The sequence below is a fragment of the Heterocephalus glaber genome, unplaced genomic scaffold (genome assembly GCF_053883595.1).
Source record: "Heterocephalus glaber isolate CG9 unplaced genomic scaffold, H.glaber_assembly_v1.0 deba00001553, whole genome shotgun sequence".
In the NCBI taxonomy this organism is placed as follows: domain Eukaryota; kingdom Metazoa; phylum Chordata; class Mammalia; order Rodentia; family Bathyergidae; genus Heterocephalus; species Heterocephalus glaber.
In genome coordinates, this window is record NW_028258344.1 from 29,969,312 (window position 1) to 31,122,744 (window position 1,153,433).

Below are 1,153,433 nucleotides of genomic sequence, written 5' to 3' on the forward strand. Positions count from 1 at the left end.
GACACATTTTGTTATAATGATTGATTTGTTTATGGCTTGCTGAATGCATCTGTGTTGTAGGCTTTTTGGCTAAAACAGTTTGTTAAAATCCTCTCGGCAAAGTGCTGCTACAGTGAACATGTTCTGGGACTCAGAAATAGCCTTATTATACAGAACTTGACGTTATATACTAACGGCATTTATTAGAATGGAATCTATATGTATTATTACTTCCAACACCAGCCTAGCTTTTTTAGCCTCTTCACAGCATGTAGCTTTTGTAATTATGCTAATGCTAGCTGATTCATGAGGACAACTTCCTAAAGTGCACTTAATTAACTTGGAGATTTTGTAAACAGCTGTGCATGTAGGTTCTGCAAATTGTGGTGGTATGTCAGTGTGACATGTATACAGTCTGCCTTCCTAGCCTCATCACTTTTTCACTAAAGTGTAAAACAAGATACTTCAATTTGGTACCTTTTGAATGAAGTAAGCTATTGAGGAAGATTTGGAGAAATGTCACTTTAGCCAGTATAAAGTTGGGTATAGTCTGACTCTGTTGGGCCAGAGGATTTAGAAAGATGGTTACCTTTTAAGTTGGAGGAAAGGAAAATATCAAGCTTTGTCTTGGAAAAGGGTACAAATTTTCCAACATTTTGCTGCCCTGGGTGCTCATCAGTGGACTGTTCCGAAAACCAGATTGCTCATTCATGATCTCTTTTTTTCTTTTCTGTCCAAGCTGCTGGGTTGATTTGATATCCTCGTCTGAATGGAAATTAACTGAATTTTGATATACTTTATTGAAATCTCATACTCTTTACAGGTAAAAGGCAAGATTCATGTACCTAGAACATATAGCCAAGGTTAATAGTGTCATACCAGAAATCACATATAACAAAAATACAAGAGAAAATCACATTAGAGCCTAGACCAAGCAAATCGAAATGGAAAGGAGAAACATCATCAGGAAAGAGCAGAAGGGGGAAAATGCTACATACAACTAGAAGAAACAGCAATTGTACAGAGCAAATGACAACAGAGACTAGAGAGTTTTTATTACAGTGCATAAAATTACACTCTCAGATAAGTCTTAGAAACTAAGCTAGGGATTTGCCTATGGTTTCTCAAGGGTCTTGGCAAGGTTGTTTTCCCTCATTAATTTAAGCTGCAATTCTGGGTACAATCTCTTTGGGAACTAGCTGGGTTATATTTAAAGATAATCAAACATTTATTGCTTAGACTTTTCTTTGACTTCAATAGTCAGAACCTCCTCCCCTGTCTCAGCAGAAGGAGCCATGGTGATGACGAGAGATTGACAGCTAGTTTCTCTGGGTAAAACTGCCCTTCTAATTGACTGGGGCTTTTCCTCTGTTGTAATAGAACTCGCTTCATCTTTGGACCTGTCCAGTGTTTTCTCTGATGGTCCTCTTCCTTTGTCTTCATCTTTTTTTCTTTTGCCTCCTTCTCCTTTGGAGTTTCCACTTTTTTTCTGGAAGAAGGAGTTATAAGGAATTGATATCAAATAATTAAGAACAAGGAGTCTTTTGGTTAGCATGCATTGGTCAGGGCCAAGCCAAAGGTTTTCTGAGTTAAGTGAGTAGGGGAATCATGTCTGCCTTGCTTCCGACTGTCATTTCACTAAGTTTTCTGGTGTGCTGGAGAATGGAGCTCAGCTGTTAGGTTTGATTTACAGTGTAGTCTAGATTGCATTTTTTTGTCCCCACCAAGGAATTTTCTTTTTTATTTTTCACAGCTGCTCAGAGAGTAGTTGTTTTCATTTTTTTTTTTTTTTTTTTTTTTTTTTTTTGGTACCGGAGATTGAACTCAGGCGGCAAAACCACTGAGCTAAATCCCCGGCCCTGTTTTCATTTTTAATCCAAAAGTGCCCTAAGAAACTCCCTCACTGAAGCAAGGAATTCTTTTCTTACTGGTCATCATATTCATAGAATTATTAGGCACAATGCTTAGAACTTTTATTTTTGATTTAAAATTAAAATGAAATTTAAAATATTTATCTTTTAATTTAAAAAGTATTAACCAAATCCAATCCTCTCCATTTGTCACATGTATGTTAGTATTATCTGTAGAAATTTCATAGTAAAAAAATGCACTATGTTCTTTACTGAGTCTTCTTGGAGCAAATTTGAGAGAGACTTGCTGAAGGAATAAATCTGCACAGATAAAGTTGGAATCTTATCAACATATTTACTTATATATACCCTTACTCCCATGTATATTTTGTGCAAATTATGATTTCTGTGCTGGTACAAATGAGGCATTTGATTTATAGTCTATCCCTAATTCTTACCACAATGTTGCATGTGAGGAAAAGAAAGGCAAATTTTAGTCTCTTGAATGTCTGTGGCTTATAATATTTACTTTCTTCTTCATTTTTTTTTGATTCTTTAAGACAGAGCCTCATCATATACAGACTCTGCCAAAAAAAATGTATACACACTTCAAGAAAAGACAAATAGTGTGATGTTTTTCAACAAATGGTATTACCCACATATGGGGAACTCAAGAGGATGTCATATATCACAGAAAACCCACAGCACTGCTGGCCCTTAGAGAAGAAATTGAAAAAGCATGTGCAGCCATCCCAATGACCAAGGTTACCCAAACAGCAGTTTGCCATACTAATAAATGTCTGGAAGCTAGTGGCCAGCACTTTGAGCACCTCTTATAATTGTAGAGGCCAGAGGTACTTGTATTAGTCTCATGATGTCACAATAAATTTAATATTAAAATATTTATACAAGTTTTTCTTTTCCTGAAGTATATATACAATTTTTTGGCAGGCTTTCTATATAGGGCAGGCTGAACTTGAACACCCTATGTACCCTAGAGTGGCCTTGAACTCACTGTCCTCCTGCTTCAGTCTCCTGAGGGATAGGATTACAGGTATGCCACCATACTTGGCTGCTTTATTCATGGTGTAAAAAGTCTACAGCTACTCATTTCTTATAGTTTTAAAGATAACATGATTATATTAAAAAAACTTAAATCTATCTGTTTCTCACTATCTACTTTCATAGATATTTTATGAAAATCAAAGAGATATTGAAACAAAAAAGAGAAAAACAGCATTTATTTCTTTACATTTCTAGGAATTAGAAGGCAGCTCAGTGTAAGCATGTAAGTCTGAATATTGAGTATTATTATTATTTTTTTGCCTTGAACTAAATCTGATCTTCTCCAAATTTCTTAACCTGGATCTCAGTTTCTTCATCTATGATGTAAAGGGCTTGAATAAACTCTGTAAGGTTACTTCTGGCTTTAACCCTTTTTTTTATGTTTATTAGTACATGTTTGCTGAACATAATGATTACACACATTGTGGGGAGTTGGTACATGTACATAGCACATCCTAATTCTTTCTACTTTCCTTTGCCCTCCCCTGTCATCCACTTCCCTGTGTCTCTAGATCCCTAACCCATTTGCAAAGGATCTGTCTCCCTATTTTGTATTATTCATATTATTTATTTATTTATTCCTTAAATTCTTTTATTGGTACATTTTAGGTATACAACACATTTACATTTATCATTGGCAACTTGTACCTTTACATGATGCATCTTGGTTTTTATTTTTTCCCCATTCCCAGCACTCCCTTCACCCCCTCCACCCTTCCCTATTTACAAAGACTTTGTTTCCTTTTTTTCCATTTCTCATAATTATTCCTTTCCCGTCTTTCCTTTCCCCTACCCCTCCCACTTTCCCTACCCCTTTGGACCTTTTCTTCCTATTTTGCATTATTGATTATTCATTCTAACCATTGGTACATTTTAGGTATACAATATAATGACATTCATCATTGGAAATTTACACCTTTACATAATCTCTCTTGGTTCTTATTTTTTCCCCCTTCCCCTGCCCTCCCTTCAACCCCTCCATCCCTCCCTATTTACAAAGACTTTGTTTCCATTTTTTCATTTTCTCATAGTAATTCCATTTCCTTCTTTCCTTTCCCCTACCCCTCCCACTTCCCCTTCCCCTTTGCTCCTTTTCAACTGCAGACTGGATAAAGAAAATGTGGGTTTTTTTGCGCCGGGGATGTAGCTCAGTGGTTCTGATGCCTGCCTTGCAAGTGGAAGGACTCGAGTAAAAGAAAATGTGTTTTTTAAAAAATAAAATGGAGTACTACTCATCCATAAAAAATAAGAAATTAGAGACATTTATATCTAAATGGATGCACATTGAGGCGATACTCTTAAGTGAAATAAATAGGACACACATGTGTAAATACCAAATAGTTTCTCTAGTGTGAGAAACTGAAAGTGTAAATAAGGACTAAAAGGTATAATAGATAATGTGAAATAGGAAGAAAAGTATTATTCATATTTTATTTTGCTCTTTAAATTATTTATACTTTGAGTTTCTCATCTGAAAGAAACCATATGACATTTATGCTGTGTGTCTGACTTATCTCACAATATTATGGTCTCAAAGGGCATCCATTTTCCTATAAATAACTCAGATCTGTCATTCTTTATGGCTGAGTAGTACTCTATTGTGTACATATACCACATTTTCTTTATCTAGTTTTCTGTTGATGGGCATATAGGCTGGTTCCAAGATTTAGCTGTTATGAATTGTACTGCTATAAACATGGTATGCATGGATCACCTGGCTTTAAGCTTTTATGAAGTACACACACAAATAATATTTGTGATTATATTTACTACCATGTTGGTATAATGGATTATATATTTATATGTGTGTATATATGCACATATACTGTTTTCATTACTCATGGTAGTTTTGTTTTATAAAGTTGCCACAAACATGGAATTAGCAAATACTGAACCATTGCTCCTAGAGAAAAAATACAAGGTTAGATTCCTAAGAGCCTTGGGTCAGAAAATTTTTGTCAACTAATCAATGCATGTTTTGTGTGTATTTAATTTGAGGAATTAATTTGATGAATTTTTGATTCATTACACTGAACTCCTGGACAACAAAATTATAACTAATTAACTAAAACTTATCTAACACACAGACTTTCTAAGGTATGTTACAGTGTTTTTGCAGTCAGAAACTCTGAACAGTATTTCAGCACTATACTTGGAGGCCAATTCAAACAGTAAAATCACCCAAAATAAAAAAGAAACACAAAAACATGCAAAATATTGCACTAAGTACATGGTGAAGGGGTCACTTTTGTGCAATATGAGAGTGAAACAAGAAAGTAGTGTTTTCTTGCTCAGCCTCAACGTGGAGTTTCGGCATCTGGGAACTTTTTTTTTCTAGTCAGAAAATGCCCTTGTTTGAGAATGACTGCAAAATCACCGTTAGTATTGATTTGGGGTCACAAATAAATTATAATGAGTGGGTAGATTCACAAATACAGAGCTCACGACTACTGAGGATCCACTGTATTTATAAATACATACATATTAAAGCCATTTGTAAAGAACCATGAGTATTAAATATGATGCTATATAGGAATATAATTTAAATAATAAATGTGGTATACAAAGGAGTAATTATTAGCATTATATTCATCCAAATCACCCCATTATCTGATGAAATTAGAGTAGGCACTGGTCTGGGTATACTTAGTCAGGACTTGCTCCATTACAGCCCTCCATTCACTCTGCTCATTACCTGAGCTCTCTTTTCTCTCTTCAATTTGAGTAGTCTCCCAAGATCTACTTTTCCTCTACCTCCCAGAAGAGCTTTAAACATTTTGGGTGTCTCTTGTTTTGGTGCGAAAAAGAAGGCAAGTTCTTTTCTTGGAGATGTTTCCTCTTTGGGCTTATCCTTCTGTTTTGAAAGCACTCTGTAGAGAAGAAAGAAAAGCTGTATTGAGTACCTTTGTGAGAGTTTTGGCAAAATCTACCAGAAAAAAAAGGTAATTTCTTCTACCTGGGAACTTTCAATGGGTAACTCATTAACAGTTGTATTTAAGCATATCTCAGGGAGAAAGTTGACTACAATCATAACAAATTTATCTTCATCTTAGATTTCACAGAGTAAAACCAACTCTGTCTGCTTCTGTTGGGGTTTTAACAACTGTACCTGGCTTTCTTTATGAGAAGCTTTTCAGAATCTGGATAATGCACTAGAATTTCTTCAAGGGTCTTTTTGTCCAGAGTTAAAAGATTGGCAAACCCATGGGCTACCACATCGGCAGTTCGACGGTTTCCTCCTCCCATTGCCAGAAGGCTACAAGAGAGAAAAGGGAGTCTTGGCCACAGTTTCATTTGTACTTCACTGAAGTCTTTTTTGGTGCCGGGGATTGAACTTGGGACCTTGTGCTTGAGAGGCAGGCGCTGGAACCACTGAGCTAAATTCTTGGCTCTCACTGAAGTCTTTTTAAAAATAAATAGCAAATATTATAACTATTTCCTTCCAGACTACATTTGTTTTCCTTAACATAGGTCTATATTCAGGAGAGAGTACTTTACCAGAACCTTATACTACTGGAGGGAAGAGCATTTTCCCCAGTGCAGCTCTTCAAGCCTTCCCAGTATAAGTGGATGGGAAGCTAAAAAAACTTGTAAGCTCATAGCACTGCCCCACCCCCTCTGCCAAAGGCTGAGACATAGTCATAACATTGTAGATTATTTCCCTTCCCTTCCACCTTGCCCTAACACCTACAGGTTTCCGGTGTAAGAGTGAATTAGAGCTGACACAGCTGTAGGAGGCAAATGCTCTCTGAAGAAGAGGACTTAAGGAAGCTAAGTCAACAGAGGAGACAGAAACAAAAACAGAAGAGGAATCAGAAGCTTCTGGCACCTACAGCTATGCCAAATATTAAACACACCCCAGCTGGGTGTGGTGGTGGATGCTGTAACCCTGGCTACTCAGAAGGCTGAGACAGGAGGATCAAAAGTGCCAGGCCAGCCTGGGCAACTTAGCAAGACCCTATCTCAAAATAAAAATCCAAAAAGGGCTGAGATATAGCTCAGTGGTACAGCACTTGCCTAGCATGTATGAGGCCCTGGGTTCCATCCCAGTACTAAAAGCAGAAAAAACAAAACAAAACACACACCCCAGCTCCTAGCCAGATTAGTATAGAACTTCACATTAGAGATCTGTTTAGCTCAGTTGCTATGACCTGTTACATCATTTCTAACTTTCAACAACAGTCAAAAGAAATGCTGAGGCAAGAAAAAAATCAGTGTGAAGAGACAAGCAAGCATCAGAAAAGACTGAGATGACAGAGGTATTGGAATTATTAGACTGGGTATTTAAAAAGGGGCAGCAAAGATTTTCTCAGAATAAGTAGCTGAGTGAATCTATTGCTAGGAAACTTGCTTTGCAAGAAATTCTAAGAAATTCTTTAGAAAGAAGGAAAATGATAAAGATTAGAAACTCAAGTCTACATAAAGGAAGGACATGAGAAAAGGAGTAAATGAAAGTAAAGCAAAATATTCTATTTTTCTTATTCTTAATAATTTATCTAAAAGATAACAGTTTAAACAATAAAATAGTAGCATATATGGCAATAATAGCATATGAGTAAATGAAATGAATGATAACAATGTCGAAAGGGTTGGGAGGGAAGAACTGGGAATGTTTTGTTATAAGGTAACAGTCATGCATGTGAGGTGAAATAATGTTATTTGAAGGTAGGCTCGGTTTTTAAAATGTACAAGGAAAACTTTAGGGCAGCGATTAAATTTTTAAAAAATAAGTATAATTATTATGCTAAGAGGGGAGGGAAAAAAGAATCATGTAAAATATTCAATTAAAGCCGAAGCAAGGAAGAAAGAAAAGAAGGAGAAAAAAATACCTACCATAGGTCACCTTATGACATTAAATTTAGTCACTCACTTCCACCTGACATTAAAGACTGGGGGCTAGGGAGGGCAGTCCAGGATTCTCCACACCACTTATGAAGGGAGTCACTCCTCCAAAACACAAAGGTTGTATTTGGAATCCGTAAGTGTGACTGTATTAATGCCTACTTATTTTGCTCAATAATTTTGACATTTAATTCTTTTTCTCCAGACACTTATTTTAGTCCTTTCCTAGAGGTTCTCTCTGAGGCGATCTCTGCCTTTGCCAGAGAAGCAAGAGAAATTAATTGTATTCCATCTACTTATGTATCATCCTATCTGTCTATCCATCTATCTATCATCTATTCTCTCTCTCTATCTCTCTCCTCATGATTGTGCTTTCACACATTTACCTACCCAAATTCCTATTTACTTTCCTATCTATGAAATGGCTGTTACTATTCAAAAGAGAATGATTGGATAAGTCAATTTCATTCACATTCCTGTACTCTCAAACACTGGGTAATCCAGCAGTTAGGCAGTGCTGGATGGCATTGGGAGCTTAATTTGAATCTAAGAGTGCCTCTGTGAGTACGACAGACTATATGAGGAGAACGGAAATAACATATTTAAATGTCAGGTTATTTTGAGATTTCTCAAGCTTTAATTAAACTTGCCTACAGGTTACACATTTGGAGTGCTTGATGAGTTTTTGAACGGAAGAAATAGTCTGTCTGCCAGATGGATTTTGCCCAAAGTCTCTCAGCTGTGTTTAAAATAACATCTTTTTTCCCCCTTTTGTCCAAAAAGTGCTTTTCTAGCATTTGACCAAAGGAAAGTTTTACTCACTAAATCGCTTAGTAAGAAGGTTCCTAAATATTTCCAACCCCATATAGAGTTACTCAAAGAACTCATGCTGGAGGACAAATAGTTCAGGTTAATGTTAAATGTCTCCAGGTTAAAACAAAAAACAAAAAACATGTGAACAGAGCAATGGCCCAGGAAACAAAGAAATTGGTTCTAATCTTAGACTTAGCTCTATTCGAGGTGACCTTGGACAACAGCTCAAGGACTTTATTGATTTTCCCTTTAATAATGTAAGTATTAAGTCCTTACTACATATTCAACCTTTATGGTTTTATGAAAAGAATACAGGCATTGGAACCAAGTAACTTCCCTGTTTTGTAAATAAGTTTATGAACAGGTTAATGATCTCTTCTGTAGGAAACAAAGCCATCTTTATTACTTATTACAGGTACCTGATTATCAAGAATTAGCCGTTTGAGATATACATTATATTCAATTATGAAGAAGATGCAATTAGGTAAATTCTGAGTGAGCAGTTTTAAACCCTGCTTTGTGATGTATACCTGGACACTGAGAAACTTGTTTTGTACTAATATGCCAAAGTTCAATGAGTGAACAAAAGTAGTGTAAATGTCACAGAGAGACCAGTGTATTTGAACACCATATGGGAGAACTTGTATGTATAAACATCAGGAACAAGCAGCAATTTGGATATACATACACACCATCCAAACATTCACTCTTGTACAACTACAGTTTGAAAGCACTCTCCAAACTTCATGTATTAGAAACTTAATTTTCAAATTCATATGTTAATGATATTTGGAGATGGGACCTTTGAAAGTAATTGGGACCAGATGAATCACGAGAGCAGGGCCCCTCCTGAGGGCATAAATGGCTTTATAAGGAGAGCCAGCTTGCTCTGTCTCACCACGTGATGCTCTGTGCTATGATGCAACAAGAAGACCCCTACCAGATGCCAAGAGGATGCCAATGTCATGATTTGGACTTCCCTGCTAGGGAAGACTGTCCCAGGACTGTGAGCCAAATACATTTCTATGGTTTGTAAATTCCTTAGTGTTATGGTTTGTGTCTAAATGTCCCCTCCACCCCCCCAAGCCTCATGCAGTCATAGGTGGGGCTTTCTCAGATGTTGCTGGATCTAGAGTATGTGGCACTGGGATTGATTCATTGTGCAACGCTAGGAACAAAGGCACTAGGATTAAGGATATTAGTGCTACCCAGCCTAAGTAGCCCAGATAAGATATAAGGGATAGAAACAGCTGTTGTCATCTCTTGCTGCTTTGCTACTTTCTGCCCACCATGAACTGTTTCTCTTGTGCGATGGCTGTCTGCCATGCCACTCTGCCTTGGAGTCAGCTGATTATCGACTGAAACCTCTACAAACTGTGAGCTAAATAACCTCTCCTCCTTTAACTTTGGGCGTTGGGTATTTTGTCTCAGAAACGAGAAAAGTAACTAAGACATTAGGTATTTTGTTTTAGCAACAAAAAGTGGACACACATATTCACATATACATACATAGATATATAATGTACATATATATGTTTGCATTTTTTTTACAGAAATCTAGAATGTTCAGATTTTTTTTTTCATTCCAAAGTTTTTTCAGGGTCACCACACATGGCATTACAAATTGTGCGTTGCATGTGCACAGTATAATGTCATGTGAAATCCCTGTACTTGCATAGTGCACAATGTGCACAGCCCTTTTTAGCAAGGCCTCTGTGTCCGGAAAGCAGTCACATGGGAAAGTGGAATAAAAAAAAAAAATCAAGTGTAGAAGCAAATGGCAAACAAAAATGGGAATATGAAAAGGGATTTATTTAAAAAGTCAAACTTTGATGTGAAAGGGTTGCAAATTTGGCTTTAAGCTATTTTTACTACAAATAAATAGATCAATTATTGGTTTTAAGACAAATAAAAATATCTCCTGAAGGGCTTCATAGGATAAGACCACTCTGTAATGTGATGAAGAGCTTCTTACTCTCACAGTAGACACAATGGTAAGTTTCCTAGGATTGTGTGTAATAGAATTTCCAGTAAAGGCTGTGTGTAGCTGTCAATACATTTTAGTAAGAGTAATTCTGTGAATGAAGCATGGTCGTCAGTCCAATACAGTCTAGATACCCAGCAATCTCTTTGCTGCTCTGGAATGATCCATGGTACTGATTGCAATATTTGAAGAAACAATCCTTACACACCATTTTTTCTCTGATGTGTTTGTTTATTATCTAATTTTGAGGTGCTGGGGCCCAAGCCCAGGGTTTTGCACATGCTAGGCAAGTGCACTAATATCTATCCACACTCCATTTCCCAAGCTGGATTTGATAAACTCTTAAGTTTTTTATATGAGTTTGAGACTGTATAGAGGATTGTGCTTTAGTGGTTAATTGTGCTGGGCAAGATAATTCACTGTATAAATTGAAATGAAAGGGAAAAAATAAATTAAGCAAAAATTATGAGTGTAGACAGCATACAGTACTCCATAATGGACTTGTTCTGGGTTTACATAGATGATTAACATATGCCCTCAGGTTGTTTGTACTCTGGGAGTGGAGGAAGTGCGTCTGAAGACAGTAGAAGTAGCAAATATTGATATCAGTAATAACTGCATTAGTAGCTAACATTATTGAGTAGTATGAAGCAAATAGTTTTCTAAGTTTTTTCTATTCATCCAAGTAATGCTTTTCAATCCTATAATGTTGTTATATATTATTGTGACTCTGTTTTGATTGGTGAAGAAATGAAGTCTCAGTTGAGTAATTCATCCAGTCTGACAACTTGTAAGTCATGGCACTGGAATACAAGGCTCTTCAGGCAGTCTTTTTAGACAGATAAACTCGAGAAGGATTAATGCTTTGATAACTGTAAGGGATAGGAATGTTTCCGTAAATAAAGGTGTTCTAGTCTTAAATGAATTGCCTCATGTAGAATTATTTCCTAGAATAGAAATAAAACTAACTCTAAACACTGTCAGTGAAAAATCCTATTTCTGAGTAAAAGACTAAAACTTCAAATATTTGTTCTCATTAAGCAAATTTCCAACTGAGTTACATTTGGGGATAAGAGGTTAGGTCACCTATGTAGATTTTTCCTGAGATATTCTTTTATCTTTGTCAATGTTGTTGGGCAATATTTTGTTACTTAACAATTTTGCAATTTGACTCCATAAATTCTGATAAAACTTTAGTAGGTGAGCAAATATCAGAGGATGTCCGGGGGTCACCTCTGCCTGGGCTTCTTGCTCTTTGCAAATACTTTGATATTCATAAAACTGCATACTGAATGGCAAACACATGTTAGCCTAGAATTTTCATGTGTGTGTGTAAAATTTTTTGAGGAGCATCTGCACTCATGAATTTTTAGCAAAGTTGGAGAGTTTGGATTTCACAGATATAAAATGTCTGGTCCCCTTTTCCTCTGTCAGATTTCAATTTTGAATTGGTCTTAGGGAAGTGGATGGAAAATGAAGAATTTGGGTAAAAATTCTAAAGGAGTGTGGAGGAAAAGAATAAATGCATTCTTTATTTCGTGTCCTGTTGTTTATTTGTCTTCTTTCAAGTGCCCAGGGGAATACTTTACTATGATACTTTCATTAGAAAATCCTACATTAGGGCCGGGGATTTAGCTCAGTGGTTCTGCCACCTGCCTCACAAGCTCAAGACCCAAGTTTGATCCCCCGTACCAAAAAAAGAAAAAAAAGAAAATTAATTAAATTAAATGAGCTAATATGTTATCTTTTTGAGTCAAAACACCTAGCAATGTCATATATTTGTATAATGCTTATAGTTTTAGAAGTACTGCTTTTAAAAAATGTGAATCCACACATTTTCCTATTTAATGACCACATCAATTTGGTGAGATAGATTTTTACCTATGCTTCCAGGCATGGGTAATTGTTCAAGAACAAATACTTAAGAGTAGTATCATTGAAATTAAAATCCAAGATGCAAGCTGTCCAAGTGAAGGGATCTTTTTTTTATGCCATAATTCCAGTGATGGCAATGAAGTCATTGTTATTGTTTTTCTGATGCAGACTTGCTGATGAACATTATGAGAAATAAGCAAGGAAGCTAATCAGGCTTGACAAATTGTGTGAGGGTCTGAATCTTAGAATCTCTGAATTTTCTCTTCACTATTCCAAACATAGTAAAGAGTCTTGGTCTAGCTTTGCATGAAGTTGCTTAGGAGGAGCCTTGAGAATATTTAAAGAGATGATTGAAAAGTGATATTGATAGTGTATTTGATCACAGGACTATTGTGAGATTCTGGTGAGGTATGTTTTTGTTCTAAGCAAAAAGGTACTGCACAACCAAAGAGACTATATTCTAGAGGAAACAGTGAAATGTAAATGTATATTTTTAACACAGGTATTATTCATAGGTTTAAAATAGGAAAAGAATGGAAATAATAAAGTCCCGTCAATTTAAGCAAGTATTCTTAACTCTGCTCATATATATATACCTACTATCTCTACCTCTCAGGAAAGGAAAAGAAAAAGATAATAAGAATTACTCTGAGGACAAGTAGGAACATGGAATTAAAATAATCTGAAGATCTAGACATAATCCTGGTACTTTTATTTTTTAAAAATGACTTTTCAGGACAAAATAGACAAAAATGGTTTGAAAAGGAAAAGAAGATTTAAAATTAGTCCTCAAAATATTTGGCCTTTTCAAAATGATACAAGGTAAATATCGAAATGAAACCCACAAAATGGATAATTTGACCAATATAAATGTTGAAAAGAACTTAGACATTTTGATTGAATATTAGATGGCTAAAACATATAAGAATACATCAGAACCTAAATTCTACCCAATAACTTGTTTAATATGATGAAAAAATGGTGAATGAAGAAAAAATGCAGAAGGTATATGATCATATTTACAAAAATAAATAGTCCCATTGGACATTAACTCACTTAGCAATATTTATTGAGGACCTATTATTTTCCTGGCACTATTTAGAGAAATGCAAATTAAAACAACCTGTTAAAATACAAAACCAATGAGAATAATAAAGTAATATCAGCAATTCTGAGGAAAAATAGCTATATATTGCTGGTTGTGTTGTAAATTGGTTCAATTTTTGTGGGAAATAGTCTCATATATTAAAAGAATTATAAAAAGTTTCTACCTTTTGACCTACTTATTTCACTTCTGGGAATAAATATGAAAAAAACTTAAAAGAAAACAAAGTAATTTTATGAAGATAAGTATAGCAGTACCATTTTTAATAATAAAAAGTGACAAAAGGGCACAAGGCAGAATACGCATATTCATGACCAAAATAAATGTGTTTTCACAAAGACAGAAAGATAATTGCGTTCACTTATCTATTAAAAAACTATTAAGCACTTATGTGGGCCAAGCACTGTCCTAAGGGCTGAGGGAAGGAGTGCAGGAGAAACCACTCATGGTGTCTACCAAGATCTCTGTGAACCTCTGGGGGTCTTTGTGCAAATTAGAAAAATGTGGCCTCTCTGGGCACATGCAGTCCTATGTGTACAAAGCAGGGCTGGAAGAATGCCCACCTTGAAAAGTAAAAAGCACCTGCATAACAGTGAGGGCTTATGACCTAGAAGTGGAGTGTACAAGTGGAGCTGGATTCCAGTCCTTCCAGCTCCTCATGGGATATCCTGGTACACAGATCACAGTTAGTATATCCAATCCAGATAGTCCCCTTAAAAAAGGAAAAAAATATATTGAAAAATAAATGCACCAATGACTACAGCTACAAAGATAAATGCTTTGAAAGGAGGGAATAGTTTGACAAGAACACATATCAAGGAGACCTAGGAGGTCCCATTAGTGGGGAATTCAGAAAGCCTGAAAGAAGCTGAGCTCTAGGTCAGGAGGGTGGGGAGGGTATCCAGACAAAAGTAACAGCAGGTGCGGAAGACTCCCTGTGGCTGGAGGGAGTATGGTACAATCACAGAGCTGAAAGGGATCAGCAGGATGTCTGGAATGAATGTGCAACTTGAAGTAGAGAAATAGGCACGGCTAAATACTTCAAGATTTTGCAGATCTGTGTTTCTGGAAGATCACTCTGGCTGCAGAATAGAAGCTGCATTATGAAGTATGTGGTAATTGGAGTGGGTGACTTGAAACCAGTCACTGCAGACATCCAGTGAAGAGGTGGAGGTAGTTTGGACCAAAGTGGTGGTAGCAGAGAAGGCAAGATGCTAACCATCAGAGACACTGTTCAGCAGGTGAGATCAACAGGTCTTGGGGGTAGACTGGCTATGTAGGGGAAGTATAGGGAGGTGTTAAGCATGACTGCTTTATCTTCCCCCAGCAAACATTTAAATTCTGGATCCCATTAATTTAAAATCAACGTGTCAGCAGAACTGTGCTCCCTGTCATGACTATAGTGGAAAATCTTTTCTGCATCTGTCAGCTTGTGATGGTTCCAAGCATTCCTTGACTGTGGCTTCAGAAGCTCAGTTTCTGCCTTAGTCTCTGCATGGCCTTCTCTTCTCTTCTTCTTTTATAAGGACACTTGCTACTAAATTTGAGACCCATTCAGATAATCCAGGATTATCTCATTTTGAGATCCTTGATCCTTACCTTTTCTGTTTTTATTTATTTTGTTTTTGAGACTGGGTCTCTTTATGTAATCCAGGCTGGCCTTGAACTCACTATGTATATAGCCCAGGCTGGCCTGGAACTTGCAGTCCTCCTGCCTCATCATTATGAGTACTGGGATTGCAAGCATGCACCACCATGCCTAGTTTAAGGTCCTTATCCTAATGATATCTGCACTGATCCTTTTTCCAAATAAGATCAGATTCACAGGTTCTGTGGGTTAGGATATGGGCATATTGTTGAAGGGATCACCCTTCACCCCACTATAGGCATCATGTGTGAATAATCTTTAATGTACCCCAAAATAGGGGCTACTAGAACTGACCTATAATGCATTGTTGTTTCCACATATCATTTGAAGGAGCAATGAAGTATCTATTTTCAGTTTCCAAATTCTGCTTCGGATCTTAAGTCACTATGGTAAGTCCCTATAGTAAAGGCTTGGTTCCCGAGGGCAGCGCCATTGGTGGAAACTTTAAGGGAAGAGGCCTAGTGGGGTTCCAAGGTCATTGTGGGGAGACTGTGGGAGTCCTTAATGGACACTGTGGAATCTCGGACTTTTCCTTTTCTTTCTCTTTTGATCCCTGGCCATGAGATGAATGGCTTTTGCTCTGGTAGATGCTCATGCTATGATGTGCTACAGTACAGCCCCAAAAGCAATGCATCCAACTGATCATGGGCTGGGACCTCTGAAACCATGAGCCCAAACCAACCGCTTCTCTTCATAAGTTGATTATCCCAGGTATTTTTTGTGGTGATGGAAAGCTGTCTAACGCACTAAAGAATCTCAAGTAAATGTCAAATCTGAAGGACTCACTACTGGTCTTTGTGTAATCATTTGCTCCAAAAAGTTTTGTGCACACTATACTTTCATCACTGGATACAATCACCTGGGTTGAAATCTTTCATTTACTTATCTCACTTGTTTGTGAGGCCCTTGAGCAAATGTTTCTTGTATACCTTGGCACTCTTGTGGCTGGTATTGTGTCTGGCAGAGAAGGGATTTTCTCCGAGGCATCATTTTCTCTGAGACCCCTCACTTTTGACTGTAAGGGGGCCAGAATATAATTTTCTTTGTTTTCACCAAAACACAATTAACTACTTAATTAATTAATAACTGCTGAGCCAGATGTGATGGTGCAGGCCTGTGATCTCAGCACTCAGGTGTCTGAGGCAGGAGGATCACTGCAAGTTTGAGGTCAGCCTGGGCTGGGCTACACAGTGAGACCTTGTCTCAAAAAAACTAAAAAAAAAAAAAAAATTGCAGAATGGCTGATTTACAGAGGCATGATATAAAAAAAATCACCATGGGCTGTATAGTTTTCATGTAGCTGCTGGTAATATAAAACTGGGTAAGTACTAGTTCTTATACTTTAATAGCTCAGTCTGTTGAAAAAGCCTATTTGAACAAATTGAGTATATATCAGTAGTAATTACTGTAATAGAGGCATGAATTAAGTGCTGTGGAGGCATAAAACAGGTAGCTACTATTTATTATGGGGTGTTTAGAGATGGCTTCAAAGAGAGGGAGAAGACATTCCAAAGTAAGATGAGATCAGTAAGAAATCCTATTGGAAACATAACAGCAATACAAAAGTAAAAATAAAGACATTTCAAGAAAAGTGAGGTTCTAACAGATGCAGAGAGAGAGACAGGAAGTGGTTGTAAGTATTCAGTGAATAAGACTTGACCCTAAATGTATGTGTAAGGGTGATGGAGTCAGAACCAACACGAAGCCATCCCTCAGAAAACTCTGGGTCTCTCCTTTAAAAATGGGGTATTTGTACTCTTCAGATGTTCATTGGAAATATGCTCTGGAGGATGAGGCAGGAGGATCACCATGGGTTTGAGGTTAGCTACATAGTGAGTTCAAAGCCAGCCTGAACTATATGGCAAGACCCTGTCTCATAAATAATCCCCTTCACCACCCCACCCCCAAATTTAGTCTGGGTTTTTTTTCATGACAGGCTCTAAAACTGTATTTTAGTCAGGGCTTTGCTCTTGTGGATTAATACATAATGTCTTTGAAAATTTTCAATTCTTTTCTTTCTTATTTTTTCCTGAGAAAAAGGAGCCTCTTTAAAAAGTTACATGATAGTGCTGGACTTAGCTCATTTTAACAAAGGTTACAGCATTTCTGAGTAGTAAACACTATTTCTGATCTTTCAGGTGCTGGATGTTTGGCAGACATGCCTCCATCTGGAATGAATGAGTAGAGCCCCAGGGGCAGAGAACAGTTGTGGGCCTGAGAAGCCCATGGGTATCTGGACCAGGAACATGCATCTTGTTTCTACTCAGCCAAAGCCAGGAAGAGAATTAAGGCAAAAAACAACCATTTGCTAGAATCAATCAGATTATTGAGCAAGTTTAGAGCATGTCTAGTCTGCTGGTTTCAATTTGGCTTTAGCTACCAAATGGGTAAGAAGGGAATTATTTGAGAAACTGCTGTCAGGACTCCAGGACTACTTTCAGTTGCAACTCAGCAGCACCTGGATTTTATTCCTAAGGTATTTCCTCCTGTGATGATAACATCAACAATTAATATACTGAACTTATAAAGTTTTATTCTTTAGGGAGGGAATAGTCAATGCTTGGGAGAGGTCAGATAATTAATTTCTGCAATGTTTGAGATTAGGCCATTGCATGTTTTATGACCTTGAAGATAATAGTGATTATTAAGTCACAAAAATATTAAATTACCTTTGCAAGGATTCCCAGTAAGGAAGTAATAGAAATAGGCAAATAACTCATGTCTTTGACATTATGAGAAGCACTTCTTCCACTGCCCCAGAGCAGAATTCTCACAGGAGTGTGCACCCAGTCATGAAACCAGGGGAGAATTTAAAAAGGACAGCATATGATCATCAGAAAAATAACATGCTTTGACATTCTAAGGAAACCTGAATTGTGCTAATATGAAGTCATCTGAAATTACCTGTGTCTGAAGAATTCTAAGATAACTTTCTTGCAACTATGAAGTCAGGGATTCAGCACATGCCTTTCTTCTGCAGTGTGTTGGAAAGATCTCACGATGCTGACTCATGAAGACTCCAATTGGAGTGTTGTCCCTATAACCCATGAGCTGTCCTATCCCAGGCAAGATACTTGGCAGTGTGGAACAGCCATTTTCTCAATTATCATTTACTTGGGTCACTGCACCTTGCTTCCTTTGTTTCATTTCTGCTCCGTTTCTGTCTCTTTTCAATACAGGTATTGGAATGGTCTTTAAAATCATAATTTAGATTGTGTCATTCTTTTGCTTAAAACCCTCTAGTGCATCCATTTGTATTAACCATAAAACAAATTTCTTACCATAGCCCAAAACACTTTGAACAATTTGGCCTTGCTCATCTCTTTGCCATTCTTACTCAGTGTGCTCCAGCCTATTGACCTTTCTGCCCCTTGACTCGACAAGGTAGTTTTACATCTAGGCCACTGCTGTTTTATCATTTGAGAGTCTCTTCCCCCATTCTGAGTGGCTCCTCTCCTCTTTCAAGCCTCAGGTCAAATATCATCTGTTCAAAGAGGTCAGCCTTCATTATCATATCTAGAGTACTATCCTCTGTCATTTTCTAATAAGTTTTTGCATTCATTGCAGTTATCATAATGGGAATTTTTCTTGTCTAATTAATTGTTCAACTATTTTTTCCAGTTTCCTCCACTAGACTGTAAGATTTGTGTGGGGCAATATTTTGTCTACTTTTTGGATTTTTTTTTTTGGTACTGGGGATCAAACTCAGGACTTTTTGCTTGTGAGGCAGGCAAGGCACCACTAAGCTAAATCCCCAGCTCTTGTCTACTGCTTTTAAGTGTATTCCCAGGGTTTAGAGCTATATTTACAATCTATCACATACCAGACATACAAAGATATATATTTTTGATGAATAATGAATAATTTCAAATGTAGAACTGAATATGGAAGCGTTTAACTTGCAAAACTCTTAAATTTACTCTCTACATTCTTGCTCTTGGGGACTTACTTGTTCTAGGATAAAATTCTCCTAGCCCATAGAAAAAATTGATAATAGTAGTTGATATTTATTGAGCTTCAAGAGATACTGGACACTAGTCTAAGTGCTTTTAGTGAATTAATTCATTAACAAACTGTATCAGTCAGCTTTTCCATCATGGAAATATAATACCAAACACCTATTACTTAAAGGAGTAGAGGTTTAATTTAACTCATAGGTTAGTGATATACAGTCCATGGTTACCTGGCTCCTAGGCAGAAGTCTCATGGCAGAAGGACGTTGCAGAGCAAATATGCTCTTTAGAGGAGGGTAACAGTGCCAGAGAGGAAAGGGTAAGGGACTAGACATGCAACCAAGGCCAAGGCCATGCCTCCATGACCCACACAAACACCCATGAAGTGTTCTCCATTAATACTCTGGGTGGATCCCATAGCCAGTCAAATTGGCACTCTATCCTAACTACCACACCCACCCCTTATCAGCTTGCTACCCAAACACATTTTAAGTCACACTTAATCTCCAAATAAAGACAAATTCATGATTCTACCTAATACAACCATCCTGAATACGACCAGAAATGACCCCACTTCTCTGGTACCAATTTTCTGTGTTAACTTTCTTATTGCTGGGAAACAATGCCCAATACCTCCTTAAAGGAGGAGATGTTTAATTTGGCTCGTGGTTTTGGGCTGCTCATCCACGATCAACTGCCTTCAAGGCAGAAATATCATGTGGAAATGTCTGGTGTAGCAAAGGTGCTCAGTTCATGTCAGCCAGGAAGAAGAACAGGTAAACAGTGCCAAAGAGGAGGGGGCAAGGGACCAGGCATAAAACCCAAGGCCATGCCACTGTGACCCATCCAGACACACCAGAAATGTGCTCCACAAATCCTCAGGATGGATTCCAAAGCCATTTAAATTGACACTCCACCCAAACCACCATGCTGTCCTTCAAAGATATGTACAATTATTATTCTAATTAAGATGAGGGAATAGAGGGATAAAGTAACAGAAGAACAAAACTTGGAAGTGGTGAATTGAGATTTAGACTCAGGCAATTTAGTTCCACAGCAGTGATCATATTTCTAAAACCTACTCAAAGCCTCCTTGTTAGCTTGCATTCAAGTTTTACAATAATCTAATAGCCAAACTCTCAGCCTTTTCTTTCAACATTCATTCATTCACATATTCATTCAACACATATTAAATATGTACTTTATGATGGACACTGACCTAGGTCCTGGGACAAAAAAGCGAACCTAATGTCTTTCTTCAGGTCTTTCGAAGGAGGGAAGAGGAAAAAATCAACAGAAACGTGAGCAATATTTAGCACAATCAAACCTTTGGTAATGTCGAGTAAGGACTTACTTATTTTATAACCCAACATTGTCCATGTATGACAAGCAATAAACTTCATTATTTATGAGGCATTCTTCTAATACCTGATTTCTCCAAACACTGCCCCAGCTTTCAGAGTAACCAGGACCTGGGCACCATCAGGGCCTCCAAGAACTTGAATTTCTCCTTGCTTGATGATATACATTTCTTTACCAATGTCTCCCTGTATGCCAAATATAAAGATGAAACAGCAGCCACTTTATTCTTGAAAATTAGTTCCCAAATTAAGAAATGCAAACTTTTCTAGATGAAAATGAAAATTAATGCAAATTAAGGAAGCACAGAATGTCATTGTAAGAGTACTTATCTTAAGACCTGAAGTGGTTACAGACCTGGATTGGACATATCATGTGAAAAGAGAAGTCCTCACTGGGCATGTGAAGATACTTCATTTGGAACCTTGCTTTAGGAATGGTCAGGGACAAGGAATCAGTTGATTGTATGTATGATTGAATCTGGCTTTGGTGACCACTGCTATGCTCTCAAGAATGTACTTGTTCTATCCAAACAGCATGGGCTGTGGTCATTTGAAGGTCAGTTCTATTCTTCTTCTTAAGGCATTGAAGTATGATTTTGGGAATTCAGACATATGAGAATGCTATTTTTCTTATTCTACATTGAGAGGGAGTGTTAATGCAGCAAATTGTTTTACTCAGTTCTTGCTTATCTTTGAGAATTCTAGGAAGCTAGCACAATGACACTAGATGAAGCCCTGAGGATTCAACCCTCGGGATATTTGCATAGTCAGGCAATGGTATTGTTCTGTAGGCCTTAGGTGGTATGGAAGTATATACCAGGCTGTCAGCATTGTTTAAAGTAAGCACAATGATTTCTGATGTCTACCTAGTAGCTAGCTTGAAGTTTGAGCCATGACTAGTCATGTAACTATGAGACTTCCCCATTAAGAACCCTGGACCCAAGACTCAGATTGACTTCTTGAAGTAGAGATCTTTTGCTCATGACTTTGTTGTCCACTGGAGAGAAAAATGTGACCTGCACAATAGTAGGACCCAGGATGCTTGTGCCTGATTTCTCTAATCTGCTCATGTACATCTTTTTTGTCACTGTCCCCACTTCCTTTGCTTTAATAGATCTTAAGCTATATATAACTTTATGTTAAGTCATGTGAGTCCTTGTAGCAAATTACCAAACTGGTAGGTAATTGTGGGGTTCTTCGATACATCTTCTCACTCCAACTTTCAAAAAGAATAAATAGGTCTTTCAAGCGACTTCAGTGATATTCAAGTGAAGAAAGGTTGTTAAATTATAAATAGGTAAGTTTACATAATACTAGGCAAATAATTTGAATAATAGTCCCCACATATCAGAATGAGTAGGGTCTTGATCACTCTGGTCAGTTCCTGTGGTCTGAGTGTGTCCTCCAAGTTTTATGTGTTGGATTTAATTTCCAAATTCATATATTAATGATATTTGGAGGTGGGACCTTGGGAAGTTATTAGGTCATAGTTTCCTGGATTATCACCAGAGTGATTTTATTACAAAGGCCAGTTTTCTTTCTCTGGCAAGCTTACTCTCTCTGCTTGTCATATGATGCTCTCTGTCATGTCATGACCTAGCAAGAATGCCCTGATCAGAGGCTGGCACCATGCTGCTGAATATTCACAAGATAGAACCACGAGCTAATAAATTTTCTGGTCTGTGGTATTCAGTTATAGCAACAGAAAATGGACTAAGACTAATATTTTAAAATAGCATGAATATAAAAAATTCATTTATTTGGTATAGGAAGGGGCTGGGTTATTTGAGTTAATAAAATGTTCTCATTAGTCGTACTTTCAAAAGATTAAATCAAATCAATTGAGGTTGATTATAATCTATGCTTTGAGATGGTTGAAACAATGTCTACTTTGTTCTAGTTCTAAGCTCAAGGCTTGATAAATAGTAGGCACTCATTTATGAATAAAGAAAATACAACTTAATAACTGGCTCTAGGAAGTTTTGAAGTCTTTTGATTCCTAGGGTTATGTCCCTGTCCCTGTACATCAAGTATGATCATGAGGTTGAGTTTAAAGTTACCTGACCCTATCTCTTAACCCAGTTAACATCTGGGAAGTTGAAATACTCATTTTATTACTCTGTTCCACTGATGAGGAAGGTAGAATAAGTAAGTACTATTATTTCCATTTTTTAGAAAGAAAAACAAAGGCACAGATTGGCTTAGCTGGCTAATCAACATATGGCTTGGTATTTAAAAGCAAAAAAGAAGCCTAGAACCCACATCTCCTAACAGCAACTGAAGAAGTATTTTTAAATTTTACATTGTGCAAAATACTAAGCATAACTTTATACTTAAGTATAGATCAAAGGAGAAATTGGATTAATTTTATATTTATATAATTCTAATAATATATTGCATAGTATTTTAATAATCATAATATTTGATGTTTGCATAGTTCCTTATTTTAACTTCTATATTTGATGTATCAGAACATGCTGCTTTATTGTTTTGTTTTGTTTTGTTTTTGGTACTGGGGATTGAACTTGGGAACTTGCACTTTCAAGGCACGTGGTGGAACCATTGAGCTAAATACCTGGACCCAGTGCTGCTTTATTGTTTTTTTTTTCTTTTTTTTTGGTATTAAATTCTTTTATTGGTACATTGTAGGTATACAACACAATTACATTTCTCATTGGGAATTGTACCTTTACATAATGCATCTTCGTTCTTATTTTTTCCCCATTCCTAGCCCTCCCTTCACACCCTCCACCCTTCCCTATTTACAAAGACTTTATTTCCATTTCTCATCATTTTTCCTTTCCCTTCTTTCCTTTCCCCTGCCCCTCCCACTACCCCTACCCCTTTGGACCTTTTCTTCCTATTTTACATTATCGATTATTCATTCTAATCATTGGTACATTTTAGGTATACAATATAATGACATTCATCATTGGAAATTTGCACCTTTACATAGTCTCTCTTGGTTCTTATTTTTTCACCCTTGCCCAGCCCTCCCTTCAACCCCTCCATTCCTCCCTATTTACAAAGATTTTGTTCCTATTTTTCCATTTTCTCATATTAATCCCATTCCCTTCTATCCTTTCCCCTAGCCCTCCCACTTCCTTCCCCTTTGCCCCTTTTCTTCCTATTTCACATTACCTATTATACATTTACTCCTTATTTACACTTTCAGTTTCTCACACCAGAGAAACTATTCGGTATTTATACATGTGTGTTCTATTTATTTCACTTCAGAGAATCGCCTCAATGTGCATCCACTTAGCTATAAATGTCTCTAATTTCTCATTTTTTATGGCTGAGTAGTACTCCATTTTATAAAAAACCCACATTTTCTTTATCCAATCTCCAGTTGATGGGCATTTGGGCTGTTTCCAAGTTTTAGCTATTACAAACTGCGCTGCTATGAACATGGGTGCACATATATCACTGTGGTATGATTCTTTGAATTTTGGGGGGAAGATCCCCAGCAGTGTAATAGCGGGGTCAAATGGGACTTCCAGTCCTAGTTCTTTGAGGTATCTCCATACTGATTTCCACAGTGCTTGCACCAGTCTACACTCCCACTAGCAGTGGAGCAGGGTTCCTCTTTCCCCACAGCCCTGCCAGCATTTGTTATTGGTTGATTTCATGATAGCAGCCATTCTTTCTGGAGTGAAGTGGAATCTCAGCATTGTTTTCATTTGCATCTCTCGAATGACCAGTGATGTTGAACATTTTTTCATGTATTTATTTGCTATTTCTACTTCTTTGTCTGAGAAATGTCTGTTCATGTCAGATGCCCATTTTTGGATTGGGTCTTTAAATTTGGGAGGTCTGATCTTTTTAAGTTCTTTATAGATTTGAGATAGTAGACCTTTGTCTGAGGAAAAGCAGGTGAAGATTTTTTCCCACATTGTGGGTTGTCTCTTCACACTGCTGGTGGTTTCTCTTGCTCTGCAGAAGCTTTTTAATAAGAAGAGATCCCATTTGTTGATTGTTTGTGCTAGTTCACGGGCAACTGAGGTTTTGTTCATAAAATCTTTTCCTACACCAATGTCTTCAAGGGTTCTACCTAACCTCTGTTCCAACTGGTTCAGAGTTTCTATTTGAATATTTAGATCTTTAATCCATTTTGATTTTAGTTTAGTGCATGGTGAGAGATGTAGGTCTAGGTTTAATCTTTGGCAAGTTGAAGCCCAATTTTTCCAGCACCATTTATTAAAGAGGCTATCTTTCCTCCAGTGAAGGTGTTTGGCTCCTTTGTCGAAGATGAGATGGCTGAGTGTGCCTGGCATTGTTTCTGCATCTTCTATTCTGTTCCACTGGTCCTCAAGTCTGTTTCTTTGCCAGCACCATGCTGTTTTTATCACAGTAGCTTTGTAGTAGAGTTTCAGGTTGGGGATTGTGATACCCCCTGCCATGTCTCTGTTACCTAGAATTGCTTTTGCTATTCTGGGTCTCTTCTTATTCCAAATGAATTTTTGGATTGTTTTCTCGAGGTCTATGAAGTATGCTGCTGGGATCTCAATTGGAATTGCATTAAATCTATATAGCAGTTTTGGAAGTATGGCCATTTTCATTATATTAATCCTTCCTACCCAGGAGCAGGGGATGTCTGTCCATTTTCTGATATCATCTTCAATCTCTCTTTTCAGAGTGCTATAGTTTTCAGAGAAGAGGTCTTTGATTTCTTTTGTTAGGTTGATTCCTAGGTATTTCAGTTTTTTGGATGCTATTGTGAAAGGAATTGTTTGCCCTATTTCTCTCTCAGTGTGTCTGTCATTGGTGTAGAGGAAAGCTATTGATATTTGTGTGTTAACCTTGTAACCAGCTACTTGACTGAATTTGGTTATTAAGTCTAGAAGACTTTTGGTGGAGTTCTTGGGGTCTTCTATATAGAGTATCATGTCATCTGCAAATAATGGCAATTTGACTTCTTCATTACCTATCTTTATTCCTTTTATTTCTTTCTCTTGTCTAATTGCCATGACTAATGTTTCCAGAACTATATTGAACAAGACTGGTGATAGTGGACATCCTTGTCTTGTTCCTGATTTTAGTGTGAAGGATTTCAGTTTGTGACCATTTAGTATGATATTGGCTGTTGGTTTTTCATAGATGGCTTCTATCAGTTTGAGTTAGAGACCATCTATTCCAATTTTTTGTAGGGTTTTTATCATAAATGCATGTTGGATTTTGTCAAATGCTTTTTCTGCATCTATGGAGATAATCCTATGGTTTTTGTCCTTGGCTCTATTGATATAGTGTATTACATTAATTGATTTTCGTATATTGAACCATCCCTGCATCCCTGGGATGAATCCCACTTGATCAGGGTGTCTGATCTTCTTGATGATCTTCTGCATTCTGTTTGCCATTATCTTATTAAGGATTTTTGCATCTATGTTCATTAGTGAGATTGGCCTATAGTTCTCTTTTTCAGTTGGGTCTTTCTCTGCTTTGGGGATCAAGGTGATGCTTGCTTCCAGGAATGAATTTGGGAGTATTGCTTCCCTTTCAATTTCATTGAAGAGTTTAAACAGTAGTGGCAGCAGTTCCTCTCTAAATGTCTTGTAGAATTCAGCAGTGAAGCCATCAGGGCCCGGGCTTTTCTTAGTTGATAAGTTTTTAATTACATTTTCAATTTCATTGGTTGATATTGGGTTGTTCAGAGTTTTTAGGTCTTCTTAGTTCAACTTAGGTAATTCATATGTGTCTAGGAATCTGTCCATTTCTTCTGTGTTGTCCATCTTATTGGCATATAGGTTCTGGAAGTAGGTATTGATGATCCTCTGGATTTCTGCTGGGTCTGTTGTCATTTCACCCTTTTCATTCTTAATTGCATGGATTTGGGCCTTTTCTTTCCTTTTTCTGACAAGGTTGGCTAAAGGCTTGTCAATTTTGTTGATTCTTTCAAAGAACCATCTCTTGGCTTCATTGATTTTTTTGTATCATTCTCTTAATCTCCATTGCATTGATTTCTCCTCTGATCTTTATAATTTCCTCCCTTGTATGAGCTCTGGGGTTGTCCTGCTCTTCTTTTTCTAGAAGCTTGAGGTTCAGCATCAGGTTGCTTAATTGGGATCATTCTGTTTTCCTAATATGCATATTCACTGCTATAAATTTCCCTCATAAGACAGCTTTCATTGTGTCCCATAGATTCCAATATGTTGTATTGTCATTGTCATTTAATTGAAGGAACTGTCTGATTTCTTCTTTAATTTCCTCTGTGACCCATTGGTTATTCAGAAGTGTGTTGTTCAATTTCCACATGTTTATGAAATGTTTCCAGTTTCTTTTGCTATGGATCTCCAATTTCATCGCACTATGGTCTGATAATGTACAGGGGATAACTTCAATTCCTTTGCATTTACTTAAACATGTTCTATGTGTGAGTATGTGGTCTATTTTTGAGAACGACCGATGTGCAGCTGAGAAGAATGTGTATTCTGATTTTGTGGGGTGGAAGACTCTGTAAACATCTGTTAAGTTCATTTGTTCAAGAGTTCGATTGAGTTCTAGTATTTCATTACTTATTTTTAGTCTAGTTGATCTATCTATTTGTGACAGTGGGGTGTTGAGGTCCCCCACTACAATTGTATTAGTGCATATATGACTTTTCATGTCCGTTAGTATTTGTTTTATGTAGTTGGGTGCACTATTGTTTGGTTCATAGATATTTATGATTGTCATCTTGCTGCTTTATTGTTGAAAGTACTTCATAGATAGAAACTCATTTAATTCTTTCAAAAATCCCAATGAAGTCAAATAAGAAAGGTGTAATTATTCTTCTTTAAAAATTGGTAATAGGAGCCTAGAAAGTTAAGTGTCTTGAGCAAGTTACAAAGACAGGCAGGTGGCAGCCCTGGAACAGGCAACGCTTATGTCATCTGACACTAGAATATATACAGCCAGACTATATCTAACGATGAATCTGGTATCAAGACTGATCTCTTAAAAACCAGTAAAATTATAAGTGACTTTGAAAAGCAAAGTATTTGAAATTAGTTTTCCAAGAGATACTCCAGGAAGTAATGATTAGGACAGGGTGATAGTCTTGATTTTTTGCATGAAGTAATTCTCAAGGAACTGGAATGATTTTTCAAAGGCAGTTATTACAACTGACTGGAGGTAGAAGTACATGATGGATACTTAAATATAGTTCAGCACTTTTAATTATTTCTTAATGATCATTTCAATAATTTTCCAAGGAGATTTGGCATAATCAATGAACCAAATTTCCACTATTTCTTGCATATTTCTAGGCTAATTTAAGCCTTTTCTGCAAGTTTAATTAGCATTCCAATGAAGTAGACATTCCTCAGAGAATAAGGGCTGACAGCACGCGCAAAATAAGATCAAACAAGTTCTTGTGGTTGGTATATGTACTAATTTGGAGAAAATGTAGAAATGGATTAGTTTCATGCAGAGTGAGCCAACCCTTAGAGAGAGTGAATGTCAAAATTTCACGATCCCTGTGTAGGAGGCTATTTCAAAGGCTGGTGGGGAGCATTATGACACTCAAGTGAACTCCATTAGAGAAGAGCAGTACTGCTCCCAGCATGGTTCCTGGATCATCAGTATCCCTCAAGAATTTGTTTAGAGGTGCAAATTCTCAGGCTCCACTGTAGACATATTGGTTTGGAGTCTCTGAGAGTGAAGTCCCAGAAATCTATGCTTTAACAAGATCTCTGGGTGATTTCTACACTGCTGCACACCATTCTGGGAAAATTCCCAAATAATCTTGAAGCAGTCCAAACTATCCACTCTGCAAGTTTAGAAAATATTTTGAAGATAAGCAAATGCAGGCCCAAAATCTGCCTTTCTTCAGTTGTTTAGATAAGCTCAAATTGAACATATTTCCCTGCTTTCTTTTCCTATAGCATTTTGTGGAAATGATAAGCAAAAAGCAAGCTGAATTCAGCTGTGTAAATTTGCTGAAGTAGCAGCTTTTCTTCTCTATCCATATCTCCTAATACTGTAAATCTTCTCCTAAAAAACAAAAACAAAAATGAAGAAATGTGTCTTTTCATTTCTGCTCTTCCCCCTATGTCTTCCTCTCCATCCTTCATTTGTGTTCACGGATCGGTTTTTATTATCATGTGATGAATGTGGTGTATAAAAAATTAGATATGAGAAGGCTGCATCTCTACTCTACATTTCACACTTTGTTAAACAAATTTCCACTACTTAGGGACTCAAGTGCTAAAGTTTCTGGGGTTATCTCAATTTTCAGTCCCTGCTGCTAGTGGAACAATTTACAAGGCCATTTTGATGCATTAGGCCATGTTGCTCCAATGCACCACTGCTCAAAGGGGTCTTTAAACTACACTGGGGTTTGTATTTCCCATTTTAAAGTAAATGATTCATTTCACCAATCTGCCTACTTTTTATATCTAACAGCTGCTTCTCAGTTGTTCTCTGAGTCTTCTTCATTGACTTCCTCCATAAATGTTGGCATTTTTCAAAGTTACAGTCTTGACCTTCTTTTTCTTACCTTGACCTCTTGTTGAACTCAGCTTCCATTATATTCCAGTTCCCAAAATTTATCTCCAGTTTCATCATCTCTCATAAGTCTGATTTCCACTCGTGACCTGGAATTTCCAGCAGGTGCCTTGAGAACATGACATTCTATTTTACTCTTCCTTTCCCCATCAGCCCTGTGACTCACTTCCTTTCCTGGAGATGCCAAGCTCTGCTTTGCCTGTTGGTTCAGGGCTCCAGCTCTTTGTTAAAAATACTCTCTAGTCTACTCTTTTTCCTTTTTCTTTTTTACTGAAGAAATGTTTTCCTTTAGATTTTATAAAGGTCATGCCCGACAAACTGACAATTTCCCTCTCTTCCAACTTCTAATCAAAATTACATTAAGTGCCTTTGTCACTACATACTCTCCTGGCAACTTTTATTTTCTCCTCATGCAATGCCAGACATTTTGGAGTTATGCATTTATTTAATTCCATTTATTTATTTTCTTTTCAACTTTGGCTGCAGTTTAGAATCATAAGGAAACTTTAAAAAATGCCCATATGTAGACTCCATCCAGACCAGTTGAATACCTAGGCATGGACCCCAGACTCAGGTGATTCTGACATACAATGTGAATTGAATACCACAGAATTGGACTGTAAGGTCCTAGAGAACAACACCATCTATCTTCTCTCAGGACTCAGATTATTGCCTACCCTATAGCCCTAAAGATATTTGAGTTTTATTAATAAACAATTATAAAGGTGTTATAACATTTGTCTTAGTGTGGTTCTCTGTACTCCTCCTGCAGACACCAATTCTTTCTCTTTGCTTTAGCTCAAGCTAATTTTTTACTCAGAATATCTGTTTCCCTTGGTTCATTCCAATTCATTTTCCAGTACTTAGTGTGAACAGTTTTAGGAAATCTTGCCAAGAGCTAGGAAAGACCAGTGCCCTTATTTTATGTCCTACAACAGATCATACTTACTGCCACTGTAGCACTTAACACATTATTTTCAAATGAAATAAAGTGTTTCTCATCCTCCCTTGCTTGTGAACTCCCTAAGGTCTTGGATCCTCTCCCATTTTTTTGAACTGTTCTTATTTTTTATTTTGATTATTCACTTCAGCATTTAGCTAGTCTCTGAGGTATAAAACCTAAGGTTATAATTTCTTATTTTCCCCTTTAAAGTTAGTGATCAGACATGTGCAAAAATATTTATCCAGGGGGATATTCACTTTAGAATTATTTACACAACCATTTGGAAATTGATTATATGTCCAAAGACTGGAATATTTTGTAGCTTCAAAGAAACAAGTTGTAGATGACTTAACACTATGTAAAATGTTCATATGATATATTGTTACATGACAAAACAAGTTTCAAAGCATATGAACAGTATAAGTATTCATTTCATAAAAGAAGCTCATCTATTCTTCAACTTGTATGAGACAATTGACCAAAATATATGCATGGTAATTTTTTGGGGGTGATAGGATTTTTGTTTTTGTGTTTTGTGTGTTTTATATTTTAAAAATAAATGCATGGTAAATTTTGAAAACAATTGACATTATCCACTAACTGGGTGAGCAACTGGAGGTGACGGTTAGTTTGCCAAAGACACAAAATGGGTAAAATGACTAATCATTCCTGTAACTTATTCCTCCCTTTTAAATATTTAGAATTAATAGGGTGTGGTGTTTGGTAATCTACATTTATACAAAGCAGATTTTCAGGCTACCTACAGTTTTATAATATATGTAATGAAATCTGTGTTGTCTGGTTCCATTTTGAACTCCAAGAGTACATTGTTGTTTTGCAGAACTGTATACATAATTATTTCTATACTATGGAATTCACCGTGGACAAGTTTTGTTTCAAATATGCTCTTGACCTATGTCTGAATTGTTCAAATAGTTTTTTAGTTGCACATTTAAAAACAGTATGTATGGAAGGGTATATTCTTGTCCCTGGCTTCTCCCTTCTTTCTCTGATTCCTGGATTCCATGGGTTTAGCAGCTTTCCTCTGCCATGTCCGCCCACCGTGCCTTTTTTGCCTTGGATCCACCGAACTGTAGACTGACCCCACTAAAACTATAAGGACTCAGATTATGATGCCAGTGGGGAAGATGCCCTCAGTAGGATCTAGATGCTAACGGCAGAGGGGGAAATGACTGCCATGGTACACAGCATCATCATGGCCTCCATGGGTGGCTTCAGCAACATCATCATCACTACTGAATCCCCCACATCTTCAAAAGGGCACCAAGTCTGAGGCTACCTGCATCTCTTTGTGCCAGCTCTCTACCTCTCGGGGACTGGTCCCAGAACCTAAGTAGTGGATGAGTGAGGCCTACGCCCCTGGACAGTCTCTAGGGTCCAGCCTGGTACCTTTGAGTGGGAGCCACCCCAGCCAACCCTGATGTCATCCTCCCCATCCCTGTCCCCCTTCCCGCACTTAGGAACCATGAACCCTACCTTTTCCTAGGATTACAGGTTCAGGAGATTCGGCCTTTGGCAGGAGCGCCAGAAGAGTGAACAGTCTTCTAGATCTGGGCCGCACCATCCTGGATGGAGGCCAGTGAAGCAGCTTTGGCCTGTCTACCAGTTGGGTGGGCAGAGCCACCTGGAGCCCAGGAACAGAGGAGAGGCCGGAACCTCAGAATCCTCTTCAACTCCGAGGCTTCCAGAGCTCCAGCCTCTCTCTACTGGTGTATCCCACAGAGACACATTCAGGGACAAGCTGGGCTCCAGGTTCCTGAGGATGGAAACTTCCCAGACTTACCAATGGGGAACAGTTATGAGGTAAACAAGGCAGCTTGCTTGACTGATACAGGATGGTGACAAGGGACAGCGGGCAGCTCCTCATTCAGGAGCTGGGAGTACAGGCTCACTGCCCCAGGCTTGTCTACCAAGCTCCTCCTTCATGCCAAGGCCCACAGAACCCTTGTCACTGTCAGTATTACCTGAGCTCAAGCCAAAGCCATCCTAAGGCTGGGCTGAGGGAGAGACTCTGAGTCAGAATGGCAGATCTTGGTCTGTAATTTAAGGTGTTGCTTGTGGAATCTTGAACTGTGTATATATTTTTGTTTAAAAATTTTCTCTTATTGGGATATGTTTGCAATACATAGTGGTGATGTTTGTTTTGTGGAATTGGCACATGCATGTAGCATGTCCTGGTCACTTTTGGTTCCTTTAACCCCTGCTCCATTACCTCCCTTTTCCCCTTTTAAGGGTAGTTTCTAGTGGAGAAATCAAGGCTCCAATCATTTTGTTTTTAGTATGAGATTGTGATTTCCTTTCTGTTTGTCACTCATCAGAGAAACATCGTGGTGGGAAGAGAGGGGATAGTTTATTGCTATGGGGGAAACACCAAAGACAAGAAACACCAAAGATCTACATCATTAAAATGATGACATATTCCTCAAAAAAATCCCACCTCAATATCATACAATATACAGTCAGTAATATTAAAAGTCTTGTGGTCACATACATTTGTAGTTTAGATAATATGTAGTAGTAATACCTTTGTTTTCAGATTGACTTCTACAGGAATCTGAATTTTTGAGTTTAGCTATTTCCATGTAATACTTGAATTGTTTTGTTGTATTGAAATTATATCAAAATGCATACCTCTATATCTTATGAAGAAAGAAATTAGTGTCTACTTACCTTTTTGCAGACAAAATCACCAGGTAAATAGATAGTGGATTTCAACCTTAGCAATATATCATAAATCATCTGGGTATCACAACCCTATGTAAAAAGAAGCATAATTTTTACTGATACAACTAAAAGACCAATATTCCAAATAAATTTGAAATGCAATGTAAATAAATAAAATAGATGTTGGTTGTATCAACACTGAAATTTTAATTGTCTTGGATATGGACTTGCCTTTACCCCAAATTTAGATAAAAGATACCCATAGAAAAATAGCAAGAGCTTGCAAGTTGATTAGGTAAATTGGCCGTAAATACTGTCTCTTTGATCTCTTGCTATAAAATTCTTTTTTTTTTTTTTTTTTGTGGTACCAGGGATCAAAGTCGGGACCTTGTGCTTTCGAGGCAGGCGGTGGCACCACTGAGTTACATCCCCAGCCCTCTTGCTATAAAATTCTTATGCCCTCAGTTTCCCAGTCTATAAAATGGTTATGATAATGGGAAGGGAGCCAAGGGACTGAGGGTGGAGGAAGAGAGGAGAGAAAGGGGATGCAATGAGATGTAAAATGTGTCATGTATGTGTACCAACTGCCTACAATGAATGTAATCTTTATGTCACAAGCATGGACTAAAAAAATAATAATGAAAATAGGGGAAGGGGATCTACAGATGGAGGGAGGGAAGAAAGTGAGGAGGGCAGGGGAATAAAGAGAATCAAGATGTGGTAAGTACGTGTACCTACTCCCTATGATGAATGTTAACATCATGTACAGCCAAAGTGTATTAATAACAAAGTAAAAGAAAATGAATGGTGCCTATCTCATAAGTAAAACTCAACATGATACTTAATGAATGATAGATATTAATGATTATGATTATTGATATATTAGGAATAACATAGATTACAGTCTTTGCTAAATATTTTTCTTTCTCATAACATCTTTCATACCATTGTTAGGTATTATTTAACTTTGTAAATCTTCTTGTCTTTTTAACTCAATTATCATCATCTAAAGGCAGGAAAAATGTACATTATTGATACAAAAGCAATATCTGTTGAGTGAATGATTGACTGCTCATATCCACTTTAATAGTATAGAAGAAAAACTTTGTTAGAATATTCATCTAGTATATATTCGGTCTCAATAGTTACAACTTATCTACATGGTGACTTAGAGAAAAAGCCAGAGGTGCTTTAAAAATCTCTCTTACAAAGTGGTTTGAATCTCTTGCTTTTACCAAATTTTAATTTTTTCTCTCCACTCTGGTAACTAATAGCAACTTGCTTTTTGTGGTCCATCCTGCTTACTCTTTAGGGGAATTATGATTTTGTAGAGAATGGATCATGGTAGCTGAGGAAGGAGGAGGAAAAACAAAGGGCCTGCCCCCAATTTGTGGATTGGATAATCATTCCTTTAGCGATGACTAGTTTTCTGTTATGGTTTCAGTAGCAGACACTTCACCTAGATCTATATGAAATTTCCACCTTGGGGTTGCTTGGCTGATAAGAAAAGTTACTAATTTATGATTGAAGTATCTTCAAGTAGTCATTGGTGAGAAGCATTCAGATGAACTTAATGTTAGAATTTTAAAAATTCATTTGAGAAAGGAGAGCTTTTGGTTTTCCAGAATAGAAGAAAAGGCCACAGCCAGAAGGAACATCTTAAAGCAGCCCAACAACTGCTGATAAGAAGCTACTGGGTGCAAGGCTTGGTGGGATGTCCGTGGAGGAATTAAAGATGCAAGCAAGTTGGTCTAGTTAGGATGATGTTGCAGTAAATAGAAAAGCTATAATGATGATAGGAGATAATCTTAAGACTTAATGAGTAAATATCCACAAAGCTTTAAGAGGAGGGTGTTACTTTCATTTGGGAGTGATATAGAAGAGAAGACCCCATCAAAAATTGCTCATGTCACTTACTTCCACAGCTCATAAAAATTGATCATGAAGGTGTCAAAGTCTGGGTCATTTGAGAGTGCATGTTATTTGTATTTGCAAAGATGCACAACGGCCCTTTGATGTAAAGGAAAATTTACACTTTCTTCCCTTGCAATAGAATTGCTTTACACAAAGTATATAATGTTTACTTATATAAGTACTACCATATCTTATAGGTTATCATTTTTTGCTAAAGCAAATCATAGAAATTGTTTTCTAAATATATGGTTGTATTGGTTTTAATAAAAGTTCTCAAGTAAATGACTCAGCTGTCCAATTTCTTTAAATGTTATTATCATTTCAGAATTGTTTCATTTTAGAAATTGGCATTCTGGTCATTCAAAACCCACTTAGAAAAACCCCCTACAAACATCGCATTGATCTCTAGATCTTTTCCACTAAGGAAAGTTATGTGTCTTTGATATTTTAAAAAGAAAATCCATTAGAAATATGCTTAGAAGTGCTTGAGCATAATACACAGTCATCACCTCCTCTTATCAGTGGGATATTGGTTCAAGGATCCCCACGGACATCAAAATTTGTAGATGTCCAAGTTCCTTGTATAAAATGGCATCTCATTTGCATAAAACCTAGGCACATCTTCCTGTGTACTTCCAATGATGTCTAAATTCCTTATAGTACATAACGCAGTGTAAATATTTTGTATTTTTTCGGGAATAATTACAAGAAAAAGTTTGTTCATGTTTAGTACAGACACATTTTTGCCCATAATTTTAGATCCAAGGGTCTTTGAGTTTCTAGATGCAAAATCTGCAGATGCAGAAAGAAAACTGTACATGTCTGGAAATATTACAATGAAGCTAGCTCTCAATCATTCATGTTGGTGGAGAAGATTTACATTGCAAATGATCAGAAATAGATGATATCAAAAAACTTTTTAGTATTTACTTTCATGTATACAATTTCATGTGAGTCATTAGTTTTTATAATCTTAATTATAATTTGCAGGTCAACATAGTGTTTTCATTCCTTGGACACTTCCTATTGGAATGCAGTTTGATGAAAACTCATGACTATATTAATGACCTGTTGTCCGTTGGCAGTAATTCTGATTTTGTGCACACACACACACACACACACACACGCACACACAAATATGTGTGGGCAGTAAATTTGTGTAACATTATGTGGTCTTGGTATCCATTTTTAATATAAGCTTACCTTTCTCATACCAAAAGCCAGGCTTGGTGACCCTTGATGGTTTCCAGTTCTTGGTTTCCTCCTAGTTTCTCAAGGTGGTTAATCAAATTATCTGTCTTATAAACCACCTCCTGGTGACCACTTTCTTATTGGACAGCTAAATACAACCCACTCGACTTGCCCCACTGACCTCCACACCCCACATGGACTGTGCAAACATACCATACCCTCTCCTCTCAGTCACAGCGTAATGCTATGGAGTTCTTACTTGCTTGTTATAAACCAATCATTGAACTCCCTGTGGAAACTTGCCTGGGTAACACCCTGGGCCCCATAAATGGTTTGGCTCACAGTTCTCCCTCATCCCCTGCCTTCTTGATTCTCCACAGGCTGGATAAGCAGGAGTAAGCGGCCAGCTGCCCCCACTCCACTGGTCCTATGAGTTGTGCTGCCACCTTTTCTCTGGGATCTGTAAATAATAACACTGTTTTTATATTTTCAGGTGTTTAATTGTGCTGCCTCTGAGTCTCACATGATCAACACACCTGACACTAACTTTTTTCCAGTCTATGGAGAATGACCATCTTCATAGCCATGAACTGGACACAGGTCAGACAAGAGCCACAAAGGTGTCTGACAGTATAAACAAGTATCCTGCAGAAGGGACATCTAGTCAGTCAGACCCTTCATCTTTAGGCTGTCATTCAGAATAAAGAAGCATCTTATGACACACTCTGTACACCCACAATTACCTCCCCTGTAACCCTGCCACTCTCTAGAGAGAGACTCCAACACCAAGTTAGAGGAAATACAACAGTGTGGCAGTATAGTAGTCTCCCCTTGGCCAGAGTTTTGCTTTCCAGGATTGTATTACCTGTAGTCAACCATGTGTGAAAATATTAAATGAAAAATTACAGAAATTAACAATTCTTAAGTTTAAATTGCACATTACTCTGAATAGTATGAGAAGACCTTGTGTTGTCTAACTCTATCTCACCCAGGACACAAATCAACCCTTTAGCCAACCACAGTGTTTGTATTCAAGCAACTCTTACTCCATCTGTTCAAAATGAAAGATTAGTCATCTTGGCAATTGGGTTATCCCAACAAGAAGTCATAAAGTGCTTCCTTTAAGCTAATGGGTGAATATTTTCAACCTAAGGAAAGAAAAAAAATTGTATGTTGAATTTCCTAAGATCTATGGTAAGAATGAATCTCGTATTCATGAACTTGTGAGGAAGGACAAAGAAATTGATGCTAGTTTTGCTCCTGCACCTCAAATTGCAAAAATTACAGCCACTGTGTGTGGTGCTTAGATAAGGGAGGAAAGGCATTAAATTGATGGATTTTAAGTATCTTCTGGGGTTTGTGGAATGTATCCTATATTAACAAAAGGGCACTACTGCACAGTTTTTAGTATTGAAAAACTGGAAAAATATAATGCCAATATATAGACAGATAAAATATTGATTTTTTTTTGTAGGCTGGAATATTATAGAGTGGCTAATATAAACTATATATTTATTTATAATTAAATTCAAAAAATGATGTGGTCTGAACAAACAAGTTATGATATTATTTAATATATTATAAAATAAAACAACAAAATACTGCCTATTGTTTATATAAATAAAAGTAAAATTATAAAAATGATAATTGCAAAGACACTCTCAAAAACCAAGTTAGTAGCCAACTTGGGGAAGGAGGAAGGAGTGTGGGTCTGGGGAGAAGTGATGAGAGTTGAATTTTAATTTTTATTAATTAAATATTTTAATAAAAATCAAAATGCGCCTCTGTGTAGAAGTACATTTCATCTTTCCTCTTCTATCCTTCAGGTGAACTCACTGACTGAAAGCACTAATAACGGAGACCAAATCAATGGAAAGTGTTAGACCAACCTAGGAGATAAGCCCTAAACTAGATTAGCAAACAATAAGCACTCTTCCCAGTGGGAATACACACAGCCTTGGCCTTGACAGCTTTCAGCTCAGAGCTTGGATTTTCTGAGTGAAAAGCATTTGAACTATGCTAAATGGGACTTTTTATCAACATACTTGGATAGCACATGGATCAAATGATACAGACAGAACATAACAACCATATGTAGTAAAAAGATAGAATTTGTTTCCCCAATCAAGGGACTGTCTCCTAACAATTGCTTTATGGAAAGGTGCTTCTGGATTTGTACAGCTGTGGTTTAGGACTAAATCCTTCTCATTTGGATTTAGGTTTAGTGAAATAAAGTTGGCATTATGAAATCATTTTGAGTTGTGCTTGGGAACTACCATCTTTTCCCCCCATAAAAATGATTATTATGTTTGGTTTTTTTTGCTTAAATTCTTTTATTAGTACAGTTTAGGTATACAATACATTTACATTTATCATTGGGTGCTTGTACCTGTACATGACATATCTTGTTTCTTATTTTTTCCCCACTCCCTGTGCACCCTTCAGACCCTCCACCCCTCCCTATTTACAAAGACTTTGTTTCCATTTTTTCCTTTCCTCATAATTTTTCCTTTCCCTTCTTTACTTTCCCCTGCCCCTCCCACTTGCTCTACCCCTTTGGACCTTTTCTTCCTATTTCAAATTATCGATTATTCAAAAAATGGTTATTTTCTTGAGATACATTTTGCTTCACTATTGAATGATTAAAAAGAATTGCACCCTGAGGCTAGCTTTTCTTCTCTGTGACTCCATTCCATTTCATTAGTAGAAGTCATTAGGAAGTTTTCTGTTTTGCAGAAAGTCAGAGCACAGCCACTGTTTCATAAGTGTCTTTTCTTTTTTTTTTTCTTAAATTCTTTTATTGGTATATTTTAGGTATACAACACAATTACATTTCTCATTGGGAACTTGTACCTTTACATGATGCATCTTGGTTCTTATTTTTTCCCCATTCCTAGCCCTCCCTTCACCCCCTCCACCCTTCCCTATTTACAAAGACTTTATTTCTATTTTTTCCATTTCTCATCATTTTTCCTTTCCCTTCTTTCCTTTCCCCTGCCCCTCCCACTACCCCTACCCTTTGGACCTTTTCTTCCTATTTTGCATTTTCGATTATTCATTCTAATCATTGGTACATTTTAGGTATACAATATAATGACATTCATCATTGGAAATTTGCACCTTTACATAATCTCTCTTGGTTCTTATTTTTCACCCTTGCCCAGCCCTCCCTTCAACCCCTCCATTCCTCCCTATTTACAAAGATTTTGTTTCTATTTTTCCATTTTCTCATATTAATTCCATACCCTTCTTTCCTTTCCCCTATCCTTCCCACTTCCTTCCCCTTTGCCCCTTTTCTTCCTATTTCACAGTACCTATTATACATTTTAGTCCTTATTAACACTTTCAGTTTCTCACACCAGAGAAACTATTCGGTATTTATACATGTGTGTCCTATTTATTTCACTTAAGAGTATCACCTCAATGTGCATCCATTTAGCTATAGAGGTCTCTAATTTCTCATTTTTTATGGCTGAGCAGTACTCCATTTTATAAAAAAACCACATTTTCTTTATCCAGTCTCCAGTTGATGGGAATTTGGGCTGTTTCCAAGTTTTAGCTATCACAAACTGTGGTGCTATGAACATGGGTGCACATATATCACTGTGGTATGATTCTTTGAATTCTTTGGGGAAGAACCCCAGCAGTGGAATAGCTGGGTCAAATGGGACTTCCAGTCCTAGTTCTTTGAGGTATCTCCATACTGATTTCCACAGTGCTTGCACCAGTCTACAGTCCCACCAGCAGTGGAACAGAGTTCCTCTTTCCACACAGCCCTGCCAGCATTTGTTATTGGTTGATTTCATGATAGCAGCCATTCTTTCTGGAGTGAAGTGGAATCTCAGCATTGTTTTCATTTGCATCTCTCAAATGACCAGTGATGTTGAACATTTTTTCATGTATTTATTTGCTATTTCTACTTCTTTGTCTGAGAAATGTCTGTTCATGTCAGATGCCCATTTTTGGATTGGGTCTTTAAATTTGGGAGGTCTGATCTTTTTAAGTTCTTTATAGATTCAAGATGGTACACCTTTGTCTGAGGAAAAGCAGGTGAAGATTTTTTCCCACATTGTGGGCTGTCTCTTCACACTGTTGGTGGTTTCTCTTGTTGTGCAGAGCTTTTTAATAAGAAGAGATCCCACTTGTTGATTGTTTGTGCTAGTTCACGGGCAACTGAGGTTTTGTTCATAAAATCTTTTCCTACACCGATGTCTTCAAGGGTTCTACCTAACCTCTGTTCCAACTAGTTCAGCATTTCTATTTGAATATTTAGATCTTTAATCCATTTCAATTTTAGTTTAGTGCATGGCAAGAGATATAGGTGTAGTTTAAATTTGGCAAGTTGAAACCCAATTTGTCCAGCACCATTTATTAAAGAGGCTATCTTTCCTCCAGTGAAGGTGTTTGGCTCCTTTATCAAAGATAAGATGGCTGAGTGTGTCTGGAGTTGTTTTTGCATCTTTCAATCTGTTCCACTGGTCCTCAGGTCTGTTTCTTTGCCAGTACCATGTTGTTTTTATCACAGTAGCTTTGTAGTATAGTTTCAGGTTGGGGATTGTGATACCCCCTGCCATGTCTCTGTTACCTAGAATTGCTTTTGCTATTCTGGGTCTCTTCTTGTTCCAAATGAATTTTTGGATTGTTTTCTCAAGGTCCATGAAGTATGCTGCTGGGATTTCAATTGGAATTGCATTGAATCTATATAGCAGTTTTGGAAGTATGGCCATTTTCACTATATTAATCCTTCCTACCCAGGAGCAGGGGATGTCTGTCCATTTTCTGATATCATCTTCAATCTCTCTTTTCAGAGTGCCATAGTTTTCAGAGAAGAGGTCTTTGATTTCTTTCATTAGGTTGATTCCTAGGTATTTCAGTTTTTTGGATGCTATTGTGAAAGGAATTATTTGCCCTGTTTCTCTCTCAGTGAGTCTGTCGTTCGTGTAGGGGATAGCTATTGATTTTTGTGTGTTGACCTTGTAACCAGCTACTTGACTGAATTTGGTTATTAAGTCTAGAAGACTTTTGGTGGAGTTCTTGGGGTCTTCTATATAGAGTATCATGTCATCTGCAAATAATGACAATTTGACTTCTTCATTTCCTATCTTTATTCCTTTTATTTCTTTCTCTTGTCTAGTTGCTGTGGCTATTGTTTCCAAACCTATATTGACCAAGAGTGATGATAGTGGACATCTTTGTCTTGTTCCTAATTTTAATGTGAAGGATGTCAGTTTTTGACCATTTAGTATGATATTGGCTCTTGGTTTTTCATAGATGGCTTTTATCAGTTTGAGGTAGAGACCATCTATTCCAATTTTTTGTAGGGTTTTTATCATAAATGCATGTTGGATTTTGTCAAATGCTTTTTCTGCATCTATGGAGATAATCCTATGGTTTTTGTCCTTGGCTCTATTGATATAGTGTATTACTTGATTGATTTGTGTATGTTGAACCATCTCTGCATCCCTTGGACAAATCCCACTTGATCAGGGTGTATGATATTCTTGATGATCTTCTGCATTCTATTTGCCAGTATCTTATTATTTATTTATTTATTTATTTATTTATTTTTGGTACCGGGGATCGAACTCGGGTCCTTGTGCTTGTGCAGCAGGCGGTGAAACCGTTGAGCTAAATCCCCGGCCCTGCCAGTATCTTATTAAGGAATTTTGCATCTATATTCATTAGTGAGATTGGCCTATGGTTCTCTTTTTCGGTTGGGTCTTTCTCTGCTTTGGGGATCAAGGTGATGCTTGCTACCAGGAATGAATTTGGGAGTATTGCTTCCCTTTCAATTTCATTGAAGAGTTTAAACAGGAGTGGCAGTAGTTCCTCTCTAAATGTCTTGTAGAATTCAGCAGTGAAGCCATCAGGGCCTGGGCTTTTCTTAGTTGATAAGTTTTTAATTACATTTTCAATTTCATTGGTTGATATTGGGTTGTTTAGAATTTTTAGGTCTTCTTCATTCAACTTAGGTAATTCATATGTATCTAGAAATTTGTCCATTTCTTCTATGTTTTCCATCTCATTGGCATATAGGTTCTGGAAGTAGGTATTGATGATCCTCTGGATTTCTGCTGGGTCTGTTGTAATTTCACCCTTTTCATTCCTAATTGCATGGATTTGGGCCTTTTCTTTCCTTTTTCTGATAAGGTTGGCTAAGGCTTTGTCAATTTTGTTGATTCTTTCAAAGAACCAAGTCCTGGCTTCATTGATTTTTTTTGTATCGTTCTCTTAGTCTCCATTGCATTGATTTCTCCTCTGATCTTTATAATTTCCTCCCTTGTATGAGCTCTGGGGTTGTCCTGCTCTTCTTTTTCTAGAAGCTTGAGGTTCAGCATCAGGTTGTTTAATTGGGGTCGTTCTGTTTTCCTAATATGCATATTCACTGCTATAAATTTCCCTCGTAAGACAGCTTTCATTGTGTCTCATAGATTCCAATATGTTGTATTGTCAATGTCATTTAATTGAAGGAACTGTCTGATTTCTTCTTTAATTTCCTCTGTGACCTATTGGTTATTCAGAAGTGTGTTGTTCAATTTCCACATGTTTATGAAATTTTTTGAGTTTCTTTTGCTATCGATCTCCAATTTCATCCCACTATGGTCTGATAATGTACAGGGGATAACTTCAATTCCTTTGCACTTACTTAAACATGTTCTATGTGTGAGTATGTGGTCTATTTTTGAGAATGACCCATGTGTAGCTGAGAAGAATGTGTATTCTGATTTTGTGGGGTGGAAGACTCTATAAACATCTGTTAAGTTCATTTGTTCAAGAGTTCAATTGAGTTCTAGTATTTCATTACTTAGTTTTTGTCTAGTTGATCTATTTGTGACAGTGGGGTGTTGAGGTCCCCCACTACAATTGTATTAGTGCATATATGACTTTTCATGTCCGTTAGTATTTGTTTTATATAGTTGGGCACACTAGTGTTTGGTGCATAGATATTTATGATTATCATCTCTTCCTCTTGGATTCTTCCCTTTACAAGGATGTAGTGTTCTTCTTCATCTCTCTTCATCAGTGTTGGTTTGAAATCTACTTGATCTGCAAAGAGGATAGCTACTCCTGCTTTTTTTGGGTTCCTGTCGCATGGAGTATTGTTTTCCACCTTTTAACTTTTAGTCTATGAGTTTCCTTTTGAATTAAGTGTGTTTCTTGTATGCAACATATTGTTGGATTTTGCTTCTTGACTCATTCTGCCAGTCTGTTTCTTTTGATTGGTGAATTGAGACCATTAACATTGATAGTTATAACTGAAACATATTGACTTATCTTTTCCATGACTTTTTCTTTTTGTTGAGTTCTCCCCTTTTGCATTTAATTTCTTGTCATGCCAGATGGGTACATTATGCTTTCCTTCCTGGGGTTGTGATCCTCAATGTCTGTTCCTAGGATATTGTGTAAAATTCTTTGGAGTGCTGATTTGGTATTCATGAATTTCCTAAGGTGCTCTTTGTCATGGAATTTATTTCTCCATCAGTTTTGAAAGACAGTTTTGCAGGGTACATCAATCTGGGTTGGAGGCTGTTTTCTTTTAGGGCTTGGAATATGCCACTCCAAGCTCTTCTTGCCTTGATGGTTTGTGTTGAGAAGTCTGCTGTGATTCTGATGGGCTTTCCTTTGTATGTGATTTGTTTCTTTTCTCTCACTGCTTGTAGAACTTTGTTCTGTTGAGTTTCTGGAATCTTAACAATTATATGCCCATGTGTAGATTTTTTTTGATCAAGATTTTTTTTGGAGTCCTATATGCTTCACTTATCTGTATGTCAAGTTCTTTTCCCTTACTTGGGAAGTTTTCTGCTATTACTTCTATGAAAAGTTTTTTTATGTCTTCTGCACTCTCTCCTGTTTCTTCATTGACTCCGATCAGTCTTATATTATTCTTCTTTGCATTGTCTAGCAGCTGCTGGATTGATTTCTTGTGGTCCCTTATAATTTTGAAACAATTTTTCTTTTCCTGGTCATTAATTGCAATCTTATCTTCTATATCTGAAATTCTGTCCTCACATTGGCTCATTCTGCTGTGTAGACTTTCAGTGGAGTTTTTCATCTCCTGGAAATCTATTTGCATGTGTTTTATGGATTCCATTTGTTTCTTCTGTTGGGATTCCATCATGTTCCTCAGCTCCTCTCTAGGTTTATTAATCATGTCTTGCACTAGGAGCACAATCTCTGCTGTTATCTGAGAAATTATTTCTGATTTCATTTTTTCCAGTCCCCCTTTTGTTGCCAGTTCAGTGGGTCCAGGTGGTTGAGTATCAGAGTGTTCCATCTCATTTCCCTTTGGGGTTGCTGTAGGTGATCTGGAAGTCTGGTTTTGAGACTTATTTACATGTTTTCTCATTTTGACTGGAGGGACAGGGTGGTGCTGTTGACATCCGTGTTTCTCTCCTCCTCTGAGCTGAGAGAGGTGGGCCAAGGCAGGGAGCGGTGGTAGGGATTGTGGCCCAAAAACCCCTTCCTCTGGGCAGGAGCAGCGGGACATCTGGTGGCCCAGAAGCCCTTTCCTCTGGACCAGGAACAGTGGGACGGTGGCTCAGAAGCCCCTACGTCTGGGCCGGGAGTGGCGGGAGGTATGGTGGCTGGGCAGCCCCTTCCTCTGGACCAGGAGCAGTGGGAAGGCATCTCAGAAGCCCCTACCTCTGGGCAGGAATTCTTTAAATGCTGAGAACTTGATTGGCTCCAGTATAGTGGTCTGGTGGTCCAGTGTCCTCTGCGTCTTTGTAGTGTGGAACCAGGTGCCTGTACAGAGAAGAGGCCAAAGGAGCGTGGGTGGGGGTGGGGTGGGTCCAGTGGATTGCTGCTGGGGCGCTGATTCAGTGTTTTCAGTGTGACTGGCGACCTCGGGACCACATCCGCAGACCTGCCTGTCTGAGTGTCCCCTTTTCAATAAAGAAAGTGTACCTGAGTAGGCATCAACATTAGCATTTTGTTAAGGCATGACAGTTGCACTAAAATTTACCACTCTTCTAACTTTACCTATTTAATTATTTCAATGTTCCTGTGATGCTGGGGATTAGTGAAGATATTGTCATCAGTCCTGGCTTTTAGGTGAGGGGTAGAAGTCTCAGGAAGTCTGTTGACTTTCCCTTAGGTCACACAGACAGCAAGTTTCAAAGCATGTGTTTTATCTATATCCCGAGCAACTTGAGATCAAAGTATATGTATTATTCTCTGCTGTACACTCATTGTCTCACCAGGGCTTAACATACTAAGCACTAAATAAATATGGGCTGATGTACAGAATAAAGCTGTTAGAAATTATTTTGGACAATGGGAGATTCAGAGCTATATAAAAACTGTGTGTTACATATTTGGATAAAGGGTCTGGAGATTTTAATGGAGTTGTGAGAAATCTTACTAAAAACAAGACTATAGGTTAGAAGGTTGTTGCTGTTCCCAGGAAACTGTTTTTTAATGATGAGAAACTCTGAACATAATTCTAAATTAGTAAAAATTTATTATTGGAATGCTTACCTGTATAGTCCTATAGGTTTTACCCATTTCTAGGGTCATTTTTTTCTTTCAAGCAGAATGTGTTATTATCAGTAGTTTATAATTCATCATGTATTTGAGTCACCCTCAAGTATAAGGAATAGTATTCAAGGCTCTTCCCAGTTCAGCCTTGTTTATTGCAAAGGGAAATGTTTTGCTCTATCTTCAACACCTTTGCCATTAAACAAGCAACTGATGGTATATCTAGGGCAGGGAATTCTGAGTTCAGGTTTCCATGCCATTGGCTATTCCAGTGACACAACTTATTAGTATTGCTTGGAGCAGCAAAGCCAAATGTGATAAATAATTTGCAATTATCATGATGTCATGGCTTACCAGTATTGAGTTTTAAGTTATATCAGACCTAACCCTATACTCAATGTTTGCAAACACTAGTAAAAGACATTTTCATCAAACTTTCTTTGAGAACTGACAATACTTATGTTTTTCTAAGAGCATAACATAGTCAAAGCGGGCAGTCATGTGTTGGATGGGAAACACAAAGGTGAATTTAATCTATCTCCCTGAGAAAGCATGGTTGAATGAAGAACCTGATTTCATCAGTGTGGACACTCCCCTGTGGTTACTTCAATTTTATTTCTCTATTAATAATAGTAATGGCAACTATAACTTCCTGTGTGCCAGATACAGGTATGAGAAATTTATGTGTTTGACTCACTTAACCATTATAAGGCAGTCAAGTATGTTATCATATATTTAGTTTCCTTACCTGACTGGTGGCCCTGAAGAGTGGAGACAGTATGGACATGACAACTATGGGGGACTCTTACTGCTTAGCTCAGTGCCTTACACAAAAAGACTGCTCAGGTTGTGTAGTTGAGTGAAGTTCATCCAAGTTATAATCTCACTCTATGATATAATTTAAAAAGCCTAGCAAGAGTACTTTGTATTTGCTACCACTATGACAAAAATAATAGTTGATAAAAATAATACATAGTTTCACGTAGTGCTCTGACTTTAGGCTCTGGCAAGTAAATGCAGCGAGGGCATAGACAAAGAGGATGTCACTGCTGGGAATCCGAGTGTTAGTGGTAGAAATCATTTTGCCATTCTCACTCTGTTCTTTTTAAAATTTTTTTAAATTAAATTCTTTTATTGGTACATTGTAGGTATACAACACAATTACATTTCTCATTGGGAATTGTACCTTTACATGATGCATCTTGGTTCTTATTTTTTCCCCATTCCTAGCCCTCCCTTCACCCCCTCCACCCTTCCCTATTTACAAAGACTTTATTTCCATTTTTTCCATTTCTCAGCATTTTTCCTTTCCCTTCTTTCCTTTCCCCTGCCCCTCCCACTACCCCTACCCCTTTGGACCTTTTCTTCCTATTTTACATTATCAATGATTCATTCTAAGCATTGGTACATTTTAGGTATACAACATAATGACATTCATCATTGGAAATTTGCACCTTTACATAGTCTCTCTTGGTTCTTCTTTTTCAGCCTTGCCCAGCCCTCCCTTCAACCCCTCCAGTCCTCCCTATTTACAAAGATTTTGTTCCTATTTTTCCATTTTCTCATATTAATCCCATTCCCTTCTATCCTTTCCCCTAGCCCTCCCACTTCCTTCCCCTTTGCCCCTTTTCTTCCTATTTCACATTACCTATTATACATTTAGTCCTTATTTACACTTTCAGTTTCTTACACCAGAGAAACTATTCAGTATTTATACATGTGTGTCCTATTTATTTCACTTAAGAGTATCACCTCAATGTGCATCCATTTAACTATAGAGATCTCTAATTTCTCATTTTTTATGGCTGAGCAGTACTCCATTTTATAAAAAAAACCCCACATTTTCTTTATCCAATCTCCAGTTGATGGGCATTTGGGCTGTTTCCAAGTTTTAGCTATCACAAACTGGGCTGCTATGAACATGGGCACACATATATCACTGTGGTATGATTCTTTTAATTCTTTGGGTTCTCACTCTGTTCTTGGCTATGACTGTCACTCACATGCGAACAATTCCTTTTCATCTTTCCTACTGCAAAAGTCACAGAGTTTCCAGGCACTGTTTTGCTATACAATCACAATGAGGCACAGAGCCCAGTCAGGTGTCATGTTCAGGAGTGGCTCTGTATAAAGCAGTTAATATTTAGACAAGCTGTGCCTTCCTTGAAAGATGCCTGTTAGGTACCTACGTTCCAATTTTGGTATGGCTGGGCCTCTGATTTCCTTCTGTTGGGCTTTGTTTCTAAAGAGTGTGATTTTAAAATAGCCACTAGGTGGTGCAACAGAGCTTTTATTAAATTTTCTTCTGTTTCTGACCATTCAGCAGAGGCAAAGTGTGATTTCTCTAGCATTTAATTGGATAAAGTATATTTTAAAATGAAAATCAGAACAATAAGCCATCAGAAAGTAGAGAAAACTGCCCAATATCATAGAAATGAATCACTTCTTACTAGTTTAATATTTGTGTTTGGGTCCAAAAAAACGTGAAATCTGCAAGAAAGAGGAGCCATTTTGTGAAAAAAAAAAATTACAATGTGACTGTCCCTCTTTAAGCCATTAGCTCACGTTGAAGCAGAAGACCTTACTAATTAGCCACAATTGATTGAAGCAAAATTTTAGTGACAATCTGTGACTCTAATTCTATGTGCTTTCATTAGGGGGGAAAATATATGAAATTCAAGGTCTTTTTTTGGTAGGAGAGTGGAAAATTGTGTGTGAGTTTAGGTCTGTAACCAATGTGGTAAATCTAAGTCTATAAAAATGGCCAAAGATGGATCACTTTAAACAACTTTTGATTGTAGTGAAAATTCTCTTGGTTTCTTACTGCTACTGTTTGGATATGAAATGTCCCCCAGTGGCCTATGTGATAAAGGTTTGGCTGCCAGTGTGTGGTGCTATCGGAAAGTGGTGGAACTTTTAGGAGGTGGAGCCTCATGGAAGACAGTTAGGTCATTGGGGGCATGCCCTTGAATGGGTTAGTGGGACCCTGTCCCCTCCCTTTCTTTCTCTTTGCTTCCTGGCCACCATGAAGTGAGCAGACTTCCTCCATTATGCTCCTGCCATGAGGCACTGTGCCTCCACAGGCCCAAAGTAGCAGAGTCAAGCAACATGGACCAAAAACAAACCTTTCCTCCTTTTAAGTTGATTATCTCAGGTATTCTGTATCAGTGATGGAAATCTGACTAACAGACTCATCAGTTACCCAAACAGGATGGGTAGGGAACCAAAATATAGCACCATATAGTGGTTGGTGGCATAAGAAAATCTGTGTTCAAATTCTGTGCACTGCTTAATGCTCTGAGACCTCAGTCAGTTAAGCTGTTTGTCTTCTCTGTAAAATGAGGATGACAAAACTTTTGTCAGAGGTGTGTTAGTTTCCTGGAGCTGCCATAACAAAACACTATAACTGTGTGGTTTAAACAATAAAAACAATTTTCTCATAGTTCTTCAAGACTTTCTCCTGAGACTTCTACCAGTTCACCTTCTTACTGTGTCCTCAAATAGCCTATCCTCTGTATACACTTCTCTGGTATTTCTCTGTATTTACAATTTCCTTGTCTTATTCTTACAAGGACATTAATTAGAGTGGATTAGGATACACCCCACAGGCTCATTTTTATCATCTCTATAAAGGCCTTATCGCCAAATACAGTTATATTCTGAGGTACAAGGGATTGAAGCTTCAGCATTTGAATTTTGAGAGGACCCAGTTCAGCCTACAACAAGAGAATGAGAATTAATTGAAATAACTAGTGGACTAGTTAGTATAGTATGGCACATAGTACACAATCAGTAAATAGCAGCTACATTATTTTCATGAAGATACATGTATCTACTTTAAAATCCAGGATCCACAACAGTTTGGATTCTTACTTTCACCTAATTTCATTCCACAGAGTGCTGGAAAGCATGCAAGTATTGGTATACAGAGGTATAAGGTTACAGTATTGTTACAATTGAAGGATTATAGACAGTATGGAGGACCTTCATGTGACACAGTCCTTATGATAACTTATGATCATAAATTGACATTATGTACATTACTTTTGCCACTGCATCATTATATTCACTGTTCCCCTAACATAGAAACAAATTTTACAAGGCTGAAAGAAAAGCATGTAAGTACACTTGTACAATGAGGGCTAATTTAAGTATAATTTAAAATTAAAGCAAAAGATTTTTGAAAAACTGAAGGAAGTTCATTTAGCTTTGAATCATTCTCTGTTGCTAAACTTTTTCACTAGATTTATATTCATCCATTCCCATATTTACAAAATGGAGAATAGTTCTGAAATTTTTGGCTTAAGGCCTAAGACATAGACCTAAAATATTCCCTTGGGCACTAAAATAGGCATTTGTGAGTTTAACTAATTATCAGTGCCTTTTATTAACCCTGTTCTGAAGTCCTGAAAGATATGAACTGTCTGGGAGCTTCTCATTTTGGTGCTGGATCTCTTGGTCTCTCTGTTCTTCCTTTTCCTGCTTGCCTTTCAGAGACATGGAAGATTTATTTATAGGGAGAATTCAAGATATGGTTGACAATCACTGTTTTTTGTATCCAAGATTATTCTGGTCTCTTCAATGTAGCACCACTGTTTGCCTTTGTGAAACTGAAATCTGCCCTGTCCATTTCCACCTCTTACAGCTCCCTTTGATCATAGGGTGGGTGTATTAGCCAGTTTTTCCATTGCTCTGATAGAATATCAGACATGCAACTTAAAGAAGATAAAGTTTACTTTGGCTTATGGTTTTAGGAGTTTCAGTCCCTGGTAAGCTGGCTCCAAGGCATAAATACTGTGGCACATAGGCATGGGCATGGCAGCCACCTTATTGTGGCTGGAATCAGAGAGGGTTGGAAAGAGCCAGAGGAAAGTTATACCCTTCAAAGTCCTCCTCCCAGTAACATACTACCTCCTAATAGCATATTCAGCCATGTACTCATCAATGGATCAAAGGTCAACACTCATGAACTAATCACCTTCTGAGAGCCCCACCTAGGAACATTGCTGCACTGGGACTCAAACCCTCAATACATGTCTTTGGGCCACACTGTACAGCCTGGCTTCAATTGGTCTTTCTGGGTTCATTTTAGTTGTCACCCTGCATTGTCGTTCTAAAGACTTCTGTAGTTTCAAAGACTTCTAAAGATAGGTTTCTATTTTTCCAGGCTTGTAATGCTCCAGTCACCTCCAGCTTCTCATACTGGAGGCTCTTAATTGTCCTTCTAAGCATTCATATCCTGAATGTTCCTTCTTTGTGCACTCAGCTCCCTGGGACAAAGGCGGTTTGCAGTGAATGCAGGTGACAGATACAGAACAATGTAAGAATCAATTAGGTAGAATTTACAAGGTGTAGGGTGTGGGATCACTATTTGACCTATTTCTTTCTTTAAAAAATAACAAATTTGTATAAACTGCTAAGACTGTCTCCATGAAAATAAATTTATAAAGACTCCATATCCATTTTTTTTTTACTTCATTTGGCTTTAGGGAAAAATTACTTTCATTGGCAGAAATGTAAATGGGCTCTTTCTGGAAAGAACTGCATCTTTAATGGAAATGTCAGGAAAGAACGTAAGTTTATGTACAATGTTAGCAGGATGTGCAGATTTAACCTTTTTTCTCAATCAGATGCTGCTATTTGATGGATTTCCAAAAACACATAAAATCAAAGGAAAAACTATGAGTTGGAAAACGAGTAACTTTTCAAGTTGGAAATAATCCCATAAAATTCACTGGTTTTAGTTTAAAGTATTTTTTCTTTTAGGAAAAAAGCTAATTGCTGTTACTTACTGTCAAATGAGATATTAAGGTATAAAGAAGGTTATAACAGTTAAAAACACTGTCAATTTAGTTTTTATACATTTTTGCCTAGAGCATATAATAACATACAATTTCATTGGGCCTAGTGCACACATAAATATATATATGTATATTTAAAAATAAATAACAGAAACAAAAAATTCATGATACCTGAACTTACTCATGTGTGAGGTAATCTGATATTTTCTCTTCTATTTTATATGCTGGTTATGGCCCATTCAGTTGAATTCATGACCCCCGGTGGATGAAAACCTGGAGTGTAAAAATCATTTATCTACACAGACCTGCTAACTACTGTAGGAATCCTTTTCATAGTCTCCCTGATAGAAGATCAGAAAACTCTACATGAACTTTCCATGATGCTTTCTACTTCACCAGGGGCTTCCATTGTGGGAGAGCTGCTACTGGAAATTGGACATTACTTTAAAAAATAATTTTCAAGAATTGATGCCAGTGTATCCCCTTTCGTCCTTCACTCCCTGCTTTTATTTTTATTTATTTCCCTGCTTTTATTTTTTATTTTGCTAAGTAGCTGCTCTGTGTCAGACACTGCACCTTGTACTGCAGATACAGACAGGACTCAACTTTTTGTTCCCAGGAGGTTTTACTCCAGTAGAGGTGTCTACCTCTTAGAAACAGACTTTACATTTATTTGAACATTGTTTTATAGAACAATATAAAGCAAATCAAATTCCTTTGCATATAACAAACTTTGGTATATGAAACTTCTGCTGCCTTTGAATATATTTTTTTCTCTACACTTAACTTTTTCAGCATCTACACACTTTCGTTGGATGCCATTCTTCCTCCTCCCAAGGTTTCTCTTCCTACACCACCTCCTTACCCTCCCTCTTTTTAAAATGGAAGCATAATTTACATACAGTGAAATACACAGATCATAAAGGACAGTTGGACCCATTTTGACAAATGTATGCAAATAAATGATATACTCCCCTCACTCTAGATTTTTTTTTGTTAAATTCTTTTATTGGTACATTTTAGGTATCCAACACAATTACATTTCTCATTGGGAATTGTACCTTTATATAATGCATCTTATGTTTTCCCCATTCCTAACCCTCCCTACACCCCCTCCACCCTTCCCTATTTACAAAGACTTTATTTCCATTTTTTCCATTTCTCAGCATTTTTCCTTTCCCTTCTTTCCTTTCCCCTGCCCCTCCCACTACCCCTACCCTTTGGACCTTTTCTTCCTATTTTGCATTATCAATTATTCATTCTAAGCATTGGTACATTTTAGGTATACAATATAATGACATTCATCATTGGAAATTTGCACCTTTACATATTCTCTCTTGGTTCTTATTTTTTCAGCCTTGCCCAGCCCTCCCTTCAACCCCTCCATTCCTCCCTATTTACAAAGATTTTGTTCCTATTTTTCCATTTTCTCATATTAATCCCATTCCCTTCTATCCTTTCCCCTAGCCCTCCCACTTCCTTCCCCTTTGCCCCTTTTCTTCCTATTTCACATTACCTATTATACATTTAGTCCTTATTTACACTTTCAGTTTCTCACACCAGAGAAACTATTCGGTATTTATACATGTGTGTCCTCACTCTAGATTTTGATTATGCCTCTTCCTAGACAATATTCCCACCTCTACTCTCTATTAGAATCACTTGTTGATCTGCTTTCTATTATCACAGAATAATTTTATAAGATCTTTGTTTACTATCTTCATAGCACACCTTTCAGCCCTACTCTCAACCTCCTGGCTGGAAGGTATCCAAATGTGTCAACGTCTTTCTTAGAACTAGATATTTGCAATGTGATGTTAATCCAGATGTGGTTTTAATAGTCAAGAAAACCAATGTAATGTTAAAATTTAGGGCAGTCTCAAATATACATATTGACTCACATGAAATTCAAAGTCATGTAGAGCTCCCAAGTGTAGAAAGAACTGCTATAAAACAAAATTGCTCTTTCTCTTGCTCTTGCTGTCTCTGTCTCTCCACTCTGGACTAAGTTCAGAATTTTACTTTTATATTTGCTGGGCCGGGGATTTAGCTCAGTGGTTCTGTCGCCTGCCTTGCAAGCGCAAGGACCCAAGTTTGATCCCTAGTACCAAAAACAACAACAAAAAAGAAAATACTTTTATATTTGGTGCAGTTTAATTGTTGACTTTTCTTATTGTATTAAATATTCAATTAATTTAAAATTTTGTAACTAATGCATTTTAAACTATTCCTTTTTACTTTGTGTTTTCTGTCAGTTTGAATATCACACATTTAAATATCACAAAAAAGATACAACCTTTTTTTTGAGACAGGGTCTCGCTATGTAGTTCAGGCTGCCCTTAAACTCACTGTGTAGCCCCTGGCTAGTCTCAAACTTGTGGCAGTTCTCCTGCTTCAGTCTCCTGAGTATTGGTATCTCGGGTGGGCACTACTCCCAGCTTACCTTTATCAAAGCCTTGATGGAAATCCTGACCAGAATGTGGCGAAGAAAAGTGTCTTAAGATGTTTACCTAATTCTGTATCTTTTTTTTTTTTGGTGCTAGGGATCAAACTCAGGATCTTGTGCTTGTGAAGCAGGTGTGGCAACACTGAGCTAAATCCCCAGCCCCTAATTCTGTATTTTAAAATACAGAATTATCAGTTGGGATTGATCAGTTGGGATTGATTTTCTCTAAGTTGGGATCGACTCTGCCTAACCATTCTGGTACACAGCTTCTGCATCTTTATTTTGTTTCCAATGGTACTGATTATGTATTTTCGAGGCATATGCCCCTGTGTGAAGTACATTTTCTTTCCCGTCTACACTTACATTCTAGGTCCTCACCTTGAATATCATGGCTTAAAATACACCACCATGCAGAGAGGTCCAAATTTATTGTTCCAGCTTGGACATTTCCTCTGAACTCAGATTAACCACATGAGATTAATCACATTTCCATCTGGAGGTATAACAGTCACCTCAAACTAACATATAATCTTAGTCTGTTTTTTGCTACTATAATACGAAACCAGAGAGTGGATAATTTACAAATAATACAGATTTGTTTCTCATAGTTCTGACAACTAAGAAGTCCAATATCAAGGTGCCAACAGGTTTAGTGTCTATAAGGGCTGCTTTCTCTTCCAAGATGGAACCGTGTTCCTCCTTTGGAGGAGAACACTTGGTCCTTACATGGTGGAAGTACATTCCGCTGACCTTGAGCCATTTTATCAGGGTGCTCATCACATTTATGAAGGCAGAGTACTTATGAATTAATCATAATACTGCTGCTTTGGGAACTGAATTTCAACATGAATTTTGGCCTGAAGGAACACCAGCTTTCAATCCAAAACAGTTAGTTTCTACTCCTCTCAATCTATATATTCTAAAATTTCCCATTTTGTAAATAATAAGTTTTTTCTTCCCATTGTCCAGGTCAAAATACTTAGAGCCATCCATGGTCCTTTTCTGTCTCTCATCCACTTCATACAATCAAACAGGAAATGCATAGACTCTTCTTAGAGCACACCCAATATTTAGCTCCGCGTGAACAGCTTTGCTCCTATTACCCTGGGCCTGGCCACCATCATCTCTGCTGCAGATGGTGAGGATATCATTCCTTTTCCTTTCTGCCTTTCATACTTTCTTCCTTAAGTTCATTCCCCACCCAAAAGGAAAAATGATCTTTTTCAAAATAGTCACAAATTTTACGAGTCAGTAATTTTGCATGCCAGAATACAATCTAATTCAGTCTATTACAGCCTACAAGGTCCTTCACTAACTTGATCCTCCCCACACCCTTTCTTTTTTTACTTTTCTCTGACATCTCTTGCTTTGCATCCCTGTAACTTTGCTCCAGCCCCTCTCATCTACTTGCAGTATGTTCCCAGCCCAGGGTTTCATCTTGTCTAGCCTCCAGTAATGTTCACCTCTTCCATCCCGTTCTGTCTTCTTCCCTTGCTTCTTCAAGTCCCTTGTTCAAAAGCCCAAAGCATTTCATCAGAGAGGCTTTCAGTGCCATACCACAGTTATCCTCTATAACTTGTTTAATTTTATTTGTTGCATTATCACCACCACCTGTTATATATTATTTTTCATTCTTTTCTGGAATTTAAACTCCACATATATAAGCATTAGTTTTCAACTGCTGCATTCCCAGTGGCTAATATGCTGCCTAGAACAAATGAGCAACTTGATAAGTATTTGTTGAATGAATTAATTGAATAGATAAATCAGTGAATGCCATTAATAGAATTAAATCTTAGGTGAGAAAAACTTGTGTGCAATATAATAGCTAAAGAAGAGAGAAATACAATTAAAAATATCCAAGCTAAAAATATCTTTGCTATGCATGTTTTTCTAGGAAAAGTCTTCAAATTTATATTTGACCATTTTAAAAGTCTAGCTCTAAAGTGTTTGTAATAAGACACGATTAGGCATGATTCACTGATTGTCAATCCGCCAATCCAGAGCTAATCTGGGATCTGATTTGTCATACACTGCAAATGCATGTTTGTAAATGGAAGGTGATGCACATACTAGCAAAGACATAAAGCTGTAGAGTTTAATTGTATTTAAATTAATGCAAGAAGAATCTGAAGAACTCTTCTTTGGTACCAATTAGAAGAGAAAGGCTTCCAAAGAGTAAGTCATCTGTAGAGGAGAGACCTGGAATATATTTGACTATCACAAATTCTCCAGGTTATTTTGATTTTGTTAAAACATAAGAAAAAACTCCATAAATTCTGTGTAAAGCAAGAGCTTAGTTTTGTTTTTTCAGGGAATTGATAAGTTGTCTTTCTATTAATTGTAAAAGCATTTACCTTGAACAAATCGACTTTGCTGATGATGCTGAAGTTCATATCAGCGGCAAGGGCTAACTGCATTGTAGTTGGCAGGTTCTCAAGCAAATCAGATTCATCTTTGTAAAGATAAACACATCAGACCCCAAAGCAGAATTATTAATGCACTAACTCACCAAAGTGCAAGTTGAAAATTTAAATAACAAAACAAAATGCAAACTTTTTATAAATAGATGTATCAAATTCTATACTGGACTTTCATACCTATCTTAATAGGACTATTATGCTCAGAGTGGTATGAAGTATTTTGGCTATGGATGCCATACTGAATAACTCCAGATTATTGTGGTTGCTGAAATTTTAGGTATGAAATTTAATGATCAGGGGATGAAGGCTAGTGAACGAGCTGGTATAGGAAAAGGTTCTAGTTCTTGTTTTCTTTGTTGATTCGAGTTTTAACATCCTAGAATAACAAATAATAATGAGCAGCAGGTGGTTGGTGTCTGAGAGTTTATGAGCTCTTTCATACCCATCATCCTATTTGACCCAACACCAAGGGTGAATGTTCTCATTTCTACTTTGCAGAAAGAAGAAAAACAAAAGGAACTGAAATCCGGAGAGGCTGTAAGTGACTTGCTTATTATGCACAATTAGTAGGTGGTCCAGCTGGGAGTGAAATCTAAAGAATTAATGTGTTAAGTGAGTAAATTCAAATTATTGCTATTTATGTTCTTATTAACTCAATTAAGAATGTGAACACATTAGAGATTTCTCTATGTGTGAATTAAGCAATGGACCTTCAGGCTGACAAAGCTTTTGATGAAGAAAACTGCTTTTTCTTAGTATCTAGTATGTCCAGAGTTTAGGAGAGTTATTTTTGTTATATATAGAAAGAGAAAAATTGTGATATTATACCGCTATTTTGATTTCTATATAGATTCTAAATATGGACATCTTCACATAAAAACATAATTTTCTATTTCTGAGGGCTGTTTATCTCTAGCTACCCACTAAGCCAAGAAATTGAAATAGTGCCTACAGCTATTAACTGGGACAGGGACAGGGCATTACTCCTGTCCTTGCTTCCTCAGCACTGGGGATACCCTCAGGGTAGCTGCGGATTCTTAAGAGAAGTTGTTTTGGTCATTCAAAAAGAGATTCCCAACAGGAGGCTGGAGTCTCTTTAGAATGGAAGTGCTCTTAGGAACATCTGTGATTTGAGAATCTCACTTTTGCACTGGAGGCTGTAGCGTGTTTTTCTTTTTATCTCCCAGTGGCACTAATTCCTATTTTTATAGAACAAACTAAAAGTTGAATTTTAGATACCATCAATTATTAAGGGTCTCGTAGAAGCAACTGTGTGTCTAGAAACGACATGAACATGGGAGGTCCTGAAAGTTCGATGCTCTTTGAGCACTGTGCTCCCAGGAGCAGGATGATGTCACAGAAAGCACAAGGGTTTGGAGAACAGATGCAAGACTGAGTTCCAGTTAGGTCACATATGGCTCCGTGTCTCTGACCACTTTTTTTCTTTTTTCTTTTTTGGTGATATGAAGCAAAGTATGTGATACTTAGAATCTGCAGGTATGGAATACAATTTAGCATTTTCTCTTCCAAGGTTTGCCTTATCAAAATGATGGCTTCACATTCAAGAAAAAAAAATCATGGTGTTAAATTAATGCTGCAAAGATCATTTAATTGCTTTTCAATTGTTTGTCCAAATCCAATTCATCTCTGCTTCTACTTTACATAATTTTCATTTTTTATTCATTAAGTTTATTGGTGCCCTTTAGGTATACATTACGATCACATTCATCATTGGGAATTTGTACCTGTACATGATACTTCTTGGTTCTTTTTCCCATTCCCCTCCCCTTCCTTCTAACCTCTCCCTATTTAAAAAAGTTTTGTTTCCATTTTTTCCTTCTTTTCTCATTTTTTTCTTTCCCTTCTTTCCTGTCCCTCACCCCCCCCTAGTTCTCCTTCTCCTTTGATTCTTTTCTTCCTATTTCACAATATCAGTTATACATTTTGGTCCTCATATACAGTTTCAGTTTCTCATACCAGAGAAACAATTTAGTATTTACACATGAAGATGTGTTTTTAAAAAAAATAAGATGGAGTACTACTTGCCATAAAGAATGATAAACTAGAGACATTTATAGCTAAATGGATGAACCTTGAGATCTTACTCTTAAGTGAAACAAATAGGACACAAATGCATAATTTTCATTTTATAACAACGCTGATAGGAATTTAATCAGTAATCTGTCATGCTTACCTAGCATTCTTTGAGAGTACCATGTATATTCAAACCAAGTCCGAACTCGACTCTGCACACTTTGAGGGATGGAGTAAGTGTTCATATATGCTATGGTGTGATCCATACAGACACGGAAGTTGTTCTGATTGGCTGTAGCTGCCCCAATTACATCTCGAATCTAAAATCATAAATACTGTCACTTCATATCCAATAGAGAAAGTGCAGGAGTTACTAAAAGTTCAGTTGAATTGTGTTCTCACACATTCTTTTCTAATGCCTTGACCACTTGATTTTTAAACACATTAATATTGGGTCCTACTTTACTCCTTCCTGTAAAATATCAGGCAAATCACATCATCTCTGATAAGTAAGGACAACAATAAGCCTTATTATACCTGCCAGGTAAGATTGCTGTGAGGATTTGCCACATAACACAAGGGACTGTACATTATCTTCTTTGCATGCTTGTATATTACTGCAAAAGTGTTAGCTGATATTTAAAGAACCACACAGCTTGTGCATTTGAAAGGAATATGCAACAAAAATCGAGCAATTATCTGGCAAATGGCCACTCCATTTTAGCAAGTCTCACTTCGAAAGCATCCTTCACAGATTATCCAGCATGGCTGGCTATGTAGACTTGATTCATCATGAAATTGCAACCTCTGTTCTCCTTTGTGTTGTTTAGACAGATAGAAATCAAATCTCATCATGCTTAAGGTGTAGTATTCAGCAGAAGTAGAAATGTGCTGAAATTACTGAAGCATCATCTACTGCTGTGACAATACTTAAGGACCTGTCAGGTTTTAGTTGTTGGATGTTTATAACTCAGCCATAAAAACCCACTCTAGGTTAAAAGCTGATCTTTAAGGTCTCAGCAAAAAAAGATATATTGCTCGATTCTTCCTCTCACACAGAGGGAAGCAACTGGTTGTAAATTTGCTTTGACTGTGGGTTTATAATGGTGAGGAAAATCAGGGCCTTGCTTTCTTTCACACTGCGACTTTGCTCATTTATCCTCGTAGCTGCTGAGCTTTTTCTGCTAATGAGAAAACTACTCATTCTTTGGAGTTTAGTTCAAATAATGCCCTTTTTTTTTTGATGCCTTCCTTAGTTTCCATTTTTAGGGCTAACAGGTTCTTCTACATCTTGAAAGGATCTACTGAGGAGCTATGCAGTCAGTGCTCTATGTTCATCTTTCTGAGTCTATTACTCCTTGCTGGCTCTTCCAAATATTCTTCCACAACCTCAGTTCCCAGTTCTCCATTTACCATGCCACTCTTGGCAGCTCATCAACTTAGCCAGTCACTTAAAGCTGGGAGACACAGGATATTAAAGGTAGAGCTGGAGAAATTTAATAGACTGTTAGTTGTGAATGAAAGGAAATTCAAATCATTGTTGACTGCTGTTGAAGGCTACCTACTTAGTAATGACCGTAGTCTAAATTGTTTGTGTGCTATCTTCCAGCAATGGTGGGTTTCGTTGGTGGAGGAGCTGAGGAAGATTTATATTCTATGAGGTGTTCCAGTCTAGGGAAGCACATAAAGATATGAGTCAGAAAGTGTTAGGCTTTATGAGTTGCACTAGAGAATGTAATACTGCAGTTAAAAAGTGATGATTACTTCCAGGGAACAGCCACTGGTATGACTATATGTGGGGATTTTGAATAAATGGAAATTTTGTCCCAGGCTTTCTTCCTTTTGTTTCTATTTTCCTTCTCAACATCTTTTATTCACTATGAGAGTTTAAAGCATAAATCTTTCTGTAGCTTCAATTTTTCTTCTCCTGTGCTCTAGTACTATATATTTTTTTTCTTTTGGTACCGGGGATTGAACTCAGGACCTTGTGCTTGCGAGGCAGGTGGTAGAACCACTGAGCTAAATCCCCAGCCCTAATACCACATTTTTGACTTGATATTTCTTCTTGTTCCTGTGGGAACCTCAAATTCAATTTAAAGCTAGGTGTGGCATACAAAGTGGCATTTCTCAAATTTTCATGTGCATAAAAATCATGTGTAGATCTTGTTAAATGCAGGTTCATATTTAGTAGTTCTGAAGTAGGGCCCATGGGCTGAATTTCTCAAGAGCTGCTGCTACTACTGGGCCAAAGACTGCACTTTGAGTAGCAAGAGAACTAAACTGGCGCTAGATAGACATTGTTTTGTAATCTTGTGAAAATTGTTTTGATATTGCAAGTGGTCAATACATGTTAAACTTTACTGTTATTATCAATACTATATATGGTTCTATCATGTGACTATATAAATTGTATGTATGAATTAGGGATGCTTCTTAATTTATTTTCTTCATTTCTTTTTGTATACTGGAGATTGAATGTAGCGCCTTTGCACTGCACTGTACATCTAGCCTTTTTTATTTTTTATTTTTTGAGACATGGTCTCATTAAGTCTTTAAGTTGTCCAAACTTGTGGTCTTCCTGCCTCAGCCTCCCAGAGTGCTGGGATTACAAGCAGGTACTACCATACTCAGCAGTCTCTTAATCTGTTTTTATTATCTTTTTTTATTTTTTATTTTTATTTTTTGGTAGCGGGGATTGAACTTGGGACCTTGCGCTTGCGAGGCAGGCGGCAGAACCACTGAGCTAAATCCCCAGCCCCAACGGTCTCTTAATTTATTTAAGCTGAAGTTTCCTCATCTCTAAGACTGGGAAAACAATGAAAGTGATGTGACTAACTCACATTGATTTTATGACAAATTACAAAATAATATGACTTTTGCTGTTTACATTCAGGTTGATTTGAATTGAATTTCTCTCCAACCTGCTTCCTATTTCAACCATTGTCACAATTTCCCTGGCCATTAAGATTATATAATATTTTATATTTAATTTTTTAACTGCCTGATGTTCATGTTCTAATATCTACATATTTTCTAAGTGGAGTTTCCTTTACAACTTCTCTTCCAGGTCATTAACATGTCAGGATGGAGTTGTCATGTCCCTGGGCATCTGTATTAACCATATTTTTATTTTCTGTACTCTGAGGTATTGATATCTCGGGTCTTCCTTACCTAGGACCATACTGCCCATTCACAGGGTTAGCTAATTCCTGGAGACTTGTGGACAACTCTCGAGAGTATCCTTCATATGCAAACTAACTAATCCAGAGTCCATACTCCTGCCAGTCTTCTTACTGGGCCCTCTGACATTCAGGCCATTATCCACCTGTCCTATACCCCAGTGCCAGGTGCCAGACAAACAAAGACAGCCCTACTTCCCAGAGCCTACTGAAGCCATCAAGCTACTAATACTGCTTACCCTACCTCGCCCACTCCTCCCCTGGTGCTTCCTTGTTTTGTTCACCCTGCCCTTGTGGTGTGGTGTGCTTCCTCCTGTTGGGATCTGTGAGTATAACAAACTACCTTGTCGTGGTAATTGTCCCTGAATTGTTCATCTTACCATACCTAAATAATAATAAACCTACATTTTATGTCAGTATCACCCTTTCCAATGCATGGAATATTTTAATCAACCTTCTTTATTAAAAATCCTCCCTTTAAAATATCCTTATATATATCTCCTATTTACTGGTGTCCTTCACTCCAGTTATTCTGGAATGCTTTTCATTATCTCAAACATGTCTTGGGCTTTACCACTGACATCTTTTCGCACACAGTACCTAATCAATTGCATTACCTGTGATTACTGAGTACAGCCTGTTTTTTGAAGAGACTTCAAATGCATCTTTGTACCATGAATCCTGGGAAGCTTCCCTTTCTCAACTAATAGATTGCTTCCAAACTCCATGTACAACAGACTCTTGACATTTATAGATGTGTTGTTTGAGTTTTGACTATTTTTGAACAATGTCAAATACTATAACAAATTATGCTAAATTTCATTATAAAACAAGTTTCACTCATAGTACTGAGAGTGTGAAGAATGGGAACCAATTATTTTTCTAGGGGAAATAATCATTTTGTGACTTAGCCTAACTTTTCATCTAGTACACATATCTCAACATGGCTTTTTTTCTGTTTAGTATGTGGTGTGTAAAGCACTCTCCAAGGACTTATGCCTTCTAAAGATGCTGTGCTGTTGAACTTTTCATTTTTTTTTTGTACCGGGGATTGAACTCAGGACCTTGTGCTTGTGAGGCAGGCGGCAGCACCATTGAGCTAAATCCCCGGCCTTAGAGCTTTTCATTTTTTGTGAATCTGGAAATTCACAAAGAATTTGCGTTGTTTTCCTTGTAAATACCATCAACCTTGCATTATAGTTATTTGTGCAGTTGTGTTCTTTTCTTATTAGATTGTGATTACTTGAGAATAAGACAAGATGCTATAATAAATATTTGTGTAGCAATGATTTATTAATTGTTTAAGATGGCATTTTATAGTCTCTGGTTTAAATGACCTTGAAGTTGACTTTAACCCAGTGGTTTTGCAAGTTTAATTAAATAAGAGAGTCATAAAGGGTTTTTTAGAAACCTTCTAGTAGGAAGCTAACTTAGAATAACTTTCTCTGAGAATATAAACTAATGAACTTTGCTAATAGGTCTTCTGATTGACTTAATGGTTTATAAATGGAAAGGCAATGATTTCCGTCACATCCTCCTCCCCATAATTAAAATAGATCAAAGGTAGTAAAATGAGAAGAATGAGGAGAAAGAAAGAAGGAAGAGGGGGAGAAGGAGGAGGAGGAAAATAATTACATAGATTTTAAATGTTCTCTATAAAGTTCATAAACACTTGCCAACCTTTCAAAAATTAAGACACTGTATCTAGAGATTCAGATTCAACTTACCTGACCAATTAGGCTGGAAAATACAAAAACTCCAGAGAAGAAATTCAAGAGTTGAAAAACAATTTCAAACAAAGTTTGTGGCTCTGGAAGGCCCCCAATGGTAATTAAACTTCGAACTGCCCAATAATAACATCTCAGGTATCTGTGAAAAGAGACAATACATATTTCCTTTTTTATATCACTGAAATGCAATTTTGTTTGGAAGCACAGATTATTATTAAATTATAGCAAATTTCTCCTCATCAAGATTTTGTTTCCATAGGCAGCACTGGGAAACACTGTATGTGCTAGTGTAAACTTTTAAAAACTGTGAAATGACTAAGCAATTATACCCAAAAAGGGTGTTTGCTAACTGTTCTCAAAATTTAGTGATATAAAACAAGCACTGTTTTATTAGGTTGATAGTTTTTCAGGTCAATAATTTGTGCAAGGCCTGGGAGAATGACTCATCCCATTGCATGAAGAATGGGCCCTCAGCTGGGGTGACTTGAATGCCTGGAGATACCTGGGAAGAGCTGATCGAGGTCAGTCATCTGTGGCCTTGATTCTTGCCGTTAGTTGGGTCTGTCCTTCTCTACACTATATTTGCTTGGAATACCTAAGGGAGCTTCTTCCTGCACATTTCTGTGGACATAGATAGAACAACCAGGGCTGGCTACCTCTGTTTCCATTTAGTCTCTTCACCTGACTATTTTGAGCTTCCTCAAGGTCTCAGGGTAGATGAATTTACATGGCAGCTGGTTCACCCAGAGCAGCCCAAGAAGTAGCTTCAAGGTTTCCTAGGACCCAGAGGTTCTATAACATCTTAATTTCCTGTCACATTATATTTGTTAAGCCAAACATTAAGACCACCTCAGATTCAAGGAAAGAGAAATTTGACTCCATCTCTCAGTGAGAGTCAAAGAATTTGAGGTCATCTTTAAACTACCACACCAATGACTCATGAGGAATATTATGAAGATTAAGTATATTTATACAGGGGAATCTTTTATAGCTTAGGTCCAGTTTCTATTAACAGAAAATAGAACAAATAAATATCTATCTTTTCCATCCAGACCTTATTATATTATTGAATTTACAAACAGTGTCAGAAACAGAGGAGAGAACTGAGATCTATTGTAATAGAGAGAAATTACCTTCAAATATAATAAGTAATTTATTTAGAAATTTAGTATTGAATAAAGCAAAATATGCTTAGAAATATGCTTGATAAAGATTTTGTTCTTACTTGAACAATTGCAAAATGGAGAGGCTGAGATCATGGCCTTCCAGATAGGAAGAAGATCAGAAAAGAATGACAAGGATTAGCACGGAATGTACAATATTCATTTAGCTACACGTGATTATGAGATTCATGGAGTTCACAGGTAGGAATGGAATTTGGTATTACAACCCCACTTTATAATTACAATTATAAATATAATTTTTGTGCATGAGTAAGTATCTATTTAGAATACTCTACATAGTTCTGAATAAATAGCCTGGGCCAGATATTTTCCCTGAATCTTTCAATTTCCAGATATTTATAGACTTAATCCATAGGATATTCTGTATTTATGGATTTAGTGGGTCTCAGCAACTGTTCTAGTGTCTTGGGTAGACACAGAAAAGCAGCACATTTTACAGAATTTTGTCCTAATTATTCTCATATTTCTTTCTTTTTTCTCTTCCTGTTATTTATTTTTAAAATATTTTATTAGTATACATTTATGACATACCATAATTAAATTCATTTTGGGGAATCGGTACATTTACATTTCAATCATGTTTATTCCTCCCTTCCTTTCCTCAGATTCCCTTTAATTTCCAAAATGTCTGTCTCCCTATTCCCTCCATCTCTCCTTTATTCTGCTCTTTAAATTATTTAAATTTTGGGTCTCTCATATAAGGGAAAGCATGTGATATTTAACATTCGGTGTAGGATTGTGTTTCATATCTCAGTGGATCATCTGTAACATTAGCACTATAGATAATTTTGTATTAATCTTTGAATAAGGTATTGTTTTTCTTGTGAAAATAGAGTAGTTTATAATTTTCAGATCTTAAAAGACTAAGAAATTGGGGTTTACAAAGAATGAAATGAATTGAAGTTAAAGTCAATATTCAAATAAAAACAAATCTAGAAAGAAATCACTCATATTCAAATTCAATATCTTTTGAAGGACATGTGACTTTTTAAAATGTGGTGGTTATGGGAACAGAAAAAATAATTAACTCTTTGGTAAGGCTTGAAACCAGTGTGTCAAGAGAATGAAAATATCACTGTGTAATTTTTTTCTTGCAGTCTTCCTTGGACTTACTAATATTGTAGTGAACTTGATGTCAAAGAGAACCACCTTGAAGAAGTGTAGAAGTATTTTATAAATTGCATTTTAGCTTTAAAAAAATTCCAATTTATAATTTCCTGTTACCTAATTTATTTTGGTCACAGGTCCCAGACTTGTGGTTATCTTTAAAATTAGGAAATTTATTAAACTCAGTACTGCCCAAGAGTGAGGAGAGACTAGATTCTCTCCCCAAATGGCCAATTCATTGTTGAGTGTTGGAATTTTTGTCCTCTCCAAAGTCATTGGAGTGTTAACAGGCACAAACACATGAATCATCTTCTTTCCTTTTCCTCTTTATGGATATTATAAAGTAACAGTCAAATGTGAAACTATGGCATTGATTATCCAAATTTCAATGGCTAGCCTTGAACTTTTTCTTTTGTATTAAATGTCTGCTATGTTAATTGGAAGTTTTCTACCCTGATGCTTTGTGGTTTATTTTGGGATTCTTTTCTCAGTCATGTCTTACAACCAGACATGCACAACCAAAGGTAAGATTTGTAATTTAATTAAATGGCTTCATATTGATTTTCTAGGATTAGCTTAATTAGTCAAGTGTGTCCATCTCTAAAATGTCTACATTCCAGGCAGAACTTTTCAAGGAGATTCTATCTGGTTGATTTAATACATGAACTGTCTAACTATTAACTATATAATAGATGAAACACCACACACACACACATGCACACACACACACACACCCACACACCCACTCACACATTCAGCTCCAAATTAAATCAATAAGGCAGCATTTGACATAAAAGTGAAAAAATTTAATGTAAAAATAGGAATTCTTCTTCTATGAATATATAAGGAACTAAAAAAATCTCAGCAGCAAAATTAAGAAACAAATAATCTGTTAAAATGGGCAAATAATCTGAATAAATATTTCTGAAAAAAGATATACAAATGGCCAACAAGTATACGAAAAGATGCTCAGCATTTCTAAAAATCAGGGAAATGTAAAATTCAAACCACAATGGCATATCTCATCCCAATTAGAATGGCTATAAAAAAGACAAAATTTTAAATTTTTTTTGAGGAACTACCATACTGTTTTCCATACTGGCTATACTAATTTACAATCTCACCAACAGAGTTTCTTTGCATCCTTGCCAGTACTTTTTTTGTCCTTTTGACTACAGACATTCTAAGTGTGGTGAGATGATATCTCATTGTTTTTTTGATTTGTATGTCCCTGATGATTAGTAATAGAGTGCATTGTCATATATTATTAGCCATTTGTATGTCTCCTCTTGAGAAATGTCTTTTTAAAAATTAATTTTATTGGTACAGTTTAAATATACGTAACGATCATGTTCACCAAAGGGAATTTGTACCTGAACACGATATATCTTGATTCTTCTTTTTCCCCAGATCCCCTCCCTTCCCTTCAACATCCCTTTATAACTCCTCTCCTCCCCTTATGAGAAATGTCTTTTCATGTCCTTTGTCCATTAATTTATTTTTTGCTGCTAAGTTGTAAGAATTTCTTAGGTATTTTGGATGTTGACCTATTATTAGATATATGGTATGCAAATATTTTCTGATTTGGTAGATTGCCTTTTTATTTTTTTTTTATTCTTTCCTTTGCTGTACAGAAGCTTTAGAGTGTGATGTAAGCCTATTGTAGTCAGGGTTTGCAAGGGAATAAATTTTTTACAGAACATAAATTTATAGGTTTATCTTATAATATTCACCCAAAAAGTCAAATGCAGAAGAGTGCAAGAGATCTGTCCATGTGCAAGAGACCTGAAGAATTCACCTGAGGGCCTGGATCCCATGGCAGTGTCCCACACAAGTCCAGCCAGAGGCCTAGAGCCCAAGGCAATGTCTCATGCAAGTCCATAGGATCTACACCAGAAAGGCCCAGCCAGTGGTGGAAGCTAGAAAGTCTGCGCTGGCAGGGTGAAGGATCTGTGCTGGAAGGCTGAGAGATCTGCACTGGAGCCAGGAAGCAGTGCTCAAGGCAAAGACCTGAGTACCCTCAAGAGAACAGCAGCCACCCCCAGGACAGCGAGGACCTGAGCTCCTGTGCTGGGAACAGCCAAGTTCATATTAGGAAAACCAACCACAACAAAGCTTGCAATCAGCAGCATGCAATCTTCCCCTCTCATTCTCCTTTTATGTCATTTTGGCAACAATCCTTGGGTGGGTCTTCCATGCCCATAACCAGCTGACTCAGTTCAGTGGGGTGTTCCCACTCAAGTTGACCATTAATTAATCCACCATAGAGCTCATTTGTCCCTCTATTTGTTTTTGTTGCCCATTTTGGGGGTCATATCCAAAATATCATCATCCAGACCACGGTCAGGGGGCTTTCCCTGAATGTTTTCTTCTAGAAATCTTCTTGTTTTAGGTTGCACATTTAAGTCATTATTTGAGCTGATTTTTTTGTATAGTGTAAGCCAAGGATCTATTTTTGTTCTTTTGCCTGTGGACATATAATTTTTGCAGCATCCTTTATTGAAGAGACTGTCTTTCCCCATTGTGTATTCTTGGCACCCTTGTCAAAGATATGTTGGTTTGTTTCTGGGCTCTTTGTTTTGTTCCATTGGTCCATGTCTGTTTTATGCCAGTATCATACTATTTTGATTATTGTAGCTTTATCATATACTTTGAAATAAGGACATATGATGATTTTAGTTTTGTTGTTTTTGCTCAAAATTGCATTAGCCATTTGGGGCCTTTTTGGTTCCCTATGAATTTTTGGATTGTTTATCTTATTTCTAGAAAAAAGCCATTAAAGTTTTGATATGGTTTCATTGAAACTATAGATCCCTTTGGATAGTTTGGACATTTTAAAAATATTAATTCTTCCAATGCATGGACTCATATATCTTTTGATTTATTTGTATCTGCTTTAGTCTCTTTCATTTGTGTTTTATAGTTTTCCATGTACTAGTCTTGAACCTCTTAATATTTTATTTACTTTGATACTATTGTAATGAAATTATTTTCTCAATTTCCTTTTTGGATAGTTCAATGTTAATGTATAGAAATGCTACTGATACATCATTAGATTGTATCCTTAGGTGAATTTTTGATGAATACATTTACCTATGTAATTCAAACACTTATCAAGACAAAGAATATTGCCATCACTGAAGAAAATTTTCTTGGTCCTTCTCCTATTTAGTCCTTGTTCCCAGGGCCCCAGGGACAATGACTGTTATTTTTTTCTACCATAGATCAGTTTTGCTCATTTTGAAATTTCAAGTAAATGAAATCATACAGTATGTAGGCTTTTGTGTAAAGTAGATTTCACTCAGTGTAGTGATTTTGAGAATTATTCATGCTGTGTGCATCAGTAATTTATTCCTTTATATTACTGAATAGTACCTGTTATACATATATAGGACAGTTTGTTTATACATATGAATGAACAACTTAGGCTGCCAAGTTTTTAATTATTATAAGTAGAACTTCTATGCATATTTTTGTGCAAGTTTTTTCTCTGGATGCAGTTTTAATTTCTCTTGGGTAAATAGCTAGGCTTGGAATTTTGAGTTGTAAAGTAAGTGTATGTTTATTTGTGAAAAGAACTGATGTCTTCTTGAAATGGTTATACCATTCTGCATTCTTGTCAACAATGTATGAGAGATACAATAACTGCAACTTATCCTAGCAATTGGTATTGTTAGTCTTAATTCAACACTTGGTGTTGTCAATATTCTTTAGTTTTAGCTATGGTGGTGAATATGTATTTAATATAGTGCGTATCTTAATTTTTAATAAAATTATTTACATCAAAGTAAACACATATATAAATTAATTCACATTCCAAAAGGAATTACTTAGTAATAAATTTTAGTTGTAAGGCTTTGTTATAAACTTTCCTGGAATGGATTCCCTGTTCATGTTTGTATAAGTGTGTATGTGTGTGTATGTGTGTGTTTGCAATCTGGGCTTCTTCTGATTTTAAGTTTCATCAAATCAGTTCTGGCTAAAAGTTCAAGAAATGTTGTCAAGTTCCTTATGCATATCCAACTCACTCTTGGTAGTGTATAATTTTGTAAGATATTTTCACCTTCTTTGCTGTCTCTAATAATTACTCTCCACCCTAAAGTTGCACTGTGTTGCTTTTCAAAGCAATGCTAGGACTTACTGTTTTCCAGCAAGGACATTGATTTATGATATGCTCCATATCATTTCATTAGAGGAGAAAGTTAATGGAGTTTACAGGTCCTTGTATCTACCAAAAAGAAATTTCCCTACTCAAAAAAACCCTAGTTGCCGTTATTAAGTTGTGATTCTAATGCACTGATTTTTTCAAATAGTCTCTTTTCTTCCTGGGATACTTGCACACCTAATTGTCAGGTTTAATTTATGATCCTTGTTATTCTCTAAGTGTTTAATTGAGTTAGTGGTTATAGCTGACTCATAAACCCATAAAAACCCTTCAGTGGTAAACTAATTAGCCACTGCACCTGCCCTGTAAATAATTAACATTGTTTATTAGGACCAATCAGCATTTCAGTTATTAAAAGTTACCCTATTAGTGAGTTGTCTAAAGTAGAGGCTTCCAAACTTTTCTGAACATGATCTAGAATAAGAAATAAATTTCACAGGCTAACCCAGGATCACACACACACACACACACACACACACACACACACACACCCCTCTACTATCAATCAGAAGACTGATATTTTCTATTCTATTCTCCTACATTCTTTTTTACTTCAAACCATAGTGACTTCTTGAGAGGTTTTACTGCCTATGAATGGGGTTGTAACAGTTTAAAAGAGCTGACTTAATAGTCATACACTGAAACAGAAAATTAAAAGAATCAGTGAGTTTCTTTCAAAATTGTAACTTACTTGTTTCCTTCACCATTATATACCCATTTTGTTGTACCAATTCCTTCATAGTTGGAAGCCCAGTAATAAATGCAGGCATTAATGTGCAGAATAAACAGCAAGTATCCAGTTGTTCGAATGACTCTGTCAAAGAGAATAAATGCAATGTTGGGATTCATGTTGTTTCTGGAACACAGCTTACTTTAACATTTCCTTTAAGTCTCCACTGAGCCTTCTTGCTTTAGATTTGTGAACTGCTAACTTTCATCAGCACAGTAGAAAGTGATGGTGCCATCGCATGTTGTCTAGCTGCAGTCTCTTGACTGAGATTGACAGAGTGTAGAAAAAGTCCACTTCTCTTTTCACAGATGGTGTGAGTCAACTCTGTGAAAAGCATGCCTCAAGGGCCACCTCTCTATTTTTAGTCCCGTAAAATACGCCACACTGATTTAACTGGATATCCCTGAAAAGCCCATGGGACGTTATGCTACAATGAGCTGTGACTAGAGGTCTGTGTGCAAGTGAACTTCAGAGCAGCGAATGAGTGAAATGTAGGTTAAGAATGAATTGCCATGGGAGAGCTCTAAAGTCAACTTGCAAAAGAGCACGTTCATCGTACTTGTTTTGGCTGAAGTAGATAATAGTCCTATTTTTAAGTTCGGTGTCCTTCTGAAATCTGATATGATTTTCACACTTTCATCTCACTTGAAATATCTAGACCTGTTTTAGAACATATACTTATATTTTATATAGTCAAAATCTGAAATCATCTCCTTTTCTTGAACATCTTTTTCCCAAATGCTGTCTAAAATACTTGCCTTTGCTTTCTTCACTTCCCACAAGTGTGTATGTACATACGTTACCTGTAGATATATACTTTGTCCATTATAGACTCTAGATGATGATTAAACTCAAAAAATGAAGTGTACTATGTAAAAAAACAAGCAAAGAGAATACAAAAATACATTAGTCTTAGGTATATCTATTTAGATAAACAATATAAAATAGATTATATTTATTACTGGAAATAATTTTATTTATCCATCTTTAAAAAAATCAAGGTCCTATTTAGTGGTATTTTCTGCTAGGTAGTACATGGTAGCATAGTGCCGAACTTTTCCAGAGTTTCTTGCTTTATTTTACTTCTACCCTCTAGTTATAGTCTTATTTGTAATGCTTTTTGAAAATTAATAATGCTTTACTTTTTTTTCTTTTTTTACTTTTATGTCTGACTTGCTTTTTCTTTTTTTAAATTCTTTTATTGGTACATTGTAGGTATACAACACAATTACATTTCTCATTGGGAATTGTACCTTTACATAATGCATCTTGGTTCTTAGTTTTTCCCCATTCCTAGCCCTCCCTTCATGCCCTCCACCCTTCCCTATTTACAAAGACTTTATTTCCATTTTTTCCATTTCTCAGCATTTTTCCTTTCCCTCCTTTCCTTTCCCCTGTCCCTCCCACTACCCCTACCCCTTTGGACCTTTTCTTCCTATTTTGCATTTTCGATTATTCATTCTAATCATTGGTACATTTTAGGTATACAATATAATGACATTCATCATTGGAAATTTGCACCTTTACATAGTCTCTCTTGGTTCTTCTTTTTCACCCTTGCCCAGCCCTCTCTTCAACCCCTCCATTCCTCCCTATTTACAAAGATTTTATTCCTGTTTTTCCATTTTCTCATATTAATCCCATTCCCTTCTATCCTTTCCCCTAGCCCTCCCACTACCTTCCCCTTTGCCCCTTGTCTTCCTATTTCACATTACCTATTATACATTTTAGTCCTTATTTACACTTTCAGTTTCTCACACCAGAGAAACTATTCGGTATTTATACATGTGTGTCCTATTTATTTCACTTAAGAGTATCGCCTCAATGTGCATCCATTTAGCTATAGAGGTCTCTAATTTCTCATTTTTTATGGCTGAGTAGTACTCCATTTTATTAAAAAACCACATTTTCTTTATCCAGTCTCCAGTTGATGGGCATTTGGGCTGTTTCCAAGTTTTAGCTATCACAAACTGTGCTGCTATGTACATGGGCACACATATATCACTGTGGTATGATTCTTTGAATTCTTTGGGGAAGAACCCCAGCAGTGGAATAGCTGGGTCAAATGGGACTTCCAGTCCTAGTTCTTTGAGGTATCTCCATACTGATTTCCACAGTGCTTGCACCAGCCTACACTCCCACCAGCAGTGGAGCACGGTTCCTCTTTCCCCACAGCCCCACTAGCATTTGTTATTGGTTGATTTCATGATAGCAGCCATTCTTTCTGGAGTGAGGTGAAATCTCAACATTGCTTTCATTGGCATCTCTCGAATGACCAGTGATGTTGAACATTTTTTCATGTATTTATTTGCTATTTCTACTTCTTTGTCTGAGAAATGTCTGTTCATTTCAGATGCCCATTTTTGGATTGGGTCTTTAAATTTGGGCGGTCTGATCTTTTAAAGTTCTTTATAGATTCTAGATAGTAGACCTTTGTCTGAGGAAGAGCAGGTGAAGATTTTTTCCCACATTGTGGGTTGTCTCTTCACACTGCTGGTGGTTTCTCTTGCTGTGCAGAAGCCTTTTAATAAGAAGAGATCCCACTTGTTGATTGTTTGTGCTAGTTCACCGGCAACTGAGGTTTTGTTCATAAAATCTTTTCCTGCACCGATGTCTTCAAGGGTTCTACTTAACCTCTGTTCCAACTGGTTCAGAGTTTCTATTTTAATATTTAGATCTTTAATCCATTTTGATTTTAGTTTAGTGTATGGCGAGAGATATAGGTCTAGTTTTAATCTTTGGCAAGTTGAAGCCCAATTTTTCCAGCACCATTTATTAAAGAGGCTATCTTTCCTCCAGTGAGGGTGTTTGGCTCCTTTATCGACATGCTTTTCTTTTTAAAGCATGTAGTAGAACTCTATTTCTCAATAATTAAAACACACTCTCCCAAAAATAAGTAAAACTAAGAAAAGTCTAATGTAATACATTGGAGTCATAAATAGGTACATTTTGTTGTTCAACACTGGCATTATTTTTAAGCAAGATGCATTAAGTGTGTATTCATTTCAACAAAATTTTAAGTTCAGCATTAGCATTAGCTAGTTGTTCTTGGTGCTATCCAAAAGCTTTATGTGATTTTGTTCAGAGTTGCTATTTTCCTGAGTGTTCTTTCCTGCTTACCTCTACATTTATTTTAACTCTTTCTCCCTGAATGCTGTCCTACCCTCCAAACTTGCCTTCCTCTTTTACAATTGTAGGAAGTGTAACACAGGAGTAAGAGCATGGATTTCCAAGCCCAATTCCAGTCCTAACTCTGCCACTTACTAACTGTGTGACATTGGAAAAGTCTCTTACTATTTCTGTATCTTGGTTTTTTCTATATTAAAGTGGGCACAATAAAAGAACATGCTTCCTAAAGGATCTTGTCCTTAGGCTCCTATTGATAGAAGGAACCTTACAGATGATCTAGTTCAAAATTTCTCCAATGTAGATATGACTGCAATAGAACATTTGGAATTAAAAATAGTATGAGTAATAGCAATAACTTGTTAACTAGAAATATGCCCAAATGACTTGTTTTTCAAGAATTTCTGAGTGGGAAATATCCCTCAAACACTCTCATTATGATAATTTCAATTTTTGGTAACATGGTTATTGTGCTCCTAATAGAAGTTTAGCAACAGAAGTTTGCTTAAAAATTTAGCTTGTTTATAATAGAGGAAATTTATATTCTTAATTTGTTTTCCCATTTATAACTTAGAGACAGAGGTGATAAACATTTATCCTAGAGAATTGTCCATGCAAATGACACCCTTATAAATAGGTGAACTGACAGGACTACAAGGCTAGGAAAAGATCAATGTTGACTTTTACTATCTACATTTTAAAATAACTGCCGGACATAGAAAGCTTTTGAACATCTTAGGGATACAGAGATGAGTATGTAGAGCTGGCATCTTCTAAACTTATTATAATGCCAGACAAACTCCCACATCCGTAGGAATCTGAGTCTTTCTGAAAATTGATTATCTTTGAGCAAGTGCCTTCTGAAACTTCTACATGAGACTAGAAATTTGATGAGGAATGGCCTGATATTAGGCTGCTTGGAATGTTGTGTTTTGCCTCAGTTTATATTAATATTCCACAGTCAAATCCAAAGGCTTTAGAGTTGTGTTAAGTGTACGTAAATGTTAAGACCCCTGAATGTTAGAAAGTCGTGAACATGGAAGGAAAACTCTTTTTGCCTAATGTTACTCTTCCAGACTGCTTATTGTAAAGAATGTAGAATCAGATAATCATGTAAAGAGCTCAGATACTGCCTCTCATCAGCTGTGTTTCTGGACAGATTGTTTTCATCATGCTAATTCTCATTTTCCTCATCTCTAAAATAAAGTTGTTGGGGGAAATACATGAGATAATGGATATAAAGTTTTAGCAAAGTATGCAGCCTCAAGGTGTGCCGTCAAAAATTTTCAGTTGTCGCCACTATTGTTGTTGTCAGCATCCACCAGTATTATCAGATTATGCTATTGTGTCTTCCCAAGAGGCAAAAGAGATAATGAACTCCTCAAATTTATAAAATCATTTATAATCCATTTAGAAGGTTGTCTTTGGAAATACAAATATCATTTTATTCTTAAGGATTTATATGAAATTCCTGGACCTGCCTCAGATTCTTTTTAGGTACCCAACAAAGCCATGAGCTCTAAAATATTTATGTCTTAGAATCTTTTTTCTTTTTTTTTTTTTGCTACCAGGGATCGAACCTAGGACCTTGTGCTTGAGAGGCAGGCAGCAGCACCACTGAGCTAAATCACCCATCTTCTTGGAATCTTTTTGAGTAGGTGACATACTTACATAGTTTAAAATTAAATGAAATATATATCTTTAAAAGTCTTGGGCTAGGGATTTAGCTCAGTGGTTCAGCTGCCTGCCTTGCAAGTGCAAGATCCTGAGTTTAATCCCCAGTACCAAAAAAAAAAAAAAGCCTTCAAACCATTCTGATTTTTCCTTTCTGCTTTCCTTCCCATGTTAGTTAATCATTTTTTATTAGTTTTTTTGGGTAATCTTTTATAAATACAGAAAAATTGAGTATTTTCCCTTCATGTTATATAAAAGTTAGCATTGTTCTGTAAAATGTTCCATATCATGCTTTTGTTTTTCTTCTTACTTAGCAGTTTATCTTGGAAGTCTTTCTATATTAATGTGTGTAAAATTTCTTTTTTATTTTTTGAAAACTACAGCATATTCCATTATGTGGAATGTAGGTGTAACTATTTTCCTCTTGATGAAGATTTTATTATATCCAAGTATATATATAATTTTGTGATAGAAAAATATGTTAGGATTTCTTTCTAGAATTATAGAATTTTATATAAGAAAACTTGGAGGTAACCTAATTTAACTCCTTCATTTTGGAGCCCATATTTCAGGCACTGAGTAACTGATAAAAATGGACAAATGGAAAAAATTATGAAAGATTCATTTGTAATTACAGTGGTATTTCTATTTTGGAATATAAAAATTCATGTTGTGAAATAGAATAATAAAAGCAAACCGCATCAATTTCCATCAGGAGAAGCAATGACATTTTTTCTTTCATTCATTTAAAAAATTTATAGCGCTGATGAAGGCAGAAAAAGGGAGAACAGTTTGGAAAAGATTAGGAATATTGGTAATTTTAGGATATTTTAAATTGCTTCAAGATTTCCATTATTATAAGGTATTTACATATAGTTACCTTACCTTCAATATCCTATTTGTTCTAAATATTGGATTGTATCCAAGGAAGAGGTAGAAAACATCAAATGGTATGATTGATGCCATATCCAACTGTTAGGAAAACACATTAACAATCATGTTATGGTTACATCCTTCTGGAGGATATTGATGGATTTATACCAAATGAATGTAGAAGTTGGTCAGTCATAATGAATTATTTGTTGTTAAATATGCATGGTGCCATTGAAGGTGTGTTAGCACCGTGAAAATAAGAATATTATTTTAAAGCCTGCTGGCAATGTATTTCATTTCCACCTTCATACATCTGATCTCTCCTTAGGCACTACATTTACTGAGGTTTTTGTGGAGCTATCACACACACTTCAGTGATTACATGTTTGTTAATGTTAAAATAAATATTAATAGTATTTTAAACATGAGACTCTGGAACTAAACATCAAGTCCATTTTTGATTATGTTTAAAACCAATGCATGTTCATTGAAGTGATATATTTTTATATTCCAGCCAATTCTCCAATGTTCAGAGTAGAGTAAATTGGTGTGGCTCATCTACCTTATTCTGTTTTCTACAAATGTCTAATGTGGACCATGTTGCTACCAATTAACTGTTGTGTAAGTATCAGAGAATGTGGGCTAAGAGAGAGGAAGAGAAAGAAATCCCTTCTGTTTACTATTAATCAGCCACTCTGATGGTGAAAGGTATTGAAAGTACTGTGTAACTACAACTAAACACATAGATTTTAAAAATTTGTCATGAATTTAAATCATTCTAGCCTTCTCACACCCTGATAATTCTGAAATAACATCACATCTGCATATTTTCCTGATCACAATAACAGAAAGAAATTCTTTTATATAACATAATTATTTATTTTCACTAAATTTTATATGGTCTTGAACAATAGGGTACATTAAATAAATTTAAGCTATATTAAGACAATAAAGAGCAGTTAGGAGCATATTTTAAGGCCATACATATGAATGACAGTTGAGGTAATTGTGTAACAATTTCAAAGCCAACTGCTATTGAATAAAAATGGAACTTGTAGTTTGAGTTAACCAGATTAGCTATTATGAAATAACTAAAAGTATTGGTTTAGAAATTGCATCGTATCATAGAACCTCATTATTTTATCCTACAGCTATCTCTACAGATACAAATATTTATTTCTCTTTTGATTTTTATCTTTTATTAGTACATATTTGCCATACATAATGATTACATTCTGCATGAGGAGTTGGTACATGCATGTATCACATCTCAATGCTTTTTTCATTCCCCTTTTCCTCTCTCCATCTCTTCCTCCCCTTCCCTTTTGTGAAAAGATATCTTCTTGGGGCCGGGGATTTAGCTCAGTGGTTTTGCCGCCTGCTGCTCAAGCGCAAGGACCCGAGTTCGATCCCTGGTACCAAAAAAAAAAAAAAAAAAAAAAGATATCTTCTTATTTCTTATTTCCTATTATCTATCTTTTATTTTGGTCTTATATTTTGGATTTCTAATATAACAGAAACCATGAGATATTTGTAACAAGTTGAGAGTTATTCAAGAACATTTACTAAAATAATGTCTTATAAATAAGGAAGCAGAAACATGGGGCTATTGACCTGACTAGTGCTACCCCAGAACTCATAGGTTCTGGTTTAAATCATAATGATCTTTTTTTACTTACTTTCTATCCAGTTGCTCAACTTCCCACTTGACTTCTTTATGCAGATTGTCAATAGCCATTTTTAATGTTAATTCATTGGCATGTATTTGTGTAGACAGAGAAAGATTCATTTTTTATTGAATTGTAGAAAAGTGAATTGATTGGTACTTAACATAAAACTCCATACAAGGCACTGTGTAAAGCATGTTGAAGTTGAAACAGGAGTAAGATATTATTTTTGTTTACAAGAAGTTAATCTCATAGTAGAGTAACCAAGTACAAAAAATAACTATCATGAAATGCTGTAACACAGCAGGATGTACTAAGGTTATTCAAAAGGAGTGACCACAAGTACAGGTTAAATTTTACAGTAATAAACACAAATTAAACATATAAATTAATTTTGCCCTTATTCAATTCAAATAAATAATGTATTAAGAGTCTGGAAAGTGCTTTGTAGCTTTTACAAAGAATATTTATTCTCTTTGCAACATTCATAAAGTAGTGTAGATCTTTTATGAATGCATCTAATATATGATTATGCTTTACAAAGAAAATTAGTTGGATATAAAGATCAGTTGAATGGAATTTTAATCACTGAAGATTGCTAATATGGAACATTTGGAACCTAAGACCAGATTTGTGTTTTTTAATAATAAAATTTGAGGTGCCTAACTTGTCCTTAAGGTGGGGGGCTAGAATTTACACGTACATATTGAATAACTTTGAAAAACCCCCTGTCTGCCTATTCCTCAGTGGTAAGAGGAAAAATAAAAGGTAAGAAAATATTTTGTAAGTTATCAGAATAATAAAACATAAAATTATATTGTTATGTGAGGAAAGGAAGATACTGTGTTATTTAAATAACTGCTTCCTTCTATTTTTTGTTTTGCTTACATGAACAAAAAAATTGAAATTAGAAACAACTTTGCAGACTTTTATACTATCATCCTACAAGAATGACAGACTAGAATTCTGTAGACAAGACAAAGTACACCCCCTATTTCTTTATTATTGACATTTAAATCAGAATTTAAATCAGAATTTAAATGTGGGCACTAACTCAATCTGCTTAATGACCCATATATTGAATTACCCTTTGTAAAAACTTCATGTCTCCCATTATTCAATAAAACCTCATGTTTATGAACTTTTGTTACAAAAGAAGATGATATATTTATAGAAATGAGACAAAATGGTAATAGATTACTTGAAAAGTTTTGAAATTATTTGGAAGTCACCCACTTGAAATTTTGTAGAATTCCTGTAGTGTCTCTTCAGCTCAGTTGAATCCACCTGAAATATATTTATACTTTAGTTAACTTTAGCTAATTTCATTATTTTTTCACTTCTTATTCTTATATTTATAGCTAGCTATTTCTTTCTGCTGGACCCTTTCAATTCCAGCCTATAAATATGTTCTGGACATTTTGAAACAAAATATCTCCCTTGACCCATTGTTTGTTAGTTGAGATTCTCAAGACAGTCACCTACATTGCTTCACTCCCAATCCTTCCTCAAATTTATCCTTAAACCTTGGCAAGTTTTGACACTTTGGCTTCTTTCCATTTCTTTCATCTCATCAAGACTAACAGTGCCAAGCCCCACAATAATCTGCTAATTATCACATTCAGGGAGCCCTTTCTGGTACTCAGCATCCTGTATGGCCCTTACTAAACTTTGAACGAATACATATATGTCCTTCAAAATCAGTTTGTTTAAAATCAGTCTATGTGATTAAAGGGTAATCTATCTGAAGACAGGGTTGACTTCATTTATAACCTGTACATACTTGGTGCCTGGCATATACTGAAGAGTCCAATACATATTGATTGAGGGGGTGAAGGAATAAGGAGGAAGAGATGAGTGAAAGTTTCTGAAGCGTTTGACATTTTTGGGAATAACTTTGTCCTTCAAAATATCAGAAATACCACTCTTCATTCACTTTACTTCTTAAACTCCAGCTTTTGGGCATCCTTCTAGGACTCTTGGGCTAGCCATGTAAAAGCTGACATGCTCCATGATTTTGTTTTCTTCTCTTTCCTCTTTATACTGACTTTCTGAGAAATCATACCCACTTTTGTCATTGCAAAGACCATTGTATATGTCAAGCCTACTGAATGTCTACCTCTACCTATAACACCTTCCTGCTGTTGGTGCCCAACCTGGATTAATCATCATTCTGTTTCCTTTAAGCCTAATGTGACCCTACTCCTGCTATTGTGAATCCTATAAGTATCCTCATCAACACTGGTTAGTGATCCTAGATGACTCTCTGTTTCTCAGCCCTCTTCACAAGCAACCAAGCTTTACAGATTCTTCTTCCTAAAATTTTGTGTTCATTTTCTCCTGTTGGCAATGCTCTAACTGCCTTAACTCTTGGTCTGCTCTATCTGTTTTATGATGACAAGAAGATGTTCTCTCTAAATCAGAGTATTTAACAATCTTTAGTTATGTTAAATCCTAGGACTCTACATGATTTTAAGAAAAAAATAGTAGGTAAGGCTTTGCTTTCTGAGTCTCAGGTGCCTCCTGCAGCCTTCCACACCCTCTCTATTGAGCAGTTCCTCAACTGCATCAGAGGGTCTCACTTCAACACTTTGCCCATGCTGTTCCCAGAGGTCAGAGGATGTTTCTTTCTTTCTTTTTTTTTTTGCAGAGGGAAGAGGATGCAGATAATTCGATCCTGTCTGTCAAGACTTGGACTGAGTGTCTTTTCATTCACATGGTTACTCTGAGCCTCATAGCACCCCAGGCTTACCTTTGTCATGATTTGCAACATAGAATTCCACCATTTGCCTTTTGTTTGTCTTCCCTTCATATCTGAGCTATGTAAGACACCTATCTTTGACCTCTGTTTCCTCAGTTCTTAATAATGTCTAGCATAGAGTCAGTATCCAACAAATGGATTATATGTGATGGATGAATGGAGATAGATTAATAATAATATTAATATTCAGACTTTAAAGAGTTAATGTTAATTTTAGATTGAAATTCATATGTTTTAGTTATATGTAAGAAGAAATGTTTTGTGTATTTTTAGCTAGTTGATAAAAGTGCTAGAAAGTGGACACATAGAAACAGCATTGTCTAACGTTGTCTAACATGCTGTTCAAGTTCAGAAGTTTTAAGCTACTGCTGAATAATGTGAAAGATTGGTTACTCAATTCCTAAATTTCTACTTTCTCTCCTCCTTTTTTTGTCAATAATTTTTACCCACCTTTGCACACTAAATTTTATATAAATACATTAAAAAACACATTAAATAAGATGTTCTTATTTAATGATTTGCACTGTGGAATGAAATGGTTTACTAAGTCATAGTGTCATGGGAAATATGAAATATGAAATATATCTCCTAACCTGTTAACTGTATGACATGACGAGTTCTTGTTCTCTAGAAATCAAAGAATGAGTTCTAGGAACGACAGAGCTTAAAAGTAGGAAGATATTTATTGATAGGAAAGTTCCTGAGGGGCAGGAGGGGGCCTGACTGGGTAGCCCAAGGACCCCACTTTACAGAGAAGTTTTATAGGGTAAAACCCACATAGGTACAATGTGCGCCACAGCCATGAACATCCAATAAGGTTGTAAGTATAGTCACTTAGGCAGTGGTGTCCAATTGGGAAGCAAGTCACGTAGCAAGAGTGGATGGAAAGAACAAGGATTTTCCTAGGAGGTTGTGGGTCCAGAGATCTCTGGTCACCCCCAGAGTGGTCGACGCCTATCTATACTTTACTAAGCCCAGTTTTTTGAAGAAGTGTGTGGGTCTGGTCATCTTATCTTCATCTTGAGGCCTGGTTTTCAGCCGAAGTGTAGCTGTGGTATGTTTCACCTTTGTCCTGGCCCTCTCGAGGACTTAGCCCTATCTGACAGACTCTAATATTTTTACCTAGCTCATCTATTATAATAATAGGTACACACAAGTAGGTTTCAATTTATAGTCTTGTAAGTCATGTTCTGATCTTGAGTAAAATTGATCAGCTCTCTTAAAACTTATGTGAGGATAGAGAGATGCAGTTTGAGGAGCAAGTTAAAATACTGCATCCTCCCTTCATCCAGGAAGAATGTTTTAAGTACATTTATCCCTTTGTTTTCAGAGTTGTCCTATGATTGAATAAATGTAAATCCAACTAAAAACTTGTTAGATTAAGAGAAAGTGCCATCATCTAGTGATTTTAAAATCCCTTTTCTTTAGAGCACTAAATAAATTTGGGATCATTAGCCTAGAAGGATCAGTGTACTTACCAGTAACAATTAGGTACTTATTTTTAAAATGTCACCATACTTAATGCTCTCTCTGTCTTTTAAGCCTCCTCATTATGCAGGCAACATTTCTTCAGGGCAGCCTTACTTTAGGCAGGATATGCTAATTGCACTAAATCCCTTTTCAACAGTTTTTGAAGAAGCTCTATTCAGATGTTAGTATATTTACTTATAATTCACTTCTGCTGACAAACAATTCTGTAACTCTACATGGAACAGATGGAACAAATATTTCAAAAAGAATACCATCTGAAACAACCGTAATGCAGACTAAGTAATTATGTAAGGAAAGAAAATCCTTGAATCAATATTATCCTTCATTCATTCCTACAAACATATCCTGGGTATATGAGTCCCCAGGTTAGAAAGGGAAATTAATCAAGTACTGTCCTTGCTTCCAAGAAACTTACTACCAAGTAAGAAAGAGAGCTACATATATAAATAGGAGACAAAAAGAAAAATTTGTGGATATCCATCCATTTAATTCATTCCTGAGCATCTTCTACATGGCTACTGTGCATACTGTCTTATTAAATCAAAATAGATTTATAAGGTGGCTATTATTCCCTGTTGGTGTGTAAAAAAGGAAATGTACAGTGAGAGAGTAAGTTTAGTGTTTTCAAACAATGCTGTTAATACATTTAAGAAGTGAAATTTGACACTAATCTGTTTCTGCTATATGATAATTAGGCTAGTATTTATTTAACAAAATTGAGCGACACAAATGTGAGTAAAGCATGTGGGATACAGAGAAAGGAGTGGTTAATGTTTTCAGGTCAGTTTACAAACAGTGCTTGTGAAGATAAGTGCTGAAAGCAGCGGACTATCACAGGAGGGTTAATAATTGACACTGTCACTAGCTGGTGTTGAAAGTGTCCAGGGATCCTTGCCATTGATAGGTTTAGCCACCAGGGGTCGTGGAGATGTCTCATATATAAATAGTTCCCACTGCCATTTTCAATTTGATTTCTACCATGTATAAGGGAAATTATACACAAGAGAAATTTTTGTCGGTTTTATGTTCAAAATTCTGTTCCCTGCGTAGCACCACTTTCAGAAGAAAGATGCTATAAATAAATGTAGAAAAACTTGTGAACCTCCCTAATTCTATCTATTGAGACTATTAGCACCTCTTGTACTTCCATTTTCTAATTGTAGTATAGTGTAAAATTAAATAATTGCAGTATAGTGTAAAAATAAAGCTGGTAGTATACTTACTTGGTAACTGTAGGCATTTAATAAATGTTTGCTGAATAAATAAATGAATAATTTGATGGTGTCCACCAAGGATAACATAGACAGTGTAGTGGGACATTTAGACTAGAGCCTCAGTGTGTGCAATCTTTGTAACAAAATGTAATCAAGTTTCACATGCTGAAACCACCTACTCTAAATTAAAGAAACCATTAAACATTTTCTGAACAAACAAACCAATTAGTTTCTGCTCTGTATTTGTAGTTTGCGATAATGCATTTTAAATAAAGCCCTTTGAATGTGTTTTTATTGGTTATTTTTCTTGGTTTTAACACTCATTGTGTGTAAAGGCCTCTTAGAAAATTGAAAATAAAAGTCTCTCTTTACCGATTTTGTCATTTTCCATTTGTCAAGTATTGATTTTCTCCCCCTTTGTACATCTAATGGAGGTTGAAATTAGTGCTCTTTTTTTGGGTGTTGTTTACTTCTTGTTTGTGCACCCTCAAGATCATTTATCAAGCTGCCAGCCAGCTCTGGGGACAGTGCTGGTGAGTTAACTAAAGCTCCAGTCTACACAAGGAGAATTTTGAGTAGATTTTTGCCATAGCTTTGGCTCTTGCCTTTAGGATTTCTTTCCAAGAAAGATTTTGAATGTAGGGGATGCCACCCCAAAAATAAAATTTAAAAAAGAAAAAAATGAGTCAAAATATTCCTTTCAGCTTTGTTTGATAATGTAAAATCTAGAGATTCAAAGGAAAATATACAGAAGGTAAAGGAACCAATGGTTCTTCTCCAAAAGTACACATGAGCCCAAGTTGTGTACACTCAAGTCAGTCTGTTCTTCCTCTTGTGACACCAGAAGCCCTTGTTGTGACTTGTGAGAAGGAGGTCAGCAAAGGGTGACAGGCAAAAAGGAAGCATTCTGGAGGTTAACTAGTGAAGGGGCAAACTAGTAGATGCTGTATGATTTAGGCATGTACTTGCAAAAACATATTTTGCATGTATTTGCAAAAACATATTTTTCTGTTTCTGTCTTAGATTAACTGGATTAACTATGAAATTCTGACACTGAGAATAAATCCAGGAGAAGATACTTTCTCTTATGGGTAAGAATGCTAATTTCTGAGATAGGTCAGAAATCAACTGCACTTGACTATGAGAAATGGGTTGTGATGAATCTGGAAAAGCCACTAAAGAAAAGAAGATAGACCAGCAGATATGATATTCGTTAAAAAAATAGAACAACCATGGTGATTGTCTGTGTGCTTGTGATTTATACATGCTGGCAAGGTGTATGCTTTCCTCTCCTGTGGCTTGGCTCTCTTGATAGAGATACTGAGAGCCCATTGCTTGCTCAGCCCCTTCCTGCACTTTCAGTCCCTTACAGAACTTTCCCACAGCACGTTTCACAATGGTGGGAATCTTCTGCACCGCCTAATAGGAACAGTGGAAATATGCATAGTGTAGATGAAAAATGTGAATTTTAGTTGTAATTAATTAAAGTTTAAATTTGCAGAGACACATGTGACTAGTGTCTACTATATTGTAGAGTACAGTGAATTTACACTGATTAAAAGGATCATATCAGCTTGACTTCATAAGATAGGTTTTTCCAAAGTGCCCAGGTCTGAGACTTTTTTTGCTTGACTTCTGTAGAACATGCCTACACTGTATGCAGTGCTGACTATGTAATGATACAAGATATAGCCTGTGTCTTAAATGAATTATAGTTTAATGTTTTCTCACAGCATCAGGTTTTTTCCATAGAAGATTGGGCTATAATGAATGAAATAATATTGCTCTATTAAAAAAAAACTGAAATGGTGACAGACTAATGTAATAGGAAGCAAGGGCTTCACTAACTGATGATTGGAGGAATATATTAAATGACCTTTTTTGGTATTCATAATTTATACATTTTAAAGATATCGCTGAGGTAAAATATGTGCATAGTTTTGACATTTCAGGCTTGGCAAGCATTTTGTATCTTTAAGTATTAACAAATTTTTAAAAACTTGCTGACTTGGACTAGCCTGATTTTGGAGGCAAAGGCTGGGTTTCAATCCTGCCTCTGCTGCTTTCTAGTTTTGTGCCTCGAGCAAGTCATCTACTGACTCCAAACAGCAGTTTATTCATTTCTAAATGGGGTTAATAGCATCTTTTTCATAGTGTCATTAAAAGATTGAGACTTTATAAATAAATCAATGGGAAAAATAGTATTTGGTGACATTTAATGCTCACTAGGCACCAGGCACGGCTTTAGGTAGGTGACATGCATTAGTTTAAGTGTGCTGTTAATATCATGAAGGTACTGTTTCGCATTCCCCTCTTAGAGATGAAGAAACTAAGGCATGTGGAGATGTGTTTTCTTCAGCATATAGTGAGCACTCAATGGTTGCTTTGTTGTTATTTTATCATCATTATAAATCTTCTTACTGATGGTTTCCTATTATTAATGACCTATTTATGCAGAGCCAGTTAAACATTAAATTAAAAATGTTAATTTATTTTTTGTTGTACAAATTAGGTATTATTCATTTGTCAATGTCTTTTCCCAATTTCCACTTACTATTATTTCTCCTCCTCTTATGAACTTGAGTCTGGGCTGGATTAATAGCATATCACAAAGGTAAATGATATCACATATGATGTCTGTAATAAGCCAGTAGTGTGTGTTGTCTGGTGTTTGATATGGAAAGACCACACGCAGCGGTATCAGCCAGCAGTTCCAGTTATACGCAATGGTGACAAGCAAGAGCCACAGGAGATAGAGTCGATCTAGAAAAACAGCAACTAGAGTCATCCAAATAGCATGGAACAAACATGAAAAGAAGTCTCTTGCTTAGGATGGTCAAATTGAGACACTGCCCTTTGGATATAAGCAACTTGTAATAAGGGGCTGTAATAAACATTCAATACAATTCTGCCTCCAGAGTGGGAAGCATTGTACTAATAAGGGATAGAAAGTGATCTCATCAACACTGCAAGAGTGTTTCCTTCCTGTCTCTTGGCCACACTGAATCTGGCCCAATGGGTAACTGCACCATTTTGATTCAGGCAAATGGAGACCCAAGAAAATTCTGGGAGACCTTGCTGAAGCCTCACTTTAGCACTAGGTCTCTGGCTTTTCAGGAGTTAAGCTGCAGGCTTGAGGGCAGAGGGAAAAAGGCCAAATCCTCCCAGATGGTGTCCACCATTGAGTGGGGAGAGCAGAGAACCAGCCCATTAGGGTCCATGTCCCTTCTCATACTGACTTCCTTTGCGCAGGAGGCCCTGAGAGGGAATTTGTTTTGATTAGAATAATTAATAGCGAGAAACCATGGAAGAAGACGAACACTTTTCAATGATTCTTTTTTTTTTCTTGTCAGTATGCATATTGCTGAGTGCTTTGGGGCCTTCTTTATAAAGGTAATTAGGGATAGGACAAGCCCTAGGCTGACTTTGACAAATAGGCAGGGATATTTTCTCTCTCATCTTCACCCGAGAGGAGGAACAATCCTTTGCATACTACATAGTTTAAATTCCACTTTCTCGACAGATTCAGCAAATGGGCTAGGGAAACCAGAATCTATCTGTAACTTCAGGTCACAAGGGTTTTTGGTGAAAGCCAGCCCTCCCAATGAGATGTCCCTTGCTGGTACCTGTGTGTGAATCTATGCTTCTTGGAAGTCTCATTCTCTTCAGATATTTTGTCAGAGGCAACTTCTGGAATCGCCAATGCAATATGCCATCGTGGTGCTCATTTTTAAGATTAGAATTGCTTTCTTGTGTTGATGGTGCCATTATGGGCTTTGCTTTAAAGGAAAAATAAAGAGGGAACAACAAAAAAAGAGGGAACATTTATAACAGTTTAAGTTAACATAAGTTAGCTTAATGAGCAAAAAGCTTAGATTTGATGGAGGCACAATATTTGAAAATCTTTCCCTTCTCAATACAGGCAAATTAGACAAAACTCTCATGTTTAAAATAGTGATATTTATTTCACTATATGTATATCAGGACATTATGTTGTGCACCTTAAATATATACAGTGACATATATTAAAATCTTGAGGTAATGAAAACACTGGAATTTGAGAAATACACAAGTTTAAAACTCATTAATAAGGCATCACAGAACAAACGTATGCCACCCACTAGGTTTAAATTTTATATTAAAATATGTTCTTCAAGTATATCCTTCAAGCACTGGGTAAATAAAACTCAACATAATCTTTTCAATATACCTTTGTCAATCTACGATTTATTACAGGGTCACCTCTTTAAAAAGAAACTATGCAATACCTAGTTCATTTTGAAATTACAACTTTATATAGAACTATAAGGAAACCCTCAACTATCCTACTTGATTTGGATTTATCTGTTATTAAACAATTAGATTTTCTTCTCTTATTTTAATGCATACATACTTTACATAGATGTGATCAGAGCACATATAACTTTTGTGCTCAACTTAATTGTTCTTATTATTTTTCATAAATACATTTCTATAATTTTTAGAAAGGTTTATAGTTGTCCCTCCTCTTATATAATTGCCTTTTGATGTCCTTTGCTCTGTTGGATATTCGAGTAGTATTCTTGTATTTTCATGATGTATACCATGTATATTATAGGTATTCTTAATTATTGTCCACATTAAAACTTGCTATAGAAGGCTTCTGTGGGTGGTTCACATATGTAGCCTGGGCCTGAAGGTCAGCTGTGGAGGGCTTCCTGTGTTTCTCTCTGAGTTTTCTGGAGAAGTTGCCTAAAATGCTGGGAAGATAACAGCATGGCCTAGTAGCAACTAGCTGTATTCTCTTTTATTAGGATAATTCTTAGGTTTGGGCCATACAATTTTTCTACTACATCGATACCCGAGTGGCCCCCTCCCCATGATCTTATTAATACATCTTTGTCTTAACTCCCTATCTGTTGCCCTTGTCACTTTCACCTTTTTGGATCACTCTCAAAATAAACAGTTTATACCTAATCATTGTCTGAAGATCTATTCTGGGGGACCTATTAGAGGCTGATCAGATCTCCAATCACCTGACCAAGGGTACAGTGAAAGGATAATAAAAGACAAGTTAAGATCTTAATTCATAAATGGGGGGCCCAGGATGGTCAAAGCTCTTACCAGGCTAAGACACTGTCTCTTGGAGCTTGTCACTATTTATTTATTTATTTTTGGTACTGGAGATCGAACTCGGGTCCTTGCACTTGGGCAGCAGGTGCTGAAACAACTGAGCTAAATCCCCGGCCCATTGCCACTATTTATTGAACATACAACTTCTTGAAGGGCCAAGGGGTGGTGCAGGGAACAATGCAGTGGAGAGCACTGACACAAGCAGGGTCCTAGCAACAAGGGAACAAGACATTCTAGTAGAAACAGACCACGGATTAATGGGAAATTTGTTTTTTCCCATAGATTAATTTCTGCCTCCATAGAAGTTTCGTGAATGAGTCATGTTGCCCTTAGCTGGATCATTGTCTTGCCATCCAAGATGTCACAGCATGATGGATCACTGAGACCTCTGCTGTGACCAGTGGTGTGGGGAGTCATTCCTTCCCCACATACTAACTGCTGGCTCTTCAGGCAAGCCATTGTGGGATAATAGGCAGACACAGACTTTTACTATGAAAAGCCAATTTATGAATTTGTAGCTTGCTCAGGGTGGTTTCCATCAGGGACTCAAACTGAATAATTTGCAAAATACGTGTCCTCTCATAACTCCCCTTTCCCAGTATTTTGTGGGAACAGTGCTTACCAGTGTGTGGGCTGTCTTCTGGCAAGGATATTTCTCTCTCTATCAACTTTCTTTTGTAGAGAGCTGTTCTCTGATGCATTTTTTTCATCAGGTTGTGGAGCTGGGCATCAGCATACTCATTTATAACAGGGACTCCAAGTGGGCTAAATGAGAGAAAAGAGCAGATAGAGATGGGCCTATGAGGAGATACTTATAGGGGAGGGATAGATTATTTTTCACCTTCCTTCTATAATCAAGATTATTAATTTCCTCTTCTTTCAATTGCAGAGAACAATTCAAAGATTAAAATTTAATGGAAAATGTTATGGTAGAATATAGATTTGTCAATGAAAAATGATTATTCTTGACAATATTGGATCACGATGGCTGTGGTTCTGTCATTAAATTGTATTACTAGAAGAAATTCCTAGTGTTGTACGACTGACATCCCTGTTTTCTTGTTATCAGCTAGCTGGGAATCACTCTCAGCCTGTTAGAGGCCTTATGCAGTTTTTTTTTTTTGGTACCGGGGCTCAAACTCAGGTCCTTGCGCTTCCGAGGCAAGCGGCGGAATCACTGAGCTAGATCCCCAGCCAGGCCTTGTGCAGTTTTTGCCAGGCTGAGCTCATCCCCTGGCTAATTGACAGCAAGAAAATAAGGGTCACAGTCCATATTCCCCAGGAATTAATCTTTGCCATAACTTGAATAGTTTGCGAAGTAAATCCCTCTCCAAAATCTACAAATAAAAGCCTTCGCGGGGCTGGCTGACACTTGGATTTCAGCCTTGTGAGACTTTACGCAGAGAACCCAGTCAAGCCCACCTTCTGATGTATGGAACTGTGAGCTAATAAATAGGTGCTGTTTAAACCACTGAATTTGTGGTAATTTATTATGCAGCAATAGAAAAAGATACAGATAGTGTGTTTTAATGAATTTTCCTCATGAGAAAGCATACAAACAGACTGGTTCAAGGCATAGGGTATAAACTTGTTCATTTCATAAAGATCTGAATTTTCTTCCTGCTTCCTCTCAGAGCTCTCACTGTCTGTCTTCCTTCTGATGTCTCAACCTGGATCTTCATGGGTCCATATAGGCTCCTTCCATTTTCATTTCCTCACAGTCACGAATTAATTCCCTTTCCACCTCCCTGCCTCATTTCCATGGGATTCACAGTGAAACTGAGTAGCCTGGACATTGCAATGAAGAGCACAGTGGTGTAAGTTCCTATTTGTGAACATGTTCCCTTCTTGGTCCTCAGATATATCACATCTGTAACTGTTTATAGATCACTAGACTATTAGTGTTTTTATCTCTTCTATTCTGATTATCATGATTTATACCTCTTTAGAAGGTCAAAGGTCCAGTCTCAGCATAAAGATTTTTCATTTAATCATGTATATAAGCCTGCTTAAGAATAGTGAAGACAGGTCTGCAGACGCCCTACCGAGGTCACGAGTCGTGAGGAACATGCCAAATCAGCCCACACCCCGGCAGCAATCCACTGGACACCCCCACCCCCCACCCCCGCCCCGCTCCTCTGTACAGCCACCTGGTTCCAAACTACAAAGGTGCAGAGGACACCAGACCACCAGTCCACCAGACCATGGTACTGGGTCCTGCCACTCCTGGCGCAGACACAGGGGCTTCTGAGCCACCGTCCCACTGCTCCTGCTCCAAAGGAAGGGGCTTCCTGGCCACCATCCCTCCTGCTGCTCCCAGCCCAGAGGAAAGGGCTTTTGGACCGCCTTCTGTCCCGCTGCTCCCAGCCCAGAGGCTTCTGGGCCACCATCCCTCCCGCCACTCCTGGCCCAGACATAGGGGCTTCTGAGCCACCGTCCTACTGCTCCTGGTCCAGAGGAAGGGGCTTCCTGACCACCATCCCTCCCGCTACTCCAAGCCCAGAGGAAGGGGCTTCTGGGCCACCGTCCCTCCAGCCACTCCTGGCCCAGAGGTAGGGGCTTTGGAGCTGCCATCCTACTGCTCCTATTCCAGAGGAAGGGGCTTCCTGGCCACCATCCCTCCTGCTGCTCCTAGCCCCTGTCCCACCTCTCCCAGCTCAGAGAAGGTGATCCTCACGGGTGCCAACAGCACACCTCTGCCTCCCCAATCGAAATGAGAAAACACAAAAATAAGTCTCAAAACCAGACTTCCAGATCACCTACAGCAACCCCAAAGGGAAATGAGGTGGAACACTCTGATACTCAACCACCTGGACCCACTGAACTGGCGACAAAAGGGGGACTGGAAAAAATGAAATCAGAAATAATTTCTCAGATAACAGCAGAGATTGTGCTCCTAGTGCAAGACATGATTAATAAATCTAGAGAGGAGCTGAGGAACATGAAGGAATCCCAACATAGGAAACAAATGGAATCCATAAAACACATGCAAATAGATTTCCAGGAGATGAAAAACTCCATTGAAAGTCTACACAGCAGAATGAGCCAATGTGAGGACAGAATTTCAGATACAGAAGATAAGATTGCAATTAATGACCAGGAAAAGAAAAATTCCTTCAAAATTATAAGGGAACATGAGAAATCAATCCAGCAGCTGCTAGACAATGCAAAGAAGAATAACATAAGACTGATTGGAGTCAATGAGGAAACAGGAGAGAGTGGAGATGACATAAAAAAAAACTCTTCGCAGAAGTAATGGGAGAAAACTTCCCAAGCAGGGGAAAAGAACTTGACATACATATAATGGAGGCATATAGGACACCAAAAAGCCTTGATCAAAAAAAATCTACACATAGGCATATAATTGTTAAAATTCCAGGAACTCAACAGAAGAACAAAGTTCTACAAGCAGTTAGAGAAAAGAAACAAATCACATACAAAGGAAAGCCCATAAGAATCACAACAGACTTCTCAACACAAACCATCAAGGCAAGAAGAGCTTGGAGTGACATATTCCCAGCCCTAAAAGAAAACAGCCTCCAACCCAGATTGATGTACCCTGCAAAGCTATCTTTCAAAATTGATGGAGAAATAAGATACTTTCATGACAAAGAGCACCTTAGGAACTTCGTGAATACCAAACCAGCACTCCAAAGAATTTTACACAATATCCTAGGAACAGACAATGAGGATCACAACCCCAGGAAGCAAAGCAGAATGAACCCATCTGGCATGACAAGAAATTAAATGTAAAGGGGGAGAACGCAACAAAAAGAAAAAGTCATGGCAATGACAAGTCAATACGTTTCAGTTATAACCATCAATGTTAATGGTCTCAATTCACCAATCAAAAGAAACAGACTGGCAGAATGGGTCAAGAAGCTAAATCCAACAATATGTTACATACAAGAACCACACTGAATTCAAAAGGAAACTCATAGACTGAAAGTTAAAGGGTGGAAAACAATACTCCATGTAATGGGAACCAAAAAAAAAGCAGGAGTAGGTATCCTCTTTGCAGATCAAGTAGATTTCAAACCAACACTGATGAAGACAGACAAAGAAGGACACTACATCCTTGTAAAGGGAAGAATCCAAGAGGAAGAGATGACAATCATAAATATCTATGCACCAAACACTAGTGTGCCCAACTATATAAAACAAATACTAATGGACAGGAAAAGCCATATATGCACTAATACAATTGTAGTGGGGGACCTCAACACACCACTGTCACAAATAGATAGATTAAATAGACTAAAAATAAGTAATGAAATACTAGAACTCAATTGAACTCTTGAACAAATGAACTTAACAGATGTTTATAGAGTCTTCCACCCCACAAAATCAGAATACACATTCTTCTCAGCTGCACATGGGTCATTCTCCAAAATAGGCCACATACTCACACATAGAACATGTTTAAGTAAGTGCAAAGGAACTGAAGTTATCCCCTGTATATTATCAGACCATAGTGCAATGAAATTGGAGATCCATAGCAAAAGAAACTGGAAAAATTTCATAAACATGTGGAAATTGAACAATACACTTCTGAATAACTAATGGGTCACAGAGGAAATTAAAGAAGAAATCAGACAGTTCCTTCAATTAAATGGCAATGACAATACAACATATTGGAATCTATGGGACACAATGAGAGCGGTCTTATGAGGGAAATTCATAGCAGTGAATATGCACATTAGGAAAACAGAATGAGCCCAATTAAACAACCTGATGCTACACCACAAGCTTCTAGAAAAAGAAGAGCAGTACAACCCCAGAGCTCCTACAAGGGAGGAAATTATAAAGATCAGAGGAGAAATCAATGCAATGGAGACTAAGAGAATGATACAAAAAACCAATGAAGGCAAGAGTTGGTTCTTCGAAAGAATCAACAAAATTGACAAACCCTTAGCCAATCTTGTCAGAAAAAGGAAAGAAAAGGCCAAATCCATGCAATTGGGAATGAAAAGGGTGAAATTACAACAGACCCAGAAGAAATCCAGAGGATCATCAATACCTACTTCCAGAACCTATACTCCGATAAGATGGAAAACACAGAAGAAATGGACAGATTCCTAGATACATATGAATTACAAAAGTTGAACAAAGAAGACCTAAAAATTCTAAACAACCCAGTATCAAGCAATGAAATTGAAAATGTGATTAACAACTTATCAACTAAGAAAAGCCTGGGCCCTGATGGCTTCACTGCTGAATTCTACAAGACATTTAGAGAGGAACTGCTGCCACTACTGTTTAAACTCTTCAATGAAATTGAAAGGGAAGCAATACTCCCCAATTCATTCCTGGAAGCAAGCATCACCTTGATCCCCAAAGCAGAGAACGACCCAACTGAAATGGAGAACCATAGGCCAATCTCACTAATGAACATAGATGCAAAAATCCTTAATAAGATACTGGCAAATAGAATGCAGAAGATCATCAAGAAGATCATACACCCCGATCAAGTGGGATTCATCCCAGGGATGCAGGGATAGTTCAACATATGCAAATCAATCAGTGTAATATCACACTATATCAATAGAGCCAAGGACAAAAACCATATGATTATCTCCATAGATGCAGAAAAAGCATTTGACAAAATCCAACATGCATTTATGATAAAAACCCTACAAAAAATTGGAATAGATGGTCTCTACCTCAAACTGATAAAAGCTATCTATGAAAAACCAACAGTCAATATCATACTAAATGGTCAAAAACTGAAATCCTTCACACTAAAATCAGGAACAAGACAAGGATGTCCACTATCACCACTCTTGTTCAATATAGTTCTGGAAACATTAGCCATGGCAATTAGACAAGAGAAAGAAATTAAAGGAATAAAGATAGGAAATGAAGAAGTCAAATTGTCATTATTTGCAGATGACATGATACTGTATATAGTAGACCCCAAGAACTCCACCAAAAGTCTTCTAGACTTAATAACCAAATTCAGTCAAGTAGCTGGTTACAAGGTCAATGCACAAAAATCAGTAACTTTCCTCTACACCAATGACTGGCTCACTGAGAGAGAAATAGAGCAAATAGTTCCTTTCACAATAGCATCCAAAAAACTGAAATACATAGGAATCAACCTAACAAAAGAAATCAAAGACCTCTTCTCTGAAAACTATAGCACTCTGAAAAGAGACATTGAAGATGATATCAGAAAATGGACAGACATCCCCTGCTCTTGGGTAGGAAGGATTAATATAGTGAAAATGGCCATACTTCCAAAACTGCTATATAGATTTAATGCAATTCCAATTGAGATCCCAGCAGCATACTTCATAGACCTCAAGAAAACAATCCAAAAATTCATTTGGAACAAGAAGAGACCCAGAATAGCAAAAGCAATTCTAGGTAACAGAGACATAGCAGGGGGTATCACAATCCCCAACCTGAAACTCTACTACAAAGCTACTGTGATAAAAACAGCATGGTACTGGCAAAGAAACAGACTTGAGGACCAGTGGAACAGATTAGAAGATGCAGAAACAACTCCAGACACACTCAGCCATCTCATCTTCAATAAAGGAGCCAAACACCCTCACTAGAGGAAAGATAGCCTCTTTAATAAATGGTGCTGGAAAAATTGGGCTTCAACTTGCCAAAGATTAAAACTAGACCTATATCTCTCACCATGCACTAAACTAAAATCAAAATGTATTAAAGATCTAAATATTAAAATAGAAACTCTGAACCCATTGGAACAGAGGTTAGGTAGAACTCTTGAAGACATCGGTGTAGGAAAAGATTTTATGAACAAAACCTCAGTTGCCCATGAACTAGCACAAACAATCAACAAGTGGGATCTCTTCTTATTAAAAAGCTCTGCACAGCAAGAGAAACCACCAGCAGTGTGAAGAGACAGCCCACAATGTGGGAAAAAAATCTTCACCTGCTTTTCCTCAAACAAAGGTCTACTATCTAGAATTTATAAAGAACTTAAAAAGATCAGACCTCCCAAATTTAAAGACCCAATCCAAAAATGGGCATCTGAGATGAACAGACATTTCTCAGACAAAGAACTAGAAATAGCAAATAAATACATGAATAAATGTTCAACATCACTGGTCATTCGAGAGATGCCAAGGAAAACAACGCTGAGATTCCACCTCACCCCAGAAAGAATGGATTCTATCATGAAATCAACCCATAACAAATGCTGGTGGGGCTGTGTGGAAAAAGGAACCCTTCTCCACTGCTGGTGGGAGTGTAGACTGGTGCAAGCACTGTGGAAATCAGTATGGAGATACCTCAAAGAACTAGGACTGGAAGTCCCATTTGACCCCGCTATTCCACTGCTGGGGATCTTCCCCAAAGAATTCAAAGAATCATACCACAGTGATATATGTGTGCCCATGTACATAGCAGCACAGTTTGTGATAGCTAAAACTTGGAAACAGCCCAAATGCCCATCAACTGGAGACTGGATAAAGAAAATGTGGTTTTTTTATAAAATGGAGTACTACTCAGCCATAAAAAATGAGAAATTAGAGACATTTATAGCTAAGTGGACTCACATTGAGGTGATACTCTTAGGTGAAATAAATAGGACACACATGTATAAATACCGAATAGTTTCTCTGGTGTGAGAAACTGAAAGTATAAATAAGGACTAAAATGTATAATAGGTAATGTGAAATAGGAAGACAAGGGGCAAAGGGGAAGGAAGTGGGAGGGCTGGGGAAAGGATAGAAGGGAATGGGATTAATATGAGAAAATGGAAAAATAGGAACAAAATCTTTGTAAATAGGGTGGAATGGAGGGGTTGAAGGGAGGGCTGGGCAAGGGTGAAAAATAAGAACCAAGAGAGACTATATAAAGGTGCAACTTTCCAATGATGAATGTCATTATATTGTATACCTAAAATGTACCAATGATTAGAATGAATAATCGAAAATGCAAAATAGGAAGAAAAGGTCCAAAGGGGTAGGGGTAGTGGGAGGGACAGGGGAAAGGAAAGGAGGGAAAGGAAAAATGCTGAGAAATGGAAAAAATGGAAATAAAGTCTTTGTAAATAGGGAAGAGTGGAGGGCGTGAAGGGTGTGCTAGGAATGGGGAAAAAAGAAGAACCAAGATGCATTATATAAAGGTACAATTCCCAATGAGAAATGTAATTGTGTTGTATACCTAAAATGTACCAATAAAAGAATTTAACAAAAAAAAAAAGAATAGTGAAGACTGAGCTATAATGAAACAAAGTTAGATACATTTAAGACAATAAAGAAATAGGTGAACACTAAGTCCATAAAAACAGAATAATTTTTTTCTGATAAGAATGGTCATAGACTTCATCTCACTTATTCTTTTTCATACATCTTAATATTTTAAATTTATTTCTTAATGGATACATAGAAACAACAATTATGTCTCTTTATGTGATATCATATGGTATGTAATTTCATAAATTGATTATTAAAATTTTAGTATGCTTAGAAGTCCAGTCATCAAGCAATTATTAAGCATATACTCTATACACAGCAAATATAGATGAGTTAGAGACTTGTCCCATAGATTTTCATAGTTTAATGAAGATGAAAATTAATAGCTAACATTAAATACTAAGGATACAAACAAGGTACTATGGTCTCATTGAACTTGGCATGGGGAAGTATGATGGTCCTACATGATTTGCTTAGGGAGTTTGGACATCAAACTTCAAAGAGGAGCCAGTGAAGACTATAAAGCAAATGAGGAGTTTGGGAGGATAAGTTTGTATTTTAGAGAAGTGAGAATAATGGGAGAAGGGGCTGAAGAGGGGCAGCATTAAAACATGGAGATGAAGAATAAAGTTACTCTACTAGGTTAGATTAGAGGGATTAGGAAAAAAGAGAGATGGAAGAAATATTTTAGAAGCAAGAATCATAGGATGCAGTGAATTTTGTGGTTTGGGTAACTCAAAGAATAGAGAATGACTCCTAAGTTTTTATTAGCAAAGATTAGAGTCATGAAGAAGACATTAGTATAAATAGGAATCAAGAAAGTAGATATTTATATGTAGTGGACTCATGGAAAAAGAATGAGTTCTTTTTTTTGGTGTAGGTTCAATTCAAGGTCTTATAAGGCCCCATGTGATAGGCCTTTCTTTGACTCACTGAGGAGGCATTTAAAAACACATTTTTGGGGACAAGAACTTAGTGGTCATCAGCTCATATGGGGCATTTGGAACACCATAGGTGGGTGACACCAAGTTCAGGATTATAGCTTTTCTTTATCCTCCACGAGACCTAGGACAAAGTAGAGTTTTAATAATAGCTTATTGAATAAACCTTCTAGTTCTAACATTTTGTTTGACCTTACTTGATGTGCCTCAGAGCTTTAAAAAAATTCTATAAAAGGCAAAGTTGAGGGTTGGTTGTTGGATCATTAGCTCTAAAATCAGATATTCAAACTGTCAAAATGTCTGATTCAAGTCATAAGACCTAAGGGGAACAATTCTTTCTTTACTAAATTACTTACAAGCCTTACCTAATCATATAATTGCCACTTACTCATACCAGTTTGTATTAATATGTCTCATGGTTAAAATGCTGAAAATAAAATTAGAAAGTATGTTAGTATTCAAATACTTATCTGTATTTTATTTGTTAAACATTTTTATTTTTGTGTTAGCTGAGACATTAATGTATCATCTTCTTTTTTGGCTTCTTCCCTAAGGTGATCTTTTCCTTTCTTCTCCTCTGTCTATATAGATATAGAAATTATGAATGCTTTTTTCTTTAGGTAATTTGGTAACTGAACACAAAAAGACAGAGATGATGAAATATATATTTCTTGAAATAAAGAACCAAAGGGAAACAGAAGAAACTAATAACTACGTATTTTGTAACTGTTTCATTTGAGCTAAATGTACTACACTAATATTTCCAGTATATATGTCTTATTATATATATATATATATTTTGGTACTGGGGATTGAACTTGGGTCCTTCAGCTTACGCAGCAGGCTGCAAAGCCACTGAGCTAAATCCCCGGCACTTATTATATGTTTTTAAAAGGATTTTTCTCATAATTACATAATTAAAGATTTGGTAAATAGTAGAAATATTTCACAAATTCTAATAAACAAATTTGGAAAAGTTTTTAGAAAGAAACATCATTAATTTGGGAAGAAAATCTTATTGGATTATCTCTTATTGAAAAATAGATTTCTAAATTTTGTTTATAAACCTCCATGGAAGAATAAAGAATTAGTTATTGCTAAAATAAAATTTGTGACTTTAAACATAAAGGTATAGAGAGAACTCATTAAAACTGATGAAAAATAAAATTATAGTAGTATTCCTCTCTTCTTTAAATTCTATCAGAGGAATAAGCCAAAAAAAAAGATTATGTAATGGACATTTATGCCTTTGGGTTCACAGAAGTTTTTGCCTTCTGGGACACTGCATTATAGCAAAAGTTGGATGGGATAGAAGCAAGCAGGGCAGTGGCAAAAAGACTGCCCTGACAAGAGAGATAGAAAGAAAGCTTGTGGTTTGCAGGTGTACTCAGGAATATCAGTTTGTTTATTTATTATTATTATTATTTGCGGTACTGGGTGTTGAACTCAGGACCTTGTGTTTGGGAGGCAGGTGCGGTGCCACTGAGCTAAATCCCCAGCCATTTATTTATTTATTTATTTATTTATTTATTTATTTATTTATTTATTTATTGTCTTGGAGGTTAAACCCAGGGCCTGTGGACTTAGCTACATCTCTTAATACTTAAAAAAAATTTAAAATTTTGAGATACGCTCTTGCTAAATTGCTAAGTTACCCAGGTGGGCTCAAACCTGTGATCCTCCTGTCCCAGCCAAGTGCTGAGGTTACAGGTGTGTGTCACCCACCACACCTGGCAGAATAATAGTTTTAAGAAAGTGTGCACACATAAGATACTGATCTTGAAATTTTAAAACATCGTCTGTTTATTAGGACTCTGAGAAAGTTTTCATGTACTCCAGAAGCAAGTTTCTGTACTTTAAAATTTGCTGCTTTAGCATGAGAGGATGACTAGTTTTTAAAAATATGTTTTGAAAGGGCTGGGGATTTAGCTCAGTGGTTCTGCTGCCTGCTTCACAAATGCCAGGTCCTGAGTTCGATCCCTGATACCAAAAAAAGAGAAATGTTAGAAAAAAAACCCATGTTTTAAATTTTTGATTTTTTTTTTAGCGATAGCCCAGGTAGGCCTTGAACTCACAATTCTCCTGCCTCAGCCTTCCAAGCATTGGGATTATAAGTGTGTGCCACCATGCTCAGCTTCTTTCTCTTTTATTTGGAATTAGCATGTAATAATTGTTTTATGGGGCACATTGAGATAAATCCATATATGTATACAATATATAATGATCAAATCAACATAATTAGCATTTCCATCTCTTTAAACATCATTTCTCATTTCTTTGTGTTGGGAAACTTCAAACTCCTTCCTTGTAGGTCTTTATAAACCACACAGTCATGCTATTAATCTGTAGAATACTATTATTTATTTCTCATATCTAACTCTATTTTGGTATCCATTATCTCACCTATTCCTATCCCTTCTCTCCATTACCCTTCTAGCTTGTAGTGAACATTATTCTATTCTTTATTTCTATCAGTTCAACTTTTTTAGTTTCCACATATGAGTGAGGACATGTACTATTTGTCTTTCTGTATCTGGCTTAGTTCTGTGCCTGACTTAACATAACATCCTCCAGTTCCATCCATGTTGACACAAACAAAAGGATTCATTTTTCAAACAGCATAATGATATTGCATTGTGATATATTTTCTTTAAGGTCATTTTTTTTTTAACTATACAGAATATGAAGGTTTATTTAAAAAAAGATTACATTTTTTAACCAGGTTACACAGATGCACTTAATGTAACAGTACCTTCTGCAAAAATAGGTTACATAATACTCAGAAATGCAAGGAACAATCTTACTCTCTAAAAATTAGACAGCAGACTTTTTAAACTTAGACAGCCTTCAAAATGGTGGCCGACAATGCTTGGTGACAAGAAGAACGTCCAGAACCTGGCACCACAGCGCCAATGCTGCAGATTAACCCACTACCACACAGCTGCAAACTACGCCTCACATTCACACGGCCTTCAACAAAACAGCTTCGACTCCCATCTTTTCAAATGTGTATTGGTGCTGCAAGAAAGTAAAGTTGAATGATACACAAAACTATTAAAAATTACAACAGAACTATTTAAACGTCTTCTCTAAAACTGAGAAAAGCAATCATGTTAAAATTTTTTAAAAAAGAAAATAAAAAGTCTGACAGAACTCTCAAGCAGGTCAGAGGGTCCTCTTCTTAAGTAGTCAAATAAAGTTTATAGGAGATTTCAATAAATTATCTTGAAACCATGGCAGAGAGCTCATTTTCAAAATCGCCGTGGAGGTCCACCCTTAAATGGCTTAAACCAGAGCCACTTCCTCTCGGCATGGAACTGCCCCCAATCTGTACAATTCTATTAATTGGAGATGCATTACTCGAGGGCTGCTGGCTCATCATGCCTGCGCCTGCCCGGCCGTCACCCATTCGCCTCGTGTCATGGTAGCCAGGCTCTTGAGAAGGTGGACCATGCCACTCTTTCCGTGGTCCACTTGTGTCCCGTCCATGGCGATCAACCACGTGTCGTTCTTCAGGGTAGTGCTGGGCTCCACTGCCCGGTCTGAGATGACTCCTCTGTCGCTCTCTCGGCCGCCATACCCAGAAGCATTACTTCGACTCCCAGGCGGAGCCCCTCTCACACTGTGTCCTGACACGTCCCTGCCAGAGCGCTCTGGCCTTTCAACTCTTGCGTCCTGCTTGTCGGCAGGCAGACATGCTCCCTTCGCCCTTCCGGGAGGCGGGTCTGGAAGGGTTGGGCCCGACCTCCCGGGGGTGTCTCGGGTGCGCCATGTCGGGCCTGTCGTGCATGATCGCTGTTCTCCTCTCCTCTCGCTCAACTCGCACATCTCTTCTGTCTGTGTCCCTAAGTTCATTTAGTGCAGGAGGCGGCTCACTTCTTCTTGAATCACTGAAATTTTTGGGGTATCTCTCAAAGCTGGGATCGTCTCTTCGTGCAGTTGGCTGTGCTTTTTTCCCTTCACTCTGACCAGCAAAGCGTTCCTGCCTATCAAAAGAGGAAGACTGTACTGCTGAGCTGTCAGGAAACCTGGCCCTCTCCCGATGATCAAAGTCATTAAATCTGTTCTGTTGGCGAGAGTAGTCGGAGCTGTGGCTGAATCGGGGATCTGTATCTAGCGACAACTTTTTATTCTCGCTCCAGTAAGGATCATCTCGCCTATGATCTACATCATGTGGGCGTTTCAGAGAATTCCTTTTTTCTTGTTCATAACGAAGCTGCTGCTGCTGTCTTCTGAGTTCCTCTCGTTCTCGAGCAATCCTTTCAGCTTCCTTACGCTGTTCCTGTTCAATACGAATGCGTTCCCTTTCCAAGCGTTCGCGTTACATTCTCTCTCTCTCTCTCTCTCTAGTTTTTGGCTTTCAATTTCTAGGCGCTCTCTCTCTCTCTGTAAGCGTTCCTGTTCTTCCCGTTCACGAATTATTCCAATTCGTTCTCGCTCTCGACGCTCTCTTTCTGCAATCTCTCTTCATCTTTGAAGTTCCATTGCTCACCGCAGCCTTTCAAAACGAACTAAATGTTCTCTCAATCTCTGTTCTTTCATCTTTTCAAAAGGCAAGATCTCTTTCCTTCTGTAGTCTTTGTCCCTCTTTTTATCTAGGCTAGCTCTCTCCTTTTCCTTGCTTCTTGCATGAATTTTGTCATATCTTCCTCTTCTTGATGGCCTGCAATGATCTCCCTTAGTTTGGTCTAGTATTACCATATGTCCTGGACTCTTTGAACTTATTCGTTTCTTTTCATTTTTTTTACTCGATTCTGAAATCTGTCCACTTGTTCCATTATCATTCTTCTCTTCTTTACTTTCCATTTTCTTATTATCCTTGCTTTCTTTTTTCTCAGATTTTTTGGATAATCTCTTCTCTTCTTTCTTGACAGAGGTTTGTGTCTTGCTACTTCTATCATTCATATTCTTTTTATCTCTGGAACTTCTTGAACTACTCTTTTCATCATTTTCTTTCTTCATTCCTTTCTTAGAAGGATCACCTTTTACCTTCTCCACAGAACTCAGTTGGCCATGCAGTTCAGTTTGATGAAGATGTGCAATACATCTGGACACTTCTGTGCTTGAAGACAGAGTGACAATACCATAGCATTTTGCCCCAGGACTTCGAGCATTTGTAACCACCTTTGCACTTAGCACCTTTCCATATTTGCCAAAGAGATTCTTCAAATCAGCAGTTTTGGTATTAGAAGAAAGTCTACTAACCCAGCTATTTTTAGTTGAGCTTCCACTGCTACCACTAGTACTACTTGTACTTCCTTTGTCATCTTTAGATGATGTCTTGCTGTCTTTAGATTCCTTGGAAGAGCTCTTTGCTTGACAACAGGCCCCAGTAGACGAGGGGCCTTTCTTCAAAGTATCCTTTTCTTTGTCTCCAGATTCTGCTTTCTTAGAACTTTCTCTGGCTTCCTTCTTGACAGGATCGCTCTTCACGAAGTCTTCCTTCTTACCATCTTTATAGTTCACATTTATCTCATAATCCTTGGTTTCCTTCTCAGGGCTCTGTGCAACGACGTCCTGCCCATCTTTTGGCTTACTTGCTTCAGAATCTGTAATTTTCACATTTTTACCTGTTTCTAGGAGGTCATCACCATCAAAATCCAGAGTGATGGCATCTTCAGCCTGGATTGTGACCGAGATGATGTCATCCTCAGCTTCTTTCACATTCGCATTAGCTTCCATCTCTTCGTGAGCCGTGTGATCAGCTTCAGCTAGGTTCCCTTCTTTCTCATTTTCCTCTTCCTCACCATCTTGGGCTGTTAGAAAGGTACCATCTTCACCTTCTTGAGCTTCAATGTCCTGACTTTCGATGTCCTCTTTTTCTACATCTTCTATTGCTTCTGCCTCTATTAATTCATGAGCTCTCTTGTTCTCTTCGGCAGAAAGTAACTCCTTGGAATTCGCATTTTCTTCATTTTCACCAAATTCTTCAGAATCATTTATTTCGTCACTTTCATCTTGTTCATGTGCCTCTTGATTCTCCAATTCACAGTCCTTGACAAAAGCATCATCTTCCACAGAAGCTTCTCCACTCAACTCATCTGTTTCTTGTTTTTTACCTTTGCCTTTGGTTGGTTTCTTGTTTGGAGTATCAGTTGAAATAGTTAATTCAATATTATCCGGATCGCCTCCTTCCTCTTCAATAGCCATGGCCGGAGGCGGAGGCAGCGCAGCCCGCTCCCGCCGCCCTGGCGAGGCCGAACCACCGTCCGGAGGTTGGTCGCCAGCGGGGAAGTCCGGGGCGCACGCGCGGGGCAGCTCGCTGCCCATAGGCCGGACGGATGCGGGGTCTACCGCTGTGTCGCTGGTGGATCCCGCGGCCGCGAGGCAGGGCCAGCGAGGCGCGGCCTAAGCTCCCTGGTGGACCTCAACAGGCCTCACCTGCTTCAGTCAGGAGACCAGCACAGTCTTGACTCCGTTGATGTCCAAGTTCCGCCGCTTCAGCTCGGACTTGAGGTCGATGACCCGCAGGTCGGCAATCTTCTGGCCTTCAGCCGACCCCACGGTACCGGCAGTGGCAGCCATCTTGGGAGAGCGGCGCGCGGCTGAGGCAGCGAGCAGGCTGAGGGCAGCGGCGGCGGCGCCAACTTCCTCCCAGGCCTCGGCCTAAGGTGATTAATTTTGGTGAGGATGATAAAATGGGCTGGTGGTAGTTAGGGATGAGTTTACAGGGGAGGTAATATTTGAGTTAAGTTTCAAACGATAAATGGCAGGCTGGGGAGGGGTGTAGATCAGTGGTAGAGCACTTGACTAGCACCCATAAGGCCCTGGGTTCAATTTACAGTACAAGGAAAAAAAGGGAGGAATGGCATATTGACTGTGTAAAGGGTAGATGTTGAAGGCAAAGCTTAACAAGCTGAATAAAGGCATGTTCATTGCAGCCTTGTGGAATACAACAAAAGGTTAAACACTCCAAAATAGATTCCCAAATCACCTATAATTTGTCTTGAAAGGTCAATTGAAACTGAAACGTAGAACCATAGCAGAATTCTAAGCAGAAGAATTACATGATTAACTATGTTTTAGAAAAATAATTGTAAAAAGAAAGATAATCAGTTGCAATGAAGAGGAAGTGTGATTTGAAGAAGGAAGAATGACAAGTTAAATTATATGGGATAGTATAAAAGTATGAAATTTCAAGTTTGGTCAATGTAGTGCCCTGAATAGCATCTGCTAAAATTCATGTTCACTTGAAATCTCAAAATGTGATCTTATTTGGAAATGAGGTCTTGGTAGATAGAATTACAAATTGTCCTTGACTTATGATTGTTAAACGTACAAGTTCTTGACTTTATGAGGAGGCAAAAGTGGTACGCATTCAGTAGAAACCATACTTTACCTTTGAATTTTGGTCTTTTCTTGGGCCACTGATAAGCATTATGATTCTCTTGAGATGCTGTGAAGCAGCAATGAGTCAGTCAGCCACGCCATTGTGGGGGTAAACAGCATGTACCCTACTGTGCACTGTGTTTCTAAGTTATGATATTCAGTAGGTTGGGTGGATTAAATTCATTTTCAATGTATGATGCTTTCAATTTAATGAGGGGTCTATTGGAATATAATCTTATAAATTGAGGAACATCTGCATTTGTGTAGAATTTATGTTGGAGCCAGGTGAGCCCTTAATTTAATAACTGGAGTCCTTATAAGAAAGCCATGTGAGAAAACAGTGCAGTCATAGAGGGATAACATCATGTGACTACAGACAGGGTTTGGAGTGATGCGCCTACAAGTTGAAAGATGCTATGGCTGGACAGCCACCACCAGAAGCTAGGGGACAGACATAAGACAGGTTCTCCCTCAGTGGTTCTTGAAGGACCAACCTTGCTGAGATCTTGATTTTGCGCTTAGCCTCCAGAACTGTGAAAATAAATTTCTGTTATCTTTAGCCACCTAGTGTATGGTAATTTGTTATGGCAGCCTTAGGACACTAATCAAGTTAGCAGCATGGACAATTATGATACCACATGGGCAACTTGGATGGAACTGTAAGAGAAATAGAAATCCATTTAGTTCAGTATGTGTTAAACTTGACATGTGAATTAAGAATCAAGATCTCTTTAAGTACGTTCAGTATAGTAAGAAATTGAGCGTTTAGGTCTGGAAATCAGAAAGGAGGACTGAGCTGGAGATGTTGATCAAGGAATCAGCAATTTAGAGGAGTTGATGGAAATTATTCAGTGGGTGAGATTACTGGTAAAAGCCTGCATAAAACAAGATAAGAGTGGGAGTTCACAACCTTGGAATTTGCTGACATTTAAAGAGCAGCATTAAAAAGATGGAACTGAGAAGTAGCAATTAGACAGATCTAAGAGAGAAAAATGTCACCGAATCAGGGAGGGTAGGAGTTTGAAAAAGGAGGTCAGTGTGTCTCATGGTGCACATGAAGTGAGTAGGATGAGGGTTAGAGGAGATCTTCAATTTTATCAAGTAAGATTTCATTGGTAATCTTTAAGAAAATTGGTGAGGAAGAGGTGTAATTTTTATCAAATTTCATCATTTTCTTCCTGTCATTAGCTAGTTTGTAAAAAGGGTACATAGACTCTGTCTTTGTCATCTAATTACTATTCTGTATTTCTAGTCATTATTTTCTAAAATCACTTAAAAGTGGTCTTTACTTCCGGTAATAAAATCTTGACTAGATTTTTGCTTTTGCAAACTTTACTAGATTCTCCTTAGTTTTTTTTTTTTGTACTAGGGATTGAACTTGGGTCCTTGTGCTTGCGGAGCAGGTGGTGGAAACACTGAGCTAAATTCCCAGCCTGATTCTCCTTAATTTTTAATTAGGAATTAATTCATTTTCTAATGACAATTCATCTTTCAAAAATGTTATTTGATTAAAGTCCTTTTAGAGCAGGTATTTCGGCTTTGTTCTATAACATATAGGAATTAGACAAAGTATTCTATTAAAATTTGAGAATTTTTTTGGAGAGGAAGAAACTGGTCTTTATTTTTTCTTTGCTAAGTTTAGGTAATAATTAGTGAAAAATTCTGAGTATTACTGTCAAACCTTACATCTGGAAAAAAAATCAGCTTTGGATATGGGAACATTTTGGGGGGCATAACTTTATGAATAAAATAATTGAAAATAGTACAGAGTTCTGATTTGTCATTGTAGCCTACATATTTTAGCATGTTTTGATGAGTATAGATATAACTCAACCAATCCCCTCTCTCACTCACCCATAAATGCTACAAAGATTTTAAATTGTTTATCAAATTCACTTACACATATGGTATTGTTTGCACACATTAGTTTGTACATATGGTAACGTACATATGGATATTATAATGCACAATTTTCTAACCTAAATTATTCTTGATGTGTTTGCAACATGCTACAATGCATTTATGGCTCCAAAGCTTGTTTTCTCATCCTTTGTTAGCAGTCACCTCCCTCGGGCTTTTCTTCTATTAATCTGTAAGCACTGGGTGTTATGACCATGATGTTTGCTTTTATTGTTAGTGAATAACATTCTAGTAGCCTAACCATATTTAAAGTTAGGGAACTACTTTAAGGCTAACATAACTAAAAAGTTTATAAAAATATTGGCCATAAATTGTGAATTTAAATCCCTAGACTCAAGTGTACACATGTGTGAATGCACATGCACACATCAACACAGTAAGGAAGAGCAACCCTGCCCAAATCTTAACCTGATTAAAAACCGAATGAACGAACACAGAAATATAAATATAAAATAATTGTAACACCAATGCATTTTATTTCAGTAAAAATTTTAAATTCCCTAGTGGCTTTCAATATTTTTCTTTCTTCTTCGAGTGAGTAAACAGTAAATAGAAAGACTATGTTTTTACCATTTTTTTCTGCATAGTGGCATCCTGAGAAACCCCACTTATATTTACAAGTGTTCCTGAGAATTGTTGTCTTTGGGAAGTTCTGAGGTACACTGTGAGTTTTGTCTTTGGGAAGTTCTGAGGTACACCTCATACATTTATTCAACAGATACTTACTGTACGCTTACTTTCAATCAGGAAAGATAACATGCTTCATATTCACTCTGAATATTCTTTAGTTAATATTTCTCTCTTTCATATGCTTTTACATTTGTTCTTTCTTACTTGTTCTAATTAAATTGATGTATTCTTTACTTAAAATCTGTTCTATTCGAATATATTATGACTGGCTTGTGTGTCCCTAAAATTCATATGTTAACCCTCGATGTGACTGTATTTGGATTCAGGGTTTTTAGGGGAGGTTAAATGAAATCATAAGGGTGGGGATTTAATATGACAGGGTTGTTGACTTTGTAAGAGGAGGAGAGATACCAGGATACCAGAGGAGGGTTCTTTCTCTCTGTGTGTGGGGGGGACCACAGCTATTGCAACTACAGCAAGAAAGTAGGTATTTACAAGCTAGGAGAGAGACCTCACCAAAAATCAATCCTGATAGCACCTCAGTCTTGGCCTTCTTACCATCAGCAGTGTGAAAAAGCAAATTTTTATTGTTTAAGCCACTCACTCTATAGTATCTTATTATGGCAGCAATAGCAGACTGATACATATAAAACACATGTGTCTAAACAAAGGATAAAGCTATTTTTAAAAGCAGGTGGAGAATTAGATCAAGGTAACATGTGAATATTGTAAATCCCTAGAAATGATAGCAAAGATATTTTTTAAAATCTGCAACACTGGAAAACAAGACATTGTTACAAGTAAACCAGGAAATCTGAGAAGTTTCTCATAGAAAGCAGATGGATTGGTATTAACTCATTTAATGCTTACAAATTGTGAAGTGCACAGAACAGTGTGGATTTTGCTGTTATCAATGAAGAAATCCACTACTAACTATACTCACAAGAGAGGTTTGTTGCAAAGGGAGGGATTTCTGGGAGTGTTCTACCCTCAGAGGGAGTGGAGACAAGGGGCCAGAAAGGGCCGTGGTCAACCACATTCAGAGTGGACAGAGTTGTGAAGTGGGTTCCCTTCTTCCCTCCAAACTCGCATCCAGTGGGTGGAAGCAGAAACAACTGCCTCTAAGTAGTGAAAAAGGATTTTGTTGGGAGAAGAGGAATTGTATCCCATGTAGATGTCAAATAAAAGAAGGAATGGCGGACTGAATACCTAGACAGAGAGTTAGTGTTAAATGCCTCTTGGCAATGTTTTATCCTACAGGCACTGTAGAAAGAGTACAATAAATAGAACAGTGTCTACAGCAATGGCATACTAGGCAGTGGTATGAGGTAAGGAGAGTGAATAGGAAGAGTTTTGATGGGAATGATCTTTTCCAGGTATAGGCAATAAATGGAGGCCAGGGTTTATAGTGAATTAAGACCTCCTAAAAGACTAAAAGTCAATTTGCTTTTTATTATTACCACGTGCCAATAATTCTTGACAATGTTCATGATAAGATCTTCAACCTCCAAAGTAGAGCTGCTTGTCCCATCTTTGCATGCTACTGACCTATACACACTATGGGGGAATTTCAAGTTCAAAGCTGATTATATAATCCAAAAATTATCAGTACAATGAAAACCACAGAAGAAAATAAAGAGAAAAACTAACACCCAAGGAAATGGAATTAACAAAACAGACAATAATTTTAAGAAAGAAAAATATCTTCATATATGTGCAACAGGATATATGATTTACATTGATTGGGATAGATTATTGTATAAGATAATCAACTGATATTTAAAGAAAGAAAATGTAATAATGTAAGAAACAAAAAATAAAACAATAATAAAAACAAAATATGGGATTAGCTAAATTGCAGAATGAACATAGCTAAAGAGAGAATTTTGGAGCTGCAGAGTTCTCCCTGCAAAAACCACAGAAAGACAATAGGTGTAAAGCATGCAAGAAAAGGTAAGAAAGGATAGATGATAAGATGGGTAAGAAAGGCATGGAGGATTGATGCAGGAGTCCTAACACCTTTCTAAGTTCCCAAAGGAGACAACATAGGAATAGGAGCAGATGAATTAGTCAAAGATATCACAGAGAACGCTACTCAGAGCTGAAAATTGCACAAGTTTTCAGATTAAAAGAGGTCCTCAAAGGTGAAGAAATGAATAAGAAACAGTTATAACCCAGTACATTGTAATCAATCTCAGAACACTAAAAGTAAAGATAAAAATCCTAAAAGCTCCTAGAGTTTAGAAAAAACAAAAAATTTACAAACAAAATTAGCTCTGTATCAGATTTCTCACTAGCAATACTGGATACTGGAAGCTAATGAAACTATCTCAAATTTGTAAGGGTGAATGAATTTTCCTTGAATTTCATGCTGCCAACATCCTGTATAAGATCATCTCTACCTTGCTCCGGGAGACTAGCTTTCAAGCACAGCTCTCCTTTGCTCAGCATGCAACAAATTCAATTTTTGTGTCAGCTATTAAATACTGGCATTTTTCTTCGACACTAGGAAAATAATTAAAAAAAATAAAGGAGACTCAAAAAAGGTGATGATATGGATGAAGATGTTAGAATTTTTGTTAGTTCCCAAAAGCTATATTGGGAAACTTATTTATTTGTAGGTGAGTCTGTGGATATACTCACCAAAACTATCCTTCTTCAGTGAGAACTCGCCTTCACAACCAACCCATGTCCAGATGGACTTACTGCGTGAAAGAGGAAAGAACCTACAGAAAAGGTGAGGGACAGTTTTTTTTGTGCCACTGTGCAAGGCACAGTAATTATAGGGGTGGACGTGGTGGTACATGACTGTAATTGCAGCTGCTCAGGGGGCTGAGGTCAGAGGTCTGCAAGTTCAAAGCCAGCCTGGGAAACTTAGCAAGACCCTGTCTTAATATAAAAAATAAAAAGGGCTGAGTATATAGCATGGTAGAATACAGTATTTGCCTTGAATGCATGAGGCCCTGGGTTCAATCCTCTGTACAGGAACAAAAAAGGTGTAGTAATTCTAACCACTATAAAATATGGTGAATGGATGTGTTGAATTCTGACTGTACTAATTCCATTTTGAGTAAACTGGAGAGAGACAGGAGATAGACAGAGACTGGGCAGGTGTGACCAGGAATGTGGTTCCATTCAGAGCAATTCAATAATCTAAATGCAAATGAAGGTACTTTGGAGAAAGAGGGAAACCAAGAGTGTCTGAGTCAATGAAGCAAACTCGCATGGGAATCTCAAAGAAATCAGAAATAGCACAGAAAGAAGTCAGGCTAGGGATGGAAGAAAAAGTAGGGATGCTTATAATCAGACATGTGGAGGTCATGATTCTACACAGTGAGGTATGGGGCAACAGGAGAGAAGTCCAAACTTTGGTGGCCTGTGTGTGGCTATGGAGCTCTGGAGAACTGCTTCCCAGCCCATTACCATCTAGAAATTAGGAAGGTTAATGTGTGGCTGGAAAAAGTTCTTGCGTTGGTTTTTCTTTAAGATTGAGTGAATAGCAATTGGAAGTATATTGGAGACATATTTCCTTAACAGGAATAATTCTACAGCTTTTTTTCTATGAAAACATAGAGACATCATTTATATTTCAGGCAATCAACAGCACCTAATAAAGAAAAAATGCAGAATGAACATTCAGTTTGATAGTGAAATAAAGGCAAAAACAGTACATGTATTTAAGGGATACTCTGAGTACCAAATCAATGGCTGCATCTTTCCCTTCTTTTAAATAAAGAGTTTGTAGGAGACAATGAGTTGATCTGAATTACAAGACTCTAACTACGTGTATGAAGAAAGATGGCTGGGATGACTATTAAATGAAAGGATGAAGTGTTTAACTTTCACTGGAAGTAGATTAATAAAGAGCCAGATGAAATTAAATAAATTTCTTTTAACTGCTGAAACTCATGGAGAGAACTGTATTGGTAGTCTGGTTCTATAGTGAAACTTTCCTTAAAATGTAGGCAGTTGGTACTAATCTTTTTTTGCTTAGTAATTATATTTTGAGAAGAAATCTGTACTGAATGGGTCACTGTCGTAGTTTTGATTGCGGTCAGTTACCTCCTGTGAGGATGGACTTCAGGACATTAACGCCACCATTAAAAAGCCACCAGCTGATTTTTTTTCTTTTTTTAACAAAGGTTCAAAAACGATTCAAAGAAGGAAAGGTAGTCGTTTCAACAAATAGCTCTGGAGCGATTGGACACTCATAGGCAAAAGACTGAATTTCAACTGAAATCTTATATTTTACATGCAGATTACCTTAAAATAGATCATGGACTTAAGTGGAAAACATAAAATTATAATTTTTTTTTAAAGAGAAAAGCTTTTGCCAGCTTAAGACTGGCAAAGAATTCTTAAATTTGAGAAGAACAGTCCAGTGCATAATAAGAAAAATTGATATATTATACTTGATCAGAATTAGAAAGGTTGGCTTTGTGAAACATTCTGTTAAGAGGATAAAAGACAAACAGATTGGGAGAAAACATTTGTATACTACATATATGACAGGTATCTAGAAGGCATAAAGATCAAAATTCAACAGTAAAAACAAAATACAGTAATCTCGTTATAAAGTGAGCAAAATACATGAACAGATACTTCACATAAGAGAGTGCACAGATGGCAAATAAGCACATGAAAAGATGTTCAGCATCTTTAGCGATTAGGAAATGTGGATTAAAAGCACAATGAGATATCACTACATGCTTCTCCAATTGGCTAAAATAAAAAATAGTGTCAACACCAAATTCTGGCAAGCCTGTGAAGAAACTGGATTACTTAGGCATTTCTGGGTGAAGGGTAAAATAGTACAGCTAGTACATTTTGGATATATATCTATATATCTGTATATATAGATATCTATATATATATATCATATGAACCTAAAATTACACTTTTGAGAATTTATCACAGAGAAAAAAACCCTATGTTCACACAAAAATCTGTGCACGCTCATAATAGCTTTACCTGAAATAATTCTAAAATGAAAACAATCTAGATATCCTTCAGTTAGTGGATCTTTATGCAAACTGTGGTACATCAATGTCCTGGAATACTTACCAGCCAAAACAAACCAACAAACAAAAAGAAGTGAACTATTGATGCACCCACACTTGGATGACTCTCTGGAGAATTATACTCACTAGAAGCTGATCTCAAAGAGTTATATAAAATAATGATTTCATTTATGTACTGTTTGTAAAATGACAAAATTGTAGAAACAGGGAATAGTGACTGTCAGTGCTCAGGGATGGGATCAGATGTCGAGCTAAGGAGGGAAGTGGGTTTAGTTATAAAAGGGCAACATGAGAGATCTTTGCAGTGGTGGAATTGTTATGTATCTTGGTGGTGGATATGTGAAATTGCACATGTGATAAAATTGCATACGACTACACACACACACAAACATACACATATGACTAAGTATAAGTAAAACTGAGGAACTAGGGATAAAATTAGCAGGTTCCCCATGTTAATATCTGACTTGTGACATCTGTCTCTATGGCTTTGCAAGATACTATCACTGGGTAAGGAGTACACTGGATCTTTCCATAGGATTTCTTACAAGGGCATGTAAATAAATTAAATATTTAAGAAAAAGGCATTCTTTACCTGGTAGCCGGCCCCCAGCTTAGCTATGTCTTGTGTACTTGGGTAGAAACATGAAGTTCTGTGACTGCTGCTCAGAGGGGGGCCCTCACCCCATGCCCACTGAATCAGCATGTTCATTTACAAAGTGCTTTCAATGACTGTATGCACATTAAAGGTTGAGAATCATTGGTGCAAAGAGTAGTCTTGAAAATATAAATCTATAAAGTGCTAACAAGAGCCCCACTACCTTTTAAGCTTAAGTAGCCTCTCTCTTTTCTTAAAGGAAATTCTGATTTTTCTGGAATATTAGCTATGTCAATATGACACATGATTCTCATAGGACTCAGTGAGACAGGCTTTATTATGTTCTTTTCAGATGAACTAATGGCAGCGCAGTCTATCTGATTGCAAAGTCACCCATACAAGTGGGAGAAAGATTATAAACAAATTACAACAGAGCTTTGAAAGAGAGAGGGAAATAATGAGAACTCAATGTTTGTTCATCTTTAGAAGATGAATATTTTTATTTCAAGAGGTCAAACTGGTCTTAAAATAAAAAAAATATATTTTAAGAGTAGAGAATATTAAGAGTACATGGAATAGAACTAAATGAGAGTATAGTTATATGGGTTTTAGGCAATATGTACAGAAGAAGAGTTAGTTAAGTTTTAAACTGAATGACTAACTTAAACTTAGTTTGCTTATCTGTAAGGTAAAACTAATATTTTCCAGAGGTAAATAATATAATGAACTATAAGAAAATAGTTTGAATCTTCAAGAGGAAAATTTGGAAAATAAGAATACCATATAGTACTGTAACATAAATTTCCAAAGCTTTTTCAGAGAGGCGGACCACTCTGCTGATAAACATTGTCATCAGATTTTATAGTCAAAATTACCGTGTCTTGTGCGGAAAATTTGTATAGTCTGTCACATACTATATTACACTGAATATTTGATTCAAATACCCTAGTTTCTGAAGGACACAACAGCACATAGCTGTAAAACTTACTCATAAATCATATGGCATGCTTGAGGGAACTTGCTATTCAATCTATTTACAGTCAGTGTAGATCTTGGATGTGCATCACAGATTTTTATGTAAATCAGGGACATCTATAGTCATATAAATTTGCATCTGCAACTTGATTCCTTTTAGTGAATGTGACAGAATCCTCCTGTTGGTTCCAGGAAAACTGCAAAAGCAGTGTGGAAGAGGTTGCATCTTTCAGTATTGCAGATATCTAATGGATCTGTTTTTCTTAATTTGATATTTGAGAAGAAAGGGCAGTTGTCAGCAGAACTATGCATGATCCTTTTGGAAAGCGAGGTTTATATTTGGCTTTTTAATAATAACATGGACCCAGAGTGTTTTACAGTTAGTAAGAGGCTAAGATTAATTATGCTACCTGCCATGCTATCTGTAGTACCAAGTTTTTAAACTTCTTACTCAGGTGGTAAGATGCCAGTGGTCATAAAGGCTTTAAGTATGAATATGGTGATGTTAGAGGCAAAATATCGCAACTCCACAGCTGGAGATTGGCATATGTTGCTGCTATACTCGTGAACAATAGATATTTTTATTTGCTTATATGCACGGGAAATTCAAGTTTTGTGGTGCTGGGAAGGTATATAACTTTTAGATCCTTTAAAAAGTGTGGAAATTATGAACAGAGTGAGAAACTCTGAAATCTATGCTCTATGTAGAAGTAGTCACCTGTGCAGGTGTTAAAGATGTGTTCAAAACAGTGCAGTGTTTTAAAATCCACCATCCAGAGGTATTACTTCACACCCACTAGGATGGCTATAATAAAAAAATGGGAAATAAGTATTGGAAAGGATGTGGAGAAATCAGAACCCTTGTATTTTCTCATAAACTGTTGGCATAAAATATGGTTCACTCGTGGTGGGAAATATTTTGGCAGTTCCTCAAAAAGGTAACCATAGATATATTATTTTGATCCCAAAATTCCATTTTTATATATACAGTCAAAAGAATAAAAGCAAACACTTAAGAATTTATACGAAAATGTTCATAATAGCACTATTCACAATAGGTAAAAGTTAGAAACTCCCCAAATATCCATAAATGGATAAAATGAATGAACAAATGATAGTATGCACATACAATGGAATATTATTATTTATAAAAATTGAGGTACTGATACAGGCAACAACACAGATGAACCTTGAAAATATTGTGTTAAGTGAGAGGGCAGACACAAAAAGTAACATGTATGGTTCCATTTGTACGAAATACTCAGAATAGAAAAATCCATGGAAATAGAATGCATATTGATGTATACTAGAAACCTGGGGAGGAGGGTGGGGAAAAACTCTCTTAGGGGTGAAAAGGATTTTACTTTAGAGTGATGTATATGTTTTGGAAGTAGATAGAGGTGGAGGTTGCACCACACTGAGAATGTAATAAATACTGCTGACTTGTTCATTTAAAAATATTTAATTTTATATTATAGGAATTTCCTTCCAATCATTTATTTACAAAAAATCCACCACCATTGATTCACTCAATAAAAATTTATTGTGTATTAGAATTTTGACCAGGAGATAGACATATAAAGCCAGTAGATCTTCCCTTCAAGAAGCTCAATATAATGTAGAACAACATTAGATTTCAGGTGCTAAGTTGCAAGAAGTAATCAAGTGCTTATAGAGTACCTATTGTGACTAGGTATCTGAATATGCTAAAAAGGAAAGGCTACAGGACTTGTTTTTAAATACTTTCAAAATTAAAAAAAACTACGTATGTTAACATAGTTGCGGAATTAGTGGCATTTACAATGAGTGGTAGCAAATGTCACAATGAGTGTCAAGCAACCCTCACAAAGAAATCGGGCTTGGGATGATTGTGAAAGTGGGTGAGTTTAAGTGCGGGTGTGGAGGGGTTGCTGTGAGGGTCAGAGTGTAAGTAGAAGCCTGGGGATACAAATGAGTTTGGATCTCTTGGGAGCTAAATAGAAGACATGTGAAGAAATATTTGCCTTCTCATTTTTATAATTGGGAACTTAAAGTTGGAGTTTATACATTTTTTAACGTGGATCTTCAATGTTTTTTTCTGTGAATCTACATAGCATGAATCTAATCTATCTTCCATACAACGAACAGAAATTATCCAAAGATAGCCATTATGCCTTTCCCATCATGAGCCTTAAATTTGCAGGATACTGTGTTACTAAGGAAGTTTCACGTGGCATAATGTTGAGGTCCCTCTCATTATCATTATGGATGCCTTTCTCTGGAAGCACTCCATATTTTCAGTGTTCCTGTCTGGAAGTGATCCCAGGAAGCAAGCAGAATTTGCAGGTAGGTTGAATTAATATAATTAACAGCAGTAGTATGCATTCTGCAATTGTATTATCTGTCATTTTAGATTAGTCAACTCCCAATGTTGGCTCCCAATGTTGGCTCACTTTCCTTAGCTAAGTCTCCTATTTCTTTCTAATGTGGCTCATCCTCAGTCTACAGTCAAGTGATTGAATATTTTAAATAGTTGCCTATGGAATTTGAATCTTTGTTCCATTCTCCACTATCACTTCTTCTCGTATTTTTGTTGACAGACAAAATTTTTTTATTGGGGAAAACGTTTCATTCCACAAATAGAATTAGGCTTAACTTGCTTTTTTTGAGAGGTAATATGTAATTTGTGTTGAGATACAAATTACTGAGCTTGTTTTATTTCCCAAATCTTTAAGTGATGGAGCAGTGGTAGTTACTGGGAAAGAGATAGGGTGTTAGAAAAAGGAGCATTAAAGGGTTGGGATTTTCCATGTAGGGGACATGAATGAGTCTAAAATAACTATGAAAAGAATTAAAAGGGTGAAATCAAAGGTCTCTGTGGGCCTTGATAAACAAGTTTTGACTACTTCACATTTAATATTAGGTTATCCTAGACCACCACAAGTTTATAATTAAGGTAACAGAGACAGGGTGTCAGTAGGAAAATAGTTTCCTTTTCTCTCTTGCTTCTCTTCCCTTGAACTTTCATGTTCTGGATACTTCTGTCTGCCCCATCTCTTATTATTGTGGCACTTAAAGTGTTATAAAATCCTAAAAGACAGCAAGTCTGAGGCCCCTCATCTATTGGGGCAAATAATTTAGTATTCTAGATGCTGTGTGCATTTTTTCATCCATTACTGGTTTTCTTACAATTAGTGATCAATGACACAGGAAGCGGGCAATTAAATTATTGGGTACATCACTTTGCAGGTGAGTGAAGTGGAATACTCCCACAATTTGATATTTTGTTTTGAAAGTGTAAGTCCTACATTTCTTGAAATTTGAGCCCTTTTCCCTACTCCAGCTATTGTATCTTACATATTGGAAATTGTAACAGAATTTTAAAATCATCTTATTTCCTAATAGTGTAACTATTGCCACCTAAAGTGGGTCCTTGCTTCAGAGATAATGGAAATTAAAATGGAGACATTCAGAATGAATTTGCAGGAAAAGGCTTGAATTATATTAAGAAAATGAAGGATGATGACACATCTCTGACAAAGTTCAATTTGGTTTTCTCACAAAAGAAAATAAGAGAAAATAAGGAGGAACTGAGGTGGGCACAGGTCTGAAGAAGAGGATCAGAATGGACCAGTCTTATGAAGTGCTGTGGTCGGCTGGGGTCTGTTTGACCATTGTCTCACTCCTGGATTTGTAGCTCTGGAAGAATCTTTATGGCTTGGGGGGCGATTAGGCTCCTATAAGATGATTGTCCTTGCTTGGGGCAGTCTCAGTCTTGTGAGGCTGCGCTGGTCTGAAGTGGCCCTTGGTTCAGGGCAATGGAGTGTTCTGGGCACATTGCATGTTCTTGTAAATCTCTTATCTTGGTGGCCTCAGTTTTGAAGGGGGATAAGGCAGGCTAAATAAATTAAGAGTAATAAACCTTGTTTTGCCAACTTTTAGATAGACATTTCCTAAATGACCAACATGTACAAATGTAGAGCTGAGGCAACATTTGACCCAGAGTTTTACAAAATGAAGGTCAAACTTTGTTTTGCTTTAATTAAGTATTGAGGGTCAGTGGGCCCAAGTGAAGAGTCACAGTACTTAGCAAAAATGCTTTTAAGTCCCTGATTGGATCAGAAGAAAACACAGGCCACGCTTTTAATGAGTAACATCTTAAGTGGTCAGGAACTTGTTTGTCTTCAGTCCCTATGCTGATCTCCGAGTATGTCATAATTATTAATAATTTAAATATAAGGGAATTGACATTAATTTTACAAATGAACAACAGAATTAAGACTACTGGATGTTAATACATCATGTATGTGCGACATTTCCAGTGAAGCATTTATTCATGAGTACTTGTACATTATTACTGAGTATACAGATGCTGGCTAGGAAAAATCATGTCCTGACATTCACAATAATCAACAAAGGGAAAAACTGCTGAAGGCTATCAAGTCTTATATTGTCTGAAAACTGCAATTAGTTTGGGTAGAAATTTAATTTCCTTTATTTTAAATCCTTTTGCTAAATTTACAGGGTTGGCAGAGCATTTTATTTGAACAATGCTCATAATCTTCCCATTTCAGCAGGTGGTAAATCCTTTAATCTTTCTTCTCAGGCTTCCTAATAGGAGAGTTAATTGAAAGCAAAAATACTGTTTATCTCTTTTCCTTCCTTTATTCTTCCTCTCCCTGCCCTCCTGCTTCCTTTCTCCCTTTTATCTCCTTCCTTCTCTACCTCTCAATTTCTTTTTCTTCTTTCTCTCTTTGACTTCCAGTCCAAAATAAGCACCCTCAAGCCTTCCTCAAAATTTTAACATGTTCAATGTCTTCATTTAGTAAAACAAAGAAACTTAATTGGTATACATTTTTATTGCATCTTAAACAAAGGAGAATTTTCCAAAGTGAAGTTTTGTAGCATACAGTATAAGACCAACATTCTATAAGAAGCAATGTCTTTTATTGGTTTATTTAATTTAACTAAGATATACATCTGAAACTCGGTCCTTTTTCCCGTTTTGTCAATAACTCTATTTGAGGAATTTATACAGCTTATAATGCTAAATTATATTGCCTTCAGTTTTCACTTATACAGTATATTCAGTAGTATTTCATTAAATATGTACCATTAACTATATATCAAATCTTTATCCCTAGGAAATTTCCATAATAAATATTTTCAGCTAGTTGTACTTAAATGGTAGGTATGATAAAAATTCTAGAAAGAATGCCTGCATGTCAAGAGTAGACTGGGTTATAAGTTTGGGAGAAGAATACCTCCAGGGTGAATTAACCTTATCCTCCTATCATACTAGTGGATATAAGCTATCCACATGTCTTGACCACATGGCCAAGGTAGTGTTTGCTGTTTTCTCCCTGTAAGTCATTTCCTTTTCCATATGTCATTCTTTAGAATTTAGTCCTTAAGACAGTGCATACTAAAAGGAGGGGAGGAAGGAGGGAAAATTGAGTTCCACCCAGTGGAGGGGAAAGTTTTGTGTTAGGCTAAAAAATGGTTCCCCAAAGATAGCTACATTCTAATATCCTGTCAGTGCTACCTTTTATAGCAGGGGTCCTCAAACCCCTGGCATGGATGAGTGTTGGCTCTAGGCCTGTTAGGAACTTGTCCTTAGAAAAATGTCATCCATGAAGCCAGTTTTTGATGCCGAAAGAATTGGAGCAGGTGTTCTGTAGCAAAAGAGTTTTTGTAAATGTGAGTTAATTGAAGATCTTGAGGGGGGAGAGTATCCTGGATTATCTGAATGGGCTGAAATAATTAAGTAAGTACATGGATCCTTACAAGACAGAAGAGAGAGAAAACAAATGTGAAGACAGAAGCAGGAATTGGAGTGACAAGGCCAGATGACAACAAACAATATAAAAGTGGTGGAGATGGTTTTAAAGACATTTTACATAAAGACAATGAAAATCAGAGTCCCCAAGTCCTTGGAAACAAAAGTGAATTTGACACAGAGGGTTATTTTCTTTTACTTATCTGGTTTGTTAAAAACTGAATATCAATGATATCCAGTGACAATGAGTATGTAGGGACAAATAGTTCATAAGTCCTCCACTTTTTTCTTTTTTTTGAAATCATTTCCTTCAAATCAGCTTCTCTTGGAATAGACGACTTTTTCCTTTTATCTTCCATACAGTCTCTTCAGGAAATCACAACCGCACTACTAGACTATGTATAATTCACAAGTTCCTCTAAGGCATGAATAACACCAGGGTAGGAGTCACCTCCTCATGGTATAGAAGTAAGTATGCACCCGATAGTGCACACACACACACACACACACACACAAATTGTTTTACTTTGTGTAAAACATCACTGCTGTTTAGCTTGTGTCTTGGCAGAGGAGATGGTTGTGAATAAGCTTAGTGCCTGGTGAATAACATGAAGTTTATCTTGTACAAATTCCTAACTGTCTTGAATTTCTTCTAGTAAGTAAGAGACGCAAGATCGGTTCTTACAGGTTTCTCTTCCTTTATGGCTGCACTGTTAGGAGCCCCTGGGCCTCTTAAGCCACTATCCCTCCCTAATTTTTTCATGGCAGATTATTCCAGCATTGTTCATTATCCTGGACATGCTAGTTTGCTGCACAGTTAGGGTGAGGGGACTCCCTGGTTTCCAAGCCATTGTAATTTCTTCTCCACTCTTTAGTTCTGTCAGTATCTGTTCCTAGACACTCCGTGGGAGGTGATGTTTACCGGTTCATTCTGGGACCTCACCTCACTTTTAGGCATCTGAAATCTCCCCTCAACTTCCTGGGATCATGTTTGACCTTTCTCTTTTGGGCAGAAGGTGGTTGTATGCTCTTCCCCGAATACCACACCTAGAAATCTCAGACTGCTCAACTTGTCCCTCTAGTCAACTGAGCAAGCCAGGAATGGCTCCAGAGAGCATTTTGGAGTATAATTTTAATGAGCATGTTACTCTCAAGGGGAAGACTTGCACATTCATGTGTAAGTCACTCTTTTCTTACTTGTTAACTGCTGGTTTTGAAGTCATATCTTTGCTCATCTCCTTGTATAGGCTTTTTATGTGTTACTTAGGTGCTAAACATTTTATCTGTTTGGTGTGTTCCTGCTGTCTTTTTGTTAATGTTGGGAAGTTTTTATTTTGAAGGAATCTAATTATCCACATTTGTTTTTATTATTTCTTTTAAAATAGAAAGTTTATCATATAATTTGATGGGAGATTACTTTTCATATTATTTTAAAAATTGATTTTACTTTTAGCTTCACCCTTCTGAAATCCAGAATTGTCCTGGTTTCCAAGCCATTTTAACTTACCCACCTTAGATCAGCTAAGTGTTTCTCTCTGGGTGTCCTTAAAATATTTCAGGGTCTGTCACTTCACCCTCCTGAGCAGGGCTCCAGAATCTCCTGGTACTTTCCTGTTTTTTAGTTCTGTCAGTATCTGTTCCTAGATACTGTTCCAGAATTGGATATTTGGCATCAGGATTTAAATACCCTTCTGCTTCTTCCAAGTGGTTCAATACCAAATTCAGTTTTTTGAATAATTTTTCCTTTTCTTATGATATAAGAAGTCATCCTCATTTTTCTTTAATGTTTATTCTTTTTCTATTAATTAGATTCCTATTTCAAACAAGACTAACCCTTCACATACACCCAAATATTTATAAATAATATATTGTCCTCTATTTATAGCTTTATTAGAAGGATCCTTTACCCTTTCATTTACAGGCATGGTCAAAATGAAAAAAGAGACCGGGTGCTGTATTGGTAAAGAGGTGGACATGCAGAAGAGGAAAATAAAATAGGAGATTTATCATAATTAATTTTTCTCAGAATAAAGATTCACTAAGTGCACACAGTTTAATTCATTTTTTCATTTTGTCCTTCTACTCCTTAGTCATTGTTTTCCTTTGGTTTCTTCCCAGTATTCTAATTGTTCTGATTGTGGGCTATTGCATGACATTCAGGGGACGAGCACTAGAGGGCAGTGTAAGTACGTATTTTTGAGTGCAAAACTGTTCTGTTGAAAGGAAGGGCATTTCTGAGCAGAGACCAAGCTTTTTTGTGACTGATTGCTACTGTGCCTCTTTTTTTTAAAAAACGTAATCTGTGCTTTAGTTCAGCCCAGCTTTCAGTAGGAGCCAGTGCTGGGAAGATCATTGACTATTGCCAGAGAGCTTGTACAATCAAGTAAGGCCTGTTTGAGTCTTATATTATAAATGTATTCATTCATCTGTTTGTATTTTTCAACAAAGAACAAATAACTATGATGTCACATCTGAGTGTGTGGATAATGAACCATTTGAATTTTGATTTTTTAAAAATTATCTTTCAATTTTCCTACAGTGGACATGTTCAAGTTCCACGATGAGAAAGAATATATATTATAAAAATTAAAATTCTCCTGTTTCTAACAATCAAAATTTATTGCAAATTATCAAAGAAATGTGTTTATAGTAGGACAGAAGGGTAGGAAAAATCCACTGGGCTGTATTTTTCTGTATTGTTAGCCAAGGATGGTGAATTCTTAACCTTAAAGGAGATGGAGCCACTGAAAGTGACAGTGGGGGAAAAAAAAGAAAGAAGGAAAAATATGTATCCCCGGAGTGTACCTTACTTGAAGCTGCCTGAGTGGGAAGTCCTGCCTCATGTGACTCCTTGTCTGTCACTTCCTTGAAGGCCTTGCTCTGATGCAGTCTCTGTCTGGGCTCCTGGAGCCACACCAGGGACTTGGAGGCTTCTTGCTAGCAGAGTGGCGCTTTCTCCAGCAAGGGGGACAGGGACAGGGATCTCATGTCAGAGGCACTGCAGAGGAATGTGCTCCAAGCTGCACTCGCGCTACAGTTTCTCACAGATTAGTTCTTTCTGGGCAGCATTGGCCTTAAATAAGTGATAATCTAAATTGAATTTCACAGGCCTACCTTGGCATGTGTCATTTTTAACATTGTTACCACAGAACAATGCATTAGGAGTTTCAAAATGTGTCTTTCACAATAACACCTTTTTGTTTTTGTTTTTTAAAAGTTATATGTAGGAACAAATGACAAAGAAGTAGAAGGTCTTCTTCATTCAAGGGTCTCCAGCAACCTAGGAACTAGAAATGTGGTCTTAGCAGCCGCATTAAAGGGCAGACTGGAGCTTGAAATTAGATTTGAAATTAGTGCAAGCCAGCTCATGTCAAAACATTTAAAGCTGTCCACAGGCAATAAACCCCTCCCCGGACTTTTTCCAAAGCATCTTGAAAGTATCAAATTGTCTAGGATTTCTAATTATCTGCTGAAGTCCTGTGCCAATATTTCACTTTGAGTAAAATTCTCATATGTATTCCTGTTAGCGAGTAGGCAGCTTTCTTCTCTGGCCAATTAAGCCTACAGTTCTGGAAAGTTTTTATTTTCACCATTTTATGTTTTGTTCAGTTTTTCACCGTGTTTTTCAGCCCAAATTATAATAAGGGGTTAATAAACTAAATACTCTAGAGAAAATATATCTCAGATGTGAGAAAAAACAAAAGATGCTGGCAGAATAGTCACCTCCCCTCCAAAAAATGTCTGCTTTCTCACCCCTGGAACCTGTAAATATATTATGTTACATGGCAAAAGGAATCTGTGAGTTACAGACTTTGAAATGGGCTGATTACCCTGGATTATCTGGCTGGGTCCAGTCTGACCATATAAACCCTTAAAAGTGGAAAACCTTTTTTGGTTGCAAGTAGAAGAGATGCTGCACCAAAAATTGTCAAATCTGAATACCATGCATAGGCTGGATTTCAGACACAGCAGATAGGAATTGAGGTTTCAGAGAGGAGTCACATCATCTGTTACAGCCTGCTGGAGTGGACTTGCAGATGGTTTGTATATGGCACCAGAGGCTTTGGCCTTGAGTGAGCAGTAAAATCGTAAGTTGATAAGCCTGTTAAATGTGTGTTTGCCTCAGTGCATGGAGTTGATCCAAATGGTGTGGGTCATGGTGAGATACAGACTAGGAGTAGTGAATGATGCAGTATCAGATGATGATTGGAAGAAACAAGTAACTTTTGTGATTGTTTCATTTTACCTGATTACAATTTCACCAAGTCATTGATAATGTGGACTTGTTAGCTTCATGTCATTCTTTATTGAGGCCCCATACTGACAGTGAGCTAAGTATGGTAATTTAATTATGGTTGCTCATCTGAATTACTTATTGGTAAACAGAACACAATTATTTTCATACTGTGGTTTATATTGTTCAGTGAATATTTTTGATATTATCTCTTAAAGTAGGAAGTAAAGTACCTTTTAAGTTCTTGCTAAGAACAGATTGATGATTGAATAAAAGATTGCTTTGCCTATGGAGGTGGAGGCGAAAAGCCCCTCTTCCCCTCAGATTAGTGTCTGAACAAGTCCTAGTTAAGTCTACATGAACCATATGTTACATTTTCAGTTCCTTTCAAAACACATGTTGGTATGATTTAAACAAAGCATTCATTACTTTAAAAAATATCCTCTGCTTCTAATTTTAAAAGCATGTGAGTAAATGCATCTCTCATTAGTGTGAGAAAAACACTGTATTGTGCTCCAAGTAGGTAAAAGTGCGCCAGCCTTGAGAACTCTTTCATGTAGCCACCACTTGTATCTTATTCCTAGGGGGGAAGGAAAAACCTTTCTCCAATTAGCTTTGCCCTGAACAGAAGGCTTACTGTATCCCATAGCTTAGTGCTTTTGTTATATGAGCTGATGCCTACTGAAGTCCAGACTTAATCTACTGTTTTCCTTTTGCTGGAATCTTAAATCATGTCCTAGATTCTGGAGGTGAATGCATAGTGCAGTCATTCCCTGACTACAAATTTTTCCCCAAATCTGGTTATCACATGAGTTATTATTGCAGTTGAATAATTGCAGTTGAAATCAACAATTTTAGAGAGGAAATTGAATGTATAACTTCTACCGCTTGTACTTGCGGAACCAGTTAAAACATGAGAGTTCAGTTTTGTTCTTGACCTCAAATAGTTTAAAAGTACATTAAATTATGAATTTGCTATGAGCGTGTGGAAAAGATTTGGTTGTATTTGTGATAAAAACATTACAAAATCAGACATAGAGCTTAATCAAATATATTTATGGACTATGGGCTGAGTTACTTAAGAGAGATTAAGTTGACAATATTTTGAATTCAAGGATATAAAAATGATCATGAATTTATGAAAAAATATTACCTTCCCTCCAAAATTATATAATTAAGAGATCTTATCCATTCACCCATACATTCATTCAGCATTTATTTAACAAGGCTTCCAGCATGCCAAAAAGTCTTTTGGAAATTGAGAATAATCAAGTTAAAAACAAAGTCCTATCCTGAAATGCTTTGCTGTCTGGTAGGGAAAGACAGACCATACTGTACATTTACAAAATATAGAATATGTCAGGTAATGATAAATGCTATGACAAAAAGAAAATCAGGATAAGGGAGGTGGAGAGTGAAAGTTACTGCTGTTTTCTTCAGAGTGGTCCGAGAAGGCCCTTCCAATAAGATGATGCTTGAGCTGACTTTGAAAAAAGTAACCGAAGGTTATACAAGTATCTAGGAGAAGATTGTTCTAGTGTGGCTGGGCTAGAGTGAGAGTGGAGGAGACTTAGGTCAGGGAAATACTGAGTTGGAAACTAGGAGGTAAATAATATGGGTTTCTGTGTGGCACTGTGAAAACTTAAAATTTTATTCAGCATGAGATAAAAAAACTACTTGAAAATCTGGAGGAGATGATTTTCACTTCAATAGGATCAGTGAGACTACTGTGTTGAACACTGACAATAAGAGGACAAGGATGAAAGTGAGGTGACCAATTAGGTGGTTGTGAGAGATGATGGACAGGGGTAGTAGCAGTAGTAAAGTCACACAGTGTGTGGTAAGGATCTGGATTGATCCCAGAGGAATAACCAACAAAATTCGCTATTAGATTGGCTGTAAAGTATAAGAAAAAGAATTGGGTAAATTTTTGACTTGATCAAAGAAACTAAAGAAGATGCTTCATATTGAGATGGAAAAACTATAGGAGGAGTGGGTTTGGAAGAAATGAAAAAAACTAAGTCTTGGTGTTGGACAAGTACTTCTTGAGATGTCTAAGAGATACCAAAGTGAAGATATGACATGGGCAAATAGTAACATATCCTTAGGTTCTAGGGGAGAGATTCATATTGAAAATATAAATTTGGGAGTCATCAGGTGTTAATGTTGCATAAAGTTATGAGAATGGGCAAAATAACCTGCTAAGGGGACGTAGGGAGCATAAAGAAGGGCTAAGATTGTGCTTGGGCTCTTAGGGTTTAGAGGGCTGGGAGGTGAGCAAGTCATCAGTGAAGAGTGAGGATGAGTTGCTGGTCAAGCAGGGCATGAGTACAGTGATACAGGGTGGAAGCCAAGTGGATATGGTGCTTCAAGGAGGAAGTGAGGGCCAGATGTGAATAACTGTTGATAGGCGCAAAAAATGCAGAGCCAAGTATTGAACGGACTACATTGTGGAGGGCATTATTGACTTTATAAAGTGGATAAAGGCCAACCCAAGCTTTGTAACATGTTGAATGAAGGAATAAAATCTTAATTGAAACAGGTTCTGGAGAACAGAGGAAGAGAGGAGAAGTGAATATGGGGAGCTGATTAGAGGCCATTTCTGTAAAGAGGGAGAGAGAAATAGAGCAGTAACTGGGCACTTACATGTTGCTGTTGTTGTGTAAATGTGGACAATTCTGTAAAATGTTTACGTGCCTATAGAAATGCTCCAGCAGAGAGAGAAATAATTAGGTGTTGTAGGAGAGAAAGAAAAATTTCCAGGCTGATGTCTGAATGGGCTGGAGGAGTGCAGCATACTTATGGAGAAGTTGGCCTTAGACGCAGTATGTTCAGTTCATTCAGTGAGTAGGAATAAAAGCTGCTGAAAGGTGTAGCAGCACTGACTTGCATTACATCAGGTGGCGGGAGCATGTGGAAGTTTTCTTCTGATTGCTCCTGTTTTGTCTTCCTGTCCTTTTGCTGTTTTTTCCTATAGCACAGAGTAGCATAGTTACTCTGTCGTCGGCCAGTGTCTCACAACCTGTGCTTGGTTGAACCCAAAGAGCTCTCTTCTGTCCAGGTGAGGGCAGTAGCAAACAGTTCCATATGAAAAGTCTCAGTGAAACAAATTGTTAGGCCAAGTAGAAACAATTTATCTGGCTGATTATCGACAGATAAACTAGTCAGACTAATACTACCTCAGCAGAATTAGGGTGAACTTTTATTGGTATAGAATTATAAGACACTTAAACTTTCAGTTTTATGTTTTGACATATTATATAACAAGCTGTCCAAATACTATGTGGTGCTGGTACCTTTAACTACATGCATTAAGTGTCAGCCCCGGTGCTAAACTCGTGAGATGAAATGGTCAATGCCTCTGGTCATTGCCTTACTCTAGAATATGAGTTTTCCTCTCATTTGCTATCAGGTTGCCTCCCTCAGCTTATCCACGTGGCATTTTTGCTGCTTTTTGAAAATCTGTGTGCTGTAAATCAATGTACTTATTTTGCTTTTTGCTATTTCCCATCCCAGAAGTTACCTCTCACTGGATGTCTGTGTTTCCTTTCCCTCACAACTCAACTCTTGCCTGCTGCTGTCACCACGTGGGAAAGTGTCCCTATATGCTATTCTCCTCATCTCTGCTTTTGTCTCCAGGTAAAGGCAATCCTAGGCAGTCGAGCCATACTGCTCCTCTCAAGATGATGGAGATTTTAAGAAACATGGTGGATCATACATTTATTCTCTCATGATAGGGAGCTTTCATTTCACTTACTTTGTCCAGATATTCCAGCCTCCATCAATCAAGTAACTTTCAAATAGAATCAACTAAACCTCTCTTCTAGGCTCTTGCTAGAAAAGCTGTTTATTCAATAATCTTAGACAAAAATGTCTAAAATACAAATATCCCCCTAATTACAGTCTAAATTAAAACCCTAAAAGCAGCAATAAACATAAATTGGAAAGAAATGTAATAAAATCAATTAAAACACACATGCTTTTTCTTATACTTTCTTTTAAAAAAAATTTATTTATATATATATTTATTGGTACATTTTAGGTATAAAATACATTTACATTTATCATTGGGTGTTTGTACCAGAACATGATATATCTTAGTTTTTATTTTTTCTCCCATTACCTGTGCACCCTTTACCCCCTCCACCCTTCCCTATTTACACAGAGTTTGATTCCATTATTTTTTCTTTCTCATAATTTTTCCTTTCCCTTCTTCCCTTTCCCCTTCCCCTCCCACCATCCCCTAACCCTTGGACCTTTTCTTATTTCAAATTATCAATTATTCATTTTAATCATTTTCATCTTTATTTACACTTTCAAATTCTCACACTAGAGAAACTTTTCGGTATTTACACATGTGTGTCCTATTTATTTCACTTAAAAGTATGGCCTCAATATACATCCATTTAGCCATAAATGTCTCTAGTTTCTCATTCTTTATGGCTGAGTAGTACTCCATTTTATAGAAAAACCACATCTTCTTTATCCAGTTTCCAGTCACTGGGCACTTGGGCAGTTTACAAGCTTTAGCTATTACAAACTGTGCTGCTATAAACATAGGTGCACATATTTCGCTGTGGTATGATTCTTTTAATTCTTTGGGGAATATTCCCAGTAGGGGAATAGCTGGGTCAAATGGGACCTGTATTTCTAGTTCTTTGAGGTATCTCCATACTGATTTCCACAGAGGTTGCACCAATCTACATTCCCACCAACAATGGAGAAGGGTTCCTTTTTCCCCACACCCCCGCCAGCATTTGTTATTTGTTGATTTCTTGATAGCAGCCAATCTTTGTGGGGTGAGGTGGAATCTCAGTGTTGTTTTCATTTGCATCTCTCAAATGACCAGTGATGTTGAACGTTTTTTCTTATATTTAATTGCTGTTTTTACTTCTTTGTCTGAGAAATGTCTGTTCATTTCAGATGCCCATTTTTGAATTGGGTCATTGAATTTGATGGGTCTGATTTTTTTCAGTTCTTTGTATATTCTTGATAGTAGACCTTTGTCTGAGGCACAGCTGATAAATATTTCTTCCCACATTGTAGGTTGTCTCTTAGCTCTGTTGGTAGTTTCTCTTGCAGTGCAGAAGCTTTTTAGTATGATGAGATCCCAGTTGTTGATTCTTTGTGCTAGCTCCCGTGCTACTGAGGATTTGTTCATAAAGTGTTTTCCTATGCCAATGTCATCAAGAGTTCTACCTAACTTATCTTCCAGCAAGTTTAGTGTTTCTGGCTTAATATTTAGGTCTTTAATCCACTTTGATCTTAGTTTAGTGTGCGGTGATAGGTATGGGTCTAGTTTTAATCTTTGGCAGGTTGAAATCCAGTTTTTCCAACACCATTTATTAAATAGGCTATCTTTCCTCCAATGATGGTGGTTGGCTCCTTTGTCAAAGATGAGGTGGCTGAGTATGTCTGCAGTTGTTTCTCCATCTTCTAATCTATTCCACTGATCTTTGGGTCTGTTTCTTTGCCAGTACCATGCTGTTTTTATCACAGTAGCTTTGTAGTATAGTTTCAAGTTGGGGATTGTGATACCCCCAGCCATGTCTCTGTTGCCTAGAATTGCTTTTGCTATTCTAGGTTTCTTCTGCTTCCAAATGAATTTTTGGATTGTTTTCTCTATTTCTGTGAAGTATATTGTTGGAATTTCAATTGGCATTGCATTGAATCTATATAGTAGTTTTGGAAGTATGGCCATTTTCACTATATTGGTTCTTCCTACCCAGGAACAAGGGATATCTTTCCATTTTCTTATATCTTCTTCGATCTCCTTTTTCAGAGAGCTGTAGTTTTCAGTGTAGAGGTCTTTTGCTTCCTTTGTTAGATTGATTCCTAGATACTTCATTTTTTTAGATGCTATTATAAAAGGAATTATTTCCCAAATTTCTCTCTCCATGGATCTGCTATTTGCGTATAAAAAGGCTATTGTTTTTTGAGTGTTGTTGACCTTGTATCCAGCTACTCTACTGAATCTGTCAGTTAGGTCTAGCAGACTTTTAACTGAGTTTTTTGGATCTTCTATGTAAAGTATCATATCATCAGCATATAATGACAGTTTCACTTCTTCTTTTCCTATCTTTATTCCTTTTATTTCTTTCTCTTTTCTAATTGCTATGGCTGATATCTCCAGAACAATATTGAACAGGAATGGTGATAGTGGGCATCCTTGTCTTGTTCCTGATTTTAGTGTGAAAGTTTTCAGTTTTTGACCATTTAGTATGATGTTGGCTGTTGGTTTTTTCATAGATAGCCTTAATCAGGTTGAGATAAAGCCCTTCTATTCCAATTTTCTGTAGTGTTTTTATCATGAATGGGTGTTGGCTTTTGTCAAATGCTTTTTCTGCATCTATTGAGATGATCATGTGGTTTTTGTCCTTGACTCTGTTAATATAGTGTATTACATTTATTGATTTATGGATGTTGAACACATCCTTGCATCCCTGGGGTAAATCCAACTTGGTCAGAGTGTATGATCTTCTTGATGACCCTCTGTATTCTGTTTGCCAGTATCTTGTTGAGGATTTTTGCCTCTATGTTCATTAGGGAGATTGGTCTGTAGTTCTCTTTTTGGGTTGGGTCTTTCCCTGGTTTTGGGATCAAAGTAACACTTGCTTCCAGGAATGAATTTGGAAGCCTTGCTTCCCTTTCAATTTCCTTGATGAGTTTAAAGAGTAATGGTGATAGTTCTTCTTTAAATGTCTTGTAGAATTCAGCAGTGAAGCCATCAGAACCTGGGCTTTTCTTTGTTGGTAAGTTTTTTTTATTACATTTTCAGTTTCACTTATTGTAATTGGGGTGTTTAGAATTTCTATATCTTCTTCATTTAATTTTGTCAATTCATATGTATCTAGGAATGTTTCCATTTCCTCTGTGTTTTCCATTTTATTAGAGTACAGGTTCTCAAAGTAGGTATTGATGATTCTCTGGATTTCTGCTGGATTTGTTGTGGCTTCACCTTTTTCATTCCTAATTGCATGGATGTGAGTCTTTTCTTTCCTTTTTTTGATAAGGTTGGCTAAAGGTTTAGCAATTTTATTTATTCTTTCAAAAAACCAACTCTTTGATTCTTTGATTTTTTGTATCATTCTCTTAGTCTCCATTGCATTGATTTCTGCTTGGATCTTTGTAATTTCCTTTCTTGTACGAGCTTTGGGTTTGTTATGCTCTTCTTTTTCTAGGAGCTTGAGGTTCTGCATTAGCTCATTTAAGTGAGTTCTCTCTGTTTTCCTAATATGGCCATTCAATGCTATGAATTTCCCATGTAGAACTGCTTTCATTGTGTCCCATAGATTCCTGTGTGTTGTACTGGCATTATCATTTACTTGTAGAAACTGTCTAATTTCTTCTTTAATTTCCTCTGTCACCCATTGGTTGTTCAGGAGGGTGTTGTTCAATTTCCATGTATTTATGGGAGTTTTGCGGTTTCTTATATTATTGATCTCCAATTATATTGCACTATGGTCTGATACTATACAGGGGATAACTTTGATTCTTTTACATTTACTAGATATGTCCTATGAACTAGCATGTGATCTATTTTGGAGAATGACCCTTGTGCAGCTGAAAAGAATGTGTCTTCTGATTTTGTGGGGTGGAACACTGTGTTAACATCTATTAGGTCGATTTGTTCAATAGCTTGGTTCAGTTCTAGAATTTCATTGTTAATTTTTTTTCTAGTTGATCTGTCTATTTGTGATAGGGGAGTGTTGAGGTCCCCCACTACACTTGTATTAGTGCTTATTTGGTTTTTCATGTCCATTAATATTTGTTTTGTATAGTTGGGGGCATTCATATTTGGTGCATATATATTTAGGATTGTCATCTCTTCCTCTTGGATTGTTCCTTTCACAAGGATGTAGTGACCATCTTTGTCTCTCTTAATTAGTTTTGGTTTGAAATCTACTTTGTCTGCAAATAAGATTGCTACACCTGCTTTTTTCTGGGTTCCTGTTTCGTGGAGAACAGTTTTCCATCCTTTTACTTTCAGTCTATGTATTTCCTTTTGAGTTAGGTGTGTTTCTTGTATATAGCATATTGCTGGGTTTTGCTTCTTAATCCATTCTGCCAGTCTATTTCTTTTGATTGGTGAATTGAGGCCATTAACATTGATAGTTATAATTGAGAGATATTGACTCATCCTCGTCGTGATGTTTTACTGTTGTTGGCTCTTTCATTTCTTATTTTCCCCCCTTTCGCTTTAGTGTCTTACCTTGCATGGTGCCTTCTCTCTGCTGGGCCTCATGGAGTTGTGACCTTCATTGTCTTTTTTTAGGATATTGCTTAAAATTGTTTGGAGTGCTGGTTTGGTGCTCATGAAGTTTCTTAGGTGTTCTTTGTCGTGAAAGTATCTAATTTCCCCATCGATTTTGAAAGATAATTTTGCCAGATACAACATTCTAGGTTGGAATTTATTTTCTTTTAGGGCTTGAAAAACTTCACTCCAGGCTCTCCTTGATTTGAGGGTTTGTGTTGAGAAATCTGCCATGATTCTGATGGGCTTTCCTTTGCAGGTGATTTGTTTCTTTTCTCTAACTGCCTGTAGAATTTTGTTCTTCTGTTGGGTTTCTGGGATCTTGACTATTATATGTCTAGGTATATATTTTTTTGGTCATGGTTGGTTGGAGTTCTATATGCCTCACTTATCTGTACGTCCAATTCTCTACCTCTGTCTGGGAAGTTTTCTACTATTACTTCTGTGAACAGTTTTTTATGTCAATTGTACTTTCTCCTGTTTTTTCGTGGACTCCTGTGAGTCTTATGTTATTCTTCTTTGCATCATCTAGCAGCTGTTGGATTGATTTCTTATGGTCCCTTACTATCTTTAAGAAATCTCTGTTTTCATGGTCCTTAACTGCAATCCTGTCTTCTATATGTGATATTCTGTCTTCAGATTCTTTTAGTCTGCTCTGCATGCTTTCAATGGAGTTTTTAAGGTCTTGAATATCTGTTTGAATCTGTTTCATGGATTCCATTTCTTTCTTATGTTGGGCGATCATGTTTTGCATTTCTTTCTTACGCTGGGCACTCATGGCTTCAAGCATGTTTCTGATCTCATCTATTTTCTTATCTGTTTCTGCTCTAGAGCTTCTAATCATGTCTTTCATTCTGCTCAACATGTCTGTATTTATCTGGGAGATTATTTCTGCTTTGAATTTTTGAGAGCCTCATGCATCTGCTTTGTTACTTCCTGTGCTATCAGTTCAGGATGTCCAAGTGGTTGCTTGTCAGACTTTTCCACCTCATTTCCCCCAGAATTTCCTTTTTGTGGAAGCCTACATTTGTGCCTTGCTTAAGGGTCTTCTCATTTTTGTTTTTGGTACTATCCTTGGTTTAATTCCTGGGTTGATATTTCAGAATTGCTTAATGTAGGTATCTTTGTTGCTTGTGTTTAGAACCCTTGTGGAATGATTGCTTTTCAGAGGTATCTCCTAGATATAGCTTGTGTTTGGCTATTTTCCTTTCCTTATACCAGGATAGGAAAATGACTCTGACGGTATTTTATTTTCCTTATACCAGGAAGGAAAACTAATTAGATCAATCACAACATGTTAGCCCAAAAGACATAGTCAGCAATACCATAGCATCAAGCACAGCTTAGAAAATGACAATTTGTGGTAGTTATTAATCTATCACTTTTAACTATGTGAGTTAAATTAAAACTGAGGACCAACCTAACATAAGTTTATAATGAATAAGCTCTTCAATACAGCATTTTTCCCCTTCGGGTGGGGAATTAAAAGGAGTTGGGGAGGGAGGGACAGGTAGAAAGGACAGGTAAGATTAGCGGTGAGGCCTGAAGACACAGAAAGATCACACAAACTCTAAGAAGTTGTTAAAGGCAAGAGAAAATGGCAGAATGAAAGAACAAAGATGTGAATGGAATCACCTAACAGCAACAGGGAGGCTAGATACCAAATTTACTTTCCTTTAAACCTAGTGATAATCAAGAGAAGGAAAAAGAGAAGAAAAAAACAATAAGGGAGAAATTCGAATTCAGTGCAGAAGGGAACAAATGGGGAGATGAGGAGCAATGTGGGACAGTGAGAGAATGAGTGAGAGAGAGGGGGAAAAAAAAGATAAAAGAAAGAAAATAAAGAAAAGTATAACTTTGAAGAGTAGAGAGAAAGTAAAAATTAAGAATTGAAAATAGAAGGGCCGGGGATTTAGCTCAGTGGTTTCGCTGCCTGCTACGCAAGCGTAAGGATCTGAGTTCGATCCCTGGTACCAAAAAAAAAAAAAAAAAAAAAAGGAGAAAAAAAAATTTTTTTTTCTTTTTTGCAAATAGCACTAGAAATTATGGGCCTCCTTCAGGGTATGTCTCTGCTGTCACAGTAGGCAATGTAGGAATCCGTGTGCATATACGACTCAATGAGTCTCAGCAAGCCAGCGGCAGACCAAGTACAGTGGTCTGATGTGCCTTTATTGTAGAGATTCTCTTTACTTTTCCGCTGAGCTTCAGTTTTCATCGAGGAGCCTGGGAAGCCCTCTTCCTGTTACTAACTTCTGCTCTATCTTGTGGCGCTCAGGACAAAGGTCTTTATAATCTCCTGTGCCTCTGTAGTGTGGGACCAGGTAGCAGAAAAGCCAGAAGGCCAGAGGCGCACGGGGTGGGGGGAGGGAATTGGGCCTTGAAGCTGACCTCACCTAAGCCGACCTCACCATGGTGTAGGCGGGGCCAGGAAGGCCGCCTAGCTTCAAGCTGCTCCTCTCACCTAGCCGGTCCAGTTTAGAGAGCGTTGGATGGGGGTTGGGCTGCAAGACACCTCCCGGACCTCGCCGGCGTGGCCGGGCCTTTTCTTATACTTTCAAACTTAAAATGCTTTACATTGGGAAGCCACATTAATGATCTTTTTTCCCCCCTAAAAACAGCATCTCTAAGTTTGTAATGGAACCATTTTTTAAAAAATTCCTTTATTGGTACATTTTAGGTATACAATTCGTTTACATTTATCATTGGGTGCTTGTACCTGTACATGATGTATTTTGGTTCTTATTTTTTCCCCCATTACCTGTGAGCCCTTCACCCCCTCCACCCTTCCCTATTTACATAGATTTCATTTACATTTTTTTTTTCTTTTCTCATAATTTTTCCTTTCCCTTCTTTCCTTTCCCCTTCCCCTCCCACCACCCCTACACCTTTGGACTTTTCCTATTTCAAATTATCAATTATTCATTTTAATCATTTTAATCCTTATTTACACTTTCATGTTTTGTTTTTTTGAGACAGGGTCTGGCTACATAGTTCAGGCTGCCTTTGAACTCATTTTATAGCCCAGGCTGGTCTCCAACTTGCAGTGATCCTACTGCTTCAGCTTCCTAGATGCTGGGACTACAGACGTGTGCCACCACATCCAGCATCTATTTTTTTAAACCATATATATATTTTTTTGGTACCGGGGATCGAACTTGGGAACCTGTGCTTGTGAGGCAGGCATCAGAATCACTGAGCTAAATCCCCGGCCCTAAACCATATTTTTTGACAGTGAACTTCTTTAGAACTCATGTATTCTTTCAAGGCACAGATGGCAAACTGGTGACCTAAGCAGTGTTTTATTTAACCTAGAGTTTAAAAGAATTTCAATTTGTTTTCATAAAATTTCAAAATACAGACTTTTAGATAAAAATCTAGAAAAAAATCAGATGACAGGCATCACTGGACTTTCCTATATGGCAATTCTCATAGATTGGCTCTTTTTAAAAGAAAGAACTTCTTGTTACATCTAAGTTCAGCTTGATATCACCTCCTACCCACTGTCTCTAATTGTCAGGCTTGCTCTGTTGTTTTTATACTTCATTGTGCTTTCATGAGTATTATCTGTCTGCCTCATAGAACTCTAGAAATCCTCCCATGTAATTTGCAAAAACTTTCATTCAGTATCAATCTGCCAATCATAATATGGCTTCTCTCAGTTTTTAGGTGCAAATGAAGACCCATCTTTTGAAAGTTGTAATTTAAGTGCCATAAAGCAATATAAAATTGTCTAATTTCCTTTTTTCTATGCCAGAAGAAAGAAAATAGACACAGAAATTCTGTCTGCTCTAGTTTTCTATGGCAACAGGCAACTGAGCTGTCATTGCTTCATCGTAAAGAGTGAGGCAATTTAAGATAGGACCACAAACTCTGTCTGTGGGTTGGTTTCTCTCTCAGGGCCACTACAGAAATTCATAGGATTTTTGTATTTGGTTTGATGATTCATAGCTAACCACCTACTATTAAAGCACTCCTGCTGTCTCTGGTGTTAGCCTGTTTCATCTTGATACCACACATCTAATTCCTGCCAGAATTATTAATGACTTCTAAGAATAGGAAGATGGAAGTTTGAGGTTCTCTACCAAATGTATATATGACATATACTACATAGCATATGTAGTATATTACATATAATATATACTTATATATATACTACTAATAAATTACTTATTTTTGAAGATGGATATGGATATTCTGATTGCAGTATATTCAATAGTAACTCTGTTATTTTATTCCTGGGATTACTTGATATATTGGTTTACTTTAGGCAATTAAAGCAAAATGTACTTTTGGTATTCAATTTGGAAAACAGAAAAATGAAATGGTGATATTAACATATCACAAAGATATCAAGTTGACTAAGTCATTAACAACCTTAATTACTTAATGCAAATAACATTCAAATATATTATCAGTTTCAAAAATAAAATGACCAATCCTTAAATTAGTAATGTGAATTTTCATCTCTTATGATTAAGCAAAATATGATTTACAGATAATATCAAGCTCTTTTATGTAGGAAAATTTATCAAGCATTTCTTTCATTGCTTCTGATTTTTTTTTTTTTTTTCAGTATGGGAGATTGAACTGAGGACCTTGAGCCTGTGAGGCAGGCATGGTGCCACTGAGCTAAATCCCTGGCCATATTGCTTCTGAATTTTGAATGTTAGTACTTAATATACATTTCCAAGTTATAGAGGAATTTGTATATTTTCCGAGTATTTGTATGGCTTCATTATTTTACATTTAAACTTAAATTTCTGCCTCATCACATCTTGAAGAACAAATCCAATTTTAATTTTTTTTTTTTGTATGGCTATCAGTTTCTTTAATAGTATTTAAATTCATCTTTTCCCTACTGATTTTACATGCCAATTTTATAGTATATCTACTTAGATCTATTTATATATTATCCATTTGTTATTTTCTCTTGTTCTATGGCTTTTCTCTTCATGTGCCAAATGTTATTCTTTTTTTTTTTTTATAGAGAATTAAGTAGGTTTTAATACCTGGTAGGACTGACACTGCATCATTCCTCTAATTTTAATTGTTTTTTTGGCAACTTTTTCTGTTTTTGTTTTTCCAAATTAACTTTACAGTCAGCTTGTCTTTAAAATCAACTAGTTAGAAAGAAAGAATAAAAAAGAAAAACCCAAATAAAAAACAAAAAAAAATACTTGAGAGTTCTTTTAAAAATTATTCCTCAAGCTTCATGTACAATATTTTCATTGTTCCTTTCAAGCATTTTCTAATTTCCCTTATGATGTTTTTTGATATTAGGTTTATTTGAATAGTTAAAATTTTAATTATGTGAGATTTTTCAAAAAATTGTTTTTAAAAAAATTAACTTCTGACTTTATGGCTGCTTAATATATCCAATATGACATGAAAGCTTTAAAATTTGGCAAGGTGTGCTTTCTAGATAAATGGCTTTTCATAACAGATATATATTCAAATCTGAGGTTTTAAGACATACTTGTGCCCTTACTCAGTAAAGACCAACTAATCAATATTACATTTGTAATATTTTTCCAGAATAGCTGAGTTGTTTATTAAAAATGCAGATCCCTGCTGGCACCAAAGCAAACAGCCTGTATCACAGTCCTTGGGGTGAGGCCTATGACACCTGCACTTTTAATAATTAGGGTCTAATGTACCTTGAAGATTAAGTACCCCTGGATACCCAAGCTGGTTTTGGTCGTTGGGTATTTTTAACAAAACAGCTATGACTATTTGCATATCAGTCTTTTGTGAACATGTTTTCATTTTTCTTGAGTGAGCACTTAGTGAGGATTTGCTGGGTTGCAGAGTGAAGTGGATGGCTGTGGTGGGTAGACTTGTAAGTGGTCTTTACAGCTCCATCTCCTGGTGCTGGAGCATGGGGAGGATTTATGGCGTATTTTTAGCCAAAAGAGTACCACAAGGGTGATGATTGCATGAGGCTCAGCCGATTGGGAGGGCTCTTTCACTGCTTTTGAAGAGGGAAGCCACCAAAACATTTATAATTTTGAAGAGCTCTTGAAGAGATTTTAAGGCCCCATTAGCATAATATATGGCCAGTTTTTGCAACTATCCTATGTAAGCTTGAAATAATTGTATATTCTTCAAGTACTTGATGTGACGGTTCTCTAAATGTCCTATGGATCCAACTTGTAAACTGTGGTATTCAAATACACTATTTCCTTAATTGTGTCTGTTAATTATGATGTGTCAACTTGACTTGAGTAAGAACTGTTGAGCAGATGAATACAGCTCTTGGTGTATCTGTGGATGACTGACATGTAGGCCACAAAGTGAGGAAGGAAGACCCACTCTGGATGTGGGTGGGACCAGTGAATAGGCCTGTAGCCTGGATGGAATAAAAAGCCAAAGAAGAAGGAAGCTTTCCTTTGTTTTTTCTTTGGAGGAGCACTGGTTTTCATCATTGTCTTTGATTATATATCTCTAGTTGACTTAAGGCTTCAAGTGAAGACTTTTCAGCCTTCCACTACAGGTGTTTTGGTTTTCCCCACTCAAACTTATATAGGATTCTGATGTGAGGTCCAGGCCTTCAACCTTTGATTAGATTTTCAGGCTCTCCAGTGAACAGTTAGCCATTTTGCATTCTTTCACCCCTGATTCTGCAGGTGGCCATTGTAAACCTACTTACTATAGCTTTTATGTAATATGTATATAATTATATATATATATATGATATATACACAATATTACTTCTGTTTCTCTAGTGAATCCTGAGACAATAGCTTTTAAGAATGCCTTTCTATGCAAAAAAGAAGTATTTTGTAATCACTCATGCTAGGAAAATGGAATCTTTGATTTCATTTTATAATTCTCAGAATTGCATGCACTTTCTCTCATCTCTCATTTTTCAATTTAAAACCATAAAATTTTAGTATATAAGATAGTTAAGAATTCTATTTAATTTAGTGTTATAGGAAAATGGATGCACCTTGAGACTGTAATGTTAAGTGAAACAAATCAGACGCACAAACTTAAATATCACATGGTTTTTCTTATATGGGAAACGCAAAGTATAAATAAAAAGCAAAATTTTCAAACATTTTTAAATACCCATGTTAAATTAAGGAATTTACAATTTTATATCCTATATCTCATAATTTCATCTTCTTCATATTTTGAGCATCTGATTCAGTAGTTTGTTATTTCCATTGTCTTGTTTATTGTGGTTTATTTCTTCATGTGTTTGGTAATTTTCAGTTGTTAGTTCAAGTCTACTGGAGCTTTACCTGTGGTGATGCATTCACACTTGGTTTCGAAGTTTGTTTTCTTCCCAATTGTAATGGCATTTGGCAGATGTCAGAGCAACAAAATTGAACCACTCAAAATATTTTTTCTAGATTGGAGTTTTTCAAAATACAGATGTCATAGGAATTCTGGTTATAGACTTAATTTGAATATTGGCTTATAGGTAGAAATTCCTGGGGGAATAATTTTTCCTCCTTTCTTTTCCTGTCTTTCTCTACTCTTCCATGTTTTTCCTTCTCTTCTCTCTCATTTTATCTCTTCTTGTTTGTCTCATCTCTACCTTCTTTCTCAAATTTCTCCTTTTTCCTTCACTCTACCAGAACAAAGACAAGCGTGTATTATTTCCACTGTTTCATTCTGAGAGAATGATTTACCTTCCAGTGGACTACCCTATGGACTCCCAGTTCAATGGAAGAGTCTTCAGTCTATCCTTTTGTATTGTTTAATTTTTATCAGTATGTTTTGCAGTACATAATGATTACATTCATTGGGGGAGCTGGTTTATGTACATAACACATCTTAATTCTTTTTACTTCTTCTTTCCTCTTCCCCCCAAGTTCTATCTCTCTATTTGTTCTTATCCAAAGTATCCTTGTATCTAGTTTAACCCACAGTGTTATATCACTGAAGACACATTTTAACCTAGATGTAGGCCATGAGAAGTGTGGAATAAATTCCCAGAGCAGACATTAGTTCTTGTATCCATAGTACTTTACCAGTTCAGTCATACATGAAAGAGTATGGTTTTATATTTTATCTAATATTTTAAATATTTTCCCCCAGGAATTTTCTATAAGTATTTAATCTTCAATATTGCTAGAAATAGAATAAATACGAGAAAAGGAAAAAAATGGAAACAAAATCTTTGTAAATAGGGAGAGATTGAAGGGAGGGCAGGTGAATGGGGAAAAAATAAGAACCAAGATATATCATGTAAAGGCACAAATTTCCAATGATGAATGTCATCATATTGTATACCTAAAATGTACCAATAAACTTAATAAAAAATGATTTGGCAGTCTGTAGTTCAAAGTGCTTAATTGTAAGAGTATTGATTCCCATGAAGGGACATTTTAATTTGTATTAAAAGTAAGTTTGTAATTATCACTATGCACCCCACAAAACTGGCAAATGTATAGCTGTTTCCTTTTTGTTTTTTTATTACAGACTTATAAATTATTGGAGTATAAATTACATTTTATTTTTGTAAACTTGAAAGCTGGTATTCCTTTTCAATTTCAACTCTAAAGTCATGTATGGATTTTTAAGCATCTTTCCTGCAGTTATTCTTGCTTTTTCTAGTTACAAGACAATAAACATCAGTGTTTATGAGTACTGATAAGATTCTGAATTCTATTCTGTTCTCATTGTTCCTGCTGTGAAATGATTGCCTATTTTAAAACCACCCAAATAGAGACTGATTGCTATTATAAACAAAGAAGACTATTCATAGAAATAACCTTCCTCCTCAGTACAAGGGGCAGCAATGGTGATGAAAAGCCATATAATATACTGTGCAAGTCAGTCATGCAAGGCACCCCAGTCACAGGCACTGAATGTTTTATTCACTTGCTTGCTCATCTTTTAACCTGTTAACCTATCAACCGTTGACCTCTGTCTCTTTTCCCAGATGTAGCTATTTGACGTTTGCAGGCAAAACACATCTTCTTTTGTTTGCTATTCATTAGTGTCCATATATATTCATATAAATGTAAATATATTTAAATATTACATCTAAAAAATAAGGATATGCTGGTATAAAATGCCAAAACAGGCCACTTTTCTTGGTAATGGACTAATGCCATCAATGGGTCTTTCCAGAGGTTGAACTCCATGTCTTTCAGGAGCTTAATGACTCATCTGACATGATAACAAATTAGTTGCTTTTCTGGGGGAAGATTTGCAGAGGATTTCTTTTCCTCAGATGGACAATTTAGAAAATGCTGTGAAAGGATTTAAAAAAGAATGAAAGTAACCTAGTTTAATACAAATGGATTCCAGTCAGAAATGTGGACATATAATACTGGGATATCTTAAAATATATCTCCTCTTTGGCAGACATGTATTTGAGATAAGTATTTTTACTGTGGGTAGGAAATTAATTTTAGGATATATTTAGAATCTAATATTGAGGGTTTGATGAAAAATTACAGAAGTGATTTTTGTTTTATGAAAGTCACATCTTTACGATAGCAAAAACCTCACCCACATCTTTTCATATTTATATGAATAGCAAAGTAGCTAATAATATACTTAGGTACATAACCACGTTCTCTTATTCTCACAAAACAGTATTTGAGGCAAGAGCACAATGAAATATTTTATAAACTGGATTTTCAGTTTTGTAAGTAGCTAATATTAAATTTTTCTCTGTTCTGTGACAGAGCAAAATCATTATTCTCTGTGCTTTAAGAGTATAGAGGTTCTGTATTAAAAAGCTGTTGGTAAGTGTGGATTCAGTGAAGCAAGAACAGTGTGAAATGGTGAAACACTGTACTCTAGTATCAGAAAAACCAGGATGTGTATAGTTTCAATTTTTTAAGTGCATAATGGAGATATTATGATGATCGATATTATGTGTTAATTTGACTGGATCAGTGTGTTTGATGTTTGGGCAAATATTCTGCATGTGCCTTTGAGGGTGTTTTGGATGAAATTAACATTTAAATCAGTGGACTGAATAAAACATTACATTTTTTAAGGTGAAGAGGTCTCATTCAATTAATTAAAGTCTGCATAGAACTAAAAGTCTGATCCTCCTGAGAGTAAAAGGGGACTCTTTCTGCCTGACTTTTTGAGCTTGGACATTGTTATTTTCCGGTTTGAGATAGGAAGCTGAAACATTAGCAGTTTGTAAGTCTTATGCCCTCCGAATTTAGGACTGAAACTTATACCATCAAGTCTTCTGGATCACAGACTTGGGCTGGAATTACACTATCAGCTCTCTTCAATCTCCACCTTGCTGACTATAGGTCTTGGGACTTTTCAGACTCCATAATTTTATGAGCTAATTTCTACCAATAAATTTCTTTCAATATGTGTATACATATATCCCATTCTTACTATTTCTCTGGAGAGCGCTGAATGATACAGATGGTAATTTCTATGACTGTGTCCATCATGGTATTCACTTCTGTCCATCTTCTGAGCATAATCAAAATTAAAGATATGACAGGCATGGTGATGTATTCCTGTAATCTCAGCTTTCTGGGAAGCTGAGGCAGAAGGATCAGAAGAATGAGCCAGGCTGAACAACTTAGGAAGCTAGCAAAAAGTTACCTAAAAAAAATGGGAGTGGTGGCTCAGGATGTAGCTTAGTGCAAAGGCCCTGGATTCAGTACCTTAAAACTGCAAAAAAATCTAAAATATTCAACAAAACTTAAACATATAATGACATAATTGGTAAGCTCACACTGCATTTGTCACATAGAAAGAGCAAAATTCACAATATGCATTTTTCTCAATACTTACTGATCAATTTAGACACATTAGCACCTATTCTGTCCAGGCTTTCTGCCACAGGATAAGGTAAGAGCACTTAGAATAAGAACCGTACTTTAAAATTGTATTTGTCAAAAATCCTAACTTTTTTAAGTAAAAAAATTGAGGTGCAAACTAGTCATTCACACATTTTATTTTTTTTGGTACCGGGGATTGAACTGGGGACCTTGCGCTTGTGAGGCAGGTGATGGCACCACTGAGCTAAATCCCCAGCCCACTCACACATTTTATTCAGTGCCTGCAATGAATCAAATCCTTAATGTTCTTCTAAAAGAAAGAACATTTAAAAACTTGACCTTGCCCAAGGTTGAAGTTGTTGATTTTTAATAACTGTATATACCAAGATGATCTTCACTCATCAAGAGTACTATAAAATAACATTTTCTGTGGAAGTTGTTTGATATTATCTGATGATATATACAAACTGCTCTGTAAGATTCTAGATGTGGTACCATTGATGCCCATGAGGTCCAAACAAAATTTTGTTAAGTGCTACATGGTGCTAGAACAGTAAGATTCCCATTAATTTTGGTCAAAGATGACACTGGAACTTCCAGTTCCCGTTTTAGTAAAGTTGCTCCTTCAGTGCACAAGGCTTTCACTCAGTTCTGAGAAAAGATGTGAACAGCCACCTAAGAACAAAGCAAGAACTATAAGCTAACTTGAGCCTGTTCAGCTTGTCAGGAGTTCTCATGCTGCATTGCTGTGTGTGTTGCAGAAAGAGCTGTCAGGAAGTCATCAAAAAGATCTGGTTTTAAAGTTTTGCCATTTCAGCATGAGGATACTGATAGAAAGCCAAGTAGGAAGACAAATATGAAATTGAGACTTCAGAGCCTCAGGTTGTCACTGATGATCTTTGCAATGTGCTGCTGGCCATGTTTGCTCTTAGTAAGGATTCTGAGCAGGGAAGGGAGGTCTTGCACGTCACTGAGTCTGGTTCTTTCTTTCTGAAACAGCTGTGCAGTTGTGAAAATTTAAAAGTTCTGGAGAAATGAATCCCACATATTTGGATTCATTCATTAATTTATTTGGTAAATATTTGTTGAATGCTTACCAGATGCCAGATGTTGAACCAGGCACTGGGCCTAACAATTAACATCAAAGGAGATAACAAGGGCCCTAGTCATAATGAAAGACACAGTTGAAAGGTGAGACTGATGAATCAGATAATCAGATGAATTGCAGCATTGACATATACTGTGAATAAATGGATATGGATGGCCTAGTTAGGGAGGTCCAGAAAGGACTGCCAAAGGAAGCAATGGTCAGACTGGTATCTGAAGAGTGAGCAGGAATTAATTAGAACTAGCAGCAGAGTGAAGAGTTGAACATTCAGAGGGAAAAATGTGTGCAAAATCCTATGGCAGGAGGGACCATGACCCTGTGGCGTAAGAGACTAAGACAGGGTAGGGATGGCTGGAGCAGGGAGATGGAAAGACAGGGCAGGAGTTGTGTGTTGGGAGAGAACAAAGTAAACAGCTAGGGGCAGACCAGGCAGGACCTTATAGGCCATGCCAAGGAATTTTATGTTTCTAAACAATGCGGATGTCTACTTTCTGGGCAACTGAAAGCCTTCCATTTCCACATCTCTGAAGAGTAAAAGTACTATACCAGGAATTAATATGGGTTAAGAGGAATATATCCCCCAAAATATTAGTTATGGATTCAACTCAGTCCCTTGAAAACCTATTATTGCAAAAACTTAAATATATTAAAATAAATGCTGGGAGGAGAGAGGCTGTAGAAGGTTAAGGCTGTTGATTAAAAGGAAGTGTATTGGTGGGAGGGAGGAATAGTACCACTCAGGAATTCAAGTCTTCTGCAGACTAATCTTATCTGAGCTATAGGCAGAGTAATTAACCTCTCTGAGCTTTGGTTGCTTATCTGCAGAATGAAGATAATGACGACCTGCTAATAGCTGAGCAAACCATTCTGTAAACACCAACAATTATATAAATAACATAAATAATTACATATCCTATTGTAAGATTCTAGTCCTTTAGAGTTTAAAAAGTTTTCTCTCTACCTAAATGATGTGGCAGTTTTTATTTCTGTCAAGTAGCATTTGTGTGTGTGTTAAGGTGAGCTTGTGTTTATTTTCCTATAAAACTAATTTTGTGTTCCCTGAAAATGTACTCTCTCCGTTGCCTCTGGTTTGAACAACAATACCATGAGTCCTAGATAATAATGGTAATTTCTACTGAAAGTAGACAGTTTAACAAGAGAAGCTGCTAAGAGAGCAGGAAGGATAGGATGGCATAGAAGAATAGGTCCTTTTAACTTCTTTTAAAGTGTGAACGTTTTTTTACCTGGTAAATAAGAATGTACAATAAAATGATGGCGATTATATCAACTCTTGTTAAGCAATTCAAATTGGATCAGCAGGCACATAACATTATGCCAAGAAGTAACAAAATGAAGGTGCTCCTCATGTTCTATTGTGGATTTACTGATTCACATTTAAATTGACATCCCTTTTGTGATATTTCCAATAATTTTATGGGAAGTATTTACGAAACTATACTCCCTCAGCAGCATAAAAGTTGCCTGCTTCTGTAATTATCCTTGGATGTAATGCCTCAGTTTTCTTTATAGATGAAAAAAAATCATAATCAATCTTTTGGAACAATAAAATATTTACAGAACTGAAATAGCTATTTGTGAACTTGGAAATACTCTTCAAGTCTTTCTTTTTAAAATTCATGCCTAGTAAATATGTGGGCTGTTTTCATGATGGTACGGTGACTCAGACATTTTATGGCAGTGTTTTTGTGGGTGTGATTTGGCCTAGAGCCCAACCACTCCCTGGAGCTCTTGCTTAGTGTCTATGCCTGGCCAATAGGGCACAATGAACTGGATGGAACTAAACATTATGTAACTGTGCCTTGCATTATGTAACTGTGTTTCTCTTGCCCTTTTGCTCATCTAAAGGGAAAAGTCGGTGTTTGATTTTTGTTCAGTGCAGGCTGAGCAATGTTTCCAACATGTTTTTTGTGTTTTATTAAATTCTCACCTGTTTGGACCTTCTTTTCCAGTGCCCATTTCCTTCTGCTCCGGTACAGCTGTGATTGGTTTTGCTGGACATTGAGGGTCAGGATTTGCAGGCAAATCACAGGAGTCTTTCTTGGAGATTTTATCTATGGCAAATAAATAGCATACATACAGGAGAATATGTGCTACTCTTGACATAGTCACTTTGGACAAGATCAACTGTAGAGATGTTGCTTGTTTCCCAGAATGATTTTTCAGAAAGGCCTTCCCAGGCATTCTTGCTAAGCACAGTAAGACTTTCCCCAGGAGAAGTTAACCTGTACACATTTTCAGGCCAATAAAAAATACACTGAAAGTCCATGTATTATGTAATAAAAAGTTCACATGATATATTTCTTTTTGATATTTACAAAGCTGAGAATAAACATTCACCACCCAAAATGCATTTCAGATTTTGTTCACATATTCATAATGTATGCCAAAAATGATGCATCATAAAATTCAGTAAAGTAAAACAGGCAGAAATGATGCCATTGATATTATTTTAGAATTCACATTCTATTTTCCTCTGAAATAAAATCCTTGGCCTGCCTCGCAAGCGGAAGGACCCAAGTTGGATCCCAGGTACCAAAAAAAAAAAAAAAAATCCTTGATTTTGATTAGATTATACTTAGCCATGACATCCTTTCTGAAGAAGTAATACAAACTAGTATATGTTAGCTTATTTGTAGCTCAGAAGTTAAATTTTTTTCTGTCAATACTACATATATAATTTCAAATTACTATGATTTAAATTGTAATTTACTCAGAATAATAAGCTCTCTAGTAAGTATTTGGATTACAGAAGTTTTTAATGAAAGTAAATTACTTAATATTAAAAGAAAACATAAATGGTAAGAAGAAAAAAGAATACAATTATCCACAGTTTCTAATTTATTTATTTAATTTATTTATTTTCAGTACTGGGGATCAAACTCGGGATCTTGTGCTTGCGAGGCAGGCCGCAGAACCACTGAGCTAAGTCCTCGGCCCTCTAATTTAATTTTAATTGAATGTGTGGTACTTTGAAAATTGAAACTAAGGCCCAAATCATAAATCTTATTCTACTGCAATATATTGTAGTTTAAAAATTAAAACAAACTCAATATTGAAAATTTAAATTTGGAAAAATGGTAAATGTGTGATCACTTTGCAAAAATTTTGACCATATAAATCCTTTATAGTACATGAAATTTTTATTGATCTACATAATCTTTCAATATACAGAACTTTTTAGGAATGTGTTTCAGGAATAAAGAGAATCATGAAATTTTTTTTTTATTTTTTAGTATGGGGCATTGAACTCGGGACCTTGTGCTTGCAAGGCAGGCGGCAGCACCACTGAGCTAAATCCCTGGCCCGAGAATCATGAAATTTAAAATTAGTCTTAAAATTTATGAGTAACAAAACACGAACCCCTGGATTTCTGAAGATATTTTCTTTCTTTATTAAAATATCACTTCCTTTGTGAGCCTGCTTTGAACTCCCAGGTTGAGATCAGATGATCTATTTTTATTTTGGAACTGCAATATTTTGATCAGAAGATAAAAAAATGTGGTACTAAATATGTTTTCACTAAATTTAAATGAAAAGTCCCCCTCTCAACTCTGATTTACTTAGGATATCAAGATCCTCGAGGTAGTTGTACCTTTGAAGTCTGTGTGAAAGGACTGTATTTCAGGTGAAAATGGCAATGTGTATGGAATGTTAATGAAAATTGTAGGATTGATTTTTAAAAAATACATTCATAAGTTTTATCAGTAATAGTGCCTTTTAGAGTTAAAGACAGCACTTTGACTATGTCATTTTGTATAAAGAGGTGTTTGATAGAAGTGTGAGAGAAAGATCAGTATTCTTTATGTGTTTGGATCAAGGCATAGTTTCCCATTTCTCCTTATCCAACGAGAGAGAGAGAGAGAGAGAGAGGAAAAGAGAAAAGAGAAATCATTTTTCAGGTTTATGATATTGTGCAGCATTATAAGTTTTCATATTGCTACCCAAGGAAGCAGCATGCTGTCATTTTCCCATATCCACCAACACTGGGACAATTACTGTAATAAACTTCATAGCAGAGCTCTTCATCTCTGGCTACTGATATCTAGTGTGTTTATGGATTGGAACCCTAGAGGCTGCCTGTTGTATGCACTTCTGTATTTTTTTTTTTTTTTAACATGGAAAGGATCTAGAGTTTTCTTGAACTCTTCAAAGGAGTCACAACCCCTAAACAGCTATGGATTATTGTGTTCATATATTTTTTGTAAGAAAATGTGCCCTAAAGGAAAATTAGGATTAAAATGGACCATGGAATATGAGTTTAAAAATCAGAAAAAACTGAATATAAAACAATCAGAATCTGTGAAATAGTATTTCAGAGTCTTGTAATGACTATTTCTTATAAAGTCTCACAAATATCAGCTGCACCATGTACCTCCATTGCTCATTCAAGCTACAGCATTTGTATTACATTTGATTTATTACTTTTCTGCTAGTAACAGTTAAATGATTGACTGTTTTGCAATAGTTCTTTTCTTACATTTTAATAAGAAATTTTGTTTATCATCATAACATTTGGATAATATTAATTCTAAGTTGGTCCTAGAACATTACTAGGTCTTCCAGGTAAGGGACATTCCATGCCCTTCTAAAATGACACTACCTCTATTATTACAAGTCTAGGTGATTTAAGAATTTATTTCATGCCAACATTTCAAGCCCTTCTAAAATGACACTACTTCTATTATTACAAATCTAGGTGGTTTAAGAATAAATTACAACCTAATTTGATTTGTGAATAAACCATTAATTATAAAATAAATACCCAATAAGTTATTGATTATGATGAAAAGTGAGATACTATCTTTTCTTGGATTCAAAGCAGAACAACAACTTTAAAAATCTCAAGAGGAATTAAAACTAAAAGATTTCCTTAACTGTAGTTCAGTATGGGTGTCTTTTTATCCACATGGCATTTAATTTGTGGAAACAAATGGTCAGAGTGTTTGCATCATCCTCATGAAGAAGAAATCTAAAATACAAGGCAAATCTTGCTCTGGCATCTGGGTGAAGTTTTGTCAACTGTATGTTGTACTTCTTCCCAACTTCACACATGGACAGGAGGAGTCCCTCTTTTGTAGCTGCCCAAATGAATAGTCTGTCCTTCTGCCAACCACTCTTTGTACCTTATGTAGCAATTGCCAGGTCTCATCAGTATACTTGGTCAAATTCTGCCCTGGAATGTGTGGCTATGGCACATAGTGAAATCTAGAACCGGTGTTATGCTGTGGCTGCTTTTCTTTAATGTGCAAGGAGGAGCGCTATTGATTTTGCCCTCCACACAGCCGCTTGAGTCTGTCTCCAGTGTGGCAACGTATCACACTGGGGCTGTGTAACACACTTCTAATCTGCTCGGCCCCCTAGTAGCAGTGCATCATGGAGACCACAGAAGGTGTGAAACATCTGTTTCCCTCTTCAAGTGAGGAAATAAGTGATGTGGAAACATATTAACCTTTTGCACTTTTTCCCAGCGGCCTTAAATGAGTACTGGAAAGGCAGGAATTCAAATAAAGAACCTACTTTGGAATAAGGTTGTGAGTTACAAACATAATGAGTTTTATTTTTATTTTTTGATGGATATAAGAAAGAGAAGACTTAAAAATACATTAATTGTTTGGAATTACTCTGGAGGATGGTCACTTGATTGAATTTCTAATTCCTAAAACACCAAATATATTGTGGGTTCTTTTCTCAAAAATAAATCTACTTTCATTAAGAACCAAGAGTACATGATTAACTCGATGGTGGATGAATTAGTGGAGACTAAGTCTGTATACTTTTATTATACTTATAAATGATACTATTATTTTTTATCAATAAATGAGCATTGGAGTAAATGTAATAAATAACATAATTTTAAGAAATATATAATTAATGATTATCTTATAGCATTAAGACTTTTTTTTTTTGGTACCTGGGATCGAACTTAAGACCTTGTGCTTGCCAGGCAGGCGTGGGTCACTAAGCTACATCCTAGGGCCAAGATTGTATTTTTGATTCAGCTATTTTAGTTGTTAGAATATATAATGTAATTAGAATAATTTTAATTTTAAGGCTTTGATCACAGATTATTATATATTTGTAGATTGTCAAATGATATGGAAATAATTGATAAACATTACCGCAATTCATATAAAATGGAAACGGAAAGAGTGGCCTAAAATATTATTCACAAGAATAGAAAAATGGCATCTTTTATATTAAGAAATGTACATGCACTCAATTAAAAATCCAGAGGTGGCCTCAGAGTAGATGAGAGTTCTGGAAACCATCCCATTTAAGAACTTAGGTTCTTTACCTACAGTATTGAAGATGCAGTGATGGCCTAAGAGTGTTCTCAAAATCCTTGCAGAGACGTTATATAGAAAAGCAAATAAATTTAGTTTTTATATTGAAGAGGGCAGCAGGAAGACCTACCAATGGAATTTACAAATGAACCAACCAGCCCCCAAAACATTTCAACAACTTGTCTAAGAGTGAAACACACTGCTTTGTGGGGCTGTGAAAGCCGTGTTGGCTGGAGGTGTTCAGAAAGCTTGAGCCCTGCTTAAGGAGACAGTATGGGGTCAGCGCTGAGGTGTCCTGTATTTAGCTTTAAAGTGCTATAAAGTCCTGAGGGGATATTTAGAACGATCTCTGACTTTAGGACACATCGCGTCAAATAATCAACAAACAAAAAGCGTGTGGCTCCATCTGAGGTAATTTTGGTACTGACCAAGGGGGCTTGTCATCTCCCAGCCTCACACTTGGTTTCAGGGACTTCTTCATTGAGATCAATTCATAAAGAAAACACATTTTATGAACAGATATGAAGGAATGTGGTGAGTTACTAGTGCTGGGTACTGAATAAAAAAGCTTTAATCCTTACATTACTTATTCTCTGGGTGATTTTGGATAAGTTGCTTTTCTATAACAGTTTCCTCATCCATAAAATGAGTAATACTTTTTTCATGGGGATTTTTGTGAGGATTAGATAAAGATTCCATTTGAGAAAAATGCAATATAAATACAAAGTGTTCCACCAGACAGATTGGCTCATTTGCCTTTCTAAAAAAGAAATATTAACTCTTTCAGATCTGCATAGCACTATCATATGTATTGCAAGTGCTTCCACTAACTTAAGACTTAAGTCCCAGAAACTAGGAAAATATAATGCAATTTCCCACAAATCAGCTGTATTCTTTAGCTGAAAGAAAGCTAAAAGCACAGAGCTTAATTGGATTATGCAAATATATTTAAATTATGCAAACTACAAAAAGTAGCATTTAGAAAAATATGTCCAATCCATGTTGGTTAGAATCTCTTAAGAGTATAGTTTATAAAACAAGTAATAAGAGGAGTTTTATCAGTCAGAGTCTGGTTTTCCATTAGATATTTAAAACAAGGTATGTTTTCTCTGCCTTTCAGCTGACAGCTCTTATCTGCCTCTCTCCCTTCAGTGAGGGAGCTCTTTCCTGTGATACGCAGGAATGGCTGCTGATGGTCCACACAGCTGGACATGTGACCTACAGAGTGTGGTCTGTCCACAGCTGGCTAGTGACCCTGTTAGTAGTATAAAGGGCTCTGCCCCATGGGAACAGTGGCTGTTATCTAAATCAGTCAGACTACTCTTTATAGAATTTGGACTGGGAAATGAGTCGATGGGAATGAGAGCAGTGCAGAACAGATAGGCAGAAAAAACTGTTTATGGGATATTAAGCAATGTTCACTGTGAGGGAGAAGCTGAGAATCTAATTAGCTCTTAGGGTTACCTCTGTCCCTTGAATGTCTTTTCAGTTACAGTGATGCACAAGTTTTTCACAACTAGCTCCTGCCATCAGAGGTGTCCTGATTGTGTCTTTGTCCCTTACCAAACTGACATGCTTAGGAATTTCTGACATTTCCAACTAGAGGGCACATTTATAGACTATGTTTTCTGAAGAAAATTCACACGCCAAGTGTATTCTTTTAAAAAATTCTTTTGTTTTTTCACCATATCAGATACTTAGTGTCATTGAAAAGTATGCATCTTATTAAAACAGTTCTATACATATAATTGTTTGTTCTATGAGTATTTCTATTTGGATGAATCTGAGAAATACATCAATAGATTTGAATAAATGTTTCATACTTAAAAAATATATTCCCACCTTATCCTTTGGCTGATAAATAGAAGTGCTAGTTATTGGGGATGGACTATCCTACCAAAATTACCCATTGGAAGACCTCCCATGCATGTCAATCAAACTAGTTGTTCTACCACAGGGAAGTCTTTACTGATTCTTTTTTTTTCTTTTGGTATCAGAGATCGAACTCGGGTCTTTGTGCTTGCACAGCAGGTGGCAAAACCACTGAGATAAATCCCCAGCCCTCTTTACTCATTCTTGTAAATTAAGTTTCACTGTGGTCTGTTTATTTTCCTCTTCCACATAGGAAAAATTCAATTGTATCTGCTAGTTGTTACTGCCACAGATGGAAGATTGGTTTCCTACTTAAGCAAGCCAGAATTTCTCCCCCTTTTTTTTCTGTCCCCCCGTTTCTCGTAAACGTATGGTTTATTTTTAGAGTAGTTTTAGCTCTAGAGGAGTTTCTATATTGCTGTCTAAACTGGGGGTTGGATGAAGGCCAACTGGGTCCAAACTGGGTCAGTTTGGACTGGTGAACAGGGACTGGGTGAGCCCTGGGGTGCTTCTACAGAAGGAAATGGACTACACTTGTGCCTAGAGGTCTTGACTCTGGAGAGCTATGTGATTCAAGAAGTTCAGTGAGGCCATCTCACTTGCAGTCTCTTTAGAGAACAATGTCAGGGCTGGACATTATGAGTAAAGAAAAGGGGAAGCAGGGAAGAGTAAGACAATTGCCTGAGGTAGAATTTTGCCTAGGGATGTCTGTATTCATGGGAAACATTGAGAATCTACTATGTGGTTTGAGAGAGGTCACAAAATGATCTTGTGGACTAAAATGGTCAAGAAGTAATTTTCTCAGTGATTTAAACAAGGGAATAGATGTGGAGACATTAATGTTACAAAATGAAAAATTTCAAATTCAAATTTATATTTGTAGTCTCTAGACAATGTGAAACATCTAGAAGCACTTGAGCCTCATCTTTAATGGCAGTGACTGGTGGAACTGAGCACTTCCATCCACTTTAGTAAGGAACATATGATCCTTATTTATGTGATTTACCTGCCTTCTATAAACTTTGGAATTTACCAGCCTCAATACTAAATACTTTATGTATACTACCTGATTTGATTCTCACTTACAGCCTATGATGGTGGTGTTCTTATTTTATGCATGGGTAAATTGAGACTCAGATATTAAATATCTCGATTAAAGAGCTGGAAAGTAGCAGAGCTTTGATTTGTATTCAGAGATATCAAACTCTCATAAGGGGTGTTTCCTCTCATGAGGAATCTTTGATTATATTGAGGATACCCAGATAATCCAGGGTACTCTCCCCATCTCAGCATCCTTAATAACAGAAAAGTACTATTTCCACATAAAATAGCAATAGGCTTGGGGGATTTATGGTATTTGGGTGGCCATCATTCAGCCTACCATATCATACTTGTCATAAGTGCTCAATTTTGACCCATTTCCACACAAATAAGGTCACTTTAAAGCATTATAAACCCTTATTAGATAAGTCATTTACATTCCCTCTACTGCTAACAGAATGTTTATTTGAAGAAGCACTTAATGTAATACAAGTGAAGTAGAAGCCTAAGTAAGATGATTGTAATCAAAAGAGGACATTAGTAAGTTATCTTTATTTGAATCCCAAATGTGTTGCCTTCTTCATTTCCATGGTAGATATAAATTAAACCATGCTCTGAAGAAGATAAGAGTTCTATAATCAGAAATCAACATCTGGAGATTTTGTGACATTGCACCTGCATATTTTGAAGTGAAGAGCATAAAAATATCAAGCATATATCAGAGGCTATCTTTAAACACTAATAATTTTGCTTTTTCAAGAGAAAATATCTTAAATATATAACGTTCCTATTAAAGCCTTTGAAGATGTGCTAACTCTGCAGATTTAAATGAAACTATTTTTGCTTCCTACTCAAATAGTTTTTCTGTTCAACGAAACTTCCACAAAAGTTTTTATTACTAGCTATGAAAAATTTAAGCTTAGAAATACACTTTGAAAAAGTATAACAAGGATGCGAATAAACTTGTCATTCCAAAGTTGTGACCCTTAGTTTTATGCCACTAAGGTTGTATTTTTCTGTAGGAAGAACTAGAGATTTGAAGTCATCACTATTATTAAGTAACTTGTAGTAAAACAGAATTGTAGTTTGAATTATCTCAAGAATTTTGTGGCCCTAAGTGTTTTTTAAAATTTTGTGTGGATTACATAAATCTCTGTAGTTTTTTTTCTTTCTCAATACTTCCATTAGTTAATCACATTTCAGTGTATGCAGTGAAGTTTGTTTTATGATCTATAGAGGGTTTCCTTGCCTTTAAAGAAAATAAAGACTGAATAATGGTCTTCAATTGTTGATTAATAAAAAGCAAGTCCACATTTTTTAGAGTATCCTCTTGGTATGTAATTCTTATTATTTGTGGAAGTTATATATGGAAATTTTTATCAGAAGTGGAGCTTTATGATTATTAAATGCTGTCCTCTTTCATAGACACACCATACTAAATATTTTAAATCAGATAAGCTAGTAATTGAGTAGTTATATTTTAGTCATCATTAGGAAGTGATTTTTTTATTACATTCATACTGAAAAGATTATTGCAGAATATTTCCTTTTTCATCCCCTTTTGCCTCAGTGAATACTAACTCATCACTGGGGAGAGATGCTTTCCTATTTTCTTGGTGGAGATGAAAATGCATAAGGTTAGTGATGAAAAGATCTGATCTACCTAAAACCAGAGGAATATTCTCTGTATTTTAATCTGAATAATAAAAGCCTGGAGCAGTTCTTCAAAACAAGTAAGTAAATAATTAAAATTCCAGGAAACTAAATGCACCCTCTCTTTTGTAATTATATTGTTAGAAGTGGGTAGATGAGAAGTTGTAAAGAATAGAAATACAAATTAATTTAGGACAAAAATCAATATCTTCATGATGTTATTCTCCCAATAGGGCACATCTTATTTCCCTCTAATTATTCTAGTTTATTGTATATCTCTCTGTTAAAATCAGTATTTTTTCCACATAGGTTCCTTTCTCTTAAATAGGAGCAGCCACGTATAATAAGAGTATGGCCATTGATTCAGAGTATTGCTTTTGATTGTGGAGGTGTTTTATGACTGGAATTTACTTTTTTATAGACTTTCTTATAATTTATTTCTTTAAAAAATTATTTAGCTATTTTTTGTTGTACTGAGGATTGACCCAGGGTATTGGACATACTGCCACTGAACTATACACTCAACCCATGATTCATTTCTTTGTTTATAGTGTTGCTTCTAATCCTCATGTATTTCTTATTTTTTTCCTTCCTAGAGATGGGAAGTTTTCGGCTAATGAAAACAAATTATGCCTCAGTTAAAATATTTATTTTAGTACAAATAAGTCATTAAAATCATTATGCACAAACTTTGTCTAAAAGATGAAAAGCAAAATGTTTGTTCTAGTTTTATGGTAATAATTTTATGCTTTTATATTTGGCAATATTACATTCCATTCTATTGATTTCCCTGTCATTTTTGTGCTTGCTGGGTTAAAATGTAGTGTTTGCACTGTGAAGAAGTAAGAGAGAAGGGCTAGAAAGGGACACTGGGAATAGACTGCATTAAGTCCTGTAAAGTCAGGTGAATAATTTAGATTTTGAAGGCATGTAAGGTTTTTGAGCTAAGATGTGAGGTCAGACTGGCAAAGGGAAAGTAATATGTGAATATTGTATACTAGTCATCTACTGTTGGGCTAGGGAAAAAGAGGTAAGATTGAGTGAAAAAGACTCCTAAATAGAAGTGACCACACAGAGAACCTGGCAGTAGTGTAGGCCTGACTTACTAATAAAAGTCTGAACCAGGATGGTATTACTGGGATAGCAAAGGAAGAAAATAGTTTTGATTGTTATTATGACTGGAGATTTTGTGACTAATTTCCTGTGCAGGACTCCCAGGTAAAGGGATACATCTCACCAGGTAGTGAGATTTTGAGATTGGGAGGTTAAAAAATGATAGTATCAGGAATCAAAGTAAATCAGTAGAAGGAGCTTATTTGAAGAGGAAAATAAAGAAATTCATTTTAAATATGCCTTTTCTGGGATTCAGAAGAACATATAAGTAGTTATGGCCAGTGCCTAGTTGGAAAATATTGGACTAGGTCTTAAAACAAATTATTCTGATATGGATTTAGATTCATCCATGCAGAAAATAGTGTAGTTTTAGACTGATGCGATTTCTCATGCAGTTTATTTTCTCACAATATAAGTTCCCCATTAGCATAGAACTGGTGTGTATTAACACTACTGTATCTCTAGTCCATGGAACAGTGCCTGGCATATAGTAGGTGATAAAAAAATTCAGTGAATAGATGAATGAATGGCTGAGTGAAAAACTACTTCTTTTGTAAATATTTAGCTCTTCACCAGTCTTACTCTAACCCTGGATAATTCACCTAGACAAGTATTTCACCAGACAGCACATTTCAGGGAAACATGCACTTTCCTTTTGAATTTTATTTTGGTACAGATTGGATTCTCACCTTGCCTGTTGGTGTGTGATTCTTCAAACATGACTTGAGTCTTCCTGGTTTCCAGAGATCTTTTTTCACTTTTGTTTTCTCCCTTTGAGAAACAAAATAGATTTTAGGTGAACAATTTAAATAAAAATAAATTTGAGTATAAAATGTAACTCTGTTTTTCACTCAGTTATCAGGCCAATAATTAAAATGCAGGATTTGTTTGTGATGTACTAAAAACGATGATTCTTGCACTTAAATGGATGTTCTTAGCCATTGACTAGTCAACTTCAACAGCCCTAATTTTTTGGCCATGAAAACTTCTGTTTTCATCAGTGTCTCTCTGGCTCATTTCCTTCTCTTTCTTTACTTCACACAATCTTATTGGTCCCAGTAGAGATGTTTAGTAGTAGAATTTTCAGTGATGGAGAGAAGGTAGTTTTGTTCACTTTTCAAGCTCTCCATCTTTTCCTCATGAGTTAGTTTTGCCTCTACCTCAACATTTGTCTGAGTAGTGAGTATCTATCTGAGCTTTCCTTTAAAATGCAGTTATATTATGGTGGATGTAGCCAGTGTGTGCTGAGGGACAGAAGAAAACAAGGTTAGAATATGGAAAGATTGGCTCCCAATCTATACGCAGTCTAGTAAAGGGAGCAAAACCACAAAAATCTAAGTGCAAGAGAATTTAGACAGTATCTGTAGAGGACAGAGACAGGCACAAAGATGTAGTGGTTAACTCTACTGGAGTAGAAAGGAATTGAAGGAGGCTATTAAAGAGGAAGTGACTTTTACTTTTACAAGGATAAAATTTTTGTTTTTCAGATGGACGTGATATGGAAAACATTCTAGGCAGATGATGTATGTTTAGCAAAGGCTTAAGGTATGATTGTATATAGGTTGAGGGAGACAAGTGGTTAGATGGGAAAAGATGTGAGAATTTAAGGCTAGAAAGTAGGCAGGGCAAGGATGGTGAGGGTTCTTGATTTCACAAAATAGTATATACAGTCATAAAAATATTTTAAACAGAAAAGTAAATTAGTAAGATTAAGTTGCTGTAACCATAGATGTTAGGCAAGGCAGCCATTATCATTATAATGTTGCTGAATAGAAAGTTGAATGAATGACAAGTTCAATATGGACATAGCTAGAATGGTATGAATCCAGGACAGCTTATAAGTAGTGATAAAGCTTTCTGACTTCAATCAATCAAGTACTATTGCATCATATATTATTCATAAGTATTTCTACCATAGTTTTTTTTTTCATTTTTAAAAATTTTTCCCCCATTAAGTTTATTGGTACATTTTAGGTATACAATACAGTTACATTCATCATTGGGATCTTGTACCATTCCATGAGTCTCTTGGTTCTTATTTTTTTCCCCTTCCCTTGCCCCCCCTTCACCCCCTCCACCCTTCCTTATTTGCAAAGACCTTGTTTCCATTTTTTTCCTCTTCTCATATTTTTTCCTTTCCCTTTTTTCCCTTCCCCTACCCCTCCCAATTACCCTGATCTTTTAGACCTTTTCTTCCTGTTACACAATATCAGTTATAGATTTTTAAAATTACAATATTAAGATCTAGGAGACATTACCACAGATTTTACAGAATTTAAAAGGATATAGAAAGCATATTACAAAAATCTGTTTTGAAATAAATTTGACAACTTCAAAGAAGTGCCTTGGAAGACAAATTAATGAAACTAACTCTGGAGGAAATATAAAATTTGAATAGCACCTATTAAAGAAAGTATATTCCTAGCTTGAAAACCTACCTATATGACAACAGTAGGCTCATATACATTCTAACTGATAAATTATATCAAACATTTAAAGCAGAAAAAAGAAGGAACACTTCTCCCCACATTTTAGGAACTCAACATTGTGCTAATCCTAAAACTGGATAAAGATAATAGAAGAAAAAAGTATGAACATAGATAGAAATTTGTTTAACAAAACAAACTATTAGAAGTCAGATCTGGCAGGATGTAGAAAGTGGTTTTGTGATAGGGATGGCAGTGTTGGTTCAGCATTGGAAGAGCCACCCCCAAAAGTCATCATTTTAACAGAGGAAAGGAAAAAGCCATATGATCCTGTCAGTAGTGGGAGAAAAAGTATTGGACTAAATTCTACAGCTGTTCATGGTAAAAGCTATCAGGAGCCTAGAAGTAGAACAGAACCTTCTCAACAGATTAAAGACATGTACTCCATACTTCCAGTGAGAATGCCTTATATGAATGGAGAAGATACAATGCTTTCTCCTTAAGGTGGAGAACAAGGGCAGATATGCTTACTCTTTATCTGTCCATTAAACTTTGAAACCTAGGCCCCACCAAAGTAGTCTGGCAATAAAATGACACAACTAGGATAGGATTGGCATGGCAGAAGCAGAATCTTTATATGTAGATGAAATGATCATCTACAGGAAAAATACTAAGAAATCTCTAGGAGCCCCTAGAACTTGTATTTGAATTTAGCAGGATTAGAAAACACAAGGTATATATAAAAATTGAGGTCTGTGTATACTTGCTATAAATGAAGAATTGGATATTGAAATTTAAAAGTTATGTAGGAGTACAAAGGACCTATGAAAGTTAAAAACAAAAACAACAGTGTTGGAAGACATTTAGTACCTAATTTTAAGACTTCTTCTAAAGCTACAGTAATCAAGGCAGTGTTGGTGTAAGGAAAGACATATAGATCATTGGAATAAAACAGAGAATCTAGAAATAGAACCACACATATAGGGTCCACTGAGTTTTGAAAGATTATTTAACATTAGCATTTTATAGAATATGAACTCAATTCAAGAGCCGAGGAAGAGATAGTGTTTTCAGCAAATGGCACTAGAACACCTGGTATCCATATATAAAAAATGAACCTCAACCCTTTTATTCCATACATGAAAATAACTTGAAGGGATCTATGAACCTAAATAAGAAAGCCTAGAAGTATAAAACTTTAAGAAGAAATTATAAGGGAAAATATTTATGAATTCAGGGTAGGCAAGAACTACCTAGGATACAAAAACATGATGTATAAAAGAAGAAAACTGATAAATGGGATTCCATCAAAATTTAGAACTTTAAATGACATCGTTAAGAAAATGAAAAGTAGTCCTTAAACAGACCATATTTACAATACATATAACCTATGACCAGAACATATAAAGAATTCTTAAAGCTCATTAATAGACAACCCAATTAAAATGTAGACATAAGAAGATGATAAATAGCCAGTGTAGCACAAGGAATGGTATGCAACTCTAGAATCAGAAAAATACTAATCAGTACAATAATAAGATTGAATTATACATTCATTAAGGAGATGAAGTTAAAAGTTTTAAAAGCCTTGTCATGACTTTTTCTTTTTGTTGGATTCTCCCCCTTTGCATTTAATTTGTCACGCCCATTGGATTCATTCTGCTGGTTTTCCTGTGGTTGTGATCCTCATTGTCTTTCCCTAGGGTATTGTCTAAAATTTTTTGGAGTACTAATTTGGTATTCATGAAGTTTCTGAGGTGCTCTTTCTCACGAAAGTATCTTATTTCTCCATCAATTTTGAAAGATAGTTTTGCAGGGTACATCAATCTGGGTTGGAGGCTGTTTTCCTTTAGGGCTTGAAATACATCACTCCAAGCTCTTCTTCCCTTGAGGGTTTGCATTGAGAAGTCTGCTGTGATTCTGATGGGCTTTCCTTTGTATGTGATTTGTTTCTTTTCTCTCATTGCTTGTAGAATTTTGTTCTTCTGTTGGATTTCTGGAATCCTAACTATTATATGCCTATGTGTAGATTTTTTTTGATTAAGGCTAGCTGGAATCCTGTATGCCTCACTTATCTGTATGTCAAGTTCTTTTCCCCTCCTTGGGAAGTTTTCTGCCATCACTTCTGTGAACACTTTTTTTTATGTCATCTGCACTCTCTCTTCTTTCTTCATTGACTCCAATCAGTCTTATGTTATTCTTCTTTGCATCATCTAGCAGCTGCTGGATTGATTTCTCATGTTCCCTTACAATTTTAAAGCAATTTTTCTTTTCCTCCTCACTAATTGCAATCTTATCTCCTATATGTGAAATTCTATCCTCACATTGGTTCATTCTGCTGTGCTGACTTTCAATGGAGGTTTTTTTTTTTTTGGTACCAGGGATCGAACTCGGGTCCTTGCGCTTGCACAGCAGGCGGTGAAACCACTGAGCTAAATCCCCAGCTCAATGGAGATTTTAATCTCTCGGAAATCTGTTTGTATCTGTTTTATGGATTCCATTTGTTTCCTATGTTGGGATTCCATCATGTTCCTCAGATCCTCTATTTTTTTATCTGTGCCCTCTCTAGATTTATTAATCCTGTTTTGCACCATGAGCAAAATCTTTGCTGTTATCTGAGTAGTTATTTCTGATTTCATTTTTCCCAGATCCTCTTTTGTTTCCAGTTCAGAGAGTCCAGGTGGTTGAGTATCAGATTGTTCCATCTTGTTTCCCTTTGGGGTTGCTGTAGGTGATCTGGAAGTCTGTTTTTGAGGCTTGTTTATGTGTTTTCTCATTTCCATGGGGGTGGGGGGTGCTTCTGGTGCCCATGTGGCTCACCTTCTCTGCTCTAGGATCCTGGGATGGCATCAGGGGAGCTTTCTTCTGGGTTCTGTGACCGGCTCAGCTTCTCTGCCCTAGGAGCTTGGGATGGCAGCGGGAGAGCTTCATTCCGGTTGCTGGGACCGGCTCACCTTCTCTGCCATAGGAGTCTGTGATGGAGGCAGGGAGCTTCCTCTACCATAGTTTTTATGTGGTGCAGAAGTGTAGATTTATGTGAACAGTACCTCTTTTTGAAAGAAAAGAATATTTGAGCTAGACTGAGTTTGCAGCTCCTGAATTATTGGTTATTGATAAGTAGGGATTACCTATGATATGTATGATATGTTGGTGCATGAATAACTTGGTAAATGGCACTTTAAAAATATAATGTAAATCCATTTATTCATTCCTAAATATTCTATTATTGGGCTCCAATCATCTATTTGTCATTCACAGATTTATTGTTTAAATGCCATTTTAAAAAGCTATATTTTGTAGGAGAAAATAGGGCCTTAAATTTCTATGTTATGTAACATTTAGCATATTAAAGACTGGAGAAAAACTATTTTTCCTATACCCACCTGTTCTAACAAAGCACCAATGAAAATAATCCCCAAATATAACTGTTACTATTTAATGTGATGTCAGTAAACTTCATAATTAACATCTTTAAATTGTGGCTATCAAAATGGCATGGGATATATTTAAGCATTGCTATATGTGGACTTTGTCTAAGTAATTCTTTAATATTACTGCTTTGGAAGGACAGAAAAATATTTTAGAAGTTTCTGCTCTATTGGCCTTCTTTCTAATATCCTTTTATCCTACAGGCAGAATATCTGGAAGTGTTGTTTCAACTAGTATTTCTTTGTTCTGAGCCTGACGATTTGGTTCTCAGGTGCTGGTGTCAGATTGAAGAGGGCTCCAGGGCAGCCTTTTCCATTTATTTGGTGTGTGTAAGCAGCAAATTATAACAGGATTTGTGACTTTTGTGAGGATTACATACACAGTGCTTGGAAAGGGCTTAGTATATTTCCTTGCACATAGTCATTGTTGTTAGCTATTATGCTCTCCAATAGACTGTCTTATTAGCTGTATATGTGTGCTCTGTGGGAAGATAATCATGATGGGCAGTGGTTATATATGAATATGGTGAATTTCCGAGAGCAAAACAGCAAGACTAAGTGAAGGGACATACCCAGTTCGATATTTGTGACATGCTATGAGTTTATAAACATATAAATAACTTCCCACTGTGGAATTGTTTATTTTGACATGGAGCTAGAAAGAAGTGAAGGCACTTGTGAAGTAATGCTAAGCACACCCCTTCGACTCTCCACTGTGAGGATAGTCACCATTATCAGAAAGGGAAGGCAATTTTCCTAGGGCCAATGTTAAGTAATCACAGTATTGTCCATCCTCTAGGCTCATTTAACCTGAATCATTAAACTGCTCTACCCTCATCCCTGAGGTACACTCCTGCGGATGCTTGACATCTCTCATCCAGCTTTTTCAGATGGGAAAATGACTATTGGTCTAGAAATCTGATGAACCTCTTTTAGGTAATTCTCATGAGTAATACATGAAAATCATCTTGTAGATAATTGTGAGTGAATATTGCTGTTGTAATTTTCACTTTGGACTTTAGCCTATTATAAAAACACAGTTTATTAATAATGATAATAATAATTGCCACTTGGAAAGTACTGACTATTGTTTTGCATATTCTGTCTCTAGTTCTTCTAACAAGACTCAAAGCAGTTAATATTTTCTTTTATAAACAATAGAAATTTATTCCTCACAGTCTTGAGCTGAGAAGTCCAAGTGATTGAATCTGCCATCTGGTGATGGCCACTTCCACATACATGGTGGTCTCATAGCAGGTAATATTATCTCCATTTTAAAGATAAATAGACTTAGAGCTTGAATAAAGATTTGTCTAGAGCTGGGTTTCTCCATTTTTGCAGTATGAAAACTTTGCCATGGAAAATTTCTTGCTGTTGATGGCTGTCCTGTACATCCCCGCCCCTAGGCTGTGACCACCAAAAATTTCCCCAGATATTGTCAAACATCCTTGAAATAGCAAATTGCTTCCTATTGAGAACCTCTGTTTTGGAAAATTTATTGTTAACATATGGCTTATTATAACCAAGATGCTAGATGCTCTTTATTGAAACTAAATCACATAGCCAACTTAATATTTGAGAAATGATTCATTTTGAATGATGGCATAAGTCACAGTCAGCAATGAAAATTCAACCAGTCCTTTCCAAATTCTCACATAATCCTTTGAATGCTTATTGTTCTATTTTAAGCAAAGATTTACAGAATATATAAATTACTGAGAATATTTCTGAAAGGGTACACAACCCAGATTGTACCAGGTAAACTATTAAGAACTCATATATCACAGAATTTGTTAAATGCTGTTACCAGAGAACAGATGATGAGAATCAAGACTGATTTAGAAACATAAGGAACTTACGTGTCTTGCGAAGGTCTGAGGCTGACTGCTTGGATGCAAGCATTGTTTATTCTCATTGTTCCCTTCTGTGGGATTCACCTTGTTGAATTTTATTATCAGTGATTTAAGCATCTTCTCTAAGTTGGTTCAGAAGAACATCTGTTGTTATGACCCCGTGTCTAGAGGTAGAGAAATGCACTTTATTTTTTTTCATTACTGGACAAGCCAATTAGTTGTTTAATCAGGATTTTGTTCTGGTTAATTCCTGTAGGAAACTCCCTGGCTAGTCAGAGCTTTGGCTTAAAAGCAATAAGTTACTTTTGCTTGGATAATTTGCACTCTGCTTATGAACTTTCAAGTGTCAAAATGCTCTTGTGAATTATTTTTAAGTAGAGAATTAAACAAAACTTCATAGTTGATTTGAATTGTTTAAATGTGATCATACTGCCCATTGGTTTGTTTTCTTTCTTTATTGCAACTGCTCAGCTATTTATCTAATTTTAAACAAATTAATACATGCAAATGTTTAAAAATAAAATGTACATCAGGGTTCTATTATAAAGCAAATAGTTTGCTTTCTCTTTTTTTAATTAAATTCTTTTATTGGTACATTATAGGTATACAACACAATTACATTTCTCATTGGGAATTGTACCCTTATATAATGCATCTTGGTTCTTATTTTTCCCCATTCCTAGCCCTCCCTTCACCCCCTCCACCCTTCCCTATTTACAAAGACTTTATTTCCATTTTTTCCATTTCTCAGCATTTTTCCTTTCCCTTCTTTCTTTTCTCCTGCCCGTCACACTACCCCTACCCCTTTGGACATTTGCTTCCTATTTTGCATTATCGATTATTCATTCTAATCATTGGTACATTTTAGGTATACAATATAATGAGATTCATCATTGGAAATTTGCACCTTTACATAGTCTCTCTTAGTTCTTCTTTTTCAGCCTTGCCCAGCCCTCCCTTCAACCCCTCCATTCCTCCCTATTTACAAAGATTTTGTTCCTATTTTTCCATTTTCTCATATTAATCCCATTCCCTTCTATCCTTTCCCGTAGCCCTCCAACTTCCTTCCCCTTTGCCCCTTTTCTTCCTATTTCACATTAACTATTATACATTTTAGTCCTTAATTACATTTTCAGTTTCTCACACCAGAGAAAGTAGTAGGTATTTATACATGTGTGTCCTATTTATTTCACCTAAGAGTATCACCTCCATGTGCATCCATTTAGCTATAAATGTCTCTAATTTCTCATTTTTTATGGCTGAGTAGTACTCCATTTTATAAAGAAACCACATTTTCTTTATCCAGTCACCAGTTGATGGGCATTTGGGCTGTTTCCAAGTTTTAGCTATCACAAACCATGCTACTATGAACATGGGTGCACATATATCACTGTGGTATGATTCTTTTAATTCTTTGGGGAAGATCCCTAGCAGTGGAATAGCAGGATCAAATGGGACTTCCAGTCTTAGTTCTTTGAGGTATCTCCATACTGATTTCCACAGTGTTTACACCAGTCTACACTCCCACCAGCAGTGGAGCAGGGTTCCTCTTTCCCCACAGCCCTGCCAGCATTTGTTATTGGTTGATTTCATGATAGCAGCCATTCTTTCTGGAGTGAAGTGGAATCTCAGCGTTGTTTTCATTTGCATCTCTCGAATGACCAGTGATGTTGAACATTTTTTCATGTATTTATTTGTTATTTCTACTTCTTTGTCTGAGAAATGTCTGTTCATTTCAGATGCCCATTTTCAGATTGGGTCTTTAAATTTAGGAGGCCTGATCTTTTTAAGTTCTTTATAGATTTGAGATAGTAGACCTTTGTCTGAGGAAGAGCAGGTGAAGATTTTTTCCCACACTGTGGGTTGTCTCTTCACACTGCTGGTGGTTTCTCTTGCTGTGCAGAAGCGTTTTAATAAGAAGAGATCCCACTTGTTGATTGTTTGTGCGAGTTCACCGGCAACTGAGGTTTTGTTCATAAAATCTTTTCCTACACCGATGTCTTTAAGGGTTCTACCTAACCTCTGTTCCAACTGGTTCAGAGTTTCTATTTTAATATTTAGATCTTTAATCCATTTTGATTTTAGTTTAGTGCATGGTGAGAGATATAGGTCTAGTTTTAATCTTTGGCAAGTTGAAGCCCAATTTTTCCAGCACCATTTATTAAAGAGGCTATCTTTCCTCCAGTGAGGGTGTTTGGCTCCTTTATTGAAGATGGGATGGCTGAGTGTGTCTGGCGTTGTTTCTGCATCTTCTAATCTGTTCCACTGGTCCTCAGGTCTGTTTCTTTGCCAGTACCATGCTGTTTTTATCACAGTAGCTTTGTAGTATAGTTGTGGGTTGAGGATTGTGATATCCCCTGCCATGTCTCTGTTACCTAGAATTGCTTTTGCTATTCTGGGTCTCTTCTTGTTCCAAATGAATTTTTGGACTGTTTTCTCGAGGTCTGTGAAGTATGCTGCTGGTATCTCAATTGGAATTGCATTAAATCTATACAGCAGTTTTGGAAGTATGGCCATTTTCACTATATTAATCCTTCCTACCCAGGAGCAGGGGATGTCTGTCCATTTTCTGATATCATCTTCAATCTCTCTTTTCAGAGTGCCGTAGTTTTCAGAGAAGAGGTCTTTGATTTCTTTCGTTAGGTTGATTCCTAGGTATTTCAGTTTTTTGGATGCTATTGTGAAAGGAATTATTTGCCCTATTTTTCTCCCAGTGAGCCAGTCATTGGTGTAGAGGAAAGCTATTGATTTTTGTGTGTTGACCTTGTAACTAGCTATAGTTTGCTTTCTGAAAGTGCCTATTTCTAGTCTTGAACCATGAGATAACTAGTTTTGAACTTTCTTTTTCTGTTCTCTGGTGGTTGATTTCCACATAGCTGGAAAACTGTCTCTGTCTCTCTCTCTCCCTCTGTCTGTCCCTCTCTTCCTCTCCCTCTCCCCCCTCTCCTGTTCCCCGCCCCCAAACCTCTAAAAAGAACAGGTGCAAAATCAAGAATTGTTAGAGGACTTCCTTGATGTTGTGTGTTATTTTGTGTTTCTTTTTCAGTCTACCAAGGACACATTCTTTTTAAAAGCAGATACTATTTTTGTTTTTCAATGGGTTCACATCTCTTCTACACTTTCCAATTAAAACAAAAGCCTTTAAGCAGTGAGAACACCCTCTGCATCCTGCACACTCAGGCAGCCTGAGTTACCTCATCAAATACTTTTGGCTGTCTGTATTTCTGCCATTTTGAAATTTCATTGAGCTATTAGTCATGCATTTTAAAATTTACTTGTTGTTTAGTAGTTCCTGTAAGAAAATTTTAAGTAATCATGAAGAAAGAATTTAATTCCCCAAATTGCCAAAATCTTATGTCCCTTATTGATTTTTAAAATATGATTCAGTTTATCAAAATCAAACTAATTTTGAATAGAATATAAATATATCTGGGGTCATTTTAGGAACTTTTCAACTAATCCTATAATCTTGTAGTTGATTACATCTGTAAACTTAAAATGTAAGGATCAAAGCCATTGATAAAGGAAGGTGTTAACAGCAGGCACGTGACTAATTCTCTCCTGGACTGGGACACTCAGTGCAATAAATGACCCCCCACCCAAGTCCCTCTTAAAACTCTGCTCATTGTATTTGCCAGTGGAAAGATACCTAGGGAGTCCCTATATAAAAACAGATTTAGGAGGATACTCTGTTTAAATTACTTATTTTAATAAGTCTGGCATTTATAGACGTAAGTGGCATGGTTGACTAAATCACTTTCCTTTTGTGAGAAATATTTTCACCCACAATGACTAGGATGAGATGAAATCTCAAGGTAATTTTGACTTACATTTTCCTAATGGCTAACAACGTTGAACATTTTTTCTTATGATTGTTGGTCTTTTGTCCTTTTGAGAAGTGTTTTACAGTGCATTTGCCCATTTATTGATTGAGTTGTTTGATGTTTTAGTGTTGAGTTTTTTGAGTGATTTATATGTTTTAGATATTAATCCTCTGTGGGAAGAGTATCTGGTAAAGATTTCCCATTCTGTAGGCTATTTCTTCACTCTATTGTTTCCCTTGCTGTGCATAAACTTTTGAATTTGACGTAGTCCCATCTGTTGATTCTTGCTATTATTTCCTATGCTGTTGGGAGTTCTATTCAGAAAGTGTTTGTCTCTGTCTATGTCTTCAGGTGTTTCTTCTATGTTTTCTTTTAACTGTTTCAAAGTTTCAGAACTTATACCTAGGTCCTTGATCCATTTTGAGTTGATTTTTGGTTACAGGGTAAGAGATAAGAATTTAATTTTAGTCTTCTACAGGTGAATATCGGTTTTCTCAGCACCATTTGTTAAAGAGGCTGTCTTTTTTCCAACATATATTTTTGGTTCCTTTGTCCAGAATCAGATGACTATAGTTGTGTAGTTTTGTTCTGTATCATTTGTTCTGGTCCACTGGTTTATTTGTCTGTTTTTGTGCCAGTGCCATGTTGCTTTTGTTATTATGAATTTATAGTATAATTTGAATCATGTGCTGCCAAAATGAGCACACATTTGCAGTATAACTTGAACTTGGGTATTGTGATGCCTTCAGCCTTGCAATTAAAAAATTAAAAAAAATTGGTCTCGCTATTACGGGATGGCCTAGAACTCACTTTGTAGCCTAGGCTGGCCTTGAATTGCTGCGATCTCCTACCGCAACCTCTATAGTATCAGGATTACAGGCATGTGCCACAATGCCCAGGTAGACTGACTGTTTTTTTGCTTAGGATTTCTTTGGTTATTCTGGGTCTTTATGTTTCTATGTGAATTTCAAGATTTTTTTTCCAGTTCTGTGGAGAATTTTGTTGGTATTTTCATAGTGACTACATTGAATCTGTAGATCTCCTTTGGTAATATGTCCATTTTAAATAATATTGATCTTGTCAGTTTGTGATCAAGGGGTTTTTACCATCTCCTAGTTTATTCTTCAGTTTCTTTCTCCTATGGTTGAAATTTTCATAGTAGTCTTTCTCTTCCTTTTTAGACTGATTTCCTCAGTATTTTATTTCTTTGCAGTTATTGTGAATGGAATCGTTTTCTTGATTTTTCAGTTAATGCATTAATGGTGTATTGAAAAACTAATGATTTTTAATGTTGATTTTTTTTTTTCGTACCAGGGATTGAACTTGGGTCCTTGCCTCTTGCAGGGCAGGAGGCAGAACCACTGAGCTAAATCCCTGGCCCCCTTTTAATGTTGATTTTATATCCTGCTGCATTGCTGCATTCATCTATCAGTTGTAAAAGTCTTTTAAGCATAAGATCACATCATTTAAAAATTAGTATAATTTGATGTCTTCCTTTCCTATTTGTGTCTCTTCTATTTTTTCTCTTGCTTGATTGCTCTAGCTGAAATTTCAAGTAGTATATTGAATAGAAATGGTGAGAGGGGATATACTTGCCTCATTCTTGATTTTAGAGAAAATGCTTTCAGTTTTTGTCCATCAGAATGATGTTGGTTATGGGTTTGTTGTTCATGGCCTTTAATATATTGAGATGTATGATCCTTCAAAACCTAGTTTCTTTGGGTTTTTACCATGCAGTGATGTTGACTTTCGTCAAAGATTTTTCTGCATTAATTGAGATGATTATGTGCTTTTTATTTTTGATTCTATTTATGTGGTGTATTACATTAATGGATTTTCATATGGTGAACCAGCCTTGGATCTCTGGAATGGAACCAACTTGATCATAGTGTATGTTCTTTTTAATGTGTTGCTGAATTTAGTTTGTAAGTTTTTTATTAAGGATTTTTGCATTTCTGTTCATCAAAGATATTGGTTTATAGTTTTCTTTTTTGATGTGTCTTTCTCTGTTTTTGCTATCAGAGTGATACTGGCCTTGGAGAATGAGTGTGGAAGTTTTCTTTCTTTTTCCATTTCATGAGATAGTTAGAGAAGCATTAGTGTTATTTTATTTTATTTTTATTTATTATTTATTATTTTTAAATTTTTAAATATATATATTTATTGGTACATTTTAGGTATAAAATACATTTACATTTATCATTGGGTATTTGTACCAGAACATGATGCATCTTAGTTTTTATTTTTTCTCCCATTACCTGTGTACCCTTCACCCCCTCCACCCTTGCCTATCTATGCAGAGTTTGATTCCATTTTTTTTCTCATAAATTTTTTCTTTCCCTTCTTCCCTTTCCCCTTTCCCTTCCACCATTCCCAAACCCTTGGACCTTTTCTTATTTCAAATTATCAATTATTCATTTTAATCATTTTCATCCTTATTTACACTTTCAATTTCTCACACTAGAGAAACTATTCAGTATTTACATGTGTGTCCTATTTATTTCACTTAAGAGTAAGGCCTCAATATGCATCCATTTAGTTATAAATGTCTCTAGTTTCTCATTCCTTATGGCTGAGTAGTACTTTATTTTATAAAAAAACCACATCTTCTTTATCCAGTTTCCAGTCAATGGGCACTTGGGCTGTTTCCAAGCTTTAGCTATTACAAACTGTGCCACTATAAACATAGGTGCACATATATCGCTGTGATATGATTCTTTTAATTCTTTGGGGAAGATTCCCAGTAGGGGAATAGCTGGGTCAAATGGGACCTGTATTCCTAGTTCTTTGAGGTATCTCCATACTGATTTCCACAGTGGTTGCACCAATCTACATTCCCACCAACAATGGAGAAGGGTTCCTTTCTCTCCACACCCCTGGCAGCTTTTGTTATTTGTTGATTTCTTGATAGCAGCCATTCTTTGTGGGGTAAGGTGGAATCTCAGTGTTGTTTTCATTTGCATCTCTCAAATGACCAGTGATGTTGAACATTTTTTTCATATATTTACTTGCTTTTTTTACTTCTTTGTCTGAGAAATGTCTGTTCATTTTGGATGCCCATTTTTGAATAGGGTCTTTGAATTTGGGAGGTCTGATTTTTTTCAGTTCTTTGTATATTCTTGATAGTAGACGTTTGTCTGAGCTACAGCTGCTAAATATTTCTTCCCACATTGTAGGTTGTCTCTAGCTCTGTTGGTAGTTTCTCTTGCAGTGCAGAAGCTTTTTAATATGATGAGATTCCAGTTGTTGATTCTTTGTGCTAGCTCCCGTGCTACTGAGGATTTGTTCATAAAGTGTTTTCCTATGCCAATGTCATCAAGAGTTCTACCTAACTTATCTTCCAACAAGTTTAGTGTTTCTGGCTTAATATTTAGGTCTTTAATCCACTTTGATCTTAGTTTAGTGTGCGGTGATAGGTATGGGTCTAGTTTTAATCTTTGGCAGGTTGAAATCCAGTTTTTCCAACACCATTTATTAAATAGGCTATCTTTCCTCCAATGATGGTGGTTGGCTCCTTTGTCAAAGATGAGGTGGCTGAGTATGTCTGCAGTTGTTTCTCCATCTTCTAATCTATTCCACTGATCTTTGGGTCTGTTTCTTTGCCAGTACCATGCTGTTTTTATCACAGTAGCTTTGTAGTATAGTTTCAAGTTGGGGATTGTGATACCCCCAGCCATGTCTCTGTTGCCTAGAATTGCTTTTGCTATTCTAGGTTTCTTCTGCTTCCAAATGAATTTTTGGATTGTTTTCTCTATTTCTGTGAAGTATATTGTTGGAATTTCAATTGGCATTGCATTGAATCTATATAGTAGTTTTGGAAGTATGGCCATTTTCACTATATTGGTTCTTCCTACCCAGGAACAAGGGATATCTTTCCATTTTCTTATATCTTCTTCGATCTCCTTTTTCAGAGAGCTGTAGTTTTCAGTGTAGAGGTCTTTTGCTTCCTTTGTTAGATTGATTCCTAGATACTTCATTTTTTTAGATGCTATTATAAAAGGAATTATTTCCCAAATTTCTCTCTCCATGGATCTGCTATTTGCGTATAAAAAGGCTATTGTTTTTTGAGTGTTGTTGACCTTGTATCCAGCTACTCTACTGAATCTGTCAGTTAGGTCTAGCAGACTTTTAACTGAGTTTTTTGGATCTTCTGTGTAAAGTATCATATCATCAGCATATAATGACAGTTTCACTTCTTCTTTTCCTATCTTTATTCCTTTTATTTCTTTCTCTTTTCTAATTGCTATGGCTGATATCTCCAGAACAATATTGAACAGGAATGGTGATAGTGGGCATCCTTGTCTTGTTCCTGATTTTAGTGTGAAAGTTTTCAGTTTTTGACCATTTAGTATGATGTTGGCTGTTGGTTTTTTCATAGATAGCCTTAATCAGGTTGAGATAAAGCCCTTCTATTCCAATTTTCTGTAGTGTTTTTATCATGAATGGGTGTTGGCTTTTGTCAAATGCTTTTTCTGCATCTATTGAGATGATCATGTGGTTTTTGTCCTTGACTCTGTTAATATAGTGTATTACATTTATTGATTTATGGATGTTGAACACATCCTTGCATCCCTGGGGTAAATCCAACTTGGTCAGAGTGTATGATCTTCTTGATGACCCTCTGTATTCTGTTTGCCAGTATCTTGTTGAGGATTTTTGCCTCTATGTTCATTAGGGAGATTGGTCTGTAGTTCTCTTTTTGGGTTGGGTCTTTCCCTGGTTTTGGGATCAAAGTAACACTTGCTTCCAGGAATGAATTTGGAAGCCTTGCTTCCCTTTCAATTTCCTTGATGAGTTTAAAGAGTAATGGTGATAGTTCTTCTTTAAATGTCTTGTAGAATTCAGCAGTGAAGCCATCAGAACCTGGGCTTTTCTTTGTTGGTAAGTTTTTTTTATTACATTTTCAGTTTCACTTATTGTAATTGGGGTGTTTAGAATTTCTATATCTTCTTCATTTAATTTTGTCAATTCATATGTATCTAGGAATGTTTCCATTTCCTCTGTGTTTTCCATTTTATTAGAGTACAGGTTCTCAAAGTAGGTATTGATGATTCTCTGGATTTCTGCTGGATTTGTTGTGGCTTCACCTTTTTCATTCCTAATTGCATGGATGTGAGTCTTTTCTTTCCTTTTTTTGATAAGGTTGGCTAAAGGTTTAGCAATTTTATTTATTCTTTCAAAAAACCAACTCTTTGATTCTTTGATTTTTTGTATCATTCTCTTAGTCTCCATTGCATTGATTTCTGCTTGGATCTTTGTAATTTCCTTTCTTGTACGAGCTTTGGGTTTGTTATGCTCTTCTTTTTCTAGGAGCTTGAGGTTCTGCATTAGCTCATTTAAGTGAGTTCTCTCTGTTTTCCTAATATGGCCATTCAATGCTATGAATTTCCCATGTAGAACTGCTTTCATTGTGTCCCATAGATTCCTGTGTGTTGTACTGGCATTATCATTTACTTGTAGAAACTGTCTTATTTCTTCTTTAATTTCCTCTGTGACCCATTGGTTGTTCAGGAGGGTGTTGTTCAATTTCCGTGTGTTTGTGGGTATTTTGAGGTTTCTTATGTTATTGATCTCCAATTGTATTGCACTATGGTCTGATACTATACAGGGGATAACTTCTATTCTTTTACATTTACTTATATATGTCCTATGAACTAGCATGTGATCTATTTTGGAGAATGACCCTTGTGCAGCTGAAAAGAATGTGTATTCTGATTTTGTGGGATGGAACACTCTGTAAACATCTTTTAAGTCTATTTGTTCAATAGCTTGGTTCAGTTCTAGAATTTCATTGTTAATTTTTTTTCTAGTTGATCTGTCTATTTGTGATAGAGGGGTGTTGAGGTCCCCCACTACAATTGTATTAGTCCTTATTTGGTTTTTCATGTCCATTAATATTTGTTTTGTATAGTTGGGGGCATTCGTATTTGATGCATATATATTTAGGATTGTCATCTCTTCCTCTTGGATTGTTCCTTTCACAAGGATGTAGTGACCATCTTTGCCTCTCTTAATTAGTTTTGGTTTGAAATCTACTTTGTCTGCAAATAAGATTGCTACACCTGCTTTTTTCTGGGTTCCTCTTTCATGGAGAACTGTTTTCCATCCCTTTACTTTCAGTCTATGCATTTCCTTTTGAGTAGGTATGTTTCTTGTATATAGCATATTGCTGGGTTTTGCTTCTTAATCCATTCTGCCAGTCTATTTCTTTTGATTGGTGAATTGAGGCCATTGATAGTTATAATTGAGAGATACTGACTCATTCTTAAGCTATATTAATGTTTATATAGTTAGTTAACTATATAAAGATTAATATAGCTTAATAGTTTTAGTAGTTAATATAGATGAGTAGGTTACAGAAGAATAAAAGAAGAAAAATTTGAAAACTTAAGTAATGAAAGATGAGAAGTAATGGAGAGGAAGAGATAAAATCCTATTAATTAGTTAAAAAAATTAATAGAACCACTAAAGGTAACAGAAAGGAATAAAGAGGAATAAAGTAGAACAAAGAAAAAACAATTAAAAAATAGAAGGAAAAAGGAAAAACAAAGTAAAAAGAAAATCTCTCAACATCCAAAACACTGGTGAAGAACAAAGAGATAAATCAGAGTCCAAAAAACATTTTCCCCTTTATTATTATTTTTATTATCATTATATATATTTTTTTCAGTACTGGGGATTGATCTCCTGACCTTGTACTTGCGAGGCAGGTGAGGTAGCCCTGAGCTAAATCCCTGGCCTGATTTTCCTCTTTATTTTTGAATGAGTGGTTTATTTCCAGGATTTGCAGTTTTTGAATTCAGCAGGTTATGTTTTTCTCCTTCTAGCTTTATGGTGTTTGGGTTTGTGAGTTGCTCCCCTGTTCCAGAGGTGCCTCTGTTTGTTTATCCCAGGGTGTGGCAGTTGTCCAAACCAAGATATGATCTTGCTCAAGTTGGTAGATGGGGAAAGTCAGGCTTCTGACCAGTGCCTGACCAGGCAGCAGGGCAAAGGTTCAAGTAGACAGCTGTAATTAATGTAGCCACTTCATACCCATGTGCTTCTGAAAGTCACATTCACTGGGCCTGTCTTCTCACTATGGAGGGTGAGGCCCTATGTCCTTACCAGTCTGAGCTTAAATTTCTTGGGAGGTCTCTGTGTAGCCCCCATCCTCTCTGTGGCTCTCTGCTCTCTGTGGCTCTCTGTCTCCTGTGGCTGTCTCTCTCACCCATTCTCTGTGACAGTGTAACACTGGAAACTTTGAAGTTAAGTTACTTTTTAGTTGTTTGTGTGTCAGTCTTCAATAATCAACCCCTTCTCAAAATGCCATCTGATTATATACTCTCTGATAATGCAGCAAGCGTTACACTAGATTGTTTCTCCAGCTGTTGCCATCATGTGGAAAGAGTCACTTTTGGAGGAAAATCCCATGCTGTTTTTGCAGCTTATAATAGCTATGGGCTTTTTTGGGGGCTGACATCGCTCATAGTCCACTGTTTCTCTTTGGAACTCTCAACCCTGGGGCCTCCCAACCCTTGTGTCTATGGTGGCAGTTTCCCTTCCCTGGAAGCCAGGATGAGCTTCCAGACTGCTTCTTAGGTTTTTTTTTTTTTGCATTGTACTCTGTTTTTACATATTCTCTGTTTCTTCTGATTTTCTTGTCAGTTCCCTCCTGATTTCTGAAGATCTACATTTGTTTTCTCTTTATTTTCCAGGTGTTTGAATTCCAGGTGCTGGAGCGGCTACGTTTTGTGCTGATCACTACTCTGCTATTTTGATTCTCTTTCTCAATGAATTTGACAAAATAAAATGTTTCTGGAAGTACTAAAGTTTAAAATACTCTATTTATTAAAGTATATAATTTTATTGAGCAGTAAATATTTGAGTTCTTACTCTTTTTCAAGTACTCAAATGGTGTGTGGTGTATGGTGATGACCAAAACATGCCACCTGCAGATAAAGAGAGAGAGAGAGAGAGAGAGAGAGAGAGAGAGAGAGAGAGAGAGAGAGAGAGAGAGAGAGAGAGCAATCACAATTTCCACAGTAGACTATGTTGTAATGGAGAGGCTTAAGAGCCTCATACCCTCATAGGCAGGGCTTTTGGAAGGTGATTAGATTATAGGGGCATTATAGCTGAGTGTGCTTTTAGGAGATGGGCCTTGGTTAGAGATGGGTCACTAGAGGCATGACCTGAAAGTGTATTCTGTATCTCCCTCCCCTTTTCCTCCCTTTTCTTTCTGCTTTCTGGCTGCTATGACATAGGCAGCTTTCCTTCCCTATGCTCCTCTGTTATGCTTATTCTTCCTTGGAGTTGGCTGACCATGGCCTGTAACCATGAGCCAAAACAGACCTCGCCTCCTTTAAGTTGCAGGTGTTGGATATTGTGTTTTGGGGATGAGAGAAAGTGACTAAGATATATGTGAAAAGTGCTAATTAGCATAAAGGAGCAAGTGACCCCACCTGCCTTTGTATGAGTGGATTGTAAAATGAAGAAAGGTCTACTGAGGAGCTGCTGCTGTTGATAAGCTTTGCAGGATGAAAAATTCTCTGAGTAGTGAAAAGGTAGGACGTTGCAGACATCAGAAATAGCATACAGTTAATTAATTAAAGTAAGTAGTTGCTTAAGTGGCCAGAACAATGCTCTCAGTAGTCTTATAGCAAAGATTTGTGAAACCACTGTTAAATATTAAATATAAAACATATATACTACTTTCTTTAGATAACATATATGGCATATATCATATCATTTTCAAAAGAGACCAAAACACTGCTTTTCAGTTCTGCTTAGTTTTGTAAGATTAGCAAAATACTATCTTTAAATTCAAAAATAAATACTCAAAGAAATCTTCTGAATATATTTATTTTCTTTCAAGGCAGGTGCTGAAACCACTGAGCTAAATCCCCGGCTATATTTATTTTCTTGAGTTGATGACATCAAATATTTAACAAAGTAAATTTATAGCAACTGGTACATACAGGAAGCTTTCCATCATAAAATACGTATAACATCATTTAGCAATATTTGCCAGGGTGATTTAATCTGATGACAAATTTAGAATATTCAGATTTTTCTTCAGTCACCTGCAAGTGTAATGTGACCAGATGTAAAACAATTGAGCTGACATGAAGAATTTTTGAAACTAAAGTGATTTTAAATATAGTATTTTTGTAAATAGGAATGCTCTGTTTCTTTGATTACAATATTTAAATTGCTTTTAATTTATAATTAAAATGTATGAGCAGCAAATGCAACAGATATTAAGGGTAAAAATGCCTTCAGGAAATTGTTAATAACTAGTGGCATCTGTGACTAATGAGTGCTATATTGGTTTAGACTGTGACTAATAGAATAAATGTTTTGAAAAAAATCCTTATGTTAGTATTTTATAAACAGTAATTGGAATGTGATGGATTTCTTCTGTGAATATGGACAGGATATCTGTATGAAGTTTTCTTATTCTTTTACAAAATTGATAAGCCTGCTTTAGTATTTGGTTCCAGTTATGGACTATTATTGTTTATTTATTTATTTTTATCATCTTGTGAGCTAACTGAAAGCATTTTAGTTAATTGAACATCATGATCTACTGTTATGTAAGGAGATTTACTCTGTAATTCTAAAGAAGATTGCCTAGCTACAATTAGCTTCCTAGCTAAGCTGCTTTAAACTGTTTCTTGTTTTGTTTTCTGTATTCTAAATTTATCAATAATTTGAGTCTAATGTTTTAGGAATTTCTGAGCTAAACCAGGATATTCTTTATCCCAATAAAATAACATACAACAGCTAATGAATGTGGTTGTTAGTTTATAAATAATAGTTGTTGGTTTTCATAATGATAAAAGCGAATACTTTCAAAGTGTATGTGTTAATCCTTGACCCCTTTTCAATATTCAAATTTGCCAATGGTTAAAAACTTCATTAAATTAAGTTTCTTATACCTGAATGGGTGTAATATACAGCAGCTTAAAAAAATTCTAAGAATAACTATTAATTCTCTAGAAGCCTGAGTCCACTTCATCCCTGGTTTTAAGCCTTATGGTTCCTATAGTCTGCTGAATATTTAATTTGGAATGTCTTCTAATCAGTTTATGGGCAAACTACTTAAGAACAAATCTGTCTTCTTTGCCACCAGTTTCTCCTAATTTCCTGTTTGTAAAATGGCATCATCATTCACTTGATTACATCCCTATGTTTATTATATGAAATAATTACTTATTTATTTGATTCATCCATTATAAAACTTATCCTTATCCTTTGTTCTTCATTTGCATTTTCACCATCATATTTAAGCAGTTAAAGATTACTTTACTTTTCCAATAACTTCTAGGCTGACCCAAGGAAGACATAAGCAATGCATCTGAAGATGATTAGCCTCTGAGTGGGAAGTAGAAACTGACCCTAAGAGCCCATTAAGAGCTGAGCAATATTCTCTGTACTTTTCTGAAATACCAAATTAGTCAAAAGTTTTGTTGAGTATAAGTTCTAAAACTGATTTATAAATATCTCTTCTGTTGGGTTCCCCATTCTACTTTGAAAGTTATTTGAAATTTACAGAAAAGTTAATGAACACTACAAAAAAATCAGTATGTTTCATGACAAATTTCCAGTTACATAACATTCTACATTTTATTGTATTTTTCCTCCCTCCTTTCCATATTAGTACAGATGTACTAATTATCATTAGCCTTCTCTTGAATGATTTGCATGAAAGTTGCAGTCTTAGGCATTCACTCTTAGGTGTTCCCCAGTGTGGAACAGGGACACTATCTCATATGACCCAGTTCAAAACTACCATTCAATCCATATAAGTTGTTTAAACATTACCAATGGTCTAAAAAATGTTCTTGTTTCCTTTCTGGCTCAGGATCCAATACAAGATCATGTATTGCATTTAACTGCCATAACTTTTAGTCTTTTTTCTTCTGGACTGGATGCTCCTCTTTGCCTATCTTTTTTTTTTTTTTCTATTAAGTTTATTGGTACATTTTAGGTATAAAATACAGTTACATTCATCATTGGGATCTTTACATGAGTATCTTGGTTCTTATTTTTTTCCCCATTCCTCTGCCCTCCCTTCACCCCCTCCACCCTTCCCTATTTGCAAAGACCTTGTTTCCATTTTTTTCCTTTTCTCATATTTTTCTTTTCCCTTCTTTCCTTTCCCCTGCCCCTCCCACTTCCCCTACTCCTTGAGACCTTTTCTTCCTATTACACAATATCAATTATACCTTTTAAAAATTATATCAAAATTTAGAGGCCATTACCACAGATTTTACAGAATTTAAAAGGATATTGAAAGTATATTACAAAAATCCTTTTTGAAATAAATTTGACAACTTCTAAGAAGTACCTTGGAAGACAAATGAATGAAAGTGACTCTGGAAAAAATATAAAATTTGAATAGTACCTATTAAAGAAAGTGTATTCCTATCTTGAAAACCTACCTATATGACAACAGCAGGCTCATATACATTTTAACTGATGAATTATATCAAACATTTAAAGCAGAAAAAAGAAGGAGCACTTCTCCCCTCATTTTCAGAAATCAATATTGTGCTAATCCTAAAACTGGATAAAGATAATAGAAGAAAAAGTATGAACATAGATAGAAATTTGTTTAACAAAACAAACTATTAGGGGTAGGGGTGGTGGGAGGGGAAGGGGAAAGGGAAGAAAGGAAAGGAAAAATTATGAGAAAGAAAAATGGAAACAAAGTCTATGTAAATAGGGAAGGGTGGTGGGGGTGAAGGGCACATAGGTAATGGAAAAATAAGAACTAAGATACATCATGTTCAGGTACAAACACTCAGTGATAAATGTAAATATATTGTATACCTAAAATGTACCAATTAATATATAAATAAACAAAAGAAAGAAGTCAGATCTGGCAGTATGTAGAAAGTGGTTTTATTTTAGGGATGGGAGTGTTGGTTCAACATTGGAAGATCCACTCCCATAAGTCATCATTCTAACAGAGGAAAGGAAAAAGCCATATGATCCTGTCAGTAGTGGGAGAAAAAGTATTGGACTAAATTCTACAGCTGTTCATGGTAAAAGCTATCAGGAGACTAGAAATAGAATCTTCTCAACAGATCAGACATGTACTCCATACTTCCAGCAAAAACGCCTTATATGAATGGAAAATATGTAAAGCTTTCTCCCTAAGGTGGGGAACAAGGGCAGATAAGCCTACTCTTTATCTGTCCACTAAACTTTGAAACATATGCCCAAAACACACTAGTCTGGCAATAAAAAGAAACAGCATAGGATTGGCAAAGCAGAAGTAAAATCTTTATATGTAGATGAAATGATCATCTACAGAGAAAATACTAAGAAATCTCTAGGAGCCCTTAGAATTTGTATTTGAATTTAGCAGGATTAGAAAACACAAGGTATATATAACAATTCAGGTGTATGTATACTTTCTATAAATGAAGAATTGGATATTGAAATTTAAAAGTTATGTAGGAGTACAAAGGAGTGTAAAGTAAAAAGAAAAAAATAACAGTGTTGGAAGACATTTATTACCTAATTTTAAGACTTCCTCTAAAGCTACAGTAATCAAGGCAATGCTGGCGTAAGGAAAGACATATAGATCATTGGAATAAAACAGAGAATCTAGAAATAGAACCACACATATATGGTCCACTGAGTTTTGAAAGATTGTTTAACATTAACATTTTATAGAACATAAGAGGAGAGAGCAGAGGAAAAAGATCAGAGGAAACTCAACTCAATAGCAGAGGGAAAGATAATGTTTTCAACAAATGGTACTAGATCATCTGGTAACCGCAAGTAAAAAATTAACCTCAACCCTTTATTTCCATACATAAAAATAACTTGAAAGGATCTATGAACCTAAATATGAAAGACTAAAACTATAAAACTTTAAGAAGAAATTAAATGTTCACGAATTTAGGGTAGGCAAGAATTTCCTCAAATATAAAAAACATGATGTATAAAAGAAACAATTGATAAATGAGATTCCATCAAAATTTAGAACTTTAAATAACATTGTTAAGAAACTGTAAAGTAGTCCTTAAACAGACCATATTTATAATACATATAACCTATGGCCAGAATATATAAATAACTCTTACAGCTCATTAACAGACAACCCAATCAAAAAGTAGACACAAGAAGATGATAAATAGCCAGTACAGCACAAGGAAAGGTGTGCAACACTAGAATCAGAAAAATACTAATCAATAAAATAACAAGATCATATTATACACTCATTAGGAGATTAAGTTAAAAGTATTAAAAGAACAGATGTCAGCTTAGGTGTGAGCCAGTTAGAACTTTTGAATACTGCTAATGTGAATGTAAGATGATAAAACTATTTTGGACAACAATATAGAAATTACTTGTATTACTGTTAAGAACCAACAGTTTTGTTCTTAAGTTTTTACTTAAGAGGAATGAAAACACATGTTCACAATAGATTTGTATATACAAGTTGACTCTCCCTTATCTGAAATTCTTGGGACCAGAAGTGTTTCAGATTTTAGTTAGAAATCCACTTGATCTGCAAAGAGGATAGCTACTCCTGCTTTTCTGGAGTTCCTGTCACGTGGAGTATTGTTTTCCACCCTTTAACTTTCAGTCTATGAATTTCTTTTTGAATTAAGGGTGTTTCTTTTATGCAGCATATTGTTGGATCTTGCTTCTTGACCCATTCTGCCAGTCTGTTTCTTTTGAATGGTGAATTGAGACCATTAACATTGATGGTTATAACGGGTACATATTAACTTATCATTGTCATAACTTTTTCTTTTTGTTGGATTCTCCCCCTTTGCATTTAATTTCTTGTCATGCCAAACAGATTCATTCTGCTGTGCTTCCTGGGGTTGTGATCCTCATTGTCTTTTCCTAGGATATTGTCTAAAATGTTTTGGAGTGCTGGTTTGGTATTCATGAAGTTCCTAAGGTGCTGTCTGTCATGAAAGTATCTTATTTCTCCATCAATTTTGAAAGATAGCTCTGCAGGGTACATCAATCTGGGTTGGAGGCTGTTTTCCTTTAGGGCTTGGAATACATCACTCCAAGCTCTTTTTGCCTTGAGGGTTTGCACTGAGAAATCTGCTGTGATTCTGATGGGCTTTCCTTTGTATGTGATTTGTTTCTTTTCTCTAACTGCTTGTAGAATTTTGTTCTTCTGTTGGGTTTCTGGAATCCTATTATATGCCTATGTGTAGTTTTTTTTAATCAAAGCTAGTTGGAGTCCTATATGCCTCATTTATCAGTATGTTGAGTTCCTTTCCCCTGCTTGGAACGTTTTCTGTCATCACTTCTGTGAACATTTTTTTTATGTCATCTGCGCTGTCTCCTGTTTCTTCATTGACTCCAGTCAGTCTTGTGTTATTCTTCTTTGCATTGTCTAGTAGCTGCTGGATTAATTTCTTGTGGTTTCTTACAATTTTAAGAAATTTTTCTTTTCCTGGTCACTAATTCCAATTTCATCTTCTGTATCTGAAATTCTGTCCTCACATTGGCTCATTCTGCTGTTTAGACTTTCAATGGAGTTTTTCATCTCCTGGAAATCTGTATCTGTTTTATGGATTTCATTTGTTTCCTATGTTGGGATTCAGTCATGTTCCTCAGCTCCTCTATTTTTTTTTATCTGTGTCCTCTCTAGATTTATTAATCATGTCTTGCACTATGGGCACAATCTCTGTTGTTATCTGAGAAATTATTTCTGATTTCATTTTTTCCAGATCCTGTTTTGTTGCCAGTTCAGGGAGTCCAGGTGGTTGACTATCAGATTGTTCCATCTTGTTTCCCTTTGGGGTTGCTGTAGGTGATCTGGAAGTCTGTTTTTGAGGCTTGTTTACATCTCTTCTCATTTTGATGGGTGTGTGTGGGGGGGGTAGTGCTGCTGGCGCCCACACGGCTCACCTCCTCTGTGCTGTGAGTGACACTATGGTGACCCGGGAGTCTCCTCCAGGGCACTAGGATTGGCTCACCCCCTCTGTGCTGGGAGTGGTGCTATGGCAGCCTGGGAGCCTCCTCTTTCCAATCTTTCTTGATGTTGATAGCTTAAAAATGGATCAGCTTTTCTTCTTACAGAATGATACCAAATATTTTATTGTAAAAATTTCTATAAAGTTTAGCCAAATTTCTCAGGTAGTGTCAGATTGTTTTTATGTTGTCTATCCAATGTTCAAAGTTTAGTTGGGATGTCAAGAAGTTTCCAAATGCAGCTTTTGTTATTCAAATGTCACTTGTTGTATGCTGTTATATATTGTTCTTGTGTTCATCATTTGTAGATTTATGAATTAATTTATTCAGCAATTAATGATTCAGTAAGCATAATAATCCAAAATAATAGGCAGGTCATGCTACATGGATTATTTCACTTAATACAATACTTAATCAGAGAGGTTTTTATTATTACCCCAACTGTTGAGATATAAAAATTGAAACTTAAACGAGTTCATTTGCCCAAAGTCTCATAGCTAGTAAACAGGAAACATGGCCCTCTGGTGCCAAAGCTGTGCTCCTTTTGATAGCCTACCTACTAACCATCAGATATATAGAAATTGAAGCAACCTATTCTCCATGAACTCAAAACTTAGTGGATGACACAGGCCTGCAACTGAGCAGCTTGAGTATCTAGAAGCAGGAAATAAACCAACTATTTTGAGCCCACAAAGTACCTTTTTATAGGTAGGCATCTGATACATTCTGTTAAATGAATAATTAGGGCAAACATGTTAAAAAACCTCCTAATGAGTTACTTAATTATACCTAAGATTTGCAACTTCTTTTTAAAATGAATATATATATATATATATATTTATATATATTTAGTTCTTTTACTGGTACATTTTAGGTATACAATTTGTTTACATTTATCATTGGGTGTTTGTACCTGTACATGATATATCTTAATTATTTTTTTTTTCCCATTACCTGTGCATCCTTCACCCCCTCTGCCCTTCCCTATTTACATAGATTTCATATCCATTTTTTTTTCTTTTCTCATACTTTTTCCTTTCCCTCTTCTCCTTTTCCCTTCCCCTCCCTTCACTCCTTCATCTTTGGACATTTTTTCCTATTTCAAATTACCAATTATTCATTTTAATCATTTTAGCCCTTGTTTACACTATCAGTTTCTCACACTAGTGAAACTATTCAGTATTTACACATGTGTGTCCTATTTATTTCACTTAAGAGTATGGCCTCGATATGCATCCATTTAGCTATAAATGACTCTAGTTTTTCATTCTTTATGGCTGAGTAGTACTCCATTTTTTAAAGAAACCACATCTTCTTTATCCAGTTTCCAGTCGATGGGCACTTGGGCTGCTTCCAAGCTTTAGCTATTACAAACTGTGCCACTATGAACATGGGTGCACATATATCACTGTGGTATGATTTTTTAAATTCTTTTGGGAAGATATCCAGCAGGGGAATAGCTGGGTCAAATGGGACTTCTAGTCCTAGTTCTTTGAGGTATCTCCATACTGGCTTCCACAGTGGTTGCACCAGTCTGCACTCCCACCAGCAATGGAGAAGGGTTCCTTTCTCCCCACACCCCTCCAGCATTTGTTATTTGTTGATTTCTTGATAGCAGCCATTCTTTGTGGGGTGAGGTGGAATCTCAGTGTTGTTTTCATCTACATCTCTCGAATGATGAGTGATGTTGAACATTTTTTCATATATTTGTTTGCTGCCTTTACTTCCTTGTCTGAGAAATATCTGTTCATTTCAGATGCCCATTTTTTAATTGGGTCTTTGAATTTGGGGGCTCTGATTTTTTTCAATTCTTTATATATTCTAGATAGTAGTCCTTTCTCTGAGGTACAGCTGCTAAATTTTTTTTTCCCATATTGTAGGTTGTCTTTTAGTTCTGTTGGTGGTTTCTTTTGCAATGCAGAAGCTTTTAAATAAGATGAGATCCCAGTTGTTGATTCTTTGTGCTAGTTCCCGTGCTACTGAGGTTTTGTTCATGAAGTGTTTTCCTATGCCAATGTCATCAAGAGTTCTACCTAACTTATCTTCCAGCAAGTTTAGTGTTTCTGTCTTAATATTTATATCTTTAGTCCACTTTGATCTTAGTTTAGTGCATGGTGGTGGGTATGGGCCTAGTTTTAATCTTTGGCAGGTTGAAATCCAGTTTTTCCTACACCATTTATTAAAGAGGCTATCTTTCCTCCAATGATGGTGGTTGGCTCCTTTGTCAAAGATGAGGTGGCTGCATATGTCTGGAGTTGTTTCTGCATCTTCTAATCTATTGCACTGATCCTCAGGTCTGTTCCTTTGCCAGTACCATGCTGATTTTATCACAGTAGCTTTGTAGTATAGTTTCAAGTTGGGGCTTATGATACCCCCAGCCATGTCTCTGTTGCTTAGAATTGCTTTAGCTATTCTAGGTCTCTTAAAGTTCCAAATGAATTTTTGGATTGTTTTCTCTAGCTCTGTGAAGTATATTGTTGGAATTTCAATTGGCATTGCATTGAATCTATATAGTAGTTTTGGAAGTATGGCTATTTTCACTTTATTGGTTCTTCCTACCCAGGAGCAAGGGATGTCTTTCCATTTTCTTGTATCCTCTTCGATCTCTTTTTTCAGAGTGCTATAGTTTTCAGTGTAGAGGTCTTTTGGTTCCTTTGTTAGATTGATTCCCAGATATTTCATTTTTTTGGATGCTATTGTAAAAGGAATTGTTTCCCTAATTTCTCTCTCAGTGAGTTTGTTATTTGTGCACAAGAAGGCTATTGTTTTTTGAGTGTTGACCTTGTATCCAGCTACTCTACTGAATCTGTCAATTAAGTCTAGAAGTCTTTTGGCTGAGTTTTTTGGGTCTTCTATTTAAAGTATCATATTGTCAGCAAATACTGACAGTTTATCTTCTTCTTTTCCTATCTTTGTTCCTTTTTCTTTTCTAATTGCTATGACTAATGTTTCCAGAACTATATTGAACAGGAGTGGTGATAGTGGGCATTTAAATATGCAGTGAAATAGCCTATAGTTGAAAGAGTTAATTATTTAAAAACAATTGACATTTTTACTCATGGTTGCAGACTGAGTCTTCACAGGCAGAGAATTTTGATGGCTACTAGTAAATCTGTAAAATATATTGTTAAATGAATCTTCTTTTGGAGGCCCATATTACCTGAGTTAAATTGCTACATTTAATTTATATATTTTATCAGTTTTCCTCCTCTTTCTGTAGCATATTACCAATTGTATAATTCTGTTTATGTGAAGTTTCTCTTATGTTCAGTTTTTATTTCACAGAATTACTGTCGCTAAAGGGTTTGTGAATATCAGCAAATCCACTCTTATGTCTATAGGCAAAATCCCAGAAGAAAACTTGTTGGTATTATTTTGGAAATCAGACAATGTGTTCACTTTCTCTTTTTAATATTTTGATATTTAGTAATATTTATTATTTGTAAAACATCATCATTATTAGTCATGAGAAAGAGTCAACTTGACCTAATGGGGAAAATAGAGTATTTCATGTAGAGAATATGGCATAGAATCAGTTCTGGCATTAAATAACTATGTGCATTTCAACAAGTCACAAGATATATGCATTGTAGTTTCCTCCTCTCTATAAATAAGCACATCTCTTTTATTGTAAATGACCACCACGATCAGATCTCTTTATACTAAGTTAAGTGATATATTTCTGTTAACAATCTACAATTTTGAAAATGCTTGAAAAGAGAACTTTTAATGACAATTATAAATATAAATATAATAAATATATAAATATATAAAGAGGGAGAAGATCAAGGATTTCACAGAGCACAGTTTATTGGGGGCACTTACAGACAGAAGCATGGTCTTGGATTTCATCAAGACCCAAGTCTCAAAATTAGGTTTCAGATTTATTTCAAAATTAGTTAAGTAGAATTGTATATATATTGATCAAGACAAAAGTAATTTCATCCAAGTCAGGATGTACCTGGTTTAATCTTAAGCTCATATGATGGATTTGGGCATATTCCTGGCACCAGGGTCTGATTGTAAGGGTCTATATATCACTATTGGTTTTGCCTACTTATAGTTTGCTGGGAAACGTGCAGGAAAAACCATGTTACCCAGGAGCAGTCATGGCCATTACAACTCAAGATGGGAGCAACCATGTTAAGCTGAATCCACACATCCCACTCCTTGTAACTGATTTTTAACAAACACTGGAGAGAATGTGCTCTGTGAAGAAAACTGCCAGAATCTAGCCCAAACAAAGTTGTCCTAAGGCACAGGGAACAAAGCCTGCATAACATAATTCACCTTGAGAATCAAGTCCATCATATCTGAGACATGAACAGTGTTGCTGTTATGAACTGTAATGGCAGACATAAGGCTTGTGTAAGCATTTTCTTGTAGTCCACATGGACAAGGAGGATATAGGACAAAGAATAACTTGCAAGGAGAAAGTAGAATGAGTTATAAAAACAGTCTTGTTTTTGTTGAGCCACATTTAAGACAATCAGAGTTTAATGGAAGGTACTTTGAGAAGAGCTGATGTCCTGCTCTGACACTAGAGAAGCCTCTTAAGTCAAAACAATTGAGATAATAAGAATAACAAATGTTTACTTGGTATTTTCCATTGCTAGAGACTTATCCACTCCATGTTAGTAGGTAGGTAGATGCCATTATTATTTCTATTCCACAGATGAGGCCTAGAAAGATTGAGGTGGGATATGAAAGGTGGCTTCAGGATCTACACTGCTAACCACCAAACTAACAAGTGAGGTTCATGAATCCTCACGAGGAACTCATGACCTTCTTACTTATCAATATAGCATTCACTGATAGACTCTATGTAGATGTTGAGCTAAGCTTATCAAAAATTCTATGCACTACATTTTTATTAGTAAAAATTTAAAAATCATGGCACTAGTCTTCAGTCATCTACATTTAACTGCTTAGGGATATGTCCTGGGAAATCTGGTTTTCAAAACTCCCCAGGTGATCTCTATGTCCAGTTAATGTTAACAAATACTTCCTTAAGTCTTTTCTTTCTACCTCAACATCCCTTGGATAAAACGCAATGGTTTTCAAAGTTTGGATCTGCAAATGGCAGCATCAGCAACATCTGGATGCTTGCTAGAACTGCAAATTCTATGGCCCCCATCTAGGCCTCTCAAATTGAATCTTTGGAATGGAGCCCCTCAATATTGTGCTTTAACAAGCCTTCTACCTAGTTTTCATGCATGGTAAAGTTTGAGAACCATTGATTTTAGGCAATTACTACAACTTACTTGTACATAAGAAATTTTTATATTTAAGTCATTTATGTTAAATATTAGATTGCCTAAATTGTTATTTCCCCCCTTTGCAAGCCAGTGTTGATGAGTTTACCTATTGTATTTATTCTTTTTCACCTGTCTAATCTGCCTCATTATTAAATAAGATCTTGCTAGGTTTCTTGTAGGCTTATATTGATGGATTTTGTTTAGATGAGATTGCATAGTAAAAATTATTCTGGATTTTTCCTCAGTGAGACTCAAATAGGAATTATGAACAATTTATCATCTACCAATTTGCTTTGATAGTATAAATAGGAAATATAGGCAAACAGATTTGATTAGAAAGCTATACTTCCAAAATTAAGTGAAGAGTTAAAAAGTGGTATATAAAATCGAATCTGTTACTTTTCTTTTTTTTTTGTTGTTGTAAATTGTAGTAATTGTTGCAGTTAAGGAGGAACATGCTTGGAAAGCCAGATGGCAGTTTAGACAAGGTCAGAATCATTATTTGATAAGGTCATCACATTGCTGGGTCTGATTCTTGGCTTTGCAGGCTCAGAAAGTAATTTTTCAAGCTTGTCCGGAAGTGACATCCTCTGGGCATTTTTACAAAACCAAATCCCTAAGAGACTGGTGTGTTGTCCAAAGTTTTAACTTATTAATTCTCTATTTTAAATATTGAAATTTCAGGTAAAATAGAATGTTTGTCTTGGCATGAATGAACTCTTTCTCCTCAGCAAAACTTCAAAAAAGACAAATTATAATCAAAAGGTTGCTTGGTGAGCATAGAGCCAGTCCAGGAGGAATGAACTGGATGAACACATGTCTATTACATCTGCCTCCACTTGGGCTGTGCCATAAGAGAGACTGGATACTTATTTCTTGGATCAGGGCATGCATTCTTCTGGATCATCTTGGATGCTTTCTCTTTAAATATCCTTTACTGTCGCTCTTTCCAATAATATATATAGAATGTATATTACTATGTTCTGTCTTTATAATAGAGACAACACAGTTCATTTGATTATACATTCTAGTATCCCTTTTTTGATAGGACTAATCCTAATTTTAATTAATACAATTTGAATATTACCAAACTCCCCAGTCAACAATTCATAGGGTGTTCTTTATGGTCAGTAATTTTTTTTATTTTACAAGAAACCATTCTAGGTTGTTGCATGTTGTATATTGATTTTCCATGTTTTCATTGTATTTTAAAATTATAACTTGGATGCTATATATGTGATTGCTTGTAGGAGCAGAGGTGAGTGAGATGTTTGGTTGTTGTTCTGCTGCATTTGATCAAATTTGGCAAACCATTATTTGTGAGAAAAAAATGTATGGTAATATTAAGGAATAAACCTCTGCTAGTTGTAATATAGTGCTTTGGCACTTAGACGTTTTAATTTTCCATTTATAGAAAGAACACTAAATGTGCTTTCTTTGACACAGATTTTTAAAAACCATTTATTATTCCTGACTGTCCATAAAAGTAAAATAAGAAACATAAATCGATTTAAGATATTCTTAAATGATTGTACATACGGAATTCTATTCTTCTGAATCATTATTTAACTTAGAGGCACTGACAGGTGTGTTTGCAACATAATACCAGCATCAATGCCATCAAAAGCATTGATGAAGCTGTGTTTACTTAAAAAGTGCCCTGTTGATAATCCTTTTACAAGTTTTTGTGATGTTCCATTCCTATTTGACTACTCATATTTATGCTTTATTTTCTCCCTTGAATCACAGGTAGCTGGAAGGTAAAAACTTTCCTTCAAAGACAGCAGGAAGTTCTGGCTAAAGGAGTTCTATACAATATGTGAACTGATTACCAGCATCTCAGTGCTTTGAAATTTTTCCTGTTCATTTGGAGGTAATTAGCAATTTATCCATCTTCCCTTACATTGCTTGGTAATGGAGAGATAATTCTTTTTGTAAACTTGGCATGACCTACATTATCAGAAGCTTATTTGAAATGCAGAATCTCTGGCTCCACCCCAGACTACTAAATCAGACTCTGAATATTTAACAAAATGCCCAGGTGATTCAAGTTTAGAGAAGCATTACCATGCATCTGAGCTTCTTTATTTCCCCCTGTGGTACTGGGGATAGAGCCCAGGTTAGAGTTGACTTTGTGATTCCCCTGCCTCTGCTTTTCTTAATTACTGTCATGCTCTTCATTGCTTCTTTGCAGGAAAACTTAGATTTGTTGTTATTTCTCCAATAATGACTATTTAATGATTTCCCTCACTCTTCTATTTTTCTATATTTCTTCCCAAGTGCTAACTTAATTTTAATGAACAATCATAGCTCTTTTTAAAAGACATTTTAAATAATTACTCCTAGTACCAATCGTGTACATAATTTAATTGAAACAATAGAATATGAACAATGTGAGCACATTTGTCACAATCCCTGGCTATTAGTAACTGTAAAGTGAAATATTCAATTTCCGATACACAAAATTGTGAACAAAATATATATGCTCTAGAATTAATGAAATATATGGCAAAAATTTTCTTAAGCCCCAGACTTTTCCTATTTGCTGCTTTACTCTTCTCTTCCAAAAAGGGAGATGGCAATGGCATTGAGATTATATTTTTGGCTCGATGTGTTAGGAGATGAGGGCTCTTGGAATATGCAGATAGGGGTAGTAAGCAGAGCAGGGGAAAGAATGTGGAATGGCAGTTCATGTGTCTTCAGGATTAGTGATTCCAATTTGAGAAAATATTTATTTCTTTTAGTGTTAATCCTTGACAGCAAAAACAATTTCCTGTACCCTTGTACTAACAGTTCTTACTTCTCCAGATTCTATGTAGTTCTCTAGGTGGCCTTTTTATTTTGGATAGTTGCATTGCTACAACTTCAATTAGGCATAGTCAGTTACCAGTCTCATAGAGTGGCTCAGAGTGCAAGGACAGAGGAAAAAATCCCATCAAATTTACTTGGCTGGAATAATATAGGTATATGTATTCAGTCTAGTCCAGAATTATTGATTTGCTCATTCCACATTTTTTTTCTGGTAAATTCTCAATTGGTTTGCAGCTGTTCTTTAGGCCAGGCATTACAAAGTTAGACTGCTGAGCATAAGACAGTCCAGCTTCATCTACATGAAAGCTCTCAGATCTTAAATTCTTTCATATTTAATTTCATGCAGATATTTTCTTCCATCTTCCCAAGCTCATTGAAATTCTGCAATATTTCTGGGCAAACTTAACCTATAGGTTATGAATTGGTAGAAGATGTATCCTTTTGAACTTTAATATGTCTTTAAAAATAGGATAATCATGCTGAAAGGCAACCCATGTAATATGTACTAGGTTTAATTTTTTGTAAATTGAATGTATAATCCTTGATAATTTATTTTTTCCTACAGATATTTTTATATTTAAAGTAAGCAATCACTGAGAGAAGCAGTGGAGAAAAACATCCATTTTGTAGACAAAGTCCTATAAGTCTTACAGCTTTTACACATCAAAGAAAAAGAATTTCTTTTTTGGGGGTACACAGTACCCAAAGAGACTGGCTGTGTGCATTTATCTTTAGTAACCCATAGCTACTTGGGAAGCTAAAATGTGCCACTATATCAAAGAGATGAATTCTTTAAACATTCCCACACCATCATCCACATTTCCTTAACAGTTCTTTATTGTGCACTGATGCTGAGACTCCTGTTCTTTTTCCAAGAATATTTGAAACTTTCCACTATAAAAATCACATTATCTAGTTCCAAATAGAACTTGAATACTGAATACTTTTGAGGGAAGAAATAGAGTAGTTTAAAATAAAAAAAACCCAACAGAAAACAAAAACCTTTAATCCAATGATCATTATGAATTTGTAAATACTAGGATGGGAGAGAGGGTAATTTTTTATGCAACTTGACTAGGCTAAAGGATGCCCAGAGAGCTAATAAAATATTGTTTTCTGGGTGTGATGTGAGGGTGTTTATGAAAGAGATTAGTATTTGCATCATTAGCCTAAGTAAAGAACATCCACTCTCACAATTCAGGTGGTCATCATCCAATCTGTTGAAGTCCTGAAAATAACAGAAAGGTGGAGGAACAGTGAATTTTCTCTCTCTACTTAAGCTGAGACAACCATTTTCTCTTGCTTTTGGACTTTAGTACACCTGGTTCTTGGGCTTTTAGACTAAGACTGTGACATACAATATCTACTCCGTGGTTTATAGGCATTTGGATTTGCAACAAATCACCCTTTCACCTTTTTTGGGTCCCTAACTTGCAGATGGAAAATTATAGGACTTCTCAGCCTCCATGAATGCATGAACAAGTTATGACTATTAATCATGATATGTCAACTTCATTGGATTAAGAAATGCCTCACAGGTTAGTAAATTACACTCCATGGTGGGCCATGGAGGTGTGACCTTGGAGTCTGTATCTGGGCTCTGGCTCCTTACTCCCTGGCACTGTTCTCTTGATGTCTTTCTCAGCTACAGCTTTACTGTATCCTCCAAATCTGTGAATCAAATAATCCTATTCTGTTTTAAATTGAACGTGTTAAGTAGTTTGCCCAGCAGTAGAAAAGTTGACTAATACAGAAAAATGGTATCAGAGAATTAAGGTCATTATTGGGACTGTACCTTACCATGTGGTTTAGATGCCTCTGGAACTGGTTTTCAGAAGGAGTTGGAAAGGCTTGGAGATACAGCCCAGAGAAGCCCCAGAGTGCTATAAGTAGAGCTTGATGGGTGATTCTTGGTCAGCAATCAGAACACCAGAATGCTGATAGAAATGAGGAAATTAAAGACCAGGCTCAGTTGGTTTTAAATGGGAATTGACAATTGGACTAGAGGCCATATAGGCCATATATATTACACTCTGGCAAAAAAAGTCTACATGTTGCCTATTTCCTGAAGCTTTGTGGGAGACTAAGATTAAAGGTAATGGATTAATTTATCTGCCAGAGCAAATATCAGTGCAGTCCAATGTCTAGGCTGTAGCATGGGCACTGTTGTCAGCTTTTCGCCAGATGTATAGTGAGAATTGGGAGCAAAAAGTGGAGAGAAAAATTTGAAAGTCTTAAATTTTGACCCCAAAAGGAATGATGTGTAAATCAGGAGCCAAAGGATGCATGGTTTCTGAAGAGATTAGCACTGTTGAAAAAAAATCCAAGTACTTATTCCTGAAACCAAATCCAGGGATAAGAAGAAAGATGGTTGGAGAGTATCTCAGAAATCAGAAAGCTCATGTATTGGCTCAGGGGTACAAAAGTGTCAAATTTCATTTGAGAACAGAGTTTCTGCACCTCCTAGGGAATTGGTTCCCCAAGAGTCACTTTATTGTGCTAAGCCATTCAGGACCACTGCAGCCCTGGTCCAAGGAGTCCTGGCTATTTCTCTCATTGACATCAGATATTGACACCATCCTTTTATGTTGGTTTTACAAGAATTCAGAACGTAAGAATTGTGGAGTCAAGGAGGCTTCCACACTAATGTCAAAGAAAGACCTGAGAGGCCAGGCAAGGAGCTGTTGAGAGGGCAGTGAGCAAAGCAATGGGAATTAAGCCAGTGGTGCAGTGAAGACCCCAAATACTTGGAGATACCAGAAATGTGGAACATCTGCTGAGGAAAGTTGCAGGACATGAGTGGAGCCACCCAAGAAAGAGACTATGCAGCAAGGCCATAGGGCTAGGGTTGTTTAAGCCATCTGAAACTCAAATCTTAGTACCATGTGTCCTGGATACTGGACATAGAATTATAGGACTTAATGTTTGCCTGCTGGAATTTGGTCTTCTTTTAGTCCAATTCTTTTCTACTCCTTATTCCTTCCTTTTGGAATGGAAATGTTTACCTCATTCTATTTTACCTTGAGAATATGTAACTTGGTTTTGATATTTTACAGGGATACACAGTTAAAAGTTTACCTTGAGTCTCAGAAGAGACTTTGGCTTGTACTTTTGAGTGATGCTGGGACTGCTGAGACACAGATTACTCTGTTTCAGTTGTAGGTAGGAAACTTGTACTGTGTTAGGCAGAATTATGACCTTGTATGTTTTAGAGATTAAGTATGGTTTAAGGAGATAATTTGGGTGTCAAGTTGACAAGGGGTGGGAAGTGACATTTTAGCTGGACTGTCAACTTTATTAGCTTGGGTGATGTCCATAGGATTAATAAGGCACACTTGTGGGTGTGTCTGGGTGGGTCACAGAGGAATGACATTAGGATCTATATCTGGTCCCTGGCCCTTTATGCTCTAAGACTGCTTCCCTGCTCTACTTCATAGATACCATGGAAGCACCTTTGTCCTGCCACACCCTTTCATTGTGATGTGTCTGCCTTAGAGCCAGCCAACCATGGGCTGAATCCCGTGAACCTGTGAGCCAAATTAAACATCTCCTCCTTTATGTGTGGTTGTCAGGTAGTTTGTCTTGCAACAGAAAAGCTGACTTATGCACCAATCATTCATAATAATACAAACACACATGCTATTGGTTCTTCTTTTCTGGAGAACTCTGACTAATGTAATAAGATTAAATGTGAGTATATTGAATTCAAACAGACTAGAATTACATTTATGTTTTCTCTGTTCTGATCATGGCAAGCCTATTCACTTTATCTAAAGAATGAAAAAATACTGCTGATATGATCTCATAGACTTTTCAGCAAGCTTGGTGGTTTAATATTTGTGTCAAAACAAATATTTAGTGAATGTCAATGATAATTTATAGAATCTGACCTCTAGCATCTGTAGTATAGAGCTTGACATATAATTGAGATCAGGAAAAATTTCTTAAATGATTGCATTGTGCTAGAAAGATTAGCTTGAGGAATGCATATATATATATATATATATATATATATATATATATATATATATATGGTAAGCTAGGGAAGCTAGGGAAATGGTGACAAAATGTGTGTGGCTGTCCATAGGGAGAGGAGTGATGGGGTTGCTTAGGTGAGTCTGGCATACAGGGAGATAATGAGGGCACAAAGTAGGGGAGTCAGGAGATAGATATGAGACTGCAGAATATTTAAAAAATTATGATTGTTTTGATATAAGGCATGGGAAGAAAAGTGTGAAAATGATTAATATTCATAGGAGAAAATTCCAAATAAAGAGTTATTGTAGTTTTTTCGATATTACAAATTAAATATCTTCTAGGACAGTTTATTTACCATAAAAGGATGGTAAAGGCCAATACTGTAGCCAGAAATTTATTTCTTATTGACTCATACACTTATTATATGAGTTAATTTAGGAAAATTAGTATACCTTTTCAAGCTTCATCTTCTTAATTGCTACAATAAGTATCATAATTGTTTTGAAACAAATGTTTTCCTCCCCCAATGTCCTTATGTTGATATCTAAAGCTCATTATGATGATGTTTGATGTAGGACCACGAGAGATAGGTAAATGAGGATGGAGTTGGCATGGATGGGATTAGACCCCTACAAAGAATTCAAAGAACTAGCTTGTTCATTTTCTGTGAAGTGAAACAAGAAGTAGGTAACCTGAATAGGAACTCTTTCAATAACCTGACCACACTGGAACTTGGACTTCCAAGCATTGAGAAATGCTGTTTCCAGTCTTTGTAAGCCACCCATTTAATGATATTTTGTAATAGCCCAAATTAAGACAATAACATTTATAATATTTGTTTTAAAAATTTTTTATTTTATGAAAAAATAAAATTACACAACAAAATAATAAGAAAATAACAATAAATGAAATGCTGTACAGAACTAATTATTTTTCCTTGGTTTTGGTCCAGAGATTAAAAAAATAAATCAAGATGAAGATTGCAGAATATGAGAAGATAATTGCTTTGGAAACATGAATTGTTAAGAAAAAAATATAGTTACGTTTATATGAAGAGGTAAATGCAGAGACTAGAAGGAGGTGAGACTAGCATAGTAGGAGTTTGTAACCTCTTTCTTTTGATGCTAAAGTTCCTAATACCTAGAACAGTGCTAAGCATAGAGTGGGCCTACAATGAATGTTAATTTTGAAGACAAATAAATAATAATCAGTGTGTTGTAGTTTTGAGGAAATCAGAAAAGGTTGGACAGTACAGATAATAGAATTGGAGATACATTAAACATTTGTGATGTTTTAATACATCAATTTCATTCAGCCTAAGGTGAAAGAGAGCATGGTAAAAGAGATGAAGCAGAATAAATAGATGTTGATTGCTCATCCATCAGATGTGTAGTAATATAAAGGTGAGAACTGGAACCATTGGTTTTAATTTAATTTAATTAAAAAAAAATTTTTCCCATTAAGTTTATTGGTACATTTTAGGCATAAAATAGAGTTACATTCATCATTGGGATCTTGTACCATTACACGAGTAACTTGGTTCCTATTTATTTTCCCCCTTCCCCTGCCCTCCCTTCACCCCCTCCAGCCTTCCCTATTTGCAAAGACTTTGTTTCCATTTTTTTCTTTTTCTTATATTTTTTCTTTTCCCTTCTTTCCTTTCCCCTACCCCTCCCACTTCCCCTGCTCCTTTAGACCTTTTATTCCTATTACACAATATCAATTATACATTTTTTTTTGGTACTGGGGATCAAACTCAAGTCCTTCTGCTTGTGAGGCAGGTGGCAGAACCACTGAGCTAAATCCCCGACCCATCAATTATACATTTTTAAAATTATAATATCAAGATCTAGGAGACATTACCACAGATTTTACAGAATTTAAAAGGATATAGAGAGCATATTACAAAAATCTTTTTTGAAATAAATTCGACAACTTCAAAGAAGTACCTTGGAAGACAAATTAATGAAACTAACTCTGGAGGAAATATAAAATTTGAATAGCACCTATTAAAGAAAGTATATTCCTAGCTTGAACACCTACCTATATGACAACAGCAGACTCATATACATTTTAACTGATGAATTATATCAAACATTTGAAGGAGAAAAAAGAAGGAACACTTCTCCCCTCATTTTAGGAACTCAACATTGTGCTAATCCTAAAACTGGATAAAGATAATAGAAGAAAAAAGTATGAACATAGATAGAAATTTGTTTAACAAAACAAACTATTAGAAGTCAGATCTGGCAGGATGTAGAAAGTGATTTTATTATAGGGAGGGCAGTGTTGGTTCAGCATTGGAAGATCCACCCCCAAAAGTCATCATTTTAACAGAGGAAAGGAAAAAGCCATATGATCCTGTCAGTAGTGGGAGAAAAAGTATTGGACTAAATTCTACAGCTATTCATGGTAAAAGCTATCAGGAGACTAGAAGTAGAACAGAACCTTCAAAACAGATTAAAGACATGTACTCCATACTTCCAGTGAGAATGCCTTATATGAATGGAGAAGATACAATGCTTTCTCCTTAAGGTGGGGAACAAGGGCAGATATGCCTACTCTTCATATGTCCATTAAACTTTGAAATGTAGGCCCAAACTAAAATAGTTTGGCAATAAAACAACACAAATAGGATAGGATTGGCAAGGTAGAAGCAAAATCTTTATATGTAGATGAAATGAACATCTGCAAAGAAAATACTAAGAAATCTCTAGGAGCCCCTAGAACTTGTATTTGAATTTAGCAGGATTAGAAAACACAAGGTATATATAAAAATTCATTTCTATGTATACTTGCTATAAATGAAGATTTGGATATTGAAATTTAAAAGTTATATGGGAGTACAAAGGACCTAGAAAAGTAAAAAGAAAAAGAAAAAAAAAACAGTGTTGGAAGACATTTAGTACCTACTATTAAGACTTCCTCTAAAGCTACAGTAATCAAGACAGTGTTGTTGCAAGGAAAAACATGTAGATCATTGGAATAAAACAGAGAATCTAGAAATAGAACCACACATATATGGTCCACTGAGTTTTGAAAGATTATTTAACATTAGCATTTTATAGAATATAAACTCAATTAAAGAGCAGAGGAAAAGATAGTGTTTTCAACAAATGGCACTAGAACACCTGGTATCCATATGTAAAAAATTAACCTTTATTTCCATACATAAATATAAATTGAAAGGATCTATGAAGCTAAATATGAAAGCCTAAAAATATAAAACTTTAAGAAGAAATTATAAGGGAAAATGTTTATGAATTTAGGGTAGGCAGGAACTTCCAAGGACACAAAAAAAATGATGTATAAAAGAAAAAAAATTGATAAATGAGATTGCATCAAGATTTATTTATTTGTTTATATTTGTTAAATTCTTTTACTGGTACATTTTAGGTATACAACACAATTACATTTCTCATTGGAAATTGTACCTTTACATAATGCATCTTGGTTCTTATTTTTTCCCCATTCCTAGCCCTCCCTTCACCCCCTCCACCCTTTCCTATTTACAAAGACTTTATTTCCATTTTTTCCATTTCTCATCATTTTTCCTTTCCTTTCTTTCCTTTCCCCTGCCCCTCCCACTACCCCTACCCCTTTGGACCTTTTCTTCCTATTTTTGCATTATTGATTATTCATTCTAATCATTGGTACATTTTAGGTATACAATATAATGACATTCATCATTGGAAATTTGCACCTTTACATAGTCTCTCTTGGTTCTTCTTTTTCACCCTTGCCCAGCCCTCCCTTCAACCCCTCCATTCCTATTTACAAAAATTTTGTTCCTATTTTTCCATTTTCTCATATTAATCCCATTCCCTTCTATCCTTTCCGCTACCCCTCCCACTTCCTTCCCCTTTGCCCCTTTTCTTCCTATTTCACATTACCTATTATACATTTTAGTCCTTATTTACACTTTCAGTTTCTCACACCAGAGAAAGTATTAGGTATTTATACATGTGTGTCCTATTTATTTCACCTAAGAGTATCACCTCAATGTGCATCCATTTAGCTATAAATGTCTCTAATTTCTCATTTTTTATGGCTGAGTAGTACTCCATTTTATAAAGAAACCACATTTTCTTTATCCAGTCACCAGTTGATGGGCATTTGGGCTGTTTCCAAGTTTTAGCTATCACAAACCATGCTACTATGAACATGGGTGCACATATATCACTGTGGTATGATTCTTTTAATTCTTTGGGGAAGATCCTCAGCAGTGGAATACTAGGATCAAATGGGACTTCCAGTCCTAGTTCTTTGAGGTATCTCCATACTGATTTCCACAGTGCTTGCACCAGTCTACACTCCCACCAGCAGTGGAGCAGGGTTCCTCTTTCCCCACAGCCCCGCCAGCATTTGTTATTGGTTGATTTCATGATAGCCATTCTTTCTGGAGTGAAGTGGAATCTCAGTGTTGTTTTCATTTGCATCTCTCGAATGACCAGTGATGTTGAGCATTTTTTCATGTATTTATTTGCTATTTCTACTTCTTTGTCTGAGAAATGTCTGTTCATTTCAGATGCCCATTTTCAGATTGGGTCTTTAAATTTGGGAGGTCTGATCTTTTTAAGTTCTTTATAGATTCGAGATAGTAGACCTTTGTCTGAGGAAGAGCAGGTGAAGATTTTTTCCCACATTGTGGGTTGTCTCTTCACACTGTTGGTGGTTTCTCTTGTGGTGCAGAAGGTTTTTAGTGAGAAGAGATCCCACTTGTTGATTGTTTGTGCGAGTTCACAGGCAACTGAGTTTTTGTTCATAAAATCTTTTCCTACACCGATGTCTTCAAGGGTTCTACCTAACCTCTGTTTCAACTGGTTCAGAGTTTCTATCTTAATATTTAGATCTTTAATCCATTTTGATTTTAGTTTAGTGCATGGAGAGAGATATAGGTCTAGCTTTAATCTTTGGCAAGTTGAAGCCCAATTTTTCCAGCACCATTTATTAAAGTGGCTATCTTTCCTCCAGCGAGGGTGTTTTGCTCCTTTATCGAAGATGAGATGGCTGAGTGTGTCTGGCATTGTTTCTGCATCTTCTAATCTGTTCCACTGGTCCTCAGGTCTGTTTCTTTGCCAGTACCATGCTGTTTTTATCACAGTAACTTTGTAGTAGAGTTTCAGGTTGGGGATTGTGTTACCCCCTGCCATGTCTCTATTACCTAGAATTGCTTTTGCTTTTCTGGGTCTCTTCTTGTTCCAAATGAGTTTTTGAATTGTTTTCTCAAAGTCCATGAAATATACTGCTGGGATCTCAATTGGAATTGCATTAAATCTATATAGCAGTTTTGGAAGTATGGCCATTTTCACTATATTAATCCTTCCTACCCAGGAGCAGGGGATATCTGTCCATTTTCTGCTATCATCTTCAATCTCTCTTTTCAGAGTGCCATAGTTTTCAGAGAAGAAGTCTTTGATTTCTTTTGGTAGGGTGATTCCTAGGGATTTCAGCTCTTTGGATGCTATTGTGAAAGGAATTATTTGCCCTATTTCTCTCTCAGTGAGTCTGTCATTTGTGTAGAGGAAAGCTATTGATTTTTGTGTGTTAACCTTGTAACCAGCTACTTGACTGAATTTGGTTATTAAATCTAGAAGACTTTTGGATGAGTTCTTGGGGTCTTCTATATACAGTATCATTTCACCTGCAAATAATGACAATTTGACTTCTTCATTTCCTATCTTTATTCCTTTTATTTCTTTCTCTTGTCTAATTGCCATGGCTAATGTTTCCAGAACTATATTGAACAAGAGTGGCGATAGTGGACATCCTTGTCTTGTTCCTGATTTTAGTGTGAAGGATTTGAGTTTTTGACCATTTAGTATGATATTGGCTGTTGGTTTTTCCTAGATGGCTTTTATCATTTTGAGGTAGAGACCATCTATTCCAATTTTTTGTAGGGTTTTTATCATAAATGCATGTTGGATTTTATCAAATGCTTTTTCTGCATCTCTGGAGGTAATCATATGGTTTTTGTCCTTGGCTCTATTGATATAGTGTATTACATTGATTGATTTGCGTATATTGAACCATCCCTGCATCCCTGGAATGAATCCCACTTGATCAGGGTGTATGATCTTCTTGATGATCTTCTGCATTCTGTTTGCCATTATCTTATTAAGGATTTTTGCATCTATGTTCATTAGTGAGATTGGCCTATAGTTCTCCTTTTCATTTGGGTCTTTCTCTGCTTTGGGGATCAAGGTGATGCTTGCTTCCAGGAATGAATTTGGGAGTATTGCTTCCCTTTCAATTTCATTGAAGATTTTAAACAGTAGTGGCAGCAGTTCCTCTCTAAATGTCTTGTAGAATTCAGCAATGAAGCCATCAGGGCCTGGGCTTTTCTTAGTTGATAAGTTTTTAATTACATTTTCAATTTCATTGGTTGATATTGGGTTGTTCAGAATATTTAGATCTTCTTCGTTCAACTTTGGTAATTCATATGTATCTAGGAATTTGTCCATTTCTTCTGTGTTGTCCATCTTATTGGCGTATAGGTTCTGGAAGTGGGTATTGATGATCCTCTGGATTTCTGCTGGATCTGTTGTAATTTCACCCTTTTCATTCCTAATTGCATGGATTTGGGCCTTTTCTTTTCTTTTTCTGACTAGGTTGGCTAAAGGTTTGTCAATTTTGTTGATTCTTTTGAAGAACCAACTCTTGGCTTCATTGATTTTTTGTATCATTCTCTTAATCTCCATTGCATTGATTTCTCCTCTGATCTTTATAATTTCCTCCCTTGTATGAGCTCTGGTGTTGTCCTGCTCTTCTTTTTCTAGAAGCTTGAGGTTGAGCATCAGGTTGTTTAATTGGGCTCGTTCTGTTTTCCTAATATGCCTATTCACTGCTTTGAGTTTCCCTCGTAAGATTGCTTTCATTGTGTCCCATAGATTCCAATATGTTGTATTGTCATTGTCATTTAATTGAAGGAACTGTCTGATTTCTTCTTTAATTTCCTCTATGACCGATTGCTTATTCAGAAGTGTGTTGTTCAATTTCCATGTGTTTATGAAATTTTTTGAGTTTCTTTTGCTATGGATCTCCAATTTCATCCCACTATGGTCTGATAATATATAGGGGATAACTTCAATTCCTTTGCACTTACTTAAACATGTTCTACGTGTAAGTATGTGTTCTATTTTGGAGAATGACCCATGTGCAGCTGAGAAGAATGTGTATTCTGATTTTGTGGGGTGGAAGACTCTGTAAACATCTGTTAAGTTCATTTGTTCAAGAGTTCAATTGAGTTCTAGTATTTCATTACTTATTTTTAGTCTAGTTGATCTATCTATTTGTGACAGTGGTGTGTTGAATTCCCCCACTACAATTGTATTAGTGCATATATGACTTTTCATGCCCATTAGTATTTGTTTTATATAGTTGGGTGCATTAGTGTTTGGTGCATAGATATTTATGATTGTCATCTTTTCCTCTTGGATTCTTCCCTTTACAAGGTTGTAGTGTCCTTCTTCATCTCTCTTAATCAATTTTGGTTTGAAATCTACTTGATCTGCAAAGAGGATAGCTACTCCTTTTTTTCAGGTTCCCCTCGCATGGAGTATTGTTTTCCACCCTTTTACTTTCAGTCTATGAGTTTCCTTTTGAATTAAGTGTGGTTCTTGTATGTAACATATTGTTGGATTTAGCTTCTTGACCCATTCTGCCAGTCTGTTTCTTTTGATTGGTGAATTGAGACCATTAACATTGATGGTTATAACTGAAACGTATTGACTTGTCATTGCCATGACTTTTTCTTTTTGTTGCGTTCTCCCCCTTTACATTTAATTTCTTGTCATGCCAGATGGGTTCATTCTTCTTTGCTTCCTGGGGTTGTGATCCTCATTGTCTGTTCCTAGGATATTGTGTAAAATTCTTTGGAGTGCTGGTTTGGTATTCACGAAGTTCCTAAGGTGCTCTTTGTCATGAAAGTATCTTATTTCTCCATCCATTTTGAAAGATAGTTTTGCAGGGTACATCAATCTGGGTTGGAGGCTGTTTTCTTTTAGGACTTGGAATATGTCACTCCAAGCTCTTCTTGCCTTGATGGTTTGTGTTGAGAAGTCTGTTGTGATTCTGATGGGCTTTCCTTTGTATGTGATTTGTTTCTTTTCTCTAACTGCTTGTAGAACTTTGTTCTTCTTTTGAGTTTCTTGAATCTTAACAATTATATGCCTATGTGTAGATTTTTTTTGATCAAGGCTATTTGGAGTCCTATATGCCTCACTTATCTGTATGTCAAGTTCTTTTCCCCTACTTGGGAAGTTTTCTGCCATTATTTCTGTGAAGAGATTTTTTATGTCTTCTGCACTCTCTCCTGTTACTTCATTGACTCCAGTCAGTCTTATGTTATTCTTCTTTGCATCATCTAGGAGCTGCTGGATTGATTTCTCATGTTTCCTTATAATTTTGAAGCAATTTTTCTTTTCCTGGTCACTAATTGCAATCTTATCTTCTATATCTGAAATTCTGTCCTCACATTGGCTCATTGTGCTGTGTAGACTTTCAATGGAGTTTTTCATCTCCTGGAAATCTATTTGCATCTGTTTTATGGATTCCATTTTTTTTCTATGTTGGGATTCTGTCATGTTCCTGAGCTCCTCTCTAGATTTATTAATCATGTCTTGCACTAGGGGGACAATTTCTCCTGTTATCTGAGAAATTATTTCTGATTTCATTTTTTCCAGATCCCCTTTTGTTGCCAGTTCAGTGGGTCCAGGCGGTTGAGTATCAGAGTGTTCCATCTCATTTCCCTTTGGGGTTGCTGTAGGTGATCTGGAAGTCTGGTTTTCAGACTTATTTATGTAATTTCTCATTTCGAGTTGGCGGGGGGAGCTGTTGGTGCCTGCACAGATTGTCTTCCCTGAGCTGGGAGAGGTGGTACAGGGGCCAGCAGCAGAGGTAGGGATGGTGGCCCAAAAGCCCTTTCCTCTGGGCTGGGAGCAGTGGCAGGGATGGTGGCCAGGAAGCCCCTTCCTCTGGACCAGGAGCAGTGGGATGGTGGCTCAGAATCCCCTTCCTCTGGGGTAGGAGCGGCGGAACTTAGTACTGTGGTCTGGTGGTCCGGTGTCCTCTGTGGCTTTGTAGTGTAGAACCAGGTGGCTGTACAGTGGAGAGGGGGTGGGGGTTGTCCAGTGGATTGTTGCAGGGGCGAGGGCTGATTTGGCGTGTTCCTCGTGACTCGTGACCTCGGTAGGGCGTCCACAGACCTGCCTGTCTCTCTTGGTTCTTATTTTTCACCCTTGCCTAGCTTTCCCTTCAACCCCTCCATTCCTCCCTATTTACAAAGATTTTATTACTATTTTTCCATTTTCTCATATTAATTCCATTCCCTTCTTTCCTTTCCCCTACCCCTCCCACTGCCTTCCCCTTTGCCCTTTTTCTTCCTATTTCACATTACCTATTATACATTTTAGCCCTTATTTACACTTTCAGTTTCTCACACCAGAAAATCTATTCGGTATTTATACATGTGTGTCCTATTTATTTCATTTAAGAGTATTGCCTCAATGTGTGTCTACTTAGCTATAAATGTCTCCAATTTCTCATTTTTTACTTTCCTGTTTCATATCTCACTATTGGGAACATATAAATCAAAAAGAAATCAGAATGTTAAAGATATATCTATAGTTGCATGTTTATTACAGTAATGTTCACAATAATCAAGATTTGTAAATATAGGTGTTCATTGGTGAGTGAATGGATAAAGGAAGTATAGTAAATATACACAATGGAAGATTTTGAATGTTCTCAACATATATGTGTGTGTGATATAGAATTGATATATCTGTTACCTTGGAAACAAATACATGTCTGAGATGATAAATGTGCAATTACCTGTATTTGATCATTACACATTATATGCATGTATTGAAATACCATGTAATTATGCTCAATTGCTCTATGCTAATTAAAAATAAAAATATATCTAAAAATAATATTGTAAATATGAGCCAAATGAAGGAAAGAAAGAAAATGAAAAGAAAGCAAATGGAGAAGCAGATCACACAAACAAGAAACATCTGAGTTCAAGTTCAAATCTAGATGTTCCACCTGAAATGATTGCTATCTCCAGTTTGTGTTTTTTATTTCACAGTCTAAATAACAAAGCTTGCATTTGCCTTCTTGGTGGGTGAGAATGGAATAAAAATAATTGCTTTTTTGTGTGTCTAGTATCATCCATGTATAAAGTTTATTATTGACTTTAATTTTACAAGGTGACATTTTCTAACTTCACCCAGAAAGACCTAGATTAGATCCTACCTGAAACCTTTAATATTCAATCAGTTGAATAGATTGAGTGCCTCAACAAATCATGTTGAATTTTTCCCTGAATTATAGCCAACATTTCTTAGTGATTCTAGCAAGATCAATTGTCTTATGCTTCAACATAGTCAATCAGTTGTTTATCTCAATAATTAATTTGTTCAGAAATGTGTACCTGATAAATGACAGGGAGATCCTGGGCACCGTGGTTACCACAAGGAACAAAACAGGTCAAGTTTTATCATTTAAGGAGTAAAGATTTGGGCTGGGTTTGAGATAAGACATCAAATTAAAAATATTACATACTATGAGATGGTGGTAACTACTTTGGGGAAAATAGAGCATGAAGGGAATAAAGAGTGAGATTGGAAACAGGAAGCTGTAATTTAGATACACTGGTCTGAAGAGCTGTCTGAAGGTAACACACTGCTTGAACCAAGACCTGCAGGAAGAGGAGTCAACTCTGCGGCTCTCTTTATGTAGGAGAAATAGCAAACACAGTTATGACGTGTTGGTATGTCTGAAGATCTACAGCCAGGCCACAGTGCCTAGAATGCAAGGAGCATAAGAGAGCAAGAGAAGATAAACTTGGAGGAACACTGAGAGGCCAGGCTGAGTGGTGAATGAAAGGCCCAGTAAGCACTTTGAATCTTCAGCATGTCAGTTTTCCCTCTGTTGTGGATGATTGCTATTGTCTTGCCGGTATCTTCCATTTGAACAAACAACTTTTTTCCCAATTAGAGTTCTATTTCCACTTCCTTCTTTTTTTTTTTTTTTTTTGGCTCCTATTCAGCACAACATTTGTTTAATACATTTGTCACCATCCCTGTCAGTACACCGTGGGATTAACTGCCACATGGCTCACTTGGTAAGACCACTACTATAGTCTCCAACTGGTCTTCCTGTTCTCACACTGGCCCAAGTGACCACCTAGCCTACTCACAAAGTAGCCACACTATTTAAGTTTTCTGGTCCTACTGGAACAAATCACTACAGTCTTGGGGATTGTCTGTATCTTGGGGAAACATGAGCTTATTATCTTACAGTTTAATAGTTCAGAATTCTAATATAGATCTAAAATTAAGATTATGATGGCAGGATTGAGTTTTACTGTGAAGGTCTGGGGGAACAGAACATGTTTGTTTGCATTTTCCATCTTCTGGAGGTACCCTGCATTCTGTGGCTAATGGATCCCCTCCCCTTCCTCAAGACTAGCAATGTTGGGTGGAATCCTTTTTATTATATCAGTTCATTTTGACTCCCTCTTCTGCCTCCTTTTACAATTATAAATGATTAATTTGCCATATCTTGGTATTCCAGGGTCATCTCTGTATTTTAAAGTTAGCTGACTAGAAGCTTTATTTTCCCTGTACCATGTAAGAAAACATATTCCCAAATTGCAGAGATTAGAATGTGAGTGTATTTGCTAGCCATATCCTGCCAACCACAGTTATTCTTTAAAATGTAAGGTAGATGATGTTTCCCTGACCGCTTCTCAAAACTTCTTATGAACTTGAAAAGTTTTACAATGGTTTGGAAGTTTGTATGTGATCTGACTTTCCTGGCTGCAAGGCAGGGACTGAAATGAGGTGAGGTGGGAATCTGGAGTGCAACATTTACGGAAACACTACTTTCAAGTTTGTGCACCATACACCTCTCACTTTGTCTTTGACCCATCCTTACTAGACTGTTTCTAATCCCAACTGCTACGCCCTCTTTGAACTTACTCTGCTCTATCGCTAGTGGTCCATATGTTGCTCTTTCAGTGCACAATATACCTCCTGCCTTTGCAGTTGCTATTGCTTCACAGTCTGTGACATTCTTCCTCTAGACAATGACCTGCTTGATTCCCCATTTCATTGAAATCTCTGTCAAATGTTATCTTCTCTGACAAGCATCCTTCATGAGTATCCATCATTTTTTACTCTTTTCTTTATACTTTCCTCTCTGTGCTTATCAGTCCTGACATAATATTACCATTTCTTTGTATTACCATTTATTTGTTTTTGATGTGTGTTTTTATTTTCTTTTACTAGAAGGGAAGCACCATGAAGGCAAGGTCTTTGTCTTTAATATTGTTTTATAGCCAGATTCCAGAAGAGTGTCTGGTATATAGAAGATGCTCTCTGAGGACTTTTTAAATGAAAAGAAAGAAATGGCAAGCTTCTACAAATAACAATGGAAATGTTATCAAGTTTTTTTCTGTTAGCTAGGTGTATTTAACTTGTTTCATCCTTTCAGTGTCTGCAGATGAAAATATAGAGGCAAAGAAAGGCCAAGCAAAACAAACTTACACAACTAGTAAATTGGGCATACATCTGAATCTAGAGAATGTGGCTCTTTGAGTGAATGCTCATGCATGTATAACTCAGAGTACACTTTTATTTTTTGAAATTACTGTGGGATGTTAAAAACAAATATACTACAGTGAGATGTTGATTTTAAAAATTTATTGGTTTTTCTAAACAATAACAAATTATTTACTTGAATGAACTTTAATATCTTTGAAGGTTTTTTTAGGAGTTTCTGAGCAAAATTATGAGGAAGAGAAAATTTAATGAGCATTTATTAATTTGCATAAGTCATGTTCTTAAGGCAGAATAAGTATTGTTTTCATTTGGTTGCATTCACTGGAAATGCACTTCCCACTTGATTGTGCTTTTTTCCAGTAAGTCCAGAATGAGATAAAAATAAAAAGCAACTTACAAGTATAAGTCTCATAGGATGGCATAAGATGAGAAACAGGCCAAAGGCTAATTTTATAAATCCCTAAAACTATAAAATAAAATTATTTTTAATAAGCAAAAATGTTGAATTTAAAGAGATGTAGGCCAGATGGAAACTCAGCAACATTTTCCCTCTCCTGTGTTTTCTCCTAAATTCTTGATAATAACATTTTCCAAACTCTGTGCTAGCAGGGTTCTGGATTAGCTTCCACCCACGAGAGGCTCTTGTGCAAGACTTGGAAGGCAGAAGAGCAACAGAAGCCATTATTGCTCCTTCAGGCAGGTTCATGGGCTTCAGCAGATGGGCATATGTGAAACCATGCCAGGAGCTTCCCAGCATCCTCTGGTGCATCAACCACTTGGAGGCTGCAGGCAACTGAGCTCACTGGTGGCAAAGGGTCTGAGCCTGCATGTTCTCATTTCCTGAATGTTAGCAGAGGCTTTTCTTGACCTTTGCTTCCCCAACCCTGTAACTGATTTAGTACATCACTGACTCACCTTATTAAATCTGTGCATGAACTACCAAGACCAGATGCTGTTTCTCCAGCTTGAAACCTGATCTCTACACACAAATTTTCTCAGAAAGAGTATTTTATTTAATTTGTGTTTTATAATTTTTCCTTCCCAAGATAGTAATTTTTAAAAATAAAATGAATGTAACAATTCATACAATTTATTAAAAAAAACTTTTTTGGTGGTCCTGGGGATCAACCCTAGGGCTTTGAGTATGGTAGGCAAGTGCTGTATCACTGAGCTATACTTCCATCCCCATTAGTATCAATTATTACCTTAGAATATTCCACTGGGTTTTTTTCACTTATTTAAAACAACATTTAATATTAGTATTTATAATTTTCAATCCTCTGTTAGCTTCTAAAATAAAGTTGAGGGATATTTTCTTGGCAAGAAAGCATTGCCAGACAGTGCTTCAATACAAAGAGATGGAAACATACTCTTCAGAATTATTTGGACACAATCTCTGGAAAGGAAGATATTTGTACCATTTTCTAATTCTTCTCGCTACTCCCATCTTCTGTTCTATGTTATTAAACTAAGGATAGAAGGTAATAACTCATCTTTTACAGTTTTAATTCACAAAGTACTTCGTATGCATGTCATCATCGGATATCCACAGATTTACACCCAGTTGGTGTATATTTCCTCAATTTCCTATGCTTTCCCTTATTGTAGCAGTTAGCGGTAATGTATTCATTGAAAGGCCCTTTCCACCACGTCTGGATTTAAACTGTTTAGGAACAAGAATCACATTCTAATGACCATAGTTTTCCTGGTGATTATTCTAGGGTCAAGCTCCTAGTAGATGATCAGAAAAAATATTTTTAATGGCTAAATATTAATGGCTGATGCAGTGTGGACTCTGAAACCCATGAGTTTTTTATGATGTCACTTTTAATTCAAAATATATACAATGTCGAAAGAATAAGTGAAATAATTGATGGAAACAAACAAATGAATAGCAAACAAACCCTGTCGCATATTTCAAATAAATTATATTGTATAACCAATAAAAGCAATTATTTAAAAAATTTTGAACTTGTAGTACCCTCAATATACCTTTTTTGCCACATTTCACTTAACTCCCTAATGTTAATATTCCAGCCATCCAACAATTGTTAATGATGTGGAAAGAGTTAACAAAAATAATTCATGTTCTGTGCCTGGAGGACTTGACAAATGCTTCATTTTAAATGGCTTATGTGAGAAATTCAGAGAAGCAGAGAAAAAGCAGTGGCAGATGGGGTAGTTAATTTTGAGCCAAATTGTAGGCACTCTTGTGTTGATGAAGTAGAGTAATTCATTCTGGAGCATTACTACATGAAAAGAGTTACACTATTTAATTTTTTCCCCTTCCCCTCCACACAAGGAATGTAATCATTATGTACTGTAAACATGTACTAATAAAAAATAAAGTAAAATTATAATACTCTAAAAAAGTCACTAGTATTGAGGAAACAAACATATATTAGATAAGGTTTCTATCCTCAAGGAATTATTAACTTGGAGAATAGTTATGTACTCAACAAGCACAATAAGGTATAATAAGTGCTGAATTCCCAACCATATAAATGATGAAACTTGACATTTAAGGACACTCTTCATACTAGGGTTGTGCTGGAAGTATTTCCTTGATGCCAGGCCAAGAGGCACAGAATCAAGGAATAGGAGTTTCACCTTCTCTCTACCAATTATTGCTTCCAACTCTAAAGCACAGTGTACCTCAGAAGTGCTTGCCTTTTTGAGTTGGTTTACAGTTGTTCCAAGCACAGTAAAATTCATTTGCTCATTTTTTTTCCAGTACAGGGAACTAAACCCAGAGCCTTTGCACTGAGCTACATTCCCAGGCCCTATTTTTTTTTTTTTTGAGGCAGGGTATTACTCTTCTTATTATGGTAAGAATAGATGCATGTGAAAAGTATGTATTTTCATTCTGTAGAAACAGTATACAAGAACAGCCACTGGAGTTAGCAGGTAATGTGGTTAAAGTAATCGTCAACGTAGATTCAGGAGTAGGATTTTTGAATAGGATTCCTTCATGAGTGCAAGGCAATTTCATATTTTTATTGTGCACTGCCATGAGTTCACATAGGTATATATGATAATATTGCATATTTTGGCATATATATATATATATATATATATAGTTTCTGAATTTAAAAAAAATAGAGATCATCTTAATCAAAAAATTTTGCCTAATTTAACCCACTAATTTTTTTTCCAACATGGAGTGACTTACTATTTTGGTAAATGTTTCTTACCAGATAAATCACACATTCATCATGAATTGCTATGATTGCCTAACAGAAAGGGACAAAAAAACCTCCCTTAACCCTAAATTAAAAATAAGACCCATCTACTTTAATTATAAAATGAGAATGATTACTACTACTTGCTGATTACTTAAATATTCATGAGTGTCTCCAAATTTAGATGGCTGTATATTCAAAGATAAAGGTATATTTATTTATTTTTCCATAAGGAGATAGAGTTAATACTTGTCCCTGTGGCAGAGCTCCTGGAGAGCTATGGAAGATGTCTTTGTTGATTTCTGTGCATTTAAAAGGTGTTGAGTAGCAGTGAGAGTTTCTCTCATGAATAAATGAAGTGGCTCAAGATGACTGAGACCTGGATACACAGAAATCATTCTCTTTTTCCTTTTGATCACATGTGACATTACAAAGGTTGATTATATAATTCTGAAAATGGACATATGCATTTGGTCTTTAAAATTCTCCATGCAAAGAACAAGAGAACATTGCCAGTTGCCCAGGTAAATTCTGGTATTACCTACAAAATATTGGAAGGAAGGGAAGAAAAATCTCCCCCATCCCATACTCTAGATGGATTCCTGTTCCAATGTCTGAGTATTAGGGATAGAGTGGACTCTAGAAATAATCAAACCTAAACAATAATTATACTGATAATGACTTGAAGGTTCAGGTAAATGAGGTACTGAATGCCACACAGAATCATATTTGGTGGCAGAAATGAGATAAAAATCTAGTTTTCCAGAATCCAAGTCTAATGTCATTTCTGTTGTTTTACAATCTTCTGTCTTTCTCAGACTTTAGGTGAGTTTCGACCCTATGTCTAACCTTTCCCCCAAGTAATGTTACCAAATAGGAGATGTGTCTCCCCCCACAGAATCCTCCTGGTGACCATTCTTTCGGTAAGAGTACTTGTTTTTGCTTCAATCTGTAGGTTTGTACCTCTTTTTCCTGATAAAAACCTGCTACTCCACTAAAAGCTACATATGGAGATTTTTATCTAATTCATTGGCTAATAAGACAGGCTGGATGGCTGAAAATAAGGGAAGGTGATTCACCCTTTCACTGACGTGGGATGTTCTCTCTTTGGTTGATATTTTTAATACCCACTACTGTTACTTTCACTATTAGATTTTATGCATATGGAAAGCAAGGGCCATGGCATTTTCTCTTTTTATTAGCTTACATAATAGCAAAGAATAATAATCATGAATATAGTAGGTATAAATGCATTTTGATTTGAGTAGTACCTTCATTTGGAGTAGCAGGCGGAAACCATAAGACCGGTAACATAGGGACAGTAGGATTCTGGTCCTAACTAAATTGTGAAGCCAAGGACACTTCTCCATTAATTTATCTTCCAGCTGATAAAATCTGCTCACAAGCAGATGTCATCTCAGAAAACCATAACAGCACATATTGTTCAAAGTTTGGTTATAACCCGAACACACACACACACACACACACACACACACCAAAACACCTCACTCAATGTATCAAAGAGAAAAGGTATTGATGTAGGTAATTAAATATTTTAAAAAACCATTGACAGGTTGGAGGAATAAAGGACAATATCATCACTTACTCTCAGATGTCCTAGTTTTCAGAAAGTTTCTGGAATTCTAAGAAACTATTGGTTTGTAGTGGCCTACAGAACTGAGATGAGGTGATTCCTAGGAAACTACTCAGAGACTGACGCAAAATATCCCATTGGCTGAAGCCCATAAGTCTGGGACTTGACCCCTTGTGGTGGAGAAGCAATAATATAGTTCATTCTTCCTTCTGCTTCTCAAATCTCATGAAGGCTCAGCAGACTGGCACTTTTTAGCCTGAAGCCCTGTTCACTGGAAGTGTGAGGAATATGCCTCTAGGTTTCCAGTTGCTGTATCACAGAGGTCAGCCTCAGGAAAAGTAAGAAGTGCTGTCATGTTTCTAAAGACAATCCAATGCACACTGACTTCCACAGCTTTTAATTCCTTTGTTTTCACCAATAATTTTTTTCAATTTAAAGCCATGAAGGGTTTTATTAATTTGTTAGCCTGATGATTTTGGCATGAAACTTATCTATGCATAATATGATTCTGATTTTTTAAAGAAGTATAATGTGAGGAATTATTCATGAGAATATCCTAAAGGAGTGAATATGGTAGATGGGCTATTGAAAAATTCTTCAAATAAAAAAAAATGGTATAGCTATATTCTGGCAAAAACCTACCTCAAGGAGATATTTCTGCTTGAGAGTGTTTTATTTTTTGAAAGAAAAGTGTGAGGAATGCAAATCACTTGTAAAATGATTCCATTTACTTTGGGGAGAGACTATAGAACTTTGGATCAGAGCATTGAAATAACTTACTAGTATACCTTACAGGTATATGATTTTTCTTTGCTTGTACCAATGATGGTTACCTAAACATGACATATACCTCAAAAATCTTTACAGCAACAAATAAAGAACTGCTGATACTTGAGAGAAAATAAAGAACTGCTGATATTTGAGGGAGAATAATAGTGTTTTCCTGTCATTGATCATTACATATATTTGCAAATATTTATAAATTTACTTATTTCAGTGCTATCAACATATCAACATTAAACATGATTTTATTTCCCAGAGAAAATATCATTTCCTAATGGATTTAGGGAATCACAAAAAAGATGATAGAAATATTTTATGAACAATAGTTATCTGTAAGAGGAACACTATGCTTCCACTCTTATTCTTTTAGGAAAAATTGTACATGTGTAGTTAAAATGGAAGACAACTTATTGTGTTGTACATCATCTTTGCTTGCTTGTAATTGTCGGTAACAGATGACAGAGATAATATCTGAAAACACTGCAAAAGAAGTCTAGGTAGGAGTCAGAGCAGAGAAAGTGGGAGGGAGACAGGTTGACAAATTAGTGTCCAGAGAGTGAAGGGAGGGGAGTGAAAAGAGGGGGAACTAAAACATTAGTGAGGGATTTGGCTTGCATTCTCTAATGCCTTTTGAGAGACACAAAGACTGAGATTTTGCTTTGCTAGTTAATACTATTATTTGCCTATTTGAGTTGTACTTTTTTTTTTTAATATAATACTGTTCCTAGATTGAACCACCTTGGTGATGGTTGAAATATTGGCAGAAGTTGTTTCTATGAGAGTAAGAGAATTTCTGTTTGTATCCACTCTGCTGTCCAAGTGCTAAACACCCCAACAGGGGAGCTGCATTTGGGGAAATATGTACTTATGCAATGAATAAATCTTCTTTGTGGCATGAGACATCAGAGGCTGCTCATCTCGTGTTCATATAGCTGGAAAGTCTACTGTGGGCTTTAGATTTGTATCATGGATAGAGGAAACTTAATAGTACCCTATACATTTGTAATTAATCAAACTAATTAATTGCCAGTATTTTTCATCTGACGGCTGAGACTTCAGGAGATTGATTTCTATAGATATCAAGCTACTTGATAGCTCAAGAAAACTTAGCTCTTCATTTTGTGTTTTTGACTTTGTTTATGAATAACCCACGAATTGGATGTCACGGATGGGAATTCATTTGTCTTGGCCCTATGGACCATGAACTCTTAGGTATTTTTCTGTGGCCTCAAAATTCAGATTTTAGTACAATATTTACTGAATATTTATATTGTATCAAGAATTATATATAGTTCTGGGATTACAAGTGAGGGAGGAAAACAGCCAAAGGTCCCAGTCTTTGTGAAGCTTTCAGTGAAGAGGGAGAAATAGATGTTTAACAAGAGAAAAAATAAAACAAAACAAAAACTAAATAAAATAATCACAGGCTCTAATACAGATGCTACTTGATTTGTGATCAGATCACATCTTAATAAATCCATTGTAAGTTGGAAATATGGTAAGTAAAAAATACATTTAATGCACCTAACCTACTGAACATCCTAGCTTAGCAACACACTGCACTGTAGAGTATTGGTTGTTTTCCATCACGATAGTGTGGCTGCATGGGAGCTGTGGCTTACTGCCATTGAGGAGAGTGATGACCGAGTATTGTCTGCATAATACTAGCCTGGGAAAAGATCAAGATTCAAAATTCAAAGTGCGATTTCTACTGAATGTGTATGGTTTTGGCAACATCATAAAGTCAAAAAATTATAAGTTGACATGTCATAAGTTAAGGTGTATCTATGTAGTATAGGCAATAATAAGGGGATTAGATATAACAGGAGAAGTCCCCAAAAGTAAAAGCAAACCTCTCTGGAAAGATAAAGTTCCACAGTGTGGAAGATTGATTTGAGGGAAAAGTTAGTTGAAAACATTCAGGTAGAGGAGCTGTCAGTACTAATTTCCAGAGGTTGAGGAGTGAAAACTCAAATTCTCATATTTGCCAAGTGGCAAAGATCTACCTTTTTTTTTTTTTTTTTTGTGGTACTGAAAATTGAACCTAGGATCTTCTCGATGTGCTACACCCCTGCCCTTTTTATTTTGAAACAGGGTCTTGGTAAATTGCCCAGTCTGGGGTCAAATTTGTGATCCTCCTGCCTCAGTCTTCCAGAGTGCTGGAATTATAGGTGTGTGCACCAAGCCTGGCCTAGATTTATTTTTCTTATTCTGTACCTTTTTCCTTCATTTTATAACTTTGGGAAAATTTATTTAACCTTTCTAAACCTCAGTTCCCCATCTATAATTTTTAAGGTTTGTCATAGAAATTAAATGAGGCAATGAAACACAGTCTCTGTCATCTATAATATATTTGGTACATGATCACTCATCATCATTATCAGTATTTAAAAAATAATATAAACTAAAAAGGATAACATGCTTTCCAGAATTTTGTTCATGCCTTTCTGGTTTTCTTCCAGCTCTGGCTGCAATGGAATTGATGTTCTAACTGCTTAACTAGGAAAACATCTGGGCATAAACACTGTACATATTGCCACTACCATCTCCCTACTCACACATGCTACTATATTTACTGAAATAATTTTAGAAATGACTGTTTGAGAGGGAAACACTTTTATCTCAATCTTGCTGCATAATTCATATGTCATAAAGGAACAAATTTCCACTCTACCAGTGGACTGGGAAATGGGATTTAAAATGTACAACCATAGATATAGAAAACTTAACAGTGCCTTTTAAATTTATTATTAATTAATTAAGGTAATTAATTGCTGATATTTTTAATCTGATTGTTCAGATTCCAGTAACTAAACTGGAAGACAGACTTTGTGGTTGGCATGCTGATCTGAATATTTTTATAAATTTCAAAAACAACTCCCCATTCAAATCAGCTTCATTGGAGTGTGCAGTTAGATAAGCTGGAGGTTTTCAACTGTAAAGCATGGGTTTCTTCTAATTCATTTTGCTCATGAGACCCAATATGGAACTCTCACTTCTTTACTATTAAGAAGTGCTTTACAAGAAAAATAAATTGTACCAAGATTATGTTAAAAATGCACATGCAGTTCCTGCCTTACCTATTTTTCTTTTAATTTATCTACACTTTACTTTAATAAAATAATTCATGATTCTCCTACAGATAGCTACTACTAAGAAACACCATATGGAGCAAATCTATTTAAAAGAGAGTTTTCCCAAGAAGAGGTAAGAGTTACCAAATGACTGTTATAAGCAGTAATTGCATATAATATTGACTTTTTCATCAGACCAAAGCTTCAGTCAATTTTCTTTCGATAAAAGTAAATTCCTCAATGTTATGATTTATAAATTGGAATTATAAGAGTGTACCTATCTTGTGGAATTATTATGCTAGTTAAATGCATTTGAAATGATGGCATTTAGGAAATAAAAACCATCATGAGAGTCATGGAGAGAAACTATGGAAGTAAAGAATATATCTTATATTTTAGTACCCTTAATGGAGATATTTCTGGTTTTTTTTGCATTGGAACCTACCAGTCCTGCTCGTATCCACTCTTTCTCTTCTACAGTAATTTATCACTATTTGTCTTTTTATTTTTTTTAAATTAATTTTATTGGTACTATTTGTCTTACTGAGACCTTGCACTAACCTGCTGGGCCTCACAATCACCATGCCCCCCATAATGTAGTCATCTGCCATTAATATAAGTGGATATTATTATCATAACAAGTAAGAGGTTTGCTAAGATAGAATAAAATAGTGTTAATATTGAGCTGCTGAGAATAACTATGACTTGTGAGAATGATTGCTACAGCAAGAATAAGTTAAATATATTATGCTCATATGGAAGTGTGGGGTTTAGAACGAATGTCTTTCTGTATAAATCTACTTGTACAAAAATCTTCTGTAAAAACCCAGATGTAAAACAAGTGGAGATTATTATTATTTTTTTATTCTTAAGTTCTTCTATTGGTACATTTTAGGTATACAATACATTTACATTTATCATTGGGTGCTTGTACCTGTACATGATATATCTTAGTTCTTATATTTTCCCCATTACCTGTGCGTCCTTCACTCCCTCCACCCTTCCTTAGTCACATAGACTTCATTTCCATTATTTTTTCTTTTCTCATAGTTTTTCCTTTCCCTTCTTTCCTTTCCCCTTACCCTCCCACCACTCCTACCCTTTTGGACCTTTCTTCCTATTTCAAATTATCAGTTACTCATTTTAATCACTTTAACCCTTATTTACACTTTCAGTTTCTTATACTAGAGAAACTATTCGGTATTTATACATGTGTGTCTTATTTATTTCACTTAAGAGTATGGCCTCGATATGCATCCATTTAGCCATAAATTACTCTAGTTTCTTGTTCTTTATGGCTGAGTAGTACTCCATTTTATAAAAAACCCACATCTTCTTTATCCAGTTTCCAGTTGATGGGCACTTGGGCTGTTTCCAAGCTTTAGCTATTATACACTGTGCCACTATACACATGGGTGCACATATATTGCTGTGGTATGATTCTTTTAATTCTTCTGGGAAGATACCCAGCGGGGAATAGCTGGGTCAAATGAGACCTGTAGTCCTAGCTCTTTGAGGTATCTCCATACTGATTTCCACAGTGATTGCACCAGCCTGCACTCCTACCAGCAATGGAGAAGGGTTCCTGTCTCCATACACCCTGCCAGAATGTTTTATTGGTTGATTTCTTGATAGCAGCCATTCTTTGTGGGGTGAGGTGGAATCGAAGTGTTGTTTTTATCTGCATCTCTTGAATGACCAGTGATGTTGAACATTTTTTCATATATTTATTTGCTGCTTTTACTTCTTTGTCTGAGAAATGTCTGTTCATTTCAGATGGTCATATTTGAATTGGGTCTTTCAATTTGGGGGATCTGATATTTTTTCAGTTCTTTATGTATTCTAGATAGTAGTCCTTTGTCTGAGGTACAGCTGCTAAAATTTTTTTTCCCACATTGTAGATTGTCTCTGTTGGTGGTTTCTTTTGCAATGCAGAAGATTTTTAATAAGACACGATCCCAGTTGTTGATTCTTTCTGCTAGTTCCCATGCTACTGAGGTTTTGTTCATGAAGTCTTTTCCTATGCCAACGTCTTCAAGAGTTCTACCCAACTTATCTTCAAGCAAGTTTAGTGTTTCTGTCTTAATATTTAGATCTTTAATCCACTTTGATCTTAGTTTAGTGCATGTTGATAGGTATGGGTCTAGTTTTAATCCTTGGCAGGTTGAAATCCAGTTTTCCCAACACCATTTATTAAAGAGGCTATCTTTCCTCCAATGATGGTGGTTGGCTCCTTTGTCAAAGATGAGGTGGCTGAGTATGTCTGAAGGTTTTTTTTGCATCTTCTAATCTATTCTACTGATCCTCAGCCTGGACTTTTGCCAGTACCATGCTGTGGGTTTTTTTTTTTTTTTTTAAATCACAGTAGCTTTGTAGTATAGTTTCAAGTTGGGGATTGTGATACCCCCAGCCATGTCTCTGTTGCTTAGAATTGCTTTTGCTATTCTAGGTCTCTTCTGATTCCAAATGAATTTTTGGATTGTTTTCTCTAGCTCTGTGAAGTATAATGTTGGAATTTCAATAGGCATTGCATTAAAGCTATATAGCAGTTTTGAAAGTATGGCCATTTTCCCTATATTGGTTCTTCCTACCTATGAGCAAGGGATGTCTTTCCATTTTCTTATATCCTCTTCGATCTCTTTTTTTCAGAGTGCTGTAGTTTTCAGTGTAGAGGTCTTTTGCTTCCTTTGTTAGACTGATTCCAAGATATTTCATTTTTTTGAATTCTATTGTAAAAGGAGTTGCTTCCCTAATTTCTCTCTCAGTGAGTCTGTTATTTGTGTATAAGAAGGCTATTGTTTTATGAGTGTTCACCTTGTATCCAGCTACTCTACTGAATCTGTCAATTAAGTCTAGAAGTCTTTTGGCTGAGTTTTTTGGGTCTTCTATTTAAAGTATCATATCGTCAGCAAATAATGACAGTTTCACCTCTCCCTTTCCGATCTTTATTCCTTTGATTTCTTTCTCTTTTCTAATTGCTGTGGCTAATGTCTCCAGAACGATATTGAACAGGAGTGGTAATAGTGGACATCCTTGTCTTGTTTCTGATTTTAGCATGAAAGTTTTCAGTTTTTGACCATTTAGTATGATGTTGGCTGTTGGTTTTTCATAGATAGCCTTAATCAGGTTGAGATAAAGACCATCTATTCCAATTTTCTATAGGGTTTTTATTGTGAATGGGTGTTGGCTTTTGTCGAATGCTTTTTCTGCATCTATTGAGATAATCATGTGGTTTTTGTCCTTGACTCTGTTAATATAGTGTATTACATTTTTAAATTTGTGAATGTTGAACCATTCTTGCATCCCTGTGATAAATCCTACTTGATCAGGATGTATGATCTTCTTGATGACCCTCTGTATTCTGTTTGCCAGTATCTTGTTGAGGATTTTTACATCTATGTTCATTAGGGAGATTGACCTGTAGTTCTCTTTTTGGGTTGTGTCTTTCCCTGGTTTTGGGATCAAAGTAACACTTGCTTCCAGGAATGAATTTGGAAGCCTTGTTTCCCTTTCAATTTCCTTGATGAGTTTAAAGAGTAATGGTGATAGTTCTTCTTTAAATGTCTTGTAGAATTCAGCAGTGAAGCCATCAGGACCTGAGCTTTTTTTTGTTGGTAAATTTTTTATTACATTTTGAATTTCACTCATTGTAATTGGAGTGTTTAGATTTTCTATATCTTCTTCATTTAACTTTGGCAATTTGTATATATCTAGGAATCTGTCCATTTCTTCTGTGTTTTCCATTTTATTAGAGTACAGGTTCTCAAAGTAGGTATTGATGATCCTCTGTATTTCTGTTGGATCTGTTGTAACTTCACCTTTTTCATTCCTAATTGCATGGATTTGAGCCTTTTCTTTCCTTTTTTTAAGGTTGGCTAAAGGTTTATTGATTTTATTTATTCTTTCAACCAACTCTTTGATTCATTGATTTTTTGTGTCATTGTCTTAGTCTCCATTGCATTGATTTCTGCTCTGATCTTTATAATTTCCTCTCTTGTATGAGCTTTGGGTTTGTTCTGCTCTTCTTTTTCTAGGACCTTGAGGTTCTGCATTAGGTTATTTATTTGAGTTCTCTCTGTTTTCCTGATATGGGCATTCACTGCTATGAATTTCCCGCATAGAACTGCTTTCATTGTGTTCCATTGATTCCTGTATGTTGTATTGGCATTATCATTTACTTGTAGAAACTGTTTAATTTCTTCTTTAATTTCCTCTGTGACCCATTGGTTGTTCAGGAGGGTATTATTCAGTTTCCATGTGTTTGTGGGGGTTTTGTGGTTGTTTATGTTATTGATCAAGTGGAGATTATTTTTAAGGAAAGCATTTATAGTAAGGGCATGTCCTCTCAGAGGTTTTTGAGTATTGTTTGGGTGCCACAGCTCTTCAATCAGATATAATCAGAGAAGGTAACTTGGAATCCAAGGGGAGTTAGAATAACATAGTTTGAAGAGAACAGACTTTGTGATGGGAAAGATTTGTGTGAATTCCCTTTGTCACCATTACTAGTACTATGACTGTGGGGGAATTACCTCTGAGTGTCAGCTCTTTCCTAAAATTCTTTTCCTAAAAATTTCTACTTACCCTCTCATAAGAAATATTTCAAGTCTTGTATGTACTATATAGTACATGAAAATTTTCAAATATGTTGCCTGGAAAAGAGGGGATTCAATAAACTATAATTATTATCATATCAACAGCTGTGTTGTAAAGAAAAACCAATTAAAATTTAACATTTTCCTTGACATGGGGATATTAAAACATTGATATAGATTTATATTTTTAAAATTGTTAAACAAAGAAAATATTTTTTATGACATAAATCATTTCTGCATGTGAGAAGGAATATATGTAATCTCTCGATTATGAATGAAAATGGTGAAAATGGAATTTGATGATAGGAGCATACTATTTTAATTGCAACTGGAACTCTTTTTACTTTCTCTTTCTAAAATACCTAGCCATTTCAAAAATCTACCAATCTGGATAACTGAAAGCAGGAAGGAGTAGGGGTAATTATTCTTTTCCCCAGTTCTGGGGCTATGTGTGGATTTATGTGTCTCTATGATTTTCCCAATGATTCTCCACTCTTTGCTGAATTCTGGATATTTATAGTTTAAACTCCATGGAACACATGTTTGAGCTCTTTTGATCTTAGGTTTTATTTGGTTTAGCCAATTGTCTCCCATGGTAGGAAATGGAAGTCAGGGAAGAGAGTAGGGTTGAACTATTGATTTCTTCCCCAATCATCTGGTTGTAGGGACTCTGTATGGGCTGTGGCTGTGTTCCTTTACTTAGACACAGTTCCCATTGGTCTCATTCCTGCAGTAATGGATATCACTAAGTTCTAATACCATGAATTCTCATTTTGTTCCTTCAGTACTTAGTATGGTTAATGGCTTTCTTCTGTTGCTGGTCCCTGGGTTCCTTTAACCCTGGGTTTCTTTAACTTCACATTGTTCAAAAGTCCTTTTCTTTGACAAGTATTTATCGTCTTTCAATATGTCTTCTGTCTCCTCTCAGTACCCTGATTGACACAGTGTTTATATGTGTTGCAAATACTGAAGAGAAAAAGGATAATTAACTTGTCTGTAAGCCAGTCAAAGTTTGTGGCTTTTACTTCTACCAATTGTCATATTGAAGAGGAGCTCAGTGAAGTAATAAGAAGGGGAAGAAAGAGAGAGAGAGAGAGAGAGAGAGAGAGAGAGAGAGAGAGAGAGAGAGAGAGAGAGAGAGAGAGAACATTGAAGAAATAGGGAAGAAAGAACTATCCTAAATTCTAATTAAATTTTAAAACCTCAATATGTTAGTTGTTATGGTTTAGATCTAAAATGGTCTTCAAAAGTTTCATCGATGTGGAAGATGATTGGATCATGGGGTCACCATATTTATCAGTGGATTCATCCATTGATGACTTCAATTACTAAATGTACTGTTAGGAGGTCGGGCCTGGGCTGGAGGTGGGTCACTTTTTTTTTTTTCAGTCTTGGGGAGGAGTTTGGGAGAACAGAGATTGCCAGAATTGGAGTACATCAGAATTTGGTAAGCTAACAGTCACACTACTTATCCCTTTCATGATTTCATAGATTTTGATCATACTTTCCTTGGATTTTGTTTGTCCAAATTGACAGTTTACATTTTTAAAACATAAAGTATATAGAGTAAATTATTTTATTTACATGAAGATTTTATTCATCCTGCACTTTATTCAATGTGACGCTGTAGTTATACTACAGTTATTCAATGTAACACTGTAGTTAACCCTAGACAGGTATTTTAGGGACAATTGTCTATGCTCGGAGTCAGGTGGGGGAGAGCTTCTGTTCCTTTAGATGACTACTAGTCTTCCTTCAAAGTTATATTTTTTTCAGATAAGGCCCTCCAGGGAAACTTATGAGAAAAGAGTCAAGGTTGCTCAGTCATTCTGACTTACTCTTTTTATGGGACTTACAGAAAATTTCACTTATTTTAAAACTAAACTCTCTACCCAGAAGCATTCTGCATGACTACCTTTTGAACATACAATGTATGAAAGAGCATGACCTCAAACTGACCATGTGTAGGGATGTGCCTCTTCTGCATGTGGTAGTGAGTCTTTCCTGTATGAATATAACTTTCTCCCCCAAAAGCACTTTACTTTCTTCGTTTGGGATGATACTTGTTTTGGGAATTAGTCCAGCGCAGTCCTTATGAAGCAGGACTTACCAAAAAAGGAAAAAAAAGTTTCACCAGCCTAAGCAATTCCTCTTTAGTTTTCTCCGTTCCTCTGGCTGTTATTCTTTGTTGTATTACACATGAAATTTGTAACTTTGTCCCTGTAAGTAGTTTTCTAATCTCCTGTTCTCATAATATCCTGTTTTTTGTAAGAACCTGTTTCTTTTCACCTGATGAAGGCAATCAAAATGTACTGAATTGCAAAATGTCACTGTTTGATTAAATCCTTTTGTTCAGCTCCTTTAAACTTGCCCCACCTACAAATTTTTTGCCTTTAGGTAAGCCAAACCCCTTCCACAAAATGTATAATACTAGAGCCCTTCCTTTGTGCAGGGCTCAGCCTTTGCATAGGAATCAGCTGAGCTGGTATGCATTTAAAAAAATAAATTCTGTTTCACCTGTTGGTCTCTCTGGTATCTTAAAATTCTGCAACACTTATATGCCACAGATAATAATATTTACTTTAGCATTTTGTTGCTTAGTTGTTCATAGCAGTCTTACATTCAGAAAGGTTAAACCCATTGTTTTCAATTTTAGTTATGTAGTGCTATGTAGAGATTGTGTTTTTGTCTGAGCATTTTTGGAAGTTGAGATTTCTGCTTTGTTGGTTTCTTCTGTTTGGAAATATTGATATTATTATATATGAATACGTGAGATATTTTCATCATATATTAATTGAATAGTTTATTGTGTATAGTTTTAAGATATTAAAAACTTCTGTAATGTAATTACATATATTTTATATTATAATCTATCAAAAGAAAAATTTTAAACCCCTAAATATATTATTTACGTAAGTGGTATATATTTTCTTTTTTTTTTGTATTAAATTCCTTTATTGGTACATTGTAGGTATACAACACAATTACATTTCTCATTGGGAATTGTACCTTTACATAATGCATCTTGGTTCTTATTTATTCCCCATTCCTAGCCCTCCCTTCACCCCCTCCACCATTCCCTATTTACAAAGACTTTATTTCCATTTTTTCCATTTCTCATCATTTTTCCTTTCCCTTCTTTCCTTTCCCCTGCCCCTCCCACTACCCCTACCCCTTTGGACCTTTTCTTCCTATTTTACATTATCGATTATTCATTCTAATCATTGGTATGTTTTAGGTATACAATATAATGAGATTCATCATTGGAAATTTGGACCTTTACATAGTCTCTCTTGGTTCTTATTTTTCACCCTTGCCTAGTGCTCCCTTCAACCCTTCCAGTCCTCCCTATTTACAAAGATTTTGTTTCTATTTTTCCTCTTTCTCGTACTAATCCCATTCCCTTCTATCCTTTCCCCTAGCCCTCCCACTTCCTTCCCCTTTGCCCCTTTTCTTCCTATTTCACATTACCTAATATACATTTAGTCCTTATTTATACTTTCAGTTTCTCACACCAGAGAAACTATTTGGTGTGTGTGTGTATATATATATATATATATATATATATATATATATATATATATATTTATTTATTTATATATTTGCAATCTTATCTCCTATGTCTGAAATTCTGTCCTCACATTGGCTCATTCTGCTGTGTAAACTTTCAATGGAGTTTTATTCTCCTGGAAATCTGTTTGCATCTGTTTTATGGATTCCATTTGTTTCCTGTGTTGGGATTCCATCATGTTCCTCAGATCCTCTATTTTTTTATCTGTATTCTCTCTGGATTTATTATTCATGTCTTGCACTATGGGCACATTCTCTGCTGTTGTCTGAGAAATTGTTTCTGATTTCATTTTTTCCAGATCCTGTTTTGTTGCCAGTTCAGGGAGTCCAGGTGGTTGAGTATCAGATTGTTCCACCTTGTTTCTGTTTGGGGTTGCTTTAGTTGATCTGGATGTCTGGTTTTGAGACTTGTCTACGTGTCTTCTTGTCAATAGAGGGGTGTGCGTCTGATTTGTGCCCATGCGGCTCACCTCCTCAGCTCTGTTGGGGAGGGCTCTTCTCTTCAGTGCTGGGGGTGGTGGAAGGTTTATTAATGTTTAGGAAGTTACTCTGTTGTTAGTGTTGAAGTTTTTGTTATTGTTAGTTAAGGTAAAGTTGATGCATTTAGTAAATATTTCACGTATGTCCATTTGGTTTTTCTTAGTGTTTATATTAAAATTATAGATATCTTTTCTATGTTTAGAGTGATACACTATTAGTTTTATTAGTATGCTAATATCCCATTTATCTTGGATGATATTATTGTTACTGATTCATTGCTATTTCCTGGGTTACATAGTTAGTAGTATTAATGGGTTATCTCTGTAGAACACTATTTAGATTACCTTTGTGTCATTAACAATACAGTAATACATAGCTTTACAAACATTTTTGCAAACAACATGGTTCTCAAACAAAAGTGTTTGACAAAATTTTATCCACATTGGGTGACAAACAGAAATGCATCCATCATCCCCAAAATCTTAAAACAAATAACTTTCTGAACTGAGGTACCACTGTACTGCCATCCATTTCCAGAGAACTGGTTGCTGGGTCAATTATACTGCTTAAGCCCCTCTACTATTAACTGATGTGGTCAGATCTTTGGGCAGAGTCATAGAAGTATAGATAGTCATGCCCAGGATGCACTACTGAAAAGCAAACATTAACTACTGAGATCTTTGTACTAGCAAGAATGTTTTTTCAATATAAGAACACATAAACCTCAGCACAAATCAAAACAAATGAAATACACACACACACACACACGCGCACACACACACACACACACAGAAAATGGAGAATACAAGGAAACAAAATACTTCTCAGAACTCCTAAGTCCCTCAAAACCAATCCATAGAGCATCAAGGTGCAGGAAAGAAAAAGCCACACATCTGAATTGTTTTAAAGGATAACAGTGGAGATTAAAAATCCGATGAATAAGGTCCTCAGTGAGCTCACAGAAGATATACTTAAACAGATAATAAATGTAATAAACAAATAATCAATGAGCATACAGAAGACACTAGTAAAAAATCAGTTGAGTTAAACAAAATTATATTGTTATGGCTCGTATCTTAGATGGCTCCCCAAGCCCTCATGTACTCATACATGGTACTTTGGGCAGTGGCTGGATGATAGGTGTGTAATAGTAGATTATTGCACTGATTGGTTTAGCATAATTCTGGGTGTGGGTGATGGACTTACTGAAGATGGAAAGCCCCACTCTAGGTATGGGTGGCAGCATCCAGTGGGTTTGTGGCCTGGATGGAATAAAAGGAAAAGCAGCAGGAAGCCTGAGGCCTCTTGTGTGCCACACAATGAACTGTTTTTCTTTTGTGAAACATCTTCTGCCACCCTCTGTCATGCTTCCCTGCCTTGGAGCCAGCTGATTGTGGACTGAAACCTCTACAAACTGTGAGCTAAAATAATCCTTTCTTCCTTTAGTGTGTGGGTATCAAGTATTTTGTCTCAGACATGAAAAAGTAACTGATATAAAAAACATGAATTCCAATTTAGCAAAGAATTACAGTCCATGAAAAGTTTCCAAACAGAAATCCATGAGATTAAAAATTCTATGGAAAGTATGGAAAGTTGTAGCAGAAACAACCAATATGAGGACACAGTGCCAGAATCAGAAGATAAGGCTGAAATTATTCAGAGATACTTTAAAGAAATAACATGAGAACATGAAAAATAGATAGCTGCTGGATGACACAAAAGAGGCTAATATTAATTGGAATAAGTGAAAAATCAGAAGACAACATGAAGGGCATAAAAAACTTGTTTACAAAAATAATAGTAGAAAACTTAACAAGCATAGGAAAAGAATTAAACCTACAGATACGCAAGGCATATTGAATGACAAATAGCCATGATCAAAAGATAATCTGTCCATGACACATCATAGTCAAAATCCCAGAAGTCCAACATAGGGACAGAAACTTCAAAGCTGTTAGTCAATCACTTGAAAAGGTAAATTGATTAGAATTACAGCAGACTTCTCAACCCAAACTAGTAAGACCATGAGATCTTGGAGTGAAGTAATTCAAATCCTAAAAGAAAACAACTTCTAAACCGGAGTAATATATCTTACAAAACTATCTTCCAAAATTGATGGAGAAAGTAGGTATTTTCATGAAAATTAGAACCTCAAGAAATTCATGATCACTGGAAGGAAGCTCCCCCACCACCATCTCACGCTCCTAGGGCAGAGAAGCTGAGCAGGTCCCAGAATCTGGAAGGAAGCTCCCCTGCCGCCATCACATGCTCCTAGGGCAGAGAAGGTGAACTGCGCGGAGGCCAGAAGCACCCGTCTCACCATGGAAATGAGAAGACATGTAAACAAGCCTCAAAAACAGACTTCTGGATCACCTCCAGCAACCCCAAAGGGAAATGAGATGGAACAATCTGATACTTACGCACCTGGACTCTCTGAACTGGCAATAAAAGAGGATCTGGGAAAAATAAAATCAGAAATAATTACTCAGTTAACAGCAAAGATTTTGCTCATGGTGCAAGACATGAATAATAAATCTAGAGAGGACACAGATAAAAAAATAGAGGATCTGAGGAACATGATGGAATCCCAACATAGGAAACAAATGGAATCCATAGAACAGATGCAAACAGTTTTCCAGGAGATTAAAAACTCCATTGAAAGTCAGCACAGCAGAATGAACCAATGTGAGGATAGATTTTCACATATAGAAGATAAGATTGCAATTAGTGAGGAGGAAAAGAAAAATTGCTTTAAAATTGTAAGGGAACATGAGAAATCAATCCAGCAGCTGCTAGATGATGCAAAGAAGAATAACATAAGACTGATTGGAGTCAATGAAGAAACAGGAGAGAATGCAGATGACATAAAAAAACTGTTCACAGAAGTGATGACAGAAAACTTCCCAAGGAGGGGAAAAGAACTTGACATACAGATAAGTGAGGCATATAGGACTCCAGCTAGCCTTGATAAAAAAAAACAAACTACACATAGGCAAATAATAGTTAGGATTCCAGAACTCCAACAAAAGAATAAAATTCTACAAGCAATGAGAGAAAAGAAACAAATCACATACAAAGGAGAGCCCATCAGAATCACAGCAGACTTCTCAATGCATACCCTCAAGGCAAGAAGAGCTTGGAGTGATGTATTTCAAGCCCTAAAGGAAAACAGCCTCCAACCCAGATTGATGTACTCTGCAAAACTATCTTTCAAAATTGATGGAGAAATAAGATACTTTCATGATAAAGAGCACCTCAGGAACTTCATGAATACCAAATTAGTACTCCAAAAAATTTTAGACAATATCCTAGGAAAAGACAATGCGGTTCACAACCCCAGGAAACCCAGCAGAATGAATCCATTGGGTGTGACAAATTAAACGCAAAGGGGGAGAGTCCAACAAAAAGAAAAAGTCATGACAAGGCTTTTAAAACTTTTAACTTCATCTCCCTAATGAGTGTATAATTCAATCTTATTATTGTACTGATTAGTATTTTTCTGATTCTAGAGTTGCACACCATTCCTTGTGCTATATTGGCTATTTATCATCTTCTTATGTCTACTTTTTAATTGGGTTGTCTATTAATGAGCTGTAAGAGTTGTTTATATATTCTGGTCATAGGTTATATGCATTGTAAATATGGTCTGTTTAAGGACTACTTTTCACTTTAATGATGTCATTTAAAGTTCTAAATTTTGATGGAATCTCATTTATCAATTTTTTTTTATACATCATGTTTTTTGTATCCTAGGTAGTTCTTGCCTACCCTAAATTCAAAAACATTTTCCCTTATAATTTCTTCTTAAAGGTTTACAGTTTTAGGCTTTCTTATTTAGGTTCATAGATCCCTTCAAGTTACTTTCATGTATGCAATAAAGGGTTGAGGTTAATTTTTTATATACAGATACCAGGTGTTCTAGTGCTGTTTGCTGCAAACACTATCTCTTCCTCGGCTCTTGAATTGAGTTCATATTCTATAAAATGCTAATATTAAATAATCTTTCAAAACTCAGTGGACCCTATATGTGTGGTTCTATTTCTAGATTCTCTGTTTTATTCCAATGATCTATATGTCTTTCCTTACACCAACACTGCCTTGATTACTGTAGCTTTAGAAGAAGTCTTAAAATTAGGTACTAAACGTCTTCCAACACTGTTTTTGTTTTTGTTTTTGTTTTTGCTTTTAACTTTTCTAGGTCTTTTGTCCTCCTACATAACTTTTAAATTTCAATATCCAATTCTTCCTTTATAGCAAGTATACACAGACCTGAATTTTTATATATACCTTGTGTTTTCTAATCCTGCTAAATTCAAGTACAAGTTCTAGGGGCTCCTAGAGATTTCTTAGTATTTTCTCTGTAGATGATCATTTCATCTACATATAAAGATTTTGCTTCTGCCGTGCCAATCCTATCCTAGTTGTGTCATTTTATTGCCAGACTATTTTGGTTGGGCCTAGGTTTCAAAGTTTAATGGACAGATAAAGAGTAAACATATCTGCCCTTGTTCCCCACCTTAGGGAGAAAGCATTGTATCTTCTCCATTCATATAAGGCATTCTCGCTGGAAGTATGGAGTACATGTCTTTAATCTGTTTTGAAGGTTCTGTTCTACTTCTAGTCTCCTGATAGCTTTTACCATGAACAGCTGTAGAATTTAGTCCAATACTTTTTCTCCCACTACTGACAGGATCATATGGCTTTTTCCTTTCCTCTGTTAAAATGATGACTTTTGGGGGTGGCTCTTCCAATGCTGAACCAACACTGCCATCCCTATAACAAAACCACTTTCTATATCCTGCCAGATCTGACTTCTAATAGTTTGTTTTGTTAAACAAATTTCTATCTATGTTCATACTTTTTTCTTCTATTATCTTTATCCAGTTTTAGGATTAGCACAATGTTGAGTTCCTAAAATGAGGGGGGAAGTGTTCCTTCTTTTTTCTGCTTTAAATGTTTGATATAATTTATCAGTTAAAATGTATATGAGCCTGCTGTTGTCATATAGGTAGGTTTTCAAGCTAGAAATATACTTTCTTTAATAGGTGCTATTCAAATTTTATATTTCCTCCAGAGTTAGTTTCATTAATTTGTCTTCCAAGGTACTTCTGTGAAGTTGTCAAATTTATTTCAAAACAGATTTTTGTAATATGCTTTCTATATCTTTTTAAATTCTGTAAAATCTGTGGTAATGTCTCCTAGATCTTAATATTGTAATTTAAAAAATGTATAATGGAGATTGTGTAATAGGAAGAAAGTTCTAAAGGAGCAGGGGAAATGGGAGGTGTGGGCAAAGAAAAAAAGGGAAAAGAAAAAATATGAGAAGAGGAAAAAAATGGAAACAAGGTCTTTGCAAATAGGGAAGGGTGGAGGGTGTGAAGGGAGGGCAGGGGAAGGGGAAAAAAATAAGAACCAAGATACTCATGTTATGGTACAAGATCCCAATGATGAATGTAACTGCATTTTATACCTAAAATATACCAATAAACTTCATGGGGGAAAAAAAAGGCAAAAAAAATAAGAAATTCATGATCACCAAATCAGCACTCCAGAAATTTCTCAAGGATATGCTAGAAAAAGACAATGAAGCCAACCGTGCCAAAATGTCAAATATAAGAAACATACCAGGCAGGGTGAACAGTTAAGCAGAAGAGAGAAAAAAGGAAATTAATAACAGGAAAATAATGTAATGGCAGGAATAAATCTATGCCTTTCAGTAATAACTTTCAACATGAATGATCTCAATTCCCCAATCAAAAGACACAGATTGGCTGAATTAATTAGAAATAAAATGGAACAATTGGCTATGTACAAGAAACATATTTAATCCAAAAGGAAATTCACAGAATAAAAGCCAAAGCATGGAAAACAGTATTCCATGCAACAGGAACCCTGAAGAAAAGTAGGAGTAGCTATTCTAATTTTGCAGATTTCAAGCCAATATTCATCAGAAGAAGTAATGAATGGCACTACATATTGGTTATGGGAAGAATTCAACAGGAATAGATAACAATTATAAACATATGCACAAAACACCAAGCACCAACACCATAAAACAAATATTACTGTAGATAAAAAAATCAGACAAACACTAATACAGTTATAAATGTGAACCTCAATACCCCACTCTCACCAATAGATAGTGAATTAAACAAAAACAAAAAATAAACAAACAACAAAAAAACCCCAGAGAAAACCAGAAAGAAATATCAGCGTCAAACCAAACTTTTGAACAAATGGTTAGTATGTATAGAGTGTTGAACCTAACAACAGAAAACATATTCTTCTCAGCACCCAAGGGACTTTCCCCCATATCACATGCTAGCCCATAAAGCATGCTTAAGTATATGAAAAATATGGAAAATTATCCCATGCATATTATCAGATCACAGTACAATGAAACTAGAAGTCAATGGTAAAATAAACCGTAGAATTTCCACATAAATACATGGACATTAATACTCTCTTGAATAATGAATGCATCACAGAAGAAATCAAGGAAGATCTTAGACAATTCCTAGAACCAAATGATAATGCCAGTAGAACATAGCAGAATCTATGGGACACAATGAAAGTAGCCCTACGAGGGGATTTTATAACTGTGAGTGCCCACATTAGAAAAGCAGAATGAGCTCAAGTAAGTGACCTTATGATGCACATGAAGTGCCTAGAAAAACAAGAAGAATCTAAATAGAAAGCTAGTACAAGGAAGGAAATTATAAAAATCAGAGCAAAAATTAATGAAATTGAGACTAAAAAAATGAATGAATCAAAGAGCTGGTTCTTTGAAAGAATAAACAAAATAGATAAACCTTTAGTCAATCTTACCAAAAAAGAAAGAAAGAAAGAAAGAAAGAAATACCCAAGTCAGCACAATTAGAAATGTAAAAGGTGAAATCACAAAGGACTGAATCCAGATGATTATTAATAGTTACTTTAATAACCTGTACTCTAATAAATTGGAGAATCCCAAAGAGATGGGTAGTTTCCCAGATACACATGAATTATTAAAACTGAACCAAGAAGACATAAAAACCCTGAGCAGTCCACTAATAGGCAATAAAATTGAAGCAGTAATAAAAAAAATACTCACTAAGAAAACTCAGATACTGATGGATTACCATTGCATATTTCTACAAAAACTTTAGGGAAGATCTAAGGCCAAACTCTTTAATAAAATCATAAGGGAAGAAGTACACCCAAAGTCATTTCTGTAAGTTAACATCACTCTGATTCCAAAACCAGAAAAAGAAAAAGATAGGTCAGTCTGTTTAATGAACAGAGACACAAAAATTCTCAACAAGATACAGTGGTACCTTGCTTCATGAATTGATTTCGTTCCATACTTCTAGGCAAGATGGCTGCAATCATGTTTATGCAGGGAAGACAGTCACAGTTGTGTTCATCACCCAATATGGAGTTCAGTAATGGTAGCAGAATTTTGCTGAATTCTTATTTGTGAACAGAATTATTCATGATCAGAAGCAGTCATGCACTGAGGTATTACTGTACTGGCAAACACAATGCAACAAATCATGAAAAAAATCATATATCATGACTAAGTAGGACTCACCCCTGGAGGTGCAGGGATGGTTCAACAATAGAAATCAGAAAGAGTGAGATAGATATTTTGCAATAGAGAAGAGGCCTCAGGGATGAGGGGAAGGGTGAATGAGGGGAGAGGAAGAGAATGAAAAAAACAATTAAGACATAATATTATACATGTACCAACTCCCTACTAGGAATATAAACATTATGCACTCCAAGATTTCTTCTGTTCCCAGCTAAAAAGATATGAAAACCAGGAGCTTAACTCAGAAAGGCCTTGTTGCTTGACGTTTCAACCTACTTTTTCCCACTGAGATACCCACTTTCTATGAATCCATAGATTTAAATCTTTTTACATTTCTGGAAAATTTTGTTAAATCAAATCTTTTACTTTCCTCGGTTTCTTTTTCATCACTATCAATTTTATTTCTTTTGGAATCTAATTTTGACTCCATAATTTATATGACTTTCTCTCTAATCACTTTAATTTGAAAATTTTTTATTTTATTTTGCTTTCTTTTTCCAACCTTGTCATCTATATCCTTCACTATGTTTGTGGCATGTTTGCATTTTTTGCTTGTTTTCCACATGGTTTCCAATTTTATGATGGTATTGCTCCTCCCATCTCTTTTTCTAAGTTCTGTTGTGTTTTATCTTTTTATTTTTATTTTTACTTTTTATTTTTTTTGAGACAGAGTTTTACTGTGTAGTTCAGGCTGGCTTTGAACTCACTATGTAGTTCAGGCTGGCCTTGAACTTGTGGTGATCCCTTTGCCTCAGCCTCCCAGTGCTGAGGCAGATGCCACCATGCCTGGCTACTTTTTTTCAGTTTTCTCTTTATTTCTCCCCAGAGTTTACATCACTGTTTTGAAGTTTTTTTTTTTTTTTGGAGCTATGTATTTATTTATTATTTGCAAAATTCATGGTGATATTTATGGTCACATTTTTAACCTTTTCCTTATTAATATTTTTCTGTTGAGTTCCTCATTTTTCTTGTTCTATCACTCCTTTTATTTTCTTTTGGTATGTTTATAAAGATCTTATAAAAAGCCCTTGCATATTACTTCTCCTTACAGAGGGAAGATCTAACTAGACTGCATATTTTCCAGGGGTTTGTGTAAGGAAAGTGACAAAATACTCTTTCTGGCTGATACAGACTTGTTTTTAACATTGTATGCACGTAAGCGAGGCATTTTATAGTTTCTTTTTTTTTCCTTGCTAGCCATCTAAGATTGGCAGCTAAGGGCTACTCCTTGATTCGGTCTCTTCCCTTCAACCTGTCTCACCAGCAGGCTGCCTCCTGACATGCGGTCTGCCCCTGTAAGTGTGACTCCTCGCTTCTCTTTATTTCTGGCCTCTCTTTAGTGACAAGCCATTTCGGAGACACCCACACCTATTCTTTGTGCTCTGTTTTTGTTAGTTGATAGTTATTTCCTACTTTCAGACATCAGATTCATCTTTCAGGTTTTTCCTCATATTTTAGTAATTGAGAAGGGAAGCTGTCAGTACTGTTTTAAAATTAGAAGTCTCATGTTCATTGTAGACCTTGTAAATTTCCTTAAACTTTTTGCAAATATGGTGCTATGATTAGTCATCTGCAGATATTAATCCATCAATATGTGAATTTAAACTTCTTAATTTAATGTTGGAAAGGTAGAGTAGAGGATACCTCTGTGTATTTTTAAGACAGAAGCAGAAATTACTGATATTAGCAATAGTGTGGTTGCTAATTACATAGATTTTGAGGCCTCACTCCCAGGATTAGAATCTGGGGGCCCTATTTCTCACTGCTTATATACTCTATCTGCCTTAGATTCATCATCTATATGACAAAAATATAGAATTTTATCTAAAGGCTGTTAGAATTAAATTAAATGATACATATAGAGAGTTTATAACTGTGTCTGCACATATGAGATATTTGATAAATGTAGCTGATTGATAAATCACCACAGCCTCTGTCATTTTCATTATTGTATGTTTGCTCCACCATGAATGAGTTTAAATACTAACAAGAACCTCTGTACACTGAACAAACACATGAAACCAGTTAAGAAGATGATGACCAAATTATAAATCTGGTAAATTCTAAATGGTTAACATATTTGAATCTTTGGAAACTATTTCGAGGCCTTTGCAATTTGCACTAAGAAAGATGGAGAGGTCCTATACTTCAGTGTTAGTGTGGTTCTACCTGGTGCTTGTATCTGACAGGCAATGTATCCTCATTGCTTTGCATATATTGTTTTTGTAAAGGCATTGATATGTGTGGAAACTTGAGGTGACAAGTGAGAAGTAAGTAATCAAAAAATAAATTACATGAAAGCGGCTTATTTGGGAGAACTATTTTATAATTGCAACAGAAGCTAAATCGAAAGTTGTCATATTGCATTTTAAAATCTAATTCTTCCTAGCAACTTCACTTCCTTTAAAACAGCTAACTCACAGGAGTAGTGAAAGATGTAATTGAAAGGTAATTAAAATCAAGTCTTAATTTATGCGTTTGAAAAAGTGATGTTGAATACCAATTTGATATAGAATATGTTGAGCATTTAAAGATGCTTCAAAAAGCCAAATGTTTCAAATTTCCCTTTGATTTGATAATGTGGAGGTTGCATCAATCAACAGAGGAACTTTCAGGTAAGGATTGGTAGGAACATTTAAGAAATAAAATGATCAATTGAAAAGCAATGGTGAGATGAACGTCCAAGCAAACACTGGGAATTTTTGAAATGATTTTATTGAACACTCCTTGTGTGGGGAACATCAATGTTATTGTCAGCTTAGTAATCATTACCTACAGAAGAAAATCATGGCTTGATTGGTTGAAATTTGAAAGAACTTTAGAGGCCACCTAGTGCTACCATTCTTACCATATACTAGGAAGGCAGTAATTCAGTCTTTACTTAAATTGCCATCTGGAAAGCAGGCCAGTCTAACTTGAGAGATTTGTAATTGTTATGGAAATTCATTAAAATATGTGTCCCTATTTCTTAAAACCTTGGAACCAATATTTTCCTCCTCTGTCACATTAAGTGTAGTCACTTTTCCACTGCCACACGAGACATTGTGGAGTAGTGAACATAAGCTTTGGTTCACCTAGTTCAGAATTAATATGCTCTCTGTTCTGTTTGGTAGTGATGTGACAGGTTATTAGTTTTTCTTAGTCTCATATGAATATGTGGGTTTCTTTGATTAAAATCTGTTGCCCTTAATATGCCAGTGGTAGAAACATGGCTATTTTTACTCACAGTTATAACTCCAGTGCTAAGCATAGTAATTAGTAAAAGTAGAGTACTTGTGGGATTTCTATCCATGTTAAATGATTAGGTAACCATTAGTTAATGAGTCATTTGATGTCACATGATGGACAACTTGACTTACAACCTGAAGTCTTTATTTAAATATTTCCCATTCCATGCAATCCAGATTCATGAGGAGACAAATTTATTCTGGTCATTTCTCTAACTTGTAACAGCCTTTACTTTCTTGTTACCTTTTCAGATACATTCTATTCTTCAAGACCCAATTCAAACTCCATCATTTTCTTAAGCCTGACTTGAGCATGGTCATCCACAGAGCTTGCTGAACTTTGATAACTCTTGTTTGGGTTCATCCTTCAACTCTTAGTAAACTGACTTGTGCTACGTATTTAATGTCCTCAAGTGTAATTGTTTTTTTTTCCCCCATTAACTTTATTGGTACATTTTAGGTATAAAATACAATTACATTCATCACTGGGATCTTATACCGTTACATAAGTATCTTGGTTCTTATTTTATTTCCCCTTCCCTTGGCCTCCCTTCACACCCTCTGCCCTTCCCTATTTGCAAAGACCTTGTTTCCATTTTTTTCCTTTTCTCATATTTTTTCCTTTCCCTTTTTTCCCTTCCCCTACCCCTCCCAATTCACCTGCTCTTTTAGACCTTTTCTTCCTGTTACACAGTATCAGTTATACATTTTTTAAATTACAATATTAAGATCTAGGAGACATTACCACAGATTTTACAGAATTTAAAAGGGTATAGAAAGCATATTACAAAAATTTGTTTTGAAATAAATTTGACAACTTCTAAGAAGTAACTTGGAAGACAAATTAATGAAACTAACTCTGGAGGAAATATAAAATTTGAATAGCACCGATTAACAGAAGTATATTCCTAGCTTGAAAACCTACCTATGACAACAGCAGGCTCATAGACATTTTAACTGATAAATTATATCAAACATTTAAAGCAGAAAAAAGAAAGAACACTTCCCCCCTCATTTTAGGAACTCAACATTGTGCTAATCCTAAAACTGGATAAAGATAATAGAAGAAAAAAGTATGAACATAGATAGAAATTTGTTTAACAAAACAAACTATTAGAAGTCAGATCTGGCAGGATATAGAAAGTGGTTTTGTTATAGGGATGGCAGTGTTGGCTCAGCATTGGAAGATCCACCCCCAAAAGTCATCATTTCAACAGAGGAAAGGAAAAAGCCATATGATCCTGTCAGTAGTGGGAGAAAAAGTATTGGACTAAATTCTACAGCTGTTCATGGTAAAAGCTATCAGGAGACTAGAAGTAGAACAGAACCTTCAAAACAGATTAAAGACATGTACTCCATACTTCCAGTGAGAATGCCTTATATGAATGGAGAAGATACAATGCTTTCTCCTTAAGGTGGGGAACAAGGGCAGATATACTTACTCTTTATCTGTCCACTAAACTTTGAAACTTAGTCCCCGCCAAAATAGTCTGGCAATAAAATGACACAACTAGGATAGGATTGGCACGGCAGAAGCAAAATCATTATATGTAGATGAAATGATCATCTACAGAGAAAATACTAAGAAATCTCTAGGAGCCCCTAGAACTTGTACTTGAATTTAGCAGGATTAGAAAACACAAGGTATATATAAAAATTCAGGTCTGTGTATACTTGCTATAAAGGAAGAATTGGATATTGAAATTTAAAAGTTATGTAGGAGGACAAAAGACCTAGAAAAGTTAAAAGCAAAAACAAAAACAAAAACAAAAACAGTGTTGGAAGACGTTTAGTACCTAATTTTAAGACTTCTTCTAAAGCTACAGTAATCAAGGCAGTGTTGGTGTAAGGAAAGACATATAGATCATTGGAATAAAACAGAGAATCTAGAAATAGAACCACACATATATGGTCCACTGAGTTTTGAAAGATTATTTAACATTAGCATTTTATAGAATATAAACTCAATTCAAGAGCCGAGGAAGAGATAGTGTTTGCAGCAAATGGCACTAGAACACCTGGTATCCATATATAAAAAATTAACCTCAACCCTTTTTTTCCATACATGAAAATAACTTGAAGGGATCTATGAACCTAAATAAGAAAGCCTAAAAGTATAAAACTTTAAGAAATTATAAGGGAAAATATTTATGTATTCAGGGTAGGCAAGAACTACCTAGGATACAAAAAACATGTTGTATAAAAAAAATTGATAAATGAGATTCCATCAAAATTTAGAACTTTAAATGACATCGTTAAGAAAATGAAAAGTAGTCCTTAAACAGACCATATTTGCAATGCATATAACCTATGACCAGAATATATAAACAACTCTTACAGCTCATTAATAGACAACTCAATTAAAAAGTAGACATAAGAAGATGATAAATAGCCAGTATAGCACAAGGAATGGTGTGCAACTCTAGAATCAGAAAAATACTAATCAGTACAATAAGATTGAATTATACACTCATTAGGGAGATGAAGTTAAAAGTTTTAAAAGCCTTGTCATGACTTTTTCTTTTTGTTGGATTCTCCCCCTTGTGCATTTAATTTGTCATGCCCAGTGGATTCATTCTGCTGGGTTTCCTGGGGTTGTGATCCTCATTGTCTTTTCCTAGGGTATTGTCTAAAATTTTTTGGGGTGCTGGTTTGATATTCATGAAGTTCCTGAGGTGCTCTTTATCATGAAAAGTATCTTATTTCTCCATCAATTTTGAAAGATAGTTTTGCAGGGTACATCAATCTGGGTTGGAGGCTGTTTTCCTTTAGGGTTTGAAATACATCACTCCAAGCTCTTCTTGCCTTGAGGGTTTGTACTGAGAAGTCTGCTGTGATTCTGATGGGCTCTCTTTTGTATGTGATTTGTTTCTTTTCTCTCACTGCTTGTAGAATTTTGTTCTTCTGTTGGAGTTCTGGAATCCTAACTATTATAGGCCTATGTGTAGATTTTTTTTGATTAAGGCTAGTGGGAGCCCTATATGCCTCACTTAACTGTATGTCAAGTTCTTTTCCCCTCCTTGGGAAGTTTTCTGCCATCACTTCTGTGAACAGTTTTTTTTATGTCATCTGCACTCTCTCCTGTTTCTTCATTGACTCCAATCAATCTTATGTTATTCTTCTTTGCATCATCTAGCAGCTGCTGGATTGATTTCTCATGTTCCCTTACAATTTTAAAGCAATTTTTCTTTTCCTCCTCACTAATTGCAATCTTATCTTCTATATATGAGATTCTATCCTCACATTGGTTCATTCTGCTGTGCAGATTTTTGATAGGGTTTTTAATCTCTTGGTAATCTGTTTGTATCTGTTTTATGGATTCCATTTGTTTCCTATGTTGGGATTCCATCATGTTCCTCAGATCCCCTATTTTTTTTAATCTGTGTCCTCTCTGGATTTCTTATTCATGTCTTGCACCATGAGCAAAACCTTTGCTGTTATCTGAGTAATTATTTCTGATTTCATTTTTCCCAGATCCTTTTTTGTTGCCAGTTCAGAGAGTCCAGGTGGTTGAGTATCAGATTGTTCCATCTCATTTCCCTTTGGGGTTGCTGTAGGTGATCTGGAACTCTGTTTTCTGAGGTTTGTTTACATGTCTTCTCATTTCCACAGGGTGGGGGGTGCTTCTGGCGCCCACACAGCTCACCTTCTCTGCCCTAGGATCTTGGGATGGCAGCAGGGGAGCTTTCTTCTGGGTTCTGTGACCAGCTCAGCTTCTCTGCCCTAGCAGCTTGGGATGGTGGTAGGGGAGCTTCCTTCTTGGTGCTGGGACCGACCGGCTGAGCTTCTGTGCCCTAGGAGCCTGGGATGGAGGCTGGGAGCTTTCTTCTGGGTGCTGGCACTGGCTCACCTTCTCTCAAGTGTAATTGTTTTCTTTCATCTTTCAAGGGGGACACTTGGCATTAAGAATCATTTCTATGGTGCTATACTGAATCTAAGTGTTCAGTGCATATTTATAACATTGTTGATTAGTCTTAGACACAGAAAAATCCTAAAGTATCATCTGTGCATTAAAAAGAGTTTAAAGAATTTTCAACTCAATTTGCACTCAAATACATGGAAAGGTTGCAATAGTATCTGTATTCCAGCCTAGAGAGCTTGAACTTTTTGAGTTGAGCTGCTTCCAGTACCTGTGTGAAGACTTGTTTGAATTGCCAGAACCCTTGCTCCTTTGGGTTTAACAATGCTTCCAGGCATTTTAGGAACCGGCCATATGGTAGGAATAGACCAGAACCAAATGAAGTTTATCATGGGCAGCCAATAACTGAGGTTCTGCCTGCAGATAGAGTGACATACTCTCTGACACTGATGGCTGGATCACCTGGTCTAGATCCTCAGGGCACCGGTGTTGGGGGTTTAAGTGACTGAATTTTATGCAGGTTACAGCTATGGACTGAGTGATTGAAATAGGTTGACTGTTTCTTGCTTCACCAGTTAGAATCTTCCCTGGTATTGACCATTATTCTTTGTTTGAGCATTTTTTTTCCCCTGGAATGAGTTCTGTGATTTACAGAGCTCCATTTGGTAAATCTTGATATTTGCTCCTTTACTATTCAGATTATATTCCCTACTTCCTGTTAATGATTCTATTCTCCTTATTCCTTATCAATTCAATGTTTCCAAATTTTTGTTTTGCCCCCAGCAGAAGCTGAAGACTCATGTAGTTTGAATTACTAGCAAATGAAAAATAGAGGTCAAGAATGACAAAACCTTCCAGTTCTATCAGGAGCTATGGGGACATAATTGTACTTATTATTCTAATACTAAGGAGAGAAGTAAAACTAAGATAGTTGAGTTTGCATTTAAAATAAGCTGAATGTTAATATCTTGCCACATGTTTATTGATGTTCTTAAATATGTAAGAAAATTAAATTCATTAGTGTGATATACCTGTTGTATTTCTCTTTTACCTACCTATCTAAACTGTTGTCTTTTTGCATCTATCTGCTGATCAAGCAACAGTTCTATGTATCCACCCATCTAGCTGATAGAAATTTTAGGTTATGTTGAATAGAATTTTTGGCTTCTGTTGATTAGGGATAGTGAGATTTTGAAATATAAAAATATCAAGGGAAATATATTAGAACATTTTTATTATACACATAGTCTACTCTGCTAACAACTGTACCCAAAGGTCATCCAGAATAATATGGGTCACTGCTGTACAACTGCAATGAAAAATATTACTTTAAAGCAATATAGTCTATTTGAATCTCCTTGAATCATGTTGAGTCTATAAGGTTGTATACATGTGATTCAAAGATTTTTTTTGTGTAAGTCATGTATGGTGAACACGTCTTCAACTAGGAAGTGTTAGCTTGTAAAAACACTAAGTGGTGTTATAACCTTGTCAACATAGCCTGTTTAAAATGAGTGAAGTTTTTGTTATGTTGAAGTTCTGCTTTTCCTCCACATTTACTTAAGCAGTGAGAATCAGGTCCTATACAGTTAATGAACTAGAATGACACTTTAAGAAACTAAATAGGTGGTTTTACTTCCTTTTCTGAGAAATGTCTGTTCATTTCAGATGCCCATTTTTGAATTGGGTCTTTGAATTTGGGGGGTCTGATTTTTTTCAATTCTTTATATATTCTAGATAGTAGTCCTTTCTCTGAGGTATAGCTGCTAAATTTTTTTCCCTCATATTTTAGGTTGTCTGTTAGCTCTGTTGGTGGTTTCTTTTGCAATGCAGAAACTTTTTAATAAGATGAGATCCTAGTTGTTGATTCTGTAAGACCGAGGGCCTTACCAAACGCTCCGAGGAGCTGACTACAGCGACGATCACCCGGGAAGGAACACACCGGACAAGTTAGAAAATAAAACAGACCTTTATTAGTCTGGCCAGACGGCACTCCCAAAGCAAAGCAGCTAAGAGAGGTACTGGCCTAGAGTCCGAGGCTGTTTTTATTGAGAATACAGCAAGCTTTGGTTATTAGTAGCCTGGTGATTGGTTAATACTAAATACATATGAAGTGTAGGGTTTTGATTGGCTAGGCTCTAGGGAGGTTGAGGGGATTAAGTATAGAATTTTGCAAGGGAGAAAGGGGCAAGGGTTAATGGTCGAATGTCAAACTGACGGCTAGCAGATCCACTGACTAATGGTCACATCTATCTTTGGTGGGCAGTTAGTCCATTAACTGCTTATCTTATAGATAGAGTGTCCGGAATGTTTTCTCTCTGGGTACACAGATGGCTGGGTAATAAGTTTAGGAATGTTGCTTTGTTACAGGTTTTATCTACTACCTCAAGACTAACAAGCACATTCCGGCCATTAAATTTTAAACACAACAGAGGCTAGGGGAATAAATGAATTTTGAATCTTACAGTCCCACAATTCTTTCTGTTCCGTGCTGCTGCGGTTTTGTTCATAAAGTCTTTTCCTATGCCAATGTCTTCAAGAGTTCTACCCAACTTATCTTCAAGCAAGTTTAGTGTTTCTGTCTTAATATTTATATCCTTAATCCACTTTGATCTTAGTTTAGTGCATGGTGATAGGTATGGGTCTAGTTTCAATCTTTGGCAGGTTGAAATCCAGTTATTCCAACACCATTTATTAAATAGGCTATCTTTCCTCCAATGATGGTGGTTGGCTCCTTTGTCAAAGATGAGGTGGCTGAGCATGTCTAAAGTTGTTTCTGCATCTTCTAATCTATTCCACTGATCCTCAGGTCTGTTCCTTTGCCAGTACCATGCTGATTTTATCACAGCAGCTTTGTAGTATAGTTTCAAGTTGGGGCTTGTGATATCCCCAGCCATGTCTCTGTTGCTTAGAATTGCTTTAGATATTCTGGGTCTCTTCTGATTCCAAATGAATTTTTGGATTATTTTCTCTAGTTCTGTGAAGTATATTGTTGGAATTTCAATTGGCATTCCATTGAATCTATATAGTAGTTTTGAAAGTGTGGCCATTTTCACTATATTGGTTCTTCTTACCCAGGAACAAGGGATGTCTTTCCATTCTTGTATCCTCTTCAATATCTTTTTTCAGAGTGCTGTAGCTTTCAGTGTAGATGTCTTTTGCTTACTTTATTAGATTGATTCCTAGATATTTCATTTTTTTGGATGCTATTGTAAAACGAATTGTTTCCCTAATTTCTCTCAGTGAGTCTATTATTTGTGTATAAGAAGGCTATTGTTTTTTGAGTGTTGACCTTGAAAAAATGTTCAACATCTCTCGTCATTCAAGAGATGCAGATGAAAACAACACTGAGATTCCACCTCACCCCACAAAGAATGGATGCTATCAAGAAATCAACCAATAACAAATGCTGGTGGGGTTGTGGGGAGAAAGGAACCCTTCTCCATTGCTGGTGGGAGTGCGGACTGGTGCAACCACTGTGGAAGTCAGTTTGGAGATACCTCAAAGAACTAGGACTAGAGGTCCCATTTGACCCAGCTATTCCCCTGCTGGATATCTTCCCAAAAGAATCAAAAGAATCATACCACAGAGATATATGTGCACCTATGTTCATAGCGGCACAGTTTGTAATAGCTAAAGCTTGGAAGCAGCCCAAATGCCCATCAACTGGACACTGGATAAAGAAAATGTGGTTTTTTAATAAAATGGAGTACTACTCAGCCATAAAGAATGAAAAACTAGAGTCATTTATAGCTAAATGGATGCATATTGAGGCCATACTCTTAAGTGAAATAAATAGGACACACGTGTAAATACCGAATAGTTTCACTAATGTGAGAAACTGATAGTGTAAACGAGAGTTAAAATGAGTAAAATGAATAATTGATAATTTGAAATGCGAAAAAAGGTCCAAAGACGAAGGAGTGAAGGGCAGGGAAGGGTAAAGGAAAAGAGGGAAAGGGAAAACTATGAGAAAAGAAAAAAAATGGAAATGAAATCTATGTAAATCAGGAACGGTGGAGGGGGTGAAGGATGCACAAGTAATGGTGAAAAAAATAAGAACCAAGATATATCACGTACAGATACAAACACCCAATGATAAATGTAAATGAATTGTATACCTATAATGTACCAATAAAATGCACCAATAAAGTTAATTAAAAAAAAACTGGCAAGGAATAAAAAAAGGAAACTAAATAGGCAGGCTTTCTGTGGTCAGGCCACAGCTTTCAAACTTTTTCTGACCTCAACTAAAACTATCCCTCAGAGACATTCTGGTCATGGAAGAAAGCACTATAGCTCTGTAGCTATGTACATATCTCCATCTCTGTATCTATCTCTCTGTCTGCCTATTTGTCTATCTATCACCTACCTATCTGTCTATTCACTTTGATATTCAGTCAGAGTTGATTAAAACTCTCTTATTTATTTGGGATTTTGATTTTACTATTTGTTTTAATTTTGATTTTTTGAGCCTTTTATCAGTGAATTTAAAAAAATGAAGCTTATATTCAAGTTTAAATGAAGGCCATGATAAACATTTTTAAAAAAAGATTTGAATGGCCAAAACTAATTTTTTCTTTCTCAAGAAGGAGTTTACATAAAAATATACAACACAAAATAACTGGGAGAGGGTGAGTCATATCTTCTCTGAGCTCATACAACATGTTTTCTTTTGCTTTCTACAGATGGGTAGAGGTTTTATTGTTTGGTGGGTTTAGGGGCACAGAACTCAAAAAGCTTTTTGGGGGTAAAGTTCAAAAGACACTACTGTTTCTGAAAACATCAAAACTCTAGGAGCGGATTTATAATGCCTTGCCAGAAAGCTTTTTCATTTTTTCCCTCCTGAATGTGTGCTTATGTGCTTCACTGTGTAGCAAATCTCTCACAATAACTCTTAATTCTCATTGACATAGCAGTTCTTAGCAGCTCTGGCATATCTATCATGTTTTTTGAGTACAAACTTGTTTTTATAATGCATATAAAGTCATATATATGTCTGTGACAGCCTGCAGTGGCTTATGTGTAATGATTATAATTTTTCTTATAAAATACATTCTTTTAAATCTTCAATATTTATGTTACATATTAGCTCTTATTCTTAAAGTACAATGCACATTTGTGGGCAAATATATTTTAAAATGTCCTCAGTAAGCACATTCCTCAAATGCATATTTTCAAGGCTTGATATTATAATATCTTTAAAATTTATATTGTTTTTTAAAATAGATATAGATATAGATTTATATTATATATAAAATAGTTTCTTACAAAAAAACCCCAACTAAACAAAAAATTAAAATCAACTTAAAAAAAAATATGGAACGCTTCACGAATTTGCGTGTCATCCTTGCGCAGGGGCCATGCTAATCTTTTCTGTATAGTTCCAATTTTAGTATATGTGCTGCTGAAGCGAGCACTAAAATTTATATTGTTATGGTTTAGATCTACAAAGTCCCCCAAATTCTCATGTATGTGGAAGATGATTGGATTGTGTGGGTGCAGTACTCATCGGTACATTGATCTGTTGAAGCATTCAGAAGCTGAATTGCTGTGAGGAGGTGAGATGTGGCTGAAGGTGTGTTACTGGGAATATGACCTGGAAGATTATGTCTTTCTCTTCAGCTTCTTCTCCCTTCCTTCTCTGCTTCCTGGATACCATGGGTTGAGGATCTTTTCCTCTGCCATGCCTCTATGGCATTCTGTTCCTGCCTTGGAGTCAGCTGACCAAGAACTGAAACCATGAGCCAAATAAAACTCTCCTCCATTAAATTTTGGTGTCAGGTATTTTGTTCCAACAATGGGAAAATGACTAAGACATGTATCAATAGAAATGAGAGAATAAAATAGATTTTAGTACTTTTTGACATATTTTTGATCTATAAAAATCAGCATGGAATAAGCCTAATTAGAGAAACAAGTTAAAAGTTTTGTTGACATGTAGTGAAGAATGAACAGATGTGTATATAAACTAGGGAGAGTTAGTGTTGGTTCATTAAGTCACTATGGAAAAACAGACCTTCATGTTTAATTACCCTAAGAAGAACAAATCCCTCATCTTTCACTCTAACTTTGCAACTATCAGGTTTCTTGACTCTGTTTTTACTTAAGTTATAGTCTGCTCACAGCATAGCTTCTACAAATGCTAGAGGGTATTAGAAACTTGGAAGTTACTATTGTCGTTTATCAAAGTGGTCAAAACTTTTTCTACAGTAGAGCATCTTTGACCAGTTTCTTTCAGTATTAAACTTTGCTGCTTTGCATAAGGCAATGGCTTAGATTTTTTGCATTGTCACTCTAAAGTTGTTGTACCCAGATTGCGAAGTCCCAAAGACCACCAGGAAGCTGTTCCTGATGCAAGCACACGAGGGTTATTTATTCAAGCTCGAGCAGGGGCTCCCAACCGTCACCGACGCAGCGGATCAGAATTGAGAGCCCCGAATTTCAAATTAGTGGGGTTTTTATAGAGGTTACAGCAAGGTTTGGAGATTTTCCATTTAGCAGTTACATGATTGGTCGGCATTTAGCAAGCATGAAGTGTACATTTCTGATTGGCTAGGCTCATCGGGGTTGAGGGGCGGTTACATGTAGGTTTTACGGGGGAAAAGAGGGACAAAGGTTAGTGGTCGACTGTCACGTATTGATGATCAGCAGACATTTGCAGCTTGTTCTAAAAATTGTGGTGCACGGAACATCAGTTCCGGGCAAACAAGGAGTTGAGTAGTTTACTTTGGGACTTTAGGTCTGTTACAGATTTTTATCTAGTGTCCCAAAGCAAACACATTTTAACCATTAATTTGAGAGGACAATAGGGACTTGTGCATTCTAGCAAAATGGAGTCTCTTTGGTCTCACAAAGTATTCACATTTTTTGCACTATCTTTTAAAAAAAATTTCTCCACCTTAAGGACTCTATCTACTAGGATGGGGATCAAGAAAGTGGATGGCAATATGGGCACACTCCAGGTTAGAGGTGGTGATTTTGCTCTTTTTTATATACTTCCCAGAACAGAGAACAGATAAGAATAAACCAGTGGTTGCCAGAAACTGTAAATGATAGGTGGTGTAGGTGATCTCTACCCAGGGGAGAGAAGTGTGGACTGATAGGGAGTCTCTTCTGAAAATGTTTGACAGTCATAATAATTTAAAAGTGAATTAAAGGCTAACTGGGTCTACCATAAAGGGTACAATATCTTTTAAGTAAACTGATAAGGAATGTGTTTGCTGCATTTACTAACAACACATGTGAAGTAGTAATTGGGTTGTTTTCCTTGTAAACTTCATGAAGTTTTACCTATCCATTGTGGTGCTTACCTATGCTTATGCTTTATTATTTTGTTTTCTTTTCCTTTGTAGGACAGAGACTCCAATGTCCTCTAGTTCTCTCCTTTCCTGAAAAACTCCTAACACATTGTCTCAATAAATACTTATACCGTGTGTGTACAGTGAAATGTTCCTTTGCTAAAAGCAAAACATTCTGACCTTCATATAATATCATAAGCCAGTTTTTAGACCAGTTTCAAATGATACAAATGGTGTCACAATACCACAAAAAACAAATAAAATTATAGTGTGAAATAAGTTCAGTATCAGATTAATTCTCCTAATAATCTATCATCATCATCATCATCGTTGTTGTCATCATCGCTGTCGTTTGAACCCAGGACCTTCACATTGAGCCGTCTCCCCTGTTGCTTTTTGAGACAGGGCTTGCTAAGTTACTCAGGCTGGTCTTGAACTTGTGGTCATCCTACTTCAGGCCCCCTGCCCCCAGAGTTCTGGGATTATAGGCATGTGCCACCATATGGCTCTGATAATTTTTGAGAGTTCTTTAAATAAGGCAGTTGAACTAAATAATTTAAAAAGTGCCTCCCGTTTTAATGCTATAAGATTCTAGTTACTATATTTTGTTTACTTTGGCAAATTCAGAGTTTTAAAAATACAAATAGATTAAACAATACTAATGTGAAAATAATATACAGATTATATTCTCTAATGTTTATGAGAATGAGAGAAGTGTGATTGTCTCACCTTAAAAAACTATTGTCTCAAGAGTGATTTGTGGCTTATTTTCAAGAAAATTATTTCATTTGCTCATTGATGTAGATATTAAGTGGAGCTTTGTGTGTTAAACAACTTGCCTAGGCTTTATCTGTGGAACACAGATGGGCTCTTTCCATCAAACAAATGCTGGTGCCCCAGGAAACTAAGCCCTAAGGATACTTTAAGTTTTCCTTCACTGTGATTGAAAGCTCCATTTCCCCCTTTGACTTTTTCTCTTTTCCAGAGTGAATATGCAGTTGTGAATAACTTCTAGCTCTCCTGGTGATTTCTGAATGCAGTGTCTGCTGCCTGATATGGCTGGATGCACACAGGATAGAGAATTCTATGAAGAGCTGATAAAAACCCTTCCTAGAAATAGAGAAGACACATTCATAAGCTTTTGGGGATGTCACCAGGAAATTCTGCCAGGACAGGGAGTTAGATAATTGGTGAAGCATAATTTTCTCCAAGATATAGTTTATTGTTAATCAAGGTACCAATAACAGCATTCCAAAAAGATTTTTTAACTATTTTCCCTAGAAAAGAATTACACATTTTAACAGATTGTTGGAGCAGATGGAGATATGACATTCACTACCAAAATTTACATTAACATGCTTTAAGACAGATTTGCCTTTATCAAAAAAGCCTAAAACACTTCAAAGATTCAGAAACAACTTTTCATCAGTTCATTTCATCTCATTGAAACTTGATTTGATTTAATCAGTTTTGAAAAAAAATACAATAAATTTACACCAGGTACAATGATATACTATGGCAAAATCTTTTGTAATATTTCATCTTCAAAAAATTTAATTCATAAGAATTATGAGCTCTTCTTGCCAAATATGTCTGCTTATTTCATTATGATGTTGCCTACTTACTGAAATAGAACAGTGAATTATGTATTGCGTCTGCTCAAGGAAACAGGGTAACATTTAAACATCTGTCTAGTTTTGTCTCATATGTTTACATTTGTACCAAACTTCCTCTCTCTTTAATCCTGTGCCCTTATTTTAGTGGAGCTGAAATTTTTGTTTTGTTTTGTTTTATTTTTGGTACCAGGGACTGAACTCAGGACCTTGCACTTGTTTTGCAGGCGATGGCACCACTGAGCTAAATCCTGGACCTGGAGCTGAAATTTAAAAAAATTTTGTTCTCTATCAAGTCAACACAAAATTGTCTATACTTGACACTGATTATATGTTCTTCAAATTGGAAAACTCAGACTAATTCATGCTGTTCATTTACAGACAGTACAGATGCTTCTAGACTTACCATAGAGTTATGCCCTGATAAATCCAGCATAAGCTGCAAATACCAGAAGTTATAAATGCATTTTATACACATAGCCTACCAAATACCAATACTTACTGTATGCTTGATTGCAGAGTGTTGGTTGTTTCCTCTTGTGTTCAGATGGCTGATTGTGAGTCCAGCATCATGAGAGTATAGTAGGGCTTATAGTTTGGGAGAAGATAATATTCAAAATTCAAAGTAGAATTGCTACCGAATGTGTCTGAATTTGGCACCATTCTAGTCAAGGGATTGTAGGTTGAGTCATCATAACTCAGGGGTCATCTGTTTTTAAATATTTAAACAATTTTAGGAATAATAAATAATAATAAACGAGGTTAACCAGAAATGATATAAATCATAGCTTAAGCTTGGAATAATGACCATGCAACAAAAATTATTGGTTCAGTCCGAATAGCCTGTTTAGACAATAATTTGATGTTCTAGATAAGTGTCTTTTTAGAGTTCACTCTCAATATGTATCACTTGATTGTTTTACTTATTGATTAGGCTTGTTATCTAAAGATTTTCTAAAATGAAATTTTCTGACTTTGGTGTTAAGGATAGGCTAACATTTCTCTTCTGAATTTAAACTCAGAACATACAACAGGGTCTCAGAGATACATGATTTAATAATATACTTTTATTTGCTATTTCACTGTGGCCTTGTCTTAATTTACACAATAATAGATTGTTGGAAATTTTAGTTCAAAATATGAAAATCCATTTGCAGTAGCTTATTACTAGCAAAAGAAAATGTATATAGCAAAACCATTCATATTATGTTGTATATAAACTCATATTATTTCCATCATCTGAATCCTATATATGAATCATTTTTTCCAAAATGAAGCAAGATTTATGAACCTTGACACAAACAGTGACATGTGGTGAGTCAGAATAAGACTGAGTAAATTAGTCAATGTGTTCAAGTCAGTTCCACATAGAGCTTGAGGTTTTATGAAGCTATGTTGTAACTCTAGGATAATGTGCAAAAACTTGTAGTGTTTTCTGGAAGGAAGCTATTAATGATCAACAACTATAGGAACATGTTTTCATGAGACACAACTCTTTTAAGGACTTGCCTAAAAATAAGTATGCTTTGGATAATCTTCCAGAGAAGAAACAGCACAGTTTGTGTACTTAGAATCACAAAATATTTCAGTTTAAGTAGTCATATTTTTAATGAATAGAAAAAAATCCCTGTAGTATCAATTAGAGTAGGAACATTCCTCTTTAAGGCACATGAAAATAAACTATTTTTAAGGTTTTTTTTTTCAGTATAACCAAGACATCAGGATTGGAGTAGAATAAAAATCTCTTTTCTAGGCAGTGGAGCCTCAAATGCAATCAAGAAAAAATAGAAAGAAAATGATTTGGGGCTCTATGAGGAAATAAAGACCAGTGCAAAGATGATTAAGAGAGCCTGGAATACAGAATCACCAAATAGAATCATATTTAAAAGAAGAAAAGTCTGAAAGACAACACATTATGGATGGGGCTGTGGAATGACCCAAATCAATGACAGTGAATGAGAGACAGCTAGAGAAAGAAGTGAATAGAATTTACTGTGGTCACCTGGACTGTCCATTGGCTAATTTTCTCCTATCACATCTATTGAGCACAGCACAAATTATAGTCATTATTGCTGTTAAGAAGGAGACTTAATTTAGGGACCATATACATGGTTGTATATTAATGGTAAGATTCTCATATCATATATTATGTGTATTTATAGAGGTATAAGGGAACTAAGTGTGTTCTGGGGAGAGAGGGATGCAAGTGAGGGGGTGGGTGCTGTGGGGCCCAATTTTCCATGTTTTGGGTGAGTGAGAGCTATGGGAGATACTGTATGATAATCACTCTTTTCATTATGCACAATTCCTTTTCTGGTACTGAGCCAGAAGAGACTGAATATGTATTTATGTTGTTTATTGGCATTTGTGTAATTTTCTCATTTTTGCATTGACTGATGATGAGTATGATAAAAATTTCTTGTGAAATGCTTATTATTTCTTCTACAGCTCTTCAAAGTTTGGCTAAAGGTAGTTATTTTGTTCTTCCTAAAAAAGAAATACGTAATTTCAAAGTGGGCATATGTTCCTTAGCCAGGAATTGTTTCCAACTCATAAGAAAATACAGATTGATTTGGATACGCTGCTTGTCTGAAATGTCTGTCACAATACTGAGAATATCTCAATTGTTATTTGTTCTATCACATTGATAATTATTCTGAGTTTTTAGTCTCTGGCTTGAAATATTCAGGTTGATCTTCCATAGTTGATGTCTCACCCAAAGCTACTAATAATTTATTATAGGCAATCAAAGTGATCTGTCTGTCTATCTCTATCAATCTACCCATCCCTTTGAATGTGAATAAATATACACAGCTATCTCTATAAATTCTTGCTTCTAATTGGTGAGGAATATTGATATTGATCCACAAGTATGTAGTAGTCAGATTTCCTCTGTTCAACTAAACTGCTAGCTTTATGTCTTTGGGCAATTCACTTACAGTTTATAGACTTTAAATTTAAGAGTATAAGAAGATACAGGATAGTGGGATCCTGATGGTGAGGAAATGAAAAAAATATCTTTAAGTAATGTTTGGTGGAATTGATTTGATAGGATTTAAAGACATTGGAGAAGAAATGGTTCAGGACGGGTTTGTGTGTGTGTGTGTGTGTGTGTGTGTGTGACTATGAACATGGTGAAGATGCCAGAGATTGGAGCCTATGGGATTGGCTATGATAACTGTCTCCAAATGTTTGAAAACTAGTACCTGGATGGGGCGGGTTAGACTAAACAGCAGGACAGAAAGAAAGCAAAACTTTGTAGTTGAAATTTAGCAGAGAAGTAACTAGTTTTTTTGTTATTCAAATAAAAAAGGAAGAGTTCATTTTTTAAAAAAATTCTTTTATTGGTACATTTTAGGTATACAACACAATTACATTTCTCATTGGGAACTTGTACCTTTACATGATGCATCTTGGTTCTTATTTTTTCCCTATTCCTAGCCCTCCCTTCACCCCCTCCATCCTTCTCTATTTACAAAGACTATTTCCATTTTTTCCATTTCTCAGCATTTTTCCTTTCCCTTCTTTCCTTTCCCCTGCCCCTCCCACTACCCCTACCCCTTTGGACCTTTTCTTCCTATTTTGCATTATCGATTATTCATTCTAATCATTGGTACATTTTAGGTATACAATATAATGAGATTCATCATTGGAAATTTGCAACTTTACATAATCTCTCTTGGTTCTTATTTTTCACCCTTGCCCAGCCCTCCCTTCAACCCCTCCATTCCTCCCTATTTACAAAGATTTTGTTCCTATTTTTCCATTTTCTCATATTAATTCCATACCCTTCTTCCCTTTCCCCTACCCCTCCCACTTCCCCCTCCCGTTTGCCCCTTGTCTTCCCATTTCACATTACCTATTATAGCTTATAGTCCTTATTTACACTTTCAGTTTCTCACACTAGAAAAACTATTCGATATTTATATATGTGTGTCCTATTTATTTCACTTAAGAGTATCACCTCAATGTGCATCCATTTAGGTATAAAGGTCTCTAATTTCTCATTTTTATGGCTCAGTAGTACTCCACTGTATAAAAAATCCGCCCATATTTTCTTTATTCAGTCTCCAGTTGATGGGCATTTGGGCTGTTTCCAAGTTTTAGCTATTACAAATTCTGGTGCTATGAACATGGGTGCACATATATCACTGTGGTATGATTCTTTTAATTCTTTGGGGAAGATAGCTGGCAGGGGAATAGCTGGGTCAAATGGAACTTTCAGTCCTAGTTATTTGAGGTATCTCCATACTGATTTCCATAGTGGTTGCACCAGTCTACGCTCCCACCAGCAGTGGAGCAGGGTTCCTCTTATCCCACAGCCCTGCCAACATTTGTTATTGGTTGATTTCATGATAGCAGCCATTGTTTCTTGAGTGAGGTAGAATCTCAGTACTGTTTTCATTTGCATCTCTGGAATGACCAGTGATGTTGAACATTTTTTTCATATATTTATTTGCTATTTCTACTTCTTTGTCTGAGAAATGTCTGATCATTTCAGATGCCCATTTTTGGATTGGGTCTTTAAATTTGTGTGGTCTGATCTTTTAAAGTTCTTTATAGATTTGTGATAGTAGACCTATGTCTGAGGAACAGCAGGTGAAGATTTTTTCCCACATTGTGGGTTGTCTCTTCACACTGCTGGTGGTTTCTCTTGCTGTGCAGAAGCCTTTTAATAAGAAGAGATCCCACTTGCTGATTGTTTGTGCTAGTTGATGGGCAACTAAGGTTTTGTTCATAAAATCTTTTCCTACACTGATGTCTTCATGGGTTCTACCTAACCTCTGTTCCAACTGGTTCAGAGTTTCTATTTTAATATTTAGATCTTTAATCCATTTTGATTTTAGTTTAGTGCATAGTGAGAGATATAGGTCTAGTTTTAATCTTTGGCAAGTTGAAGCCCAATTTTTCCAGCACCATTTATTAAAGAGGCTATCTTTCCTCTAGTGAGGGTGTTTGGCTCCTTTATTGAAGATGGGATGGCTGAGTGTGTCTGGCATTGTTTCTGCATCTTCTAATCTGTTCCACTGGTCCTCAGGTCTGTTTCTTTGCCAGTACCATGCTGTTTTTATCACAGTAGCTTTGTAGTAGAGTTGCAGGTTGGGGATTGTGATACCCCCTGCCATGTCTCTGTTACCTAGAATTGCTTTTGCTATTCTGGGTCTCTTCTTGTTCCAAATGAATTTTTGGATTGTTTTCTCAAGGTCTATGAAGTATGCTGCTGGGATCTCAATTGGAATTGCATTAAATCTATATAGCAGTTTTGGAAGTATGGCGATTTTCACTATATTAATCCTTCCTACCCAGGAGCAGGGGATGTCTGTCCATTTTTTGATATCATCTTCAATCTCTCTTTTCAGAGTGCCATAGTTTTCAGAGAAGAGGTCTTTGATTTCTTTCATTAGGGTGATTGCTAGGTATTTCAGATATTTGGATGCTATTGTGAAATGAATTATTTGCCCTATTTCTCTGTCAATGCGTCTGTCATTTGTTTAGCAGAAAGCTGTTGATATTTGTGCATTGACCTTGTAACCAGCTACTTGACTGAATTTGGTTATTAAGTCTAGAAGACTTTTGGTGGAGTTCTTGGGGTCTACTATATACAGTATCATGTCATCTGCAAATAATGACAATTTGACTTCTTCATTTCCTATCTTTATTCCTTTTATTTCTTTCTCTTGTCTAATTGCTGTGGCTAATGTTTCCAGAACTATATTGACCAAGAGTGGTGATAGTGGACATCCTTGTCTTGTTCCTGATTTTAGTGTGAAGGATTTGAGTTTTTGACCATTTAGTATGATATTGGCTGTTGGTTTTTCATAGATGGCTCTTATCATTTTGAGGTAGAGACCATCTATTCTGATTTTTTTGTAGGGTTTTTATCATAAATGCATGTTGGATTTTTGTCAAATGCTTTTTCTGCATCTATGGAGATAATCATATGGTTTTTGTCCTTGGTTCTATTGATATAGTGTATTACATTGATTCATTTTCATATATTGAACCATCCCTGCATCCCTGGGATGAATCCCGCTTAATCAGGGTGTATGATCTTCTGCATTCTATTTGCCAGTATCTTATTAAGGATTTTTGCATCTATGTTCATTAGTGAGATTGGCCTATGGTTCTCCATTTCGGTTGGGTCTTTCTCTGCTTTGGGGATCAAGGTGATGCTTGCTTCCAGGAATGAATTTGGGAGTATTGCTTCTCTTTCAATTTCATTGAAGAGTTTAAACAGGAGTGGCAGTAGTTCCTCTCTAAATGTCTTGTAGAATTCAGCAGTGAAGCCATCAGGGCCCGGGCATTTCTTAGTTGTTAAGTTTTTAATTATGTTTTCAATTTCATTGGTTGATATTGGGTTGTTTACAAGTTTTAGGTCTTCTTCATTCAACTTTGGTAATTCATATGTATCTAGGAATCTGTCCATTTCTTCTGTGTTGTCCATCTTATTGGCGTATAGGTTCTGGAAGTAGGTATTGATGTTACTCTGGATTTCTGCTGAGCCTGTTGTAATTTCACCCTTTTCATTCCTAATTGCATGGATTTGGGCCTTTTCTTTCCTTTTTCTGATAAGGTTGGCTAAGGGTTTGTCAATTTTGTTGATTCTTTTGAAGAACCAACTCTTGGCTTGATTGATTTTTTTTGTATCATTCTCTTAATCTCCATTGCATTGATTTCTCCTCTGATCTTTATAATTCCCTCCCTTGTATGAGCTTTGGGATTGTCCTGTTCTTCTTTTTCTAGAAGCTTGAGGTTCTGTGTCAGGTTGTTTAATTGGGCTCGTTCTGTTTTCCTAATATGCCTATTCACTGCTGTGAATTTCCCTCGTAAGACTGCTTTCATTGTGTCCCATAGATTCTGATATGTTGTATTGTCATTGTCATTTAATTGAAGGAACTGTCTGATTTCTTCTTTAATTTCCTTTATGACCCATTGGTTATTCAGAAGTGTGTTGTTCAATTTCCACATGTTTATGAAATTTTTTGAGTTTCTTTTGCTATGGATCTCCAATTTCATCGCACTATGTTCTGAAAATATACAGGGGATAACTTCAATTCCTGTGCACTTACTTAAACAAGTTCTGTGAGTGAGTATGTGTTCTATTTTGAAGAATGATCCGTGTGCAGCTGAGAAGAATGTGTATTCTGATTTTGTGGGGTGGAAGACTCTGTAAACATCTGTTAAGTTCATTTGTTCAAGAGTTTGATTGAGTTCTATTTTTTCATTACTTATTTTTAGTCTAGTTGATCTATCTATTTGTGACAGTGGGGTGTTGAGTTCCCCCACTACAGTTGTATTAGTGCATATATGACTTTTCATGTCCATTAGTATTTGTTTTATATAGTTGGGTGCGGGTGCGGTGCACTAGTGTTTGGTGCATAGATATTTATGATTGTCATCTCTTCCTCTTGGAGTGTTCCCTTTACAAGGATGTAATGTCCTTCTTTGTCTCTCTTAATCAGTGTTAGTTTGAAATCTACTTGATCTGCAAAGAGAATTGCTACTCCTGCTTTTTTTTTGGTTCCTGTCACATGGAGTATTGTTTTCCACCCTTTAACTTCCAGTCTATGAGTTTCGTTTTGAATTAAGTGTATTTCTTGTATGCAGTATATTGTGGATTTTACTTCTTGACCCATTCTGCCAGTCTATTTCTTTTGATTGGTGAATTGAGACCATTGACATTGATTGTTATAACTGAAATGTATTGACTTGTCATTGCCATGACTTTTTCTTTTTGTTGGGTTCTCCCCCTTTACATTTAATTTCTTGTCATGCCAAATGGGTTCATTCTGCTTTGCATCCTGGGGTTGTGGTCCTCAATGTCTGTTCCTAGGATATTGTGTAAAATTCTTAGGAGCGCTGGTTTGTTATTCATGAATTTCCTAAGGTGCTCTTTGTCATGAAAGTATCTTATTTCTCCATCAAATTTGAAAGATAGTTTTGCAGGGTATATCAATCTGGGTTGGAGGCTGTTTTCTTTTAGGGCTTGGAATATGTCACTCCAAGCTCTTCTTGCCTTGATGGTTTGTGTTGAGAAGTCTGCTGTGATTCTGATGGGCTTTCCCTTGTATGTGATTTGTTTCTTTTCTGTAACTGCTTGTAGAACTTTGCTCTTCTCTTGTGTTTCTGGAATCTTAACAATTGTATGCCTATGTGTAGATTTTTTTTGAGCAAGGCTATTTGGAGTCTTATATGCCTCCCTTATTTGTATGTCAAGCTCTTTTCCCCTGCTTGGGAATTTTTCTGCCATTATTTCTGTGAAGAGATTTTTTATTTCATCTGCACTCTCTGCTGTTTCTTCATTGACTCCAGTCAGTCTTATGTTATTCTTCTATGCATCATCTAGCAGCTGCTGGATTGATTTGTCATGTTCCCTCTTATAATTTTGAAGCAATTTTTCTTTTCCTGGTCACTAATTGCAATCTTATCTTCTATATCTGAAATTCTGTCCTCACATTGGCTCATTCTGCTCTGTAGACATTCAATAGAGTTTTTCATCTCCTGGAAATCTATTTGCATCTGTTTTATGGATTCCATTTGTTTCCTATGTTGGGATTCCATCATGTTCCTCAGCTCCTGTCTAGATTTATTAATCATATCTTGCACTAGGGGCCCAAGTTCTCCTGTTATCTGAGAAATTATTTCTAATTTCATTTTTTCCATATCCCCTTTTGTTGCCAGTCAGTGGGTCCAGGTAGTTGAGTATCTGAGTGTTCCATCTCATTTCCCTTTGGGGTTGCTGTAGGTGATCTGGAAGTCTGGTTTTCAGACTCATTTACGTGTTTTCTCATTTCAACTGGGGCAGGGGCCTGTTAGCGCCTGCACGGATTACTGCCTCTGAGATAGGAGAGGTGAGATGGGCTGTGAGCAGTGGTAGGGATGGTGGCCCAAAAGCCCTTTCCTGTGGGCTGGGAGCAGCGGGAGGGATGGTGGCCAGGAAACCCCTTCCTCTGGGCCAGGAGCAGCGGGACAGAAGGTGGCCCTAAAACCCTTTCCTCTGGGCTGGGAGCAGCGGGAGTGATGGTGACTGGGAAGCCCCTTCCTCTGGACCATGAGCAGTGGGACGGTGGCTCAGAAGCCCTTACCTCTGGGCCGGGAGCAGTGGGACTCAGTACCTTGGTCTGGTGGTCCGGTGTCCTCTGAGTCTTTGTAATGTGGAACCAGGTGGCTGCCTGTCTGCAGCGCGCTGATTCAGAGTGTTCTGAGTGACTGGGGACCTTAGTAGGGCGTGGGAAGACCTGCCTGTCTGCAGAGGGGTGATCCAGATATGAATTCTTGAGATTCTCAACTCTGTTTCCTGTCATTTGGACTGAGTTTTGGATTGACTTTCCTCATGGTTACAATACCAATTAACCACAGCAGCTCTAAATTGTTCAGTCAAGAAAAATACCTTCTAAAAATATTTCCAGCAAAAGTTCTAATGTTCACCCTGAGTAATAAAGTCTGGTTTAGATCACATGCCCTCCTTTGAACTAGTCTCTATGTCTAGGAGAATAATATTACTAATTGGATTAATTTTATCATATATATTTTACTCCTGGAGTTGAGGGCCAATTGAGATATCCCATAGTGACATGGAGCCAAAATGATTAGGGACATTTGGAAAGTAGAATGTGAATATGCAAAAATGAAAATATGTCTGGTTAACTCTTCCTATATATGAAACCACTCCAAAATTCTGTGGTTTAAAACAATTACCATTTTATCATGTTCAACACTTCTGTGTATCAGAAATCTGGACAAGTTCCAGTGATAATAACTTATTTCCATAGCATCTGACATGTCATCTGGGAATGTTTGACAGACAAGGGTCTAAAATCTTCTGGAGTCCTCTCCATTCATATCTCTGGACCCAGATATGGGAGCCTATAGAGGCTGGTTTCAACTGAGAGAGACCACAGGCTGCAGTACCTGCGCAGAGCCTCTGAGTGTCGCTGAGCTTCTAACACCTAGTGGCCAGGTTCAGGGGACTGGGAGGGCGGGTGTGTGTGAGTGTTTAGAGGACTGACAGTGGTTGGTATGTATGGCTGAGTGGCAGAGAATCACGAGAGGGAGGATTGGAGAGTGAGAATTCCAGGCGAACAGATGGAAGCTTAATGATGTTTCCTGGCTAAGCCAAAGAAGCCAGTCATTTCATGGTGCCATTGCAGTGACTGTTTTTGGTCACCAGCAAGTCACTTAGGATTTTGGATCCAATGCAAGAGGTGTTAAGCTGTTCACCTCTCATAGCAAGATCACATATCATAGCAAGTGGTATACAAGGTATCTTCACTGAAAACTTAAGAAAATGTAATCTTCCACCAGGGATAACCAACTAATGAACATTACACACACATGCCATCCTTTAAGAAGCTCACCAGAGGACAGTCCTGTATTCCTTTTTCTCACCTTAATATTTAATCTGCTACATTTCTTATATTTACTCCAAATCAACTTTGTTCTTTCTAATGGGGTCAAGGCATATCATTACATAAATCTATCATTATTCTTAACTGTGTTTATACTGATGGACATTTATGTTATTGGAAATTTTTGCTGTTAGAGAAAATAACTGGTTAATATCCTTTTGGGTATTTTTACAGACTTTTGCAAGATTATCCTTGGGGTAAGTTTCTAGGAATATAATTAGTGAGTCAAAGTACATGTAAATTTGTGATAGAATTCCCTTTCCAAAGGGAACTTATATTTCATCAAGGAAAATATCTTGCTCATAGCTTCCTCTGTATTTGACACTATCGAGCTGTAACATTGTACAAGTCTCATGGATAGAAAATATCTTGTTTTGATTTCAATTGCTTTATATTTGAGCGACATTGAGTATTGTTCCCTGAATTTATTGGCATTTAAAAATTTCTTTTTATTGGTGGAAAGAGGTGGTTATTTGCTTAAAGTATGTTTTTTTTTAATAAAACAAGCCTTTTTGAAATTAAAAAAAGTAGCTTTTGATCTGCATATATATTTCACACTTACATTCATTTTGTCACTTCTGCCATAAAATGTTTTAAATATTCTATAATTTAGGGCATTAATAGTACATATTTTTGTTTATGGGTTATGCCTTATTCTTAGAAGTTCTTTCTCATCAAAACTATAAACAAATACACTCACATTTCTTCTCTAGAACATTAATGACTTCTTAAAAGTATGTAAATCTTTGATATGTCTAGAATTTTTTCTCACTACTAATTCATTGAGAAGAAAACGCAACCCAGAGAAGGTAACTGACGTACCGGTACTAAGACACATAGTTAACAAGTGGCAGTGCCAGAACTAGAAAAACAGCTTTTTGACATACAGGATCTGCTGTTTCCACTAACAGTTGGAAGAGACATAATCAAATCTAGCCAGTTTAAGTTAGGAAAGGAGCTTACGGAGCTCACAGTGACTAGCAGGGCCACAGAAGAGCCGTGGAGCCTAGTGCCCATTACTGCCAGTCACACCTGGAGCTTCTGTATTGAAGACATCATTGCCACTGCTGCTCACTGCAGGTAGCAATCAAGACTGGACACAAGATGCTCTATTACTGATGCTCTCAAGAACAAAATGCCTTTTTACCTCACTTGCCAGAAGATCACTTCCCAGACAGTCCTGTCTTATATTGCTCCCTTTCAAATATATCTCCATATGGTGCATTTATTTGGCAAAACTTAGGTCATGTGGTTATATCTGAGGTATAAGAAGTCTGAAGATGCACAAAATTGGTTTTAAACATGGAAAAATACCAAAATATAGAAAGAGTTAGAAAAGATTTTTGGCTGTTGCAAGGTCTACTTCAGCCTTTCTCCATTATTTTTTGATTTGTCCCTAAATTTTATGGGTTCTTTCTTGGGGACAGAGATATCTGATACCTCCTATCTGCTGAGAAAAGTAAATTTGAAGTTAAAAAGATGTTTTAAAGCTTTTTATGAGGAGAAAAAAGGCAATTGAATTATTCTTCTGGTAGAATATGTAGATGAGGCAAATTGTACTCACAGAAGAGAATTTTCCAGCTGAAGAATTTGCCTGAGGTGTATTTTTGGAGTGCAGCACAAGGAGAGTTAATTCATATGTGATTTAGCTATTTTCATCCAAAGCTAAATATTTGAAAACTTAGGCTCAATTTAATACACCCTTGTTGAGCATCTATTATGAACCAATCCCCATGCTGCTTTCTACATTCACTAAAGTTGAGAGAATGCTTTTACATACTGTAATAAAATTTCCAAGTTGCATAGTTTAGTATTCAGGAATAGGATGAAAAAATACAATTGTTCATACCAAAAGAATCTAATTTTGACAAATTTTTGATAGTCTTTTGAAACAAAGTATATTTACTTCTTGACACAAAATAATTGAACACTGTCATAAGGAGAGAAATTACACATATAAAATGAAATAGAAATGATTAATTTCTGAAAATACTTCAAGTATATGTTGAATTATTGAATGAAAAATCTGTATTGCTGGTACACATGGCATCTTTAAACTATACTTTGTAGAGCTTTGTAGAGCTACTGAATATGAAGTAGTTTTGAGAATTTTGAGCTCATTAACTCATACTTTAGACATTCAGTTTAAATATAAGCTTTTTAACCTTATATTTGTTACTTTAACTACTTCCTTATTAATGTGAATAGTTGTTAAAGAGCATTATATTTTTCAGCACAGACATAGAAATAGTCCTAATGAAATGAGAAGCTCTGATCACCCTTTGGCTTTTCTTAATTTTTCATGAAAAACTATTTTTTATTTGAATATCTTGATTAAAAATAATTATAATCAACTCTATTATCAACTATAAAGTAGGGTTATTTCAAAATGAGTGAAAAAAACCAGGATGCAAACACAGTTTTTAATTTAATTTTCAGGTGTATATATTTTTATGTGAGAGACTTTGTGGAAGAAATTATAATCAGGTATATGGCTGGACATAGAGGAAAGGAGTCCATTCAGCCTTGTAACCTCTTTCCGGAGAGCACTGTCTTGTCTTGAAACATGACGAGTACAATTGTGGAATTACTGTATTTTGGATAAGAATACTGAAATGGCTTGGGAACTTGTCCATAGCAAAATTTTTTGTGGCTGTGTTCCTACTTAAGAACTTGTGATCAAAGTATTCTGGACACTGAGAACACCAATTTGAAAACAACAGAGGTTGGAAAAAAGGAAGGAGTTACACATTCATAATGAATTAAGCATAAGAATAGGCTAGAGGAAGATAAAATTGGATACCCTTGCATAGCTTTCTTCTGTGTTTTGAATGTGTCCCACAAAAGTTCATGTTTTGAAACTTGTTTCTAAAATTGAGATGCTAATAATAGTATTTGGAGGTGGGCCATTTGGAAGTAATTAGAATTCGATGAGGTCATGAAGGCCCTCACTCCCCACGATGGCAGTAGTGGCTTTGTTAGAAGGAAGGAGAGTCAAGCTAGCAGCTTGCTTTGCCTTTCCATGTGGTGTCCTCTGCCGTGTTATGATATAGCAAGAGGGCCCAGATTCCAAGCAGATGCTAGCACTACACTCTTGGACTTCCCAGCTTCCAGAACCGTGGAGTAAACAAACTTTATTCTTTAGAAATTCCCTCATCTCATGTGTATTATAGCAACAGAAAATGGACCAAGACATTTTCATAGTAGTGGTCATATGTAGTTACAGTTGAAACTGACTAATACTTTCTCTGTTGAAGATTCTGTTTCCTGCCTTTATGTTCATCTTCTCATTCAGTGCTTATGACAACTCCGTGAGGATGGTACTTCTAAAATTACTATTTAAGAGATGTGGAAACAAATTATTTAAGAGTTTAAAAAATGTATTGCCTTAATCTATCCCTGCTGCTATGAAAAATATCACAAAGTAGGTAATCTATAAATAATAGAAATTTATTTTTCACAGCTCTGGAGGCTGGGATATCCAAGCACAAAGCACTGGTTTAGGATCTGGTGACAGTCTGGGCTCTGCTTTCAAGATGGTGCCCTATGTGCTGTGTCCTCACATGACAGGAGGCTAAAATGGGTCAGTAATACTTCCTTCAATCTTTTATAAGGCAGCTCATCCTAGCCCTAAGAGCTCCTCCTTTAAGGATTAATCATGTCCTCAATATCCTACCTTTTAATACTATCACATTGATGATTAAGTTTCAATATATGAATTTTCAGGAACATATTCGAACCATAGCCAGGAAATAACTGCACTGGGATTCAAATCCCATTTTGTAAGACTATAGATCCAGCTCCAAGTCATTGAACTTATAGCTCTTTTAATAGCATCATTTTATATAATGGGTATATCGCTAATTCAGATACCATAGAATAGGACAAAAAGTCAAGAATTCTACTTTTAAAGCTACACAGTTATTCCTTGAGATGAGTAAGTTAATCTAAGCAAGTTAGATCTAATAACAAGTATTTATTCATTTAATTAACATTTACTGAACACACACTGTATGCCAGACCCTCTGCAGCAGATATTGTCCCTCATCTCAAAGAGATTATAGTCTAATAAGTACAAAGATAAGTATGAGAAAGTACTTATTTTACTAAGTCACAAGGCAGATTACCAAGAGGAAAAGAGATTGAAAATAAAAAGTGATCATGTGCAATCACAATGCAAGCAATAAGATAGTAATGATTGGAGAAGGGCTGGCATTTTCTGAAAAAAAATATTCATGTGAAATCTTCAGAAGCAAATAGACCTTTGCCAGGCCAGACAGATGGAATGAGGGAGTGGGTAATGCTAGTCAGGGATACAGATAGGGCTGGGAAGACCCTGGGCAGAGGAAGCTGTGGGTTTAAGTCTTGTACCCTGAAGATAATGATACACAGTGTAATAACTATTGTTATTCTCTTACTACTTGTTTATGAAATTTTGTTTTAATTGTTCATAAAATAAAAAAAGAAAATGTGTGGTGGGATGGAAGAGCATTCAAGGCCATAGGAAGCTGCTTTAAAAGATAGAAAAGTAGTGAAAGATAAACTAGAAAAACGTCAAGAGTTTGAACCTCAATCTATATTATAAAAACAGCCACTGATGAGTTTTTAACTATGAAAAAAGATGATTACATTTATCTTCCAAGAATACCAGTGATGTATGAAAAATGAGTTTGAACTGTGGGGGAGGCACTTTGGAAGTTTGGCCTAGAATGGAAGGACAGATGGAAAATGTACTTACTAAACACAAAAAGGAATGAAAATAAATTGATACTCCCTCCCCTTCTTACCTCTTACTGCCAAATAATCACAAGATAGTTTCTTAACTATAGAACCAGTTATTTAAGGCCACACAGTATCTAGCAAATAATAAATGCTCAGATTGGTTCAGAATTATTATTTTGAAGCTACTTAAAGGAGAAAAGTAATTATTTAGTGTTGTGAATTTTAAGATTATTTTAGGAAGTAATAGAAACCTTAAGACAGCCTGTATAATCTTTATTACTGATTCCTAAAGAGTATACCATCAAGGTGAAACAGAACAAAATAATAAACAAATATATTGTTTTGGTTTTTTCAAATGTCATCAAAGTATAGGTGCTCAAAAGAAAGGGCTGGGAAATTATTTTGAAATAATCAATTTGTGAGTTTGTTTGCAAAAAATTCCCTTTAAAAATAGCTTTTGAGTAAATTACCCTTTATGCTTACCACTTTGGGAAATAATGTTTTCTTTTATAAAATCACTTTTGGACCTAAGAGAAATAAAAGAGTTAACATGTCTTAGAATCATAGTCACAATTCTTTATGTGGTACAAGTTATACTTTCAAAATGTATCCCCCAGCTATGCCAAATAATTTATTTGTTTTAACAGTGAAAAATGCTCTGAGTTACAATGGCAAAGCTCATTTTATTTCTCACTTATAAATGTCTGCATATCCATTTTGGTACTATTGTTGCTCATCAGGGAGGATATTATTTTGCTGGAAAATATTTCAGGGCGTTTACTGAGTAAATAACTGTTAAATGATAACAAAGTTTACTAACTTATCTCAATTCAAATTCTGCTACTGAATAATTGTTGCTTGGAAGAAATCCATGACTCCTTCAGATTCAAGTGGTGAAACCATTCAACAAAGGGGAAAAGTAGTTCTGAGGTCTGCATGTACCTAATGTGCAGTAGGACTAGAAATAAACAGTAGTATTCCTAGGTTCGTAGCTCAAGAGCAGGGCGCTTGCCTAACATATGAGACCTGGATCCAATCCTTGGCATTATACATATAAAAAAGTAAATAAATAAAATTAACACAAAATTAAAAAGTATTCCTGAAATTTATCTCTAAATTCTAACAATTCACAAGGTACAAATAATTAGGCAGTTTGGCTATGACCTTGTTTATAGGTTGTAAGCAGGTAAAAATATTCTAAGAAATGAGAGCAATTTCTACAACAAAGTAATGAACATATTTCTTTATATAATCATCTAAACAGGCTGGAGGGCATCTTACTGCTTTCCAAAGTCATGATTTTCTCCTGCTTTTCCTTTAAGGCCTTATGTTAAAATGTTGCCATCTTGAATTCTCATGTTTAGTCATTGCCTCTTACCTGATCTACAAATATCCTCATGTACTGCATATTGCAAAATTCTTTCCCTGAAGAATATATCTTCTACTACAGTTAGTGTTCACCTGGCTTCCCTTTCTCTTCCTTCACTATCACAATTGCTGCTCCCTGTATTCCTTTATTTCTGGGAAAAACAACAGGTTTTATTCATTGAGACATTAAAACAGAGTCATTTCAACTCCTTCTTTACCTCAAGGTTCACTTCCAATCAGTTACCTAGCCTATAAATTTATATCTGTAAATTTTTCATAGCTATTCTATTATGTTTAATCTTGCTGCCCAAGAGGATACTTTCATATTTTCTTATCTAGGTTTTTGTAATTGGCTCCTCACTGGTTTCTTTTTAGAATGTTTAATCCACTCTCAACAGAGCTTCAGGATTAATCTTCCTAAAGTACAGCTTTGAATATGTAGTCTCCATGTTAACAACAACAACAACAACATCCAATTGCCTCTTATTTTCTGTTGGATTTCTTTATGTAGCATTTACATCTCTTGAAATTTTGACCTTAAACTGTCCTCACCGCCATATCCCCCAATTTTCTTCCTCAAGGTCCTATGTACCAGATTTTTCATATTATCCGCTTTCCTACCATCTCTAAGTTTTTGTGAATGTGCCCTTCTTTATCAGGAATCCCATTCCCTCCAATCTCTGCCAATAGAAATCTGTCTATTATTGAAGGTTCAGCCTAAATCCCATCTTCTCTGTAAATCCTTTTCTAATTCCCTGATGGCTCAGTCATCTTCATCTATGAACTGAGCGTGAAAAGCTATTCAAGCAAAAGTTTGCTTTTGATACAATTATTTTGTTCTGTATGAGTCCATTAACACAAAATAAATTTTGAGGAGATAGGCTGACTACATTCAGCTAAACTAAGAAAATAATTAGTTGTGAACAGAAGTTTTTGGGCATGTTACATCATTGATCTCCATAAGGCCCTCTCTTGTTTATCCTTTCCTTCCCACTCCCCTTTGCCGTTTCCTTCTTCTCAAGTAACAAGTGCAAATTGAAGTATATCCTTTGGTTATACTTATATAAAATATGCACTGCTGCTTGTGTGCATGTATAGTTAATTTAAATAGATTTCTGCTATATTTTTATTTTGTTTCTCATTTTTTTACTCCATGTTCCATATTCTAAACAATGGCCAATACTCCACACAGACTGCTTCTCAGTTAGGGTGCATATGTATGGCCACACATGTTGTTCAAATATAGAATTAACTTCTCATAGATTGGTAAACAGTCTGCTTAGTTTCTTTTCAGGTTCTTCTACTAGATCTCTTGAGTTCTCCACAATCCAGCAAGATGAATTCATAAGATGAATACTATGCTAAGCTCTTTTTTTTTTTTTTTTTTTTTAAAAACCCAAACTTTTCCTTTCTTTCTTTTCTTTTCTCTCTGTCTCTCTCTCTTTCTTTCTCTGTCTCTCTCTCTCTTTAAAGAAAAGACATTTCTAAACTCCTGTTCTAATGCCAAGGTTGATATCCATTTTGATTGCTAGGGATTCATGCCATAAAATTGGTTATGTGTTTTCAGCATTCCCTGACTGGTATAAATCCCCCATAGTTTGATCATTTGTTATGGAACAGACAGCTAGATTGCCTCTGATTCCTTTCCACCTCAAAAAATGCTTGCTTTACATCTTTATGTAGCTCCTCTTCTGGGCATGGGTGAGAATTTCTTGGGATATATTACTAGATACAGATTTTTTTTTTTGTTCCTGGGATCGAACTCAGGACCTTGCACTTGCAAGGCAAGCGGCGGAACCACTGAGCTAAATCCCTGGCCCCAGAATTTTTCGATCTTGGTTATTCTTCTCCTTAATTGGATCTAATGATGTTGAGTATTGTGGAAATGTAAGAGTTTAAGAACACTCTATGCAACTGGTAGGCATGGAGACTAGATGTTTCTTTCTCTCTCATCCAACTGTCTTTCTGGTTAAGGAGGAATGGAAATAACATTCCCCAAGGGTATTCAGGAGTCCGTGTTCATTTCACTGTGTGTTCAGTCACCAACTAATACGTTGCCTGCACAGTGTGGTTGAAGCTGGGTTACTGACCCATATTTATTGCCATGGCAATGAAGAAATTGCAAAATGCAATTTTAAACAGTAGAGTGGAATTTTCATACATATTTCACTGAAGAGAACTTAGTCACGTGGTCACAATTAGCTGCAATGGAGGACAGGAAATGTAGTCTCTATCTTTCCATGTGCTCAGTTAAAACTACTGCCATATAGAAAGAAGAAATAGATTTTATATCACAATTAGCAATCTGAGAACCACTTTTTTCTATTGAACTTCCCAACTCATTCTTACTGAATTTTACTAGTTCTTTATGTATTAAATGAATTGTTACTTTATAAGATAATCCAGACTGAAATTTAGTTATAGAAAATTAGGAAATTTCTCTCTTAATGATGAAACAGACAGACTGAGCAAGACAGGATTAACTCAGCATGCTAGGATGGCTCAAGTCTTTCACATTCCCAAGAAAAGCTTGTCTTCAAGACTTACCTTTGTTCAGCTTTGGGGAGATGGGTTCTGAGCCCTTTTAATATTCTGTTGATTAGAGAGTTTTGTGTGTTTAGGGCCTTGGGTCATGAAGTGCAACTTTGATCAGATAATTTAAATAAACCATGTTGACATTTCCCTGTGAAGTCTAGAGTCTGAGAAGCTGAGGTGAGTCATGCAAACACCACATGCTTGTATTATGACCCACTATAAAACCAAGATTTAGATGGGCTTCCCTAGTTGGCAACACTGAACATGAGCTGTGGCACACTGATGCTGGGAGAATTAAATGCATCTGTGCAACTGCTCTGAGAGAGACACTTGCAAGCTTGTGTTTGATGGTTTTACAACCCTTATCGCTTTACTTATTTTTAATTGGTATCCTTTTGGTGCTAGTAAGCAATAACTGAGTGTAATAGCTTTTCTTAGTTTAGTGATTTTTCTAGTAAGTCACCAACCTTGTGTGTGGTCTTAGAGACTCCTGAAACAAACCCCAAATTCTTACTTAAAATATTGAAAAAGAAATCCACATTTTGAAATATTTATAATCAAATGCATAAATAGATAAAAATTTCAGAAAGCAGTCCTTTCTCCTCTTTCTTTTTGGAAGTTTCTAAGAACAAGTTGAGTATATGAGGAAGTTGCATTAACTCTTTTATGTCAAAAGGATACTCCATAACACAGTACCAAATATATCCTTTCAAACTGATCAGGTTACAACCACTGAAGTTCAAGAATTGGCCCTGTCAATTACCACGTTATGACTTGCATGTGTCTCCTTAAAAGCATGTGTTGGAAACTGAATGCCAAATACAACAGTGTTGCATTGGGGCTTAAGGTGAAGTGATTATATTATAAAGATGGAGTGAGTGTATAAATGCTGTCATCACAGGAATGAGTTCATGATTGCAAGAGTGATAGATAAAGATAGAGTTTAGCTTCTTCCCCTCTTTTCGCTCTTTTGCTGCTGGAAGATACAGCAAGGCCCTCCCCAGATGCCAGCCCCTCACCCTTAGATTTCCCAGCTTCCAGAGCCATGAGTCAATAAGTATTTTTCATTGCAAATAACCTAGTCTGTGGCATTCAGTTTTAGCAGCATGAAATGAACTAAAATATGCCACTCTGCCAAACTTCATAAGGTCTGCCATTCACTGCTTGAAAGAGTCACTTCAAGAGAGAATTGGAAAAATAACATCCTTTTATTTTTCACAATTAGAGTTGTCATAGAAACATTGTTTCAATAAGTTGGCATGGTAACTACCCTCTCTATGATCTGGAATAACTGAAAGAGTAAGGATTGAACTTTTGGCATATATTTTAACAGCCTACTGATCCTTGATCCATTTCTATATTTTTCTGTTTTGGATTTTTACTTATCCTCTTATTTATGATTGTATTATCTTGAAAAATATCTCTTATTTACTATTCTGGTTATTTATCTAATCTGAGCATCTAATGAAATAATTTTCCATGAAAATTGTCTTCAAAGTCATTTAATTTTCTTACATAACAGTCATGAAAAGTTTTTCTCTTGAGTTAATTTCCATTGACCAAACAGTCTACTCTCAGTTCTTCAAGTTTATTTTCACATCATTAAAATATACTTATTTGAATTGTAGCTGATATAAAACACACCATGGAATAATTTTGTTTTGATTCTATAGGTAGTACTGAAATTGTATTGCTAAAGTAGTAAAAATAAAGTTGCAAGCTTGGGTAAATTGAGGACAGTGCTGACAAACACTCATTGCACACTCATTTTAGTCTATCACAAGTATTATAAATCTGGAGGGAGTGGTGGGGGAATAAAAACAGTATAATCTGCCTGTTGACACTTCATATTTGATAATTTAATGCTATATTATTTGCTTAGCCTAAATTTTAGATGAAAATGTGTAAAAGTACTACTTTTATATGAAAAAATGATTCAATATAGGGATTGCATACAATTCCACACAATATTTTCCTAATTTTGTTCAGGGTATAGTGATGTAGTGTGATCCTCAAGCAGCTAATTCCCCTGAGACTGTAAATTTTCACAATGGCAAACTTTACAGTTCATCTGTCTTTGACACCTGTATGGCTTTTAAAGACGGTTGGTGTATAATATACATACGTATAGGGATATTCATATTTTTTTCTGCCTAGCTAAAGTCAGTTTCCATTCCCAATGCTACTATACCTTTGCTTCCTGAATGCACTTTTCTCTCTTTATGTGACATTTTGATGTGAGGAAATAATGGTGATGATCTCTCAGTAGGAAAACAAAAGCATTGAGAACGCACCTCTCCTCACCGGGCAACAGACTCATGAACCTAAGCCAGGTCAAATGGCACCTGGAGGACTTTAAACTCGAGCAAGAAATGTAGGAATGAGAAGAGTGTTTGGAGATAGAAGTGGAGTAGCTCCCATAACTTTTCTACTCCAGACCGATCCTTTGGTTTCTTCCACCTGTTCTTCTGCTGGTCCTTGATTTCTGTCCTCTTTTCAGTGTACTCTTTCAACCATTATGACCCTTTCATATACTTCCCATAAGCACTTTTCTTTAAAGTGGGATTTATTTCCGTTGGGTATAGTCGAGAACACTACAGATAGAACATTTGTTATTCATTCAATGAATAGTGAATGAATAAATATGAATAAATAAGTCAAGTTCTCACAGAAAATGAGAAAATATTGATTATCCAATGTCTCCCAAAATACTAAATTTTACTCTAGAGCAATTTTTACAAATTATAGAGAAATAAGCTACTACTCTGATATGACGTTTTTCTTCAGAATTTTTGCAGAAACTTTCTATTATTTACTTTGCAGCGCTTCCTTTTTTAATAGTTATTTCAGTCAGTTAAAAGTGGACAAAATTCAAAACAATAGGATAATTACTTTTATTCCTACTTCCTAACAATCAATCATTTAATAGACCTTCAAAAAATACTAAATATGCACCAGGCATTACACTTTTCCTTTTAGATACAGGTTTCAGTAAACAATAAATGATGATGATAAGGTATTTACCCAAAGGAGAAATTAGTTTACATGTGAGGAGAGAATTATAGAGAATAAAATAGAATGAACTCTATGTTGGAGTTTGACTAATGTGACAGAGGCCTAATGGGGAGGAATCTAACTATGTGAGAAGAAAAATAAGTATAACAAAACAGAGAAGACAATACTTGGTGTCAACATGGAAACAAGGAGATTTTTACCAGTGTAGGGAACAAAGGGTAAAGGCATAGTGTTGATTAATCAAAATAAATGTGTCATAGGTAATAGGCATATCGTCAACACAAAATATAGTGACAAATACTTATAGTAACAAGTATATTTAAATGAACAAGTGAATTGACAAATAACAGTGTTTAACTTACACTGAAAATTTGAATTAACTGGGTTTTTAAAAAAAATAACTGGGTTTTAAGTATTCTTACCCTCTCTATTATTAACCCACATAGCTGAATTATTGAGGAATTCCCTTGACTGTTACGTAAGAACAATGGAAACATTTGTAAATAAATCCTAGTATTTCTGAAGATTTTTGCAGAAACTTAAATCTGAAAATGGAATTATCTGCTATTAACAATTCTGAATTTGAACACTAAATATACATTTTTTTCTATTTTTGTCTGAGAAGACACACTTCCCACATGTCCAGCTAGCTAAATTATCAGTTTTACATGTTTTATACATCAAGCCCTAGCAGACTTGAGGCACAGAGGTATAGTTCAAAATAACGTGCCTTTAATTTCCTCTGCTCAGTGTTGAGTATATGTGACTTTGGAGCATGAGGAAGGGAGGTCGGAAGCACTCAGCAAGACACGTTGGCAAATTGTCACCATGATGCTGTTAATGATTTGATGAGATAGCAATCCGAACAAGTCCTTCACCTTCATTATCTTTCCCCTTATTCAATCCGTCCATATTAATCTCCTATGAGGACCTTAATATTACTCTTTATAAGTATGTACATAGCTTGTGCTCACTTTTTAAAGCCTGGTCTTTTTTTGTCTTTTGTGACAGAAACCACTTACTAATTTCAGTCCAATTTAAGTACATATATAAAATACTTAGCAAATGATATGAAGTTTTTGAAACTAAGATTGCAGTAATCACATTGAGTATGGTGCTTTACTTGTGAAAGAGGAAATTAGATGAGACAGAGCTGAGGGCAGCTCATGCCCTGACAACTCAGATTATTTGTACTTGTGCTCTAGGAATGTAGACCAGCTCTTCTGCTCTTCTCTTACTGATGCAGAACACTGGTGTAACCTCAACTTGAGCTGGAGGTTACTGTTGAGATGACTGATTTCTTTACTCCTTAGGAGCCTGTTACAAGTCATGATCATTGGGATATGATCATTGAACTACGAAGTCCAACTATGAGGACAGAATAGAATGAGTCACACAGAGCTAGAGGTTAGGAGAGAAGGGAAAATATATCAATAGATGGCCGATCTGTGGTTATTAACATATGAGAAGAAGCTGTTGTTTGGCCTGAGTCAGCAGTTTTATTTGGTTAAGTTTAATGCTCTTGGATTATGCTGTTCCTCTGGCTAAATGACAGAAATGTAATTGTGTTCTGTGACCTAGAAAAACATTGTTAGTTTCTCATTGTGGACAAGAATATTGGCAAAAGAACTTCTATGAGAAAGTAGTCACTGTACGGTCCTTTGGAGCCAAACCATCCGAAGGTGTATGTCTCACCTTTCACCTTCTCCTGTGGGAGCTTTCCATGTGCACCTGTTAGCCAAGGCAGCCCTTTGGCGAACGTGCATAGTGAATGGCAACCAATTGCATTTTCCCAGAGACCTAGCTGTTGGGCAGAGAAAATCTGATTCTGTGTTCAAGCACGTGCTGCTACCCCATCCAATGCCAAAGACAGAGGACTGGACAAGAAGGAATAATAATGATCTTGACTGAACCATACATTTGGGGAATAGAAGTGCTTATTAGAACCTCCTTGTTTTGACCAGAGGTATGGCTTCCCCTTTTCCTCCTCCTGGACCTGTAGAATATATTTACATCAAACACTTTGCAAGTTTATTTAGATAAAAGTCATCCTGAAATAGATTGTTCATACTCTTCTCTGGAAATTTTTCAGTTGATTCTAAAAATTAGACAATCTGTCTAAATTTGTTCTGAAGTTTTAGAAAATAATCTTTATGTAGCATTTTTTGCTAGTATCTTCCTTTTGAACTTGAAATCAGAAAGAAATTATTTATATATATTTATTTATATATTTATATATATTTATATATATTTAAAACAGTTGTGGTCCAAATAGTCTGCAAAATTTTACTTACACTCATTTCCTTAAAAAGTCATTTCTGATGCACTTTTGTTTTTGTTGTGTTATAACAACGAATATAATAGCAGGGAATTGAACAGTTTTTGACAAATAAGATTTCTGTACCTTGGATTAGTAAATAAATATTTTTTCATTTTCTGCCCTCTGACTTATTTTTCTGGAAAACATGGTGTGTTACCCTGCTAGGGCTGTCAGAGTAAAATACCAGAAACTGGGTGGCTGTTAGGGTTGATATCTAGATGTCCCTCAGAGCCTCATGTGGAGCCTCTGGGAGGGGATTGGATCACAGGTGTGTGTTACTCATCAGTGGATTAGCTATATGTGACATTGGGAGGTGCAGTCTGGTTGGAATGGGTGGACTTGGAAGGGTATATCCTCTTCCTCCTTCACAATTGCTTCACAATTTACAAAGCATTTCCACCAACAGTATCCCATTCAATCTGCAAAGCCATTCTGAAGTAAATAAATAAATGTTAATTATAATTATCATTTAGTGGATGCAAGTTCTTTTCAAACATAAGTCATGCCTTCAGTCTAATATCAAAAACAATGAAGAGAACACACACTCAAAAAAAAAACCCCTTGCTTAGTTAAAGAGGGGAGAGTGTTTAAAGGATATACAAGTTTGCTAAACAGGATTAAACAGAAAAAGTATTTTAAAGATGTGAATTTAATCTAATATTAAAATGTGAACATAGTATTTGTTATAGACTGAATACACTCATAATTTATGCTTACCCAAATTCATATGTTGAAGCCAATGTGGCTGCATTTGGGATGAAGAAATAAGCAAAGTTAAATAAGATCATAAGTTGCAGCCCTAATCTGACAGGATTAATAACTTTATAAGAGACAGCGAAAACTTGCTCTCTCCCCACCTTCACCCATCATGAAGTAAGAACACACTGAGAATCCAGAAAGAACCTCATAGAAACAGCTCCTGTTGAACTTGATCTTGAACTTCCAGCCCCTAGAAGTGAGGAATAAATGCTTGCTGTTTAAGCCACTGTCTTAGTCATTTTTCTGGTTGCTAGGACAAATTCTCAATGTCTACAAGTTCAAGGAGGAGAGGTTTGTTTGGTTCACAGTTTGTAGAGTTTCAGTCCATAGTCATCTGGCTCTAAGCAGAAAGGTGTGGCAGAAAGGCATGGCAGAGGAGAAACAGCTCAAGACATGGCAGTGGGAAGGAAAGAGAGAGAGGAGAGAGAAAGGAGGAGAGAGAGGATATATCCTTCCAGATCCACCCTCTCCAACCAGGCTGACTTGATTGTGATAAATTTCTTTGCAAATCTTGGGGTCCATTCTTGCTTCTGGTGCCTTGTACAGCATAATTATCTTTGACTTGCTTTGAATCCTTGTTGTGCAGACTATATTGTCTAAGCCCTACTGCCTTATAGTAGACCTATTTTGCAAATGCTCTACAAAAAGCACTGCCAGTGACTTCTATTTGTGTTAGGACTCTCCTCCTAATGTTCCTTGGATTGTACTGAATAAAAGAAGAATAATTTGTCAAGCTTAGTATTTAGTATTTCCCCCCTCTGGATAGTTTCAGTTTGAAGTTATGCACTTCTTAGGTGTATCTTGATTCTGAAGGTATGCTTGTGCTAAAAGGCACTGCAATGCCACTTAAATTAGGGGTCTATAAGTAGTAATTCTAGAACATTTAAGTCTTATGAGATAATCTACCTTAATTTAAAATTATACATTGGTTAGATTCTTAGTTGCTTCTAATATGTGTTCTGATGTTTTCAGCTCATTTTAAGTTTTGCTGTATTGTAGTAAGTGTGATTTAGACAATTTACTAAAAGGGTAAGTGCTCTCAGGAAAAAAGAAAAAGCATAGGAAGACTTCTCCTTTGATGAGTACTCAAATTCAAAGACTGAAGTTTATTGGTAGCATTTTTAAAAAGTTTTCCTGAATAGACAGATATGGCTGGAAAGTTACAGCAACTCCAGACAGATTTGACAATTTGCCAAGAGACTGAGAATGACTTTGATGCTTTTGAAAATACAGCTAAGAACAGACATCTCTACTAGGGTCATCAGCAGTCAACTGTTCAGCTTGGCAGTCTTTTAAAATATTTTTTTCAAGATAGTTATTGGAGTATTTTATTTTCTTTGAAGAATTTTTATATTTTCCCCAGAGCACCTGCTTTTGAAACAAAATATATATATGGCATTCTAAGTTTGAAGCTCAAAACATGTTTTAGGCTTGATTTCAGTCCAATAAGTACAAGTTAATATGAAGTAAGCATAACATTGAGAATCTGTTTAAAGGTTTTTAAATGATTCACATACTCATGATACATTCTTAGCAGTAACTGATGTTAATACCAGTCCATTTATTCTCTCCTTGTTCTGTTGCTGTCTAAGAATATTTTTGGCCATCGTCATCATCACCGTTTTCACCCCAAGAAACTTTAAGACCTAATATCATATAGCTGTATGTAGATCTTTTATGAGCAATTTACTTCTTTTTAGGAGTTGACAATCTAAGGAAAATATTGTAAGATTTAAAAAGTGCATTTGTATTACAAAAGGATTGTGTTTTCATTTCGGTATCGAACCCAGCAATAGGATTGTATTAATGAATGTCAAATCCCTCCCTCCATTCCATTGTGAAGCCACAGAATGGGGAAGAAGAAAGCAGCATGTTTTGAGCACATAATTCATTTTAACTATGCAAGGAAGAAGTACACTCAAGTTTAAATGTAAATCTCAAAGCTCTAGTGGCCAGTTTAAAAAGCATAGTAGAAAATTATTTAAAATTATAGTTGAATTTGCTAAGAAGCACAGTAACATCAAATTGGGATGAAAATATTTTAATAAAATGATTAATCAAGTCAAAAGTAAACTTATTATTTAACTAAGAAAGCACACTGAGATTTCCAAGTTACAATGAGAACTTAATCATTAAACACTTAAAAATAAAAGCTGTAAGATAGAACTTTAAGAATTTAAGAAAAACAATGTGGTATGTTAAAGACATATCTCAAGCCCATGGTGGCGTCGACACCCTTAGCCTGCCAGAGAGAGAGGTCCTGGGCTGCCAGGAACCCCACTCCATCCAACCCGCGCCATGCCCACCAGCAACCAGCCAGAAGGTGAGGACCCCTCGCAACTTACCATGCCCATGGCAGCGATGTGCTTAGCAGAGAGGGTGCTTGCAGGCCCCCCACCACCTCCCACCAGCACTGGCTGTGCTGCTACCTGGTTCCACACTACAAAGGCACAGGGGAACCAGACCACCGTACTTGGTAAGTTGGAGGGATCATCACTTTCCATTGGAACTTGAACTATCTTCAGGGTAAGGGCAGCTGGAACCTGCAGTAGAACCTTGCAGAGTTCAACCCTACAGGAGGACAGGGAGCTCAACTTGGGACTTGCAGCCAGAAATCTACCTGAATCCCACAGGTCTGCGACTGGCTTGCTAAGACTCATTGACTTATATCTTCACACTGCAGCCCACATTGTCTATTGTGATAGCAAAGACATACCCTGAAGGAGGCCCTTCATTTTAATTTTAGCTTTTTACTTGTTATTTTCAAAATTATTATCATTTTTTTGCTCTTATTTTAATTTTTTCTACTCTTTTCAAATTTTTATTTTTCTCTTCTTTTTTTTTCTTTCTTTTCTCTTTCCTTTCTCTCTTGCTCACACTCACTCTCTTGCTGTCCCACATTGTTCTTCATCTCCCTTTGTGTTCCTGATCTGGCCCTAATTCAGATTTATTCTTTATTTTTCTTTTCTTCTCTTTCCTTCTCTCACTTATGTCCTCTGGCCTCACTGCTAATCTTCCCCTATCCTTCTACCTATCTATCCCCCACCCCCAACTCCTTCTAACTCCCCATCCCAAAGGGTAAAGTTGCTATATTGAGTTTATTCACTATAAACATATGTTGGGTTGGTCCTCAATTTTTATTTAATTCACACAGTTAAAGGTGATAGATTAACTACCACAAATTGTCATTTTGTAAGATGTACTTTGATGCTATGGTGTTGCTGATTGTATCACTTGGGCTAAGGTGTTGTTATTGATCTAGTCAGTGGTCCTTCCTGGTATAATGAAAATAAGACAGCCTCGGAGTCATTAGAGACTCAAAACCTAAAGACCAGCTATATCTGGAAGACACCTCTGAGAAGCAATCATTCCATAAGGGTTCTAATTACAAGCAACAAAGATACTTACAATAAGCAATTTTGAAGTATTAACCCAGGAATTAATATATGTGCTGCTGAAGCAAGCACCCAACCCAGGAACTAAAACAAGAACAGTACCAAAAACAAAAATGAGAAGACATTTAAGCAAAGCACAAACTCAGACTTCCATCCCACCAAGGGTAAATTCTGGGGGAAATGAGGCAGAAAAATCTGATAACCACCTGGACATCCTGAACTGACAGCACAGGAAGTAAAAAAAACAGATGAATGAGCTCCTAGAAAAAAATCAAAACAGAAATAATTGTCCAGATAACTACAGAGATGGTGAGCAGAGTGAAAGACATGATTAGAGGCTCTAGAACAGAAACATAAAAAAATAGATGAGCTCAGAAACATTCTGGAAGCCATGAATGCCCAGCATAAAAAAGAAATGGAAACCATGATTGCCCAACATAAGAAATAAATGGAATCCATGAAACAGATTCAAACAGATATCCAGGAGGTTAAAAACTCCATTGAAAGTATGCACAACAGATTAAGGGAATGTGAAGATAAAATATCAGACATAGAAGACAGGATTGCAGTTATGGACCATGTAAACAGAGATCTTTTCAAAATAGTAAGGGGCAACGAGAAATCAATCCAGCAGCTGCTAGATGATGCAAAGAAGAATAACATAAGACTGATAGGAGTCTATGAAAAACAGGAGAAAGTACAATTGACGTAAAAAAACTGTACACAGAAGTAATAGTAGAAAACGTCCCAGACAGAGGAAGAGAAATGGACATACAGATAATTGAGGCACATAGAACTCCAACTAGCCACGATCAAAAAAAGTCTACACCTAGACATAATAGTCAAGATCCCAGAAACCAAACAGAAGAACAATATCCTATAAGCAGTTAGAGAACAGAAACAAATCACCTACAAAGGAAAGCCCATCAGAGTCACAGCAAATTTCTCAACACAAACCCTCAAGTAAAGGAGAGCCTGGAGTAAAGTAATTCAAGCCCTAAAAGAAAAGAACTTCCAACCTAGACTGTTGTATCCTGCAACATTATCTTTCAAAATTGATAGGGAAATTAGATACTTCCATGACAAAGAACACCTGAGAAATTTCATGAACACCAAACCAGCACTCCAAACAATTCTAAACATTATCCTAGAAAAAGACCATGAAGGTCACAACTCCATGAGGCCAAACAGAGGGAAACAACCAGGAAAGGCAAGACACTAAAGGGAAAGGGGGAAAAATAAAAAATAAAAGAGCCAACAACAGTAAAACATCATGATAAGGATGAGTCAATATCTATCAATTGATTTTAATTAAACCATCAATGCAAATGGCCTCAGTTTACCAATCAAAAGAAATAGACTGGCAGAATGGATTAAGAAGAAAAATCCAACAATGTGCTGTATACAAAAACACACCTAACTCAAAAAGAAATTTAGAGACTGAAAGTAAAAGGATGGAAAACAGTTCTCCACGTGACAGGTTCCCGGAAAAAAAGCAGGCGTAGCAATCTTATTTGCAGACAAAGTAGATTTCAAACCAAAACTAATTAAGAGAGACAAAGACAGTCACTACATCCGTGTGAAGGGAACATTCCAAGAGGAAGAGATGACAATCATCAGTATATATGCACCAAATATGAATGCCCCCAACTATACAAAACAAATATTAATGGACATGAAAAACCAAATAAGCACTAATACAATTGTACTGGGGGACCTCAATACCCCACAATCACAAATAGATAGATCATCTAGACAAAAAATTAACAACAAAATTGTAGAACTGAAGCAAGCTATTGAACAAATGGACTTAATAGATGTTTACAGTGTTCCACCCCCCAAAATTAGAATAAACATTCTTTTCAGTTGCACATGAGTCATTCTCCAAAATAGACCACATGGTAGCTCATAGGACATGTCTAAGTAAATGTAAAAGAATAGAAGTAACCTCCTCTTGATACCCAGTACTGAAAAAAAAAAACAAAACAAAAAGTTAGCCCCTGTATATTATCAGACCATAGTGCAATAAAATTGGAGATCAATAACATAAGAAACCGCAAAACCCCCACAAACACATGGAAACTGAATAATACCCTCCTGAACAACCAATGGATCACAGAGGAAATTAAAGAAGAAATTAGGCAGTTTCAACAAGTAAACGATAATGCCAGTACAACATACAGGAATCTTTGGGACACAATGAAAGCAGTTCTATGTGGGATATTCGTAGCAGTGAATGCCCATATTAGGAAAACAGAGAGAACTCAAATTAGCAACCTAATGCAGAATCTCAAGTTCCTAGAAAAAGAAGAGCATAATAAACCCAAAGCTCATACAAGACAGGAAATTATAAAGATCAGGGCAGAAATCAATGCAATGGAGACTAAGAGAACGATACAAAAAAATCAAATAATCAGAGTTGTTTTATCAAAAGAATAAATAAAATAAAATTGATAAACCTTTAGCCAACCTTATCAAAAAAAGGAAAGAAAAGGCTCAAACTCATGCAATTAAAAATGAAAAATGTGAAGTCACAACAGATCCAGCAGAAATCCAGAGGATCATCAATATCCACTTTGAGAACCTATACTCTAATAAAATGGAAAACACAGAAGAAATGGACAGATTCCTAGATACATATGAATTGTCAAAGTTAAATGAAGAAGATATAGTAATTCTCAACACCCCAATTACAATGAATGAAATTCAAAATGTAATGAAAAATTTACCAACAAAAAAAGCCCAGGTCCTGATGGCTTCACTGCTGAATTCTACAAGACATTTAAAGAACTATCACCATTACTCTTTAAACTCATCAAGGAAATTGAAAGGGAAGCAAGGTTTCCAAATTCATTCCTGGAAGCAAGTGTGACTTTGATTCCAAAACCAGGGAAAGACCCAACCCAAAAAGAGAACTACAGACCAATCTCCCTAATGAACATAGAGGCAAAAATCCTCAACAAGATACTGGCAAACAGAATACAGAGGGTCATCAAGAAGATCAGACACTCTGACCAAGTCAGATTTATCCCAGGGATGCAAGGATGATTCAACATTCATAAATCAATAAATGTAATACACTATATTAACAGAGTCAAAGAACAAAACCATATGATCAACTCAATAGATGCAAAAAAGGAACGTGACAAAATCCAACACCCATTCATGATAAAAACCCTACAGAAAATTGGAATAAAAGGGCTTTATCTCAACCTGATTAAGGCTATCTATGAAAAACCAACAGCCAACATCATACTAAATGGTCAAAAATGGAAAATTTTCATGCTAAAATCAAGAATAAGACAAGGATGCCCACTATCACCACTCCTGTTCAATATAGTTCTGGAAACATTAGCCACAGCAATTAGAAAAGAGAAGGAAATCAAAGGAATAAAGATAGGAAAGGACGAAGTTAAATTGTCATTATTTGCTGATGATATGAAACTTTACATAGAAGATCCAAATAATTTGGCCAAAAGACATCTAGACTTAATTGACAGATTCAGTACAGTAGCTGGATACAAGGTCAACACTCAAAAAATAATAGCCTTCTTATAAACAAATAACAGACTCACTGAGAGAGAAATTAGGGAAACAATTCATTTTACAAATGCGTTCAAAAAAATGAAATATTTAGGAATCAAGTTAACAAAGGAAGCAAAAGACCTCTACACTGAAAACCACAGCACTCTGAAAAAAGAGATCAAAAAACATATAAGAAAATGGAAAGAAATCCCTTGTTCCTGAGTAGGAAGAACCAATATAGTGAAAATGGCCACACTTTCAAAAGTGCTACATAGATTTAATGCAATGCCAATTGAAATTCCAACAATATATCTCACAGAATTAGAGAAAACAATCCAAAAATTCATTTGGAACCAGAAGAGACCTTGAATAGCAAAAGCAATTCTAAGCAACAGAGACATGGCAGGGGGTATCACAATCCCCAACTTGAAACTATACTACAAAGCTACTGTGATAAAAACAGCATGGTACTGGCAAAGAAACAGACCCAAGGATCAGTGGAATAGATTAGAAGATGCAGAAACAACTCCAGACATATTCAGCCACCTCGTCTTTGACAAAGGAGCCAACCACCCTCATTGGAGGAAAGATAGCCTATTTAATAAATGGTGTTGGAAAAACTGGATTTCAGTCTGCCAAAGATTAAAATAGACCCATACCTTATCACCATGCATTAAACTAAGATCGAAATGCATCAAAGATCTAAATATTAAGCCAGAAACACTAAACTTGCTGGAAGATAAGTTAGGTAGAACTCTTGAAGACATTGGCATAGGAAAAGACTTTATGAACAAAACCTCAGTAGCATGGGAACTACCAGAAAGAATCAACAACTGGGATCTCATCTTATTTAAAAGCTTCTGCACTGTAAGAGAAACCTCCAACAGAGCTAAGAGACAACCTACAGTGTGGGAAAAATTTTTTAGCAGCTGTACCTCAGACAATGGACTAATGTCTAGAATATATAAAGAACTGAAGAAAAATTAGATGCCCCAAATTCAAAGACGCAATTCAAAAATGGGCATCTGAAATGAATAGACATTTCTCAGACAAAGAAGTAAAAGCAGCAAATAAACATATGAAAAATTGTTTAATATCACTGGTCATTCCAGAGATGCAGATGTAAACAATGCTGAGATTCCACCTCACCCCAGAAAGAATGGCTGTTATCAAGAAAACAACCAATAAGAAATGCTGGGGGAGGGGGCTGTGGGGACAAAGAAACCCTTTTCCATTGTTGGTGGGAGTGCAGACTGGTGCAACCACTGTGGAAATCAGTATGGAGATACCTCAAGAACCAGGATTGGAAGTCCAATTTGACCCAGCTATTCCTGTTCTGGGTATCTTCCCAAAAGAATTAAAAGAATCATACCACTGTGATATATGTGGACCCATTTTTATAGCGGCACAGTTTGGGAAGCTGTTCCCCCTAAAGCTTGGGAACAGGCCAAGTGCCCATCAACTGGAAACTGGATAAAGAAGATATGTTGTTGTTGTTTTTTTTTATAGAATGGAGTACTACTCAGCCACAAAGGATGAGAAACTAGAGTCATTTATAGATAAATGGATGCATATTGAGGCCATACTCTTAAGAGAAATAAATAGGACACACGTGTAAATACTAAATAGTTTCTCTAGTGTGAGAAACTGAAAGTGTAAATAAGGATTAAGTGTAAATAAGTGTAAATAAGGATTAAATTGATTAAAACATATAATTTGAAAGAGGAAGAAAAGGTCCAAAGGGTTAAGGGAAGTGGGAGGGGAAGGGAAATGGAAAGAAGGGAAAGGAAAAATTATTAGAAAAAGGAAAAATGGAAGCAAAGTCTTTGTAAATAGGGAAGGGTGGAGGGGGTGAAGGGAGCACAGGGAATGGGGAAAAAATAAGAACCAAGATACATCATGTACAGGAACAAGCACTCAATGATAAATGTGAACGTAATGTATACCTAAAATGTACCAATAAAAGAATTTAAGCAAAAAAAAAAAAAAAAAAAGACGGATCTCAGTAGTACTGCTCAGAAAATATAGGTTTCATCAGATACAATAAAATACATGTTTCTGGTGAAATTCTTTTTTCAAATAACAACCAACAACCTGAAATGATGGCGTCGCATGTATCCTACCACAGACGTATTATATTTCTATGTACAGGCACATATACATACATGCATATCAGTTAGCCACTGGACAAAGGCTCCTTGGGAAGGATGTGACCTCAGGAAAACAGCTTTCTCTGTGACTGAGCCTAAAATCCTTTTGCTAGAGCAACAGCTCCCCTGCAGGAGAAGGCCTGCATTGCCTCTGGATCTTTCCACAGGAGATGCTCACAAATAAATGGTGGCCTTGGATATTCAAATTAGAAGAAATGAATTAGAAGAGAAGAATTGCTAGAGTAAAAGATACCAGAAATCATTGACATAAAATGTTTTAAAGTTACCCAAATCAGAAATTATTCTCCCAAATTAAAGAATGAGCCCATTTGATAGTCTCTGACAGCATTAAACAGTTCAATATCTTCCTAAGGCAATACTAAGGTTCTGCGGTAAAATAATTAATGTTCTTGATGATGATTCTGAATCAGCAAGCCAAAAAATGTTCAGCAATTTCTCTTAATATTCTAGAAAGACCTCTAAAATGATATTAAAAATATATTTTGATATTTTGAAGCATAAATGAGCTCAATTATGTGGAAAAAAATTGACCTGGAGCCTTTCTCTCTTCTTATGATATTATTTTCTGATCTAGGTGTGGACCGGGTGAAAAGCAGCAGGAAGTGGTAGTGTTCCAGGTCTGTGCTGCACAGAATTGGTGGACAAACACACTGTGGTATGTCTTTCAGGGAGGGAATAAGGACAGAGCGCTGGGCAAAGTCCAGAATGGAGCTACTTGTGAAAGGGACCAAATTAAGGGTGAGAATCAACTTGGGGTGAAGGAGAGAGTGGCAGGGACTGATGAACAGAGTTTTTATTGATGACACTTAGAAGGGAAACCCAAAAGGATTTGCAAAGTAGGGGATGCATGTCCTTAAGGGCTTCTAGTACATGAACTAAAATGTAGAATACATTAAGAAGAGCTTATGCAAGACAGTATTATGAATTATGGTATGATAAGAAATATGAGTAGTATATTCTACTCCTAGGGTTGTTGTAACAAAATACCAAAACCGATGTGACTTAGAACAGACATTTATCATTTCACAGTCTGCATGGGAGAAGTATGAAATCAGCTTGTTAGCAACTCTCTGACAGCTCTAGGGGAGAATCTTCTCTTACCTCTTATAGATTCTGGCATTTGTACTCACTCCTCAGTGTACCTTGCCTTATGGATATATCACTCCAGTCACACGGTCATCATCTCCTTGTATGTCTTTACAGTGTCTTCCTTCTGGGACTATCCATGTGAAAATCCTTACTTTTTATGAGGACATCAGTCACATTGCATTAGTGTCCACCCTAACAGCCTCATTTTAACTTGATTATCTTCACAAAGAGCTTATTTACAAAAACCAATCCTATTCTGAGGTAGTTGGAGTTAGGACTCAACACATATATTTTTTGGAGGACATAGTTCAATCAGTGTCAGGTAGATTCTGGTCAATCACATTCCATATTCTTTGGAATTAGCACAGAATTCTCAGAGATTTTGTCATTCTGTTTCTTCTATCACTGTTAATTTTTATATGCAATTTGTCTTTTAAAATGTTTTCAAGATTATTTTACTAAAATTTGAAGGAACCATACTGGAGTTGGTATCCAGATATTATTTTGAACTGTGTTGTTATTTTGTTCTTTTGAATGTACTTTGAATGATGATTAGGTAGTTTCCTTCAGTGTGTTTAGGGAGTCTAGAGAGAAATAGAAATTGAATAAGTTAAGAAATAAGCAATGAATAGATGAGATAGATTTGTATTGTGTCACTGTCTAAGCTGAAACCACTGTAATAAATCCCTTATTCCATGTACCACCTAGTAGTTTTGCTTCTTTAATCAAACCCTGACTGAATTAGTTAATAGAAGAAGCAGAAATTCTATCTCTGAAAAACAGCTAAAAGTTGTTCTTTTTAGAATCATGCACAATTTTGAAAGGGGACATGATTATTTTAGAAACTAGATAAAGCCTCAGCATTGATACAATCCAAAGCTCTGTTTCAGCCAGACTTTCTGGGTAACTGTCCCTCACCTACATTTGACCTAATAATGTCACAGCTTTGTTTCAACTAAGTCATTTTCACTTTTCATTGTCTATAATTTTGATCTATTTGTTGCAACAATCATATAATAAAACAATAATTAATAAAAATATTCAGATGTGCATCAGCTACTTTTTATCATTGGTATGTCATCTATGGTTTACTAACATATAAACAAATAGACATGCTCTTTGTCAAAGACATTGTGTCTATTAAGCACAAATACTTTTAAACAACAGCAGTATAAAAAATATACCAACAGAAAAAATATGACTGGTAGTAGGCTTTCTTCCTGAACAATAAAATGTGACTAACAGTTCTCTGGAAAAAAATGCACAACAATGGATATTTACCTAAGCAACATTTTATAGCAAAATAGCACAATGATTTATAATATTATAGGCCATTTCAGAAGTTACTACAGGATACTTCATGGAGATAGTGTACTATGTGGTGCAAATTATAGTGATTTGTGGGAGTGTAGAGTGAAAGACTGGAGCAATAAAGAAAGAAGAATAATGTTCTTCCTTGAATCCTGGGGGAAAGCACAGCTCAGTACATGTCTCTAGGCAACTCTGAATAGTATAGTGCATTGAAGTTCAAGTCTCTAAAATGTCAAATCTAAATGACAATGGGATTACAAAAATCAAGATGACAAGTGACTCATTTGATGTCCTTCTGAAAAAACACTCATGGTACAAACTTATGGGAAGCACTTGGAACTGATCAGATGAAAATAACATTCATTTATGAAATAAGTAAGGGAAGGGTCACCAAGTAGGAGACAGAATTTGGCCAGAAAAAGGATTTGTGATCTGGGCCTCACTATGACTCTTTTAGTCATTCATGATGTGACCTTCATCCATTAGGTTGGATGAAGTTTGAACGCAGTTTTTTGTGCTATACAGGTAAAAATGCAGGTCCCGTGTTCAGGAAATAGAAGGTGCTCAGCACATCCACCCTAAGAAAGAGGGAAACTGCATACTATTCTTAGGCTCTGTGGATGCTGGCACATCTACATCTTTTTTATTTGACTACATATTCCCATGCACCACCAAGGCAAGACCTGTGGGGAATGGACAGGACCAGACAAGAACTCATATGCCACACACACTTGGGGGACCTTTATAACATGCTTCTCTGATCAGTTGTGAATATTGTCAAGTGACTCTTGAGAACATCTAAGTCATACTAAAGAAAATGCAAGAGAGGAAGAAAGGAGAGAAAGGAACATGATTTATTTATTTTTCCTTTTAGATCAGGAAGACATGGTTCACATCCTCTGGGTATAAAGTGGATATTGTACTTTTTAAAATTTAAATGGATTTTGAGCACCTGCAGAGCAAAATGTTGTGATTCGAAAGTAATGTATCTGGAGAAATGTGGAGGAGAAAATAGATTGTGAATGTAAGAAATGCATGCCAACCAGTACTCACAGTGTGCAAGAACCATCAGGTAATGCCTTTGTTAGAACACTTACTTGCTTAAATAGGGGCTTCCTCCTAACAAAAAGGCATTATCATTTAAAATAGTTCTGAGAAAATGATTACTGAACATATCTTTCTTTGCATAAATCAATAGGCTGTGGAGTCAGCCCAAGTCTGAACCCTGGAGCAGGAATTTCAACGGTGAAAGATCTGGGAAATTATTTGCTATCAACAAGATTTTGTTTCCAAATTGACAATATCAATTTCTGCCTCGTAGACTTTTGCAAAGATCAAAATGGATGGCAGATAATGCATGGAAATCACTTAGCTAGGCAAGTATAATGTAACTCAGAGATGTTATGGCCATTCAATTATTACTCTTGTGAGAATAACAGTTCAAACAGAAATGCTTTGAATTAGCCTTCTCTGTAATGTTATACAGGTCAATTTAAATAAACTCAAAGGTGGGGGTTATAAATGGAGGACAAATAGGTTTCTGACTTTCATAGTGACTTTTGAACAGACATTAAAACACTGGGACACTTCAGAATCTAGTAAAATGAATGACTTAATGTGGATTCTCTTAGAATTCTTTGTTATGTAAACATTTTGTACTCTAGTTTGTTTAGAAAAAACTGAAGAGAATCCATCTGTGAAGTACCTCTGAAGGGAAAGAATTTAAAAGTCAGTAAGAGAAGATATTTAAAAATTTTGTCATGGATTGAAAGTGCTTCAAATAATTTTATTTGAAAGGCAACCTGGAAATTGCTAATGCCGTCAAGTCTGACAATGGTTTCTGATCTCAGTAGTTTTCTAGACTACATAATTGTTATAATGTTTAATTATTCCCTTGAACAGTTGACTTCATTTCAGATGTTGGTTTTCATTTACAATCATCTACAGTTGATGACATTTTGATCATTTTAAACAGCCATTTTCTGGTATTAATATACTCTGCCTTTCCTGTTGAATATTTATATTCTCATAGGAAGAGCTGGTATGAAGTATTATTTTGAAACAGTTAAGACTACCAATGGTCATTCAAGAAAAATAGTTCATTTTTAGGTTTTAAGAAAACATTTGTCTGGCATCATTATATCTTTTGAGAAATAGCCTCAGGTTTTAATCATTGCATTTGGTTTCATCTTCCTGGGGGATTTTAATCTTAAAGTGACATTCTTATTTATACAAGTGAGATCTCAAAATTTTGTAGGTACTTTCTGAAAAAAATAGGGAAATTAATTGTTGGGATTTGTGGATAAAATAGTTTCATATTTTGTAGAAGGGAGGAAGAGCAGGTATCCTGTGTTTTGTCTTTTCCTAATGCACTCCCAAGAGCCCCTTTTACTATAGGTTAAAATTAAGACCTCCTCTGCCTTTATGCTTTTCTCAAGGTAATTACCTTTGTGTGCGTCAGTTTTCCTGAGTTATTTGTGTTCCTCATAAAGTTCAGAGGTCAAATTTGTGTGGAGTACCTACATCAATGCCTTGACAAACAGGTGCTCAGTGAACATCGGCTGTTATCATCATCGTCATGATATATCTTTGGTCATCTACTACAGCACAGAATTCAGAATCCTGGAAATCATCACTCTTTCCCCATGCTCCAGCAACCATTCTTTCTTAGCCTTCCATAGTACCCTGTGCTAGTTCTGACCTTGACCATCACTCTAACAGGCCCTGAACTGATCCCTCTTCTTTTGCCTTGTCTTCTTTAATCTAACCTCTGTTCTCTCCCTAGAGTTCCAGTTTTGAAACAGACTGTATGACCACTTCCTAAGATGTAGGGCAAGTACCACCTCCTTGTCCATATATAGATCTCTTCGTAAGTAAGATCTTTGTTTACAGTCTGCTAAATGCAGACTAGATAAATGAGTGAATACATCTTTGAATCTTCCTTATAGATCCATTACTGGAAGACCAGACTCCATCTTCTGAATGTTATTTTCATTCGGATGAGGATTTCTATACTACAATGCATAACACATAATTTCTTTTAAAGGTGCTTGCATATTTTAAATGAAGAAAAGTGTAAATAAGGCAAACTTGGGCTCAAATTCTAGTTTTACTACATTTTAATTCTATATTTTCAAGTTTTTGCCCCTTATTTTTTCTTAACTATAAAATGGGATCATAATACCTGTCTTCAAGGTTATTGCAATTTTCAGATTACCTGAAAATTTGAAACTGCCTACTATTAGCAAATATAAAGTAAATTCCCAGCTCTTCTTATTTATTTAATTTTTAAAAAAACTAATTTACTTTTTATTTGGAAACAGAATCTTTCTAAGTCCCTAAGTCACCTGGGTTGGGCTTGAATATGCAATCCTCCTACCTCAGCCTCCCAGAGCTGTGGGACTACAGGCATGACTTCTATATCTGGCTGCAAAAACAGACTCTTAATCAAGTTGACCGAGGGTATCAGCAAACTACAGAAAGTACTGGGATACACATTTTAGATTTACTACTGACATCTAAACTTGAGTCAAATGGGTCGTTTGTGTGACATATTGCAAACGCACTGTACAGTTTGCTATTGCCGATCAATTCGTTTATATTAATTGCTGATAAAGCCACTAGCCTAAAGAGGCTAGTGTATTTTCTCTGTTTTGGTTATAATTTTTTGTTTTTCTCTCCTAGTTTCTGAGTCAAATGCTGATCCCTTCTGTGGGCCAAGGAAGTCTTCAGGTATTCTGGTGTTGCCAGTCCTTGTTGCACTGGCCATTATTTTTTTTTATTTTAGCTTTATATGCTAAATGAGGAGAAAAAGAAAAGAAATGGGATTTTTTTTTTTGTGGAAAATTTTTATTATATACTGAAAATTTCTTACATATTTTTCATGTTTTATGTAATTTATTCATAATCTAGTCATAACTAAGTCATTTTGTTGGTATTATTTTAGTCCTATCAAAAATGCTATGAAATTATTCTCATCACTATAACTTTATGAGTGTTCTACACTTTGCTCTTTCCCATCCTGTACACTAAATACTGCAAATGCTGTTAATTCTATTTCTTAAAGTGCAAAGACTTTCTGCTTTCCAGACTTTGGTCAAATTTTTAAAAATATTTTATATAGTTAATGCTATTTGAAATTTCATGAATTCATAAAAAGGGTATCAAAATTGATGGCTGAGATTATGCTCTGCAAACGTTCTCAATGTGCATTGTATGTGCAAATGGCCTCTGCCTGTGAACTCCAAGTGAGCATGATCTTCCCAGGACCCCCTGAGTCAATTTTAGCATGTTCTTCCATGACCTCTAAGGCTTAAATCTCACTGAAATACAATTATTTATTGAAAAGTCTATTCTCATAGAGTAATGGAAGAGTGTATTTTACATTTCAAAAATTCAAAAAGTCTTCTTTACATAATTTCTCCTTTTTCTCAAATTCTTGTCTCTTGTCACTGCTCATTAATTCTCTTATCCTAATCTTTTCTTATCCATTTGAATATCTTAAGGTTTACCTCAGCAATAATAACATTGCTAGTACTAACAAAAATAAAAATTTATGATTAGTGTATTTAGGTACTGTGTGTGTGGCTCAGATCTTCATTATTTTATTTAATATTGATATTGCTTATACAAGTATTATCATCATCCCCATTGTATAGAATAGGTTATTAAGCATAAGGCAAAATAAAAAACTTGTTCTAAATATTTTACAAATAAATGGTTGAGAAGTGGTTAGACTTATGAGGAATGACCAGGCATTGACAATTTAATATATCTGTCTGTCAAAACCAAATAACATACTTATGTTATTGTACTTGCGAGAAATTTAAAAAGGATTTAGAATACACTGGAAAGACTAATTAAAATCATTTGGGAGGAGCTGAGTCTCTGAATTGATGGGTTTTCTCTGTTCATACAAGCAGATGATAGCAAATGCAAATACAAAATCATGACACTCAGACAGATAAAATTAAGTTATTTTAATTGCTTATTTTGCTGTTTCTTCTTTAATATTATTGTTTATTTGCAATTGCAATCCTCATACTTTCTTTGTTCAAAATTGTTTTCAGGCAAGGTCTAGTTTAATGTGAAATTAATATAATCATACATAGATTTCAATATACAGAGTGTATTTTGTATGAAATACATAAAAGATGAAAACAGAAACAACAGAAGGGAAGAAACTAGAAAATAAATAAATGTAATTGATGGAAGTGAAATCAGAGAGGAAATTGATCAGTATGAACTTAAGCCTTAGAAAACTTTCTTTTTTGTATTTGATCAGACATGCTTGTCAAAGTTTAAAACACACACACACACACACACACACACACACACACCCCTCCTATAGCTACATCTGCTGAACATCCAAGAAAAATTCAGTATCACTTTAATAATTTTCATAAAGTGGTCTTCAATTCTTTGAGTTTTAAATGTGAGTGGAAAAAGAATGCCCTAGGACAGTCTGTAGATAAAGATATGAGGAATTATCAAGGGGAGACAGTTGGAATGGCCAGGTTCCATTCTGAGGAGCACTGAAGCAGGTGGAGGTATATAACTGGCTAGAGTGGAAGAAATACAAGTAAAGAACAATTATGAGATTTAACAAGAAGGAGTCCACAAGAGTCCAGAGTTTTTAAAACTGAGGACAGGAAAATATATATTAAATGAAAAAATTGTGCTGGACTAAATGTATTGTGCATATGTAATTTAATAGTAGATGTTGTAAGATAATTTGTTTGTGTAATACACATATATTTTTAAATTCTAGCTATTAATGTTACATAGATGAAGTTGGCTGAAAAACAGATAACAATCTTACTAGTCTAACTCTGGTATTTGATGGCCATAGTTCTCTCGTATATTACTCATAAGAGTTATTAGAAAAAAATACTTTTTAAAGACTTCTAAAGATGACACACAGAATCAAAATATACAAGAAAAATTAAGATTCTATACTGTACCCTTCATAATCATCCTTAATTATTATACAACAGCAGAAAAATAATGGAAAATATATGCCAGACTCAGAATATGATTAAATATAACCAGGCTGAGTTTATTGGTGTGCAATAAGTAGAAAGCACATTTTTTTCCTAAGCGTGTAGCCATGGAAAGTATAAATGTTCTACTCCTTCTTGTTTCTATAAAAAGGTTCTGTGGTTCCCATATGGGGAATAGTAAAAGGGCTCTAGACCATGGAATACCAACAAAATTCTTTTATCTAACCCAGACATGGATTCTGTTAATTCTGCTGTATCTTCCTTATGAATTACAATTACTTCTTCCCATTCCCCATAGCACACACAGCACCCCCAATCTAAATGCCACTGGACTAGGATACAGTTCTGTAAACAAGAAGATTCCGCAGGACTCAGCCTACCAGAGAGTTCCTAAGGGTTCTGTTTTATGACATCCAAAATGAAGAGAATTATTCTCCTCCCACATAGTAGCTCTGATTCCGTTGCCTTTGAGCTGGCAAGATGCCTGTGTCTACTCTTCCATCAATGATTCTCTCTCAAATGATAGCTACGAGTAATGTGCATCCTCCTCCACTTCACAGCATACCAAGTGAGTGGGGTATATTTTGAGGATGTCATTTGTCAGTGTTTTCAATAGTACTTACCCCAGGTATAGGAAATAGAGTGTGTGAGGGTTGGTACAGCCTAGTGGAATGGAAATAATACAGTGTATAAATCCTGGTTTATTTGAGGCTATTTCAATTTGCTAGATTTCAAATAATTTTGTTCTTTGTAAAATGAGGATCTTGATGCGCTCCTGGAGCTTCATATTAGTTGAAATACTTATAAAGAGAGAAAACAAAAGCTCAGAGAGGTCACATGGTCAAGAGGTATCTGTTTCTGACAGCTATTCTAGTCCCTACCCAGAATTGGTGTTATCGCCCTTCATGGCATGATTGATATTTAATTTCAACAAAGAAGATTTCATTTTAAATCTAAAAGGAAAAAGAGAATTTCCATTATTCTGCCTGTGAAATCTATTCCCATCTTATTTTTTATCTGCAGCATTTGACTTAGAATATCATAGGAATTATAAGTATAGGATTCAATATTTTGAAATGTATGCAACTGAGTGTTATTCTGTGTAGTCTATCTAAACCCAGGACATTTCCTCAAAACTGTAAATACTTGTTATAGCCACCTAATTTATGGACATATTATTTGGACTTCAATATACTAACTAGAAATGTGCAATAGTCCCAGTGTTAATTGAGATTTAAAAATAAATTTTGATAACAATGTGACCCTTTCCAACTTCAATAAAGAATTAACTCTAGTACCTAGTACCTTATTATTCTTTGGGTAGATTTATGGTATTGATTTGAAGAGGCTGATCTGTCCATCCCTTTAGCTTCCTGTGGGAGTTAACTCTTCCAGAGTTTTAAAAAATTAATGTTCATGGTCTCCATGGAAAAGATATCACAGTTGGCTGTTGATATCCTTTGAAGGAGGATATACATATGCCTTAAATAGATTTGGACTTACTCCTTAAAATTCTTATATTTGTTACTTCCTTGATTATAGTATCATTGAAAATATTACCACATTTTTTCTATTTCTACTTGAGTGGAAATAAGTATTAAATATAATTTAATCAAAACCACAGCTTCTACTTTCAGGTTTTACTTGTGACAAAGAAAAAAAGTCACCCTAAGATAATTTTTTTTTAGCAGCCCAGAAAGCTGAGGAGCTGGGAATTAAAAGATCAAATTAATTTAGAATCAATGGGATGAAATGTGTGCTCCCCTCTGCAGTGTCTCCCAAGGACACTTAACTTCTGTGGAGTGATTAAAAGATGAAAAATCAGCAGCAATTTAGATCTCAGAACTGAATAGTGCATAATGGAAAGCAGTAGAGCTCCCAGTTTTCTCTTTAAAGGTTCCTACTTGATGTTCTATGTCTCTGACTCCTCTTTAGAGACGTGTCCTGCTTGCTTACCAGCTGTGTCTTTGTGCTAACTCCAGCAAGTGAACAGTTTCCCTTCACATACTCTGACTGTCATTGCTGAAACAATGATCTCATGAAAGCCTCTGTGTGGCAGATGCTTTCAATCTATAAAATGACTGAACCTATATTATAAGGAAGATATAAATAGGAATGTTTCAAAATGTAATGGTCATAAATAGGAATGTTCAGCTAAATACTTAAAAAAAAATCCAGCCATTGATTATATAGTCATTGTTTACTTTGGCTTTGTTAGGTTATGTTAGAATTCATGAAGCATATCCACTTTTTTTTGGTAAATACTAATGTGTGAATAACATTTATCGAGTGCTTCCTATAGGCAGTAGTAAGCATTCTGTATGTTGTTTCAACCTCGTGAAGTCTGTGGTAAGCAGAATAAAGGATCCCAGTGATCTCCATTTCCTGATCCCCAGAACCTGTGGATAATCTTTCATACACAGCAAGGGAGAATTGAGGATACAGATGGATTTAAGGCAGCTTAATGAGTTGATATCGAGATGGGGGAGGGCATCTTGGGTTATCCTAGTGCCCAGTGTAATCACAAGGGTTCTTATTATTGAAATAGGGAGATGGGGAGTCAGAGTCAGGATGCCGAGATGTGAGGAATTTGAATGGCCACGACTGGCTCTGAAGATGAAGGGAGACATGAGCCAAGCAAGAGCCAAGGCACTGGGGCAGCCTCTAGAAGCTGAAAGAGACATAGAGAAGCGTTTTCCAATGAAGCACCCAGAAGGAAGGCTTGGTGTTCACCTAGCGATCTATTTCTTCTGACTTCTGTAACTGTAAGATAATACATTTGTGTAATGTTTTTAAGCCAGTAGGTTTGTGCTAGTTTGTTATAAAAACAATTGAAAGCTAATAAAGACCCATATTACAGTTAAGGATAATGAAATTTGGCTTCACACAGTAGTGAAGTGGTAGAAGCTTCTCAAAGTATCATTCATGTCAATGAATTTTCTCTACTCATAAATACAGACCAAAAAAAAAAAAAAAAAAGGCCAGAAGCATCTTCTTTCCTTCTTACCTACTACCTTGAAATCCTGTGCCTATTTTCCTGGCTAAGTGACATACAAACATTAATTTCACTTTGCCATGTTGTCTACTTAGGTCCAAATTTTAACTGAATCAGCATATCACACATCTTCAAACACTACACCACAGCTGTCTTATTGGCTATGACATTCAGACTTATAGACACTTCAAGAAGTTCAGTTTCTCGAGCCAGTTTGGTGCTTACAGTATTTTTTGCTTTTTCTTTGAAACTTTCAAGTCTTCTCCTTCTATAGCCTCTTTGACTTGTGTCTCTGTATTGGTCACAGCTTGCTAGTCTTAGGGAAGGGATGAAGGTTTTCAAAAGTAAAAGAATCATGCCATTTTTATTCTGGGACAGAATTATTTTAAAAACCTTATGGTAAGTAGAGCATATATTAGTTTTACCATCTAGATAAACAGCTCCTGGTAGAACTACACACATGCTCCATTATTATTAGAAGTTGATGTCCTGAAGAGAGAGAAGGAAGAAAAAGAATGCCTTTTTAAAAATAATTGTTAGTAGGAGGTAGGAAGTTGTCTTTTACCACTGGCCTATGATCATGAGCTACCTTTCTTTGGGTTAGTATGCTACAGCTCTATAGTTTCATACTTAATAGGCTTATTCTTCTAAGAAAGAGTGAATTTTACATTTTTGGCTAATCTGTGAGAAAGGATTTATTTGATTCTCTAGTAACAAGTTTTTAAAGTTCAAAAGACGTTGTAGGGACATTTTAATTGTTCCAACATATGAGGATGTAGTTTTCAAGACCAGAGACACTTTAAGGAATCCGGAAACAACATAGTACTCTTAAGTGAATGTTTTTCTTAGATCTTTTTCATTCAATGTAAATTTATCAAAAGCCTGAAAATATTGTGCCATCATTTTTAAGACTTCAGGGGCATTTTCTGTAATTTGGGAGGTGCTTTAGTGTATAAAGATTAAAGGAGTTTCAAAATATATTTTATTTGGAAAAGTGAATATTGGAACATTTTAAAGTTCTAAATCCTAGTAGTGCAGGTAAAAAAAAGAGGCTTGTCAATGGAGAACAAAAACAGAGAAGCAAACTGTAATGTATAAAAACAGAAAAGTGGACTGTAATATGTAAAAGAACAAAGTTTATGGCTGGGGATTTAGCTCAGTGGTTCTGCCGCCTGCCTGACAAGCGCAAGGTCCCGAGTTTGATCTCTGGTACCAACAAGCGAAACAATACAAAACAAAACAAAACAAAACGAAAACAAAGTTTAAAAAAAATTAAAGGGAATGAGAATGGAAATTTCAAGAAAGAATAAAATGTGGAAAAGTTCTTTGAATATTTGTGTATGTTTCTGTACTTGTTATCGCTTCTTGGCCTTTTGGCTAAGATCAAGTGTTTCTGTACTTGTATAATCAATAATAGATGACAGAAAAATGTATTGAATCATTATTTTCTCTCCTATATTTTTCAGTGTAAAAGGCAGTTTTTATTTATTTATTTTTATTAATTATATTGGTACATTTAATGGTACAATATAATGACATTCATCATTGGAAATTTGCACCTTTCCATAATCCATCTTGGTTCTTATTTTTTCTCCATTCCCCTGCCATCCCTTCAACTCCTCCATCCCTTCCTATCTACACAGACTTTGTTTCCATTTTTTCATTTTCTCGTATTAATTCCATTCCCTTCTTTCCTTTCCCCTACCCCTCCTACTTCCCCTTTGCACCTTTTCTTCCTATTTCACATTATGTATTATACCTTTTAGTTCTTATTTACACTTTTGGTTTCTCACACTAGAGAAACTATTCAGTATTTACACATGTGTGTCCTATTTATTTCACTTAAGAGTATCCCCTCAATGTGCATCCATTTAGCTATAAATGCCTCTAGTTCTCTTTATGGCTGAGTAATACTCCATTTTATTAAAAAAACACATTTTATCGTTCCATTCTCCAGTTGATGGGCAATTGGGTTGTTTCCAAGTTTTAGCTATCGCGAATTGTGCTGCTATGAACATGGGTGCACATATATCACTGTGGTATGATTCTTTTAATTCTTCGGGGAAGATACCCAGCAAGGAAATATCTGGGTCAAATTGGGCTTCTAATCCTAGTTCTTTGAGGTATCTCCATGCTGATTTCCACAGTGGTTGCACCAGTCTACACTGTGACCACCAGTACAGTAGGTTTCCTCTTTCCCCACAGCCCCCCGGGCATTTGTTATTGGTTGATTTCATGATGGCAGCCATTCTTTCTGAGGTGAGGTGGAATCTCAGTGTTGTTTTCATTTGCATCTCTCAAATGACCAGTGATGTTGAACATTTTTTCATATGTTTATTTGCTATTTCTACTTCTTTGTCTGAGAAATGTCTCTTCATTTCAGAGGCTCATTTCTGGATTGGGTCTTTAAACTTGGGAGGTCTGATTTTTTAAAATTCTTTATAGAATCTAGATAGTAGACTTTTGTCTGAGGGACAACTGGTGAAATTTTTTCCCACATTGTGGGTTGTCTCTTCACACTGTTGGTGGTTTCTCTTGCCGTGCAGAAGATTTTTAATAAGAGAGATGTTTCACTAGAAAAAACCCCCAGAAAAACAAACATGTCTTCTGTTTTTTCTAACCACTAGTATAACTATGTCAATGTATTTAAACTTTTTGTCAGAGAATCTTGAATGACCTTTATAAATTAAGTCATGGGTATTTATACTTAAACTACACAGTGCCTGAGGAATCAGGCTGGGAACAGGAAATGGTGAAGGAAATTGAAATCCATGGAAATCCGATCTGTCCACTAGATGTCAGGCTAACCCCTCCCCCCTGTCTCAGGCTACTGCTCTGTCCTCAGTATATCTCAGAAATTACAACTCTACTATCATCAGTACATTGTTATCAATCTTTCAGCTATCACAATCTGTCTTCCATCATTTTTCATTGATCTCCTCTCTCTGATCCTTCTTCTAACAAGTGTTGTGCACCAGGTTACTTCCTTGATAGGATGATTAATAAATTTTGTCTCCAGTTGATGGGCAATTTGGCTTTTTCCAAGTTTTGGCAATTACAAATGGTGCTGCTATGAACATGGGTGTGCATATATCACTATGGAATGATTCTTTTAATTCTTTTGGGAAGATACTCAGCAGGGGAATAGCTGGGTCAAATGGGACCTCTAATACTAGGTTTTTGAGATATCTCTCCAAAAGTGATTTCCAGGTGGTTGCACCAGTCTACATTCCCACCAACAGTGGAGAAGGATTCCTTTTTCCCCACTCCCCCGCCAGCATTTGTTATTGGTAATTTCTTGATAGCACCCATTCTTTTTGGAGTGAAATGGAATCTCAGCATTGTTTTCATCTGCATCTCTCCAATGACCAGTGATGTTGAAGATTTTTTCATATGTTTATTTGCTGTTTCTACTTCTTTGTCTGAGAAATGTCTGTTCATTTCAGATGCCCATTTTTGGATTGGGTGTTTAAATTTGAGGGGTTTGATTTTTTTTTTTGAGTTCTTTATATATTCTAGATAGTAGACCTTTATCTGAGGAGTAGCCATGTTAACTCTCCATTTAAAAGCTGATACGGCCCTAATCTCCTTTAAATGTTAGATTACAATCCATTTTTTACATTTGAACCTTTTATCATTTGGCTAAAATTTATCAACTCTGTTCCAGATCTTATATTTTAATTAACATAATTCTCCACTATAGCTAAAATGTTTGGTTTGCCATTCCTTAGACCCATCTGCCAATACTGATCGGGACTACAGAGAAATATTCTAGGTTTGATTACACACTCTTGGCACATATGCTCAGAAAAACGTAGGACAGAATTGCAGCCTTCCAGGACAGCATCAGAGATTCCACTCCTGAAGTCCTCACAGCTCCCTGAATAGCAGCCTGTACAGCTCTCTTTGGCCCCAGGTGGGGGCTCAAGTTTAAGGCAATGTCATTTACATAGGGAAAGTGCTGGAATGTCCTGATTTAAAAGCCTCATACACCAGTATCTTTGAAAGATTCTGTAGTCACTTCTTCCATGTTTCCTGCAAGGGAGTTTTCAGTTATAAGAGTCAAGGTACTCAGGAAAGCCCATTTCAGTGGGTCTCCATCAGGTGTTTATAGATCATCTGTAGTAGCTCCTAGTGCAGATGCAATTACTCATGGGAGATTATTGTTATCATAAGCAGTGTTGTTTTGCAATACAGTTGACTTTCTACCTCAATCTAATCTCTAGGAAACAGAGATGGAGTTATCCTGTGAGGGGAAAATTATTCCTTGAATTACAATACCTCATTATGCTCACTATACTCTAGTGACAGCTCAGGTTTCTGGTCTTTGGGGTTCTCTTCTGTCTTCCTCTATTTGTTACTATCATTCCAGTTCTTCAAAGTTCTGCCCAACTACTTTAGTCTCCACAAAGACTCTCCTTTCCTCTCCAGTGTGAAGTAATCTCTTACATACCTCTGATCATTTTTAGCTCCTTTTCTCTATCCTCCTATTATTTTAAAATCTCATGTTAAATACCTAAGACACATGTGTCTTTTGGCTTATGATTCTTATCAGATTGAGATAAATGATTATCCTTCACTTGTCTTGTATGTTCAGTGCCTGGAATGAAGGATGAACAAACAACACAATTTACAAGAATTTTGATGAATAAGTCTCATTTAAAAATATTGTGCTTGGGGCCGAAGTTCAGTGGCAGACTGCTTACTTAGCATACATACAACCTTGGGTTCAATTCTTGGCACTGCCAAAAAATTTTATTGTGCAAATAGCAAATGAATAAACACAGGAAAACATTGAAAAGTTGAGGTTTCTCCCAACCCATATACCTTATCTTCTTTTTTTATTCAATAATTTTATCAGTACATTTTAGGTATACAATATGATGCTATTCATCCTTGGGAGTTTGTACCTTTATATGATATATCTTGGTTCTTACTGTTATCCTCATTCCCTGCCATCCCTTCAACCCCCCCATTTACCATATACCTAATCTTAACTTCAGAAACAACTATTACAAAAAATACTTTTCTTGAAATTTTCCAACCACATTCATATATGTCTGTGAGTATAAGTGTACAATCTTATTTATTTCTTGGTGATATAAAATAATTTAGTTTTACTTTTACTTGAAAATTGTTAATTGTACATATTTATGGGGTATAATGTGGTATTTTGTTTTGTTTTTTGTTTTTGGTACCAGGGATTGAACTCGGGACCTTGCACTTTCAAGGCAGGTGACGGAACCACTGAGCTAAATCCTCAGCCCAATAATGTGGTATTTTGATATGTGCACACATTGTAGAAAGCTTACGCTATCTGGTATGTCTACCATTTCACCTACCTGTCATTGTCTTGTGGTAAGAAAGTTTACAATCCACTCTTATAGCAATTTTTAAATGTATATTAAGTTATTATCAACTATAGTCACCATGCTGTGCAACAAACCTCAAAGCCTTATTCCTCCTTAAACAACTAGAAGTTTGTAACCTTGAATCGACATTCTTCCTTTCTCCACTAATCATTCTTTGCCAAGTCTCTGGTCTGTTCTTCTACTCCCTGCTCTTCAGATTTTGATTGTTTCAGATTCCACATATAAGATATGCAGTAGTTCTCTTTCTGTACCTGGCTTATTTCACTTGGCTTAGCCATCCTTCAGGACTGTTTGTGTTGTGGAAAATGATGAAATTTCCTTTTGTTTTAAAGCCTGTATCATGTTCTGTTCCATATATGTACCACATTTTAACTTATTCGTCTGTTGATAGGCAGTTGGATTACTTCCATATCTTGGCTATTGTGAATAATGCTGATGCTGTAATGAATATAGGAGCACAGATATCTCTTTGGCATATTGATTTTAATTCCTTTGGGTATATATCCAGAAGTGGGATTACTGGATAATATGGTAATTCTATTTTGAATTTTTAAGGACCAACCATACTGTTTTCTATAATGGCTGAAGTAATTTGTATTCCTACCGGTAGGAGTGCTCTCTTTTTTTTCACATCATTGCCAAGACTTATTTGCATCCTTCTAATACTAGTCTTTCTAATAGTTATGAGGTTATATTTCATTGTGGTTTTAACTTGCATTTCTCCCATGATTACAGATGTTGAATATTTTTTCATATATCTGTTGGCCATGTGTATATATCTTCTTTAGAGAAATAGCTATTCAGGTCATTTTCCAATTTTTAAATTAGGTTACTTGTTTTCTTGCTATTAAGTTTCTAATGCATTTTGAATTAGTCTCTTACCACACATGGAATTTAAAAATATTTTCTTCCATTTTGTGCATTGTTTCTTTATTCTTTTAATTTCTGTTTTATTTTGTAGGAGCTTTTTAATTTGATGCATCTCATTTGTCTATTTTGCCTGTAGCTTGTGTGATCGTATCGTTTTCTTGAACAATGTTGAATAGCTTTTTGCCTATGTTTTTTGTAATATTTTACAACTTCAGGATTTATGTTAAGTCTTGAGTTCATTTTGAGTTGATTTTTACATGTGATGTGAGATAGAGATCCAATTCAACTTTTCTGCATGTAGGTTTTCAGTTGTTTCAATACTTTTTGAAGAGATTATCCTTTTCCTATGTGTTTTCTTGGCACCTTTGTTGTAAATCACTGTGATACAAATGTAGGAATTATTTTGTTTTGTTTATAAATGCTGTTCCATGCATTGATATTTCTGTTGTCATGCCAATATCATACAGTTTTTATTAAAATAGCTTTATAATCCCCGGTACCAAAAAAAAATAGCTTTATAAGATATTTTGAAATCAGCTTTTTCTTGGGCTGGAGATGTAGTTCAGTGGCACCAGGCCTGCCTGGAAAATGCAAGGTCTTGAGTTTGATTCCCAGTACCAAAAAAAAAAAAAAAATCAGCTTTTTCTTATGGCTAAAGTTTTCTAGCTACTCAAGGTCTTTTTTGGTTCTGTATGATTTTTGGGATTGCTTTTTTTTCTTTGAAGAATAACATTGGAATTTTGAGAGGGATTGCATTGAAACTGTAGATAAGTTTTTGTAATATAGACATTTTAATAATGTTGATTTTTTCAATCTATGAACATGAAAGGTCTTTTTAAATACATATGGTAGGGAATTTTATTTCTGTATTCATATTTTTCACTTAATAATCCTGTACTATTATATACCAGTGATAGCAAACCTTTTAGAGCTTTCAAAGATAACAAACAGCCAGCTGTTGTATGGATGCTATAGGTTTGCCACCACTGCTATACTATGAATGGCTTTTCCTACCAACACATATGTGTGTGCCTTAATCATTTTAGTCTATATTTCATTGTTTTAATGATCCAAATCTTGCTAATTGTTGTGTCATTTATTAAGCTATTGTCTCATTTTCAAACCTTATCTAGCTGACTTTTTGCTAAGATTTATCAATAGTCATGTTAGAGAGACTGGATGGCAGAAGGTAAGTTAAGGAAAGTCTTTATTTTTTTGTTTTCTTCACCTGCTTTTGCTCTTGTGAGTGTCTTCTCAGCAATGTCTTTTTCATCCAAGTAGTGGGAGTTTGTTCCAGCAGAAGCAATAAATTCCATTTTTGTTTTCTCAATTTTCTCAAAAATAGCCCCATTGAATACACTTCATCCAACACCTGCAAAGAAGTGCTTTCCTCACAAGTTGGATCTCAGCTTCTGAGGGCCTTTGTTTCAAATTTGTAAAATGTTAGTAATTCAGCTTCTTCCCTCTGTTTCATCAGTAAAAATATAGTAGTAGGTGCTTCCTGGGTGATAGTTGTTTATTTTCTGTCAGTCACTTCTCTATTACAGGTTGAACAATTCTTTGTATCAGTTCTCTCTATTAAAAAAACTAGTGTGGTTTCTGTCTCCTGAACACAGGATCCTGACTGATGCAATGAAAATTTGTTTTTCTAGTTTTGCTGTTAAAATAAAAAAAATCCTATTCATAATTCTTTGTATTGGTAAGAAAGTATAATGTAATGTAGGACATTTAAATTTTGAAAAATATTGGCAAGTTATCTCCCAAAGGGGCTTGTATTAATTTCTAGTTTAACCGGCAGTATATTCAATCATCTATCTTACACAGTTTTATACATATTGTGTAATAAACTTTTTTCTAATACATTATTTGAAGATAGTTTTTATTGACATTTAAATTTTCATTTGATTTAGGATCTTTTTATACATTTGTGCCTATTTATATTTATGCAATCATCCTGTGTATTATAGTTTCCATTTTACTTTGCTGAATGAACTTTGTGTATGAAAGCAGTTAGCCCTGTGTCATATATGTAAAATAATTCTTCTCAGTTTATATTCAGTTTTTGTCATGATTTTTGTGTCAAAGATTTTAGAATGTTTTTATAGTTTTTATGTCCTGTTTATTGACCATGCTTAGAAAGATATTGTCTATACCTATGTTAAAAAATAATTCCCCCATGATATCTCTTAGTGTACATATAGTTTTGTTTTTTAATATTAAACTCATTAAATATTAGATGCATCTAGATTTTATGGTGTAGACCAATGAGGTTGAACTTCATGTTTTTCCAAGTGACCAACCAAATGGTATTCTAATGCTGTTTACCAATCACCTTTTACTATTAATTTGAAGTGCCAGTTTTTATTGCATACTGATTTTTTCAGAATATTGGGAATTGAATCCAAGGCCTTCACACTGAGCTATATCCCTATCCCTTTTCATTTTTTTTTCTGAGAGAGGGTCTTGCTAAGTTGCTAGGGCTGAGCTTGAATTTATGATCCTCCTCCCACAGCCTCCCAGATTGCATTACAGATATGCATCAGCATGCCTGGCCACATGTTGAATTTTTGTAGGCATGATGGATCTATTTTTATGTTTTCCACTTATCTCTCATCTATTCATTCATCATTGTTGAATTGTTATCACTGTGGACATGTTACTGTGCAAAGTGGGCTAATGTCTCACAAAGTCCAAGAATGAAATCACAGACAAAGGAGGAAGTTAGGGAGAGGGTTTACTGGAAGTATAAGGAGAGAGTTGGGAAGGATTCCAAAATGAATGGCCAGAATGAACTCTGTCTATGGACAAGCAGAGTGTAGGATTATGTTCAATGTCCAAAGGTCACTTATTGCAGGTAGCCCTGTGGGTTTAAAATAACCAGTTAGGACTCAGGCTTTCTAACTCATAGTTAAAAAGTAAAACCAGTTATTTAGTGTCTTCAAATTCCTTGAAACTTAGCTTTGTTATAGGGAGAGATTGTTTACAAAGTCCTTTCCAGGGTTAGAGTCCTAACTGTCTATTTTTATCCTGACTTCTATCATTTTCTCCTTGTTTGCAATCTATAAGGCTTGAGTTACAACCTTGTGTATGTACTGTTTTCTTTTCAAGGCTGACCAGCTCAACTCCATTTTAGGCCCTGCCCCTTGCTAGCTGCCTATTTGTAAGCTAAATAGCTAACACGCTTCTAACATAAGCATTATGTTTCAATATTTGTCAAGGTTAACATCTATTGAGTACTCATTTTTTAAAAATTTTACTGGATATTCTTCCATGTTTATTTTTCTATGTGAACTTTGAAAATATTTATTTTTTAAAAATAAACATTTTGATATTATAATTGGAAATGTATTAAATGTAATGGTTAATTAATGGAGAATTGACATTCTTATGATTTTGAGTCTTTTTACTCTACTGGTATCTTTCCAACATTAAGTCTTCTTACTTTCAATTTATACAAGTGTCCTTTTATGTCCTCATAAAAAGTTTATTCCCAGGTATTTTATATTTTATTCTTTCTGTTATGAAATATTTTCTCATTTTTTTGAACTATAAAAGAATATGAGAAAATTATTAATTTTTAAATATATTTTTGAAAATTTGGAAACATTCACCATTCTATAGATGCTGGAAGAAACTTACTTTTCTAGAGCTATTTGATATTCCATTGTCACCAAATACTTTAGTGAATATTTTAAATATAGTGAATATTTTAAGATATTGTCTTACATAATAATACATCCATGAAAATCAGGAAGTTAACAATGATACCATTCTGTAATCTAATCCTTATACTCCATTCAAATTTGGCTGGTTGTTCCTATAATTTTTTTTTTTTTGTAATGAAAGAACCCAATTCAACATCTCATATTTCATGTCACTGTCTTGTCTCTTCAGTTTCCTTCAGTCAACAACAGTTTTTCATTTTTCTTTGACTTTAAAGACCTTGATACTGGGAGATTACAAATCAGTTATTTTGCAGAATATTCTTCTAGTTGGTTTGTCTGATGTTTCCTTATGATTAGATTCAAGGTAGACATCTTTGGCAGAAATATCACAGGAAAAATTCTGTATTTTTTTCCTTTCATCTTATCAGGTGACACAGGATTTCAGCTTGTTCCACAACTGCTGGTTTTCATTTGATTAACATCATGTATGGAAAGTTTCACAGTATAAATTTATACTTTCCACTTTTGTAGTTAATAAGTGCCTTGTGCAGAAGTATTTTGAAAGTATATAAATATCCCATCTCATGAAATAGTAAATAAATAAGTGCATAAACTACTGGTTTCTTATTTTATCACAAAAGTTTTAATGAATTACTATCATTACATATTTTAACATTCAAATTATTCACAGTTTGTCCACTATGGGACCCTTCAAGTTAATTCTAGTTTTTTCTTGGTTTTTGGAAGAATATTATTTTTTTCAGATTCATTTTGTAATTTCTATGTCTCATCCTTGGAATCAGTTTCTTTGATTTAGAAATAAAATTTGATACATGGTTAATTTATCTCTGTATCCTTGCTGATCTATTTTCTACTTGGTTTTTGTGAGAAGAAGAAAGGAAGTTATTGTACAGTTTGTTCTGTCTCTATACCTGTTATTTTGCTTTATAAATTTTGACATTTTATAATTTGGAACAAAAAATTTAGTAGTTAGATTCTATATCTAACCCTGTGTTTCTTGATTTATCAGCTTTAGACAATGCATCTTCATAACCTAGTATGAAAGGGAAAATTTTCTTTGACATCTTGATATAACTAAGAATGTTGTTTCAGCCTTGGGCTACTTGCATATCCACTTTGGATGTAATCACTAAGTTTTAATTATTTTAAATATTTAAAAAACTGTAGTTATTAATTTTCTAGTGGGCCAAAGAAGATATACGAATAGATTTTATACTTTCTTTGCTGAAACTTTCAATCTGTTACTTATTATTTATATATCTCCATGATAATTATTAAAACCTTATTATTTTATTAAAGTTTGCAAAATTTACCTATCCTTTATTAGTATCATTTCTGTATTATTTAGCCTTAGTTATATATGACTTCATTTTGTTCTAGCTAGGCTAAGTTTGACATTCAAATATTGGTTTTCAGAAAGGGCTCATGGTCCTACATATTCTTTGAGGACTTATATTTGCCTTTTAACTTTAAATTCTTTGAAGAATAAGTCTCATGCATCATGCTTTTTCTTCTATGAGACTGCCTTACTACTTACCAGGACATTATTCTTAAGAAATGTGTGGCCAAACTGAGTTTTCACATCTGTAGGAATTGTTCCCTTTTGGCTAGTGTTAAACAGTTATTTCTTTATCTTTAAAATTTAGTAACATTTAGTTTGTAATCTAGTAACACCTAGAACATCTAGGCTTTTAGACATCATATGTCATTATTTGCCTTTCCCTTTCTGGGTCATAACATATTTACTCATTCGTATTCAAGTTTTATATAAGGAAAGTATTCTTGTATTATATTTAGAGTAGCTTCTCCTTTGCCATTGATTTCTTTTCTCTTTCTCAGGAATCATTTTCACATATAAAAATCTCTTTTATTTGTCATATTCTCACTTTCTTTTCTTTTCCTACTTGAATGTGTGCCTCTGTATCTGTGATTATATTATCATATTTTTCATTATTATTGTCTCTGAAAGTGGATTTATTTTATGTAAGAATTTAATGTTTTCTCTTCATTGCTTCATTGCTAATGCTTTTCCGTTTGCAATTTTTTCTATTGTTATATTTATACTTAATGCCTTAGATTTTTTTTAAATCAAGGCTAGTGTGTAAGTTTATGAGTGTGTGTGTGTGTGTGTGTATGTGTGTGTGTTGGAAGAACCCAGGACTTTTGCATGTTTTCTGGCATAATGTTTCTTCTGGTGCATATTATTTGGTAGATTAATAATTGTCACCTTTTTTGTTAGAGTATGTTATTCTAGATTCCAGGATTATTAAATGACGGTCAGATTTTGAAGGCAAATTTTTTGATAGAAAAGAATAGTGGCTGAGAGTAAGTCAGTTCAGCAGATAGAATGAATTTTCTTGTCGGTTAGCTCTTAACACTTTATCATCAACTTTGTTCTGTACTCATCCCTAAACTATGTGCCCCTAATTGGTGTTGTCATCATTTATTTTCCAAATGATTTTGGGTAGTCATTTGGAGTCTATTTCTCTTCACTTATCGAGATCAGTTTCTTCTATGTTGAGTGCCACCTGAATTGTCCTCTATCCTATCAAAACAACAATTTTATTCGTATAAAAGCATGACTACATGTGGCCCCTCATTCAGCCCTGAATTCCATGTATATCATTGTTTCAGGAGTTCCCATTGCTTGGTAGATGTCCCAGGGACTTCCCATTCCAGGTAAGTTTTCACTGGTTGTGACTTTCAGAGTTGTACTACTTGCCTTCCTTTCAAGGAAGAGAAATACACATACCAATGCATTATTGTTTGTTGATACTACACTGGCTAATATTCTTCAGAGTATAGTAAGAAATATGGTTACTTTTAATTTTCACTAAGGATTGGCATTTTTACTCTTCTTTCAAACTTTTATGTTTTTAGTGGGATTATATTGCCCTTGTGAATAAGATTTTAGTGGCAAAAATTTGCATTGACATACATGACCTTCAGTCTCACGGAAAAGGGAAATTCAGTGGCTAAAGTAAGGCACTCTGCAAGGTGTGGAGTACTTTTCAGAGAAATTTAAATATTTTTGCAGACAACTTTATTTTCACTTTCCTGTCTTCATTGTTCTTCCTTTGATTTTCACTGCATACAACTGACCCTCACCAGAAAAATTAGAACCATGTGAACCTACTCAGGCAAGGAACAGGACAAATTTGGCCCATTTGGGCAACTGCCTCTATTGGAATGTCAACTTTAAAGCATAGGAGACATGGATGAGTCATTCTTTCTTTGTTTTAATGGTTTTTAAAATTGCTACTTCTGAAATGCTTTTTGCTTACTCAATGTTATTTGATGGAGAATTAAATTTAGAATTCTGGAAAACAAATCAAGGGAAATGATACCATTAACCATTAATATAGGTAGGCTTAATGATCTCTTACTACAGAAGTTTGGACTTAGCTACAAACATATTTCCTCTCCTAGAACTGGATCACCTTTCCAAGTGTACGGGAAGAATTAGTCATGCTCATAATCCGTTCAGTTTTTCTTGTCCAGTTTCTTGTTAATGTGAGCCCTGTTCTAGAATTCACTTTCTGCTTATTATAGTGTAAGGGCTGCTGTTCTTTATGCAAAAAGTTAAATTTCTAATATTTCTGTTGCTATTGCTGCTGAACTGTGTATTTGTGCTCTGTTAATTGTTTTGAGCAAGTTTCCATTTACCATTGGATTATTTGGGTATATACTGCAACCACTTTGAAGAGGTTTCAGCCCTCTTTTCCAGCTAGCTGTACCCTGACATTTCCACAGGTTTATCGTGACATTTTCTCTGTCTATGCTGTCCCTTTCTCTCACCTTTTAGACACTCAGATAAGTCTGTTATCTAATAAACAGCAATTATACATGTTCAGTATTTCTCATACTTTACTGATTTCATTGCCTCCCCTTTGTATTCTGCAATATCTATATTTAGCTATCTATATCTATATCTAACTATATCTTGATCCATACTTCTTTCTTAAGGGAAGGTTTATTGGGAAAATTATTTACACTTAACACTTAAAAATCTATTTGTAAAAATAAAGTTTGCCATCTATATTGAAGATTTACAGTAGGATATTATGGACTATATCTAGACAGTAAAATAGTTACTATAGTGAAGTATATTAATAGATTAATCACTCAAACAATTACTTTTCTGTTTAGTTACAAGAGCAGCTAAAATCTACTTATTTAAGAAAAAATTCCTAGAATAATACAATTTTACTAACTTTAGTTCTCATCAAGAAAACCATTTTAAGAAATCTTTATTACTCCTGTGACACTCCTGTACTTAATTTAACATACTACACAAATGAACAATGAATGAACATTAAAACATACAAACAAAAGATCATCAATGTACTACTAAGATAAGACACTGGAATTTTGTTTCTCCACTTCAGTAATATGCAGTGGGTCTTATATAAATTAAGACAATTGGCTTTTTAAATTGTACAGTGGAGTTCTAGTTTAGTATTAATTTATAAACAGCCTTTCATATCAGCTTCTAATATTCATTCAAACTGACTCTGATCAAAATCCTTGATATTAACCCCATTATAGAGTTAAGCCTCCATTACTTCTGGCAAAAGCTTGATTAAGGAATAATCATGAGAGAAAAAAGAAAACCTGGAAAGAAGTATAAACTTGGTATCTTTTGAAAGTCTTTAAACTTTATCCCTGTATTAAATCTGACCACTAGAAAAGCTCATCTTGTCTTCACATAGTTCCAATTTTATGTTGAATCCTTTGGCTTTTTTCTTTTTGATGAATGTATCTGCTTTGAAAGACAAGATGAACTATGTTGCCCAACACTTCATATAAAGACACTTGTGACAAATACTTCTCAGAACTGAAGAAATTTTCGGTGAATTAAAGGCGTTCTTCTGCTAGGCTGTGAGTGCTACATAGCCTATTCTGTTTGTGAGTTTACTCGGATGTTCCAAGCCAAGGATGAAGCTGTGGCTTCAATTGCCATTGCTTTTCTCAGGCAAGGTGATTTTATATAAAGAGAAAAGTGGCATTTTAATTTTCTATTCTTTTCTAGAAATTCTTAGTCTTCAAAAATTTTGTTTTGTGATTTTTTTTGGTAAACTTCTTTAACTGAAAGATATCTTTGAAGTTCTTCTTTTTGCAGTTAGAATTTGTCAAAGCTTGACTGTTTTTCCCCAGACCTCTGTGGTACCCTCTCCTTTCCCTGTCCACAACACTCACCAGAGCTATTACTGACCCTAGCTTTGAACTACATTAGGTAAATGGGCTAACTGAATATTTCATACAAGGCTCTTTCTAGTCTATGAGCTCAAAAGTCTACTATGATTACTATGATTTTATATAATATCATATCAGAAATATCAGCATACTTAATATTGGTTATATTTTTATATTTGTTATATACCTAAACCACAACTTGGCTCCCCTAGAATAAATTATTCCATATGATGCTAAAGCACAATTAAGTAATTTTTTTTAACATTTGACTGAATGATATGAGTAAGAAAATGCCTAAATCATGTAATCAGTATTTTAGTTTATTAATAGTTATGAAAAAGTAGATAGCAATTAGTCTTTTGCTTAAATTTCTCTTATGTTTCATATTTAGAAAATAGTATCTGTTATTGAATGATTAACTTTTTTTTGAATATGAAGTCAGATTTTATGATTCAGGAAGTTAAAATTGCCATGGATAAATTTGTACAAGGCAAGTTCCCATTCTCCAGTGTTATTTTTAATATTTTAATTTATTTTTATCAGTACATGTTTGCAGTACATAATATTTATATTAATCTTAGGAAATAGGTACATGTACCTAGTAGATCCTAATTCTTTTTATTCCCATTCCTTAACCCCTTTTCCTCCTTCCCTCTGTCCCTAGGCCCCCCTCTCCATTTTCCTTTCATTGGTTTTAGTTCATGTTTGCAACACATAATGATTACATTCATTGTGACTAGTTGGTACGTTTATGCAATATATTTCATTTCTTTCTATGTGTCTCTCCCCACTTCCTTACGCTGACCTCTATCTCTTTGTCCCCTTCCCAGTTGCAAAAGCTTTATCTTCCTGTTTCCTTTTATCTGTATTTTATTTTGCTCTTATACTTAGGATTTCTCCAATGAGAAAAACCATATGGTATTTAAGCTTATGTGTCTGATTTGTTTCACTTTACATTAAGTTTTTAAGTTGCAGCCATTTTCCTACAAATGACTCAAATTTACCCTTGTTTATAGCCAAGTAGTATTCCATTCCTTATAGATACCACATTTTCTTTATCCATTCTTCTGTTGATGAACATATAGGCTGCTTCCAAGATTTACCAATTCTCCAAAATTAGAATGTGATCATTGAACACCATTGAAAAAGTTTTAGAAATTCATTAAGCCACTGATTTTCTTAATAATTTTCCCTAAGGAAAGAACTAATATACATAAGTATTTGTTACTGCTTTCTGTTTTACAACATTTCTAACAGCATTTATATTTCTGGACTAACCAGAAGGCATGTGAGGTGAGTGTTCATCATTGTAAAGATGCTTATCATAACCAATATCCTGTCTGCCGGGATATCTGCTCATTCTGGCCCTGGAATATAATCACAGTTAATTTGATCCTTGGGTATGAATGCTATTTTTCTATTCTTAAGGGATCTTTTTGTGAAATACTTGCATTTGAATTTCAGAAAGAATTGCAAACTTATTTGAGTGAATAGATAGGGGTTAGAGGGGAGGGAGGGAGGCAGAGAGAGACGAGAGAGTCAAATATCAAGAAAACTGTCTTTTGATTCTTCTTTGTATTTTCATGTGAGGTATGGTTCACATTCTAAAGTTATTGGAAAAGAATTCTGAAAGTCTTACTTTTAGAAAAATGACATTGTATGACACATAAAACTTCAACATTTACAGTTAGAAGCTGCCAGACCAGATTTGATATCAATGAAAAAAATTAAATCCTTTCCTCATTTTAATCACCCTATTCAGTTCTGTTTGTGTACCAAATAAAGCCTGTTAAAAATCTCACTTCCACAGTCACTGAATTCTTTTGGTATGATGAATGCTTGCAATTAAACTCTATTTACACACTTGGTTAATAAGATTAAAAAAAAGTTACTCACATTTTTAATTGATTTTTTTGCAGGTTTGAAAATGTCTAGGCAAATTAATTATGGTCAATTGGATGCATTATGCCACATTAAAAGCATACATCACAGATGAGTTATTTGTGCATTTCTTTTTCTGTCATTGAAATGAATATGAATATGCTTGTTTCATGGATAAAGTATGGTAATAAACCACTGCTGACTCTCATAGGTACCTGATTTACCACACAGATAAAAACACTTGAAAACCTGGAGATTATTTCTCCAGATTGAAGGGGCAGAATATATATATCATATTTTAAGGAAACAATTTAGTGTGGGTAAAACATAATTCATACCTAGCTGGGCCTTTTTTACTACTTAAAAAGCAGTCATAGGGAGAAGAAAGCTTAAATAGCTGAAAACACAAATACTGAGTGAAATAAGTATCTGAGCAGTACACAGGGGATTCTAGTTGAAATATACTGGACTCAGGGAACTGGGAAATACCAATGCTCAGAGCTTAGGATTCTTAAGATTTGTGATACTTGGGGGTACAAGTTTTAAAAATGTATTTTGTTGGCAAGTCCTTTCCTTTAGTTGGATTTTTAGAATTATAAAACTGGATATTTTCTTTTATATCCATCTCTGTTAATCCACTCTCCCGCCTTCATTCAGCAATAGGACATAAGTGTCCTTTTTATGGTTTACAGACCCTCTGCCTCCTTTAAAACTTCTCTAAATCACACTCTTTACCACTTCAAGTTATTTCATTGTTTTCATCCATCTTCCCATTTCTTCTTTTGTAAAAGAACATGGATATGATATGTTGATATTCCTTGGATTTCTATTAAATGGGATTTTTTTTTCAACCTTTACACTGCTCTTTTCTCATTCCCAATGTCCTGCAGCATAGAGAAAAGTGCAGTTTCCTGGTTAGAATCTTGTCTCGGCAATTTACCCACTGTGTATCCCTGGACTTGTAACTTATATTTCTCCTATTTCCATACATACCTCTTTCCAAGGAATATTTGGACAATAAAATGAGATTATATGTGTAAAAACAGTGCCTGGCACATGGTAAGAATTTTAGATGTATACTTTTATCATTATTCACAAAAGCTCATCCAAGTTTTTAACTATACTTAACACTTTTAATATTCAAGTTTTGAACCTATCTTAGATGTTAGTCCCTTCTCTTAAAGCCTAAGAATCTAGTTTGGAGTTTTGAAATAGAATGTCACTTTTTGCTTTCTTAACTGTTTCTTTTTCCCACTTGTTACTAGATTGTTTTTCTTTCTACAGAAGATCATAGTAAGAGAGATGTAATCATTTAACTTTGGGTCTGCTAAAGTATCCATTTCAAGTAAAATGTATCAACCTTCATCTTCTTCTTCAAAAAGCATTAGATTCTAAGTTTTTTCTTCTATCAGAATAATGATAGTAGATTGACACATCATCTTAAGATTTTTGATCAAGGGTAAAAGAAAAAATGTAATATCAAAGGGAGGATGATGTCACTTTGGATTTGTAAATTATTGGAGGCAAGACTTTTCATCCATAGCTAATTAAAGGAGGATAGGAGATTTATTTTATATATATTATTGGTTCCTATCTTGTAACAGCATAGAATTCAATTTTTTTTTTTTTGGTACTGGCTATTGAACTCAGGTCTTTGTGCTTGTGAGTCAGGCGGAGGAACCGCTGAGCTAAATCCCCAGCAGAATTCAATGTTTTAAATAGAATTTCACTTTAATGTTTAATAAAAATAGATATCTTCTTTATGCTTCTAAATTATTCATGGGTTTTCTGTGTTGATTATAGATAAAATTAGTACAAGATACAGATTTATAGTGTGATTTTTTTAGTACTGCCTAGAGAACCAATCATAAAATATTTTCAATAGACAAATCATAATAATGTACATGATAGAGTAAAATATCAAATTTTGATATAAATGAGGATGTTTTCTTGCTATTGAGTTGTTTAAGATATATGTTTGATATGTATTTGACATAAAATCCATTATCCAAAAATTCAAAATCTGAAATGCTCCAAAATCTAATTCTTTCTGAGTACCAACATGACACTACAAGTAGAAAATTCTATACCTCATCTTATGTGATGGGTTGCAGTTAAAATGCAAGGGCACCAAAATTATGGTATAAAATTACCTTCATGCCATGTGTATAAGGTGTGTATGAGAGAAAAATAAATTTTGTATTTGAACTTTTGCCCCTCTGAAGCTATCTTCTTATGTATATGGTAGCATTTTGATATTGGAAATAATCCAAAATCTGGAGCACTTCTGGTTCCAAGCCTTTCATATAAGGATCCTCTGTATATACAGTGTAGAGTGGTTAAATCAAACTAGTTAATATACCCACAGACTGACTTATTTGCTTCCTGTGGTAAGATCTTTGAAATTTACTCTTGGCTATTTTGAAATAGGCAATATATTATTTTTAAGTATTGTCACCATGGTGGACAATAGCTCTCAAAAATGTATTCTTTCTGTCTAACTAAAACTTTATACCTTTTGATCAACATCTCTTCATTCTCTTCATTATTTCAATGGATTCTTTTCATTTTCCTATTGATCAGTGATAGCGAGCATTTTTATGACCCTGTGTGCCATTTGTATTTTGAAAAATGTCTGTTAAGATCCTTTGCTCATTTTCAAATGAGGTTATTTGTTTTGCTCGCTATTGAGTTGAGTTCCCTGTATATTTGGACATTAACTCTTTATCAGATGTATGGTTTGAGAATATTTTCTCCCATTGTTGAAGATTCTTCTGTACTCTTCTGATTGATGCATCTCATTGTTTTTGTTTGGTTTTTGCTTTTGTTACATGTTCTTTCAGGCCATATAAATAAAATTAATGAACAGACCAATGTCACAGAACTTTCTTATTTTTCTTCTAGTAGTTTTAAAAAATATATATTTCAAGCCTCATATTTATATGATCCAGTTTCATTCTTCTGTATGTAGATATAAAGTTATTTCAATACCATTTTGTTGAAGAACTTCTCCTTTGCCCATTGTGCCATCATTGTCACAAAATCAACAGGCTCCACGTGTGTGGGATTTTTCTGGTCTTTCTGTCCTGTTTCATAGGTTCCATTATGACTGATATTCTGCCATTAGTGTGCTGTTTTGATTAAAATATCTGTATGATATATTTTGACCTATCTCAGCTTTGTTTTTCACTGATGATTGCTTTTGCAAATTGAAGTCTTTTGTGGCTGGATATGAATTTTAGGAGTTTTTTCTATTTCTGTGAAAAATAGTATTGGACTTTTTATAGGGATTTCTTTGAATCTAGAGGTTGCTTTGAGTAGTATGGACATATTTAAACAATATTAATTCTTCTAATCTTTGAACAAAGGATGCCATTCCATTTATTTGTGCTTTCAACTCCTTTCACCAGTACAATGTTTCTTAATTTTAAGTATTTAAATCTTTTAATTCCTTTGTTATATAATACTTTATTTTTACCGTTAATTGTGTTTATAAATGTGATGGTCTTCATTTATTTTTCAGATGGTTTATTATTAGTGTATGTAACACTACTCGTTTTTGTATGTTGATTTGTATCCACAACTTTATTGAAGTCATTTATATTCTTTTTGCTAATGTATTGGTCTGATCTTAGTGTCAGAGTAATGTTGGCATAATAAAATAAGTTTGAAAGTATTCTCTTCATTTTTTTTGTAAGAGTTCAAGAAGTGTTGGTATTAGTTCATTAAACATTTGGTACCGTTCACCTGTGAAGTTAGCTACTAACTTTGGGCTGAGTTCAGTTTTCTTTTTCTAACTCCTTGAGGTACAAAGTTAGATGGTTTATTTGAGATATTGTGTAGATGTAAGTGTTTATTATAATAAACTTATCTCTTAGAACTGCTTTTGCTGAGTGTAATTAGATTTGGTATGTCAAGTTTTCATTTTCATTTGTCTCAACATATTTTTTAAATATCTCATTTTATTTCTCTTTGACCCATTGTTCAGGAGCATGGTGTTTCACACTGACATATTGAAAATTTTCTACAATTTCTTCTGTTATTGATTTTTATTTTTATAATGTGTGATTAGGAAAGAATGTTGATGTGTTTTCAATCCCCTTAAATTTACTAGGACTTATTTTGTGGCCTAAAATATGATCTACTCTAGAGAATATTTCATTAGCACTTGAGAGGAATGTGAATTCTGTTGCTTTTGGATGGAATTTTCTTTATATTTGTTAAGCTCATTGAACTGAAACATTCAGTAGAAACCTTCAATATGTGCTTTTTCATTAGGCAAATCATGTTCAGTGTTTCCTTATTGGACCTTCCTTCATGTGATATTTTTTAGCTTGCTTCTTTATGTTTTTGTCTTTGATTTTTGATAGTTTGATTATGATATGTCTTGATTAACTTTTCTTTTAGTTGAACTTGATTGGAGACCTCTGTGCTTCTTGTTACCTAGGTGTTTTCCAAATCTTTCCTCAGATTTGGAAATTTTCCAGTCATTCTTTTTTTTTTTGGTACCAGGGATCAAACTCGGGACCTTGCGCTTGTGAGGCAGGCACCAGAACCACTGAGCTAAATCCCTGGCCCTCCAGTCATTTTCTTCAAAACTGGCTTTTTGGTCCATTTTCTTCTCTTCTTTTAAAAATCATATTATAAAATCCTATTACAAAAATATTAGTTTTCTCGAAGGCATTCTTGTTTTTGTAATGCTGAGGCTCAAAGTCAAGACTTACACATGCTAGTGTTTGTCAGTTAATTTTGGGATGAATATATTAAGAGATCAACATTTAATAGTAATCAATATTATCAATATATAGGTACTTATTTGCAAATAATGTTGTAGTATGTTAAATATATATGTTCTTGTCCTGCTTAAACAGGTTTTAAAACAAAAAGCATAAGTTGGCTGTCAAATATACAGCATTTTCACACAGATATAATATTACAGAATCAGAGAATTGTAAAATAGGAAATCAACTCAGAAGTTATCTAGTAGAAACTTCCTGGTTTGCAGATGATTAATTGTTAATCATTGGTCTTTAGAACAAATGAGCTGATGAACAAGTTATATTGAATTCAATCTTCCCAGATTTTCCTAAGAAGTATCTGAAATGTTATACTTTTATAATAAAAAGATAAAAGTAATATTAAAATTATAGCAATGAATTAAAATACATGAAATACATTGAATAATTATTTCTTTCTCATAAGGCAAAGTATATTAAATTTGGAGAGCAATAAGAATTTGAAAGAGGCAATTATGGTGATTTTAATGAGACTCTTGGACACTTTAATCCTTTAAAATGTATTGATAGTATTTGGTTCCTCATTATGACTTTTTATTTCAAATATATTTTCTTTCATTTTTTAAATAAGAGTGTTTTAATAGTCCTATTGACTTGCCAAACATCATTAAATGTACAGCTTTGGTTTATAAATACAGAAATGAAGAAATGAAGGATTTTTATCTTTTAATATGTAAAGTTTAGAAGAGAAAAAAGATACAAAAAAGCTTTAAAAAGATGGTTTATGTATACATAAAAGAAACTGACTGAAGTGCGATCCAGTGAACACTGCTATTTCTGGAATGAAGCCAGTTAGAAATCTTATAGTTTTCCTTGATGATCGCTGGCAAGCGCTGTCAGTCCAGCACAGCCTGGCCTTTTGGGGCGGCAAGAAATGTGGGCAGACACATGGAATCCTACATTTATCTAGTAGGTTGTTAACAAGCTTTAAGCTTGTAACTCAAGGCATATCTATTAATATTATTCTAGCTCAAGTGCAGGAACACTCTATGCAGTTGTCTATGGCAAAGTTCTCTACTGGAAGCAGTACCTTCTGCAGGGGGCATTTGGAAATCTGGACAAATTTAGAATTGCACAATGACTAGGAGGTACCAGGGAGGTCAAGGTTTTAGTAATGTACAGTAAAATCCTGCAATTGCCCTATTCAAAATGTCAGTAGCCACCTTCTCCAAACCCCCTCCTCTCCCTCCTAAAGAATATTGGTCTAGTCAGCATATTCTCTTATATAAACTCTAAATTCAGAGGAGTTGATATAAATAATCTTAGATTTGATTAACTTTGAAGTTTATTTAGATCTTGATTTAAGAAAAAATCTCATTCTTTCTGAAAAACCTACTTTCCTTCCTTATTAGATGTCAAAGTTATGACAATTAGATTGTAAACTGTAGGAATCCACCATATGAATTTGGTGCACCACAGAAATTTTATTATCTATTTTGTTGCATGGCACACAGTTGGCATTCAGAAATACTTGGTGTGGGCTGGGGATTTATCTCAGTGGTTCCACCACCTGCCTCGCAAGCTAAGGACCCAAGTTCAATCCCCGGTACCAAAAAACAAAACAAAACAAAAGAAATACTTGGTGAATGGTTGCCATTCACCCAGTAAAAAAGAAAAGTGTAAAAAATCTTGCAGGCCTGTTTTATTCTTTCCTACTTATTTTTCTCTATATTAAAATTAGATTCTACTGTTTCCTTTTATCTTAGTATGTATCATTCATTTTCAAATCTACTACTTGTCTTTAGCTCCTATTAACTGAATCTAAGACTACAACTTACAGCTAGAAGTCCATTCTTAAATTTATTTTCATTTTAATTTCACATTGTATATTATAGCAAGTTAAAACAATTTTATTCACAGATTTTTTTTATTCATTAAGTTTATTGGTACATTTTAGGTATACAATATGATGACATTTATCATTGAGAATTTGTATCTTTACATGATATATCTTGGTTCTTATTTTTTTCCCCATTCCCCTGCCCTCCCTTCAACCCCTCCACCCCTCCCTATTTACAAAGACTTTGTTTCCATTTTTTCCTTTTCTCATATTTTTTCCTTTCCCATCTTTCCTTTCCCCTCCCCCTCCCCTTCCCCTTCCCCTTCCCTTTTGTACGTTTCTTCCTATCTCACATTATCTATTTTACATTTTGATCCTCATTTACACTTTCAGTTTCTCACACCAGAGGAACTACTTTGTATTTACACATCTGTGTACTATTTATTTCACTTAAGAGTATGGTCTCAAGGTACATCCATTTAGCTATAAATGTCTCCAGTTTCTCATTCTTTATGGCTGAGTAGTACTCCATTTTATACAAAAACCACATCTTCTTTATCCAGTTACCAGTTGATGGGCACTTTTGCTGTTTCTGAGATTTAGCTGTTACAAACTGTGCTGCTATAAACATGGGTGCAGTTATAGCACTGTAGTATCATGTTTTTAATTCTTTTGGGAAGATACCCAGCAGAGGAATAGCTGATCCCCAAAGCAGAGAAAGACCCAATTGAAAAAGAAAAACAATAGGCCAATCTCCCTAATGAACATAGACACGAAAATTCTCAATAAGATATTGGCGATCATACACCCTGACCAAATGGGATTCATCCTAGGGATGCAGGGATGGTTCAACATACACAAATCAATAAATGTAATACACTATATTAACACAGCTGAGGACAAAAACCATAGATTTTAGTATATTTTATTTCATGAATAGTTCTAGATTTACAGAAAAATTTGCAGAAAGTGCAGTTTCCATAACTGTCCCCAGTTTCTTGCATAATCAACATTTTTTCAAAGTGTGACAGTTTGTCATTATTGATTAGCTAATACTTACACATTACTATTAACTAGAGTCCCTAGTTTACATTAAGGTTCACCGCTTACCTTGTGACTCACAGAGGTTTGACAAATATATAAGTAACCATGATAACATGAGCTAGAACAGTTTCACTGCATTAAAAAAAGTCCCCTGTGCTCCACTTATTCTTGCCTCCCTTCCTCTCTCCACTCCAAATACCTGGTTATCACTGATATTTTTACTGTAGCCACAGTTTTATTTTTCCAGAATGTCATATAATTAGGATTATATATGATGCATTCTTTGCAGATTGGTTTCTTCACTTAGCGTATACATCAGGTTTCTGTTATTATAATGAAATATCCAAGATAATTCACCTCTAAAGAAAAAAGATTTACTCTGGCTTGCAGTTTTGGAGATTCCAGTTCAATATGCGGTGGACCTATTATGGCTTTGGGTCTCTGGTAGGAGCGCTGCATGGTAATAGCAGAGAGCACTGACAGAGCAAACTGCTCACATTATTGGCCAACAAGAGAGAGGAAGAGGTTACAGTCGCACAGTCTCCTTCCAGGTCCTGCCCCAGGAACTTGACTTTCTGTTAGGCTTCACCTCCTAAAGGTTCCCCCACCTTGGGGTGGTGCTCATCTAAAGCATAGCTGTTAACAGCATGTACTTATGATTTTTCCTTTTTATGTCTTGATACTCATTTCTTCTATTACTGAAAATTATTATACAGATATACTGCAGTGTTTTTAACACACTCACTCATTGAAAGATGAGTTGCTTCCTAGTAATTATAAATAAGGTTGATATGAACATTCATGTGCAGGTGTTTGTGTGAACACATTTTTTCACGTAATTTGGGTCAATAACAAGGGGCACAGTTGCTGGACTTTATGGTATGCTTAACTTTAAAAGAAACTGAAAATTATGTTCCAAAACAGCTGTACCACTTTGCATTATCCCAGAAATGAATCCTCCATAGGCTCCTAGGGCAGAGAAGCTCAGCCAGTTGGTCCCAGCACCTGGAAGGAAGCTCCCCACCTCCATCCCAGGCTCCTAGGGCAGAGAAGCTCAGCTGGTCCCAGCACCCAGAAGAAAGCTCCCCACCTCCATCCCAGGCTTCTAGGGCACAGAAGCTCAGCCAGTCCCAACACCCAGAAGGAAGCTCCCCCGCTGCCATCCCAGGCTCCTAGGGCAGAGAAGGTGAGCTGGTCCCAGAACCCAGAAGGAAGCACCCCCACTGCCATCCCAAGCTCCTAGGGCAGAGAAGGTGAGCCGTGTGGGCGCTGGAAGCACTCCCTCCCCATGGAAATGAGAAGACATGTAAACAAGTCTCAAGAACAGACTTCTAGATCACCTACAGCAACCTCAAAGGGAAACGAGATGGAACAATCTGATACTCAACCCCCTGGACTCTCTGAACTGGCAGCAAAAGAGGATCTGGGAGAAATGAAATCAGAAATAATTACTCAGATAACAGCAAAGATTTTGCTCATGGTGCAAGACATGAATAATAAATCTAGAGAGGACACAGATAAAAAAATAGAGGATCTGAGGAACATGATGGAATCCCAACATAGGAAACAAATGGAATCCTTAAAACAGATACAAACAGATTTCCAAGAGATTAAAACCTCCATCAAAAGTCTGCACAGCAGAATGAACCAATGTGAGGATAGAATTTCACATATAGAAGATAAGATTGCAATTAGTGAGGAGGAAAAGAAAAATTGCTTAAAAATTGTAAGGGAACATGAGAAATCAATCCAGCAGCTGCTAGATGATGCAAAGAAGAATAACATAAGACTGATTGGAGTCAATGAAGAAACAGGAGAGAGTGCAGATGACATAAAAAAACTGTTCACAGAAGTGATTGCAGAAAACTTCCCAAGGAGGGGAAAAGAACTTGACATACAGATAAATGAGGCATATAGGACTCCAGCTAGCCTTAATGAAAAAAATCTACACATAGGCATATAATAGTTAGGATTCCAGAAATTCAACAGAAGAATAAAATAAAATTCTATAAGCAATGAGAGAAAAGAAACAAACCACATACAAAGAAAAGCCCATCAGAATCACAGCAGACTTCTCAATGCAAACCCTCAAGGCAAGAAGAGCTTGGAGTGATGTATTTCAAGCCCTAAAGGAAAACAGCCTCCAACCCAGATTGATGTACCCTGCAAAACTATTTCAAAATTGATGGAGAAATAAGATACTTTCATGATAAAGAGCGCCTCAGGAACTTCATAAATACCAAACTGGCACTCCAAAAAATTTTAGACAATACCCTAGGAAAAGACAATGAGGATCACAACCCCAGGAAACCCAGCAGAATGAATCCATTGGGCGTGACAAATTAAATGCACAAGGGGGAGAATCCAACAAAAAGAAAAAGTCATGACAAGGCTTTTAAAACTTTTAACTTCATCTCCCTAATGAGTGTATAATTCAATCTTATTGTACTGATTAGTATTTTTCTGATTCTAGAGTTGCACACCATTCCTTGTGCTATACTGGCTATTATCTTCTTATCTCTACATTTTAATTGGGTTGTCTATTAATTAGTTCTAAGAATTCTTTATATATTCTGGTCATAGGTTATATGCATTGTAAATATGATCTGTTTAAGGACTACTTTTCATTTTTGATGATGTCATTTAAAGTTCTAAATTTTGATGGAATCCCATTTATCAATATTTTTCTTTTATACATCATGTCTTTTGTATCCTAGGTAGTTCTTGCCTACCCTGAATTCATAAATATTTTCCCTTATAATTTCTTCTTAAAGTTTTATACTTTTAGGCTTTCTTATTTAGGTTCATAGATCCCTTCAAGTTATTTTCATGTTTGGAAGAAAAAGATTGAGGTTAATTTTTTATATGCGGATATCAGGTGTTCTAGTGCCATTTGCTGAAAACACTATCTCTTCCTCGGCTCTTGAATTGAGTTTATATTCTATAAAATGCTAATGTTAAATAATCTTTCAAAACTCAGTGGACCATATATGTGTGGTTCTATTTCTAGATTCTCTGTTTCATTCCAATGATCTATATGTCTTTCCTTACACCAACACTGCCTTGATTACTGTAGCTTTAGAAGAAGTCTTAAAATTAGGCAGTAAACGTCTTACAACACTGTTTTTGTTTTTGTTTTTAACTTTTCTACATCCTTTGTACTCCTACATAACTTTTAAATTTCAATATCCAATTCTTCATTTATAGCAAGTATACACAGACCTGAATTTTTATATATACCTTGTGTTTTCTAATCCTGCTAAATTCAAGTACAAGTTCTAGGGGATCCTAGAGATTTCTTCGTATTTTCTCTGTAGATGATCATTTCATCTACATATAATGATTTTGCTTCTGCCGTGCCAACCCTATCCTAGTTGTGTCATTTTATTGCCAGACTATTTTGGTGGGGACTAGGTTTCAAAGTTTAATGGACAGATAAAGAGTAAGCATATCTTCCCTTGTTCCCCACCTTAAGGAGAAAGCATTGTATCTTCTCCATTCGTATAAGGCATTCTCACTGGAAGTATGGAGTACATGTCTTTAATCTGTTGAGAAGGTTCTGTTCTACTTCTAGGCTTCTGATAGCTTTTACCATGAACAGCTGTAGAATTTAGTCCAATATTTTTTCTGCCACTACTGACAGGATCATATGGCTTTTTCCTTTCCTCTGTTGAAATGATGACTTGGGGGTGGATCTTCCAATGCTGAACCAACACTGCCATCCCTATAACAAAACCACTTTCTATATCCTACCAGATCTGAGTTCTAATAGTTTGTTTTGTTAAACAAATTTCTATCTATGTTCATACTTTTTTCTTCTATTATCTTTATCCAGTTTTAGGATTAGCACAATGTTGAGTTCCTAAAATGATGGGAGAAGTGTTCCTTCTTTTTTCTGCTTTGTTTGATGTAATTTATCAGTTAAAATGTATATGAGCCTGTTGTTGTTGTTGTCATATAGGTAGGTTTTCAAGCTAGGAATATACTTTCTTTAATAGGTGCTATTCAAATTTTACATTTCCTCTAGAATTAGTTTCATTAATTTGTCTTCCAAGGTACTTCTTAGAAGTTGTCAAATTTATTTCAAAACAGATTTTTGTAATATGCTTTCTGTATCCTTTTAAATTCTTTAAAATCTGTGGTAATGTCTCCTAGATCTTAATATTGTAATTTAAAAAATGTATAACTGATATTGTGTAACAGGAAGAAGAGTTCTAAAAAAGCAGGGTAATTGGGAGGGGTAGGGGAAGGGAAAAAAGGGAAAGGAAGAAATATGAGAAGAAAAAAAAAATGGAAACAAGGTCTTTGCAAATAGGGAAGGGTGGAGGGGGTGAAGGGAGGGCAAGGGAAGGGGAAAAAAGTAAGAACCAAGATACTCATGTAAAGGTACAAGATCCCAATGATGAATGTAACTGTATTTTATACCGAAAATGTACCAATAAACGTAATGGGAAAAAAAAAAGAAATGAATCCTCCCCATCGTTACCAATAATTTGTATTGTTAATGTTCTAGATTTTAGTTATTCTAATAGATGTGCAGTGGTGTTTCACTGTGTTAGTTTGTACTTCTCTAATAGCATATGATGCTGAGCACTTTTTTGTATGTTAAACTTTAGAAAGATAAATAAATTCAGTGAATTTTCAGGACACAAAGTAACATATAAAAATCGGTGGGATTTTTATACACAAATAATGATCTAAATGAAAAAGGAATTAAGAAAACAACCCCATTTACAATAACAGTAAAAAAAGTTAAAAGGCCTAGTAAAAATTTAAATGCATGGGTGAAAAATCAGTGCACTGAAGGGTATAAAGCATTGATAAAAATGAATTTAAAAAATACAAATAAATATGATATCACATGCTCACAGATGAGAATTAATGTTATTATAATGCCTTTCCAACTCAAAGCAGTATACAGATTTGTTATCTTTTTTTTTTTTGGTACTGAGGATTGAACTCGGGACCTTGCACTTTTTTGAGGCAGGCGCCAGAACCACCGAGCTAAATCCCCAGCCCCAGTATATAGATTTAATGTAATCCTTACCAAAATATCAAGGACACTCTTCAGAGAAATAGAAAAAATAATGGTAAAATTAATAAGGAACTATAGAAGATTCAAAATACCCAAAACAGTTCTGAGAGAGAAAAACATCAGGTTTCCTGATTTAAAATTATGCTACAAATATATGGTAGCTTAAACACTATGTTGCTTGCATAAAACCAGGCACACATCTAATGGAACATAATAGAATTCAGAGGTAAGTCCAAACATATATGGTCAACTAATTGTTGACAAAGGCACCAAAGGCACGCAATGGGGAAAATAATGGTCTCTTTAGTAACTGATGCTGGGATAATTAATTTTCCAGATGCAAAAGACTTGCAAGATATCACTTCCATTTTGAATAAAAAAGTCAAATATACATGGATAAAGAACAATACAGCAGTCATTAGGGGCAGAGGTGAGAAGGAGAAATGGGGAGATATAAGTCAGAGGACATAGAGGAGCAGAAAGAGCCAATCTAGAGATCTAATGTGCAATTTGAGGATGATAGTTAATAAAGTTGTACTGTATTTGAGATTCATGCTAAATGAATGGATTTTAGTTGTTCCTGCCACAAAACCCCAAACCAAAAAAGGTTAAGTATGTGAGATGATATTGTCTATATGTATCAGATAACATGCTGCATATCACTAATATGCAATAAAAATAACATGCGGAAATATAATGCTTATTTTGAGAACTTCCATTTAGCTCTTTTTTTTCTAAGTTGCTTAGCCATTTTCAGTTGTCTCTTATTATTGATCACCATAGTGCTTCCATCCTTTATTTATCTGTCATGTAACTATATCTAATGAACCAGAATTTATAGGGTTTAAGAAAGTAAATCTGGTGTTTCTTGTTTCTGCTGAATGTAAACAACTTGTCATTGTAGGCAATCTTTCTGTGAAAGCTCAGTCTTCACATGTAGTAACGTGGCTAACATTGTAGATCATTTGTCTGAGAAATTATATCTGTTTCTTCCTAGAGCCAGAATGGACCATGAAGCTGGAATTACTACACTCTTGCAAGAGTCTTTCTCTATAGCAAGAGTGTTTCTCCTTCTCATCAGTGACCACCCTTAACATAAAACTCCCTTCCTTTCTGCCCATGACTTATATCTTAAATATCCAATTACTTATCCTCCCTTTTCTTGTAATTTGGAGATCCTTGGAGATCTAGGTAATCATTTACAAGACCAGCAATGCAAAAAAAGTTGTTACTCAGCATATGTGCAACAACAGGACTTTTCAGAGAGTGAAGACTACCATGGCATACAAAACTTGAAGATTTTTTTTTCCACTTTGTCATATGTGTACTTTTTTGGGGGGGAGGTTAAGGCAGGGTCTCCCTTTGTAGTTCAGGGTGGCCCTGAACTCATTATTAGCCCAGGCTGGCCTTGAACTCATGGCAATCCTCCTGCCTCAGCCTTCCAGTGCCAGGATTACAGACGTGTACCACCATGCCTGCCTCAGCATATGTGTACTTTTTTTTTTTTTTGTACCAGGGATCAAACTCGGGACCTTCCACTTGCGAGTCAGGCAGTGGCACCACTGAGCTAAATCCCTGGCCCATTGGCATATGTGTACTTTTAAGATGTGATGTTTGACACTATAGAACAAAGACTGCTAGATATTTCTTCTTTAATGGTTCTGTTTCAATTTAGAAAAGTTTCTATCAGAGTCAATGTCTAGGCCCTTTTTAACATACAAATCTCTCATGGCAAAGCTATTCTAATATTAATAACACTTTACACTATACAACTTTATTCACATACATTGTTAAAAGACTGTTTGCCTCAAATTCTTGTCCTTTTTCCACTGAAAGTTAGGTTTATGTTCCCACATTTTAATAAAATAGAAATTATGTTTGATTATTAAATGCTGTATATTAATAGGATTCATATTAATAACTATAATTTTATATGCCTAATATAAACTATGAACAAGAAATGTCTATTATTTTTAACTCTACAAAAATCCTGAAGGTCAGTACTTCTTTTCTAGAGAAAAAGAAATCAATGAGATGTTAAAATGCTTTGTATAGTGTTACACTTCAATTTCAATTGTATATTCAAATCAGATATTGGTTCTCAAAGAATGGAGAACTTCAATTATTTCAGGGGAAAGTAAATGTTTATCACAGATCAATATCTCTCTAGAAGGTTAGATTCAGTCTTAAGGTCATTATCTTTTCAATTAAAGTTTTGAAGACAAATCTTTTCATTTTTCTTCAAGATCTTCATGAAAATGAAAAGTTTAGGATTAATCCTTATTATTAACTAATTATAATAGCGTGTGTGACACTTGAAAAAATTTAACTTTGAGATCATAAAGCCATTAGTTAATGAGCTTTGTCTATAGATAGGAAAGATGATAAAATAAGTTCATTAACTATAGACTTAAATTTCAAAAAAATGTAAAATACATGTAAAGAAGACTGCACAGGGCGACCCTTTTTAGTGGCATTATCTGTAAAGATTGCTGATTGAGTGATCTCCCTTAGGTGACAGGACTAATGTTAAATATGTTGGCATTGCTTCAGAACATTTTTTCTTCAACATATTGTAATGAAGGAATGAAGTTAATTATGGAGATATATATTCAGTGTACTTCATATCAAAATGCACCTGCTTCATTATTGTAAAAAGATAATGTTAGTATTTCCTCAAAAAATGTATAGATGCTATACAATATTTGTGCGACAAATTCAGGTAAAAATCATCTATAAGAGTAGGTTCAACTTCTTTGGCTCAGTTTAAAATAAAAATGTAAAGTGCCTCAGGGCAAACACAAACATAGAGTTAATCAATATGTATTTTATTAAGAGCTTATTATGTTCCTAGATCTTTGAGAAGACAGAATGAGATTCAGAAGAAATATTGTGTTAATTTATCCAGCTATTACGCATAAATCCTGAGTCTCAGTGGCTTTATTTATTTACTTACTTTCATTAGTACATGTTTGCAGTACGTAATGATTACATTCATTGTTGGATGTTTCTTTCTCACATAATGTTACAAAGGGGTATTTTTTACTGGTGTGCATTTCCTAGATTAGTATCTTAGGATTCCACCAAAATTGGTCTTTTTCATCTTTGTCATGAGCTACCCGGCCCCTTTGCTTCAAGCTAAAAGGACAAAGCACATAGAGGACCACCTGTGTAAGGGTGTTTTTTTTTTCCCCAGGGGAGTGATATTCTATTGGTTAGAACTCAGCCATGAATATTCCAAGCATACCAACCTAGGTCAGCAAAGGGGACACCCATTAATGATCTTGGCAGGGTTTCTTAACTGCTTGATGTGTAATTACTTCTTGCCTTCTTTATTAAACTGTGCTAATTTTGAGAAATAGAGGAATCCTAGCCTTGAAATTAAGACAACTTGAATTTGTGCACTAATTTTCTACTTTATATAAACTTAGGCAAGTCATTTAAACTTTATATACATCATTTCCTTGTCCATGAAATTATAGTCACATGTCTAAATATTAAGAACAATTCCAGTTCAGTAATTTGTTATATCTACAACATTTTTATATCTTGTAATACAAGGACTTAGGTATGTTACCCCAAACTGTATCTTTTTTTCCCCCAAGACAAGTTAGACTACAGTTCTCAACTTCCCTTGTAGTAACGTATCCCCAAATACAGTTATATTGTGTGTTAGAACTTCAACATATGACATGTTTTTAGATGGGAACACAATTTATTTCACAGACGTTATTAACATTTAAACAATAGAAGATATACTGAGAGTTCAGGTCTCTGATTACTTTTAAAAAGGATCTGACCATGTTGGTCTTTTATTAGTACATTAAAAAGTGATTTTTTTTTTTGAAACAGGGTCTCACTATGTATCCCAGCCTGGCCTCAAACTCACAGTGATCCTCCTGCCTCAGCCTCCTGAGTGCTGGGATTACAGGCATGTGCCACCACACTCTGCTAAGGTTTATTTTTTTTAAGGGGCTTTTTTGTACCTGGAATCGAACTCAGGACCTCGCCCTTGAGAGATAGGCGGTGGCACCACTGAGCTAAATTTCTGGCCCTGGTCTTTAAAAAAAATTTCTTTTTTCCCACTTTTCTTAGGGCCAGGGATATAGCTCAGCAGTGCAGTGCCTGCCTGGCAAGCGCAAAGCCCTGAGTTTGAGTCCTAGTACCAAAAATTGTAATCTTTTATGAGTGGGGCCATCGCTCCTTTTTTGTGGCCATGTGCACATTAGTTCGTTCATGTTGGTTCCACTATATTATAACCCCTGGCCACATTCAACATTTAATTTTGTGATCTTTCACTATAAGTGATCAGAAGTAGAATTATACTGCCAAACTCCATTTTAATGAGATAGAACATGCATCCTCAGTGTCATAGGACGCTTAGGGATTCCATCTGAGAATCATGTTGTCTCTAACTGCATTTGACTCTTCCATGTCAGCCTTCCACATATTTCCTTCTTGAGCACCCTACTTTTGAAGTCTCAGATCATAAACACTGGGTCCATGTCCACCAGCCTTCACATCTTGGAGCTTCTCCAGGATTGGGTGAAGGAGGTAGCTCAATGATACATGTAGAAAAGTGACCAGATTAAAAGTTTCAGTATTTTGGTATAAACTCTGCCACCCTAAAGATGATCTATCCAGGTCACAGATTAGAATAAGTTTCCAAGGCAAGTAGCATGGGCTGCATATAGGCAAAAAGGTCACATTATTGTACTACTTTGTGTCTCAGTTTCTTCATATACAAAATGAGGATGATAGGAGTATCTTGCTAATATAGTTGTACAAGGATTAAAAGACCTGCTATTTGTAAATTGCCAAGAATAGTGCTTGTCACAGGGCAAGGACAAACATGTTTTATTAATTGGCAGCAATATCCTGGCAATTTTGAGAATGGGTTTTGGAGTTAATTCAGTTTTCATTAGTATAGTACCATGTACCTTCCACTTCCTAGTTACATGAATTATGTCAATTATTAAGGTCACAGATTCTTTATGTATAGAATAGGCAATACAGTATAGGCACATTATTAGAGTATGTTAGTATGCAAAGAGATAAAAATAGTGTAAAGATCCTACTACCGCACATGTACCATAACAAGTGCCTAATAAAAACAAGTAGAGGCCCCTTCCTTCAGCGCGCGGCGGCGCAGCACCCCGCAGAAGGTGCAGCAGGAGCGGCCACGGCTGATGCAGGCCATGCTGCGGGCCACGGCGTCCATCGTCCAGCCCCCGAAGAGCTCCTCGTAGGCCACGACAGCAGGGTGATCACCTCTTGTGGAGATAGAGGCAGAGGATCGCAGCTCTGTCTCCAACCCAGGCTGCACCTGTTTTAGATGCACAAGATTTTGTGACCTCATGGAGACACGGGAAAGAACACGCCTGCTGGCACCGGCTCTCTCCTCTGTTTACAGGACTCTTCCCTCTCCCTGAAGCAAGCAGCCTCAGGACTCACCAGTCATGACCATCAGCACATCTGTCACAACTCCACAGAAACCACCAGCTATTCTGACTTCTGCAGGAAACATGCCCTGAGACCATGAGACCACTCACTCATACCATCTAAGACAAGTCATTCCTCCAAGTTCACCAGCACCCTTGCCCAGGAAAGGAATGTAAGAGTCACCATTGAAGCTTTGTTACAGAGCAGCTGAACACCAGCCAATGTGGCATGGGTCACATATTGTCTTCATTTACAAGCGTTCACAGCTGGGAAGCTGAAACTATGAGCCTTGCTATTTTCAGCCTATACACATGTCCCTAAACTGCTGCTGAGACACTCTATCAGGATATTTCAAAGACTGTTGTTGGTCCCCCAAGGAGCAGCATCAAATCTCGCTGATGTTTTCAACATTTGATTATGTGAATGGGATGTATTTCCACCTTATTGATGGGGTCCAGTTTTTCCTCATTTTGCTTAATGAAGGGATGGCTGAATGTATGAATCTTACTCAAAAGCCTGAGGGCATGGAGCAGTGCTCCTTTATAAGCTGCTTCCAGCTAAAAAGCTGAAATAATTCCAGCAGGTAGTTCTTCTTAATGGCTGTCTCACAACAGAGAATGCACAACTAAAATTGGATTCTTATTCCTTTAGTTCTCTAAAACTTAAAGAATTTTCTATGCCTGCCTTACATTTAAGATTTGATTCCTTAGCCTGCTTCTATAATGAAACACTCTTCTAGTTTGCCTGAAGATGCTTGCTGACTTAAACCTCTATGCAGCTCTTCAGTCCCTTTTGACAGGCACCTGTATGCATCTATTCATATCCTTAAACTTTGACTTCAAAATGATAATTGGGACCAGTGTGGAGCAGCACATATCCTACAAATCTGTTCATGACACTCATTTGCCTTCAGCCCAGAAACATCCCAGGGATAAACCTAAAGAGCAGAGATTCCACTCCATTCTCTACCATCATTCCTAAGATTGCCAATATCCCTTGTAAATATAGTACTCTTCTCTCCAATTGTACATTTAAATAAGATATCAGTTAGGAGTCAGAAGCACAGGAGAATATCCCAGGATTCATTCTTTATAGCATAGGAAAGCCTTCAGGGTCTGCAAGTAGGTTCTTTTGCTCAATGTCTTTGCAAAAGCAGGAATTCTTACCCCTCCTTGGTTCTTAGCAATGCTGACACCACTCTAGGAGGATTTACATAGGAAGAAAAGGAAAGAGGACAGGGAATGGAAGATGGAGGGATGGTGAAAGAAGGAAGGGAGGATGACAGAGACAGGCAGACAAGGCCATTCTTTTCTCCCAGGTCACCCTCCATTGGTAGAGGCCTAACACAGCCTCTAGAGCAGTTCCTCAACCTGGCGCTCCTGATGTGCTTTGGGAGGGTGGGAGTAGGGCTGTCTTGCACACTGTAGAATGTTTGGCAGCATCCCTAGCTTCTACATACCAGATGCCAGCGACACTCATTGCCCCACCCTCAAGTTGTGACAATCAAAAACATCTTTAGATATTGCCAGATGAAACCGGGGGGACATACAGATCCTGAAGGCTTTTCTATTCTAGAAATGTTTCATATTTTATTTTCATACAACAATTGTCTTACAAAGTTATACAGCAATTCTCTTAATGTTATCACTTTGATGGCATTTAATTTATACAAGATGTAACTATTCTGCCATTTTTATCTACAAAATGGTGATTTTATATGGCCTGACGTAATAGAGCCCAACTGTCACTTTTGTAATTTTAAATTATTCCATAAAGATGCATATACTGGGTTTTTGGCAAGATTTTTTTACTTTTTAAAAATTCTAGCATCAACACTTTATTTATCAGGCTAAGATCCAATCTGTTCACATATTCTAATCTAACAAGTATGTTGAGTCATTTCTAGTCTACTTATGTTTCTCTTCATGTTTGTTCATCATACTGTATATATTTCCTGAAGAAACTGCATTGTCTTTGAGATTGTGACAGATTCTAGATGTGGCTTACTTGTGTTCTCAGTGCCACTTGTCATGAGTCTCCATCCTTGTATTTCTGGTGAATTTGTATTTAAATCTTAACATGTGTATGATCTTAAAAAAAACCACAAGTAGATATGTGAACTGGGTGATCAAAAGCAAAAAAGATTTTTGAAATTCTTCCATTGAAATGAATAGTCAGATTTTAAAAAGGAGTGGATACTCATTGTGTACACATAGTATGAGAAAAGGAATGAAATTGCTTAACGTCATATTATATCCACACTTTATTGTTTAAGTCAATTAAGATAAATTAAATAAAAGTGGATTCCTAAAGTATATAGCATTTATCTTGTGTAAAGTATCAATATAGTGTTTTAGGAATTTTAGCCAAGAAAAAATAAAAGCCATTATAAATATTTTCAAATGTTAGTGTTTACATTGACAATAAAATAAGAAAAGCCTTCTTTTGAGGATTTTTACATTCATTGCTGTGAGGCAAATATTGACCAAGATGCTTGTCAGTGTTCAATTCGAAGGATGATAATTTTTGCTAATTATTGAAATAAGCTGTGAAAATGTATGTTTAGGATTTTAAAAATTGACCAACATTTCATGGTAGTTGTCGATTGAAAATTGAATGAGGCAGGTTTTCCAGAAACAAATGTCATTTATTCCCTAACATTTAAAGACAGTTTGCCTTGTGTCCATAGATTTTGCTTATTGGAATTTTTGATATTTGCAGTGGATCAAAATCTGGCTACCCAGAAGAGTCACTTGGAGGATATTTAAAATAGAGGAGTCCACATAGGTTATCCATTGGAGTTTATGGCTCATGAAGAAGATTCAAGTCTTATCAAAACCATCCCAGATTGTCTTTTTGATCTTTGAATTTAAGAAATGCTCATCTTTTCACCTAACAGTTCTTTATATTAGACCTTAAAAAAGTGCTTGAATTTTTCAAAAATCATTGCAGAGATTTAGAAAAATATATTATCCAGTAATGTATACATAAATATTTCTGAATCATTTTAGATAGACTTTTATTCTGTTTTATATTGAAACAACTATAATCAATTGCAAAAATAAAAATTTTAAGAAGGCTTAGTTTTAAAAAAATTACTATAATAATATTAACTGAATATGCTAGGTTAAGAAATCTTTCTTTTGAAATCTATTTCCTCATTTTTTTCTTTTTTTTTTTTTAAAGCTGGAGTTCCTGCACTGCTGTATCAGCTCACAGTGCATTTGTAAAGCAGTATCCTAAAATATTCCTGCACAAAAAAATCAGATTACCTAAAATTTTCACACAGGAGCCAAAAAGGTAATAATGTTTTCTTCTGAAAGCTAAGTTGGCATGTGTGTACATCTGTGTGTGTGTGCTTAACTGTCTCGTGAGCTCACGTCTATGAGTGGAAGTAAAAACAGTAAATGTTTGGTCAGTTACCAGTACTCTGTGCTAGGGAGCAGTTAAGAAAACAGTGGTAGGCAAGGGAAGATTTATTTTCTCATTGAACAAAAATATTTACTTCTGAGGAGCATGTTTAAACTTTTCTCCACATAATTGTTCCTTTTGACTAATAAATGATAGTGTTTGTGGTGTAAATAAGGACTAAAAGGTAAAATAGATAATGTGAAATAGGAAGAAAAGGGGCAAAGGGGAAGGGGAAGTGGGAGGGGTAGTGGAAAGGAAAGAAGGGAATGGAATTAATATGAGAAAATGGAAAAATGGAAACAAAGTCTTTGTAAATAGGGAGGGATGGAGGGGTTGAAGGGAGTGCAGGGGAAGGGTGAAAAATAAGAACCAAGAGAGATTATGTAAAGGTGCAAATTTCCAATGATGAATGTCATTATATTGTATACTTAAAATGTACCAGTAATTAGAATGAATAATCGATAATACAAAATAGGAAGAAAAGGTCCAAAGGGGCAGGGGTAGTGGGAGGGGCAGGGAAAAGGAAAGAAGGGAAAGGAAAAATGATGAGAAATGGAAAAAATGGAAACAAAGTCTTTGTAAATAGGGAAGGGTGGAGGGGGTGAAAGGAGGGCTAGGAATGGGGAAAAAATAAGAACCAAGATGCATCATGTAAAGGTACAATTCCCAATGAGAAACGTAAATGGTACCTAAAACGTAAATGGTACCTAAAATGTACCAATAGAAAAATTTAAGAAAAAAATGATAGTTTGTCAAAGAATTTAAATTACCTTCTATGGCATTTCATGTGGAACTTTCCCATAGATATGATTAGGGTGTTAGTGAGTGGGGGATATAAGGAGGCATATTTTGTGTCAATGAATGAATGCCAGTCACAGGGTGACTGAGAGGATTTGAGAAGTCCATTTGCCCAGGCCTCTGCTTCTAGGTGAGCCTGTATTTTGTGTTATTTAATGACAGAATGGTACTACTGAGTGTTGCAGGAAGTGTAACTGCCTTCCCTGGGAAGAGTGAGGATGGACTGCCAGGTCACATGGTAATGCAGCCCCTGTCAAATTATCCCTTGCCCCAGTGGAATTTACATAAGAAGGGCACCAGATAAAAGAAAGCACCCTATCTCCTTAGAAAAACATTTCTGTGCTATTTACCTGCATCTCTTATAGTGGGAATACAAACCCCCACTCCTACTACTTCAGTATAAATGATCTGTCCACATCCCCACCGCCCACTGCCTCATCCTCTAATTGTACCCTGTCTAATTTCTATTATTGTGTCCATAAGATTACATTTCACATGTGCATACTTCTACATTCGTATTTCTGATACTTAGCAGATGGCCTGACACATAATTGGGATTAATAAATGTCTGTTACTCTATGGGAAATGATTTACTAACTGTAAAAGGATTTGTTAGAAACATCTTAATTTATTTATATCAACACCATAAAGATAAAAACTAAAACAAAATTATTGTAACAAATACATTCTCAGGATTTGGAGGATATCAGCATGAGAGACATCAACTTGTTTCATTATGCTAAACCTTTCTTTTATTTATAGCTGTAGGGTAGTATTACGTAGAATTTATCATGCTAGTTAACTGGGAAAAGTCTCTGGGAGATGGACTTGCTCTGTCTTTTCAAGAACAATTCTATTAAATTAATAGTAATAAAAAAAACCTGGTGAAAAGCAGAGATTCTAATAGAACATTTTTCAAGACCTTAACTATCTAGATCAAACTGTTTGCCTGCACAGTAAGACTGCCTGGAACAATCATACAGAGTTTATATTGTGATTTATCAAATTAACATCACTCTATGAGAATATCTAATACTAATATTTTCTACTACTTAATTTGAAGTATTCTCAATTCCTATTCTACACTTGTTATTTGGAAGAACTGTAAATTTAGCTGTCTATGGAGTAAAGGACAAGAAGTATTTATTGTACTGGAAATGTCCACCTTGTCCTTGTTTCTTTGTTAAGCTGCCCGCACCGTTCCACTCCTTTAGTTAAGACTTTTTCATAAGGACCACAAGAAGACATGATATTGGCTATTAACACCCTTGGCATTCGAATGTTATCTTCATATTTTTAAGAAAAAAAGACTGACCCTAAGTTTCTATGAACAGCCACATTGTGGTCTGAGACAAAAATAAAGAATAGGTTACAAAATATACAACAATTAGGGAAATGCACGATATAACTGATTTGTTTGCTGAATGTGTGAAAGAATTCAATCAAATTAACTTAGGAAGCAAGGGAATTTTAAGAATCACATTTCTAAAATCTTTGGAAGTAAAGCTAGCTTCAGGACTAAATGATGAAATTAAGACTGAGTTTCCTCCATATGTCTGCCTCATCTTTGCTGGGTTGGTTTCATCTTTGCACTCCATGGGGTAGGTCTGGACAGATGAGATGCATCTGACTGTCTGGGTTCAGGTGAGGGGAGGGGTAATCTCTTAAATGCTCTGGGCAGAAGCTCACTGTAATCTCTTGCTAAATTGTATCCTACCCCTGGATTGTCACTGTGCACTGATTTGCCAGTAATTAATCCCATGCTCACCCACAGAAGGGGTAATACTGTTAACACTGAAAAAAAGATAGGAGAGAAAATAGATTCTTAGAAGAAAATAATTGTCCTGTTAACTGGAAAATGATGAATGGATGCACAAACCTTAAAAATTTCTTGAAGACACACCAATCTAAAGAAAGTTGAACAAAAATTCGAAATTAAGAATGGAAGAAAAATTCAGAAGTACTTTGAAGTATATATACAATGAGAAATTGTGCAAAACAATTCTTTGACTATAGTACAAAAGAATAAATATCAGAAGTAGAAACAAAAATTGCTCATCATTTAGAAGTAAAACAATAGCAATGACCCAAATCGCTAAATATTCCCTAAATAACTGTTAAGTTTAAGAAAAATTTAAAATTGCTTAGTTTTTCTATATAAACCCAAAGCAAAGACAACAAAAGCAAAAGTAGACAAACCCCCCCAAAAAACAAAAAAAAAACCCCCAAACACCAAAAAGCCCTTTTGCAAAGCCAAGAAAAAAACTCAAGAGAATAAAGAGACAACTAATAAATTTGGAGAAAATATATGCAAGTCATATATCTGAATCAAGGTTTTTATATCTCAAATATATAAGGAATTCAACTCAGCAGCAAGAAAACAACTTGATTAAAAATAAGCAAAAATATGAATAGACAACCTTCAAAAGGCATACAAATGAATTTGATATCATTTAGCATATGCCTTGTGGTAACGGTAAAATGATACTTTTACCTGTAAATGTGCAATAATGTGGTGATAAAAAATACAAAATGTAAGTTTATATTTTCAGTTAGAAAAATATGTACTCTAAAGAACTAATAAATTAACTAAATTAAAATAAAATATATTAAGAAAATTATTAATTTCTTCTAAGCTTATCTTATATATGTATATAACATATGACATATATATATATATATATATATATATATATATATATATATATATATACACAGCCCCAATGGTGAAAATAGAACTCAGGTAAATCAGAGAATCTCTAAAAAGAATAAAACATGGATAAATATGCCTGTTAGCAGATTCTAACTACCTGCACTATTAAAATTATTCAACAACCTTCATTATTATTGACATATTCAACACTGTGTAATTAATTTAACACAAATACCATGTGAAAACTGTGATAGCAAGTAAGGCAACTGCCTGGGTGTGGGCAGCTGGTGAGATGCCTGATGCCAGAGCATTTGCTAAATATTGAAAGAACACAGTCACATGCAGGGAGAGCAAACATGCTTCAAAGAAGCCTTCAATCCATTTGGAGCAATGCCTCATTCATGAAAAGAAATGAAAATTCTCATTGAGAAATTGAGAAGCAATCATTAAGCAAAACCTTGAAAACAGGACAAAGGTAGTTTAGAACTATCATTATCTAAAATTTATTTTATTAATGGATACATTAGAAGGTAGGAATATATTTGTAGGAAATCAAATAGAGAAGTAGCTGCACTGTTTTAAAAGAGACCACTTAATTTTAACCTAGAAGACTTGGGTTTCAGTTCTTGTATGGTCCAATAGCAACATGTGACTTTTGAGACATCATTTAACATAATGTTCACTCAGTTTTTATTCAGAAAAAGGACAGTTTTAACATTCTACCTCAGATTTATGCACTGAGACTTTCAATTGAAATAGCTCTTTTCATTATCATGAACTATACATGACAGCGCTATTTTATGTGGCTTATACCATTTGTCAAGAGGTTCTTTTATTGTTTCAAATATGTTAAATAACAAGAAAATCACAAATTATTTAAAATATCATTATGTTTAATACAACTAAATGACTTCCATATTCCAATGGGAAAGATAAAATTGTCGATGTTATGGTTATTATGAGAATTCTTAATGGTGATACTATGCACAAATTGGTTTACCTATTCCCATTAAACGTGGTTTAACAACAAAAATTCTAATTGCCATAGCCATCAATATTTTGAGAAATCTGAATCCGTTAGAGAGATCATCATTATCTCAGATTCTTATCTATATTCTATATTAAGAATATGGCATTATATAAATGTACTAATTTTAAAACAATGCTAGTTTTTTATGTAAATAGGGAATAATTCTGCCAGGTTATTGTATACTAATTTCAGAGTAGTTTTGCTTAACAATTCAAACCTTACTGTCTCGATTGATATTTTCATTTGTTTTCTATTGATGTTTAATACTTTTGGAAATATTGTAAAGCCAGGTAATTTTCTGAGAAGTATACTTATATAAAGTTGAAAAAATATTGCAGCTTACAAAAGTGAATGGGGTAAATAGTTAATATTTCCAAAAATGTAATTTTCTATATTTTAGAATTCCCAAATCAATACAGCAGGTGATTTCTATCCAGAACCTATAGACCACAGCTCTCTGAACAATTACTTAAATTCACATTTTCTAAATCGTGAGTGCTCAGTATTATGATGAGATGTAATTTGAAAATCTGAGGATCCTAGGTTAAAATGGTAAGTTATAATGGTTATGATTTAAATGTGTAGGGAAAAATTCTGCTATAGTGATTTTATGTAAAATTTAACAGTATAACTACAGTTTCATGTATAACATTCAACTCTTTCTTACCTAATCCCAGTAACATTTCCCAAGTATCTACCATGTAGTAAGCACTGTGGTTGTATGGAATAAGAGAAACATGGCCTTCAGACTATGAGCAATGATCATTCTAAAAATTATTTATGTACAATTTATGATTCACCTTTCAGTTTTCAGATTGGACAATTCATTAGTCCAGGTTTTTGTTATAAATAATAGAAGTCCAATTGAAAAGAACATAAGCAATCAAAAAAAGTTACTGGCTGACCTAATCAACCTGAGGAAGAAAAGTTGTCCTTAGGGAAGATGAAACAAGACCTTGAATGGATGTAGACTCTTTATTTGTCTCCTGCTTGTGTTTGTGGACAGTCCCTATACTCTTTTGTTGTTTGTGGGCTTTCTCTGAGTGGTGTGAACATGGCTGCCAGGAGCCTTGGACTTGTAATAGCTACAACAGAGGAGAGAAAAGGGAATTTCTTTTTGAGGGAAGAATAATTCTGGAAAAAGATTCAGATTGGCTGAGTCTGAGCCACATGATAACTATCTGTCCAATGACCTAGAACCTATTAGTACAAGAAATGTGGTGGGGAGACATCTTGTATGAGAAATTAGCCACTATAACAAATGATTGCTGTCCTGGGGGAGTGATTTTGGAGGCAGGGTGTCACACACCTATAATTTTAGCACTTTAGGTGCCTGAGGTAGGAAGATAAAAATTCAAGTCTAGCCTGGACAGCTTAGCAAGACCCTGTATCAAAATAAAACATAAATAAGGGATGAGAATGTAGCTCAGTGCAAAGGCACTGGGTTCAATCCCCAGTACTTAAAAACAGCAATATGTACAAAAATTCTCATTGTTTCTTCAATAAATTTAATATCCACAGTTTTTAAACAATAAGAAGATATAGAGTGAAAAAGAAATTCAAGTAGATGATACTGAGGTAGTAAATAAACATTGATGGAATTATGGAAACTTGTGATGAAGATAAATTTATTCATAATGTGACTTTCTTTCGGTCTTTTTGAGACAGGATCTTGCTATATAGTTCAGACTGGCCTTAAACTCACTATGTAGCCCAGGGTGGCCTTAAACTCATGGCAGTCCTCCTGCTTCAGCCTTCCAAGTGCTGGAATTATAGGCATGGGCCACCATAGTTGGCTGTGACATTTTTCCCAGTGGTAGATATTAAAATATTTGCAAGGAAGCCTACATACTTGTAATAGTCTTAAGTTTTATAAAAATCTTACTAGATTTGGACCTTTTTAGTTTGAGATAATATTAGTGAAAATTAAAAATCAAGTGATTTATAAAAATTCAGATTAATTTTAAGAATATATTTGTATCAGAGAAAAGTGTTGTTCTTTAATTTGACAGACAGTAAGAAAGGTGCTTATGAATGAGGAGACTTTTCAAGAAAGAATGTAGAACAAAAATAATGTGGCAGAAGCTGAGGGAGAGCCATCAACATAAATTAATGACTAACTCTAATATTTTTAGCAATATCAGATGTATTCTGTTGCAAAATTTTATAACATTGACAGGAGAAAAAGTAAAAAAAAAGACTTGAAAGATTTCTACCTAATACAATTCATTTCTTAAATTGTACATCATAAAATCAGCATTATTTTCCCTAAGGTATACAGGTAGAAGGAAAAGGAAAAGAGTAGAGTAATTGTTTAATGTGAATTGAATGCTTGAGCAAGCATTAAATGCAGTAGTAAAGAAAGTTGCTTAACTCAGATTCTACATATCTAGTGCAGGAAAAAGTGTAACGGGATAGCCATATACAATTAACTTACATTAACTTCCCTGACAAGATGTAGAATAGTTCTTTTTGAGAAGTTCTTATCAGTAACCAAATTCAGCTAGTAATTGAAAATCCCTTAGATTGAACGTACAGTGTCTTGACTTATACCATCTATATTGCCACTACTAACTTTATGACTTTGTTGAAATCAATTGACCTGGACATCCATTATCTGATACCTAAAATGAAATGGTTGGGTAGATGGCATTCAGGGTTCCTTTTAGCTCTATTGATCTGAGGTTCCATTGTCTGTGATGTTATAAATATCATAGGAAGTCATATGTGAGGCATTAGTATTTTTGTATTATCTTTTGATATATTTCCCCCTAACATTAAGGCTCTTCATCTTGCTATACCCTCACCATAATGGTCTCAGAGAAAAGGTCAGGGAAAATACTACTTGCAGAAGGAAGATTACATAAACGGATGCTTATGTGTTAGAGGAAGAAAATAGAGGAAGTGAGCTAAGCTCCAGGAATGTTGATCTTTACCTATTCCTAGTCTTAGTAAATTTCACAGTGAGATGATGTGGAGCATAGAAATATTCAGATAGCAATTCAGGAAGCTGCACCTACTAGGATGATGATAATCAACTCAGACTATACAATAAAATCATCTGGAGAGTTTTTCAAAAATATTGCTTATGGATCTCTGTCTACCCTGCACTATGTACTTTGGGGAAAAAATCTCAAAATTAAAAAAAATATTCCTAGATGATTCCTTGGAATTACTTGAGAATAAGGCCTTAAGGATATTTGAGAGTCAGGTATACATTGATCTCAATACAACATTCAGTATGAAGTGAGAATATCAGTAAAGAATTGGCAAAGGGAGATACTTAGAATAACGTTGGAGCTAATGCAATTCCCCTTACTTCTCCTGTGTCTAGAAGGCAGGGGTTTTGCTCTACTATGAACACAGATGAGGAAGGAACGAGACGCTGGGAGGATTGGTGGGCTACAGGACCTTCAAAGAGGGAAAGAGCAGGCTGTGAGGCAAGAATCTGATGGCCCAAGAGAAAATTGTAAGAGGAGATATAGTAGCAGAAAAATGCAGTCATTTTTCAGTAGATACCAATCTAGAGGCCAGAGCAGACCTGAAAGCTATTCTGTGACAGGAACGTGATCAGCTGACAGCTCAGAGGTGAGAGGATCTCCCCCTCCAACCTCTACAAAACGTGGAATCTTAGATGCTCACCTCTCGTGATGGCAGATTCTTATGGCACAGCTAGTGCAGAATCTGCCATGACTTATTTTTTTAAAGATAGAGACAAGGAGAGATTTAATGAGAACTTTTAATAAAGGTAAATTTCATAGATCAAAGAGAATTAAAAATAAACAAAATACCCTTCAGGATCTCTGACTATATTATTTGCTATCAAACAGAACAATATATGAAAAAATACAAATGGTATTCATTTGCTTTGTGATCTAAAAAGATATATTGTGGAAGACAGGAGCATAAACTCTTCATTGGGTTAAAAGGAAAACTTTAGGTAAATTAAATTTAACAGAATAAATTTGAGCAGAGAGTGATTCATTAATAAGCCAGCACTCAGAACTGTGAAAGTTTCAGAGAGCTCTATCCAACCCTGTGAGCCAGGCTTTCTATAGGCAAAGTAGATAAATCACCTGATTGGCTGTTGCAAGGCATTGAGGCATGATGTGATGAATTATTTGCCATGTTTGAACATGATCTCATCAGTTGGCGGCCCATAATTGGCTGAAGCTCATTTGTTTATGATTGGCTGAAAACAGCTATTTTCAATAAAAAATATACTTCTAGTTAGGTTTCTGTGTGTTTACTTCCTAAATTAGGTTGAGGTTTGTTACTTAGGAACTCAAGGTACAGAGACAGCTTCTTGCTAATGGCCTCCTGCTTATTTAATTCAATACTGGGGATTTATTATTTCAAAAGGTAATTATTATGTATTTACAGAGGTAGTATTACTCAGCAGTCAATGACAGAAGTTGGTTTTACTCTCAAATTTGCTTTCAATAGACTCCAGACACATCAGTGTTTTTAAAACTTTAATAAGCGCACAAAACCCTTTGCAGAGCTTATTAAAATGTTAGTTTCTATTCAGAAGGTAGTGGGTGGGACCTGAGGTTTTTGTCACATGCTACCAGGTAAAACTATGCTGCTGGTCAGCATATCACAATATTAGAAGCCAGCCTTGAGACAACATTTGATGCATTCTTAGAATGTAAAATAAGATCACTAAACTTTACTTTTTGTTGGGAAAAGTTTCTATGCAGAAGATTTAGTCCACATTTTAGAGTATTTATCCATTCATCTATAGACTTATTTCAATTAAACTATATAGCTGTGACAAATATTTAGTCATTATGTTCTTGAGGTGATCTATACACATATATAGTGAATTTCTAAATTAAAAAATTATAGTAAAACACACACTAATGTTAGTCTCTCTGAAAACATTCCCTTCTCTTTTGAATACACTTAGCCCATCATTCTTGCCACTTTCTGAAGCAGTTTTATAAGTCCTCTTTCATGAAAGTCTTTAGGAGGTATGACCAAAAATACAGTGAATGCTGTTGGTGAGTACCATTTAATGGAAAGGCAGGAATGTAAAATTATTATGGTCTGCACTTTTGTTTAACGTAGTCCTGGAAACATTAGCCAGAGCAATCAGGCAAGGGAAAGAAATAAAAGGTATATGGATAGGAAAGGAAGACATCAAAGTATCATTTGGAGATGACATAATATGCTTGCTAAACCCTCAAAATTCCACTAAAAGACTCCTAGAATTAATAACCAAATTCAGCAATGTAGCAGGATACAAAATCAACACACAAAAGTTAATAGTGTTGCTATACACAGTGAATTCACTGAGAAAGAACTTAGGGGTGGAGCTGCCAGAGAGAAAGCAGTGAAATCAACAACTTGTCTGCTTATGGAGAAACAGAGATCTGACCTGAACTGGGAAAATCAATCCTATGCAGTTGGAGGCAGCATGAGAACACGAGCCACTGTGTTCCTAGTGACCCCCAGAGTCAAGGATTGGAATAATTCTGACTCAGAGGACAGTTGAGTTACCAGTGAATATTACACCCAAGGAGAGAGAAAGCAAGTGTTCTTAACCCAAGATCACAGGCTTGATCAGACTTTGCCAGAATGCTTGCAACTGGCAGAAAGAGGCTCTGAGTCTGAGTTAACCCCAGTTTTGCAGTGGAGTTAACATAGGAGTAACTGGGGTGTGATCACTTAGACTCTCTGGCAAAGAAGTGACTTGGGAATCAAATATGCAGTGGCTCATTGGAATATCTAATTGATGTTTTCAGTGGACATTTTATTGGTTTAAGTTTTTGTGTGTCTTGGGTTATTAATGTGGGGTTATCTACTTTTATGTTTCGTGTATATATTAGGTTATTACACTTGTAGAATGGTGCTTCCAATGGCTATGCTTTAGTAGGCATCTAGATTCTTTCTCTCATTGAGAGAATAGACAAACAGGGAGAATAGTATCTGTAAGGACTATCATATAAATATGTTGTATGATTGAATATGTGGATGCTATTATAAAGTGAAGCAATTTTTGTGGCAAAATATAGGGAAAGAGATGAAATCACTTAAACAACATAAGTAGCAAATACTAGAAACTGGACATACAAAGCTGAAAGTAACTCATGAGGAGATAATATCCTACTAAAAAGCTCCATATAATCACATACTTGCCTCGCTTCTCTAGTCCCCAACCAGCAGTACCCCTGGCCCCTCAAAAGGAAGGAGAAAACAGAAGGAGTCTCCCCAAAGGCACAGCATGGTAAACAGAGAAAACAAATGCCAGACAGCAGAAATCTAGGATAAATTCTTAGAAGGGATCAAGAAAATAGATGAGTTCAAAGAGAAAATTAACCAGAAGTTTATAGCAATGACACTCAATACACTCATGCTTAAATTCAGGGAAATAGGTAAAAAACTGAATGAGCTAACCAAGACAGTTGAAAATCAGAATGACAGATTCAACAAAGATATGGAATCCTCTAAAAGATGTCAGATGGAAATACCTGAAATAGAAAGCGTTGTAGAATTCGTGCATTCCAGAGATGACCAATGTGAAGACAGAATCTCTGATATAGAGGACAAAATAATGAATTATGATAAAGAGTTCAAAGAAACAAAAAAGAAAAAAGACAACAAGAGAAGACTATCCATCTACTACTAGACAACAAAACAACTAATCTAAGGTTAATCAGAGTTAGAGGAAAGCTAGAAGACTGCACAGATGGATTCACCAATATGCTTATGGAAATTATTGAAGAAAATTCTCCAAATATAGGGAAAGATTTCAATGTACAAATAAATGATGCTTATAGAGCACCAATTATGATTAAAGAAATTCACTAAGGTATATCCTCATTATACTTTCAAATATCCAGCAAAAAACCAGAATTTTAAAGGAAATCAGAGAAAAACCAAAAAAATCACATATAACAGTAAATCAATTAGAATCACAGAAGAGTTCTCAGCATAAATCTCAAGACTTCTCAGCACAAATCTTGAAGTATTTGAAGCCTTGAGAGAAAATAAGTTTCAACCCAGATTAACTTACCTAACAAAGATATCCTCCAAAATAGATGGAGAAGTAAGATATTTCCATGAAAAAGATCAGCTCAGAAGATTTATGAGTGCTAAACCAGCTCTAGAAAAAGTAAGACTATTTTTTTAATTTCTTTTATTGGTATATTTTAGGCATACAACACAATTACATTTCTCATTGGGAATTGTACCTTTACGTGATACATTTTGGTTCTTATGTTTTCCCCATTCCTAGCCCTCCTTTCACACCCTCCACCCTTCCCTATTTACAAAGACTTTATTTCCATTTCTCATCATTTTTCCTTTCCCTTCTTTCCTTTCCCCTGCCCCTCACACTACGCCTACCCTTTGGACATTTTCTTCCTATTTTGCATTATCAATTATTCATTCTAATCATTGGTACATTTTAGGTATACAATATAATGACATTCATCATTGGAAATTTGCACCTTTACATAATCTCTCTTGGTTCTGATTTTTCACCTTTGCCCAGCCCTCCCTTCAACCCCTCCATTCCTCCCTATTTTCAAAGATTTTGTTCCTATTTTTCCATTTTCTCATGTTAATTCCATTCCCTTCCTTCCTTTCCCCTACCCCTCCCACTTCCTTCCCCTTTGCCCCTTTCCTTCCTATTTCACATTATCTATTATACCTTTTAGTCCTTATTTACACTTTCAGTTTCTCACACCAGAGAAACTATTTGGTATTTATACATGTGTGTCCCATTTATTTCACTTAAGAGTATCACCTCAATGTGCACCATTTAGTTATAAATGTCTCTTAATTTCTCATTTTTTATGGCTGAGTAGTGCTCCATTTTATAAAGAAACCACATTTTCTTTATCCAGTCACCAGTTGATGGGCATTTGGGCTGTTTCCAAGTTTTAGCTATCACAAATTGTGCTGCTATGAACATGGGTGCACTGTGGTATGATTCTTTTAATTCTTTGGGGAAGATCCCCAGCAGTGGAATAGCGGAGTCAAATGGGACTTCCAGTCCTAGTTCTTTGAGGTATCGCCATACTGATTTCCACAGTGTTTGCACCAGTCAACACTCCCACCAGCAGTGGAGCAGGGTTCCTCTTTCCCCACAGCTCCACCAGCATTTGTTATTGGTTTATTTCCTGATAGCAGCCATTCTTTCTGGAGTGAGGTGGAATCTCAGTGTTGTTTTCATTTGCATCTCTCAAATGACCAGTGATAGTGAACATTTTTTCATGTATTTATTTGCTATTTCTACTTCATTTTCTGAGAAATGTCTGTTCATTTCAGATGCCCATATTTGGATTGGGTCTTTAAATTTGGGAGGTCTGATCTTTTTAAGTTCTTTATAGATTCGAGATAGTAGACCGTTGTCTGAGGAAGAGCAGGTGAAGATTGTTTCCCACATTGTGAGTTGTCTCTTCACACTGCTGGTGGTTTCTCTTGATGTGCATATGCTTTTTAATAAGAAGAGAGCCCACTTGTTGATTGTTTGTGCTAGTTCATGGGCAACTGAGGTTTTGTTCATAAAATCTTTTCCTACACCGATGTCTTCAAGAGTTCTACCTAACCTCTGTTCCAATTTTTTCAGCATTTCTCTTTTAATATTTAGATCTTTAATCCATTTTGATTTTAGTTTAGTGCCTGACGAGAGATATAGGTCTAGTTTTAATCTTTGGCAAGTTGAAACACAATTTTTTCCAGCACCATTTATTAAAGAGGCTATCTTTCCTCCAGTGAGGGTGTTTGGCTCCTTTATCAAAGATAAGATGGCTGAGTGTGTCTGGAGTTGTTTCTGCATCTTCTAATCAGTTCCACTGGTCCTCAGGTCTGTTTCTTTGCCAGCACCATGCTGTTTTTATCACAGGAGCTTTGTAATGTAGTTGCACATTGGGGATTGTGATACTCCCTGCCATGTCTCTGTTACCTAGAATTGCTTTTGCTATTCTGGGTCTCTTCTTGTACCAAATGAATTCTTGAATTTTTTTCTCAAGGTCTGTGAAGTATGCTGCTGGAATCTCATTTGGAATTGCATTGAATCTATATAGCAGTTTTGGAAGTATGGCCATTTTCACTATATTAATCCTTCCTACCCAAGAGCAGGGGATGTCTGTCCATTTTCTGATATCATCTATCAATCTCTCTTTTCAGAGTGCTATAGTTTTCAGAGAAGAGGTCTTTGATTTCTTTCGTTAGGATGATTCCTAGGTATTTCAGATTTTTGGATGCTATTGTGAAAGGAATTGTTTGTCCTATTTCTCTCTCAGTGAGTCTGTCATTGGTGTAGAGGAAAGCTATTGATTTTTGTGTGTTGACCTTGTAACCAGCTACTAATAAAATAAACAGTAAAAGTAAAACAAATGATATACCAGGAGATAAAGAAGACAATGGTAGTACATAACCAATATATCGTAGTAATATCTACTAATGTTAATGACCTCAACTCTCCAATCAAAAGACACAGATTGGCAGTTTGGATCAAAAGAACAGAATCCAATGATCTGTTGCATTCAAGAAATTAATCTAATCCAAAAAGATGCTCATAGACTTAAAATTAATGGATGGAAAATAACAGTTCATACACCAGGACCCCAAAACCAAGCATGGGTAGCAATTCTAATATCAGACATGGTAAGCTTCAAGTTAAAACAGGTTAGAAGAGACAAAGATGGTCACTATATACTAAAGAAGCAATCCAAGAAGAAGAGATAACATTGATAAACATATGTGCACTGAATACTAGAGCACCTACCTTCATAAAATATATGGCTAAAATCAAAAGATCAAATAAATATTAACATAGTAGGGGATTTTAACACCCCATTTTCTCAAAGAGATAGATGAACTAAAAGAAAAGAAATTTCAGAGCTGACCACACCATTGAACGTATGGACTTAATAGATACATACCGAGTATTCTACCCATCTACAACACAGTGTACATTCTTTTCAGTAGCTTATGGTAATTTTTCCAAAATAGATCATATACTAGTCTACAAAGCTTGCTTAAATAAATATAAAAGTACTGAAATTATCCCATGCATACTATCCCACCACTGTGGAATGAAAATAGAAATCAATGATGGAAGAAAATTTGGAAAAGGAAAATCTCCTGGAAAATTAACAATATTCCTAAACAACCAATAAGTCAAAGAAGAAATCAAATAAATTAAAATTTTCTGGTAGTTAATGACTGTACAACTAAACGAAACCTTTGGGAAACTTTGAAAGCAGTTGCAAGAGAACATTCTTTGCAATTATAGTGCACATTAAGAAAACAGAGCAAGCCCGCAAAAATAACCTTGTGAGAAATCTTAAGATATTTGAGAAACAAAAACAAACTAGCCCCAAACTGAAACTAAGGCTAGAAATTATAAAGACGAGAGCAGAAGTTAATAAAATGGAGACTAAAAAAATCTATAAAATGAATCAACAAAGGTTGGAGCTGTTTCTTTCAAAAGAATAAATAAAATAGAAAAGCCCTTCACAAGACTCATCGAAAGAGAGAAAAGATGCACATCAATGAAATTAGAAATGACAAAGTTGAAATCACAGAAGATAGTTGAAATCCAGAAGATAGTAACTACTTTGAAAAATTTTATTCCAACAAATTAGTAAATTTTGAAGAACAGATAGATTCCTAGACACATACAAACTACCAAAACCAATTCAAGAAGACATAAATATACTTAACAATCCAATCACAAGCAGTGAAATAGACTCAGTAATAAAGAATCTACCAACTGTAAAAAGCCCAGGATCTGATGGATTTATGGCTGATTTCTACAAAACTTTTAAGGATATCATATCATCAATCCTCCTCAAGCCATTCAAAGAAATTGAAAGGGATGCTGTGTTCCCAAACTCATTTATGGAAGCCACTATCACTCTGACCCCCAAACCAGATAAAGACCCAACTGAAAAAGAGAACTATAGGTCAATCTCTTTAACGAACATAGATGCAAAAATACTCAACAAGATATTAGCAAATAGAATTCAGTAAATTATGAAAAAGTTGATACACCATAATCAAGTAGGTTTCATTCCAGAGATTCAAGGAAGGTTCAACATACATAAGTCCATAAATGTAATACATCACATAAACAGGAGCAAGGTGAAAAAACACATGATCATATCAATAGATGTAGAAAAGGGTTTTGACAAAATCCAACACCACTTCATGATAAAAACTCTGAAGAAAACAGTTATAGAAGGACATTATTTGAATACGATATATTTGAAAAGCTATCTATGACAAGCCAATAGCTAGCATCATACTAAATGGAGAAATACTAAAAGCATTACCTCTAAAATCAGGAACAAGGATGTCCACTATCACCTGTGCTATTCAACATAGTACTTGAAACATTAGAGCAATTAGAAAAGCAAAAGATATAAAAGGGATACATATAGGAAAAGAAGAACTCGAATGATCATTATTTGCAGATAACACAATATTCTACATGGAAGACTCAACAAACTCCAAGAAGCTCTTAGCATTAATAATCAATTTCAACAAAGTAGCAGGATACAAGATCAACACACAAAAATCATTAGCATTTATGTGTATCAACAATAAACAGAATGAGAAGGAAATTATGAAAATAATGCCATTCACAGTCACTTCAAGAAAAATAAAATACTTATGAATTAACCTAATCAAAGAAGTGAAAGACTTCTATAAAGAAGGGCATTGATAAGGACACCAGAAAATGGAAAGATGTCCCTTGCTTCTGGATAGGCAGAACTAATATTGTCAAAATTGTCATACCTCCAAAACTATTATACAGATGCAATGCAGTCCCAATCAAAATACCAATGGGATACTTTTTAGTTATAGGGAAAACAATCCTAAAATTCATATGGAATCAGAAGAGACCTCAAACAGCAAAATAATTTTGGGCAATAAGAGCAAAGCAGGTGGCATAGCAATACCAAACTTCAAGCTATACTGCATAGCCATAGTGATAAAAAAGTCATGGTAATGGAACAAAAAGAGATACATGGATCAGTGGAATGGAACTGAGGATACAGAAACCTGTCCAGACATATTCAACTATGTGATTTTTGACAAAGGGTCCAAAAGCATATGTTGGAGGGAAGGTAGCCTATTTAACAAAAGGTGCTGGGAAAAATGGTTATCTGGTATCTCTCTCCATATACTAAATTAAAATAGAAATGGATCAAAGATCTAAACATTAAAATAGAAACAGTAAATCCCCTGGAAGACAAAATAGGTAAAACACTTGAAGACATAGGAGTGGAAAGGGTTTTCTAAGCAGAACCTGAATCGCACAGAAAATAGCAAGAATCAACAAATGGTATTATATCTGACTAAAAAGCTTTCGTTCAGCAAAAGATTCAATCAATAAAGAGACAACCTATAGAATGGGAAAAAATATTTTCCAGCTACCCATTAGAAAGAGGAGTAATGTCTACAATTTATGAAGAATTAAAAAAAAATTAAACTTCCTAAAATTAAAGACCTGGTCCAGGAATGGGCTAGAGATATGAACAGACACTTCTCAGAGGAAGAGTTACAAATGGCTAACAAATATATGAAAAAATATTCAACATCTCTGGCCATTAGAGAAATGCAAATTAAAACAACTCCAAGATTCCATCTTACTCAGGAAATACTGGTCAGCTATGAAGAATGACAAATTTGAGGCATTTGTAGGAAAAGGAGTGCACCTGGAAAACATAATGTAGAGTGAAATAAGTCAGACACACAAGCTTGCATCTGTATGGTATCCCTCATTTGAGGGAGGCAACCAAATCAAATACTAGATGAATAGAAAGGAAGAAGGGAACATATTTTGCACAACAGGGAAATGGTACAAGGGAACAAAGAGAAGAATAAGGGTGAAGGGCAGGGGAAATAAGAGCAGTAAAGATATGCCATGTACAGGAACCTAGTAACCCTAATCGATGTATAAATATTATAAGCCATGACATGTACAATGACAAATAGTATCACAGGTATGAAGAAGATTATTGGGGAATCAGAGAAGAAGGAGGGAGGAAAGGAGGTTAAAAAAGCTGTAATATGTACATGTAACCACTTCCCAAGATGATTGTAAACTGCATTAATTACAAACACATACCAATAAAATAAAATGAAATAAACAAGAAAAAAAGAACTTAGGAAAATGATACTATTCCCAGAAGAATCAAGAAAAATTAAATACTTTGGAACTAACCTAACCAAGGAAGTGAAAGACCTCTACAGCGAAAATTATATCACTCTGAAATAGAAGATCGAAGAGGACATTAGAAAATGAAAAGACATCTCATGTTCCTTTATAGGCAGAACCAATATAGTCAAAATAACTATACTTTCTGAAGTGATATATAAATTTAACACAATTCCAAATAGTATTCCTCACAAGTCTAGAGAAAACAATTCCAAAATTCATATGACACCAAGGAGAGACCTGGGATGGCACAGGCAATTCTGGGTAACAGTAGCAAAGAAGAAAGCATCACAATCCCAGATTTGAAGTTACATTACAAATCTACAGTGTAAAAACAGCATGGTACTGGCACAAAGCAGAAATATGGATCAATGGAACAGAATAGAGGAAGCAGAAACAACCCAGACACATTCAGCTATTTGATCTTTGACCAAAAGGCCCAAGAATATACATTGGTGGAAAGATAGCCTCTTTAATAAATGGTGCTGGGAAAACTGGATACCCACATGCAGAAGATTGAGTCTAGACTCATACAGCTCACATTGTGCTAAACTAAAATGAAGATGTTAAATGTTAAATGTTAAAACACAAACACTTAATCTGCTGCAAGAGAAAATAGTTAGAATTCCTGAAGACACAGGTGTAGGCAAGGACTTTCTGAGCAGAACCACAATGGCACAAGAAATAATACTGAGAATCAACAAATGGGGTCACATCAAATTAAGTTTCTGCATATCAAAGATATTATGGTTTATATGTAGATGTCCTCTCAAAGCTTCATGTCCTTATAGGTAGGGCTTCTGGGAGGTGACTGGATCATGAGTGAGTAATACTAGACCCTGAGTGTGTGACACTGGAACTACATTAGTCCACTGCTTGTTTTAGCATGGTTTTGGGTGTGGATGATGGATTTACTGAAGAGGGAAGACCACACTGAGTGTGAGTGGCACTAACCAATAGCCCTGTAACCTGGATGGAATAAAAAAGGGAAAGAAGGAAGGCAGGCTCAATGCTTCATGCCTGCCTTGGTATGGGCTCTTTCTCCTCTGCCAGCCTCTCTGCCAAACACCCCACCTTAGAGCCAGATGACATTGGCCTGAAACTACCAACAATGAGGTAACATAAACCTTTTCTCCTTTAACTTGTGGGTGTTGGGTGTTTTATACTAGTGAGAAAGTAACTATGACAAAAGGAAGCAACTAACAGAGTTAAGGGACAAACTACAAAATGGGAAAAATGTTTTCTAGCTATTCCTTAGACAGAGCATCAACATCTATAAGGAACTCAAAAAATTAGACATCTCTCAAATAAAAGATCCAAAGAAAATATGGGCATCCAGAATGAATAGACATTTCTCAGAAGAAAAAGTGCTGATAGCTAATAAGTACATGAAAAAATGTTTCAGATCACTTGTCATTAGAGAAATGTAAATTAAAACAAAATTAAGATACCATATTACTACAGAAAAATGGCTATTGTCAAAAAATCAGATACTAACAAATGCTGGGAAGTCTGCTGGGAAAAAGAAACACTTCTACATTGTTGGTGGGAATGTAAGTTGGTACAATCACTATGGAGATCAGGATGGAAATGCCTTAAAAAACCAAAAATAGAAATTCCATTTGACCCACATATTCCCCCTCTAGGAATTGTCCAAAATTAAAGTCATTATATTATTTGGATACATGCATACTCACATTTATAGTGGCAAAATTTAAAGTAGCTAAATCTTGGATACAGTCTGGATGACCATCAACTGATGAATGGATAAAGGAGATGTAGTGTTTATACACACTAGTGTACTACTCTGCCATAAAGAAGGATAAACTTGAGGCACATGTAGGTAAATGGATACACTTTGAGACCGTAATCTTTGAGACAATAATCAAATCCAGAAGTTTAAGTATCACATAATTTCTTACATGAGAAACCCAAAATATAAATAAAGAAGAAAATAAAGGATAGATAATTGGAAGTAGGGAGACGTTTTTCAAGGGGGAAGTAGAACAAGAGTAGAGGGGTAAGGAAGGAAGGAGAAAAGGATTTTTAAAAAAGAGAATTAAAGAAAAGAGTGGAAATAGAGCTTTTTCCAATAGGAGGGAATCAAGAGTTGGAGGGAGTAAGGAGGGATGGAAGGGAAGGGGCAGAAAAGAATTAACATGTGTTATATTAAGATGTGTTATGTTGTGTTATATTTACCTTCATGATAAATATTAATTATTATGTACTGAAAACATATGTTAATAAAATACATAATTAATATAAAAATAAAAACAACACTCTTCCCCAATTTTGAGATTAATAGAAATGTGTCTTTTACTCTATTAATTTTTTTTAAAAATTTGAACATTCATTGTAGTTTTTGAGCACACATGTTTCACATCTGTGTATTCAACCAACCTCAGATCAAAAATACTCGGAAAATTGTGTCTGTACTGAACATATATACAGGCATTTTCTTCTAATTAGTTCTTCAGTAATGCAGTTAACAATGATTTACATATTATTTACATTCTATTATGTATTATGGATAATTTACAGATATTTTAAAGAGTACAAAAGGCTATGTGTAGGTTATAGGGAAATACTACATCATCTTATATAAGGGACTTGAGCACTGTAGATTTTGATATCACTTCCCCATACCAAGGGACAACTATACTTGTTTTGTTAAATTTAGAAGAAAATCACATACTACACTTATTATGCACAACATGATAGTTCAAAATTACTTTGGTATTTTTTATTAGGACACACAGGCTAGATGGATGGTAAAGGACATTTTAATGAAGTCCAACCAGTACCTTCCATCCTTTTATCTTTAAAAATTCCATTTTAATTAGGCACAGGATTGGATAAGGAAAAGAGAGGCAGAGTAATTTTCTATATGTATAAAGAGTTTCTGGGTTTACTTACTATCTCGGTAATGGTAATATTTTGTAAAATAATTTTCTCTTAGTTTATGTTGTGCAACTTTCTATTGAATAATTTGTCTAAGGAAGAGCAAAAGATACTGCTATGTAAGTGACTTCTGATGCCAAAGGCAGCCTGACCAGAGCAGATCTGTTGGGGTTCTTTCTCATGGGTCCAGAAGTCTGAGTGCTCAGTTGGCCAAATTACTGTCCTTCCAAAAGCTGTCAAAATATGTTTTGTGCAAAGAATTGATGCTTAAACATGACTTTTGATATTAAAGAGTCTAGGTTACCCCAGTTGCTTGAATTGAAGCTCAGATTTTTACTTCTAAGTGTAAAGGCAGTAAACATGTAGCTTTTTTTTGATGCCAGGGATCAAACTTGGGACCTTGTGGTTGCGAGGCCAGCCCGGAACCACTGAGATAAATCCCCGGCCCAGTAAACATGTAGCTTTGACCTGAGTTAAAATGGAGAACTTCTTTATAATATATATTTATTTTCCCCCAAATATTTTGACATAATCACTTGATATGATATATATACAGGCTAAATGGACTGTAAATTCTCTGTAAAAGTGAGTTCAGAGAATGTTTGAAAATAAAGATGAGTATTTGGAGATGAAGCAATAGAAAACTTAAAGCAAATAGACTGATTTTCTAAAAATCTCTCTGAAATTTTTTTTGTGAGCTTGTGTTTTGAAACTCAATTTCTTCCCCTAGCATTGTTGAAATTATCTATGTGATAAAACTATATTTAAGGAGTGCTTATTTCATGCTATCTTATATCTAGCCTTGGTATAATTGATAAATTTTTAAACCATAGGCTTTTATATATGTAACATTAGAATAAATGAAAATATATTGTTGTGATTATAAAATCCATATTTTCTCAGATGTTCTAAGGTCTACAAATGAGATGCTCCTTGTTTTTATTATTTAAAAAGCTGGAAATAAAGTAATTCTGTTTACCTAGTTTATTCTAAAAAGAAAAATTAAAATTGCACCATCTGGAAAGAAACATTATGATAATGCCTTATCATGTATTTATTCATTCAAACAATATATACTGCAGAGCAACTCTGTGCTAAGTGCAACTCAAGTGGAGTCCTGATGCTCAGATCTCAGTGGAAATGCCAGGCTCTGGTAAGAGTGCTAAGTGCAGTGTGGTAGGTGCCAGAGGGGACTAGGGAGGGTGTGTGTGCTGAGATGCTGCACTGGGGCAGATTGTGTGCTAGGCCAGGGAAGGCTTCCTCGAGCAAGGGATGTTTGTTTCAGGAAAAGTAAAAATTGTCCTCAAGAAAGGAAAGAGCATCTGAGGTAATATGATAGTTTTCACATTGAGAGTGCTTACATTGTTGATTACCCAAATGTAGGAAAAACCATCTTAGCTGATATTCTAATTGTTTAATTTGATAAATTTTGTAGTTATTATGAGGAATTTGTTGGGAAAAAACTCCTTCAAAACCTATAGATCAATTCTCCCATGGATATTAAGATGGATATGGTGGCTGTGAGTACTGAGGAGACCAAGTGATGGAAGGAAGGAAAAGAGGGAAGAAGAAAGGGAAAGAAAAAAGGAAAGGCAAAGGAGAAATAAAGAGCTGTTAGGCTAGCTCATGAGAGCAACACCTGGATCTTTTAGGAAATTGTATGAGGGGAAAAGTGGAAAGTTGGTAGAAATCTAATTGCCTCAGCCACTCTCTGGTCTTGCCACTGTGGCCAAAATTAAACCCTTTACTATGGAGTAGTAATGAAACCCCTGATATCCTAGAGGATTATTGAAGTGAAGAGATGGCAGTTTGTAGAAATGTTCTACATGCATGAGATTTCTTTAAGTGGGCTCTTGTAAGAAAGTTTCAAGTCTGAGTCTAAGAAAATGCCATTGTAATTGTAACTGAGGAAGTAGATTATACTAAAGAAAAGTTATTTTATTACGCTTTCTTCTTTTGGTAAGAAGCATCTGGGGGTAGGCACTAACAAAAATAGACTTTTTCTACCTTCCAGAGGCATTCCAAGTTGGAGTTGGGGAGAAATCTGTCAGTGAGGGAGTGCAGAGGAAAAAAGAGACATGAAAGAATTTAGAGAAGTCAGGAAATAATTGAAGGAAGGCAAGTACTAAGTAGGAAGAAACCATAAGTGCTGGGATAGGGGTGAAGATAGTTAAGAAAAGAAAAATGGAGCAGTGGTTAAACTGGATTGTCAGATTGATTGGCTTGAGAGGCATACAGGTAATTAGTGAAGCACACTTCTGGGTGTGTCTGGGTGGGTCATGGAAATTTGACTTTGGGTACTATATTTAGTCCCTGGCCTCTGCCTCTCTGGCCCTTGTCCTCTACTCTGCTTACTCAGCTGGCCTTCCACCATGACATTTCTGCTTGGAAGTCAGTGTGGTATGAACTGAATCCTCTGGAACCATGAGCCAAATAAACTTCTCCTTTAAGTTGTAAGTGTCAGATATTGTGCCCCAGAAATGAAAAACTAATAAACACATATTAATGAATTTCAAGTATGATGTGTCATAGATGCAGTATTTCTTTAGGATATCTCCAGTTTGATAAACTATTACAATTACAAGTGCTCTGAATGGTTGCTTTAGGGTTTTTGTTGTTGGTAAGGGAATAAAAAAATTGGTTTCACTTCTGAATAAACAATTCTGGAACAAAGAAGAAGCACAATAGCAGAGGGCATAACAGGATGTGATCTCCTGGGGGAATTTCTGAAATCTTAGGTAGATCGTTGCACTTCTGTGGATTTTCATGGGCTCTTAATCTAGATCATAAAGGGCCAGTTGATATTAGGTAACAATGTCATCACATAGAGTTCTTGGCCAGCATTCCAACAGTGGATGAATATGACACCATTAGTGAAGACATAGGTAGTGAACATGGTGAAATTATGATTTCAGCTGAAGACATAATGTAAATACTTATGGGTTGTTTTATAAATGCCATTCATCAAAGACTATGCAGTTAAGGAGGAAAAGGCCATCTTTGATTCAAAGGGAGTCAGTTCCATGGCTCAAAATGGTATAGCTGAAAGTTTGTAGCGTCTTTCATGTTATCTACTATCAGTGTCAGGGAATATGCCTTCTTATGTTCCTAAAAGGGTCCTCAAAGTCCCCCAAATCAGTCTCCACCCCCATTCCTTACTTAGATTAGCCTTATAGGGCTAAGATGTACTTAAAGAGGTCAGTAAAAAGCAATGGATGGAAATTCTGAACATTCACAGGCCACACTTTCTCTGCATTTAATTATATTCCTCAGTAAATTGGGAGTTAAGTACCACTTGAGACAATACAGTTGAATGGCTAGGGAAATGGTGTATCTCTTTTTTTTTCAACAATTCTTAATCACAGGCAGAGAGTGTTAGCACTGAGGTGAGTTGTCCACAGATGTGGAAATGGGTTTGGAAAAGGAACTAGATGAAAACCATTGAGGTGAGTTTGTAAGAGCTTGATAAAAAGCTAATTTAGGAAGCTGAACAAAATCAAGGAGCAGTTAAAATTAGATAATGTAGATTTGTAATCATCCAGGTGTGTGACTAATTCAGCAATGTTCTGTGGGTGGAAAAAATAGAGTGGGTAAAGTGGAAAGATACAAATAATTTATACCCCAGAGCTGAGATAGTGAAGACAATGAACAATTTTTGCCTGAGTTAGTAGTTCAATAAATGTATTTGGAATTGAATTATGAATAGAAGAAGTTTATGTTATGAGTAAAGAAAGAACTTGCTATTTGATTATCATTTTAGAAGTATGTATTAATATACTGCTATATTAAAAGTTGCCTTGAGATACCCTAATTTTTTTGCCTACTTTAATTTTAATTTATCCTTTGGAGAAACAAATCTTTGGTAATCTTTTGTAAACAATTTGACTTTTCTTGCATATTCATATAGCTTGTTATGTGTTAGAGGTTTGGCAAAAGAATACATGTAAATACAACTGTTCATTTTTATCTGCACATTTTCTATTGCTTTTTGGAAATGAAAAGAGAAAACTGAGTTTGTTATAATAATTTAATAGAATCAGGTAAATATTGCTCACCTCGGTCTAATAAGAAAATATTCATTTTTATAAGAATCAACAACATTCCAATGTTAATTGTCAAGAGTTTATAATGTGATTCTCCCTTGACTCTTCAATTTTAACTTTAGCTGTATTTGGTCACATGTATGACAATGTCAACACTCTTGTCCAATACAAAACAAAGCCTACAATTCATCAACTTACTTCCAGGGGGTGGAAATTTGCCCATAGCTATTTCTTTTGTTTGGAAGAATCCTATAGCAAACATTTCAAGAAGGAGTGCTTAAATAACTTTGTTTCTAATTACTACTTAGAAAAATGTATGTAGATTTACTAAAAATGGGGGGTCTGTTTTAGTTACATTATCATTGCTGGAACAAAAATACCTGATACCCACAAGTTAAAGGAGGAAAGTTTTATTTTACCTCACAGTTTGTAGGTTTCAGTCCATGGTCAACTAGCATCAAGGCAGGGCAGTATAGCAGAGGATAAACAGTCCATGATAAAGCAGGCAGGAAGCAGTTCGATTTCCTTCTTCTTTCCCTTTTTATTCCATCCAGTCAATCACCCACATGCAGAACTATGCTAAACCAATCAGTGGACTGATCCAGTATCACACACCTGTGATCCAGTCACTCCCACCTATGGAGTACATGAGGCTTTGGGGGAGATCGAGGTATTAGCCATAACAAAGACTGAAGAAAGATTTGGAAGAATAAAAATTGTTGAGGTTTTAAGAACTATAACACAAGTACATTTGAAGGACAATGCCTTGTGACGGCCTCTGCACAGATCAGACCTGGGTTTGAGGAAAAAGCCCCGTCAGAATCCTCCAAGAAAGCTTTGTATTTCTTAATTTTTCACTCAAAGCATCACAAAAGGGTGTGGTCAAGGGTGGATGGGTTGGTATTTAAGATTAATAATGCTGATTGTTAAAATTTGTGTGTGACAGGGAGAAATCAGTAAGTGCAGTGCAGTTTGGTGCCATAACCTTGATTCATGCTTAAATGCAAAGAATTTTAGTGTCATTACTTTGCATGATCAAATTTCAACATAATCAAAAGAGGCTTTAAATAAAAAAACCTTAATACTACTGCAAGCTTTTAAAATACTTTTTTCATTTATAGTTGCTGAGGAATTAAGTTACTTGGTAATTTTTATAGAGTCAATATTGGTGAATAACAATAAAATGAATTCAACTTTTACAATAAATTTACAAAATAAAATGGTTAATGATGTTGTGTGAGAACATAGAACAACTAAAAGTTACAACTTGTTGAAAGTGTTATCTACTTCAGATAATTTGATATTACAAGTATAATTTAGTATAAATGTAAATTATGATAATTCCACTTCCAAGGATATCCTTTGAGGTACTTCACATATAAGCCTGGTTATAGAAAACAAACAAAAACCAAACATGAAAATGAATATCTAGCTGCTTGCAGACTACCAAAAAAGCAAAGCAAAACAAACAAAAATTACCACCACCAAAACTTTGTGGTACATAAATACATAATAAAACCTTGTACAGCAGTAAAATCAAATAGCTATAGTCATTAAATCTCATGAACATAAAAATGAAGAATATCAACAAAAAAGCTACAGAAACTGTAAGAATTATTCAATTTCCATAAAGTTTAAAATATTAAAAACTAAAATGATCTTTTTAAAGGAGTACATCTATCTTTTTAAAGCCTATCCTAAAATCAAGGCAATAATAGAAACAAAATTCAGGGTTAGCTTTCAAGTGAGTGCCATCTGTTGACAGGGATATTACTGTACAGTGCTGAACATGCTAGTAAAGTTCTATTTCTAAAATGATGGGTGGGTATATTAGTGTTGTTTTTGTTAGATTTTCCAACTTTCAGTTCATTAGGAACATTCTCTTTTGTTTCATAATCAGTAAAAGCAATGCTAAAACTTTAAAGTGTCAACATCAAAGGAGGGAACAGAACTATTTCTGTAATTACTGACTCTATATGGTAACAATCCAGCTCCATAAATAATTTCATACATCTCTATCATTTACCTTGAGTAAAAATTAATCCACAAATAATTATATGTGGCAATACCAAAAAAGCATTAGGTTAATTAAAGCTATTCAATTTTTGTACAGTGTCTATTTGACAGGGTAAAATATTTTTGAACAACATTTTAGAATCTTTAGAAGTTTATTTCCAGGAAAACTCTTAGTACCTTCTTTCTGGGATATCCTTTATGTAAGTCTTTTGCATCTTATATGTCTCTGTCTCTCTCTTTGAGATACTGTTTATTTCTGCAATTTCCTTACCTTATAAATGAGAGATAATGTTTTCTACTTCACATGGTAAATGAGAAAACATGTATGTAACACTCAGCAGAATAGTACATTTAAGGATTCAATAAATGTTAGATGTTAATGTGATAATTTATTATTGCAACTTTGTGTACTATCTTATATTTAACTTTATTTTAAAATCTTTTCATGTGCATCAATAACTCAATCTAGTATACTAAATCTATGGTCATTTGAGGTTTTTTTAAAAAATCATTTTTCCACTACCCTTATATTTTTCTTAAAAATAAACAACATTTACTGGATTCTTTTCCCTTAAATTTTCAGTGCTTATTAATAAGAAGATTTGTTAATCTGAAAATGAATAGGAAATGGTCATTCTTTCATTCATACATCTCTTGGGTACTTCAATCTGTAACACACCATACATAGCACAAGAATAAAGGATAGTGGCCACCATCAAATGTTCATAGGTTACCAATGGGAAACAAAAAGTTTAAAAAATCACACCAAAAAACAAGTGTTTTTAGTGTAAAGAGAAGGGTATTAGTCATTGACTTGAAAAATTCCCTAAATTACGTAAATCTAATATATTATGAAAGATATTCCTATTGCTTAAGATAGTTATAATGCATATAACCAAGTTCTTACACTGAAAATATTTTATATATTCTAATTTATAAACTAGTGTGATGAACATAACAGCACTATGGCATTGAAAAATGATATATTATTAAAATGCCAAATTATTTCAGAACAATGAATTTCTCCTGTTGGCAATAAAGTAAAAATTTCTATAAATAATTTCTGTGCAGTATGCAATATCATAAAATGCTATGTTTCTTTGTTCAGAAAACCTAGTGAAGCTACAGAAGGAAGTCAATACCGACTTGAAGATTCTCACAACATAGCTGTTCATGTTAAAAAAGCACATAGTGGCTATGCTTTATATGGACAAAAAGGATCCACAGAAACTTTTGAAGAATTTCTTCATATTGTAAAGAAATTGTAAGTATTTTTAATGTGTTACTACTTGTATTTCAATAATTCTTTATAATAGCTTTAAAAATGTTAGTTATTTGCAGACAAGTGCTATATAGCTTTTGATGTGCTGTAATAGTAATGCAGTGGTGGCGAACTTATGGCACACACGCCACAGCTGACTGTTATCTTTGAGAGCTTTAAAAGTTTTGCCATCACAGTACTAGTGGTTGATCCTGGAAAACCTGGGAACTTTGTTCCAGGATGAATATAGTTTTAATGAATTTAATCTTTATGGAATGTCTTGAATATATTGCTAAACTTATGGCTCATCATTTTCAGTTGTAAGCAGATATGTGTCATACACTGATGTTATTAAATCAAATTATGCTTGATATTTCATTGGCTTTTGGCTACTGAAGGCTTTTCCCAGAATTTAAATTTTCACCTCCATCACAGAGCTTTTAAATACATTTACCTCTTAGTTTTTTACTATGGAACAACTTTATGTTGTATTGAGACATATTTGCTTTGAGAAGGAGAAGGAAGAGTAAGGGAAAGGAGAGAGAAAGAGGGGATTAAATCAGTGTGTTGGCAGGCTACCAAAGATGGTATTGGATTTGTGAATAACTATTCAAAAAGAACCATGAGAAAATATGATTTGAGATTGAGATTTATAACTGAGACAAAATCAAGAGAAGTATTAAGATCGGAATTCTCCCTAAAACAACAACCATTAACATGAAATTAGTAATTTAAAAATCTACCATTTTTGTTATGAGTAAGAATTTTATACTATCAGCTCTTTCTTCAAACTGTAATTGCATATGTGAAAAAATGTGATCAGAACTTCCAGGAAATGTGTGGTCATATTTCTGAGGCCTTTAACTTATCACAGCAACTTTTCATAGAAAATGCATATGTGTGTGTGTGTGTGTGTGTGTTTGTGTAATACTAGTCACATTTTCTTGAAGCAAGTGTGAGGGATATATAGAGAAGGAAATCATAACTAACTGCTGTACAGGACTACAAGCAAATTAGTAAGTTGTAAAAACAAGAAATTTAACTAGTATATGCTCAGTAAATTTGTTAAAAATATATATTTTATCTGGTAGAAAATCACAGAAGCACTGAAAATTATTAGAGATATAAGATTCCACAGTCATATTCATTTTATTAAACTATAATGTCAATTAATTATATTAAAATTATATCCAAAATTACATTCAAAATCCCAGTTATCTATGAATTATGAACTGCTAATTTCATATTATGCTGGCTGGCATGGTAGTGTGTACTCAGAATTTCTGACTATAACGTGGTATCACAATGTAGGTTCTGCCATGAGGTGCAGGAGGAACTCAGCAATAGGGGCTACCAAGCAGCAACAATTCTCCAGAAATGTGTCAGAATACCAGGAGGTAAATCTAGGTTGATGTTAGAATGGAAACCACAAATGAATAAGAATCTTAGTATCATCTTAGCAAAGGACTGAAGTGAAAAGCAAGAGCTGTGGTAGAAAGTTGTCCAAGTACAGGAAAGAATAGACAAAGAAACTACTTTGCTGTGTCCTCATGTGGCCCTTCATGGATTCCATTTATCAGCCAGACTCCAAATACTCAGGGCAATGAGTCAGTGTCAGTGTTTAGTACTCATTGCTCTACTCCTGTGTGACAGAATGAGTGAATGAGTGGCGGCCATCAGAAAGAGCTCCCACTATCAGTGGCTTGAAGCTGGTAAGGTAGGACTGGCCACTACTGCCAATGGGTGGTGCTGTGGCAACTGCTGAATTACAGTTGTAAACTAAATGAGAAGGGAACTCACTTTTATGTGATGCTGATAGTCATATAATGCTTTAAATTCTACACAAAATTTGTGCCAATCTTCACATCAATGCTTTATGGTAAATTGAAATGTATAAGAAAATGTGTATGTTCTTACTCTATGTTCTTCTACAGGATATACTTTTTCTTCTAGTGTTCTTGGGGAACACTAAAATATTAGGTTTTTATTGTTGTGTAACAAATATTGACCAACTTGGTGGCTTAAAAAAAATTCATTTCTCATCTCTCTGGACAAGGTTCATCTGGTCTGCTTAGTGTCTCAAGATTTCAACAAGGTGTATACTACGCAGTGTTCATTTGTGGAGCATGGGCAGAATTTAGTTGCTGGTGGTTGTAGGTCTGAGGTTTCCATTTTTGCTGCCTCCCAACTGGGACAACAGTTCTGGAGCCCTCACAGATCCTTGCCATGTGGCTCTCTCTCTCATTCCTTCTCATAACAGGAAAGCTTATATCTTCAAAACCAGCAAGGAAAAGTCTCTGTTTATCTTTTTCTGCTAAGATGAAAAATTATGTTATGTAACCATCTGCCTATCTATTCCATAACCATGTCAAATCTACTTAGTATTAAAAACTTGGTGTGCTACATTGCATCAACAGCTTCATCACTTCAACTTCTACTTGATCAGATTCAGAGTTTCGTGCTTGATAGGAGGAAGGGTAAATGGTTTTGAAACATTAAAATAATTGGAATTGGCATTAAAATTATAGGGCTGGTGCCACCAAAGAGATATGAACAAATAAGAGGATACTGTGTAGTTGGGAATTTGGTTGTAAAATAGACAGCAGGAGGGGGAAAGGAGGGAAGAGAAAGGAGAGAGAGCAAAAAGAGGGGAGAGAGAAACAGAGTTGTTGTGTTTTAAGGCAACAGATTATAAGGTTATATATGAGTATATATATTATACTATAAAATAGATAATACATATATTAGCATATATACATATATATTATACATATATATTAGTTTGGATTTTGTACTGTAAGCAACAGAAGCTGACTCTGGTTAAAAAAAACAACCAAAAGCAGGAGTGAAGAATCCATTGAAGAATATTAGGGATCCCCAAGATGGAAGAACAATAGCAATATGCAGAAGATGATAGGAAACATAAGATGATTTGGAAATCTCTTCAAGCAACAACATTGGAATCAATCAGCTATCACTACCTTTGATAGGGAATTATTTGGTTTACACTTTAATTTCAGGAATACAGTCAAATTTTTGTAATGTACAGTTGTATTCCTTGAATAAATGGTAAAGCATAAGTATATTGTGATGGCTAGTTTTACTGAGTAAATATGCAATTGGCAAAGGGTAGCATTTCAAAAGAGAGAGTATTGGTTGATTTCTGGATAGCAGCCATTCTTTTTGGGGTGAGGTGGAATCTGTATTGTTTTCATCTGCATCTCTCGAATGACCAGTGATGTTGAACATTTTTCCATGTATTTATTTGCTGCTTTTACTTCTTTGTCTTAGAAATGTCTGTTCATTTCAGATGCTCATTTTTGAATTGGGTTTTTGAATTTGGGGGGGTCTGATTTTTTTCAATTCTTTATATATTCTAGATAGTAGTCCTTTGTCTGAGGTACAGCTGCTAAAAATTTTTTCCCACATTGTAGGTTGTCTGTTAGCTCTGTTGGTGGCTTCTTTTGGAGTGCAGAAGCTTTTTAATAAGATGAGATCCTAGTTGTTGATTCTTTGTGCTAGTTCCCATGCTACTGAGGTTTTGTTCATAAAGTGTTTTCCTATGCCAATGTCTTCAAGAGTTCTACCTAACTTATCTTCTGGCAGGTTTAATGTTTCTGTTTTAATATTTAGATCTTTAATCCACTTCGATCTTAGTGTAGTGCTTAGTGATAGGTATGGGTCTAGTTTTAATCTTTGGCAGGTTGAAATCCAGTTTTTCCAACACCATGTATTAAATAGGCTATCTTTCCTCCAGTGATGGTGGTTGGCTCCTTTGACAAAGATGAGGTGGCTGAGTATGTCTGGAGTTGCTTCTGCATCTTCTAATCTATTCCACTGATCCTTGGGTCTGTTCTTTTGCCAGTACCATGCTGATTTTATCACAGTAGCTTTGTAGTATAGTTTCAAGTTGGGGATTGTGAAATCAATCAATAACAAATGCTGGCTAGGGTGTGGGAAGAAAGGAACCCTTCTCTATTGCTGGTGGAAGTGCAGGCTGGTGCAACCATTGTGGAAATCAGTATGGAGATACCTCAAAGAACTAGGACTCGAGGTCCCACTTGACCCAGCTATTTCTCTGCTGGGTATCTTCCCAAAAGAATTAAAAGAGTCATACCACAGTGATATATGTGCACCCATGTTTATAGCAGCACAGTTTGTAATAGATAAAGCTTGGAAACAGCCCAAGTTTCCATCAATTGGAAACTGGATAAAAAAGATGTGTTTTTTTTTTTATAAAATGGAGTGCTACTCAACCATAAAGAATGAGAAGCTAGAGTCATTTATAGCTAAATGGATGCATATTGAGGCCATACTCTTAAGTGAAATAAATAGGACACACATGTGTAAATACTGAATAGTTTTCTAGTATGAGAAACTGAAAGTGTAAATAAGGGTTAAAATGATTAAAATGAATAATTGATAATTTGAAATAGGAAAAAAGGTCCAAAGAGGTAGGGATGAAGGTAGGGGAAGGGGAAAGGAAAGAAGGGAAAGGAAAAATTATGAGAAAAGAAAAAAATGGAAATGATGTCTATATAAATAGGGAAGGGTCTAGGGGGTGAAGGGTGCACAGGTAAAGGGGAAAAAATAAGAATCAAGATACATTATGTACAGGTACAAACACCCAATGATAAATGTAAACGTATTGTATACCTAAAATGCACCAATGAAAGAATTTAAGAATTAAAAAAAACAAAAAGAGAGAGAGTATTTCAGAAGTCATGGACAGTGGACACAACACTAATTTAAAAATCTTTAAACTAAAACATGACTTGGAGTTTTAATTTCTAAATAACTAATTTTTTCACCCACTAATTAATAAGTGCAACATATGCTTTCAAACTTCTTAAATGTTTCTGGCAATGTTCCCCATGCTGAGACTGCAAAAACATACAATGCCTTTACCATTACAGGCCTTGTATTCTAAAGTAAGAGACAGGTAATAAGCATGTATGTCTTACAGTAGTCAGAGATAAGTTGTAGGACACTACCCTTAACCATTTTGGCAGCAGAGACTTCTCTACAGGCAGGAGCTGGGGTCAGGATGATTCAAATGCATTACATTTACTTCAAACTTTATTTCTATTATTATTGCTTTGTAATATATAATCAAATAATTATACAACTCACTACAATACAGAATAATGGGAGCCTTCAGCTTGTTTTCCTGCAACTAGACAGTCCCATTAGAGAGTGATGGGGACAGCTTGATGGGATAACTAAAGTGTGTTGAATATTTCCAGTCTACTCCATAATCTAATTTTGTGTGCCATTAGATGAAGCTTAGTTGTCACTTGCTGTTCACTGAAAGGGTTTTGATATGAATTTTCAAGTAATTATTTTATTATGGTTTCTGTTCAAACTTCTCTGCTAATGTTAATTTGTATTTTCAGATGCTCCTCAGCACTAGTATCACTGCCTCAGCTCCACCTCAGATCATCAGGCATTATATTCTCATAAGGAGCACACAAGCTAGATCCCTCACAGTAGGCCCTGCACTTGCATCAGAATCTGTTGCTGCTGCTTATCTGGCAGGATATGGAGTTCAGATGGTAATGTGCACAATGGAGAGGAGCAGCTGTAAATACAGATGAAGCTTTACTTTCTTGCCCACTGGTCACCTCTTGCTGTAAGGGCTGGATCCTGCAAGGCTGCAAGCTAGCAGCAATCCATGGACTGGAGTTTGGGAACTCCTGTGCTAGAAAAAAAATTAATCTAGAACAAGGCAATAGAGCTTAATGGAAATGACTAGAAAAATATTTTCTAAAAGGTGACATCATCAGATAATTTGTTCTTAAGGAGATAGCTAGCCAATTATATATCTTAGAAGCATGCACTCTCTGCAGAAGAAACACAAGAATCAGAGCCAAAGGTATCAGCATAGTTTGGAAATAGGGAAAAAACTCATTTCAACTCATGAGGCCATTACTGTGAAAGTGCATAGGGAAGGCAGAGAATTGATAGAGAGGAGGATTCGGTGTAGACAAGAACCAGATTGTCATTTAGGGTTGTGGAGACTGTGGTAGGGTTTTAATGTTGCTGTGACTGCATGTTATTATTCACATGACAAAAATCATGTGTGGAAAGTGGATTGTCAGTGTCAATAGGAGAGTTGGGGTGGAATTTTAGGAGGCTTTGGAATTGGTCTAGGTGACAGGTGACTGTGGTCTCTGTTCTATATTAGAAAGTTTGGTTAAACATGCAAAATTTAATTTTGTTTCTCTTTTTAAGACATAAGCATGATTGTATTTATGGTCCTGAGAGGAGAACTTTGCTTAACTGACCATTATGCTGGAGAATGAAGGCAGTCATTTAATATTCTCTCATGTTTTATTTTATTGCATTGTCTATAACAACACTAGTTTTAAAAGGTGATTATGAAATAAATACTTTGGTAAATAATTGATTTCTTTATAAATTTATGAAAAAAGTGATGCATGTGTGTGTTTGTGGGGATTGTGGAAAAGGTAAAAGGAGGAACTTATAAATGAGCTGTGAAAATAGTTCATGCTCCTCTGAGAAAACTTGGCCCAATTGTTTTTTCTTCTACTTTCTCCAATTAAAGATGTTCCCTTTGAGGGAACGAGGCATCTGAAGATCATTAAGTTTCGGTGGAGCAGTGAGGCAAAGCCACTTCTCAGGAATGACTCAGAGGAATTGCTCCCTGGAAGAACATCAGGATTTTTTGCCTTTTAAATTTAGGCAGTTTAAAATCCAAATGCAATATTATTCCTACACTGTTATCCTGTGGTGAAATGGCATATAAGATGAGGAATTGCGTCTCAAACTATATTTAAGGGCACTGTGCTGATAAGCAAAAAACACATGGTGGAGCTATTCTGTTAAAGACACAGCCTTTGGAAGAAAACTGCACTGTAATGGGGTTGGGAGGCTGTATTTGAAGATAAAAGGTACCATAGGTTAGTAAAGAATCATGTAAATACTGAAAATAAAATAGATTTCTCATGGAAACAGTGATCATTTATGACATCAGAATGGGACCCAAAGGTAGAGAATTATTTGTAGTAAGAAAATGAGTTGGCAAAGGACAGAAATTAAAAACTCATTTACAGTTAAGTCAGTGTTAAGGAAGAGGGTAGCACTGGATCTTTGTAGAAATGAGAGTGAAAGGTTCATCTGGGATGTATATATCACAAAATATCTGGTCTGTGATTGGAAGAAATTGCATTAGGAATGGGATTCCTCAAATTGCTAATTGTATGATTTTGGGCAAATTTTTCCTCTTGATCTTCAATTCTCTAATGTACCAAATAGGCATGATTACTAACTTCATGGTGTCATAACTAATGATCAGCCTAGATGAAATTAGAGAAGTAAAGCCCCATGCATTTTACTTGATACATCTTAGGTCCTGTGTAAATGTCAAGTTCCCCTTTCCCAAAGAATCTGACACATTTTGATTGAATTTTTGCAAAAGACTTTGTTATGTGCTTTCCGTAGTTGAATTATAAAGAGATTCCTAGTGTTATTCAGAATAACAGTATGTACCATTTCTTTCTTCCTTCAAGAAAGTATATATAAATTTCTCTTACAAATTATGGTTAAATGCTAGCTGTTGCTTATCATGTATTTGCATTAGTTTACCAAGTTGCCTGTGATAATTTTATACTAGATTTAAAAAATTGTTACTTGGAGGTTTAGTGTTTCTGTCTTAATATTTAGATCTTTGATACACTTCGATCTTTGTTTAGTGCATGGTGAGAGGAATGGATCTAATTTTAATCTTTGGCAGGTTGAAATCCAGTTTTTCCAACACCATTTATTAAATAGGCTATCTTTCCTCCAGTGAGGGTGGTTGGCTTCTTTGTCAAAGATAAGGTGGCTGAGTATGTCTGGAATAGTTTCTGCATCTTCTAATCTATTCCACTGATCCTCGGGTCTGTTTCTTTGCCAGTGCCATGCTGTTTTTATCACAGTAGCTTTGCAGTATAGTTTCAAGTTGGGAGTTGTGATACCCCTAGCCAAGTCTCTGTTGCTTAGAATTGCTTTTGCTATTCTAGTTCTCTTCTGGTTCCAAATGAATTTTTGGATTGTTTTCTCAAGGTCCATAAGTGTGCTGCTGGAATTTCAATTGGAATTGCATCGAATCTGTATAACAGTTTTGGAAGTATGGGCATTTTCACTATGTTGGTTCTTCCTACTTGGGAGCAAGGGATGTCTTTCCATTTTCTGATAACGCCTTCCATCTCCTTCTTCAGAGCACTATAGTTTTCAGAGAAGAGGTCTTCGATTTCTTTGGTTTGGTTGATTCCTAGGTATGTCAACTTTTTGGATGCTGTTGTGAAAGGAATTGTTTTACTCATTTCTCTCATGGTGAGTCTGTTTTACATGTACAGGAAAGCTATTAATTTTTTTGTGTTGAGCTTGTATCCAACTACTTTACTGAATTTGTTTATAAAGTCTACAAGACTTTTGGTGGAGTTCTTGTGGTCTTCTAAATAGAGTATCATGTCTGCAAAATGATTATTTGACTTCTTCATTTCCTGTCCTTGTTCCTTTTAATTATTTCTCTTATCTATTTGCTGTGACTAATGCTTCCAAAACTATATTGAACAGGAGTGATTTTAGTGTGAAGGATTTTAATGTTTGACCATTTAGTATGATATTGGCTGCTGGTTTTTCATAGATGGCTTTTATCAGATTGAGGTAGAGACTGTCTATTCCACTTTTTTGTAGGGTATTTATCATAAATACATGTTGGATTTTGTCAAATGCTTTTTCTGCATCTATTGAGATAATCATATGTTTTTGTCCTTGGCTCTAGTGATATAGTGTATTACATTGATTGATTTGCATATGTTGAACCATCCCTGCATCCCTGGGATAAATCCAACTTGGTCAAGGTGTATGATCTTCTTGATGATCTGCATTCTATTTGCCAGTATCTTACTAAGGATTTTTGCATCTATGTTCATGAGTGAGATTGGACTATAGTTCTATTTTTCAGTTGGGTCTTTCTCTGCTTTGGAGATCACGGTGATCTTCACTTCCATGAATGAATTGGGAAGCATTGCTGTGATTCTGATGGGCTTTCCTTTGTAGGTGATTTGTTTCTCTAACTGCTTGTAGAACTTTTTTCTTCTATTGGGTTTCTGGAATCTTAACAATTATATGCCTATGTGTAGATTGTTTTGGATCATAGCTAGTTGGAGTCCTATATGCCTCACTTATCTGTATGTCAAGTTCTTTCCCCCTGCTTGGGAAGTTTTCTGCCGTCACTTCTATGAACAGTTTTTTTTATGTCATCTGCACTCTGTCCTTTTACTTCATTGACTCTGATCAGTCTTACGTTATTCTTCTTTGCATCATCTAGCAGCTGCTAGATTGATTTCTCATTGTCCCTTACAATTTTAAAGCAATTTTTCTTTTCCTTGTCACTAATTGCAATCTTATCTTCTGTATCTGAAATTCTGTCCTCACATTGGCTCATTCTGCTGCATAGACTTTCAATGGAGTTTTTAATCTCCTGGGAATTTGTGTGCATGTATTTTATGGATTCCATTTGTTCCTATGTTGGGATTCCATCATGTTTCTCACCTCCTCTTTTTTTTAAATCTGTGTCTTCTTTAGATTTATTAATCATGTCTTGGAGTATGGGCACAATTTCTGCTTTTATGTTAGAAATTATTTCTGATTTAATTGTTTCCAGATCCTCTTTCATTGCTAGTTCAGGAAGTCCAGGTGGTTATCAGAGTGTTCCATCTCTTTTCCCTTTGGGGTTGCTGTAGATGATCTGGAAGTCTGGTTCTGAGGCTTGTTTATATGCCTTCTCATTTCAGTGGTGGTGGTGGGTGGTGCTGCTGGTGCCCTTGCAGCTCACCTCCTCTGTGCTGGGAGCGGGGGTAGGTTGGACTGGAAGCCTCCTACTCCGCACTGGGAGCTGAGGCATGTAGACCTGGAAGCCTCCTCTGGGCTGGGAGCTGCAGCATGTGGACCCTGAAGCCTCCTCTGTCTGCAATTTTGCTTTCTACAAATGAAACAGTGCTTTTGTACTTCAGAAGTCGTTATCTCATCATATACAGAATCATTTTGGAAAGACTTAGAAAATCAAGTCAAGGCTTGTCATACCACACATAGAAAATGTTGGCTAGATTTGGTTGTCTCTAGCAGAGTATAGGTCTGCATGGTCTTTGTTGTCTATCAAATCTTGAGTCTATCTGCAGAGAAATAGGAAACAATTTGGTAGTCTTCAACGTACTGGAACATAATTCCACTAAATATCTATTGTTAAAAATAGGGTTTTAACTGGGTCACTAAATATTCAAGGGTGACATTATGTTAGACAGGCTCTACAAGTCTTGGTTTGGCTTAAAGAATGAGAATGTACTCCACAGTCTATTTGCAATATTCATTTGTGGTTCATCAGATTTGTGGATGTACTTCCTAGCACTCAAATTGCTGTTGAAATTAGGTTTCAAAATGAGCCACTCTACTGGGCTTGTTGTGTACCAAGTTAATCAATCAGCATGGTTCAATGCTCTTACATCTTTGTTAGAAAACAATATTTGGTAAAAATTCTTTTGGGGGAACATATATTCTCCAGTTTAAAAAAAATGATAATTACTACCATATCCTTGCAAAAATTTCAAATATTACTTCTTTTCTATTTTTTTGATTTCACAAATTTAATACTTTTTAAATCACTTACAGCTTTTTTAAGATTTAGCATTTAATATTCTTATTTGAAAGCATCAAAGCCTGATTTATAAGCTAAAATTATTTACTTTCTGCTTATTTATGATGGTTTCTTTCTTTTGATTTTCACTTTATTAAATTTTTTATTGGTACATTGTAGGTATACAACACAATTACATTTCTCACTGGGAATTGTACCTTTACATAATGCATCTTGGTTCTTATTTTTTCCCCATTCCTAGCCCTCCCTTCACCCCCTCCACCCTTCCCAATTTACAAAGACTTTATTTCCATTTTTTCCATTTCTCAGCATTTTTCCTTTCCCTTCTTTCCTTTCCCCTGCCCCTCACAGTACCCCTACCCCTTTGGACCTTTCCTTCCTATTTTGCATTATCGATTATTCATTCTAATCATTGGTACATTTTAGATATGCAATATAATAACATTCATCATTGGAAATTTGCACCATTACATAGTCTCTCTTGGTTCTTATTTTTCACCCTTGCCCAGTGCTCCCTTCAATCCCTTCATTCCTCCCTATTCACAAAGATTTTGTTCCTATTTTTCCATTTTCTCATATTAATCCCGCTCCCTTCTATCTTTTCCCCTAGCTCTCACACTTCCTTCCCCTTTGCCCCTTTCCTTCCTATTTCACATTATCTATTACACATTTAGTCCTTATTTACACTTTCAGTTTCTCACACCAGAGAAACTATTCAGTATTTATACATGTGAGTCCTATTTATTTCACTTAAGAGTATTGCCTCAATGTGCATCCACTTAACTATAAATGTCTCTAATTTCTAAATTTTCATGGCTGAGTAGTACTCCATTTTATAAAAAACCCACATTTTCTTTATCCACTCACCAGTTGATGGGCATTTGGGCTGTTTCCAAGTTTTAGCTATCACAAACTGGGCTGCTGTGAACATGGGCACACATATATCACTGTGGTATGATTCTTTGAATTCTTTGGGGAAGATCCCCAGCAGTGGAATAGGAGGGTCAAATGGGACTTCCAGTCCTAGTTTTTTGAGGTATCTCCATACTTATTTCCACAGTGGATGCACCAATCTACACTCCCACCAGCAATGGAGCAGGGGTCCTCTTTCCCCAGAGCCCCACCAGCATTTGTTATTGGTTGATTTCCTGATAGTAGCCATTCTTTCTGGAGTGAAGTGGAATCTCAGTGTTGTTTTCATTTGCATCTCATGAATGACCAGTGATGTTGAACATTTTTTCATGTATTTATTTGCTATTTCTACTTTTTTGTTTGAGAAATGTCTGTTCATTTCAGGTGTCCATATTTGGATTGGGTCTTTAAATTTGAGAGGTCTGACCTTTTAAAGTTCTTTATAGATTCAAGATAGTAGACCTTTCTCTGAGGAAGAGCAGGTGAAGATTTTTTGCCAAGTTGTGGGTTGTCTCTTCACAATGCTGGTGATTTCTCTTGCTGTGCAGAAGCCTTTTAATAAGAAGAGATCCCACTTGTTGATTGTTTGTGCTAGTTCATGGGCAACTGAGGTTTTGTTCATAAAATCTTTTCCTACATCAATGTCTCCAAGGGTTCTACCTAACCTCTGTTGCAACTGGTTCAGAGTTTTTATTTTAATATTTAGATCTTTAATCCATTTTGGTTTTAGTTTAGTGCATGGTGAGAGATATAGGTCTAGTTTTAATCTTTGGCAAGTTGAAGCCCAATTTTTCCAGCACCATTTATTAAAGAAGCTATCTTTCTTCCAGTGAGGGTGTTTGGCTCCTTTGTCAAAGATGAGATGGCTGAGTGTGTCTGGTGTTGTTTCTGCATCTTCTAATCTGTTCCACTGGTCCTCAAGTCTGTTTCTTTGCCAGTCCCATGGTGTTTTTATCACAGTAGCTTTGTAGTATAGTTTCAGGTTGGGGATTGTGATACCCGCTGCCATGTCTCTGTTACCTAGAATTGCTTTTGCTATTCTGGGTCTCTTCTTGTTCCAAATGAATGTTTGGATTGTTTTCTTAAGGTCCATGGAGTACACTGCTGGGATCTCAATTGGAATTGCATTAAATCTATATAGCAGTTTTGGAAGTATGGCCATTTTCACTATATTAATCCTTCCTACCCAAGAGCAGGGGATGTCTGTCCATTTTCTGATATCATCTTCAGTCTCTCTTTTCAGAGTGCCATAGTTTTCAGGGAAGAGGTCTTTGATTTCTTTCGTTAGGTTCATTGCTAGGTATTTCAGTTTTTTGGATGCTATTGTGAAAGGAATTATTTGACCTATTTCTCTCTCAGTGAGTCTGTAATTTGTGTAAAGGAAAGCTATTGATTTTTGTGTGCTAACCTTGTAATCAGCTACTTGACTGAATTTGGTTATTAAGTCTAGAAGACTTTTGGTGGAGTTCTTGGGGTCTTCTATATAGAGTATCATGTCATCTGCAAATAATGACAATTTGACTTCTTCATTTCCTATCTTAATTCCTTTTATTTCTTTCTCTTGTCTAATTGCCGTGGCTAATGTTTCCAGAACTATATTGAACAAGAGTGGTGATAGTGGACATCCTTGTCTTGTTCCTGATTTTAGTGGGAAGGATTTGAGTTTTTGACCATTTAGTATGATATTGCCTGTTGGTTTTTCATAGATGGCTTCTATCAGTTTGAGGTAGAGACCATCTATTCGAATTTTTGTAGGGTTTTTATCATAAATGCATGTTGGATTTTATCAAATGCTTTTTCTGCATCTATGGAGATAATCATATGGTTTTTGTCCTTGGATCTATTGATATAGTGTATTACATTGAATGATTTTCATATATTGAACCATCCCTGCATCCCTGGGATAAATCCCACTTGATGGGGTGTATGATTTTCTTGATGATCTTCTGCATTGTGTTTGCCAGTATCTTATTAAGGATTTTTGCATCTATGTTCATTACTGAGATTGACCTGTAGTTCTCCTTTTTGGTTCGGTCTTTCTCTGCTTTGGGGATCAAGGTGATGCTTGCTTCCAGGAATGAATTTGGGAGTATTGCTTCTCTTTCAGTTTCATTGAAGAGTTTAAACAGGAGTGGCAGTAGTTCCTCTCTAAGTGCCTTGTAGAATTCTGCAGTGAAGCCATCAGGGCCTGGGCTTTTCTTAGTTGATAAGTTTTTGATTACATTTTCAATTTCATTGGTTGATATTGGGTTGTTCAGAATTTTTATGTCTTCTTCGTTCAACTTTGGTAATTCATATGTATCTAGGAATCTGTCCATTTCTTCTGTGTTGTCCATCTTATTGGCGTATAGGTTATGGAAGTAGGTATTGATGATCCTCTGGATTTCTGCTGGGTCTGTTGTGATTTCACCCTTTTCATTCCTAATTGCATGGATTTGGGCCTTTTCTTTCCTTTTTCTGACAAGGTTGGCTAAGGGTTTGTCAATTTTGTTGATTCTTTTGAAGAACCAACTCTTGGCTTCGTTGATTTTTTTGTATCATTCTCTTAGTCTCCATTGCATTCATTTCTCCTCTGGTCCTTATAATTTCCTCCCTTGTATGAGCTCTGGGGTTGTCCTGTTCTTCTTTTTCTAGAAGCTTGAGGTGCAGCATCAGGTTGTTTAATTGGGGTCGTTCTGTTTTCCTAATATGTGTATTCACTGCTATGAATTTCCCTCTTAAGACTGCTCTCATTGTGTCCCATAGATTCCGATATGTTGTATTGTCATTGTCATTTAATTGAAGGAACTGTCTGATTTCTTCTTTAATTTCCTCTGTGACCCATTGGTTATTCAGAAGTGTGTTGTTCAATTATTTCCATGTGTATGAAATTTTTTGAGTTTCTTTTGCTGTGGATCTCCAATTTCATCCCACTATGATCTGATAATATACACGAGATAACTACACTTCCTTTGCACTTACTTAAACATGTTCTGTGTGTGACTCTGTGGTCTATTTTGGAGAATGACCCATGTGCAGCTGAGAAGAATGTGTATTCTGATTTTGTGGGGTGGAAGACTCTATAAACATCTGTTAAGTTCATTTGTTCAAGAGTTCAATTGAGTTCTAGTATTTCATTACTTATTTTTTGTCTAGTTGATCTATCTATTTGTGACAGTGGGGTGTTGAGGTCCCCCACTACAATTGTATTAGTGCATATATGACTTTTCATGTCCGTTAGTATTTGTTTTATATAGTTCAGTGCACTAGCGTTTGGTGCATAGATATTTATGATTGTCAACTCTTCCTCTTAGATTCTTCCCTTTACAAGGATGTAGTGTCCTTCTTCAACTCTCTTAATTGATGTTGGTTTGAAATCTACTTGATCTGCAAATTGGATAGCTACTCCTGCTTTTATTCGGGTTCCTGTCACATGGAGTATTGTTTTGTACCCTTTAACTTTCAGTCTGTGAGTTTCCTTTTGAATTAAGTGTGTTTTTTGTATGCAGCATATTGTTGGATTTTGCTTCTTGACCCATTCTGCCAGTCTATTTCTTTTGATTGGTGAGTTGAGACCTTTAACATTGATGGTTAAAACTGAAACGTTTTGACTTGTCATTGCCATGACTTTTTCTTTTTGTTGCGTTATCCCTCTTTACATTTAATTTCTTGTCATGCCAGGTGGGTTCATTCTGCTTTGCTTCCTGGGGTCGTGATCCTCAATGTCTGTTCCTAGGATATTGTGTAAAATTCTTTGGAGTGCTGGTTTGGTATTCACGAAGTTCCTAAGGTGCTCTTTGTCATGAAAGTATCTTATTTCTCCATCCATTTTGAAAGATAGTTTTGCAGGGTACATCAATCTGGGTTGGAGGCTGTTTTCTTTTAGGGCTTGAAATATGTCACTCCAAGCTCTTCTTGTCTTGATGGTTTGTTTTGATAAGTCTGTTGTGATTCTGATGGGCTTTCCTGTGTATGTGATTTGTTTCTTTTCTCTGACTGCTTGTAGAGCTTTGTTCTTCTGTTGTGTTTGGAATCTTAACAATTATATGCCTATGTGTAGATTTTCTTTGATCAAGGCTATTTGAAGTCCTATATGCCTCACCTATCTGTATGTCAAGCTCTTTTCCTCTGCTTGGGAACTTTTCTGCCATTATTTCTGTGAAGAGTTTTTTTTATGTCATCTGCACTCTCTCCTGTTTCTTCATTGACTCCAATCCATTTTATGTTATTCTTGTTTGCATCATGTAGCAGCTGCTGGATTGATTTCTCATGTTCCCTTATAATTTTGAAGCAATTTTTCTTTTCCTGGTCACTACTTGCAATCTTATCTTCTGTATCTGAAATTCTGTCCTCACATTGGCTCATTGTGCTGTGTAGACTTTCAATGGAGTTTTTCATGTCCTGGAAATCTGTTTGCATCTGTTTTATGGATTCCATTTGTTTCTTATGTTGGGATTCCATCATGTTCCTGAGCTCCTGTCTAGATTTATTAATCATATCTTGCACTAGGGGCACAATTTCTCCTGTTATCTGAGAAATTATTTCTGATTTCATTTTTTCCAGATCCCCTTTTGTTGCCAGTTCAGGGGGTCCAGGTGGTTGAGTATCACAGTGTTCCATCTCATTTCCCTTTGGGGTTGCTGTAGGCAATCTGGAAGTCTGGTTTTGAGACTTATTTACATGTTTTCTCATTTGGACTGGTTGGGGGCTGTTGTCGCCTGCACAGATTACCTCCTCTGAGCTGGGAGAGGTGGGACAGGGACCTGGAGCTGTAGTAGGGATGGTGACCCAAAAGCCCTTTCCTTTGGCTGGGAGCAGTGGAAGGGATGGAGGCTCGGAAGCCCCTTCTTCTCACCCAGGAACAGTGAAATGGTGGCTCAGAAGCCCCTACCTCTGGTCTGGGAGCGGTGGGAGGGATGGTGGCCGGGAAGCCCCTTCCTCTGGACCAAGAGCAGTGGGTCAGTGGCTCAGAAGCTCCTATCTCTGCGCCGGGAACAGGGGGACTCAGTACCATGGTCTGGTTGTCTGGTGTCCTCTGAGTCTTTGTAGTGTGGAACCAGGTGGCTGTACAGAGGAGCAGGTGGGGGTCCTGTGGATTGTTGCCAGGGTGTGGGCTGATTTGGAGTGTTCGGCATGACTCGGGACCTTGGTAGGGCGTGTGCAGACCTTCCTGTCTGCAGTGGGCTGATTTGGTGTGTTCCGGGTGACTCAAGACCATTTTCTTTCTAATGGAATTATCAGTCAGTGTAAAGTGCAGGTAATTAAGTATTTTTATAATTTAAGTTGCATTCATTTTTGGAAAGATGAATTAATTGATATTACTCCACAGATGAACATTAGCTTCTAAAATTTTGTTTGGTTTCATAGAATAAAGGCAAAATTGTCTTATTTACTTTATAGTTATTTTAATTGTTTTTCTTTGCTTTCTTGTTAAACTGATTTTTCTTCATTCATATATTAATCATTTGTATTCAGCTTTGTTCTGTTCAGGAATAGACTTTGGCTATGTTTTCTATTATGTTGATATATAGTACTTTATGTAGATTATATAAATACAGTATACATATAGTACCATTAATGGAATGAAGAATAAAATCCTTCAGAAAGTAATTTTACCCAGATATTTATGCAATATATATTTGCAGGTCATGCAAGAATTTGACAAACATCAAAAGTGAATAAATATTTGTGCATACATGTACCATATACAGTATATGGCATATGTTATTAACATAACAAGAAGATTTGTTGAGGTATAATTTACATACAGTGTTTTTTACATTGTACAACTTGAGAAATATAGATACATGTTCAGACCCATGAAACCATCATCACAATAAGACGTTCCTTGTTTTCTCTTCTAAATAGCAGTCAAATGCCTGGATATATCACAGTGTATCAATTCATTTGCTGTTGTACACTTGCAATTTTTACAAAAAGAGTTGTTATAGTAGGGGCAACTGCCTTTGTTTTTCAGGAGCAATCACTAAGAACAGCTTGATCATATGGTAGATGTGTGTTGAGACCTGTTTTTAAACAACTCCAGCCTGTTTTCCAAAATGGTTTTACTACATGGCGTTCTAATCAGCATGAGAGTTCATGTATTTCCTGAAAATAGAATTCTAGATTAGGAGTCATTTTATTTTACACCTATGGCTTTGTTGCAACTACAGACTTGCCTATTAGTCTTGTTACTCTCTTTGAAAGTAATAAGATTTTCTTACATTTTCTCACCTAGTGCTTATCTGTTTCTTAAAGTTTTACTATAACTTTTTAAAATTTTATTTTATTGGTACATTTTAGGTATACAATATAATGACATTGATCATTGGAAATTTGCACCTTTACATAATATATTTTGGTTCTTATTTTTTCCCCCTTCCCCTGCTGTCCCTTCAACCCCTCCATCTGTCCCTATTTACAAAGACTTTATTTCCATGTTTTCATTTTCTCATATTAATTCCATTCCCTTCTTTCCCCTACCCCTCTCACTTCCCCTTCCCCTTTGCCCCTTTTCTTCCTATTTCACATTATCTATTATGCCTTTTAGTCCTTATTTACACTTTCAGTTTCTCACACTAGATAAACTATTCAGTATTTACACATTTGTGTCCTATTTATTTCAATTAAGAATATCACCTCCATGTGCATCCATTTATCTATAAATGTCTCTAATTTCTTATTTTTTATGGCTGAGTAGTACTCCATTTTGTAAAAAAAGCACATTTTCTTTATCCAGTCTCCAGTTGATAGGTAACTGGGCTGCTTCCAAGTTTTAGCTCTTGCAAATTGTGCTGCTAAGAACATGGGTGCACATATATTTTAATTCTTTGGGCAAGATACCCAGCAGGGGAATAGCTGGGTCAAGTGGGACTTCCAGTCCTACTACTTTGAGGTATCTCCATACTGATTTCCACAGTGGTTGCATCAGTCTACTCTCCCACCAGCAGTGGAGCAGTGTTCTTCTTTCCCCACAGTTTTCACAAAACTTAAATTGCCTATGAACCAGCACAAACAATCAACAAGTGGGCTCTCTTCTTACTAAAAAGCTTCTGCACAACAAGAGAAACCACCAACAGGGTGAAGAGACAACCCACAATGTGGGAAAAAATTTTCACCTGCTGTTCGTCAGACAAAGGTCTACTATCTAGAATCTATAAAGAACTTAAAAAAATCAGACCTCCCAAATTTAAAGACCCAATCCAAAAATGGACATCCAAAATGAACAGACATTTCTCAGTTTTACTATAATTTGCCTGAAGATTTTTTTGTTTGTTTTTGCTTTTGATTTATGGTTTTTCTTGTGTTCTGGGGCTGATGCCTTTATTAAGTTTTGGAAAATTCTTAATCATTAATCTATCAAATATTCCTTCTGATAAACTCTCTCCTTCTCCTCTATGAAGATATAGGGATTTTGGAACGGGGAAATGCAAAAATAAAAATTTGAAAAATTTAAACAATGGGAGATGAGAAGGAGAAAAGTAAGATAAAGGATTCTATTAAGGAGTAGAGGGTATTTATAGAATTAGATAAAGGTAACAAGAAAAACAAATGAGAAATTGAAGATAAAACAAAAAGTGGGAGAAAAAGAAATAATAAAGAAAATAAAAAAGAGAAAAATTAAAAGGAAAAAGAGAAAAGACAATAAAAAGGAAAAGGACAAAGGAGAATTCCCCAATCCCCAATAAACCAGTGAATAAGAAGATGGGAGAAAAATGAAAAACAACAAGAAAAAAGAAATTGAATACACAAACAGAAAAACATTCATTGTTTTTTGAATGAGTGCTTTCCTTCCAGGACCCACAGTTTGAAGCCCAGGAAGTCATGGTTTCCTCTCCCTAGCCTTATGGACTTTGGGTTTGTGAAGTGCTCACCTCTCTTTTTAGAGACCTCCCCTCTTACCCCAGGCTGTAGCAGTGTCCACGATGAGATGTGTACTTGCTCATTTTGGTGGATAGGGAAGGCAATCAGACCTTGGCTCTACACTACATTAAGACAGGAGGGAAAGGGCTCAAATACTTAATTGTCAGCATGTTCAAACTCAGCTCTTTCTGAGTGCAGTTCAAGCTGGGCCTGGATTCTCACTATGATCACAAGGCTTATGTCCTTGTGGGCCTGAGGTTAAACTTCTTAGGAGATCTCTTTGTAGCTGCTTCCTGTTCATAGCTCTCTCCCATGGTTGTCTCTCACCCAGTCACTGGGGGATGGTAGCACTGGAAGCCCTGAAGTGAAGTTGTTTTCTAGTCATTCTTAGTTCCAGATTTAAATAATCAACTTTTTCCCAAAGTGTTGCTTAATTAAGCACTGTCTAGTGATATGGCAAGCACCCATACTACAATCCTTCCCCAGTTGTTGCCTGTCAGAGGTGTACCCTTAGAAGCAAACCACATGCTGCTTTTGCAGTTCACAATGGCAATGGGAGAAAGTCAGCAGCCTTTTCTTCCTGGATTTCCCAGCCCTTCAAGTTTACATTGCTTCTGTAAAGATGAGTTCTCCTCCTCACGAGCCAAGAGCAAAGGAGAGTCCAGATCATTTTGTTCTTTTCTCTGCCTTGGGGATTATGTCTTCAACTTCCCTTTTGCTTCTAATTTTCCTGTCAGTTTTTTCCTGACTCCTGGAAATCTACTTCTTTTTGTTCTTCACCAGCTTGTTATTTCCCAGATTCTAGATTCTGGATTTTGAAGAGGCTGAAATTTGCTGTCCTCACCACTACCCTCACCTTATGCCTACCCAGTTTCATCTATGAAGCCTTTCTGTTACTGCTATGAAGTCTTTTCTGATTCATTAGTAAAAATGTAGTTACCTTTTAGAATGTCTATGTGTAGGATTTTAATGATTTTTGTTTTAGTGGTACCAAGATAGAGTAATTTATTTGCTTGTCCAGTATCAAAATAATTTATTTGCATGACCTAATATTACACCATTGTTATTCAACTGGAATCTCCCTAAATGGTGAGGGGGGCCCTGTATTCTTACCACAGTTTGGTCTGTGTTTTGCAGAGAATACCTGAGATACAGGAGGTACTGAAGAAATATTTACATAAGTGAATCCAGCTATTATTAATAGTATTTTTCATACTATTTAAGTTACAATTGAAATATCATGGATAAGGTTGTAAGCTACAGTGATTCAGAAGTTATGTTTGGGATGAAAATAAGTCTTATGTGTTTTTACTACTCTGACATGTTTTTCGTGCCAAATTGAGACTTTGTTTTTGTAATGTAAAGTGGAATTCTATAGAATTTAAACTAGAAAGTGATAAACTGTTTGGATAATTGGAGGAAGTTATTGATTCCTCCCAAATGAATCAAAGCAGATGAGCAAAGGGGATTAAAAAATAAACTTTAATTGTAATCTGCTAATTTCTGATAGTGACTTGATATATAGGAATTTGGTTTTTTCTGGACTGTTCATGCAACAGAGTAAAACATTGCTAAGTATTTTTGACTATTACATCAATAAGAATTCAGTCTTCTAATATTTAATCCTGTAGGGGCCGGGGATTTAGCTCAGTGGTTCCACTGCCTGCCTTGCAAGCAGAAGGATCCGAGTTCGATCCCCGGTACCAAAAAAAAAAAATTTAATCCTGTAACTATAATGACAGAAGTTTGAAAATACAATTTGAAATATTTTATTCTTCTACATATGGGTATCTAGTTTTCTCAAAACTGTTTACTGAAGAGACTGTCCTTTTTCCACTGTGTGTTCTTGTCACCTTTGTTGAAAATCAGTTGGCTGTAAAGAAATGGCTTTATTTGTGGGCTTTCTAACTTATTCCAATGTTGAATGTGTCTATTATTTTGCTAGTATTATAATTCTCTGATTAATACAGTTTTGTAATATATTTTGAAATCAGGGTATAATGTCTCCAGCTTTGTTTTTTTTGTTCAAGATTGCTTTGGTTATTTGGGACTTTCATGACTTCATACAGATTTTAGGATTGATTTTTCTATTACTATGAAGAATGACATTAGAATTTTGATGCATTGACTTTGTAGGTTGCTTTGGGTAGTGTGGATGGTTTAACTATATTCATTCTTACAATACATCAACGTGGATATCTTTCTATTTATTTGTGTTTTCTTCAGCTTCTTTCATTAGTGCTTTATAGTTTTTATTGTACAAATCTTATAAATATTTGGTTAAATTTTCTCCCAAGTATATTTTAATTCTATTGTTTTCTTATGATCTTTTTCGGTCTCCATAATTAGCATATGGAAATACTACTAATTTTTATATTGATTTTGTATCTTTCTGTATTACTGATTCATTTATAAATTCTTTTTTAAAATTAAGTTTATTGGTACATTTTAGGTATACAATATGATGACATTCATCAGTGGGAATTTATACCTTTATATGATATATCTTGGTTCTTATTTTATTCCCCATTTCCCTGTTCTCTCTTGAACCCTTCCACTGATCCCTATTTACAGAGACTTTGTTCCTGTTTTTTCCTTTTCTTACATTTTTTCCCTTCCCTTCTTTCTTTTCCCCTGCCCAGTTTTGGGGTGCAGTTTTTTATCGTTATATCTGCATATGATTATATCAGCAAACAGAGACAATTTCACTTTCTCCTTTTGTATTTGGATGTCTTTTGTATGTTTTATTTGCCTAATGGCTCTAGAAAGGACTTCCAGTACTATGTCAAACAGGAGTGAGTGGGGAAAGTGGACATACTTATTTTTCAGAAAGAATTTTTAGTTTTCATTGTTGAGTAGGACAGCAGGAGTGGACTTGTCATATATAACATTTATTGTGTTGAGAAAACATTCTAAACAAATTCAACAAATCTTTTGGGTTTCATGGATCTGATTTTTATTTCCTCCCCTAGCCTCAAGAGTTTGTCTGCCATTATTTCTTTGAATATGTTTTCTATTTCTTTTAATCTTCCATCTCCTGCTGGCTTGCTGATTTTGCACATGTTGTTCAGTTTGATGGTGTCCCAGAAGTCTCTGAGCCATCTTCTTTTTTTTTCCTTTTTATAATTCAAATTGGATTCTTTCCCCTGACCTTTCTTTGAGTTTGATGATCCTTTTTTCTGCAATTAACAAACTCTTAGCAAGACTATGAAATAGAATTTTCAAATAAAATACAATAACAATTAAAAATGAAACAATCCAATTGACAACACAGATCAAAATCTCATGTCAGACTACTATGAATAATTATACAACAAATTAGATAATCTTGGTTGTAAAATTGGACAACAAAATTTACATTTGTGACAATCATAAATAAAATATTCTACTGTATCCTAGCAAGCTGTGTTAAATGGTAATTAAAATGAGAATAAATTCCTAGAAACATATACCTGAATCATAAAGAAATTAAAAATCCAAACAGACCAGAAACAAGTAAGGAGGTGATTGAAATAGTAACAAAATTTTCCCATCAAATAAAAGCCCAGGGCCAGATGGCTTCACAGATGAATTCTACAAACATTTGAAAATTAATATCAATTCTTTTCAAAGCCTTTCCAAAATTTGAAAAGGAGGGTATACTTTCAAACTTATTTTACCAGGGCAGCATTACTCTGATACTAAAGCCAAATAAAGACAACAAGACAACTATCAGCCAGTATTAAAAGTACTCCAAGTGAAAAACCTGGGTCAAATGGGACTTCCCAATCCTAGTTCTTTGAGGAATCTCCCTACTGATTTCCACAGGGATTGCACCAGTCTACAATCCCACCAACAGTGGAGAAGGCTTCCTTTTCCCCCACAGCCCCACCAGCATTTGTTATTGGTTGATTTCATGATAGCAGCAGTTCTTTCTGGAGTGAGATGGAATCTCAGCATTGTTTTCATTGCATCTACTTCTTCCTTTGAAAAATGTTTTTTCATTTCAGATGCAGTCTTTAAATAAGGTGGATTGTATCTTTAAATTAGATGGGACTGATTTTTTGAAGTTCTTTATATATTCTAGATAGTAGCCCTTTGAGGAACAGCTGGTAAAAATATTTTTCCCATATTGTGGGTTGTCTCTTTACTATGTTGGTGGTGTGCAAAAGCTTTTTAATAAGATGAGGTACCAGTTGTTGATTCTTTATAGTATTTCTCATAAAGTCTGGGTTTTATTCATGAAGACTTTTCCTACTCCTATGTCCTCAGGGGTTCTATCTATTCTCTCTTCCAGCAGATTGAGTGTTTCTGTTTTTTTTTTTTGTTTTTTGTTTTTTTTTTTTTTTGTACCAGGGATTGAACTTGGGTCCTTGCATTTGTGCAGCAAATTTCTATTTTAATATTTAGATCTTTGATCCATTTCAATTTTGGTTTAGTGCATGCTAAAAGATATGGATCTAATTTTAATCTTTGGCAAGTTGAAACCCAGTTTTTCCAGTACCATTTAATAAAGAGGCTATCTTTTCTCCAGTGAGGGTGTTTGGCTCCTTTGTCAAAGAGAAGGTGACTGAGTATATCTGGGGTTGTTTCTGCATCTTCTAATCTGTTACATTGATCCTCAGGGCTACTTTTTTGCCATACTGTTTTTATTACAGTTGCTTTGTAACATAGTTTCAAGTTGGGGATAGTGATACCCCCTACCTTGTTTTGTTGCCTAGAATTGCTTTTGCTATTCTAGGTCTCTTCTTGTTCCAAATAAATTTTTGGATTGTTTTCTCTAGTTCTGTGAAACATGCTGTTAGAATTTAAATCAGAATTGCATTGAGTCTATATAGCAGCTTTGAATGTATGGTCATTTTCACTGTATTGGTTCTTCCTACCCAAGAACAAGGAATGCTTTTCCATTTTCTGATTTCCTCTTAGATCTCTTGATTTCAGTGTGCTTTAGTTTTCACAGTAGAGGTCTTTTGCTTCCTTTGTTAGATTGATTCCCAGGTAATTCTTTTATTTGGGATGCTATTGTGAAAGGAGTTGTTTTCCCAATTCCTATCTCAGTGAGACTATTATTCGTGCACAGGAAGGCTATTGATGTTTGAATGCTCACCTTGTATCCATCCACTCTACTGAATTTGATTATTAAGTCTAGAAGACTTTTGGTGGAGTTTTTGGAGTCTTCTATACAGAGTTTTATGACATCTTCAAATAATGACAATTTAACTTCGTCATTTTCTGTCTTTATTCTTTTTTATTTCTTTCTGTTGTCTAATTGTTATGATTAATGTTTCCAAAACTATATTGAACAGAAGTGGTGATAGTGGACATTCTTGTCTTGTTCCTGATTTTTGTGTGAAGTATATCAGTTTTTAACCATTAGTATGATGTTGGTTTTTGGTTTCTTATACACGGCTTTCATCAGGTTGAGATAAAGATCATGTATTCCAACTTTCTGTAGGGTTTTTTTTTTCTTAAATTCTTTTATTGGTACATTTTAGGTATACAATACATTTACATTTATCTTTGGGTGCTTGTACCTGTACATGATGTATCTTGGTTCTTATTTTTTCCCCATTACCTGTGTGCCCTTCACCCGTAAACCCTTCCCTATTTACATATTTCATTTCCATTATTTTTCTTTTCTCATAATTTTTCCTTTCCATTGTTTCCTTTCCCCTTCCCCTCCCACCACCCCTACCCCTTTGGACCTTTTCCTATTTCAAAGTATCAATTATTAGTTATTAATCCTTTTAGTCCTATTTACACTCTCAGTTTCTCACACTAGAGAAAATATTTGATATTTACACATGTGTGTCTTATTTATTTTACTTAAGAGTATAGCCTCAATATGCATCCATTTAGCTAGAAATGACTCTAGTTTCTCATTCTTTATGGCTGAGTAGTACTCCATTTTATAAAAAAAACCACATCTTCTTTATCCAGTTTCCAGCTGATGGGCACTTGGGCTGCTTCCAAGCTTTAGCTATTACAAACTGTGCTGCAATAAACATGGGTACACACATATCTCTGTGGTATGATTCTTTTAATTCTTTTTGGAAAATACCCAGCAGGGAAATAGCTGGGTCAAATGGGACATCCAGCCCTAATTCTTTGAGGTATCTCCACACTGATTTCCATAGTGGTTGCACCAGTCTGCACTCCCACCAAAAAAGGAGAAGGGTTCTTTCTCACCACACCCCCACCAGCATTTGTTATTGGTTGACTTCTTGATAGCAGCCATTCTTTCTGGGGTGAGGTGGAATCTCAGTGTTGTTTTCATCTGCATCTCTCAAATGACCAGTGATGTTGAACATTTTTTCACATGTTTATTTGCTGCTTTTACTTCTTTATCTGAGAAATGTCTGTTCATTTCAGATGCCCATTTTTGAATTGGGTCTTTTAATTTGGGGGATCTGATTTTTTTCAGTTCTTTATATATTCTAGATAGTAGCCCTTTGTCTGAGTTACAGATGCTAAAATTTTTTTCCCACATTGTAGGTTGTCTGTTAGCTCTGTTGGTGGTTTCTCTTGCAGTGCAGAAGCTTTTCAATAAGATGAAATCCCAGTTGTTGATTCTTTCTGCTAGTACCCATGCTACTGAAGTTTTGTTCATAAAGTCTTTTCCTATGCCAATATCTTCAAGAGTTCTACCTAACTTATCTTCCAGCAAGTTTAGTGTTTCTGTCTTAATGTTTACATCTTTAATCCACTTTGATCTTAGTTTAGTGCATGGTGATAGATATGGGTCTAGTTTTAATCTCTGACAGGTTGAAATCCAATTTTTCCAACACCATTTATTAAATAGGCTATCTTTCCTCCAATGAGGGTGATTGGCTCCTTTGTCAAAGATGAGGTGGCTGAGTATGTCTGAATTTGTTTTTGAATCTTCTAATCTATTCCACTGATCCTCAGGTCTGTTTCTTTGCCAGTACCATGCTGTTTTTATCACACTAGCTTTGTAATATAGCTTCAAGTTGGGCATTGTGATACCCCCAGCCATGTCTCTGTTGCCCAGAATTGCTTTTGCTATTCTAGGTTTCTTCTGGTTCCAAATGAATTTTTGGATTATTTTCTCTTGCTCTGTGAAGTATATTGCTGGAATTCCATTTATTTATTTATTTATTTAATTAATTAATTTATTTTTTTGGTACTGGGGATCGAACTCGGGACTTCCTGCTTGCAAGGCAGGCGGCAGAACCACTGAGCGCAATCCCCGGCCCATTGCTGGAATTTCAATCGGCATTGCATTAAATCTATATAGCAGTTTCGGAAGTATGGCCATTTTCACTATATTGATTCTTCCTACCCAGGAACAAATGATGTCATTCCATTTTCTTATATCCTCCTCGATCTCCTTTTTAGGATGCTGCAGTTTTCAGTGTAGAGGTCTTTTGCTTCCTTTGTTAGATTGATTCCTAGATATTTCATTTTTTTGGATGCTATTGCAAAAGGAATTGTTTCCCTAATTTCTCTCTCAATGAGTCTGCTATTTGTGTATAAGAAGGCTATTGTTTTTTGAGTGTAGACTTTATATTCAGCTACTCTACTGAATCTGTCAATTAAGTCCAGAAGTCCTCTGATAGAGTTTTTTGGGTCTTCTATGTAAAGTATCATATCACCAGCAAACAATGAGAGTTTCACTTCTTCCTTTCCTATCTTTATTCCTTTTATTTCTTTCTCTCTTCTAATTGCTGTGACTAATGTTTCCAGAACTATATTGAACAGAAGTGGTGATAGTGGACATCCTTGTCTTGTTCCTGATTTTAGCATAAAAGTTTTCAGTTTTTAACCATTTAGTATGATGTTGGGTGTTGGGTTTTCATAGATGGCCTTAATCAGGTTGAGATAAAGACCTTCTATTACAATTTTCTGTGGTTTTTATCATGAATGGGTATTGGATTTTGTTGAATGCCTTTTCTGCATCTATTGAGATGATCATGTGGTTTTTGTCCTTGACTCTGTTAATATAGTGTATTGCATTTATGGTTTATGTATGTTGAACTATCCTTGCATCCCTGGGATAAATCTGACTCAGTCAGGGTGTATGATCTTCTTGCTGACCCTCTGTATTTTGTTTGCTAGTATCTTGTTGAGGATTTTTGCATCTATGTTCATTAGGGAGATTGGTCTGTAGTTCTCTTTTGGGTTGGGTCTTTCCCTGGTTTTGGAATCAAAGTCACACTTGCTTCCAGGAATGAGTTTGGAAGCCTTTCTTCCCTTTCTATTTCCTTGATGAGTTTAAAGAGTAATGGTATTAGTTTTTCTTTAAATGTCTTGTAGAATTCAGCAGTGAAGCCATCAGAACCTGGGCTTTTCTTTGTTGGTAAAGTTTTGATTACATTTTCAATTTTACTCATTGTAATTGGGGTGTTTAGAATTTCTATATCTTCTTCATTTAACTTTAGCAATTCATATGTATCTAGGAATCTGTCCATTTCTTTTGTGTTTTCCGTTTTATTAGAGTACAGGTTCTTGAAGTACGTATTGATAATCTTCTGGATTTCTGTTGGTTCTGTTGTGACTTCCCCTTTTTCATTCTTAATTGCATGTATTTGTGCCTTTTCTTTCCTTTTTTGATAAGGTTGGCTAAAGGTTTATTGATTTTATTTATTCTTTCAAAAAAACCCATGTCTTTTATTCCTTAATTTTTTGTATCATTCTCTTAGTCTCCATTGCATTGATTTCTGCTCTTATCTTTATAATTTCCTTTCTTTTAAGAGCTCTGGGTTTGTTATTCTCTTCTTTTTCTAGGAGTTTGATGTTCTGCATTAGATAATTTATCTGTGTTTTCTGTGTTTTCCTAATATGGGCATTCACTGCTATGAATTTCCCACCTAGAACTCCTCTCATTTTGTTCCATAGATTCCTAAATGTTGTACTGGCATCATCATTTACTTATAGAAACTGTCTAATTTCTTCTTTAATTTCCTCTGTTGATTGTTCAGGAGGGTTGTATTCAATTTCCAGCTGTTTATGGGATTTTTGCAGTTTCTCATGTTATTGATCTCCAATTTTATTGCACTGAGGTCTGATAATATACAGGGGGTAATTTCAGTTCTTTTACATTGACTTAGACATGTCCTGTGAGCTAGCATGTGGTCTATTTTGGTGAATGACCCGTGTTCAGCTGAAAAGAATGTGTATTCTGATTTTGTGGGTGGAACACTCTGTAAATATCTAAGTCCATTTGTTCAATAGCTTGGTTCAGTTCTAGAATTTCATTGTTAATTTTTTGTCTAGATGAGCTGTCTATTTGTGATAGTGGGGTGTTGAGCTCCCCCACTACAACTATATTAGTGCTTATTTGGTTTTTCATGTCCATTAATATTTGTTTAGTATAGTTGGGGGCATTCGTATTTGGTGCATATATATTTAGGATTGTCATCTCTTCCTCTTGGATTGTTCCCTTCACAAGTATGTAATGACCACCTTTGTCTCTCATTTAGTTTTGGTTTGAAATCTACTTTGTCTGCAAATAAGATTGCTTCCCCTGCTTTTCTCTGGGTTCCTGTCACATTGAGAGCCATTTTCCATCCTTTCACTTTCAGTCTATGAATTTCTTTTTGAGTTAGGTGTGTTTCTTGTATACAGCATATTGCTGGATTTTGCTTCTTAATCCATTCTGCCAGTCTACTTCTTTTGATTGGTGAATTGAGGCCATTAACATTGATAGTTATAATTGAGAGATATTGACTCATCCTTGTCATGATCTTTTACTGTTGTTGGCTTTTATTTCTTTTCCTCCCTTTCCATTTAGTTTCTTACCTTGTCTGGTGGCTTCCCTCTGTTGAGCCTCATGGAGTTGTGACCTTCGTTACCTTTTTCTACGTTATTGCTTAGAATTGTTTGGAATGCTGGTTTGGTGGTCATGAAATTTCTCAGGTGTTCTTTGTCATGGAAGTATCTAATTTTCCCATCAATTTTGAAAGAGAATTTTGCAGGATACAACAGTCTAGGTTGGAAGTTATTATCTTTTAGGGCTTGAAATACTTCACTCCAGGCTCTCCTTGATTTGAGGGTTTGTGTTGAGAAGTCTGCCATGATTCTGATGGGCTTTCCTTTATAGGTGATTTGTTTCTTTTCTCTAACTGCCTGTAGGATTTTGTTCTTCTGTTGGGGTCTGGCATCTTGACTATTATATGTCTAGGTGTAGATTTTTTTTGATCATGGCTGGGTGGAGTTCTATATGCCTCGCTTGTCTGTATGTCCAATTCTCTTCCTCTGTCTGGGAAGTTTTCTACTATTACTTCTGTGAACAGTTTTTTTTTATGTCAATTGTACTTTCTCCTGTTCTTACTATTTTTAAGAAATCTTGGTTTTCATAGTCCTTCACCACAATCCTGTCTTCTATATCTGATATTCTATCTTCATATTCCTTAATCTGCTTTTGCCTGCTTTCAATGGAGTTTTTAATCTCCTGAATATCTGTTTGAATCTGTTTCATGGGTTCTATTTTTTTCTTATGTTGGGCAATTGGTGCAGGACATGGTCACAATCTCACAGCTCCAGTGAAACCGAGACTATGGTTGAAATCATGACTCCATCTTTTGCTTTCGCTTTCCGTGGTAGTGATTACCTCGGTGGGTGCTGTACTTCCCGGGAAATCACTGAAAGGATAAAAGTCATTACTTCGGAAATGGTTACTAGGCCAGGATTACAGGAAGAAATTATAAATCCATTTACAGAAAAGCCCCTCACTCATACCTCCATGAGTAGTGGGGATGTGACATCCATATGCCCTGACTGTACAAAGGGAAATTGGGACATCAACAAATTCATGACGCAGTTATGGCTCTTGGAAATGCTGGGTACTTCCAAGACTCAGACAAATGGTGAGGCCCTAACTACCTTAAGCCCACAAATATTTGCAGCAAAACAGGGATCTTGGTCCATAGAAAATGAAGGAAAGTGTGGGCCTGTCCCAATGGCTGAGCCCCCTCCCAATGTAGCTTATAGATGGAACATTATGATACCCACCAAAAAGAACAATTTCCATACAACATTTTCCCAGATTAGATTTACGCCAGCCATATGACAAATATTGCTTATGAGAGGAGTTAAAGAAAGATGAACAAAAGAAAGGAAAAAATAAGGTGCCCCACTGTCTGACACCTGGTCACCCTCGGCCAACACCCACCGGGCACACAACAATGAGATCTGACGAAACTTGGCCTAATGAGGTAGCCTGACCTTTCTAAAATGCTTCTTGTTCCTCAAATGTAAATCTGATAAGTTAGCAAGAGTTCACGTAGCACCCAGAGGAGTATTTAGAACTGGGTGGTCTAAAATAGTTTTTTAGATGATATCAGCTTTTCCTTAACTCTGTATGAAAACACACTGTGTATGGACCCACCTGCCTACCAAAGCCTTGTGTAATCAAAACATATATAAGTAAAGTGATTTCAGTATAACTCAGACAGACAAGCTGAGCTGCTGACCCTCCACTCAGTGTCTGTTTCATTCTCTCGTCGCCGACTCCACACCTCCTCTCAGGACCTGAACCCGCTGGAGCTGGACTCCGGCAGGCAATCATGGTTTCCATTTCTTTCTTATGCTGGGCATTCCTGGCTTCCAGCCTGTTTCTGAGCTCATCTATTTTTTTTTTTTTTATCAGTTTCTGTTCTAGAGCCTCTAATCATGTCTTTCACTCTGCTCACCAACTCTGTAGTTATCTGGGAGATTATTTCTGCTTTGAATTTTCTAGAGCCTCATTCATGTGTTCTGTTACTTCCTGTGCTATCAGTTCAGGGTGTCCAGGTGGTTGATTATCATACTTTTGCACCTCATTCCCCCCAGAAATTGCCTTTTGTGGGGTGGAAGTCTGGGTTTGTGACTTGCTTAAATGGCTTCTCATTTTTGTTTTTGGTACTGTCCCTGATTTAGTTCCTGGGTTGATATTATGAAGTTTTGTTTATTATAAGTATCTTTGTTGATCTATTTAAAACCCTTATGGAATGATTGCTTCTCAGACGTGTCTACCAGACATAGCTGGTCTTTAGCTTTTGAGTCTCTAATGACTCTGAAGCTATCTCATTTTCATTATACCAGGAAGGAAAACTGTTAAATCAATCATGACACCTTAGCCCAAGTCATACAATCAGCAACGCTATAGCATCAAATACCTCTTAAAGAATGACAATTTGTGGTAGTTATTAATCTATCACCTTTAAAAAATAAAGGGCCTCCTTCAAGGTGTGTCTCTGCTGTCACAATAGACAACGTGTGCAGCAGTGTGCAGTTATTAGTCAATGAGTCTCAGTAAGTTAGTCTCAGACCCATGAGATTCAGGCAGATATCTCATTGCAGGTCCCAAGTTGAGCTCCCTGTCCTCCTGCAGGGTTGTACTCTGCAAGTTTCTACTGCAGGTTTCAGCTGCTTTTCTCCTGAAGAAAGTCCGGTTTCTGATGCGAGCTGATAATCCCTCCAATTTACCAATCACGGTGGTCTGGTGTGCCTTTATTGCAGAGATTCCCTCCACTTTTCCCGAGGGCTTGTTTTCATCAGGGAGCCTGATACAGGCACTCTCTCTGTTGTTCACTTCTGGAGCTCAGGACAATGACTTTTTCCCCCTGTGCCTCTGCAGTATGTAACCATGTAGTTACACAGCCAAAAGGCCAGAGATCGGGGCAGGGGGGTTATTGTTGAAGGCACCCATGCAGCCAAGCCATCAGCTGGTGGGCCTGCCTGGGTGGGGGGGGGGTCCTCCTCACCCTGTCCTGGTGGCTCTCTGTAGGGTTTTTATCATGAATTGGTGTTGGATTTTTTTCAAACACTTTTTCTGCATCTATTGAGATGATCATATGATTTTTGTCCTTCACTCTGTTAATATAGTGTATTACATTTATTGATTTACATATGTTGAACCATCCTTGCATCCTTGGGATATATCCGACTTGGTCAGGGTGTATCATCTTCTTAATGATATTTGCATTCTGTTTCTCAGTATCTTATTAGGAATTTTTGCATCTATGTTCATTAGGGAGATTGGTCTGTAGTTCTCTTTTTCATTTGGGTCTTTCTCTGCTTTGGGAATCAAGGTGATGCTTGCTTCTAGGAATGAATGTGGGAGTACTGCCTCCCTAACAATTTCAATGAAGAGTTTAAACATTAATGGCAATAATTATTCTCTAAATTTCTTTTAGAATTCAGCTGAGAAGCCATCGGAACCTTGGCTTTTCTTTGTTGGTAAGGTATTTTTCTTTTTTTTGGTACTGAGGATCAAACTTGGGACATTTCGCTTGTGAAGCAGGTGGTGGAAGCACTGAGCTAAATCCCCAGCCCTGTTGGTAAGTTTTTGACTATGTTTTTAATTTCCTTGATTGCTATTGGGTTGCTTAAAGTTTTATATCTTCTTGGTTCAACTTTGGTAATTTATATGTATCTAGGAATCTGTCCATTTCTTCTGTGTTTTTCATCTTATTGGAGTGTAGTTCTCAAAGTAGGTATTGATGACCACTGGATTTCTGCTTAATATGCTGTAATTTCACCCTTTTCATTCCTAATTGTATGGATTTGAGCCTTTTCTTTTCTTCTTTGATCAGGTTGGCTAGGTGTTGGTCAATTTTATGTATTCTTTTGAAGAACCAACTCTTTGATTCCTTGAGTTTTGTATCATTCTCTTAGTCTCCCTTGCATTGATTTCTGCTCTGATCTTTATGATTTTCTCTTTTGTATGAGCTTTGAGTTTGTCTTGCTTTTGTTTTCTAGAAGCTTGAAGTTCAACATTTGGTTGTTTGTTTGAGCTTGCTCTGTTTTTCTAATATGAGCATTCATTCTTATGAATTTCCATTGTAGGACTGCTTTCACCGTGTCTCATATATGTTGTATTTGGATTGTCATTTAATTGTAGAAACTGTCTGATTTTTCCTTTAATTTCCTCTGTGACTCATTGTTGTTCAGGAGGGTGTTATTCAATTTCCATGTGTTTATGGAATTCTTGTGGTTTTTTTTTTTTGCTATTGATCTCCAATTTGATTGAGCTATTGTCTGATAATATTTAGGCAATAATTTCAATTCCTTTAAGGCAGGCCCTCGCCTTGCCCCCATGTGTTTTTTTTTCTTCAGAATATTTTGTTCCAGAAATGTAACAGTTTGTGCTGCTAGCCAGCACTCCTGCCCAATGTATCAACATGTTTTTTGACTATTTGAATTGTGTGACCTTTCAGGAATGTTTTGTTACATTCTGCCCCCTTACAAGAATGTTCTGTTAAGGTCTAGCCCCTTCTAAGAATGTTAAGCTCCCCCGCCTTAAAACAATGTTCTGTTTAGCTCTGGCCCCTTACAAGAATGTTCTGTTAAACTCTACCCCCTTACAAGAATGTTCTGTTGAACTCTTCCCCTAAGAATGTTAAGCTCCACCCCCTTACAAGAATGTTCTGTTTAGCTCTGCTCCTTTACAAGAATGTTCTGTTAAACTCTACCCCCTTACAAGAATGTTCTGTTAGTTCCACCCCTCTCAGAAATATTCTGTTAGCTTCACCCATTTAAGGAATGTTTTGTTAACCCTGCTCCTCTGCTTCTGTGAGCATGCTCACCCACTATTCCTTTCAGGAATGTTCTGTAACTCTGTTCTCTGCTTCAGTGGTCATGCTCACCTTCCCTGTAGATCCCTATATAAGGAGGCTCTCATTTCTGGTAGAGCAGTCAGACTTTGAGTATGAACTCTTCTGAGCCTGCCAGCATAAAAAAGGTTTTTCTCAACCTCTTCAAATGACTATCAGATTCTCAAGTCTTCAAATTGCAATAACCTCAATCCAGAGCTGTAACACTGAGCTATAACACTTAGCTGTGCCTCAGAGCTGTGGCACTTGGCTATAGCACTGAGCTGTTCTGATTTTCCATGACACTATAACCTAGCATGTGGTCTATTTTGGAGAACAATCCATGCACAGCTGGGAAGAATGTGTATTCTGATTTTATGGGGTGGAAAACTCTGTAGACATCTGTTAAGTCTATTTGTTCAACAGTTTGGTTCAGTTCTAGTATTTTATTGTTGATTCTTTTGTCTAGTTGATCTATTTGTGACAGTGGGGCATTGAGGTCCCCCACTACTATTGTATTAGCGTTTATTTGATTTTTTATGTCTGTTAATATTTGTTTTATATAGTTGGGTGCACTAGTATTTAGTGCATATATATTTATGATTGTCATCTCTTCCTCTTGGATTATTCCCTTTACAACGATATAGTGACTTTCTTTGTCTATCTTAATTAGTCTTGGTTTGAAATCCACTTTGTGTGCAAATAGGATAGCTACTCCTGCTTTTTTCCAGATTCCTGTCACATGAAATCTTGTTTTCCATTGTTTGACTTTCAGTCTATGAGTTTCTTTTTGAATTGTGTTTCTTGTATGTAGAATATTGTTGGATCTTGCTTCTTGATCCATTCTGTCAGTCTGTTTCTTTTGATTGGTGAATTGAGACCATTAACATTGATGATTATACCTGATATATATTAACTTATCTTTGTCATGATCTTTTCCTGTTGCCCCCCCCTTCCATTTAATTTCTTGCCTTGCCTAATGGATTCATTCTGTTGGGGTTCATGGAGTTGTAATCCTCATTGTCTTTTTCTAGGATATTGTTTAGAATTTTTTTGAGTGCTGATTTAGTATTAGGCAATAGTTTTTGTCTGTAATCTTGACTCAGGATGAGAATCATACAGTAGGGAGTTCAAACAGAGCTTGAAGTATGAGAACTAATTTTCTTAGATACAAAAATGTAAGAGGAATACTATGCCAGGTTAAAAAAACCCACAGGGATGTACATGAAGTTATGCTAGTATTGGAGAAGCACAAAGTGGTACATACTGGACAATGGTGTGTGTGCTCCTGGGTGTGGGATATGCATAATACAGTACAGTGGAATGATGGACAGGAAGACAGAAGATCTGGAAAATGTGCTAAGATGTCTGGAATTAATTGAAGGTAGACTCTTAAATTACTTCATTGCCATGCTTATGTTTAGTTTTTAAATGATGTGTGTGAAAGAAGAATTGGAGGTGGCAGAAGTATTTTTCTTGTCAAAACCCCCTATTGGCCTCAGATTTATTTCCAAGTAAGTCTAAACTCCCATGGCTATTAATGCCTCCATAATCTCTACTCATAATCTCAGTCTAATTTCATTTGTTCTCATTTCATTGAGGAGGTCCCAGGTTGATTTCTACTTAGTAATTTGGCTTCTATTATTTATAGGATTAACTGTGTCTGCTTTTTATAATCAGGAGGCATTTCTAGATATTTCCTAAGGCTATTTTTTCCCACTCTACCTCTTTCATTGACTGTAGTTTGTAATTTGGGCAAATAGTTACACAAGGTCTCATTTGTGATTCTATGGTATGTTTCTTTCTTATGTCTCACCAGGAATATAAAGTCTGAGTAGAAATATCTTGGCTTCCTACAACGCATTTGTCTTAATCCTGAGAATACTCTACAGCACAATAAACACATTGATTAATTGATACAAATATCAGTAACATTGAAAATTCTACCTGAGCACAAGTTAATGCAAATTAGATAATAAAACTGATAAATGTTTTCCTTAGGATTTTCAAAACATTCTTCACATTGCTTTTTAATATTCATGCATGTATTATTTTTACCTTGAAACATTATAGTAGTATATTGTATATTTATAAAGTTTTATGCCTTCTGTTTTCAATTTTTAAAACATATTTTCTACCTTTGGCTAGAAAGAAGTGCTCTATGATATGTAGTTAGTTATGAATATGTACTGGGAGATGACATAGAGCAGAATAATGTGTGTCACGAAGTTGATGCAATGAAAACACACTGAGTTTAGTATTTTAACAATTTTGCAATCTCTTACTCTTTTGGGGGCTGCTAAAACAAAACAGTCTAGATTGAGTGGTTTATAAACAACATAAATTTATTTTCACAGTTCTGAAGGCTGCAGAGTCCAAAATCAAGGCACTGGTAAATTTATTTCTGATGAGGATCTGACTTTTGATTCATAGATGGCACATTGTCGCTGTGTCCCCACATGGTGAAAAGGGTAAGACAGCTCTCCAGGGCTGGTCTTACAAGGACACTAATGCACCTTCCCACTTTCTAATATCATCATCTTGGAAATTCATAAACTTACATCTGTAGTAAAATTACAGCTGAAATATTCTAGGACAAGAATTTGCTTGCTAACTTTAATATAGAGTAGCTAATGGAATTAAGAGCCAGTAAATACTTGTTTTGCTTTTTGAGGATTAAAATGCTATAGAGATTATTTGCTTTAAACAGCAAGTTATGAAAATGTCTTTCAGAACACATACTCTAAAATAAATTTATATAAAACAAGTTGTATAAGTTGAGCTTCTTGGGCATTGTTGCTGTTTTTATCTTGCTCTGCAGTTCTCTTTTACACTAGAAAGAAGTTATCTTCTATCAGCATCTTGGACCTGTGATTAGGTCATGATCAGTTGTCAATACTCACAATTTGGTATTAGTATTTAAACTTTTAGTCCTTCTTGAAAAAGATTAAATCATTAGTCACCAGTTGGACATTATTTCTCTGGGAAATAAGGATCAGAGAAGCATCACTTCTGAGGCTAATTTCCTCTCTGACATGAAATGAAGCCAGTGAAGTTGGGGAACAGTCACTGACTGTCTGATTGTTGTTCCTCAGCTCCAGTGTGATAGTGTGATAGGGTGTGTGTATACTAATGGAGATAGCAGATGCCTTCTAATATAAGGTTTATGGCAATAGCCTTGAAGTTAAGTAGTCACAAAGAAGAAAGTTAACAGTTTTGTGCTAATTTAGTTAATTTCCTGAGTCACAGTTTTCCATCAGATTTAGGGATTAATAATTTTCTACTAGCTTCTAATCATTGCTGATGGTAAGGTTGTGCTTACCTCACCATATAGGTTCTCCATTTCTAGCAGCTCCAGCATTAATGACAGCTTAAGAGCAAACTGAGAAATTAAAATTTAATGTTCATTGTAGGGTACTTTCCTTTTCCTCCAATGCCGAAGATGAACTTACAGTGTACTCAAGAATCCTTTTCTACACTCTCAAATTTCAACATAATAATGAATTGAGTAAATGTGGTAGCTTCTTATGTGTTGGTTGCTGTCAGAGATGTCACTGGCAAATATTGACTGTTGTTCAGAGGGAAAAATACAGGAAAAGGTCCTTTGTGACCTTCTTGGCACAACACTGTCATCTTGTGATCAGTACATGACCTTGCCTTATGTTTATTTCTGTTCAGCAACATTTTAATTAATTGATATTTTCAGATTCAGTAACATTAAATTTAAGCACACAGCAGTGTAGCTCATGCCTGAATGAAAGCTGTACTCTACAGCACATTTATTTTCAGTTATCTACTTCATAAGCTTCTTCACAGGAACATGACGCAGCACTTTAGCACTTTTCATGGTGGGTATTTCACAAAAGGAAATTACCAAAAATACAAAGGTGCAGAAAACATGGCGCTAAACACACCCTGACAAGAACACTTGTTTGTAATATGAGAGCTGTAAAGGCAGAAGATGGCTTTTTCATTGTTTGCTGGAGTCTTGTGCATTGGGCAACAAAAGTTTACACCATTCTCTACATATGTGCATTCACTGTGAAAACATCTTGAGTACTGATTTTTGGCTTATAAGTAAATTTTAGTGAGTAGGTGAATTAATCAAGATATGATAATTTAGGTATCAGTTCCCACAATAAATATACTTACTATGCGTTGCAAACTAATAAGAATTTTTAAAAATGCAGAATTTGCAAATAATGAGGATCAGCTGTATATCCCGGAAATCATGCTTGACTTTTTTATAGCATTCTAAACCGTTTGAGTTGGAAGTGTGCATTTTTAGAACTGCTCAATGATGAAACAGGATGACCAGTGTGGTACTATTTTATCTTGTTTTAATCCTTTCACCATGTTTTATAGTCAATTAATTGATACCTACTAATCAATCTTATCTTATCTTGGAACCTCAAAGCTTTCCACCATTCATATCTATATAGCTGCATCTTTTTAGGGTGTAACTTGATGAATCTGCTATACAATGGAAAACATCATACTATCTCTGTCCTTCATGTGCACTATGTAGATTTCAGTCATTTTTAAAAATAATTTTATTTTATATGTACATTTTAGATATACAATATAGTGACATTCATCATTGGAAATTTGTACCTTTACATATCTTGGTCCTTATTTTTCCCCCTTCCCCTGCCCTCCCTTCAACCCCCCCTCCATCCCTCCCTATTTACAAAGACTTTGTTTCCTTTTTTTCATTTTCTCATATTAATTCCATTCCTTTCTTTCCTTTCCCCTACCCCTCCCACTTCCCCTTCCCTTTTGACCTTTTTCTTCCTATTTCACATTATCTATTATACTTTTTGATCCTTATTTACTGTCTCAATTTCTCACACCAGAGAAACTATTCAGTATTAACACATTTGTTCTATTTATTTCACTTAAGAGTATTGCCTCAACGTGCATCCATTTAGCTATAAATGTCTCTAGTTTCTAATTTTTTTATGGTGGAATAGTACTCCATTTTATAAAAAAAAAAACACCTCACATTTTCTTTATCCAGTCTCCAGTTGATGGGCATTTGGGCTATTTCCAAGTTTTAGCTATTACAAACTGTGCTGCCATGATGCACATATATCACTGTGGTATGATTCTTTTAATTCTTTGGGGAAGATACCCAGCAGGGGAATAGCTGGGTAACATGAGACTTCCAATCCTAGTTCTTTGAGGTATCTCCATACTGATTTCCACAGTGCTTGCACCAGTCTACACTCCTACCAGCAGTGGAGCAGGGTTCCTCTTTCCCCACAGCCCTGCCAGCATTTGTTACTGGTTGATTTCATGATAGCACCCATTCTTTCTGGGGTGAGATGGAATCTCAGTGTTCTTTTCATTTGCATCTCTCAAATGACCAGTGATGTTGAACACTTTTTCATGTTTATTTGCTATTTCTACTTCTTTGTCTGAGAAACATCTGTTCATTTCAAATGTCTGTTTTTGGATTGTTCTTTGGATTTGGGAGGTCTGATATTATTAAGTTCTTTATAGATTCTAGATAGTAAACCTTTGTCTGAGGGACAGCTGGTGAAATTTTTTCCCCAAATTGTGGGTTGTCTCTTCACAGTGCTGATGGTTTCTCTTGCTGCGCAGAAGCTTTTTAGTAAGAAGAGATCCCACTTGTTGATTGCGCCAGTTCATGGGCAACTGAGGTTTTGTTCATAAAATCTTTTCCTACACCAATGTCTTCAAGAGTTCCAGCTAACCTCTCTTCCAGCTGGTTCAGCATTTCTTTTTTAATATTTAGATCTTTAATCCATTTTCATTTTAGTTTAGTGCATGGTAAGAGGTATAGGTCTAGTTTTAACCTTTGGCAAGTTGAAACCCAATGTTTCCAGCACCATTTATTAAAAAGGCTATCTTTCCTCCAGGGAGGGTGTTTGGCTCCTTTGTCGAAGATGAGGTGGCTGAGTGTGTCTGGAGTTGTTTCTGCATCTTCTAATCTGTTCCACTGGTCCTTGGATCTCTTTCTTTGCCAGTAGCATGCTGTTTTTATAAGTGTCTTTATAGTGTAGTTTCAAGTTGGGGATTGTGCTACCCCCCTACCTTGTCTTTGTTGCTTAGAATTGCTTTTGCTATTTTAGGTTTTTTCTTGTACCAAATTAATTTTTGGATTGTTTTCTCAAGGTCTGTGAAGTATGCTGCTGGAATTTCAATTGGGATTTTATTGAATCTATATAGCAGAGTGTTCCACTACACAAAATCAGAATACCAATTCTTTTCAGCTGCACATGGGTCACTCTCCAAAATAGACCACATACTTACTCATAGGACATGTTCAAGTAAGCACAAAGGAATTGAAGTTATCCTCTGTATATAATTGGACAATAGTGCAGTGAAATTGGAGATCAACAGCAAAAGAAACTGCAAGAATTTCATATACACATGGAAATTGAACAATATTCTTCTGAATAACCAGTGGATCACAGAGGAAATTGAAGAAGAAATCAGGCAATGTCAGTCATTTTTAATCATAAGTATTCTCCTATCTTGTAATAAAGTGCCTGTACCATTGACATAATAAGCTCTCTGAACTTTATTCTGAATTAAAGTTGGATTTAGGAAAGAAGAGTGACTGAGGGATGGGGGGAGGAGACATTCAAGGCTTCTTTTCACTTTTATTGACTATATTTTATATCTGTTCGCTCTCATCTAATAGATTAAATCAATCCCATTTTAGTAGACAGTAGTGAAAGCGGAAGACTTGAGTGACTTTGATCTCATAATCTGGGCTTGTTCTCTGGTTGTGGCAACATACCTGTACTGTTGTTTTCTTCTAGAGGTTTTGTGAGTTTCTCAACTATTTCTTGTGGAGTTTATCAGTGCTTCAGATAGCTGTCTGTCATTGATTCCAAACTTCATCCCTACTTTTCTTTCTTTGCCCATCCATCCTATCGCATGGCTCCTCCCTGATTTTTTTTTCTTTAGGGTTCACTCAGATTATAGGAGAAAATATCAAGTATCTTATTTTACAGGGAAGCTTCCTCCCTGAAGCAGTTTGAACTTGTTCCTTTTCCCAACCTCCCAGGGTGAGAAAAATGCCCCTTGCTTTTAGATCCCTTAAGCACATATCAGACATTAACCTTTTGTTTCCTCAAACTTCAGAGGATACATACAAAACTCTACAGTTGATCTTGTAAAGTCCATTTCAGTTGGCTTGAGATGAAAATGAATATTTTTGTCTTCCCAGTGGTGGAGATAAAGCTAAAGACACTCCAGTGATACTCAACACAGAATCATTCCTTTACTACACACACATGGACCTAGGCCACAGGGCACAACTGGGAACATAATTACTTAGTGTTTCCCACCTACATAGCTTGTTTGCAATGTAGCATCTGTTATTTTTTGGCCAGAGGCTGAATTTTATCAATTTTCTTTTTAATTTTGTTTTCTAGGAAAATGTCATTCTTTAAATCCTTATATTTTCAGTTTTTACAATGGCTGTATAATTGAACACTGTCATCTCTGGAGCTAGATAGCTGGGGTTCAAGTGACACTTTTAGCAAATGATGTAATCTCATTATCCCATAGTTTTTTTTTTATAGGTGTAGTTGAGTGGAAGCAGGACCTTTATATTGTTGTTGTGAAAATAAATGAACATATGAAAAATAATTATAATACGTTGAGTACATGGTAGATGAGAAATAGTAGGTATTGTGCTCAAGAATATATTTTGAATAAAATCTTGACTGGATCCAAGTGGATTCTTGAATTTCACTCCCATTCTTGAGAACTTTTTAATGTTATTCCATCACCTATGGCATTTGTTATTTGTTACTTTGTAGAAATTTGATATCATCCTTATTACTTCTCTCTTTTGGGGCTAATTTGTTTAACTGCCTATTTTCCTGAAAAATTCCTTGTCTTTGAAGTGCACCAAAGATAAAGATGGGTCTAAATATTGAGTATTTTAAAATGAAAATTTCCTTTTGTAAATTATTTTATCTTCATAATTAATACTTTATTTTAAGAAAATGTTTGTACATTTAATCTTTTAATACTTTCCCGCTTTGGTTTATTGAATTCTCTAATTTTGAACAAGCAATTATCCTTAGATTGGATAGTCCTTACCTTCTTTGTCTCTCATTCTTTGTCCCTTTCTTTCTTTCTCTCTCTTTTTTCTTTCTTTCTTTCTTTCTTTCTTTCTTTCTTTCTTTCTTTCTTTCTTTCTTTCTTCTTTCCTTCCTTCATTTCTTTCTCTCTCTCTCTCTTTCTTTCATATTACTTACTCAATTTTAATGTCTATTCTATTAAAATTTCTATTTTATTTCTCCAGATATGTTAATTTGGTAGTTAAATTTGTTTACTTAGGTCTGGAATCTCTCCAACTCATTCTCCCTTTTTATATAATCATATTTGTACTATACTCTAACTAAATAATGGGGATTTTTCTTCTGTTCCTTGTGTTGCATTTTTTTCATGGTTGAGTTCTTTTCTAATTTACATTTCCCTTATTTTTTGTAAGAGGATAAAACTTTCTCTATATAGATATGCTTCTACACAGTTTTTTTCCTCTTGCTCATGTGTGGGTAGATCAGTTAAGGTACCATTTTTATGCACTGATAGAACCTTTTGTTTTGTTTTAAATTTTTGGTCATGTTACATTGTATTTGAGGCCAGTTGTTTTTCCAGTGTGCTAAAATTTAAGACTTGGTTAACTAATTAGTTATTTTTTCTTTTTCTATAGTCTGATCATAGAGAAAAAGGGATAAGTTCAGTTAACAATATTTTTAGTCTTTATGGTATAATGCTTCCATTTGTTTTATCTTCTAAGTTACTTTATAATGTCTTCAACTGGAGTTCACTTTAATTTCGTTGTGGGGTTATATCTCATTCTCAATATGAGACATTTCAAGGGTTTTCCCCTCTCTCTTAATTTAGTGAATATCACTGAAGCTTTCACTTTTCTAAGAAGTCAGGTCTAATTTTTAGTACTGTATTTTAATAATTGTTCCCAGTGGCCATTTCTCAATGTCCTTTTTAAGAAGAGGGAAAAGAATATGCTCCTAAATTTATTTATCCTAGTGTTTGAGAGTAATTGTGAGAGTTCTCTAGATTTTGTCATTTGTTGATATTGTTTATGGACTGTGGAGTAAGAGAAGGGAATCTCTAGCATGTGCCTCTGAACTTCACTTTGCTAATAGAACTTCATATATTTTAATGGAGATCTATATCTACATTTTTTAAGTTCCAAGTTCTGGACTCTTTATTTTCTATCTTATATCTAATGCAACAGGAATTTCTACTGGGGCAACCGTCAGAACAGAGTGTGTGTGGAATCCAAGCCAATCACTTTTTATCATCTCCATTCACACAAACCTGGTAAGAACCACTATCTGTCTTTTCTGGTTCATTCTAATAACTTCCTAGCTGGTTTCACTTTCTTTTTATCTTTCATCTCCTATAGATTGTTCTTAACATAGTAGCCAGATTCCAGATGGTCATTTAAGAGTATTAATCAGATCATGTCATTCCTCTGCTTCACATTCCAGCATAATAAAAGGCAGAATCCTTTCAGTATCTCACAGATGTCATGTTTTCCCCTCTCTCATTATGTGAATCTCCTAGGAATCTCCTAGTAATAACCTAGTTATCACCTAGTAATAACCCAGTGGTTCATTCTGTTCTAACCATGTGGTATTCTTGCTCTTTCTCAAAAAACATGCCAATTTTTTCATTTTGGAAGGAGTCCACATCTGTCTGAATTTTTGAAAATAAAAGGGATATTTCAGCAGCAGAAATCTGGAAAATAATGTAAAGCAAGTCTTTCATTATGTTGTGTCAAATGGTAGGATTTTGTTGAAAAACATTTAGGGACTATTCCATGTCTGGTGGTTCTTGATATTTTCAGTCATTTGTCTCCACAAAGTCTGTCTCTCAGATGGGAAGAGGACCTCAAGATGGAGGGAGATGGAAGAAAGGAGAAGGGAAGGGGAAGTAAAAAATATCAAGATGCAATATCTATATGTACTACTTCCCCATGATGGGTATATTTATCATGTATCAAAAACATATACTAATCAAAGTATTTATCTCACATTTTAGAAAAAGAAATAATTAGTTGATTAAAGAGGATTGAGTGATTTCTGATTTTATAATGCCTAAAACACCAAAATTAGAATATGAAATTACTAATTGTATCATTGTATCATGATAGTGATAAAATGTTTGTTACTGTATTATAATAATGATAGCAAATTTTAAGCAAGTGTCAGAGCCCATGAACTAGGGTTATCTGCTAGAAGTGCAGAGGGTTGGATCAGAGGAAACTGAAGACAAAAGGGAGACCAATGGCTTCATGAGAAATTGACCATGGAACAGTGTGGAGGCCTCTGGCTCTGAAAGACTGAACCAAAATAGAAAGTCTGCTCACAGAATAAGGGTAGAGCAAGAAATGAATCAAATAACAAATAGGCCAAGAATTGACAAAAACATGAGAATTACATGTGACATACACACACACTATATATTCTATTCCTATATATAAAGGAACTGTATATAGGAACTATATATGTGTGAGAATTACACATGACACACTATATGTATATATCTCAACTCTATTCTCATATATATATATAAGAATTACACTTGACAGTATGTGTATATATATATATACATATATATATACATATATATACTCTATTCCTATGCTTTGCACAATTAAGTGATCAATAAACTGCAACTGTTAGTGTAATAGTGCACACACTAATACATGTTGTTTTCCTTTATATTTGCAAAGGTCAATTTAAATAAGGGTTTAAAAATCACAGTTACTTATAAAATTTTTCAGTATAAGGTTATGCATTCCAGCACCTTGTTCGCAGGACAGATAGGCTACCTACTTTTTGATTCTGAAGAAAATAAAATGCTACATAAAGGAATGAGAAGTAATGTAAAACTAAAACCACACCAGTTTTAATCCAAACAATATGATGAATTATCTTCCATATTATTTAAACAAGTCTACTTCATGTAATTCATATGGCTTTCAGAATTAAGCCTTTTGAAATTCAAGCTATTCATTGTTGAACTTTGATACTTTGAAATAAAATTAAAGTTTCTTTAAATCACGTGTAGTGATAAACTGAAATAATTTGTTTTATTTGGACAGGCATCACAAAAATTGTCTTAGACAACTCAAACCCAAGACAGATTCTGAAATATAATAATTTACTGCATGATTTAATTCATGTAAATATACTCATTGAAAGATTAAAATTTTTTTACAACTCTTAAATATTGCAAAAGTAAATCCCAGATCACCAAAGCTGTACTTTGTGATAACAAGAATCAAACTCTGAAATAATTACTTCAACTTCATGTTTCTCTGAGTTAGAACACAGTAAGAACCCCATGTGGTAGAGTATTTACTGCTGCTATTCATATGAGGAATAATGAAGTGTTAGTTTCACCATTATTACCACTAAAAATTTGCTTGCCTGTTTATTGAGGAATGCATATGCATTTCTTTTAGCCTGGGGATTGAGTAGGACCATAGCATCAAAGAAACATGCACTAGACATATTAAATAGGCAAGAAGGATTTTAATTAAGACTTCTGATAAGAACTGAATTCCATTGAAACAGAAGGGGAGTTTTTAAGTACTGGAATGAACTTGTGGAAGAGTACTGAAGGCTATTAAGAGTAAGGATCTATAAAATTTATCCATCTGTGTTTGCTAGCTTGTGCTTAGGGAAGGGAAAATGGGAAATAGGGTCTTTAATTATTTTTCTTGATGATTATAATTCAAAGAGATTACTCTGAGTATTTGAGAAGGACATTGGTTTATAAAATGTAAAAGAGATGATCTATATCTCATGGTGCAGAGGTATAATTTATGATTGCAACTTTTCTTAAGTAAAAGCTCTGAGAATTTTAGGGACTGAGGAGCAGGAGGAAACATCTACTTTAGTCATAGTAAGAGGAATGCTCAGGCCATCTTGTCAATAGATGGCATAGGCACCATTTTAGAATTGAGATGTATGTTAAAGGCAAGATGGCAAGATGTTCTAGACATCTATTTTCCCATAATTTCATCTGATCCTGATTGACCATTTCCATTCTACCACTCCGAATCAGAGGTGAATGTCCTCTTTCAAGGTCTTCCTCTTCCCTGTCACTTCACCCTTTACCTTAGTTCTGGATGACCTTTTTTTCTGGAAGGCGATAATGTTTCAAATCATGAATCACTCTAGTAGCATTTTCCTATAAGTCAAGAATAAACCAAGATCTCGTTCTCTCTTGCCTTGAATGTTTCATTCTTTAATCCTTTTTTGAAAGTAAGCTAGAACTATCAAGCATTATAATTTGCTTAATGTTAGTACCTAATTAAATGTTGTACAACAAAAATTCATATTATTACCAATTTCTCTAAATACACTTTCCCCATTTATTTTTATCTTTTTGTACTGTAGAGAATGCAGAAATATCAGTCTCACTGAGGGTGTGGTCCCCAGTGAACTGGAAAATATTTACTTCAAAAAGTCCATAAGTTCTGTTTTTTATTTCTAACTAACACATGCCTTTTTTATTGTGATTTAGCTTTCCACTGTTTTATAGTTTACATTGCTTGGTTGTGGAAAATATCTTTTGAGCTCTCAGTGCTGTATTTTAGCAAATAAAGTATGAGCTGTACTCTTTCTAAATGTTATCCTCAGTTTTTCTATTAAGCTGCTACTTTTGTTTCATTACTCATGTTATTTCATCACATGAAGAAATGATTTCCAAGTTGATTTTAATTTTCTCTTAATCAAATAAAATTTGGTCCCTTGCTGTAATGAAGTTAAATGAAAAACTTTTTATTATTGAAAAAATATTTTATGATACATCCTTAATATTTTCCCTGAACTTCACAAAATAATGCTTAAATATTCCTACTGGTTTATTTATGGTCAAATTTTAAAAATAATTTTACTGTTCATTAAGTTTCCAAATATCTAGGCAAGATTTCACTTAACTGATTTAGTTAAGTCAATTAGTAATTAGTAATCTTCTTTCCTAATAGAACATTGCTCAAATACTCATTAAATGACTGTAAAAGTTAATTTGTCCATAGATATTTTTAAGTGATACTTAAGGTGAGAAATAAGGAAATAACTAATCCTAATAAAATTAACATTTCACTCTGCGTGGTTAGGTTATTTATTTTGACAGGGGTTAAAAATAATCCAAATTTGACATTCACAATAAGTATGTGGAGTTTTATCTATGTGAAGTATTTCTATGAAGTAAAGAGCCCTCTATTGCCTACTACAAATTCAAAGTGCACAGCATTTATTTCCTTGTACTTTTAAAATATCAATTCAGGGCTAATATAATGGGTTGCTAATAAGTTCTATAGGAGCTTTCAGGTCTCCCCAGTTGTTTTTAGGAATCATGGTCAGAGAATCTATTTACATGTTTCTAAAGTGTATTGCTCTTTTCTCCAAGTTTTTAAACTTTTTTTTGTTTATGCTTGACTTAGTTTTAGAAACACTGAACAGTTTCAAAATCTAGAGGTTGAATCTCATTGTTCTGGTTTTTCTCAGATGTTTATTACACAGCAAATGCTTTTTAAAAATTATAATCTTTGTACTTTTTAGCATTAGTAGTCTTTTCTGCAGAAGTTATCCAGTAAAAGTTAGTTTTGAAATATATTGGGGGATATATATATATATATATATATATATATATATATATATATATGTCTATCTGAGTGAAATGTTTTGCTACAGCTAAAAGTCTGGGAAGAAAAGCAGAAATCATCAGGGAGTTAGCTTGATGAATGAAAAACCCAGAGGAAACAAAATTGAATTGATGTTAGCCAATAGTAGCAATTAGGAAAGAATGGGCTCGTGCCAAAGTGTTCCCAGAAGCTTATTTGAGGAACTTGCAGTTCTTTATTTTACCAAGCAACCTTTATTCATCTTTACTTATAAACAAAATATTCCATTCATATTGCCAAAAATGCTTTGTTTGGATACAAAGCAAAATATCCTATTTATATTGCCAAAAAATCTTTGTTCAGATGCAAAAAAGGAATTTTTTGTTCACATTTTGTATAAATTTGGATTCTTAATTTGGTCTAGTAATTATCTTTTAGTTGTGGCACTTATTGTGTTTATTAACTTATGACTTGTTTGAAATTGCTCTGTAACTATTGTTTTTTAATTTTAACTTCCTTTTATAGTTCTTGTCCCCTCTTCTTGCTTTCTTCCTGACCATTATCTGGAAAGCCACATATTCATTTTTCCCCCAGAAACTACTAAATACATTCTTAATTTACTAAATTTTATGAAATAAGTCCTTTTTTGTAATTCCAGAAAATTGACATGATCATAAAATATTAACTTTTTGTCTTTTGTACTTTTTCTACTATTTAATTCTCTCTATATTTTACATCTGGAAAGCATCATTACTATTAGACAGTCTATATCCATTTAAATTCACTCACATATTTGCTGTTTCTGGGCCTTAATATGGGATTACTTGTTGTAAGGAAAAAGGGCCGAAAACCAAGACCAGACCAGGCCACAACAAGCCTTTATTAGGGGAATAGATCTGCTGGGCTGTCTTTGAACAAAGGAGAGACACAAGCAATATGGCTGGGGCAGGGAGAGTCTTTTATAGAGACTGGGGTGGGGTTTGTAGGGGCTGAGGTGGGGTTGAGTGAGGTGGTGACTAGGGAATGGAGGAGCTGGTGATGTCACTAGGTGGTAGGAGGTGAGTGAGTATTAGGTTACTTTCTAGGCGGGAACAGGCACATGCTGGGAAGAAGAGTTTATTCTTTGGTGGGAGCAACCATCTTGGCATGATGTCACGCAGGGGAGGGGGCAAGGCACAATAGGAAGAGGGCAGCTACTATACATTATAGCTGCTGAGGTAGTGGGAGACCTATCACTTGCCTTCTGCAGAAAGAACTTCTTTTAATTCTTCTTTTTTTTTTTTTAAGAGTAGGAAAAATTTATTGGAAGAAAGAAAGCTTCTGCCTAAGAGAAACAGAAGGGGGACCGGAAAGTGGGTTGCCCGCTCACCACACTTTTCAAGGATGTTTTATACAGCAAAGCTATGTGGTGAGGCGGGTACAAAGTGCAAAGTGAGACAAAAACTATAAGACCCAGTGGTAATTTACAAGGTGGGCATGAGATGGTACAAAGCCATGGCCAACCACTAAGATTACAAGTACAGTCACCCAGGTAATATTGATTAAATGGGGATCAAATGGGGGAGCAAGTCATGCAGCAAGGGTACAAGGATTTTTCAGTCAGGGTGGGTCAGGGATATTTCCAGGAAAGGCTGGGTCAAGACCTTGGCCCCCCATGCAGGTGATTGATACATATTTAGAATATCAATCACTGCCATTTATCCCCAGGGGAAACACAAGGGTGTAATAATTTCTTTCCTTTTACAATTCTGGCCTTCAGTGAATGTGCCTTGATTGTCCTCCATGTTGGCTCCTTCTGGGCTGCCCCTGTCTAACTGCCTACAAGATATCTAATTAAGTTACCTATCTGCAATATCCCCCCTCTGAAGAAGTACCCCTAACTGGTGTGAGGGGGCAAAGGGCAAAGACCGATCTGGCTACTTCCTGCTGAAGGGGTCATACTTGTGATCAGCAGTTACTCTACCTAGGGTCTATCTAAAGATCTTCAATAGGCCCCAGGCATTGTCATCTTGATACTAATTTCTCTTTTTCATCCTTTTGTCCTTTCAAGCTTCACTCTGATATTGTTTTGTCTTCCAAATCATGAATGCTCTGTATTGTGTCCAATCTAGTGTTAAATCTCTATCTTGCATTCTTTTTTCTTTTATTATACTTCCATTTCTATGACATACGTTCTTTACTTTTCATAAATTTCACTTCTATGATGAAATTCACCATGTTACCATGTATTTTTTGAACGTATTGAAAATATTTCTTTGAAATCCATTCCTAAACCTTTAGTTTCTGGATTTCCTATAGATATGTTTCTAATTTTCATTTTCTACTTCCTTTTCTTCAATCATTTGGTTTATCTTCTTGGCATGCCTAGCAATTTTTATTTATAAGCTAGACAGAGTGTGAAACATTTTAGAGATTGGGTAATAGAATCTTCCTCTAGAGGAGAGTTAATTCTTTTCTGCCTGAGAAAATAGGAACAGATCACCTGCTGCAATCATGTTTGGAGAATTTATGACTGAAAATCTTTAGAAGGCTGATTTTGTTTGTTTTGTCCTTTACATGTAGCTTTTGTTGTCAGTTGAAGTCATGGAGTGCTTACTAGGGTTTTCTCCTTTTTTGACTGTCCCAAATTCTAATATTTTTCCAGAATAAAGACTGTAGAAAGCACTACTTAGATTTTATCCTTTTAAGCTATATTTCCTGCTTGATTTCATGGTTTCTTGCCTTACATAGCTTATGAATCATGCAAAGTCTTGAGAAGAAAGGCAGCAAATCTATTGGGGTTGGCTCTTTTTGAGTCCGCTTTGGAGGATTTTTTCCCTTGTCCACTTTGGTTGTCTTTTATACATTTAAAATTCTATGTTTGCTTGCTTGTTATTGTTTAAAATGATCCAATTTTTAAATTTTTTTTAGTGAAGGGGTTATTTTCTGTGACTGTCATTGGATCGATCCTGAGGAGTTTCCCCGAATTGGTGGTAGGGACCTCAACTCAGCCATCTGGGTTTTTGACTCTCACCACAAAAAGAACTTGATGGTGTGTCAATGTGAGGCATAGATAGGTTTATTAGGCAGAAAGAATTATATACTCAAGGGAGTGCAGGCCCTCGAGAGAGGCACATATGGTCTGAAGTGGGACTATTTATGTGTTTTTTGGGGGGTGGAAATCTGTGGAGTTTCTGAATCTGTTGTAAGGTGCAGCTCAATTTTTAGGTGAAAGGCAATGGCTCCTTTCAGGTGAAAGGCTCATTTTATAGGAGAATGCATGGACCCATTCTATTGTATTTTTAAAGATGGATGATTTAAGATGCTTTGTGTAAAAACATTTTTTGAACTCTTTGAATCTATTTCTCTATCTTAAAGTTAGTTTACTGCCCTTTACCTTATCAATTAGGTTAATTTATAGACTTATAGTATCTTCAAGAGATTTAGTTGTGATGGGCCTGGAAGAAAAACAGAAGTAAAAATATGGAGTACAGATATGGATAACCTTGAATAACTTTGTATCTCAAAGTTGCAGTCTTTTTAAAAATATAATTTTTAAAGTTACGATTTTTCTTGTCTCTTTTCTACCAACTTTATTTCTTCTATCCTGACTCAAGATGAGATACTTTAATAATGTAATAAGCAAAAGCACTAGTTTAAATTTTAATCTAATATCTCCTATATATTTAAAAAATTACTGAAAGGCTAAATTTCTTTCATTTAATAATAACAAAGCAAGTTTTAAACTTAAGAAATATTTTGTGGAAAGAATACATTTTCTTGTTCTCTGTTTTCAAAGTTATTATACTGGATATTGTCAGTTTGTTCCAGGATACTGATTTTTTTTTATTTTTGGTACTGGAGGTCGAACTCAGGATCTTGCATTTTTGAGGCAGGAGGCCGAATCACTGAGCTAAATCCCCGGCCAACTAGGATACTAATTTAAAGAATTAACATGAAGCTTACATCATTTTTACCAAAGATTAATTGAAACTCTAGAGAAGATAAACAATATTAGAAGATAAACAATATTAGAAATAACTGACACTAAAAATAATTGTACATGGAATAATTTGTTCTTGAAGGGGAGAACAGATTAATTGGAATATAATAGTAAGGAGCATCTGAGAACTGCATTATATACTAATAAACGTTTTTAGTGAAGCATAGGACATTGTACTATACATGAAACCTTGTAGGTGAAATTCCCTGGAGTACATCTAGATATGTTGTAGGACAAGTTCATTGTGACTTGTATCTACAAAATGTAAAGGACTGGAAAGTGACCATTGAAGAATAGCTTCTCTAGGAGAATATGCATGAGTGGGAAAGCCTTGTTTAATTTGTTGATGGAGGTCACTGGCTGCAGAAATGTTGGCAATTTTCTTAATTGTTCATGTTGCTTAATTTTTAGTAGGTATGGCTTAACAAGCATTTTTTATTCTTTCAAATTACTTTTATAATTGCCAGTTCAATAAGTTTTCTTATCATTTGGAAATGCTTCTGCAGTAGTACATTGTTTTCTCTTATAGTATAATGCATTATTTATATTGTTTAGACATAAAATATGCATATGGATAATTAAATGTGATTTGAGAGCTACATTTCTTACATGTTTGAAATAACTTGAATTACAGATCCTCTACATTTTAGCATCCTTATGATTACATTTTCCCAGCAAAAGTTAACATTTGGATTCATTCTTTTAAACCTGTGATTCTCAGCTGGGAATTATTTTGCCCCCCACTGGACCTTGGTAATACCTGGAGATATTTTTATTCTCACACTGGGGTAACAATACCACTGGTATTTGTCAGGTATAGGTCAGATGCCGGTTATTACCCTAGAGGTGCATGGGACAGCCCATTAAAAAAAAGCTTTTCCTAGCCAAAATACCAGTAGTGTCAGGATTGAGAAACTGATCCAAACATAAAACTAGTATGAATAAAAATGTGAAGAAAATACACATAAATGCGCTGTTATTCAAATTAGTAGGCATTATGAATGTCTAATATTTACCAGATACTTATTCAAAGGTTATTTATATATATATGATATATCAATATTTTTATGAAAAAGAATTTATGTAAAATGACAACAACAGAAGGGCAATAATTTGTACATCTCAATGGCATGCTTGTATTTTTTCTTACAGATTGATTATAAAATGTATCATATGAATTATTCTATTGTCATTCTTAATATAACTTTTCTGTTTGGTTTGTGTTGCTAAGGATTGAACCCAGGGCTTGTTCATGGTAGTTATTCTACCACTGAGCTACATCCTCAGCCTTGCAATATAACATATTGTGAAAAGTTGTGACTGGGAAACCTTTGAAATACAACATTTTGTGAGAAGCCATGATTGTATTTTCCTGTTGGTGAGAAGAGACCTAGGAGGTCAGCTGAAGCCTGATGAGACAAAGAAATAATGAAAAATAGAAAATACTCTCATATGATTCCAAGCAAGGTGCCCTACTATTAATGAAAGGAGTGTTGTGCTTTAAAGTCTGTGTTCAAAGCTTCAGATGACCTTGGTTACACCTTGTTTACTTTGATCCTTACATTTATTAAATCTACAAATTGACCTTTGGGCTTTCTGTAACAAATTATTACTAAAATCAGTAGTGAAATCACTTTGCATGTTTGCATTAGATTGCTAAATATGTCCCATGAAATGTAAGTATCTTTAATATCAAGTTGATGTTCAATGAATATCAAAAATAATTGCTGAATATGGTTAAATATTTTACTAGATGGACAGAACTTAACATTTAAAACAACTTAATTTGCTATCCAAATCTGAAAGAACATAGGGATAAAGGTAGGCAGTTTAGACAAAAATAGTATTGTGGGACCAGGCATTTTCAAATACAGTATATAGTTTTGAAACCTTACAATAACACTTTTAAAGGGGAGACTGCAAATAGAGTTCTCAGTGTCATGCAACTCTTAACTATGGGGATAAACCTCAAGTTCAGATCCTTAGTAACAAAGATGAATGATCTTTCCTCAAATCATGCTCCTCACAGTAGAGATAATATATTCATGGGCCCATTGAATGTATTTTGTATGAGTGATTTTGCTGAGGATGATGTGCGTAAAAATATACATGCATTGCTGGTGAGAGGCTCATGGGCAGACTTAGGAATCCTGTAGACTGAACACAATAACATGCTAAAAGTAACAATTGCTTATTTCACTAAAATGTGTCTTTAAATTTATCTAAAACAAGTAAAATAGTCATTTCAAAGTTACTGTAGAATTACAATCTAATTTTTATTGTGCTTTGATTCCTTAATGTGATATTTTGAATCTGAAAAGTGTGTAGCATGTCCAAATGTTATTTTACACTTTTAGTTTTTGCATTATTTCCTTATCCATGGAGATACTCAGTACTACTTAGTTTTGCAAAAACAATAATCAAGTCATGTATTTCCTTAGTCAATTTTTGATGCAAGCATCAAATTATCATTTTATCCATCTCTTTCTTATATTACCAAATGCCACTCTGGCGTAATCATGGTGAGTTAGAATTCCAAGCAAACTTGAAGAGTGAAATACAGTTTTAATGGGGCTGGATATGTTGGCTTGCCAGAAAAATGCATTTTTAATGGATTCTATGATTTCTTAAAATGGTCTTGGTGTTAATTCATTTGATAATTAATTGAAATAGATATCATAAATTTAGTAAGTTTCAAATAGTGTATTTTCTTTGTGTTAAAAGATAAAACACCTCTCATGTTTAATGTAAGATGAGAGGTATCCAGGAATTATAATATAAAAATAAAGGGCTGTCTTTTAGACTCTAAAAAACATGTAATTATTTTTGATTTTTATAGTTCATGATAAAGCAAAACGTTTTGTACTTTAAACTTTATTTTATGTGAGTTATCTTAAAGATTTTCTCATCTAGACAAGTGTCACATGATATTATAACTTATGTTTTGCAAAAATGCCTATGGTTTTTGAATGGCAGCTTATCACAGAAGTCTGTACAGTTGAGAATAATCTTGAGAAATTGTCTTATGATGATATAAGGAATCTTTATTGAATAAAAAACTAAATCATTCAAAATATGATAACTTTACTGAATACATAGAAAGTGACTAAGAAAAAAACATTCTTTTGTGTATACAGTGGTAAATTGTTGGATGGGATGAATGAAGTGCAGGGCAAGAGGATGGATTTATGGGGAAAGGAATAAGGGGATGAGAGAGTTAAACTATGGTTCCAAATTATGGCTGTTATCTTTTGTTCTATAGAAAGCACTTTCTGAGTTCCAAGAAGAACACTTTTAAAATAGTTTTATGGAGTGTTAAATTTTATCCCAAACCATTCCTTAAATAAGACTAAATATTTTTCTTATATTTTAAAGAAAAAATAGATATTACAAAAGCATTTTTTAAAAAGTTGTTTTTAGTTACACCTAAATCAATGAGAACTACAAACAGTGTGTAATAATGTGCCGACCAAATCTTGCCTTTCGAGTGATGACTTTCTTGCAATTAACAATGCTATGGGACTGATGATTCTCTTCTTTTTCTTTCCTTTGCTTCTTCCTGTCTCCCTTCTTTCCTTCTCTATATCCCTTTTTTTCTTTTACATATAAATTACTTTACCTGCTAAAATAGTTACTTTAATTTGAGCAAATAGTATATATTTGTTTTTTTTTTTCTTTTTACATCATGTTTTTTTATCCTAGGAAATTCTTGCCTACCCTAAATTCATGAACATTTTCCCTTATAATTTCTTCTTAAAGTTTTATAGTTTCAGTCTTTCATATTTAGGTTTGTAGATCCTTTCAACTTATTTTTATGTATGGAAATAAGGGGTTGATGTTAATTTTTTTTTGTATATCCTTTTGTTGGTACATTTTAGGTACACAATATAATGACATTCATCATTGGAGATATGCACCTTTACATACTCTCTGGTTCTTATTTTTCCCCCTTCCCTTGCCCTCCCTTCAACCCCTCCATCCCTCCCTATTTACAAAGACTTTGTTTCCTTTTTTTCATTTTCTCATGTTAATTCCATTCCCTTCTTTCCTTTCCCCTACCCCTCCCACTTCCCCCTCCCCTTTGTCCCTTTTCTTCCTATTTCACATTATTTATTGTACCTTTTAGTCCTTATTTATACTTTTAGTTTCTCACACTAGAGAAACTATTTGGTATTTACACATGTGTGTCCTATTTATTTCACTTAAAAGTATCGCCTCAATGTGCATCCATTTGTAGTTTTTGTAGTATTTGTAGTTTTTAAAAATATATGTGGAAAAATATTTATTCTAAATTGTGTCTAACCCCCAGGTTACAGATTGGTGTTTCATAATGAAATGAGACCTATGGACATACTTGATGATTTTAGGGTTTCTTAGCCCAATAATTCCCCTTGAATTAGAAACCATGTTAGGAAGCAAAAGATCAAGAATATTCTAAATGTGTCTTACCAAAATTACCATTGTGTAGAAGAATAAAAACCAACTCTTAGGGGAGTTACTTAATTTTCCCCAGATTTATGAGGTATGATTGACAACATTTATGTATACTTAAGGTGTACAATGTGATATTTTTATACATGTGTAAAATGAAATAATTAACACAATGAACATATGGATAATATATTCATCACTTCATCTAGTTGCCACTTTTTTTTTGTAGTGGGAATATTTGAGATCTACTCTTTTTGCAAATTTCCAGTACATCTATGATGAACAATGGACTCCATGCTGTATCATAGATCACCAGACCATATTCATCTTCCACCTGGAAGTTTGCTACCTTTGACCAACATCTCTTTCCTTCCACCAACAAACCCTTGGCAACCACTATTCTACTCTTGCTTACTATGAGTTTGACATTTTAAAAAAAAAGATTCTACAAATGAGCGAGATTATGAAGTATTTGTATTTCTCTGTCTGGCTTATTTCACTTAACATAATATTTTTCAGGCTCATCACTGTTGTCGAAAATGCTACAATTTCCTTTTATTGTTTTGCTTTTTTGAGATAGGGTCTCAATTCATAGGCCAGGCTTGTCTTGAACTCACAGGGTGGCCTCAAACTAGCAGAGATCTACCGCCTCAGTACTCAGCACTTCTTGAGTGCTGGGACTATAGGGATGTTCCACCATGCCCTCCATCTTTTTCCATCTTTTTAAAGAATGACTAATAGTCCATTGTGTATTTATAGAATATTTTCCTTATCAATTCATCTATTGATAGACTGGTTACTTCTATATCTTGACTATTGTGAATAATACTGCATATAAGCATGGAGTATAGATATCTTTTAGAGATAATGATTTCATATCATTTGGATAAATCCCCAAAGAGGGACTTCTGGATCATATGGTAGTATGATTTTTAATATTTTGAGGAGCCTCCATACTTTTTTCTATAGTGACTGTATTAATTTGCATTTCTATCATCAGTATTCAAGGGTTCCTTTTTTTCCACATCCTCATCAACATTTGTTACCTTTTGATTTTTGAAAATAGCCATCTTAACAGGTGTGAAGTAACTTATCACAATGGTTTTGATTGGCATTTTAAAAATAATATTTTTTAATGTTTAATTTAAACCATCAGTAAAGCATCTGATTTTAAATGGAAGGTATTGGGAGAAATAAAATACAGTGTGTCCTGCAAATTTTTTCTTGATACTATATTCCAAACCCCATCACTCAGTCTCCTTTTTTCTGTTCATTTTATGTCCTGAGTATGTTCCAATTAAAAATAATTTTTTCAGACTGATTTGCATGAAAAGTAGAAGATAGTGCAGTTTCATGTAGAAATCCAATAACCAAACAACTAAAAAGCAAAGGATTTGTATTAGTTGAACTTTTCATCAATGAGTTGTGAATAATTTTTCAAAAGTATATTACACACTGAATATATAGTCAGTCAAAATGATTATAATTTTCACATATTAAAATTTTATATAGGTTATATTATATAAATATACTGGAAAATGAGGCAAAGCAATGTGATAAAAATTTAAAATCTTCATGTGCTGTAATAGGAAGGCAATAAATATTAAAATTGGTGAAAGAAAAGATAATAGAATATGCATATTATTTAGAAATCTGATATATCAAGGCCAGAAAACAAAGCACAGCAAAACAAAAAATTTAAACCAGTGGAAAGTGGCTGCTTTTTGTGGGATACATCAAAGGATGGGAAAAAAATGTTGTCACACATAAATATAGCTCCAGGGAGAAGATGGCAGCGCATCAGTGCTGGCAACTCTTTGTCTCCAGAACCCAGAGTCCAGAGTCTGGAAAGTGGAATCTTGGAGCAGAATCAAGGTGATAGAAAGTTCTCTGGGAACAAGGAGAGATATGACAAAAAAGAAAAAAAAATTTAAAACACACAAAAAAGAGAACAAATGGTGGAGCACAGAAAGGACCTCCAGCAAACTGCGCAGTGGTCAGCGGCTTGCCAGCCACCGTCTGACACAAAGTGAAAGCAAAAATTTTTCCCTCATGGAGCCACATCAACCCAAAAGAGTGACAGCAGCTGGAATCTGCAGAGCAAGGATGGGAAATGGCTCTTGGAAAGTCCTTCCACTGACAGTAGCAGGTGAGTGACACGGTCCAGGTGCCCAGCGCCAGAAGTGAAGAGTAAGAGTTGGTTGAGACACCATTGGAGGGATGGCATAGTCTTCCTACCTGGGTCCCAGAGTGCCACTTGGCTCTGTGCCAGGCTTCCCACCGTCATGTTCCTGAAGTGGATGAGGGAAGGACAATCTCAGGAGATAGCCAGTGGTTGGAGAGCAGACTGGAGGGAGTCTTGCTGAGGGGTTGGAGCTGGTGAACATGGACTTGGGTACTGTGGTCAGAGGCCAGGCTTGCCCTGAGTTACACAGGATTGGAAGGACAGCAAGGCTCCTTGTTCCTACTGTGTGCAGATGTCAGCATAGGGCATTCAGTATGGTTCTGGGGTTAGGCTGCCTCTTTTGTCTACCAGTAAACAGAGACATATCTTGTTTTCAGCATTGCTAGTTAATACTAGAGTGTGGAAGAGAGCTGCTCAGCTCTTGGTACACCCCACAGCTCCATGCCTGCCTTCAACCACCCACCCAACCACTGAATACCCAGCCTACAGAGGAGCAGACCCTGGGACAGGATGCAGCTCTCACCTACCCCCATTTGCAGAGCTGACCAGAAGCAAGTTCTGGGATGGACTGGAGTAGCCCACGCCTGAAGTCTAATTAGCACAGGACAACAGAGGTGATGACCAACAGATGAACCTGATTGAAAAAAGAGACCACTGGACAGTTTTGCTTCAGGATGGAAGTGTTACTCTACCACAGAGACTGGGTGAATGAAACATTAAGAGATAGGCTAGGAGAGGGAAGAGCTAAATAGGGGGATCTCTTTGGAGACCCGAGATTAGACTAGGAATTTCACAGGGCCTGAATTTGGTTGAGAGAGGCCAGGTCTGGAGGGTGAAATTGTCAATGGGAGTAGTCTTGAAGGAAAGGGTAGTTAATCTAGCAATGTCTTTGGCCTTTGGTACTACCACCTGGATCCAGTAGAAACCAGTGATCTGAAGTATTTTAGGCTAATGTACTGGTAGTCTGCACTAAAATTATAGTCTTCTTAGCTCTGGCTGAGGGATATCCAGGAATAGTTCATAGGGCTTGGCATTTTATAGTCGTCATTTGATGCAATAGATGTCAATGAATGTAGTACTACAACCAAAGGAACATAGTAGTGATAACAACTAGTTTTCTCCCTATACCATATCTGCAGTTCTCGGAGATCATAAACAATCAAAAATGGATATACATATACATAGGAGCATGGGAAACAAGGCAACAGAAGACACCCAATGTTTCTCAACTCTCCTAAGGCAGAGCTAAGTGACACAATAGGAGCAGAAAACAAGTACCAGGCAGTGGACCTCTTTGAAAAGTTTGTAGACATGATGAAGGAATTAGATGAATTCAAAGAGGAAATAAAGCAACAGTTCACAGCAATATCACTCAATATCCTCATAGTGAATTCAGGGGAAATAAATAAAAAAACTGGATAAGCTAACCAAAATGGTTCAAAACTTACATAACAGATTCAGCAAGAGTATTAAATCCTCAAAAAGATGTCAGAAATACTTGAAATAAAATCTATGGAATTAACAAATTGCAGAAATGATCAGTATGAAGACAGAGTGTATGAAATTCAGGACAAAATAGTAAATTATGATGAAATACTAAAAGAAACCACACACACATACAAATAAGAGAACAAGAGAAGACTATCCACTTGGATTAGATGACCCTAAGAAGACCAATCTAAGGCTAACTGGTGTTAGAGAAAAGCTAGAGGATAACACAGATGGATTTAGTAACATGTTCACAGACATCACAGAAGAAAATTTCCCAAGTATTAGAGCTTAAAATACAAGTAAGTGACTTTTACAAAACATCAAACAACTGTGACAAAAAATAAGCTCACCAAGATGTATTTTTACTAAATGGCCAGGTATCCAATAAAAAAACAAAAATTTAAAAGAAGTTACAGAAAAACAAAAAATCACATATGGAGGTAAACCAATGAGAATTACAGCTGACTTCTCAGGAAAAATCTTAAAGGTCAAAAGAACTTGGAGTGAAGTATTCCAAATCCTAAAAGCAAATAACTTCCAACCCAGATTAAATTATCCAACAAAGCTATTCTTCAAAGTAGATGGAGAAATAAGGTCTTCCCATGAAAGAGACCAGTTCAAAAGACATGTGAGTGCTAAACCAGCACTCTAGAAAATACTCAAGAATATTCCAGATGAAAAAAATAAAACTGATACAACTATAATCCCAGGTGAAATGAAAGCACCAAGTAGGTCGATGGATAAACAACAACAAAAAATAACAGGAAAACGAAAAGGCATCACCAACAGAGAAAGAAGGCAATGATAGGAAATAATCAAACATCTCAGTAATATCTCTCAACGTTAATGGCATCAACTCTCTAATTAAAAGACACAGATTTGCAGACTGGATCAAAAAACAGAATTGAACATTCTGTTGTATTCAAGAAACCCATCTAATCCAAAAAGATATTCATAGACTACAAATTAAAGAATAGAAAACAGTATTCTAGGCATCTAGTTACAGGAAACAAGCAGGGGTAGCAGTTTTAATCTTATGTGTGGTAAACTTTAAGGTAAAACTGATTAAAAGGGACAAAGAAGGTCAGTACATATTACTTAAGGGATCAATCCAACAAGAAGAGATAATATTTTTAAAAGGGTAATTGGAAGAATAGAATTATATGCAATAATTTTATGACATTATTTTACATTTTAATTTGTTTGTTAATTAGTTTCTTAGTGTAATTATCATTTTCAAATAATAAAAGTTATGGAGTTTTATTTTTAATGGGTATTTTTAATTGAGAAGTTAGTTTTTTGAAAGGTAAAGTCTATATCCATTAAAAAATTTAAATTAAAGCACATCTTCTTTATCCAGTTTCCAGTTGATGGGCACTTGGGTTGTTTCCAAGTTTTAGCTATTACAAACTGTGCCGCTATAAACATGGGTGCATATATATCACTGTGGTATGACTCTTTTAATTCTTTTGGGAAGATTCCCATCAGGGGAATAGCTGGGTCAAATGGGACCTCTATCCCTAGTTCTTTGAGGTTTCTCCATACTGATTTCCACAATGATTAAAAAGTACAATTGATAATTTGAAATAGGAAGAAAAGGTCTAAAGGGGTAGGGGTGATGGGAGGGGAAGGGGAAAGGAAAAAAGGGAAAGGAAAAATTATGAGAAAAGAAAAATAATGGAAACAAAGTCTATGTAAATAGGAAAGGGTGGAGGGGGTGAAGGGCGCACAGGTAATGGGGAAAAAATAAGAACCAAGATACATCATGTACAGGTACAAGCACCCAATGATAAATGTAAATGTATTGTATACCTAAAATGTACCAATAAAAGAATTTAAGGAAAAAAATTAAAATTATATAATCTACCAATAAAGAGAAAACACTAATTCTTCCATCTTCATCCAGTTTTTATTGTACTATGGATAGACACATATATGTGTATTAAGCATTTTCATATAGAAATCAGAGTACAAAAGGTAATCAATTGAAAGTAAAAGTGAAACAAATTTGGATATAGTTTTTAGTGAATGCTGTACATTGTTCATTCAATTTAACACATCTGCTGAGTTTTCAGAACTATCCTCACACAACAAAGATAATTACTAGTCAAGATAAACATTTCAAAAATTTTTAAAAGAAATGCTGGGTGGCAATTTTTTAAAAGCAGCTTGCTGAATGTTTTATGGCTGCTGGGTTTAATAGAAGTAACCATGGAAACTGTCTCAATATTTTGTGGTTGAATGGGATTTATAATATCCATTTTAAAACATAAATACTTTGACAGCTGTAAGAATATTTATGATTCTTCAAATTTTGATTTGATGTTGCTGTTTGGAGAACTAGAGAAATAAGCATAAAAGGGAAGCAATTTAAGATATTCTTGGAATTTTTAAAGTAACATTGCCACACTTTGGTTTATCTTCAGAGCATTCCCTGTTTTGGAGGATTTAGTAAAGGATCAGGAAATTTATAAAATTCAAGACTTCCCTGGAAATTACCTGCTTGTTTTTGTTTTCTTATCTTCATACTCCATTTCTAATTTTTCTTTCTTCTCTTATTTTCTTGATTTATTCTCCTTGAGAGTTTAAATCTTTCAAACATTTTATAACTAGAAATTATCAGTGTATTTTGATGCTCTTCATAACATATTCAAGAGATGCAACACATCATTAATACTCTTTGTTAAAAAAACACACACTTGCCATGTTATCTGAAGTGATCATGATTCGATTTTATTAGGATTTTTAAAATAATTGTTTAAACCTTAAAGCATCATTCATTCTATTTAACTATGTTTTAATTTGTATGCTATTTCCGTTTTAAAATCAAGATTATGTGATGTTTCCTTCAGAAAATGAATTGGAAAGATTTTCATAATTTTCAGTGTTGAGAGCAGTTTAAATACAAATTTATTAAATTTTTAATTTATACCTTGTTGGTAGTATGAGGTTTAAAGCAGAAGCAGAAATCATTTGGCCTTTTTTTCTCTTATTCCCATGGGCAACTCCAGAAGTCAACTCTTGACTTTTCCATGTATTTATGATGATGCTATTTACATCTGTAGTTCTAAATAAAATACTGGAATATACTCTTGGCATTTTGTTGAGATTTGCTTTAGTACAGACTCCAAATAACAGGGGCTGTTAGAAGAAAGAACTCTAATCCTCTCCCGTGGAAATGTCTGGAGGGAAGATAGTCCAGGGAAGGCCTGGTGATTCTGCCCAGTGAAGTTCTCAGGGACTCAGTATGCTTCCATCTTATGGCTCAGATGAGAATGTCCTTCACTGCTGATGTTTCCCCATCCTCTAAGTAGCTACTTTAACTCCACCTGTTACTTTTCCACTCACAGAAAAGAGAATAAGATGAAAAGTTCTCTGAGGGTTTTTGAAGGAAGACACTGGATAACAAACACATGACACATCTAGAACTCAGTCATGTGAGCACAGAGAAGGACAAGTAAAGAAGGAAAATGCGGCCACACATCCCCATCTCTGTAGGTTTGTGGGGAAGTGGAGATAGATTAGAAGGGCCTGCAAGTTTCTGACACACTTTTTGTACCCCTAAATATGTCTTATTCTCTTTTCCCCACTACTTATACTTCTTATTTATTTCTTTTTACTAATCTATATTCAATGGTCTCCATTATTTGTAGAGAGTAAATATTGGTCACAGATGTTCCATGTACTTTTACATTTCTTTTCTCATAGGTTTTTGCTTTTCCAGGAGATAATAATGTCTTTGGTTTTTCATTTACTCACTTGTTCTTTCTCTATCAATATATCTTGAACCTGTTCAGAAAAGAGTAAAATTTGCTCACTAAGGTCAAATATGTCAGACTATCTATATCTGTTTTCCTGTCTGTCTTCCCTCTATCCTGCTTTATCCCATGCAGATACCTTCTGCGCATGGTGACAGCTGTCTTCTGGAATTTCCCCTCTGTGTCCTGTGAAGGCTCTTCCACTTTTACTTGTGAAAATTGAACTGTTTGGGAAATGTATCTTTTTCTCCCTTCATTTTACCCATGGAGAAACAAAAGAGTCATCAGAAGTATCCTTTCTTTATGGCAAAGTCTTACTGGTGTGAACAGGGGCAAATAGAATGTTGATCCTGGGAAAGATTTGATCTTAGAATCTTTTGGCTCTACATTATTTCAAGAGCTCAGATTTCAGTGAAACTTGTATTCCTCTTTTATTGAAAAATTCTTTTTCAAAAAGTCAAATTCATGATTGTCAAGCTGGCAATAAACATTTCTATGGCTGCTTATATGAGCAGTGTCCTTGTTTCTCTTCTACCAGTGGACAATGTTTTGCTTGATACTTCCCAACCCATATGGCTTGCCTGAACTTTGTGCCAGACAAGTGATAAGCTGGACTCTATGAAATAAAAAGTGAGTAAATAGGATTAGTGTCCTTAATCAAGGCTAATCAATCATTTCAAGTGGAAAATTCATTTGAGTTTGGCTGTAAAGAACTGCATTGACAGCAGATTGCAGAATAATGCTGCAATTAATTATATATTTAAGATGCTCTGCAATCCCCATAGATGACTAATTTATTTCTTCCCTCTGACTTTTTCAAATCATAAAGATTTAATCCTAATCACCATCCAAGAATGGCTTTTATATCCATTTACATTCATGTCACACTTACTAATTTTTAAATGGAGGTTCTTTCACAACTGAAGGTAACTATTTAGTGTGAATTTACCATGCCAAAATATGTTATGTTGGCCCTATTCTGAGATTTAAAAAAAAAAATTCTTTCATTGGTACATTTTAGGTATACAACACATTTACATTTCTCATTGGGAACTTGTATCTTTACATGATACATCTTGGTTCTTATTTTTCCCCATTCCTAGCCCTCTCTTCACCCCCTCCACCCTTCCCTATTTACAAAGACTTTGTTTCCATTTTTTCCATTTCTCATCATTTTTCCTTTCCCTTCTTTCCTTTCCCCTGCCACTCCCACTACTCCTACTCCTTTGGACCTTTTCTTCCTATTTCACATTATCAATTATTCCTTCTAATCATTGGTGCATTTTAGGTATACAATATAATGACATTCATCATTGGAAAGTTGCACCTTTACATAATCTCTCTTGGTTCTTATTTTTCACCCTTTCCCAACCCTCCCTTCAACCCCTCCATCCCTCCCTATTTACAAAGACTTTGTTTCAATTTTTTCCATTTTCTCATATTAATTCCATTCCCTTCTTTCCTTTCCCCTACCTCTCCCACTTCCCCTTCCCTTTTACCTCTTTTCTTCCTCTTTCACATTATCTAGTACACCTTTTAGTCCTTATTTACACTTTCATTATCTCACACAAGAGAAACTATCCGGTATTTATATATGTGTGTCCTATTTATTTCACTTAAGAGTATGGCCTCAATGTGCGTCCATTTAGCTACAGAGGTCTCTAATTTCTCATTTTTTATGGCTCAGTAGTACTCCATTTTATTAAAAAAACCACTTTTTCTTTATTCAGTCTCCAGTTGATGGGCATTTGGTCTGTTTCCAAGTTTTAGCTATTACAAACTGTGCTGCTATGAACAAGGGTGCACATATATCACTGTGGTATGATTCTTTTAATTCTTTGGGGAAGATACCCAGCAGGGGAATAGCTGGGTCAAATGGGACTTCCAGTCCTACTTCTTTGAGGTATCTCCATATTGATTTCCACAGTGGTTGCACCAGTCTACACTCCCACCAGCAGTGGAGCAGGGTTCCTCTTTCCCCACAGCCCCGCCAGCATTTGTTATTGGCTGATTTCATGATAGTAGCCATTCTTTCTGGAGTGAGGTGGAATCTCAGTGTTGTTATCATTTGTATCTCTTGAATGACCAGTGATGTTGAACATTTTTTCATGTATTTATTTGCTTTTTCTACTTTTTTGTCTGAGAAATGTCTGTTCATTTCAGATGCCCATTTTCGGATTGGGTCTTTAAATTTGGGAGGTCTGATCTTTTTAAGTTCTTTATAGATTCGAGATAGTAGGCCTTTGCCTGAGGAAAAGCAGGTGAAGATTTTTTTCCCACATTGTGGGTTGTCTTTTCACACTGCTGGTGGTTTCTCTTGCTGTGCAGAAGCGTTTTAATAAGAAGAGATCCCACTTGTTGATTGTTTGTGCTAGTTCATGGGCAACTGAGGTTTTGTTCATAAAATCTTTTCCTACACCGATGTCTTCAAGAGTTCTACCTAACTTCTGTTTCAGCCAGTTCAGCGTTTCTATTTTAATATTTAAATCTTTAATCCATTTTGATTTTAGTTTAGTGCATGGTGAGAGATATATTTCTAGCTTTAGTCTTTTTCAAATTGAAACCCAATTTTTCCAGCACCATTTATTAAAGAGGCTATCTTTCCTCCAGTGAGGGTGTTTGGCTCCTTTATCGAATATGAGATGGCTGAGTGTGTCTGGAATTGGTTTTGCATCTTCTAATCTGTTCTGCTGGTCCTCAGGTCTGTTTCTTTGCCAGTACCATGCTGTTTTTATCACAGGAGCTTTGTAGTATAGTTGCAAGTTGGGGATTGTGATACCCTCTACCATGTCTCTGTTACCTAGAATTGCTTTTGCTATTCTGGGTCTCTTCTTGTTCCAAATGAATGTTTGGATTGTTTTCTTAAGGTCCATGGAGTACACTGCTGGGATCTCAATTGGAATTGCATTAAATCTATATAGCAGTTTTGGAAGTATGGCCATTTTCACTATATTGATCCTTCCCTCCCAGGAGCAGGGGATGTCTGTCCATTTTCTGATATCATCTTCAATCTCTTTTCAGAGTGCTATAGTTTTCAGGGAAGAGGTCTTTGATTTCTTTCGTTAGGTTGATTCCTAGGTATTTCAGTTTTTTGGATGCTATTGTGAAAGGAATTATTTGCCCTATTTCTCTCTCAGTGAGTCTGTCATTGGTGTAGAGGAAAGCTATTGATTTTTGTGTGTTGACCTTGTAACCAGCTACTTGACTGAATTTGGTTATTAAGTCTAGAAGACTTTTGGTGGAGTTCTTTGGGTCTTCGATATAGAGTATCATGTCATCTGCAAATAATGACAATTTGACTTCTTCATTTCCTGTCTTTATTCCTTTTATTTCTTTCTCTTGTCTAATTACCGTGGCTAATGTTTCCAAAACTATATTGAACAAGAGTGGTGATAGTGGACATCCTTGTCTTGTTCCTGATTTTAGTGTGAAGGATTTGAGTTTTTGACCATTTAGTATGATATTGGCTGTTGGTTTTTCATAGCTGGCTTCTATCAGTTTGAGGTAGAGACCACCTATTCCAATTTTTTGTAGGGTTTTTATCATAAATGCATGTTGGATTTTGTGAAATGCTTTTTCTGCATCTATGGAGATAATCATATGGTTTTTGTCCTTGGCTCTATTGATGTAGTGTATTACATTGATTGATTTGTGTATGTTGAAACATCCCTGCATCCCTGGGATGAATCCCAGTTGATCAGGGTGTATGATCTTCTTGATGATCTTCTGCATTCTATTTCCTAGTATATTATTAAGGATTTTTCCATCTATGTTTATTAGTGAGATTGGCCTATAGTTCTCTTTTTCGGTTGGGTCTTTCTCTGCTTTGGGGATCAAAGTGATGCTTGCTTCCAGGAATGAATTTGGGAGTATTGCTTCCCTTTCAATTTCTTTGAAGAGTTTAAACATTAGTGGCAGTAGTTCCTCTTTAAATGTCTTGTAGAATTCAGTGGTGAAGCCATCAGGACCCAGACTTTTCTTAGTTGGTAAGTTTTTAACTACATTTTCAATTTCATTGGTTTATATTGTGTTGTTTAGAATTCTTAGGTCTTCTTCATTCAACTTTGGGAATTCATATGTATCTAGGAATCTGTCCATTTCTGTGTTTTCCATCTTTTTGGTGTATAGGTTCTTGAAGTAGGTATTGATGATCCTCTGAGTTTCTGCTGGGTCTATTGTAATTTCACCCTTTTCATTCCTAAGTGCATGGATTTGGGCCTTTTCTTTCCTTTTTCTGATAAGTTTGGCTAAGGGTTTGTCAATTTTGTTGATTCTTTCAAAGAATCAACTCTTGCCTTCATTGATTTTTTTTATATGATTCTCTTAGTCTCCATTGCATTGATTTCTGCTCTTATTTTTATAATTTCCTCCCTTGTATGAGCTTTGGGTTTGTCCTGCTCTTCTTTTTCTAGAGGCTTGAGGTTCAGCATCAGGTTGTTTAATTGGTCTCATTCTGTTTTTCCTAATATGTGCATTCACTGTTATGAATTTCCCTCATATGACTGCTTTCATTGTGTTCCATAGATTCTAATGTGTTGTATTGTCATTGTCATTTAATTGAAGGACCTGTCTGATTTCTTCTTTAATTTCCTCTGTGACCCATTGGTTATTCAGAAGTGTGTTGTTCAATTTCTACGTGTTTATGAAGTTTTTCCAGTTTCTTTTGCTATCGATCTCCAATTTCATCCCACTATGGTCTGATAATATACAGGGGATAACTTCAGTTCCTTTGCACTTACTTAAACATGTTCTATGTGTGAGTATGTGGTCTACTTTGGAGAACGACCCATGTGCAGCTGAGAAGAATATGTATTCTGATTTTGTGGGGTGGAACACTTTGTAAACATCTGTTAAGTTCATTTGTTCAAGAGTTTGATTGAGTTCTATTATTTCATTACTTATTTTTTGCCTAGTTGATCTATCTATTTGTGACAGTGGGGTATTGAGGTCCTCCTCTGCAATTGTATTAGTGCATATATGACTTTTCATGTCCATTAGTATTTGTTTTATATAGTTGGGCACACTAGTGTTTGGTGCATAGATGTTTATGATTGCCGTCTCTTCCTGTTGGATTGTTCCCTTTACAAGGATGTAGTGTCCTTCTTTCTCTCTCTTAATCAGTGTTGGTTTGAAATCTACTTGACCTGCAATGAGGATAGCTACTCCTGCTTTTTTTTTCAGGTTCCTGTCGGATAGAGTATTGTTTTGCACCCTTTAACTTTCAGTCTATGAGTTTCGTTTTGAATTAAGTGTGTTTCTTGTATGCAGCATACTGTTGGATTTTGCTTCTTGACCTATTCTACCAGACTGTTTCTTTTGATTGGTGAATTGAGACCATTAATGTTGATGGTTATAACTGAAACATATTGACTTATCATTGTCATGACTTTTTCTTTTTCTTGGGTTTTCCTTCTTTACATTTAATTTCTTCTCATGCCTGATGGGTTCATTCTGCTGTGCTCCCTGGGGTTGTGATCCTCATTGTCTCTTCCTAGGATATTATCTAAAATTTTGTGGAGTGATTGTTTGGTATTCATGAAGTTCCTAAGGTGGTCTTTGTCATGAAAACATCTTATTTCTCCATCCATTTTGAAAGATAGTTTTGCAGGGTACATCAATCTGAGTTGGAGGCTGTTTTCCTTTAGGGCTTAGAATGTGTCACTCCAAGCTCTTCTTGCCTTGAAGGTTTGCTTTGAGAAGTCTTCTGTGATTGTGATGGGCTTTCCTTTGTATGTGATTTGTTTCTTTTCTCTAACTGCTTGTAGAACTTTGTTCTTCTGTTGAGTTTCTGGAATCTTAACAATTATATGCCTATGTGTACATTTTTTTGGATCAAGGGTAGTTGGAGTCCTATATGCCTCCCTTATGTGCATGTCAAGTTCTTTTCTCCTGCTTGGGAAGTTTCCTGCCATTACTTCTGTGAACAAGATTTTTTATTTCATCTGCACTCTCTCCTGTTTCTTCTTTTACTCCAATCAGTCTTATGTTATTCTTTTTTGCATCATCTAGCATCTACTGGATTGATTTCTCATGGTGCCTTACAATTTTGAAGCAATTTTTCTTTTCCTGGTCACTAATTGCAATCTTATCTTCTATATCTGAAATTCTGTCCTCACATTTGCTCATTCTGCTGTGTAGACTTTCAATGGAGGTTTTGATCTCCTGGAAATCTATTTGCATCTGTTTTATGGATTCAATTTGTTTCCTATGTTGGGATTTCACCATGTTCCTCATCTTCTTTCTAGATTTATTAATCATGTCTTGCACTAGGAGCCCAATCTCTGCTATTATCTGAGAAATTATTTCTGATTTCATTTTTTCCAAATCCTCTTTGTTGCCAGTTCAGGGGATCCAGGTGGTTGAGTATCAGAGTGTTCTATCTCATTTCCCTTTAGGGTTGCTGTAGGTGATCTGGAAGTCTGGTTTTGAGACTTGTTTATGTGTCTTCTCATTTCGACCTGGGGGGGGGGCGGGCAGTGGCTCAGAAGCCCCTTTCTCTGGGCTGGGAGTAGTGGGAGGGACAGTGGCCCAGAAGCCCCTTCCTCTGGCCTGGGAGTGGTGGGAGGGTAGCTCAGAAGCCCCTTCCTCTGGGCCAGGAGCAGCGGGATGGATGGCAGCCTGGAAGCCCCTTCCTGTGGGCTGGGAGCAGCAGGATGGATGGTGGCCCAGAAGCCCCTACCTCTGGGCTGGGAGTGGAGGGATGGAAGGTGGCCAGGAAACCCCTTCCTCCTGGCCAGGAGCAGTGGGATGGAGGGCTGCCTGGAAGCCCCTTCCTCAGGAGCAGCAGGACAGATGGCGGCTCAGAAGCTTCTTACTCTGTGCCTGGTGTGGTGGGATAGAAGGGGGCCTGGAAGCTGCTTCCTCTGAGCCAGGAGTATTGGGATGGATGGCGGCCTGGAACCCACTTCCTCCTCACCAGGAGCGGTGGGATAGATGGCAGCCTGGAAGCCCCTTCCCTATTCTGAGATTTGTGTGGGGTAAGCTAATGATATTTCACATAGCTTCATTTGTCTTTGTTTCATGTGTCCCAAGGAAGTAAACTTCAGAGATTATGAAAATTGCATAAGAAAATATGATTTTAGTGTAGAGAATATGATTTTAGTGTAGAAGATAAAGGCACATTTTCCTCAGTAGTTATTATTATTTGAAAAGAAAACAGAACTCTAACAAAGGGCTACAGGATTCTTCTAATGGCTTCTCTATGTTCTTCTCCATAATTATTCTACCTGTAGTATGTTCTGTCAGCACAGCCAAGTTTGACAAGCAAATGAAATGATCGATGTAATCCAGGATCTATTTTCAGCTGAGCAGTGATTGCTGAGAGCATGTAGTCACTTGTCCATTGGTGAGTAGTCTCATTAATGACAAGAAGTCTTTGATGTCAGCCAAATGAAAAGTTAACTTAGATTGCTACTAGCCAGCAAATCAATCCCCAGCAAGTGATAACATCCATTCAAAAGTATCAGCAGTGATGAATAGGTCTGGTTTCAATTTCTATGAAAGCTTATATTTTATTACTTTTTTATAAGAGTAGGAAAAATTTATTGAGAGAATGATAGCTTCTAAGAGAGACAAAAGGGGGACTGAAAATGGGTTGCCCCATATTTTATTAGTTTTTAAGGGAAACCATTTCAATGGATAATTCTTTCAGCACAGTCAGTTTTAGCTTAAAAAAGGACACCTCACTGCCTGTGTATATCCATATTTGTTATGTGATTCCATATAAATAAGTTATATTTATAATCTTCTTCTAACTTATTATTAAAAATGAACTTAAAATGAATAATTGATAATTTGAAATAGGAATAGGTCCAAAGGTGTATGGGTGGTGGGAAGGGAATGTGAAAGGGAAAAAGGGAAAGGAAAAATTATGAGAAAAAAAAGGGAAATGAAATCTATGTAAATAGGGAAGGGTGGAGGGAGTGAAGGGCACACAGGTAATGGGGGAAAAAATAAGAACTAAGATACATCATGTACAGGTACAAGCACCCAATGATATATGTAAATGTATTGTATACCTAAAATGTACCAATGAAAGAATTTTAAAAAATGAACATTTTTAAAAGGTCACATTCTGATTGCTTATCCTAAATTATATACCACATTTAAGTGCTTTATACATTGCTTCATTTCTCCCTTAAATTTAATCAATTTTAGTGTAATCTGTGGGTCTCAGGTAATATCATGAAACTTCATAATTTAAAATGGAGAAAGATATATCTTAATAGTAATGAATGTAAAAAGTAGAATTTTAAGTGGTTATAACATTTGTACAAACCATTTATTGAGGTACAGCAGTACTGATGCATGAAGCAATTAGTGTATAGCTGAACTAAGAGTATAATAGCCAAAAAAAAAAGGAAGTTGTGCGGATCTGACCCTTGGAAAGCATGTGTTCACTGTTGTTTGTGCATTCTGAAAGAGATACAAATGGTAGCCCATTCAGATGAAGATAATGATAAAAATGAGTGTTGTAGCCTATTGTGAATAGTTCAAGCAATTTTGGAACTTAGCCAATGAAAAGGATCCGTAAGAATCATGTGATAGTGAACAGTTGTCTTCGAGTTCATTTACTCCCATTTTACACAGGAATTATGTTCCTGAAAACTGTTGATTGAATCAGCGTTTTGATGCTGATAATAGCACAGTCCATAAGCAGCCCTGTGGATATCCAATTACACCAGCACCACTTACTGAAAAGATCATTAATCTTCCATTGCTTTTCAATACCATCTTTGCTCTAGATTAGCTGTCTATACAATCAAGTGTTTGTTTCTGAGCTATTTGTATAGCTTTATGCTGAGATTGTATCACCCTAGTCAGTTAGCTTTAATTTTGATAGCTAAGAATTTTGTTAAGCCTTGAACTTATAACTTCAAAAGTAGTATTCTTGACCATTGCATTTACAGTTAAGAATCATAATAAATTTTCAAAAAAGAAGATTTAGAATTTTGATTTTAATTTCACTATATTAATATAGATTTGATGAAATTGTATATCTTTTCAATACAGTGGTACCTTGGTTCATGAATTTAATTTGGTCCATGATTCTGGGGAAGATAGCTATGGTGTTCTTCACCCACCATGGAGTTGAGAAACAGAAGCAGAATTGTGCCGAATGCTTCTGTTTGAGAACTGAACTGAGAAGAGAAGTGTTTGGAAACAGAGGTATTACTGTACTAAGTCTTGCAACTCAAGAATAAATTTTGTCTCTCCATTTATGTAAATTTAAAAATTTTCTCTGCAGTTTATAGTTTTATGAAAAGATGACTTACATAACTTTGTAAGAATTATTTCTAGGAATTTCATATATTGATAATATTATAATAGTATACTTAAAAAGGTTTACTTTTATTTATAGATGATATGCAGAAAGGGAATTGATTTTGGTTTTCAAGAAAATCATTTCTAGCACCTAACAACTCAGTTGCTAATTAAAATTACTAATTTGTAATATATGGGGATTTCTCTATGTATAATCACATTGTATTAGTCACTTTCCCAGTGCTGGGACAAAATATCTGACCCCACAGCTTAAAAGAGGAAAGATTTATTTTAGTTCTTGGTTTTAATGGGTTCAGTCCATGGTTGTTTGGCTCCAAGTTAGAAATGGCATGGTGGAAGGATGTGACAGAGGAAACTTGCTCATTCTATGGCAACCAGGAAGTAGAGAGAGAGAGCAAGAAGGGAGAAGCCATGGGCAAGAATGCACCCTTACAGTTCAGTCTTATGTTTCACTACTTCCTAACACAGACTTTTGGGGAAATTCCTAGATCCAAACCACAACATACATCATCTATGAATGTTAAAATTTTATTCTTTCTTTCAATTTTTATGCTCTTTTCCACCTAGCATTATTACTGTCCTGGCTTTTATCTTCAGTAAAATATTGTTCTTGGAAACAGTATAGAGATGAAGATCTCCTTGTCCCACCAGGAAACCTTTATTACAGTCCACTGGGATTTACCAAAATTGTTACTAAAATTGAATTTAAAACAATGATCTCACTGGCTTTCATTTTAGTTTATATTACTTTATATTTTCCTTTTCTTTAATCTTCTTGGGATATTTATTATTACACAACTTTCCCAGTGGATTAGCCTATAATTACAGATTATTTTATCTTCTATTGTTTGTTATCTTTCTCCAGAAAGAATTTACATTGCTTCTTGTGGATTTCAAGGAGAACCAGCATTTGGATTAATTGATTCAGTTTAAAGAATGGAAATTATTTAATGTAGGGCTATGGACCTTTTGTAGTCTTATTTCTAGCTCACTCTTTGAGAATGTTGCCCTCTGGGATGCTAAAATCAATTTGTAGATTCTTTACTAGGTACATCCTTAGCACATGTGGAATCCAATATTTATTTTCCATTTAGAAACTTTAGAAACTGACAGATTTCTTAGAGGAGATAAGCCCAAATCCTGAGTTCACTTTTTTTCATGACATTACTAGATCTCTAATGCCTGCATGTGAGTAGATTTAGATTTTGTTTAGGTCTTCAAATTGTTTTACAAATTTTCCATCAAAATTAGGAGAAAACTATAGATTGCCCCAAGTCTTTAAATAAGACACTTAGAACTCAACCCTAAATCTGCTGTGCTCTAAAGTCTATCTTCTTAATCAATAAGTGATTGTTTCTTACTAATCATTAGTTCTCAATAAAAAATGCACAGGACTGGAGATGTAGCTCAGTGGTAGAGAACTTGCCTACCATTTTGTGGTAGCCCTAGATCCAATCCCCAATGTCACAAATAATGTCTTACAGTAAAAAAATTATATTTCATAATACAGGGAAATAGAGATAAATAATCTCACTACTACCATTTTCCAGTATAATTGTTTATTTCTTTTGGAGATTTTGAAATACTCCTTTATTTTTTAACCTTTGCAAATTAAAGTTACTCAACAAAGGTCATCTGCTTTTACTTAGTACTTAAATTATAACCTTGTATTTTAAAAATGTGCCTCTTTGAAATGTTATTGATCTCTGTTTCTCTGTAATTTTTTCATGTCTCATAATACAGTTAGTGTTTTCACCTATGTCGACCTAAGGATATTATTTCTTTTTCATGTCTTTTCCAATAAGGAGTTTAGATAATCACTCAAAAATAGGTGAAACTAGTTTGACCTTGGAATAGTTAGCAACTGATTTTCTTCTTGGAAATAATTATGCCAAAAATCCTCTCCATACCGAGTAACAGTTATTTTCTAAAACAATGAACAAATATTCTCCATTATAGCTCTAGCAAATTAGACTTTGAAAATATGTTAAGCATTCTGAGGTGTGGACAAGTAATCATCTGTTCTTTCACTATTTAATTGCTTTTTTAATTGCATCTGTGATTTTGACCTCCAGCATAAAGCAAGCATGACTTATTGGGTTACTCAGAGAGCAGTGGATGTACTTGTAGATGTATGTTATCTTACTCATCAAATTCTGACACGTTTTCAGTTAATTTACAAATGATTTGTACAAAGAGGGATACTTAAAAATGTGTTTTCAATGAGTAGAAGTAATGATATTTGAATTAATATATTTTTTATTATAGGAAAAAAATCTTATTTTGTTCTTTATTTTAAAGGAGTTAGTAGGAAGGAAATATCAATTGATTTCTACTTCAAAACATTTTAAAATTCTCTACAAAACATCAAAGTTGTTTTTGTATTAAACAAGAAAACCAATGCTCCAGGGAATTAGATAGTTTACCACTATGGCACCATTATGCTGCCATTCAGTTTGTGCCTAGTCCAGGATTTGAGGCTGGGTCTACCTTTTTAGACTTGTTTGTGTTTTGTTAATCTACTGTCAGATTTGTCTAGAAATAAGGGATGCTTCAGTCAATAAATTTGTAAAATGAACAAATCACAGGCAAAAGATAATTATCACAATTTATTTAAGATTTGATACCATATATAAAATATCATGAAAGTGTACTTGAAGAATCTTCAACTAAAATCTTTTTCTTTTCTCTTTCCTTTCTGAATCCAATCACCTGTCATCCCCCCTTATTCATTTCTTCAGCCCCTAGTAGCCAGGAAAGAAATACTCTGGAAACATTCAAACCTTACACATGTGAACTAGGTAAAACCATAGAGCTCTTTCCTACAGAAAGACAAATAGGAAGCACCTTTTAATGCTTCATTGCTTATGAATTCAACAAGACCAGAAACTGTCCTGAACAATGAGAAGATACTCTGAAAGTGAAAGCAGGCACAAGTCTTTGTTCTTATTAAACTAGTTAATTTGGGGCTAAGGTGAAGCATTTTAAGGATAAAATTTTCTGCTGTGTGAAATTATCTGTTTACATTTTTTGGTATTTTTTAGATGTTTATGGTGTCATTTTATCATTTATTTGCTACTGTTCCCATAGCTACTTCTGTTATTGTTTTGAAAAAATTTTGAATAATGATAACCATGGGGAGAAAATGTTGCCAATGACTATTTCAAACAGTAACAAATTATAATGAATACATATATTATTATATTTATATTATTTTATTAAACATAAGATTTATAATAAATATTATAATAACTATTAAGAACTTACAATGAAAAATGCTAAGGATCAACTGAATTTGTCATTTTTACTCTAACTCTGCCTCTTTTTTTTTTGTTTTACAAATGTTTGTGCTTTTGTAATACATTTAGAGTCAGGTATTGTAATGCCTACAACTTTGTTCTTTTTGCTCAAAATTGCTTTGGCTATTCAGAGTTTTTGTGGGTCCATATAAATTTTATGAGTGTTTTTTCTATTTCTATGAAATGTGTCATAGGTATTTTGAAAAGGATTACATTGAATCTGTATTTTTAAGTGGGATGGGCATTTTAACAGTACCAATTTTTCCAATCAAAGCATATAAATATTTTTTTCATTTCTGTGACATCTTCACTTTCTGTCATCAGTGCTTTGTAATTGTTATTGTAGAAATCATTTACTTCCACGTTCCTGGGTATTTTATTTTATTTTTTATAGCTATTGCAAATAGTATTGCTTTTTTGATTTCTACCTCAGCAATTTTGTTATTTGTGTATAAAAAGCTACTGATTTCTGTATGTTCATTTGTATCTTGCCATCTTAATAAATTTGTTTATCACTTCCAACAGTTTTTCCATTTACGCTAGTTTTTCTACATTAAAAAACCCACATAATTGGCAAACAGATAATTTGGTCCCTCCTTTCCTATTCAGATGTCTTTTATTTCTTTCATCACATTACTCTTGCTGAAGCTTTCAACACTATATTGAAGAAAAGTGGTGAAAGTGTACATCCTTGTTTGTGATCATAGTGGAAACAAATTTCAGCTTTATCCCATTCATTATGATATGCACTGTAGATTTTTCATTTCAGCTCTTTTTGTTTTTATGTAGATTTCTTCTGTTCTTGTATTTTGAGTATTTTTTTTATCATGAAGCAAAGTTAAATTTTATCAATTGCTTTTTATGCATCTCTTGGGATGATCACAGGTTTTTGTATGTGATTCTAGTAAAGGGATAAACTACATTTAATAATTTACATATACTGAACTTTGCATCTCTAGGATAAATGGTGTATAATCTTTTTTTTTTATTAAATTCTTTTTTTTCCCTCATTAACTTTATTGGTACATTTTAGGTATAAAATACAGTTACATTCATCATTGGGATCTTGTACCATTACATGAGTATCTTGGTTCTTATTTTTTTTCCCCTTCCCTTGCCTTCCCTTCACCCCACCACCCTTCCCTATTTGCAAAGACCTTCTTTCCATTTTTTTCCTTTTCTCATATTTTTTCCTTTCCCTTTTTTCCCTTCCCCTACCCCTCCCAATTCCCCTGCTCTTTTAGACCTTTTCTTCCTGTTACACAATATCAGTTATACATTTTTTAAATTACAATATTAAGATCTAGGAGACATTACCACAGATTTTACAGAATTTAAAAGGATATAAAAAGCATATTACAAAAATATGTTTTGAAATAAATTTGACAACTTCTCAGAAGTAATTTAGAAGACAAATTAATGAAACTAACTCTGGAGGAAATATAAAATTTGTATAGCCCCTATTAAAGAAAGTATATTCCTAGCTTGAAAACCTACATATATGACAACAGCAGGCTCATATACATTCTAACTGATAAATTATATCAAACAATTAAAGCAGAAAAAAGAAGGAACACCTCTCTCATTTTAGGAACTCAACATTGTGCTAGTCCTAAAACTGGATAAAGATAATAGAAGAAAAAAGTATGAACATAGATAGAAATTTGTTTAACAAAACAAACTATTAGAAGTCAGATCTGGAAGTATATAAAAAGTGGTTTTGTTATAGGGAGGGCAGTGTTGATTCAGCATTGGAAGATCCACTCCCAAAAGTCATCATTTCAACAGAGGAAAGGAAAAAGCCATATGATCCTGTCACTAGTTGGAGAAAAAGTATTGGACAAATTCTACAGCTGTTCATGGTAAAAGCTATCAGGAGACTAGAAGTAGAACAGAACCTTCTCCACAGATTAAAGGCATGTACTCCATACTTCCAGGAGAGTGCCTTATATAAATGGAGAAGATACAATGCTTTCTCCTTCAAGTGGGGAACAAGGGCAGATATGCTTACTCTTTATCTGTCCATTAAACTTTGAAACCTAGTCCCCACCAAAATAGTCTGGCAATAAAATGACACAACTAGGATAGGGTTGGCACGGAAGAAGCAAAATCTTTATATGTAGATGAAATGATTATCTACAGAGAAAATACTAAGAAATCTCTAGGAGCCCCTAGAACTTGTACTTGAATTTAGCAGGATTAGAAAACACAAGGTATATATAAAAATTCAGGTCTATGTATACTTGCTAAAATTGAAGAAGTGGATATTGAAATTTAAAAGTTATGTAGGAGTACACAGGACCCAGAAAAGCCCAAAGCAAAAACAAAAACAAAACCAGTGTTGGAAGACATTTAGCACCCAATTTTAAGAATTTTTCTAAAGCTACAGTAATCAAGGCAGTGTTGGTGTAAGGAAAGACATATAGATCATTGGAATAAAACAGAGAATCTAGAAATAGAACCACACATATACGGTCCATGGAGTTTTGAAATATTATTTAACATTAACATTTTATAGAATATAAACTTGATTCACGAGCCGAGGAAGAGATAGTGTCTTCAGCAAACTGCACTAGAACACCTGGTATCCATATATAAAAAATGAACCTCAACCCTTTTTTTCCATACATGAAAATAACTTGAAGGGATCTATGAACCTAAATAAGAAAGCCTAAAAGTATAAAACTTTAAGAAGAAATTATAAGGGAAAATATTTATGAATTCAGGGTAGGCAAGAACTACCTAGGATACAAAAAACATGATGTATAAAACAAAAAAATTGATAAATGAGATTCCATCAAAATTTAGAACTTTAAATGACATCATTAAAATAAAAAGTAGTCCTTAAACAGACCATATTTACAATGTATATAACCTATGAGCAGAATATATAAAGAATTCTTAGAGCTCCTTAATAGACAACCCAATTAAAATGTAGACATAAGAAGATGATAAATAGTCAGTATAGCACAAGGAATGGTGTGAAAGTCTGGAATCAGAAAAATACTAATCAGTACAATAATAAGATTGAATTATACACTCATTAGGGAGATGAAGTCGAAAGTTTTAAAAGCCTGGGACCGGCTGAGATTGACTGTCCTAGGAGCCTGGGATGGTGGTGGGGGAGCTTCCTCCTGGGTGCTGGGACCGGCTCCCCTCTCTGCCCTAGGAGCCTGGGATGGCAGTGGGGTAGCTTCCTCCTGGGTGCTGCGACCGGCTCACCCTCTCTGCCCTAGGAGCCTGGGATGGAGGCAGGGAGCTTCCTTCCGAGTGCTGGGACCTGCTGAGCTTCTCTCTTTATTAAATTCATTTATTGGTACATTTTAGGTACATAACACAATTAAATTTCTCTTTGGGAATTGTACCTTTACAAAATGCATCTTGGCTCTTATTTTTTCCCCATTCCTAGCCCTCCCTTCACCCACTCCACCCTTCCCTATTTACAAAGACTTATTTCCATTTTTTCCATTTCTCATCATTTTTCCTTTCCCTTCTTCCCTTTCCCCTGCCCCCCCTCCACTACCCTTAACAATTGGACCTTTTCTTCCTATTTTGCATTATCGATTATTCATTCTAATCATTGGTACATTTTAAGTATACAATAAAATGACATTCATCGTTCGAAATTTGCACCTTTACATAATCTCTCTTGGTTCTTAATTTTCACCCTTGCCCAGCCCTCCCTTCAACCCCCTCCAGTCCTCCCTATTTACAAAGATTTTGTTCCTATTTTTCCATTTTCTCATATTAATCCCATTGCCTTCTATCCTTTCCCCTAGCCCTCCTACTTCCTTCCCCTTTGCCCCTTTTCTTCCTATTTCACATTATCTATTATACATTTTAGTCCTTATTTCCACTTTCAGTTTCTCACACCAGAGAAACTATTCAGTATTTATACATGTGAGTCCTATTTATTTCACTTAAGTGTATTGCCTCATTGTGCATCCACTTAGCTATAAATGTCTCTAATTTCTCATTTTTTATGGCTGAGTAGTACTCCATTTTTTTAAAAAACCACATTTTCTTTATCCAGTCTCCAGTTGATGGGCATTTGGGCTGTTTCCAAGTTGTAGCTATCAGAAACTGTGCTGCTATGAACATGGGTGCACATATATCACTGTGGTATAATTCTTTTAATTCTTTGGGGAAGATCCCCAGCAGTGGAATAGCAAGGTCAAATGGGACTTCCAGTTCTAGTTCTTTGAGGTGTCTCCATACTGATTTCCACAGTGGTTGCACCAGTCTACACTCCCACCAACAGTGGAGCAGGGTTCCTCTTTCTCCACAGCCCTGCCAGCATTTGCTGTTGGTTGACTTCATGACAGCAGCCATTCTTTCTGGAGTAAGGTGGAATCTCAGTGTTGTTTTCATTTGCATCTATCGAATGGCTAGTGATGTTGAACATTTTTTCATGTATTTATTTGCTATTTTTACCTCTTTGTCTGAGAAATGTCTGTTCATTTCAGATAACCATTTTCAGATTAGGTCTTTAAATTTGGGAGGTCTGATCTTTTTAAGTTCTTTGTAGATTCGAGATAGTAGACCTTTGTCTGAGGAAAAGCAGGTGAAGATTTTTTTCCACATTGTGGGTTGTCTCTTCACACTGCTAGTGGTTTCTCTTCCTGTGCATATGCTTTTTAATAAGAAGAGATCCCATTTGTTGATTGTTTGTGCTAGTTCATGGGCAATTGAGGTTTTGTTCATAAAATCTTTTCCTACACCGATGTCTTCAAGGGTTCTACCTAACCTCTGTTCCAACTGGTTCAGAGTTTCTATTTTAATATTTAGATCTTTAATCCATTTTGATTTTAGATTAGTACATGGAGAGAGATATAGGTCTAGTTTTAATCTTTGGCAAGTTGATGCTCAATTTCTCCAGCACCATTTATTAAAGAGGCTGTCTTTCCTCCAGTGAAGGTGTTTGGCTCCTTTGTTGAAGATGAGATGGCTGAGTGTGTCTGGAGTTGTTTCTGCATCTTCTACTCTGTTCCACTGGTCCTCAAGTCTATTTCTTTGCCAGTACCATGCTGTTTTTATCACAGTAGCTTTGTAGTATAGTTTCAGGTTGGGGATTGTGATACCCCCTGCCATGTCTCTGTTACTTAGAATTGCTTTTGCTATTCTGGGTCTCTTCTTGCTCCAAATAAATTTTTGGATTGTTTTCTCGAGGCCTATGAAGTATGCTGCTGGGATCTCAATTGGAATTGCATTCAATCTATATAGCAGTTTTGGAAGTATGGGCATTTTCATTATATTAATCCTTCCTACCCAGGAGCAGGGGATGTCTGTCCATTTTGTGATATCATCTTCAATCTCTCTTTTCAGAGTGCCATAGTTTTCAGAGAAGAGGTCTTTGATTTCTTTTGTTAGGTTGATTTCTAGGTATTTCAGTTTTTTGGATGCTATTGTGAAAAGAACTTTTTGCCCTATTTCTCTCTCAGTGAGTCTGTCATTCATGTAGAGGAAAGCCATTGATTTTTGTGTGTTGACCTTGTAACCAGCTACTTGACTGAATTTGGTTATTAAGTCTAGAAGACTTTTGGTGTTCTTGGGGTGTTCTATATAGAGTATCATGTCATCTGCAAATAATGACAATTTGACTTCTTCATTTCCTATCTTTATTCCTTTTATTTCTTTTTCTTATCTAATTGCCATGGCTAATATTTCTAGAACTATATTGAACAAAAGTGGTGATAATGGACATCCTTGTCTTGTTCCTGATTTTAGTGTGAAGGATTTGAGTTTTTGACCATTTAGTATGATATTGGCTGTTGGTTTTTCATAGATGGCTTCTATCAGTTTGAGGTAGAGACCATCTATTCCAATTTTTTGTAGGTTTTTTATCATAAATGCATATTGGATTTTGTCAAATGTTTTTTCTGCGTCTATGGAGATAATCATATATTTTTTGTCCTTGGCTCTATGGATATAGTGTATTACATTGATTGCTTTGCATATGTTGAACCATCCCTGCATCCCTGGGATGAATCCCACTTGGTCAGGGTGTATGATCTTCTTGATGATCTTCTGCATTCTGTTTGCCAGTATCTTATTAAGGATTTTTGCATCTATGTTCATTAGTGAGATTGGCCTATAGTTCTCATTTTTGTTTGGGTCTTTCTCTGCTTTGGGGATCAAGATGATGCTAGCTTCTAGGAATGAATTTGGGAGCATTGCTTCCCTTTCAATTTCATTGAAGAGTTTAAACAGTAGTGGCAGTAGTTCCTCTCTAAATGCCTTGTAGAATTGCGGAGTGAAGCCATCCGGGTCCGGGCTTTTCTTAGTTGATAAGTTTTTAATTCCATTTTCAATTTCATTGGTTGATATTGGTTTGTTCAGAATTTTTAGGTCTTCTTCGTTCAACTTTGGTAATTCATATGTATCTAGGAATTTGTCCATTTCTTCTGTGTTTTCCATCTTATTGGCATATACGTTCTGGAAGTAGGTATTGATGATCCCCTGGATTTTTGCTTGGTCTGTTGTAACTTCACCCTTTTCATTCCTAATTGCATAGATTTGGGTCTTTTCTTTCCTTTTTCTGACAAGGTTGGCTAAGGGTTTAGGAATTTTGTTGATTCTTTCGAAGAACCAACTCTTGGCTTCATTGATTTTTTGTATTGTTCTCTTACTCTTCATTGCATTGATTTCTCCTCTGATCTTTATAATTTTCCCCCTTGTGTGAGCTTTGGGGTTGTTCTGCTCTTCTTTTTCTAGAAGCTTGAGGTTCAGCATCAGGTTGTTTAATTGGGATCCTTCTGTTTTCCTAATATGCATACTCACCGCTATGAATTTCCCTCATGAGACTGCTTTCATTGTGTCCCATAGATTCCAATATGTTGTATTGTCATTGTCATTTAATTGAAGGAACTGTCTGATTTCTTCTTTAATTTCCTCTGTGACCCATTGGTTATTCAGAAGTGTGTTGTTCAATTTCCACATGTTTATGAAATTTTTTGAGTTTCTTTTGCTATCGATCTCCAATTTCATCCCACTATGGTCTGATAATATACCGGGGATAACTTCAGTTCCTTTGCACTTACTTAAACATGTTCTATGTGTGAATATGTGGTCTATTTTGGAGAATGGCCCTTGTGCAGCTGAGAAGAATGTGTATTCTGATTTTGTGGGGTGGAAGACTCTGTAAACATCTGTTAAGTTCATTTGTTCAAGAGTTTGATTGAGTTCTAGTATTTCATTACTTATTTTTAGTCTAGTTAATCTATCTATTTGTGACAGTGGGGTGTTGAATTCCCCCACTACAATTGTATTAGTGCATATATGACTTTTCATGTCCATTAGTATTTGTTTTATATAGTTGGGTCCACTAGTGTTTGGTGCATAAATATTTATGATTGTCATCTCTTCCTCTTGGATTGTTCCCTTTACAAGGATGTAGTGTCCTTCTTCATCTCTCTTAATCAGTGTTGGTTTTAAATCTACTTGATCTGCAAAGAGGATAGCTACTCCTGCTTTTATTCAGGTTCCTGTCACATGGAGTATTGTTTTGTACCCTTTAACTTTCAGTCTGTGAGTTTCCTTTTGAATTAAGTGTGTTTTTTGTATGCAGCATATTGTTGGATTTTGCTTCTTGACCCATTCTGCCAGTCTATTTCTTTTGATTGGTGAGTTGAGACCTTTAACATTGATGGTTAAAACTGAAACGTTTTGACTTGTCATTGCCATGACTTTTTCTTTTTGTTGCGTTATCCCTCTTTACATTTAATTTCTTGTCATGCCAGGTGGGTTCATTCTGCTTTGCTTCCTGGGGTCGTGATCCTCAATGTCTGTTCCTAGGATATTGTGTAAAATTCTTTGGAGTGCTGGTTTAGTATTCACGAAGTTCCTAAGGTGCTCTTTGTCATGCAAGTATCTTATTTCTCCATCAATTTTGAAAAATAGTTTTGCAGGGTACATCAATCTGGGTTGGAGGCTGTTTTCTTTTAGGGCTTGGAATATGTCACTCCAAGCTCTTCTTGCCTTGATGGTTTGTGTTGAGAAGTCTGCTGTGATTCTGATGGGCTATCCTTTGTATGTGATTTGTTTCTTTTCTCTAACTGCTTGTAGAACTTTGTTTTTCTGTTGTGTTTCTGGAATCTTAACCATTATATGCTTATGTGTAGATTTTTTGTGATCAAGGCTATTTGGAGTCCTATATGCCTCACTTATCTGTATGTCAAGCTCTTTTCCCCTGCTTGGGAAGTTTCTGCCATTATTTCTGTGAAGAGTTTTTTTATGTCATCTGCACTCTCTCCTGTTTCTTCATTAACTCCCATCAGTCTTATGTTATTCTTCTTTGCATCATCTAGGAGCTGTTGGGTTGATTTCTCATGTTGCCTTGTAATTTGGAAGCAATTTTTCTTTTCCTGGTCATTAATTTCAGTCTTATCTTCTATTTCTGAAATTCTGTCCTCACACTGGCTCATTCTGCTGTGTAGACTTTCAATGGAGTTTTTCATGTCCTGGAAATCTATTTGCATCTCTTTTATGGATTCCATTTGTTTCCTATGTTGGGATTCTATCATGTTCCTCCTCTCTAGATGTATTAATCATGTCTTGCACTGGGGGCACAATTTCTCCTGTTATCTGAGAAATTATTTCTGATTTCATTTTTTCCAGATCCCCTTTTGTTGCCAGTTCAGTGGGTCCAGGTGGTTGAGTATTAGATTGTTCCTTCTCATTTCCCTTTGGGGTTGCTGTAGGTGATCTGGAAGTCTGGTTTTGAGACTTATTTATGTGTTTTCTCATTTCAACTGGATGGGAGAGCTGTTAGCACCTGCAGGGATCACCTCCTCTGAGCTGAGAGAGGTGGCCCCGGGGCAGGGAGCAGTGGTAGGGATGGTGGCCCAAAGCCCTTTCCTGTGGGCTGGGAGCAGTGGGAGGGGTGGTGGCTCAAAGCCCCTTCTTCTGGACCAGGAGCAGTGGGATGGTGGGTCAGAAGCCCATACCTCTGGGCCAGGAGCGGCGGGACTCAGTACAGTGGTCTGGTGGTCCAGTGTCCTCTGAGTCTTTGTAGTGTGGAACCAGATGGCTGTACAGAGGAGCGGTGGGGGAGGTCCACTTGATTGTTGCCAGGGCGCGGGCTGATTCGGAGTGTTCTGCTTTATTAGCGACCTCGGTAGGGCATGAGGAGACCTGCCTGTCTACAGTGGGCTGATTAGGTGTGTTTCGTGCCACTTGCGACCTCAGTAGGACCTGTGGTGTGTAATCTTTTTTGAGGTGCTGTTGAATTTAATTTGCTAGTATCACGTGGAAAATTTTTACATCTTTGTGAATCAGAAATATCAGTTTGTTGTTTACTTTTTTTCCCTATGTTCTTTTCAGGTTTTTGTTTTAAATTAATACTGGCTTCATATAATGAGTTTAGAAAGGAATTCTTCTTTTTCAGTACTTTGGTATAATTTTGGAAGAACTGGCATAATTTCTTTCTTACAGGTTTGGTAAAATTAAACATGAAGCTATCTAGTTCTACTCAGGGTTTGCTTTGTTCAGATAATTTTTATTATTGATTCAATCTTATTACTTGTTTTTGGCCTGTTCAAGTTTTTATGTCCTTATGATACAATTTTGGTAGGTTAAATCTATACAAGAAATTATCTAATTCTTCAGTGCATTGGGATATGGCTGTTCATAGTAGTCCTTAATTATTTTTTACCTATCTATGTTAATAGCTATAGTGTCTCCTGTTTCATATTTGATTTTATTTGGTTCATTTCTCAGTTTACTTTGCAAGACTAAATAAAGACTAGCAAATTTTATTTTTCAAAATTAAAACTTTTCATTTTTGATCCTTTCTATTGTTTTTTAGGTCTCTATTCCACTTATTCTCTGATCTTTTATAACCTTTCTTTCTACTAATTTTGTTTGTTTTAAAATTTTTCTTCTTTGGTTTCTTGAGTTGCATCATTAGGTTACTTCAAAAAATTTTTTTTCATGAAAGCTCTTATTATTACTGCCATGGTTTTACACTCTTATTGTCCTTAGTAAGACCTGATTACAAAAAAAGAAAGGAAGAACTTTTTACTATAAAATTTCTTCTAATACTATAGTTTTTGGTATGCTGTTTTCATTTTCTTTTTAAAAAAATTAATTTTATTAGTACATTTTAAGTATGCAATATAATGACATTCATAGTTGGAAATTTGCACCTTTACATAATCTCTCTTGGGTCTTATTTTTTCCCCATTCCCCTGCCCTCCTTTCAACCCCTCCATCCCTCCCTATTTACATAGACTTTGTTTCCATTTTTTATTTTCTCATGTTAATTCCATTCCCTTCATTCCTTTGCCCTACCCCTTCCACTTCCCTGTCCTCTTTGCCCATTTTATTCCTATTTCACATCATCTATGATATCTTTTAGTCCTTATTTACACTTTCAGTTTCTCACACTGGAGAAACTATTCAGTATTTACACATATGTGTCCTATTTATTTCACTTAAGACTATCACTTCAATGTGTATCCATTTAGCTATAAATGTCTCTAATTTCTCAATTAATGGCTCAGTAGTACTCCATTTTATAAAAAGCACCTCCCCCCAAGCACTCAGGAGCTGAGCCACTTGGGCACCAGCAGAACACACCTCCCTGTCCCCATTGAAATGAGAAGACATGTAAACAAGTCTCAAAACCATATTTATTGATCACCTAAAGCAACTCCAAAGGGAAATGAGATGGAACAATCTGATATTCACCAACCTGGACTCCCTGAACTGCTAACAGAAGAGGATTTGGAAAATATGAAATCAGAAATAATTTCTCAGATAACAGCAGAGATTGTGCCCATAGTGCAAGACATGATTAATAAATCTAGAATGGACACAGATCAAAAACTAGAGGAGCTAAGGAACATGATGGAATCCCAAAATAGGAAACAAATGGAATCTATAAATCAGATGTAAACAGATTTCTAGGATATTAGAAACTCCATTGAAAGTTTACAGAGCAGAATGAGCCAATGTGAGGACAGAATTTCAGATATAGAAGATAAAATTGCAATTAGTGACCAGGAAAAGAAAAATTTCCTTAGAATTATGAGGGATCATGAGAAATCAATCCAGCAGCTGCTAGACAACATAAAGAAGAATAATATGAGACTGATCAGAGCCAATGAAGAAACATGAGAGTGCAGATGATATAAAAAAACTGTTCACAGAAGTGATGGCAGAAAACTTCCCAAGCAGGGGAAAAAAATTTGACATACAGATAAGTGAGGCATATAGGACTCCAACTAGCCTTGATCCAAAAAAATCTACACATACGCATATAATTGTTAAGATCCCAGAAACTCAACAGTAGAACAAAGTTCTACAAATAGGTAGAGAAAAGAAACAAATCACATACAAAGGGCCTATCACAATCACAGCAGACTTCTCAATGCAAACCCTCAAGGCAAGAAGAGCTTGGAGTGATGTATTTCAAGCCCTAAATGAAAACAGCCTCCAACCCAGACTGATGTACCCTGCAAAACTATCTTTAAAATTGATGGAGAAATAAGATACTTTCATGACAAAGATCACCTTAGGAACTGTGAATACCAACCAGCACTCCAAAAAATGTCAGGCCACATCCTAGGAAAAGACAATGAGGATCACAATCCCAGGAAACCCAGAAGAATGAATCCATCAGGAATGACAAGAAATTAAATGCAAAGGGGTGAATCCAACAAAAAGAAAAAGTCATGACAATGATAAGTCAATATATATCAATTATAACAATTAATGTTAATGGTCTCAATTCACCAATCCAAAGAAATAGACTGGCAGAATGGGTCAAGAAGCAAGATCCAACAATATGCTGCATACAAGAAACATATTTAATTCAAAAAGAAACTCATAGACTGAAAGTTGAAGGGTAGAAAACAATACTCCATGTGACAGGAACCCCCCCAAAAGGAGTAGCTATCTTCTTTGCAGATCAAGTGTATTTCAAACCAACACTGATTAAGAGAGATGAAGGACACTACATCCTTGTAAAGGGAACAATCCAAGAGGAAGAGATGACAATCATAAATATATATGCACCAAACACTAGTGTATCCACTTATATAAAACAAATACTAACAGACATGAAAAATCAAATAAGCACTAATGTAATATTAGTGGGGGACATCAGTACCCCACTGTCACAAATAGATCAACTAGACAAAAAAATAAGCAATGAAATACTAGAACTCAATCAAACTCTTGAACAAATGAACTTAACAGATGTTTAAAGAGTGTTCTACCCCACAAAATCAGAATACACATTCTTTTCAGCTGAACATGGATTGTTCTCCAAAATAGACCAAATACTCGCTCATAGAACATGTTTAAGTAAGTGCAAAGGAATTGAAGTTATCCCCTGTATATTATCAAACCATAGTGCGATAAACTTGGAGATCAATAGCAAAAGAAACCGCAAGAATTTCATAAACACATGGAAATGAACAACACACTTTTGAATAACCAATGGGTCACAGACCAAATTAAAGTTGAAATCAGACAGATCCCACAATTAAATGACCATGACAATACAACATATTGGAATCTGCGGGACACAATGAAAGCAGTCTTATGAGGGAAATTCATAGCGGTGAATACTCATATTAGGAAAACAGAGCAAGCCCAATTAAACAACCTGATGCTGAACCTCAAGCTTCTAGAAAAAGAAGAGCAGGACCAACCCAAACTCTTACAAGGGAAGAAATTATAAAGATCAGAGGAGTAATCAATACAATGGAGACTAAGAGAATGATACAAAAAATTAATGATGCCAAGATTTGATTCTTCAAAAGAATAAATAAAATTGAGAAACCCGTAGCTAATCTTATCAGAAAAAGGAAAGAGAAGGCCCAAATCCTTGCAATTAGGAATGAAAAGGATGAAATTACAATGGACCCAGCAGAAATCCAGAGGATCATCAATACTTGCTTCTAGAACCTGTACGCCAATAAGATGGAAAACACAGAGGAAATGCACAGATTCCTAGATTTGTATGAATTACCAAAGTTGAACGAAGAAGACCTAAAAATTCTAAACAACACAATATCAATCAATGAAATTGAAAACATAATTAAAAACTCACCAACTAAGAAAAGCCTGGGTCCTGATGGCTTCACTGCCGAATTCTACAAGACATTTAGAGAGGAACTACTGCCACTACTGTTTAAACTCTTCAATGAAATTGAAAGGAAAGCAATACTTCCAAATCCCTTCCTGGAAGCAAGCATCACCTTGATTCCCAAAGCAGAGAAAGACCCACCCAAAAAAGAGAACTATAGGCCAATCTCACTAATGCACATAGATGCAAAAATCCTTAATAAGATACTGGCAAATAGAATGCAGAAGATCATCAAGAAGATCATACACCCTGACCAAGTGGGATTCATCTCAGGGATGCAGGGATGGTTCAACACATGCAAATCAATAAATGTAATATATTTTCTTCATATTTTCAAAAATGTAATTTCTCTTGATTTCATTAACTCATTATTCATTTAAATAAATGTTGTTTAATATCTCTATGTTTCTACAATTTCTAAAGTTCCTCTTGTTGATATCTAATTTTATTCCACCACAGTCAGAGAAAACAAAAGCTATAATTTTATTTAAAAAAAAATATTTTTGGCCTGATATCTGGCCTATCATGGAAATTGTTCCATATACTTTTCAGAAGAATGTTCCATGCATTTATCATAAGTGTTCTATGTACTTATCAGAAGAAGCTGTTGGATTAGTCATTCTGTACATGTTGGTTAGGTCCTTGTGGTCTACATAGTACATTCCAACTCAGATTTTTTTTTTTCTAGAAGTGCTGTTCATTGATAAAAGTTACATGTGAAGGTCACTTTCATTATAGTACACACTATTTCTTCTTTTGGTCTAACAGTGTTACTTTACAATAATTGGGTGCTCCAGCATGGAGCCCATATGTATTTCTCTTCTCTTTTAGAGTATAGATCCATCTGGATAATGCTCAAGCTGAGTTTCAAGGCTCTCTCCTATATTTTCTCTTGACAATTTCAAAGTTTCTTGTCCTATACATATATTTTTTCATCCATTTTGACTTAATTTCAGTACAGTGTGAGAGTTGGGGATCTAGCTTCAATATTCTGCATGTAGATATCCAGTTTTACCAGCACTATTTATTAAAGAAGCTTTCATTTTTCAGTCTATTTTTGAACCCTTCATCAAAACTCAGATTACTATAGTTTCATAGGTTTTTTTTGATGTCTTCTGTTCGATTCCACTGGTTTATATGTCTGTATTGTGCCAGTATCCTGTTTTTGTTTCTTTTTTTATACCACGTCTTTATATCGTAATTTGAAATTGAGAGTCTTATGGCTCTAACAAAGCTATCTTGCTTAGAACTACTTTGCTATTCTAGATCTTTTGTGTTTCGATGTGGATTTTAATATGTTTTTTCTAATTCTGTGAGGAATGATGTTGGTATTGAAATAGCCATTTCATTGAATGTGTAGGTCTCTTTTGGTAATATCAACATTTTAACATATTAAATCTTCCCATCCAGGAACAAGGCAGGGGGTCTTTCTATTTTCTAATATCTTATCCAATTTCCTTCTTCAGTGCTCCATAGAGGTCTTTGTTATAGAGGCCTTTTATCTCTTTGGTTAGGTTCATTCCAAGGTTTTTTGAAGCTATTGAGAATGATATTTATTTCCTGATTTTTTTTTCTCTGCAGGTTCATTATTGCTGTATAGGAAAGCTGTGTGTGTGTGTATGTGTCTGTGAGTGTGTGTGTGTGTGTGTGTGTATGTATGCTGATTTTATATCTTATTACCTTGCTTAATATGTCTATCAGGTCTAAAAGTCTTCTGGTGGAGTTTTTTTTTTTTTTGTCTTCCACCTAAAGGATCAAGTCTACTGCTTACAGGGTTGATTTAAGTGCTTCCTTTCATATTTGTATCTCTCATTTCTTTCTCTTCTCTAATTGATTTGCCTAAAATTTCAAGTACTATAATGAACTGGAGTGGTGAGAATGGACATACTGGTCTAATTTTTGATCTAACGATGAAACCTTTTCGTTTTTTTTTCAATTCAGCATGGTTTTGGCAATGAGTTTGTCATGAGTAGCTCTTATTGTTATGTGGAAGATCCTTCTATACCTATTATCTTCAAGATTTTTGTCACTAAAGGAGATTGATTTTTGTTGAAGGCTTTTGTGCATCTGCTCAAATGATCCTGTGATTTTATCTTTCATTCTGTTTATTTGGTGTATAAAATTTGATATTTGTATGTTGAACAATCCTTGCTTTGCTGAGATGAAATCAGCTTCATGAACATGTATGAATTTTTAAAAATGAAGATGAATATTTGTTTCTTATTGTGCTGCAAAGCTGCTGTTTCTCTGTATAAAAACAGCACCAACAAATTAAGTATATTTTAAATTTAAGATAGTACCATTCTTCATCTGAGACTGTACAACTAACACTTTCCTCCACTCCTCCTTATTTCCAAGGGGAAGATTATTTAAACATTTTGACCCAGATCAATGGGTCATGCAATAGGCAAGTTACAATGAGGCTTACAATAATAGTTATCCTCACATTACTTAACTACTATAGCTGCTTTTATGACAGATAATTTCATAAATTCTGAATGTTCAGAACCTGCAGCCTAGTCTAAAATCATAAGGTACAAAAAGAAGCATATTGTGTTTATCTACAATCATTAGAAAATTAAGGGGTATTTTCTTCTAATAGCAGTGTTGAAAGTAATTCATTTTCCATGATTATTGCTAAAAGTTTTATCTTAACTCTGCTCTCTACTAATTTAAGACAACTGTGATGAAGTAAGTTATATCATAATTTCTTCATTAATTTGTTATGTCTCCTGATATAGAAGAGAGTTCACTGGCAGTTTTCACAGTGTCCAAAGCACTCTTCAAATTTTTGTCCCAACTTTAGGCAGATTATAGTAAACAATAGCTCCCAAAGTTTCCTGTGCAAAATTGCTGATTGGCACTCTTCAAATACCATTCTTGTTATTCTGTAATACTTCTCTGTGAATTTATGACAGAGCACATTGGGCCCAGTATGTGGCAGCCTAGTGTGGTTACCTTCAGCTGCCAGATCACACCCAGCAGGATACAGGTAGGGTAGGGGTGTGCTGAAGGTATATACAGGCTGGATGTCTCGCTGCTATCACCTGGCCACTTTCAGTACCATGTTTGTGGAGATACCAAGGGTTGGTGCCCCATGCCTTGGCCACTAGCCAAGGGCACCACCAGGTTTGGGCTTATGGTATATGATCTTTTTTTAAAAAAAAAATTTTATTTTTATTTTTTTGGTATATGATCTTTTAAACTGTGATGTTAAATTCTCTTTCAAGGATCTTATTGAGAATTTTTACACCTATATACATTAAGGATATTGGTCAGTAGTTTATTTGTTGAGTTTTTATCTGGTTTTGGTGTTAGGGTAATTTTAGCTTTATAGAATGTATTTAAAAACATTACTTTCAATTTAATGGAAAGTTTATGGAATATATGGGCCAAATTTTCCATTGCTGGGACACAATACTCAGTGTCCATGACTTAAGGGAGAAAATGGTTTGTTTTGGCATAAGGTTTTAGAGGACTTGGTCTGTACTTAGCTGGTTTCATTGCAGGATCATTAGGTGGAAAGGCATGGGAGAGGAAAGATGCTTAATTGATGGTAGGTAGGAAGCAGAGCAGAGAAATACTTCCAGAGAAGAACAGGCAAGGGACAGATATAGAAGAACCCAAGTTTATGCTTCCATGACCCACCTTGACATACCAGGAAGTCTGCTTTACTATTCACCATTGTGACTTCTAAGTCAATCAAGTTGACAATTCAGCTTAAATGTCATATTCCACTCTTTGTCATGTCAACACACAAATATCTTCTTAAACCATACTACTCTCCAAATAAACTCAAGGTCTTATTTCTGACTAACATGCTACAACTATCCAGACACAACCAAAGAACAATAATCAGTTTCCCAAAGGCTGACTAGTACTGGCATTGTTAAAAATCTAAGTCAAAATCTCTCAGATTCAAGGAAAGAAAGTTACATAATCTCAAGGTATGTACAGTGGCAGATGGTAAATATTCCCATACCAAAATGGAGGAGTAGGAGAAGAAAATGGAATTGAACTTATGCAAATCTGAAACACATCAGGACAAAGGATAAATCCTATAGCTTTATGTCCATCATCCTGTGCACATGATGGTGAGGTGTGAGTTCCAAAGAGCTTGGGCAGCCCACCTCTATGATCTTTCTGGTGGTAGCTCACACAGTCCTCTCTCATGGTCTGTCTCCACTTCTTGCCTGTGGCTTTTCTTATAAGATGTTCTACATTTCTATCATCTCCAACTTCTTAGAGTATCTACTGCACCTTTAGCTTCATCCCCATACACCCACCTCTCAGTTGCTCATTGCCTGGAAGACCAGGCCATTTGTCGAAATCAGGGTGAATGCTTTGTGACCCAACATGTCTTGCATTTCAAATGCCTGAACAACATCAGCTAGGTGATGTAGACTTCTGACAGCTTGAATAGTAGCCAGTCCCTCTTAGACCATGACTGAAGTGGGTTCTGAGCCCTTGATGAATGAGCACAATGAAATAAATCCTGGGAAACCAATTCATGAGCATGCCCTTCTCCAGCAGGGGGGCCAATAGACTCACCTCTTAAATGAAATGTGTACACTTTTGCACCTTTGATCCCACAATGGATGGAGTCTTACTGATTTCTGAGATGCCCTCAAGACATCTCTATTCTTGTATCTGTATATAGTACTTTGTTTTTTAATGAGGCCAGTCTCTGCAGCAAAATCATCTCCTTTGGTCTGAACTTTACTCTTGAGTCCTTTTGAACCATGATTTAAGTTTTTGAAACACTTCTACTGTGCTTTCTGCTCACAATACTCATTACAAATCTGGATAAAAGCAGTGAGCAGTACTCATGCTACAGCCTGAATGTTGAACTGCCTGGAAATTTTCCTCATCAGATACATTATTCCACTGCCCTTAACCTCAGTCTCCTGCAAACTTTCAGGATGTGGACAAAATGTAAACAATTTTTTGGCAGACTGTAGCACACATGATCTTTATTCCAATTGCCAGTGTAGCCCTCATTCTCAAATAAAACCACCTGAACCTGGATTTTTTGTCCACCTTTCTATCAGCATCCCGAGCTTCTGAGCCCTGATGAAAAATCCTCCATTAGACTCTTCTTACAACATTCTAGGACTTCTCTAGCACACATTTTCAAACCTTTCCAAACTCTTCCTGCAAACCAGTTCCAAAGGCTTTAAACCATATGATTAGGTACAGTCACAACAATGACTCCATTCCCAGTACTAATTTTTTGTATTAATCAGCTTTAGTATCACTGGGACATAATAGTTGATGTCCACAATTAAAGGGAGAAAATAGTACATTTTGTTTCATAGTTGTAGAGGATTCAGTCCGTAATTCCTCCATGGTAAGAATGTCATGGTAGAAGGCTTGGCAGAGCAAAGGTATTTAGTTGATGGTGGCTAAGAAGCAAAGCAGGGGAATGGCATCAGAGAAAAAGGAATGAGGAACCATATACAGACCCCAAGTTCATGAATTCTTGACTTACTCAAACACACCTAGAAGTCTGCTTTACTAATCCTGTAGGTGACTCCCAAGCCAATAAAGTTGACTTTTAAACTTAATTGTCATAAGATGAATTGATGTTAATTCTTTTTTAAAGGTCTGTTAAAATTTAGTGATAAGTTTATTGGGCCCCGAGCCTTTCTTAATTTGGAGAGTTTTATTATTATTTTAATCTCATTGCTTTTTAATGATCTGTTTAGATGTTTTTACATCTTCTTGGCTCAGTTTTGATAGGTCATATATGTCTAGAAATGTATCCATTTCTTCTAGATTTTCCAATTTATTGGAGTGTTTTTTTCAAGTAGTTTCTAATAATCTCCCAGACTTCCATGGTGTTGGTTGTATTTTCCATGTTTTCATTTCTAATTTAGTAACTTACATCTTCTCTGTCTTTTTAAATCTTTGGTTAAGGTTTTATAAATCTTGTTTATCATTTCAAAGAATCAACTTTCTGATTAATTGATCCTTTATATTGCTTTTTTATCTGTATTTAATTAACTTTCACTACTCTGCTCTTTATTATTTCTTTCCTTCTCTTGGACTTGTATTTGATTTACTTCTTTTTTTATGACCTTGAAATACAGTAGTAGGTTATTTGGATTATTCTGTTTTTCTAATACAGGCACTCATAGCTATAAACATCTCTTTTAGAACTTCTTTTATTGGGTCCTGCAAATTCTGATATGCTGCACTTCCATTATTATATGTGTTTTGTAGCTTTTGTGGTTTCTTTTCCTGTTGATTTCTTGCTTAATTTCATTGTGATCTGACAGAATTTCAATGTTTAGTATTTATTAAGATCTGTTTATGGACTATATTATAGTCTGTTTTGAATGAAGTTCTGTGTGGAAGATAGTATCGGGGTCTATCTATCCCTTTGTGTCAATAATTTTCTTTTATTCATGGTGTCAAATTTGGTCCACATATATTTATCATTGTTATCTTCTCAGTGAATTGTTCTCTTAACCAATATGTAGTGACCTTCTTTGTGTCTCCTAATTTTAGTTTGAAGTTTACTTGGTTGGTTATAATTCCACCTACTTCTGTTTGCTTTCAGGGTCTAGGTGCTTTGAGTGCAATTTTCCATTTTTTTTTTTTTTTACTTTTAGTTTCTGTATGTGTATATTTGCAGGTGAGATGTGTTCTTCTGGGTAACATATTTTGATTCTTATTTTTTGTCCCATCTGCCCATAGGTGTTTCTTAATTTGATATTTCTCTCCACTTGGCTGTATGTGCTCACTGCTGGCTGGGTTTTACACCTATCCCACTCTTTACAAAGACTTACCCAGCCTGGGTTGGGTATATGTCCATGATATTGTCCCTGAAACATCTCTCCCTGCCCTTTGATTTTTGTTTTCCAATGGTACAGTGACTATTCTCCTAGGCCAAAGCTCTCTTCTAGGGAAGGTTCCCACTGCTTCCCTGGAGAGAATTGGCTGTGGTGTCTTGGGAAATTACTGTAAAAAATATGAGGGTTCTGTTCCCCCAGATTGTTGAGGCAAGGGGAGTTATGTAAGATGGCTCCCCATTTTAGCCCTGTTTATATCTGTCATCAATGTAGACTGCTGATGTAAAAACAGGGAGGGCTTCCAAGACTGCTCCTGGCCCAGTCATGTATAAGTCTGGAAGGAAATTCTGGGAATTATTTCTCCTGTCCCCAGTCACTTGGTTGAACTCATATCCCTTTCAGCTCAAGCTGTGTACCTTCCAGTAGCAAAGTCGGCATTCAGAATATGTTGAGATTTTCTTTTACCACTCCACTGAAAGGAAGATTTCCCTTCCACTTTGACCTGTTAGTCATTCAGTAAAGATTTCATTAGTTCTTTTATCTCAGTTATTTTCCAAATACTAATTTTTGTTTGTTTCACTTGGTCTCTTTGTCTCTCTAGCAGCAATCCCCTGATTTCCTTTGGTCTTCTTATCTCCTTGTGCATCCATGTTCCTGTTGGTTTGGTTGAATATCTGGGAGCAGCTTGTGAGTGCTCCATCTTTGCCCTGCCTTTGAGTATAGTATTTTTGGTTGCCAATTTTTCTTTCAGGTGTTTTGATACATCATCACAATCTCCCCTGGCTTGTAAAGCTTCAGCTGAGTGGTTTGATATTATTTAATAACCAGTTTCTTTTATGTTCAATTTTCAGATAATTGTGAATTTCTAAATTTTTCCTGTTTTTTTTTCCTAGCTGAATTCTTTTGTGATTAGAGTACATATTGCATCTGATTAAAAAATATGGTTTAGGTTTGTTTCATTGTATGACTTTTCATCAGAAATTATGTGTGTACTTGTCATCTCGGCACTCAGGGCCTTGAAGAAGGAGAATTGCCAGGAGTTGGAGATCAGTCTGTGCTATATACTGAGTTCAAGGCTAACCTAAACTACATAAAGAAAGACCCTGCCTAAAAAATTAAATTAAAAAGAATTATGCAAACCAGAAGACAATGGGATGACATATTTAAAGGGAAAACAAACAAAAATATTTAACCAATACTTCTATGAGAGTAAAAGCATCTCTTAAAACAAAGGAAAAGCAAAAGTAAAACATAGTTTAAAACAAAAATCTGGGTGAATTCGTTGTTGGCAGATTTGTAATACAAGAAAACTTAACTTGACATTTTCCAGTAGGAAGCTTATAATACTAGGTAGAGCTTGATTTAAATAAAGGAACGAGGTCCATTAGAAATGGTAAAATAAAGATACATTTTATAAAAAACTTCAAAATGGCTTTATGAGACACTTTACTATCTATAGCAATATAATATCAAAGTACTATGAGTTTTACAACATATATAAAATAAAGCATCAAAATTGTAGATAAAGAATTACAGAGAAGTGAAAATATAATTGGTGAAATGTTTTAACCCAACACATGAAGTAACATAGTATGATATAAAGGTAAATTGCAATTAATTTTTTGTACTATCAGTTCTAGTTACTCAAATCCTTTTTAAAGAGTTATAATTAATAAATCAATGGTGCTAGATAAAATGGAGTCATAAGAGACCATAATGTTAAGGGAAATAAATCAGACACACAAGCTTAAATATTGCATGGTTTCTATTATATGTGAAACCAAAATTATATAATAAAGAACAAAATAAAGTACAGATAATAAGAAGTAGGGAGGTAGAGCTTTCTCAAATGGGGAGAGGATCAAGAAATGCAGGGAAAAATGAGGGTAAGGAGGAAAAGAAGATGAACAAAGCAATTAAGATGTGTCACACACATGTACCAACTCCTCATAAGGAATATAAACATGTAGTGGAAACATGTACTAATAAAAATAAAAAAATAGAAATTTAAAATGTAATCCAAAATAAGTGTAAATTATGGGAAGTAAAAACATGCACAAATAGTTGGAACATATTTTTTAAAAAACACAAGAAAATGATAGATTTAAATTCAGCCACAGTAATACCTACATGACATACAAATGATCTAAACACCTTAATTAAAAGTATACAGATTGTCAAATTGGATTAAAAACACAAGTCAAAAAATTAAATGCATTGTACAAGAAACTCACTTAAAATATAAAAACATATTTAAAAATAAAATGAAAGAAAAATTATATCATTCATTCACAAAACCCAAGCCACACTGGCTATACTAATACAAAGTATACAACAAAACAAGGATATATCCATTATAAAGATGGACTTTCCATAAATATAAATTGATCAATTTACCAAGGAGTTATAACTGTGCTAAAAATATATTATTCTAATACCAGAGTGTGTGTTGATTTTCCTTGCTTTTTTACATTTCTCAAAATTTGATAAGCTGACATTATCTGTAAGTTAGTAATTTTCATATTTATTTCTGAAGGTGGGTCTCACTTCTCTCTGTTCAGACATTAGTATATGGAATTGCATCAATCCAGTCAGGGGTTGAGCAGAGGTTATCTATCTATCTATCATCTATCTATCATCTATGTATCATCATCTATATCTCCTCAGTGCTCCATCGTCATCAAATTCTTCTAGTGTTATCTTTTTAAAAAATTAATTTTATTGGTACATTTCAAGTATACAATATAATGATATTCATCATTGGAAATTTGTAACTTTACATAATCTATCTTGGTTCTTATATTTCCCACATTCCCCTGCTCCCTGCCCTCCCCTCAACCCCTCCACCCTTCCCTATTTACAAAGACTTTGTTTCCATTTTTTCATTTTCTCATATTAATTCCATTCCCTTCTTTCCTTTCCCCTACCCCTCCCACTTCCCCTTCCCCTTTGCACCTTTTCTTCCTATTTCACATTATCTATTATGCCTTTTAGTCCTTATTTTCACTTTCAGTTTCTCACACCAGAGAAACTATTCAGTGTTTACACGTGTGTCCTATTTATTTCACTTAAGAGTATCACTTCAATGTGCATCCATTTAGCCATAAATGTCTCTAATTTCTCATTCTTTGTGGCTGAGCAGAACTCTATTTTATATATAAAAAAACATATTTTCGTTATCCAGTCTTCAGTTGATTGGCAGTTGGGCTGTTTCCAAGTTTTAGCTATTACAAATTATGCTGCTATGAACATGGGTGCACATATATCACTGTGGTATGATTCTTTTAATTCTTTGGGAAATTTGGGTCAAATGGGACTTCTAGTCCTAGTTCTTTGAGGTATCTCCATGTTGATTTCCACAGTGGTTGCACTAGTCTACACTCTTACCACCAGTAGACTAGGGTTCCTTTTTCCCCACAGCCCCACCAGCATTTGTTATTGGTTGATTTCATTATAGCAGCCATTCTTTCTGGAGTGAGGTGGAATCTCAGCCTTTTTTTCATTTGCATCTCTCAAATGACCAGTGATGTTGAACATTTTTTCATATATTTATTGCTATTTCTACTTCTTTGTCTAAGAAATGTGTGTTCATTTCAGCTGCCCATTTTTGGATTGGGTCTTTCAACTTGTGAGGTCTGATTTTTAAATTCATTTACATATTCTAGATAGTAGACCTTTGTCTGAGGAACATCTAGTGAAATTTTTTTCTCACATTGTAGGTTGTCTCTTCACACTGTTGGTGGCTTCTGTTGCTGTGCAGAAGTGTTTAATAAGAACAGTTCCCACTTATTGATTCTTTGGGCTAGTTCAGGTGCAACTGAGGTTTTGTTCATAAAATCTTTTCCTACACCAATGTGTTCAAGAGTTCTACCTAACCTCTGTTCCAGTCTGTTTAGTGTTTTAGTTTTAATATTTAGGTCTTTAATCCATTTCAATGTTAGTTTAGTGCATGGTGAGAGATATAGGTCTAGTGTTAGTCTTTGGCAAGTTGAAACCCAATTTTTCCAGCACCATTTATTAAAGAGGCTAACTTTCCTCCAGTGAGAGTGTTTGGTTTCTTTGTCAAAGATGAGGTGGCTGAGTGTGTCTGGAGTTGTTTCTGCACCTTCTAATCTGTTGCACTGGTCCTCTAGTCTGTTTCTCTCCCAGCACTATGCTGTTTATATCACAGTAGCTTTGTAGTATAGTTTCAAGTTGGGTGTTGTGATATTCCCTGCCATGTCTCTGTTGCCTAGAATCGATTTTGCTACTCTAGGTCTCTTCTGGTTCCAAATGAATTTTTGGATTTTTTCTCAAGGTCTGTATAGTATGCTCCTGGAATTTCAATTCAGATTGCATTGAATCTATATAGCAGTTTTGGAAGTATGGCCATTTTCACTATGTTGATTCTTCCCACCGAGGAGCAAGGGATGTTTTTCCATTTTCTGATATCGTCTTCAATCTCTCTTTTCAGAGTGCTATAGTTTTCAGAGGAGAGTTCTTTGATTTCTTTTGTTAGGTTGATTCAGAGGTATTTCAGGTTTTTGGATGGTATTGTGAAAGGAATTGTTTGCCCTATTTCTCAGTGAGTTTGTTGTTCATATAGAGGAAAGTTACTATTGATTTTTGTGTGTTGACCTTGTATCCAGCTACTTGACTGAATTTGGTTATTAAGTCTAGCAGACTTTTGGTGGAGTTCTTGGGGTCTTCTAAATAGAGTATCATGTCTGAAAAATGACAATTTGACTTCTTCATTTCCTATTTTTGTTCCTTTTATTTCTTTCTCTTATCTAATTGCTGTGGCTAATGTTTCCAAAACTATATTGAACAGGATTGGTGATAGTGGACATCCTTGTCTTGTTCCTGATTTTATTGTGAAGGATTTCAGTTTTTGATCGTTTAGATATGGTGTTATCTTTTATTTGAGGTAGAGGCTGTGTGGCAAGTTTTTCTCAATATTCCTAATCTATCTTTAGCTTTAGGTTTTCCCTGTGAACCAATTCCTGAAAGAAGTTCTAGTACTTCTCTTAGTAGGAGACTGCTGGTAATTGCTTTGTGTTGTTTGTTAATAAAGTGTTGGAGGGTGCAGGGATTATTGACTATTGTCTTGGCTTAGCCTCAGTCTTAAGAAAGCATCATATGGCTGGGCTCAGAGATTGTAGTTTCTCAGTGATTCTGGTCCCAAGCAAGTGGTTGAGTATATATATATATAATTGGCTGGACTTACATGTGTTATATGCTACATATGTGTTATATGGCACATGTGTTATATGCTTTTCTTTTAAGACAAAAGATATTAATATATTTGTTCCATATTAGAGGCAGAGCAGAGGGATCCAGGCAGGATATTTTTTGCCTTGCCTCCTTAGTGGCTGCTCCTCCTCTTTTCCAGGTCTTTGTATGAGGGAGATTTTCTTCATTCTTCTGTCTTGCCATTAATCTCCCTCCTATGGTCTTTTGTGGAGAAGAGATTGTGAATGGGTAAGAATTATATTAGAGGATGACATCCTAGGGTTTTATGACCTCATTATAGATGATTTAGCTTTTTGTCCTGGTCATTAAAGTATGGGAGAGACATTCTTTTCAGCTTTGTACTTTCTGAGGATAATGTAAATAGGATTTTGAGAGGTGCAAAGTGAAGTCACATGAGCAAAAACCTCCAGGCTCAGGGAAGAGATTATATTTTAATAAGTAAACAGAAGTACTATTGAAGTAGTGATTATTATATGAAGACTTGTAGGTGTTAATGTTCTGAAATATTGTCCCTTAAATGATACAAATACTATAAACCTTCTTCTAAAAGCAAAAGCATTATTTTCAAAATGATGGATTCATGAACAATGAAGGAAATTACCGAAAATACAAATTATGTAATTAAGGTTAGTCCATAAAAATGAAATGCAATACTGTATTCCTTATAGTAAGAACTGAGCTTGTCAGTCCCAAGGGTTTGCAACTCATATCCTTCACAAGTTTATTAATTATTGCCTGCACTTGAGGGTTTCAGTTGCATGTAACAGAAAATCCAAGTTAAATTACCATGAATAAAAAAGTGAATTACTTTCTCATAAAGTCAAAACAATAAAGGCAGTAAGAATTTTATGCATGGGTTGAACCAGAGGTTTATAATATTTAACAGGTCTCCAGTGATTTTCCTCTGAACTGATCATTGTCCACAAGGGGATGCAGTGTGCTTTCAGGATTGATCTAAATCACAAGATTCTTTCCTAGAAGTTTTAGTGAAGTCAATTCCCTCAGAATAAAATAAATGTGCAAATGATTATCAGCGGGTATCTGGGAAGGAGAAAAATTGATGTTCGCGAGCACTACCTGGTATCTATTCAATCTATTGTTGATTGCACAATTGGTAGAGAGCACCAGATTGATATAGTAGATTTGGGGGTTTTAGAGTACAAGGTGAGAGTTCTCTATCTACTTTCCATGATGGAGCATAACATTGCAAGAAGTGGAAAAACTGGATTCTCGGAACTGGATTACCTGAAAAATCACTGAACTCAACTTTCTCATTTTACACTTTCGGTAACAGAGACCAGAGATACTAAATAACTTGACAAAGGTCATATATTTGGCAGGTGGTAAGACCTGAACAAGAACACAATTTCTCTGGCTTTGAGTCTACTGCTTTTTCCATTGCCCCATGTTTATTCTGAAAAAGAAAAAGTTAAGTCCTCATTATGTGCACACAAAGTCATTTGTCACCTTTTAATGGCAGTTTTTCTAGTAAATTCATTCTGAAAGTTCTAACCTTCTTTCCAAAGGACTAGATTGTATGTGTCTGCTTATGAATGTAGTTTTCAGGTTAAAGGGCATATTAATTTCCCCTTTCAGTTTCAAAGACATTTTTCAAATGTTTCATCTTTGACACTATCCCCTGCACACATTTATGAATATTAAATAATGTTAGAGGTTAATGCACTACTAATGATAGGTTGTTGTAACTCAATTGGCCCCTCTTGACATGAAGTGTCCAATAAAATGCTCTTTCTATAGTAAAACTAAATAGTCTATTGATATTGTGCCTGGTTGAGTACAATAGACTTTTTTTGCATATCCAAGTGACATATTTGTCTTTCAGTATAATCTGAAAAAACTTTTATAAATCATTTATAACTAGTTGATAAAATCTACCACCTTTCCTATACACTTCCATGCATTTTCTTTTTAGTGGGACTTTAAAACCATCATGCTAGATTACTTAACTTTAAATAATATTTAATTGAATATTTAAAAATCATATTTAAGATATTTTATGTTAATAGTAATAATAGCGTTTTTGTGATTAAGATTATCAGACAGAATCTAAATTTTGACATTTATTTTACAGTGTTGTGTTATCAAAAGCCTTCATCAACCCTTCTACTCTATATTACAGATAAAAGAGTGTTTCCTTTTTACAAAAATGAATCTATAAGTCAACTCTGAAAATAAAATATTTAATGTAATATAACAAAACCACTGTAATTGAACTCTATTATTGTTCTTGGCATTTTGGTGGATAGAAGTAGAACTGAAAGAGATTTCTGTTTTTATTGACAATCTAGTAGAAAAATATATGGCATGATTACTGTCAAGTACAGCATTTTCTTAGGATTTTTTGGGGATTGGTTCCAGAATCCTTTCCCCCATTATACCAGAATCTCTGGATTCTCAGGTCTATCATATTAAAATGGCATAGAATTTGCTTATAACCTACGTACACTCTCCTATAATGCCTAATGCAAAGTAAATATTATAATAGAAATAATTTCTGTACTGCTTATTTAAAGAATAATGACAGCGAGAAAAAAATTTGTACTTGTTCAACAGCAACACTAAATTTTTAAAAATATTTTTGACCCACAGTTCATTGAATCCAGACATGGATTGAACCCCTGGGCAAGAAGGGCGATTGTATGTACTGTCATGTGACATGGGGTAAATTAGAAATGTGTACTAATTTCAGAACACAGAGAAGAAATGATTTTGACTAAAGGGATTTAGTGAAATCTTTATAAAGAAGAAAGCCATAGAGTGAAGATTTTCAAAGGTTAATAGAAGGGTAAAAGAGATAGAAGACAGAAAGTTATGACAAATTATAGAGTTTCATGGAATGGCAAGAAATATTTAGTGGGATAGATAGATATATGAAGTGAAGTTGTGGGAATTAGCTGGAAAAAATCACAGTGGGTGTGGTGAAACCAGATCAAAGAGTGCATTTGCAGGCAATGGTAGTCATTAAAAGTATGATCTTGACAATTGTGTGGCCAAATTCTGCATATACTTGAAAAATATTATTTTGGATTAAATATTATTTTGGATACAAAGGGTAAACTCAAATATGTGAGCGTGAATGTGGGCCTCAGAAGAGGATCATGAAAAAAATCCAATGAGGAAGTTATTGGGTGTTCCAAGCAAGAAACAGTAAGCTCAGTTCGACAATGGAAAATGGAAACAAGAAGTTTAATATAATGAGCACCACAGAAATTAACTTGATGTACGACATAATGACTAACCAAAGGTGTGTCTGGATTTAATGGAAACTAACTGAGATATTTAGGAAGACTAAAGAATATCAGGTACTTTATGGAAAGTCAGAAAAATAAGGACTGAAGAAAGCTATTGTATTTATTAAGTAACAACCTTTCTACCAAGCAATTTTATAGAACAGTAGGGAAAAGACTATCTTATAAAGAGTTGAAGGATAGTTTAGAGATAAGAAAATAACATTGGAATTAGAACTTACTTTTTTACTTAAAGAAGTAAATATTTTATTTCTTCCTATTTAAATTTTTTATAGTGTCAGACTTTGCTAGTACTGAAAAAATTACTTGTTCATACACAACATGTAGATATTTGGCAACATAGCTAATGTATTCTTCAAAGATTTGACATTTAGATATATGGCCTTAATTTACAGATATGAATAGGAAATAGAGGTTGGACAATATTTCTTTTTTTATTTTTTCTGCTCTCCTACTTTTGTATAGATACAAATGTAAAAGAAGAATACACTTTTGTTACATTTTCATTCTTAATCCCAAGGTTCTTCTGGCAATATTCTTTCATAGAATGTAATGTTTCTGTTTCATTTCATTGCTACTTAATTATTGTGCAGTTTATGTTTGAGAGGGATAAATAATTCACAATAGATAAGCAAATGAAACTTACTGTTTCTTCCTGCCTTCCAGTCTGTGATTTGAAAATGAGCAACACAATGGATGTTTTATAAAGATAGATTCAAATGAGATTATTTCTTTTTGTCATTTTCCAACATATCCTCTCCAGAGAATCTTAATTTATCATGAGTGAGGTCTTGTGTGGAAAAAATAACTTTCTAAGTTGCAAGTACATGATGGTTGATTGATAACAAAGCAATTTTTACCAATATCCTATGAAAATAGGAAGTGATTGGAAATATAATTCATCTGAGTATATCTATTTTCAATGTCTTACTGTATTAATATTTGATATACATTTTGATAGAGCATAATCATATTTAGATTAGTGTGTGTAAATTGTCTAATATAGGATTCTTAGTTTTCTCATGCTCCAAGTTAATTTTAATTAATTTTAAGATGTTTGATTTCTTTGAAAGCTATTTTTGTTGGTCTATTAATCTGTAGAGAATGAACTCATGTAAAAAGATGATTGGCTGATTGTACTTGTTTAATTTATTAAATCTTCCTCTTCAAAAATTTTCTTCTATATTAGATTATTTAAAAAATATTGAATTTGCTATATATTAAAATAGTTAATTATGAACATCATAACATTGCTACATTAATTTGTGTTTTAAATGATACCTTACTAAATATTCAATTTTATCAGTACCAGGGAGGTCTCATTCTAATTAGTCTCACTTAGTGGAGTTTAAAGAGTCCTGTCTAGCTTATAGTACTTGACAAATATTATGTCTTCTTAAACCAGTGATATTCAATCTTACATTTAAATATACTCCATATGTCTGATTATTACAGAGATTAAAATAAATTTCTTTCCTTAATACAATCCTACAAAGCCTTCTACAAATTTCAGCCCCCTTGTAATAAAGCAATTACTGTCCACACAATATGGACTAGATGTGAAGAAATACGCTTTGTATGGAGAGGTTTAATTGTCTAGATATGTCCATCTTTACCACCAACTCCGAAATATATTTAAATTCTTCTTGTGAAAACTTGTTATCAAATGACCATCCATTCATCTTGTTTTAGGAAAGTGGGCTTCTTTAGTTATACCAGTTTTTCTCCATAATACACATTCACCAGAATAGTTCTCAGAATTCCATCACTATGAAATGTCAGTGAAGATGGAAAATCAAGGGTGTTTTTGTTCCCTAAAAACTGCATGACTAAGTGTAAAAGTTCAGGAAATACAGCCTGGAGAGATGTTACACTGTTGATTGTTAGAAAAGAAATGACTCTAGAGCTTGAATCTTCCATGCATAAATGAAGCAGACTAGCTTTACATCAAGTTCTTTTTTATATTTAATGAGATAATATTCAATATAAATTATACATACATACATATTCCATGAGATCTCTAATAGTTAAGACTTATGTGTATCTATTAAGTGTAAATAGGTGTGGGAGAAAAGTCCTCCAAAAATGATAAAAATGGCTTATACTTGTAAAGGATTTGTAGTTCAAATGTCCTTTTCTATATTTTTATTTAATATTTTTAGATTTTTATTATGTACTATACTCTTACATGTAACAATTGTAGGAAGTTATATTTACTTCATTAGACTGAAGATACCAGTAAGATACAGAGGAAGTAAAATATACATGATCAAAGACATAGCAGAGGACACTGCATAGTCCTTGTCATGTGTGCAGTGCACCAGCACTGGACTCTGCAAAACATCAGCAGGTGTGAGCTTGCCCTGGAGAACAGCAAGCTAAGTGTTTCTCTTTTGTCTCTCAGGACACCAAGCCTCAGGTATTTCATTATACTGACATGAAATGGGCTCCAGCACCCTTAATATATACTACATAATCATATTCTTTGATTTGTCAAAATAGGTCCATATTTGCATATCCTGGTGAACATTAAGGGTTCTATTTTAGAGTGTTTTGAAATTATTTAAACTGAATTACCAGAAAATATAACTGAGGGCAATTTGTCTGTTATGGTAGACCAAAGTCAAGTTTAGTCTTCATGCTACCTTGTGTCTTTTTGATTATTTGTACAGGAACTTTCTGCTTAACTCCTGGGTTGAGAGATTCTCTCTCTACCACAGGTGGGATAATACACAATATAGACCTCAATAGAAATACCTTAAGATCAGAGTGCTTTTCTAATTGTTTTTCTTTTCTAACTCATTTTTGAGGTATAATGGCACAATAGTTTAATATAGCTACCCATCTTCACAAAATAATTTTAATACTTAGTGCCTGAGCTAGCAGCATCTTGTATTGTGATGTAGCTATACATACATAAGCATTTACCCAAGTACAAATGTTAAAAGAAGCAGAGTAATATAAGCAACTGCCTATACAAAGGTAAATAGACACTGTACATTATTCTCTTCTTGAATCATTTTTGCCACATAGTAAATGGCAATTCCATGTCAGTATAATGTTACTGATCTATAGAATACACTTTGAACTGTGAGGTATGGCATCTCTCTATTGAGAAGAGAACTAACATGTAAACCTATATTTAACATGTAAAATATTTTGAGTGATTTTTTTTTTGTTTTTGTAGCTGCCATGGATAGGAAAGACAAAGAAAATTTAGCATTCAAAGACTCTAGAAAAGTATTTTTCTAACAAACAAACAAAAAATGTAACTCTTACCTATTTATCATTTGCTTATTTTAGCATTGTTTAATGGAAAAAGATAAATACTGAAGTGAAGCTATGTTTTATGGATTAATCAATTATTTTTTTTAAATCCCAAAAAAAGACATAGTATGAAAAAAATAGAATTTAAATTTAGATTTACTAATTCTCCCTCTTACTCCAGTCTGCCTTCTATCTTGTATGACATTTTGTCTTCATTCTTAACAGTAGGAAAGTTCTTTCTTACCTCAAATCTTCAGTCCAGAGAGTTACAGACTAGGCAGAAGGAAATGAATGGAACACCTGAATGGCGATGAAAGAGCAATGTGTTGAGAAGAAAATCTGGCTACCATGAGTAGTGAACTTTAAGGAAAATACATTTGAATATAAACTATATAAATTCATGCATACTATATATACATATGTATGTATATGTCTATATACATATGTGTGTATATGGAGTGGGAAGGAAAGCTGGCTGTCATAAGTATCAAACTTTAAGCAAAGTATATTAATAATAGGAAAAAATATATTTATGTATACATATGTATGTAATATACATAGGAGGGAGAGAGAGAGAGGGAGGAGAGGAAACACAGGAGAGAGAAATTTATTTAAGGAATCAACATATATGATTATGGAGAATGGAAATTCCAAGGCCTAGAACCTAGGGAAGACTTGATTTGAAGAATGAGTCCTGAGGCAATCTAGGTGTAGAAGTTCTTCCTTCTCAAAAGAGCTTAGTCTTGTAGTACTACATCTGATTAGGTGAGGCATATCCACATTATGCACAGTAATCTACTCAAAATTTGCTGATTTAATTCTTAATCTCATCTAAGAATACCTTCACAACAGCTAGACTGTTGTTTGATCAAATAACGTGCTACTATATAGCTTGTCAAGTTGACATACAAATTTAGAGAAACTCACATTGGAGACGCTATGTGCCATTCTGGTATTATTCAGTTCCAGTAATTTTCTTCTTCTATCTTATGCCCCCAGATCTCTCTTACCATCTCCCTTCTACCCTAAATGTTCTCCCAAGCTTATGATAGGAAATCTCTTCTATTTCCACAGTTCTCAACTTGAATTTTGCTTTATCAATGCCTGTACTAATTCCAAAGACTAAATTAAATGGCTGACTATAGGCTTCCTTTTAGAGCCCTATACTAGCCATCTATTTAAAATCTTTATTCCTTTCTAGGCACAGTACACACATAATAAGCAAGCAGTAATTATGGTATTTATGGCTGGATCTGCCATATGATATACTTGACTCCTTAACTTTCTGGTTTTCTGAGTACTGTCGGTGACAAGCTCTTTATTTTTATTTTCTTTTTTGATTTAAATCATAATTTATTTTTTAAAAATTCTTTTATTGGTACATTTTTGGTATACAACACATTTCCACTTCTCATTGGGAGCTTGTACCTTTACATGATGCACTTTGGTTCTTATTTTTTCCCCATTCCTGGCCCTCCCTTCACCCCCTCCACCCTTCCCTATTTACAAAGACTTTGCTTCCATTTTTCCATTTCTCATAATTTTTCCTTTCCCTTCTTTACTTTCCCCTGCCCCTCACACTTCCTCTACCCCTTTGGACCTTTTCTTCCTATTTCACATTATCAATTATTCATTATCATTGGTACATTTTAAGTATACAATAAAATGACATTCATCATTGGAAATTTGCACCTTTACATAATCTCTCTTGGTTCTTATTTTTCCCCCTTCCCCTGCCCTCCCTTCAATCCCTCCATCCCTCCCTATTTACAAAGGCTTCGTTTCCATTTTTCCATTTTCTGATATTAATTCCATTCCCTTCTTTCCTTTCCCCTACCCCTCCCACTTCCCCATCCCCTTTGCCCCTTGTCTTCCCATTTCACACTACCCATTATACCTTGTAGTCCTTATTTACACTTTCAGTTTCTCACACTAGAAAAACTACTCAGTATTTATATATGTGTGTCCTATTTATTTCACTTAAGAGTATTGCCTCAATGTGCATCCATTTAGCTATAAAGGTCTCTAATTTCTCATTTTTTATGGCTGAGTAGTACTCCATTTTATAAAAAACCCCACATTTTCTTTATCCAGTCTCCAGTTGATGGGCATTTGGGCTGTTTCCAAGTTTTAGCTATTACAAATTGTGGTGCTATGAACATGGGTGCACGTATATCACAGTGGTATGATTCTTTTAATTCTTTGGGGAAGATACCCAGCAGGGGATTAGCTGGGTCAAATGGGACTTCCAGTCCTAGTTCTTTGAGGTATCTCCATACTGATTTCCACAGTGGTTGCACCAGTCTGCACTCCCACCAGCAGTGGAGCAGGGTTCTTCTTTCCCTACAGCTCCACCAGCATTTGTTATTGGTTGATTTTCTGATAGCCATTCTTTCTGGAGTGAGGTGGAATCTCAGTGTTGTTTTCATTTGCATCTCTCGAATGACCAGTGATGGTGAACATTTTTTCATATATTTATTTGCTATTTCTACTTCTTTGTCTGAGAAATGTCTGTTCACTTCAGATGCTCATTTTTGGATTGGGACTTTAAATTTGGGGGTATGATCTTTTTAAGTTCTTTATAGATTTGAGAGAGTAGGCCTTTGTCTGAGGACCAGCAGGTGAAGATTATTTCCCACATTGTGGGTTGTCTCTTTACACTGCTGGTGGTTTCCCTTGCTGTGCAGAAGCTTTTTAATAAGAGGAGATCCCACTTGTTGATTGTGTGTGCTAGTTCACGGGCAACTGAGGTTTTGTTCATAAAATTTTTTCCTACATCAATGTCTTCAAGAGATCTACCCAACCTCTGTTCCAACTGGTTCAGCGTTTCTATTTTAATAATTACATCTTTAATTCATTTTGATTTTAGTTTAGTGCATGGTGAGAGCTATAGGTCTAGTTTTAACCTTTGGCAAGTTGAAACCTAATTTTTCCAGCGCCATTTATTAAAGAGGCTATCTTTCTTCCAGTGAGGGTGTTTGGCTCCTTTATGGAAGATGAGATGACTGAATGTGTCTCGCGTTGTTTCTGCATCTTCTAATCTGTTCCACTGGTCCTCAGGTCTGTTTCTTTGCCAGTACCATGCTGTTTTTATCACAGGAACTTTGTAGTATAGTTGGAAGTTGGGGATTGTGATACCCCCTGCCTTGTCTCTGTTACCTAGAATTGCTTTTGCTATTCTGGATCTCTTCTTTTTCCAAATTAATTTTTGGATTGTTTTCTCAAGGTCTATGAAGTATGCTGCTTGAATTTCAATTGGGATTGCATTGAATCTATATAGCAGTTTTGGAAGTATGGCCATTTTCACTATATTGATCCTTTCTACCCAGGAGCAGGGAATGTCTGTCCATTTTATGATATCATCTTCAATCTCTCTTTTCAGAGTCCCATAGTTTTCAGAGAAGTCTTTGATTTCTTTTGTTAGGTTGATTCCTAGGTATTTCAGTTTTTTGAATGCTATTGTGAAAGGAATTATTTGCCCTATTTCTCTCTCATTGAGTCTGTTGTTCATGTAGAGGAAAGCTATTGATTTTTGTGTGTTGACATTGTATCCAGCCACTCTACTGAATTTGGTTATTAAGTCTAGAAGACTCTTGGTGGAGTTCTTGGGGTCTTCTATATAGAGTATCATGTCATCTACAAATAATGACAATTTGACTTCATTTCCTATCTTTATTCCTTTTATTTCTTCCTCTTGTCTAATTGCTATGGCTAATATTTCCAAAACTATATTAAACAAGAGTGGTGATAGTGAACATCCTTGTCTTGTTCCTGATTTTAGTGTGAAGGATTTCAGTTGTCAACCCTTTAGTATGATATTGGCTTTTGGTTTTTAATAGATGGCTTTTATCAGTTTGAGGTAGAGACTATCTATTCCAATTTTTTGTAGGGTTTTTAAAATAAATGTGTGTTGGATTTTTTCAAATACTTTTTCTGCATCTATGGAGATAATCATATGGTTTTTGTCCTTGGCTCTATGGATATAGTGTATTACATTGATTGATTTGTGTATGTTGAACCATCCTTGAATCCCTGGGATGAATCCCAATTGATCAGGGTGTATGATCTTCTTGATGATCTTCTGCATTCTATTTGCCAGTATCTTATTAAGGATTTTTGCATCTATGTTCATTAGTGAGATTGACCTATAGTTCTCTTTTTTTCGGGTGGGTCTTTCTCTGCTTTGGTAATCAAGGTGATGCTTGCTTCCAGGAAGGAATTTGGGAGTATTGCTTTCCTTTCAATTTCATTGAAGAGTTTAAACAGGAGTGGCAGTAGTTCTTCTCTAATTGTCTTGTAGAATTCAGCAGTGAAGCCATCAGGACCCAGGCTTTTCTTAGTTGGTCAGTTTTTAATTACGTTTTCAATTTCATTGGTTGATATTGGATTGTTTAGAATGTTTAGGTCTTCTTCATTCAACTTTGGTAATTCATATGTATCTAGGAATCTGTCCATTTCTTCTGTGTTGTCCATCTTATTGGCATATAGTTTCTTGAAGTAGGTATTGATGATCCTTTCTATTTCTTCTGGGGTTGTTGTAATTTCACCCTTTTCATTCCTAATTGCATGGATTTGGGATTTTTCTTTCCTTTTTCTGATAAGTTTGGCTAAGGGTTTGTCAATTTTGTTGATTCTTTCGAAGAACCAACTCTTGGCTTCATTGATTTTTTTGTATGTTTCTGTTAGTCTCTATTGCATTGATTTCTGCTCTGATCTTTATAATTCCCTCCCTTGTATGAGCTTTGCTTTTGTCCTGTTCTTCTTTTTCTAGAAGTTTGAGGTTCAACATCAGGTTGTTTAATTGGAGTCATTCTGTTTTTCTAATATGTGTATTCACTGTTATGAACTTCCCTCATAAGACTGCTTTCATTGTGTCTCATAAAATCTGATATATTTTATTGTCATTGTCATTTAATTGAACAACCTGTCTGATTTCTTCTTTTATTTCCTGTGACCCATTGGTTATTCAGAAGTGTGTTGTTCAATTTCCACATGTTTATGAAGTTTTTCCAGTTTCTTTTGCTATGGATCTCCAATTTCATCACGCTATGGTCTGATAATATACAGGGGATAACTTCAATTCCTTTGCACTTAAACTTGCTCTATTTGCGAGTTTGTGGTCTATTTTGGAGAACAACCCATGTGCAGCTGGGAAGAATGTATATTCTGATTTTGTGGGGTGGAACACTCTGTAAACATCTGTTAAGTTCATTTATTCAAGATTTCTAGTATTTCATTACTTATTTTTTGTCTAGTTGATCTATCTGTGACAATGGGGTATTGAGGTCCCCACTACAATTGTATTAGCGCCTATATGACTTTTCATGTCCGTTAGTATTTGTTTTATTTAGTTGGGAGCACTAGTGTTTGGTGCATAGATATTTATGATTGTCATCTCTTCCTGTTGGATTGTTCCATTTACAAGGATGTAGTGTCCTTCTTTGTCTCTCTTAATCAGTGCTGATTTGAAATCTACTTGATCTGCCAAGAGGATAGCTACTCCTTCTTTTTTTCAGGTTCCTGTTGCATGGAGTGTTGTTTTCCACCCTTTAACTTTCAGTCTATGAGCTTCATTTTGAATTAAGTGCATTTCTTGTATGCAGCATATTGTTGGATCTTGCTTCTTGACCCATTCTGCCCGTCTATTTCTTTTAATTGGTGAATTGAGACCATTAACATAGATGGTTATAACTGATATATATTGACTTATCCTTGTCATGACTTTTTCTTTTTGTTGGATTCTCTCCCTTTACATTTAATTTCTTGTAGCACCTGATGGGTTCATTCTGCTTTGCTTCCTGGGGTTGTGATCCTCATTGTCTATTCCTAGGATATTGGATGACAAGCACTTTAATCTCTCCTTGCCCTTTAATTACAAGTAAGTAGGAGATATTTGTGACTGGGACAGGTTCATTGAATGTGTTAGATTTTGTGATAAGCAAAGGCTCAAGGCCTAGGATTTTCAGGGTAAGGTTGGTTATTTTGGACTCAATTTCTAACTTTCTCTTTTTCCTTTTCCCAAGTGGCAGTAGTTATACTAAGAAGAGCCAGAGGCTACTCTTCAATAAGAAGGGCTCAAGATTTACATAGACATTAGGCATAGCCTCTTAGGTGAAGATCTCAGACTTTAGGGCAAATACTGCCTTTTCCTTTTTCTTTGATGTTTTATTATTCTTCAAAGCTTTTATTCTACTTGAGGTCTGTTTTGCTAGACTGATTTAAATAAATCAAAAGAGAGGAAGACATGTCACATTTAACATTCATTTCATCTTGAAATGCTAATTTGTTGAAATTTTCAAATCACCTCTTGCCCTCTGGGATGTCGAATGACATGATGATGCTACAGCTAATAAACATTTGCTCCTGTAAATCATATGCATAAAGGCTGAGGGATCCCAAGAATTTAATCCAAAAATCAAATTATCAGGGATTTTTATCCAGTTGAGGGTTCTGTGAAATCTATAAAAATAATTTATGTATTCTGAGCAGGTGTTTATAACCTCTTAAAACTTCACATTCACAATAATATACCCTCTTCACCTAGACTGTAAAACCTTCAGATTAAAGGAAGGTTAATTATGTTTCCTACTGTGTTTTGTTTTCACAAAGTGCAAAATACAAAATGCAGAGCAAAATAGCCTAGAAGCTAAGAATGGGAATTAGTTACTTTTTACTTTCCTTTAAGAACTAAGAAATTATTTAGTTTGGATTTGGATTCCTAGAAAATTGAGGACTTTCTTCAGATAATAATAGCCTCTATTGAATTATTAGGAGATAAGCCTGTGCTTTTTAAAAAATTATCTTCCAATTTCAGCATTATCTTTTTCTATATTTGGCTTTACTCTAACTTGGTTAGATGTTTTTCCTCTTTGCTACTATAAAAATTGACAAATAGTCCTTATTATTTGCTTATGATTTTGCATCATGATTGCTATGCCCTCGGAGATGCTGGATTGCTAAATTGTGTGGCCATATCCTTTAGAAATTGTATGTTGCATCTTTCTCATCTTTGTAACAGGGCCTATGGCAAGCACAGAATTATTGCTATGGTAGTGAACAAACATATATCTGTTCTTGTCTTTGAAATACCTTTTGCCTCCTTGTTTACTTCATTGTAACCTTAGAGGATGTTAGACAAGAGAATTAGACAACTGGATTTTCTTTGCTGGAGTCACCTTTGTACTCTGAGACAGTCATGTCTTCTCATGCATTTTAAATGCAAGTTTTTCTGAAGCAGTCAGGCTTTTCCATGTATTTTTAAATACAAGTTCAGCTGAAAATATGACAGGAAAAAAATGATGTACCTTCCATCCAGTTCCACAGATTAGTCACTGAGTTCCAGGTTATAGGCCAGAAAGTGGTGTCAGGGTGTGAGAAATTTCACACAGCTTGTAGAGCTGAGAGCCTTTGTTTCTTCTGACTTCAACTTGTCTTTTGTTCTTGTTGTTAACTCTCCATGCCTTTAGTCTACAAAGCAATACACAGTAATGTTAGCAGACTAAGTAGAAGTATGAGAGAAGATACATTTAAATGCCTGTATTAGTCAGCTTTTCCATTGCCTGTAGAAAATAACTGATAGTTGTAGACTAAAGGAGGACAGGTTTTATTTTGGCTCATGGTTTCAGAGGTTTCAGTTCATGGTCAGTTGGTTTCAGAGCAGAAATAACATGGTGGAAGGCTATGGTGGAGGAACGCTGTTCAATACGTGGCAACTGGGAAGCAGTCAGAACAAGGGAACCATAACAAGAGGATGGGGAGAGGAACAAGAACACACCTGTCCAGGTCTGCCCCCAGTGACCAACCACCTCCAAGCCCCACTCCTAACACCACATTCACCTATGAACTCATCAGTGGATCCGTAGAAGCAAGAAGAGGAAGGTCATGGTATACTAGGAAGCAGGCAAACCCCTCTAATCTATAGCTTTCTTCTCATTTCATATTTTCCTTTCTAGGAACTTTTTTTTTACATAAGCTATGCTTTTAGTGAGGGAAAAAAAAGTGTTTAAAGACTTAAACTTTTAAATGTAAAAGAAAGTGACATGGTTTCGATTTAAAAAGGCCTGTAAAGCCTTGGAAAGTGATTGGATTATGGCAAAACTATAGGTGATTTGCTGTTACTGCAGGAGGCCAGACACTGCAAGTGTGTGACTTGGAAGAGTGTATCTCCTTCCTGGGCTCTCCTCTTATCTCTTTGCTTCCTTGTCATCATTATGTGAGCAGCTTTCCTTCCCCCAGGCCCTTCTACCATGCTGTTTCTGCCTTTGAACTAGCCAGACAGGGATTGTAACTCTGAGCCAAAATCAACTTCTATTTCTTTAAGTTGTGGGTGTTGGCTATTGTGTCTCAGCTATAAGAATTGTCTAAGACAGAAAGTATTGCATTTTCTATGTACTCCCTTGTGCAAAACTTGTGAATCCACTTTGCTTTTCTATGTCAACTCTGGTTTTGACATCACATGATCATTTTAATAATTCTTATATTGTTTACGGCTAATTTTTGAAGTATTAGTTTGTCTCCAAAGTGAGTCTGAAAAGTGAAAAAATTTTTCTGAAATTTGCAAAAGAAGAAACTGAGGTTTGTAGTTTATGGAACATTGTGAGGTCAAGTACCTTGCAAGTGGTAAAGCTATGATTCACACTCAGAAAGGACTGACTCTGAGACTGTTGTCTTTTCATATAAAACACTTAAATGCATACCAAGAAAAACCGTTTGTACTTCTTTATTTGACAAGAACAACTCCTGTCTTTATAAAGCTTTAGAGATAATTACAGTTGTCACAGTGGAGTAGAAAGTAGTTCTCTGCTTGATGTATGTCTTGTAGGGAAGAAAAAGATTTTAACCATGATTTTGACTTTGTTTTTCATTAGTTTATATAATGTTGAGATTTTTATCTTACTGAGTCCCTCTCAGGAATTTTAGTCTAGTGCACATCATTACAAATTTGATGAGATAACTACCATTTGATTATGCCTTGGTTCAAAGTTCCTTCTTGCTGCTCGAGGTGCTAGTGTTTTCAAGTTGCTTGCTGTGACCCAGAAGTAAGGAGATAGTCACTCTTGACATCATAACGAGGAAATTAACTTCACAGTCTTTCTAATTCCACCAGTGTTATCATCATTCTGACTCTGTTGTGACATACAAGCTTTGTAAGGTATTTCAAATAGTTTGAAGATGGATTATACATAAATATGCATGTCTAATGATGAATGCAACATTGTTATACTTCCCTTTGCATAATGGCATGGGAGAAATCATTTTGGTAAACAAAAGTTCTCAGAGATGACCAATAATTTATATTGAAAAAAGATAATATATTACAATAAATTATTACTTAAGCATTTCTAAAAGAAAATTATATACCTCATAAGTATTTCGGTGGAAGGAATGGGGTATGAAGACTTGATTCAGATTCTGTTTTTTCCATGTACTAGGTCTCTTGCCACAGGCAAGTTTTAGTTTGCTAAGAATATTTAGGATAATAATAATAATTTTCTAATTTTGCTTCTAGTAAATATTAATAGAATGCTAACTGCATCAGGCACTGTGCCAAATATTCAGAATAAAATGGTGAACAAAAGGAAGATGGCCTTAGTGTGATACAATTTAACATTTTAAGTTTCCATTGAATAAACTGACAAATGTCATACTCTATGAAATGTTCTGGGAACAAGTGAAATTAATCCAGATAAGAGGGAAGACTTAAAACATGAGTGTATATACTAGGCACATAGAGAGAAAGACTACTACTAAGGACATGAACCTCTTTAGCAGTAGGCCAACAAGGCAGAATATTATAAAAATGTTAGGAGTTTGGACTTTATCCAAGTATCAAAGGGAAATCTTATGGGACTTGGTTTATTCTTAATCACTCAATAATTAATAATCACCAAATTTGTGGTAGGCACTATTTTAGGATCTAGGAATATAGCAATAATGACAAAAACAAAAATTATTATTTTTACATTCTTACATTCTATTGGACAAAGACAACATAATTATAATAAGAGAGCTACATTTAAGGCAAGAATTTCAGTGTTATTAGGGAAAAGCAAGATTTTTTTTTAATGGGAAAGCCTAGAGAACTGTAATTTCAGAAAAAAGAAGAAAAAGAAAAACAGAATGATTATAGTAGAGTGAACAGGTAGGACAGGGTCAAGATAAAGGGCTATAGAGGTAACCAGGGACCAGATCACTTGGGATCTTTACAAAGATTGATGCTTTACTGTAAGTGAAATGGAAGTCAATGTAATGGATTAGAAAGTTTTTCTTAGAGAAGTAATAGCTGATTTATATTTTGAATGAGTAACAGCTTATGATGGAGAAAAATCAACTTTTAGTGGTGGAACATTTAATGTTTTCCTAAGTTGTTGAAAGTGAGGATCACAAAATAGAATACTAGAGGAAGACCTCTAAATTGTTGCTTATTTGTGCAACTGGAAGTTTGTAATCACCAATAATGAGACACGGAATGATGCAGTTTAAACATGTTTTGTTGACATAAGATTTAGAAAGCAGGTACTGACATGTTCACATTTGACAGGTCTAACAGATTTTCAAGTGGAAATGGTAACCAAGCAGGTAGTTATGTATAAACAGTTACATAGGGAAAATAGCATGAATTTGGTTAATTTAAAAACTACTACATTAGATGGTGTCACTAAGGTCTATTTCTGACTGTGACTGTAGACAAAGGATCAAAGAAGCTGTAAAAGACAGGCTGAGTGTGATGGGACATGTCTGTAATCCCAACACATGGGGAGACTAGGGCAGCATCGCAAATTTGACCTCAGCCTTGGCAACTTAGTAACTTAGTGAGACTCTGCTACAAAATGTAAAAAAAAAAAATAAAGAGGGCTGAGGATGTAGCTAAGTGTGAAGGTCCTGGATTCAATCACAAGTAAAGAAAAGAACAAAGCAGGATGAGAAGAAGGAGAAGGAGAAGGTGAGAGGAAGAAGAATAAAAGAAAGGAGAGAAGGAAGGAAAAGTTTTAAACTACTCATGATATATATTTAATGTTAAGAGATCTAGAAGAGGAGGGGCCAGAAAAGCAACCTAAAAGGAAGAGCCCAATTAAGTAGGTGCAAACGTAGAAGACTATATTTTCTTGCAAGGCAATTTTGAAAGTGATCTCAAGGGGAGAGAATGTCAAATTCTGCAAGTTTGGATAAGTTGAAGACTGAGAATTAAATATTGTATCTAGCAATATGGGGTCATTGGTGATGTTAACAAAAGAAGTTTTGATGGAATCAAGGCTAGGCTAGAGGATGTTTGTCATACTAAACAATTTGCAAATAATAATATCTGAATAAAATCTTTAAGATATTTTAAAACAACTATTTGAAGGAACTGGAGAAAAACATAAAAATGAGCAGAAACAGAAAGAAACATGATACTTGAAAATTAGAAGTATAACACGTGTGTGTGTGTGTGTGTGTGTGTGTGTATTTGGTACCGCGGATCAAACTCGGGACCTTGCATTTTCAAGGCAGGTGGTGGAACCACTGAGCTAAATCCTGGCTCTGTGTGTGTGTTTTAAAGACATTTTTTCTTGGTATAATGTCTCAATCTGGGTTGTGGATAGCAGGAAGTAAATTCTTAAAGGCTTATATTGTCAGAGGATAGAGTTCATATCTTGTAGAAAGGCTGGAAGGTTTAAGTAGGAAATCTATAGTGTAAGTGAGCTTCAAAATCTTTACATTAGCTCTACCAAAATCCCTCTCCTTTCAAAAAAATATGCATGTAGGGAAGATTTCATTCTAGTAAAATTAGTAGCTGAAAATAGGAATAAATGAACAGAGATTTGAGCTCCTGACTACTATAAGGGACAGATTTTGCAGTTAGAATCTAATTGCCTTTAGAGCAATACTTCACTTTCAGAGAAAGGTGATTAAATACAGAATATTTACAGTGTGTCAAACACAAATTAAAAGATAAAAAACTATTACGAGGCATAAAGTAACAAATAACAGTCAACAAAAATACTGATCAATAGAATCTATAAAATGATCCAGATACTGAAAATAGTAGATATGACCTTTTAAGCAGGAATTAATAATATTTTCAAGAACCAAAAGAAAAACACAATCACAATGAATTCATTTAAGGAGAATTTCATATAAAAAGAATCACTGTTGAATCAACTATACCATTGGATATAATTGAGAGATTATTTAAAAAAGAGAGATGACTTGGAAGTCTTCAAGCAGATGAGTGGGTAGTGATTCTAATTGGTCTTATATAGGAGCAGACTGGCATAGTTTTCTCATAGTAATATGAGGAAAGACAATTTGTCTGTATAGGAATGCTGAAAATAGACAAACTGAATGGGAATTTGCAGCAATTCACATTTTATGTTTTTTGTGTGTGTTTTTTGGTACTGGGGGTCGAACTCGGGAACTTCTGCTTGTGAGGCAGTCAGCAGAACCACTGAGCTAAATCCCTGGCCCTCACATTTTATATATTTAACAGAAAAGTGATATGATTGGGGGTTTTAAAAAACCATTGTAATTATGGAGTGAATAAATTACTATATGGGTAGGTTGTGGATACCTACACTTATTAGTGGGTGGCTCTAATCCTAATAAGAGATGATGATATGAACTGGCTCAAAGTTAGTGACTGTGTAAGTAACTGCTACTTTCAAAATGCAGAGCCAGTAGGACTTATGATATGAAGGGAGAGGCAAAGACAAGGAGAAAGGAATTCACAGGAATTGAAGAAAATGCTCAAAAGTTTGATTCAGGTAATGAGTGCTAAGGCATGTAGTGAGAAAGAATGCTTCAGAAATACCAAAATTGGAGAGAGGGTGATGAGTTTAGTTTTGGAAATTGTTAGGTAGGTGGATTTACAGTTCTATTGAGAGACATAGGCTAAAGGTGGAGATAGGGCAAATGTCAGCATAAGGGTGGTAACTGCACCCTAGCCACATGAGTAGTTGGGATCCTGAAGGAAAGGTACAGAGAGTAAAATGTGGAGGGAAATGGGAAAGCAAACGAATTAAAGGTTCACAAAAAACCTTGATGTACTGAGTCATTTTTTCTGGGCCTCACACTGTTGGAAAAGTACATGTTTTAGTATATTTAATTCTCACAACAAAGCTATGTGATATATATATTATGGGAAATTGAGAGGAAACTGATCTATTAAAATTTATGTAGCAATTCTGAAAGCAAAAGAAACAACACAAGAATACTGTGACCCTGAAGTCTATAAGGGCTTAAAGAACGAGATGAATTTCATCAGTGGGGAGTAACAGGAAATTGTTGTGATGGAAGAAACAAGGGAAATAAGATTTTAAATATGAACTCTAATTACTGTATGCAGTAGAAGATGAGAAAGATTATTGAAAAATATGGACTTGTTGATTGTGGAGCTGGTGTTGATCTGCTTGTTGTATGGCAATATTTCCCAGGCATGTAACCAAATGAAAAGATGCAGTAGGAATATGGGCTCAGGCAAAGAATTATCTGAAGTGATAAACTATGCTGAGGGATAAACCAATATAAAAATATTATCAAAGGCCAAAGGTCCCAGCAAATAACTAAGGCAAGTTTAATGTCAGTTGCTGAACAAATGAGTTGCTAAAAATATTTGGAAGATGGTGTCTGAAGCTGTGGTGCTTGAGCTTAATATTTCAAAACAGAAATGCTTCTGAATAATGGCCAGTTCCTGGAATACTTTCAGAAATAAATGAGATTAAGACAACTAAAAATGAGCAAGTCAAAGAAATGAACAGATAGACTGTCGAATGACTTGCTTGAATAGATTTAAAGTACCTAGATGCTAGCTGGAATTGAGATGGAGAAGAACACCGTGAGGAGAAGATAGATATTCAGATATTGATGCAAAATGAAACAGAGGCATAATGAATTTGTTGATGAGATCAATAAGGTGGGGTAAAGATTTGTGTGGTTTCCCCTAAAAGGGCTTTTACCAGAGAGTGCAGGAGCGGTGGTCTGAGAGTGTCTGAGAAACTGAGCAAGTAACTAAACCTATGTCTTCACCTCTGTATCTGGTCCATAGTAGAAGCTCATGAAAAGAGAATTAGTATTCCAATTTAATCTTTTTTTGTGTGTATATTTGTGTGCCTTTTCACTTATCTTGTTATGAATGTAAATAGTATTACTGACTGTGGAGTAAAGCTTACGTTTCCTCCAAGGAAAATGAAATATGCTTAATTTATAAAATGTAAATTGCTATGCAATGTATGCTTTATCAAATAGATCTCTAATTTTATGTCATGAAGCAATTTAAAAGTCTGATGGAAGGAAAGAATTGTCATTTAGTGAATTAAATAATTTTTATTCCACTTTATGGAATTTTTCATAGCTGTGTTTATTTTAGAGACACAGCAGTTAAATGATGGTTTCATTACTTAATAGAATATCTCAGCAGACATTGTAATTTTAAATACTTTCTGAAAAATGTCATATCAGATATCGGTCACATAATTTCACATATCAAATTATGTCTTGCTTTGACACTATAAAATTGATTAATAAATATTAGTGGGATTGAGTATTTATGGGATAAGCATACTTTAGCATTGAGAAAATGATTATTAAATTTAAAGTCAAATACAAATTTTTGTCAAATTATGAAATATCACTTTATTAGCTCAATGTATTTTTAAAAATAATGAAAATAGTTAAGAATTTTTTTTTCCCCCATTAACTTTATTGGTACATTTTAGGTACAAAATACAGTTACATTCATCATTGGGATCTTGGACCATTATATGAATCTCTTGGTTCTTATTTCTTTTCCTCTTCCCCTGCCCTCCCTTCACCCCCTCCACCCTTCTCTATTTGCAAAGACCTTGTTTCCATCTTTTTCCTCTTCTCATATTTTTTCCCTTCCCCTACCCCTCCCAATTCCCCTGCTCTTTTAGACCTTTTCTTCCTGTTACACAATATCAGTTATACATTTTTTAAATTACAATATAAAGATCTAGGAGACATTACCACAGATTTTACAGAATTTAAAAGGATATAGAAAGCATATTACAAAAATCTGTTTTGAAATAAATTTGACAACTTCTAAGAAGTACCTTGGAAGACAAATTAATGAAACTAACTCTGGAGGAAATACAAAACTTGAATAGCACCTATTAAAGAAAGTATATTCCTAGCTTGAAAACCTACCTGTATGACAACAGCAGGCTCATAAACATTTTAACTGATAAAGTATATCAAACAATTAAAGCAGAAAAAAGAAGGAACACTTCTCCCCTCATTTTAGGAACTCAACATTGTGCTAATCCTAAAACTGGATAAAGATAATAGAAGAAAAAAGTATGAACATAGATAGAAATTTGTTTAACAAAACAAACTATTAGAAGTCAGATCTGGCAGGATGTAGAAAGTGGTTTTGTTATAGGGATGGCAGTGTTGGTTCAGCATTGGAAGATCCACCCCCAAAAGTCATCATTTCAACAGAGAAAAGGAAAAAGCCATATGATCCTGTCAGTAGTGGGAGAAAAAGTATTGGACTCAATTCTACAGCTGTTCATGGTAAAAGCTATCAGGAGACTAGAAGTAGAACAGAACCTTCTCCACAGATTAAAGACATGTACTCCATACTTCCAGGAGAATGCCTTATATAAATGGAGAAGATACAATGCTTTCTCCTTAAGGTGGGGAACAAGGGCAGATATGCTTACTCTTTATCTGTCCATTAAACTTTGAAACCTAGGCCCCACCAAAATAGTCTGGCAATAAAATGACACAACTAGGATAGGGTTGGCACGGCAGAAGCAAAATCTTTATATGTAGATGAAATGATTATCTACAGAGAAAATACTAAGAAATCTCTAGGAGTCCCTAGAACTTGTATTTGAATTTAGCAGTATTAGAAAACACAAGATATATATAAAAATTCAGGTCTGTCTATACTTGCTATAAATGAAGAATTGGATATTGAAATTTAAATGTTATGTAGGAGTACAAAGGATGTAGAAAAGTTAAAAACAAAAACAAAAACAGTGTTGGAAGACATTTAGTACCTAATTTTAAGACTTCCTCTAAAGCTACAGTAATCAAGGCAGTGTTGGTGTAAGGAAAGATATATAGATCATTGGAATAAAAGAGAGAATCTAGAAATAGAACCACACATATATGGTCCACTGAGTTTTGAAAGATTATTTAACATTAGCATTTTATAGAATATAAACTCAATTCAAGAGCCGAGGAAGAGATAGTGTTTTCAGCAAACGGCACTAGATCACCTGGTATCCGTATATAAAAAATTAACATCAACCCTTTATTTCCATACATGAAAATAACTTGAAGGGATCTATGAACCTAAATAAGAAAGCTTAAAAGCATAAAACTTTAAGAAGAAATTATAAGGAAAAATGTTTATGAATTCAGGGTAGACAAAAACTACCTAGGATACAAAAAACATGATGTATAAAAGAAAAAAATTGATAAATGAGATTCCATCAAAATTTAGAACTTTAAATGACATCATTAAAATGAAAAGTAGTCCTTAAACAGACCATATTTACAATGCATATAACCTATGACCAGAATATATAAGAATTCTTAGAGCTCATTAATAGACAACCCAATTAAAAAGTAGACATAAGAAGATGATAAATAGCCAGTATAGCACAAGGAATGGTGTGCAACTCTAGAATCAGAAAAATACTAATCAGTACAATAATAAGATTGAATTATACACTCATTAGGGAGATGAAGTTAAAAGTTTTAAAAGCCTTATCATGACTTTTTTTTGTTGGATTCTCCCCCTTTGCATTTAATTTGTCATGTCCAATGGATTCATTCTGCTGGGTTTCCTGGGGTTGTGATCCTCATTGTCTTTTCCTAGGGTATTGTCTAAAATTGTTTGGAGTGCTGGTTTGTTATTCATGAAGTTCCTGAGGTGCTCTTTATAATGAAAGTATCTTATTTCTCTATCCATTTTGAAAGATAGTTTTGCAGGATACATCAATCTGGGTTGGAGGCTGTTTTCCTTTAGAGCTTGAAATACATCACTCCAAGCTCTTCTTGCCTTGAGGGTTTGCATTGAGAAGTCTGCTGTGATTCTGATGGGCTTTCCTTTGTATGTGATTTGTTTCTTTTCTCTCACTGCTTGTAGAATTTTGTTCTTCTCTTGGATTTCTGGAATACTAAGTATTATATGCCTATGTGTAGATTTTTTTTGATCAAGGCTAGCTGGAGTCCTATATGCCTCACTTATCTGTATGTCAAGTTCTTTTCCCCTCCTTGGGAAGTTTTCTGCCATCACTTCTGTGAACAGCTTTTTTTATGTCATCTGCACTCTCTCCTCTTTCTCCATTGACTCCAATCAGTCTTATGTCATTCTTCTTTGCATCATCTAGCAGCTGCTGGATTGATTTCTCGTGTTCTTTACAATTTTTAAGCAATTTTTCTTTTCCTCCTCACTAATTGCAATCTTATCTTCTATATGTGAAATTCTATCCTTACATTGGTTCATTCTGCTGCGCAGACTTTCAATAGAGTTTTTAGTCTCTTGGAAATTTGTTTGTATCTGTTTTAAGGATTCCATTTGTTTCCTATGTTGGGATTCCATCATGTTCCTCAGATCCTCTATTTTTCTATCTGTTTCCTCTCTAAATTTATTAATCCCGTCTTGCACCATGAGCAAAATCTTTGCTGTTATCTGAGTAATTATTTCTTATTTCATTTTTCCCAGATCCTCTTTTGTTGCCAGTTCAGAGAGTCCAGGTGGTTGAGTATCAGATTGTTCCATCTCCTTTCCCTTTGGGGTTGCTGTAGGTGATCTGGAAGTCTGTTTTTGAGGCTTGTTTATGTGTCTTCTCATTTCCATGGGGAGGGGTGCTTCTGGCGCCCATGCGGCTCACCTTCTCTGACCTAGGAGCTTGGGATGGCAGCAGGGGAGCTTCCTTCTGGGTGCTGGGACCAGCTCAGCTTCTCTGCCCTAGGACCTTGGGATGGTGGCAGGGGAGCTTCCTTCTGGGTGCTGGGACCGGCTCACCTTCTCTGCCCTAGGAGCCTGCAATGGAGATGGGGAGCTTCCTTCCGGGTGCTGGGACTGGCTCACCTTCTCTGCCCTAGGAACCTGGGATGGCAGCGGGGGGGCTTCCTTCTGGGTGCTGGGACTGGCTCAGCTTCTCTACCCTCGGAGCCTCTGATGGAGGTGGGGAGCTTCCTTTCGGGTGCTGGAACTGGCTGAGCTTCTCTGCCCTAGGAGCCTGGGATGGAGGCGGGGAGCTTCCTTCCAGGTGGTCAAGAATTTCTTTTATTAGTGCATGTTTGCTATACAAAATGCCAACATATTTTGACCATTTTAATAAAAGTAATAACATATTTTAATCATTTTAATCCCTTCATCTCCTTCTCCCTTCCCTTTTCCTTCACCCCTCCCCTTCCACACCACAAGAATCTACCTTCTAGTTAAACAAAAGTCTTTTTTTTAAAGTGCATGTATTTTTTTTACAGTAGAAGAATATCCCAAATATTAGCACAAAACTTCTGTTTAAATTTTGAACTCTAGTAATCCTGAATTCAGGCTTGTGTTTTATTTGATACAAAATATAGAACAGATAGGAATCCATATGGATATATTCTAAGTTATTAAGGAGACCAGGGATGCCATAAATATGGAATTATTGCAGCTGTTTGTCTGAACCTTGCAGCACTTTCTTCCATACTATGGACACTCTAGTTTTTCATCAGGGCCTTCCCTGCTCTTTCTGACCTTCACCACCCCTTGGAGGCAGGTGACTGTCCCTATGGGACCTGGAAAAGGACATCATGGCCTGTTTGAATCAGGAGGTTCTTCCCAGCACATAAGCACAGCCATCTGCCCTCCCATGAGTGAGGCTGCTGTGATTTCCCCCTACAGACCGTGCATTTAGGCTGTGCCCTTTCTTGATTTTTATCTCAGGCATTGAGTTTCTTGGCACGTATTTTGTGTGTCAGCTATGATCCTAACAACAATCAGATCTAGTTTGCTGCCCTTTATTTCCTGACTCTCCGATGAGGTCTCTGTGTCTTCACAGTAGAGTAGTCATTGTCAGTGCACATTCTGTGATTTTTGTCATCTGAGGAATTTTTTTACTTTGTCACATAGTTACAGAGTTTGATCTACCAATTGAGACCAAAAGCAAAGCTTAACTTTGACAGTGCTGACACTTGACAACTCTTTGTCCTATAAAGTCACTTGCAGGGGCAGAAATTCTTCCTTTGATACTCCCTTATAGCACTGTACATCAGAGTTAAAAGTGAGTGACTTCTACTTTTGGCCTTTGAGACACATAGATGTTTCTATATAAAATAGACTTAGGGTTATAACTGAATATTGATTTATTGTTTTTCCTGATATTGAGGAGCCAGTTTGAAATTTTCAGCATTTTAATTGAATCTATGTCCATGTGCTTTTCTATTTTCTTTTCATTTCCTCCCTCCTATCTTTTTAGCTTCCATGATAAGAATGCACACTATACTTGATTGTCTTTTCTCCAGCCTCATTGGATGTTCGTTGTTGCCTCTTATTCTGCACACATCCACTAAGTATTGATGTTTAATGATCCATCCTCAGATGCTCCTTCTTTATGCTTTTCACCATTTCAAAAGTAACACATACAAAAATAAACTCTTGGCCTTCCTTCCAAAATGCAAATTCTGATTATACCTTTAGTAAATCTAACTGTGGCCTACAAAGTCTGTTGCTACCCCTCCCATAATTTCCTGCTAACCTTTCCCTTGGTCTGTACATTTCAGCAACATTAGTTTTTTGCTTGTGTCTTGAATGCAGGAAGCATATTAGTGCTATGGGATGCTGTCTAACCTGGCCTTTTTTTGTCTGCTATGCTCTTTATGTGATTAAATTAAACACGACAGCTTCTAAAAACCTGATTGTAACCATCTACTGCTACCACCTCCCATGCCCGTTTTTCTCTAGATCAGCACCTGGCTTGTTTTTGAATATCACTGCTTAGTTTAGTTTCTTTTAGTATCATTTATGTTTTTTCAATTTATGAGAATTATGTTTCAGGAAGGTGGAATCATATTGCTGTTTTTATATCTTTGCATAGTTCTTATCTAATTTAGAATTTAGTGAATATACAAGAAGTATTTGGTGAATGACTTTAAGAATTTATTTTGGTAGAATCACTTCTGCTTGTTTGTTTGTTTTGTTTTTGGTACCGGGGATTGAACTCAGGACCTTGCGCTTGCGAGGCAGGTGGCGGAACCACTAAGCTAAATCTCTGGTTCTAGAATCACTTCTTTCTAATTGTCTTTAAACATTGTGGTATTGCCCTCACTGGATCCAGTCTAGACTCAGAGCTGATCTCCTGGAAAGGTCTAAAGTTCTGCCTAGAAGCATATTATAGTCCATACAATGCAATGCACCACAGTGCTTAATCAGATCGTATCCCTTTAACATCTGCTAGTGATTCATTTTATGACTGCATGTGTATGGCTTCAAATAGTGCAATTTTTTCTGTTTATTTGTTTCATTTACAAAGAAGAAAATGTCATAATATTTACAGTACTATGTTGTAAGAAGTTTTCTAATTAGCAGAGGATCTTTCTTTTCATTAATAAAAATAATTTCACTTATGTATAGTTGCTGACAACTGTACACCAAGAATTTATTTGTGGGTAGTCTCATATTTCAATCATACTTTCTCACAAAAGTTACATTATAAAGTGGTTATCAGACTCCTGGCCTAGTTCTTGTGTTAATCTCTCAGGAGTACTGAACATATCTAAAGTGAAATCCTAGTGGAATGATTTCAAATAAGACATTAATGCTCTATATTCCATGAAAAATAGGGATCTGAGGTCAAATTTGGGTACACAAACCTTTACTCTTAGGCATAAATAACTTTTAAAGTACTAGAAAATATACTAGGTCCAACCCAGGAGAATATGAATTAGATGGGGTCTGTTAGAATCTATGCATTGTTTAAAAGCTTCACAGATGATTCAGATATACATATTTTAAAATCCAATACTCTAGGTGATTTACTTTCCAGGTTCCAAATCCATAAATTAAAGCAGCTTTGAAAGGTGTGTGGGAGGAAGAGGTTAAAAGTCTTCACTGTGTGAATGTTGAAGTCTTAATTAGAGGTGCAGGGTCATTTCTATTTTCTTAAGTGACATCATATATCTGGGATTTGGGTAGCTTCTCTATAATATGTCATATTACTTAAGTATTCTTTATCTGGAATCTATTTCCATATTCATTATCATAATGACTTCCTTGTTTGTATGGGGATGTTTTATAACCTACTTTGATTTATAATGAAAAACTTTCCTTGGGTCTCAGTTCTTTGAATCTCATGATATGTATTATCACCAAACAACATGTATGGCATCTGATAGAATGAAATTTGGTCATTCATAAGCCACAGTAAGGCATTAAAAAAATTTATATAGCTAAAATGCTATTCTGATTTGCCCTTGAGTTTCTTCTGCTTGCATGCTATTGTTTTTAACTGAGAGATAATGGATTGTTTATTCAAATATATAATCAGAACTAGATTCAATTGCAGAAAATTTTGGAGTAGACGAAAATATTAGAGTAGAAGTGAAATTTATGATATCCCACTTGCAGAAATCATTGCATATTTTTTCTTGTTGAGAAGAAAATACAGGCTCAAATAATAATCTAAGCATATCTGTCAGTTAGGGAGTGGTTCTTCCAATCTCTGAGACTATTTTGTCTTCAAGTTGACCATCCAATAATGGTCAATTTTGACATCAGCATTTATCTGATGATTTTTATTTACCAAGTATTTACCAAGAGATTGGTAGATATTATTTTTGTCTTATATAGCTTTAGCACACTATGGCTAGGAAATAGTAGTAATGCATATTTTAAAAATTAATACCTGATGTAATGAAACATTTATAATAATTCAAATCATGTAACTATCAGTATAATACAGACTAGTATGAGTAAACTGAACTAAGTTAAAGTATAAAAGTCAGCATTTGATCTTCACAGAATCTTCAGCTAGACAGAATTAAAGATACTTGGTAATGGAAATGAACAAAAATATTAGTGTCCTGAAGTTGTTTTTATGTCTCTTTCCGAGACCTTCATGTTGCTGATATTTTAGTTTTGCTTCTCCCAGGCCCCTCACTAAGTAGTTAAACCATTTGTCATTGCCATAAGTTTGTGGATATTCTTAAGCATTTTTCTCTCTCCAGAGAATAGATGACCTGAGTTATTCATGCTTTGCCCTTTAGGGGAAATGTTTCATCCCCACTGGCTTTGGAAAAATCCCTGAGTGAGTCTTAGCTCTAGTCACAGTGCTTTCAAATGGTGTTTAGTTCTCTGTTGCATGATATGCTTGCTCTGCTGTGTGAAACTTCTGCCCTATTACTGTCCTATAGAGGCTGCCCAGAAATTCCACAGACAACTTTTACATATCACTAACTTCTGTGTTTAATCTGGTGGTGTCGGACCTAAGCAGATGATCAGCCTGGGCTTGTGGCTGTCACCTTTTTGTTCTACAGATGTGCCCAACATGCAGCTTGCATTTAAAAAAACATTTTGTTCTCTTCTTTTTAATGTATAAAAATAAAAGATAAAGAAAGTTTTGTGACTTATATTTTAACTATAATTATGTATTTTATTTATTTTTTTTTAAAGGAGGAAAGGTTTATTTTGACTCAGTTTGTAGTGGTTTCAGTTCATGGTCTGGCTCCAAGGCAGGGTGGCATGATAGAGGGGCATCGTAGAGGAAAAACAGCCCTTAGCAGAGCAGGTAGGAGGCAGCAAGCAGCAAGCCTCCCTTTCCCCTTAAACTCATCCAGGCTACAAGCCTTTTGGGTGGTACCGCCTACACCCACGGTGGGGCTTTTCCATTATCCACACCAGAACTATGCTAAACCAATCAGTGGACCAATTTGGTACCACACATGCTTAATCCCAGTATCACACACTCTAGATCCAGCCAGTTCTACAAAGCTCCACCTATGAGCACATGAGCCTTTGGTGGTGGTGGTGGTGGACATCTAAATACAAGCCATTGCACTATCCTTAAATGGGTGTCACTTGTGATTTATAAAATAAAATATATTGAATGGGAAACAATGCTACTAAATTTTAAAAACTTAAAAGAGAGGGGCCGTGGATTTAGCTCAGTGGTTCCGCCGCTTGCCCCACAAGTGCAAGGACCCGAGTTCGATCCCTGTAACCAAAAAAAAGAAAAAAAAATTAAAAGAGACTATAAAGTACAACACATATTCTTCCTTAAATGACCTACCCATGTAACAACTGTTTGTACTTACGACTGAGGTGCGCAGTTCAGACTTACAAGCCATCTTTTTTTTGGTACAGTACTGTATATCTTGTTTATTCAGCCTCAATGTCTTTTGTTTTGCACAGTATACCTTGTTTATATAGTACTGTAATTTTTGCTGATTTTACAGTATAGTACCATACTGTAGTTTTATGTTCTGTTATACATTACAGTACTGCACATGAGTTATGAAAATAAAATCAAATCAAGTTGTAGTTTTCTTTTTCTTTTTTTTTTGGTACTGGGGATTGAACTCAGGACCTTGAACTTGCAAGGCAGGCACGGTGCCACTGAGCTAAATCCCTGGCCCAAGTTGTAGTTTTCTTTAACCATATCTTTGCTCTGAATATTGCAATGTACATACTATAAGCAATTCTTCATTTAATGAACTAGTCACAGGAAGGGAACTCGATCATTAAACAAGGAATGTCTGTACAAAGTAGGCTAGGGGTATGGCAGAGCACTTGTCTAGCATCCAGGGAGCCCTGGGATTGAGCTCCAGTACCAGAAAAACAAAACCAACCAACCAAACAAACAAAAAAACCAAAACAAAGTAAATCTAAGCAATTTGCAAAAGAATTCATATTGAAAAATAACATCCTGAAATATATAATTGCACTGTGCCACATTGGTAATTAATTTCCCTCTCAAATGCTTAAAAGCAGGAATTTAATCATTTATTTCAAAATAAATGCATATTGTCTAGAAAAGATTACTGTTTTAAGCAAAAGAATTCAACAATTTCTACTGGTAAATCGTAATTTATTTTTCTTTAAATACTTATGCCAAAGAATAGCAGTATGACAGGATATGGTGGCACATGCTGTAATCTTAGCACTCTGAGAGGCTGAGACAGAAAGATTGCAAGTTTAGGCCTAGCCTGGGCAACTTCGATACTTAATGAGACTCAGTCTAGAAATAAAAAAAAAGGGGCCAGGGATTTAGCTGAGTGGTGCTGCCACCTGCCTTGCAAGCGCAAGGTCCCAAGTTCGATCCCTGGTACAAAAAAAAAAAAAAAAAAGTTCTGGACATATAACCCAGTGCAAAGGCCCTGGGTTCAATTCCCAGTACTGAAAAAAAATCTATTAAAAAAATAAAAACATGATATTTGCTTGAAATATCAAAGTTGGTTGTGTGTGTGTGATACTGGGGATTGAATTGCTAGGGTTGCTCCATCACTGAGCCACATCCCTAGCTCTGTTTTATTTTTTTTAAGGGTTACAAATATTTAGTTTTCAAATAGGCTGAATTTCTTTTCCAAATTATTATATAGTAAGACATTGAAATGTATTTTAGAACTCAGTGTCATTCATCTTGCTTTGTAGGGTAAGTTAGTGGAAGGGTGTGTGAAACAACACAAATAACAGTCTTACTAAACAGCTTCGGGATACTGGACAACTTTGTAAAATACATTTCTGAATTATATCCTTAAAGCATAAGTTGAGAATGTAGAAAACTATGCCAGGCTAAGTCTCCTATTTACAAAAAAAAAAAAAGAAAAAAGAAAAAGAAAAGAAAAAAGAAAGAGGAGTAGTAGAAGAGGGTACAGATCCTACATATATCTAGTCCGATTTCCTAGTACAAAGACATATACTAGCCTAATTTAAAAAAAATCCAAGTAACTGGTTCACCAGTAATGTGAAAACTAGCCAAAGACCACATCATTACTTGATGATTGAAATAAAAGTTGTCCTTTTTTTTTTTTTTTTTTTTTTTTTTTTTTTTTTTTTGAGAAGGGTCTTGCTATGTAGTTCAGGCTGTCCTGAACTATGTAGCCCAAGATGGCATCGAGCTTGCAGTGACTCTCCTGCCTCAGCCTCCCAAGTGCTGAGATTACAAGTGTGCACCACCACACCTGGGTGAAATAAAACATTTTTAAAGGAAGAAAGAAAAAGTCTATGCAATGGGAAAAAATATTTCTGAATCAAATACCTGATAAGGGACTCATGTCCAGAATATATAATGACAACCTAATTGTAAAAAAGGCAAATATGAATAGACATTTCTCAATAGAAGATATACAAATGGCCAATAAACACATGAAAAATGCTCAGTATCAGTAGTCATCAGGATTAAAAAAAGAATGACAAATGAATACTTGCTATAATATGGATGAACCTTGAAAACCTTATGCTAAGTGAAACCAGGCACAGAAAACTCTCCATCATGTGGAGCAGAGCTTACAACTGCCCACAAGGGTCCTCTTCTTGAAGATAAGGTTGTAGCATTTACTGAGAAGCTGGGGATGCCAGGAGTTACTGAAAGGCTCTTGGTTTCTACAGACTGCTGGTGTGGGTGGCTGTGCAGCTGTGACTGCTACTGGCATTTGTCATCCTCAGGGAGTCCCTTCCAGAAGTCCCCATTCTGCGATGAGAGCCTGGCGGCCTTTGCCCCACCACTGCATAATGTAAGATAGGTCAATGTGACCCAGGCCTGGAAATTCTTGCTCCTGCTACTCAAGATGAGGCTAAGAATGGTTCTTTCCTTGCAGGTCTCCTGTGCCACTGTATCCTTTGTTGTTTTGGCATTTTTCTTGGTATTGGTAGCAGAAAGGAGCCTGGGTGTCTGAGAAGTTCTCTACTGGAGTCAGCAGTTTAAGCAAGTGATCCATAAAAGTCAGAGGGAAGTCAGAGCTCTCTCCTCCCTCTATAGCCTGTGTGGGCTGCTTAACTATGACACTTGGTCCTTGGCTCACACAGACCTGGAAGGGATCCCAAAGCTCAAAAGATACTTGGGAAGGAGGAGGAGGAGGTAAAAATGTTTTCTTGCTGCAGGAGGAACTGGAAGGAGGAAAATTGTGAATTTCACATGGGAATGTGGACAGGTTAATGTGCTGCTGCTGCTGAAGAGTCACATCTGGTCTCTCATTTGTGCTTTCTACCAGGACATTCAGCAGCTCCCTTCTCTGCTCAGAATACAAAGAATTCTGATTCTGAAACCACATCAGAATTCTGGATTCCTGAGTGCCCGTTTGTTTAGCCAGTTTTTTCCTGGTAGCAGGACCAGGGAAAGGGTTCTTCTCAAAGGCTTGAACTAGGATCCTGTTTTGAGTTGTTGTGAGGGCCATCAGCTCTTGGCTGGCTTTTGTTGACCATTCTTGAGTCCACAGCTTCGCCTGGTCATGTTTCGGGGATTGATTTTTTCTTAAGGAGTATCTAGATCTCAATAGCTTCCATCTGTGGATTTTAAACCAATTCTTAATTTTAGATGCTGGAACACCAATTTCTTGGGCCAGTCGTTCCATGGTAACTTTATCTGTGTGAGGATTGTGTTTAAACCATTCTAGGAGGGTCTCCTTCGGTCTACCCCTAAAACATCACCTCTGGGTAATATTTTATGAACTTGGGATTGATTTAAGACTTTAAAAAGTTGATTTTTTCCCAAATGTTAGTTAGAATAAAAAGATTTATAAACTTGATTTTATAATAAGGAGAGAAAATAAAGACCTTACTTGGCAATTTATAGCTCTTCTCTCTTTCCTCCTTCTGACTCTGACTCTAAGTCTATAGTGTTAACTAATACGAAAAGTATTCAGAAGAGCTTAAGGTATTAAGAAATGTCATGACTTACATAAGATAAAGAAAGGTTAATTGATAATTGCTTGGAAAAATTCTAATTGACTAGTCTATTTAAAGTTATAAACTTACAACTATGAAAAAGACAACTATAATTTAGCCTGGCTAAACTAAGAGTGCACTCTGATTAAACATAATTGCTTTTTGTGTTCTATATGTATTTTTGTTTGTTCACTTGCCTGTTTAATCTGTTATAATAATTGGTTAAGTGAGGTAAAAGCAGTTGCTTCATTAAAGACTTTTTGAGATCATATCAATTTTATTTTTCCTTTTATTTTTGCCCTTGTAAACTTCTGGCAGTTTTAGTGCTCACCATAAAAAACTGGTAATATATGTTTTGAGGGGTAGCCAAACTAACTCAAAACATTACAGGAGAAGGGCTAATAGGCTCAAAGCTTACATGAGACTTGCAAATAAAAGCCTTAAATTTTGGTAACAAAATGGTTACATATTATTTAAGTTACTATGTATGTTTCTGTGGTTAACTTTCAGATACATGTTATCCTCCAAAAGTTCTACTTAATTTGAATTATAGATGAATAGGCATTCATATTAGCCCAAATACTTTTTATTCAAATATCTTAACAGTGAGATAATAAGAGAAAATATGTCTTTAAAGTTGGTGACATGTTTTCATCTGGGTTGTTACCCAATCATGACAATATTAATCTAAAAATTGGTTTTACAAATGTGATGTTCATTGTTTTCTATGTACAAGAATTCTCACAAGTTTTTCTTTCGTTTTTGCCTTTTTATTATACATTTTTAATAAAAGGGAGCACAGAACAACTGAGAACAATTAACTGGAAAGTGGTATTTACACACAGTCAGATATAGGGGGAGCAGGGGTCAAACTGAGCTTGGAATTCAGTCCATGGAAAAGGGTACTACAAGTTTTTCCTTGGTTAAAGATAAGTAATAAGGGTTAACAAGATTAAAATGAATAATTGCTAATTTGAAATAGGAAAAAAGGTCCAAAGACGTAGGGGTGAAGGGAGGGGAAGGGGAAAGGAAAGAAGGGAAAAGAAAAATTATGAGAAAAGAAAAAAAAATGGAAACAATGTCTATGTAAATAGGGAAGGGTGGAGGGGGTGAAGGGCACACAGGTAATGGGGAAAAAATAAGAATCAAGGTACATCATGTACAGGTACAGGCACTCAATGATAAATGTAAATGTATTGTATACCTAAAATATACCAATAAAAGAACTTAAGGAAAAAAAAAGATAAGTAATATATATATGGTATTATATATCTTAAATAATATATTATAATATTTAATATATATCATATATATCTTAAAATAGTAAATATATATATCTTAAAAATTGTAACTATATTATGATTTGGTTATAATATTAATATTATATATAACATTACGATATATAATATATATTATATATCTCTTAAAAATAACTCTACTATGATTTGGTCTCATGAATCATTTAAAGTAATTAAGATGAATAAATAAGTAAATATAAATAATATTAATGCTTCTAAATATTTATAACAACATGTAAATCATCAGTTGATAAATGTAAATTCAAATATTCTTGGCTTCTTAAGTCTTATAGAAAGACCATGTAGTTTGGTCTATTAAATATGCTTAGTTATTAACATATGTAAAGGTTTAAGATTGCCTTCTTCAACTGACCAAGAGTTAAATTTCTAATATTTAATTTTATATTAAATAATTTCAAAACCAATTCTCCTATGTGGGTCTCTTGGACCTGAGGAACTACTAGACAAAATTCATCTCTGTAGTTGAAAAGGCAGCTGCCTGAAACAGTTTGTTTCAGTTTTCTCCACTGATGAGTAGTTTCTCCAATTTTTTTCCCAGAGTTTTATTGCATCCCACCTCAATAAATATTATTAAAAAATTTTATCTATCTATCTATAATTCAGTTGGCTATAATTAAAAGGTTAAGTTTTTCATGTCTAAAACAATGTTTGCATAAGATATTAAAATGCTCTTGATTAAACTTGCAAAATCTACATTTAAAAAGATTTTATATTTTACTAAGATGATTTATTGTGTTTATCATTGTTAGGCTTTTTGTCATTTTAAAAAACAGAGTTTTATGAGTTAAAGGCTACTTAAATATTGATTTATAAATGTTTAAAGTAATCATTTTATGAGTTATTTAATAATTTATTTGAGTTTAATACACATCTATACATATCTGAAACTAGAGATGTATATCCATCTGAAGACAAAATGTGATGTAAAACTAAGCTTGAAGTTTTTTTGTACATAGAAAGTAATGATAAATGCTCTCTTTTATACAATGTACATTACATAGATATATAAAATGATGAAAATTTTGGCATCTCCTTAAATTTGGTCCGGTCATTAAAAACTTGATCTATATCTATTGGCTTTGACTAACAAATATTTTGTTACTTTATGAATGAGATACACTTATACCCATTGGGTAGTAAGTCTATTAGTTGTCATTAACACTCTTTTCTAAACTTATAAGAGCTCTGAAGATATCCTTCAATACTTGTCAGTGCAGTTATACCATAGAAACTTGTTAAAATGATCTAAGTTGTTCCTTAAGAGTATAAAGTAATTAAATATATGTAAGGATTTCTATATAGCCATGTTGCTAATTGCTAACTGATCATATATTAAATACATTTGTGTTTTCCTAGTGTACAGACCTTCCAGGGTGTAGAAAATAGAAAAAAATGTTATCATGCTGATGACCTCCAAAGTAAAGTTGTTTATGATGATAGAATTTTTCAGGTTTATGTTTATGTGAATATTACATAATTGTATTATGATAGATGTGCCTAAATATTATACAGTTGAGACTTTGTCATTACATTGATTTGCTTAAAATTTGGGTAGCCCAGGGAGCCTAAACTGACCTTGACAAAAATTATATATAGATTTTATGCTTGTTAAATTGCAGTATATATATAGTGCAATTTAACAAGTATACAATGAAATCCAAAGATGATATTAGGCACTGGAATTAGAAACTAGCTTTTTAAACAGCTCAAGCAATTTAATTTATTTCTTCAAGCTGTTTGTTATTTTGATTTCTAGTCCTAAAATTATGGATTTCCTAAATGACTTGCTTTCCATCTCAAATCTTATATTAAGCTTGATGAAATTAGCTGATTATTTTAAGGAATTTTGTGTCTATGTTCATGAGGGATCTCTCTCTCTTTTTCTCTATGTGTGTGTGCTTTGTCAGCCATCAAGCTTATACTGGTTGCATGGGTGATGTGAGAATTGTTAGCTCTACCAAAATTTTCAGAAAGAACTTGTGTAAGATTTGGTAATCTTAAATGTTGATAACATTGTACTGTCTGATCATGCTGTTCCATTATGAGAAGGGTTTGAGTTTAAATTCACATAGCATAATAGAGTTACTCAGATTTTCTATTTTGTCTTCTTTTATTTTTGATGGATGAATTTTTTAAAGAATTTTTTATTCTTCTGAAATGTTCAGATTCATTGGCAAAACTGTTATTCTGTTATTAACAAATTCGTTATCCTTTTTTTTTTGCTACCTGGGATAGAACTGGGGACCTTTCGCTTGTGAGGCAGGCGGCAGAACCACTGAGACCTGGCCCTGCAGTGGTGGAAACTGAAAGCTCTGATTAGTGTTTTATTTCTCCTTAACCTGATTATTAATCAACTTGGGCTGATATAACAAATTACCTAGACTGGTTAGTTTGAAAAGCAGAAATTTATTTCTGACAATTCCAGAGACTAGAAGTCCCAGAGTAATGTCTGGTAGGTCAGTTTCTAGAGAGGAGCTACTTCCTGGTTTGCAGATGCCATTTGTTATATATTCACGTGGCTTTTTGTGGTGCTAGGGTACATGGAGAGAGAGTAAGTTCTCTTCCTATTTTTAAAGCCACCAATCCTACCAGATTAGTACTCTAGCATTATAATCTCATTTAATCTTGATTACCTCCTAAAAATCCTGTCTCCAAACAATGTTATTGGGGAGTTAGGTCTTCCACATACAAATGTTGGTAGCAGAATATTTAGTGTATAGCACTGGGCTACTCAGAACATGCATTTGGCTTGAGTTATTCAAAGATTATTCAGTCTTTTGAGTAGACTTTATGTACAGAATTTGGGATTCTCCATTGATGACCCTCTTCTTTCTTTAGTTTTCCTCCTGATTTTATAGCTGCTACATTCTTGCTAAAATTTAGCTGCTTCTTTATGCCAGAAAGACTGTAGTTGTCAAGTATCTGAATTTTATCCACCATACTTGGTCTTAGTTGGGGATTAGCCACAATCAAAGAAGAGGCTACTAATGGCTGATTCACTCTCTTCTATTTCTATTACCCAGGTTTTCACTGTCCTCCATTTTCTTCTATCTGCTCTTTCTCAATTAGTAGTAAGCACAGTGCACTGATAAATAACCTGAGCTATTAGTCTTTGTAAGGATTATTGCAGTATTTTTTAAAGTAAGTAAAAATATTCCCCAGAAGAGCAGATATAAAATATTTTTTGAGTCGTAATTCTCAATTATAATTCTAAATTATTCAAAGTATGATGATAAGAAAATGTAGAGTTTTATATATTGACAGAAAGTAAAAGCTGTGTAGTGTATGTGATTTAACATTTTGACTTAGATTTTCCAAGAATAATCTGATGGTAGAAACTAACAAGTGTTTGGTTTAGTTCTTGTCCCAAAACTGATATCTGCCAAAGCACTTATCTTTCTGCTTTATACTGTACCATTGGTTGGTGTTAAAATAGCCTTAAAAATGATCAAAGAATAAGGTAATTCAATGCCAGATGTACATAAACGTGTAATTGGAAAAAAGTATATTTACTTTTAAATATGTTTATCAAATATGTACACAAAGGGTATTAACAATGCAATTCAGTTTGGCCTGTGTGACTTTTTTTAAATGTAAAGTACTTGAATGCAATTATTGACTATGTCAAAATTCCTGATTCCTGGGTAATATCATTCTTCAGTGCTGCAATAGTTAACATCTATGTCAAATTAATAACAAAACCAATGACCCATGACTTCAGAAGGGCAATAATGCCACTGTACATTGATGCTTTAGGAATAAAATTTCCATTTTCAGTGCTATGTTCTTGGCAACAAAAAGATTGCTTTTCAGTGTCTTTGTATTTTAATATAGTGTTTATTGTTAAATTTTGCATTTGTAATGTGATATTATTTAGAGGAAGTGTTAAAGAGAATTTTAGAAAAATTCTTTCATTGTTTAGAACTTGTAATTGTCTTTTAAAAATAATAGATCAAACTTTTTAATCTCAGAAACATTTTTAAATTTCTGCAATATTGTAAACAGGAATGAGGCCTGTAGTATTTATTCAGAATCAGATAATCAAAACCTTGTTTTATGCTTCCCTAAATAATTTAGATATTTTGATGTTATTATAATGTAAATTCTCCATTTATAAAAAGAAACATAAAATTGAGCTTGATTTAGAGATCATTATGGTTATTACCATTATTTTATTTAACAGAAGTATGTGAAAATTGCAGCAGTATATATATATGTACATATATATAATTCATAATTAAACATTTTGCAATCTAGTAGAACATTTGATAAAGATAGTTAAATATGGGCCAGAGATTTAGCTTAGTGGCACTATGCCTGCCTTGCAAGCACAAGGTCATGAGTTCGATTCCCGGTACCAAAAAAAAAAAAAGATAATTATATATACCATATGTAATACACTTATTTGGGGAAGTGTAGTAGATGATGGAGGAAAAATATATTTAACAATTCTAATATGCACTACTGCTGTTCTATAAAATCCTTATTCAGTGAAAGTTTTTGAAAAGAAATATCAAAAACATATTTTCCTTGTTTCCTTTAGCCAATTTCATGGTAGATATACTAAAACAGTATTTAATATATGTTTCTGGTTTGCACTTTTTAAGGAGTGTTCATTTCTGCCTATTAATACCTATCTATGTATCTATCTATCTATTATCTGTCTATCACCTGTTAGTTCTAAAATGCCCCCAGAAGTCTCTCTGACTGAAAGGTGATTGGACCTGGGTAGGGGGTGCTATATTAATCTGTGGCTTCATCTGTTGATGAGTTTAGCAGCTGACTGTGCTGTTGGGAGGTGGGGCCTGGTTGGAGGTGGTTACTAGGGGCATAACCTGAATAGGTATATTCTTGTCCCTGGTTCCTTCCTTCTCTCTCTGCTTCCTCACTACCATGGGTTGAGGACCTTTTCTCTGCCATGTCCTTCTGCCAACCTGTTTCTGCTTGGAGCTTGCCAACCATGGATTGAAAGAATGACACAAAATGATGAATCTCTCCTCCTTTAAAGTGTGAGTATAGGGTATTTTGTCCTAGCAACAGGAAAGTGGCATATAAATATAATTTCATATGATCCACAACCTAAACTACTCCTGATCCAGATTTTATCAACTTTTCAGTTAACATGAAAGGGATTTAATATCTCCTATTTAGTCCTAATGCTGTCTATAGCTGTATGCTAGTGTGCTAAGACAACACAAGAACAAAACAAAAAAAAATGCTCACACAGGAATTTTCAATGCAGATTTCTTTTTTACTTTCTTGAAGCTTTAAAATAGATGACTAAAAATTAAAATCAGAGACATAGATAAGGAAAGCTTTGAGAGTGGATCTGAGTTTTATCTCACTTATAATTTAGTTGGTTTTAGAAAGAATAAAATGGTACCAAGTGTAACAATTATTGCTCAAACATAAAACATGTAGAAATAAATTGTAAAACATAAAAGCATTTATAAGGATACACTTGCTTTTTATTGAGTTGTTAGCTTCTTGCTTAAAAGTCTGGGCTGCTACTTATTTTCATGCAGAAGTTTGATCATAGTGACTTGAGTTTTTAGAAATAATGATATATAATTTTAAAGATAAACTGCTATTAAGAAATGTGATATAATATATTAAATCTGTATTTTTACAAAGTAATTGCATTTGTCCAGTTATAAATATTATTTGAATTTTGCATTCAATCATTGTTAACTTTGCAGGCAATATGGAAGATGTCCCTTACACAAAATTTATGTTCCTAAAAGTAATTCATTATGCTATATGTAAACAAGAAGTGTAGATTTTTATTATTTATGTTTTTACCTCTCTATTGTGCAAGATATATTAAATTAAAGGATTTAATTTGTAAATTGGAATGGAGAAAGCATATGAATAGGAATGGTTTAATAAAAAACAGGTATAAACATTGTAACCAAGTGAGTTGAAACTATAGAGATGTGCCACAGTCTGAGTCAGATTTGAGTCCATTTACTTAAAAGCAGCAACTGAGAGGGACTAGTGCCCAGAAAGAACTCTAGGCCCTGAGAAGCAGTCTGGTTTCTCCTTTTATATCATGCTTTCAGTCGGGAAGGGCTAAAGGGGAGCACAAGTAGAATTTTACAGAAGCAGAACCATGCCAGGTCAGTGGCGGGCAAGAGGAAGTTTTAGATACTGGGTGAGCTACAAAACATCCTGTAGCTGCAGCAAGTTTTCTGCCAAACAGATGTGGGTTTTGGGTGCTTTGTCCAGAAAAAGCACAAAATGGTGTTGAGGCTCAAGATGGAGTCCGGTTGGCTATCACACTCCCAACTTCTCTAAACATGATGTCAGAGCATTAACTCAATTAGAGCCTCTTGAGTATGCAAGGGTTTATAGTAGGACCCCATGTTATATATCAGTTTAACAGAAGCTTTTCACTGTTTTACAAAGTTGATTATCCAGTTAAGAATACAGGGGCCCTTCTTTCCTTTCCCTTTCCCCTCCCACTTCCCCTAACCCTTTGGACCTTTTCTTCCTATTTCAAATTATCAATTATTCATTTTAATCATTTTAATCCTTATTTACCCTTTCAATTTCTCACACTAGAGAAACTATTTGGTATTTACACATATGTGTCCTATTTATTTCACTTAAGAGTATGACCTCAATATGCACACATTTAGCTATAAATGTCTCTAGTTTCTCATTCTTTATGGCTTAGTAGTACTTCGTTTTATAAAAAAAAACCCACATCTTCTTTATCCAGTTTCCAGTCAATGGGCACTTGGGCTGTTTCCAAGCTTCAGCTATTACAAACTGTGCCACTATAAACATGGGCGCACATATATCACTGTGGTATGATTCTTTTAATTCTTTGGGGAAGATACCCAGCAGTGGAATAGCAGGGTCAAATGGGACCTGTAGTCCTAGTTCTTTGAGGTATCTCTATACTGATTTCCACAGTGGTTGCACCAGTCTACATTCCAACCAACAATGGAGAAGGGTTCCTTTCTCCCTACACCCCCACCAGTATTTGTTATTGGTTGATTTCTTGATAGCAGCCATTCTTTCTAAAGAAAAATTATGAGAAAAGAAAAAAATGGTAACAATGTCTATGTAAATAGGGAAGGGTGGAGGGGGTGAAGGGCACACAGGTAATGGGGAAAAAATAAGAACCAAGATACATCATGTACAGTTAGAAGCACCCAATGATAAATGTAAATCTATTGTATACCTAAAATGTACCAATAAAATAATTTAAGAAAAAAAAAGAATACAAGGACCAATCAAGAGCCTGAGGAAAAGCAGTTTGAGGGGACCTGCCAGTCCAGTGATGAGGATAGTTACCCAAGGGCTCCTGGTTTAGCAGTCCACTGTTTCATCCCCTTGATGCCTGAATGGTGAACCCATATCAAGATTTCATCAACCTTGAGAGCTGAGGGCATTGTCAAGATGACCATGTGGGCTCCCTTCCAGACCAGAGTCAGTCCTTCACTCCAAAAAGCCTTGATGAAGACAGTATCCCTGGGCTGGAATGGGTGGCACAGCATAGAGCTGGGCAGGGGCTGAGTAGCTCATACCTGGGAGTGAACAGTTTTCTGTACCTGTTGGAGAGACTGGAGATACTTTAACAGGGACTGGTTAGAAACTTTTTCTAGTACCTCACTTTTGACTGTAGAGAGTAGGGGAGGGTTTCTTTAAAACATAATTTTATAAGGAGTAAAGCCTGTTTTATTAGGGGTGCATCTTACTCTAAGGATAGCTAGGGGCAGTAGGCTGATCTATCCTTTAGCAGTTTCTAAAGTCAGTTTGGTCAGAGTAGATTTTAGGGACTAATTTATCCATTCCACATGCCTGAGCTTTGAGGTTGGTAGGCACAGTGGAGTTTCCAGTTCATGCCCAGCTCCCTACTGACTGAGTTATAGAGGCTACAGTGGCAGGACCAGTGTCAGATCCAATGAACATCAGTAGTCTGAACCTGGGAATCAATTTCTGAAGTAGCTTTTTTGCCACCACAGTGGTAGTCTCCTTACAAGTAGCATAGACCTCTGCCCAACCTGAGAAGGTAGTGATAGCTGCCCACAGCGGATTTTATCTCTGTGAAATCCACTTCTCAGTGTTCTCCAGGATTTTAACCCTGGAATCTGACCCGGAAGGGTGCAGATGGGCCCTAGTGGGGATTTACTTGTAGACAAGTCAGGCACCTAAGAGAGGTCTGGTAAGCCAGCTCCTGCAACTTTGAAAAGCAGTGTCTTGGAGCTAATGGTCATCTTGGGGCCCTTAATGTAGCTGCTGGATGAGGTGTCATCCTAGTGCCTGGGGGAGATAGATGCAACTATCTAGACATTTACACCAGCCTTGGGGATCATTTTTTGCTTGTAGCCTGCTTGCTTCTTTTTCATCCTCTTTCTTTATTTTAAGTGGGACTAGTTGGGACCAAAGGGAAAGGAGGACTCACATTGGGCAGGATACCTAAGAGTTCAGCTGACCTCAGGGCTGCCTTTCTGGCTGCACAATCTGCAAGTTGTTTTCCCTTAGCCTGTGGTGTATTATTTTTTTGGTCATCACACCATCTTTAGGAGAGACAATAACTCCTCTTTATTCTTGATAGTCTTTCCTGTGGCTGTCAGGAGCCCTCTTTCCTTGTATATGCTCACGTGGACATGTAGAGTAGCAAAGGCATTCCTATTGTCAGTATATACATTTAACTTCTTTTTCTTTCCCCATGTCAAGGCCTGGGCCAAGATGATTAGTTCTGCCTTTTGGGCTGAGGTCCCCCCAAGCAGAGGCTGGGCCCAAATGACTTGATCAACTATAGTCACTGCAGCCCCTGCCATTTGCACCCCGCTTACCACCATGCTGCTTTCATATATGAAGAGGGTGGCATCCATCTCAGTCCAGGGTGTGTCCATTAAGTCTGATGGGCCCCCCCGGGTTTGGTCCAACACTTCCTCACAGTCATGAATTGGGGTGTCAGAGTCATCATCAGGCATCAGTGTAGCTGGATTGAGAACCTGCCCTGCTGAGAAGATGATGCGAGGCTGGTTGAACAAGAGGCTTTGATATTAATTGAAGTGGGCATTTGACATCCATTTGTTAGCAGCCCCCCCAAGAAGAGTCTCTACTGAATGAGGGGCAGTTAGGAGTAGGTCCTGTCTGAGGGTCAACTTATCAGCCTCTTAACCAATAAGGCTGTGGCAGCTACTGTCCAAAGACATGAGGCCATCCTGAGGCCACAGAATCTAATCTTTTAGAGAGGTAGGCTACAGGGTACTTTCAGGATCCTAAAGACTGTGTTAGGACCCCTTTGGCAATTCCTTTTATCTCATGAGTAAACAGATGGAGTGGTTTGGTAACATCGGGCAATGCCAGAGCTGGGGCTGATACCAGAGCTCTTTTTAGATCCAGGAACACCTTCTCTTCTTCCATTCCCCATTCTAGGGGTTGATTTCCTCCCATGGCAGAATGAAGGGGCTGCTGTATCTCAGCAAACCCAGTTATCCATAGATGCCAGTATCCAGCCACACCTAGGAATTCTTGTACCTGTTTCTTGGTAGTTGGTGTATGTATCTGGAGGATGGCTCATTTCCTGTCCTGGGACAAAGCTCTTTTTTCTTCTGATATTTCATATCCCAGGTATGATACTTTGGAGTCCCAGAATTGTGCCTTTTTGACCAAGATGCAATAGCCCAACTCCTCTAGTAGCTGAAGAAGGTCTTGTGTCCTCTGCAGGCATTCTGAATAGCTAATAGCAGTTAATAATAAATCATTCACATATTGAAGCACGGTGAGGTTAGGGTGATGGGATCAAAAACTCACCAAGTCCTTCTGGAGGGCTTCACTGAACAGGGTGGACACATTTTTGAAGCCTTGAGGTAGCTGGGTCTCAGTAAGCTGGCTTGAGTCACTGGAAACAGAGTCAGTCCACTCGAAGGTGAAGATAGGCTGGTTGGTTGTGGCAAAGGGCATACTGAAAAAAGCATCCTTTAAATCTAGCATAGTATACACCTGATGCTCAGGAGACAGCAAACTCAGGAGGGTATATGGGTTGGAGACAGTAGGGTGCAGAGTTACTGTTCACTGATTAACTTCTCTCAAGTCCTGGACTGGCCTATAATCTGATATCCCTGGTTTCTGTACCAGCAGGAATGGGGTGTTCCATGGAGACTGACAGGGAGTTAATATCCCAAAGTCCAGCAACCTCTTAATCCCCTGTCTGGGCTTCTGAGAAATGGGATGGGATATTGTTGAACTTTCACAGGTGAGGCAGTAGACAAGTGCTTAACTATCACTGGAGGGTGGTGAGCTGCCAAACCTGGTCAGTTGGACTCAGCCCACACTTTAGGGAACTCTGCCTGAAGCCTATCCAATAGATCCTTGGGGCCTGTTTTCTCTGGGTTTTCTTCCCCCGAGAGGAGATATTCCTTGGACAGGGTGGTGGTCAAGGACAGTTGATATGAAGGGACTGACATCTGAACCTCAGTTGGAGTGAAAGAATGGTAGCCCTTAACTTACAAAGGAGGTCTCATCCCAGCAAGGGGAATGGGCCAGTCTGGTATCACCAGAAAAAAGTGAGTAACTTGTTTTGATCCCAGGCTCACCATTTGCTCACTCTTGAGCAGACAGTTTTAGACTGCTCCCGTGGTCCCCTGGATGGGAATGGTTTATGGTGAAAGCTCTCCCAGGGGAGTTTTTACCATTGACCTCTCAGTGCCAGTGTCCACCAGGAAATGCACCCTTTGGCCTCCTATTTTAACATTTACTATGAGCTCCCAGAGGCCAAGAGAGAAGGAGCCCTGGCCCCTTCAGTCTGAATCTTCCTCTCCCCTGGATGTGGGGAGGGATAGTACCTTAGAGACGGTCTGTGGGGGCATTCTTTTTTTCAGTGCCCCTCCTTGCAATAGACACATTGATTCTTGTCTAGTGGCTGATGTCTCTCCAGTTTCTGAGGCATTTGCCCTTTAGGCTTCCTGGAATTGGGTTTCCTGAGGTCTCCTTTAATGGCTGCTGTTAAGATTTTGGACTGCCTCTTAGCCAACCATTTAGCCATGGCTGTGGCCAATTTTTGCTTTTTTGAATTCCTACTGTCAAACACCACATTTAACAGCTGTGACATGTTCATTCCAATTTTTGTAATTTCCTCCTAATATCAGTGCAGATTGGGTAAAAAAGGTGAGATTTATAGCTCTATTGTTCTCTGGAGTTAAGGGATCAAATGGGGTGCAAACCCAAAAGGCCTCTTGGAGTCTCTCCAGGAACACAGCAGGGGGCTTCTCTGGTCCCTGTGTTACTTTAGTGCATTTTGACAAATTTATGGGTTTCCAAGCCACTGCCCAGATTCCATTCAACAAGTTCTGGTGAAAGGTGATCAAAGCCTGTCTGCCCCCTGAAGAATTTGGATCCCATTCAGGACATTCCAAGGAGAATCCCTGTTTGAGCAATTCTCGGGCCTCCTCCTCTGAGTGTCCTCACAATAAAATCTTTCTAGCCTTAAACCTAATCCTGTTCCTCTCCTCAGCAGTGAAGAAGGTCAATAACAACTGTTGACCATCATTCCAGGTCAGTAGATGAGTCCTAATGATTGACTCAATCAGGGAAATCAGAACCTGGGGCTTCTCAGAGAATGGTGGATTCTGCATTTTCCAGTTGTAGAGGTCAGAAGTGGAGAAGGGGACATATACCAATAACGGGCAGGTTCCTGGTCCTGCCATATTGGGAGGTAGAGCCTCCCTCAAAGGCAAGAGAGTCTCTGAACAGCATCTTCCTGAGGCTGTGACTTCCTGCTGGGATTGGAGATGCTCATGGATTTGGGGAGCGGTAGCAGGAGAAGTAGAGGAAGAAAGGAGGGAGTCAGGGACAGTCGTGTCAGGAAGGACAGGAGGGGGGGGGCATACGAGGATTACATGGAGGTGGCAGGAGGAGGACTTTCTCAGCATCTGACTGCCACAGGACTGGTGGGGCATTCTGTCTCTCTGGAGTTTGCCCATGAGTGGGACACAGCTTTTAGAAACAAGCAACTTTGAATAGGCTTTTCTGGCATAGGCCTTTAACCATGGAGGAGGGTGCTGCACTAGATTAAACCAGAAGTAGATATAAGGGAACTGATTGGGGTGTCCTGGTGACCCAGTAACAACCTTCCAAACTGCTTGAACCAAGGCAGGGTTGAGGGAGCCCTCAGAAGGCCAGCCCAAACCGAAAGAGGGTCACTCAAGTTCGCAAGAGGTGCAAAGTTTGTTCCTTGACATTTTCACTCCATAATCATTAGAAAATCCTGGGGAAAAATTTCTAAGCATGTAAACCAAGGGCATAACAGGTTGTGAGGATGATGACCTCATGGTAGAATAACTTAGGGTAGGCAGGAGATACCCAAGAATAGGAGCTGCAAGAACAAATAAAAAGAGAAGATACACTTTTGCTATTTTGTCCCATCTGTAGGGCCTGCTGCAACCAATCCAACTCCAAAAATCACCACACTCAGAAAAAGCAGGGTGAGGGAGGAGGCACAGAAGGGAAAGGGTTGGAGAGAGTAAAACAAGCAGGAAAGCAGTTGGGGAAGTCCTGGTGCCAAGAGGTCAGTGCAATCCAAAGAAGAAAACAGCTCTGAGTGTTCAGGGACAATGGGGTCATCCAGACATAGAGAAAAACCCTTAGTGTCTATGTGGTGCTCCCTTGAATGATGTCATGACAGACGAGGAAAGGGGGTGTTCTTCTGTGGGGAGGAACCACACTCAACAGGCCACAGGCCTCTCAGCCACTTTAAGGACTGTCCAGGCTTTAGGGTGTATTTATCTCATCACAAGAGCACCCACTTGGCCTTTCTTAGACACATCCATGGAATCACAGAACAACCTCACTCAGGCCCTGTAACTCCTAGTGGAGAGAAGCCCCCTTCTTTGTCATGGGGCACAGATAGGACAGCCTGTGGCTTTATGCTGCCCAGTACAGTCACTCAGCCATTCATTCAACAGCCATTCCGAGATTAAAACATTCTAAACCTTTCCCCTGGGATTTCCCAGATTGGCTGACTTGCAGCCAGACCAGACTAGACCAGTGGGCCACCTCAGTCAGTATTCTGGCCTTAGGAGGGGCCGGTGGAATGCCTACATCAAGGACTATTGTTCCTCACAAGAATCCATCCTTCCCTTCAGACAAGACCCAGTGGACTCCAGAAAATTTGGAGGGTGTCTCCATCATCTCTGCAGTCCCCTCAGTGTCAGCAGTGAGACTATGGGGCCCTGGAACCTCTCAAGGGGTGCCTCCCCTGTAGTTTGCTGCCACAGATGGGAAGGATCGCAGTGAGGCTGGTCCACTGGTTGTGGTGATCTTGCTTGGGCCTCTAACTGTTGTAACTGAGTGAGTTGAAACTGTAGAGATGTGCCACAGTCTGAGTCAGATTTGAGTCCATTTATTTAAAGGCAGCAACTGAGAGGGACTAGTGCCCAGAAGGAACTCTGGGCCCCGAGAAGCAGTCTGGTTTCTCCTTTTATATCATGCTTTCAGTCAGGGAGGCTAAAGGGGAGCACAAGCAGAATTTTACAGAAGCAGAACCATGCCAGGTCAGTGGAGGGCAAGAGGAAGTTTTACATAAGGGGTGAGCTACAAAACATCCTGTAGCTGCAGCAAGTTTTCTGCCAAACAGATGTGGGTTTTGGGTGCTTTGTCCAGAACAAGAACAAAATGATGGTGATGCTCAAGGTGGAGTCGGTTTGGCTATCACACAAAGATAGGACATTGAAGGACCCTTACTCTAGCTGAGGCTATTAAATAGTAAGGAGAAGTCTACTTTGAATGATTAACATATGTGTCTTGCTCAAGGAAATGGAATACAGAACTTTTCAGAATTTCTGTTGTAATGATGATTGCATGAGAATAAATGGATTCTTCTCTTTGTTGAAGCCCTAGAGAAAAAGAAGAAAAATAATCCCTATTACTTTTTCAAATACATCCAGTTTTTTTAAACAACAAAAATACCTCATTAAGATTATTTCTTGAAAAATCCATTATCTTTTCCCCTACTGCCACCAGATATGTTAGTCAACAAAGAGAACCAGGAAAGGAACAAAGTGTCCTGTTTTCAAGGTCTCTATAAGGTCAATTATAGACAATTATAAGGACAATTGAAGAACACAGAATTTTTTTTTCTATTTGTTCAAGTTTGGAATTAACAACTTTTATTGAGAGCCTAAGTCTATACTATTATTACAACATGCACGGAAGGAAGTTACAAACTGAGTTCAGTAAAATTTGGTTGCGTGGAACAAATAGCTTTGAGAAACCATGAATCAGTTACATGTGTGGCAATTCAGAGGTGATCTAACCATTGTCCCCATGTTGCTGCTCCAGTGAGCATTTTTGGCCATTTACTCTCTGCTATATTTCTTTTCTTTTCTTTTCTTTTTGCTTAAATTCTTTTATTTGTACATTTTAGGTATACAATACATTTACATTTATCATTGAGTGCTTGTACCTGTGCATGATGTATCTTAGTTCTTATTTTTTCCCCATTCCCTGTGCACCCTTCACCCCTTGTACCCTTCCCTATTTACATAGACTTTTATGACTTCTCATCACCAATTAAAAGTAAACAAGTCAAATTCATTCATTTCTAACTGCCAAGTTTGCAAGCATCATTTATTACATTTTCATGGTATGAGTAAACTTACTGCATGCACATGATACTCTTTATCTGTTATCATTTAATGGATACAGCATTTCTTCATTGTCATTCTCATCAAGGACTGCTAATCCTTCAACATTTTGCTAGCTGTCACCTCCTCCAGAAAATTGCCCCTGACTTCTTAATTTTGCTTATGATTAAATTGCCAACTTTATTGGTTTGGAAGCTGCTCAAAGGAGTAGTCACTCATGCAAAGGTATACCTGGTGAGCTGAAGAGGTGTGAGGTCCATATCTGACCTCTCACACCTCCCTCGCTGGCCCTGTTCCCTGCCTGCTTCCCAGCTGCCATTCAGTAAGGACCCATGCTCTTTTGCCATGATGCTCCTTCCTTAGAGTCAGCAGATATGGCTGTTTTCAGCCAGATACATAGTGGGAACCAGGAGCAAAAAGCAAAGTAGATATTTTACAAACTTTAATTTAGGCCAAATGTAAAGTTAAGTTAGGCCACTGTTAAGTTCAGGCCAAAGAAATTGTGATTGCTGAAGAGATTAGCCCCACAAAAAAAGAAACCAAATTCTTTGAAATGGGATAAGAAGAAAGGTATTTTGCATGTTTCTTGGGAATCAGCAAGACCTCATCTATCACTGGCTCAAAGATGTAAAAGAGTACAGTTATCTTTTGAGAGGACAGCTCCTGGATGCCCTGCTTCACAAGAGCCCCCTAGGGAGTTGGTTTCCCAGGAGTCATTTCACTGTACTAAGCAATCTAGGTGCTCAGTGGCCCCTGCAGCTATGTTACATGTACATGGGTACATGGCAACTGCTTGAGCTAATGGTAGACTATGGCATTGTCTATGTGATGCTGATTTTTCAGACATGCAGGGTACAAAACTGTGGGGTTGTGGAGGCTTCCACCCACAATTCCAAAGTTGTCTTTGGAGGACATGCAAAGAACCTCTTAGAGAGCAGTGCATGAAGCAGTGGGAATGAAGCCAAAAGTGCAGGGGAGACCTCAGAAAGTCAGAAATGCCAGGAATGTAGTCTGTCTGCTAGGAAAGCTACAGGCCATGAAAGGTACCAGCTCAAAAGAGAGGCCATGTGGGCTGCAAACAGCAAAGTGATAGCACTGGGGCCACTCACATGCTTTGGAACTCATGTCTTGCCATTACATGCCCTAGATGCTGAGCACGGGGCTACAGGATGTTATGTTTGCCCTTGCTGGATTATGGTCTTACTTTGGTCTGATTGTTTTCTATTGCCCCATTCCTCTCTTTTGCAATGGGGATATTGTACCTGTGCCATTGTACCTTGATATTGTTAACTAGGGATATGTGATAATTAAATTTAATTGTCAACTTGATTGGCTTGGGAGCTGCCCAGAGAATTTGTAAATTACACATAGTTATATCTGTCTGGGTCATTAAGACATAATTTGGGGGTTCTATCTGATCCCTGGCCACTTCCTTTCTGATATTGTTCCCTTGCTCTGCTTCCCAGCTGTCACGAACTGAGCAGCCATGTCTTTCTGCAATGATGTTCTTGCATTGGAGCCAGCTAACCACGGAATGAATCCTCTGAAACCATGAGCAAAATAAACCTCTCCTACTTTAAGTTGATGGTGTCACGTATTTTTATTCAACAACAGGATAGCTGACTAGTATAGCCATTTGCATCTCTTTGGTGTTCTCATGAAATCACTCATGTAAAACCATATTATAACTATTTGTTTGAGGAACTTCTTCACTGAACTATAAATTGTTGGAGATCAAGGACCATATCTTCATTTGTATTTCTATCATCCAGAAGGAATCTTGGTCACAATAAACTTCTGGTAAATGAATAAACAAATAGCAATAAATGATGCATTTATAGATCAATAAAGCAATTTAATCATTATGTATTTTCCATGAAAGAATAATTTAGAAAATAATTTTTAAATTAGTAGGCTAGAGAAATAGAGGGAAACTAACATTTTAAGCCATAGTGTAATCTTTTCCATGATTTTTTACTTTGATATCCTATTATTTTTTTGGAGGGCTGTTACTGCAAAGGCATAAGGCCTATGTTTTTATAATCCTGAAATGTGTTTGTTTGTTTCTTAGTCTTTTTTGTTCAAGCTTGACATTGGCTTTAAACCTCACCCTAGGAAAGGGAGGTCATGGCAGAAATAAAACGTAGAGCTGAAGAAGTTGTAGAGGATATTATTATTACATCCTAAAAATGAAGGATAAAATCTCTCTCAGGACTGGTTGAAGAGAAGAAAACAGAATAGGGTAAGATTTGCAGAAGAATTATGTCACGGAAAGAAACATCCTTCCTATTAGATTAAGGTTTATTCACACAAATACACCCCAGACTTATTTAGGAGTCTGAGCAGGAAAGCCTAGGAAGCCAACACACTCTTCAAGTTTCCTATGTTTCTGTACAGTGTGCAATATTTGATAACAGTGGAGTACTCTGATCACCTTGCCTATATGACTTTGAGAACAACCAGCAAAATTCCAGTGCATTGAGAAGTAAGCTGAGCTGGCAGGCTTGAAAGTCTCTCATGGTTGTATTGGAAGAGGCAGCTATAGATAACAGCACAAGCCCAAGGACTGGAAGTTGATTGAAAAGTTGTTACCAGCAGAGTGGAGGTCAAGGGCTTCCTCCACAATTTGATGATGCTATAATAATTGTACCCAGACTTTTCAGAGGAGGGGAAATGTTCAAGGGAATTTTCCAGCTTTAGCTTGTATTTCAATTAACTATGATTAGTCAGAATTGACCTTATGTTATCTATCTTTAGTGGAATGGGAGCTTGAACTAGAGAGTTATTTACAGGGAAATCAGAAGTTACGTTAGCACTTATGATTTCTTGGTGTGAAAGTATCTAACTCACTGCATGAGTTTTATAAAGATCAAGCTCTCTAACAAAGAGAGAAGCAGACTTGTAATTATTGTGAGATGGTTATCCATTAGTCACATGCATAACAGTGCATGAATTCTGACAAACATATTTTCCTTATTTACTTGTAGAAAACCTGCAACATGTCAACACTGTCTACATTTTTTGCTTTCTTTGTCATATCTCCATTTCTGTTTCTGTCACTCTCACTTTTATACGCGTATACATACACACACAAGCACACCCACAATGCACACATGCACAATCTTCTTACACGATGTAGTTCATCATATTTGCTGAAGAAACCAAAAATGTTATGTAAATTGATCAAAATCACAATAAATGGCAAGAAGGGGATGTAAACTCAAATCTATCTCTCTTCAAAAATTTTGTTCTTCTCATTTATTATTTTGGTCTGAAAAAACAGGTATTTACCTAAATATAACCTCTTTACTTTTTTCCTAAATGCTGGGAAATGATTATAAAAATTTTAGTTTGCAAATGACTTCAAAACATTAAATGTAAAGGAATCTGGATGGTTTAGGTAATCTAGTACCATTTATCAGAATGATTTATTATAGTATTTATTAAAGTCATGATATGGCAGGATTGATAACAAGAGTGGTATTGAATTTTGAGGGACAAAAAAAGGCATTACATTATAAATTTTTTATATTCAGTTTGTAAAATTACAGTAATACATCAAGATTCATGTAAGAAGTATTAAAAATAAACACTTAGCCATTTCAGTTTTCAAGATGCAATATCATGAAGAATCAGAAGTATGAAAGGCAAGAATCCCTGGATAGGCCCAATTTGTGACAATATATGTATTGGTCATAATCGCTTTCATTTGCTAGTTGTAATTTATTCCTAGACCTTGTCTTCCTGCCATTAAATAATATTAGGATTTTGTGAGGGATCTGCTAAATCTTTTGGAATATTTTATGTTTATAGTTTTTTGAAGACTATAAAAGGATATGTCTTCTAATGCCTTTATTTCTGAACATTAATAAGAATATTCTGTCATTTAATTAATATGATTTTTAAACTTGTATAGATTTTATAGTTCGCATATGGTATTCACTATCGAGTTTTTCATAATCAATTTACTGAAAGGAAATGGTCTTGTTTTTTTAAGCCATTCAATTCCATTTAACTATGTAACTGCCACATAAAAATTGTGCCACATAAAAATTTACTGTCCTATTATAACATCCTACTGTGGCTAATATCAGCATTCCTTCTTTATTTCCACTGGTATGAATGATATAGAAATCAATGTGCTTGTAACTGAAGTGATAGAAGTGTATGAGTTACATTTAGTGTTAATGTTTATGTTCTAGTAGGGAAATGGACAGGGACCTTATATCCTTATACTTTTATAAGTGGTTTATACTTTTGGTCTCTGTGTACAATTGTTCCAAATAATAACTCTGAAATGTGAAAATCTAAAAGATTTTTATATGGATTTATAAATGAGCAGCAGATGCATTATTAGCATAATAGATCAAGATCAATTAGTAAAAGATTTAAAGGAATACATAAAGTTTTAATCTGACTTTATGTCCAATTACATTTTATATCTCAAAAGAATGGAAATAATTTCTTTTGAAATTTTATAATACTCTAAGCCCATATTAAAGCCCATATTAAAGCCCAGTCATATGCATAAATTACCTTTATAATATAATTATTTCTTTAAAGTTGGGTAGGCTTAGCCAATGGTAAAGCTTTAAAAAAGATTGGTTTAATACAAAACAAATTTATTATATAAAATAGATCAGAACATTCACATCCAGTAGAATGAGACTTAAATGTGTCTATTACATTATTTGTCAAAAGCTATTGAATTTCAACTACTCAGTGAGAGTAATAAAGGAGAAAGGGTAACAAATGAGTAAGAGGTGGGCACTGGGTTACCTTATGAAGAGGGGTAGTGTGCTTGTGTTTGGGAAAGGTGTCAAATTTGGAAGCGCTATGACAGCATATATGAATGCATGCTGTTTTGTGAACAAAAGTGAGGTTAAGGATGACCAGTAGTGAAATTCTCTGGCCCCATTATGTGATATTTTCCTAGGAGCTTCAAACATGACAGACAAACTGAACTGCAGATTTTGGTAGATTTTCAGATTGTCCAGAAGGACTAAGATATCTGTACTTTTAACTCTTTTTGAATTTATGAAAAACTTTAAATGTTATTAAAGCATATATTGTGGGTTTTTTATATATACATCCAGAAATGTACATTTTGTCCTTCCATATTTAAAAATATGTAGCATCAACTTTGATTTTTTGCTTCTAATCTATCAATACTTTTGAAAAAATTTAGATTAAAAATACAGGGTTCCATAGATAGACTTGAAGTATGAATGTCTGGTGAGGTATCTTCAATATTTTGACTATTTTGTCAGTAATTTCTTAAGAAACCTGAATTTTTTTGTTGTGTTTATTGTATATAACACATTATCATGTCTTTGTATTTTTTCACTCATCAAAAATTTAATGATTTTCTGTCAAGTGCCAGTCACAGTCCTAAGGTACTGAGAACACAGCAAACCTAATGTCTCTTCTCACTTAGGATAGGGTTCTACCTTATAGGCTCTGTAATTAATTATCACTCATAAATCAAACCATTTGTATTGCCATAATGTCAAGGTTGTTTACTATAGTTAATACCTGTTATTTGACTTTTGCACCTTAGATCACCCACACCCCATTAGAAACAGGAAGCCTATTTCAATTGTAACATGTTCCATCTGTTCTTATTGCCATGATACAGCCAACTCTTAATTCCTAACTTCAAGTTTTCATACTTTTTTCTCCACATAATGTCAGGGGATATCTAAAATCTTAGTTTTCTAAATGGATATCACATTGGTTCTAGGTTTGTGTTAACCCAGAATACCATTATGAATGTCACAAACTGTTTAAATCCACAGATTATTGGCTAAAGTCACCTATATCAGTTAATTCAACCAGTCACCCTCAAAATCAATGTAAACAAATATGATCTAGTATTTGCAATTAAATAGCATCCATCTCCATTGATATCAAAGATTGAAATAATTTATTATTACATATAATATCTTTTTAAGACAAAAAGTTTGGTCCTATTCTTGCAATAGTACAGAATAGGTTCTCCTGACAAAATAATTATCAGAAGACCCTTATGAGAAGATAGTACCACATCCTGGATAAATTTATGACAAACATAAATTTTACTGTACTTCAAGAATTGCTAAAATAAGTTAAATCTTAAAGGTCTCTCTAATAAAATAAAAGTCTATCCTGAAGGAAAGTAAGTACTTTAGTGGTGTGATGGAACTTTGAAGAGACCAAAGTATTTCTAGGTTGATAAAATCCTCTGGAACTCAGAAAAGTCAAATGCAAAAAAGGCAAATGCAAATTCATGTTGAAAGGAAGGCATCTTTAACTAGGCTCTAAGCATCTCATAGATTAAATTTAAAAATATGAGTTTACACTAAAAAAACCCACATCACTGAGCATCCATGGAATACATCCCCAGGATTGAGATATGAGGTATGATAAAAATATGGTAAATATTCAGATTTTAAAAATTATTATAGTACAAATCACATTACTTTTAATCTCACTCAAAATAGTCCCTAATTGCTTCCAACACATGTATACTATCATTCTTGCCACTTTCTGAAGTAGTTCTGGAATTTCTCCTTCCTGAATTTCTTTAGTTGTACTGCTGTGGCAGTTTAAATATCTTAAATTGATTCAAAATTTTACTTTTCACTGTTATTTTGACTTTGTGGAAGAGCCATGGAGTCAGGTCCTTACATAAGGTGGATGAGGAGATATCATAATCTTTTTATGACCCTTCCTGTCCCTTGGATGACACTTAGTTGTGGTATTCATTTTATTTTTGATTACATCTTGTGAATACCCAGAAGAAAACTTCTAGAACTGCTTCAGGAAGTTTTAAGAATCATTAGACAAATGTGTTTGAAGTGTGTTGTGTGTGTGTGCAGGGGTATATTTTCAGTGGTATTAATGGCAATGTGTCTTTTACTATTATACATTTAAAAAAAATTTAAACATTCACTGCATACCTATATTTTGATCACCTCTTGTATAGAGATACAATAGATTTATTGCTCCAATAATTTCAGATACTAGAATGATTAGATTCAAAGTATACATTAATTTGACTGAAACATTAAAGCTGTAAAAATAAAATATAAATTATATAAGTACAGCAAACAATAAAGTACTGGTAGATTTTTAAATAGTCCAGTAAAAAATTTGGATATTAAAAATATATAATTGTAGACATTTTTTAAAAACCTCAATAATTGTATGCATAGACAAAGTTTTGAGGAGAGTTAGCGAACTGGATGACAGAACCCACTAGTTAGCTAGAATGCAATGCGAAAATATCAGTGGATATAAACAGGATATGGTGAAGAAATGTGGAGGCAGAATTGGCTCAGGGAGGTGTCTGATACAGAGGCCTATCCCTTTCATGTTGGTATGTCTCTGGCTTAGTCTGACATTGTTTTTGTATTGAGAAGCATTCTTGTTTCCTGTCACAGAAAGGACTGGCTGTCTTTACCTGGCTCCCCAGAAAACAAAAAAGAAAAATGGACTCCAAAATGAATGCTATTATTTTATTTTATTATATTAATTTTTCTTCCTAGTACATGTTTTTATCACCTACTAGTTGTATTTATAAAAAAGAATGAAAATATGCACTTGATACAGTTTTTTGAAGCTTGAAAGACACATGTCTATATCAACCCCATGTATAGAATTTTTCTCTTGCATCATTTCCTAAATAATATAGAATAAGAACTATTTATATTGTACTAAGTAGTTTAAGTTATGTAGAGATGAGGTAAGGTACACAGGAGGGTGTGCATAAGTTATATGCAAATATTATGCCATTTCCTGTAAGGGGCTCTATCATGTTCAGATTTTGGTATCTGCAGGAGGTCTTTGTACCAATGCTCTATAAATAAGGATGGATGACAGTATATGCAAAGTACTTAGTAAACACAAAATATGAGTGTAATATAGAAATATTAATATAAAACATGAATCTCACAAAAGTGTAAAAGATACTTTTTGTAGTCTCAATACTCTGGCATAATTCTACAGAATGGCACATTTAAAATGATTACAATGTTTAATTTTTGGGGGGCTAACAATTTATTATGACTAAAGAGATATGCTTCTGGGGTAATAAAAATAGTCAAAATAAAGTTTAAAACTATCTAACTGGAGTCTCATAAGACAGAATAAAGGAAATGGAAGAATGGCAACATTTGAAAACATGAATGGGTGATAATTTTCCAGAAATAAAGAAAGATATGTTTACAACATGTGCTATGAAGGTACTAAAAGAACTTCTCATTTAGGAGTTTTTTTGGTAAACTTGTAGAACAACAAAAGATCATATTTAGATTACTTATAATGTCAAATACAATTTTAATACAATGTAAATAGTTATGCTGTAGATTAAAAAATGTTTTAAAAATTGCACCTTTATTAAACAGGTACAGATTATTTTTCTTTTAATTAACCACTAAACAATAGAGTGTAACAACCAACACATCCAGAGGACCAAATGTGTTTATAACATTAACCTTAACAAATCAAAAGATAACTGTCTGCAAGAAAAATGAACAAAATAGTATAAAGCTTGAAGGTTGAGCTGTACCCCAATTTTGTTAGGACTTATTTTGTTTTCTTTCCATTATGGTTTTATGCTAGTTAATGGTATTTTCTTTTCCATTAAGTTTATTCATACATTTTAAGTATAAAATACAGTTACATTCATCATTGGAATCTTGCAACTTTACATGACTTATCTTGGTTCTTATTTTTTTCCCCATTCCCCTGCACTCCCTTCACCTTCTCTGCCCTTCCCTGTTTACGAAGACTTTGTTTCCATCCATTTTTATCCTTTTCTCATATTTTTTCTTTTCCCTTCTTTCCTTTCCCCTTCCCCTCCCACTTCCCCTACTCCTTTAGCCCATTTTTTTCCTATTACACAATATCAATTATACATTTTTAAAAACTTACAATAACAAGATTTAGAGGACATTACCACAGATTTTACAGAATTTAAAAGGATATAGAAAGCATATTACAAAAATTTGTTTTGAAATGAATTTGACAACTTCTAAGAAGTACCTTGGAAGACAAATTAATGAAACTGACTCTGGAAAAAGTATAAAATTTGAATAGCACCTATTAAAGTATATTCCTATCTTGAAAACCTACCTATATGACAACAACAGGCTCACATACATTTTAACTGACAAATTATATCAAATATTCAAAGCAGAAAAAAGAAGGAACACGTCCTCCCTCATTTTAGGAAATCAACATTGTGCTAATACTAAAACTGGATAAAGATGATAGAAAAGAAAAGTATGAACATAGAAATTTGTTTAACAAAACAAACTATTAGAAGTCAGATCTGGCAGTGTGTAGGAAGTGGTTTTATTATAGGGAGGGCAGTGTTGGTTCAGCATTGAAAGATCCACCCCCATAAGTCATCATTTTAACAAAGGAAAGGAAAAAGACATATGATCCTATCAGTAGTTGCAGAAAAAGTATTGCACTAAATTCTACAGCTGTTCATGGTAAAAGCTATCAGGAAACTAGAAGTAGAACAGAACCCTCTCAACACATAAAAGACATGTACACCATACTTCCAGCAAAAACACCTTATATGAATGGAAAAGACACAATGCTTTTCCCTAAGGTGGGGAACAAGGGCAGATATGTCTGCTCTTCATCTGTCCATTAAACTTTGAAACATAGGCACAAACCAACACAGTCTGACAATAAAAATAAACAAATAGGATAGGATTGGCAAGGTAGAAGCAAAATCTTTATATGTGGATGAAATGATCATCTACAGTGAAAATACTAAGCAATCTCTGGGAGCTCCTAGAACTTGTATTTGAATTTAGCAGGATTAGAAAACACAAGGTATATATAAAAATTCAGGTCTATGTATACTTGCTATAAATGAAGAATTGAATATTGAAATTTAAAAGTTATGTAGGAGTAGAAAGGACCTGGAAAAGTAAAAAGAAAAAAAGAAACAGTGTTGGAAGACATTTGTTACCTACTTTTAAGACTTCTTGTAAAGCTACAGTAATCAAGGCAATGTTGACATAAGGCAAGACAAGTAGATCAATGGAATGAAACAGAGAATATAGAAATAGAGCCACACATATATGGTCCACTGATTTTTGAAAGATTATTTAACATTAACATTTTATAGAACATAAACTCAACTCAAGAGCAGAGGAAAAGATAATGTTTTCAACAAATGGTACTAGAACACCTGGTATCCATATGTAAAAAATTAACCTCAACCCTTTATTTCCATACATAAAAATAACTTGAAAGGATCTATGAACCTAAATATGAAAGACTAAAACAATAAAATTTAAGAAGAAATTATAAGGGAAAATGTTCATGAATTTACAGTAGGCAAGAATTTCCTAGGATACAAAAAACATGATGTATAAAAGAAAAAAAATTGATAAATGAGATTTCATCAAAATTTAGAACTTTAAAAGACATCATTAAGAAAATGAGGAGGTCCTGACTTGCACGGAACATGCCGAAACAGCCTGCTGCAGACAGGCAGGTCTGTGCATGCCCTAATGAGGTCCCCAGTCATGCGGAAGATGACAAATCACCCCCCTGCAGACAGGCAGGTCCACCCACGCCCTACCGGGGTCCCTAGTCATGCAGAACACGCTGAATCAGCCCACTGCAGACAGGCAGCCACCTGGTTCCACACTGCAAAGACACAGAGGACACCAGACCACCAGACCAAGGTACTGAGTCCCGCTGCTCCCGGCCCAGAGGTAGGGGCTTCTGAGCGGCCGACTCACTGCTCCTGGTCCAGAGGAAGGGACTTCCCAGTCACCATCCCTCCTGCTGCTCCCAGCCCAGAGGAAAGGGCTTTTGGGACACCTTCTGTCCCACTGCTCCTGGCCCAGAGGAAGGGGCTTCCCGGCCACCATCCCTTCCGCTGCTCCCAGCCCACAGGAAAGGGCTTTTGGGCCACCATCCCTACCACTGCTCCCGGCCCCTGTCCCACTTCTCCCAGTTCAGAGGAGGTAATCCGTGCAGGTGCTAACAGCCCCCTACCTCAGTTGAAATGAGAAAACACGTAAATAAGTCTGAAAACCAGACTTCCAGATCACCTAGAGCAACCCCAAAGGGAAATGAGATGGAACACTCTGATACTCAACCACCTGGACCCACTGAACTGGCAATAAAAGGGGATCTGGAAAAAATGAAATCAGAAATAGTTTCTCAATAACAGGAGAAATAGTGGCCCTAGTGCAAGACATGATTAATAAATCTAGAGAGGAGCTGAGGAACATGATGGAATCCCAACATAAGAAACAAATGGAATCCATAAAACAGATGCAAATAGATTTCCAGGACATGAAAAACTCCATTGAAAGTCTACACAGCAGAATGAGCCAATGTGAGGACAGAATTTCAGACATAGAAGATAAGATTGAATTGGTGACCAGGAAAAGAAAAATTGCTTCAAAATTGTAAGGGACCATGAGAAGTCAATCCAGTAGCTGCTAGACGAAGCAAAGAAGAATAACATAAGAGTGATTTGAATCAAAGAAGAAACAGGAAAGAGTGCAGATGACATGAAAAATCTCTTCCCAGAAATAATGGCAGAAAACTTCCCAAGCAAGGGAAAAGAGCTTGACATACAGATGAGTGAGGCATATAGGACTCCAAATAGCCTTGATCAAAAAAAATCTACACATAGGCATATAATTGTTAAGATTCCAGAAACACAACAGAAGAACAAAGTTCTCCAAGCAGTCAGAGAAAAGAAACAAATCACATACAAAAGAAAGCCCATCAGAATCACAGCAGACTTCTCAACACAAACCATCAAGGCAAGAAGAGCTTGGAGTGACATATTCCAAGTCCTAAAAGAAAACAGCCTCCAACCCAGATTGATGTACCCTGCAAAACTATCTTTCAAAATGGATGGAGAAATAAGATACTTTCATGACAAAGAGCACCTTAGGAACTTCGTGAATACCAAACCAGCACTCCAAAGAATTTTACACAATGTCCTAGGAACAGACAATGAGGATCACAACCCCAGGAAGCAAAGCAGAATGAACCCATCTGGCATGACAAGAAATTAAATGTAAAGGGGGAGAACCCAACAAAAAGAAAAACTCATGGCAATGACAAGTCAATATGTTTCAGTTATAACCATCAATATTAATGGTCTCAATTCACCAATCAAAAGAAATAGACTGGCAGAATGGGTCAAGAAGCAAAATCCAACAATATGCTGCAGACAAGAAACACACTTAATTCAAAAGGAAACTCATAGACTGAAAGTTAAAGGGTGCAAAACAATACTCCATGCGACAGGAACCCAAAAGAAAGCAGGAGTAGCTATCCTCTTTGCAGATCAAGTAGATTTAAAACCAACACTGATTAAGAGAGATGAAGGACACTACATCGTTGTAAAGGGAAGAATCCAAGAGGAAGAGATGACAATCATAAATATCTATGCACCAAACACTAGTGGACCCAACTATATAAAACAAATACTAACAGACATGAAAAGTCATATATGCACTAATACAATTGTAGTGGGGGACCTCAACACCTCACTGTCACAAATAGATAGATCAACTGGACTAAAAATAAGTAATGAAATACTAGAACTTAATCGAACTCTTGAACAAATGAACTTAACAGTTGTTTACAGAGTCTTCCACCCCACAAAATCAGAATACACATTCTTCTCAGCTGCACATGGGTCATTCTCCAAAATAGAACACATACTCCCACATAGAACATGTTTAAGTAAGTGAAAAGGAATTGAAGTTATCCCCTGTATATTATCAGAGCATAGTGCGATGAAATTGGAGATCCTTAGCAAAAGAAACTCAAAAAATTTCATAAACACATGGAAATTGAACAACACACTTCGGAATAACCAATGGAAATTGAACAACACACTTCTGAGTAACCAATGGAAATTGAACAACACACTTCTGAGTAACCAATGGGTTACAGAGGAAATTAAAGAAGAAATCAGACAGTTCCTTCAATTAAATGACAATGACAATACAACATATTGGAATCTATGGGACACAATGAAAGCTGTCTTATGAGGGAAATTCATAGCAGTGAATACGCATATTAGGAAAACAGAAGGAGCCCAATTAAACAACCTGATGCTAGAACTCAACTATCTAGAAAAAGAAGAGCAGGACAACCCCAAATCTCATACAAGGGAGGAAATTCTAAAGATCAGAGGGGCAATCAATGCAATGGAGACTAAGAGAATGATACAAAAAATCAATGAAGCCAAGAGTTGGTTCTTCAAAGGAATCAACAAAATTGACAAACCTTTAGCCAACCTAGTCAGAAAAAGGAAAGAAAAGGCCCAAATCCATGCAATTAGGAATGAAAAGGGTGAAATGACAACAGACCCAGCAGAAATCCAGAGGATCATCAATACCTACTTCCAGAACCTATACACCAATAAGATGGACAACACAGAAGAAATGGACAGATTCCTAGATACATATGAATTACCTAAGTTGAATGAAGAAGACCTAAAAATTCTGAACAACCCAATATCAACCAATGAAATTGAAAATGTAATTAAAAACTTATCAACTAAGAAAAGCCCGGGCCCTGATGGCTTCACTGCTGAATTCTACAAGACATTTAGAGAGGAACTGCTGCCACTACTGTTTCAACTCTTTAAGGAAATTGAAAGGGAAGCAATATTCCCAAATTCCTTCCTGGAAGCAAGCATCACCTTGATCCCCAAAGCAGAGAAAGACCCAACTGAAAAAGAGAACTATGGGCCAATCTCACTAATGAACATAGATGCAAAAATCCTTAATAAGATACTGGAAAACAGAATGCAGAAGATCATCAAGAAGATCATACACCCTGATCAAGTGAGATTCATCCCAGGGATGCAGGGATGGTTCAATATATGAAAATGAATCAATGTAGTACACTATATCAATAGAGCCAAGGACAAAAACCATATGATTATCTCCACAGATGCAGAAAAGGCATTTGACAAAATCCAACATGCATTTATGATAAAAACCCTACAAAAAATTGGAATAGATGGTCTCTACCTCAAACTGATAGAAGCCATCTATGAAAAACCAACAGCCAATATCATACTAAATGGTCAAAAACTCAAATCCTTCACACTAAAATCAGGAACAAGACAAGGATGTCCACTATCATCACTCTTGTTCAATATAGTTCTGGAAACATTAGCCACAGCAATTAGACAAGATAAAGAAATAAAAGGAATAAAGATAGGAAATGAAGAAGTCAAATTGTCATTATTTGCAGATGACATGATACTCTATATAGAAGACCCCAAGAACTCCACCAAAAGTCTTCTGGACTTAATAACCAAATTCAGTCAAGTAGCTGGTTACAAGGTTAAAACACAAAAATCAATAGCATTTCTCTACACCAATGACAGACTCACTGAGAGAGAAATAGGGCAAATAATTCCTTTCACAATAGCATCCAAAAAACTGAAATACCTAGGAATCATCCTAATGAAAGAAATCAAAGACCTCTTCTCTGAAAACTATGGCACTCTGAAAAGAGAGATTGAAGATGATATCACAAAATGGACAGACATCCCCTGCTCCTGGGCAGGAATGATTAATATAGTGAAAATGGCCATACTTCCAAAACTGCTATATAGATTGAATGCAATTCCAATTGAGATCCCAGCAGCATACTTCATGGACCTTGAGAAAACAATCCAAGAATTCATTTGGAACAAGAAGAGACCCAGAATAGCAAAAGCAATTCTAGGTAACAGAGACATGGCAGGAGGTATCACAATCCCCATCCTGCAGCTCTACTACAAAGCTACTGTGATAAAAACAGCATGGTACTGGCAAAGAAACAGACTTGAGGACCAGTGGAACAGATTAGAAGATGCAGAAACAATGCCAGACACACTCAGCCATCTCATCTTCAATAAAGGAGCCAAGCACCCTCACTGGAGGAAAGATAGCCTCTTTGATAAATGGTGCTGGAAAAATTGGGCTTCAACTTGCCAAAGATTAAAACTAGACCCATATCTCTCACCATGAACTAAACTAAAATCAAAATGGATTAAAGATCTAAATATTAAAATAGAAACTCTGAACCAGTTGGAACAGAGGTTAGGTAGAACTCTTTAAGACATTGGTGTAGGAAAAGATTTTATGAACAAAACCTCAGTTGCCCTTGAAATAGCACAAACAATCAACAAGTGGGATCTCTTCTTATTAAAAGGCTTCTGCACAGCAAGAGAAACCACCAGCAGTGTGAAGAGACAACCCACAATATGGGAAAAAATCTTCACCTGCTCTTCCTCAGACAAAATTCTACTATCTCAAATCTATAAAGAACTTAAAAAATCAGACCTCTCAAATTTAAAAACCCAATCCGAAAATGAGCATCTGAAATGAACAGACATTTCTCAGACAAAGAAGTAGAAATAGCAAATAAATACATGAAAAAATGTTCAACCTCACTGGTCTTTCCACAGATGCAAATGAAAACAATGCTGAGATTCCACTTCACTCCAGAAAGAATGGCTGCTGTCATGAAACTGACTAATGACAAATGCTGGCAGGGCTGTGGGGAAAGAGGAACCGTGCTCCACTGCTGATGGAAGTGTAGACTGGTGCAAGCACTGTGGAAATCAGTATGGAGATACCTCAAAGAACTAGGACTGGAAGTCCCATTTGACCCCTCTATTCCCCTGCTGGGGATCTTCCCCAAAGAATTAAAAGAATCATACCACAGTGATGTATGTGCACCCATGTTCATAGCAGCAGTTTGTAATAGCTAAAACTTGGAAACAGCCCAAATGCCCATCAACTGGAGACTGGATAAAGAAAATGTGGTTTTTTTTTTATAAAATGGAGTACTACTCAGCCATAAAAATGAGAAATTAGAGACATTTATAGCTAAGTGGATGCACATTGAGGCCATACTCTTAAGTGAAATAAATAGGACACACATGAATAAATACCGAATAGTTTCTCTAGTGTGAGAAACTGAAAGTGTAAATAAGGACTAAGTGTACAATAGGTAATGTGAAATAGGAAGAAAAGGTGCAAAGGGGAAGGAAGTGGCAGGGCTAGGGGAAAGGATAGAAGGGAATGGGTTTAATATGAGAAAATGGAAAAATAGGAACAAAATCTTTGTAAATAGGGAGGAATGGAGGGGTTGAAGGGAGGGCTGGGCAAGGGTGAAAAAGGAGAATCAAGAGAGACTATGTAAAGGTGCAAATTTCCAATGATTAATGTCATTATATTGTATACCTAAAATGTACCCATGATTAGAATGAATAATCAATAATGTAAAATAGGAAGAAAAGGTCCAAAGGGGTAGGGAGTAGTGGGAGGGGCAGGGGAAAGGAAAGAAGGGAAAGGAAAAATGCTGAGAAATGGAAATAAAATCTTTGTAAATAGGGAAGGGTGGAGGGCATGAAGGGAGGGCTAGGAATGGGAAAAAAAAATGAGAACCAAGATGCATTATGTAAAGGTAAAATTCCCAATGAGAAATGTAATTGTGTTGTATACCTACAATGGACCAATGAAAGAATTTAATAAAAAAAAGAGAAAAAAAAGAAAATGAAAAGTAGTCCTGAACCAGAACATATTTATAATAAATACAATCTATGACCAGAATATATGAATAACTCTTACAGCTCATTAATAGACCACCCAGTTAAAAAGTAGACAGAAGAACATGATATATAGCCAGTACAGCACAAGGAAAGCTGTGCAACACTAGAATCAGAAAAATAGTAATCAGTACAATAACAAGATCATACTGTACAGTCATTAGGGAGATTAAGTTAAAGGTTTTAAATGAACAAATGTCAGCTTAGGTGTGAACCATTTAGAACTTCCTAATACTGCTGGCTGATGTGAATGTAAAATGATAAAACCATTTTGGAAAACAATATAGAAATTACTTGTATTACTGTTAAGAACCAACAGTTCTGTTCTTAAGATTTTAGTTAAGAGAAATGAAAACACATGTTCACAATAGATTTATACATACAGGTTGAGTGTCCCTTATCTGAAATTCTTGGGACCAGAAGTGTTTCAGATTTTGGGTTGAAATCCACTTGATCTGCAAAGAGGATAGTTACTACTGATTTTTGGGGGGATTACTGTCACATGGATTATTGTTTTCCACCCTTTAACTTTCAGTCTGTAAGTTTCTTTTTGAATTAAGTGTATTTCTTCTATGAAAGATATTGTTGGATCTTGCTTCTTGACCCATTCTGCCCATCTATTTCTTTTGATTGGTGAATTGAGACCATTAACATTGATAGTTATAACTTATACATATTGACTTATCATTGTCATGACTTTTTCTTTTTGTTGGATTCTCCCCCTTTGCATTTAATTTCTAGTCATGCCTGATGGATTTATTCTGATGGGCTTCCTGGGGTTGTGATCCTCATTGTCTTTTCCTAGGATATTGTCTAAAATTTGTTGGAGTGCTGATTTGGTATTCATGAAGTTCCTAAGGTGATCTTTGTCATGAAAGTATCTTATTTCTCCATCAATTTTGAAAGATAGTTTTGCAGGGTACATCAATCTGGGTTGGGGGCTGTTTTTCTTTAGAGCTTGAAATATGTCACTCCAAGCTCTTCTTGCTTTGAGTATTTGCATTGAGAAGTCTGCTGTGGTTCTGATGGAGTTTCCTTTGTATGTGATTTATTTCTTTTCTCTCACTGTTTGTAGAATTTTGTTCTTCTGTTGGGTTTCTTGAATCTTAACTATCATATGCCTATGTGTAGATTTGTTTTGATCAAGGCTAGTTGGAGTCCTGTATGCCTCTCTTATCTGTATGTCAAGTTTTTTTTTTTATGTCATCTGCATTCTCTCCTGTTTCTTTATTGACTCCAATCAGTCTTATATTATTCTTCTTTGCATCATCTAGCAGCTACTGGATTGCTTTCTCATGGTCCATTACTATTTAAAATTTTTTTTTCTTTTCCTGGTCACTAATTGCAATCTCATCTTCTATATCTGAAATTCTGTCCTCACATTGGCTCCTTCTGCTTCAAAAAATTTCAATGGAGTTTTTAATCTCCTGGAAATCTGTTTGTATCTGTTTTATGGATTCCATTTGTTTCCTATGTTGGGATTCCATCATGTTCCTCAGCTCCTCTATTTTTTTAATCTGTGTCCATAGTTAATGGTCTTTTTAAAGTCAGCTATATTTTTCAAATTTTGTTTGCCTCTGAGGTAGCTTTGTCATTCAATTTATTTGGAATTGCTACACCCTGTATGTTGTGATTAACATGTATGTAAAGTAGAACATTTAAGTTGTTATTTTCTGTGGTAAACCTTGTAAAATTGTTTCATTAATATGACTGTCATTATTTAGCCTGCAGAATGGAGATTTAAATCCATTAATGACTCTTCTCAGAACATATAACTAAAATGAGGCAGAATTCAATTTGAGCTAGGAATGTTCTCTGGCAGACAAAGATGGGAGGAGTGACTACTAATCTAGAGACAGAAATAGACTAACATGCTGTGATCTTCACTTTAACCATGGACTACAGAGCTCCTGTGGAGAGGGCTGACAGACAGCCCACCAAGCTTTTGTGAGTCATGCTTTGCCAAAATTCCCCAGCCCTGGTGAAGAGAAGGTCTGGATTTGACTCAAAAAATATGGTCAGGATTCTTAGTCATAGATAATTTCCAGACTTAAGTATAAAGAATAAAAACTAATAAATTTTATCCTATATTTCCAGAAGTCTCTGAAAGCAAGGTGATACCACCCTGAAGAGGACTGCCTTGATATTACAGCTGCTACTCATTAGAAATTAGTTTCCATGGGAAAAACTTCAGGCAGTCTAATTATCTGACCAAATAATTCATTGTGAAAGAAGTCAGGCCCATATCTTTTCTTACCTTTCCCAGACACATGCACACAGCCATGAGACTCTGTATCATAAACCTGGAATGCTTTTCTACAGAATGCTTTTCATGCTCTAAAACAACAGGGCATTGTCCACAGCCTGAACATTCATGATCAGAAATCCAGGTGTTGACTTCTTTTTTTCTTTTTAACCACTATGATTACGCAGGGTATGCAGTTTATTTGTTATTGCTACCAAATATTTTTATATGTTGGTGGTGATTGCATGTAACATTAAGTTCATTAGTTTCAGAAAGGCTGACAGGATGCATTTAATTCTGATAAGGGAGTCATGCAAGTAAGGCGCACCTTTGGCATTGTATGCACAGGAAGAAAGACGTTTCTTGTTTCTGAAAATCCAAAGGCAGAATGTTCTGTCTGTGTACATTCAGATATCTGTCATCTAAAGGTTCCACCCCTCCTGGGCTGAATGAGACATGTAAAAACAAATTTTACTTCCTTGGGTGTTTACTCTTTTTAACATAGGTAATTTAATTTGAAGAGGACTCTGATCAAAGAGAAATCAAGCTATAGACTGGGCAGCAAAGTATGAAGCAGTCTTGTGAAAGGAGATGAGGTATCTATCTCTTAGCAATTCAAACCAGAAATCAGGTGTGAATCAGAAAGTAAGGGGAAGAGAAGGTAAAATGATGGAGTTAGAACCTCAATGACCATTGGTAAGCTAAACTCATGTGAGAATAGAAGTGAATCCATAAAGAAGAATTATGAGGTAGAAAATAGCCATACAGAATGGAAAACAAAATGGTATGATGTTTGCAAGGCTTATTGAAGTAGAGATAAACATTTAGTTTAAAGAAAGTTTTGTGATCATCTATCTATCTATCTATCTATCTATCTATCTATCTATCTATCTCTTTTCCATTTCTGTTGTAATTCATAAGGTTCCTTGAATCCTAGGAGGTGTTTCACTTCCTTTTCCTGTGAGGTAAAGGATATTTGATTATGAGTCTTTGTTTATATGAGTTAATGTTCCTTTTCTTCCAAGCAAGGGATTGAATATGGATAGCATAATCAAAATGTATTTCAAGATTATATCAAAGAAAATGTGCACAGACAGATTTAAATAGGCAAGAAAGACTTTATTTAATTGTAATAGAAGCCAAGAATATTTATTGCAGCAGGGGAGATACAGTGAACTCAACTTCTTTGAAACAAAAGGTGAATTGTAAGTACTGAGAGAGGCTAGTGAAAAAAGTACTGGAAGACTTCGGAGGAAAAGTTGGTCAATGTGATTAGGTCATTTGCTGACTGGTGCTTGTTGAAGTTAAGCTCCTATCTTCCCACAGACTGGGAGATGGGGGCTCTTTCTTCTTGATTATATTTCAAAGAGTTGGCTCCTAAGTCCTTGTGGAAGACATTTCTGGGTTATAAAACAGGCTGAAACAAAATTTACATAATCTAGGGACAGAAAAAAATTTACATTTCCAAGTGAGAAAAGAAAGGTCAGGGATCTATCGTCAAGAAGAAGACTGCTTAGATGACATGATACTGTATATAGAAGACCCCAAGAACTCCACCAAAAGTCTTCTAGACTTAATGACCAAATTCAGTCAAGTAGCTGGTTACAAGGTCAACACACAAAAATCAATAGCTTTCCTATACACAAATGACAGACTCACTGAGAGAGAAATAGGGCAAACATTTCCTTTCACAATAGCATCCAAAAAACTGAAATACCTAGGAATCAACCTAACGAAAGAAATCAAAGACCTCTTCTCTGAAAACTATAGCACTCTGAAAAGAGAGATTGAAGATGATATCACAAAATGGACAGACATCCCCTGCTCCTGGGTAGGAAGGATTAATATAGTGAAAATGTCCATACTTCCAAAACTGCTATATAGATTGAATGCAATTCCAATTGACACCCCAGCAGCATACTTCATGAACTTTGAGAAAACAATCCAAGAATTCATTTGGAACAAGAAGAGACCCAGAATAGCAAAAGCAATTCTAGGTAACACAGACATGGCAGGGGATATCACAATCCCCAACCTGCAACTATACTACAAAGCTACTGTGATAAAAACAGCATGGTACTGGCAAAGAAACAGACCTGAGGACCAGTGGAACAGATTAGAAGATGCAGAAACAATGCCAGACACACTCAGCCATCTCATCTTCAATAAAGGAGCCAAGCACCCTCACTGGAGGAAAGATAGCCTCTTTAATAAATGGTGCTGGAAAAATTTGGGCTTCAACTTGCCAAAGATTAAAACTAGACCTATATCTCTCACCATGCACTAAACTAAAATTGAAATGGATTAAAGATCTAAATATTAAAATAGAAACTCTGAATCAGTTGGAACAGAGGTTAGGTAGAACCTTTGAAGACATTGGTGCAGGAAAAGATTTTATGAACAAAACCTCAGTTGCCCGTAAAATAGCACAAACAATCAACAAGTGGGATCTCTTCTTATTAAAAAGCTTCTGCACAGCAAGAGAAGCCACTAGCAGTGTGAAGAGACAACCCACAATGTGGAAAAAAATCTTCACCTGCTTTTCCTCAGACAAAGGTCTACTATCTCGAATCTATGAAGAACTTAAAAAGATCAGACCTCCCAAATTTGAAGATCCAATCTGAAAATGGGCATCTTAAATGAACAGACATTTCTCAGACAAAGAAGTCAAAATAGCAAATAAATACATGAAAAAATGTTCACCACCACTGGTCATTCGAGAGATGCAAATGAAAACAACACTGAGATTCCACCTCACCCCACAAAGAATAGCTGCTGTCATGAAATCAACCAATAACAAATGCTGGTGGGGATGTGGGGAAAGAGGAACCGTGCTCCACTGCTGGTGGGAGTGTAGACTGATGCAACCACTGTGGAAATCAGTATGGAGATACCTCAAAGAACTAGGACTGGAAGTCCCATTTGACCCCACTATTCCACTGCTGGGGATCTTCCCCAAAGAATTCAAAGAATCATACCACAGTGATATATGTGCACCCATGTTCATAGCAGCACAGTTTGTGATAGCTAAAACTTGGAAACAGCCCAAATGCCCATCAACTGGAGACTGGATAAAGAAAATGTGGTGTTTTTTTAATAAAATGGAGTACTACTCAGCCATCAAAAATGAGAAATTGGAGACCTTTCTTTATACCTAAATGGATGCACATTGAGGCGATACTCTTAAGTGAAATAAATAAGACACACATGTATAAATACTGAATAGTTTCTCTTGTGTGAGAAATTGAAAGTGTAAACGGGGACTAAAATGTATGGTAGGTAATGTGAAATAGGAAGAAAAGTGACAAATGGGAAGGAGGTGCGAGGCATAGGGGAAAAGATAGAAGGGAATGGGATTAATATGAGAAAATGGAAAAATAGGAACAAAATCTTTGTAAATAGGGAGGAATGGAGGGGTTGAAGGGAGGGCTGGGCAAGGGTGAAAGATGGGTACCAAGAGAGATTATGTAAAGATGCAAATTTCCAATGATTAATGTCATTATATTGTATACCTAAAATGTACCAATGCTTAGAATGAATAATCGATAATGCAAAATAGGAAGAAAAGGTCTAAAGGGGTAGGAGTAGTAGGAGGGGCAGGGGAAAGGAAAGAAGGAAAAGGAAAAATGCTGAGAAATGGAAAAAATGGAAATAAAGTCTTTGTAAATAGGGAAGGGTCAAGGGGGTGACAGGAGTGCTAGGAATGGGGAAAAAATAAGAACCAAGATGCATCATGCAAAGGTACAAGTTCCCAATGAGAAATGTAATTGTGTTGTATACCTCAAATGTACCAATAAAGAATTTAAGAAAAAAAATAAAGAAGAAGACTGCTTAAAGATTTGTCAAGCAGAGGGTTTTAGGTTTAGGCCACCTTGGCTAATTACTTTGGTAATTCATAAAATGAAAGATGTTGATAACCATGCTTCAGAAAGGAAGGAGCAGAAAGACTGACTGTCTGGACCCTGGCAGCACAAAGTCTTATTTCCAAGATGCTGTCATTAAATTAGTATGGTTTCCAGTCCTCTGACAATACCTAAGATTATCTTTGACATGGTTTAATAGATACACATATATTTATTCATTCTTTTATTTATTCAATAAATATTCATTGACTATACACTCTACTGAACACAGTTCTAAATGGTGCACTAGGGATTTATTTATTCATCAATGAACCAAATGTTCATAGATCTCTATATTCATGGAACTCATTTTCCAGTGGGAAGGCATCAGATATCATACAAAAATAAATGAAGTGTGTGCTATGACTTTAAGTTCCATAATGAAAATTAAAGAAAGGAAATATAGAACATCTACTTACCACAGTTACACTTGCCAAATGGATAGTCTCTATTCCCAGCCATTTTGAATCTACTGTCTGGGAAATTACCAGGTTAGACAGAACCATTATGAGACAGAGAAAAAATCAAATTGGTATTTATCACATGTCTTTAGCACATATAAGTCTGTGCCACACTTATTTTTTAAGTTACTATGAGTGTGTTTTTGTCCCTTGCAAATTAAATATATGAATGTATTTAGGATATTTAGGCAGGTTACTAAAAATATTTTGAAAGATTATATTATGATGTTTTAATACTGGTTAACTTTGGTTGAAAGGTCATGGGTCGTATTTTTGTCTTTGAGTAGTTTTGATATTTATAGTTTACATCAATGGGCATAGTAATTTCAACTAAATAATTGGAAAAGAACCTTCAAAGCTTTAACTTTTAATATAGCTTCATTATCTTTATGAAAATATTGATATTTTAAATTAGATACTTTCATTTTCATCATCTTATTGTAACCCTAAAAAATAAGACTGAGAAAGTAAAGGTGGAACATAAAAGATCCTGTGTTCACATTAAAAAGTTCACAATAGGAGAGTATATTTGTTTAATATAAAGACTGACACCATCAGAATTATTTTGAAAAGAAAGTTGTAATTTTCAGGTAGGATAAGACCATGAGAGAATCTGGAGTTGGCCATGGCATTGGTAGGTGGAGATATGTGTGTAATTACAGAAGGAATGAAATATGAGGGCTTAGCAGAATAGGAAAGCATGGAGATATTTTTGGAAAACTTGATAACCAGAATTTTATTTACCTCACAATTTTGTGTAGGAGAAAAATTATATTCCTTAGTAGAAAGTCTCCAGGTTCATAACTCCTACCACCACTTGATAATGAGCTATCTTATCAACCGCAAATTCCAAATGCCTCTATAAAATTTATCCTCACACACCTTTAACCTTTTGATGGTGGGATTTCAGTTAACTTGTGTAATACATTTATTCTGCAAAATTTTTATAGTAAAAATACTTCTGTTTTGAAACAGAAGAAAATAGTTTAAAAATCCAGATCTCAAAGTTGACTGACAGAGTGCCCTTCTGAATTAGGAGGTGCATTGTAATTTCTGGAAGCTGTATCCCACTACTTCCACCGAATAATATTCTCCTTTTATACTAATGTCAAAACAATTTCTGCTACATAAACAGTAGATGCAAGGAAAATAATTGTATCAATACAATTTTCTTCACATTTATTGAGAAAGGAAATTTCTTAGCTTTGCTATGTATAGTCAATTTAAAAAAAAAAAGGTGCTGTGTGGTTGAACAACGCATATGTCTTTTTACTTGGCTAGTTAGCTATTTATTCTGTGGCTTGTTGATGGCTTCCTTAATTGGATAGAAAAGGTGTAGTTACTCACCACAATATAAAATATTGAAAGGTGACAGAAGGAAAGCACTTTACTAGACTCTTGGAAAGAAAATTTCTTGTCTATAATTGTTTTGCTCTCTGAAGAAATATATCAGACTGCCATTTCCACATGAATTTTCTGGATATAGTGTGACCCACTACTTTAATGTCAACAGAAACAAGGCCTTGTAGAGTTTCTGTCTTTTGTATGCTCCAGTTAACCTGAGGGACCTTTAAGCTATAATTTGTAGCAAAAGATAGTGGCATGACACAGAAGAGGTGGGGATTGATTTGTAAGTCATGTTCCAGCATGTGGAGTGACAAACTGTGGACAGAAGCACTGGAGATAGGGAAAGAAAAATAAACATAAAACATGCACCTATCATCCTCCCAAAGAGTAGACAAGGAGTAGGACATTGAGTAAATGAATGTCATAAAACTCCAAATAGAAGAGCAGCTCAAGCTTGGATAAGAAGCATAACTAATTGTTTAATCATTCAGTGATTTTATTGCTCACCTATGAAATGTCATGTACTGTGTTCCTAAAGATATCATAGGTAAGCAAAATAGATATGCTTTCTACATTTTACACAGAACATATAATTAAATAAACAATTGTTATATATAGGTTATACTTCAAAAGCTGTAAAAGGGCATCTCATCTTGCTTTTAGAAACCCTGAAAGGATTGAAATGCATAGAAATAAATAAGGGCTTAAGTAAGCAGAAGATTTAAGAAGCTTCAGAAGGAGAAGAGAAAACAGTTTCAAGGAAGGGCAGAAAGAAAAGAAAAAAGATGAACTGAGTGACCAATATGGCAAGCACTGAAAAAAGACGGGGTAATGGGAAGATGGTGGGCTTTGCAACACATGCTGAACTAGAACTACACCCAAATTAGCCCAAGTGCATTCTTCTTTTTATAATTATTCATCAAATGGCTACATTTTTTAAAGCTATTCAAGATATAAAGAGAAAAGAATCATTTTTTAACCTCTAGTACCTCAAATTTAGTAAGATGGAAGGACAAATAAAAGATCAACAGTGTTACAACCTGGTACAGGTTGAAAAGTGATGTGGTTATAGAAGCCAGAAGCTGCTGAAAATCACTGAAGAAAAGAAGGAAAGTCTCGTGTCTGAGACAGGTTTAAGAGGTGACTTTTGGATCAAGTCTTAATGGTCATAGGAGGCTTGTGAAGCACAGCAGTGACAAAGATTTAAAGCAGTGGGGGATGGATAAACAGTAGTTTAGAAGCATGGACAAGACAGACACATCACTTCACATGCGATGTTTTTATCACAGCAGCATTTCCCAAAGTGCATCTCACCAAATAACTTGGCATGACATGAGAACACTCTACTCCATTCTTGGAAAGATACAATTCTCACTTAGCATAGAAAGATACATGAAAATGCCTATGGTGAGGAGGCTGTTTAACTTTATGTGATATAACATTTTTCAAAATTATCTGAAAACAGAATTCCCTCTACTCTTCTTTCGGGTTTAATAAATCTGTTAACAAGCTATGAAACACACTTTGAAATTGACAGCAGGACTTAGAGTGGGTGGTGGAGAGTGAGAGAATGGGGCTACTGAAGAAGGCTGGATCAGAAAGACTGGTCTACCACACTGGTTTTATTTATTCATTTTTTTGGTACTGGGATCAAACTCAGGACCTTGTGCTTGCGAGGCAGGTGGCGGAACCACTGAGCCAAATCCCTGGCCCCCTACCACACTGGTTTTTTAAAGAGAACTCACTGGGTGTTTTCTCCCAGGGTAAAGAGCTCCAATGGTGTGACACCCCATCTTCCTCACTCCAAGAGGTCTATGAGGAGTGGCTTATCTGAAAGATAATTGTTAAATGAGAGTATCAAGATAGCTGTAGGCTCCCTGAGTGTTGCCCTTGGGAGAATCTTCGGCTGGAAGGCTTGCTCTAGTTAAGCATCTCTTGTGGTGGGAAGATAATTTTCTAATTCTGTGACTCAATATGAAAAAGTACATTTGGCTGCAAGAAGCAAGCCTTCTCCAGCAAAGCTTCATCCAGTATGAGAGAGATAGTTACTCAATGCTCATTTTCTTGTTTTATTTCTCAATGTATTTATAACTTGTAAGGAAGTTGAATTTATTGTCTTTCATGAGATCCAGATAATAAGAAGTTTGATCTTGGAAATAACTGGAACAGATCTAAGAAAGCAATCTAAAAGGACCAAGTGGTCATCAGGGAAGATTTGATTCCATCTTGTACAATACCTGTGGCTGTAATTCATTGGAGAATGGGATAGACATGAGATGTATTTAGGAGACTGAATCAACAGCAGTAGGAAACTGACTAGATGTATGATGTTAAAAAAGGACAACTCCTAGATTTTTTAATGTAATTCAATTACATTTAGTTTGTTCGAAATGAAAACCTCTATTACTAGCACACTGGGGTTCATGCCTTAGAAATCCAAGTGGAGATATCTAGTTGTTCATAGTGAATATGTGTTTAAAATTCAGAGACATTTAAATAATCTATAAATACAGGCATAGCAGCTCTTCCTTAATTAGTGGCACTTGAAGTCATAGTATCAGTCAAGTTCCTTAGGAAGGTGTATGGAACAATAAAAGTACTCTGTATCAGTATTGAACACTTATGTGCCCACTATGTATGGTATCAATTAATCCTCATGACTACCCCTTAATGTACTGTTAGACTATTATCACTTTATTATGAAATTTGAAAAAATAAAACGGAGACTAGGAACAGCATCCTAGAAAAAGTATTTAAGGGACAGTTGGGAGGACAAAAATCAATAATGCAGGAAAGATAAATCAGCTGGAGAGAAGAACATCTAAAGGGATCATGGTGCTAAAACAAAAGAAGGACTGATCAACTATTTCATAGCTTCTTAGGAGTTGAGCAAGGTAGGAACTGAAGAGTTTCCTCTTGATTTAGCAACTAGGAATTAATTTATTTTGTTCATAAATATTCTCATAATATTTTAAATTTATTTGATAAATTACACACACATATAGATATATTGTTTAGTTTGCTACTTCAATTATTTTTGTGAGGCATATATGTTAAACTAATGTTCTTGTGTATGGTGCTTTAATAAATAAATTTTCATCAGGGCTGGGGTTTGAGTCTGCTATGGAAATAAACAACAGAAAGTCATGATGTCCTCATTATTTTATTGTTTCAACTAGAAGAGGTCAAACTCAGCAGCATAATGTAATGTAGCACTTATGAGTCAGACTAGGTTGCTTGTTAAAATTCTTAGAAATATTTTTGTTTGCTTTTTGGTTTGTAAAAGAGAAAACATTTATTTTCTATGTTCATGATCTAGAATTTGATCACAGACACCTACCTTGAAACCAGGGTGATTGTGAATGAAACTGACACCACCAAAACTTCTAAAGCACATAATTTGAGATACTGCGGCATCTTAAATAGGTGGAGTTATTCAGGTACTGAATCAGAGGGCAAGCTTCTGCATGATTAAGCTCTAATGAAGCAGATGTATAAGCACAAGAAAATAATCCTCCAAAAGTAAATTAATTTTGCAGATTTTTTACTGGTTGTTTATGTACCATTTGATTTCTGAGATTCAGTTGATTAATAACACTACTTCTTTTATAATCTCCTTTTTTATCATTGGTTTGCCTGATTTCATTAGTTTATGATATAGGATTTTCTGTTTGCATGCATTTAACCTGAAAATAGAGGATAAATAATGATACTATAATAATAAACGAGGAGCTTACATAATGGGAAACAACAAGGAAGAAAAATCTTAATATTAATGGCAATGTTGATGTCAACTAGAATTTAAGATAAAACATAATAGGGATAGGTAGCCATCTTGGTCAACATTAAAGAGATATATTGGTACCCCACATTATGACTATCCTGTTGCTTAGAGTCACTAACACCTTACCACATATTTAATATGGTTTGCATTCAGCAAAATGCAGCAGGATGAGCTTTTGCTAAAATAAAAAACATTATCTTTAACCTCTGCCCTTCCATATCCCCCTTTTGAAGTATTTATACACAGGAAATTATCTGGAGGTTTGAGTAGACTCCAAGAACTGCTCTTTCTGCTAAATAAGCTCATGCAGGGCAGAGGGGTCTCAAAATCCTTAGGGATTGGTTGTGAATTTGGAGTTTGAATAATTTATTTTCCTTCCTAGCACATTTGCCTATTTTTCTTTTTACTGTAAAAACCAATCTATTTGGCTCTTTAAATGTCAAAGAATACTTGACATGGCTAAATAACTGTGATTTTCTCTTTTCGATATATCTTACCATTTATTTGACCTCCTTTTGGCATATACCAAAAGGAGGTCAAATATTCTCCTTGTCAGTAACATGGACTTGGGAGTCAGGCAAAATTATTCTGGATTAATTACTACTGCTTATATGACCAGGAGCAAGGTATTATACTTCTAATTATTTTTTGAATTTCTAAAATTAGGTTAATGATGCATATTTGATAGGTTTTCATAAAGTAGGCAATGAGTTATTGTGCGCCCAACATTGAGGACAGTGTTCATCCTCAGAAGGCCTGCAGTAAATGGGTCTGCTTAGAATATTATCATATAATTGGGCTTCAGACTTGGGCTGTCTTGGGTCAAACAGTTTGGAATAAAATCCAGAGTATGTACTTCAGTAGCTATGATCTTTGAAGAGTTATATAACATCTCTGTACTTCTGTTTCCTTATTTGTAAAGAGAGGTAAATAATGGGATCTATCCTATTCACAAGTGGGTTAAATAAGTTAATACATGAAGCTCTTAGAACAGTGGTAGATACATACTGAACTCTCAAAACTGTGTTTGGTGAAATGAATTGTATCAAACTTACCATCGGTACATGTAGCTGTTAAACATATAATGGGAAACTGTAAGGAAGGCTTAATTTTCATCCAATGAAGTTTATGCTCAACAGTAAATTATCTTTGTTATTAAGGCATTTTTTCTTATTCTTTCATTACTTTTGAATTCTGTTTTTACTTTTGTGCAGTTGTTTTGAAATTTGAAGATCAATCAGCAAGGATTCAGTATTTTATCAACTGTGAGCAATAGACTCCTCTATAAGACCAGCTTGTGGTCTTAGAGCAAAGGAATCAATGCTCTGCTGCCATATTTAGGAAAATTTTACCCTGAGTCTTGTGCTTAGCCTAATTGGTTCAGAACACTACATAAAGAATGTGATCATGTGTAAGTCCAATGCTTTATATAAAAGACAGAGTAAACAAAAACTAAAACCAAGCTATTCCTTTTCAAGCACTATTCTTTATTATGCTGATTTCATTATATTGAAAATAACATTTCATTTTCCAAGTCATTTAATAGCCTGTCAATTATCATTTAGCAGGACCAGGGCTATGAAAATGTTTCTACATAATTTGAGGGAAGCTTATGGCATCTATTATTTCAACTTTTTGTTCTTGGTTTCTAGCAATACTTTCTGCTTTGTCATTGATGAATTGCTGGAAGTTTAGTTTTTATACTAATATTTGAGTGTATCATTTTATTTATCTCATTTTGATGGATTCTTGTTTGTACAAGATTATAAAATTTAGCACTGAATTTCAAATCAGCATCCAGTTAGGTTTATTAGTACCTGTCATAATTTTTGCCAGTATATAATCCTTCAGTCTACATCCTATAAACACCATTAGCTTTCGTTGGATTAAATGAGACAAATAAATAGTTATATTTCAATCCTAACATTACTAAGAAAAAAACTAGGATATTTTCTAAGATGTTTCATGACATATGGAAAAAATAGAGGGCTGATTCAGAAATACTAGCTTTCATGTGAAGTAGAATTAAGATACTAAAGGGATAATTAATGAAATACAAGCTGGTACAGGATAGGGCAAAGCTCTTAGTTATGGCTCTTGTTTTAGGGGGCTTTGTGGCATTGGGGTAGGAGGCAAAGTGTTGCCACTTCATGTCTTCCTTTACCATTGGTGCATGGCATCTCTTGGTCCCACCTTCATTTGCAGTAGTTGGACTGCAAGTATAGAAGTTGCTTTTTTGGACTTGGTTTCTGACGTCACCTGAGTAGCACTTTTGCGGCCAATCTGAGGCAGTCCGTCTTGGCCTTGAGGACATAATGGTTGGGCCCGGCCCACCTACTCTTCAGCTGGATTTCCATTTCCCAAATTGCTTATGCACTTACTCCTGGCTTCTTCTCAACAAATTACTGCTATGGACATGCTTATTTCAGCTAATAATATAATAGGACTTGTAATAAACACTGTACATAAGAGTTTATTATTTTTAATATTTACACAAATATCCAAATCTTTTTCTAAGTATGTCCATACATAAGCAACACAAACAGCAAAAGCGGGACTCTTGCACCTGCTTTTATTTTTATTTTCAAATTTATTTTTATTTTTTTCCCATTAAGTTTATTGGTACATTTTAGGCATACAATACAGTTACATTCATCATTGGGAACTTATACTTTTGCATGATGTTTCTTGGTTCTTATTTTTTCCCCATTCTCTGCCCTCCCTTTAACCCCTCCTCCCCTTCCTAGTTACAGAGATTTTGTTTCCATTTTTTCCTTTTCTTATATTTTTCCTTTCCCCTACCCCTCCCACTTCCCCTATCCTTTAGACCTTTTCTTCCTATTTCACATTATCAACTATACATTTTGATCCTTATGTACACTTTTAGTTTCTCACACCAGAAAAACTATTCAGTATTTACACGTGTGTCCTATTTATTTCACTTAAGAGTATGCCCTCAATATGCATCCATTTAGCTATAAATGTGTCTAGTTTCTCATTCTTTGTGGCTCAGTAGTACTCCATTTTATGAAAAAAAAACAACAAAAAAACACATCTTCTTTATCCTGTCTCCAGTTGATGGGCAATTGGGCTGTTTCCAAGTTTTAGATATTACAAACTGTGCTGCTATGATCATGGGTGTGTATGTATCACTGTGGTATGATTCTTTTAATTCTTTGGGGAAGATACCCAGCAAAGGATTAGCTAGGTAAAATGGGACCCCTAATCCTAGTTGTTTGAGGTATTTTCATATTGATTTTCACAGTGGTTGCACCAGTCTGCACTCCCACCAACAATGGAGAAGGTTCTTTTCTTCCCACAAGTCCGCCAGCATTTGTTATTGGTTGATTTCTTGCTAGCAACCATTCTTTCTGGGATGGAACCCGAAAATTCATTTGGAACTAGAAAAGATCTAGAATAGCAAGAGCAATTCTAGGCAATATAGACATGAGAGTGGATATCACAATGCCCAACTTGAAACTATATTACAAAGCCACTGTGATCAAAACAGCATGGTACTGGCAAAGAAACAGACCTGAGGATCAGAGGAATAGAAGATACAGAAACAACTCCAGGCATACTCAGATGCCTCATCTTTAACAAAGGAGTCAACCATCCTCACTGGAGGAAAGATAGCCTCTTTAATAAATGGTGTTGGAAGATTGGATTTCAACCTGCCAAAGATTAAAAGTAGACCTGTATTTTTCACCATGTACTAAACTAAAATAGAAGTGGACCAAAGATCTAAATATTAAAACAGGAACACTAAATTTTCTGGAAGACAAGTTAGGTCGAACTTTTGAAGACATAGGCATAGGAAAAGACTTTATGAACAAAACCTCAGTAGCACAGGAACTAGCACAAAAGAATCAACAACTGGGATCTCATCTTACTAAAAACCTTCTGCATTTCAAGACAAACCACCTATAGAGCTAAGAGACAGCCTACAATGTGGGAAAAATTTTTTACCAGCTGTTCCTCAGACAATGAACTACTATCTAGAATATATAAAGAACTTAAAACAAATCAGATTCCCCAAATATACAGACCCAATTCAAAAATGGGCATCTGAAATGAACAGAAATTTCTCAGACAAAGAAATAAAAGCAGTAAATAAACATATGAAAAAATGTTCAACATCACTGGTCACTCGAGAGATGCAGATGGACATGATTTTAAATTGAGAGTAATGTGGCACTTTAGTAGGATGCATACCACACACGTAATGTTTAAGCCCAGGCAACATGTCTTTCTTAGCTATGCACACCATTATGTGTTTTGTAAATATAAACTCTAGTTTTAAATAAATATTTACAAGATGGTTAAATTATGTCATTTTAAAGCTTTTTCCTAAGATTTTAAAATGGAAATTGCATTGTGAAAAATCTATTTCTAAATGCAACCTCAAGAACAAGCCCTTATATAATTTTTAAAAATTTATATTTCTATGAAATGTAAAACATGAAAATATTGCTTATGATAGATATAAATTACAGAAGGATAAAAAAGTACAGAACTTTCACCTGTGTTTTGCATTATTTTTATTTAACTCTAGATTATAGTATCAATTTTATCTGAAAACAGTGCTCATCAACTTTATCAAAAATCAAATATTGAAAACCCCCTACAATATACAGATATTTTCTGTGACTTCATTTGCAGCAATGAGATACTTTATATGAATGTAAAAATTGACTAGGGCCTTGATTTATCAATATATTCTTTTACAACAATGTTTTCAACATCTTAAAGCAATGTTTTTAAATTATTGAGAACTTAGTACTCAGCTTAGTAATCTTTAAATAAATTTCTGTAGAAGTCAGAATATAAACCTAAAATAAAACCTGGGCATAGAAGAATCAATAAATCACTGAGTCTGAATCCAGTCAGAAGAGAATTCTTGATGTATACCAAATTCTGTTTACACTTTTTTTTGAAGTAAAATCTTTTCTTTTTTTTCCCCCATTAACTTTATTGCTACATTTTAGGTATAAAATACAGTTACATTCATCATTGGGATCTTGTACCATTACATGAGTCTCTTGGTTCTTTTTTTTTTTTCCCCTTCCCTTGCCCTCCCTTCACCCCTTCCACCATTCCCTATTTGCAAAGACCTTGTTTCCATTTTTTTCCTCTTCTCATATTTTTTCCTTTCCCTTTTATCCTTTCCCCTACCCCTCCCAATTCCCCTGCTCTTTTAGACCTTTTCTTCCTGTTACACAATATCAGTTATACATTTTAAAAATTACAATATTAAGATCTAGGAGATATTACCACAGAGAAGTAAAATCTTGTTACTAGCCAGTGTCCTACGTAAGTCACAATGTCCAAGACATTATAGTGTAGAGCAGCATTTGATGACTAGCCAAATAGGGTGAAAATGGGTATAGGACACCATGGCACTACAATAGTGTGTATTTCCCGGCTGGGGATTTAGCTCAGTGGTTCCGTTGCTTGCCTTGCAAGTGCAAGGACCAGAGTTCGATCCCTGGTACCAAAAAAAAAAAAAAAAAAAAAATAATGTGTATTTCCTATGACTTAAACATTTGTGTTGAATAACTGGATTAACTACTCTAGCAAAGAAATCATAAAAAGTGGCATCATCATCATCATCATTCTCTAGAACTTTATTTCTCTCTTGTGCAACCAAAAAAGAAAGGTTTGGGCTTGCAGAAGCCTCTGTTTACCAGGGTACCCAAGAACTAAATTTGATTCCATTATGTTGCTTTGTCATTCCCTGGGATGTTATTTTTGAATCACTGGAGAATGATAAGATCACCTCTACATATATTTTATAGCTTTTGAGGGAAAAAGAAAATGGAAGTGCAAGGAAGCATTTTACCCTTTTGTGCATATGCAGTCTGGAAGTTGTTTGTGTCACCTTCAGTCATAGTGCTTGGTCAAGAAGTTCCATGGGCGCAACCAGCAGGAAGGGCAGCAGCTATGGCAAAACTCACACTTGTAGAAGGTCTACTGTAGAAGTACAAAGTGAAAATGACGCTGTTGGGCAACCCATCTCTCCCACATTTTAATGGTAATGCAAAATTAGATAAGATTAAAAGGGAAGAATAGAATTATAAAACATATCATTTGTTCATTTAAGGAAAAAATAGCAACAGAAAAATTACTAAGCAAGAGCAATTAAATGCACTTAATAGTAAAAAAAGGGAGTAACAAAAAACTAAATTATTAGAATCTTTATATTGATGCACTATCTTTTGAGTTTGACTAAAAATTCTTGAAAGATATTAAACCAGTTTCTATACTCACTGTAACTTATTCAGACAGTCTATTTTTCCAGATATGTTTTACCAAATCACTTAGCAGTGTTAGTCTATGTTCACTTCTAAGTATAGAAGGAAATACAGAATATGATGTCATTAAAACACAGTACAAATTTCACAACTTTATTCATGACATTGTAAAACTCTTTTTTTTGTACTAAATTCTTTTATTGGTACATTGTAGGTATACAACACAATTACATTTCTCATTGGGAATCATACCTTTACATAATGCATCTTGGTTCTTATTTTTACCCCATTCCTAGCCCTCCCTTCATGCCCTCCACCCTTCCCTATTTACAAAGACTTTATTTCCATTTTGTCCATTTCTCATCATTTTTCCTTTCCCTTCTTTCCTTTCCCCTGCCTCTCCCACTACCCCTACCCCTTTGATCCTTTTCTTCCTATTTTGGATTATTGATTATTCATTCTAATCATTGATACACTTCAGGTATACAATATAATGCCATTCATCATTGGAAATTTGCACCTTTACATGTTCTCTCTTGGTTCTTCTTTTTCACCCTTGCCCAGCCCTCCCTTCAACCCCTCCATTCCTCCCTATTTACAAAGTTTTTGTTCCTATTTTTCCATTTTCTCATATTAATCCCATTCCCTTCTATCCTTTCCCCTAGCCCTCCCATTTCCTTCCCCTTTGCCCCTTTTCTTCCTATTTCACATTACCTATTATACATTTAGTTCTTATTTACACTTTCAGTTTCTCACACTAGAGAAACTATTCGGTATTTACACATGTGTGTCCTATTTATTTCACTTATTTATGCACACAGTGTGCATCCACTTAGCTATAAATGTCTCTAATTTCTCATTTTTTATGGCTGAGTAGTACTCCATTTTATTAAAAAGAAAAAATATTTTCTTTATCCAGTCTCCAGTTGATGGGCATTTGAGCTGTTTCCAAGTTTTAGCTATTACAAACTGTGCTGCTATGAACATGGGTGCACATATATCACCGTGGTATGATTCTTTGAATTCTTTGGGGAAGATCCCCAGCAGTGGAATAGCAGGGTCAAATGGGACTTCCAGTCCTAGTTCTTGGAGGTATCTCCATACTGATTTCCATAGTGGTTGCACCAGTCTACACTCCCACCAGCAGTGGAGCAGGGTTCCTCTTTCCCCACAGCCCCACCAGCATTTGTTATTGGTTGATTTCATGATAGCAGCCATTCTTTCTGGAGTAAAGTGGAATCTCAGCATTGTTTTCATTTGCATCTCTCGAATGACCAGTGATGTTGAACATTTTTTCATGTATTTATTTGATATTTCTACTTCTTTGTCTGAGAAATGTCTGTTCATTTCAGATGCCCATTTTTGGATTGGGTCTTTAAATTTGGGAGGTCTGATCTTTTTAAGTTCTTTATAGATTCAAGATAGTAGACCCTTGTCTGAGGAAGAGCAGGTGAAGATTTTTTTCCCACATTGTGGGTTGTCTCTTCCCACTGCTGGTGGTTTCTCTTGCTGTGCAGAAGCTTTTTAATAAGAAGAGATCCCATTTGTTGATTGTTTGTGCTAGTTCATGGGCAACTGAGGTTTTGTTCATAAAATCTTTTCCTACACCGATGTCTTCAAGGGTTCTACTTAACCTCTGTTCCAACTGATTCAGAGTTTCTATTTTAATATTTAGATCTTTAACCCATTTTGATTTTAGTTTAGTGCCTGGTGAGAGATATAGGTCTAGTTTTAATCTTTGGCAAGTTGAAGCCCAATTTTTCCAGCACCATTTATCAAAGGGGCTATCTTTCCTCCAGTGAGGGTGTTTGGCTCCTTTATTGAAGATGAGATGGCTGAGTGTGTCTGGCATTGTTTCTGCATCTTCTAATCTGTTCCACTGGTCCTCAAGTCTGTTTCTTTGCCAGTACCATGCTGTTTTTATCACAGTAGCTTTGTAGTAGAGCTGCAGGATGGGGATTGTGATACCTCCTGCCATGTCTCTGTTACCTAGAATTGCTTTTGCTATTCTGGGTCTCTTCTTGTTCCAAATGAATTCTTGGATTGTTTTCTCAAGGTCCATGAAGTATGCTGCTGGGATCTCAATTGGAATTGCATTCAATCTATATAGCAGTTTTGGAAGTATGGCCATTTTCACTATATTAATCATTCCTGCCCAGGAGCAGGGGATGTCTGTCCATTTTGTGATATCATCTTCAATCTCTCTTTTCAGAGTGCCATAGTTTTCAGAGAAGAGGTCTTTGATTTCTTTCGTTAGGATGATTCCTAGGTATTTCAGTTTTTTGGATGCTATTGTGAAAGGAATTATTTGCCCTATTTCTCTCTCAGTGAGTCTGTCATTGGTGTAGAGAAATGCTATTGATTTTTGTGTGTTAACCTTGTAACCAGCTACTTGACTGAATTTGGTTATTAAGTCTAGAAGACTTTTGGTGGAGTTCTTGGGGTCTTCTATATAAAGTATCATGTCATCTGCAAATAATGACAATTTGACTTCTTCATTTCCTATCTTTATTCCTTTTATTTCTTTATCTTGTCTAATTGCTGTGGCTAATGTTTCCAGAACTATATTGAACAAGAGTGATGATAGTGGACATCCTTGTCTTGTTCCTGATTTTAGTGTGAAGGATTTGAGTTTTTGACCATTTAGTATGATATTGGCTGTTGGTTTTTCATAGCTGGCTTCTATCAGTTTGAGGTAGAGACCATCTATTCCAATTTTTTGTAGGGTTTTTATCATAAATGCATGTTGGATTTTGTCAAATGCCTTTTCTGCATCTGTGGAGATAATCATATGGTTTTTGTCCTTGGCTCTATTGATATAGTGTACTACATTGATTGATTTTCATATATTGAACCATCCCTGCATCCCTGGGATGAATCCCACTTGATCAGGGTGTATGATCTTCTTGATGATCTTCTGCATTCTGTTTTCCAGTATCTTATTAAGGATTTTTGCATCTATGTTCATTAGTGAGATTGGCCCATAGTTCTCTTTTTCAGTTGGGTCTTTCTCTGCTTTGGGGATCAAGGTGATGCTTGCTTCCAGGAAGGAATTTGGGAATATTGCTTCCCTTTCAATTTCCTTAAAGAGTTGAAACAGTAGTGGCAGCAGTTCCTCTCTAAATGTCTTGTAGAATTCAGCAGTGAAGCCATCAGGGCCCGGGCTTTTCTTAGTTGATAAGTTTTTAATTACATTTTCAATTTCATTGGTTGATATTGGGTTGTTCAGAATTTTTAGGTCTTCTTCATTCAACTTAGGTAATTCATATGTATCTAGGAATCTGTCCATTTCTTCTGTGTTGTCCATCTTATTGGTGTATAGGTTCTGGAAGTAGGTATTGATGATCCTCTGGATTTCTGCTGGGTCTGTTGTCATTTCACCCTTTTCATTCCTAATTGCATGGATTTGGGCCTTTTCTTTCCTTTTTCTGACTAGGTGGGCTAAAGGTTTGTCAATTTTGTTGATTCCTTTGAAGAACCAACTCTTGGCTTCATTGATTTTTTGTATCATTCTCTTAGTCTCCATTGCATTGATTGCCCCTCTGATCTTTAGAATTTCCTCCCTTGTATGAGATTTGGGGTTGTCCTGCTCTTCTTTTTCTAGAAGCTTGAGGTTGAGCATCAGGTTGTTTAATTGGGCTTGTTCTGTTTTCCTAATATGCATATTCACTGCTATGAATTTCCCTCATAAGACAGCTTTCATTGTGTCCCATAGATTCCAATATGTTGTATTGTCATTGTCATTTAATTGAAGGAATGGTCTGACTTCTTTAATTTCCTCTGTGATCCATTGGTTATTCCGAAGTGTGTTGTTCAATTTCCACATGTTTATGAAATTTTTCTAGTTTCTTTTGCTATGGATCTCCAATTTCATCACACTATGCTCTGATAATATACAGGGGATAACTTCAATTCCTTTGCACTTACTTAAACATGTTCTATGTGGGAGTATGTAGTCTATTTTGGAGAATGACCCATGTGCAGCTGAGAAGAATGTGTATTCTGATTTTGTGGGGTGGAAGACTCTGTAAACATCTGTTAAATTCATTTGTTCAAGAGTTCGATTGAGTTCTAGTATTTCATTACTTATTTTTTAGTCTAGTTGATTTATCTATTTGTGACAGTGGGGTGTTGAGGTCCCCCACTACAATTGTATTAGTGCATATATGACTTTTCATGTCTGTTAGTATTTGTTTTATATAGTTGGGTGCACTAGTGTTTGGTGCATAGATATTTATGATTGTCATCTCTTTCTCTTGGATTGTTCCCTTTATAAGGATGTAGTGTCCTTCATCTCTCTTCATCAGTGTTGGTTTTAAATCTACTTGATCTGCAAAGAGGATAGCTATTCCTGCTTTCTTTTGGGTTCCTGTCACATGGAGTATTGTTTTGCACCCTTTAACTTTCAGTCTATGAGTTTCCTTTTGAATTAAGTGTGTTTCTTGTCTGCAGCATATTGTTGGATTTTGCTTCTTGACCCATTCTGCCAGTCTATTTCTTTTGATTAGTGAATTGAGACCATTAACATTGATGGTTATAACTGAAACATATTGACTTGTCATTGCCATGACTTTTTCTGTTTGTTGGGTTCTCCCCCTTTACATTTAATTTCTTGTCATGCCAGATGGGTACGTTCTGCTTTGCTCCCTGGGGTTGTGATCCTCAATGTCTGTTCCTAGGATATTGTGTAAAATTCTTTGGAGTGGTGGTTTGGTATTCAAGAAGTTCCTAAGGTGCTCTTTGTCATAAAAGTATCTTATTTCTCCATCCATTTTGAAAGATAGTTTTGCAGGGTACATCAATCTGGGTTGGAGGCTGTTTTCTTTTAGGGCTTGGAATATGTCACTCCAAGCTCTTCTTGCCTTGATGGTTTGTGTTGAGAAGTCTGCTGTGATTCTGATGGGCTTTCCTTTGTATGTGATTTGTTTCTTTTCTCTGACTGCTTGTAGAACTTTGTTCTTCTGTTGTGTTTCTGGAATCTTAACAATTATATGCCTATGTGTAGATTTTTTTTGATCAAGGCTATTTGGAGTCCTATATGCCTCACTTATCTGCTTGGGAAGTTTTCTACCATTATTTCTGTGAAGAGGTTTTTTATGTCATCTCCACACTCTCCTGTTTCTTCATTGAGCCCAATCAGTCTTATGTTATTCTTTTTTGCATCATCTAGCAGCTCCTGGATTGATTTCTCATGTTCCCTTATAATTTTGAAGCAATTTTTCTTTTTCTGGTCACTAATTGCATTCTTATCTTCTATATCTGAAATTCTGTCCTCCCATAGGCTCATTCTGCTGTGTAGACTTTCAATGGAGTTAGTTTTTCATGTCCTGGATATCTATTTGCATCTGTTTTATGGATTTCATTTGTTTCGTATGTTGGGATTCCATCATGTTCCTCAGCTCCTCTCTAGATTCATTAATCATGTCTTGCACTAGGGCCACAATTTCTCCTGTTATCTGAGAAATTATTTCTGATTTCATTTTTTCCAGATCTCCTTTTGTTGCCAGTTCAGTGGGTCTAGGTGGTTGAGTATCAGAGTGTTCCATCTCATTTCCCTTTGGGGTTGCTCTAGGTGATCTGGAAGTCTGGTTTTGAGACTTATTTATGTTTTTTTCTCATTTTGACTGGGGCAGGGGGCTGTTAGCGCCTGCACGGATTATCTTCTCTTAGCTGGGTGAGGTGGGACAGGGGCCGGGAACAGTGGTAGGGATGGTGACCCAAAAGCCCTTTCCTGTGGGCTGGGAGCAGCGGGAGGGATGGTGACCAGGAAGCCCCTTTCTCTGGACCAGGAGCAATGGGATGATGGCTCAGAAGCCCCTACCTCTGGGCCGGGAACAGTGGGACTCAGTACCTTGGTCTGGTGGTCTGGTGTCCTCTGCATCTTTTTATTGTTGAATCAGGTGGCTGCCTGTCTGCAGTGGGGTGATTTGGTGTCTTCCGAAGGACTCAAGTCCTCGGTAGGGCGTACACAGACCTGCCTGTCTGCAGCGGGCTGATTCGGTGTGTGTTCCGTGTGACTGGGGACCTAGGTCACATTGTAAAACTCTTGAGCATAGTATTCTGAGGCAAATGAGTGATGACAGTGCCATTTCATTAAGTTAATAAACAAATTCAAACTTGGTTACAGCTTGGTGTAGAAAGAACTGCTCTGAATAGGGACTTTTCACAGAGCCCAGGGATGCTAATAGTGCTCACATACATTGCAAGGCTTTCTGGAATACAATCCTAGAGTCTTATTTTCAGCTACATCTTTTTTTTGCATGAACTAAGAATTTTAAAATCAAGGAAAGAATAAATCAATACAGCATCAAATCTGAGCAATAATTAATGCTCAGATTATGTTTGAAGCCTCTGTGTGGGAGCATGAGAGTGAATTATTATTTGTCAGTCTTCTCCCAGAATATTCCTCTTTGTTATACAATCTGTCAAAGAGGAAAAGGTCTGAGATCTCCCTCTTTATTAATCTCAACACAAGTAGGGCGGGCCCTAGAAATGTCTTTGAGTGCTCATGATATTCCAGTTTCCATAAAAATAAGTTCTATTAAAGTTTGAAGAGTTTTCCCTCCAGGTGTGTGGCTTGGTGCCAACTATTGAGAAGTTTTCATTGATAGGATTCAGGTAGTAATAACTTATTTGTGGGACTCTATAACCAACTCTTCTGAGGTTATTGTGAAGCCCTGCTTTAAAGTTTTTCGAATTTATTGGATACTATATTGTGGAAAAAGGAAAATGGTGGGATAGGAGATCAGAGCTCTCTCTCTTAAGGAATACCAACTTGTATATTTAGGCTCTTGATGTGCCCCAGTTGTTACTCTGAGAGATGCCTGACTGTTTTTGATGGACTTTAAAATGCATAATAGCTATCTGAGCATGAGGCCAATGTAATATCCAGGAGAGGGTACATCTGGCTAGAGAAGAGTAGTAGTTGGAGAAAGCTCAGCAATTTGAGGGAAAGAAGAAGAGGCAATTGGGGTTGCAGAGCAGAATGCAGAGGGGGACTTTGACAAGTGCAGGAAAAGAGCAGACAGGGAGGATGAAGCAGAGTTACTGGGAGGAAGGGAAGTCAGTGGTAGAGAATCTGGGGGCTAAACAGGGCACCTGAGAATGCCAGAAGGAAGGGTTGTCAAGAATGTCAGCTGGATCTGATTGAGGGAGGAATTATGGAAGAAAGATTTAGAAAGGCATATGTGGCATTTTTCTCTTAGTTAAGGGTCTTGTGACAAAGCCATAAATGCCTGAATGCAAAGAACCTTGGAATTTTTGCCCAGTTTGTAACAAAAGAGGTCCACTTGCAGTATGGTTATACTTATATGTTATAATTTAGAATTTCTTTATGGGGCCAGAATTTATGTGAGAGCTTACAAATAAATCAAGACTAGACAGTGTTGAATGAAGACATTTTTTTTTGAGACCAAATTTTGTTTTGAACCAACTTTTAAAAACACATTCCAAGGGTGAGACAGAGGAATGGTAGACCAGCAACCCATTATTAGTTTCTGCCTAGGTATAGCATCAAACAAAACACCATCTCTAGAGGGTAAAGAAGGACGTTTCACTTGTCCACAGAGGGACTCAGGGCATGTAACAGTGTGGGGCATTCCAGGAGAAAGAGAACCTCCAACTCACAGAAATGAACCTGCTTTCAATCTGAACTGAGTCACCAGTGATGACACTCAATCCCACTATGTGTGCTGGATCAGACAAGAGAGAGAGGCAAGCAAGAGCTGCACTTGGGGACTGAATGGCTACCCAGAAGAAGGGAAACCTGATCACTTGTGGGTTGTCTGGACCCGGATGGTCAGTCAGGAGAGGGAAAATCCAGAAACCAGAAACAGTGAAGGATCAGCAGAAAGCAATGAAAAAGTTAAGTGCAATCCTCACAATATATACAGATGCTCTGGATGAACTTCCCTTGCCAATTGTTCTGTGTAATGAGAATGAGGAAGAATGAAGAAGAAAAATGACCCCTCACCCTTCTGGACTATAATAGGCTACCCTTTCTTTTTCCATTGCTTTCTGGTGCCACCTGAGTGTAGCCAGGACCAGGTCCACTAATTGGAAATGGGAAGTAAGGTTCTCTACTTAGTGCTGAATGGTTCCCCTTGAGCTTCTACCCTGACAGAGAACAGTAATGAGGGTCACAGTTCAGAAGTTTTAAGATCCCACTAGAGAGTCACCCTAGCCAGGGACTATCAGATGTCTAAGGGTCAGTCTGCTGATCATGAGTGTGTACCAGGGTGAAGGGAGGGATTGAGAGAGGAACCTGAATAGGCCAAAGTTCCTCGTAAGATGGCATATGGAGAGGCCAGTGCTATTTGCAGTAAAAGAACTAAATGATCAGACTAGGAAAAGACAAGTGTTTATTTAGATCAGAGGACAGCAATCAAGTTTCTAAAAGAGGAATTGTACCATCAGGGTGAGATTGGGGTCATGGTGGGGACATGGGAAAAGGGTGCAGCCAGCAAATCTAGGTATTTCAGGAATTCTTTTTCAAAGTCACCTAGTTCCTGCTGATTTTTCAGGAAAACCTGCATTGTATCTAAAGTTTTACATTAAAGTTGGAAATTGACAAGGCCATGTACTACTGTCTTATAGAAGCCCCTTTGGTTTTAGTCAAAGATAACTATACTTAGTGAATCTTTTAGAGAAGATGGGTCAGGTTTCATTGGCAGAAATAAATGAGCTGTAGATCAAAGATTTGTTTTATCTTGGGCATCTTCTGGTCAGTGTTACTGTTATAACAGCTTAGTGCATACTAAGCAAGCATATATTAATAGAGGAATTCTGTGTCCTGCAAACGGCCTTCACCTTTTGTCACCAATCGGTAACCAGCACAAAATCTGTTCATGGTCTAGTGGATATGCATTTATAAGTGATGTAGCACTTTTCTCCTGCTGTTTTTAGAATTCTCTTATTTTAATTTATTTTTGACACCATGAGTAGGATATACTTTAAGAAAGGAACTGTTTTGGTTGACTCTACTAAGGGTCCATAAAAGTTCCTGGACCAGCATGTCTAATGTCTCCCAAAATTTGGAAAGTTATCAGTATTTATTTCCTTGAATAAGTTTTCTGTCCTTTTGTTATCCTCCTGGTATACTGATAATGCAAGATTTTGCCCCTTTAATTGTGTCTCATAAATCTTGAGTACTTTCTTTGTCCTTTTTACCATTTAAAAAAAATCTTTCTGAGCTATTTCAATACGTTTCCCTTCAAGCTCAGAAATTTGTTTTTGTTTGATCAGTTCTGCTGTTGCAGTGTTCTTCTGCTTCTGTGATTTCATTTACTTAGCTCACAGATTTGATTGGTTCTTTTTATAGTTTTTATCTCTTTGTTATATTTCTCATATATATTACGAAATATTTTCCCAATTTCATGAAGTTTCCTGCCCATATTCTCTTGCACCTTTTTAAGATGCCTTAAATTTTTATTTTTAATTCTTTGTCAATTTATTTTTATTTGTAGTTTGTTGCTTCAGAGTTCCTTTGCAGGCATACTTTTACCTTGTCTTTAAAATGCTTCTTATATTCATGAGTTGGTATGTATTGGCCTGATGGGCCAGTTGCCTTTGCCAGTTTTATAGAATGGCTTTTGTATTAAAGAGACTTTTTGCTATCCATATGTCCTACATAGGGTGGAGGTTGGTATGCTGTGTTAGCTTTAGATCAGTGTGGCTGCTTTAGTGTAGTGTCTGTGTAACTTCTCTGGCTATAATCAATGTTGGTGATATCTGCAGATGTCTCAGTGGTTCAAGCTTTAAGGGTTGTACAATTATACTGACATGAAGCTGTTCCTTTATGTAAGGTAGGCTCTCTGGCACCTCTAAAAACAGTGGACTCAGTGTGGCAATGAGGTACCCCTCATTTACTGTGAGTCTTTATGGAATGAGCCTGGGATGGTGGGACATAGCATGCCTGGTGCAAGTATGCTTGTCAGTGTCTAAAAGCCACACATAGACTGGGATCCACCATTTGGCCCAGATGAACCACCTGTCATTGTCTGAAGGCTGTGCAGATAATGTCAAAGAACATATCAGTGACAACCTGTTCAGGGAGGCCTGTCTAGTATTTCCAAAGGGCCAAGGGTTGGAGGGTGTGGTTGAACATCTACTTCTCAAAGCTTCAGTTATCCTAGCTTCTGAGAAGAGCTATTCAGTTAGTTCCTAGGGCTATAGGAGGATAGGTGAGACCGCCTGATGCTTCAGGCTAAGCCACTCAGGAAATGTGACTCATCTGCTTCTCCTTGTGTCACAAGTCAGTAGGCAGTGCTGCCCATTGGGCCACTGTGGGTTGAGCATCTCAGACAAAGCTCTGCAGCTAGTTCCTGAGCCAAGGGTGGGTAGGGCTGCCTGCCTGCTTTTTGTGGGCCTTGGAGAACCAAGTCTCTCAGAGGTGACTCCATTTCTTCTTCTTGGTGGACAGTGGGGTCATGCAGCTGTTTCCAGGGTAGCGAGAGGTAGGTGGTTTTGCCTGGCTGCTTCATTGGCCAAGGACCAATGAAGGGTGTTTCTAGAGCAGAGGGAAAGTGGCTCTTTCCTGGGGTCCTGATCAGGGTTAGCTACTGAGCATGGACTGGCCTGATGCTTTCCTGGGCTATAGGAAAGTGCCTGGAATCTCTTGGCTTTTTCATAGAGCTGGGTCAGTAAAGCTGTTGAGCAAACTATTGCTTTTGCAAATGTCTAGATCTCCTTTTATCTTTCTTTTCTTTTAATCCTCTACAATAGTTTCCTCTGTGAACTTTTACCACTGAATTCATGTGTGATTCTCAGCTATGTCTCCTTAGGAGACTCTGGATACTTTACACCCCATGCTGTTGTGTAGCAATGTTCTTTCCTCTGTGTACTAGGGCAATCTTAAGTTTCAGTTTTATTTGTTCCTTGTTTCCAAAGATCAGGTTTTTGTTTGTTTGTTTGTTGCTAATGTTCAAGGTTTCCAACCATTATTTTATATGTTGCTTCATTGTTTAGTTGTTCAGACAGAAGACAAAATTAAGTCCCTTTGAATGCACCTTTCACCAAAGCAGATGCCTAGAAGTATTTATTTCCTGTAATGATTTTGATTTTAAAATTTACTGATATGATTAAGTTGTATATCTCACCTTCTACATTTAAAACAGAACCTTTGTTTATTCTACTACATTTTTTTTTCTATAGCCTTTCCCATCACAATAAATTTTGCCACCATACCTGTGATCTTCCAGAGATTTATTTTCTCTATCCAAGCACCAAAAATATTTGCTGGCCTAGGTTTACAACCATCATTCCAACTCCACTCTCTTCCTAGTTGTAGCCATTACCCTCTGTTCATATCCACTTCAACCTTTTCTAAAGTTAAAAGAAGCAAAAACAAAACAATACAAAAAATCAAGAAAGGAGTTTTTTTTAAAAGATTGCATAAACTAATTTTGAAAGCTGAACTTACTAGATGGAATCGCACATTAAAGGTCCACTGCAATATCCTTCTAACTGATCTCAGGGCAGCAGTATTATAGTACCCAATCCATCCTTTGCTGCATAGCCAGGATGAACTCCCAAAAATGTAAATCTGCTCAGTTACTCCTGTTCTTAATGAAGCCCTTGAATGACTTTATCCTTTCTAATAACAAAGTCTAAAATTCTTAACAGGTTTATAGTGCCTTTGAGGATTTCTTCTTCTTTACCATTTAAGCTTTAATTTATGTCTAATGTCCGTACTGCTTGCTCTCTTTGCTCCAACTCAATTGGGTTTTTTTCCTCAAGTGTTTCTTGACTACATAATTCTGGCTCTTTAGACATAGATTCCATTACTCCTAGAATGCTAACTTCCTTCTTTTCCCCACCATGAACTTATTTTTCAGGTGTCAGTTTATACACCATCATTGGTGGGAACCATATTCTCATTGTCCACCAACCCCAAGTAGATTATTCTCTCCGCTACTTCCCATAGCACATAGTACTCTGTTTCTATAATACTCAAACACACACAAATTGTATTTATCATCTGACATTCCTTCTGAATTTTAAGTTAAATAAGGCAAGGACCAAATCTGTTTTTTTCTTTGTTGCATGGTGACATTTAGGATAGTGTCTGGACATTAAAAATTGCCTAAAATTATTTGCTAAATAAATAGATAAATAAATGCACAGACAGTTGAGGGTTTGAGGGTCTTTTTAGGCTGATTTCAAAACTTAAAATGCCCAGAAATCTTGCTTTCTGAATCTGACATGTAGTTATTATATTATTTTCAACCCACTCAGATATACACACAAAAATGGTGTGGTTAAGTGAAGAGTTGTTAAGAATCAAAATTTTTTGTCAGCTCTTCTACAAAGAAATTCATCAATTTTGTGTCTTAGAAGAAGTTCTTTCAACTGTTGAAGTACAAAATATATAGAAAACTTTTACTAAAAGTTAATACTAAACCTTTTTATATTTCAGAAATCCATGATTATCTTGGTTACTGCTGCTAAATGTGTTTTGTAAGTGAAGTTAGAGGTGAATTTGGAAGTAGTTGATAACTTATTTTACTCCTTACTGTTGTGGCAGTTGTTAACCATCAGTTCTTATGGACTAAGTTTGTGATGGACACAAAAGAAGTGCTCTTTGACAAGGGAATTCTCCTGAGGATTCCAAAAATTTTTGTTTGCATTGGAATTGCAAATATGTAGCCAAAGCAAACTACTTGCCACTTGTTTTATGACCCTTCCCCCTTTAAAAATTTTAGTTACCAAACTGCTTTATTATTTTCTTCAGTCTCCTTTATAAATGAAAGGAAATGTGCTGGTATAGGATTCTTAAAGTATACTATTTTAATTCCTCATCCTTGACAAAAGCAAAACAAAACAAAACTCTGCCAAGCCACCTGCATGAAAGTAGAGGTGTTTTTTTTTTTTAAAGCTGGAAAAGAAGAGTTAACGTTGCCTTCACTGATCTTTCAATTTTCAACTGTGTGTAAGAATAACAAAGGGAACCCAAAGCATGCTTTGCCTCTGATATCTCCACATCATAAATGACCAAACCCAATTTCTGGAAAAGCTGATAATGTTCAACATTTGTCATATGAATTTGGATGATCACATAAAATTAATTGTTATTCTGTTCATTCATCCTTGACTGATTAGGCAATTCCAATGAGAAGTCAGACAGAAGGTGATGTGCATATTAATGATTAATATTTCAAGTACACACTAGATTCCAGGAAAATAATTGTATAGTGATTTGCTTTAAAATATTCAGGAAAATAGATACATGGAAAAATGACACTTGGAGGGACAATACTATTTTTTTCTTATATTAAATTCTTTTATTGGTACATTGTAGGTATACAACACAATTACATTTCTCATTGGGAATTGTACCTTTATATAATGCATCTTGGTTCTTATTTTTTTCCCATTCCTAACCCTCCCTTCACGCCCTCCACCCTTCCCTATTTACAAAGACTTTAGTTCTATTTTTTCCATTTCTCATCATTTTTTCCTTTCCCTTCTTTTCTTTCCCCTGCCCCTCCCACTACCCCTACCCCTTTGGACCTTTTCTTCCTATTTTACATTATCGATTATTCATTCTAATCATTGGTACATTTTAGGTATACAATATAATGACATTCATCATTGGAAATTTGCACCTTTACATAGTCTCTCTTGGTTCTTATTTTTCACCCTTGCCCAGCCCTCCCTTCAACCCCTCCATTCCTCCCTATTTACAAAGATTTTGTTTCTATTTTTCCATTTTCTCATATTAATTCCATACCCTTCTTTCCTTTCCCCTATCCTTCCCACTTCCTTCCCCTTTGCCCCTTTTCTTCCTATTTCACAGTACCTATTATACATTTTAGTCCTTATTAACACTTTCAGTTTCTCACACCAGAGAAACTATTTGGTATTTATACATGTGTGTCCTATTTATTTCACTTAAGAGTATCACCTCAATGTGCATCCATTTAGCTATAGAGGTCTCTAATTTCTCATTTTTTATGGCTGAGCAGTACTCCATTTTATAAAAAAACCACATTTTCTTTATCCAGTCTCCAGTTGATGGGAATTTGGGCTGTTTCCAAGTTTTAGCTATCACAAATTGTGCTGCTATGAACATGGGTGCACATATATCACTGTGGTATGATTCTTTGAATTCTTTGGGGAAGATCCCCAGCAGTGGAATAGCAGGGTCAAATGGGACTTCCAGTCCTAGTTCTCTGAGGTATCTCCATACTGATTTCCATAGTGGTTGCACCAGTCTACACTCCCACCAGTAGTGGAGCAGGGTTCCTCTTTCCCCACAGCCCTGCTAGCATTTGTTATTGCTTGATTTCCTGATAGCAGCCATTCTTTCTGGAGTGAAGTGGAATCTCAACATTGTTTTCATTTGCATCTCTCAAATGACCAGTGATAGTGAACATTTTTTCATGTATTTATTTGCTATTTCTACTTCTTTGTCTGAGAAATGTCTGTTCATTTCAGATGCCCATTTTTGGATTGGGTCTTTAAATTTGGGAGGTCTGATCGTTTTAAGTTCTTTATAGATTCGAGATAGTAGACCTTTGTCTGAGGAAGAGCAGGTGAAGATTTTTTCCCACATTGTGGGTTGTCTCTTCACACTGCTGGTGGTTTCTCTTGCTGTGCAGAAGCTTTTTAATAAGAAGAGATCCCATTTGTTAATTGTTTGTGCTAGTTCATGGGCAACTGAGGTTTTGTTCATAAAATCTTTTCCTACACCGATGTCTTCAAGGGTTCTACCTAACCTCTGTTCCAACGGGTTCAGAGTTTCTATTTTAATATTTAGATCTTTAATCCATTTTGATTTTAGTTTAGTGCACAGTGAGATATATAGGTCTAGTTTTAATCTTTGGCAAGTTGAAGCCCAATTTGTCCAGCACCATTTATTAAAGAGGCTGTCTTTCCTCCAGTGAGGTGTGTTTGGCTCCTTTGTCGAAGGTGAGATGGCTGAGTGTGTCTGGAGTTGTTTCTGTATCTTCTAATCTGTTCCACTGCTCCTCAAGTCTGTTTCTTTGGCCCTGATGGCTTCACTGCTGAATTCTACAAGACATTTAGAGAGGAACTGCTGCCCCTACTGTTTAAACTCTTCAATGAAATTGAAAGGGAAGCAATACTCCCAAATTTATTCTTGGAAGCAAGCATCACCTTGATCCCCAAAGCAGAGAAAGACCCAACTGAAAAAGAGAACTATGGGCCAATCTCACTAATGAACATAGATGCAAAAATCCTTAATAAGATACTGGAAAACAGAATGCAGAAGATCATCAAGAAGATCATACACCCTGATCAAGTGAGATTCATCCCAGGGATGCAGGGATGGTTCAATATACGAAAATCAATTAATGTAATACATTATGTCAATAGAGCCAAGGACAAAAACCATAGGATTATCTCCATAGACGTAGAAAAAGCATTTGACAAAATCCAACATGCATTTATGATAAAAACCCTACAAAAAATTGGAATAGACGGTCTCTACCTCAAACTAATAGAAGCCATCTATGAAAAACCAACAGCCAATATCATACTAAATGGTCAGAAACTGAAATCCTTCACACTAAATTCAGGAACAAGACAAGGATATCCACTATCACCACTCTTGGTCAATATAGTTCTGGAAACATTAGCCATGGCAATTAGACAAGAGAAGGAAATAAAAGGAATAAAGATAGGTAATGAAGAAGTCAAATTGTCATTATTTGCAGATGACATGATACTCTATATAGAAGACCCCAAGAACTCCACCAAAAGTCTTCTAGACTTAATAACCAAATTCAGTCAAGTAGCTGGTTACAAGGTCAACATACAAAAATCAATAGCTTTCCTCTACACGAATGACAGACTCACTGAGAGAGAAATAGGGCAAATAATTCCTTTCACAATAGCATCCAAAAAACTGAAATACCTAGGAATCATTCTAACAAAAGAAATCAAAGACCTCTTCTCTGAAAACTATGGCACTCTGAAAAGAGAGATTGAAGATGATATCATAAAATGGACAGACATCCCCTGCTCCTGGGTAGGAAGAATTAATATAGTGAAAATGGCCATACTTCCAAAACTGCTATATAGATTGAATGCAATTCCAATTGAGATCCCAGCAGCATACTTCATAGACCTCGAGAAAACAATCCAAAAATTCATTTGGAATAAGAAGAGACCCAGAATAGCCAAAGCAATTCTAGGTAACAGAGACATGGCAGGAGGTATCACAATCCCCAACCTGCAACTCTACTACAAAGCTACAGTGATAGGGACAATACTATTTTTAACAGTTTTAAATAATTTTACAACTGCCATAAATGCTGCTTATAAGAATATAAGCAGTTAGAAGAAAATTTATGCATTTGTCTTTTAATTAAAATGAACATTTTAATTGTATTTTTTGTATCCTAGCCACTAATCTATGGCTCACAGAAAATTTGTTCAAATGATATATTCCTGCAAAGGTCCAGAAAATTTAGCTTTGCAATTTCTGAAAATGTTCATGTATCTCTAAGCTTGAGACCATCAAATCACATGTGTTTTGCATCCTTGAAGATCTTGTGTGGGTGTGCTGGTAGATCATGTGATCTAGGAACATGTACAGATAAATGTAACACACTCCATGCTCTTATGTCCCCAGCTTGTGATCTATGCTTTCATTTCTAACATTTCTTTTCAACACTGTAAATGTAAGTCAGTTCTTTTACGGCCACCCATTCAGGCTCATAATTTTTCTTCATTGTGTTTCTTGCTTCATGTATTTTTCACCTATCTTTTTTCACTCTAATTCAAAGTCTTGTGGTTTTAATCCAGCCTGATTATCACCCTATTTTATTATTATTTCTCTTGCTTAATAGCTGGACCTTAAATCAGAGGTAGATTTACTCAGAAGGTAATGAAGCCTAAGCTTCTAAGCATGTCATTTAACTTGCATAGGTTCCTTCAAAGGCTCTTGGAGATGACCTAGAAATGTTTTCACATGCTCCTAAGTTTCTGTAAAACTTGGAAAAATAAAATATTTCGACCATAATGATGTGTTTTTCCTGTTTGTCAACTTCTTTTTATCACATTTAATTTTCATGGCACCTGCCATTGGAGTGGCCTCAGGCATTTTGGGGATCTGATTTAGGTAGGGAAAGTTGAGTAAGGTAGCCATTACATTTGTATTTAGGGTGATATAATTTCTGGCCCTGATATAATTTTTTTTCTGTAATGCAGGTCCTGCTAGCTGTGCTAGTGTAAGAATGGCTATCAGGAATAACCCTACTGTAGGCTGAGGGGCCAACTGCATCTGGACAGGAAAGCACAGAGCCTGTGGCAACCTGATACTAGGAATGTTTGGGTACAGGAGTGACAGGCTTGAACTGAATGGAGAGAGAATCTACAAAAGCTTTCTAACCTTATATGAAAGAAATGAAGATAGAAATTTTCTAAATTTGATAATCTTAAAAGTTTATGTTAATAATTGGCTGTGAAACTAAAAAAGGAGATAAACTATGTAACAAATGCAACAAAAAAGAGAAAAATAAAAGTGTAGCGGAAGTACATAGGAAATTAATTAATGAAAGTATGATAAAATGTTTGTGGATTTCCTGAGGCTTTACAATTTTCCAGCTGTTAAATCTTTGTAATTTGTTATGCTTGCTTTCCTTTCCAAATAAATATTTTCATTTTTACCAATCATTTAACCTATAAATTTTTTGTTCTTTAAAAATTTATTTATGTTTATGACACACAATGATTACTTTCATTGTGGGTATCTGGTACATGTACATCATACATCTTAATTCTTTCTTATATCCTTTTCCTTTCTCACCCTTCCCCCATCCCTCCATTTCTTGGTCCTCTTCCCATTTGCAGTAGATCTATATCTCTGCTTTTTTATAATTGATCTTTTATTTTGCTATTTACTTTGTTTACACTTTGAATTTCTCATATGAGAGAAACCATATGATTCTTTATATTTTATCACATAAGGATAAGATCCAACAAAACCTAGAACATAACCTGTAATAACTCAATTAGCCCCAGTAATTTAGAGGAACTGAAAATTGCTGTCATGAAAATTTGATTTAGTGTTGTGGCTCAGCAGAAGGGAGCCTAGGTTCTAGAGTGACAATTCTTGGGATAAAATTTTGGTCTACAGTTTATTATCCGTTTGATCATCAGCAAGTTACTTGACATCCAAACTTCAACTTTCCCATTTTAAAATGAGATGGAAATAGAAAATGTAATCTCTTGTGTTTATTTATAATTGCATACCATAAAATGAAATGTAGCGAGCAACCAACTAATTAAATTATGCATTATACCCTATGGAAAAGAACCTTGCATTTCCTATAATTTTACATCAGCCCTAGGGATTCCTCACGTTCTTTCAGGTGGTATATGGACTAGGAAAAGAGATCTGGTGTGGAAACTGACTTATCCTAGCTTTAGATAATGTATACTCTGTAAGACTGAGTGTGACTATACATGCACACACAGTGTGTGTTTGAACACCAGTGCACTTGTTCGCAGTAGTGAAATGTAGAAATTGCAAATGAGTAATAATCTTTCTGCTTTCAGATCTTTTACAATATATTAACAAATTTTATTAGCTGATCATACTACTGCATAAACATTTAGAACTAAAGTTAAGAAACACACAGAAGATAAGAATTATAAAATAGCGTACGTATTTTTTGACCTGGGAATCAGGATATATTAAGTAGGAGTGTCTTCATAAAAATGTGTGATGTGCCAAAGAAACATCTTTGGTCATCTTTCTAGTTATATAACTTAAGTATGATCATTTTTGGAGAATGATTTATTTTAATGTATAGTATTTCAGATTTTAATCTAACATGTAGGAAGTTTTGTTTTCAGCTTATTTAAAAGAACAAAATATACTGACCTCAGCAAAGTCTGGTTTCTGGGTCAGAAATTAGGCATTCGGTGAAAATAAGATAGTAAGAAGAAATGAATGGAAAAATATAAATTTCTCCCATAGCCTCAGAGACTCTAGATGATTATAAAGTTTCTTAGCATATGAGAGAGCCATCATGTGATGTTATTTATTTTTGACAAAATGAAAAGAAAGCATGAACTTTAACAGCAAGAGGATTTGGATAGCAAGCTAACAATTAAATACATATATATATAATGTCTTATTATTTTTAATATTTTAACTGTTCTTTCTAATTAGAAAAAATTTGACCTCTTTATAATATCTATCTATAATTATTATTGGAATAAATTTAGCCTTTCTTTCATTTAACAACTCTTTAGATATAAGAATCAACTTTACCCTAAAATATCTTTACTTGCAATTAAAACTTGATTGTTTAATGACAGGACCTAGAGATGTTTTCTTTGGCATTTATAAGTTATTGAGAATTAAAAATAACTGACATTTCTGAAGTTTATTTCTAGAGACCTTTGCAGGCCTTCTGGCAACTCTTACTGAATGAAGTCTTTCTTGCAATCAGATTACTTCTTTTTGTTTACATTTCTCCTTCTGTCATTGTCTACAAAAGAACAGCAAGGTTTCCTAATAAAATTTCCAGGGCTTTATTAGATACACCTTCAAACAAAAGAGCTTAGATGTCTTAAATTAAGTATAAATAAAAATAGAATGTGTAACATTTTTACCAAGCTATGTTCAGTAATTTAGAATGATAGTTTAATATTGAAGTCACTAACCTTTAAAGCAGTAGGGCCAAGTTTTGGGAAAAGCAATTTTTCCACAAATTTCAGGGGATTGTGGTTTTAGGATGATTCAAAGACATTATCTTTATTTTTGTATGCTTTATTTTTATATTACATTGTAATATAATGAAATGAGTAATTATATGACTTACCAAAATGAAGAACTCTTGAGCTTCTTTTCCTGCAACTAACTAGTCCCATCTGGGAATGATGGGGGGCAATGACACCCAAAGTATGTTGCTTATGTCCAATCTACTCTATAATCTCATTTTCGTTGCTGTCTCTACAGAAAACCCTGCTCCATGATGATATGTTCGGATGGAAAAAGGCTTTTCATTGCTTTTGTGGCAGTCTCAGGATATTTCAACTTGACTTTAATCCAGAACATATGGAGATTTGGTTATCTTAGACATACTTTTTTTTCATTAAGTTTATTGGTACATTTTAGATATACAATACAGTTACATTCATCATTGGGAACTTAAACCTTTACATGACGTATCTTGGTTCTTACTTTTTCCCCATTCCCCTGCCCTCCCTTTAACCCCTCCACCCTTCCCTATTTACAGAGACTTTGTTTCCATTTTTTACTTTTCTCATATTTTCTCTTTCCCTTCTTTTCTTTCCTTTACCCCTTCTACTTACCCTTCCAGTTTAGACCTTTTCTTCCTAGTCACATATCAATTATACATTTTGATCCTTATTTACACTTTTAGTTTCTCACACCAGAAAAACTATTCAGTATTTACACATGTGTGTCCTATTTATTTCACTTAGGAGTATGGCCTCAATGTTCATCCATTTAGCTATAAATGTCTCTAGTGTGTCATTATTTATGGCTGAGTAGTACTCCATTTTATTTTTAAAAAACCACATTTTCTTTATCCAGTCTGTAGTTGATGGATAGTTGAGATGTTCCCAAGTTTTAGCTATTACAAACTGTGCTATTATGAGCATAGGTGCACAAGTATCATTGTGATATGATTCTTTTAATCTTTTTGGAAAGATACCCAGCAAAGGGGTCAAATGGGACCCCTAATCCTAGTTTTTTGAGGTATCTCCATGTTGATTCTCACAGTGGTTGCACCAGTCTGCACTCTCACCAACAGTGGAGAAGGGTTCATTTCTCCCCACAACCCCAACATTTGTTATTGGTTAATTTCCTTTTTTTAAATAATTTTATTTTATTTTTTCCCACTAAGTTTATTGGTACATTTTACATATAAAATACAGTTACATTCAGCATTGGGATCTTGTACCATTACATGAGTATCTTGGTTCTTATGTTTTTCCACATCCCCCTGCCCTCTCTTCACCCCCTCCCCCCTTCCTTATTTGAAAAGACTTTGTTTCCATTTTTTTCCTTTTCTCATATTTTTTCTTTTCGCTTTTTTCCTTTCCCCTACCCCTCCCACTTCCCCTGCTCCTTTAGACCTTTCTTCCTATTACATAATATCAATTATACATTTTTTAAATTACAATATTAAGATCTAGGAGACATTACCACAGATTTTACAGAATTTAAAAGGATATAGAAAGCATATTACAAAAATCTGTTTTGAAATAAATTTGACAACTTCTAAGAAGTACCTTGGAAGACAAATTAATGAAACTAACTCTGGAGGAAATATAAAATTTGAATAGCACCTATTAAAGAAAGTATATTCCTAGCTTGAAAACCTACCTATATGACAATAGCAGGCTCATAAACATTTTAACTGATAAATTATATCAAACATTTAAAACAGAAAAAAGAAGGAACACTTCTCCCCTCATTTTAGGAAATCAACATTGTGCTAATCCTAAAACTGGATAAAGACAATAGAAGAAAAAAGTATGAACATAGATAGAAATTTGTTTAACAAAACAAACTATTGGAAGTCAGATCTGGCAGGATGTAGAAAGTGGTTTTGTTATCAGAATGACAGTGTTGGTTCAGCATTGGAAGATCCACCCCCAAAAGTCATCATTTCAACAGAGGAAAAAACGAAGCCATATGATCCTGCCACTAGCTGGAGAAAAAGTATTGGACTAAATTCTACAGCTGTTCATGGTATAAGCTATCAGGAGCCTAGAAGTAGAACAGAACCTTCTCAACAGATTAAAGACATGTACTCCATACTCTCAGTGAGAACGCCTTACATGAACGGAGAAGATACAATGCTTTCTCCTTCAGGTGGGGAACAAGGCAGATATGCTTACTCTTCATTTGTCCATTAAATTTTGAAACCTAGGCCCAACCAAAATAGTCTGACAATAAAATGATACAATTAGGATAGGATCGGCAAGGTAGAAGCAAACTCTTTATATGTAGATGAAATGATCAACTACAGAGAAAATGCTAAGAAATCTCTGGGAGCCCCTAGAACTTGTATTTGAATTTAGCAGGATTAGAAAACACAAGGTATATATAAAAATTCAGGTCTATGTATACTTGCTATAAATGAAGAATTGGATATTGAAATTTAAAAGTTATGTAGGAGGACAAAGGACCTAGAAAAACTGAAAAAACAAAAACAGTGTTGGAAGACATTTAGTACCTAATTTTAAGACTTCTTCTAAAGCTACAGTAATCAAGGCAGTGTTGGTGTAAGGAAAGACACATAGATCATTGGAATAAAACAGAGAATCTAGAAATAGACCCACACATATATGGTCCAATGAGTTTTGAAAGATTATTTAACATTAGCATTTTATAGAATATAAACTCAATTCAAGAGCCGAGGAAGAGACAGTGTTTTCAGCAAATGGCACTAGAACACTTGGTATCGGTATATAAAAACTTAACCTCAGCCCTTTATTTCCATACATGAAAATAACTTGAAGGGATCCATGAACCTAAATATGAAAGTCTAAAAGTATAAAACTTTAAGAACAAATTATAAGGGAAAATGTTTATGAATTCAGGGTAGGCAAGGACTATGTAGTATACAAAAATGTGATGTATAAAAGAAAAAAATTAATAAATGAGATTCCATCAAAATTTAGAACTTTAAATGACATCATTAAAATGAAAACTAGTCCTTAAACAGACCATATTTACAATGCATATAACCTATTACCAGAATATATAAACAACTCTTACAGCTCATTAATAGACAACCCAATTAAAATGTAGACATAAGAAGATGATAAATAGCCAGTATAGCACAAGGAAAGGTGTGCAACTCTGGAATCAGAAAAATACTAATCAGTACAATAATAAGATTGAATTATACACTCATTAGGGAGATAAAGTTAAAAGTTTTAAAAGCTTGTCATGACTTTTTCTTTTTGTCGGATTCTCCCCCTTGTGTGTTTAATTTGTCACGCCCAATGGATTCATTCTGCTGGGTTTCCTGGGGTTGTGATCCTCATTATCTTTTACTAGGGTATTGTCTAAAATTTTTGGAGTGCCAGTTTGTTATTCATGAAGTTCCTGAGGTGCTCTTTCTCATGAAAGTATCTTATTTCTCCATCAATTTTGAAAGATAATTTTGCAGGGTACATCAATCTGGGCTGGAGGCTGTTTTCCTATAGGGCTTGAAGTATATCACTCCAAGCTCTTCTTGCCTTGAGGGTTTGCATTGAGAAGTCTGCTGTGCTTCTGATGGGCTTTCCTTTGTATGTGATTTGTTTCTTTTCTCTCACTGCTTGTAGAATTTTGTTCTTCTGTTGGATTTCTGGAATCCTATTATATGCCTATGTGTAGTTTTTTTTGATTAAGGCTAGTGGGAGTCCTATATGGCTTCCTTATCTGTATGTCAACTTCTTTTCCCCTCCTTGGGAAGTTTTCTGCCATCACTTCTGTGAACACTTTTTTTAATGTCATCTGCACTCTCTCCTGTTTCTTCATTGACTCCAGTCAGTCTTATGTTATTCTTCTTTGCATCATCTTGCAGCTGCTGGATTGATTTCTCGTGTTCCCTTACAATTTTAAAGCATTTTTTCTTTTCCTGTTTACTAATTGCAATCTTATCTTCTATATCTGAAATTGTATCCTCACATTGGTTCATTCTGCTGTGCAGACTTTCGATGCAGTTTTTAATCTCCTGGAAACCTGTTTGGATCTGTTTTATGGATTCCATTTGTTTCCTATGTTGGGATTCCATCATGTTCCTCAGATCCTCTATTTTCTTATCTGTGTCCTTTCTAGATTTATTAATCATGTTTTGCACCATGAGCACAATCTTTGCTGTTATCTGAGTAATTATTTCTGATTTCATTTTTCCCAGATCCTCTTTTGTTGCCAGTTCAGAGAGTCCAGGTGGTTGAGTATCAGATTTTTCCACCTCGTTTCCCTTTGGGGTTGCTGTAGGTGATCCAGAAGTCTGTTTCTGAGGCTTCTTTACATGTCTTCTCATTTCCACGGGGGTGGGGGGTGCTTCTGGCACCTGCGCAGCTCAGCTTCTGTGCCCTAGGAGCGTGGGGTGGCAGTGGGGGAGCTTCCTTCTGGGTACTGAGACTGGCTCAGCTTCTCTCTATTGGTTAGTTTCTTGATAGCCGACATTCTTTCTGGGGTGAGGTGGAATCTCAGTGTTGTTTTCATCTGCATCTCAAATGACCAGTGATGTTGAATTTTTTTTTCATATGTTTATTTTCTGCTTTTACTTCTTTGTATGAGAAATGTCTGTTCTTTTCAGATGCCCATTTTTGAACTGGGTCTTTAAATTTGGGGGGGTCTGATTTTTTTCAGTTCTTTATATATTCTAGATAGCATTCCTTTGTTAGAAATACTTTTAATAGTAGCATCGTTTGTAATCTCAAGTAGTTGATCTACTTCACACATGGATCTTAGATCTGTTCTTTCCCACTTTGGGGATATTTTATGACTGGTAAGTAATGTTCAAACTCTTCTGAAAGCTGAGTTGGGTGATCATACACTAGCAGGGAGAAAGAAATTCCTGACTGAGTTTCTCAAAATCTCTGCTGATGCTTGAAGTATGTCAGAAATCCCAAAGTTCAGTCATTGTCTCCATAATTCTAGTTTGGCTTTGAATGCAGCCTATTTGTCTGATGAAATGAACACAGTTGTTTTCTCCCCCTAAGTAACAGATTGAGTTCACTGAGCAGATTGAATACCTCACACAAGTAAGCAAGTTTTGTGGCCTTTTTTACGTCACTGAAATGTGAAGTCAGTGGTGAATCTTTCTTATAAGAAATCTCTGGAACTGCTCTTATAACCACATCCAGGAAGCCCTCTCACTTCTGAGAATAACAAGATTTGTGTCCTCCTCACAAAGGTATGCAAACAGACATAAGTCAAGAGCATGTTCTTTAATGTAGTTGAAAATTTTATTCACATCCTGTAAAATGTTGTTAAGCTCAGGTGACATATTTTGGCTAGCTTGCATTTCTATACCACTTTGAACCCAGTTGTGAAGACAGAAAAGTTGTCCAGTCATGACAGGCACTCCAACTGTGCATTTACTGATGCAAACTGACCAGTTCAATCTTCAGAATATGAAATTATTTAAAGACTTGAATAGTCCTCTAGTGGTGGTGTTGGTGGGCACATAACATATCCTGATTCACATCCTGCTGAAAAATACATTGCAGAAAAACAAGGATTGTTGCCATGTTGTCAGCACTGGTTGACTCATCAACCTGGATTACATACAGAGTGACTTATCAATCCTTTCTAAAACTTGTGCTTCAGTATCATCTGGTATTTCATCAATCCATGTAGGTATGTTGCTTTCTGAAAAAGAAATATGTGATACCTTCTGAAATACCGCTTCCCTAAAAGTTTAGTGCAAACGGCCTTCCCAGGAGTTAGGATCAACTCTTCACCAAGTGTAAGGGGCGTCTTAGCCTCAGCAATGCAGTTATCACTAAGAATGATACTCTCCGAAAAAACACTTTCTTTTTTTTTTTGGTACTGGGGATCAAACTTGGGTCCTTGTGCTTGCTCAGCAGGCAACGAAACCACTGAGCTAAATCCCCGGCCCCAAACAAACACATTTAATAATATGACGGCTTTTGAAAATTGCTTCTGTTTTTCCTGTTCACATTTTTTCTTTTGAAAAACTCCAAAGGATAGTCTTTTCATGAAAGATGCTAGGTTTTCATGAGGCAGAGCAGTTTTGAAGGATGCGGGGCTTCATTGGATAACCAGGAGCCACATATAGAAGGTGGGCTTGGAAAACATAAAACACCTGTTGGAATGAAACCAAAATTTATGTAGGACTCTATATTTTCATTTAAATGCAGTTTGCTTTCTGGTGGCAGTTTTAGAGTTTTCTCTCTCAACATTGGGTTTTTCTCCATTTTCAAAGAAGCTGTCTAGTGATGGTCGTGATTTACTCATTTTGGCTATTATTAGCTTGTAGGCTTATGAAAACTGTGACTGAGACATGTGCACAATGCAGAAAAGAGGTGTAGATGAGAGTGTTAAATAAAATAACTGGTGAGCCCCACAGGACTAAAGTATCAGATTCTTACTTAAAGCCCACTGCAGATGTTACTCTCCACTCACTCATAGGGTCTGCAAGAAGTTGAAGTACTATGGTCTCTGTGCAGTCAACACTCTCTACTAATGTTAATCTAGATTGTCAGCCACTCCACAGCACTGCATTACCACCTCAGCTCCAACTCAGATTATCAGTCATAGATTCTCACAAGGAGTATGAGCACATAACCTGGATCCCTCACATGTACACTTCACAGTGGGGTTTGTGGTCCTATGAGAACCTAATGCTGCCACTGATCTGACAGGAAGCAGGGCTATGATCATAACACAAGTGAAGAGAAGGGGATGTAAACACAATGAAGCTCTCTTTGCTCAATATTGTGCTGCTCACCTTGTGTTGTGTGGCCCCATTCCTAACAGGCCACTGACCAGCACAGTCTATGGCCCTGGGATTGGGGATCCTTGGTTTAGTAGAAGAAATAATACAAATGACAATTATTATTTCATATATAACCTGGTATATAGTTTTCTTATTCTGAAGAAGAAATCAGATGATTGAAGTGATTGACGAGACAAATTGACACTTTAAAGCAATTAGTTAAAAGAAGCAATTTTTAAGAAGGCAGTGATTTCTAAATCATTGTTTCATAAAAATGAAAGTCTGCAGTGAATGTTCCAATTCTCACATTTTCAATAGTAAAAACAGATCATTAAGAATCACTTATGATCTTGACCCTCGAAAAATATTTTTGATACATTTGTATTTATGTAACTTTATACCTAATAATATGTCACCAATATTGTAGGTTTTCTGCTTCTACAGTGAATTTTGCATTATTCTCCTGACATATGTAATAAAATAAATAATATCTGTTTTAAATGAGAAAATTATATACTTTTTATCTGTTTCACTAATTTATCCTGCGGGTCCGAAATTATTCTATTTAAATTTAGATTTGTTTTTTGGTTTTTTTGTGTGTATGTGTACATGCACAGATATGTGTGACTGTTATAAATATGATTTGCTTTTCACTTAGTAGTTTTTTAGTGTTTCAATTTCTTTTTATCATTATTAGCTATGTGTTCTTGAAAAAATTGACCTCTTTGGTTCAGTTTAAATATTGCTTGTTATAGCATACTCCATCACTGCTTTCCCAGTGTACTTGCACTTGAGTGATCTGATTTACTGTTGTTTTATTGGAAAACATCCTACCTAGGTTTACTGGATTTGTCTATCTGTGCTTTGATATAAATTGTTTATATTTCTTCAACAAGATTTTCAGCACATGCAGTCCAACTATGCTTCTACCCCTGCCCAAGGACATAGTCAATCCCCTTACATACTTATACCCCTGTCAGGGAGAATTTTGAGTGGAATAATTCTAAAAGCCATACCATGTAAATCAATTAGTATAGAAAGCTAAATGTTATGTAACTTCAACATTTCAATTGAACAGATACCGTTTATATCAGAAAATATGTGATATTGTTAAGAGATAAGTCCAAGGATTTTGTTTTTATTTTCCTGTTCAATTTAGTAGATTGTGGGTTGTTAGAAAGATTAGATCTGTTACAGAAAAATGTAGAAGCTCTGTTTTCTTTACACATCTGAATAAATGTGAGTAAATTAGTATTAGGAGTATAAAGGCCTTAAGAGAGCCCTAATCAATTTTCCCTGGCTTAAATGCTCACTGAAGCAGTCATACTCTCTTCTTATCAGCAAGGAGTATGAAGAATTATCTGGGAGTGAAAAGTCAACAGATTTTTAAAAGCTTTACAAAACTCACATCAAGGATACCTACCACTAGGAACAATGAAGAATTCAGAGGATGCCAGAATAGATGCCAAAGGCTAAGCAGGATAGTTAAGATTCATTATATGCCTCCTTCATAGATACTGATGGTCAGAAGTCTACTTGGTATGGTTCTCATTAAGCCTCTGCATTTCAGACAATCACTAGGAGAGAATGGTTTAGGAAAAAAAGTCCCCAAGTATATTTTCATACCGAATTTCTGGAAATACTTGGAATGCACTAATATTTTGCTTTATTCCATTAGCTACAGTTGGAACTAAAAATAGTTGAAAAAGTACATTGATGAAAATACAAAGAGAGTAACATTTTTAACACAGCATTGCATATAGTCTGATAATTCATGATGATGATGATAATGATGATAATTACTTTATTAAAAAACAAATCCTACTAATAAATTTTGGAATTACCATTTTTGAAATGTCTCTCAATATATGAACTTTTTGTTAATCTTTTATTTCATTGATGTTATTCTGTATTAAGAATAGGTCTGGCAGTAGTTCAAGGAAGGAATGAGTAGGTTGCATGAAAAAGACATTCTTCCCAAAAGAGAAAGGCAGAAACTGAGCAAAGTGAGAGCTAAGTAGACAGATGAAATGAGGTGAAGAGTCCAGATCTGAATATCTTCATTTATCATCCTGAAGATGGTAAACGCAGGAATGTTTGTTGGAATCCATAGAGTTTGAGGGAATTTCAGAACTGTGCCATGGTGTGTAGCCTTGGAAATCCTTAAGATCAGGGCCAAAACAGAGCAGTGCAAGCAAAGGAAAGGTAGACGTAATTGGAGGTCAAATCAGATGAATTAGTACCCCTTGGGTATCTCCACAGACCAAAGATAGTGTTGCAAATATTCGAAAGTTCTTGGCTACTCATGGAGAAGAAAGCTGGAAAACAGGAATCTACCTGTAATAAGGACTTCCAGAGCTAGATCAAGTTGGTTGTAAGAAATAACATTTTGCATGTTTGAGTCAAAACATGTAAATAACAAGTCTATTTATTTATGAAAATGCTAAAGAGTTAAAAATTTTAAGTGACTTCCAGGCCTTTGGACATTATTTATTTTAATCGCTTCTGTGGGTCAGTAGTGTTTCATTTATCAAATATTCTGATTTTTCTACTACCAAAGGTTGCACATCATTGATCCTTTGTCATTATGTGCTTGAAATATATGTTACCCTTCAAGCTTTAGGGGGAAACTATGGTTGTTGCTGTAGAGAAGGCAGAACTTCCAGAATGGTGGCATGAAGACATCCATAAAATTGTTCCTTCATAAAAGTAATGAAAAATTGGAAAAATTGTCTAAATTAAAATTTTCAGATTTCTACAAATTAATCAAGTGCTTGCAACAATATCAGGTGCATTTATTCAAGAGAAATGATTAGACCTTGATAAGAGTAAGGCTTTTGGCATATAATTAAATTTATTTTATTTTATTTATTTATGGTCCTAGGGATCTAACTCAGTACCTTGCGCTTGTGAGGTCGGTGGCAGCACCACCCACTGAACTAAAACCCTGGCCCTAAATTTTATTTATTTTAATCCTCCTTTCATTAATTCTGTGATAGCTTGAACCAAAGCAGCTGTGAACACTGCTGGTCTTGCAGCCACTGGAAGAGCATATTAGTTGGACGTTGGTCATCAACCCTCACTTCTGGAGCATGAGCACCATGTGGCCTGCCTGACAGCTTCCTGCAGCAATGCTAGTCACAGGTCATTGTTGTTATATGGCTCTGGGGAGAAGGGGAAAAGTAATTTTCAGAGCTACTATCATTTTCAACAAAAATGAGACATGTAAAGAGACAGCAAAAATGCTCTGCACTGTACACCAGAAAAAAAGCAATTAAAAGTGTCCCCAGGAGATCAAATGTTGTACTTAGCAGATAAAGATTTTAAACTATTATGAACAGGTTCAAAGAAATGCAAGAAACAATGTCTAAAGAATTCTGAGAAAGCATGACAACATAGCTCCTATCAGCAGAAGTGGGAAGAGTCATTGCTACAAGATATTTAAGGAAAATCTCTGACCAATTATTAAAAGACTACTAAGCTCATTGGGCAGAGTTAGCTGGTTGCAACCTAACAAACATCACAGAATTAAAGGAAAATGTGATAGTGATGCCACTACATATGCAGAATATCAATAAAGAGATAAAAACAGCCAAAAATATGACAGCCAAATATAGATTCTGGTACTGAAAAGTACTGTAGGGAAATTAAAGAAAATCACTACATGGGTTCAACAAGAAGGAAGTTTCAGGAAAGATATTGAGGATATGATTCCTGCCAGATTAGTAGGACTTCTGACTAAGTGGAAAAGAGAAAAAGAAAGAATGGAAAATGTAAACAGAGCCAGAGAGATATGTGGAACACCATCAAGTTTACCAGAGAAGCATAATGATAATTCTAAGAGGAGAACAAAGAGAAAAAGGGCAGAGACCATTTGAAGAATGGATAGCACAATACTTCCAAAATTAATAGAAAAACTTACTGTACTCATCAAAGAAATTCAATGAACTCCAAATAATATAAGCATTAAAGGTGCCACAAGTAAATACACCATCATTAAATTTTCAAGTTTATGAAATAAACTTGAAAGCAGCAAGGAAGCAATTCATATTTTGAAAGGAATCCTCAAAAGAAGAAGTGATTTCTCATAATATATTTTGAACTTCAGAAAGAAAGAAAAGAAATAGAGAATAGAAAATGAAAAGAATAGCCAGGTGTGGTGGTGCATGCCTTCAATCCCAGCATCTGGGAGGCTGAGGAAAGAGGATCCCCAGCCTGAACTACATAGTGAGATTCTGCCTTAAAAATAAAAAAAGACAATTACACGGACTCTTTGGAATGTTCAACAAAATAGATAAACTTTTATGTAGGCTGATTAAAGAAACAGAGAAGACCTAAGATAATAAATGTGGAAATGAAAGAAGATATATCTCTACTTGAAGAAATAAAATGATATGTGAATCTTTTGAAATATTATATGCCAACAATAATGTAACTTAGAATAAAGGACAATTTCCTGGGGAAAAATTACTAAAATTAATTCAAGAAAAAGTATGGATTTTTAACAAAATTTAATTGCTAATTAATAACACTTTATAAAATTCTAGTCCTGATAGGTTCATTAGCAATTTCTGCCAATCTTTTAAAAAAGAATTGAGAATAATTCTTTATAAGATCTCCCAAAATGCAGAAGGAGAAATGCTTCCCAATTCATTTTAGAATGCAGCATTACCCTGATACTAAAAGAAAGGCATTGCAAGGAAACAGAACTACAAATGCCTTATAAATATAGAAGCAGAGCAGATGTTCTCAGAGTACCAAACTAAATCCAGTAACATATATACATTATTATCCACCATAAAAAGAATTTATCCCAGCAACATAAGGTTGGTCTAACAAGCAATAATCAACAGACATAGTTTACTATATCAGTAAAGGATAAAGACCACATGATCATCTTTTTATTTTTGTACCGGGGATGGAACTCAGGACATTGCGCTTGCAAGGCAGGCTATGGCACCGCTGAGCTAAATCCCCAGCCCCACATTATCATCTTAATAGACACTGAAAACAAAATATCTGACAATATCTGGCACTCATTCATTAAAAAAGAAAGTATTCACCATAGTAAGAATAGAGGGGAACTTCTTTAATCTGATGAAGAGAAATTAATGAAAACCAGCTAACATGGTGGAAGACTGAATGCTTTCATCTTAAAACCAGAAAAAGGAAAGGATATCCACTATGGACACTTCTCTTTACCATTATAGTAGATCTTCTAGCCAGGAAAATTGGTCATGAGAAAGAAAGAAGGAAAGCTAAATAAATATCTCTGTCTGTTAATGATATCTTTCATACAGAAAATCACAAGGAGTCTAGTAGATCCACTAGTAAACAAGCCCAGCGCAGTTGTAGGATGCAAGCTCAACAAACAAATATCACATCTGTGTACAAGTGATGAAAAATTCAAAAATGAAAGTTAGTAGACAAAACCATTTAGAATGCCTTCAAAATATAAAGTACTTAGAAATAAATTTAAGAAAAAGTGCAAGACTTGTATATTAAAACTATAAAAATTTTGAGTGTAAAGAACATTTAAATAGAATAAAAAAATCTCATTTTCATAAATTGAAATATCTAATATGAGCAATAAAATTCTCCTTTAGTCTAGATACATACCACTTTTAAGTAAAATAATGGTAAAATTTTGATTAGGCAAATGTGATCCAAAAAAGTTTTAAATAAGAAAAACTAATAACTGGAAGAAAACACCAGAAGGAATGCAGACATACCTAAGGTACTGTTTGATTGTTTTCATCACATGATAGAGGCTCCAATTATCTAGCAATTGATAGAATTCTGAGAAGTAATAGAGAAATTCATAATTGTAGTTGAAGTATTAACCCATACCACTCAAAAATGTATGGACTAAAGAGAAACATTGAAAATTATAGAAGATCAGAATGATAAATCCTAAGTTCTAACATAGGATAGTGGTTAATAACATTCTCGTGGAATTCAGGAAATTCAGAAATCTGAGAGCAAAACCTCAGCAATAGGTGTTAGAATAGTCAATTGAGTAACAATTCCAAATGGAAGCTCACAGCACATCTTTAACTCCTTACTATGGGTGGTATAAGCAAGGGCCTAAAACTATAAAAAGTGCTGGCTGATCTTCTGGCGCTCCATGGAAGGGAGCATGGTCCAAGGCTCAGGGGGCTCAGCACAAACATAGGGCTGTCTCACTGTTGAGGGGCCCTGAACAGAAGGCTACTGCTGCTTTACGGACATGAAGTCTGGGGTGAGGGCAAAGAAAAGGGCTATGAGCAGCAAGAACTGAGGACTGAGTCAGAATAGAGAGAAATATCTGCAAGATTTTCCAGTAAAGATACTTCCGAGTAGAGGTCCTTCAACCAGGAATGTAGACATGCAACGTATGTGAATGTGAACACGACGGGGTCCTGGAGAACTGCTTCCTCAGAGGCTTCTACTCCCTGGCTTTGCATCTAGTCCATTATGGAGAAGGCAGTTTTCCCCTCTGACTCCTGCCAGGTAAAGCCTTTACATCTAAAAATTCACACATTATTGATCATTTCATAAAATTCTCAAAAATGTAATCCAGAACCAAATTGCCTGGGTTCTTACCCTGCCCCATAGTTCTGCTACTTACTACCCATGAGACTATGAGCACAGTATTTTATGCATTCATTTTCCTATTTGTTAAATGGGAATAAGTTTGTGATAGAGACTACATTGTAAGTACTCTAAATGTATTAGCACTTGTTTATATTTGTATATGTAGAGAGGCACAAACATACATTCATGAATATATATCTTTATTATGTGCATACATGATACAAATACATATTTTGCATGCATTTTGATATATGTAATTGTTGGATTTATTCACACATATATAAGATCTTGGTGATTTGCAAGAATCATTTCATTCTCTCATCAAAAGACAAAATTGAAAGTTTCATCCATTACTGTACCTCAAAGTTGAGGGTATTCAATGACACTTCCTCTTCTCCATCAGAAATGAATATGGTTATTTCTGGTTGATTAACATAAAAACCAGAGAGATGGTTGTTTGTTGTTGTCCTCTTACATGATGCACAGTAGTAGACCAGGCACTGGCTACCTACCTTTAAAAACTCATTCAGAAAAGGAGGAACTAGGAACACATTGAAGTCATCTAATCATAGCAAAAAATCTTATTTGTGGAGAGGGATTTTGTAAAATCCTCTGCCCTAAAAGTGTCAGAATTTATTACTATTATAATTTTTAATAGTAGTGTTAGTATCTGGTAGTAGTTGTAGTAGTAGTAGTACATGTTTGTAGTACTTGATGATTGCATTCCTTGTGTGGAGTTGGTGTAGGTAAACAGCACATCTTAATTCCTTTTTTCATTCCCTTTCCCTCCCTCCCCTCCTTTTCCATCTCTTGATCCCTTTGCCCTTAGAGAAAATTAGATGTTGGATTTGTTTTATTGGGCAGAATACCTCCTGGCTCCTCTATTTGTGAGGTTTTCACTTTTTTATCCTAATTCACTAATCTAACAAGACCATGGAAGATTATGTTTTCTTTGAAGGGCAGGAACTGTTATATACTTTCTTTTGCTTTGAAAATTCAATTTTTATTAGTCTATAACACGCAATTTATACCTTTTACTATGGTATAAATCCTTCAAAAAAGTATCAGATTCCTCATGCATTTTTCTCCAGTATCTTCTACAAGCCAGTAAGCAAAGCCAAGGTTATAGGCTAGACACTATTTTAAGTGTTTGTTTATTTCCTTTCTTCCTCTCTCTGTGCCTTCCAGGTCTTCTGAAACAATAGGCTTGGAAGGAAAGCCACAACTTTTCATTAGAACTTTGTCAAAGGGTTAAGCATCTCTATTTAACTGAGAAGACTTAATATACCCTCACCAGTGAAGTCTTCTTTTTAAAACCTTTCTTGCTACACGAGGTCAAGAAGCCTGTGGCTTTTATTACTTGGCTCAGCATTTATGGATCTTTTCTATTGCCTTTCCTTTCTGCTTGAAAACTGATCAAATTTATTGACTTTATATATTGGTACAAGTAAGCAACCTCAAAGTACAATAACTTTCTGCCTCTTTGCTACATTGTATGAGTTAATAAGTTTTTGAGGAACTTGATCTGCCTTCCAAATGATTACAAGCACCTAATAAATGTCTCATGACTAAAAAATTATGACATTTTCTGGCCACCGCTGGTAGGAAATCAATAGCAGTTAAGTTAGTGACACATATTTTGGGTTTTAGTTATGACTCCATACCACTTTAGATACTAATTCTTTATTACTAAATTTGAAGTATGTATTTTTGAACAATGTTAAGTAGGGAGCCAGTTTTCTCAAGACCATTTCTCACTATACAGTAGTGCTTTTTAAACTTCTTTTTCTTTTGCTACAATTTACAACAAAACTCAGTTTATATGATCATACAAAAGGCACATGCACAAACAATCTAAATAGGACATGTCTAAACTGAGATGTAACTGGTAAAATCATACATGTGATATGAGCACCCTAAATTTCTTTCATATTGATAAGCTGATTCTTTACAGTAGATTTTAGAAATTTTCTTGAAAAATGTTGAGTATTTAGCAATGGCACATAATATTAACATGACTTATATTAACATGACATATTGAGAACTAACATTAACATGACTTTTGTATACTGATTATGATGTTTTGTTTATTAAATAATTAATAAAATGAATATATTCATTCTATGACAACTGTTTTATTTAAAATTGCATATGTATTGTTATACTTAAAATATATATTAAGTGTTAAGTTGTAGCTTCATTTGATCTAACTCTAATATTTAATTACTATTAAGAATCAAGCATGAACAGTGAGAATAGAATTTATATTTTTATTCAGTATCTAAAAAGGACCTTATAATTATAATTAGTATTAGTAAAAATACAATCTTACAATTAAAGTTCCAAGTTTTCCATTTTAAACAGACAATGACATTATGTAATTCCTAAAATTTGAAGTATCATGGAAGTATCTGCTTCTATCTGCATAAATGTGTGTGTATTAATATGGGACAGGAAACAAATTTCTAAAGTTGACTAGGAACCCAAAATAGAATATCATTGCAGCTCTCCTTAAACAACTCTGAAGTAAAAGAAAATACAAAACTGGAAACTTAGAATTCAAAGATTTTTTGCTTTATTTCTTTACATTATTCTGTGGTTTCTGAATTTATAACTTACTTTTTCTTTTTAAGGCCCATTAATAGAACAACACATGAACATAACATTGTGTGGAAGATGCTGAAGACAGTTCCAGACTTAGCCTCCCAGCTAAATGATGAGCATCTGAAAACACTTAGCAAGAATATCATTTCTGAAACCTGGGTCAAAGGGAGCATAGGTAACAGAGTAATGTATAGTACATCTGTCAGGATGGAATGCTTGTATCTATGCTGATTTTTCTATCATTACAATGTTTATAATTTCCGTTGACATTTAAAAAGTATACGATTAGCCTACATTCCATTTGTGAGATTATTAGTGAAATGAACAGCACCTCATGTTTTAATATACAGAGCCTAAGATGTACACTAATGTGCCCCCACTTTGAGCACACAACATCCAAATTACTGAGACTACTCAATGAAACACACATTGGTGGGTTTAAGCCCCAGAATTTCTCATTCAGTAGACACAGGATGCAGCCTAAATTTCATTTCCAGTAATCTATCAACAGATATTACTAGTTTGGGGATCACACTTTGAGACCCATTCACTTGTATTCACATTTAGTAAAAATCTCTGTCAAGACAACAAATGATCAAAGTGCTTATTTGCCCAGTCCAGGTGCCATTCTAGATTTTGGAAAAGAACTCTCTAGACAGATATTAGTTTTCCAATTTTAGCATTCAGTTTCTTTTCTAGGAATATAGGAGGTACATAAATAGAAATTCATATATTTAAATATTTTAATGGGGAAGCAAATAGCACATACATTGTGGGTCAAGGGGATCCATTTTTTATTCCTCAAAGAAACAAATAAAGATGGACATTGCTATTATTATTATTTTCCACAGATAAAACCCCCAAGACACAAAAATATCATGCAGAGAAACCCTGGTTATCATTGAGTTTCAAATACACTTCTGCAAATGAGAAACTCATTCTCTGTGCATTGTGTCACTACTGCTTATAAAAAGTGGTTCGGCAGGATCACAACATTTAAAAACTAACTAGAATTTTAGAGAATGTGTCCCCTTGAAAAATTTACATATTTTGAGAGTTTTCCCCCAATGGTTTTCTCTCATAATTAGTTCCATTTAATCAGAGTCAAGCAGTGAAAAATAAATCAAAAGAGTTTTCCAGAGATTAAAATGCCTTTAAAGTGATAAAAGAACAACTATTCAACATTGGTTTGCTTATAGCTTGAAGACAGCAATTAAAAATTAATTTGTTTCATAAGCTCTGAAGTTATGCTTAATGGTAAGAAATTTTAGAACAACCTAAATGTCTTCAGTAGAATATTGACTACACACATTGTGGTTTCTATTTCATGGGATTCTAGACATTGGTTAAAAGGGATATGTTACATTCTACCTATTTATCTATCTATCTACATATATGTGTGTGTATGTATATTTAGTGTTTAGAAACAGAAAGGTAGTAAAAGAATAGAACAATTGCAGAATTATATAAATATTATACATGCACACACATCATCTTTTTAAATATATAAGAATGAGCTCAGCAAGATGATCCAAAAATATACTGCCTCATGAAAGACAGTAGAATTGGAAGGTGCTATGGTTTGGGTGGGGTTTGAGTGATCCCCCAAAGGCCTGATTGAGGGGTAGGTCCCAGGGTGGCACTGCTGGGAGGTGGCGAAACTTCTGGGAGGTTGGCCCTGGTGGGAGGTCCTTAGACCATCCAGGGTGTGAGGTGCTTTTTGTGGAAACATTACGTTGTTGGGGGAGATTATTATAAAAAGAGAAAACTGGTCTTGTCCATCTTTTTCCTTTCTACTCCTATTTGAGATGTTATTCCTCCAACTGCCATGATGTGCTGCTATGATGTCCTTACCAGAGATTAAAGAAATGGAACTTCTTTAATCTTGGCTTTTGAACCTACAAACTGTGACCTACACAAAAATTTCTCTTCATAAAATCAGCTTCCTTAGATATTTCATTGGAGTAACAAAAGCTAAAAAAAGGCAATAGAGAGGAATAATTCAGCATTCTACATATATTTGTGTTGGTCTAATTTTTCTATAATGAATGTAGATTCATGTGTCAGTATGTATAATTACACATTTATTTATTTATTGGTTTTTTTCTTTTCTTTTTTTTTCTTTTTTTTGGTACCAGGGATTGAACTCGGGTCCTTGCGTTTGCGAGGCAGGCAGTGAAACCACTGAGCTAAATCCCCGGCCCCTTCACACATTTATTTTTTGAAGAAAGTTCTATATTACAATTAGAAGCAAACATTTTATTCTGATGACATCTTAATAGATCAAGATATTAACTATTAAAATATGAAAACAGTAACAAGCTATCAACTTTAATGTAATTATTTACATTAAATAAAGCACTAAAACTGGGGCATATTTTCAACAATTTTTAAAACACTTATAAGTTTTTGTGTTTACATTTACCTGTGTCAGAATCCTCTTGGGTTTGTACAATGTCTAGTTCTGACAATTCAGCCCTGATTCACAATCAAAGCTGTCAACTCATTAAATATCTGACCTTTGTAGATCTCTTTGTTCATCTAGCTTAAGAAACAAGCCCAACTAGGTGTCTGTTGTGTCTCCTTTTTTCTTTATTCATGGATGCTTTTCCTTCCCTCTGTTGTTATTAAAAGTTTTCCCTTACCTCGGCCCTCATCACCAGGCTGCTGACTTTCAATCTGCTGCAGAGGTTTTCCTTTCCCTGGAGCAATTCCACACAGCTGTTTGCACCTTCTGATCTCCCTCCCAGCCAGTAGTTCTTCAGAGCTGAATTATTTAAGGAAGTTTCCTAAACTTAGAGCTATTTTCTCAGCCTCTTATACATTCAGCTTTTGTAAACAATAAAATATTAACAAGGAAACAATATTATGATTTTTAAAGCAGTAAAATGTATTTCAGGTTTAAGTGATCATTGTACTATACCATACTTACTATTTTATATAATTCATTTACTATGACTACTATACATAAATTAATTATTAAAGTTACTACTTATCTATGTCGTATATACGTATATATAGATATAGAGATGTAGTTTACTGAAGTCAAATAATCTTAAGGGTTTTTTATTGGATCTCGTAATTTATGACATGGTAACAGGATTTTTAAAAGATTGTCAACCTCATGAAAACTAAAAAATTTTACTTGTTTGAGATCTCAATTTAGTAACTAACCTGGAACTAGACCCCAGATAAAAAATTCAGTATAATTTGCCTTTACCTTTCTATTCAACCAAGTTTCTATAAAATGAAGAATGTATTTTTTTCTATTTATATCATCTTTACTATGTTATCTTTACTAGAACCTTATTAAACCTTACAGTATTATTTCTCTTTTAGTTCTTCAATTTAACTTTATTTTTTTCTGAGTTTTTGTGAGGTAATAGATCAAAGATTCCTTAATTTATTTTGACAAAATTTTAGATTTCATTTTAACGCTGAAAATATTTTGTATTACTAAATTTTTAACATTTCCCTTACTTGTATTAACAATTTTTTATTATGGTTTATGTTTCATGTAGCATATACACTTGATCTTAACCAAAAGGCCAAGAAGCGATTCATGTAGCATACAAAAATACAGTAGCTAAGTCTCATGAAGTATGGAGTGTGCATCTTTTCCATATGTAAATTAATCAAAACTCAAATAATATACTCTTGTAATAAAAGCAACAAATTTAGTTCTAGGGTATATACTATGGTTTCCTTTAAGTTATACATGGCCTTGAAAAATGTGTATTGATCCTAAAGTGAAGATATGCTTTCTTGGAAACTGAAGTTTTTATAATTATAATTGCTACTAAGGAAGATACAATCTTAAAATTGAAGCATTGAGTTTATTTTGAAATGCATTAAATAATTTCCTAACATTTATGATATCATGGAGGTGTATCTTAATGTTGAAAAGCGATCAATATTGTGTGTGCTTTTGTAAGCTCATATATTGAATCCTTTGTAGATAACACAGTTTAAATGAAGGAATGAAATATTTTTTACTGGAAAAAAAAATCAAAGGTCTTCACTTTAATATGTGTGATCCAAAAACAAAAAAATATTTTTGAAATAAGAAATATTTTTAGGGTTGTTTTGTGTAAGAAAGTATAATTTAAAGTTTAAGAACTAATAGGTTTAAAGTGATAAAATTCAATCACCAACAAATTACAAAATCATAAATTCTCTTTTTATAAACCTACAGATATGCAACTGTATTTAAAGTAATTTACTATATATTGTGCCTCCAATAAACTCATCATAAGATGAAAATATAGTCAGTAAAATAAAAGCATTAAGACATATAACCAAACAGCATACCTTACACCACTGAGTATTGATTGTTTTACCTTGGAGGTTATGTGGCTTACTGGGAGCTGTGCAGGCTGCTACTGCCCAGCATGTGGAGAGAACATCATATGCCATTTTAGTAGCCTGGAAATAGATTAAAATTCAAAACTGTTATGTGTATGAGGAATTCTCAGTTTGTTCATTTTTCCCCCTTTATAACTGACTTGGATGAGAGGGGCAGCTTTAAAAATTGGTACATTTGCAGTTTCCCTTACCCAATGTCCTGTGACCCAACATTCCAAGCCTGGATGATTTAATTGGCAGTGTCCTTTTAGAAAATGGATCTAAAGAAGAAATTCAGCATCTGACAGTCATTTGAAAACAACCCGATTTATCCTTATCTCCACTTCCATAGAATTTTTCCATGAATCCCCCAGGCTAATGACAAAGCCAATCAATCAGTTCACACTCTGTCCTAGCCACCATGTCTCAACCTCTTGTCAACTTGTAACCCAAACATATCTACTTAAACCATATCAAATCTCCAAATAAAGACAATTGCAACTTCATAATTCTACCTAATACAATACAACTTTCTTGCACATGACTAGAAATTAAACAATCCCTCCCCAGAAGTTGAAATAGTTTGGGCATGTTTCAAAAGTCCAAGTCAATGTCTCTTCTGAGATGCAACTCAAAAGTCTTAGCTGTGAAACGTTATAAAATCAAAATCAAGTTACATAATCACAAGGTACAATGGCACACTGTAAATATTCCCTTTCCAAAAGGGAGAAATAGGTGGCTAGAAAAGAATAGGACTAAAGAAAGACTGAAGCCCCTCTGTGTAAAAAGTAAATCATATAAGTGCATATTGGGCATCCATAGCACATGGGGATGAGATGTGTTTTTTAGATGGCATGGGTAGCCCCACCATTATGGGCTTGTTAGTTGCAACCCACATGGCATCGTTCTTGTGCTGGCTCCACTCAAGCTTGCAGGTTCTCTCCTCAGACCTTCCACATTCCTGGTATCTCAGACTTCCTTGGATCTTCAACTTTGGCTTCACACACGTCCTTTCAGTAACTGCTTCCCTGGTCTCTCAGGCCTTTCTTTAAATCTGTGTAGAAGCCTCCCTGACCCCACAAGATTTGCATTTTTCATCCTGGTTAAACAAAACATCGTGTACCTGATGCCAAGGTCTCCTCTCAGAGGAAGCACTAATCAGACAATCTTGGAACATGACTTCAGGGGAAATTGAGTGCTTGGATGTCTCAGTACAGTGAACTGAATCCCAGGGAACCAATTCTCTAGGATACCTTTCTCAAGTATACATCCAAGGAACTCTTTTCTCAAATGAATGGTTTACACTTTTGTACTCTGGAGCCTGTGGCAGGTGGGGTCATGCTGAATTTTGAGATGCCCTCAAAGAATCTTTCTTGTCCCTGTACAAAGTACTGTTTGTTTTTAATGGTGCTAATTGCTACAGCAGCCACTCCTCCTTTGGCCCTCGCTTTGGTTGCTTGTGGACCAAAATTTAAGTATTTTAAATATTTCCAGCCTGCTTTTTGTCCCTGATTTTTCATTCTAAATCTGGTTAAATGCAGTCATCAAGACCCATGCCACAGCCTGAACTCTGGGCTGCTGTGAAATTTTATCTGCCAGATCATTTATCCCACAGCTTTTAGTTGAGACATTGGTAAAATACAGACACATTTTCTGTCAGAGTGTTACACCCATGACCTCTTGTCCAAATGCCAATGGACTCCTTGTTTCCAAGTGAAACTTCCTGAACCTGACCTTTACTGTATGCATTCCTTTTAACTTTCTTATTTTCTGAGCTTAGACTAGAATCATCCATGAGGCTCTGCTTATAGCATTAGAAGGCTTCTCTAGTCTGCATCTCCAATCCTTTCCAACTTCCATCCACAAACTAGTTCTAATGGCTTCTGAAATATATGGCCTGGTGTAGTCACAGTAAGACACTACTCCTGGAATCTCTGTATTGGTTACTTTCTTGTCACTGGAACACAATACCAAATACCTACAACTTAAAGGAGGAAAGGATTTTTGAGGTCATATGTTCAGGAGATTCAGTCCATAGTAGACTGGCTTCAAGGCAAAAATATTATGACAGAAAAGTGTGGCAGAAAAAAGGTGCTCAGTTCATAGTGGCTGAGAAGCAACACAGGGGAACAGTGCCAGACAAAAAGGGATAAGGGACCAAATATAGACCCCAAGGCTACATACACATTCATCCCCTATTCAAACACTCCAGCAGTGTGCTCCAACAATCCCCTGGGAGGATTTCAAAACCAGTCAAGTTGAAACACTTTCTTAACTGCCACATTCTGTTATATATAGAAAATAATGACAGATATTTTATTCGAGCATCACAGAAGAATACAAATATTGTCTCATGCTAAATTTTGAACCTTGGGTAATTTAAGTATTGAAAATCATACTTCATTTGAAAGATTGGGCACTGTGTCATTATTGCTAAAATACAGTATTTGGTAAGTGGTTTCCAATAACCAATTGGCTTTACTAAGAATGCTACAACTTGTTTTTAATTTGCTTCTTTAAAATAGTATTCCCTACATTTTGCTTCAACAAACTGAGTTATTTACAATCCATTATTTCCTACGCTTGATTAAAGATCACAAAGTAATTCCATGTTGCTTGTTTTTGTGTCTTGTTCATGATATTTCCTACATTATAAATATGTTGTCCTCAGCCCATCTCAGTCCGATCCCAGTCAAACTTTACCTACCTTTCAAGATCCATCAAATTTGCTATCTTTTCATAGAAATCATTTCAGATCTTCTCCAAAAGACATATTTCTTCTTTGGACCTTCATGTCATTTAAAATTTATTTGAGGTTATTTACTTTTCAATGGCTTTATCATAATTACATGCCTAGTAACTTCTATTACAGCAGTATTTATTTTTATTTTGGCAATAGTATGTAGCAGTATTGACAGGATATTACAATGGTATGGCTATGCTCAATATAAAATGAAAGAAATTTCTTCACATCCCTTCTAATCAGTATTGTGATAAAATTTGGTTTTCTGAATTTCAAAATACAAATCTAGTTTTATTTGTAGATGGTTTTCCATAAATTATAGCAATATCCTAAGGAAGATTACTAGGCTTCTGCCTTGAGATATCTACTTCAAGTAACTTAAAGGAGGAAAAATTGGTCTTGAGGGTGTTAATCTAGTGTACAATGATCACTTAATATTCACAAGGCTTTAAAAAGCCATTCATTACTTTTAGTATTTTATCTCTGGAATTGTTTAGATCTTATATAGGAGATGCGATGAATTAACCTGTCTGGCTTAAATTTTATATATTTTTCTGATATGTTCCTAGGCTTCTACATAATGAATTGAGAAGAAAATAGTCCTTTGAAGATTTTTATTTATCTCATTCCTCAATTGATAGTTTTAAGTAAAGAAATAATATGAATTGGTCTCCAAATATTTCATAAGATTCTTAGAAATGAAATACAAATACAATAGGGAATCATTAATTAAGCTTTCATTCATTCAGTAAGTGTTTTCTAAATGACTGAAATAACCTGGGAAGTATGGTACAAGCTGGAAATACCAAGGCATTGTCAGAGTTCTTTCTCTCCAGAGATTAGGATCTATTGGCAGAAACTGACAATGCAGAATACCTTGACAGAAATTCTGTGAAAAAAGTTCCCAAAGGACAAGAGTTAATTATGCTGAATTGAAGCAGGCAGAAGGTCAGGAAAGGCTTTCTTAGTAGAAAGGTAACACACTCAGTTTTATAGACCAAACAGGGATTAGCCAATGGAGTACATGACCTTATTCATCCAATTATAGATTTTTGAAACATGTAAGTCCTTCTAGATTATTTGATTTTAGTTAAAGATCTGTGTATCAGAGAGTGGGAGATATTTAGCAAGTAATTCATAAACCTTTGTTTTAATCAAACTTAGTATTTGACCTTTGACCTCCTGAAAAATCACTACCAAAATGATTAAACTTTATCTTATTACTATTTTAAGTTCTTTTTAAGTGCCTTGTATTCACCTAATATAAGTATGATTGAGGGATATTTTAAAATATGGTCTTGCTTGTAGAAGATTTTTTCTTTGTCCATTTTTTTCATGTGCATAAGAAAGTATTTCTTTTTAGTTTTCAAGTAATACAGATAAACTATATAAATATTTTAATAAAATATATTCCTAACTAGCTTGATTTTGATTTTTTTTTGTAGTCTTGAAAAATTTGGGATCAATATTTAATACGTTTTAAATTAATATTTTTATTATTTAATTTGACTTAGATGTGTATATTCTTTTTTCTTAAAATTCTCATGAAATGGTTTCACACAACTTTGAATATTTGAATGATTCCATCTGTTCTGTTTCATTGCTTCAAAATTGCAAAAGGTTATATTTATCTTCTATTATTAACAAATATCTCTTTCCTCATGATTCAGACATTTAAGGTTGCTTTGTGGCTTGTCAGTAATATTTGAATTCTTCTTTAAAGTTTTAACTCTACTGGGAATTGCTTTTTTTCCCATAAATATTTTAAATTATTTGTCTATGCATTGTGGGTCTAAAGAGATTATATTTCTCAGTTCTAGCAAAGAAGTTTCCTCCAACTTAATATCTGGTATATTTCACTGGATTCTTCATTTATAATTCTATTTACAAACTTTAAACTTTTTATTTAAATGAGGAGTTTTTCTTTTTTCTTCCCAAGTGTATGTATGCCAAAATCACCTTAAATTTTGTATCACTTTAAATATCTATCTGATGGATCTTTTAAATATTTTTATTTTAAAATTTTATTTCATTAATAAATCAGCTATCCCATTTTAAAGAAAAAATTGAATCAATTTCTAAACTCATAATTAATGAGAATTATTTTTTTGAGATCCATTATAAGATTCATAAAGCATATACATATATATTTGTATTAATTATTTATATATCTTACATATACATATACTGCATGGATATAATATGCTGTACATACACAGATCACCCCCAAGTGTGTGCATAAATGGTTATGTGTTAATGTGATGCATTTCCTTCCAATGGTGGAATACACTCGATAGCTTCCAATAGTTAGTGTACTTTGTGACTTGTGACAAGTTATATAATCATACTAAGCCTTGGTTTTTTCATCTGAAAGATGGAATAATAATATATAATTTTTGAAGTTATTAGAAGACTTAGTGTTTGAACACTTAGCAGAGTGCATGGCAAATACTTCACATTTATCATGTGACTCTCTTCATAGCAACTTTAGTATATTTGAGTATCCAGAACAGCTAGGTTCCTAGAGTTGGAAATCTAGATAAGAAAAATGTTTCTTAATGAGCAATGTTTTGAAGAATAGTTAATTGGCTCTCTTATCGTTAAGGTCTAAGAACATTCACCTCTGTTTTTTGGAGATAGACTAGGGTTAAGTACAGTTCTAGTTCACTATTATTTTGTTCAGTAATTAACAGTGTCATCTTTGATACGATCTACTTAAGTTATACGCAATCCTCTTTTTTTTAAGTCTAATTGAAAGACACTTTAATGAATATGATACAAATTTGGTCTTTGACCATACTACAGCATACTACATATTTTTTGAAAACATTTAAATGAAAGCAATCATCTAGAGCAAAATATAAACATTTACATTTCACATAGTTTTTTCTTTCCCTTCTTTCCTTTCTCCTGCCCTCCCACTTCCCCTACCCCTTTGGACCTTTTCTTCCTATTTTGCATTATCAATTATTCATTCTAATCATTGGTACATTTTAGGTATACAATATAATGACATTCATCATTGATAATTTGTAACTTTACATAATCTCTCTTGGTTCTTATTTTTTCCCCTTTACCCTGCCCTCCCTTCAACCTCTCCATCCCTCCCTATTTGAAAAGACTATGTTTCCATTTTTCCATTTTCTTATATTAATTCCATTCCCTTTTTTCCTTTCCCCTACCCCTCCCACTTCCCCTTCCCCTTTGCCCATTTACTTCCTATTTCACATTATCTATTATACCTTTTAGTCCTTATTTACACTTTCAATTTTTCATACTAGAGAAACTATTCGGTATTTGTACATGTGTGTCCTATTTATTTCACTTAAGGGTATCACCTCAATATGCATCCATTTAGCTATAAAGGTCTCTAATTTCTCATTTTTCATGGCTCAGTAGTACTCCATTTTATTTAAAAAAACACATTTTCTTGATCCAGCCTCCAGTTGATGGACATTTGGGCTGTTTCCAAGTTTTAGCTATTACAAATTGTGCTGCTATGAACATGGGTGCACATATATCACTGTGATATGATTCTTTTAATTCTTTGGGGAAGATCCCCAGCAGTGGAATAGCAGGGTCAAATGGGACTTCCAGTCCTAGTTCTTTGAGGTATCTCCATACTGATTTCCACAGTGATTGCACCAGTCTACACTCCCACCAACAGTGGAGCAGGGTTCCTCTTTCCCCACAGCCCCGCCAGCATTTGTTATTGCTTGATTTCATGATAGCAACCATTCTTTCTTGAGTGAGGTGGAATCTCAGTGTTGTTTTCATTTGCATCTATTGAATGACCAGTGATGTTGAACATTTTTCATGTATTTATTTGCTATTTCTACATCTTTGTCTCAGAAATATCTCTTCATTTCAGATGCCCATTTTTTGGATTGAGTTTTAAATTTGGGAGGTCTGATCTTTTTAAGTTCTTCATAGATTCAAGATAGTAGACCCTTGTCTGAGGAACAGCAGGTGAAGATTTTTTCCCACATTGTGGGTTGTCTCTTCACACTGCTGGTGGTTTCTCTTGCTGTGCAGAAGCTTTTTAATAAGAAGAGATCCCACTTGTTGATTGTTTGTGCTAGTTCACGGGCAACTGAGGTTTTGTTCATAAAATCTTTTCCTACACCAATGTCTTCAAGAGTTCTACCTAACCTCTGTTCCAGCCGGTTTACCGTTTCTGTTTTAATATTTAGATCTTTAATCCATTTCAATTTTAGTTCAGTGCATGGCAAGAGATATAGGTCTAGTTTAAATCTTTGACAAGATTAAACCCAATTTTTCCAAAACCATTTATTAAAGAGGCTATCTTTCCTTTAGTGAGGGTGTTTGGCTCCTTTATCGAAGATGAGATGGCTGATTGTGTCTGGCATTGTTTCTGTATCTTCTAATCTGTTCCACTGCTCCTCAGGCCTGTGTCTTTGCCAGTACAGTGCTGTTTTTATCACAGTAGCTTTGTAGTATAGTTGCAGGTTGGGGATTGTGATACCTCCTGCCATGTCTCTGTTACCTAGAATTGCTTTTGCTATTCTGGGTCTCTTCTTATTCTAAATGAATTTTTGGATTGTTTTCTCAAGGTCCATGAAGTATGCTGCTGGGATTTCAATTGGGATTGCATTGAATCTATATAGCAGTTTTGGAAGTATGGCTCTTTTCTCTAAGTTCATCCTTCCTACCCAAGAGCAAGGGATGTCTTTCCATTTTCTGATATCATCTGCAATCTCTCTTTTCAGAGTGCCAAAGTTTTCAGAGAAGAAATCTTTGATATCTTTTGTTAGGTTGAATCCTAGGTATTTCAGTTTTTTGGATGCTACTGTGAAAGGAATTATTTGTCCTAATTCTCTCTCAGTGAGTATGTTGTTCGTGTATAGGAAAGCTATTGATTTTTGTGTTTTGACCTTGTATGCACCTACTGTACTGAACGTGGTTATTAAGTCTAGAAGACTTTTGTTTGGGCTCTTGGGGTCTTCTATATACAGTATCATGTCATCTGCAAGTACTGACAATTTGGCTTCTTCATTTCCTGTCTTTATTCCTTTTATTTCTTTCTCTTGTGTAATTGCCATGGCTAATGTTTCCAAAACTATATTAAACAAGAGTGGTGATAGTGGACATCCTTGTCTTGTTCCTGATTTGAGTGTGAAGGATTTCAGTTTTCAACCCTTTAGTATGATACTGGCTTTTGGTTTATAACAGATGGCTTTTATCAGTTTGAGGTAGAGACCTTCTCTGCCAATTTTTTATAGGGTTTATATCATAAATGAATGTTGGATTTTGTCAAATGCTTTTTCTGCATCTATGGAGATAATCATATGGTTTTTGTCCTTGGCTCTGTTGATATGGTGTATTACATCTATTCATTTGCATATGTTAAACTGTCCCTGCATCCCTGGGATGAATCCCACTTAGACAGGGTGTATGATCTTCTTGATGTTCTTCTGCATTCTATTTGCCAGTATCTTATGAAGCATTTTTGCATCTATGTTCATTAGTGAGATTGGCCTATAGTTCTCTTTTTTGGTTCGGTCTTTCTCTGCTTGGGGGATCAATGTGATGCTTGCCTCCAGGAATGAATTTGGCATTATTGCTTCCCTTTCAATTTCATTGGAGTTTAAACCGGAGTAGCAGTAGTTTCTCTCTAAATGTCTTGTAGAATTTGGCAGTGAAGCCATCAGGACCCAGGCTTTTCTTAGGTGGTAACTTTTTCATTACATTTTCAATTTCATTGATTGATATTGGGTTGTTTAGAATTTTTAGCTCTTTCTTCATTCAACTTTGGTTATTCATATGTGTCTAGGAATCTGTCCATTTCTTCTGTGTTGTCCATCGTATTGGCGTATAGGTTCTTGAAGTAGGTATTGGTGATCCTCTGGATTTCTGCTGGATCCATTGTAATTTCACAATTTTCATTTCTAATTGCATGCATTTGGGGCTTTTCTTTCCTTTTTCTGATAAGATTGGCTAAGATGTTTGCAATTTTGTTTATTCTTTCAAAGAACCAACTCTTGGCTTCATTGATTTTTTTGTGTCACTCTCTTAGTTTCCATTGCATTGATTTCTGCTCTGATCTTTATAATTTCCTTACTTGTATGAGCATTGGGTTTGTCCTGCTCTTCTTTTTCTACAAGGTTGAGTTCTAGCATCAGGTTGTGTAATTGGGCTTGCTCTGTTTTTCTAATATGAGTATTCACTGCTATGAATTTCCCTCTTAAGACTGCTTTCATTGTGTCCCATAGATACCAATATGTTATATTGACATTTTTATTTAATTGTAGGAACTGTCTGATTTCTTCTTTAATTACCTCTGTGACCCATTGGTTATTCAGAAGTGTGTTTTTCAATTTCCATGTGTTTCTATAATTCTTGCTGTTTCTTTTGCTGTTGATCTCCAATTTCATGGCACTATGGTCTGATAATATACAGGGGATAACTTCAATTCCTTTGCACTTACTTAAACATGTTCTATGAGCAAGTATGTGGTCTACTTTGGAAAATGACCCATGTGCAGCTGAAAAGAATGTGTATTCTGATTTTGTGGGGTGGAAAATTCTGCAAACATCTGTTAAGTTCATTTGTTCAAGAGTTTGACTGAGTTCTAGTGTTTCATTACTTATTTTTTGTCTTGTTGATGTATTTGTGATAGTCTGATATTGATGTCCCCCACTACTATTGTATTCATGCTTATTTGATTTTTCATGTCCTTTAGTATGTGTTTTATATATTTCTTTCACTAGTGTTTGGTGCTTGTATGTTTATGATTGTCATCTCCTCCTATTGGATTGGTCCTTTTACAAGGATGTAGTATCCTTCTTTGTCTCTCTTAATCAGTGTTGTTTTGAAATCCACTTGATCTTCAAAAGGATAGCTAGTCCTGCTTTTTTTTTTGGTTCCTGTCACATGGAATATTGTTTTCCACCCTTTAACTTTCAGTCTATGAGTTTCTTTTTGAATTAATTGTGTTTCTTGAATGCCACATATTACTATATCTTGCTTCTTGACCCATTCTATGAGTCCATTTCTTTCAATTGGTGAATTGAGACCATTAACATTGATGGTTATAACTGATATTTATTAACTTATCATTGTCATGACTTTTTCTTTTTGTTGGATTCTTCCACTTTGCATTTGATTTGTTGTCATGCCCAATGGATTCATTCTTCTAGCCTTCCTGGGATTGTGAGCCTCATTGTGTTTTCCTAGGATATTGTCTAAAATTTTTTGAAATGCTGGTTTGGTATTCATGAAGTTCCTAAGGTACTCTTTGTCGTGTAGGTATCTTATTTCTCAATCATTTTTGAAAGATAGTTTTGCAGGGTACATCCACCTTGGTTTGAAGCTGTTTTCCTTTATTGGCTGAAGTATGTCACTCCAAGCTCTTCTTTCCTTGAGTGTTTGTGTTGAGATGTCTGTTGTGATTCTGATGGGCTTTCCTTTGTATGTGATTTGTTTCTTTTCTCTAATTGCGTGTAGACTTTCATTGTTCTTTTGAGTTTCTGGAATCTTAACTATTATAGGCCTATAAGTAAATTTTTTTGATCAAGGCTATTTGGAGTCCTATATGCCTCACTTATCTGTATGTCAAGCTCTTTTCCCCTGCTTGGGAAGTTTTCTGCAATTACTTCTGTGAACAGTTTTTTTTATGTCATCTGCACTCTCTCCTGTTTCTTTGTTCACTCCAGTCAGTCTTATATTATTCTCTTTGCATCATCTAGCAGCTGCTGGATTGATTTCTTGTGGTTCCTTACAATTTTAAAGCAATTTTTCTTTTCCTGGTCACTAATTGGAATCTTATCTTCTATATCTGAAATTCTGTCCTCACATTGGCTCATTCTGGTGGGTAAACTTTCAATGAAGTTTTTAATCTCCTGGAAATCTGCTTATATCTGTTTTATGGATTCCATTTGTTTCCTATGTTGGGATTCCATCATGTTCCTCAGCTCCTCTATTTTTTATCTGTGTCATTTCCAGATTTATTAACCATGTCTTGCACTATGGGCACAATCTCTGCTGTTATGTGAGAAATTATTTCTGATTTCATTTTTTCCATATCCTCTTTTGTTGCCAGTTCAGGGAGTCCACGTGGTTGAGCATCAGAGTGTTCCATCTCCCTTCCCTTTGGGGTTGCTGTAGGTGATCTGGAAGTCTGGTTTTGAGACTTGTTTATATTTCTTCTCATTTGGTTGGGGGGGGGTGCTGTTGGCACAGCAGGGCTCATCTCCTCTGTGCTGGCAGTGGTGGAAAGGCGTCTGGGAAGCCCCTTGCTCTGGGCTGGGAGCAGTGGAATGGCCCTGTAATGAATGTCTCAGAGCCGAAGGTAGTGACTGCCAAGCCTGTGAACAGTTTTATCATGTAGCAGCTGCTCAGTTTATTTCTTATGGTCCCTTACTATTTTAAGGCAATTTTTCATTTCCTGGTCACTAACTGCAATCTTATCTTCTATATCTGAAATTCTGTCCTCACATTGGTTCATTGTGCTGCGTAAACTTTCCATGAAGCTTTAATCTCTTGGAAATCTGTTTGCATTTCTTTTATGGATTCCATTTGTTTCCTATGTTGGGATTACATCATGTTCCTCAGATCCTCTATTTTTTTAATCTATGTCCTTTCTAGATTCATTAACCATGTCTTGCACTATGGGCATAATTTCTGCTGTTATCTGAGAAATTTTTTCTGATTTCATTTCTTCCAGATCCTGTTTTGTTGCTAGTTCAGAGATTCCAGGTGGTTGAGTATCAGATTGTTCCATCTCCTTTCCCTTTGGGGTTGTTTTAGGTGGCCTGGAAGTCTGGTTTTGATATTTGTTTACCTTTCTTCTCATTTCAACATGTGGTGGCAGGTGTGTGTTTCTGGCACCTGTGGTGCTCAACTCCTTGGTGCTGGGGGCAGTGGTACATCGGCCTAAAAATTAATGTTTCTTTTTTTGGGGGGGGTACCAGGGATCAAACTTGGGCCCTTGTGCTTGCTCAGCAGGTGGTGAAACCACTGAGTTAAATCACCAGCCCAAAATTAATGTTTCTTGAGAACTGTATTGGATGATGGAAAACTGCTGCAAATGCTGATAAAAAATACTAAGGACAAAAGTCCATTTGAAATGCTTTACATATTTTGGTAGTAAAAGTTTGTACAAAGTAATGTTTGATATTATATATTTTAAGCATTTTTGTTAACTAATGTAAATATTATAATTACATAAAGTCTTTTTCATGTGCATGTTTAAGAGTTTATTAATTCATGTTGGCTAAATAATTTAAAATACTAATTGAAAAAATAAAGAAATATTCCTTACATATGGAGATAATTTGATTTAACCTATCAAAATTTAGCCTAGACATTCCCAACTTTCTTGAGGTTACACAATGAATATGGCACTGGACCTAAACCTATGACCTTTTCCTGCTTCTTAGACTATAATTGGATCCACTTGTAACATATTATTTTGAAGAAAAAGAATAATGGATATATGTCAACCACATTAAATGGAATTGACTTAGTTAATATCTTTGTTCTAAGACACCCTCCCCTACTCCTTACTGTTTCACATACAATATTATTGATGTCTGGTAGAGTTAGCAGCTTCCAAAGTAGCTTAATTTGAACTTTTTCTCTAAGTATAGTTTAAGAGTCAATGAGATGTTTCTCACCTAAACATTTTTTCATGCTTCTCTCCAACTGGTTTACCTCTGTAAAGGCCTTCCTAATACTCTAGATAGGTTTATCATGTAAATGTAAACATTAATATAATATACACAGAGGTTATTTTGCAAATTTCACTGCAACTGGACAAAGGCCTAAAGAAAATAGTAAAGTTTTCTTGAGAAGACCAGAGGAGTTATATTTATTAAGGTGAACATATTATCTTGGAGCATGACAGCTGCTCCCAATTTAACACGTGAATGCTAATTATTACATATGCATTAGGCACTGCTTTTGAAATGAACTATAAAGCAGAGATAACTATGAAATTATTTTTAACATATGATATGAGTTGTTAGTCCTAACATAGAAAGCTACATTTAATCATATGTATTATTCAGTTTTCCTTTTTCTGGATAAAATACTCAACACTAAAATCCTAAACTAGGAGGAGCTTAGTTTGGTTCTTGGTTTCAAGGGATTCAGTTCATGGTAGGCTGGCTCCAAGGCAGGAACGTTGTTGTGGAAAGGCAGAGTGAAGCAAAGCTGCTTAGCTCATAGCATTCGGGAAGCAGAAGAAGGAAACAGTGCTGGCGGGGATGGGGCCAGGGACGATCATGCCAGCCTGCCCTACTCAGATACACCCAGAAGTGTGTTCTTCTAATACCCTGAGCAGTTACTAATCCACCCAAGTTGAAAAATCACAATCGATTGTCTCATCATACAATATTTCTTTTTTATACTTAGCTGACTTAAACATAGATTTTCAAACCAAATGGCATTACATTTGGATGGTAAATTTCTAAAAGATTTTTAATCTATTTCCACTCCTTTTACAAAATGCCATTCTTTATATATAGTGATAGAAATTGATGTTTCACACAAAGAGAATATTCTTTGTGATAGTGTGACTATGTATGTTAGTGACAGATGGACCAAATATGCTTAGACTTAAGTAAAATACGAACAATATCTACACAGAAGTTGTATCCAGCTTTGAATAGCTGTGATATAAAGGATGATCATTTACAAATTTTGAGGATTTGTTTATGTTACATCATGAGAAATTACCAGACAAATGGTTCAATAGTGTCAGAATGAAATCTCGGACAATCTCTTCACTTTTTCATTTTGATTGTAAAATCCCTTCCCAGTTCCAACATGATGTCCCTGTTTTAGGTATCAAGGTAGAACAGGTGGTGTGCATATTTAGAAAGTAAAAATCTTCTCAATGTTTTATTAATCAGAATGATGGTACACAGCCATGCATGTGGGATAATCTGGGAAATAGAAATTTTTGAGCATGGCACATGAAACATAAAATGAAATTGTTGTTTTCTTAGTAGAGGAAAAGAAAATAATTGATATTAGGAAGGCAAGTATTAGCCCTTGGAATAAAATTATTTACACAGTACACCTCTTTCCACAACTTTTATTCTATACTAAAAAGTTTTAGTTAACTCTATACAAAAACAGAACTGAAATGTATATGGTGTATATTGGAATATACCTTTCTCTTAACTACTTTCCTCCTATGTAGTCAAAATCATTACTAATTTTACAAAAGTTTATCACCACAGATCTTTAAATGTGCTTATTACCACGTAGTCCTCAGATAGCTCATTTACTAGCTGTTAAAAAGCAATGATTCTGCCATGTCTTCACCATACAGATAGATGTTTAATGAATGATATTGTGCTGTCCAGATGGGATCCTGCTTAAGCTCAGATATCCGAAAAAAACCAAAATTTGTTTTAAAGAAGAGTGATAAATCACTTTCCCTTCATCATTGTGTATGGATAGTGAGGTGACAAAGCCCTGCAAATGTGTGCTGTGGCTAAGGAAAAGCAGAGAGGGAAAACAATTCAAAACTTTTAGGGTATACAAAGACACAAGATTAACCCTCAAAATCAATTTGTAAAGTTTCCATCTGTAGCAAGATAATAAGCAGAGTGTTAAGAAATGACCATATATACTTATATAATTTGGTACAATCCTATAAAGTAATGTGAACAATTGAAAAATGGAGAAAGATACCATCCAGTTCCCATAACCTGCTTCTTCAGAAGAAATTCCAGAAGATCTGGAATTGATTTAAGAAACATTCAAAATGCTCACAGTGAATGCACCTGCCAGATTTACAGGTACACAGTTGGTCTTTAGCAATTAAACTGGATGGCAGATTGTGGAGATTTATAAGATGGAGTTAGACAAGTACTGGAGAAATTCTTCTTTCTGGTAATAAGTCACCCTTTCTAAACTATCTGCTTTATTAAGTTCTATAAGTGATCTTCATTATATCCATAGCAAAGGTAAATAATAATTAATAGTAGGTACATAATGTTACTTATATAAAATACACACATGATGATTTGGGGGGAGGAGGTAAATTTCAAGGGTTTTCTGCTCTAACTTTGTCATGAAGTCTTAAATCTATTAATGATAGGCTATGATATTTCTTTCTTTTGTCCTAAGAACTATTAGTTTCATTAGAAGATAGTTTACTGTATGCAATTCTATGAAAAGAGTACTCTAAACATGCATTTGTTTTTCTTGATATTTGAGTAGACTCAAATTAATCTAATGCCATATGTGTGTGTGTGTGTGTGTGTGTGTGTGTGTTCTATATATTCTGATATTTTTCTTGTTTTTATCCAGTGTTTGGAAATGATGGATTTTATGTGATATTGAAAGGCTTAGCTCAACCTTACACAGGCTTGTGTGAAAATCTGACTGAAGAAAATGACTTAACAACTTCTATTATACCTCAGATCAGTGTCGTTTTCAACGAAGGCCTAAAAACCTATTCAACTCCTGAGATCTTCCTACCTCCATATGACTTAATGGTAAGAAACAAAAATCCTTTGCTTTTTCCATAAATCTAGAATAGTCAAATTCTCTCTTTGGTATAGGATCCAAATATTTTCAAAGTCCTAAAGTAGTCAAGATAATGTATCTTTTAATTGGAAATTTGATTAAAAGGTTTTTGATGTGGCATGCCTTTAACATCATGATGTGTACTGGCAGAGGCTGTGTGATGTACTTGGTCACCAAGACAAAGTCAATGTGCCTGGTTCGCAGAAAGAGGAAGGATGTAATTTATGATATAGGAGTATGAAGGGATGACTTGAGGAGGGGAAACAAAGAAGTAATTATGAAGAGTCTTTAAAATCAAGTTGAGAGTGTGTATGTTTATCATGTTTATCTCAAGGGCAATGCTAAAGCAATCAAGGGTTTGATTGCATTATATTTAGAAATTCTTACTTGAAGAAATTTTTCCCTACATGTATTATTTAATAATTATTAGCTGGTCAGAGAATACAAAGCTCAATTTCTTTCTGCACCTCTAGATAGTCTACATGGGGGTTAGGTCTGGTTTGAGTAGAATTGTGACTAAAAAGCCAGTTCCAGATTTAAGTTGTCCAGGATGCCTTTAGTAGAAAAGAGTTAAAGAAATGAATGAAGTCCAAATTACATATCATTATGGATCAAAGATAGGAAAACCAATAACTGATATCAAGTCCAAGAGTAATGAATATGGGATGAACTCAAGAATGACAAGGTGAGTGTGTAGTATTCAATACAATCTATTTGGATCCATTTGCTTTTTAAAAGGGTTAAATTCATGAATTAAATGGGGCCCAGATGGGCAGCACTATTTCCTCATTCTGCATTAAGTCGCTGACAGTAGCATTCACCTATTATTCTATGTGAAGTATGATACTATTTCCATTTGTTTTCTTGCCCAGGATGGGGAGAGAGATAGAGAGGCTAAATCTTCTTTACTGTGACAGTTTTTACCAGAGAGACCAAGGACCTAATGTTGGGGCGTTCTTCCCAGTCAATAAGTATCCATTCTAATCATACATCTAGGGACCATGGAAATGTGGTACCACTGTGAACCAGACCAGAAGCACAGCTCTATTTTTTTTTTTTAATTTTTTGGTGCCGGGGATCGAACTTGGATCCTTGCACTTGCACACCAGGTGGCGAAACCAACAGTTCTATTTTTTTTTTTTAATGCATTCTGCATGGATCTTCACTGTAATAGTTGGTCACTGTGATATTTTATGCATGAAAGTTTAATGTCACTATTTCAGACTTTAGAATGCTGCTTCTTTCCATTAGATGGGCTAGCAGTATTTTAGGTGGGGGGAAGTAGGTTTGCATTCATCAATGTCATTGTTCTGATAATGCTCAAATTTTTAGTCTGATTCATTTTTGGGTATTTTTCTTAAACAAGAACTCATCAACTGTAAAAGTAAAAAATAATAAATTTCACTAATTTCACATCTTTTAGCAAGTGGGATGATGATTGCCTTGGAAATCCTTATGAAATTAATATTTCTATAATAATAAGCTTATTTTGTTCCTACACTCCTGCTCTTGCACATAGTAATATAATGATGAATGCACGTATCTTACAGGTATGGATAGAGTGAAGTGGGTTTGAATAAGATAGCTGGGAAGGAAAAAGAGGGAGAATAGTGAGGAGGCTCTGGGAAAGGCCAACATGAACAGGGCTGATTGCTTAATGCAGTTGCTTTATTGTAGACATGCAGAATTTGTTGGGCTTTGGACATACTTTTTAATGTAGAATGTTATGGATTGGACACAATGTATGAAACAAAGATTCAATGATCCTTTCTGGAATTTTGAATAGAGCATATTGGTGAATGTCAATATAGACAATATTACTGGAAATACTGAGGTACAAGAGAATTTGAGAATGAAAATTTAAAGTCATGACATAGTCATGTCAAGTTTTATATTTTGAAATGTTGATTATTTACCCAATTGAACTTGTTGACATTTTGAAAAATGAGTGTAGAGTTTAGGAGTACCGTGATGTTGACTACAGAGTCGTAGACATATTGATATTTTGTAAAACCACCAGATTGGGCCTGTTCTTAAGCAATAAAAACATTTGTTGGAAAGGTAGGTGGTGAAAATGTATTCCACATTTATTATACCCAGAGTTTATAATTTCATTTAGATTACTATAGTGCCTCCCTAATGGTTTCTATTCTTTAATATACAATATATATTGATTTCTGATATTCAAACTTTCTGACTTTAAACACGGTAAACCATTTCCTTATTCCCTGTATTTTTTAAGATACATTTTGAGTTTTTTAGTTATACATAAATTCTATCCCTTTTCATGATTGCCTGTATGTTGCCTGCCTTTTCTCTGTCTTCTGTAAACATACATGAGTTTCCAGCCATTCCAACCTTTATTACTTATATTTATGTTCTTCTCCTTTGTATCACCGAGATTTCGATTGAATCCTAAAACCTCAGCAAAATAGCATTTATGATTTTTGCTGAAAACTTAGCATGAGATAAATGCAACTCTATCATATTCCCACTGATTTATATCCTTTGATCTAGCCTAACATTTTATATATGACTTAACTTCAAGTTAGCTATTATTCATTAATAGACACTTTTTAATAAAAGATGTAATTTAATTTTTTTTTTTTTGGTACTGTGGATCGAACTCGGGACCTTACACTTGCAAGGCAGTCGCCAGAACCACTGAGCTAAATCCCCGGCCCATGTAATTTAATTTTTATGGAAACCTTCAGAAATAAAGAAAGCTAAGACAGTAAGTCCTACTATTAAAGCACTTGCACTCTATTGAGGGAAACACACATGAAAATCAGGTTAGTTCATATGCTCAAAAAAAAATATACAAAAGGCCAGAAGAAATTCCTATATGGAAGGAAAATGTGACCCTTGAAATTAGAATTTCAGTGGTATAGGAAACCATATTTGAGAAAAACAGTATTAGGAAATACTGAGACAGGAAGTAGTTCAAATAATACACCTTGGGAAGTAGACTTATCTCTAATTTATTTTTCTTAAACTCTTTTATTGGTACATTTTAGGTATACAATACATTTACATTTATCATTGGGTGCTTGTACCTGTACATGATGTATCTTGGCTCTTATTATTTACTAAGTTTATTTAGTACTTTTAAAATATTTTGTAGGCTAGAGAAAATCATTGAAGTTTTTTGAGGAGAAATGTGAAATAAAAATGCATGTTTTAAAGATTAATTTTCATTGGTATGAATTATATATCTTAGTACACAGAGGCTGGAGACAAGAGAAAGAATGTTACTGAAATAGTCTATGTTGAAGGTAATAATTTCCTGAGTTAGCTAGTGGATAGACAAAAGTTAAAGAAGGCAAGGGATCGAAAAACACCTCATATTGTGACAAATGAATAAAATTGAGGGAAGTATTATATCTCCATGATGTTTTCTAGAATTTTAGGGAGTTTTTCTAAAAATTTCAACTAAACAAAAATTTTAGAATTCTCCCAGAATCTGTATAGTGATATTGGAATGCTGTAAAAATGCTAATAAACTTCTATAATTTATATTTGAATTAAAAAGAGATTTAATGAAGATTGAAACAGTAACCAAGTTGTGCTGATTGACTTTATAAAATTTTATAACATACTGATTTAAAACTTGTCTATCAATCAGTTATTAGCTATATAATTCCTAATGCTCTCATATAATTGAATGTTAAGTGCCATTAAAATTGAAGATTAGATGCAAATTTATTTTATATCTACATTTTAAAGGAAGAAATATTAAAATTATGTATCAACTATAAAATATATCTAAGTATGCATTTCATACATATAACCATATATGAAATTTATTTTTAAAATTCCTATACTGAGTGTTTGTGTTCGTGTTTGTGTGTGTGTTTTCTTCAACTGGAGTGATGAAAGATACATTTTTCATATGCCTTTGCAAAGTTTAATTATTTTATCATAATTACTAATTTTAAGGTCAAATAAAACAACTAAGCCATCAAAAATGAAGCAATTCTGAATCTCTTCTGTCGAAATTTTTGTTATTCAAATAGCTTACCAGAGCCTCATATTATTTATATATGTTCTATTTTTTTTTTTTTATGTTTTTAAAGAAAACAAACACAAATCAAGTTTAGGAAATTTCTTTTTTTTTTAAATTAAATTCTTTTATTGGTACATTGCAGGAATACAACACAATTACATTTCTCATTGGGAATTGTACCTTTACATAATGCATCTTGGTTCTTATTTTTGGCCCATTCCTAGCCCTCCCTTCACCCCCTCCACCCTTCCCTATTTACAAAGACTTTGCTTCCATTTTTTCCATTTCTCATAATTTCTCCTTTCCCTTCTTTCCTTTCCCCTGCCCCTCCCACTACCCCTACCCCTTTGGACCTTTTCTTCCTATTTTGCATTTTCGATTATTCATTCTAATCATTGGTACATTTTAGGTATACAATATAATGACATTCATCATTGGAAATTTGCACCTTTACATAGTCTCTCTTGGTTCTTATTTTTCACCCTTGCCCAGCCCTCCCTTCAACCCCTCCATTCCTCCCTATTTACAAAGATTTTGTTCCTATTTTTCCATTTTCTCATATTAATCCCATTCCCTTCTATCCTTTCCCCTAGCCCTCCCACTTCCTTCCCCTTTGCCCCTTTTCTTCCTATTTCACATTACCTATTATACATTTAAGTCCTTATTTACCCTTTCAGTTTCTCACACCAGAGAAACTATTCAGAATTTATACATGTGTGTCCTATTTATTTCACTTAAGAGTATTGCCTCAATGTGCATCCACTTAGCTATAAATGTCTCTAATTTCTCATTTTTTATTGCTGAGTAGTACTCCATTTTATAAAAAAACACATTTTCTTTATCCAGTCTCCAGTTCATGGGCATTTGGGCTGTTTCCAAGTTTTAGCTATCACAAACTGTGCTGCTATGAACATGGGCACACATATATCACTGTGGTATGATTCTTTTAATTCTTTGGGGAAGATTCCCAGCAGTGGAATAGTGGGGTCAAATGGGACTTCCAGTCCTAGTTCTTTGAGGTATCTCCATACTGATTTCCACAGTGGTTGCACCAGTCTACACTCCCACCAGCAGTGGAGCAAGGTTCCTCTTTCCCCACTGCCCCACCAGCATTTGTTATTGGTTGATTTCGTGATAGCAGCCATTCTTTCTGGAGTGAAGTGGAATCTCAGTGTTGTTTTCATTGGCATCTCTCGAATGACCAGTGACGTTGAACATTTTTTCATGTATTTATTTGCTATAGGAAATTTCTTGTTAATGTACGCCTTAAGTATGTTTGTGGAAGGCATGAAATTTTCTTGTTATTGTCATTTGAATTTCACTTGTGAACAGATTGTATAATTATATTTAAAAACAAAGGCATAACTAAAATATGATGAAATGCTTTGATCTTTAGTACTTACATCAGTTAGTTCATCACAATAGAAAATTTCTTAACCACTTATCTGCATCTTCTTTTGTAGTCTGGTTGGGTTGCCATAATAAAATCACCATAAATAGAGTCACTTAACAACAAAAATTAATTTCTTGTAGTTATGGAGGCCGGAAAATCTAAGATCAAGGCTGTGGACAGATGAGTGCTTGTTTTCTAGTTTATAGCTAAACCTTCTTCCTTGCTCACATGATGTGAGATATAAAACCAGCTTTCCTGCCTATTTTTGAAGGATACTAATCCACTAATCTTAACTATGGTTTATAACTTCATAATCACTTCCCAAGGTGGTTAGGATTTCAGTTTATCAGTTTGGGGAAGACATAAACCTTCACTCCATTACATGCTACAGAAGTTTTATCTGATTTGATGTCTGGTAGCATTTTAGGCTGTTTTTATGCTTAAAGATGATTCATGAAAACACTAGCCAAAATAAGAACTCTATTAATGTTACGTTTGGTTTACTATGCATTAGTGAAATATATATATATATATATATATATATCCAAATAAATTTTATAGGGGTAGTTAATTGAATTTACTGCAAAGAGTAGAAAAAAGAAGCAGAAAAAATATTTGATGAAATTCAACATCTTTCATGATAACAACTCTGAAGAGATTTTGTATGGAAAGATTGTTAGCTCAGTAAAGACCATGTCACCTTGGCCACATTTATTGACTAGAGTACTCAAAGTCCTAGCCAGTACAATTATACAAGAAATAAAAGTAAAATGCATCCAAATTATAAAAGGAAACAATTTGTCTGTTTATGGAAAATGTTTATGGAAAATGTATATATATATATATATATGCCCTGTCAGAACAGATAAATGAATTCAATAGTGTGGCAGGAATTAAATCAACATGCAAATATCAGTAGCAATTCTATACACTAACAATAAACAACCTGCAAAATATCAAGAAAATATTCTGATGCACAATCACAACCAAAAAATACTTAAAATAAATCTACCAAAAAATGCAGATGGGAGACATACATATTGAAAACTATGAATCATTGATGAGATAAAGTGATGATAACACAGAAAAAGGAAAGATATCTGTGTTCATACATTGAAAGAGTGTATGATGAAAGAGCATAACAAATAGACACATAGATCAGTGAAATAAAATACAGAGCTCAGATATAAAAATGACAAATGTACCATCAATTGATTTTCAATAAACACACTGAGAATGAATATTGGGGAAAGGATGGCCTTCAATAAGTAGTATTAGGTATTCTTCATGTATAGAAGAACAAAATTTGACCCTTTTCTCACATAATATTTATAAACCTTTCCAAATGGATGAAAGACTTACATAAAGCATAGAAATAGTAAGATTCTTGAGGAAAACATTGGGAAAACTTCTATGGCACTAGCCTGGGCAATCATTTATTGGATATTAACTCACAAATACAGGTAACAATAGAAATAATTGATAAGTGGGATTAATCAAAATTAAAAGCATCTGAACTAAAGGAAACAAACAGTAGTGTCAAAAGACAACCTACAAAATGGGAGAAAATATTTGTAAATTATACATCTGACAAGAGGTTAATATCCAAAATGTATAAGGAATTCTAACAAACTCAGTAGCACATAACCTGACAAAAATGGCAAAAGATCTCAATGAATAGATATTTCTCAAGGATATCCCTCTTTCATGTCTGAAGATACACAAATACCAAGCATTATATGCAAAAATGCTCAGAATCACTAATCATCAGAGAAATGCATATTAAAATCACAGTGAGTTAGCAACTCGTGCCTGTTTGGCTGTTACCAAAAGATGAAAGGTAAGTGCTGGAAAGAATATGGAGAAAAGGAAAACTTGCATTCTTGGGAGAATGCAAATTGATACAGTGTTAGGGAAATCAGTGAAGTTAACCTAAGCAACTAAAAATAGATGTACCATTTGATTTGGCAACTTTATCTGTTCATCTTTTGATGGACTTATTTTTTTTTTTCATACCTTGCCTGTCATGAATAAAGCAATCCAAGAGACGGTAGATATCTTTCTCACTAATTGATGTCAGTCTTTTTGGATACTGAGCTTTGTATTTTGTTTCACTGATTTTTTTTGATCTGTTTTATATGTCATTGCCATGTTTTTTTATTAGTATAATCTTGCAGTATATTTTAAAATCAGATAGTGTGATGCCTCCCCCTTTGTTCTTTCCATTTGACTGCTTAAGATGGAAATTTTTGTGGTTCTATACAAATCATGGAATTTTAAAATTTCTATTTATAAGGAAAATATCATTGAGATAGTGATAGAGAAACAACATGTAAATTGCTTTGGGAAGTATAGATCTTTTAATAAAATCATGATATATATACACAGTGGTATACTGTTAAGCATAGAAAAAAAACAAGGAAACCCTGTCATTTGTGACAATATCAGTGAATTCAAGGACACTATGCTAAGTGAAATAAGCCAGGCAGTGAATCTTACTTAAATGTGGAAGCTGAGTTCAACTTTTAGGAGCAGAGAATTGAATGGTGGTTATTAGAGGCTGGGGTGGGAGACTGTGTTTGTTGAGGAGATGTTGGTGAAATGCTAGAAAACTTCAATTATTAGAAAGAAGTTCCAGATAGCTATTGTACGAATTAACAACTACAATTAAGAAGTGTTTTCTTGAAAATTGCTGAGATAGATTCTAAGTACTCAAAGCACAAAATAATTATATAAAATAATACATTTTTATTATCTTGATTGAGCCATTCCACAATGTATGCATAAAACATTGCATTGATATGATAAATGTATACAATTTCTATTTATCACTTAAATAAATTTTAAAAATAAACGAGTAGTACCTTTTGGTAGGCAATAGGTAAAGTATTGAAAAAGCTGAGTTTAAAATGGATAGAAAACAGATTGAAGAAGGCATTCATTGAGATTATAAAGGGATTTGAAGAAAGAAAACTCAGAATTCACAAAATTTTGTAGGTGTTGATGAATAAAATGGGTGATTAGATAGGGAAACTCACCTAAAGGAATATTTTTTAAACAGAGTTAAAAGAAACAGGAGAATGGAGGATATTGAGTATGAGGTTTAAGAATTTTGTACTTCTTAAAGACACTTCTTGAAATACAGACTTTGACTTACACTCACAATAGCATTTAATACAATTTATTATTAAATGAAAACTTTTGAAAGAATAGCAACAAAAGTGTACATCATTCTACCTCACTCATGAAAAAGAATAATGGTGGGGTCACTACTGCTATCTAGGAATGAAATTATGAGGGCATGAAATATACAATGATTCAATTCTTAGTTTGTGCCCTATGTAAATAAAAAGCATTATTACTCCTGAATAAATTTTTAAAAATTTTTGCAATCATTTTGGGAGCTATAAATGTATAATTATCACCTTTGTTGTCAATAGTTTTACCTCTTTGTAATGTTTAAATTGGGAATCAGGGGTAAAAAGTATCTATTCATAATTTAATTGATTGCTGCATAAATTTTATTGTTGACATTTAAATTAATTATTATGTCTTATGGGAATTAATCTCATCTCATATATCTTTTTATTGCTTTATGTAAATTACTGGCTGTACAGTCAATAAAAAGCTGCTATGTGAAGAAAGAAAGTGTGAAAGGAGGGAATTTGGAGAAATCAATGTGTTGTGAACATATATGAAGGATTTGTGTTTTCTTAATTTAAAGGTCTAATATTTTGTGCAAGTTGATCACTGAACTATTAAAGCTCAAATTTTCAGTTTCCCAAATACAAAATATTCCTGTGTTATAAGTACAATCAGTATCTTTCTAGCTGATGACAATATGACTATGAGTATCTTACTTACATTGTGTAACTTTATCAGATAGAAAATATTAGGAGGATGTATGAAGCCATTAATATATACTTGCTGTCCCTGGAGAAAGCATAAATCTCTTTATAAAGTAGTTGCATAGCAGTTTTAACTCTAGTTTCAAGCTCTTGATCAAGCAGCATGTTGGGTGTCCTGAAGAGCAGAGACAGTCATGTTTGACAAGGACAAGGAATTTTTCTTTAAGACATCTAGCTGCTTTGCCTCCAGATTTCTGATAATGAGTGTTTCCTATATATGCCATTCCTGCAGTTGTTTTCATTCTTTTCCTTGCCTCTGCATCTCTAATATTCCTCAAAGATTCATTCCAAGTCTGGCCTATTAATCTCTTCTATTTCATCTCCAATTTACTCATATACTCTTTGCAGTTGTTCTTGGCTGTGTTTAGATGTGGTCTCCCAAATCTACCATCCCAACCCCTATAGCAAGGTGACTTCCTTGAAATCAGGGAATCTAGTATCAATAAAGCATTTGAAATTGGTCAATAAGAATAAATTAAATTAAATTCAATTTAATTCAATTAACCAGAGCCTTCCAAGTATCAAAGATGAACTGTGAAATGAGTTTTGATTCAACTAAGTTGTGAATGATAGAGGATTTAATCTACACTGATTAAAAGTTTCTGTTTTCATTACCACATTTATTTTATCTAAACTGATATGTTTAAAATATATGCAGTTATTTTGTTGATAAAATGAAATGCAAATGTTAAATATTAAATATTTAGAAGTTTGTAACTTAAAAAGTAAATGAGAAAATATTTTGCTTTAATAATAAATTGGAAATGGAATATCTAATTGTCTCTCCAGTAATTAAAAAATTAATAGAGAGTGCCTAGGAGCAGAGCTGCCCCAAGTGCAGAGGAGGTGAACCTTCTGGGCAGCTGTACCACTGCCCCCAGCACTGAGGAGGTGAGCCGTGTGGGTGCCAATAGTACACATCCCACTCTGCTCCCTCCTCCACCCCTTTGAAATGAGAAGAAACATAAACAAGTCTCAAAACCAAAAGACTTTCAGACCACCTAAAGCAACCCCAAAGGGAAACAAGATGGAAAAATCTGATATTCCACCACCTGGACTCCCTGAACTGACAACAAAAGAGGATCTGGAAAAAATGAAATCAGAAATAATTTCTCAGATAACAGCAGAGATTGTGCCCATAGTGCAAGACATGATTAATAAATCTAGGGAGGACACAGATTAAAAAAAAAAAGAGGAGCTGAGGAACACGAAGGAATCCGAACAGGAAACAAATGGAATCCATAAAACAGATGCAAATAGATTTCTAGGAGATTAAAAACTTCATTGAAAGTTTACCCACCAGAATGAGCCAATGTGAGGACAGAATTTCAGATATAGAAGATAAGATTGCAATTAGTGACCAGGAAAAGAAAAATTGCTTCAAAATACTAAGAAACCATGAGAAATCAATCCAGCAGCTGCTAGATGATGCAAAGAAGAATAACATAAGAGGGATCAGAGTCAATGAAGAAACAGGAGAGAGTGTAGATGACATAAAAAAAGCTGTTCACAGAAATGATGGCAGAAAACTTCACAGGAAGGGAAAAAGAACTTGACATACAGATAAATGAGGCATATGGGACTCCAACTAGCCTTGATCAAAAATAAATCATATAGGCATATAATAGTTAAGATTCCAGATACCCAACAGAAGAAAAAAATTCTACAAGCAGTTAGAGAAAAGAAACAAATTACATACAAGGAAGGCCCTTCAAAATCACAGCAGACTTCTCAATGGAATCCCCGAAGGCAAGAAGAGCTTGGAGTGACATATTTCAAGCTCTAAAGGAAAATAGCCTCCAACCAAGATTGATGTACCCTGCAAAACTATTTTTCAAAATTGATGGAGGAATAAGATACTTTCACGATAAAGAGTACCTTAGGAACTTCACTATACCAAACCAGCAGTCCAAAAACAATGTAGACAATATCCTAGGAACAGACAATGAGAATCAATCCAGCAGCTGCTAAATGATGCAAAGAAGAATAACATAAGACTGGTTGGAGTCAAAGAAGAAACAGGAGAGAGTGCAGATGAAATAAAAAATCTTGTTCACAGAAGTAATGGCAGAAAACTTCCCAACCAGGAGAAAAGAACTTGACATACACATAAGGGAGGCATATAGGACTCCAACTAGCCTTGATCCAAAAAAATCTACACATAGGCATATAATTGTTAAGATTCCAGAAACTCAACAGAAGAACAAAGTTCTACAAGCAGTTAGAGAAAAGAAACAAATCACATACAAAGGAAAGCCCATCAGAATCACAGCAGACTTCTCAACACAAATCCTCAAGGCAAGAAGAGCTTGGAGTGACATATTCCAAGCCCTAAAAGAAAACAGCCTCCAACCCAGATTGATGTACCCTGCAAAACTATCTTTCAAAATGGATGGAGAAATAAGATACTTTCATGACAAAGAGCACCTTAGGAACTTTGTGAATACCAAACCAGCACTCCAAAGAATTTTACACAATATCTTAGGTACAGACATTGAGGATCACAACACCAGGAAGCCCTGCAGAATGAATCCAACAGGCATGACTAGAAATTAAATGCAAAGGGGAAGAATCCAACAAAAAGAAAAAGTAATGACAATGATAAGTCAATACATATCAGTTATAAGCATCACTGTTAATGGTCTCAATTCACCAATCAAAAGAAATAGACTGGCAGAATGGGTCAAGAAGCAAGATCCAACAATATGCTCCATATAAGAAACACAATTCAACTCATAGACTGAAAGTTAAACTATTTGAAAAAAATACTCCATGCAACAGGAACCTGAAAAAAAAGCAGGAGTAGCTATCCTCTTTGCAGATCAAGTGCAGTTCAAACCAACACTGATTAAGAGAAACAAAGAATGACACTGCATCCTTGTAAAGGGAACAATCCAAGAGGAAGAGATGGCAATCATTAATATATATGCACCAAACACTAGTGCACCCAAATATGTAAAACCAGTATTTACAGACATGAAAAATCAAATAAACACTAATACAGTAGTATTGGCAGACCTCAATTCCCCAGTGTCACAAATAGATAGATCAAATGGCCAAAAAATAAGCAGTGAAATACTAGAACTCAGTCAAACTCTTGGACAACTGAACTTAACTGATGTTTACAGAGTGTTCCATCCCACAAAATCAGACTACACATTCTTTTCAGCTGTACACGGATTGTTCTCCAAAATAGAAGACATACTCAATCATAGAATATGTTTAAATAAGTGCAAAGGCATTGAAGCTATCCAATGTATATTATCAGACCATAGTGAAATGAAAGTGGAGATCAATAGCAAAACAACTGCAAGAATTTCATGAACACATGGAAATTGCACAACACACTTCTGAATAACCAATGGGTCACAGAGGAAGTTAAAGAAGAAATCAGACAGTTTCTACAATTAAATGACAATGACAATACAACACATCGGAATCTATGAGACACAATGAAAGCAGCCTTATGAGGGAAATTCATAGCAGTGAATACTCATATTAGGAAAACAGAGCGTGCCCAATTAAACAACCTGAAGCTGAACCTCAAACTTCTAGAAAAAGAACAGCAGGGCAAACCCAATGCTCATACAGGGGAGGAAATTATAAAAATCAGAGCAGAAATCAATGCAACGGAAACTAAGAGAATGATACAAAAAAATCAATGAAGCCAAGAGTTGGTTCTTTGAAAGAATAAACAAAATTGACAAACCCTTAGCCCATCTTATCAGAAAAAGGAAAGAAAAGGCCCAAATCCATGCAATTCGGAATGAAAAGGGTGAAATTACAATGGACACAGCAGACATCCAGATGATCATCAATGCCTACTTCCAATAAGATGGAAAGCACAGAAGAAATGGACAGATTCCTAGATACATATGAATTACCAAAGTTGAATGAAGAAGACCTAAAAATTCTAAACAACCCAATATCAATCAATGAAATTGAAAATGTAATGAAAAAGTCACCACCTAAGAAAAGCCTGGGTCCTGATGGCTTCACTGCCAAATTCTACAAGACATTTAGAGAAGAACTACTGCCAATATTGTATAAACTTTTCAATGAAATTGAAAGGGAAGCTATTCTCCCAAATTCACCCCTGGAAGTAAGCATCACCTTGATCCTCAAAGCAGGGCAAGACCCAACCAAAACAGTGAACTATAGGCCAATCTCACTAATTAATATAGATGCAAAAATGCTTAAGGAGATACTGTCAAATAGAATGCAAAAGATCATCAAGAAGATCATACACCCTGACCAAGTGGGATTCATCCCAGGGATGCAGGGATGATACAACATATGCAAATCAATAAATGTAATACACCATATCAATACAACCAAGGACAAAAACCATATGATCATCTCAATAGATGCAGAGAAAGCATTTGACAAAATTCAACATGCATTTATGATAAAAAAAACCTTTAAAAAATTGGAATAGATGGTCTCTATCTCAATCTGATAAAAGCCATCTATGAAAACTCAACAGCCAATATCATACTAAGTGCTCAAAAACTGAAATCCTTCCCACTAAAATCAGGAACAAGACAAGTTGGTCCACTATCACCAGTCCTGTTCAATGTAGTGTTGGAAAAATTAGCCACAGCAATTAGACAAGAGAAAAGTAAAAGGAGTAAAGATAGGAAATGAAGAAGTCAAATTATCATTGTGTGCAGATGACATGATACTTTACATAGAAGACCCCAAGAACCCCACCAAAAGTCTTCTAGACTTAATAACCAAATTCAGTCAAGTAGCTGGTTACAGGGTCAACACACAAAAATCAATAGCTTTCCTCTACATGAATGACAGACTTATTGAGAGAGAAATAGGGCAAATAATTCCTTTCACAATAGCATCCAAAAACTGAAATATCTAGAAATCAACCTAACGAAAGAAATCAAAGACCTCTTCTCTGAAAATTATAGCACTGAAAAGAGAGATTAAAGACAATATCAGAAAATGGAAAGACATCCCTTCATCCTGGGTAGGAAGAGTCAACATTGTGAAAGTGGCCATACTTCCAAAACTACTATATAGATTCAATGCAATCCCAATTGAAATTCCAGCAGCATACTTCACAGACCTGGAGAAAATAATCCAAAAATTTATTTGGAACAAAAGAGACCTAGAATAACAAAAACAATTCTAGGCAACAGAGACATGGCAGGGGGTATCACAGCCCTCAACTTGAAAGTATACTACAAAGCTACTGTGATAAAAACAGTATGGTAGTGGTAAATAAACAGACCTGAGGATCAGTGGAACAAATTAGAAGATGCAGAAACAACTCCAGACACACCCAGCCACCTCATCTTGGACAAAGGAGCCAAACACCCTCACTGGAGGAAAGATAGCCTCTTTAATAAATGGTGTTGGAAAAACTGGGTTTCAACTTGCCAAAGATTAAAACTAGACCTATATCTCTCACCATACACTAAGCTAAAATTGAAATGGGTTAAAGATCTAAATATTACAACAGAAACGTTGAACCAGCTGGAACAGAGGTTAGGTGGAACTCTTAAAGCCATTGGTGTAGGAAAAGATTTTATGAACAAAACCTCAGTTGCCCATGAGCTAGCACAATCAACAAGAGGGATATCGTCTTATTAAAAAGCTTCTGCACAGCAACAGAAACCACTAACAGTGTGAAGAGACAACCCACAACGTATGAAAAAATTTTTACAAGCTGTTCCTGAGACAAAGGTCTACTATCTTGAATCTATAAAGAACTTAAAGTCAGACCTCCCAAAATTAAAGACCCAATTCAAAAATGGGCATTTGAAATGAACAGACATTTCTCAGACAAAGAAGTAAAAGCAGCAAATAAACATATTAAAAAAAAATGTTCAGCATCACTGGTCATTTGAGAGATGCAGATGAAAACAACACTGAGATTCCACCTCACCCCACAAAGAATGGCTGCTATCAAGAAATCAACTAATAACAAATGCTGGCGGGGGTGTGGGGAGAAAGGAACCCTGCTCCACTGCTGGTGGGAGTGCAGACTGTTGCAACCACGGTGGAAATCAGTATGGAGATTCCTCAAAGAACTAGGACTGAAAGTCCCATTTTACTTAGCTATTCCCCTGGTTGGTATTTCCCCCCCCAAATTAAGAGTCATACCACAGCTATATATGCTCACACATGTTTATCACACCACAATTTGTAATAGCTATAACTTGGAAACAGCCCAATTGCCCATCAACTGAAGACTGAATAAAGAAAATGTGTAGTTTTATAAAAATAAAATGGAGTACTGCTCAACCATAAAAAATGAGAAATTAGAGACATTTATAGTTAAATGGATGCACATTGAGGTGATACTCTTAAGTGAAATAAATAGGACACACATGTGTAAATACCAAATAATTTCTCTAGTGTGAGAAACTGAAAGTGTAAATAAGGACTAAAAGGTATAACAGATAATGTGAAAGATGAAGAAATAAGGGCTAAAAGTTATAATTGATAATGTGAAATAGGAAGAAAAGGGGTAAAGGGGAAGGGGAAGTAGGAGGGGTAGGGGAAATCTAAGAAGGGAATGGAATTAATGAGAAAAATGACAAAATGGAAAAATGTCTTTGCAAGTAGGGAGGGATGAAAGGGTTTAAGGGAGAGCAGGGGAATGGGGAAAAAAATAAGAACCAAGAGAGATTAAGTAAAGGTGCAAATTTCCAATGATGAATGTCATTATATTGTATACCTAAAATATAACAATATTAATGAAAAAACTTAATAGAGATAGCTTGTGATATTGCTAAAACATGAAAATATTTTTTACCAGTACCATATATATAGTGGCCTTTGATTTTACTGAGTTAAAATTTGTAGTGTAACTAAAATTAAACATTAGGTCATATTAAATTTACTGTATTTGCAAATAAAGAAAGAGTAAAAGTTATACTGTGTATAATGTTTTTACACCTCTTCTATTAAGAAAGCAACAAGAGATATTTTTTGATACATGGTAAATTTGTTTATCAATGTCTTTTTAAGAACCATCATTATGTAACTTTACATAGAAGCATTAATTCAGATATATTTCATTTCAAAAAATTACACTTCAAAGAATTAAGCATTCAGTCAATATTTTCCTATCTTTTCCAATCTTAGTTTTAAAAAGGTATTTCTCATTTGACTACTTCACTATTGTGAAAACACACAAATGCATTCAAGAATGCTATTGTTCACTTGGGAGGAGAGGCAGGAGGGGTAGTTCAAGGACAGCCTGAACTATAGAGTGAGACTCTGCCTCAAAAAAAAAAAAAAAGAATGCTATTGTTTATCTTGCTGTTTTACATAGTATATTTCCAGAGCCTAAGTAATTTCAAGAGTAAAAAATTTCAGGTTTTAAAATGAATTTAAGATTAAATTTAGATTGCGGAAAATAAGTGTACTTTCTGGCAGATGGGAGTTTTCATATCTTCTATGAAAAGTGTTTCATATTGTGTTCATTTTACTCCTGTGTTTTTTATTTTCTTTTGTTTATTAATTTATGAGAACTTTGAGTAGAGGAGTAATTTAATTTTTTATTTTATATATATATTGCAAATGTGATCTTCCAATACATTTTTCATTACATTTTTATGGTTCTTTTATCATTACAGATAAAACAATTTTTATGTAGTCAAATGAGTTGATTTCTACCTTGAAGGCATCTGAGTGCAGCCTCCATGATTTGATAAAAATACATTTTTAAAAATATTTTAATCAATGTTCTTATTCATTTTATTTTTACATGTTGAAGTTTGAAGATCTAAAGTGTATTTACTACATGTAACTGGAGTTTTCTATTATGTTTCTAGTGATCTAATATTATCACCACTAAATTGATAAATAATTTTAATTTAAATTTTGACTTTCTTTTTAATTGGAATTTTAAAGATAAATGTTTGAATGATAATCAGATCATTAAATTCTTCTTTATCATAAATTTATTTGCTTGATGTGTCCATTGGGATTGAAAGGATTCAAATAAAATTGTGATTAGATAAAATTTTAGTTTTTTTTTACTAGAGATTGAATCTAGGACCATTACACTAAGCTATATCCCTAACTCTTTTTTTATTTAGAGGCAGGGTCTCACTAAATCACCATGTTGTCTAGATTGGGTTAAAATTTCTGATCTTCCTTCCTCAGCCTCCCAGAGTGATAGGATTATAGGCATGTGACACTGTCTAACTTTTGGAATTGTACATTGTTTTAAGGATCTTTTCTTATATTAAGTATAGGCATCTTAAAAATACTATATTTAAAATTTTCTTTTCTCCTAAGTATTTTGGTAACCTTATTAGTTAAATTTATTTGGTAATATTTACTTTCCCATTAATGGCAGTATTTATTATGGAAGGCTAACTACTGAGTGCTTACCATATGCCAGGTCCATTTAATTCCTTCAAATTCTTGGATTGTTATTTCCTAGTTTTTATTCATCTTCATGATATTTTTATAACTACTACTTTAAGATTTTAGTTTTCTTTGGTTGTTTTTATGGGATTCCATGTAATTCTCCACTTTTTCAATTTTTAAGCTTTTCTAACAAACACAAAATGATGAAAAGGATTGTAATTTATGCACTGGCCAGCCTATTTTGTGAATTTTCTCTTATTTCTGGAATAAGTTTCTTTATACTTTTTAATTTCCAAGGCTACAATTTCTATTTTTTCCTTATGTTATTGATGATACTAAGGATGAAAGGCTTTGGGTTGCAGAAACAAAATACATGAGGCCAATAACTACATCAGAATATTTTACATCAAAAAGAGATTTGAGTGTAGTCAGTAACATTTTGAATACAGAATATTTTTTTTTCTTGCAGTTGAAAGCCATTTAATGAAACTTTGTTAGAAGATTTGCTCTTGGCCTCTGTATCAGTTAAGAAGATTTTGGATTATCTAATCTAAATCCATTCATAATGGCTTAAGTAATATTTTTTTCTCTCTTATAAAGCCTAGAGGCAGATGATTCAGTATTTATTAATTCAGAGACACAACAGTGTCACCTGGATAGAGAGGCTTCCCCATCTTTCCTTTTGTAATCCTTAGAATCCTGGATTTCTTGCTACAATTTGCTTCTCAATCATCATTAGTCTCCCAGGCATGCCTGGATGAGTCCTTTTATTGGTGAAGAAATCACCTTTACAGTTGATAAAAGACTTCTGCTTTTGTCCCCTTGCCTACTCTGAGTGGGTTTTGTGTTCATTTTTCAATCCAAAGTAGACAGAAGTGAATGTGATCACTATTATTAGCCTACACCAATCAATATTCATTACTAAGGGTTTGGTCCATGATGTCTGGCCACTTTGTAGCCTCAGGCTTGAACAAAGTTGGCCTTCTGTTAGCAAGCAAGGCTGGAGGAAAGAAATATTGTGTTCCTGGCAGTGACCATTGAATATAGCTGCACTGTAGTAATAATCTTCCTCAGAAATTATATCAACTACTTCTGTCAGGTACCATTTAGCATTTATTTTATTCAAATGTTGTGGGGCTATCAAAATCACACATCCATAATTATGTTCCACTCCACTATTATTTTAATTGTATTCTTTAGTCATTTTAGAGCCACCATAATCAGTAAGTTTGGGGTACTACATTTTCTCTTTAATGCTGGCTAGCTCTCAAGTATACATTTCTTATATCAAGAAGAATGCTTCTTTAAAATCTCTATAAATTTATATATTATATTAGAATATATATATACGCTAGTTTTCTTGAAGGAAATACTTTTTGAAATGGTGTGTGTAGGTACATTTGGAAACTATAACTGTAGAATCTATCTTGATTACTCTCTATCTGATGGGCAGACCTATATATTCCCACATAAACTGATAATTACTTTCATATTTTTGATGAAACATCAAATACATAAGGACATTTAAATTACGTAAGTCCCCAGTGGCCCTTTTGACGCTTATTTGTATTTTTTCCAAGCTGTTATAGCCTAAATTATTTTATGATGATGATAAATGATTCAGTTGTGGATCAAAATATATTAGGCTTTATATAGGAAAAGAAAATGTTTTTTCTTTTTATGTTTACTTACAGGAAAATAAACTATGCTTTATTTTACATCCAACACTTTGAAATGTGTTGACTAGCATCAAGCAATAACTGACTCACAATATTTGTTATTACAGAATCAATTGTTTTATTTCCATGATTATTTTTACAAGGAAAAAGATAATTTTATATTTAGACTCTGTAAAGTTCTTTATGATCAAAGGAACAATTAATTATTTTACTAAGACTGAGTTAGCACAAACACATAATTTTTCTTCCACTGGTATTTTAATAATGTTAATATAATAAACCTTAAATTAGCACTCACTTAGTGCCATGTGCTGACAACTAAGTAGTGGAACAGAAAAATAAATGCGACATTGTTTCTCTTTTCACATTTATAATCTAATACACAATTTTTTTTCTTTTCTTTTTTTGATACTGGAGATTGAACTCAGGACCTTATGCTTGCAAGGCAGGCAGTGGCACCACTGAGCCAAATCCCCCGCCCCTTGTACACAATTTTTATAAAGCTCTGATCACTGCTGCAGTGATATCAAAACTTGGAATTTCTTCTTGTGTCTAAAGAGTTTAAAATCTAGTTGGGGGGGTCATACCTGCACATATGCAAATTAAATGACAGTATATAAGTCTGTGTACGTGTGTGTGTGTGTGTGTGTATGTATGTACATGTGTGTGATACTGGGGTTTGAATCCAGAAGTCCTTTACCACTGAGCTACATGGTCAACCCCTTTTATTATTATTCTTATTTTAAAATCTGAGACAGAATTTGATTTTTCCTGTCATTTAATACATATATTTGAAAATTTAAGATTTTTTGAAATCTCTGTAAATGCAGTTAGTTTCTTAAAATAATATATACTAAAATGAATATTTATTTTTCTAATTTTTTCAACATTCAATAGCTATCTTTTCCTTAGCTATTTTGTACTTGGAAAGAGGAATGATTGAGTCAGCGGAGGCTTTGGAGCCAGACTACTCAACTTTCAATATTGGCTCTACCTCTTCTTTTTTTTTTTTTTGGCTCTACCTCTTACCAGTTATATGAACTTGAGAAATTTAATTTGTCTTCTGTGTCTTATTTTTTTATTTATTTTTGACATGGCTAGAGTAACAAACACTTTAAGGATTCTGTGAGTTAATATTTGTAAATTCCTGACCAAAATGCCTAATACACTGGAGGCATTTTATGCCATTGTTAAATAAAGTAAGACAAAATAGGCGATGTTGCAAGATTTATTTTTGAGTGAAATACTTATTTTTAAAATATGATCAGTATCTACAGTAATATAATTTAATAAGAGAACTATCCCCATCTTCAAGTGAAAAAATAAACACTAATTTAACAAACATGTAATCGGATGGATGACATATATATGCCAACTGTCCTGGGTGGCTCTCCCATTGACCAGGTATGGGAACTTGGAGAGTTAGTGAGCCTTACCTAGTCTCAGGGGCTTGACAGGTTGATATAGGTAAAGTGCTGACTGATGCAGGTATAGCATATTTTCTAATAGCTTATTTGTTTTTTGAGAAATCCATCCCTTCTTTCCCTCTTAGAGACTAAGTTTTGGTCACCAACATTTCTCTCTCTGTGTTTAAAGATTGGAGGGGGAAAAAGTCTTTTTGTTATTTGGTTCTATATAGCAAATTTTTTCTCCACTAGCACCATAAATCTTTAAAGTTTTCTTCTGAGATACTTGACAGCTTCTGAAAACACAGTGATAAATGCTTGGAAGTTGGTTTTATGTTTTATTAGAAGTTTCTCCAGTGTATTGCCTTAAACAGTCTTTTGTCTTCCTCTAGAGTCCCTTGTTACATCCCATTTGATCAGGCAGCAAATAACCTCAATGTTTAATTTAAATGTACATTGACAATTCAATTAACCCTGTGTGGTTTTGTTTTTTTTTTTGTATTTTAGTGCTTTCAGACTATACCTCTTCTTACTCTGGAAGCATTTGAAGTTAAACCACCAAATATTTAAAATGTATGACACATTTAAGACCTTCTGTCTCTATCTGTATGTAAATTCACCACATATAGGCAAATAGTATCTCTCTGTGTATACATATGCTATATATGGATAGTCTATGAAGACCAAGTACTATTTTATTTTCACCCATAGGACTTGGTTTGAGCATGAAACATACTTCCTGGGTGACTTAAGTACCCCTCATATATCAGGCATTTACAGAGACCACTTAAATGTCACAGGCCTCAAGTATGTGCTTCTATCTGACTTGATGGCAAAAGATATAAAGATGTTAACCACAGTTTGATAACTATGCTCTTCCTTAGTAGTTTCCTTTTTGAAGCACAATATAGATGATAACTGAACATTGTGCTTTTATTAGGTTACTTTTTTTTAGAGCTAGAAGCATAACATACAAATCAGAAGATTGAGTTTAAGTATAGATTCCTCTTCTTTAGGAGTTCTACTTTTTAATTGTTTGTTTTTGTTTTTGTTTTTTGGGTACGGGAGATCAAACTTGGGACCTTGCACTTGTGAGGCAGGCAGCAGAATCACTGATTTAAATCCCTTGCCCTTACTTTTTAATTGTATATTTAATTCTTTTTTCTTTTCTCATGGGATGTTTAATATATGTGTTGGCTTGACTGGATAAGGGATGCCCAGAAAGTTGCTACATGACTTTTTGGTGTGTTTCAGAAGTTGTTTCTGGAAGAGATTAACATTTGAATCACTAGACCTGGGAAAGATCTACCCTCACCAGTGTGATTGGGCAATGTGTAGTTCACCAATGGCTTCAACAGATTGAAAAAAAAAAGGCTGAGAAAAATGTGTTTTTACTCTCTCTGTTTGAGCTGGGACACACATATTTTTCTGCTCTTGGACATCAGCACTTCTGGTTCTGCTTCTCTATAAAACTCGATTAACACACCTGCTTTCGGGGATCTCCGGTCAAAGGCAGGCATATAAAACTTGCAGCTTAGTTCTGCTCCTTGAGATAGCTCAAGACATTTACCACAAAGGTGGGAGCACCAGGACCACCTCTGAGAATGAAGAGGAGATGACCTATGATTTGGTGAAACTCTTTATATTTATGCTCCTTCTATAAGACTACCTGGAAAGAATTATCAAAATCACAGTGAGTCATAGTGGTCACAACACTGATGGTATTTCTTCCAATTAAAAATAATGCTTCTATTTGTTTTACTGTCCATGTCAACTATGACGATCACAATGTATTTCTCTTTGTACTCTTGTTATATGTATGAAAACTGTGCATGTGATACTGCTGGCAATTAGCATAGTTTATTGTTTTTTGTAGCTTATTATTTTTTTCTCCAAGTGATTTTTCAAGAAACTGTTTTTGTACCTCTTCAGATATCTATGTGCATAAATGGAACCTGATGGAATTGACTAGATTATTTAAAATCATTAAGAAAATTTATTGAGTATTTTCTCTGTGACACTGTTTGGGGTGCTCAATGGTGATGGAACTTTAAAGAGAGGAATAAGACTTTACTTGACTAACATAAATGTGTGCATGCACACACAGACACACACGTGCACACACACACACACATTTTCAGGTAATTATAGGCATATAATTGTTTTCTGAAAGGGTTTTCTTTATATGTACATACAATAGTATCTTACCTAAAAAGAAAGAAGCTGCCAATTTCTTATATTATTAGAAGAATATACAAAAAGTTTTTAATAACAAAACCATTACATTTCATCAGACCAAGCAAAATTCCCACACATTGGTACTTATTTCTTAAAGAGCTTCACATGATGATTATGATGATAATTTATCATACTTATGTTTAACACATAAAGATAACAAGGCTGCAAATCTGATTTCCAAGTCAAAAGAATGTTAGAGGTTGCACATTAACAGGGAACAGAGGGGAGGCTACAGAAGCAAATGCAAAGGCAGCGGTTGTGTGCCTACTTCACATGCACCAGTCTCTTGGTTCACTCTTCAGCACCGTGAAAAAAATAGAAAGAAAAAAGATTAAATCATGTAATTTTCAAGCTTCTTTAAATTACACAAACATCACATCTTAGTACTAATCTTTTATAACATAGATAATATAAAATTTCACTACTATTTTATGTCAAATGTTAAAGAGTATATTTTGTATAGGATTGTGGCCTGATTATTTTATGCAGTTTTCAATTTAAAAGATAAATAATGTAAAGAATGTGCAGATTTCATAATATGAAGGCTTACACCTGAGGTTGGCATTCTTTAGCCTTCAAGCTAAAACTGGAATATAATCATTTTTTTTTGCAAATAAAGTTTTAATGAATACCAATGCACTCATACCCTACAGATTGTGGATGCTAGAATGGAAGTATTTAGTAATTATGAGAGAGACTAAATGGCTTGCAAAACTGAATACTGGGCCAGGGATTTAGCTCAGTGATTTGGCCCCCTGCTGTGCAAGCATGGGACCCAAGTTCAATCTCCAAAACCAAAAAAACAAAAAACAAAAATTTACTCTATGGTCTTCCACAGAAAAAAATTGTTGACACTTCTAAATGGCATAAACTAAAGAATTGAGTAAAATATAAGAAAACATAATTGCAAACATATTGTTTGGCAACAAAATAATAATTCATAGAATGATAGGTAATAGTCAATTGGAAGCATCATTAATAAATGTGTATAAATAGCTGTAAAATATTCCATTTTTTCTTTTTCTCACATTAATTCCTTCCCTTCTGTCTTTACCCCTCCTCCTTCCCCTTCCCCTTTGCACCTTTCTTCCTTTCACATAATCTATTATACCTTTTAATCCTTATTTACACTTTCAGTTCCTCACACTAGAGAAACTATTTGGTATTTACGCATGTGTGCCCTATTTATTTCACTTAAGAGTATTGCCTCAATGGGCATCCATTTAGCTATAAAGGTCTCTAGTTTCTCATTCTTTATGGCTGAGTAATACTCCCTTTTATTAAAATAAAAAACTCCACATTTTCTTTATCCAGTCTCCACTTGAAGGGCAACTGGGTTGTTTCCAAATTGTAGCCATCACAAATTGTGCTGCTATGAACATGGATGCACATGATTCTTTTAATTCTTTGGGGAAAATACCCAACAGTGAAATAGCTGGGTCAAATGGGAATTCCAGTCCTAGTTCTTTGAGATATCTCCATACTGATTTCCAGAGTGGTGGCACCAGTCTATACTCCCACCAGTAGTGGAGCAGTGTTCCCCTTTCCCCACAACCCTGCCAAAATTTGTTATTGGTTGATTTCATGATAGCAGCCATTCTTTCTGGGGTGAGGTGGAATCTCAGTGTTGTTTTCATTTGTATCTCTCAAATGACCAGTGATGTTGAGCATTTTTTCATGTATTTATTTGCTATTTCTACTTTCTTTGTCTGAGAAATGTCTGTTCATTTCAGATGTCCATTTTTGGATTGGGTCTTTAAATTTGGGAGGTCTGATTTTTTTAAATGCTTTATAGATTCTAGATAGTAGACCCCTGTTTGAGGAACAGCAGATGAAAAATTTTTCCCACATTGTGGGTTGTCTCCACAGTGTTGGTGGTTCCTCTTACTGTGCAGAAGCTTTTTAGTAAGAAGAGATCCCACTTGTTGATTGTTTGTGCCAGTTCTAGAGCAACTGAGGTTTTGTTCAAAAAATCTTTTCCTACACCAATGTCTCCAAGAGTTCTTCCTAACCTCTGTTCCAACCGGTTCTGTGTTTCTATTTTAATATTTAGATCTTTAATCCATTTTGATTTTAGTTAGTGCATGGTGAGAGATATAGGTCTAGTTTTAATCTTTTCCAAGTTGAAACCCAATTTTTCAAGCACGATTTATTAAAGAGACTGTCTTTCCTCCAGTGAGAGTGTTTGGCTCCTTTGTTGAAGATGAGGTGACTGAGTGTGTCTGGAGTTATTTTGGCATCTTCTAATCTGCTCCAGTGGTCCTCAGGTCTATTTCTTTGCCAGAACCATGCTGTTTTTATCATAGTAACTTGGTAGTATAGTTTCAAGTTGGGGAATTTGATACCCCTGCCATGTCTCTGTTGCCTACCATTGCTTTTGCTATTCTAGCTCTCTTCTTGTCCCAAATAAATTTTTGGATTTTTTTCTCAATGCCTGTGAAGTATGCTGCTGGGATTTCAATTGGGATTGCATTGAATCTATATAGCAGTTTTGGAAGTATGGGCATTTTCACTATGTTGATTCTCCGTATCCAGGAGCAAGGGATGTCTTTTCATTTTCATCCCCTTTTTGCGGGGGGGTTGGTATCAGGGATAGAACTCAGGACTTTGTGCTTGCGAGGCAGGCGGCGGAACAACTGAGCTAAATCCCCGGCCCCTCCATTTTTTGATATCATATTCAATCTGTTTTTTCAGATTGCTATAGTTTTCAGAAAAGAGTTCTTTGATTTCTTTTATTAAGTTAATTCCTAGTTATTTCAGTTTTTTGGATGCTATTGTGAAAAGAAGTTTGCCCTTTTCTCTCTCAGTGAATCTATTGCTTTTGTAGAGGAAAGCTATTAATTTTTGTGTGTTGACCTTGTATCCAGCTACTTTACTGAATTTGGTTATTAAGTCTAGAAGGCTTCTGGTGGAGTGCTTAGGTTCTTCTATATAGAGTATCATGTTATCTGCAAATAATGACAATTTGACTTCTTCATTTCCTATCTTCATTTCTTTCTCTTGTCTAATTGCTGTGGCTAAAGTTTCCAAAACTATATTGAACAGGAGTGGTGATAGTGGACACCCTTGTCTTGTTCCTGATTTTAGTATGAAGGACTTCAGTTTTTGACCCCTTAGTATGATATTGGCTGTTGGGTTTTCATAGATGGCTTTTATCAGATTGAGGTAGAGACCATCTATTCCAATATTTTGTAGGGTTTTTATCGTAAATGCATGTTGGATTTTGTCAAATGTGTTTATGCATCTATTGAGATGATCGTATTTTTTTTTCTTGGCTCTACTGATATAGTGTACTACATTGATTTATTTGCCTGTGTTGAACCATCCCTGCATCCCTGGGTTGAATCCCACTTGGTCAGGGTGTATGCTCTTCTTGATGATCTTCTTTCATTCTACCTGTCCAAATCTTATTAAGCATTTTTGCATCTAGGTTTATTAGTGAGATTGGCCTATAGTTCTCTTTTTCAGTTGGGTCTTTCTCTGCTTTGGGGATCATTCATTGCTTTTTTTTTTTCCAGTTGGTCTATCAGTTTTTGACAGTGGGGTACTGAGTTCCCCCATTACTACTGTATTAGTGATTATTTGACTTTTCATGTCCATTAGTATTGGTTTTATATAGTTGGATGCACTACTGTATTGTGCATATATATTAATGATTGTCATCTCTTCCCCTTGGATTGTTCCCTTTACAAGGATGTAGTGTCCTTGTCTCTCTTAATCAGTGTTGGTTTGAAATGCACTTGTTCTGAAAAGAGGATAGCTAGTCTTGCTTTTTTTGGAGGGTTCACGTAGCATGGAGTATTGTTTTCCACCCTTTAACTTTCAGTGTATGAGTTTCTTTATGTATTAAGTGTGTTTCTTGTATGCAGCATATTGTTGGATCTTGCTTCTTCACTCTTTCTGCCAGTCTCTTTCTTTTGATTGGTGAATTGAGACTGTTAACATTAATGGTCATAACTGATATGTATTGACTTATCATTGTCATGACTTTTTCTTTTTATTGGATTCTTCCCCTTTGCATTTAATTTCTAGTCGTGCTTGAAGGATTCATTCTGCTGGGCTTCCTGGGGTTGTGATCCTCATTGTCTTTTCCTAGGATATTGTCTAAAATTTTTTGGAGTGCTGGTTTGGTATTTGTGAAGTTCCTAAAGTGCTCTTTGTCATGAAAGTATCTTCTTTCTCCATCAATTTTGAAAGATAGTTTTGCAGGGTACATCAATCCGGGTTTGTGGGGAGCAGTGTCAGCCAAAAAGCTTCATTTTAATTTTACCCTTTGTTATAAATGGCCAGGAGACTATGTAATGGGGAACCGTGTCTCTCCACTAACTCCAATGTTTCCCTTTAGAGTTTGCCCTAGCAACAAGGTGAACCTTCTGTAACCCCAGGAAACAAAGTAGCCCATGAGGGCGAGGAGTGTCTAGAAAACTAGCAACAAATGAAGCAGGTGTTTTGGATAAAGGTCATGGTTAATGACCCAACTCACTGAGTGTATAAAAGAGAGGTGAAAATAAACTTGCTTGCTCGGTCTTGGGAGCCCTCCCGACTCTGTCTCTTTGTCTTATTTTCTCAGTCCTCCTTTCCCCCATTCAGGAACCATTTGATTGGTGACAGCCGGTCTGTCACACAGGTTGGAGGCTGTTTTCCTTTAGGGCTTGAAATATATCACTCCAAGCTCTCCTTGCCTTGTGGGTTTGTGTTGAGAAGTCTATTGTGATTCTGTTGGTCTTTCCTTTGTATGTGATTTGTTTCTTTTCTCTAACTTCTTGTAGAATTTTTTCTTCTGTTGGGTATCTAGAATCTTAACTATTATAAGCCTATGTTTAGATTTTTTTGATCATGGCTATTTGGAGTCCTATATGCCTCACTTATCTGTATGTCAAGTTCTTTTCCCCTATTTGGAAGTTTTCTGCCATCACTTCTGTTCACAGTTTTTTTATGTCACCTGCACCCTCTCCTGTTTCTTCATTGACTCCAGTCAGTCTGACATCATTCTTCTTTACATCATCTAGCAGCTGCTGGATTGATTTCTCATGGTCCCTTATTATTTTTAAGAATTTTTTCTTTTCCTTGTCTCTATTAACAATCCTACCTTCTATATCTGAAATTCTATCCTCACATTGGCTCATTGTCCTGCATCAACTTTCAATGGAGTTTTTAATCTCCTGAAAATCTGTTTGCTTCTGACATATTGTTTCCATTTGTTTACTATGTTGGGATTCCATCATGTTCCTCAGCTCCTCTATTGTTTTAAAATCTGTGTCTGCTGTAGATTTATTAATCATGTCTTGTACTATGGGCAAAATTTCTGCTGTTATCTGAGAAATTATTTCTGATTTCATCTTTTCCAGGTCCCTTTTGTTGCCAGTTTAGGGAGCCCAGGTGGTTGAGTATGAGATTGTTCCATCTCATTGCCCTTTGGGGTGGCCTTAGGTGATCTGGAAGTCTGATTTTGAGACTTATGTACGTTTCTTCTCATTTCAACAGATGGAGCCCTCTGTGTCTTTTTGGAGTGGACTTTTTGGTCACCCAGTGGTCTTGAATTCTCAGAAGCCACTGAACAGCCTTTGCTCTGCTGCTCACCAGTACACCAATTCCTGGGTTCAGAGTGGTGGCCTTCTGGATCCCTGAGCTGACCTTTTGTTTAAGCAGGCTTCTGGCTAGGGCCTGTGCACCCTTGGGATGGTATCTACGTGTGTCTCTCCCTGAAACCCCTATGTAGCTGTTTTCTGGGAGGGCCTTTGGTTGGGAGCTGTCCACCCCAGGTTCTGTTGTCTGCACAGGCTTTGGCTAGGGTCTCCTCACACTTTTATCAGGCAAGCCTCTGGGTATTGCTTGTGTGCTTGTTCAGCTCTTCTCCAGGTGAGTCCCTGACTGTGGCCAATGGAATGGCGGGCCTCTGGCTGAAGCCTGTGCACCAGTACAGCTCTTTTCCGGGCTGACCTCTGGCCTGGGCTGTAGCTCAGGAGTTTCTGGGGTCAGCCCCCCCCTCCCCCCGGGCTGGGATCCGCCTGCATCCGCACTGATCTGGGCCACACAGCTGCTCCCTGGGATCTGCATGCACTCACCGATGGAATGGCGGGCCTATGAGGGAAGCCTGTGAGTCTGTGCTCTCACTAATTTTTTAGAGAGCCTTTATTTATTAGAGAATTGCATGTTTATAAACAGAAATAAAAGAAATAATTTTTTTGAAATCTGGGAGATGACTAAGATGATGCTTATGATTTTGTGAGAGAAGGTCACACGCTAGATAGAAGTCAGATAAGCACCCTGGATATGTTAAATGAACAGCTAAGGAATGGTGAAAATGTTTCATCAAATCAGTCTGTTTTAGAGGAAGTTAAAAAAAAAAACCAAACTTCTTTCTCCAGCTCTCTTTCAGTTATGGTATCTAGACTCTTCTTGCCAAAATGCATGAAAGACATAATAAGCTGTGGTTAGGCAACTTTTAAAGGAAAATATATTGGCTAAATCTAAAAGTTGAATTGAGTTGTAGGTTGTATTTAGAGAAAATATATTTATTTACAAAATTTTAAAAGATTGCTTTCCTCTAATTGAAATGGTATTCATTCCCATTTGACTCAGTGTACAGGTCTGGAATGAATATGCCTAAAGAATTCCTACTGAATCGTAAATGCCAATGTCTCAGCCAAACAAATTTATTAGGTCCCAAGAACATTGTCCTCCTAGTGAGTTACTCCCTTCTCTGTCTTTCAAGTATCACTTCTTAGCCTCATGATGGCCTAAGTTCCCCATGAGTGTGTGAAATGTTATGAAATATAACATCTTTCCAGCAGTGTTTTCTTATGTATCATTCATTCCTTTTGGCTATGAGAATGCACTTTGAACAACCAGAAGGTGTAAAATTTTTGAGGGGAAGTTTAACATTTTTCTGTGGGAAACAGTCTTTATTAATCTTTTTTTTTGAGACACACATCTTTGAGTATGTAATGCAAGATATAGAAATTCATTCAAGAAAAACAGAAAGTTACAAATAGTCACAAACTCTGGAGTCTTTTAGAAGTACAGAGCTCATCCAGGGCCCAGGTTATGAACCTGTGGTGTAGAGAAGCTTTGTGATTTCTCTGCCTCTTCAACCCTTTAGGGAAGAAGAAAAAAAGTTCTGAAGGACTTAGAGCAAGACCTTTCCTTGGTTTAAAAATAGCAGCTCTAATTTCAGTTATTGAACTTATTTAATGTTTAAATGCCAGGAGGCTAGAAGAAATGGAAAAATAATGCAAGAAGAAAAAAATATAGTTATAAAATCCTCTTTTTTTCCAGAAAAGTTTATTTCTGTAAAACACAGTTGAAAACAAATCTTGGCATGATTTTATTCAAAAGAAATCTGCACAGACTTGCCATCTCTTATTATTCAGAAGCAGATTATTTGGGTCATACATTATTAAAGCAGTTTTTAATAATTTTAAACACTTTAAAAAAAGTGTTTTAACACATTTAAAACTTTATTTCTCAATAAAATTGGCCATCAATTTATTTCTCAATCAAATTACATGAGAAAGAAATGTTCCTTTAGTGCACCCTTACCAGCTGTCCCCATCAGAATATGATTGTTTACATAGCCTTCTTGAATGATATATACCAAAAATCTGAGAAAGATTGAAAAAGTCATTTTAAAAGTTTTATATGTAATGTTGCCTCGTTTAGACATTACTGTATTTCAAAAAATACTAAAAGTATTATTTAGACAATAATAATTACCTGCAGTGTCCAGAGGTAATAACTATAGCCTCTGATGTATATCATTTAAGGCATTTTATGTATCATTTTCTTGAGCATTGGTTCATCTGGTTCTGTTCTTTAGGAAATTGTTGCATTTGTTTTAATATTATTGGTTCTTTCCTAAAATTATTTCTTTTTATTTTGTTTTTATTTTTTAAGACAAATTTTAATTTTATTAGATACTTGAGGTGTTTTTCTCTATATTCATGTTTATAGCACATATTGCTCACTTCATTACTTTTTGGTCTCTTATTTTGTTATCCATTCATAAAGTTCTAATTTTTACATTATTGCATTTGTAATTTAAACTAAGAAAACCTATGTTTTTTACTTTCTTAGTCTCAGAATGTAAAGATTATCAGATATTTTAATTCTGTCTACCTGTTCTCTCCTGAGTCTCTGTTGTAAAAGCATCTTAATTTTCTCTTACTTTAGGAATATTTCTTATTACTAATTCTTACATTATTACACACCAATAATGCTATTTAGATTTACCAGTGTTTTTTATCAATTTCTTTGTATGGTTTCTACTTGGACTCAGTACCTTTCTAACTGAAATTCATTTCTTAGTAATTTTTTTCACATTATGTCTAAAATTTACCCTCATTATAAATTGCTATTTTAAGCAAATATAGAATTGTAAGTATAGAATTTGAAACTATATTTTCTTAAACACTTTTAAGGTGACTATGTTCACAGAACAAAATAGAAATATTATAAATTATTTTAAAATTAGTTTAACCAAAATAATTAGGTATATAAAGAGTATTGGGTGTTGATAATTTGACAGTTATTAATATTATGGACTCTGATGATATTGCTTAATGAATTTAAAGAGAAAGCTTTCAAATGTTTTTCAAAATCTTGAGCTCAGCTCTCATAATGGCTTTTTAGATAATTCAGACTAAAAAATATGAGCAGAAAATGTCTGCTTGAAATGCATAGCTCACAAGATGACAAAGGAGCTAGGAGAAGGGAAGATTATGAGGGACATGAAATCCTCATTACCTATGCATCCTTCACCCCCACCACCCTTCCCTATTTACATAGACTCTGTTTCTATTTTTTTTTTCTTTCTCATAATTTTTCCTTTCCTTTCTTCCCTTTCCCCTTCCCCTCTCACCATCGCTCTACCTTTGGACCTTTTCCTATTTCAAATTATCAATTATTCATTTTAATCATTTTCATTCTTATTTAAACTTTCAGTTTCTCACACTAGAGATACTATTTGGTATTTACACATGTGTGTCCTATTTATTTCACTTAAGAGTATGGCCTCAGTATTGCATCCATTTAGCTGTAAATGTCTCTAGTTTCTCATTCTTTATGGCTGAGTAGTACTCCATTTTATAAAAAAACCACATCTTCTTTATCCAGTTTCTGGTTGATGGGCACTTGGGCTTTTTCCAAGTTTTAACTATTACAAACTGTGCCGTTATAAACATAGATGCACATATATCGCTATGGTATGATTCTTTTAATTCTTTGGGGAAGATACCCAGCAGGGGAATAGCTGGGACAAATGGGACTTCTAGTCCTAGTTCTTTGATGTATCTCCATACGGATTTCCACAGTGGTTGCACCAGTCTGCACTAGAACTAAGGTACCTCATGTTCAGATACAAACACCCAATGATAAATATAAAGGTATTGTATACCTAAAATGTACCAATTAATTATATAAATTAAAAAAAATAAAAATAAAAAAATAAAACAAACAAAAATAAGAGGGACATGAAATCCTGAGCAGGAATTAAAAACCAAATGGATCTCTTGGTTTTGTGTTATTCTGCTTGAAGGAGTAACCTTTTGTCTCACTTCTGGAAAATTTGTATCTGTTATATTTATGTATCATCTTTTTAGCTTTCTCCCATATTTTCTATTAGATCTATGCTAAATGGTCTCTATCTACCTTCCAAAGTTAACAAATCTACCTTCTTATTTCTAGTCTTTTTATATTTTAAATATCTGATCAAGATGGTTTTCTCATTTTATCAATATCAATTATTTGATTAATTTTAATCTATAAATTAATGTGTCCATTGAATTTTCCTTTCAATAATTTTATATCTAAAAGGCTTTTTTATTTTCTACAATATTGGTTTTCCTTGTATCATGACATGCTCTGATTTATAGTTTAGATATTTAAATATGTATGTAGCTTCTTTTAGTTTGCACATTTTCTTTTCTATGTCTCTGTAGAGTTTCCCTCATCTAGGTTTTAGTTAGTGACTTGCAATTTTTTCTTGTGATATTGTCATGCATAAGAACTGGTTTTATGGAAATTCATTTTCCTTGAATTTATATATAAGGTTTAAAGACTTCACATTCTTAGACCCTAAGATTTTTGCTAGTTATATAGCAAGCTTTGTATCAACTTTTCAGCTTTGGTTTTTGTGCTATCTGCAAATGTATCCTCAGTACCCATGTAAATTGCAGAGCCAAACTTTGAATTTTGTGAAAATTTTGCTGAATTTCACAGCTAGAAGGCAAAGTCGGCATAGGGCTCTCATCGATTAGTGGCAGAATTTTCTTTCCATTTCATATGTGACATAATCCCCCATAGTTCTAAGCTTTAGGGAAGGCAGCTAAGTTCCCATTCCTTTCTTTGCATCGTCTTGAGTCTTATCTCTTGTTCCTACACTTAGGACATGCTCTAGTACTAAATATTTTTTATCCTTGTTTGATGGCACTGAAAACTGCTTTGGTTTCACGAGTGACTGTCATTTAAAATTCTCTCTTTATATATGGACAATCAAGCTCTTTATATCTGGAGATTCTAGCTGCATTTTGTTAACAAGAAAAATGTTCAATCTTTCTATGCATGAGAAGCAGAAGAGAAATTGTTCTTTCATTTTGTCTTGGATAGCCATGTTGATCTGATATTTTTTCTGAGAAGTTCCTCAGTCTCTTACATAAATGTGCCCCTTTTCCTTCACCTACTGTCTTGTTTTCCCAGGTAAACATGAATATAGATCTTCTGTGTAGCTATAAATAGTCTCCTGATATCCTGATAACTCAAAATATATATTCTAGTGGTACTATTTATACCAAGCTTACTATTTATTTTTCTCATGTTAAATTATGAAATTATATATATGCCAATAATTTACATACTACATATACACCTTGATTATTATTACTTTCAACTTTGAGGATAAGAAAGAGAATATATAAATACCATTTTATTCATTTGCCCTGTGTTTATAATTAATCACTGAATAAAACAGAAACAGAACTTTTCTAGTGTTATTTTCATCATGCTGATGAAGAATAGAACATTTTTCTTGGCCTGAGGAAGTGACATGGGAAGAGGCATAAGCCATCCATGTAGAGGGTCTTTGGAGCTACTTCTTTCATATGATTGGATCTTGAACTATAATCTATTTTGCAGACTCACCTATACTTTCACTGTCACTGGCAATTTTTATGCTCATAAGCATTAATGAACTTTAAATTGGCTCTGGTATTTTCACAGCTGAGAGAATGGAGTACCTTTGGATCCCTGGAAGAGACACCTGCAATTGAATTAGAAACAAGGCCACTCTCAGTGGTGGCAGAAGATGATTGTGAAATTCTTAAAATCCCTGCAAAAGATTATGCAAAGTTAAAATTGGTATGATGTCCACATGCTTTTTAAAATTTGACTTTATCTGGAGAACATAAAAATGTGCCTTATTTGGTGAATATCTCTTAAATAGTCTCTGCTCTTGCAAGGTAGAGATGAAAGCAAAGTTCTATATGAATTTACATTACATATGTTTCTGAGTGTCCTTTGGTTTTTCATGAATTTCAAACTCATTCATTCATTCATTCAAAAAATAGATATGTTGTCAACAGCATGTCATGTACTATGAATAGTAGAGGATGAGATAGATGGTAGTGCTACTGCTCTCCAAGTTTCTACAGTTTTAGTCTGACTTCAAAGTGATGACATGCTTTTTCACAGTATCAGCAGACATCCAAACTCAGACCTACATGAATAGTTGATCCCAATTCAATTCTCATGCCTAAATTTTACTGCTTTACAATAACTTACTTGTGTAAATTTAATTATTTATTGGTTTTCTAGTCAAGTTCAAACTTTTCCCTTTCTCTTCTGTGTATTCCTTTGGACATCAGAAGAAGTTGTTCTGAATGATGGCATTAGGAGGTCCCCAAGGTCCTGCTTTCCTTGCTGCTCTTATCAGGCTGTAAGCTTGGTGCTACTTATGTAGGGAACTGGCAGGCTGGGTGCTCATGTTGTCTAGAGATGGAGAAAGATCCATCTTCTTCATCTTCTTCAGTTAGGCCTCTAATGGTGGAGATTTCCTTTCAGTTGGTGGTATCATTACCAGTATTGCAGATGACTTTCTCAGAATTCAACATTATGTTGAATCCTTATAGCAATTTGTTTCAATTTTTGGAGGGTTGTCATTAAAAAACATTTTCTATTCATTTTATTTCCTAATATCAGCATCACTTATTATTATTGAATGAGTTTTGAGTTCAAATTCCTATGACATGGTCTTTTAAATGCTATAATTTATAGAAGTATGAAATATGATCTGAAGATTAAAATTTCAATCTGGCTATGTGAGCATACAATGAAGACTGAATACGATTCCAATATATTATATATTAATTTATATTTGCATCATTTTTCAATCTTTAATTTCTCTATTTGCTATTTTTTCATTTCTTTAAAATTACTTGCTATTGGAAATTTGATCATGACACTCTTTTTTAGGAAAAAGCAAAACTTGAAAATATACACAAGATGAAATTAATCCATAAGTGTCCCTATTATGAGGAGTGGCCTACTTTATCCATATGTGAGCTAACTGCACTTATTAAATGGAAAAAACTTCCTGCAGGTCATGGTGAGTAAATTGTAGATAATATTATATTATTGGAATTTATAATTCTTCACAGTTTTAATATTTGTAAATATTTGTAAATAATGTTTCCTTGAACATGCAATCTCTAGTGATTACCTTTGAATTTGGCACTTAGATTATTTCCTGTGTTTTATTAGTAATGACATTGTGCTGACTTGAGGTATAGTTTCAGGACTAGCCTGGCTTGCCTATCTCTCTATGTCCCTCAACATTCCTATTGCTTTGCATCACCCTGATATTTACACTGAGGGCTGAAGTGAAAAGGAGAAAATCAAGGGGTGGATATAGCCATCTTTTCCTGTCCTCCTTGTTGGACAACTACTTAAAAGCAGGTTTATTAATCTGCATCTACATTTATCAGTGGAAAAAAATAACAATTACAGGTCAAATATCCTCTTCTTCAACATTCTTGGAACAAGAAGTGTTTCAGATTCAGAGTTCCTTTTGGATTTTGGAATATTTCCACATAATATATATAACAAGATATCCTGGAGACAGAATTCAAGTCTAAAAAAAAGTCATTCTATTTTATACTGTCAATAATTTTGTTCAATAGTTTTTAATGCACCTTGACTGAGTCCTGACATGAGATTAGGTGTGGGATTTTCTACTTGGGCATCATATTGGCACTTAAAATATTTTGAACTTTGGAGCCTTTTGGATTTCAGATTTCTGAATTAGAGATGTTCACTTGTACAGAAAATAAGTGAGGTCTAGCCAGGAGGAAATAGCAGTGAAGGGTCTATCTTTCTGTATTTAACATGCTAATGATATGTGGAGTCCCTGGGGTATGTATACACAGATGTGTAGGCAGAATTGAGTCATGCCGCAGAATTTTTCCACATGTAAGAAGGAACTAAATACAAATGCTAGCATTGAAAGAAGTGTAGTAAGGAGGATCAGCACTTTGTGTCTCCTTCAGTGGGGATTTTGCCTCACAAGATATGGCCACAAACAACAGAGAGAGGATTGTAACCTCGCCTTTCCCTCCTCCCAGTTGAGTAGAGGATATAGTACCTGGCTATACTGGAAGGGGAAAGATTTCAAAGAATAGTCTAACAGCCACAATTGTAGTTAGGGACATTTCCAACTTGAAGATTAAAGTTCAATAAAGGGATGGGTCTGAATTATAAATTCCAGAGGCTATTGCAGTAATAGTAAGATGTCATGAGATCTGGCTAAGATATGCTTGGAGGGGATTATTAATCAAGTTAGGGTCAGCTTAGCCCTGGAATACCTAGTTCCTTTGATAGAAAAAAGTAGGTATCAATAGATGAAAGTTTATGTTTCAAAGAATAAACCAGGTGAATTTATTGAGAACATATTTTCCCCATATCTCCAAATTTCTTTCTGTGCTTATATTTGTATTTTATCATTTTTGAAATATAGTATTTAACCCATGATTAGTCAAATATATGTATTTCTCTTTCTTATACAAATTGAATATTATTAATATTGTACTTTAATTCATGAAGTATTTTTCTGAATGAGGTAAAAATTCCAATATGAAAGACAAGTAGTAAACTGATTTATAAAAGTGGAAGTTAGCATTTTAAAATTCGCCGTATTTGTTGTATGCATAGAAAGAATTTTTAAATGTGTATTTTTTGGATTTATAGGTTTACTCTTGTACAGAAATATTAAATATTATTTCTTGTTACTACCAGAACCATTATGTATAAAAAAGGTACCTCATCCTTGTCAATCTATCATTATATAAATATATTTGATGTGACTATAGAGGAAAAATGAGACACATCTAAAATTCTGTGGGCCAAAAGAATATGAAATTTGGAAAGTATGATTCTGTGCTTTTGATGTATTTGCTTACTACTAATAATCTTATATTATTATACCCTGAAACATGGGTATAAAACACTTAAATTTAGGATAAAAGATTGAAAGGTAGTAGACACAACACATTGTTCTTTAATTTTAGTTTAATAATTTTTGATAAATGACTTGAAAAAATGGAGGAATTTGTTAAACTATTAGATTGGAATATATATGATTGCATTGAATAAGTAAAAAATGTATTTTCACTGAATTCTAAAAATATAAATGTATGGTGTTTACATTTATATAGTTCTAGGAAACATTTATTCTTTTTAGAGAAGAATGACATTTCACCTGACGATCACTAAAGGGCCTTTCAGCACTGAATTACTGTGGTTCTTATAAATAAACATTTGTGGGTGAAGAATAAGTCCTGTCCAACTAATCCGATTTTCTTTTATGGTAGTGACAAACTTGATATATCAAAGAGGAGCATAAGTTTTAATGCTTATTGAATTTATATAAATTTATTTTGAATTATAAAAAATGTAGTTTTGAATTATTATGAAAAAATGTAGGAAAGGTAACTCAAATTATACTTTCATTATCTGGGTTTAAAATGAACAGTGTTATGATTTACAAAGCATAATGATGTGTGTTTTGATCTTATTTTAAGAATTTATGTTGGATAAATTTTCAGAGGGATTTAGTTAATTATTCAAAAGCTTAATTGAGTTTAGACTTAATCCTTGGCAATCTTTGAAAGAACTAATCTTGTTTATAGCTCTATTTTCTTTGTTAATTTCATAAATTTTCCTACTTTTGATTTATATCCCAAGGGAGCCTGACTCTCATGGATGTATACAATGTTGCAATTTCAGCCTGTCCAGTTTGTATCACATTCCTAATCTTCCGAGGTGTTTTTCTTACTGTGTGTGCCTGACTGGACCATAGCAGTTAGTGATTGTCTAATTAAGCTGTTCTCATATGTGTCATGTATATAAAAAAGAGTAAGTTTACCTGGCAAATATTTAACTACTTATGTCGCTTTCTTTTGTTATTTTGTATTGGTTGGTAGGCTCCATTTTTCTCTGGGAAGAATTTGATGTAACAAATGTGGTAATTAGAGAAACTGAAAAGAATCACAATTAGTTTAGTTCTAAAAGACAAAATATGTGAAAATAATAATGCTAATGATAGTAAAAAATCTATCTGGTCTTCCCAAACCAGAAGTGGAGTGTTTCAGTATAGAATATGCATTTTTAAGTTCTATCTAAAGTGAGTTTGAAGTTCTACAGTCTCAATTTCCAAGCTGTTTTTACATCACCCTTTTACAAATCATTTGAACTTTGCTGGTGATCAAAACTCTTAGTTTCAAAGGACACTCATGTACATCTTAAAATCAGATTTACACCTCAAAGTAACTGTTGTCCAAGTCCCCAGGATCATGGCTCCATTTTGTTCCTCATTCTTCCTTTACTGGCCTCTTGCTTAGTTTGTATTTTTTAATGTAGCATATTAATTTGCTTAATGATTTTAACTAATTATTTTCTTAATGATTGCTCTAGAGCTTTCCATATAATTCTGAAGTTTTCTGAATCTAGTTGAGTTTTTGTACTAACCCTCAGAGAGATATAAAACAGTTACTCTTATATTATTCTATTTCCTTTTCTTCTCTCTATGCTGTTACTTCTATACATGCTGTATCTACATATGTTATAAGCCTAAAAATAAATATATGAATTTTTATATCATGTTATGTCTTTTAAATAAACTGAAAAGACACCAAATATACATATATAATATAATATATATATAGTGTTTGCTTTATATTTATTTACTGTTTCTAGTTCTCTTTATTTATTTCTGTAGAGTTGTCATGTGGTATCTTTTCCTTAAACCAGTTTAAATTTTCTCACACTAACTTCTTTGAGGCTTTGGCTTATATATTATGTGATCATATGTTACATAAGCAATGATATTACATACATTAAAAAACACTCTTTAAATTGGAAAAAAGGATAGGAAATATGCATTTATCTTTGCTTTTATAATTACATATTTTTCTTTAGAGGTGGTTTTTCATTTTTCATGAAGACTCAAAGTACTTTACTATCCAGGGTTGCTCACTATCAGCCTAAGGAATATTCTTCAGTAATTCTTGTATACAGTGTGTTAGCAACACATATTCTCAGGCTTTGTTTAAATGTGATTTTCTTTATTTCTCCGGTTTTTGTAAAAGATAGTTTTGCTAGGAATAGGATTTGTAGTTGCTAGCATTTTTCTTTTTTATTTGCATGATTTTTTATTAATTTTATTGGTACATTTTAGGTATACAATATAATGACATTCATCATTGGAAATTTGCACCTTTACATAATCTCTCTTGGTTCTTATTTTTTTTCCCCATTCCCCTCCCCTCCCTTCAACCACTCTATCCCTCCCTATTTATAAAACTTTGTTTCCATTCTTTCATTTTCTCATATTAATTCCATTCCCTTCTTCCTTTCCCCTACCCCTCCAACTTCCCCTTCCCCTTTGCGTCTTTTATTCCTATTTCACATTACCTATTATACCTTTTACTCCTTATTTACACTTTTAGTTTCTCACACTAGAGAAACTATTCAGTATTTACACATGTGTGTCCTATTTATTTCACTGAAGAGTATCACCTCAATGTGCATCCATTTAGCTATTAATGTCTCTAATTCCGCATTTTGGGGGGCCAAGTAGTACTTCATTTCATTTTTAAAAAACCACATTTTCTTTATCCAGACTCCAGTTGGTGGCCAATTGGGCTGCTTCCAAGTTTTAGCTATTACAAATTGTGCTGCTATGACCATGGGGGCACATATATCACAGTGGTAAGATTCTTTTAATTGTTTGGGGAAGATACCAAACAGGGGAATAACTGGGTCAAATGGGACTTCCAGTCCTAGTTCTTTGAGGTATCTCCATACTGATTTCCACAGTGGTTGCACCAGTCTACACTCCCACCAGCAGTGGAGCAGGGTTCCTCTTTCCCACAGGCTCACCTGCATTTGTTATTGGTTGTTTTCATGATAGCAGCCATTCTTTCTGGAGTGAGGTGGAATCTCAGCACTGTTTTCATTTGCATCTCTCAAATGACCAGTGATAATGAACATTGTTTTCATATGTTTATTTGGCATTTTTGCTTCTTTGTCTGAGAAATGTCTGTTCATTTCAGATGCCCATTTTTGGACTGGGTCTTTAAATTTGGGAGGTCTGATTTTTTAAAGTTCTTTGTAGATTCTAGATAGTAGACCCTTGTCTGAGGAACAGCAGGTGCAACATTTTTTCCCACATTGTGAGTTGTCTCTTCACACTGTTGGTTTCTCTTTCTCTGTAAGAGCTTTTTATTAAGAAGAGATCCCACTTGTTGATTGTTTGTGCTAGTTCACAGATAACTGAGGTATTGTTCAAAAAATCTTTTCCTATACCAATATCTTCAAGAGTTCTACCTAACCTCTGTTCCAGCCAGTTCAGCATTTCTGTTTTAATATTTAGATCTTTAATTCACTTCAATTTTAGTTTAGTGCATGGTGAGAGATATAGATCTAGTTTTAATCTTCGGCAAGTTGAAACCCAGTTTTTCCAGCACCATTTATTAAAGAGGCTATCTTTCCTCCAGTGAGGGTGTTTGGCTCCTTTGTTGAAGATGAGGTGGCTGAGTGTGTCTGGAGTTGTTTCTGCATCTTCTAATCTGTTCCACTGGTCCTCAGGTCTGTTTCTTTGCCAGTACCATGCTGTTTTTTATCACAGTAGCTTTGTAGTATAGTTTTAAGTTGGGTGTTGTGATACCCCCTGCCATGTCTCTGTTGCCTAGAATTGCTTTTGCTCTTCTAGGTCTCTTCTCATTCCAACCGAATTTTTGGATTGTTTTCTCAAAGTCTGTGAAGTATGCTGCTGGAATTTCAATAGGGATTGCATTGAATTTATGTAGCAGTTTTGGAAATATGGGCATTTTCACAATGTTGATTCTTCCTACCTGGGAGCAAGGGATGTCTTTCCATTTTCTTCCTCTTTTTTTGGTATTGGGGATTGAATTCGGGACCTTGTGCTAGCGAGGCAGGTAACAGAACCACTGAGCTAGATCACCAGCCCTTCCATTTTCTGATATCATATTCAATCTAATTTTTCAGAGTGCTATCATTTTGAGAAAAAAGTTTTTTGAATTCTTTTCTTAGATATTCCTAGATATTTCAGTTTTTTGGATGCTATCGTGAAAAGATGCTTGCCCTGTTTCTCTCAGTGAGTCTGTTGCTTGCGTAGAGGAAAGCTATTGATTTTTGTGTGTTGACATTGTATCCAGCTACTTTATTGCATTTGATTATTAAGTCTAGAAGACTTTTGGTGGAGTGCTTAGGTTCTTCTATATAGAGAATCATGTCATCTGCAAATAATGACAATTTGACTTCTTCATTTCCTATCTTCATTTCTTTCATTACTTTCTCTTGTCTAATTGCTGTCTCTAAAATTTCCAAAACTATATTGAACAGGAGTGGTGATAGTGGACATCCTTGTCTTGTTGCTGATTTTAGTATGAAGGACTTCAGTTTTTGACCCCTTAGTATGATATTAGCTGTTGGTTTTTCATAGATGGCTCTTATCAGATTGAGGTAGAGACCATCTATTCCAATATTTTGTAGAGTTTTTTTTAATCATAAATGCATTTTCGATTTTGTTAAATGCATTTGTTCATCTATTGAGATGATCATATTATTTTTGTCCTTGGCTCTATTGATATAGTGTATTACATTTATTGATTTGTGTATGTTGAACCAACCCTGCATCACTGGGATGAATCCCACTTGGTCAGGGTGCATGATCTTCTTGATGATCTTCTGCATTCTGTTTGTCATTACCTTATTAAGGATTTTTGCATCTATGTTCATTAGTGAGATTGGCCTATAGTTCTTTTTCGGTTGGGTCTTTCTCAGCTTTGGGGATCAAGGTGATGCTTGCTTCCAGGAATGAATTTGGGAGTTTTGCTTCCCTTTCAATTTCATTGAAGAGTTTAAACAGTAGTGGCAGCAGTTCCTCTCTAAATGTCTTGTAGAATTCAGTGGTGAAGCCATCAGGACCCGGGCTTTTCTTGGTTTGTAAGTTTTCAATTTCATTGATTGATATTGAGTTATTTAGAATTTTTAGGTCATCTTTGTTCAACTTTGGTAATTCACACGTATCAAGGAATGTGTCCATTTCTTCTGTATTTTCCATCTTATTGGCAAATAGGTTCTGGAAGTAGGTATCAATGATCCTCTGGATTTCTGCTGAGTCTGTTGTAATTTCACCCTTTTCATTCCTCATTGCATGGATTTGGGCCTTTTCTTTCCTTTTTGTGATAAGGTTGGCTAAGGCTTTGTCAATTTTGTTTATTCTTTCAAAGAACCAACTCTTGGCTTCATTGTTGTTTTTTTTTTTTGTATCATTCTCTTAGTCTCCATTGCACTGATTTCTGTCCTATCTTTGTAATTTCCTCCCTTGTATGAGCTTTGGGTTTGTCCCGCTCTCCTTTTTCTAGAAGATTGAGGTTCAGCATCAGGTTGTGTAATTGAGCTTGCTCTGTTTTCCTAATAAGAGTATTCAGTGCTATGAATTTCCCTCGTAAGACTGCTTTCATTGTGTCCCATAGATTCTGATATGTTGTATTGTCATTATTATTTAACTGTGGGAACTGTCTGATTTCTTCTTTAATTTCCTCTGTGACCCATTAATCATTCAGAAGTGTGTTGTGCAGTTTCCATATGTTTATGAAATTCTTGTGGTTTCTTTTGCTCTTGATCTCCAATATCATCGCACTATGGCCTGATAATATTCAGAGTATAACTTCCATTCCTTTGTAAACATGTTCTGTGAGTGAATGTGCAGTCTACTTTGGGGAACAACCCATGTACGGTTGAAAAGAATGTGTATTCTGATTTTGTGGGGTGGAACACTCTATAAACATCTGTTAAGTTCATTTGTTCAAGAGTTTGATTGATTTCTTGTATTTCTTTGTTTATTTTTTGTCTAGTTGATCTATCAGTTTGTGACAGTGGGGTAATGAGGTCCCGCACTATTATTGTATTAGTGCTTATTTGAGTTTTCATGTCCATTATTATTTGTTTTATATAGTTGGGAGCAGTAGTGTTTGGTGCATAGATATTTATGATTGTTATCTCTCCCTCTTGCATTTTTCTCTTCACAAGGATGCAGTGTCCTTTTTTGTCTCTCTTAATCAGTGTTGGTTTGAAATGCACTTGATCTGCAAAGAAGATAGCTAGTCCTGCTTTTTTGTGTGTTCCTGTCACATGGAGTATTGTTTTCCACCCTTTAACTTTCAGTGTATGAGTTTCTTTATGAATTAAGTGTGTTTCTTATATATAGCATATTGTTGGATCTTGGTTCTTGACTCTTTCTGCCAGTCTATTTCTCTTGATTGATGAATTGAAACCATTAACATTGATGGTTATAACTGGTATGTATTCACTTATCATTGTCATGACTTTTTATTTTTGTTGGATTCTCCCCCTTTGCATTTAATTTCTAGTCGTGCCTGATGGATTCATTCTACTGGGCTTCCTGTGGTTGTGATCGTCATTGTCTTTTACTAGGATATTGTCTAAAGTTTTTTGGAGTGCTGGTTTGTATTTGTGAAGTTCCTAAGGTGCTCTTTGTCATGAAAGTATCTTATTTCTCCATCAATTTTGAAAGATAGTTTTGCAGGGTATCAATTTGGGTTGGAGGCTGTTTTCCTTTAGGGCTTGAAATATGTCACTCCAAGCTCTTCTTTCCTTGTGAGTTTGTGTTGAGATGTCTGTTGTGATTCTGATGAGCTTTCCCTTGTATGTGATTTTTTCTTTTCTCTAACTGCTTGTAGAATTTTGTTCTTCCGTTGGGTTTCTGGAATCTTAACTATTACATGCCTATGTGTAGGTTTTTTTGATCAAGGCTATTTGGAGTTCTATATGCCTCATTTATCTGTATGTCAAGTTCTTTTCCCCTATTTCAAAGTTTTCTGCCATCACTTCTGTGAACATTTTTTTATGTCGTCTGCATGCTTTCCTCTTTCTTCACTGACTCCGATTCGTCTGATGTTATTCTTCTTTGAATTGTCTAGCAGCTGCTGGATTGATTTCTCATGGTCCCTTACAATTTTAGCAATTTTTCTTTTCCTGGTCACTAATTGCAATCTTATCTTCTACATCTGAAATTCTGTCCTCACATTGACTCATTCTGCTGTGTAAACTTTCAGTGGAGGTTTTGATCTCCTGGAAATCTGTTTGCATATTTTTTTTGGATATCATTTGTTTCCTATGTTGGGATTCCATCATGTTCCTCAGCGCCTCTATTTTTTTTTTTAATCTGTGTCCACTCTAGATTATTAATCATGTCTTGCACTATGGGCATAATCTCTGCTGTTATCTGAGAAATCATTTCTGATTTCATTTTTTCAGATCCTGTTTTTTTTCCAGTTCAGTTTCTCCAGGTTGTTGAGTATCAGATTGTTCCATCTCATTTCCCTCTGGTGTTCCTTTAGGTGATCTGGAAGTCTGGTTTTGAGACTTGTTTACGTGTCTGCTCATTTCTATGGGGAGCATGGGGGTGTCCAGCTGGCACCTGCACTGCTCACCTTCTTGGTGCTGGTGGGGTGCTCTGCTCCTTTGCATTCGTGGAGACAATAAGATGGCTGGAAAGGCTCACCTCCTCAGTGCTGGGGAGCCTCTGCTCCTCAGCACTGGGGGAACTGGTATGGTGGCCTGAAAGTCTCAGCTCCTTGGCACTGGGAGACTCTGCTCCTTGGTGCTGGGGGGCCTCTGCCTCTCAGTGCCAGCATTTTTCTTTGTATATTTTGAACATTTTATCCTATTATCTTCTGGCTTCAATTATTATTTCTGAAGAAGTCCATGGTTAATGTTATTGGAATTTACATGGTCCATGGTAGGTTTTTTTTTTGCCAGTTTTAGTAATTTTTCCTTGTTTTTTGGCTTTCAGAATGTGTCTGCTTTTTCCACCTACCTAGCACTAAAACTTTCTGACATATGTTTTAAACTGTATTTGCTTTCCTGTTTCTGAGACACAATACCTCCACAATTTTTAGGAGAAGTTTAATTTGGCTCGTGGTCTCAAAGGGATTCAGTCCATGTTTAATTGGTTCCAAGACAGACACATCACAGCAGAAGGACCTGGTAGAGCAAAGATGCTCAGTTCACTTCAGCTGTGAAGCAGAGCAGGACAATAGTGCCATAGAAGGAGCAGGGACCAGACATAGATGCTGAGGTCACACCTCTATGATCTAGCCAGGCACACCTGAAAGTTTGTTTCACCAATACCCTGGGCAGATCCTTAAGCAAACCAAGTTGACACAAATTCCTCTTTTTCTCCTTCTCTTTTCCACGTCTCCTGTGTCCTTAGTTATTCCAACTAATATTAAAAATTTCTTGGCATTCTTCTGCTTAGAAGTATCCTCCTATGCCTTCTCAATTTTATCAGAAAAAGTATCTAAAATCCTTAATGTAACTTAAAAGATTGCTTGTATCCTGCCCGTACTTATGTCTCCAAGTTTTAATTTGAATCATTTTTATCTTTTTTTGTTTCTGCTGTCCTGGACATTTATTAGTTCTTCTACCATTATCTGCCCCATCTAGGTTTTATGTATGTTGATCCTTTTTCATGGAAAAGTTCTATAATGCTCATTTCACTAAACTCATTTAGTAGGATAATTTTTCCTAGACCAATTTAACTTCTGCTGTGTCTTTCTCTGAGAGATAAATCTTCATCTCATGTCTGAGAGGTCAGCAAACATTTTCTGTAAATGAGAAGATAGTAAATATTTTAAACTTTGCAGATTATGTAGGGTCTTTGCATATTTCTCTTCTTTTCAAAGTCTTTTTAGAATGTAAAAAAACATTCTTAACTGAAGAGTTATACAAAAATAAGCTTTTGGTCATGTTTGGCTCATTGCTTGTTTTCCAACCTCACTTCTATCTTAGCACTCAGTACTGTATAAAAATTTTAATGCCTTAAGGACCGGTTTTCCTACTAAACTTCAAATTCTCTAATGTAGGTTCATCTTTTTTTTCAGGGCCCAAAAGAGTATCTGAAAAGTGTAAGCCTTGAAAAAATCTGTTGCTAAATGAATGAATAGTATTTAGATATCAGTGTTTTCCCTTAGACCAAGGTTATGAATTTACTACTCTGAAAAGATAATTTAACTCTTGGCTGGTCATTACATATGCATGGTATTAATATATAGGATGTATTTTCTCCATTTGAAGAAATGGTATTCACTGATTCAATTTTACAATAACTGAGCATGTCTTTGTTAGTCTCTTGATTAGAACATAGTAAGTGCTTTACTATCTTTGAACAGAAATTTAAGAGACTAGCATTATTGCAATAAATCAATTAAGTATTCTAGAAGTGTTTTAAACTCATAATCCAGGTAAAATAAAGTCAGTTTGGATTTGAGATGATATTAAAGAAGACAACTGTTAGCATGGTGTTTTGGACAACACTTGTTAAAGCTTGAAGAATGCCTGATAGTCTATTTTCTTGATTAAATCATCCATAGTAAAAAATTTATTGAACCTATCAGCAAATCATTTTTATTCATTATTTTTAAATCTCACATGGAAACATCTTTTTACTATGTAAGTTAATAAGAAAGGGAATGAGCAACAATAAATATTATTCAAAAATAATGTCCTCTATTAAATTTACTTGTTATTATGTATATTATTCAATGAATGTCACTGTAAGAGACAACTTCTGAGAATGATGAATTGTATTGCTTGGTGTTGTGTCCTAAAACTTCCAGCTTGCTCACAAGGGTTACAAAAGCTAAAGACTACCACTTCTAGAACCTCTTGTAAAAGTCTTGATTTTCGTGATGGCCTGAGGTGTGCCCAGCAGATGTTCTTAGAGTATTTGGAAGAAGTCGGGAAGCAGCTCATCTTCTAAGCATGGTGATTAACATGCTGGTTCTAAGGCTCAGCTCCTGTATCATAAGCGATGATGTGAAGCCACAGGAGGAATATTCCCTCTAGAAGAGCTGTGTTTGAGTGGCCTTTTTCACTGGCTGCCTTCTTTCCTTGCTTGGTAGTAGTAAAATCAGGTTTCGTGAGCCTTCTGGAGCTTCCTAACAGCTTCTAATAAACTTCTTTCCATTTAACTCAGATGAAAAGAGTCTTTTGTCTGCATCTAGAAACCAAGAGCTGTGCACTTTTTATTCATTTCATCAAACACAGTCTGCTTCCAGAAAAACTACTTTTCGTAGCACACTCATTGAACATCAATCAGTATTTTATTTTACATCTACTATGTGCAAAACATTATGCTACTTGCTTTTTTGGAGGTAAAAACAAATGCATTATAAAGTCAATTGAAATATTTGAGAAACTATAATGTATTTATTACTATGGAGGATGGCATTTTATCTCAAAGACATAATAATTAGACAAATTTAATGAGTGTAATTTTAAACTAATGAGATGGATCATAAATACCTTCCATTAACATTATTTTTAACATGGTCATATATTTCTCCTACCACAATGAATATTAAATTATTATTTTCCAACAGATACAATAGAAACTGAATGAAAGAATAGCTTTGGTTATTTTAGAACAATAGATGGGAGTGATCATTGTAGGCAAGAAAAAAAATTTAAAACAAGGTTTATTGTACTTGACTCACAACTGCTGATCAAATAACCCAACCTTGTTAAGTGTATATTCCTGTGCACTGCAAGCTCAGTCAAAACTAGAATCTGAGGCATTACAAAGGTCATATTCATATGGCTGTTGTTTTTTTTTTTTACAGATAAATCATAAAATAAATTTTTTTGAGTAACAGAAGGGAACTGAACAAGTAAGATTGGGGGAAGAGCAACTATCATCAATAACAATAGTCGAAAGGAAACAGGTGCTAGGAAATAAGGATGTAATGAGGTGTTGATTTTGATAGTGCAGAGGCAAAAAATATGAAAGGCAAACATTACTAGCTTTTGAGTTCCAAAGAGATTTCTATCAGGTTCTTGGTGTCCTGAACAAAGAAAGAGACAAGACATGTGAAAAAGGCAGTGAGGATTTACATTTATTGAAGTTGGAAAGGAATTGTACTCTGCATGGCTGGAAAGGGCTGGTGAATAAATTCCCTGTGGCCCTGAGGACAAAGTCAAGGCTCTTTTGCATATGGAATTCCTAGAGTACTTCTTCCCCACGCAAGGCATTTGGGACAGACGTCCTACAAGAAACTCATCTGGCCTGACATCAGGTTTCAGTTGTCCTATCAAAGTCCTGCATGGTTTTGTGCCAGATGTAAATGAAGAAGCAAAAATGGCATTTTTCTGATTGGTCCCAAATACTGGGATCAGGAAGTACATAGCCATCCTGGATTCTGTACTCGGCACATGTGTCCTAGGTCTCCAGACCTGACAGGCTTTTCATAGTTGTTTAAGCAGTTTGCCCAGCCTTAATCTCCTACCTCACAATGATGACACTAATAATGAAAAAAATTGAGTAAAGTTATGTTAGCCAGCCTACCATTGCTGTGACCAAAACACCTAACAGTTTTAAAGAGGAAAGTTTTATTTGGTTCATGATATCAGAGGCTTCAATCCATGGTCAGGCAGATCCATTGATTTAGGGCTCTGGTCAAGCAGGAACAGCACAGTAGAAAAACACATGGTAGAGGAAAGTGGTTCATTTCACAGAGCCAAAAATCACTGAGAGGGAAAGATCCCAAGAAATGCTATGTGCTTCAGAGTTACACTCCCCAGGGATCTACTTGTTCCAACTAGACCTTGCCTCTTAATAGCCCTTCATTTACGAAGGCCTCAGTGGGCTAGTCCATTGATGAAGTTTTTGCCCTCAATTCAATCACCTATCTAGGTGTCACTTAATCCAATCAACTTGATAATCAAGACTGACTGTCTCAGAAGAATTTTAATTGTTCGGGATTATCCTACAGAATAGACCATTCCAAATACATTTCTGCTATTCCCCAGTACCATGGCCTGGCAGTCTACACATGTAAGGCATGTTTTGTTTTTTCAGATCTCATGGTACTTTACTGCTGCACAGATACTGTGTCTGTACACGTTGATCTAACCACTTGCACCAGTCGCTAGGAAGGGATCCTCAAATATAGGTTTAAAGGAAGCTGTGTGCTCTCAGCCACCATCTGCAGAGGTGAAACATACTTTCTCTAGCATTTCCCAAAGGTATTTAATTACAGAGCATCCCTGTCTGTGCTCCAAGTCTCATGTGACTGTAAGTCACTTGTTAGACCTGTTCACCAGAGAGTTGTTCTTTCCCTATTCAGAGCCCTTGGTAAAGATAGCTTCCTTTTGAATGACTTGTAACTTTCCCCTATGCACAGATACTTGGAATTTGCATTTTATTTTATAGTCATGTATTTGTTCTTACTCTTAACCCTAAGAAAGCAGAAGTTTCTCCTTTACCCTCTCTTTTCATTAAAACAAAAGATACTGGCAAATGCTCCCAGGCTGCTGAAGGATCACATACCAATTTTTCAGCTTTATCTGCAATTTGTATTTGTAACCATTAAAGCACTTATGGTAATATTGATCATTTAATGCTAAAAATTCAGAATATATTTATTTTTATTAAGCTATTTTCTAGATATTATTTGTCAAGATCAGCTAGGTACAAACCAATATTTCTGCATTGACCATTCTATGTCATATGCTTTTTGAATTTTAGGAAACTTCTTTATTTTTTTCTACAAAACTTCTTTGTTTTCTTTTTAAACCTCTTCATATCAAATGAGATTATACTTATTTTGCTACCGTGATAATTACTAATAGAAATAAGTGATGACTATATAAAGGTTAATAATTTCATAACATTCTATAAAAAGTGTTTATTGTTATCACAGAAGCTCAAATGATGTACATCAGCAATATTCTGGGTAGAAATACCATTAAAATATAGTATTTTTGTCAATATTTGCACTATGAAATTTTATTTTATAGCTGCTTGGCAAAATATAAAATCTGTGAATCTGAATGTCTGTTGATGAAATCTTTAAAACTGTGTTGATTAGACTATGGAAGCAAAATTCTGAAACTTTTGTCACTAGTAATTGAAATGTGTTGCTAGGACAACCAAAAAAATATTTGTTTCTGAACGAAATCATTTTGAGAAAGTTCTTATTTGGTAGCCATAAAAATGATACTTGAAAAGTTACGAAGATTTGAACAGTTAGATAATCACAAAGTATTACAACTAGATTATTTCTTTTTCTGTCACAATAGCCAGGCAAGTGTCTTCCCAAAGATATATTGACTTTCTCATCTTGGAATCTGAGCATATTAACTTATTTGGCAAGGGAGTGATTATTACCTCAAGTTCATGTTAAGGAGCTTGAGAGGAGGAATTTGTCTTGAATTATCCAGGGGGGTCCTTTGTGCCATTACATGCATTTGTGAGAAAGATGCAGAGGGGGATCAGACAGGAACACACTCAGAGGAGAAGGCAGTGTGAAGATAGCAGAAACGGGTGAGTGGCCGAAGGAAAGGAGCACAGAGACAGAGCAGCCACCACCAAAATCTAGAAAAGAAAAGCAATGGTTTTTTCACCAGAGTAGAGCTTTGAGGGGAGTGTGGCCTCACTGACACCTAGACTTGGGCCCTCTGATTTCAAAAGCTATGGGAGAGTAAATTTCTGAGTTTTAAAAAATTGCTTAGTTTGTAGCAATGTGTTACAGCAGCCACAGGAAACCAATACCACTATGCACCCTGAAACCATGGATTTTCTTCCTTACTAATTTTGCAATTGGATAAAAGACCTATTTAGATGTGTAGGATACATTCAAACATGATTTGCAGAAAGTATATAGTCTAATTTCTTACTCAGAATTTAGCTCTCTAATTTTATTATTAATAGGATAAAGATGAATAATATGTTAAACAGCTGTGTCAAATAAAAATTGATTTAAATAATTTACAGTGACTATATAGTAATTGAATAAAAAAGAATTAAGCATTTATTTAATTAACTCAAATCTCTGAGAAGTAGATAAGATACAATTAAAAACCTTTTAACAATAGAACACTCATTTGTTCAGACTCTCCATGAGTAAATAAAACTTGTCATGAGCCAAACCAGGATCGGAAGCTCCTTATAGGATGTTACTTTCTTCTACCTCTGTTTATTCTCATAAAAGACCATTGCCTCTTTTATGCTTTCACAATAAAAATTTTATTTCCTATTGGTACAATTAACTGTTGGCACTCTGTCCCTTGATATTTAAAGGTAAAATTGCTTTTCTTTTTGCTTAAAATAAAATGGGATAATTTTATTTTCTCCCATTTTAAGCAAACCAAATACTGTTTATGAAAATAATTTGAGTTCTTTTTTTTCTCTAAGCACATAAAATATCTGGACATTTGAATCTCTGTGAGTGATGAATTAAACACTATTCCCATTAACCAAAGTAAGTTCTACTAAATATTTCAAAGTAGAACCTCTTTAATTATTACTTCTTGTACTCCGTCACTAATATTATTTACAAACAAGTTTAATATAATTATTATTTGATAGCATTGTTTGTATTGTTTGCTTTACTGTATCTCTTAAACATTCTGTAATTATCTATCATGGTTATAGTCAAATAGAAAAAAAATACAGTTGCAAAATAATTTGGCTTCTGTAATCCTAAGGCAGTTTATTAAAATAGAGAAATTTATATTGGATGCTGTAGGTTACACCATCAATCTTGGCATGATTTTGTCATCTTGAAGTTGGCAGTTTTCATGATATTTGATTGTACATGTTCTTTGGAATGTTTTCTGGTTGGAAGATCCCTTCACGTGTGGAGAGATGTGACAAAGACAGAGGGCTTGACAACAGAAGTAGTCCACTGGGTACATAGGTTTGGTGTGGTGCAGTTTTTAAGGGGGGTAGACAGAAGAAGTGAAATAGAATAAAAGGTCTTTTATTTGCTTCTGTATTCTGTCTCAATTTATTAGTGTGCTGTAGCCCACAAAACTAAATCACTCCATTTGTGAATGGAGACATCTTGAGTATATCTAAGGAGTTGAAGTAAAGAAGCAGAAATGATTACTGCAATAATAGAGACAGTGTCTGTATAGTTTGGTAACTGTCCTGATCAATGATGACTAAAACTTTTCCCATTGCATTCCTCATGAATATAAAATGAGAAAGAGGATTGGAACACATAAAACAAGCTAGAATTCATAAAGCATCATAAGTTATAATAAAAGATTTTGTTAAAGTATATATCTTAAACAATGTTTTCCAATAGAAATATAATGCAACTACACATATAAATTTAAAATTTTCTAGTAGTTACATTTAAAAAGTGAAAACAACAGATGAATTTAAATTTAATAACATATCAGTATATTTGATTACCTCTCTATATATCTAATTTCAATATGTAATCAACTTGAAATCACTAATTAGACACTTCAATTCTTTTTTAATATTGTTTCTTATTATCTTCAAAATCACAGCTTAGGTTTGACACTTATAGCACATCCATAGCTTAACCACATTTCAGTTGATCCATAGCCACATATGGCTTGTGGCCACTCTTTTAGATATAACAGTCTTAGACATGCAATGCCCTTTCTGATATGTAAAACAGATAAAGAGGCAAAAATACTGGTGTAACATGTTTAGAGTACTGGATTTTTTGACTATCAGTAAAGATGAACTATATAGTTGGATTTTAAAAGATCTTAAAAATCATTTTAAATGATCATTTTCTAAAATGTGACTATAGCTAAAAGAATAAACTATGTTGTTGTTGTTTAGTTTTTCTTAGTCTGCCATATGAATTTCTCTGGAATTGCATATCTACAGGCATATTTGTGAATATGTCTCTGTGTTTGTGTGTATGTAGGTAAGATTATCTCAAATAAAACTAAAAATATGCTGATATGTGATATTTTTTATTTTCTCCTTAAAAAGACTATTTTATTAGACTAATAAATAGATCTCTTGAGATTTGAGAATTATAAATTAGATATCACAACCTCAATCTTCATGGATGTTAATGGATATTAAAAAGTAAAGTTTATATTTCAAAAATTAATTGATATGAAGTTTGTACAAGCTAAGCTGTATTCTAAATACATCAGATAACTTATTATTTCAAATTATCTGACAATTTGAGAAGGAAATCTCCAAATTGTGTTATAAAACTAATTTCAATATTGAGATTATATATTCATTGGCATATTTTTATAATACATGATTTGATATTCACAGAGTTTGACTCCAATTACAAATGGAATACATGTATTCATAGCATATATGTATTCTTTGTGTCATGAACTTAGAATCTATAGTTCCTTCAGCACCCCAAGAAAACAATATTAGATGCTTAGGTTCCTAGTTCAGTGTAAGAACTTCTTAAATCTAGTAACCTATATGCCTCATGAAGAATCTGAAATTATGCTTCCCTGCTTCTGAAAATAGACTGCTACCTTATACCTACCATTACCACTTCCCTGACCTACTGAACAACATAAATGTATATTTCTTTACTCCAGATCTCTGTTGCTTTCTTAACTGCCCAGCAGGTAAGGTAGAGAGAAATATTTACATTTACTCAACATCTATGTCGGATACTTTCTTGTTACTGCCACGTATTTTCATTACATCTCAAAACTTTTATCCTTAATTCGTATAAGAATTGAAGCCAAATCTTAAAAATTTACCTTTTCAAAGTCTGACTTTTATAATATATTTAAATATATTAGCCAGAACTGACTAATGTGAAGATGAATTTCCTTTCTTTTATGTTACACTATTTCCTCAAGAGGATTTCCGGGGATCCCACATGTTAGTAGAGGAACCAATACTACAACTTCAGCATGACAAAACTGTAGAGCTTTATTTATTTATTTATTTTTAAAAATTCAAGTCCTTTCCCCATTCTATTTAGTCTACTTATTTTCCCGTCTGAGTCCTGAGGACTAAGCTTCCTTCATTTTTTTCCCATATTTACTCCCAATTCCTGCTACTAACTGGGATTTTCTGGGCTCCATTCCCTTATTAGAGCAGAAAAGTTTTTAGAATATTTTATTTTTCTCTTTCAGAAAGAAACATTGTCTTAGTCACTTTCTTCATCACTAGGATACAATGCCTGACTCCTACAACTTACAGGAAGAGAGGTTTGCTTTGGCTGGCAGTTTCGGTCTATGATTGGTTGGCTCTAAGACAGAAATGGGATGGCAGAGACACCTGGCAGAGGAAAAGGTGCTCAACTCCTGACATCTTGGAAGCAGAGACAAAAAGGAGGGGACAGGGACAGACGAAACTTTTTAGTGACCTACCTCCAATAAGACCCCACCTCTTAAGAGCATATTCAGCCACTGAACAGATCAATGGAGGAGTCCAGTGATGAGTGCAGGGCCCTCCAGATCCAATCATCTTCCAAACATGTGAGACTTTTGAGGGATATTTTAGATCCAAACTATAATGACCATGAAATTGATGTTATTCCTATATACTGTGCAGGAGAAAAATAGACACATGCTTTTAAAAGTCCTCAATGCATTTCACCTACTTTTAAAAAAATATTTATTAGTATGAGTTTGCAGCACATCATGTTTACATCCCTTGTATAGAGTTGGTACGTGTACATAACACATCTTAATTCCTTCTTCAATCCCCTTTCCTCCCTTAACTTCCTCCTCCTTTCCTCCCCTTTTTTAAACTTCAGTCTTTCTTATCTTCATCCAAATGACATCTTAGATTTCATGAAATCATTACCTTTTTGCACATGAAATACTTTTGAATATAATATTTTATTAAAATGTTTATTTAAAATACAAATGCAAATGACTTGGACAGCATTTGGAACAAACACAATTGGCTATTGACAAGTACAATTCACTTGGTAGTAGGTGATGTTAAAGTATAACCTACTACCTGTAGGTATTCTATGGGATGCAGGCAGGGTCATAATTTATAGGTGCAGTTTGGAAAAGGTGTGACATGGAGTCTGTTTAAGAGACTTTGGTTAAAGTTTAAATGATTAGAATCTAGTGAAAATATACCTAGAAGTGTTCATGGCTTCTAATTTTAGCATTCTTTATCAGACATCTTGGTATTTCAAGTGACAGAAATAAAATTCAATGAAGCAACATAAAATTAACACTAAGAATTTATTATTTTATATAAATTCAGGCCATTATCTTTCAGGAATGCCTGATTCAATAGTTGAACTAACTTGACAAGGCTTATATTTTTCAATCTTTATCCTTTTGCTTTGTATTCCCTTCCTTTTCCTGTAAGTTTCTTCTCTCCAGACAAATGTCACTACACTCCTCACAGCCAATAATCCCTGGGAAAAAAACGTTCTTTTCCTGATTGTTCCAGGAAAAATCTGGTATGACTCACTAGCTGGGGTTGAGTCATATGCATACTGTTAACTGTTCACTCTGGCTGGAGACAGAATCTATTGTTAAGCTATTGCTGGATCTCAGCCTTGACACTGGAAACTGATAAAATCGTCCTTGGACTCTTTGATGACAAATTGGATGAATGTGTCTCTAAAGATATACTGAGACAACAAAAATACACATTGTCCAAGTGTGAATCTGGAGTGACATAATCTGTAAAGTTTGCTTGAAGCATGTGGCCAGAATTCTTAACAAGAGAGTGTCCTTTTGAGCATGGATATGCTTTGTCTTCTTTGAGATTTCATTTCTTCTTGGTCTTTACTCAACTCTGCCTCTACATCCCAGTTTAATCCCCATCAGACAGTTCACTTTCTGGTATCGAAAGCCTGACTGTGTGCTAATTTGTTTGGTCTTTAAATTACAGACTTTTCTCTAAACTTTCCAGAAGTAGTTAAGTTTATAATAGTACTGTTGGGTGTTTTTCTATTTGAAATTGTTGTGTTATCATAGGAAATATAATCCCCTGTGTGAACTTCTAAATTGATAACTGCTCAAGATTATTATCTTTTTGTAGACTTCTCAAGATTAAATAAAGCAAAAATTTACCTTTATTCCTATCCCTGTCTCCATCATCTTTATGTAGTCTCCATTTCTGTCTAATCAATCACCTGTTGGACCCCCCATACCTGGAAGCCATTATTTTTTTTCAAAAGCAAGTTTGTTTCTTCTTGCTTTCTTCTTCAAAGCACTGTGCCACTGTTTTAAGATAATCATCTACTTTTAACCAATATGATCCTGTGCTTAGAGTTCACAGTGCTTTCATCTTAATGATTCTCAGAACTACGTGTGGGTTATATATTCATAACCTTCTATGTTCTCTTGGGGCAATAGCCAGATGATTAACCACATAATAAATTTTGTCTCTTTGAGCATTGCTACTTTTGAATTTATATCAGTGGCATTGCTATACATTTTGGATCCAAATAAGTGTTTTGTCATGTCTTCCTAAACTGCACATTAATAACAAAAATGAGCAGATACTTATATCCTATAAAATATATTGCCTAGAAAGTGAGCAAAATAAGATTCTGCAATCTATTTTTCCCTGACTTTTGCATTCTCATTTATTTAAGTTTTACATTCCTACAGGCAAATAAGATTCACATAAATAGTTAATTTTTTTTATAATTTCATATGTTGATTTTCAAACTTAAAAATACTGTTATCTGATTGTTTTCATTGAATATCATTTTTGATTATTCAGAAGTCTGAGATAATAATACTGCATAAAAATATTTTGTCAAAATAAAACAAATCTTGGATCAGTAGGGGGCAGCCATGTCAAAGACCTGTATTTCTCTTTTGGTATTTCTAGATTCTCAAAACTTGCAGGAGTTTTTATGGAGATAGTTATAGCTATGAGATTAGTATGTGTTCAAATAAAAATTAAACATTAACATAAATTTAGGATTAAATACTATAGTCATGCAGCTTAAACTTTTAAGCAACCAACTTCCAATTTTTGAAATTATTTTCTTTATTTAATTTTTGACCATTTTTGCTAGAGTGATGGCATTTTCTAATGTTTATTTTCATAGTTAGCTGTTCTTTACTCATAAATACTGGCAAGTCTTTTTATTAAAATATCATTTACCTAATTTCTATTTTATTTTATTTTTTGGTACTGGGGATCGAACTCAGAACCTCACGCTTGTGAGGCAGGTGGCAGAACCACTGAGCTAAATCCCTCACCCCCTAACTTCTATTTCTTTTTTTTTGGTACCGGGGATCAAACCTGGGACCTTGCTCTTGTGAGGCAGGCGCTGGAACCACTGGGCTAAATCCCTGGCCCCCTAACTTCTATTTTAAAAGAGCTATGTGATGTAGAACTTGAGAAAGTTTGCTGCTTTGTGAATATATTAAATATTAATCTACTTATGTTTGTTTGACAAATAATATTTTAGAAAATTTTATTGCAACTTATCTGGAGACACTTACCATAGAAAATAAAATATAAATAAAATTTGGTTTGCTATCAAAGAGTAAGTGACAAGTGTCTGAAAATTGTAATGATAATTATTCAGGCATTTTATAAAGAACAATTTTGTTTATGTGTTTAAGCAGCTATTTTCAAGAAGTACTTTGATCACTTATTTATTCTTGTTGTTTGTCAAATATTTAAAACACAGTTCTAAAGAGAAGAAATATGAAACACTTTATTTGAACAAGTTCTTCAACCATGAAGGAGCCATCAATAGATTTTAATGCATGTGACCCACAGAATTTCACTTACCAAATGTCCTCAAACTTTCATCCAGTATCTTGCATCACATGGAGTAGATTTGAGAAGAAAAGGTTGTTATGTTCATCTCTGGGAGATCTGATACACCACATTACTTCTCATATTTTCTTTAGGAAAAGCTACAAAATTTTTGTTTCTTCATTAAATACAAAGATACAGAAACATAAAATTAAACATTGACACAACTTTAACTTTTTAAAATTACCGCAACACTTCTTATGTAATAACAGAACGTTTCAGCAACTCCTTTTATTTGAATAAATAGTACACCAAAGCAAAAATTATTTTTACCTCCACTGTATATCTTTGTTTTCTAGTCCAACTCGTAAGTTTTACTCTGCCTTGGAAGTTTGATTATGGCAGCCACTTTTGAAATATCACAGAGCTTCTGACTAAGCACTGGAAGAACACTTGACTATTTCTTTTCAATTATTTTTATTGGTACATTTTAGATATACATAAAACATTCATTGTAAGGACTTTGTACCTTTAGATGATATATCTTGCTTCTTTTTATCCCATTCCCCTCCCTTCCCTTCAGCCCCTCTTCCTCTCCTTATTTATAAAAGTTTTGCTTCCATTTTATTCCTTCTATTCTATTTCTTTTCCTTTCATACCGTTATCCCTCCCCTTTCCCTTGTTTCCCTTCTCATTTGAAGCTTTTCTTCCCATTTCTCACTATCTGTTATACATTTTGATCCTTATTTACACTTTCAGTTTCTCTATTTTAATAGGCTTAAAATTGCTTAAATTATAAAGAAGCAGATGATACCAACACTTTCTTCTAAACTCCGTATAATATGGACTCCAGAACTCACAAAAGTCATACCAAAAATATTTACTCATCTCAAGCATGAATATCAACATAAAAACTTTAAAAATAATATTAGGAAATATAATGTGTCAGCTATTTATTTATTTATTTATTTATTTATTTATTTATTTATTTATTTATTTATTTTTGGTACCTGGAATCAAACTCCGGTCTTGCCCAGCAGGCGGCGAAACCACTGAGCTAAATCCCCAGCCCTGGAAATACAATGTAGCACCAATTTAAATGGTAACACTTCAAAATGAATTCATTGAGCTACCTCAAGTAAAAACAAAACTATTATTATATGTCACTAAAATATAGGTCAAGGGGGAAGAATCATAACCTCATATTCATGGCAGCTCAAGCACATTATTTATTTCCAACACATTCTTAATACGGTAGGAATAGATAAAAACTTAATGACATATAAAATAGTCTGTTTCTTTTAAAAAGTCAGTTATATTCTTAGCAGAAAACACTAGAGACATTGTCATTGAAGGCACGAGTTTGCTAATATTTCAAGTCAAACAAGTAACAAGCATAGAATAGAAAAACAGGATGGCAAAAGTCATCATTTCCTCATTATTTTATTGTACAGTAGAACATTTGCAAAAACTCAATGAAAACAATCTCTAAGATATGAAATGAGATTACAGGTTGCAAGATTAATACAGATTTATTTTATATAAACTAATAAAATTTAAAGAAATTATTTATACATTAATACCCCAAATATTGAATATCTAAAAATAAGCTTAGCATGAAATACAAAGGTATTATACAAAATAAATGGTAACAATTCAATCGACATATAAAATGAGACATTTGAGATATAAGTCATTCTTGGAATAGAAGACATAGTACTGTAAAAATGTCTTTTCACTACCTATGTTAGCCCAATGCAAACTTTAAAAAATGAGTAGATTTTTTAAAAAAGTTATGTTGATACTAATGCCTACATGGAAAAAATAAGCCAAAATACTTAGAAAATACTTTTAAAATACCAAGAAAATGTCACATATCAAATATTTTATTTGCTTAGCAGATTAAACTGATTCTTGATGTTGTTTCTTAAGCAATTGGGACTCTTAGAAATTCCTTGCATATTTTTATGTTTCCCATGGTTTTACCTATTTATTTTCATCTATTTGATACATTTTTACATCTTTTTAAAATTAATTGTATTGGTAAATTTTAGATATACATAATGATAACATTCATCAAGGGAATTTGTCCCTGTACAAGATACATTTTGTTCTTACTTTTTCACATTCTTTTCCCCTCCTTTTGACACCTCTTTCCCTCTTTATTTACAAAAGCTTTGATTTCTTTTTTTCCTTTCCTCCTCTTCCTTCCTTTACTCCTCCCCTTCCCTAGTTTCCCTTTGCATTTGAAAATTTTTTTCTAATTTACAACATCTATTATACATTTTGGTCCTTTTGTACATTTTCAGTTTCCCACTCTAGAGAAACTATGTGATATTTGAATATGTGTGTCTGATTTATTTTACTTCAGAGTATGGTTTCCAGGTGCATCCATTTACCTAGAAATGTCTCAAGATTATCATTCATTATAGCAGAGTAATACTCCATAAAAATCCCCCCACATCTCCTTTATCCATTCATCAATTGATGGGCATTTGGGTTTTTTCCAAGTTTAAGTCATTATAAACTGCTGCTATAAACACTGGGTCTGCATATATTGCTGTGATATGATGCTTTTAATTCTATCAGGCAGATATTAGAAAGTGGAATAACTGCATCGAATGGAACCTCTAGTTTTCATTTCAAGGAGTACACTGGTTCTCCCCCCCGCCCCTTTTGGTACCTGGGATCTAACTCTGGACCTTGCTCTTGAGAGGTAGGCGGTGGAACCACTGAGCTAAATCCCTGGCCCTTGGAACCTCTAGTTTTAGTTTTTTGAGGAATCGCCGCACTAATTTCCATAGTGGTTTTACCAGTCTACCACTGACAGTAGAGAAGGGTTCCTTTTCCCCCAGAACCATTAGAGTTTGTTATTGGTTGATTTTTTGATAATACCCATTTTTTCTGGATAAGATGGAATTTCAGTGTTCTTTTATATTCCAGAAGATTAAATGTTTCTGTTTTAGCATTTGGATCTTTGATTCACTTTGATTTTAGTTTAGTACATGGTGAGATATTTGGGACTATCTGCATGTAAATAGCTAGTTTAGCAGGTATTATTTATTAAAGAGACCATCATTCTTCCACTGTATGTTTTTGAATCCTTTGTCAAAAACAGACGTATGTGCCTGTTGTTTTTACGTCCTTTATTTGTTCCAGTGATCCACATGTCTCTTTTTGTGTCAGAACCATGAAGTTTTTACCACTGTACCTTTGTACTGTACAACTTGATATCTGGGGTCATAATGCCTCCTCCCTTGCTCCTTTTGTTCAGGATTGCTTTTTTCTATTCTGGGTCCCTTCTGGTTCCACATGCATTTTAGAATTGTTTTCTCTAGTTCTGTGAGGAATCTTATTGATTGTACTTTTATCAGTTATGATAAGATTCTTCTATAGATATTTTCTTCAGTGTTTTTGTCATAAAAGGATTTTGTCCAAGCCCTTTTCTATATCTACTGAGATAATCATATGATTTTTGTCTTTGCTTCTATTTATGTGATATGTATCGATTTGCCTATGTTTAACCATCCTGGCATACCTAGGATGAAGCCTAATTGGACATGATAAGTGACCTTTTTGATGATTTTTTACATTCTGTTTGTAAGTATGTTCTTCAGAATTTCTGCATCTGTACTCATCAAAGAGATTGGCCTGTAGTTGATTTTTGTTGTTGGATCCTTGTCCAGTTTTAGAGTCAGGGTAAACCTCGCTTCCAAGAAAGAGTTTGGATGTACTCCTTCCTTTTGAATTTCATTAAAGAATTTGAGGAGTTTGACATTAAATCTTTATTCTTGTGGAATTTAGCAGTGAATCCTCCATACCTGGGTTTTTCTTGGTAGGTTTCTATTACTGCTTTAATTTCATTGACTGTTGTACTATTATTTATGGTTTTAAAAATCTTTTTGGTTCAGTTTAGTAATTCATATATAAAAAAGGGATAAAATAGCCCTTTTTTCCTGAATTCTCCAATTTATTACAGAATATGCTTTTGAAGTAGTTGCTAATCATTTCTGGATTTCAGAGGTGTCCATTATGATTTCACCTTTTTTCTTTATAATTGCATTTACTTGGTATATGTGCTACTGAATTGAGCACTAATCGCATTGGCTTGGGTATTTTTCCTTTCCTTTTGCTTGTAAGATTGGCTAAGGGTTTTTCTATTTTTTTATTCTTTTAAAGAACCAGCCCTTTGATGCATTGATTTTTTGTCCTTTTTAGTCTTAATTTCATTAATTCTTGCTCTGATCTTTATAATTTTTCACTAGTTTTAGATTTTGAGCATTATTATTTTTCTAGCAACTTGAGGTGCATTACTAGGTTATTTATTTGGTTCACTGTGTTTTTTAGATGTGAGCACTTACTGCTATAAACTTTCCTCTTAGGACTGCTTTCCTCACATCCCATAGGTTCTCATATGTTCTACTGGTATTGTGCTTTGGATCTAGGAAATGTCTAAATTCATCCTTTATTCAATGACCCTTTGATTCCTCAAGTGTGTATCATTTAATTTCCATGTATTTACATAATTTCTATGTTTTCTTTTGCCATTGATTTCTAGTTTAATTGCACTATGATCTGATGCTGTGAGTAGTATAATTTTGATTCTTTTGCATTTACTTAAGCATGTTTCACTGGCTAGTGTGTAGTCTATTTTGGAGAAAGTTCCATATGGTTCAGAGAAGAATGTGTATTCTGCTGTTTTAAGTAGAAAACTCTGTAGATATTTATTAAGTTCATTTGTTTAAAAGTTTGGCTCAACTCTCATATTTCATTGTTGATTTTTTTGTCTAGTTGATTTATTTGTATCAGTGGCATTTTCAGGTTACCCACTATAATTGTGTTGATGATTATCTGATTTTTTATGTCTAGTAGTGTTTGCTTTATGAAGATGGTGCACCATTGTTCAGTGCCTATGTGTTTATAATTGTTATCTTTTCTTGTTGAATTGTTCCCTTAACCAATATGTACTAACGTTTGTTTCTTCTGATCAGCTTTACGTTAAAGTTTAATTTGTCTAAAAATAGGATAACTACTCCTGCCTCTTTTCCAGTTTCTTTTGCATGGTATATTTTTTGCCATGCTTTAGTTTTTAATCTATGAGTTTTTTGAGTTAATGTTTTTCTTGTGTACAGAATACTTTAGGGTTTTGTTCTTGATTTAGTCTGCCAAGCTGTGCCTTTTATTTGGACAATTCGCATTGAGTTATTACTGAAAGGTATTGAATTATTCCTATTATTACCTTATTTTCCTGTTGTTCAGTTCCTTTTATTTTCCCTTCTATGTAGCTACTTACCCTGCCTGATATTTGTTATTTTCTACCTTTTGATTTTGTTACCTTAATTGTCTCTAGAATTGTGTTGAGAATTGTTTGGAGTGCTGGTTTGTTGGTGATAAATTTCTTAAGGTGCTTTTTCTCATGTAAATATCTTATTTTTCCATCAATTTTGGAAGATATATTTGAAGGATATGGCAGTCTGGTTAGAAGTTGTTTTCTTTTAAGGCTTGAAATGCTTCACTCCAAGCACCTCTGGCCTTTAAGTTTTGTGTTAGGAAGAATACTGTAATTCTAATGGCTTTTTCTTATAAATGATTTAAATAACTGTTCTCTGATAGCAGCCCTATGTTCTACTGTGACACTGTTTTCACATTAGACACTAGTGTTGTCCATACTTTTAAAAGTATATTTAATATACTGAATTTTTGTTCTGTAACTTTTCAAGGACACTAATTCTTGGCTGAACAGGTTATTTATGTTATGTATCATTTTGTTTAGCTCAGCTAGCTTTTCATAAGTATCTTTTGTAAATTAGTTGATCATTTGTTTATTATGTCCATTATCTGTTCAGTTATATCTTTTTGGGCTCACTGAGCACCATACTGATTTTTTAAAAATCTTCTCTGTTATCCCTTTGAATAATTCTGTGCAGTGGCCTTTGATTTCCTCCTTGATGTCTCATGGATCAGCATTGGAGGAGTTGGGATTTTTGGAGGCATTTTTCTGCCTTGCTTGTTATATTGCTATTTTTTTGTTTTGCTTTGTGCTGTGGTTTGTGAGTGGATTATAGTGGCAGAAATTTTTGCTGGAATATGGACCTCTTTAGTTAGTGTCTATGTTTCACTGATGCACTCTGTGTGTCGCTAACTGCAGGCTTTTGCCTTTGTTCCAAGATCCAGCTGCCTCCACTTATTTGGGAAGGGAGGCTTCAATTTATTTGGTCGAGCACCCCATTCACTGGAATGGTCTGCAGTATTAATAACACAAAGATAAGACATGTATTAACATACTGAGGAAATCAATTAATAACAACAATTACACTTTGGAAATAACCATAAAATCAGCAAGAATACTAGGATAAAACACAAGTTGGATATTTATATACCTTAATAATCAGTATTTAACCACAGCCACAGAAAAGGGTTCTATAAATATAGTATGAATACTAAGAAAAACCAAATATTGATCTACACTAAATATTTACTCAATGCAATAACTATACTTTCACTAACAATAGTTCAGTATTCAATACTAATAGCCTAAAGTTAACTATCTAAATATTTATAAAGCTTAATGGTTATATTACTACAGATAAAGGGAAATGAGGAACTAGAGAATAAAAAAAGTAAAATTTGAAAAAGTAATCAATGGAAGTGAAAAGAAGAAAAGTAAGATAAATGATCCTATTGAGAAGTAAAAGGAAATCAATAGTATTAGATAAAACTAGTAGGAAAGAAAAAAAAAGAAAAAAACAAGAAAAATAAAGGAAAAATATAAGAAGAAAAAATAATTTAAAAAAGAACAGAAAATAAAGGAAAATAAAGAAAAAAGAAGAAAAAACCCAACCCCCCAAAAGCTAATGATGGGGAAAAATGAGAATTTCCTTTGTCTTTTTGAATGAGTGGTTTCATTCCAGCATTTGCAGTTGTTGAGTCCAGTAAGTCACAATTACTCCACTCAGATTTACAGTCTGTGATTTTGTGAGGTGGTGTCCTTGTTCCAGTGGCCCCTCTGTCATATACCCCACACTCTGACAACCATCCAAGCTGAGGTGAGTTCTTGCTCACATTGCTAGATAGAGAATGCAATCAGACCCTTAGGCTCTGTTGGATCTAGGCAGCATTCCAGAGTTCAGTGTGCTGAACAGTTTGGGAATCTGTTACTATATTTCTAAGTATTCAGTTTTTTCTAGATACCTTTAAGTTAATAACCTTTAAAATATAATTTCATTTTGGTCAGAGAATATATTTTGTAGTATTTGAATTTCTTTCAGGTAATTGAGACTTATTTTATAGCCCAGAATATACTCTATGTTAGTTAGCATTTCGTGTGCACTTATAAGCAATTCTATTTTCCTATCATTGGCTAGTCTATTAGTTTTAACCAAATGTATAATGTTTTTGGAAATCAGTTATTCAAATGCCTATTCTCTTTTTTGAGAGAGCACCCAAATTGTGTGTATGATCTGGTCTTTGTGTGTGGTATGTGTGTTTAGGCACACTTGATTTCTTTTTCCAATATCTTATTTTAGATATTTTTTATTCACATATCTTCAATTTCACTAACCTTTTCTTTTCTTCTGCAGAGTCTAATGTACTATCCATCATATCAGTTATATTTTTATATTAGACATTTATTGACATTTACTTTTTATATATAGAAATCAATTTGCATCTTTTATATTGTGTTTCTGCTTAAAATGAAATTATATCAGCTTAAACATGTCAGATTTATTTGTGGTATTTTTTGTGTTGTTATTGTCTTCAAATTCTACCATATGTCATTGCTGGGTTCAAAAAGTTATATTTCTTTATATTATTTGTGATTTGCATTGAATTTTAAGTATGCTAAATTTAAATTTTTTGGTGCTGGATTTCTATAAATTTTCTTAAGCTTTATTCTGAGACATTAGTAAGTATTCAGCAGTAAATATTTTTATGTATTCCTTTCAGTATATTTACGGTAGCATCAGAATAGTGTTTAGTTTAGTGGTAATGTTTCCCTACTTCTAAGGTAAAATTGTTTTGCATACTCTTGTGAATGCACTGTACATTTTAAAGGTTTACAATCTAGAGGAACTACTCTTGGCCCTGTGCTCATATCAGAGTTTATTTTCTTTAATCATTTAGGTGATTGCTAACCGTCTTGAGTTTATTCTTCTACAAAAAAAAGGTTGTTCAATATCTCCTCCAGAAGAGGATGGAGACAATTAATAAGAGAAACTGGGTTGAAATAAAGAGATTGAGAAAATATTTAGAAACTCTCCAAAGAAGGATGGAAAAGATGAAGAGAAGAGAGAGGAAACACAAGAAATTTGAAAAACTGCAATCAATGTAGAAATGGACACAATACCAGAAATATCTATTGCACCAGGTTGACATCAGAGCATGAGTCAAAATTCAGGGAAATTTTCATCTAAACAATAGCTACTGTAAGTAATTTCATGGGCACATTAGCATGCTCCTTCGCCTTTGGAAAGAGTACTTTAACCCTTCAATTCATGGAAAACTTACTCCAGACCTGGGGGAGGTCTGAGAGGGCCAATTGCAAGAGAAGAATAAAGATAATAAAAGAAATTTGGAGCAAAGAATTTTAAGCAACTAAAAGAAGAGTAAATTAAATCATGAGGTCATAGAAGTAACTCCAGTATGTTTACTATAGTCTTCAGAAATAAAGTGCTAGCATAGCACAAGTGAGGAAAAGGTAACAGAAGGGAAGTAGCCCTTTGAGGCAGATAGATATGTGAAGGTTACAGATTAAGAAAAGTAGCACTTTATTTCACATTTATAATGACACTAGTTATGTCCAAGAAAGTAGTTTTAGGACTGTAGTACAGAAGATGAAGCTTAGTAATAGTAATAAATGAATATTTACATTTGAAGTAGTGATATCCAGCATGGACAAAAAAAACTGGACCTGTTAAAAGACAAGAAACTTGATATTCCCATGAAGAGTTTTCCACGCTGTTCTAATGGCTTTGCTATATCAGTAGTAAAACCAATACATCATGTAATGAGTACAGTTTTCTGCTCTATTGACAATATTGTAGTATTTTTGCTTCACATAAATCGAGCTCAAAAGGAAAAAATGGAAACTAAGTCTTTGTAAATAGGGAAGGGTGACGGAAGGGCAGGGGAATGGGGAAAAAAATAAGAACCAAGATACATCATGTAAAGTTACAAGATCCCAATGATGAATATAACTGTATTGTATACCTAAAATGTACCAATAAACTTAATGAAAAAAACTGAGTTCAGAAGGGTACTGATAAAATATCCTGTACAAGTTCCATTTAGGACTAATAAATGAAGAAACATAAAATGAGTTTATCTCATTGGAAAATTCCTACTAGATCAAAAAATATGTCATTAGATCAAAACTATTACCAGGAGTTTGTAACCAGAGAAATAATCTATCTTTCAGCAGTTAAATAATAAATTCATTAAATTACAGAAAGTTTACATTTTTACCTCAATTTAATCTTTTTGTTTTATTTAACAAATATTATTGGATTGATTGCAAAAATAACAGTGATCTGAATGAATAAAGTTAACAGAGAAAGTAGCAAAGTTTGTATAAACCAAGTAGAAAAAGGGGATCATATATATAACTTATAAATGTTCATATTATTCTTAGAGAGGCAATAAAGGTAATATGTCTCAGCTTGCATAATTTGTTTGATGTCGTTGCACTGGTTATTTTATGAATTTCTTGATTTTTTACAATAAACTTTCATCTTTTCCCTTCTCTTTTTGAGTAATTGCACTGTTTCCAGATGATCTGAGTAAAAGAAAAAGAAACAGATCCCCAGCTTTAAAGCTCAGAATAATGATACATTCCCAAAATCTAGTCCAAGTTTTATACAATATGAACAAAAAAATGGAGCATCAGCTATTTGCATTACATAACATCAAAATAGATGTTCTTTTAATTCCAAAAGAGAAAAAGTAAGTGTAATTAATTTCAAACTAAGTATCATCAGACACTCTTATATTTATTTACCTTTTCATTGTTTGCCTTGTCAAGTCAAATATATGTCAGACTTTTTAAAGGATATAATTAATAGTGTTTAGGAATTACATGCTACTTTGTAACTAAATAAACTAAATTAACTCTTTTGTTTTCGTGGTTTTAATTAGAAAAATCAGTAAGTTCTGTTCTACAAACGAGTATAACATATTTTTAACATACCTATAAAACATTGAAAATATTTTGGAGATTATTTTCAGTTTTTTCTGAAAACATGATTTTTTTGCATTGTTTCTAATCTTAAAAGAAAAGCTTTCAGGTTTTCAGTGTTGAATATATGAACTTCATGCTTTACACCAAAGCTTTTATTTTGTTGGATCAATTTTCTTCTTTTATTAGTTTGTTGATTTTTTTGTCATGATCAGGTGTTGATTTTGCTGAATTGAATTTCTCTATGTATTGTGATAATTGTGTAATTTTTAGCCCTTTTCTACTAATGTGATATATCACATCAGATTACGTTTTTATATTGGAAGTATCCTTGCACCTTAGTGATACATAATATCCTCTTAGGAATACATAATATCCTTTTTTACTAAAATCTTTTATTGGTACATTTTAGGTACACAACACAATTACATTTCTCATTGGGAATTGTAACTTTACATAATGCATCTTGGTTCTTATTTTTTCCCCATTCCTAGCCCTCCCGTCACGCCATCCACCCTTCCCAATTTACAAAGACTTTATTTCCATTTTTTCCATTTCTCATCATTTTTCCTTTCCCTTCTTTCCTTTTCCCTGCCCCTCCCACTACCCCTACCCCTTTGGACCTTTTCTTCCTATTTTGCATTATTGATTATTCATTCTAATCATTGGTACATTTTAGGTATGCAATATAATGACATTCATCATTGGAAATTTGCACCTTTACATAGTCTCTCTTGGTTTTTATTTTCACCATTGCCCAGCCCTCCCTTCAACCACACCATTTCTCCCTATTTACAAAGATTTTGACCCTATTTTTCCATTTTCTCATATTAAAACCATTCCCTTCTATCCTTTCCCCTAGCCCGCCCACTTCCTTCCCCTTTGCCCCTTTTCTTCTTATTTCACATTACCTATTATACATTTTAGTCCTTATTTACCCTTTCAGTTTCTCTCACCAGAGAAACTGTTTGGGATTTATACATGTGTGTCCCATTTATTTCACTTAAGAGTATTGCCTCAATGTGCATTCACTTAGCTATAAATGTCTCTAATTTCTCATTTTTTATGGCTGAGTAGTACTCCATTTTATTAAAAAAAAACACATTTTCTTTATCTAGTCTCCAGTTCATGGGCATTTAGGCTGTTTCCAAGTTTTAGCTATCACAAACTGTGCTGCTATGAACATGGGTGCACATATATCACTGTGGTATGACTCTTTTAATTCTTTGGGGAAGATCCCCAACAGTGGAATAGCAAGGTCAAATGGGACTTCCAGTCTCAGTTCTTTGAGGTATCTCCATACTGATTTCCACAGTGGTTGCAGCAGTCTACCCTCTCACTAGCAGTGGAGCAGGGTTCCTCTTTCTGCACAGCCCCGCCAGCATTGCTTATTGGTTGATTTCATGATAGCAGCCATTCTTTCTGGAGCGAGGTGGAATCTCAGCATTGTTTTCATTGGCATCTCTGAAATGACCAGTGATGTTGAACATTTGTTCAAGTATTTATTTGCTATTCCTACTTCTTTGTCTGAGAAATGTCTGTTCATTTCAGATGCCCATTTTTGGATTGGGTCTTTAAATTTGGGAGGTCTGATCTTTTTAAGTTCTTTACAGATTCCGGATAGTAGACCTTTGTCTGAGGAAGAGCAGATGAAGATTTTTTCTCACAATGGTGGGTTGTCTCTTCACACTGCTGGTGGTTTCTCTTGCTGTGCAGAGGCCTTTTAATAAGAAGAGATCCCACTTGTTAATTATTTGTGCTAGTTCACGGGCAACTGAGATTTTGTTCATAAAATCTTTTCCTACACCAATGTCTTCAAGGGTTCTACCTAACCTCTGTTCCAACTGGTTCAGAGTTTCTATTTTAATATTTAGATCTTTAACCCACTTTGATTTTAGTTTAGTGCATGGTGAGAGATATAGGTCTAGTTTTAATCTTTGGCAAGTTGAAGCCCAAATTTTTCCAGCACCATTTATTAAAGAATCTATCTTCCCTCCAGTGAGGGTATTTGGCTCCTTTGTCGAAGATGAGATGGCTGAGTGTGTCTGGAGTTGTTTCTGCATCTTCTAATCTGTTCCACTGGTTCTCAGGTCTGTTTCTTTGCCAGTACCATGCTGTTTTTATCACAGTAGCTTTGTAGTAGAGTTGCAGGTTGGGGATTGTGATACCCCCTGCCATGTCTCTATTACCTAGAATTGCTTTTGCTATTCTGGGTCTCTTCTTGTTCCAAATGAATTTTTGGATTGTTTTCTCAAGGTCCATGAAGTATGCTGCTGGGATCTCCATTGGAATTGCTTATAAGAGTTTTGGAAGTATGACCATTTTCACTATATTAATCCTTCCTACCCAGGAGCAGGGGATGTTTGTCCATTTTCTGATATCATCTTCAATCTCTCTTTTCAGAGTGCCAAAGTTTTCAGAGAAGAGGTCTTTGATTTCTTTTGTTAGGTTGATTTCTAAGTATTTCAGTTTTTTGGATGCTATTGTAAAAGGAATTATTTGCCCTATTTCTCTCTCAGTGAGTCTGTCATTGGTGTAGAGGAAAGCTATTGATTTTTGTGTGCTGACCTTGTGACCAGCTACTTTACTGTATTTGGTTATTAAGTCTAGAAGACTTTTGGTGGAGTTCTTGGGGTCTTCTATATAGGGTATCATGTCATCTGCAAATAATGACAATTTCACTTCTTCATTACCTATCTTTATTCCTTTTATTTCTTTCTCTTGTCTAATTGCTGTGGCTAATGTTTCCAGAACTATATTGAACAAGAGTGGTGATAGTGGACATCCTTGTCTTGTTCCTGATTTTAGTGTGAAGGATGTCAGTTTTTGACCATTTAGTATGATATTGGCTGTTGGTTTTTCATAGATGGCTTCTATCAGTTTGAGGTAGAGACCATCTATTCCAATTTTTTGTAGGGTTTTTATCATAAATGCATGTTGGATTTTGTCAAATGCTTTTTCTGCATCTGTGAAGATAATCATAGGGTTTTTGTCCTTGGCTCTATTGATATAGTGTATTACATTGATTGATTTTTGTATATTGAACCATCCCTGCATCCCTGGGATGAATCCCACTTGATCAGGGTGCATGATCTTCTTGATGATCTTCTGCATTCTGTTTGCCAGTATCTTATTAAGGATTTTTGCATCTATGTTCATTAGTGAGATTGGCCTATAGTTCTCTTTTTCAGTTGGGTCTTTCTCTGCTTTGGGGATCAAGGTGATGCTTGCTTCCAGGAAGGAATTTGGGAATATTGCTTCCCTTTCAATTTCCTTAAAGAGTTGAAACAGTAGTGGCAGCAGTTCCTCTCTAAATGTCTTGTAGAATTCAGCAGTGAAGCCATCAGGGCCCGGGCTTTTCTTAGTTGATAGGTTTTCAGTTATATTTTCAATTTCATTGGTTGATATTGGGTTGTTCAGAGTTTTCAGGTCTTCTTCATTCAACTTTGGTAATTCATATGTATCTAGGAATCTGTCCATTTCTTCTGTGTTGCCCATCTTATTGGTGTATAGGTTCTGGAAGTAGGTATTGATGATCCTCTGGATTTCTGCTGGGTCTGTTGTCATTTCACCCTTTCATTCCTAATTGCATGGATTTGGGCCTTTTCTTTCCTTTTTGTGATAAGGTTGGCTAAGGCTTTGTCAATTTTGTTGATTCTTTCGAAGAACCAACTCTTGGCTTCATTGATTTTTTGTATTGTTCTCTTAGTCTCCATTGCATTGATTTCCTCTCTGATCTTTAGAATTTACTCCCTTGTATGAGTTCTGGGGTTGTCCTGTTCTTCTTTTTCTAGAAGTTTGAGGTTCAGCATCAGGTTGTTTAATTGGGCTCCTTCTGTTTTCCTAATATGTGTATTCACTGCTATGAATTTCCCTCGTAAGACTGCTTTCATTGTATCCCATAGATTCTGATGTGTTTTATTGTTATTGTCATTTAATTGAAAGAACTGTCTGATTTCTTCTTTAATTTCCTCCGTGACCCATTGGTTATTCAGAAGTGTGTTGTTCAATTTCCATGTGTTTATGAAATTTTTTGAGTTTCATTTGCTATGGATCTCCAATTTCATCCCACTATGGTCTGATAATATACAGGGGATAACTTCAATTCTTTGCACTTTCTTAACCATGTTCTATGTGTGAGTATGTGGTCTGTTTTTGAGAATGACCCATGTGCAGCTGAGAAGAATGTGTATTTTGATTTTGTGGGGTGGAAGACTCTGTAAACATCTGTTAAGTTCATTTGTTCAAGAGTTACATTGAGTTCTAGTATTTCATTACTTATTTTTAGTCTAGTTGATCTATCTATTTGTGACAGTGGGGTGTTGAGGTCCCCCACTGCAATTGTATTAGTGCATATATGAGTTTTCATGTCCATTAGTATTTGTTTTATATAGTTGGGTGCACTAGTGTTTGGTGCATAGATCTTTATGATTGTCATCTCTTCCTCTTTCATTCTTCCCTTTACAAGGATGTAGTGTCCTTCTTCATCTCTCTTAATCAGTGTTGGTTTTAAATCTACTTGATCTGCAAAGAGGATAGCTACTCCTGATTTTTTGGGGGTTCCCGTCGCATGGAGTATTGTTTTCCATCCTTTAATTTTCAGTCTGTGAGTTTTCTTTTGAATTCCGTGTGTTTCTTGTATGCAGCATATTGTTGGATTTTGCTTCTTGACCCATTCTGCCAGTCTATTTCTTTTGATTGGTGAATTGAGACCATTAACAGTGATGGTTATAACTGAAACATATTGACTTGTCATTGCCATGAGTTTTTCTTTTTGTTGGGTTCTCCCCCTTTACATTTAATTTCTTGTCATGCCAGATGGGTTCATTGTGCTTTGCGTCCTGGGGTTGTGATCCTCAATGTCTGTTCCTAGGATATTGTGTAAAATTCTTTGGAGTGCTGGTTTGGCATTCATGAAGTTCCTAATGTGCTCTTTGTCATGAAAGTAACTTATTTCTCCATCCATTTTGAAAGATAGTTTTTCAGGGTACATCAATCTGGGTTGGAGGCTGTTTTCTTTTAGGACTTGGAATATGTCACTCCAAGCTCTTCTTGCCTTGAGGGTTTGTGTTGAGAAGTCTGCTGTGATTCTGATGGGCTTTCCTTTGTATATGATTTGTTTCTTTTCTCTGACTGCTTGGAGAATTTTGTTCTTCTGTTGTGTTTCTGGAATCTTAACAATTATATGCCTATGTGTAGATTTTTTTTTTTTTGATGAAGTCTATTTGGAGTCCTATATGCCTCACTTATCTGTATGTCAAGCTCTTTTCCCCTGCTTGGGAAGTTTTCTGCCATTATTTCTGTGAAGAGATTTTTTATGTCAGCTGCATTCTCTCCTGTTTCTTCATGAACTCCAATCAGTCTTATGTTATTCTTCTTTGCATCATCTAGCAGCTGCTGGATTGATTTCTCATGTTCCCTTATAATTTTGAAGCAATTTTTCTTTTCCTGGTCACTAATTGCAATCTTATCTTCTAAATCTGAAATTCTGTCCTCACATTGTCTCATTCTGCTGTGTAGACTTTCAATGGAGTTTTTCATGTCCTGGAAATCTATTTGCATCTGTTTTATGGAATCCGTTTGTTTCCTATGTTGGGATTCCATCATGTTCCTGAGCTCCTCTCTAGATTTATTAATTATGTCTTGCACTGGGAGCACAACTTCTCCTGTTATCTGAGAAACTATTTCTGATTTCATTTTTTCCAGATCCCCTTTTGTTGCCAGTTCAGTGGGTCCAGGTGGTTGAGTATCAGAGTGTTCCATCTCATTTCCCTTTGGGGTTGCTCTAGGTGATCTGGAAGTCTGGTTTTGAGACTTATTTACATGTTTTCTCATTTCAACTGGGGGGGGGGTGGCTGTTGGTGCCTACACGGATTACCTCCTCTGAGCTGGGAGAGGTGGGACAGGGGCCAGGAGCAGCGGTAGGGATGGTGGCCCAAAAGCCCTTTCCTGTGGGCTGGGAGCAGCGGGAGGGATGGTGGCCAGGAAACCCCTTCCTCTGGACAGGAGCAGTGGGATGGTGGCTCAGAAGCCCCTACCTCTGGGCTGGGAGTGGTTTGAGGGATGGTGGCCCAGAAGCCCCTTCCTCTGGGCCAGGAGCAGCAGTACAGAAGCTGGCCCAAAAGCCTTTTTCTCTGGGCTGGGAGCAGCGGGAGGCATGGTGGCCAGGAAGCCCCTTCCTCTGGACCAGGAGCAGTGAGACAGTGGCTCAGAAGCCCCTAACTCTGGGCCGGGAGCAGCGGGACTCAGTACCTTGGTCTGGTGGTCATGTGTCCTCTGTGTTTTTGTAGTGTGGAACGAGGTGGCTGTACAGAGGAGCAGGTGGGGGAGGTCCAGTGGATTGTTGCCAGGGTGCGGGCTGATTCGTCGTGTTCCATGCCACTCAGGACCTCGTTAGGGAGTGCGCAGACCTGCCTGTCTGCAGCGGGCTGATTCAGCATGTTCCGTGCGACTCCACATAATATCCTTTTGGTGTGCTAGTATGTTGTTAAAGATGTTTGAATCTGGATTCATCAGGACCAATGGTCTGTAGTTTTCTTTTCTTGTAGCATCTTTTCCTTATTGTGCTGTCAGAGTAATGCTGGTTTCATGAAATGAGGTGGGAAATGTTTCCTTTTTATCTAATTTTGGAAGTTTAAAGAAGGATTGGTATTAATTCACCTCTAAATCTTTGTGAAATTCACAAATGAAACCATCTTGTTTTCAGAAGTTTGTGTATCAGAGTTTACTAGTGGAACAGATTTAATACTTTAAATATGTACATACATATGTATGAATGACTATAGAAAGGATTTAAAAGGTAGGCTTATAATAAGTGTCTGCAGATTCAGGAGTGGAAGAATGCAAAGTGGCTATCTGTGCAATGGAGAGACAGATGCTGATAAAGATTAAAGGCCCGGAGCTCACTGTACAGTCCAGTTTTACTCCACATCAGAAAGATGAAATGTCTGCATGGGAAGGCTGAAGAGTTTGTGCTGAAAGCTTGAAGGAATGGAGATGAATTTCTAGAGGCAATGTTGAAGACTGTTGCTTCTCCTCTGAAGAAAAGAGACTTCCTTTCCTTTCCCATTTTTGTTCCATCTAGGCCACAAACCTACTGGCTGGTGTGCCGCACACACACCCCTCCTTGGTATCCTGTCCACAGATCAGTCATGCACAGGCACACCCAGAGCTCTACAAATCTTCTAGGTGTTTTTACATACATCAAGGTGCCACATCACAATTGATGATCACAGTTTGTATTTACTGAATCAAAACCTTTACTAGTTTTGATTCTGTTTAGATTTTTTGTTTGTTTGTTTGTTTCTTTATTTTTTTACAGTACTGGTTATTAAACTCAGGACCTTGCGCTTGCAATTTTGTTTATTTCTGATTCAGTGTTTGTGTAGAAATTGTTTCTAGGAATTTATCTATTTCTTCTGTATTGTCCAATTGAATATAACTGAATATAGTATTCTCTTATGATCATTCATAATTCTGTGTCATCAAAGATAATATCATCTTTGTCCTCTTTTTATTTAAATCTTTCTTCTTTTTAATCTAGCTAAAGCTTTGTGTTTTGTTCAAATTTTTAAAAATATCTGGTTATATATTGCAGCATCTTCCAGGTTTTGGTACACTGGGGTTTTGACTTCATTTGTCCCAAGATTTTTTTAATTTCCCTTTTTGATTTTTTTTTAAATTTCATTGTTCATAAGTATGTTTTTCAATTTTCACATATTTGTGAATTTCCAATCTTCCTTCAGTTACTTATTTTTAGATTAATTCCATTAAGGCTTGCAAAATACTTGGTGTTATATCAGTCATATTAAACATTTTAAGACAATTTGGTGACCTAACATGATCTGTTCTGCAGAACACTCTATGCACAACTGAAATGAATGTGAATTGTGCTACTGTAGGGCAGAATGCTCTGCATGTGTCTACTCAGCCTACAGTAGTGTTGTTCAGGTTCTCTATTTCCTTAATTGACATTGGTTCAGTATTTCTGTCTTTGAACGTTGGATGTTACAATGTCTTATGATTATTATTTGTCTATTTCTTCCTAAGTTCTGTCAATGTTTGCTACATATACTTATCTGATATGGTATGCATGAATTTTATAGTTGACATGTCTTTCTGGTCATTGGACACTGTCATAGCTGTATCTAAAATGTCCTCTGTAGGCCAGTTGTTGGGATTTTCAGAGGTGATTAGATCTGAATGGGCTATTAGGAGGTGAGGTCCACTTGAAGGGAGTGGGTCATGGCACCATGACTTTGTGGACTATGTTTTGTCACTGACTTCTTCTTCATTCTCTGCCCCTACCCTTCTTGGTTGTCGTAAGATGAATAGCTTTCCTCTGCCGTGCGATGCCAGCAGAATATTTCTGTGTTATCACTAGTCTAAACAGTATGGAGTAAGCTGACTGTGGACTGATAGTTCTGAAACCATGAGCCAGAATAAATCTTTCACCCTTTAAATTGATTTTTCTCAGATATTTTGTCACAGCAACAGAAATCTGATTGATACAGATGCTTTTATCATTGCATACTGTTTTCCACTGTCTTCTGTGACTATTTTTTTTTTTTTTACTTAAATTCTATATGGTCTAATATAAGTATGAGAATGCCTACTCTCCTTTGGTTGCAATTTGAATAAAATGCCTTTTATTCAGCCTATTTATGTATTTAAATCTAAAGTGATTCTTTTAGAAAGCGTACTGCTGAATCTTTTTGTTTTTAATCTTTTCAGTCATTATGAATTTGGATTGTGGAACTCATACTATTTATATTTACTAGTAGGGAAATATTTATTATTGCCACTCTGAAAAAAAATATATATCATGTAACTCATTTGTCTCTTTTTATTGCTCTTTTATGTGTTTCATTTATTTTTTAATGTATTCAGTTTTAGAGTAGTTTTCAGTACACTTGGAGAAATATTGAGAGGAAGATAAGGAGATTAGTCATCTATCCCCTACTCCTACACATGCATAGCCTCTCTCATTTTCAGCATGTCATCAAAGGGGTACATTGGTTATATTTGATAAGCCAGCATTTACATAGCATTTTGATCCAGATTCCATAGTTTACATTATAGTTTACTCTTGATACTGTGCATTCAATGGGTGTGGGCAAATGTGTAATGACATTTATCTACCACCATAGTATCATATGTAGTTGTTATACTACCCTAAAAATCACTTGTGAAATACTTGACTTAAAGTCTGTTTTGTCTGGGGTAAATGTAACCACCCTTGGTTTTCTTTGATTCCAATTTGCATGAAATACTTTTCATTATTTCAGTTTTAGTCTATGTATGTTTTTAAAGCTTAAATGAGTTTCCTGAAGAGGACAAAAGATAAGTTTTTGTGTGGCAATATATTTTCAATGCCTTCAGTTAAATACCAAAGGTTGTGATTGCTGGCTCATATGGCATGAGTACCTTTGGTCTTGAAAGCAAACATGAAACTGTCTTCCAAAGTGGCTGTACCATTTTAAATTCCCACTAGCAGTAAATAAGACTTCTTGCTACTGTTTATTCTTGCCAACATTTTGTACAACCAGAATTCTAGGTTTTGTCAAAAAGGTGTGCATTGGTAACACATTGTTGCTGTTGTTTTAAATTGGAGCATTTTAAAATATGCTTATTTGTTACCCTGTATGTTCTTTGATGAGATGTCTATGAGGACCTTTGGCCACTTCTAAATCATGTTGATAATTTTTTATTTTTTTAGAGTTTTTTTTTATATTTATGGTCCTTTATCTAATATATTTTTTATAAATATTTCCTCTCAATATGTGGCTTGTGTTTTAAGTTTTTTTGGCGTTTTTTTGTAGAGCAGACTTTTTAAAAAAAATTAATGAAGTATAGCTTATGACTCTTCATGAATCCTGATTTTAGTGGCATGCCTAAAATATCATTACCAAGCCCAAGTACATCCAGTTATTTCTAGTAGAACTTACCTAAGAACTTTATATAGCTTTTTACTTTACATTTAAGTGTGTGATCCATTCTGAGTTTGTGTAGAGTCTATGATCTGTGTCTCCATTCACTTTTTAACATGTGAATATGCAGCTCTTAGAGCTTAGTTTTTTGAAAAGGCTATCTATTTTCCATTCTATTGCAGTTTTGCTTTGCTAAAAGATCAGTTGATTGTATTTATGTGGGTCCATTCTGGCCTATTTGTTATAGTCTACTGATTAATTTGTCTATTCTTTGCTGTCTTGATTACAGTAGCTATATATTAAGTCTTGAAATCAGTAATGTCAGTCCTCCGCATTTTTCTTCTCCTTTCAATATTGTGTTGGTTAGTCTAAGTCTTCTGATTATCTCTATAAAAAGGAAAAAAAAGTTTTCAATATTTACAAAGTAACTTGCTAGAACTTTAAATTAATTTGCATCAAATCATTTTGTGAAACATTAACAGATTAACAGTACTGAATATTTCTATTCATGAACACAGTGTCTCTTTATTGATTTAGTTCTTTGATATCATTCTTCAGAATTTTAGTTTTCTTTACTTGTACATATTGTGTTAGATTTATATATGTGTTTCATTTTAGTGTCATTCTAATTTAAATGATATGAACCTTTAATTTCAAATTCTTCTTGTTCTTATCTGATATATAGAAAGTGATTTTCTATATTAATGTTATATCTGTAACCCTTATCTATTGTCCCTTATTAGTTTCAGAAAACTTTATCTATTTTTTTTAGATTTTCTGCATTATCATGTTATTAAAGATAGTTCCATTTCTTCATCATTAATTTGTACATATTTTGCTTGTTTCTCTTATTTTATAATAGTATCTAAAACTTCAATTATGATGCTGACAGGGTAAGAGGGTTCATTCTTGTCTTGCTCCTGATCTTAATGTGTAAGCTTCTATTTTCTCATTATTATTATTATCTGTAAGATAGATATCCTTTATTAAGTTGAAGAAGTTGTCCTTTATTCCTAGTTTGCTGAATTTTTTTATCGTATAGGTGTTGAATTTTTTATTTTATTTTTGAGACTGAATAGAGCCTCATGCTTGCTAGGCATTGTTCTCTCGCTGAGCTGCAATTATAACCTACATTGTTGGATATGATTTAGTAGTATTTTGTTTGAAATTTTTGCATAAAAACAATTTATGTTTCTAAATTCTTTTGGGAGAAAAGCTATGACACTAATTAAAACAAAGCAGAAGGAAGCAATTGCAGTGGTCAAGGTGAGGTAATGTTGACTCACAGTAAGAAGTTGCATAGGAGCTTGTGATAATTAGGTTAAGAATGCACTAAAATACAGCCAATAGAACTTGATAAATAGTTGTGAGGTTTGATGGAAAGAAAGAAGACAAGGGCTCCCCAGAAAAAGTTGCTTGATATTTTTCAAAGCCTGAAGGTAAAAGAGCTTCAGAGAGTATGTCTGGAGTAGAGATCTATAAGAGCTTTCCTTTCTGTTGCTATGTGAGATGATTTCAATCTAAAATTGCCTCCAAAAGTCTTATATGCTCAGAAATGAGGCTCTAGAAGGCAACTGAATCACGGGAGTTATAAATATCAGTTAGGACCTATAACCAGTCACAGAAATGAGGCTTAATTTTAATGGAAAATTCCTTATTTTGTTAAGAATATCTTTATGTGCAAAGGGGAAGGGGAAATTAGAGACATTTATAAATATATGGATGCACATTGAGGCCATACTCTTAAGTGAGATTAAATAGGACACACATGCATAAATACCAAATAGTTTCTCTGGTGTGACAAACTGAAAGTGTAAGTAAGGACTAAAAGGTATGATAGATAATGTGAAGTAGTAAGAAAAGGGGCAAAGGAGAAAGGAAAGTGGGAGGGGTAGGGAAAAAGAAAGAAGGGAATGGAATTAATATGAGAAAAAGAAAAAATGGAAACAAAGTCTTTGTAGATAGGGAAGAGTGGAGAGGTTGAAGGGAGGGCAGGGAAGGGGGAAAAAGTAAGAACCAAGATGTATTATGTAGAGGTGCAAATTTCCAATGATGAATGTCAGCATATTGTATACCTTAAATGTACCAACATAATTAATTAAAAAAGAATATTTTTATGTATATACATATATTAAACAAATATCTTTGTTTCCATCCATGTCATTCCTTTATCATATAAAATGATATATAAACTTTCCATCAATTTTTAAATATTGTTAAATTTCCATTTTTGTTTAAATTATGAGGTATCAGGAGAGGAATAAACATCATCCAAAGAATTCTCCTCTTTTCTGAGGAGAGGAGAGGGCATTTTCTGTTGCATACAGGATATCTGCATCACATTAAGTGGTGCTGTTACTGTCCAACTGTCTTTGATTTTGGAGGTTATGTATGGTTTCAGGAGATTTATATGGGTGCCAAGTTGACCAGTTGTGAATTTGTGATGGTTAATTTTAGCTGACTGAATTACAGAATCCTAGAAATCCCGATAAGCATAATTTTGGGGTGAGTTTGTGAGTTTCCAATGGAGATGAGCCTGTGTGTCTGAATGTACTTGATCAGGAAAATTCACTATCATTGTGAACAGGCACTGTTCAATCAGCTCATATCACAAGAGAACAAAAACAGAGAAAAGGCTAATGTAACACTGTATCTTCCAAAGCTGGGATACACTCATCCTGTTCTGCTTTTCAGCATCACAGTTCAAAGCTTCTTGGTCTTCGGACTCCAGGACTCCTATCAGCAGAGTCTAGGGTTCATAGCCTTCGCTGATTCTGAAGCCCTTGGACTTGGACTGAATCATATTATTGGCATACCAGTCTCCAGCTTGCATATGTCTTATATGGGATTTACCCTCAGTAATTGTGTGAGCTCTTTTCTCCTATTAAGTTATCTATCTGTCTGTTTAGCTAGCTAATCTTATTCATATCATTTTAAGATTGTTTTGAAAATTTTTTAAAAAATAAGAAAGTGACTTTATTTTTTTCCAGAGGAACATTGTGCAACAGACATAAAGATTGGATCACTAGTGTATATACTTAAATGTGATTTTTATATAAATATAGACTGAATTAATTTGAGTTTAAATGATAGATGTGTATACGATGAATCCATTTACCTCAAATGGATACCTATGCTTGCCCAGATTACTTAAATATATAACAAGTAGAATGTCTCTTTAATCAAAATTAATTATTGAGAAATTAATCAGTAAGTAATTTTCTTAAATAATGGGCAAACTTAATCATCTTGTGTACTAGTTTCAAATGAGTGAATGTATCATACAACCTATGTAGTCTTTGGGCCAGTCTATTTAATATGTGTGCATTCACCTCTGAAATAATGTGGCTCATTAAGCATGGTTAGACAGTATTGAGTTGAAGTGACTAATCAACATATCAGTATTAAATAGACAATTATCATGATTAACCATTATTTCTGACTAAAATCTATGACTACCAGAACTGAAAACTTTGAAACTTCTTTGATACAATTCTGTGAATAATTTTCTTCTATTAATTTAGTGCTAGTTATTTAAAGCATTGATGCTTTTAAATTAAACATCATTATGTTTTTTATTCTACTAAGGAAATTTGTGAAGCAAGGTCATTTTGCCATTTCAATTGAAAATAAAGCTTTGATTCAAAATGTCAGGATAAACACAAATGTTTTCTTGCCTTAAGATAGGCCAGTATATACTTGTTTATCTCCCTGTTTTTTCTTATGTATTTAGAGTCAATGTATTGCTAGAAAAAAGGATAATACTAATGAATTGGGACTATGTGTACAGCATGATAATCATACAATTTCTTTGTTATTTGAAATATGTTCCTGTTAGTTTAGTATCTTGTCAATAATTTGATAATGTCACCATAGTGATCAATCCTTCTTATAAAGCAGAAAATCCTCCATAGATCAAGAACTTAACAAAATACAACTATTTCCCATGGAATAAATATCTTGATTCTAGCAATTTTTAGACTTGATTCATTCTGATTTATCATCCTTAATGCAATTGATTTTAGGTTGAATGCCAGTTCTTTCTTCATTTTTTCTGCTTTACTATATCAACCAGAAACAGTTTCCATTTTACAGCATCAACAAATCATAACTCATATATAAGAAAAAGTAATTGAACTACTATCATATCTAGATCTGAAGGGGAAAGAGGGAGTGAAGAATTGTCAAAATCTGTACTTGTAGGTATAGACCCTTTCTTGTAGCAGTGGGAGTCATTGATACTGGGATTCAATCTCTGCCACAAAGTAGTAGTCCTGAGAGATAGAGACAGGAATAAATAACTGAAATAGTCTGCAGTCTCCTTCCTTTCCCTTCCACTGCCATATATAACAAAATATCAAAAGAAAGGGGATCTTGTTTAATAAATTCCATGAAGGTAGGCATCCTACAGCAGAGTAGAGATAAAGTGGATCTAAAGGGACATTAAAAAAAAGTGCAGCATCACATTTTAGCTAGAAGAATAAAAACTATAAAATAAGACTCAAAAATGTCGAAAAATTTCATTAGCGGAGTTTTCTCACAGTCATCAAAACATACTATTGATAAACTAAGTAAGAGTAGAAGATCACAAGATCATGGTAAAGTGAGTCCATCACAGCTATTTATTAATTTATATACACAATAACAAACAGATTTCAAGACAAGAGCGTCAGGCTGAGTTCTCAACAATTTTAGAGATTTTCGTCCATTTGAGATAATATTCTTACTTCAGATATCAATCAAATTATAAATTATAGGAAACTTTAAAAAGTCCTAGAAATTCATTGAAACAAAATATTATATGGGATAACTTTCTCACATTTAAATTTATGAAGAGAATTTTAACATTTTTGACTACATACAATATAAATTATTAATGAGCAAAATCTTTTTTGAGAAAGTGAAAGATATTTTAAAAATAATGATAGAGAATAACCATAATCTATAAGAGTCTGTAAATAAATAAGAAAAAAAAACCCTCAGTATTAAAATGCACAGTATATATGAACAAAATTTTATAAAACATATAAATGGTAAATATATAAATCAATAATTCTCTTCATTAAATAACAAGGACATGCTAAATAAAAGAAAATTATATTCCATTTTCTGGTTTACAATATCAAAATTTATTATTAGATTATTATATGAGCAATTTAATTTTTAGAAAATTTTGAACCTCTCTGCAAATGTCTTTGAAGGAAATTATTGTAATGTATTTTAAAATTATGTCACCTTTTAATTAATTTTAAAAATTGGTTACATTTTCCTAAATTATGATGTCTTTGTCCTATAGAGTTCTTTTTCAAAATAGTGATGCTTTTCCATAGTGGAAAGTTAACTACAAAATGCTGACACATGTGAAAAAAAGAGAGAGATTAAAACTGAGGACAGGAAATTATACTACTCAACATTAATATCATGATACATTTATTTTAGCTATGGTATGTAAACAATTTTAAATATGTAGAAAATAGAATTCAATGCAAAACAAGTAACTTTGTGGTAAACAAAAATGATCATTATATATTGGCAAAAGTTATAAGAGCACTAATGTTATCATCTGAAATTTATACACACTAAACACTATATCTAAAGAACTAACTAAAAAGTTATAGGGAGAAGAAATATTATAATCAGTGTATTTCAGGATTTATACACAACTCTTTTGAGCTAAAAGATTGAAGTTTGTGTAAATAGGGAAGGGTGGAGGGGGTGAAGGGTCCACAGGGAATGGGGAAAAAATAAGAATCAAGATACAGCATGTACAGGTACAAGCACTCAATGGTAAATGTAAATGTATTGTATACTTAAAATGTACCAATCAAAGAATTTAAGGAAAAAAAAGATTGAACAAAAGCTGAGCATAACTAGAAACTGAAATTACAAATTTTAAGCTAGTAGATATATAGAGATATCTATATTAATAGACTTCTTTCTCTATCACATAGTATATAGGAAATATTTACAAAAATATATTGTGCCTAATAGTAGCACAGGCTCACAAGCAAAAACACATACAAACAAAAGCCTTAGATTTGAGATTAAAGTATGACAAAAATACAGTCACAAAGGTTTAGAAACTAATATATTACTATAAATCCATGATTAAAAGACAAATTAAGAAAAACTCTTCGCCAAAACATAATAGAATCATTACATTTTCACAGTATATAGGATATAGCTAGAGCAGTAGATAGAATAAAATGCATTGTATTAAATACATTTCTCTGAAAATAAAAAAGATAACAAATTAAATGAAGTAGTCATTTAGAAGCAGGGGTTTGAAAATAAAACAAAGCAAACCCAAAGAAGGAAAAATAAATAAAAATAAGAGCAGAGATAAATGAACTAGACACAACAACTGCACAAAAGTTTAGAGTTATTTTGTGAAAACAAATGCTATTTGAGAAAAGATTGGGGAAAAAAGCAGTTCAGGGAAATGAATAAAATGAAGACACAATAAAGATTTAAGAATAAAGTGTTACAGCATTATAAGTCAATCTATTTTAATAAATTGAAAAACCAGGTAGGAATTGTGTATTTCTAGAAAATGTAAAATGTTAAAAGAAAGAGAAGTATGATTAAAAAAACAAGTCATAATCAAAATAATAGAATCAACTGATATAACTGACAAATACTCCCAAATTTATAGGAAGGTTTATATCTTTTTTTTTGTAGTGGTTATTAAACTCATGATCTTGTGCTTGTGAGGCAGGCACGGTGCCACTAAACTAAATCCCCAGCCTAGAAGGTTTATATCTTACAGACATTCATCTAAGAAGTACTTTTTTATCATTTACTATTTCATATTTAAGCATTTTATGTCATTTGGTGATTTCATTGTTTGTGGTATTTGGAGGTCTATGTTTTTTGTTTTGACTTTATACTAACTCTTATGGTGCTTTCTTTCTTTCAGCAATTTTTTTTATTAAGATACCAGGTATGGTTAAAATATCTAGAAAGGCTGAGCATCAAAATTCAGGTTAGTAAGGGCAAACTCATACATAGCATTTACTCTGTGGCAGATACAGCTAAATGCATTTCACATATTTACTAAAGTAGTCATCTAGTGCAAGGGAAATTTAATCTAGTATTACAAAGCAATCCTCAAAGTTAAAATGAAAAAGTGAAAAATCAAATACATAATTCTAAAAAGACCAGACTCTCAAAAGCCAAAGTAATAAGAGCAGTAATATTAGGCAGAGCACAGTATAACACATCTTTGAACACCAGTCCTCCAAAAATATCATAAATAACAAAATAAAAAGAGCATGTGTTAAGAGGAATATAGGAACCTCTGGTTTCGAATACCTGTCTATCCACCTGTTGGTTTATTTAATTTATTTCTTCTATCTATAGGAAAAGTAAAGAATTCAAAACTGGACGCTAATATCAATTTAATCATGTAAGTCTATGGTTTAATAGAATTTTAGGGAGATGAATTAATGATTAGCGTTATAGTAACATTGGCTTGTAAGTTTTTGGAATATGGAGATGTGTATTTTAGAGAGAAACAGCTGACCCAGGTCAATACAAAGGATAGTCTGAGCATATCCTCAGCTCTAAGAAAAAGCAGTTCTTCTTAGAAGAGTGGAGAGGTGTGTATCATATACAAGTTAGTTTTATCTATTGACTATGATGATAAAGAAGAGTTGAGGCTGGACATGGTGGAGCATGCCTGTAATCCTAGCACTAGGGAGGCAGAGGCAGGAGAATCGCTTTGAGTTTGAGGCCAGCCTGGGCTACACAGTGAGTTCAAGGCCCACCTGAACTACATAGCAAGAATGTCTCAAAAAACAAAACAAAACAAAACAACAGTTGAAGGTAACCAATACATTTCACTAAGAGGTGACTGTTTACTTTTTAAATTTTGGTTCACGTAAACATTCAAGTATGTGATCTCATGAAACAGAAATTCACTGTTGTAACCTTGATTATGATGTAAAAAAATGTCATATAATGCTTAAAATAATTTTGTTAATAAATTTGAGAATATACCTTTACTTTTTCAGTTTAATTTTGCATTCAGGTTGATCATATTTTTATTGAGATTAATTACATTTTTCTAAAAGGTCTCTGGTTATTTTTTTTGTAATATAATTGGCCAATTTTGAGTCTCCTTTTTTTCCATAACTACAATTTTATTTTATATTTCTCATTTCATAATTATGATGTCTGATTTATTATATGTATTTATGCACACACATATACATATTTAATATATTTGGTAATATATATTTTATTGAGAGCTCATATTTTCTAAAGTAGAAAGTATCTTATCTATTGAAATTCTTTGAACATTGAAATGAATGTTAGTTTATTCAGAAAGAATTTGTTTTCCTTTTTATTAAGCTTTAGAGTCACTAAAACTCTATATAATTTGAAAATAAATGTTTAATTAAAACAGTTTATTGCATTACACATGATGTGGATTCTAGCTCCCATATCAAAAGGTTATGGTTAAGAATTTTGAGATTATTCTATTTTTCCCCCATTTCATTCAGCACAAAGACTAAGAGAGGGAAATATCTCCACTACTTTGTGAGGTGTCTTTTCCCAAGGAGCACAAAGGAAGCATTGCCCTGGCCAGAGGAGGGAGTGTCATAAAGTAGGATTTCCATATTTGATCTTTACCATGCACTTTGTCATGGGCTCATGTCTTACAACTGTGCACATCATTTCTATTCTTGCTTTTGAGTGAGTTTGTTACTTTTCTACCACCTTATGTAATTTAAAAATTATTTTAAAATTTTTTATTTTATTAGTACTGTTTGCAGTTCATGTGGTTTACAATCATCTTGGGGAATGCTTACATGTGCCTATCACAGGTTTTGTTTTTGTAATCCCTCCCTCCTCCTCCAATTCCCCTATCTTATTTTTCATATTTGTTAATATTATTAATCTTAGCTCATGTTATGGCATATAATGTTTACATTAATTGAGGTTATTAGGTTCCTGTATGTGAATATTTTATACAAAATTTTACGTTGGGATACCCAGGGATGGGTTTGAGAATAGTCTAAGCTACCTCACTTTAAACTTTTTCTTGTGTTTGTGCAACTTCTTTTTGATATTGAAAGCTGGCATTCTTTCAACAAGTATGTGTTGAGTGGCTAATGCATTGATATAAAAGTGGATATAAGACAGAAAGATTCTTGTTTTGATGGAGTTTGCATCCTAATTACCTACTTGCTGATTTATTATAATCACAATAAGTAAATTAGAAAGTGGTTACGAAAATATGAAAAAAAAGGCAGAATTGGGTAAGGGATTTGAGAGCAGGTGTAAACTCTAGAATTTGGTGTGTAGTCATGGTAGAGTGAGGGAAGGTCATGGAACGGTGAGCTGTGAGGACAGATTTAAAGTTTTGAGGAAGATGGGGAAAATCTATGGGTTTCTTTGCTATCAGGCTAGACATCACATCTGGATAATCTTTTCTGCCTTGATCTGTGGATGGCTCCTCAGCAGCAGGACCTGTCCTAACCTGGACACTGGCAAGGGGAAAATGCAGCAAATGCAGGCATAATGGGTAGTGTGGGGTGCCAGACATCAAATCCAGCCTCTATATCTGCTCTGTTTTACAGAGAGTAACCAATCATATTCTGATAATTTCCATGAAATAATTCTACAAATATATTATGTTAGCAAATTCCTTAATTGGAAGTCTCTCAGGCATATACAAAATTGATATACTTGAGGATATTTTGCATATAGTATTTTTTTTTTTTTGAGTCAGGTTCTCGCTTTGTAGTGCAGGCTGGTCTTGAGCTCACTATGTAGCCCAGGCTGGCCTCAAACTCAGGGCAATGCTCCTGCCTCAGCCTTCCGAGTGTGGGGAGTACATGAGTGCACCACCCTGCCTGGCTATAGTATTTATTCATTATAAGAAGAACTTATGACAGCTCATTGTAAAATTTAAAATTTGATAATTGTTGACTGATTATTATCATGTGCATTTCTATTTCATTATCTCTATTTATTTATTTAACTCTAAATGATGTCTGTATTTGTCACTATATACATATACTTTTTTAATAATTGAGAGGTATTTTATAATATTGGTTGAACTATTGGTATCTATTCTATATTAATAATGATACAGAGGTATTTAGTAAATGCACAACCTTTTTAATCAAGTTGTTTTTCTTAACAACAATTTAAAAGCAAACTAAGTAGATTTATAAGGAAAACATTTTAGAAAAGTTTCCCAAAAGTTCAAAAATAAAGTTCACAAATAGTGACAATGAATGCTGTTCTTTCTCTCCCAGTCTAACTTTATGAGAACTGATATCCATTCAGCTAATGCATGCCCTGCTGGAAGCTGCTGTCCTGCTGATATGCTTCTCCCCCAAACTATGTTTGGGTATATTAGGTTAATGGGCTGGGGTTCTTTTTAATTAAGAAGATGTTTTGTCACAACCTTCCTAATCACTAGTTTTCATTTAAACTGAGACTTCAACTCTCTTAGTACCAATGCTTATAGCCAGAAGGAATTCTCTGTCTTATCCTGACTTTTTCCAACTAACCTGAAAATGGAAATAGAAAGATTTTAAGACCCATGATATTTCCTGATGTATGATAAACTGGAAAAAAAGCATGTTGTTCACTTTCTGTGAATTCTTCCTATTTTTTGCTTTTCTTTTCTTTTTCTTTTTTCTTTTTTTTTCTCCTGATCCTACCAGCTTACCAGCCATGACGGTCCAGTGTGCTTTTATATAATTTTTAATTTTAAAAAATTAATTTTATTGGTACATTTAAGGTACGCAATATAATGACATTCATCATTGGAAATTTGCACCTATACATAATCCATCTTTGGTTCTTATTTTTTCCCCATTCCCCTGCCCTCCCTTCAACCCCTCCATGCCTCCCTATTTATAAAGACTTTGTTTCCATTTTTTCTTTTCTCATATTAATTCCATTCACTTCTTTCCTTTCCCCTACCCCTCTCACTTCCCCTTCCCCTTTTCTTCCTATTTCACATTATCTATTATACCTTTTACTCCTTATTTACACTTTCAGTTTCTCACACTAGAGAAACTATTCTGTATTTACACATGTCCTATTTATTTCATTTAAGAGTATCACCTCAATGTGCATCCATTTAGCTATAAATGTCTCTAGTTTCTCGTTCTTTATGGCTAATACTCCATTTTATAAAAAAAAAACAAAAAAAACCCCACATTTTCTTTATCCAGTCTCCAGTTGATGGGCAATTGGGTTGTTTCCAAGTTTTAGCTATCATGAATTGTTCTGCTGTGAACATGATTGCACATATATCACTGTAGTATGATTCTTTTAATTCTTTGGGGAAGATACCCAGCAGGGGAATAGCAGGGTCAAATGGGACTTCCAGTCCTAGTTCTTTCTTTTTCTTTTTCTTTATTCATTTTAGTGTATGAGTCTGGGTTTTGATGAATCCATTCAAAATTTAATGTCAAATTCATATTCAATCGACCTGGTGAGATGGTGTGTGGTGACGTGAAACCGCTCAGCCACGGTCTTCTGAGCTCTTATGTACGGGGTGGGGCTCCTTGCCTTCCCCTGGGTCTGGATGCTACTGAGGTCCTCGTCGACCCTGTGGGGTTCAACCCAAACTTCGTGAAGCAGAAAATCCCCCAAGTGGAGTGGGCAGTGCTTCTGGAGACAGCCTATTCCTGCACCTCGGAGGTGCCCCAGAGCTGTGTGAGTGCACAGAGAACGTTCTGAGGAAAGTGCACCCCATGCTGCTGGAGGTGGAGGTGCTGGAGGGCACCCTGCAAGGCCCACAGTCTGGACATCTGCTCCCCACCAGCCATGGGATCCCCAGCATGCTGCTGAATGACGAGGAAACAGAGACCTGTGGCAGATACCAGCTTGACATTCCATGATCCCTGTGCAACTCCACTGATGAACATTCTGTTCAGTCGTGCTTAACTCCAAACCTTGACCCGAAGACACACCAATCACAGTGTTCTTGAGCTCCATAGTATATGTTTGTTTTTTCTCTTTGAAGATTCAAAGCTGAATTGAAAGCTTCAAAGGTACTTCAGGTACATGAATGAAAATGACTTTGCAATAGAATTTCATCGTTATAATCTTTGGTTAAATCTTTTCCTATAAAATTGTTCTATAATCCTATAGATCTATATGGTTATTTGTTTTCTATGTAACTTAGGAGCAAAGGGTATGCAGAACACACTTATCTTGTGACATCACTGGCATAAATTCTTAGAAATGGAAAGCTTGATTTGAAGCTAAATGTGTAAAACGGGGAATCATGTTAACTACTTGGTGTGCTTTGGTAAATGAATGGAAAGAGTTTTTCATTTGTTACGTGCAAAGCTGATATTCCCAAGTAGGAGATAAATGAACTACAGCACTGTAAAGAGTGCACAGATTATACTCCTCACAGCATTGTGTCTCTGCATGAAGAAAGCAAGGGGCTTTTCTTGGCAAAACTCATGTTTCATGTAGAAAAGACTCCTCATCTCTTGCAGAGCTCAGCACATTCCTGAGCATGCTTAGTTCCAGGTTATGCTTTGCATCCTTGCATGTTCCAAACTGTGGGTGGAGCCAGCGTGGGGGCACATGTCTGTAATCCCAGCAGTCTGAGAGGCTGAGGGTGGAGGATGGCAACTCAGAGTCCAGCCTGGGCAATTTAGCGACTTGGTGACACCCTGTCTCAAAATTGAAAACAAAACTATATAGAAAGGGGGGAGGGCTGAATTTTCTTTCTGTTCTTTTTTTCATTTCTTTTCTTTCCCTTAAGGAGAAAACAGGAAACAAAGCTTTTGTAAATAGAGAGGACTGGAGGGGTTGAAGAGAGGGAAGGGGAATGGGGAAAAAATAACCAAAGGGCCAGGGATGTAGCTGCACCTGCCTCGCAAGCCCAAGGTCTTGAGTTTGATCTGAGTACAAAAAACCAAACCAAACCAAACAAATAATGTAGAGGTCACAAACTCCCAATGATGAATGTCAGTATAATGTATACCTAAAACATACGAACAAACTTAATGAATAATAAAAAGGGGGTATTGGGAATGTAGCTTAGTGGGAAGGTCCTCCTGGGCAGATAATTTAATATTATAATAAACAAGATTTTATGCTATGTAACCTACAAAGAGTGATGCAGTTACTACAAGATTTTTGACAGGTTCCTTCTAAGTTTCTCTGGTGGGCCTTATCTGAATCAAAAACAACTTTGACCACACCATCATAGTCTAAAATCAAAATAAACTACCTGCCCCCAAGTATAGGTGACTGCCCCTAAAAGTACCATTTATTGGCCAAAATAGAAATATAAATATACAAATTCTCTTACTTTATACAGTTTGCAGATATTTTTGTTATATGTTATTAAATCCAGGCTGTTTAGATGAGAAGTGTTCTGCTGTATTCCTATCATTGAGATGAACTTTTGCTATGATTATCACAAGTAACAAGCAATTATTCAGGAAGCAAATGCCTCCTCTAAGGCATGAAGTTGCCTTATAGGTTTTACAACAGTGATTCTACTGTTAGCATGACTTCAACAGGAAAAAGTTCCTATGACTTTTATTCTCTTTGTTTCCCTATGATCTATGCAGGGTTTGACTTTCAAGAAAATATTTACAGTAGTGCAATTCTGAAATCTCTGCATAGTGGCTTTCTTTGGTTATTTGTTTAAGTGCATCTTTTCCTTACCTGTAAAAATCTCCAGAAGGCTCTGTATTTCCCTTTATATCCTCATAGATTAACAGAGGTATTAAACAGTCTCCACTACTATATACATTTTGGTAGAGAAATTCATGCTTTAAAAAATAATGTTGAAAAGATTTTTCCCTTGTTTATAAAATGTACACATATTTATATATACATTATACTTGGACATTTTATAAACTTAAATCATTGAAGATAAGAAACCTAATATAAGAGTATGGAAGCATTCCATACTTTTGTTTTTTTCCATTAAGTTTACTGGTACATTTTAGGTGTAAAATACAGTTACATTCATCATTGGGATCTTGTACCATTACATGAATATCTTGGTTCTTATTTTTCCCCTTCCTCTTCCCTCCCTTCACCCTCTCCACCCTTCCCTATTTGCAAAGACTTTGTTTCCATGTTTTTGCTTTCTCATATTTTTTCTTTTCCCTTCTTTCATTTCCCCTACCCCTCCCATTTCCCCTGCTCCTTTAGACCTTTTCTTCCTATTACACAATATCAATTATATATTTTTTAAATTACAATATCAAGATCTAGGAGACATTACCACAGATTTTACAGAACTTCAAAGGATCTAGAAAGCATATTACAAAAATCTTTTTTGAAATAAATTTGACAACTTCTAAGAAGTACCTAGGAAGACAAATTAATGAAACTAACTCTGGAGGAAATATAAAATTTGAATAGCACCTGTTAAATAAAGTATATTCGTATCTTGAAAACCTACCTATATGACAACAGCAGGCTCATATACATTTTATCTGATAAATTATATCAAACATTTAAAGCAGAAAAAAGAAGGAACACTTCTCCCCTCATTTTAGGAAAACAACATTGTGCTAATCCTAAAACTGGATAAAGATAATAGAAGAAAAAAGTATGAACATAGATAGAAATTCGTTTAACAAAACAGACTATTAGAAGTCAGATCTGGCAGTATGTAGAAAGTGGTTTTATTATAGGGATGGCAGTGTTGGTTCAGCATTGAAAGATCCACCCCCAAAAGTCATCATTTTAACAGAGGAAAGGAAAAAGCCATATGATCCTGCTGTCACTAGTTGCAGAAAAAGTATTGGACTAAATTTTACAGCTGTTCATGGTAAAAGCTATCAGGAGACTAGAAGTAGAACAGAACCTTCTCAACAGATTAAAGACATGTACTCCATACTTCCAGCAAAAATGCCTTTTATGAATGGAAAAGATACACTGCTTTCTCTGTAAGGTGGGGAGCAAGGGCAGATATGCCTACTCTTCATATGTCCATTAAACTTTGAAATGTAGGCCCAAACTAAAATACTTTGGCAATAAAACAGCACAAGTAGGATAGGATTAGCAAGGTAGAAGCAAAATCTTCATACGTAGATGAAATGATCATCTGCAGAGAAAATACTAAGAAATCTCTAGGAGCGCCTAGAACTTGTATCTGAATTTAGTAGGATTAGAAAACACAAGGTATACATAAAAATTCAGGTCTGTGTATACTTGCTATAATGAAGAATTGGATATTGAAATTTAAAAGTTATGTAGGAGTACAAAGGGCCTAGAAATGTAAAAAGAAAAAAATTAGTGTTGGAAGACATTTAGTTCCTAATTTTAAGACTTCCTCTAAAGCTACAGTAATCTAGGCAGTGTTGGTGTAAGGAAAAAAATATAGATCATTGGAATAAAACAGAGAATCTACAAATAGAACCTCACATATATAGTCCACTGAGTTTTGAAAGATTATTTAACATTAGCATTTTATAGAATATAAACTCAATTCAAGAGCAGAGGGAAAAATAGTGTTTTCAACAATTGGCACTAGAACACCTGGTATATAAAAAAATTAACCTCAACCCTTTATTTCCATACTTAAAAATAACTTGAAAGGACCTATGAACCTAAATATGAAAGACTAAAACTATAAAACTTTAGGAAGAAGTTATAAGGGAAAATGTTTATGAATTTAGGGTAGGCAAGAACTTCCTAGGATACAAAAAACATATATAAAAGAAAAAAATTGATAAATGAGATTCCATCAAAATTTAGAACTTTGAATGACATCGTTAAAAGGAAAAGTAGTACTTAAATAGACCATATTTACAAGGCATATAACCTATGACCAGAATATATAAAGAACTCTTACACCTCATTAATAGACAACCCAATTAAAAAGTAGACACAAGAAGATGATAAGTAGCCAGTAGAGCACAAGGAAATGTGTGCAACACTAGAATAAGAAAAATACTAATCAGTAAAATAACAAGATTGAATTTAGGGCGATGAAGTTAAAAGTTTTAAAAGCTTTGTCATGATTTTTTCTTTTTTGTTGGATTTTCCCCCTTTGCATTTAATTTGTCATGCCCAATGGATTCATTCTGCTGGGCTTCCTGGGGTTGTGATCCTCATTGTCTTTTCCTAGCATGTTGTCTAATATTTTTGGAGTGCTGGTTAGGTATTCATGAAGTTCCTAAGGTGTTCTCTGTCATGAAAGTATCTTATTTCTCCATCAATTTTGAAAGATAGTTTTGCAGGGTACATCAATCTGGGTTGGAGGCTGTTTCCCTTTAGGGCTTGAAATACATCACTCCAAGCTCTTCTTGATTTGAGGGTTTGCATTGAGAATTCTGCTGTGATTCTGATGGCTTGTCCTTTGTATGTGATTTGTTTCTTTTCTTTCACTGCTTGTAGAATTGTGTTCTTTTGTTGGGTTTCTGGAACCCTAACTATTACAGGTGTAGGTGTAAATTTTTTTGATCAAGGCTAGTTGGAGTCCTATATGGCTCCCTTATCTGTATGTCAAGTTCTTTTCCCCTGCTTGGGAAGTTCTCTGCCATCACTTCTGTGAATGCTTTTTTTATGTCATCTGCACTCTCTTCTGTTTCTTCATTGACTTGGATCAGTCTTATATTATTCTTATTTGCATCGTTTAGCAGTTGCTGGATTGATTTCACGTGGTCCCTTACAATTTTAAAGCAATTTTATTTTCCTGCTCACTAATTCCAATCTTATCATCTATATCTGAAATTCTGTCCTCACATCGGTTCATTCTGCTGTGTAGAATTTCAATGCAGTTTTTAATCTCCTGGAAATCTGTTTGTATCTGTTTTATGGATTCCATTTGTTTCCTATGTTGGGATTCCATTATGTTCCTCAGCTCCCGTGTTTTTTTAAATCTGTGTCCTCTCCAGATTTATTATTCAAGTTTTGCACTATGGGCACAATCTCTGCTGTTATGTGAGAAATTATTTCTGATTTCATTTTTTCCCTTTAGGGTTGCTTTAGGTGATGTAGAAGTCTGTTTTTGAGGCTTGTTTCTGTGTCTTCTTATTTCCATAGCAGGTGGGGGGTGCTGCTGGTGCCTGAGTGGCTCACCTCCTCTGCCCTGGGAGCAGTGGAATGGCAGCCAGAGAGCCTCCTCCTGGGTGCTGAGATTGGCTCACCTCCTCCTCATACTTTTTATTTTAAAAAAATAAATGGCAGCACTAGAATAATCTTATAATTTTTCTATTATACTTTTCAGCTTTGAATATGATATGAGGAAGGTGGCATATATTCATAAAAACGGTTGCAGAATCATTGAAACATCATCTCATTTATTTTATTTTTCCAAGGAATTTGGTATTTATTTGTTTGTGGTGGTAAATGATATTTACTGGTAGTATTGTTTATTTTTCAAGTACAATTTTTTAAAAAGTTATTTTCTACATTCTTCATTATTTATTTTTTATTTTTATTTATATATTTATTGGTACATTTTAGGTATATGATACATTTACATTTATCCTTGGGTGCTTGTACCTGAACATCATGTATCTTAGTTCTTATTTTTCCCCCATTACCTGGGCACCTTTCACCCTCTACACCCTTCCCTATTTACATAGACTTTGTTTCTGTTTTTTTTTTCTTTCTCATTCTTTTTCCTTTCCCTTCTTCCCTTTTCCCTTCTTTTCCCACCAGCCCTACACCTTTGGACCTTTTCCCATCTCAATTTATCAATTATTCATTTTAGTCATTTTCATCCTTATTTACACTTTCAGTTTCTCACACTAGAGAAACTATTCAGTATTTACACGTGTGTCCTATTTATTTCATTTAAGAGTATGGCCTCAATATGCATCCATTTAGCTATAAATGTCTCTAGTTTCTCATTCTTTATGGCTGCATAGTACTCCATGTTATAAAAAAATCGCATCTTCTTTATCCAGTTTCCAGTTGATGGGCACTTGGGCTGTTTCCAAGCTTTAGCTATTAAAAACTCTCCCACTATAAACATAGGTACACATATGTCCCTGTGGTATGCTTCTTTAAATTCTTTGGGGAAGATCCCCAGCAGGGGAATAGCAGAGTCAAATGGGACTTCCAGTCCTAGTTCTTTGAGGTATCTCCATACCGATTTCCACAGTGGTTGCACTAGTCTGCACTGCCACCAATAATGGAGAAGGGTTCCTTTCTCTCCACACCCCCGCCAGCATTTGTTATTAGTTGATTTCTTGATAGCAGCCATTCTTTCTGAGATGAGGTGGAATCTCAGTGTTGTTTTCATCTACATCTCTCCAATGACCAGTGATGTTGAACATTTTTTCATATGTTTATTTGCTGCTTTTACTTCTTTGTCTGAGGAACATCTGTTCATTTCAGATGCCTATATTTGAATTGGGTCTTTGAATTTGGTGGGTCTGATTTTTTTAATTCTTTATATATTTTTGACAGTAGACCTTTGTCTGAGGTACAGCTGCTAAAAATTTCTTCCCACATTGTAGGTTGTCTCTTAGCTCTGTTGGTAGTTTGTCTTGCAGTGCAGAAGCTTTTTTAATACAATGAGATCCCAGTTATTGATCCTTTGTGCTAGATCCCATGCTACTGAAGATTTTTTCATAAAGTCTTTTCCTATGGGAATGTCATCAAGAGTTCTACCTAACTTATCCTCTAGGAGGTTTAGTGTTTCTGTCATAATATTTAGATCTTTAATCCACTTCCATATTAGTTTAGTGCACTGAGATAAGCATAGGTCTAGTTTTAATCTTGGGGAGGTTGAAATCCAGCTTTTCCAACACTATTTATTAAATAGGCTATCTTTCCTGCAATGAGAGGAGTTGGCTCCTTTGTCAAAGATGAGGTGGCTGAGTATGTGTGGAGTTGTTTCTGTATCTTCTAACCTATTCCACTGATCTTTGGGTCTGTTTCTTGGCCAGTACCATGCTGTTTTTATCACAGTAGCTTTGTAGTATAGTTTCAAGTTGGGGATTGTCATACCCCCAGCCATGTCTCTGTTGCCTAGAATTGCTTTTGCTGTTCTAGGTTCCTTCTGCTTCCAAATGAATTTTTGGATTGTTTTCTCTAGTTCTGTGAAGTATATTGTTGGAATTTCAGTCAGCATTGCATTAAATCTATATAGTAGTTTTGGAAGTATGGCCATTTTCACTATATTGGTTCTGCCTACCCAGGAACAAGGGATATCTTTCCATTTTCTTATATCCTCTTCGATCTCCTTCTTCAGAGTGCTGTAGTTTTCAGTGTAGAAGTCTTTTGCTTCCTTTGTTAGATTGATTCCTAGATATTTCATTTTTTTAGATGCTATTGTAAAAGGAATTATTTCCCAAATTTCTCTCTCAGTGGGTCTGCTGTCTGCGTATAAGAAGGCTATTGTGTTTTGAGTGTTGACTTTATATCCAGCTACTCTACTGAGTCTGTCAATTAGGTCTAGAAGACTTTTGACCAAGTTTTTTAGATCTTCTATGAAAAGTATCATATCATCAGCAAATAATGACAGTTTCACTTCCTTTCCTATCTTTGTTCCTTTTATTTCTTTCTCTTTTCTAATTGTTGTGGCTAATGTTTCCAGAACAATATTGAAGAGGAATGGTGATAGTGGGCATCCTTGTCTTGTTCCTGATTTTAGTGTGAAAGTTTTCAGTTTTTGACCATTTAGTATGATGTTGGCTGTTGGTTTTTCATAGATAGCCTTAGTCAGGTTGAGATAAAGCCCTTCTATTCCAATTTTATGTAGCGTTTTTATCATGAATGGGTGTTGGATTTTGTTGAATGCCTTTTCTGCATCTATTGAGATGATCCTATGGTTTTTGTCCTTAACTCTGTTAATATAGTGTATTACATTTATTGATTTACAGATGTTGAAACATCCTTGCATCCCTGGGATAAACCTGACTTGGTCAGGGTGTATGATCTTCTTGATGACCCTCTGTATTCTGTTTGCCAGTATCTTGTTGAGGATTTTTGCCTCTATGTTCATTAGGGAGATTGGTCTGTAGTTCTCTTTTTGGATTGGGTCTTTCCCTGGTTTTGGAATCAAAGTGACACTTGCTTCCAGGGATGTATTTGGAAGCCTTGCTTCCCTTTCAATTTCCTTAATGAGTTTAAAGAGTAATGGCAATAGATCTTCTTTAAATGTCTTGTAGAATTCAGCAGTGAAGCCAATAAGACCTGGACTTTTCTTTGTTGGTAAATTTTTTATTACATTTTTAATTTCACTCATTGTAATTGGGGTGTTTAGAATTTCTATATCTTCTTCATGTAACTTTGGCAATTCTTATGTATCTAGCAATCTGTCCATTTCTTCTGTGTTTTCCATTTTATTAGAGTACAGGTTCTCAAAGCAGGTATTGATGATCCTCTGGATTTCTGCTGGATCTGTTGTGGCTTCACCTTTTTTGTTCTTAATTGTATGGATGTGAGCCTTTGCTTTCCTTTTTTGATAAGGTTGGCTAAAGGTTTTTTGATTTCATTTATTCTTTCAAAAAACCAACTTTCTGATTCATTGTTTTTTGTATCATTCTCTTAGTCTCCATTGCATTGATTTCTGCTTGGATCTTTGTAATTTCCTTTCTTGTACGAGCTTTGGGTTTGTTATGCTCTTCTTTTTCTTGGAGGTGGAGGTTCTCTATTAGGTTATTCAACTGAGTTCTCTCTGTTGTCCTAATATGGGCATTCATGGCTATGAATTTCCCACGTAGAAGTGCTTTCATTGTGTCCCACAGATTCCTGTATGTTGTACTGGCATTATCATTTACTTGTAGAAATTGTCTTATTTCTTCCTTAATTTCCTCTGTCACCCATTGGTTTTTCAGGAGGGGTTATTCAATTTCCATATGTTTGTGGGAGTTTGGTAGTTTCTTATATTATTGATCTCCAAATTTTATTGCACTATGGTCAGATAATATACAGGGGATAATTTGAATTCTTTTACATTTAGTTAGATATGTCCTATGAGCTAGCATGTGATCTATTTTGGTGACTGACCCGTGTGCAGCTGAAATGAATGTGTTTTCTGATTTTTGGGGGTCGAACACTGTAAACATCTATTAAGTCCATTTGTTCAATGGCTTGGTTCAGTTCTAGAATTTCTTGTTAATTTTTTTCTAGATGATCTGTCTACTTGTGATAGAGGAGTGTTGAGGTCCCCGACTAAAATTGTATTAGTGCTTATTTGGTTTTTCATGTCCATTAATATTTGTTTTGTATAGTTGGGGGAATTCTTATTTGGTGCATATATATTTAGGATTGTCATCTCTTTCTCTTGGATTGTTCCTTTCACAAGGATGTAGTGACCATCTTTGTCTCTCTTAATTAGTTTTGGTTTGAAATCTACTTTGTCTGCAAATAAGGTTGCTATGCCTGCTCTTTTCTGGGTTCCTGTGGCGTAGAGAACTGTTTTCCATCCTTTTATTTTCAGTCTATGGATTTCCTTTTGAGTTAGGTGTGTTTCTTGTATACAGCATATTTCTGGGTTTTGCTTCTTAATCCATTCTGTTAGTCTATTTCTTTTGATTGGTGAATTGAGGTAATTAACATTGATAGTTATAATTGAGAGATATTGACTCATCCTTGTCATGATGTTTCACTGTTGTTGGCTCTTTTATTTCTTATTTTCCCCCCTTTCCCTTTAGTGTCTTACCTTGCATGGTGTCTTCTCTCTGTTGGGCCTCATGGAGTTGTGACCTTCATTGTCTTTTTCTAGGATATTGCCTAAAATTGTTTGGAGTGCTGGTTTGGTCTTCATGAATTTTCTCAGGTGTTCTTTGTCGTGGAAGTATCTAATTTCCCCATCAATTTTGAAAGATAATTTTGCCAGATACAACAGTCTAGATTGGAAGTTATTTTCTTTTAGGGCTTGAAATACTTCACTCCAGGCTCTTCTTGATTTGAGGGTTTGTGTTGAGAAATCTGCCATGATTCTGATAGGCTTTCCTTTGTAGATGATTTGTTTCTTTTCTCTAACTGCCTGTAGAATTTTGTTCTTCTGTTGGGTTTCTGGGATCTTGACTATCGTATGTCTCAGTGTAGATTTTTTTTTTTATCGTGGTTGGTTGGAGTTCTATATGCCTCACTTGTCTGTATGTCCAATTCTCTACCTCTGTCTGGGAAGTTTTCTACTATTACTTCTGTGAACAATTTTTTTCTTGTCAATTATACTTTCTCCTGTTTTTTTGTGGACTCCTATCAGTCTTATGTTATTTTTCTTTGCATCATCTAGCAGCTGTTGGAGTGATTTCTCATGGTCCCTTACTAACTTTAAGAAATCTCTGTTTTCATGGTCCTTAACTGCAAACCTGTCTTCTATATCTGATATTCTGTCTTCAGATTCTCTTAGTCTGCTTGGCATGCTTTCAATGGAGTTTTTAATCTCCTGAATATCTGTTTGAATCTGTTTCATGGTTTCCATTTCTTTCTTATGCTTGGCATTCATGGCTTCCAGCATGCTTCTGATCTCATCTATTTTCTTATCTATTTCTGCTCTAGAGCCTCTAATCTTGTCTTTCATTCTGCTCACCATCTCTGTATTTATCTGGGAGATTATTTCTGCTTGAATTTTTCTAGAGCCTCATGCACCTGCTTTGTTACTTCCTGTGCTATCAGTTCAGGATGTTCAGGTGGTTGATTATCAAACTTTTCCACCTCATTTCCCTCAGAATTTCCCTTTTGTGTTATGGAAGCCTGTGTTTGTGCCTTGCTTAAATGTCTTCTCATTTTTGTTTTTGGTACTGCCCTTGGTTTAATTCCTGGGCTGATATTTCAAAATTGCTTAATGTAGGTATCTTTGTTGCTTGTGTTTAAAACCTTTGTGGGATGATTGCTTTTCAGAGGTGTCTTCCATATATAGCTTGTGTTTAGCTTTTGAGACTGTAATGACTCTGAGGCTATTTTATTTTCCTTATTACAGGAAGGAAAGCCGATTAGATCAATCACAACATGTTAGTCTAAATGATACAATCAGCAATACCTTAGCATCTAGCACAGCTTACAAAATGACAATTTGTGGTAGTTATTAATCTATCACATTTAACTATGTGAATTAAATTAAAACTGAGGACCAACCCAACATATGTTTATAGTAAATAAACTCTTCAGTATAACAGCTTTCCCCTTTAGGGTGGGGAGTTAGAAGGAGTTGGGGAGGGAGGGACAGTTAGAAAGATCAGGAAAGATTAGCGATGAGGCCAGAAGACATAGGAAGATCACACAAACTCTAAGAAATTGTTAAAGGCAAGAGAAAAAGGCAGAAGGAAAGAACAAAGATGTGAACAACAGAATCACCTAACAGCATCAGGGAGGCTAGATACTGTATTTACTTTCCTTTAAAAATAATGATAATCAAGTGAAGGAAAAAGAGAAGAAAAATAAAGGAGAAATCCAAATTCAGTGCAGAAAGGAACAAGTGGGGAGATGAAGAGCAATGTGGGACAGTGAGAGAATGCGTGAGAGAGAGAGTGAGAGAAAGAAAAGATAAAAGAAAGAAAGTAAAATTTTGAAAAGAGTAGAAAAAAGTAAAAATTAAGAATTAAAAATAAGAGAAAAAAGAATTTTTTTTCTTTTTTGCAAATAGCATAAAATAAAAATGATGGGTCTCCTTCAGGGTATGTCTCTGCTGTCACAATAGGCAACGTAGGCATCTGTGTGTATGTACGAGTCAATGAGTCTCAGCAAGCCAGCAGCAGACCTGTGAGATTCAGGCAGATTTCTGGCTGCTAGTCCCAAGTTGAGCTCCCTGTCCTCCTGCAGGGTTGAACTCTGCAAAGTTTTACTGCAGGTTCCAGTTGCCCTTCCCCTGAAGATAGTGCAGGTTTTGATGGGAGGTAATGGTCCCTGTTGATGATCCCTCCAACATACCAAGTACAGTGGTCTGGTGTGCTTTTATTGTAGAGATTCTCTTTACTTTTCCTCTGAACTTCAGTTTTCATTGAGGAGCCTGAGAAGCCCTCTTTCTGTTACTAACTTCTGCTCTATCTTATGGCGTTCAGGACAGGGCCTTTATAATCCCCTGTGCCTCTGTAGTGCGGAACTAGGTAGCTGAAGAGCCAGAAGGACAGAGGCGGAGGTGGGTGTGTAGGGGGTGAGGGGGTGAGGGGTGGGACAGGGCCTTGGAGGCACCCGTGCTTCTAAGCAGAGCGCTGGATGGGGCGGGGCTCCAAGCCGCCCCTGGGACCTCACGGTGGCATGAGTGGGGCCGGGATGGAGCTGGGGAGCTTCATGCTGCTTGTCTCACCCACTTATGCTGGCGCAGCTCATTCTTCATTATTTAGATGTTAATAATTGTTTTATTTTGATGGGCACTGTCACATATAAGGAATAAGGAAAATTGCTTTTGTGTAATTGAAAAACCTTGCCATTTTTATGAATTATGAGAAAGATACATTTATGTTTTGGTATTTAGGTTATCACTGATGTGTTTGTAGTTTCTAGAAAATTGATATGTTTAGAATAAACAAAGCTGAAAATTCATTTGCAATATTAATTTTAATTTGAATATATCCAATCGATTTGAGTAACTAAGTTAAATTTTGTTAACAATTTCAGCTATTGTGTAGATTGATATTTTTCCTTTTTTGATTCATATATATTTGTGAAATTATAATACAGTTCACCTTCCAGTATATTTTTAGTATAGAGTGGCTTTAGAAGTTTGAAATAGTTATGATTCTAATAACATGATTCATCATATAATACTATGTGCCAGGCATCATGCAAGGTGATTTATATGCATTTAATTGTCACAAACAGGTCATAGAAGAGATGTCCTCAGAATAGAGGTCTTTTACTTCCTTCATTATATTGATTCCTAAGTATTTCTTTTCTTTTCTTTCTTTCTTTTTTTTTTTTTTTGATGCTATTGTGAAAGGAGTTGTTTCTCCAGTTCCTCTTCCAGTGAGTCTGTTGTTTGTGTACAGGAAGGCTATTGATTTTTGAATGCTGACCTTGTATCCAGATACTCTACTGAATTTGGTTATTAAGTCTAGAAGACATTTGGTGGAGTTTTTGGGGTCTTCTATATAGAGTAACATGTCATTAGCAAATAATGAGAATTTAGTTTCTTCATTTCCTATCTTTATTCCTTTTATTGCTTTCTCTTGTCTAATTGTTGTGGCTAAAGTTTACAGAATTATATTGAAGAGGAGTGGTGATAGTGGACATCCTTATCTTGCTCCTGATTTTAGAGTGAGAGATTTCAGTTTTTGACCATTTAGCATGATGTTGGCTATTGATTTTTCATAGATAACTTTATCCTACTTGTTCAGGCTATATGATCTCTTCATTCTGTTTGTCACTATCTTATAAAAAAGATATTGAAGAAGATATCAGAGAATGGAAAGACAACCCTTGTTCTTGGGTAGGAAGAACCAATATAGTGAAAATGGCCATACTTCCAAAACTGCTGTATAGAATCAATGCAATCTTGATTGAAATTCCAACAGCATAGTCAACAGAACTAGAGAAAACAAGCCAAAAATTCATTTGGAAACAGAAGAGACCTAGTACAGTAAAAGCAATTCTAGGCAACAAAGACAAGGCAGGGGGTGTCACAGTCCCAATTTGAAACTATACTATGAAGCTAATGTGATAAAAACAGCATGATACTGGCAAAGAAACAGACCCCAAGGATCAGTGGAACAGATTAGAGGATACAGAAACAACTCCAGATGTACTCAGCCAGTTCATCTTTGGTAAAGGAGCCTCACTGGAGGAAAGATAACCTTTTTAATAAATGGTGCTGGAAAAACTGGGTTTCAATGTGCCAAAGATTAAAACTCAATCCATATCTTTCAGCATGCACTAAACTAAAATTGAAATGGAACAAAGATCTAAATATTAAAACAGAAAAACTAAACCTGCTGGAAGATAAGTTAAGTAGAACGCTTGAAGACATTGGTGCAGGAAAACACTTTATGAACAAAACCTCAGTCACATGGGAACTAGCACAAAGAACAGCTGGGATCTTATCTTATTAAAAACCTTCTGCACAGCAAGAGAAACTACCAACATCTTGAAGAGACAATCCACAATGTGGGAAAAAACTTTTACCAGGTGTTCCTCAGACAATAGACAATATCTAGAATATATAAAGTACTTTAAAAAATCAGACCTCCCAAATTTAAACACCCAATCCAAAAATGGGCATCTGAAATGAACAGACATTTTTCAAATGAAGGATTAGAAGCAGCAAATAAACATATGAAAAAAAAAGTCCAACATTCCTGGTCATTTGAGAGATGAAAACGAAAACAATGGAGAAATTTCACCTCACTCCAGAAAAAATGACTGCTATCAAGAAATCAACCAATAACAAATCCTGGCCCAGCTGTGGGGGAAAAGAAAGCCTTTTCCATTGTTGGTGTGGGTGTAGATTTGTGCAACCATTGTGAAAATCAGTGTAGAGATACCTCAAAAACCTAGAATTAGAGGTCCCATTTGACCCAGCTATTCCCCTGCTGAGTGTCTTCCCCCCCAAATTAAAAACTTCATACCACAGTGATACACGTGCACCAATGTTTATAACGATACTGTTTGTAATAGGTAAATCTTAGAAACAGCCCAAATGTCCATCAACTGGTGACTGGATAAAGAAGATGTGTTTTTTTAAATATAAAATGGAGTACCACTCAGCCATAAAAAAATGAGAAACTAGAGACACAGCTAAATAGATGGAGCTTGAGACCATACTTGTAAATGAAATAAATAAGACACACATGTGTAAATACCAAATTGTTTCTCTGGTGTGAGAAGCTGAATGTTAATGAGGACCAAATGCAGCAATGACATTGTGAAACAGGAAGAAAAGGTTCAAAGGGGAATGGAAATTGGGAGGGGAGGAAAGAAGGGAAAGGAAAAAATGAGAGCAGAAGGAAAACATGGAAACAAAGATTTTGTAAACAGGGAGGGGTAGAGGCGTGGAAAGGGGGGGAAGAGGAATGGGAAAATACAAAAAACAAGATATATCAGGTACAGGTACAAATTCCCAATGATGAATATGATCATAATGTATACCCAAAATGTACCAATAAACTTAATGAATAAAAAAAGTGTCCTCAACATTTTATTTTAAAGGTGAAAGTAAAGCTCAGAAGGGTTATATAATTTATTGATGATCACAAAGAAAATGGCACAGTGTGCTTCAAATTAGGCCAGCAAGGTCTCAGAATACTTGCTTGTAATCACTATTATATTCAGGTGGATGCTGGTATTGGTTCAAGGAACAAATGCTGGAGAGCCATTTGTTAAATATTCAAGGAGCCATTTGTTAAATTATGGGCAGTTTGTAACAAGCTGTGGTAGAAATATTTGCACCATACAAATCAGCCTACTGCTACCAATGAGGGCTTCTCTTGTGTTCTTCTTCTCCTCTACCGGTTACTAGCACAAACTGCTTTCATTGCCAAAGGTTCATCAATATTTATCTGTTTCAAGTTACAGATGTCAATACCAAAAATAGTTTTTAAAAATTTTATACCAAGTAAATATTGTCTATAAGCTAGCATGCATTAAGAAATTTAGTTAGAATCATTGAATGAAATATGCCAACATTTATTGTCAAAATACCTAAAACAATTTCTGAAAGAGAAAAATTGTGAAATAACGATCTGTGTCTTTTTATTTTAGTGGTAGTGGAAAGTGGAAATGTCATTTCTTTTGTTGATTATATTAATTATGGATATTGTAAAATTTATAGAAGTATTATAGGACTTGTGAAACTGCCATCAAACAAAATAGTAAGTTTTAAACTTGTATATTTTTCTCAATAATCAATCTATTCTAATAAATAAGGAATCCTAAATATCTCTTCTGATACTTATTGGACAATAGTTTCCATTTTTCTGTGAAATTTTAGTTCATTTTTTTCCACTATTTTTTGACTGGGCTTTTTGTTTATGTTGAGTTGTAAGATACACAAATGTAAGTGGTGAGATATATTGAGTTAAAAGAGATAGAAATAACCAGTAAGTATGTTAAATGATGCTTAACTTTCTTCATATCAGGGAAGAGGAATTTCAAATCATAACAAGGTAAGAGAACAAGCATAACAGATTGGCTAAGATATAGTTTAATATATCACCTAGAAATTCCACTCTAGATATTTACTCAACAAATAAAAATATTATTACATGATTTTTCTTACATGGGAAACCTATAAATAAATCATAGAAAAAAGATAATAGCAAGCGGAGATCTTTTGTAAAGGGGAAGACTACTAAGAGATGAAAGAGGGTGAGGCAAGGCAATTAAGAAAAGAATTAAGATGCATTATGTACTTGCACACCCGCCTCGTGATGAATGTAATTATTATGCACTGAAAACATAGACTAATACTAAAAAGGAAAAATGTGTCCACAAAGATCTATGTATACCCTCATAAGCCAAAAACTGGAAGTAATCTAAATGTCTCTTGAGTGCTGAATAGACAGAAATATTATCATTCACACACTGGAATCCCACACAGCAGTAAAAGAACTAGTGATATATGCAAGAATATGGATATGCCTAACCTTTTTAACCTGGGTAAAATGTCCAGATCAAAAGGGTATATTTCATATGATCTCATTTTTTGAGTCAAACAAAAACTAGTATATCGTGACAGAAAAGTTACAATTAGTTTTTCTTGGTCAATTTTCAGTGGAACATGCAAACAGACTTAAATCCTTCTGTACTACTCCTGTACATTATAAAGATTTGCCATTTACAAAAATGGCTTTGATTCCATAATATTTAGTAGATTTTACCTCTTCCATGTTCTTATCACCTTCCTACTTTGAAGGCTACATTCTCTTTTTTATGACTTACTGCTCACCAGAATTCACCTCATTTCAATAGCGATTAAATCTTCTAAAAGAGAGAATTTGGGAACTCAACTTTTTCTCTAGAGAAACCCATAGAGAAACTCCATTAAGCCCTTTTCTGCAGGGTCCTAATGTTGTCAGTTACCTTAAATAAGCTGAAATTTGTGAGTTTACTGTTTTACTTAACAAACACATATGTAAGTAAATGTTTTCTGTGATTGAATGAAATTTTTAATTTAAATAGTGAAATGATTTGCAAGTAATTTAACACTCATTTTGTAGAAATAGTTTCATTATACATCAATTATCTATATCTTTTGCAGAAGAAGACTCGAAAACTTGTTTACATGGGGTAAACTTAAGGAGAAGGAGTCATCTGGTGAGATTAGTGTTCTTCTTCAAGTCCCTTTCACATGTACAGTCATCACCAGAAAGGATGTTGAAATGGCGATAATTGAAGAGAAAGACATATTTGGTAAATAGATAAATTATCATTTAAATCTTACACCACTTTGTTGACAGATTTGAAAAGAATGGAAGTGTTTTATAGACAACTTGAGACACTAAGGTGATTGTGTATTATTTACAGAGATAGCATAGAAACATGTATGAGTTTCCCCTTCATATAACATTCTGACTCAGTAATGCTATTTTTGATATTTATTAGCAATATTTCAAAAGATTTTGACCTGAAATTACTAAAATCTCTCCCATTTACAATTAGAAAAACAACCTCATCTGTTTTTGAACATCTTTTAGCTTTCATATTTAATATTACTGCCTTTTTCTTTTGGTTTAGGTCAAGCTTATACTATCCTCAATGTACAATGAAAGTCAAGTGCATATGAAAACCTCTGGCTTTCAGTTTTTAAACCTTTCACAGAAATTTTAGAGCTCTTCTAGTGATCAAAGAATAGTTATGTAGCCACTGATGTTTGACCCTGGAAATACTATAAATACTAAAATAAAATATGCAATTTAGTATGAGGAAAAATGAATAGCAGTTAAGCAATAAAATATTTAAAATGTAGTTCTATGTATAACTGAAGAATGTCAAGCATTGGATGAAAGATGGAAGAGGAAGAATTTGTCTAAATTATCATGGGTGAGGGGTTTGCTTAAATAAATGGAAGAGATTTTAATGTTATCCATGACTTGCTCTTATCCTGAACTTCAAACACTTAGCTATATCTCCTAGAGAATGTATATCCCATACTTGCTTAACTCTGGCTCAAAATGAAAAGAATAATTCAAATTCTTATATCAAATTTTCAAAGTCATAAATTTGAAATGATATTTTAAAATTTTTCCTTCTCTTACATTTAAATGCATTTTCTTCCAAGATAAATATCCCTCAAAAATAATCCCTGACTACTAATTAAAATTATAATATTCTTGCTTGATATAGGTCATGTTTTTCTTTTTCAATACTAATTACATTAGGTGGTGTGTACTCTTTTATGTAAATCAACATTTCACCATTTTATTATCCAGTGTTCTACTGAAATTCAGAAGCAATTGGAAGTAAATATCTCATTTTAACATGAGCATATTATTTTTGCAGTGAAAACCTTTTCTTTTTATATAAAAATAAACTACTATTATTACTATATCTCATTCAACTATACACAATTGAAAATAGGGAATATTTACTGGATTTACCTTACCTTAAAAAAAAAATCCCAATCCAAGGTGAGGTTGGTAGCGTTTTCAGTATTTGTATTTAAATAGGAGGAACATCCAAAGACTTTTATATATTAGAATGAGTCACTTGATCAAAAGCATATGTTATGAAATTTTTTTACTATAGATACATCTGCTAGACATTTCAGTGGCAATGAATATATTCATTTCCAAAACATGTATTTCTCAATACATCTGTAAATTTTCCTGTTGATGGAACAATTTTTATACAGGTTTTTTCTTTTTAGCAATGGTAATGAAAAAAGTTCTAACTTTTGGTCAATTTGCTCTAGGAAATGTACTTCTTCCCCTTTTGCTTTTTGTGTTTTTTTTTTCTTTTGTTATAAAATTTTTGATATAGAAATACATTTCCAAGTTAAAAATAAGATATACTCCTTTAAATATAAAATGGAAATAGTTAAAAGCATTGTTTCTCATGATTCTTATAAGTTACTATTAACTACTTGTTAAAAGAGAATGCAAATAAATTTTAATAAAATTTTTCATTATTTTGTTTTCTTTTTTAGGCATAGCTTTGTGTGAAAAAAGTTATGCATCACAAAACTGTTTCTCAGTATATCATCCTAATGCCACAAGTATCTTATAAATATATTGACTGCTTTGTAAATGAGTAAGTCTGCTAAACATTTGCTAGTTTGTGCTGATTTTTAAAAGTAATTCTTGTCAATGTCCCTGTGGGCTCCAATTTTACTTTCAGATCCTTCCTGGGTTCCAGGGATCTATCTCCCTTATTCCCTAATTTGTTAGTCATTTGTAGTGAAATAAGTGCACCTTGAGACCATAATGTTAAGTGAAGTAACTCAGACACATAAGTGTAAATATTGCATCTTTTTTGCATGAAAAATTTAATATGTATGTATAGAAAGTATGAAATAAAAGACAGATAGTAGAAAAAAAGAGAGGGAAAAATATTTTAATCCAGCACAGACAATGTATCTAAAACTGCACCTTGACATATTACCATTGTCTTACGTGTTTTATGTTTTTTTCTCTGTTAGTCTGGTTTTTAATCAGTATATATATAATAACTGACTTTTTAAGGTCTTGTAAGACAATAAATGAATCTAATGCTGGCAATATAAAAGGGGGTAAAGGGAAGGGGAAAAATTGCAACGTGTTGTTATACGTATACCAATTCCTTACAATGAACATAATGATTATATATTGCAAACATGTATTAATAAAAGTTAAAAAAATAACAAAAATTAAAAGTATTTGGCTGGGAAAGGATTTATTACTTGATTAAGATACAGGGAAAATAATTTTTACTTCAGGAAATTAAGTGTATCTTATAAAATATATACATATCTGTATATGAGAAAGGAGCTAATATTAGTGAGAAAAAAATGTTGACCTTAATATCATAGACTAAGTATGTATATTTGGTTACTCATACACTTTATATGTTTTTGTTCTTTTTATAAAAATAACTCAGTATTTTTGTTTGAGTTTCAGTTTTTCAGGAAGTATTTCTCTTCTTTTTTTCCCCCATTCCCTGTCCTCCCTTCACTCCCTCCACTCTTCCCTGTTTACAAAGACTTTGTTTCCGTTTTTTCCTTTTCTCATATTTTTTCCTTTCCCTTCTTTCCTTTCCTCTTCCCCTTCCACTTCCCCTACCCCTTTGGACGTTTTCTTCCTGTTTCAAATTATCAATTATTAGTTTTGATCATTTTAGTCCTTATTTACACTTTCAGTTTCTCACACCAGAGAAACTATTCGGTATTTACACATGTGGATCCTATTTATTACACTTAAGAGTATGGCCTCAATATGCATCCATTTAGCTATGAATGTCTCTAGTTGCTTGTTCTTTATGGCTGAGTAGTACTCCATTTTATTAAAAAGCCACATCTTTATCCAGTTTCCAGTTGATGGGCACTGGCTGTTTCTAAGCTTTAGCTATTACAAACTGTGCTGCTATAAACATGGATGCACATATATCGCTGTGGGATTCTTTTCATTCTTTTGGGAAGATAGCCAGCAAGGGAATTGCTGGGTCAAATGGGACCTCTAGCCCTAGTTCTCTGAGGTATCTCCATACTGATTTCCGCAGTGGTTGCACCAGTCTGCACTCCCACCAGCAATGAAGAAAGGTTCCTTTCTCCCCACACCCCCACCAGCATTTGTTATTGGTTGATTTCTTGATAGCAGCCATTCTTTTTGGGGTGAGGTGGAATCTCAGTGTTGTTTTCATTTGCATCTCTCGAATGACCAGAGGTGCTGAGCATTTTTTCATGTGTTTATTTACTGCTTTTACTTCTTTGTCTGAGAAATTTCTGTTCATTTCAGATGCCCATTTTTGAACTGGGTCTTTAAATTTGGAGTGTCTGATTTTTTAAAGTTCTTTATATATTCTAGATAGTAGTCCTTTGTCTGAGGTACAGCTGCTAAAATTTTTTTCTCACATTGTAGATTGTCTCTTAGCTCTGTTGGTGGTTTCTCTTGCAGTGCAGAAGCTTTTTAATAAGATGAGATCCCAGTTGTTGATTCTTTGTGCTAGTTCCTGTCCTACTGAGGTTTTGTTAATAAATTCTTTTCCTATGCCAATGTCTCCAAGACTTCTATCAGTAAGTTTCTCAAACAGAAACACTGAACCCTTTCAATTTATGGATTTTTTTAATTAACTGAATTAATTTTAGAATACATTTAAGAGGCTAGATTGATTTTAGTTCAGTATAAACCAGTAAGATGTGAGATACCATGTTTCTGTTTTCCAATGTGCTTATCCTCTTATGTTAAATTTGAAACTATCTTTTCTATAGTAAAATGTAATCCTGGATAAATTTTATATTTACTAATTCAAAGGTCTTATTCTTCCATTGCCACATTATATCCAACAATAGGACCCACTTGTCAGTAGTTGTTTTGCTTTTTAAAAAAATAATCTTACACATTTCACATATTTAGATTAAAAGGTTTAAATGCAATATTTTTGTTTTTCTAACATAGAAATATTTTAAGACTAACATCATTTTGAGTTTGTGAATGGCATAAGCAATTATTGGATATTCAATAAATGGCTATTATCCTGGTCAATTCACAGAAAGCATTCACAATGGAATTATCTTGTCACTCATATACTTTGATATTTGTTGTTAGAGAAGTCTTTCTCAGCCCTTTGAAAACTGAGTGTAATGACTTTATGATCATTTTTAAGTTATACAATGTGTTATGTCATTTTTAGGTGCCAAATATTCTCAGCTGAGATGTTATTAAATCCAGCCTGGGAAGATAAATCTAAACTTGATTTAAAGTTGATAGGCTTGCTATATCTCATATTATTTTTCTCCTGCTTTATCACAAATCTCATAACTTTAGCAGCTTAAAAACACTCATTTGTTATCTTACAATTTTTTAGGTCAGATGTCTGAAACATTTGACTGGGTTATGTTCTTAGGTTCACACACATTAAATCAAACTGTTGGTCAAGTGGCATTCTAATATGGAGACTGGAGAAGATTCTACCTATAACCCCATTAATTTTAGTTCCTAGTAACCAGGAGAACTGAGGACCTTATTTTCTTGCTGGCTATGAGGTCAGGTTCACTCTAAGGCACTATCAGCTTCTCCACCCATATGGCCCTCTCCTTCTCAGCAATGAAAAAGTCTCTTCTACTGAATGTATCTGGCATTTTTACTCGATTTCCTCTTTTTTACTAGCTGAAGGAAACTCTTTGGTTTAAGAACTCATGTGGTTAAATTAAGAAGACCCAGATAATCTCCCTATTCTTAGGTCAGCTGATTAGCATGCTTAATTGTGCTTGCAGAGCCCCTCTGCCGAGTAAATGTAGCATAATCACAAGATCATGAGCTGAAGGCCACTGTAGAATTCTATTATAATCCTGGCGGCCAGCAGTTGGTACCAGGAGAGCATGGTAAACATCCTTGCTTCTCACCTCTGTCCTCCAATATTCTACCTGTAGTTTCTGATTTCTTTGTTTTCAGGAAAGATGAGAATTGTGGAGAAGGGGATGGCAAAGAAGTGATAGGGGAGATGAGATGTTCTTAACTGACCATTCCTGTTATAAGGTAGTTTATCATTTTCTGTATTTGACTGTTGTTTCAAGGTTCACTACTGAACACCTTTGAAGATTTTTAGAAATCCTCTAATATTGGGGAGGGACCTTCATCTGTAATGTTTTGTGTGGTGATACTTTTTCCTTCCTAAGAATCTGGTGTAACTGCAGATTTCCTCTGCTCAGGCCACTTCATTGTCATGTTAACCCATCCCCAGGGTACCACTATTGGGAACTCCATCTAGCTGTCTCCTCCATGGGTCTCTGCCTCCACTTCTAACTTAATTCTTCCACTTTATCATCTTAGTAATTCACTACAGGCCAAGGATTGATTTACAAGATATAGATCAGCGGTGGCAAACCTACGGCACACATGCCACAGCCGGCTGTTTATTATCATTGAAAGCTATGAAAAGTTCACCATCGCTGCTATAAGTATTTTACCACAACAAATATTCAAAACAACCTTGCAAAACTGAGATATAGAAAAATGAAATGCTATCAGTGCCACTCAGCTAAAGACCTTGAGGGACAGATCTGTAGTTGACCGAGTTGGGTGACAGCACAGTGAAGGAGAACACACCCCCTGGGAACTGCAAGTTGTTTCAGTAAGAGGACATAAGAAGGAATCTATAATATTTAAGTTTCAGCTAGGTGATTTGAGAAGACAGTGGAAGGAAGTGAGAACTTATTCTAGATTGAATGTTGTCAGAAAGTTATATATGTCAGTAAATTTTAGATATTAGAAAAACAAAACAAAATGAAGATAAATCTGTAATTGATAAAGTAGTAGTTACTTATTGGAGTGATTGATACTTTGTAGACGGCAAGGTGGCCCTACTTCTGTCTGTCTTTACAAAGAATTATGGCATAACTTTATCTCATTTTATTTTGGTCACCACAGAAGCATTCTATCTGGGATTGGTGTACTGTAAAAATTCCCCAGTGAGAGAATTATGTGGCCTACCTGTGAGTGTCAAATCAAATGTATCCTACCACTATTTTTTTTTTTTTTACTTTTTCAGTGAGGTTTTTAATATTATAGAGAATTATTAAGGGTAGAAATGGGAATCACCTCAGTTTGTTTCCAGGGCCCATATTATAATGACTATGCTTTACTCACAATTTAACTGCTAATCCTTAATAATCCTTTTTTCATCTGTCCATATATAGGTATTTAATTTTCTTACATTTTACCTATAATTACATAGGTTTGAGCTAGATTTTTGCTAGGTAATATTGAATTGTTCCTTCATTCTTTACATATTCTTAGTAAGGAATCACATTTTTCCTCCAACTGTGACATTAGTGTGTTGATATAGTTTAAAACCTCTAAAGTAAAAGTATGAAGAACTGGTTTCTTAAGTAAACTCTTCTACTCTCCACATGTTGTTTGAGTGGCTTATTTTATTTTCTCTGATTGAAAAAGTTAAAATGTGCATGACACTGTCTTTCATAGTTACCTGTGTAATTGCCCCTGCTGGTGCTCTTTATCTTTTTTCAGGTGGAATCAAATTACTGCATGCTGTCTTTTCAGTAGGAAGACTTCCGATTTGTTGTAGATTACATTGCTGCCATGACAAGTGCTCTCAGTCTTAATTTTTCTGGGGATGTCTACATTTTTATATCATTTTTTAAGACTAGTTTTGCTAGATATAGAATTCTTGACTTCAGTTTTTTACTTTCAACTTTCACTATATTTATGGGTAGTTTCCTTTATCTTAGTAAACTCTTGTGATTATTTCTTCACTCTCTACCTTACATTTCTACAACTTTAATCATTTTTAAAATTATTATTACATATTTGTCTATTAGATTTTCATTACAGTACATATATTACAATGTAAAAAATTATTACAATATCAAGCATCTGGATAGAAAAATTATTCCAGTGATAAATGAAGGCAGAATTTATATAAATATTATAGTGGGGGTTTAAATGTTGGCTTATGTTTTCCTGTCAAAAAAACTCCAATTGTTATGAGAACTAGGTTTTCTGAAGATGATAATTAATGACTAGTCATATTTCTAATGACCCAGAATCTTAGAGGTATTAGCCCAATGGATTTAGGGGAAACCATGAAACACATAGATGGTGTCAAAATAGATGATTGACTGCCTGTAAATAATATAACCTGAAATACTGCCAAGCAGGATTTTGGTATCCAGCCATTATTATAAGCAGAGTTCATGCGACATCTCTTGCTTGCATGAACAGGAAGCATTTTAAGAATAATAAATTCAGCTTTAATCCTTAACATTTGCTGATTTTAATTTGTCAGTCATAATTATGCTGCCTCAATCATAGATTTATTTTAAGCAAGGAATTTAAATGACAGACCGTACAAAGTCATAGGTAACATATATTTCTACAATACTTCGTATATTTCACAACTGTAATTGGTAAAGAAATAGAAATAATAAAAATATTGACTAAAACACTATTAATCAAATATCAACTTCAAATCAAATCAAAGCTTGATGAAAAACTTATATTTCTCAAATCTCTTTTTAGAGTAAGTTCATATAAAATTCCAGGCCAAGTATCTAAGATTCAGTATTCTTAAAGAGATCCTAGATCTATGTGTGTACAAATATAATTTTATATATTTATAAACATACTTTGTTTCCTGAGTTTTAATATTTTTACTGTATTGCAAAGGTTTGCTTAATTGTTACAAAGAGTCACAATTTGTATCTGATGAATTCAATGTTATAGTTAATGCGAATTCCAATTTTTTATATTTTAAAATATATTTTTATCTTTTGTTGTTTATATTATTTGTGAAAAATTAATCCTCTAACAATCCTTTATAAAGTAACCCATTAAAAAAATGAGATTATAGCCAATAATCTACCTTATAAATATGTACATGGCATTTATATTCAAAATATAATATAGGTACTGAAATATGATCATTATAGTCATGTTTACTGTGTTTTTATCTGTCTGTACTATGTTACAGAGTTTGTTATAGTATTTCTGACAACAAATCTTGGGTGGTGGACAAATACTGATTATCATTCAGTTTTTTAGGAAAGCATTTAATTGAATAAAATATGTGAGATTTGTTAGAAATCACTTCTATTTGTAGAGTTATGTACAAATAACAAAAGTTGTACATTTAAAAATAGTTCCTAAAATATGATCCTAGTAATAGAAACTTGAGTAAAACAAATAATCACTCAGGATTTTAATTTACATTGCAAGTATTTATTTCTTGAACCAGAAGAGACTCAAAAGTAAGAGGTACAATAAGAATGATAAATCTTGTATGGTGGAGACTGGCTAGAGGCTGAACAAGTTTCCTTTTTCTTCCTGAAAGAAAACAAAGTTAAATTGCCCAATTGCTCTTGCAGTTAGATTGCAGTCAGTTAGGTTTCTTGGCTTGGATTAATAGAATAGAAAAAACTTATTATTGTGTGAACATGAAAATGTAATCTTCCATGATCTCATTCATGTCTTGAATTGTAGCTCCAAAATAGTATAATAACATGAGTATGGGAACCTAGACCCTGGGATTCTTTTCTTGGGTGGAACTGCCCAGTAGGAAAGCTCAGCCAGAAACATCTATATTGAACTTTGTGTCAGTGACAAACATTTTTTAAATTAAACAACAAAGAGTTCGTTCTGTTGTTATAGCAACCAGCAAGTGCTACCCTGAGTCATACGACTGACAAAAGCAAGGTTTTCTTTAAGTAGTAATGATTTCCAAATTACGATATAAAATTTAGATGCTTTTCAAGATTATTCTTCATTCTCAACATTGAGAAATTGTTCTTTCAAAAGGAATGTATAGACATTTCAGAATGAAAAATATATGCCCACGCTTCTACATATAAGTTTTAAAGTAGTTTTTTTAATAACATTGTTTAAAGAACATTGTAGATACTGTGTAAGAGATGGCAGAAACATGAGTTCTGCTTTTCTTTATATTAATTAATGTACTCTTATAATTCTGTGACATCTTTTTAAAAACAGCTTACAATTCACTTATGTATTTCTATAATTATAAAAAACTTCCTGTAATTATACTGTGCAATGTATTAATATAAAAAGAAGTAAAAACTAGTACATTTCAAAAAGAAAGCCAAAAGTTAGACGTGTCAATGATTAAAAGTAGCCTCTATTAGACTGTCAGATAGCTGTTCAAGAGTAAATAGAAATTGGCCTAGAGTTGTTTGTAGACAAGGTTATCTGTGAATTACTGAGAAAATTTATAATGTATATCTTTTCCAAAGGCATAGTTTTCATTACAACTAAATCTTTGTATTTAGTGTAGTTCACACAGGTTCTCTTTGCTTGGAATATTATGTCACAGGTACTGAATCAAAACTGTTTGATGGGAACTTTTATTTAGAAAACATTTCAAAATTTAAAAGAAAAGGATGAAATGCATTGGAAATCAAGGACAAATTTTTATTTATTTTTAAAATGTCTTTGCACATACACAATCACAGAAAGTTCTTACAGTTATATTTTAAATTAAATTCTTGTTTAAATTATCAAATTCTATTCCACAGAGACCCTGAATTTCTTCCTTAATACTTCCATGATAATCTTTTAGAAAATTTATACATCATCCTATGTCTGCTCATTTTAGGCCTTAGTTCTACTGAAAAAATGTAGAAAAATTCAGTGATTTCTTGCAGGAAGAATTGCAGTTGCTACTGTAAACATTTAAAAGTTTACTATTTAATTGTGTGTTGGTTGAACAACTAGGAAACTGGATCACAGTATCAAATAGGAAAAGCAATGGCACAAACATGTTGTACTATGAATGTGTGTTTTCTATAGTGTATGTTGTTCTATGACTATTTCTGTTAGGCTCATTCAATCTCATTAACAATACCCATGTATTGGTGTTGAGTTGGAAAAATAAGACCTATTTAAAAAACAGAACTAGTAGAGAGTCTAAAGAGAATTAACTAATGTGCATACAAACAACCTGTATAAGGACTTAGAACCGATGTACCCAGGAAATGTAGACTGACCTTGAATTTAAAAACAGAGCAGATAGGTGAGTGAATGAAGAAAAACCATCTACTCAGTTGGTGAATCAGAGACACAGAAATTTATCTTAAATATTCAATTGGAGAATAGAAGTAGAGACTCCAGAGAAACGATCAGGACAACACACTATCAATAAGTGAGGTAAAAAAAAATTATGTGGAAAAATGGGTGATGGACTTGCCAAGGTGTTTGGGAAACAAATTAGAGCAAGATGAACCAAATGGAATTTGGCAGTTTGTTAAAGACTTTGGTGACTGAGACATGACCTGTAGTGTTTGGTCAGTATTCAACAGTGAGGTACATGAAACTTTGAAGGGAGAAGAAGGTCTCCTCACTTGGTCATTTAAGGAATGACAATTTTTGTCGACTTCTATCCTTGCAAATGAGGACTTGCTCAAGGATGCTTAAACTCATTCGTTCTTTACTCAATCAAATAACAAATAATTTGTACCACTTACCTTGCCCGGGCCCTCTTCCAGGTTCAAAGGGAATGACACCTAAACAGAAACCTAATCCCATTGGTTCACATTATGATTAGAGAGAGACAATATACAATGTAACACCCAAACAGGAAGCCCAATGGTTATTTCTAATGAGTAAAAAATAATAAAGCATCATAGACTGGAGAATACAAAGAGAAACTTTAGTGGTGAAAATGTTTCTCCTTGTCTTGTTCCACAACTTAGAGGAAATGCTTTCAGCTTTTCCTTGTTAAGTATAAACTTGGCTGTGGATTGTCATACATAGTTTTTATCATGTGGAGCTATGTTCTTTATGTATTTTGCTTCTGCACTGCACAGAAATAACTATGCCAACTAGAGAAATGTTTGCAAACTATTCATCTGACAAGGCATTTGGATCCACAATATATAAAAAATAATGCTCAATATAGCAAATCACCTAGGAAATACAGACTAAAATCACAGTATAATCTCACCCTATACAGAATGGCTATTATCCAAAAGTTAAAAAATAAAAAATACCTATAAGAAAGTGAGAAAGGGAGATGTTATACACTGTTGATTGGAATGCAAATTAGTACAGCCACATGGAAAACAGTGTGCAGTTTACTCAAACAATTCATAATAGAACTACCATAAGATTCAAGAATTCCAAAATAAATGAAATCAGAATCTCAAAGACATATTAGTAGTACCATGTTCCTTCACAAGAGCTAGGATATGGAAAAAATGTCCATTGACTGATGAATAGATATAGAAAATATGCACATAAAACAGAATAATACTCTTCACTCTTTAAACGAAAGAAAAAAATTTTAAAGATGGGTGAGCCTTGAAGATATTGTGCTAAGTGAAATAAGCCAGGTATGTAAGGTAAACAAACAAACAAACAAACAAACAAACAGCCAAACACTCTCCCCCAACCCCCCCCCAAACAAAACAAAACATGACTTCATTTATCTGAGCTGGAAAGTGTAATCAATTTCATAGAATCAAAGTGGAATGAGGGTAACCAGGGACTCAGTGAGAGGGAGTGAGAAGTTACAAATTAGCAGCACAAAGCTTCAGTTTAGCAAGATGAACAACTTACAGAGACCTGCTGGACAGCATTACACCCATCAACTACACTGTATTGTATAATTCAAAATTTGTTATGAGAGTAGATCTTGTGTTACACGTTCTTGCCATAATAAAGTAAAATTTTAAGAAATAAGAATGGTTCAACAACAGACTCAAGGTCATTATGGAATGTGAAGTGTATTCTTTTTGAAATGTGTTCACAAAATTTTTGTTTTTCTCTTAAAGCATATATCTTCTGACTCAGCAATGTGATTTTGGAATTCTACCTTAGAAGAAAATAAAAGCCAGAGAATGATTACTTATTACTTCATTTTTGCTTGTTTTTCAAAATAGAATAACATTAGGAACAACCTCAATGGACATCAATTAAGAAAGTATTAACTAAATTATGGAATAACTGAATAATAGAATACCATCAAACTAAACACACAATGTTTGATCTAGATGACAATATATCCTGATTTCTTCTGAACAGTTCCAGTTTATAATGGCTTTTCAAACGTAAGTTTTAAAAGCACAGCCTCCCTTGTTTCAGATGATGAAATATAGTTGTTTTTGTTTGTATATATGTATATATGGTATTTCCAAAATATAGTTCATCAAATCAAATATAGGTACACATATATATAATATATATATTATATATATAAAATCAGAAATGTAACCAAAAATAAAAATGGTCATGTGTAAATTTTTGAATAAGCATGTGCCAAAAGGTGACATGTAGGTTGTCATCTTCTTCTGTCAGGGCTTGGACTGAGGAGCACATGGGCTGCTAGGAGTTAAACTTTTGAAAAATATTTAAAAGACTGGATATTTAAATATAGGACCTTCAAAAATTTCATTTCTAATCTTTTCTTAAATATTCACATTTATAACCGAGTATTCATTTTCTTGATGTGATTATGTTCTGAAGAATATTAGCTAATTTAAACATGGTAATGCATACTTTAACAGCTCATTTTCGAAGTTTTCATACTTGGCTCACACAGTGCTAGGTGTTTCAGCTATTATTTTCTTTGGACCCATGATCTTGTTCCTGGTATGATGTACATTTGATAGTCCTTAGCAAGGGGGGAAAAACAGACTTTTATTCAATAACTACCATATGTCTGGCACTATATTAACTACTCTAAAAATATTCTTTAAGAGTTAAAGAACCAAGATTCCATGCATCTTAGTTTTTCTTTTACTCTTATGCTCAGATAGAGTAAACATTCACATGGGGGCCTATTTTGCTTCCAATCCTCACCTCCATTACTATTCTTCCCACCAGGTTATAGTTCTGTTATTTTTCATTCAAGGAACCTTATTATATTTCTCTCTACTTATATTGAAGGCTTTGTACTGCAGGAATTGTTTTCTTTCTTTGGAATGGCAATTCTAAAGTGCAGTATTAACCCATGTTTAGCATCATGTCACCTTTCTCAACATTGCCAAATGCATGAGAAACTGCAAGTGGCAGGAAAGTGTATTAGCTTTGTTTTATGGAAACACAAGCTAAGGTTAGAAAAGATAAATGACTTATCCAGAGGCACATTCCAAATCTTGTAGGGCTAAAAATAGAATTTGAAGAAATATCCTTTGGCTTTGTAGTCTGTAATCTTATTAATAAAATATTAGTGATTTTCTGATTTTAAACATGGTTATATAAATTTTATTGCTTGCCAGGACTAGTAATAATTATTTGACCTTACTATTTTGACTTGTTAAAAACCGGATTTAAAAATAATCATCAGGCTAATTTAGTCTGTTTCCAAATTTTTTCGCATGGCCTTTAAAGTGGATATTTGGCGTGAATGGTATATATTATTGAAAATAAGAGAAGAGTACTTTATTTATGTATTATTTACATATTCTATTATCTAATGGAATCCTGCTAAGTCTGGATGTGTCATCTATACACACTAGATCTTTTAAAAACATACTAACTATCTTTCAACAGATATTTACTGAAAACCTCCGGTGTGGCAGGCTCTTTCTTAAGCAATCAGAATAAAACAGTGGAAAAAACCCCTCACTTTCATGAAATTTACATTATATTTAGGGGAGATAGATACCAAAATAGTATATGACATGCAGAGTTAAGGACTCTGAAGAAAAACAAACCAGATAGGAAGATAGAGATAAATGGGGAGATGCTATTTTAGATTAAGGCAGCATGAAGATCCCCCAAATAATGTGACTGTACTTGAGATTAAAGGAAGTCAGGGAGCATAAAGTATCTGAGATGGTGCAAGACTAATGAATGACAAGTTCAGTGTAGTTCCGTGAATGAACTGAGGGAGGGATTATAGGAGATGAAGTCAGAGTAGCAAGAGGAGAAATGTATATGTAGGATGATAAAGCCTTGGTAAAGACCTTAGATTTTGTTCTGGGTGAGACAGACACTGGAGCTTTGTCAGCAGAGGACTAATACGCTGTGATTTAAATTTTCGCTTGAGTTCCATATGGAGATTTGGGATGCAAAGATTGGAGTGAGATGAAGTGAGATCAGTTGGGAGGGTACTAAAATTTCATGTAAAAGATGATAATAAATTTCTCAAACTTACCTATAGATTCAATGCTATTTCTATCAAAGTCCCACCCTGATTCTTTTGCAATAAATGGCATGTTAATTATAGGATTTCTGTGGAAGCACATGAAGTTCACAAAAGATAGTGAGCACACACACTTTCTAATTTCAAAACTTAGAAAACTATGCAGTGTTGAAATAAGTATAGAAATATATAAATGGATCAGGTTGGAGAGTCTAGAAATAAGCCCTTTTATATATGGTCAATTGATTTTTGATAGATGGTATAATAATTCAATGGGGAAAGATTAGTTTTTCAGTGAATTATACTGGGATGATTAGATTTCTACACATGGATATGTGAAGTTGTATCCCTACTTCACACTATACGTAAAATAACTCAAAATGGGTAATAAGGGATCATAGACCATTTAAGAGCTAAAACAATTAAACTCATAGAAGAAGAAAATAGAATGGTAAATATTTGTGACTTACAAACAAAGCAGGGGAGGGAAGGAGGGAGGGAGGGACAGAAAGAGAGAGAAGAGAAAAGAGATACATTTGTCTTCATAAAACTTTTATGCTTTACATAATGCTCTCAGGAATTGGAATATTAACTTCTTTAAAAATGAGTGAAGGAGATGCATAAGCATTTCTCCAAAGAAGATATGCAAATGTCTGACCAAATCAGGAAAAGATGCTCATCATGACTAGTTATTTGGAAAATGAAAATTAAAATAATAATGAGATAACTATCTATAGTTGCTGTGCTGGAAAATTAAAAATGTAGATAACAACTGGGAATGTGGCTGATTCAGATAGTGACTAGACAACTTTTTTTTAACTCTTTCAGTAAGATTCTACCTCCAGAAAGAGTCCATTTGTCTGTCAAATAGAAACCGTGAGACCAAGTCAATTAAATTTATTCCTAGAGTAAGAGAGATGGAGATTGGAAAAGTAGATGTGTACACTGAATGTTTATTAGTCATTGTTTGATCAACCTGATTTCAAACTTGTACAAAGCATCCACTTTATAACCAAAATTAGGATTTGAAAATTTCAAAGAATTATTAAGCATTGTTTCTTTTCCAAAGAGAATTTAGGGTTCACAGAGAAATAGTTCATCTTCAAAAAGTCTAGGTAAAACCAAATGCCAAATGATAAGAGAGTTTAGAAGTAAGCAGGGATCAATATATGATATAAAATATTGAAAGGTGAACACTAAGTGAGTGGTAGAAATCAGGAGTTATGCTGTGTTGGAGGGAGAGAAAATCACCTTGAGGATGGGCACCGTCAGAAGTGCATATGAAATAAGTATGAGCTTTTTGTGCCTCAGGAGACAGTAAATTTGGACAGATTGATAGGAGAGAGACATATAACCAAAACTGGAGGTAAGAAAATGTAAAGGTAAGTGAAAAGGCCAAATTACTCATTAACTATTTAGAAATTGTGAGTAAAAGTTACTACCAGAAAGCTGACATTCATCAAGCCTAACAGGCAGTAAATTTAGTTGATTAAATGACCAGTCTGAATGGAAAAGAGTGAATTCTAGATTAATTGAAAATCATAATAATACCAATTTATAAGTTACATGTTTATTTTTGTGGACCTAATTAAAAAATATATTTTGTCTTCTATTGAGTGAATGTAGCAATCATTTATACTGAGTATTTTATGAGCCTGCTATTATAGTGGGAACCATTTAAAATCAGAGTTACCTTAAAGAATTGCAACATGGTTGAGTAAAACAAATCAAGATTTGTAACAGTGCACTGCTTTATGTCACATAATTGGTCTTATCAAAATCACTGATTAAATGAGGGAAGGTCAATGGAATAGGGTAGAAAAAAGATGTAGGATAAGATAATTTGACACAGCACTTAGATGTACAATGACTATAAGTTCAGAAAATTGAATCCTAGAGATGAACCATATTCTGCCACTTTCCTACATTTTTCTTGTGGGGTAGTGACCAGTTACGTTGTCCTCTTTACTTTTTCTAGTTCCATTTCTTTCATATATGCAAACACAGACAGACAGACACACACACACACACACAAGAATGAGTAGTAACAAAAGCTAGCACAAGGAAGGTTTTAATTGCTTTTATCTATGTGTTCAATGTGACAGTGATAAAAATCTGTTATTCTTCTCAGATGGCATCTGTGCTTTGTTTTCAAAGAGGTTGAGATTTAAAAATACCTATTTTACTTTTCTGGTTAGAAGAAAATCATTTATACACAAATAGGAAAAATAGTTTATTTTTAATGGAAACATTTGGTGTATGTTTCAAGTAATTAAACTTACCATTTAATTCAGCCATATTAAGTTTTAAAAATATTATGCCTCTTTCTCTGCTGGCACTTAAAAAATGGATATATTACACTAATTTTACTGTAAATTTTTATTTATTTATTTATTTATTGGTACCAGGGATCGAACTCAGGTCCTTGTGCTTGCAAGGCAAGCGATGGAACCACTGAGCTAAATCCCTGGCCCTACTAATTTTACTTTAAATAAAGAAATACCTTTAGTATTTTCATTTCTACTAATATAAAGCAAGCAAAGTAAGACATTATATTTTTCTTAAGTAAAGTTACTAAACCACAGAATTAACGAGTTGATTCAAGGTTGAACAATGTTTTATCACTTTATCCCTACTTTGTGGGTTAAACATAGATCAATACCTCATAAGTGCGTTTGCTTAATCTTTTCTCACACATAATATAATAAAATAATTAAATATCTCTTTTGTTTGGTGAGCATAACCATAGGGTCCTTTCAGAAAAATAATTAAAATGATCATGCATAATCACAGGTGAATAAAATTGAAGTATTAATCAGATACATAGTTGCGTGTATGCTTATTGTATGCATAATTGCTTGTATGTCATGATACCAGCATGGTCGGTTTTGTCTTTGTTGTTTTTGTGCCAACACGCAGGAATGTAGCTCTGGGTTCTACAAAAGAGAGAACGAGACAATTTCTTTAAAAATATGTTATATTTAATAATATGTATCAGATGTAATAAAACATATAGACATTTTCCTTCTTTTAACATTTATTGATTTCTTAATTAATATCAAGTAATGTGAAAAATCCTGTTAACAAAAGTTTTCCCAAAATATTGTGAGCATAGGAGGAGGATAATTATTTTAACTGAAGCAGTGGTGTTAAACAATTGTGTATATATTATTTAAAGCCCTCTGAGAATTTCAAGAAAGATGGTGATCTTTTTGAACTCAAAATGAGAGTCGGAACAGTCAAAGGCATGCAAACACTGTATTTTCCATGCATCTTAGAAGTTCATAGAGGTTTATGGGGTGCAGATAAAGAGACCACTGTCTAATAAAGGAAGGTTTTTAGAAAAGGAAATATTTGAAGCTTACTCTTAGGTGCATTTTCCCCTATCTCATTCCTTCCATAGGACCATTGTGCATATGAGCTAAAGAGACCTTCTTCAGTTATTTCAGTTATTTTGCATCTATAACCTGATATGACAATCTCTGTGTCATATCAGTTAGCTTTTCCTCAAATGTCATAGAATTTTTCTTAAATTATTTGGTACATTTCTTTTTTACCTGAAATATTTCTTTTATTCATTGATATTCCATGTCGAATTTTTTCACAATGCATTAGACATTTATCTTTTGTTATATTTTCATAGTAGAAAGTATACTTATGTTTCTTACTACATTTTAAAGTCATCAACTCCAAATATTTTTGGGGTGATAATGAGTACCAGCTCTACTTAATTTTAATTTACCTGCCTTTAGTTATTAACACTATAGAATATCTTTTATATATTTATTTAAGGTCTTCATTACTATTTTGGCTGTTACTTGTTTGTGCCAGTTAATCTTAATTGATAACTTGACTGGGCTAAAAGACTCCTGGACAGGTGATTTAATCATTTTGGCACTATATTCACTAATGATCAGAGCCTAATATGCTTAGACGGTTGTGCCCAGCTGGAAGGGGTGAGGACCTGGCTGTACATTTTTGGAGGAAAATCTCTTGATGTGTTTTTCTCCTACTTTGCTTTCTGGCTGCCATAAAATGAGCAGCTCTGTTCCCCCGTACTCTTCATCCATACTGTATCTGCTTCAGACCCAGTCAGCCATGGACTGAAACCTGCGAAATAGCCAAAATAAACTTCTCCCCTTTTAAGTTGCAAGTGTCAGATATTTTATCCCAACAATGTGATACCTGACTATTATATCACTGTAACTTTTGTCTACTCATTTTCATTAGACTATTTGTCCCTTTTTCATCTGTTCATGTGAATTTTAGTAGATTAGCAATAGTATTGTATACATCCATTGTCACTTTTGTAATGTTTTTTAAATTCTTCCTTTTAAAAAATTATTTAGAGCTAGCTCCCTTCTACCTCTTTTAAAGCTTCTTCATTGTTTTCATGAAACGCTATGATTTAATTGATTTTAAAGTAGTTTAAATTATCTGGCATAAATTATTTCATATTTCTCTGCAGGTAATTCAGGGGTCACTCCTACCTCAATAAGCATGCTATTCTTTCCAAATATTTTGTATTTTTAAAATCTATTATTTCATCACTAGTTTTAGACACACCATTTTAAAGTTTATTTTTGGCCTGTTTCTGGACTTTTGATTGCTTGATATCTTTCTTAGTTATAGCACAGCTTGTATCTGTTAGGGCCTTACCTGTCTTTCATTTTTTTCATTTTCCATAAATTCTTTTATCTTTGTTCGTATTATTTCTCCCAGAACCACAAAGTTAGTTTACTACAGAATTGAACAAGTAATGTTAATAATATTTATACTAGTAGGAGGAGCAAATTGCATTTTATGACTAGAAATATTTGTGTAACTTGTTTAGTATTACCCCTTTTTTAGTAGTGTGTTTCAGCTGCATCTTGATCCAATCCACTAATAGGGCAGTAATAATCATAAAGCTAAGATATCATTTTCACTAAGGCTGAAATTAGACCAAGAGATCATATCTAAGCACATATAGCCTAAGTATTTGAACATATTAAAGAAACACAACTTTTTTCACGCAGGTCTTGACAGCAGATAGGCTTTATATCTTTTTTGGGTAGTGCTGGAGGTATAGTAACATATAGTTTTCAATCCACAATATTTAGAATTTATATAAATGGCTTTCCTTTTATTGTAACAAAATTATCACATATAAACAATTGTGCCTATGCCTTCAATTCTTCAACCATCACAAAGTGATAACTAAGCTATAATCGTAAATTTTCTCTAAGGTTTTAGATGTCAGCATATTTACATTATGGCCTGTATTATATCTGTTGTAGGCACTTAACTTTCTTCATGTATTCTCTTATTATGTTCATGGATTTGAAGTGTTTTCATATTTTTCTATGTATCTATTTTCTGGAGACATCTAAACGTTTGGTAAACTAGTAATTAAACTATTTTTCTCATTTTTGGAGCCACCTACATATTCACATATGGGCCCTCTTTATCAGAGGAAATGACCTGCAAAGAAAGCAGAGGATACATACTTTTACACATGCCTATTAGTGGACCAGTTTGTTGCTCTATATGAAAAAGGTAGGGGCTGGGGATTTAGCTCAATGGTTATGCTGCCTGCCTTGCAAGTGCAAGGACCTGAGTTTGATCCCTGGTACCAGAAAAAGAAAAAAAAAATGCAATGCACATTTCTTTGCGAACCCATTTAAGTAGTCTGTAGTTAACCTGCATTTAAATATATAATCTGATGCTTCTCAGTTTTTCCAAAAGCTCATCAACATGTTTTCATTCTCACTTGCATACATTTTCATAAAAACATAGATTGTTTTACATATTCCATCTTTTTAAAGAAACTGATCCATCTTCCTTTTCTTGTATTCTGAGTATGCCTTTCAGCACCCCTTGTCCCAGAGAGGACTTTGTGTTGGACATAATTCTTCTGTTTTTGAAGTTTAAATTTACCATGTCACCATGCTTAGCACATTAGGCAGTAAACGTATTTTGCCTAAGGGTTCTATATGCTTTTCTTAAAAGTTTCCCCTATAACTTATTGGGCTTTAACTCTGCTGTTATTATTGTTTTCAGACTAGGAAAAGCAGTAAATCTAAAACTAACATACAAATTTTACTGTTTACAATATTCAGACCCATTATTCTCTTGTGAAAAAAACATAGTCCCTTAGTTGGATTTTTTTTTTCACTTGTCAAGTAGGTTACTATTTTTCAACACCTAATTCTTTTATTGAAGTAAAGAACTCCCCCCTCAGATTTTAAATATACAAAAATAAATCTATTTGTTTCCACGTATTTATTCCATTCCAATGGAAAACTACATTTCTGTTTTCTTTTTATGTCTTAATTTTAATTATCTACTAGATTAATGTGAGTTGATTTAATAGGCAATGATTGTTTTGGTTATTTCTGATTTTATCTTTTACAAATAAGTATGAAATATGAAACTTAAGAAGCTAGGATTTAAAAGCAGCTGGACCTTTATGCTAGTCTTGGGGATGTTCAGCCATGGGCAGGCTTAACCTTGGGTACTACCCTTGTATGAAATGGGAATCTTTTATGTCCAGGTGTCACCTGGACACCTTCTAATTTCTTTCCCTGTTCCTACCAATGCCTCCCACCTCTTCATTTGTAAATTTTGTGAGGAAATCATTTAATTGGACATATATATATCTGGGAAAAAGCAATATTATTTTGGCTTTGGAGACTTCCAAGTTTCAAATACTGGGCCAATATATACATTCTGCATTATCTTGGATAATTTATGAAACTACACTAAAGTCTCTTGTATGAAAAGTTCCATAAAATAGAAATAGGTGTCATATTAATAATTCACACTTGGAACAGTCTAAGCCCAAACCTCTTCCAAACATAGTACTCAGATCCACTACTGAAATTATTCACATTAAACCTTTTCCAGATACATTTTTCAAAGGAGGAGAGTAATGATGTCCAAAAAAACCATTAAAGGGCCTGGGATTTAGCTCAGTGGTTCCGCCACCTGCCTCACAAGCGCAAGGTCCCAAGTTCAATCCCCGGTACCAAATAGACAAAAGCAACAACAAGAAAAAAACCAAAAACCAAAAAAAACACAAACCATTAACAGGCATAATCAATACATTGGAAGAAGAAACCGGAAATGGAGCACCAAAACATGTGTCTCTCACTTCACAGATCAGTAATCATTGGTCAAGGAACAATATCACCTAAAATGTTCTAGTCGCAAGATTCTGGTTGTACCTCATGTCCCGTTATTCCTACTTGAAAGTAATTCTTGAGAATTCTCTTAGATTTTGTGCACTACCAATTACTCAAACACTACTATCCTTTCTGCTTGTCAGCCAGATTTAATTTTTCTGGTTTGTAACTCACAACATCATTGAAGGATTTTGTTCAAGGACTAAATTTCTAGAATTGATATACCCTTATATGTAGGATTGAATTGCTGAAGGAATCAACAACAAAAATTCTCAATATTTGTTTAAAGCATAACTTGCCACACGTTCAAAGGGAATATCTCATGGGACTTCTTAGAAATTTATCAGAATGCTCCAGTGTGTTGACTAATTCTTACAACCAGCATTAAGATTTTTGTGAAGGAAAAAAAAATATATTTTTGTGAAGAGATTAGGCCTCTCAGAATACAACAAATACATAGAAGATAGTTTTATAATGGATAATTTCTCTCCCTGTCATTCATACACAACTTTAATAAAAGACTGATAATTTGATTATTTGCATTATGGAAAACATATATAAATTTAAGATCTGGTGTTCAAAAGTATAGAAGTAGATTTCTTAGAAGATGAGATTAAGTAAAAGAAATTTGCAGCGTTAACCTTCTTGCAAGTAAGAATAGTTAAAACAGTGCTTGCAACTTTGGCTGCATATAACTTTAAAAAAAGTAATGATGCTTTGTTTCCATTCCCTAAAATTATTTTTTTAATTAATTTGTCTAAAAATGGTTTGAGTGTTCTTTTTTCTTTAAGTCCCTCAAGTGATGATTGAGGAACAATCTCCTTGAAGAGGTTTCTGGAATGTAGCCTAGAGGACAAAATCATATTTCAAGTTTTGATTTATTTTAGTCTAAAGTCATTAATTTGTGAACTGGAGGGTGGAGACTGCACAAAGCCTTGCTGTGACACAACAGAAATTCTCACAGTCAAAATCTACTCATAGATGATCTTTGGATTTGATTTATGTCCAAGCAAGTAAACACAAAGTAAATACATGGTTAATCTCTTGAGGTTTTTTAGGTAACTGCATTAAAATACATATAAATATCACAGTCAAGAGCTTGGGTTTTTTAACTTCCAAGGCAGTTACCTGTTCCCTAAATTTACAATAAAATGAAAAGATGGCAAAAGCTGCTAACAGGTTGATCCCTTCAGAGTTGGAAACCTTCATGGTGCCCATGCCAGATGTAGCCACAGAGGAAAGCAAATCATTGGCTCATCTTAGATGCCAGAAACTTAGACTGCCTTGTTGGGTGATCCAGGAATCATCTTCAGTGCCAAGGGAGAAACTTGCCACCATGCCTCTGATCCCAATGCAATCCCAATGCATTGTTTTTCTTTTTTTAAATTTTTGCCTATTTTGGATGTTATTTATTATTATTGTTGATCTATTTTTTAACCAACAATGTATACACCAGCCAGAGATGGTTGATCTGTGACAGTTTGCCTCTAAATTTGACAGAGATGTTCAAACAGTATCTATTTGGCCTTAAAGCTTAAAGATATAGTGACTGAACTTGTCTTCTTTGTGGTAGGCAGTAAATAATTTTATTGAAGAATGGACATTTTTAAAGTTTACAGATGAGAAGGAATTCATGCATTAAAACTGAGTTGTTAACATCAGTTTTGCCTTTCTATATTAAAGAATACTCATATCACCTAGTGGTTAGCTCTAAGGACCCTATGTTTCTTGTTAAAAATTGGCTTAGGAAAGGGCATGTGACCTAATACTGACTGATTGTAAGTTTTTGGGGAACATTCATTAACCAACATTGAAAACCATATACTCTTTCGATTAATATGAACCAATTAATTTCATACATTTAAGAAAATTTGAGTTACGTTTTTTTTCAACAAGAGCTGAAAGTAACAGACGTACATAAGGACCTCCTTTGAGCACAGGCACAGAGGCAAAATATCATCAAAGAGTGTGGAAGTATTGAGTATGTTCATTGTTTTCTGTCTTGTATTCTGTCTGGTAGTCTCTGATACAGATTGTATTATGAGGCATAAAACAAGAAATGTTCATAAGGTTTAAATCACAGAGGATTTAGTGTTCTATATTAAGGAGTTACTAATTATCCAGTTGGAAATACAGCACCACTAAAATATTTTAATGTAGTGACATGGAAAGACTGGTATTCAGATACCTATGGAATAGAACAAAGGATGAAAATGAGTGAGGAAGACAAGATGGAAGCAACACCATTCAATGGGGCCTATTGCATTAATTCAAAGTAGTCCAGACAATAAATACTGAAAAATGGAGCTATTACTATACATGCACACATACATATGTTAAATTAATACTTATATAGTATGATTGCATTTTGTCTCTCAAAGGAATAAGTATTCATTTCTGTATGAAATTTACTAAGAGAAAATTCAAATTAACGTACTGAGTTGAATTTTTTGCTTTCTTATTAAATGGCTTTTCAGGTTGCCACATATAGATTCTAAGATAATATCAGAAGCACTAATATGGTTCATAAAAATATTAAAAATAAAAAATGAAAGTACATTGATTTAATTTTTAAAAGATCACTCTGTTGTTTTGTTAATGTGCCCTTCAAAAATATAGTATAAGGTACATCATTAAAGGTTTCTGGTGGCAGACATGAGATTGGTCTGGACTCCTTCTCTGCACAAGTGATTACTTTAATCTCTTTCAAGGTAAGCCACCAAATTCTTCAGTAAATGGCATGAGCATTGTCCTGAAATATATGTCACTTGTATATAGCAGAGGAGAGGAATATAGCCAATGGAGAGACTAGCTGTCTCTATTTGTTGCTTAAGCTCACTGAATCACTCCAGTTTAAGTTATCCTTTACTGGGTTTTTACTTACTACTATATCCCTATACTGTTCATCCATTATAATCGTAGAAGAAATGAAACAGTTTTTGACATGGATATACTTGAGTTTTCTTTGAGGTTTATGGAATGCTGCTGTAGTATTTCAGACTGGTTTTTCCCACGTATACAAAGTGCATTCTTACTCTGACACAAAGTAAGCATTCACTAAAGGGAAATTTTAAAAAATATGATTATCATTGGTATTATCTTTGCTATGATTTGCAATACCATTGAGAGCTAGAGGTGAAGTTTATTAAAGTAAACACAGTGAAAAAGCTGACCATAATTTTCAGCTATGTTTCTTATACGCCGCAACAAAAATGATTTATATATTAACTCTTCTTGGATTCCTGGATGTGTTTCACCTAAGGAAAAATTTGGTGTCGATCGTACTTAGGGAGGTCCTGAGTCGCGCGGAAGATGCTGAATCACCCCGCTGCAGACAGGCAGGTCTGCCCATGCCCTATCTAGGTCCTGAGTCGCACAGAACACGCCAAATCAGCCTGCTGCAGACAGGCAGGTCTGTGCAAGCCCTACTGAGGTCCTGAGTCATGCGGAAGACACCGAATCACCCCACTGCAGACAGGCAGCCACCTGATTCCACACTACAAAGACACAGAGGACACCAGACCACCAGACCAAGGTACTGAGTCCCACTGTTCCCAGCCCAGAGGTAGGGGCTTCTGAGCCATTGTCCCACTGCTCCTGGTCCAGAGGAAGGGGCTTCCCAGCCACCATCCCTCCTGCTGCTCCCAGCCCAAAGGAAAGGGCTTTTGGGTCACGATCCCTACCACTGCTCCCGGCCCCTGACCCATCTCTCCCAGCTCAGAGGAGGTAATCCATGCAGGTACTAACAGCCCCCCACCCCAGTAAAAATGAGAAAACACATAAATAAGTCTCAAAACCAGACTTGCAGATCACCTAGAGCAACCCCAAAGGAAAATGAGATGGAACACTCTGATATTCAACCACCTGGACCCACTGAACTGGCAACAAAAGGGGATCTGGAAAAAATGAAATCACAAATAATTTCTCAGATAACAGGAGAAATTGTGCCCCTAGTGCAAGACATGATTAATAAATCTAGAGAGGAGCTCAGGAACATGATGGAATCCCAACATAAGAAACAAATGGAATCCATAAAACAGATGCAAATAGATTTGCAGGACATGAAAAACTCCACTGAAAGTCTACACAGCAGAATGAGCCAGTGTGAGGACAGAATATCAGATACAGAAGATAAGATTGCAACTAGTGAGCAGGAAAAGAAAAGTTGCTTCAAAATTATAAGGGAACATGAGAAATCAATCCAGCAGCTGCTAGGTGATGCAATGGAGAATAACATAAGACTGATTGGGCTCAATGAAGAAACAGGAGAGAGTGGAGATGACATAAAAAATCTCTTCACAGAAATAATGGCAGAAAACTTCCCAAGCAGGGGAAAAGAGCTTGACATACAGATAAGTGAGGCATATAGGACTCCAAATAGCCTTGATCAAAAAAAATCTACACATAGGCATATAATTGTTAAGATTCCAGAAACACAACAGAAAAACAAAGTTCTCCAAGCAGTCAGAGGAAAGAAACAAATCACATACAAAGGAAAGCCCATCAGAATCACAGCAGACTTCTCAACACAAACCATCAAGGCAAGAAGAGCTTGGAGTGACATATTCCAAGCCCTAAAAGAAAACAGCCTCCAACCCAAATTGATGTACCCTGCAAAACTATCTTTCAAAATGGATGGAGAAATAAGATACTTTCATGACAAAGAGCACCTTAGGAACTTTGTGACTACCAAACCAGCACTCCAAAGAATTTTACACAATATCCTAGGAACAGACATTGAGGATCACTACCCCAGGAAGGAAAGCAGAATGAACCCATCTGGCATGACAAGAAATTAAATGTAAAGGGGGAGAACCCAACAAAAAGAAAAACTCATGGCAACGACAAGTCAATATGTTTCAGTTATAACCATCAACGTTAATGGTCTCAATTCACCAATGAAAAGAAATAGACTGGCAGAACGGGTCAAGAAGCAAAATCCAACAATATGCTGCATACAAGAAACACACTTAATTCAAAAGGAAACTCATAGACTGAAAGTTAAAGGGTGGAAAATAATACTGCATGCGACAGGAACCCCCACAAAATCAGGAGTAGCTATCCTCTTTGCAGATCAAGTAGATTTAAAACCAACACTGATTAAGAGAGATGAAGAAGGACACTACATCCTTGTAAAGGGAACAATCCAAGAGGAAGAGATGACAATCCTAAATATCTATGCACCAAACACTACTGCACCCAACTATATAAAACAAATACTAACAGACATGAAAAGTCATATATGCACTAATACAGTTGTAGTGGAGGATCTCAACACCCCACTGTCACAAATAGATAGATCAACTAGACTAAAAATAAGTAATGAAATACTAGAACTCAATTGAACTCTTGAACAAATGAACTTAACAGATGTTTACAGAGTCTTCCACCCCACAAAATCAGAATACACATTCTTCTCAGCTGCACATGGGATATTCTCAAAAATAGACCACATACTCACACATAGAACATGTTTAAGTAAGTGCAAAGAATTGAAGTTATCCCCTGTATATTATCAGAGCATAGTGCGATGAAATTGGAAATTCTTAGCAAAAGAAACTCAAAAAATTTCATAAGCATGTGGAAATTGAACAACACACTTCTGAATAACCAATGGGTCACAGAGGAAATTAAAGAAGAAATCAGACAGTTCCTTCAATTAAATGACAATGACAACATATCAGAATCTATGGGACACAATGAAAGCAGTCTTACGAGGGAAATTCATAACAGTGAATATGCATATTAGGAAAACAGAATGAGCCCAATTAAACAATCTGATGCTGAACCTCAAGCTTCTAGAAAAAGAAGAGCAGGACAACCCCAAAGCTCATACAAGGGAGGAAATTCTAAAGATCAGAGGAGCAATCAATGCAATGGAGACTAAGAGAATGATACAAAAAATCAATGAAGCCAAGAGTTGGTTCTTCAAAAGAATCAACAAAATTGACAAACCTTTAGCTAACCTTGTCAGAAAAAGGAAAGAAAAGGCTCACATCCATGCAATTAGGAATGAAAAGGGTGAAATGACAACAGACCCAGCAGAAATCCAGAGGATCATCAATACCTACTTCCAGAACCTATACGCCAATACGATGGACAACACAGAAGAAATGGACAGATTCCTAGACACATATGAATTACCAAAGTTGAACGAAGCAGACCTCAAAATTCTGAACAACCCAATATCAACCAATGAAATTGAAAATGTAATCAAAAACTTATCAACTAAGAAAAGCCCGGGCCCTGATGGCTTCACTGCTGAATTCTACAAGACATTTAGAGAGGAACTGCTGCCACTACTGTTTAAACTCTTCAATGAAATAGAAAGAGAAGCAATATTCCCAAATTCCTTCCTGGAAGCAAGCATCACCTTGATACCCAAAGCAGAGAAAGACCCAACTGAAAAAGAGAACTATAGACCAATCTCAATAATGAACATAGATGCAAAAATCCTCAATAAGATACTGGCAAACAGAATGCAGAAGATCATCAAGAAGATCATACACCCTGATCAAGTGGGATTCATCCCAGGGATGCAGGGATGGTTCAATATACAAAAATCAATCAATGTAATACACTATATCAATAGACCCAAGGACAAAAAACATATGATTATCTCCATAGATGCAGAAAAAGCATTTGACAAAATCCAAAATGCATTTATGATAAAAACCCTACAAAAAATTGACATAGATGGTCTCTACCTCAAACTGATAGAAGCCAGCTATGAAAAACCAACAGCCAATATCATACTAAATGGTCAAAAACTCAAATCCTTCACACTAAAATCAGGAACAAGACAAGGATGTCCACTATCACCACTCTTGTTCAATATAGTTCTGAAAACATTAGCCACAGCAATTAGACAAGAGAAAGAAATAAAAGGAATAAAGATAGGTAATGAAGAAGTCAAATTGTCATTATTTGCAGATGACATGATACTCTATATAGAAGACCCCAAGAACTCCACCAAAAGTCTTCTGGACTTAATAACCAAATTCAGTCAAGTAGATGGTTACAAGGTCAACACACAAAAATTAATAGCTTTCCTCTACACGAATGACGGACTCACTGAGAGAGAAATAGGGAAAATAATTCCTTTCACAATAGCATCCAAAAAACTGAAATACCTAGGAATCATCCTAATGAAAGAAATCAAAGACCTCTTCTCTGAAAACTATGGCATTCTGAAAAGAGAGATTGAAGATATCAGAAAATGGACAGACATCCCCTGCTCCTGGGAAGGAATGATTAATATAGTGAAAATGGCCATACTTCCAAAACTGCTATATAGATTTAATGCAATTCCAATTGAGATCCCAGCAGCATACTTCATAGACCTGAAGAAAACAATCCAAAAATTCATTTGGAACAAGAAGAGACCCAGAATAGCAAAAGCAATTCTAGGTAACAGAGACATGGCAGTGGGTATCACAATCCCCAACCTTCAACTATACTACAAAGCTACTGTGATAAAACCAGCATGGTACTGTCAAAAAAACAGACCTGAGGACCAGTGGAACAGATTAGAAGATGCAGAAACAATGCCAGACACACTCAGCCATCTCATCTTCGACATAGGAGCCAAACACCCTCACTGGAGGAAAGACACCCTCTTTAATAAATGGTGCTGGACAAATTGGGCTTCAACTTGCCAAAGATTAAAACTAGACCTATATCTCTCACCATGCACTAAACTAAAATCAAAATGGATTAAAGATCTAAATATTAAAATAGAAACTCTGAACCAGTTGGAACAGAGGTTAGGTAGAACCCTCGAAGACATTGGTGTAGGAAAAGATTTTATGAAAAAACCTCAGTTGCCCATGATCTAGCACAAACAATCAACAAGTGGGATCTCTTCTTCTTAAAAGGCTTCTGCACAGCAAGAGAAACCACCAGCAGTGTGAAGAGACAACCCACAATGTGGGAAAAATTCTTCACCTGCTGTTCCTCAGACAAAGGTCTACTATCTCAAATCTATAAAGAACTTAAAAAGATCAGATCTCCCAAATTTAAAGACCCAATCCAAAAATGGGCATCTGAAATGAACAGACATTTCTCAGACAAAGAAGTAGAAATATCAAATAAATACATGAAAAAATGTTCAACATCACTGGTCATTCGAGAGATGCAAATGAAAATAACGCTGAGATTCCATTTCACTCCAGAAAGAATGGCTGCTATCATGAAATCAACCAATAACAAATGCTGGTGGGGATGTGGGGAAAGAGGAACCCTGCTCCACTGCTGGTGGGAGTGTAGACTGGTGCAAGCACTGTGGAAATCAGTATGGAGATACCTCAAAGAACTAAGACTGGAAGTTCCTTTTGACCCCGCTATTCCCTGTTGGGGATCTTCCCCAAAGAATTAAAAGAATCATACCACAGTGATATATGTGCACCCATGTTCATAGCAGCGCAGTTTGTAATAGCTAAAACTTGGAAACAGCTCAAATGCTCATCAACTGGAGACTGGATAAAGAAAATGTGATTTTTTTATAAAATGGAGTACTACTCAGCCATAAAAAATGAGAAATTAGAGACATTTATAGCTAAGTGGATGCCCATTGAGGCAATACTCTTAAGTGAAATAAATAGGACACAGATGTGTAAATACCGAATAGTTTCTCTAGTGTGAGAAAGTGAAAGTGTAAATAAGGACTAAATGTATAATAGGTAATGTGAAATAGGAAGAAAAGGGGCAAAGGGGAAGGAAGTGGGAGGGGTAGCGGAAAGGATAGAAGGGAATGGGATTAATATGAGAAAATGGAAAAATAGGAACAAAATCTTTGTAAATAGGGAGGACTGGAGGGGTTGAAGGGAGGGCTGGGCAAGGGTGAAAAAGAAGAACCAAGAGAGTCTATGTAAAGGTGCAAATTTCCAATGATGAATGTCATGATATTGTATACCTGAAATGTACCAATTATTAGAATGAACAATCAATAATGTAAAATAGGAAGAAAAGGTCCAAAGGGGTAGGGGTAGTGGTTGGGGCAGGGGAAAGGAAATAAGGGAAAGGAAAAAATGATGAGAAATGGAAAAAATGGAAATAAAGTCTTTGTAAATAGGGAAGGGTGGAGGGGTTGAAGGGAGGGCTAGGAATGGGGAAAAAATAAGAAAAAAAAAATAGTGCTTAGGATACCAGACTGAACTTCTGAAAGCTGTTCTTCCAAGTGATGTCATATATTAATAACACAAAGAGTACTATTTTATCAGTAAAGGACCATGATTCACTGAATGTATATATTTTAAACTTCCAGTGTCCAGATCAACTAAGGGCCTTATTAGGGAGTGGATTGGTGCCAGCTTTCTGGTGACAGGTCCAGCAAAGAACTGTCTGACAATATCCCAGCATGAGGGAGGGTATGTGATCAGGAAATAAGAACACAACACAGAAGAAACTTCAGTGAGAAAGTACAAGAGATTTAGTCTATGTAGGAAGCAGAAGTACAGAAGCAGTACTCAGTTCAAAACATTGAAACCAGTCTGTTTATGGTTCATACAATATTGAATTAGTAACATTTTGTTATCTAACAAACTGCAATAATTCTGAAATGAGTAGTTTATAATTTTTCATCACTGCTCTGCTCCCTCAATTTGTATTTTGGAGTTAAAAAAAAAGGGTTCTCACTATCTTTAAGTACCAATATCCTGCCCTTCTTATTCTTGAAAAAACTCCTTAATACTGACTCTCATTCCCTCAATCATCCATTCCAATCTTTATAAGACAAAATTTATAGTCTTGAAATTACTTGTAAGAACTAGTTATGTTTCTTGCTCCATATTCCTTGAAATCCAAGAATACAATTTGCAATGGCTTTAAATTTGTTGATTATAGGTTTAGTTCTTTTTTTAATGTATACTTTGCTTATAAAAATGGGTCTCTAGTGTCTATGCGTGTTGGTGTTTGTGTTTGCCTATACATTTGGTTGAAAGAAATCTTGATATTTTCTTTCCAACATGTAATAACAATAGCAAAGTACTACTATTTGATTTAGTATCTAAATCCTCTGTTATTTGTCTTATTCAATCTTTCTTATTTCTTATTTCTTAATCTGTTTTATTTAATCCTCTGTCTTATTTAATCTTTCTCAGCAGAAACCGAAGTTTTTTCCAGAACTTCCTGAAATATAATGGAGCTACCTTTTAACATAGCATCTTTGCTTCATAGGACTCAGCCTACTCGGTTTTGGCAATTGTGTTGATCATAACCTGCCTGAGTTATATCTAGGAAAAAGCAGGAAAGAATTTCTGAAACATGGAACTGCTAACACACATATCAGAGCTGAGCTGAGGGGAAAAAGAAATCACTTTTATTCATTTAAAAAGTAAACAACTAGTTCTGTCTGGAGTTTTGTTTGCTGAACTTAATACACTCAAGCATTGTTGCAAAGAGGAGAGAGAATAGATATAATAAAATACATACAGGCTTTGAGCTGAGAGACATTTAAGTGAAAACCTGATCTCTAATACTGAGAGGATGTGTGAGTATTTTAAAGACAAGTACTTAGTCAATATAAACCTAAGTAATTTTATCAGTAATGTGGCATTAATGTTTGCTACAAAATGTCATTTTGTGGATTAGAAATAATATGCAGAAAATGTAAAAATAATATAGAATAAATTATTGCAAATAATGGCAATAGTGTAGTAAGTATGATTTATGCCTAGATGATTACATAATACAATGTTACTTGATTTATTTTCCTAAGAGAAAACCTGTAAGGTTATATAATGCAACCATTGCTTTTGATACTGTTGCAATAACACAAATATATGTGTCACCTATTTAGCAAAGATTCATTAGTCCTCTTAATGCCTAAAACAAGGTCACCACTTTTCTTAATCTTTGATTTTTATGAAGTGCCTAAATATGTAAATGACTGTGATCTGAAAAAACAGCACAAGGGAAGAGTAAAGCAAGCTAGGTGTCATAAGCATTACTTATAATATGCATCTCTTGATAATTTTATCACTAAGATATGAACATTATTTGGCATGAAATTTGGGTAATAATGCCAATAACAAAAGGAAATCTACATTAAATATTCAGTGGCTAATAACCCCAGGTCATTTTTTCAGAGACTGACATTAGCCCATATTATTGTGATCCACATTAGGAATAGTAGAATTATTGATATCTATTTCACCAGCGAAAGACTAAGGTTTGATAAAAGCCAAATATCAGATTTGATAACAAGGAGTATTTGGAATGATTGATCATTTAATGACAACTTGAAATTTCTTTACATTTGCATCTTGGTCTCAAATTGCTTTTCTATGGAGCTTAGCATAGAATCATTGTTTTATGCTTCATCAGTCTACATACATTATTTTGTTTGATTGTACTATTTGAAATACATATTTTCTTAAATAGATAATCATATCATTAAGAAGAAATTTAAAAGGCCATTTATGTAATGATCTGTACACATGTATATCAACTTAATCATTGGTTTTGATATTTGTTCACAAGTGAGGAAGCTTTTCTAATATGAAAATTATTCATTAGAAATCCAGTTTATTAATATTGTTGACAAAATAAATAATAGAAAAATTTATCATGAGTTGTGTAACATTTTAGTGAGTTTATATTAATCATAATAAATTCTCAATGCATTTATAATACATAAATTACACACATTCATTCACTACAAAAACTTATTTCACGTGCCAGTAATCAGGTCATTTATTGCAGGTGCAGAATTAGACTGAAAATGTCTTTTAAATATAGACTTATTTCATTCATATATACCTATTTTAAAGCTTATTTTATGTTAACTTCATAATCATTGCACCATTGCCAAAAGTTGTTGACTGATAGACAAAGAAAAAAGCTGATATTTGAAAACATTAATAAGCACACTGTAAACAATAAGCTACCTATCAGAAGTAGATTTACTGAAATTATTAAATAAGCATTTATTGACTTTTTAGTCTTTTCATGGCATAAATGTTTTTAGTCTTAATAAACATGCATTATTATAATAGTTGTGTTATACTTATTGATGCATTCTGAATTCTCACTAAGTCTTATATTCTAAAGTATTACCTGTAAACTTATTGAAATTTTTATTAAGAAAATCATAGCAGTGATGTGATAATAACTATTTTACTAACATTAAAATACTTATTTTCTGTAAATACTAAGATGAATGGCCATGAAACATATAGAGCTCTAATCAATATTATTGTTTAAATAACATAAAATCTTTTTAAAATGAGAGATCTTTTTTTTTTTTTTGTATCAGGGATTGAACCCGGGTCCTTGCGCTTGCACAGAAAATGAGAGATCTTTTGATTGTATAGGAGATTTGTTGTAGTTATTTTTCCTTATCATTGCAACTGGTGACATTTTATGAAGATTAGCCTGCTACTCTGTAGTACTTTTTGAACACATATGTTAGAGATGATTTCAATATCTTAGATTTGTAATACTAACGTTTAAAAAATTTAAATAACTGAAATTTTTCTAGTTTAAACTGAAGTGCTCATATCCCTAAATTTGTCTTTTTAAAGCAAATTAGAAAAATGTCACTTATTTTTTATATATAATATCTATAACAATATAATTTCCAGATCCTGTGATATTACATATGTTCTTTCTAACTATTATAACAAAGCTTCAGTGACATCTACTTTTAAAACAAAATATAAAATTAACAAAACAAGAACCATAATAGTGTGTAAAGATATCACCTCTGTCTACACAATATGGCTAGGATTTGCTTTGCAAATGTTAGATAAAAAGAGAAGTGCCTCTCACTCACAAATAATTTTATCAAGAGATGCTTATGTTCTGATGTTTTGAAAGACATTCACCCACATTCATTGCTCAAATAATTATTCTTACTGCTGGTCTGTTTTCTCCAGGAGAAACCTCAAAAAAAAAAGTGGTGAGGGATTTGTTGGGTGCTCAGGAATTCCCCCAGGAAGCAATGGGAACAGCAATTGGCTGGCACTCTTTACTATACCACCGGGATCTTCCCACCACGCAGCAGGCACTCTTATATGAACATAAACTTCACAGAATGGCCCCCTTTAGAGTACAATGCATTCGTTTTCTCTATACTAGCAGTTCTCTCCAGGAGCACTAATAGAGCTCAATTGCATCTCATGCCTAGAATTTCAGATTCAGTAAGTCTTCATTGATATTCAAAAATTTGTGATTTCTAACAAGATCCAATGGTGCAGATATTGCTGGGGCAGGGCATATACTTTGAGAACCTTTGCCTCATAGGATTTTTTCTGACTATAGGTTATTCTCCAGTTCACCTCAAATTGTCCTGTTTTAGGCTCTTAATATTTTATATACTGGTGAAGTTGTTACTGTTCCCGTCACAGGATCATTCACAATATTACATGATCTCGCAATTTCTGGAGCACCATTGTGATAATACATTATCTTTTACTCCTGTCAGTGTTGAACAAAGACATGTTGTTGACTAATTATTGAAACTCTTGAAAATTGTCCATGAGTCTCTCTACAGACTGGTTAACTCTCTTCTTGTTTTTCTTCTAATTTCACTTCAAGGCAACATTTTGAACATGTTGGATTCCTATCCAAACAACAAACGAGAATTCCATTTCCTTTCATGAATGACTGGGTTATTGAGATCCACTTTCTAATTAAAAAAAAAAAAAGCTAAAAGCTAGATATGTTTTAAAAAGTGACCAAATGGGGATTATAAGATATTCTAAGTTCTTTACATTTATAGGGAAGTGATTAAATTATGAAGTATTATAATGCTTGATAAATTAAGAATAACACATGTCTTTATTTCTAGGATAATTTTTGAAAATAGTAGAGGTATATAAATATGAAATTAATATGCTGAAAATGGAATAATAAAAAAATGAAGGAAAGAGGAATGAGAAAAATGAAAGAATATAACCTTTGAAGCATAAATAAAAATAAAATAGTAAAGTAAAAAACAAAATTTAACTATGGGGATGATTGTAAAATACATGTTTAAGTTTAAAAAAAATTATCACAGGTACAATGCTGTTATTCTTGCTACTTTCTGAAGTTCTGGAAGCACTTTTTTGTGAATGTCTTTAGTTGTGTTGTCCTGGCTGCCTCAATATCCTGAGACCTTTCATGGTCAGTTTGATTTTGGGGAAAAACCAGAAGTTATATGGTGCTGGATCCATGAATAAGATGAGTGAAGAAACACCATAATGTTTTGGGGGGCTTTCCTTTCCACTTTGGCAGCAGCTTTCACTGCATTTTGGTCCAACTTCTAAAGACTCACAAAAAACGACTTTAAGAACTGCATCAAAAGGTGACAGAAATAATGAAGTGAGTGTATTCAAAATGATGGTGGGGTATTCTGAGGAGGATTAATAACACTGAGTCTTTACTACTATAAATTATAAAACTTAAACATTCTTCATATATACTCAATCACCCATTGTATATACTAGAAATGACATGAAATGCTGAAAGTGTAAAATACTTGGAAAAATATTTATCATAAGACATAAAAGTTTTAAAAATGTTTCAAAGGAAACCAAATTTACTAGAGATAAGTTGAAGCAGCCCATTGTAAGTGTTCTTATAATGATATAACAGTTACACATTTGTATATTTTAACAATATACATCAAATAAAGCACAATTTGGCAAAAAACACAAAATGAAATACAAAAATTCACAATTCTAGTGAAGGGTTAGTAGAAGTCTTATAAGATATACTTGAATAAATAGATAAAAATGAGCAAGAAGCTACCACCAACACAAAGGTAAAGTAGGAAGCAATAAATTGTTTCTCCTGTATAAAAGTTTTGAGAACATTGAAAAAATGATGAGTCAGGCTTTTCAGTTCATAGTAAATTAATCAAATGCTTTCAGCAGTCTAGGGAGCATTCACTCAAGAAAAACATGAATCTCAGTAAAATCAATAAACTTTGTGGCTTTTTAACTTGCCTATAACTGCACTTCTTATTTAGCTTTCAGGCTGATTTATAAAACAATAGCTCACAATCATGGTAAAAACTGGAATTCTGGCATTCACAAAAAAGTCAGAAGAGCAGGGTTAGAAACCTTTAAAGCTTCATTCCCAGAAGAATGCCCTCTGTGACATATTGGTGGTTATCTGAAACCACCAACTCAACTTGAAACTTGAAAAGTCTTTACATTACATAACCCATTTCATCCAGAATAAAGCCTTTTCCCTGGGTCTCATCCTCTTCTCTTCTCTTCTCTTCTCTTCTCTTCTCTTCTCTTCTCTTCTCTTCTCAAATATGACAGTTGTTTAACTGATGGCTGTCACTAACGGTTGGGACAAATAAAAGGCTAATTAAAAAAAAAGAAGAGGTTTCATTTTCCAACTCTTTGATGACAGTATTACCAAAAAATGGATGAAGATCCCTGAAGACAAGAAACTACAAGTCAACATCTTTGTGAATACAGATATTAACTAGCAAACCAAATTCTATAGCATCTGAAAAGGACTATACACATGTCAAGTGTTATTCCAGTTATGCAGCTTCATATTTGCATTCAAAGTAACATATTGATGTAACATCAATCACTGTAGTACCAATCAATTTAATATACCATATTGGTAAGATAAAGAACAAAACCTATGTGATCCTTTTATTAAAAAATACTGAAAGAACTAGAAAGAAAGAGAATATTCTTAACCTAATAAAGATTACCTACTGGGAAATTAGGCAAGATATCAAAGAATAAAATCCACATTTAAAGAAAAAAAACGACATTATTTCTTCTTGCTGATGACATTGATATAGGGCACTAAGTAATCCAAATAAGAAAAATAATACAAACAAGGGAAATATTATAACTCCCAACCTGCCAGATATCCGAGTTCGTGTTCTCTGAAATCAAAGAATGAATTCTAGGAACAATGGAAGTTAAGAGTAAGGAATATTTATTGAAGGAAAGATACCTCCTGCCTGAGGGGTACAGGAAGCGATTCTGACATCTGAAAAGTGGATTGCCTGGGGGACCCTGTTTGCCAGGGTTTTTTTTTATGGAGCAAAGCCATCAGAGGAGGTGGGTACAAAGTGGACAAAACTATAGCCAACTAATAAGATCCAATGGAAAGTCACAAGGTGGGCATAAGTTGGGGCAAAACTATGATCAATTAATAAGATTATAAGTACAATCACCCAAGTAATATTGATTAAATGGGGTCAAGTGGGAAAACAAGTCACATACCAAGAATACACAGAATGAACAAGGAATTTCTGGAAAGGAAATGGGCTAGGGAGATTGATGCCTTTTTAGAATATCAATAACTGCTATTTATCTCTAAGAAAAGTATGTGAGTGGTACTTTTTCTCTTTTCATAGTGAATATTGTCTTTCCTATTGCCTCCTGGAGGGTTGGCCCTGTCAAACTGATACAAGATGTCTAATTAACTTAGCTGTCTACAATAACATAATCTTGCATAAAGAAAGTCTAAGAATGTCACAAAAAATCATGATACCCAATAAGTTTGACAATGTACCAGGATGCATGTTTAATGTGCAAAACTCAATTATGTTTTTATATATTAGCCATGTATAATCTAAAATTAAATTAAAAATAATTTATGATAAGAGAAAGAACAAAATACTTAGTAATAAATCTAATAAAGTAAGTATTTTACTTGTACACTGAAAAGAACAAAACATCTCTAGAGTAAATTAAAGAATACCTAAATGAATGGAAAAACATCGTGCATTCATGAATGAAGGACAGTATTGTTAATATGTCAGTACCTACCTAGATTGATCTGTAGATGTACCATAATTCTATCAATAGCTCTCTTGTCTTTTTGTAGAAATTGATAAACTGATCTTAATATTAATATGGGAATACAAGGGACCTAGAATGTTGAAAACCATTTGAAGAAAAATATCAAAGGAAGGAGATTCATGCTTACATATTTTAAAACCTACTCCAAATTTCCAAATTCTTTGTTGTGTGCTACTGATAGAAACTAATGGGATATAATTGAGAGTCCAGAAATATTCCCATCCATTTTTGTTTAACTGATTTTCAACAGAAATACTTAGTCTCAACAAATGATGCTGTGACAACAGACTATCTACCTACAGAAAATAAATTTGGTTCCTCTGATAATATAAAAATTATATTACAATGCATGCAGTATCTAAATAAAACAGCAAAATATGAAAATTCTTAGAAAGAAACATAGATATAAATGTTCAGGACCTTGCCCCAGGAAATGCTTTTCTGAGTATTACAAGCAACCAGTGAAAGAATAGGTAAACTGGACTGTATAAAAATTTAAAACTTTTATGTTTCAAACTACACTAATAAAATGAAAAGACCACTTATAGAATAGGAGAAAATATTCGTAAGTCATACATCTAATTTGGGGCTAGTATCCAGAATATATGCAGATATATTACAAATCAACAGCAAAGCCCAAAATAACCTAATTAGAAAGTAGACAATTGATCTGAATATATTTTTCTTCAAATTAGTGGAAATACAAATCAGAACACCAGGGTAATGGCACTTCATGTCTACTAGGATGGTAAAATAAAAGATACAGAGAATGAGTGTTAGTGAGAAGGTAGAGAGATTGGAACATTTAGACACAGGTAATGGGACTGTAAGATGCTGTGACTGCTGTGAAAAACAGTGCAGCAGAACTCAAAAAAGCAAGCCATTGAGTTTCCACATTACCTTGCAATTCATGTCTAAGTGTACACCTAAGAGAACTGAAAACCTCGAGACATTTTATGAATGTTTGCCTCAGGATTATTCATAATCGCCTCAACATGGAAACAACCTAATTGGTTATCAGCTGAGACAGGAATACAAAAAATTTGCTACACCAGTATGATATATAATAGGAATTTATAACTAATTTATGTTACAGACTACATGGATGATCCTTGAAAAAGTAAGGCCAAGAAAAACCGTCAAACATAAATCCTACATATTATATCGGTCCAATTATATGAAATGTCTATAATAGTCAAATTCATAGAGACATAAAATATTTTAATGTTTACTAAGGTGGACGGCAGATGGAAATGGGGAAAGTGTTAAGTACAGTTTTCATCTTCAGGGACTCTTATGTTCTGCAATTAATAGTGATGGTTGAACAATTTTCTAAATGTACTAAAAACCACCAAATTGCACACTTCAAATGGATGGACTTTTTGGTTTGGAAATTATCTCCCAAAATACAATCAATGGGAAGTACAAGATTTAGACAAATTGTTTATACATATTTATAACAAATGATCCTATAGTATACCAGAAAACACATTTTACCAAATTTTAGAGGTTATAGTCTTGAGAATGTGTTCTACAATTAATTCAGAAATGAAACATAATCAGAAAAGTTTAATTATTTTGAAATTAGAAAAATTCTTCTAAAAACCCATGGATTATGAATAAATCACAGCAGAAATGGAAAAATCTATCTAGACTTAATTGAAGTGAAAGTACTAATTACACATCAAAATGTCTTGAATTGTAATAGAAATCAGCATGCTTAGAGGAAAATTTCCAACTATTAAAATGCAGGGTTGAAATCAGAATTCACCTGCTATAAAATACTCGAATTGGGTAGCAATAATATAGTAAATGAAAACAATTCAACTTTGGTGATGATCAGAAAAATCACAATATTAGTGTAAAATGAGAAATGGAATTTATACAGCTTTGAAGAAATTTACAGAGAGAGAGGACAGAAAGCATCAGGGTGTATTACTGTATCTGACAAGAAAGTGAGCACATATAGATACTGATATTTAAAAACCAAAAAAGCTATTATCAACAACCATGTAAACAAATTTGAATATTTAAATTAAATTCACAAATTTCTAGAAGAGTGAAATTGAAGAAAGTCCTCACAAAAGGAAATAGGAACTATGATCAATTTTGTGTTTATTAAGGAAATTAAATACATAATTTAAAATCTTCCTATAATCACTCATTTGGTTTCACTTCTAATTTTTTTAAACATTTAAATCTTACAAACAATATCAGTCTTATCCAAACCCTTCTAGAAAATAAATTTAAAAAGTTTTTTTATGTTTTAATTAGCCTACAACAATTTTTGTACATAAAACTAGTAAGGATATTACAAGAGAAAGAAATTATTGGCCAATCTCATATATAGGCCTGTATGCAAAATAGTAGAAATATACTAGCATACCAGATCTGGAATACTGAATTTGCATGGCGATGTTGCTATATATTAAGTTCATTTCAGAAATATAAGATTAATTTAAAAATGAAAAACTTTAATATTCGAGACCATTTATAGAATGATTAAGAAACATTATGTAGTCATTTTCCAGAAACTTTTAGTTTAAAATTGTTTCTGTTCAATGAATGCATATGCAACACCATTTCTGTCACTATCATTGAGATTTCAGAGCTTTGCATAAGCATTCATGAAACTATGTCTATTCTCAGTGAATTTTCTAGGAAAACCCGCAAACAGCAGGACCCTTTGGGTTACATCTTGCAGATCAACCTGACATTACTTTTTCAGCTGCTCCTCCTGAGGTCTTTCTGAAACTACAAAGGAAAGGAAACAATAACTCTTTTATGATTATCATAATTTCTGAAATAAAATCACATAGCATTTCATCACGCATCTCTGCTTGTTCAAATGTTAGAAAAGGAGTGAAAAGTATTTGTGTGTCAATTGACTGCAATTCAGAAATAAATCTTCCCACTTTGAATTCTTGTATGTCACAGCACCTTGAGGTAGAAGAGATACCACCTTCTCATATAAAATTCGTTTATTGAGTAAGCACTGCTAAGCACTTTTTTCAAATTTTTGGTGTTCAAACATCATGTAATTTCAATGATAATAATTTAGTTGCATCACAAATGAAATCCTTATTTTGATTTACCTGCATATCCTTTTCAATGATATAAATTGTTAGGCTTTCTAAATTATTAAATATAACATCATGATCTAGATAATACAAAGTTAGTGGGAATAACCAACAGGAATAATAATGTTAAAATTTATCACCAGAAAGTTATATATATTCCTACACTTTACAACCATCAAATCAACCCAAATTTATACAATTCTCACTGTACCTTATTGTTAGCTAAAAATAGTAACAGAAGCATATCTATAACTTGGAACGAGGTAATTATACATTTTTACCTTTTCATCAAACAGATAAACTTTGCCTGAAAGCTTGTCAATGCTAATTGCTAAAGTTTTGAGATGTCAAATGTGAGGCAAGATCACACAGAATTCATGATGAGGACTGCATGCCATAACATGAAAGGTGTCTGGGATGGGGCTTGGCACTTAATATGTGTGATGAAATTTGAATTGTTTGACTTCTTTTTTGCATCAAACAGTGTCATTTTTGTGTTCCACTCACAGACTTCAGAAAAGAGAGCTCCTTAAATTGAATGATTGGTTCAGATTTATATCCTTAATCTAATACAAATAGTTTTATAGGTAATGACAAATCAGGCATCATTTCTCTTTTTTTTTTTTTTTCTTTTTTCTGGTACCAGGGGTCAGTCAAACTCAGGACCTTACGCTTGCAAGGCAGGCATGTTGCCACTGAGCTAAATCCCCAGCCCCAGGCATCATTTCTTAAAAAATGCTAGAGCCAAGTGGTAGTTTCTTGAATTACAACGTGGTGCAAACTTCAATTGGGATCCCTTTATTGGATGGTAAATCAAAGAGGAGAGAGAGAGAGAGAGAGGAAGTGAGCACGTGATACCACAGGGAAGCAAAAGCCACAGCGTAACAATGCCGCACATTCTCAGAGTACAGCGATCTCACCCTTGGTTCCCAATACACCTAGTCTCAACTCACTTTCCATTAGACTATCTCCTGAGAATCTTCTGCTTTGTTTTTTATGTCCTATTTAAACATACATCTTTTTTTCTTTAGCTGATGTTAATATATTCTAAGCATAATCAAAAGTTTGAACTATAAAATACTTCTGCTTTGCACTTCATTTTAAGTTCTGTTATGTAGAACAGCAAATATAAATTTTCAAAATGTGAAGTTGTTGATTTTTTATGAATATTGATTTTAGGGAGAGCAAAGAATGGTTAATAAGTTTTTTTACATTATATAATGTGGAATAAACTGATAGTTTTACACTAAAATATTAGGGGATTCATCACTTATTGGAAATTGAAGAAAAAAGAGAGCTTGAAGATTCTTCAAGCCTAAGAGGGAAAAAGTGATAAAAATGGGTCTGGGGATGTGGCTCAGGGGCTCTGCACCTGCCTGGCAAGTGCAAGGTCCTGAGTTCAACCATCCCCCCTCAAAGGCCTGAGCAATATGTGAATGGGTTTTACGTAAAATATCATATTCCTATTTATGAAATATTATTTAGAATGTTTCTGTGCAAGTCAGAAAAGATCTAATTAAAAAATGAAGGTATTCCTGATGTTACTTAAGCATAGCAAACTATTTAATCATGTCAGCGAAGATCCTGGTTCTGTGCTTTTGCTCAGCTGACTTCAGTGGGTTGGCTGTAGTCCTCCTTCTTACCTGTTCATCTATTCAAGATGCTTTACGTCTAAAACATAGAGAGCAGTAGGCCCACTAGGTGGCTACTGTGTTCTGCAATCTGTACTTTCCCATAAGACTCTCAGAACACTTCTTTCTAAGCTCTTTTGTTCAGGTGTGTGGAGGGTAATCTGGTGTACCTATGTTGTCCAGTCAGAATTATGAATATATCCTCATTTTCCTCAAAGGTGCCCACAGTTGAATGATAAATTATGTGCGTGCTGATGGTTTGAGTCATATATTAGGTATTTAGGAGCATGAGATTCTTAAAAAAGCAATTATGTAGTATTGTTAGGGTCTATCATAAAAAGTGATCTTGCCAAGGATATGGCCGTGGAGTCCTCTAATAGGGTGCAAGCAATAAGATCTGCTACAGGTTAAGTACTAATTTCCAATTTCTGATTATTGACCTGGATATTGCGCCAATTAGATTGAATCAACTGTGCTCAAATTCTCTGGGATAATCTGGTTTACGTAAATGTGAATCTTAGAAGAAGTTCTATGAATCAGCTTTATTATTGGGGGAATCCAATTTAGTTGCTGTTTTTCTAAACTTATAAAGATTAGCAACTTCTCTAGTTTTTGCTTACCTTTAAAAATTGTTTTTAATGATATAATATTTTTTTCTAGAATTAGATGAAGTGACCCAGAAACTTATGCTTCAAACAGCTAAACCAACTTTTGGCCATCTGACAGATGTAAGCAAAATGTTCAAATTATAATAATTTCACTAATCAGGGTAATTAAATACAAGCAAGCATTTATTGTATTTTAGTGCCTACTGGTCTTCCTAGTAAAGTGTCTGTCGGTAATATTATATATTCTCTAGGAAATGAAAAGGAAATTTATAAAACATAATAAGTCACCCACTTATGTGTTTTAATTTTACTTGTGGAAACAAATGTGGTTACATAGATATTAGACTATGTGATACTTTTATAGCCTGTCTCCACAAAAGAATACCTGTAAGAACCCTTACTTAAAAAAAATTTGTATTTTTATAAAATGGAGAACTACTTAGCCATCAAAAATGATAAATTAGAGACATTTATTACTAAATGGATGCACATTGAGATGATACTCTTAAGTGAAATAAACAGGACACACATGTGTAAATACCAAATAGTTTCTCTAGTGTGAGAAACTGAAAGTGTCCTTATTTATAAGGACTAAAAGATATGATAGACAATGTGAAATAGGAAGAAAAGGGGCAAATGGGAGGGGGAAGTGGGAGGGGTAGGGGAAAGGAAAGAGGGGAGTGGAATTAATATGAGAAAATGAAAAAAAGGAAACAAAGTCTTTGTAAATAGGGAGGGATGGAGGGGTTGAAGGGAGGGTAGGAGAAGGGGGAAAAATAAGAACCAAGAGAGATTATGTAAAGGTGCATATCTCCAATGATGAATGTCATTATGTTGTATACCTAAAATGTACCAATAAAAGGATATACAAAAAAAAAGAATTCTATATTTTAAAAGAGGAACACAAACATTTCAAGGACTGTTTCAATGACTGTGGGACATTTTTAGTTGTAACATGTCCATTTTATGTGAATAAATGAATTTTATGTGAATAAAATATTTCTTAATAGCTAGGATAAATGTACCTTGTGTAAATCTCTGTACAATTTATATTTTTTTGCAGAGTTCTAAAGAACCACTATGCTTTAGTCCATACTAGATTTTTTAAATAAATTCTACTAAGAATGTGATTAAAACTTTGATCAAGTTCATGATATAATAAAAAATAAGGAGAACATTCAAGTCAATAGCACTGTAGAGGGACCTATAGAAGCCCTGGTGTCCTGATGATATTGCTCTTCGTGAAAAGAAGGCAGAATGCAAATGACCTAAACATCCCTCCAGCCACATGTGTGGACTTGGGGTTTGTAAAAAGTGGCACTGTGAACTGTGATTTGAGGAAATGGTAGAGAAGTCAGAGAGAAATAGACTGACAGTTTAACCAAGTATGGTCTTTGAGAAACAGCAGTAACTAGAGGGAAATTTTTATATGTGGTGCTAAACGTTAGCTCTCTGCTCTGTCTGCAAGAGAATCCTTAGTGAAATCCATGACTTCCACTGACACTTCCAGTGTTTCCTTATGGTTAAATCTGAGCACGTGTTGTGTCCTCCACCCACCTCGCCATCAGTATGTTCATTATATTTTGAGAAATCACCTGGGATTTGGGGATTACGATACAATTTTGAGCTGTACTTTGGATTAAGTCAAGATGATGAAAGTGAGATGAGTGCTTCCTCACCATGGTTGCTGACTGACAGTCCACAGTGGTGGTTGAAATGTTACCTCATGGAAACAGAATATTATGAGATGAGCATTTGCAAGCTTTGATGCTACTGGTAGTACATATAATACCTGCAGAGTCCCTGAAATTAAACCCTTCTGACTGACTTCTGCCGACATATGTGGAACTTTGCCTTGCTGGACAGAATGGGACAAGTCTGTACTTGAGGGTAGTTATACTTTTTAGAGCTAAGCCTTTAGGCTGGCATGGTAAATAGTACCTCAAAAGAAGACATAGAGGCTGGGGATATAGCTTAGTGTTTGCGCCTCGAAAGCGCAATGTCCCGAGCTTCATCCCTGGTACCAAATAGATAAATAAATAAATAAATAAATAAATAAATAAGACAAGACAAGACATAGAGAAATCTCTTCAGTCTCATTGAAGAAAGGTGTTTAAACCAAGAGTCAGATGAGCCCTGCCTATGACAGGTAAATCTTTGGTGCTGCATTCGCCTTTTTTTTTTTTTTTTCCTGGTGCCTGGAATTGAGCTCAGAGCCTTTATGATGAGCTACATACTCAGTACTTTTCTTATTTTTTTTTTAATTTTGAGACAAGGTCTAGCTAAGTGACTAAGATGTCCAAACTAGGCTTGAATTTCCAATTCTTCTGCCTCAGTATCCTAGAGATCTGGGATTATAAACTAGCACCACCGTGCCCAGCAAAAGAGTTTTAGTTTTTAGTAGAGAAAGGAATGCACGTATTTCTGTAAGGAATATATCAACGAGAGAGTGAATGCTGTTAACGGAGATTGGTGGGGGATAGGAAGTACTTGAAAGGGCTGATTAACTTGCTGAAACTAAGAAGAAATCTGGAATATACTTCCCAGGGGTCCAGATATAATGGGGAATGTAATGCATGTTTTAGGAAGTGGACATTTGAAAGGCAGCAGAAAAAGCAAATTGCAGCAGGGAGAAAATCCTAGAATGCAGGTTGTGTCCACAGAGAGAGATTTAGATGAAAACAGTCCTTTCTAATTAAACTTTTAAGTGGGGTGAAGTGTCAGATTAGAAGTAAATTGTTTTCTCTTTAAATCATCCATTTTTCCCCCAATGATTTTTATATGAACAGATTTTTTTTTTATGCTGAATGGCAGAAAGTGCCTACTCTATCTTCCAGTTTAGTGGAGGCAAGAACAGATGCTATATACTTAGCCACCCACATCTGTGTCTTACACACAGGAAAAATAAAATGAAACACACGTTATTCTACCAATGTGTTAATGATCATGCAAGTGTTCATTTTTAATTCAGTATTTGTCACTATGTTGTTTTGTGACAGTCCTCAAGCTGCTTTTAATTTTGCTCCTCAGGGACATCTATTCTGGTATTTCACACAAACTAGTGTTACTTTCTTAACAATATTCTGGCTATCAAAATTAAAGAATCAGATCATATATATGAGTATCTTATATATGAATAACATGCATTTGGAACTTGCATGCACTTTATTCGTGCTGATCAGAATTTTTCCATAGACATGGAATTATTTTGAGTAGTTTATGAAAATGCTGTATTTCAGACATAGCTTAATTTCATCTCTAGAATAGCTGAATATTTTAAAAAAGCCAAAATTTAATGTGCCGTGCCACAAGAGTCACCATTACAAATAAGACCTAATTTCCCCTCACCAGCTCAAACTGATTACTCTTAAACTATTTTCTTTTAATACTTACTCTACTATCAATTGGAAATTGACTGTTCTGTATGACATGAATTTAAGGTCATTTTAAAAAATGAATATCCATTTTTCTTAGCCCATTGTAATTGAAAAGTCCTTTCTCTGTCCACTGAATTGCATTGCCTCCATTGTTATAAATCTAGTGACTATACATGTATTAGTCTATGCATCCTCTATTTTTATAAAATAGCTGCATTTGTCCTTTTTACATCAATGCTAAAATGTCTTAATTTTTAAGGCCTTTTGTAATTATTTTTGGTGGAGCAAATCCTACTAATTCATCCTCTTATTTATGGTTGCCTTATCAGTATTCTGTCCCTTTGGGTTTAGATTTATTAATAACTATCAAATAATCTGCTATGATTTTCAAAAATTTTTTTCCGATTAAGTTTATTGGTACATTTTAGGTATAAAATACAGTTATATTCATCATTGGGCTCTTGTACCATTACATGAGTATCTTGGTTCTTACTTTTTCCCCTTCCTCTGCCCTCCCTTCACCCCCTCTACCCTTCCCTGTTTGCAAAGACTTTGTTTCCATTTTTTTCCTTTTCTCATATTTTTTTCTTTTCCCTTTTTTCCTTTCCCCTACCCCTCCCTCTTCCCCTGCTGCTATAGACCTTTTCTTCCTATTACACAATATCAATTATACATTTTTAAATTACTATATCAAGATCTAGGAGACATTACCACAGATTTTATGGAATTTAAAAGGATATAGAAAGCACATTACAAAAATCTTTTTTGAAATAAATTTGACAACTTCTAAGAAGTACCTTGGAAGACAAATTAATGAAACTAACTCTGGAGGAAATGTAAAATTTGAATAGCACCTATTAAAGAAAGTATATTCCTAGCTTGAAAACCTACCTATATGACAATAGCAGGCTCATATACATTTTATCTGATAAATTATATCAAACAATTAAAGCAGAAAAAAGAAGGAACACTTCTCCCCTCATTTTAGGAAATCAACATGGTGCTAATCCTAAAACTGGATAAAGATAGTAGAAGAAAAAAGTATGAACATAGATAGAAATTTGTTTAACAAAACAAACTATTAGAAGTCAGATCTGGCAGGATGTAGAAAGTGGTTTTGTTATCAGAATGACAGTGTTGGTTCAGCATTGGAAGATCCATCCCCCAAAAGTCATCATTTTAACAGAGGAAAGGAAAAAGCCATATGATCCTGTCACTAGTTGGAGAAAAAGTACTGGACTAAATTCTACAGCTGTTCATGGTAAAAACTATCAGCAGACTAGAAGTAGAACAGAACCTTCTCAACAGATTAAAGACATGTGCTCCATACTTCCAGTGAGAATGCCTTATATGAATGGAGAAGATACAATGCTTTCTCCTTAAGGTGGGGAACAAGGGCAGATATGCTTCCTCTTCATCTGTCCATTAAACTTTGAAACCTAGGCCCAACCAAAGTAGTCTGGCAATAAAATGACACAATTAGGATAGGATTGGCAAGGTAGAAGTAAAATCTTTATATGTAGATGAAATGATCATCTGCAGAGAAAATACTAAGAAATCTCTAGGAACCCCTAGAACTTGTATTTGAATTTAGCAGGATTAGAAAACACAAGGTATATATAAAAATTGAGGTCTGTGTATACTTGCTATAAATGAAGAATTGGATATTGAAATTTAAAAGTTATGTAGGAGTACAAATGACCTAGAAAAGTTAAAAAAAGACAAAAAACAGTGTTGGAAGACATTTAGTACCTAATTTTAAGACTTCCTCTAAAGCTACAGTAATCAAGGCAGTGTTGGTGTAAGGAAAGACATATAGATCATTGGAATAAAACAGAGAATCTAGAAATAGAACCACACATATACAGTCCATGGAGTTTTGAAAGATTATTTAACATTAGCATTTTATAGAATATAAACTTGATTCAAGAGCCGAGGAAGAGATAGTGTTTTCAGCAAATGGCACTAGAACACCTGGTATCTGTATATAAAAAAAATTAACCTCAACCCTTTTATTTCCATACATGAAAATAACTTGAAGGGATCTGTGAACCTAAATATGAAAGCCTAAAAGTATAAAACTTTAAGAAGACATTATAATGAAAAATGTTCATGAATTCAGGGTAGGCAAGAACTACCTAGGATACAAAAGACATGATATATAAAAGAAAAAAATTGATAATGTGATTCCAACAAAATTTAGAACTTTAAATGACATCATTAAAATGAAAAGTAGTCCTTAAACAGACCATATTTACAATGCATATAACCTATGACCAGAATATATAAAGAACTCTTACAGCTCATTAATAGACAACCCAATTAAAAAGTAGACATAAGAAGATGATAAATAGCCAATATAGCACAAGGAAAAGTGTGCAACTCTAGAATTAGACAAATACTAATCAGTACAGTAACAAGATTGAATTATACACTCCTTAGGGAGATGAAGTTAAAAGTTTTAAAAGCCTTGTCATGACTTTTTCTTTTTGTTGGATTCTTCCCCTTTGCATTTAATTTGTCACACCCAATGGATTCATTCTGCTGAGTTTCCTGTGGTTGTGATCCTCATTGTCTTTTCCTAGGGTATTGTCTAATTTTTTTGGAGTGCCAGTTTGGTATTCATGAAGACCCTGAAGTGCTCTTTATAGTGAAAGTATCTTATTTCTCCATCAATTTTGGAAGATAGTTTTGCAGGATACATCAATCTGGGTTGGAGGCTGTTTTCCTTTAGGCCTTGAAATACATCACTCCAAGTTTTTCTTGCCTTGAGGGTTTGCATTGAGGAGTCTGCTGTGATTCTGATGGGCTTTTCTTTGTATGTGATTTGTTTCTTTTCTCTCACTGCTTGTAGAATTTTGTTCTTCTGTTGGATTTCTGGAATCCTAACTATTATGTGCCTATGTGTAGATTTTTTTGATCAAGGCTAGCTGGAGTTCTATATGCCTCACTTATCTGTATGTGAAGTTCTTTTCCCCTGCTTGGAAGCTTTCTGCTATCACTTCTGTGAAAAGTTTTTTTCTGTCATCTGCGCTCTCTCCTCTTTCTTCATTGACTCCAGTCAGTCTTATGTTATTCTTCTTTGCATCCTCTAGCAGCTGCTGGATTGATTTCTCATGTTCCTTAAAATTTTAAAGTAATTTTTCTTTTCCTGGTCACTAATTGCAATCCTTTCTTCTATATCTGAAATTCTATCCTCACATTGGTTCATTCTGCTGCGCAGACTTTCAATGGAGTTTTTAATCTCCTGGAAATCTGTTTGCATCTGTTTTATGGATTCCATTTGTTTCCTATGTTGAGATTCCATCATGTTCCTCAGATCCTCTATTTTTTTATCTGTGTCCTCTCTAGATTTATTAATCATATCTTGCACCATGAGCACAATCTTTGCCGTTATCTGGGAAATTATTTCTGATTTCATTTTTCCCAGATCCTTTTTTGTTGCCAGTTCAGAGAGTCCAGGTGGTCGAGTATCAGATTGTTCCATCTCATTTCCCTTTGGGGTTGCTGTAGGTGATCCAGAAGTCTGTTTTTTTGGCTTGTTTATGTGTCTTCTCATTTCCCTGGGGGGTTTGCTTCTGGTTCCCGAGTGGCTCACTTTCTCTGCCCTAGGAGCTTGGGGTGGCAGCAGGGGAGCTTCCTTCCGGGTGCTGGGACCAGCTCACCTTCTCTGCCCTAGGAGCTTGGGATGGAGACAGGGGAGCTTCCTTCCAGGTTCTGGGCCTGGCTCACCTTTCTGTCCTAGGAGCTTGGGATGGTGGTGGGGGAGCTTCCTTCTGGGTGCTGGGACTGCCTCAACTTCTCTGCCCTAGGAGCTTGGGATGGCAGCATTGGAGCTTCCTTCCAGGGTCTGGGACTGGCTCCTCAAATACCTTCTGAATAGATCCAAAAGACTAGTATTTAATTTAATTGTTTAATGTAGTAAATTTATTCTATTACATTGCTAGTTATAAACATTAAGATTGCAAGGGATTATCCATAACAGTGATACATACTTTTTAAATTTTAGTTTGCACTGAAATGATCTCCAAGACTAATATGGATAACATCTAGAAACACAGAGGAATTTTCAAAAGATCTGTGACTGCCTGCTTTATATTTCTACCAAATCAACTATGAAAATAACATTTAATATGTAAAAAGTAAATTTTACATTACAATATGATGATTGCTCTGGTTCTATTTTTAACAAATGTTATGACCTCTTAAAATGACTCTCTTGATTTAATGTTTTTTTTCTTTTCATGCATAATTATTGAGAAGAGCTTGTTTTTAATCACAGTTCTCTATGAGAAAAAATAATATAGGGAAATTTGTAGAACTTGACTATGATTTATTCTTGTGAAAACAGGTTTTCAAATTTTATAAAGTTATTTCACTGATTGGAACAACTACTTTTGCATAAATCTAAAACAATAAAGAAGTTTGAGATTTTCTATTATTTTAACAGGAGTTAATTTTTGAAATGAGTCATGATCCTGAATTTGTGTTTACAAAATACCATGTATAGAAGTGGTTAGGGTGCATTATGTTATTGTTGATGAAATACAGTGGATAAATACAAATTTAGCAATTTATTTCTGTTATTTGATTGTGTCATTAATGTTGCTAGACTTTTCCAACTATATTCTTAAATAAATTATCTACAAATGATTCAATCTGCATTTAACAGAATAATGGAGAGATTTACTAAAGCTATGCCCCTTACATTTAATGACAACCCCCTGAGAACTAATTATCCAAAAATCTGAACAGTGATTGTTTTAACGCCATAGAGTAGGAAATTAAAGTCATCATATAAGCTATTTTTAATTCTACAGATGTAAGTTGACAAGTTGATACATGACAAGTTATATTTTTAGTTACACTATTGTAATTCAATGCTTATCATTTCTGCATTATGTGGTGGCTTTCTAATAGCCATACATTTATTTTCAAGATCAAAGTCTTCAATTTTAAGGAAAGATATGATTCCCTCCCTAAGAATAAAATTCCACATTACACTCATTATTTTCTTCATACTTCAGAAGATTATACCCTGTATTTAGAAACTAACAAAAGTCTGAATACTTCCATCATTTATTTGGTTTATTTTATATGGTTTTACATGGTGATACATGTAAAAACCATTAGCTAGCTACTTTTAGATCTTCCATTAAACTATTCAATTCAGTATTTAATTGTATAATGACTCATTAATATTTGTACCTATGCACACACACAAATATATATATATATGTATGTAGAAAAAAAAGAATGAGAAAGACATGAAGGAAAGAGACTTTGAGAGAGATGAGGTGGTAGAATTTGCTAATTAACCTCATAAAAATAATTCTATACATTAACTAAGTAGCTTCTACAGTAATTCTGGAAAATATCATGAAATATCACTATAGTTTGTGAAACTCATCTTTCAAAATTTTCTTGTAGACATTTTTATAGTAGCATAATATGCATATAATAACACTACACAGTTCTTAAGTATATAGTCCAATTATTTTATGTGAACTGGTAACAGCTATGAACCATTATAAATCTCATCATATATAACATAAACTAACTAAAATATAAGATAAATTTAAAACTAAATAAATATGTAATATAAAATATCACCTTATATATACATTTATTTTGATGAATACAATCATATCATTTGTGGATAATGACAAATGTTTTTGTTTTTGTTTTTTTCATTTTCAAGATTAGCATAATTTTTTTTTTGGTACCTGGGATTAAACTCGGGTCCTTGAACTTGTGGTTCAGGCAGCTACACCACTGAGCTAAATACCCGGCCCAAGATTAACATAGTGTAATACAAGTAGGTATTAAGAAAATACGAGAAATCACTCTTCCTCCTGCCAAGAAAAAATAAAACAAAATTTTATAACAAAAAAATTAGAGTATAACAAAAAAATTAGAGTATAATAAACATTACTACACCATGTATCAGAATATTAAAAGAATGACCAACATGTTACTCAGAGTATAATTCATAGACAAAACAAAACAAACAAAAAAACCCTTTCTTACCAAGAAGAAACAAATAGGTAAAAGCACCATGATTTCTCTTCAATGAACTAAGAGAAGCTAATAGTATGAATGGAGCAAATTAACATATATGTTAAAACATTTTGAAACACAAGAATAGTTTGGAGAATTATTTGGAGTTCTCCTTGCTTTCTATTTATCCATCTTCTATTCTGTGCTGTCTCTCTCTTTCTCTGATTGAGAATTTCTCATATAAAAAATATGAGAATTTATCAATAAAGGAAATCATGCAATTTTTATGCTATATGTCTGACTTATTTCAACCAACATTATATATTCTCAAGTTGTATCCATTTGACGATGAACACCTAAAGTTTGTGTTTATGACAGAGTATTGTCGATATATATATATATATATATATATATATATATATTCCATTTTCTTTATTCATTCATCTCTGAAGGACATATACACTGTTTCCAAGAGCTAGCTATTATCAATTGTCCTACTAAAACGTATGTATGCATGTATTCCTTTAATATAATGACTTTCATTGTTTTGAGAAGATATTTAGATGGAGGATAACTAGGTGAAATGGAATTTCTATTTTTAGTTTTTTAGGAATCTTCACAGCGATTTCATAGTGGTTGTACTAGTTTATATTCCTACCAGCAATGTAGAAGTGTTCCCTTTCCATACATCCTTACCACCATTTGTTATTATTTGACTTTTTTAAATGATAGCCATTTTCTCTGGGGTAAGATGGTATCTCAATTTAGTTTTGATTTGGATTTGTCTACTGATCAGAGATGTTGAACATTTTTCATGTATTTATTGCCCATTTGTATTTCTTCTCCTGAGAAATGTCTATTCATTTCAGTTGCCCATTTTTTGATTGGGTCTTTAATTTTGGAAAGTCTAATTTATTTTTGAGTTCAATATGTCAGTACTCTATCTGAGGAATAGCAACAAAATTTTACCCATTCATTAGTCTGTCTCTTCATTCTGTTGGTTGTTTCTTTTGTTGTGCAGAAGCTTTGTAATTTGATATTATTATATTTGCTGATGTTTGGTATTATATCTTGTGTCATTGGCATTTGTTCAGAATATCATTGCCTACATCTATGTCTTCAAAAATTTACCTATTTTTGTCTTCCATAAAATTTTGTGTTTCTGTTTGAACAATTATATATTTGATCGATTTTAGTACATGGTGAAATGTATGGTTCTAGACTCATTCTCCTGCATGTGGATATCCAATTTTCTTAATAACATTTATTACACAAGCTATCTTTCCTGAAGTATATGTTTTTGGCTCCTTTGTCAAAGATCATGTAGCTAAATGTGCCTGGGGTTGTTTCTGCTTCCTCTATTCAGTTCCATTGATCCACATGCCTGTTTTTGTGCTAGTTCCATGGTGTTTCAATCATGATAGCTCTGTAGTATACTTTATTCTGCTTTGTTTTTAATTTGCTTTACATTTGTTACCTTGCCTTACCTCTTATTAGCCCCAAAACATGAGTAGTGATATTGACATTTTTGCTACCATATATTATTATTGTTTTTGTACCAGGGATTGAACTCAGGACCTTGCGCTTGTGAGGCAGGTGGTGGCACCACTGAGCTAAATCCCCAGCCCGTACCCTCTATTATTATAAATGTTTTATTTTATTATTACTTATGAATATTGTTGTTAATCCCTTACTGTGCCTAATTTATAATTTGAACCTCATAGTTATTGTGTGTTCATTGTAAAAAACATAATATATGTAGTTTTAGTACTCTCTGTTGTTTCAGTCATCACCCATGGAACATACCCTCTTGGTGAGAGAGAATTATGGCATTTATTTATACAAATTTCAATAAAATTCAATTGAGAAACCAAGGCCATGAACAATAGATTAAATTCTGTAATAAATATAGATTGCATATATTTTTAAATGTCTTTAATGTCAGTTTTTGTGAACTGTGCTTTTCAAAAAAAAATTCATCCATTTATTTGCTTTTCTTTTGGCTTCCATGTTGCATTAGAATAATCAGATGTAAGGTTTTTGTTCTTTTTTGAAGGAAAGAGATGTTTATTCTCTGACTAGTTTTAAAATTTTTCCTTAGATTTTTATCCAATCCTATACTCAATACATATGATTTTTCAAAAATTTTATTAGTACATGTTTGGAGTAAATAATAATTTCATTCATTGCAAGAAATTGGTACATGTATACAACACATCTCAATTCTTTTTTCCCTTCCCTATATCCCCTTTTATTTTGCCAGCATCAAATTCATTTAGTTATCAAATAGGACTTTATAAAGTTAATTATCATATATACAGATTAAAACCAGAGTAATAGAACAAAACATATAAAACATGTAAGACAATTGTACTAAGTGAAGTTACATTTTTAGATACATTGTCTGCCTGGAGTACAACAACTTTTTTATGTCTCTCTTTTTTCCTTCTATATGTCTTTTATTTTGTACTTTATTTGTATATTAATCTTTTCATATAAAAGAAACCATGCTATATTTAAGCTTGTGTGTCTGATTTACTTCAATTAACATTATGGTCTTATGGTGCATCCATATTTCTACAAATGACTCACTTTTATCCTTCTTTATGGCAGCATAGTACTTCATTGAGTTTAAATACCACATTTTCTTTATCTGTTCATCTGTTGAAGGACATATAGGTTGCTTCCAAGATTTAGCTATTATGAATTTTGCTGCTATAATCATGGATATGCATACATCATTGTGGTACGATATCTTTAACTCTTTTGAGAATGTTCCTAGATACCTACATTTGTACAACTTACACACAATTGTTTACACCTGTCTATAAATAGAAGAAAAAATTGACCCAATGAGATTCTTCAATCTATGATTTAATATTTTGGCTAGTGTTGGGAAATTGTCTGCCAATAATTTTTCAAAATGTTTATCTTTCAATATTTTCTGTTCTCATTTTGGGAGTTTGATGACAAATATATTAATAGAACTACTTACTATTTTGTTATAACAAATAAGCTTTTTTAAAAAAAATTATGCTGTTTATCTTCTGCACTGAGACTAGAATGTTTTTCTGTTGATATATCTTCCTTTACTAATTCACGTTTTGTTCTTCTAGTTTATGTTTAAGTCTATATGTAGAATTATATATTTATTTTTTAAATTTCTGTTTTCTGATATATTATTTATATTTTATCTATTAAATATTTTGGTTCTTTTACAACCTATATTAAGGCCAATATCTGAATGAGTCTTAAAGATAATAATGTTCCTTATAAAAAGGAGATTTAAGGACGGAAGAGAAAGGAGATCATGAGACAATGGAACCAAAGTGAGAAAAAGCAATGCGACATGGAGCCGAAAACCGTATCTTTTGATAAGGAGAGCCTGTAGAATTGGAAAGAGGCAGGCAAATGGTTACTCTCATGGAGTTTATGAACAGACTGAGGCCCTGCTGATACCTGTTTTCAGTTTATTCAGCCTAGGGAAGCTATTGGAATTCTGCTGCCAGCAAATGTAACAATACTTTACCAAAAAATTTGGTAATTTATTAATCATTCATAAGAAATTAAATCATTGTCCTTGTGTATAAAATATTATTGAAGCTCCTAATGATGTTACTATGATCTGGGAAGAATTTAATCATTTTTTCCTAGTCCATGTAGACCTTGTGATTTTTCACCCTGATTTAATCAACACTGGTCTATTTTCACATTGCCCTCTTCTAGTCTCTAGACCTTTGGTTTCTCATATCAAGCCTGGAATTTCAACAAAGTATTTTGTCTTTTTTTGGATTTTTTCATTCAGTAAATAGTATCTTAAAATTTTCCTGACATAAAGAATAAATTATTAAAGCTATAATCCCTTTTTTCAAAGGACAAACTTTATCACCACTAGCATCATTACCTGTGATATAACAACCAAATTGCCAGATTTTATAGTAGTTGGGGAGACATTGTGAGTCACTTGCATGCCCACATTTTCAGTTTGTTCTATAGATTTTGAAATTTTAAAATATTAATCTCACACACTCTATTACATCTACAGGTAATCAAGTGATATAGTACTAGTCAGTGAAATGTTCAGAGGTGTTCTCTGTAAAGAACTAGACTTTGAAGAAATAGATATTATACCAGAAAAGAAAGGTTTCAGCCCTTTGTTCTAGCATGTAATACAGGCAGTGACTATATTGTGAGCATACTACATACAAAAAAGATAATGTAGCAAGAGGACAGCAAGGATTTTTCCTTACCTACATCAGTGAATTGGACACACTACCCACAGACTTCTTATATCATCAGTGCAATCAACCCTGAAATTTCTTTAAACCACTGAAGTAGGGCTACAATGCAGCTGTACCCAAAGCAAAAGGACAAGAGAAAGGAACACCTATTTTTGTGGGTAGAAATTATACAGTAGAATGGAATGATTCTATTTGAAGACTACAGCAAGCTATGTAAGCTTTTATGATAGTTTCTAGATGGCAGTGGTAGGAAGTGGTGAGGTTATCTATACTTAGAGCACTACACAAAGCATTAATTTAGTAGGGAAAATACATGACTGCAAGGAAAAGAATAGGATAGAATTTATGGGAATAGAGACAGGGATATAATTTGGTGTGACATTTTTCAGGACTTCAGTTTTATACAAATGAATCTCTTACTACTATCACTATGATTCCAGTGAGATTCTTAAGTAGGAAGATATGTATTCTGGACTTCATAAAAATAATCTCATGTGGAAAAAAATTTGTGAATATGTGTATAGGAGAGTTTTGGTATTTCTTATCCTTTCCAGTTATACTTATTCAATGGCTTTAAAACATGTGACTTGCAATAATGTAATTTAAGTGTAATTGTATGTTTCAGAATTCAAATATATCTCTAAACCTCTATGTGGCATGGTTCACAAAGAGTAAAATCAGCTAGATTCCTTTAAGAGCCCCAATAACTTTAGTCTGTTGGATTACTTTATTTTTCTTGACCTGACAGAACTTAAGTTCATTGATGTTCTGGGCAGAAAACAAGGGACATCTGTTCAGTGGAGTATTTTGTAATTGATATGTTAATTTAAAATAACTTGAGTTCCTAGTATATTGTTTATTTTTCATAATATATATGCCCCATGGCATTTCACAATGGGTGTTGATATATATATATATATGATAAACACACAAAGCAAGCAATTCATTATTGCTTCCGGACTTCAAGTTGTGCATGATGTAACTCTAATTGCTTTCTTTCACCTTGCTCTGGCCAGAACCTTCTGGGATTTCCTCCAGGATAAAGATCAGATCAGTGGGATTCATGCATCTGTCACATCTGGACTATCTCAATGGAGAAGAGTCAGTCCAGGCAGGGGCCAGGCAAAGGTAGTAGATCTCATAAAGTGTGGCCACCTGCTTATATTTTGCAGCCAAAAGCTTGTATTACCAGGTTCTCTAGTTTCTAATGCATGATTCTAGTGTATTATTTTTTATTATTTACAAGAAGACCAATCACAAAATAATTAGGACAAATTTATGCCAAGAAGGGTCAAAGACAAAAAAGGAAAACAAAGCTTTTGTACGTAAGAAGGGGAACAGGAATTGCAGGGAGGGAAGGGGAATGGGGAAGAAAATAATATATCATATACAGGTACAAACTCCCTATGATGAATGTTATCATTATGTATAACTAAAATGCACCAATAAAAAAACCCCACTTAGCAAGGTTCTGGAATGCAGGAGAATGGAGACCCCTGCCCCTGCAATAGGAAACATGAGTTTTAAACAAAGATGGTACATAGTTTATGAGAAGACATAAAGCTAACAATTATAAGAGAATGTAAATGCAGGAAAACACAGACTTCAAAGAAACTGCCTGGTCACGTACATAAATTGTTGAAAATTTATCTTCTATTTTCTTTTCCTTTCCAGATTCTAGAAGAGGCATTATCTAGTTCTGAAAAGAATGTTGTTTGATGAGCATTTGCTTTTTAATAGAAAATGGAATATTTTTTAAAAGAGAGTTGATTGTATTTCATATATATCTATATAGCTATAAGTATAGCTATATAGATATAGGTAGATGTAGGCATAGACATAGATATATAATATTCACTGAAGGGTTACATCTTACAGATCAAGATTAAACACAATACTAAATGTTTCAACATCTTCACATATGTACTAGAGCCTGATTATATATATTCACGGGTAATAATGTATACCATACTCAAAAATAATAAAATTTAATGTTGCCAGAAGAACAAAAATGATATTTTAAACATAAAATTTCGTTATGCTTCTATCAAAGTAAGTCTAAGCTTATTCTTTAAATTATCATTAAAATGGCAAAACCACATCAGAAAAGATTAATAACCAAATCCAGTACCTTATTTTTCATAAATGTTGTATTAAAATATCAGAAAACAACTTACACAATTTAAAGATTTTATATTTAGTCTTTTTAAATTTTTTTTTTTTGCACCGGGGATCAAACTTGGGACCCTGCACTTGTGAGGCAGGCGGCAGCACCACTGAGCTAAATGCCTGGGCCATTTAGTCTTCACCAAAATATTAAAGTAGACCTTCATTAATAATATTGTATTATAATTTCTAGCGAATGAGAATATAGATTGCAAAAACTGAGACAATTCCATGCCCTTAGTAGATTTTATAATTTATTTTATGATAAATCTACATAATAACTTAATGAAATGAATGATGATAAAATTTGATCTCCCTGAAGTATGATCATTTCATTGATACATTAGCAAAACTGGTAACTATATTAAGGTTTTATATATTTTATTTTCATTTGTTATTCATAATGACCTATAGATGGCTATTATTCCCTTTTTACAAATAAGGAAATTGAGACTAAGAAGGAACAAATATTATCTAATCTCAATTGTCTGATTTTAGAGCCAATGGTTTTAATCTCTTACTATGTTTTAGATCTAGAATGTTTCCCCAAAAACTCATGTGTGAAGAGGTAGGGATATTGAAAGGTAGATAGAAGACAGGGACCTATGGCTGACTTGCTGTTTGGAGGTGGGGCCCAGTTGGAAGTGGGTCACTAAAGGTCAGCAAATCTCCCTTCACATTTCCTCTCTTCTTGTTCTGCTTCCTGGCTACTATAACGTGAGCAGGTTTCCTCCACAGCAGACCCTTCCAGCATGTCATGTCTGCATTTGATCCTGCCAACCATGAACTGAAACCTCTGCAACTGTGAGTCAAAATATACTGCTTGTACTTTAACTTTTGAGTGTTGGGTGTTTCAGCGACTAAAATGTGACTAAGACACTCCTCCAGATCAATTCTCTGTAGTCTTCTTAAAGTAATCCATTTAAATAAATAGGTTGATCATGATGCCTTATATGGATTTTATTTTTCTAGTGACTATTCTTTATGCAGAATAAATATACCTTTTCTAAAATAGTATGTAGAATGGCTCCGACCCATTTCTTCTGCTCCTTATTTCACTTAGCACTTTAAACCATCTTATCTTACTGTTGGCTATTATATCAGTGCTCTATCTTGAATATCTTTTTTCTTTTTTCAACTTGTGATGTTTACTTATCCATAATAAAGTCCAGTGTCACTTTCACCAGCAAGACTTTGCTGACCCTGGAAGTCAATGATCATCCTTCCCATTTGCTTCTGAATCCTTTGATGCACATGTTTTTTGAAATGTTTTACCTTGTATGTCTGTTTCCACCATCACTACATTACAAAATTCTATAACAGGATGATTTAAGGTTTTTAGTTTTATTATCCTTGATAATATACTACAACCATTAAATGCCTATTAAATAAATAAAATATTGACCTCCTTTACAGATGAAAGAGCTACAGCTAAATATAAATATATATAAAGAGCCAATGTTGCTTCAGATCACATTTAATAAATAATTATAGATAATTTTGGAAGCCTTGTATTATTTTTATTAAACATCTTTTAACCCCATATTAATTCTAAAATCCTTTCATTCATATCCATGTCTTACAGGTTAAAGTCCAAGTGACTTTGCTAGAAAATCCCCATCTATGCTGCTATCTTTGTCAACTTTTCAGTCCTCTCTTACCATTTACTCTCATATTATTATTGTCAAATTTATTGAAATTTTCTAAATCTATCAGCTGATTTCACAACTTGGGGCCTCGGTTTCATTCTTCTGTTGTCATCCCGGTGAGTCTTTCAGATCTTGTTCTTGTGAAATTTCTTTCCTGGCCCTATGTCTTCAGCACCCTTCCCTTCATGCTACACACCTGCTGTAACAGTTCTCCCTTCTCATTCCTATTCTGCACTGCTTCTGTCCCTTGCATATAATTTAATTTCATTCAATAGTTGTTTATAACGACCTCTTCCATTTACTAAAATGCAAGTTGTTTAAGGAAAAAGCAGCGTCCTCCTCTTTATACCTCTAACTTCTGGTTAGGTGCTACATGAGGTGCATATAAGTCATCTAGACCCAACTGTTGCATGTTACAAATGGAGACCACCATAAATTTTAGAATGTCACTTTATGTTAAAATTTAATCAAAGTTTTATATAAAACTATCAGAGTACAAAAGAGATTTTTTTAATGAAGTGAATGTCTTAGTTCGGGTTATACATTTAGGTCTCAGTTCCATATAGCAAAGTACAAAAAGGGTCATAACCCAGTAGTACATGTCTTCATAAAAATAAACATTGAATTGGTTTGATTTCTTGCCTTCAAACAATAAAATTACATTATTCTTTCTCAAAATCTTTTTGATGTCTTTATGAGTAAATTATTTAACAGCATATCTTTCAAAACCTATTTTTTGTTATCACACTTTCAACTTGCATATTGAACTTGTCAGTGTCTGTCAGTGAGCAGTATATAAGAAAAAAAAATAAACATTTTCATTTTATGCCATATATCTTTCATATTTTGGAAACTTTGTTAACAGATTGCATTTATGTTATTTGCTACAGAAATAATACATCTAACTATGAATCAATAAATTTTTTAGAAAATATTTTATTCTATTTGGGTTTTGAAATAATTTAGGTGTCAAAAAATTCATTTTTATGCATCATCTTTAACAGCTTTGTCTCGAGATAGTTAATTTTTTCCAAAATCTTGACTCATATGCCTCAAAGATTAAATGAAGGTTAATGAAGAAATGTCTGAGGTCCTTGTCCCCTAATTTTTCTTCCTCTCAACACAAATTATAGCACAACATTTCTACTGATATCTATATATAGAAACCACAATAAATATTATTTGATCTTTGAAAAATGACTTTGGAAATATAAACATGTACTGTGAATCCCATATGTCAATACATTATTTTAACTTACATTTCACCTAGTGTTGTTTTTTAAATCGTCTGGAATATCAGTGCACTGCACGAACAAATACTTCAATTTTGCCTCTCTTTTTCTTACCAATAATTCCTTTTAAAATTTTAATGTTATAAAGCCACATTTCTAATGTTTGATAATATTTATTTTTACCCTTAAATTTCTTTCTTACTTCTTTATTTCTTGGGCCTTTCAATATACATTTTTCTTATTTAGAATTTTAAAAAATGTTTCTATTTTTTAATATTTCAACTCATACTTGAGTGCTATTTTAGTTAAATGACATTGTCACCATCCTTTTATGCTTTATTTTTCATTTTTGTAGAAAAATTAGCAGAATCTAATCTTGTTTTTTTCCCCCATGTTTTATTTTTCTCTTAAGTTTCTGTCTATCCTTTTTCTTAAAGTAGTTTCAGAAAAACATTTATAAATGTGGGTCCTGGGCAAATGAAAGTAAGACTACTTTTTTTCTCATCACGTAATTCTTTTCAAAACTTAAGAACATTCCTTTGTTGCCTAATATATACTTATTCAAATATTTGTTAAATGGCTAGTGTGTTCCAGTCAGTGGTCTGAGTGTGGGGGACACAGTAGGAAGTAAAGTAGCAAGCAATGTAGTTAGGCAAAGGAGACTGACAACAAAGCCAAAAATAAATGCTTTTGATTATATGAAGCATTTTGGGCATAAATATAATGGAGAAGGGGGATTAAAAAAATTAAGATGTTTTATGTACATGTACAAACTCCACGCAAGGAATATAAAAATTATGCCCTGTAAGCACATATTGGTAAAAATAAAAAAAAATGTAAGGCATACATGGAAAGTAGGAAAAATATAGCCAAAGATAGAAAGAATAAAATTAGTTAACTAAGATTTACTATCTTATGGTAGTACCTTCAGTGTCTTCAGTTACTCTATACATTAGTGCATATGCCTTCTAATTTGTAAGTGCACTGAAATTAAATAATGTCTTCAGGTTATTTCAGTGGAATTTAGGGAAATACGTATTGTATAAAATTGCCTTAAACTCCTTATATAAAATCATAACAAAGCCATGACCTACCAAAAAAAAAAATAAGACTGATTTGTTACTTTGATATCTTAATATTGTTTAGAATTTCTCTTATTTTTTTAAGTGAATCATGTTTTCATTTTATAAAAATAATTCATTCTTTAACATGGAACTTATTCAAAATAATTTTTATCCATTTTCCTGTGTCTGTTCAACAATAAACTATCTTTGCAATTGAGAAAAATATCTAGAAACAGTGATATGACAGAGATTAGCTAGTTGTTCATTAGATTCTTTTCATTTTCCTCCCGAGAATGCCACTAGATTACATTTATCAGATTTCCCGGTAATTGCTAGATTGCTCTACTCACAGTCACTCCTTCACCTCTTATTGAGTCTGCATTCATGAGAATCTATAGGGAAGCCTCTGGGATGGAAAAGTCATTAGCCAGAAAGCTGTTGGGTCCCTGAATGACTATGAAAAACATGAATCTCCAAGTGACTCTTCCCAAGAGAAATACCACTCATCACTGTTAGTCTACACTGGCATATGACTTAAGAAAGAAAGAAATACTATTGGAGTTTGTTTTATTATAGACCTTAGTCTATCATTTTTAACAGCAATTAGACAAGGCATACATTTTTTTGAACTCTATCAGAGAACTCATAAAAAATATTAGTATTATTAAAAACATAAAATATCTACTTTAACTACCTTTGATTTGATTTTAAGAAAAAGACATTTATCTTCAACTATGATAAGAATTTCTCAAAGATAAAACACATCTCATTCATCATTGTCTTTTTTGGCATGTGGTGTCAAATAGGAACTCTGTGGTTCTTAAAACTAAATAATTAGGTGCAATCACTAAAACCCAGAAATATATCAAATGACAATTAAAAGAGGCAGATAAATCCAAGAAGGCAGTGGTTTATCAATCTTCTGGATTTTTTAAGCTAAATCTTATTTGAGATAGGCAAGAAAGATATATTAGTAACAGAGTAATCACTAAAGCTATTTTATTGCATCAGTTATAAAAGACAAGATGCTTTGTGGTCTGGAAAGATGATAAAAAGAAGCACATTTGATGTTCTACCATGAGCAATATATATGAAGGTGATGGGGAATATTAATGATTTTCATGTTATTCGAATCATTTAGAAAGTCTTAGTTATTAAATATAAATTCCAATAATAAGTGGGTCAAATAATGTGATGTTCAGATTTATATATTTCTTTGATGTATAAACTACAGAAAGAGTGAAAGAGAAAGGAATTTAGAGTGTGGGAAGAAGAGGAGAAATTTAGGGATTCTAGGTTTGAAAACTTTCCAAATATATATATATACACATAAACATATAAAAACGTAAATATATATATATATATATATAAATATATATGTGAATTCCAAATACAAGGGAACTGAAAAACAGGTTTTGCTCCAAATAGGTTACTAGCAGAACAATTAACCATATTAATCAGATATTATATAATTCTTTCTAAATTGTGCAAGGATGCTATAGATGGAAAATAGACTTTTAAAAAGTTTTTAGTTGTAAAATGTACTTCTTTTTGTCATTAGTTTGTCAGACAACTATTATACTTGCTATATAGGTACATCTCAAGCTTTTCTAATGATTAGGGATATATATTTGATCTGTGGAAGATTTGTTTTACATTTATAAAACAACATTTTTCTCTGCTTGAAACAAATTGCATTAAATGACTAAATAAGCTACTCTAAAGTGCCAAGAATCTTAAAAAATGATAAGGCTGAAAGATAGGCTTGATTTCAGGTCTTAGAATAAAGTTACAATGACCAGCAAAAGGTCACATTGGTACATACAGAGTCAAAGACTTTTGTACAGTACACATCAGTCACTTCAGCAATAAAGAGTAATCTTTATAATCAAATATTTCTGTGAAAGAATGATCTTCCTCAATTTTCACTCTATAAAAAAGAAAGCAGATCAAGCATCTAAACATAAAGCTCAGAATGATAAAACTTAAAAAATTAAACGTAAGATATTTATGAATGTGGTATGAGCAAATACTTCTCATGACAAAAATAATATATATAACAATTTTCTAAAGTTAGAAATGAAGCCAGTATGTCAAAGAAATACTTATATCTCTATGTTTATTGGAGGACAATTCATAACTTTTTACAGTGTAGCAATATCAGCCTCCATGTAGGCATGTGTAGTTCTGATGTAACTCTGTAAAATATATCATAACCAACCAGGCTGTAGAATGTTAACATATGCCCAACCAGGCTATAAAATGTTATTGTATGCCCATGTAAGGGAGACAGAGATGCAAAAATTGTATAAAAGGGTGTAACTATACCATGTCCACCACTCAGCCTTTGGATACGAAGCCGCTGTCAGTGCCGGCATGAATAAAGTTGCTTCCTGGGAAAAAGACTTCGGCATCCCTCTCTCTACATGAAAATCCCACAGCAATAATAGTCAGGAAATGGAAATGAACGAAGTGTTCACAAATGATGAATGAATAAAAAATGACTGTAATATTATTCATCTGTAAAACTGGATGAAATCCTGTCATTTTTCCACGACATGAATTAGAGAGATCAATGTGCCCAGTGAACAAAACTAGAGACAGAAAGACAAGTACTGCATAATTCCACTTGTATGTGAAATACAAAAAGGTTGATCTCATAGATTTTCATAGAATGGTGATTACCAAATACTGGGGAGAGTGGAGTGGAGAGAAGGATGAGGAGGACGCTAAGTTATATTCAGTTGTAAGAAGTTTTGGTGTGTTGTTGCTATAGAGTGACTATAGATAGCAATTATGTATTGTGTATTTCAAAAAGGTAGAAGAAATGAATTTGAATTCTTTTATCAGAAAAAGATGATCAATTTGAGGAGATATGAATGTTTATTCTACTTTAAAAATTATACTATATATCAGTGATGACAAAACTATTAGAGACTAATGCAACCCAAATACCCTAAAAGCAACCCAAAACCCACTTACTTTTCACAAAGTGCCAACAGTGAAATTTTTTTTATTCATTAATTTTATTGGTACATTTTAGGTATACAATATGACAGCATTCATCATTGGGAATTTATACCTTTACATGATATATCTTGGTTCTTATTTTTTTTCCCAAATTCTCTTGCCCTCCCTTCAACCCCTCCATTTCTCTCTATTTACAAAGACTGTTTCCATTTTTTTCCTTTTCTCATATTTATTCTTTTCCCTTCTTTCCTTTCCCCTAACCCTCCCACTTCCCCTGGGAGGCTAATAGTGCAATTAAACCTGAATACTGAGTTTTTAGTTCAGAAAAAACAACCCTTATCTAATGCTCAGCTGCTGGGGTGACTTGAGTTGCATGCCGACCCAAAGGGTTCTGCATGCCTGCTGCACCAAGCATGCCGTAGGTTGACCACCACTGCCATATGTACACATATCAACACATAATATTGTACCTCAAAAACGTGTACAATTTTTGTGTTTTAGTGTATCAGCTAGAAATACATTTAAATTAAACAATTTCTAGAATCATAAACTGGGCTTCATCTACATCCACTTTTTTAAAGAAAGGATTAAGACAGTCAACTTGGAAATATAGAAAATGTGCACAGAGGATAAGTATGAATAAAGATGCAGATATCAAATATACAAAGCACTACTATATATTAACAATAATAAGGTAAAATGACTAAATTATAAAATAGCAACAGATCTGAACAGAGGAGTTAGGTGGAAAAAAGTTGTGAGGGAAATTTCCAGGGTGATAACCAGGTTCCTAACTTGATTGGGGTAATGGTGATGGATATTTATACAATTGTCATATTATAAAACATAAAATGTGAAGAAAATTCAGTTTTATTGTATGTCATTTGCTTGTCAATTTTTTTTTTTTTTTTTTTTTTTTTTTTTAGTACCAGAGATTGAACTTGGGTCCTTATGCTTGCGAGGCAGGCAGCAGAACCACTAAGCTAAATCCCTGGACCTGCATGTCAATTTTTAAAGTGTTTGCCTGAAAGACCATTTATGAAGTGGTTAAGAACAAAGCCTTAATTCTGTTTGTTGATCAATTTATCGAAAGCAGCACCCTGAGGCACTGACTGGATAAGGAGGAACTTCTATTCCTCCCTTTAAAAAGAAAGAAAAAAAAGACATTTTTAAAAAGGATAAATAGTCTGTCTGGTTTATATTATGTCTTCATTCATTTAATGAACAGGTTTTGTTGAGCACCTATCATTTCACCTATTCTAGGCACTAGAAATAAAAAGAGATGACTATTTTCTTCAAAAATTTTCTAGTAGGGGAGAAAAATTAGTGCATAATGGGAGGTATTCAGCTTGAACAGAACAAGAAAAGGCCCTGTGGAAAGATCGCATTTGAGTAGGCACAGCATGAGCATGAAGGAGGCCATTTGGAATTTGGGGATAAAACCAAAAAATTTAAGAATTTATTTTGATGATTCAGATAAATTTTTAAAATAGCATAGCCCTTTGATTGTTTTGTTATTTTATATACAACTAATATGAAAATGGAAAACGAATTATGGTGTTCAAATTATTGTGGATCATTACTCTTACTTCGAAACAGAACTTTTGGCATGTTGCAGTAATTGTAGTGGGAGGATATCATTATCTAATGCAAGAATGAAATTCTACTCCTACAAAACCTTAAATGGGATCCTGAGTGCACTGGTCAGCGTTTCTCACACATGTGAGAGGATCTAGAATTTCCACTCCCTGCATATGTTTAGTGTGTCACCCTGGACATCTGCTAATGATGAACATCTGTTTTTTGTTTCCACTGGACTGCCAAAAAGAGAATGGGGTCATTAGTTATTCTACAATGTGAAGTTATCCAGAACATTATCCTTGTGTGAGAAATAATAATGTCAGGAAAGCCATATCCACTACAATTAATTCTAAAGTTCACTTCACAGTGAGGGCATTACAGGCATGATTTCAAAAATGCTTGCCAAACTACCACAGTCTCTAAATTAAAACCAAAATAGTTTTATACAGCATTTATCACTCAGGAGCCATTGTAAACTGGTGTTTTCTGAGCACCAAATAAAAAACAATGAAAAATGAGTAATAAATAAGGCAAGATATTTACATATCTGATGAATTATCCAATGTTTAAGTTATATTTAGTATTGCTTTAGTTCAATCATATTTTCCAAAAATGAACAATCCATGTGATGTACTTTCTATTAATTTAAGTTTTTGTCAAATGTCACAATTTATTGTGCAGTCATATTGAATAACTGAGAACTTCTTATTATGTGAAAGACCACATTAGAAAGGAAATAAGCTGTTTTACATAATATTCCTTTTATCTTCTTTTTTTTTTTTTTTTTTTCCTTGGTATCAGGGATTGAACTCAGGTCCTTGCGCTTGGGCAGCAGGTGACAAAACCACCGAGCTAAATCCCCGGCCCCTCCTTTTATGTTCTTATTATGTATTGCAAAGTACGAAACAAATTCACTATCAGTTAAATTAAGTTAATCAACCATAGGACATAAAGTACTATTACATGTGAATAGGAATAGTTGGAATGTTAAGTGGTACACTGTTTTTCGCTGAAGAAATCTAAATGTAATATTCATATATTTAATCAGATCCTTCTAAAATACATAACATGTAATAGATGTAAAATCTTTTAAATATAAAAATTCTGTTATACATTTAATATGTAGTTGTTTTAAATTCTACATAGATGTTACATAAACATTTATTCAATATATATCTAGATTAATATTCACTTATGATGTTCATAATTTGAATTTAAAGGCAACAAGAAGAAAAAGAATATATATAAAAGAAATGTAAAAATAATCAGTATTATTAAGATGTAAGAATACCTGAAAAGCCTGTGAGGCATTAGGTTAGGGTATGGCTTACTTTATATACATATAATCAAATTATTTATATTCAATTATAAGTATCAATAAAACTATATTTTCAGAGTCTCTTTTGTGAGTCTAATTTTGAGACTCTAATTATATTCTTCATTTCTGATGGATTACTCACAGAGATTGTCTCATTTCTTTTTATTATGTTTATTCACTCTTCTGCTGCTATTTTTCCAGCTGCCCACAGTTATAGGTGTTCAAGGTTTGCTTTGATAATAAAGTTAATGTTTGGAAATGCAGAATGGACCACTAAGTAATTGAAAAACTACTGACTCATTTAATCAATCTAACCATTTTTTTTGTAGGAAGATGTAAAAACTGAGTATCTACAAAAGGAACAACAAAAAGAATGGAAAGATTTTAAGGTATAATACTATAAATAGCAAAAATAATATAGGATAAAAAATCAGGATTTTTAAACATTAGACTATGTAAAATTAGTAACTGAAGAATGTGAACATTAGGGAAAATGAAATAATTATAATGAATGCACATTAAAGAATATATATCCAATTACAACTATGCCCTTTGGTTCTTTATGATTTTATACAATCTTATAAGAGACATGTAAAATAATTTCAGATGATAATCATTTTTCTTCCAAACTACAAGAAACATGTTTTAAGTATATATAGTTTGCTAAGTATTTTATATATGTTTTTCTGTTTATCTCTTTTAGCTACAACTACTCTTCTCTTATTTTATAAAAGATGATACTAAAAATTGGAAAGATTAAAGGATATATTTAAGTTCCTTGTTTAAGCAACATTATTTAGTTAATGTAGTTGTCAGTTACATTAGCCAAGCTAATTTCAGGTACAGTGAGTTTTTATTTTTAGGGTACTTTCTTTCGGGGCTGTAACAGTGTCTGGAAAGAGAACATAAAACTATCTTTATTTTATAAAATTTAAGTTAATGAATAGTGATTTTTTCAATGCTATGGGAGTAATCCCAATTTTTGTCATTTTGAAAAGTTGACTGCCAGAATTGTCATCATCATTACCATCATCATCTTTTTTGTTGTTGTTGGTACGGAGACTCAAATTTGGGACCTTGAGCTTGCAAGCCAGGCAGCAGAACCACTAAGCTAAATCCCCAGCCCAACCTTCATTGTCTTTATCACCACCTTTACCACTGCTTATCTGAGCCTTTCATAGGTATACTGAGTGGGCAAAAACCTTTAAAAATCCCATTTTTGTACATATTTAAATATATCAAAAACGGTACAATGAATATTGTGGCACACTTGAGTCTCCAATACATGTATCATAATGAAAACAATATAATATAAAGATCTAAAATGTATCATCTTTTAAAGCACCAACCTGTCTTTATATTTCTGGTTAACCCTTAGTCTGGTGTAGTATAAGACACTTCATCATTAGTAGAAAGTAAAACTGGCACACAGAGATTTTATATAGGGAATTTTCCCAATAAAAACCCTGGAGTAGTGTTGTAGCTCAGTGGTGTAGTATGGGGTTAATGTGCATAAGGCCATGAGTTGAGACCTTGGCACTGAAACAAAAACAACAACAAAAAGAAATGTAAAAAAAAAAAAAAATTCCTCTGGATTCTTCAGATAAACAAAAGAAAGAGTAGTTGTGTATCTTTGTTTGTTTGTGTGTTTGTCCCCAAACACTCTTTCCTGGGCTGTTTTCTGGAGCAGCACAGGCAAGTGCTGTTCAACATTGTAACTCTAAGTCAGTATGTTTCTTTCCTTGGTGGTGTAAGTATGTAGGGTAGGCTGGGGACATTGACCCATTTAATAAGAAGGAATGTTTCAAAAGATCTTTCCAAATATTTATTTCTGTTAGGAGGAGAACAGTGAAACAAAGAATGGGACTAATGCCCATATGAAAACACTCCCTCCCATAACCATCTGCAACGATGCAATCTTTGGCAGAACACAGTTTGCTCTTGCCTTCATAAATTCTTTTTAAGATAATTCTTATAGTTCTTTTTTTCAGATACTTGTCAGTCAATAAGCTCTGATTTAGCCTTTGTAAAGGATCTGTGTTTTTCCTAATAATAGGGTATTAAAGCTAAGTCTATTGTTGAAATATGTGCATATTTTATCTTTAAAATTTAGGTTTTTCCTAAAATAAAATTTGATCATTTCTAAGCTCCTAAGTATCAAATTAGTTTACATTTTAGTACTTTCTCATTTTACTTTAGAAGTCCAAATCTCGTTTTAGTTATATATGGTTTATAGTAATTTTGCTCCTACCAATTTTTCTGTTGTTTCAGTGCCCCACTTAAGTTGTTTCAGTGCCCTGAAAGGACTTTCTTGTTTGAAACACCTACATCTGAATTAACATGTAACTTTGTATTGCCTATGTCACTACTAGACTGTAATGGCGGGGGGGGGGGAGGGGAAACAGGTACACGGACTATCACAAAATGAATATAAATTATTGTGATAACTGGATGCATGCTGTATATGGTCAGTAGATGCTACTCTTGTTAAGGTGACTCAGAATAAATTTTCCATAGCTTTACTGATGACATCACAGATCTGTATGAGGAGAGGTTTCCTATAAGATCTGTGAGCTCAAGGTTCTTCTTTCATTCAAGCTGCTGCAGTTTTAATGATACCCTGCTGCCAGATAATGATTCTGCATATTTAGAAGATTACTCAGGGAGCTTCTAGCTTCTAGTATATAGCTTCTTATAATTATTAAACATCTTGTGAGGACATTTTATAAAAAGTGATTCACAGAGTTGTACTTGAAGACTGTTGCTCTTAACCCAAGATAATAAGGACTATTTGCCAGCTTTACATCTGCATTGAAATTCTTGGTAAAGATGTCCTTATTACCTGCCATTTGATGATTTGGCCTGGTGGAATGTTTGTTCTGCTGTCAATGAGTTGCCATGAAAATCAATCTTTATTTCTTTTTTTCCTGTCATGAATCCATAGGGGAATATCAGAATACCTGGACATTTAATAAAAAAATCTAGTGAAAGCGAGCCCCCCAAACTTCACAGTTTGAATGCATTTTATGTACATTTACAAGGAGAAAATGTGGATGTCAATGTTCACACTCTATCATAGAAGAACTAAGCAATATAAACCCTATAGATAATTGATTCTCTCACAAAAGCTGGAACAAAAAAATAAATTGAAAAGTATGGAAAAATGTAGTTGTGCACAGTGGTGTGAAAGTGAATGTTTAACAAATCGCTCTCCCTACATTTTGAAAAACTCTCTGATTTGTATAACTTGTCAATTTTTCTGGTGTATATAGTCATGATGGCCACTTTCAAATTCCTAACACAATGGCATTGTACATAATCTTCCAGGATAAGGAGATTAAGGAAAAGTTAAAAAATCTGGGGGCTGGGAATATCATTTTTCATCATTGTTAGCAACTGCCGAACCATTTCCTACATTTTTGCCCTATAGTCCTTCTATATATTCTTGCTGATTCTTTTAAAATAATTTTTGTAATGAATACTAATTGGTAATTATGCTACCTGTTTATTTTATTTATTTCACAATATATAACAGGCAGACCTATCATTTTATGTCATCATTTTATGGCATTCCTGTTTCTATTCAAACACCCTTGCTATTATAAGCAAGTTTGGACTCCTCCATTATCTGGGGGGCTTTTTTTCCTCAGTTTTTCCTCCAAGGTTTTGAGTTTGTGAGCATCCATTCAGTTTAATTTTCTTTTCCTTCGAAATTCTATTTCAGCTCTTTTCTATACGTATTTCCAGACTTCTTAATCAATTTCAGGTACTAGTCTAACTTCAAATCTTAACAGCCACTATTCACTATAAATTATCATGGCTTGCCCCTAGTTCCTAACAATAGTCCTTTCTTAATGAACATGTCTGGTGTACAGTCAACACATACTCGGTTATGTTCTGAAATATTATTTTCTAATGATTTTCACATTTGTTTCTCTCATTTTAAGTATAGTTTAAGATACTTGTGAATAGCAATCATATAAAATAGAATAACACTGAAAAAATAGGCAAACCCAATAAATAGCATAAACTTGAATATAAAACTGGAAAAAACCCAATTCAAAAAGTAGATCCAAAGCTTTTATTGAGTTTTGGTTTTGTAACCTTAAAGTATTTCAAATCTTTCAATAGTTTGAACTAAAAATGGTTATGACAGCATATCTGCAGTCTGTATTTACTCAAGTTCACCCTCATATGAAAATATAGCTAGGGTTTGGCAGAGAGGCACACAATCAGCCACCCTGGGCCATGAGCCTGGTCTCACACACCTATGATTATTAAACTAAACTTCTTCGGTTAGACTGAGTAAATTGAATGAGGGACAAAGGTATTGTGAATCTTAGTCAAACTGAGAGTCAGAGTGGAAATCTACTTTAGTATAGAAAGGATTAAAGTGAATAAAAGCATTGGAAAAGTGAGAATAAAATTATTTTCAAAATGCTTGTTACTCCATATTAAATTCAAATGATACCTAGGAAATTTTATGTAAATATTTAACAGACGATAGAAATAAAAGTACAAATTACAGACCCAGCTCTTTAATGATTTTTAGTATTAAGCAAAGGATCAACATGAACTGGTCATCTAATTTTTAGTAGATCTGCTAAGTTTTATTGGTTAGTAGTATTTGTTACAATTGGTTTATTTTAATGAATTATTATACTTAATAAACATCTCAATTTAAGAATATTAAGTAACTTACTATTCTCAAGAGAAGATGAAATGGGCACAATTTATCACATATTTCTAAACTGTTACAAAGGCACAACTAAATTTGACACAAATTTCCACAAAGTGAAACAAAACAAAACAAAAAACCTCACTCATTTTTGTTATATCCAATATATTATTTTTTGCCTCTCAATTCAGAGTCCAAAACATGTAATTCTAAGAAAAAAAATTTAAATATAAAATGTCAAAATGCCCTAGGTACATATATTTCTGATTATTGATACCTGATTATTTCAGCTTTCATTGGCCCTAGCATCAGGCCTGCACTGTATCATTTTGAATGTTAGAAAAATGAAATACTTGTCTCTTCTCATGGTTATATTTCACCAGTTCTTCAGTTTCCCAAGTAAACACTGATTTCCTTTTCTTTAATTATGTTGTTGCTCTCTTCTGGAACCTCAATGATTAACATGAGACTCCTAAATTAAATTTCACTTGTTTTGTTTAAGTCTCTATGTACCAAGGTATTTTATTAATTGACTTGATGCCTCAGGTTAGACTTCATGGTTGAAATAGAATATATTATTGAGGAGTGAAGTCTTTTTTCTTTATGCCTATTATACCAAGGATCAATTTTAATAATAAAATTTGCTTATTCTTCACGCTGATATTATTACAAAAAGAAATAATTATTAATCTCTTGAACTATGTCTATAGCTTTTTACATGAAGATTAAAGCTTTCTTTGTACTTTGTTTTGAAACAATGTCTCTCATCTTTTTGAGAACATTGTCTGGGAGTTGCAATAGGTGTCCTTCTGTTTGTCTCGTCTGAATTGTAGAATTTTGCAGTCCTTGATAGTAAAGTATCTTGTTTATAGAAATATGGTCAATACTAAACATAGAATTGATACATAGGCAAACTTTAATGTGAATGAGTAAAATGATGAAAGTAAATCTATATCTAGGTATTTAATACCTATACAATAATGATTCATTATTTCCTGAAGTGTATAAAAAGAAAATTTACATATCTTACTAATGTTTAGTAAGCACTACTTTCTATCTGGGTCAGTAATTAGAGATAAACATAAATGAAATTGTCCCTGTTTTTACAGATCTTCTGGGACTTTCTAATAGGAGATATAAAAATTATTATATATATTATAAAGTCATATAAAAAACTGTAAAGGATATTATAAAGGAAAACAGCTCTATATTAAGAAAATTTTAATGTTATTCAGTGTCCACAGTAATGTCTTTTCTTGAATATATACAGTTTTATGATTTTTTCCTTCGATGTAAATCCCAACTTCTATAATTCCTTATATAAAGACATGTTTCTGCACTCCAAATATAATTCAAGAGTTGTTCAGAACATAGTTTGTAAACTATGTGGCATCTGTCTAAATTCAACATAGTCCAAAAGCACTCATTGAATGCAAAGGGCTACTGACCATTTATCCATGATCAACAATTTAGGGATGAGGTTTAGGGCCACAGGACAAGAATGCAGTCAGTTACAAGAAGAGAGTATCAAATGCCAAGTACATTATTTTTATGAATTTTGATTTGAAAAGCCAGTATATCCATCCCAGTAGAAAGAAGGCTTTAAAGTCCATGTAAAGAGCTATTGTTATGGGACTTGCTGCTCTCCTTGTTATTTATTTTGTATTTAGATGTCCAACTCTCATATATGATAATCATTCATAGTAAATTTCAACATGGAGTAGGCCAAGCTAGAACACAAATGGAAACTCTTGATGACCACAACCTACAGTTTAGAACTCAAGTTGTACATTCCAAGCAAAGGGTGACCAAGGGGTTTAGTCTCTGAGACATACAATAGCTTCTTAGGTACCTGAACAGGCAAGTGGTTTCTCAAAATAGAACCAGAGTATGGACGTCAGTAGTAAAAAGGTTTTCTGAGCTCATCTTCCTAGTGTAATAAGATAACCATGTAGCTAAAATATGTCCCAAGATTGTTGGGTGGTGCTTTATAGAATCACAATTATACATGATCTAGTAATGGCAAAGGAAGGCTAACTCTGCTAAGAAGTCTACATTTTCAGTATGATCTATAATAGTTTATTTATACCAATATGTATGAAAGGGCCACAAATATATATTACACAATGTATATATTTTATGGATATACAGATAAAGGTATATCAATTGCTATAAAAATACTAGGCACAAAATAAGGGTACTATAATTTTTCGTGAGTACTTTTACATCTTTGTTACATTTGTCTCATATATTTCTAAGATAAAAAACATAAAGTAAGTTTGTAAATAAACTATTTAATTTTTTTATAAATAAAAGCATTTGCCATCTGATGATCACTGGTTTTTCCACCTTTGGCTACAAGAATTTAATGTTGTTTTGAGAATCCAAACAAAGGCTTGCTCTCCTGCAGGTAAAATTACTCCTTGTAGCTGGACTACTTTTTTATAATGAGCTTGACCATTCTTCATCTGCTGCTTTTGATAAAAGACATAATCAACTGGGAAATACGAATGTAGTTTCTGGACAGAGCTAAGCTGTTCGGAGAATAAATTGCGTGGTGAGCCAAATTCTGTCATCAGAAACTAACAGGCAATTCTCCCTGGAATAAGCGTCTAAGGGTGTGGGAATATGTGGACAGATTTTGCCCTTTGTGTTTAACTTGGCAGCTTTTGTCCCCAATGCTCATTGCATTGTTTTGTAACAATGCCATCTTCCTACATGATTTGGATGGCTACATTTTTAATAGAAATACCTGCTGGTTTTCATAAAATTTGGGAAGGAGAGAGTGGATAGGGAAGCTGTTATAAAGTTTTTATCCATTTCAAACCAAGCAATAAATCTAAAAAGCTCCATGTCCAATGAATCACAAATGAAGAAGTGATGAAAAGTGTTCAAATTAATTTTCTGGTGCATTTGGGAAATGCAAGTGCTACAATATCAGCTTCTGCATTTTCCCTTTGAGCTCCCCAGTCTGTCTGTCTGTCTGTCTGTCTCTTTCACTCCAAAAAGATGTGCTTTAATTTACTGTCCAATAAACTCATTAATTGCAAATCCTTTTTGCAGATTTGTTGCCAAATGCAATCATATTTTCCAGCCAAGTAGAGTTACTGTAAGCAAGAATGAGGTTCTTACACATGCTTCAACATGGATTAATCTTGAAAACATTATGCTAAATGCAATAAATCAAATGTAATAGGACAAATAGTGTAGGAATTCCCTTATATGAGAGAAGATAGGGTAGTTTTGACTTAGGCTTGTGGGGAGAAAATATGGGAGAGAGTACAGGGTTTCAGTTTGGAATGATAAAAATATTCCAGAAATGGGTGGTAGTGATGATTGCACAAAATGATGTAATTACTGCTAATTAATGTAATCATTTAATGCCACTGAAAAGTAGACTTTAAAATTGTAAACTGTATATTTTCTGAGGGGGACTATGAATGAAAAATAAAACAAATTAATTCATTTTAGACTGTATTACAATTTCCTAAGTTTCGGAGGCTATTTTTTTATTTTTTCATTTTGTCTGTCTCTCATAATTAATACTCAAATGGCTTAAACTGAATAAATAGTAAAACTTTATACTCTAAATCTAATGTAATATCAACAACAATCAATAAAATTTTGATTATTAAGACATTTCCTTTCAAAAAATGTATGTCTAACAAAGTAAATTGGTAAGAATAAATTTAAGTTTGCTAGCTTCCATTCTTCCAACTTTCAGCAGCACCATAACTGTAACTGATACTTTAATGGGAGCATGTTTATAATTAATCCAGAGAAGGAGAGTTAGACGGTGAATGTCTTCCTGTGGTTGGTGGAAAATGAAAGAATAGAGGGGTACTTAGAAGCTTCTCACCTGATTTCAGAAGGATTGGGTTTTATATGTTGTTATGGCTCGTGTTTATAGGTCCCCCCAAAGCCTCATGCTTTCTTAGAGGTGACTGAATCTAGGGTGTGTGATTGATTCACGGTGGAGCTAGGCCTGAGGGCACTAGGATTAAAGGCGTGAGTGCTACCTGCTGTAAGTAGTCTGAATAAGATTAAAGGGACAGTAAAACACTGTTAAGGTCTCTTGTTGACTTTGCTGTGTTCCATGGCCATGACCTGTTGCCTCTCTGCCATATGCCCTCTGCCTTGGAGCCAGCCAACTGCAGACTGAAACCTCTACAAGCTGTGAGCTAAATAAACCTTTCCCCTTTAACTTGAAGTGTCAGGAAAGAGAGAAAAGTAACTAACACATATGTACCACAAGAAAGGGGACCTGAGCTAGTATTCCTTGATAGTATTCCCTGTGGAAGAGCACTTTAGAGAGAATAACTGTGTTCTCACAAGTAATAATGTCACCCAGGCTAAGAGACAAGTGAGGTCAAAGAAAAATATCTCCTCAATGACTATGCAAAGAGACCTCAAAGGCATAAATTGTGTTAGAACCATGAATATAGTGGAAGTGATATCCAAAATTGACTGCATCCAACTTCTTCTAAGTGCCGAGTATGAATTATTGGACTCAATTAAATTTAATTTAGGAAAATTAAAATAGTGTTGGTTTTTATACTACACGATATAGTGAATTTTAAGGTCACTCTGATTTTCTTTAAAACTTTGTTATTAAATTTTCTCTGAATTGTACCACTCATTATGTATAAGTATAATTTAGTAAATAGATTATTTTTACTAAGATTGGGAGCTGTGAAGTTAGTAAAATACTATATGAACTGCCTATGAAGTCAGAATTGTGTTTGGTGCTAAAATGCTGTTCTATTTATTAAATTAATATTTTTATTTTATTTTCCTTCTTTCCTATGAATTATCTTTTTATCTGGGTTTACTGGGCATTGTTTTTATTTTATCTTTAATTATATATTATCCTTAATCATTTTTGCAAATGTAAAATTATAAAAATAAGCAAATATAAATCACTAACTCTAAAATGCTATTTCTGTTAGCACTTCTGAATTATGATTCATATTCTCTGTACTGATGTATTTGTCTGACATTCTGTCATCTTACTGATCAATGCACTGCCCTTTGTTTGGATTTAAGTCATTATTATCAAAGAATAAATTTTGTAGGTTTTTTGAGCTGTGTAACTAAATAGGATTATGCTGTATTTAGAGTTTTTATTTTATGGTACATGAAGAGAAGCCTTAATTGAATTCATATCTGAGCATTACCACTGTTGAGCTGGATTACTCAACTGGTTACAAAATATTTTTAAGTCTTAATTTAGGAACCTTCAGTCTATGGGACGTTAGTCCTATATTTCCTGTTTGGGTCTCAATAAAATAATTCATATTTACTACTTTCAATGTTTACAGAAAAATTAATATTTAAGTGTGCCCTGAATTATTTAATTATTACTTTAAAATACTTGTTACAGAAACTCATTGTATCGCTTTTTACTTAAAACTTTTTGTTATTCAGGTTTTATGGGGAAAAGTTAATGAAATTAATGCATAATTTTTCATCATACTACTCAAATGAGAAACAGCTTAATGGTAGGATAAGTGAGACAAACTTACATCAATCTTTCAAATGAAGAATTGGATGTAAAAATTAAACTGACACATTGCACACAGTAATATAAATTTCCTAAACTAAAAACAATGTTTTTATGTGATGTTGTCATAGAAACCATATTCATTTTCCAAGTCCTGATACAGTTTAACTGTATTATCCTTTAAATTAAATTGAAGTTAATGTCAGTATTATTGATGTCATAGATGTTTTATGGATATTTAATAGTTTCAAAATGTTTCTAATCCAAGAATATATATATATATATATATATATATATTTTTTTTTTTTAATTCACATCAGCTATGGGAATCAGCTAGAACTTTCTATTAAAATCTGCCTTAGTATCCTCATCTAAAAATCAATGATAAACTTCCCATCTTTCAGGGTTATTGTGAGAATTAAATACAACACAGCAGCAATCAAACAAAACTTTTTTTTGTTTACATATTTAGCTTTTATTTCATTCTATTTTTAAAGTAAAATCAAACACATAAAATCAAACATAAAATACAATTTTTGAAAAGATTTTAATGGTCTTCTTAAGATTCAACTAAATGTTGTCATTTTAAAATATCCGAAAAACCTTTAGTGACTTTGAACTATATTGCTCACTCACTTGCCTAATGTAGATTGACTGTATGTCTGCATCATGCTTGATCATGGAATGTTGCCTTCCCTCAAGAAAAAAGCGCAGGAAACACACTCCGGCTCCAAAAGATTCTTCTAGGAAATGACACAGTTCATGTCACACTCATTGCATTGATCAAAACAATTTACAAGGATACTTTCTAGCATCAATGAGACAAAACAGAATCAATTTCTAAGTTGATACCCATAAGGGAGATCTCAAAAAGAGGTATTACATCTTTAAAGGATAATATAAGGTACTACAGTAAGTATAAAGTTTAAAAGCTTAACAAATTATTAAAGCAGGGCAAATAATTCCTTATGTGCTTAATATCAATAACAGGAAGATAAAAGCATGTTTATTAAGTCAAAGCTGTAATCAGTTTCTCTCCATATACTTGTTTTTAAAACTCAAATTTAGCGTCATTGAAAAATAATTCATAGATATGATCATTGAAATAACTATTTCAGAAAGATGTAGAAATTATATTTTCTATAAATTTTGTTTAGTTAAAAATTCTATCCTTAAAAGTTCTAAGATTCTTGCTTTTGCTTTTTTATTTGTTTTATATGGAATACATGCTATTAACACTATTATAAACTATAAAGTTTAGGAATGGTATAATTAATTATTTTTAACAATCCTTTCTTTCTAGAATCAGGGTGTGAAAAACTCCTTGTGTCATAAAGGAATAATTCCAGGATTTGGAAAATGGAACCATAACTGGACAAGCATTCCCAGGAACCTCAAGGATACCCTAGTTGAATATTAAAAATGCCTACTCAAAAGAAACATGGTTTCAGCTCAGATTATTGATTTGTTTGTTGCTTCATTTTAAATTACTACAGTGGTCTATCAAATTACCTTAAACCTCTGTTTCTTCCTATTGATCATCTTTTAAATATTTTATTTATATGTTAATTATTACTAATATATTTAATTTACATAATTAATCATATATATTTCTGATTCTCCTTTAATTGCATCATAAAAGAAGATAAAATATCTTCCATAACAATTTTTGAGAGCCAAATGTTTTTAAATAAAATGATATCTGACATTTTAGCAATATTTAAATTAAATTCTAATTATGTTTAAATAAAATGCCATACTTTAGATCATTAGATTTAAATATAAAACTGAAAGAAAATATACACATTTTTCCCATCCTTTCCAAAACCTGTGAAGCATCATAGTTTTTATGGTCTTAGAAGCGTCATGGTTTTTATGGTTGTTAAAAAAGCACAGTTTATCGCTGTGCACTGAACAGTGTAGTATAAGCAAGGAGATTTATATGCAATTATGCTTACCAAAAAAGTTATTTCATACAGTCAAACTTTCACATGGATTCTAAAATAACCTAGTTTAAAATGTTAAGCTATTATATTTCTTCATCTATTATAATTTTCCATTTTGAAACATTTTTTATGATATCATGGGTCCTTCGTATTCCTCTTACGTTGCCTTCTCTAGAGAAGCATGTAATATCTCACTTTGCTTGATGAGTCAGTGCTAAAAGTTATTATTTCTGATAAATCTTAATTTAAGCTTGACACAAAGAGTTTATAGAATACCTGAAAAAATTTTAATGCTGGCCAAAATGATGGTGGAGATGGTACATATAAAAATATTGATGGAAATATAAAAATCTTATTTGGTTCCTCATACTTTGGTAGAGGAAGGGAATTGACTGAATCTGTCAATTCAGAAATTTTGAAGGTAATTTTCACACTATGTACAACTTACAATTTAAAACATCATTTTGACCATTAAAAATGTTTCAAATGTAAAACAGTTACAAATTCTGTCAGCATTTTCAATGAATCAAATTTTTAATTTGGTTTAAAATCATAAAATTATGACACTGAATTTTCTAATTAGAGGAAATACTGATTAAGGGCTCAGAAATTCAAAATATTAAAAATCATTATATATGAATCAAATATGGATTTAAAAATTGTTGAATGTTTAGTACATCACAGGCACTGAAAAGCATGAAAGATTAATCTTCCTTTCCTATATGTATCACTTGTATTTCTTTTCTTGCCTAATTGCTCTCAGCTAACATTTCAAGTGCTATGTTGAAGAGAAGAGGTGATAGAGGACTTCCTTGTCTTGTTCCTGATTTTAGAGCAAATAACTTTACTTTTCCCCCATTTAGTATGATAATGTTGGTCCGTCATAAATAGCTTTTATTATATTCAGGTATGATCCTTCATACTTGTTTTCTTCAATGTTTTTAACATGAAGCAGTGTTGGATTTTGTTAAAAGCCTTTTCTGTGTCTATTGATATGATCATGTTGTTCTTGACCTTGCTTCTATTAATGTGATGTATTACATTTATTAACTTATGTATTACATTTATTAACTTATGTATTACATTTATTAACTTATGACCCATTCTTGCATCTCTGTAATAAAACTTACTTGATCATGGTGTATCATCTTTTTGATAATATGCTGCTTCCTGTTTGCTAATACCTTCTTGAAGATTTTTGCATTTATGTTCAATACAGAGATTGGCCTATATTGTACGTTTTAAGTTGGGTCTTTATCCAGTTTGGGGATCAGGGTGATACTTGGTTCCGTAAATGTATTTAGGGGCACTCCATCCTTTTTAATGTCTTTGAAGAGCTTGGGGAAGAGCTTATAACACCCTTAAAGATTTTGTAGAATTCAGCAGTGAATCCATCAGGTCTTTGGCTTTTTTCAGTTGGTAGATTCTTTATTATTGTGGCAATTTCATTGCTTGTTATTAAGTTCTTAGGCATTTTCATATCTTCTTGTGTTAGTTTTGGCAGTTTTATGTATCATTGAATCCGTCCATTTATTTAAAGTTTGATAAATTGTTGGAATATAATTTTTCAGAGCAGTTATTCACTATCTTCTGGATTTTGACAGTGTTGTGATTTCATCTTTTTAATTTCTAGTTGCATTGATGTGAGTTTTTCTCTCTTTCTATTGGTGAGTTGACCTAAGGGCTTATTTATTTTCCTTATTCTTTCAAAGAACTAACTCTTTGTTTCTTTTTTCTTTTTTCTTTCTTTCTTTTTCTTTTTCTTTTTTTTTGCTATTTTTCTAGTCTCAATTTCATTGATTTCTACTCTCATTTTTATAACTTCTGTCCTTAATTTTGACTTAGGGCTGGTTTGTTGTTGTTTCTCAAGTATCTTATGATTTTCTGTAAGGTTATTTATTTAAGCATTGTTTTCCTAATATGGGAATTGATTATGATGAATTTTCTAGAGACATATGTTTCATTTAAAAAACATTTCAAAGATCTTCAGGAAAACTTTCATATATATGACATTTTCTTTATATATCATATTAACTAAATTATGTAGCACTTATATTACATAATTTCAACAATTATGCACAAAAAGTTTTTTAAACCATATTTTACAAAGGAAGGTAAGAGGAGCTTTTTAGGTATATACACATAGATTTCCATTGATATGTTAATTTAATATAATTATATTATTAGTTACTACATTTTATTTAGGAAGTGAAGAATATTGGTTAATTTGCTGAATTAGTTAAATAATGATGAATTAACAAAATCTTTAAAATAACAATGCTTGAAATAATCAAGTACTTATTGTGAGCTTTCAATTGGATGAACTCATTTAATTCTCTTAATAACCATGTGAGATAGGTCATGTTGTTATTCCTAACTACACAGATAAGGAAATGGAGATATACATAGATTAGTATTTTAGTAAATGTTAAAGTTCTTATTTAATTTGTTTTTCTCAAGAAGTATAGGAAAAATCTAAGTTATAATAACTCAATCAATAGTTGTATACAATTCCAAGGCCTCAGAATGTTTCTAAGTGAAAATAAAGCAAGATTTTTCTGGCTGTATCGTTGGATTTCACTCATTATAATAGGAAAGAAATTTTCTTAGCAGTTTCTGGAAGAGGTCCACTATCCTCTGCCACCATCTTTAAAGTTCTGACTTGTGTTTAATCTAAAAACACAATAAACAATGGGGGCTTTTACTATGCATTCTATTGCTTTTCTGTTTTAATTTATTTTATGATATGCTATTTCACTCCTCTTTATAAATAATGTAGCTCTTGCTACAGTTCTTTTAAATCTTTCATGCTTACAAAACCATGAAAATGTATCAGATCATGTACAAATTGCTGTCTGAAGGTGCTTTTCAAGCTCTTGTATTATGAATGAAATAAGATACAAGAGTTGATGCCTGTTCACATAAATGGAGGATATTGACAGTGTAAAGTGGTTTGAATTACCATGAAACTATGGAATTATAGAATAATAGATCTATAAGGGTCTTGTGAAATCATCTTTCAAGTTGTCTGCCTTTAGGCAGGTAAACATATGAAATACTTTGTAAAAATATTTTCCTAGTCATTTTCTAAATGTCTCTAAGCAGAAAAACTCCAGACTCCACCAGAGTACTTAATATAAATGATTTCATATTTAAAAATTAAAAACTTTACATACAATCAAAATTTCCCCTAATTTCTATTAAATGTGACTAATTTTCCCTTCTACAGAAAGAAATATTGTCATATATTTTTTAAAAACCTCATTATCTTTTTTACTTCTCTTGTCTCCATTTATCACTGTGCTATGTCTTGTGGCTAGATGTCCCTCCAAAGCCTCATGAACTCATACATGGGGCTTCTTGGAGGTGACTGGATTGTGGGTATATGATACTGGGATTAAGGATGTGTGATAACTAAGTGGGTTTATCTAGTTCTGGGTGAAGATACAGAAATCTCATCTTGGGTGTAGGTGGCGCTTGTCAATAGGCTTATAGCTTGCATGGAATATTAAAGGAGAGAAGGCAGGATGGTTTATTGCTGCTGCTGCTTGCTGCTTCACTTACTTCTGCCTGCTACACCATGAACACCATGCTACTCCTCTGTGATACCCCTCTGCTATGTTGCCTTGCCTAAAATCCAGCCAACTATGGAATGAAACCTCTGCTAACTGTGAGCTGAAATAAACCTTTCCTCCTTTTAACTTTGAGTATCAAATATTTTGTCTCAGGAACAAGGAAAGTAATTAATACATTTTGCTTAGATAATTTGAAAAAAATAACCCAAACTAAAAACTTTATTAATTACTCTATTAAGAAAAATGTCATACAGTAATATTGTTGCTCAACCATTATGCATTAGTATGATTTTGAGCAAAACTTAATTGAATTAGTCTGTCTTTCATACATTCCTTTCCATTTTCTTCTAACTTTGATGTTTCCACTGAATTATCTACAATGTTAACAAGTCTTATTCAAAGGTCAAAGGAGTACCTTTTTCTTTGACCTGACATTAATTAATAATTTTCTTTTGGCAATGGTTTGATAATGGTAAAAATATTTTGTCAATTTTTCCAACAATTCCTTTTTAGTTTCTATCCATGGCAATACTGCTTGTAAAATAATGAGACTTCCCATAATCTTTTCTTAAGAATAATACTTTATTTGAAAAATCTTAGAATTTGACAACCTTGGTCCCTACAGGGGTATGTAAAAAAAGATTTTCCATGGTAAATTCTTATTCTTGCCCTGCCCCCATTAATCACTCTGCAAAAGTGAACAGCATTGAGAGGACCATGTGGCAAGGAACCAAGGCCTCTTGGCAACAAGCCTATACAATATCATGTGAGTGGTGCATGGAATGGAGACTTCCAGGAACCACTGAGCTTACAGATGGCAGTTCCCCTGGGAGAAGGCTTTACAGCAACCTTGTGGGTGACCTTGAGCTAGAAACATTCAGTTATTCCCCAGTTCCTGACCATAGGAAACACTGTGATTTGGTACCTGTTTGTTTTAAAACCCACCAAATTTCAAGGCACTTGTTACATGACACTGATACCTAATACAGAAATGGTACATTTTATTTATTTTTATATAAACCCATGTTTTTGTTTGTTTTAAACATTGCATAAAACACATATGAAGGGTTCATAATTGGTGATCAAAATAGTTTATGATGTGCTACTGTTAAAAAGAATTCTCATCTTCCTCTGTAGCATTTAGGACTATTTTTTAAAAGCACATTCATTCATTTAGTTTTCATTCTTTTCAGCAACAACATATGTAAGAATATCAGGAGCAGTGTCAAAAAGTTGCATAGAAACAAAGGTTTTACAGAAGAATAATTTACAGAAGAATAAATACAGAAATTATTTAATCAATAGAATAACTGAGATACAGACAATCAATTCTGGAAATGTTAGCAAAATAAGATTCCAGTAAAGCTGCTATAAGAAAGAATTCTTTTTTGTAACATTCTTTATTTTACAAATATATGCTAAGTACCTATTGGTGTGTTTGATATGTACTTAGGACCTAGGGAAACAAAAAGAGGAATGCAGCTCACTTCTTGGAATTTGTTTTATAGAACCTCTGAGAAAAGATGCCCAAGATGTGCTTAAAATAATGGACTATGGGATTAGAGGGCATGAGTTCAAATTGTAGGTCAGACACTAACCAGCTGGTAATTATGTACAAAATGATTATACAACTATAGATTAGTTTTTCTCTCATCTGCAGAAAGGGGAACATGATAGTAATCCCTTACAGCCTATAGTGAGGACCTAAGTGTTAAAGCATGCAAAGTGTTTAAATTAATGTCTTATGTGTAGTAAGCACTAAATATATACTCATAATAGTTGAAGAAAATATGAATAATAAATGCAAAGCATAATGTTCCATTATAAATAGTTCTAAAAAGAATAATCAGTGAAAAGGAAAAGAGTCATTGAGTGGGTTGGTAATTTGCTTAGAGCACAAGAGAAGGTTACTTTGAGGTTACTATTTAGACAGAGGTCTGAATGAAAGGAATGGCCTATGTAAAAATCTGGAAAAGAAATACAATAAACTTTGTATGGTTTTCTATATAAAGAATCCAAAAGACTCACAATTAACAATAGTAAAAAAAAAAAAATCATCCTGGAACTAATAAGTTGTTCTAACAGCTTACAGGATACAATTGTAGGGTCCAGGGATTTAGCTCAGTGGTTCTGCCACCTGCCCAGCAAGCACAAGTGCCCGAGTTTGATCCCTAGTATCCCCCCAAAAAGGAGCTGGAGACCAGGATACAATTGTAATATCCAGAATCAATTATGTCTTAGTTACTTTTCTGGTTGCTGGGAAAAAATACTCAAAAGTTAAAGAGGGAAAGGTTTATTTAGATCACAGTTTATAGAGATCTCAGTACATAATCAGCTAGCTCTAAGCCATGATGGCTTGGCAGAGGGGCATCACAGAAAAAGAAACAGTTCATGAGAGGCAGAAGACAGAAAAAGCAAGCAGGCAAAGGACAACCACAGGTTTTCTATCTCTTGTATTTTATCCAGGCTACTTAGGGTGGGTAGCACTCATACCTTTAATCCTAGTACCCTTGAGCATAGCATTGTGCCATGAATAAATCCCAGCATCACACATTCTAGATCTATCCACCTCTAAAAATGCCCAACCTATGACTATATGAGGCTTGGGGGGAACATCTAGACACAAAGCCATAACACTTTGCCCCTGGTTCCCCCAGACTCATGCATATTCCTTTATGCAAAATATTTAGTCCATTTCCAAGAGTTTCCAAAGTCCTAACAGTTTCAGCATTGCTGAAGTTAAAATCCCAAGTCTCCTCTGAGATTTAAGGCAAACAATTCTTAGCTGGAAGGTCCTGTACAAATGCAAAGAAAGTTAAATACTTTCAACATACAATGACAGAAGATAAATATTGCCATTACAAAAGGTACAAACAGAGGAATACAAAGGAATGTAACCAAAGCAATTCCAAAATTTAGCAGGGCAAACCTTATGTCCTGTCACTCAATGTGCAGCCTCTGAGGAATTCTCTGGAAAGATATGAAGTCCAAAGGGTTTGAGTGCCCCATGGCACTTCTGGTGTTGATAGCTTCTGTGGGCTCTCTCTTATGGCACTTCTAGTGTTGGTAGCTCCTATGTTTCCTTTCTTTGGCTAGCTCTGCTCCCTCCTTGCAGTTTTCCTCAGATGAGCCATGTTCCTAGCTTCTGGCGTCTCCGCTGCACCTTTGGCTCACACTCACAGCTTCATACACTGCCCTCTCCAGGGCACACTACCTGGCCTCCCAGGCCTTCTTCTGAAATTTCAGTGGAATCCTTTCTGACCCCACAGCTCTTACATTCTGCCTGCACCTAAAAACAGCACCATATGAATGATGCCAAGGTCTGCCACCAGCTAATGCAGTACTCAGGCATTTTTCTCTCTTGACTGTATGGGTCCAGTGCCTAAGAACCAAATCCTGAGGGACAACTTCCCTAGGCCTCTGCCTTTCTGGAACATGGTTCCCAGGGGCTCTCCTCTCAAAGCAAAGTCTTTCACCTTTCTAACTCTGAGGCTGCAAAAACTGGAGTCCTGTTGGTTCTTTCAAAGTCCTCAGGGCCTATTTTTTCTGATCTCTTCTTTTGAAATACTTGGAATTTTCTTGCTAGTCTTTTCAATGACCAGTTTCTCCTTGGTTCCATCTTTGTAGGCCACAACTTTACTGGAGCTTCCTTTCTGACCAAACTCATGATGTTTTGAATAATCTGGGCTCTTTTCTCTTGCTAAAATCCCTCAACAGTGGCCGCATCACTGCTTTAACATTAGACTGTCTTGAAATTTCACCTGGTGGACTAACTAATCTGCTACCCTTAATCTCAGTCACAGGCAAAGTCTCTGGACATGAGAAAAATGCAGACAAACTTTTTACCAAGGCATAATACACATTGTCTGAAGTCGAACAGCCAATGTATACATTCTTCCTAGCAGAAACCTCCCAAACCTAGTCTTTACTGGCATGAGTTCTCTCAGCATTCTGCTCTTCTGAACTCTGACCAGAATCTCCGTTAAGTACAGACTCAGGCATTCCAGCTTTACTTTTCAGCCAGCATCTCCAAACCTTTCCAAACTCTTCCCACAAGCGAGTTCCCAAAGCTCCCTAACTACCTGGTCAGGTATAGTCAAAGCAACAACCCCATTCTTGGTACCAAATTCATTCTTAGTTACTTTTCTTGTTCCTGAGAAAAAATACTCTATACCCAAAGTTAAAGGTGAAAAAGTTTATTTAGCTCACAGTTTGTAGAGGTTTCAGTCCAGCCAGGGTAGCTTGGCAGAGGGGCTTCACAAAGGAGAAAAAGTTCATGGCAGGCAGAAAATAGCAAAAGCAAGCAAGCAAGGATGACCACAGCTCTCTCTATCCCTTATATTTTATCTAGGCTACTTTTAGTGTCCTTGAACCTAGCGTTGCACCATGAATCAATCCCAACATCACACAATCTAGATCCAGCAATCTGAAAAAAGCCCCATCTATGACTGTATGAGGCTTCAGGGGACATTAGACACATGACAACGAATCACTTCCATATTTATTTGTGATGAACAATTGGAATCTGAATTTTAAGAAAATACTAGTCATATTAGGACTTCCCAACACAAAATAGATATAAGTTCATCAAAATGTATGTAATATTTGTATGAGCAAACCTATAAAACTCTGATAAAAGAAATAAAAAATTGAACTTAATATATGAAGACCTCTTCCAGAGGGGAATAGATATGGAAAGTTGTCAAATATTTTTTTCTGAATCCACTGATCATGTAATATTTCTTTTTATTTTGTTGCTGTTTGTGATAAATCACATTATCTGATTTGGGAATTCTGAACCATCTTTGAATACCTAAGATAAATCTTCACTTGATCATGGTGTGCAATTATTATTATGTTGGTGGTTTTGATTTACTAATACTTTTTAAAAATCAGTTTAGATTTATAAATATTTTTCAGAAAAACTATAGTCAACCTTAATTAAAACAAGGCAACCAGTTAAGAAGTAATTTGAATGGTCAAGGGGAGATGATGATAACTCAAAGTAAGATGGTTCTGTAGCAGTTGGTGAGGATTAGTTAAAGTTATATTTTTAAGATATAGCTCATAAAATTTAATCATGGATACATCAATAATTTAGAAGGAAAGAAAAGGATGCAAGAAGGACTCCTAAGGAAACATTGTCCAAGATTAGGTGGGACTTGAATTTTAAATAGCTTCAGTGGTCCTCTTAATTAATAAGAGAACATTCTAAATATAGTACTAGATACCTATTCTTGAAATAAGCTTGTGCAAATTATAAAGGTATGAAATTTAAACTTTATTGGCTTCATGATAAAAGTATAAAAGCAAACGATGGAACACCTTTATGATGTGTCGAAAACTGGGAATAACTTTATATGGGTGGGAAATCAAGATACACTAAGTGGTCAAGATACATTAAGTGCAAAATGCCTATGTTTATACAAACATATTTTTTAGTGTAGCTGATAAAAACAGATAAAAGCTGGAGAAAGACATTAGAGGCTCATTACTTTGGAGGTGGTGCTTAAAGCTGTTGGATTTGATCCAATTACCTAAGAAGAACATTGATTAAAAAGTGTAGGCCTTATGAACTCTGGAAAATCCAATGAAAAATAGAAAAGCACAGATAGATCCATCAGAGTGGATTAGCAATTAGTCCTTGAATCAGAATAAAAAAGAAGAGAGTACTGTACCAGCTATTCTGGTAGTCAAATGAACATAAATTTATGAAGGGGGAATTATGCACTTGTGTTAAATGCTACTATTGTTTTTAATGTTCTGCCCTTGAGTATTTCTCTACATGGAAAAGGAATCTTTGTTGTATAATGTTTAACATTTTACACAAAAGCTTATTTTTAATTTTGTATTAAAATTTGCCATTTCTGTCTTGCTGACTTTTTATTTCAATACTTTTAATATTTATATTTATAACATTAATCATGGGGTTTTGAGAACTTTTATAATTATTTTCTTCACATTCTTTCAATGTTCTTATTTTTCATTGTTTCTTGTGATACAATCTATTTCTTTCTAAATTCCATAGAATTATTTGTTGGCATCTTTCCTATATCCATTGAATAATCAGACTAAGGATTTTTATTCTTTATTAAAAATCTTCACAAATAGAATACTTTTGTTTATTTTAAGTGGCACAATGCACTCCATCCATTGAGAGGAAAACAAACTAGATTTAGAGACAAGGTAGGAAAAATTGTATCATTTCCTCATAATGATTGTGACTAGTACTTTAACTTGTATCTACTTTGAGTTTTCTACCTGTTTAATAGTTTTGTATTTATTTTGTAACTGTGGTACGTGAATTTTCTGATTACAGAATGTTTATACAGATGAATTTTAATAGTATTTTTTAAATGTAAAAGAGAGTGACCTGGCTTCATAGAAAACCTTTGAAGTACATTAGCAAATCTTTAACCAAGGAAGGAAGTAAATTAATACTCAATATTCAGCAACATATAGAAATAGGCAATCAAATTTGGGAATTAAAGTTATACTTTGAAGTTTAAGTAGATTATGGAGAGAGAATAAAGATCAGAAGATCAGTATCCAAGTTAAAGCAACATGAAAATTGAATGGACTTACTTAATTGCTACCTTAATATTGTCTTCTTAAATTCTATCTCGTTTAAAAATATTTCTCTATTTTTTCAGTTTTATATGCTTTTTACGTTTTCTTTTTTTCCACATATGGGTTTATCCCTCTAGCTTCAACATTCCTGGCTTGGCCAAGTGAAATTAAGCTTTTCTGTCTTCTGGCCCTCTCCTCAGACAGTTCCAAGAGGTAAATGTTCTCAGGAATCCGGTGACATAGTTGGAGTCCTCTAAAAGATCCCATCAGTGGAAGGCTGGATATAATATTAATGTTTATAATGTGCTACATGGAAGACATCATATACAGCCAAAGGTAATAAATATTAAACAGAATCATCATTATATTCAATAAATATGGGCCACTCATTCATTAGAACTAAAATACTATCAGGAAAACAAATTGAATTAAAATAGTTATTTTTATTAAAACACAAATTTGTTTACCTATTTATTTTTATATATTTTGCATTTTAACCATTCTTAATGTTCTCACTATGGGTTACTAGAGAATAACAATCAGATCTTTGGAATCTGGACTTAGAAAATAACATAAAAATAAAATTATGTTACTGAAAGTGATATGCTTTAATTAGATGGCATTTTAACTCTTGTAATTGAATTCAATACCATTCTTTTGTTTTACATTTTTGTTTGACCTTCCCCTTGGAATACATTTTAAAAGTTCTTGGTGAATCTGCCCGTATACTTACTGGAAGAGTACCTCAAACTTATTTCAAATTCTAATTCAAAACTGAGTACAAAATTTCCTCCTAAAATTTTGTTCTTCGTCTTCCATTTTTAATTCAATAATGACATCACTAATCATAAAAGTGTATAGCCTTAGAGAAACTGTCTGTCTGTCTTTCAGTCTACTTCTTTATCCCAAGTTAAAAGTCTTGTGGGGAGACCCACTATGTCAAAATTTACCAAGTGCCTGTACCTGAGAGCAATCAATGGTAACAAATTTGTTTCCTATCTCAGAATAAATCAATGTCACCTACTACTGCTGTACCTACAAAGATAATTTTACCAAGATAAAAAAAAATGACAAAGAGCAAGAGTAAGTGAAAAGTGGCAAATCCAGTCTGTAACAAGCTAAATTTTGAGTTTTCGTGTAAGTACAAATAGGCATATCCAAGATTAAAATTCAGATATTCAAGAGGAAGAATTGTCAATTGAATTAGTGAAAGTCCTTTAAGCTGCATGTTGTGGCTTATGTTTATAGGTCCCCCCAAGCCTCATGCTTTTTGAGAGGTGGCTGAATCTAGAATGTGTGACTGATTCTTGGTGGGAGAGGCCTGAGTGCACTAGGATGAAGGGCATGAGTGCTACCTGCCCTAAGTAGTTTGAATAAGATAAAAGGGACAGAAAGACTGTGAAGGCCTCTTGTTGCTTTTGCTGTCTTCCACCGCTATGAACTGTTGCCCCTTTGCCACGTTGCCTTGGAGCCAGACAATTATTAACTGAAACCTCTGAAAACTATAAGCCAAATAAACTTTTTCCCCCTTTAACTTTGAATGTCAGGTATTATGTCTCAGAAATGAGAGAAAAGTAACTAACACATGCATGAGCTAGAATAAACTAGAAGTTTGTAAAAAAAAAAAAAAGTAGGAGAATGGTAGGAGTAAATATAGATCTCAGAAACAACTGGAATACCCCTAAAAAAGTCATAGGGCTTTTTATATCCATAGCCCGTCTCTTTCTCTGTTACTGAAAAAAAATTGTGAAAGTACATGGTGGAGGATTGTATGTTTCAGACAGCATACCAATATATATGCTATTTAAGTGTGAAGTTGAGATTGTCCACCAAACATTAAGGGTTATATTCCCTCTTCTTGCATATGGATGGCATTGTCTAACTTATTTGGCCATTAAATACAAAAAATCACAATACATTATTTCAGAGGCTATATCATATGTACTAATATGACTTCCATGAAGTGCGCTATCTCTCTTACTGTTTCCAAACATGTAGCCAGAGAACTTTCAGCCAAAGTATAAGAAGCTGGATAACCTAAGTCTGCAACGCTTGAGAGATTTGACATGCTAGAAACTCAAAGATATTCAGTTTTTCAAATCTTTTCAGACCAAGATCAGACATGTGTGTGAAAAATCTTTAAGATGAACACATACACGGCCACACTGTTTTAACTCATGAAATATTTGGAAGCATTCTTTTGCTGGAATTACCAGTTTCAGCATCTTATAAAGCATTCCATTGCCTGCCTCTTATATATTTATTCATATACTGGTTGTCTTCATTATTTCCCTATTGTAGAGGTATAGACAGTAGTGAGAGTGCATTAGGAGGCGAACACTCACAAGTTTCCCCTTGATAAGCATCAAGATTGTTTGGAAATGCAATTCTACTAAAAATATCCTTGACTTTGAATTACTTTTATTCAGAAAATTCACTGTACGATAGTCAAGAATTTTATGCTGATTCTTTGTATTTTATTTCTCTCTGGCTTTAGTAACAAGACTTGAAGTTGTGTCTATGTTTTCACTCTTTGGTTCAAAAGTCATTTGTACTTTGGGGATTGGAAAATAAAACAAGTAAATGTGAACTAGAGCTCATTTTCTTTCAGGAAGCCTGCCTACAACTATTACCAGGAAAAAGATGTAAAACTATGGATCTTAGTGGGCATATGAAGAACAGAGGACTTTCTCAATTCCTCTATTTCATTTTCTAAATTTTATTAATATATATTTACAGTCCAAATATATGGTTATATTCACCATAGGGAGCCGGTTCATGTATATAACTCATTTCAACTCCCTTCTTTTTCTCCTGTCCCTGCACTCCCCTTTTATTTTTTCAGTATCAGATTTGCTTATTTATCTTATAAGACCTTATAAAGCTAATTATCATATTTACAGATTGAAAACCAGAGTAATAAACAAAAGAACATAATAAAATTTAAAAGAATTGCACTATGTCAAAGTACACTTTTAGATACATTATACTGGATTACAATACATTTTATTCTTTCTATTTTTTCCTATTATCTGCTGTACATATACGTGGGTGCATGTGTGTGTGTGTGTGTGTGTGTGTGTGTGTGTGTGTTTATCTAAGATAAACCATGCAAAATTTAAGCTTGTGTGTTGGAGTTACTTCACTTAATATTACAGTCTCAAGGTGCATCCATTTTCCTACAAATGATTAAAGTTTATCCTTTTCATGGTAGAGTATAGCACTCAGTTGTGTATAAATACCACATTTTTAAATCCATTCAACTGTTGATGGAAATATAGGCTATTTCTGTGATTTAGCTATTATAAACTGTGCTGCTATAAACATGAGTGTGCATGCGTCCCTGTTGTATGATGTGATTAACTCTTTTGGGAAGAAACCTAGAAGGAGAACAGCTGGGTTAAACTAAATTTGTACTTTTAGTTTACTGAGGAATCTTCATACTGATTTCCATAGTGGCTGTACCAGTTTACAATACCACAACAGATTGAGAAGTGTTCCTTTCTCATCACAGCCTTCTCGGCATTTGTTACTGATTGATTTTTTGGTGGTAGCCATTATTTCTGGCTTTCTGGATGGAGATAGAATCTCAGTGTTGTTTCAATTTGCATTTCTTGAATGGTCAGCAGTGTTGAATTTTTTTTCTTGTATTTATAGGACATTTGTATTTTCTCATCTGTGGAATTATTTGTTTCAGATTCTTATTTTTTAATAATTTTATTTTAGATCTTTAAATTGGAGGGTCTAAGTATTTAAATTCTTTATATAGTCTCCATATTAGGCCTTTGTCTGAGGAATAGCTGTCGAATTTTTTTCCCATTCTGTAGGTTGTCTCTTCACTCTGTTAGTGGTTTCCATTGCTGTGCAGAAGGTTTTTAATTTTACGGGATCCCATTTGTTGATTCTTGGTATTATTTCTTGTACAACCTGTGTTTTGTTCAAAAAGGCTTTGCCTACACCTGTGTTTTCAAGAGTTTTATCCATTTTGTCTTCCAGCAGATTGCTTCTGTTCTAATGTTTAGATCTTAATCTATTTTTAGTTTTGGTTAAATGTATGGTGAGAGATATAGGTCTAAGTTCAACCTTCAGCATGTGGATAGCCAGTTTTCCTAGCACCATTTGTTAAAGAGGCCATCTTTCTTTCAGTTAAGGAATTTAGTACCTTTGTCAAAAATAATATAGCTGAATGTGTCTGGAGTTGTTTCTGTATTTTTTATACTGTTCCATTTATCCATGAGTCTGTTTCATTTTTTGTTTGTTTGGTTAGTTTCATTTTTTTTTTTTTTTTTTTTTTTGCCAATATCATGCTGTTTTTATCTCTGTAGCTTTGTACTATAACTTGAAGCCAGGATTGTGTTGCTCCTTGCCTTGTCTTGCCCAGAATTGCCCTTGGTATTCTAGGTCTCTTTTTATTCCAGATGAATTTTAGGATTGCTTTCTTCATCTCTGTATGGAATGTTATTTGTATTTTGATTGGGATTATATTAAATCTATATAACATTTTTGGACGTATGACCATTTTGACTATATTACTTCTTCCTATCCAAGAACAGAAGGTACCTTTGCATTTTTCTGATATCTTCTTCAAGATCTTCTGATATCTTCAAGATATCTTCTGATATCTTTTTTCAGAGTACTATAGTTTTCATTGTAGAGATCTTTCACTTCCTTCATTAGTTTAATTCTTAGTATATCATTTTTCTTAATGCTATTGTGATGGGTATTGTTTTCCTAGTTTCCTTTTCAGTGAGTTTGCTATTGGCGTACAGGAACACTATTTATTTTTGAGTGTTGACTTTGTATCCTCCTACACTGCCAAATTTAGATATTAGTTCTAGGAGTCTTGTGGTGGAATTTTGGGTGTCTTCTATGTAAGGGATCATGTCACTTGCAAATAAAGATAAGTTAACTTCTTTATTTCCTATCCATATCCTTTCTATTTCTTTATCTTGTCTTATTGCTCTAGCTAATATTTTGATCAAATATTACACCAAAGTGGTGATAATGGGCATCTTTTTCTTGTTCTTGATTTTAGAGGAAAAGCTTTCAGTTTCTCTATTTAGTATGATATTGGCTGTTGATTTGTCATAGGTGACTTTTATCAGGTTGAGATAAAGACCTTCTATTCCTATTTTCTTCAATGTTTTTCTTTATCATGAGTGAATGTAGGATTTTGTCAAATGCTTTTTTTTGCATCTATCGAGATGATCATGCAATTTTTGTCCTTGCTTCTATTTATGTGGTGTATTACATTTACTGATTTGTGTATGTCAAACCATCCCTGCATACCTGGAATGAATCCTATGTAGTCATGATCTTTTCAATTATTTGCTACATACTTATTGAGTATCTTATTGAGAATTTTTGCATCAGCATTCATTAAAGAGATTGGGCTGTAGTTACTGTTTTGGTTGCGAACTTTTCTGGTTTTGGAATCAGCATAATGCTTTATTCTAAGAATGACTATAGGAGTGCTGCTTCCCTTTCAATTTCATTAAAGATTTTGAGGAGTGCTAGCAGTAGTTCTTTTCCAAAGTTCTTGCAGAATTTATCAACAAATTCATCGGAACCTAGGCTTTTCTTAGTTGGTAGCTTTTTAAATTATTTCTGTAATTTCACTGACTGATACTGGATTATTCAGGATTTCTTTTATCTTCTTTGTTCAGCTTTGGTAGTTTATATGTATCTGAGTCTTTGTCCGTTTCCCCTGAATTTTCCACTGTATTAGAGCACAAGTTCTCAAACAGTTACCAATAATATTCTGGATATCAGCAGAAACTATTGTGATTTTGCCTTTTTAATTTCTAATTGCATGATTTGAGTCTTTATTTTGTTAAGATTAGATAAAGGTTTGTCTATTTAATCTTTCAAAGAACTAACTCTTCAATTTATTGATTCTTTGTATTTTAAATTTTTAATTTCAATTTCATTAACTTCTACCCTGATCTTTATAATTTCCTTTCTCATATTACTTTGGGTTTGTATTGTTCTGGCTTTTCGAGGACCTGGAGGTCTATCATTAGATTATTTATTTGAGTTCTTTCTGTTTTTCTGATGTGGGAGTTCACTGCTATGAACTTCCCTCTTAGGACCACTTTCATTGCATCCCATAGGTTCCAGTATGTCATACTGACATTATCATTTGATTGTAAAAACTGTAATCTCTTCTTTAATTTCATCTGTCACCTATTGATTATTCAAGGTTATTGTTTTATTTTCATGTGTTTGTATTATTTATGTGGTTTCTTTTGCCATTGCCATTTAGTTTCCCTGCAATATGATCTGATAATATATGTGGGATAATTTTAGCTCTTTTGTAATTACTTAAACATACTTTATTGGGTAGTATGTGGTATATGTTATAGAAAGTTCCATGTGCTACTGAGAAAAACGTGTAGTCTGTTCTTGTTGGATGGAACATTCTGTAGTTATACATTAAGTCCATTTGCTTGAAAGTCTGGTTCAACTGATATTTCTTTGTTGATTTTTCATCTAGTTAATCTGTCCATTTGTTACAGTGGCATATTAAGGTCCCCCATTACAACTGTATTAGTGTTTATCTGAGTTGTCTTTTTTTTTTTTTTAGAAAAATAAAACATGTTTATTGTAGATGTTTCAGGGAAAAAAAATAAGCAGAAATAAAATACTAATTAGCTACAGTTCCATCACCCAGATATAAACACTTTTTTTCCATGAGAATGCTATTTTTTAAATTAAATTCTTTTATTGGTACATTGTAGGTATACAACACAACTATATTTCTCACTGGGAATTGTACCTTTACATAATGCATCTTGGTTCTTATTTTTTCCCCATTCCTAGCACTCCCTTCACCCCCTCTACCCTTCCCTATTTACAAAGACTTTATTTCCATTTTTTCCATTTCTCATCATTTTTCCTTTCCCTTCTTTCCTTTCCCCTGCCCCTCCCACTACCCCTACCCCTTTGGACCTTTTCTTCCTATTTTGCGTTATCAATTATTCATTCTAATCATTGCTACATTTTAGGTATACAATATAATGACATTCATCATTGGAAATTACACCTTTACATAATCTCTCTTGGTTCTTATTTTTCACCCTTGCCCAGACCTCCCTTCAACCTCTCCATTCCTCCCTATGTACAAAGATTTTGTACCTATTTTTTCATTTTCTCATATTAATCCTTTCCCCTAGCCCTCCCACTTCCTTCCCCTTTGCCCCTTTTCTTCCTATTTCACATTACCTATTATACATTTAGTCCTTATTTACACTTTCAGTTTCTCACACCAGAGAAACTATTTGGTATTTACACATGTGTGTCCTATTTATTTCACTTAAGAGTATTGCCTCAATGTGCATCCACTTAGCTATAAATGCCTCTAATTTCTCATTTTTTATGGCTAAGTAGTACTCCATTTTATTAAAAAACCACATTTTCTTTATCCAGTCTCCAGTTGATGGGCATTTGGGCTGTTTCCAAGTTTTAGCTATCACAAACTGTGCTGCTATGAACATGGGTGCACATATATCACTGTGGTATGATTCTTTGAATTCTTTGGGGAAGATCCCCAGCAGTGGAATAGCGGGGTCAAATGGGACTTCCAGTCCTAGTTCTTTGAGGTATCTCCATACTGATTTCCACAGTGGTTGCACCAGTCAACACTCCAACCAGCAGTGAAGCAGGGTTCCTCTTTCCCCACAGCCCTGCCAGGATTTGCTTTGGTTGATTTCATGATAGCAGCCATTCTTTCTGGAGTGAAGTGGAACCTCAGCATTGTTTTCATTTGCATCTCTCGAATGACCAGTGATTAGTCTTAGCTTGAAATCCACTTTGTCTGAAATTAGGATAGCAACTCCTGCTTTTTCCTGGGTGCCTGTTACATGGAATACTGTTTTTCAGCCTTTGATTTTTAATCTGTGAGAATTTTCTTGAACTAAATGTGTTTCTTATATGTTGTATATTGTTGAGTTTTCTTTCCTGATCCATTCTGCTAATCTGTGTCTCCTGTTTGCAGAATTGAGATCACTCACATTAAGAGTTATTACTGAGAGGCACTAACTTATTTCTGTCATTATATTATTTTCTTGTCACTGTTTTCTTCATTTTTTTCACTTTTGCTTATGTGCTCATCCCACCAGGTGGATTCATTCTTTTTGAATTATTGAGATTATTGACTTCATTGTCTTTTTCTAGAATATCTTTGAGAATATTTTGTAATGCTGGTTTGGTATTCATGAATTTTTTGATGTGATTTTTGTCATGGAAATATCTTACTTTTCCATTAATTTTAAGGGAAAATTTTTCAAGATAGATACATTTTGCCTGGAAGTCTTTATCTTTTATGAATTGAAACACTTCACTCCAAGCCCTTCTGGCCTTTAAATGTTGTGTAGAGAAGTCTCCTGTGATTCTAATGGGTTTAAATTTGTATGTGATTCATTGACTTTCTCTAACAACTGTTAAGATTTTGTGCCTGTGATGAAATTCTGGAATTTTGAGTATAATATTGTGTGGAGAGGTTCTCTTTTGGTCATGACTATTTGGTGTTCTATATATGCCTCATTTATCCGTATGTTTCTTTATCTGTATTTGGGAAGTTTTCTGCCATTATTTGTTAACTCTTATTTTATATCATTTGTGCTGTCTTCTGATTTTTCATTTATTCCAATTATTCATTCTTAGATTAGTCTTCTTTGAGTCATCTAGCAGTTATTGGATCATTTTAAAATTTTATTTGTTCTTTTTAATGTGCCTTTTGGTAACTGGTCTTTGAAGACATCATTGTCCTCTAGTTCTGAAATTCTATCCTCACATTGGTTCCTCCTGCAGCTCATACTTTCAATATGAATTGTAATCTCCCAAGTTTCTGATTGAAACCATTCCATGTACTCTAATTCTGTGATAAACTGGTAGTTCATATTTTTTATCATTTTATTTAGCTTTGTATTAGCATCTTCTGAGAGCTTCTGCATCATTTTGGTTATCAATTCCATTATCTGCTTAGTTATACTTTCCTAAACCTGCTGAGTATCTCTTTGAGATGTTTTCTAACTTCCTCTGCAATTTTTTTTTAATGTAAATCAGGTGTCTGGCTTATACTATTCTGCCCTTGGCAACCTCTGGATTGGTTTTGGAGGAGTTGAGTTTTAGGTGGCATTTTTTTGTCTTTTCTTCCCATATTTCCACTGGTTTTATTTGTTTTGTTTTGTTCTGAAATTTGTGGATGTTTATTGTCTAAAGACTTTGTTCCTAGTATTTTGATCTCTTTAGTTGCTTTTCAGTGATGTACTTTGGGTATGGCTAACTAAAATCCTTTTCCGCGGCCTCAAAATTCAACTACCTTGTTTATTTTGGGAAAGGAGGGTCCAGTGCAGTTAGTCCATCAATCAGGTTCTCTGGGAAAGTACTGTAGTATTTTTAATGTCACAAAGGCAATCTGAGTATTGGCTTACAGAGAAATAGCAATAATTATGTGACCCTGTTAATACCAAGCAAAACAGCTACAGTAGTGTTGGTCAAAACAAATTAGATATCAATATGCCATAAGAACTAGTTATGTACTTCCCTTACTCCTAGGGAAGAACCCATCAATTATGATGAAACATTAAGGTAACTCTGGTATTGACTTACAGCTAATATGTACTAAATGTAAGAGTATATCTTTGTTAATGGTACAAAATAATTCAACAGTAATTTTACGGAGATAACTGTCAAGAGATTAACAAAGCTTTTTGGAAGCAGCCCAAGTGCCCATCAACTGAAAACTGGATAAAGAGGATGTGATTTTTTTAAATATAAAATGGAGTACTACTCAGCCATAAAGAATGAGAAACTAGAAACATTTATAGCTAAATGAATGCATGTCAAGGCCATACTCTTAAGTGAAATAAATAGAACAAATGTGTAAAAACCAAATAGTTTCTCTAGTGTGAGAAACTGAAAGTATAAATAAGGATTAAAATGATTAAAATGAATAATTGATAATTTGAAATAGGAAAAGGCCAAAGGTGTAGGGGTGGTGGGAGGGGAAGGGGAAAGGAAAGAAGGGAAAGAAAAAATTATGAGAAAAGAAAAAAAATGGAAACAAAATCTATGCAAATAGGGGAGGGTGGGGGGGCGAAGGGTGCACAGGTAATGGAGAAAAAAATAAGAATCAAGATTCATCACGTACAGATACAAGCACCCAATGATAAATGTAAATGTACTGTATACCTAAAATGTACCAATAAAAGAAGAAAAAAGAAAAAAAAGAGATTAAGAAAGCTTTATGATTATACTATTAAAGATTTAGCATTTTTCTAGAAAAAGAAGAGAGGACAATCCCAAAGCTCATACAAGGGAGGAAATTATAAAGATCAGAGAAGAAATCAATGCAATGGAGACTAAAAGAACGATACAAAAAAAAAATCAATGAAGCCAAGAGTTGGTTCTTCGAAAGAATCAACAAAGTTGACAAACCTTTAGCCAACCTTGTCAGAAAAAGGAAAGAAAAGGCCCAAATCCATGCAATTAGGAATGAAAAGGGTGAAATTACAACAGACCCAGCAGAAATCCAGAGGATCATCAATACCTACTTCCAGAACCTATATGCCAATAAGATGGACAACACAGAAGAAATGGACAGATCCCTAGATACATATGAAATACCAAAATTGAATGAAGAAGACCGAAAAATTCTGAACAACCCAATAAATATCAACCAATGAAATTGAAAATGTAATGAAAAACTTATCAACTAAGAAAAGCCCGGACCCTGATGGCTTCACTCCTGAATTCTACAAGACATTCAGAGAGGAACTACTGCCACTACTGTTTAAACTCTTCAATGAAATTGAAAGGGAAGCAATACCCCCAAATTCCTTCCTGGAAGCAAGCATCACCTTGAACCCCAAAGCAGAGAAAGACCCAACTGAAAAAGAGAACTTTAGGCCAATCTCACTAATGAACATAGATGCAAAAATCCTTAATAAGATACTGGCAAACAGAATGCAGAAGATCATCAAGAAGATCATACACCCTGATCAAGTGAGATTCATCCCAGGGATGCAGGGATGGTTCAATATATGAAAATGAATTAATGTAATGTGCTATATCATAGGCCCAAGGACAAAAATCACATGATTATCTCCATAGATGCAGAAAAAGCATTTGACAAAATCCAACATGCATTTATGATAAAAACCCTACAAAAAATTGGAATAGATGGTCTCTACCTCAAACTGATAGAAGCCATCTATGAAAAACCAACAGCCAATATCATACTAAATGGTCAAAAACTCAAATCCTTCACACTAAAATCAGGAACAAGACAAGGATGTCCACTATCACCACTCTTGTTCAATATAGTTCTGGAAACATTAGCCATAGCAATTAGACAAGAGAAAGAAATAAAAGGAATAAAGATAGGTAATGAAGAAGTGAAATTGTCCTTATTTGCAGATGACATGATACTCTATATAGAAGACCCCAAGAACTCCACCAAAAGTCTTCTAGACTTAATAACCAAATTCAGTCAAGTAGATGGTTATAAGGTCAACACATAAAAATCAATAGCTTTCCTCTACACAAATGACAGACTCATTGAGAGAGAAATAGGGCAAATAATTCCTTTCACAATAGCATCCAAAAAACTGGAATACCTAGGAATCATCCTAATGAAAGAAATCAAAGACCTCTTCTCTGAAAACTGTGGCATTCTGAAAAGAGAGATTGAAGATGATATCAGAAAATGGACAGACATCCCCTGCTCCTGGGTAGGAAGGATTAATATAGTGAAAATGGCCATACTTCCAAAACTGCGATATAGATTTAATGCAATTCCAATTGAGATCCCAGCAGCATACTTCATAGACCTTGAGAAAACAATCCAAAAATTCATTTGGAACAAGAATAGACCCAGAATAGCAAAATAAATTCTAGGTGACAGAGACATGGCAGGGGGTATCACAATCCCCAACCTGCAACTACACTACACAGCTACTGTGATAAAACCAGCATTGTACTGGCAAAGAAACAGACCTGAGGACCAGTGGAACAGATTAGAAGATGCAGAAACAACTCCAGACACACTCAACCATCTCATCTTCGACAAAGGAGCCAAACACCCTCACTGGAGGAAAGATGGCCTCTTTAATAAATGGTGCTGGACAAATTGGGCTTCAACTTGCCAAAGATTAAAACTAGACCTATATCTCTCACCATGCACTAAACTAAAATCAAAATGGATTCAAGATCTAAATATTAAAATAGAAACTGTGAACCAGTTGGAGAAGAGGTTAGGTAGAACCCTTGAAGACACTGGTGCAGGAAAAGATTTTATGAACAAAACCTCAGTTGCCCATGAACTAGCACAAACAATCAACAAATAGGATCTCTCCTTATTAAAAGGCTTCTGCACAGCAAGAGAAACCACGAGCAATGTGAAGAGACAACCCACAATGTGGGAAAAAATCTTCACCTGGTCTTCCTCAGACAAAGGTCTACTATCTCAAATCTATAAAGAACTTAAAAAGATCAGACCTCCCAAATTTAAAGACCCAATCCAAAAATGGGCATGTGAAATGAACAGACATTTCTCAGACAAAGAAGTAGAAATAGCAAATAAATACATGAAAAAATGTTCAACATCACTGGTCATTCGAGAGATACAAATGAAAACAATGCTGAGATTCCACTTCACTCCAGAAAGAATGGCTGCTATCATGAAATCAAGCAATAACAAATGCTGGTGGGGATGTGGGGAAAGAGGAACCCTGCTCCACTGCTGGTGGGAGTGTAGACTGATGCAACCACTGTGGAAATCTGTATGGAGATACTTCAAAGTACTAGGACTAGAAGTACCATTTGACCCCGCTATTCCACTGCTGGGGATCTTCCCCAAAGAATTCAAAGAATCATACCACAGTGATATATGTGCACCCATGTTCATAGCAGCACAGTTTGTGATAGCTAAAACTTGGAAACAGCCCAAATGCCCATCAACTGGAGACTGGATAAAGAAAATGTGGTTTTTTAATAAAATGGAGTACTACTTAGCCATAAAAAATGAGAAATTAGAGGCATTTATAGCTAAGTGGATGCACATTGAGGCGATTCTCTGAAGTGAAATAAATAGGACACGTGTAAATACTGAATAGTTTCTCTGGTGTGAGAAACTGAAAGTGTAAATAAGGACTAAATGTATAATAGGTAATGTGAAATAGGAAGAAAAGGGGCAAAGGGGAGGGAAGTGGGAGGGCTAGGGGAAAGGATAGAAGGGAAGGGGATTAACATGAGAAAATGGAAAAATAGGAACAAAATCTTTGTAAATAGGGAGGACTGGAGTGGTTGAAGGGAAGGCTGAGCAAGGGTGAAAAATAAGAACCAAGAGAGATTATGTAAAGGTGCAAATTTCCAATGATGAATGTCATTATATTGTATACCTAAAATGTAGCAATGATTAGAATGAATAATTGATAATGTAAAATAGGAAGAAAAGGTCCAAAGGGGTAGGGGTAGTGGGAGGGGCAGGGGAAAGGAAAGAAGGGAAAGGAAAAATGATGAGAAATGGAAAAATTGGAAATAAAGTCTTTGTAAATAGGGAAGGGTGGAGGGCGTGAAAGGAGGGCTAGGAATGGGAAAAAATAAGAACTGAGATGCATTATGTAAAGGTACAATTCCCAATGAGAAACGTAATTGTGTTGTATTCCTGCAATGTACCAATGAAAGAATTTAATAAAAAAAAATATTTAGCATTTAGGAAAGGGAGGATGCAAAAGGAAAACTTTGAAATCTTAAACTCTATAATATGTAAAGGAGATCGAAGTGGTGCAAAAGACCTTACAAGGGAGTAGAAGGATGGCTATATAATTAGGCAAAAGTAGGACAAAAAACCTGGCAAGAAGGAGAAGATAAAAAGAGAGAGAAAAAGAAAGAAATTATATGGAGAGTAAAGATAAGAGAGAAGTAATTAAGGGAAGAAAATTTAAAAGGCAGAAGAGAAAAATTGAGAAATAGAAGAAAGAAAATAGAAGCAAGGCTGAAGGGCAAAGGAAGATTACTCAAGCCTCAGGAAGCTGGTGAAGAATATAGGAGGGAAAGAAAGAAGGAAAAAAAACCAAGAACAAAATAAAATGAAGGAACTAAAAACATTGTACACACACACACACACACACACACACACACACCAATAAAATACCCAACCATACCAACAAATATTTTCTAAAAAGAAGCAAAAAAAATTTCTCTGCAATTTCAAGCCTGTTGTTATCGTCTAGGATCTACAGTCTTGTGGCAGAGTCCAGTTGAAGGCATGACCCTGCTCTCACTGGTAGATAAAGGAGAAAGTCAGAGCCTAGAACCATGCTGGATAATCACCAGCAAGCCAGCAGTAGGATTAGGGGAGGATGTCATTACTGAGACTTTCAAACCCATGGAAATTCAGGCTGAACCTGGTTTCTGTTGATGGGAGTAGGGCCTGAGTCATTTAGCTTATAACACTCTGTATCTCTTGCCAGCCTGAACATGGGTCTCTGACCACGGATGTCTTACATGATTGTTCCTCACCAGTTACTCTGAGAGTTTAAAACTGGGAATACTGAGATGAAGCCAACCTGTAGCTGCTCTAAGTCCCAGGTTCAGTTGGCTTCTCCCTAGAATTGCATCTGATCAAGCACTCTCTCCAGCGATACGACAGATGCTTGAATTGGAGTCAATCATCAACTGCTGTAGCACACAGTACCCACTGCTCCATTCCACTGGTGCATTTCGCCCAGAAGCTCCCTGGAATCTCCCAATGTTACACCTGTGTCTTTGTAGATTTGAGCTTCCTTTCTCATAAATCAGGAGGCTGGAGCCAGGAGCCAGGTAAAAATGTAGATTAACCCTTTCATTTTCCACACTGTGTTTTACCACTTAAAATTCTCTGTAGGCCCCAATTTTCCCATCAGATCATTCCCAGGTCCCAGGGATCCATCTCTTTTCTTTCTTCCCCAGTTTATTTTCCAGTGTCTGGATTCCAAAGCTTAGAGGGTCTGATTTGTTGCTGCTTACTACTCCACCATCTTCCTAGTAGTTTAAAATTCTCTATTTCAAAATTGTCACATTGCAATTTCTAATGCAGACTGGTTTCTTACTCAGCAAATTCATCTTTTAAAATCCAGGAAAAATAATTTTTAAACTTTCAAAAATCGTGAATCTCTAACTATGGATAAAAACCCCTCTCAACAAACTACCCATTCATTTTAGTTTTTCTTTCTCTGTTTTCTTTCACATGGATTGATTTGAGTGTTCTGTTATCATTTCATAGAATTCCTTGAAAGGTCATACAAAGTAGCCAATTCACATAGAGAATCAATGGGTATAGTAATCATTCAAAGATGCTCATTTTACTATCTGCTTTCCTTGTAAAACGTTAACTAGTGATAGAGCCTATTAAAGTAAGAATAAGCATAAAATAACTAATATTTACTGACATCCAGCATTGTGCTGTTATATATCTACCTATGCCTGTTCAAAGAATACGGTGTTAAATTTTAAAACATTATTACAGTAAAAGACACATTGCCATCAATCCTCCTTAGAATATTCCTACTTGCTTCAAACACACTTATTCTATCATTTTACCACTTTCTCAAGTAGTACTAGAAATCCTCTTCTGTGAATATTTTTACAAGATATGATAAAAAGTATGGTGAATGCTGTTGCATCCAATGGAAGAACAGGCTCCTAAAAGCATAACAGTGTGTCTTCATCTACTTTACTCACTGGATCTGCCACCATGTGACCTCTAGATTTTTCCTAAAGTCAAAATGACCATAAAAGATAAATGAGTTGAATCAATTTAGGACATTGAAGAAGCCATGACAGCACAATTAAAGACACTTATGAAAAGGACTTTTACAAATGCCTCTAAAGTGGCAAGAATGATGGCATAAGTGTATTTGAAGCAAGGAGAAGTACTTTGAGAGGGATTAATAACAATATGTCATTTGGTATAATAACTTTTTATATTTAAATCTTAAACAGTTTGTGATCACACTTCATATGTCTATATATTCAAAGTGCTCAGATAAATATGTGTATATATGTTTATACATTCATACATATGTATGTATGTATATATCAATGAATTTAGTTTCTCTTGTAATAGGACATAGGGACCATTTATAAAGAAAAGAACAAGGGCTAGGGATTTAGCTCAGTGGTTTCTTCGCCTGCTGTGCAAGTGCAAGGACCCAAGTTCGATCTCTGGTACCAAAAAAAAAAAAAAAGAAAAGAAAAGAACTTAACTTGTCCAAGTCAAAGATGGCCATCCTGGTTTCCACAGGACTGATTTAGTGCTAAAACAGAGACCATCCAGAGGCACCTGGAATGGTTTATTCCTGCACTGGTAGTTAGAACAGACTTAAACTCAGATTTACTGGACCCAAAGGCCAAGAATAGGACTAGTAATCTGTTCTATTTCTTATTGAATAGCAGGGTATTCACTTCTTCTTACTCATTTTGATTCAATCATTTCCATGATTTTCAGCCTCACACTTGAAATTTTCTAATTCCAGATACAAATTTCTCTTGTTGTCAAGATTGTTATTGCCAGTAATCAAAACTCACATTAACTAATTTAATTCAAGGAGAATGTTTTAAGGGAGCAATCAACAGTATTAAATGCTAAAAGAGAAATTAAGATAGTGTCTAAGTTTGATGAGTATTTTTTAATTATGTAGTTTAAAAAGCAGTTTCATAACTTTCTTGCATCAACACTTATCCTTAGTACTCATGAAAATAGTAATGAACTTCCACGTTAGTAATAACTAAATCAGCAATTCCATTGCTTAATATTATTAAAAGGCTCAAATAAATACTTAATATTTCCCAATTGTTGCTTTTAATAGTAGCTCAGTATCTTACTCTGAGATTTTGTACTTTGTCTAGAAAGACTGCCTTTCCTCCAATGCTGACACAGAGAACAGAAAGTAGGGATAAGAGAAACTCAGAAACTCATAGAATTATAATAAAAGACAATTAGATCTCTGTTACTGCTTCTAAAATCTGTGGAACAAGTCTAGTGGACGAGGGTTTCTTACTATCTCAAACATTTCCCTCAGCTATGATAAGGTTTAGAACCATGTCTTCCTTCAGATCAGAACTTCTCTCGCTGCATATTTCCTCTACCCTGAGGTACAGAGTCCCAAAAGACAGACAAAGCTACAAATAATTGATCACCATAACAATGATGGACCTGAAAGAGATAGCTCTTTTTCAAGTGGTTTCTGGACACAATACCATTTCCTTGTCAGACTAGGATTATGGGTTTGATTTTTACATATAAAAAGAACTCAGTAATGTATTTTCCAAATTAAAATAAATCATAAGTTAAAGTAAACTCTGCTTTTCACAATTAAGAAAAGCAGGTACATAAAGCATTTTTAATTTTTAAAAATTCTTATAACACGAGAAAAATTATGACTCCCATTTGACATTCAAAGCCGTCAAATTGTAGTACACCTTCAGTAACTTTGGCTTAGACAGAAATACATAGATTTGGCATTAGCTCACATGGGTTGAGTTTTTAATCAAGACTTTTTTTTTCTTTTCTTCTGTTACTTTTTTTTGGGGGGGTACTGGGGATCAAATTCAGGGCCTTGAGCTTGCAAAGCAGGCGGCAGCACCACTGAGCTAACTCCCTGGCCCCTTTCTTCTGTTACTTTATTACTTTGCTGTGAAGAATATGGCATTCTTAAATATGCTTCTCAGGGTAAAGGAAGATAGTGACATGAGGAAAAAGAAAGAAAGGAGGGTTTGTTGAGAGGCCACGACTTGACATTTCCATTAAGTCACTAGTTTTAAACACAGTGGTTCTGGAATAGAAATAGAGAAGTAGAAATTTGATTGATTTTGGCTACAGAATTTATATGGCCCATTCAGTACAGTTATGAGGGAATTAAGGGAATTTAAAAAAAATTCTTTTATTGGTACTTTTTAGGTATACAATACATTTACTTTTATCATTGGGTGCTTGTACCTGTACATGATGTATCTTTGTTCTTATTTTATTGCCATTGCCTGTGTGCCCTTCATCCCTTCCACCCTTCCCTAATTACATAGATTTCGTTTCCATTTTTTTCTTTTCTCATAATTTTTTCTTTCCCTTCTTTCCTTTCCCCTTCCTCTCCCACCACCCCTACACCTTCCTTTGGACCTTTTCCTATTTCAAAGTATCAATTATTCATTTAAATCATTTTAATCCTTATTTACACTTTTAGTTTCTCACACTAGAGAAACTATTTAATATTTACACATGTATGCCTTATTTATTTCACTTAAGGGTGTGGCCTCAATATGCATCCATTTAGCTGTCAATGTCTCTAGTTTCTCTTTCTTTATGTCTGAGTAGTACTCCATTTTATATTAAAAAAAATCACATCTTCATTATCCAGTTTCCAGTTGATGGGGACTTGGGCTGTTTCCAAGCTTTAGCTATTACAAACTGTGCCGCTGTGAACATGGGTGCACATATATCGCTGTGGTACGATTCTTTTAATTCTTTGGGGAAGATACTCAGCAGGGGAATAGCTGGGTCAAATGGGACCTCTAGCCGTAGTTCTTTGAGGTATCTCCATATGGATTTCCACAGTGGTTGCACCAGTCTGCACTCCCACCAGCAATGGAGAAGGGTTCCTTTCTCTCCACACCCCTGCCAGCATTTGTTTTGGTTTTCTTGATAGCAGCCATTTTTTTCTGGGCTGAGGTGGAATATCAGTGTTGTTTTCACCTGCATCTCTTGAATAACTAGTAATGTTGAACATTTTTTCGTATATGTATTTGCTGTTTTACTTTTGTCTGAGTGTCTGTTTCAGATGCCCGTTTTTGAATTGAGTCTTTGAATTTTGGGAGGTCTGATTGTTTTCAGTTCTTTATATATTCTAGAGAGTAGTCCTTTGTCTGAGGTACAGCTGCTAAAAATTTTTTGCCACATTTCAGGTTGTCTGTTAGCTCTGTTGGTGGTTTCTCTTGCAGTGCACAAGCTTTTTAATAAGATGAGATCCCAGTTGTTGATTCTTTGTGCTAGTTCATGAGGGAATTAAGGGAATTTGAAACATAAGAAAAAAATTAAGAGCTCATCTAAATAGAATAGAAAAGAAAAGAAGGCTAATAAAGAACTAACAAACTTTAAGAAAAGAAAGAACAGTAACAGTAGATGTCTGAAGGTAATCAGTATGTATATGTAGTGAGAATGAGAGTTAGGACAGAAGACAGTGAAAAATATAATGAGGTATCCAAATTTAAAATTCAGAATAAAATTCCTAAATACCAAAGAGTGAATATTATTCATACATTTTATTTCTATGTAAAAGCATGGCTCCTAGAATGGTGACAAAAATAAGAAATGTTTATTGAATGAGTTTTATTACATATGTCAGATTTTAAGAGTAATAAGAGGATGTTATAATAACAGTAATATTATGGAATGCTACTTCTAGCCCCTTTTCAATCAATAAATTACTTAATCACTTAAATGAAATGTTCTATGCAAGTGATAGAGTATGAATTGAAAAATCAAATAATAACTGGATTAAATCCTCCACATGAAAAGAATGGTCTTGGGTTTGATATGATCATTCTAGAGTAGAAATCTCTAACTAAAGTCACAGCTGTCATCTCACTATGAAACTGCCGACAGTAAATCTCAGCGATGTATAAAGTTCATTTTATGATATAACTTGAAATTAAATCAAATTCTTTTTTGGCTTATCTTTCAAAAATCACCAGGCTGAATGAAAACAGTCTCTATTGGAATTATAGCCTATTAATGGAGTACAAAAATTGAGAAATTGAAAACATTACCTCATTTGTGAGGATATATTGAGCTACAAATAAAAACACTCAAAGTATTTAAGAGTAATGAGTTTTTTTTCTCACATAGACTCTAAAGTTCATAAATTCAAAGGTCTAAAAGCATTCTATCTCTATTCCCATTGTTAGCATATGAACTTGATCTTATTAGGTATTTTGAGAAGATCTGAAAGACAGAAGCTCAAAGTCTCCAAGCTTAAAAATAAAATAATAGACAAATGCTAATTACCCTGATTTAATGAGTGCATGCTGTATATGTGTGTTGAATTACCACTTTGAACTCATTAATGTGTACACTTAATACATGGTAATCAAAAAATAAATAAAGTCCAAGACCTTAATAGATTTATTTTGCTTAAGACCTATTATGTTTTATTCTTTGGATAAGGTTTACAAACCAACTATGAAATTTAAGTAGATATGTAAAAACTGATGTTTATATGGAAAAATCCAGGTTTTTAGTATAAAAGAAGACATGGAGTAAATGTGTAAGAGGGCATCATAGGCTCCTACCTTCCAGTCTGTCAGATTTAAGTAGCAGCTGATCTCAGAAATAAAACAATTGGAAAAGGAAAATCACAGGGGACTAAAACTGAATGAAATATTTTGACTAGAACTGGAAGCAAGAAATATCTTGGAATTCCTCAGAAGCCTTCAGTTGATGGAATGTTTTCTACAAATTATGAAGTGTACAAAAAAGGCAGAAACAGAAAATTGGGGGTAAACAAAACATCAGAAACATGGAAGTAACTGACCATCATCTTAGATAAAGTATTTCAGATCATTGCTTTATCAAATATCATGAAAAACAAATAAACAGCAGCAACAATAAGAAGTGGGAAAGCATATGGAGGAAGTTAACTGACTTAGACGAGTTGAGCAATATGAATTCTAAACTAAAATATAAAGCCAAAATTTGATCTATTGTTCAAAAGAGAAACCTCAGGAGGCTTAGGTTTGACACTCCTAGATATTTCTGGAGCTAATGGGTATAGAGAGACCCCAAAACTAGGATGACTACTTAAAAACTCTTTAGGAATTTAAATCCTTAGATCCTTTCATACTTTGCTAGTTGATTTTCTTTACAGAAGATGTTCTGAAGTTTATCCCCAAAAGACAAGAAAGTTAGGTGAGACACAAAGAGGGACTTTGTATGCTACCAAATTGTGCAAGACAATACTTCATAATTAAAGAACACAAATGTTCACAATTTTAAGGAAACAGGAGACCCAATACTGGAAAGAAAAGGGGAGTTAATAGGAAAATTATTGAAGATTTTAGCATGATAATTGTGCAGCAAGCATAGAAGGTAACTTGTTCTTGTTAGATGAATTGGGCTGTCTTCACTTGCCTTTATCATTGATCTCATGTTTGAAACCTAATGAAACTCCTGGAATTTATGCTACCCTGAAAGAGGCAGGACAAAAGACAAAAGAGAGAATATAGTCAAGAAAAGATTATGATCTTGCAATGCAGTCTTTTACCTAAAAATGTCTCCAGTTTATCTTTTTCATGGCTGAGTAGTACTCCATTGTATATAAATACCACCCATTTTCTTTATCTATTAATTTATTGATGGGCATATGGGGTATTTCCAAGATTTAGCTATTATAAATCATGATGTTATAAACACGGGTATGCATGTATCAATGTGGTATGAGGCTTTTAGCTCTTTTGGGAAATTATTTAGAGGAGAAAGAGCTGCCATGATCTTAAGTGAAATGTATCAGACACATCAGTTCAAATATCACATTGTTTTTCTTGTGAAATGGTGGAAAATGGAGGATGGATATTGGAAAGTAGGAAGAACTTGTTCAATGGGAAGATTGAAGGAGGAATGGAAGAAAGGGAAAAGGAATTTAAGAAAAGAGAATGGAAGGTAAATAGAGCTTTTATAATTGGGGAAGAGAAGAAAGTTTGAAGGTTGGAGAGGAGAATGGGAAAAAAGAATTAAGATATATTATATACAGGTACAAATTCCCTATGGATGAATCTGATCATCATGTATGGCAAACATGTACTAATAAAAAAATAAAGATAAAAAAGGAAAATATAGATTGCAATTTAGAGAAAAGATAAGGAAGTTGCTCTAGAATGATAGTTACTGGGGACTCCTGAATCATTACTGGAAATCTCTGCAGTAGGCTCCAGTCTCCTCCCCAGTGTATGATGCAGGCCTGAGAAAAAAACCTAAAAGACAGAACTAAGAGAGACAGAAAGCAGGGTTCCAGGACTACCAATGCTGGTGGGACTGACAGAGGTGTTGAGCAGTCCAAGCCCCTGATTTTTATTGGTAATCAATTGGGGTAAAGGTGAGCTACATGCAAGGGTGAAACTAAGTGCAAGAATGCACACTTGTGTGGTTTCTATGGAAATTAATGTAAGCAAGCCTCATAAAGGACAAGACAAAGCATTCTTGAATTAGGAACAGAATAGACAAAATATATGGTTGTAATTAGAACATTGTCCTTCTAGTTAGAAGGTTTTAGTTGTGGGAATGGAATTTGGGTACCAGTTACTCAGACCTCAGCATGTAGGCTTCGGCTGGACTCACTTCTATAAACAAGCCAGTTGTTAGGTTAAGTCTTTACAGCTGGCACTGCTTACAGTCTGCTTTGGGCATAAGTAATATTATGGTCCTCTGCAGATAGTAAAGTGTATCTCATAACAACACATTTGCAGCAGGCCTAAAAGGTAAAAGGAATGAAAGAAGTAGAAGAGATCTCTAGGATGACTCTACAACAAAAATGGAACTATCATATTATCTGATATTATTTTTCTTGGAGGAAAATTTACTGAAAAAGAATTGGAAATTGTGGGAAAACGTTATGAAAAATCACAAAAGGAAACAACAAAATCATTGACTAGGATGACTGTATCAACAAAACAAAAATTACTAAATATTGACAAGGTTATAGAGAAATTGAAGCCTTTGTACATTACTGGTGGGAATGTAAACAGTAATGTTGCTGTGAAAGTAGTTTGGCAGTTTCTCAAAAAGTTAAACATAAAATTACTCTGTGATCTGGCAATTCTACTCATGAATATATATCCAAAATAACTAAAAAAGGGATACTCAAATACTTGTAAGTGAATGTTTATAGAAACAATATTCATAAAAATGACTGGATAGGAGCAACCCAAATGTTCATTAACAGGTAAATGAATAAATAAAATGTAAAAGTATAATAGAATAGTTCTAATCTACTGAAAAGATGAAGTACTAATACATGGCACAATATTCACAAACTTGCAAATATGTTGTTCTGTGAAAGAATTCCAACATAACATGTCTTAAATTATATGATTATAAATTTCACACAGATTTTGCATATGGCAGATGAAATATTCAAAATAGGTACATCTGTAGAAATAAAAAGAAAAGTAGTATTTTCTTGAGGTCTTAGGTATCAGGGAATGAAAATTACCTAATTAACAAGTGTGAGGGTTTTTTTTGAGAGATGAAACTGTCTGGAATTAGATAGCAGTGGTGTTTGCTCAACCTTATCCAGGTACTGAAGGCAGTGAGCCTTAATATTATAGTTCATTTCAAAAAGTGGAAAAGAATGAAATGCTGAAAACAAGAAAGAAATGTAATCACAGTGCACTGCAATGGACAACAAAAAGCATACAAATAGTAAATGTATTACAAACAGTGAAACTTCCTAAATAGAACTAGGTTAATAGCTATAAAATGTTTCAATATTTTCAAATTCCAAACAAATTTTCAAATTAAAACTAAATTACATTTCTACTCTCTTGTACTACAATTCCCTTGAAAGTCAATGCATTCACAAGAGAATAAACCTTTATGTACAAGTATATACTTTAAATATTATGTAAAGTGAGATCTGTGTGTAAATATATTCATTCATTTGTTAAAATGCCATGTAGCTATTAAAATGCAATTATTAAAATAGAATGCATGCATGGTAGAAGACAGTGTGAAAAGCACATTGCTAAATGTTACCCATTTATAGGTCCTATTATCCACATAGTGCACTTTAAATACCTGTATATTAATAGTGTATCAAAATACAAATATTGTTAACATGCGCTTGTGAAAGAATGGGCATGGAGAAAAAAAATTGACTTTAATACAAGTATGAATTTTAGCAATGATTTTGTATTAGTTTTCTAGCAAATTAAAATGACATCATAACAAAACTTTGTGCACTCTTGCTTGATCAAAAGTGACTCTGAGAATTCACAAGAATAGACCATGAGGCTAGATATAAATAAGTGGAATGAAGACTTCTTAATATATATTCAGTTTATGTTGATCACTTTATAAATGAAGGAACATGATTGACTGCTTATTCCATTCTCTTTAGTTTAAATGTAAGAAAGCACAAAGTCAGAGCTATTAAATGCATTTTTTAATTACTAAGTTAAACACGTTAAATATTTTCTTAGTTTTCTCAGATATTATGGTTTGAGTTGAAGATGCAGTTATTTTATACAGATTTTTATATACAATAGAATTACATCAATTTTATCAATTAATAATTCTCTAACTTTTCTCAGCCAAAAAATTTCTATTATATTTTCAAATAAAGCTAAGAACAAACTTTGCATGGGGCATTTTTTCTTTTTTCTTTTTTTTTTTTTACATTTCTTAAAGAAATCTATGATTCTGAGGAAACATGTTTAATATTATTTGTTGCAATAATTTTGTGAACAAGTATCAGAAAGCACATATTCCTTAGAAAATACCTTGTCTGGATTACCTCATCACCAATAGTCACTAAGCCTTTGCTCATGCTTGTTTCAGTTATTTTACAGTAGAAAAAATTTGTCTCTCTAATTTGAGACAGTACTTATTGTTAGAAAAATTGGTAAAATGATCTCAATTTTCACCAGAACTTTTTGTTTGTCTGCTTTAATCTCAGTAAGAAAACACATTTTTTTGGAAAATAGAAATAATTTATTGAACAATTATAGGTTTGTAAACTTATATAACTGGTTTACAATAGTTGCCAGACACAGAAAAAAATCTGGAGCATAGTTTTTTATTAAACTTAAAACATATACTCAAAATAGTCATGATTTGTTCTCTAGTGCACTTTTAAAACAAATATACTTTCTCTTGGATATATACACCAACAGAATGGAATGCTTGTCTTGGTCAGAACCCTTATATAATATTTTAAACTTATGCTCTGTTATCTACTCAGCCATGTTACTGTTGTACCCAGTGAGAGAGAACCAACCAGAGACCGATATTAAATCCACACAGGAGTTTATTACTGGTCTCGAGCCTCAACTGGGGGTTGACAAACATGTTTTATACACCTTTGAGGCCAACAGTTTCTAGGCCCCCCTATGGGATAAAACTAGTAAAGCAAGCAAAAGGTACAGAAGCTAAACATCCTGCTGTTAGAACATTTGTAAAACAATAGTTGATTAATTGTTGTTTCTAAGAGACTCTAAGGGGAGAAGGTTTCTAAGTTTCCTCCTTCTGAGTTAATCTAAAGGGCAGGCAGGTGGGTCAAGCAGCAATATGGAGTTTGTCTTGCTAACAAGGGTCCTTCAGTTACCCTATAACTACCCTCTATCATGCAGATAATATGCCAGTGTTTCACTGCGGGAAACCAGACCTGATAACCTCAGACATCTCAGAGGCCTTTGACCTGGTAAATTTGGGTGGTTTGAATTTTAATGGCTAAACTTGATGTTATTTTAAAAGCTTTGAATTCCAGAGTTTTCTGTCTTTATTGATTAAGTACAAAATGAAGCAATTAAACAAACTTTTATAATCGCTATTCCTGGAATGACTAATTTAAGCTCTTTACCCCAATCTTTCCTTTAGTTTCAAATAAAAAACAATTTCTAAGTTGATTTTAAAGGAGTCTGAGGTAACAACCTGGTTGGTCAATCCATTGACATCTATCTTCCATTTACATTTACATCATCTCCATTCTCCTAGCAAGGAGCAGTATTCAGCAAAATTTTACTGATATTTCTCAGCTTTTACAAAGCAGGGTGCATTATTCAATTTCTCTGCTTCAGACCTTCCATATTTAGAATTTTTAGTAATTGAATGTAATTCTTGTTAATTTTAGAGGAGCTAAAACTCTTCTAAATTAAGTGTTTCTACAAAATGCAGATTATTTTTTTAAAAACATCTAATTAGTGTACTTTTATGCACAATATAGCTTTTAAATTTTAATTTATTATCTGTTAGAATGTGTGTTTAAATTATGAGAACAATAACTGTCTTGCCCCCATACTTCTCCCTCTAATTTAAAACAACAGTAAACTTATTTGAGAAGGTATAAAATTTTTAGAGAAAGATGAGCAGTTTCGTTAAACATTACAAACCATGTCAGGATTTTAAATATTTGAAAATGGATGTCTAAATTTACTATACCTTTTGCAAACACTGGCATTTATACTGCCTTAATATAATTAAAGTGTTTTTTGGTGCAAAATTTATTTAATACTTCTAGAGCTATATAAAATTAAATTTATTTCTGTAGAATTTTATTGGTCTTGTTACTTCACAAAATGGATCCATGAATGATCTGTCAAATTCTTTCATTTTGAAACAAGTTGCTTTGTTAAAGTACGTGAATGTATTTTCTTCCTTAATCTCATCATTTTATTGATAGTATATATTATATATCATCAGAAATTATCTTAATCATCTATGAGTAGTTTATATAATTTCATCTATAGAGAATAAAACTATCCTGGGCTGGGGATTTAGCTCAGTGGTTTCGCGGCCTGCTGCACAAGTGCAAGGACCCAAGTTCGATCCCTGGTACAAAAAAAAAAAAAAGAATAAAACTTCCATTTGATCCTAGATATTTAATATTCTCTTCTTGTCATGCCTTTGACTCTTAACAAGAAGGAAGATTGGAACAAAGGCTTATATTTCTGCTGAAAATATAGTTGGTTGTAGCGAAGAAAAGCTTATTGGTGTTAAAGACATCCATTAATTTTTCTTCACACATTTTACACACCAATTTTACTAACAGTAAATCCCTAGGTGTTTAACAAACTACTATTTCAAAGAACTAAAGTTATCCATGCTCAGAGCACATCACAGGAATATATTATTTATTATATAATATATAAGTATACATGTATAACGTAAATAAGTATTAATATATAAATCAATATATGAATATATAAATATGTAAATATATTTATACTTGAATAATATAGCATATTAATATAATATATAAATACATAAAGCAACTATTATAAATATATATTACATAAATATATATGTTCTGGTAGACAAAATGGGTGAAACACTTGAAGATATAGGCATAGGCAAGGACTTTCTGAACAGAAACCCAATTGCACAAGAAATACCATTAAAAAAATGTTTAACATCTCTAGAGCAATGCAAATTAAAACAATACTGAGATTGCATCTTATGCCAGAAAGGGTGGTTATCATCAAGAGATAAAATAATAGCAAATGCTGGAAAGGTTGTGGCACAAAAGGAATCATTCTACATTATTAGTGGGAATGTAAAACAGTACAATCACCATGAAAATTCATAATGGAGATTCCTCAAATTACTAAAATTAGAAATTCTGTTGCCCTTTCAGGTAGCTTCCCGAAAGTGTTAATAAAAGACAATATACCACAATGATACATGCATATCCATGTTAATACAGAACAACTTACAATAGCTAAGTCTTGGAAGTGGCCTCTATGTCCTTAAACAGATGAGTGGGTATTTATACACAGTGAAGTATTCCTGTACTATAATGAAAGATAAATTTGAGTCATTTGTAGGAAAATGGATGCAGATTGCACCAATAACTTAATGAAATAAATCAGAGAATCCCAAAGTATAAAGAGATTAAAAAGCAAAATAGAAGATAATGGGAAACAGGGAACTAGACATTTTGCAAATGGAAAGGAGACCAAGAGATTGAGCAAGAAGGAAGGGGTAAGTAAAAAATTAAGATGTGTTATTCACTTTAGCAAATTCCTTGTGATGAATATAATTATTATGTACTACAAAAGCACTAATAAAAATAACAATTTTAAAATAGAAATTATTTTTGTATTATAGTCTGTTACTATTTTTGATTAACATAATTTAATTGAAATAGTGGTTTGTTAAACACCTAGGGATTTACTTTTAGTAATATTAGTATGTGAAATGTTTGAAGATATACAGTTCTTTGCCTCTGTTGTAAGATACAACCTCCTCCATGTGTTTGGGTAGAGGACAGTTCAGTATAATTGGCCCAGCACATAGTTCTCTGGAAAGAAACAGCATTATTATTGGTGACACAAAGACAAATCAGATATTAGCATAGAGTAATACCCAAATAAAAGCAACTATGCTACCCTGGTAATACCAAAAAGTCAGCAACAATAATATATTCAAAGAGAAATCAGATACTGAATACCATAAGAACCAATACATTTAACACTGGACCACCTTAACAATAGAAAAGAGATCTACAAGAAAGATATAGGCACAGAGACAAATGAATAATGACACTATAAATACCTACTAAATAAAACCAATATACCAACATTAACAATAGAAAAGAATTGAATAATTGCATAGATTCAAATAAATATCTACAGATTGATAAGGCTTAATACTAGTAAAAATGAAGGGGTTGGGGAAGGAAGAAAAAAAAAAGTAAAATTTGAAAAGAAAAGGAAATAGGAAGGAGGAGAGAAAAAAGATACATTATACCATTAAAGAGTAAAAGAAGATTAATAGAATTATATAGAAGTAACATCAAAGAAAAACCAAGGAAAAGAAAAAAACAATAAAAGAAAGAAAAACTTGAAAAGAAAATAAAAAATAAAAAAAACCTCTAAACACCCCAAAACCAATGAAAAAAATGTGAAATGAATGAAAAAACTTCATCTGTGTTTTTAAATGTGTAGTTTGTTTGCAGAGTCTGTAGTATTATATTCTACCAGTTACGAGGGAAGCTTAGTAGTCAATGCTAAGTCTTATTTTTCTTACAAACACACAATTTTTGTGTGTTAATGCAAAATCCTGCCCCCTGTTCTGCTGAGTGTGGTGTCCACCTTAGGGCTGTATTCATTCCAGCTAGTCCCAATTTCTATATCCCTCTGCATGCCCCAAGTCACTGTTTTCTTCCTATCTGGCATTATGGCCTGTGAGTTTGTGAGATGCCCCTCCAACTCTAGCAGCCACTCTGTCCATACACCTGAGGCTTTGGTAACTGACTAGGCTGTGGAGCCGCCATGAGTATGTTGGCAGAGGGGAGTGCACAGAGACCACTGAATTCTGTGCTAGACCTAGGTAGCTAAGTAAATGGGGTTGGTAGTTAACCATTCTGCTGGCTGAATGTAATGCCAGCACTTTCAGGCCTAGGCCCCTCTGAAAACCACACTCACCTTGGAGTCTGGGATCCCTGTCCTTCCCATTCTGAGTTTAAACTTTTGAGGGGGTCTTTGTCTAGCTCTCTGTATCTCTTGTGGCCATTGCCTGTATAATCACTGTGATAGGTTGACCACAAAAACCCTGAAGTGTTCTTTTTAGTTGTTCTTTTTCTGTAGCTTATTCTCAAACAATTAATGCCTTTCTCAAGATGGTTCCTGAATAAAGACTCAAATATGTTGGACAATGCACTAGATTTCCTCACCAACTTTAGCCCATCATGTGGAAAAGTTATTTTCAAGATAATATTTCACACTGCTTTTACAGTTTACAATAACCCTGTGCTTTTCTTGGGGCTAGCACTGCTGCCCTGGTCCATTGTTTCTCCCTGGAGCTGTCAACCCTCTCTGAGTTTACCTTGTAGCAGAAACAGGTCCCCTTCCCTGAGATCTGGGGTTAGTTCAGCCTGCTTTGCACATTTCTCTGCTTTCTGCTCAAGTTTTGGAGCTTTTCTATAGTTTCCAATTTTCCTGTCAGCTTGCTCCTGACTCCTGAAAAATCTACTTATTTTTTTCTTCACCAAGTTGTTGTTTTCCAAATGTCTTGATTCCAGATGCTGGAAGAGACTGTATTTTCTCCTGGTCTTTAATCTGCCATTTAAAATTTCCTTCATCTTTATCTGGAAATCTGTTTTTGAAAGTTGACTTCAGACTTAGGTTTATCCTGATGTTAGTATTACTGAAAGTAAATATCAAAGCCTAATTGAAGTTTTTTTATATATGAATGCTCTTTTTGTAAGACATTGCTTCACAGAGTGTAGCACTACAATTAGAAAAATCAATATTATCTGAAACTGAGTAAAATGCACGTTCTAGTGCCCCATCTGTATGGAGTCAGAGAATCTGGGACTCAAAAATATATATTTTTAAAAAGTACTTCAATGATTCTCAAGATACACATTCAAGATTGAGAAATAATACAATTTTAAAGAAATTCTAGTTTTCCAAAGATTTATTGTAAAGCTTACTGCAAAAGATGTACCAAGGAAATACAATAACACAAAACTAAATAAATAGATAGGTCATTTTGTTATAAACGTCTTTTTTCACCACCACTGAAATTCCCCAGAAGACAGAGAATCTATTTTTTATATGTATATTCTATTTTTCATATACTCTTGAGCTGATTCATTGAAATAGAAGTCTTGAAAATTTGAGACTATTATATTTTAAGTGAAGTAGCAATGGTGATAAATGATTAGCTTGTAGTTTTTACATATTTCAAAATTCATATTGCATTTCACATGCATATACCCCATCAACTTTCCCCAAAGCCATATAGAGGTTAAAAATGCAAAGAATCTTGATAAATTTCACACTGGAATTTTTTAAGTACAAAATTTTTTGATCTCCAAATATATTCTGTAAAAAATTAACATGAGAACAAAACTCCCCACTCATCAGTTTTCAAAAGCTTGTTCTTTTTCATATATATATTTATCATCTGTATACCATAATCCATATACAAAATAACTCCATTTTTCTTAAATAATTTCTGTCCTTTTTGAGAAAATAGACTGTTGAAAAGAAAATGTGTTTTTAATATTTTAAGATAATTTCAATACATTAATATCTTCAATCATAATAGAAAATAAACTTCAATATTAAGCTGAGTGTATCTTTAACATCTCATTTAAGTTTTCAGCAACAGATACAGAAAATCATGTATGTAAATGTGCATACTAAAAATTGATGCCAGAGGGTAAAATTATTTTGGGTAACATATATATATTGTAACTATTAATATTTAGTGAATCAATGTTAAATGTAAATTAGTTTAATGATGCATATTCAAGTGAAATTTTTGTAATGTAGTAGATAAGGAGAAACAGCTATATATCTTGACTTTAAATAAGATATACATACTGCTAGGGTTATTGTCAAGAATAACTGAGAACATAACACTCAATGACTATAACTTGAAAATGCACTAAATAATAGTTTAAGAAGATCACACAATTATAAAGATTGCTAAACACTAATGACTGGTAGTATGCAAATGTATAAAAATAATATAACAATCTGGGAAAAATGTCATAAAATAAATAATATATTTTGGAAAAGTAAAGGGTATGTAGTAATATTAAACATATTGAATAAGAAAAGAAGACCAATGAAATTTGGAGGGGAAACACAAAAATAAACATGAGAAATAGAAATGAATATTATTAGAAAAAGTATGTAAGTGTGAATAACTTGTAGATGATTCATCAATATTTATTAATATTAAAGGCCATTGTAAAACATTTGATGAGACTGAATGGTTAACAAGATGTGAGATTCTGTGATGTTGTCAATGCAAAAAACAAAACAGTCAAAAGATAACTCAAATGTTTATTATTTGAGCATAAAATCATTTCCCAGCTATATACTGTTTGTAATATCTTTATTTTAAATATTTCTGTCTTATGTACTTAAAATCTTTGCATTAATTTATTTCCTCCTTTTGGACCTCTGAAGGCAAAATAATTATAAAAAGGCAAACTTGAAAGCAAGATGCTCATTTTGGTGATCAGAACAGAATATCATGAAATGAAGTATACAATATATGAGCTCTAGAATCAAGGTGTTCTAGCTTTTGCTAAGTATTTATGTTTTTCTTTTGAACAATAACTGAGAATAGGAGTTTGTATCTCTGGTAACTGAAGAACAATAAGGTCTCAGTTATCTTCATGACTTTTTCAGAAAATATTATTAATTCTGTGTTTCACCAACACTTCTTTGAACAGAATGAGGCTTGATATTTATGGACAGGGTGATTTGAGTATGTGATATGAACACATAGTCTGATGGTTAACAAGTGAAGCTTGGTAGTTCCTGGTATGTGCCAATTTGACTGGATGACGGATTCAGAAATACCTAGTTCAGTATTATTTCTGAGTGTGCTTGCGAGGGTGGTTCAGGAAGAGATTTGCATTTGAGTTGGTGCAGTGAGTAAACATGATTGTCCCTCCCCACCTGGGTATTCAATAACCAACCCCTTCAGGGACTCTTCTGGGGTCAGACTTTTAATCTCACTGTGCCTGACTGCCTGAGCTATCTGTCTGCTTTGAGCCCCTAGTTCTGAACCTTTAGACACTGATGAATCTGTACCAGCAATCTTCCAGCTATAGGGTCTTCAAACTACAGGAGTGATTTTCCTAAGTCTCCTGTTTGAGTTTGAGGATTTTGACACTTCTTAGCATCTAAAATTGCATGAGCCAATGTCTTATCTCTCTCTCTCTCTCTCTCTCTCTCTCTCTCTCTGTGTGTGTGTCTTTTCCTCTTGAGAAACCTAATTAATATAAAAGGAAAGAATGACAGGGTTGGCTTTAGCAATATAGGAAGCAACTGAAAATTTTTATAATATATGCTATTGGAACAGAAAACCTAGAATAAACTCATGCTAACCTAAAACTAATTGATTTTTTGATAAAGGTGATAAAAAACATGCATTTTACAAGAACAGGCTTTTCTTTTTTTTTTTTTTTTTTTTGTGCCGGGGATCGAACTGGGGACCTTGGGCTTGCGAGGCAGGCGCCGGAACCACTGAGCTAAATCCCTGGGCCAAGAACAGGCTTTTCAATAAATCTTTCTAGGAAAATTTGATCTCTACATGAATAATGAAATTAGGCCCTCTCTCACAGGTTAAAAAACTCAACTCAAAATGGATCAAAGACTTAAATGTAAGACTGGAATCTATGAAGTTGCTAGACAAAACAAGAGAAATGATTCAAGATATTAAAATGTGTAATTGAAATCTCAATTTCAAAGAAATACAGTTAAAATATTTGTAAACTATACCTTTTAAAGGATTAATACTTAGAATATATCAGGAACTCAAGTAACTCAATAGCAAAAAGAAAAAAAATTCAAATAACTTGATGAAGAAATAGACAAGAGACCTAAATATTCACTTCTCAAAACAAGACATACAAATTGCCGTTAGGTATATGAAAGAATGTTCAACATCAGGGATCATAATCAATAAGATAATGTCACCTCAATGCAGCTAGAATGACTATAATGAAAAAGATGAATGATAACAGATGTTGATAAGGATGTGGAGAAACCGAAACTTACAAATCATCAGTGGGAGTATAAATCAGTATATACATTATGGAAAGTAATGTGTGGCTCCCTAAAAATTTAAAAATAGAATTGCCACATAATCCCAAAACTACTAGCTATATATCCAAAGAAAACGTAACCAGTATGTCAAACAGGCATCTCCACTTTTATATTTATTTGAGCACTATTCATAATAGCAAAGAAATTAAGCCAGCTGAAATTTCTATGAACTGTTGAATAAAGAAAATGTGTATATACATAATGAAACACTATTCAACCATAAAGAATGGATAAAATCCAGTCATTTGCAGCAACATGGATGGAGTGGAAGACATTTTGCTAAGTAAAATAAGCCAGTTACAGAAAGATAAAAATAACATGATCTCATTCGTTAGTGGAATGTAAAAAAATTGATTTCATGAAAGTTGAGAGTTTGCAAAGTGTTCAGATTTATAATTTGGTGAGAGGAATCAGTGTGTGTGTGTGTGTGTGTGTGTGTGTGTGTGTTCTAGATACACTGTAGAAATACTTTAATAATTCAGTGGCTCATACCTTGTTGCTAGTATCTTAATAGTAGAGATCTGATAACTCCCAGACACAGGTTTTATGTCTCATTTTAAATTGAGCATTAAGGAAATGCAGTGTTATAATTATAACTTTATCAATACTTCTACTTAGAGGCCTGTTGCCATTTTTATTTTTGGTGAAATTTTTGTTCCCAAAAAAGGTAAGATTACATTTTTTTTTCTAACAGATTTAGTTGGTGTAGCATGTTCTTGATTATCAAAAATACTTATAGCTCTGGGATTTTGAATTGATGAGTATTCCTTATGTGTGGAAAAGCATGACACACACTCTACAAACTCCATCACAAAAAAAATGGCATGTTGTGTGTATGTACAGTGGGATTAGAAGAACATGTCCAGTTTATGACTGCTAATGACTTTGTTCTTTGCTTCTTGTGCTTTTGTTTCCTGTAATTCACATATTAACTTTAAAAAATAAAGATGATTTTTACACTCAAAAAATAAGAAAGTTGAGAGTAGAAATGTGGTTCCCAAGAAGTGAGAAAGTGGAGGGAAGTCAGAGAAATGGATAAAGTTTAATTATGAATGGGTAGGAAAATAAATTCTACTGTTTTGTTCCGCAAGAGGGTGAGTATGCATAATGCTAACATACTTTATATTTCATAAAAGTCAAATAATGATGACTTTAACTATACAGAAGAGATAAGTGATTGAGGAGATGGATACTTTTACCCTCATTTTGTTGTAGGGGGAAGAGATGTAACTCCCAAACCTGCTAGGTATCAGAAACATGACTTTGTGTTTTCTAAAACTGAAGAATGAATTCTAGGAACAATGGAGGTTAAGAGTAGGGAAAATTTTATTGAGAGAAAGAAAGCTTCTGTTTAAGAGAGACAGAAGAGGGACCGGAAAGTGGGTTGTCCACCCACCCCACTTTTCAAAGATGTTTTATACAGCAAAGCCGTGTGGTGAGGTGGGTACAAAGTGGGACAAAACTATAAGATGCAATGGAAATTTGCAGTGTGGCATGAGGTGGGCCAAAACCATGACCAACCAATAAGATTACAAGTACAGTCACCCAAGTAATATTGATTAAATGGGGGTCAAAGGGGAAAACAAGTCACATACAAGGAATTTCCCATTTAGAATATTAATCACTGTTATCTATTTCTAGGGGAAGCAGTACCTCTTTTCCTTTTTTATAATGTTAACCAGTGAATGTGCCTTAATTGTTTTCCATGGTGGCTTCTCCCTGTGTTGGCTCCTTGGACCCTGTTCAAATGCCTACAAGAAAATCCAATTAGCTTATCTATCTATAATAGTTTTACTATTAAATGTTATATATATATAATATATATATAATATATATATATATATGGAATCTTCACATAGTAACCCATAAATATCTATAATTATTATGCAAAATTTTAAAGCAAGAAAAATATTTGATTATCTGGTCTTCATATATAGCACAGTAGTTCTAGTTTGTCTAGCATTTATAGAAATTGATTAAAATGTATTGTTCATATTTGGTCTTGTATCTTTTCTTTGCTTTGGAGTATGAGAACAGTCTTATTTCTTAAGCATCAAAATATTTCATTATTTACATGGCCGATACAATAAGGAAAAAGCTATCACAATGATTAAATCTCAAGGAGAAATTTCAAGGGATAGGTGAAGGTTGAATTGAAGAACTGAGTAAAATGCAGAAGTAAGCTTTGAAATAATACTTTTTACCTGTACAGAGGGCTAGGGATCAATTCAATACCAATATTTTGTTTAATTTTTCTCTATTTTAATTTCAGGAGGCAAAGAATGCCAAAAAAAGAGACTTCAAATCCCTGATAGTTGTTAAGAGGGAAAAGGAGATAGTGCTGAATTGAGGGGGGAAAATGCCTTCCATACATTATGCACATTCCTGAGCAAGTTAATGTGTCTTATCCTTGATTTTTTTTCTATTATAAAGTAAAGAATATAACGCAACTTATTATAGGATTATTGTAGGATCCAGTGGACTAATAGTGTAAACATCTTAACACTAAGTTCCTAATAAATATTAGCTATTATTATTTTTAATTTATTCAGACATTCATTATTTATTCAACACATATAATGGCATGCTCTACTAAGGTGCCAAACATTATTTGCCTTATGACAAGTTTCCCAGAAAATAGATTTAGATGAAAATTTGTGTTCAGGAAGTTTATTGGGGGAGTTTACTTAAGTATTATACCATGTGAGAGTGAAGGAAGTAGAACTGAACACAGGAACTCAAACACACTATTACCTGCCACAAACATGTAACAGCAACATGTGGCTGACCCAGATCATCATGGTTCATTACTCCTGTTAGTATAGTAACTCCCTTTCTTTCCTGTTGGTCTCTTAAATTAATGAAGCTAAAGTGACCAGTAATAGCCATAGACTAAAGTTTAGTGGAATTCTTACTATGCTCACTGTAGAAGTGTTCTCCTTCTGAGGATCAGGGACCATAAAACCCAGTACCTCTGAGTTAAAGGAAAGTGAAGTCAAAGTCCTCCAGATAGATCATTCTGATTTATACAGCCATCCCTAATTTGAGCCACAGCAACATATTATAACCAGAGAAGTAACTTACAAACCCAGAGTAGCAAGAGCAATTGTCGGTAAAAAGCAAAAAAGGAGTCATCACAATCACAGATTTGCAGTTATATTACAAAGCTATGGTAATAAAAACAGCATAGTGCTGGCACAAAAGCAGATTTGAGGATCCTTGGAACAGATAATTATTTATGAAGAGGATAGGGAAACAACCCCAAGGACGTTCAATTATTAGATCTTTGACAAAGCTGCCAAAAGTATATACTGGAGGAAAGACAGCCTCTTTAATAAATGGTGTTGTAAAAACTGGCAATCCACATGCAGGAGATTGAATCTAGACCCTTATCTCTCACCATGTACTGAACTAAAATCAAAATTGATCTAAGAATTAAACGTTAGAAACACAACCTGTTGGAAGACACAATAGGTAAAACTTGAAGTTAGGGGCATAGGCAAAACTTTCTGAACAGAACATTGCTTGTACATGAAATAATACTAAAAATCAACCAATGGTATCATAACAAATTAAAAAGTTTTTGCACAACAAACAAAACAACCAACAGACTGAAAAGACAATGTACAGAATGGGAAAACAATTTTGCCAGCTATTCTTTTGACAGAGAACTAATATCTGGAGTATATAAAGAACTCAAAAAATTAGATATCCCAAAATAAAAGACACAATTAAAAATGTTCAAAAGGAATGAATAGACACTGCACATAAGAAGAGTACACATAGTCAATAAATACATGAAAAATGTTGAACACTGCTGGCCATTAAAGAAATACAAATTAAAACAACGCTAAGATTGTATCTTACTCCAGAAAGAATGACCATCATTGAGAAAACACATGATAACAAAAACTGGAGAAATTTTCAGGGAAAGGAACCCTTTACATATTTAGTAGGAATGTAAACTGAAATAACAACTGTGGAGATCAATATGGAGACTCTTAAAATGATTAAAACTAGAAATTTCATTCGGCCCAGCTATTTTCCTCTAGGCATCTTTCCAAAAGAGCTAATGACATCATTTTACAGTGATGCATGCATATCTATTTTTTAGCAGCACAACTCATAATAGCTAAATCTTAGATGTGGCCTGAATGTCCATCAACAAATGGATAAAAAAATTTGGTATGTACAAACAACAGAGTACTACTCTGCAATAAAGAAACATAAACTTGAGTCATTTGTAGGAAAATGGATGTACCTGGAGACTACAATGTTAAATCAGACACGCAAGCTTAAATATTGCAAAATGCTAAGTAAAAATAAAGAGCAAAAGAAAAAAGAGATAATAGTAAGTAGAGAGATAGATACTTTTCAGTGGAGGACAGGAACAAGAGATGGAAGGAGAAAGAGGGAAGAGATAGAAAAGGGATGAAAAAAGGAATGAAGATGTGTTCTGTACATGGTGACTCCATACAAGTAATGTGAACATTAGGTTCTGCAAAATGTACAAAAAATAAGTAAGGAGATCAAGAAATGGGTGGAAGGGGAAAGGAGAGAAAAGAAAGTGAATGAGAAAGGAACTAAGATACATCATGTACATATATGAAATTCCCACAAAGAATGTGCACATTATGTACTACAAACATGTACTAATAAAGAAAATAATCTAAAAAAAATTATGTTGTTTCCTAGAGGATCCTATTACCTCCATATGTAATATCACACAACAGTGCCTTCATATGTCTGTTCTATTTGTCTATTAGGCTGGCAGTTTCTAAATAGTGAAATTTCCAATGGAATCAGAGTATCTCTTGGTCATGACCATCTCTTGTACAGCTCATCTGTTATTATAAAATTAAACTTTTGATCTGTTCTGATATTATGTAGGTACTATGTCAGCAAGATAAATGCTTTAGAAAGTAAATTAAACATTCTACATCCCATAATTCTTGAGGAAGCTCAGATACTGCAGGCAGGAAAGGCAGATTTCTATGCAAAATTATGAACCATTCTGCTCAGGGTAAATCTGCTTCTTCTGGATAATGCTAAATTATGGACTAGTATAAATTTCTTCTGTTACTATTCGGATTATCCAGTGTGGAAGCTATGAAGAGTGGCGAAGTATGAAGTAGGTGCATTGAATGATTTGTATCCTTGCCACCATGAACAATCTTTTAATCTGAACTTGTGCCTCTTTGGGCCTGGTCCATTTTATCTAACATATCATTTGTTCACTTGGTTGGTCACTGCCTTTCTGTGGATTATCCACCTGGGTGGATGCTAATATGGGAAGCAGATATCTTTACAATACATAACCAAATTAACATGTTCATCAAGATGGCACTACTTGGGAACTATTTGCATGTAGTCCTTCAATAATTTTTCTGTTCAGTCATCAAATAACCAGTTAATCCATCAGTCACTAACCTGGAAACTATGTATTCATATTTCAAGCCAATATTCTTTTTATGACAAATGAATAATGACTTGAACTCCCTCAAGTTGTGCCTAATGAGAAGATTTTCATTAACTACTGCCTTTAAATTCTAATGCAACAGTGGTCTGTTATTGGCCTTAACACCCATACCAAGTTGAACATTTGTGAAGCAAGATCTGAATTTTCCATTTGTCAGCTAATCATAAGAAATGTCCTACGTGACCATAGTTTTGAACTGAAAAAGTGCTGCTACAATAATAGTGAAAGACACAAGCATCCTACCGAAATCTTCAAGCATTACTAGTGCCTCTAACCCTACTCATGTTCCATGAATGTGTAGAAATCACTCTTAAATATGCTGCTTCTGGGGCACTTGATCTTCAGATTTTTGGAACCTAGAACATAATTGGCACCTTATATCCCCAGCAAGGTGTTATGTTTCCATGAGATGCAGCATTATGCTAGAATCAGTTTCATGTTTCTATGAAATCCAGTATCATGTTAGAATCAGTTTTATGATGCATTCGTGATATAAGCTGAAACTTGTCATTTTTGTATATTACTGAGGTTTAGATTTAGATTCCTGAAAATTGACCTTCAATTTTCCTACTTGTACTGGTAAGTTTCAAAATGAAAGCTAAACATCTGTATAGTAATCAAGACAATCCATTTGATTTTTTCTTATTTATGCAGTACTTGAACAATTTTCTAAGTTATGAATTCTTATTTCTAAAGTGACTCAAAAATCAATCAGTAAACTCTGGGTTTGTAAAGTATTGTAATATATAAGTATAAAATATTTTTAATTTTTCTCATTGAAATTATGATGCATGCAACTTCCATTCAATTAATGTATTTAAAGTGTGTAGATTAATTTTAAGCAATTAAATATTATAAATATGTACCATGATTCTCTTTGCTAATGTTAGATTGATTGCAAACTTGTCTTGAGTTGTAGTTAATTCATTAGCATTCACATTACAAATTTTATATCTACTTTCTTCCTTTTTGGCCTTTCTTCAGTGTTTTAAGAGACATCTCTTGTAGTTTTCATCTTAGTAACAGAATACACAGATTATTAAAAGATTTTTTTCTCTCTGTGTTTGTTTTTGTTCTTTTTGTAAAAATTGAGACTCTCCTTAAACTAACTTTTCTGTTTGTCACTGGATATACAAAAAAGGTATAAACCATCATATAAATTTACCTTTTCCAAAGGCTTTGAGAAGTCCTCGTAAGAAATGTGTCATATATACAAATGAAACAAAATGGAATAATTGAGAGATTTTTACCAGTAATTTTGTTTTATAATATGTGGATTTCCAGCAGAAGCTCTGTTATTTCCTCTTGACACATAAACCACCCAATTATTTTTTACTCCTACATGGACAAGACAGTTTATATTAAATGGGTTCTTATCCTCAATAAGTCAAATTCACACATAAAGTTGTTTTAGCTAGAAAAGATAAATTCTTCAAACTTACTAATTTGTATTTTCTTTATGTGTGATGTACTTTAATGAAATATGTATTTTCCCAAACTAGAATAAAGATAATCCCGGAAAATATGTGTAACTATGACCTGAAGTATAACTGGCCCAGAAAAAGTTTCAGCCACAAAATAGCATGTAAAAGAGAAAGCTTTTTTCCCTACATACAAATGTGTTACATCAGCAGCATTGTTGTATGTAATATTCACACTGAAGAATATTTTTTCACACCAAATCCATAAAAACATTTGATTAATACCTTTGTATGCTTGGAAACCTTACATATTATATATTACTTAGTATTCCCAATCAATTTTAGTACTTTTTCTTAGAGGGTATATTTAAGATGGCAAATTCTATAAATTTAGAAATGTATGTAGATGTTGCTAATGGTGTCTCTGAATCTTGTAAGATATAGTAGTCTGTATAATTCATCCTTCTTTTGCTACCACATTAACTCATTTCTCGCCATGGAATCACTAGTAATTGCTCATAATTCTTATCTTCAGTTTCCATCTTCTGAAATACAGCCTTGAACTTTGTTTTGGGATTGTGTTTGTTTGGGCATAAGTTAGATTATTTTATGATGAGGCTAAGATTTCCAGTTATTCATCATATATTCTACTAAACTCAAAATTCCTTCATTGATTTACATGGTCTTTATAAGTTAACCTCAGTAGTTTATCTTTTCTACCATTCTTCTCCTCTGACTTTATGCTGCAGTCAAGAATGACATAAGGTTTTCTCTACACACTTTGCTTGTTTTCATCTGTATACCTTTAAGAATACTCTTTATCTTGAATTCTCTTTTGCTTCTAGTTAGCTGATAAAGCCTTCTAAAAATCCATGACCAAATTTTTGTCCTTGTTAATTCCTCTCTGAGTAATCCAAGTAAGCATGAATTCTTTCTTTGCTTTGGTTCCACTGCATCTTAGTTAAGTTTATTATGCTTTATCAACATTATTTTGGTTCTCTATTTGTCATCTATCTACAATTTTTTATATTTTAACAAGCAAGTTGTAAAGGAATATAACAGAAACGTTTCATCTCTACCTACATAGTGACAGAAACTGGCCAATTCTAAAGCAAGAGGTCCTATAATTATCGTGTCCTTCCTGTTTGTTTTCAGTAATCAGCTTAAACCCTGCACAATTCAGCATTATTAGTGTTTTCACGTTGTAAAAATTTTGTTTGTTTGTATTCAACTGGAAGATAGAACTTATCCTCCTCTAAAACTTAACATGAACCTCTGATATTAACCTTACTCTATTGGAACAAATTGCAACACGAACCCAAACATTGATCCAAGGTCAAGATATAGCTTCTCTTTTAGAGTAAGTTCTTTCATCCTGGTAAATATTATGAAGTCAATAACTCTAAGAAAGAGCATGATTTTACATTTTTACTGATAAAATTGTTGTGGATGAGTGAGTTTGAACAATAGAGATGAGCCACACTCTGACAGATTTGAGCCCATTTATTATAGCTGGTGGCTGAGGGGGCTAGCACCCAGAAAGTTTCCTCTGCAATGGGAAGCAGTTTGATTTCTCCTTTTAAATCACGCTTTCAGTTAGGGAGGGCTCACACGAGAGCAAGTGGAATCTTTTAGAAGCAGAATCATGCCGGGTTAGTGGGGGATACAAGGAAGTTTCACACACACTAGGTGAGCTACAAAACATCCTGCAACTGCAGCTAGTTTACTGCCAAGCAGGATATGGTGGTTTTGAGTGCTTTGTTCATGTGCAAGCACTTTGTTCAAGCACAGGTACAAAATGACATTGAGGCACAAGATGGAGTCGGGTTGCCTATCACAAAATAATGTCTCTTGTTTAGCCTAATTTGGAAAATATGAATCAACATTTTTATATAGTTTCACAGCGCTATGAATATATTTCTTCAACCTTAAATATCCACTTCACACGTCTTCCCAATTTTATCACTGTGAAACAAAATGCTGACTGCCTACTTTTTATTTTTACTAAGAAAATGGTTTATGAGTATTATGATTTTCAAATTTTTCACTTGCAACTTTAGATCCTTCATAGAATGCTCATATCAAAATTTTGTCATGAAATTTGCATCCCCAAAGCAAGTACATGATGGAGGAAGATACTTAGTGGCATCTGAGCAAATCATATAAATTCAAGTCATGAACTGAGCCAATTTAATCATAATTCTCACTTATTAAGACACCAGTTTGCCTTTCCAACCCCAGAGCTTACCTTCCCACCAAACCTGCCCTAGGCCTCCCTGAGACATGATCAGGAGGAGAGTGAGGTGCAGCAGGTAAGGAGGAGTCCAGGGGTGTGGAGAAGGTGCCTGGATGGACAAGGAGGCTACTGGGAAGAGGATACCCCATAGTCAGGAACCAGGGTCAGGTTAGGGTGAATGGCAGGGTTAGCATTGGTGTTGGATGTTGGATTGGAGTTTAGAGTTCAGCCTTGGGCTTATACTCTAGGGCGTAAGATAGGGTTAAGGTTAGTTTTATGTTAATATGAAGTGTGCAACTGTGTGTTAATGTTAGAGTTTGTGTTATGCTTGGCATATAGTTAGGGCTAAGATTCAGTGTACTGTTAGGTTTATCACTTACAATTAGGTTAGGGTTAATGCAGTGGAGTTTTTATGAAATCCTTACGCTCACTTCACTTCCATCACTGGCTCTGACTGGGAGAAAAGTTGTTTTTCTAATTGGAAACAGTTTTCTTTTTTCTGTTACTCACTATGGGACAGTTCTTCATTGCCAAGACTTTGACAGATGTAAAGAACACATCCATTTTTGTTGAACACATGTCTACAGTTCTTCTGGATACTTACCTAGGAATGGAAAGGTAGAGTAGCATAGTAAATCTATGTTCAACTTTTTGAGGAAATCCCAAACTGTTTTCATACACAGGTTGCGTTAGGCATAAGGGTTTCACCTTCTCTGCATCCTTACCAGCACTTGTTATCTTAAATTATATTGATGATAGGTGTTATGGTAGGTGTGAAGGGGAACTTCATTGCGGTTATTTGCATTTCCTTAAAGACTGATATGTTAAGCATGTTTGTGTTTAGACATGGGAGGGCTGGGGGGAGTCTTTTCACATTCCAGAATTCTGGTATTTGTTTTATTGTCAGTTCTCTGTCCTAACATTCAGTGAAGTTGTAACTGGCACCACAAAGTGAAACTTCAAAAGCTAGATCTCTTTTAGAAACCAGAGACTTCTGGAAATTTCCTCAGGACTAGGACACAAGCAAGACCTTGGGTTGATGAGGTCGGAAGAGGGTGCTTGAGCTCCAACCTGTCCAAGGACTGAGTCCTGCTGAGGAGAGACATGAGCCAGTGCTCTGTGCTCCCTCTTCTAGGGAGCTGTCTGCAGAACATAAAGCATAGACTACAGGTCCCTCACCTAGGCAGGCACCTAGATCCCCCTTGAACCTCCAAGTAGGGCTGCCTCATTCTGCACCCTTGACACAGTGGCCTCAGGGAAGTCAGCCCCAGCTTTCATTGTGCACAGGAGTCTACTTCTTTTCCAGCAAAATCCTGTCTTTGGCAGAGATATTCAGCAAGGGATCCTTGGCTCCTGACAGTTCTCATTTTGTGCCAAATCAGTGAGAGGGACTTGAAAGCTCAAGACTGCCATTAAGATGTTTACCATAGCTTAATGTTTCAAGATTACTCCTTCTCTAAATTTTTGAAAACAAATAGTGAGATTTCTGCATATAATTTAGGCAAAATCATCACATAAACTTTTTGTTTCCCTGAAATTTATTTTGATATATAAATGCTAACTACTGAATTCTTGTATCTGTTTCTATAAATGCTCACCATTGAATTTTTGTTTTCCCCTCTGTTCAAATTATTAATTGTTTATAAGGCAAAATCTTTAAAATATAATATGCTTCACAAACAATAATAAAAATTCTATTGAAAATATTTAAAAAGACACCAATTTATAATTTTCCAAGAGTCTGTGGAGTAGCTGAAAGCTTTGAAAATTTCCAATGTTTTTAGGCTTTAAGAATTTGTAAAAGACTTTTTAAGCTAAAAATGCACTTAGTTATCCTAACAGCTTTTTTACTTTTATTGATTGACTCATAAAATATTCACACAGTAGCAGCAAAGTGTTAGAAATTGAGTATATTGGGGGAAACAAAACAAGATCCCAACCATCTAAAAGGTAGAAATTATGTGAGATAGTAAATGAATACAAACTTAAATATTGTATATATTGTCAGTGGGGGACAGACTTCCAAAAACACTTTCCATTGGTTTATTTTTAAAAAATAATTTTAATGATTTTAGTTTTAATCTTAAATATCTTAATTTTAAACATTAAAATGAATGTTTTAACAATCCTAGCATTTAAAGAATTTCTATCCTGTGAGGGTTTTACTTTGAAATTAGATCAGGTCGGGAACATATGTAATATATATGTAAATCATATTTAGTATCAAACATTATTACATAAAATACAGCCAAATTATTTTAAAAGTTAATAAAGTGGATGTTACTATTTGTGCAGTTTCCTACATTCTTAAAGACTTTATAACAAAGATAATTTTGCAAGTGTAGCATCCCTCGTTATCAACATCCCTATCAGAGCAGTAAGTGACAATCAAAGAACCTATACTAGCACAACATTATCATTCAAAGTTCACTGTTTACATTAGACTTCACTCTCGGGGTCTTACATTTTATTAGTTTGGACAAATGAATAATGGTGCACGCTCACCATTGTGTCATCATACAGAGTATTTCAGAGCTCCCCAAAATTTTCTGAGCTCTGCCTTCCCTTAACTCCAGGCAAGCACCGATCTTTCACTGTCTCTATAGTTTTGCTTTGGCTAGAATGTCATATACTTGAAGCAATACAGTATACATTCCTTTTCAAACTTTTTTATTAGTACATGTTTGTACTACATAATGTTTACATTCCTTGTAGTGAGTTGATATATGTATATAATACATCTTAGTTCCTTTGTTTCATCCACTTTCCCTACCTTCCCTCCCCACTGCACACATCTGTTCATACCACCACCACCCCCCTTTGGTATATGTTTGTAGTACATAATGTTTACTTTTTCTTTGGAGTTGTGCATAACATATCTTAATTCCTTTTTTCATCTGCTTTCCCTTTCTCTTCTCCCATCCATTCTCCCTACTTGCACCTCTTGATTCCCTTTTTAGATTGGCTTCTTACCTTTAATAACATGCACTTAAGTTTCCTTCATGTTTTTTCATGGCTTGATAATACCTTTCTCTTTACCCATGAATAATATTCCATAGTCTAGTGGTTCCAGTTTAGTCATTCACCTACTAAAGGATTTCTTGGTTGCTTCCATGTTTTGAAAATTACAAATAAAGCTGGATGAATACTTATGTGCAGATTTTTGTGTAAACATAAATATTCAACTCTTTCCATACATGAGAAGGAGCACAGTTGGTGCTGGATGTGTAGTGATTGTATTTAATGTTGTGTAAACTGACAGAATGTCTTCCAAAGTTGTTATGCATTTTGCATGCCCAACAGCAATGAACGAGAGTTCTTACTGCTTCATATCCCTACCTGCATTTGGAATTATCAGTGTTCTGAATTTTGGCCATTCTAAAAGATATGTGGAGATATCTAAAACTTGTTTTAATTTGCATTTCCTGGTTGACATAAAATGTGCAGCATCTTTCCACATGCAGTACTTTTTTGCCATTCATATATTATCTTTGGTGAAGTGTCTATTAAGGTCTTTAGTTCATTTTTTAATTTTTTTTCGGTATCGGGGATAAAACTTGGGTCCTTGAGCTTGTGCAGCAGGCGGCGAAATCACTGAGCTAAATCCCCGGCCCATTTGGTTCATTTTTTTTTTTTAAATTATGTTATTAGATTTTTATTGTTATGTTTTTAGAGTTCTTTGTATATTTGGATATTCATCTTTTATCAGATGTGTCCTTTGAAAATATTTTCTTCTTGTTTTTGAATCATCTGTTCATTCTCTTGACAATTTTACACTGAGAAAATTTTAATTTTAATGAATCTGAATTATTTCTCTTGTAGATCATGTCTTTGGTATGATATTTAAAAGTTATTATCAAATCCAAGTCATTTAGCTTTTCTTCTTTTATCTTCTAGGGGTTTGATAGTTTTTCATTTTATATTTTTGTATTATTAACCATTTTGCATTAAATTTTGGTGAAGTTATAAGTTCTATTCCCATATTCTTTCTCTTGGAGGTTCAGTTGCTCATTTGCTGAGAAGTTTCTTTTTCCCATTGTATTGTCTTTGCTCCATATCAAAGCCAACTTTCTATATTTGGGTCCATTTTTGATTTCTCTGTACTTTTTCATTGATTTTTGTCTCTATTTTTCTATCAATAGAATTGTCTTAATTAGTATACCTTCTAGTAAGAACTATATTAGTGAAACTTCTTCCATGGCATATATAAGAATACTCAGTATTGTCAAGATGCCCTATTTTCTACTTGATTTAAGCAGTCTCATTCAAAATATGAGCAACTTATCTTGTAAATGTAAATAAACTGTGTCTATACAGAGAGACAAAAGACACAATAGCTACTCTGTATTCAATGAGAAGATAAAAGAGGACTGACACTGCTCAACCTCAACACTTCATAACTATTTTTCTTAATATTTCTTTAAACTTATTCAGCTATTTCTACATTGTAGAAACTAAACTGCAGATAAATTACTTTAAAACTGTTCCTTCAAAGCAGCCACTAATATTGGTCTACTGCATAGTTCAGGTTCTTTCAATTCAGTTTATTTATTGAGTGATTATTACGTACTAGCTATTATGCTGAGAAGTGGAAGTTAGATCTGATAGCACTTAAATGTTTCCCAGAGTTTTATAACTGCATAAGCTTAGGAACATTTTAAGTAGTATTTATAAATACATTAGAAAATCCCTAAGGATTCTCACAGTTAAATAGAGGACAGTACAAGAAGAGTTGTATGATCTACAACATTGGATAGATAAAATTGATTATTAAAAAAACTATACCAGAGGAAAGCTAGTCTAGAATCAATATTTACAGACGCAAAAGGCAAGGATACAATAAGAAGGACACTTTGATGTAAGAAATTATTAGTAATCATTCTTATTAATTATGGATAGAGGAGAAAAGAAAGGAAAACAAATTATAATGTCGTGAGTTCCAGGAGAAACACAATGACCCAATGCTTCTATCATATTTAATTTCCATAATAACCCTTTTGCACAAAGAGTTTAGTCTCTTTTTGTCCTGTATCAATTTGTGAGTCAAACTGGAATAAATCTGAAAAAAGAGGGGAAATATTTCCTGCATGTGAGAATGCAGGAGTGGTTTCTTAGAGACAACGCTCTCCCAAGAAAGAACCAGTACAAAGGAGAGAAAAGACACAGTGGAGCGAGTCCAACTCTTTGTATTTATCAGGTTCCTCTTCTTTGGCGGCTTTGCCTGAGATTTCAGTTTTGTGATTAGCTAATAATATGAAAAAATATATAATGGAAGAGCCAGTAAATTTCAATCTACAGCCAACAAATGTATTTGTGCCAAAAGATATGGTTTATGTTTTACATCATACACTAAAACAATATGATATCATTGAAAATAGGAGTGTGCAAAAAGGGAAATGACTATTAACATATCTCAATGACACACACAAGAAACAATTTTTATTAAAGACAGCTTGTGCTTTAAAAAAGAATAAGGCATATATTATGTTTAATCAATAAAAATAAGTCACAGAAAAATGGTTTCTGTCTATATATATTTCCCATTAGTATCATGAAATGTATATTTACAGTAGCAGTTTGATCATGTCCAACACTTCCAAGTGCCTCAGGAAAATTTTTAGGAGTTATTTCCAAGAAAGTATGAATATATTTGAGCTTGAGTGGATGTGATTAAGTCATCCTCAACTCTTGTAAGAGACAAGAGGCAAATTCTGCAGCCCTGATTTTATTGTAATCAGTAAGTTTGGTTTTATCAAAGCTATACTGCAATAAGTCAAGTATTATGTGGAATTGTCTTTTTATCTTCTGCTATTTTATAATTTGTGTACAGGTGTCCTGGACATTTTCTGTTAGTACTTGGAATCTTTACAACCCATAGATGATTTATTCAGAATTGAAATCTGAACACATGCACCAATACCAAGAAACTTTGCCTTCATTGTTGCACATAGACTTTAAATTGAACCAATCAGATGCATTCATACAAGATTTGGAAAGCTAAGAAGAGCCTTTGTAAGACTTGAAAGTTTCCATTTGAAAATTGGAGATCACACGTAATTTTTAATATATTAAATATTTTAATAATAATAATAATAAAATCATATTATCAGCTTTTTATACTAGTTTTTCATTTAAGCCACATGGAAAAATATCATTACTGTAATTTAAAATGAGTTACTTATCACAAATTATTTTTAAAATTTTAAAATAAATTACAAATAAAATATACTACGCGTTTTTATTTTTATGTTTCTTTTTTAAATAGGTGGCTAAAAGCAACAGTAATATATTCAGTAATAGTAAATAGAAAGTTTGCTTCTAAAATTTTTGTATTCTTTGGCATTTAACTTTATACACAAACTGTGCTCTACCAGCATACATTACTTGTACTGGTAATAGAAATAGAATAGCTATACCTGGCATGAATGTGGAATATGTGAAAGAAGTAAAAATTATTAAATGAAAAATGAAATATTTTTGGAACACAAAATCTTCCTGTGCAAAAAGGAAACAATTTAGGTGCATAAAGGCAGTTACTAAGTGTAGAATAAATTCTTATTTATAATTCTAATTATATTTACAAAAGAAAATATGAAAATAAATCTCTCCCCAAAGAGAAGTTATAGCTCATAATCAATAGGAAAAGAGATTTTTACAAAAACAAAAGAACTATTTCTTTGCTATTTTAATGCTCAGAGATGAATGTTTAAATTTTTAAATTTGCCATTCTTTTCCATTACATGCATTTAATTACACATTTTCTTTAAAGAACTGCTAAGGGTATGCCATAAGGTTTAAGGCCCAATATTTTCATTATCAACCAATTCAAATATTTTTAATATCCATTATTTTCTTCTCTCTCACAATGCATGAGGAGTATACTTAATTTTTAAACTAAAACAATTCAAATGTATTGAATTTTTTAGAAATCTTTTTTTCTGCTTGAGTTGGATAATACTTGCTGTTTTGTGGTACTCGTATCTTCCTCATGACAATCCATATTTCAGTCACTGCCATCCTCAGCTCAAGGGAACTTCTTACTGAATTCACATCCTTTCCTCACGTGATGATTTGCAAATGCACACAAAGTAAAATTGCTGAAATTTTTAGGATTATGAGTTTAATTGTGCCCTGTAATTTGTACATGAATCTTACTATCCAATACCTCCAAATACTACTTTATTTGGAAATAGTGTCACTGCAGATGGTATTAGTTAAGATGAGGTCCTACTGGAAGAGAGTAAGCTACTCATCCAATATGACTGATACCTTTATAAAATAGAGAAGTTTATAGATAGAAACCAGAGAGAGAGAGAGAGAGAGAGAGAGAGAGAGAGAGAGAGAGAGAGAGAGAGAGGAGATCCATGTGATGTATCTATAAGACAAAGAACACTAGATATTTCTAACAAAATACCAAAAGCTAGGAAAGAAAAATAAGGGACAGATGGCTCAACAGTCTTCAAAAGAACTAATATTGTTAACACTGGAGTCTTGATCTCTAGCCAAATAGACAGACAGTTTTGCTTAAACCATTCAGTTTGTGCTATTTTATTATGGTATGGGCCCCATAGAAAACTAACAATACACTGAGATATTGATATTTTTTACTATTTTGTGGTATCCATCTTTAATCCTAGTAAGACTTTTTGACATAAAAACTTTCTTCTTGAACAGTAAGGTAGCCACACAGCTTTTACTTTTTCTTTTCATTGACTTAATGATTGATAAATGCTGTTTATGTGATTTTTCTCTTCCAAGTTAAGACAAGAAACATCTTATTAGCTCCATTAATTTACAACCTTAGTGAATTGTTATTGCTCTATACTAACCTAATTCTATCCCCTTTCTCCACATTACTATTACTTTTGCATGGCTAATTTTTAAAAACTTTACCTATATATTTATACTTTTATTGCTATTAAGTGCTTTTTGTATCTCAGACATTCTATTATGAATTATTTTTCCTCTAAATTCACTGTTTAGAATTCCTTGTAATGGTTTTCTCTTGATGACAAAATTTCTACTTTTTTTCTAAAAAATATTCTGCTTTACTTCCTTTCTCACGGTATAATTTTATTAAGCATAAAATTCTAAATGGGTAATTTTCTTTGAGCATATTGTAAATATTATATCTTTAAACTCTAGTTTCCCTTTCCTTCTCCCCTTCAACATTCCATTTGAAAATCAGTTTCACTTTAACAGCTATTTATTTGAAGGGAAGGTATCTTTTACTTCTGAGTTAGAGATGTTCCTTTTGCACTTTTCACCCTGAAGTTATTCCATAAAATGTTCAGGTATAGTTTTATTTTATATAGCTGGGTTTGGGTTTGAAAAGAATCCTCAATTCTGGAAAAATCTCTAATATTTTCTCAGATCAATTATTCTCCTCGCTTCTTCTGTGACATAATTTGAACATATGTTGACTCTTTTTACTCCATTTATTTTGTCTAAAATATTTCCTGCATATTTCTCATGCTGAATTCTGGATTATTTTGATTTATTTTCTAATTCAGTAATGTCTTAATTTAGCTTTCTTATCCTTTTTAAGTCCTACATATTAAGATTTTGTTCTTGTTTTTCTTTTAATTTTAGAAGTTACATTTCATTCTTTTACATGCTTATGCTATGCAACTTTCTAAATTCTAATTTCTTGTTGGTATTTTGTAGTTTATCCATTATTTCAAAAACATTAAATAAGTTACTTTACAATCTCTCCCTGATGATTCCAGTATAATAGTCTTTGCCGGTCTGTTTATATTATCTGTGGCTTTTGGTAGTTATACAGTGGTGCCTAGGTTCACAAACTTAATTCTTTCTGGGGAACATGGCTGTGGTTGTGTTCATCACCTGATGTGCTGTTTGCAAATGGAAGCAAGTTTTTGCCTAATGCGTCTGTTTGCAAATGAAATTGTTCCTGATGTTTGTGAACTGAGATATTACTGTAATTTATTCTATGTTTCTTTGTGGTTCTTCATATCTTTACTGTCTCTTGGAATGCAAGATTAGTTTTAGAATTCCATTAATGCTTTGAATGTAATTACCTTTTTCATAAAGGATCTGAGTGTCCTTCTTCTAGAATAAGTTCAAACCATGGAAGATCAGGGATTTCAGAACTTGAGACAATTAGTCCTTTTCTCTTTCTCATCATATTTATAGTAGAGAATTTTGGAGACAGCTTTTGTGGAAAGACCTCTTGTTCACCCCTTACATTTTGTGGACACTTGATTTTGATTTCTTGACCTTAAGCACTCATGTGGTTACAAAAACAAAAATTCAAGTTTTCCCCATCAGAAAACATGTTACTGGAACAGTGAGTTTCATTATAATTTATATCTCTGGATTCCCACACCTACTTGAGGGTCAATTTGGTGCTTTTATAAAATCATCTTGACAACATTTAGAAGATTTTAAGAATTAAAAAAAAAATCATTCACACTTTTATTTTTAGCATGATTAGTGATTAATTTAATCTCATTACAAGAAATGGAAATCCCTCTATTAACTTATTTAATGTGCAGTTAAAATTTATCAGCCAGGGATTCTGGAAATTATATAATCAGAATAACACTTTTCACATAAGAATTATGGATGCATAAATGTGCTTTGTAATAATGTTCATAATTAGTGGACTATTTGACAACTTATTTCTTATGCATTTCACACATCTCTTGTATTCCTATTTCTTTGCAGTAATGCAACTACTTACTATAACACTGTGAACAGGACCTGTGCCATATTGTTACATGCAGTGTACCATAACAACTGTCTGCAGGACCCTGGAGATTGGATCACTTGAAATCCCAACTCTTTCAATTGCTACTCTCTGACTACTGTAACTTTTGGGACTGCAATTTTCTCATTTATAAAAATGAGGATACAATTTTCCTTACTAGGAATTTGAAGATTAATTTATCTAGTTACTTGTCACATAATAGAAATTATTATTATTTTAAACATCCGCCCCAGTAACAATCACTGTAACTTTGGCAAAGCATTCAATAAGTATTTGATTAAAAATACATCAGCCATATTATTCTGAAACTGGCAAACAATTGTATAGCAGAACTCTACATGCATTTGCTGAATAGAAAATAATGCTTGCAAATTATAACAGAACACGAAATGGATTTCATCTGTAAAGTTAGCCATATAATGAACAAGTTAAAGTTTAAGTCACCGTTTCAAAACATAACAAAAGCTACAGAAAACATTATGATTTTTCCATACATCATCTTTGCATACAATAGATGACATGCTTTTTAGCTTGTTAAAAAACCCACTAAAATATATCTCATCCTTTTTTGTGTATTAAGACAAGATTCACACAATGCCAAGAAATCTATTATGTTTAGAATTATGCAGAAAATACGACTTCACATAGCTAAAGTCCACATCTGATAAGTAGAATTAATTTCAGACAATATTATTCAAAACTCTTCAGGGGTCATTTTGTAATTCTTCTAATCTAGTACAAATGTGTCTCAGGGAAGACAAAGAGACCTTCCTCAGCAAAATCTTTCAGGACTTACCTCTAGTCACTTGGTTCACATTAAGCCCAAACTGTTCTCTTATCAAATCACGTAAATTTTGTCAAATATAAAAGTTTAAATGAAAGCTTAAAAAAGTAGACATAGATTCATGAACAAGCACTTAGATGGCAATGTCATCAATGTTTACATTTTGGCAGACAGGCAAAGTTAAGGAGATAAATAAAGATATTTTGGCTGTTTCCTTTGATACCTAAAAATATTAGAGGCTGATAACAAATTCTACTTGTCCCCAAATTAATATTGATTTCAGTTTTTATGCCACTTAATATATCCATAAGACAGGAATACATAAATTTGCGTTTATCATTTATATTAATATGGAATCCTTTTTTCCAAATTAAACTGTGCTTAAAAACATAGTAAGAAACCCAAATATAATGGGTTTATACAATAAATTATACAATATTTATTTGAAATAGATATTCAATTTGTGATGTTGGTTGTACTTCATTATTCTTTTTCTAAAAGTTTTCTAAAGGTTTTGTTGTATGAAATGATTAATATACACCTTGTTTTATTTAACTGATGCTGTTATATATTTAACAAAAATAGATTACCTAGTTCATATTTTCTTTGGGTTTACTTTGGGACAAATTTTCTTTTACCATGGTAGATTAAGGTAGCATAGTGACAAATTGAATGGTAATATATATTCATAAAGAATACTTGTTTATATATTTAATTTGAGTTTACTATCAAGAGACTGTCAATATTAGAAAGAAAAATGCATATAACATTTAAAAATTTAACCTGTGCCTTGAATCCTCAAGATTCTTATCAGTTTCTTAGCAAAGTAACTTTCAAGCTTTCAGTTCTGAGACATGTAAATGAAAATGGTAATTTAAAAAAATTTCATTAGTATTTGAGAAAAACTGAAAGTGATTGAAAAACTCATAGTGAAATTAAGACTCTATGTTTATTTTCATACTACTATTTTTAAAAAGTAGATGTTAAGATATATGAAAGTTATGATGTTTTATTCTGCCTGTAACCTAACAAGTTATTGTGCACCTGTTTGTGTATGCTGGAAGAAAACACAAGACTTCTAGCCAGAGACACAGGACTTTATTACTCATGGCATATCAGGGAACATGAATTTCATATTTCCATATGTTGTATTTGTCCCTAAAATTCCACAAGGCCAATGTGGAGCAACTCAGATAATTGTACATACCTAATAGTTTTATGTCTCATTTAGGGGACCCTGAGATTATAGAGTATTTATTAAAGAGCTGATACCAAATTTGCCTACCCTATGTTTGCTCTAGAGGAAGACATTGTCTTTATCATTCCAGTCAGTAAACAAATCTATTTTCTGCCTCAGAGGAACACAGTCTTTATTTTCCATACTGTTCACTCTTTTAAAAATCCTAGAAAAGCTGTGAGTTCTACAACTCAGAAATAGCTCAAAAGAGGGGCAGAAATATTGAGAGTGAATTATCTCCCAACATATGTGTCATACTTTTTTCCAAATATATATTAAATATTTTATAGTGTATAATCTATCCTTTACTTATGCTCTATCTCATGTTCACAATTACAATGTTTGTTCTCTTCCTTTTATTTTTTATATTAAATTTAGGTTTGTTTATTGCATAAAGACTTTACTCTTGGATACTAATGCTACTCAGGGTCACATTTGTGTGTATCCTATTCATATAACAGGTCTTCCTTTAAAAAAAAGTGTAGTTTTACTTCTAAAATAGTTTATTTTATGACATTTTAAATTAAATGGCTAATTGAGTTCCTTAATATTACTAATGAATAAATGTTTTGAAGCCAATATTGTGGCCCACTGACAGGAAGATGAGCACATTTGTGAAATTCTGTTTTAAGGTATGTAGGACTACATTTTAATCTTAGTCCTTGGGGTCATTTCTACCCAACATGACTGAACATAAGTTGATAGGCACCAATATCTCATTTCAGTACATTGTAACTAAAAAAGGCAGTATGCAACACTCTTCCAGTCTCTGAGCTAAGCAATGGAGAAAAACGATAGGCCGGTAAATAGGGTATTTGTCTTTGTAAAGCACGCTAATAGTGCATAATCTTTAAAGAACTGTTTTTTTATAATTGCAAATTTCCAATATTTTGTGAAGTTACTGGTTATGTTTTACAATGTTGGCTGGACTATATGCCTTATGAAAGCACTCATGATACTGTATTAATAATATAGAAATATTAATATTATTTCTATATATGTATTATATCTTTGTCTAGTCTTCTGTATTGACCCTAGTCAAACCATTAATGATTAGAATAGATGACTGGGTAAAGGAAATGAACCAAAATAGTACAAAGAGAGATTGAAGAGAATAGTCACATTGAGAAGAATAAAGAAATGTTAAAAGGATATATATATATATATATATATATATATATATATATATAGCTTTTCTAAATAAGTTGAAGAAAAATAAGCAAAATAGATGTTTAAATTCATAGAAAAATGGAAGACCTTCAAAACATTGTGTTCCCTGAATTGTTTGGAAACTAAAAGACTAAAGCAATAATAAAAAAGTTTGAAACAGTCTACATAACAAGCGTGAGAATTAAAAGAAGTGCTTCTCATGGGTAATTCTCAAAACAGTAATTTGAAATTAGGCACAAAATCATGAGTCTGAAAGCAAGAGTCCTTAGGTCATTACAGGAACTGCAGTATTTCTCCTGTACAAATTACAGGTTGGGGAAATACAAAAGTAGCATTTTTGTTTTAGGGGGAGAAAGAAGTAGGTGATTGGTTGTGGCTCCTTATGCATAGGCATTAGTTCTAAGCAGGTTGTTTCTTCTTTTTAACTCAACAAATGTTAAGGAATATATAATGGTCAAATTATACCAACCTGAAATACTTCCAGGCACATCATATCTCTTGAACAAGTACATTAAAGAATGAAGCTAGAGAGAGTAAACCTTATGTTATTTTAAGTGAGTTTATTTTAAAAATAGCCCAAATGTGTGAACCCCTTTTCAGCACAGTAAACAGTATAGTTAGTTTTTGAAACATAAATAATGTGTTAGTGATGGTCTTTGTTATACATCTGGAAAAGAAATTAATTTATTGAAAAATGAACGTGGTACAAATTTAGAGGATATTTTAAAAACCAACCAGAAAAAAAATAAGTTAATGTCTTAATTATTTACATATGTATTTACAGGTTTAATAAAATATTTGCCAATTAAGTGATTATTAATATATAGAAGTTAGCTGACTGTAGAATTCAGACTGATATAGTCAGGCATATCTTTAAATTTGTACATGGATTATATTATCTACATGGAATAAATTAGTGCGGGTAAGAAGTGGTATTGTTGTACACATCTTTTAATTTCCTTTTTTTTTTCTTTTGTTTAAATTACCTAGAAAGGATTTATAAGAATTACCAAAAGAAAAGAGTGGATAGTCACAGATAGTTCCAAGTATAAGCTTTCATTATGATGCTTGATATTGACTCTCTTCTACTCTTTGATGTTAATTATGCATGTAATTACTTAAGGCTATATGTCATTAGTAAACCAAGAGTAAAATTGACATCCAGAGTTCTAGCAGCCTTTGCTTCACTTAATATATTAATGTATATATTTTAAAAAATAATGTCTTCAAATTTGTAAAATCTGACTTCATCTTGATAAAAAAAGACAAAGCATTGTTGTTTTTAGGTTAAATTCTTTTTGTTAGAATTATTCAATTGGGGATTTCCCATAAATTCCTTTGATGATAGAGCAAACATTGTACGAAATAATTTACATTTTACCAAAGTCTTCTTCTTTGCAGACCTACCAGTGGTTCTGTTTAAACAGATGTACCACAGATGTAGAAACATCTGGAAGATCAACACAATTCTGTCATGACCATATTCAAGTTAGTGTTGTGCCTTTGTTGACACCTAATTGTTAAGCGAAGACTCTTCCCTGGAAGAGGTTAATACAATGTTTCAAATGATATATTTTTCCTTGCTTTCCTTTTCATTTATAATAAGTATTTTCAGATGTGTTTACCAAAAATATGTTAGTACCCATGGTGAATTTTTATTTGTTTTGGAAATGGTTATATAATTCTCATTGGCCTTTAATCACTTAAGTATAAGGAACAGGTTGAATTTGGACCAGTAGATTAATTTCAGTTACTTTTGTTTTTACTTCTCCAAAGGGTTTTGCCAGTCTATTAAATTACAAGAAAATTGTTTAAGTCATACACATTAAGTGTATCAGTCCATCAAGTTGTTGAGTCTTCCTTCTTTACTTAGGTTTCATATATATCAGAGATAAACGAAGCTTCTTTCAGTGTTATATATAACCACAGAACAGCCTTCTTCTGGCCTCTTTCTTACATTAGGATAAATATGTAGAATTAATTATACATGTAAAATATGCTGTGAATTATGGATAAATTTAGTTAAATGATGGATAAGGAGATTATTAAAAAGATTAGAAAATCTAAAGATTATAGATTCTGCAATTTTATTTTTCTAGTACATACCTTAAACCTAATAATAAAAATAAAAAATTTTTCTTTGAAGTATTTCTCAATTTTTATGAGCCAGGAAACATTTAGGAGGGCTAAGAAAACATTTTATAAAGCTCAGAGTCTGAATATCTATAATATTTACCCAAATTAGAACAAATTAATAAGATTTACAGCACTTTACAGAGTATGTTAGGAAATTTCAAGGGACAAAACAGATTGTATCATTTCAGTCAGTGCTGGGAATTTGGGCGATATGTGGTAAAAATAAGAGAATTCTCACTCCTGAAGAGACTGCGGCTGTGTGACCCTAGGGATCAGCAGGAGCCTTGGGAAACGTAAAACTCATCTAATATTTACCAAGATGTGCCCTATAATGAAAACAGCCTGGAATCATTACACTACACAAACAATCACAGTCTGGGAATGGGGCAGCAAAACATGTAATGTAATGATAAACTAGGACTTTACAGGGCTTGGCACCATTTTTTATATATATCAGCTACAGTTTTTGTTCATTTTTCTATTTTAGTATTTTTCAATTTTAGCATTTCTCATTGAAGTAGACTTATTTTCAAATGCATTATAATATCAAAATTCTGTAGTTTCTTTTTGTTTACTTACTTGCACTCTTTCAAAGCATGCAATTATTTTGCCCTGAAAAGTTTATTTTTGTTTATGTTTAAAATCAGTCATACATTCACATTTAATCATGTTATAATACTCCTAAATATTAACTCTGCCTCATAAATTTGTGCTTACTCCTTCTACAACTGGAGGATCGACAAACATGAACTGTGAATTTGCGTTATATCACTACAATTCAAAAGGATCATGAGGGAAAGTTCAAAGTTTTCAATATAGTATTCTCTTAAAATTTCCCTTTGCACATATTTGGTGAAGACAGATTTTTTTTTTCCCCCCAAAATTCAGAAGATTGTTACAGTGCTACACTAAAGAAGTCCAGAAAATTTCAGAACATTTTGTTTGCATGGCAATCGGGCCATAACTGGCCTTCTAATTCCTTCGCTCTAGAGCCAAATCTACTTTCGAGTTTCCAAACATGATTTTTGCAAGATACCTCATCCTTTAGAAGCTGTTAAATATTATAACGGCTGCAACAGCAAATGCCGGGAGTTTTCCAGACACCCCAACCGAGTGTTAGGTCCATTCCTGACAACAGAGAGTGAGAAAGGCTACCCTAATAGCCATAGCAACTTCTCAATCTCTACTGTGTTGTGGATATTTGTAGTTCTAGCTGGGTAATCTGGATGCTTATGAAATGTGCTCTTTTTCACCTCTGAGGTTAAATAGTAAAATTTATTTAAATATTTCTATTTTCTTTAATTCTCTGCCTCTATGTCTATCTTCATTCTGAGGCAATCTCAAACTCTGTCTCTTTGTTGCTCTGCTTCCCTTCACCTCGCCCCTATTTATTTGCCTTTAACCACAACATCTAACTGAGTTTTCTGCAGGTGCACTGCAGAAATCCCTGTCTCTGACAAATAAGGGCATTTCAGTTCTTGGCATCTGTCTATACACCAACAATGTGGCATTAAAAAATCTATTAAACCATATGAAAAGATGTCTAATTGAAATACTGAAGCACTTTATTTCCTAAATACCATTTTACATTAAACCTACTTTTATATAACTTCTATGCCCAAAAATGTTCTTTGGTGGTACTATCCATATAAATTATAAGACATGAATAAAGAGTGCTATTTTAAGCCAAGTGTTAAATTCATAAAGAGTCAGGGAGAGATAGAAAAATCATAAAAGATGCTGGAGAAAATAGTATAAATTGTGATATTTGGCTATTCCAGGGGCACAGATAATGGGGGTGTTCTTCTATGCAAAAATGGAGAGAATTAAATTATTCATTTATGTGATTTCCAGTGCTAATACTTACGAATCTATCAGCTCTCTGATTTTCTATAGTCCTTATGAGCATGCCTACTTCAATAGCCATCACATTTCATTGTTTCATTAAAGTTGTTCTTGTTACTCTGACAAACTCTGGTTCAACCACAGTAGAAAATGAAAAGGAAGAGAAAATGAAAATCATACTAATAAACAGAGAATCACTTTTTGGTTCATCATTCTATTTTCTAGACCCAATATAATGAGGAACAAAGAACACAATTTTGATGGCTTGTTTTAGGAGCTGAAAATTATCTGAATTATTACGGACAGGATAGAAACAGCAGCCATATAAAAATAAGAAAATTCAAGCTGGGCATGGTGCTCCATGCCTGTAATCCAATATTCTGGGAGGATGATACAGAAGGATCGCATGTTCAACCTCAGCCCAGGTAACTTAGTGACTCATAGAGAATGTGTCTCAAAAAAATGAAGAGGGAGTTGTGTGCTGAGAAGGTAACTTAATGCAAAGATACTGAGTTCAAAACCCAGTGCTGAGAAAAAAAAAGCAAATAGTGCTTTGATTTTAGCAACTGAGTCTGATGAAAACAACTACAGTAAACAAAAGTCTTCAATAGACTAAAAGTAGATCTATAATAATAACTCTTATTAACTTATTTTTTCTTTAATGATAACATCCAAATTAGTGAATTGGTAGCACTATTTTAGTTAATAAAACCAGTTTCATTTTCAAGTTGAAGTATAGTAGGAAAATATACATTCTTCCCCTCGTGTGCTCAATTTGTACTACTAATCCTTGGTTTCTCAATTAAAACCAGTTCTATAATGACCTCCTAGCCATTGAAAATGCTCTGATCATTTGTATTCTTAGCAAATCATCAACAAGATACTCTACTTTCTGAAAGTTCTTTTCATTACATATCATGTATTCTGATACTTTCTTTGGTTTTATGAATAATGTCTTTTCTCATAGACAGCCTTGGTAATACAATCAAATCGTCAGTTTATGACATTTAAAATAAATGGCCTATTCAAGGAAAAAGAACTCATAATTTGATGGTATTTAAGGTGAGAGTTGAGCTAGTTAACCGGACATTGAAGTGTTTTGTGTAAGAATAATAAAGAAGAAGAGATGTTACCCGAGCCAACCTCTAGGATTTCTGTTCAATGTATAATAACGGACTGAATTTTATCAAGCTTTCCAAATAGTTATCAGACACATACATCCCGACAGTTCATATCCCTACAGGGAGCAGTGAGTGGTCTACACTGCCTTCCCTTTTTAGGGCCCAGAATCAGGATGCGTAAACTGTCAGGAGGTGTCCAATGAGTCCCATGATGGAAGCTTCTGGACTCCCCACCTCAGCTGCTCTGCCTTTCTTCTTCTTCCTCTTCTTCTTCTTCTTCTTCTTCTTCTTCTTCTTCTTCTTCTTCTTCTTCTTCTTCTTCTTCTTCTTCTTCTTCTTCTTCTTCTTCTTCTTCTTCTTCTTCTTCTTCAGATAAGAAGTAAAGAGTCCTTTTTGAGTTGATGACGTCTCCTGTGGCCTTCTTTTCCCTCAGCTGTAGTAGTAATCTAATATTCCTTTAATAGAAAGCAAGATTAAAATGGCACGTTCAATACTTTAGTGGGACTTGCATGCTGCCAGCTAACTTAGTGTTATAAAGGAAAATTCACCCTCTTTAACAATGGAAAGAAACTCCAGCCTCTCACAGGAGGCAAAAAATCACAAATGTTATTTTCTACCATAATCAATCTTTCATAATGTTCCAAAATTTCTCTAAATTTAAGGTACATTTTCTAAAACTATGGGCTGCTCATAGTTACAATTGATCAATCAAATACCATAAATGAATACATACAAGTTCTGTGATTCTGATTTTTAAATAAAAATTATAAAAAGCTTGTTTTTCTTTTATTCATTATATCTTAGTGATGGTTCTGATGAGTTCTAATTAGCTATTGAGAACAAACTTTACAGTCTTAATAATAAACAGTTGATATTAATTTTAAAGTTAAATTTATTTGGTAATAACTGATGACTTTATTAATCAATAATCACTAAGACCGTAGACATTTAAGGCCTACTAGTTATACATTTATGAATAAAGTTTATATTTTCAAATTATTTTGCTTCTGATATATGACAAGATTGAATTCAATGTTTTAAATATTTTTGGAAGGAAATGTAATTATATGAAACTTCTCTGTCTTTACTCTATAATGCCTTATGTTATTGCTTATCTTGTGGTTTGTTTTTGATCACATTTCCTAGCTCAATAATTGACCCCAAACTTCTATCTGCTTTCTGCACTATTCCCCTCTCCACTTTTAGGAACAGTAAGTCTAATTTACTTAAGGACAAGATATTTGTATTATGAAATACTGAGACCTAGCACTGGACCATTGTTCAAACAAGGGTACAGAAATAGTGGGACATGAGAAAAGATAAAGATTCATTTTTCCATATCATAGCTAATGAGTCCTTTTCTACTTTCTTTTATAAACTGGCTCTTTTTTCCCCCCTCCTGTGTAAGCTGCTGTGGATCTAACAGTGCAGGCACATATTCATCAGCATGTCCCATTAAAAACTAGATGAGCTCTGATGTGTTTGCATCATATCTGAATTAGTTGTTTGTACATAACCCTGCTTGAAATGACTTTTATTATCTACTTCAGTTGATTTCTAACAATTTGTATTTACTAATCTAAGATTGATTGTGTTGTCGTGGTTGTCATTTTTCATTTCTTATTAATAGTACCTGCAAAAACAAAACAGTTTGTTGGAAGCTGCATATTTAGTATTGGAGGCATCAGAAGAATTAGCCATGCAAGATTTCTCTTCAACATTAGTCACTGAAAGATCACATTTTTTTTTTGTACAAACAAGTAAATGTTATCTCTAAATAGGTGATTTTCCCTAAACTGACATCAGATAATTGGCTTCTGCAAACAATAAAAATGCTGAAATGCATTATTATTATTATTATTATTATTATTTATTAGAATGGATGACTTAGAGAGGCATCACCATTTCATCTGGCAGAAAACAGTTCGTTACCATAGGTAACTCAGTTTCTCCACCACTGAAATAGGCATAATAACAATTTCTACTTTGTAGATTTGGCTTTAAGATAAAAAACACAAAGTAATGAAATGTAGAGTAGTTGATAAAATTTAATTCATGTTGGTTATAATTACTAATTTTATTAGAATGTCTATTGTAATTATTGAAATTTGAAATGTTTTAGATTTAATTTAAATGCACTTATTTATGAAAAGGGACTAATAAAATAATTTATATGAATGCCAATGTTCTTGCAGTTTAAGTATCAAATTATGATAACATACAGATCGGCAGAAAATCTACAGTAAGATAACAAGGAAGGATAAAAAATTATCATAATTCTGTAGGTTTCAAGGAAATAGACATTTTATTTACTTAAAGATTACATTTAATATATGTGTATATTTGTAAATATATATATATATTTGCTTTTTTAAATGGAAATTTTTCTTCTCCATTTGGTCTTTAAAAACTTTGAGTCTTTGTCAAACTAAATTAACTATTATAAGCTGTCATGTTTGAGGTTAATTATTCTTAATTCTATTTTTAATGAAGATTTTACAGCTCTTCAATTTATTTCTAAAATTTGGAGTATTTTTTTAAACAAATTGACATTATGCTGATAACTATATTCAAGTCCCCTTTCAAACTCAAAAACTAAACAAAAACTCATTTTCTTTGAAAATCTGTGTTCTTGCTCTACTTCTGTATGAAATACTGATAATAACAGTACTCTAAATTTAGTTTAGTAGGTGTTTTTTGGCAGCCTTCTTGTTTATGATGATCTGCAATTTTTATCTTTAAAATACATTTACTTGTATTTTTTTAAGTCATACTTCGTGTAGAAACAATGCAGTTATTTTGCTCTTAGCAAATTGCCCCTGTAATGACACACTTTCTGAAATATCTAATTTATCACCTCATTTTAATTAATTTCAATTTTAGAAATTTTTGGGAAGCTTTCATTCAATATTAATGAGTTATTGAGAGATAAGGTGCTTTCATATTTGTTGTAGTATAAAATTAAATTTATTTTAATGAATTCAATTTAATTGATCTCATTCAACCTGCTATACGCACTTAAAAATGTTCTTTGCATTCTGTGACAGTTTTCTGCTATTTCCACCTATTTGGAGATCATGCTAATAGCTAAAATGAATTAATACTGTACTATTATGTTAAAGACTCTCTTCCACCTCAACTTATTTATATCAATTTGCATTTTGACTTTTGTTTTCCTTTTTAAAATTTTTTTAAATGATGTATAAAAAGATACAAATATGTATATTTATGAAATACCATGCATTGTTTCAATACATGTAAATGAAATTAAACATCCATCTTCTTATTTATCACTTTTTATAGTGAAAACATTGAAAATCCTTTCTTTTACCTATTTGAAATATAGAATACATATATTATCATTATATGTAGTCACCTTATTACGTAGCAGCACATTTCAAGTTCTTACTCACACCCAACTATATTATGGAGAATTCAATTCACATGATATATTCCCTTAGAAATTATGTTTAATTGATGTCCAAATTAATTCAGAGTTTAATTGTTATTATCCAGTCAATAAAGACAAATAAAGACTAATTTTCTCTACACAGAATCTATAAAGAAATGAAAAATACTGAAAGAAAAAAGTTTTTGGAGAATGTTTTGGTAAATAGGGAAACTTGTTTGAACCTACTGAATTGGTCTACAATTATAACTAACCTAAACTGCCATGTACATCAAAATTAAACCTTAAAATGTTATTAATTCTGACAGGTTTAATAAATACAAACTTGGGGACTAATCTGCTAATAATGTTTGATGACTGAAAGTTATTCATGGGGATCACCTTGGTTTAAGTTACTATTTCAGAACTAGTCTTATATGGCCAAAAAGGCCAGGAACCATGTGGAGATAGGAGTGGACATGCAGTTCAGTGAAGAGGAATGGGTTGGTGAAAAACAAAAATCAATTGAGATCTGTTACAATTCAATGTTTGTACTGTCCACAGCATACAAGCACACACACACACCCATTCGTTCAATCTCTTTCACAACATTCCAAAAATATTCTCATCAATATAATACAATGTATATCATTTCACCAAGAAAAGTCAATTGGAACAGTGGAAGAGTGGATATCTATTGGGTAGTGATTGAACAACACATACTTTGTTTTCTTGTTGGCTGTTCAGTCGTGATCAATTCCAAATCATGCTTCACATAAATAGTGCAACTGTGAGCTAAAACATGAACAATGTGAAAACACTAGACATATGAAAAGGAATAAAATCCAGATGTACACACTAACATTTTCAGTTATGAGAGCGTGAGATGGACTCCAATCCAGTCATTTTATAGTCTATTAAATATAAATATATTCTATGTACTATATATACAATATTCTATGTAATATATATAATATAATATATATTCTATGTAATATATATAATATAAATATATTATATGTAAAGACTACAAAATAGGACAACAATGGTGTGAAAACTACTTGTTGAGTAAAAGCCTTAACAGTAAGGCACTAGCATAAACTGCTCTGCAGTCAGTCCCATCATTCCTGCGATCCTCGTCCAGTGCCCACCAATGTAACTTCTGAAAGGAACCTAAATGAGAACGCCTTGTATTTCGTGCTATCAATTTAGATTTGCTGCCCATTACGTAGGTTCTCAGGTGTTAACACTGAGCAATCACAGGCCCTATTCTGCAGGACTGATATTATTTTAATTGTACAATTTCTTTTTTTTTTTTCTTGGTACCAGGGATCGAACTCAGTGCCTTGCACTTGTGAGGCAGGTGGCAGAACCACTGAGCTAAATCCCTGGAAATTATACAATTTTTTTAAAGCCTACCTAGGATGCCCCTTAAATTCATTTTTGTCCAAAGGGGTGGGTAGCAAACAAGACCTAACTCTTTGAATTAAGGATTATTGCTTTACTTAATCCTGGTTCCTCACTGATAAACTTTGTCTGAAAGCAAGAATGAAAAATAATGGGATTTAAAGTCCAACTTGACAGGCTTTTCTCCATAATATGCCTTAAAATATTCTTATGTCACTCTTTCCTTCTCAGATTCTAGTCATGGGGGAAAATACTTTGGAGTGGGAATTGATTCTGTTGTCTCATGTCAAAGGGGATTTTCTATATGTACCCTTTCTTATATCTAGGATCCTGCCATACTGTCTTACCCATTAACTTTAGAATGGGGTAAAGAATCCATTTTCTGAATTTAAGTTAAATACAGAACCCTTACTTCTTTAGACAGACATGTCTATGCAAAAGTCAACACATTGTTTTTGCTTTTAACATGTCAAATTAAATGAAGTTTATTTCTTTCAAGAAGCACCTCAAAGGCCAGTAGAAGTTAGTTTCACCTCTTCTCTCTCTTAGATTTCCATGAAGAATAGTGTTCTTTAAACGCTCCCGCACTCTCCCCTTACCCTCACCAAAAGAGAATAGAGAATAAGCAACCATCATTGATCTCTTCTTTCTCTTATGTTAGAATTAATCTACTTGCCTTAGGTAAATTGACTTCTCCTGATTCCCTGTCACATCATCTAAAGAAAGCCAGTGATTGAGGACTCAGCTGCCTACAAATGTAGGTAGTTCCTAAGTGAGCACTGGGCAAAATGAATTCATAAGTCTGTTTTAACTGTTACAGATAACTCTGTTCCACTGCCCAGTCTTAAATAAGAAGGAATGGTAATACTTGTCTTTTCTGATAATTCTCATGTTCTCATTTGATTCACAGCTCAAGTGGGAATGAGAATGATATACTTTGGCATCCCTTGAATACTAAAATCTGAAGGAATATTAGACAAATATTTACTGATGATTTGAGATATTATCTAATTGTTCATCTACTGGTACTGATTATTAGTTTCATCAAGTAACTATTCATATATATATATATATATGTGAAATGTATTCAAATTATGGGCAATGATGAAAGAAGGAGGAACTATTTTCCTTATTTTCAAAGAGAACTGACATACTCAGGTTTGGAATAGAAGGAAAGAAGAAAAACATTTGTAGTACTTATGGTAGTTTCAAATCCATTTCATTATTAAAGGTAAATATTTTGCATTCTATTCATAGTTCTTTTTTGAATACAATGCATTGGGTTGTATAAGAGAGGATGGAAATAAGCAAAAAGTATAAGAATGGAAATGGAAAAACCCCACTCACTTTCATGCTAAAAGTAATTTTTAACTTAATTTTCCCCACTACTTTTGTATGAGAAGCTGTTTCATGCATGAGAATAGTTATTTCCCTTTTATTAAAATGAGTATAATAGGGCCAGGGATTTAGCTCAGTGGTTCTGCCGCCTACCTTGCAAGTGTAAGGACCCGAGTTGGATCCCCGGTACCAAAAAAATAAATAAAAAAAATAAAATGTGTATAATACTTGATATATACATCAATTTTATCTATAACCATAACTCCAAAGAAAATTAGAAAAAAGAGACGATTATTTAAACAACTCATAATTATATATATATAAATTTTATTGGTACATTTTAGGTGTACAATATAGTAACATCATTGGAAATTTGTACCTTTACATAATCTATCTAATTATATTTTTATAATTAATATCCAGGTAATTGACAAGTGTTTTGGAATTCAATTATCTCAAAAATTACCTGCTCATTTATAATTTTTCTATATGACATTTCTATTTAATCTATTCTATATTTCTTTTTCTTTTGTGAACATGGTCATCTTTTATATTTTTGCCTTCAATGGTTTAAAATTCAAATCAAATATGGCACTTGAAAATTTAAAATCCATTTACTTTTTCTTTCCTAAGACTTTCTGCAACTGCTTTTAGTCACTCTTTTGACACCTTTATCCAAGTTTCCCTTTTTTAAGGTATGACATATTTACCAGAATGAAGCATGAGAGTAAAAAAGCAAAGAAAATTGCCAAGTTAGGAGTTTCTACAAAAAAAAGAAATCAAAAGCCAAAGAAAACAGAGCTTCCATCAAGAATCAGTTTCTATAAATCAATTAGCGAAGGTGAGAAATCCAAAAGAACAAGAGTACTTGTTTTATTTCATGGTTTAAAATTTTGCTTCAAGTAGTCATTATTAACAAATGAATAAAAAGGAAAAGATTTCCAACAGAAAAAGATTGGAGAGAGTGGACCCCATGGCTTTCTTTGAGCACAAGAGGACATAATTTTGCAGGGATGTAATTACTTTCAGTTTAGCTTCTGAGTTTGATACCAGCTTTCTTCCATTGACATTAAATAACAATAGCATCCAGCAATTCTGAAAATGGCTGTGCTCCAGGCAGTTCTTTCCTTTGAATGCTTAGCCCAGAGAAGTACCAGAAAAGGAGTGTTGAGATCACCTCTCAAAGTCTTCATGAGGTCAATAAACTTCAGATTAAAGTGGAGCAAGAGCATGCCTTAGTTTGCCCTTCTTTGGACAAAAGTGATGATGACAGTGATGACCTCTTTATTCAGGATGATTTTAATTGGGTTTTCTGTATTTTATTGTCCCGATTCTAGTAAAAAGTAATTTATACCACACTAACAAACTATGATTAATATGAAACCAAACTAAAAGGGCCCAGAGCTCAAAAAGTAAAAGGAAAATAAAGATATTCAGACATTCACTCATTATTGTTTGATTACATTACAAATAACCTAGCATCTGCACACACCCTCTTTTATATGCCACCTTGAAAGAAAGTAAATCTAACTTCAGATTCTTTCCCAAAATCAGGTAGTGATGCCAAATAATCATTTACTTTGATAGCACTGATGCAGTATTTAAATGAATAACTTGGTGTTCTGTAGACAAAGCAATGGGTTAGTTGACTTCATATCACTTGGCATAATGAGGAATAATCTAAAATAATTATGGAGATGGTTTTTAGGGTAAGAATATCAGCCAGTGGAAGATACTGATTGAGGTGATATACCATATCCTATGTACTATGCCAATGTTAAAATCACAGGGGTGACTAAAACACAACTCCAATCCTACATCCAAGTGCACAATTAATGGGTGTAGCTCATCGGTAGAGCATTTGACTGCAAATGCACAATTCAAGATGAGAGCACAGATAAATTCTCCGGGCTTTCTCTATGGCTTGTAAGAAGGAAATGGATTAAATCTCATGCATCTACTTCAAATATAACCTATATTAACAGGCAACAGGGTGGAAGAAGTTTCCTTAGAATACTGTACATAAAAAATGCAAATTTTTGTACTGAAATCAGTCTGTAATGTGCCATTGTGAATCATCTGACTCATAGCAAATTAATTTTGTTTCACAGGGTTTTTTGTTATGTATAACAGACATTTGCTTTTATTAAAAGCCCAATTTTAAAAAATCATATCTTAAAATTATCCAGTAAAATATGATAATTCGTTTTTGCTTACACAATTTTAGCAAAAATATGAAATGCATTTTCAAATAGTGTCTTTAGTGTGTTAGAGTTAAAAATGTTAAGCTATTTATTGTGCTGTACTAGAATTGAAAAGGACAGCTGATAGAGACATAATTAAAATCTTGCTTGTTAAGAAATCTTATGAATTATTAAAATCCAGATCCTATTATTCTATTTTAAATTGTTCTTTTTAACTTTTTGTTGCCACATGTGGCATCCACATTCAATTGCTAAGCAATTACCTTTTACAGGGTCAAAGCAGCACATGAGGGCCCATATGGAAAGCTGAGATAAGAGCCTGTGCTTTAACTTAAACAGCTGTTGAACTAAGACATTAAGATCAGGTTGGGAGAAAGCCATTACCTTGAGGCTCTCCAAACAGCTAAAAGAGATTTACTCTAGAGCACTTTACATCAATTCCTGAATGCATTTCTGTATTTTTATAAAGCTTCATTCTCATTGAACTTTGAAGTGTTGACTTGTCTTGAGCTATACTCATATATAAAATGCTAACTTGGATATTCTACACAATTTTACAGACTGAAATACACAAACATATGAAATATACAGACACACGTTTTAAAAATAGCTAACTGGTTATTTTTTCATAAAATATGTTAATAAAAATTATTCCAGTGTCCCATACTTGAGGGATATTTTGAAGCAAAATTTCTGTATGTATTTATTTTTATGAAGTAATCTCTGTTTCAAAAGGACAAGAAGATTTGTAGAACAATGCTTTTGTTTAAAAATAGTCATTGGCATCTTACCAAAAATATTTGCTAGTTGAATGCTATGATTGAACTTTTATGGAGCTACTGGCTTAAATGTTTGCAACTTTGAACTATGCTTTTCTGATATCGACTGTGTTCAGGGATGAGCTAAAGTTTGGCTTATGACCTTTTCATACAGAGACAGTTATGCAAATATCTCACCTGATGTTGGAATTTGTGATGCTTAAATATGTCTTTAACCAGGGCAGAGGTGAGGATAGATAAAGCCATTGTATGTAAACAGTAGAAGTTTATGAAAGCAAAAGAAATGTTCTAAAACCAGTCTTCCATCTAAATAATTGTAAATGTAATAATTACAAGTAGTTTTGACTCTTCTCATGGATGCATATGAGTAGAAAATTTTTTAGATATTGCAGAGTTAAAGCAGATAGGGACCCATACACATCACTATGTCTATAATTGGATACAGCTGGGTCTTGTAAGTACTAAAGGAGGTGAAATAATTAAATCATCAGTGAAAACAAAAAATACATTTATATAGTCATCTGAGCATAGACCCTACAGATAAATGTAAATATTGCATTCTTGCTTACTTTTTAAGCTGATGCCCTGAATTTTCATGATCATTAAAAATACTATGTTAGACCTTCAGGGGTATGCTACTGAAGTTTGCCAAAGTGCACCAGTTGTTTTGTTATTGCAGTATCTGTCACTTCAAACATTTCTTCAGTGAGAAAAATTGCAAATGTCATATATATGCATATATGTGATATATACATATATATAAATGTCATTTGTATGATTTGCTATGTGGTTCTGGGAACTGAGATAAGCAGTTTCACATATTATTGCATTTAATACTAACAAAAATGTCTAGTATACAAGTAATACCATCACTACTGGTTTTAAGAAAGAAAACTGGTGTCTAGATAGTTTTAAATAGCTTATACTTTATTCAGCCAGTGAGAGGTAGAATTCTGATTCTAATCCTTACTAGAAAAAGTTGTCTATTTGCTGGAACAAGTGGGAATTTTGCCTTCTGTGTATATGTGAGGTCAACAGTGAAGGGCAACCATTTAATTATGTGTTAATAATTAGTAAAAATTTAGACATTTTAAATGCATTATTTTTTACTGTAGCACAATGATTGCTTATTGTTCTTTTATTTTTAATTCTGATTGTACTGCTACATTTTCAAAATGCAAAGTAGTCTCTGTAACTTCTTTCTCAACTCAGGACCTAAGTGATCCATACATTAATTTAATTTAACTTGTTTGTTTTGGTCCTTATATTGAACTCAGTGTCTTATACCACAGAGGTACACTCCTAGCCTCCATATTTAATTTTTAAAAATTATTCTATCTAACAATTCCTCAGTATACAGAAACTGGCCCATTTCTTCATCTTTCTGTGTAGAACCTCTCAAAGCCTTCCAGACTTGTCAGATACAATTACCATACATTTCTTTGTTCACTCAAATTCTGTCTTCCTCCTTCCTTCCATGTGTGGATATGGTCTCCCCAAGTCACTAAGTGACTTGCCTGCACAGGCCTGGAACTTGTGGTCCGCTTGCCTCAGCCTCCTAGAATCCAGGGATTACGGGTATACACCACCATACTTGAAAACACCTAAATTCTAGTGTGATGCTGAGCATGGTATTGGAAACTGGAGTTACTTTACAGCATGGGGGTAAGAGAATAGTGCCAAAGTCCTAAAAAGTCAAGGTTTAAAATACAGGATATTAACTCAGAGCAGCTTGTTTATTCATTCATTCTTCTCACTTGTTATTCAAGTAAGGTGAAGCAAAAAGTGGCCAAGTCAGTTCAGCTACATTTCCATGGTTGAAATTATACTGGAAGCAGTCAAGTTTGAAAATGAACAATTTCAGGGTCTTACTGACCACCAGAACTTGCTTACCTTTTTCACTCTCACATTCCATGTTCTTAGAAAGGAAAGTGGATAATGAGAGTTTTGCAGACTCTGGTGGAAGTTAGCTGTAATGGCTGTAAAATGAGGTTGACATAACCAAGGGCTGAAGATGTGGTTCAGTGCTAGAGCACTTGCCTAGCCCAAGGCCCTGGGTTCAATCCTCCATAAACAAACAAACATAAGCAACGCCACTCCAACACAGCTTGACACAAAAAAATCATTAATATAAAATTCCTACTCCTAGGGGTTTTAGGCACTTTTGAATAGAGAGAGCCCTGCTGCATAAGAAGGCCTAAAACCTTCAGGTAAGTCAGTTTCTGATTGAGCACTAGATCCTGCATGAATTTACTTAATCCCTCCTTCAAGCAAATGAGGGAGCTCACTCAGGCCTGGAAAGGTCTAATAAACTCTGCAAATCCACATATGAGGAAGGGATGGAGCTACGAGGACAACTCTGTCCTTCAGACTCCACTGGGTTCTGTCTACAGATCTCATCAGCATTTGCAACAGAAAGCTATAAACACAACACGGAAAGTAAAGGTAGGTCTAGTTAACACCAGAACTTTCTTTCTTTTTTTTTTTTTTTGGTACTGGTGATCAAACTTGGGTCCTTGCACTTGTGGGGCAGGCAGCAGAACCACTGAGCTAAATCCCTGGCCCTACACCAGAACTTTCTGTTAAGCTGAAAAGATTATAAGTTTTCCTTTCTTTTTGTTTTTTGTTGCCAAGGTTGTCTTACAGTGTGGCATAAGTGATACAGGTAGACTCCATCAGATCTTAAAATGCTGTAAAAATATGTGAATGACAAACTTTAAAAGGAAATTATAGACTAAAAATGGCCTAGAGAACAGGAAGATAGTTATGGGGATTGGAGAAATTTTCATATTGAGAAGAAACTACAATCTCAATATTTATCATTGTATTTACTATTCAATGTAAAATATAAAGAGAAGTCTTTAATGGTTTAAATGTTTAAATATAAAGATTTGGCAAATAGGTAATTATTCACTTGACTGTGTATATAAGCAGAAGAAAGGGGAATATATTAGTACTTTGGATAGATGGGTCTAGAGAAAAGCAAAATAAAGTGCCTCTTTACTCTTTGAAGTGGTGGGAGGTAAAATAATGCAATATGTTACCCTTAGAATGGAGTTTTCAAGTTGTTTTTATTGGAGATTTAGGAATGTCAAGACCTTCCTGGACACTGACTCTCTCCCTCAGACACAGCTCCATCTATATCATAAATTCTAGACACAACGTTTGAAAGAAAATAAAGAAATAAAGGCAGATTGTGTTTATAAAGGATCCCCAGGAAGGATGTCCTATAGGTACAAGTAAGGAAATAATAACATGCTGGTATTATGGGTTTATTGATACACGTGGAACTAACTAAAATCAAATCAACAAAAGTTTTTCTAATATAAATAAATTCCTTGACTGAGTATGTATGTAATAAATTCATGGTGATCTCAAGAAATTTATCTACAGATCAATCAGAATAAATAAGTTCATGAATTAGAAATCCTAGGAAGATACACATGTTTTGAGTTAAGAATTTGAACAACTGGACAAATTTTTAAAACTGATATTCATTCCTTAATACCTCATCAAGTTTGAAAAATATGTTGCAAAACTCAGTCATTTACATCACTTGCAATAAATCAAATGAATGTCATTATATCATTCTTTCACAAAGAATTTGTAAGTAATTTTTTTTCAGGGAAAAGGGTGAATGCAGTCCCCCACTACCACAAATTATGCAGTTGAGTTTCCCACATTTGGGGAAATTGCAGGGGTCTGCACATCCGGAGTCCAATGAATAAGCCTTGCCCTGGGAAAACCACCTTCGTGATCATGGTATCTCCCCTGCCAGGTAAGTATTATAAGTAATGTTTTATGAGAGAACAAGAAGAAAACTTTTTTTTTGCTCTTAAGTTTACCCTTGGTTAAGATCAGAAGAAGGGATGATGAGTTATTGCTAGCCATATTAAAAACAGAAATGCTAACACAAAGCATGAGGTAATAAAGGCTCACTAAGTATTTACTGAATAATAAATAAATAAATTGATGAGATTTTTAAGTCCTACAAATAAAGAAAGAATTTGGCATTTGCCTTGCAATGGACTGAAAACTCTTAGTAATAATGCCACATAGCTTCATGAACACACTATGAACTTGTACTGTGAACTTTCACCTATGGCTCTAGAGTGATTTCTAAGTTGCTTTCCAGAGCCTGAGACTCCTGGGAGATTTTTGTAAAGAGGTCTGAATGAAACTTTAAACATTTCAAGGAATCTGTGAATATCTTTTAATGTTTTAAGAATTTGTTATTCTAAATAGAATTTCAATTTAAAACACTTGTCTTGATTGAAAAAAATCATAATCACCACAAGATTCTTGAGTCAAATCTGGAGAATCTCTTTAATGGAGCCATAGTTCCATAGAGTATAGAAGTATAATGCTAACAAGTAGGGGTTTAACCAGCTTAATCAGCACAAATGCTAAGACTTCATTTATATGCAAGAACGGTAAGCCCTGGGGACTTTAGGTTGGCAAGTGTACTCATTTCACTTTATCTTCCAAATTTATGTATTTTTAAACCTGTGAATGGATGCTCTGAAGCCTATAGCAGTAATTAGGCATTACTGGGTTGAGTCTGAGTATAAAATGCCCAATCAAACTAAATAATTATTTTAAAAAATGTTTCTGTCAGTATACAATATGATATTATTAAACTTCTAGACATGTATTTGAACATTCAATAAGCCATGCGTTGCTTAATAGGCCAAATTAACCACACACACACGTGTGTGTGTGTGTGTGTGTGTGTGTGTGTATGTGTGAGAGAGAGAGTGAGAGAGAGAGAATTACCCTGCTAAATATCTCATACTATGAGAATAATTATGTGAGTTATGCGTCAATGTAAATTACCTTTTGAATTTTTGTGGTCCTGGTAAAATTTCAGTTGTGGAGCGACAGTCATTTTCCCTTCACAGGTATCATAGTTCTGATAACAGTCAGCTTGTAAGGAAGCAAAGAAAATTAACCCAGAGAATAGTGAAATCTTTGTAGAAGTAGTGATTCAGAAATATACTCAAGTTTTCATTTTTACAGAAAATAAAACTACTTAGTGTCATATGGATCCCACAAAATTGTAGGTGGAATGCCATGGAAAACATTACTGTAATTTAAAATATATTGATTACAGAGAGCACCATGGACACCAACAATTGATGGAATTAGTTGATGGTTTTCCTTGGAAGAGGTACCAATATGAATAAAACCACACCATTAAAAGAGAAAGGACCTAAGTGACCGTACACGGCCAATTGTCCAAGGGAAAAAACAATGACTCACATTTTCTCTGTTGAGTTCTGTGTTTTTAAATAACAGAAAATCAAATTCTGTTTTAAAAGTTCCATTAATCTCACAGCACAGTTAATAATTATGAAATAAGACTTATTTTGGCAGGTAATAATTAGGTGCCCCCAATGAGTAGTGCTAAGAACTCAGTTAATATTGGTTTAATGCATACTCAAATCAGTGAATAAATTGTTTGATTCCATGTTTTGTTTAACATTATTCTCTGAAATATTTAGCTACTTTACTTGAATTTCTAAATTTAGACTGTGATAATACATATAATTAGGCTTATAGACTTCCCATTGGTGGTTTACAGAGAAAAATTAGTTACTTTATTAAGAAAGTTTTGATGGGATTGGTGGGGGTGCTACTAGGGAAGGAGAAGGGAGCCAGGGGTAGAGGGAAAGCAGAAAGGAGAGGATGAGTGGATGCAAACATGTTACATGTGAGTATGGAGGTGTTGCAATGAAACCCATCATTTTGTGCAATGAACACGTGCCAGTAAGTACAATAAAATCAACAACAATATTCATGGCTTCATATTCTAACTAGACTGAACAGAAAATACATTATGATCAATATGCAAACATTTTCTATACCAGATTTCTATATTGAGAATATATTGAATAGTCTATGAGTGTGTAGAGGAAGTGAGATTAATGAAAATGAATGACTGTTTTAATTCAATTTCAAATATAAAATGTTAAGGGAATATTATACTTTGAGGACCACATTAGACATTGAAATTCTAATCTGTGATGAAATAAAAATCAATTGCAATAAGACATTGAGGAAACTCAGCTACTTTGTAAAGAGTATACTAAAAGTCTCTAAGAATTATGATCCTGAGTTTGGAAGATGTGAAAAAATTAAATTCATTTGTCTCTCTTAATACTACTATAAAGTTCAGTAATTAAAAAAACTATTTACATTAAAACCACATATACTCTTACTGATCGAAAGGAAGGTTTTGAGCTTTATTGTATTTTGATAGGATTTTAAAAAATATTTTAAAACAGAAAGCAATCTCAAAAGAACTTTATATCTTCTAGCCAGCACCTAGAGTCTATTCTACTTGCTTTATCTGTCTCTTTTCTACCAAACTATTCATTTTTATGTACATCTATTAATGTGCTTTTAAAAAATATATTTCAGAATAATTTAGAAACAATAGCACAGTCTCCTTTAAATATTTAAGCAATTATATCATCGAATAAATATTACCTTGTTGATAGTACATTTTATTTAATATAAAAAATGAAATGCACACATGTATACTCTTTGAGTTTAACCAAACCTTTTAAAGATAGAAAATGTTAACGTCATCTCTAAACTTCTCTTTTCCCTTTTCCAATAAATTCCTGCAGTTATACGTGGAGACAATGACTCTTCTGGTATTTTTTCCAGCATAGAGTAGTTTTATCTATTCTAGGATATCATAAAAATTGAATTATAGAATGAACTTTTTTGGGTAAGGCATGATTCAGAGTAACAGCTTCATGATTCATTCACATTCTTGCTTATATCAATAAATTCCGTTTTATTTACGTTCTAGTTCATGAATACACTCAAGTTAGGTTTTACATTTCTTTCTTTGATGGATATCTGAGCTAATATATATTACAATTAAACTCTCATGAAAATTCTTAATCATGTCTTTTTGTGAACATGTTTTCATTCTCATGGCTCACCATACAGTAATCAATAGTACATAAATAGGTGTGTTTACTTTTATGGGAAACTACCATGTCTCTTTCTCTGAGAATTCCCCATCGATCTTTTGAATTTCTGAACAAATCTTGCAATTGAGGCATGAACTGGTTTTTAATTCAAAGTATTTTTTATAAGATGTTTGTATAGAAAACAGCTTTGGAAGATAGAGATAGTATCTCCTACAAAACAAAGGGGAGATTTACTGTCAATTATTAAATGTTCAGAATCCCTAAACTCGAGGTTTCCATCTCTTACCACAGCTCATTGTTGGTGCATATGTTCTCTACTGGTGTTCACGGCACTGAGAACAATTGGAAAACGTTGATTCTTCAGATACTGGTACTGTTGTGAGAAAAAAAATTTTTTTTTTTTACTTGCCATCAAACTATAGCAGACTCTTCACTTGGCAGCAGGGTAAAGCTGTGAACCTTTCAAAAATTTTAAAAATCAACTTGTTTTTACATTCTCGCCAATAACACATCAAATTTTCAGTTGTTCCAAGAGCTGTTCAGCGGAGTGTTGTCACTCTCTTAGATTTTATAGGGTTCTAATGTTACTTATTTGTGATTTTCATCTCTGTTAATATGATAATTGATGAAGTTGAAACATTCATGTTGTTTTGAGCCATACATAAATCTTTTTAAAATAAAGTTTCTGTCCATCACTTTTTAAATCTCTAATTACCTTACTTTTTAGTAATGAATAATAAGAATGAAACATAGGTATAGATATTGGATGTAAATCCTTTTTATATATATGTATATGTCTATGTGTGTGTGAATTTATTTTTCAAATTTTGGCATGCATATACATTGCTTGATATTATATTTTGACCAACAGAAGGTATTAATTTTGATATATATCTTATCCTCATATGATTATTATTCTTTAGAAACTATATTAAGAATGCACTACTAATGCACAAAAATAACCTGCAAATTTGTATTTAAATGATGCTATGTTTCCTAATTAAAACTTTTACTTTAATAAAATTGAGCATTCGTAAGCCATTATGATAAAGAATACAGAGTGAGGTCCTGCACCTGCTACCCTGTATCCTTCAATGATAATACTTGTCAGGACCATTGCACCCTCACAATGAGGAAATTGATATTGATACAGCATTCTAAAGGTACAGAACATTTCCTTCAGCCTAAGCCTCCCTGTGTCACTGTTTTATAGTCATACCCACCACCTCTCTCCTTACTTCACTCACTCCTTAATCCTGGCCAATAAAAACCATCTTCCATTTTTTAATTTGGACATTTCAAGAATATTATATAAATGAAATAATACACTAAGTTGTTTTCTAGGTTTGCCTTTTTAATTCAAAATAATTCTTTATAGAATGTTGTAGGTATCCATAACTTGTTCTTTTTTATTATTGCATAGTACCCTATGGTATGATTGTATCCCATTTGTTAACCATTCATTAATCAAAGGACATCAGGGTTCTTTCCAGTTTGGTCCAGTACTAATGAAATTATCATAAACATATATTAAGTTTTCTGTGCAAATAAATACTTATTCCCTAAGTTTCATGGCATAGAGTATAATTATTGTGTCAAATGTAATTGTATGTTCAGTTTTAAGAAACAAACTTGTTTCAGAATAACTATTCTATTTTGCATGCCCCTCAGCATTGTATGGATGATCCAGTTTCTCTTCATCCTTTTCCTGTTGGCACTATTTTTCTTTTTAAATTTTAGACATTCTGGGTGCCCTACAACTGTTGTTTTTAAAAGATAAACTGACTTTTAAAACTATCAATTTAATTGGCAGATTCTGCTTTTAATTTTTTGTGTGCATATTTAAATGCTACATTGTGATGGTTTGATATACATGAATGTAGTGAAATGATTTCTTATACTGAAGCAAATCAACATAAATGTCATCTGAAGTACTTACTTTTTGTGAGAACACCTAAAAATCTACTCTTTAAATTAGTTTTTGTATACATTATTAAGTATAGTTCTCATGTTGTATATCTCTAGACTTACTCATTCTACATAAGAACAAATTTGTACTCTTTACATACACCTCTTCATTCTCTACCCTCCTTGAACCAGGTAATCACAATTGTCTTCTCTGCTTCTGTGCATTTAACTGTCTTATGTGCTTTTAGTTATACACTAGCTTTACAGTTTGTGTCCTATTCTACTATTTTTACCTAGTATATGGGACAGTTTCAAAAAAGTAATTTATAAGAAAAATCTATCATAAAATTCAAATTTGTAAAGTGCACTCCATTTTTTTGTAGCACTTTCAGCTTACAATTATATATTTATTAGGTACTTTTATGAAATGAGATTATCTGCAATTGGCTGTACCTACCTCTGTCACAAGACAGCAGGAATTCTACCTACTATCTTGTTCTCCAGTGTATTACTTGCACCTAGTATATTGGACACCTATTAAAAATCAGTAAGTAGTTATTAAATGATACTATAGTCTCTAAATATGTTCATCTTTCAAATATGCAATTATCCAATACAGTATTTACAATAGTAGTTATATAAATAATGGTTTAACGGGCATATCTATCAGCCGCCAGCATACCAGCTTACCATACTTGGTAAGTTGGAGGGATCAATACCTCCCATCAGAATCTGAACTATCTTTAGGGGAAAGACAGCTGGAACTTGCAGTAGAATCTTGCAGAGTTCAACCCTACAGGAGGACAGGGAGCTCAACTTGGGACTTGCCGCTAGAAATCTGCCTAAATCTCACGGGTCTGTGACTGGTTCACTAAGACTCATTGACTTGTATCTGCACACTGCTACTCACTTGTCTATTGTGACAGTAGACATACCCTGAAGGAGGGCCTTCATTTTTATGTTTTATTTGTTATTTTCAAAATTATCACTATTTTTTTTGCTCTTAATTTTTTTCTTCTTTTTCTAGTCTTTTCAAATTTTTATTTTTATTTTTCCTTTCTCTCTCTCTCTCTCTCTCTCACCCTCACTCCCCTGCTGTCCCACATTGTTCTTCATCTCCCTTTGTGTTCCTGTTCTGACCCTAATTTATATTTGTTTTTTATTTTACATTGTTACTCTTTACCTCCTCTTGACTGTGTCCTCTGGACTCACAGCTAACCATCCCTTATCCCTCTATCTACCTACTCTCCCTACCCAACTTCTAACTCCCCATTCCAAAGGGTAAAGTTGCTATATTGAAGAGTGTGTTCCCTATAAATGTATGCTGGGTTGGTCTTTGTTTTTGATTTAATTCACACTGTTAAAAGTAGTAGATTAATAACTACCACAAATTGTCATTTTCTAAGAGGTACTTGATGCTGTGGTGTTGCTGATTGTATGACTTGGGCTAAGGTGTAGTGATTGATCTAATCAGTTGTCCTTCCTGGAATAATGAAATGAGATACTTTCAGAGCCATTAGAGACTCAAAACCTAAAGACCAGCTATATCTGGAAGCCACTTCTGAGAAGCAATCATTCCATAAGAGTTCTAAATACATCAACAAAGATACTTACAATAAGCTACTTCAAAGTAGCAACCCAGGAACTAATCCAAGGACAGTACCAAAAACAAAAATGAGAAAACATTTCAGTAAGGCACAAACTCAGACTTCCACCCCACAAAAGGCAAATTCTGGGGGAAATGAGGTGGAAAAGTCTCATAATCAACCACCTGGACACCCTGAACTGAAAGCACAGGAAGTAACAAAACAGATCAATGAGGCTCTTGAAAAATTTAAAGCAGAAATAATCTCCCAGAAAACTACAGAGATGGTGAGCAAAGTGAGACATGCTTATAGGCTCTAGAACAGAAATAGACAAAAAAAAAAAAAAAAAAATGAGCGAGAACACGCCGAATCAGCCTACTGCACACAGGAAGGTCTGTGCACATGCTACCGAGGTCCTGAGTCACAAGAAAGACACCGAATCACCCCACTGCAGACAGGCAGCCACCTGGTTCCACACTACAAAGACACAGAGGACACCAGACCACCAGACCAAGGTACTGAGTCCCACTGCTCCTGGTCCAGAGGAAGGGGTTCCCCGGCAACCATCCCTCCTGCTGCTCCCAGCCCAAAGGAAAGGGCTTTTGGGTCACCATGCCTACTGCTGCTCCTGGTCCCTGTCACACCTCTCCCAGCTCAGAGGAGGTAATCCATGCAGGTGTTAACAGTCCCCCGCCCAGTCAAAATGAGAAAACACATAAATAAGTCTCAAAACCAGACTTCCAGATTACCTACAGCAACCCCAAAGGGAAATGAGATGGAACACTCTGATACTCAAACACCTGAACCCACTGAACTGGCAACAAAAGGGGATCTGGAAAAAATGAAATCACAAATAATTTCTCAGATAACAGGAGAAATTGTGCCCCTAGTGCAAGACATGATTAATAAATCTAGAGAGGAGCTCAGGAACATGATGGAATCCCAACATAAGAAACAAATGGAATACATAAAACAGATGCTAACAGATTTCCAGGACATGAAAAACTCCACTGAAAGCCTACACAGCAGAATGAGCCAATGTGAGGACAGAATTTCAGATATAGAAGATAAGATTGCAATTAGTGACCAGGAAAAGAAAAATTGCTTCAAAATTATAAGGGAACATGAGAAATCAATCCAGCAGCTGCTACATGATGCAAAGAAGAATAACATAAGACTGGTTGGGCTCAATGAAGAAACAGGAGAAACAGGAGAGAGTGGAGATGACATAAAAAATCTCTTCACAGAAATAATGGCAGAAAACTTCCCAAGCAGGGGAAAAGAGCTTGACATACAGATAAGTGAGGCATATAGAACTCCAAATAGCCTTGATCAAAAAAAAATCTACACATAGGCATATAATTGCTAAGATTCCAGAAACACAACAGAAGAACAAAGTTCTCCAAGCAGTCAGAGAAAAGAAACAAATCACATACAAAGGAAAGTCCATCAGAATCACACCAGACTTCTCAACACAAACCATCAAGGCAAGAAAAGCTTGGAGTGACATATTCCAAGCCCTAAAAGAAAACAGCCTCCAACCAGATTGATGTACCTTGAAAACTATCTTTCAAAATGGATGGAGAAATAAGATACTTTCATGACAAAGAGCACCTTAGGAAATTCATGAATACCAAACCAGCACTCCAAAGAATTTTACACAATATCCTAGGAACAGACATTGAGGATCACAATCCCAGGAAGCAAAGCAGAATGAACCCATCTGGCAAGACAAGAAATTAAATGTAAAGGGGGAGAATGCAACAAAAAGAAAAAGTCATGGCAATCATAAGTCAATACGTTTCAGTTATAACCATCAATGTTAATGGTCTCAATTCACCAATCAAAAGAAATAGACTGGCAGAATGTGTCAAGAAGCAAAAGCCAATAATATGCTGCATACAAGAAACACACTTAATTCAAAAGAAAACTCAAAGACTGAAAGTTAAAGGGTGGAAAACAATACTCCATGTCACAGGAACCCCCAAAAAAGCAGAAGTAGCTATCCTCTTTGCAGATCAAGTAGATTTCAAACTAACACTGATTAAGAGAGACAAAGAAGGACACTACATCCTTGTAAAGGGAACAATTCAAGAGGAAGAGATGACAATCATAAATATCTATGCACCAAACACTAGTACACCCAACTATATAAAACAAAAACTAACAGAAATGAAAACCTATATATGCACTAATACAATTGTAGTGGGGGAACTCAACACCCCACTGTCACAAATAGATAGATCAACTAGACTAAAAATAAGTTATGAAATACTAGAACTCAATGGAACTCTTGAACAAATGAATTTAACAGATGTTTACAGAGTCTTCTACCCCACAAAATCAGAATACACATTCTTCTCAGCTGCACATGGGTCATCCTCAAACATAGACCACATACTCACACATAGAACATGTTTAAGTAAGTGCAAAGGAATTGAAGTTATCCCCTGTATATTATCAGACCATAGTGCAATGAAACTGGAGATCCATAGCAAAAGAAACTCAAAAAATTTCATAAACACATGGAAATTGAACAACACACTTCTGAATAACCAGAGTCACAGAGAAAATGAAAGAAGAAATCAGACAGTTCCTTCAATTAAATGACAATGACAATACAACATATCAGAATCTATGGGACACAATGAAAGCTGTTTTATGAAGGAAATTCATAGCAGTGAATATGCATATTAGGAAAACAGAATGAGCCCAATTAAACAATCTGATGCTGAACCTCAAGCTTCTAGAAAAAGAAGAGCAGGACAACCCCAAAGCTCATACAAGGGAGGAAATTCTAAAGATCAGAGGAGAAATCAATACAATGGAGACTAAGAGAACGATACAAAAAATCAATGAAGCCAAGAGTTGGTTCTTCGAAAGAATCAACAAAACTGAAAAACCTTTAGCCAACCTTGTCAGAAAAAGGAAAGAAAAGGCCCAAATCCATGCAATTAGGAATGAAAAGGGTGAAATTACAACAGACCCAGCAGAAATCCAGAGGATCATCAATACCTACTTCCAGAACCTATATGCCAATAAGATGGACAACACAGAAGAAATGGACAGATCCCTAGATACATATGAAATACCAAAATTGAATGAAGAAGACCGAAAAATTCTGAACAACCCAATAAATATCAACCAATGAAATTGAAAATGTAATGAAAAACTTATCAACTAAGAAAAGCCCGGACCCTGATGGCTTCACTCCTGAATTCTACAAGACATTCAGAGAGGAACTACTGCCACTACTGTTTAAACTCTTCAATGAAATTGAAAGGGAAGCAATACCCCCAAATTCCTTCCTGGAAGCAAGCATCACCTTGAACCCCAAAGCAGAGAAAGACCCAACTGAAAAAGAGAACTTTAGGCCAATCTCACTAATGAACATAGATGCAAAAATCCTTAATAAGATACTGGCAAACAGAATGCAGAAGATCATCAAGAAGATCATACACCCTGATCAAGTGAGATTCATCCCAGGGATGCAGGGATGGTTCAATATATGAAAATGAATTAATGTAATGTGCTATATCATAGGCCCAAGGACAAAAAACATATGATTATCTCCATAGATGCAGAAAAAGCATTTGACAAAATCCAAAATGCATTTATGATAAAAACCCTACAAAAAATTGGAATAGATGGTCTCTACCTCAAACTGATAGAAGCCATCTATGAAAAACCAACAGCCAATATCATACTAAATGGTCATAAACTGAAATCCTTCACACTAAAATCAGGAACAAGACAAGGATGTCCACTATCACCACTCTTGTTCAATATAGTTCTGGAAACATTAGCCACAGCAATTAGACAAGAGAAAGAAATAAAAGGAATAAAGATAGGTAATGAAGAAGTCAAATTGTCATGACATGATACTCTATATAGAAGACCCCAAGAACTCCACCAAAAGTCTTGTAGACTTAATAACCAAATTCAGTCAAGTAGCTGGTTTCAAGGTCAACACACAAAAGTCAATAGCTTTCCTCTATACGAATGACAGACTCACTGAGAGAGAAATAGGGAAAATAATTCCTTTCACAATAGCATCCAAAAAACTGAAATACCTAGGAATCATCCTAAGGAAAGAAATCAAAGATCTCTTCTCTGAAAACTGTGGCATTCTGAAAAGAGAGATTGAAGATGATATCAGAAAATGGACAGACATCCCCTGCTCCTGGGTAGGAAGGATTAATATAGTGAAAATGGCCATACTTCCAAACAGCTATATAGATTTAATGCAATTCCAATTGAGATGCCAGCAGCATAATTCATGGACCTTGAGAAAACAATCCAAAAATTCATTTGGAACAAGAAGAGACCCAGAATAGCAAAAGCAATTCTAGGTAACAGAGACATGGCAGGGGGTATCACAAGCCCCAACCTGCAACTATGCTACAAAGCTACTATGATAAAAGCAGCATGGTACTGGCAAAGAAACACACGTGAGGACCAGTGGAACAGATTAGAAGATGCAGAAACAATGCCAGACACACTCAGCCATCTCATCTTTGACAAAGGAGCCAAACACCCTCACTGGAGGAAAGATGGCCTCTTTAATAAATGGTGCTGGACAAATTGGGCTTCAACTTGCCAAAGATTAAAACTAGACCTGTATCTCTCACCATGCACTAAATTAAAATCAAAATGGATTAAAGATCTAAATATTAAAATAGAAACTCTGAACCAGTTGGAACAGAGGTTAGGTAGAACCCTTGAAGACATCGGTGTAGGAAAAGATTTTATGAACAAAACCTCCATTGCCTATGAACTAGCACAAACAATCAATAAGTGGGATCTCTTCTTATTAAAAGCCTTCTGCACAGAAAGGGAAACCACCAGCAGTGTGAAGAGACAACCCACAATGTGGGAAAAAATCTTCATCTGCTCTTCCTCAGACAAAGCTCTACTATCTCAAATCTATAAAGAACTTAAAAACATCAGACCTCCCAAATTTAAAGACCCAATCACAAAGTGGGCAGCTGAAATGAACAGACATTTCTCAGACAAAGAAGTAGAAATAGCAAATAAATACATGAAAAAATGCTCAACATCACTGGTCATTTGAGAGATGCAAATGAAAACAACACTGATATTCTATCTCACTCCAGAAAGAATGGCTGCTATCATGAAATCAACCAATAACAAATGCTGGCGGGGCTGTGGGGAACGAGGAACCCTGCTCCACTGCTGGTGGGATTGTAGACTGGTGCAACCACTGTGGAAATCAGTATGGAGATATCTCAAAGAAGTAGGACTGGAAGTCCCATTTGACCCCACTATTCCACTGCTGGGGATCTTCCCCAAAGAGTTAAAAGAATCATACCACAGTGATATATGTGCACCCATGTTCATAACAGCACAGTTTGTGATAGCTAAAACTTGGAAACAGCCCAAATGCCCATCAACTGGAGACTGAATAAAGAAAATGTCATTTTTTAATAAAATGGAGTACTACTCAGCCATAAAAAATGAGAAATTAGAGACATTTATAGCTAAGTGGATGCACATTGAGGCAATACTCTTAAGTGAAATAAATAGGACACACATCTGTAAATACCAAATAGTTTCTCTGGTGTGAACAACTGAAAGTGTAAATAAGGATTAAATGTATAATCAGTAATGTGAAATAGGAAGAAAAGGGGCAAAGGGGAAGCAAATGGGAGGGCTAGGGGAAAGGATAGAAGGGAATGGGATTAATATGAGAAAATGGAAAAATAGGACAAAATCTTTGTAAATATGGAGGACTGGAGGCCTCGGAGGGAGGGCTGGGCAAGGGTGAAAAATAAGAACCAAGAGAGACTATGTAAAGGTGCAAATTTCCAATGATGAATGTCATGATATTGTATACCTAAAATGTGCCAATGATTAGAATGAATAATTTGATATTGTAAAATAGGAAGAAAAGGTTCAAAGGGGTAGGGGTAGTGGGAGGGGCAGGAGAAAGGAAAGAAGGGAAAGGAAAAATGATGGGAAATGGAAAAAATGGAAATAAAGTCTTTTTAAATAGGGAAGGGTAGAGGATGTGAAGGGAGGGCTAGGAATGGGGAAAAAATAAGAACAATGATGCATTATGTAAAGGTACAATTCCCAATGAGAAATGTAATTGTGTTGTATACCTACAATGTACCAGTAAAAGAATTTAATGAACCAAAAAAAAAAAAAAAAAAAAAAAAAAAAAGAGCTCAGAAACATGCTGGAATGCCATGAATGCCCAGTATAAGGAAGAAATGGTAACCATGATTTCCCAACATAAGAAAGAAATGGAAATTATGAAACAGATTCAAACATATATCCAGGAGATTCAAAACTCCATTGAAAGTATGCATAGCAGATTAAGTGAATCTGAAGATAGAATATCAGATATAGAAGACAGGATTTTAGTAAAGGACCATGAAAAGAGAGATTTCTTAAAAATAGTAAGGGACCACAAGTAATCAATCCAGAAGCTGCTAGATGATACAAAGAAGAATAACATAAGACTGATAGGAGTCCATGAAAAAACAGGAGAAAGTACAATTGACATAAAAAAAAAAAAGTTCAGCTGGTCCCAGCACCTGGAAGGAAGATCCCCACCTCCATCCCAGGCTCCTAGGGCAGAGAAGGCTCCTGGGGCAGAGAAGCTCAGCTGGTCCCAGCAGCCTGAAGGAAGCTCCCCTGCTGCCATCACAAGCTCCTAGGGCAGAGAAGGTGAGCCGCATGGGTGCCAGAAGCAAGCCCCCCCCAAGTGGAAATGAGAAGACACATAAACAAGCCTCAAAAACGGACTTCCAGATCACCTACGTCAACCTCAAAGGGAAACCAGATGGAACAATCTGACACTCAACCACCTGGACTCTCTGAACTGGCAACAAAAGAGGATCTGGGAAAAATGAAATCAGAAATAATTACTCACATAACAGCAAAGATTTTGCTCATGGTGCAAGACATGATTAATAAATCTAGTGATGACACAGATTAAAAAAATAGAGGATCTGAGGAACATGATGGAATTCCAACATAGGAAACAAATGGAATCCATAAAACAGATGCAAACAGATTTCCAAGAGATTACAAACTCCATCGAAAGTCTGCACAGCAGAATGAACCAATGTGAGGATAGAATTTCACATATAGAAGATAAGATTGCAATTAGTGAGGAGGGAAAGAAAAATTGCTTTAAAATTGTAAGGGAACATGAGAAATCAATCCAGCAGCTGCTAGAGGATGCAAAGAAGAATAACATAAGACTGATTGGAGTCAATGAAGAAAGAGGAGAGTGCAGATGACATAAAAAAAACTGTTCACAGAAATAATAGTAGAAAACTTCCCAGATAGAGGTAGAGAATTGGACATACAGATAAGTGAGGCATATAGAACTCCAACTAGCCATGATCAAAAAAATCTACATGTAGATATATAATAGTCAAGATCCCAGAAACCCAACAGAAGAACAAAATCCTATAGGCAGTTAGAAAAAAGAAACAAATCACCTAGAAAGGAAAGCCCATCAGAATCATGGCAGACTTCTCAACACAAACCCTCAAATCTAGGAGAGCCTGGAATGAAGTATTTCAAACGCTAAAAGAAACTAACTTCCAACTTAGACTGTTGTGTCCTGCAAAATTATCTTTCAAAATCTATGGGGAAAGTAGATAATTCCACAACAAAGAACACCTGAGAAATTTCATGAACATCAAACCAGCACTCCAAACAATTCTAAGCAATGTCCTAGAAAATGACAGTGAAGGTCACAACTCCATGAGGCTCAACAGACAGAAGCCACCAGGCAAGGTAAGAAACTAAAGGGAAAGGGGAAAAATAAGAAATAAAAGAGCCAGCAACAGTAAAGCATCATGACAAGGAGGAGTCAATATCTATAAATTATAGGTATCAATGTTAATGGCCTCACTTCACCAATCAAAAGAAGTAGATTAACAGAATGGATTAAGAAGCAAAATCCAGCAATATTCTGTACACAAAAAATCACACTTAACAAAAAGAAATTCATAGAGTGAAAGTAAAAGGATGGAAAACAGTTCTCCACATGAAAGGTACCCAGAAAAAAAGCAGGGGTACCAATCTTATTTGTAAACAAAGTAGATTTGAAACCAAAACTAATTAAGAGAGACAAAGATGGTGACTGCATCCTTGTGAAGGGAACAATCCAAGAGGAAGAGATGACAATTCTAACTATATATGCACCAAATACGAATGCCCCCAACAATACAAAACAAATATTAATGGACATGAAAAACCAAATAAGCACTAATACAATTGTAGTGGGGGACCTCAATACCCCACTATGAGAAATAGACAGACCATCTACGCAAAAAATCAACAATGAAATAATAAAACTGAACCAAACTTTTGATGAAATAGACTTAATAGATGTGTACAGAGTGTTCCACCCCACAAAATCAGAATACAGATTCCTTTTGGGTGCACATGGGTCATTCTCCAAAATAGACCACATGCTAGTTCATAGGACATGTCTAAGTAAATGTAAAAGAATTGAAGTTACCCCCTGTATATTATCAGACCATAGTGCAATAAAATTGGAAATTAATAACATAAGAAACCACAAAACTCCCACAAACGTATGGAAATTGAATAACAACCTCCTGAACAACCTATGGGTAACACAGTAAATTAAGGAAGGAATTGGACATTTTCTACAAGTAAATGATAATGCCAGTACAACATACAGGAATCTATGGGACACAATGAAACCAGTTCTATGTGGGAAATTCATACCAGTGATTGCCCATATTAGGAAAATGGAGAGAACTCAAATAAATAACCTAATGCAGAACCTCCAGCTCCTAGAAAAGAAGAGCATAGCGAACCCAAAGCTCATATAAGAGAGGAAATTATAAAGATCAGAGCCAAAATCAATGCAATGGAGACTAAGAGAACAATAAAAAAAATTCAATGAATCAAAGAGTTGGTTTTTCCAAAGAACAAATAAAATCAATAAAGCTATAGCCAAACTTATCAAAAAAAGGAAAGAAAAGGCTCAAATCCATGCAATTAAGAACGAAAAAGTGAAGTAACAACAGACCCAGCAGAAATCCAGAGGATCATCAATACCTACTTTGAGAACCTGTACTCTAATAAAATGGAAAATATAGAAGAAATGGAAAGATTCCTAGATACATGCAAATCGCAAAAGTTAAATGAAGAAGATATAGAAATTCTAAACACCCCATTTACAATGAGTGAAATTGAAAATGTAATAAAAAATTTACCAACAAAGAAAAGCCCAGGTCCTGATTGCTTCACTGCTGAATTTTACAAGACATTTAAAGAAGATCTATTGCCGTTACTCTTTAAAATCATCAAGGAAAGTGAAAGACCAGCAAGGCTTCCAAATTCATTCCTGGAAGCAAGTGTTACCTTGATTCCAAAACCAGGGAAAGACTCAACCGAAAAAGAGAACTACATACCGATCTCAGTAATGAACATAGATGCAAAAATCCTCAACAAGATACTGGCAAACAGAATACAGAGGGTCATCAAGAAGATCATAAACACTGACCAAGTCAGATTTATTCCAGGAGTGCAAGGATGGTTCAACATTCATAAATCAATAAATATAATACACTATATTAACAGAGTTAAGGACAAAAACCATATGATCATCTCAATAGATGCAGAAAAAGCATTTAACAAAATCCAACACCCATTCATGATAAAAACGCTACATAAAATTGGAATAGAAGGGCTTTATCTCAACCTGATTAAGGCTATCTATGAAAAACCAACAGCCAACATCATATTAAATGGTCAAAAACTGAAAACTTTCACACTAAAATCAGGAACAAGACAAGGATGCCCACTATCACCATTCCTCTTCAATATTGTTCTGGAAACATTAGCCACAGCAATTAGAAAAGAGAAAGAAATAAAAGGTACAAAGATAGGAAAGGAAGAAGTGAAACTGTCATTATTTGCTGATGATAGGATACTTTTCATAGAAGATCTAAAAAACTTGGTCAAAAGTCTTCTAGAACTAATTGACAGACTCAGTAGAGTAGCTGGATATAAAGTGAACACTCAAAACACAATAGCCTTGTACACAGATAACACTCTCACTGAGGGAGAAATTAGGGAAATAATTATTTTTACAATAACATCTAAAAAAATGAAATATCTAGGAATCAATCTGTCAAAGGAAGCAAAAGACCTGTACATTGAAAACTACACCACTCTGAAAAAAAAGATTGAGGAGGATATAAGAAAATGGAAAGACATCCCTTGTTCCTGGGTAGGAAGAACCAATATAGTGAAAATGACCATACTTCCAAATCTATTATACAGATTTAATGCAATGCTGATTGAAATTCCAACAAAATACTTCACAGAACTAGCGAAAAAAATCCAAGAATTCATTTTGAACTGGAAGAGAATTAGAATAGCAAAAGCAATTCTAGGCAACAGATACATGGCTGGGGGTATCATAATCCTAAACTTGAAACTATACTACAAATCTACTGTGCTAAAAACAGCATGGTACTGGCAAAGAAACAGACCCAAAGATCAGTGGAATAGATTAGAAGAGGAAGAAACAACTTCAGACATACACAGCCACCTCATCTTTGACAAAGGAGCTAACCACTCCCACTGGAGGAAAGATAGCCTCTTTCATAAATGGTGTTGGTTGGGCCTGGGATTTAGCTCAGTGGTTGTGCTGCCTGCTACACAAGCGCAGGGACCCAAGTTCAATCCCCAGTACCAAAAAAAAAAAAAAAAAAAAAAGAATAAATGGTGTTGGAAAAACTGGATTTCAACCTGTCAAAGATTAAAACTAGACCCATACCTATGACCATGCACTGAACTAAGATCAAAGTGGATTAAAGATCTAAATATTAAGACAGAAACACTAAACTTACTGGAAGATAAGTTAGGTAGAACTCTTGAAGATATTGGCATAGCAAAAGACTTTTTGAACAAAACCTCAGTAGCATGGGAACTAGTGCAAAGAATCAACAACTGGGATCTCATCTTATTGAAAAGCTTCTGTACTTCAAGAGAAACCACCAACAGAGCTAAGAGACAACCTACAATGTGGGAAAAAAAATTTACCAGCTGTACCTAGAGTATATAAAGAACTGAAAAAAATCAGACCCCCAAATTCAAAGACCCAATTCAAAAAATGGGCATCTGAAATGAACAGACATTTCTCAGACAAAGAAGTAAAAGCAGCAAATAAATATATGAAAAAATGTTCAACATCACTGGTCATTTGAGAGATGCAGATGAAAACAACATTGAGATTCCACCTCACCCCAGAAAGAATAGCTGCTAGTGAGAAATCAACCAATAACAAATGCTGGAGGGGGTGTGGGGAGAAAGGAACCCTTCTTTATGGTTGGTGGGAGTGCAGACTGGTGCAACCACTGTGGAAATCAGTATGGTGATACCTCAAAGAACTAGGACTGGAAGTCCCATTTGACCCAGCTCTTCCCCTGCTGGGTTTCTTCCCAAAATAATTAAAAGAATCATACCACAGACATATATGTGCACCCATGTTCATAGTGGCACAGTTTGTACTAGCTAAAGCTTGTAAACAGACCAAGTCCCCATCAACTGGAAACTCGATAAAGAAGATGTGTTTTGTTTTTTATAAAATGGAATACTACTCAGCCATAAAGAATGAGAAACTAGAGACATTCGTAGCTAAATGGATGCATATTGAGGCCATACTCTTAAGTGATATAAATAGGACAGACACATTTAAATACCGAATAGTTTCTCTAGTGTAAGAAACTGAAAGTGTAAATAAGGATTAAAATGATTAAAATGAATAATTGATCATTTGAAATAGGAAAAAAAAGGCCCAAATAGGGGTGGTTGGAGGGGAAGGGCAAAGGAAAGAAGGGAAAGGAAAAATTATGAGAAAAGAAAAAAAATGGACAGGAAGTCTATGTAAATAGGGAAGGGTGGAGGGGGTGAATGGCACACAAGTAATGGGGAAAAAATAAGAACCAAGATACATCGTGTACAGGTACAAGCACCCAATGATAAGTGTAAATGTATTGTATACCGAAAATGTAACAATAAAAGAATTAAAGGGAAAAAAAGACTACTGGATTAATTTATCTGGCAGAGAAAATATTAAAACAGCTGAATATTCAGACTATGACATGACATCTGATTTGCTGGATGCTTTCAGCCAGATTTACAGTGAGAATCAGGACAAACACAGAGCTGAATAACTTTAAAAAAAATGCTTGTAGCCAAAAAGAGAATACCTCCAAAGTTGGTACTCAGGAAAAATTGCTTGCGGAAAAGACTGACATTAAAAAGTATCCAAATATTTTGCATCAGGAGTTTAAGAAAGATACTTTGAGGGTATCCTAGGAATCAGCGAGGCCTCATTCATCACAGATTCAATGGTGGAAAAGTACAGATGTTTCATTTGACAAGAGAGCTCTGAATCCCCTGCACAAGGAGGAATACTCAGGGAACTGATTCCTGAGAATTCATTTTACCTTGTTCAATCATCCAGGGACTAAGAGACCATTGCCACCATTATCCAAAGGGGCCTGGCTAATCATGTAGCTGGCAGCAGACATGGCATCATCTATGTAGTACTGGTTTTACAATCATGTAGAATGCAATAGTTGTGGAAGCAGGCATATTAACACCCATATTAACACATATTTCAGAGGAACCTGGAAAGCCAGTTAAGAAGCTGTGAGTGCAGTGCATGAACTATGACAGTGAAGCTAAAAGTTCAGGGGAGTCCCCTTGAAAGCTGGAGATACCAGGAAAATGGAAAGTCTACTGAGAGAAGTTCTAGGCAGCAAGCATAAGGGAGAGGCTACATGGGCTGTAACTGGCAATGTTGCAGAGTTGGGACCACCAAAGCTTTCGGAGCTCACATCTAAACACAATCTGCCCTAGTTTTGGACATGGAGCTACAAGTTTTAACATTTTCTCTGATGGGATTTGCTCTTGCTTTTGTCCCATTCCTTTCTATCTCACTACTTCTTCCTTTTGGAATGAGAATGTTTCTCCTGTAGCATTATATGCTGGAAATATTTGACTTTCTTTTGGATTTTTGTAGCGGTTCACAGGTAAGTTTGTCTTGGATCTCAGAGGAGATTGTGGACATAGACTTTTCTGCAATAGTGAATCCTTTATGAGTCTGGCAACTCTTAGAGAGGGATTAAATGCATTTTGCTGATTGAGATGGACATAAGTCTTTTGGGGCCAGGAGTTGAATCTTACGGTTTAGATATAAATTTTCTTTCCAAATGTCCCATATATGTGGGAAATGATTGGATGATGGGGGCACAGTACTCATCAATGGATTCATTCAGTGTTGAATTCAGGAGCTATCTACACTGTTGGAAGGTGGGTTACTGGGAGTGTGACCTGGAAGGATGTATTCTTGTCTCTGGCTCCTCCTCTCTTTTTCTCTTTTTCCTGCCTGCCATGGAGTAAATACCTGGCTTCTTCCTGACCTTTCCATGCTGATATCTCTGCCTTGGAGTCGGTTGGCCATGAAAAAAAATTCCTCTGAAAACCATGACCCAAAGTAAATCTTTTTCCATTTAAATTGTGCGTATTCAGCATTTTGTCCTACTGACAGGAAAGTGATAAATACAGATCTGTATAAAGTTTTTAAAGATTTCTTTAATTCAAATTTGGGTTTTATTTGGTGTGTCAAATATTTATGGCAGGCTTCAAAGACCTCAAGAAATGTACAGGCTGCATATTAAGTGTCAATTGATACTCTTCTTTCGTTTTCTATCAAGCAGCATTGACAAATATCAGAAACAGACAAGACCATTATGGTATCACATGTAATTAAAATTTTATTTACATTATAAAGGTTATAGTGAAAGAATTTTGCTTCTTGCTCAACTTCTTCCTACCTGACATACATGTTTATAGTTAATTGTCATCACACTGCCAGATAAAATAGACTTTATTTTGTGCTAATTCGTATAAGGCTATGTATTCACTTTCTATTTGGCACCATATCAGATTATTACAAACCTAATGTATAAAACATATACTCATGGAGAAATTTATTATCCTACCATAATAGAGGTCAGAAGTTCTTACCAGGTTAAGAACAAATTTCTGGCAGGACTGGGTTCAACTCTGGAGACCTGGAGATACAGTTGCTACCTTGGTATAACCAGCTTTGGCTGGATGCCTTCATTTCTGTACTTGTGATCCTTTCTGCATAGTCACAGCCAACAACAGTGAGCCAAATCCTCATGTCATCTTTTTCTGAATTATTCTTCTGCTCCCTTCATCTTCCACTTTTAATAATCAAGCGACCAAATGATCTAGTTACAAAGACAGGAACTTTGAAACTGGTAGAAAATAACAAAGGGAAACAATTGAAGCCATATACACAGGCAAGGACTTTCTGAACAGAATTTCAATAGCGCAGGTAATAATATCAAGAAATACCAAATAGAATTATGTCAAATTAAGAGCTTCTGCATAGCAAAGGAAATGGTTATTGAAGTAAAAATGCAACCTACAAAATAATAAAAAAATTTCCAGTTATAGTTCAGATAGAAGAGAAATATCTAAAATATATAAAGAACTCAGAAAATTAACCCTGCAAAACAAATGAACCAATAAAAAATGGTCAAATAAACTCAACAGACACTTTTCAAAAGAAGAAACCTAAAAGGCCAATAATACATGAAAATATTTTCATCATCTTTAGCATTAGGGAAATGCCAAATTAAAGCAACTGTGAGATTCAGTCTGACCCCAGTCAGAAGACTATCATTAAGAACAGAAAAAGCAACAATTCCTGGTGACTATATGGGGAAAAGTAAAACCTTATACATTGCTGTAGGGGGATATAAACTAATGCCACCACAATGGAAGTCACTATGGCAGTAAACTAAAAATAGAAATTCTATTTGGCCCACATATACTGCTCCTGGGTATATTCTCCAAAGAATTAAAGATATCACACAATAGTGATACATGCATACCTATGTTTATAACAGTTTAATGCACAATGGCTAAGCTTGAGAAAAAGCATAAATGTCTCTCAACAGATGAATGGATAAAGAAAATGTGATTATCTATCTATCCATCTATCTAGTTACGCATTATTCAGCCATAAAAAAGAATTTAATCATACCATTTGCAGAAAAACAAAGGGAATTTGAGACCATAATGCTAAGTGAAGTAAGACACAGAAAGTTAAATATCACACTGTTTTTCTTATATGAAAACCTAAAATAAAAAAAAGTAAATGAATAAAATAAGAAAGATGGTAGAAAAAAGGAAGCAGACTTTTTGAAGATGGATAAGGGGTTAGAGGAATAAGGACATAATAATAATCAAGATATGTTAAATTCATGTACAAATTTCCCAAAATGAACACAATAATTATATATGCAAAAATATATTTATTTTAAAAATCATGTAATCAGATCATGCCCACCTGGATAATCCATAATAACGTATCCATCCCAAAGTTAGCAGATTAGAATTTTAATTACATGTGCAACCTTAATTTCCTTTTTGTAATATAAATTCATATATTTATAGTTTCTGGATATTAGAATGTGGATATCCTTGGAGAATCACTTTTCTTCCTACTAATTCTTCTGTTTACCAGTTTGATTTAGTGATGAGAAACAGTTCAAGATTACATTGTTTTTAATACAGTAAAAGTTTACTTTGTTATCATATAAATGCCCTAATGCAATAAATAGCATATTTGTATTATAGATATAGATGTTAGAATAAGTGATAATGTCAGTGAGTTACTTAGACTAAAGATGTAATTAAAATATTTTATTTCTATTTTAATATCACCAAAACTTTCTCAAATGGATTGAATCTATGTATGAGTTTTTTCATTGTAACAGTGACTTTTATTTAGTGAAAAGTAAACAACAAAATATTGGGTTTTAAAGAAGAATTATAGAAACATAAGCAAAAATGACTTTCAGTTACTTTCCATTACATTACATAGCAACCTGCAATGATATCCACTAACAAAAATGTATTTGTTTATTTATTTTTTAATGCACCTGGGTTTCTAGCATATTTGAAATGGTTTAGGATAAAGAGAAGTTCCGTGAACCTCTTAATTTGCAAAAATAACTAATTCTTAGGAGATGAAATCTAACTGGGACAATATGATTTTAAAAAATAAAGAGGAAGTCTAAGGACATAGTATTTTAGTAGAAATATCTACTTAATTTTCTTAACCTGAGAGTAGACACAGAATGTGTTAACAGCATTATAGCCAGATGCTAATTTATATCCTAACTTTAATTAGTAGCATTATGTAGAAAATATTTTTTTGCAAATTGTGAAGAGTGCTTCATTTTGATTTGTTAATCCCACAAATGAATTTGTAGTACAATTGGGACCCGGCCACAGGAAGGGCATGTCTAAGCTGGACCACTTCAAGAAAAAAGTGAACCAGAGGGAAAGAGCCCAAACAAACTGTGCCAGTTTCCAAACCAGCAATGTGGTGTCTTGTGGAGATGAAAATACAGGGAATGTGATGGCTGTCTTAAACTACCTGAAGAGCATCAAGTTAAAGGACATTTAAATATAATCCATCTAAGATCAAGGGAGAGTTCTCAGACCAGAGAAGAAGGTTTGGGTTCAATATAAGGTCAGTGTCTTTCTATTAACTAGAGCTTTTGGAGAGTAGAATAGACTACAATAGTGAAATAAATGATCCATTATAAAATTGTACCTTCACAGACTAAGATTTATTTTCCAGGAACATTTGTAGAGAGAATTTAAGTTCATAGTCTTCAATTCTTTCTGTACTACTACTGGGTAAACCATGAAAGGCACACTCCTATATGATACCATTTTTCTTTGATTTTTGATAGTCTACATTCTAAATGTTTGTGATTCTTCAGTAATACTCTGTGATGTGTACAATATATTTTAGCCAATAAAATCTGGAATATTCTTTACTATTACTGGTGGGGGTTATATAATAAAGAACACATATAGTATCAAACTCAGGACATCAAATGAAATTGAACATAATAGTAACAAGTGTCATCCTCACAGTTCTCTGCAGCTCATCTTCCTTATTTGAAAATGTAGTTCTTAGAACTGAGAACTGACAATTAGGATAAGACATAGGAATGCCAAAATTTATAGAAGTTAGGACCCCTGAAAATAAAGAGTACATTTTGTGACAGGTAGTGTGGGGGTTTCGGTTTATATAGTTTCTATAGGTCCAGCCCTAAAAAACGTTAGCATATGTTGTGTCAATATTCTCACCAGCAAAAAGAACAAGCCAGAGAACATGCAGAGATAGCATCACTCTTGCCACTCTCACCTCCACCAAGTAACAAGCAAGATGATTGAAAAGAAAGAAAATATATTATGATGAACCTCAAATTGCCCGTCACTTTTTGTGCTCAAGCCAAGCAATAAATTACAGCTCCGTGCTTTCCACAGTCTCATGAGTCTGAGAACACAAAAAGTGGTAGCTGTAGTTACCTAGCCAGCCACCACATTAAAAGACAAGATCCAAAAGAAAATAATCGTAAAAAAGTGAGTCTGCCAATTCCTAAACTGTGCACAAGAATTTACATAAAAATTGACTTACAATAGTCTAAAAATTAATCGGGGACTGCAGTAGTCCCTCATGGATGAGGAGGTGTAAATCAGAGTTCAGTGCCTTCCAAAGAAAATTGGCCCTAGCAATCAAGGCTAGACTTCCAATTGGTACTCCTATGGGCCAGCTCCAATAAGGAAGAACAAACCAATATAGAGAATTCAACCAAAAGAGACAAAGAAGAACAATGATGCTGAAACACAGCTTTTAATCAAGTCAATGCTTGACCAGATTAAAGTGATTTGCCTCTAATTTGGCCAATTTCTGGCAGATATCTAGATATCCTCTGAGGCAAATTATCATGATTCAAAGAGTAAATTGTACTTTATGGACAATTTCTATAGTTTTATATTAAAATAAAGAAGTTATCCTAAAAGATACGAAGAAATAGCTACAACAGGATGTGGTGGTAAAATCTATGAGCTCTACAGATACTGAGGCTATTAGACAATATGCTAAATTGATGCCAATATATTAATCACAACAATAATAAAGCTATAGGGAAAAGCTATGACTAGTATATTTTAAACATAGAAGAAAAGGTAGAAATCACACTTGAAGATGGACCTCATAAATAAAAATTAAACTGAAATTTTAAAATTAAATATTATTAAACTCTATTGATTAAAAAGTGAATCAACAGATTTAGTAGAATTTTAATTAGATCAATTAAAAAAATCTAAATTTAACTGAGGAGAGTAAAAAGAAAGAGTGCAAATTCTGAAATGTGATCCAGGGTCAAATGAGACATGAAAATTTTTACTTGTCATTTTTTATCATGTGTATAATTTATATTCAGTAAAATATTAAAATAATTTGAAAATACAGTGACCAAAACATTTGCAAAATCATGAAAAACATTAAAGACACAGATTAAATGATAATCTACCTAGAAGGATAAATAAACTTAACACCTAGGTTTATCATAAAATGATTTTAACATATAAATTGAAAGAAAAAAAAAAGAAGAATGAGAAAGCAAAAGGATGCATTACCTCAAGGAAACAACACTAACGGTTGAATTTAAACCAAAGGAATTGCAGCTCAAAGAATATGTGGAAACATCTTTAAAGACAAAACAAACAAACAAAAAACTAACCTAGCCAAAGTACCTTCATAATAAAAACTAAATAAATATGTTCAAAGTATGTTATATCCAGGTATGAAAATGTCACAAAGTCAGCCTCAGAAAGCTTCAGTTGGAAACAAGGACTCCAATGGATGTCAGTCTTTATTGGAACAAATTCTCTTCTATTCCTGTGTTCCTCCATTTTGAAATAAGAATGTTTACCCCATGCCAAAGTACCTTGGGCTTATGTAATTCTTTTCTTTTCTTTTTTAAATTTTTACACATGTGTAGCAAAGAATTTCCCTTGAGTTTCAGAAGAGAATTTAAGTTAGACTTTTGAAAAATGCTGGAACTTGAAAGAATAGTTTAGAACTTTTGCACTAACAATTATTTTCTGAGTTCATAAATCTCTCTGTAATGTGTATTACCTAAATGTCTTCTGCCGCTTAATATCATTGGGTGCTTCCATTTGCCTCTCTGTAAAGTGAGCATATTAATATTAATATTAATATTAAGCAACTGAGAGGATTAATGTAAGGTGTATAAAACAGTGACAACAACATTGTATGTGGTATGCAGCTTTAATTTGCCATCCTTCTTGTTATGAAGGTACACTCTAAACCCAGGGACACGTTGTTCATCTTTTTTTCAGAACTACGTCTCTTCAGAATTTGACAACAGCATGAGAATAGCAAGTTGTGGTCCAAAACTGAGAAAATACTACAGAGGGAGCTTTAAAAATATATCTTGTCACTGAATTTTAATCAATTTCATTTCCTGTGATAAACGTTTAAAAAGTTAGGATGGATAGAACCAAGAAAGTCATAATAATTAAAATATTTCTTACTACAACTTATTGGTCTATGTTGTAAAATATTTGTAATTTATTGATTACAAGAACATAATAGGCAAGACAATGAGTAGCATAAATTTTGAAAACATATATGCATACACAAAAGTGAAGATTAAGGCCTTTTAAAACCAACTGTATCTGTCTTATTACCCCTACGGGACCAAAGTGGCCACCAGGTGGCGTGCAAATTTCAAATTGTAATGCAAATTAGATGATATATAATTTCTCTAAAATGTTTATTGTCTGTTAAACTTTTTTAAACAGCAAAACTCCTTTCTGTCCTCTTATCTGTCTAAATACTTGGAAATTTTACAAGATAAAGTAGAATTTTCACTGTGCAATCAAATTAATGTTCACCATTTTAATTACGGATTTAACAATGTATACATGTTGGTTCTAATGCAATACAAATCATAATTATTTTATTTTTATTTTTCAGATAAAATGCTTAAAGGAAAAAACTGGTTTCAAGATATTCCAAAAAAATTCCTTAATATCAATTCCGCTGTATGAAACTGTGAGAAAATATTAATTAAAAGATTAGGATATTTAAAATAATTTTTTAAATCTTCTGTATTCATGATCTGCTCTTTACAGACTTGGGTTATAACATTGATGAAAGTTTTTCAAATACCCTTCAGTGTTTATTGTTATTTTCTAAGACATCCTGTACCTCTCTGAAACTGTTTTACTCAAAGATAAGCCTGGTATGACATAAACATGCCTCAGTGAACAAGAAAGAATCACAAAGCAAATACATTGAGCTTTACATTTCAGGATAAAATGAGTTTGAGAGAATTGGACAGAAATTCTCAAATATCAGAAAATGTCAGAATAGTGAAATGTTTAAATAAGGCATAGGGACTAAAAGGTTACTACAATGTTAATAAATACTCCACACACAAAAAATTAAAATCCAGGTACATTTAAAGATAAATGTATCTGCAGTTTACTCATTCAATCTTTAAACATTTATTTAAAAACTACTATATGCCAAAATTATAAACTTTAGAATTAAGTCCCAGTTGACAGGTAACACCTTATACCGTATTGACACTGGTCAAACAAGGAAGCAAAATGATTTTGAAAGCAACAGATAATATAACAACATAAAATCATGAGGAGAGAAGTCTGCAGGGTTTATGTTAGGCTACAACCTGAATGACTGGGAGGAAAAGATCATGAAAATTTCTGTAGGTATCAGTCAACAGCAGGAAAATTATCAAGTATAAACTTGGTAAAATAGATTGGGCCTGATTGTAAGCAGTAGTGGTTTGATTGTGGGCTGCATTAGTTAGTTTTTTAAAGGAAAAATTCAATAAAAAATACATGTATGATTATACAAGGGACTCATGAAGTAAGCTGCAGGATTAGAGAATCAGAAGAGTCCCAGTGTTTGTCTGCAAAACTCCAGAGAGAAGAATCCAAAATGACTGACTGCATGCTGGAGATCTGGAGAATTCAGTAGCAGTTGAGGATCAAAGCCTAGAAACTTAGAGCAGAGTCACTGGCAATAATCTATAGCAGAAGGTCAAAAGATCTGTGCTGGCAGGCTGATGGAATGGGAGACCGATGTCCAAAGGAAATGCCAAAGACTGGAGCTTTTCTGAAAAAAGAGAAACACTTCCTTCTTCTTTCCCTTTTTATTCTGCTCAAGCTACAAGCCTATTGTATTGATTGGTGCTAGCTCAGGTTGCTGTTCTACATGTCAGTCATCCACAGACGCACCCAGAATTTAGCAGTCTACTGGGAGGTTCTCGCTCAAGTCAAGTTGACAACTCACAATTACTGAACACATTACATAGCAGCAACAAGGCCTGAGTGGCCAGAATTTAATATGAATGTTAGAGAGCTAGAAGAATTGACAAGGCTAGAGAGTTGAAATTCTAGAAGGTTTTAGACCAACATTTATATTTTCTTAATTGTCCTCAATGTATAATGTGCAGTGAGTAGCAGGGAAATGCCATGGTTTAAATTCTAAGCTCACTCTGGCTGCTATTGCAGCAGTCCAGATGGGACATGCTATTAGCCTGGTTGGTGGCAGCCAGGAAATTGACAGGTAGAAAATGAAATATATTCAGGAATAATTGCAAGATTTGATCTGACGAATTGAGAGTAAATTTGTTATGAATATCTTGAAAAAATACATTTGGGAAAAATATCAAGAACTTTATGTGGCCATGATTTGTTTCAAAATCATTTTAGTCTAACACAGAGAGTTTGGCCATTAAAAAGTTGGATGCATAAATCCTAGGGCAAAAAAAATCAAGAATGGAGATTTGGAGAAATATAAAGTGAAAATGCACAAATGGGACTATTGAAAGAATAGAGATAAAATTTTAGGAACATATTGTGATCAAGCTAACAGATGTTGCTTTAACAGATCATAAGAACCCTGTTAAAAGGAAATGCAAAGACACGGTGTTTTAAAATGTACCTGGGCTAGTCACGCTGAAAACACTGAGCCAGCCCGCTGCAGACAGGCAGGTCTGTGGATGCAGTCCAGAGGTCTCCAGTCCCGCTGAAAACACCAAATCAGCCTACGCCCCAGCAGGAATCCACTGGACCCCCCCCCCTTTGGCCTCTTCTCTGTACAGCCACCTAGTTCCACACTACAAAGACGCAGAGGACACCAGAACACCAGACCACTGTACTGGAGCTAATCAAGTTCTTAACATTTAAAGAATTCCTGCCCAGAGGTAGGGGCTTCTGAGCTGCCATGCCACTGCTCCTAGTCCAGAGGAAGGGGCTTCCAGGCCATCATAACTACCACCGCTCCCGGCCCCTGGCCCACCTCTCCCAACTCAGAGGAGGTGAGCTGTGCAGACAGCAACAGCACCCTCCCGACCCCCAGTTGAAATGAGAAAACACATAAATAAGTCTCAAAACCAGACTTCCAGATCACCTACAGCAACCCCAAAGGGAAATGAGATGGAGCACTCTGATACTCAACCACCTGGACCCACTGAACTGGCAACAAAAGGGTATCTGGAAAAAATGAAATCAGAAATAATTTCTCAGATAACAAGAGAAATTGTGCTCCTACTGCAAGACATGATTAATAAATCTAGAGAGGAGCTGAGGAACATAATGGAATCCCAACATAAGAAACAAATGGAATCTATAAAACAGATGCAAATAGATTTCCAGGAGATGAAAACCTCCATTGAAAGTCTACACAGCAGAATGAGCACATGTGAGGACAGAATTTCAGATATAGAAGATAAGATTGCAATTAATGACCAGGAAAAGAAAAATTGTTTCAGAATTATAGGGGAACAAGAGAAATCAATATAGCAGCTGCTAGACGATGCAAAGAAGAATAACATAAGACTGATTGGAGTCAATGAAGAAACAGGAGAGAGTGCAGAGGACATAAAAAACTCTTCACAGAAGTAACGGCAGAAAACTTCCCAAGCAGGGGAAAAGAACTTGACATACAGATAAGTGAAGTATATAGGACTCCAAATAGCCTTGATCAAAAAAAAAATCTACACATAAGAATATAATTGATAAGATTCCAGAAACTCAACAGAAGAACAAAGTTCTACAAGCAGTTAGAGAAAAGAAACAAATCACATACAAAGGAAAGCCCATCAGAATCACAGCAGACTTCTCAACACAAACCATCAAGGCAAGAAAATCTTGGAGCGACATATTCCAAGCCCTAAAAGAAAACAGCCTCCAACCCAGATTGATGTACCCTGCAAAACTATCCTTCAAAAATGGATGGAGAAATAAGATACTTTCATGACAAAGAGCACATTAGGAACTTCCTGAATACCAAACCAGCACTCCAAAGAATTTTACACAATAGCCTAGGAACAGACATTGAGGATCACAATCCCAGGAAGCAAAGCACAATGAACCCATCTGGGATGACAAGAAATTAAATGTAAAGGGGGAGAATGCAACAAAAAGAAAAAGTCATGGCAATGACAAGTCAATACGTTTCAGTTATAACCATCAACGTTAATGGTCTCAATTCACCAATCAAAAGAAATAGACTGGCAGAATGGGTCAAGAAGCAAGATCCAACAATATGCTGCATACAAGAAACACACTTAATTCAAAAGGAAACTCATAGACTGAAAGTTAAAGGGTGGAAAACAATACTCCATGCAATGGGAACCCCCCCCCCCCAAAAGCAGGAGTAGCTATCCTCTTTGCAGATCAAGTAGATTTCAAACCAAAACTGATTAAGAGAGACAAAGAAGGACACTACATCCTTGTAAAGGGAAGAATCCAAGAGGAAGAGATGTGAATCATAAATGTCTATGCAACAAACACTAGTGCACCCAACTATATAAAACAAATACTAATGGACATGAAAGGTCATATATCCACTAATACAATTGTAGTGGAGGATCTCAACACCCCACTGTCACAAATAGACAGATCAACTAGACAAAAAGTAAGTAATGAAATGCTAGAACTCAATAGAACTCTTGAACAAATGAACTTAAGAGATGTTTACAGAGTCTTCCACACCACAAAATCAGATTACACATTCTTCTCAGCTGCACATGGGTCATTCTCAAACATAGACCACATACTCACACATAGAACATGTTTAAGTAAGTGCAAAGGAATTGAAGTTATCCCCTGTATATTATCAGACCATAGTGCAATGAAATTGGAGATCCATAGCAAAAGAAACTCGAAAAATTTCACAAACACATGGAAATTGAACAACCCACTTCTGAGTAACCAATGGGCCACAAAGGAAATTAAAGAAGAAATCAGACAGTTCCTTCAATTAAATGACAATGACAATACAGCATATCAGAATCTATAGGACACAATGAAAGCAGTGTTACAAGGGAAATTCATAGCAGTGAATATGCATATTAGGAAAACAGAATGAGCCCAATTAAACAACCTGATGCTGAACCTCAAGCTTCTAGAAAAGGAAGAGCAAGACAAACCCAAAGTTCATACAAGGGAGGAAATTATACAGATCAGAGGAGAAATCAATGCAATGGAGACTAAGTGAAAGATACAAATATTCAATGAACCCAAGAGTTGGTTCTTTGAAAGAATCAACAAAATTGACAAACCCTTAGCCAACCTTATCAGAAAAAGGAAAGAAAAGGCCCAAATCCATACAATTAGGAATGAAAAGGGTGAAATGACAACAGACCCAGCAGAAATCCAGAGGATCATCAATACCTACTTCCAGAACCTATACACCAATAAGATGGACAACACAAAAGAAATGGACAGATTCCTAGATACATATGAATTACCAAAGTTGAACGAAGAAGACCTAAAAATTCTAAACAACCCAATATCAACCAATGAAATTGAAAACATAATTAAAAACATAACAACTAAGAAAAGCCCGGGCCCTGATGGCTTCACTGCTGAATTCTACAAGACATTTAGAGAGGAACTGCTGCCACTACTGTTTAAACTCTTCAATGAAATTGAAAGGGAAACAATACTCCCAAATTCCTTCCTGAAAGCAAGCATCACCTTGATCCCCAAAAGCAGAGAAAGACCCAACCAAAAAGGAGAACTATAGGCCAATCTCACTAATGAACATAGATGCAAAAATCCTTAATAAGATACTGGCAAACAGAATGCAGAAGATCATCAAGAAGATCATACACCCTGATCAAGTGGGATTCATCCCAGGGATGCAGGGATGGTTCAATATATGCAAATCAATCAATGTAATACACTATATCAATAGAGCCAAGGACAAAAACCATAGGATTATCTCCATAGACGTAGAAAAAGCATTTGACAAAATCCAACATGCATTTATGATAAAAACCCTACAAAAAATTGACATAGATGGTCTCTACCTCAAACTGATAGAAGCCATCTATGAAAAACCAACAACCAATATCATACTAAATGGTCACAAACTGAAATCCTTCACACTAACATCAGGAACAAGACAAGGATATCCACTATCACCACTCTTGGTCAATATAGTTCTGGAAACATTAGCCATGGCAATTAGACAAGAGAAGAAAATAAAAGGAATAAAGATAGGAAATGAAGAAGTCAAATTGTCATTATTTGCAGATGACATGATACTTTATATAGAAGACCCCAAGAACTCCACCAAAAGTCTTGTAGACTTAATAACCAAATTCAGTCAAGTAGCTGGTTACAAGGTCAACACACAAAAATCAATAGCTTTCCTCTACACCAATGACAGACTCACTGAGAGAGAAATAGGGCAAACATTTCCTTTCACAATAGCATCCAAAAAACTGAAATACCTAGGAATCAACCTAATGGAAGAAATCAAAGACTTCTTCTCTGAAAACTATAGCATTCTGAAAAGAGAGATTGAAGATGATATCAGAAAATGGACAGACATCCCCTGCTCCTGAGTAGGAAGGATTAATATAGTGGCCATACTTCCAAAACTGCTATATAGATTCCAACTGAGATCCCAGAAGCATACTTCATAGACCTTGAGAAAACAATCCAAAAATTCATTTGGAACAAGAAGAGACCCAGAAGAGCAAAAACAATTCTAGGTAACAGAGACATGGCAGGGGGTATCACTATCCTCAACCTGGAGCTATACTACAAAGCTACTGTGATAAAAACAGCATGGTACTGGCAAAGAAACAGACCTGAGGACCAGTGGAACAGATTAGAAGATGCAGAAACAATGCTAGACACACTCAGCCATCTCATCTTTGACAAAGGAGCCAAACACCCTCACTGGAGGAAAGATGGCCTCTTTAATAAATGGTGCTGGAAAAATTGGGCTTCAACTTGCCAAAGATTAAAACTAGACCTATATCTCTCACCATGCACTAAACTAAAATCAAAATGGGTTAAAGATCTAAATATTAAAATAGAAACTCTGAATCAGTTGGAACAGAGGTTAAGTAGAACCCTTGAAGACATCGGTGTAGGAAAAGATTTTAAGAACAAAACCCCAGTTGCCCGTGAACTAGCACAAACAATCAACAAATGGGATCTCTTCTTATTAAAAAGCTTCTGCACAGCAAGAGAAACCACCAGCAGTGGGAAGAGACAACCCACAATGTGGAAAAAAATCTTCACCTGCTGTTCCTCAGACACAGGTCTACTATCTCGAATTTATAAAGAACTTAAAAAGATCAGACCTCCCCAATTCTGAAAATGGGTATCTGAAATGAACTGACATTTTTCAGACAAGGAAGTAGAAAAAGCAATAAATACATGAAAAAATGTTCAACATTACTGGTCATTCAAGAGATACAAATGAAAACAACACTGAGATTCCATCTCACTCCGGAAAGAATGGCTGCTATCATGAAATCAACCAATAACAAATGCTGGCGGGGCTATGGGGAAAGAGGAACCCTGCTCCACTGCTGGTGGGAGTGTAGACTGGTGCAACCACTGTGGAAATCAGTATGGAGATACCTCAAAGAACTAGGACTGGAAGTCCCATTTGACCCCTCTATTCCCCTGCTGGGGATCTTCCCCAAAGAATTAAAAGAATCATATCACAGTGATATATGTGCACCCATGTTCATAGCAGCCCAATTTGTTATAGCTGAAACTTGGAAACAGCCCAAATGCCCATCAACTGGAGACTGGATCAAGAAAATGTGGTTTTTTAAGTAAAATGGAGTACTACTCAGCCATAAAAAATGAGAAATTAGAGACATTTATAGCCAAGTGGATGGACATTGAGGAGATACTCTTAAGTGAAATAAATAGGACACACATGTATAAATACCAAATAGTTTCTCTGGTGTGAGAAACTGAAAGTGTAGATAAGGACTAAAATGTATAATAGGTAATGTGAAATAGGAAGAAAAGGGGAAAAGTGGAAAGAAGTGGGAGGGCTAGTGGAAAGGATAGAAGGGAATGGGTTTAATATGAGAAAATGGAAAAATAGGAACAAAATATTTCTAAATAGGGAGGAATCTAGGGGTTGAAGTGAGGGCTGGGCAAGGCTGAAAAATAAGAATCAACAAAGTTTATGTAAAGGTGCAAATTTCCAACGATGAATGTCATTATATTGTATACCTAAAATGTACCAATGATTAGAATGAATAATCGATAATGCAAAATAGGAAGAAAATGTCCAAAGGGGTAGAGGTAGTGGGAGTGGCAGGGGAAAGGAAAGAAGGGAAAGGAAAAATGATGAGAAATGGAAAAAATAGAAATAAAGTCTTTTTAAATAGGGAAGGGTGGAGGGGGTGAAGGGAGGGCAAGGAATGGGGAAAAAATAAGAACCAAGATGCATTATGTAAAGGTACAAGGTCCCAATGAGAAATGTAATTGTGTTGTATACCTAAAATGTACCCATAAAAGAATTTAAGAAAAAATAAATAAAAATTAAAAAAAATGAAATAAAATGTACCTGGGCTTTGTCTTTATCAGAAAGGATAAGACACTCAGCCATAAGTTACTGTCCTGAAAGAAGTGTTCTCATATTTACTGATTCCCTAGAAAGAGGAGGCATATGGTACTAGGCAGGGTCACAGGGAGAAACACAAGCATTAGTCAGGAAGCAGAAGGACCAAAGGAAAGTTGGGTCAAAAATCTCCATATTTTTTTTTAACAGAAGAGAGTGGGCAAGACAGAAGAAGCAGGTTCAAGATTGGCTAACTTGGATACTTTTCTACAGGCTCTGGGCGCAGAGATTAGCCCTACTTGTGTAGTACTTGCATGATTAGGGCAGAGAAATATGGTCCTGGACTGTTAAATAGCTGTGATTGCAATATAAAGGAAATGTTTTTGGTTATGGGCTTTGGAATGTTTGATTTGTATACAACAGATGTTCTCAGAAGGCAACTGCTTGCTTTCCTAAGAATTAGCTACTCCTGAGAAAGGCAGTCTTTCCCAGATCAGCAAAACTCCATAATATTAAGGTATAATGAAATGTGGGCAAAACATCCTATATATTTAACACAAGTAGTCTATAAATTTAAAAGGAAATAAGTATGTTTTTATAGAAGTTAAAAGAAAGGTACAAAAACAAAGAAATTGTCAACTGTGTCAATAGTGTCTAAGAGTAGGGAAAAGTAGAAGGGCCCTTGACACTAGCAACACAGATGTCCCAATGACCTTTGGAAGAAAAATTTCAAAGGAGCCTCGATACATATGCCTATCAGAACGAGTTGTAAAAAATAATAGGGATTGGTGATAAAAAAAATGTAAGACACAATCTTGGTAAATAGAGACAAAAAAATGGTGCATTGTATCACTTAATTTTATTTCATCCGCTCTGTCTCAAATTTTTCTTCCTGACTTTCATTTCAGAGATTGAGTTTTGCCAAGAAAGGGTGCTGAATACCGAACACCCCCAACTCTTTTTGCTCTCTCAGCTCCCAGAAAACTGACAGTCAGAGCTTTACAGTGTAGGGGAGGAATACTGCACTTTTCTAGTCCCAAAGAGGGAAAACAAAAAGATACTGGCATTGATGTTCCATGGTGACTTCTCAGATGATCCTACAGTGAAAGTCAAATTGACAAGTCCTATCTAGACTCTGAGATCACCCAATCAGAATTGTAGTTACTACTTCTTTATGATTACACAAGCCAGTATTACATGTTCTAAAGTTTGAGACAATAGATTTTGGATCTAGATTGCTAGCAATATATTTTATTTAATTGATCTATTTATAGCTAATTTTCCTCATTTCCAGAATGAAAATAATAAGCCTTCTTATCTAATAGGGTTGTGAGAAGTTAATGATTAAATGGCAAGGAACTTCTTATTAGGCAATATATCAACATCAACAATTGTTATTATTTCATGAGTAGAGTACTCATAAAGTAAAGGAAATGAAGGAATACAGAGTACAAAAATATTGAGGAAAAGTAAAGGAGATGAACAAGAATTTTTTTAAAGCAAGGAGGGAAATAAATCATCAATGAAAATTTACCAGATAATTTCCCAGATACAGAGGATTTAAATTTCCAGGATTAAAAAAGAAATAAGCCTGAGAGCCCAATTCAGTGGGTGAAGACCACACATTACACTGTTCTAGCAGAATGCAATTTTCATACACATATAAAAACAACTTTTTAGGTGTACATTTTAAAATTGAAATTTCAAAAATGAGAGAGGACTTATGTGAAACTAGCAGAATCTTCACTGTGGTGGACATGAATAGAGAGTAGGAACCAAGCATGTGGAGACAGATCTCAGAATTCTACAAGTATGTTCATTTCCGAAGGACTGGCTCACTAGACAAGAGAATGGGAGAGGTGGGTTTTAAGGAATTATTTCATGTAATAATTAAGGTTGCTGTAATGAAGTGTAGGGTAGCCTAGTGAGCTGGAGACTCAGGGAAAAGCCAACTTTTGAGTTCTTCTGTCTGCTTGTAGAATCCCTTCTTGCCTGGGAGTGGGCATAGGCTTTATTCTATGAAGGAATTCAACTGACTAGGAGTGACCCATTCACAGTATTATTAACCTGCTCTACTTAAAGACTATCTGTTTAAATGTTAATCTTATCCAAAAAGTCACCCTCATCTGGAATAGTTTTTAAAAAAATATTGTGTCACTACTGTCTTGTCAAGTTGACAAAAAATTAACCACAACAATTAGCTCATTGGAGAATGAGTGCTTAAAGATAATATTTATATCCGATTTTTCCTGCTTTAAAATAATTTTATAGCCTTTCATGTTCCATTTACTTCAATCTCCATGTTCATCAGAACTTTTATCCTAGACATCAAACATGGTATTCAACATATAGGGGTTGATCAATAATATGGTATTTGTAATTAAAATAAAAGTAAATTAATCACTTTCATCATTTGACTGTGCATATCTTCTTAACTACCATTTCTATGACTACTCACAGGAAGTGCATTGTATTCTCACTATGGAACATTATTTGAAAGATGTATGCACATTTTGTCAAGATGATTTGTTATCAACTCAAAATGTTAGATTTCTTCAATCTCTTCAAAAAACTGACATTTGTGTTTGAACTGTATCTTAGATAAATTTATAAAAATAACATTTTGTAATTGGTAGTGATTGGAAAAATGTTGATTTCTGAAAATGTAGGGGCAGGATTCTGTAGGTAGGAAAAAATAAAATAGGGGCTCCATTAGGTCTTCTAGCTAATCTTGACTAGAAGGAGTTTAAGAAAACTTTCCTAGAGAAATTCCTCTGAGAAGCAGGTCAAGGATAGGTTTAGAAAAGGAGAGAAAAACCAAACAAAGGAAGGCATCAAATGACCTTGGGAGTTGCATCAAAAGACTAGAAAAAGATATGATAGGCAGAACACAGAGGAAAAAAAATAGAGAGAAAAGTGCACAAACAGTAAGGTGCCCCCACCTCTAATAGAATATAAGGAAAGCGATGGGGGGGGTGACTAATTTTAACTTTAAGGCAGTATGTATTCATACCTAAACATATATATATATGTGTGTGTGTATATATATATATGTATATATATGTGTGTGTGTATTTATTTATTCACTCCAGGATCATTATATTCTCTACCCTAGAGTCATTGTATTCATCATAAAATTGTAGACAACAATAGCCATCCATATGCCCCCTTACTAGCTCTAAGTTAACCATGAATAAGGCACCCTCTTGCCAACTGACCACCCACCCCAAAGATAAGACTGAAAAGTAGGTCAAGTACAAGTAAACAAACAGAAAGAAGCTGCTCACAGACCACCGGAATGGATGATTTAGACAGGGGTGGCCAGAAGCCCATCTAGTTATGGCAAGTTCCAGGTAGGGGGAGCAGGCTCTGACCCCCTCTAAAAGCAGCCCAAAACAAAGGCTCACGGGCTCTCCATCTTTCCAGAGGCCCCTACCCTGACTCTCCCTTGTCAGGGTAGCTGTCTATCTGCCACCTTCCTTTCTATCTTTACAAATAAGGGTCTTCCTTTAGTTAAACTTCATCCCTCTCTTTCTTGGGACTGAGACTGCAATCCCAGTGGGCTGCTCCAACAGCAGAGCAGTGGTGCTCCTCCCTCGGATGCAACATCTTCGGTTCCTTAATCCAGAACTGGAAGCAAGAAAACTTTATATGAAGTAAATAATCAATACAAAACTAAAGTACAAGCCTAATTTTTAATTATTAATTCATGAACATGTAACCAGTATTCACGAGGTAATATACTAAGCACTCATCCATATGCTATTTTTTTAATTCATCAAGTTAATTTTAGGTGTACAATATGATGATGACGTTCATCATTGGGAGTTTGTACTTGTACATGATATATCTTGGTGCACCCCTCCACCCCTCCACTGCTCCCTATTTGCAAAGACTTTGTTTCTGTTTTTTCCTTTCTCTTCTTTCCTTTCCTCTACCCCACCCCTTTCCCTTCCCCTATGGACCTTTTCTTCCTATTTCACATTATCTATTATACAGTTTGGTCCTCCTTTACACTTTACTATTTTAGTTTTCATTTTGTTTTTTTGTTGTTGTTTTTTTGTTTGTTGGTACCGGGGATCAAACTCGGGACTTTGCGCTTGCGAGGCAGGCAGCGGCACCACTGAGCTAAATCCCTGGCCCTACCCTTTACTACTTTAATAGTCATCATGACTATATGAGAATTTCTGGCATCACACAGTTGAAAATGAGAGCTCATTTCTTTTTCTTTCCTCAAAATGATCTGTCCCAAGTCCTGTCTCCCCCTGTTCCTTCATACCAAGACATACACACCATGATTCTCTATTGCTTGAAAACTTCCTCGCAGATGCAAGTGAAAGCTCCACTTTCTTTAACTATAGACAGGTTTCTGGTGGACTTTGCTTGGTGGATATTGAGTTTGCATGATTTTTTTCAACTCTATTCTTTGCTGTTTGTCATGTACCAGATTGTTTCTATTTACTGAAATAAGTCTATATGACTTGAGAAATAATTTGGAGAGAAAAATAATTGTAAATAATGATTTTAGCTCTCTTTCTGTACATATACATATACATGCATTCTCTCTCTAAATATATATATATATATATAAAACCAAGAGATATAAAATTATATACACCAGGAATTACAAACTAGCAGCTCACAGCATTGCTCATTTACCCTACACAGCTTAAAAATTAATGATAACATTTACAGTAACTGTCAAAGTTTAAAACCTACTGGCTTTCACTAAAAAATCTGCATTTCAAGCTTCTTTCTAAAACCAAAAAGATATATTAAGACCAATTTCAGGGTGCATGTGGCTGTTGTAATAATTTTATTACAAAATTACTGCTATAGAACTACACAAATTTATTATCTTACAGTTTCGTGTGTTGGATGTGTGAAATGATTTTCACTGGGCTGAAAGTCAGGTTTCCTAGGCTGTATTCTTTCTGTAGGCTCTAGGGAATTATCTACTTTCCTGCTCTTCTGCTTCTAGAGACTACCTGCAGTTTTTTTCCCTTCTCATCTTCACAGTCAGCGATAGCCAGGCAAATGTTGCTTACACTGCCTCACTGAGACATTGACTTTTCCGCCTTGCTCTCATCTGTGTTCAGGGCCTTGTATTGTCACATTGGACCTCCTTGAGTAAAACAAACTAGCTTCACTGTTTTGAGGTTAGCTGATGGCAAAGCTTATTTCCATCTACCACTTTAATCCTTCTTTGCCATGTAATACTTTAACATTCCCAGGTTCTGAGAATTAAGATATGGGCATATTTAGAGGCCATTATTTTGCTGTAATAGCCACAGTCTCCCGGAGCAAAGCACCAGCTGATTTCCAGAGAGACTCCAAGTCCTCCACAGCCCTCACCGGGCCCTTTCCAAAGCTCTTTTGTAGATCACTAACTTCAAATGGGCAACTACGGATGTGAGTCCTATTATAAACATACTTGTACTGTGGAGCTCATAGACTTGTCGTTTAGAAGCTAGTCACTTACTCAAGTTTCATGAACCCAAGGAATATAGGAAACTCTGGAGTGATTCCTGGATTTCTTCTCAAGACTTGGGTCCTTTTTTTTTCTTCGAACTGATCACAGTGGCAAACTGATTAGAGAAGAAAAGGAACATTTTTTAAATTACTTTTGGACAGATCAAAACTGCTTAGGATTTGCATGTACAGTCTCAAAAATTTTGTTGACTTGGACCGAAAATGCCTTTGCAACAAAAAAGCAAAGATTTAATGAAAGTTGAGCAATGATTTAGTCTGAAAGACCGAGAATACAATATTAAAGAAATGGGAAGGGTTTTACATATAATCCACCCAACTACCCAACTGAAAACTTCCATAAGCAAATTCTTTGTCATCAGTGAGTACACATAATTTTCGAAGCCAGTATGGTGGTGGCCACAGTGCATGTCCAAAAGATGATTGTTTCATGAGTAGCATTTTGAAATAATTTTTAATTTGCAGGGTTTTGTCTGCTTAAATTGCTTATCTGTTTACATTTTAGAGACAAAAAGCCTTTCCTTTTTTGTATGGCTTATTATATCCTAGTCCTACCAGGAAAAATTATCCATATTCTGAGATTTAAATTAGAGAAGAAAGAATAAATACTAACTGATCCTATTCATTCCATGTAAAATGAATGCTAAAACTGTAAAATTAACATTTCTTTGCTGTAGATCAGGCAGCCACATAATTCTCCTAATCTAGGAAATTTCCAAAGAAATCAGTACAATGTACATGCTCTTTTCTAACAGCATTACGCACAGCAGGGACAGAGGAATACATTCTAGCACCATTAAACTAAAATTAAAATTACACCTCTGAGTAAAATTCCGCACTAATGTACATAATGCTTCTTTGGGGTGGTTTAGCTTTCTTTCTTCATTGCATTAAACATGCATTTGGTTTCATTTGGAAGTCTTCTGAGGTAGAAAACAGCATTTTCATTCAATTTTGTACTGGACAGCTTGAAGATAGGAACATTTGGGAATGCAGCTCATGTATTTCTGACCCTCACCCAAGTATTTAGGCTTTAGAAGTCAGACTAATGATTTATAATCTGCTGTTTAAATTATAATGTGATATATTTGAAAAAGCTTTTACTGATGATGCCTAGTTACAAAGATGGCTACATTGATGTCAATTTTAAAAATTTTCAGGAAATATGAGGATTATTAAAGTTTCTAAATATGTCCTAGATTTTCTGTGATTCAACCTAGATGTCTATATATATAGTTTCTTTTTTATTGTGCATACTTTGAATAAGATATGGTGATCATGCTTACATATCTGTTCCTGCCACAAATACATATCCAAATAAATAGTTTAGATAAATGTTTCAAACATTTTGGAGGATTCAATGTTTACCTATGTTTATATAATAACATCTTTTTCTCTTATGTCATAGGTAAATACATATTTTACTTATTTCTATTATGCTTTCATTATATTTGGTAGTTTTTCTTATTTGCAAATGTTCTACATTCCTAAACTAAAATGATCTAAAATAAAAAGTTTGTAATTGAATTAAACTTTTCTATTAAGGATTTAAAACTTGTTTTACTTGTTCCTCCACTTGTGAAATGTTCACTGGAAAATGAACTTTTACTAAGAGAACTAAATTATGACCATCTTCTTGTGAAAGTATTTGAATGTTTCCTCTCTCTAATTAGGTGGTAGAAAGTTAGTTCTATATGTAATGAAGAGAATATGTGGACCAATTACAATTATTTTCTTGTTCAATAAGAAATTCATAAAGTATCCCTAAAAACTAATGTTCAATATATAACTTTTTTGAGGGGCCAGGGATTTAGCTCAGTGGTTCTGGCGCCTGCCTTGCAAGCCCAAGGTCCCAAGTTTGATCCCCAGTACCAAAAAAACCCACAACATTTTGTATTAGGATGATAATTTTAAAAAACAAACATTTTAATGTGGCTTTCTCTTTTCTACAATTAATGTTTAATGCTGCCTGCCCAATTAATTTTTTTAAAGATGAATATAATATTTCACATCACTGCTTTATAACTTAAGTACAGCCTCCAGATTTTCATTGAAATAAGATAACTAGCAAACTTTGCTGTTTATCAATAAAACTTCTTGTGGCTTATTGCCTGTGAATGGAGTGGCTGGAACTCATCAATGACATTATTATCCAATAAGAACACTTTGTCTTTTGCTAAATTTTTTCCAGATATGTGATATATGTTCATTATAAAGGATAACTTTTTTAAGCAATACAGTTCTTTAATATGTGAAAAGATTTTCAGATCAGGAAACAATTCACTTCTTTATTTTGTAATCAAGTGCTTAAATTTGTTGGTTCATAATGTTATAACTAGGACACATAGTTAAATTGTTTCACTGTAAAACACTTCTGTAGTGAAATGTTAAGTGATATGTTATGTATTTTTTCTTCATCATGTAGTAAATATTAAAGGCTAAATTTCAAATAATATTTTAGATTTATGCTATAAGATATAATTGATTTGTTACAGTCAATGTTTTCATGCATATCCCATTGAACTTTCCTACTTTAAAAAAACAGTTGTAGGACCTGAGTTCGATCCCCGGTACAAAACAAAACAAAACAAAACAAAAAAACAGTTGTAAACACTCTGAGATTTCTAGGTATTTTATTATGTCTGTGAATAATTTGTTTTGATTTTTTTCCTTTAAAACCCTGCTACTGTTTTTAAATATTTATTGATTTATATCTACTTTTTATTGTTGCACTGTGCTAGATAAGAAATTTAGCAATAAATAAAAATGGCAATTATAGATTTCTTTCAACTGTTTCTTTTCTGAAATCAAACCTTTCAGTGTTTTAGCATTATTTATTATGGTTGTGGTAAATTTTCCATAAATATTTTGTATGAGATTGAGTTAATTCACTCCCATTGCTAACCTGCTGAGAGATTTTAACAAGAAAAAATATTGGATTTTATGAAATTTTTTTCTTGTCTATAGAGATTTTCTTTTTCCTTAAATTTAAAGGGTAAATTATGTTTGATTTTAGAAAATTATACTGATTTTACATTTCTAGAAAACAATAAAAAACAATGTCATCCTAATTTTGATCATATAATGCTACATTTGATTTTTTAACATTTGTTCAGGATATTTGCATCTCTTCTCCTAAGTGATAAAGGGCTATAGATTTTCATCCATAAAATACCTTCTTAGGATGTTATTTCATGGTTAAATTAGCATTATATATTGAGCCAATGAAGATTCTTTTTTTTTGCTTATTTTTCTAGAATTGTTTGTATAAAATGGAATTATTTTTCCTTAAATGCACACTAGAACTTTCAGCAAAATTTTCTGGATTGGAATTTTCTGCACAAAATGTTGTTTAAATACATGCAGTTTTCTTAATGGTATTAAGACTATTTAGATTTTATTAATACTGTAATAGTTCCAGTGTTCAAAAATTGAATTTGTTGCAGATATTTAGATATTTCAAATGTATTTAATCTTTGAAGAATATTATAAAGTTTCTATTTTGATTTATTTTACTGTTTATTCTTTTCTACTCTCCTTATAAATTTTTTTCAATTTCTCTGGTGTCATAAAAATAATTTTTTCAGCTATATATTGCATATAAACTTATATTTTACTTTTCCTGTATCTGTTATTTATCCATCTGCTACCCTTGCATTTTTGTATTTCTTTTTCTACTTTTATGTGATAATTTATGTCAACAATTATTAAGCTTTCTCTTGCATATATGTCTTTTTTATATGAATCAATATGATCCTCAAATTTTTTTCTGTTAACTGATTTAAGTGAACAGTATGACCTTTGATATGTTGTCTTTTCCTTACAATGCAGTTAAAATAGTTTTGCTTTCCAATTTTGGTTTCTTCTTTAATATAGTTCATTTATGTCCATAGTTTTAAACATTTCAGGATTTTCCAGTAGACATTTACTTCTATCTTAATTGTTTTTTGACATAAAAACATAGACCTTATTGTTTTAATATAATGGAATTGTTTTATTGTTGCACATTTGGATTTAGCATCTCACTTATTTTTCTAAATGTTTGTATATGCTAATAAAGAATGACTATTCTGCGTTTATTGGCTATAGCAGAGTCTTGAAATCAGATTATATGAGCCTAATGTTTTTTTTTAATTTTTCATAATTGCTTAAGCATTTGTAAATAATATATAATATATAGATAGATAGAGAGATAGATAGATCTTTTTTATTAGAAACATCCTTATCACTGGTAATATTTTCTATTCCAAGGTCTACATTGTTTTTAGAGCTATTCAAGCCAGAATTTCATTAAGTTCTCCTTAGTAAAATATTTGGCTGTGCTCCTAATATTTATAATATTTACAAACCAGTATTTTCTGGAACAAGTAACCATTGGTTTCTTATTCCTCTGGTCATATGAGTAACTGTGTACTAATTTTTCATTTTTGAACAAATTGAGGCCCAAAGTGTATTTACAAACATATCAGTTCCTTCTTCAAGTTCATAACTTGAGACATTTAAGCCACTAAAAGCTCCATTTTCAAGTTATATTGAAAAGTTACACTCTAATTTTATTCTTTTTGTAGTGGTCATAATTTGCAGGTACAGGAGCGAATATTCGCTAGGAATTATAAGATGGCTAAAAGTACCATCTTTAAAATCTACACCTGAAAAGACTGGAGCAATTTTAATATTTTCAAAGCATAAGCAACAGATGTTTGTTTATATCCAGCAAATATACTGAAATCCTCAGCATTTGAAACTTTCATAACAGCATACTTTGATTATGACCCTAAACTGCCTTGCAGTTTTGTACAAAGGTCTCTGGTCTAGTCTAAAAAAAATCAATAGTGAACTAACTATAAGAAATGTCAGTGTAAATGGAAGTTTCAAGAGGAAACTTTAAGTGTATAGTTTAAGTGCTCAAGATTATATTCAAATTTTGTTTAAGCCAAAATAGCCCATGATAAAGGAGAACAAAACACAAGTTTGTAAAAGAGGTGAAACATGCTAAACCAAATATTTGACAGAAATTGTCAAATTTTTTTGTATTTTCCACCAACTGTATAGTATCAATTATTCAATTTGTTTCTTAAAAGCTGCTTTTAATTTTTTTTTGCAGTTTACAATCATCTTGGAGAGTGGTTACGTGGACATAACCAGAGTTTGTTTCTTTTGTAATCCCCTTCTCTCCTCCTCCAATTTCCCTATCCCATTTTTCATTCTTGTTGATATTTATTAATCTTAGCTAATTATTCCATGTAATGTTTACATTAATTGAAGTTATTAGGTTCCTGTGTGCGGCACATCTTTATTCTACTTATCTCCCCTTCCCCTCCTCCTCACCCCTCACATTTTCCCTTGCATCGCTTTCCTGTTGCAAGAGATCCATATGTATGTCACTTCTATTTACTCTTAATATTCTCTCAGGTTGTACTTTGCCTCACTCAAGTAAGAAATGCCATATGGTATTTAAGCTTGTGTGTCTATTTTCCAGGACCGAGGATTTAGCTCAGTGGCACCGCACCTGCCCTCATAAGCCCAATGTCCTGAGTTCGATCCCCGGTACCAAATTAACAAAACATTATATGTTCCAGGTGGATTCATTTTCCTACAAATGTCTCAAATCTGTCATTCTTTATAGTAGAGTAGTATTCCATTATATATAGATACAACAATTTCTTTATCTAGTCATTTGTTGTTGGGTATACAGGCTGTTTGCAGGATTTCGCTTTTACAAGTTGTGATGCTATAAATATTGGTATGCTTTTATTGCTGTAGTATGATGATGTAAGTTCTTTGGGGAAGATACTTAGAAGGAGGATTTCTGGGTCATATAGGATTTCTAATTTCTCTTCTTTAGAATTCTCCATACTGATTTCCAGAAATAAAAATGAACAATGAAGGAGTGTTTCTTTTACATCACAGCCAAGTCAGCATTTGCTATTTGATTTCTTAATGATTGCCATTCTTTCTTGAGTAAGATGAAATCTTAGTGTTGTTTTAATTTGCATTTCTCTAATGGCTAGAGAAGTTGAACATTGTTTTCATATATTTATTGACCATTTGTATTTCTTCTTCTGTGAAGTCTCTGTTTATTTCTCTTGCCCATTTCTTAACTGGATCTTTAATTTTACGTGGTATAATTTTATGAGTTCTTTGTACATTCTTGATATTTGTCCTCTTTCAGAGGAGTAGCTGGCAAAAAATTTTTCCTGTTCTGTTAGATGTCTCTTCACTCTACTGATTGATTGCTTTTTTGAACAGAAGATTTTAGCCTGATACAATCTGATTTGTTGATTCTTGCTGTTATTTCTTGTGGAATTCAGGTTCTGCTTAGAAAATCTTTTCCTACACCTATGTCTTTAAGTCTTTTCCCTATTTTATCTTCCAGTAGGCTTACAGTTTCTGTTTTAATGTTTATATCTTTGATTCATTGTGATTTTAATTTGGTAAATAGTGAGAGAGAAGGGTCCTGTTTCAATCTTCTGCACACAGACAACCAGTTTTCCCAGCACCACTTGTTGAACAGACTTCTCCAACATATGCTTTTGGACACTTTGCTGAAGATCAGATAGATGAATGTGGCTGGGGCAGTTTCTGTATACTGAATTATGTTCCATTCATCCATGTTTATGTTTTTGTTCCAGTAAAGTATGCTTTTTATCAGTATTGCTTTGTAGTATAACTTCAAGTCAGTTATCACTATGTCTTCTGCTTTGCTCTTATTGTCCAAAATTGCTTTTGTTATTGTGGGTCTCTTCTGATTCCATATGAATTTTAGAATTGTTTTTTCTAGATCTGTACAGTGTACTGTTGATGTTTTGATTGGGACTGCATTGAATATGTATAATACTTTTGGGAGTATGGTCATTTTGACAATATTTATTCTGCCTATCCAGGAACAGGGGACACCTTTCCATTTTCTGATGTCCTCTTCAATCTCCTTTTCCAGAATACTGTAGTTTTCTTTGTAGAGGTCTTGCACTTCCTTGGTTAGGTTAATTCCAAGGTACTTGTTTTTCTTGAAGGCACTGTGAATGGTATTATTGTCATAATTTTCTTCTTATCCTGTTCATTTTTGGTGTAATAAATGCTAATGATTTTTGGTTGATCTTATATCCTGCTACTTTGGTGAAATTTGTTATTAATAAAGAGTTTTTGGTGGAGTTCCTTGGGTCTTCTTTTTAGAGTATCACGTCTTCTGCAAAATAATAATAATTTGAGTTCTTCCTTTCCTATATGTATCTCTTTTATTTCTTTCTCTTGTCTAATTGCTCTGGCTAACCAAAGGGTATTTAATTTTGTCAAAAAGCCTCTTCTGCATTTATTGATATGATCATATGGTTTTTTGCTTTGCTTCTGTTATGTGATGTATTAAATTTCTTGACTTACATATGTGAACCATTTTTGCATCTCTGGGATGAAACCTACTTGATCATGATTTATGATCTTTTAAATAATGTGCTGCCCTCTATTTGCTAATATCTTGTTGAGGATTTTTGGATCTATATTTGCTAAGGAGATAGGTCTATAGTTTTCTTTTTTTGTTGGGTCTTTATCTAGTTTGGAAATCAAGATGACACTGGCTTCTATAAATGTGTTTGGAAGTACTCCGGCACTTTCAATTTCCGAATGTTTGTTTTAATGAGCTAACCACATTTCTCTCTAATGTTCAGAGCTGTAAGACTTTATGATAGCAATTTGTGATAATAATTTTATTTCTTTGAGTAACCATATGGTAATTCCTGCCTTACCTAAAATAAATTTTGGAACTTTTCAGATTATGGTATTAGTTGCCTTGTTATACTTTCCCAAATCTTATTTAAACTCTATCCAAAATGAGGGACACCATTTGCTTAAGGAAGTCAGTAATATAAACAAAATACTTCCTATCTTTTTTTGCCATTTGCTTCCAATAAAGCTCCAAATAATGGACATTTCCAGAATCCTTTACACTTAGGTTTTCAACCAACAAAACTGCTAGATCTCCATCTTCATATAGAACCACTGGCTATCTGGCAAACTACTTGTGGAAACTGGTCAGCAAAACACAACCCTTTTTCTATATTTGTTGCTACTTGGGCTCTGTAGCTGGATTCTTGACCATCACAGTCGTCATCAGAGGCCCCATTGTCATCTGTTCTCTCCCCTGGTGATGAGGAAGGTGAAATGGCTCTCACAAATTCTGTCTGCACCTGGTCATTGAGGGCACAGACCCGAGGTCTAGCTCAGCTAACCATTGGTGTCTGGATTCCTCCCCCAAACTTTTGGGTCTTTGGTACTTGGCCAGACCATTCATGTTCTCTGGGGACTGAAAAGATCTATGATGACTTTTTCATTTTGGGTAGTTTATTTTTTCTCACTAAAATTACCTATGCAAACTTTTATAGATTATTTTATACTTTCATTTCAATCACTATTTTGTTGTTTTTTTTTCAGAGTGTTGTGTGCATTTCTAACAGCTCCATTGAATTCTTGATTTCTAATTCTATTACATCTTCTTTCCACTCTGCTAGTTGCCTTATTATGGCTGGAACATGGAAGAACATGTTCTTATGCATTGAATTTTTAATTTCTACAGTTATACCTTTCACACCATTAAATTCTCTATCTTTTAAAAAATCTCATTCTTGCTCTTTGTTTATTATAAATATATGTCTTGTATATTTTAATGATCATTATATAGTGTAGATAGTTAACTATTGTTTTTACTTTTTCTGCTTCATATTTCTCACATAGAATAGTTTTTTCTAAAAAAATTTAAAAATTGTATTTTTAACTTGAATTCAGTAATAGAAAGAATAGTTTGTGATTGGCATAAGCTACCCAATGCATTAACTCAACCTGAGTTTTCCAAATTATGTTATAGTATTTATTAATTCAAAATTATGATTATAATTAAAAGCTTTAAAATTGTGTTTTAGGAGTTAATTGTGTCAAATGCAGAAGTGATACAATTAAAAAGTATACAGTTTGCTTTAGTACTATATCTTTCCTCTTTCTTTCCATTTTCAAGTTTTTCCAAACATTTGCCTAATGATCTTATTTTTACATTAATGGGATATAATTGGACTTTTATCTATAAAAATAAATGCAATGTGATAAAAGAACATGTGGAATGTTTAAATTATTTTTTGAATACTGAGGATTGAACATAGGTCATTTGCATTGAACTATACCACAAATGACTTAACTTACTTTCTTTCTTTCTTTCTTTCTTTCTTTCTTTCTTTCTTTCTTTCTTTCTTCCTGTTTTTCTTTTGCTTTTAAGACAGGGTCTCATTAAGTCACTAAGTGGCCCAGGCTGGACTCAAATCTGAAATCTCCTGCCTCAGTCTCTAGAGTGCTGGGATTACAGGCATGCACCATCACACTCAGCTTAAATTTAAAATATTTATTACATTAAAAGACACATGGCCATTAATTGCCTACAAAAAACTCTCCCTTGCTTCAAATATGCTTATTTTTCATTCTTGTCCCTTTCTGAAGCAGTTCTGGACATCCTTTTTGTGTTTTTATGAGATAATGATAAAAAATATAGTAAATGCTGCTGTCCAAAGTTATACAAGAGAAAGGCAGCTCATAAAATTATTATGCTGGATTCTCACCCACTTCATTCACCAGGTTTGGTACTGTAAGTACATCTGGATCTTTCCCAAAGTAAAAATAACTGCAGAACATAAATATTTTGAATAGATTCTGGACATCAATGCATCCACAACACCCAACTAACAACATGAAAGAGGACTTCTAGAATTGCTTCAGAAATTGGCAAGAATGATGGGATAAGTATGTTTGAAATGAAGGAGATCATTCTGAGGATGATTAATGGCAATGTGTCTTTTACTATAACTAATTTATAAACTTTACACATGTACTGTACCTTTCAACCACAACTTATTGTGCCTAGAAAATTAAATATGCATCTATATACCTTATGTTTTGAACATATATTATCAGAATTGATGGAAGTAAATATTTTTAACTCTATTTTTAAAATTGTAAACCCCAGTTTGAGAAAAACAGTAAACTTAATCAAACTCTGAGGAGCTTGTAGGATGAAAATCAATGTTATCTAACTCCAAATTTCAAAGTAAGATAACTTGATAATTTGGTCCTGGAAAATTATCTGTTAACTACCAAGATTATGTCAGGTATCAGTGAGTTAAATATTTTAATACTTGATATCATTAGTGATTAATTGAATTAAATAAAGCATATAAATAATAATCATAAATTATCCTTAATTTAGAAAATACCATATCCTTACTATGTTCAAGGCATGATGCAAGATAATATAAACTGTATAATACAGACATAAATGTTGTCAGTCAGCAAGAAATAATTCCTTAACTTTAGTCTAGACAACTATAGATAATTCTTCATTCTTTAAACAACATCTGATAGAGTCCTATACTAAATTTCAAATGGGTTAGAATGGTGTCATTTGACTTGAAATATTGATATAGTGAGTAAACTAATAGTGAATCTTTTTCACAACAAAAATATCTATATTTAAAATTAAATTGGTAGTATAAAGTGTGCTGTTTGAATGCATAGAAATAGAAAAGATAGACTAGCTCTGTGAAGTTGTGTAAGGACCTTTGAATTAATATTTTATCATCTTCAATAAATAATTATTTACCTAATTCTAATTTACCCTTTTCTACAAAGCTTAGCTTTCTTTATTAAACCTTTAAGGTTAAAATCTGAAACTTTATTTTTAAAATTTTAAGTTTTCCATGTTCCAAACACCATGGAAAAATAAATGCTGTATAGCTATTCCACATTTCGCATGTACCAAATATCCAAATGTATATATTACTTATGAATTCACACTTCATATCTCTTACTCCATTTATGACATAGAAAAACTCTTTGTTTCTGTACCTGCCTTCCCCATTATGTCGACCTTTCAGTTAAGCTTTGCATTCATACAATCTGTAAAAGGCACAGGCATGCAACTGACATTCAGTATTTGTTGAATAAATTATGACTTAATGAATAAAAGAAGTAATAAATGCTTTCCAAATACTATGTACTATAATATTAAAATAAGTTGAATATGTATGTTGTGTGACATTATTGTGTTTATTCCTCTACCTCTTTTATTTCTAAATTCTTCACAGGTTTCTTATATACTTTACATACACACACACAGAAGCAAGTACATAGATAAAACAAAAGCAAGAGTAGACAGAAATAGTAGGCATATTGGATGTAAAATCTATCTCCAAAGTAATTTTTAAAATAAGGAAACATTTTAAACATAAGATTCATTAGTGACTTTCTTCTTAGATATGTTGTACATATGAGTTGTAGAAAACTTGCAGAGATAATCACTATAAAATTTTAGTGTATTTTTTCTTTTTCCTGTTTTAAGGCAATTTATAGAGATCATAAAGAGAAACTAACAATTATTTTTCATATTTTGTATACATTCTTCAATCAGTTTGAAGTGACTATATTAAACTAATATTCTTACACCAGGAAATTCTATTCCATGAGAGAAAAAAATTAGTATAATGATTCTTTTTAAAAAATTATCATGAATTAATGCTAACGTCAACTTTGTCTTACAAATCTATTATTAATAATGTTACCAACAATAGCTTTGTGTGTAGCTCATAACATACTAGTGAAACTGGCAAAAAAGGCTTTTATATTGCATGCTTCCCCACCAACCTTTCAGTATAGCGATGCCCTGACAGTGATGTAGTGATATCTATTGTCAAAATCCCATCAAATATTGATGACAGCATGTAGTAATAAACAGAAAAATGTTTCAAAACTTTTCAACAGCTGCTTTGGTACAAAGCAGTCAATCAATAAAATAGATTGAGCCAAGTCTTTATAAATAGCATTTATGATGAGCTAATAATGACATGGTGCAAGTTGGCATGAACCTATGAACCTTGATTGAAGTAATAATTTGTGTGGCCATTAGAACTAGGACAACATGAGTAAAGTTAATTTATAAAGTCCTTCTTCAATCTACAAAAATAGAATTTTGCTACAATACAGAAAATTAAAAGAATATCACTGTGAAAGTAGATTTTATAAGCTATCAAATAGTTGGTCACATTATGAGCAAAATTCAATCTTGTGAGTAAAAATCACACACTACTGTAATTCCATTAAAATTCCCAGGACTAGTGGGATGAGATTTGGAGAACAGAAGAAGACTCCAGTCAAGAGCAGAATGGAGATCTACAATGGGCATGCAGTCTTATTATAACAACAAAAGTCAATAGCACTACTGAGTGAATCATATAAACAAAATTTAAGAGCAGTATTACAAAACATGTTGGGGGTAAGTATTTGAAAGTCTCATTATTGAAGGATAAGTTCTTATTGTCATGGTTTAGATATAAAATATCCCTTAAAGCTTTATGTGTTGAAAAATGGAGATTTTGGAAGGTGAATGAATCATGAAGTCATTATACTCAGTAGATTAATCCATTGATGAGTGTAAAGCTGAATGTACTTTTACAAGCTGGGGTCTGGTTGGAAGAAGTGAGTGGCGGCTGAGAGTGGAGCCTGGAAAGGTATATTCTTGTCTCTGTCTCCTCCCTTCTATCTCTGATTCCTTGCTGCCATGGGTAAACAGATTTCCTTCACCATGCTCTTTCACTATGCCCTTACTGCCTGGAACCAAAACAAACATGCATGGACTGAACCCTCTGAAATCATGAGCCAAAAATAAAAATAAAGACACTGATGTTATTTTATTGTTGAGATTTTAATTATGATTTTCTCAGTGTAGCCAATATGATAATCATAAGACTATAGTGTCTGGCCTCAGTCTTTTTTCTTTTACTTTATCATTTTCCATTCACAATTAGTGAAAATGGTATTCCCGTATTCAACTCTGGTGCAGGCAGAAAAAAAAAAAAAAACAACAGAAAATGTGGAAGGGTCTATCATGGCTAGTGTCTAGATGTCCCCCCAAGGCCTCAAGCAATCACAGGAGAGGCTTTGCAAAAGTGACAGTATCTAGGGTGAATGATGCTGAGAATAAGTGTATGATTGGATATTTGTCTCAGCAATGAGAAAAGTAACTAAGGGTCTTTCTTCTTTTTTGCATCTATGGAACAATATGAATATTTACAAATCCACATCATAAATTTTTACCCTATTTTACTACTACAATTTTTATGGATTTCAGAAAATACTTAACAAAATTTAAACTAATTAACTGGAATAAAGCTCTCTCACAGAAGAGATGTGTGCTTATAACTCCTTTGTGTTTGATGGTCAAATCAACAACATGTTATGGAAAATTCAGCAATAAAGCACCCATGTTTTTCTACTTTATAGTTTTAGCTTCTACAGATTTTACTGATATTGTGCAGCATTTTCCATTTTTTCCCTGAGAAAAGTAGTTCTCTATGACATTAATAAATATTTGTTCTACTGTTTTCCTGCCATTCATTTCCATGGTTAAATAATTTGGGAGAATATTGAACTACACAAAGTTAAGAATATTTCTTCATTGCAAGACTTTTAGAACTGTTAGAATTTCTCAAGCTTCTAGGAATGTCTCAGCAATAATCATTACCCAGAGGAATATAATCAAAAAGTTTATTTTGGACTGGGGCATAAGTGGTCAGGTATAAGACAATATTTAGTGGACAATAGTATCATGGAATTTTATTATAGAAAACACTCATTTGATAATGAAAGAATGTAATAGGAGATTTATGTTAAAGTTAATTATATTTCTGCTTGTATTTAGCAAAACTTAAAAGTATATAATCTTTATTATTTTATAATTTAAAAACTTATAAACAGTTCCCATTTTTATTAATGGTGGAAAAATACCTTACAATACTTTTGATATTCAGTACATCAAATAAACTATCTTTTTCTTTAAAATTGTGAAAGTCTTTGCCTGAAAATAAAATATCAAACAAATTTCTTTTATTAGTAGGGTTTAACATTATTGGGGCCAAATAACCAACACTCAGAATTTAAAGAAGGAAATATCTTATTTATCTCATGATTTCAGAGAACTGAGTACATGGCTGGCTGGATAAGAGGTAGAAACATCATAGCACAAAGGCATTTTAGGGAAAAGTTGCTCACTTCATGGCTGCTAGGAACCAGAACAGTGGATCAGCATCACAGTGGAGACAGGCACCACACATAGCTCTCATGGTCATGCTTCCAGATCCTCCCAGACAGATACAAAGTATGTTTTACTAGTCACCTAGATGGGGCCTATGCCAAACAAATTGACAATCCACCTTAATTGTTATCTATATAAAATCATGTAGGTATGTATACATATATATAGGTGTGTGTGTATGTACACAAAGAATGATTGATATATATAATGAATATTTAAAGGAAAAACTTATTACAATGAAATACATATTTCTAAGAATGAAGAGATAAGTGTGTTTGAAACGTAAGGGGATATTTTCAATATTTTAGGGGGGATTAATGGCAGCAATATATATATCCATCCATGCAGCAGAATTTAAATAGAGTAGCTACATAATGGGTTCTACCTATTAAATAAAATGTATGATTACAATTATAAGCATATGTGTCAAAGGCACTTACTCTACGTGATAATAAAAGAAAGTCAAAGTGAGTGTGCCATAAATGTATTTCCTATAAAAAGAAGAAGCTCAAGAACAGGAAATATTTGCACTAATAATTACTCTAATTTTACCTTTCACACTAATCAAATTTGTGGCATTACAAATGTCCATATATGTACAGGGTTTATTTTTATTTGTTTTCTTATTTTGTTTGTTTTTATAAGGTAAAACTGGTAATATAAAGAATACAAGAAAATTGTTATGTAGACAATGGCTGACTAGAGGTAAACAGCACATACAGGCTTCTTCACGTGATTGAATCAAATTAGCATGTGTGGGGATATATGATGTTATGAGGGTCATAGCAAAATGCTGAGTGCAATTTGAGAGTCAGTGATTAGATAACACCTGGAAATATGGATTTTAGATAAATAAGTGAAATGTCAGAAATAGCACTAATAGTGGATGCAATATGGCACCATAGGGGAGTAGAATCTCTTCTTTTAGGCTAAAGAGAATACAAATGTAATCTAAGAAGGTTGACTCTACTACCAGGCAAATATGAAGTCTGAAGAAAGGAAGAACTGAGTTTGCATAGTGTGATACTATGAGAAAAATTCCAGGCATTTTTCAAGCAGAAGAAAGAATATCAGGGCCTTTAGACAAGGTCAATTAACTAGAACATTGAGATCATATTACGGAAGAAAAATTAAGATTCTATGAATAGAGTATGATGGAACACATCAAAGACATTAAAAGGCCAAATTTTAGACTCACAAGCCTCAAAGTAGGGGTAGAGAAATAGGCTACTGGTACAGAAAAACTATTCAGTGAAATAATAGAATAAAATTTCCCAAATCTAGGTGAAACAGGCATTCAGGTATTGAAGTCAGTTTGAATCCAAAATCAACACAATCAGAGAAGAAACTTTGCATAACATATTATAGTTATATTGCCAGAAATTCAGAATGAAGTCTATTAAAAACTACAAAAGAGAAATTCACATCAGTTATAGTAGCCAACCCATTAGAATACAATGAATTTCTCAATAGAAATTCTAAAGAATAAGAGGACCCTGAAATGAAATACCTGCCATTCTTCAAAACTGTAGGAGAAATAAAAACTCTCCAAGATAATTGTCAAGAGAATTGAAAAGAATTCATCCAGTCTTATAGAAGATTTTTTTTTTTTTTAGTCCACTTAACCAAAACACTGAAACTTTATTTGAATCAGAATTATGCTTGTCAAGGATCTGGGCAGTACCCTCCCTTTGTAGCACCAATTCCTTCAGAGGGGACAGTTGCTAATCATTAGGGTAAGTGTTCCAGCTATCCCCAGACCGGCTCTAGAGATGTCCTAAGCATGGTCACATCTGCATCAATGTCCAGGCATATTCAGGGGTCAGATCTCTGTTTTAATACCAGTTTGTCCACCACCCCCTTATATTCCACAAGAGTTTTACAGACAGCAGGTAATTCTCCCCTCCCTACATACCCCAGCAAACCCTGGGAAACTCCAGTGCCTTTTCAGTGTTCCTCCTTCTCTGCTCCCTTCTTTTGGAAGGCAGTTAGGATGTTTAAGCTCTTCTGGAGCTCTTCCTTCTTCCCGTCACTCATCTTGTTCTTCTCAATCAGTTTGGTGATTCAAGACATCTCTGTTGCTGGGAAGTCCTCACCTTGATCTAAGACCTTCCCCATGATCTTCAGGTATTGCTCAGCCCACTTCTTTTTGGTTTCTTTCACACTTGATAGGTTGTGCTGCCCCTGCTTCAAGAGGGCCTGGCAGGCCTCCACACTAGAGGCCCTGATGAATTCACCCACCAGGGTATCATAGGCAGGCAGGCAACCAGGCGTACCCAGGTAGACATCCTGCCCATTTAGCCACCGCTGGATGGCTCCAACCTTAACTTCCCCACTGTATGGGACTCGGTTCTCAAAGTCTCCATCCCGAAAGAGATAGAAGACTGGGTAGTTCTCTTTGTCCAGCTTGTATTTCCTCACTCAGCTCCATGTTCAGTTTGTCACCATAATCTGAGATCTCCACCGCTGGCACCAAGAGATCGTCACTGGAAGCTGAGTTTTCAGCCAGTCACTTGAACTCATCCTGCTTTTCACTATAGAGGTATTGGGTGTTGAACTTCACCAAGATGAACTTGCTTTTGAGAATGACCTGAGGGTGCACAGAGCTGAGTGACTGGGGTGTCCAGGGGCTTTGGGGTTAATTCCCCTTCCCAAGGGGCACTTATTTAAAAAATAGAGTGTTAACAAGCCTACAAAGGAGACAAGCTCTCACAACTAAATATTTATTCATTCACCCATGACACATTTAACAACACTGGAAGGGAAGGCCCTGGTTTTATCTACAAGTTTGTGTATTCTAGATTGGGTTGTACATATACTGTATCTTTCATTAGTGTGCACAGGTACCTAATGGGATGCCCAGCACATAGGAGGCACTCATTATAGAAGATTCTTAAAGAAATACTATACATAGAAGAATAAGACTAGACAAAACAAAACAGTATTAGAAAAGCAACAAGCTGTATTATGTACATTTACCAACTCCCAAATATGATTGTAAAAGCCTGTACTGCAAACACATACTAATAGAAATAATCAAATATCAGAACAACAAAATGACAACAATTAGCACATAGTTTCCAATAATAACTCTGAATATAAATGATATTATTCTCCACTTAAAAACATAGAGTGACAAATTGGTTTGAAAGTTGAGATCCAACTACATGTTGCCTGCAGGAAACACACTTCACTTGGAAAGATATATACAGACTGAAAATGAAAAGATGGAAAAATGATACTCCATGCAAATGAAATCCAAAAGGAAGCAAGTTTAACTTAGGCATATCTAACAAAGCTGACTTCAATTTGAAACTAGATAGATGAAACAAAGAAGATAGTTAATAAAGAGAAACAATCCACCAAGAATTAAAAATAAAAATATTTGTGACCTTATATTGCCACACACAATTTTTAAAACTTGTGCCACCACACCCAGCAGAACAAATACAAGTAAACATAAAAAGAAAGATAGACTCTGTACTCTTACAAATATGTCAACCAGACCAAAAAATCAGCAAGACTCATCACACTTAAACTATAATATAGATCAAATAAATGGAATTTGTACATATCTACAGGATATTCCATCAACTGCAAAATATCCATTTTGGGGGGACTTCATGAAACTTTTACCAAAATAGACCATGTTTTAGACCATAAATTAAGTATTAACCAATGTAAAAAATGGTAGTCCTAAGAGGAAGATTTATAGCTACAGTTGCCTATATTAGAAACTCTGAAGGATATCAAATAAATAACATAATCATGGATCATAAGGTCTTAGGAAAACAAGAACCAACAAAACTCCAAATCAGTAGAAAAAAGCAATTTTTAAAAAAATAGACATTGAAATTAATAGAGACCTCCACCACCAATTTAAAAAGATCAATGAAATAAAGAATTAGATCTTTTAAAAGATAAACAAGATTGACAAATCTTTAGAAAAAACTAAAAGTGAGACAACATCCAAATTAATAAAAGTAGACATGAAAGTGGTTATATTACATAACATCCAACTTGTAACAATTAAGCTTATTAGTGAACTTGATTGTTTTGGGAGGTGTCCAGGGGATAAGGTTCAGTTAGAGTGGATCATGTAGGAATGTCTGGCCCCTGGCCCCTTCCTCTCTGATGTTGTTTTTAATATTTGCTTCACATTTACAATGAACTAAGTTTTGCTCTGCCGCACACTTCTGACATGAAATTCCTGCCTTTGAGTCAGCTCTCTGTGTACTGAATCCTCTGAAACCATGAGCAAATTAAATATCTCCTTTAAATTATGGCTGTCAAATATTTTGTCCACCAATAAGAAAGTTGAGTAATACAGAGAAGTAGTACCAGGAATGGGTAACTGTTGTGACTGTACCTGACCCTTTGGTTCAGAAGCCTTTGGAACTGGTTTGCAGTAGGAATGTGGAATGTTTTGAAGATGCAGAATAGATAAATCCTATAATGCTCTTAACAGAGTCTCATGGATGGTTCTGGTCAGAGCTCAGAACACTAGAATGCTGATAGGAATGAGAAGGAAAGGTCAAAATCATGAATTTTCAGATGGCAAGTTTATCAGAAATTGAAGTAGAAGTCATGTATGCTACACTGTGGCAAATAACTTATCTACATTTTCCCCATGTCTGGAGACTTTGTAGAAGGGTGAATTTAAATGTGCTAGATTGTTTAATCTGGCAGAGGAAATTTTAAGGGAGCACAATATTCAAGCTGTGTCCTGAGTACTCTTGGCTACTTTTTGGTCAGATTTACATTAAAAATTGGGAGCAAAAAGTGAAGAGAAAAATTTGAAAAACTTAATTGTGGGGCAGGATGGAATCACATGTAGTAGAGGTCAGAGCAGATTTGGTTTATAAAAAGATTAGCACCACTAAAAAGAAACCAAGTAGTTTATATAAGGACAGGAATAAAGATGCATTGAGAGAATCTCAGGAATCAGCAAGACTCTTCATATTGAAGACTCAAAGTTGCAATAATGTCAATCTTTCAGTTGAAAAGGAAGCATCTGAGCCCTTCACTCAAGAAAAGCCACCTTGGAATTGCTTTCTCAGGATTCATTTCACTGTGGTTAGTCATTCAAGCCCTCAAAGGCCACAGAAACCATTCTCCAAGAGGACCCAGCTGCTGCTAATGATTACAGCAGACAGTAGTTTCATCCAAATGATATTGGTTTTATTGGCATGCAGAATGAAAGTGTTATGGGCTCATAGAAACTTCCACCTAGGTTTTAAAGGAAATCCTTGAAGACCAGGGAATGTGCTGCTCCTGAGCATTAAGTGTATATACATGTGGTAATGAAGGTGAAGGTACAGGGGAGACTCCAGACAGGTGGGCTTTTTGAGATAAGGTGATGTTGGAAAGTGAAGCCTTAGTCATATTCTTTTCTATCCCCCTGTGCTACTTTCCCTTTTTGGAAAGAAAATGTGGTACCCTGTGCAATATTCAGAACATATAACTTGCTTTTTGAATTCTCCAGGGTGTCATAGCTACATTTGTCTTCAGCCTTGGAGACTTTGGTCTTTGACTATATGTGGCGCTGTTTACACATTGTAGGAGAGATAATTGCATTTTCAGTAGTGTGCAGGAAATCTCCAAAGTGTTCATCAGGATTATTTATCTTTAACTGTGGAGATTAAGTATGGTTTATGGAGATATGTTTGAGTGTGAAGTGAAAAGTGTGGATTATGTTAGATAAGGTAGTCAACTGAAGTAGGTTGGTAGCCTCCCTGGGGATGACTAGCAAACTTCAATTCCTCACATCACATGATGTTTCAAAAATCCTGCCTATATGTGTTTGAGGCTTTGGGATGACATCTAGATATAAACTATTACAAATAGTATATCTGATTTCTGGGCCATTCCTGTATGGCACTCTTCCTTGCTCTGCTTTCCAGCTACTGTGAACTAACCAGCTGCCACCATGTTTATGCTTTGGAGCCAGCTGGCCAGGAACTGAATTCTTTGAATCATGAGCCAAATAAAGTTTGTAGGTGTTAGATACTTTGTTTAGCAATGAGAAAAGATCATTAGGGAATATTCTGAAAATGTACTCTAATGAATGTTAAATTCTAGAGGAAATGGATATATTTCTAAACACATATGATATACATTATTGAATTAATGGGATATATAAAACCCAAATAGCAAAATAATAATAAGTTTGAAGCAGTAATAAAAATTCTCCAAACAAAGAAAAGAACAGAACCAGATGATTTACACTTGAATTTTACCAGATTTTTAAATAAGTGCTAACACAAATACTCCTTTAACTTTTCCATAAATCAGAAAGGTCAGGGATGCTTCCAAATTCATTCTATAAAGTCAGTGTTGCCTTAATCCTAAACCAAACAAAGACTTAAAAATAATAGTAAAACTACAGAAAAATAGCCATGATAAGTATAGATGCAAAATTACTCAATAAAATTTTTGCACACTGAATTCAACAACACATTAAAGAGATCATAGTCCACGATCAAGCTTATTTCATACATGGGATGCAAGCATGGTCCTACAAATGAAAAACAAAAAAATATGTCACATGAATAGAATCAAAGATAAAAAATCCCATGGTTGTGTCCATAGATGCAAAATAAAAAAACCTTGAACAAAATTTAACATCTCTTCATTTTGAAAACCCTGAAGTAGAGAAAGACCTTACCTCAATATAATGACTATATACAGCAAATCCACAGTAAAACCCATAGTTTTCAGTGGGAGAAAAACTGAAAGCATTTTCTCTAAAGTCACAATTAAGTGGGTCCATTCTCTGCTCCTACTCAATCAATATATTTCGTGAAATTTTAGCCAGCACAATTGAGACAGGAGATTAGGGTATGTCACACATGCACAGAACAGTTCTCAAAGCCCTGCATGTGGACTTCTCTGAGAACTTTAGCAGGTTTTCCACTGGATGCCCTAGGTCTGACCTCAGCCTGAGCAGTGAATGATACAAAAGGACAGACCACACTGAGTTTTTGCCTCTATGTGCTCTCTTCCGTGGTGGCCAGCCCTCATGGTATAGTATGTACTTCTTTTCTTACTTTTAGGTGGCTCAAAGTCACTCTGCAAAGCCCATTTTTTTCCTACCTTGAATAAAACTTTGCTATCATTTGCACTTGGCTTGATCAATTCTTTGCTCCAGACAGAAAGAACCTATAAACTACCTCCAGAAGTAGACTCTAGCACCCCCAAACTGGATAACAATTAGGCAAATTTAAAAAAATAAATGTGGTATAAATAGGAAAGGAAGCATTCAAATCATCTTTATTTTCAGAAAATATGATCATTTAATTAGAAGATCCTAAAATCTCTCACCAGAAGAGTTTTAGTTCAATAAACAAATTCAGCAAAGTGGCAAAATACAAAATCAACATCAAAACCAATAGCTTTTCTATACACTAATAATAAATTTGCTGAGGAAAAAAATTTAAAAACTCAATCATAATTCTTTCAATCAATCAATCAATCAAACAAACAACTTAAGAATCATTCTAACCAAATAGGTGAAGATTTGTACCCTGAAAATATAAGAAAGAAATTGAAAATACTAGAAGATGAAAAGTCCTCCTATGTTCATAGATTAGTAGATTTAATATTGTTAAAATGACCACATTACTAGACATAATCTACAAATTTAGTGCAATTTTCATTAAATGCCAATGAAATTCTTCAGAGGAGTAGAAAAAACAATCCAGAAATCATATGTAGGTAAAATAGACTAAGCATAGTCAAAACAATTCTGAGAAATGCCTAGAGCTACAACAATAACCAATCTCAGCAAATATTAAAAAGCCATATTAACAAAAACAACATGGTACTGGCATAGAAATGGACACATAAATAAATGAAACCGAATAGAGGACAAAGAAGTAAACCTATACAGCAACAACCATTGGAATCTTGACAACTAGGCCAAAAAGTCTCTTTAACAAATGATACTGGGAAAACTAGATATTCTCAGATAGAAAATTGGGACTGAACCCTATCTCTTACCTTGTACAAAAATAAATTTAAAAAGAATCAAGTCCAGGGATTTAGCTAAGTGGTTCTGCCTCCTGCCTCAAAAGAACAAGGTCCCGAGTTTGATTCCTGGTACAAAAAAAAAAAAAAAAATCAAAGAGTTGGGTATAAAACCTGAAACTTAAAACTGCTAGAAGAAAATACAGGGGAAACATTTGAAACCATAAGACCAGGCAATGACTTCTTGAATAGGACTCCAGTAGCCCAGAAAATAATCAGAGAACTACAAGAATTGACAAATAGTTTTACATCAGATCAAAAAGATTTTGTACAGGAAAGACAATACCAGAATGAAGAGACAGCCTACATAATGCAAGGACATTTTTTGCCACATACTCTTATGACAGAAAATTAATATTCAGCTATATAAAGAAAAATGTAAACACCAAGGCTGTGGAAATAGTTTGGTGATAGAATGCTTACTTATCATGTGTGAGGACCTAAGTTCAATTCCCAGGACCGCCAAAAAACAACCAAAAAGCAATTAAGACCAAAACAAGTAACCCAATTAATAATTTGGAAAATAAAGAAAACAGACACATCTCTAAAGGAGCACAAATGACCAATAAGTATTCAAAAAAATGTTCAAAGTATTTAGCATCAGGAAAATGTAAATCCAAATGATCTTGAGATTTATTCTATCTTTCCACAGGCAGAATGGCTGTCACCAAGAATACATAAATGCATACATATATATGGACATGAATGCATGCTTCTGAGGATGCAGGTAAGAAGGAACTCTTCTACACTATCTGTGGGAAAGTAAATTAGAATAGTCACCAGGGAAATCAGCATTAAGGTTGCTTAAGAAAACTACAAAGAAGCTACCCTTTGATCCAGATGTATCACTTCTTGGTATATTGTCAAAATAATTTAAGTCAGCTTATTGTAGAGATGCCTGGATAACCATATTAATTAAGTCCAATTCACAATAGTCAAGCTATAGAAATAAATCCCTGTCAACTGATAGATAAAAAATTTGTGGTATACAAATATAATGAAGTATTATTTACCCATAGCAAGAATAAAATTGTGTCATTTGCAGAAAAATGGATGAAATTCATGATCATCACATTAATTCAAATGAATCAAATTCAGAAAGACATGTAGTAATCATGCCTAGGGTAATTTTTTTGAAATCACAGTTATATTTTGAGGAGATAGAATGTTCATAATTTCTTAGCAATTCTTAGTTAGAATTCTTTCTTTTTTAATTTTTCTTTTTAAAACCAACCATGTACTGTACTAATTGTGAACTCAGGCCACTTCTTCTTGATAGATATACATGCACTTTAGAATGCCAATTAAATGATCTAAATAAACAAATTAAAGGAATAATTATTTTTAGGATATAATAGTGATGAAAACCAAAAAGCTTAAGAAGAGTTCTATATTAGTTAAAAGGGGAGAGGAGTTAATGTTGAATCCAGTTCAAAAAATCTTCTGACAAAATGATCTTTAAATAATCTACCAGTGTACAATTGATCTCAATCTCTTGACCAGGCCCCAAGGGCTTCACTTGATAAGATTCCACTTCAAAGCATGAAGCGTAAATGGCAAACAAAGAGAATATACACTCCTTTAGCTTACTGGGCAAGATGGTTTTAAAATGTCCTGATTTCTATTGAACTTAACTAAATTTCTGTTCTGACTACATCCAGCACAGCAGTCCACACATCAAGATTCATAGAAGAATAAACTACTAAAAATTTAATATCAAGAACATTGCACACAAAGTTGAATAGTAACTAATTAAAATTTGTCCATCAAACAGACATAAATAGTACATCAAAGGTTACATTGTTTGAACACAGCTGAAATTTGGATTTTACTGGAAGAATAAAATAACTTAGGTGTCTATCAAAGAGGAATGTTATTAGGGAAAAAACCAAATCAAAGGCTTGCCAAACTTAAATATAATCACTTAAGAGGTAGCAAAAATCCTTATGTGCTCTCCTCTTGAGTCAGGGTGCTTTATACCACCTTGCTCTTGATTTTCACTAAATGATATTGATTGCTCTTGACACTGCATTTAGGATGTAATGCTTAGGGAGTAAAATTACACTTTCTTCATTATTAAAAGCAGAGGCATTTGGATTTTAACAAGATGTCCCAATTTCAACCACATTTGCTAGTTCTAATGACAACTATTCTAAAATAGAATCTGTTACAAATAGTCATAATGGCACAGAATAGATTGATTTTGGAGACAGGTCAAAGTATAAGTAATTCCTTTTTAATAATCTATATGAACTCTAAGAAACTTCAGTCAACCAGCAATTTCTTTAGATAACATAAACATAAAACTTGCATAACAGCTTATAGAATATATATATATATATATGTACATATATAGCTCCTTTATAGACTTTCAGTGCTGTGTGCAAGTGAAGATTTATAGTCATTCTTATTGAATTGCTAAACTGATTAGAGCTGATACATATTTCCACATATTTTTTAATCAAAGTGTTAGTTATACTACTGTAGGTTCCAAAATTCTGAAAAGAAATAAAAACTATCATATGTGCAAGTGTTAAGACATATTTTCAACATGCGAGCAATAAAATGAGTATGGAAACACCAGCTGGTCCTATATTCGATGGTACTTTTATGTATTACTTCACCCTGAATTTGTTACAGAATAAGGAAATTATATTGTTTTTTCCAGAACAAAGGTAATATACTACTCATTAGAATTTAACTCTAAACAAAGAATTTCTGAAATAAAATTTAATCTTCAATCTGTCACTACATTTAAATAGTATTTTGTAAAAATGTGCTACATAGATTTCATACAAAATTAATTCAAAGTATTTATGCCTCTAAATTGTCTACATGTTACTATTTAAAAAACTACTAAACTCATCAAAACATCCGTAGAGGTATCTCTTCAGTCGTTAAAAGATATATTTTTTTATGTTGAACAGACAAAAAACATCTTACTTTGGCTCTCAAGCTCATTCAGCTACCTTTGGCAAGAAGTATCCATGATGCCAACAAGAAAATAGTTTGAATATTCCTAATCAATAACATTTAAAAGAATTTTAAGGTATTTGTCATTTTATTAAATCAGGAAAATTAACTGGAATTCATAATTCTCATTATCTTTAATGACGTATTTTTTACAGTCCTAAAAGATCCTATTGCATCTCAAATGTCAACTGTGTCTTTCTTCATTTTTTAAGATTACAGCATAACAAAAGCAATTATGGATGTAGTTTGTCTTTATGAAGAGTGTACGTATTTTTATTTGGATATATTTTATTATTTTTTCAGCCAAAACTGGGATATTAAATAAAGCAATGACTGATAACTTTTTTAGTACTTTTTATCTCTTGGGCAGGGGATTTAGCTCAGTGGTTCCGGTGACTGCCTCGCAAGTGCAAGGTCCCGAGTTTGATCCCTGGTACCAAAAAAAAAAAAAACCCAAAAAAACACACACTACTTTTTATCTCGTAATAAAAACAAAACATAAGACAAAGAATTGGGGGAGAGTAGGGTGTTTTTTGTTGTAGTTTTTTTTTTTTTTTTTTTTTTTTTGCTCTACACTTAAATATTTTCTTTTGAAAGAATCAATGCATTTCTGTGAAAAAAAAATAGAAATCAACAAATTTTCTCTCTTTTTTAACTGTACATCTGGTATAAAAGGTAATTGAAGGCTCTGATAATCATTAAAATTGTCAGTAATAAGCAAAGTCCTTGACATAAATTATAGAAAAATCAGTGAGTTACCATGGCCTACAGAAATGATTGTGTTTACCAAAAGTATTACTGAATAACTCAAATACTATCTTTATCTGGAGAGTAGAAATTAGTAGATTTTTCTCCTAGCTAAAATTTTGTTTGGCAAGGAAACATTTCCATCTCAGTGAATTTAAAGCATTTGAAATATTATAGCTTAAACATTAGATTTTTGATGACATTGACATGCATATAATGAACAAGTTAGAAGAACTTTGGGAATTGAAAAATGTTACTAATTTCATAAAACTGAATGATAAAAGCAAATGAATTAAACTCCAATCTTCATGGCACTTTTCAAAGTTCTATAAAAACAATCAAAATAAATTTATTTTACCAAAAAATGTATAGTAGTATCTCATTCTTACCAATATTTTTGAAAATATCATAGTAATATCTAATTGAAGTTACATAAAGATATTTTTCACACATTAATTTTCAGACCAATATTTATTGATGAAATTTAATACTTCTTCCCCAAATCTATTTGTATACTTTTTAAAGCTTACATCACATCACATTCTATTATTTTTTACATTATGTATAAATCTATAGAATATATATATATATTGCACTTATAATAACTACACAAATAACAAAACAGCAAATTTTTCTTCAGTGCCTACCAAGTGCCTAGCACCACTGTAAGCACTAGAGCCACAACAGAACACAAAATAGACAAACTCTTTTATGTTATTGTAGTTAGGAAGAGTGAAGAGAGTAGAACTGTTGATGATAAGCATTATGTAAATGAGATAAACATGAGAATACTAAAGTGGCAGAAATTATATCTAAAATCCAATTTCACTTTGCAAGACAAGTCATCATGACGCAAGGTTCATGATAGCACTTTTTATTTCTGAATTTCTCTTTAACCTCATTTGAAAGAAAAGAAAAATTATGTAAACATTTTTCTTGGATATTTTCTTTGAGAATTTTTCAATCAGCACTAAAAATGTTAATGTGTTTCACTTAGAGATCACTCATTCCATTGAAAATGAGTACACTTCAAGCAAATGCAGCAAGGAAAATTCAGTTTTGACTTTTGTAATCCTCCATATAAGAACAGTTGTATTTTACTGGGTATAAAATTAGCACAGACTGTTGCATACTTGTATCAACTTGTCATAATTGATCTAAAGGTTCAAACCTTACCCTGAAATGAAATTCTGAGTCCTTGATGATTTTTCTAGACATACAGTTTTAAATGCACTTTATAGTATACAAAAATTTTACATCACTTTCATACAAAATTTTCTCTAGGGGAGGCTATGAACCCTAAAGCCTATGAATCCTATACTCTCAACTTAACTGGTCATTAAAGGTCACTCACTCCTCTTTTAAATATGTAGAGCTGAAAGAAGGTTTCTGTTTTCCTTGGCAGTGAAATGAAAATGCATACAACATGGAATTTAAAGAAGCATTTAATGGGAACTACAGATGTGTGAACCATTTGGAAAAATAACTTACACTGACTTAAATGAAATTTATGTAAGTCTTTTGAACTAGCCTGGAACAATTTTAAAAGTTTGTATCATATTGGAAGTACCTTATATTTATCTTTTACCACAGAGTTGTATATTGGCCTTAGTGGTCACCCTTTGTGTTTCCATGAGTAAATTTAGTTCCTGTGAAAGTGCAGAAAGTCATTCCTGAAGATGAAAGTCTACTTGACATATGAGCAATAACATGAAATAACTTCCTTATTTTTCCTTGTTGTTATTATTTTTTTCTGTGGTTCTCTTGTAAAAAGAATCACCAAAAGAATTCAGAAAAATAGGACCCTTTTTTCACCTAGAATGGGAATGAACATTTTGGTATGGTAAAAAAAAGAAAGCACAGATATCCTTTTTAGATCTGTGAAATTATAAGTTCTTAGTGACTCTATTTCTCCTCCTTTTAAAAAGTGACAGAGTGAGTATAAATTTGACCTTTGGACAAATCAAAAAGTGAAACTCTCACACATTCAGTTAAACCATGTCCACATAACCAAAAAAACTGATGAATCCAAGAAGGAAGTATAGGAAAATCCACATGATTTTTGTATTTGTGGTAACCATGCTGTGCTGTAGAAATTAGTAAAATGGGTACAAGTCAGCACTATAACATAGAAATGACTGTCTTATTAAGTTAAATCAATGATATCAGGATGGAAAAGACAATCAGATTTCTGTTTTTATTTCTTTCTTTTAGGTAAGGGTTAACACACGACTCATAGAATGAAGAAAGCTATTATATTTTTCTTGATATTTGTAGTTGTTTTAGGGTTATGGATTATGACTCACTCTGACTTTTCTTTTGATTGACTAGACAAATAAATTTCAGTTCACATGGGAATAGTCCCTACACCTAAAAAAACAAAAGAACAATGTTATTAATTCAAAATGTGCTACACTACCCTCAAATGAAAAAAAAAGCTCTATGAAAATCTAAAAATCTAAATATTGTATACTATTCATATCAATGAGCGAATGAGGATGAAAATTTTCTTGCTAAAATAGTAGTATAGCTATTTAAAAGATTATTTCAGTGCATATTTAAAGTTCACAAGAAAATGAAAAAATGGTGTTCTAATAGACAGGAGCAATATCTGCAAATAGGTCTTAAATGATTTACTTACATGTGTTTTTATATTTAATCCAAGAAAATTGTGCTTTATTCTTGTTTGTGTTACTGTAGGAAATATTTCCAGTTATGTAGCAGTAGGAAACTCAAACCACCTAAACAACCAACCCCATTAATTGAGCAAGCCAAGACTAAAAAGTATTATAGCTTCAAAAGAGGTCATAGATTTGGATATGTTTTGAAGTTCACATAGTTTTTTACAACCTAGAATTGAGGGTATTAAATTTGGGACTCCAGATATTTTAGAAAACTTACTTAACATTAATGTCACAAAAGGAATTTTGAGAAACATTACCAATAAAAGCTCATGGCAAGGAAATATAATCTGTTATTTCACTTTTGCTTCTAATGAGGATAAAATATAAAGCAGAGTGGAAGGAATTCTGTCTACTAGTGTATTCAGTCACTTATTTACCTAGTGTTTCTCGTGGCAGCATAGGTGCTTACTTCTCTTCTTTATGTGGTAAGGAAGCATTTTTAACTTTCCTAGGGGAAGTGGAAAGAGGTTTTGGAGATTTATAATGACTATTTTGTAGAGGCCATCTGGAGTTCGATGCACTTTGTTGCACTCTGCATGATTTGTTAAGTTTTGGTTCATCAACTGTTTGCTTCTTCATTTCTCAGGCAAAAGTAAAAACAGCTTTGCACTGTTTTACTTCTAGGTGTTTAAGTTCTGTTTCATGGAGAATTTTTCAAGCCAGTTTGTTTTTACTTTAACTTTTAAGCAGAGTTAGAAAACCTAAAATTAAGTAGGTATATGAGAAAGATAAAGTAAAAACTCTGAAAGTAGAGATTCTTTGTAGTCTACCAATAGAATCAATGATAATAAATTTGGTAATACCATGATAGCTGACACAGAATCTTTGTACCATTCTCTTGATGCTCATACTCTATTTTAATTCTCTTAACAGAATTGCAATAATTTTCCTTAGAAAATTGATCATTGAAAAACAAGGCTACCCAGGATCACTATTAAATATTTTTATATACTAAAATTATCTTAGACATATAGAATATAAAGGCATAATTTCTACACTTACTGTGCAACTCAATATTAGACATACTTGATATATAAAATACTGTTTAGGCACAAATACACATAAAAGTTCTTATAATATACCCAATGATCAGTTTGGAAGATAAAATTCATATATAAATTTCATAAAATTGAGTGCAATGGGAAAATAGGCAGACATAAATACAGAAAGCATACATGATAAGGCAGAAATTATATAGGAAGGACATTAGAAATATGTATTGACTTTAAACATCAAAGAAAATATTTGAGATATAATTACAACCACAAGCAATTTACCAGGTAGGAAAGAGAAGAGAGAGCAACCATTTCTTGTTAGAAACATATTAAGAAAAACTACTCAAAGGAGGTAGAAGTCAAGAGGTGCCTAGCTACATAAATAAAATAATGGCATTTATGATAAATACTAAAGAAATTGAGCATATTCAAAGATGAAAAAAGAAAGAAAGAAAGAAAGAAAGAAAGAAAAGAATGGAAGAGAAAAGAAAAGAAAAGGAAAGAAAAGAAAAGAAAAGAGGAAGAAATTCACTTTGGACACAAGTTCCATCAGGCAAATGGAGGGAAGCCAATCAAGGATATGAAAAGATAATTCTAGATTTTGGAGGAAGAAATAGATTTAAGAGTTTATGAACCTTCCAGGCCACCATACCACCACCCTGAGCACCGAGGAGCAGAGCTTCCTGCAGCACAGAGGAGGTAAACCTTCTGGATCAACATACCAGTGCCCCGAGCAACAAGGAGGTGAGCTACCCCCAGCACAGAGAAGGTGAAGCTTCCAGGCCACCATATCACCATGCCTAGCACTGGGGAGCAAAGCTGTCCCCAGTAGAAAGGAGGTGAACCTTCTGGGCTGCCATAACACCACCTCCGGCACTGGGGAGGTGAGCCATGTGGTCAACAGTAGCACACATCCAACCCCACAACTGTTGAAATGAGAAAACATATAAACAAGTCTCAAAACCAGACTTCCAGATCAACTAAAGCAACCCCAAAGTGAAACGAGATGGAACAACATGATATTCAATCACCTGGACTCCCTGAACTGGTAACAAAAGAGAATCTGGAGAAAAGGAAATCAGAAATAATTTCTCAGATAACAGCAGAGATACCCATAGTGCAAAACATGATTAATAAATCTAGAGTGGACACAGATAAAAAAAATAGAGGATCTGAGGAACATGATGGAATCCCAACATAGGAAACAAATGGAATCCATAAAACAGATGCAAACAGATTTCCAGGAGATGAAAAACTCCATTGAAAGTCTACACTGCAGAATGAGCCAATGGGAGGACAGAATTTCAGATATAGAAGATAAGATTGCAATTAATGACCAGGAAAAGAAAAATTGTTTCAAAATTATAAGGGAACACGAGAAATCAATCCAGCAGCTGCTAGACGATGCAAACAAGACTGACATAAGACTGGTTGGAGTCAAAGAAGAAACAGGAGAGAGTGCAGATGACATAAAAAACTCTTCACAGAAGTAATGGCAGAAAACTTCCCAAGCAAGGGAAAAGAACTTTACATACAGATAAGTGAGTCATATAGGATTCCAAATAGCCTTGATTAAAAAAAGATCTACACATAGGCATATAATTGTTAAGATTCCAGAAACTCAACAGAAGAACAAAGTTCTACAAGCAGTTAGAGAAAAGAAACAAATCACACACAAAGGAAATCCCATTAGAATCATAGCAGGCTTCTCAACGCAAACCATCAAAGCAAGAAGAGCTTAGAGTGACATATTTCAAGCCCTGATGGAAAACAACCTCCAACTCGGATTGATGTACCCTGCAAAACTATCTTTTAAAATTGATGGAGAAAGAAGATACTTTCAGGATAAGGAGCACTTTAGGAACTTTATGAACACCAAAGCAGCACTGAAAAATTTGACAATATCCTAGGAAAAGACAACCAGTATCACAACCCAGGAAGCCCAGCAGAATGAATCCGTTGGGTATGACAAGAAATTAAAAGCAAAGGGGGAGAATCCAACAAAAAGAAAAATTCTTGATAAGTCAATACATATCAGTTATAACCATACATATCATAATAAGTTATAATAATCAGTTATAACCATCAGTGTTAATGATCTCAATTCACCAATCAAAAGAAATAGACTGGCAGAATCTGTCAAGAAGCAAGATCCAACAATATGCTGCATATAAGGAACATACTTAATTCAAAAAGAAACACATAGACTGAAAGTTGGTGGAAAACAATACCCTATGTGACAGGAATCAAAAAAAAAGCAGGAGTAGCTATCTTCTTTGCATGTGAAGTGGGTTTCAAACCAACACTGAAGAGAGACAAAGGACACTACATCCTTATAAAGGGAATAATCCAAGAGGAAGAGATGACAATCATAAACATATATGCACCAAACACTTGTGTGCCCAACTATATAAAGCAAATACTAACAGACAGGAAAAATCAAATAAGCACCAATACAATAGTGGTGGGGGACCTCAATACCCCACTGTGACACATAGATAGATCAACTAGGCAGAAAATAAGCAATGAAATACTAGAACTCAATCAAAATCTTTTTAACAAATGAACTTAACAGATGTTTAAAGAGTGTCCCACCCCATAAAATCAGAATAGACATTCTTTTCAGCTGCACAGGGGTTATTCTCCAAAATAGAACACATACTCGCTCCTAGAACATGTTTAAGTAAGTGTACAGGAATTGAAGTTATCCCCTGTATATTATCAGACTATGGTGTGAGGTAACTGGAGATAAATAGCAAAAGAAACTGCAAGAATTTCATAAGCACATGGAAATTGAACAACACACTTCTGAATAACTAATGGTTCACAGAGGAAATTAAAGAAGAAATCAGTTCCTACAATTCAATGACAATGACAATACAATGTACCAGAATCTATGGGACACAATGAAAGCAGTCTTATGAGGGAAATTCATAGCAGTGAATAATCATGTTAGGAAAACAGAGCAAGCTCAATTAAACAACCTGATGCTAAACCTCAAGCTTTTAGTAAAAGAAGAGTAAGAGAAACCCAAAGCTTTTACAAGGGAGGAAATTACAAAGATCAGAGCAGAAATCAATGCAATGGAGACTAAGAGAATGATACAAAAAAAAAAAAAATCAATGGAGCCAAGAGTTGGTTATTTGAAAGAATAAACAAAATTGACAAACCCTTAGCCAACCTTATCAGAAAAAGGAGAGAAAAGGCCCAAATCCATGGAACAAGAAGAGACCTAGAATAGCAAAAACAGTTCTAGGCAACAGAGACATGGCAGAGGGTATCACAACTCCCAACTTGAAACTGTACTACAAAGCTACTGTGATAAAAACAGCTTGGTACTGGTAAAGAAACAGACCCAACTATCAGTGCAACAGATTAGAAGATGCAGAAACAACTCCAGACAAGCTCAGCCAACTCATCTTCAACAAAGGAGCCAAACACCCTCACTGGAAGAAAGATAGCCTCTTTAATAAATGGTGCTGGAAAAATTGGGTTTGAACTTGTCAAAGATTAAAACTAGCCCTATAACTTTGGCCATGAAATAACTAAAATCAAAATGGATTAAAGATCTAAACATTAAAATTGAAATGCTGAACCAGCTGGAACAGAAGTTAGGTTGAAATCTTGAAGACATTGGTGTTCAAAAAGATTTTCTGAACAAAACCTCAGTTGCCCATTAACTAGCACAAACAATCAACAGGTGGGATCTCTTATTAAAAAGCTTCTGTACAGCAAGAGAAACTGCCAACAGTGTGAAGTGACAATCCACAAGGTGGGAAAATATTTTCACCTGCTGTTCCTCAGAAAAATGTCTACTATCTAGAAACTATAAAGAACTTAATAAAATCAGACCTCCCAAATTTAAAGACCCAATCTAAAAATGGGCATCCGAAATGAACAGTCTTTCTCAGACAAAGAACTAGCAATAGCAAATAAACATATGAAAAGTGTTCAACATCACTGGTAATTCAAGAGATGCAAATGAAAACAATGCTGAGATTCCACCTCACCCCAGAAAGAATGGCTGCTATCATGAAATCAACCAATAACAAATGCTGGTGGAGCTGTGGGGAAAGAGGAAACCTGCTCCACTGCTGGTGGGAGTGTAGACTGGTGCATCCACTATGGAAATCAGTATGGAGATAACTCAAAGAAGTAGGACTGGAAGTCCCATTTGACCCAGCTATTCCTCTGTCAGGTAACTTCCTCAAAGAATTAAAAGAATCATACCACAGTGATATATGCTCACTCATGTTCATAGCAGCACAATTTGTAATAGCTAAAACTTGGAAGTAGTCCAGTTGTCCATCAACTGGAGACTGGATAAAGAAAATGTGGTTTCTTTATAAAACGGAATACTACTCAGCCATAAAAAAGAGAAACTAGAGACATTTATAGCTAAATGGATGCACATTGAGCTGATACTCTTAAGTGAAATAAGTAGGACACACATGTAAATATTGAATAGTTTCTCTAGTGTGAGAAACTGAAAATGTAAATAAGTAAAAGGTATAATAGATAATGTGAAATAGGAAGAAAAGGGGCAAGGGAGATGGGGAAGTGGTAGGGGTAGGGGAAAGAAAGAAGGGAATGGAACTAATATGAGAAAATGAAAAAATGGAAACAAAGTCTTGTAAATAGGGAGGAATTGGAAGGGTTGAAAAAATAAGAACCAAGAGAGACTATGTAAAGGTGCAAATTTCCAATGTTCAATGCTATTGTATTGTATTCCTAAAATATACCAATAAAATTAATAAAAAAGAGTTCGTATATAATTTCTGAGGATATGTATTTTGAAAAAATAGGTAATTGAAGACTTTGTTTGGTGGACTAAAAGTGCCAGATGTCTCTTTTAGAGATCATGATATGCATGATGTGGATAAAATGGAGAATATCTAAAAATAAAGGACCAATTGCCCTCACTATGTGATGAAAGGGAAGAGTAGCATAATAGTAACATGATAATAGAAGTTATCTTCAAATGTAGCAGCTGTTTGAAGCAAAAAATTGATGTAGAAGTGTGTGTGTGTATATGTGTGTGTGAGTAAGAAAAAGAATATCAGAGCTGTGTCTATATGCAGCAAAAGCCCAAAAGACATAAAAAGAAGTTCTGTCAGACAAATACAAGAGACGAGAGAGATACTTTTTTTCTTTTTCTGCTCTATGTCATCTGAAGGCACAGCAAAAAAGAGTACTTACAAACCAAAAAGAGGCTCCTCACCAAGACCTGATCTCACTGACACCCTATTCTCAGACTCCCCTGTCTCCAGAGCTGTAAGAAAGAAATTCTTGTTCTTTAAACAAATCTAACCACAGCACCTTGTTATAGTAGTTGGATCTAAGACAGGGACTATCTTAGAATTCTTCCCACCACAAAGAGCACTCTAAATAATGGCATTTGATCTTTACTTACATGTATTCTGTATGCACTTCCAGGAAATGGATGTGTCTCATTAGCTTCATTTTTAAAGATAACACTTCACTGTCTAAAAATTTCAGACCTAGTGTAATTCAGTATTAATGTCAATGTAGTATATTAACACTAAATTTAGTGTAGACTCTAAGCTCTGTGGCATAGCCATTCCAATTTGAGGATAACTCTACAAAGATAACTAGAGTTAGCCGCATGTGGTGGTGCATGCCTGTAATCACAGCACTCAGTAGGCTGAGGCAGGATCATATTTGTGAGTTCAAGGCTAGCCTAGGCTATATGGTGAGTTCAAGATCAGTGTGAACTACACAGTGAAAAACTGATCAATCAGTTGACCAATCAATCAATCAAATGTATCATTATTATTAATATTTTTTTTTGGTACTGGGTATCGAACTCGGGTCCTTGTGCTTGCACAGCAGGCGGCGAAACCACTGAGCTAAATCCCCGGCCCTCAAATGTATCATTATTAAGGCTTGACTGAACACCAAACCAAAAGTATGGCATTTTTACCAAAACCTTGAAGAAATCCTAAAGGACACTTGGTCCTGCTACTCAATTAATACCAAAACAACTATGGTATGATGTGAAAGATCCCATGAAGCCCTCTTCTTTTAAATACACATTTATATTTGTACTAATTGTGCTCTATATTTGTCCTTTATTCAATTCAATTATATTATCAACATGTAGAATTTGTAATAGAAGTTTATAAACAAACAATAACCAGATTACAACAATGTTACTATTATTTGTAAAGTAAGTACATCTAAAGTATGGTCATGTCCTAAACAAATAATATTATAGCAAAACATCCTTTGTAAAGACAGTGTATGAGTGGAAATGAGCATTAAGCTCTTATGACCAAATTAAAAAGATGCAATATGTGTTGGATAAAGATAAAAAAATAGATCAGATTGTAAGGCATTATGGAGTACCTAATCAATTTAATGTAAGCTCCTCAATGATCTTAGTTCAAATAAACAACCTACCAACTATAGATTCTTGTTGAAAATGGAGCATATTGAGATGATTTTGTTTCAAATTACCTATGGAGAATACCTACAGAAGCTATCTTTGACCAAGCTAGAAGTTCCCGAATAAATGTCAGTCAATATTCCCATGGCAACGATCCAACCAAGAATGACTCATGTCATTGAAAATTGTGATTCTGGTGTTTAAGGAAATCACTCTTTCGACCAACATACACTAGCACCCACATATCTTGAAGAACAACTATGTACCTTTGAAAGTATAATGCAAACAACATTGCTGAAATATGGGGATTTTACTGGTTTTTATTGATATTTTTAAACCTATATGAGTTGATTTACATATTATTTAGCAAAATCAGTTTGACTATCATACATGAGGCTTAAAAACATTTTACATTAATTAATTTGATTTCAAAACTTTACTCAAATAAAAATTTTGAGTCTACCTGTAAGTGCAAACTTAGTTCACTTCCTTCTCACCATAAATATTTGTTTGTTATATTTGCATAAGAAATTACACTCTATAAAATTAAAATGATATAAAACATTTCTTTTTACATTTTGCAAATGTAGTAGAAACAGATGTCTACAATTTTTATTCACTTCATATCTAACTATATTGTTTCATATTCATACTGATTATTTTAATTTGAAGATTTTTTCTATGTGTGCAAATTATTTTTTACATCAAAACTTTCTGCATTGATTATCTAAAATCTCTAATTAATACTTTTGTATAAGCAATCATTTTTTTCAAATTTTCATTTTAAATTTAATTTTATATTTATTATTATTTTTTAACATAATGATCATACCTCTACAAATAAGAATGCATGTTTTACCATGTTCTGTGATACATTAAACTTACATGTTGCCTGATCTTAATCTCCTGAGATAAATCCAAGTTGAGCATGTTATCTTATATTTTAACCTTAATAGGTTTTGTTTGACTTTTTTCTTTCCAGTGTTTATGTTGGTGTTAATGTTGGCACCATTCTACTATTCCCTTAGATGGGTTCAGTAACATTTGCTATTTTTAAATTTTCTGAAAACAAAAGCCCATAGAAGATTAGAATAATCTTGGCCTTAAAATTCTGGTAGAACTAATTGATAAAACTGAGTCTGCCACTTTCTTTGTTGGAAACATTTTATCTACCTATGTATAGAATTTCTTCCACAGTCATAAAATCGTACAATCTCTCTTTTATTACTGTTTGTTGAGATGTATCTTAATAAAAGTTTAGTAGCTCAATAATTTCTAAAGTACATTGCTATTTTCAGTTATCATATTTTTTCATTATATTTCAATATTGTTTGTATATGAAAACTTGTTTTTTATTTCAAAATCTATTGATACACAGTATTTTTCTTGTTTACTATTACTAAAATTTAGCTTTTTAAATATTGTTTTAAAAGATAAGTATTTGTTTTTTTAAATCTATCTAGTGACTAATGTCTTTATTTTCTGTAATATTAATTTTTCACTTAACATTTATACTTTGCTTAATCCATTTAATTAATATTTATTTCTTTATATTAGTATGTGTTTATGATACACAGGGAATTGGTACATATGTATATTGCATCTTAATTATTTTTACTTCCTTTTTCCCTCTCTTCCCTCTTGTTTCCCATCTAACAAATTAGCCCTTTGTTATAACTTGATACATGGAAAAGAAGTTGGCTCAACCAATGAAGAAAGAAGAGCTTATTAAGTGCAGTAAAGTTGGAAAGTCTGACTGATAAAGGTAGAAAGCTTCGTACATGACACACAAACAGCCTATTAGGAGATTAAACATTTACATGCTAAAACTATACTGGGGACAGAAGAAAATATGAAAGAATGAATACCTCCATGAAAGAAAATATGAGAAAATGCCTTTATGGCAGAGAAATGTTTCATACTAAAAATTTCTAAACCACAGATCATTATGTAAAAATTGATGATTACATTATATTATATATAATAATTTTTGGCAAGAATAGTGATTGCTACCTTCTATACACATCAAAATGTCTTAGTCTCATGTGGCCAGGAAGTGTGTCCTGTTTTGACCAATAAATTGTAAGCAAAAATAATATATGTTACTTCCATTTTATTTTCCTTTTAATTGTAAAAACAAAGTCTATATATGAAATGGCAGAGAAAACAGATGGAAACTTTTTAGATCCAGAAATCCCAATCCTGAAATAGTTGTCCTGTTGACCCTCCAGAACAACAACTAGGTTATTATACTTAGATTTTTGGAATTATTTGTAACTGAAACATTGCCTACTTTTTGCTGACTATTATCCTCATCAACAAAAGATACCCACCATGTACAAAGTTAGAAGATAATTTTATGTCTACAACAGAAAAAAGAAAATCTCAATTAAAAAAGCAGCTCCTACAAGTCCACAAAACATAGAAAAACTAATGAAAATCAGTTCACAAAGTACAAAAACATGACATTAAAATCAAAGATCCACCAAATGGCTAAGTACTTGATGCTCTAATTCACTAGAAAGGATGTTAATGTTATGTTTTCAAATGAGAAAGTCAAAAATAGGAAAAACAAACCAGATAATATTAAGTGTTGATAAGGAAACAGCAGAGTTCTAATGTACTTCTATTGAGAGTTTAAATTATTATAGCAAGTTTTAAAGGTCTGTAGAGCTCAGTTAACTATATGTGTAATTTTTATTGACAGAATAAAAGCAATGTAGTTGAGGAAAAAATGCATTTAATTGTGCCTAGCTAGGATTGCAATCTGGGAAAGCATAGATTCAACCAAATTTGAAAATGTGTTCCAAGGTTTTACTTAAGACAAATTAAAAATTTCCTACCAGTGCTCTTCACTGAAACTTCAGATTTACAGGCTCATGGAAATAATGTGAGAAATAATTCATTACAACAAAATCAAGAAAGACAAATAAACCTTATTTTTTATTCAAGTATTTGAAGCAAAAATAGAAAGTCATTCATTACGCCCTGTAATTTTAAGTACAGTATCTTTATTGACTTACCCTCGCACATTTTTAAGAGCCATAAAGAAATATTTCTTGAAATTTTCCTTTTTCTTGTATAATCACAAAACAGCAACAGTAAGAAAATATTTTTAATTCTTTAGAAGTTAGACTGTTATTAAATAAAGCTTTCTTTGGCAGGGTATGTTTGTAGTAGATTTCCTTCCTAAATATGTTTATTAAAATGAAAGTAAAATAATAAGCAAAACCTGTGAGTCACCTATGTGTGAGTCACCTATGCAAAATAAACTAAGTTGCCTGGTGACATGAGGAAATACAGTATGAGACAGTACTGGGAATACTTTAGTTTATTCAGGGAAATAATCACCACAATAAGCACAACTGGGACAGGAGTTCAAGTTTATATATTCTCAGGTTTTCTAATGCTATACTATCATTCAAATTCTTTTTTTGTTGGTTTGTTTATTTTAAAAATCAAAAAGCTCCATCTCACAACGTCTCAGACAACAAAGATGAGAGAACAAATGAGTTCTCTCATATATTCTGGAATTTTTACTCTCCCTACAAGCAAATCAATCTTTTGAAAGCTGACATTCTTAATAATATCTTTGAAATTTTTACACCGTGTTCCTTTCTTCTACTAGTCCTAGCCATCACTTATATTTATTTTAAAATTAATTTTATCGGTATATTTTAGGTATACAATATAATGACATTCATCATTGGAAATTTGTACCTTTATGTAATCTATGTCGGTTCTTTTTTTTTTCCCCACTCCCCTGCCCTCCTTTCAACCCCTCCATCCCTCCCTATTTGCAAAGACTTTGTTTCCATTTTCTCATATTAATTCCATTCCCTTCTTTTCTTTCCCCTACCCCTCCCACTTCTCCTTCCCCTTTTCACCTTTTCTTCCTATTTCACAGTTATCTATTATATCTTTTAGTCCTTATTTACACTTTCAGTTTCTCACACCAGAGAAACTATTTGGTATTTACACATGTGTGTCCTATTTATTTCACTTACGAGTATCACTTCAGTGTGCATCCATTTAACTATAAATATCTCTAATTTCTCATTCTTTATGTCTCAGTAGTACTCCTCTTTATTAAAAAAAAAACACATTTTCTTTATGCAGTCTCCAGTTGATGAGAAATTGGGCTTCCAAGTTTTAGCTATTACAAATTGAGCTGCTATAAACATGGATGCACATATATCACTGTGGTATGATTCTTTTAATTCTTTGGGGAAGTTACCCAGCAGAGGAATAACTGGGTCCAATGGGATTTCCAATCTTAGTTCTTTGAGGTATCTCCGTACTGATTTCCACAGTGGTTGCACCAGTCTGCACTCCCACCAAAAGTGGAGAAGGATTCCTTTTTCCCCACAGCCTCGCCAGCATATCTTATTGGTTGATTTCATGATAGCAACCATTCTTTCTGGAGTGAGGTGGAATTTCAGCATTGTTTTCATTTGAATCTCTTGAATGACGAGTGATGTTGTACATTTTTTCATATGTTCATTTGCTATTTCTACTTCTTTGTCTGAAAAAAGTCTGTTCATTTCAGATGCCCATTTTTGGATTGGGTCTTTAAATTTGGGAGGTCTGATTTTTTTAAGTGCTTTATAGATTCTAGATAGTAGGCCTTTGTCTGAGGAACAGCAGGTGAGGATTTTTTCCCACATTGTGGGTTGTCTCTTCACACTGTTGGTGGTTTCTCTTGTTGCACAGAAGCTTTGTAATAAGAAGAGATCGAATGATACAAAACTGTATACAGTATTCTAACCTCCTTTGTTTATTGGAGAGGTGATCTAAAAATATGGTGAAAGTTGAATTTTAAAAATATATTACAGTTAAAGACACACTGCCATCAATCCACCCTCACTTTGAGCAAACTTATCCCATCATCCTTGTCACTTTCTGAGGTGGTTCTGGGAATTCTCTTTCCTGAGTGTCTAGTTGTGTTGTTGTGGCTGCTACCAGGCCTGGAACTGATTCAGAATGTTTACTTTTCATGATCATTTTTACTTTAGGGAAGAGCCAGAAGTCTCATGTTTGCAGATGTGATCAATAAGATGGATGAGCACACACTGTAATGTTTTTAGGAGCCTGTCTTTCTATTGTATGGCACTGAGCAGCAGCATCTACTACATTTTTCATTATGCTTTGTAACAACAGGAAAGAGGTCTTCCAGAACTGCTTCAGAAGGTGGTAAGAAGGGTGGGATAAGGGTGTTCAAATGGCGGGGGAGTATTTTTGAAGGGGATTAATGGCAGTGTGTCTTTTTTGTGATATTTTTAACTTAATCATTAACTGTGTATTTTGATCACTTGTCCATTGCAGTAAATTTATGACAGTTTTGCAGGAAAGTGCATTGTGAGATATTTGATAATGGACACTCACAAAAGACTTTATGCTCAACAAATGCAGTAATTTTCAAACAGGCCTTTTTGAGCTGGAAACTACAAACCACTATTTTCTTTCAGTTTTGGGTCAAGAAAAGGTCGTGTTATGGGAGGTACTGTTGATTATATGCTAACATTCATAGGAAACAGACTGATTATTTTAGGATCAAGATGACAGCTATAAGAAATGATAATTTAGTTATATTGGGAATGTAATTAAACTGCCTTTGTATGTTGAATTATAATTGCAAGGAGCTGCTCAGTAAAAATTTGATGATGAAACAAGAAGGGAATGAAAGCTCTACTGCTATCTTGTAAGACTCATTTGTATTTCTTATTTAAGAAAAATAAAACTCAAAACTGGTGGAGAGCATTTAGTTCTAAGTAAGAGTTAAATGAACAACCAGTTCAGAAATTGCTCTTTGCTCTTAAGTCATCAAATTGGTAGCATATGTTTTAAAATATTACTTTTTTTTTTTTTTTGGTACCAGGGATCGAACTCGGGTCCTTGTGCTTGCAAGGCAAGCAATGGAACCTTTGAGCTAAATCCCTGGCCCTAAAATATTACTTTTAATTGAGTACATCCCAATGCTACAAGACTATCATTCATTTTCAAGCTTATATTTTTAAAGAATATTTTCTTTATTCATATAACTAAAACTTTTATCAGAATATATATATAAAGAATATATGTTTTATGTAATACATACATTAAATATATTATATATATTAAGTTGTTTATAGTTTTATGGCTTTTCCATTGTTAATCCATCAGTAAAATGTATTATTTTGCTCTAAATATTTAAATGTTATTTAGTTTATCCTTAATGCCTGTTTATTTCTTTAGCTGGTTCTCAGGACAATGATAAACTATAAACTGTCTTATTTGTCTTCCTTCCACAGCTACCATCTTCTTTTGATTATTTTCTTCTCTGTATTCTTGATTTTTTACTTTTAAAAGAGATTTCTTATTCCTCGTCCTCACTGATACAGCTCTACTTGATACCTTTAAAGACCACTTTAATTTAGTATTGTGTTTTAGTTAATCTTACTCTAAATCTGTTTACTTTTTTATTCCATAGTTCAACAAAACTGCTGCATTTCCATCTCAGCTTTTTCTTATGTAATGTAGTTTTATTATTTTATTTTACTTTATAGAATATATTAGCATATGCATTTAAAACGCTGCTTTGTTTTTCATAAAATATGTTATATGTTTACAGTTTCTTCTACATCTTTAAGTCAATAATTCATTCTTTTTTGTAATTGTTGCCTAAATGATTTTTTTCTTTTTATTCATGTTTGAAATAGAGATGATCTAAACATGTGCAATATTAGTCGGCTAACATGTAAATTTTCCCATTCACCTACATCCAGATACAGCCAGGAGATATCCTTTGTGTATTTTTTTGATTTTTTTGGTACCTAGGAGTTGAACTCCGTACCTTGCGCTGTGAGGCAGGCAGTGGAACCATTGAGCTAAATCCCCGGCCCGGCTTGTTTGTATTTTTGTGCTTAAAGGTACTTATCAATGTAGCTCTCTTGGTCTGCACACACATTTGCTTCTGCCATCATTTCTTAGTTCTCAGAGTTTAAAGAAATGGGTATCTGAAAGTATGGAATAAATTTTGGCTTCTCTGTAAAAAGTGATGTATTCAATAATGTCATTCTCAGAATATACAGCTACTGTAATTTTTTGTGAAGCTCTGCTTGACTTCAGATCCTAAATGTTCCAATTGTCTAATTTCACTCACAGATATATCACTGAAATTTTTAAAAAAGATCTCATCTCTGAGTGTTTTTTATTTAATTCAATATTTTACAGTGAGAATTTTTAGTAAAACAATATTTAATTTTTAAAATGATACTGGCTCTTTGATAGTCTCAATGAAAGAAAGGAGCTGCTGTCTCAGCAAAGGCCTAACTAATATCAGAAAATGTGGCAGACACATTTCTAAAAGCTTAAATATGAATTCACTCATCCCTGAAGCTTCTTAATGCCATTTTGTTTAGATTTTAAACAATGAGTAGTTCTTTGTCTAAGAAAAACAGCATTATTAAATTATGTTTAGTAATTGAAAAGGAAGAATAGCTGAGTTTCAGGAAGTCTAGAGAAAAATGAAATCATATGAAATCCACTAAATTTATGTTATAAATACCATATGTGTGCAATCTTTTAACAATGATTTTTGTTGATTTTAGTATGAAAGTAGTAGACAGTAGCTTGTAACATTGTCTTGAACAGTACTAGTCTGTAACAATTAACAGTTAGAAATTCCAAATTTTACACTGCACCAGTAAAGTACTCTTGTGTCAATTTTTGATAATATGGTTTGAATCAAAAGAGATATGGTCATGTTTATTATTATTGTCTTGTTTGGAAGCACATTGAAAATCTCTTTGTTTGCCAAACTTGGAATCCATCCTTGGTCTGTCCCCGCCCTGTCCCTCAGCTGTGTGAATGTCAGACAAAATAAAAGAGATCTCCTATCATCTGCATATAGGTTAATGAATCCCATTGTATCTGGTATGCAGAAATTCACCATTGAGGCCAGAGATAAACTGTATTTTACATTTGGAGTTTGAAACCTATATTCAATACCTATAGCCTATAGCAACCATCTGTAAAAGGAACAGTCTTAAGAGATTTGGTAAGGTTGCAAAAATGTGTCTGAAGTTCTTCACTGACTTTTTTAGGAACTCTTCTATCATATTGCCATACTCAGAGAGTTAATACTTTATGATGCTTTTTTCTCCAATGCTTTCTGCCAGAGGAGAATATACAATAATTAAGTAAAAATTAACTTTATAGTGTGAATCACTTCAGTGATAATTTTCCACATTCTCCATAACTATTCTGAGGGGTTTGGATGAGAGATAAATGTCTGACAAAGTAAAATAGATCTGCGTTATGATTTCACCTTTGCTTTTCTTGGGCAAAATTTACAAATTTACGAATCTTTAGCTTTTAAGCTAAGATTTTTAATATTTATTGCTGTGGAAATTAAGTGATAAAACAAAATGGAGACTACATTTACTACTTAATAGATTTTAAAAATATTTATTTATTTTTAAACGACTTAATTTTAGAACTGGAAATTCTGGATGGGAGATTATCTGAAGCAAGTAGGTAATTAGATAATCTGTTTATGTGTAGGAGTAAATGTCAGTTTAAAAGATTTTGAATCTAGTTGCTTTAGAGGAAAACATCTCTCTGCTTTTTACTTCTAAGTACCGTATACTACAAACATTCTCATCTTATGGCACTTTTTACTATCTTAAAATTATAGAAGACCCTAAAGAGCTATTCTGTATATAGGTTATATCTACTAATATTTACTATGAGTTAAAAATGTTTAAACTATTGAATTTTAATATAATAATGTCTTTAAAGTAAGACGAGTGACCTTTTCTATGAAAAATGACTTCAATTTTCTAGACAAAAATCTTTAAATAATTTTTATTACTGTACATTGACAAATATTTTGACAGCCTATTAAAGAGAAAATAGATGATAGACTCACCTATTTACTTCTACAGTCTGTCTGCTGTAGAAAATCTAGCCCAAAGAGGGTGAACCTTTTAGAGCTTTCAACGAAACAGCCCTTCTGTGGCACGTGTGTCATAGGTTCTCCACCACTGATCTAAGTCTCCACAGTATATAGTTGGAAAAGAGTAGGGTTCTATTAAATCATTGTGGATTTTTTTTCTTTGGTGCTAAATCCAAAGCAGACAATAACAGTTTCTTAAAAGCTGCAATGTAAAATCTGAACCCATTTCAATGAACTCTCAAATTAATATCTATTACTCTATCTTATATCTTGACGATATTTTACTGAAGTTTACAGGTGATTTTCTAACACTTATGCAAGGTCATTTGGGAAATATTGGTTCTGTAGTTTCTATAGGTCATCCAGGGTTGATACATTTATTTACACAATATCAGAAATGTATGTCCTTTAATACCACCAGTGATCTCATGGGGAAAGTATTGGGAAGCTGCAGAGTCACATGAAAATCTTCAAAATTCTCATCTTTATTAGAATGTTCAAATTTTATTATTGGCAATCAACACTGTCAGTTGTTTTCCTTGAACTAAAAGGCTCACTTTGTTTTTGAGAAAATATCTGTCAAATACTCAAATGTAAATAACTATATTGTGCCCAATATAGTTTTCCTTTTCAGTAAGAGCAATATCATGTGTAAAACTTTTACAAAGAAGTTAAATAAATATTTTCCCTCAAAACAATATTGAGACCAGTGTGTAATAAAGTGTTTAATATGTAGTTTACCATTTCATTACAAAGAATATAAAACTATGCATCCATTGGTCACAATTTAACACAAATTAATATTTTGCCATAGCAACAAAAGTGTTAAATAATATTTATTTTTAAAAATTCTTTAAGGTCTTCCTTATAAAGCACAAAATGGCTGGCACAGTTTGGTGCTATAGCCTTGATTTGTATTTGTGCATCATTTCCAGGGTTGTATGAATAAAACACAGACAACCTGATCTATTCATCTATTACAGAAGAGGTACGCCTGGATCTGTTTTACACACCTATGCAGAAATACTTCTACAGGTATCTTAACTTTTACTTCCATTTCTCCCATCCTCCCAAAACAGATAGATTTTAAAATTTTTGTTGTCTGAGGAAATGAAAACAGATCTGCTTTACATAGTTTTTCATTAATTTTTACCCTAGCTACTCTCAACTGTGTAAAACTCTTCTTGCTTTATGGATAATAAGAATCCTATGAGAGGCATTCTCTTGAAGAAGTCACCATAGGAACTCTTAATCCTCTCTGGACTTATTTTGTTAAATACTAGACTTTTTGTAGATTTATCATTCCCTAATTGCTAACTTTCCCCATTCATTTTTTGCTGTCCCTATTTCCTGCATCTTCTATCTTTTTGCTTTGTCTTTTTAAAATTTTGTTCCCTAATTTTAATGAAATGAACATTGTGGTTCCTATGCAAGAATAGAAGTATGTGATAGAACTTGCCAATGTACAAACTCTGAGCTATACTTTACCATCAAATGTTAATTTTATCAGTTACAGAATTTAGATAAAAAATATCGTCTTTGGGATTGGGAAAGCATTTCTCAACTGCTACCACCCACTCAGATTTGTGTTGAAAAACTCTAATGTTATTGTAATTCTTGATCCTTTTCTCCCTGAAAAATTTCTTGGATTTTTCTTTTTGTGAATAACAATGGTTAGTATGATGATAATGTGCCTCAGTGAGGGCCTTCAGTTTTCTGTTTTGCTGAATACCACTCAGCGAGTATTTCAGTCCTGGAAAATATCCTTGAATCATCTTGAGTGTGCTGTGTTCACCTTCATTTTCTCTTTTCTCAATTGGACTGCTCTTATTTTTGCTATATTTTTATCTCTAACTATTTTTCTTTGTTCTGGTAATAATTTTGATCAGTTTTAATTTCAATATCTGTACTAACATTTTGTGTCTACTATCATGGTTTTCATACCCAAGTGTTCTTTTCAATTCTCTGAATGATCTATTTAAAGGTATCTTCTTGAGACATGAAAAGAAGGACCTGGATTACCGTTCAAAATGTTATTTAATTTTTAAAATCATCCTTTTGCACTATTTCATGCAAGTAGCTGTTTTAATTTGTTTTAGCATTTAGTATACGTACTTTTGCAAGATACTATTTGTTATCCTTAGTTTATATCACAGACTAAGCATTATTAAAAGTTCTGTGTGTGTGAGGATGCCTAAGTGACTTACTTCCAGTGTAAGGCAAACACATTGCAGCCCTTGAACTCACTATGTAGAACAGGCTGGCCTCAGACTCACAGCAACCCCCTGCTTCAGCCTCTTGCTTGAGTGCTGACTTACAGGCATGTGCCACCACGCCAGGCCAGTAGTGGTTTTAGTTCTTGTCATTTCAGCTCATCAGATTATCACACAACTCTAATTTCCTGTCTGCCAGATATAATGTTGGCTGCTAATAATCCCTCAACCAGAAGCTTTAAGAAAGCTAAAGATTGCAATTTCTCTACATTAACAATCACTCAAAAATGCACCTAGCCTCAATTGTACCTGGTATTTTTTTTTTCTTTTTTTTTTTGGTACCGGGGATTGAACTCGGGTCCTTGCGCCTGCATAACAGGCGACCAAACCACTGAGCTAAATCCCTGGCCCGGTACCTGGTATTTTTAAATACACAGATTTTCTTTTTGGCAATCCTCTGGGAATTACTTGCATGCTTCTTAAATTGACAGTTTGAAATAGGCCACCCATGTCATAAATTCTGCCAGTTTGGTGAGTGGTCATCAGTTAGATTCTAGATTAACTGCACTGTTTTTGGCCTATAGCTATTTATTTATATTTTATTTTATGGGATGCTCGGGATGGAATCTATGGTCTCACAGGTGTTGAGCAAGTCCTCAACCACTGAGTTACATCATCAACCTGTGTAGACTTTTTAAAATCTGTATAGGTTTTTTTTTGTTGTTTGTTTTTTTTTGTTTTGGTACTGAGGATCGAACTTGGGTCCTTGCGCTTACGCAGCAGGCGGCGAAACCACTGAGCTAAATCTCCAGCCCCTGTATAGGTTTTTTAAATGTCGTCAATTACTTATTTTTCATTGTTCTTCTCATCTTCTAAAGGTGGATTGCTGCTACGTGGTCTAGTATTCTCTTTTGTCTTGTTGTTTAATGTCTCTCTTTTTTGAGACACTAAGGATTGAAACTATGGCTTTTGCACTGAGTTATATCCCCAGCCCAATTTGTTTTTTTTTTAATTTATTTTGAAGTAGTATACTCATTAAGTTGCAGTTTCCCAGGCTGAACTGGAACTCACAATCCTTCTGCCTCAGCCTATCAATGTTTCTAGTTCCAGGCAGGTGGCACCAGACCAGGATTGTTGTTTTATGTCTCCTTTAAAATTCTTTTCTAACCATTTGTGAGGACAGCAGAAGTCAATGTTTGACTTTCCATTTGTAACTGTAGTGATTTTGAGTTCTTTCCAGGTTTGGCAGCATATGATAAAGTTGCTATGAATATTCTTGCCCATAATTTTTGTTGCATGTGAACTTACTTTTCTTTGGTTATGTGTTTAGAAGTGAAATATCTTTATCACAGGTAATGTATACATTAGATAAAATCCTAAAATCTCAAGAGATTTGGAATAGAAATAGTCATCAAAATATTTTTAAAATGACAACGATATTTTTATATTATTTTTATTAGATGAAAAATGGAATTTGTTTGTTTTGGTAGCTAGACATTTTTATATACATATTTTCCAAATAAAGTTATGGCAGAATTGGTAGAAATTAAGAAGTACAGAAAGAATGTTAATCAAGGGTCACTACTAAAAATGTAAATTAATTAGGATAAGAAAACCTCTATGAATAATGGATAAGTACCAAAAAAAAAGACACTTTCTGGTCCAGGTAATATGTAATATATAATATATTTGTAATATTATTTGTAATATGTTTAGCATTAGGACACACAAGCAGCTTAAGTGCTTAGTAGACTCCAGATTTATTCTCAGAAGCAGAAGTCAAACTAGTAAGCAACATGCTATATCCTTCTTATATGCAACTGATTTAAGAACAATGAATTATGGGTTTTAGGACCACCTCCCACTGAACTAAATTTCCTTCCCTTTACTATTATTTCATCGGTTTATGTCCTATACCAATCCTATCTTCAGAATATTTCATCTCAATATCATCAGTTTTTACAACTTTTATAACTCAGCATAGAGGAGAAAATTATACTCTAGAATATTAAATCTAAACTGATAATAAAACTAAAGTACATAAATTATCTCATTGTCTAACAATTTCATAATTAATGGTAAAATATGTATCTTTCTCTAAGCCAATTTATTCTCTAATTAGTTTAAGCCTACTTTTTCTCACTGCCATTGTTTCCCTTTAACCAAAGGCCACACATCTCCTCATTTTGTCTACCATCATAAAGAAAAGTTGAAAGGACTCTACATTCCTCTGGTTCCATGCTGCCTGACTACAACCACACCTGTGAAATTCCAAACACATCCATCTCTTAGCCTTGTCACAATTATCTATTAAATTTAGAGTCACAACTTGATGGCATTTGCACCTGACACATTTTCTTCTCAAACACATTAGCTACCAGGATCAGAATAACAATATGCTTAACTCTCATCAGCATAGATAACCTCACGTTAAAGATCATGCAATTTAATATTTTTATTATATTTCAACTTCGGTAAAAATATTCATATTGCTACAAGGTGGATGTATTTTCCTCACACTGTCTCCCACATATCAAAATTTCAAATGTCTCTCCTTTTTATTCCATTTCAGTCACCTCATTGAGTTCAAACTTTGAATCCAGGAAATTCATCCATTCACTATCTCTTTTTATACTGCATGGTCTTCCAGTCTTTTCAAGTTTCAGTTCATTTTAGCTCATACATTTCAGCTCTACTTTCACTAGAACCTTATATCCCCATGATCTTCCCTTACACTTGAACTTGCCAATTTCCAGCTGTGGTTTAAACCAATGGTCTATTTGTGCTCTCTGGATACAATTACATGATGTGAAAAAAAGTTGATATTTTCTAACCTCAAGTACATCCTCAACTATTACTTGATGGTCTTTCCAGTAATTTCTAGTTGTTTAAATGTTCTGTTTTCCTGAGTCTCAACCACTTCCTTTCACTCAAACAAATCAAACCAAAACAAACAAACAACAGAAACTACGCCACTTAAAAAAGGTGATCACTTGAGATATGGTCAAACATAACTATAGGATCACGACTCTCCTCACCTTTCCTCACAGTCTCAGAGGAAGATGCGCTTTCTCTCAAACCAAGGAATCCTGTCCATTCATGTCGTGGCCCACAAATCTCTCCATTTTCCTCTAAAACTTGTAACCTTAGGATCCTTTTCTCATCCTCACTACTTGCTTCTGTCAGTCTTCTTAGAAATATTTTAAGCACTTATCATTCAAATTAAAATGGTAATACTTAATTTTTTTCCTCAAAGAATAGTGAGGAAAATAACTTCAAAGAGAAACATGGCAAATCCTTTGTCAACCAGATGGCCAAGGTCAGCATCAATAGTCATAAATCATGTTGATATTGTGTAACCTAATATGATGTAATGAAAATGGCACTTTTCCACTGTGGTCCTTCCCCCAAACTCATACCATTTTGATATCATCAGAAACTATAGTTTTCAGGGGTCTCAAAGGTTATATAAAGCAAGGAAAGTCTGAGAAATTGTTACAGTCACAAGAAGGCTAAAAAGATTGTGACCAAGTACAAGGTAGTGTCTTGAATAAGCTCCTGGAACAGAGAAACAAGAATAGGCAAAAATTAAGAAAATCTGAATAAAATATTGTGTTCGATTGACTAATGGTCAACTTGTAATGCCCAGCTGAACAGAATCAATGTGGTCTGGGCATGGAGGATCCACCTGAAGATTGTTACCAATAGCGATAAAAAGAGAACTGGAGGGGAAGATCTTGGCTTGTTGATCTCCTAGGAGAAGCTTACTGTGGCTGGTTTTCCTGATGTGAACTAGGCTGTTCTCATCAGAGGAGGAGCTCGGGGTCACCCTGTCACTGGGAATGGCTGTTGTTTTCATCAGGGAAGCTCTGATCCTTAGCGTGAGCATCATTTCCTGGCTCCAGTGTGGATTCCTCAGCCTGGTGGCACAAATCCTTCATCTCACCGGTGTAGATTTTCTGAGTTCCCCCACTGTCCTTTGGGCCTTCCAGGTGCAGATCCTCAATACACACAAGCATGAGACACTGCCATAGGCTCTAGGCCACTGACTGGACTCAAGAAGGACATTTGCTTGGACTCTAAGCCTCTAGCTGGACTTGTGTGGGAAACTGTTGGGATCTAGGCCCTTAGCTGAATCCTTTGGGCTTCTAGTGTGCAGTCAATGTCTTGCACTCCTTTGCATTTGACTTTTTGGGTAATTATTATAAAATAATCTTAGAAATTATGTTTCCTGTATTTAATGTATTCCCTTGCCAAATCCTGTTGACTACAACAAATATTAGCTTTAGTTAATAACAATGTTTTAATATCGGTTGATTGATTTTAAAAATGTTCCATAAAGTTACAAGATGCTAAAATAGATGTATGGGGTGGGATTTGGGGAGTCTCCATATTTTCTGCTCAGTTATTATAAATAAAATTTTTCTTTAAAAGTGAAATTATTTTAATCAAATTACACAAACAGGAATATGAGAAATTAGAGTTGAAATGTTCATCTGTATTGATAATAAAGTTCAAATTTATATTTGCAAAATGACACAGGAATTCTAAACAGGATGGAATGAGTGTACACAAGGTAGGATTGCAACCAGTCCTCTCTTGACACAGAAACAAGGGACAGGCTGAGTTTTCTTTCTACAAGCAAGATCAATTCCAATAAAAACAACAACAGTAAAATCTCCTTGAGGGTTCCTGATATGGGTTCTGTGGGCAGAATCTGAACAAAGTAAGGAAAGCTTTCTCCTGGAGGGGTGAACCAGCAAGATGTGACAATTTCCAAGTAAGAGGAGAGAGTGTCCACCCAGGGAGGGGAAGGGGCAACACCGGCAATGGAAAACTGATAACGTATTAGGGATATTTGGTAAAATATGTAAGTACGAAAAGATAATGAGATCTCAATTACTGCAAGAAAAACAGGACAAATGCAAGATGGAAGAAAACAAAGACCTTTAAACTGTGATGTTGAATTGACAATGGAAACATATATATATATATATATATATATGTGAATTCCATTCTTAATAAATATGGATAAATTATAAATACATAGATAGAACACTACTACACATGAACATTTAAATTTCGAATACTATTTTTCATCTACAGTCATACCACCCTGAATACACTCAATCTTGTCAAATATTATTTTTCAAGAAAAGAAATTAGAGATCTTTGAATAAATGACCACTTTAAGGTCAGCAGCACAGAATGTTTAGCATAATTCCAGAGTATCTGCTGCCAGTCAGAAAAGAGATTATAAAGGAATGATAGGGATACAACCAAAGGAAACAAGAGGCAGTATGAAGAGCTCCCACTGCCCAACTCTGAGACAAATTAAGAATCAAAATAAATACTGGAACTAATGAATTATATCTCTGAAAAAATAGGAAACTGGGTTTATAACCATAAACAAAATGGCATGCCACTTTGATGATGAATGTAATTATGCAATTGTATATAATTTCAAAATATATCCCTACAAAAATTCTACTTATAAAAAGAAAAGGTCTCTTCATTATAGATCTAGACAACACTAACTTAATCTAGTGATCATAGCGATGTTATAAGTATTGGGAAAAATTGAAACAGTACCCCACCTGAGGGAATGAAAACACAGCATCACTTCCATTCCACTAATGATTTGAACAACTCACTCTCACCATGGGAAATCATGAGACAGAACTGAGACATGTAATCTTCAATAACAACAAGGTTGTAAAAATCAAAGAAAGAATTAGTAAATATTTCACAGTGAATTAATGATTTAGAGAGCTAAAGGTAATATCAATTCTGAACTTAATATTTGTGCAGAAATGAACAACGTTGGGAGACTTGGTAATACTTCAGTGGGTTCAGGGAATTAAAATGGACATTATGTGCTTGTTATTTGATTTTAGTAGTTGAATTGTGATTAGGAACAATTTCCTCGTTTGTAATAAAAATTCCCTAAAGAGCTTGGAGGTGATATGGCATGAGGTTAACAATTTACTTCAGACTTTAAAAAAATAAGTATAATGTCAACTGGAAGCTGTACTTACATGATGATTTAAGGATGAGAAAGTTTCTTTCTTTTTCTACTTGGCTAGATTATTTTGCCATGAATTGGTATTGAATTTTCCCAATTATTACTATATTTTAGTTTGTTGCAGGATGTTTTTCTCTTTTATTGTGACCAGATGGTAAACTACATTGATTTTTTTCTAAATATAAATTGAATCTTTCATTCCTTCAGAAGAGGGGGAAAACTCATGGAGTTCATGTTCTCTTATACATAGATGTACTTGTTCATGATTTTTTTTAAGGGTTTTTGCAGCTATGTTCATAAGGGATTTTGGTTCTTTATACTGATTATTGTTTGGTTTTAGGATCAAGATTATACCTCATGAAATGAACAGGAAGGTATTATATTCTCTACTATTTTCTGAAATATTTTTGTAATTTTGGTATTATTTTTGTTTTTAAAAATTTAATAGCAAAATGTTTATTAGTACATTTTAGACATACATAATGATAGCATTCATCATAGGGAATTTGCACCTGTACACGATACCTCCTGCCTCTTTTGTCCATTCCACCCTCCTCTCAGCGCCCCCCTTCCTCCTTATGTACAAAAGCTTTGTTTCCATTTTTCATTCTATGTTTAATTAAATATTTTAAATATTCCCCAGTAGGGTCATATTGGCATGAAATTTACCTGAGTGGATAAACTTTAATCAAGAATTCATTTCTTAAATGATTTATGGCTATTAAGATTTTATTTCTTCTTGATTTAATTTGGTTAATTGTACCTTTCAACAAACTTCTTTATCTCATCTAGGTATTAGAATTTATTGTTGCAAGGTTAATTATATGCTATTATTGTCAATTTAACACCTGTAGAATTCATAGCACTCTCCCTTTTCATTTTTCATTTTTTCCTTTCCCTTCTTTCCTTTCCCCTGCCCCTCCCACTACCCCTACCCCTTTGGACCTTTTCTTCCTATTTTACATTATCAATTATTCATTCTAATCATTGCTACATTTTAGGTATACAATATAATGACATTCATCATTGGAAATTTGCACCTTTACATAGTCTCTCTTGGTTCTTATTTTTCACCCTTGCCCAGCCCTCTCTTCAGCCCCTCCAGTCCTTACTATTTACAAAGATTTTGTTCCTATTTTTCCATTTTCTCATATTAATCCCATTCACTTCTATCCTTTCCACTAGCCCTCCCACTTCCTTCCCCTTTGCCCCTTTTCTTCCTATTTCATATTACCTATTAAACATTTAGTCCTTATTTACACTTTCAGTTTCTCACACCAGAGAAACTATTTGGGATTTACACATGTGTGTCCTATTTATTTCACTTAAGAGTATCACCTCAATGTGCATCCACTTAGCTATAATGTCTCTTATTTCTCTTTTTTTATGGCTGAGTAGTACTCCATTTTATAAAAAAAACCCCACATTTTCTTTATCCAGTCTCCAGTTGATGGGCATTTGGGCTGTTTCCAAGTTTCAGCTATCACAAATTGGGCTGCTATGAACATGGGTGCACATATATCACTGTGGTATGATTCTTTTAATTCTTTGGGGAAGATCCCCAGCAGTGGAATAGAGGGGTCAAATGGGACTTCCAGTCCTAGTTCTTTGAGGTATCTCCATACTGATTTCCACAGTGGTTGCACCAGTCTACAATCCCACCAGCAGTGGAGCAGGGTTCCTCTTTCCCCACAGCCCCGCCAGCATTTGTTATTGGTTGATTTCATGATAGCAGCCATTCTTTCTGGAGTGAAGTGGAATCTCAGCGTTGTTTTCATTTGCATCTCTTGAATGACCAGTGATGTTGAACATTTTTTCATGTATTTATTTGCTATTTCTACTTCTTTGTCTGAGAAATGTCGGTTCATTTCAGATGCCCATTTTTGGATTGGGTCTTTAAATTTGGGAGGTCTGATCTTTTTAAGTTCTTTATAGATTCGAGATAGTAGACCTTTGTCTGAGGAAGAGCAGATGAAGATTTTTTCCCACATTGTGGGTTGTCTCTTCACACTGCTGGTGGTTTCTCTTGCTGTGCAAAAGCCTTTTAATAAGAAGAGATACCATTTGTTGATTGTGCTAGTTCACGGGCAACTGAGGTTTTGTTCATAAAATCTTTTCCTATACCGATGTCTTCAAGGGTTCTACCTAACCTCTGTTCCAACTGGTTCAGAGTTTCTATTTTAATATTTAGATCTTTAATCCATTTTGATTTTAGTTTTGTGCCTGGTGAGAGATACAGGTCTAGTTTTAATCTTTGGCAAGTATTCAACCACTTTCAATGCCCCATTCCTGTACTCAGTGGGAAGATGCTCACACACTTTCATAAATGTACCCAAAACTATGAATTCCACTTTTTAGGGAAATAGTTCAGTCATCACTACAAATCCTGAATGCACGTGAAAAAATAAACTTTATTTTTATACTTCTATTTATCATTTAACAGTTATTTTAGAAACATTTTAATACACAAATCTCTTAAAATTTAAACATGTTTATAATTTTCAAAAAGAAAATGAAAAAGTAAAAATAAACAAGAGCATAGGAGAGTGATATATGGCAGAATTACAACACTTGTAAGGACAGCACTCAATATTATTGCTAAAGCATCTTTCTTTGATGTTAGCAATGTCCCTGAATGTGAAGTTCCCTACCAGGAAGGATCTGTGGTTGGCAAAATGGACACTGTGCTTTAGCTGGAACCACTAGAATGCAACAGTGAATTCATTTCCTTTCTCACTTCGTACTGCATTAATTATCTGGAAATGTGTAATTATTAATGTTGGTATAACATATCATCTTTTCTCTAGATATCATTGCTTCATAGAAATAGATAAAAACTAGTAAGGATTAAATATTTCAAATCCAATCTGATTTGCCTCTGCTTCAAATGAAAATCATTTAACATTGATAAATAAATCCTTCAAAGTTCTATCTCATTTGACCTTTACCTCACTGTCCAATGCTAACTCTACTGTGATTACAACCCACTTGCTCTCTATGTCCAAAAGCCTTCTATTAGTTGTTTAACTGCCATGTCATCTTATCATCTGCTGCCATAGGGGATTTGTACTCACTATGCCCAGTTCTTGAAATCTTCCTTTCACACACACACACACAAACACACACACACACACTCATACACACACACGAGTAAATGTATTTATTCATCACTCCTTTATCACACAGCTATTTCGTTTGGAAATCTTAAATGACTGATTATATCAAATGTCCTTACTATACGTTTGTTTACATGTCATGTGTTACTCTTTCTAGTATTAATCACAGTACAACACCTGTGTCATTATGTAATTAATGACTGTCATTACTAGCCTTTAAACTTGATGACATCATGAACCATTTCTACTTCTATTCACCAATTCACTGCCAGTATTTAAGAATTTTATTCTACCAATATCACTTACTGAGAGAATTGGTCAAATAATGAACAATTTAGCCCATGAAATATGAGATTCCTCATTTAATAAATGATAAAACTAAAGAGATGTGACCTATTTCCCCAAAGATCATACAGCAATGACTCATTTGACCCAGGTTTGTCAGACTCCAGATATGCACTTTTAAAACACAAAAATGGATAAGCAACAGTGAACCATAAATGAATGCAGAACTGAATATGCATGAATATAGTCATTGAAGATCTTGGGAAAAGAAGCCTGAGCTCTTCTTTACATGGAGATGCCACTGGTTACACTGCTGACACAACTGACCCACAAGTCAACAAAATGAAACTAGTTACCAAGATGCTATCAACTTCTGAAAACACAGAACTAGGATGACGAAAGTAATACATTTTGTCAAATGGCCTCATTGATAATAATGCCTCCTCATTACTCCTAATTTAATCTAGTAGCTATCAATTGACTGATAGATGGAAGCCAATTGTTCTCATGTACAGATGACAATCCTTTGACTGATCACATAATTTAATCCTTTAGCAGAACAGTTTGTTTCATGTCTGACAGCATTAGTAAGGCATTTTTTCTCTCAGCATTCTATTTTCTGTATTGCTATGACAATCTAATTCAAATTACTTCTCAGTACTTTTAGTGTCTTCTACAATTCTGACCCATTCTGATTGGTTTGGTTCATTTTTGTTACTTTTTTTACATTCCTGGAGTGTATGTATATAGCAAGTGGAAAACCTTGTTAATTGTCACCATTCATGTAGAAAATAATAGTACTGTTGAATTATTTTCTGCTGAATTTATTATTTTGGGGGGAATGCAACCTAAGGCCTATCTTCTTCATTCATAGCTCGCCCATTTAATTAATTCAAGCTTTTTCCTCAGCCAGACATATTCTGCTTAGTATCTATTCTTCAAAGTCTAAATATGATATTCCATATGTCCTAGAAATTTTCTCATTAACACTGTGATTTACATTATTTACAGGCCTGCTAGTAGAAAGCTGTTTCTTTTACCAGGTTGCTTGTCAATTATGAGGCTAAAATGTTTTCTGCCTCAAATACATCACCTAATATAAAGTAAATAATGTTACAATACTTCTTCAAAATACAACATTTTCCCTAGCATGCTGTAAGTATTGGTTATTATTATTCTCAGTAAAACTAAATAAATTAAATCTAGATTAATACTGTATATATATTGGGGCTATATACTTTGGAATATGGGACTTAGAAGAATATAATAATAAAGACAGTACTGGGAAAAGATGGGTACCAAGTTAGGATTAGATAAGAGAATAAATTCTGATGTTTTATTGGACTGTAGGTAACTATGGGTAATATAATATAATGTGAATTTAAATAAAGATAGAAGAGTTTGGAATGTATTCACCACAAGGAAATGATAGATGTTTGAGGTGATGATTACTCTGATATATAGGCACATGATACCCTGCAAATACATACAGTTTTTATCTGTCAAAAGGTAACAATGTTTAGAAAGGAAAAAGAAAGATGTCGTCCCCTAAAATGTGCCAACTCCAGACAAGGCAGCCAGTTTGACTGGTTTCTAAAAATCTACCTTGGCTACTTTACACATTCTAATTAGAGCAATCTTTTGGAAAACAAATCTGAACTCAGATCCCTCTATTCTTCTTATATTCAAAATGCTTAGATTACTCTTAGCAGAAGCTTAAAGCACTTTATATTTTGCACTGTATCCTGCAATGCATTTTACAGGATCTGTCTCACATGCTTTTCTTTTTCCTTTTACCAGTATGGAGTTCAAGATATTTTTATTAATTTTATTGGTACATTTTAGGCATACAATATAATGACATTCATCATTGAAAATTTGCACCTTTACATAATCTGTCTTGGTTCATTTGTTTTCCCCATTCCCCTGCCCTCCCTTCAACCCCTCCATCCCTCCCTATTTACAAAGACTTTGTTTTCATTTTCTCATATTAATTCCATTCCCTTCTTTCCTTTCCCCTACCTCTCCCACTTTCCCTTCCCCTTTGCCCCTTTCCTTCCTATTTCACATGATCTATGCTTTTCTTTGGTTACTAAACATTAGGTATCCCTGCCATAGGGCCTTTGCAGATGATGTATACTCTTCCTGGGATGTATTTCCTTCACCACCATCACTTACATCAGATGATTATCTCTTTCAGATTTAGCTTCTTGATATATTTGTAAATATACCAAAATTGTTTTATTACCCCATTACATGCACTTATACGATCTCAAAGCACCACACTGTCAAAAAATTAATATCTGTTTTCGGTCATGGATGCCACTGTCCACTGTTAATATTCCATCACTAAAAATAATACATGACTAAAGAATTAATGCACAGATGTGATTTTAATGTCATTTCTATCATGAAAGTGAAATATTGATAACAAATAATCAGATAAAAAGTGTGGTCCATGAAAACAAAGTTATACTGTAGCTTGATAGGAGGAATAAGTTCTGATTCTTCATGGTCTAGGATTATCAATATTTCAAAATACTTAGGAGGGAGAGATTAGAATGTTTTCATCAGAAAATAATCACAAAAACTGTAGGTGATAAATATGCTAACTTCATTCATTTTATTACTACACTGTGTATACCTGTATCAAGAATCACACCTATATACCTATAAACATGTAAATTATCATGTATTCCTTAAAATTAAATAAAATTTATAAAAATCAAAAAAAATAATGTAGATCCATGGAACTTTCATGAATTATTTTTACACAATATAGACATTTACCCATCTCTTTGGGTAACTAACATATATTCTAAAAGGTCAGAGCACATCAAATGAAATCCATTTCATTCTAATGCTAATGATCATTATTGGGAAAACTAATTGCATGCACTCAAGTTAATCTTCATCTCTGGAGTATATAGTGAGAATATAGTTTTCAGCACATATCTGACAATGGCTGTCAGGGGTACTTTACACACAATTTGCTATATTTTGTTGTATTAAAAAGAATGGTATAATGTGAAATACAACCAAAATGAATTTGGAATATTTGATTTCTAGGTTGGAAATATATCAAGGTCTTTCTGGGTTATTGCAGAATCCATGTCATGTCATTTATTTCTGTAAAATGAGGACAATATTTATCTACCAAAGTTATTAACAAAATAATAAAAATATTAACTATTGAAGTAATGATAGACCTTCCATTTATACACAGTATATATAGTTTCTGTTGTTGATATAGATGTTCAAGATGATAATGTTATGGTGATCAACATTATTATGTTAGAACTGGGTGAAACTACATTATCTTACCTATAGAATAAGAATGTCTCAAATGTGCCTGTAGCCAAAATAAATGACTTAAGATATCACCAGTTTCTAAGATAAATTATTATTTTATAATATACTTTCTGCACAGATTTATTTCTTAAAGCTTACATAACTCATTATTACTATTGTTTTATTATGGATGAAGATTTCTGTTCCTTATTTTTTTCAACAAAGAAATGATCTCTGAATTATACAACTCTTGCAATATCATCACTTTTCTGACTATCCAGGTAAATAATTAATCAATACAGAGTAGCCAGAAGAAAACCTATTGAGGTCACTTAAATCAATATATTTAACTTCCAATCATTTATACCGCACGTTTGCAAAAACACAAAGCTGTGTTCACACAAGCTTCATGTGGAGTCAGCAGAAAAAAAATGTGTGTAGAGAATCTATAGCTATATTTGATTTTAAATGTATAAAATGAAAAATGAAAATTTTTTTTTAAATCTTCAATGAACAATTTGTTTCACTTTCAGATGTAAATACATTAAAATAGTTCATTCAACATGATGATAAAATATTCATATACTAAATGAATTCTGACCTTATGGCTATCAGTAAAAATGATAGCGCCTTTGAAGTTAATGGGACAACTGGGTATGCTTCATTTTTACTTTATAATTTGGAAGTGAGTAAACATTACCATTCATATAAGCCTTAAGTGATTTTTTTTTCTAAAAATCTTAGGAAAAATTGTTTTTCGGAAAGAAATTAGTAATCACACTGTCAAATGCAATGCATCAATACAGAAAATATCAGTTGAAAGTAATCTTACAAAATTAATTTTTAAAAATTCCAAAGTCAAGAGAAGGTGAGGCTGATTTTTGAAAATTTTCTCCAATACCAAAAATAGGTTATGTTTTCCCTGTTATTATTTATAATTCTCTCATAGATTTATATAGTAGTTTAGATACAAGATTCTTTTATTTTCTTTTTGTGGTACTAAGGATCAAACTCGGTTCACACAATGAACTATGCCTCCAACACAACCTCAGACAAAGCATTATATTGAGACCAGTTCTCACTAAATTGCTTAATCTTCCAGGCTCAATTTAAATCTGCCATCTTCTGGTCTCAGCTTTCTAGATTGCTAAGATTACACTCATGTGCCAGAATGTTTATATGTACATTTTCAAGTTTGATCCTTACAATGACCCGAGGGATAATTATAAGAGGCCAACATTAACTCAAAGATTACGTAGGATTTTAAAATTGGGCAACTACTAAGTGGCAAAAGTGGCAGAGAGCCCTCTTTATCTACTCTGGTCCAATGATCTTTCTGTACTACCTCAAGTCTATATATACCTATTTATCTAAATTCCTTTCTTCTTTCTCTCTCTCTCTCTCTTTCTTTCTTTTTCTTTCTTTCTTTCTTTCTTTCCTTCTTTCTTTCTTTCTTTCCTTCTTTCTTTCTTTTCCTTCCTTCCTTCTTTCATTCTATTTTTCATCCATGAAAATGATAGCAAAGTGCTTCTATAGGAAGGAAACGGAAATGGTGCTTCACATTTATTCATTAAGCAAACAGTAAAATTTACTGTAAAATGTGAAATATAAAGAAAAGCCAATTATTGATAATAGGAAATAGGGAGGTAGATCTTTTGCAAGCAGGAAGGAGATCAAGAGATGGAGTGGAAGGGTGGGGATGAGAAGGAAATGAGAAAAGAATTGAGATGTGTTATGCATGTGTACCAACTCCCCAGGAGGCATGTAATCATTATGTACTGCAAATATGTACTAAAAAAAAATTGGATTAAAAACTGAATGTAATTTTTACTTAAGCATCTAACTCCAAAACAAATTTAAATTTATAATTTATTTTGCCTAGTATAATGTATTTATAATTCATATATTAAAATATTTTGTCTTAAAAACAAACACTATCAAAATATTGTAAAAATTATTATTTTAGGAAAAAGGCATGCCAATCCTAAATCTCATAATTAATAATTGATCACTTTAGCCATCTATATTTCCCATTATCACTATGAAGCAGAAAAAAAAAAAAGGACAGTAGCTACAGACAATAGAAAGTCATCTCAGAACAGTGTACTTGATTTTCCTCCTGCAGAGAATGTCTACCTTATTCACATGCTCAACGCAGGTATCAGCCCAAATGTCATCTCTTCACAGTGGCCTTCCCTGACCAGCATAACCATCGCAGAATAGATCTGATTTTGGTGACAGTGAAATTTCATTATTCTTCACACTCTGCCTGAATTGGCTGACACACACTGTGTGAGGTGATCAATCAGTTGACCTGACACATCGTTTGCTAATCTCATGGAGCCATTTTGGTTATGCAATACTTGTGCATGGCAACTATTGAAGAGACTGTAATTCTCAAGTTTATGAGGATGAATCAAGTTCCTGAAAATAAATACATCTACATGAGTTTTAATTTAATTTAAGCAAGGCTGTTTGTTTTTTAATTTTCCTAATTTCCAGTTTCTTCTCTTTCAGTAGAGAGGATAACCTTCAATATGTATAATTAACGAAATTATTGTAGTTAAAATTTGTTAGGACCCTTCTTTTCCTAGATGGTTTTAGGGCAACAATCTTCATTGTGTCCCAAATCCTCTAATTTCTTGAAACTCTAAAATGAGATGTTTCCATTCTTTTAGGACTCTTATGTATATTAATTTGTAAAAAAAAATTCTTTAAAAGTTTGTTTTACAAATGACCTACTTAAAATTTCACTTCTTTGAAATTCACTCATGAAATCTGATATACTGGTTCATTTCATAACTTTTTAAGGTCTACTTAGCCATGCACATCCATTTTTCTATCCCTTAACAATGATGACGAACCTTTTCAAGATGTGTACCCTAACTGCAACCCAAAACCCACTTATTTATCACAAATGATGAATTAAACCTGCATAATGAAGTTTTAGTTTAGAAAAAAGTTCATACAGTAACATATTTTATCTTTAAAAGAAAAACAAATAACACGTGCAGTATAGATTCACCACCACTGCTACCACATGCTCTGCTTATAATATCTTTACTAACTGTATCTGTTTTCTCACCTGGTAGCCACAATAGGAGCCTGGTTGGGTATATGTCCTTTGACAAAAAGATACACTTTATAACTGGAATACAAATAAAAATGGGTCTCCGATGGGCAGCTATATAATAATGTAGCCCTCTGGTAGTTGTATATCAGGAGAATTGCTATTTCTCATGTAACACTCATTTCTACATGAACTACAGATACGAAATCCTGTGATATTACTTGTCCTGAAATATTATTGCATCCTAATATATATATATATATATATCAAGAACAATAAAATATGTACACTTTTGTTCTATATGACCACTAATGAGTTATACTACCACAGGCTAATGGCAGCTTATGGAAGACATATAGCTCTTAAGCCAGAGACAAATGCTTCATTTTGTATAGTAATAGAAGTAGCAACAATATCAACGGCTTTGAATGCCAGGTCCTTCAGTCATAATACACACAGAGTCACAGAAAGATTAAAATGTGACTCAAGTTACAGGGGAGGTACACTGAGCCAAATATTTTATAACAGGCAATAATCAAGAAATTCTTTGGTTGAGAAAGATTATTTCCATCTTTCAAAAATATAAGCAAACAATACTTTTGACCCAAAGGAAAGCACTGCCTTAACATTCCTAAGGGCCTGTGAAAGATCCATCATCCAACATTATCCAGCTCTTATTTTTGTACAATCTCCTTCTATCTGCCATCTTGGCCTTTGATAAGTTTTCTTATTCCATCAACCACTCTGATTAATATGATTGATAGAGTCTATGAGCAAATTTGAGCAATGTTTATCATAAAACACTTAAGGAAAAAATCAACTGGACTTGAAGCAACAGAATATGTTAAATTTGGCAATATTGACCTGAAATCAGGTCTTAAGAATCTCTTACTTAATGATCTGAATAAATCTCATAAATTATAAGGATGTATCTCACAGAGTTAGGTAGATTTCTTTGTAAGTTCTGATATTTCTCTTTTTGTTTTCCCTAAATTATCAATCTGAGTTTAGCAGCTAGTACTAGTAATTACACTAACACTGCATTGACATACAAGAGTGGCTAGGGCAATATTATCGTCCATAAAACATTCTAGGACAGTGAGCTGATACTGACTTCAATGTCTTTCAGGGGGAAGGTGGTAGAACTTCAGCCAAAGTTGAAGACAAATTTCTTATTTTTCTAATTGGGTGACTCTTATCATAGACATGAATTCTCTATGCAGATATCATTAGGTTTCTACTGGAAATTCCCCTGAATAATCAAAGGCATCATAATTTTGGGGAGAATTCTGTGGGATTCTGAAGATTACATAATCCATTTCCTCCACATGAAAGTCTTTTATAATTTCCATTAAAGTATAAGGTATCAAATATTGAGATGAAGGCAATTTATACTGGAGGTAATTTTACAATTACTGAGGTCTTTAGGGGAACCTACATCAACAGGTTTCAGATGACAGTACATTCATCGTGGTCACAAATAAGATGGTACATCTTACAGTTTTTGTTTCAGTTCAAATAGATGTGATTGCATCTCATTTGGAATGGGACCTCCCGGGATAAACTAGTCTACTTTTTCTGGTTGTCTATGTTACCAACCAGGATCCATTTGTTCAGACAGAGAATAAATGAGGAACATTTAAAGGAGTGGGTGTCAAGAACATATCTGGTTTTCACAGTTGTTTGTATATGGAGGGTCCAAGAGTCAAGGCCAAGTTCCACAGTTTCTGATAGACATTTAGATATGATTAAGGACAATTGTAATCTAATCTTGATCAAAATTGTATGTCAGGAGAAGATAGTATTCAACAAAATTAAGGTGCTTGATGCAGTAGTGTAGGAGGGTCATATCAGGGTGTTTTCCTTAAGAAGAAAGTCTTTAGGACTGGTTCTGACATCGCTCTCAGCTCTCTCATCAACATAGCTCCTAGATACTCTGGGTACCATTATAATACTTTTCTCTTTCTTCCTCCCCAAAATTATTGTATCCAATTCCAGCAGCTATAAATTATCTTCTCCTTTAGCCATCTTGTACAAGTACCAGAGCTTTGTTCAGAAAAGTCAGATGCAAAAAAGATAAAGTAATGTGAAATTTACACAGAAACATACTATGTTCATTACCTTGGGGCACATAGACTATTGGTATATTCATTGTGCAGTCAACAGAAGCAGGAAGCATTATCACTATCAAGAGCCATGTCAATTAAAAATAATAATAATCCAAGTGGCTGAGCCAGAAATAGCTTGCATACCCTCTTTCAATTGTACCCATTGCAATGACCATACTGGCCAGGCATTGCCATTAGGGGAAAGAAAGAAATATTATATCAAGCAATTGTTAAAATAGAATCTTAAAAAGCAATTTTTTTCCAGTGCTGAGGATTTAACCCAGGAAGTCACAGCTGCTAAAAACATGGTCTCCCACTGAGCTGCACTCACAACTCTTAGAATCTCAAATTTTAAATATAGGTCTTCTTATGAAAATTACCCAGGAAATGCCCTAAAGAATATGACCTATTTCTCTGGACAGCTGTATTCAATTAAAAAAGGAGGCTTACTATAATAAGTGAGTCTGGAAAAGTTAACAAAAGTTAAGTTTAGAAATATTTTAAAAATCCATTTTCAATAAGCTTTTTGAACACTGTGCAATTAGATGTGTCTGGATGCTGTTCAGAAGTGGTAGTTAGAGAAGTTGGCATATGTTTTTTTTCTTTCTCTGCTTCATGGCTGCCATGGATTGAGCAGCTTTCCTCAGCCATGTCCTTCTATTCTGATATTTCTGCCTTGGAGGCAGCCAAGCATGGACTGAAACTTCTGAAACCATGAGGCAAAATAAACCTTTTCTCCTTTAAATTGCTGATGTCAGATATTTTGTCCCAGCAAAATAAGAAAGATGACTAATACAACATGTTAGTGATACAGAAAAGTTTTAGATAACTTAATAGATTGAATATTAAGGTAGTTGTAGAAGCAAAATAAGTAATGTGTTCTTTTACGATTTGCTTTTCCTGTAACTCCTTGTTTAAGGTGACAATTATCTGACTCTTTAACCAGTAACTTCATTAACCCAACAAAGTTACCATGCCAGTGTGAATTTACAATGTATATGTGCCTATCTCCTGTCTGTGACTTGTAAATAGGAGCTGGAATTGTATTTACACATCAAAGACCACTAGGGATGAGATAATGGCTAAAAAGTATATAAAAAGGGAAATACTGAAGAAAGTGGGCTCGGATACTGACCAGTCTGGTTTCTGACTTTCTCGCCCACTCGCGAGAAGACATTTTATTATTTTATCTGAATTCTGTGTCTCTGTGTATTTCTTTCCGAGGTTTCTGTAACAGCAGAAGTATACAATCTACCATCATAAATAGAATAATAGTTTATTCATTTCATGGAATTGTAGAAGCTTGCCTATTTTCTTGAGTTTTCAACATCTATCCAGATGTTATTGATGTCAAAACATTTCCTAGAACACTGATCAAAACATTCAACATAGAAACTTGAATACTGTCAGAGAAATATAGGACTTTTCTGGAGCTAACCTTCAGTTTTGCACTAAGCACAAATAAATGCAATATGCTGTGATATCTTACAAGTTTGTAGATCTTCATAAATCACTTGTCATATTTGATATTCACAGATCCATGGAGAGTGGAGTATGGGAGGGAAAGTAGATTCAAAGTGAAAAATGTGTTTAGTTTTCTGAGAGGGTCTATTATTAAGCTTCACTAGGTTTACTTTTCCTGAAAACATACCCAACATTCAAATTTGTGAAAAAAATAAATTCTGTACATATCTGACATTTCTGAGTTGATTCATGTCTATTGGATGTATATAAGTAAACTTCACTCAAATTATTTGACTACCAATTCTTAGCTCATAATACTACTATTTCTTGAAGAATAACATATCTTTATTTTTTGGATATATGAAGTACACACAGTGTGTAGGTGTAGGCATCAATGAAGAAATAAACTATCCCCTTCTCTCAAGAGATTAATTGAAAATGTGATATTCTCAAATACCTCAAAATGACACAGTGAGGGAATTCTCTGGAGCAGCACAGGCCAGACTCTCCTTTTGGACCAACAAGAGACAAGGAAAAAAACAGTCTACAGAAACATGATAAAGAAAACTGAATTCAGTGATTAATTCAACTAATAAGAGTAAAGTAACATTTTATATATTTTAGATATAATTTTCTGTATATTTCACAACATATTTGTTCAGTTTGGCCAGATTTTACAATGGTATTTTTGCTTACACGGCCCAGTGAAGTGGTTCAGTTTGGCCCAATAAATGGTTGAAGACAACTTTATTTTTCCTTAAATTGACTAGTTTGTCTTCATGTAAGTCTCAGGCTAAAAATATTTGTGTTGAGTCAGCATCACAACTTTCTGCAGCAAGCTGTGAGGCTGATTTCAGCAGGGGCTTGAAATTAGGCAAGATAATGAAATGGGTTGATGATATGGCCAAGACGCTAATTTATGGTCTTCTTTAAAATTAAGGTTGGCTTTTTCCTTGGCTCCAAGACCAGAGAAGCTCTGCATGCTTAGTCCTATCATTAAGGCAACCAAAAAATATAGCCAATGCCCTACTGTATTTGAACTTGCATATTCATTTTCTTTCTTTCTCTTTACTGTTCCTATCTGGATATATCCACAGTTGATGATCTCTCTGTCCAAATCCACATGGGAGTGCCCCTCTCTGGGATGCTTGGCTCTAACACTGCATCTGCCCTGGATCATTCCTTCTCCTTCCACCTTTCACTAAAATATATTTGTCCAGAGAAAATTGCCTCAAAACATTTTTGAAAGAGAATTCTGTCTTTGAAACATCCTGGAAGTTCTCAAGAAGCAGGCGTTGAGATAGCCTTTGTGGTGACATGTGCGGTTAGCACCTTAGAGCAGAAGTAGGAGGAAGTAGAATTAGGCAGAAAAAAAAGTAGTTGAGTTGCAATGAAATCCTGAAACACCTTGGCCAATCTAGCAGGAAGCTCTGGAGCAAATCCAGCCCATTGGAGCTATACTACACTGTGCCTGAAAGAATAGATCTTTTTATGCCTGCCATGCTCAGGCACCACAGGAAGCCTTTCCTAGGAACTGTGAACTCCGAAACAGCTGCTCCAGGAGCTGACAGCTCGAGGCACACGCTGCCTGCATTCGTCCACAGCCAAGCAGAAATCTTTCTTTGAAGGTGTTCCAGACAGAGCATTTCTGCATCATTCTGATTCATATGATAAAAGTATTTCATTCCAAAGTCCCACGTGCTAATGGCCCCATTCAGTGTTTTCTCAAATATATTCTTTTGAATGGGTGTTAAGAGGTATTCTTGAGAAAACTACTTCATGTTTAGGTACTATAACCCTATGAAATTCCTGTTATACCAAGTGAAAGAGGTTGATTTGCTGTGGGATTGTCTCAATTAACACTAACATATTATATATTGATACAGTTATTTTAATTTTACATTATAGGCAAAATCTTTCAGAAAACTAATGATCTACACTGCAGTTTAGGAATTGCTCTTATACGGCCCAGGCCACCAAAAATTGTAAAATTGGCATTTCTCAGGAAATGTGTTTAACAAACTGACACAAATGCTATGAATAAAAATGCAATAAAAACAAATGTTATTATAGTTTGGATCTGAGCTGCCCGCCAAAGGCTCATGCATTGAAGGTTTGGTTCCCACCCAGTGACAGTTTTGGATGTGGTAGAAATATTAGGAAGGGGGGGCTCCAGTGAAAGAAAGGATATTGAAGCACGCTCTTGAAGAAGGAGTTTGGATTCAGGTCCTCTCTTCTCTCTTTCACTTCTCAGCTGCCACAAAGTGAGCAACTTTGCTCTACCACTACCCCAGGCATAAAATGCTGCTTCCTCACAGACCCAAAAGCAACAGAGCCAACCAACCATCTTCTGAAACTTCTGAAATCATGAAGCAAAATAAGTCTTTCTTTCTTTAGGTTGAATATTTCAGGTATTTTGGTACAGTACTACAAAAATGACTAATACAATTGTTAAAAGTAGTCTTTAATGACATAGTCTTCTTTGACTCCATTTAAAGAAAGATATTGTCTATTACATTCACAGTAAAATCAACAAGGGTGGAATGAGATTCTTGCTTAAGCAAAACAGGGTAATTTTACATATCAGGCAGATTTAATCTGTTTTACTTTATCCTTTGTCTTAAAAGGGACTACTCAACCAGAAAACAGAGCAGCTCCTTCAGGAGAAAACTGGAATATCAAGATAGATCAGGATATTCAAAAAATATTAATCATTTTTATACAAATTAAAATTGTGACTATATTAAGATATTTAAAACAAGATGAGTTTAAAAGAAGAGATCAAGTATTTATTCAGAATCTATACACTTGTAAGCAAATCTGAATTTCTGAGGGAAAAATGTTGTACACCAGATCAAGTAGCTGCTTTATAAAACTTTGGTAAACATTTAATACAATAAAATTTCTGGACAAATTAATCAGCCAAAATAAACTGATTCTACTTGTAAACTGTTATTTTATGGACAGATTAACATAATGCTATAAACAGTGCTAAATTTTTGGTGAATACAATCTACACTAGGTAGTGTATGATCTGTTGGTGGGTTATACAATAAGACATTTTTGGTATTAATTTTATCTTATAGATTTCTCTTTTATCAAATAGGTTTCTAAAGAATATTAACTAATTTGATGTTTACTTGAAGGAAATACTGTATTGACATGCCAGTGAACTCTTTCATGAATTTTATTTTTATAAACTTTATCTCAATCTTCTTGACATCTCAATCAGTAACTTAAATAAAAATGAGAAGACACGTAAACAAGTGTCTAAACCAGACTTCCAGATCACCTACAGCAACCTCAAAAGGAAATGAGATGGAACACACTGATACTCAACCACCTGGACTCCCTGAACTGGCAACAAAAGAGGATCTGGAAAAAAGGAAATCAGAAGTAATTTCTCAGATAACAGCAGAGATTGTGCTCATAGTGCAAGAGATGATTAATAAATCTAGAGAGCAGCTGAGGAACATGATGGAATCCCAACATAAGAAACAAATGAGGGGGCCGGGGATTTAGCTCAGTGGTTTTGCCACCTGCTGCGCAAGCGCAAGGACCTGAGTTCGATCCCCAGTACCAAAAAAAAAAAAAAAAAAAGAAACAAATGGAATCCATAGAACAGATGCAAACAGATTTTCAAGAGATCAAAAACTCCATCGAAAGTCTGCACAGCAGAATGAGCCAATGTGAAGACAGAATTTCAGATATAGAAGATAAGATTGCAGTTAGTGACCAGGAAAAGAAAAATTGCTTCAAAATAGTAAGGGACCATGAGAAATCAATCCAGCAGCTGCTAGACAATGCAAAGGAGGATAACATAAGACTGATCAGAGGCAATGAGGAAACAGGAGAGAGTGTAGATGACATAAAAAAACTATGCACAGAAGTGATGGCAGAAAACTTCCCAAGCAGAGGAAAAGAACTTGACATACAGATAAGTGAGGCATATAGGACTCCAACTAGCCATGATCAAAAAAATATATACACATAGGCATATAATAGTTAAGATTCCAGAAACCCAACAGAAGAACAAAATTCTATAAGCAGTTAGAGAAAAAAAACAAATCACATACATAGGAAAGCCCATCAGAATTACAGCAGACTTCTCAATGCAAACCCTCAAGGCAAGAAAAGCTTGGAGTGATGTATTTCAAGCCCTAAAGGAAAACAACCTCCAACCCAGATTGATGTACCCTGCAAAACTATCTTTCAAAATTGATTGAGAAATAAAATACTTTCATGGAAAAGAGCACCATAGGAACTTCATGAATATCAAATCAGCCCTCCAAAAAATTTTAGACAATACCCTAGGAAAGGACAGTGAGGATCACAACCCCAGGAAGGCCAGCAGAATGTATCTGTTGGGCATAACAAGAAATTAAATGCAAAGGGGGAGAATCCAACAAAAAGAAAAACTCATGACAATGATAAGTCAATACTTTTCAGTTATAACCTTCAATGTTAATGGTCTCAATTCACCAGTCCAAAGAAATAGACTGGCAGAATGGGTCAAGAAGCAAGATCGAGCAATATGCTGCATACAAGAAAAGTTAAAGGGTGGGAAAAAATATTCCATGAGACAGGAACCTGAAAAAAAGCAGGAGTAGCTATCCTCTTTGCACATCAAGTGGATTTCAAACCAACACTGATTAAGAGAGACAAAGAATGATACTATATCCTTGTAAAGGGAATGATCCAAGAGGAAGAGATGACAATCATAAATACATATGCACCAAACACTAGTGCACCCAACTATATAAAACAAATACTAACGGATATGAAAAGTCATATATGCACTAGTACAATAGTAGTGAGGGACCTCAATACACCACTGTCACAAATAGATCAACTAGACAAAAAATAAGTAATGAGCACCCCATCCAGCCCACAACAGGCAAGCTCATCTGAAGGCACCACAGAGGGGTCCCCAGTCACAGGGAACTACTCCAATCCAGCCAGTGCCCCTGGCAGTGATCCACTTAGCTGCACAGGCACCTGCAGGACCACCTCCCCAACCAGCTCCTCTGGCTTCTTGGATGTACTGCTACCTGGTTCCACACTACAAAGACAAAGGGGACAATGGACCACCTAACCACCATACTGGGTAAGTTGGAGGGATCATCACCTGCCATCAGAACTGGGACTATCTTCAGGGTAAGGGCGGCTGGAACCTGCAGTTAACCCTGCAGAGTTCAACCCTACAGGGGGACTTGCAGCCAGAAATGTGCCTGAATGGCACAGGTCTGTGACTGGCTTGCTGAGACTCATTTACTTATATCTTCACACTGCTATCCATATTGTCTATTGTGACAGCAGAGGCATACCCTGAAGGAGGCCCTTCATTTTCATTTTTATTTTTTATTTCCAAAGCTAGTATTATTGGTTTGGTTTTCTTCTCCTCTTATCTTCATTTTTTTCCCTTCTCTTTGCAAATTTTTGTTTTTCTCTCTTTTTTTTTCTCTTTCTTTTCTCTCTTTCTTACACTCACTCTCTTGCTGTCCCACATTGTTCATATTCTTTTTTGTTCTTGTTCTGGCCCTCATTCTGATTTCTTCTTTATTTTTCTATTATTCTCTTTTTCCTTCTCCTGTCTGTGTCCTCTGGCCTCACTGCAAACCTTCTCCTACCCTTCTACCTGTCTATCCCTCCCTCCCCAACTCCCTCTAACTCCCCATCCCAAAGGATAAAGTTGTTATATAGAAGAGTTTATTCACTATAAACATATATTGGGTTGGTCCTCAATTTTGATTTAACACAGTTAAAGGGGATAGATTAATAACTACCACAAAATGTCATTTTCTAAGATGTACTTTGATGCTATGGTGTTGCTGATTGTATCACTTGGGCTAAGGTGTTATTATTGATCTAGTCAGTGGTCCTTCCTGGTGTAATGAAAATGAGACAGCCAGAGCCATTAGAGTCTCAAAACATAAAGACCAGCTATATCTGGAAGACACTTCTGAGAAGCAATCATTCCATAAGGGTTCTAATTACAAGCAACAAAGATACTTATAATAAGCAATTTTGAAGTATCAACCCAGGAGTTAAACCAAGGACAGTACCAAAAAAAATGAGAAGATATTTAAGCAAGGCACAAACTCAGACTTCCACCCCACCAAGGGTAAACCCCAGGGGAAATGAGGTGGAAAAGTCTGATAATCAACCATTTGGACATCCTGAACTGATAGCAAAGGAAGTAACAAAACAGATGAATGAGGCTCTAGAAAAATTCAAACAGAAATAATTTCCCAGCTATCTACAGAGATGGTGAGCAGAGTGAAAGACATGATTAGAGGCTCTAGAATAGAAACTGATAAAAAAAATAGATGAGCTCAGAAACATGCTGGAAACCATGAATACCCAGCATAAGAAAGAAATGGAAACCATGATCCCCCAAGATAAGAAAGAAATGGAATCCATGAAACAGATTCAAACAGATATTCAGGAGATTAAAAACTCCACTGAAAGTATCCACAGCAGATTAAGGGAATCTGAAGATAGAATATCAGATATAGAAGACAGGATCCTGGTTAAGGACCATGAAAAAAGAGATTTCTTAAAAATAGTAAGGAACCATGAGAAATCAATCCAGCAGCTGCTAGACAATGCAAAGAAAAATAACATAAGAGTGACAGGAGTCCACGAAAAAGCAGGAAAAAGTACAATTGACATAAAAAAAAAAAGTTCATGAAGTAATAGTGGAAAACTTCCCAGAGAGAGGTAGAGAATTGGACATACAGTTAAGTGAGGCAAATAGAACTCCAAGTAGCCATGATCAAAAAAAATCTACATCTAGACATATAATAGGCAAGATCCCAGAAAATCAACAGAACAAAATCCTACAAGCAATGAGAGAAAAGAAATAAATCACCTACAAAGGAAAGCCCATCAGAATCACAGCAGGTTTCTCAACACAAACCCTCAACTCAAGGAGAGCCTGAGGTGAAGTATTTCAACCCCTAAAAGAAAATAACTTCCAACCTAGAATGTTGTATTCTGCAAAATTATCTTTCAAAATTGGTGAGGAAATTAGATACTTCCACGACAAAGAACACCTGAGAAATTTCATGAACACCAAACCAGCACTACAAGTAATTCAAAACAATATCCTAGAAAAAAAACAATGAAGGTCACAAGTCCATTGGGCCCAACAGAGGAAAACCACCAGGCAAAGTAAGAAACTAGAGGGAAGGGGTTAAAAATAAATAAAAGAGCCAAAAAAAGTAAAATGTCATGAGAAGGATGAATCAATATCTATTAATTATAAGCATTGATGTTAAATGGCCTCAACGCACCAATCAAAAGAAATACACTGGCAGAATGGATTGAGAAGCAAAATCCAATATGGTATATACAAGAAACACATCTAACTCAAAAAGAAATTCATAGAGTGAAAGTAAAAGGATGAAAAACAGTTCTCCACATGAAAGGTACCCAGAAAAAAAGCAGGGGTACCAATCTTATTTGTAAACAAAGTAGATTTGAAACCAAAACTAATTAAGAGAGACAAAGATGGTGACTGCATCCTTGTGAAGGGAACAATCCAAGAGGAAGAGATGACAATTCTAACTATATATGCACCAAATACAAATGCCCCCAACAATACAAAACAAATATTAATGGACATGAAAAACCAAATAAGCACTAATACAATTGTAGTGGGGGACCTCAATACCCCACTATCAGAAATAGACAGACCATCTATGCAAAAAATCAACAATGAAATAATAGAACTGAACCAAACTTTTGATGAAATGGACTTAATAGACGTGTGCAGAGTGTTCCACCCCACAAAATCCGAATACAGATTCCTTTTGGGTGCACATGGGTCATTCTCCAAAATAGACCACATGCTAGTTCATAGGACATGTCTAAGTAAATGTAAAAGAATTGAAGTTACCCCCTGTCTATTATCAGACCATAGTGCAATAAAATTGGAGATCAATAATATAAGAAACCACAAAACATCCACAAACACATGGAAACTGAATAACCTTCCCCTGAACAATGAACGGGTCACAGAGCAAATTAAAGAAGAAATTAAACAGTTTCTATAAGTAAATGATAATGCCAGTACAACATACAGGAATTTATGGGACACAATGAAAGCAGTTCTACACAGGAAATTCATAGCAGTGAATTTCCATATTAGGAAAACAGAGAGAACTGAGATAGATAACCTAATGCAGAACCTGAAGCTCCTAGAAAGTGAAAAGCATAATAAATCCAAAGCTCATACAAGAGAGGAAATTATAAAGATCAGAGCAGAAATCAATACAATGGAGACTAAGAGAATGATACAAAAAATCAATGAATCAAAGAGTTGGGTTTTTGAAAGAATAAATAAAATCAATATATCTTTAGCCAACCTTATTAAAAAAAGGAAAGAAAAGGCAGAAATCCATGCAATTAAGAATGAAAAAGGAGAAATCACAACAGATCCAACAGAAATCCAGAAGTTCATCAATACCTCCTTCAAGAACCTGTACTCTAACAAAATGGAAAACACAGAAGAAATGGACAGATTCCTAGATACATATGAAATCCCAAAGTTACATGAAGAACATATAGAAATTCTAACTACCCCAATTACAAGGAGTGAAATTGAAAATGTAATAAAAAAATTACCAACAAAGAAAAGCCCAGGTCCTGATGGCTTCACTGCAGAATTCTACAAGACATTTAAAGAAGAACTATTGCCATTACTCTATAAACTCTTCAAGGAAATTGAAAGGGAAGCAAGGCTTCCAAATTCATTCCTGGAAGCAAGTGTTACTTTGATTCAAAACCAAGGAAAGACCCAACCCAAAAAGAGAACTACAGGCCAATCTCCCTAATGAACATAGATGCAAAAATCCCCAACAAGATACTGGCAAACAGAATACAGAGGGTCATCCACAAGATCATACATCCTGACCAAGTCAGATTTATCTCAGGGATGCAAGGTGGTTCAACATTTGTAAATCAATAAAGATTTATACTACATTAACAGAGTCAAGGCCAAAACCCATATAATCATCTCAATAGATGCAGAAAAGGCATTTGACAAATCCAGCATCCATTCATGATAAAACCCTACAGAAAATTGGAATAGAAGGTCTTTATCTCAACCTGATTAAGGCTATCTATGAAAAACCAACAGCCAAGATAATACTAAATGGTCAAAAACTGAAAACTTCCACACTAAAATCAGGAACAAGACAAGGACGCCCACTATCACCACTCCTGTTCAATATAGTTCTGGAAATATTACCCACAACAATTAGAAATGAGAAAGAAAAAAAAAAGGAATAAAGATAGGAAAGGAAGAAGTTAAACTGTCATTATTTGCTGATGATATGATACTTTATATAGAAGACCCAAAAAACTCCACCAAAAACACTCTAGATTTAATTGACAGATTCAGTAGAATAGCAGGATATAAGTCAACACTCAAAAAACAATAGCCTTCTTGTATACAAATAACACACTCACTGAGAGAGAAGTTAGGGAAATAATTCATTTTACAATAGCATCCAAAAAAATGAAATATCTAGGAATCAATCTACAAAGGAAGCAAAAGACCTCTACACTGAAAACTACAGCACTCTGGAGAAGAGATCAAAGAGAACACAGGAAAATGGAAAGATATCCCTTGCTCCTAGGTAGGAAGAACCAATATAGTGAAAATGGCCATACTTCCAAAACCAATATATAGATTCAATTCAATGCTGTTTGAAATTCCAACAATATACTTCAGAGAACTAGATAAAAGAATCCAAAAATTCATTTGGAACCAAAAGAGACCTAGGATAGCGAAAGCAATTCTAAGCAACAGAGACATGGCAGGGGGTATCACAATTCCCAACTCAAAACTATACTACAAGGCTACTGTGATAAAAATAGCATGGTACTGGCAAAAGCACCAACCTGAGGATCAGTGGAATAGATTAGAAGATGCAGAAGCAACTTCTGACATTCTCAGCCACCTCATGTTTGACAAAGGCGCCAGCCACCATCACTGGAGGAAAGATAACCTATTTAATAAATGGTGTTGGAAAAACTGGATTTCAACCTGGCAAAGATTAAAAATAGACCCATACCTATCACCGTGCACTAAGCTAAGATTGAAGTGGATTAAAAGTCTAAATATTAAAACAGAAACACTAAACTTGCTGGAAGATAAGTTAGGTAGAACTCTTGAAGACACTGGCTTAGGAAAAAACTTTATGAGCAAAACCTCAGTAGCACGGGGACTAGCACAAAGAATCAACAACTGGGACCTCATCCTATTAAAAAGCTTCTGCACTGCAAAAGAAACCACTAACAGATTTAAGAGACAACCAACAAATGCGGGAAAAAATTTTTGGCAGCTGTACCTCAGACAAAGTTCTACTATCTAGAATATATACAGAGCTGAAAAAAAGCAGACCCTCCAAATTCTAAAACCCAATTCAAAAATGGGCATCTGAAATGAACAGACATTTCTTAGACAAAGAAGTCAAAGCAGTAAATAAATATATGAAAAAATGTTCAACATCACTGGTCGTTTGAGAGATGCAGATGAAAACAACACTGAGATTCCACCTCACCCCAGAAAGAATGGCTGCTATCAAAAAATCAACCAATAACAAATGCTGGCAGGGGTGTGGGGAGAAAGGAAGTGCAGGCTGGTGCAACCACTGTGGAAATCAGTATGGAGATACCTCAAAGAACTAGGACTAGAGGTCCCATTTGACCCAGTTATTCCCCTGCTGGGTATCTTCCCAAAAGAATTAAAAGTATCATACCACAGTGATACATGTGCAGCCATGCTTATAGCAAAGCAGTTTGTAATAGCTAAAGCTTGGAAACAACCCAAGTGCCCATCAACTGGAAACTGGATAAAGAAGATGTGGCTTTTTCTTAAAATGGAGTACTACTCAGCCATAAAGAATGAGAAACTAGAGTAATTTACAGCTAAATGGATGCATATAGAGGCCATACTCTTAAGTGAAATAAATAGGACACACATGTGTAAATACTGTATAGTTTCTCTAGTGTGAGAAATTGAAAGTGTAAATAAGGGTTAAAGTGATAAAAATTAATAACTGATAATTTGAAATAGGATAAAAGGTCCAAAGAGTTAAGGGTGAAATGAGGGGAAGGGGAAAGGAAAGAAGGGAAAGGAAAATTATGAGAAAAGAAAAAAATGGAAATAATGTCTATGTAAATAGGGAAGGGCGGAGGGGGTGAAGGGTGTACAGGTAATGGGGAAAAAATAAGAATCATGATAAATCATGTATAGATACAAATACCCTATGATAAATGTAAATGTATTGTATACCTAAAATGTACCAATAAAAGAACTTAAGAGAAAAAAAATAAGTACTGAAATACTAGAACTCACTCAAATTTTAGCATAAATGAACTTAACAGATGTTTACTGAGTGCTCCACCCCACAAAATCAGAACACACTTTCTTTTCAGCTGCACAGGGGTCATTCCCCAAAATAGACCACATACTCTCATAGAACATGTTGAAGTGAGTGCAAAGGCACTGAAATTATCTCCTGTATATTATCCGACCATAGTGCGATGAAATTGGAGATCAATAGCAAAAGAAACCCCCCAAATTTCATAAACACATGGAAATTGAACAGCACACTTCTGAATAACCAATGGGCCACAGAGGAAATTAAAGATGAAATCAGACAGTTCCTACGATTCAATGACAATGACAATACAACATATCAGAATCTGTGGGACACACTGAAAGCAGTCTTATGAGGGACGTTCATAGCAGTGAGTACTCATATTAGGAAAACAAAGCAAGCCCAATTAAACAACCTGATGCTCAACCTCAAGCTTCTACAAATAGAAGAGCAGGACAAACCCAAAGCTCATACAAAGGAGGAAATTATAAAGATCAGAGCAGAAGTCAATGTAATGGAGACAAAGAGAATGATATAAAACATCAATGAAGCCAAGGGTTGGTTCTTCAAAAGAATCAACAAAATTGACAAACCCTTAGCCAACCTTATCAGAAAAAGGAAAGAAAAGGCCCAAATCCATGCAATTAGGAATGAAAAGGGTTAAATTACATCAGACTCAGCAGAAATCCAGAGGATCATCAATACCTACTTTGAGAACCTATATGCCAATAAGATGGAAAACACAGAAGTAATGGACAGATTCCTAGATATGTATGAATTACCAAAGTTGACTGAAGAAGACCAAAAAATTCTAAACAACCTAATATCAATCAATGAAATTGAAAACTTAATTAAAAAGTTACCAACTAAGAAAGTCCCATGTCCTGACAGTTTCACTGCTGCATTCTACAAGACATTTAGAGAGAAACTACTGCCACTACTACTTAAACTCTTCAATGAAATTGAAAGGGAAGTAATACTACTGAATTCATTTCTGGAAGTAAGCATCACCTTGATGCCCAAAGGAGAGAAAGACCCAACCGAAAAGGAGAACTATAGGCCAATCTCACTCATGAACATAGATGCAAAAATCCTTAATAAGATAATGGCAAATAGAATGCAGAAGATCATCAAGAAGATCATACACTCTGACCAATTGGGATTCATCCCAGGGATGCAGGGATGGTTCAACATACACAAATCAATAAAAATATAGATAACCATCTTACCAAATGCTTAAGAACACAAAACTAGATGATAGATCTTGTGAACTCACATTCAAAATTCAAATTAGAAAAGATTATTGCACCAGAAAATATATCCTTAAACTGAGATCAATTTAACAGGAACATGTACTAAAATATATGTTCATCAAAGAAAGCTCCTGCATAAACGTAAACTGACAATGTCCACATATCGATAAATTTCATGGGGAAAAGATCTGGAAATGTTAATACACTATAAACATACTATTTTTCAACATTATGATGATGATATTTAAAAGTCTCATATAATGTTACGTGGAAATTATAGAAATGTTCTGTTCAGAAATTAACTTCAGACATTGTTTTGCTTTGCCTTAGAAATCCCACATCTAGAGTATGTTCAGCCTTTGCTGTGATATTTTAATAAGGGGTTGACAAACTGCATGTCACTCAGGTTCAGAAATTAGGATCCAATTGTACTGCATCAAAAATGTTTGAAGTAACTGTTGATTTTAGCTCAGAGAAGGCCAAACTGAAAGATTAATGTTAGTATTTAACATGCTGCCCAAAGTCATAGTGAATTAGTTTGCAATGTGATGTTGCACAGTGAATGATGAAGAAGGCATTTGTATATATGTATGTTAGACTCTTATGGATACTAAAACAAAGTACTACAAATGAGGTGGCTTTAAACAACAGAAATTTATTTTCTTTCACTTATGGAAGCTGGAATTCCAAGCTTGAGGTGAGAACAGGGCTAAACTCTCTCTGTTGACAACATAACAATTTCTTATCTGAGAATGCCCCTCAGGAAAAAAAAAAAGGAGCCTTCACAATCCTGGATTTCAAGTTATACTACAAAGCTACTGCAATAGAATCAGCATGGTACTGTCACAAAAACTGACATGTGAATCAATGGAATAGAAGAGAAGATGCACAATCCCAGGCACATTCAGTCATCCCATGTTTGACAAGAGAGCAAAAATTATTGCTGAAAAAAATAAAGCCTCTTTTACAAATGGTGCTGGGAAAACTGGTTACACACATGCAGAATCTATACCTGTATGTAACATGTACAAAATAAAATAAAAATGGATCAAACATAGATATTAAAACAGAAACACTTAATCTACTGCAAGATAAAATATATAAACATTTTGAAGGCATATATGGGGATTTTGTTTGTTTTTTGTTTTGTTTTGTTTTTTAGAAGCAGAGATTGAACTCTGGACCTTGGGCTTGTGAGGCAGGTGGCTGAACCACTAAGCTAAATCCCCACCCCCAGGCATATGTTTTTTAAACAGAACTCTAATTGCACAAGAAATAGAATGATGAATCAACAAATGGGACTATATCAAATTAAAAACTTCTGAATAGCCAATGAAACATCAATAGGGTAAAGAAACAACTTAAAGAGTTAGAAAATAATAATTTTCAACTACTCTTACACAGAGGACTAATATCTAGATTTTACAAAGAACTCAAAAGATCATACCCAGCAAAATAAAAGACCCAATCAAAAATGGGCAACTGAAATGAATACACACTTTGCAGAAGTGCAAATGGCAAATAAATTCATGAAAAAATGTTCATAATCACTTGGCATCAGAAAAATGCAAACTAAAACAACACTGGTATTCCCTTTCACTCCAAAAAGAATGACTCTCATCAGAAAAATCAAATAACAAATTCTGGCTAGGCTGCATGAAAAAAGGAATCCCCTTCTATGCTGTTTTTAGGAATATAAAGTGATATTATGGAAATTGGTCCCAATATTGCTCAAAAAACTAAAATAAGAAATTCCATTTGACCCAGCTATCTTTCTTTTAGACATCTTCCCCAAAGAGTTAAAGAAATCATACCACAGTGACCCATGCATTCCCCTGTATTGTGAGCACAAATCATAATAGTTAAATATTGGAAGTGCCATACATATTCATGAACAGATAGATAGATAGAGAGAGAGAGAGAGAGAGAGAGAGAGAGAGAGAGAGAGAGAGAGAAACTGCTAAGGAAACATATTACTACAGTTATTGATCCACTGATATTTCTAATGTTGTCTATTGCCTAGTACAAATCACATTTTCCATTTCCTTGCCCATATTATGAGGATAATAATAGTAACTATTCTAGACAGTTGTAGTATTCATTGAGTCATAACTACATAATAAATTTTTGGTAAATGTTGGCATGCAATGTCAGCATTATAATGAGCTTCATTTCAGTAATTAAATATGCACACTGCTTTTATTTTTTGTAACAAAATAGAGAACCCTCAATGATTGTTGTAACTATCTTTGAAAACTCTCTGTGGACTGACGGGATTGACATCTCAAATTATATTTGTTACTCATTATAATACATTGGCCATAATTGCAGTTCAGTATTACAAAAAGTTGTTTTGTTAGGTAGAAAACATAGCAATACTTCTCATTATAGAAACTATTCAGATTGCAACTTTGTTTAGAGGCAAAACTTTAAATGGATAACTTTACTTTCTTCTTCCCCACTATATTTATATAAAGTTTTCATTCTCTGTGCTGCTGTACACATTGTATTATAAAGTACTTTTCTTTTAACTAAATATTCAAGTGAATTTTATTTTATATCAAATATTTGAGATTTTAAAAACTTGCTTGTCTTTCAATGTGCACAGTAGTCAAAACATTTATGCTACTACATAATATCAGATCACATACAAAAAATCATTATTATGGTCCAGTTATTAAAAACTGTACTCTCAAGAAAATTTGCTTACCATGATAATGTATGATCTCATAGCAGACACAGTATTTCATTTTTTATATTGAGTTTTAAACACATTTTATTATGATTCACACACATAAACCTACACACAAATAGCCAAAACAAATGTATAACAAAACAATATCTGAATTTACCATTGGCAAGTGTGCCTTGATATTTTTTCTAATTTTATTATATCCTTTTCTACTACTCACTACTCACTAAACTGGAATCACACGTAGGAAGTATGATCCAATATTAAGATTCATGTTTAACTTTAAAAATTTGATTATACTAAAAGCCACATTGACACTAACTCCCCACACAATATTCCCCCATCTTAGTTATTTTCTCTTTGCTGAGACAAAATACTTGATACCTCCAGTTAAAGGAGGAAAAGTTTGTTTCAGCTCACAGTTTGTAGAGGTTTTAGTCTATAGTCACCTGGCTCTATGGCAAGAAGACATGGCAGAGGGGCATCAAAGAGAAGAAACAGGCCATGGAAAAGCAGGAAAGGCAGAAGGCAGCCAGCAGTGAAGCAGCAAGCAGCAAGTGGCAGCCCTTTTTCTGTCCTTTGTGTTCTCTTCAGGCTACCTACCCTTAGGGTGGGTAGCACTCATACCCAGTGTGGGACTTCCCATTATCCACACTCAAAACTATGCTAAACCAATCAGTGAACTAATTTAATGACACACCCCTTATGCCAGCATCACACACTTTACATCCAGCCACCTCTGAAAAGCCCCACCTATTACCGCATGAGGCCTTGGTGAGACATCTAGACACAAGCTATAACACCACCTAACTTCAAACATGCTTATCTCACTGTTTTTGCCACTTTCAGAAGCATTTCTGGAAGTCCTCTTCTGCGACTGTCTCTAATTATGCTGCCCCGTTTGCCTCATCTCCTGAATTAACTCAAAATATTGTTCCTTTCATGATCCATTGACTTTGAGAAGAGCCAGAATTATCATGGTGCCAGATCCTGTAAATAACATGGATGATGACACACCATAAAGTTTTTATGAGCTGCCTTTCTATTGGATGGCAGTGATTAACAGCATTCATTGTACTTTATTATCACCCTTTGAAAAGGCATGAAAGAGAACTCCAGAAGTGCTTCAGACAGTGATAAGAAAAATATCATAAGTGTGTTCAAAAGGAGGGGGAGTATTTTGAGGGAGATTAATGGCAATGTGGCTTTTATTTTAACAATTTTTTAAAATTTAAAAATTCACATTTTGATTACGTTTCATACTCGTGGGTCACAATAGAAAATTTTAAAGTCAATTAAAAAATGATACCAATAATTGCTTGGTAAATATTGCTAAATTGTAGTTAATCCTGTTTTTTTTTTCCATATAGATAGATAGCTAGTGTTCCAGAAAGATTAAAGCCTCATTGTGAACAAAACAAGAAAGTATTAGCATGTCTACTTGTAGAGTTACTGGTGAAGATTTCTGTCCTTAAGACCAGATTTTCTTAGAACTCTGCACTCTCTCATTGCATCTAGGGGAGAGATCACCTGGTTGTATGCCTGTTTGTCCCAAGGTTCCATCCAGTTTAGCTCTTATATCATAATATATTTTGATTAAATATTTCATACCAGCAGATTTGATGCTATTATTAGTAATTACAATTAGATATTATTAATATATCTAATAGAATGATCTGGAATATTATCATAGTTTGCCAGTAAGATTCAAGTAAAGATGTGATTTTTACCTAATATAAAGATTTACTAATAGTATTGACAATACAATAATTGTAAGTCACTGGCACAGCAAGAGAAATAGCCCAGGTCCTCCAAAGTACTTTTTCAGGTCCTTTCTTGCTACAGAAGAATGCACTCTGGGGTCAAATATACAGTCTCTAATTGATGCCTGAAGTCACATCACTTACTCCAAAAGAGCCATTTTGGCCAGTGAACATCTCTGTTCATCCTTACATAATTACATATCTTCTGTGACACTTCTCGGGGAGCCATACCTCATAAATCCATAGTTTCCAGGCTTGTTTATCATAAGCAATTCTAGATAGATGAGATACATTCTGCTAAAAGCATTCCAAAGATAAGTTTTCTCCAGTAAAAAACATTTCGTTTGCCAGTCAGACTATATTACCATGTTTACAAGGAAATTTGACAAGGTCAGTTTCTTTTTCTCATGAAGATATCTTCCCCCACTTAAGGAAAATGTAGATTGCAGGCCAGAATGTTAACCATTTAATTCTGGGTTTTTCTTGATGGGCCTCCAGTTTTTTATATTCTTGTTCAACCAAAGTCTTGTGTAATGAGTGAGATCTACATATACACAGTAATAGGGCCCTCTCAGTTTAAGACAAAGTTAAAGTGAAAAGCCTACAAAGAAATTCATTTTTTTCTACATTTAGCTTAACTAATATTTCCTTTTCAAGAATGGCTGGAAAAGTACTCTTCAATCTAAAAGTTAGGAAAAGCTGGAGCCTGACTTTCAATGTTGAGTAGAAGAATGTTTAATGTTGCTACAGCTTCTGGCTACTCTGTGTAGCAGACCCTGTACTTTGGCCCAGACTATCCTTGTGAATTGCACAGAACTATCAGCCTACTTGTCTGTGCGGTAAGAGGGAAATATATCATGTTTGTGAGAAATGAATCCTGAGCTGTCCTGTATTTGATTGTGTATACCACAGAATGAAGATATTTTGTCATGCATCATAAGGTTAAAATTTAAAATCTATTTTATATTTTTCATGAATGCTATTATATATTTTCATGAATTTTGAAATATAAATTTTATGCAACTATAAGACTAAAAATGTATATTTAATGTTTAATATTTATAGATTTTTTTTTCTAAAAAGAGCTGGCAATGAATGTGTAGTTTGCCTACATTGTCTGTTATCATTTAACAGATTTACCATTCACTAAAGGTTGGTAGGAAGTGATTGAGCATAGTGGTATCACAGATCACAAAACAGCAAAATGTAAGGAACAAATATTATACACACAATTGAAAAGTTAGTAAATATTTTAAAGAAGATCATTTTTAAGGAGAAAATTTAAGAACAACTGAAGAATTCATATTTAATAATATTCAGTTGAAGTAAACTTTCATTTAGAAAAGATGTTGCTAATTAAAATTAATTTTTTTTATTTATTCATGTACAGAAAAAAACAATGATTACTAATGTAATGGCTTAATTATAATAGAAAGGATATAAACATTTAAATAATAGAAATTTTACACCAATGTCATTAGATGCTTTAAATAGTGTATTTAATTCAAAAACTCACTAGATTTTTATGCCTATAATTAAGTCAAATAAATCTTGCAGAATTTCACTCTATTTAAGGTAAATGTCTAATATTATAAAAATGTTTGTGTAATAGTTATAAAGTTCATCACTGAAGGTAAAATTGTTTTGAAATGATAATATAAACATAAAATTGGTGAGTTCAGCTTCATGTAGTAAAAGATATTTTTAATAAATGTTCATGAAACTTCTAATTACATGTCAAAAATCTCCACTACCAACATAGAAACTATCATATCAAAACTTATACATATTTTTAATATACTCACAGTATATTGATCTATAGATCTGGATTATAAAATGGAACATATATTGGACACAAAAAACAAATCTTCAGGCAATATTCTGCTGGAATTTTCTATCTTTGCTGCTTTCCACCTACTAGAACAAAACATATTTGAGTTTTCAAAATATTTTGTAAGTCAAAAAAATCCTACAAGGTATTCCATTTTTTACATGTATAAACCTAAACTGCATTTGTTCAAAATGATTCAAATTTTATATGAAGCGATCAAACTATACAATGAATGTCTAAATAAAAATTTTGTTATCATAGTAAATGACATCGTCATTAATCCTCCTCAAATTACTCCTCCTCACTTTGGACACTTTTTCCATCCTTCTTGTCACTGTCTGAGCGGTTCTGGAAGTCTTCTTTCCTAAGTGTCTTTAAGAGGTATGATAAAAATGAAATAACATGAATGCTGTTGTCAAGTGCCATCCAACAAAAAGGCAGGTTCATGAAAACATTTTTGTGTGTCATCATCCACCTTATTCATTAGACCTGTTACTTTGCAGTTTCTGGTTCTTTCCTACAGTTAAAATGAATGTAAAAGGTAAACATTTTTAGTCACTTCAGGACATCAGTTAACAACAACAGTGCAACAGGAGACATACAGAAAAGAATACTTCCAGAACTGCTTCACAGAGTACCAAGAACGATGGGATGTGTATTGAAAGTGTGTGGGTATGTGTGGAGTATTTGAAGTGGATTAATGTCAATATGTTTTTTTACTCTAATAAATATTTTAAAATACAAACATGCACTGTATTTTAATAATACCAGATAGAATCAAAGTATCTACAGAAAGATTCATCAGTTTTTGAAATCTCTAACAAACTTATGTGAAACTGGATCTGAAACTAGGGTTAGAAAATATACTTTAAAATGACAGAACATTTAAAGTTATCTATAAAAGACCAAGGAACTGAACAAATTAAATATGGTTTTAAATAGTATACACATTTAATCTTAGGAATATCTGGATTTTAAGAAAAAAGTGTATGGGCTCCCTTTTTCGGGGGGCACTCTTTTTAAGTGTGAAAATTGATCAAATATCCTAAAAATGAGTAAAATTGAGAAAGTATATGATTTTTCAGCACCCACATTTTACAAGATCCTAAAGAGAGTCACAAATAGCAAAAACTTATTGAAGAATTTTTTTAATTTCAAGAGCAAGTACTAAAAATATTGAAAAGAGAGTACTTAGGAAAACATTTAATCAAATATATTTACAAAGTCAATATAAAATAAAATTATAATTGTGACATTGGACTTGGCAAAATGTACTCTGAGTTGACAACTTCTCCATAATATACTGATTTTCTCAGTAGAAATATGATCCTTTAAAGGAATGAATCAATTACAAAGTCAACAATGTAAAATCTATTGATGAAAAAATATGGCTATAAAAATTTGACAATTTAATAGATATTTTAAAAATAATAAATCATAATTAAAAAGTTCATTTTTAAAAAAAGAATCAAGAAATTAGAGAAAAATAGTCAAGCAGCTGATTGAAAATTATGAAGAATATGTATGAATTGCAGTTATTCTCCTTGTGTTTTATTTAAGTTCAAACAATCAGAACCAGGAAGGACTTTGGCCATGTTATATATCAATGTTCAAACTTTGTAAATTTTTATTAATGATTTTAAGTCATCTTTTATGGAATGTATTACAGGCCTTTCAATAAAAACAATTGCTTATTAAACAATTAATATTTTAAATTAATATTAGTTGTTTTGATGCCCTCATTTACTATTAAAAATATACATACATATATGGAAAGTTCTGAAACGTGTTTTTGTGTGATATTCTGTGAAATTAAGGCAAAAAACTATAGCTATTGTTTTGAGAATTCCTGCAGCAATTTGTCAGATTTTATTTATTTATTTATTTAGGTTTTTTTGAGACCAAGTCTTGCTGTGTAGTTCAGGCTGGCCTTGAACTCACTAAGTAGCCTAGGCTGTCCTCAAACTTGTGGCAATCCTTCTGCCTCAGCCTGCTGAGTGCTGGAATTACAGTTGTGCACCACCACACCTGGCATGTGAGATTTGATTTAATCAAGACATCCTTTAATATGTTTGATAACAGATATAATTAGATCTCTCTAACTTATTTAAAATATCTGGAATCCAAGTTCTTCAGAAGAAACTTAAAAAATTCTAGAAGAGTATAATCTTATTCATTCTTATTATTCCTCTATTACTTTTCCTTTGTATCTTTGTGCATAGGCTTAGAAATTTTTCCCTTAATTATACTCATGTACTGAAAACTATTTTCAATAAGAGTTTCCTGAGAATAGAAATCCATTAGTGATGAGTTTAGTTTGAGATGTAGAATGGTATATCCATTTTATGAGTAGCAAAAGGGGGTAAAAAAGGTGGAATAAGGGCTGGGGATCTAGTTCAGTGGTTCCGCTGCCTGCCTCATGAGTGCAAGGACCCGAGTTTGATTCCCAGTACCAAAAAAAAAGGAATAAAGATGCTCAAGTCTAAAAACTACCAAATCTTGTTTTAAACTAAGGAACTCAAAATTAGTCACTCAAGTTCTTAATACGGCATATCATACTTGGCTTTTTAAGTGTTAAAATTTTCAGACAATTGAACAACATGCTGACTTTTCCAGAACATGATTTTCAGAGCAAAGAGGACCTGTTACAATATTATTCAAAATTCTCGTTTTTTTAAATCCCCACTCATTTTTGGTCTGTTTCAGCTATCATCTCCTGTGGTAATAAGTCATCGTACGCCATTGTAAAGAAAAGACCAAGAGTCTGAGAGATCCAAATTATTTGTGAACTTTATTATATCATAACTAAGCATACAGTAGAGGAATATTTTAGTGTAAATTTGTAGGTAGGTATTATTAGGAATGATGTTAGCTCTTTGCCTTGTTTTGATGGAGTACTTAGTTTACTACTAACAAACAATAAGCTTCCTCCAAATAACATAAAAGGTATAAAGTAACAAAACTTTACTTCTTTATTTGGCCAACTTGTAAATATCTTATAACATCCCCTATCTAATGCTTTTAGATAGCTCAACCTTATGATATTTAAATTCCCTCTAAATAGAAGTTCCATTATTTCCTAACTTGAAATGGATTATCTTCATCTTATTTTCTTATTTAAAATGTAAATATTTAAGAGTTATAAAATATTAATCCATAGTTATTATTCATTTATTCATTCATTTTGTACCTAATGCAAAGCTGATATGAAGGAAATAATGAAGTTCCAGATTATAATTTTGCAATGGTGGTAGACATCACCACACTTAAATTCTGCATTATGTGATATATTTGACATGATAGGTAACAAGCACCTTGGAATCACAGTTGAAAGAGCACATTCTTCAATATGAATGAGACCTTATTAGATCACTGGTTTCAGTGACAGATCACAGTCCAATGACAAAACAAAATTATGAAAGTGGTTGTTAATGGATCTGAGAAAATGTTGCCGCTACTGATTCTACCCGGTGAATCCTTTGGAAGGTATGATAGATCAATGGCTCTCAAACTTTCACATTTTATACTTCCTTTACAATAAAAAAAAATTTATCCCAGGGTACTGTTTTTTTCTTTTTCTTTTAAACTTGGATAATATCCATTGATGTAATGAATCCAAACACCATGGCTCACAAACACTGACTTAAGCGTGACTCTACCAAACTTGGGGATCATGTTAATTATTAAAAAAAATTTCTCAGAGATAAAGAAATAAATAGATTGGACTTTGATGCTTTTTCTTCTTCCATAGTAGCATATCCCATTGTAGTTGGTCATGAGCCTTCTTTCTAATACGTTCTTTTCCTTTCTTTGTGTAATTTGTAATTAAATTAAGTTATATGACTAGTGGACATAGTTGTGTTGTGCAAGGGAAAAGAGCCAGGACTAAAGGATGTTAGCTACTTTAACCTTTCTTTTCCTGATACTTTTTCTCCACTCTATTTCATTTTCTGCTTACATTTTTAAGTATTAACTAACTTTTCTCATACATTGATGATGAAGGCACTGAGTGCTCATGGCTTCAAGGAACATATGATACAAAAGAAAAACAAATCAATAATGACCATGTTGCTTCAAAGAGCTGTACTTCAGAAGAATAGGCAGAATTTTTGGATGAAGAACTGGAAACCTGGAGTGTCTTTGGCAAAAAATTCTGTGCTATGTTTTGGGGATGAAATCTGGAGGAGGGAAATTGAAAAGGATAAAGCTCTAATAATTTTTCAAAGAGCAAAGAAAATTTCTGTGCATATGTTTTACCCAATTAGGGCTTAAAATAAATGACTACAGGAGAAGTGACCTCATCATTATATTTAAACAGATCAAAACAAAAATGCAACCGTGCCCTGTGATGCTCCACCACCCCACATAACCCAGGAAACAGGAACAATATAATGACAAACGTGAATAGCATGGAAGAATGTGAGGCTTTGATCTTTAGCACCGGGTTACTTTTGGGGTACTGTTTTACTAGACCAACAGGGACATACCCCAGGTATTCGAAAGCAACACAAAGTGGCATTAACAACCAATCCATGGATCTAAAGTTTCTATGTCTGACCTGACAGTCAGACAAAAACCAAGCTCGCAGATAAAATACACTTTTAATCTTAATGATCAGATGACTTCATTCATGTGCTTTGACCCTTTAGAAATTGCTTGGAACTTTAGATTCCTTCTGGTAGATACAAACTCATGAAAGGAACGGTTTGCCAACACCCAGAAAAATGGAGGCACAAAATCCAAAAAAGTTTCTGTACAATAAAATACGTTTATAGTTCCTCCATGACTGAATTTGTAAACTGAGTTTCACACCATATATACCTGCTTTTGTCTCTCACAATTGGAAGATTAAAACCCACAAGGCAATGCTGGATTAGGATATAAAAGCAGTAGGCTTAGCTCTCCCCTGATTTTAAGGCTTATGCAGAAAAGACAAAAGAGATCCTCTCTGCCCACACATGGCCCACTCTATCTCATTGGGCAGAAGGCTGGCAGAAACTTGCTGCCAAAACTCTGCTTATAGCAAGCAGTGTGGAATTTGCCTGGAGATTTGATAGTGCATGATCCTCAGAATCTAGTTAGGAGTAGTTACCTGGTGGAAAAGTAGGAATTCCTGCCCTCGATTACTCTTCATAACTGAGGAGATGGCTAACATTAAATACTCAAATATAATACAGTTTTCTTGGTCCAAGAGCCAGTTTGCATCCCATACGTGATAGATAAAACATTCTTTTTTAAAATGAAAAGCAAACTGCTTTATCTGTAGTGTCAGTAAAGTTTGTGCTCATTATTAACACCAAAATATCTGTCAAAAAGTATAAGATAGGCTCTGATGTTAAGATTTATTGATATCTTTATATTGGCATCAACTTCTTAATAGGTATGTTTCTATGGATAGGTTTAATACTACCATGTGTATGCCAATGTGTATGCATGCATATACTCTTAATATGGAAAAAATAATACATAATGTAAGTGTTAAGAATGTGGAATTGTGATTAAGTATGTACAATGATTGGAAATTTAGAAGCATGTTTCAAAAAGGTGAATGACTTCAAGTTGAAATCTATTAATTATGATTTAATTCACTGAGAATGCACTCCAGAGATTGTGATTATAGTAATTTTACGGACAAGTACTGACACCAAGACCATTTCTTACATATACTATTGTTATATAGACAGAAAATAATCATCAAAGATATTCCTCTTGAAATATCTAAATGTCTCTAACCTTATTCATTTCAAGATTTGGAATTATAATTTTTATTTTAATTCTCCACATGTGTTCATCCTTTACAAATACAGTTCAGTTTGAACAGCAGTAGAATGGGAATGGAAAGTCATAGAAAACTAAGAAAACATACCGACATGCACAGGCAACACCAAGCCATTACAGAAGCAAAGCATTCTGAAATGCTCAATGCAAGTGTGCTTCCCAGTGGGTGTTCTCAAAAGCTGCTTCCATTCACTATTTTTCCCATTGCCCTCCTCTAGTGCCCTCCAGGGTCATGGCAAGGGAGGGCTTTGCTGTTATTCCCCTCATGATCTCATTGGCCCTGTTATGAACTGAATGTTCGAGTCCTATGAAACACTAACCCACAATGTGACTGTATTTCTATAGTAACATTTATGAGGTTGCTAGGGTTGGATGAGGTTATGCAGGTGGAACACTCATGATTGGCCATTGTTTTTGTTTGTTTGTTTCCAGGAATGGTTATTGAACCCAATCAGACCACTATTCATTTTTATTTTATTTTATTGTTTATTTTGCAATAGGATTTTGCTAAGTCACTAAATTGCTAGGTTTCCCAGGCTGGGCTTAAACTTGCAATCTTCCTGTCTCAGCCTCCTAGAGTGCTAGGATGACATGTGTGCAGATGCACCTGCTATGAGTCATTGCTTCTCTCTCTCTCTCTCTCTCTCTCTCAATTGTGAAATCTCACCAGGAATGAGGTCTCATCAAGACAGTGAGAACATGTTCACCTTAAACCAAAGAACCTTCAAAGAAATCAACCACTTTGGTCCCTGGACGCAGATGTCCAGCCTCCAGGGCAGTGAGCAAATGAAATGATAACTGCTATCCAATTCTTCTTTTTAGGTTCCACTAATGTCTATGTTTCATCAGGTTTTCTTTCCATCTGTCATCCCCATTCTACTCTGGGGAACCTTTTCTAGTCTAGTGTGGTAGAAGATTTTTTCTTTTATATTCTTTCATTGCCTTCCCTGTCCCCAAAGAATACAGAATGGCCTGTTTGGTTGACCTATGGAGAGGAGTAGAAGGAAAAGAAAGGTGAGGAAAAAGTGTACTACTGAGACAAAAACAGACGTATAATGTGATATTTTTATTATATGCTTCACTGAAGCAAAAAGAATATTCAAGAGACACAAAATATTAAAAGATATTTCTGAGTGAATACGTGTTCTGGTCAGAGTTCTATAGAAATAGATTATGCTGAATATTTTAAGTCAAGGCAAGACATTTGAATTTTATTCTCATAATGTTAAGATATTATTTCATGCAGAAGAATAAAATGTGTTCTAGAAAGATTTCTCTGGCTTCTGAGTTGAGGATGGTCACTAGGGGGTAAGGATGAAGGTTGGATCTCATTTAGAAAGTTATTGCAGTAAGCTTTGACAGATAGTGGTGCTTATCTTAGTACTGTTATGGTCCACATTAAGACATTTCAAATTTTGGCTGTTTGTGGATGACAGAGTCTAAGAAGACTTGGCTAGTAAAATGCCAATGAACTGTGAGGAAGAGAGAGGAGTAAACATGAATTCATGCACATACCTTCCTTTCCCAAAGTACTAGATGAAAGTTGGACATGGGGATACTTTGGAGGAAGTAGATTTGAGGGTAAAAAATTAACTATCCATTCTGCAAATGCAACTTTTAAGATATATTAAACATACAGATAAAGTTGTTAGCAGAAAAGATTCATAATCAGGAAGAAGATACAATCATGGAGAGTTGAGCGTATGGATAGTAATTGAAGCCATAAAACCTACTGAACTCACACAAGAAGAATATTAAACACAGACTGAAAAAGAATCAAGGACAAAGCTGGAGGTACTTACAATGTTAAAGTTCTAATAGAAAAGTAGAAAGTGAAAGAGCCAGCAAAAGAGAAAGAAAACTAAATGACTCTTTAAATATAATTATTTATTTCCAAGTATAGAATTGTAAAATTGTCGAAGGTTCAAAAATTCCAAGCAATAAGGTTCACAATTTGGCAAGATGTGGATCATTTCTGAGAACTTTCAGTGGAAAAAAGGAGAAAGATAACCTGAATTAAGTAGATTAGGGCAAAATGAAATGTAAAGAAATGTGTAAAGGCTGTTCTTACAAGGAGTCTCTTTAAAGGGAAGCAGAGAAATGGAGCAGTAACTGCAATGAAATATATGAAAAGAAATATACCATTTAGAGAAGTTTCAAATATTTTTAAATTTTAAATATGTTTAACTTAAGACATGATTTCCTGGTGAAGAGAATGATCTGGTAGGTGGATATTGTTGAAAAGGGAAATAATATGTGTATTTTGTATGCTTCAATATAGTAAACTTATGAAACTAAAATTAATTCAGATTTTGAAAGACTCGAGAAAAAAAATGTTAGGTCTCTTTCAGTGAACTTCTGTGATGTGTAACAACAGTCTTCTTGGCTGAATCTTAATTTATGTGGTATTTTGTAACATTTTACTGCTGAGGAGATATGTTGCAAAGACTTATAGTACACTCGACACTCCAAATAGTTTTTGAATCATTCTTTAAAACTCGTATCTTGTAAAGAGCCTGTAAGCTCATAAAATATTACAATCATATCAAAAAGAAGGGGTGAATTTAATGCGTATTATCTTAAAAGCCATGTATCTGATGAAAGGATCTGAAAATTCTAGAAAATGAATATCACAAAACTGGATGGTGAAATATAAAGCTCTTACTATTAAGTACAGTAAAAGTGAGCCTTGAGAGATTAGGCAAACTTCCTTTAGATGATAAATTGCTAGTGTATAGAATAAGCATCTGAAGAAAGTAGTAAAATGCTTAACTATGAACACACTGAAAACGATTTAAGTATTTTGAATGTGCAGCATTTAAACATTAGCCGTGTAAGTAGAGAGATTGTTAAGTACCATATGGGCTCTTTCGTTGACAAAGCTTTATTTTAGCAGAGTAGAGGGTTTTTAGGGAACCAAGATTCTCATGGCAAATACAAAATTGCTTCCTTTTCTCAAATATATAATTAAAATATTAAATGAATAAAATCCATTGTTATAATAACAAGATAACAATAAAGACAAGTCAGCCTGCATAACATTCACAGCATCCTGGATTAGAAAATATGACTTGTCTATGGTTATTCCTGGCCAAAAGGGGGAAAAAGAGCAATCAGAAGTGTTCATGGGACTGAAGCATTGGAGAGCTGTAACGATTTATGATGAACAGGGATTAGCTCCACTTAACTGCATTCAGCAATCTGATCATGACACAATTGTGTTTACTAGGAACAACTAGAAGCATTACTAACAGATTACTAACATTACTAAGCATTACACAGATTACTAACAATACTTTCTTAGAACAATTGCGAATTCAAAAAGTGAAAGAAATTATTTCAATATTCCAAACCCCCAAACATTCTACTTCTCAAAATATCCAAATCACCGAGTTAGACTTCACCTTACTTATTACCTGAAATCATTTAGCTGGTAATATTGCTTGTTGCTTAATAGTCTTAAAAATTATTTATAATCTACCACCAATACCCCACTCCTTCAACTGTAAAACTTCCTGACATAATCTAAATTAAAACAACAGAGAATTTCTTCACCCTAGTTAGAACAACAGTTATTAAAAAAGAATTAATGCTAGAAAGGGTATGCATTAAATAAGAAACCTTATACACTTATTGTAAGAATGTAAATTAGTACAGTCACTATAGAAAATGCCAATGGAACTTCCACAGAAAAGTTAAAAATAGATCTGCTATATAATTCAGCTATCTCACTCCTGAGTTTATATCCAAAGGTAATGAAGTCAGCATGCAGAATAGTACCTGTATAGTAATGTTTAGTGTAGCACTATTCACAGTAGTCTGGGTATGAAATCTGCCTAGGTGACCATCAAGAGATGAATGGATAAAGAAAATGTGGTATATATACATAAGGGAGTATTATTCAGCTATAAAAATGAAATACTGTAATTTTCAAGAAAATGAGAGGAACTGAAGGACATGATGTTAAACAAAATAGGCGAGACATAGAAAGACAAGCATCACTTATTTTCTGTCATGTAGAAATAAGGTCATATGTGGAAGGAAGAGAGGGAGGGGGAGAGAGAGTGAGACAGAGACAGAGAGAGAGAGAGAGAGAGAGAGAGAGAGAGAGAGAGAGAGACAGAGACAGAGACAGAGACAGAGAGATAATGAGCGTGAATATAGAAGATGGATTACCAGGGACTGAATCACCAAGAACTGTAAAGAAGACTGGGTAGAGGATGGGAAGGAATCAGGAAAGACAGAACAGCATGTAATAAAGGTATGTGGATACCATCAATGCACTATATATATATATATATATATATATATATATGATAAATCCAATTAGTCTGTACAATTAATAGATGCTAAATATTAAGAAAAATTCTAGCACAAGTCAGGGACTCATAAATATATCAGAACAAAAACAAGTTTTATTTTCTGAATAGCAAAAATAGTTTCTAAAATCAGGAGGGTTTCCTGTGAAATTTAAACCTAAATCCTGATGTTTGTGTACTTTTGATATCTCTACAAATTTAATAATCTGATTTTTATAGTATGAAACCTTTATATTGATTTTTATTACAGGAGAACAAAAAAGGAAAAATTGCTCCCTTGGGATGTGTTATGTACATGTACCAACTCCACACAAGGTATGTAAATATGATGTACTTTGAACATACATCAAAAAGCAAAACTGGAAGGACATTAAGGGATGGGTGGAGAGGGGAGGGAGAGAAGAGAAAAGGGATGAATAAAAGGAATGAAGATATCTTATGTTCATATACCAATTGCCCACAAGGAATCTACTACACACATGTATTAATAAACTAAAAAAATAGAAATTTTTATTTGTAAAAGCCAACCTTTAATAAGAAAATATTTTTTAATTAAAAAGAGTGCACTGGATTTAAACAAGAACACAATCCCACTTATACAAATTAAACTTAAGTAAAACTATCCAAGAAAGACATGAACAAGAGCAAACAGGATCTGATTGGTAGGAAATATTCAAGATCTATCAAGATCTGCTGGAAATGAGACGGAGACAGACAGAGGGAGAGGGACAGAGCGACAGAGAGAGTCCTTACAACTGAAGTTGCACCTGAACCTGAGGGTAAAAAAAGCACAGAGTGGCCTTAGTCCTGGGCATTTTGTCTCCATCACTGTCTGTGTAAGGAACCAAGAGGGTCAGGATTGAGAAATAAGCCCTATGTAAGCCTTATAATGTGGGCTCATATTAATTGACTTTTCAAGAAACATAGGTGAGATGTGACAATTTATTTCTGTGAAGGTGCTTATGTTCTTAACAATGAGAATTTGTAATTCATTTACACAACCAAGAACATTGAATTAATTCATATGTTTGCAAAATTAAATGTTCCTATTTCTGTGTCTAACTTTGTGACATTTATTTATCACAGAATATACTTATATCATTTTAGTGTCCATCTCTCCAGGAAAACTCCAAGCTATTTCAGAATAGACAATATGTCTTACATGGCACTGTATCCCTAATAAAATGCTTAGAACTCAAATATTTGTTAAACAAATCAAATATATAAATAAATGCAAATGATTGATCTTCATTTCACAATTTGTCAACTGCTAGTATCTAAGGTATCAGAATCTAATATACTGTGCTCAAAGGAGCACACTCCATAGTATTTTATGATCATGTGCTTGTGTATCTCATGTCCTCATGCATATGTCCATTACCACTAGATGATGAGCTTCCAAAAGGACCTTCTGCAGTTTACTGTAATTTTTTCACACCTAAATAGTTGTTCAATAAATATTCTCTGAATTTAGCATCATATTAAGGATATTAAAAGTAATTATTTACTTAAAAATATTAAAATGTAAATTTAATTAATGTTTGGAGTCCAAAATTTATTTTCTAATACTTGGAATGATCTCTACATAAATGACTATACTGCTAAGGAATTGCAATGTGCAAAATACACTTTAAAGGCTGGGCATGGTGGCACATGCCTGTAATCCCAGCATTCACAAGGCTGAAGCAGGAGAATTGCTGCAAGTTTGGTGCCAGCTTGGGCTACATAGTGAGTTCAGGGTCAGCCTAAACTACAAAGGGAGACCTTGACTCAAAAAAATAAAAAGAACTGAAAGGGTAGGGGTATTGGGAGGGGAAGGAAAAAGGAGAGAAGGGAAAAGAAAAGTTACGAGAAAAGAAAAAAAATGGAAACGAAGTCTATTTAAATAGGGAAGAGTGGGGGCTGGGGATTTAGCTCAGCAGTTTTGCCGCCTGCTGCGCAAGCCCAAGGACCTGAGTTTGATCCCCATACCAAAAATAAATGAATAAATAAATAAATAGGGAAGTGTGGAGGGGGTGAAGGGCACACAAGTAATGGGGGAAAAAAATAAGAACCAAGATACATCATGTACAGGTACAAGCACCCAATGATAAATGTAAATGCATTGTATACCTAAAATGTACCAATACAAGAATTTAAGGAAAAAGAAAAAAACAACAAAACAAAAAACCCACAAAATATACTTTAAAAAAGTTTTTAAGATCTGTTAAATCATAGCATAAGGATTCATTTAAATTACTGGTGATAATTTATAAAAATTTCTAATTTCTATTTTATGATTAAAATATGTGGAATAATTTTCTAAAAACCACTTGCTATTTAAAAAACCAAGAAAGATTTTATACATGTCACTTTTTACAGTACTTAAATTCTCCAAGGTTAAATTATTAAGTCATGCTTCAGAAATAAAAAAAATACCTACTAGAAATACAGAGGTGAAAGGTAATTCCGGCATAGAAAAACAATGTTTAATCTGTATGTCATAAGGTGCTATGACTCAATGTAATGAAATTTGGGGTAGATTTTTGCTTTGTGATCTTATTCGCTCTTTCTTCTTTTTTTAATTACATGCTTGAGTGCTTTATGATAATAGTATCAAACTATAGATTCTGAAGCAATAAAAATACTGCATTAGAGAGTTAAACTCCCTGGCAACATCTTCTGGTGATGAAAACCAACATTGTTGGAAAAAAGACAGCTTTTCAATACCACTCTTAAATGGAATGACTAAGAAATCGACAGGCACTATACTCTGGAATCAAATAGACATTCACATTAAAGTGACGTTTTGTAGCATATTGAAAAGTTTGAAGTCAGTCCCTTTGTTTCCTGACAGATTTATTTGTTGAGGTGCTTTTATTTTACTGAGTCAAAGAGAACTCCGAAAAATTATGTTGCACTCTGGACCTTCTGGGATGCAAATAAATGCCATCATCAACTTCCTTTCCACTTAAGCTTCAGCTTTATTTACCTCAACAACAAACAACAAAATACCTCAAAATGTTGTGCCCAGATTGTAAGGTCCCAAAGACCACCAGGAGGCCGTTTCCGATGTAAGCACATGAGGGTCGTTTATTCAAGCTTAAGCAGGGACTCTCAATTGTCACCGGCACAGCGGATCGAGATTGAGAGCCCCGAGTTCCAAATTAGCGGGGTTTTTATAGAGGTTACAGCAAGGTTTGGAGATTTTCTACTTAGCAGTTACATGATTGGTTAACATTTAGCGAGCATGAAGTGTACATTTTTGATTGGCTGAACTCATCAGGGGTAAGGGAGGATTATGTATAGGTTTTACAAAAGAAAAGAAGGACAAAGGTTAGTGGGTAACTGTCACGTATTGATGGTCAGCAGACATGGTGACTAATGGTCACGACCACCCAGCACTGACAGTCAGCACATTGACAGACGGTTCCTACAGATAGTGGGCCCAGGATGTTCATTTCCTGGGTAAACAGATGGCTGAGTAATTAATTTAGGAACTTTGGTTTGTTACAGATTGTATCTTTTGTTCCAGAGCAAACACATTTTAACCATTAATTTGAGAGGCTAGGGGAATGGTGGATTTTAGCAAAATGGAGTCGCTTTGGTCTCACAAAAACAACAAATATGCTTATAGTCCAATAACATTTGGTACTTTTAATGCCCTATCAATATGTATACAACTTCAAATGTAACTGCTATTCATAACTTTAACAGTGGCAACTGGTATTAAAACATATTAAAGAAAACCTCAAAAAGACTTATGCTATGATATCTTCATCAATTTAGAAGGACAAATATATTGCAGGAATTCTTGCCCTTTTGTCTTTTTGAATTTTTCAGTGATTACACACTGTTAGTTAAATGCATATTCTAAAAAAAAATTGACAATATCCTGAAAGCCTAACTAGGAATAAATTAACTCTTCATATTGCATATACCTGAAGATTTGAAGGAAAAAGTAGGTCTCTGATGCTGGTTGTTATATTATCATTTAAAAAGAAAATACAACTTTTACTTAAAATTTAAAAATAAAGGATAGCATGAGATTGCAATGAAATGCTGCTTCTTAAATATATGACAAATACTCCATTAGCTGCAATCATAGTATTCTACCAGGAACCTGGAACCCTGGTAAATAAGAGACTGTGGAAAACACAGACATCCCTCCAGCATCAGCCATTGTGCAGAGTCAAAGACTCAAAGAGAAAAGTCAGGTTAAAGCTCAATTTTGGCCAAAGATGTCAATACAAGGGCATCACTGATGCTTTTTCATCAGCCAATCACCTATTGGGAACATCCAGAATTTAACATTGTTGGTTCATAATGTCTTTCCGAAATGTAATTTCCTATTGTGTTGATACCCTATTTTAAAATGCTGGTATAAAATGAAAATTAATGCTCAAAAAGCCTTTAAGAAAATGCTTGTGTATACTATATGTCAAGGGATATGATATTTTTAAATAATAAATTAAAATGAAACTTACAGTCTCAGGAGCTGTCCCATCAATTCCAAGGAGATTTGATTCTATATTTTTGTTAAGTTACTTACCAATTCTTCAAAAGTGAAGTTGAGCTTCAACCTACCTAGGATTATCCAGTTTTTACCACTGCTTTTTCAGAAGAAAAGGCAATCATTGCAAAGTGATTTTGTCACCTACTAGATAAAAAGTGACCCATCCATTTTGATTTACCAGAGTGAGGATATAATTGTGAAGCCCAAGCAGTTGTTTATGTACTTTCAATTCTGTACTGATGCACTAAGATTAACATAAGCCACTTTCTTACTTCAAAGCATTTTACTTTAAGTTATTGGAGCTATTTAAAACCGAAATTCTGAAAGACATTAAAACCAAATTTTTTTATTATAGAATAAAAAAAACTATTCACAGAGTAACGAAGAGCCAAATAGAATAGAGCAAAATAAAATCTTATTAAAGAGGAAACCACAAAGTTCTAGTGTTACATTCCTTTTTTGGATTATAATATTTCTCATCTTTTTCCTCTAAAGACAACATCTTTCAACTTTATTTACATATTAAAATTGCCTGGGGAATTTTTTCAAGTAGTAATTTCCATTCTTTGCTCCTAGAGATTCAAACTCAAATGGTGTAGGGTACTGTCCCTTCTTGCTGGCTATAAGGTTAGATCTCGTTAGATAACAAGAAAATTCAACATTTTCCCATATCCAGCTCTACTAAAAATGGTTACTGTGTTACCCAGGCATGGTGGCATGTGCCTGTAATTCCAGGATACTGGGAGGCTGTAGCAGCAAGTTCTGATCAGAAGTTGGAGCTCAGCTTGGCCAATTTAGTAACTTAGTGAAATCTTGTCTCAAAATAAATTTTAAAAAGGCTGACGATATAGCTCAGTGAGAAACCCCTGTGTTCGATTCCCCACTAACTCTTCCCAGTACTAAAGAAAATAAAATGTTGATGATTGTGTATTTTTTTTTTTTAGTCACTGTACAAACTTAAGGGGTTGCATAAAAACATTACAGAGAAATGTTAAGATTTGCATGAAGTTCAGACTAATGATCTTTGATATTAGTAAACTAAAGTTTGGTTTAAAAAGTGCAAAATGAAGGGAAATAATCAAGCAATTATTTTTGTGTGTGTGTGTTTGATCAAATGTACTCATGTACATATCCTAATAGATTTAGACATCAAACATCACTAAAAGAGGGGCAGGAAGACAATATGAACCTTTGATTGGAAGAATACACTGTCTGTAATAAGGTTTTACTAAAGTAGTAAGGCTAAACTGGATGAAGTCCATATTCAATATTGAAAACACAGTAAAATAAGAATATATTAGGGATCAGTGATCTCAGACTATGAGTCTGCTTACAGCAGAAAAATATGGTGAGAGAAAGAGAATAAGTGAGTGAAAAAATAAATATATAGATTTAATAATGACATGTATAAATGAACTGATATGTCGGTATTTTTTTCACAATAACATGGAAGTTAACTAAATGGGTGGGTGTATAAAAATCTGCTTAGTCTTGAGGTGTTGAGCAGAGTTATGGGTACATGGATCTTTGGTACACGGATTGTCTTATCTTTTTCTACTATACTTGTTTAAAATTCCATTAACAAATATTTTATTATAAAAGATTATGGAAATGGTCCTAGCAAAATGATATTGTCATTCATATAATTAGAGCAACAATGCTTTTTGTTATCAATTTGACATTAATTTAAAATAAATTTCCTAGTATTCAAAAGTTATTATTAATCCCATTTTTGTGTTGATGGTCACACAATCATTTCCTAAAATAGCAAAGTTTAGGATCACTTCTTTCTATTTTTTCCCAATGGCCTAAGTTTTATGATTGCTTTCTTAAAGTAAATAATTGCAATTGTTTTATAAATAGTCTTTTTTCCTTTAGATCTATTTTGTATTAAATACTGTGCTAGATGTTAAAGCTTCAATGATGGATAAAAAATCAAATCTCCAAAGACAAAGATGGCTAATATGGCTAAAAGAGAAATTTTTAAAAATTATAAAGTAATATAGTGCTATAAAAACATCAGCACAATCAGACAAGACAACATTAAGATGAAGCTAAAGATGGTGGAGCTGGAGGAAAGCTTCTTATAAGGAATGACACTTCACTTGCATCACAAAATTAATGTGTTTGTGCGTGTGTGTGTGTGTGTGTGTGTGTGTATGTATGAACACAAAGAAGACATCCAAGACAAAGAGAGCAACATGCACAGAGCTTTCAGTTGTGAAAAAAAAAGAGCCTTGTTTTCCTAAGTACATCCAGTGGAACAACTCAAAACATATCCAGCAAGAAAGAACAAATAAACAGTTGCAAATAAAAAATAGAAAACTTATATGACGGGTCATAAAAGACATCTTCACCATTGGATGAAGCAAACAGGGAACAGAAAGAACCGGTTGGCTTGAAAGATAACCACTCTGTCACACTGTGTGAGTCCCAGTTTCTCAGGGATACCCATAGGAAATATTAGATGCAATTTCAAGGTTTAAAAAATGGAAGATCTGATGTGAAGATATTTAAAGGAGTTGATAGCACAGTATAAAATGGCAATTGATGTTTTTGAGTTAATATAGACCAACTTAAGATAAAAATTGTACCCTTGGGAACAAAGAAGTATAATTAATAAAGAGAAAGGTAGTAGGAAGAGAAATGTACTGAAATCATGTTTTGCTGACAGATAGACTTGAATCAAGCTGATTCTGACAAAAGCATTGTATTATCTCTGCAGTGGAGCTTTGCAATTGTGTATGCTCTGAAAGGCTTCCTCTGACTACCTCCCCTCTGTACAAATTATTATTTCTTGGGTTCTACATGTTATTATTTAATTTGATTCATCTGAGTGTGTAATAATTAACACTTATATAACAAGTAATATTAAAAAAGAGGGAAATGTATAATGTAAGGTTGACTTTAGATGTACTTTGACAAGCTGGTCTGCATTTGTATGATTTCTCAATGATTTTTTAGAAAGAATGGTTAAGGAAAAATATTATGTATTGTGAAAAATGTTTGCCATATCTCTAAGTTTTCAAATTCCATTTTATATTTTATCATTAATAGCTCATTTCACAATGGTTTCTAACAATGCACGTGAAAAATAAGTTGTTTTTACTATGTACAAGGCAATATTTACAGAATGACATGTCTTCAATGTTCAGCCATTTTCTTTCTTTTTGTCTGTAACCATTATGGAAAGAGATTCTTTAAAATAATATGTTCTAAGAAAGATAATCAATAATTAGCAATAGAAAACTTATTTCACTCTGAAGGATCTTACCTCGGTAAGCCAATTACTAAGAAAGACTATAAAAGTTAATGGAGTGGAAGGATTGATTATTGTCATAATATTAATATTGTCATAGCAGAATGGTATAAACCAGGTAAGCTCTTCCTTCATTTGTAGAGAAAATACGTAGAATTGTGAATGTGAACTCACAGTTACTCCAGAAGTTTATAGAGATTACAGATTTGAGAAGGAGTAGGCAGAGAATACCAGGTTATTGCCTCTTACTGACTCTACATTCTCTAATAAAATTTTTTTCTCATTATGACTAATAAAGCCCATTTTGAACACAAAAAAGAAAGTTCTACCTCTTATGAAAATACAGTTACAAAATAATAATCACTCAATGTTCACAAGTTGATGTAAATATTTATCAGTTGTTACAATCTTCAAACTATTTTCAACCTGGAAATGATGACATAAATAATCTAAAATATTTTATTTAAAATGAGCACAGTAAGACATACAACAGAGTAGTTTACCTGAAGCTTACCTTACATCTTCACCATTCCTGTAAAGATAGAGCTCTATTTCTTCATCTTCAAAGACGAAGAACACCCAAGAGCATTTCACCTTTGCATAGGAGCAGTAGATAGAAAATGCTTCTTTTGAAGAGCAGAGGCATTTTTTTTCATATTTTACCCAACACTCTCTTGTTCTTTGAAAGGTTCAAAACTTTAATAAGTTAACCAATATAATCTAAAAATCATGGTAACATTAGAGCCACTGAAATAAATTAATATATTTATCATATTCCCAACCAAGGTCAACTGTTTTCCAATCCATAAAACTATGTTACCATCAAAAATTGACAGTGTAACAGTTATCATATCAGGGTTAAGTCATTTAGATCAGAACTATTTTGTTTTAGTATATCTTTTAAAACATTAGTTTTCTTTTTCTTTCTTTTTTCTTTTTTTTTTGAGACAAGGTCTCACTATGTAATTCAGGCTGGCCTTGAATTTTGTGCTGGCCTCAAAGTTATGCCAGTCCTCCTGTCTCAGCCTCCTGAGTGCTGAGACTACAGGTTTTTGCCACCACACCTGGCTAAAACATTAGTTTCTGTAATAAATAATTTCCTTCAGTTTAAACTACATTTATATAGAAAACCAAAAATAACTCTCTACGAATAATCAGGTGAGAAGCCATGGTATAGAAACCCTAGAGGAGGCCCACAGGAACCATGGAAAATAGAATTCAAACTAAGTAATTCCTCATTATTGAGATTTAATCTATATGAAAACTTGAAAATTATTCTCAACAGAGAATGTACATAAGAAGATGTTAACATTAAAATTTAACCTGAGTTAACATCTCAAATTATTTTTCAAAGACAGAAATAAGTGAGAAGGAAAGTGCATAAATATTTGCTAAATTCAATATCTCTCATATCAGCAATCAAGAAAGATAATTTAAGTTAATCTTTAACTTTGATAGTAGCTAAAGTATAGATTAAAGTCTGTTTTGAAGCCTTAAGTATATTTATTAGTTGCATTGAAACCAAGACGCACTTTTGTTCAAAGCATGAGAGAAGATTAAAGCAGGCACGGCTTAAAAAGGCAAAAGAAAGGCATTCATTTAAAATTTGTTAAAATAATGAGATGAATACAAAAATAAGACAAGCATAAAAAGAGAGCATATATACATCATATATGTGTGTGTGTGTGTTTGCCAATGAATGACCTAAAGTATTCTTTAAGTAAATGATACATTATGGGGAGGCTAAAAGCAATATCTAAATATTAGTTGCTTTGTAGGACACAGTTAAATTTAATATATAGCATTTTTATTTGTGCATTGGTTTTGTTTTTAAATTTTGGCTCAACATAAATATTAGAAGGAAAAGATAGCACCAATTAATTCTATTGATTTTATTAAAAAAGAGTAGAATGCAAAAATTACTAAATTCGACCCAGGTTTTATTTTGATAATTTTATCATCTAGATCACATACTCAAAATGGGACAACCTAAAGATCGTAATTATAGACAGTAAAAACATTGAATTGGAATAAAGAAACTGAAACAGCAAAGCTGGTGAAGCATTCATTCGGGTACTACAAAAGAAGGAAACTTGCACCATATTTACTCCTGAAGGAAAGGAATCATTTCAAGGGCAGGAATAAATCTGACTATTGTCAAAACCTGGGCCAGGCAGGAAGGTAGCAGGAGGAATAAATACTGGCCTTCAATCTCCTTGTACCTCAGATCTCTTGAAAGTTCTTTGCATTGCCTGAAGCTGAAACCAATCAGAGGCCAGAGACAAGGTGATGGAGAAGAAAGCCTTCCGGGCTGACAATCCTGGAGTATAGATGAGGGAGGAAGCAGCTGAAGGTGTATAGCATGGTATTCAAACTGACTCAAGTGGGCTGCAATGAGTGAAGAGGAATTGTCTTGAACCACCTGTAAAGTGAAGTTGATGTTTGTAACAAAACTTGCTTTCTTTTATAGTTTTTACTGTAAAAAACAAAACTATTGAAAATCAAGGAAATATAAACATAAAATTACTGGGATATTTGGACTTGTTTTTGTGAATCTAATGCATCAGTGTCTGGTCTAGTTTGATGGAAACAGCTGGAATTATTAGTGAGTTTTCAAGATTTTCATCAGAAATTTTGCATCTAATTTCACTCTTTCGTGTGATTCATCCTTGAAAATAGTTGTTCACAAATACACACACACACACACACACACACATATATATATGTCAAAAACCAATGACATGAATAAGGCATGATTGCAAATAAAGACATTTTTCTCTGGGAATGTAGGTTTTGTAAGAGTTTAGTAAAAAGACATGATCAAATTTTTCTTTGCGATGAATATCTCTACGCATTCCCTTTTAAATTTACAGGTAATGTGTTTATGTCAAATGAAAATGGAGTTATAAATATACCAAAACTTGACATATTTTTGGAAATCTTGAAACCTATTCTCAAATTCTTACATTGAATTGGAGAGCAAAGCTGCATATTAAGCATTGTGAAGATTGTGCAGCACTTCTCCCTACGCAGAATTCTATTGCCACCTCATACTTCACACTTGAGCACTGCATAATAGAGTCATGAAAATTCACATAAAATTTTGAAAGTTGACAATCTTGTAGGGGCATGTTACTAGTTTCCCAGGGCTGCATGTGGCCCACGGATCATGGAATATACATACTTGACGGACAATAGGAAGATGAAATAATCAACTCTTCATAGCAGCCAGCATCCATCTTAAATGTGTGTGTGTGTGTGTGTGTGTGTGTGTGAGTGTGTGCACATATGTATATATAAACCTCTCTCCCAGTTTAGGGAAGACACAGAGAGCTGACAGATAGTGGATGTGGTTTTTGTCTCCAACATAGGGAAAACACAAAGGTCCATTACATAATTTATTATTCCAGTGTTATTTCAGTTCAGCCATGTTCCTTTTTTAATAAGAAGATTAGCTCCCACTAGGACATTCAATTATTTAACACAGCTAACTAACAAAGTGCACAGTTGCAACAGTTCCTCTCTTTATAGATATTCTTGTGGGCTAAACTGAGAGCAGAATTTCTTTCTCTTGTATCATATTCTATGTTTCTCTATCGTCTTCTCATACTTTAGCTGCTAATGATAGGGTTTATTGTTGTTTTACTTTGACAGAGTTGAATCAAACCTTCATCCCAGTAGAATCACCTAAAACTGTTGTCCTTTCTGTGTCAGATTACCATAGTTTCCCACTGACTATTGTTTTTTGAAATAGGGAGTTGTAAGAAATAATTCAGTGAAACCCTTGTATTCCCTGCTGAGTAGCAGCAACCTCGTGTCTTCCTCCAAGTTGGAAGCAGTCATTTTCTAGTGAGGTTAATACTTATCTTTTTTCAAAAATTCAAAGGGGCCAAAGAGATGCTAAATTTTCATTTTAATGAAAATATGATTTGTTCCCTGGCAAAAGTGTGTTTACATGAATATATGAATCTAGGAACCAAGCATGAACTATGGACAAGGAGAAAGGAGGAAAAATTCTGGTAGTCGATTATTTTAGGTAATATTGAAAATGTCCACTTACACCTTCCTCTCCTTGATTATTCAAACATCATGTTCTGTTCTTGTGAAAAAATAGCACTTTCTACTGACTTAAATATGACAGTTTAAATTATGGTTTGTACTCTTCAGGACAATCTCATAGGACGTGTTTCTTCTCCAGTAACAATGGATAAGGCAGATTTAGAAATGAAGTTTCTGGCAAGAGCAATGCATGCAGATAGAGAAAAGTTTGAAAAACATGTTTATTCTGAAGTGGATAATTTACTCTTTGTCACCCTTCCATTAGGTCATTAATTAATGCCACCCTGGAAAATGACGACTAGACATCTTCAGTCTGACATCTTCAGTTGGCAGATTTAGCAGTCGGGAGTAGGAAGTGTATGCATATAGAGGGAGCAAAGCAAAATCGCTAGGGAGCATGGGAGAAATATCTGACCTCCCGATTTCCTGTTATTGACCAGAGTCACTTAAAATGTAGCGGGAAAGGGAGCTTAAGGAGTACAGTCAGCAGAAATCCTCTTCCCAGAACACAGTGGAGGACCTGGGGATAGGGAAGCAAATGAAAATAAGCAACACATTGTTTCCACATTGACTGTGTAATTGTTATAAGCTTGATAACTCAGAACATCTAAACAATAAAAAAATATGAGAGCATAATATTCCTAAAGGTCTCTTCCATAGTTTCTATAAATGCATAATAAATCCAATAGAAAATACTGCAACATACTCATTCTTGCTATCTTGGAGTGGTGTTATTTTTGAGTGACATTTATGCTGATTTTAATTCTGTTAATTACACTGAATATACTGTTACTTTTTGGTATGATTACTTATGCTTTTATTTTCTACTCAGGAAGTTTTTGGTTTTAATAATTTTAAGCAATGTTATGTATACTGCTGTTATCACAAATTAAACATTTTATTTGGGAAAATACTGCTCCTGGATTGGGCATATATTATCAGTACTATTGGCCTTTCAAAGTCTCTCTGAGCACTTCAACATCAGTTTGGAAGTTGTGGTGAAGATACTTGGGACTTTTCACCAATACTGTCACTGACTCTGCTCCTCAGTTCAAATTCCTCAACTTACTGAGCTACACGGTCATGGCTATGACCAACTATAGACTAAATCAGTGACTAAATGTTGCCCTGTAAAAGTGTCATACAAAATTCTGCCAAGATCAACAATAAATGAAAAGGAGACCAAGCCATAGAATTGGCCTTCACACTGCAGGAAGTCTCTTTTATAACACATTTGACTACATTCCCACAGCATCTTTCTAAACGGTATGTTACCACTCCCTTTGAAAATAACAACTTCTTATCATTAGAACTCTTTATCTTTCTCCTTTGCTTTATTATTCTTTGTTACAACTTATAAATATACATATTTAGAATGTTTTTTTTCTGGCTCACTTCCATAAAAATTTAACATTTTCTATTTAACCTCATGAACTTTGTAAGCATTTGTTTACAAATGAAACCATTTACTCATCTATATATTGATCAGAAATATTCTATCATAAAATCCATCCTGATAAATAAATTTTCTTCTCATAATTTATATTTGTTTATGATTAATAGCTGACAGAATTTATAAATGAATATTGGTTTAAAAACTTCATTTTATAAAAGATCCTCTTGTGAATCATCATTGGATTTTAAAAAGTAACTAGCTTTTAGATAAGATGATAAGGCTGTGAATGATGAAAATATTTGTGATTTATGTTGTATTTTAGTGCTTTAAACAAAAATAAAGTAAATCCTTCTTAGACACAATCATCCTAAACTTGGAAAAGTATATATTTCGATAAGCATATAAATTGAGTACATGAATGTTTCAAGTTAAATTTCTCGAGAAGCAGATCCTGAGCTGAGAATTAGCATGTAAGGCAAATACTGGTTCTTACAGGATCACACCTGTGCAGCACTGTGAAGAGAGTAAGGTTGGCTAGACAGTTGCAATTCTGCAAGCCAGTGGGGGACTCCAAAGCTAGAGAAGCTCCTTATAATTGCCGCCTTTTGTTGTGAAGTGGCTGGGTATTTATACTCAGAGAGAAACCCCACATCCGATGAGACTAGTTCAGAGAAGAGTATGTCTTTGGGAGGCTCTTTTTAGATGAGACCATTCCCAAAGCACTCTAAACACCAAGAGTCCGAAATACACATCTCCAGTGCTAAAGGACAGATCTGAGCAAAATCACACAACAGCCACTTCAGCTTACCTGGTTTGCCATCTGGATACACCTGCTTCATATGAGCTCTGGAGTCCCACTGTATAAAGGTCACTGATTTAGTGCATGTTGGGAGATGGTGCCTCATACTTCTCTGTATTCTCTCTAATGTTTCTACGAATCTGTCACATTATGAGGAGCATTATTAAATACAAGATCTCATAGACCTGTGGGTACCACTTCGCTTCTTTGTTATAGACTGGGTCTTCACCTAAAGATCAATTTACATAGGATGCCATGATGGTAGATAAAACTTAATGCAGGGTCTTGAATATTGGTGCTATCTGAGATCCTGTGAACAAAGAAGACAAACTTGTGGTACGAATTATCAACTTCCATCAAAATGAAACACTTCTCCAGATTGAAAGGAGTATACTGCTTCTTTCAGGTGAAATATAGTGGAATTGGGAAACTATAAAACTAAAGCATGTTAAACATCATAAGCTGTTAGTTACATACTCTATGGTATATTGATGTCTCCCAGAGGCCCCTGTGTTAAAGGTTTGATCATTACATTGCGACTGTTGGGTTGGGTGGCAACTTAAAACGCAGGGACTAGTGGAAGACATTAAGGTCATTGGGATCACATTCTCAAAACGTATTGTGAGACCCTAGCCTTTTCCTCTTCTCTTTTTGTTCTGAGCTATGAGCTGAGCAATTTTGCCCTCCACACACTACCACCAAGATGTGGTTCCTCAACCACAAGCCAAAAGCAAGGGGGTCAGTCTCCCAAACTGTGAAGCCAAGTAAACCTTTATTTTCATAAGTTTATCATCTTAAGCATGGTGTGATAGTGATTGTGACAATTAAACTTAATTTTCAACTTGACTGGCTTGGGAGCCATCTAGAGGATTAGTAAAGTTCACTTCTGGGTATATCTGCATGGTTCGTGGAGATGTGGCTTTGGGTCCTGTCTGGTCACTGGCCCCTTCCTCTCTGGCACTGTTTCCCTGCCCTGCTTCCTGCCTGCCATGAATTAATCCCATTTTCTCAGCCTTACCTTTCTGCCAGGATGTTTCTGCCTTGGATTCAGCCAAGCATGGACTAAATCCCTTGAGACCTTGAGCCAGATAAACCATTTCCTCCTTTAAGTTATGTATATCAGTTATCATTTCCAGCAACAGGAAAGCTGGCTAATGTTGTGATAAAAAGCTAACAGACACTATTGACTACTAATATAATTTTCATGCAAGGAAATAGTTTTTATTACTCCAACCATATTAACCAAAACAAAAAAGATTGAAGAATATTGTCAATATTCTTTCAAACTGCTGTGCTGTTATAAATAAGAAAAAAAAATTGACAAATAAAATTATATAACAAATATAGTGTCAATATTTTTACATATAAAGAACCATTTTAAATCAATAATATAAGGCCAAATAGTCCAGTAGAAATGTAGAAAAAGAAACAGTTAACAAATTGAATTACAAGCATCTAAAAATATTTAATATTGACAAATAGTTTGTATTAATTATGGGATCGCTTTATTCTAGCTCTGTTACCTGAGGAACATGTAGTAACTTTTGAAGCCTGAATTAATAATAAATCTGTGGAGTTAGGATTTAAGCAGTAAACAATTTGCAAAGATTTTGAAGAGTATGTAAGACTAAACTACTTCACACAAAAAACGTTCATAATGTATTGATTATAATAAGAATTTATAATTTCTGCCCTGCAAATGTCCAGATCATAAAAAAATCACTGTTTATAAGGATATATAAAATCTGTACATATAGTACTTTTATATTGATTGTGGTTACATAATCAAAATTAATTTCTTGGAGTAAATTTGAATTTACCAATCAAAATGTATACAAGTCCAAAGAACTCAGTCCAAGGAAGAATATTATCTAAAAAACTCTATTCTATTCACTGAATTGGATGTTTTTCAATCATTAAAGTGGTTTTATAGAGTATTATATTATAATGTTTTAAGATACTTTTGCTCCTGCTTGTCAATACAAATTATAACATAGTATTTATGGATATGTATTAGCACATATAAAAATAGAAAAAATGAAAGATATTTAAATTTCAAGAATGTTATTCTAAGGGCAATAAAATGGGTAAATTTAATTCCATGTTTCAACTGAGATATAAAATAAACCTCTCCTCCTCTAAGTTTCAGGTGTTAGGTACTCTGTCCCAGTGATGGGAAAGTGACTAAGACAGTCTTTAAAGTCTAGAAGATCCACACAGCCCTTCATTCAAATGTTAGATGAGCTTAGTTGTCCATTCCATGTTTTAGCTGAAATATAAGTTTAAAATATATTCTCAAGCAATAATTTTTAAAATTGGCAGGGACATGAATTTAGGGATCAGGACGGTTCAGATCAATGATGGCATGCTTATACACATTTCCACCTATGTCACAATGGAGTAAGACTTACTGCTTAAAGGTACTGTGTAGATCAAAACATTAATAATATCAAATGTTACAAGGAGTACAAATGAATAAGGTATTTAATTCCATTATAATTCATTGGCCATTTTTAAAGAACAGTTTCTGTGTCATAGTAGAAGATCCTTTATTACAGAAAAATACCTTAAAAATGAAGAAGGGGAGAAAGTGGATCTAACCTACTGATTTAAGAAAGGAGGTAGAGAAGAAAAGGAGTGGAGGGAATAGTGATAGACCTTGAATCAAAAGTTTGCTTGTTTTTATTCAGTTTTGTTTCTGTTTCATCTTTGTCTTTTCTCTTTATGTTAAAAGGAAATGCATGTGTTTGGAGAAGGAATCAGTGGGGACAGGCAAGTTGAAGACACGGTGGGTGGGTGCAGGGAATGAGTGATAAGAGCCTTAGGGGAAAATGACAAGGAATGAGGTCTAGACAGATGTTCCTTATACCTTAACTTAGGAGTGTCCTGCGAGCCTAGGTAAAGTATACACATGGGACTGGAGTGCAAGCTGAGAAGCTGCCTTTCTCCTCGCTCCCAAGAGATGCAGGGTATAAATTAGCAAGACTAGACAGATTACAGGCTCTCAAACTTGACTGGACATTGGAACACCCTGAAAAGCTATAAAAATGTCTATATTCCCCCATAATAATTCTAATTTTATGAATCTTGGTGATGTTAAAAGCTGGATTTTTACAATCCACCCCAGTGATTATAATGTGTAGCATAATTTGAGAACTGAGAATAACTGAGAATAATGAAAAAGTGCACCTTTTATCAAAGTAATAAGCATATGAAATATTTTAGAAGCTCTGTAACCTCTTTAATAAGGAACAGCAGGTTCTGACATACGACCCCTTTTCCAATTCTCTCTTCATATATAGCATCAATTTTCAAATCCTTTAGCTGTTTCTTCTGATTGTTACCTTTATATGTCTCAAGATTTTGTCTTACTGCTTATTGATTTTTGTTTGTTTTCTATAGTTTCCATATTACTCTTCAGTGTTTTTCTCAACTATCTTATGTTCGTTTGTATTAATGTAGGGTTATTAGAAAGCTCATTAAAAGTTCAGGGTTTGGAAGTATGACTAATACATCTGTGAGACTCAGGAACAGAGTAACCCAGTAAAAATTTGGCCCTTTGGTGGAAGATCCTCAAATATCACTGTTTGTCAATGTTATCTCTTGGATGTTTTCTCAATTTCTACCACTCCATAATTGGCATATGGCTGAATGTTGCCTCTGGCAGGCAGGCAGCTTAATGGCAAGAGAAGGCTGAAGGTGCAGAGAAAGGGCAAGCCCCTGCTGCATGAGGAGAGAGTCCTTCCATTTCTACAGCCAACACATTCCAATGAGCCTGATGACCTCAGGTTCAGTCTCCTTCTGATTCTTCCTTTCCTGCATGCAAACATTCAAGATATGCCTGAATAAAAGAGATGAGAACAATCATTTGATTCTACAAAACATTTAAGTGCCCTTCGCGTGGAATATCATCTAACTTTCCTATTTTCAGCCACATTCAAACGAATCCTGGATGACTCTAGCTCTGGAAACTTTTGTGTTTCTGCTCCCATGTTTACTTTTAATTCCACATCTTTTCCCTTCAATTAATCACTTAGCTTTCACCAGTCACTTATAGTTCTGACATTTACTTTGTACCGTACAACTTCTGTCTTCAGATTTAATCGATCACTACCTCTTGTGTTTCTTACATCTTTGTTTGCATCTTGTTTATATTTCTATTCAGATTTTAGAGAGATTCTTGGAGGAAGCAGAGGGAAATATCCTGGTTAATTAGAAGTCTTTTGGACATTTACATTAACTAAATAAATTAACAAACATCTGTTGTGTGAGGAATATAAAAAAGGTACTGGTTTAGCATAGGAGCTTCAGGGAATTTGAGAAGAATTGTACAATCCAATTATGAAAGATCACTGTTTAAAACAAAAGAACTAAACAACTTTTAAGGCTCCAGTATAGCATGGGTGGTTGTTTGATTGGTTGATTGATTTGTCAGCTCTCAAGAGCAGTGAATTTCTGGGAAATGACATGTTTTGGGCATTTTCTAGTAGTTTTGGAATGTGAAAATCTTGGATTTTTTTCTTCTAAATTTCCTATTTATGTGACAAAAAGACAATTATTTGAGCTTTTATATGTTTAATATCCTCATTTGTGAAATTATATAAATGAAATCTGTCTTACAAAATAATAATGCAGTATGGAAAGATATTATTACTGTAGTGTCTGTCAGAAAAGCTTTTAATTAATATATTGAGTGAGAGGAAACAATAACATATTAGACTCTCCAACATTCAGCATATTCTGATCAAGTGGGATACAAATCTAAGGGAACAAAGGAATTGTGGATGTGAAAAAAGTAGGATAAAGTGATGCATTGTGGGCTTCTGTGGCTAAACAATCTTGAGAAGTATATGTAATATGAATACAGAAAGGAGAGAATTGGAGACATGAGTGGATATTTTAGGGCATTAGTGTCTTGGAGTTTAGGATTTTTATAGATATTCTAGTTCTGAGAGATACACAGCCCCAGGGTATGATGTTTGGAGAAGGATATAAAAACATAATATTGATTATTTAGAAATAGAACTGAACAGTAGTTATGGGATAATTATCAAATATTCCTTGGGCAAGGGTTAAGAAGCATCTGTGTAGATGCTGAACTCTTTCATTAAGGTGGTTGAAGTTAAGGATCAAATAGATCTAAAGTACAAATATTGCTCCAATGAACCTTCTTTGTCTTTTAATATAATTTGTCTCATTGCCATATATTGGTTTTCTCATGGTTTCTACCCTTCATATGACTTGTCTAACTTTTATATCTGCAAAAATAATGAAGGAACCTCTTAATCCAGTTCAACTGACTCAGTCTTAGAGGTTATAGTTTGATACATTAGAATGGTGCAGAAAAATCTATATTTCAATAATCACAATAATTTGGTGATTCTGACAAGGTGGGTCATGTGCCATACTTTGAAATTTTTTCCATTGAATGTGAAGGTAAAATGTTGGCTATTGATTCCCCTCTCTGTAATAAGGGGAGATACAATTCATACAACACAGTGTGGTCCTGTAAATTATTAATCTCTGAAATTCAATTAATATATATCCCAATTGAATGACAGACATCTGGTTTAACAGGTCCAACAACACTCATGAATTCAATTTGGATTTTTATTATTTAATGAATAACTATATCTGTAGCTATAAAGATGGAATATAATTCTGTAATTTGATCAAAATGCTCCAGCCTTAATTCTATAATAAATTGCACCTGATATGACCTATGGAGAAAAGCAGGATATTTTAAAACATCTCAAGAAAAAATATTTCTCAATCAGAAAAAAAGAGATTATATCACTTTTTATACAGTAGCCCGGTTATGCTTCATTGCTATCAAAATTTCTTTTACTTATATGAGATGTAGAGATTTCAAATGATTACATAATGGAGCTAAGATCCAAACTGTGGTCTGATTCTAAATTGATAACAGCTTGTGCTGTATAAAGATATACTGGCCTGAACTATTTCGCTCTGGAAGCTAAATGTATTTTATTTTATTTTATTTTGGGTTATTGTCCAGAATTAGCCTATTTGAATTCTCTACTTTAACATTTGCTTTCATTTTGTAGAGTTTATGCATCAAAGCTGTCTACACAATGGAAGGAAATTGGCCTAGGTTTGTTTGTGTTATTCCCATGTGTTGTTTTTAGGTGTTAATTTAAGTGTCTCTTTTAAATTAAGATTTTATCTTCTATAATTTGAATTGCTTTAGTGTGGCCCTGTCTCATTACTTGAACATTTTTCATACATTTAGTCAGAATTATTGAGTAATCTGATACTCTTTAGTAATATATATTGGATAGACAAAAATTTCTATGCTATACCAAAGGCTCAGAAGTGAATTATTGGTCCAAAATAAGTCTATACTAGTAATCAGAGGCTTATTTTCTGGTAAATTGCTGGCTATTTGTTAGCATGGCATGTGCTGAAAAGAAAAATTGCCAGGGGTGTTTCAGAAGATTAAGTAATATTAATTTTCTAACTACTTGAGACTTCAATAAAAAGTTTTCAATAGGTTTCCAGATAAGGTGCAACAGCTATAGGTTCAGAAACAAAATAATCAATTCTTTAGAATGTTCAGTAAAGAAAGAAAAGTGATCAGCATTATTTTTCATTTGGAAAGGATAAAGTGAACTTCAGAGAGCCAAAGTGCATGCTTTATGAGCTTCACTTTGTGAAGAGATATTTATGTGATTAAAAAGAATGAAAAATGCAATTAATTTCTATCTAATTCTAAATGGCAGTTTTAAAGTAGAGTTCCAGTTCCTTTCTGAATGTCAGCCTATACTTTGTACTCACTATTCTACCAATAAAAAATCAAATGTGAAACATCCAGCTGAAAAGTGGAAAGTTCTGACAAATTTATGTATGCTTAGCTTTTTGTAGACAATATATCCAAGTACTTGACTCAGCTTTGTCTTATTTTTCCAGTAAACCTATCTCAGAAGGACGTAATTTCCGAATACAATTGTACATAGCTCTATTTGGAGTCAGATGTGAAAATAAAGGACTGCTCTTACTATGGGGGATATTATATTATAGTCAGTCTCTCATATCTGTACAATAGATACAGACAGATTCAACCAACTGCAGGTTGATTTGGGGTGAGAATGTTACATATGTATTAAAATGTATAGAAATTTTTCTTATCGCTACTTTCTTTACAAATAAATAAAATTTACAAATATTGTAGACAACTATTTACAGAGCATTTCCTTTATAATAGGTATGATTTGCAATGTAGAAATTATTTAAAGTTTATAAGAAGATGTATGCAGGTTATAAGCAAATACTACATGATTTTTATATTTGAGTATCCTCAGACTTTGGCATCTATGAGGTGTCCTAGAATGAATTCCCTTTGAAAACAGAGGGACGACTGCATAAGATAATGGAAGTGATTCTGTAGAGAGAAGTTGATGATACAGAAGAAGCCTTTGCGTTTGTGAGAAAGAATATGATTCAGTGAGAATTGATTGGTTTTTCTGAAGAATTGAGTGCAGATAACATACATTTTATAGAAGAGAAAGCAGAGTGCATTGTGACAGATAATTGATTTGATTTAACAATAGCATGAAATTTTGTCAAGCTTCTTCCATTTCCTTGGTGAAATAAGATACAATTATTAGCTGATATAGGAAAGGAAAGAGTATGTTGAAGTTTTATTTGAGATAAAAAGATATAAAATAAAAACCTTGGAGAGGAGGAAAATGAATGGAATAAAGATGTATAGTAGAATTGCCAGGAAGTTGAAGGGCTCATTTGGGACCAGTGAGAACGTTTGTGCATGCGTGCGTGTGTGTGTGTGTGTGTGTGTGTGTGTGTCTATCCAACCACATTTCACTGTGGCAGGCACAGGCTCTTATCAAATGGAAAAGGAATTAGCCAAATTTGTGATTTTTCCCAGAAGCCAATGGACAGGAACAGGGTAAGAGAATTAAAGTAGTATTCAAGATGATAACTGTAATAATGCACAAGGAAATTAAACCGATAAAGGATACTAGTTAAGGCATAAAGGGCTAATGATCCAAAAATGTGTGGAAGAGCCAATGAGTCCAGAAACTGAAGAGATAGTGTTGAATGGGTCAATGAATAGATACAAAAATGATTAAGTATGGACATAAAAGAGAAACCTAGCAATAAAGTTCTAAGTGTATTAATGCATAACTGCTTTTATGTCTGTGTGACTGAAGTTGTTAGATGACAAAAAAATTCCCTATATTACTTCATTCATTTGTTTTTATTCAAGAAATACTCATTGTATGCTCTCCATGTACCAAAGTCTTGTCTGACATTCAAAAATAATTAACATATCTCTGAGCCCCAATTGAAAGTAGCTCCTGGAAACCTTTAACACTTAATCTAGGCTAACAGCACTCACTGTTACACAACTGTCTATTTATATACTTCTCTCCTTATACTGTACACTGTTTAAATATATGGGCCAGTCATATACCTGAAGGTACTTGATAAATGCTTATTCAGTGAATAAACAAAGCAATCTCAAATATGGGAGCTGAGGATGTAGTTCATGGTAGAGCATCTGCTTAGCATGTGTGAGGCCCTGGGTTCCATCTCCAGTGCAAAAAAGAAAAACAGGAAGGGAATAAAGAGGGAAATAATGAAGAAAAGAAGGACGGAAGGAAGGAGGGAAGGAAGGAAGGAAGGAAAAAAGTGAAGGAAAGGAGGCAAGAAGACAGGAAAGATGGGAAGGAGGGAAGGAGGGAAGGAGGGAGACAGGGAGTGAAGGAAGAAAAATAAAAGAAGAAAAGAAAATAGAAAGAAATCCAGATACTGAAGATAACAGTTTATTCCATAGTTTATCCTAAGGAATTTCCTGAATCTTTAAAGTAAACAAAACTGTGTTTCATTTAAAAAGTGGTAAAAACTCAATGTGAAATATAGCAAGATGAAAATCTAATTTAAAATATTGGCAGCTATATATTTTGGGGTTCTCCCAAGACTTAAAGTTTCTGTCATAAAAAAGATTATCCTGAAAATGAAAACAGAACATGAAAAATTATTTACAGAAGTTGACTTTTATAATTTCTATGATATATAGTAGATCTATGATATCATGCAGAAACTTAAATCTAGACTATGTAAGCATTGGAAATGCTTAATAAAAGCATGGGTTCATGACCATTTATTCTTTTCCTTCTTATATAGTTTTCAAAAGTCCCCTCCAAGAATTACTGACCATCACAGAAACCATTCCCTACAGAAAAGATGCTTTTCAATCAGACCATCCTGGGAAGGCTCCAGCGCTAAAGCTATATCCTACCTGACTCCCTATTTTTTTCCATCACCCCTATTTTGCTCAAACGTCATCCTATCTCAAGATTTAAATCACACTGTCTTATTGGAATAGCAAGAGACTTTATGAACAAAACCTCAGTAGCATGGGAACTAGCACAAAGGATTAACAGCTGGGATCTCACCTTATTAAAAAGCTTCTGCACTGCAAGAGCAACCATCAACAGAATTAAGACAAAACCTATAGTATTGGAAAAAATTTTACCAGCTGTTCCTGACAAAAAAGACTACTATCTAGAATATATAAAGAACTTTAAAAAATCAGAACAACCAAATTTAAAGACCCAATCCAAATATGGGCATCTGAAATGAACAGACATTTCTCAAAGAAGTAGAAATACCAAATAAACGCATAAAAAATGTTCAAGAGACACAAATGAGAACAATGCTGAAACTCCATCTCACTCCAGAAAGAATAACTGCTATCTAGAAATCAACTAATAGCAAATGCTGTCAAGGCTGTGGGGTGAAAGGAACCCTTCACTGTTGGCTGGAGTGCAGACTGGTGCAACCACTGTGGAAATCAGTATGGATATACCTCAAAGAAGTAGGATTAGAAGTCCCATTTGACCCAGATATTCCTCTGCTGGTTATCTTCCCAAAAGAATTAAAAGAATCATACCACAGTGATATATGTGCACCTGTGTTTATAGTGGCACAATTTGTAATAGCTAGAATTTAGAAATGGAACAATTGCCCATCAACTGGTGCCTGCATAAAAAAGATATTTTTTTAAATAAAATGGAGTACTACTCAGCCATAAAAAATGAGAAACTAGAGACAAGTATAGCTAAATGGGTGCACATTGAGGCCATACTCTTTTTTAAAATTAATTTTATTGGTACATATTAGGTATAGAATATAATGACATTCATAATTGGTAATTTGTACCTGTACATGACATATCTTGGTTCATATTTTTTCCCCATTCCCCTCCCCTCCCGTCAACCCCTCCACTCCTCCCTATTTACAAAGACTTTGTTTTCATTTTGTCATATTAATTCCATTCCCTCTTTCTTTCCCCATCCCCTTCCACTTCTCCTTCCTATTTGCCCATTTTCTTCCTATTTCACATTACCTATTATACATTTTGATCCTTATTTACACTTTCAGTTTCTCACACCAGAGAAAATATTTGGTATTTGCACATGTGTGTCCTATTTATTTCACTTAAGATTATCTCCTCAATGTGCATCCATTTAGCTATAAATGTCTCTAGTTTCTCATTCTTTATGGTTGAGTAGTACTCTGCTTTATAAAAAAAAAAACACACACATTTTCTTTTTCTAGTCATCAGTTGATAGGCATTTGGTCTGTTTCCAAGTTTTAGTTATTAGAAACTGTGCCACTATGAACATGGGTGCACATATATCCCTGTGGTATGATTCTTTCAATTCTTTTGGGAAGACACCCAGAAGGGGAATAGATGGGTCAAATGGAACCTCCAATTCTAGTTCTTTCAGGTATCTCCACATTGATTTCCTATAGTGGTTGTACAATTCTACACTCCCAAGAACATTGGAGAAGGATTCCTTTTCCCCCACAGCCCGGCAAGCATTTGATATTGCTTGATTTCATGATAGGAGCCATTCTTTCTGGGATGAAAAGGAATCTCAGCGTTATTTTCATTTACATCTCTCAAATGATGTTGAACTTTTTTCATATGTTTATTTATGATATTTACTTCTTTGTGTGAGAAATGTCTGTTCATTTCAGATGCACATTTTTGGATTGGATCTTTAAATTTGGTAGGTCTGATTTTTTAAAGTTCTTTATATATTCTAGATAGTAGACCTTTGTCTGAGGAACAGCTGGTAAATTTTTTTCCCACATTGTGAATTGTCTCTTCATGCTGTTGGTGGTTTCTCTTGATGTGCAATAGCTTTTTAATAAGATGAGATCCCAGTTGTTGATTCTTTCTGCTAGTTCACATACAACTGAGGTTTTGTTCATGAAAACTTTTCCTATGCCAATGTCTTCAAGGGTTTCTTCCAGATAGTCTAATGTTTCTGTTTTAATATTTAGATCTTTAACCCATTTCAATTTTAGTTTAGTGCATGGTGAGAGATATAGGCCTAGTTTGAATATTTGTCAAGTTGCAACCCAATTTTTCCAGCACCATTTATTAAGTTGGCTATCTTTCCTCCAGTGAGGGTGTTTGGCTCCTCTGTCAGAGATGAGGTAGCTGAGTATGTCTGGAATATTTTCTGCATCTTCTAGTCTGTTCCACTTATCCTTGGGTCTGTTTCTTTGCCAGTAGCATGCTGTTTTTATTACAGTAGCTTTGTAGTATAGTTTCAAGTTGGGGATTGTGATACCTCCTACCTTGTCTTTGTTGCCTAGAATTGCTTTATTCTATTCTAAGTCTCTTCTTGTTCCAAATGAGTGTTTGGATTGTTTTCTCAATGTCTGTGAAGTATGAAATTTCATTTGGGATTGCATTGAATCTATGTAACAGTTTTGGAAGTATGGCCATTTTCTTTATGTTGGGTCTTCCTACCCAGGAGCAAGGGATAGCTTTCCATTTTAAGATATCCTCTTTGTTTTCTTTTTTTCAGGGTGCTATAGTTTTCAGAAAAGAGGTCTTTGATTTCTTTTCTTAGGTTGATTCCTATGTATTTCATTTTTGGGGATGCTATTGTGAAGGGAGTTGTTTCTCCAGTTTCTCTCTCAGTGAGTCTGTTGTTCATGTAGAGGAAAGCTATTGATTTTTGTGTGTTGACCTTGCTGTAGATACTCTACTGAATTTGGTTATTAGGTCTAGAAGACTTTTGGCAGGGTTCTTGGGGTCTTCTATATACAGTATCATGTTTTCTACAAATAATGACAATTTAACTTCTTAGTTTCCTATCTTTCTTCCTTTATTTCTTTCTCTGGTCTAATTGCTATGGCTAATGTTTCCAAAAGTATATTGAACAGGAGTGGTGACAGTGGACATCCTTGTCTCGTTCCTGATTTTAGTGTGAAGGATTTCAGTTTTTGACCATTTAGTATGGTATTGGCTGTTGGTTTTTCATAGATGGCTTTTATCAGATGGAGGTAGACACCATCTATTCCAGTTTTTTGTGGGGTTTTTATCATAAATGCATGTTGGATTTTGTCAAATGCTTTTTCTTTATCTATTGAGATGATCATATGGTTTTTATCCTTGGCTCTGTTGATATAGTATAGTGTATTACATTTATTGATTTGTGTATGCTGAATCATCCCTGCATCTCTGAGATGAATCCCACTTGGTCAAGATGTATGATATTCTTGATGATCTTCATCATTCTGTTTGGTAGTATCTTATTGAAGATTTTTGCATCTATGTTCGTTAGTGAGATTAGCCTATAGTTCTCTTTTTTGGTTGGGTCTTTCTCTGCTTTTGGGATCAAAGAGAGGATTGCTTCCAGAAATGAATTTAGGAGTATTGCTTCCCTTTCAATTTCATTAATGAGTTTAAATAGTAGAGGCAATAGTTCTTCAAATGCCTTGTAGAATTCAGAAATGAAGCCATCAGAACCCAGGCTTTTGTCCATTAGTAAGTTTTTAATTACATTTTCAGTTTCACTGATTGATATTGGGTTGTTTAGAATTTTTAGGTCTTCTTGGTTCAACTTTGGTAAGTCATATGTGTTTAGGAATCTGTCCATTTCTTCTGTGTTGTCCATCTTATTGCTGTATAGTTCTCAAAGTAGGTGTTGATGATCCTTTGTATTTCTTCTGAGTCCATTGTAATTTCACCCTTTTCATTCCTAATTGCATGGATTTGGGCCTTTTCTTTCCTCTTTTAAATAAGGTTGGATAAGGGTTCATCCATTTTGTTTATTCTTTTGAAGAACCATCTTCTTGCCTCATTGATTTTTTGTATTGCTCTCTTAGTCTGCATTGGATTGATTTCTCCTCTGATCTTTATAATTTCCTCCCTTAGACAAGCTTTGAGTTTGTCCCTCTCTTCTTTTTCTTGAAGCTTGAGGTTCAACATCAGGTTGTTTATTCAAGGTCTCTCTATTTTCCTAATATGCTATGTATTTTCTTCATAAGACTGCTTTCATTGTGTCCTATAGATTCAGATTTGTTGTACTGACATTTTCATTTAATTGTAGAATGTGTCTGATTTCTTTAATTTCCTTATTATTTTACAAGGACTTTCCATTTTATGAGGATGTAGTGTACTTCTTGGTCTCTCTTCTTCAGTGTTGGTTTGAAATCCATTTGATCTGCAAAGAGGATAGCTACTCCTGTTTTTTTTTGGCAGGGGGTGGTTCTTGTCACATGGAGTATTGCTTTCCACCCTTTAACTTTCACTCTATTAGTGTCTTTATGAATTAAGTGTGTTTCTTGAACCTTGCTTCTTCTCTGATAGTCTATTTCTTTTGATTGGTGAATTGAGACCATTAACTTTGATGGTTATAACTGGATATATATTGGATTACCCTTGTCATGACTTTTTCTTTTTGGGGGGTTCTATACTTTTGCATTTAATTTCTTGTTGTGCCTGATGGATTCATTCTGTTGGCCTTCCCAGGGTGGTGATCCTTGTTGTCTTTTCCTAGGACACTGTCTAAAATTTTTTAGAGTGCTAGTTTGGTATTCATGAAGTTCCTTAGGTGCTCTTTGTCATGAAAGTATCTTATTTCTCCATTAATTTTTAAAGATTGTTTTACTTCTGCCCGGGATTAAGCTCAGTGGTTTAGCTGCCTGGTGCACAAGTGCAAGGACCCGAGTTCGATCCCCAGTACCAAAAAGAAAAAAAAAGATTGTTTTGCTGGGTATATCAATCTGGGTTGGAGATTGTTTTCCTTTAGGGCCTGAAATACTTCACTCCAGGATCTTCTTTCCTTGAGGGTTTGAGTTGAGAAGCCTGCTGTCATTCCAATGGACTTTCCTTTGTATGTGATTTGTTTCTTTTCTCTAACTGCTTGTAGAATTTTGTTCTTCTCAATTCAGCTGAAAGGAAGGTGGGGAACACTAGCAGAGAGAACTTAATGATTGCACTCTCTGTCTTCTCTGTGCCCCCTCCCCCTGCAGTTGTATCCCATGGAACTTCCCCCCCATCAGTAAGAATGCTTTCCAGTGCTTGTCAGTTGTCTGCTTTGAGAGGTAACTCAGATGTTGATGGAGCTTTAATCAGCCCGGAAAATAGAGCCTTGAGCCAGCATGTTCACTGCAGAGGTGTGTGTGACAACATGGCAACAAACGGGATCCCACCGGACATCACTTCACCGTCACATCACATGGTTTCCTTGGGGCTCCTAGGGCAGAGAAGGTGAGCCGGTTCCAGCACCCTGAAGGAAGCTCCCCACCTCCATCCAAGGCTCCTAGGGCAGAGAAGGTGAGCTGGTCCCAGCACCTGGAAGGAAGCTCCCCACCTCCACCCCAGGCTCCTAGGGCAGAGAAGCTCAGCTGGTCCCAGCACCCTGAAGGAAGCTCCCCTGCTGCCATCACAAGCTCCTAGGGCAGAGAAGGTGAGCCATGTGGGTGTCAGAAGCACCCCCCCAAGTGGAAATGAGAAGACACATAAAAAAGCCTCAAAAACAGACTTCCAGAACACCTATAGCAACCCCAAAGGGAAACCAGATGGAACAATCTGACACTCAACCACCTGGACTCTCTGAACTGGCAACAAAAGAGGATCTGGGAAAAATGAAATCAGAAATAATTACTCAGATAACAGCAAAGATTTTGCTCATGGTGCAAGACATGATTAATAAATCTAGAGAGGATACAGATTAAAAAAATAGAGAATCTGAGGAACATGATGGAATTCCAACATAGGAAACAAATGGAATCCATAAAACAGATGCAAACAGATTTCCAAGAGATTAAAAACTCCATCGAAAGTTTGCACAGCAGAATGAACCAATGTGAGGATAGAATTTCACATATAGAAGATAAGATTGCAATTAGTGACCAGGAAAAGAAAAATTGTTTAAAAATTGTAACAGAACATGAGAAATCAATCCAGCAGCTGCTAGATGATGCAAACAAGAATAACATAAGACTGATTGGACTCAGTGAAGAAAGAGGAGAGAGTGCAGATGACATAAAAAAACTCTTCACAGAAGTGATGGTAGAAAACTTCCCAAGGAGGGGAAAAGAACTTGACATACAGACAAGTGAGGCATATAGGACTCCAGCTAGCCTTAAATCAAAAAAAACTACACATAGGCATATAATAGTTAGGATTCCAGAAATTCAACAGAAGAATAAAATAAAATTCTATAAGCAATGAGAGAAAAGAAACAAATCACATACAAAGAAAAGCCCATCAGAATCACAGCAGACTTCTCAATGCAAACCCTCAAGGCAAGAAGAGCTTGGAGTGATGTATTTCAAGCCCTAAAGGAAAACAGCCTCCAACCCAGACTGATGTACCCTGCAAAACTATCTTTCAAAATTGATGGAGAAATAAGATACTTTCATGATAAAGAGCACCTCAGGAACTTCATGAATACTAAACCGGCACTCCAAAAAATTTTAGACAATACCCTAGGTAGAGACAATGAGGATCACAACCCCAGGAAACCCAGCAGAAGGAATCCATTGGGCATGACAAATTAAACTCAAAGGGGGAGAATCCAACAAAAAGAAAAAGTAATGACAAAACTTTTAAAACTTTTAACTTCATCTCTCTAATGAGTGTATAATTCAATCTTATTATTGTACTGATTAATATTTTTCTGATTCTAGAGTTGCACACCATTCCTTGTGCTATACTGGCTATTTATCATCTTCTTATATCTACATTTTAATTGGGTTGTCTGTTAATGAGCTCTAAGAATTTTTATATATTCTGGTCATAGGTTATATGCATTGTAAATACAGTCTGTTTAAGGACTACTTTTCATTTTAATGATGTCATTTAAAGTTTAAATTTTGATGGAATCTCATTTATCAATTTTTTTCTTTTATACATCATGTCTTTTGTATCCTAGGTAGTTCTTCCCTACCCTGAATTCATAAATATTTTCCCTTATAATTTCTTCTTAAAGTTTTATGCTTTTAGGCTTTCTTATTTAGGTTCATAGATCCCTTCAAGTTATTTTTATGTATGAAAAAAAGGGTTGAGGTTAATTTTTTATATACAGATACCAAGTGTTCTAATGCCATTTGCTGAAAACACTATCTCTTCCTCGGCTCTTGAATTGAGTTTATATTCTATAAAATGCTAATGTTAAATGATCTTTCGAAACTCAGTGGACCATATATGTGTGGTTCTATTTCTAGATTCTCTGTTTTATTGCAATGATCTATATGTCTTTCCTTACACCAACACTGCCTTGATTACTGTAGCTTTAGAAGAAGTCTTAAAATTAGGTACTAAACATCTTCCAACACTGTTTTTGTTTTTGTCTTTGTTTTTAACTTTTCTAGGTCCTTTGTACTCCTACATAACTTTTAAATTTCAATATCCAATTCTTCATTTATAGCAAGTATACACAGACCTGAATTTTTATATATACCTTGGGTTTTCTAATCCTACTAAATTCAAGTACAAGTTCTAGGGGCTCCTAGAGATTTCTTAGTATTTTCTCTATAGATGATCATTTCACCTACATATAAAGATTTTGCTTCTGCTGTGCCAATCCTATCCTAGTTGTGTCATTTTATTGCCAGACTATTTTGGTTTGGTCCTATGTTTCAAACTTTAATGGACAGATAAAGAGTAAGCATATCTGCCCTTGTTCCCCACCTTAAGGAGAAAGCATTGTATCTTCTCCATTCATATAAGGCATTCTCACTGGAAGTATGGAGTACATATCTTTAATCTGTTGAGAAGTTTCTGTTCTACTTCTAGTCTCCTGATAGCTTTTACCGTGAAAAGCTGTAGAGTTTAGTCCAATACTTTTTCTCCAACTAGTGACAGGATCATATTGCTTTTTCCTTTCCTCTGTTAAAATGATGATTTTTGGGGTGGATCTTCCAATGCTGAACCAACACTGCCATCCTTATAACAAAACCACTTTCTACATCCTGCCAGATCTGACTTCTAATAGTTTGTTTTGTTAAACAAATTTCTATCTATGTTCACACTTTTTTCTTCTATTATCTTTATCCAGTTTTAGGATTAGCACAATGTTGAGTTCCTAAAATGAGGGGGGGAAGTGTTTCTTCTTTTTTCTGCTTTAATTGTTTGATATAATTTATCAGTTAAAATGTTTATGAGCCTGCTGTTGTCATATGGGTAGGTTTTGAAGCTGGGAATATACTTTCTTTAATAGGTGCTATTCAAATTTTACATTTCCTCCAGAGTTAGTTTCATTAATTTGTCTTCCAAGGTACTTCTTAAAAGTTGTCAAATTTATTTCAAAAATGATTTTTGTAATATGCTTTCTGTATCCTTTTAAATTCTGTAAAATCTGTGGTAATGTCTCCTAGATCTAAATATTGTAATTTAAAAAATGTATAACTGATATTGTGTAACAGGAAGAAAAGTTCTAAAAGAGCAGGGGAGTTGGGAGGGGTAGGGTAATGGAAAAAAGGGAAAGGAAAAAGTATGAGAAGAGGAAAAAAGTGGAAACAAGGTCTTTCCAAATAGGGAAAGTTGGAGGGGTGAAGGGAGGGCAAGGGAAGGGGAGGAAAATAAAAATCAAAGAATTTTGTTCTTCTGTTGGTTTCTGGAATCTTAATTATTATATGCCTAGGTATAGATTTTTTTTTTTATCATGGCTAGTTGAAGTCCTATGTGCCTCACTTATCTGTATGTCAAGTTCTTTTACCCTGCTTGGGAAGTTTTCTGCCATTACTTCTGTGAACAGTTTTTTTATGTTGTTTGCACTGTGTCCTGTTTCTTCATTGACTCTAATGAGTCTCATATTATCCTTCTTTGCATCATCTAGGAGCTGCTGGATTGATTTCTTTTGGTCCCTCACTATTTTAAGGAAATTTTTCTTTTCCTGGTCACTAATTGCAATCCTGTCTTCCATATCTGAAATTCTGTCCTCACATTGGGTCATTCTGCTTCACAAATCTGTTTTTATCTGTTTTATAGATTCTATTTGTTTCCTATGTTGGGATTCCATCATGTTCCTCAGTTCTTCTATTTTTTTATCTGTGTCTGTTCTAGATTTATTAGTCATGTCTTACACTATGGACACAATCTCTGTTCTTAACTGAGAAATTATTTCTAATTTCATTTTTTCCGGATCCTCTTTTTTCAGTTCAGGGAATCCAGGTTGTTGAATATTGGGTTGTTCCATCTCATTGCTTTTTTTGGGTTGCCTTAGTTGATCTGAAATCTGGTTTTGAGACTTATTTATATGTCTTCTCATTTCAACAATGCATCCTGTTGTGCCTTTGTTAAGGCAATTTTTTGCTCACCCAGTGGACTTTAATTTTCAGCAACCACAGAGTGGCCTTTTCTCATCTGCTCACTACTTCACCAGTTACTTGGTTCAGAGTGGAGCCCTTTTGGATCCCTGAGCTGTCACATTTCCTGGGCAGGGTTCTGGCAGGGGCCGTGGCACACTTGGGATGGTATCTAGGCATCCCTCTGTCTAGGGTCTCCCCCTTACATAGCTGTTGTATGGAAGAGCATTTGGCTGGGGGCTCTGGACTCCAGTGACTGGTGTCTGAGTGGACTTCTCACTGGGATCTGTGCACACTTACTGATGGTACCAGGGTGGACCTCTGGCTTGAGTCCATACTCTTAAGTGAAATAAATAGAACACATATGTGTAAATACCAAATTGTTTTTCTGGTGTGAGAACCTGAATGTGTAAATGATGATCAAAATGTATAATAGGTAATGTGAAATAGGGGGAAAAGGTTTGATAGGAAAGGAAAAGAGGGAGGAATAGAGGAAAGGAAAGCAGGGAAAAGAATAAATATGAGAAAAGGAAAAAAACAGGAACAAAGTCTCTGTAAATAGGGAAAGGTTGAGGGGTTGATGGGAAGGGAGGGGAATGGGGATAAAATTTTGATTGCACATATTTAACCTTTCAAAGAATTGACTCTTTCCCTCATTGATCCTTGTTTTGTTATTCTTAGTCTGAATGTCATTGAATTCTACTCTGATTTTTATAATTTCTTTCCACAAGTTTTGCATTTGGATTGCTTTTTGTTTGTCTAAACTTAGAGATGCATTATTAGGTTATCTATTTGTGATTGCTCTGTTTTTCCAATGTAGGGACTCACAATTATACACTCCTTTTTAGAATTGATTTCATTGGACTCCACAAGTTCTAATATGTTGTATTCTTATACTTACCTCATTGTACCAAAATACTGGCTACAATCTTTTTCACTGGCTTATAAAATAAGAGCAATTACTATTAATAAGAACATCCAAAGTACCAATCATATATCAACACTTAAATTACAACTTAAAAATAACTTTTGAACTTTTTCAATAACTCAGAAAGGCAAAAGAGTAGTAGCAATGAAAGATAGGCTGAGAATGAGGAGAAGCAAAGGGGAAAAAATTGGGCTAATAGAATAAAATAAAGTGAAATGAAATAACATAAAATAAAAACAAAAATGAGGAGAAAATGCCAAAATGCATTTTGATGGTATTGTTTCTTGCCTAGACAGAAAGGGAGCAATAGAGAAGGTTTGAAAGGTTATTTGAGGATCATAATAATGAAGAAAAGAAAAGGAAATGTAAATGGAAAACATGAAAGGCTTTGTGAGTGTTGGAACTAATAAATTATGTATTTTCACTTGAGAGCATCAAATATTGCAAGACTGAAGGAGTCTCTTCATGAGAGGAGACCAATAGGTTTATGTAAATTCTACAGAAATTAAAACCTTAATCCACACATATACAAGTTGCATACACACTTAAGCTCTGCCCTCACACTTTGTTAGTGAGGGAGTCTCTCTCTCTCTCTGAATACAGCTCACCCATTAGGCTTCCCATGCTGGCTGCCATAGATTTGGGCAGAGTCAGAACACTGCCTAATTCCAATTCTGCTATCTTTTATCCACTTCGTGCACAGCCTTTATTTCCCTCAGAATCTTGTGTGAGACATTTCTCTGCTCTCTCCAGTGAGTTTCAGCTCTGGGTTCTGTGCCATCTATGAACATTTAGACCACTCCTTCTTCCCTTCTTGAACCTTCCTGGACCTTCCCATTCTCTCTCTCAGCTTTCTGGGCTTTCTGGTTTCAGTCACCCTGGGGGTTAGAGAGCATGTTTCCTCAGTTAGGGTATGTTGTTTCTCTCCACTGCCCCACCCCACCACAGCTGTTGCCTAGAGTACCTGATTGCCCCAAGCCTGTAAATAGATCTTTAGCTCTTGTGTCTTCCTATGTCCACAGCCATGGGGCAGGAATCACATAGCTCTGCTTGCAGTATGGGTTGTGGCAAGTGTCCATCTGGATTCTTACCTCTACCCACTGAGAATTGCCCTAACAGTCTAGCATTTTACAGTGTAGCTACTTCTCTGGACCTGGGCTGGGCTCTGAGCTCATGGACTGGGAGTCTTTGTGATATTATTATCACAGATTCTAGGTTATGTCCTGGCAAGGAAACTGGAGTCCATTGGGCTAGGGAACAATGGTTTCTGGAGTAAGGACCTGGCTGTGGCCACCTCCTGTCTTTTTTCCCTGAAAGATATGTGCCTTTCCAAGGGTGGATAAGTCACTGGACTTGGGCTGACATCTGCAACAACAATTTTGGATTCTCTTTGCTATTGTTCTATTATTATCACAGTTTCTGGTCCATGCTCTGTCCGAGAAAGCATGTGGCTCTGTCCCACTGTGAACAATAGCATCTCTGGACATATGCTGGCCCAGCGATGAGTTTCTGTGCCACTTACTTCATAGTGTGCGTTTCCTGTTTTCCATATTTCACCTGATCACTGTCCAGTTCAGTGTGTATCCTGGCACTTGCTAGATTTGCTGCCTCATTTGTCTGCTCTGACTGACCTTGGTGCATACCTCAGAGATCTCTATGAGTGCTGCTTCCTCTAAGCCATATGACGGGGGGCTCTACATTTCTTATTTCTGAACTCAAGTGAATGTTTTCATGATAAGGTAGCATTATATATGATGATATTTATCTATATTGCATTTCTTTAACCATAGAAAATATTATTTTAATTTTATTCTTTTCAGGTAAGATGATGCTTTAGTAGTTAATGCAGTAAATAGCAAATTTTTATCAAATAACTTAATTTCCCCTATTGAGATGATCCCCCTTGATTTTTTTTTAGTAAAATATTTCTCAGAATATTTTCCTAAAATGAGCAGTTTCAGCATCATCTTGAGAACTTGCTGGAAATGTGAAGTATTGATCATTGTCCCCAATTTACTAAATCAGAAACTCTGGGATGGAGGCGAGCACTCAGAGTTTCAACAAGCCATTTGGGTGATTCATACACATGGTCTGGGTGTCCCGTTCAATGTGGTACAATTTTACTAGTGAATTTTAAATTATGAAATAACGTAAATAACCCTGGGATGTGTCTGAACTAATCATTGTACTTTACCTGATTTATATGATATGGACTTAGATCCAAAATTTTTATTTAGAACTTTTGTGCCTATTTTTTTTAAAAAAGAATTTAGTTTTTGTAGCTTTTCTGCTCTTGTCAGGTTTGCTAATCAATCTTTCAGCTGTGTATAATAAAATAGAGAATTTGACTATTTGCTTCTCTGAAATATTAATATAAGTTTGGAATTATTTCTTCTTCATATATCTGATAGAATTCACTAATAAAGTCTTCAGACTCTAGAGTTTCGTTTGTGTGCAAAATTTTAATCATGGTCTTAATCCTTTTAATATTTGCTATAGTTTATATCGAAATGTCCCCCCAAAGCCTCGTGAGTCCATAGGTGGGGCCTTTGGGAGGCTGTTGTGTCATCTGTTAGTGATAATAATCAGTGCTTTAATCCATTGATGAGATTATAGCTGACTTGATGTTAGCTGCTTGGAAGAAGTGGTTCCCTGGCAGCGTGGCCTGGAAGTCTTTGTCTTTCCTGCTCGTCTTCTCCCTGCTCTGTCACCACACCATGAAGGCACTTTTCCTCTCCGATGCTGCTCTGCCATGCTGCCCTGTCTTGGAGACAGCTGACTATGGACTGAAAACTCTACAGACTGTGAACCAAAATATTTTTTTCCTCCTTTAAATTGTCTTGGTCATTTATTTTGTCTCAGTGATGAGAAAGTATCCAAGACAATATCTGTAGGGCAATTTTTGTGTTCTAATACTTATGTCAATTTACATAAAATTGAGTTTGTGAACGAAACCCCATTAATAAGCCAGCAGTGATGGTGCTCATCTGTAATTCCTACACTCTGTGAGGCCGAAGCAGGAAGACTGCAAGTTAGAACCCATTCTGCGCAATGTAGTCACTCGGCAAGACCCTGCCTCAAAATAAAAAAATGGAGAAAGGACTGAAAATGCAACCCAGTGAGTAGGTGCTGTGTTCAATCTCCACTACAGACAGAAACAGTGATGCTAAATATATATAAGATCCAATGAAGTTTATTGTTAGATAAAGAGTGAAACAGTCGGTATACTGAGAATAACTCCAAGAATGTCTTTAAATATAGACAAAACACATTCTTCCTATTGCTCCAGGAGCTTCACACAGTACATTTCTTTGGAGAATAAAATTTCTCATGGAATAGATGTCAAAGTAATAAATTTATAGGATCATTTTGGCATATTCACTTCTGAAACACCAGGAAGAAACAGCATTAAGGAAAACTAGATACTTTCAGATAGGACTGAAATGAATTACAGCATTCATATTTGGGCTTTATTTGCTGTCATCAATTTGGGAAAATTGTTTAAAACATCTCTAAATGATAAGGTGTCTAACTGTCAGGAAATTTACCTGCTGATTATCCAAATGAAGAAGTGATGCTTATTATTCCCATGTATACTACACTGTACAACATTTATCTTTTGTAAAATAGAGTATTTTACAAGGCTTATCACAAGATGAGGTCAGGAAACACACTTACCAGAACATTTTACACAGAAGAAGTGAGAAAATTTTAAACTTTTTTTTGAAATTTAAAAAGGTTTTAGTTTCTAATGTCTTTTATGTTTCATTTAAGTAAGCACCACCCCAAGCAATAAGCTCTCAAACACAGGTGAAGCTAGACAAAATGTGCAAGGTGTTCATTAGCAAGCTTAACAACTTAAAAGAAGTTAATTCTGGGTTCAGTAATTAGGTTCAATACTAGAAGTTTTATTCTATTCCATGTATGTATTACACATTTCTTTTTCTAGTGAAACACTATTTTTCCTTACAGAAGAGCAGAAATCTTGAATTAAAAATAATAAATCCATGCTATATGAGCATTGTAAAAGGTCAAAAAATTTTTAAGTTAACAAGGAAAAGGGGACAGGGCCTTGATTTGCAATGACCAGAAAAATGAAACATCCAAATGTGAATAAGTCTCTTATTTAATAAAAATGTATGTATTATATCACATTGCCATGTGGAATGTGAACTGGCCACAAAACAAAGTATTGGGTCAGATTTGATTATTTTTCATTAAATTTGAAGCCTTTGTAAACATATTTCTTCACAGATTGTTATGATCACAATTGAAGGAGAGACCAGTTCAGCATCTCCACCAACAAATTACGATGTTTTAGAAAGAGTGCTCTGGGAGATTCTGTGGAATTGTTATTACATAGATGTACAAGTTTTGTGTTCACTTTGATGGTTGTTGATGCTCCTCTTATTCATATGCATTCTTAGACTAAGTCAACTTCTCGAAGTCTGAATAGTCTAGAGAATGTGCAGGTGAGGGATTTCTAGATACATGATGAGAAAAAAAGAAGCAGGCTTATTGTATGTCCTTCCTCATTCTACTCCCAAGCTTCTTGATGATTTTTGCTTCCTATGAACATAGGATTTTGGAAGTGAAAAAAATTTCATTCCAGTATGTCACCAACAGGCACTCTCACTTCTCTTCCTTCAGTCTTTCTGGTGTGCACAACCTGTGGCCAAGTAGCCATCATACCTGCAACTTGCATAGATTCTGAACTTTTACATTACTATCGACTCCATTTCTAAAAATTTATTTAAATCATATTTGCATTTTCATGGATTTTTTTCCCAGAGGTGCTTGTTATGCTCTGGAATTCAGTTCATGTGAAATCAATTTCTGTAGTGGTCTAAATAATAATGGCTGGATTCTCCAGATTTTCTGACTAATAGAGTGTAATGTTACTGTTGTGAGGCTGACTATAATCTAAGTGGAAAGGAAACAAGCAGATATCTAGTAATTTTTGTTTGTAAATTCAACATTGTTGGTAATTGATGGTATGGACTCTCATTTCTATGTGCACTTTATGTTCTGGCACACAAACACCTTGAGCTTATGTTTCATGCTGTTTTAAATATTTGATGAAGTCTAAGGTATTCACCCAGCCTTTCTAATTTGGCAAGTGTTCTAAATGGACAAGATTTCTAACTGCAAATGATATCCCTTCTTGGGGCAGCAAACTGAAAGCTTCTAGTTTTTATCTTCCAAGATATTGACACTTTGCTAAAAACCAAAGGAATTCTGTCAATTTTTTTCAAGAGAGAGGTGTAAGAATTTAAAGAGAGTGTATAAGAAGATTACAAACCTCCCTCACCATGGCTCCATTATACAGCACTTCTTCCATCAAATTTTATCTGCTCTGGCAGTCCTAATCTCTATCATATGACATTTCAAGATAATGAGAATTCAGCTCTCAGTTGGAGTTCAAGACACCCAACACTGAATGTATTGCAGAGTACTTGCTGGTAAAAGTCTTAATGATCATGAATCTCACCAAGTGAGTTTCAAATCCCTTTCTTGAAGAGCCAAATCCCCTCTAGTATTTGCCTGGTTAAGAGCTACTGTCCAGTAATTCTTTCTATATTTTTTCAGGGTTCAACACTACTACCTGCAGGACAGTTGATGATAAAATATTAATTCTATCATCACTATATTGAAACTCCACTTTGTTTAAAATGGAATTTATAGAAATAATACCAAAAGTCTGAAGTTATTATGAGGAATAAATTATATGCATATATGGGTGTTTGCAGCAACTCCTAGCATGAAATATAAATGTAATGTATGCTATTTTTATTCTAATAATTTCTAATGTAAGCTCCTTCACTAAGACAGCTTTGCAAGTGCCCCTTCTTGGAGTGACCACAGTGTTTATTGATTGATTATGTTTAGTTCTTCTCATGACATGTTCTGTGATTTCCACGTGGTATGTCATTCAAGGGTTAATGTGTTAGAAGCTTTGTCCTCCATTTGGTGATATTGGAAAATAGTTTGGAACCATTAGGAGATGAGGGCTAATGACAAAATTAGGTCAATGAAAATACTTCTCTTGGAAGAAACTGATGTTGTTGTAAGAAAGTAAGCCTAGCCCTCCTGTAGTCTTCCTCTGATTTTCTGTCTTGTCATGCAATCTCTTCCTCTCACACATGCTCTTGCTATGATGCCATTTGTCATAATGTGATACAGCCCAGGTGCCCCTCACTAGAGATTAAACACACGGGACTGCCTCCAAAACTTTTAGCCTCCAAACCTGTAAGCTAAATAAACCTTTTCTCATTGTATATTACAAGGCTTCTGGTATTTTGCTGTAGTGAGGAGACTAATATAACATGAAAATAAAGTCTTGAGTGGGTTGGTGATTTACCTCAGTGGTTCTGGCACCTGCCTTACAAGTGCAAGGTCCCGAGTTCGATCCCTGGTACCCCAAAAAAAAAAGTCTTGAGCAAAGGGGTAATTTTAAAAAGAATACTTTTTACTTTACACAACTATATGATACTGATAATTTAGTAAAAAAAAACTGAAACCTTACTATATGTTATAACTATGCTTGAATCTGAAAATAAGAAAGTAGACAACATACAGATAAGATCTATATAATATTTGCCAATGTAGTTCTTTCTTATATTGACACAATATCTAAATTAGCTTTTCATAAGCATATGCAGTAAAATCATCAAAAACATTTTTTGAAAGTTCTGTTTAATCATGTTGTTCGAGGAATTTATATGTATATAAAACATATGTTCAATCAGATACTATAAAAATTAGCCATGCACATTACATCAAGTGATATATTACCTTTTTTTTGCACAATTTACCAAATAACTGTAGTAGACTCCTATAAGTTAGGATTTCTAAGTACCTTTTGATAAAGCAAGACTTACTTTTTGTGCATATAAAAGATTTACTCTTTGTAATATTGTGTAACAAATCAAAACCAAAAAGAAAGAAACTAATCACTCTTAAAATCATTCACTCATAGATAAAAATTATTAACACAAAACATTACCACTTACTTTTAATCTCTAAATATTTTACACCTATATTAACATCATAATATAAAGATGTTAATTCTCCATGTTGAGATTATATAATACTCTGTCATGATTTTGTGAGTGAAATCAGCCTTTCATGAGAGAAGTTATTTAGAATTAGCTAACACAATATGAAATATATAATACCAATATTTACTCACTGTGCACATGTTTTTCATGGTGAAATGCTAAGTTACAAACTTGTTATCACTAATAAGACCATTAAAATATATATTCCCTACAGATTTGGAAGTAAAGAAGCTGCCCACCCCCCTTTTTTGCCATTAAGTTTATTGGTAGATTTTAGGTATACAATACAGTTACATTCATCATTGGGATTCGTACATTTACATGATGCATCTTGGTTCTTATTTTTTCCCCATTCCCTTACCCTCCCTTTAACCCCTCCACCCCTCCCTATTTACAAAGACTTTGTTTCCATTTTTTTCCTTTTCTCATATTTTTTCTTTTCCCTTCTTTCCTTTAAATTGACCTGTATCTTATTGAAAAATTGAATTTCACTAGTAAAAATGATAAAAGAGAAACTATTTGTTATCTTATGGGCACCTAGGATCACTCTCAACATAATTTGGTTTGTTTCTAATAGTTCCATAAACTTTTATTTACACGACCCATTTGTTTTTAGAAATCCATACCATAGCTGAAATTGAAATAGGACTTTTTAAATAAGACATATAATATGAAGTATCCCAAACATATTTGCACCTCTAGGCAAAAAGCACATAGAAAAGGATTAATTCAGTAACATTTTTTTTTACTTGTTTACTATTGTTTTCACTGAAGGTGGGACTAGGACATCAAAACTAAATCATCCTTTCATACACTGACCATTTCTAATGACACAGCAGGAGTACTTTTTTGTTGTTGTTTGTTTTTGGTACTGGGGATTGAACTTGGGACCTTGTGCTTGAGTGGCAGGCTCTGGAACCACTGAGCTAAATCCCCAGCCCAGCAGGAGCACTTTTAAAGATAGACTGTGTTTCCTTCCTCTGAAAACACATTTGCTCCAGGTTTTCTACAAGGGGCTCATAGTACCTACTAAGTGAATCTCATACTGTATTTACTGAAAGATCCTTCTCTATTACTGAAAGAACCACCAAACTCGAGAATCAGACCATGGACACTCTTCCCAGAATGTAAATAATATATTGTATGTTGTGATACAGGTGAGGTAAGTATTCTTAATTTAGACTTTAGGCTAGCAATTTTACCATCATTTTTTTTTCAACAGTAAAATTTAAAATTAAAAATGTACAACATACATTGTAGCTTAGAGCTAGCACATGATTTGACCTCTAAATACTTTCTTGGAATCAGAGCCAAGCAATACTAATTCAATGAAGTTGTTCTAAAGGACTGAGAACAGTTTATCTAAACAATAAAGACCTACTCCTTAACTCACTCAGGTTGAACACCATAGTCATTGAGTACATAAATGACTCCAAGCTAAAGAAGAGTGGCTCACCCTCAAGTAGCAGTAGTAAAACCATCCCTGAAGTATACTTCAGAAATCAGGATCTGAACTTTCATGGTTTAAAATAATATTAACTATATGATGATGACTGGTATTTTATATAAACTTTAAAGTTTTAAGCCCTTATTACCCTCTTAAAGATCCATTACAGTACAAAAATACAGTACATATGAGTAAAGATTTTTTTGGGGGGATTGGGATTTAAACCCAGGTCCTTTGCACTGAACTATATCTCTAACCTTTAAATTTTTTTAATAAGATGTCACCAAATTAATGAGTTGCCCATTCTAGACTGAGACATACAATCCTTTGACCTCAGCCTCCTAGAATGTTGGGATTACAGACATGACCCACCATGCCTGCTTTGTTTTTTTTCCTTGTTATTTTTTTCCCACATGTAATTGACTTAAATTAGTCACAAACTTACATCCACAGAATATTAGTATTAAAGGTAAAGAGACATATACATCAACATACAAGACAAAATCTTTTATCTAAGTCATAAGAATTGTTGCAATTTTTATTGTAGTCTTTCCTTTTCTTTTCTTTCTTTTTTTGGGGGGGATTAGTGTTTTCCTTTACTCTAGTCAAATCTTGACAATTTATTTTGATTGAGATCCATAAGAAAATGATCCTCAAAAAACATCCTCTAAAAATGTCTTTCCAAAAAGTATCTCCTTCCCATCATGGATGGATTTGATGACCTTTATTTTTTCCCTTCCAGTAACTTCTGCTTTCCTATAACATAGAATATCAAATATTCTATTGTAATTCACTTCCATCATTTTTAAAACTAGGTAGATCTATGATGTATCCCCATCACTCCTGCTTTATAATTGCAGTTGTTTGTTTATTCATCATTGTTTGCTTAGTGTCTCCCTTTCCCATTGTGCTTGAACTCTGATAGCAGGGACTAGCAATCAATTAATATTGATTACGGTCTGCCTGGCATTTTAAGTTTCTACTTTTCTATTGAATTATTAAAGGCGAACATGGAGAGTCTGTGTCTCTATTCTTGGAACACAGCATATAGTCAATAAATGTTGTTGAATGTTCACCAACCATCCTTTTTCTAAGAATATCTAAGTTGGAAAACATATTACAGATTAATTTGCAAGACATAAAGTCATATCTGACTTTATGAGTGGCCAATCACCTGAACTATGTCTAGAAAAGAGGATGCTCAACTGGAATCTCTTATTGTTTCTTTGCCTATCAGTAACTGAATGAACATTCAAACCAACCACAACCTCATGAAGATAAGATAAATAAGGGCTGAGATTATTGGAGGATAAAGGTCTGGGTCATCTTCCACACAGCCTAATGTACAGGCCAAAGGTGAGTAAAAAATGTCCCAAGACTAGTTGCAGCAATAAGAATTATATCTTTTACTTTGGCTAGCTTACTAACCAACCTTCTTTAAAGACTCTTTTAGGTGATCTCATTGTCAATCTGAATGATTCCCCTTACAGAATGAACATTAGGCTTTCATTTACAACATGGGCTAGATAAGAGGGTATAAGGTGTCAGGATAAATAGTGTATTAGTTCCAGTCTTTGTGCATTATTAAATCCACTTAGAAAAACCTGATTTCTGGATCTTTGAGATCGAGAGAAGTCTTTGAGATCTTTGAGATCTGAAATCAGAAATCTTTGAGATGCCCAAGAAAAGAAATATATAGTATCAAGCCATAAATTATAACCACAGCTTATTTCACTTCATCCTTGTTTTTTTGGGTTTTTTTGTTTTTGTTGTTGTTTTATTTTTGCCTTTGCTGGGAATTGATCACTGGGCCTTACTCATTGTAAGCACATACCTTACCACTGAACTTTGCTCCCAGGTCTTCTCTTCACCTTTCACAGGAACACAGACTAATCTTTAGCAATTCTTCTATCATAGCCAATTCAGTGGTAGCACCAGTATTCTCAGTATCTATGTCCAATAGAAGAGACTCATAGTAGCCCTTTCTTTCCAGTGACTGCCTAAGAAAATCAAAATAACACAACTTGGATTTAATCAAAGTTAATAGCCTACAGGGAAAACTCTGACAAAGGAGAAACAAGACAGAAGAATTTCAGCACCAACTATGCACTCATGATTCTGTACTCTGAAAGTGGTGATGTCATTCATTCACTCTAGACTGAATTTGTGTCATTACCTAGGTGTTTCCTGTGAGGATATTCCCAGTTTGTCAATATATAGCCACAATGTTGGCTTTCTCCCTACTGTTTCACTTCTCTTTCTTTCCTTTTACCTACCTATTTCAACCCATGATAAAGACTAAAAAGTTAGCATTGTCTCTGTTTTGTTATTATGAAAACCCAGGATCTAAAACTTTTTCAACATGTCAGTGTCTTCTAATATCTATCCCACATTCCTTGATGGCACCAGAAATAGCTGCTGATACTCAAAGTACTCATAAAAAATCATATTGTGTTTGTTTTTCAAACAACCCTGAGATCTATCTAAGTATGAGAATCACGGAGAGTCTCCAAACCCCTTTTGAAAGTGTGTAATGGAACCTGTGTATTCAGCGAAGGAAAGAAAAACATTTCTGAATATTACAAAATAATGTGCAGACACATGAATGTTTGGCATATGTGTTTGTCAAGGATTAAAGCATTAGCAGGTGAAAAAGAGAGTGAAAACTAGGTTGCTTGAGTATAATACATAGTAAACACTACTTTATTAAGCTCATGGATATGACAACACCAGAAGGACTTTCACCATAAAATATTTAAACAACATGTGAAGGAAATGAAGCTGAAAGGAAAGAAAGGGAACAAATGACATGCTTCTGTCAGTGTTTTGACAGAACATTGCCAGATACAGAAAGTGAGAGGGATAAGGAGAAGGGAAAATGTAGCCTAACGATGCACATCAAAAAAATTTAGAACAGACCTTTATAAATAATATATAAAACATGTTTAACAATTCATTAGCTAGCTTTTTTAACCTCATAGCTAGTTTTAAAGTCCTCACTTTTTCTATAGAGTTGATAAATTTGGGTATTTTCAATATGGAACCTGCTCTGCCAAGCAATAGGCTCATCTCATTACTGTTGTTGACACAATAGTAATATAATAGCAATAGTTCTTGCATTTATTCATTTTAACACTCAAAAACAATCTGCTAATCCTTTTACATATCCATTTACTAAGACCTTAGCACTTTAACAAGAGTACTATTTTATATGCTTTCACTTTGGCCCAGGAAAATCATAAAGCTAGAAGAGTTCATCTAACTGGCTCAAAACACACAGCCACAAAGCTTATAATGGATCTGCTCTTGTGTCCACTTTGAAAACCAAAGTCATCATTCCACATTCCACATTCTACATGTTTGGCCTTCCCGCGTTGGTCAGCCCACCCAAAGGCTATTACTTAACCTTGTTTGTACATATAAAGCCATTGAACTTGTCTTCCCCAAATCAATAACCTATATCACAATAGGAAACCCAACCTCCAGTCTTGGTACCAGCTTCTCCCTTCTCTGCACTGCTCTTAATTACACTAGAGTGCTGGTTTAGAAAGACAGTAACAATTAGTACAAAGATTAAAGCATTAAGAAGTAATGTCTTCAGTGGAACAACTGTATTTAGGAGTAATACAAGCTACTATTTTAAAAAGAAAATGCTACTGTACTTGTTTAAAAACTATATTGCTAGTGAAGGAATTAGACAATATTGTGGCTTTCAATCATCATAGATTATGGTTATTTAATAGAATATCTTTTTCTAATCATTGATTTCTCAGATATAAGAGTGCCCACTATCTGCTAGGAGCCATGCTTGATGCTACAAATACAGTGTTAAAACAAGTAGCTTTGTTGTTTCTTCTCACGGAAGATACAGTTAAGAGATTATATCAACCATAATCTGTTCCAGAAGAACCAGCAGTAATATAATTTCAAAATTGTCAACTTGGAATTGTGATTTAAAACCTTTTGAAAAAAAGATAATCATGGTTGGAAGAGTTTGGACAAATTTATTCAGCAGTCAAAACAAGACAATTAACTGTGGTGTTAAGAGGTTGACGGTCCCAAATGCACTTAAAAACCCTCCATAATATAACTAGAACACGGTTTAATGACCAAACAGGGGCTCACTTGTGGACTGAGGAGCATTTGTCCTATGACCCATCAACTTGTCCTAATTGGTTTTAAGACAATTACCTGCTGTGGATGCAGTAGTAACTGCAGAACATTAGGCGGGCTAACTCGCAACCTTATAAACTGGAGATCCTGAAGAAGAAATACAGCGATCTGTTAAACTAAGTGGACGTTGCTCTTTGTAGGAATTGTAAGCATTTTCTTCTGATAATGAATTCATTAAAAGAGAAAGAGTAGATTTGACTCCGATATTATTTACATCTATTAAAATTTATTTCTTTGGCCTTGCATTAACAGGGTCTGAGCCTGGTATGTATGATAGTACTTTCTAACCTCATTCGCTTGCTCTTTCTTGTCTATGAACACCGGAAGTACTCTTCCTCATGGCCATAGACTGAGAATCAGCCCCTTACTGACCCAGGTTTTTGAAGATATCAATAGCTGGTAAGTTAAGGAGTTTGAGCATTGACTCTTGTCATTCTCATCCTGTTTACCTCCTGCATCGCTATATAATTTTGGATATCGCTTGACTCTATTTTTGTTACATTTATCTGAATTCTTAATTTTATGTTACTCTCATAGGTTGAAGAATATATTTCAGTAGTTTCCAAGTTTATTGCTTTATAGACATTATTATTTTTGTACTTTAAAGCTAGTATGTTACTTGCTAAATAATTGCATCAGCTTTTGTTTTTAATCCTCTTCGTGGCATTAGAATCATAGTAAGTCATTATCAATAGAAGCCTCAATTGTTTTATCTCATTTTAGCCTCTGTCTTCATTACATTTGTTATTCTATTTCTTACTGATGATTGATGACTTCTTGAATTTTATAATGTATTCCTTTCTGATTTTTACTGTATCAAATAGTTATTTTTTCTAATTTTGAATAAAATGAAAAAGTAAGCAAAGAATGGGGAAAATTTTTAAAACAAGCAAAACTTCATCATATATATCATATATAACAATATCATATATATAACATATCAACTGCCTACCTATAGATAATCAGAACTCTGAAGGCAGAAAAGTACCCTATTGCAAACCCATACTTTACATTGTACTGTCAGCTTCTTGTGACATGTGCCACCCCTTCTCCTACCAAAATCTTGAAATTACCTTCTAAGACTTTAGCCTTCTGCCATTGGAATCCATTTTATCTAATATAACCAATGGTAGTATTTACCAATAACAGTTAATTAGGCTGATTTTCAAACATGATAAAAAAAATCCAACAATAGGAAGAGAAAATTGTTTGCAATTCTTCCTCATTTTCTTGGCAGCTATTGTTCAGACAAAATTTGAACTTTGCCTAATTACAGTCTGTGTTCATAAAGATATAATCAAAACATAAACTACTCATTGTTCAACACTACCCTAAGTTTAGTTGCAGATATATTATTCATTATAAAACAGGTTAAGATCCTTCTAAATGTATAAATAAGAATCACATACAAAGTGTTAAAGAGAATGGATAAAAAAAGTCACTAAATCTAAACAATGAACACTTTCAAAGCAAGAAACAGGCCTTCATTATCTCTCAAGCTTCCAGAGAAAGGAAATAAATAAAGAACAACAAAAACAAAAATGAGAGAAGCAATGAGAAGCAAACTATTACTCAACTTTCTGTCAGTGGGTAGTACATATTCTACAGGACAGTGATTTAACCCTAGAATTCTATACTATTTTGTGTGAAAGTGGAATACTTTCCACCATAATAGCTTTCTATTGGCCAAGTATATGCCAAGAAAAATAGAATTAAAAACAAAACAATAAAAGAGATATATGAGTTAGGAAATAGTAAATGGAGCTCAAAAGATAATGAATAGAAATTTCAATTTCTAAAGTGGTATTGGGGTCACTTTTTAAAAACATGGCAGATTTTCAGATTTTAAAAATGTTTGAATCTAAATCATTGGCCTTTTGCAATGATTAATGCCAGTGAGCATCAAACAATAACATAAATCTTTGAAGTCTGAGACACTCTATAAGACACTCTTATTGGCCTAAATTTCACCTTGACTGATATTGTTAGCCCTATTTCTTTCTTCCTTTTCCTCTTTCCATTTTCTTTTCCCTTCACTTTCTCCTCCTTTGGTTTTGCTATTGAATTCATCCTCTTGGATTTTGTTTTCAATTTTTAAAACTAACACTTTTAAGATATATCTACTATGTATAATACAGTTAGGTTTTTGTTTTGTGGCCATTCTAAAAGTTGTAGGGACCATTAATCCTGATATACCAACTTCATTGGATTAGGGAACACCCAGCAGAGTAGTAGAACATACTCCTTAGTGTGTCTGAGTGAGTCAGGGAGGTATGGCCTTGAGTAATAAATATAGCCCCTTTCTGATTGTTCCTCTCTGGCACTGTTCCTCCTCTCTGCTTCCCAGCTACCATGAACTAAGCAGCTTTGCTCCTCACAGTCTTTTGTCAAGTAGTTTCTGCTGTGGAGCCAGCCAGCCATGGACAGAATTCCCCAAAACCATGACCTAAATTAAACTTCTTTTCCTTTAAGCTGTGGGCATTGTCTACTATGTTTCAGCAAAAAGAAAATGGACTAGAACATATGCTGTTTTAATAAGTATATTTAGACCATTTACATTTATTGATGTGATAGAATTTTATTTCCTTCATACTATTTTTTTCCTCTAATTGTTAGCCTTTTAATATGTGATGTGTTCATTGCATTCACCATTTCTAATATTGAGGACAGCTTGCTTTCCTATTTTAGCATTATCTTTGGAATGATAATTTAAATCCTTCATCTGTTTTCTTTATTCTTTTCTTTCTAGAAGTAGAATTCATTATTTCCCTACTGATACATGTCCTCTTCCTCCAACCTTCTCCCAATGTTTTCTTCACCACACGGTTTTAGGCAATGATGATTTCTTTTATCTTTATTCTATGTAACAAAAGTTTTTGGTAAAAATATGAGGTCAATCTGGTATTTCTGGGCCTTGGAAATGAATGTGTCTTTTAGTCTAGCTGTCTAAAGTATTCTTTTTATGTACTATATGTCTTATAATGTTACTAGGATATATTTTTGCTGATCATTTTAAGTTCAGTTTCTCCATGACATTTAGTATGCAATTTAAATATCTACTTAAAAGCCATACTTTATCCAATATGATTTTTCTATAATCATATTGAATAATACTAGCTCAGTACATTATTATTATTTTTTTCTTTTAGAGGGTTATAATTATGACTCTGGTGAATTTCTTTTTAGCTATTTTCTTCATAATATTTTAATGCTTCTATATATATAGACATGATTTGTTTTGTTCAATTGCTTTACTTCCCTTATCCATAGTACTTACTGAGGTTTCTGCAGTTTCTGTTCCTCCAAATGCTTCTTCCAAGTCTTTCAATTATTTAATTTGTTTTTTATAAATTTTGTTTATTTCTTATTACATTATATCTCTCCCTTTGAGAGGAAATATTGAGGGTTTCACACATGCTAAACACACACTATCACCAATTTAAGTCCTCAGTTCCTTTTTTTATCTCTTGTATTTGCTTTTCATAGAAGTCTTAAAAGAAAACAGATGTGACTGTTTTATTAAAACTTTCTCTTTCTTACTTTCCTCATTACAACAACATACTTGATCATAAATGTTACTTTCTCATAGGCAAGATTTTTATATTGAACATTCTGTAAATAAATAATCACTGCCTTTATTTCTTGTAGTATCTCTTACACTAACTTATTTGAGGTCATTTTTATTAATTTCTCTATAAATGGTTATAATCATTTTGCAACAAATTTGGTTAAGATGATCAGTGTTGGAGACAAGAGAACGTGCTTTGATTAACTAATCAGAGAAGTGCTCTTTTTCTCTCCTTCTCCCAAGTGAATGACTATATCCTGCAAAATAAATAAATAAATAATTGCTTGGGTTCTTTATTATAGAGTCTCACTCTCCCAGATTCTCAAAATTGTGTTTTATCCAGAAAAGCATCTGCATCAGCTCAGCTCACCCCACTTTTCATCTTTCCATTAGAAAACAGAGAGTGTAGGTACTGCATTTCAAATTGAGAGCTTCATTTTCCTCAGTATTTTTGTGCCGGTACTTTCTAGGGTCCACTGCTGCTGGTCCTTCTCAGTGCTATGCTTTATCTCCATTGCTTCACAGCTCCATTTCCTTCTCACAGCTTCTGCTTCATTTCTGCTCTATTGGCAGCCATTGCCTCTAAACAAAGCCTGGGGATAATATTGTCTCCTCATCTTGCTGAACGTGGAGTTGTGATAGCTTTCATCATTTAATAACCTCCAGGAGGAGGAAGAAGGCCTGAGTTTTATTCTCAGTCATATTCTTACTGGAAATCTATTTGTGTGTTTTAAAATAAGTCATTTTTATTGCTATTTATTGATTTTGTTTTTAAAGATTACATTTTAATTACCTATAATGGAAAAGAAGGTTCATGTCTTTTTTCTCACTGAGCCAAAGGTAAGCCTACTCTATTTCTCTCAACCTCTCAATAGAACTAAATAATAAATTTGACCTGAATCACTGAGAATACACTAGATTATTACTAGATAATAATAAACAAGTTATATGACTAGATTTCATTTTTTATAATTTCAATTTCCCTGGAGTTGTCTCACAGTCTTTTGCTTGCTTACTTAGTTTACTATGAACCTATTGGTAATTTACTCCCAAACTTTGATTTCATGTACAACTCTAGTCTTAAGCATTCCCTCCAAACTTCAGTTCTTGAAATTTATAGTAAATTTACAGGCCTGAATTTACATGCCTCTTAACACCTTTTACTTAGCTTTTCTTTCTCTCCCTTAATTCAGGTACCACATACTCATTAGATTTGTTTAAAAAGTATTTTAACTGAGGAAAATTGCATATATGCATTGAATACAATATGACTTTGGAAATATATATATAACCAAACAAGATAATGAATATATGCAGTACCTCACATATTTTTGATTTAAAATACCCACCCTTAGCAATTTTCAAAAATCCAATATACTGTTACTAGCTTTAGTGACTATGTTCACGATTGGTCTCTTGAACTTATTCTTCTTATCTGTGAGAAATTTTGTATTTTTAACCATCATCAACTTCATTCGATTACCATTCTAGGCTCTGGTAACCACTACCTGCTGCATCTAAGAGTCCAGATTTTTTACATTCCACATATGAATGAGATCATGTACTATTTGTCTTTCTGTGCCTGGCTTATTTCACTTAACACAATGTCATCCAGGTTCATCACTTTATTCCCAGATGATTCCCCCTCCTCCTCTCTCCTTCTCTTCCCCCTCTTTCTTCTTCTCATTCTTCTTTGTTCAGTAATAGGGGTGGAACTCAGGGCTGTCATATTGGGCTAGATCCTCAGTATTTTTTTTTATTTTGAGACAGGGTCTTGCTAAATTGCTCAAGTGTGACTCAAATTTATTATCCTCCTCAGCACCCCAATTGCTGAGATTACAGGCATGCGAATTAATAAAGAAGAGAGAAGAAAATAACAAAACCTATATTTATACACTTGGCTACATTGTCTTCTTTTTAAGGCTAAATAGTATCCCATTGTTCTTATGTACCACATTTTCTGTGTCCTCTGGACTGTTGGACACCAGATTTTTCTGGGTTCTTCAGAGACAGAGGCAATAGGATGGCTAGGTAGATAGATAGACAGACAGACAGACAGACAGACAGATAGATAGATAGATAGATAGATAGATAAGAGGGGATTTATTAAGGGTTTGAACTCATTTATGGAGGCTGAGCAGTCCCATGAAAGTTCATTCACAAGTTGAAGATGTAGGGGAGCAGTGGCATGGCCCAGCCTCATTCATAGACTACAAAATCATCAGCCTAAAGCAGAAGGCATGAGAACAGGGTGCAAGTAGGAGGGAGGGCTTCCAGTGCAAATCTGTAATTCAAAGGCTGATGAAGTTGGAGGTGAAATTCAAACTCAGAAGTACCATGCATGTCCTGACTCCAGGAGAGAGAATATCATCTTTTCCTCTGATTAGTGAGGCCATTGACTGTTGCCCAATCAAATAAAGGACAGATCTTCCCATTTGCTGAAACAACCCACAGCCTATTTGCCCCAGAAACACCTTTATAGACAAAATTAGAAATGACAAATTACCAGCTAATTATCCACTAATCCAATCATATTGACCTCTAAAATTAATCATCACAAATAATTTGCTTTTATTTCTTGGCTATTGTGAGTAATGACACAACGAACCTAAGAGTGAGGTGTATTGACACACTGTTTTTACTGCCTTTGTGTATATGCTCCATAAAGGGGTTGCTGGATTAATTTTCTGGCTTACAGAATTTGTGGATTCCCTTTAAACAAATGCAACCTCTAAGCCTATCTTATTATTTGTGTTGAAATTATGACGTTTAAATATCTGTACTCTCACTTTTATATGCTCAAATTCTTCCTGTGTTCCCCTTATTTTAGTCATACGATTATTCTTCCACTATGCAGGTCTTTTACTAACATATGAGAAAACATAAATTTGCAATTTTCTAACAGAAATGTTTTGTCTAAAATGTAATCAAAAGGAGATATATTTCTATAAAAATAATTTCAAGTGCTCTTGACGCTACTCTCTTGGTGAAATTAAATAATTTTGAAATGTAAAGTTCATGAAATGACCTGGAAAAATAAAGATTTGGGCTAATATACAAAAGTTTAAATTAGAATACTAATAAATAATAAATTAGAATCCTTTTTCTATAATTTTATCTAACAAGAAAGAGTCATGAAGTTCTTCATTGTAAGTCCAATTATTAAGAGAAATGTTTAAAATGTTAAAATTTCACTGATAAAAGCATTTTTCTTTGTTTTGACATGGACAAGATGAAAATTCTACCTTGACATCATCTGAACTTTTATTTTTAAAACAATTGTGGATGTCTGATTCTTGGTTATCTTCTTAGTTTATTATATTTGATATTATGTGAGAATTATAGAGTTTGTTTCTTGAGTGAATAATTGATTAAACAAATATGGCTTAAAAATTTGAGTTTTACTACTGAACTTTGTGTCAAGGCTCTGATATTACAAAGGTATCTTCCATAACTTGGGGATCATTTTTATATTCATGACTTAATTTTCTCCAATTTGTATTAAATATATATTCTATTTAATGAATGTATTCTGAATGCATAAAAAAAGCTTTAATGTCACCAATACTTGGAGGAAAAGAAAGAGATTTCTAACAAATCCATGGAACTATTGATACAAAGTTTTTATTGAAGTTTATATAATTTCAAGTAGAACTAATATATTTTAATTAGAACATTAAATAAATATCAACTCTGGGAAATTGACAAGTTAAGTAATGACCACTTACTGCCATCAGAAAAAGCTACATGTTAAAAAAATGTTATGTGAATCTTTGAAAAATAAAAGTAGAAATAATGGTTAAAAAAATTTTTAAAACTTCAAATTTGATATATGAAAACTTTGATATGATATAAACATAGATTTTTCTATTTTCCTCTCTTTTAATTCTCATTTGATTTTCATAGCTGAAGAAATAAAACCTCCTCAAAAAACTACAATAAGCATTCTTTCTGAGGGCTAATCTTGATTCTAACTTGATTAGATTAAGACTTGATTGGATTGTGAGACTTTCTCTTATCAATGAATTAATTTATTGATGAGTTCATAGCCAAGTGGGATATTAGACAATGGGGCTAAGTTGGGAGAAGTAGGTCATCAAGGGCATGACCTTGACAGATGTAGCTTTTCTCAGGTTCTTGCTAGCTCTGCTTCCTGGCTACCATATGGTGATAATCTTTCCTCAGCCATGCCCTTCCATCAGGACTCTGCCTTGGAGCCAGCCAACCATGGACTAAAACCTCTGAAACCTTGAGGCAAAATTAACATTTTCTCCTATAAGCTTTCTATGTCAAACATTTTTCCCAGTAACAAAAACTGACCAATGTATTCTTTTTTATATTTTTAGCTGAATCAAATGCAGGGAGCTATATGTTCTGGGGAAATCTGCACAAGGAAGATGTACTTCTGTTGAAGGTGGTAGATGTGAGGACTTTGTAGGATCTAGCCATCATTTCTCTTTTCTTATTTTTTTTTTCAAGTGTTGAGAATCAAACCCAGCCTCCCACATACTAAGCAAGGGCTCTACCAATGAGTTACAACCTCAGCCCACTGTGTTGTTTTTGTGCCTGAATAAATGACTAAATGGTTAAAATAAAGTTTAACCATTGCTATGATTATTACTGTACATATATCAACCATTAGAACTATTCTTGAAAATTAGTCTTCAATTTTGGAATTGTAAATTTCATCCCACAAATTATTCTCTCTATACAAATATTTTTATCTTTTCTATTGATTTTATTGGTACATTTAGTTATATCTTATGATCACATTCATTAATAAGAATTTGTACCTGTACATAATATACCTTGATTCTTATTTTTCCCATTCCCCTGCCCTCCCTTCAACCTTTCCACTCCCCTATATACATAAGTTTGCTTCCATTTTTTTGGTCATACTTTCAATTTTTTTCTTTCCCTTCTTCCCTTTCCCCCACTCCCCCTCCCAGTTGCCCTTTCCCTTTGAATATTTTCTTCTTATCTCACATTACCTATTATACATTTTGGTCCTCATTTACACCATCAGTTTCTCACACCAGAGAAATGATTTGGTATTTACTCGTGTGTCCTATTTATTTCACTTGTAAGTATGGCCTTAAGGCACATACATTTAGCTATAAATGTCTCAAGTTTGTCTTTCTTTATGGCTGAGTAGTACTCTTTTATTACAAAAAAACCACATCTTCTTTATCCACTCACCATTTGATGGGCTTTGGGGCCGTTTCCAAGATTTAGCTATTACAAACTGTGCAGCTATAAACATGGGTGTGCATCACATATTTTTAATTTTTATTGTTTTTTGTTTATAACATGAAAAATTGAGTCAAAGAAAAGCCAATTACACAATGGTACAAGAATTTCACTTTCAAAAAAATACTGGCTAAATTTGTCAACATAATTACTAATAAAATTTAGCAATTTAGGAATCTAACATTAAAAATAAAGTTTTACATAGATATATCTTTGGAATAATCCTAGGAATTAATTTATATGTCATCTATATCATTAATCTGTGTGCTGAATTGACAAGACCTGAAATTTTTAAGCTTCTGAGCCCTAAAAGTCTATTTAATTACATGAAATTTCACTTAATTCTGAAAAAAAAAACCAAAACATTTTATTTATTGGTTATGTCTTTATACTTAACCTGTTAAAAACTTAATCTGAATCTTAAATAATGGAGATTATTATAATTTAGAATTATGAAACTAGCAACATATTTGATCATTTGCTCATACACTAATTATATCATTTTGTAGATGATGTGGAATCAATAGATACAATTGCATTTTCATTAGGAATTTGTAATAGAAGATATGATAAAATGAGTTAATACTGTCATCTAATTTTCACTAAGATGGTGATAAATTCTACTCCTCGAATGCTCTAGATTGCTACAGCAAGGTTATGTATGTACCCTTTATGTAATCGATATCTAGTTATTTCTTTATGTTACTAGATTATTATGGTAAAGAAGGAACAATCAAGTTGCTTTTATCATCTTCCACTCATCTTTACACATTGACTAGATATATATTTTTTAATAACTTACCCCTTTCAGTCATGACTTGGGCCTAAAGCTCTTTAAACTTTGGCTTGATTTATATTCCAATTTCAAAGGCAAGAAAATATAAAATTAAATTCTAATTTCAAAGGGTAGACAGTATAAAATGTCATTGGAAACTCATTAGCTATAAAGTCAAAATAAAAGATGTATTCCAATCCTTTCCTTTTTAAAATCCTCACTCTCACCAAATTCTTCTCTGAAGAATTTGCTGGTACATCCTTAAGTCTTTTATTACTGTTTTGTCCGTTACTATCTTCTAACCCTTTAATATTTGCTGTTTCTTAATGCTCTTTCATAACCTCTTGTGCTCATTCCATAAGTCCTCTCTCAGTAATTTTATTTTTGCTCGCCTTGTAAGTTCCTGTCTATATATCAATTGCTCCTAAATATATATCCTTAGTACAAATCTCTAAGGCTTACTTCCTTCTGGAACTTTCCATGTAGATAGCATACAGATAACTCAAACTCAATGTACTCTACATATAGGCCTTTGTCCTGGGCCTTATACTGTAAAATATCTTACATCTCTCTCCAGGTCAGCTGCCCATGTTGATGCAGCATAACCTGTAACTAAACATCTGTACTCTTAACCCTCAGGCCCCCAGGGAACTGCAAATTCCTGAAATCTGTCCTACATCTTCAAAACAAAAAGTAACTGCTGCTATAATTGGAGACAGATCCTTCTTTTAACAAAGTGGATTTGAGCTGCAGAAACAGTTTGGTAAAGGAAAGACAGCTTTATTAACTTGTAAAATCCTCATTATTTCCCCAAGTGTCTTCTATACTTCTAACTGAAGATACTGAAGTGTTTGGAACAGTTGCATATGAGAACTAGGGAATTAATTGTTACATGTAGGTTTGGACAGTTTGCATGAACTAAAATAATTACTTTTATTGACAAGTACATAAGTACAGCATGCTATAAATGCAAATATTTGGCTTTTACAAAAATGTTTACTGATATTAAATTTCTAAAAATTTTCAATTTTATTCTGGTAATGTTTACCTTAAAATTTGATAGTCATTTAATATAGTTTATATCTTTATTTTAAAACTGATTAGAAAGCTAACTTTTGAAAACATTTGCATATTTTTGCAACTCTTTCCCTTTTTGATAAAGATATATTCAAATTGTACACACTTTGAAAAGAATTATCATTCATTTTCATTCATTTACATCATTCAATGGAAAAAACTCAGCAAAATGATAATCAGAAAGTTCAAAAGTGTAAAAATAAAAATAAAGAAGGAAAATAAAAAAGATAAAAAAGATAAGAACTAGAAATATTCTCTGAATAATTTTTGAAGATAGGATTTTAAAAACTAGTTTCTTAGCTTGGTTTATAACATAAACATTTATAAATATGACGTGAGGACTTCTATCTGTATCCTTGTCATATACTATACAAATTTTATGTGTAGGACTTCAAATTCTATGCATGCACACACCAACTTGCTGTCTTTTTTAGAGCAACTATGTTTTGTAAATTGTTTAATATATTACCCAACCTCAAACTAATTAAATCAGTGAGCCACCTTAGTGTCATTCTAATCTTCACATCCAACATCTAGTCACCAAGTTTTTTTTTCAGTTTTTCAATCTATAGGTATATTTAATAAATTTAAATAGATTTAATAACATGTATTCTCAAAAATTTTTCCTGGCCAACTTCCACAGAACAGCCCCTCTCACCATTGTATCAAGTAAAGTCTTATCTTTAATTTTTTTTGTACATATAAATTTGAAACTTATTGAATTTACATGCTGATTTATCCATAGTTAATCTGTATTGCTACTCCACAGTATAGGCAGCAAGCAGGTTTATCTACATTTTCACTGCATTTGTGTCCCCTAGAATATCTGGTATATGAAGATCACTCAACAAATAATTTGTCGAATGAATGACTGAATTTTCTGAAAGGGAATATCCTATTTTAGGTAACTTGACATTTAAAGAGCAAAATGGTTTTTTTATCCTTAAATTCCTTTATTGGTACATTTCAGTTATACATTATGTTTACGTTTATCATTGGGTGCTTGTACCTGTACATGATGTATCTTGGTTCTTATTTTTTCCTCATTACCTGTGCACCCTTCATGCCCTCCACCCTTCCCTATTTACATAGACTTTGTTTCCATTTTTTTTGTTTTCTCATAATTTTTCCTTTCCCCTCTTTCCTTTCCCTTCCCCTCCCACCACCCCTATACTTTTGGAACTTTTCCTATTTCAAAGTATCAATTATTTGTTATTAATCCTTTTAATCCTTATTTACACTTTCAGTTTCTCACACTAGAGAAACTATTTGGTATTTACACATGTATGTCCTATTTATTTCACTTAAGAGTATGGCCTTGAGGATTGACGACATCCGGGAATTCAACAATTTGGGGGTTTGTGGATTTGGGGATTCTAAGCAGTAGCTATGGTTCCCAGAAGGTGTGGGCTCCTAGGGCAGAGAAGCTCAGCCAGTCCCAGCACCTAGAAGGAAGCTCCCCTGCTCCCATCCCAAGCTCCTAGGGCAGAGAAGGTGAGCTGCGTGGGCACCAGAAGCACCCCCCCCCTAGAAATGAGAAGACACATAAACAAACCTAAAAACAGACTTCCAGATCACCTACAGCAACCCCAAAAGGAAACGAGATGGAACACTCTGATACTCAACCACTTGGAGTCTCTGAACTGGCAACAAAAGAGAATCTGGGAAAAATGAAATCAGAAATAATCACTCAGATAACAGCAAAGATTTTGCTCATGGTGCAAGACAGGATTAATAAATCTAGAGACAACACAAATAAAAAAGTAGAGGATCTGAGGAACATGATGGAATCCCAACATAGGAAACAAATGGAATCCATAAAACAGATACAAACAGATTTCCAAGAGATTAAAAACTCCATCGAAAGTCTGCACAGCAGAATGAACCAATGGGAGGACAGAATTTCACATATAGAGGATAAGATTGCAATTAGTGAGGAGGAAAAGAAAAATTGCTTTAAAATTGTAAGGGAACACAAGAAATCAATCCAGCAGCTGCTAGACGATGCAAACAAGAATAACATAAGACTGGTTGGAGTCAATGAAGAAAGAGGAGAGAGTGCAGATGACATAAAAAAACTGTTCACAGAAGTGATGGCAGAAAACTTCCCAAGCAGGGGAATAGAACTTGACATACAGATAAGTGAGGCATATAGGACTCCAACTAGCCTTAATCAAAAAAAAAACTACACATAGGCATATAATAGTTAGGATTCCAGAAATCCAACAGATGAACAAAATTCTACAAGCAGTGAGAGAAAAGAAACAAATCACATACAAAAGAAAGCTCATCAGAATCACAGCAGACTTCCCAATGCAAACCCTCAAGGCAAGAAGAGCTTGGAGTGATGTATTTCAAGCCCTAAAGGAAAACAGCCTCCAACCCAGACTGATGTACCCTGCAAAACTATCTTTCAAAATTGATGGAGAAGTAAGATACTTTGATGATAAAGAGCACCTCAGGAACTTCATGAATACCAAACGGGCACTCCAAAATATTTTAGACAATACCCTAGGAAAAGACAATGAGGATCACAACCCCAGGAAACCCAGCAGAAGGAATCCACTGGGAGTGACAAATTAAATGCAAAGGGGGAGAATCCAACAAAAAGAAAAAGTCATGACAAGGCTTGTAGAACTTTTAACTTCATCTCTCTAATGAGTGTATAATTCAATCTTATTATTGTACTGATTAATATTTTTCTGATTCTAGAGTTGCACACCATTCCTTGTGCTATACTGGCTATTTATTATCTTCTTACATCTACTTTTTAATTGGGTTGTCTATTAATGAGCTGTAAGAGTTCTTTATATATTCTGGTCATAGGTTATATGCATTGTAAATATGGTCTGTTTAAGGACTACTTTTCATTTTAATGATGTCATTTAAAGTTCTAAATTTTGATGGAATCTCATTTATCAATTTTTTTCTTTTATACATCATTTTTTTTTGTATCCTAGGTAGTTCTTCCCTACCCTGAATTCATAAATATTTTCCCTTATAATTTCTCCTTAAAGTTTTATACTTTTAGGCTTTCTTATTTAGGTTCATAGATCCCTTCAAGTTATTTTTATGTATGGAAAAAAAGGGTTGAGGTTAATTTTTTTATATGGATACCAGGTGTTCTAGTGCCATTTGCTGAAAACACTATCTCTGCCTCGGCTCTGAATTGAGTTTATATTCTATAAAATGCTAATGTTAAATAATCTTTCAAAACTCAGTGGACCATATATGTGTGGTTCTATTTCTAGATTCTCTGTTTTATTCCAATGATCTATATGTCTTTTCTTACACCAACACTGCCTTGATTACTGTAGCTTTAGAAGAAGTCTTAAAATTAGGTACTAAATGTCTTCCAACACTGTTTTTGTTTATTGTTTTTGTTTTTTTAAAACTTTTCTGGGTCCTTTGTACTCCTACATAACTTTTAAATTTCAATATCCAGTTCTTCATTTATAGCTAGTATACACAGACCTGAATTTTTATATTTACCTTGTGTTTTCTAATCCTGCTAAATTCAACTACAAGTTCTAGGGGCTCCTAGAGATTTCTTAGTATTTTTCTCTGTAGGTGATCATTTCATCTACATATAAAGATTTTGCTTCTGCTGTGCCAATCCTATCCTAGTTGTGTCATTTTATTGCCAGACTATTTTGGTGGGGACTAGGTTTCAAAGTTTAATGGACAGATAAAGAGTAAGCATATCTGCCTTTGTTTCCCACCTTAAGGAGAAAGCATTTTATCTTCTCCATTCATATAAGGCATTCTCACTGGAAGTATGGAGTACATATCTTTAATATGTTGAGAAGATTCTGTTCTACTTCTAGTCTCCTGATAGCTTTTTACCATGAACAGGTGTAGAATTTAGTCCAATATTTTTTCTCCAACTAGTGACAGTATCATATGGCTTTCTCCTTTCCTCTGTTAAAACGATGACTTTTGGGGGTGGATCTACACTGCCATCCCTATAACAAAACCACTTTCTACATCCTGCCAGATCTGACTTCTAATAGTTTGTTTTGTTAAACAAATTTCTATCTATGTTCATACTTTTTCCTTCTATTATCTTTATCCAATTTTAGGATTAGCACAATGTTGAGTTCCTAAAATGAGGGGGGGAAGTGTTTCTTCTTTTTTCTGCTTTAATCGTTTGATATAATTTATCAGTTAAAATGTTTATGAGCCTGCTGTTTTCATATAGGTAGGTTTTCAAGCTAGGAACGTACTTTCTTTAATAGGTGCTATTCAAATTTTATATTTCCTCCAGAGTTAGTTTCATTAATTTGTCTTCCAAGTTACTTCCTAGAAGGTGTCAAAGTTATTTCAAAAATGATTTTTGTAATATGCTTTCTGTATCCTTTTAAATTCTGTAAAATCTGTGGTAATGTCTCCTAGATCTAAATATTGTAATTTAAAAAATGTATAACTGATATTGTGTAACAGGAAGAAAAGTTCTAAAACAGTAGGGGAATTGGGAGCGGTAGGGGAATGGAAAAAAGGGAAAGGAAAAAATATGAGAAGAGGAAAAAAATGGAAACAAGGTCTTTGCAAATAGGGAAGGGTGTAGGGGGTGAAGGGAGGGCAAGGGAAGGGAAAGAAAATAAGAACCACGAGACTCATGTAATGGTACAAGATCCCAATGATGAATGTAACTGTATTTTATACCTAAAATGTAACAATAATGTTAATGGGGAAAAATAAAACAAAATAAAATAAAATTAAATTAAATTAAAGAGTATGGCCTCAATATACATCCATTTAGCTATAAATGACTCTAGTTTCTCCTTCTTTATGGCTAAGTAGTACTCCATTTATAAACAAAACAAAACAAAACACATCTTTATCCAGTTTCCAGTTGATGGGCACTTGGGCTCTTTCCAAGCTTTAGCTATTATAAACTGTGCCGCTATAAACATGGGTGCACATATATCTCTGTGGTATGATTCTTTTAATTCTTTTGGGAAGATACCTAGCAGGGAAATAGCTGGGTCAAATGGGACCTCTAGTTCTAGTTCTTTGAGGTATCTCCATACTGATTTCCACAATGGTTGCACCGAGTTTGCACTCCCACCAACAATGGAGAAGGGTTCCTTTCTCCCCACAACCCTGCCAGCATTTGTTATTGGTTGGTTTCTTGATAGCAGCCATTCTTTCTGGGGTGAGGTGGAATCTCAGTGTTGTTTTCATCTGCATCTCTGGAATGACCAGTGATGTTGAACATTTTTTCATATATTTATTTGCTGCTTTTTCTTCTTTGTCTGAGAAATGTCTGTTTATTTCAGATGCCCATTTTTGGGCATCTATGAATTTGAGGGGGGTCTGATTTTTTTCATTTCTTTATATATTCTAGATAGTAGTCTCTTGTCTGAGGTACAGCTGCTAAATTTTTTTCCCATATTGTAGGTTGACCCTTAGCTCTGTTGGTGGTTTCTTGCAGTGCAGAAGCTTTTTAATAAGATGAGATCCCAGTTGTTGATTCTTTCTGCTAGTTCCCGTGCTATTGAAGTTTAAAAGCAAAATGGTTAGTGTGTGTTAGATTTTGTTGTGCACTGAGTTTTGTTATTGGTTTCAGAGCTGCATTTAGAATCTTCTTTTATTGAATGTCCAGTGAGACATTTTCTTGAATATCTGGATTTTCTTAGCTGCTATACTGATGAATGGCTCACTGTGAGAACAAACTCAGAGTGATGAAAGATGTTTGAATCTTCAAAGCCATCTCTGCACCTCCGACAGTCCTCTGGACTTTATTCTGAAATACTTCACCCATTCTTTTAACAACATAAAATCCGTATTTTTCTTAATTTTCTTTCTGCTTTTCATGTTAAAAGATATTGTCTTATTGATAATATGAAAATCATTAAAATATAAAGTTTGCAAGTGAAGGTGTTTGCTAATTTAAGACAGGCTTTTATAAATCATTTGACCTGCATGATCAAGGTTTTCTTTATCTGAGTATTTTAAACCTAGTGTTACTTGACATTAGTAAAATAAACGTATTAGGTCAAAGAGAGGGCAAGTTACACCTTATATTAAGCACAACCTAGATGCTCTATTGATTAATGTATGTGGTTGTAGACATATGCGTTTTAAGTGTTTCTCAAATTGGATTCTTTGTCAAAAGTAAGAGTTCTCAACATTTCCAGTGGCGTTCCATTACACTCTTTCCTTTTTTTTTTTTTTCCCATAGGAAAAACTGGGTTTCTTCTCCATTCCTTTCTTTGATTATATTATTTTAGTCTACGGAACAGATGGCTTTCGAATTATTGAGCTTGCTCTTGAGGAATGTCTTGGGAAATGCAAACGTAGTCAAGAAAACCTTTAAGCAATTTTTCACGTGGTATTTCATGGAATTAGTCTACAATACCTAGCTCTGAAAATGGATAATATGATTCACAATTCAAATAGTATAAATTCAACTTCATCTATATTTTCCTTAATGAGTAAAATACTTTGAAGTCATCTGAAAGATTTGACTAGACTAATGTTGTATCAGTGAATATAAGCAAAACTTTAAATTGCATTTAAATTGGTTCCGGGAAGCAGAAGAAAGAAACTGATTCTAATTCTCATCAAGTCATTCATTTTCTTTAAGTTTCTTTACAAACAAATTGCTTTATATTTTGGAATGAGTTTGTGATTTCCACATCTGAATACTGAAATAATGTTCCTGTGCATGCCCTTAACCCTCTTTTGACCATTTTAAACAAGGTACATCAGTCATCCTTCTGAATTTAGACTTCTTCATGTCACTCTGCTGATTCAAACTCTCACCTGTCTGAGATTCCAAGGGTGGCATTCTCAGCCTGAAGGGTTAGAGCCCAACCTGAGTAGCTCAGCTCCTGGCAAATGTATGAAATTTTCAGGACTGCTCACACTTACAAAGGTATTTGTTGGCAGGCTTTGTGGGGACAGCTGCCCTCCCCACACCAGAGTTGGTGCACACCCAGGTTATTACAGCATCTGAAGGGAAATGCAGTAAAGGACTCAGATCCCTCTGGCCTATTGTTCTCATTTGCTGAGTTACATTTCTAGCCTAGGTGTTCGCATTCCTCTACATCTATTTAAGGCCTTGGGCAGAGGTCTTCAGGAGACTCTCCCAGTGCTTCTTTGTGGGGGTAAATTCACTTTTCACCACCCCGACTCAGTACGGGAGAGGATGCATGACTCCACCATAGCCTTTTGTCTGGGGCTTCTTCACCAGTGAGGTGACCCCCAGGGCTCACCATCTGTGTTGCATCATTCCATGGAGCAAAGTGCAACAGAGGGAATCCAGCAATTTCCACTTTCCACTTTCCCCTATACTATCTCAGTAAGTCGCAAACAGCATTACTATTACTGGTTTTTGTTTGTTTGGCTGGCTGGCTGTTTGGTTGGTTTTTAGCTTGGGGCTTTATGTGGTTACTCAGACATCTGGGAGCCCAGCTCTCTCTTCCAGCCCAGCTGATTCCAGTTCTGGCTGCTCACTCTGCCACACGTCTCACAGTAGATTTTACAGCAAACACATACACCTCAAGCCCTCCACATTTTCCCTTTGCTCCTCTCTTTTCTCATGTCTTCCTACTTTTGAATAAATGTATAAAAGTCTCATTATTATTCTACCTTTTCAGACAGAATTAATTGTTAACTGCTCTGTTTTCTCCATATTTGGGTAGGTAAATTGAGAAGTGGCTCTCACTGAAACATTTATAAGTTATAAAATTATAGAAGTAACATAAGCATAGCACAGCACATAGAAAAAGAAGAGAAGAAATAAACTTTAATTATCCTATCTCCCTCTGAAAATCTTTGTCATCACTTGGTATGTGTCTTCAAGTCATTTTTCATGTAACTACTATTTTTAAGTACTAAAACAGCAGATACAGTATAACAACAATATTTTGTTCTTACCTCTCCTGACAGCATGTATTAAACATGTACTGACAAATGGTCTTCATAACTATTATTTAATGACATACTAATCACTTATAGTGAATGATGTAATTTGCTAAGCCATATTGCTAAACATTTGTTGTTTGAAATGTTACTGTTACTATTTCAGTTATATTAGTGAACTAGCCTTAGTAGGTAGCAATGATATATATACATATATATGTATATATATTGCACAAGATAGGGCCAGAGCTTAGGGTACTAATTTGAGTAACCAAGAACCCCACATATTACCACATCTGTGAGTGTGAAAATGCAAATATCAAGGTATACCAAATTATATGGGAATATAGGACAACTATAACATATCTATTAAATCCTTAGGTAGGCATCTGTATCAGGAGAGTTTTCAGGTATTTCTTTTTCCTTCAGGATATTTATATTCAGTCTTTAAGCCTTACTTCTCTATAAGGATGCATCTGGTTTAGTTAAGAAAGTTCCTGAGAATTTTTACTTAACATTATACAATTTTCTGCTATAATTTTGATTTTAATTTTCAAAGGTCTATATTTTAAACAGCAGGTCCACACGGTGGCGCTATTAGAAAGTGGTAAAACATTTAAGAGGCGAATCCTAAGGAGGTCTTTAAACTGGCTTGTGATATAACTGGTTCTGGTCCGCTAAATTCCCCTACCATGTTGTGCTGTCTCACCACAGCCCCAAGACAATAGAGCCAATCAGTCTTGAAGTGGGACCTTCCAAAACGGGGAGCCAAAATAAACTTCTTTTCCTTATAAGTTGATTATCTTTTTGTTATAGTGAGGGAAGCTGACTAACACAAATTTCTATTCCTCTTCTTATTCATTCTTATCCTCTGGTCTTAGATTCTCATGGAAGTACTCTGGATGGCTCAGTAATAAATAAGAAAGAGTTACTTTGTTTATGAAAGTCCTTTTTTAAACTCCTCTTTGTGCTGGAACTAGAACTATCCCTTATCATTTAGGGACGAGGAGGTCATCTTACACATCTCAAGAAGCAAAGGCATAAAGAAAAACTGCTTCATTGTAAATAATTTGACATATTCAAAACATATACATACTGTACAAATGCATATACACAACATACAAAATATATACAAAGCGAAGTTCAATCTTTATTTTTTAAGAAAAGCAGAAAAATAGGAATATATTAATAGTTTAACTTATTGTTTAGGTCAATGGACCTGGCCATTTTCCTGGGTTGTGAGCTTTTTATTACATTAAAAGCTAATGTACCCCTTTGGACCTTTTCTTATTTCAAATTATCAATTATTCATAGGGGTGGCAGGAGGGGAAAGGGAAAGGGAAGAAGGGGAAGGGAAAATTATGAGAAAGAAAAAAAATGGAAACAAAGTCTATGTAAATAGAGAAGGGTGGTGGGGGTGAAGGGTGCACAGGTAATGGGGGAAAAATAAGAACCAAGATACATCATGTACAGGTACAAATACCCAATGATAAATGTAAATGTACAGTATACCTAAAATGTACCAATTAATATATAAAAAAATTAAAAAGCTAATGTATAACATATTAAATGTTAACTATCTTTGCATACGTTAAAGTTGTTGCAAAAAAAAGTGACAGTGAAAAACATGAAAGAAGTGAATGTGAATTTTGGGAGCAATTTAGAATAGCTGTAATAATTCCTTTTCTCTCCTTAAAAGCTTATATTTATATAAGAAGATTATGAAATGGAGTTCCTTATAGAAATGAATATATCTAAGATACATTTCTATATGTCTGAGATGTTGAGAGCCTACCTGAAAGCACAAAAAGTAAAGAGCTAAACAAAAGACTTCTTATCCTCAAATAAGTCAAAATGTAATTTTTTGAAACTTAATAGCTATTAATTTAGGCTCTCTTTTAAAATTAACAGACAAGAAAATGAAAGCCACCGAGTTCTTTCAGAGTTTTGTTAAGATAACAAACTGCTGAGCATTATAAGCCAGTCTGTTCTTCCGTAACTTGATAAAATAAATGGCTGGATTTTCTATTTTAGCCTTTTTTTAGCAGTTGAGAGAAATATACAAATGCCAAGAAAACACAACTAAGACTGTGTCTATGATTAATATTCTGTGGAGAACTAGGCTTTACTGTTGTCGCCATAAATGTTAGATATTTTTAAATTTAATATGTAACCTTTTCTTTCCCATCTTCTCATTATGGTCTACCAGTTCTCCTATCTGTTATTTATAAACTTGGACTTTCCTCAAATGCCTTGGACAAAACAGCTGTAACTATTTTCACTAAAACTTTCTGAGGGTAGAGCGAGTAGGCAAGTGATTCAAGGAGGAGATCCAGAGTACAGATGTTCACCTTGTGCATTACAGGAAAAACTCCTGGAGTTAGTGCAGCTTCTGTTTTGATTCTACAGCTTGTCAAAGTTTCTCGGTATTCACCTTTTTAAACCACTTAGCATCTATGGAGTGAAGAACCAAAAATTATGCACAGAACATTCTATCTTGCTAAAAAAAGGAGAGACACTGCTGTTGATGCCAATGAATATTGAGAAACAATACAAATGAGAGGCTCTGAATTTTAATTAAAATGAAGGAGAGTATGGTTTAATTTTCAATTCTGAAGAACATGCTTAGTACTGTACTCCCCTCACCAAGCTCCTCAAATAGCCTAGAATGAAGTGAGTATGTAGGTAGGTGTGCAGGAGGGTGGCGAGGGGCACAAGGGGAGAGAGCAGGAAACTGGGCCTCCCACAAATTGAGCTGCATGTTTTCTACTTGTGAGTATTAGAGTGGCTTTATGCAGGGTGGGGTGGACTGCTGTCTTTTGCAACCTTAGCTCTTTCTCTTCTGCTTTATCGCTTTATCTCTGTCTTTATCATCACCATCACTTTGCACCATTGAAGTCATGATTATTCCTTAAGGAAAGTAGTGCAATAGATGCCTTATATATTCTATTGGCAAAGGCCCAGGAATTGAATCTTATTCAATTACTTTCTACCCATGCATTCTTCAGCAAGTTCATTAAACTTCCTAATTGTTTTCTTTTTCTTTTTCTTTTGTCTACAAAATGAGGAAACGGTGCATGCTTCATAGAATCGCTGGAGTTTTAAAACGACTTCTAATGTCTAATTTAGTGTGAGCAACTGTCACATGTACAACAGTGCTAGTTTCCTTCTACCTGAAGGATATCAGTACCCATTCTTCTGCGGAGAAGTGCCATTCATCTCCCTTGCAGATACTGCCCCATTTTATCAATCTAGTCACCTGGGATGCCTGCTATCCTCTCTTTTCAGGTCCTTTTTAATTTCATGCCTGAACTATTTCAATAGTCTTAACTTCTCTCTGATCTCCAGTTTCTCGCCCCTCCCATCTCTTTTGTTCACTGTTGCAAGACTAATCTTTCCACCTTGTCATTCTCTTGCTTAAAAATATGTAGCAGAAAAAAAAATATGTAGCAGATTTCTAACAAACAAGAAAAATTTGAAACTGCTCACTGATGGCAGTGGCTTCATCCTATAAGAAACTAGCTACCATTTGTTTCTTAATATTTCTTAAGTCTAAGGTATTTCCATGCCATTTTCTCTATCCTTAGAACAATAAAGTAAGACAGGCATTTTTATTCGCTTTTACAGTTAGGAGGGAGAGGATCAGAAAGGGTTTGCAATGGAGGAAAATGTACAGGGAGAAGGTAAGGAAGTCTTCACTCGCATCTGTTTTTTGTTTTGTTTTGTTTTGCTTTATTTTGTTTTTACCTAAAATGTTAGGGTATTGATAAACCTATTCCCAAGCAGTTAGAACTTTGCCTTTCTATGCATCTATATTTTGTATTTCCAATTATTTGGCTCCATGGTGGCATTTACTACAAGGGTATGAGCTCCAAGTACAAGGACTATGTCTTTTCCTTCTCTTCATCTCTTAGCACCTGCCTGGAAAAAAGAGACCCTCAGTAAAGAGAATATATTGAATGAATGGATGGATTAATTAAATGCAAAGATGTTAAAAGTATCAAAGGAAGCCTTTGAGGGCAGGGAACAATCTTAGTACAGTTTGGGTAACTTTGTTTCAAAGATGGGGAAGGCATTAAAAGAGGTGAAAATCAGATGAGAGGCGAAGGCTGAAAATGTGTGCCCACATTTCAACTATACTTTCTTTCTCTTTTCTCTTTCATGGTAACACTCTTGCACTACATTGGCTCAAACTTTTTTCTATATATACACCTGTAAATTTTACAGTTTTCAATTTCATGACGAGTTATGCTTCTCCTCATGTTCTATTCTATGTTTAATAATAATTATGAAATGAATTAGGGGTTCAATTCCCTGAGTACCTTTACACAAACGTATGACATTATTACTTAAGTGTGGTGAGAACAGGTTATTTCCCCATTATGTCACTCAAGATCTAGTCCTGAACATACAAACTCATTCAAGGCTTAATTTTCAATTCTCAGTATGAATATGTCTGATATGAATTCTTTTCATAGACCTAGGAAATGACGAGGACATTAATTTCTGCATTTAAGAATTATGGGTATGCAATTCTTTTTGTTCAGAAAGAAAAAAAAATCATGTAATAAATCAATAAAAAGTAAAGTTTAAATAAATAAATTTTATCACTCTCAAATTTGAAAAGTATAGCCCCAAAGGGATTTTCAACTTACTGCTAATAAAATGTAAACATGGTTAAGGCTTTAAAAATGTGCAATAAAAGATCCACTCATACACACAAACACACAACAATGAATTCTTAGAGTGAAGCAGTTTCAAAAATATGCCTATATTTTAATCTTTTTAAAAGGATATGAATATCCCTTGCAGTAGAGAATTGGTAATAAAACCTTTCACTAAGTAATGATTTGTGGAACAAGTAAGGAAAAACTAGCTATGGAAAAATCTAATTAATACTAGTTAAGCAGAGAAACGTGGACATTAACCTAAACTCAAAAACAGTTCTTTGGCTTGATGAGCATAGTGGATGACAAATAAAGGGTACTGAAAGACAAATGAAAAAACATTCAAATAAGGAGAGGAAGAACAATTCTAGAAATAGAAGAGAAATTTGTGTTATTGGAGCTTAGTTATTCAATTTTAGTCACTGGAGTTCAGATTACTGATTGTTTGAAATCATAAAGAGTGAGTAACTACAGAAAAAGCACCATGAAGCAATAATGGTTATTTATCATGACTGTAAAAATGATTTTATTTATTTTATTAGGCAACTTTCCATTCTTTTTATGAGAAGTAGTACATGTTTCCATTGCCACATAATTGGTTTCGGCTGCTAGCCATCTGACAAAGTTAATTATTCCTTGTCTGTGTTGTGGTCCTAGGAGAGGTTTCAGAATCTGCAGAATTATGTTTGAAGCAGCTCTATTCATGTTCTAAGAAAGGAAAGTGAAATCTTGTTGCTTTCTTTATATAGGAAATACAATCCTCTTCCACTATGGATATGGTAAAATTATCTTTTCATTTAAAATATGTCCAGTTTCTCCTTCTAAAGAAACAATAATTAGAAAGCATTCATAAACTGAAAGTCTTGTAAATATATTAATTTTTAACTATTTTCTTCTTAACAATCTGAAATCTTGTAGTTGGGGAAGCATTTGTTTTTTACTCTTCATGTCTATTGTCAGTGCAATTGTGTGTGTGGATTTCAGTAGGTGAAAAGTTTCTGAATATATCGAATTCTAGTTCCCAATTAAAAATAAATAAGTGAAATCATTACCAGCTAATAAGATGACAGTAACATAGCTGTTTACTTAGAGTGACTGTCTGTATACAGTTTTTCTTCAAACTTAGACTCTCTTAAGAGTAAAAGGAGACGTTGTTATTAGGTTAAAGTACCCGAAAGTGCTCTATTTCTGAGTCAAAATGTTCAAATGTTGCCAATTTCATGGGGCTCAACAAATTCTTGCTAGGGAAGAAAATGAGAAAACAAAGACTGTCCCAAGCAAACTGAAATGTTTCATTTCTATAAATGTTTAATTTCAGAAAATGTGGCACAGTTTCTTTGTTACACAATCATACAAAGCTTGGCGTTCTAAACTAATTGTCCACTATGTGCCTGAGTGACATGTTACCGTAAAGCACCTCTCAGCCCTGCCAATTTATAAATGTTAAAATATATCCACATTTCTTGTCATAATTTTATGTGTACTTGTTCCAGGTTAAAGCAGATATGCTTTTATTGCTTGTAGCATATATGTCTGAATACCTTGTCTTCTCTTTAAAGCCCCTTCCTTCTGCATGTACTGGCTCAGTGCACTGTACTCACATGGCTTTCGATCGATGCTCACTAAACAAATGTCTTGGAGGATTGCTGGGTCATTGGGCAATTCTGCTTTTAGTTTTAGGAAGAATCCTCACACTTTTTTATTAAGTTTATTGGTACATTTTATGCAATGTGATGATATTCATCATTGGAAATTTGTACCATTACATGATGTATCTTGGTTCTTTTTTTTTTCCCCAATACCCTCCCTTCCATCCCTCTGATTCCTCCCTATTTACAAAGACTTTGTTTCCCTTTTCTCCTATTTAATCCCTTCCCTTCTTTCCTTTCCCCTACCCTCCCACTTCCCCTTCCCCTTTGCCCCTTTCCTTCCTATGTCACATTATCTATTATACATTTTGATCTTCATTTACACTTTCAGTTTCTCACACCAGAGAAACTATTCAGTATTTACACATGCGTGTCCTATTTATTTCACTTAAGAGTATGGCCTCAATGTGCATCCATTTAGCTATAAATATCTCTATTTTTTCATTCTTTATGGCTGAGTAGTACTCCACTTTATATTTTTTTAAAAACCCATATCTTCTTTATCCAGTCACCAGTTGATGGGCTTTTGGGCTGTTTCCAAGTTTTAGCTATCACAAACTGTGCTGCTATGAACATGGGTACACATATATCCCTATGGTATGATTCTTTTAATTCTCTGGGGAAGATACCCAACAGGGGAATAGCTGGGTCAAATGGGACTTCCAGTCCTAGTTCTTTGAGGTATCTCCATACTGACTTCCCTAGTGGTTGCACCAGTCTACACCTCCAATAGCAGTGGAGCAGTGTTCCTCTTTACCCACAGCCTTGCCAGCATTTGTTATTGGTTGATTTCTTGATAGCAGCCATTCTTTCTGGAGTGAGGTAGAATCTCAGTGTTATTTCCATCTGCATCTCTTGAATGACCAGTGATGTTCAACATTTTTTCATAGGTTTATTTGGTGCTTTACTTCTTTGTCTGAGAAATGTCTGTTCATTTCAGATGCCCATTTTTTGATTGAGTCTTTAAATTTGGGAGGACTGATTTTTTTCAGTTCTTTATATATTCTAGATAATAGTCCTTTGTCTGAGGAACAGCTGGTAAAAATTTTTTCCCATATTTTGCGTTGTCTCTTTAGACTGTTGATGGTTTCTCTTGGTCTCCATCCGCTGGTGTCTGGGTAGGGACCTGGCTCTGAATCCTCATGCTTTTTATCAAAATACCTGTACTAAGTGGGCCTTTTCCTCTACACTTTCCTGTAGACATATTTTCTTTTATCTTTTGGTAATAGCCATTTTTAACAGTTGGGAGGTAATATCTCACTGTAGTTTCAATGTACATTTCCCTGCTTAGTGGCTAACATTTTTTTCATATTTTCATGTCTTCTTTGAAATCAACATGAGGAAAAAACATATGAGTGTCATATTCATTAGAACATTGTTCATAGTAGCCAAAATTTGAAAAAAATCTAAGTGCTCATCAACCGATAGGGTTTTGAAATGTAGTAGGTACAAAACACAATGGAATCATATTCAGCCTTAAGAACAATGAATATGGATCAAAATATATAATAGATAATGTGAAATAGGAAGAAAAGTTCCAAGGGGAAGGGGAAGTTGGAGGAGTAGGGGAAAGGAAAGGAATAAATATGAGAAAAGGAAAAAATAGGGCCGGGGATTTAGCTCAGTGGTTCCACCACCTGCCTCGCAAGCCCAAGGACCCGAGTTCGATCTCTGGTACCAAAAAAAAAAAAAAGAAAAGGAAAAAATGGAAATAAATGCTTTGTAAGTATGGAGGGATGGAGGGGTTGAAGGGAGGGCAGGGGAATGGGGAAAAAATAAGAACCAAGATATAGTATGTAAAGGTACAAATTCCTAATGATGAAAGTCATCATATTGTATTCCTAAAGGTGCCAATAAAATTAATTTTAAAAAATGAATATGATAACATGGGTGAATCTAGAATAAATTATGCTAAGTGAAATGAGACAGGTATGAAAATACAAGGATCACATGATCTCATTTACATGTGGAATCTAAAAAACTGAACTCCTAGAAGAGAATAGAGTGGAGGGTGAGGGATATGGAGAAGTGGAGAGAGGAGAAATGCTTGTCAAGTATACAAAATTTTAGTTAGCAGAAGGAGTAGGTTTAGATGACCTATTGAACAGTCTTATGGCTTGTATCTAGATGTTCCTCAAAGCCTCATGACCTCATAAGTGGGGCTTTTAGGTGATGGTTTGATCCTGGGTTTGTGAATGTGGAAAAGGGAGTGTGGATATGGATTAAGAATATGATAACTAAATTAGTCCATTGATTGCTTTAGCATGGTTCTGAGAACAGATGATGGAAAGATCCACAACCAAAAATGGTTATAGCTTGTCTGGAATAAAAGGGAAAGAGAGGTTTGCTGCTGCTGCTGCTGCTTCACTGCTCACTGTCTCCTCCCTGCTCTGCAGTGGGCTGTTTCTCTTCTGAGATGCCCTTCTGCCATTCCATCCTTCCTTGGAGCCAGCCAACTATAGACTGAAACCCTTACAAACTGTAAGCCAAAATAAAGCTTTCTCCTTTTAACTTGTGGGTGTCAGGTATTTTGTCTCAGCAATGAGAAAAATAAACAACACAAACTTCAAGGTGAGTATAGTCAATAATATATTATAGCCAGGTGCAGAGGTACATGCCTATAATCCCAGAAGTCAAGAGGCTGAGGCAGGATGATCACCATGAGTTCAAGGCCAGACTGGGCTACATAGTGAGTTCAAGGATAGCCTGAATTACAGAGCAAGACATTGTCTTAATAATAATAATAATAATGTATTATATATTTCAAAATTGCTGAGTAGTTTTAAAACATTCTCATCACAAAGAAATGATGTAGGTGAGGAGATTTTTTTTTGGTGAGGTGATTTTTAATTAACTTTATTTTCCACAATAAGTAAATTTATTGAAAGATTACACATCCTTCATAAATGTATATAATTACTATTTTTCAATGAAAATAAATCTTAAAAATATACATTCCAATTGTCACAAGGAGGTGACTAAGTGATAGTAAACTAAATTAGTAATGAATAATTCAGAGGTAATGTGGTTTTCTTTTGAGATGAAAAATTTTCATATTAACAAAATTTGTGAGTAGCCTATGACAAAGAAGGGGTGAGGCCAGCTGGTGAGATGTTAGACTGAAAGAATTTTTTTACAATTTTCAAATAAATTGTTTGGACATTTAACCTACCAATTAACAATGTCAAGCTTATGAATAGTTATTTCATGTTCTTAACATCATAGCATATGGATTTGAAATATCTCATTCACCCTAATTACAGAAAAATGCTAAGCACTTACATTTCATCCAAAGTGTTTAGTACCCCAAACACAAATATCACTGTTAAAATTATCTCATATATCGGATGACTATATTTCTCTTCTCATCTCTTACTGTGCCTGATTTCTAAATCTTATATGAATCTTTTATTTGAATCTTTTATATTTATAATATGATCCATACAATATTTATAATATGATCTATATATTTAAATTATAATATATTATATATAATATATATTTATATCTATTAGAATTATATTATATATTATATTTATAAATATGATAAATATATTAATATGATACTATCACATTTATAAATATGATCTTATGATTTCTAAATCTTATAAATGATTTCCAACTACTTGAAAATGTGACCCAGAAAAACTTAGTTCTTGGAGTATGAGATAAGGTGATCTATTAGTTTTGTAGGTTTCTCAAAACAAAGATAAAGTACCACTGAAAGAATAGCTTAAACAACAAAGTTTATGTTCTATGAAATCTGGAGACATCAAGAAATCAACCAATAACAAATATTGGTGAGGCTGTGTGGAGAAAGGAACATTTCTTCATTACTGGTGGAAGTGTAAAATGATGCAATCACTATGGAAATCAGTTTGGAGGCTGCTCAAAAAAACCCTAAATATAGAAATTTCACTCAATGTAGCTCTATTCCTTTTTTAGGCATCTTCCCCAAAGAGTTAAAAACATCATACCACAGTGATATGTGTATACTCATGTTTATAACAACACAATTCATAAAAGCTACATCTTGGAAACAGCCTATATGCCCATTAACAGATGAATGGTTAAAAAATATACTTACATAAAATGGAGTACTACTATGCCATAAAGAAAGATAAACTTGAGGTGTGTGTAGAAAAATAGATGTAACTTGAGACCATAATTTTAATTAAAGCAAATCAGACATATAAACTTTAACATCACATGCTTTCCCTTACATGAAAAAGTTAATATGAAAACAGAGAAAGGATTAAAAAGTTATTGTATTCTAAGTATTTTTCTGTTGTCTGTTTCAAGTTTCATTCCAATATGGTGTGAGAGCACATAGTGCAGGATTTCCATTTCTTTGGATATGTTAAGGTCTTTATTATTGAAATGAGCATGGCATAATTTGAATTAAAAAAATTCCCAGAATAGGAAAATCTATGAAGATGAGATTTGCTCAGTGGGTTGCCTAGATTTGTGGAAGGGAGGAAATGAGAGATGGTAGTGGCTAAAGTGTTTTGTTTTGTGATAACAAAAATGATCTAAATGTAATTGTGGTCATGGTTTACAACTCTATCAATGTGCTAAAATCTACTGAATCTTACACTTTAAATTTGTAAATTGTGTTGCATGCAAATTTTAGTTAAATAAAGCTGTCACTTTAAACCTAAAAAATATATATATCTGGAGGCTAGATGTTAGAGACATAGATAATGGCGAGTCTGTTTTCTGTGGAGCTCTTGCTCCTGGGCTTGCATATGTTGGGCCGCCTGGCCTTTAGTCCTCGCGTGGTCTCCCTCTGTGTGTGTCTGTGTCCTAATCTACTCGTCTTACAAAGACACCACTGGTTTATTTGACAATGACCTTGTTTTAACTTAATTGTCCTTCAAAGACTAGTCCAAATACAGTTTCATTTTGAGATATGAAGGAGTGGGGCTACAACATGAATTTTGGGGAAGTGTACACAACTCAGAGGATAACAGACAGAAGAGTCCTAACTGCTCTTTCCAGTGAACTCCATGACATAGCTTGAAAAATCTGTTGAATGTAAAATCTCAGTTTTCAAGAACAGACCAACATTCTCTGCGGTATTAATAGGTAGGTTTATTTAAAAGCAGAAAGCGCTCCCACTAATTCTCTATGGTAGTAAACAATGTAACTAAATTGTTTCAATAAGTAGCTTCAGAAATTGTTTCTTTCTGTGAAAAATATTTATAATAACTGAGTAGAAATGTTATATGCTTAGTCTATTTTCCAGCTGATCTTCAACTTCGGATGAGAAAGTATAAATGACAGGGTTCTTAATTTGAATGATATCTCTAAGGCAGTGTTAGTTATAGCTTCGTTTGTAACTGATAAAAGTTTTAGTTGCCATATCAATAAAATAAGGATAAGTGTTCCTACCTCAAAACATTTCTTTAAGAATTGAACCAAAGAAATAAAATTCTTCAGTTTGCCGATCGATCTTCAATAAATAATACTTTCTTTCTCTTTTTCATTGTATTTAATTTGAGTAATGCTCAGTTGATCTTTCATACTGAAATCAAAAGAGTTCCTAAAAGCCTTTCTTTAAAGCAAGCTCTGATAGAGACCTTGAGAGAATAAAGCTCAACATATACAACAAAATTTTTCAAAATAGAAAATATAAATGGGTTATATTGTTTCTTCTCCAAAAAGTAGACATTGTTGCCTATTTTTTTGTTTAAAATTTGGAAGAAGAGAATTTAAGGGGAAGACATAATGCCACAAGAACACCAATAGGGAAATTAAGTACAATAAAATTACAATTTGTAAGGGTCACTCTGGAAACACAAATAAAAACAGTGATCCCACAATGATTCCTGAATCCATAAATTCTCCTGGAAGTGGAATAACCAATAATTAAGGAAATTGTCATTTCTTATAAATAAATTGTCAAGTGGGGCTGTATGGAGCTGTCTTTGATATGTCACGTTTGATGCACTCAGTTTTGGAGGAGCTGAGGAAAAAGGGTCCCCGAGATGAAGCGACTAGTGCTCACATCTACCTCTGAGAATCTATATATTTAACTTCTGTGTTGAGAAAATAAAGTAGGAAGCCCTGGAACTGCATCTTTGCCTTTTGCTTTCACTCTGGAGCATCTGCTCTGGAATTCTTAGATGGCTTCAAGAAAATATTGCTCAGGAAGGAATTTGTAATTTGAGTTAGAATCTAAAATCTGCTGCATGACACTATCTAGACAAAAGATTTCAGAGATTATTTTCTTATATTTGTTAAGTATCATCCCACATTGTAATGGTTATTTATAAATATTTATAATCTGCTTATTTTAAGTAACTTAATGTTTGAAATTACACACAGTGTGGCCTATGCTGTTTATACATAACTCATTGTAGTGTCCTCAGCTTGTACCACTGTATGTAATGCAGTTTTATATATGGCTACTTTTTCTGTTTTCTCAGGGAGTTATTTTGTTTATTTTCAAAAAAGGACTGCTAGAAAGCCCATAGGGGGTTTTCAAAAGAAGGAATCCTTTGAGACCAAAAAAGTTACTTATTTAAATAGAGCAAATAGAACATCTATTAGTCGATAAAAAAGTATTCATCGTTTTTAAATGTGATTTTAAAACAAGGCTTTTGCTTTCTGCTCTTAAAAACCAAATAAAAGCAATTGAAAATTTTAAAAGAAGATTGTTTTAAAATCTAGACTAATATTTTAACTTAGTTGTATAAATGTTCCTGAAAAACAAAGGACACTCTTCCTGTTTAAATTCCTAGTCTAACAGGGGAGTTTGGAGAATAGAGAGGATTCATTGTTTGTTCATTTTTTTTGATGCCGTGCTAATATAACAAAATTTGAGAACATTTATTCAGGCTTCCATTCCCATGCACAATAAAATATTTGTAGTTTTAAAATGTTTCCAAAATTTGAAAAATATGAAGTGACTAGTGTATTAAAATTAACATTGCATTAAATTGCTTCAGTTATAATTCAAGTAATAAATGACAATCTCACAAGTGAAAAAATATCATTAATATTTCACTGTTTAAATTTAAGATATATTTAAGACATTTATTACTATATTACTGAAGTACCATTTTGTTATTCACATATAACAATATTTTAAAATTTCTTGTTTCACACTTTAATTGCTTTTACCTCTGAAGAGAAACAATCACAAATGCTCTTCATAATTAACAAATAACATAAATAGAGGACATTTCCAATATTTAAATACTAAAATCCTTTTGATTTCTATTGTGCTTAGAATTACAATAGAAATTGAAAAGTAACACTTTGTTTTGCTCTCACACATACATTCATTTGGTAGAACAGATTTCTAGAATGTATAAAACAATTCACGGATTAGAGATAAATTAATACATGGTCTCCTTTTGTATCTTCTTATTTGTTGTTGATTCTGGGGACAATAGTGACAAATGTTTTTGACATTATTTTACCCTTTGGGATTGTTTTTTTCTCAGCCCTGGGGATTAGGCTCAAGGTCTTTCACTAAACCACATCCCAGTCCTTTTTTTTTTTTTTCAATTTGGAGACAGGGTCTCACTAAAACTTTAAGTTGACCAGGCTGGGCTCATCCTTTTTAACCTCCTACCTCAGGCTTTCACGGCCCTGGTATTACACACACACATCACCATGCCTGTCTTCCTTTGTTTTTAATTCTACTTTGGTATTCTAAGAGAACACTTAAATATACATGAAATATGAAGTCATGCTTTCATTATACAAATATTTATTAAAAGCTAACCGTATAACAAATGCAAGTGTAGGTACCACATGTTTCAGCACATATATATATATATATATATATATATACACACACAGACACAAGCATTAAATTTATTATTTACATTTGCTTATAAATGACTCGTCACTTGCCTATGTCTGTTTTTTTTCCTAAGTAACACAATTAGACTATAAATTTTCATAGTGGAGAAAATAATTTTTATTTCTGGTAACTACTCTTGAGTATATGTGCTTACAATTAAAAGGTGATAATAGTTTAAGACAGAATTATGCCAAGGAAACAAAAATAGTTGAATCACTTCCTCATTATTCCTCTTCTCAATGTGTTGAGGAAAATATGTGAATGAGTTATGAGGCAAAACACTATTATTCATAAAGAACTTTAGTCTTGAACTATGACAGACTCCAAGTACAGCTAAACCAGACACCACACAGAACCTTTATCACTCAACTAGGTACACGTGACAGGTGATGCCTCAAGCAGGGAAGACAACTTTCCTCTTGCCTTCACACCAAACCCAAATGTGAAACTAAAATCTTAACTCTCTGGGGAAATTTAAGCACAACCACCTGGGGAAAGAAATCAAAGTAATGAAGCAAAAGTACTATATATAGGACAAGTATTTCCCCAATGTCTAGAGAATTCCTCTAGGCTGTCTTAGCTAGGCTTTCCAAAACCCAGCAAGGTGAAGAGAAGGGACCTGAAACTTCCCCTTCAGTAGGATTTACTTAGGAAAAGTGAGAAATTGAGAAGGATCACTATGACATAGAAATTATTACAGTGACTTGCAATCATTAGCTCTGTGGCCAGTAATCCTTAAATCTTAACAGTCTGTAGTTCCTTCCTCTTTCCCAAAAGTGTAGAGTAAGTGGGAAATAGCAAGGAATGAAGAGGAGCTTTCGGGTTTGTCTCAGTCACTTTCATGTTGCTGGGACAAAATAACACACACAAGTTAAAGGAGGAAAGGTTTATTTTAGCTTACAGTTTATAGAGGTTTCAGTCCATAGTCGGCTGGCTCCAAGGCAGGGTGGCATGGCAGAGGGCACCACAGAGAAACAGTTCATGGCACAGCAGGTAGGAAGCAGGACAACTTTTTTCTTCCTTGCCTTTTTACTTCATTCTGGCTCCAAGCCTATTGTTTGGTGTTACCCCCACCCAGGGTGGGTCTTCCCTCTTCAAGTAGTCAAGGCACAGGCAGAACTATGCTAAACCAATCAGTGGACTAATCCAGTATCACACACCCACTCCCACTGCCCAAAGCCCCTCCTATGAGCACATGAGGCTTTGAGGGGACATCTAAATATAAGCCATGGTAAGGTATTCATCAAGTTCTAGCAACTATAAAATTCATAGAAATATGGAACAAACATAGCATAAATCCTGTAAATAATTTAAACTGTACATTAAGATTCTTTATAGATTAAAGATCCTTAGAAATGTACACCCAAAGTCCAAGTTTTTTACCATTAATATTTTTCATTTTGATAAAATAAGTTAACATTTATTTGCTTATCTTCTATACCTGTTCAGATTGCTGAATCTTGATCACTTTCCTAAGCAGAGTTTTGAAGATTTTTCAGAAACTCACTCTCTCTAGGCATGATAAATAAATTATGTGACAGTGTTTCTTAAAAAATTGAGAACCAAACCTTTAAACATATAAATAAAACATATTTCAAGGGCCCACCAGGAACTATTCTAACCTCTTATAATTTAATAACTCTTTAGGATTTTAGTTTGTGCCTTTTTTCTGCCTTAAGATTATAAATTAGTTTTATTACAAAACATTTCTCAATTAGTTTACAAAGAAATAAACTTCTTTGAAAGAATTCCTTGTAAGTGGCAGGTTTTAGCAAATAAGATTAAGTAGTGATATCTTGAATTAAGAGAAAATAGGGACAAGAGGCTAGTCACAGATTTGAGACTTCCAGTCTTGAGGTCAGCATTCATTCATGTATTTTGTTGAAAAAAGTGCAGGAGAAAAGAGTAAAGAAGATGAAGGTGAAAATATCTATTAAGGGCCATAAATAAAACAGATTTTTAAATGGGTTAACTATCCAATGTTGCACGTCTGTTTTCCAGACATTGTTTTACAATGTCATCCCCAAAACTAAAAATAGTCCAGAAGCTAAATTTACACACTGTCTAGATCCCATTTCTCATTTTAAAAGTCTATATAACAATCCAAAGTTTCTTGGGGCTGGAGATTTAGCTCAGCGGTTCCGGCACCTGCCTCACAAGCACAAGGTCCAGAGTTCGATCCCCAGTAACAACAACAACAAAAAGTACACTCCAAAGTTTCTTAACTCTTTTGAGATCTCCAATTCATTTTTTTCTCTCTCTTTCTCTGTGTATATGATACATACAAATGCATGTTTTTGGTATTTATTGGTAAAGATAAATTTACACTTGAGATCTTGTCAAAAGCCACCATGCAAGAAGAGAGTGGAGCAAAATATTTAAACTTTTAAAAAAGTGAAATTGTGTACACAATGAAATTATCCTCAAAACTGAAGTATAATTTAAATTTCAAGGAGATTTTTATGAGTAGAATTCTCCCTCAAGAAATGTAAAAGGAGTTTATTAAAGAGAAAAAAATTAATACATGCCAGAATGTTGGCTGTATATACAGGAAGAAAAGTAAAGAAGAAATAAGTAAAGGAAAATAAAACATTTTACATTCTTATTCTTTGTTTTAAACTTTGCAATCACACTTTAATTTTCTTCTATACATTCTTATTCTTAAGTGATCTAACAGAGTAGTTTGTTCACAACAATAGTAACAATGTATTCCATTTTATATGCTTATATATGCCTCTTACATGTGTGTACACATATATACATTCTTACATATATTTGCTTACATGTAAAATTAGTGACAGTAATGACAGACGGGATTGAGGAAACAATCAGGATTTTTTAAAATTAAAAGACCTAACACTACCTGAAGTGGAATAGCCCTGGATTAGTTGTAAATGAATATTGTATACTTTAGGGCAGCCACTAAAGAAAAAAATCTTTATACCCACTTCACAGTTTACCCTAAGCATCACTTTGGCAGCATGTTTGTTTGCATATTGACTATCCTGAGTGTTTCTCAGACAGGTGTCATTTCAACAGTAAATTCTTGTATTGAATACATTTAATAAAGTTGTCTTTTTTATTTTTCCTGTTTTGTTATCTTATAAAAATTAATAAAAGAGGACTTCTTGGCCATTCTACATTTAAATAATTGAATTGATTAGTGCTTAAAAGAAGTATAACCTATGCACTAAAAAGGGAGAGAAAATAGGTTCATGTTAAATGCTGAATCGAAACCAGAAAAGGCAGAAAGAGAGAAAGAGAAAAATAGAAATAAAGACATCAAAGAAAATAATGTATGGTAGACATTAATCCAACTATATCAATAATCACCATGAGCCCAATGAACTAAATGTATACGTTAAAAAGGATTTGTCAGAGTGCAGGAATAAAACAATATCCAAATATATGCTGTCTGTCAGAAAAATCCTTTGCTTTTAACAATTATTATTTTAATTGTACAAATTTATGACATGCTTTAATTTGATACATGTACACAATATATAATGATCAAATAAGGGTAGATAACATTTCCATCTCCTCTCTCTTTCATTACTGGTAGGAATTCAAAATGATGCAGTTACTTTGGAAGACAGTTTGGCAGCTTCTTATAAAAGCAAACAAACTCTTACCATGATACATACATATGGTACATACCCAAAGAACTAAAACTTAGTTGACACAAAAACATGTACATGGATGCTTATAGCAGCATTATTCATAATTGTCAAGACTTGAAAATAACCACGGCTTCCTCAATAGTGAAGTAGATAAACTCTAGTCTATCCAGACAATGGAAAATTATTCATTGCAAGAAAGAAAGGAATTATCTACCCCCAAAAGACAGGAAGGAACCTTAAGTACATTTTGCTAAGTGAAAAAGCAAGTCTGAAAATGCTATATATTGTATGATTCCAACCATATGACATTCTAGAAAAGGCAAATGTATGGAGACAATAAAAGCACCCATAGTTGCCAGGAATTGCATGCAAAGATTCAAAATGGGTGGATAGGAGGAGCAAAGAGGATTTTAGGACAGTGAAACTACTCTGTATGGTACTGTAATGGTGGATACATGTCATTGTACATTTGTCCAAAATTATAGAACACACAATGCTAAAAAAAGTACCCTAATATAAACTATGGACTCTGGGCAACAGTGATGAGTTAATGCAGGTTCATAGATTGTAACAAGTATGCCACTCTGATGGGAGATGTTGATAATGTGGAGGGTATGCATGTATAAGGGAAGACATTATATAGGATGGCCTCTTTCAATTTGTCTGTGAACCTCTTTTTTTACTTTTATTAGTACAGATTTCAGTATATAATGATTACATTCACTGTAGGGCATTGATACATGTACGTAACACATTTTGATTTTTTCCCCTTCCCTCCACCCCTATTTCATTTTTCCAGCATCAGATTTGTGTATTTAACTTATTAGACCATATAAAGTTAATTATCATATATAAAAGTTGAAAACCAGACTAATAAGTCAAAGAATATATAAAACATATGAGACTGTTCTACTAAGTTAAGGTAGATTTTTAGATACATTGTCTGCACTGGATTACAAATTCTCTCTCTCTCTCCCTGTTGTCTGTCTTTTATTTCATAAAACTTAAGGCAAATCTTAATCTTCTGGGTTTCTCTTCTTTCCTAGATAGTGATTTACAATTTCACACTGAATAATTTTCTCTGATTCTTTTAAATAATTGTTTTTTTTAAAGTTTGTGTATTTTTTGTCAGAGTGTTAGGCCAAACCACTTAAAGCATCATTGCTCAAAATGTGGTTTTTCATATTTGATTTTTTTTTACCTTCAGCATCTAATTATAATGGCTGAACCTAAAAATATTTCCCTAAAATGATAAATTGTTATTGTCTCCATTACTGCAAAATACTGCAAGAATCCATTTCCTTTTTTTCTTTTGCACAATCTAAAATTTTTTTCACATTCTACAGCACTTCTACAACAACCATTTTGGTTTTACCTAAGCCCATGTAATGGTACCTTAGTACTCCTTGATAATTGGTTCCAGGAGGCATGACAATGAAAAACAAAAATATCAAGCAAATTGTTTTGGCTGGAAAACAGCAAGTTACCAGGCAATCAACACCAACAATTTCTAGCTTGTGCACAGAATATCAAAGAGATGACAAGAAGCAGGGCAAAATTTTTGTGTCAAAATATGTCCAGTACCAAATTCGATAATTTTCAAGGCAATTGAGTACCAAAGTATACCTTTATCCGCAAAGTGATTAAACCTTATTACCTTCACTACTGCAACAAAATGCGCATCCTTCATCACCTCTTGCCTACATTACTACAGTAGATTCTTAACTGTTCTCACTGTTTTCACTCTTATTATTTCATTTTTTTCTGCACAAAACTGCCACAGTGCTAATTTTCAAATGTGAATTAGCTGTGATCAACTTCTTGCTCAGATCTGCCAAGGGTCTGCTATTTACTTAGAATAAAAGCAAATTTCATGTCCATGATGACTACATAGGACCTGACCCTTGTTTATTTCCCTGATTACTCCTAGTGGTCTCCTTATCCACTGTGTCCACACTCAATCTTTCCACCAGTTCTGTTCCACACATTGCCATATGTTTCATTGCCTCTCTTTATTCTTTTCTCTATTCCAATACCATTAATTCAGAAAGGACTTTCATGATTGCATAACACAATCATCTCCTGTATACACTCTTGTTATTCTAGCCTTGTCTAGTATTACTCTCCGTGAGACACTTCACCACTTTTGTGAAATTGCCTAAACTGATTTTTGACATGCAAACTCTTACATTCTTTGTACTTCATAATGGTAGTTACTAACAGTTATGGAGAGATAAAGCTTAATACTCTACTATAATTTCCTTATTGCATTGCAAAAAAAAAATTTCAGATTAAATCCTACAGTTCACATAGAGATTTATTTTTAAAAATATTTATTAAAGATTTTCCAGAAAGCAATTTCAAAACCTATTTATAACTACTCAATAAACAATGAAATCCTTCTAGGTAATCTGATACCTTTATGATTAAATTTTTTATTTTTTATGCTTTATTAGTACGTGTTTGCATTACGCAGTGCAATTACATACATTACTTGTGGGACTTGGTACATGTACATAACACATCTTAATTCTGTTTTTCAACCCTCCTCTCCCTCCCTCCTCTATCCATCTCTTGTTCCCTTGCCATTTGAACAAAATCTATCAGCTTTCTTTTTCTGTTCTTTCATTTTCCTCTTGATGACTACATTTTATTAAAGATTTTCTTAAGGAAGGCATGTGTAAATTTAGGCAAGTAAAGTACTGTTATTTTGGCATCAGACAACTAGAAAGAGTGTCTAGAGAAGAGACAGGATTCAAGTCTTTAGCAGTCTGTCTAAAGGCAGTGTATACAAGGTTGGATCTATTCTTATACACCAAGGACGTCATTATGGTGTATCACTGAAATATCTTAGCCAATCCATATATCTTGAATACATTTAATTTTATGCACAATAACCTATAAATAAGAGTCCATGATGGTCATTATCAAATGTATGAAGTTATCAATAATAATTTTGTTAGTAATTGCCCTTAGAGTTGGTCTTCCTGCCTTTCTGACAATTACTGAAGTATATAATATATCAGTTTCAGCAATTAATGGTCCCTAGAGTTGAAGCTCAAACTAGTTAAAAATTTAAAGTTCAAAATTATATATGTATAAAGTTCAAAGCATATATATATAGAATATATAAAAAATACTTTATATAGTATAGTATTTATATGCTATAGACTGTATAGCATATAAAGTATATAAAGTTCAAAATATATATATATAAAGTTCAAAGTTTTATATATATATATATTGCTTACTTCAACTTTTAAAACTTTTTCAACTATATAAACATATCTATTTTTTTTTTTTCTCATCTAGTCACTTACACTTGAACATAAGGTCTTTGAGAACAGGCATATGGCTGAGCTGCTTATCTTTATTCTTCAGTACCCACATATATTTCTAGCACACAGTGTGTATACAGTTTCTTGAAAGAAAAAAATGAAATGAGATAAATGAACCAATTTTTTATATGACCCATCAAATTCTGGTGGAAGGAAAGATAGTGAGAACTACATTTCTGAGCATGAAAATGCTTAGAGGACCTATGAACTATCAAAAGTGGGAGGGTCCTGGGTTTTAGCTCAGTGTTTCTGTCTCCTGCCTCGAAAGTGCAAGGTCCTGAGTTCAATCCCCTGTACCAAAAAAAAGAAAAGAAATTCTTTGCATGACTTTCTTTTGGTCTGGGGATTTAGCTCAGTGGTTCTGCAACATGCCTTGCAAGCACAAGGTCTGGAGTTTGATCCCTGGTACTAAAAAAAAAAAGTGAGAAGTTTTTTAATCATGATGACTAGGTGAATTTTTCCTTAATTTAATACAATTCATCATTTTGTTGAGGTACAGTAAAAATTGCTCATCTCTTAGGCTAGTGACACCAAAACGCAAAGGGGTTATAAGGAGTCATTCTTAAATCTATCCAGAAACTAAAATTACCACATGTTTTGTACTTTTGTTTGTTTGAGCATTACAGCTAACATTAGTTAAAGATGTAATAAAATAATTGGTACAGGTTAAGTGATGATTGACTCATATAAGAATTCTTACAATTTTTAGAGAAAATGGATGTACACACAAAATAGCTTAATTTATCCAAGGTGCAAAAGTTATTATTGAAAAAGTCCTCTGTAAGTAGCATTATTTTGTTTTCAAGATAATCTGATATCTCATCTTTATTTACCTTTCTTTATTCTTTATTTATTTATTTTGTACTAGGGTTTGAACTCCAGTCCTTGCACTTGCAGGGCAGGTGGTGGAACCACTGAGCTAAATCCCTGGCCCACTTTGTTTTATATTTAAACTAATGACTTTATACAATGAACAGAAAAGGTGATGTTATTTGTATTGAAATTGACTTCTAAAAGGGATAAGACATAATTACCAGAAAATCAATGATATTTAAAAGACAATCTAAATTTATATACTCCAAAACATGGATGAAACTCATAAAAATTAAATGGAACAAAAGAAATCAGTTGCAAAAGTACACATGCTATGTGATTTAACTCAGAGTATACCAAATTTCTATACATGTAAAATGAATCTATGATGGTTAAAAGTCACTATAGGACTTCATCTTGAAAGATAAGGTAATAATATGAAAAGCACAGGAAAGCAAGCACTTTCCAAGATGCTGTCAGTCTTCCTTTTCTGGCCTGGATGTCAGTTACAAAAATTCATTGAATTCTTTACTTATGATTTGTGTAATTTGTATCTACTAAGGCTAAAGTAATGGTTAATCTTTTTGGCTAAAAATTTTGGCTAAGAATTTTAAAAACAATAAGAATGCTTCAGCAATCATTGGAAAACACACAAAAGATAATAGGAAGTGATTATACATTTATGGAACACAATAATGTTCTCAGTATACTAAGTTTAGGAAACATGTATTTTAATGAAGAAAAACCAGGAAAATTTCTCTAACTGTAGATTTCTCCACTTCTACTTCAGCTCTCCTAACTTTTAGTTTCTGCAATATTGAAAAATTTTTCTTTCTTGGAATGAGAACTAAATTACTTGTTATTAAAGTAGATGGTGACAACACCATAATATTTTCAGTATAACAAACATTTTCCCTATTCTTCCATGTCCTAATATTGTCAACAAATTAATTAAATGTGTGGCAAATAATTATTGAAATATTTGATGCCTGATACTGTAATGACTGCACTTAAACACCGCACAACTATGTGCTCAGTAAATCTCATTTTTCATACCTTGGGAATTTCAAATACAATAAATTCTTTCTGCATTTACTTAGTACATTTCAGGTAGAAATAGGAGAAAATGTATGACAGAAAGAGTGTAACATAAATTACTGGGGCAAAATTATATGTTTAAAATATAATAGAAGCAATGAAAAAATTCTTCATCTGTATTCTAACATAAAGAAATCTGAAAGTGTAGTTAAAGCATTGGAAAGGATCTGTTAAGTGGAAGCCCTTAGTGCACACATCAAATAGCCCTCTGTCTTCACCTGAAGAATGTTTAAGTTCATTGCTCAGGAAGCCAATTATGCCATCTGTGCTAATTAAATGGATGAGAAAATTCAACGAACAACTGTACTCTGAAAATAAATCTATAGGACTAGAATTCAACTTCACTTAAAACCACATCTGGAAAACTTGTATTATTTCAGGTCCAGCTCCAATATCCACTTCTCTATGAAGCACTTTCACTTTTCCAAGGTCAAATGGATAAACTGCTTCCCCGGGCCAATTACTACTTTCTATTGCATACATACATGCTCTATAACTTTTCATATCATCTTATAATCATTTGCTTTCATGTTTATATGATTTTGTGGGGTTTGGATTCAGATAAAACAGTGACTATGGGTGGTTTATTTATGTATGATTTATTTTAACAGTAATTTTTTGCTAAGTTATAAGAAGTAATTACTAGAGAGAAAGATTTTCAATTATTTGCATAAAAATAAACTACACTGTACAATGGAAAATTATTATTTTTCTTCAAGTAATCAAGAGAAAAGTGCCACAGCTCCCAGCACAGAGGAGGTTTCCAGGTCAACATGCCACAGCTCCCAGTGCAAAGTAGGAGGCTTCTAGGACAACATACTATCACTCCCAGCACAGAGGTGGTGAGCCACATGGGTGCCAGCAGCACCTCCTTCCCCATCGAAATGAGAAGACATGTAAACAAGCCTCAGAACCAGACTACCAGATCACCTACAGCAACCCCAAAGGGAAACAAGATGGAACATTCTAATACTCAACCACCTGGACTCCCTGAACTAGCCACAAAAAAGGATCTGGAAAAGAAATCAGAAATAATTTCTCACATAACAGCAGAGATTGTACCCATGGTGCAAGATATGGTTAATAAATCTAGAGAAGACAAAGATAAAAACATAGAGGAGCTGAGGAACATGATAGAATATGAAAATAGGAAACAAATGGAATCCATAAAGTAGATACAAACAGATTTCCAGGAGATTAAAAACTGTACTGAAAGTCTATGCAGCAGAATGAGCCAATGTGAGGGCAGAATTTCAGATATAGATGATAAGATTGCAATTAGTGAACAGGAAAAGAAATACTGCTTTAAAATTGTAAGAGACCATGAGAAATCAATCCAGCAGATGCTAGACAATGAAAAGAAGAATAACATAAGACTGATTGGAGTCAATAACAAAACAGGAGAGTGCAGATGACAAAAAAATCTGTTCACAGAAGTGATGGCAGAAAACATCCCAAACAGGGTAAAAGAACTTGACATATAGATAAGTGAGCCATGTAGGACTCCAACTAGCCTTGATCAAAAAAAAATTTACACATAGTCATATAATAGTTAAGACTCCAGAAACCCAACAGAAGAACAAAGTTCTACAAGCAGTTAGAGAAAAGAAACAAATCACATACAAAGAAAGCCCATCAGAATCACAGCAGACTTCTCAACACAAACCATCAAGGGAAGAAGAGCTTGGAGTGACATATTCCAAGCCCTAAAAGAAAACAGCCTCCAACCCAGATTGATGTACCCTGCAAAACTATCTTTCAAAATTGATGGAGAAATAAGATACTTTCATGACAAAGAGGACCTTAGGAGCTTTGTGAATACAAAACCAGCACTCCAAAGAATTTTACACAATAGCCTAGGAACAGACATTGAGGATCACAACACCAGGAAGCAAAGCAGAATGAACCCATCTGGCATGACAAGAAATTAAATGTAAACGGGGAGAACCCAACAAAAAGAAAAAATCATGACAATGATAAGTCAATACACTTCAGTTATAAGCATCAATGTTAAGGGTCTCAATTCACCAATCAAAAGAAATAGACTGGCAGAATGGGTCAAGAAGCAAAATCCAACAATATGCTGCTTACAAGAAACACACTTAATTCAAAAAGAAACTCACGGAGTGAAAGTTAAAGGGTGGAAATCGATACTCCATGTGACAGGAACCCAACAAAAGCAGGAGTAGCTAACCTCTTTGGAGAACAAGTGGATTTCAATACCACACTGATTAAAAGAGACAAAGAAGGACACTATATCCTTGGAAAGGGAACAATCCAAGAGGAAGAGATGACAATCATAGAAATCTATGCACCAAACACTAGTGTGCCCAACTATATAAAACAAATACTAATGGACATGAAAAATCATACAATCATGAATAATACAGTAGTGGGGGACCTCAATAACCCACTGTCACAAATAGATAGATCAACTAGACAAAAAAACAAGCAACTCAATACTGGAAATCAATCACCCTTGAACAAATGAACTTAAAAGATGTTTATAGAGTCTTCCACCCCACAAAAATCAGACACATTGTTTGCAGCTGCACACAGGTTGTTCTCCAAAATAGACAACATACTTGCTCATAGAACATATTTGGGTAAGTGCAAAGGAACTGAAGTTATCCCCTGTATATTATCAGACCATAGTGCAATGAAATTGGAGATCAATAGCAAAAGAAACCACAAGAATTTCATAAACATATGGAAATTGAACAACACTCTTCTGAATAACCAATGGGTCACAGAGGAAATTAAAGAAGAAATCAGACAGTTCCTTCAATTAAATGACAATGACTATAAAACATATCAGAATCTATGGGGCACAATGATAGCAGTCTTATGAAAGAAATTCATAGTAGTGAATATTCATATTAGGAAAACAGAGTGAGCCCAATTAAACAACCTGATACTGAACCTCAAGCTTCTAGAAAAAGAAGAGCAGGACAAACCCAAACCACATAGAAAGGAGGAAATTATAAAGATCAGGACAGAAATCAATGCAATGGAGACTAAGAGAACAATACAAAAAATCAATGAAGCCAAGAATTGGTTCTTGAAAAAATAAACAAAATTGCCAAACTCTTAGCCAACATTATCAGGAAAAGGAAAGAAAAGGCCCAAATCCATGCAATTAGGAATGAAAAGGATGAAATTACAACGGACCCAGCAGAAATCCAGAGGATCATGAATACCTACTTTGAGAACCTATATGGCAATAAGATGGAAAACACAGAAGAAATGGACAGATTCCTAGGTACGTATGAATTACCAAAGTTGAATGAAGAAAACATAAAATTCTAAACAACCCAATATCAATCAATGAAACTGAAAATGTAATTAAGAACTGACCAACTAAGAATTCTACAAGATTTAGAGAGAAACTATTGCTACTACTGTTTAAACTCTTCAATGAAATTGAAAGGGAAGCAATACTCCCAAATTCATTCCTAGAAGCAAGCATCACCTTGATCCCCAAAGCACAGAATGACCCAAATGAAAGAGCGAACTATAGACCAATCTCACTAACGAACATAGATGCAAAAATCCTCAATAAGATACTGGCAAATAGAATGCAGAAGATCATTAAGAAGATCATACACCCTGACCAAGTGAGATTCATCCCAGGGATGCAGGGAGAGTTCAGGATATGCAAATCAATAAATGTAATACACTATATCATAGACCCAAGGACAAAAACCATATGATTATCTCCATAGATGCAGAAAAAGCATTTGACAAAATCCAACATCCATTTATGATAAAAACCCTACAAAAAATTGGAATAGATGGTCTCTACCTCAATCTGATAAAAGCCACCTATGGAAAACCAACAGCCAATATCACACTAAATGGTCAAAAACTGAAATCCTTCACACTAAAATCAGGAACAAGACAAGGATGTCCACTATCTCCACTCCTGTTCAATATAGTTTTGGAAACATTACACACAGCAATTAGACAAGAGAAAGAAATAAAAGGAATAAAAATAGGAAATGAAGAAGTTAAACTGTCATTATTTTCAGATGAGATGATACTCTATATAGAAGACCCCAAGAACTCCACCAAAAGTCTTCTAGACTTAATTACCAGTAGAGTAGCTGGATACAAGTTTAATACACACAAATCAATAGCTTTCCTCTACACGAACAGCAGACTCACTGAGAGAGACATAGGGCAAACAATTCTTTCACAATAGCATCTAAAAAACAGAAATACCTATACCTAGGAATCGACCTAACAACAGCAATCAAAGACCTCTTCTCTGAAAAATATACCTCTTTGAAAAGAGATATTGAAGACAATATCAGAAAATGGAAGGACATCCCTTCCTCCTGGGTAGGAAGGATCAACATAGTGAAAATGGCCATACTTCCAAAACTGCTATATAGATTCAATGCAATTCCAATTGAGATCCCAACAGCACACTTCACAGACCTTGAGAAAAAAATCCAAGAATTCTTTTGGAACAAGAAGAGACCTAGAATAGCAAAAGCAATTCTAGGTAACAGACATGGCAGGGAGTATCACAACCCTCAACTTGAAACTATACTACAAAGCTGCTGTGATAAAAACAGCATGGTACTGGCAAAGAAGCAGATGTAAGGACCAGTGGAACAGATTAGAGGATGTAGAAACAACTCCAGACACACCCAGCCACCTCATCTTTGACAAAGGAGCCAAACACTCTCACTGGAGAAAAGATAGCCTCTTTAATAAATGGTGCTGGAAAAATTGGGCTTCAACTTGACAAAGATTAAAACTAGTCCTATATCTCTCACCATGCACTAAACTAAAATCAAAATGGTTTAAAGATCTAAATATTAAAAGAGAAACACTGAACCAGCTGGAACAGAGGTTAGGTAGAACTTTTGAAGACGTTGGTGTAGGAACAAAACCTCAGTTGCCTGTGAACTACCACAAACAATCACCAAGTGGGATCTCTTCTCATTAAAAAGCTTCCACACAGCAAGAGAAACCACCAACAGTGTTATGAGACAACCTACAATGCAGGAAAAAATCTTTACCTGCTGTTCCTCAGACAAAGGTCTACTATCTTGAATCTATAAAGAACTTTAAAAAATCAGACCTCCCAAATGGAAAGACCCAATCCAAAAATGGGCATCTGAAATGAACAGACATTTCTCAGACGAAGAAGTAGAAATAATAAACATATGAGAAAATGTTCAACATCACTCGTTATTAGAGAGATGCAAATGAAAACAATGCTGAGAGTCCACCTCACTCCAGAAAGAATGGCTGCTATCAAGAAATCAACCAATAACAAATGTTAGTGGGGCTGTGGGGAAAGAGGAACACTGCTCCACTGCTGGTTGGAGTGTTGACTTGTGCAACCACTGTGGAAATCAGTATGGAGATACCTCAAAGTGCTAGGACTGGAAGTCTCATTTGACCCAGCTATTCCCCTGCTGGGTATCTTCCCAGAAGCATTAAGAGAATCTTACCACATTGATGTATGTGCACCCATGTTCATAGCAGCACAGTTTGTAATAGCTAAAACTTGGAAACAGCCCAAATGCCCGTCCACTGGAGACCGGATCAAAAAAAGGTGGGGTTTTAAAAAAAAATAAATTGGAGTACTACTCGGCCATCAAAAATGAGAAATTAGAGACACTTATTGCTAAACTGATGTACATTGAGGTGATACTCTTAAGTGAAATAAATGGGACACACGTGTAAATACCAAATAGTTTCTCTAGTGTGAGAAATTGAAAGTGTAAATAAGGACTAAAAGGTATAATAGATAATGTGAAATAGGAAGAAAAGGTGCAAAGGGGAAGGGGAAGTGGGAGGGGTAGGGGAAAGAAAAGAAGGGAATGGAATTAATATGAGAAAATAAAAAAATGACACAAAGTCTTTGTAAATAGGGAAGGATGGATGGGTTGAAGGGAGGGCAGGGGAAAGGGGAAATAATAAGAACCAAGAGAGTATGTAAAGCTGCAAATAAAAAAGAAAAGAAATCAAGAGAACATGTTTCAAACATGTAAAACGTACTACAAAATATGACTTTATGTTGACAAAGTACTGAATTTCCTGATGAACATTCCTACTGAGAATTTTTTCTTATAAATAATAAATAGTTTTGTTTGAATTATTTTTCAACTAGAAAATATGACTTGTTAATATTAGCCAGTATTAGCACTTCTAAATTAATATCCATATATTTATTAATTTATTCATTGAAGCTATGTTCTACGATCTGGTGAACCATGAGACAAAACATAATAAACTTTCTTTTAAATGCTCAAGGAGACAAGAAAAATAAAAAGAGACTGTTCCCCCAATTTTCTAGATCCAGTGATTAATGTTGTAGCATCTAGAAATATGTAGCCATTTCCCTAAACATATAGAAATGAAATCATGAATGAGGAATAGTGAGATGGGCTACTAGACATTAAATTGATCATTCTTTAAGTGTTACCTAAATTTTGAAGGAAAACTAAACTTGAAAGATAATTGCTAATCATCACTTTGCAGTTTACTTATATCTCAATATTACTTATATCTCAATTTCTATCCCCCTTAAACATTGAACCATTTGTAAATCTTCTATATCCTAAGCTAGCTAGACAGTCTGAAAATAACATAGCTCTGAGATATTAATGCAAACTTCAATTCACATATTGTCATATATCTATTTTGTGGATCTTCCAGTTAGACCATACCTTCTCTGTGTGTATAGTGCTAGAGGGCAGTGGGAAGTGTAATATGACACAATTTTCTATGGCCTTGTACGAACAGGGACTGACCATGAGAAGAAAAATACTATAAATGAGATGGGGATGTAGAAGACACTTCTGAATACAATAACCCATGTTTATTCCTATTTTTTTCATGGATGTTGAAATAAAGAAAAACTTTACAAAATGTTGAAGTTCTGGACCTCCTATTATTCATTTGTTCATTCATTCATTCATTCATTCATTCATATTTTGTAAAATACACTCTACTAAATAAAAGACATTATTACTTTCCATCATTTTACCAATTTCTTAAATGATTATGTACGTAGCTCAGATTAGCATTTCTTTGCACATCTCCTATTTTTGGGCTGTGTAATTTTACTGTCATTCTTAACATAGTGTGCAAATCATACTGGATCAAGTGAACACTATGAAGTCATCATTTATTCTTTCTATTTACCCTTACAAAATTTCATTGACTTTTCTTTCTTCAAATGAACAAGAGACTGAGAAATTGGACATTACAGATCTAGCTAGATTTCCATGGAAAATAGGACAAGATATGTTTTGCCAATGGCATTATCTCTTGAGGTTTCTGTGTAGGTGCCAAGGAAATGTTTAGGCATTTCCTAAAAGAATAAATTTAGATGGAAGAATCAGGATAAAAGTTGGGTTTGGAAAATTTTTCTTTTCTTTTTGGTTTTTGAGACAGGGTCTCACTATGTAGTTTAGGAGAGACTTGAACTCTCTATGTAGCATAGGCTGGCCTCGAACTCTCAGCAATCTGCCTGCCTCAGGCTTAAAAGTACTGGATTTGAAAGATTTTTGATCACTACCTGTTCCTTTTGATGACAGAGGTACAAGAAAGCTGTGACAATTGAAGTTGCACCTCCTCTAGTGATGCAAAGCCCTATTTCTCTGGATTACCTGACTTGAAAGTGAAAGGATATTTCATGTAAACAGTAACTCACAGAGAACAGAAGTGGTTATGCTAATATCATACAAAGTAGACTTTAAATCAAAAAGTTTAGAAGAAATAAAAAACACATATGCAATATCACACAAAAGATATTCTACACAACAATGGTATCAAATTAGAAATAAGTAACTAAAACTGAAAAATTCACAAATTTTTCAAAACCAGAAAAAAACTCTTAAGCAACCAATCAAAGAAGGAATCACAGCAGAAATTAGAAAATATTTAGAGACAAATGAACATGAAAATAAAACATACCAAAACATGTGGAATATAACATTATCCGTTACAACTTCAGAAATTGTGAGAAGAAGAATAAACTAAATCCAATGCTAGAAGAAGAAAGGAAATAGTAAACATTAGAGCACAGATAAGCAAAATGAAGAATAAAATTAATGGAGAAACATCAAGTACAACAAAATTGTTGCTTCACAAAGATACACAAAATAACATTTTTTTTTTTTTTGTATAGGGGATCGAACTCAGGACCTTGCACTTGCAAAGCAGATGGTGCCACCACTGAGCTAAATTCTCAGCAAAGATCCACAAAATAGACAAAACTTTAGCTGGCATATGGGAAAAAAAGGAAACTTAAAATGCTATAATTAAAATTGAAAATGAGAGCATTAGCACTTCTCATAGAAATAAAAAAGGTTTATAAGAGAAATATGCCAACTAAATTATAAAGAAATAGAATCTAAAAAGAAATATAGCTAATAAAGAGATTAAAACAATAATTTAAAAATCTGCTGACAAAGAAAGTCCCTAGAATTAATGGATTTACCAGTGATTTCTAGCAAACAGTTAAAGAATTAACACCAATTCCTCTAAAACTTTTCCAAAAATGAAGAGAAAAGTACACTCCCAAATCCATTCTATGATACTAGGATTACTAGTATTACTACCATCAAATAGACATACTGCAAGAAAAGAAAAATACAGACCTAAATTCCTTATAAACATTACTGCAAAAATATTACCAAAATAAATTCTGCAGCATATGACCAAATGAGATTGCAAATATGATATATTGATTAGTAAAATTAATAAATTTAATCAATTTATTAATTTTATTTATTAATAATAAATAAAATTAATCAATACAATATACCACATCAACAAAAGAGAAAACACAATAATAATCATTTCAACAGATACAGAAAAATCATATGGCAAATTCTACATCCTTATGTGATCAAAACTCGATAAAATTGGGATATAAGGAGACCTCCCGAACAAAAAAAACAATCTACAAATACAAAGCACACAGAAACCTCTTACATCATGATGCAGGACTGAATAGTTTTCTTCTAAGATCATAATCAAGTCAAGTTCCTTGTTTTCACCCTGTTTATTGTACAGGTATATAGTTCAGAAAATCCTAGACAGAGTAATTAGTCAAGAAAAATAAATGAAAGGCACAAATTATAAGGAAAGAAATAAAATTACTTCTATATTAGATGATATGATCTTACATACAGAAAACCCTAAGGACTATTCAAAACCTATAGACCTGGGTGAATTTAGCAAATTCAACAAAATGGCAGAATACAACACTGAAAAGCTAGTTCTATTTTTATACACTTAACAGTGAACAATCTGAAAAGGAAATAAGAAAATAATTTATATCAGCCTCAAAAAGAATAAAATATTTAGAAGGAAACTTAACAAGAACAGTAGAATAGAATACAGAGTCCAGAAATAAACCCTCCTATATATGAGAAAATGGTAATCCATATTTCCTAGAGCTAGGGTTAGGGTTAAGGTTAGGGTTGGGTAAGGGTTAGTGCTAAAGTTAGGGTTTGAGTTTGCTTTAGAGTTAGTGTTGCAGTTAGGGCCAGTGTTAGTGTTAGGTTTAAGTTTAGGTTTAGACTTAGGATTAAATTTAGGGGTTACTTTTTGTATCAGAGTTTGAGTTAGGGCAAGGCTTGGTCTTAGGCTAGGGCAGGATTAGTTAGATTTAGCATGATGGCTACTATAAAGTTGAATTTTACCATTATATTTAGGACTAGGTTCCAGGCTAATATAGGGTTGGTCTTAGGTTTAGGGTTAGGGTTAGGGCTGGGGAAGAGTAAGAGTTGAAGTTAAAGTGAGTTAGAGTGATAGCTGAAATATAAGTTTAGTGTTACATTTAGGGCTAGGATTAGGGTTAGATTTAGGTTAGGTTCAGAGTTAGTTTTAACGGTTGGATTTGGTTTGGGGTTACTGTAAGCCTGAGTGATAGGGCCATGATTAGGTTTAAGTTTAGGTTAGGTTTGGGTTATTATTATGGTTATAGATAGGGTTAAGTTTAGGGTTAGGGTTAGGGATTAGAATTTGTGTTTGAGTCAGGGTTATAGTTAGAGATATGGCTAGGTCTAGTTTTAGTGTTAGAGTTAGGGTTAGAGTTATGGTTTTGGATAGGCTTAGAGTTCAGGTTAGTGTTAGGAATTAGAGACAGGGTCTGATTCAGGGTTAGAGTTTTTGCTTGGGCTAGGGCAAGGTTTAGGGTTAGGTTTAGGATTAGAGTTGGATTAGCATTGTGGTTTTGGATAGGGTTAAGGTTACAGGTAGGGATTAGAGCCAGGGTCAGAGACAGAGTTAGAGTTATGACTAGGGCTAAGGCTTGGGCTAGAGTTAGGGTTAGGATTAGGTATAGGTCCTGGGTTTGGGATAAAGTTATGAGTCAGGTTTAGGTTTAGGGTTATGAGTTAGGGTTGGGTTTGGGTTAATGTTGGGATTAGATGTTAGTGTTAGTATTAGTTTTAAGGTTAGGCTTTCTTGTTAGGATTAGTGTTACTATTAGGGCAGAGGATTTAGCTAGGGATCGGGTTAGTTGAGGGCATGTTGGAGTTAGAGTTCTAGGTAGGTTTAGGTTTAGAGCTAGAACTAGGGTTAGGACTAAGGCTAGGCCTAGGGCTAGGGCTATATAGTTAGAGTGAGGACTAGGATTTGGGTTAGAGTTAGGGTTACTGTTATAGATTAGAATTAGAGTCAGGGTCAGGGCCTGAGCTAGGCTAAAGCTAGGGTTAGGGTTCAGGTGAGAACTATCATTAGGCTCAGGTTTAGATCTAAGTTTATCTTTTCCATCAGGGTTAGGTTTATGGCTAATTCTAAGTCTAGGGCTATGGTTATTGCTAAGTCTAGATATAGGGTTCAGTGTAGCACTTGGTTTAGTGCTACAGCTAGGGCTATGGTTAGGGTAAGATTTATGGTTATTATTAGTTTTAGATAGGGTTATGTTTAGGGTTATGGTGAGGTTAGGTTTAGTGATAGAGTTAAGGGTAGGCCTAGGGCTAGAGTTAGGTTTAGGGTTAGGTTCAGTATTAGAGTTAGGTTATGACCATGATTAGGGTTAGTTTAAGGGTGGAATTAGGGCTAGGTTTAGAGGGAGGTGTAGGAATAGTCCTAGGGCTACATTTAAGAATAGTTTTAGGGTTAGGATTAGGGCTAGGGCTACTGTTACGTTTATGGTCACAGTTAGGTTTGGGTTATGCTTAGGATTAAGGATAGATTTAGGGTTAGGCATTAGGTTAAAATCAGGGTCAGTGCCAGGATTAGGGCTAGCACTAGGTTTAGGCTTTGCCTAGTGTTACTGCTAGGCCCATCAATAAGTTGGGTTATGGTTAGGACTAGGATTAGGGTTAGGGCTAGAGTTAGTGATAAAGCCTTGTCCAGGGCTTAAGGTTAGGGTTAGGGTTAGGTTTAATGTTAGGGTTTGGATTAGTTCTATTTTTAGGTTTAGGACTATAGTTAGGTCTGTTGTTCGAGCTAGGGCTAGATTTAGGATTAGGTTTAGGGCCATGGCCAACATTAGCATTAGGATTGCTGATTGGGTGGCATGTAAGCTTAGGGTTAGGTTTGATTTATAATTAGATATAGTGTTATGGTTAGAATTGGGTTTAAGATTATAGTTATGGTTAGTCTTAGGGTCCTGGTTAAGTCTTGGCTAATTGAAAGGGCCAAGGCTCGGGATACGGGTAGTTCTAGGGCTAGTACTATGTTTAGGGTAAGATTTAGTGTTTAGGGATATGAATAGGGACAGGATCACTTTAAAGTTTTAGGGTTAAGGTGAGGTTTATTGTTGGGTTAGGGTTAGGTTTAAGTTTAGGTTTGAGGTTAGCATTAGAATTTATAGTCAGGATTAGGGTGAATGGTAGAGATGGGACTAGGGCTCAGGCTATGGTTAGGATTAGATTCAGGCTGAGGGTTAGTGTAGAGTTAGGGTGAGAGTTTGGAGTAGGTCTATTTTTAGTTAGGGTTAGGTTTATGGCTCAAGCTAGGACTGGTGTTAGGTGAGGCATATGTCTAGGGCTGGGAATAGATTTAGGGTTACTGTTAAGGTTAAGGTTTAGGATTAGAGTTAATGATAGGGTTAAGTTAGGGCTAGGGCTAGAGTTAGGTTAGCATTACTTTCAGTTAGTTTTATGACTGTGATTAGGTCATGTTAGATTTAGATTTAGAATTGGAGTCACTGGTACAGTTAGGGTTTTTTAGTATTAGGTTTAATATGCATACATATAACGAAATTTTATACAGCTTTCAAAAGAAAAGAAATTCTGATGTATGCTACAATGTGGATGAATTTTTAAGACATTGTATTACATGAAATACATGAGTCACTAAACGACACTTTTGAGATTCCATTTAGATGAGGTGCTTAAACATAATTATAGTCATAATTAGGGACAGAGTAATGGTTGCCAGAGGCAGGGGCCAGGAGGGTATGGGGAGTCATTATTTAATTTGTATATAGTTTCATTTTCACAAAATGAAAGAATTTTGGAGATGAAGAGCAATGACTAGTTTCACAAAAATATGAATGCACTTAATACTCCTAAGTATTAAAATGATCTTACTACTGAATAATATTACGTAAGTACTGTATACTTTTAAAAAAAGTAAGATTGCCAGTTTGTTACACATAATATATAGAAAGAGACAATAAAAAACTAAAAAAAAGAATAATTTCATTATATAAGCAAATATCAAAATTTTTCCAGTAGTTTCATTTGAAATATTCAGAATTACAACAATAAAGAACTGAAATTATAAAGCCTCCCATTATTAAAGACCAACCAAATAAAAACATTACATAAAATAAAAACTTAGATTTTTCCATAAAGAGACAAAAGTGCTGACACAAGACTTCGGCTGCAATATAGATTAAGTAATCTTTTTGTAATATGATCTTTGAACTTAATCATAAATCAAAACAATATTCTTCAAAATATGTTATGAGCATTAAATAATCCGTCTATCCACCAAATTTCAAAAGATTAAATATTTAACTGCTAGAGGCATCCTATGCCTCTCTATACATAAGTAACATTCTGTGAGAATGTGATCTTACTTCCCTCTAATGGACGGAATGTAATAAGAATTATTTCAAATTGTATAAGAAAGTATCTAATGTTGGTAATAGTTAACTTTTGTTACATTTACTTAAGGATTTTCATTTTACAAAACATTTCTTTCATACCCCTACAAGGAAATAGAATTATTAATAAAATTTTAATACAGTATTATAAAATTCAAAAAAGAGAAATGTCCATGTTTACAAAATTTAAATGCAAGACCTAAAATATCTATAGAATATTTTTATGTATTTCTTACAAATATGATTTTTGATGCTAAATTATACAGATTCTACTACTTAGAATTTAAACTTAGACAATCATCATTAATATAACTTGGAAACTGATACTTCAACTGTACATTTAAATGTACAATAAAATAAATGTATATTTTAAATTCTTCATCAAATGGACTAGTAAACTAATTGGGTCTGTACTCTGTTAAATCATGCTAAACAAATTAATGTTTGTTTTCAAATTATTTGTTTTGCCTGTTTCATATCTAAAACTTTAAGTGGTTATTGGTTTTGAGTGTTGTGCAATGAATGTAGCATTTTAGTGTGCGTGAGAGATTCTGATCTACACCTTCAATTAATAGATGTAAAAAACTTAGGCAGAAAGAAGTGTGAATTGCAAGTATTCATAGCTTATAAGAGAGGTAGGGCTAGATTGGAATTTTTCTATTAAATCAATGTTCCTCAAAATGTGTTCTCAAGTACAGTTTCAAAATCTGATGATATACACACATAGATAAAGATGTAATTTCCTTTTGACTTTTTTACTCGATAAAATTTTCTCATAAGTATCAGCATGAGGAAGATTATCTGAACAAGCACTGAAAAGCAGTATCAACAAACATTGCAGGACGTACATTTATTTATGAGGTTATGGTCACTAATGTCACACAAAATCAGAATGATGTCACTTCATTCTTTGTGAAATAAAATTAAAAAAATTACTCCGTTAAAGAAAGCTGGAAGCAGAATTAACACGTGATGCCAACCATGCTGGTATGGTATGCCAAATCCAAAAGAACCTATTCAATGTCTCTTAAAAGTCAGCTTTGTACTCATTTGAAAGTATACTCTACTATTCAGTATTTTGCAGTAAGTACGGTAAAAGCAACAGGTTTTTTTCTATATTCCAGTTTTAGTTATGTTGAATTTTTAACATATATTTCAGCAATATAGAATGGTCTCTTAACCTTCAAAATCGCAAAAAAAGAGAGAAAGATATTGAAAGATAGCACATTAATTATGAGAATCACTTAATTCAAATAGGCAACCGAGTTCTGAAGTAATTACTTCCACAGGCAGCCCACTCATTAGTTACAGCGCAGTTACGAAACAGCTATGGAATAAACTTAAAATTTCATGTTATATTTTTGGGCTCTAAATCTAAATTAGTAAAACCACAACTCATTAATGATTTAGTTTATTGGTTTTAAAATCTTACATTTAATGTGTAAACCTCTCCTGGTTTTATAGTTCCATAATGGCTATAAAAATAAGGGATCTAAATGTAGTTTTATATTTATATATACTTTTACACAGCTTCCTGATGAGATAATTAAGTAATTTCAGGGAACTAATATCAATTTTTCTTGAATAATGAAATTACCAAGTTTGAAAATTTATTATGACAAGAAGACATTTGGTAGTGGGAAATACATATTGGTTGCAATCTCAATAAAACCCAGTAATTTAGTTAGTGGATATTAAAAACTTGTTTGCAAATTTTATATGGAGAGACAAAAGACTCAGAACAGCCATCTTAGTATTGAAGGACAAGGACAAAGTGGAGAACTGACATAACTGAACTTCAAGACTGACACAAATTGATACTTTGGACTCCACCAAAATTAAAAACCTTTGCTCTGTGAAAGACAGTATCAATAGAGTGAGAAGACAAGCCACAGGAAGACCAGGATAAAATACTGCAAAAGATATATCTCATAGAAGGCAGCTATCCAAAATATATTTTTAAAAATTTAAAATTCAAAAATAAAAATACAATTTAACTAATAATAAGCCAAAACCTTAAACTATCTTTTGTCATAGGCAAAATTAAACATTAAAATACCACTACATACAAACTAAACTGAAAAAATTCAGAACATTGACTACATCAAATGTTGATGAGAATGTGGAAGGACCGGAAATTTCATTCACTGCTGGTGTGAGTATAAAATAGTACCATCTCCTTGAAAAAATGTTCAGTGGTTCTTATAGACCTAAACATAACCTTGTATAGTATAGCATTTGCACTCTTTGATATTTGTCCAGAGGAGCTATTCTTTTTCTTTTCCACAGAAGAACAATATACAAGGTGTTTTTTTTTACCATCTTTATTTATAATTGCTGAAACATGGATGCAACCAAGATTACTTTTAGTTACTTAATGTGTAAATAAACTGTGGTAAGTCCAAAAGTTGAAAATTACTGAATGCTAAAATGTGATGAGCTATCACTATGAAAAGACACACGGTAGACTAAATGCATGTTAGTAAATGAAAGAAGCCCATCTGAAAAGGCTACATTCCATATGATTCCAACTATATGATATCCTGGGAAAGGTACAAATATGAAGACAGTATAAAGGTTGGTGTTGCCGAAGGAGAGATGAATGTAGAACATAGAGGTTTTTAGGATGGTGAAAGTGCTCTGTGTGTTTCTAAAATGATGGATATTATACATCATATTTTGTTCAAACCTATGGAATGTATAAGATCAAGAACAAACTAATGTAAACTATGGACTATGGATTATGATTTATCAGTGTAGGTTCCTCAGTTGTGATAAAAGTACCACACTACTAGCAGATGTTGATAATGAAGGACATTGAATCCATGAGTGGTAACATATGATATATGGAAGATCTATATACCTTGGACACAGCCTTTAGAAAATCCGTGTATATTCTACACAGCTGTACTGTGAACCTAAAACTGCCATAAAAAGTCTATTTTAAAATATACACACACACACATTGGAAAAGATGGTAGGAGAATAGAATAAAGGCAGAAAAAATGGCCAAGGTAAAACTGCTTTGCAAATAAATTTAAATTTGGGTGCTTTAAATATTTAAAAATATTTTGTTGCCCTACTCCAATAATCTGAGAAAATGATTCATATTAGGAAAAACTCAAATAACAAATGTACACCTGGTCATAAATTCATTTTCAGTCCTTCTGGATCTGACTTATATCACTTTGTAATGATATATGTGTACTTTAGCATGTAATAAAACAAAATGTATTTAGATAAACTTGGTTTCTACCCTACTTGCTCTTCGCAGGGAAAAAAAGTGGAGGGAAGGAAATATGAACAAATGAACTTTTTCCATTAAGTTTATTGGTACATTTTCAGTGTACAATACAGTTACATTCATCATTGGGATCTTGTACCTTTACATGATGTATCTTGGTTCTTATTTTTTCCCCATTCCCCTGCCCTCTCTTTACCCCCTCTACCCTTCCCTATTTACAAAGACTTTGTTCCCATGTTTTTTTTTTCTCATATTTTCTCCTTTCCCTTCTTTCCTTTCCCCTACCCCTCCCACTTAACCTACTCCTTTAGACCTTTTCTTCCTATTTCACAATATCAATTATATATTTTGATCTTCATTTACACTTTTAGTTTTTCACAACAGAGAAACTATTCAGTATTTACACCTGTGTCCTATTTACTTCACCTAAGAGTATGGCCTCAATATGCATCCACTTAGCTATAAATGTCTCTCTTTTCTCATTCTTTATGGCTGAGTAGTACTTCATTTTAGAAAAAACCACATCTTTATCCAGTCTCCAATTGATGGGCAACTGGGCTGTTTCCAAGTTTTCTCTATTACAAACTGTGTCGCTATAAACATGAGTGAGCATAAGTCACTGTGTTATGGATCTTTTAATTCTTTTGGGAAGATACCCAGCAGGGGAATAGCTGGGTCAAATGCAACCTCTAGTCCTAGTTCTTTGAGGTATCTCCATATTGATTTCCACAGTGGTTGCATCAGTCTACACTCCCACCAACAATGAAGAAGGGTACCTTTCTCCTCACCGCCCCACCAGCATGTATTATTGCTTGATTTCTTGATAGCAGCCATTCTTTCTGGGGTGAGGTGGGATCTCAGTGTTGTTTCCATCTGCATCTCTAGAATGACCAGTGATGTTGAACCTTTTATCTTATGTTTATTTGCTGCTTTTACTTCTTTGTCTGAGAAATGTCTATTCATTTCAGATGCCCATTTTCAATTGGGTCTTTATATTTGGGGGGTCTGATTTATTTGAGTTCTTTATATATTCTAGATAGTAGACCTTTGTCTGAGGAACAGCTGGTAAAATTTTTTTCGAACATTGTAGGTGATCTCCTAGCTCTGTTGGTGGTTTCTCTTGCAGTAATATGAGATTCCAGTTTTTGATTCTTTGTGCTAGTTCCTGTGCTACTGAGGATTTGTTCATAAAGTCTTTTCTTGTGCCAATGTCTTCAAGAGTTCTATCTAACTTATCTTCCAGCAAGTTTAGTGTTTCTGTTTTAATATTCAGATCTTTAATCCATTTGGATTTTAGTTTAGTGCACGGTAAAAGATAAGGGTCTAGTTTTAATCTTTGGCAAGTTGAAATTCAATTTTTCCAACACCATTTATTAGAGACTCTCTTTTCTCCAGTAAGGATGGTTGGCTCCTTTGTCAAAGATGAGGTGGCTGAGTATTTCTGGAGTTGTTTCTGCATCTTCTAATCTGTTCTACTGATCCTCAGGTCTGTTTCTTTGCCAGTGCCATGCTGTTTTTATCATAGTAGCTTTGTAGCATAGTTTCAAGTTGGGGATTATGATACCCCCTGCCATGTCTCTGTTGCCTAGAATTGCTTTTGCTATTCTAGGTCTCTTCTGGTTCCAAATGAAATTTTGGATTGTTTTCTCTAATTCTGTGAAATATACTGTTGGGATTTCAATCAGAATTGCATTGAATCTGTATAGCCATTTTGGAAGTATGGCCATAATAAATGAATGTTTTAATCTAAGACCATGTGTCAAAATAAAAAATGAACACGACTTAAAATTGAATACTTCCTTACTGTTATAACTTAAGTCTAAAAAGTCCTCCAAAATGATCATATATTTATGTGTGAGACTTTTCAATTGAGGGGATAAGACTTGTCATTGTATTAATCATTTGATGGGTTCATAGTTGATTGTGTTATTAGAAGCTCTCTTGGCTGAAGGAAGTGAGTCACTGGGGATGTGACCTGGATGAGAGTACTGTTGTCTCCAGCTCCTCTCTCTCCCACTGCTTCTTGGCTGCTGTGGGTTGAGAAGCTTTCTTCTGCCATTGCATTTCTGCCTTGAAGCCAGCCAACCACGGACTGCACCTATCACAATCAAAAGAAAAGCCATTTCCTTTAGGGTTTGAGTGTTGGGTATTTTATACCAGTGCTGAAAAGTGAGTAGTTTTGATATTACAATTTACATAGAAATCCCATGAATATGTGATGTTCTAACACAAAAGAGTAATTTATTTCTGATAGAAATGAAATTATTGAAGATTTTATTTGTCAAGTTGTGGAAATCCTTCTACTCATTCATTGATGTGCAATATTTAATTAAGGCAGGATAAGAATTTGAGAAACTAATTTTGTAGTTTCTAATACCTAGGAAAAATTATCTTGATCTAATTTTTATTTTCTTGAAATCTAAAAAAGTTACATTTAGTGTTCATTAACTTATACTTTAAAATAGAGCTGTTCAATTTTTGAAGAATTTATTTTTATTTATTTATTTTTGGTAGCAGAGATTGAACTCGGGACCTTGTGCTTTCAAGGTAGGCAGCAGAACCACTGAGCCAAATCCCCAGCCCTTATGAAGAATTTTTAATCAACAATTAACAAAAAGCTCTTTTTATAGCTGGTTTCTACATACACTTTCCCACTAATTATTTACTGAGTATTTAAAAGACATCAGGATGAAAAAAGCCCAAAATCATACTTTAATGGAAGCTGCTAGTTAGTTATTTGGCATAAAGAGTACAGTTGGACAGTATTTTTTTAATATGAGATCTGTGCTTATCACTGTCTGCCTTAGAAGCATTTGAATGTAGGGCATCAATTCCAGGTAAACTACTCTCACAGAGGTAATTTCATCGGTTTCCTCTTTTTTATCTTCCGTCATATTCTTAACTCAATTTGTCCCTGCTAATACACCATTACATTTCCTAGAACCTAAAGACAGCATCAATTTGAGATATATCACTTTCATGTGTCACTAAAACACACACACACACACACACACACGGCCATTATGTTACACTCTGCCAATGGGAGCATGTATCCTCTTTTCTCCAGTATGAAAATGTGAAAAAAATGAGGATCTAGAACTAAGAAATATTCCATTTGCTAAACCTATGCTGTGACTTGAAGTACTAGCAACACCCTAATTTCAGCTGTCAACTCTTAAATTTGTTGTAATAGCTCAGTATTGATCAGTGTATGTTTGTACCATAAGTACCTATTTTTGTGTAAATTTGTGGTAACAATATGTATATTTTTTGAAGTCTTAGTATCCATTTTAGTGGCTGTTTTGGTTATTGCAATAAATTCAGAAATTCTGTATATGAACCTAAAAAATCAGTTTAAATGAAGCTAATAATATTTGCTTCATTTTTGCTTTTTGTAGCCAAAGTTTCAAACAACTAAACATGACTATGTTATTCAAGACATATTTGAAAATGACCTACTTTAGAAGTTTAGTAAAAGTAATTAATGGAATATGTGAAAATTATTTATAAATGAGCAAATGTATATTTATATACTCAAAAGGGTTAAAACTGAAAACATCGGTGAATATAAGGAATTTTCATCTAACAATGCTAAGGCAATTTCTCATGGTTAATATTCATAAAAGTGTCATGCAACTTAAACTTGTTAGAGATAAAGAAACTAGGTTCATCAGAGATAAACTGCTTTCACCATAGTGAGCTTTCAATTTCAAATTTTTATAAAATTTCATGGTCATACTTTAACCAGAATATGATGTGATCATTGAAAAAGCATTCAGCCATGTTGTTCCTTAATGAACCTGACAGGCTTGAAATTAAGGGAAGCTAGCAATGGCTGTCAGGGCTAGCAGTAGGGAACAATCATGGTTGATATAATCTAGGGTTTTCTTTAAAGATCCTTGGCTTCAAGCCAAGTAGATTACAATTTTAAAAATCAATCAATACATTTGCAGTAAAATTGCTTAAATCTATCCAGAGATTTATAAAATCGTCATTTTAGTGTTATTCATCAATCTCTTGCTAACAAATATGCTACAATAACCAATATTTCATCTTTTCAATGTTTCATATTTTAGGTGTTATTTTTATTTTATTTTATATTTCAATCTTTTCAAGTAAAGAGTAATGTACATATCTGTATAAGAATGTACATATCTGTGTAAAATGATGGATCAGCTGTTTGTCAGTCTCTTGGACAGAATCCAGAAAGGAAATGTGAACTGTTATATTTTATAGCTCAGGTTATTCATATCTAGTTTGAGAATTAGTTTTTGTCCCTAATTGCCTGTCATTTCAAACTAAACATATATTTTACTAAAGTAAGAATGTTATGTAGATCACTTAAGGTCTACATTCCATTTTCTTTATTTTTCTTCCACTTTAGCTAACATTTTAAATAGAATTAGATGAATGTCTTTCACTGTACCACATCAAAATCAAATAAGGCCATAGGGAGGCGGTTTTCTGCATCTGAGCTCAACTAACTTTAATGTCTTTATTATCAACTACTAACTGAATACTCCTCCAGACCTTGTGAAATTAACAGACTTCCATTTACATGCAGATCTAGGATTACATATCACTGGGATATTTGTCTAATTACTGAAGTTTCCAGTACCCCTGTGAACAAAGCAGGAGCAATGTACCATTTTAAATAATGTAACAGTAATATTATAATGCCCCAGTGCTTCACAGAGAGCCACTTTCTCCAAGTAGGAAATCTAGTCTTAGCACGTATGAAAGACATGAGGAATCACAGATGTTTGTCACACTTTTTAGATGTGTTGGATGACATTTCATAATGCTGAGAAATGTTCTGAGCTATTTTCAGAAGAAAGTACAAAACAAAAATGTAGGAATGTATCCACGAGGTTAAAATAATGTAGCTAGAAGGATGCAAAACAAAAGAAGCATGGAAAAAAATACTGCAGTTTCCCTCTTGTATGGTCTTCTGCATAATTAAATCAATTAATAGCTGAGTAAAGCCACATAAATTGATCATTATTATATCGATATTTTTCATGTACATTAAATACTAAACTCTATATGCATGTTATTTTGATCCATAAACAAACTGTTTAACATTTATGACCTGAAATCTTGACACTTGACTAATAATTTAGCTATGTTGCTAAAATATCACACCAAATATTTTTTGCTTTTGTAGTGTACTAATCAGCTTTGTGTTACTACAAGGAAATATCAAGGAAGCTAACTTGTAAAAAGAAAAGGCTTATTTAGTTTACAGTTTTGGAGGTTAAAACCCAAGATTGGGTAATTTCATTGGTTTCTCCTTCGTGAGGAAAATAAATAGCAGCCTATAATGGGGGTACCATGTGGAGAAGCAAGCAAACATATCTTCAAAAGGCAAGAGAAAGAAAATGGGTCTAGCCATGCTGGTTCTTCTACTAACATTCATCTGATGATAACTACTAAAGAGGCCACATGTGAAACACCTTATGCCTCCAGTTATCTTATGATGTCCCATTAGACCACACCTTCCAAAAGTTCTACCACCTTCTCCTAGGACCATCCTGGGATCCAAACCTGTAATCACAATGGGCTTTAAGGACACTCAAATCACACCCAAAACATAGCAGTTAATCATGCTCATTGAATTATTTAATGATGGATTTAAGATTTATTCTTGTTCATAAAATTCAAATAATAAAATTTATGGAAATATATTGAGATTATGAATAAAACTTAACAACAATAAGTTTTATAATCATTGTTATTTACATAATACTAAAAAGTATAAGCAGAAGAAAATAAGCACAGTCTAAGAAATAACCACAGCATAAACTAAAACAAATAAGATTGAAGCATGGCGGATGAAAGACAATCAATAGACCATTATTAGTACAATTGCCTTAATGTACACAGTTGGAAACTTTTAGTTAAAGTAATTGTTAAGTTTAATTTCCTCTTATTGCTTAAAGCTGTAAAGATGGCTGCAAAGCCTTATTGTTTCTTCAGAAATGAACCTTTTCCAGACCCCTAAACTTTCTTCTTCTTCTTCTTCTTTTTTTTTTTTTTTTTTGGGGGGGGTACCGGGGATCGAACTCAGGACCCTGTGCTTGTAGGCAGATACAGTGCCACTGAGCTACATCCCTGGCCTTTAAACTTTATTCTTCTGAAAGTCATACTTTATATTGTTCTTTCTCCTTTCTGCTTCACAACATGTAAAATGCTTTATTTAATTCTGAAAATTCTCTAAGTTTATCATATTTTATAAAGCTAAACCCATTCCATGCTTTCCTGTCTTGAGTTGAGGTGCAGTTATTTGATATTATGAGATATATTTCAATTTTTAAAAATGAATCTTTAGTTCATTTTTCTAATCATCAGTGCTATTTTCCTGTTTCATATTCAGCTAACCAGGAAGCAGCTGCCATTTTTTCTGTTAGAAAATGTATATGAATATTTTGATGGAATTCGTTTAGTTTCAAAGCTGACAATGGGCAACTGTTTCTTTTTAGAATAGTCTCAAAAAATTAAGACAATAAAATAAAATAATTACTGCCAAAAAAAGTCTCAGGGTTTTTTTATTTATAAATGCTGAATCATGAAATTTCCATATAAGTGAACTGCTATTAATGAAGTTATTGCCAAAGGGAACAGAGATTTATTTTATTATTCCAATTTAAGTGATCATTATTTTATGATGTGGTCCCAGTGGATTCACAAATAAGCTTATCTGTGTTGCACTTACTATAGACAACAAGTGTTGCTATGAGATTTTGTTTTGGTCTTATTTTTCTAATTTTAAAATGTAGAATACTCAGGAGGTTCTGTTACTCTTTCTTCCCTCTTCAATTAACTAATTTCAAGTACCTCTCTGCCTGCCTCATCTTATTTATTTATACGACTTTTAGATTTAAATTATAATTAAAGATATTAGGAAACTCATGGTAAACTTTTGAATCTCAAGAGAACATTAAAAACAATATTAGGGCCCAGGAATTAGCTCAGTGGTTTCGCCCCCTGCTGTGCAAGTGCAAGGACCCAAGTTCGATCCCCGATACCCCCAAAAAACAAAAAACAAAGCAATATTAAAGTAAGTAGTACAATCTTAAAACATTTTTCTCTCAATCTCTGAAGAGTTTCTTAAATTTCTAGAATACAGTGGATTTGCTGAAATGATAAAAATAGTTATTGTTAAATACTATTTAATATTTCTGAGAGGCAACTTCTCCACCAATAACATTGGGGAGTAGTTTTCCAAGTAGGATTTCATTATAGCTGTCCCAGAGTTTGTGTCTGTGATATAGTCCTAAAATCCAGCTATTTCAGTCAACAACATTAACGAGGAGTCTCCATCTCATTTAAAATGAATGCATATCAACGCAAAACACTCAATCAAGAATAATTTATAACAAACTTATGCTAAGATACAAACAAAAATTTAAAATATACTTTGTTCTAGAAAGTTAGAATCTTAAAAAACAAGACATTCTGGTGGAAAAACTTCGATCAGGACACGTTATATGAATGTGCCTGTTATGCCCACTGCACTGTAAAACATGAAAGCTTAACAACTTCCTCTGTGAGTCTTGTCATAATATAGATATACATTTTAAAGTTATTATTTAAAGATAAATGATAGTTTTTGCCCTTTCATTAGGGACTTTTCCCTTCCAAGATCCATAGCACAAGTCATGTCCCCAGGATATCAAATCTTTACTTAATTCCAATTACAGTGATTAAAAATGAAGAGCAAAATACAAAGATAAAATTTTGATTCCTACAGTTATTTTTCATAGAAACAAAATATTTATTCTTATGTCCTATATAAGATTGAGATTCTGAAGTAGATGAAACATTATTTGATTTATCACAGTCTTTGGTATAAAAAACAAGCCAAGATACAAAAATGGAATGATGACAAAGAATAATCTTTACACACAAATTGAATATGACTGTAGAAAAATAACCCCTCTGACTTCCATCATAAGGACTTATCTAACTCAAGTTTAGTTTATGTGTTTACTTATTTTTAATTTCCTATTTATAACTTTACTGACCTAGTGTGAAAGTAAAGCAAATTTGCTTATTGCTGTAGCCAGGTAAAAATGGTCTTATCCTTTATTATTATATTACAATATAGAGAAAATGCCTATTGTTTTGTTTTTCTTTTCTTAGTCAACTAATAGATACACATTTTACAATTGTTTTAAATACATAACACTTAGAAAAATATTTTCTTGTGGTTGATAGTATTATTTATATATCAGTTTTTATAACCACTATATAGTTAAATCACATTATTTTCAATTCACTGTAAATATCATTGGAAAAACTGTTAAAAGATAACCTTCAGAAAAGGTAAAATCATGACTCACATACACATAAAAATAAATATTCATTAAAATATATTTTATTCCTGGGATATAAGGAAACTGAGTAGATGTTATTATGATTAGTTCAAAGGAAAATAGTCAAAGCAGCATAGATTTATAAGGATTAAGGGAATGTTGAGATGAATTAAAAATGAGAATGGAACAACTTTTTCCACCTTTAATTAATTGAAGTCATTAACAAGCAGAGAATTTATATATTATCAGTTACAATTTATGAATAGTTGCAAAGATAGCTCAGACAAAATAAACTTAACTAGGCTAGAATAAAACTGGAAAGGCATATTATAGAATATAATATGTTGAAAAACATTTCTACAGTATGTTGAGAGATTGTTCTGGATCACAAAATAAGAAGAGTCTCTTTAGATTTGGCCTGGTAATTTACATAGGTGTAGAAAAGGTGTTACATTAGCATATAGGTTTTCTTAAGCTTGTTTTGCTTAAAGTTTTCATAAGGAGTGACAAACTGGACACTTCAAAGACTCTTGAGGTTCAGAAACCAACCCAAGAACTCACCATTAGATCTCACCTACAATTTCTATTTACATGGGGAAATCACTCTCTTCTCAATGTCCCCCAAATATCTTAAGCTTCCAAAAACTTTCAGGAAGTCTTCATTTCTCACTTGTTAGGGTCAGAATCCTGTAAGTGAGATACCACTCTGATTCTTCCAAGAGGACTCTGTAAGCACTGGCTCCACAAAGATGGTTTGTTTTTTTTTGGTACCAGGGATCGAACTCAGATCCTTGCTCTTGCGCAGCAGGCAGCAAAACCACTGAGCTAAATCCCCAGCTCTCCACAAAGTATTTTTTTTCCTTTAAACTATCTGGTCAGAATTGTTTGTCTAAATTACAATCCCAAAGTCTTAATTGCAAAACCAATGTTTCCAGTTACATTTTGATATGAGGAAGACCAGATGTTATCATTGATATATACATATACCTATAAAGCTACAAAAATAAGAATATTTAGTAAGAGTTACCAAATTCTGGTGGGCTTAATTAGGAAGTAAGATCATTCACAAATGTTTCATTTTAATTTATAAAAATAAAATATACTAAATTATTTGATCTATAAAATTTATAGGGAAAGAGAAAGACCTTCCTTATATATCAAATGAAAGACAACATCAATAGTTTTCCAAGTAAAATTATAATCATCACTCAGTTCATTCAGATTTATGTAATTTCTTCCTCTATATCTAATGTTTGGTGTTGTATGAACCTACCTGCTTCAAGACAAAAATAATTATGATGCAGTTTCACTAGTATAATCTCAAAACTTGTTCAAGTATATCATCAGAAATTTATATCTAAAATTACTGGCAATGCCCTTTTCCATATGGTTTTCATATACTTCTTTGTGGGAGAAAAATCTATTATCCTATAGCTGATTTCAGAGATTTCAGTGAAGTGCCACAGTAAAGCAACAAAAACTCTATAGACAGAACAAAAGAGTTAAAAGGTCCATGGTTAATTTTCAAAAGTGAACCATCCAATGAGAATTTATAACAATAATACAAATGACAAAGAACTTCAATCATTTACATACCATGCAAAATAAGATAATAAAGTCAGTTCAAAAAGTGGACCATCTTTACATAGAAGAAAATGCTTGATACAAAAATAATCCAGATATACATCATGATTATACTAAACATATAGTGAGACATACTCAGAATAAGTTAAAGAAATAAAGTGAAGATTCAGTAAACCTGTAGTAGATTTAAACATTGATATGATGAAGCTTCATAAGCAAGTATTGTGAATTTCCAGTTGAAAACTAGTGACCTAAAAATTCTATACTCAAGTTAAAAAGTAACTATGAATCTATGTTAACATTTTGAAATACAACTGAAATTCTGACTGCTAAAGTTTACACTGGACATCTATCACCAAGGCAAAGCAGTACCAGGACTCTGATAAATAGAAACATAATATGGGCAATATGGACACTGAAAAATAGTAAAAATAGCAAATGAATCTTTTTATTTCTAGCACCTCTTCATGAAAGAATAATGCTTTATTATTTTTCAGAGGCCTTCTTGGAAGTCTCAAAATCATTTTTGTGTAAAATATCCCAAAAACTATTTTGTTGTATTTTATATTTGATTTTGAAAAAACAAAAATCAAAAGTTGCCAAGAGCCTTTAATACTAAATTAGATCACAGTGAGTAAGAAATACTATTTTCTCTCAGTTCAGGGTGATAATAAAACATTAAAGGTAGTGCGATAGTAAGAAATCTTAGCTTTTTTCTATGTGAGAAAACTTTGTTTTCTTTGACAAGTGCAGCAGAAAAATCAACAAAAAACATAGAAAGTACTCTGGTAAGTTTCAAAATCTTTTTATCTAGAATATTATACAGAAAAATAAGAAAAATTCATGTTGAATGCTGTGGCAAGGAAAAGAAAATCAAGAAAACAAGTCCAAGAGGACCAGACACATTTTGCTCAGAGTTTAAAAAATTTCATAGATTTTCAAACTCAGCCATTATAAATCAAAAAATTATTTTGTAATAATTGTTCTTAATTATCCTCTTTAATATTCTGGAACAAATTCATACTTTAAGGTCAATGTTAAGGATCTCAACAAGTCAGATTTAGTTTCATGTTTTTACTAGAATGTTACTGATGTGAATCTTAATCATTGCCATCTTTAAATGAATCAGTAAGCATTATAAAAATTGTTTCGATTTACAACACTGTAAATATAATTATTACCCATAAAAACTCTTTGTGATGTTTAACAACATTGAAGAGTGGAAAGAGATTCAGAGACATTAAAAAAAAAAAAACTCCTTTAGGGGAGCACTTGTCTTTCCTTTGAAAAATAGTAAGTTTCTACATGTGTGAATTTCTTTAACTATTGCTTATAAGTAGTCTCATTCCAGTATATCAATAATAACCTTCAAACAAAGTAACTTCTATTTTCGCAAAACAGGGAGAATGGATCTCCATGAAAGACATCTTTGCTGTCTAACATAGTTCATGAACACAGCCATCATTCATACTAAACTTCTCAGAATGACAAAAGTGAGCACATTCATTAAGGAACCTAAAGATACAATCTCTCTGAACCATATAAAAATAAGAAACAAAAGAAAGTAAGTTAATAATTCTGCTTAATAATCAATGCTTCAATCTTTTATCATAGAAATTTTCTAGTTATCTAGTGAATGTATATTAATGACTTTGTTTAATCATTTTACAAAGTTTAAAATTGTCAAAAGATCTTACATTTTAAATTAACATACTATAAAGCATAATTACTATTGATATAAAATTATCAGAATAATGAATTGGTTTGGTTAAGCTCAAAGATTTTTTTCACAACCTTAAACATTAAGGAGAAATAATGTTAGCTTATTTAATCCATATAAGTAAGTAACTTATACAACTTGTAAACCCATGCAAGCTTAGGAAGATGTATCCAGTAGAATCTGAATCTATATATTTTACTTGGATAAATCAGTAGACATAGCTATTTCATATTAAAACAAAATCATTAAGCTAGTTTGATTTGCTAGGATTCATCTAAATCATTTACCCTTCAATTTTTAAATCATTTCTAAATCAGTTTTAATGAAAATGACAAACATAGCTAAACTTCAAATTTTAGCCACGGGTGATGAGTAAACACAGAATTTTAAAATTCAATGGTTATTATCAAAGAATTGCTGTATTTCCAACGGAGGCATATTCTTAATTCACATTCAAAATGGACAAACAGGATAGACTAAAAAAAAACATTTTTATCTCTCACCAGAGATGATATCTCTAATCAATTCATCTATTTATAGCAGTCAACAAAGGATCAGACCTTAAACCAAATTTCAAATTAGATAAAATTACTAACAAGCCAGGCAGTTTTCTCTTTCAACAGGGAATAAATCTCAAAAACAGAGATCATCAAATGGTCAAAGGATAAATGAAAGCTCCAACAATGTATAGTTTATCAGCTGAGGTCAAACAAGAACAAAGTACTAAGAGTAAAAGTAACATTAGAAAAACATGAAGTTGGTCATGTTTACTGCTTTGGATTCAGTCTGAGAGACTAAACTATTCCTGTGAGATACATTGTTTAACAATAATGTACCTCTGACTTCCGTGAAAGAGCCAAATCAGGCATTTTGGTAGAAAACCTCCAGAACTGTTAAAAGATACTTTTCATTAAAAATAAGTTTTGAGACCAATTGCACAGTAGAGTGATAATGCTTACTACTATCCTGTTATGTATTTCAATATAGATAAAACAATAATTTTAAATGTCCCCTAGCAAAAAAAAGTATATGTATTTTTTGTCACTGTGACAAAATACCTGACCAAAAAAATCTTATAGGGGAAAGATACGTTTTGGCCCACAGTTCAAAGATTTCAGCTTTTGGTCAGCTAGCTCCATTGTTTCTGGCCAGTGGTGTGGCCATATATTATGGTGGAAAGCTGTGGCAGTGGAAAGATGTTCACTTCATGGGAATCAGGCAGTAACCGGGAGAAAGGATGCTCTTCAAAGGCACAATCCCACTGACCTACTTCCTCTGACTCAGCTCCACCTCCTAAAGTGTCTTCTACCTCCCAATAGTGCCAGAGTCCAAATATAACAGTAAGGGCACAATGGATATATTAATTTGATTTAATCATTAACATTGTCTATCAACAGTAACTTTGTATGTATATAATTATGACTTACTAATTTAAAATAATATCAATAAGAATAAAAATTATGTCCTTCATACAAATGCAAAAATGTACATACATTGTAGAATTACTTTATTCATATAAGGAAACACACAAATATAAACAAAGCCTAAAACAAAGAGCACAAATTTACAATACTAGAGTAAAGAAATCTTGAAATGAACTCAAATGTGGAAAAAAATTTTTTACACAAGAGAGCAAGTAAAGTAAAATCACTCCCAGCCAGGACATTATTTACCTAAATCTTTCAAAAAATTGAAAAGACAATGACCAGGGCTAGAATCACACAAATCTGGAAGATTATGTTATAGATGATACATAGTTTTCCATTGTAACACTTTTTTCTACAAAAGTAAGCTTACCATTTATTCTTAAAATATCATCACCAAAATGGTCCAATAAATACTGACTTGCAGAAACAGGTAAGGAGGCTATAAAACATACAACTGTTATGTTGTTTCCACATTGCTTTAAGTATTGAGAATTTATTTTAGGAAATGATAAGTCAATTACATCTACTTTGAGTTATAAGTTATCAAAGAACAAACGACAAAAATCTACTCTTTTTTCATGCTTTGCAAGCGCATAGTGGGAAGATTGAAAAAAATTCATATAGGCAAAATATTTACCAAACTGCCTCTACCTTTAAGATGCTGCCAAGGAGACACAGAATTAAGCTAGGAAGCTCTATTTTTATCTTCTGGGTAGAGGTCTTCCTTTCATGTGATTGTCTTTATATGAATATGCCAAAGATCAGAAATTATCTCTCGATTTCTACTCAACTTTTAGGCTTTTTCTTTGTTATAAGTGTAGTTCTTATCAGAATGAGTGTGTTCTAATCCATAATTTAAAATCTTCTCTTTTCTACTGAATGTATTTTCAGTTAATGTACCTGAATCTTTTTAGGTTTCTTGGAGAATACAAACAGAATGGATATCCCAGACAGAGTAGTTGAATAAAAAGGCAACCAGATGGGGACATTCAGACTAAAATCATACTTTATTGTTGCTGACCAAATATCTAGGAAAACAGCATCATAATTAACAAATTATTTCTTAAAGTAGGTTTCAGTCCATTAGCTGAATGCAGATTTTGGATGACTAAGAAGATTGTACTGTTTACTTTTGGTATTAGGAGCACTCGTACTGACTACTAATTTAAACTCCTCCCTTCCAATTCTTGACAGGAACAATGAAAGAGAGTATATATCTTATTACCGTTACAGATAGAACAACAAAAACAACAAAACTATGAAGCTCCATTTGGTTCAGCTCTGCCTGTGTCTGCTTTTATAACTTCTTAGGAAAGAAGCCCGGTACCCAGGTCGTGCCTTGCTCCTCACTTCAACTACAACTTTGGAAATACAAGCAGAACCGCCAGATGTACATCCTCTGCTAATTAGAGGTAAGGCACCATCTACCCATGCACGTGCCAATGTTTCTCATAAAAAGTGCCATGACTTTGCTATGGTTTTTTCTTTCTGTTAGTCATATTCCTAACAGTCAAATGAATTTTACTCATATTCCATACACAGGGTAAGTTTATAAAATTGAGTGAAGTTGATAAACAAAGAAAACAATGGAAAACATTGAAACAAGATGTTCCTCTTTCATCCTGAGAAGACTTTTTTTGTCTTTTCTCTATTATATTTGCTGAAATGGTTCACAAACTGAATTTTTTAAAAAAATCATTTTAAGTATCATAAAATTAACCCATATCCAATCTAATAGGTAAAAATAAAGAAATGGAAAAAGAGTCAAAGAGACTTCTATACTAAAAAAATTAAAATTTTGCTATATTTCTTTCAGTATAGCTTAAAATGTATAAACAGAATACAATTATGAGTTATACTTTCTACTTTTGTATCATTTAAAATGTAATAAGATATTATATGTCTATGCCTTCTATATTGTGTGCAGGCACTTTTCCAAAGTTCTTAGATATAATACTTTACATGATATAACTATGTATTAGGTATTATTCTGTTTTTTTTTTTTTTGGTACTGGGGATCGAACTATGGACCAGGCAGGTGGTGGAACCACTGAGTAAGTAAATTCCCAGCCCTTATTCTTCTTTTATAAAAGAAAATTTTGCTAAACCACATCTATACTATTAATGCAACTGCAAGAAAATTTTAATGAATGCAGTATTTCTTTGCATGGATGTGGTGTTCAATCCCTATTATAAGACATATTAAACAATAATTTGCAAAATAAAATAAAATTATGACTCATAGAGATTTAAAAATAACAAGTGAAAAAGATGTCATTGAACTCAGTAGGAGGAAACCATTGAGATGTTACAACCACTGAGGGAAAGAGGGAGGGAATAAACTACTCTCATGATTGAGAAAGGAAGGGCAAAATTTACATGCCTAAAGACAGGAATTATTTAGCATCATTATGAATTATCTAGAATTTACAAATTACATAGTTGAAAATACTTCTCCTGCAATAAAATAACACTGGAAAGTGTGCTATGGACAATATATAGCTTTCCATTGAGGGACAAACCTTTCCTGTGGATTTGTAAATTATATCTCGGTTTTTGTTGTTATAAGTAATGCTTCAATAAATAATACATATGTATGGCACATATTTTTAAATTCATATATCCTTTTTGTCATGTTTTGGATACATACTGTCAAAGGTTCCTCAAAAAAGTTATGCAATTAATTCCCAAGACAGCTGGTATGAGTGGCTATTTTCCCATACATATAAAACACTGGATATTAAATTTTCTGACATTTTAATCTTCAAATTCTCATTCTATTTCAGCAGTGACTAAGGATCCATTTTATGCATCAGAGCAGAATTAAAGTTGCATCATTTTGTAAACTGAAAACTTAGAAAACTGCCTTGGGTTAAGTAACCTTTACGTTTGAAGATATCAAATGAATGGATCAAAGAATCTTGTTCTTAGAGGAGATAATGAAAGGACACCTAATTCATCACATTATCTCTTTGATATGAAAGCTGAAATGTAAGTTTTCTGTACACACATCCACACACATATCCACATTACTATGTAAGGAAGATTCAGAAAGTAGTCAAGAGGAAAGGAAAGGACTATTATACCTGTGTGAATGAAGGTAGAGGGATACTCCTTGTGTTAATAGTAATATCATGTGATGCTTAGAATATACATATAAGCTTACAGTACATACCAAAAAGTAAAAAATTTGAAAAGAAGAATAAAATACCATAAGGTCTTTGCATATCTAAAAACTTACAAAAGATTGTTCCAAGCCTTCTTGAAATATTCAGCATAATGAGTAGAATTACGTCCTTCCAGATTATATACTAAAGTCCTAACAGTTAAGACCTATGAAAGTGAACTCATTTTAAAATAGGAATTTATAAATGTAACCAGTCTAGGATGACATCACATTACATTACAATAGGACATTACAATAGGACCTAATCCAATGACTGACATCTTTATTAGGAAAAGAAAATTTGGACATAGACATGTAAAAATTCAATGTAGTGAGGAGGCCGAGATTACTTATAGCAAAGGAAAGCAAAAGGTTGCTGGCAACCACCAGATGTTTGCAGAAAGGTATAAAAACTCCAAATTTCTGAGTGTGTATGTTTTATATATCTTAAATGTATTTTAATCAGTAGTATTAATGTCAATCACAGGCTAAATTCTTCTAATTTTTACACTAATTTTGCTACCATTACATTTCTTTAAGTCTTTTTATACGTTTTCTAAAATACGGATTACATAGTCTACAAAGGAAAATAATTATTGCAACTCAGGGAGATTCCATAGAATAGAGATTATGGTTACATAAGCATTACTTCCACTTTTTCTCCCAATTTATTTCTCATCAGCCAAACCCCTCAGATTTAAGACATCAGCGTTCAGTTCACAGCACAGGTGAGAAAAAGGTCTTCTTCGATCAATCATACATTTTGAACAATACATTTCCTACTTTGGTTTTACTAAATATACTGCTGACCTTCAGATCCATAAGAGAAGAACCATTTGTTTAACCAAGACTGTCAGACAAGATGAGGGGATTAGCTGGAAGTCAAGAACCTGACATCTTTCCTTAATAAGATTACTAGTATAAATATACAGGAACTCTGAAGCCCAGGCAACTCACATACCACTTAGACAATGTTAAGAGTATCTTTAGAAAATGAAGAGAAATTATGAAATAAGTATAACATTATATTTTTTTCCTTTAATCTATTGGGCAAAATTGTGCTGCATCATGTTTTAGGTTTTGTACAAAAAACATTTGAATCGCTTTATCCAAAAATAAACTTACTATGGTACTATTCGAAAGAATATATTGACGCTTAATATACTTGGCATATTTAGTCAGTTTTTACTTCAGTGCTTAGAAAGAATGGTGTTAGCTCTCTTTTCCTCTCACTGCATGCTATATCAGGAACAGCCAAATTGCTTGTATAAAGTTCAAACTAAATTTAAAATAATTTGGTTCAGAACATGCCTTTACTCAGTTTTTAGGTGGCATTTTCTAAATGAGCTCTGTAAACAGTGTTGAAGAAATTTTATTCAAAAGGTCATTTTCTACCACTTGAAAGGTCATTTTAGCTGGAAAATTTTTCTCTCATGTTCATGCTGGAATTATTTATCTGCTGTAGGGCTTTTTGACCTCAACCTCAAAAGATGGACAAGTTTAATGTTTTGGTTATAACTCACATTCCTAAGCTTGACTATTAATATAGGGCCATTTTATATTGTGGAAACTACAAGAAAAATGAGCTTTACCATAGGATATTGTGTTTCTGTAAGAACAAAGGGAATGATACAGGGAGGGCCTACTTTCTGTCTGACATTCTTCTCTGTTAAGCAAGAATGATAAAGCAATGCTTGAGAGACTACAAAGAACACTGGATCCGAATGCAAATGGGTCTCACTTCTAGAAACTTGGATTTAATTGTTCTGAGTGGGGTCTAGGAGGCGGTATTTTTAAGGCTTCAAAAGTGATTCTAAAACTCACCCCCGCTTGGAATTCACTTTCTAGACTAGAAAAAAATATATATACTAAACTTTTCCTTGATCACTGAGATCTTTAAGAATATGTTAAAAATTATGATCCTTTTCCCTAAGATCATACAGAAAAAGCAAAGTTTTTATAGATACCTTTCTTTTAATACTATCAATTCATGCATTTAAAAGAATTTGACACACACTTATACTCAAGTTTGGATCTTGAATGCTTCCCAAAGGCCCATATGCTAAAGGTTTGGTGTCCAGGCTCTGGAATTATTGGGAGGCAGAGTCATTAAACACAGGCAACCTGAAGAAAGTTAGATCATTGTGGATATTCCCTTGAAAAAGACAGTAAGACTCCTGACTCCTGTTTCTCTTTTTGCTTCCTGTTTATTACAAGGTAAGTCAACATCATCTGCTATGCACTTGCACCATGATATACTGTGCTATCTGGGCCCAAAACCACAGTCCAAGACCGTGGACTGAAACCTGTGAACTGTGAGCCAAAATGAACCTTTCTTCCTTTAAAATTGCTCATGTTAGGTATTTCCTTATAGTGATGAAAGCTATCTAACACACTAAGTCAACCCTTTTGAATTTGTAGTTTAGGGGAAAGGTAATGTAGTAAGGAACATTATAGCATTCTGGATCCAGTCATAGCTAGAAGTACTCAGGGATTTAAACTGAGGAAGACTGAAAGGAAAAATAAGTTGCTAAAAAGGAAACTTTAGGCTGTAATAAAATTCTACTAGTTTCCTTAGCTTGAAGGATAAGGAAGAATAAATATTTCCCTAAGTGTGTAATGTGTAGTACAGATTTCATAATGATGTACGAGAGAAGAAATAAAGATAGGTTGAAAGCAGACAAGGAAATTGGAATTTTAAAAATGTTACTTTAAAGAAAAATAAAACTACAGCTTCTAGACACAAGCCCGATTTAAAAATAAAATATTTTTTCCTCTTCTCCCAAGACAAAATAAGCCTAGGCAATTCCCTTTTACCTGCATATTGGCCCTTTTCACCTGTGAATACACTACTTCTTTTCACCAGTAAATCGTGCTTCCTCCCATAAACCTCCATCCACAGGAAGCAGTACATTAATGGGAAGCATAGCTCAACTGCAAGGTTTGCATTCTAATACAGCCCACCACCAGATGGGGAATCTGACAGACAGTAAGATTGCTCATCCTAGATCACCCATCCATCTTGAAGACATCTCCAAGACCCACGCAAACACCCAGCTCCAGATCATAAAGCACCTTTCTGTCTTGAGGGACAACACTCTATTTCCGTAAGTGTATACTTTTAAATTTCTACCTAATAAATCTGTTTATGTCTCTTACTGATGGGTCCTGAAAATTCTTTATCCACAGTATGAGTCAGCAAACCTGTAATTTAATTCTATGTGTAGGATGAGTTTAGGAACATCCTAGAACTTCAGAGAAGGTTTCATTAAATCCCCTGGATGGCAGAAGTGAAGCAGGTGCTTTTTAGCCAGGCCACAGCTGGTCTGCAGTTATGGAGCAAATAACACATAACACTTGAAAAAAAAGGTAGGAAGGATGAGTAATAGCTGTGGCTGGAGTTTCACTGTGTAACAGCTAGGGCCTCTAGTGTAGGCTGGGAACCTAGATCACAGGATGTCCATATGGACGGGGCTAATAAAAGTGATTCCCAGAACACTCTGGCGCCGCCACACCAATGAGGGAGTCTATGTTCTGTCAAGTGGCTAAGGCAGAACCCCAGTTAATGTCCTCACACCCACACCATGAAACCACTGCATCCCAAGACACTAGAGGAGAAGCCCTTCTTTCTGTAGTATCCCTCCCTCACCTTCTCCGAAGACAGGTTAATAAACCGTGTACCTTTCAAACTGACATATAACAATTGTGTGCATTTTTAAATAATTACCTTAAATTGCACAATATGATTATTCAATACTTAAATGTATAATGATCAAACCAGGGAAACTAAAATATCCATCACCTTAGACATTTATTATTCTTTGTGTTGGAAGCATGCAAAGCCTCTCCTCGAGGTCTTCATAAATTGTGAACTCCTGTACTGTTGAACATTATTCCTTCTATGTAATGTATTTCAGTGACCATTATCCACTCTCTATCCTGTATTCCCCCTGCACTTCCTTACTGAGCACTGTTCTCTTCACTTCTATGCAATCAACATTTTTCTGTTTCCACCTATGAGGAAGAAAATGTGATATTTCTCTTTATTTTAAGAATAAATTTAATATTTTAAGAATAGAATTTAATCTATTATGAGAAGAAAACCTTAACGTTCTCCTCACCTTAAATAAACTTAGAACTATTTCTTCCTAACTATAGATCCTTGACTTCCCCTACTTTTATAAAAGTATTTACTTGAGAAAATTCATAATTTTGAATTCTTTCTCTGCCCCTCTAAGATGTAAATCTTCTCACAATTTCCTGGCAGTTCTACAAGCTGGGAATTTCTTTGTGGAGTACATCTAGAACATGGAGTCATTCTTTTGAATTATAAAGTTAAAAAAGATATTACCCCTATTTTCCATGCTTTTGCTGACCACTTTTCAACTACTTCAGCACACCTACAATAGGAAATGTTCCCCATTTTTGTTTCAACAGTTAGCTTTAAGCTCTTTAACCTATTACAGTATTCTTAAATAAAATCTTTGTTTAACTTGTTTTGTGCAAATTTTCTTGGGTATTTATTGTAGAGCATCTGTTAATGTGTGAATTTTAACCTCAGTAATAAATTGAGAACTAACACAAATATTAAATGTATTTGTGTTTACTTGAAACATACTTGATTCATTCCCCACAGCTGACTGTTCTCACCACCATTGGTTGAAATAGTACTGGGCTCTAGTGTTTGAAGAAATAGTTCCAAAAAGGCCTGATCATTTGCAAGCATAGAAGAATAAGAGAATTTCACATCAACACAATGAACACTAGGCAAAATTGTGAAAACTATAAGATTTTGCGGTTTCTTCTTTCCTTATTCTGATATTTTTTCCAAGTTCATTTGCCCTCAAAAGTCATATGTTGAAAGCTAACCTCCCAGGTAATGTATTAGAAGGTAGAGCCTTTGGGAATGTGATTAGGTCATGATGGCAGAGAACTCTTGAATAAGATGAATTATTTTTTAAGAGGCCCTGTGGAACTACTTTGCCCACTCTGCTGTGTGAGAGCATAGGCCGTAGGTGCCACCTAAGGAAAGCGTGCCTTTGTCAGACATCAAATGTGTCCACCTCTTGATTCTGGATTTTCCAACCTGTAGAATTGTTATAGCAACCAGAATGGACTAAGATGTCCTCTTACACAGGTGTCTTTCCCTATGTTTCCTTACTGTATGAAATTATTTTTTTCTGCCAATTCTTGAAGTGTCTTACTGGTTTTGTTTTGTTTTTTTTCTTTGCTTTCAATCAAATCTTGTCTGGTCCACATACCATTCTATCAGGACCTCACTAATTGGATATGCTATTCTTATGCAGGTGTTAATAGGTAAAATAATTATTTTCCTATTGGTATGCACATTTTAATTGGGTACATTGCCTTAACACAAAAAGTGACTATGATGGACGTGTCAGACACTAATGAATGAGATATTTGTGAGCAAGAAAACATACTCAGTAGTTCTCATATAAAACCACTGACACTCTGTTTTTCTAGAGAGATCCCAAGCATTGATTTCTAAACCAAGCTTAAAGATGAAAAGAGCAATGATTAAGTCTCACCTCCCACACAACTATAGAATCTACTACTTCCTAAGTGTTATTTTCATATTTCCAGAAATTGTCAAAATAGTCATGTAGGAGTTTCACATGAAGTAAAACGTCATCAACCTACAACTTTTGAGTGACCTACACTGAAGCAACCCTTGCTTATTTTAAAGCTGAGATAAATAGGTACTATGGGGCTTTCACATTGCGTCTGTCAGCTGAATCAAATGGAGCCAATTTGAAATTTGACTGTCAATGAAAATGTTCTCAGAATGTTTTATTGCAGGCCTTTCAGATGTGACCTGAAAGCTATCAAACTACTGAATGCCATCAATATCAGAACCCAGACCAGCCCTGTTTCACCACAGAAAACTGTTACCTAAAATTATTCCAGATGAAGAGACACATGATCCTCTGTTAAAAGAAAAATTATTAATCCAGATTCTAATGCAATCATCAAATGTAATTCTTATTATTTCTTTTTAGGTGGCATTCAGTTTTGATATGAATCATTAGTAGTTCTAGAAAGTCATTTCTATAATTAGACCTCTAGTTACGCATGTAAAATAATTTCTAAGTGAATGAATAAACAATTCTTTTTATGTTATAAAAAGCTTTATTGAATAATAATTCAAGAAGATGCTTCCACATATTTTTAATGTGCTTTTCACTTTAGGTTTTACCAATTCCATATGATTTATGGAAATGGGTTCTAGAAGTAACTTCTTTGCTTTATTCAATTTTATTTCACATTTTGATTATACTAATTCTCTCACTTCATCTAAAATTCATAACCTGTACAAGCAGAAAGCATTTCTATTAAACATCCCATTTTATAATGAAAAATTAAGAAATATTTTGAAACAATCTATGGATGTCTTTCGTTGCTCACTCAGATTATCTCAAATATCATTGTCTTTGAGTTAATTTTCAACACTAAGTCATAGAAAACTTATCTTGTAAATAACTTATCATTGTAGAAATGCAAAAGAATGATCTCTGATGGAATGAAATTGATGATTGCCTTGTGAATAGACCAGGTATTCATCTAATTGCTAGTCCGTATCAGTATTCACTGTCGCCTAAATATGTATGTTCTTGAAATTCTACCTGGAAAATGTTGTAATATCTTATTACTTCTTCATTAATTATTAAATTCATTAAAGATTTTTTATATATGTTCATTCTACATTTGTATATTATGATTTTACTTTTGAATAAATTTATCCTTCAACATCTTGTACTTTCCTACATTCTACTCCCAGTTTGGTTCCATTATTCCTATTGATGATTGGCCCCAATATATTGTCACCATTCAAAAAGCCCAGATGTAGTGCTGCTTCATTTTCCCTTGTAAGGGGGAAGGTAGTGAAAGGTAAAGTCAGATTTCAGAGGAAAAAAATTAACTCCTCGAGGTGCATTATCCAAAAGGAAATTAAGGGTCCTCAGCTTTGAATTATATTACAAACATTTATATTATTTTTATTTTCACCCACTTAGAAGACACATTTTTTAATATATAAATATCGCAAATATGTTGACAAAGTTGTCTGTGTCAAATAAAAATCAGAAGACTTTTGTGAAAGAGCAAGTCACTTCTAAATCCAAGTGTTTAAGCTTGCTGTAGCTTGGATTTTAAGTATCTCCAAAAGTATCATGTTTTAAAGGTTTGTTCAGGGTGGTGCTGTTTGGGAGAGGTGGAGTCCTTAGCGTTGGACACTGGTAGGAGATTTTTATGTCATTAGTCCCCTCGTTGTTCTCTTTAAATCCTGGCTATGAGGTGACATCTTTTTCCACCACGCACTCCCCAACAATGGCATCCGTCACTCCCACCCAAGATCTGAAAGCAATGGACCCACTCAGTCATACACTGGAAGCTCTCAAACCACGATCCAAAATATACCTTTTCTCTTTATAGATTATTTCACATATGGATTTCAGACAGAAAGTTGACTAACAACATTTTAATTTATAATGTTAAATTATGTAGGTAGAATTCAAGCAAATTTCCTAGGCTATTTCTTTGTAAGTCTGGGATTGTTTTAGTGTCTTTTAGAACTTTCACTGAGTCAAAAGATTTGTCTCATATGTATCTTATGCTTAAATTAAATGTGCTAAGGTGTAGCTGTACGAGTAAGGCACAGTCAACAGGATGACTGCTAGTAGTTCAAGGCCTAAGCACTAAGTATGTAGGTAAGCCCCCTTCATGCTCCACACTTCCTTTCTTTATCCAGTTGGTTTAAACCAACAGATGACCTTGACTCAGCTGGAAACACAGAATGACACATGATTGTACGAGCTGTTAGAGATTTTAAAAAGGGAGGAATTCGAGGAACTTTTGAATGACTGCAAGGAGGAAACAGTCATTTTGGAACAGCTGCTTTGCAGCAGTAATAGTAATATTAACAGTAATTCAGAAAGAAGAAACAAACTTCAATCTCATTTCAATCATTCAATTGTCTCTTTATTAAAACTCTTTAGCTTAGGGCTGAGGATTTAGCTCAGTGGTTTCTCTGCCTGCTGCGCAAGCTCAAGGACCCAAGTTCGATCCCCAGTATGAAAAAAAAAAAAAACTTTTTAGCCATTAAGTCACACTAATAGGACAATCCCAGACTTACGATGGTCACACTCTTATGATGATGCAAAATGATTTACATTCAAATTTTTACTTCAGATTTTTATATTTCCCAGGCTTGGGTTAAACTCTTGTCATGCTGGGTGGTGGCAATTGCGAGGTCCGAGTTAGCCTTGCAATCTCAAGGACAACCGATACTCTCTAACCACGGCGTTTCTAAGCTCTGATGTTGTGTTGATCAAGTGGGTTAAAGGTATTTTCAATTTAGGATATTGTTGCCTTATACAGGTTTATTGACATGTAACCCTATAGTAAGTTGATTAGCATGTTTAGTAATCACAAATTTTATATCTCTAATTCTGTAGTGAAAAAGAAGAGAAATAGCATAGGGTATTGTGATATTTGCTGTTCTATTCTCAGTTTCTTAAGGAAGTTAATATTATGCTTATAAAATCTAAAATCTATAAAGAGAACACATAAGAAAATAATATTCTGTAACATGTGCATAATTTCTGTAAATAAGTTATGTATGTATTGAAATTATTTATTAATTAGTTGTGAAGGGGAAACAAATCTTAAAACCTGCTAAAGAAATGAGACAGTACAGTTCTTGTTTCTAAGATATTTGACAATTCTCTCTCATAATTAATTTCTCAGTGAATTGATAGCCAGATATAATTGAGCAAATACAGCTGAATATAATTGTTCTTTGTTTAAAGTAAAGGTGACAAAGTTTCTCTTCCTCTAACCAATAGCATGTACCTTCTTTGGAAAATACAATTTATTCTGTAATTTCACACATAAAATATAAAAACATAATATACTTAATGACATATTTATATAGTATTGTCCAAAAGAACATTTCCAGAGATGTCCTGTTCTAATGTCACATTTGCTCCTTTCTGTTGGAAGATTCCACTTTTTCACTGTTTGTGTCTCTGATGTCTGATAATCAAGAGACCCAATCTCTATGCTGGAAATATGAGGAACTGTCTATGAATAAACTAAACATAGTAATTTTGTTTTAAATGTGAGCCAAAAAAGAAACTACAAATATTGAGGAGTGTTTGGAGAAACTCTCGCAGATACTGAAAGAACGTCCTTTTCTAATTCTTTGAGAGCAACATCTATAAATGATTTATTACACCAATGAATCCATCAGAATTTTGTCAGAAAAGAGCAGTTATAGATTCTTGGAGGTGAAATAATTTCAAGACATGTTATTAGAGGCTTATAAAGCCTTTGCCATAGCTAGAAATAAAAGGCAGCCCATTGCTGGGTTCCAGTGAAATCAGAAGTGCAGGATTTATAATTAAGCTTCCCAGTGGTTTCAGGTGCTGGCAACAACAATATGGGTGATTCCAACAGAACACTTGGGAATTAAAAGTCATGTCTTAGACTGTCTGTACCTACACACCTGCCCATGGCTGCAGAAAGATGGCTCCCCATCTCTTGATCTCTCCTACCTTGCTGAAACTATGCAACAGTTGTAATAATTTAACAGAAAATTCTACTGATAAGAATATCAGGAAAATATGGTTCCCAGGTATCTCCCTTGCAACACAGTGGAGAGTATAGAAGGCAAAAGGCAGCAGGAAATCTGTCAAAGAGGCTTGGATGCCACCCATCTATCTTCTATATAGAGGAAGTCTGCCTCAAAATGGAGGTCATTGAAGTCATACAGACAGAGAGATTGAATTCAGTAATATTTTCAAACCCAGTGACTTCATTATTCTTTAAACTTTACAGTTACATATGCCAATTTTTGTTTTATGCTATTAGTTTATTTTCCTGTTGAGTTTGTTTGTAAAAACCAACAATGTTTTTACTCTGAGTGATGGAAAAATGGGGGAAAACACATAGTTTAGCAGAACATGAACTTAGTGTATTCTTTCTTGGATTATGGAAAAATAATGGTAAAAATAGATTTACTTTCACACATCTATAGAGGCTAGAAATCTTATAGAGTGCTAGCATAGTTGGATTCTGATGAGCTGTCTTCCCCACAGATTGCCAGCATCTGACATTGTGCTCATGTGACATTTCCTCTGTGTGTGCACATAGAGACAACAGAGGTCTGCAACACTGTCTGACAGTCCTACCCTCATGTATGTTGGAGTGGTTCTATTTTTCTGAAGAAATATTATAGACTAATAGAGGCCCCTTCTCCAAATACCATCACATTAGATAGGGTTTACATTTATGAATTTTAGGTAGCAATATTCAGTTCATAGCATTCTACCACTGGCCCCACAAAATATGCCCTTCTCACTTGCAAAAATATATGTGTCCCATCACAAAAGTCCATAAAGCCTTAATTTGTTCTAGCATCAAACCTCAAGCATACAGTCCAGAAATTCATATAAATACAATCTTATACAATTATGAGTGACACTTCAATGTGATCCATTGAAGAAAACGTTTCTCTTGAGGTTTTTTTTTTTTTTTTTTTTTTTGTACTGGGTATTGAACTCAGGACCATGCATCCTCTTGTGTTTTGAATTTGTGAAATCCGACAAGTTATGTAACCACCAATAGTGGCAGTCATAGGATAGATAACAGCATTCCAAAAGGCACAAATAAGAAAGAAGGAGGGAGTTATTGCTCCAAAGAAAATCAAAAGCTTAATGAATTCCATTAGACTTTAAAGTTAACAAATAATTCTTTTGGTCTTATCTCCCCTCTAGATCCAGTGGGTCGGCAGTGTCAGCATCAGAGTTTTGCAGAGCAACCCTCGCCATGTAGGTTGGTGTAGGTACTGGCCTTGTGGCTGTCTGCAAGAGCTCTCCTTGAGAGAGAAGCTCTGTTCCAAAGGCCTGTGGTGGTGGGTGTGTCAGTCCTGATGATCTGTGAATTATCCTCAGAGTCATCTCCTCTTTTGTTGAAGTATAGCACATATTAGCTTTAGAATTACTATACAGTCATGTTCTGTAGAATCCAAGAAGACAGACATTTTATTCCATCTCCATTACCCTCAGGTCAAACTGGCAGTGTTTCTACTTGTATAACCTCTTATCCATGCCAAGCTTCTGCTAAGATGATTAAGTAGAACCAAAGTTTATACTCATGATCTCTTTTTCAAATGGGTGTTCAGCCACACACCTACTGCTCTCTTAAGAACAAGCTTTCTGATTTTTGATAATGTAGATAGACTAGGAGTTTTTTAAGTCTCCAAGTTTTGTTTTCTCTTTTGCTTAAAAATTCTGTCTTAAATTTATCTCTCTCTTACTTCATTTTATTATAGGCAGGAAAAGCCAAGCCACTCTTTCAACACTTTACATAGAAATATTCTTAGCTAAATATTCAATTTCATCACTTGCAAAGTCTACCCTCCATGAAATTATAAAACATACTTCAATCACACTCCTCATTATTTTATTGCAAGGATCACCTTTTTCTAGATTCTAGTAATTATCCTTCTCATTTCTATTTGAAATGTCACAAGAAGGCTCTTACCATCTGTGCTTCTGTCATTATTATTTTCATAATTATTTGTACATTCTTTAAGAGACTGAAGCTCACTGTTCAGCTCTCCCCTCTTCATTCTTGGGCCTCACTCACCATAATTTCCTTTGATGTCCATGTTTGTAGCAGTTATCTCAAAATTATTACAATTGAGAGCCAACAAGCAGTTCTGAAACTTCTTCCACGTTTTTATATATTGGTTACAGCAAACTCCCTTCATTCTATAGACTGCTGCTTAAACAACATAAATTATTTTCACACAGATATGAGAGCTGGAAGTCTTTGTCAGGCTGCCAGGCTGGTTGAGTTGTGGCAAGGGATTTATTCCTGGCTTGAGAACAGCCAGCATCTTACTGTACATGCACATGAACTTTATTCAATGTTCACATGGACAGAGAGAGACAAGTTCTGTGGTGTTAACACTTGAAAAGACACTAATTCTTTCCTGATGGTTCCACCCCAATGATCTCATCTATACATAATTATCTTCCAAAGGCCTTATCTCTAAACACCATCATATTGATGATTAGGACTTCAACAAATACAATTTAGGGGATATAATTCAGTCCATAGTAGATGGATCTTACCATGATAACTAAGCCTGCTTTATTTTCTGCTAAAAAAATTCAGAAAATTTTTGTTGGTCAAGGACATGGTAATCTATATGGAATCTCTGAAGAAGTACATAAAAATAAGACTTAGAATTATGAGGTAACAGTACAGTTTCAGGATATAACGTTTATACATAAAATAAACATATTTATATATCATCAAAAGTGAAATATTAATACAATTTATAGTATTACTTGGGCACTGAATACTTTGGAATAAATCTGACAAAAGATATTCAAGATCTATAAACTCAAAATTACAGAAGACATACGAGAATAATTAATGTTACGATTTAATCTATGCCTCCTGAAAGCCTCATGAGCTCATAGGTTGGGCTTTTTGGTGGTGCCTGGATCTAGAGTTATGAAGTTAGGACAGTTTTGAGTGTGGCTGATGGGAAGCCTCTGTCTGCATGTGGGTGGCAGCAATCAATAGGCTCGTAGCTCTGACTGAATATAAAGGGAAAGATGCAAAGCAGGTTCATTGCTTCCTGCCTTCTTAGCTGTGGACTGTTTCTCCTTTGCCATGCCTGCCTGCCTTGGAGCCAAATGAATACGGACTGAAACCTCTACAAACTGTAAACTGAAATAAACCTTCCTCCTTTAACTTGTGGATGTTGGATATTTTGTCCTAGCAATGAAAAAAGTAACTAAGACAATTAAGAAGATAACAAATTCAATGATATGTTTTGTCCATGCATTGGAAGATTTGATCTTGCTATTATGTCAGTTCGCCAACAAATAAATCTATAGATCCAGGTAAGTTCTATTAAAATCTCAGTAGGCAAAATCACAATAAAATTTCACTTAAGTATCCTTAAGAAAAAAGGATAATAATAATTATTAAAATATTTGGATTCTTTACAGTAGATAGAAAGTTAAATAGGGTTCTTAGTTTGGACAATAATTTAACATTTCTAGAGAAGTTAAAAAGATAAAGTTTATTTTGGACTATAAAAATACTTCAATAAACTTTAAAGAATAGAAATCATTAAATAAATACTCTCAGACCACAGTGGAATTAAAGTAGAAATCAATAACAAAATAACAAAAATAGCTGGAAAATCCCAAAACAAGTGGAACTTAAACAGAATAATAATTAATACATTGGTCAAAGAAGAATTCTTAACAAAAATGGAAAAACATTTTCAAGGAAATGAAAACACAATTTAGAAAAAATATAGGATTAGGCAAAAGCATGGCTTGGGGAAAATTTATAGCATTGAATATATATATTATAGAAGATGAGACACCTAAACTAAAAACTGTAAACTTCCATTTTGGGAAACTAGTAAAGAAGAGCAAACTGATTCCAAAGTAAGCTGCAGAAAAGAAATAGTAAAAACTAAAACAGAAATCAATGGAGTTGGAAAAAAGAAATAGAGAAATCAAGAAAGTCAAAGCTGGTCCTTTGAATACCTCAATAAAATCAAAACACTTCTACCAAAGTTCAGTAAGGAAAAAAATCAGAAAAAAATAAGGGACTTAACCACAGATTCCATAAAAATGAAAAAAGTAATAAAGAGATAGTATTAAAAAGCTATGTCCAAAATTTGATAACTTACCTGAAATGGACAAATAGTTTGAAAGACATATCTGTCAAAACTTATACATGAAGAAATAGATATCCTGAATGGGTTATCTCTATTACAGATATTGAATCATATTTAATTATCTTCCAAAGTAAAAATCATCAGGCTCAGATGAGTCTAAAAGTAAGAAATCATACCATTTCCCTACCAGGTGGAAGCAGAACAAATCCTTCCTAATTAATTCTATGAAGCCAAAGTTGTTTTAACATTTAGCTTTAATATTTAGACAACACACAAAAATTACAAGAAAAAAAACTAGAAGCCGATAACTTTTATAAATATGCATATAAAAGTCCTTGATGAAATATTAGAATATCAACTCCAGCAGTGATTTTAAAAAAAATTAAACATCACCATGTAGGATTTACTTCAAGTGTGCAATCAATCTTAAAGTTCAACAATTGAAAGCAAATTATTGTATCAACAGGATAAAAAATTAAAAATCATATAAACATATCAATAAAAGCAGAAAACAATATAAACAAACCCAAACACATTCATGATTAAAAACTTTCAGCCAAATATAAATTGAGCATAAATCCCTCAATTCAATAAAGAATGATGACAAAAAGCTTATATCTAACATAAAAAAATAAGAAATTCAAAGTTTTCCCACTAAGGTCAAGTGCAAAGCCAGGATATCCCTTTCACCACTAATTTTCAGCTTTATACCGGAAGTTGTAGCTAATTAGACAAACACAGGAAAACAGAAGATGTACAAGATAAAAACAAATAAAACTGCCTGTTCATAGACGACGTGTTTGCTTATGTAGAAAATGCTAAAGAGTTAACAAAAACAAAAAAACCTTTGGAACTAATGAGTTTCAAACTAATGTTGGGATACAATATAAGTTCTCGCTTAGGTACCTACAAAGAGCAAGTGGAATTTGAGGTTTAAAAAATTATCATTTACATGATAATTAGTAATTGCATTGCAAAAACATGCAATATTTAGGTATAAACCTATCATTGTCTCATTAGGTCTTTGTGAGGAAAACTGCAAAACTGATGAAAGAAATAAAAAAGAATTAAATAAATGTAGAGCTATAGACAAGGAGATTCAGTATTATTAAGAGATCAGTTTTACCAAAGCTAATCTATAAATTTATTCTAATCTTAGTCAAAGTCCCAGAAACTTTTTGTGATTGCTAACAAACTACATAATTATAACTTTTACTTGTAAAAATAAAAGACTCCTAATAACCCAATCAATATTGAAGAACAGATTTTGAACAATATTGAAAGACTGGCAGTATCTAAGTTTAAAGCAGTATAATCATCAAGGCATTAGATTTGTGAAATGGAGCAAAAGTCCCACAATAACCCACAAAATATAATCAACCGATTTTGGGGGTGTACCGGGGATCAAACTCAGGACTTCGCAATTGCCAGTCTGGCACTGGTCAACTGATTGTTTTCCCCTTTAAATTCTTTTTTTGGTACATTTCAGGTATACAGTATGTTTACATTTATCATTGGGTGCCTGTACCTGTACATGATGTGTCTTGGCTTTTATTTTGTTCCCCTGATTACCTGTGCATCCTTCACCCCCTCCACCCTTCCCTATTTACAGAGAGTTCGTTTCCATTTTTTTTTTTTCTTTTCTCATCATTTTTCCTTTCCCTTCTTTCCTTTCCCCTTCCCCTCCCACCACCCCTACCCCTTTGGACTTTTTCCTATTTGAAATTATCAATTATTCATTATTAAACCTTTTAATTCTTATTTACACTTTCAGTTTCTCACACTAGAGAAACTATTCAGTATTTAAACATGTGTGTCCTATTTATTTCACTTAAGAGTATGGCCTCAATATGCATCCAACTATAAATGTCTCTAGTTTCTCATTCTTTATGGCGGAGTAGTACTCCCACCAACAATGGAGAAGGGTTCCTTTCACTCCACAACCCCGGCAGCATGTGTTATTGGTTGATTTCTTGATAGCAGCCATTCTTTCTGGGGTGAGGTGAAATCTCAGCATTGTTTTCATCCGCATCTCTCAAACGACCAGTGATGTTGAGCCTTTTTTCATATGTTTATTTGGTGCTTTTACTTCTTTGTCTGAGAAATGTCTGTTCATTTCAGATGCCCATTTTTGAATTGGGTCTTTGAATTTGGGGAGTCTGATTTATTTGAGTTCTTTATATATTCTAGATAGTAGTCCTTTGTCTAAGGTACAGTTGCTAAAATTTTTTTCCTACATTGTACTTTGTCTCTTAGCTCTGTTGGTGGTTTCTTTTGCAGTGCAGAAGCTTTTGAATAAGATGGGATACCAATTGTTGATTCTTTGTGCTAATTCCTGTGCTACTGAGGTTTGGTTCATAAAGTCTTTTCCTATGCCAATGTCTTCAAGAGTTCTACCAGTTCTACCGGTTCTACCAATTTATCTTCCAGCACATTTAATATTTCTGTCTTAATATTTAGATCTTTAATCCACTTTGATCTTAGCTTAGTGCATGGTGATAAGTATGGGTCTAGTTTTAATCTTTGTCAGGTTGAAATCCAGTTTTTCCAAGGCCATTTATTAAATAGGCTATCTTTCTTCCAATGAGGGTGGTTGGCTCCTTTGTCAAAGATGAAGTGGCTGAGTACGTCTGAAGTTGTTTCTGCAACTTCTAATCTATTCCACTGATCTTCAGGTCTGTTTCTTTGCCAGTACCATGCTGTTTTTATCACTGTAGCTTTGTAATATAGTTTCAAGTTGGGGATTGTGATAAACCCAGCCATGTCTCTGTGGCCTAGAAATGCTTTTGCTATTCTAGATCTCTTCTAGTTCCAAATGAATTTTTGGATTGTTTTCTCTAGCTCTGTGAAGTATATTGTTGGAATTTCAATTGTCATTGCATTAAATCTATATAGTAGTTTTGGAAGTATGGCCATTTTCACAATGTTGGTTCTTCCTACCCAGGAACAAGGGATGTCTTTCTATTTTCTTATATCCTCCTTGATCTCCTTTTACAGAGTGCTGTAGATTTCAGTGTAGAGGTCTTTTGCTTCCTTTGTTAGGTTGATCCTAGATATTTCATTTTTTTGGATGCTATTGTAAAAGTAATTGTTTCCTGAATTTCTCTCTCAGTGTGTCCCGTATTTGTGTATAAGAAGGCTATTGCTTTTTGAGTGTTGACCTTATATCCAGTTAATCTACTGAATCTGTCAATTAAGTCTAGAAGTATTTTGGCCGAGTTTTTTGGGTCTTCTATGCAAAGTATCATGTCATCAGCAAATAATGACAGTTTAACTTCTTCTTTTCCTATCTTTATTCCTTTTATTTCTTTCACTTTTCTAATTACTATGGCTAACATTTCCAGAACAACATAGAACAGGAGTGGTGATAGTGGGCAACCTTGTCTAGTTCCTGATTTTAGCGTGAAAGTTTTCATTTTTGACCATTTAGTATGTTGGCTGTTGGTTTTTCATAGATAGACTTAATCAAGTTGAGATAAAGACCTTCTATTACAATTTTCTGTAGAGATTTTATCGTTAATGGGTGTTGGTTTTTGTCAAATGCCTTTTCTGGATCTATTGAGACAATCATATGTTTTGTGTCCTTGACTCTGTTAATATAGTGTATTACATTTATTGATTTACAAATGTTGAACCATCTTTGCATCCCTGGGATATATCTGACTTGGACAGGGTGTATGATGTTTTTGATGACCCTCTGTATTCTGTTTGGCAGTATTTTGTTAAGGATTTTTGTATCTATGTTCCTTAGGGAGACTGGTCTGTAGTTCTCTTTTTGGGTTGGGTCTGTCCTTTGTTTTGGAATCAAAGTAACACTTCCTTCCAGGAATGAATTTGGAAGCCTTGCTTCCCTTTCAATTTCCTTGATGAGTTTGAAGAGTAATGGTAATAGTTCTTCTTTAAATGTCTTGTAGAATTCAGCAGAGAAGCCATCAGGACCTGGGCTTTTCTTTGCTGGTAAATTTTTTATTACATTTTCAATTTCACTCATTGTGATTTGGTTGTTTAGAATTTCTATATCTTCTTCATTTAACTTTGGCAATTTGCGTGTATCTAGAAATCTGTCCATTTCTTCTGTGTTTTCCATTTTATTAAAGTACAGGTTCTCAAAATAAGTATTGATGATCCTCTGGATTTCTGTTGGGTCTGTAATGATTTCCCCTTTTTCATTCTGAATTGCATGGGTTTGAGCCTTTTCTTTCCTTTTTTTGATAAGGTTGGCTAAAGGTTTATCAATTTTGTTTGTTCTTTCGAAAAAACATCTCTTTGATTCATTAATTTTTTGGTATTGTTCTCTTAGTCTCCATTGCATTGATTTCTGCTCTAATCTTTATAATTTCCTCTCTTGTACAAGCTTTGGGTTTGTTTTGCTCTTCTTTTTCTAGGAGCTTGAGGCTCTGCATTAGGTTATTTTTCTGAGTTCTCTCTGTTTTCCTAATGTGGGCATTCACTGCTATGAATTTCCCTCATAGAACTGCTTTGATTGTGTCCCATAGATTCCTGTATGTTGTACTGGCATCATCATTTACTTATACAAATTGTCTAATTTCTTCTTTAATTTCCTCTGTGACCCATTGGTTGTTCAGAAGGGTGTTATTCAGTTTCCATGTGTTTGTGGGAGTTTTGTGGTTTCTTATGTTATTGATCTCCCATTTTATTGCACTATGGTCTGATAATATACAGGGGGTAACTTCAATTCTTTCACATTTACTTAAACATGTCCTATGAGCTAGCATGTGGTCTATTTTGGAGAATGACCCCTGTGCAGCCGAAAAGAATGTGTATTCTGATTTTGTGGGGTGGAACACTCTGTAAACATCTATTAAGTCCAGTTGTTCAATGACTTGTTCAGTTCTTGAATTTCGTTGTCAATTTTTTGTCTATATGATCTCTCTGTTTGTGATACGGGGGTATTGAGGTCCCCCACTACAATTGTATAAGTGCTTATTTGGTTTTTCATGTCCATTAATATTTGTTTTGTATAGTTGGGGGCATTCTTATTTGATGCATATATATTTAGGATTGTCATCTCTTCCTCTTGGACTGTTCCTTTCACAAGGATGTATTGACCATCTTTGTCTCTCTTAATTAGTTTTCGTTTGAAATCTACTTTGTCTGAAAATAATATTGCTACCCCTGCTTTTTTCTGGGTTCCTGTGGCATGAATAACTTTTTTCCATCCTTTTACTTTCAGTCCATGAATTTATTTTTGAGTTAGGTGTGTTTCTTGTGTATAGCATATTGCTGGATTTTGCTTCTTAATCCATTCTGTCAGTCTCTTTCTTTTGTTTGGTGAAATGAGGCCATTAACATTGATAGTTATCATTGATAGATATTGACTCATCCTTGTCATGATGTTTTGCTGTTGTTGGCTCTTTTATTTCTTTTTTTTCTCCCTTTCCCTTTAGTTTCTTACCTTGCCTGGTGGCTTCTCCCTGTTGGGCCTCATGGAGTTTTGACCTTCATTGTCTTTTTCTAGGACACTGCTTAAAATTGTTTGGAGTGCTGGTTTGGTGTTCATGAAATTTCTTAGGTGTTCTTTGTCGTGGAAGTATCTAATTTCTCCATCGATTTTGAAAGATAATTTTGCAGGATACAACAGTCTAGGTTGGAAGTTATTTTCTTTTAGGACTTGAAATAAATACTTCACTCCAGGCTCTCCTTGATTTGAGGTTTTGTGTTGAGAAGTCTGCCGTGATTCTGATGGTGAACTCATTTTTGAGAGAGAAATAAAACCAATACAATGGAGAAAAGATAGGCTTTCCAACAAACAATGCTAGAACAGCTAACTGGATATGCTCATTTAAAAAAAAAGTGAATCTAGATAAGTTCTTGACAACTTTCACAAAAATTAACCTAAAATAAATCATAGAAATAAAAGAAAATATGTTAAATATCTTAGAAGATAACATGTGTGAAACCTAAATGATCTTATGTGTGAAGTCATTAGTTATAATGCCAAAGACACTGTTCATAAAAAGGAGTTAACAAACTAGACTTTATTCAAATTAAAAACATCTATGAAAGACAATGTCCAAAGAATGAGAATACAAACCAAAGTCTGAAAAAATTCTTTACAAAAAAGGACTGTCTGATGAAAGATATACAAAGAACATTCTAGATTCTACAGAAAGAAAACTAAAAGCCTAATTCAAAAATGGGCCAAAACTTCAACAGACAAATCACCACAGAATATACATGATAACGTAAACATATCAAAAGATGTTTCATGTCTTTTGTCATTAGGAAATTGCAAATTAAAACAATATAACATACATCTATCTACCTACAAAAATGACTGAATTCTAAAACATAAATGCTAGCTAGGACATGGAGCAAAAAGAATTCTCATTCTTTTCTGGTAGGAATGCAAAATATTACAACTACTGAAAGACCATTGACAGTTTGTTACTAAACTACACCAGAAAGTAAAAGACCCTGAAATGTAGTAATTATGAAGTATCACAAACATAGCTAAACTAGTAGAATTTCTGTAATTAATGATAATCTACACAGGGCCGAGGATTTAGCTCAGTGGTTTCACCACCTTCTGTGCAAGCCCAAGGACCTGAGTTCGATCCCTGGAACCAAAAAAAAAATCTACATAGATTATGAACTGTTCTTAGATTGTTTGCAGTATTAATGTAAATTAAATACATAAAGCCAAGGTGTTGTTGATTTATTCAACAATGCAACAGTTTTCCATGTTCTTTTTACTGCCAATATACTCAGAATACTCTGTTTTTCCCAAAACCAGAAAGTACAAAGAATGCATCTCCTAATGAAATCCATTTGTGGAAAGAAATATTCTTCATAGAGGAAGGAATTTAATAGTTCAATATGGGGATTATAAAGCTAAAACTGCTCTTTCAATTATATCTTTTAAAGATTTCACTTTGCATACCTTGCATCTGAAGTTGGTCATTTATATCCTAGGCATATGAATTGATTTCTGTCCTCAAGATATATGTACAAGGTCCTTATTAAACAGACCCTGAATTTGCAAGATTTGATCAACAAAATAAAAACTAAATTGTTAATCCTAATGCCGAGTTCTGTGTTACTAGAAAAATTTGCCTTTCCCAGCAATTTAGCTGGAAATATTAACTAAGTAATGATTTCAGTGTAAAAAGAGGTTCATTTTCTATTTAACAAACAGGAAACAATACTGTTTCTCAGCTTTAAAGAAAAATGGTGATTAGATTTTCTTAATATTATTGGGATTCAAATTATTGGAATGAAACCATCACATTAACTGTGTTAAAAATAAGTAGCATTTAAAAATTTTGCTGTGAAATATTGTTAAATGAGTTGTATTTAAAATGTATTCAGGTGCTTTTAACATTAACTTTTTCAGGGTTCTACCTCTCCAAATTGTTAGTAGAACAGTTTTTTATAATAAAAAGTTAAGTTTATAACAATTAAAAAAGAACCTTATCTTTTCAGAGTCTGATAGTATCTCACTAGGGAAAAGACTAAATGGAAGTATTTATTAAAGATGTCAATCTGATTGAAGTGGGAGTAGGATTGATCACAATTTTCTTTTTCTTTTCTTTTTAAATAATGTGGTAGCATTAACTTTTCAGTGTGTCCTTCATTATTTTACATTTGTCTTTGGGAGGATATTAATTTAATTTCTTATAAATTTTTCACTACCCTGTCACACTCAACACAATGGCCTTGTTAATGATACATGATAAAAAAGGGCATGTTTGTGTTTTAAATTATATATAGATTTTAAAAGATATTTTATTTTCCTGTTTTCTTATTAACTTAATATTTCATGAACAAGAATATATATTATTCTGATTAATACTTAAATTAATTTCGATGTTGTTGAATATCTCTCCTTAAAACTTTATCAGTTGGGTGAAGCATTTATCTTGACTTGATCATTATGTTTAAAATTTCCATTAAATTCTAGGAAAGACAGCTGGATATGGTCAACCCTTCTAACAAAAGATTGTGGAATGCTTATTATAAAGTGTTGATAGGTTATGAAGCAGTTACAAATGATAAATAATATTGAGCAAAATATTTTAAAACCAAACAAGAATTTCTTTTTAAATTTTTTTCCACATATGAATGTAATCTAATTCCATTTAAGGTCTAACACTGGGTTTTAATCTTTTCAAGACTTTTGCTAGGCTTGTTTTTTGAAGCTATAAAAGAACAAGAATTACTCTTCAGCAACCTCTTGAGAATATCTGATTTTAAAGACATGCCTCATTCCATTGCACTTGACATTTTTACAATTCACAGCCAGTGCATTTCTTTTTTTTTGTAATTACTTAAATTCTTTTATTGGTACATTTTAGGTATACAACACAATTATTTTTCTCATTGGGAACTTGTACCTTGCCATGATGCACCTTGGTTCTTATTTTTTCCCCATTCCTAGCCCGCCCTTCACCCCCTCCACACTTCCCTATTTACAAAGACTTTATTTCCATTTTTTCCATTTCTCATCATTTTTCCTTTCCCTTCTTTCTTTTCCCCTGCCCTTCCCACTGCCCCTAGCCCTTTGGACCTTTTCTTCCTATTTTGCATTATCGATTATTCATTCTAAACATTGGTACATTTTAGTTATACAATATAATGACATTCATCATTGGAAATTTGCACCTTTACATAATTTCTCTTGGTTCTTACTTTTCACCCTTGCCCAGCCCTGCCTTCAACCCCTCCATCCCTCCCTATTTACAAAGAGTTGGTATCCATTTTTCCATTTTCTCATATTAATTCCATTCCCTTCCACCCTTTCCCCTACCCCTCCCACTTCCTTCTCCTTTGCCCTTTTTCTTCCTATTTCATATTATCTATTATAAGTTTAGTAATTATTTACACTTTCAGTTTCTCACACTAGAGAAACTATTTGGTATTTATACATGTGTGTCCTATTTATATCACTTAAGAGTATCACCTCAATGTGCATCCACTTAGCTACAAATATCTCTAATTTTTCATTTTTTATGGCTGAGTAGTAGTCCGTTTTATAACAAAAAAAACCACGTTTTTTTATCCAGTGTCCAGTTGATGGGCATTTGGGCTGTTTCCAAGTTTTAGCTATTACAAACTGTGCTGCTGTGAACATGGGTGCACGTTTATCACTGTGGTATGATTCTTTTAATTCTTTGGGGAAGATCCCCAGCAAGAGAATAACAGGGTCAAATGGGACTTCCTGTCCTAGTTCTTTGAGGTATCTCCATACTGATTTCCACAGTGGTTCCACCAGTCTACACTCCCACCAGAGGTGGAGCAGGGTTCCTCTTTCCCCACAGCCCCGCCAGCATTTGTTATTGGATATCTGTTCATTTCACATGCCCATTTTCGGATTGAGTCTTTAAATTTGGGAGGTCTGATCTTTTCAAGTTCTTTATAGATTCTAGATAATAGACCTTTGTCTGAGGAAGAGCAGGCGAAGATTTTTTCCCAAATTGTGGGTTGTCTCTTCACACTGCTGGTGGTTTCTCTTGCTGTACAGAAGCATTTTAATAAGAAGAGATCCCACTTGTTGAATGTTTGTGGTAGTTCACAGACAGCTAAGGTTTTGTTCATAAAATCATTTCCTACACCAGCGTCTTCAAGAGTTCTACCTAACCTCTGTTCCAGCTGGTTCAGTGTTTCTATTTTAATATTTAGATCTTTAATTCATTTCAATTTTAGCTTAGTGCATGGTGAGAGATATAGGTCTAGTTTTAATCTTTGGCAAGTTGAAACCCAATTTTTCCAGCACCATTTATTAAAGAGGCTATCTTTCCTCCAGTGAGGGTGTTTGGCTCCTTTATCAAAGATGAGATGGCTGAGTGTGTCTGGTGTTGTTTCTGCACTTCTAATCTGTTCCACTGGTCCTCAAATCTGTTTCTTTGCCAGTACCAAGCTGTTTTTATCACAGTAGCTTTGTAGTAGAGTTGCAGGTTGGGGATTGTGATAACCCCTGCCATGTCTCTGTTACCTAGAATTGCTTTTGCTATTCCGGGTCTCTTCTTGTTAAAAATAAATTTTTGGATTGTTTTATCAAGGTCCATGAAGTATGCTGCTGGGATCTCAATGGGAATTGCATTAAATCTATATAGCAGTTTTGGAAGTATGGCCATTTTCACTATATTGATCCTCCTACCCAGGAGCAGGGGATGTCTGTCCATTTTCTGATATCATCTTCAATCTCTCTTTTCAGAGTGCCATAGTTTTCAGAGAAGAGGTCTTTGATTTCTTTCGTTAGGTTGATTCCTAGGTATTTCAGCTTTTTGGATGCTGTTGTAAAAGGAATTTTTTGCCCTATATCTCCCTCAGTGAGTCTGTCATTGGTGTAGAGGAAAGCTATTGATTTTTGTGTGTTGACCTTGTAACCAGCTACTTGACTGAATTTGGTTATTAAGTCTAGAAGACTTTTGGTGGAGTTCTTGGGGTCTTCTATATAGAGTATCATGTCATCTGCAAATAATGACAATTTGACTTCTTCATTTCCTATCTTTATTCCTTTTATTTCTTTCTCTTGTCTAATTGCCGTGGCTAATTTTTCCAAAACTATGTTGAACAAGAGTGGTGATAGTGGACATCCTTGTCTTGTTCTTGACTTTAGTGCAAAAGGTTTCAGTGTTTGACCATTTAGTATGATACTGGCTGTTGGTTTTTCATAGATGGCTTCTATCAGTTTGAGGTAGAGATCATCTTTTCCAATTTTTTGTAGGGTTTTTATCATAAATTGATGTTGGATTTTGTCAAATGCTTTTTCTGCATCTATGAAGATAATCATATGGTTTTTGTCCTTGACTCTATTGATATAGAGTATTACATTGACTGATTTGCATATGTTGAACCATCCCTGCATCCCCAGGATGAATCCCACTTGATCAGGGTCTATGATCTTGATGATCTTCTGCATTCTATTTGCCAGTATATTATTAAGGATTTTTGCATCTATGTTCATGAGTGAGATTGGCCCATAGTTCTCCTTTTCAGTTGGGTCTTTCTCTGCTGTGGGGATCAAGGTGATGCTTGCTTTTAGAAATGAATTTGGGAGTATTGCTTCCCTTTCAATTTCATTGAAGAGTTTAAACAGTAGTGGCAGTAGTTCCTCTCTAAATGTCTTGTAGAATTAAGCAGTGAAGCCATCAGGAACTGGGCTTTTCTTAGTTGATAAAATTTTTATTACATTTTTGATTTCATTGGTTGATATTTGGTTGTTCAGAATTTTTAGGTCTTCTTCATTCAACTTCGATAATTCATATGTATCTATGAATCTGTCCATTTCTTCTGTGTTTTCCATCTTACTGGCATATAGGTTCTGGAAGTAGGTATTGATGATCCTCTGGATTTCTGCTGGGTCTGTTGTAATTTCACCCTTTTCATTTCTAATTGCATGGATTTGGGACTTTTCTTTCCTTTTGCTGACAAGGTTGGCTAAGGGTTTGTCAATTTTGTTGATTCTTTCGAAGAATCAACTCTTGGTTTCATTGTTTTATTTGTATTCTTCTCTTCATCTCCATTGAACTGATTTCCCCTCTGATATTTATAATTTCCTCCCTTGTATGAGCTTTGGGTTGGTCCTGCTCTTCTTTTTCTAGAAGCTTGAGGTTCAGCATCAGATTGTTTAATTGGGCTCATTCTGTTTTCCTAATATGCGTATTCACTGCTATGAATTTCCCTCGTAAGACTGCTTTCATTGTGTCCCACAGATTCTGATATGTTGTATTGTCAGTGTCATTTAATAGAAGGAACTGTCTGATTTCTTCTTCAACTTCCTCTGTGGCCCATTGGTTATTCATAAGTGTATTGTTCAATTTCCATGTGTTTATGAAATTTTTTGAGTTTCTTTTGCTATGGATCTCCAATTTCATCACATTATAGTCTGATAATATACAGGGGACAACTTCAATTCCTTTGCATTTACTTAAACATGTTCTATGTGTGGGTATGTGGTCTATTTTGGAGAATAACCCATGTGCAGCTGAGAAGAATGTGTATTCTGATTTTGTGGGGAGGAAGACTATGTAAACATCTGTTAAGTT

General features: G+C 34.7%; 2 protein-coding genes, 1 long non-coding RNA gene, 2 other non-coding genes and 3 pseudogenes across 5 annotated transcripts; 3 read left to right on the plus strand and 5 right to left on the minus strand.

The window, feature by feature from the left end:
• Window positions 1–862: 862 nt before the first annotated feature.
• Cngb3 (cyclic nucleotide gated channel subunit beta 3) lies at window positions 863–163,367 on the minus strand. Its single transcript, XM_087190558.1, has 18 exons — window positions 163,256–163,367; window positions 156,232–156,313; window positions 145,507–145,630; window positions 88,515–88,657; window positions 86,407–86,559; window positions 85,335–85,543; window positions 78,551–78,601; window positions 75,660–75,746; window positions 70,778–70,842; window positions 69,936–70,058; window positions 62,786–62,927; window positions 58,040–58,199; window positions 55,780–55,877; window positions 32,597–32,680; window positions 20,543–20,661; window positions 6,004–6,150; window positions 5,590–5,764; window positions 863–1,468 (listed from the first exon to the last, which is right to left on the minus strand). The coding sequence occupies exons 1-18, from the start codon at window positions 163,364–163,366 to the stop codon at window positions 1,208–1,210; spliced, it is 2,334 nt and encodes a 777-aa protein (XP_087046684.1). The 5' UTR covers window position 163,367; the 3' UTR covers window positions 863–1,207.
• LOC110348540 (uncharacterized) lies at window positions 56,344–245,188 on the plus strand. Its single transcript, XR_015442764.1, has 12 exons — window positions 56,344–56,457; window positions 79,965–80,137; window positions 83,804–83,871; window positions 109,549–109,623; window positions 115,663–115,805; window positions 189,021–189,144; window positions 191,520–191,620; window positions 193,139–193,244; window positions 193,520–193,611; window positions 195,013–210,737; window positions 215,334–215,398; window positions 244,012–245,188. It is a non-coding gene; the product is annotated as an uncharacterized LOC110348540 (long non-coding RNA).
• Window positions 99,654–103,547, minus strand: LOC101712934 (SAFB-like transcription modulator; annotated as a pseudogene).
• Window positions 243,880–243,986, minus strand: LOC147824184 (U6 spliceosomal RNA). The gene has a single exon (XR_015442786.1). It is a non-coding gene; the product is annotated as a U6 spliceosomal RNA (small nuclear RNA).
• A 59,897-nt stretch (window positions 245,189–305,085) lies between the features above and the next one.
• Window positions 305,086–787,982, plus strand: Cnbd1 (cyclic nucleotide binding domain containing 1). Its single transcript, XM_021255941.2, is given in 13 exon segments — window positions 305,086–305,703; window positions 331,385–331,498; window positions 359,345–359,500; window positions 580,157–580,302; window positions 599,503–599,690; window positions 633,912–634,049; window positions 635,163–635,295; window positions 705,424–705,533; window positions 706,922–706,948; window positions 706,950–707,073; window positions 750,723–750,790; window positions 776,598–776,657; window positions 787,753–787,982. Coding segments are annotated over 13 exon segments (1,482 nt in total). The 5' UTR covers window positions 305,086–305,602; the 3' UTR covers window positions 787,870–787,982.
• Window positions 689,188–689,785, plus strand: LOC106009174 (multifunctional methyltransferase subunit TRM112-like protein pseudogene; annotated as a pseudogene).
• Window positions 787,983–871,767: 83,785 nt separating the features above from the next.
• LOC147824185 (U1 spliceosomal RNA) lies at window positions 871,768–871,931 on the minus strand. Its single transcript, XR_015442776.1, has one exon. It is a non-coding gene; the product is annotated as a U1 spliceosomal RNA (small nuclear RNA).
• A 55,982-nt stretch (window positions 871,932–927,913) lies between these two features.
• On the minus strand, window positions 927,914–932,802 carry LOC101712223 (endoplasmic reticulum resident protein 29-like; annotated as a pseudogene).
• Between the last annotated feature and the right edge of the window lie 220,631 nt (window positions 932,803–1,153,433).

Coding starts and splice junctions, on each gene's coding strand:
- Cngb3 (XM_087190558.1), bottom strand. CDS start 163,366: ATGCTTAAATCACTGATAATAAAATTCAACAAGGTGAATCCCACAGAA. Junction 55,878..58,039: donor GTACTCTCAAAGAATGCTAG/GTAAGCATGACA, acceptor ATCTTTACAAAG/ATGAATCTGATTTGCTTGAG. Junction 5,765..6,003: donor CTTCTCATAAAGAAAGCCAG/GTACAGTTGTTA, acceptor TCTTCTCTACAG/AGTGCTTTCAAAACAGAAGG.